The 975,175-nt window shown below is 43.4% G+C and overlaps 1 protein-coding gene and 1 pseudogene across 1 annotated transcript; one reads left to right on the top strand and one right to left on the bottom strand.

Moving 5' to 3' along the window:
- Positions 1–6,755: 6,755 nt before the first annotated feature.
- Positions 6,756–488,624, bottom strand: SLC2A12 (solute carrier family 2 member 12). The gene is made up of 5 exons (XM_078649211.1): positions 488,333–488,624; positions 286,543–287,877; positions 146,177–146,299; positions 47,076–47,208; positions 6,756–16,853 (listed from the first exon to the last, which is right to left on the bottom strand). Exons 1-5 carry the CDS (start codon positions 488,430–488,432, stop codon positions 16,760–16,762), a joined length of 1,785 nt encoding a protein of 594 aa, XP_078505337.1. The 5' UTR covers positions 488,433–488,624; the 3' UTR covers positions 6,756–16,759.
- Positions 413,503–414,650, top strand: LOC144761401 (2',5'-phosphodiesterase 12 pseudogene; annotated as a pseudogene).
- Positions 488,625–975,175: the final 486,551 nt, after the last annotated feature.

The raw sequence follows: 975,175 nt of genomic DNA, 5'->3' as shown, positions 1-975,175 counted from the left end.
ACATTAGGTCCATAGACGGACACAATAACCATGGAGACACCAGACAAAACCACCAGTATAAGAGTATATCGTCCTTCAGCATCCACATGTACCAATCCCTCCCTCCAATCTAATCCCCGTTTAATCAACACAGCCACCCCGCGTGCATAGTTAGAATATACAGAAGAGGAGACATTTCCCCACCAACTATGACAGAGCCTCTGTGAGGGTGTAACATTGAGGTGCGGTAACAAACAGATATCTACATTATGTCTGGATAGGTAAGCATGGACCAGTCTAGATTTTCTTCCGTCATTGAGACCTCGGATGTTTCAGGTAATGCAATTCAGTGTATTAGTAAGGATATGTGTAATGCGTACCTACAGAGGCCATATGTGAGGCGACAACGAAATTTCCTCCAACCATGGACTGCCCAGTCTAGACAACAAATTGCATCCTTACTGGCAATGAACAAGTAAACAAACCCCACTCTCCCCCCACCACCCACTCCAACCTCCCAATCATGTTGTAGAATACCCACCCCAGAGAACGAAAAGAACAAAGGTGTACATATCAAAATAGGGAGTCCTCCCATGGGGGCGCAGTGACACCGACGAACTTCCTTATCCACACAAGGTGGCCGGGAGTACTGTGGACCTTGCCATATGCACATGATCCCAGCATCTCAGTTCAAAAAGGAATAACATATCTAAGAGCACCAAGACCTCTATTTAGCAAACGAAACAACATGTCTCTGGGCCCCAAACCTCAGCTCTACCAAATTAACAAGTTAGAACACATTACGATACCCAAAACAGTCATTGTCACTGAGGTGATCTTCCATGGATTTGTCAGCCCCACGATTATTTTTATTCTTCTTGCCTCCGACATGCTTAGCGAACTTTAACGCGGACTACAAATCAGCAAAGATGTGAGCAGGTCCATCAAATGACACTTTCAGCTTGGCTGGGTACAGCAGGGAGTATGGTATCTGTGCCTGCAAAGGGATATGCAGTGTCCTCAGCGGGCCCACGGTAGGATCAACAGCATGCTTCACAAAGTTTATAGAGGAGTCTCCAGGATTTGTCGCCCCACTGAAAGATTCTGCTTTGTGTTGCGAGGCTTGTCACCTGCGCCTCATCCATCAACGTATTGTGATACTGTTGCTGAAAAAGGTGTATCAGTTGGCGCACCACGGCTTGTCCACACCCCGGGCCTGCCGATCTGTTGTTATAATTTGTGCTTCTAACTGTATAAGTGACTGTCTACGGAGCTTACGTGCGGTTGAACAAAACTAATATCAGTTCCACTCAGTGTGGGTTTCATGGCTTCCCAGAGCGTACATAGACGAGGTCACTGTTTCTTCGTTATGAGAAAAGTATTCTGAAAGTGAGCAATATAGTTTAGTGTGATATGTTGGGTTCTGTAAATTCAATGTCAAGAGCAGCCACCTTAAAGGAGACCGATCTGGAGCTATTAAAAGTTGAATGGAAAAAAGTGAATGGTCCGACAGTCCTTGAGGTAGGATTGCAGCCGTAGGTACCCCATGGACAAACGTGCCCGGGATAAATATGTGATCTAATCTTGAATATGAAGTATGTGTACGGAAGAAGTAAGTATAGCTAGCCCCAGAGGGGTTGTGAACCAGCCAAGTATCCACCCAACCGAGCATGCGTACCAGGGTCTGAAGTTTAGTATGGACGGTCCCCATGGCCGTCCGCCTGCCGCCATCTATCCATGGTTGGGGACATGCCATCATGAAGCATCGCTAATCATTGAGGAACTCACCAGGGCTATAGCTGACTTGCACCTGGGAAGAGCACCCGGTCCATACGGCTTTCCCTGTGATTTCTATAAAGCTTACGAGCCCCACATTGCCTTGAGGCTATACTTGAAGTGGCACATATGGCACTTATGCCCCCAGACTGGCAGCACGCAGAAACTGCCGTGTTTCACTAACCAGGGTGCCGCCAGAACTACATGCTTCCTATCGACCCATTTCTTTGTTGAATATTGAGGCAAAACTCATCGCTAAGATGCTTGCTACCAAGTTGTTGGCGCACCTCCTCGACCTTGTTCACCCGGACCTGGACGGATTTATTCCCTGACGGGCCACAACACATAACATTCGCAGAGCTCATACTGCCATAGCTGCCGTGGTCCGTCTCGGTCGCCCAGCGGCTCTTCTGCTGGCCGACATTGGGCCCGCCTTCGACTCAGTCAGTTGGACATATTTATTTATTCTGTTGAAACATCTTAATTTTGGCCACAAATTTCTATCCTATATTCGTATGCTATATACTGGGTTAACTCCCTCTGTACGCATATCCGGCAGGATATCTGCTCCGTTTCCCATTACTCGAGGTACCGGACAAGGCTGCCCACTGTCTCTGCTCTTGTTTGCCGTAGCCATCGAGCCGCTGGCGGTGTGGGTTTGCATGGACATCCTCTTTAGAGGCTTCAAGTGATCACCAGAGATCTGTGATAGAATCGCACCTTATGCGAATGATGTTCTCTTTTTCCTTTCTGACCCTCGAAGATCGGGCCCCCGCATTTTGCAGATTATGCAAATCTTTGGCGAAATTACGGCATTATACATGAACATTAATAAATCCATACAATGGCCTCTGCGTGGTTCCGAGTCTGATTATAGCTGGGCCTCAGAATTCTACCAGAGCAAGGAAGGTATTAAATACTTGGTGGTCTTTGTGACCGACCGACAAAAAATATCCAAAGCAATAAATATCGACACAGTCCTGGCCAAAGTAAAAAAAGAACTTAAGTCATGGGCGGGCTTACCACAATCTCTGTATGGCTGTTCCGCCACTTTCAAAATGATCTCCCTTCCTCAGCTCCTTTATCAATTGCACAACCACCCCTAACGCGTAGCACGTCTCTGGTTCAGGCAGTTGAACACCATGCTTTATGAGTTTCTCTGGGGTGGAGGTACCATTAGACTGGTGCTTCGTATATGTTTCCTCTCTACCTATTGTGGAGGCATTGCGACGGCTGACATCCAGTCATATTATGCTGCTTACCACCTACAGGTGCTAAATGACTGGTGGTACTACCCCCGAGACGAACCGGCCTATGCCCTATCACTTTACAAATATTTATATAGCTGGGCAAACATTCAGGGCCTTCCTCTGGCCACCAAGGTGGTCCTAGCATTGTGGCGTCAGTCGCTCTGCCGTATCGCCAGGATGAACCATCTTACAGATGCAGCCTGATATGGTGCAATCGCCTTCTTCCCCAGCAGATACAACGATTACAAGGGTTCCAGGGCTGGGACCGAATAGGTATCTCTTCATTGGCCTACTTCCTCCAGGGTCCGACACTCAAATCCTTCTCCGATCTTCAGAAAGTATACTCCATCCCACACTCTCAGTTTTCTAAGTATTGTCATTTCTGTCATGCTATTACTCCTCATCTTAGGGAGATTTCCACCCTCCCTGAATTTAATCCACTAGGGGGAAAGCTCCTTATGAGCGACCTGATTGACCACAAAATTTCTAAAATATATCAAACATTAGTCACTCACGCATGTCAACTTTGGAATCCCTTAGGGAAGCCTGGGAAACAGATCTCGGTCTCTTAGATAATGATGACTGGGGGGAGGCATTAGAATTCCCTTGCGGGGCTGCTATCTCCTTGAGACTACGACTTATACAGCTGAAATACTTACACAGAATTAACTTCACTCGAATGCGACTTCATAGGGCAGGTCTTCTTGCTTCCCCAGAGTGTCTTCGCTGTGGAGCGGAAGAGGCTACTTTTATTCATACAGTATGGTCATGCCCGACCCTAGATAGATTCAGGAAGGGTGTGCAAGGCTGTTTGGCCAAGGTACTGGGATGGGTTATACCAAACACACCACACTTAGCGCTGCTACATATTGCGGAAGCCATAGGGGGCAACAGATATAAACGCCATTTATTGTTTCTCAGTCTGACTATTGCCAAGCGTGACATAGCCCGACTATGGAAGGCACCCACCCCTCCCCCACTGGTAGCTTGGAAGCAAGGATTCGATTTCTACATGGGATTGGAGGAACCAGTCTTTAAGGCTTGTGGATGTCCACAGAAACACATACGTATATGGCAACACTGGGCAGCCTATAGAGGAATTGTTTTGATACAGCCATCATCGCCCACATCTCCAGTGTTGGAGGTTCAGCCCCACAGCTAAAACTTGAATCTATGCATTGTCATATGTCAGAAGTGACTAGACTAGCCAATTTGTTGCTTGAAACATGGTCATGCTTTAGAGATACTACTCTAATGTTTCGCACCGCAGCCATTTTCTTATTATGGTTAATTATGTTTTGTTTCCTATATTGTAGTTTATTTTCTTTTTTACATATATTGTATGATGTGGCTCATGACAGTGAATATTATTTCATGTCATGTCCATTTACATTATTGTTCGAGGTTATCATGTGGACAACAAAAATATCAATAAAGTTTGTTCTTTAAAAAAAAAAGTCCACAGATGTTGCACTGGCAGACCTGAAAGGAGCTACTTCATCATCAATCAATCTTTAGTCAATTAGGGGCTACTTAAGTGGTTGGAACAATAAGTGCTGCAGGTCCACTAGTTTAGAGAGCCCCAAGAGCAACAGAAAAGAAGGGAGAACGCAGGAGGGGAAAAGGCAAAATGCATGGGGAACACCACCTAAGTCTGACAAGTCTAACATAAATCATGGACCTGTGAATACGCATTACCCTTCCCCAAAATCATACAAATACTTTCGAGAAGATTTATCAACAACTTTCACCACCATGCAAAGTGGCTGAAAGTATTGGAAATTCATTTATTTTCAAGCATAACACTTTTTTCTGCTTGTAGGCAGCTGTTAAAGTAATGGTGCTTTTTCCTTTTAATATTTCCCAACTTTTCAAATATTGCAGGTGTGCTGCACCCCTGTACAGCCACATCCAGTGGCAGATTTACTCCTATTTTGCACAATGCAGGAAGACAACTTGCTGCGCTGCATCGAATGGTGAGGGCAGGAATACGCCATATCTACTATGATATGGCACATTCCTGCTCCCCCTCTGTGCTGATTCACTTGTAGCTGCACAGGAACAATACAAGGGTGCCTGCGCCCCAGGCAGGATTATTTTTGTGCAGGAAGGAGTACCTTGTTGCAGAAAAACAATCCTTGGGGCATTTTTCACTATGTGCGCCTCAGAATAGAGCACACATAGAAAGGGAAAAAATGTGGAGACATAAACACATTTATCCTTGTTACACCTCCCCTGTTAAGGCATACCATTTTAAGCATTCCCAGATTCACTAGTGTTAGTATATCTGGGAATGCGCCAAAAACCATGGGTGAATGTGCAGGGAAAACCCACGCTCCACCCATGGAACCCCTTCCCAGGGCTGAGTAAAGCGAGGCGGCGACTTGAGCAGCCCTGCGTTACTCCAGATTTACAATGCCACGCAAGGTGGCTCTGTGTGGCATCGTAAATCTCACTTAATGGCTTGTTTTGCCCTTGCTCTCAAAAGGAGGGAGGTACCCTACTATTGAAGATAGGGACAGGGTAGATACAGTTAACAAGTCTAAGGCGTCCCAAATTACAAACACAGGTGTTAATACGATCTGGGCAAAAACTAATTTAAATCAACTTTATATTGACATTACATGTTCCTAAAAGTGCATCATTTTACCTGATCTTGGTGTATGGCAAACTCACTATGCAGGTTTTAGCTTCTTGACAGACCTTGATAATTTATTTACAGATTGAATAACAGTGGATGATTAGAGAAATCCCCTTTTTAAATCATTGTTTAAATTATTGTGTTTGTTTATTATTGGTTTTCCTATTACATGTCTTAGAAAATATATGAGCATTAACTGTGATATTCTAATAACATGTGAGCACTCTATAGTTGGTACAGAGAAATAAAGTGCTATGTTAATTTTATGGAGGTTGTCGTCAGCAACACATGACTGTATAAATAATATAATTGTTCTCCACTGTCCTGAAGAAGGTGAACATCCTTTGAATCACCGAAACGCAGCGTCAACTTTGTTTTCTTAAGTGTAATCATGAAATGTTTTTATGTAGGAATTGTTTTTAAACTTTGTGAATGTAATAAATTGAAAAAAATCCTTTTTATATATCATATTTTTTGGTTTTTATTATTTAGTGTTTGCTGACGTACAGTTCCTCTTGTGATGTAATGTCAATATAAAGTTGGTTTAAATTAGTTTTAGCCCAGATCGTATTCACACCTGTGTTTGTAATTCGGGACGGCTTAGACTTGTTAATTGCTTTGCCCTTGCACCACCTTGTGTGACGCAAGGGCATTGGAAGCCCTTGATAAATATGGCTCTGAGTGAGTTAAAAGTTAAAAAATCTGTTTAGGCTCAGGATTTTGTACTGGAATAAAATATAAATATATATATGCTAAACATTATACACACATCTTTGTACTATAGCGCAAAGGTATTTGTACGGCATTAGGCAGTTGTTTGTGTGCCAGAACTGGAGAAGAGAGCAGCAGCATCATATCTCAGTAGATATGACTTTATGCTGCTGTCTCCCCCAGTACAATGCAGCGAATGGTTGTTGCGCTGCTTTTATATTTTTATTTAATACATCTGCCTTTATGTGTGAATCTATCACAATTTTGCAGTGACTTGTGTGAACTGTGTGTTCTCTGTAGGGATATACTCTTTATATTCTTTTTACAACACAATAGTGGAATTAGTAACTATTGTATTGCCTTTGCATTTTTCATATACATTAAACCATGGGAGTAAGTCAATGATCAATCACTTATAAATTTATTCACACAATTTCACATAGTAACTCTAGATAGTGCATGAAATCACATAACACTTTTCAGCAGCCCTTTTATTGCACTTTCACTAAAAAGGAGCATCCCTATTTGAATAATGTCCAGTTACACAGTATAGGCGAATATCACTTCAATGTCTTATCTCTTTATGCAGTTTGGTCTTCAACTTCTTCGTTTTTCTGAATGCAACCCCTCGCTCCTGAACAGTGGACGCATTTCGGAATACAGAATTCTTGTCTCCTCACCACAAAATACAAGGAAGTGCAATATTCCACTCACCTGGAAGGTCTAGAAAAAGAATTTACCCAGTGTGTAGTAGCACCCAGGACTCAGACACAATTACAGGCGAGAAAGATACTTAGCCATTACTTTGTACAGCATGATCATCAGAGCACCTCATTGTGAGCTCAATTATAACCTAGCAGGACTAGTCTTGCGAACCGTTTGTAGCGCTCCTGTACATAGTTTTCCCGTAGTCTTCGCGGTCCGGCGTGTAACTTACTTATGGGGACTGTATGGCACAACCTTACAACAAAAAGAGTTTTATGCACACCAGTGCTGAAGTTGTAAAATATTAAGTGCCATGGCCATTTCTCAGAAGACCACTGAAGCCTGCACCACCCATATCCTGCCAATGGCAGTACCAACATGACACCCGAACTGTAACTAGGGTCATTGCTGACAATTAAGTGCCAAGCACCAGAAACCACCGGCACAAATTAAGCACTGATAGACTCTTCACAGCTTAAACTTGATGTATGTGAACAAAAAACTTTCAGTTTAGAGAAAGCTGTAAACATTTTTCCATGCAGGGTGAAACACGTGTTGGTTGAGCACATGCACCGGAAATGCAAACAAAGAATATGCCAAACCAGAATGCTGTACCATGCCCTAAAACCCACAAGTGACTAAATATAAAATAACAGCTGTCTTTATATTTATGGGATAGTTATTCTGTATATATTTTCCTTGCTTTCCAAGACAGTACCAGAAGAATTCAGTAGAATGTCTACATTCTCCAATAGTGCATAGAGATCAGTGCAGAGGAGATTGACCTTTTGAACAAACTGATGAAAGTTGGAGGAATTCCAAAGGTCGGAGGCATATATCACTGAAGAGGGGAAAACCCCAGATGAGATGGTCCGCGTGCCCATTCACTATCCCCTGTTCCTAGGCTAGTATTGGAGGAGGTTCTATTCTGCTCATTGATCATGCTCCTACACACAGTCTGTCCCCATGTCCAGCACTGTCCATGGTTGCCAGTGCTTACAAAAAAAATATTTAATGTTTATTTAAATAATATGCTTAGTTAATAAAAACCATTGCATAGCAATACAATAATATTCATCCTAGAGCAGTCCTAAAAGAATGAAACATTTATAAAAATGCTCTGAAAAATGATTAAAGTAATTTACTAAAATGCTCTGATTAAAATAATTTGGTCACTCTTGACTTGACATTATTATATTTATGAGCATTAGAAAATGGATGCAAATCTTCAGCATTACGGGTCCTAATTTATGGTAAACGGTTTCTTTTCTTCAGGCACATGCTCCCAAAAATTGTACAATGCAGCGCTTGTGACACGTACACAATTTAAAATTATGGAATGCAATTCAATTCCTCCATAGATATTAGGTGGTCCAGTATGGCTTTAATCTGGTTAATAAATTTGACAACGCGGGCAGTGAGCCTCCTATCCGTGCCCTGGAAGCATTTGTTAACTGCCTCTTGACAGCCATGCACCTCACCTGCAGTTCTCTAAATAGTGCCTTTAGCAAAAAGTATCTTTCTGATTCAAAAGATGGACAGGTGCATAGTACATGGGCCAGCGGTCCCTTTAGGAAGGGACAAGACAACAGGAATTATCTTTGCATGTATGCCTCCATTTTTGACATTCGATATCAAAGAAGCCTATTTGAAATCTTAAAAACGTAAACTTAGTTTCTCCCCAGAGGTAGAGACAAATAATGTTGAGGCTTCATCTTGGTATAAGTTATTACTGCATATTGGTTGTGGTCTTTTGATTGTAAATCCTGGGGATCTTCCTTTACCGATAATGTTTTGATTGCCTTTCCCAACAGGGATTTGAAAACTTCATATGATATGTTCTTATACCATGGCTGGCTTATTTGCAGATCTTCTAAAAACGTATGCATGGTAACCTGCCAGGGCGATGAGGGTGATTTGATTAACTCTTTACATAGAAAGTGTCTGAGGCTCCGATCTTCCTCTATCTTTAGTTTAATGAAACTTCAACACAGGGGCCCGCTGCGCCGGGATTTGATCTATCAAAGTATATTGAAGCCTTATCTGGAATTCTATGGTGCAATTTGGGAGTCTAAATATTTGGCAAAAGAGTCTCAACTGCTGCTTTTTCAACAAGCACCCAGATTTATCAGTGAATACTTCAAGGCTGTAGACTACTGAAGATAAGAATTTGCCTTATATGACCTGTAATAGTGGAAATAGCACAGGTCTTTACAGACATTGTACAGAGGCCAGACTTGATTCCTGTGGTCCGTTTTGCAAGGCTTCCTGATGAGCTGATGATGTTCCAGAGGCCTGGAGCGCACAATACTTGGCCATGTCAATCGTATACTCCCCTAGTTACCAGGACCAGGGAAGCTGCATGGATCCTCCTGAAGGTGACAATTTTTCTTTTGCCTGGATTTATTTCTAATCCCTTTAATTTATAGTAAGAAGACAGATTGGTAAGAGAATTGTGGAGCCAAATCACTGAGAAGTCCAGCAATTCTGCATCATCCGCATATTGCAAAATGTGCAATGGTTGTCCATTGTGTCTCGGAGGGCAGGCTTTTAGGGTTTTCAGGGTGGGTTCGACGACTGCAGTAAATATATTGAAAAGAATGGGGGCCAGCACACAGCCTTTATTTATGGGAACTATTTTACATAATGTGCAGTCTCTAGTAAGTTTAACTTAGATCCTTGTGTAGATAAGGTGACGTCCCTACTAAGTTTAACTTGGATCAACTTGTTAGAGCAAAGAGTGATTCATATCTTTGGTGGAAGACACCAGGTGCTCAATTTCTGCCATAGCTTGGCCTTATAGATGCTATTGAATTTTTTTCTATAGTCACTAAAACATGCATTGAGGACTCGTTTATTAGCCAACGATTTGTGAATTAGAAAGGCAAGTGTCATAATTTGTCTAAGGTATCTGCATTTTTACAAAACCCAGTCTGGATCCAGGCCAATATATTCACTTAGTTAACCCAATTTTGTAGATCTTGTAGAATCAGCAAAGCAAAACATTTGGCGTCCAGGTCAAGCAAATATATATTCAGATCATCTCTACTTCCTTTTCACGTTAAAGGAATTCTGCTAGTTAGAATTGCGTCATCAAAAGGCTGCACATTGATTTGCTTTAAAACTTCTGATCCACTTTGAAAATTGCAATGGGAAGACCATTTGGCCCTGGGATCCATTACCTCTCCCTTTGGTACTAGTTCTCCCCATGGAGGATGGGGTGGTTTGAGAGATATTTCATTCTGCCTCTGAATCCGATGTGTTACCCGTTGTCGGCAACGCTTTAAATAAAGCAGGTGCTAGTGGCTGTGTTAGGATGCTTGTAGTTAATACTGCTATGAGAAGGCAGATGATGGTTTTTTTAATTATCTCAGAGGAGCTATAGAGGTTGTCCATGTAGGATTCTGACCATGTGCTTTTCAGTTGATTTTGCTTGAACGGTTGTGTTGCGGTTGTGAAGGAATTCACCCATTTCCAGTATTGGTGACTTTTATCTGAGGTTGAAACCTTTATTGAAAAGATCCCGATGTGATTATTTGCAGCTTGTTTTGCTTCCCAGACTAGCTTTTTGTAGTGTTTCCTCACCTGAGTGAGTTCAGCATTGCATTGATCCGCACTATACCTTGCCTTGGAGATCAATCAGGCCAACTTGCCAATCTTCCGCTTTTCAATGAGTAAGCTGATTGTGTATCAGGACGGCTTACACTCAGTGATGACGGATGTGAGATTATTCTGATTTCATGTTGATGTCCTTATGTCCCTGCAGAGGCCTGCCACTGCTTTATCCCAGGTTGCTGAGCTGCAGAGTTGGTTTTCCGCTGCCATAGTGTTTAAATCATTTCAGCAATCCTCTCCAAAGTGGTTCCTCCACATGGCTAGACGATTCCCAACATTGGCCGTTCAAGTGATTTGAGTTGCTGTGGTGGCAGCCGCTCCATCTCCTATCAGCGTGGCATGACCTTGTAGTCTTTGAACAGGAGCACCAACTTTTGTGGGAAATGATCGCTTTCTGGGCGGAGTTCTATTTGGAACTCTATCAGCTGCTTAAGCAGAGGCACGGACAGAAGCATGTAGTCCAACTCAGCACAACGTTGAGGGGTAATGTATGTGAGTGCTGCCAGTTGATTCACAGTATTCCGGCCATTCAGGGCGCGCAGCCCGTGAGCATTCGGGCTTCAACTAGTTTATTCCCTATTGAATCTCAGTATTGTGGATGAAGCACAGGACAGGGAATATTCCATATTAAATCCATCTGCCTTGTTGATTCTAGAATGTCACAGTAGTTCAAGTTGAACTTGCCTGGTACTAATATTTCTGCCTGTGGGATTTCCCTGATGACATCATAGAGGTGGCTGATTAAATAGTCCACTTTGATTTTGAGAGCTTGTCTGCCTGAATTTAAATAAATATAAAGCAGAATTAAATTCCGCCGGATCTTATTTGGGAATTTAATTGAAGTCCCCAAAATTCATGGTTTGTCTGATCTTATTTGGTCTATTTTACAGTTCATGGAGAGTCAGCAAAAAATTCCTGGTCCTCCTGCTGGTCGACCGTTGACAGCTCTTTATTGAGCTTGAATGGCTCATACCCCAACAATACAATAGGTTAGCTAGCCAATGTTTCTTGCAGGCAGATTAAATAAAACAGTGATAGGTATTGGTTTGCATCCTCTTGAACTTTGATTCGTTCCCAGCCAGCAATATTTCATCATGCAACTAATTTACGGAAAGGGGAGGTTCGTTTAATTAGGGGGGGGGTCTCCTGATTGGCAGCCTTGAATAATTGATGATTAACTATTTTTTAAATATGATTAGGTTGCCCCAGGATTGTCGGAAGCCAGGACCATTCTTGATGCCTTTGATCAACTGATTTTATCACTGTACACTGTTGTCTGCCTCGATGATCCACTTTTACACCAATCTCTTCCTATGCTGGACTATCGTAATTCGTTTGAGGAGTGCCTCTCAAAGTTAAATGAGTGTTTACCATAAGTTCTTGGATTGCTCTCAGACATTGGCATGTGGGGCCTCAGAGAAATTTTTGTATTTCACGAGGATGGGTTTCCACCAAGAAACTATGTAGATGGGGCAATCTGCCATCAGATTTAAAGATTGTGGAATATCTTTTTAATTTGGGAGGTGCAATTTCTATACCCTATTTGGCAAATATTTCTTTATGACTCAGGATGGAGAGAGCTCTTTTCGAGTCTAGTGTTAATTCAATTGTTTCATTCATTCTCCGTCGTTCTTAGGTAGGAAAGCCGTATTTGGACACAGCAGAGAAGCAACATTTAGAAAAAACATAAATATAATCAATCTGCTAGGTAAGCAACAAGAACAGATAGCTACAGAGGTATTCCCATTGTGTTTTGATTCCTTATTCAGTCTTCTGATTGAAAAAGACAATTCCGTGCAGCCAACACGTTTTTCTCCCAGTTATGGGCTTCTTCAGGGCCAAAACATCACATGCTCACCTCCAATATGTGGAGCGAAGTTTATTATACGATTCGTTGTGATTCGCACGTGGCTTTAGTGCACACATTCTCCAAACATATTCCAATGATTGCATTGTATTCTTCCGTTTCCTGATTCAAGGAATAATTTTTCCTTATGCATACCTCCATTTGTATAGAGCTGTGTTCCAAGATTTTGAAAGACGCCACACTTGTGTGAACGAATTTTGGATAGCCGAACAAGGCTCTATACAAATGGATGTATGCCTAAAGAGAAGCAGGTTAAAGACTGAACTGAGTAACAGTTAATGGCCTGAATAGGTTAAGTATTCACCTCGTAATATTAAGAAGGCACCTGTAAAGGGCAGTTGCAGCGAGTGGTGTCAGTAGCTGGTTCCCTAATTCTCTTGAGTTTGTTCTTGATATTGATGTTACATTCTTCAGCCCCGGCTATTCCAATTTCAAATTGTCCCAATCAATGTTGTGGGTAAGAGGCAGAGGAAGGAGAACAGGGAGCAACGGATAGACAGGTCACCGGACCTGTGCAATGCACGCGAGAGGAGTGTCAGATGGTCCACAGAGCAAGCCACACCGAGATCTGGCCTGGCCACTTGTGCGGGGGATAGACTCCCTCTGCGTCTCCCGCCTCTGCTTACAAGACTGTCTGACCCCAGGGAAGAGATGCACATTAAACGAGAGCCTGTATAATTGAATTGTGTTCCCTTCAGTTTAAGAAAATTGATGTCACTCAAAGGGACCTCAACCCCTGAAAATTTTGACACTTCAATATCACTCCCTATTCATGCAGGATTTCTTTTTTTGAAGAACGATGGGAATAGAAGTCAAGGGCGACACTACCGATCGATTTCCGATAGGGAAGGATATGTCGTGGGCCGACACTATTCTCCTTATTTTTGAATGGTGTATACCAATTATAATCTCAAAAACCCTTAGTGGGTTGCAATACACACTTCTCTGCTTTTTTTGGGGGGGAGCTTTATATAGCACAAACTAGACCAGAGATATCAGGTATCAGAGCACTTTACATAGCATCAGTTTCGTTACTCATGGACACCACAATCAGTTTTCTTAGGCAAAGGGAGATAAGTAATTTGCCCACAATCACAGAATGTTGAGCGTCGTGGTTGAGACTTGAATCCGGTTCCCCAGCTTCGACGTCGACCGCTCTATCCGTAAATCTACATCTTCTCCCTTACATCCTGGCTTTGAGGCCTTCTGTAAGATTCGAGGTTCAGTTATTAATTCTGCCAAAATTAAATGTATAGCTTTTAATCAAAATAAGTCTTTTAGGGGCATTGTGAAGCTATATGGTGAGTATCTCGAACAAAATGATGTTTTTAGTTATTTAGGAGTTACTCTGGCCAAAAATCTGCCTTGGAAACCCCAAATTGAAATAATGGTTCACAAACATCACCAACTAGCAGGCGCATTAGTAAAAGAATTCAAAAGCCTATTCACCAAAGCCAATAAGTCCAATTCTTCACATGTATGAAGCTAAAGTAGTGGGTTCAGTTCTCTATGGTTCAGAACTTTGGGGCTATATGAATTTTGCCCTACTTACTTTAGCAGAGAATATGTTTCTGCAAAATTTGACATGTTCACCACAAAGTATCCCTCTTAAACCCCTGCTTTATGACCTAGTCTAAAAATCCCTAGTAGATATGGCAAGACTCCGTCCAATCTAATTTTGGCGTAGAATGTGGTCTACCCCCGAGCTGGTCAAATATCCTAAAGCCCTGACGATTGTTATGGAGGCTGATCTCTCACAGTTACCCTCAAAAGAATAATAAAAGATCAGTATTGGCTCGTAATTATGACAGATGATCTCAGAGCAATTGAGAGTACTATATTGTCGGGAAGTTAAAAAAACATTTTAAATCCACCCCCTCCATGAGCCTTATTGGTACATGATATCCAAGCCATTCGATAGGAGACATTAATTTAAATTTCGATAAGGAACCCTCGCAATAACATCTTTTACATGTAATTGGCCTCCCAAAGCTGATAACAAATGTCCTACTTGCACAGATAACATTTAAACACTTTCTCATGTCTTGTTTGCCTGCTCAGCATATTTGGGCCCACGGAAAAAATGGCTGAAACCTACAAGTAAGAATCTGGGCACCAGAAGCAGTAGTGTTGCATTGAGAATACAGCGCTCAGAACCGTCCTCTCAATAAGCAAGCTCTGTTACCAAGTTTCTGGGCTGGATGTGGATTATAAGATTAAAGTTGAGTTTTTAGCTTTTTAACTAGCTAATTTAACGAAGTTCACAATTTATGGGTTTTAACATGGCTATGATGACAACTACATTTCAGTGTAAATATCATTTGTAAATTGTGCTGATTACAGTTTTATCTATCATGTTTGTTTGACCTTTTATGTTTTTATGTATTTATATTGCTTTTATAACATGTATTGCCGAAATAGAGCTTTCTGAACTGAACTAAGAAGTCAACGAGAGATCTGATGGACACCGAGAAGCCTGCCATTAATGATAATGACTCTGAGCGTGATTGATGCTGGAGACAGTGGCATTAAGGAATTTCGAAAGTGTGATGGCAAGGTAAGACCCTAGCCTGCAGGACATGGACCGTTTGGCACTAGCATGGGAGAACCTTCACCCGTTTGGCAATGGAAATGAACAGTTGCAGTACAAGGAGAGAATGACAGTGGGAACCCTTTTATGGTGGTTGTGGAGGCTGTAAAACCATAGACACTGCAGATCCTAACATTGATGAACACTGTGGCATTTACAGCAATATGGGTCCTAAATGGATGGGTACTTGTGAACCTCACAGAGAATATTTTACCTGTTAGATAGTCCTAATTTGTTAGGTGATAAATAGTGGTCTTTGAGACTCCGGTCTGTCTAATCGACGCTGTCACTGAAAACTGCATCCCTTATAAGCATGTAGCATTCTGGCACTAATTAATGCTGAATTACCTTACACTGCTGAAAACCAATGAACAGTCCTCTGATGAAGGCTATCACTCCAACCCTAGACTCTGAGATCAATGCTTCTGGAGGACCTTGGTGAAACTCTACCATATACTGTCCGAAAAGAACAACTTTGCCACTGGGACATATATTTGAGAGCGCACTTATTGAGACATACTTTATTGAGACTAACTCTAAAATTAATCTTCCATGCTGTTATTACTGTAGTTCTGGAGTGCCCATATACCCACTGGCAGCATTCCCTCGTCATGTGAAAGTATGAACGTGTTCAACGCTTTTGCAACAATGAGAAAGTGACTGTGATGCAGCGGAATGAATCGAAAAGAAAGAAATTTCAAGAAGAAAAATTGAATTAATCCCTATCAAGGACTTAAATTAATGTCCAATTACTTTTTACTACTAAAAAACCAATTCGCAGGAGTAGTCCAAAATGAATATTTTTCCATATATATACTTTTTCTAAGTAGGACAATACAAACAATTATATATATACAAACAACAACAAAAACAATGCATGTATCTGAACAAAAACATCATTCCTTGTTACCCTTATTTTATAATACGGATGCAGGAAAATGATTCCAAACAATGATCAATAATAGCAATCTGCACAATAGCGAAGATAGCCCTAGAAATAGCCAACCTTGTCATGAATGAATTTGAAAAACATTGGATGTATGTCAACACCAACCCTTTTAAGAAATGTATCAGGTATTGGTGTCGTTATATAGATGACATCTTCATGATTTGGGAAGGTGATGATTCCACCTTGACTGCCTTCATTTGGACTACTCCTGAGAATTGTTTTTTTTTGTAGTAAAAAGTAATTGGACAATAATTTAAGTCCTTGAGAGGGATTAATTCAATTTTTTCTCCGGTAGCTACTTTCTTTTGGATTCATTCAGCTGCATCACTGTTACTTTTTCATTGTTTCTTTGTCCAGATGCAGGTGGAGTAATAGGGCATACCCCCTTCATAGCATAGTTTAACACTTTTGCAAGACATTATCTATTTAAAACAAAATACACGGAAATGTCACAAATCATGGCTGTTTTTTTTAACAAATTTGATACCCACACCTCTCGGTTGGCCAGTGTCTTTCAATTGCCATGAATTCTGGCTGTGCAATGGCTCATTTTTAAATAAATTATGAACGGTACGCAAGACTTGTAGATAAACTATGCATAGCTTGTCAACACTGCTGAAAAGTGAAGGGCAAATTCTTTGGCATACAGTTCCAGTTTTCTTTGGACAGTGAAGGATCATTCAGTAGTGCCAACTTGATTATGTATACACTGAACAGGCTCCATTTGAAGTGCAGTTTTCCTTCTTCTTTTCCACCTGTATACGTGGGACCTGAAACAGAGAGAGTTAGTTGTTTTTTTGCAGCGTTTTATATATAGCGCTAACTTTACCCGAATCGGGTATCAGAGCGCTGTACATAGCACCAGTTATGTTACATGAGGACACACATTCATTTTTGTTAGGCATGGGGAGATTAAGTGATTTGCCCAGAATCACAGTATGTTCAGCGTCATTGCCGAGACCCAAACCCAGGTCGCCAGATTTGAGGTCGACCGCCCTAGCCGTTAGGCCAACTCCTTTAGAGAATTTTATGAAGCATAAAATACTATAGCTTGTTGCAAATCTCACATCAATTTAACAAATTACACATATAAACTGTATCATGGGACATCAAGTTTAATGCTAGAAAATGCATAATTGTATATCAATTCTGTTTTTTTATGAAGTCTATTTATTGATGCAATGATACAATAATTTAGGATAGTGTACATGCATTCTTGCATTTCCCTGTTTTATTTTATTATTCCTGCATGTTCTCCAAATGTTGGTTCTGTCCAAGCACCTCTTGAAGTATAAAATAATATACCATATTACAAATCTCATATCGATTTAAAATATTGCGTATATAAATCATATCATGAAACATAAAAACACATCTAAATTATGTACACCAATTCTGTTTTTCTGTGAAGCCCATTAATTATTGTAATTATACAATAATTTAGGTAGTGGATCTGCATTGTTGCATTTGCTTGTTTTATTATTTTTAATTATTTTATTATCCCTGCATATTCTCCTACTTTTAGTTCTTTCCAAGCTGGTTTTTATCTATTATCGCTTTTTTCCTGCCCTTTTACAGAACTGCATTGGATTGTGGAATTCATCATAGCCTTTCATTCTGCACCAACAGACTGTTTACATTAATATTAATAGATTTTTGTTGAAAGAGTTTAGAGTCGACAGTAAGGAGCCATAAAAATTTGGAACTCTGTGAGAGGAGAGCAAGGTATATGTGTTGGCAAACTTTGATCAATATCCTTCCGTGTATAGGACTTTAAGTTTTGCTTTCCTCAGTTTTCACATTATATGAAGACTGTATATCTCTGGGCAGTTTCATAACACTACATAAGCAATAAAAGAATCAAGTTCCTCTTATTGAAAACATAACTTCTTAGATGTGTTTGCTCAGTTATCACTGTAGGTATCTGCATGTGAGCCTAAAAATGAGCGATGGAGTCGTAATAGTAATCAAGCCATGGGGAAGAAGGATGTTGGATCATATTTAAACTAAATCGAGCACTGTACAGGCAGACAGAAAATTGATAAAAGCCCTAGACCCCGGTGGTTGAGTTGGCCTTCTCTACCTGTTTACTAGATGGAATTACTATATCTCATGGCATTGGTTTACAACAGTCTCCCTGTTGTCAGAACACCATGTATACTCTTCAGCAATTGGCTTTATTTTTTTAAATAACTGTTACCAGATGAGTCAGTCCAATTAATTCAATGATAGCAAATCATGACTTTAACTCCCATAACACTGTAGGTCATCAAATGAAATATGAGACCTGGAAAAACAGTTTCATGATGGTATGGTGCAAGGTGCCTAGTCCTAAAGGGCCATATAGCAGCCATCTAAGAAGGTGGATATAGGTATGACCTGGCTGCAGCTGCACAATACCTAGTTGGATTATACTGTACTTCTGATCACATATTCTTCTGAGTACCTTCTGAGTGCTTTTTCACCTGAGCACGCATGTCTGCTTTAATTGTAAAGAGTTTGACGCAACTCAAGGTCTGATGTGGCTTAGACGTAATACTAGGGCGAAAAATGGCTCTATCGCATTATCAGAAGTGAATGAAGAATTCCAAAACGTGTTCAGTGGAAACAATGGTGATACTAGAGGACAGTTTATAGCACACTGAACATCACTACCTGTAGCCCCTGCCCCTCCCCGAAATACTCAAGGTGAGTACTATCTGCATAGGGTATTCCTTCCCTATCATTCAGTCATGATCAACCACATTTAGAACACTGGTGTGTTTTCTAAACTGGTTCTCTGAGGTGCTTATAATTAGGTATGAATATGGGGGGAGATGAGTTAAAAACGGCATTTAGCACCTGTTGGGAACATTTGAATGATCTATTCATGTCATTCAAATGAATAAATGAGTGTATAGTGCTCCAAAATGTAGGTTTTGGCACCTCTTGTGACCTGTTGAAAACCTGCAACATTATTTATCCAGGTGATAATTTCGTTTTTGGGTAAATTTATGGCAGCAACAACTACATCTCACAGAAGTACTTGGTCAGCTACTAAAACATACCCTGCATGGTAAAGTTGAGAAATAGGTGTTCAAAGCACAACAGATTAGCTTGCTAGATGTAATGTAAATGTAATGTAAATTGATACTTGTATAGCGCACTACTCACCCGCAAGGGTCTCAAGGCGCTTGTACGAATACCGCAGTGGAACCCATCCTGGCTTTCCCTGTGAGGTGTCCACTCCTGGGCACCCCCAAGCTGGAGGCCAGGCATCCTTAGCGTTGTGGGGGCCGTTGTGGAGATTAAGCAAGCTATTGCCCAGAGTTGCAGAGTGGGACTCCATGATTGGAATAGGCACGAGGCGAGGCGAGAATTATCAGGTCCTGGTCCATGCTGAAGACATTAGTATTGGTGACACTAATGTGAAAGCCATACGGGAATAGCATCAAGTTACCTCATCCAAAAACTTTCAATCTTTCGTTGAGTTTTTCAAATTTTTAAAGATTATTCTTTGAAGATTTTTCCACAATCATTAATCCCATCATCAGGTTGATGAAAAAGAATACTCAGTTTACATGCGGGCTGAGCAAGAATATGTATTCGCCCACGTAGCACCAACATTTATCATTGCTCCAATGTCACGTAATCCTGACGAGATAGTGTAAAGACTGATGCCTCTTCATTGCAATAAAGGGTGGTGGTATCCGAAAGACGTCCAAAAACTGCGGCCTTGCATCCATCCATTTGCCTATTATTCCAGACCTCACTCGGGCACAGAATGTAATTATACCATTCATGATCGAGAAATCTTGGCCATCAAAGGGGCGTTTGTACACCGGAGGCATTATTTGGAAGTGGTATGCAACAAATTACTACTTGGACTATTGAAGAGCGCTTACAGTTTTCAAAGTCCACACCAGCATGGCAAAGCAGAAAATGTATCTAAACACTCTAAAGTAATCTAACCCATGCTGCCAGGTCCTTTGTCTTGGCTACAAACATGGAAAAATCAAAAACTGAAATATTTCACAGCTTTGGGAAGAACAAACTCAGAATGAATGAGTTTGTATCATTGAATACAAGAACCAGGAAGGTGATCTGCTGTGTGCCAATCAGAATCTGTATTCGCCCAACAGCTCTTAAATTGTGTCATGATATAGTAGTTGCAGTATATCTTTAAAAAAGAAAAGTTAAAAATGTAGTCAGTCTTTATTTTTGGTGGCCTCAGATGTAGCAGTCACTTGAAATATGTGTGCAAGAATGCAGTATTTGTGTTCAAGCCAGGACAGAACAAAAAACTTTCAAGATATTTGCAGTCTCTCTCAACACCTAAATAATAATGGATTCCTACCTCAATAAGTTTTATCATGATGATTAAAATTACTGCTTATCATCGATTGCTTTGCTAAGAAGGGACATTTTGTTCCCTTGAAGAAACTAGCTACGGCTGATGCTTTGGCTTAAGTACTTCTTACGCTGTTATTGGACTACAAGGTCCTCCAAGGTCCTCCGGTAATTATAATAGCAGGCAGGCGAACCCATTTTATAGCCAGGTTTCAGAATGAACTAACAAAACATCTTTGCACGTTGTCCTACAAGTCAATGAGTTGCCATCCCTAAAAGGATAGTCAAATAGTGAGGCTAAGTCAGTTGCTGGCACAGGATCTTCAATATATTTTAATGAAAAATCAGAGCAACTGGCTACAGTTGTTATCAATGGCAGAAGTTTCCTAACAGTTCTGTCCATAGTGTATTGTGTATGTGCTCTTTTATTGTTCCTGTTGACTGTATCTTTTTATGTTACCATCTGTAATCTACAGTTTGACTATCTCATTAGATTCGTTCGGTAAGCTGCTTATCAACATGTAAACACGCAAAGGCTACCTGTGATAAGTCTGCTGGTAATCACCCTTTGGGTACAGCACCGTATTATCCAGGCAATAAAGTTTGTCACACTGCCTCTTTTTATCAGCCACTGGGTCATATCCAAAGTTTCATGGTTCCTTTTCGGAAAGATAGTTTTTCAATTTCAAAGTGGCGTGGTCTTCCATGGTGGGTCTACCTTCCTTAGATTCAAGTAGGGTTCCCATGAATAATAAGTGGGAACTAGCCCTGATTCTTTTAGTGTGGGGAAACACGTCTGTTGTATCCATGCATACATTAATTACCAAGCAGGGAAGCTTTGGAAAGCACTGTAGGGAATTTATAATGCTTAAGTTAGAAATATAGTGAAACGTTCACAATTAGCTTCCAAGTTGGAAGTGCCTCTAGGAGAAGACTCACTTTTTAAACTGATACTTTACTTAGTTGTCTTGATTTTGAAAAACACGTCCCTCCTTCTGTTGCTTCAATAGTAAAACGTTATTTCTTGAAAATGCGCTTTCCATTTTTGCAAGGTCTTGGGTTTCTGTAGTTTTGGTTTTGATTGCAATTTAAACTAACGTTTCTGAAGCTTCAATTGAAAGCATTCTATCTAGCAAATATTGCTACTCCTGTTTTTCCCAGAACAGAGTTCTGAGTGGAAAGTGCTGATACCATTTTTAAGGGAAAAGTGTGGGAATGTTGGGGCGGGGGGGAATTTGGTGGCTCTCCATGTCACATAAGCTGGACTATCTTGGGTGTCTAGTTTTCAGAAACGTCTAACTTTAGTAAGTTTCCTTGGGTGTGGTCAACCATGCCCCAAATACCGCAACTGCCTAAATCCTTAAAATGTGTTAATTGTCATTCTGAACATGTTATGCATTCCATCTATCATCCTTTTGTGTTGTTATAGTCACCCTAAGTGGGAAGGGTAAGCCCAGACATGGGTCCCGTGCTTACTATGCCACTTGATTGAAGCTTCTTGACTGATGAGCGGTTCTAGGATGCTTGTTTTCCAGTCCAGGAAGGACCTAGCTGGCAGTTCAGGCTGGACTGTTCTCATGGGGAGCAGGGTCAAGACAGATTTGCATATGGATGGGTCCAAACTGGGGTGGCATGGTGAGCAAAAAAGTTATGGATTTAACCCAGATCAGTGATGGGGTGAATGTTTGATAATGTTCAGGATTCCATCCAACATCTTTTTGTGCGTGAAAATTTTAGGTCTCCACATTGTGTTTTGTAGCCTTTTGCTTCATGTCTTATAGGCTCAGTCACACAATGAGGTACTGTTTTTATTGTGAGAAGAGTGTGAACTCTGAATGGTAAGAATTACATGGATCCCCACAGATTCCACAACTTTCCCTCACAGAAATGTGAAGATATGTCATTTTAGCCAAGTGCGTGCTCATTCTAGTTAAGGAAACGTCATGGGAGCCATGCAAGTTACACAACCTGGACTCTCCTGAGTGTCTAGTTTTTTAGAACTGGCAAGGTTTAGTAAGGACACTATGCGGGTTCCCTGCTGCATCCTTAGCTTCCCACTGTAAGCACGGGAACTGCTTTTCCTGGCAGACACCCCTTGATTGAGAGGCTGCCCCAGCAGGACACCATTATTCCCAACCATGGGTGAGACAGGACTAATTCCCTGAATTACATACATAAGGTGCTTTCGCAATCACTTTGGGGCATTTGAACATTAGTTTTAATGTTCCTCTCAATTATGCAGGGATCAGCATGTCAGGTTGACAACACATCCTGCAGACATCCCCTGTCTGAGATTCCGCCCATTGTGGCTTTTACCCTACATCAATGGGTAAGTGAAGTCCAGACCTCAGGCCCTTCACTGTTCAATTCCCAATAACTACCTCCTAATGCGCTACCCTTATTACCCCACAGAAAACAGCGCAGCAAGATTAATATCTATGTCCCCGCCGACTACCAGCATTGGGTGTCTAGTAGCCTAATTGCTAGCACTAGACCAACCCACCAACCACCAGTATGTACCATCTTTTGTACACCTTACTTTATGAATAATCTCAGTCCAAATCAGTAGTTTCTTAATCTCCTTAGCTCCCCAGGTTTATTTCTGCCCTGATGAGATCTTGATATCTGATAAAGGGTCGAAACTCCAATAACACCAATAAAGACAGACCTTATTCCTGTGTGAATTAGCAATGGCATTGATCCTTTTTTTTAAATATTTTTTTATTATTTTCTGGCAGAGGTAGTACATACAAGGATAAAACAAAAATGAGGAGACCATCACAATGCTATACGGAGAAAAAGAAGAGAAAAAGAAAAGAAAAGGAGGAAAGCAAAAAAACAGCCATCATACAATTTAAATCCAGTTATCAATTGGTGACCATAATTTACGACCGAAGGTCTTCTTTTTAACACCTTTCAGTTTATACACTGCTTTATCCAATCTATAAACATTTAGCAACTTTCCCAACCATAGCTCGAAAGTTGGTGGTTCTACATCCAACCATCTGGAAGTAATACAGGCTCGATAAATCGACATTCCCACAAACATAACATTTTCTTGATCTGTAGTTAGATTCCGAGGGGGGAAATAAACACCAAAAATAATAATAGTGGGATGGAGCGTGATCCCCACATGTAACAGATTAGTCAAGAACTTTTCAATCTTCGCTATATATGCAGCCAATTTGGAACATTTAAAAAACATATGAATTGAATCTGCAGCTAAGGTACCGCATCGGCTGCAATTAATACCTTTTTGAGCTTTCCATTTTAACAGTTTTGCAGGTGTATAATAGAGATCTAGAGTGGACATAAAATGTTGGCTCTTGAGAGAGCTATTAATTAGTATCTTATTGCTCATCTCAAACACTTTAACCAGATCAATCCCTACAATGCCAAGCTTTCGCTGCCATTTCACGGTATGATGATCAAGATCATTCTGACGCCTATTGTTCATTAATTGGTAAATAATACCAATACACCTTTGTCCGATAACAAGTCATTACCTGTAATTTTTCAAGATATGGTAATCTATCGGTGGCATACGAAACAGATCTATTCACTTGGACAATTATATCAAAATGGGTCCCTTATGTCTTTTTCGAAACTGCAAGAGACATTTGGTTTATCCAGGAACGATTTTTTTAAATACCTACAGATTCGTAGTTTTCTGGAAAAAAAAAATGTCTTATTCACGGATATGATGGAATCTGTTGATATCTTAGAAAGCTCTAGGAAAGCAATGGCATTGATCCTGCTTTGTTTGAAAATATATTCAATGCATTTTGGCTGTCTTTAAAAAAGCAATATCCAATATACATGCATGTTTATTCACATTGTCACTTTTTCTTCTTTGATGGTTTTGGTTCTTAGCACTTGGGGTCCTTAAGCAATACCTTTTCACCACTCAGTTGACTATTTATTGTGTGACTCAGTATCTGGGATTGATGAAATAATAAACTTCGCTTCGACTGAATCAAATCTATTCTAAATATTGGCTGTTTTTTAATTTAGGGTTAAACCGCAACAAAATTCACCTTCTGTAGAAACATTACTAGTTTGTTACTAGATTGAGTCTATACAGGATTTCCTATATTATATTTCTGTCTTACAGAATGAGTTCCATGTGAACACTTGCCCCAAGTTTTGCACTTTTGATACCCATATTCACATGGACATTCTGGTTGTGCTCTTGTTAATTGGAATCTAACCAAGGTTTAGTAAGCTTTCTCTTGGTGGCAGTCCCAAATAACTCAGCTACACATATCTCCAAAAATTGGCCAATTTTCATGGTGAATACTTGATGTCTACATGTTGCATTTTGTGGCTTTTCGTGTTGCAGGTGATACGTCCAGCCACACACGTGGGGTGCCATTTGTATTGACAGAAGTGTGGGAATACAAGATAGTAGAACATTTGCTATCATCAATTGAATTTCTCTCCATTTTTGAATTTTAAGTGTAAGCAAAAAAGAACACATTTTGCAAAATGCCCTCTGAATCATATGATAGGATGGGTAACACCTAATTAGGAGTACCTTTTATAAACTCAGTATCTTTGGCACATTTCAAAGAAGTGTATGCTTTCATTAGTCCCATTTTACATTCATTATATTTTAGTGTATGAACTGGTGCATCGTCGGTACACAATTAAATATCAATATAAACTGTAGTTCAGTTGTTGGTTTTGGGTATCATGTGTTTTTGGACAATCACTAAACACTGTGGGACTTATTTACAAGCCCCATGCGCCATTGGTGCAAAAAATACATATGAAAACTTTAACTCCTATTTCTATATTTTCCTTCTTATTGTTATTATTCTTTTTTATTTCAACAATTAGTTTCTTTGGGAAAACCATGAGTGACCTACACAAATGATCTCTTGCTGGATTTGGAATTTCATCTAAATTTCAGAAAAGTATAGTATAGCTTTGTGGATTCATCATCATCAGTGGGGTTTCCACCTGTTTCCACCACAAGCTACAAGTATGTAGAAACCACAAAAATAGACAAAATGAACAACCACTTAGAATAATACACAAAAAACCTTTGTTTTACAACTCTGCTTGTTCCAGAAAGCTGAGAAGAAGGTGATTTTATCACAGCAATCCTTTTGTTGATCCAATTTTCATAAAAATAGTCACTTTCTTGCATACCACTTTTTCCAAACAAAACACCAGATTAAGGGGTCGATTAGGATCGCGGACGGACTTGAGTCCGTCCGCGACCCCTGAGGAGGAGGGAACGTCCGCATGGGCTGCGGCGTTCCCTCCGATCTGATTAGGATGTGACCGCCAGGGTGGCGGTCACATCCTCTATCTCTAACATTGCGGCGGGTGCAGCTTCAAGCTGCACCCGCCCCAATGTAAAAAATGCATGCACAGCATTTGCGTGCACAAAGCGGCAGGCACCGCGCGGTGCCTGCTGCATTGTGCACGCAAATGCAGGGGGGTACCATAGGTACCCCCCCATGTGCACCCACCACCACCCCTTCACCCAGGGGGCCCGCAACGGGCCCCCGAAGTGAAGGTCCGTATGCTTTTCCATGGCGGCAATGCCGCCGTGGAAAAGCATATTTACACACACATCATGATATGGCGGACGGTGTCTCATAGACACCGCCTGCCATGTTATAGCTTTTCCGCCGCGGTCGGAAGCCGACCGCGGCGGAAAAGCGGCGGACGGAATTCCAGACCCACCAGCCATCCTAATTTGGCGGTGGGTCTTTGGAGTCTCCGCCGCGGTTTTTCCGCATCCTCCAGGCCGGCGGACACTTCCGCCGGCCCGGAGGATGCGGAAAAACCGCCATCCTAATCGGCCCCTTAGTTTTTTTTCTTTGTTCCCACCAGGGTAATCCATTACCCTTTGTATATCTAGACATTTTGTGGGAATTATGTATGATGGCTTAAGTGCCCCAAACATTAAAAAAAGACCTCATTATTGGAAGGGGCGAACCCTCTGAACTAAGGAGTTAAAGAAGCACTGGCCCTGGCTAGGTATCATTCCCATTTAAACATCTTCAGCTTTAGACTGAGGTACAAATACAGAGGTTACAGTATGTCTAATGCATTTAAACATTTAGCAGTCACAGCCAAGAGAGCAGCTAAGCCAAAAGGGGATACCTCATCAGCATAGAACATAATATAATGTGTATTGGTAAAGCACCCTTACACCCCTTATGATATTTGACAACAATATCTCAAAAGATAACAGTAGGGGAGTCAGTTATATCAGTATGTAAAATATATTACGAGCCAAGGAGACAGCGGGAGACTCTCATAAAGTTTTTCAAAAGTGCACATGGCATCATATATTTGGAAAAAAGGTTTAGATGTGGTACAGTTGTAACAGCACTGTAAGCATGAAATGCATAGGCAGCCCAACTTGGACTTGGTGCACAAATGTGCTTGTGACACAAACGTGGCGACGCAAGTGACAAGGTGGGAACTGCGGAACGGCGCGTGGTGACAATGAGTGAATAATATATACAAGTGACTGTGTGGTTCAGAACAGATTGGTTGACAGAGGTTGCGTAAAAATTGATGGGAGCGATTTAGGTAGAACCACACGGAGTTGACGCACCTTCAATTAACCTGTGAGGTCAAAGGCAAGCCCGTCCACACCAGGACGCCGCCAGACGCCAGTCTGTCTCCCTATGGATAGTGCTCTAAACCTTAAACAGCGCCTTACTTACCCTGGACAGGAGATATTAAACATTGGAAAGTGTACAGCCAAGGCTAAAGTGGTAAATAACAGCTATATATGCACTAATCAGTTCCCTTTAAATATGGAGGGTCCACTTGCATGCTTGCACTGTGAGTATGAGACCCTACCAGCTTTCCAGAAGACAGTGTCATTTACCACTCTTGACACTGATAACATCCCTTGGAAAACAAGCTGCCAATGTTTTTTGGCTAATGTACGCTCCTTTCCTAAACAATGCGTTGATATCTGGGATCTTTTTGCCTCCTCCTCCCCGGATGTCGGGTTTGTAACAGAGATCTGGATTAAATCACTCTCTACCCCTGATATTGCAATTGTGGTTCCAGACGGCTACCCCATACTAAAACTGGATAGGCCATTTAAAGTAGGTGGTGGAGTCGCTATCATTTTTAAAGAGCCTATAAAAGCCACTCTTTTGGACAGTCTTAGTACTGATAACATTAAAATCATGGTTTTCAGACTCGACTTTCACTCTCAGTTGAGTTAGAAGGGCGCGCTTGTCTACCGTCCCCCTGGACCTATTTCCAACTCTATTCTACACCTACTAGATATACTGGCACCCCTTGTCATATCATCTGACAAATTTGTTCTTCTGGGTGATTTCAAAGTTGATTGATAACCAGGAGGATCCAGATGCTGGCATTTTCTCCTAGGAAATGTTAGCTTTAAACCTCATGATAAGGAATGATGCCCCTACACATATTGCAGGGCATATTTTAGATCAGGTTTTTTCCAACTCGCCCGATTTAGCTTATATTTCCACAGTTCCGTTGATATGGTCAGACCATTTTGCATCTCTTTTGATCTTTTAAACTCTAGGAAACAGACAGTAAAGACGGCTCCGGCTAATAGGACCTTTAGACACTGGCACAAACTATCTCCTAATAAATTTGGGGAACTGCTCATTAGGAATAAGCCTGAATTTGGGTCTGGCACAGTGGACAGCCATTATGTGTCTTTTCACAAGATGGTGGAAACCACTTTGGATGTACTAATTCCAGAGAAAACATCCAATACGGCTTCAAGCCGAATTCAGACTAAGTGGTATACATCTGATCTTAGGCTGGAGAAGAGTAACTGCAAAAAACTAGAACGTAACTGGCAGCGCACCCATGATTCTGCAAATAAAGACCTATATAAACTGGCACTGACTAAATATTATATAAATATTAAAGCTGCACATAAACAGCACATTACTATGCAATTGGAACAATCGGGCAACTCCCCTAAAATGTTTTTTCAGCTTCTCAACACTTTTGTTAACCCTAAAGTCCTTGACACTGAGGAGATTCCCACCCAACTCCTCTGTGATAAGATTGCAGACCACTTTTATTCAAAAATAGAGGACATATACAATAATATATCTTCATCTGACAATGATAAGTGTGACTCGGGCACGGTCCATACAGGGGACCATTATGGACAGGGAACCTTGAAAGAATTTCCATTGCTGACACCTCAGGATACGGAGCACCTTCTAAAATCTGCAAAATCTGTCTCTTCTACGGATTTAATGCCTGCCAAATTCGCTAAGGGATTAGCCGCGGAATTGGCGGAACCTCTTAGCTCTATTTTTATCATTCTATCAAAGAAGGTAAACTTCCCAAAGCATGGAAGGCTGCTCAAATTATGCCTATCTGAAAAAACACCAAATTACCCTCTGACACTATAACTAACTGTCGCCCGATCTCCTTGCTGCCTTTATATGGCAAAATACTCGAGAAGCATGTTAACATCCATCTTTCTGCCTATCTGGAGGCCAACAACTGCCTGGACTATTCCCAGTCCGGTTTCCGCCCTAGATATAGTACCGAACTTGCTTTGGTTAAAGTGATGGATAATATTCGAGTGCTTGCGGATGCAGGTCACGCAGTAATTCTTGTGCTGCTTGACATGTCCGCGATACAAAAGGGGATGATGGATGGAGCGTTTGAGCAAATCAAACACTCACCCCCAGTCAACTGATCTGGGTTTAATCCATCACCATTCTTTAGCCCACTCAGCCACCCCATTTCAGACATGGCCATATGCAAATCAGTCTGACCCTGTGCCTCATGGGAACAGTCCAGCCCGAACTGCCAAGCCATGTTTTCCATGGACCGGAAACAAGCATCCTGGGACCGGTTTTGGATTCATAATCCTCATCAGCCAGGCTATCTTGAATCCAGTGGCCAAGTGAGCAAGGGACTTACGTCTGAGCATACCCTGCCACACTTCGGGCGAACAAAGCGATACAAAAGGGGATGATGGATGGAGCGCTTGAGCAAATCAAACATTCACCCCCAGTCAACTGATCTGGGTTTAATCCATCACCATTCTTTAGCCCACTCAGCCACCCCATTTCAGACATGGCCATATGCAAATCAGTCTGACCCTGTGCCTCATGGGAACAGTCCAGCCCGAACTGCCAAGCCATGTCTTCCATGGACCGTAAACAAGCATCCTGGGACCGGTTTCGGATTCATAATCCTCATCAGCCAGGCTATCTTGAATCCAGTGGCCAAGTGAGCAAGGGACTCACGTCTGAGCATACCCTGCCACACTTAGGGCGAACAAAGCGATACAAAAGGGGATGATGGACGGAGCGTTTGAGCAAATCAAACACTCACCCCCAGTCAACTGATCTGGGTTTAATCCATCACCATTCTTTAGCCCACTCAGCCACCCCATTTCAGACATGGCCATATGCAAATCAGTCTGACCCTGTGCCTCATGGGAACAGTCCAGCCCGAACTGCCAATCCATGTCTTCCATGGACCGTAAACAAGCATCGTGGGACAGGTTTCGGATTCATAATCCTCATCAGCCAGGCTATCTTGAATCAAGTGGCCAAGTGAGCAAGGGACTCACGTCTGAGCATACCTTGCCACACTTAGGGCGAACAAAGCGATACAAAAGGGGATGATGGACAGAGAGTTTGAGCAAATCAAACACTCACCCCCAGTCAACTGATCTGGGTTTAATCCATCACCATTCTTTAGCCCACTCAGCCACCCCATTTCAGACATGGCCATATGCAAATCAGTCTGACCCTGTGCCTCATGGGAACAGTCTAGCCCGAACTGCCAAGCCATGTCTTCCATGGACCGGAAACAAGCATCCTGGGACCGGTTTCGGATTCATAATCCTCATCAGCCAGGCTATCTTGAATCCAGTGGCCATGTGAGCAAGGGACTCACGTCTGAGCATACCCCGCCACACTTAGGGCGAACAAAGCGATACAAAAGGGGATGATGGACGGAGCGTTTGAGCAAATCAAACACTCACCCCCAGTCAACTGATCTGGGTTTAATCCATCACCATTCTTTAGCCCACTCAGCCACCCCATTTCAGACATGGCCATATGCAAATCAGTCTGACCCTGTGCCTCATGGGAACAGTCCAGCCCGAACTGCCAAGCCATGTCTTCCATGGACCGGAAACAAGCATCCTGGGACCGGTTTCGGATTCATAATCCTCATCAGCCAGGCTATCTTGAATCCAGTGGCCAAGTGAGCAAGGGACTCACGTCTGAGCATACCCTGCCACACTTAGGGCGAACAAAGCGATACAAAAGGGGATGATGGACGGAGCGTTTGAGCAAATCAAACACTAACCCCCAGTCAACTGATCTGGGTTTAATCCATCACCATTCTTTAGCCCACTCAGGCACCCCATTTCAGACATGGCCATATGCAAATCAGTCTGACCCTGTGCCTCATGGGAACAGTCCAGCCCGAACTGCCAAGCCATGTCTTCCATGGACCGTAAACAAGCATCCTGGGACCGGTTTCGGATTCCTAATCCTCATCAGCCAGGCTATCTTGAATCAAGTGGCCAAGTGAGCAAGGGACTCACGTCTGAGCATACCCTGCCACACTTAGGGCGAACAAAGCGATACAAAAGGGGATGATGGACGGAGCGTTTGAGCAAATCAAACACTCACCCTCAGTCAACTGATCTGGGTTTAATCCATCACCATTCTTCAGCCCACTCAGCCACCCCATTTCAGACATGGCCATATGCAAATCAGTCTGACCCTGTGCCTCATGGGAACAGTCCAGCCCGAACTGCCAAGCCATGTCTTCCATGGACCGGAAACAAGCATCCTGGGACCGGTTTCGGATTCATAATCCTCATCAGCCAGGCTATCTTGAATCCAGTGGCCATGTGAGCAAGGGACTCACGTCTGAGCATACCCCGCCACACTTAGGGCGAACAAAGCGATACAAAAGGGGATGATGGACGGAGCGTTTGAGCAAATCAAACACTCACCCCCAGTCAACTGATCTGGGTTTAATCCATCACCATTCTTTAGCCCACTCAGCCACCCCATTTCAGACATGGCCATATGCAAATCAGTCTGACCCTGTGCCTCATGGGAACAGTCCAGCCCGAACTGCCAAGCCATGTCTTCCATGGACCGGAAACAAGCATCCTGGGACCGGTTTCGGATTCATAATCCTCATCAGCCAGGCTATCTTGAATCCAGTGGCCAAGTGAGCAAGGGACTCACGTCTGAGCATACCCTGCCACACTTAGGGCGAACAAAGCGATACAAAAGGGGATGATGGACGGAGCGTTTGAGCAAATCAAACACTAACCCCCAGTCAACTGATCTGGGTTTAATCCATCACCATTCTTTAGCCCACTCAGCCACCCCATTTCAGACATGGCCATATGCAAATCAGTCTGACCCTGTGCCTCATGGGAACAGTCCAGCCCGAACTGCCAAGCCATGTCTTCCATGGACCGGAAACAAGCATCCTGGGACCGGTTTCGGATTCATAATCCTCATCAGCCAGGCTATCTTGAATCCAGTGGCCAAGTGAGCAAGGGACTCACGTCTGAGCATACCTTGCCACACTTAGGGCGAACAAAGCGATACAAAAGGGGATGATGGACAGAGAGTTTGAGCAAATCAAACACTCACCCCCAGTCAACTGATCTGGGTTTAATCCATCACCATTCTTTAGCCCACTCTGCCACCCCATTTCAGACATGGCCATATGCAAATCAGTCTGACCCTGTGCCTCATGGGAACAGTCTAGCCCGAACTGCCAAGCCATGTCTTCCATGGACCGGAAACAAGCATCCTGGGACCGGTTTCGGATTCATAATCCTCATCAGCCAGGCTATCTTGAATCCAGTGGCCAAGTGAGCAAGGGACTCACGTCTGAGCATACCTTGCCACACTTAGGGCGAACAAAGCGATACAAAAGGGGATGATGGACAGAGAGTTTGAGCAAATCAAACACTCACCCCCAGTCAACTGATCTGGGTTTAATCCATCACCATTCTTTAGCCCACTCAGCCACCCCATTTCAGACATGGCCATATGCAAATCAGTCTGACCCTGTGCCTCATGGGAACAGTCTAGCCCGAACTGCCAAGCCATGTCTTCCATGGACCGGAAATAAGCATCCTGGGACCGGTTTCGGATTCATAATCCTCATCAGCCAGGCTATCTTGAATCCAGTGGCCATGTGAGCAAGGGACTCACGTCTGAGCATACCCCGCCACACTTAGGGCGAACAAAGCGATACAAAAGGGGATGATGGACGGAGCGTTTGAGCAAATCAAACACTCACCCCCAGTCAACTGATCTGGGTTTAATCCATCACCATTCTTTAGCCCACTCAGCCACCCCATTTCAGACATGGCCATATGCAAATCAGTCTGACCCTGTGCCTCATGGGAACAGTCCAGCCCGAACTGCCAAGCCATGTCTTCCATGGACCGGAAACAAGCATCCTGGGACCGGTTTCGGATTCATAATCCTCATCAGCCAGGCTATCTTGAATCCAGTGGCCAAGTGAGCAAGGGACTCACGTCTGAGCATACCCTGCCACACTTAGGGCGAACAAAGCGATACAAAAGGGGATGATGGACGGAGCGTTTGAGCAAATCAAACACTAACCCCCAGTCAACTGATCTGGGTTTAATCCATCACCATTCTTTAGCCCACTCAGGCACCCCATTTCAGACATGGCCATATGCAAATCAGTCTGACCCTGTGCCTCATGGGAACAGTCCAGCCCGAACTGCCAAGCCATGTCTTCCATGGACCGGAAACAAGCATCCTGGGACCGGTTTCGGATTCATAATCCTCATCAGCCAGGCTATCTTGAATCCAGTGGCCAAGTGAGCAAGGGACTCACGTCTGAGCATACCTTGCCACACTTAGGGCGAACAAAGCGATACAAAAGGGGATGATGGACAGAGAGTTTGAGCAAATCAAACACTCACCCCCAGTCAACTGATCTGGGTTTAATCCATCACCATTCTTTAGCCCACTCTGCCAACCCATTTCAGACATGGCCATATGCAAATCAGTCTGACCCTGTGCCTCATGGGAACAGTCTAGCCCGAACTGCCAAGCCATGTCTTCCATGGACCGGAAACAAGCATCCTGGGACCGGTTTCGGATTCATAATCCTCATCAGCCAGGCTATCTTGAATCCAGTGGCCAAGTGAGCAAGGGACTCACGTCTGAGCATACCTTGCCACACTTAGGGCGAACAAAGCGATACAAAAGGGGATGATGGACAGAGAGTTTGAGCAAATCAAACACTCACCCCCAGTCAACTGATCTGGGTTTAATCCATCACTATTCTTTAGCCCACTCAGCCACCCCATTTCAGACATGGCCATATGCAAATCAGTCTGACCCTGTGCCTCATGGGAACAGTCCAGCCCGAACTGCCAAGCCATGTCTTCCATGGACCGTAAACAATCATCCTGGGACCGGTTTCGGATTCCTAATCCTCATCAGCCAGGCTATCTTGAATCCAGTGGCCAAGTGAGCAAGGGACTCACGTCTGAGCATACCCTGCCACACTTAGGGCGAACAAAGCGATACAAAAGGGGATGATGGACGGAGCGTTTGAGCAAATCAAACACTCACCCCCAGTCAACTGATCTGGGTTTAATCCATCACCATTCTTTAGCCCACTCAGCCACCCCATTTCAGACATGGCCATATGCAAATCAGTCTGACCCTGTGCCTCATGGGAACAGTCCAGCCCGAACTGCCAAGCCATGTCTTCCATGGACCGTAAACAAGCATCGTGGGACAGGTTTCGGATTCATAATCCTCACCAGCCAGGCTATCTTGAAGCCAGTGGCCAAGTGACTCACGTCTGAGCATACCCTACCACACTTAGGGCGAACAAAGCGATGCAAAAGGGGATGATGGACGGAGCGTTTGAGCAAATCAAACACTCACCCCCAGTCAACTGATCTGGGTTTAATCCATCACCATTCTTTAGCCCACTCAGCCACCCCATTTCAGACATGGCCATATGCAAATCAGTCTGACCCTGTGCCTCATGGGAACAGTCCAGCCCGAACTGCCAAGCCATGTCTTCCATGGACCGGAAACAAGCATCCTGGGACCGGTTTCGGATTCATAATCCTCATCAGCCAGGCTATCTTGAATCCAGTGGCCATGTGAGTAAGGGACTCACGTCTGAGCATACCCCGCCACACTTAGGGCGAACAAAGCGATACAAAAGGGGATGATGGACGGAGCGTTTGAGCAAATCAAACACTCACCCCCAGTCAACTGATCTGGGTTTAATCCATCACCATTCTTTAGCCCACTCAGCCACCCCATTTCAGACATGGCCATATGCAAATCAGTCTGACCCTGTGCCTCATGGGAACAGTCCAGCCCGAACTGCCAAGCCATGTCTTCCATGGACCGGAAACAAGCATCCTGGGACCGGTTTCGGATTCATAATCCTCATCAGCCAGGCTATCTTGAATCCAGTGGCCAAGTGAGCAAGGGACTCACGTCTGAGCATACCCTGCCACACTTAGGGCGAACAAAGCGATACAAAAGGGGATGATGGACGGAGCGTTTGAGCAAATCAAACACTAACCCCCAGTCAACTGATCTGGGTTTAATCCATCACCATTCTTTAGCCCACTCAGCCACCCCATTTCAGACATGGCCATATGCAAATCAGTCTGACCCTGTGCCTCATGGGAACAGTCCAGCCCGAACTGCCAAGCCATGTCTTCCATGGACCGGAAACAAGCATCCTGGGACCGGTTTCGGATTCATAATCCTCATCAGCCAGGCTATCTTGAATCCAGTGGCCAAGTGAGCAAGGGACTCACGTCTGAGCATACCTTGCCACACTTAGGGCGAACAAAGCGATACAAAAGGGGATGATGGACAGAGAGTTTGAGCAAATCAAACACTCACCCCCAGTCAACTGATCTGGGTTTAATCCATCCCCATTCTTTAGCCCACTCTGCCACCCCATTTCAGACATGGCCATATGCAAATCAGTCTGACCCTGTGCCTCATGGGAACAGTCTAGCCCGAACTGCCAAGCCATGTCTTCCATGGACCGGAAACAAGCATCCTGGGACCGGTTTCGGATTCATAATCGTCATCAGCCAGGCTATCTTGAATCCAGTGGCCAAGTGAGCAAGGGACTCACGTCTGAGCATACCCTGCCACACTTAGGGCGAACAAAGCGATACAAAAGGGGATGATGGACGGAGCGTTTGAGCAAATCAAAAACTCACCCCCAGTCAACTGATCTGGGTTTAATCCATCACTATTCTTTAGCCCACTCAGCCACCCCATTTCAGACATGGCCATATGCAAATCAGTCTGACCCTGTGCCTCATGGGAACAGTCCAGCCCGAACTGCCAAGCCATGTCTTCCATGGACCGTAAACAAGCATCCTGGGACCGGTTTCGGATTCATAATCCTCATCAGCCAGGCTATCTTGAATCCAGTGGCCAAGTGAGCAAGGGACTCACGTCTGAGCATACCCTGCCACACTTAGGGCGAACAAAGCGATACAAAAGGGGATGATGGACGGAGCGTTTGAGCAAATCAAACACTCACCCCCAGTCAACTGATCTGGGTTTAATCCATCACCATTCTTTAGCCCACTCAGCCACCCCATTTCAGACATGGCCATATGCAAATCAGTCTGACCCTGTGCATCATGGGAAAAGTCCAGCCCGAACTGCCAAGCCATGTCTTCCATGGACCGGAAACAAGCATCCTGGGACCGGTTTCGGATTCATAATCCTCATCAGCCAGGCTATCTTGAATCCAGTGGCCAAGTGAGCAAGGGACTCACGTCTGAGCATACCCTGCCACACTTAGGGCGAACAAAGCGATACAAAAGCGGATGATGGATGGAGCGTTTGAGCAAATCAAACACTCACCCCCAGTCAACTGATCTGGGTTTAATCCATCACTATTCTTTAGCCCACTCAGCCACCCCATTTCAGACATGGCCATATGCAAATCAGTCTGACCCTGTGCCTCATGGGAACAGTCCAGCCCGAACTGCCAAGCCATGTCTTCCATGGACCGTAAACAAGCATCCTGGGACCGGTTTCGGATTCATAATCCTCATCAGCCAGGCTATCTTGAATCCAGTGGCCAAGTGAGCAAGGGACTCACGTCTGAGCATACCCTGCCACACTTAGGGCGAACAAAGCGATACAAAAGGGGATGATGGCCGGAGCGTTTGAGCAAATCAAACACTCACCCCCAGTCAACTGATCTGGGTTTAATCCATCACCATTCTTTAGCCCACTCAGCCACCCCATTTCAGACATGGCCATATGCAAATCAGTCTGACCCTGTGCATCATGGGAAAAGTCCAGCCCGAACTGCCAAGCCATGTCTTCCATGGACCGGAAACAAGCATCCTGGGACCGGTTTCAGATTCATAATCCTCATCAGCCAGGCTATCTTGAATCCAGTGGCCAAGTGAGCAAGGGACTCACGTCTGAGCATACCCTGCCACACTTAGGGCGAACAAAGCGATACAAAAGCGGATGATGGATGGAGCGTTTGAGCAAATCAAACACTCACCCCCAGTCAACTGATCTGGGTTTAATCCATCACCATTCTTTAGCCCACTCAGCCACCCCATTTCAGACATGGCCATATGCAAATCAGTCTGACCCTGTGCCTCATGGGAACAGTCCAGCCCGAACTGCCAAGCCATGTCTTCCATGGACCGGAAACAAGCATCCTGGGACCTGTTTTGGATTCATAATCCTCATCAGCCAGGCTATCTTGAATCCAGTGGCCAAGTGAGCAAGGGACTCACGTCTGAGCATACCCTGCCACACTTAGGGCGAACAAAGCGATACAAAAGGGGATGATGGACGGAGCGTTTGAGCAAATCAAACACTCACCCCCAGTCAACTGATCTGGGTTTAATCCATCACCATTCTTTAGCCCACTCAGCCACCCCATTTTAGACATGGCCATATGCAAATCAGTCTGGTCCTGTGCCTCATGGGAACAGTCCAGCCCGAACTGCCAAGCCATGTCTTCCATGGACCGGTAACAAGCATCCTGGGACCGGTTTCAGATTCATAATCCTCATCAGCCAGGCTATCTTGAATCCAGTGGCCAAGTGAGCAAGGGACTCACGTCTGAGCATACCCTGCCACACTTAGGGCGAACAAAGCGATACAAAAGGGGATGATGGACGGAGCGTTTGAGCAAATCAAACACTCACCCGCAGTCAACTGATCTGGGTTTAATCCATCACCATTCTTTAACCCACTCAGCCACCCCATTTCAGACATGGCCATATGCAAATCAGTCTGACCCTGTGCCTCATGGGAACAGTCCAGCCCGAACTGCCAAGCCATGTCTTCCATGGACAGGAAACAAGCATCCTGGGACCGGTTTCGGATTCATAATCCTCATCAGCCAGGCTATCTTGAATCCAGTGGCCAAGTGAGCATTCGATACCATCTCTCACCAAATATTGCTGGAAAGATTACGCTTTATAGGTGTCCAGGACACGGCTTTGAACTGGGTACAAGATTTCTTGATAGATAGGACTCAAACAGTGAACCTGGGCCTTTTAAATCTAAGACCAGACAGGTTACGAAGGGGGTCCCTCAGGGCTCCTGTCTTAGCCCGTCCTTATTCAACGTGTATGTCGCCCCTTTAGCCGCTCTCCTTAGGAAAATTGGGTTTTTCCCAATTTCCTATGCGGACGACACGCAATTGATTTTCACATACAATAAAAATACCCTTAACAGCCAGAACACGTTATTGGAAGGCATGAAAACAATCACCTCCTGGATGAAGACCAATTTCCTGCAATTAAACACAGGCAAAACGGAAATCATGCTTTCCAGGGAGGCTGTTACTGGGTGGTCTCCTAGTTGGTGGCCAGAAGAACTGGGTACTGCTCCCACTCCAAAGACAGTTGTTAAAAATCTTGGGGTCTTAATAAATAATGACCTTAATCTAGAAGACCACATAGCAAATACTAAAAAATCTTGCTTTTACGCACTGAGCCTGCTGCGTAAGATCTTTCATTTTCTCCCAATCAGTACTCGCAAAACACTAATCCATGCTCTAGTTCTTAGTCGCTTGGATTATGGTAACGCTTTGCTGATTTTGGCTAGGGACTCTGACTTACAAAGTTTACAGGTAGTAAAATACTGCGGCACGTCTGATGACTAGTGCCCCCTAGGCGTTCCCCATCTCTTCCTTTATTACACAACTTACATTGGCTTCCGATTCGGAAGAGAATTAATTTTAAAGTGTGTTGCCTTGTGTTCAAAGGCCTCAATCAGATGGCCCCTATCTATTTGACGGAAAAACTTATTAAATACACTCCTTTTCGGACACTTCGTTCTGAGGGTAAAGGCCTACTGGTGGTGCCTCAAATTAAACTAGCCAGACTAGGAGGAAAATCTTTTTCATATATAGCCCCCTTGCTATGGAATCAATTACTATACTTAACAAAGAAGGGAGGTAGAGTACAACGTAGGATTCCTACTCCACGGGCACTGATAAATAAACAAGAAGAATCCTACTACCAAAGTGTAAATAAAGGGGGAGAAAGGGGGAACACTCAGTGTTGTGTAAAATACCCCTCACACACCAACAGGCCCCTTGGTGTCATGCTTCATCATCGGGGTCTTCGCACCCCGCTAAGGGGATGCGGCACGCTACGACCTGCGACTACGCGGGAGCGTTGACAAATCAGACTATGTGTGGTGTGTGTTGAGTGTAGGTGAAGGGGAATAGATGTGAGTGGGAGGTGTAGTGAGAAATTAAAAAGTACCTGGCTAGTGGGTAAAATGAAAAAAACTTTATTTCGTACCCCTGGCTGGTGCTGTTAAAAAAGTGCAAAAGAACGAGTTTTTCTTGTCTTAATTAGGGACAAAAAACTCTGGTGTGCGTCGACATGTTTCGGTACTGGTGTACCTTCTTCAGGACGGGGCACAACTCCCAACCCTACTCACGTTTTTCTAAGGAAAATGGGTTTATTTTAATTATTCTAAAAAGTGATTACACTCATTAAAGACGGCTACAATGTGCCTACAGCGGTTCTCTGGATCATGTAATTACATGTCCTGAAAAAAGAAAAAAACCATTAGGTTTGGTTACCATATAGGACTGGCTCAGACAGGTGCAGTCACCTGGAGCCCCAAACAGTTAATTAAACCTGTAAAGTAAAACAGACATACAAACACACAACAACATATAAGACACATTTAGGGTTTTTTACATATTGTCCTTGGACATACTCATGGTCTTTGCTGTCTATTGCCTCATGAGCAAGTCCTGAGCATCAAGGTAGGTAGGTGGATCCACAATCTATAAGGATAGAGAAGTGGATTCAGTGTTGTTGCTTTTACTCACTTTTACACTCCGCCATACACCTAGATAGGCTGGACTTTGTTTGAAAAATACTCACGAAATCCGCCTATATCGGCCTCCTTCTACCACCCTGTGCTGCTCCGCCGTGAGTGAAGTACGGATGAGCTAGGCGGTATTTAAAGGAGGAATGGATGTGTTTCCATTGGTTGATTGGCGGAAATGGCAAGTGACCATGTACGGAGAATACCTGTGTTGCCGCCCCCTCCACGCGTGTGGTCTAGTCACATGTAGCATGTAACCCTCTGTTATTCGTTCATTGCCGGGTTTGGGTATGTCCAAACATGGACTTTCCGCTCGTCAGCCACTCACTGGCTGTTTCTGTGACTCGCGTTGATCGAGAGCCCATGGGATGCAGCTGCCGCGCGTCTGTCTATCGTACGCGCATGCGCACAAACGAATTTTTCGGCGCATTCTGTGAGCATGCGCGAAAGCGATTATCGACAGAGCATGCGCGATGATGTTATGTTATTAGCGCTAGTCACTGAGGATGCTTTGTTTCTAGTTTACCAAAATACATCATCATTCAGGATGCATCTGGTTGTTGAATGGCAGTTAGTTATCTAAACAAAAAGGGGGCATTGGTTTAAGTATGAAATGACCATGTCTTTTTCCGTGCCTACTTTTTTGCAGAGCCTGGGAACCTTTACCAGTGGCCAAAGAGTTAATCATTGGGTCATTAAAAGTACAACCCTATGTACAGGTAATAAGTCGCCACAGAATTGAGTATATCTGAATGACAACTCCCTCCAGACAAATCCCTGAAAATATTCTGCAAAAAAGTAGGCACGGAAAAAGACATGGTCATTTCATACTTAAACCAATGCCCCCTTTTTGTTTAGATAACTAACTGGCATTCAACAACCAGATGCATCCTGAATGATGATGTATTTTGGTAAACTAGAAACAAAGCATCCTCAGTGACTAGCGCTAATAACATAACATCATCGCGCATGCTCTGTCGATAATCGCTTTCGCGCATGCTCACAGAATGCGCCGAAAAATTCGTTTGTGCGCATGCGCGTACGATAGACAGACGCGCGGCAGCTGCATCCCATGGGCTCTCGATCAACGCGAGTCACAGAAACAGCCAGTGAGTGGCTGACGAGCGGAAAGTCCATGTTTGGACATACCCAAACCCGGCAATGAACGAATAACAGAGGGTTATATGCTACATGTGACTAGACCACACGCGTGGAGGGGGCGGCAACACAGGTATTCTCCGTACATGGTCACTTGCCATTTCCGCCAATCAACCAATGGAAACACATCCATTCCTCCTTTAAATACCGCCTAGCTCATCCGTACTTCACTCACGGCGGAGCAGCACAGGGTGGTAGAAGGAGGCCGATATAGGCGGATTTCGTGAGTATTTTTCAAACAAAGTCCAGCCTATCTAGGTGTATGGCGGAGTGTAAAAGTGAGTAAAAGCAACAACACTGAATCCACTTCTCTATCCTTATAGATTGTGGATCCACCTACCTACCTTGATGCTCAGGACTTGCTCATGAGGCAATAGACAGCAAAGACCATGAGTATGTCCAAGGACAATATGTAAAAAACCCTAAATGTGTCTTATATGTTGTTGTGTGTTTGTATGTCTGTTTTACTTTACAGGTTTAATTAACTGTTTGGGGCTCCAGGTGACTGCACCTGTCTGAGCCAGTCCTATATGGTAACCAAACCTAATGGTTTTTTTCTTTTTTCAGGACATGTAATTACATGATCCAGAGAACCGCTGTAGGCACATTGTAGCCGTCTTTAATGAGTGTAATCACTTTTTAGAATAATTAAAATAAACCAATTTTCCTTAGAAAAACGTGAGTAGGGTTGGGAGTTGTGCCCCGTCCTGAAGAAGGTACACCAGTACCGAAACATGTCGACGCACACCAGAGTTTTTTGTCCCTAATTAAGACAAGAAAAACTCGTTCTTTTGCACTTTTTTAACAGCACCAGCCAGGGGTACGAAATAAAGTTTTTTTCATTTTACCCACTAGCCAGGTACTTTTTAATTTCTCACTACACCTCCCACTCACATCTATTCCCCTTCACCTACACTCAACACACACCGCACATAGTCTGATTTGTCAACGCTCCCGCGTAGTCGCAGGTCGTAGCGTGCCGCATCCCCTTAGCGGGGTGCGAAGACCCCGATGATGAAGCATGACACCAAGGGGCCTGTTGGTGTGTGAGGGGTATTTTACACAACACTGAGTGTTCCCCCTTTCTCCCCCTTTATTTACACTTTGGTAGTAGGATTCTTCTTGTTTATTTATGGAATCAATTACCCCATGACCTTCGCCTGAATGACAATTACTTGACATTCAGAAAAAAGCTTAAGACCCATCTCTTCTAATTTCATCTTCCTCCCTATGTTGTACTGCTCTTGTCCTTAGCACGGAGATGCCCCATTTGGGGCGATTAAGGCGCTTTATAAATGCATAAAATAAATACATTAATTAATTAAGTTTCGATCCTAGGAACTCAGGATCATCATCAGGACGGGGGCTGCTGTGGTAGGAAGTGCTGTATGATTGGTATCCCAGGCGCGATGAGGCTGACACTCTTGTGGGCTGTCCGGCGAGGCGTGGGACAATCCAAAGTAGAAGTCAATAATCTCTGGCTGGGGGCCAGTGGAAGGGGAGCTAGGGTGGAACTGCCGGTGACCGGAAACAAATGTGGCAGTCTACTGCTGACACACACGCCACCCCTCTCCGCTTGGATTGACTCCTCTATTCTCCAGCCTTCAGTATCGTATTTTACATACTGATATAACTGACTCCACTACAGTTACCTTTTGAGATATTGTTGTCAATTATCATATATTCACCCAGATCTCAAGAGGTTTATGGGTTATACTCCTGTGGTTTTCCCTCACACCCCTTATGGCATCCTAGCCATAATGTTAGATTTTTATTGGAATAGAAAATGCATTATAAGAATTATGTCTTTATTGTCTGCTTACATCTTTAGTGGTAACAGGAAATCCTCCAATTTCTAGAGGGAACTCTAAACTCGGTTGAATTACCTTCACCATAGTACTTGCAAAGTGGAGGAAATTAGGCTGGTGATTTTCCTTCTAGTGTAGCTTTTCTTCTAGAAAATGGAGGATTTTCGATTACCGCTAAATCAGGCAATCAGTTGGCAACTCTTGAATCCTTAGATCTGTATAATAATAATTGCTCCTCAATTGACTATGCTGGGAAACCTGTCTTTATGGCTGGGTTCAATTTTTTGCCAAAATTGAGAGCGCTTAGAAAAAGATAAATGCTGATTTGAAAAGCTAAATAATAAACTCTATATTTACATATCATGTCTTAATGTAGCATTTGTACCACTGTAAAAATTAAGAGAGGGAAGGAAGAGGGAAATGGAGGTCGTGACTCACCCTCCTCATATACAGCGTTACCATCAATAAAAGGTCAACCTCGAGTCATCTAGGGTGGGCCCACTGGAAATAGGGCTAAGATCTTACTCACTAACTGAGTGGGGACCTATGATGACTATGCGACTACTGGGCACACTACCCTCCGGAGGTCCCTATGGGGCACCAGGCGTCCCCTCAATAAGTGGACCCTCTTATAAGAAAGGGTTTGTCTTGATTCTCAGCACCTATGCAGTAAGCGTTTTCCGAATGATAGCAAGCCTCCCATGGCAAGGCTTTTGCAATAAAAGTCAGTGAATTGTGCGACCGTTGGTTCATCATTTGAACTCGCTCCTCAGGAACTTACATGAATCATACTGGTGAAACCTGACTTTGAACAGTCAAAAAATTCTAGATTGTACATTTGAAAATTCTTTCTACAAACTCTGTGCAGTAACATTAATATTCAGGAGAGGGGCATATGTCTGTAGGTCATGGGGTATGTTTCTCAATAAGCAACCAGTTACATGGAAATATCTGAATGTATCTGATTAAACAAAAATTCGTATATACTAGTGTTATTATATAGAATTGGTTTACCATATTGGTTTATCATATGTATATTAAAACAATACAAAATTCATGTTCAGATAGTTAAACAGTTAATGATTGTCTGACTTTTAAAGTAGCCATATTTTCTTTTACTTTGCCCTTAAGTTATTACCTTGAACATGATATCTTTATTAGGTGCATGGCAAGCGTTAATGGAAGTGTTTTCTGATCAATTTTCAGATATTAATATACTACTTGCTGAACACTTTATTTGCTTATTAATAATAAATATTTCCTTTTAATTAAAGACACCTGCAGAGTGACTCAATATATGCTTGGTGTTTCGTATTTAAATGGCAGAGAGCAGTCTAAACACTATGGCATATTTATTAAAGATTCGTGCAACGCAGCAAGCCTCAAGCTGTGCAATGTGAAAGGGAAAGCGCCAGAATGCACCATATTTAACATCATATATCACATTCCTGTTCTGTCCTTGCACTGGCACACTTGTACCACCTAGTGCCAACATAGGCACGGTTGTATCATGATGTAAGGGTGCATGCATTGTAAGCAGGATTGTTTATGTGCAGGAAATGATACCAAAATGAGCCACACATAGAAAGAGGGTAAGAATAATGAGAAATAAAGTTATTTCTACTTGTTACGCCTCCCCTTTGCAGGCGTAGCATTCGATGCATACCATGAAACTGGTCCCACTATGCTTGTTTCCGGTCCAGGGAGGACTTGGCCTGGAAGTTTGGGCATGGCTGTTCCCATGGGGAGCAGGGTCAAGACTGATTTGCATATTGCTTGGTTCAAACTGGGTTGACATGAAGAGCAAAAAAACAATGGATTAAACCCAGATCTGTGACATGGGGTTGAGTTTTTGAAAGGTTTCGATACTCTGTCCATCATTTTATTATGTGATGTTCCTTTCCCAGGTCTACCACTAATGGTAAATCTGGGAATGGCCCAAAATCCATGGGTGGATGTGTGGGAACACCAACGCGTCACCCATGAAACGCCTCCCTGGGGCAGGGTAACGCAAGGCAGGGATTTACTAGGCCTTGCGTTACTCCAGATTTATCAAGCCATGCAGGGCCACGCAAGGTGACCTTGTGTGGCTAGATAAGCTTTAGTGTTGCATTGCCCTTGTTACCCTGTGCGTGGTGCAAGGGCGAAGCAACACCATGACAAGTATGGGCCTATGCAAACTGAAATCAACTCCAAATCTTGCGTGCCAGAACAGCTACAGGCAACTGTGGCTATCGAGAAAGAAAAATGTGCAGTTGAAGGACTTCCATAAAAACTCTGCACTAAAAACAAATGTGCTCAGAACAAGTGGGAAAACGGAAACTAAATATGCAGATAAGCTTAAAACAAAAGCTTTACCTTTGAATGTAGTGCTACATCAAAGTTATCCAGCCACACTACTAACTATAGAATACTCAGGGGCATATGTACAAGCCCCTATCGCCACGGGAATGACACTTTTTGTGTTAAGCGTTAATCCACTTAACGTGGCTTAACGCTGCCTTGTACATAAGGCATCCTTTCACGCTATGTTTAGCATGAAAGGGGCGTCCAGTGGGTGTTGTGGTGGGGGTTCCACTGCAACACCCATTGTATTTGACGATGCCCCCTATGTACAAGGAGGCAGAGGTAAAATTAAGACCAGGAAAACCCTGGTCTTAAGGTGGTGAAACGAGGATAAATGCATTATTTCTCCTTGTTTTTCCTTTTTCCATGTGTGCTGCCTTGTGCAAGGGTGCCTGTGGGGGCGCTAAGTTGTGAAACTTCGTGCTATCGCAGGGGGAAACACAAGGCTGCACCACATTGTTGTAAATGTGGTGCAGCCTTGCGTTTCCGAAGTGGCGGATCGTGTTGTTGAGCCCAGGAAGCTAACGTTAAGCTCCGCCACTTCATCGTACATATGGCCCTTACTTTCTTGAGGACTTTTCTGTAACTCCCAGAACACAAAAGCATCGCTATTTACAACCCACTTACTAACAGTTGTAAAAAACCTGACATCTTATTGCTAAAAGGTTAATTTCAGAGAAATTTACATTTTCCTCTGAAAGTCGTATAGTAACTGCATCTATATTGTTCACACCGTGTTCGTGTGAATGTTGCCATCTATTGTACATTTCATGTCCAAGAACTTCGACTACGAAAATTCTGCTGAATTCAGACTTCTATACCAACAGCTGCAAAGTTGCCTTAAGTTTAAACCTCACGAACACAACTATGCACGATTACCTTAGATTTAAAGTGGGCAGCACGTTTTATAATACACATTAAATTATTTAGGAAGACGTCAAACTTTTTCCAACATCTTCAGCATGCCGACATTGGGATATAAAGTGCATGTTTTCTGATTTTACAGTAGATAAAGTGTTACATTATTTTTCCCCATGGCAGTTGTATGCCAGTTTCAAAACATGTACCTACTCTTTAGTTTACTGTGGTTTGTTTTTCTCGTTCACGGCTACAGAGAACTAAGGTTGCTTATGTAGAAAATCTGGAGGGCTTATTTACAAGCCTCTGGCTCCGCCGGTGGGTCACTTTTAAAAAAGTGACGTCCCGGCAGCGCCAAGGGCTTGTAAATAAGCCCCCGAAACTTTAAGTACAGATTAGTGCAGCAATAAATCAGTCATCTTTCTTTTTTTAAACTTCATGGGACAAGAGGCCGAGCCTCCCTATAAATATAGTATTCCAACAGAGTGCCATACATAGTCCTTTATGTCTTATTCACAAGGCTTCTAGTTTTGCTGGAAACATCATGTTCTTTTTGTCGCATAAGTTATCTTCAGTGTTGAATATTGTCTTTGTTTGATCATCCCCGTCGTATTGAAAACATCATTTTTGCCTTATGATATCAATACTTTCAGCTTCTTTGAAGTGAATCTCTTCTTTATGGTTTTTAGACCTTTATGCCAGCAGATCTGTGAACTTGCTTTTATAACGAAAACTGAATTTTACGAAACGTTAAGGAACAGTTTGATATAGATCCCCTTCCCTTCATTCCATTCCTGATTTTTGGGTGCATAAACTGGCTCAGGCAATGCTTATTTGTTTTTGCTGAACTGTTCGGCATTGGCAACGCACACTGTTAAAGCAAAAAAGGTTGGCTAATACATTTCAAATGCCAGACCTATTGGCTATGCCAGTGCTTGTTATCTCCGTTGTGCATGCTTGCAAGATATATATTTTAAAAATAGCCATCACACAAGCTTGCCAAGGCCAGCCCTATTGACTTTGGCAATGCTTGTTGATAAATATTCTGAACATCTTAAAAACAAGCAACCCACTTCTTCTTTATATAAGTAAAAGCACTGAAAATATACTTGACACCTACTTTTTTGCCAGCTCTTCAGAAATCTCCTCCAAAGATCGTCCCTTTGTCTCTGGTACAAACAGTATTGTAAATCCAAGTGATGCTAGACTCATAACTGAGTACATGAAAAACATCCATGGGAGGCCAATAAGCTCTAAAATAAAAGAAAAAGAAAAACACATTTTTTAGCTACAATTGTGTAATGTGCAAATGTGTAGTAACCCTCTGAACAATATATATATTCACAGAAAAAAACATAGGTTTTAGGGACGTTATAGTTAGTTGGACATTTCACTCCCTTGTTATAGTTAGTTGAGATAACTATAACTCGCGCCCCCGCAATGCACTGCTGATGACGTCACATATTACATCATTCATGACATGGTCAGTGACATCACTGATGACATCACTGATGACATCATCCAGTGACTATGTGTTTCTATAAAATGTAAATATGTTTTATATATATAAATATATGTCAAGGTGTATTGAAGAAGAATGGGTGTATAAGAGTCAGGATGCATGATTAAGTAGGTGTGTGACTGACTGTATAAATGAGTGATTACTTGTGTCTTACTTAATGCATGTGTGTGTTAGCGACTGATACAGACATTCACACAGTTTAGGTTGTCAGATGGTGTGTGAGCGGTTGCATGGTTTGGTTAGCAGCTAAATGAGGATCTATATGGGCTATTGATTGCTTGTCTGAGTATCTGTATGGGTGCCCGCATGTCTGTGTGGGTGGGTGGGTGGGGGGTGTGACTGACTGAATAAATGTGTGAGTGGATAATTCACTGCGTATATGTGTTCAAGTCTGTATTTGTGAAGGGCTGTATGGCTGGGTGAGTTTGTGTATGGGTGTCTTGGTGAGTGAATGGATGCCTCAGTGGTACATGTGTGAGTAACTGCATATGTGAAAGGCAGTATATGAGAGTGTTGGACTGTATAAATTACTATATGTGAGAGTGAGTGATTGTGAGAGTGCCTCTATGGATCAGTGTGTGCTTGTATTAGTTATTGTATTAGAGTGAAAGTATGTGTTAGTATATGTTCAAATAAGTGAGGTGGTATGTGTATAACTGTACAGGTGAATAAATAAAAGTGTGATTCATTATTTCCATTACTGACTAGGTGTGTGAATAATCTATTAATGCGAGGCGGTGTCTGAGTGTCTGTATAGATATGTGACTGGATATGATAATGCTGTATTGATGGCTGACTGTATGTGAGTGACTGTATGGGTGAATGAATTGATGTGTGTGTAGACCTAGGAATTAGTCAGTGGATATGTACTAACTGGTATTGGTTTGTTCATGGTTTCGAAAAATATAGTCTGTATTTTAGAGTGGGTGTATCAAGTGTTATATTAGGGTCTGATGAGGTGCATCAGATTGTCACGTGGATGATATCATCAGTGATGTCATCAATGATGTCATTTGAAATATCATGAGTGATGTTAACAGTGATGTCACTGACCATGTCATGAATGATGTAATATGTGACATCATTAGCAGTGGGTTGCGGGGGCGAAAACTGCAAATCTCACCACTCTTCCATAGATACCATCCGCCAACAAAATTGCCACCAACGAGAGCCAAAACTAACGCTAATGATATGCAAAGTAGGAGTTCTGTGCAAGAAAAAACATGAAAACACCACTTCCCCATATTTTCAACAACTAGCCAAATCTGCAATGCGGTCCAAAAAACAGACGATAAGCCGACTTACAAGTAACAAATAAACATCAACCTTTAACTGGTATAAGGAGGTCGACTATTTACTGAGTGAATTAGACCCAACTCACAGCCACATCTAAAGACCAACACGTGATAGAGCTACTGATCATGCAGCTCCGACACCCAGCAAGGCCAAAGCACCCAGCGCCACCACCACCAGAACCTCCCCCCCAGACCACCCCCACTACTACCACCGAGGCAGCGCAAAACAGGACATCGGACCTTCCCAAAATACCATGTCCCCTCAGCCGCACAATAGCTGAATGTTGGGAGTTGTGGCAACCAACTATATATGAAGAAGGCAAGTCACCCATCAATAATAATGCACACAATGCCAAGTGTAATGCTGATGTGTTGCACAGACCACACTATGCAAAGCACAAACCTCTTTATGTGGAGATATACTATTGATACTTGTAGTGTTGTTCACAGTGGACGCAACCATGTTACCTCAGGCAGTGGGGAAGATCTTGGTCATGTAGCTGTGTTGTCCCCCCCTGTAAGCGGAAGCAGAGTGGGCTGGTCCAACGTACACCACTCTGGCGTAGTAGTATGAATAAATAGGCCAGGCCCTGGGTGTGGTTCACTTGTGATACAAAAGGGGATGATGGACGGAGCGTTTGAACAAATCAAACACTCACCCCCAGTCAACTGATCTGGGTTTAATCCATCACCATTCTTTAGTTCACTCAGCCACCCCAGTTCAGACATGGCTATATGCAAATCAGTCTGACCCTGTGCCTTATGAGAACAGTCCAGCCCGAACTGCCAAGCCATGTCTTCTCTGGACCGGAGACAAGCATCCTGGGACCGGTTTCGGATTCATAATCCTCATCAGCCAGGCTATCTTGAATCCAGTGGCCAAGTGAACAAGGGACTCACGTCTGAGCATACCCTGCCACACTTAGGGCGAACAAAGCGATACAAAAGGGGATGATGGACGGAGCGTTTGAACAAATCAAACACTCACCCCCAGTCAACTGATCTGGGTTTAATCCATCACCATTCTTTAGTTCACTCAGCCACCCCAGTTCAGACATGGCTATATGCAAATCAGTCTGACCCTGTGCCTTATGAGAACAGTCCAGCCCGAACTGCCAAGCCATGTCTTCTCTGGACCGGAAACAAGCATCCTGGGACCGGTTTCGGATTCATAATCCTCATCAGCCAGACTATCTTGAATCCAGTGGCCAAGTGAACAAGGGACTCACGTCTGAGCATACCCTGCCACACTTAGGGCGAACATCTGCAGACCGGCGGCCCTCACCCTGGCACGTGACTGCCGCCATGACTGCGGGCCTCCTCCACACAGGCCCACTGCGAACCCAGCAGCACAGCACTGCAGACTTATGTCTGTACCGACTACTGCCTTCGATCTACACTGTGGACAGCAGGGTTCACAATTTGAATTCAGCCTTGATTTATTAATTGCACAGAGAATTGTACTCTATGTCCTCGGATTTTGTCAAGAAGTGACAAAAAGCATTCCTCGATGTCAATGCTAACTACTGCCTTCGATCTACACAGCGGACAGCAGGGCTCACAATTCAGATACAGTGGCGATTGCAGATGACGCATTCCAGTTCACAAGACACGTTGCTCCTACTGCGGCCCGCCGGGACTCCGCATCGCAGGATGCACACACGCTGTGTGCTTCAAGTGCTACTAACTCACTGCACCATAAGTTATCTCCACGTGGCCTTATCAAGGCAAGACATTGCTCCCAGTACGGCCCGCCGGGACCACATATCATCGCAGGGTGTGCACACGCCGAGTACTCCAGGTGCCACTAACTGTGCAGCTCAACTCAACGCCACGTGGCTGTGCGACCATCCTGACCGCTGCCTGCGCCCTACACTGGGTTTACACGGTTCACAATTCAAGATTAGAAGCGACGCAAATTGTGTAAGAGACTATAATGGGTTAAGATGACCAAATGCTCCCAATCTGTGCAGCTCAAGTCAACGTCACCTGCCTGTGAGCCTTTGCTAACCGCTACCTCCGGCCTACACTGTGGAAGACCGGCGACACGTGGTGCCAACTAATCCTGTTCAACACAAGCCGATCCCACATGTGTAACTGTGTCCTGAGTCCTGAATGGCAATCACCCCAACTCCGTAAGTCAACCACAGCATCAGACTCCCTTCGATCAGTGAGGCATATTGCCATATGGAAGGCTGGCGACACGTACTGCCACTAACTCTGTTCAACACAAGCCGATCCCACCAGTGTAACTGTGTCCTGAGTCCTTAATCGTACTGACCCCAAGTCCGTGGCAGCGACCAGAGCACCACACTCCCTTCGATCAGTGAGGCATATTTCGATATGCAAGGCTGGCGACACGTAGTCCCACTAACCCTCTTTAACACAAGCCGATCCCACGTGTGTAACTGTGTCCTGAGTTCTGAATGGCAGCGACCCCAACTTCATGGCAGCTACCACAGCACCTCACTCCCTTCGATTAGTGAGGAGTATTTACAGATTGAAGTCTGCCGACAAGTGGTGCCACTGAACCTGCACTATGCAGGCCGGTGGGGCCACCAACGTATGCACATGGCTGTGGGCCCTTCCTCATCGCTACCTCTGTCCTACACTACGGTCAGCAGGCCTCACAATTCATATACAGTCCCGATTCCACATGACGCAGTGCAGTGGGCAAGACACATTGCTCCCAGTGCGACCCGTCCACATCAAGCATCATCACAGGCTCATACAGTCTCAATGCTTCTGGTACCACTAACCCTATTTAACAAAAAACAATCCCACATGTGTAACTGTGTCCTGAGTCCTTAACGGCAGTGACTCCAACTTCGTGGCAGCGACCACAGCACAAGACTCCCTTCAGTCTTATTTGTTGTTCTTTTCTTTAAATAATTTTTTTATATGTAAATCTTTACATGACTAAGATTCTTCTTTCTCCAACCATACAGGGACACTTCTGGGCCCAAGAAGGTTGTTGGGGGTATGTTGGTAATGTGGGAAGAGGGTACGTTACCTGCTAATGAGAGGAGAGGGAGCATCAAAGGGGTGTCACTCACAGAAAGAACTCCGATATGTTTTCACAAATGCCTCGGACAGATGCCAGCGGACTGACTGAATCACAAAATGGTTTTTCAATACTTATGTAGTGTGAGTTATGAACAGTTCGGACCTAGGTTCGCAGAGGGACAGCTGCGGCCCGTCTGCTCGACTCCCAGACGCAGTACTACGAGCCGTCCGCATCATTGTGTCTATCCCTGCCCTGTTCCGTAGCACGCCACGCCACACCTCGCCACTCAGATTACATTCCAACGTTGGCCCCACATAGCTACCTGTCACAGGCCTACTTGCTGTTGGTGTGCAGGTCAGTGGTCTAGTTCTCAACATATCACAGCCACTTCCTGAGGGCAGGTTTGCACACACACCAAACCCATCCGGCACAGGCCATCTGACCATGCAAATATAATAGATCGACAACGTCACATCCTTTATTGGCGGTGCTGACTAGCTGGCGAACGCTCCACCGTTCTCAACCATAAAGAGTCCATGAAAAGTTGAACAGAAGGTTAGTCGCACCCTCAGCTGTATGTCCGTCAGCGGACTACCATCCCCTTGGCGTGGACTTCATATGTATAGGGTTAGTGCCACCCCAAACTCATGTGGCCATCAGGAGCCTACCACCACGTGGCACGAACTTGAGTTCCACAGGCTTAGCGGCACCAAACCCTGAGGTGGTCTCCGCCATTGACGACTCAGTACTTACCGACATGTGTGAGATCTGCTGGGCCGCGGAAAAGCTGAAGTGGTCTCCACCATTCAGGAATCAGCGGCATCTGTATGATCCGCGAAGAAACTGATGTGGTCTCCTCCATTCAGGACTCAGGACTCAGCAACACATCTGAGATCCGTGGAGTATCTGATGTGGTCTCCGCCATTCATGACTCAGGACTCAGCAACACATCGGAGATCGGCGCGGTTTTGACGGGCACATGGAGTTCGCCCACAACTGCACACTCCGCTGGCACCAGGTAATTATTTGCTCATGGATGCGGAGAGGCGACAGTCTCTCTCTCTTTCTTTTTTTTTTATATTTCTTTTTATTGAAAATTAAAAAAGAAAACAGCAAGGTGTCAGATAAATACATCAAGCAGATAGACTGTGCAATGGCGGATCCAGAAAACAAACATCATTTCACTCAAATATAATAAAGAAGGGGTGAGGGGAGGGGAGGAAGAGGACAAAAGGAAGCATTCAGGCACTATATAGCGTGATGGTCAGGGGGAATGTGGGAAATCAGGTATCACTGTCTCAGGTGGTATACATATCTCTCCTCTATAGCGATTCCAGGGGGCCCATATTTTCTGCCACTTCAAAGGGCGACCCCGAGCTACGTACACTGTCTTTTCCCTAAACATACACCAATCCATATCATTCATCCAACAGTCAATAGTAGGAGGCCGTTGGGATCCCCACAGCTGTGCAATATTGCGTTTGGCAATCATCAATCCCAAGGTCACCCACTGAGTTTGGGCTACATTGTGATCGGTGGGCTCCCAAACATTTAAAATACAACGCCTGGCTTCAGGTAAAAGTGCGATCCCCGTCACATCCTGGAGTACCCCATGAACCCTGCGCCAGTAATCCATGATATGATTACATTCCCATAAGATGTGCAGAAAAGTGGCCAGCGGCCACACCCCCGCCTACACAGACCCTCCTCCGAAAAACCCATCTGCACCAAACGAGGGCCCGTGACGTACACTCTGTGCAGTATTTTAAGTTGCACTAATCTAAGGCGAGCTGGTATCGCCACCTCCTTCGGGGAGGAGATTGCTGACTGCCAGTCCTCCTCATCAAGTTCAAGGCCATCATGGGTCCACTGATCCCGCAGCTGGGAGAGAAGGTCCGCTCTATGATTAATCAATTTTTTATACACCAGAGAGATGGTACTATCCGGTATATATCCATCCAGCACACGATCCTCCAGCGGGGCAGATTCAGGTATCTCCGTCCCTTTAGGAAAGACCGAATCAAGTGCATGACGAATCTGAGCATAACGGAAGAACTCCGATCCACCCAGTTTGAACTCGGTCTGCAGGGCCACAAAGGACTTCACCTGTCCCTTCGCCCAGAGGTCCCCCACCTTGGAGATACCTATGAGGTCCCACCTGTCAAATCCCTTCGTATTCCACAGTTTACCAAGCCGATCCAATCCAAACAGCGCAGTAGCCAGGGTCAATCGATCCTTCCATCCCAATGCATCAGTGGCAACCTGCCAAACACGCACAGCCGTATGCGTCGGCCCCGTCAGGGATCCCACTGCCGATTTGGAATAGAGTGCCCTATTGTAGTTACCTCCGGGGAGCAGCCACCTGTCCATAGCGAAACCCGGGTGAGGCCCGGGACAATATGTACCATGGCTGATAGCTCCCAACTGCGATGCCCAATAGTACCGTTTGATATCAGGAAGAGCTATACCCCCGTCGTACCAGGGGAGTGTCAATTTGGCAAGAGCAATTCGGGGCCTACCATCCCACAGCAACTCCCTTTGCAGACCCTCAACCACACGGAAATAGCTACCAGGAACCAAATCCAGAGTATTTTGCAAGGCCTACAGAAAACGAGGAAGGGACATCATCTTAAAGAGGGCCGCACGTCCGAGGAGAGAAAGCGGGAGCTTTGGCCACCCCGCCACATCCCGTCTCAACCGTGCCAAGGGAGGGAGGAGGTTTTTCTCATATCGGATCAAAGGGTCCATTGAAATAAAAATACCAAGATATTTGAACCCCTGTTGTACGATCTGAATAGGACAACCACGCGGCAAAGCCGGCGCATCACCACTGAGTACGTAAAGGGAGGATTTCGCCCCGATGATGATCAAACCAGAATTCTTACCGAAAGAGACCAAAACGTCACACAACACTATCAGGGATTTTCTGGGGGAAGTAAGATACAATAGGATGTTGTCCGCATACAAGGAGATACGATCCTCATGTTCCGGGCACCAATAGATACCTCTCATGGAAGGTTCCCAACGGATCCATGCAGCCAGGGGTTCAAGCGCCAACGCGAACAGGAGGGGAGAAAGAGGACAGCCCTGCCGAGCACCACGCCCTAGAGCGAACGTTTCAGAGGCGCGGCCATTAACCACTACCTGAGCGAGGGGGTCAGCATAAAGAAGTCGTACCCAACTGATAAATTCAGAGCCGAAGCCGAACTTGGCTAAAACTGCCCACAAATACGGCCATTCCACAGTATCAAGCGCCATAGTGGCGTCAAGAGACGCCAAAATGGCCGGTTCCCGCAGCGTCCCTGCCCTAGCAATAACACCATGCAACCGCCGAAGATTCAATGCAGTATTCCGGTGCGGGATAAAACCGGATTGATCCGGATGTACTAAATCACCAATGTCTTTGATTAGTCTATTGGCCAATACCTTAGCCAAAATCTTAGGCTCGGCATTCAACAATGAAATCGGCCGGTATGACGCACATTTGTTCCGAGGCTTTCCCTCCTTGTGTATAACAACTATAGTGGCTAGACGTTGATCGCGGGGGAGAAATCCACTATCGCGGGATTCCTTGAACATATCCCTCAAATACTGGGCAATCCTGTCGGGTCGAAGCTTGTATAACTCAATTGGCAAACCGTTTGAGCCCATTACCTTACCCGAGCGCAAGGAACGCAGAGCCAATGCTATTTCGTCCGCCGTAATCGCCGAATCCATTAAATCTCTATCTTCTTCAGAAAGACTTGGAAGGGTGATATCCCGGAGTAACAAACAAGAGTCTTCCTCTGGCCTATCAGACACAGAGTACACATTGCGGAGATGAGTGGCGAAACACTCCACTACCTCCCGCGGGTCTGTAACCAAGACTCCCTCGTTCGTCTCGATTTCTGGCACCACACGACTTGCTCTATCTTTCCTATCCAGCCAAGCAATCAATTTACCGGCCTTGTCTCCAACATCATATATCTGTCCCTGTTGCTCCCGGCTAAGAGCCTTCGCCGCATCAGACACTAGTGATTTGTATTCAAACTGCTTCAGCTGTAAAACATGCAGTTTTGAGTTGGTCACCTCCTGTTCCAATGCCGATTCCAAATCCAGTATTTCAGTCTCTATCTTCACCACTTCCTCCTCTTTTTGCTTTTTGGCGCCAGAAATCAACGATAGGGCCTGACCCCTCAAGACGGTCTTAAACGCCTCCCACAAGGAAATCGCGGAAGCAACCGAGCCTACATTTTCTAGGAAATAATGATCAAGCGCTTTCACCAGGGCAGTACGAATTTTGGGGCTACGAAGGTACCAAGGGTTAATCGGGGCAACCCGACCCTCGGCGCCCGGGACCAAATCCAATCGGAGCCATAGTGGAGAGTGATCAGAGATCCCCCGAGCCAGATGGCGAGCCTCTACAACGCCGAAAGCCTGCGCAGCCGGCACTAACACATAATCAATCCTAGAGAGACTACCATGGGCTCTAGAGAGAAACGTATATTGCCGCTGAGTAGAATGGAGTAAACGCCAACAATCCACTAGACCCAATACATCAATGAAGTCAGGTAGCCAGCTGTGTGGCCCTTTAAGGTCCCTGGGTGGATATCTATCAAGCCTTCCAGAAACCACTGCGTTAAAGTCCCCACCCAGGATCAAAAGCCCAGCGGGGAGATCAAGTAACACCCGCCCCAATTCAGAGAAAGTAGTCGACTGTAGACCCGGGGGAACATAAATAGGAACTACGGTAAGAGTGCGACCCTCCCACCGCCCAGAAATTGCCACGTAGCGGCCTCTTTCATCAATGACAGTGGAGTCCACTTCAAGCGGAAGAGCAGTCTTAACAAGGATCCCAACTCCACGCGAACCAGAGGAGAACCCGGCATGCGCCATCAGCTGATATCCCAATCTATTCAAAGCGTGACATGTATGCCCGACCAAGTGTGCTTCCTGAAGAAGAACAAGATCGGGTGAATGGCGTTTCAGGAATTGCAATACCACCCCACGTTTAATCTTATCCCCCAACCCATTAACATTCCAGCTAATCAACCTCAATCCCCTACCCCCATCATAAAAGAGAAAGAAGATCCAGCCACGAGCCAAGTCCAATGCCTGAATGAAATCGTTCAACAGTATAGCACCCTGCAAAGACAACAAGCAAAACAACCAAACCCCCCACCCCCGGTCCCCAAACAACCGATTACAAACCCCCCACCCTGCACCCCTGCGCGAGACTAAAAAGCCGCCCCAACTTGCAGTGTGCCTGTCGCCCTCACACCCAACTAAACTACGAAAAGTAAAGTTAAGGAGGAATAAACCCCAAAGATGTCCCCATAACCCCCTAACAAAATAATATTGACAGTAACAGATCAGAAACGGAATCACCACAATGAAAGTTCTCTCATCGACCCCTGTGGAGCCTACTCTGGTTCTTCAAGTCCTCCCTCAGCTCCGCCAGGTCGGCTCTCAGGATTTCCTCGGGGATTCAAAGTGTCCAACCAGTCCGCCACAACTTCAGGCTTATCAAAAAGTACACTCTTTCGTTATGTTCAATTCTCAGTTTGGCAGGAAAGAGCATGGCATATTTCATGTCATATCCCGAAGACGTCGCTTGACCCCCAGAAAACTGAGACGCTGTTTCTGTACCATCTGCGTGAAGTCCGGGTAGAAGCTGATGGAAGAGTTTTCAAACTTGAGAGGACCTCCCGCACGAGAGGCCTGCAGGATAGCATCCCTGTCCCGAAAATTAAAAATCTGTGCTATCAAAGGCCGTGGCGGGGCTCCCACCTTCGGTTGTCCGCCCGGGATCCTATGGGCCCGTTCCACCATGAAAAACTTGCTCAAACCCTTAGGTGCCAAATGGTTGATGATAAGGTCCTTCAGAAAGAGGTCTGTAGCTTGCCCTTCTGCCTTTTCCGGAACCCCAATTATACGAACGTTGTTCCGCCGGGCCCGTCCTTCAAACTCCTCCAGGCGACGAACCACTATGTCATTGGAAGCTCCAAGCTTACGGACTGTGGTTTGCAACTCAACAACGTCATCCGTAAGGCTCGATGTTTTGATATCCAATGATTTAACCTTCTCATTGGTTTTGGTCAGATCCGTCCGGATCAAATTCACTTCGATCGCCACCGTGTCCAATTTATGGGCAAGAATCTCCATCTGCTTCCCAAGGGAAGACTGGATACCATCAACTTTTGAATATTGTGCTAGATTTATCTCAACTTTAGTTGCATTAAAGTGCTGATAATGAAATGCAGAATAGCTGTGCCTGTGCAAAAAGACATGAGGTGCACGTTGAGATTTATTCTAAATACTAAAATCCTGTATTGAATTGCACTGAGGTAGTGCCTGCACTTACAGTGTACACACTAAATCAATGAAGAAATCTCATTGTATTCATATTGATTAGGAATAGTGCGTCAGGTGCTGGATCTTGACGGAATACACTGCCCAGGTCGTATATTGTTCTGCACACAAAAAATGACATCACAACTTTCACAACTGCAATGCCAAATTCATTCTGGCGATAACCCACGTTACCACCAGGAATTTTACACCTTCTTTCTGCTGGTGTTAAGCAGGACGACTACCTGCAGCATGAAAGGAAACACAGCAGAGAGCCACACCAGAACACCCACAGGTGCCATAGAGTCAATGAGCACGATACAGGGATGCCCATGAGGGCCACAAGACTCATCGCAACAACCCCAGGACCACCACCAACCCCCAAACCCGCATCTGAGCAAGTGTGTCCGTGTGGTCATTGTGTTAGCATGATAGGCACGGGCCCTGCAACATCACAGTGTGCTGTCTTCAGCAGACGCTACCATGTCACCTCAGCGTTGGCAGTGACCCTAGACATGTAGCTATGCACGCATCCTCCTGCATGCACAACAGGCGTGTGCTGGTCCGGTGTAGACAGGTCAGTGCAGGGGTATGCCTATCCGGCAAGGGAAACGGGATGTCTCGGACATGTCCGTGTGCAGGAAGTGCGGTAAGTGTATGTCTGTGTTCTGGTGTGGCCTGCCACAAGGGCCGCAGCAGACGATGTTGTAAAGTGGCATACACAACCACCAAACGGCACTCCCATGGTGTAGTTTGAATGCCGCAGGATGTTGCGGAATAGGCATTACAGTGCTGTGCCGTACAAGTGCACGGGATACAACAGTGCACCGTACAAAAGTGTGGGGGCTCGTGGGAGGGAGGAGCAGCTGTTTGGCAACATAACACACAGTGAACCCGCCCATGTGCCACATGCTGGGCATCTCATCCATGATGACCAAGGTCGCAGACATCCCACAATACCCACGACCGGCCTTTGTACACATCCTATATGAATGCAGCGTGGTTTTCACTTCTATGCTCGTTCAGTGGTGTGAAGTTACTGGTTTGTGTGACTTATGCTCCTTGTTGGTGTGTTTCATTTTGGCCATTGTTTGTCTATACTTGTGCTGTACTTCATTGTACATGTGTGCCCCTTGTGCCCATCTCCCCCCGTCCCCCACTCCCTGCTTCTTGCTCTTCCTGGTGCTGTTTCTATAATTGTGTTCCTCCACACATATATACATGTAAATAACAAATTAGAATACTTCCTTGATTCTTTTACGTTTCAAAACTTCTCTCTATTAGTTTCTTTGTAATTTTCCATATAAAGTTTTTTTCATATTCAACGACACATCAAAGTCAGCAGTGCAACGTATTCTATCAACACACTTTCTAGAACATTCTACAACACATGCAGGTTAAAAGTTCAGCAATTTTTTTAAACCTAACAATATTTTTTTGCAACATTTTCTCTAACATTTAACGGCACGTGCAGGTTAAAAGTGTACGATTGTTTTAAGTTCGAACAGTGCCTTCCAAATGCAAGTAGCAGGTGTGGTTGAGTTGAGCAAATTTTATCCTACAATATGTACTCCACATTCAAACTCCTTTTTCTTAACCAATCACAAAGATGCTTTTCCACAAAACGAATGTGCACACTACTTTTAAAAACCAATGCTTTTCATCTCCCAATCAGGTATCGTTTTGTTTGTGAAAAAACCAACTAGTTCCCCATCTTTAAACATATCTCTTATTCTACGAAGGAACTGCATGAGCTACAGACACCTTTCCATACCTTCCAGCCATACCTTCAAAATGCTAGTGTGGATCGTAGGACATAGCTATGTTTTCTGGTGCAAGAGGTATGCAGAACAGAGACTTATTGACTTAGACCTAGGTTCACAAAATGTGGACATTAAATGGTTTGCACAGAGAGGATTGAAGTGGCACCAATTGTTGCCTTTGGTCAAAACCTGTCTGTATCTCCAACACCCTGACCTCATGATTGTGCACTGTGGTGGAAACGACCTAGGCCCACTGACTGGGGTAGGTTTGGAAATGCTTATGAAGGACACCTTTGGACAATTGATGTTACTTTTGCCTCAAACTGTCTTTTTATATTCCAATATATGCCAAAGACAGAAGTGGAAATGTTCAAAACAATTTTGTCCTCAGATTGAAAAATCTAGGAAGAAAGTCAACAAAGCTGTGTCTGCATACCTCAGAGACCACAAAATGGGGTCCATCTACAACAACAACATACGTTTTGATATGGTTGATATCTACAGAAGTGATGGAGTACACTTCACAGATCAGGGAAATCGAGTTTTCCTGAATAACTTGAAGATGTGCATCCACACTTATATGTAGCTCCAACTGATTGAACACAAGGGCTCTTTTTAGAGCCACCCTATAACATATAACTTAGGCCTGCTGTTTTAGGGCCAGGTAACGGCAACTCCCGGACCCTAGCCAAAATGTATTCTCCACACAGCTGTGGCGCAGCGGCCACACCATCTCACTTTGCAGCACAGAGCTCTCGCTTTGATCACCGGCTATACTCACCCATAGGGGTCTGTAGTTTGCGTTTTACAAATACCGTATTGATTTACCTTCGCACTCCCTATACAACACCACCTAAGCACCATATACAAGTTGGACAGGTGTGGTACACAGCCCAGAGCACATGACTTCACAGCATGGCACACACAGTTTAAGCTCACAGTTTCATCCCCGAGTCCAGCAGCAGCTTAATTTAGCAGCATGACACTCCAGGGCAATACCTCACTTAATTTCCGTACCCAGCACGTTCAGACCGGTAGGGGTCATTAGTTCAGCTACTTTACCCTGACTGCGGCAGCAGCTCAGCTTACGCCCCCAGCGCCATCAGACCCATAGGAGAGAGAGAGGGTTGCACTTCACAATACCGAATTGATTTGATACGCACACATTTACATTCACACTCCCTGTATAACACCCCCTAAGCACCATACACAAGTTACAATGTTCAAATCAAAAGTTCATCCAAGTAGGTATAACTACTTGGACAGACGTTGCACAGCGACCAGAGCACATGACTTCACAGCATATGACACACAGTTTGGGCTCACGCTTTTATCCCCGAGTCCAGCAGCAGCTCAGCTTAGCAGCATGAGACTTTAGACAGTACCTCACATATTTTCCGTACCTTATGACTTTCAGACCAGTACGGGTCAGTAGCTCGTCCTAGTAGGTATAAACACATGTTGACACTACTTCCACAGGTGTAGTGGTGCAGCCATGGCACATGACTTCACAGCATAAGACACACAATTTCCGTAGCCCACCACTTTCACACCGGTAGGGGTGAATACTTAGTTTTGCACCCCCTCTATAGCACACCCTAAACACCCCACAGAGGTTACAGTGCTCCTACCCTCCTCCTTCCCACTTTTTTTGCCCTTATTTCCCTTACTCGCTTCAACAGAATCACAAAATGGGGTTCAACACTTCCTAGTTGCAACTGCTCGCAGCCAATCAGCAGCAAGCTTGTGCTCGTAACGCCTCAGCCAATCAAATGGCAGAATCCCCAAATGTTGATATCTGTAACTTTCGGTATTTATCCAAAACTACTGAACAAATTTACACCAAATAAACAAAAGTGTGCTTTCTAGACTAAGACCCTTCTCCCTGCCAAATTTGGGGTAATTCCGTTCACCCGTTCGACCTGTAGCCTTGTCTAAACTTTCGACATTGTACAGGGCTGCCGGTGCCCTGATTACGGACCGCCCTGTAAGACGGCTTCTTTGAGAACCGGAGTTTGTGTGCTCATATATATATATATATTACCTACTGGCGGTCGCCAGTAGGTATATATAGTTAGGATTTTTTCTCTATGGGATTTTTGAAAATTCTATGTCTAATAACTTTGGCGTTTGTGGACGGAATTGGCTGAAATTTTCAGGAAAATGGAACATTTTGTTTCTGAGCAGCCCCTGAAAATTTGGGGGGGGTTCGTCAAGGGGGGGCCGAGAAAAAAGGGGGGTCCCAAAATGTGTTTTTAACATTGAGTTTTCCATAGGGCGGTTGGCCTCACTTTTAGCCCGAACGGCTGAATGGATTTGCACGAAACTTGGCAAAATTGTAGGGACTGGTAGCCCGATGTGCCTTTGCTAGGTCTCAATATATGTGCTCCAGTGGATTTTGAGAAATTAACGTTCAAAAAAAGATATATATCTGTAACAGCGGACCAGGCAGCGCTCCGGTTCGCGGACTTTACGCGTTACGGAGCTTTGTGAAGCAAAGCTGATTGGTTCTCCGGCATCTGTAAACATTCCAAACAGTCCGTAGCGGCCGCCATCTTGTCTCTCGGTAGGATCGAGAGACAAGAGGAGGCCAAAGCGAAGGGGCAAATGACCATAAGGGGGCAAAGTAGATCCTCCCTGACCCTCTAGGTTTGATGTGGAGGTTTTAAAAGGGCCCCGCGGGGCAAAAAAAATAAAAATAATAATAATCGAATGGCTGAATGGATTTGCACGAAACTTGGCAAAATTGTAGGGGCTGGTAGCCCGATGTGCCTTTGCTAGGTCTCAATATATGTGCTCCAGTGGATTTTGAGAAATTAACGTTCAAAAAAAGATATATATCTGTAACAGCGCTCCGCTTCGCGTACTTTTCGCGTAACGGAGCTTTGCGAAGCTGATTGGTTCTCCGGCGTCTGTAAACATTCCAAACAGTCCGTAGCGGCCGCCATCTTGTCTCTCGGTAGGATCGAGAGACAAGAGGAGGCCAAAGCGAAGGGGCAAATGACCATAAGGGGGCATAGTAGATCCTCCCTGACCCCCTAGGTTTGATGTGGAGGTTTTAAAAGGGCCCCGCGGGGCAAAAAAAAAAATAATAATAATAATCGAACGGCTGAATGGATTTGCACGAAACTTGGCAAAATTGTAGGGACTGGTAGCTCGATGTGCCTTTGCTAGGTCTCAATATATGTGCTTCAGTGGATTTTGAGAAATTAACGTTCAAAAAAAGATATATATCTGTAACAGCGCTCCGCTTCGCGGAGATAAAATTATCTCTGTATTACCTAGCTGTTGCTAACACCAGTTAGCGACCGCTAGTAGGAGATAGCGACCATCTTGGGCCCCACTTTGCATGTCAGTGATATTTATCACTAATGACATGCAAAGTGGGCATGCCAAGATGTTAGCGACTTGAAACAGTCGCTAACATCGCTATCTCCTATTACCAACTTTTGGAGATATTCGCGCTAAGCGCGAATATCTCCAAAAGCTACCACCTGCCCTGAGCAGTTCTTAGCCATGTTATCCAATGGGAGGTGGATAACATGGCTAAGAGCATTAGCTCGGTAATGCATGAATATCGCTGAGTTTTCAGCGATATTAATGCATTGCGGTCGTTTTTTATGGCATTTGCGATAAACCTTGATAATAGCAAGGTTTATCTGCGATAATTTCTGACGATGCTTAGCGGTAAAAAATTTGTTGCTAAGCATCGTTAGGGATAAATATCGCTTAACTTTGGTAATATGCCCCAACGTCTGTTAACGTTCGATTCGAAGGAAATCAGGAAGTGTTGAAAAACATTGTCTGCGCCATCTTGCATTTTTTCAAATGCCACACTTTTGTCGTGCACGGCAGTCATTTTAGATGCCTTGACCAGACCCACTCTCTGCACGCTGTCGATCCTTAGCATGGCTCCCCACCCTCGCAAGCATCTCCCCCAGGCACTGGTCACCCCCGCTCTCTGTCTTATGCATGGGTAATAAACCTCCCCCCATCTGCGCTGCTCTTCCCTGAGAATCACACCCTGTGCCCGCCCGACACCTCCCTTTCGCCCTATTCACTACCGCACCCTCTGACACTCCTTTTCCTCTGTGTCCGATTGTCCAGGCCGGTCCTAGGCTATCAGCTAGCCCTGCAGATGTAGTTTATGGCCCCAGCTGTAAAGAATCACCCCTCTTCAAAGGAGTTATAGTAGATCAAGGCCCACACTCGATGAGATCCGTCACAGCACACGCGTTGCTACTATCTGAAAACCATCCTGTATTGTGATTGGGGAGGGGACCGAGCCTGAAGCGGAAGATTCCAGGGATGACTCTTTGTACATCAAAGTTTTTACAATTATGTGTCACATTAAAAATATATAGCACTCCAACAAAGTAGTAAGATTATAAAACTTTAATAACTTATAAATATATACAACAAAACAAAAACAGTAAAAACATATAAACATTTTTAGGGAAAAACAACGAAGTAGCGGTCGGCTGTGCGAATAGTCCCAACGCAGCACAACGTCCAGATTTCTGGACGGCACCCAGGTGATGTTGCCTGGGTGCCGCACTGATTTCGGCATCCGGCGTGGGGCGTCGCGGGGGGTGGGTCATCAGTAGCAAACTGTTGTGTGAATAGTTCCAAGTCAGCAGAACGATGGCACCAAGGTGATGTCCAGTAAGTTGCCGCACTGGTTTTGGTATCCTACAATGCTGCTCCGAATAACGGCGTTGGGCGCCCCGGGGGGGGGGGAGGCGGCGTGAACGGGCCTCTCCAGGTGGAGTCTCGTCTGTTGTAGTGGGGCGCCCCTTTACCGTTTCAGTTGCCATTCCGTCCGCTTTTGGTCCACTGTGTCAAAAGCCGCAATTCAGCTGAGTTGCGCCCACTCTTGCGGTGCAGCGATAGGCGGCTGCCACAGGACTCTCAAAATGGCGGCAGGCTCTTTTCTTTTTGGGCCTGGTCCACTGAAATGGCCCTGGGACACCTTGGAAATTGGACGACTGTCTGCTAGGTCTTGGACCCCATTCTCGAAAGCGTCCCCTCCGCCTTGAGGATTCAACAAAAGTTTTGGGGGCCCCCGACTCCTGCAGGCTTCTGGTGGGGAGCGGCTGCCATGATTGCTCGCGGAATGACCACGGCGGAGCCACGAGATGGTGGTGCTTTCATGCTGACGCCAGCTTCAGTCTGAAACATCCAGAAACAAGGTGGGGCTTTCATCGTTTGGGGAAAAAAAAGTTTTCATCCAATGAAAAGTGTTATTTTTAGGTCATATGATCAAGCCTTCCATCATTAGGAAACCAAAAGTAAAATGAACCAATGAAAAGTTTTATAAACAAGTCACATGACCTGTTATGCGGCATAGGGTATAAAATGCAGAGAAAATACGTTGGCACGTGAGGCGGCGTCAGTAGCGGACCGATGTGCGAATAGGCCGAAGGCAACACAACGCGCCAAGATCCGGATGGCACCGAGGTGGTGTCCAGCAAGTTGCAGCACTGGTGTGGCCATCCTACAATGCTGAAAGTCGACGTGGGGCGCCCCGTTGGCCTGTGAGTTCGCGTCAGTAGCGGACCGATGTGCGAATAGGCCGAAGGCAGCACAACGCGCCAAGATCCGGATGGCACCGAGGTGGTGTCTAGTAAGTTGCCGCACTGGTGTGGCCATCCTACAATGTTGAAAGTCGGCGTGGGGCGCCCCGTTGGCCTGTGAGATGGCGTCAGTAGCGGACCGATGTGCGAATGGGGCCAAAGGCAGCGCAACAATATTTTCGGAATAGAAGACACCACAAGGCGCTGAGATGCCAACATCCGGATGGCACCGAGGTGGTGTCTAGCAAGTTGTGGCACTGGTGTGGCCATCCTACAATGGTAAAAGTCGGCGTGGGGCGCCCTGTTGGCCTGTGAGATGGTGTCAGTAGCAGACCGATGTGCGAATGGGGCCAAAGGCAGCGCAACAATATTTTCTGACTAGAAGACACCACAAGGCGCTGAGATGCCAAGATCCGGATGGCACCGAGGTGATGTCTAGCAAGTTGCTGTACTGGTGTGGCCATCCTACAATGCTGAAACTCGGCGTGGGTCGCCCCATTAGCCTGTGAGATGGCGTCAGTAGCGGACCGATGTGCGAATGGGGCCAAAGGCAGCGCAACAATATTTTCTGAATAGAAGACACCACAAGGCGCTGAGATGCCAAGATCCGGATGGCACCGAGGTGGTGTCTGGTAAGGTGCACTGGTGTGGCCATCCTACAATGCTGAAAGTCGGCGTGGGGCGCCCCGTTGGCCTGTGAGATGGCGGCAGTAGCGGACCGATGTGCGAATGGGGCCAAAGGCAGCGCAACAATATTTTTGGAATAGAAGACACCACAAGGCGCTGAGATTCGGTTAGCACCGAGGTGGTGTCTAGCAAGCTATGCAGCTGAGTTGCGTGCGCACTTGCGGCGAATAGGTCGAAGGCAGCACAACAATGTTTTCTGAATAGAAGACACCACAAGGCGCTGAGATTCGGTTACCACCGAGGTGGTGTCTAGCAAGTTGCTGCACTGGTGTGGCCATCCTACAATACTGCTCCGAATAACGGTGTGGGGTGCCCGAAGGGGGGGGGGAGGCGGCGTGAACGGGCCTTCCTAGGTGGAGGCTCGTCTGCTGTAGTGGGGCGCCCCTTTACCGTTTCAGTTGCCATTCAGCTGAGTTTTGGCCGCTCTTGATGCTACAGCGACAGGCGGCTGCAACAGGACTCTCAAAATGGCGGCCTGTTCTTTGGATTTGGGCCTGGTCCACTAAAATGGCCCTGGGACACCTTAGAACTCGGACCCTCGATTTTTTTTTCCTTTCCTCTACATGCAAAAAAAGGTAAATGCCCGGTACGTTATACGCTTCATCTGCCACGATGTACTCTCCAGAGGAACCGAAAAAAAATATAGTTATGGTAACTATACCATGCATCGTCATATGGAGAGGTGGCACCAATTAATTATAGTGCTGCATAAAAGAGAGATTTGGAGGAGAACCCCCGACCTGCCAGTACATTCATCAAAGAAGTGGCACTGACAGCATCAGAGGCAAGGGAAACGGTCCCAAATATTTAGAAGAACTTTGGAAAGATTAAAATGACATGTTTAGATTGTGGCAAATTAATTTCATGTGGACAGATGAGTGTTACTCTATAAATACAGCATATGAACATCATCATAGTCGATGGTTGGTAGAGACATTTTGACTATATCCTGGACCTGCCCGTCCTCGCCCAAAATGGCGCCGGAATAAATGGGACTCGTAACTCCTTGTTGTGTACTGGTTGCAGAACCTTGAAATCACGAGATACGTATGCAGTTTTGAAGCACATGGCGGGCGGGGACGAGAATTGATTGAGTATTTCGACATCCCTATTGATATTAAGTTCTGATGTGTTATTGATTACTGTACTATTGAAAGTTCGAATTAACGTCACGCATGGTACTTGCCCGCAAATGTATATCTAGATAATTTTATTGTAAGTGGCCCTGTCGTATTTTAATTATAAAATGTACGCCCACCGATTCCGCAACTGTTAGACACCTTAGTTCTTGCAACCTAATGGCCCGCCCGTTACGTTCCTCTACAGTGTAAATGTCTACTCATCATATACGATTACAGTTTGCTCCGTGGCCGGCCCACGTGGTTATAGGCTCGTATTTGTATAATGAAATTTTCACAATAAAGGTTTTTAAAAGAAAACATGGTAGTAGTATATACATTGGTAAAGTTTTTAATAATAGTCACTGTTTTAGAATCATTAAAAGGCAAGTGAAATAAAGCAGACCAATTACATGAAGGGTAAAAGGTATAATACGCAGGAACGCAGTAAAGATAAATGGTCAAGGGCTGTTGTGTTTTCTACTCCTGCAACATAAAGTGATCGATAAGAATCTCATATTCAGGCGTATCGGCGACTAAGACAGCAGGTCGACCCTCTTTTGCTCAACGGCTCCGTCATGGGACGAAGAAACGCCCTTTTTCTCGAAAAAAGAATATATTTTACTTGCAGGACAGTTGTAAATTTTCCGGGAAAGTACATTAGCCTGGAACATTATAACATATATTTAAGAAAAAATAATGTTCGGAAGTAATAAAAAGCGTAATTTTTAGGTCATATGACCAAGCCTTTCATCATTAGAATAAGAAAAGTAAAATGAACCAATGAAAAGTTTTATTAACAAGTCACATGACCTGTTATGCTTACGTTACGCGCTGCGCGTCGCGCCCCGGATGACTTGCGGATGCGCTAACGCGGCGCGTCATATGACGCATTACGCGACAACGCAGGTCCAGAATATAGTCAAAATGTCTCCACCAACCAGCGGTCGGAACACAACCCCTTTCAGCAGGCTAAATAGTTCTGTTAAATGACAACAGAAGCGACAGGCAACAAGAACCATCAGTCAAAGAGGGGAGGGCTAGTTCTTCTCTACCGGGTTACATTGGGGCGCTACCGGAACTGATCGAATTGGTAGTCTACAGTGTTTCTGGATGTTTCAGACTGAAGCTGGCGTTAGCATGAGAGCACCACCATTTCGTAGCTCCGTCGTGGCCATTCCGCGAGCAATCATGGCAGCCGCTCTTTATCGTTATTTTGGGCGGGGTGGGTGGCGGAGCCGAGCTGTATTGCAGTCATCATGGTGTGGAGTTCAGTTCATCTCACTAGTTTCGTATTTGTCATGAGGGGTTGTTCTTAATGTTTCTATTTTAGCGAGGTCAAAAAGAGATCCCATTAGTGGCCTACTGATTTTGCTCGATTCCTTTTGTTTTTTTACACGATTTTTCGTTATCTGCAAAGACTAAACAGAGTATTGCGACTCTGTGTTTGTTTGTAAATAGAGAATGAACCAAAGAGAACCAATTCTAAAACAGTAAATGCTTGGATAACAATCAATCAAATGGAGAGAGAAGCAGGCACGACGTATTACAACGGGGGCAAAGGCCTGCGTTAACTACCTTTCACTATCTGCAAAGAGAGAGTACTCCTAATAGAAATGAGGGGGGGGCAGCATTCAAAGCAGATCAGTGTGCATAAACACGAAAATGTTTTTACTTACCACGTACTTGACATTCGACAGCTTATGATATTTGCTATTAAAAAACCATTGAAATTCACTGAAAAAACCATAGGTTATAGACCATATATAGTTAGGAATTAGCATTTACAAAACCTTGAAAATTCACTGAAAAAACCATAGGTTATAGACCATATATAGTTAGGAATTAGCATTTACAAAACCTTGAAAATTCACTGAAAAAACCATAGGTTATAGACCATATATCGTTAGGAATTAGCATTTAAAAAACCTTATTTTACCCACACAAAACCATTGAAATTCCATATATAGTTAGTTGCACTAACTATATATCGCGCACCCGCAATCCACTGCTGATGATGTCACATATTACATCATTCATGACATGGTCAGTGACATCACTGATGACATCACTGATGACATCTCAAATGACATCACTGATGACATCACTGATGACATCTCATTTGACATCAATGACCACATCACTGATGATATCATTCATGTGACAATACAATGCATCTCCTCACATTTTAATATAACCTCTGTTTCACCCAGTGTTAAATACAGAGTATAATTTTTGAAACCATTGACACACCAATACTAGTTACTACATACGCACTCACTGATTCCTACGTCTACACACACCTTCACTCATTCACCCATACAATCATTCATACATACAATCACTCATCTTTACAACACTATCATATGCACTCATACACCTATACAGACACTCACAGTCTGCCACTCATCCATGGAGTTACTCACACACCTAGTCAGTCCTGTAAAGAATCAATGACACTTCCATTTTCTTGTCTATACAGTTAAACATAGAGCACCTTACATTTTCAAACATATACTAACACATACTTACCTTCTTATACAATCATTGATACAAGTACACATTGATCTGCACAGAGTCATACACCTCCCAGCCAGCCACACACACACTCAGTCTCTCATACAAATACTTGGGCAATCAATCAATAACCCATATAGTTACTCATATAGCTACTGATCAACACATGCAGCAGTTTATAGAACAACAGACATAATGATGCACAAATTAAGACAGTTTAGTCACTAACCCATGCACTCAGTGAGACACATTTAATCACTCAGTCATACAGTCAGTCATGCATCTACTAAATCCTTCGTCCAGACACTTACACATCCACTCATTCTTCAATATGTAAGACATATTTAAACTTTACAGAAACAAAAAATCACTGGATGTTGTTATCAGTTATGTCATCAGTGATGTCATTTGAGATGTCATCAGTGATGTCATCAGTGATGTCATTTGAGATGTCATCAGTGATGTCATCAGTGATGTCACTGACCATGTCATGAATGATGTAATATGGGACATCATCAGCAGTGGATTGCGGGTGCGCGATATATAGTTAGTGCAACTAACTATATATGGAATTTCAATGGTTTTGTGTGGGTAAAATAAGGTTTTTTAAATGCTAATTCCTAACGATATATGGTCTATAACCTATGGTTTTTTCAGTGAATTTTCAAGGTTTTGTAAATGCTAATTCCTAACTATATATGGTCTATAACCTATGGTTTTTTCAGTGAATTTTCAAGGTTTTGTAAATGCTAATTCCTAACTATATATGGTCTATAACCTATGGTTTTTTCAGTGAATATATATATACATACATATATAAGTTTAACTTCCTGTGGCCTGTCTCGAATTGGGAAATACCTGCATTGTTGGGGATATATATATATATATTTATATATATATATATATATTTATATATAAATATCAGCTCCAAAGTTTTCCCCCAAATACGGAAGAAATGGCTGCACTCGCGTGGTCAGTTTGCAAATCCTCAGTTTATTTGCACAAAAACAGGACGCGTTTCGGCATACGTGCCTTTGTCCACTGTGTCCACTGTATATATATATATATATATATATATATAGCTTCCAGTCCCACCTGAACCGCTGAACTCCTAGGACAGGTGCATTGTGTCAGAGGGTGGGTTCTCCCTTAAAAATCACATCTCCATCCGAAGGGATACGTGCACTCACAGGGTTGAACCGATATTTATTAAAAGCAGTCGTCTCAGACATGTTTTGCATGATGCCTTTCTCAATGAGTGAAACTGCTAAAATATGTCACCCGGTGGTTAATTGGCTCATAAGTAGTGTCCACACTTCCCATTGGAGGACTCCCAGCCAATAGGAGGGCTACAGTTCTTATAGCTGTAATTCCGCAGCTGAGTAGTGCATCGTCCCGGCAATTAATTAGTTCGAAAATTGGAATATCTTCCTGGATGAAAGATGGTGTGGGTCCTTGATGGACTAATGCCGGGAAGATAGACACCATGCTGCTCTCGTTTTTAAGTCCCTCCTAGCCCTTCGTTGCGGGCTAGAGTTCTAATACCTCCAGATGGGCCCCTTGCCAGCCGTTGGGTGTAACAGGTAACTTTCTTGTAGGCGTCGGTCTAATGGATCGGCGTCCTCGGGCTTGAATAGCTCGCTCCCTTCATGGTTGGCAAGGCCATCACCTCAGTAGCGGTTCAAGCGGTAATTCAATACAACGCTTCCAGTCCCACCTGAACTGCTGAACTCCTAGGGCGGGTGCATCGTGTCAGAGGGTGGGTTCTCCCTTAAAAATCACAGCTCCATCCAAAAGGATACGTGCACTCACAGGGTTAAACCAATATTTATTAAAAGCAGTCGTCTCAGACATGTTTCAGAGTGATGCCTTTCTCAATGAGTGAAACTGCTAAAATATGTCACCTGGTGGTTAATTAGCTTATAAGTAGTGTCCACACTTCCCATTGGAGGACTCCGAACCAATCGGAGGGCTACAGTTCTTATAGATGTAATTCCACAGCTGCGTAGCGCATCGTCCCGGCAATTAATTAGGTCAAAAATTCGAATATCTTCCTGGATGAAAGATGGTGTGGGTCCTTGATGGACTAATGCCGGGAACATAGACACCACGCTGCTCTCGTTCTTAAGTCTCTCCTAGTCCTTTGTTGCGGGCTAGAGTTCTAATACCACCGTATGGGCCCCTTGCGAGCTGCTGGGTGCAACAGGTAACTTTCTTGCAGGCGTCGGTCTAATGGATCGTTGTCCTCGGGCTTGAATAGTTCTCTCTCTCCTATCATTAGAAAATCTGATCTTGTCTGGGTGCCTAATGTAAGGAACTGTTACAAAACATACAATGTAGACTTGTTTCACATCGGTTTTATGCACACAGGATTATGTTTAATTTCAAGCTTTTTACAAAGGATCAATATCTGTTTTCATTTTACAACAAAACCAGGTATATTTCGTATATGAAAGTTCATTTATAGAAACACAGAAAGTTCTCCAGTCATATTCCTTGGCGTCCCTGAGGAAAGCAGTTAGGATGGACCACACGTCATACGTCTGTCTAGGGTCTCAATGGATTCCGTGTGAGATCACATGCAGGGTGATGATGTCTCATGAGTTTCAGAAATGGCATCTGCACTTCTGGTATGCTCAAATGTGGAGACTGTACTCTCTGTACCAATGGATTCAAGCTAACCTTACTGATGAGTCCCATAGAGGCTAAAACTGGTCTGAAGTTGCTTCTCTTCCCATCTGGATGGGGCTTGCCCTGACAGTATAGGCTAGACCGTTTGCATTGGAGCAAGACCCCATCTGATTTGCATATGGCTGGCCTTTGTCTAGATTGACACAGAGGACAAATAAATTATGGATTAGAATGCATCCAGTAACATTACTCTTGGCTGAGGTTAATTTCAGCAATCCACCCATTACTTTCTTGTTTTCCAATGTGCGATGCCCTAAATGCAATGGGCATATAAAGACAGAGGTCCTCCACTCACAGTGCAATTGGACTCAAGGTAGATCTTATTGATTAGGTCAAAACAGAGCAAAAGTGGATGAGTTGCCTATGTTCTCGTCTGGAGTGAACCTGGATTCGTAGTTTGGGCTGGATGTTTCTTGTAGCGCAGGACCAGAACAGATTTGCAAATGGCTGGCCAATTTCTAGAGTGGCATAGTAAGCAAAAAAGATAGACTGGAATGTGAACTTAAGTAATTAACAGTGGCTAAGATTAATTCACTTTTAGCTCTGGCATAAATACAGCTTTTTCTGTCTTAGCAAATCTCATGTTTTTCTAAAAAATTATAGAAAAAGACATACATATACAGGAGTTGTTAGTTAATCCTCTTTATTTACGGAGGGGCTCATATGCCACTCATAATTTGTGTACCACCAAATCACCCAGTATGGCACAGTGGCCTATGTATGCTAGGTTGTCCTCATAAGTGTTCCATAGAAATCAAGAAACTTATTGAAAGTGGCAATATTGACAGCGTTGCTATATTCATGCTATAGAAAACAAGAGCAAATCATCCGAGTAACAAAAATGTATATGCAGTTTTCCATTTAGAAGCCACACCCAGCAGCTTTGAACAGTAGATTGGAAGCAACAGCAGCTGACTCAAGAGATACATGCAGTAACGACTCGAGGTACTGAGGCTCTGTGAAGACCTCAAACCGATGGATCCGTCTCAAGAGGGACAACTAGTAATGGCTTGTGGCACTGCAGCCCTTTTAAAGATTTCAAGCAGTTCAGTTTGACTCGAGCGGAACACCTAGTAATGACTTTAGATAAGGCAGTTTTGTGAGAAAAATATAACAGTGACATTTTATTAATCTTTTATTGCACACAAGTACATCTAGGACTCACAATTACATAGGACAGGATTCTCAAGGACAATAACAGTCAATCTTACAAATCACATGGCCACTCTTGTATATTCTGCTTTAAAGATATACAATAAACAACTAAACCCAAACATTCCATCCCTCCCACCTAATATTTTTTAATCTAACATCTGCACCCATCTTTTGTGAATTTCAAGAGCTTGTTTAAAAAAAATTCTAGTTCTTAACAGTCCACTATTGGATCACCTCGTTCAACCCTCACATTTATCCCATCGATCAAGCAGAGCTCAAAGTGAATTGAGTGATAACATGTAAGGTTGACCTCATCATGTAAATATTTCTATGTCTACACCAGAGAGCAAACCTCAGATGTCTCCTTAGTCACAGAGTGAACAAGTTCAACGATCACAAGTGTGGTGGACAAGCCGTTAAGGGCAGCCCCTTGGATAGATAGGAGAGTAAGGAACCCCGCACACCAGTTTAAAGTCCACCTTCCTATCAGTGGTGTTAGTATCGAGTTTTTCCATTGGCAGAGGAGTCCATAGACAAGTATGCCAATGCATGATAACTGGGGTGCATGATTTGCGGTAGTGTGTGGCACCGGTGGCCTTTTGCTGACCCCACACAGTTCCACACAAACATTTTATGCGCTCTAGACTGGTATTTCACTGCTGGGCCACATGCCTCCAGCAGGATTACAGGCATCTCAAATGGGATTGGATATCCCAGAAGAACTCTAAGTGTCTTCATTACTTCCTCCCAAAAAGGTTATCTCTACAGACAATCCAATCAAATATGTCTTAAATGTTCTCCAGCTTATATTGTACTACTTTTCCCAGAGAGCTATAGACATTGTTATGGAAATATTTCCATATATCATCCTTTTGCGGTTTAGTTAATTCTGTGTTGGTCAAGCCCTGCAATTTCAGCTTATGTCTATTAAAGCTGTAGGGAGTGGCCTTCAGCAATAAGGTGTATAGGGCCGATATCATGCCCTAAGAGCCTGTTGCTTGGTGTACAAACTTCTCAGAGGTCAGAGGTGATGGTGCAATCTCCTTTTAGCCAGAGTGTGAACGAACCTGGTCTAACACCGGAGTAAACTAGGCGTTGTAGGGATTAGGTTTATGGGCGGGACGGGTATGTAGCAATTTGTTCAGTGTATCCCATATCTTAAGTGTAGAAGCCACTGATGTACTAAGGTAGGCATTGACAGGGTGGTCTTGTTTTGATTTCTAAATAAAAATTCAAAGGGATGGCCCAATACTACTACTTTATCCACATGGTGCCACATCTATTCAGACTCTCTAGCACTCCTCCCAGAGAGGACTCTAAGTTGGGCCGCTTTATAATATAGTTACAGATTTAGTAGAGGTAGACCTCCCTTAATTTGCAGATGTTTATTTCGATATATATATATATATATATATATGAAGCTCCAAACTTCTTTCAGGTAATGAGTACCTGCAAAAGACGACAGCACTCTTTGGGGTGGGTTTCCAATCAGTTTGTTTCGAGAAGAGGAAACCTCGGCACATCAGGGCGCGTTTCGGCACACAGCCTTTGTCAATTGTTCCATAGATATAGTTTTTGTGCATCACTATATATATTTGTGGAAATGTTTATCAAAGTGGAGTAACGGGTCATTGCATGGTATATTTAACCGTATGTAATGACACCTTGCCGCTATTCACACACTTAAAGATGGCGACATCACGTCGAGTACAAACATATAGTCCTCTTTCTATGTTTTTGACCGAATCCACACGTGAGTGAAAATTGTGAATTTAATGATGGCGGCCGCAGCGCCCTTTGTGCCACAATTGACAAAGGCTGTGTGCCGAAACGCGTCCTGATGTGCCGAGGTTTCCTCTTCTCGAAATAAACTGATTGGAAACCCACCCCAAAGAGTGCTGTCGTCTTTTGCAGGTACTCATTACCTGAAAGAAGTTTGGAGCTTCATTTATAGACGGGAACACCCCCCGTTCGACAAGCACCCGCTCGCGTGTGCGGCAGGCTGGTGTTTTGGGAGCTGTGTGTGTATATATATATATATATATATATATATATATATATATATATATATATATATCAAGATGGTTTTCTTAGCTTTTATAAATAATCTTTCTGTAAGAGTAATCAACAAGGACTGGAACAGGTATAGAAATTTAGGTAATACGGGCACAATAATAGCTTTGAGCCGGTCTATCCACAAGATCGTCATTCCCATCCATCTGTTGAGGTCTTCTCTGATGTTAGTATGCAAGGGGGGGTGAGGGAGGATCTGCCCAATATACGTCTTTAGGTTTAGAGGTAATAACGTCCCCAAGCATCTCCTGGAACCTTGTATTGGCCCTCAAAGCTTCCACTTGTATGGGAGGTAGTGTTTAGTTTATTATTACAGATTTTGACACGTTTACATTAAACCCAGATACATTTCCATATTCACAAAGGTGGATCTGCAGGCAGGGAAGTAAAGTCTTTTGGTCTGACAACCTCCGTAGAATATTGTCATCAAACAATATAATTTTATGCACATACTGACCAAACTGTAGGACTATGTTTCTGTTATTGTCCCTAATTCTGAACTCCAAGGGTCCTATAGAAAGGGTGAACAGCAGGGAAAATGGGGCAACCATGACGTGTTCCCCCGATAGAACTAAAGGGATGATACGCCTCCATTTACGGGAATTCAGAAGGTTGAGGCTCGGTAGCAACATGTATATGAGCTATGAAAGCGAAACTGAATCCTGCCCCCTGGATGGTAAGATTCATAAAGTTCCAGTCCACTTGATTGAATACCCTTCCTCCATGCAGCGTCACAAGGACTGCTCGTTTTCCCTTCTTGTGAGCCTTTTCTACCAGGTGGACTACTCAGGGTAAATTTTCATGAGTTTGGCCTAGTTTGCTAAAACTATATTTATCTGGGTAGACAAATGAAGCAAATATATCATCAAATCGAGTGGGCAGAATTTTGGTGTAAATGTTTATGCCTAAATTTCAGAGATCTATTGGGTGATAGGAAGTGCATAATTTTGGATCTTTCCCTTTGTTGTGGATGACGGTGGCCATTGCCTCCCTCATTGTAGGTGTCACTCCTCATCCCTGTGGGAAAATGTTAAACAATTTCATTGTGTGGTATAAGAAGTTGTGAAAATGTTTACAAAAGTGCCAATGAAAGCCATCCGGACCTGAGGTTTTATGTATTTATAAGCACTTGATGGCTACTTTATGTCGTCATCCATTATAGAAGAATCTAAAATAGCTTTTTGGTCATGGTGCATTCATGGAAGGTGAACTCTGTTGAGATATATGCACTGTATTCCTTCTGGAAGTTTCTCTGAAGTGTACAGAGGGATATAGAGATCAGAAAAATGGCATAGGTTTGTCTGGATCTTTAGTAACCATATGTCCAGCCCCCCCTCTATCTCTATGAAATAGCCCCTCTCTTGCCTAGTTCAAAGCTGTTAACTACAAAGGAGCCAATCTACTGCCCCTGAGCATAATGGGAGTTTTTTTTATTGTAAAAGGGAGAGCCCAGATTTGTTTGTATCATGTCTACACAATTGTCTTCTCTAACTGTCATCGCTTGGGTGAACAGATGGGTTTTCCCAATATTGTGTTTTGGCCATCAAGGATTCTTGTTCCAAATGTTCTCTATGTTGGCACCTGAAATTTTTGATGCCCGCCATTAGTATAAAATATTTACCCCATAAGACTGATTTAAATGCATCGCACAAGTTGCGTTGGGAGACCTCCCCATTGTCATTTTGTTTAAAATACTCTTCAATTTACATGGAGAGCTTCCATTTTAAGACGGGGTCTCAGAGTAAAGTAGGGTGAAAGATCCATCTGTTGACTGGCCTCTGTTAATGTCCCCATTGCAGGAGTATTGCGACTAGGGCATGGTCTGGCAAGTGGTTCAAACCAATGTCTGAATGCTTGGTTCTAGGAAATAGAGTATTGTTATCAATAATAAATCTATCCCCGAAGAGGATTAGTGTATGTGGAAAAACAAACAGTCCAGCAAGTCCTTATTCTGTTCCCGCTAAATGCCCTGTATTCCCAACTCCCTCAGAGATTGTTTTAGTTTTTTGGAAAATGCCATTAAGGTAACTGAGGCTGCGCCGGTTTCATCTACATGGGAATCCCAAACTAAATTGAAGTCTCCAGTAAGATAGTATACTTTTCCACAAATTCAGCTATGGTAGCCATTAGAGCAGTGGAAGGGAGGAAGGTATCTTGGCCAACGTTCGAGGAGTACAGTGTTACTACTGATTTTTGTCAACAAGGAATCCCTTAACCAGATGTTCTTGTCCTTTTTGGTATCTATTGGAACAAAGAGGAGTGACCCGCAAAAGAACAAGGCAACTCCATTTTGCTGAGGATTGCAAGGGGAGTAGTAAGCTATTGGTTGGTGCTTGTGTCTTAATTGTGTCTATTAAGATCATTTAAGATGTGTCTCCTGTAGTGCTACTATGTCACGTTCATTGTCCAAGACAAAATTCCAGAATCTAGGTCCCTTATTTGGGGAATTTTAACAGTTGCTGCTAAAAGTAAGGATTTTAGCCATCAGGTTGATAGAGAGTAAGCAAAGCTAAGGGGTGTTTGGGGAGAATTCTCACAATGCAGATTCACGCTCTATAATAAACCCTGGCATGCCAAGGAATATAAGAATTAGGAAAAGCAAGAATATTCAAACGGTAGGATCTGTCATATGTTTGTCTCTTGTCCCTCGAACATTTAAACCAAGTAACAACAACCAGATGAACACAACACAAATCGTACAGGTGCCTGGTGCCTTATTGGAGTCAGCCCTCATTAAAAAATGCAACTGTGCAATACCTGATGTCTTCCTTGAGCACCATTGGAGAATGTCATTGTTCTAGACGTCCCCGCCTGGCCCCAACATGTTCCCATCCCCTCTAACCCTACTTTAAAAAGATACCAATCATATTATTATTATTATTATTATTATTATTAAAAAATACTTATATAGCGCCTAAACTACCCGGAGGCCTCGTAGCGCTTCAAAACCAATAACGCCACAGACAAAAATCTCAGCCGACACTACCAGTTGAATAGATGTGTTTTCAGAAGTCTGCGGAAAGTTGTCAGACTACGGATCTCTCTTACTGACTGGGGAAGTGAATTCCACAATCTGGCTGCTGAATAAGAAAAGGAGCGACCTCCCCATCTTGATTTCCTAATTTTCCTTGTGGTGGCCAGAAAATGGTTACTGGAGCGGAGAGATCTTGATGGTATATAAGGCGACAGCATGGAGTGAAGGATGGCTGGGCCAGATTTCCACATAACCTTATGGGCTATGCACATCGCCTTAAACTTTATCCTGGCGGTCATAGGTAGCCAATACAGCTGACGAAGCGCTGGTCCTGCAGATTGTCTCCTAGGAACCTGCAGGAGTAGTCTTGTTGCACTATTCTGAAACACCTGCAGTTTGTTTATTGTGGTCAGTGGGGCTCCCAGGTACAGGACATTTCCATAGTCCAGTCGAGATAATATCAGGGCCTGGACCATAATTCTGCGGGCCACAAATGGAAGTAGAGGAAGAACTTTGCGTAGCATCCTCAACAACCCATAGCAGGTTGATGATAAAACCGTAGCTTGATGGCCAAAGTTGAGGGTGTCATCTAACCACACGCCCAAACTTTTTATATGTGGCTTTGGCGGTGGCACTGGTCCTAGACATGAGGGCCAGGCGGGGATAGGAAGTGTAGGAGAAGAGTTGCCCACTACCATGATCTCCGTCTTATCTCCGTTAAGGCGGAGATAAGAGTCCTCCATCCACCTGGCCACTGCTTCAAGGCAGGGGGCCAGCATGTTAGACGATCCCTTGTCGTGGCACAGAGATACCACTAACTGGGTATCGTCTGCATAGCTGACGATCTTAATGCCATATGGATGGATGACAGCTGCCAATGGCTGCGTGTACACATTAAAGAGAGTCGGACTTAGAGCCGAGCCCTGTGGTACCCCGCATTCCAACGACAGACTGGAGGAGACCGCATCTCCCTCAAAGACTTGGAAGCGGCGGTTACTGAGGAAGGAGGTAAGCCAATCAAGTGCAGCGCCCGACACCCGGCTACTCTTGAGTCGGTTGATCAAGATGGAATGGTTGACCGTGTCGAACGCCGCACTGAGATCTAAAAGAATGATGGCTGCCCTTCCTCCCTCATCCACCAGCCTCCTTGCCTCTTCAGTTACCAACAACAGCGCGGTCTCTGTTCCATGGTTTGGACGGAAGCTGGTTTGGGTGTCGTCCAATAGTTTGTTGGACTCAGTTAACCAGAATGCTATTTACATGCTTCTCCAACAGCTTACTAAGCCATGGCAAGAGAGAGATTGGGCGGTAGTTCGAAAATGTGGATGGATCTAAGCTATGTTTTTTTATTAATGCTTTAACCATAGCACATTTCCACATGAGAGGAACTGTACATGTGGAAATGGAGAGATTTAAGACCTCTATAATGGTAGCCTGAACAGCCTTGATAACTGCCTTGAGCTGTTGGGGCGGAGCCACATCCAGCGGAGAGCCTGAGGTGACTTTACTGACAATTTTGTCGAGCATCTCTGCGTCCAGAGGATGGAGTTGATCAAGCACTGGTACATGAGCTAGATCTGTGGTGATGTTATCCACGAAGTCAACCTGCTTGGGAGGGAAAGCGGTGTAGATAGCCTCTATTTTCTCTTTAAAGAACACCGCCAATTGATTACAACGTTCAAGAGCCCCTTCTTTTGAGGAAGAAGTTTGTGGAATCATATGGTCTGGAAACATTTCATGTACGGTATTCGAACATACATAGAACATTGTGGCTATGTCTTACTAATGAAGGCGTTCATTTAGTTTTAGTGGATTCGGTTTCTGTCAAATGAACAACAGTAAGCCACAAGTATAAGACATGGTGTCCAAAGAGATTTCCTCCTCTATCTCTTAATGTGCCTAGTCTCAAGCCTCCTAGACAGATCACGGTCCTTCTTTCGGCTGAGGTGTTTTTGGGTACGCTGAGGGAGTGGTGTCCTCCATTCTCTCCATGGTACGGCAGAGGGATTGTTCCTATCTTCAAACCCATGGACAGATGTTGTTTCATCTCTTTCATCCAGATTTGGTCCCAGCATCTGGGCGACTTCTGCAAGATCAGATGCTTGATGGAACTAATTACGGAAAGCAAAAGAGAAGCCAAAGTGGTATAGCCATCAGTATGAAATGTTATCTTCTCGCAGTTTGTCAGTGATGGGGTAGACTTGTCTCCAAATCAGGGTAGCAGTATCAATATCTTGGAAAAGCAAATAGTCAAATTCATGGATGCTTATAATGTCCAGAAGGCGAGTCTCTTTGAGGACTTTGATTTTCTTAGATGGTTGTGTGATTTAGTTAAGGAGTCTCTGGTGTGAAATACTTTTTATACTATTGCTTTTGACTCAAATGGGATACGTACTACAGTTTTCAAAGACTACAGCCTTATTAAAAACTTCAAGTTGTTGCTTCTAGCTCGACCTTGAGGGAGGTCAGCTATGCAAAATGACAGACCGATTGGCTTTGCCAATGCTGGTTTGGTTTTCATTTGTGATGTTCAGTTTAGTTATTACATCTGTGTTACCCCCTTAGCTGGCCTACTGAGGAAATTAGGTTTCATTCCCATCTCACATGCCAATGACACACAACTCATTCTCTCCTTCGATAAAACCGACATCAACATCCAATGCACCTTCTCGGAGGGAATGAAAGGCATCACACTTGGGATGAGAGAAAACGTCCTTCAGCTCAATACTGAAAAATCTGAAATGATGCTGTTCGGAGAAGCAACTGTGGGATGTATGACGGTACGACGCGTACCGTCACAGCGCATGCTTTTACAACGCGTCTTTTCCAACGCAAGTCGTAACCACGACTTGCGTTGGGGGTGTGGATAGTAAATAATATAATTTACTATTCTAACACCAGTCCCCGTGGATACTAGGGAAGGTGTTGGAATAGTAAATTTACTATTCTTTATCCTCTAGCGCCCTCCAGCGCAAGTCGTGGTTACGACTTGCGTTGTAAAGGACACGTTCTAAAAGTACTGCGGGGTAAAATCCGCGTCGAAAAGGATGTTCCCCCAACTGTGAGATGGTTCCCCAGCTGGTGGCCTGCGGAACTAGGATTACCCCCCCCCCAAAAAAAGGTGTGAAAAATGTAGGAGTGAAGCTTGACCAGAAACTTACCTTAGAGGAGCACGTGAACAGCACTGCTGGGGCATGCTAAAACACACTCGGTCTCCTCCGTAGGGTCTTCCCTCTCCTGCCAACATCTACGCTTAAAACCCTAATTCAGGCTCTGATCCTCAGCCGCCTGGACAACTGCAATGCCTTACTGATCTCTGCAAAAGAATCCTCTCTTAATAAACTGCAAGTAGTTCAAAATACAGCGGCTCAACTGGTGACCAATGCCCCTCCCAGAACCGCACCTACTCCGTTACTTCAAAAACTACACTGGTTCCCAGTGAATGAGAGAATAAAATGTAAAGTCTGCTGTATGGTGTACAAAGCCCTAAACAACATGGGATCCAGCTATCTAACTGAAAAGTTGGTCAGATACATACCATCCAGATCCCTGCGGTCAGGTCACCAAGTACTCCTCCATACCCCGCGCTTCAACCTAGCCCACATGGGCGGTAAAGCATTCTTCCACCTTGCCCCGCGATACTGGAACCAACTCCCCATCCAGTTGCGCCAATGTACTAACTTCCTGGCCTTCAGAAAGCTGCTGAAAATGGTACTGTTCTAAATCATCTCCTTCAGTTGGTCACTAGTAGTCACAGAGTGGAGATACCCCGATGGGGGTGATCCGGGTGCTATAGAAATCATATTAAATAAATAAATAAATAAATAAATGGGAGTGAGTGAAAAGATGCGTGCCTTACAGTACTGGGGCATGATTTATGGTGCATTCGCTGGTGCTCTTTAAATCCCAGTTTCATACTGGGGCAGGGAGGGAAATCAAACATCATCTTTGTTAAAAATCATTTGACCTGTGTGGATCCCCAGGGCTCCACTTCCTAACTTTCCTTTCAGCCTCTACTTGGAGCAATCAGCTGAGCTGATCTGCTCTTAAAGCCTCCATTCTGCATTTAGGTCATTAACACTCAGCTCAATTGCTTTCAAACAATGTATTCTGGAGGTGAGGGAATGGACAGACAGTGACTGTCTCTAACTGAAATCCAATGTAACTGTTGATACTCTGAGAGAGTCCTTACCTGTGGTTAGCATTATTTTGTCCATATACCCTAGAAGCTTGCCCTAGTCCTATGGAGTGGTAAGGATCCTTAGCTTTCCGTTTGATTGAAAATTTAGACTAACCATACAAGTCGTATCCACCTACTTGTTTCATCCATGCAGGCTTTGTAAAGGTGTGGCATTCCTCAATAAGGAGAGTAAACAAACTGCAGTTAGGGCCTACCTTCAAGTGGCAAAGCCATATAACACAGGACCTTCTAAGTGTCTGTTATCCCGCTTAGAGGTCATGCATACTAACACTGCTAAGGATTGTGGTCCGGTCACAAATGTTTGGTATATGAAACTGCTGATTTTGAAACCCTATTGGCTGCTCACCCAGGCCCTTTAATATAACTGGGCTCACTTAGAAGTGGGCCACTAACAGGGAATCTGCCAAAATGTATGGGTGCCCCATTCGCACAACTCTTGGTTTCCCCAAACAATTTACACACCTGTGCAAGGGAGCAGTTAATGCTGATATTGGAAGGCCTGCCCAACTTAGGGGAGGAAGGAGAGTCTTTGTAATCTCTTTTTCACTTTATCATCATGGCACTGCAGTTCCAAGCACAAACAAATAAGTAATAGCTGCAATAGGATGCAGGGGAGACAGCAGCCCTTATATTGCTTCACCTAAGTGCCACTTTTGACAGAATATCTCATTCCGTATTGTTGAAAGCCTTGCAGTCCGTAGGTGTTAACGGTTCAGCACTTAGTTGGCTGGGTGACTTTCTGACAGATCGCACGTTCCAAGTCTTTTCTTCCATGACTAGTTCCACAACTCATAAATCACCGTATGGTGTCCCGCAGGGCTCCATCCTTAGCCCTTTGTTGTTCAATATCTATGTCAGGCCTCTGGCCGATATTGCAGAGGAATCTGGGTTGTCTATCTTTACCTTCACCAATGACACCCAGATTATCTGTTCCCTATGTGCGGAACGGGCCTCTAAATCATCTCCTTTTCAGACTGGATTAAGGAATATTGCAGGCTGGATGCAAGCCAACCTGCTAAAACTTAATGGGGAAAAGACTGAAGTGCTAATTCTGGGGAAGAACAAGGATCTCTGGGGTCCTCAACATTGGCCCACTGAAATGGGTCCACTACCCCAGCCCACACATCAGGTCCGCAACCTAGGCTTTATCTATCTATCTATCTATCAATGAAGCAGCAGGTTGTGAAAGTGGCCTCACCATGCTTCACTATCCTTAAATGGCTCAGAAAAATCCTTTGGATGTTGCCCGGTCCCACTCAAAGAACTGTAGTCCAGGCTCTGGTCACCTCGAGGTTGGATTATGGCAACATCCTGTATCTGGGAGTCAACAAGGATGTGCTATGCAAACTGCAAGTGGTGCAGAATGCGGCCGCAAGATTGCTTTGCCAGGTCCCCAAATCATCTTCCATCTCAGGATATCTTCGTGACCTCCACTGCCTCAAGGTGGAGAATCACATTAAATTCAAAGCCCTGAGGTATATGTTTAAGATCAAAACTGGCAAAGCACTACAGTACCTAAATGCCGTAGCTTACCCTGCCCCTCAGGCTAAATTCAAGGGGGCAAATTTATGTTGATAATGCGCCACGTTTGCGTCACGCAACTGCGGCGTAAATGTGGCGCATCCCTATGACCCATTTACAATGTGACGCATCTAGGCAGATGCGTCACGTTGTAAAGCCCTGCGCCACTTGTGGGCGTTCCGGCGCAGGGTGGGCGTTCCGGTCCAGGTGCGCCTCGCAAAAGTGGCTGAGTGAAATCTATAAGATTTCACTCAGTCACTTTCAGGCCAATGCTGCGTCAAAACCCTGTGCCTGCTTGAAGCAGGCGTAGGTCTTGATGCAGCATTGTAAGGATGGGGCACCCCCGAGCCTTGCTGGAGCTGCGTCGCGCTTGCGACGCAACTCCAGCAATGCGCCACCTTTACGGCACAGATGCGTCACGCATCTGTGCCGTTTTTGCCCCATGGTGCGCCGCATTGTAAATGCGGCGCACCATGGGTGGCGGAGCAGCGGCGCAAAATAACTGGCGCTTCCCTGGGGATGCGCCAGTTATCATAAATCTGCCCCATGGTCCCTATGATCAGACTGTCGCGAATGGGAGTCAGTCCTTTTCTTGTCTAGGCCCCTCCTTATGGAATTCCCTTCCGTTGTCACTTCGAATTGAAACAGTTCATGAAAACTTCCGTTTAGGTCTCGCCTAGACGAAAGCAAAAGCGAAGCTTTTGCTGTCTAGGGAGACAACTTATGTCGCCACTTTCCGGGCAATGTAGACAGCAGACTGTGACGAGCTTGTCCTCCTGGAGATTGTAGCTCGTGAGCGCGCACGTCGCGTCGCCGTCCCTGCTATTCCCATGCACAGAAAGGCTCCCGCACGCATGCGCACATACACACACTGCATGCATACACACACACACACACGCACCCCCCCTTTAACAGACACACGCGCAGACAGACACACGCACGCACAGACACACTACAACAGACACACGCGCACACCCCACCCCCACTCACCCCTCCTCCTCCGTAACACACTCACCTGTTCTGGCGGTGCTCGGCGTGCCTCTCGGGCGGCGGTTGCGCTTTGCGGGGCACTCTCACCACATGAGAGCCCCGCCTTCTTCATGCGCCCGGCCGCTCTTCACCCGGTCCCCCATCTCGGGACCGGGACTCGATCAGGAGCCCTCGGGGCTCCTCGGACAGTGGCTTCTCTCTCGTGCCGCGATGGGGGCGGGACTTCCGGTTGGGGCCGCGCTGCGATTGGCCGGCTGCCCAACCGCTTCCGGGTCGTCGCAGGCAGTGCGGCGGCCCGGCGGGAAGCGGGAACTTGTTTAACTGTAGTTGAGAAATATTTTTTTTAACTTATTCTGTTCGTCATATAGAAGATGTACTTTAAGGTCACAGCGGAGTGGGGTAAGGTCGTTTTCTAAGTAACTGCTCTGTGAGGTCCCCGGCAATGCGCTGTGCACTGTGGAGTTCGAGGCACAATGTTAGACAGTGACATCACAAATTATTGTGTATTTGTTAGTTTGACGTCACATTAATGTTGGCATATTAATATCCAGGTTTGCCTTTGGTTGTATGGTGGATGTGTGTGATCAGCACGTTTTGTGAGGGGGCGGTTAGTGCAGGAAACTGTCTGGGTACTGTGCAGTATGATGTTACAGGCTTTGTGTAGTGATGTGCCTTGCACAAGTGTCCCTGGTGCAGTATGATGTTACAGGCTTTGTGTAGTGATGTGCCTTGCACAAGTGTCCCTGGTGCAGTATGATGTTACAGGCTTTGTGTAGTGATGTGCCTAGCACAAGTGTCCCAGGTGCAGTATGTTGTTACAGGTTTTGGGTAGTGATGCGCCTTCCACAGTGTCCCAGGTGCAGTATGATGTATGTTATAGGCTTTGTGTACCTTGTGTTTAATGGGCGTCGCCTGTGAGTTTTAAATACGCCCCCCCACCCCAGCTCCCCCTGTACGGACGCTGCACAAGCGGGCGCTGTGTTAATTTGAGAAATCTGTGGACGCTTCCTCCATTGTTTCTTTTTTAACTTATTTGTGCTCGAAGCATGACTTTGTTTTTTTCTTCAATTTGTTTCTTTCTTTTTGAGCAGTAACAATGGTAGCTGCGTGGGTATGCACAGCTTGCCAAAACTGTTTTTTAGTAACTCAGCAAAGCGCCTATTTTAAATATGTTCCATTCCTTGCACCCTCACCCCACTGCACAGACCTGCGCTTCACGGTTTGGGACGCGGGCGCTGCTCACTAAAGACTCCGTGGAGGCTTCCTCCAAGATGCATTGTTCCCGCCCCCATCCATGCACTTCAAGTATCTTGATTTCTTTTTTTTTTACCAAACGCAGTGTCCGCTCCATAGTGTCTGCCCTTTTTTATATCGGGGCAACCTTTGTTAAACTGTCCCCCTGATCCGCACACACTGCGCTACTTCTCCTCAAGTTGCAATCCATGCTCCTGCAGCGGCCCAAGACCCATCTTAGCCACTTTCAGGATTCAGCCCGGTTAGGTACAAGGGGGGAGGAGGATGAGCAAGCATTCGCGAGCCTCCCCGGGGCACCGGCCAGAACATGGTTAAACTATATACAGACGTGGAAGATTTGTGTAGACATATAAGGTATTTTTTATTAGCTTTAATGATTATTTTTGCTCAAAAATGCCTGGTGATATTGAGCTCATTATTAGTGTGGCGTCCACCACCCTCTCTTATTTTTTCGAATTTGTGGTTCGCGGCACAACTTCATTTCTTACGGCGTGCAGCTTGGAACTTATTTTTGTTCATCATGCAGTTCCTCCGTGATACCCTTGTTAGACTATGACTGCGTATTTGTATGACTCATCCTAATTACTAACACGCATTTGCAATGAAAGGTCTCACATTTACGCAGTTTGAACTATTGGCATTGTAAATAACAGTGCCTTTTATTTATGTGTTGGTTTTTAAAATATAAATAAAAGGCATAGTCATTTACAATGCCAATAGCTTAAACTCTCCCAAATGCGAGACCTATTGCATTGCAAATGCTTGTTCTTTTTCCCTCTTCTTTGTTCCTGTCAGGCGGCGCCGGGAAACTCCAAGTAGCTGTGTGCCTTACACGTTTAAAATTAAATAAACAAATGTATAAAATAATAGCTGCCACTTCTGGGGAGAAAGCACCTGGCACTTCAGGGACCTTCTATTTTTTTTTTCAAAAGTAACCCCCCACCCCCATTTTGGTTGTTTTGTATATGAAAACTTTAAAAATGCTGGCCAGTCCATCATGCTTGCATGAGAAGTAAGTCCAGCCAGCAATAAGCAACACTGATGAATGTTCAACTGCTTTTAAAAGGGAGATCTCTAGATCTGAAGGTGAATCAATGTTAAACCCTACTGTGTATCGTCTATAACCCTAGTTTTGGCAATGCACCTCTCTTCCTGGGTTAGCGACTCTGCCCGGAGATCTCTTCTGTTAGCTAGCCAACTCCCTCAGAAAATTCCCTGCTTTAAAGGGCAATCTCTACTCCAGGACATTTTCGTCTTGCTCATACATTTTGGAAGTTCCTGCCAGCCACGGTTAGGTCTCACAATTTTTTTTAACCTGGTTGTTTACATCCACATCTATATGAGGTCTGGCCTCTTCTGAGAATTGTTTCATCCCCCTAACATCATGAAAATCAAGTGAGTGTACGTACCCTTTATAAATATCCTGATAATGCAACACTGAAATGTATTCAATCTGCTGTTGGCAGGCAAAGAAGGATGGCGACATGGTTGGCATGTGAACGGGCTGCGAATGTAGACTTGGCCTGTTTAATGTTTTTCCCTTGTGCCTAATTTCATTTCATGTCAACTTCTAACTCCCATTTTCAGCATGGTATTGGCAGCTTGCCAGCTACTTTAAAAGTGAAGCCAGGTAACTTACACATAGGGCAGTTGGTACTGTCCCCGACATACATTTACCCTATCCATTTGGGGAGAGGTATGTTTGACGGAGTTAACTGACCCGTCTTAATGCATTGTAAACAATTTCTTTCATTTTTTATGTCTGGAATTATCTGCCCTTTTTTCACCTCCCATTCCAGTATTGTAGTGTTATCACCTTTCTTTTGTGTCCATGCATGGGAATGATTTGCAGTAAGTCAGATACTGAGGGCCAGTTGCATGTGATTATTGATGCGGCCCTGGGAGTGTATTATCTATCTGGAATTAGCTTCACAGGTCTTAAGATCCTCCCTCGTGTTGTTAAAGTTTTATATCTATCTGTATACACATAAATCTCCAATAGTAGTGAGATCCGCTACCAAACAAGGCCATTTGCTATGAGAGTTTGCAATCTCATCTAACCTTAGTAGACACCACAGTCACATTTTTAGGGAAAAGGCTACATTGCTCTTTAATTTTCTTGTGCAATATTGTCAACAACGCCATGTTGAATGTTTCAGCACAGATTTCTTAGCACTTATTTCATTGTTATCCATTCAAGTTTGCTACCTGGTCGAAGCCCAGCCTGTACATTGTCTCTCTCTCTCTCTCTCTGGGTCCATCCTGGCATCTTGATAGCCGATGTCATTGACTTGCCATTTAATCGGCATCATGCATGAATATGTATTAATGCACATGTACAAACGAAGAAGTTACTTACCTTCGGTAACGATGTATCTGGTAGAGACACAGTCTAGCCGAAGATTCATTAACTTAGAATATCTTCAGGCGTCAGACTGGATCCGGAAAACTTTTTCCCCAGCTCCGTCCTGACATCGTCCACGTAAGTGACGTCAATGGAGCCATATGAGACCCCCTCGGTGTGCTGACGCCAGTTTTCTACAGTGAAACTTTTCCGTGCCACAACGCGGAGCCACTACAAAAACTGTGAGAGTATAGGAACAGTGTGCCAAAAACAAAGGTCAAAAACCTGTGAAACAACAATGATAAGAAACCACATGTTGAAAAAGTACTAAACACTTGAAGGGACTGAAGGGAGCAATCAGAGCCCCCGCCCAAGAAAAGCCCCACCAAATCAAAGAGCTGTGTCCCCCCTGGAGATGCCACGGCAGTGGAAATGAATGACATGACAATGAAATGGATGTTCGGAACAACAGGATGGAACTGAATATTAGACAGTCTGTGACCACAGGATGTAACTGAAAAGGACCACAGGGCTGAAACAACATGACTTATGGCAAAAGACCAGAAGTGAACAACCATATAGAAGTGGTACCACACCCCCCACAATGACCTTTGCACTGAGCATAGTCAAATAGAACAACAAGCCAAACAACTGCAGCAGAGACAAGAAGACCCCAAAGAAATGGGGAGAACAGACAAGGGCGGAGAGAGGGTAGGAAAACATGAGAAACTCCACGCCGGAAGAACCCGGTGGAGAAGCATCGAAAAGTACATAATCTAGCCTCCCAAAACTGAGAATGGGTGGAAAGCCAATGTGCCTAAAACAGAATGACACACCCAGCCCCGGAGGTAGGCGAACTAGAGCACCCCGTAGGAAGACCAAGGCCACCTGTAAGGAGGCAAGGTGGTAGAACCCCACCTGGAAAGGTCCTGGCAGAACGGGGAGGATGGGCGGCCGTTAAGGAATCTGCGGCTAGACTGTGTCTCTCCCAGATACATCGTTACCAAAGGTAAGTAACTCGTACATCTGATAGAGACACCTAGCCGCAGATTCCTTAACTTAGAATAGATACCAAAGCTATACTGCATTGGAGGTGGGTCTGCGACCGAACCCCACCAGGTTCCCAAAGGAAGTCGTCCGTCAAGAATATTGACTGAAACAAGGTGGGAGCCGCCATGCCAGCAAGGCTGACACCAGAGCCTTGTCAGCATAGCTGACACCAGACCCGGAATTTCAGGGCAGAGCATGAGCAAGGGAAGCAAGGTACCACAATTCGTCAGAGGATGACATAAGTCCACTGTCAGCCAGACAGGGATGAAATGAAGTCACAGAACCAGAAAGGTCAGTGCACAAGGGCAGAATACCACAGATGTTTTCGAAAAGAGGGAAACTGAGTATAGGACCCTAGGATCCGAAAGAGACAAAGGCCCAGCGAACGGACTTAAACATGATGACAGAGGCAGAACACAATTGGGGCGTCACAACATCAAGTGCCAACAAATACATTACAGGGCAGAGGGCATCATTCCGAGACATACAAAGTACGATCACTAGGAGATACCTAGATGTGAATTACAAGAAAACACGAACACAGGCATTGTGTACTGTGAGAACCCCACCACACAATGCATAGCTCAATGAAGCGTAACAAACAACAGCATGTGCGCGCCGATCGAGAAGACAGCACCGCAGTAGGTAGCCAACCAGGTAACCATACCCCTAAGTTCAATGACCAAGGGCTACCGGCAAGCCCAACACGCCCAAAACTATCTCCCATGAGGGAGAGAGTAAGAGAGAGAGAGAGAAAAGGAGACACAAAGAAACCTGGGACAAACCCCAGGAACCACTGCAGGGAGACCCTACATGCTTGACCCCTTGCGTGCATACATTGTACACAGAAAAACCTGAAAAGTCAGAAAGTGACAACCAAGGGTTAAGTGGAAGAGTACCGTTAGAGAATGGAAAGTCAATCGAAAGGTAGTAACGGTACCGCCGTATGTGAAACGTAACAGGACATACAGTCCAACCACAAAAGAGGGCAGGGGCTGGTTCCCGGCAAGTGGAAGGTAGCACACATTCTTCCCCTTCTGAAAAAGCCTAATATGGATCCAGAGACTCCCGCTAACTATAGGCCCATATCCCTCCTGCCTTTTTTTCCAAAATACTGGAAAAATATGTGCACTCAGTCTCTTTTGCATTTCTTGAGACAAATAACATTTTGCATCAAAGCCAATCTGGGTTTCGCCCTAATTTTAGCACCCAAACAGCACTTTTGGAAATTTCGGAGTCCATTAAGGACGTCTTGGACAAGGGCCGCAAGGCTATGCTGAAATTGTTAGATCTTTCAGCAGCCATTGACACTGTCTCTAACAGCCGACTCCTCAGGAGACTCCAGGAGTTTAAGAGGGGCGATTTTCAAATGGTTTGCCTCTTTATTGTCAGGGTGCCAACAAACTGTCTGGGCTCCCCCTTTTTCTGCCTTAATCCCCCTCTGGAGGTGGGTGTACCTCAGGGCTCGGAGCTTAGCCCAACTTTATTCAATTTGTACATTTCTCCATTGGCTAATCTTGTGGAGTCGCATGGAGTTAAAATAGTGTTGTATACTGACGACACCCAACTCCTTTTTATATGTAACAAGGATTCAGAGTTTAATGGGGAAGCAATTAAGGCCGGCATATCAGCGGTATTCTCCTGGCTCCAGCTCATTGAACTCAAATGTACTTCCGATAAGTCGGAAATCATCTTCTTTGGCTGCCCATCTAACAACTCATGGCAGAGCTGGTGGCCTCAGGATATGCACCCTCCCGCTAACTCGGTATCGTCAGTAAAAAATCTTGGTGTAAAACTAAACAATTCTCTGAGTATGAAGCCACAGGTTCAGACTGTGGCCGGTCAGTTTTTTGGCTTTTTGAAAATGCTCAAACAATTTCTTCCTTTACTTCAGATCCCTTAGAGTAAAATTGTGGTTGAGGCCTTGATTGGTTCTAGGCTGGACTACGTAAACATTCTGTATCTGGGTCTTCCAGAGTATTTGCTTACCCGTCTTCAGGTTGTGCAAAATGCTGCGGCCAGGTCTATTCTTTCTCTTGGCCCCAGGACCCGGATGTCTGTTCATTTGAACTGTATCCACTGACTCCTGCTCTGCAAGTGGATACAGTTTAAGGCCCTTATGCTGGCTTTTAAGGCCTTACATGGTTATGGAGCCCCTTACTTGAGGAAGAGACTTCAATTTTATCATCCACATCGTTCTCTTTGCTCCGCCTCACTGGTGCTAGTCTGTACTCTGGTGGTGAAATACTCCCGAATTGAAGGCCGCTACTTCCAGCTGAGAGTGGCAAAACTATGGAATGATCTGCCGCTTGCTGTGACACTTCTTCAGGATCTGCGTCACTTCAGAAAAGCCCTAAAAACATGGTTGTTTCAGCAACAACGTAGCACTTTGCGCTCTGCACACTTTCCCTTCCTGTCTAGTTCAGTCACACTCACCCAGCGCCGGGACACTTAGTAGAGTAGCTGTGCGCTTTATAAAAACCCTGATAACATAACATAACATAACAGGGCGACCCCAGCCCCCAGATCGGGAAGGAAGACCAAGCCACCGTGATACAAGCGGTAATTCTGACTACCGCACCAAGAAGAAGAAGAAGTCAGTAACACTCAGACATAGAAAGTCTGATAAATTAGTTATATATAGACAGGATGAAGCCAGAGATCATCCGGAGAATCCGTTGAAACTCGCAGCAGAGGCCAGGAGAAGAACCCGACAGGGTGTGCCCAAGCCTTTTGCCAACACCAGGGAGAAGGCCACAGGAAGAGAGCTCAGCCAAGACAATGGCTCAAGGAAAACTACGGGTCACCATGATAGTACATACACACAGTACGGCTCACATGTGGTTCCCACCCAGAACACAGAAAGAACCGACCCGGAGCGGAACCACAGGGATGTGTACCCACGCCTAAGACATTCAAAAGCGCTGAAGGGCAGAAAGAAGGCGAGAAGATGAGTGAAAAGCAAGGCAGGAGGACGAGAAACCCAATGGGGCGAGTCGAATATGGTAGAGCCCCAACAATACACTGGAGCAAACTGCGTCCACAGAGGCATGAGAGTGCAACAAAACAACAGTAGGCAGCAATACAGATGCTCCAGGAGAGGCCACGTCAGTCCGTGGTTCTCAACAGATGATGTATTCCACCACAGAAGGAAGCATGGAACAAAGGGAGATGCCACAGCATAACCCACGGGAAAACATCCCCAGAGGGACAGACAAAAGAAAGCTCCACAGGAGCCTCCAAAACTTCCTGGCAAGGAACAGCAGCTACACAATAACAAACGAATACCCCACATAGGGTACGTCACATGACTATAGAAAACGAAGGACACCTCTTGAGACAATCTCATAGGCAAAAGTCAAAAGGAACCACATAAACAGCTGACCCAGCTGCACCAAAGGAAGGAAAGACCTGGCTTAATAGCCATACGGTCTGTCTGGGAAAAAATCTCTTTAACCCAGAGACGTAAATCAGAATAACAGTGACAACACCATCACACGAAAATACAAATCCACCATAGGGGACTAAAAACCAGGCAGTCATGGAAATCCAGAGAGGAGACGTCGGACCGCTGAGTCGGCATGCTCATCAAACAAAAGGGCCCCCATCAAAGGGCGAATCCCTGAGTCGCTCCCGAACATTCTCAGGGAGACTGCCATCGCTTAGCCACTCATGGCGACGCAGGGCAACTGAGCTGGCCATAACTCAACCCACAGAGTCGGTGGTGTCCACGGGCGACCGGATGGAAAACTGCACTATGTCATGGCCATCCCGAACAAGCTGGAGCAGGTCAGCACAAGGACCCTCCTGTAAAGAGGGAAGGAGCAGTTTGACGGAGTCCCAAAGGGCAGAAGTAACCCGAGCAAACACGCAGGTCATGTTTAGGGACCAAAGGCCAGAGCTGGTGGATGCTAAAACATTGCGGCCACACGACTCCAACCACCTAGACTCCCGAGTGGAGGGAAGCAACGGTGGAAGAGAGGAAGGAAGCACAGCCTGGGCTACCAGTCCTTGAGCCGTAGGATGAAGGGACAAACAGGCAGGGTCATCTGGAGCGGTCCGGTGGTGATGCGCAACAGCACGAATCATGGGGTCACTCGATGAGGGTCTGGCCCAAGTCCCAAGAAGAACATCATACAACGACCTGCCAAAAGGCAACAAAGGCTCCACATCCACCATGCCCTGGTGAAGAAGATCCAACTAAGGATCCGAAGGCAGGGAGACAGAGGGCAGCTACATTTGTAAGAGAAGTGCAGCCCTACTAACTACCCTCGCAAAGTCTATGGTAGCCTCCGTGGCCATCCGAGGACTCGTCCACCAGGCGTCGGACCGGCGTCAACTCGACCTCCACAAGACAGGAGCCTGCGGGGAGGACCGAAGTCGACTTGGAGTCAAACTCCGCGCATCAGCCACATCCAGCGACGAAGCCGGGAGCCCTGCAGGACTGAGGCGAAGACGCGTCAGGAGGGCTAGATGTAGGAGTGGGATGCCCATCTGGGCCGTGTCTCTGCGTCGTAGCGACCCCGAACCGAAGTTATTATGGCAGACCTCTTTCTTTCGTTTTATCAGTGGACCCTAAGAAAGAATGGACCATGGGCAATTGCTCACTGTATCCATACCTTAAAATGTCTTTAAGGCAATCACTGGAGTAGCTCAATGGGATGGGAGGGAGGGGTTAATTTACGTTGGGCCTTCCAGACACTGCAAGCTGTCTGTTTACAAAAGACGTATTGTGGGCTTACCAAGAACGTACAGGGGCTTGCAATCAACCCATTACTTGCTTGCATACCACTGGTTGGCTTTACAGACACTCTTATTTGCTTGCTTTCTATTTGATGGCCTTCCTTGTCCCTGTGGAGCATACTCTCTTTACCATCTCACTAATTGGCTAGCTTGTATCCTTCCACTGATCACTATTAGGGAACTACTTTTGTCTTTTTGTGTAAGCACTCCATGAGTTTTACAGCTCTTTCCTCTTCCCTCCATGATCCGTGTTTCTCTGTCATGTGCTTCTCCTTCTGCCCTTATATCCTTGTTGTCTGTGTGTTAAACTGTTTTAATGCATATGCTGACCTGTAACCCCACTCAAGTCCCCCAGCTCGAAAAAACACATTGACTGGCTTATGTGGAATATCTCTCATGTTTGCTAGTGCAAAACGAGTCCAAACCACCCTTCTGCAGCAAACAATCCAGAGATTACATTCATCTTTCTTTATTGCGATTAAGTGGCAGCACATTTCATTACTCTGCTCATAACCAACTGTATTTAAGTCTGCAACTCCTCTCTGCTTTTCACCACTTTTTAGGGTTGAGCATGCGCTACTGCATGGGTCTCACTTGCAAGACACTACTGTATACAGTCACTGGACTTGGAGCCTGCCCTTGCTTACCATTTGTCTGCTTCTGTGTCACTCCTTTCTGTAGTCATTTTAATTCATCAGTGCAGCTGATACATCTGGTGTGGAGCAGGGACCAAGTACAAATTGATGCAGTTTAATCAGTGCCCGTTGCCTGCTCCAGACACGATTCAGGTACTATTTTTTTCTTTACTTGCTGAAACGTCACTATTGAGGCTTGCTTTTTTCTTTCAGTAGTTGTAACATGTTGCTTGCCCTCCAATCCACCTCGTTTTGCTTTACCATAGATGTTTTACGTTTCATCCCCACGCCCCTCCCTCGTTGCTGCTTTACCTATCCTCTATTAGTTTGCGCTCCTTGTGCTTTTTCTCCCACCTGCAGCAGCAAACAGCAGGATGCTGCCAGGGGTCTAGGCTCATGGCGGCCCTGGCCAGGGAGTGTAGGTAGGGGGCCCCGGAAGAGGGGTCCGGGCGGGGCGGAGCACGGAGGCCAGTGCAGAGAGAGAGGGGGGGGTCACGGTGTTTGGAAGTGGAACAGAGACGGAGGCCGCCAAATCCCTGCCAGGGGCCGCCACGCAAATATGTATCCATCCCCAGAGGATTATTATATTAAGGATATATATTGGCGTGGTGGCCCCTGGGGTTTGGAGGCCCTGTGCAGGTGCACAACTTGCACATGCCTAAGGCCGCCCCTGAAGCTGCTGAGAGGCTAAGAGACAACTGTGTGCTCCTCTTGAGGTTCATAGGGTGCACGATCTCAATTCCGCTGCCCTAGCAGTTTAGCAAGTGCGTCAATCCCTGCACTCTTAGTTACTACATTGCGGCCAACTCTGGAAACGGAATGGTGGCTGCTGTTAGCACTTTTCATACTAATTATGTTTCTGTTGGTGCCACATGCTTAGTCACACAGTAAAATTTTCACCTACTAGGTAGGCACTTCCTACAAGCTTGTGGCTGCTACTTTAAGCTTTGAAAGGGGGCTAGACTTTTCGTTATTCTACCACAGCTCCCTTTTTGCCCACCTTTTTGTGACTGTTTTTATCTGTTTTTGCCTTCTCTCTGCCCATTACCTAAAATGGCCTCCAGGACTCCGACCCTGATTTTTGTACTTCAGGGCCTTATTCAAAATGGCCTCGTCTGAGGTATTCTTATTACTGTTTTATATGCCCATGTCTCTGACTCAGATGGAAATTGGCTGCGTTTGTTACTCAGGAACAATATTAATTCTGTCCCTACTCTAATTTACCTTGTGGATCACATGAACCTTGTTTCCACATGAACCTTGTTTATACTTAAAAGATCCAAAGGGGATACACCTTGGCACCTGATTTATGTACTTCATGGCCTACTCAAAATGGTCATGATAATTGCTATGAAAATGGCATTGATTCTTTAAGCCTTGTTCAACGTCTATTTAACCTGTATTTATTTATTTATTTATAAAGTTTTATATAGCGTAAACTTAATCCGGAAGGATATCAGAGTGCTGTACAAATTAAGGGAATGAGATAACATTAGTACGAGCGTCAAATAGGGAATATACCTAGGCAATGCAAAAATCGTGCACAAGAAAATGACGCCTCTCCTCCTCTACTTACAAGGACCCCCCCTTATTGGACTACTTGCCCCCCCTCTCTCTTATAACGCTACTCTGAACCTATTTATTTCCTTAGCCTCGACTTTTGCTCGCTACAATCATCATGGCCCAACACACTTATCACTCCCTTGGCTTACTAGCTCAAACAGGATTGAACCTTGTAAGATTATCTACCCCCCAACTTATCTAAAAATGCGAAGAAGACCTTCAAACACAATCTTTTCAAGCGTTGGCCTAAAACACTTATTTCGGACAAGTAAGGGTAGTGTAGTGACAGACCTCATATTTTACACTAACAGAAGAGCGCAGTGGAGAAAGTCCCTTACATCTGAATTTCGTTCCAAACAGCTGACCAAAACCCCTCACGGGTTCCTTTTAACCACGCTATCTTCCCTGGCCCTTAAGGCTGAGCTGACAGTCTCATTATACAATAATGGAAACGTCCTTATTCAAGCCACGGACCGGAACCTTAAGTGTTTTGATTACATCTTTTTGAGGATTAAGAACACTCTAACCCAACCACCCTTCATCAGAGCTTTCCCGCTGTGACAGACGCCTCTTCCTTTCCCTATACTATGTTTTTATTAACCACACCCTTATCCCGGACAACCCTACACTGCCTCTCGTAAATCTTGGTTTAGCCATCCTGGATTATGCCCTCCCAGTTGCTCATCCAAGCACGTCCCCTCCTTTGCTGCGCCCTCCTTCTTATCTTGCTTCCCCCTCACCACCCATTGCACACTCATAAAACCAGGTTGGGGGGCACCACTCCAACATTATGAAACAGAATATCCATGGTCCTCTACCCTTAGACTCAGAATCTCCCATTTCTAGGACTATGGATACTCTTGTGTCTCTAGTCCGCCGACCAGTAACCTGCACTCACCCTATCACGCCCTACATGCCACACCTACTGCCCCACCTATATCCATTCTGCCTGCCTTCATTCCCTCCCCTGGGTCCATTTCCAATCTCAAGCATGACTCTATCTCCCCCGGTAACTGTGGTAAGGGTCCTACTCAACCCTCCTTTACCCCTCTCGCTGCTGGGTCAGTCCAAGCATCTCTTGCTGATGCTGCGGATAAGGGCATTAACAGGCCCTGTTGGGAGGATAAGATTGCTGATCTCAAGCAGGATCTCTTGGCTGTTAAAGAGATCATGCAAAGCTTACTACAGTTCTCCCGGAAGATAGAGAAGCTCTGGAGTACTCCCACCGCCCAGAGGAGAGATAATTAGGACACTCAGTATTTGATCTATGCTCCTAACGACCTTTCCTCTATCCACTCCGCTCTTAGGTGGTGCTCTAGGCCTCTACCTAACCATCACTCTAGGCCCCAAAGACTCCTGCCCCAGCTATCGGAGGAGGACATTCTCTCCCTCTTACTCTCTTACACTGATTTGAGGACTGCCTCCTCCTCCTACCCTACCCTCAACATCCCCTCCATCATCTCGGACCCTGACAAGGAACCTAGTCTTAAGCACAGATCGATGATCAAAGAAAATCTACTCCACATAACCACCTCTTATCATGAAGTGATCAGCTCCAACAGGCATGTCAAATCGATGCTACTCAACTGCAGATCAGCTGTGAAACATGCAGCAGATATTTCAGAACTCATCATTGCATAAAACCTGGACATACTGATTCTCACTGAAACTTGGCTCAATGATACCTCCTCCCAAATTATCGACATCTTAATACCCCGGGGCTACGCCATTATCAGAAGCGATCGACCTGTTAAAACTGGGGGGAGGCTTTGCATGCATTAATCGCTCCAACCTCACGGTAAAACAATCTCTATGCTCTGTGTTATCCTCCTGTGAACAACTGGTCACCGAAATCTGGAATAAAGGCAAGAAGGCTTGTGTACTGCACTCCATCTATCATCCGCCAGGAGACAATATAGCCTTCGTAGAGCAAATCATGGAGGTCATTAGCTCGAGCTCAGAACAACTCTGCCACATCTTCTTCGTGAACTTTAACCTTAACTGAAATGATGCAAATGATCTAGAGTCTGACCCTTTAAGTCGTTTCTCTCCGACCGTAACCTCTCACAGCTATGCAACGGCCCTACACACAATAAGGGAGCTACTCTCGAGCTGATAATTGCTAAAGACAATAGCATACAAGTAGGTGACATCTTACTCTGTGACTGGTCAGATCATCATCAAATTCCCTTCATCATCTTGGATAAGGGCCGGGGGAGACAGGGACAATCCTTCAAAGCTAAACAACTGATGCGCAATATGAGAGACCTCAACATCAATACGCTAACCTTAATCACTAAAAAAGAGACAACAACTCCCCCAACATGACCAACCTTGACTATCTCTCCGATCACTACATTAACACGGTTTCTAACATTCTTGATACTATTGCACCAAAGCAACTCAAAAGGATTCCTGTCAAACAATCCAAACCCTGGTTTAATGGTGCCCTAAATGTGAGCGGCGCAACCTTAGACTCTCAGAGAGACTCTGGAGTAACACGCCTTACACCTCTAGTCTCATTCAACTTAGGAAAGTGAGAAGTACTTACAACAAACACATCCGTGTGGCTAAAATAGACCACCTCAGAACACAGCTGGATGGAGCAAAAAATAGACCTAAGAAACTCTTTGAAATCATCAAGAAACAAGCCAACCACTCTTCCAACCCTATCACTTCTCCGGTTTCCTTGCTTCTTAGCGGTGATGATTTCACTGTCCATTTTTCTGAAAAAACAAGGAAAATCAAGTTAGAGCTACGTCCTGGCACTCCAACTCTGAGGCCTCCGAATCCATCCGCCTTTCCAGTTGAGATGGCAGAATCCTAGACAATATCATCGCCCTTAGAATGTTCTCTCAAGAATAATGCCTCTTGGAATTCCTTTCGCCTCCCTGATGTGAAGGAGCTTCTACACATTACGTCCCTTAAACTCTCCAACCATTTTAGTGATCCTTTACTGGCCAAGCGTTTTAAAGAAATTAATTCAGTCATTCTCCCTCTTTGGTCCACGATCATTCATGAATCCCTCTTACAGGGAAAGAAACCTGACTGCCTCAAGGTGGGGCAAGTTACTCCCATCCCTAAGAAACCCAACGTGGACCTTTCCGATCCTAACAACTTCAGACCTATCATCTGCATTATGACACTAGCTAAGCTGCTCGAAAAATGTGTCCACTTGCAGATATGCAAACACATTGAGAAATATCAACTCCTTGACCCCCATCAATCGGGTTTCAGATCAGGCCACGGTACTGAAATGGCACTAACCCACATTGTAGATGAGATCCCTTGACCATAATGTCCCTTGTCTCTGATTCTTCTGGACCTGTCTTCAGTCTTTGATACTGTCAAACATGAGAACCTGATTGATCTTCTTCATCTTAGGATGGGTCTCTCGGGCCCGGTCCTAAATTGGTTCCCCTCTTTCCTGCATAACCATACACAAAGGATCAAAATCAACCAATCCCTTGCTTCCAGTACCCCTGTCACGATAGGAGTGCCTCAAGGATCTGCACTCTCTCTCACTTTATTCAACCTTTTTATGGAACCACTTCATCATTCTGAACCTTGCTAACATTCAGTACCACATGTATGCAGATGACATACAATTGAACCTGAAGATCTTTCAAGAGGACATAAAAACGCTAAACGCTGCACTTGCACAAACCCAACAAGGGTTAGCTCAGAACCATCTGATGTTAAATACTCTCGAAACAGAATTCCTTTTGATTTCCACCCCCAATCACTGGGTTCCTACCCTGGATTGGCTTAAACAACTCACTGCTCTGAACTGCACCCATCATGTCGTAGACTCTGCCAAAGCTCTAGGCATCACCTTGGATAGACACTTAAACATGCAAGTGCACATAAGTGCAGCTAATAGGGGAGCCAACTTTCATCTTAACACCCTTAGGAAAATCAAAAATGTACTTCCCCCTCCAAAGACATCAAGTCGGCGGTTCAATCCTTGGTTATCTCTAGGTTGGAATATGGTCTGGTGACCCTCGCTGGACTTCCCAAAGCTAGCTTGGCCCCACTCCGAGCTACACTGAACGCATCGGCGAGACTCATCACAGGCTCCAGAAAGCTTGAACACATCTCCCCAGACCTTTTGCAACTAAATTGGCTATCTATTGAAGCCAGAATCTACTCTTGAAACCACCAAGATTCAAAAAGAACAAATCTTACAATCCTACTTTCTCTGGTCTGGCTCCAAGAATCTGGAACTCCCTGCCTCCTGATATCAGATCCAATCCTTCCACATTATCTTTCAAGAAACTTGTCAAACTGCTACTCTTAAACAAATTTTAACAGCATCTACTGTCTCTCAATCAATCAATCAATCAGTCACTTGTAGAGCACACTACTTACCCGTGATGGTCTCAAGGCGCTGAGGGGAGGGGGGTGCTGCTACTGCTCGAAGAGCCAGGTCTTGAGGAGTTTTCTGAAGGTGAGCAGGTCTTGGGTCTGTCGCAGGTGGGTAGGGAGGTTCTTCCAGGTCTTGGAGGCGAGGAAGGAGAAAGATCTGCCGCCGGAGGTTGTTCGTTGGATGCGGGGGACGGCTGCGAGGGCGAGGCTGGCGGAGCGGAGCTGGCGGGTGGGGGTGTAGAAGCTGAGTCTGCTGTTCAGGTAGGCTGGTCCAGTGTTGTGGAGTGCTTTCTGTGCGTGGGTGAGGAGCTTGAAGGTGATCCTCTTGTTGACGGGGAGCCAGTGCAGCTGTCTGAGGTGGGGGGTGATGTGGCTGCGATGAGGGATGTTAAGGATCAGTCGGGCTGAGGCGTTTTGGGTAAGCATGGGCGTAAAATCCGCTCCGCTCGCGGATTTTTCGGATTTTCGGCAAATTCGCAATCCGCGAACTCTCGCAAATTTGTCGAAAATCCGTGAATCCGCTCGCGGCGGATTTTTTGCTTGGTTGCGGCGCGCGGCGTGGTGCACGGCGTTCACTTTCCGTCATTTTAGCGTTTGCCGAGTTGTTTTTCTTTGCGAGTGACGCGCCATTTTAGATCTTGCTGCGTGTTCCCGCGGGAGTTTGTCGCCCGCGAATACGTACTCGCGGCTTGCCACCTTGCACAGCACACCTCGCGAGAGTTCGCAATTGCGAACACGTAGTTGCGGCGAAAAGGAACAATCTCGCACTTGCGAAATAGAGATTTTGCAATTTCGCACAAGAAAATCACCAGCAAACAGGATAAACCTTCAGAAAATTATGATTTTTATCAGAATCACTCCTCAGGTTGACATTTGCATGGCCTTTTTTTTTGCAAGGAGTCCATTTTGGGGGGGGGGAGGAAGGAAGTGCCCCACAGTCTCCAACTTCCTGTTCCTGTCCAGCAGGCTCCTCCCAGTGCTTTGTCCATCTCCTGGTCACTTTCATTTGGATCTGGAGCTGGAAGGATTACTTTTTGTGGGTGCTGCTGGATATTTGGATTTGAGGCCTTTTTGACTGTCTTTGGATCACTTTTGGATTAGAAATCAACTTTCACAAGTAAGTTTGTTTGGGGCATTACAGTTGCTGCAAGTACAATTTTTGAACTTTTTCAGAAAATTAAATAAATTATATTGTGGGTAGCCACAGTATCCAGTAGGACCAGGGTTGGTTATGGGTGCATGATACAACTGTTTTGTTGAATTTAAACACCATTGAGGCCATGGATGGGCTGGGATTGTGCAGATTTTATTGTTTTTTGTCGTTTTTTTGGGCCTGCTGGTGTGGCCCTTTGCCCAGGGGTGGTGAGTGAGTGTTGCATGGGCCTAGTCTTTCTGTGGGGTGTCTTCTTGAATTTAAACATAATTGAGGCCATGGATGGGCTGGGATTGTGCTTATTTTATTGTTTTTTGTCGTTTTTGGGGGGCTGCTGGTGTGGCCTTTTGCTTGCCCAGGGGTGGTGGTGGTGCATGGACTGAGTGTGCCTGTGGTGTGGTCTCACTCTCTTTGATGTAAACATCATGGATGGCATTGGATTGTGGTGATTTCTGGCTGTTTTTCTGTTTTTTGTGGGTGTACTACTGTTGATGTGGACTGGCCATGTGGGTGGTGGTGGTGGCCATCTTGAGTGCTGGCTGGTACAGGCAACATGTGCTTGGGGTGTAAGGGGGCCATTTTGAGGAGAGGCAGTGTCTGAGGCCTGCACTTATTTTGCCTACTTTTCATCCCTTATGCCCAGGGGTAGTGAGTGTTGCATGGGCCTAGTGTTTCTGAGGGGTGTCTTCTTGAATTTAAACACCATTGAGGCCATGGATGGGCTGGGATTGTGCAGATTTTATTGTTTTTTGTCGTTTTTTTGGGCCTGCTGGTGTGGCCCTTTGCCCAGGGGTGGTGGTGAGTGAGTGTTGCATGGGCCTAGTCTTTCTGTGGGGTGTCTTCTTGAATTTAAACATAATTGAGGCCATGGATGGGCTGGGATTGTGCTTATTTTATTGTTTTTTGTCGTTTTTGGGGGGCTGCTGGTGTGGCCTTTTGCTTGCCCAGGGGTGGTGGTGGTGCATGGACTGAGTGTGCCTGTGGTGTGGTCTCACTCTCTTTGATGTAAACATCATGGATGGCATTGGATTGTGGTGATTTCTGGCTGTTTTTCTGTTTTTTGGGGGTGTACTACTGTTGATGTGGACTGGCCATGTGGGTGGTGGTGGTGGCCATCTTGAGTGCTGGCTGGTACAGGCAACATGTGCTTGGGGTGTAAGGGGGCCATTTTGAGGAGAGGCAGTGTCTGAGGCCTGCACTTATTTTGCCTACTTTTCATCCCTTATGCCCAGGGGTAGTGAGTGTTGCATGGGCCTAGTGTTTCTGAGGGGTGTCTTCTTGAATGTAAACACCATTGAGGCCATGGATGGGCTGGGATTGTGCAGATTATATTGTTTTTTGTCGTTTTTTTGGGCCTGCTGGTGTGGCCCTTTGCCCAGGGGTGGTGAGTGAGTGTTGCATGGGCCTAGTCTTTCTGTGGGGTGTCTTCTTGAATTTAAACATAATTGAGGCCATGGATGGGCTGGGATTGTGCTTATTTTATTGTTTTTTGTCGTTTTTGGGGGGCTGCTGGTGTGGCCTTTTGCTTGCCCAGGGGTGGTGGTGGTGCATGGACTGAGTGTGCCTGTGGTGTGGTCTCACTCTCTTTGATGTAAACATCATGGATGGCATTGGATTGTGGTGATTTCTGGCTGTTTTTCTGTTTTTTGTGGGTGTACTACTGTTGATGTGGACTGGCCATGTGGGTGGTGGTGGTGGCCATCTTGAGTGCTGGCTGGTACAGGCAACATGTGCTTGGGGTGTAAGGGGGCCATTTTGAGGAGAGGCAGTGTCTGAGGCCTGCACTTATTTTGCCTACTTTTCATCCCTTATGCCCAGGGGTAGTGAGTGTTGCATGGGCCTAGTGTTTCTGAGGGGTGTCTTCTTGAATTTAAACACCATTGAGGCCATGGATGGGCTGGGATTGTGCAGATTTTATTGTTTTTTGTCGTTTTTTTGGGCCTGCTGGTGTGGCCCTTTGCCCAGGGGTGGTGGTGAGTGAGTGTTGCATGGGCCTAGTCTTTCTGTGGGGTGTCTTCTTGAATTTAAACATAATTGAGGCCATGGATGGGCTGGGATTGTGCTTATTTTATTGTTTTTTGTCGTTTTTGGGGGGCTGCTGGTGTGGCCTTTTGCTTGCCCAGGGGTGGTGGTGGTGCATGGACTGAGTGTGCCTGTGGTGTGGTCTCACTCTCTTTGATGTAAACATCATGGATGGCATTGGATTGTGGTGATTTCTGGCTGTTTTTCTGTTTTTTGGGGGTGTACTACTGTTGATGTGGACTGGCCATGTGGGTGGTGGTGGTGGCCATCTTGAGTGCTGGCTGGTACAGGCAACATGTGCTTGGGGTGTAAGGGGGCCATTTTGAGGAGAGGCAGTGTCTGAGGCATGCACTTATTTTGCCTACTTTTCATCCCTTATGCCCAGGGGTAGTGAGTGTTGCATACTTGCATGTCCCTAGTCTTTCTGTGGGGTGTCTTCAATGTAAACATCATGGATGGCATGGGATTGTGCTCATTTTTCTGTGTTTTGTCGATTTTTTGGGGTGTATAACTGAACTGATGTTCCTCTGTCTTCCATTGCTTTTAGGTGCACAAGAAGACTCAATAGAACCACCAGTGCCAGGAAGAAGTCCTGCAGCGGTGTGTGCAGCATAACGTCACGCGACGTCACGTCTGGACACAGAACCCTCTGCAACTCGTGCAACTGCTGCCTGCTGACCTGCTCTGAAGAAGATGGCCCCAAAAAAAGTAACCCGTAGCTCCTCTAGCAAGAAAGGTGCCAGTAAGGAGCAGAAGAAGCAAGTTACCAAGGACACTGGTGTGCCGCCCGCCCCTTTTTTTGGGAGTAAAAAGAAAAGTATGCCTGCAGCAGCTGCAGCGGGATCTGCTGGGGACCAAGCTGGCAGCAGCACCCCCGCTCCATTGGGCTCAGTGCCACCACCACCACCACGCCAACTTAAGTCCAAGCCCTTGAGTGCTGCAGAGGCAGCCAGTATACTTCTTCAATCACCATCGACCAGTGATGTTGGCTCATCGCAAGAAAGCAGCAGCAATGTCCCTCAATCAACACAGGTTGTTGTAGCTCATCTGATGAGTGTTGAACAACCACAGCCGCAACAACAATCACATGTGCAAGTACAAGCCCAAGTACATGTGGAAGGAGAGGCAGCGCAAGGAGATGCGCAAGCAGAGGTGCATGGAGGGTCACAACAAGTGCCCACAATAGTTGTTCCTCCCGAAGTAGGGGCACATCAGGAAATCGACAATCAAGGCGAGGTATCATTTGAGGAAGCCACTCCTCCTGATGATCCTTCATTGTCTTCCACACCCCTAGCAAGGAAGAGATCAAGGGTGGTGTCTACATCCTCTTCAAGCACACCTCCTTCTGATGATACGGATCAAACTTGGGAACAAACAAAGGTAGTTAAGCGTAAAAGGAAGCTCGTCCAAAGTCTCAGAGTTATGGAGTGTGATGAGTCTCAACAAGAAGTGGCGGATACTGCTGCTGATGAAGACTCTGCCAACGACGACCCAGTCATCATAAAGGTCACTGCAGCCCCAGCGGGCATGCAGCAAACAGACATTTTGACCCTAGCCCGAAGAGCTGCTGAGCGTGATGATGATGTTGTCGATGAGGAGGCAGTGGAAACACCACAATCATTGGAGTTAAGTAGTACACCAACTCGTCCCGCTTCCATATTTCTTTCGGGCAAGAAGAGACCTCCGTCAACCTCGACCTTAATTAGTGGCGGTGAAAGTGCAAAACGTACAAAAGTTGGGCAATCCACATCCTCCACTTCATCTGGCATTAGCTTCATGACCACCACCACCAGTATCGCCGCCTCCTCCATGTCCCACAGACACTTCAAGTCCCCAGTTTGGGACTTCTTTACTGTTTGTCCAAAAAATCCAAAGTTTGCCATTTGTACCATTTGTAAGCAAGCAGTTAGTCGTGGTAAGCCAGGTACCAACTATGGTACCGGAGGCCAGAGAGGTCATCTTAGGAGACAGCACACTGTCAAATGGTTTGCGCACCTAGATGCGATCAAGAAAGGCCAAATTCAAGGAAACGTTGATGTTTCATCTGATGATGACGAGCAGGAAGAAGACGTGTCAAACACTTCCCTTACACCCAGTACCCCTGTCAGCAGCACACCCAATGTGAGGCACACTAAGAGTGTTGGAGCGAGTGAGACACCAACGCACAAAAGTTCACCAGCGAGCAAAATTGGGTCAACGAAGTCATTATCAGCCCGTAAATGCTTGGTCCAGGGCAACATTAGAACAATGCTTACTTCAGACGTGCCATATGAACGCAACCACCCACTGACGCGTCTGTATAACACTAAGCTGGCTAAAATGCTAGCTGTGGACCTTCTACCTTTTTCTTTTGTAGAAGCGGTAGGTTTTCTTGAATTAGTGGCAACGCTCTGCCCTAAATGGAAGGTTCCGAGCCGGTTCTATTTTGCCAGAGTTGCGGTTCCAGCACTACATGAAGATGTGCTGCAGGCGATTGGGGCAGCTTTGCAGAAGAGTGCTGTTCACACAATACATCTGACAACAGACATGTGGACCAGTGGCGCAGGCGCTGATTACATGTGCATCACTGGACACTGGGTCTCTTTTTCAGGTGTTTTAGCAAAGCTAAACGCAGGTGTTGACCCGGACAAAGTTTTCAAAGCTGCTCGGAAGCATGCAACACTAGCCATGTTTGGCTTGGAGAAAAGTCACACAGCAGAAAACCTTTTGGAAGAGTTTAACAAAAAGGTCTTGAAAATGCTATCCCCCCTAAAACTCAAGATTGGTTATGTTTCCACGGATAATGGCGCCAATGTAGTTAAGGCCATGCAGAAGGGTGACCATGTTAGAGTGCCGTGTTTGGCGCACTGTATCAACCTGGTAGTTCAAAAATTCTTGAGTGATAAAGACAGTACAGCGTTCGAGGTAATGGCCACCTGCCGCAAAATGTGCAACCATTTCAGCCATTCTTTTAAGGCCCGGAAGCATCTGCGGAGACTACTATTTCAACGTGGAATGCCAGTGAAAGCACTCATCCAGGAGGTGGCAACACGTTGGAACTCAACCTTCTACATGCTTGAGCGTCTGTATGAGCAGTATACGGTACTCGATCACTATTTCTTCACAGAGGGTACATCTCAGAAGGAGGACCTGCGGATGAGTGCGGCGCAATGGGACATAGTTAAAAGCCTGACAGACATGCTTCGTCCTTTTGAGTTCTTCACGCGTGCAGTCAGCCAGGAGGACTGTAATTTGGGAAAAGCTATCCCATTGTTGTGCATGCTGGAGCACCAACTGATGGCGGTGTCTTCTGAGTTTGAAAAAGATGTACAAAAAAAAGACCACTTTATTTTGTCTGAGAAATTATTAGAGCGCCTACGTGGTGATGAACGTCTTCAAAAGATCAAGTCAGATCAGCATTACATTTGTGCTACTATTCTGGATCCACGCTACAAAAAGGCGCTGGCAGGCGAAGCATTCTTTCCTTTTGCTGTTGCAGATGTTCAAAAGTACAAACATTGGTTAGCCTGGTCAGCCAAGAGGTTTGAAAAAGAACGGCAGGTTATTGAAGGAGAAGCCAGTACATCAGCATCAGCATCAGCAGGCCATCCCCAGTCACAAGAATCCACTTCTGCACCTGTGGCTGGGGCACAAGTGACCTCTCAGCCGTTAAAGACACCGGCAACTGGATCATCTGCACCACACACAACAAAAACAGTGGCTGTTGTAGAGGATTGGCTAAGTTTGCTTGGGTATGGTTCTCGAAGAAATGTCACAGCCACAGCAAAAAGTAAGCAAAGTGGAGGAACTTTGAGTCGATGGTGCAGGACTATCTGAATGACTCAACAGTGGTCTTTCTTAATGATGAGCCATTGCAGTATTGGCATGGCAAAAAACAATTGTGGCCACAGCTCTTCAACCTGGCTATAAACTATTTGTCTTGCCCACTCGCAAGTGTGTCTTCTGAACGTGTTTTCAGTGCTGCTGGTGGCATTGTAACTCCCAAACGGAGCCGCCTCTCGCCCAAAAATGTGGAGCGGCTGACAATGATCAAGATGAATCAGCACCTCATACCACCAGATTACAAAGTACGAGAAAGCACGCCGCATGAAGACGAGGAGGACGGCAACGTAGATGAGGGGATTTGTTCTCTGTTCGGTGTCACTGACCTCATCCAGCCTGAATTCGCAGAGTATGATGACGAAATCTTGTTCTTATTCCCTGACACCGAGCCCTGAAAATGAGACAATCAATCAAGAACTTTCTTTTTCGTCCTTATTCACTTTTATTCCTGTGTGCTTTGTGTCTCTCTTTCTTTGTTTTGCACAGTTTATTTAATTCAAACTTTAATCACCTAATCCCAAAAACAAGACCATCATCAGAACTGTCTTCACTTGTTTGCTTATTGATTTGAAGGTGCCGCAGTCTACATTCCTCAGGTTCACAAGTTCTGAAGAACATGCTCCTCTATCCTCCTCCTCCAGACTGCGATTTCCCTCCAAGCAGAGTGCTGGATTACGCCCAATGAAGAAAGACTCAGCACTTGTGGGGGTGTTGTACTTCTTTGCGGGTGAGTTGACGGATTTGGGCCCATTGCTGTGAAGCTCTAATAATGGACAAAAGTGTTTTGGACCAAATATGAGGTGGAAATTTCTTGCCGTTTTTGCTGACTTGCTTGCCTTTGAGGTGCTCTTTGGCGGGGTTCCGGGTGGTTGTGGGTAATTTTTGGTGTCTGTCGAAGCACTGATGCGACATTCTAATCTTGATTGCATTTGCTTTTCAGGAAATCCGTGGTGGAAAACAGGAGTTATGATGATTGATGATGATGACCTAGCTGAACAGCGCCGCATTTGGACCGAAGGCCGAGAGATATTGTAAGTATGAGATTTTGCTTTTTCGCTGTTTGGGGGTGTTGTCGGGTGCTTTTTTGCGGGTGGGTTGGCGGGTCTTGCCTGGGGCATTCCTGGGAAGGTCTAATACCGGATTGAAGTGTTTTGGACAAAATCCATAAGGAACAGCCTTTTTTTTGCTATTTCTTCTGACATCTTGCTCAATGTAGCGTTTTGGGGGGCTTCCTGCTGTTCGTGGGTGGGTTGCAGCCGGGGTCTCTGTCTTGTCGAAGCACTGCTGCGACAGTCTAATCTTGATTGCATTTGCTTTTCAGGAAATCCGTGGTGGAAAACAGGAGTTATGATGATTGATGATGATGATGACCTAGCTGCACAGCGCCGCGTTTCGACCGAAGGCCGAGAGACATTGTAAGTATGAGATTTAGCTTTTTCGCTGTTTGGGGGTGTTGTCGGGTGCTTTTTTGCGGGTGGGTTGGCGGGTCTTGCCTGGGGCATTCCTGGGAAGGTCTAATACCGGATAGAAGTGTTTTGGACAAAATCCATAAGGAACAGCCTTTTTTTTGCTATTTCTTCTGACATCTTGCTCAATGTAGCGTTTTGGGGGGCTTCCTGCTGTTCGTGGGTGGGTTGCGGCCGGGGTCTCTGTCTTGTCGAAGCACTGCTGCGACAGTCTAATCTTGATTGCATTTGCTTTTCAGGAAATCCGTGGTGGAAAACAGGAGTTATGATGATTGATGATGATGATGACCTAGCTGCACAGCGCCGCGTTTCGACCGAAGGCCGAGAGACATTGTAAGTATGAGATTTAGCTTTTTCGCTGTTTGGGGGTGTTGTCGGGTGCTTTTTTGCGGGTGGGTTGGCGGGTCTTGCCTGGGGCATTCCTGGGAAGGTCTAATACCGGCTAGAAGTTTGTTGGACAAAATCCATAAGGAAACACCAGTTTTGTCACGTTTTGTAAGTTAGGGTTCGTTAGGGTTAGCCCTAGCAGCAGGATTGCATGTGTTTGGGGGGGTTCTATTGCAACACCGTTCTGTTGTTGTAGAGCACTGTTGGAGCGATGCTGGCTATGGATACTTTTGCTTGCTTGCAAGTGGTTTGAATACAATCCACGGTCTGTATTTGGGCCTACTGTTACTTTCAAAGTACGTTTTGTAACCATTTTTCTGGTAGGCATCGTTTTTGGAGATATGATTGGGGTTCTTCTACATTTTTGCGACTGGCTTTAGTAAGGGTCTTGGTGGGAGCATTGCTGGGAAGGTCAAATTTTGTTCTAAAACACAGTAGTACACCTACCTTGAGGGGAAAGATCCGCTATAATATTTTGGCCATACTTATTGATCCTTAAAAAGGTGACTCAGACAGAGCACGCAATTTCAAAAATATTGTACTGTCTATTAGGGAAATCAAAGTGTCACTTTTTGAACCACACAGCGTACATACCTTTTCTTTATTTATCAGTGGTATTGTAATAGCACTTCCTGTTTTCCGTTCAATAATTACAGGCCGGGTTTCAGTCAACATCCGCCAGGCAGGCAGTGGACAGGGTGTCTTCTGTCAGTGGTCACCACATTGATGGACGAAGCGTCAGCTGGAATGGAGGAGTGCCGCCAATAAGAGGAATTGTTTGCTGCATGCAACTTACTTACCAAATTCAACAGGACAACTCCAACAACATACGCAATACAGATACAGTATCCATTGTTGTCTTTTATTCTATGAGTGTGACTGCATGTGCTTACCTTTAGTTTGTAACCAAAGATTGTCTGTATCTTCAATTATTGTTTGTCCATGCTCTGCTTTTTTTTTCTTCTCTCAACAAAACCTACCCAAAAAGAAACCCCCATTCCCATCCATTTTACAAACCCTAACCCTCTTCCCCCGGGCTGTGTTGTTTTGCTTGATGTCTGACTAAAATGACATCAATAATTCCACACACTTGCTGGGGAGGATAAGGTCATAGCAACAGGCTGGTGAAGGAATACGAGGATATCTTCTAGACTTACTCAGCTTCAGTACTATATCTTCTAGTAGTAGTAGCCAATGTCAAATAAATTCAACGCAAGTACTAGTTATACTTGCAAGCAAATACTTTACCATTTGTTAGGCTACATTATGGCACTGTTCTAGTGTACTGTCACCTGCTATTTTCTCGATCGTACCGTAACCGTTGTAATGCTACAGTAAGGAGGACAAACAAGGTTTCGTTTTCTTTTTTTCCATAGGCATGCAACTGCCACTGTGTCACACCACTAGTACCACCGCAATGAGGAAATGTCACCCGCCCAGGATTGACAACGTTAATCCCCATTTCACCTGGAGCCAGCCCTGGGCCTAGCCCTAATTTCTAACACAAATTACAGGTAAGATAAGCGTTTGGTGGGAGGTAGTATAATGGAGTATTATTTCGGAGTAGACAAGAGATTGACGGTTGTACTACTAAAGTCCTACGACTGTTCAGGAAAACAAAGTTACTGTTACACCCCCGCCCCCCACCCACCAGACTGAAAAGCAGTAAAAAACAGGTATGGTCAGATAAAGTTTAAAAATATATTTATTTAGCCCTAACAAAATAATCTCCCTCACCCACCCTAACCCCAACGATTGTCTTTGAAACGTCCCAAAACGATCCCAACTCCCAAATCCCACCCCCCAAAAGTCTATAAAAAAAGGGCAAGGGACACTCCACTACTGGAGGGTGCTGGTGCTGGTGCATGATGCGGCATGGGCATCATACTCCTTGCGGAGGGTGGCAAGCTCGGAGCGGAGGCCCTTAACCAAGTTCTTATACCTCAGGACCTCCTGCTCCAGGTTGGACATGCGGACTCGTAGGCGGCGTTGGCGGTCCTTGCAGCTCCTGTGGGGGGCAGCTGGTATTTCGGTTGCTTGGCGGTGGCGGTCGTCTTTCTTAGCCCGGCTCGGTCCCGCTGGCTTAGTCACGGAGGAGGATGCAGTGGTCACAGTCGAGGATGTCGTTGTTGCCCCGCTCGACTGCGTGTCCTCCTCCTCCTCCAGGGCCACCAGCCGCCGATATTCGGCGACAGTGGCCTCCAGCCTCCGTTGCCGGGCCAATCTAGCCTGCTCCCTCCTTGTTGTTGATTTGGAAGGAGCAACTATATGAAGAAAGAAAGACATAGTCTGTAACCAATGCTCCTTATTAATAACACAAAGTGATTGAGCCGAAAGTTGGGTCACAGAGTACAAGTAGCAAATTGAAAGCACAGTACATAACTATTGAGGACAGTATCTATGTAACCTCCCACTTCTGCATCCTTGCTCTAACATTAGTGGTAGTTTAATGAACAAATTCTACGACCACTATGGACTTCCATTACAGTCGACTATGACAGTACACCAGTCTTATTCTTCTTCTTCTCTGTTGTTTAGGGAAATTGGTACGTTATCTTATGCAAGCCGGCAGAATGACATGGACAGCACAGTGAACTTGCACCCGAGAAAAAAAGTTGCACACCATGATGAGTGAGACAGACTTGCGTTACTGTACCGGTCCAGTACATGCAGGTGGTGAAGCTATTACTTTTCTATTACGGGTGGCACTGAGAATACTCTGTTACAAGGGCTACTGCTTAATTAATTTACCTTTCACCCTACAGTGCAAATGAGTACTAGAAAAGGAAAATGAAGAAGCTAACTAATTTGATTATCTATCACTTCACATGGGACGTATTTAATGACAGATGAGATGACTTTAGGTGCTTTGCTTAATATTGAGTGAACAGTGATACACCCACACATGAATGACGTCATACAAGTAAACTAAAGTTATTAAGAGAGGTACGGAGTGTCCACCGTAATAACCAGATATATGCTGTGATTGCAAACGCAATACAAAGTACTGCTACTATTCATGGTAGTATTGGACACATTTACAATTTCTTTTCCTTGCCTTCCCTGCACTGGAACGGACGTGCGGGTGCGGTGGTACATGCTCTTCAAGGTAACACTTACTTCACCTGGCGACCATCTACTCTCTCTAGATACACATGTGCTATCTAAGAGTCAGAGAATACCATGCTCCAGGCATCCATTCAGTCAAAGTATACGCACACATACAGTTTCTGTTTCACCCACCCAGGCTGCTGTCCTTCCACCCATCCTTGCTTCATCATTGACCCAGCCATGCACCATACCATATTCTTTCCTTCCCAGCCCCCTCGGGGGCCAAGCAAACACATATCGTTCTTCTTTGCCAGCCATCATACAAGTTCGCGTACCACTTACTTACACCCTTCTTTCGCTTTTCGTTCATTCCATCCATCACGTTCGTCTAAGAACTTATTGGGATTCTTCTCACCAAAAAGTTCACAGCTAAGTCGGAGTACATTTCGAGGAGGCTACTACCTGGTTGATTTGTAATACACCCGTGCAGAAAGCACACTATGCAGTCTTCAATCTCAATAAGTAAGGAATATATAGCTTACCTGTTTCCGCCACCACCGTTTGATCCCCCACAGGACCGTCCGCCGGCTCTTGCACCGCCTCCTCCCCAGAGGCCTCCGAGTCCTCGCCCAACACAGCCACCTCCGCGCTGGCCCCGTCACCAGATGTTACACCTACAAAGTACATTTAAGAATGTTAGAATACACCACTCACTACTATATAATATTTGGTCTAGGAGAAATGTTAAAAAAACAGAATACAATGTAATAATTTGTGACTGTCTACTCCATAGTAAAAATGTCCCATTTTCCAGGGAAGGCTGTTGTCTTGCTGCACTTTTATGCACAACTGATGAATGCTTGCTTTTGATTTTTAACACGCACCACTTTTTCTCCTAACAGACAGAAGCTTGACTCCTAAGAACACGACCAGGATCAAGTTCAAACAAGGTGAGAGCTCGGCTCGACCACAAGAAATGTGTCCAATTAATCGTCAGCACTAACCACTTTTCCGTTTTCAGTTAAATAGTTTTATGACAAAGTAGATTTTAATAAATGTGTTTACTTTTAATAAAGCTTTTAAACTTAAATAGACTCTGTGGTTTTTGTTCCTCTAGACTAGAGTGGATGAGCTAAAGGTTTTGGAATTTTTGCAAGCATGAGTGCCTCTGACACTTCTTGACTGTGCTGTGACTCCGTACTACTCTCTTGTCCTGCGTACGATAATCTAGAGATCATTGGGGATCTATAATCGGTGACTTCGGGAGCTGAATGACTCTGCCACACTATCTAGTCAGTAAGGAGGCAGTGCATAGAGGTATTGCTGAATATAATGGGAGTCCAATGGAATTGCCAAATGTCCAATCTTAGTTAGCTACACAGACAGACTAATAAGAATAGTCTAGTAATACCACAGGGAGTCATATTCGAGGCAGGATAAGAATTTATATCCAGTCTACAAGAAGATCAAAGACGATTTAGAAAAAATCGAATGAGGAACGCTAGGAAAAAATAGGTACTGTTTATTAAAATGTAAACTTACTGGGGCCAGCAAAGGAGCCCTCGCCTGCCCGATCCTGGCCTGCATCCTCAGCACCCTCCTCCTGTGTCCTCTTGCCCTTGGGGGGAGCTGATGTACAACATGAAAGAAAGAAAAACCAGAAAACATGGATGAGATTTTTCAACCAAATCAAACATTTCAAAAGAACAATAACAAAATATTTTGGAAAAATAGCAAATATCTCATGTGGTATACTACGTTATTCGTATTGCCTGATTTGCGGAACGTTGACTTAGAAAGTTCCTATGTAACTCAATAAACAGACTACTAAAGAGGTTTGCCTAGGCCTGGCACTGCAGGCAGCAGTGCGCAGCACGCGAAGTGACAGACAAAGTCCATCCTGCTTGCAGATCAGTGAATACTCAAACTATCAATCCACCCGCCACCACCGCCACTATTTCTTCTTATAGCCATGTGTCTAAAGGAAGGACTGGACTTCAGTCTGTTGGGGCTGATTTAGAAGTCCCTTGCGGAAGTTGCGGCTCATTTTCCTCCATTGTTGCGTGCCTTTTGTGACGCAGCGGCAGAACAAAAGACTCGCCATGGTGTTGATGCGGCGTATATATTAAAAAAAAACACATATGGGCATATGGGCGATGCATCACGTTGTAAAGCCCTGCGCCATCAGGGGGCGTTCCGGCGCAAGGGAGGGCGTACCTGCGCAGGAACGAATCCTAAAAGTGGCTGAGGGAAATCTACAAGATGTCAATCAGTCACTTTTAGGACAATGATGCATGACTCAAACCCTGCGCGCTTGAAGCCGACGTACGGCTTGATGCAGCATTGGGGAGATAGGGTACCCCAGAGCATTGCTGGAGCTGCGCCATCGTTGGCACGCAACTCCAGCAATGCGCTGCCTTTACGGCACAGATGCGTAAGGCTTCTGTGACGTTTTGGGCCAATGGGTGGTGGTGGCATGGCACACAATTACTGCCGCATCCCTGCTACTTTGCAGGGATGCGCCGGTAATTGAAAATATGACCCTTACTGTCTAGCATTACGCAGTTCTTTTCTTTACACTACACTCATACATAATTTCTCAGGCCAATGAAATGCTTCTGAACACAACATACAAAACAAAGAAGCATAGTAGCAAGCAAGGCTACTGAGAAGGAGAGCAGTGCACCTGAAATGCATAGAAGATTTTGAAATATAATTTACCTCAATGTAATCGGCAGCATTATTGCTCTTGGTAAAGAACAAAGATTTGCAAATAACAGAGCAGGATAAAACAGAGTAGTAAATGTACTACTACTACTACTCACCAAGCCCGGGGACCTCTACGCCGAGCGCGTCCAGCAAGTCCCGCTCCCGGTCCATGACATCGGTCCAGCGGTGGGTGGCCTGGTTATATGTGCGCCGGACCCCAGAGATCTTGTACATGGCCCGGCACACCTTCTCCCACCGCTTGCGACGCTCCCGGATGCCATAGCCAGTCGCGATCTTGCCGCCTCCCAGGATCGTCTTGGGGAGGCGGCGCTGGACGTGGAAGATCAGTGCCGCCACTTCCTCCGTGCTGAAGATCTCCCTCGGGACCACTTGCTCCCCCCTTAAACGCCCGCACGGGAGCCGGGCACAGGGTGCGGGACCCTTCCCCTTCTCAGGGTGCTTCCCGGCTCCCTTTACCATGGTCTGGGCAGAAATAGAGTTAAATGATAAACAAGAAATAGAATAGTGAAGAAGAAAAGAAAAGAGTTTAAAAAAGTAGTTTAAAAGTAACTAAAAGCTGCAGAAAACACAAAAATATAGAGCTAGAAAAATAGAGGGATAGATAATAAGTAAAATTAGATCAAAAAAACTTCAAACAAGCAAAGGATGGCAGAGATTGAGAGAGGATAGAGAAAGCATGCCCAGAACCATAGCAATGAATGAGAAACAAGATGGCCGCGCCCGTTCACGACCGCGTGGGTAAGTTCGCGCGAGATTTTCCTTGCGAGTACGCGCGAAATTGTACTAGCGAGCAGCACACTTTGCGAGATTACACATAGCGGGCGGAAACGGAATTACGTCACGCCAACAAGATGGCCGCGCCCGTGTACGACCGATAGGGTAACTTGGCAAACGTATAGCTAGAAGCGCCTCGCGAACACGCGCAAGATCACGCGAACATACACGTCGCAAAAAAAACAATTTTGTATTCGCACGTATTCGCGGCTTCCGAAATCGATCTCGCACGGATTCGCGCCCCAAAAAACGCGCGAAATTGCAGAAAAAAACGATTTTAGCTAAACTGAAAGCAATGAGCAGGTGCAAAAGTTCAAACTTAACATTAGTAACATTCAAGGTAGTGCTTCCTGATGGGCCCCTCCAGAGTTTGCAACTATTCTATGACCCTGCTATGACCCAAACAGCAGGCTCATAGAATAGCTACAAGTACACCATAAAGGTCCTGTGAAATTTTTTTTTAACTGCAACAAAAAGCAAATTACAGATAAGGAAGGAAGCAGGTGCCAGCCAGACTGGAACTTTCAAAATTACTGACACATTAATGAAACACAAATTAATTGATGGCAGTTGAAGAAGGGCAGGTGTGCTTGCTTTTTTCAACCACCATAATCTACAGTGATAAATAAACCTAATGGGTGGCAGTGAGGATGTACCAGAGGGTGGCATGGGTGTCCCAGAGGGTGGCAGTGGTGAAACAGAGGGTGCTGTGAACCTGTGATGATAAACCAGACGTAGAAACAACATAGTCGCGGCCGTTGCGAGCCGAAAAGTAAGTTCGCAATTGCGAACTTGTCCCAAAATCGGCGCGAACGCGCGCCAACACAAAAAACGGGAAAATCCGCAAATCCGCTAGAGTTCGCGGATCTTCGCGGATTGCGAATCCGTAAATCCGCAATTTCGCGTACGCGAGATCCGCTAGATCCGCCCATGCTTAGTTTTGGGTGCGTTCCAGTGGTTGTAGGTGTTTGACAGGGATTCCTGCGTAGAGTGCGTTGCCGTAGTCCAGCCTGCTGCTGACAAGGGCTTGGGTCACCGTTCTTCTTGTTTCGGTCGGGATACACTTGTAGATCCTGCAGAGCATGCGGAGGGTGTTGTAGCAGGCTTAGGAGATGGCGTTGACCTGCTTTGACATGGAGAGGGAGGAGTCGAGGATGAATCCTAGGTTGCGTGCGTGGTCCGTGGGTGTCGGTGCGATTCCCAGTGTGGTCGGCCACCAGGAGTCATCTCAGGCAGAGGGGGTGGGGCCAAGGATGAGGACCTCTGTCTTGTCCGAGGTCAGTTTCAGGCGGCTGCTCCTCATCCACCCGGCGACGGCCTTCATTCCCTCGTAGAGGTTGGTTTTGGCTGTGTGCGGGTCCTTGGTGAGGGAGAGGATAAGCTGAGTGGTCTTATGCTCTTGTTTGTTAATATTTTGATTCTTATTGTAATACACGAGTGCGCCTTACTGTATGCTGTTTTGTTAAACTGTTTTTGTGCTCTAGGACACCTCAGATACCACCAACTCTTTACTGACTCTGTTTTCCCACTCTGTTCTAACCTCATTTACTGTCCATTTGAGTTTGTTACCCTCATTTTGCCATTACTGTACAGCGCTCTGATACCCGTATGAGTTTTGTTCGCGCTTTATAAAACTTTTCCAATAAATAAATAAGCTTATCCTTTCCTACTGTGCATTTAAAACTGTTGCGAGGCAGAGGTCTTGTTGATCTGCTGAAAGGGCAAATTTTTATAGAAACGGGAGAACGCTTGTTAATAGCAACACTGCAGCTGAGTCACACCTTTGTTGTCGTCAAACCTTGCAGTCGAGTCCCGCGTCGTTGTCGAGCTGCACAGAGATGTCATCAAAGATGTACTGCATCGGTATCATAGGGCACTGTGTCGGTTCCAATCGGTGTAAAGTTGTCACTGTGTCAATTTTTGCAGAAAACCTGCTGCAGAACCTTCTTCCAAGACCCAGGACTAGATTGGCGCCTCTTGGCAGGGTAGGACTCACTGTTGGCAGAGTGGAGCAGCTGAAGAAGAGTTGAAGGAAGTCTTTAATGGCCCTGAGACTTCAAAGCAAACACAAGGAGATGATGGACAGAGCGCTGAAACTTTTCAGACACTCACCTCCTGTCACAGCTCTGGGTTGAATCCATCATCATTCTTTAGCTCACTTCGCCACCTTAGTTCAGATCCAGCTATATGCAAATCGGTCGTGACTCTGTGCCTCATGGGAACATAAAACATAAAAAGACAGATTTATAGGTATGTCATAATCCTTCCTGCCGATTACTAAGTAGGCAATTTATTCGATCCGTTACTGACAAGTCCTTTATGATTATTTTTGCAGTGGCGAGACCATATAATACTTTTCAATTGCCTGGACTCTCGGTATCCCGCCATGTTGAGTCCAAATGTAAGTTATCAATATATAACCAATCTCTATAATCATGTCACATTACGTTAGTAGGGCCAAGTATTTGTTTTACTAGCTGGTCCTCTAATTTATCTTCACAGTAAAAGCGACGTTATCAAACCACATCAGAATTAATACCCCTTGGGTCAAGGCCATCAACGCTTTACTCCTTGTATCTAATGTAAGTGACCAGATGACTTACATGCTGTTTCCTTTGGTCCTGCATTAAGAATGTTATGTCCTTAAACGAGTTTCACTATTCTCATTTTAATCTAGAATTCGTGTAATTGTTTGATACCTTGCCCAGGTGTGGATAACGGCAACTGGTATTTTTACCACCATCACTCTTTATAACCACGTGTCAAAATCTGACGTAAGTTTATCCTTGAAGTACAATAATGTCTGATAAGATTCAATACTGGTTCATCTCTCCTCTAATGTTGATATCGAATATCATTAAGTTAGACCATGACCGTGAGCTTGGTTTTACTTATCCTCATGTCTGAGTCCCAGTTGGGCCCGGATGCCATGGTAACTGTGATTTCATTGATGTTAAATAACACGACACTCAATAGGTCGCATGAATAAACCAGTCTAACCTTCAGTTTTAATTTACAGATTCAAACGCCCCACTACCCCCCTGCACTTGTCCTGATGAAGACCCCGTTATAGGATTTAAAGTAACCTACGGCTAGGGGTCGAAACGTCGACGCCTCTTCTCTCCTTTTTGGACTTCCGGCACATGCCCATGATTATTCCCAACTTTGTATGTAGCCGTGGAATGTTCCTAGATTGACAGTTTTCAAAGGATGCCTTAATTGTCTAGGCTTTATTTGAGTCACTTTGATTTTGATTTTTATGTAAAATTGTAGTCAATTCACCCTCTTCTTGACTGTACTTATTTTCCTATGACTTTACACTGCCCTGAGCACACCCCTTCCCTTCCTTTTCCTACCCGATTGGGGCTTATTATTAAATGTAAATACGATGGTTGTTTCACAAGTAAAATCAGGTATTGTTAAATAAAGGACAATACTTTTCATAAGTAATTTTGATTGAAGTTTTTTTAGTTTAATTTGACTATAAACTTTATCAGTGTGTGTTGTACACAATACTGTCTCCTTGCGGGGACCCCCTTTTTGCTGTATACCACATAGCGCCCAGGTCCCCGCGACTGCATGGGTTCAACCCCCCTTTTTGTAACGTCATGGGAACAGTCCAGCCTGAACTGCCAAGTCAGATCTTCCCGGGACCGGAAACAAGCATCCTGGGACCTGTTTCTGGGTAACACCCTTCTTCAGCCAGGCTAGCTTGAATCCAGTGGCAAAGTGAGCAAGGTACCCACATATGGGCACAACCTGCCAACTTAAGGCAAACAAAGCAAACACAAGAAGATGATGGACAGAGCGCTGAAACTTTTCAGACACTCACCCCCAGTCACAGATCTGGGTTGAATCCTTCATCATTCTTTAGCTCACTTCGCCACCTCAGTTCAGACCCAGCTATATGCAAATCAGTCTTGACCCTGTGCCTCATGGGAACAGTCCAGCCTGAACTGCCAAGTCAGGTCTTCCCTGAACCAGAAACAAGCATCCTGGGACCTGCTTCTGGGTAACACCCTTCTTCAGCCAGGCTAGCTTGAATCCAGTGGCAAAGTGAGCAAGGTACCCACATATGGGCACAACCTGCCAACTTAAGGCGAACAAAGCAAACACAAGAAGATGATGGACAGAGCGCTGAAACTTTTCAGACACTCACCCCCAGTCACAGATCTGGGATGAATCCTTCATCCTTCTTTAGCTCACTTCGCCACCTCAGTTCAGACCCAGCTATATGCAAATCAGTCTTGACCCTGTGCCTCATGGGAACAGTCCAGTCCGACCTGCCAAGCCAGGTCTTCCCTGAAACGGAAACAAGCATCCTGGGACCGGTTTCTGTGTAACACCCTTCTTCAGCCAGGCTAGCTTGAATCCAGTGGCACAGTGAGCAAGGGACCCAGGTATGGGCATACCCTGCCAACTAAGGGCGAACAAAGCAACCACAAAGAGATGATGGACAGAACGCTGAAACTTTTCAGGCACTCACTCCCAGTCACAGATCTGGGCTGAATCCATCATCATTCTTAAGCTCACTTCGCCACCTCAGTTCAGACCCAGCTATATGCAAATCAGTCTTGACCCTGTGCCTCATGGGAACAGTCCAGTCCGAACTGCCAAGCCAGGTCTTTCCTGAACCTGAAACAAGCATCCTGGGAGCGTTTTCCGGGTAAGACCCTTCATCAGCCAGGCTAGCTTGAATCAGTGGCAAAGTGAGCAAGGGATCCACGTTTGAGACTTCAAAACAGGAGGCAAGCAAGCAAGCCCTTGGAGACACCTAAGTTCTTGGAGGATGTAAAGATGCAGGTCAAGTCCTTCTCTTTTCCAAGCAAGAAGCAGGCTAAGACAGCAGAGAAGGTAGCAAAGTGGCAGTTCCTCCTACAGCCCAGCAATCGGCAGGCAGCAGGCCAACACGGCAAAGCAGTTAGCAAAGTGACAGTCCCTTCTGCAGCACAATAGCTCCTTTTCGTGGCAGAATGACCTTAGATCTAGAAGTGCACTGAACTGGTGTGTCAGGGGTCCAGGACTTATGCCCATTTGTGCCTTTGAAGTGGGGGAAACTTCAAAGAGGCCTTTGAAATACACAAGGTTCCTGCTATGGCTACAGACTCACTACAGAGGGGTATGCATCTCTTTGTGTAGGGACGGGCACAGCCCTATTTGGGTGTAAGTATCAGCTCCTCCCTCCCAATCTAGCTCAGGAAGGCCCATCAGCCTGAAGATGGGCCATCAGGATGTGTGTGTCACACCACGCTTCCTTTGTGTCTGACTGTCGAGAGGGAATGCACAAAGCACAGCTGTTACCCACCCCAGACGAGTATTCAGACAGACAGAGGCACAGAATGGTTAAAGTTAAAAAATGGCAACTTTCTAAAAGTGGCATTTTCAGGCTTACAATTTAAAATCCGATTTCACTATAAATTGGGGTTTTAAATTGTGAATCCAGAGACACTAAACTCAAAATTTCCATCTTTTTTCAATTAGTAATAACACTTATAAACTGTAACAAGGTAATCACAATGTTAACCTATAGGGGAGATAGCCCTTCCAGTAGTGAAAAATGAATTCAAGTGTATTTCACTACCTGGACATGTAAAACTTAAAAGAATATGTCCTACTTTTTACATACAGTGCACCCTGCCCTCAGGGCTCTTTAGGGCCTACCTTAGGGGTAACGTACATGTAATAAGCAGGAAGATTTAGGTATGGCAAGTAGAAGAACTTGCCAGGTCGAAATGGCAGTTTAAAACTGCACACACAGGCTCTGCCGTGGGAGGCCTGAGGCATGTTTAAAGGAATACTGAAGTTTGTGGCACAATTAAGGCCAACAAGTAGCATTTCATTTACAGGCCCTGACAACATATAGTACATTCAACGTATAAGTAAATTAAATATGCCAATTGGGGCTAAGCCAATGTTACCAGGGTTAGAGTATATAGCACATGCACTTTAGCACTAGTTAGCAGTGATAAAGTGCTCAGGATCCTAAAGCCAGCAAAACAGGAGGTTAGAAGGCAAAAAGTCAGGGGAAAACACGCCAAGGACGCCAGGTTTAACACAGCGGTTAACAGATGTTCACATCAGTTTACAGGTGTTTCCAGCGGCCATTTGTAATTTATTGATCTAACATCAAGGATGACCATTTTAGAACGGTAAAAGAAAAGTATGACAAAAGGAAAACAAAGTGCAGGTGAGTGCAAATAAAGGAAAGGAGCAGCCCACTATCACTTGCAGCTACCATACCCACACACAAAAATATTAATTAAAATAAATAAATAAAATGTACATCTAAAACAGGAATTGGGATGGAGAGTGGGGTAGGGAAAATGGGCAGAGGTAATAAGAGATAGAGTGGGGAGGCTACAGAAACAAGCAGAGCAGATAGCAAAGAAATACATGGACTCCCACTGGAGTCCCAAATATTAAATAATAATAAAAAGTCTGTTATACTCAACAGTGGAAGGATATAACTAATAAAATCAGAACACTATAAGACTAAAATGCTCCTGGTCCAAAAAAACACAAGAATACGGAGAAAACCACTGAATTACAGGTAGGAGCTGAGACAGACAATAAACCCATCCAATCAGAAGCAAACGGCTGATCAAAAGCCCACTCTAAGAATGTGTATGTATAATGGACATAATAGGTTCTTCCGAAAGACAGCTAAAGCTGTCGGTAGCAGAGACTTGAAAAGGACTGGATGGGCTGCTCATATCTGACAATGGATGACCTGAAACATTTCCCTATGCTCACTATTAGCACATTAATATCTTCACTTTATTGGGTAACACCATGTGCCCTATTGCAAGTCACACTGTGGCCCATATTGAGCATAACCAATGTCCATTAAGTGCACACAGCACTGTTCAGTGAACTGTACACCATCCAGGGCTAAACTCATACATGGTAGCTAGGTTTTTCATGAAACACATCATCTAGATTATATGCCCATTGCTCCCCTATGTTGCAACACTCACTGTTCCCTAAAGCACATAACCCAGTGCACCTGTGAACTGTATCAATCAGAGCGCCCTTGAGGGGAATCACCGGGGCTATGCTGATTGCTGATGGCAATCATTGGTGCTCCCATAATGCATAGAACCCCATCCTTCCCTAGTGTACGTCATCCTGTGTATCCTAATACACATCTACTTGTGTCCATGCTGCGCATCATTATTTATTCCACTTACGCACATCACACTTCGCCTCTTGCTGCACAGGGTTTATGCATTCCTGTAAGTCTGTGCGTACTGATGCCTAAATGTATGGTGGTCAGTATGCATAGCTATAGGTGTATTTGTGGATGTGCATATGTGCATGCTCTGTTTGTGCCCGATTGTGTTCCTGTTACATTTGTGCCTGTGTGTCCACGTACTACACTAAAGGAAACAATACTGGCTTTGATAGTTGGTCTCAGTTTGTCTCCAAACCCTACACTCTATTATGCTCATATGATACAATATTTTGACTATGTTTATAGCAACAGATAGGACGGCTTGGCCTCAAAATAATGACGGTAATATTGCTAGGACACGCTGTAATGATGATGACATATGTTTTGGACTGCAGATTATGAGTTTGAATCCAGTGAGAGTTGCCAGTTTGTGGGGGTGAGGGTGGGGCTGGTAGACTCCTCCACACTTTGGCTCCCACACTCTCTCTAAGTGAAAAAAACAAGATAGAATTGCGCACAGAAGGAATGTGTGGACTTCAGATGACCCAGGCTATACCCTGTGAAGAAACACTGGGGCATATTACCAAGCAATAGCGATAATTATCGCTATTGCTTGGTTAGAGACAAAATTTACCGCTGAGCTGTGGCGATTTTTATCGCAGATAAACCTTGGTATTACCAAGGTTTATCGCAAATGCGATAAAAACGGCCGCAATGCATGAATATCGCTGAAAAGTCAGCGATATTCATGCATTACCGAGCTAATGCTCTTAGCCATGTTATCCACCTCCCATTGGATAACATGGCTAAGAACTTCTCAGGGCAGGTGTTAGCTTTTGGAGATATTCGCTCTTAGCGCGAATATCTCCAAAAGTTGGTAATAGGAGATAGCGATGTTAGCGACTGTTTCCAGTCGCTAACATCTTGGCACGCCCACTTTGCATGTCATTAGTGATAAATATCACTGACATGCAAAGTGGGGCCCAAGATGGTCGCTATCTCCTACTAGCTGTCGCTAACTGGTGTTAGCGACAGCTAGGTAATAGGGAGATAATTTTATCTCCGCTTTCTTGGCTTTTAAAGCCAAAAAAGCAGAGATAAACCCCCTTGATAATATGCCCCCGAATCTATTTGTCTCGATAAGATTGAAAGACCACATGTACAACTATCTCTCATTCTGCTTCATTCCACTCCAGGTCTAAGTGCAACTCCACGATTGCAGGAACATGAGGAGTTTAAACCCCTAATCACTGGGCACAACAGCAGAACACTTCCCACAGAACCAAACTCGCAACCCACACCTTCCCAAACAGACACAACAATCATTGTATGCTCAGGCGAGCTGTCCCATACTCCTCTTCACTCCACTACATGCTTAACTTCAGCAACAGATGACAAGATTAGAGCAGCACTCTGGGCACCAAGCACAGTATAAAAACACCTACCACATAGGTCACGCTACAATCCAACATACCCCAAGCCAAGCACACCCTGGTCCTACAGTTTAGTGTGTTACCCATCTGCTAGCTCGCTTTGTGCCTCATCAGGTGAAAGAAGTGTTACATAAATGCGACTACAAAAAGTGTCTTCAAAAGCACAAAAAGACAAACAGTATTTTTCTATGTCCCTCTTTAAGCACTGTAGAGCCACTGCTAAGCTATGCTTTGCACAATTTAATCGCAAGAATGGTTGGAGTTGCTGTTGCAGGTGTTGCCCTCTGTTTAGGACCTACGTCACAGTCGTGGGACTCAATGTACTGAGCAACAACATTTGTTTAGCTTGTTGTTTTAGAGGGGTGTAGATATTTTTCCATTAGCAATGTGATGTGAACATCTGGAATTCAAAGGCAGACAAACAAAAAACAAACTTTTTTCAAGCTAGAAATTCGTGCAGTACATTTGAAAAAATGTGACTAGTTGGTTGTACAAAACTTAAACCATTTAATGTGCTTTTTTGGGAGTTAACTCTTTCATTCACATTTGGCATAAAAACAAGTTGTGTATCTGGACAAAGTATTGACTAACAACGGAGGACTGAAGGAGCACGTATGTGTCTTTCAAAGACTGGAAAAGAGCTGCATGTGACGCTGCTGCCATACTATCACATGTAAGTAGTTTCCTGTTACTGATGGTACATACTAATAAGTTGAAGATAGTGCTGGAGAGGGATGGGAACAATAAGTCTGTCTTAGTTCTAGGTAGAAGTTGTTCATATGCTGCAATTACCCACCCTAGCAGACAGTAGTGGCAGATACAAATAACAAGTCATGGGGCGGGTGGAGAGGGTGGGGGGGGGTGGCGCGGGGGTGTTTGAAAATAAATAAAAGACTCACTTGATGATGCTGCCGACTGCCTCGCACCTCCGTCCTCCTCTGCTCTCCTGCTCCCAGCAGTCCCTGGGATATATCACAGACTCCCCATTCAATCCAGATGCTGCTCTAATGCTAAAGCTAAAGACACACAATTGATGGTCAGAATGCAGAACAAATCTAAGCCTTCACCCCCAGTCAAGAGATCTGGGTTAAATCCATCATTCTTTTGCTCACCATGCCACCCCAGTTTAGACCTGGCCATATGCAAATCAGTCTTGACCCTGTGCCTCATGGGAACAGTCCAGCCCGAACTGCCAAGCCAGGTCCTCCCTGGACCGGAAACAAGCATCCTAGGACCGGTTTTGGGGTTTCACATCTCTTCAGCCAGGATAGCTTGATTTCAGTGGCACAGTGAGCAGAGGACCCATGTCTGGGCATACCTGGCGCACTTAGGGTGAGTAATCAAAAGACACTATTGATGGGCGGAATGAAGAACAAAACTAACCATTCAGCCCCAGTCAACAGATCTGGGTTAAATCCATCATTCTTTTGCTCACCATGCCACCCCGGTTTAGACCTGGCCATATGCAAATCAGTCTTGACTCTGTGCCTCATGGGAACAGTCCAGCCTGAACTGCCAAGCCAGGTCCCCCCTGGAATGGAAACAAGCATCCTAGGACCGGTTTCGGGGTTTCACCCCACGTGAGCCAGTATAGCTTGATTCCAGTGGCACAGTGAGCCAGGGACCCATGTCTCGGCATACCTGGCGCACTTAGGGTGAGAAAGCAAAAGATACACAATTGATGGACAGAATGAAGAACACATCTAAACATTCAGCCCCAGTCAAGAGATATGGGTTAAATCCATCATTCTTTTGCTCAGCATGCCACCCCAGTTTAGACCTGGCCATATGCAAATCAGTCTTGACCCTGTGCCTCATGGGAACAGTCCAGCCCGAACTGCCAAGCCATGTCCTCCCTAGACCGGAAACATGCATCCTAGGACCGGTTTTGGGCTTTCACCCCTCTTCAGCCAGGATAGCTTGATTCCAGTGGCACAGTGAGCCCAGGACCCATGTCTGGTCATAACTGGCGACACTTAGGGCGAGAAAGCAAAAGACACACAATTGATGGACGGAATGCAGAACAAATCTAAACATTCACACCCAGTCAAAAGATCTGGGTTATATCCATCATTCTTTTGCTCACCATGCCAGCAGTGAGCACATGTGTCCACTCCATTTCTCCAACGTGGTGAATAAAAGGGAGAAAGGGAGTCGACACAGGGCTCTCAGCTAATGAACTTTGCCGTGGGTTGAACTGAATCTTCAGTCTCCACTATCCCGTGAACAATTAAGACTTGGAATTGAATACTTACTCACCGTGCTTCCTATGCGGGAATTGATGCCACTACTTATTGGCACCCTAGAGTGCCACACCACACTATCAAATCCGGTGTCCAGAAATCAAAAATCGGGCTTGTATTATACCCACTACCTTATGAGGGTTGCCCTCATTCTAGTCCCATGTCCTGAGGTTGAAGTTTCCCTCTTGTGCCGTTAAGTCAGATCGAAAAGTCGATGCCATCCCCCACCTAACCTGGACCATTCTGTTCCCAAATACCCCCTTCCAATTCAAGGAGATATATCCCTTTGACTTTTTGAGTATTATGTGAACCGAAGTGTACTTATTTATATTGTTTTTGGCCAAGTTACTAAGACTGTTTATTTGTTATCAGTCCCACGTAGAGTTTTGTAATTAATATGCCCCTTGAATTCCTTCCCCTTTTGAATTTTCCTGCACTATCAAGCACCCTATCTGCACGTTCTCATGGCGCAACCCTTTCTTCTTCTTTCTGACCCTACTAGGTTTCTGAACCTATGTTTTTGAACAAAATAAATATGTATTGCTTTGAAGCAATTGTCTGTTGCACATCATACATTCTCAAATGATGAAGGTTTCATGTAACCATCAGCTGAATATTATAGGCTCAAAATTGTTTAGTGATTAATGTTTAAAAAGTATTTCTCTTTGATTTAGATTTTGGCGATACTGGACCTGCTGTTGCTTTTTCTGCAATCTTTTTGCTCATTGCCTTGGTGGTCTGTCCGCTCGATTTTGATGTTGGCTGGTCACTGGAAGGAAGACCGCCGCAGTAGAGCTGCCTCGGCCAGATTCTTTGTCAAGGGTGTCAGAGGCAGAAGCTGCTGTCGGAGGGAGTCCCAACAAGATTCTCACCATCCAGATTATGATGTGCCTTTCTGTTGAGGTAACTTTGGTAGGGAAACCTCCAAGCTCGAGTTGGCATAATGGAAGAAAAAGGAGGTAAAAACTCACCTTTTTCCGGGGCCCCACCACCAATACTGTCTTGAATGCCATTATCCAGGTTCATCCTGTGCTGCTGTTACTTGACCAAAACACTCAGCCACCCGGTTGTTGCCTAGATCTGAGGTAGGCATTTGTGGTGGGTGTGGGTGTACATTCAATAATGTGTGCATGTTGTAGGTGTGCAATGCTATTTGTAAAAATAAGGGCAGTTCTACATATACATATTGACATTCACAACATTTATGTGTATTGAGAAGATAATAAGTAGTACTTACCTGTCTCCATACCACCATGGCCTCACTCAGTCATAACACCGCCGCCAGGTCACCATCAGTTCAACGCGAACATCTAAATCTGCTCGGCAGAAAACCACTGGCCTGACAGCAACAGAGTACTATTATCCAGCAGACAAAACAGCCACAACAGTGTTCTACGGTCTAATGCTGTAACATTTAAATATGACGGGCAGACTGCCGTCACCTGGACAGAGTACTTGGGCCTGCCGCCGCTGCGGGATGGCAGTAGCACCGACAAGATCTGAATCAGGCACTTAGATTGCTACTTTGACATACCTGGTACTTACAGGGAATGCTATGTAAATATGAATTGGCTTAAATAGTGAAACAAAGCATTTTAATAACGAAGCCAGAACAATTCTAATCTGAGCAACTCAAGGGAAAGTGGTAGACTTTGTAGCGATCAGATTTACTATTCCCACTCTAACATAAGCAAAAGTAGGAAACATGCTGGATTTTGAAAGGGTCAGATTTACTATTCCCACTCCAATATTAGACACAGAAGGCAAAGTGTTAGACATTGGAGGGGTCAGAGGGGTCAGAGTTCCTCTTCTCGCTTCAGCATAAGCAAATGTAGGAAAAGGGTAGAAATTTGGAGGGGTCAGATTCACTATTTACTATTCTGACTCCAATCTCAGTAACAGTAAGGAAAATGTTGGACTTTGGAATGGTTAGATTTATAACTCCAAAATGTTTTAAATGAAAAACACCTAAATATAGGCCAAAAAACGAAACATTTTACAATATCTTTCTTTGATGCTGCTTCCTGTGATATCACTTCCTATGTCACTACCTTGACTATCATTTAGGCCTTTTTGTGCATCCCCCAGATAATGTATTTTTCCACACCCTTGAATTTTGGGATAGAAAACTACATTTCTTTCTCACAAAGCATTATTAAATTGAGTTATAACAGCCCCTTGTGTATTTGGCATTTACAAATGATTAAACACTGCACTATTAAGTATTTGTATAACATAACATTGACAACAAAAATATTGCAATACAGAAATAGAGCAAAAAAATATCAGAATCAAAATATCGCCTTTACATGTTTTATATGTAAACTACAAAAATACAGAACAAAATGTTTTGGAGCAGAATATCATCAGAAAATAGGAACATACATCCATTGTCATATATACAGGACTATATATTTTTTTATATGTACTATTCAGTTTTCAGAAAAATATAAAACAAGGTATTGCAGTGTTGCATTGCATTATTAAGTATTTTCACACTATTAGTGAGGTAGATGTGTGGACAAAAACTTCCCAGGCGAAGGTAGAGAAACAAGAGGAAAATGGAGGAAAAAGACCAATATCAGGCATCCACATACGTTCAGGTGCTACATGTGGAAATAATGTGAATGGCTGAGCTATTTGTGGGTCTTAAGTGGACCCACCAGCAGTTGAGGAAGCAGGAGAATGAGGGTGCGGGAGTGTCATCGGCTCAGTCAACCCATCTCTTGCGTCAGATATCGCAGTGGGGTCTATGACATCACCTTCTGGTGTGGCAGAGTCAGACTCATCTTCCAGGGATGTGTCCTGGCCACCCAACCTACCTAGCATATTACTCCAATACTCAAGGTCTCTCTCTGCGTTATTACCAGTGCAAACTCTCAGGAGCTGGCACTCCTCTGCTGCCACCCATTCCAGGAAATCAGTCTGCCATTAAGACAGTCGTGAGGTCAGGCTTGCCCATTGTTTAGCTACGCGTTGTCGTGTCAGTACTAAACCCAGTTGAGTGAATTTGTACCAATTCTTTTTCCCCTTCTTGGGAAGTGGCAACAGTCCCAACAGGAAATGTCGGGATGTAGGTTCTACTTTCACCTTTGTCACGCTGCACATCTCCTGCAGTACTTCATCCCCAAATGTTTGTAGCTGGTACAGACCCACGCAACGTGTTCAAAATCTGCCAGGACTGTACAATACACAGAGCAACCCACTGTACGTGCATGATAAGCCCTGTGCAGGTGCTGTGGCATCAAATATGCTCTATAGAGGAAGTTAAATTGTACCAGCTTAACTCGGGCATTGCTGGCTACTTCTCGAGCCTGTGCAAGAGCTCTGTTCCATTCCCCATCTGTAAGTGATGTCCCCAATTCTTCGTCCCGGGAGGCACACTTCAGTGTAATATTCATCTGCCTGCCATTTTTTTAGGGCTGCATTTAGCCAAGAGATAATATCTTTGAAGGAGTCTGGATCTAGAATCACCTGTAGAACTTGGGACGGCTCTGGCTCCTCCAGGAATGATGTCCAGATTTCGTGAGTCATGTGTAATATACTTGCATATTGCAAGAACTGTCCCCGATCCACACCATAGTGGGTTTCAACCTCCTTTACCATATAGGAATAGGTCTCCCGCTCTGGTAACCACCCTCCAGCCATTTAGAAACTTTCATGGAGTCTTGAATTTGCGGGAAGGGGTGGAACCAACAAACTGGGAGTAACGTGTCATAGGGCAACCGTTTAAGTACCTTTGTACCAGCTATTTCCCACGGTTGGTCACCTGGGTGACGATAAACGGAGTTACTGCCAGGAGCCTACTACCACACATGAGCAGCTTGGAAAGCTCGGAAACCAGAGAGTAACACCTTCTGTTAATTGGGTACATCGTCACACCATAGTGCAGCATATTGCAATAGGCCCACCAGATAATACAATAGGAAATCTGGGAGTCCAAGTTGCCTCCAGCTAAGATCCAATTTCAGGATCTCCAAGCGGACCCTGCTATTCTTACCAACCCACACCACATAGACCAACAACTTATCCATCTGCAGAAACAGCGTGGATGGCAGAACACAGAACAAATTTCGCATTGCATAAAGGCTGCGGGGTAATACGTCTATTTTGCTTAAAGTCACTCTACCTGTCACCAACAAGGGAAGGGCAATCCAGAATCAAACCAAGGCTGCCAGTCCTTTGATTACTCTGCCCATGTTTGGCTTATAATGTAGGTGGTGGTCATGCATTATCTGCAGACCCAAATAGTGGAAAATCCGAGTCTCCCACGGCAACACCACCTCTGGGAGATTGGATTCGTCCAAGCTGGCCAGGGCTACAAGGGGTTATAACATTGTCTTGTGATGATTAACACACTGCCCCAAAGTCCGCCATCAGTTGCATAAGAAGGGGCACAGAGCACCCCTGATCCCTCGCATAAATTAAGGAATCATCGGCATACATGAGCATGTTTTATCCTGTCTCCCACCCTTATTCCCCAATCTTGCAACTGATCTCTGCGATATGTTGCCAGTGGCTCTATAGCTAGGGTGAACAGGAGCGGTGACAATGGGCAGCCCTGTTGCATTCCTGTCTCGGTTTTAAAGGCATCAGACACTTCAGTAGCCACGCTTACTCGTGCACCAGGCGCTTTATGCAGGAGTTGCACACATGCATGGAACTCTACATTGAATCCCATCCAGCAGGGGACATTCCATAGACATGTCCAGAAAAAGTTGTAAAACACCTTATCTATGTTCAAGGATATCAAAGGAGCTCTCAAGGAATAGATCCGGGGTTCATGCATCATGTGAGAATTGTCTCAAGTTCATATGAGTACCTCTCCCAGGGGTAAAGCCACATTGATCATCCTGAACAAAGTGTGTGACCACCTGACTGAGCCTTAGCACCAGGACTTTAGCAAGCAGATGAATGTCGAGGTTAAGCATAAAGAGCGGCCTGTAAGAGCCTGGGTCAGCAGGCTCCTTGCCTGGGTTGGGAAGCATAATTATAAGATACAGGACTATATTGAATTTAATTTGGATATTAAAGCTTTAACTAATACTCATTAGAAATAAATATAACATTAGAAAAATCATACAAAATAACATTAAAAAATAAAATAAAATAAAAGAAGGGTTAAACATTATTTAAACAATCATAAAAATAACTTCAATCAAAGTATTAATAAGAATAAAAACGAACATATATTAATATATATATATATATATATATATATATATATATATATATATATATATATATATAACAGGAACCGCGCTTTACAGGGAAGCGCTTGCATGTGAGCTCTCTATGGCATCTGGAGAGCGGGGCAGATGTCTATCAGGACGGTATACCAGGATTATGGATTAAAAGCGCATGGACTAACAGCGCACCCACAGAAGTAATACTAACGCGCACTACACATCCCACAAGGCCGCAGTGAGGCCACGCCTAACAGGGGAGGGATGATGATATTTAAGTGTGGCGTTTCAGCGCTTGCATTCATGCTGACAATCACGCCGCTGAGGAAAGGATTCTGCATCCTGAAACACGTCCGGCTGTTATTGGGTGATTTGGCTATCCTGAACAAGACTTTGCTAGCAAGCTGCCATAATGCAAAATAAAGAGCGAAATTTTACTTTCTGTGGACTCCTTCAAAGTGTGGTTCCTGTTTTGTTGGATAATTAACGGCTTGCCCAAGTCGTGAAGGAGACCCGCCGCCGGAGGCAGACCCGCTTCAAAATCACCCTGGTGTTCGAATTTGGGGAGAAAGTACACGGCTGGCGCTTTACAGGGAAGCGCTTGCATGTAAGCTCTCTATGGCATCTGGAGAGCGGGGCAGATGTCTATCAGGACGGTATACCAGGATTATGGATTGAAAGCGCATGGACTGGCAGCGCACCCACAGAGGTAATACTAACGCCCACTACACATCCCACAAGGCCGCAGTGAGGCCACGCCTAACAGGGGAGGGATGATGATATTTAAGTGTGGCGTTTCAGTGCTTGCATTCATGCTGACAATCACGCCGCTGAGGAAAGGATTTTGCATCCTGAAATGCGTCCGGCTGTTATTGGGTGATTTGGCTATCCTGAACAAGACTTTGCTAGCAAGCTGCCATAATGCAACATAAAGAGCGAGATTTTACTTTCTGTGGACTCCTTCAAAGTGTGGTTCCTGTTTTGTTGGATATATATATATGTATATATATATATATGCAAAAAAGAAGCAGAGAACTCTGGGTAGTTCTCAAGTTTAGGTGGAAAGCAGCTCCTGTATAGAGCACTCTCAACCCCATCGACACTCTAGATCTGCTCACCTCAAATGTCTGCTTTTTTATCAAAGGTTTTAAGTATAGGATTAGCACAGTGCCATCCACGCCGAGATAGAAAAGTACAAAGTCTTTTGCCATTTGGCAAAAGACTTTGTACTTTTCTATCTCGACTTGTACCAATTGTACCAATATTTACAATTAAAATATTTCGCCTTACTGCCCTAAAAAATTAATATTGACAAACAATAAAATGAATAAAAACAATAAAAAATTATACATTATTATTTCATTAAAAAATGTAAATAATCTATTATAAAATACCTTTACTAAGAATATAATGAACAAAAACAAAATTAATTACAAATCAACAAATAATACCAATGAATAAAATAACAATGTATCAATTAACTGACATAGTTTATCAATAAGATGAATAAATTGCACATAGGGTAAATACCGGTACCACAGTGCTCAGTAAATAACGTGTTAAATAACACTGATTATGAGTTTTTACCGAATTGTTATTTAGCACATGAAGGAAATACTGAATGTGTTATTTAGCGCATATGCTAAACACCTCACCTGATGTACAGCACAAACACAAAACATCAGGAAATTGCCATTTTTAGGCATTTGAAGTCATGGTGGGTGGTAATTAACCCCTAGAGAACACAAACAACCAATCAATCAATCAAATTTAGCTTGATTCGAGGTTCACTCATAAAAGCATAGAAATTCCATTATGTTTCAGTAATTTACAATCGATAAAAAAAATTAATTAAAATTTAATTTACAAGCAGGTAATTTAAAAACACAGTATAATTGCTTTGTAAAAATTACATATAAAATGCTGATACTCATTTAATACATTGTCTAACCAAATCAGTGATCCTTTGTGACAAAGACAGAATCAGTGATCTAAAAGCTTCTGCCTAACCATCCATGCCCATCCTAAATATTTAGCAGTAGCTATTGATATAGGCAGTAAAGTGCTAGTGCGTCTGATTCTTAAGGCTTCAGTGCTACTAGTAGTACCTAAGGACTTACACAGTGGAGTTAACCAGATACGTCTTAGTATTACATAGGCTGAGCAAGCAAATGAAAAATGGCCAATTGTTTACTTATGTACTCCACATGGACAGTTACTAGTAGACAGATTACCCCACCTACCAGTCAAAGATCTAAGGGGTAGGGCACCTGCTCTAAGTTGGAAGAGGAGCTTCCTATCCCCTGGTATGGTAATAGTATCCCAATAAAGCTCTAAGCTGGGGTTAGGGTTTGCTTCTAAAAAACCTCCAGCCATAGTCGAGGTGCTGGTACCGCTCCAATTACGGTAGGCCACCTTCTCCCAATAAATATCCTTTAAGGCTTTTTTTGATGGGAATAGTGCTGTCTCCGGATATTCCCACAGCATTTGCATACCTAGACCAACCAGCGTTTCCCTGAGTTCATTCAACCAGCTAACTTTGTGAAAAACATCAGACTTGATAATGTCTAGGAATCCTACCGCATAATGTGAAAGATCTGGAGTAGTCCAGAGCCTACGCCAATGTAAAATTGGTCGAAGCCTAGCTGAATCTACAATAGCCTTCCTGCCAAGATCGTACTTAAGTGGCAGCAAGGGGGTACTTGCGGGAAGACCAGTAATAGATCGGAAAAACTTGTTTTCCGAAATTAACAGTGGCTTCAATTTCTCAAAACCCCACAGCTCAGCGCCATAAAGCGCTGAGCTGAGAACCTTAGCCTCATAGACCTGAAGTGCTGACTTTATTGGCTTACTTAAAGATTTTCTATGTTCTATACTAAGGGCTCCTGCAGTTTGCCTATGCCTTAGTACCGCAGTGTCTATGTGTTGGGCCCATCTAAGGTCCTTTGCCACATGAATCCCTAGATACGCAAAGGCGTTAAACACCTCTAGTGGGCGACCATTCATGGTAAGTTTATTTTTAAAACTACGATGAGGATTAAAAACCATGAGCTTGGTTTTGGCCACATTAACTTCCAAGCCATGGTCCCCACAGAATTTTTCAAAAATGGATAGGGCATGCTGCAGGCAACTCAGGGTCTCAGATAAAATCAGAGTATCATCTGCAAACATTAAAATAGGTGTCTTGATGCCAGCCAAGGAGGGAGCATCCGTATTTGCAGATAGCATGCGAACAACAACACCATTAATCTACAGCGTAAAAAGCGTGGGAGCCATCGAGCACCCTTGGCGGACACCACGCTGCACTGGGAAGTCTGAGGTAACCATTCCCTGCCCACCCCACTGTATCTTAGCAAAGTTTGCTTCATGCAGCCTCATCAGTAATGTTAGCAGTTCTACGGGTAGGCCCAGGTTCTTCAAAACTAGCCACAACTGAGACCTAGGAACTAGGTCAAAGGCAGCACGCAAATCGACAAATGCCGCGTACAAGCTGCCTTTGCCCAGTAACACAGTCTTCCATTGCAGTAGAGTGAAGCGAAAGACCTGATCCACCGTGCTGGTAAACTTTCGAAACCCCGCCTGGAAGGGCGACAGAGCACTATTCTCCTCGGCCCAATCAAGTATCCTGTTAACAACCATCCTCCCAACCACCTTTTGGATAGTATCGATGAGGCTTATGGGCCTGTAATTTCCAGGCTGTGATTTGTCGCCTTTCTTAAATACAGGGATTATCACAGCGCCCTGCCATGATACCGGGACAGGAGCACCCTGCGCCACTGCATTAGGGAGGAGAACAATATACTTGCCCCAGCGTTCTTTGTCATGAAGAAAAACGTCCGCCGGTACCCCATCTAAACCCGGTGCTCTACCACTAGCCACTGTACTAAGAGCCATTGTAACTTCATTAATGTTAAAAAGATTTCCCTTATAAAAGACTGGCCTAAAGCCATCCATCATGTTATCGAGCTGATTTTGGGCGTACTGAGGTTTGAAATAATTCACCCAGTCCTCCTGTGATACATTATTTTTTGGAGGGTCAGATACACCCTCCCTACCCCACTTGACGATATTCCAAAATTGCCTGGAATCTTTTCTATCACTGGCTTCCTTTAGATCTTGCCAATAGAGCTCGTCCCACAGTTTCTTGGCTTTTATTATACTCCTCCTATACTCCTTTCTGGCGATACGAATGGTCTCCATATGCCTCCCCTTGATAGCAGTGCCTAGGGCAAATCTAGCATTCCTACATTCAATATTGTACCACTTAGACGGCTTGGGGGTTGCACCAGTATTCCTCTTGCCCGGTTTTAAAAAGTGATCCCTAATACTCGAAAAGAGGCAGTGATGGATTTTAGTTACTTCATCCAAACCTACATCAGATATATTCATTTGCTCAATGGCCAGTGTGGCTTTATCGGCACAAACAACCAGACCAACACTCCAAATGGCCTTAGGACCCAAAAGTACACCTGTAGCTCCTTCATGTGTGTGAGTGTGCAGACATTAATTTTGTGTTGACAAAGTAATTTTAAACAAGACAAACACAATCCAATGCCATCCTCTGATATCACTCAGTCATCACAAATAGAAACCTGCCAAACGTTTCCATCATAGACCTAGACAGGTAAAAAAGGCACAAGTTTAGGGATCCTGCGCAGGAGGTCCTGGCTAAACAAACAAGCATTGGAAATGCAATAGGTCTCGGATTTATTTGAGTTAGAGCTAATGGAATTGTAAATGGCAATGTCTTTTAGCCATGTGTTATGGAGTGTATGCATGCGGTGTGTAGTGGAATTATGTGGGTTGGATTGGAATTGTAGCAATGGTACGCTTTAGATGAATATGTTTAAAAGTAAAGTGCACCATACTGCGATTGCTACAATAGTTAATTGTGGATGCGTTAACAATTGATGTGTGCACTGATGGCTGGTGGTGTGTGTGCCTGTAGAAATTGTGCACTGATGGCTGGTGGTGTGTGTGCCTGGTGGAAGCGTGCAATGCCGGCTGGAGGTGTGTGTGCCTGGTGGAAGCGTGCACTGACGGCTGGTGCTGTGTGTGCCTGTTGAAAGCGTGCACAGACGGCTGGTGGTGTGTGTGGCTGGTGAAAGTGTGCACTGACGTCTGATGGTGTGTGTGCCTGGTGAAAGTGTGCACTGATGGCTGGTGGTGTGTGTGTGTTTGGTGAAAGTTTGCACTGACGTCTGGTGGTGTGTGCCTGGTGGAAGCGTGCACTGATGGCTGGTGGTGTGTGTGCCCGGTGAAAGTGTGCACTGACGGCTGGTGGTGTTTGTGCCCGGTGAAAGCGTGCACTGATGACTTATGGTGTCTGGTGAAAGTGTGCACTGATGGTCTGGTTGTGTGTGTGTGTGGTTGTGTGTGTGGTTGCGTGTGTGGTAGTGAGTGTGTGGTGGTGAGTGGTGGTGAGTGTGTGTGGTGTTGTGTGTGTGGTGTTGTGTGTGTGTGTGTGTGTGGTGTTGTGTGTGTGTGGTGTGTGTGTTTGGTGTTGTGTGCGTGGTGGTGTGTGGTGTGTGTGTGGTGTGTGTGTGTGGTGTTATGTGTGTGGTGTTATGTGTGTGATGTTATGTGTGTGGTGTTATGTGTGTGGTGTTATGTGTGTGTGTGTGTGGTGGACTTAGTTTGAGTTTTCGTACCCCGCACACTCACACACTGCCCCTACACACTCACACACTGCTCACCCTACACACTCACACAATGTTCACCCTGCACACTCACACACTGCTCACCCTACACACTCACACAATGCTCACCATACACACTCACACACTGCTCACCCTGCACACTTACACAATGTTCACCCTGCACACTCACACAATGTTCACCCTGCACACTCACACAATGTTAACCCTGCATGCTTACACACTGGTCACCCTGCATGCTCACACACTGGTCACCCTGCACACTCACACACTGCTCACCCTGCAGACTCACACACTGCTCACCCTACACGCTCACACAATGTTCACCCTACACGCTCACACAATGTTCACCCTACACGCTCACACAATGTTCACCCTGCACGCTCACACACTGCTCACCCTGCACACTCACACACTGTTAACCCTGCATACTCAAACACTGTTAACCCGGCATACTCACACACTGGTCACCATGCATGCTCACACACTGCTCACCCTGCACACTCACACACTGCTCACCCTGCACACTCACACACTGCTCACCCTACACACTCACACACTGCTCACCCTACACTCACACACTGCTCACCCTACATACTCACACACTGCTCTCCCTACACACTTTCACACTTTCACACTGCTCACCCTGCACACTCACACACTGCTCACCCTGCACACCCACACACACTGCTCACCCTGCACACCCACACACTGCTCACCCTGCACACTTACACACTGTTAGCCCTGCACACTCACACACTGCTCGCCCTACACGCTCACACACTGCTCACCCTACACACTCACACAATGTTCACCCTGCACGCTCACACACTGCTCACCCTGCACTCACACACTGCTCACCCTGCACACTCACACACTGCTCACCCTGCACACTTACACACTGCTAGCCCTGGACACCCACACACTGCTCACCCTGCACACTTACACATTGCTAGCCCTGCACACTCACACACTGCTCACCCTACACACTCACACACTGCTAACCCTACACACTCACACACTGCTCACCCTACACGCTCACACAATGTTCACCATGCACGCTCACACACTGCTCACCCTGCACACTCACACAATGTTCACCCTGCACGCTCACACACTGTTAACCCTGCATACTCACACACTGGTCACCTTGCACGTCACACACTGCTCACCCTGCACACTCACACTCTGCTCACCCTGCACACTCACACACTGCTCACCCTGCACACGTACACACTGCTAGCCCTGCACACTCACACACTGCTCACCCTACACACTCACACACTGCTAACTCTACACACTCACACACTGCTCACCCTACACGCTCACACACTGCTCACCCTGCACACTCACACACTGCTTACCCTACACACTCACACACTGCTCACCCTACACACTCACACACTGCTCACCCTACACACTCACACACTGCTCACCCTACACCCTACACACTCTCACACTGCTCACCCTACACACTCACACACTGCTCACCCTACAGTCACACACTGCTCACCCTACACACTCACACACTGCTCACCCTACACTCACACACTGCTCACCCTACACACTCACACACTGCTCACCCTACACACTCTCACACTGCTCACCCTGCACACTCACACACTGCTCATCCTACACACACACACACGTCTTCGGCCAGCCTGGGTGGGAGGAGAGGCTCCTCGCAGACGTAGCACTCTGATCCCAGCTCAGAAGGTGACTCGGCCCCGCAGCACTTTCGCTTTCAGAGTCTGAGCCCGGCTGAGTCCAGAGCAGGGGGTGGGGTGGAAGCAAGTGGTGCTGCTGGGGCTTGTTTCTAGAAAAAGTCAAGTTTGCGTCTAGCTTCAGAAAGGAGGTGCCCTGAGGAACGACAGACGTCGGTGGCTGGAAGGAGGAATGGACAGAGGGATAGGGAGTGAAACCAGAAGACAACAGCTAAACAGAATGAGGTCAACCAAGGGAAGAGTGAAGGGGGGGAGTTATGAAAAGAGAGTGGGACAGTACTGAATGCCGCTGGGAGGGCCAAAAGAATAAAAGCTGCTGTTCTCTCAAAGTCATTACACATCTAATCTGACCCAGAACTGCACCAAGTGCAACACCCGCTGTGGGGATTTTTATAACAGAAAAGTCACCCGCTGCTTGAACGAGGGAGGCAGCCACTTGACACCATGTGCTTCATGTCGAACTCTGAGTCATGGTTTTCGAACTGGAGCCTCGGTACTAGGCAGGCTTCAACAAAATTAACAGTATAAAATAGCAAGGATTCTGTCGCTGATGAAGGTCAGCAGTGACGGAATGATTTGAGGAGAAACGAAAGGAAAAATACAGAAGCATGAGGCAGTGAACAGCTATCCACCCTTTGTTTCTGGTGAATATTGGTAAAGGAAGAAAGACTACATGTGCAAGCCCCTAAGTGAATGCTTGCACTAGCGCTGGCCTCCACAATAGTGCGGAGTAGATCCGATACCGAAGATTACCAGCACAGCCAGATGTGCAGGTACTGACGGCAGCGCAGCCCAGCAGAGCGACGCAGGTACTGAGAGCAGCTCAGCAGAGCGGCGCAGGTACTGACGGCAGAGTGCTAGGAACAAGTGCTAGGCGAGGGCGGTTTGGGCGCCAATTAGAGATGATGGAGGTGGATGCGGGGCACTGCCTATTAGCGGGTGGTCCGGGCTCCGGGGGAGTCAGGTGCGAAAATGGTCCAGGATGTGCAGGATGGTGGACGCAGCCTCCCCCTCCCCTGCTATATGGGGTTGGGCCAGGCCGAGGATACATGGAGCACTTGGGAGGTAGTGCCGTGTGGGAGTGTATGGCGCTGGGGGGGATCGGGCCAGATGCGGGTGTCGCACAGGGCGGGCATCGCGCGGAGGCAGGAGCCCGTCTGCGGGATTCTCTCGTGGCTTAGAGTGCTGCACTGGTAAGGCGGGGTGCGTGCCCACCCACCCCCTCACCCTCGGTAGATGTGTGGGTCTAGCCCAGGTTACTCCTGCGCAAGTTGTTTGGGCAACAGTGCTTAACGACTTGACTAAGGCAGCAAAGGGTTGAAGTACAAAGTGGAGGGGGGCGGGATCATACGGGAGTCTATTTGTGATCGTTGGTACAGGGAGGGCTGAGGCGCCCCTGGGGAAAGTGAAAGACTGGAAGCCAGGGGGATAGGGGGCGGTGCAGGGTCACTGTGAGCGTGGGGGGGGGGGAGATTAAGGTGCATTGGTGGTGGTCTAGGCTGGTATGGCAGGGCAACGAATGCTGAGTGATGGTTTGGGCACTAGGGATAGCAGAGGGAGGGTGATGGCATTGGGGGGGGGTTGGAATTAATTGTGACAGAGGACTTGTACACAGTAAAGGACGAGGCAGTGTCCTACGGGACAGTGGCGGCGGCGCGTCAGAATGGGGCAGGGTTGCCATGGTGCTCAGGCAACGCTAGTAGCAGCCGAGGGGTTGAGGCCGAGCAGGAAGAAGTTAGGTGCAAAGTCGGGGTTTATTTTATTTATGCGTTTTTATATAGCGCAGACTTTACTCAAAGGCGTCAGAGCGCTTTGCGGCAGGAGCGGTAATGATTCATGAGGAGAGAGTTAGAGGTGAACAGGTTACAAGAGCAGGCGTTTAAGTTGCGTGGGGCGGAGGTGGCGGTTGTGGGCGGGCGGAATACATGAGGTAGCAAACGGTGCAATACAGGAGGAAAAAGTGACGTGTGCAGGTTACAAGAGAAAACAAAGTACAATTAGAGGTACAATACTGCAATATATGGTAGACATTGAAGCACAAGAACAAACGTTACGTAGGCAATGGGAGGAGCGATCGGGAAAGGGTGGCGGGATGCAAATTGTTGGGAGCTCCAGCTCAGCAGAGCGGCGCAGGTACTGACGGCAGGAAAAAGCCCGCGAGTGGTGCGCGCGCGCCACTGCGAGCTTATGTTTTGAATTATCGCGGCTGTCAAGCCGCGATAATTCAAAACATATGGCCTCTGGTGCGCGTAACAGACACCAATAGGCCAGGCTACGCGACCGTCTATGGCCTATTGCGTGTTCTGTTTAAAAACAGCACGCACGCAAAGGCCAATGGAAATGGGCCTTGGAAATCCACACGCACGAGCTATGTGGAACTTCAAGGTCCATTTTCAAATCGCCCGGAATAGGACTCTCGCTGCGCGACACTGCATGCGCAGTGTACGCAGAGCCTGAGCCCTAAAAAGGCATGTTGATGGAGAAAATGTCCAAAACCAATACTGAATCAATGTATCCAAATGATGCTGAGAGCACTAAAAACACTTTCTAAACCTTGCAATTCTAGAATCAATAGATCCACATGATGCTGAGAGCACTAAAAACACTTTCTAAACGTTGGAATTCTAGGTACTTACGCAAGCGGCCTAGCACAAACTAAAGACTGGCAACTGGTGATAGTTCTACAACTCAGCTCTACCTCAAGCTGTGGGAAGAACCAGTTATGACCATCATCAACATGTCTGAAGTGAAAGACATGTAAGAAGGTCTTGAGGTCAGAGAAATCCACATTAATAGTCATGAGAGGTATAATAGAAGTACATGTGGTTGTTAAGAAGTTAACTTGGCTGATAATTATCATCATTGTGAAAAGTGCCCAACATATTTTGTTACACATATTCACATTGATCCATGCATACATCATAGGGGCTAACAACTCTCTAATGGTACTGCTGGCATACAAAGAGATTGGACTATAACAGTCATAATACACTGTAATCTTGATGACAACTGTAGATTTGTCTGACCAGTATCTTAAGGGTGATGTGTTACCACAATATAACTAATGTTGTTTTTTGTCAGCTTCATAACATTTTGCTTTTGTACCATTTGACCCAGTTCAGTATACACAGATACGCATCACGCAACATTTGCACATAAATAGTGTGCTTCATTTTTAGGTGTCAGCGTTCTTGTACCTGTGTCCCTGAGGTCACCACATGTACATGAGTGCATCCAATTCAACCTTGGATGTCAGGAAATTCTGCTGCAGCATAGATGTTTCCTTTGCTGGCATTAACTAAGTGCAAGTCATAGTAGTGAGCTGTGTAAGCTGCTCACTCGCTCTCTGCATAGCATCCATCACTTAGCAGACTATTTTGCTAAAGGGTGACTGAGAAAAATGCCACGCACCAATCCTACTGTCTGCTGTGTGGCGCCCATTACAAAGAATGCTAGTGCTTCTTCCATTTTCAGGATGGCCTGTGGATCTCAAACTAACTTGGTTATGGGATCCAGATTTGCTTGATCAATTCAGCTCTTATCCAGTGTTTCTGCACCATTTGAGGTCATTGATTGGTGGCCAGGTTTCCATGCTCATTCTGCATGGTTTGTTGTAGTAGAACAAGGATCTGGGATAGCATCATACAGTGACCTAACAGTGCTGCAACCATTTCAGTGGAATGTAGAATGGAACTGTGAGCTGCTGCAATCAACCTGTGAGAGCCTCACCTGTCCCTGGCTGTTAATGTAGATATGGCCCTGTGTGCAGGTGTCTGTGATATTTTATTATTTTCAGCTCAAACAGTGCAGGTACTGTGTTTTTTTTTTGCATCATTGTGCCAGTCTTTTAATGTTTCTATTGTTTAACAACTTTTCTTTAATTTTTTACACTTTCACAAGTTTTTGCCACCTGCTTTTGACTGAAGGTATTTTATGATAGTATGTTCCACTGGTTTTTAATGACCTCTTGTACTTGCAATTGGGTGTCATTTTACCACAAGCCTATATTTTCACATTTGGTAAAAAGTGCATGCATTAAATAGTGCATGTGAACAACAGACAAGTGCTAAATAACACACAATTTTTTTAACTTACTAGCTTACCCGTCGCGCGTTGCTGTAATCTCAGAAGAAAGGAATGTTGCTGCTGCTCAGAAAGATAAGTATCTCTCCGACATCCTTGTTATTGATTTATTCTGCTTTGCTTATCTGATACTTGTATATATGTAAATAGGATGTTATTTAGTATTAAGAGTTTCCTATGTTTCTGGGATTGGCCTATATCTTCTGAATACCTCAGAATGGCCTTTTGAGGTGAAATTTTACCTTTTTTCTCTGGTTTGTGTACGCTTTCTAATAATACATGTGTCTCGCACTCGATATTGGCCCCTGTGTCTTTCACCCTAGACTACTTCCCCTCCAGTTCTACTTCGAACCGGATTAGGCCTCATCGCATTTGGTATACTTTTGAACGCGAGCGCAAGAGCACAGCGCTTACACGCTCATACCTTGCGCCCCCATCACGACTCGGGTTCATTCCCGATACCGCACCGTCTCGTCAACACTACGTCTTGGCACAACGAAGACTGATTCGACATGTTTGGGCAGCTTCTCCGGCCCCCTCAACGCGCGTAGCTTCGCTCGAGGAGGGCCGGGTTACTTTAGAGGAATTCACCTTCGGAGCAATTCTCGATAGTCGTTCGTTTGAGAAGAACGGGCTTGATCAGTTTGTATTCGAACAGCTTCTAATCTTGCTTCGATATTTAAAAAAATGTTATGCCAGAAACCTTTGTGGGAGTTTACTCAACAACTTCCCAAAGTTTCATGGCGATCGAATGAATGGTGTAGCAATGCATAAAGGACAAACAGACAGACAGACAGACATTCGTTTTTATATATATATATATAGATGATCAGATAATTTGTTAAAGTAATGCACAATTTACCCCAGCAAGCAATAATTATCACTGAGCCTAGGTCATAATCAGGGCCTTTGTAGTACATAAGGGATTGATGAACTGACAGGAAAATGTGCACTATCTACAACTAAATATGAGGGATTTAGGGAGGAATGAGGCAGGTTTAGGTAGGGGTAAGGAATTGTTTGGTTTAGGGAGGGGCATGCTAATGCAAACACATCACCCCTTTGTATGTATTCCTTGTTGTGACCCTCATACACAGACTTTTGATACAATGCATTTCAATGGGGAGGATGACCCCAAGTCCTGGTATGACTTTCTCATGTTGTGCTCATTCAATCAAGGGTATCAGGGTTCCCCTTGGCCAATCCCCACTTTCCTCTGGGGGTCAAGGGGTGCTTAGCCTGCCCACTTATGCTTTTTTAATGCATTTTCAGGATGCAGGGACCTTATTCCATAGCAGTGGTGACTGGTGGAATTTAAAAGTGGTAGGGCGTAAAATCAGTCAATGAATTGTAGCTCAAGCACGCCCAATATTCATGGGTAGATGCTTCGCGGGGTTCTCCCCCATGAAAAGTATTGAAAATTGGAGTCGTTTGGTGCAATTTCAGCATAGTTTCTGTAATAAATGGACAACAAATAGAGGGCCTGATTCATAAAGGGCCTCCACACTCATAGGGGAGGCCAACAGTTGTGGGGTTGTACCCGCACTCGGGCAGAATCTCTGCAATGAGAATTCTCACTGCTGAGATTCAGCTCGAATGTGGAGACTCCACCCACGACTGTGGGGCCTCTGCCACGAGTGAGGAGGCCCATTGAAAAAGCCGTGTTAGATGGATTTCTTTAAGTTTTGAGCAGATTCGTTAAACAACACCAACCAGTATTGCTGTTTGGAATTGAGGATTGTTCCACAATACCCCAGCTGAGTGACATTATTTTTCTGTTAAGAAGCAGAATGGTTTTTGTAAAATATAGATATATATATCAGCAAATTAGATTTCAGCCTGTTTCGGACAGTAATTATACTCCACAAAATGCTATTAATGCAAACAGTTGCTCTCAATCATACACCACTAAAATCACCCAGCAAGCACCACTGCTTACCTGTCAGTGTCAAGAAGGTTAAGGAGATGAGGAGATTCATACCCCAGTTCATGACTGAAGTCAAAGCAAAGGCTCTTCCTTTGATTCCCACTGGGAAGATTTCACTCAGTACCAGCCACGCCACTGAAATGGAAGACACTGGCGTTAAAAATGTCCAAATACACTAACGGACGATTAAAACATGAGACAATGAATGAATAGAGCAGAAAAAAAAGAAAAATCGGTTCCGGAAATCTGGACATTTTTTAATTTACTTATCATATATTTGATTGTGCAAAATTGTATGTATTTCAACACGTATAAAAAGCTGATAGAGTACTTTTGTTCGTACATCTTTAGTCAAATGAAATGCTCTCCTGCCATCAATGTACCTCTTGCAATTACATAAAACGGGATAACTTTTCCTTGCTTTATTAGGCTTTATTCTGTTCTTCAAGCTATATGAGAAAGGAAAATCTTTATTTGTTTTATTCAATTTTTTCAGTCTTGTATATGTTTCTAAGTATGGTCAAAATCATTGCTAATTATGGAACTTTGCCATTAAATTCAAACTTATTTTTCTGATTTAGTTTTTCCAAATCTTACATCTGCCGTACATCTCTAAAGCCCCATACCTATGTACTGATGTAGGAAAGCCAATCTGCTTTCCTTGTGAATGGGGGACAATCTCCACAGTTGTCAAGTTTCACGCCATTATATGTTTAGTGGGTTTATACAGAAGTTTGTTTACAACCACCAATTCTACAACTTCCGTATGAAGCATATCCGGCAATCCTTGATAGTTATCTATTATTGATGAAAAATTGCATACAGGAGCGAGCATTCCTGAATAATGGACTGAAAATATGAATTTAAACAATGTTTCCAGCCTTATGCCAGAAGAGAGGGTAAAAGTGGGTAAAGGTAGCCAGTGTTTGAACTAAGTCCATGTGTATATCCAGCATATCGAGTTATCAATTTAATGCTGTTGAAGTAGACTCCAGGGCACTGCATGTTGCTTCTGTAGTATAATTTAAATAACTGAACTTCTGCACATCTCCCAATGAATCTGCTGAACCTAATGATTCACTACTTGAAGGCTGTTTTATCTGGATTCCACTCCCACGAGAACTGATGCACGTGTGACTAAATATCTGAGTTTGCTATGTAGGGCCGCCGTCTAAACCAGAATTATCTAATTCATATTGATATGCTCCTGGGCTTGTTGTACCGTTCCTTTTGGGAGAGTATTTAATTTTCTTCGAATATGTTATGTTGGTTGAAGCATGACTCATTCTTTCTTCAATGCTATGAAAATCTGGAACGGCAGATGACTCCTTTTGAGCATGAATATGTGGCTCTACCAAATATGAGTTCTCATCTGACATTCCATATCATGCCGCAAGCGAAGTGTGTCGCACTTATACCTATGCTCAACTAAAGGAAATGGTAATGATAATTTTACACTCAATAGATAAAATGGATGCATATACTGATGATAAAACTCCACTGTTAGCAGTGCTTGTTGCCTGACTCCACAGTAGCGGCTGCTACATGGGAGTAGTGGTGAGGCAGGCAGGGGACGAGGGTGTTAAAAAAACACAAAAGGGTGAAAAAAAAGAAAGAAAAAAACACCTTCCCGGTGGATGGCTCACCTGCATCCTCTTCGTCCACGTTCAGAACACGACAAACGTAGGAACAGGAAGCACTCAGGCTCCCTCCCCTAAGCCAATCACAACGCTGCAATGCAGCATTGTGACTGGTCTGAGCGCCGTGGTTCGGTGCTCAGATGGGGAATGGGAGGCTGGGCATGTTCGTAACTGAGCTGTGTAACAGCCTGGTGGGGAATATGCAAAGTGCGCATGGCTATTTGGCTGGAGCAAAACGGCCAGCCAAATAGTCATGCTCCTCACATCTCCCCCTGCTCTGCGGCTGGAACCGCCCCGCCGTACCTTTAAAGCGCACGATAATAGTGAAAAATAAAATGATAGTATTGTTATTATCATTTTATTTTTCTTGTAGGGCAACGCTCTTCCACCTTAGCAGAGGAGCCGCCACTGTGAATCAAATCATCGTTCCCTATCAGGAAATTAGGAGGAGCCCAGGTTTAAGGTCCATGCCACATGTAAAAAATGACATGCTAACAGGGCTTATGTATTAAGCCAACCAAAAGTTGAGAATACTGAATGCTCTGCCTTGTTAATATTGATAGAATCAATGCTAATGTTTATAATAATTCATTTGCACATAAGAAGAAAATCGCATCACTATTATTAAATTAGGCCATCATGAAGTCTCCATCAACCCTGACTCAGAAATACGTGGTCAGGCAAGCTCTGTGACCTAGGCCTGACGATACTGATTGACAGATCACAGGTGGGGTGGCACATAGCCAGAAGACATTCGCTTGAACATGAAACTCAGGTCAATCCCCCAGATAAGCGCAGCAACACCACAAAGGTACAGGGAGATTGGCCGCAATAAGGCACTCATGGCCAGAGGGGTGCGTGCATTGCCAAAACACCCAAAAGCCAGATGCCACATGAAGTTAGGAACACACAGCCAATCAGGACATGTGAGCATGGTCCCCTCATGCCGTCTTTCTGAACATGCTACCCACTGGCCCCCAATGTGTCCACGCAAAGTTGAGGCCCACCTGTATTTATCAGGGGTCTTATTTATGATACCACAGACAATACCCGCATTCTTTTCTCAAAAAAGGATCGACAGAAGGACTTTATGATGCCCAAAGAAATGTATAAAACCCTGTTCAGATTGAGTATGATTGACAATATGCAGAGTCATCGGGTCTGAATGACAAAGGTGAACTTACACTTTTGTAAATGTTTATGATTGTTGGTATTCACAAAAGGATTTACAAATAATACCTTTACAAGTGTGGAGTCTATGCACATAAAAAAATAGTGTTGTCCTATCTTTTTATGTGAAGAGACTCAGCACTCGTAAAGATGCTACTAGTAAATCCATTTGTGAATACCAAACAATTGTAATATGATTGTATGAATGTTATGTTGGAGAATCATGTTTTACCAAAAATTTGTTTGAAAAGGATTTATCAGTAAAATTACTTTCTGAGGGCCAGATGTACTAACATTAGGAACACCAATTTTCCTAAATGTGAATATTTCCAAATCACAATTAGGAAATCGGTATTTCTAAAGTATGAACCTTTTTATTTAAAAATACTGATTACTAGTAGGTTGCAAATTGACATACCTTATAAATATTAATGAGGTAGGTCCCAATTTGCGACCCATTAGGAATCCCAGCCATCACTGGGATGGTCCAGCAGACCAGCATGTCAGTGATTGCTTTTAAATAAAGCGTTGTTTTTTCCTTTGAAATGCGGCCCATTTTCCTTAAAGGAAAAAGGGATGCATTTCAAAAACAGAAAATGAAACGTTCATGTTTAATTTTTTAAGAGCAGGCTGTGGTCTGTTGGACGACTGCCTGCTCTTAAAAAATATTATTTTTCACATTTTCAAAGGGGAAGGGGTCCCATCAGGACCGTTCCCATTTGTGAACTGGTTGCCAACAACTTGGAATTGGTGGTAAAGTATTATTGTTTTGGGAATGTAATTGGGTCGCAAAACAGTAACACATACCATTCCAATTCGTATTTGGCAGGGACGCCCTAAACCTGCCCCTTCCAAATACAGAATCGGTATGCATTCGCAATCCCCAAATAGCGATTCAGTTACATGTTACTGAATTGCAATCTGGGATTAATGCAATGGAATGAGATTTGTAAAGCGCACTAAACCCAAAGGTGTCAAAGCGCTAGTGCATGTAAGGAAACAACTGAGGGAGACCAAGGCAATACACTCACGGGAAAGAAAAGAACCAGGTTTTAAGTTGATTGTGGAAAATCCATAAAGCCTCCAGGGCAGCAATATGTACAGGTAAAGTAATACATAATTTATCCACCGAAAAGAAGCGGCCACTCTACCTGCCTTTGCGAATCAGGGGACACTCATCTTCCTGAGAGAGGAAAATCTGAGCCGTCTTTTATGGTTATACAACTCACTGGAAAACTATGCTGAAATGTGCAGGCCCCTGATGGTAAGGAGCCAGATGGCCAATGCAAAGAGCTTTATATATCACCCGCCTTCTAACTGGCAGTCAGTGAAGGGACAAGGTGGGCAGCCGCATTCTGAATGGCCCGAAGTCTGTGCAGTGAGAACTTGTGGATGGTCTGATATAAAGCATTGCAATAGTCGAAGCATGATATTAAAGTGGCGATTACCACTGCCACTTGAAGTTCAGGAGGAATAAGAGAAAGGATTTTCTTCAAGGTTCTAATGATAAAGAAGCAGGAGCTGGCAGTCTTACTGAACTGAGAGTCAAAAGTAAAAGGTTATCAAAAATAAACTCTATCAATAGGGAGCTACAGAGGGAACAAAAAAGAACAGGTCGCCCTCCTCTCAATTTATATTAAATACACACAAGATAAATGAAAAAATTCCACGTCCACATTTATGAATTTAAGAGCCTGAGGTGACAGGTCTTGTGTGTATTTAATATAAAAAATAAATCCCAGGTTTCTGGCAGATTCAACCTGAGACGGTAAAGGACCACATGTCTCTGGCCACCAAAGGTCGGACCACAACAAATGCTGCGCCTCGAAAACCAGAATCTCTATTTTTTCAGCATTTAATTTTAAACAGTTGTCCTTCATCCAGATACCGATGCCATTCATACACTGTTTAAACTTATCTGCTACCAGAGGGAGATTGTCCGATGTGGAAAGTTGTCCACATAGGACAACACTTGGAAACCAAACGAGTTCACCAACTCAGCGAGTGGGGAGACATACAAATTAAAAAGAGTGGGGCTGAGGGAGGACCTCTTTAGAACTCCACAAGAGAGCTTGAAAGCTTCTGCTCTAGAATCTCCACAACTGACTGTTTGGACACCATCCGTCAGGAAGTAATAGGGGAGTTCCAGAGCCTTGGCTCTCACCACTATCTGATGGAGTCTATGGACCAGATGGGAGGGTGATAAAGTGGCTTATGTCACTGACACGTCCATCATTACAAAGATAACGGCGCCCTTCCCCTTGTCTACCTGGCAGCGAATGGAATCTGCAGCAGGAACCAGCGCCGACTCTGGGATGTGTCCACTTCTGGACCAGTTCTCCGAAGGATCTAAGAGGTAATTAACTTGACCAACTCATGGGTAATATACGTTTCTAGCATTTTAGCCGGTGTGGGCAGTAGTGAATTGGGGAGAAAGTGTTTGAGGTCCTCTGGTTCTCCAATTGATTTCGTTTGAAGAGGAAAGACTACAGCTTCCTTCAAAAGTCAGGAATAACCTCCAGTTGTTAATATCTGGTTGAAGACTGACCAAAAAAGTCTCAATCTGATGCGGAGCAAGTTGGGAAATTTTGGGGGGACAAGGATCATCAGGGGAAACAGATTTCATATTCATGAGGTAGTTTTTAACTTGCAAGGAGGTGATAGGGGTAAAAGCCGACAAAACGGCAGGGAAATTCAAATCAGCAGTCAGGAAAGTCAAAAGAGAGGGCAGACTTATCTTCATTAATGTTGAACTCTGGATACATCTTATCTTCAAATCAGACAGCATCTTTGTTGCAAAAGCTTTGTGAGTTCTCCATAGGCAGTTGAACAGGAGGAGTAGAGAGCTCCTTTACCACTTTAAAGAGCTCATTAGGTGAGTTACTTCATGATCTAATTTTATTCACATAAAAGGAAGATATGGCAACACCGATGGCATGTTTGTAAATAAGCAAAAACCCTTTGTGCTTTTCTTTATCTTCTGGGATAAAAATGGACTTCCATTTATGTTCTAGCCTCCAACACTGCTGTCTAAGGTCTTTCATTCCAACTGAGAACCAGGAAGCAGACGCTTTGGTTCTGATACAGACCTTAGCTTTCACTGGAGCAACCTGATCTATCGCAACCTTCACCTAATCTACAAATGCTTCTGTGGCCTGTCCCTCTGAATAGTTATTCCCAACTAAAGACCTTTTAAACTCAGAATCCATCTCATAAGAAGAAATGTTGCTCCAATTTCTGTAAGTTACTAACTTAAGCTGCGCCTATTCCACCCTTGCCTGCATTACAAGTCTGCTGGTCACCATCTGGTGATTGGCCCAAGTTAACAGAAGAATATCCCCAACCACCAGGTCCAGATGGTTAGTAAAAATACCATCCAGTGTGTGGCCAGTATTATGAGTGGGGGATTTAACCACCTGGTTGAAGCCAACATTTAATTTAAAGAAAAGGAACCGAGAGCTTTTGAGAAGGTCCAGCACACATGCTCCCTTATTCAATGGTTTAAACACAAAGGTGTGTAGTTCTTCGGAAATGGTAAAGAATCACATTGTCTATCAGGTCAATGGAGTATGCTCCAATAGGAGTAAATGCCCTCACACACCCCAAGAGGTGTCATGCTTCATTATCTGGGCATGCTCCTCGTCGGGCCGGTTCTGCAATGCCAGACAGGCACCCACTAGGGGGCTCTTTTCCGGAGGTCTCTTAATTATGCTGTTTCATGAGTGCGGGTATGTGGGGAGTGAGTTTAAGGTCCATGCCACATGTAAAAAATGACATGCTAACAGGGCTTATGTATTAAGCCAACCAAAAGTTGAGAATACTGAATGCTCTGCCTTGTTAATATTGATAGAATCAATGCTAATGTTTATAATAATTCATTCGCACATAAGAAGAAAATCGCATCACTATTATTAAATTAGGCCATCATGAAGTCTCCATCAACCCTGACTCAGAAATACGGGGTCAGGCAAGCTCTGTGACCTAGGCCTGACGATACTGATTGACAGATCACAGGTGGGGTGGCACATAGCCAGAAGACATTCGCTTGAACATGAAACTCAGGTCAATCCCCCAGATAAGCGCAGCAACACCACAAAGGTACAGGGAGATTGGCCGCAATAAGGCACTCATGGCCAGAGGGGTGCGTGCATTGCCAAAACACCCAAAAGCCAGATGCCACATGAAGTTAGGAACACACAGCCAATCAGGACATGTGAGCATGGTCCCCTCATGCCGTCTTTCTGAACATGCTACCCACTGGCCCCCAATGTGTCCACGCAAAGTTGAGGCCCACCTGCATTTATCAGGGGTCTTATTTATGATACCACAGACAATACCCGCATTCTTTTCTCAAAAAAGGATCGACAGAAGGACTTTATGATGCCCAAAGAAATGTATAAAACCCTGTTCAGATTGAGTATGATTGACAATATGCAGAGTCATCGGGTCTGAATGACAAAGGTGAACTTACACTTTTGTAAATGTTTATGATTGTTGGTATTCACAAAAGGATTTACAAATAATACCTTTACAAGTGTGGAGTCTATGCACATAAAAAAATAGTGTTGTCCTATCTTTTTATGTGAAGAGACTCAGCACTCGTAAAGATGCTACTAGTAAATCCATTTGTGAATACCAAACAATTGTAATATGATTGTATGAATGTTATGTTGGAGAATCATGTTTTACCAAAAATTAGTTTGAAAAGGATTTATCAGTAAAATTACTTTCTGAGGGCCAGATGTACTAACATTAGGAACACCAATTTTCCTAAATGTGAATATTTCCAAATCACAATTAGGAAATCGGTATTCCTAAAGTATGAACCTTTTTATTTCAAAATACTGATTACTAGTAGGTTGCAAATTGACATACCTTATAAATATTAATGAGGTAGGTCCCAATTTGCGACCCATTAGGAATCCCAGCCATCACTGGGATGGTCCAGCAGACCAGCATGTCAGTGATTGCTTTTAAATAAAGCTTTGTTTTTTCCTTTGAAATGCGGCCCATTTTCCTTAAAGGAAAAAGGGATGCATTTCAAAAACAGAAAATGAAACGTTCATGTTTAATTTTTTAAGAGCAGGCTGTGGTCTGTTGGACGACTGCCTGCTCTTAAAAAATATAATTTTTCACATTTTCAAAGGCGAAGGGGTCCCATCAGGACCGTTCCCATTTGTGAACTGGTTGCCAACAACTTGGAATTGGTGGTAAAGTATTATTGTTTTGGGAATGTAATTGGGTCGCAAAACAGTAACACATACCATCCCAACCACCAGGTCCATATGGTTAGTAAAAATACCATCCAGTGTGTGGCCAGTATTATGAGTGGGGGATTTAACCACCTGGTTGAAGCCAAAATTTAATTTAAAGAAAAGGAACCGAGAGCTTTTGAGAAGGTCCAGCACACATGCTCCCTTATTCAATGGTTTAAACACAAAGGTGTGTAGTTCTTCGGAAATGGTAAAGAATCACATTGTCTATCAGGTCAATGGAGTATGCTCCAATAGGAGTAAATGCCCTCACACACCCCAAGAGGTGTCATGCTTCATTATCTGGGCATGCTCCTCGTCGGGCCGGTTCTGCAATGCCAGACAGGCACCCACTAGGGGGCTCTTTTCCGGAGGTCTCTTAATTATGCTGTTTCATGAGTGCGGGTATGTGGGGAGTGAAGAGTAGTGTGGTAAGAGGAGTGATTAAAATAGGTTCCGTGATACCAGGTTTAAGTAAACTTTACGAGTGAGGCTCACTAACCTAATTAAAACCAGTGTTGCTCGTGGGGGATGGCCTCATAATCACTTTGTCACTGTATTGATAGAGAATTAGTCAAAGCCAGTGTCAGCAAAAGGCTTCTTGCACATTGGTCTAACTACATGTGTGTTCCCACAAAATTGCTCCCTTGAACCATACCATGGGGCATGCAATAAGTTGATATGCATATTAAGCAACGAATTGTAATACTCGTTGTTGTTCTACTTTTTTACCAGAAATTAATTATAACTTGTATGTGGTCTTTGTTTTGTCTGTCCCCCCTTTTTTATTGTTTATCTTACAGGTCACTTTGATAAACAAGGTAGAATCTTACTTTGTTACACATGGTACTTGAACTACCTGCACATATAAAGAATCAGTGACATAGTAGTGTAGGTTACTCCTCCCTGGTCCTGATTAATTGCCAATAGACCCCCTTTGGGTTAGAGTAGGCAAGAAACATGTTGACCTCACATTTTAGACACCAATCACAACTGCTCTTTAGGACCATTGTATCCCACACGAGCAATACTGGTTTTAATTAGGTTAGTGAGCCTCACTAGTAAAGTTTACTTAAACCTAGTATATACTGAACCAATTGTAATCACCCCTCTTCACTCCTCACACACCGGCACTCATCAAACTGCATAATTAAAAGACCTCCAGCAAAGAACCCCCTCGTGGGTGCCTTCGGGATTTGCAGCACCAGCCCGACAAAGAGCATGCCCAGATGATGAAGCATGACACCTCTTGGTGTGTGTGAGGGCATTTGCTCCTATTGGAGCAAACTCCATTGGCCTCAGAGGCTATAAGCACCTTTACCTTTTTCAAGGAACTGCACATCCTTGTGTTTAAACCATTGAAGACAACATTTGTCATAAGTTTAGTAAAGCTCAGTGCTGGAAACATAGCGTCTTCCTGACATAAGCGATATTGGAAACAAGGGCGGTTCCTCAGTACAGATGTTAGAGCCAATCTGAAATCTTACATTGGGTGAGAAGCTATCTTGCCCTGGCAGAGAAAGGAGGCACAGCTATGATCTCTGCATTATATTTGACTCCACCCGATTTCCCACGTTGTCACAGTCTGGGGTGGGTGAGTTAGTTGATCTTGCTGTAGTTTGTAACAAAGTGAGAAAAGGTGAAGTCAGAGAAGGAGTGTCAAGCCCAACACTTCACATGATCCTTTGAACTCCTGGAGAAAAGCAGATGTTTTTGAGCCAGCCTGTATCCATGTTTGTCAGCTTTTCTCCTCTGCAGCTCTGGCCTTTTTATTGTTGGTTCTGGGCCTTATTGGGCGTGAAGAACCAGATAATTCTCAGCTCTCCCTATACTCGGTTCACATAGTGTTAGGAGATTTGATGTCGAGGGCCACATTCCGTTTCAGCCACGTACAGATACCTGTGCCAGAGGCTGATACAGAGCCGCAGGACTGGGGCCATTTTGAAGCCACCAAGCTGACAATTAAAATCAACAGGTGGACTGAAGCCACCAGATAGAGGCCATTATTTACTTTATTAGTTTTGCACTGGTACCCATGCAATGCTAAACGAACAAAGGTTAGCATCAATTTACTACCCATTTTAAATAAATTATAATATTGTATCACACAAGCGTCCAAGTAAACTTTATTAAATGAGGGCCATATTGTATGTATGGATGTGCATGTCTGTGTGTGTGTCTGTCTGTGTGTGAATGTGTGCACCTGTGTGTGTGTGAGCAAGAGAGTGAGCATGTTCTTTTAAATCTGTTTACATATGGCTCCATGAGCACATTCTTGGGACTGGCAGCTTATTGTTCACTGGTATGTTGAGATCAAGGCATACTTTGACATTTGGCCAAATCTGGAATAACAGCGCATTTTCCTTTACATAGAGGGTATTTCTTACAACATTCTAGCTGTGGCCGGCATAATACTGGCACAACTTTGCCATAAGCGGGACATTCCTGGGGACTTTCTGGCCATCCGTAGCATATTAGTGGCACATTCTTGGCATATGGTGGGCATTCCTGATGACATCCTAGCTAACCATTCTAGCAAACTCTGGCACGTTAGTGCACATCCTTGACATATAATGGGTATTCTTGTTGGCATTCTGCCCGTCCCTGGCATGATGGTCTCCCATCCATGACAAACTGGGGGCACTCTTGGCAATATTCTAGCTATCTCTGGTATAGGAGTGACCCATCCGTGATATGATGTGGCCATTCTTGACTGCATCTTAGCTATCCCTGGCATAAGAAAGGTTCACCATAGGTATAGTCTACCTGAATAAATGCTTAGAACTGCTTGTGGGAAGGCTACTTACACAATTTTAGTGCTTAAGGTATTTTGCCAATAAAAAGCTAATCCCCTTGAGACACATCTCCTTACATTGAGGATCAGCACATTCAGAGACAAACTGTGATGTGGCAATACCAGCAGAATGTCTGATGTGTAGGGACAATATTTGCAGGAATTCGTACTAGGGATAGAAACAATCCCATCTAACTTTGTGACGTCACCAGCTGGTTGGCTGTCTAGCATGATGGGAATTATGCCAATCATGACACAGTGGTGAGCTCAGTCCAGGGGTATGGATTGAAATTTTGACTCGCAAAGGGCTTGTGCAGTGTCTTTTCTCATCTATGGATGTACACTGTACACATAACGACCTTCCCTGGACCGGAAACAAGCTTCCTAGGACCAGTTTCTGGCATTTCAGCCGTCTTCAGCCAGGCTTGCTTGAATCTAGTGGCAAAGTGAGCAAGGGACTAACGTCTGAGCATACCCTGCCAACTGAGTGGGCTAAAGAACGGTGATGGATTAAATCCAGATCTGTTGACTGGGTGTGAGTGTTTGATTGGTTCAGATGCTCTGTCCATCACCACCCCCTTTAGTACCGCTTTGTTCGCCATAAGTTGGCAGGGTATGCTCAGACGTGAGTCCCTTGCTCACTTTGCCACTAGATTCAAGCAAGCCTGGCTGAAGACGGCTGAAATGCCAGAAATCGGTCCTAGGAAGCTTGTTTCCGGTCCAGGGAAGGCATGGCTTGGCAGTTCGGGCTGGACTGTTCCCATGAGGCACCGGGTCAGACTGATTTGCATATGGCCATGTCTGAACTGGGGTGGCAGAGTGGGCTAAAGAACGGTGATGGATTAAACCCAGATCTGTTGACTGGGTGTGAGTGTTTGATTCGTCCAGATGCTCCGTCCATCACCACCCCTTTTGTACTGCCAAATCAAACAGAGCAGTGGTGTGCGTGGTGTCCTAAAAAAATGTTGGGAGTGAGGGATCGGTATAATATTAAAAAGATATAAAGATTTAGGTAGCGCCACCATTTTTAATAATGCAATACGATCGGCGAGTGAGAGTGGAAGGTGAACCCATCTGTCAATTTGCTTCTCCAACAATGTGACAGCAGTGCCATAGTTTTCCCGAAGGACTCTATCGGGATCTCAATGAACCCAGATCCCCAAATATTTGACTGAGTCCATTGACCACTCAAGAGAAAATTCGAGGTCATGTGGGCGGGTGAATACGGTTAGAGGTAGTATCACCGATTTAGACCAATTTATATGTAGCCCGGAAAACCTGGCAAACCGGATGTACTCCCGTAACACAGATGCTAAATGAATATGAGGCTCACGGATAAAAAGCAACATGTCATCCGCATACAGGGAAATGATGAGTGGACGGTGATGCATAGTAAGAGTCGCGGGTCTTTGACATTGCCTGACGAGGCAGGTCAACGGTTCCAGTGTTAAGGCAAACAGGAGGGGCGATAGGGGACACCCCTGCCTGGTGCCTCTGGTAATAATAAGGGGATCTGAAGTGTGCCCCCCAGTCAAACCCGCGCTGTGGTGTGTGCATATAAAAGACGCAGCCAGTTGACAAACAAGGGGGAAATCCCATCCGTTGGAGTATAAAAACCAGATAGCCCCATTCAATAGAGTCAAATGCTTTGGCAGTGTTAAGCATGACAGCTGCTGCTGGAAAATCAGGAGAGAGAGTGTGGAAAAGAGCAAATAACGTGCAGAGGTTGTGGGATGTGGAGCGTGTAGGGATGAATCCAGAGTGATCTGGTAACACCAGATTTTTCATGAGCGGTTGAAGGCGGGTAGTTATTATCTTTGCTAACATTTTTACATCTGTGTTAATGAGCAACAAAGGGCGGTATGAATCACAATGGTCGGGTGATTTGTCTTTTTTATAGAGGGTGATGATGAGTGCCTCATGAAGGGAAGGGGGGAGTATACTGGAGTCGTATGCCTCTGCATACATTTCTATCAGGAAAGGATTGAGCTCTTCAGCGTACGCCTTATAAAATTCAGGCGGAAATCCATCCGGGCCGGGTGCTTTCTTATTAGGGAGAGTGGCTAGTGCCATGCAAATATCTTCAACTGTTATAGGTTGACTGAGATACTCTCTTTGTCCTTCCGACAACCAAGCAAGTGCCACCTGTGACAAATAGTTATCTAGTTCCTCATCAGTTGTATCACACTGCCATGTGTTTAGTTTTGCGAATGTTTGTCTAAACTACTCTAGTATGTCGGTGTCGCTGAAGTAGTTATGCCCAGCTTCATCCGTAATCTTAGTAATAACATTGTGATGCATGCGCTGTTTAATTTTTATGGCCAAATTGTGCCCAGATCTTCCACCCTCTCCATACGAGCAAGCTACCGCGCGCTTCGATATATATTGCATCTCTTCATCTGCTAGTTTAGTGTGTTCGAGTATAGTTTCTTTGAGTGACCCTAAAATTGCATCGCATAGTGTACGCTCGTAGTCACGCTCAAGGTTGGACAGAACGTATTCCACCTTAGATATCTGGCCCCTTAAATCCTGCAAAATGCCAGCTGTTGTGCGGATACAGGCACCCCGAATAGTGGCTTTAAACCCCTCCCACAATACCCCGGTGCTATCGACAGACCCCCTTATTCTGAGTAAAGTATTGGGCAGTAGCTTCACAAATAGTTTCTAGATAAAGGGGGTCCAGCAGTGCCTCCAGACGGAGACGCCACGTGAAAGCCCGGGGAACCTGCTGGGTGATAGCGATAGTGAGTCGAACAGGACAGTGATCTGACAGGTGTACGTAGCAAATGCTCCACCCCCACCACCCAGCCCGCCATTTTTTCGCCCACCAACCAGTAATCAAGACGAGACCAACTGCCATATGCTCTAGAAATGTGCGTGCCCTCAAGCCTGTCTATATGTCTGTGTCGCCAGATGTCGAGCAATCAAAATTCCGCCATCCCACTGCAGACCACCAGGGACTCACCAGGGGAGTGCCCCTCTCTACCACTAAATTTATCCTTATTGGGTTCAAGGTGAATGTTGAGGTCGCCTCCCCAGTGGATCACGGCATCTGGCCAATTACGCAGGACTGTGACAAGGCTCTCAAAGAAATCAGGGTCATCTATGTTGGGAACATACAAATTGACAATGGTAATGAGTTTGCCTTCCAACGTCCCGTGTACCATGGCGTATTGACCTGCAGAGTCGACATGAGTAAGATGTGCTGTAAAAGGAAGGTCTTTCTTTACTAATATTAGGACTCTCCGGCTATAGGAGGAATAGGAGTAGGACAGGCAGTAACCAGCCCAACGAGCCCCAACCAACGCGTCTGTGTGTTTTGTCAGATGTGTTTCCTGCAGGAGAGCGATATTGATTTTGTGAGGATCTAAATGAGCTATTACTTGACGAATTTTCTTGGGCGTGTTAAGCCCACATATGTTCCAATTGCGGCAAGAAACTATCAGAGCATTACTGTGCATACCCAGAGCAATGTATATAGGAGAAGGAAACTACCCGCATCGAAGATGTGAACCAAAACATATTGACAATATCCAGCCGATAGCAAATAAATGTAGCCACAGGAACAAACCCCAGAGCAATACACACTCCCCATCTCCCCCCCCACCCACTTTAGCAACCCCAACACGCCAAAGCCATCCCGAACACCCAGAAACAAATCCCAGTATAGCACCAGGGAAACAACCATTTGTGGGAAACACCCATATAGGGGGACGCCAGAGCACTAACTCCCTCTCTGTAAAATTAGAAGGTGGCCGTACTATTGTGCAGTACCCATCCCTAGCCCCGCAATCTCAGACAAGTTGGCAACACAAGCAGGAAATCCTCCCACTAATAAGCAGAAAATACAATGTATAAAATCGTGAAGCCAAACAGTCAAGAAACCATTAGATAATGATAGTGCTCAAGCCCCGACCCAGGCGCCCTCGCAACCCAGGCAGTTCCAATATTGAGTCAACCTGGTCCACTTGATGATGCATCAAGGTCAGAAGTCTCGTCGTCTTCCACATGCCTGGGGCAGCGGTTCCGGCGGGAGACAGATTTGGCAAAGTCCAGTGCTGCTTTTGGGCACGTGAAAAATGTGTGCTTCCCATTATCTTCCAAACGCAACCTCGCTGGATACAACATGGCATATGGTATGTGAGCGGCCATTATCAACTTCATGGCAGGACTGATATTCCTTTCTAGCCTCTTGCACCGTCATTGTGAAGTCTGGGAAAAAAGCAAGCGTATTCCCTTCATGCACAATGGTACCTTGTATCCTCGCCAGACGGAGCACCGTATCCCGGTCTCTATAGTTTAAAAGGCGAACAATTATGGGGCGAGGTGGGGCCCCTGGAGAAGGACGGGCAGCCAGCGAACAATGTGCCCGTTCCACAATGAGAACCTGGGATAGCTGCTCCGCTCCAAAGAGGTGATGCAGGAGTTTCTCCACGAAGGTCTAAAGGCAGCCTGTGTTTGTAGATTCTGAAAGTCCCGTAATGCATACATTATTGCGCCTCGACCTAGCTTCTAAATCTTCATTTCCACAGAGGCCGCCTTGTTCGTGACTTGTTACAGCCTTCCTCGGTATCTGAAATGTGTGTCCCCCCCACCCCCAACCACTGGGCATGCTTGTCTAGTTTAGACGACACGTGATCCATTCGGAGGTTGAAGTGATCGATTTTTCCATCAATGGATTGCAAACTGGCCTGTACAGCAAGAAGAGTTTTGTTAATATTTGTAAGATGATCATTAGGTGGATCAGTCTCGGAGTCCGATGCTGCGTGTTGCGTGGTTCTGCCAGTTTTTCGGGTTTCAAATGTGAGGCGCGGTTGGCCACGTTCACTTTTCCCCATGGTTGGAACACAGACCAGGGTGATCACGCAGACAGGGGTGACAACACCACACTGGTCACTTGGGGGCACAAGCTCCAAAAGGAAAAGCAATCCACCCCTCAACTATGGGAGGCGTGTCTGCGAAGTTGGCCACATCCACTACAGCCAAGCCAAACCGGAGAGGGGATGCAAGCTGGGCACAGCTTGTAGTGGCAGCAACACAGCGAATGAGTAGGCCTCAGCAAGGGAGACAACACCAGCATCTCAGTGGGTCCAAGTGATGCAGTCCGACGTTGGATAGTGAAGTGATGAATGGAGTGCCAGTTCGCAGAGGGCCAAGTCAGCTTGTCACTATTGAGATTCTCCTCTAGTCTGGCAGAGTAGTTCGAAGTAGAATAGCAGGCCCACGCTGTATAGCAGGTCTGCAACAAGGATGAGCACTGTGGGGAGCACAGGGGGCAATGAGTGCAGGCTAGCAGCTGTGTTGGCCCCCCGCCCCACAGTGAGGCACGAGCAGTGATAGATGTCCCACCGCCTCCAGATGCAGGGTGCAAGAATAATGTCAGCCAGAATTCAGCAGGAGGGCAGGGGGGGACTCGTTGATGGCAAGATCTGTGGCCCAGGAATGTGGATCCCAGCATCGCCCAGGTCCGCCGGGCGCCGCACCGCAAACAGGCCTCCGCTCTCATGGTGAGGAGACCCGATGCCCCAGGGGCCCAGTCAGCAGACGGTCGATCGGAGAGTGGCAGACACGGAGGCATTCAGGAGCAGAGCTCGCCCACCAGCAACTGAGGGTAAGGCTCGCACCGGCCCGTCTGCAATGCCAGAGGACACCGCAAGGCTCTCTGCCCGAGCCCGGGGCCCACAGACGGAGTCCCTGAGCCAGCCCGGCTCCCTCAGTCACCCCACTGAGTGAACGGAGAACCGCCACCAGCCCCAAGGCCTCACCGCACTGCCCGCAAAAACGCCCAGACCCGAGGAGCCAGGCATACCCCCCCCAGCACTCACAGCCCGCTACAGAACCCAGCCGCAGCCTACCTTAGACGCCGGAGTCAAGCACGTCCCAAGCCGCCACGCTGCCAGGAGTGGCCCGGAGTCTCACATCGCAGGATCGTCGCTGCAGCGAGTTCAGGTCTTTGGTGCCCAATCTGATCAGTTGTGATTTGATCGCCACCTCCCTAGGGAACATTAGGGCTGCCTCCCAGTCCACGTTTTCCAGCATGCCAAGGTTACCATCCTAGGTCGACCGCAGCTTGCCCAGTCTGTCTGGAGCGTTATTATTCAGGGTTTATATGTTAATGAGATGGCATTTTTGGAGCAGTCTCCCCTCGAACGGTGCATTTTCTGGCAGGTGCGAATCGTCCCTTTTGTCGGCCAGCCAAGCGTGTCTAAGCTGTGCATACTTCAGGAACTAAGATGGGTGTAACGAGTACCCAGCCTTGAGAGCTTCAAAGCTTTTCATTGTTGCCTTACAAAGGATGGCCCCTAACTGGGAGATACCTATAGCATCCCAACTTCAGAATCCCCTCAATTTATGCAGTTCCTTAAGCCAGGTAAAATGCCACAAGGGTGTCTCTTCGGACGACTTATAGTCCCACCCAATTTCTTTCGTAGGCCTCCCCCAGGAGTCGACTGAGACCTGAGTGGCCGGGAGGAGCTTCCCCCTGCCTCTGCCCCATATAGATAGTGCAAGAATGTGCGGCTACTCAAAGTTGCCCTTTCTAATCTGTACATAGGGTGTGTCCCTGGTGTATGTATCCATTCATTGATTGGGGTTAGGTGTTCCGCCCAGTAATAGGATTTCCCCATTGTTGCGCTGTAGAGTATGAAGCGCAATCCCGAGCTGTTTCCCCAACCATAGAAAGGAATGTATTTCTGTCGCTAGTTCCCGGAAGAGTGCTTGTGGTAGGGGAAAAATGTGTTCTGTAGGGTGTATAAAAATTGGGGCAGCGTGATCATCTTAAACATGGACGCTATGCCCAGTATTGTGAGGGGGAGAAGTTTCCATCTGTGTACATACTCCTTAAAGTTCTTGAGTATTCGTTTGATGTTTCTCTGATAGCAGAGGTTTTGGATTCCCAGATAGGTAAATCCGGTGTCTGCAATCTGGAGATCCCCAGGGAGAGTGGGCCATGTATGCATCGTGCCTGGGCTGTAGATCATGGATTTATGCCAGTTGATCGTGTATCCCGAGTGTTGTCCATAATGATCTATAGTGTGGAAAAAGTTGGGTATCGTTGTGTCTGGGTGTGTCTGGGTGTGTAATATATAGAAGTATGTCATCTGCATACAGGGAGAACTTCTCAGCCATATCGTCTTCTGGGGTGTTGGCACACCAGGCAGGCTAAACTCTCTCTTGTGAGGGAAAATAGTAGTGTGAGAGCGGGCAGCCCTGTCTCGTACCACGTCATATGGGAGCATTTTCAGATGTTTTCCCATTTACTATGGCCCAGGGGTCTGTGTACATTAATCTCACTCAATTCCTGAAATTAGGAGCGAGGCCAAATTTAATAAGGGTGTCCTCTAGAAAGGGCCAATGGACTGCATCAAACGCTTTTTCTGTGTCCAAGGATAGCAGCAGATGCGGAGTTTCACGCCCCTTAACCTCCATCATCCAATTGGGCGTCCTTCGCAAGTACAGCAGGTCACTCGGCCAGGTAAGAAGCCTGACTGATCCTGGTGTACCAGGGTCGGGATTACTTGGTGCAGCTGGTGTCCAAAAAAGTTGACAGAATCTTTACCTCCTTATTAAGCAAGGATATCGGGTGGTAGGAATCGCATTTATCCTTAGGTTTCCCTGGTTTATGGATAGGTATAATCGTAGCCATTCGGAAGTCTAACAGAAGGACCCCATCTTCAGCTGCTTCTTTAAAAAGAGTTCAAGGTGTGGGCTGAGAAGGTCTATGCATTTTTCGTAGAGTTCTGCTGGTATACCGTTTGGGCCTGGTGTCCTCCCGGGCGTAATTGGACTATAGATGCTATGATTTCTTCAATTGTGATTTCCGAGTCAAGCCCCTTTCTCTCCGTGTCGTTCAGTTCTGGGGTATCTACTTCCTGTAAATAGGTCATTATGTCTCAGTGGGTCCGTAGGTGGCAGGCCTTATAGAAGTCCGCATAGTAAAACGCGAAACAATGCAGGATCTGCTAGTCCCTGTCTTGTGGTACTCCCCGTGGGTCCACCAGACAGTCTACCCATAGGGCCTATATTTCCTTGCGGCTAAGCCACGCCATGAGCTTTTCGGATTTATCACCCACATTGTAGAGTTTGTGCAGGGTCGCTTGGGCCTGCGCTTTAGCCCCCGGGGTTGCTAAATCTTTATATTGATGTTGGGTGTCGTTCAATTGCCTTGAAAACTGGGGATCTGGGCGCACCATATTTCGGTTTTCAAGGGTTAAAATCTGGGCTTCTCGGTGTCAGCTCCTCTCTGTCTTTTTCCCTCTCCCATGCTATGCGATTCTGGGCACTATAGCGTAGTACAGTCTTGTAGGCCTCCCATATTACAACCCCGGATTGCACTGACCCTGCATTTTCTGCAAAGAAAACAGTAGTGTCAGCTCTGATGCCTTTCAGTATAGAGTCATTGTGGAGGTCCTACGGATTTAATCAGCACCATATGTCTGTCACCTTTCTGTACGTACAGTGGAACTGACTGCAATCTTGAAACATTTTTTGCCAATTGTTAGACCGGCATTGTTTGGCGTGCTTCCCCTGTCTATTTGCTTTCTGACCTCCCAGTTTTGACTCTGTTTTTGTTGTTTTAATGTCTCTGCGCACTTTCTCACTGATGTTCAGTGTTAAAAGTGCAAGACCTCCTATTGTAAATTGTATCATGGATTGGTGTTTCCATGATTGGCATATTTGGTTTACTGGTAACTCCCTAGTAAAGTGCACTGAGAGTGCCAGGGCTTGTAGATCAAATGCTGCAAGTGGGCCTACAAAAGGGGGTGGTGATGGACGGAGCAGCTGAACCAATCAAACACTCACACACAGTCAACAGATCTGGGTTTAATCCATCACAGCAAGTGGGCCTACAACACTAGTGTTGCCACCCACACAAGCAGCCCTGTAAAGGGTTCTCAGACCTGCCACTGCAGTGTATGTGCTCAGTTTGCAACTGCCATGTCGACTTGGAAAGTGTACCCACTTGCCAGGCCCTAACCTTCCCTTTTTTACATGTAAGGCATCTCTAAGGTAGGCCCAAGGTACCCCTGTGGGCAGGGTGCAGTGTATGTGAAAGGTAGTACATGTACTTGTGTGTGTGACATGTCCTGATAGTGAAATACAGTGTATTTAGTTTTTTACTATTGAAAGGCTATCTGTCCCATAGGATAGAATAAGAGTTTACTTATAACATCTTATAGGCATAACTTCCCAATCGGACAAGATTGGAAAATGGAGTTTAGTATGTGTGGATTCAGGATGTAAAAATGCATCATTGAGTGAAGATAATTTTTATGTTCTGTGTTTGAAAATACCACTTTTAGAAAGTAGGTATTTTCTTACTTAGCCATCCTGTGTGCCTCTACTGGGTTTGTGGATTGACTGTCTGGCTTTGGAGTGACAGGGGCTGGGGATATGCATTCTCTACAGATAGACACTGGTGGGGTTGAGGTGTGTCCTGCCTTTCCTGGATGAGTCAGGGCTGGGTTGAATAGACCTCGGCTGCATTTAGAGTAGTGGGAGGAGATTTCCTTGCACCTGAATGGGCCTGGTCTACTTTAGACAATGCTCCCATATCCTACTGGGAAGCTGGGGGAGACCAAACTGGTTTGGACTAGGTACAGACACTCTCTGCCTAAGAGAACAAAGAGAAACAGAGTATAAACATTGGGGCCCAAACCCCAGAATAATAGAACTCGCTGGAATCAAGGAAACCTGCCACGAAGAAGAGCTGTAAGAGCTACCCGGAGGAGTACTGCCCCTTTGCTGTGTTGTTGCTTTGATGGGTTGGCCTGCAGTTGCTGCTTCTGCCTCGAGCAGTGAAAGGACTGGAATGAACTTTCTTTACTTGGGTTGAGTATCTCCAAGGGCTTGAAGTAGAACTTGCCTCCTGTTCTGAAGTCTCAGGGACCACAAAGATTTCACTGACCTCTGGTAACCACTTCTAGAACTGTGCTTTCAGTTGCTACAGAGGGGGAAAACAACTGACTCCGTCGCTGGCTCCGTGTTCTGAAGGCAATGCCGCATATCGCACTGCAACCCTGGTCTCACCGATGACCGCCGTCGCCACCGAGCCACTGCTTGCACCATGACCTGTTGTCACCGCACTCCACACCACCTCGCTTCACTTCACCACCCTGGTCTCACCAACGCTGTTGCTGCCTGCTGACTTCGACACCTCTGACCGCATTGGGCTGTGGGCACCGCTCGTAAGTCTCACAACACACCGCCTTGTCCCAGTCCGCAGTCTGGGCCGACCGATGCCAGCTCCTACCAACCATCTCTGCTGCTTGCACTGTGAACTATCACCACTGCAACGAGCACCACCCCACTCCACATCGCAGCTCTGGTCTCACCAACGCTGCTGGATGGCCGTCACCAAGCCACTGCCATCACCGCGCCTTGAGGGCACTGCACACCGCACCGCTTCACTTCACATCGCAACGGTTACCATGATTGACTCATCCCAAAGTAATCAGCAGCATCAAAAAGGTACTGTTTACGAGTCTACTAACACCTCAACTAACGCGGTCAGACTGAACTGTTGGATGCTGTTGTTTTCAGTATCATGGTTGCACGGAGCTACTGACTTCAAGTAACTGCATATTTAACGTTATTCTTGCAAAGTGCACAATTTTAAGTACTGTATATTGGATTTTTATCGTTTTGGTCTTGATTTGAATAAATAAAGGATTGGATATTTTTCCAAACTGGTGTGGTGTCCTTTTGTTGTGTTTTCACTGTATTACAGTTGGTTATGTGCAAATGCTTTACACACTGCCTCTGTGACAATCCTGACTACTCATGCCAAGCTACCAAGGGGATGAGCAGGGGTTATTTCTATTGTGTAGCCCCCTTATCCTGACTAGAAGGAAGGATCCCTATTTGGACAAAGGTGCAAACCACTGCCAACTAGAGACCCCCATTTCTAACACCAATCTTTTGGCAAATTGTGTTAATAATCTCCTGTTTAGCTCTGATGGTTTGGAATCTTTGTGGGAGGGGCAGACCCCAACCACCTTGAGAAGGTTAGGTTTGAGCCGGCTCTGGAACACCACAAAATAATATTTAAGTATTTATATGTTAAACCTTAAGAATATTGTGCAATGTTGCCAGTATTTCTGTAAAATAGATGATTTGGTCATTTCTTTACAAATATTTTTGAAATGACTACCTCCACTAATGCATCAACCTCTTTCCATCACATAAAAGCAGTTCAGTTTGCTTACCCCTTGTCAGTTAGCCAGAGCAGGACAATATCTGAGGGGGTGTGGGGAAGGGGGAGGGCAGGAAGGAGGATGTTGTGGTGGTGGGGCTACTGCTCCGACTGAATGTGTATGGACCGGTTTCCATGCACCCAGGATTTCTGGGTATGTGAAGGCCAGTGTATCAAGAAGAAAAAGTACACAGTTCCCCTAGATAAAAACCTAATTAGACAGTTAAAAACGCGAGTGAGTGAAGGCACACAGAAGGGGGATCCTCCTTTTCGGAACTAGAGACCTCACACACCCAGCAAGCTAGGTGTCATGCTTCATCATATGGGCTCGCCCCTCGTCGGGTCGGCGGTGCAATACATATACCAAAACCCCAAAAGCTCTGCTTCACACCCTCTCCCAGTGCACCAGCGTGGCACGCCAGGCTCCCTGCTTAAGCTCTGACTCTGCCCGCCCATGTAGACCCTCCCAACTCCCTGCCTCATGAGCCACCATGACGCCCAGTTTTGATATACCAGATACTTAGAGCAGGTGGTAAATCGGAGTTAAAAAGTTTCCTAATTGGGGATAATCTGTGGTAGAGGGCCATGTTCTGGGAACTAAAACTGGAGTGTGGGATAATTCTGACCCTGGTAGCTCCCCATAAACTGTAGATAAATCATAAAGAGGCCTTCACCGCTGACCAGCCGCAACTAATGTTAACTCTACATAGGCTTTCTGTTGGCATCGAAAAAAAGAGTTGACTCACTGCCCATTCTGTGGGCTGCCTTTTATTTAAGGCACGTGACTTACAGACAATGGCCAACTAACAGCAATGGAAAAAATGCAAGCTGGCCATTCTTTGGCTTGACTTGCGTAGTGGGAGGCAATCTAATTTAAACTGGTAAGGACTTATAATGAGGTCCCCCAACAAAACACACAAAGTTCTCTTTATTAGAGCTGTCAACAGCTAAACAATAAATATATCTGCCAACTTCCTTGCAGAATTTGTTTTGATCCTATAGTGTTCTTATTTGCTTGTGCCAATTAGTTTTTGTATTTTGATATCTGTAATCACTGTTGCCTTGGCAGTTCATCTATTGCTTAACCTCTGATTTGTTATGCTCAGAGGAACATAATAAAATATCCAGCAACAAAGTATGTTTTCTAACACAGTGAACTGTTATCAGGCAATAAAGGTTAAACAACACTGTAGGACAAATCTATTAACAAAGCACTAATCTGCCCCTTTCAATTTGCTGAAACGATTAACCTTTACTCTCTAATTCAGGAGGCCTTTTCAGAAGTACTGCCCGCTGTGAACCTGACCAGCTGATTTCTATGCCTGAATTTGTCAGAAAATACAGAGACGGAGCGAAGTGGCATAACCAAAGAATATTTTGTGTAAAAAGTTGATGCAGGGGGGCGTGGCTAGCAGCCAGCATGGCGACTGCTTAGTTTGAGAGCTCCTGAAGGCACTGTGGCCTAATCATTTATCCGGCACTCTCATCCGAGACACCACCCGCCCGAAGCGGCGGCAATCGAGTCCGGGGACGGGGCGGCTGCACCAGGAGTAATTTTGGATGCCGCCGAGGTCCGGATCCCGCCGAGCCAAGCACTGACGCGTGAGGGCCTGTTGCTGATAGGGGTGCACCGGCCTCGCGTGCCCCTTGAGCCCCGGCGGAAGTGAGCCCAGGCTGGCCTGCGGTGCGCGACCTTGTCCGGAGCCCAGCTGAAAACTCGCACTCGGCGGAGTCCGGTCACCGGAGCAGCGGAGGTGCCCCCGGACCAGCGGCGAACTACTGTGAACGCCGGTGTCGGCGTGGGACAGCGACGGAGACGGGAGAAGCGCGGGGGCGAGGACGAGACGGAGCGGCCTGTGAGACGGTGAGGACCCCCCCCCCCCTCCGGCCACATCCTACAAGACTCTCGTCTGCGAGATCCGACGGGGGAGCCTCGCCTGTTCTGACCCCCCCCCCCCCCAGAAGTGCGTGAGCAGTGAGCCGGCAGCAAGAAAGACTGGTGCCCCCGGGGGACAGCACACAACACCATTGTACCGCGGGTGACCGCGGAGAGTACCATTGGCACCCGACTGACCGGGCGGGCTGGAGGCGGTGCTGGCGATCCTGACCTGCTGCAAATACCACGACCACACAGTGAGGGGCACCCTGCTGAGGCCCCAGCCTCCTATCTGGCCACGACACCGGGGTCTCACGCTAAGGGGGCTGAATGCATCTGATGTGCTGCTCCGTCTGGCTACATGCAGCCTGAACCCTGGCCGCGAATACCTCCGTGCCTCCCTCCTGTCTGCGGCATATCCTCTGCCTGCCAGCGACGCAATTCTTTACCCACCGGACTTCCTGGACTGGGCTAACAGGGCTGCTGCAGCCGTTTCGGTGACCTTCTAGGCGGCTGCAACACTAGGACGCACTGGGGCTAGCCGGTGGTATCCTGCACTAGAGTCGGTGTGCCTGCGCTGGGGGGGTGTAGAAGGACTCCGACCCAGCTAAAATATATTGTTGAACTTCACCACTGCCTGCAATCCCCTGGCGTACGTACTGAGTGGAGGAGCAATAGCCTTCAACGATCCGCGACGACCCGGAGGGGGGACCCGTTCTCCACGAGTATCAACAGCATGGCGGGCAAAGGCACCAGGAGCGGATCTACCCAGGTCAGGCTGGAAAAATTTGCCTACAACCAACACGGACAGTCACAGCACAATGGACGCAACTCCACGGGTGCCACCCCGGCGGCGGAAGGGTCCGCAAAAATAACGTTGGAGGACATCATGAACACCCTTACGGAAGTCAAGTCGACTGTGGGCTCAATTTCCTCTGAAGTCACGCTCCTGCGTGCGGACTTTCACAAAATGGCTGAAAGAGTGTCCCAAGTGGAGGTAGTCACGAAATCATTGATAGAAGACACGTCCGAACTACAGATTGCCATGGAACGCATGGATAAAGTCACCAAACTCCTGCAAGACAAGTTGGACGACCAAGAAGGGCGTTCACGACGGAACAACGTGCGTATCCTTGGTCTTCCGGAGTCGGAAGGGAAAGGGGCCATGGACCTCTACGTCGAGGACCTCATCAAGAACGAATTGAAACCCAAAGGACTATCCCATTTCTTTTCGGTGGAGAGGGCACACAGGGTTCCGGGCGGGCCCCCTAAACAGGGAGCGGCGCCGAGGCCTGTACTGGCGAGACTCTTCAATTTTAGAGACAGGGATGCAATCCTGCAGGCGGCAAGGGTCTCCCCACCTGTCAAGATTCAAAATGCGACCTTATCCTTCTTCCCGGACTACACGGCAGAGGTGGCCAGACGCCGCAAATCATTCATGGAGGTAAAGAGGGCACTGCGAGAAAGGGAATTGCCGTACTCCATGCTGTTTCCCGCCAAGCTACGGGTGGTGGCTGATGGAAAAACATGGTTCTTCGATAAACCTGAGACTGCTCACGACTGGCTGGAGGGCTGGCGACAGGTGGGTCAACGTCATCGTCCACGCAAAGATCGGACTAATCACCGCAGCAACTCGCCATTGGACGGCCATTCTGACCCTCCGCCTCGCCGCGAAGACACGGCGGCAACGGAGTCCGACTCGACACAAGATCCGCTAACCCAGGGCGACCAACACTGATCTGAAAATTGATGGTCAATGAGATGGCCTGGGGATGCCGCGCCGGGCCTTGGACTTGATGCCGCTGAGTAGGGTGGGCACACTTAGTGCCTGAAGGGGCCTCACCAACCCCACGAGCAAGTAAGATAGTTGGGGAAGGACTAAAGCACTCTGCGACGTTGGGGAGACGGGCGGGTTTCAGTCCGTGGAGCAGGGGAGCAGGGAGGGGGGATGGGGTTCAAGTTGTATTGTTTGTGTTTTTGGTTCAGGTCATCACTCACTTCACACGTCCTACAGCCACCCTAGATCGTGGCGTACTCCTCGTCCTCATCGCGACAGTCACTGACACGTTGCTACTGACGATCTCACAACGGTCTCATGGCTAACCCACTTCAAACTCAACCCGCTGGGAATGCCACAGTAACGGTGGGGGTGCCCCCTCTGCGCATGCTAACTTGGAATGTCAGGGGATTGGGGGACAAAATAAAGAGGGGCCTGGTACTGCAGGCTATCAAACGACAGAGCCCAGATGTGGTTCTGCTTCAAGAAACACACCTTACGGGAACGACTTGCAAAGCGCTTGATCGGCGCGGATATAAGATGGCGACACATGCAGGTTTCACTTCGGGTTCCAGGGGGACGGGGATACTGCTGAAGAAGTCATCACCCTTTATACTCACAAAACATGTAGCAGACGACCAGGGACGCTTCGCGGCGATACATGGCCAGTGGGAGGGTAGACCGCTTAATGTGGTTTCGGTGTACATCCCCCCGGCACTACACTCCGTGACATTACCTGCACTGGGGAAATTCCTGCTGGACCTCCCTGAGGGTGACACATTCATTGGGGGGGACCTGAATGCCATCGTAAACTCAGCGTTAGACGCCTTTCCCACTAGGACCCGCTCGAGAGGACCTGCTCCCCTTCCTGAATTTTTAGAGGCATTAGGCATTGTGGATGTATGGCGACATTTACACCCCGCAGCGACCCAATACACCTTCTACTCCGCAGTCCACAATAGCCTCTCTCGCATTGACTACTTTCTGTTCCTGGGGGAGGGTCTGGGCACAGTGGACACGATCGACATTCTACCCAGGGGCATATCTGACCACTCACCAATCGTTCTCACCCTTACTACTAGAGAACGGAAATGCGCCAGGATCTACCCCATTTACCCGAATTATCTAAAGGTCCCTAACATAAGACGGAAATTGAAACTGGCGACGGCACACTACTTTGCGGAGAACAGTGGGTCAGTGACCTCCCCATCGACCCTATGGGAAGCCTACAAGACCGTCCTGAGAGGGGCTGCGATAGCAGCCATTACGGGACACAAGCGTGATTCCCAGAAGGAACTCACGGAGCTCGAATTGGCACTCCACGATGCCAACTCGGCGCACATGGCAGACCCTTCCCCGGCCACAACACACGCTTTACAGTTGCGACAGCAGCAGTATCAAACACACCTTAGAACGACTGAGAAGGGTTACATTGCAAACACTAAACATAGAGTTTATGACGTTGGCGACAAGGCGGGGAAAATGCTGGCGTGGCTGGATAGGAGGGAGGGAGGCGCGAGAGGGATTCAGAGGCTCGTTAACAGCGACGGCCAAGTAATCACACACCCAGAAGACATAGTGCACGCTTTAGCACGTCATTTTCACACCATATATACACCTGATCGGGACATCACTGCACAAATGGCGGCGGTGTCGCTGGCAGACATTGTTCTCCCCGGCATACCACCGGAGGCTGCACGAGACTTAGAGGCAGATCCTTCGGAGGAGGAAATCCAGTTAGCGATTCATTCACTACAATCAGGCAAGGCACTGGGACCTAATGGGCTTCCGGTGGAATGGTACAAGTCGATGGCCTCAGAACTTAGTGGTCCCTTACTGGATATGTATCTGGACAGTAGGGAACGGGCTGAACTGCCGCTAGACCAACGCACGGCCACAATCGTAGCCATACCTAAACCGGGTAAACCCCCAGACGACTGTACCTCATATCGCCCAATATCATTATTGAATACGGAAGCCAAGGTACTGGCTAAACTTCTGGCCAACCGCCTGATGCCAGACCTGAGTACCCTGATCCACCCCGACCAATCAGGCTTCATGCCCCACAGGAGCACGGCACTGAACCTTAGGAGAGTACATGGGGTGCTGGCACGGTCACACCTACTCACTGAGAAGGCGGTGATCCTTTCCCTCGATGCCAGAATGGCTTTTGACCTAGTAGAGTGGGAATACCTCTTCGAGGTGCTCACGCGTATGGGCTTTGGGTCGAAATATATAGCCTGGATACGGCTACTTTATACTAAACCAGTGGCACAGGTGGTGTCTAATGGCCACATCTCGCCGGCGTTCCCGTTGGGCAGGGGTACCAGACAGGGGTGCCCCCTGTCACCCCTGCTCTTCGCACTGGTACTCGAGCCCTTAGCAATTCTGATTAGAAACACGCCCTTAATTAGAGGCATTCAGTGGCAGGAGGGATGGGAAGACAAGGTCTCCCTCTATGCCGACGATATGCTCATTTACATGGTAGACCCTGATAACGGCATCCCAGCTCTGCTGGACATTTGTGACATGCATGGGAAGACGTCGGGCTATACCCTGAACTGGTCTAAATCGATGATCTACACGTTGAGGGGTCCGGCACCGAACCTGCCGAATACTTGCCCTCTGGCGGCGCCGGTGACCTCATTCAAGTACCTGGGCATTATCATTGTACAATCTGAGACAGATTTCTTCACTAGCAACCTGAGACCACCTCTGGACCGCCTACGCGCTGACATTAAGCACTGGGCGACCTTGCCCCTCACCCTCCTGGGGCGCGCAGCCTTATTTAAGATGATGGCACTCCCCAGATTTCTTTACATCTTGGAAAACACCCCGCATCTTGTCCCTCCACGTTACTTCAAACAGATTGCGGCATTGGTCTCCAATCTTCTTTGGAGCAATGGTGTAGCGCGAATAGCCTACGACAAATTGGTAAAAAGTTGGTATGAGGGGGGGATCGCACTTCCCAACGTCCAAATATACTACTGGGCAGCTCAGCTTAAAATAATTAACCAATGGGTCCACGCACCGAGAAACGACCCTGCGTACAGGGCCGATTGGGCACAATTAGGGACGGACTCCATGCTATCGGTGCTGTATAATAAACCACAGCTTAAACATCTACACGGCCCGACACGACACACAGCGGCCCTTTGGCACATGGCGCAGGCACGGCTGGGCTGGACGGGGAAAATTACCAAGATGACGCCACTGTGGGACACGAAATCACTGGGAAACCTTAGAACGTGCAAGGGGTTCGCACAATGGGACCTGATAGGTATCTCCACGGTGGGGGACCTCTGGGACAATGACACAGTGCTCCCATTCCCACAACTGCAACAACAGTATGACCTCAGGCCCACTGAGACATTTCGCTATGTCCAAATTAGACATGCACTGCTCCAAGCGATCCCGCAGGGCACTGATCTGCCGGACTCCTCGCCACTTGAGGACAGGCTGCTAACGGACTACATGCAACAGAGCGCCACGTCCCTCACCTACAAAAAACTAATAAACAACTTACAGGACCCCACGACAAAACTTAAGGAACGATGGGAGGGGGAGATAGGGATGATGGATGAAACGGAATGGAATGAGGCCTTGGCTTCTCCAAGAGAAGTAGGCATTTCGGCCAAATTTAGATTAGTACAACTGAAAATTTTACATCGCATCTACTACACCAGGACTCTACTCCACAAAATACACAGAGCACCCACTCCCTTTTGCTTGAGAGGTTGCGGGGAAGAAGGGACACTATTTCACACACTCTGGGACTGCCCCAAAATTCAAGGGTACTGGACACGGATAATGCGCACCGTATCCCAGACACTTAAGGTCTCCACTCTGCCAGACCCGCGTAAATGCCTTTTAAACATATGGGACCCCAATGACCTGAACAGATATGGTATCATCTGGGCCACACTTGCTATGACAGTGGCGAAACGTGATATAGCACAGAAATGGGGAGCTCCAGACGTGCCCACTGCCGACAGATGGGCTGAGCACATGGACATCCTGATGGTCACGGAAAGAACTGTGTATGTCCTTCGAGCTGCACCCCGCAAATGGAACAAGGTGTGGACAGGATGGAATGTTTACAGGGGGGAAATCTGTGAACCCTTACCGGAGGGGGATGACCTAGACTCCGAGGAAGAGGAGGAGTGACGGTTGAGGCTATAGGGTTCTGATTCTCTGTGCTAATTGTGGCGATGTGTTGGGATGACTGCACCGAGCTAAGACAATGGGGCGGTGAGGCCTGTTAGGAGGAGGAGACGTGTGCAACATCAATAAAAGTGAAGACATTGAATTGGGGTGTGGGGGGGGGAATGTTTCTTGAAAGTTATAAGACAGTTTCACGGGTTGGGCATCGTGGCACGATTACTTAGCATGTTAAGCAATACTGGTAACATGTGTCTGATGAATAGAAATACGTATGCAAGGTTTAGACAGACAGAATGTGATTATGATATAACAGGTATGCCACCACAAATGATGCCGGTTTGGTATTGTATAAACGTAATTTTGCAGATTATCTGTATTGATATCACTGACTACGATGCCTTTATATTAATAAAAGAATTTAAAAAAAAAAAAAAAAAAAAAAAAAAGTTGATGCAAGCGCAGTGTAAAATGACTTTGAGATTAATTACCATGTCAGGCAGACGCAAGTCGCAGATAAGCGTCCGACCGAACTCCAGTCGGCAGTCCAGACCGCCTAATCACGAAGCGACTGCACATGTTGCGGTTGCATATTCACATTTCTGAATGGGAGCAAGTGCTACGGCTCTAGACCGGCCATTGCACATGCTCCTATAGGGAAATGGGAGGTTGTGGTCATCCCTGCACCGCTTAGCAGGCACCTCAAGGTGCCTACCGCACAGTGCAGGGATCAACAGGGGGGTACCATAGGTGCCCCCTCTCGGCCACCAACAGTAGGCCGATGCTTGAAGGGAGCCCTGCTAGGGGCCTCGAAATAAACTTTCCGACAGGCTTTCCATATTAAAAATGGAGTGCAGAAACTCCACACTTGTAACTTTATGAGTCCTAAGTCCCTTTGTGAATCGGGCCCAAAATGTGAAATTGCCTTAAAATTACGTGTTTATGTGCCTTGCTCCTGGATGCCTGTTTAGGTACTGAAATTTTTACCAGAGGGTGTACCATAAGTACAAATCTCACACACATTAATACAGCGTTGTCGCACCTGGCCCTTTCTGCAGGGTGAGCCCAAACATTTTTCCTTCACCTTTCCTGTTTTGCTCAATTTGTTTTTTTTTGCTCAATTTGGTTTTTTTTGCTTTTAGGACTCTGTGCACTTTACCACAGCCAGCCAGTTCTGAAGAGCTTGTGATCCCTCCTCTAAACATGGTGAAAATGGTTTACATCTAATTGATATATTAAATTTACTTGTAAGTAAAGTGGTATACCTTATGCCCAGGGTTGGTAAATTAAACACTATTGTTGGGCCTACAGCACTTATTGTACAACCTACTTAAGTAGCCCTATAAATCCTGTCTCAGGACTGCCATCGCAGCCTGTGTGTGCAGTTTTGAACTGCCATCTCGAGTTTGCAAATTAAACCATTTGCCAGGCCTAACCCTTCCTGTTTAATACATAGAAGTTACTCCTAGTGTAAGTCCTAAACAGCCCATAGTGCAGGGTACATTGTATTGAAAAAATTGGATATGTATTTTTAAGTTTATATGTCTGGATAGTGAAAAACTCTCAAATTTGTTGCTCACTATTGCAAGGCCTACCTCTCCCCTTTGGTAACATTGGGTTACTGTATTACATTTAATACGTGATAAAGTTTTGTTTGGAAGCAGGTAGGGGTCTCGTGTTTGGTATCTGAGGAATTATAATTTTAAACTCTTTTTAATGGTAAAGTCTCATTTCAACACACAGTTCAAAAAATGGCACCTTTAGTAAGTTAGCATTTTCTTTTCTTAACCATTTGGTGCCTGCAGCCTGTATCCTGGGTCACATGACTCGGTGTAGTTGGCACTCCCGGACCCCCAGACAGCAACACAATAGAGGATCTGGGTGTTGGCAGGATGGGCCATCCTGACTTAATGAGAGTGGCAGAGTGGTCACCTGTCACACTTGCACTTCAAAGACTCTGCCTCAGCCCACACACAACTTCAAACCAGCCTATTTTGCCCGCAGACTAGGACCAGAGCAGGGATGAATGAAATTCCAGACACTTCTGTGGGGGAAAACTCCAGAAGCTGCTCCTATTTCAAAGGGGGCATCAGGTAAGTGATACTCTTAATACAATTACACTTTTCGAGATACTGCGTGTAGTGGTTTTGTAGAAGCATACAAATTACTTTGCAGTCGGGAAAATTTGTTGTAAATTCTTTAGAATACTTGTAATTATTTTAGGTTACTTTCTAGTAACTTTGTTGTTACTTTTCTGGGTGAAACAAACTAATAACACAGTTTAAGCATTACAGTACATCAGTAAGCAGGTTAATTATTTTGAAGATACTTAGTTACTTTTGTTGCAGTACAAGACAGGCCTAACACTTAGAACATTTTTCAGAGAAAAACCCACCATACAATCCTATGGAGAAAACGAAGTGCTGCGTTTGCAGGTAAGTAAGTGGTTTTGTAGTTCAGTCTCGGGCTGGTAGCACTTACACTGGGCAGGAGTTAGGTAGGTAAGGAGAGTGCACCCTCAGACGCACAGGGGCGGCTGGGTGCAGTGGTCAAAGGAGAGACTGGGATTGATGCAATGCTATGGAGACAAGAGGCACTCAGAAGAGCACCGGTCGAAGGTAGGTACCTGAGGTTTCTCGGTCATGGCCCAGGGATCAAACATAAGCACAAGGGGGGCGACAAGTGGGCACCAGCAGCGCACCTCCAGCGGCACATGGGTGGCAGGGTGCAAAGTAGGTGTCGGGCTCCCAATGAAAAACAATGGAGGACGTTGGTCGGGAAGAAATGCTGCAGGCTTGGACTACGACTCTGGACAAAGGAGACCACTGGCTGGACAGGCAAGTTGGATAGCTGGGGGACACCTGGGCAGCATCAGCTGGGCTCCCCAAAGTCAGGGGCAGAGGATGCAGGGGTACCTTTTGGTGTTGGGTTTCCTTAGCTGGGTTCGGTTGTGGTCACCCTTCGAACAGAGGCTACAGGCGTCAAGGAGGGGTCTTAGAAAGGTCAGCCACAAGGTGCAGATGATGTCAGGATCACCGGGGAGCCGTCTCAGGGTAAGTGGTTTGCTTCAACTCGGGCCGCGGGTGTCGGGTGCAGAGTGGTGCAGTGTCACAGATCCCCCTGGATCTGGAGACTGTTGATGGTTTCTTTGCTGGTGAAATCCGGTGTCCACCGGAGACTAAAGTCTCTGTCAAAGACAGTACAGTTACTCTGGGGTTCTTGAGGTTGCTGGCTGCGGGCCACGCCAATTTCGGGACGCAGGGTCACTGGAGAAGGAAACAGGCCATTAGGGCTAGGGCCAAAGCAATCGTCACCTTCTTGTCCACCGCTGCACGGCTCTTCGCAGGGGTGTGGAATTTTTTGAAATATGTACTTGTCCATGGGACAAGTAGCTTCATAAATCTACATGTCCTGTAACAAAATCCACTTGTCCCTTTGGTGCCATGTAGTGCGCCGTCAAATAATGGCTGCAATCTCTTTATAGAAGACCTCTGATAATAGCCTCTCTGGTTATGTCAGGCTATTACTATATAAGGATTTGAATATTGGAGTTTTTCACCAGCTCTTCTCTAATCTTTTCCCATACTGAGAAAGGTCGGCAATTTACCCCTGACAATGGCAGAAGTAAAGTTTCTTCCATGGCTGGGAAAAATGTTGTTGGAGAAAAAGTGAACTTGTAAACCGTCAACAGATTTCCGCTGGGGCATATTCATATTTGCTCATGCTAAGATGCAATTCACAAATATTTTCTAGGACTACAGTTTCCTGGCCTACTTAAGGAAATTCATGTGAATTCATGAAAAACGTAAATCTGCATTAATACAAAGATACATCAGGGGTGCACTTTTGTGACTTTAAACATTTGAGCCCCTAATTAAATCTGAGTTAACCAAGACCTTGTGTTTTTATTAAAATGCTATCTCTTCCTATCTGTGAGCTGGCTTCATTGTGTGTCACAGCATTCTGCTCTTTTACAAAGTAGTTTTGTTCAGTGCCAGGAATTTCTATGGCAATATGGCCTTTATGAGACCAAATACTAGCAGTCTAGTAAGAACGCGCTGGCATACAGCACCACGCCTCCCTGATAATCCCAAGGTAGAGAAACGAGCATAGTGTAGGCCAAGTGAGTAACCAGAAAATTAAAATACCCACCAAGTTGATCCAAAGTTCTTATGACACCAAGCAAGCGAAAAAAGTGATTGGAATCCTCGCCAGAATAGCTTTCTTGTCTCTTCCATCTAAGCATCTATCCATTCATCCTTTCACCCACTGATATCTAGCATTTCACCTTTACATTGGCACCCATTCATTCTTTTATCCATTAGCCTTTCACCAATCTGTTCGTCCGTCAGTCCATCCGCTCATCCATTTCCAAACCTACCCATCCATCTCCAAACCTATCCATTTCAACCCTCCATCCATCCTTTTGCTCATCCATACACCCTCCCTTTCACTCATCTATCCACCCTTCCTTTCACTCATCCTTCCACCCACCCTTCGACCCATCCATCAATCCATCCTTCCACTCATCCATCCATTTATCCTTTACACTCATCCATCCTTTCGCTCTATAATCCTTACACCCTGTAACCCATCCACCATCCCGGTCACTCATCCATCCATCCATCTAGCCAGCTACACTTTCACTCACTCATCCTTTCACCCACACATCCATTCATCCTTTCACATTAATTACGAATCTTTGTCTGCCGAGCTGCAGACAGAAGAGGCCTATCAAGAGCTCCACCTGTACTGTAGCTGCTAAAGTGGAGCGTTCACGAAGCCCCTGTTCAAACCTATCCTGCCATCTCCAAACCTATCGATCTAACGGATCCATCCCGCCTTCCTTTCACTCATCCATCCTTTTGCTCATCCATCCACTCCACACATCCTCCTCTTCACTCCTATTCATCCATCCTTTCACTCATCCATCCATCCACCCACCCATCCATCCTCCTTTTCACTCATCTATCCACCTACCCTTTCACTTCCTCCATTTATGCTTTCGCTCGTCCATCCACCCTTTCACCCGTCCATCTTCCATTTCGCTCATATATCCATCCACCCTTTCACTAATCCCGCCATCCACCTTTACACTCAACTGTCCACCCATCCATCCATAAACCCTTCCACCCAGCCACCCACCCATCCACCCATCCATCCATCCCGCCCACTCAGCCATCTATCCCCACCCACTCAGCCATCTATTCATCTACTCTCTAATCCATTAATCCACCCTTTCAATAAGCCGTCCATCCTTTCACTCATCAATCCACTTTCAACCTATCCATCCACTCACCCATCCCTTCATTCACCCATCCCATCATTCACCCTTGCACTTATCCTACCATTCTTTCAAACATCCATACTTACACCCATCCACTCATTCATCCATGTATCTAACCTTTCACTCCACTCATTCATCCATCTATCCATCCAGCCTTTCACTCATTCATCCATGCATCTATCCATTTACCCTTTCACTCATTAATGTATGCATCTATCATCCACTCTTGCACGCATTCATCCATGCATCTATACATCCACCCTTTCACTTATTCATACATGCATCTATCCATCCACTCTTTCATCCCTGCACCTATCCATCCACCCTTTCACTCATTCATTCATTTATGCATCTAAACATCCACCTTTTCACTCCACTAATTCATCCAACTATCAATCCAGCCTTTCACTTATTCAACCATGCATCTATCCATTCACCCTTTCACTCATTAATTTGTGCATCTATCATCCACTCTTGCACGTATTCATCCATGCATTTATATATCCACCCGTTCACTTATTCATACATGCATCTATCCATTCACCCTTTCACTCATTGATGTATGCATCTATCATCCACTCTTGCATGTATTCATCCATGCATCTGTACATCCACCCTTTCACTTATTCATACATGCATCTATCCATCCACCCTTTCACTATTCATCCATGCATCTATTCATCCACCCATTCACTCACTCTCCCACCCACCCTTTCAAGTCCATTATGGGCCTTTGTCTGCAGACTGAAGAGGCCCATCAAAAACTCTACAGCTGCTGTAGTTGCTACAGCGGTGTGTTCACAATGCCCCTGTTGCAGGCACAAAGTGAGATGAGAGGCCTAGTGCAAGGACAGAATTGGGGGTGGCCTTAGGCCTGCATGAAAGCCCATGGGGAAACTAATGAGCTTTAATGTAAACCCTCAATGAAGTAAGATATGAGAGGCCAAGGGGAGCGGGTCAGGGATGTCAGAGAGTGCAGGAGGGTGGAGTGGTGGGGTTAGCAGGTTCAGGCACTGGGTGTAACATAAAGTGTACAGGAAACGCAAAGTGGCAAGGAAGGGGTGCATGAGAAGGGAAATCAAAACGAGTTGAAGATGAGCAGGGATATTGGAGCCCTATGAGGCCCAGGAGTGGAGCAGAGAATACAAGGTAGGGGTCATACAGTTCAAGTCAGAGCAAGGGGCCAAGAGGCACAAAAAGCAGCCTCTTACATGCCATTGCTGCGAGTGTACTGGAGCTGCAGAAGCTTGATGTGTCTCTCATGCTTGAAGAAAATAAAAGGACCAGGGGAGGGCCTGGCAGCCACACGAGCTTATCGAGTTGGCTCCAACTTTGAGCTCTGCTTTATCATTTTGTTGTTCTGCTCTGGGGAAATTAAAGTGCAGGCCCCAGCTTTTGCATTGACCCTTTCACTGCCAATAAACTGCTCAGAGCAATTTATTTACTGGCTGTGACCTACAGGGTTGAACAGCTGTATATTGTAGTACTATAAAACTGTCTACTTGTCCTTTGGACAAAATGCAAATTAAAACCTCTTGCCCTTTTAAGAAATCTAGATGTCTCGGGCGTCGGGAGATAGGAATTCCCCACCCCTGCCTTCGGTCCTCGTTCTTAGTCCACTGAATCAGAAGAGGTAAGATTTAGGGGTGCTCCCTAAATACTAGATTTAGGGGCGTTACAGGGATGCGCAGGTTGGAACCATTAGGGTTGTCTACACCTCCAAGTATGTCACCCTCCAGAAGAGGGGGGGATAAGGCCTCGTCCTGATTGGGGGAGTCCCCTCATCTTCAAGATGGAGGGGACTGAGATTTGTGCTTCACTTCGCCTCCCCCATCTGAGGGGTGGGGTTGGCAAAGGTGGGCACACCTCCCTTCCTGGCTCGGTTTTCCCACCGATACTCCAGCACAAAGTGGTGGTCAGAACCGGTGGGGACCAGTTGCTGACAGCAGCAAAAGGCTGGGGGTAGCTAACAAAGGCGGAAGGTGTTTGACACTTCCCCTTTGTGGACCCTGTCAATCCTGGGGGAAGTGGAATTACACCTCTGCCGAGGATGGGCTTTGTTTCAGGACCCAGGGAGCAGAGGCTCTCTACCCAGGGGTCCAGAAACCTGTCCGGTGATGGTAGATGGCTGGTAGCCAGTCAGGAACCACACCACAGCTGGTCGATTCTCAGGGGTCATCTCTAACATTTTACTTTACATCCCACACTGGCATCAGTGTGGGTTTAATGTGCTGAGGAGTTTGGAACCAAACCTCCCAATTTTCAGTGAAGCCATTCTTTGGCTGTGGAGTTAGTAATGACACCCTCCCAGCCTCTATACTCAAAATGGCTTCACTGCACTTACAATATCTGTTAATGGAACACTGTGGGAGCATAGTACTCATGCAGCTATGCCCTCACTGGTGGTATGGTGCACCCTGCCTTTAGGTCTGTAGGGCCTGCTAGAGGGGTGCCTTACCCATGCCACAGGAAGTGTTGGGAGGTACAGCACCAAGGGATGGGTGTCATGTTGACTCTTCAGTTTAGTCTGTACCAGAACATGCAGCCTGCCGTGGCAGTGTGTGGGTGTGCAGGTGAGGAGTCTCTGGGGGTGGCAAATACGTGCTGCAGCCCTCAGAGGCCTTCTCTGGTCACAAAGCCCTTGGTACCAGAGGTACCTTTTACAAGGGACTTACAGGTGGCCCAGAGGTGTGCCAATTGTGAAGACAAAGGTACAGTTTTGGGAAAGAACGCAGACTCTGGGAAAGGATTGGCACGGACCCAGGGTACACTCAGTCAAGTTGGCATCAGGTATTTGGCAAAACATTAGGGGGTAACCATGAAAAAAGAGAGGCACTTTCCTACATATAACATCTCTGTAACCTATGGTTTCTTCAGCGAATTGAGACATGGCTATGAAAACTGTTGCCATCGTGACCAGCCCACATATGTGCTCACAGGCGGGGCTATTCATCATAATTTTACAAAAGCACATCAGTTGTTAAAATAAACATAAACCTGTTCCTCTAAAAGCAATATGATAGGACCACAAACTACTAGAAACCTGATGCAAGATTAAAAAGCCATGAAAATGTAATGAAACAGTAAATAAAATGATATGATAATGCGGAATTAGGGTTACTTTCCAAGTAGGACACACTTGAGTTCTTTGCCAAACTATGCAATATTTCTCTACATCAGCACCTAATGACTTTTGATACGATTGACCATTAAATCCTGTGTGTTTGAATAGGTAGGGAGGCTCTGTGTTCCTTCGCTAACACTCACGCTTGATTATTTCTAGTGGGTGGGTCTGAGTGCAAGCGTGTCCTATTCATCGTTTAGGGTACTCAACAAATGCCTCTTTGGCTCCTTTACTTTCAACCTGAAAATGGAAAGCAAGGGAACTCAAGTGGTAATACACCTTTCTGAAATCAAGGGGTTGGATGGTCGACATTCAAGTCGAAATTTCAGTTTCTTTCCACCTTCCATTACAAGTTCCCTTTGATCTTTGGTTACATGAAGTGTCTATATGTGTGTCTCTCACTTGCATCGCACACTCATGTTCGAAAATTAGACGTCTGCTAATTTTCATTTTCGGTTCGATTTAGCCATTCTTTGAGAAAGTAGTCCTTCCTTTTAATTCTGTTCTATAACTCAAGCTTAAGTCATCTTTATGTTCTGGCTTGACAGCGCAGCTGTTGCCAGAAAACTATGTAAGGAACACTTGCCGATGAGCTTTGGGTTCATCCCCATGTTGGGAGCAATCAGTGCACGTTTTGATTGGGCAGAAGTTGAGTGCTTCTACAAAAAAGTGCTTCCTCTCCACCAGCTGTAATTGCTTTCTTTATTTATCCAGCTGGCTGAGTATGAAGTTTCAAGAACACATGCATGCGTTGTAATGCTGTAAGTGCCTTAATTAACTAGATAGTGTATGGTGTATGGCTTTCTCTGGCAGTAGCACAGATGAGAGGAGGGCAGTCATTAAACTACATCGATTTCGAGGTCTTACAGTGCATATGTCACTTGACCTTTTAACCCACACCAATATTATCCTGCATTTCTCTTCTTTCACACAAATACCTATGCTATTTTCTTGCACTTCTTCACATTACCATACATAATTACTTCAAAGCCAGATGTATTGGCATAGCCAATGCTTGTTTAGATTCATTTTGGGGAAATTCAGTCATGCCGGTGCCGTCCAAATCCACTCTTGCTCCCCAGGTGGAAGTGCTTGATTTAGTTACTAGAAAGGCCACTGTTTTACTACACTTCACCTGCTTTGCCCTTGGTTTGAAAGAACAGCACTGGCCGCCCTGACTCCTCAAATTGCATAATCTCAGTAGCTTTATCAGCATGCAATTGTCTTTCCTCTTCCCTGAGGAAAGTAGTTTGGTTTTACACTTTAAGGAAATCCCAAAAGTTTTGGCCTTAAATAACACCCTTTGGATTTGGCTCTGTTTTATTGTATTCCTGTATTTCCCCCATTATTTTAATTTCCAAGTGTTGTTTTGTAACCTCTTTATGTGCATATCAATGTGTTTTCGGTGTTTTGGTGTAATTTTCAATGTTTTTCTCTTTTAAAAGTGCAGTGATACATTTTTCATGCTTGTTTCCACACTATAATAATGTAAATAAACACATCAAATATCGATTATCCCATAATAAACAGCACACTTTATGCACTGAGATCTGTATCACTGCTAAACACTTTCTCAAATGTTTTTAGACATGGATCTCCAGTAAACTGAGGGACATGTTGTTCATATGGAAAATGTAAAGTGAGACTAACCTATGACGCTCACAACCCTGTTTTGAATAGTACAGCATGTTCCTTCCTCTGGAAGAGTTTGTTATTTTCATCTGGTGTACAGAGGAACATACCATGATTAGTCTCCAGGCCTGCATTTATAAGGCAACCCCACTGAAAGCCAGAACCCAGCCCTGTATTAAACTATTTCTGACAAACACCCTTGTGTATTCAGGGTGATTTAACGATATATATGTTCCCATCAGGTGTTGCTCCTGAATATCAAGTCCAGGATATTGTGGGACACTAATATCGTGTACAAAGTATCAAGGGACACACTATCAAAAGTGAAGTATGTATAGTTTTTCAATACCTAAATTCATGAATGTATATATTGAATGAATATATATATATATACATATATATATATATATATATATATATATATATATATATTACCTACTGGCGGTCGCCAGTAGGTATATATAGTTAGGATTTTTTCCCTATGGGATTTTTGAAAATTCTATGTCTAATAACTTTGGCGTTTGTGGACGGAATTGGCTGAAATTTTCAGGAAAATGGCACATTTTGTTTCTGAGCAGCCCCTGAAAATTGGGGGGGGTTTCGTCCAGGGGGGGTCGAGAAAAAAGGGGGGTCCCAAAACATGTTTTTAACATTGAGTTTTCCATAGGGCGGTTGGCCTCACTTTTAGCCCGAACGGCTGAATGGATTTGCACGAAACTTGGCAAAATTGTAGGGACTGGTAGCCCGATGTGCCTTTTGTAGGTCTCAATATATGTGCTCCAGTGGATTTTGAGAAATTAACGTTTAAAAAAAGATATATATCTGTAACAGCGGACCGGGCAGCGCCCCGGTTCGCGGACCTTACGCGTACCGGAACTTCGCGTAGCGAAGCTGATTGGCTCTCCGGTGTCTGTCAACATTCTAAACAGTCCGGAGCGGCCGCCATCTTGTCTCTCGGTAGGATTGAGAGACAAGAGGAGGCCAAAACAAAGGGGGAAATAACCATAAGGGGGCATAGTAGATCCTCCCTGACCCCCTAGGTTTAATGTGGAGGTTTTAAAAGGGCCCCGCGGGGCAAAAAAAAAATAATTTTTTTTTTGTTTTTTTTGCGTGGGTAGCGCCCGGTCCGCGAACCGGGAAGCGTTCTGGGCAGCGTACTGCAATGAAAAATGAATGATAGACTTTTTCAAATACTGTATGTTAATTGATTGTTGGTTTTGTTGATTATTTTTTAATTTTTTTATTTTTTAAGCAATTATTTATTATTGTGATTGTGTTTCAAAATTTAATAACATTTCTAACATTTCACTGTCTGAAATGTCGTCATTTTCATTGAACATAGCTTGTAATCTATGAGGGTGTAAAATGTCCTCATTTTGAAGGAGGTCATCCACTGCTTGCACACATTGCAGTAGTTCTTGGTCCCAAGTTTCATCCATAAATTCTATATAATTTGGATCAATTAATTCTTGGCTGCTCTCTTGCAGGACAATTTGAAATGAAACTTTCTGTTCGCCTTCCATGTTGCCTGAAATTTGGATAAAAAAAATATATATTAGTAGAGATAGGGCACTGTTGGGATTAATTTTAGATAGGCATTTTTTATCAGTGAATTTATCTTTGGGCAGTGTATAGTATCAGAGTGGAAGTAGGAATATAAAAAAGTGTATGTGATTTAACGTAAGTAAATTCATAATTATAAAAGAGAAGCCTAACTCCATCCATAACTATAACAGAGAAGTCTATCTAAATCTATAACTACTACAGAGGGATAGTATATAACTATCAGAAAAAGTTTACCATATTAACTGATAGTGCACAATATAGTTCAGTTTTTAAAATAACAACTTACCTTTAGAAAGAAGTTGAAGTGATTAGTGAAAATCCAATTGAAATGTACACCAGGAAGTAGTAGTCAAAATGGCTGTGTTTCATTCTCTTCTTTTATATATATTCAGGTACATAACCAATCAAATGTCAGGTAAAAAAAGTAGAAAATGAAAGTAACATTTTAATTGGTTGTCAATTCCAACACTTCAGATGTGTTTTGAGAAGTAATTTACCTCAGGGTATTAAGAGAGGTCTACAGGCTAAATGGCTAAATGGAATTCCAATCAAATTTGTGAAAATGGTAGGGATTGGTATGTAGTATGAGCTAATCTATATTTGGTGAAATTGTCTCCAGTGGTTTTTCTGTAAACTACTTTCCCACCTTTTTTGATGGTGCGCTTCCCGGGGAGCGACCCGGTACGCGAACTGTTGAGCGCCCCGGTTCGCGAACCTTAAGCGTTACGGGAGTCCACCATTTTGTGTTTCGGTCGAATTAAGATACAAAATGGAGGGCAAATAATGTTCAGAATGGGTAGAAGGGGGCACGGTAGACTTATCTTGACCCCCTAGGTTTTGTGAGGGTGGCTGAGGAGGCTTATATGTGCGGAAAAAAACATTTTTTTTAAAAATTTCGCGAGGTTAGCTCCCGGTTCGCGTACCGGGTAGCGCCCCGGGGAGCGTACTTTGTTGAAAATTAGTGAAAAAAGTTAGAGTAAAATAATAATTGTGAGTGATCAGATGTAGGGTAGCTCTGAGAAGAGCTTTTGGGTTTATGGTACATTTAGGTACTTATAAGTAGGTACCAATGCACAGTCTTAAATTCAGAATGAAAACTCTGTTGCCCTCATCTGAGAAGTGAACTCCATCTCCTCTGTAGATATCTTGCATGTAGTAACGCAAGTTATTGTTGTACAGGGAGCCCATTCCATGGTCTCTCATGTAAGCTGAAACAGATTTGTTTACATGCTTCCTCGACTTCTCAATTTGTGGACAAAATTGGTTTGACCACCTCCATTTCTGTCTTTGGCATATATTTGAATATACCAAGGCAGTCTGAGGAAAAAGTGCCATCAATTGCTCAAAGGTGTCCTTTAAAAGCATTTCCAGACCTACCCCAGTCAAAGTGCCCAAATCATTACCTCCACAGTGCACAAATTAACAGGTCAGGTTTGGGCAAATGCATAAAGGTTTTCACCAATGGTATCAATTGGTGACATTTTAATCCTCTGTGGCCAAACCACTTAATTTCCACATCTTGTAAATTGAGGTTAGGTAATTTTCTGTTCTCAGCATACCTGTGAGCCCAGTGGATATAACTATGTCCAACAATCCAGACAGAAAACATGGTGAGAGAAGGTTCTGCTGCAGTCAGATGAAGTGTGGCAATGAAATGGCAGTTGAAAAAATGAGAGTTTAAAATGAAAAAAACTGTGGAGTTTCTGTGTTAATGAAGCAGTAACAGTGATTGGTGGATTTTGATTGCTGAAAACAGAAAGTTAGGGTGCATGGATGAGTTCTTTGAAAGATGTATTTTGAATGGTCAATAAATAATCATTAAATGAAAGATTGCAGTGGATACGCAGGTGCACTGAGAGTTCAGAGTTCAATTGCAACATTGTTGTGTGAACTTGCAAACACCAGAGGTCTTGCAAGAGGTGGTTGCTAGGCAGAAAAGGCATGAAATGGCAGAGGGGGGAAGGGTTTTCATTTGAAAAAAAGTGAGGGAAGAGTTTTGATTGGGTGACATGAGAGATATGTGTGAAGAATTACAGCATTTCTGTGCTTTTGATAGCTGCAGACTCTGGAGTGCATACCTTTTGCTCTGCTGAAGACAAATTGGTGTGTTTCTGAGACTGTTTTCAAACTCAAAGTATTTGCTAAGGTGAGAAAATATTTCTTTAATTTAGATAGAGAATAGTGTGCTTTAAGGAGAAAATTATGAAGAAAGTTGTGTTTTTCAAATGTTGCTTTGTCTCAAGTGTTTTACAAATAGATTTTGTTTCTTTGAGAAAATGTAATTGGAGAAAATGTGAAGTATTAGTACTGACAGGGTGTTTTTCTGCATAGGAGCTGTGGAGTCTTTTCAAATTATGACTTGAGAATCGTTTTTGAGGAAAATGAATGGTTATAATATCTCTGACAAGGACATAATGGTGTATGCTTCTTTATAATGCAATTGAATGTCTCTGATGTTATTTTTCCCATTTTAATGTAAGACCTTTCTCTGTGGCGCAAATTGCTTGTAAATATGCTCCCACCTGTGCATGGTAAATTTAGATTTTGAATGTTTGTGTTACATAGCCATGTTAAAAGTGATACAAACATGCTGCAAAGGCAATCAAAAAACGCTTTTATGTGTCTTAAGGACATTTTAAGTAATTTTCCCATGTGCAGTGTTTTGAAATTATGATTTGAAAATCGTTTTTGGGGAAAAGGAATTGTTTTTAAATCTATGACAAGGACATAATGGTGTATGCTTTTTTATAAGGCAATTGACTGTCTCTGATGTTATTTTTCCCATTTTAATGTAAGACCTTTCTCTGTGGCGCAAATTGCTTGTAAATATGCTCCCACCTGTGCATGGCAAATTTAGATTTTGAATGTTTGTGTTAAATAGCCATGTTAAAAGTGACCCAACCATGCTGGAAAGGCAATCAAAAAACACTTTCATGTGTCTTAAGGACATTTTAAGTCATTTCCTCATGTGCAGTGTTTTCAAATTATGATTTGAAAATCGTTTTTGGGGAAAAGGAATGGTTTGTAAATTTATGACAAGGATATAATGGTGTATGCTTCTTTATAAGGCATTTCTGTGTCTCTGATGTCATTTTTCCCATATTATATTAAAAGACCTTTCTCCGTGGGGCACATTCATTGTAAATATGGTCACACTTGTGCATGTTAATTTTGGTTTTTACTGTTTGAGTTACATAACCATGTTAAAAGTGACCCAAAAAAATTGCAAAGGCTTTCAAAAAACACTTTCATGTGTCTTAAGGACATTTTAAGTAATTTCCCTGTGGGCAGTGTTTTCAAATTATGAATTGAAAATCGTTTTTGAGGTAATGGAATGTTGTTAAAATTTATGTGCGCCATATGCCCCCAAATTTCTTTTTCAGGGGTGCAGCAGGGTGTTCTTGAGACACCCCTGCACCTTTGGAAAAATTCCTAATTTGCGATGAGCTAATTGCTAATCGCAAATTGCACCTTCATTCATATGGGCATCCTGGCCCATGGAAATGAATGGGTAATTTGCAATTAGCAATTTGCTCATCGCAAATTTGGAATGGTAAAGAATCGCTATTTATTCCTTAAAATTTGCTATTTTGGAAATGCAAAATAGTTATATGATACATATGCCGGTTGATGTCTAACAAGATAAGAAGCTTAGGGATACATTTATGATGACTGGCGCAATGAAGTGGACATTACTTACTTCATTGGTAGAGCTTTACATGTATTATGTCCTCTGTATTCTTCATCAAGCGTAACTTTAATCTGCAATCCTGAGTAGGCCTCACCTTAAACAAACCTCTGGATAGGCCACACCTTATCGTCATCATGAATTAATCATTTAAAATGCTAGGGACAGATTTATGATAGGTGTATGCCTCTTTTGCGCCACTTACAAAACACTGTCCACGGGGAAATGACTTAAAATGTGCTTAAGACACATGAATGTGTTTTTTTAAAGCGTTTGCAATTTTTTGGGGTCACTTTTAACATGGCTATGTGACTCAAACAGTCAAAATCTAAATTCACCATGCACAGGTGGGAGCATATTTACAAGGAATGTGCTCCATGGGGAAAGGTCTTATAATGTAATATGGGAAAAATGACATCAGAGACAGTGAAATGCCTTATAGAGAAGCATACACCATTATGTCCTTGTCATAAATTTGCAAACCATTCCTTTTCCCCAAAAACGATTTTCAAATCATAATTTGAAAACACTGCACATGTGGAAATGACTTAAAATGTCCTTAATTCAAAATTTGCTATTCCTTATTTTGCGATTGCACTGAAGGATTTGCAAATTTTGCGATTTCTTAAATGCAATGTATCAAACAAAAAATATGTAAAAAATGACATTAAGGATTTGGAAACTACCACCAACTTCTAGTTTGTGGTAATTTGCGAATTCTTTTCAAAAAGCATTTTTTTCCAAAAAACAAAAGGTGCCATATGACGCCAATACATGTCCTTAGGGCATGTATGTGCGCCATATGCCCCCAAATTTCTTTTTCAGGGGTGCAGCAGGGTGTTCTTGAGATACCCCTGCACCCTTGAAAAAATTCCTAATTTGCGATGAGCTAATTGCTAATCGCAAATTGCACCTTCATTCCTATGAGCCTCCTAGCCCATGGAAATGAATGGGTAATTTGCAATTAGCAATTTGCTCATTGCAAATTAGGAATGGTAAAGAATTGCTATTTATTCCTTAAAATTCGCTATTTAGGAAATGCAAAATAGTTTGATGGTACATATGGCGGTTCATCTGTAACAAGATAAGAAGGTTAGGGATACATTTATGATGACTGGCGCAATGAAGTGGACATTACTTACTTCATTGGTAGGCCTTTACATGTATTATCTCCTCTGTATTCTTTATCAAGCGTAAATTTAATCTGCAATCCTGAGTAGGCCTCACCATAAACAAACCTCTGGATAGGCCACACCTTATCGTCATCCTGGATTAATCATTTAAAATGGTAGAGACAGATTTATGATAGGTGTATGTCTCTTTTGCGCCACTGTGTGTCACTTTTATGATGCAGTGGCGGTGCAAAAGATTTGCTATGAGGCGAGAAAATTACAAATTGATGCATTTAGGCAGATGTGTCATGGTGTAAAAAAAACGTGCCACATGAAACCGATGCAGCAGTGATGCAAAAGATGCCCCATGTTGCAAGACAGGCCTCACTTGGGGTCATATGTATCAAGCTAATTACCATTCGCAAAGATCAAAATTCTGCAAATTTCAGCCTTTGCGAATGCTAATTAGACAAATGGTATGTATCAAACAAGTTTGATGCAAAATAAGGAATAGCAAAATTTGCTAATCCTTATTTTGCGATTGCACTGAAGGATTTGCAAATTTTGCGATTCCTTAAATGCAATGTATCAAACTAAAAATATGCAAAAAAATGACATTAAGGATTTGGAAACTACCACCAACTTCTAGTTGGTGGTAATTTGCGAATTCTTTTCAAAAAGCATTTTTTTAAAAAAAACAAAAGGTGCCACATGACGCCAATACATGCCCTTAGGGCATGTATGTGCGCCATATGCCCCCAAATTTCTTTTTCAGGGGTGCAGCAGGGTGTTCTTGAGACACCCATGCACCCTTGGAAAAATTCCTAATTTGCGATGAGCTAATTGCTAATCGCAAATTGCACCTTCATTCCTATGAGCCTCCTAGCCCATGGAAATGAATGGGTAATTTGCAATTAGCAATTTGCTCATTGCAAATTAGGAATGGTAAAGAATTGCTATTTATTCCTTAAAATTCGCTATTTAGGAAATGCAAAATAGTTTGATGGTACATATGGCGGTTCATCTGTAACAAGATAAGAAGCTTAGGGATAGATTTATGATGACTGGCGCATCACCAGGGATGTGCCAGTCATCCTGCGCCGCTGTTCCGCCACCCATGGTGTGCTGCATTTACAATGCGGCGCAGCATGGGGCAAAAATGGCACAGATGCGTGACGTATCTGTGCTGTAAAGGTGGCGCATTGCTGGAGTTGTATCGCAAGTGCGATGCAGCTCAAGCAAGGCTCAGGGGTGCCCCATCTCCACAATGTTGCGTCAAGACCTATGCCTGCTTAAAGCAGGCGCAGGGTTTTGACGCAGCTTTCTCCTATCTGATTGTAAATACGGCACACCATGGGTGGCAGAGCAGCGGTGCACGTTAACTGGTGCATGCCTGGGGATGTGCCATTTAACATAAATCTGCCCCTTTACATTTAAGTATGTGCAGGGGACACAGAGTTGGTGAGGCTTATCCAAGGTTAAGAAGAGATGAGTCCTGTTCACTGAAAAATTAGACATAGGCTTCACCTGCTCAGCATCGCTGGACATGGCTAAATAATAGCTGCAAAATGTTACTCTTGTTAAACAATTTTACTATTATAATCTCTGAGATTTGTCTCTTACTCTGCAACATCTCATTGTTGTTATCTTTCTTTAAAGATAAAGACAACATCAACATGAGCGACAATCTGCAATCAGTTGATTTTGACCTCATCATTGAACTTGTAATTGAAACATCAGTGGATGTTGATCCCTTGGATGATTTAAATCCTGAGGATGAAGAAGAGCGTGATGAGGATGCAGATTTGTCCGAATTATATGACATAGGGTGGGAAGCTGACCTGCTTGAGCCTATGGAACTATAAACATTTATTTTTAAAATTTATAATAAATAAAAAGTAAAAGTGTAAACCGTTTAATTTAAAAATAAAGACACCTTCAAAAAAAGGTTATGTGTAGTGTCTTCAATAAAATATTAAAATATGCTCATAAAATTAGATCAGATTCACATATAAAATAGCACAGGTAACATGAATATAAATTCCATTTCTTTTCTGCTATTTCTGTATTGTAAATTTGCCAAGGACTAAAAAATCTTCTATTTAAAATGTCAAGTAGTGTGTTAAGTTTTTGATCACTGTTATTGATTTACTGTTTGGAAATAGTGGTTAATAACATTTTTTAATATATTTTACCACAGATTCAACTGCAGATCATTTCAACATTTCACCATGCCAACGAAAGAAAGAGAGAGAAAGGCTGCAAAACGTCAAAGACAGCAGGCCAATCAAAAGAAGCAGCAGTCCTCTAACAAAAAGATTTGTCAAGTCACGAAGAAAGCACCGGGTAAGAGTACAAAAACATTCATAAGAAATATGTGTAGTAAAAAAAATATTACTACAGAAAATGTTTCAGTCCATAAAAAGAGAAGCAATTCAAATGGAAAGGAAAGGCCAATCAAAAATGTTACTGCTAGAGCAAGAGATAACTCTGTGCATGATAGTAGAAGGAAACAACAGTTTAGGGACATTCGTAAACGAATGTTCCGCAACAGGATAATTGGCAATTTGTTAAAAAATATTAAGAAAGGTCAACAGAAAGTGGTTTTTTATAAGAGAAAAAAAAAAGTTGAGAAAGTTATTGATCAGGCATTTGAAATTAAACGTAAGTTATTTATTTTGATAATCAATAGAATTAGGAAGCTAAACAAGGCAATATATGATTTCAAAAGAAATAATAGATGGAAGAGAATAGTTAATCGTAGTAATTTTTGTGAAGTTTTTTCTGGAGAATGGATGCATAGTTCAAGCTCTGAGGCATTTTTTAATGAGGAGAGTTATTTCCAGGATAATGATTTGGTGCATGCAGTTGACACCAGTGGTCGTGCTTATGAAGTGAAAGATGGTTGTCCAGTTGAAAAAGAAAAACTTGTGACAACAGAGGCAGAAGAGGTGTTAGGTAATGAGGTTTTAGGAAGACGTGCTAAGGGTCCTGTGTACACCTGGAAGTGTAGTAGTATTTGTAGTGTGCGACAGGATTCCATCAATTTGCTTTGTGATTTTGTACGGTCATTTAATAAGAAAAGTTTGAAGCAGAAAATAAGGTTGTTGCAAGAATTAGATCCTTGCAGAGTGAGAGAAGTGACAGGTTTGCATGGTCATTCACTGGCTTGTCTTTCCAGGAGAGTATGCCAGAGTGTTTTTCATCATTTCAGGATGCTAGCAGTGCATCATAATAAAGTGAGGAAATTAGTTAGAATGTTGTATTATGCTAAGAGTCCAGCAATTATGCTTAAACAATTATGCGCTGCTCTTTTGCATGGTTCTGAAATAGATGTGAAGAATATATGTGAAGAAATTGAGTTTTGTTACTTTGGAAGTAAAGAGGAGAATGTTGAAATTGACCAAGAAGAAGCGGGTAATGTGGAAGATAGTGTACAGGTTTCCAGTACAGATAATTTCCAGAGGGAAATTGCGACGTTTCAGGTCAAATCAAGTGAGAGGCCAAATTTCACTTGTGTGTGTTGTCGACGCAATTATTATAAGAATCAGACTAAGTTAGTGGATTTATATGCAAAAAGTGAAAGGGAAAATAATAGTGAATGGAAGGATTTCACAACATACTTGATGGTAGAAAATTGTTTTGATTTGGGATTGGATCAACGTGTGTGTACTTATTGTTGTAACAAATTAAATCAAAACCAGATGCCTGCTAGAGCAGTTCATAATAATCTGGAATTGGTTGAGATTCCTTCTGAATTGAAGGATTTAAATACATATGAATCTATTTTGATTCAAAGTATCCATCCCTTTCAGGCTATTGTAAGAATGGAGCCAAAGACAGGGAAATTGCCTCCATCAGATTTACAGAGAGGATTAAAGGGAAGAGTTGTTTATTTGCCTCTAGATTTGAAGAAAAACATTAACACAATTGGAGTAGAAAAAGTGGAAGAGGAACCTCTGGTTATCTTAGTTAATGGGGTTCCGACAAAGAATAAGAAAATATGGCAAGATTTAGTAGATGTTAGGAAAGTTAAAAAGGCAACATTGTATTTGAAAAAATAATAATAAATACTATAAGAATGTATATGTTGCAGAAGAGGAAGTAAGTGAGGAAGAGGATAGCGATTTGTGTGCTGGTCAAATTGAGAAAGTAGAACCCTCTACTAGTGAAGAAATATATGAACATTATAGTGTTCATCCTTTGCATTCCAAGGAAGTCATGGGGAATGCTATTGAGTTGTTTCAAATGAAACAAGCCAAAGGGAGTCCCATTAGTGTTTGGGAGGAAAGTTTGGAAGCTCGGTGTTTCCCACAGCTTTTTCCAACAGGTCAGGGAGGAAGATATGATGAGCGACCTCATCAAATTCCTGCTTCTGAATACCGGACTTTGCGATTGTATGCAGGAGATGCTAGGTTTCGACAATGCATTCCCTATTTGTTTCATCTCCTGTTTGAAAGCGATCTGTCTGGACTGTCATATGCAGTGAACCACATCTTGAAAAGTGGTATACACATGCAAAACATCTCGGCAAGTGACTTTATGGATAAAGTCAATGTCCAAGACAGTATTTTGGATTCACCTGATTAATCTCATGGCGTGTCAGCGTGGTACTAATGAGTACTGGTACCGTCGTCATGGTGATTTAAAATGTATGCTGAGGAACTTAGGTACTCCCACATGGTTCCTCACTCTGAGCTGTGCTGAGTATGGCTTGGAAGACTTACTTGAATTTCTACGAGAGGCAAATGCTAACGTAGATAACATCGAATTCAAGACACCCGGAGAACTGTGCTCTTTGGATCCAGTCAATGTATGTAGGTACTTCAATCATAGATTTGAAGCTATGATGTCTTTCATCATGAATAAGAAGAATCCACCTCTTGGAGAGGTGTTGGATTTCTTCTGGAGAAAGGAGTACCAAGCAAGAGGTGCTCCTCATATACATATGTTGCTGTGGATCAAGGATGCACCTAAATTTGGAACGGATCCAGAAGACTCAGTGATGAGTTTCATCCAACAGTATTCTACGTGTGCTGTTCCAAACGCAAAGGAGAAGAAAAGCCTAAGAGAAAAAGTTCTGCGTTTCCAAAGCCATCGATGTGGAAAGTACTGCCGTCGTAAATTCCGAAACAAGGACAAGTTCTACACCAAATGTCGTTTCGGCTTTCCACGACCGGTTATTTCTAAAGGAAGAGTAAACAGTTTGATGTCTTCGCTGCGACATAATGTGATGAAGAAATCACCTAAAAACACATACAATTTGAAGAGGAACGAAGAGTCCAAGTACATCAACGACTACAACCCGGTGATTTTGTCCATGTGGAATGCTAACATGGATATACAGTTTGTGGCTGATAACTGTATGGCTGTGGCTCGGTATGTGACATCTTACATCACCAAAAAGAGAAGACAGAATTGAAGGATATGTGGGAGGACATTTCCCATGAAAAGAGCCTCAGCAAGAAGTTGTACAGTTTCAGTCTGAAGATGTTGTCGCATCGAGAAATTGGAGCTGTCTTCAGCAAGTCTCTATGCCAAGTCCAGGAGTATCGTTTGGGCGAGTCTTGGTCTTGCTGCAACGCGTAATCGAGTTCTAAAACCTGTGCGGGAAATTGAGTATTTGGCGGAAAAGGAGCCAAACAGTACCGACATTTTGAAGACCAACATGTTGGATACATATTATCCAAATAGAAGCAGTCACCTCGACAATGTTTGTCTGTATGAGGTTCTTCAAAATTACATATTCAAGAGGAACATCAAAGAAGATACTGAGAAAGGAGTGTATGCTGTAATAGGAAGTGAGGGATGTCTGGTCAAGCAAAGAAAATGCCACTTGGTAAACCATCGAAAATTGAGTGGCGAATCTCCTGAAAAAAAGGAGTTTTTCTATTTAGCACTTTTGCAACTTTTCAAGCCTTGCCGTGCAGAAGAGGAACTGCTTGGAGATTTCCTCTGTTACGAAGACTCTTTCAATGCTGCCAAGGAGACCATAGAATGTCCTGCTTTTCCCAAATATGTAGAAATGTTGAATGCGGAAATTGAGCAGGAAGCAACGATTGCAGCCGAGATTGCCAGAGACAGTTCTCAGGACAGTCAGAGTTCTGCTTCATTGAGTCAGGATCCACTAGGAGGACCTGTTATCGAAAATGAAGCTGCCACTGCTATGAATGAAGTGGAAAGAGCCATGGCACATGCTCAGGAGGATGCGGTTAACTTAGAAGAGTTGGAAAGACAACTCAACGTTGAGCAGAGGAAAATATATGACGAAGTTACCATGCAAATTGATCATGGATTAAGTCATGACAAGAAAGAGTGCTCATGTACGTCGTTGAAGCCTGTCCGACTGTACGTGAGTGGAGAAGCGGGAACTGGAAAAAGTTTCCTCATTAAAGCAATTTCATGCTATTTGCAGGAAAGGACAGAGTCATCGCTGTCTTGTGTTGTCACCGCTCCAACTGGACTGGCAGCACATAACATTAAAGGGATTACTTTACATCGTTTACTGATGCTGCCAGTGGAGCATGACAACAAATTACAATATCACAAGCTATCTGGAGATGCTTGTTTTGAAGTTTCAAGAATCTTGAGGAAAATGAAACTTCTTATCATTGACGAAGTAAGCATGGTTTCCAATGTCATGCTTGCCTTTGTGCATTTGAGAATGCAAGAAGTTCTCAAAACAGAGTATGATGTGTTATTTGGTGGCAAACACATCATTGTTTTCGGAGATCTTTTGCAGCTGACACCAGTGAAAGGGCAACCTGTGTTCAAAATTCTCACGCATGAAGATACCAGGAAGTGCCTAGGCAGCATTGGCAACGTCAATATATGGTTAAACTTCAATTATGCTGAACTGCATGAAAATATGCGTCAGGCGAAGGATGAAGTTTACAAGACTATTCTACAAGATGTTAGAATTGGAAAAGTGACCGAGAATGGGAAAGAAGCTTTACATGCACGATTACTGTCAAATTTATATCCAGAACAAGATGTTGTGCCTGAGAATATTTTTCAGAAAATTACTGATAAGAAATCTGGAATATGTTTGATGCCAACTCTTGCAGAATGTGCCAAATTCAACAACAAAATGTTGCATTTAGAAAAGCAAGAGATTGTGAAACTGGAAGCTATTGACAGAGTAGAGCATATGGGATCAACAATTATTTTGTCTGAGAATCTGAAAACAAAATTGGATTCATTAGAGAAGAGTATATCTAAAACTGCAGGTTTTGAAAAGACTCTGAATGTGTGCTTGAACTGCCGTATAATTTTAAGAAGGAATTTACATGTTGAAAGAGGTCTGGTAAATGGATCAATGGGTAATGTTGTTGATTTTGTAAAATACAGAAATAGAGATGGAATTGAATTTTTTAAAATTAAATTTGATGGCATTGAGGAAGTACAGCTAATTGGTCGTTGCTCTGCTAGATTTTTGCTTGTAAAAGACTTATATGTTCGCCGTAAGCAGTTTCCTGTTTGCTTGGCATATGCGGTGACAATCCATAAATCGCAAGGTTTAAGTGTAGACTGTGCATTGGTGAATATTGGCAGTTCTGTGTTCAAGGAGGGTATGGCATATGTGGCATTGTCACGAGTTAGAACTTTATCGGGATTGTACTTGATTGAGTGTGATGTCACAAACATTTGTGCGGATCTAGATTGTGTTAAGGAATACAATAGGTTAAGAAGAGAGTATGCGCCACATTTGCCTCAGTATCCTTTGTTTGAGAAACGTGTGGTAGGCCGGAAACGAAGAAATGTGACCAATACTGGGGAGGTTGTAGCAAAAAGACGAAAAGTCGATGAACCTGAAATTACAAGCAGAAACAAAAAGGATTCTGTTGAAGATGTTGTTGGTTTTCAATTTGAAAACAGTTCTGGTGTCAACTGCTATGCTAATGTAGTGGTTAATGTTTTGTTTTCTCTAGAAAATGTAAAAGAAGAGATTGTGGTCAATTCTGATCAAAGATTTTGCAGTTTGTTAAATTCTGTGTTAGAGAAATGTAGCACTGATAGAACAAACATAGAAAGTGTGTCTGAAATTCGAAATCTGTTAGACAGATGTTCAGGCCAAACACAATTCTCTCAAAATATTCAGCAAGATTGTCAGGAGTTTTTAATGTATATGCTTGATGTATTGCATGCTGAAGGTGTAGATGTAGATCAGCTGTTTGGGCTTTCTTATCAATGGCAGCATGACTGCGAGAACTGTATGGTATCAAGTACTACTAGTGTAGACTCAGAAAGATTTATATATTTAACTTTGCCAGACAGTAAATCAGTCTCCTTTAATAAGCTAGTAAAAACAGCTGATCACAACATGGAGTGTAGCCAATGTAAATCTGAAATGATGTCCACATTATTTATACGAACATATGGCCAGTATGTCATTTTAATGTTCCAACGATGTAGGCCTGATGGAACAAAATTGACAACTTTAATTAAAAATTTTGTAGCTTCGCAGTTGTCAATATCAGGAAGGACTTTTGTAACTGCAGCAATTATATATCATGACGGCCCTTCAATAACATCAGGACATTGCACAGCTTATTTAAAGTCTAGAAATGGCTGGTCATTCTGCAATGATTCTGTTTTAATTTTCAAAAAAAAATTGCCGTATGACCTTAAAAACTCTTACCTGGTGTTTTTAAAACCAAAATTTTAGGGAAATAATCTCGGGATGTGCTCTGTGGAATTTCAAGAAGTTCTAATGGCTCCTACACAATTTGGCCTTGAGGATAAGTGTAGTTCAGAGACATAACTTCTAACCATAAGACTGGACGTCATGGAGAAATAAGTGCACTTTGAATGAGTTCAGAAAAACTATTTCTTTTTATAAGCTAATTGAAGCAGCCAATCAAAACGTAGAGGGAATGTAAGTCTGCAATGCTGTCTACTGTTTTACATTGCTTTGTGATTAAAAGTGATGTAGAGAATTAAATAATTGTAGTACTCATAGAGGTAGTGTAAGTCTGCTTCATAGTAAGCAGTATCAGTGTCATAGGAAATGTAGAACATGACTGAGCAAGAAGGGGAAGATATTACTATTCCAGGATTGTGAAAATGATCTTCAACATTTTAATTCTGAAAGTTGCAGAAATGCCAAATGACGGGATTGGCTTACAAGAAATCCAAGAGTTATAAATGGCTCTGACAAGATTTGGCCTTGTGGAAACTTGTGGTAGAGAGCAAGAAGTCATTTATTGCATGTAACATGTTTTTAAAAACGATGGAGATTTTCTTTCAGAAAGTGGCGCGCTGAAAGTAATAACAGCACAACAGAGTATAAGCTGTTCATAGGACATCCTTTGACGTCATGGAAAGTAAGTTAACTTTAAGGAGTTCTGAATTCTGATTTGTTATGTTGTATGGGTTTTTTAAACACAATCATTTTGATTGTGTTTTTTTTTCCCCGCTGTTATATGATGAATACCTTCAAGTCACTGTTTTTAGTGAATTTTGATACATTCTGAGAACAGCAAAAATAAACCATTTAACATGTATAATTAATTCTGTACTGTTTGCATTTATGATGTATATGTAGAACTGTGTAGGAGGCATGGAGAAGGTGAGGCTTCTGTAAGTGTCAAAGTTGTTGCATGCAGTGCTGCACTTCTGCATATTCTTTCATATGCTGGACTACATCTGCACAATGAGATACCTAAGCAAAGGAAACACAAGTGATGTGATTGTGAAATGAGTAAAATAAATTGCACGTATTTCATTTACATCACCTGTGTTTCCTATCATTACGAATCACATTGTGCAGATCAAGTTTAGGTCTGTCCAGGGAAACATAGGAGGTTTGGACTTTGTTCAAGAGTGCAGTGGACATGACTCACTTCATTGGTAGACCTTCACATGTATTATGTCCTCTGTTCTCTTCAACAACTCGAAATTTCATTTGGAACCCTGAGTAGGCCTCACCTCAAACAAACCTCTGGATAGGACACATCTTATTGGCATCCTGAAACAAACATTTAAAATGTTAGTGTCTTGCGACACTTTTGTGAGACAACAGCAGTGCAAAAGATGCACCATGTTTTAAGATAGGCCTCACTTCATCTGCATCAAGATAATGTTAGTTTAAAATGTATATCTTTAGGACTGTGTAGGGGGCCTGGAGAAGCAGAAGCTCTTGTCAGTGTCAAAGTTGTTGAAAAACTGTTTGTCCTTCAATCTTTTCCCTTGTCTTTTGTAATTTTTAAATACATGTTTTAATATTTTTCAAATGTTTGTTCTCTCTTTCACATATTGAAAGTATAAAAACAAAAAGTGAGTAATTTAACGACAATTATAAGGTAAATTTTTTGTATTCTTTTCGTTACATTTCTATCACATTCACCTACTATTAGTTCCACAGCTTCATTTCTTTAACCCTCAGTTTCCTGCCTTTGCTACTTTCCTCATTCCTTTCTCTATTACCTACTTACTCAACTCCTTCCACTCTTTTTCTCAGTCCCTCTCTTCTCATAGTTCCTCACTCTTGTTCACTCACTCCGTCTCTATTACTCTTAGTGTCTTTGACTGATCACTCTATCACTACTTGTTCATAATGCTTTCTCTGTGTAGTTGAAAAACACTAAGGGGCATATTATGAACACAGCCAATAAAAAAAAGCGGCTTTGGTGACATATTTCTGCCGATAAAAGCTGCAAAACTTTTATTGCCTATGTTGATGATATGGCTCTATGTTACTTACATTTCTTTGCTGTTTCAATTAATCTTTTTCTGTTATTTTTTGTTTTCTGTTTTCTATTTTTTTCTCTCTGTTATTCCTCATGTTTTAATCTTATTTTGAACATTCACTCACATTCTCCAAGAAACTCTTCTTTGTTAATGTTATACTCTCTTTTTTTTTCTTTCACTTCGTTATCTATTTTGTTTTTCACAATTATACCCTCTTCCGTGTTTTCTTCGGTAAATAGATCTATTAAACAGTATCTCTTCTTTACTCCCTATAGCTGTCTTTCTTTTAACATCACTGTCTGTTTACTTTCCTTATACTTACTCTTTTTTTTTTATTTTAATTTTTTGGTTAGCTCCCGGTCCGCGTACCGGGAAGCTAACCGGGAAGCGAACCAAAAGAAATAGAGCTTGCCAGAGTGCTAAACATTCTAGCAATTTTTTTTGAAAGGGAAGGTAGTTCTGAAAAGAACTTTTTTTTTAATATTTTTGTTGTTTTATATATATTTTTTTTTTTTGAACATTTTTTGTTTTTTTTGTATTTTTTGAACGATTTTATATATTTTTTGGTTTTTTTGGGGGGGGGAACAACAAAAAACAGGCATTGAAAAGGGCTCAACAGGAGCAAAAAAAAAATTACTGGGGGCGGTTAGGGCAATTATGATGTTCATAAGCCAGGTTGATAGCATTTATACTCATATTGCCACATGCTATCAACGCACCACAGTGCATACAAGTGTGTTTCATGTGGCCAAAATGTTCTTGTATGTTTGGCACAGTTTCCCGTGCCTCTGCTGGTGTCAATGAAATTGTTGATCTTGATCTGGCCACAGGAGTTGATGTTGGATTTTCCTGCAAATCCCGTATTTCCGCCCGGCTGTAATTGAGTGGATGCTTCCTGGTCATATGCCTATGCATAGTATAGTTCCCATAACTATATTTCTTATCCGTCCCTCTGGATAATTTTTCTTTGCAGATGAGGCAGGTGACATACCTCGCATTCACTTTTTTTTGGCCAGGAGGGATTGAATAAAACTGCCAGATGAAACTGGCTTTCTTATGGGAAACCCGGGGCACCTCTTCCAAGAACTGTGGTTCTTCTCCTTCCTCTTCCTCCATTTCTTCCTCTTCCTCTTCTGTGTTGGTCATGACCTGGGGAGGTGGTCCTCTCTTCCCATGAGGAGGTGGAGGTGGTGGTGGGGGTGCACCAGCTGAAGCAACTACTGAAGCCATTTGTGAAGTAGTAATAAAGGTCTTCCTCTCACAATGATGAAAGTCAGAGTGAGGAAAGAAGGAGGGGTTTTCATCATTTGGGAAAAACAATAGTTCTCAACCAATGAAAAGTGTTATTTTTAGGTCACCTGACCTAGCCTTACATCATTATGAAACCAAAAGTGAAATGAACCAATGAAAAGTTTTATTAACAAGTCACATGACCTCTCACGCTCATGTTACGCGCTGCGGAACGCGCCCCGGTTAGCTTCCGGGTCGCTGCGCTTCGCGCCTCGGTCCGCGCCCCGGGGCACTTCCGGGTGCGCTAACACGGTACGTCACAAGACGCATTACGCGGCAACGCGATACGTCGCGCTTTCGCGACGCGTCGCGGATCGCTTCCGGGGAGCTTCGTTTCGCGCCTCGGTCCGCGCCCCGGAGCACTTCCGGGTGCGCTAACGCGGTACGTCATAAGACGCATTACGCGGCAACGCGATACCGTCACGATGTTGATTTCTTACCGGTTCGCGGACCGGGTCGCGGCATCAATTTGAGCTAACGGAAAGCTTTCCGGTTCGCGGACCGGGAGCGAAACAAAAAAAATATTTAAAAAAAATTATTAATAAACATATAAAATATATTTTTGGATTTAAAGAAGAATACATTTTACAGCTATAGATATTAGCTTTTAAAAAAACAATGAAATTCACTGAAAAAACCATAGGTTATAGACCATATATAGTTAGGAATTAGCATTTACAAAACCTTGAAAATTCACTGAAAAAACCATAGGTTATACACCATATATAGTTAGGAATTAGCATTTAAAAAACCTTATTTTACTCACACAAAACCAATGAAATTCCATATATAGTTAGTTGTACTAACTATATATCGCGCACCCGCAATCCACTGCTGATCATGTCACATATTACATCATTCATGACATGGTCAGTGACATCACTGATGACATCACTGATGACATCTCAAATGACATCACTGATGACATCACTGATGACATCTCAAATGACATCACTGATGACATCACTGATGACATCTCATTTGACATTACTGATCACATCACTGATGACATCATTCATGTGATAATACGATGAACCTCTTCAGACTCTAATATAACCTTAGATACACTCAGTGTAAACAGACACTCACAGACTGTCACTCATCCATGGAGTTACTTACACACCTAGTCAGTCATGCAAAGAATCAATCACACCTCCATTTTCACAACTATACAGTTATACACACCTTACTTATTCAAACATATACTAAAACATATTTACTCACTTATACAATCCTGGATACAAGTTCACAATGATCCATACAGCCACTCACACATTCACTGGCTCTTATGCACAGTTATTTATATATGTCAATTCTCACATGTACTGTATTTTACATATGTACTTACTTTGACATGTAGCACTGAGATATCTATTCACTCACCAATACAGTCATGCACACAGTCAACCGCCCATACAGCTGTTTCCACATGCACTTTTGAACCCATACATCTATGCACAGAGTCATACACCTCCCAGCCACCCACACACACACTCAGTCTCCCATACAAATGCTTGGGCAACCAATCAATAACCCATATAGTTACTCATATAGCTACTGATCAACACATGCAGCAGTTTACAGAAGAACAGACATAATGATGCACAAATTAAGACAGTTTAGTCACTAACCCATGCACTCAGTGAGACACATTTAATCACTCACTCATACATTCAGTCATGCACCTACTAAATCCTTCATCCAGACACTTCTACATCCACTCATTCTTCAATATGTAAGACATATTTTAACTTTACAGAAAAATACAGTCACTGGATGTTGTCATCAGTGATGTCATCAGTGATGTCATTTGAGATGTCATCAGTGATGTCATCAGTGATGTCATTTGAGATGTCATCAGTGATGTCATCAGTGATGTCACTGACCATGTCATGAATGATGTAATATGTGACATGATCAGCAGTGGATTGCGGGTGCGCGATATATAGTTAGTACAACTAACTATATATGGAATTTCATTGGTTTTGTGTGAGTAAAATAAGGTTTTTTAAATGCTAATTCCTAACTATATATGGTGTATAACCTATGGTTTTTTCAGTGAATTTTCAAGGTTTTGTAAATGCTAATTCCTAACTATATATGGTGTATAACCTATGGTTTTTTCAGTGAATTTTCAAGGTTTTGTAAATGCTAATTCCTAACTATATATGGTCTATAACCTATGGTTTTTTCAGTGAATATATATATATATATACATATATATATACACACACATACATCTCCAAGCAGTATTCTCCCAACAGTCTCTAGCACTCCAGCCGGTAATGCCTCCGAGAAAAGGGAAACGGACCCCAGCTTTCGTGGTTCAGCAGGTCTTGATTTATTTTAGCCTTCATCAGACGCGTTTCGGATAGCTGAGTATCCTTGGTCACACACACACATATATATATATATATATATATATATATATATATATATATATATATATATATATATATATATATATATATATATATAGTCACTGAAAAAAACAAAGGTTACAGAGGCATTACAGTTGGAGTCAGATTTCACTTGCACCAAACCGGAGGCCTAATTCCCACGAGGTGCGGGGGGATTAATACATCACTAACTATTACTTACAGTCCGCAAAGCACTGCTTATGACTTCACATCACTCATGACATGGTCATTGACATCACTGATGACATCGTCAAGTGAGTGTAAGTGTTTTTCAGAGTTTTATGGGTGCTCCAGCCAGCCCTGAATAATTCAGAGGCTGGTTGCTGGGGATGGCATCAGTTCCCTTTCTGTGCCTGTATTGGAAAACATGCCTAGGTGATGGGGATCCTGCCACTGCAGTGTAACATCCTGCCAAACCTATAGCAGGGAGCTCACGTGCAGCCAATTGAAGGGATCCCGTAGCGCCATGGCAACAATGGCACGTGAGGGCATGGCATGCTGCTGGTTTTTCTGGGGGGCTTCCCTTCGAATCATTTCACTCAGCAGCCGCGGCAACTCTCAGTCATTGCACACCCCTGGCAGGTACGCACTCTCCTGCCTGCGAGGTGAAGGGTCCTGTCGAATGCTGCCACAACAGAGGATTGCATTCCCTTCCCCTACTGATTCACAACTCTTTCTGATCCTGTTCACCGGCAGTCATAAACGCACTCTAGGGCATATTATCAAGCAGGGCGTTAAAAATTATCGCCGTTTTAGCGGCAGAAGACTGCCGCTAAAGCGGCGATAATGGGCTTGATAATACGGTCTTGTGAATTCCAATAGAAACCCATGTTCTGGTTTGAACATGGGCTTCTATTGGAATTCTCCAGGGCATATTATCAAGCCCATTATCGTCCCTTTAGCTGCAGTTTTCTTTATAATGAAACACTGCAGGTAGGGGCCATTACAGAACCTGCAGCCTTGGTTAAAAGCACTGTTTCTGCCTTGTTGTCCTGCCAAGGAACACAAGCGTATGTCTTCACACTTGACTAACAAGACATGTCATGTGGTGGTCAGATGAATATTGTGTAGGCCCAGGATGAAATACGAGTTAAGCTTGCATAGTTTCATGTTATTCCAGTAATACTGTATTACACTTGTTACATGAAATTACGCTATTATGCCACATCAAGTAATTACACACCGTCGCAGCAAAAAAATAGCACAAGTGCATGGGAACAACACTGCTGTAAAGGGGACGGCTGCAGTTTGTGGGGCTTGTGGTGTTGGTGCTTTTTTAGCATGACTACATCCTCGTGTCTATTGTGTCTAAAATGGATGCGATTCATGCTGAAACCTAAGGGCTTCCTCTTTATGGGTATCCATATGATCTTGTATCACTACTTTCAAGACGTCGCAGGCCGGTTTCTTCCACTGACATTTACAATCTAAAAAGCGGTCAAGAAGGCCCTTTAGTGCAATGCAATCGGTCGCGCGTTTGTGAGAGTTTAAGCTAATAGTATTGTAAATGACAATGCCTTTTATTTATGTTTTAAAATCCAAAACATGAATAAAAGGCATTGTCATTTACAATGCCAACAGCTCAAACTCGTGTGAATGTGAGACCTATTGCATAGCAAATGCTTGTTAGGATAGCTATCAAATGCTCTGGAATTCCAAATTACAATATTAGCCTTACGCTTCATTGCAATCTCTTTAGTATCGGACATTCATCAGTCAAACTTCTGCCACCAACGCAAAGTACTTCCCAGTAAACTTCAAACTCGCACACTGTCTGATTTCAGTTGGCCAGCCTGCCTGCCACATCAGTCATTGCTTGTGACGTGCAAGAATTCTCCATCAACTGCCACTCACCACCAAGCAGACAATCAATTTGCTGTATCATCCACCAACTCTGCAAATGACTCTCCTTGTTGGGGATCCAACTCTACAGATTCTACCCTCACGTTTTTCCCTTGTCTTGTAGGGGCATATTATCAAGGAACGGTGTTAAAATTATCGCCGCTTTAGAGGCGATAATGGGCTTGATAATATGAAGAAGAGAATTCCAATAGAAGCCCATGTTAAAACCAGAACATGGGCTTCTATTGGAATTCTCAAGGGCATATTTTCACGCCCATTATCGCCGCTTTAGCGGCAGTTTCCTGCTGCTAAAGCGGCGATAATTTGACCGCCATTCCTTGATAATATGCCCCTTAGTTCCTTGTGTCTGATGCGCAGGGGAACGAAGTTCGAGTCAGTCCCAGGTGACCTTTGCAGCCTTGACAGCTGGATCCAATCAAGAACGTCCCGTGTGCGCCCAGCAGAGTACCGTTTTGGACGTCCCGTCACCGTGCCACCCTGGCACTTTTTTCATGACCCTGCCATAGTCCCTTCACAACAGCACTCACCTCTAAAATTTCATCTTATGGAGCACTTAGTTGTAGGCCTGCCAACTCACACGGTGCCATTGCGTGTCACACAATATCGGCTCAGGTCACACGGAGAGGACCCGATATCAAACGGTGGCAGGAAAAACGTGCTGGAAACCACTGCAAAGAGTGGATTTCCATCTTAATTTTTGTTTTTAGAAGCTTTTAAAAGCTGACGTCCACCTACATTATCTGTGTGAAAACACCCCAGGACATTAACACCATCCTCAGCATGCTTGTTTTAGGAGGAGGGAGTTTGGGGGGGAGGGAACAGAAGTGCTTCCTAGATAAGGTTCAAAGGTTCAAAATAAGCTTTATTCGATATTTAAACAAATATCATATAAGCATACCTTAATATACATAGTTAAAAAAATGCATTTATATAACAAATGATCAAGTATATTTCAATTAAAAATTTCATACAAAGATTCAGAGAAAGTTAAAAAGTGTACATTAAAAAACAGATAAAAAACAAATAGGAGTAATCACTATCTCCAATTTCAATCTAAAGTTTTCCTAAATTTTATCACTAATTTTAAGTACTGTTCCATTATGGTTGTCACCTCCTTATCTTCAAGTTCCTGTAGACGCTCGAAAGCAGTTTTACATGTCCTGATATTCCATCTCTTTAGTAAGGGTAATAATAGGGCTTTTCTCAAAATCCGGTAAAACTTACAGAAGAGGATGGTGTGAACATTTGATTGTTGTGAGATAGTGTCACAGGGACAGAGAGAGGTGATCCGTGACCAGTCATTGCATTTTGGGAATGTTACGTATCGATAAAAAGAGCCCATTCTAAATCTGGTGAGTAACATCCTTGAGTAGCACGAAAAATCTGATGATAGATATGGTTGGAGCCCCTTGTGAGGTGTCACCCTTTGAAATGCCAGGATGGTGTCAGAAAGTTTTTGTTTGTTCCATCTGACTGTTTCCAAATGGGCCATTAAATTCTTTCTCAGGTGTTTTCGCGAGATATTTTCTAGTGACGAGGGATCTATGTACCATTCTTGGTGCCCAATCTCAAAAAAGAAATTTCTCACATAATTCAGCCAGTTAGATTGATTGAAATGTTTAGCCCCTTCCAAGTTAAGAATGTCTTGTAGCACCTCTCTATTAAAAGCAGTCTCAGGGGTAGTCCAAATTTTATGCCAGAGAAGGAGGGGTTCAGTTTTTATGGTATCTGTTATGTACGGGAGATCCAGTTCGATGTGCATTTTATATACAGAGGTTGCCTTTGAGGCGGCGAGAAGATACCTTAAAAATTGGTTTTCCAGAGTTTGTATCTGTGAAATATTTTTGTCTACACCCCAGAGGCCAGCCCCGTAGATAGCGGTAGATGCACATTTAGCTTTATATATAGTTAGTAGTTGTTTAACCGGTCTACCCCCTATCTTTCCTGCAAAATCCCGGAGACCTCCAATCGCTCTCCCAAAAGCAAGTTTCCTCTTCTCTATTGCCGCTTTCCAGGATAACTTTCTGTGTAGACAGATTCCCAAATATGTAAAGGCCTCCACTGTCTCCAGTCTTTGGTCCTCAATAAAGATGGGGCATGGGATTTTTTTTGATCTTTTATTACATAGCATGGTGTACGATTTTGCTATGTTCACTTTGAGGCCCCTGTCATTCATGAAAGTCGTGAAAGCTGATACTGCCTTTTGTAGGCCCATTCTGGTCTGGGATAGAATCGCAGCGTCATCTGCATAAAGCAGGATTGGGATCGGTTGACCTCCTATTTTAGGGAAGTCGCACTCGATGGTTTTCAGATGCTCGCTGATCGCGTTTATATAAAGGGAGGAAAGCAGGGGGGCCAGAATGCACCCCTGTCTAACCCCTCTATAGATGTTAAATCGTGGCGAGCACTCTCCCCTCAGACCGTATCTCACTCTGGCTCCTGCTTCACGGTACAAGGCCCTAATGAAAAGAAGGATTGACGGATCCATCCCGAAATGGTTTAAGATGTCCCATAATTGGTCATGCTGGACACAGTCGAATGCTGAAGTGAGATCTATGTATGTTATATAGAGACTGTGCCTTTTGGTGTCGATGTATTTTGACTGGATTAGATGTAAGTTGAGGACCTGTTCAATTGTACCTCTGCCAGACCGGAAACCATATTGTAATTTCGAGAGTATATCTTTCTCCTCTATCCAGGTGGTTAATCTTTTCAGGATTATGCGTCCAACAATTTTCATTAAGGTGTCGAGGAGGGATATAGGCCTGTAGCACGATGGCAAGTGCCTGTCTCCTTTTTTGAAAATTGGTATTACTATAGCCTCTCCCCAAGTTGGCAGGAGCTTTGTGATGTTTATAGAGTTAAGGACAGAGGTCAGTAAGGGAGCCCAAAATTCCATCTCTGCCTTATACACATCTGCAGGGATTGCATCCGGTCCAGGGGCCTTCCCAGGCGGGCTTTCTTTGATGGCTGATTCCACCTCCTCAAGTGAAAAGAGGATTTGGCATGGGCTATCCCGGGTTGAGTTTATGGTTAATGAATCCGGGTTGAGGTTTTTTAAACATACAGGTTTGGTGTAAAGCTTCTGGAAATGCGCCGCCCACATCTCTCCATTTATTGCCATGTCCAAGTTCCTCTCGGGCATTTTTACCCATGGCAAGGGGGAATTGATAAGTCTCCAAAAAGCTGACATGTCGGCCAACTGCGATGTTTCCACCAATTTCTGCCATGCTTCCTGTTTTAGTTCCTTTTTTCTCTGTTTTATGGCTAGACGATATTGATTTCTAGCCTGACGTATTTCTAATTGAGGTTTGGGTAGGACACGCAGCAAGTTCTTTAGGGAATTCAGTGCCTTCGTACATTTTGAATCGAACCACCCATTTTGAGCAATGATACCAGTTTTGTACTGTCTTGTCATGAGTTCTTTCAAGGTTCCCTGAATTTTAATGAAAGCATTACAGATATCATCGGGGTTGTCCTTATTAGAAAGGCAGATATAAATCTCCTCCCTCCTTTTGTTGACTAAGTTCTTGAGGAGGTTTTTTGGGTTGATTTTATCCCATTTGACACAATATCCGTTTTTGGCTCCCAACATAATTGGTTGTTCGTAGGTATCTTTATGTGAGTTCCGGCTCTGCGGTGGTCCCGGTAGGTCTATAGTCATGGACAGAGGATAGTGGTCACTGTGTGGATGGTCGAGTGTGTCCCAATCTCGTATTAACAATGCATGTGCTTTTGAAAATAGTAAAAAGTCTATGATGGTGTTCCTGCCTCTGCCATGAAAGGTTGGTTTGGGGGGGCATGGGGTCTGTAGAAGCTCATTTGCCAAATGTAGGTTAAAAGAGGTAACAAAGGTGTTAAAAAGGTCACCTGACTTTGTATGCATAAAATGGCTGACAGTGGAAAAACCAGGGTCTGAGGCATATGTATCATAAATGTCACAACCATCTCTTACTGTGTTTAAACAGATATGGCAGTTTAAATCGCCCGCAAGAAGAATTGCACACTCTCCGCCCGAGGTTTCTTTAATCGTGAGCAGGGCTTGATGTAAATTATCCATGGCTTTCTCCAATTGGTCTACAGGGAGGTTATTGTAAAAATTGATAATTAGCAATGACAATGACGGGGCGATATCCAATGCAATTATCTGGAAGGAATCTTTCAAAAGTGTTTTCCTGATCCTCTGACCGACTGATATACTAATATAGGTACATAGACCCCCCTTGTGTCTGCCCTGTTTAGTCACGGCAGCCGGTGAATGGAATGTCTGAAAGCCTTGAAGGTGAATAGGTGAGATCGCCCAAGTTTCCTGGAAACACAGGATGGAATACTGATTTACCACCTTTATCCAATCCGGTAAAATAGTTTTAGATGAAAGTCCTGCTAGATTCCACGAGAGGAACTGTAAATTGCCAGTTTCTTTCTTGTCTGCCTTATTGTTGGAGTATGACTTGGCATATGTACTAATGGGAAGACAACTTAGACTTTTTTCTTTGCCCCTGTCAATAGTTTGGACTCTATTATTTGCCCCATTAAGTGGGGAGTTTTTATTTGGGCCCTTTTCAGGATTAACCTGCGTATGATTGAGGTAAACGGTGATACTCTCAGATCTCCCACTGCTGTCATTTACTTGCTTCTCTTGAGTGAGTCATTCTACGTCCTCCATACCGCAGAGTGGCTCGAAAAAGTTATAACAGGGTAAGTTCCAGTTTGAGTGGAAGAAAGAGAAGGGTTTGACATGGCCCTGTGGGTAAAACTGTGAAGTCGGCAGTAAAAAGGGATCGTTTGAGGGGAAAGCTATCTGATCTCTTACTCCCTGGGTGAAGTGATTTTTTCCATACTGCGCAAATGAATGTTTAGGAAAGTGAAATTTGTGTGGCTTAGAAGACATTAACTCTTCGGGGTAAAAGTAGGCTAAAGGTTTTGGCAGAATTGGTCCCCTGTGGAGGCCCGAGAACCAGTCTGTAATATGTGAAATAACCCTCGGATCTTTAAAAGTAACAATAACTACATCCCCTTCTATGTCTTTAGGGCGAATACCAACCCAGTCGGTTCTTCTCACCATTATTATGTCACCATTTATATGAGGGGGTAGAGGCCTATTTTCCCTGAGCCAGAAAATCACCTTGTTTTTTAAACTGTGATGATTTTCGTATCCTCCTGAACTTGATAATGGTGCGACCCCCGTTAGTATAATAACGTTTTGTGATGCAGTCGGGGGTAGGTCGGCATATCTTTTACCTAGCCGTTTATCATGTAGCGCTGCAGGGTAGATTTTTCCCCGGGTAGGAGGGGCATTACCCATTTTCGCCGAAGCAATGAGAGAGTTAATTTGTGTCGAATTTGCCTGCGTGTTAGGAGGCGCTTTTGGAGGGGGAGCTGGTTTTTGAGTAATTAGTGGCTTCTTTGTAGAGACTGACGGTTGGGTTTTATTCTGATTTGATTCCGGGGTTTGCTTCATAGAAATCTGGTCTTTGATCGAATTATCACAACTAGTTTCCCCCCCCCAATTTTCGTAGTAGTAGGATTTATTGTGATGGTTGTAGTTTTTGCTTCCTGTTCAGATTTATCACCCGATTTTGACATAGAGTCAGGCTTTACTACTTGGGTTTGGGTCAAGGTCTCGGAGAGAGTGTGGAGTTCAGTAGCTATTCTTTTCACTCTCTCGAGTATTGGTGTTAATAATGCCTTCACAAGATGTTCCATGGCATCCACAAAATCTTTAATTGTGGGCGGGACACAGGAAGTTAATATTTCCCGTGGAGGTTTTGGTATTCCCTCTACAATTTGTAGCAGTTCTTTAGTGAGTATGTCCTTAGCCGAGGTTTGAGTTTTAGGGGTATTTTTTGTTGGTAGTTTTTTTCGCCGTTTTTTGGGTGGGGATCGAATAACAACCTGGTTCTTTTTGGGTTTCTTTTTCATTAGAGACGCTTTATCTGACTTTACTACCACTGGGGAAGGGTGGAACATGGAAATCTTTTGTGTGGCCTGGGAGGAAGGGATTTCTATTATATCAGGCCCAACAAACTCTGCAGTCTTTGGCAGGTTTGGAGTGACCAAGTCTATGAGGTCGGCGGATGCCGTGGTTGTAAAATTAACAATTTTTAAAGGGGATGGGAGCAAAGATCCATTATTTGGCGGGAAGTAGGATTGAAAAACTGAGGGCACATTATCAGTATTCATTAAATCCTCTACCGTGGTTTTTAAGGTGGAATTAAGTGGGCTGGGCTCAGGAGTAGGTGAGGGCACAGGTATAAGAACGTTATTTTTAAGTTGCTCTATTGATTGTCTCCTAGCAATGCGCCTCTCTGCCAAGGTCAGGTCTCTATAAATATCGCCATTAACTTTGGTGAAAAATTTGTCCAGGGGGCCGAAAATTAAGCTCCCTTCACCCATAGGTTGAGCTTCGCATCCAGCTTTCGCCATAGTTGTGTATCTTTTGGGCAAGGACGCAGAATATAGGGGGTGGCCCAGCCCGGCCTGTTCAGGCCTTGGAGGGCCGTAGAGGGCCCGCCCTTTGCCCGGGCTTGGCCCCGGGCGTCCCGCTCGCGTCCCGCGACGCTGAGGGCTTCGTGCTTTATGCTGCCCCTCCCGGCGCGTATGACGCGTCGGGGAACGCGCCGCCGCTGAGCCTGTCGGGATTTGGAGTCCCGAGGCGGCGGCGCGGCTGGTGGCGGTGCTTGGCGTCCTTCCCTCTTGTGAAACTGGCGCGGTGTCCACTCAAGGACTCAGGGTCACTCCGGTTACTACGCTCCTTGTGCAGATAGAGGGCTCCCTAGATAATTCTAGGGTCAAGGCCCCACCGCCTCCAAGGCCACACTGCCTCTTCACACTGTGAACTGTTCCTAAGGTTGCCAGGTCTGTTGTTGCCATGCTCTCCCCATGTTAAATATTCTGGGAACACTACACCAGAAGAAATCCCATTAAAAGTAGCCTCTGAAAGCTTGTACCCATATCGGTGTAAGCGTCACTGGCCTGTTTCTTTTCAGTACAGTACCAGCTCCTTCTGCCTTCACACCCCACACCCCACTCTCCTCTCAGTTTCATTATCCATGCTTCTTCAATCATGTGTGGCACCGCCATCGTTCAGTCTCCATCCTGCTGATTATGCCAACGCTCTCCCGTATTCATGTTCTCTTTCTCTACCTTTCTATAACGTGATTAGTCTCATTCCTCGTCTGCTCTTCGCTCTTACATATTCTTTCTCTGTTTCAAAAACATTTGCCGCCCTTCTCTTCCTCCTCATTACTTACCAATTAATTTAATTCTCGTAATTGATATTTCCATCTTTCTTTCATCCCTCACTACATACTTTTGACACCTGCTCTACTTCTTCCTATGCTTCTTTTCTTCCCTTTTGCTCCCTTCTCTCATCCCTCCTGTTGTTTCTACTCATCCTCTCTTCTTCATCCCTTCTCTTCTGCCAGTGGCTTCATGCTGTGGTTCCTCCTCTGCCTGGCTCCCACTTCCTACCAGTCACAAGCCTCTCCGTGGCATTGGTTACCAGATAAATTGGCGGCCAAAGCAAGAGATGAGGGCAGTGACCAATAGACTGGCATAGTCACCTAAAGCCCCAGACCATGCGCTTCTGCATAAGTGTCAGAGACTATTAGGTGGCAACTTGACATCACTGACATGCCCTTTATTCATAGCCATCGAGTAACCCTCATTTAGGATCTTTTTATTAAGGTTTATGGGGGGCTAAATGTGCAACTAGCATGACCACTGCATTTTATTGCAAAGTCTAAGCTGAACAAGCATTTAGGTACCAAGGCTCTCACAACTTTGACGGATTAAGAGTTATTGCCACCATTGTACCAGGACTTAATACAAAACATCTAAGGACCCAAACCAAGATATGTGTGGTGCAGCAGCACACACATTACACTATGCACAAGATTCCGGTGCCATTTCCTACACAAGCTAACCATATGCAAATGAGCCTTACCCATGAGAACTTGCAGATGGCTAGTTCCCTTCTACAACGGCACCGATTGGCTGAAAACAATACAACAGAACTAGCAGAGTAGGAGACAGCCGTCCAATGAATTCAAATATGTCCATCCTTCCCTGTTTGGTGTCTGTGACTTATCATAATATTGCTAGGTATTTCCACAGGTGGGTACTAACAGAACTCAAGTTGCACCCAAGTATCAAGACTGTATGAGATTGAAGCAGGCCTGGGAAGCCTAATGTTTTGGTTTATTCAAGCATGATCTAGAAGATCAGACCGCTCCTTTAGGGAATAGATTTGTGGCTCATTTGCATATCGTTGTTTCTCTTCTGTAGTATACAGATAGATGAATTACCAGTGGTTAAATTCCATGAAACACTTTTTGTTGTATTAGTTTGTTTTGTAGCACGCTAGGCGAACAGAGCAAGAGCTAAGATCCTGACAGGGTCTAGGAACTTATGAGCAATGCGGTGATGTCTTAGGTAGTTCTGGTTAACCATTATAAAATGCACCGACGGCTGCTGCCTTATTTGTTAAGAGATCAATTCCTAGATGTATTATGTCCTGGAATATTTTAAGGAGCTCTACCTTTCGTAAGGCAGTGGATGGCATCACGTGCTCTGTGGCAGAAAACAATTAGTTTCACTACTTTATATGTGCTTATTTTACTATTTTTGTTGCGTATATCACTAATACCAACCTTAACATTTCTCATTTCATTGAAAAAGATTAAATATGAGAGAGGGTCGTTTTCAGGATTCGAATAAGTGTATTAATGTAAAGCTGCAGACATAAAAATAGTTTTAGCACAAAAACTAAGGGGCATATTACCAAGCAATAGCGATAATTATCGCTATTGCTTGGTTAGAGACAAAAATTTACCGCTGAGCTGCGGCGATTTTTATCGCAGATAAACCTTGGTATTACCAAGGTTTATCGCAAATGCGATAAAAAACTACCGCAATGCATGAATATCGCTGAAAAGTCATCGATATTCATGCATTACCGAGCTAATGCTCTTAGCCATGTTATCCACCTCCCATTGGATAACATGGCTAAGAACTGTTCAGGGCAGGTGTTAGCTTTTGGAGATATTTGCGCTTAGCGCAAATATCTCCAAAAGTTGGTAATAGGAGATAGCGATGTTAGCGACTGAACATCTTGGCACGCCCACTTTGCATGTCATTAGTGATAAATATCACTGACATGCAAAGTGGGGCCCAAGATGGTCGCTATCTCCTACTAGCTGTCGCTAACTGGTGTTAGCGACAGCTAGGTAATAGGGAGATAATTTTATCTCCGCTTTCTTGGCTTTTAAAGCCAAAAAAGCGGAGATAAACCCCCTTGATAATATGCCCCTAAATCCTGGGAAAATGTTTATAGGCAGAAATCTTTTCGAGACCGAGGTTTTGGCATTCCGTGGAATCTATGGGTTAATTTACTATTCTAACTATAGTTCTAGCATATCTGGGGGGTTGAAATTGGATTAAGCGGAGAAGAAACGGCCTGTGTATAAGAAAATAAACAGTATCGGAGTGACGCCTGAATACGTGGAGGTCAGGTACGCTGAGTGGATGGTGTAAATCTATGTATTCTGAGGGTGTTTCTTTACGAGAACTGTCGGTAACGGGTTTGGTTAGGTGTAAGAAGTTTAATGATCCCTGTTTGTGTGTGGGGTAAGCAGAGTGGGTTGTGTGTGGGTTTGTCGGATGTATATGAATGAGTTATAAGTAATCACGAGTACAGGAAGAATAGGCAATGAAACAGGATGTGTGGTGTTGTGGATATTGCAACTCGGTAATAATGGTGCTAGAGGCATTTTAGCAGTGCAACATTTCTTCGTCAATCTGCATGCTTAATATACCTCCCCTTTCAAAAGAAACCGTTGGAAAGTTGGCCGTTGCCTACATTTTGCATTCCAAACTTCGTTTTTGTATGCGTGTTTGTAATGGCCCGTGGGGAGCTGAGTTCCACAAAAGAGCCTCGTGTTCTCTTTCCAGAGAACCACACACAATAAAAATACATTAAGAAGGAGTAGTTTCTGTCCTGTAACTCCAGTTCTGTAGTAGGGGTATCTCTGTTATAGTCATAATCTAGTGAATAGTCCCGCCCATGTGCGTGGACCCCGGAGCAATCAAAAATAATCTCTTACAGTGTCAAAAAATGCAGAAAATGCATAGACACTTAAGAGAGAATTTAAAGACAGATAATGCAGCCAAAAGGCTACACTGTCCAGTACTTCAACTAGAAATTTCCACCATAAAATCCACAAAACAGCAAAGCCTGTACAGATTTCCCTTGCTTAACAGCAAAATCCCTCAGGAATGATAGAGAGAAGAACCTGGACAGACAAGCCCCATAGGCTGCCATTATGTGGCTTAATTAGGATACTGTGCCTTTAAGAGAACCTTCCAGAACCTTCTCTCAGTATCCCAGAATGCATAGCAGGTCCAACTTAGCCTCAGTTCTTTTCGAGGGCGTAGGAAACGCCAGACCTGTAGCATTATGATCATGAACAACACTCCACCGGGGAGGCGGGAGGGCGCTTATGACTATAACAGAGATACCCCTACTACAGAACTGGAGTTACAGGACAGAAACTACTCCTTCTGTAGTAGGGGATCTCTGTGTATAGTCATAATCTAGTGAATAGAATGGCAAGCCCATCCCCACACCAAGCGGCGGTGGAGAATAAAATAACGCCACTACTGTGCGAACAGATTCCGCAGCGAAGCCTGCCCAACCTGAGCGTCTGCCCTGGCATCAGTGTCCAGGCAGTAATGCTTAGCAAAGGTATGGACCGACTTCCAAGTGGCCGCCTTGCAGATCTCTGCAATGGGAACATTACGGAGCATAGCTGTCGTAGCAGCTTTGCCCCTGGTGGAATGAGCCTTAGGCTTACCTCCTAAGGTCTTATTAGCTTTGTAGTAACACAACTGTATGCAGGACACAATCCACCTCGAGATGGACTGTTTAGAGGTAGCAAGACCTGTCCTGACTGAGCCATAATTGACGAACAATTGGCCTGACCTACGAATATCTTTAGTCTTATCAAGATAAAACTTCAGCACCCTCCGCACATCCAGGGAATGTAAAGACCTTTCCGCCGGAGATGAAGGATTCTGAAAGAACGTAGGCAAAGTGATAGTCTGATTGATATGAAAATCAGAAACAACCTTGGGAAGAAACTTAGGGTGAGTACGCATAACAACTTTAGCATTATGAAATACAGTATAAGGTTCTTGGCAACACAATGCCTGAATCTCACTCACCCTGCGGGCCGATGTAATGGCCACGAGGAACGCCGCCTTCCAGGACAGGTGCTGCAACGAAGCCTTATGAATGGGTTCAAAAGGCTCCTTCATCAATCTGGACAGCACCACATTCAAGTCCCATGAAGGCGAAGGAAGCCTGACAGGAGGGAACACTTTCTTCAAGCCTTCCAAAAAATCTTTGATCACAGGGATCTGGAAAAAGGAAGTCTGTGAAGGGCCTTTCCTGTAGGCAGTCAAAGCAGCCAGATGAACCTTAATGGAATGGACATTAAGGCCCGACTGCGCCAGATGAAGCAGATATGGAAGGATGACATCTTCCTTGCATGACGTAGGGTCATAGTTCTTAGACTTGCACCAGATGCAAAACCTCTTCCACTTGTAAGCATAGGAAGTCCTAGTGGAAGGTCGCTTAGCCTCCTTCAGTATGCCCATACAATCCTCTGGGAGATTCAGATGGCCATATTGCACTATTTCAGGAGCCATGCCGCCAAACTCAAAGACGAGAGGTTGGGGTGCACCATCCGCCCCCCGAACTTCGTGAGAAGGTCCGGCCTGCACGGCAGCTTCATGTGAGGAAGGAGAGATCGGTGAAGCAGGTCCGTGAACCACCACTGTCTGGGCCATTCCGGGGCAATCAGAATCATTCTCGCCCTGGATTGAGACAGCTTGATGAGAACCGCCGGAATCAGGGGAATTGGTGGAAAAGCGTACAGAAAGCTGTTCGACCAGTTGATCCATAACGCGTTCCCCAGCGTCCCTGGCTGGTAGTACCTGGAGGCGAAGCCTCGGCATTTGCTGTTTTCGGCGGTGGCAAACAGATCTACGTCTGGAGTTCCCCACCTTGCGAAGACTTCTCCTAGTACTTCGTCGTTTATGACCCATTCGTGGTTTTCCTGCACGATTCTGCTCAGCTCGTCTGCCTGAACATTCTGCACACCTGGCAGATGGGTGGCCGTTATCGACAGTCCTCGAGCCAGAAGCCAGTGCCAGATCGCCTGCGCCTCCTGCGACAGAGTGCGCGATCTCGAGCCCCCCTGCTTGTTGAGGTAATACATCGTAGTCGTGTTGTCCGTCTGAACAAGCAGAGAGTTGGTCTGAAAGGACGGATGAAAGGCCTTCAGTGCCAAGTGAACAGCTCTCAGTTCCAGGAAATTGATGTGGTACGTGGACTCCGTCGGGGACCACGTCCCTTGAATTTGCAGATCTCCGGAATGCGCCCCCCAACCTAGGAGAGACGCATCCGTCACGATGGTCTGTGTGGGAATGTCCTTGTGGAAGGGAACGCCTCTGAGGAGATTCTCCTTCGAGCACCACCACTTCAGAGACTGAAGAGCATGTAGAGACAGTCGTATCCTGTCGTCCCAAGAACCTCTCCTCTGGTCCCACTGATCCTCCAAGCACTCCTGCAGAGGACGCATCTGTAGCCGTGCGTGAGGAGTGAGAAAAATGCAAGAGGCCATCGATCCCAGTAGAGAAGACACGGTCCTCACCGTCGTAGACGGAGTTTTCATGAGAGCCTGAGCCTTCCGAACGAGTGATAAACGTCGCTCTTCCGAAGGAGACACGCTTGCTGACAGCGTATTGATGGAGGCCCCCAAGTACTGGATGCACTGCACCGGAATCGGGACCGACTTGGACATGTTGATGTGCAACCCCAGCCTGTTCAAGAGAACGCACGTCTTCTGGAAGTGTGCTCGAGCTTCCGAGAAGGAGGAGGCCTTGATCAACCAATCGTCCAGGTACGGGTAGACAAACACCTTGTTCTTCCTCAGGTGTGCCGCTACCACTGCCATACATTTTGAGAATGTCCTGGGTGCAGACTTCAGTCCGAAGGGTAGCACCGTGTACTGATAGTGATTGGTGCCGACTTGAAAGCGCAGAAATTTTCTGTGTTTGCATGCAATGGGCACGTGGAAGTATGCGTCCTGTAGATCTATGGCACACATCCAGTCTCCCCGTTGCAGCTGAGGGTAGATCTGATGCAACGACAGCATGCGAAACTTTTCTCTGCGAATCCACTTGTTTGCCTGCCGCAAATCCAGAATGGGCCTGAACTCGTTTTTGTCCTTCTTGCGGACAAGAAAGAACCGAGAGTACAGACCTCTTCCTCTTTGAGACAGAGGTACGTCTTCGATCGCCCTTTTCCTTAGCAGAACGTCCGCCTCCGTCTGAAGCTCGCGCAGTTGATACTGCGAGCTGACGGGAGGAATCGATGGAGGAGGGCTGGTGAAACGTAGACTGTATCCATTGCAAACAATATTCAGCACCCACTTGTCCTGAGTAATTTTTCTCCACTCTGCCAGAAAAAATTGAACGCTTCCCCCCACCGGAGCGGGTAACGGACGAGGGGGAAGTAACAGCTCAGGGACGGGACCCGGCCGGGCCCTTGGTCGCGGTAGAGGACTGTTGACGACCTCTACCACCCTGTCGCTTCTGGAAGGGCTGCCTGTACTGCTGCTGCTGCTGCCGCTGTTGATGTTGACCAGCAGACTGCCCCCTTCCACGACCCTGCGCCCCAAACCGACGCTGGTACTGTCGGAAGGGTTTCTTTTCCTTGGGCTTTTCCAGGCCCACTGCCGTCAGGGTCTCCGCTTCGGCCTTCATCCTGGCCATCTCATCATCCGCGTGCTTCCCGAAGAGGGTATCTCCGGAAAACGGGAGATTCGCCACGCGTTGCTGTGCCTCCGGTTTCAACGATGTCAACCTGAGCCAAGCATGGCGTCTCTGGTGAATCCCGTGGCAATATCCGTGCGCGGACAGCAACGATATGTCTGCTGCAGCGCCGATGGCCTGATTAGAGACCAACATCCCCTCCTTGACGATCTCCACAAAGTCCTCCTTGCGGTCTCGAGGGACGAGGTCTGCGAACTGCTCCATCGAGTCCCAAAGGGACCGGTCGTAACGTCCCAGCAAAGCCGAGTCACTGGCTGCCTTCATGGACGAGGCGGATGTCCCACACGCCTTGCGACCAGCAGAATCGATCCACCGGCTCTCCTTGTCCGGAGGCACCGTGGACGCAGGGGAGGTGGAATGAAGCTTCCGAGCAGCAGTCACGATGACTGAATCCGGTACCGGGTCTTTCCTCAAGAAGGCTGGGTCTGAGTCCGGAGCCCTGTACTTTTTCAGTATCCTGGAAGGGACAGATCTCACCGTCGCCGGCGTCAGGAATAGCTGTTCGGCGGGCTCAAGGAGCCCCGGCACCAGAGGTAACAGGGGGCGAGACAAGTGCCTCTTGTGTAAAGTCTCAAAGATTACCGAGGTAGAAGCCGTAGGCGCTTCAACCTCAATGCCCAACTTCGCCGCACCACGCAGGAGAACCTCCTGAAATGTGCTAATATCGTCTATCGGAGACACCCTAGTCTCCGGCGAATCGGACAGCGTGGGCGAGTAGGAACGGGTCCCAGAAGGAGAACGTGACCTGGACCGACGTCTCTTGTGATGATGCCTGGACCGTGATGAAGATCCGCGGCCACTCCTCGATCTGTCCCGTCTCCCCGAGCGAGACCTCGACCTCTTGGGCCTCGGACGCTCCTTCGGCCTCCCAGGGTCAGGAGCTCCAGGCTTCTTAGGAGTCTTCTTCGGAGGCGTCGGGAACTTAGGCATCGACACCTCCCTCGGTGGGATCGGGGGTGGAGGGGCAACCGGACGCGGGTCCCGCGGAGCCGGCTTCGGAGGCGGGGTAGGGGCCTTCGGAGGAGGACCCTTCGGCACAGCAGGCCGCGGAGGAGGCGTAGACGGCTTCCTCGGAGTATCCACCCCGGAATGCGCCGGTCCCGGCGAGCCATCACCTCTAACAGAGAGTGGGGAGCCCCCCACAGTCCTGGGCCTGTCCTTAGGACCTACAGACGCTGAAGACCGGTGTCCAGACGACGACCGATGTCCCCTCGACGTCGAACGGTCCTTCGGCGTCGACCGAATCACACTCCTCGACGTCGAACCGTGTCTTCGTCTCGACGTCGACCCCGACCAGATCGACGAGCCACGAAACCTCGACGACGGGCGATGGTGCCTCGACGGCGACCTCGACCTCTTCGCCGGTCCCGACGTCGACTTCCTGGATCGCTTCGACGGCGACCCTTTGGATCTCCTCGACGTCGACCTCTCCGACCTTCTCGACGTCGATCTTCTCGACCGTCTCGACGTCGGCCTTTTGGAATGCTTCGACGTCGACCTCTTCGGCGCCGGAGATGCCTTTTGTCTCGACGGCGACCTCGACGACGAGGATCCCCTCGACGACGATGTCCTCGACGGCGAACGGCGGTGTCGCCTCGACGGCGAGCGCCGACGCCGGGCCCTCCGATGTCGATCACTCGACGCCGACAGCGACGACGAGGATATCGACACCGGCTTCGACGGCGGCCGGAACACGTTCCTCGACGTCGACGGGCGACGTTTTCTCGACCCAGAGCCCTGGGGAGACCTGGAACTGGCCGTTGACCGTCCCCTCGACGTCGTGGTCAGCGCAACTGACCCAGACGGAGACCTTGGGCGCGGGCTGGTCTTCCTGCCCCTGGGGAGCCCCCCAGAGGCCTCAGCATGGGTAGAAGGAGCCCCTCCTGACCCACCTCGTGCCTTCAGCTTCCTCTCCTCAAGCCCCTGAAGCCTGATCTTCTTCCTCTCCTTCAGGGTCCTTCCAGAGAAGCTTCCGCAGATCCTACACTCCTCAGGGATGTGGGAAGAGGGAAGGCAGAGAATACAGACCTCATGGGAGTCTGTCTTGGCCTTCTTTCTTGAGCACTCAGGGCACTTGTCGAATAATGCAGGCATTATTGGACAAAAAAGAGTGCAGAAACACAGAAAGAAAGTCACCAGAGTACTTTAAAAGTACCAAAAATCGAAATCAGTGTAAAACACCAACAAAAACCCTTGAAAGGGAGAGCTCAATGCTCCAGGGTCCTGCTTGCAGGAGCCGGAAAAAAGAACTGAGGCTAAGTTGGACCTGCTATGCATTCTGGGATACTGAGAGAAGGTTCTGGAAGGTTCTCTTAAAGGCACAGTATCCTAATTAAGCCACATAATGGCAGCCTATGGGGCTTGTCTGTCCAGGTTCTTCTCTCTATCATTCCTGAGGGATTTTGCTGTTAAGCAAGGGAAATCTGTACAGGCTTTGCTGTTTTGTGGATTTTATGGTGGAAATTTCTAGTTGAAGTACTGGACAGTGTAGCCTTTTGGCTGCATTATCTGTCTTTAAATTCTCTCTTAAGTGTCTATGCATTTTCTGCATTTTTTGACACTGTAAGAGATTATTTTTGATTGCTCCGGGGTCCACGCACATGGGCGGGACTATTCACTAGATTATGACTATACACAGAGATCCCCTACTACAGAATGTGATCTATAAAACCAAGTCATTGAAAATTGATGAGCCAAACTCAAGGAAATGGTCTGACTGTCCCCTTCAAAGCCGACACTCTTTAAAGATCAGTTCTTGTAAACAGTTCAACACTTTCTTTTAATATGAACAATAAAAAAATTAGAGAAAACATTATAACAATCAGGACTGATTATAATAGTTGGATTGTTGTTTAAAAACTGCACCCCTCAATCTCGATCCCCTTCTGCTGTTGGTTCCTCTCTCTCACTGTCACAGATCTAAATGTTGTACATTGAGTATAGAATGTTCTTATGCCTCTTTTGGGTACTAAACACTGTGCGACCATTAAATAACATGTATGTCCAGATACTTATAGAAGGCTTTGAGCAATGCAGATTTGAACACTAAGGGATATGTAGAGTGATGTAAAGAAGGCTTACATGAATCTCAGCACTGGTAAGACCCTCATTAGGTTTCGCCTTCAGACCATGGCGTAGCGCGGAGAGTGCCACAGGGGCGGATGCCCCATGCGCAAAATTCTTAAGGGCATTTTTAGGGGTATAACATTTTAATAGGGATGAAAAATTTTAAAGGAAACGTGGAAGGATACTTGCCTTGCCCCGGGCGCTGGCAAACCATGTTACGCTGCTGCTTGCGGACAGCGCATACCTGTTGCTGCTAGACAGGGTAAGAGTCGGGGGTACACGCGGGTGGACGGTGGCCTCCCACTTTTTTCGCCCTGCCAAGAAGTTGGGCCCCACTGAAAAAGATGCTGAATTCGTCCCGGAGTAATTTCCAAACAGGGGGACACTTTCAGCAGTGCCTGCACGTTGTTATCTGCTTGTGCTCTACAACAACTTGCAGGTGGGGACGGGATGGGGCTCCCATTTCCGACTCCTGCTGGGCTCATAACAAAGGCTGGATCTGAGGGGTCATCAGGCCTCCTTTTGTTCCATTATCCTGGCTGGCAGCAGTCAGGAGCCTCACACCTAGAAGCAAATGCAGCAGAGGGGAAACAAAGGCTCAGATCTTGTTAGCACTTCACACATACTTAAGAGAGGCAACTTTTCACTTTGTTCAGGCTCTGTTTAGGAGCTATGCATGCACTATAAGAAGATCAGATGTGTTGATCGTTCCCGGTATTTGCACAAAATAAATAGCATTTATATAGCGCTTACTACCCCTGAGGAGGCGTTGAAATAACTGAAACATCACCATTTTTTCTTTGAAAGCACTATGGCTAGAGGAAGCTTTACGCTGTCAAAAGGCAGCATTGTTTTATGCGTAGCGTACAAAATTGTGAATCTTCTGCCTAAATCAGGAGGGTTTGTAAGTATACTCGAAATGTGCTCAAATGTACTCATGATACACCTGCTAAACATATATGTGAGGGCTTAAGATCTGATGTCACTTCTTGTGATGTCACTTCCTGTGATGCCACGCGCTGTAATGTCACGCGCCTCACGCACCGCGAAGTCACACGCCGTGATGTCGCTTGATGTCACTTCCATATTGATTAACTAGGTTAGTCCCCCCAACTCTTTTTTTAGGACTGCTGCTAGACGTATGGCTTGCAATGAGGGGCTTGCAGCCCTTCCTTTGTTTACCTCTCATTGCACTGACCGTGGCATAAAGCTTTGTTTCTAAGTTTACTTTAAACCATGCTTCACAGTCACATTGCTGTGCAATAGGGCTCAAAGACATTGACAAAGCCAATAGCTTTTGCATAGGTGAGACCAGGCGAGTAACGCCCATTGGGCTCAAAGGGCTTCAGCACCCCCTCCGCCCGGGTGAGACAGCTTCCCGGGCACACACAGATAGTTTTTGAGTTTATCGCAGCTGCACACGAGTATTTCACAGGTCTTTAAAAGACCATTTACTTGTTAGCAAGGCTTTGTTGTGAGGCTGTGTTGTTTTTTTCACCCCTTCGTCTCCACTCTGCCTATTGCTGACAAAATTACCCCCCCAAATCTTTAGGAGCACCCCCAAAATGTGGCTCTAGTTGCGCCTCTGGGTGAGACCAATTGCCTTTGCCAGGGCTTATATTTTTTTAATCCACCATGCCATCTCGTGCTGGGCTAAGCCGCATGCTAATCAACCTTGGTTCGGCTCCAACAGGAACAATAGGAAAACATGGAGGTCTTGTTTGTTGTTTCTAGTACAGCCACTCGTGCCCACATTTACTGTTTTCTGAAGTAATGCTGATGCAGAAAGTATGGCAACTAATGACGATTGCTTTTTATAAGCAAGTACGGGTAAAGCCAGGAGGTCTGGGCTATTTTAAGCGAATGTGTTATTTATATGGATTCCTATGGTTGTGTTCTGTGGTGTTGGTAATTAATGTATGTCTTTATGTGTGTGTCTTTGGTGTGTATAGGAATAGTTGACTGTGGTATGCTTACTCCATAAACACCATTGACTAATAGCAGCGATCTATGTATAACTGCTCTGTGGGGGCAACACTCTATTTATTCTTCTAAAGACAACATTGCCGTTTGAAGCACTTTGTTCTGTGTACCTTCTGGGAGATGAGGTTTAAAATGAAAAAGTAATTTTCGCGCTTTCAACTGAACAACAGTATCCGCCCTTAAGATCCTGAGCACATCTTTTAAAGGAAGCCAATGCGGTAAAATGTTATGCTTGAAAAAACGCAGCTGTATGTCTTCACATGGATTATTTTGTTTTAGGGCTAGCCTGTATGATCTCTTCAGCACTACCTGAAGCAGATGGTTTATAGTGAGAGAAACATCCTTTAGGAGCAGACAAAACCAGAAATCAATAAAAAAAAAACAACACACGGTAAGACAGCAGCAAAAACTCAGTGCAATGCCCTTAGTGCTACAGGTATTCTAAGAAGTGGGCCCCCTAATCACTTTGCCAGTGCAACCAAGTTGCACGCAGACGGAGAGCCCTAAATAGAGTAAAACTGGTCTTGGCCTGCCTGCGTTCAGGTTCAGGAAGGACCTGTCATGGCAGTCTGGCCAGCCAGTTCGGGCTGAACTGTTCCTATTGGAGCAGAATCAAGGCTGATGTCCATATGTCTGGGTCTAATCTGAGGCAGTATTGTGGGCAAAACAAACGATGGACTGGGATGCGGCCTTGAGTGAATACCAGAACTGAGATGAACCCCTTCCCCGCGAGTTTGTCATGGTGCGGGGATTCAATTAGGGGGCGTAACCCCTTGCGTGCTCAGGACGGCCCCCGGCCGTCCTACGTCACGCTGGGCGTGCAAGCAGGACGGCCGAGGGCCGTCCGAACTCCGTCCACTAATTAATTATCCAGCACAGGCACGGAATTTGCGCCGCCCTGGGGAATCAGCAGCGTTAGGACGGCCCCGGCCGTCCTGCGCACACGCCCAGCGTGACGTAGGATGGCCGGGGGCCGTCCTGAGAACGCAAGGGGTTAATTCAAGTATTCCACCCATCACTTTTTTGTTTACTTCAGGGCAGCGCCCTAAAGTGTGACGGGTATTGCCGGCCTATAGCCCTGTGCTCATTTTGCCACTGGAACTAAGCTATGCCTGTCTGATGAGCCCTAATAAGGACAATCTCAAGGGTGAAACTGTTCTTGGGTTGCTTGTGTTCTGGTTCAACAAGGACCTGGCCTGCCAGTTGGAGCTGGGCAGTTCCCGTTGGAGTAGGCTCAATGCTGATTTGCACTTGACTGGATCCAAGCTGAGGTGGCATTGTGCACAAAATAACAAAGCATTGGGGTTCAGCTAACAAGTAATTACCAGAGGCTGAGATTAATTCAAGAATTCCATTCATCACTTTTTTGTATACTTCAGTATGACACCTTCGGTGGGATGGGTATGCCCAGACGTGGATCCCAGGTACACTGTGCCACTGGAATCAAACTATACCTGACTGATGTGCACTAATGAGGGCAAAACTCGTCTTGGGTTACTTCTGTTCCGGGGTAGGAAGGGTCAGGCCTGGCAGTTTTGGCTGGACTGTTTCCATTGGAGCATTGTCAAGAGACTGATTTGCATATGGCTGGTTCTAAACTGAGATGGCATACATTTCCATGGCACGGCTCGTGCATGCCAATTATGGATTTTAAAATAGACTTTTCTGTGAGTAAGGCTCTTTTAAATATCTCTTGGGTGTCCCTGAGTGGGACTAGGTGGTGTATTACACACCGGTATGTATTTGGATCTGCTTGAAGAACTGGAGAGGTCTCTTCTGTAGTCAGTTCCCCCTGAAGAGGCATTATTCTCTCACAAGTAGTCTGCATGGGTACAGGGAAGGAAGCTTGAGTGTCTCAAGATATCCGCTTGCACTTCCTTTAAAACCAAACTAAATCAACCACAGAGCCATATGTTCAAGATAAAAAATATGTAACTTTGGTTTCATAGCAACAGCAATGTAATTTGGCTTATTTTGTTTTAGAAAGAGGTCTATGCACTTCCATACGTGTTTTTGTGTTTACATCCGGTCCAACTGCAGTGCAGGGCCTCGATGGAAAATGCATTGCGTATCTTGGTGGTCTGTTCTTTGCTCCAACACCAGTAGTGTAGCAGGGGTGGCATGGGCCCCGGTACAAGTAAACAAATTGCCACTCGGCCTGCTAGTGGTGTAGTAAAATACATAATTGTCCGGATTCAGTAGGCCCCACAGAGCTCTGGGAGCTGGTGCTACTGCACCTGCTGCACCAATGGTAGCGATGCCCCTGTACCAACTCACCTGTCTGTACAGTGTGTCTATGCACAAAGCACACAGCATTGCTATAAGCAGGGCTTTAAGTAGGGAAAAAAAACCTGGGGTGCTCTAAAGGGGCGTGGCAAACCTCTTAAAGGGGTGTGGCCTGTCCAATTAGGAGCGTGGTCTAAATCATGGCTAAAACACATTGCCAAATCCAATAGCTCTAGCATAGGCAGGAGCTATTGGCTTTGCATGTGTTTTGGACTATGCTCGTGTGTACAGTGAGCTTGTATGCTTATTTTGGACTCCTTCTTGGAAGATATCGTAACAATCTGGGAGTTCAGCCAAATGGCACATGTTCCTGTATGCCTGGAAATTATTATATGTGTTCGCCAGGCGTCCCTCTCTGCTCTCATCAACGTGAACGTTTGAATTAGTAACCAGGTGTACTGCTGATAGGCAGGTTTGTCAAACGAACTTCGCAAGTGTAGTATAAGTGAGCGGCCCATGGATTTCTTCCAAATATTTGGGGAATGTGATAGTATCGGCAATGTTTTGTTAATGTGTTGTCCCACTTCCAGAATACCTGCACATTCTACAATCCTGAGACTTTGGCGGCTGAACAGTGCCATTAGTTCACACGTGTGTAAGTGGACTTGTGAAGCGCAGACCTAGTTACAGAGCAGAGGAGTGCTGTTCATGGGCAGGGCCCTGGGAGTGAGCTCCTTCACAATGAACGTGGGCACTGGGTGTTAGTGGGCTGAATGCTAAAGTGCACTAGTGAGAAGTGGGTAAAATGAGCATGCGCACATCAATGAGCATGCTCTCACTGCAGTCCACAAAAAAATGGACTGCCTGTGCCGATAGGGACCGTTTGGAGGCCGCCTTTTAAAAACTGCCAGTGTTCGGGGCGTGGCTTGGACGGCAATGAGGACGGTCGCCTGAGTCCGTAAGCTCCGTGTCCCTGAGGCCAACTACGGCGATAACAACCAGCCAAACCGACCCGATCCCGCATCAGAAGCAAGAATCATGCGTGGGAAGATCTAAGCTACAAGAGGAGCCGCACAACGAGAGGAACTAGAAGCGCACTCACAAAGTTTTGCTGAACTTCGCGCACCTTGGCGGCAGTAGCGAGTTGGAGACAAGATGGCGCCCGACGGGAGGTAAGAAGACCCTAACCGCCGGAGCCCACAACCTGAGAGAGCCCGGCAAAAGGCGGTGAGGAAAAGCAGACAAAACTCAAGACCACCCCCCTCACCAAGAAAGCGCTCACTAGGCACAGTCTCACATGCACGCCCCGCAGTGGGGGATACACTAAAAAAGCGCGAGCAGCAGAGTAGAGCAGCCGAGAAGGGCGGAGGAGCACAAAGGAGGGGGAGACACAGCAAACACCCGCCCGATGAAGAAGCGAGCGTAAAGGGGGGGCCAGAAAGTGCGAATACCGACCGCCGCCGGTAGAGGCAACGAAAGCTAAACCAACCGGAAGGGCAAGGGCGCCGCCATTACCGGAAGCCACGGAACGGAAAGAAAGAGCAGGAAGCGGAAACGATCAGACCAAACCCAGAAAGGAAAGCGCACCCGATAAAGTGCAACAGCGATTAAGGAGAGCAAAGAGCGACAGAGCAACAAACAACAAGGGAGGTGTGGCGAGAACCGTGCAGCGGCAGCCGGGGGTCAAACGGCATGATCACCCACCCAGCTAGCAGTGCCAATGCCAGGGAGCTCGAGCCATAACCGCCCATAGCCAGCGGAGGAGACCGCACAGCGAAAAGGAAAATCCGAGGCCGCGATCTGCTTGCAGGAAACGAGCAGCGCAATCTACTTGCAGGAAACAAGCAGCCAGGCCTGGCTGCGAACGAGACGAAGCAAGCGCTGGCATGGGCAAAAGCCAAGACGAGGACCAGACACATCAGAGAGCCGAGCAGGTATAGAACAAACTTAAGCGCTCCGGCCTCAAAGACGCTGACATCCACGCAGAAGGAAGGGCGACTGGGTAGTGTCCAAACAAGACGAGGCATTAACAAAATGGCAAACAACGAAGGCAAGCCAGCCACAGACTCAAAAAAAACAAGGAAGGACATCACAGAGTCGCCAATAAAGCCAAGAAACGAGACAGTCACCTTAGAGACCATCCTCAGGAAAATAAATGAGGGCAACGCAGTAGCAAAAGAAACGAAAAGCAAGATAGACAATATGCAGCTGGAACTGGCAGCAATAAGAGCTGATCTGCACAGCACCAACATCCGAATTGAAGCCACAGAGGGGCGAAAAAGTAACGTGGAAGACGCAACGGAGCAGAATACCAAAGCAATATCAGAGTACCAAAAAGCCACTAAAGCCATACAAAGGCAACTTGCGGAACAGGACGACCGGTCCAGAAGAGGAAACATAAGGATTTTAGGCGTACCAGAAGGAACAGAGGACAAGGCGGCCTCCTGCGCGGCCATGCTTGAAGATATGATCCCAAAGCTCACAGGCCTTACATTTGACAGGCAGTTTGAAGTGCAAAAAGCATATCGAGTGCCGGCAGGGAAGCCAACGACAGGGAAAGGTCCCAGACCAATAATCTGCAACCCGTTGAGAGCATGCCACACTAAGGCAATCTTCGCCTTCGCCAGGAAGAATCAGAACCTCACATGGGCAAGCAGCAAGATTGTGCTGACACAGGACTACTCCAGAACAACGGTGGAAACAAGGAAGGGCTTTTTAGCCCTAAGAGACACGCTGCGAAAAAGAAACATCAGCTTCAGTTTTGCCGGGCCAGCACGCTTTAAGGTCACTGATAAATGGAAAACAATGGTGTTCGAGGACCCTGAAGCTCTGAGACGATATATACAAGGACCGCCCATGGAGGAGATGGAAACAAAAAGCCCCGGGGCGGCCAAAAGAAGCGCATCACCGGACATTGCTGAAACATCGGAATGAGAGTACAAGCACAGTCATAGGGAAAACACTACCTCAAGGAAACCTACCTCAACCTACCTCAACCTAACACCACGAATCTTGACGAAAGAGAGATCCCGGCAGCTACACAAAACGGACACACAAGACACATCCTACCTCTCTGTCGACCTGGATCACAAAGGGAAAAGAGACAGAGAACGCAACAGCCAGGTTGTTTTTGACTCAACCCATGAACACTACCTCAGGGACTATGCGGAGCAAAGGAACTTTGTCGTCGCACACCCACTCAGCAAGTAAGGGGGGAGGGGGTAAGGGGGGAGGGGGGCACAGGGGAGGGAGGAGGACGCGGGGAGCACATACATGGGGTACCTCTATTTCTTTTCTTCTATCTCTCTATCTTTCACTCTTCCACACCTTTTCCTAGGAGCTGTCAGCGCAGGAAAAAGTACAGCCAATCACATGTAAGCGAAGAACGTGGGGTAGGCAAGCACAGTGAGGCACAGAGAATGAGGCCAGACAGACCGCCAGATGCACAACACTGCAAATGACACACTACAACCAAACCAACCTCGCAACGGATATCAAGATAGTTTCCCTGAATGTTAAAGGTCTTAATAGCCCGGTGAAGAGAAGGAAAGTCCAAGAATACCTGAGGAAGCTTAAAAGCGACATTTATGTACTACAAGAAACGAGGCTAGAAGCTGAAGACATAGGGCGCCTCAAGGCTAGCTGGATAGGCGAAGTAATGGGATCACCAGCACAGCACAAAAAGAACGGGGTGGTAACACTAACCAGCAAGAAATCCAAGCTAACACTGGGGAATATGCAGGCAGACATTGAGGGTAGAGTGCTAGTGACCAGACTAAAGAGAGGCGAAGAAGCAATTCATGTGGCCAACATCTACGGCCCTAACACTGACGACAGGTCCTTCTGGGACAAGGTAGGAGCACAACTACACACATTACCACTAGGCGAGCTTCTAGTAGTTGCGGGAGACATGAACCAGGTCCTGGACCCAGCCATTGATAGACACCCGCACAGACCTAGCCAAATATCACAAAAGGGCAATATCCTGAAGAACCTGTGCTCCAAACTTAATCTTAAAGACCCGTGGCGACTCCAAAACCCGGACGCCAGAGAATACACATTTTACTCAAACCCACACAACTCCTACAGCAGAATAGACCACATCCTTATATCAGACACACACACCCACCTCATAGACCACACTGAGATTGGGCCACGGAGCATTTCAGACCACTCACACATCAGCCTAACCCTATCAGGGAAACATAATGAGAAGCCAACTCGTAGATGGGGTTTCGACGATAACCTGCTTACCAACACGACAGCGAAGGCAGAGATTGAGACGGCAATAAGAGAATACCTGGCAATTAATGACACCCCGAGACAGACAGGAACTCGCTCTGGGACGCCCTAAAAGCCACTATCAGGGGGACAATACTTGCCATCAAGGGTAGGCTGAATAGAGAAAGAAACAAAAAGATTGCAGAACTAGAAAAAGAAATCAAAAACTTAGAGACAGGACACATAGCAAACTTAGAGGACAGGAACACCCTCACTACCCTAACTAAACGAAAATATGAACTGAACAAAATCCTGAGTGAAAGGGCGGGAACTTGGATAAACAAGTACAAAGCCATCAACCTGTGTACCGCAAACAAAGCAGGGAAAAATCTAGCATCCTACCTTAAGGGGAAACAGAAACAACACTCGATAGAGGCCATCAAAGACAGGAATAATAAATCCCAGACCGCAAACAAAGAGATACTTGAGGTCTTCAAAGACTTCTATGAACAACTCTATACTAGGGACGCCACCTTACGAGAGCATGGAGGCAAGGAACTCCTAGGACGCATATCCACACCAACACTAACAGACAAAGAGCGGGACATGCTGGATCTAAACATCACAGAGGACGAGATAGGGAGAGCCACAGCCAGTCTCAAAGATAACAAGGCACTGGGACCAGATGGTTTCACGGCCGGTTTCTACAAACAGTACCTCCACATACTCAAGCCCACAATGACGGAAGTCTTCACGAACTGCGTCCAGAATGGACGGATGACACCGTCAATGGCGGAAGCCAACATAATAGTAATCCCAAAAGATGGCAAAGACACACACCAGGCAAAAAAGTACAAACCAATCTCACTTATAAACGTAGATTGTAAAATCTATGCCAAAGTCCTCGCATCCCGGCTCAACGCACACCTACCCAAGCTCATACACTGCTCACAAGTAGGCTATCTTAAAAACTGCATGCCCCACGACAACACAAGGCTGCTCTGCCCCATAATAAACCACTCCTCCAAGAGCAGCAATGCAGCTGTGATGATAGCTTTAGATGCAGAGAAGGCTTTCGACAGAGTGTCCTGGCCATTCCTGGACCAGTGCATGCAGAAATTCGGGCTCGGTCCCAACTACAGGAAGATGGTTTTAGCCCTTTACAACGATCCCAAAGCACGAGTGGTAGTCAATGGGGGGTCATCAGACCTACTCCACCTTGAGCGTGGGACCCGGCAGGGGTGCCAGCTCTCCCCAGCCCTGTTCCTTCTAGCGATAGAACCACTACTAAACATGATTAGAACCAACACAGACATAACGGGGATACCGGTGGAGGGGGAAACTTTCAAACTAGCGGCCTATGCGGATGACGTCCTAATAGTCACCGAAAACCCAGAGAAATCAATCAAGGCCCTAATGGAAACAATAGAACAATACGCCGAGGTCTCGGGTTACAAATTGAACAGGGACAAATCAGAGTGCAAACCCTTAAACGTCCACACCACTAAGACAGTACTAGGCTCATCTGGCCTGACATGGCAAAAGAAACCAATCAAATACCTGGGCCTCCTTTTTGAGAGGGACCTTAGATCCACACTAGAACAGAACGAACAAGCCATACTACGCAAAATAAAGGAAAGAGTAGAGGGATGGTCTCCCAAATTCACCACGTGGTGGGGGAGAGTGGAGGCGATCAAAATGATGCTCACGCCAATGGTGAATTACATGCTTAACATGCTGCCACTGGTAAACACAGAAGACTTCCACAAAAAATTAGATAAAATGCTTAACACCTTTCTGTGGAGAGGGAAGAAGCCTAGAATCAGCCTACAGAAACTTAGACTCACGAAGGACCTAGGAGGTCTAAACATAACAAACTTCAAAACATTCCAAAAAGCATGCATAGCAAGACAGGGACTGTATTGGCTCACACCTAAGCAAGACTACACCCCGGCCTGGCTCACACTAGAAAGAGGACTACTGAACCCCGTCGCCCTGCTTACTGCCACCCGACACCCAGCAATCAAAAACAACCCCATCCTAAGGAACACCAAGACAGCACTCTTAAGTGTAGATAAGCTACTGGGGACCAGCATAAAGAGAACACGGTTCGAGTCCATATGGCACAACTCCAGAATAAAATACAGGGACAAGACCTTGGACATGCACTCATGGTACAAGCACGGCATTTCCACGGCAAGCCATCTACAAAAGCAGGGCGCAGACATTACTTTCGACACACTCAAAGAAGAACACAAACTAGACAGCATAGAACTGTACAACTTCCTGAAGATCAAGGTAGCAATAAGGAAAGCTGACCTGAGCGGACTAACACCATCAATCCTGCAATACGCCACCAACCTTAATAAACTAGGGCACCAAGTAGCGCACCTCTACAAAGCCCTGTGCCCCAAATCCACCAAACTCAACAACAAAGTCATGACCTTTTGGGGAACACTAGGGGGTAGGGTGCTAAGCGAGGAGGAGAAGGCTGCTCTATGGAGATCCACATCAAGGAAAAAGGTTACGGCGACCTTAAACCAGACCAAATTCTGGCTGATTCACAAGGCATACTGGACCCCCGCCCGCCTAGCCTCCGTGGGAATCCGAGACAGTGATTCCTGCTGGAACTGCAACAAACAAAGGGGGGATCTCGCACACCTGCTCTTTCACTGCACCAAGGTTAGGAGGTTCTGGAACATAATTGAAACACTGATAAACGACATCACAGGGGCCGCCATACAATTGGATTTCTACAACCTAGCGCTGGGGTTCACGTCTCCTTCAATCCTTCAATCACAACCAAAGAAGACAGAGACCTCATTGACTTGCTGATGACAGCAGCGGTCAAAACGGTTCTGAACAATTGGAAGGACACAGGGAAAGCCACGTCTAGAACATGGCTCAACTGGGTCACATTCCTGAGAGGGGCGGACACCATAAGAGCGAAACACTCACCCAAGACACACAGACAGTCAAACATGTGGGAGTCCCTAGACAACTACATATCCTCGCACAAACCCCCGTAAGCAACACAGCCAGGTACTCAACCAGACAGGAGCCAACAGTATCCAGCCCACTTGACAATGCAAACCCCAAAAAAGCCTGCGCTGCTCCTCCTCTCTCTCTCTTTCCTATCCACGGTCGGGGCGGGGGACCAAGAATGACAATCGATGCAAGACAAGGGGACGGAGGACCCAAACGACAAAGTCGAGCTCAAACGACTGGCGGTTGGACTAACGCCAATAAGACTGGAAAGCTGAAAGTGAAGCAGATCCCCCCCCCCCCCGGGCGTTTCTTTTTTTCTCCTTTCTTTCCCCCCTCTTTTTCTCTTCTTCCTCCCATGTATACGTTATGCTCCATGTAAATATTTCCTTTTTTTACAATAAAAAATTACGGAAAAAAAAAAAACCTGCCAGTGTTCAGCACCGGCGGGATCCGGCCCACTTAAAGCCCTAGTTATAAGAGACCGTGATGGAGGAAGGAGTCCCTCAGATTGTCAGGCCTGCAGATGAATCAAGGAGCCTGGGATCAGGCAGCCTGCCAATCAGTATGCTATATCCAATCAGGGAGGTTGGAGGATGCCGTCATAAACCTCCAGATTGGCGGCGTCAGCCACATCACAAATGAACAGTGTCCTGACAGTTATAACCTCTCCTTCATCATGGGCAGCTTATGCAGGAAGCACCAATGCAGCAGTTTCTCAGATAAATGCTCGCTGACATTTTATACATGCCGTGTTTCTCGAACAAATGCAGGGGCGGAGCTGAAGAAGCACAGAATGCGCATGTAAAGGGTTAATGAGGAAGTGGGGGGACCGTGACCACAATGTATTAATCTAACCAGTGATAGGTGACACTTGGCAGAGCTGTATTTATTTCATTGGTTTAGTTGACACAAAAAAATTGTTTGCCTCGACATCGGTAAGGTTTTGATGCATGTCTCAATAACAGCAAACTTGCGGAGAGCAGCACATCCTAAAGGAGAATCGCCTAGGCATTATTTGTTCACAAAAGAGAATTGTACCTGTACCACTTTGTCAAAAGCTGAGCAGTGCAGCGAAATGTGGACCATCAAAAATGTAGTTCTATGCTCTCATGATATGACAGATGGGAAAAAACAACACCAATGAAGATTTAAAAATAATTTTGAATTATAGGTCATTAGTGAAGAGTCTGGAACATTGTGATTTTTGGTATTTAGTAGGGTACAGTGTCCAGTGGATCCCCAAAAGTAGGCAGTGGTAAAAGTAGAAAACACCTTACTCTCTATTTGTGGAAGTGTGGGCGAGCAGTAAGGCTTTATCAGAGGGTAGTGCTAAGCATTCATTGTACACACTCAGGCAAGAAATTATGTCACACACTAAAAGACTAAACTCAGACCAATTAGTTTGTATAAAAATATTTTTTTATTGTATTTTATTACTAGAACCAAATCATAGGTAGAATCGTACTCTCAAATAACAGGTATCCCAAATATGCATGCAACATTTTCTTGGCTTTTGTTACAGATTTAAAAACTTTAGCAATAAACAGTTGAAATTATTTGACAGTTACTTTTCTTACTCAGCGAGGTATCTCTATATCCCACGCTGGTACATTTCCTAAGAGGAGGGAAGGAAAATGTATGCCTTTTGTAATACAATTTCGGTTTTGCAGGGTTACTTACGAGCCACTCTTCGTCCTGAAAGAACCAGATAATGGGGTTACGGTCCGTGAGTAGCACTCGGTCAGATGGACACTCGGCTTGCACTGCCAGCTGCACAGGGGCAGCTGGGTGCAGAGTGTAGGGACCGCATGTTAGCCAACGGGCTAAGCAAGGTCGTAGGTTTGGGGACTGTGGACGTGCAGGCCACCCGGTTGAGGGGACAAAAAGCTCCTGGTGTTGAGGTTAGCACTGAAGGGCCCAACGGCCAACACAAGTTCTACACCGCCAGTGGCAAAGAAGCGGCTGGGTGTAGGATGCGGTCATTGGGATTCCCAGGGATTCTCAGTGGAGACCTTCGGTCTTGGACCAAGCAGCAGATTCGGTTGGGGATTCCTGGAAGGCGGTCAGCGACCGGGTCGGCAAATAGGGTCTTTGGGAATGTCAACCTTGTGACCGTACTTGCTTGCAGACGCAGTCAGTTGGATGCTCGCAGTTGTGCTCTTTGGACCGCTTCGGTCGGAGAGACGGTCGGGGTATCGCCTTCGGTCACGGTTGGAGGGGACCTCCCAGATAATGGCTGCAGGCCACAGGATCAGGTTAGAAGCTTGTGTGGGTTCAGGGGTCCCCATAACCCAGGCTATGATCGCCGGGGGACCCTCCTTAGGGAGTTGGGCCACTCGGCTTCGGGCTCGAGGTGTCAGGTGTAGAGTGGTGGGGGACTCACGGAGTCCAAGACGGTTGGTCTTTTTTTAAGTCCGATGCTCACGATAGACAAAGTCTTTTTGGATGGCAAAGGCCGGGCAGATCCTCTGGGTTCTTGAGGGCTGCTGGCTGCAGGACACACAGAGGTTTAGGTGGAGAGGCCCGGAATGGGGAAAGGCCAGTAGGGCTGGGGCCAAGTCATCTTTTTCTTCTCCAACACAGTTCTTCAGTCCTACTTCTTCTTGTTTTTTCTTATCGACTCTGGTCTGAGAAGGCAAGGTTCAGGGACCAATGGGTCCCTTCCTTGGGGTGGGTACCCCCCTATTATGCCACCGTCCAGTTGGAGGGGTGGCATGGGCCTCACTCTGGTTTGCTGGGTCCCTCCATCTTCAAGATGGCAGGGACTGAGAGTTGTGCATCACCTCGGCTCCCCCACCTGAGGTGTGGGGTTGGCAAAGGTGGTCACACCTCTACTCCCAACTTGCATTCCCTGCCGATTCTCCCACCCAAAGTGGGGGTCAGAACCGGCCGGGGCCAGTTGCTGAGAGCAGCAAATGGTTGGTAGCTCACAAAGGCCTTTAAAGCTTCCTCTTTGTGGACCGAGCCCATCCTGGGGGGGAGGCTTAGCACCTCGTCTCAAGCTGTGCTTTGTTTTAGGACCCCGAGAGTGGCAGGCTCTTGACCCAGGTGTCCAGAAACATGTCTGGTGGTTGCAGCTGGCGAGCAGCCACTAAGCCAGGACACTAGTGTTAGCTTGTTTTTCAGGGGGCACCTCTAAGATGCCTTCTGAGTGCATTTTTCCATTAAATCCCACAATGACATCAGGGTGGGTTTAATGTGCTGAGAAGTTTGATACCAAACATCCAAGTTTTTAGTAAAGCCATTATGGTGCTGTGGAGTTTGTAATGACAAACTCTGATACCATATACTCTTTATGGCATTACTGCACTTACAATTTCTAAGATTTGACTTAGACACTGTAGGGGTACCGGGCTCATGCACCCTTTACCCTTACCACTGGCATAGTGCACTCAGCTAGAGGGGTGACTTACCTATGCCAAGGCAATGGATTGTAGGCATGGTACACATGGATGTGTGCCATGTCGACTCTTCACTTTGTTCTGCACCAAAACACGCAGCCTGCAATGTCAGTGTGTTTGTGTTAAGGCACAGGGCCTCTAAGGGTGGCACAGTAAGTGCTGCAGCCCTTAGAGGCCTTCCCTTGTCACAGTGCCATGGTGCCTATGGTACACTTTACAAGGGACTTACCTGTGGCCAGATACTTGCCAATTGGGTTTTGCAACAGTACAGTTTAGGGAAAGAACATAGGCCATGGGTACCTGGTTGGCAGAAACCCAGGGCACACTCAGTCAGAATAGATCAACATTAGGCAAAAAGTGGGGGCATCCATGCAAAAAGGGGCACTTTCCTACATGGTAGCACATCCCTGCCAGTGTATGGGAGTGGCAGATGAAAGACAGCCTGCTGTTAATAAGGGCAATGCCGAATTCTTTTCAGTTTTTTCACAGGTCAGTCACCCTGCATGTGTAGTGTACAAGATCGGACAGGCTTATAGGGCAATCAGGCAGTGCCCAATGACTTTTCTGACAGGTTAGTGTGTGTCGGTCGGTTTTTAGCAGTTTGTGGACCTGTTTCTACTGTTAATTTCTTTGATAATACTACATGCATTGACTGCATTAAGCACAAATGCATGCAGTGTCCCCTACCTTGCAGAATACTCACTGTGTGTGTCTTTACATGTTCAAAACTAGTCTGATTTGCAAATGTGGGCCACTTTTTATTATCTATCAGGTTTGCTAATGTGGGCCACTTGTATTTAGGTGCCTAGTCCATTTTTTTTGTCCTAGTTCGACCCTGGTGGTGTAGTACTTATTCTCACCACTTGCCTTCATACAATAGCCACCGGTTAGCAGTGGTAGTAACTTGTGAGGACTCCTTGCCCTCTCTGCTGGCACTTTCTGATGAGGCAGCGGACCTAATGGGGCTAAATGCAATCAATGAAAATTCCTGACACTGTGAACACGGAACGGCTGCTACTGTGGGCTTATCCAAATAGTGAGTGACGTTTTCAACAAAGCTATGCCTGAACTGGGCTGACCCAATGTCCCACTCTACGTATCTGTTGATAGTTGTAGTGTCTTGCGATTATGAGCACTAGTACCCTTGCAGTACGCGGTGGATTCTAAACAGGAATTTCATAATCTGCTGGGTCCTGTTTAGGTATGAATTATTGTGTCTAGTGTATGGTTGTATGTTGAACAATAAAGACGTATTGCAGAGCTCTGTGTGAGGCATATTTCATTTGTTTGCTCCTGGGCTGAGGAAGACACTGCATCTGGTGACAAGTAGTGGAAAAGTGCCCTGAAGAATGAAGACTGCTCTCCCTGAGAGATTTCAAAGGTACAGCAAACTGCTTGTGCGTGCCACATACGCCCCAATTCAATGCAAAGCAACCTGCAGTTAGAGTATATGGAGTCGAATCTCTACTCCAGCCCACATACAGCTGTCAAAGAATTTGGAGGCCCTGTAGAGCAGCACATTCAAAAAGCCCACCAGCACTCACTGGTAAGGCTAAAAACAGAGATACTGCAATGTGCCATAACACAGAGCCATCATCCATAGAAAGCAAAAACTAAAGGCAGGCACAAAAGCAGAAATGTATTTACCGGCACAAGCAATTATAGCGCCACACAACCTCAAAGTCGGGCGAAACGGCCAGGCCCAAACAACAGTTTTGTGTGGAGAGGTGCCAGTCCTGCTGTGCACAAAGAACGCTGTCCGAACAGCACCTGCCCTAAATGGCAGCGGAAGGAAGCGTAAAGTACGATGCAGATACATTTCTGAAGACATCACCTCAGTTTAACACTGCAAAGAAATCGAATATCGGCACTAGATGGGCTGCATGGATCAAAACTGTCAATGACTTCATAGACGCGCTAGAAAAAAAAGACAATTAGAAAATCATTAATTATCTAAAAAACCTTGCCAGTGATGGAGGGAAAGAAGTGCTAAAGAAAGTCTCACAAACGGGTGCAATGTCGTACCAAAAGACAAAAGAAGCTTTGAAAACCAAGTTCAATCCAATGTCGAATGTCAATTATGAAAGGTACATCTTCAAACAAGCATGACAAAAAACTGGTGAAACGATGGATGAGTTTGCTGAGAAAATTGACGCACTTATCAAACATTTTAAGTTCTTTGATTTCAATGATAAAGAAGCCAAGTACCTTGGAGTCATCGATGGTTGTCTCTCAGAATCATTCAGAAAACGCATGCTGAGAGAGACACTAACGCCCTCTAAAAGAAACCGCTGCATAAGCATCTATGCGTCAGTTTCCTTACGCCTGTGCCAAATATTCCTTACGACACCATGGGTGTACTGTATTTACAACACAGGGCTTCATGGCGCAAGGATTAATAGATTTGTCAGAAATTCTGACACAGTCTTTTGCCCAAAAAGATACACATTGCTGGAGTTAGTCGTAAAACAGATGACACTCCATCAATGCGTCAGAACACATAGACAGATCCCATTGTAAAAACCCTGTGTCATTCCTTATGCCTGATCTGAGCAGGCATAAGGATTTTGACGCAGTCAAGTCGTAGAGTGATGCAGGGGAATGTTTTAAATGTCACTGTGCCAATTCTACGTGCCTTTTTTTGCGTGGGAACGCCTACCCTGCATACATTATACCTGGCTCAGGTAAAATGTAATGCAGGGCGTTACAAACTGACGCATTAAACACAACGAGTCAGTTTGTAGATATGGCACAGTGTGGGGTACTGATTGCACCGCCACTGAATAAACAAAAAGTGAGGCCGCGGCGGTGCAAGTGGCTTGTAAATAAGGCCCTCAGTTTACAAAAAAAATAATGGCTGGAAGGGCTGAAGAATAAGCAGATCAACAAGCTCCTGATACGGAAGCAGGAACAACGAGAAATATATCAGTACTGATCATGAAGAGTAAGCATAAACACAGAACAGATGCGTACAAGTCGACGTCTCCAGAGAAAGAAAAGTTATGCTTTCAATGTGGGTTTTCATTTCCCCATGAAGGTAAATGTCCAGACATTTAAGGGCTGTGGATATAGAAAACCACTTTGTAACAGACTGGAAAACAAAAGAGAAACCAAATGCGTCCCATCAAGAAGAGAAAATGGATGCCAGAAGGTTCCAGAAGCATTCTCCCCACACCCAGTTATGACAAATAGAAACAAAACAAAGTCAATTATCAAATCCATCATACAAAGGTTGTTCAACATCACTATACAGCGCCTGGGTGTGCATTGATGATATCCACCAAAGAACGACGAGCACATATAGGATTGGCTACTTGCAAAACAGATCAAAAGTCAGATGAGAAACACCAAACAGAGCGAAAAGTTTCATTTGGACACTGTCCTAAAATGTCATCAAAAAGGTGAGTGCTGCCCATAACCTTCATTATAAACAGTGGTGCATTAATTAATATCATGCCAGTAGAGAAATTTACCAGCTTATCTCCTGTGCCACACCTTACCCCATTGAAAACAAATGTATACATGTGAGCTGTGCCTAAACCTTTACAGATTAAAGGGTAATTTACAGCAACCATGAGACATAAAACAACGTCGGTGCAAGCGCTGATTCACGTTCTTCAGGGAACTTCATTGAGTGCCTGCCGACTTAGCTTTGACACTGCTGCTGATGTGGTACTGATCTCTCTCAACTAAAAATATCCGTGCTCAATCTGAAATTGTGAGTCGTTTCTATTTGTTTCATGGCCTAGGAAGGCTCAAAACAATGAATGTGCAACTTCATATTAATGAGGATGTTCGCCCTGTTACCCAACGGCCCTGGAGATCACTTTCCACTTACAAGAACCTGTAGAAAAAGAACTAGAAACATCGCTGAAACATGACATTATTGAAAGCTCCACAAGTCCTATGCCGTGGGTTGTGCCCATATCTGTTGTGCCATAAACAGGACAGGGGAGGTGCAGTGCTCATTTGCATTGACATGGCCCTTACCCCATTGAAAACATGCGTCAGGCCAACAAAACAATCGAGAGAGAAAGGCAACCTAATCCCCACATCGTGGACATGATCATGAATAGAGCCAAAGTCTTCTCCCATCTTGAGCTGAACAAAGGATACCATCCGTTTGAGCTGAAAGAGAAATGTAGGTACTTTTCCGGCTGATGTTGGTTTGTTAAGAAACAAAAGATTGAGGTTTGGAGTATCTTCGGCTGCGGAGATATTTCAGGATGTCCCTACCTGTCACACATGTTTTCAATTATAGTGATGACATACTGTTGTTTGGGACAACACAAAATGAGCTTGACAAGGTCCTTACACAAGGGTGCCAATTACTTGCTGATGTAGGTCACACTTCGAATGTGTAAGAGTGTGAATTTCACAAAACCAAACTCAAATTCTTTGGGCACATATTCTCTGATGGGGGAATGACTCCCAATCCAGACAAAGTGCAAGCATGTCTGCTTGTCCCCCACAAATGTAACCATGCTGCAATCCTTCTTAGGCCTGGCTAGTTGTTACTCAAGATATATTCACGATGTTACTAAAGTGAGTGTTCTGTTGAGAGACTCAACACAGCAAAATGTCTCATTCCAGTGGTGTCCTGAATACGACTAAAGTTTTGAAGATATAAACAATGATTGAAAATGCAACCAAAATGGCATACCCATGTTACATACTGAGATCACAGTAAATGCGAGCCCGGTGGGGTTGGGGGCAATACTTGTTCAACACAATGGCCATCCGAATGCCCAGGGACACATTGTACCATAGGCCAGTAGAAGCCTGTCTGAAACAGAGCATGCCTACTCTCAGCCAAAGGAGAGTCTGGCTGTAGTGTGGGCTCCTATCATCACAGACCACCAGGCATTGCTCGTCATCTTTGGAAACCCCAAAGCTAAGATGCTCCCTCATATCGAGAGGAGGGGGTTGCGACTGTAAGAGTATGACTATATGATTTTAATTCAGCCAGGAAAGATCAAAACTCTGTTGACTACTTTTCCGTCCATCATCCCCTTTTGTATCGCTACTTTTCACAAGTGCCATTACATTGCCACAGGTCATCGTCAAAGGCGGCTGAAAAGTATCTCACCTTCATTGTAAGATCCAGCACGTCAAAAGCTCTATTTATTTAACAAATTATTGCTGCCCCGAAAGCAAATAAAAACATGCCCATCCTCAAAGACATCTTTATAACGCAATCCTGAAAGAAAGGTGTTCAACCCTTTGCTGATGATGTTGAATTTCAAAAATTCAAAAATATTCAAGATGAGCTATCCATAACTCGAGAAAATATCATACTGAGAGGCACAAGAATTGTAATACCTGAGCGTCTGAACCAGCAAATCATTAAACTGACCCATGAAGGATATCATAGCATTGTAGCTACCAAAAGAACCCTAGGAGACCAAGTGTGGTTTCCGCCCCTAGAATAACGAGCTGAGAAAGAAGAGAAAGCATGCCACCTTTGTCATTTTTTACCCCACAAGGTGACGCAGCATCCATTGACAATGTTTGGTCTTCCTGCGCATTCCTGAGGGAGAGTTGCAGTTGATTTCTTTGCGCCTCTAGGAAATCAACATCATCTCATTGTAGTCACTGATTAATAATTGTGTTTTCCTTTGGAGAAAAACGTAATTTATTTTTAAAAATCTTTTTATTGCTTTTTTCGAACATAAGTATAGTATCCAAACACTGGTCTTCAAACTGAGCAATTGTCATATATTTGATCAGGCATACAATCAGAACAGCACTAGACCCCTCATTTGCTATAAGAGTAGTCTGTCTTAACCACAAATTTAGTTTGGTAGGTGGTTAATCTAAATCGTGGACGCCTGCTTTAGTGATACACTCTGCATCTCATATCTTGCATTGCAACAACATTTCCCTGATATGAAATTCTGGATGCATGTCAGTGGTCATGTAGCATTGGTGTGTGTGCTGTTGATCTCCCTTTCGTCTCTGCAGTTGATGTCTAGGCGGTTTGGGCTATGGGAGCCAGTGTTCCCCCTATGTGGACTGTCAATCTGGGAGCATCCTCAAATAGGACATGAGGGGGTCCCAGATGTCTGCAGGGCATGAGGAGATGTGTAGTAGCTCTGCATATGTTGTGAGCTGATCTTTACAGTATATAAGATGATTTAGCCACTCTTTAAACTTGGGTGCCCCACCTCTGCCACACCTGCAGGCTACCCTGTGCTTCCCCTGGAGCAGTCCCAGTGATAGGAATTTTCTGTGCATGCTTGGCAGCTCCTCAGTGTATCCTAAAAGTGTTACAATCGGGGAAAGAGGGACAGTGGTGCCCACCATTTTGGAGAGGGAGGCAGTCACTTCAGACCAGTATGTGTAGATAGAAGCATATTGTCACGCAAGGTTCAAAAAGCCCGCTCTCTCCTGCCCATATCTGTCGCATCTATTGTTTGATCTCAGCTGATATCTATGCAGCCTTTCCGGTGTGGGGGAAACCCGGAGTATGAACTTGAAGTATATGATGCCTAGCTGGCTACTGGCTCCTATCCTTCCCGTTTCCTGACAAGAAAATATCCACTGCTTATCAGTGAGTGGAGTGCTAAGCTCCTGGTCCCATCCCCCCTTGAATTGCCTCCCATAGCAGGGGGTTCTCCTTGAGCAGCATGGTATAGTCTAGACACAGCGTGTGCTGGTGTTGTCGCTTGCACCAAGGTATGCAAAGTATCTAATATGGAGGACTACCGTGAGAATTCGGGGATGTCAGCCTTAACCTCTTGCTTAAGTCTAATATATATAAAGGTTTCCTATGGTGTAGCACCTTCACTTTGGAGTAAGGTATCTTGATTCTTGAAAGAACCTTCATAATATAGGTCTCCCCAGCTATTAATTCCATTCTTTCTGAGTATGTTTCGGCAGAGCTTTTCATGCGTTATTGGGAGTAGATGGTGGTGTTGTATGGGTATTGATGGCGAATATAGAACAGGATTATACATTTTCTTGGCAAGTTTGGGTCATGCGATATTAGTGCAGGCAACTGTAGGGTAGGTATATCCCTCCTCTGGGACTTGGGCTCCAAGACAAGATGTGGTAGGGATTGGGCCTTATACCCCTGCTCCATAGCTAGGTGAGACATAAACGGTGAGGGTCAGAACCAATAGTGCGCATAGTGGGCCTGCACGCATAGGAAATATAGTTCCATGTCTGGGACTTCAAAGCCTCCGTGTGAGAAGGGCTGGGCAAGTGTATTCCAGCTCACTATCGGGTTGCTTGCCCCCCCATGCTAGCCAGACTAATTGGGTTTCAAGTGTACGGAAAAAATGGCGTCCAGGGTGGTATGGAATGTTGAGAAAGAGATAAAGTAGTTTAGGTAGTATTACCATTTTGGCTAAAGCTAGCCATCCAGCCAGTGACAGAGGCATTGAGATCAGTCCAGTAATTGAGTCGGTGAGGGACGTCATGGTAGTGCCATAGTTTGCTCACAGCGTTTCTTCTCTGTCTCTGGAGACTACCATTCCCAGGTATTTTATCTCTGAGTCACACAAGACAATGGGTAATCTAGCGTGAATTGGGATGTATGAGGGGTAAGGGGGAACAGCTGGGATTTTTCCCAATTAATATTTATGCCAGATATCTCTTCGAACCGAATGAACTCTCTGAGTACAGGATTTAAGCTAGTGTGGGGGTTGCGGATATAAAGGGTGATATAATCGGTATATAGTGACACTAGTATGTGCCTGGATGGATAACGTAGAGCGCAGTCCCTGTGATGTTGTCTAAGTTTGGACGCCAATGGCTTGATAGCCAGAGCGAACAATAGGGGCGATAGGGGCACCCTTGTCTGGAACAAATGTGATCAGAAATGTTTTGGAATGTTTGCCGTTAACCTGAACCGTGGCCAGCAGCTGACTATAAAGCAACGCGATTCAAGCCAAGAAAAGTGGAGGGAATCCCATTCTCCTTAATACCAAGACCATATAGTCACACTCCAACGAGTCAAAGGCTTTGGTTGAATCTAAAAAAATGCAGCCACCGCCATCTCAGGGTAAGTCTTCCAGCAGAGCAAAGAGAGCATGCAGGATATGTGAGGTGGCTCTTCCAGGTATAAAGCCTGCTTGGTCTGTTAATATTTTCACGTCGCAATTAATTAGAGAAAGTGGCCTATAGGTGCCACAGGTGGCAGGGTCTTGCCCCGGTTTAAGCAGCGTTATGATCGTGGCCTCATGCATTGTTAATGGAAGTATCCCGAACTGTTTTGCCTCCACTTACACTTTCTCTAGGACAGGGACTAATGTATCAGCATAACATTTGTAGAAGTCAGACGGTAGCCCATCATGCCCCGGGGTGCGACCACTTCGCAGTTGAATTATGGCCACTCGAATCTTGTCCTCCTGAATCTCAGCCGCCAGAAATTCCCTATGTGTATCCCTAAGCCAGCCTAGGGTGATGTCGTTGAAGTATAGTGGGATGTCGTCAGAGTGCTTGTTATGTGTAGAGCATGGGGTGGAGTAATACTTCAAGAACATAAGACGAATACCTTCCGTGTCTGTATGTAGGCTGCCCTCCACGTCGTGATGCCAAAAATGTAGTTAGAAAATTTAGGGGTGAGTGTGGCATCAGCTAGGTTCCATTCCAGGTCGTCGCACTCCCTAAACGCTCTGGCTCGGTGGTGTCGGGATCAATATAGCAGCACTGAACAATGTGCACTGCTACAGACTGATATTCCATTACCAGCTTCTTCCCCATCTGGGTTTTCAGCATTTTGAGTGTCTACTAATTTGATAGCTTCGTCAAGTTTCTGAAGTGATTCTCTAATGTCACAGAGGATGCCCCCTCATGTGCAATGCATATGCCACATATGGTAACTTTAAATGCTTCACAGACACACAACAACGTTCAGACAGTCTCTAGGTTCCTGGGGAAGAAGTTGTTGCGTTTCTTATCTTATAGCCTCACGGAAACTGTCATCCAGAAGGGCAGTGGGCTGGAGGCACCATAGCCTGAGTGGGGAGTTCCGACCCAGGGGGCACAGCCGTAGCAACACAGGGGAGTGGTCCGAGTATGTGCACGCAAGATGCATTGCTCCGGCTAACATTTCGATAACAATCAAAAATCAATGCGGGACCAGCTGGAATGTGCCGAAGAGTGGCAAATGCCTTCTTAATGTGTAGGGTGTAGGGTGTAGAGTTCCCCATGCATCAAATAGCTGTTGTTCAGTCATAATGTCTGTCAAGTGCTTTCCCGCCTTGGTGGGATGGCCAGGGGAGCTGTGGGACCGATCTATGCTTGGGTTCAGGCACACATTAAAACACCCACCCCAAATTACATGAGTGGACCCTATGTACATCACTAGTCCCCAGAGTTTTTCGGAGAATGGGGGGTCATCTGAGTTGAGGCCATAACAATTTACTAAGGAGACCGAGTGAGTAGCTATATGCCCCCACATAATACAGTAGCGACCTTCTGGGTCTCGGAGGGAACCAGCCGGCCGTAGCGAACAGTGGGTCTAATTAGAATGGCAACCCCCTCGTGTAGGTAGAGTATGATGCAAAACATCTGTGGGCAGCCCATTTCCCTGCAAACAGGTGTGAGGTTCTGGGATCCAGATGAGCTTCTTGCCGCATGGCTATGTGGACATTGTGTCGTTCTAGATAGCCCAGTGTGTGTCTGCATTTACCGGAATCTCGCAGGCCATGCAAATTCCATGTCAACAGGTTGTATGTTTGTCTTACCACGTCATGTGCGGTGTCCATGTAGTATGCTGTTCAGGAGTGATGATGAGTTGTATGCATCTGTCTAAGGGAATAGTGACCATAAGAAACGCATGTGCACGTTCTTGTATGCTTGTAAGGCATGGTGCAATTGATACTACATTAAAGAACTAAGAACGCCCCTCCCACCCACACCTACGGCCCAGTCCTGCACGTGAATTGCTACCACCCAATGTCTCCAAAGCAAACAATAATAAGAGGAAAAAAAGACAATGGTTTGGGAAATATATAGATCATAATGGTATGGCTGTAATGATAGAAAAGTGAAGGAAAGATTAGGGTAGATGGAAAGAAAGGACAATACACATGAGAGGGACAGATCTGGAAAGAAGAGAGACATATAGGGTGACAGAGTTTGCAGATGTTAAAAAGAAGAGGAGACAGAAGGAAGATAAGAGAGAGGGGATATAAAATTTCCAGGGAATTCCCGCCGGGGATATTTCCCAGAGAACCCAGTGTAGCCCTCTGTAGTGTAGTTCCTATATTCCCAATAGGCTCTGCGCATTGGAGTAATATATCCTATAGATGTGACGTAGGATTTATGTCTACTAGGTCGTTATCGAATATATTAGACTTAATTGTGAGTGCCAGCTAGCTCAGAGATCACTAGAAACTTTCTAGAATAAACAAGAAGGGATTAGTTTCTGACAACCGCATAAACATGACAACTTTGTTTCCCCAAGATAAAACTGGTCTTCAGAGTCAAGGAAACAATAGATAGATATTTTACTCAGTCATTCGTGCATGCTTCGTTTCATCAGAGGTGCAGAGAAATAGATAGACTGGCGTTTTCAATAAAAGAGTATTTATTGAACAGTCGTCTTTCTCATGCAGAAGAAATGAACTGCTACAATCGTAATACTGGTTGCAAAGTATAATGCGTACAGTAAGGAGAGTATTATGAAATAATACTGTAAAAGCATTGTATGGTTCCTAGACCATGAATAAATACATACATAAATAACAAAGGCTAAAAAGTACTCAACTGGTGCTTCTAAAATACGCCTACCCCAATGTACCCAACCTTCTAGTATGAGGGAAGACGTAAGAGAGGTGTAGCATAAATGTAGTATTCTTTGCAAAGAATCTATCCAAGATCTAGGGTCTAATCAGCTCCGTACCTTGGTTTTGGAATGAAGGAGGTCAGTCTCTGGACTCGATTTCCCAACAACCCACAAGGGTAGCTTGGAAACACTGGAGCTGGATTTCTCAGCAAGAGTAAACACAAAGTCTCTCTCAGTGCGTCTCCTGGAGGGTCGGATTCCTTCGGCACTTGCTGTAGCAGGATGCGTCGGGCAAGTAGAAGGTCGAACTGCTCCAAACCACCTTGAGGGTGCCGAGAGTGACGTAAAGGTGGACATAATAACGGATCACTGACATAATATCGAGGGACATAATATCGACTATCAAAAATATCGGCGACAAAATATCGACAGACAGAATATCGACTTTGTATCTACAAACAGGTAAGTACAAAAATATCGAGTAAAAAATATTGTTTACAAAAATATAGTTTATAAAAATATCGACTTTATTAAAAACAATGTTAAATTAAATTAATATTAAAAATTAATTACTAAAATATACTTACAAATACTTAAATTACCTTATAATATTTAAATAATTAATGAAAGTGAAAACAATTTTTTTTTACAATCATATTTGTTAAAACATATATATAGTAACATAATATAATTAAATAATATCCAATATTATTACCGTAGGATAGCGGAAGTGTAAAAATTACTATTCCCACTCCAAAGAGTGCAACAGTAGGGAAAGCGTTGGATAGCGTAGGGGTAAAAATTACTATTCCCACTCCAGTGGGTGCAACAGTAGGGAAAGCGTTGGATAGCGTAGGGGTAAAAATTACTATTCCAACTCCAAAGAGTGCAACAGTAGGGAAAGCGTTGGATAGCGTAGGGGTTAAAATTCCTACTCCCACTCCAAAGAGTGCAACAGTAGGGAAATCGTTGGATAGCGTAGAGGTAAAAATTACTATTCCCGCTCCAAAGAGTGCAACAGTAGAGAAAAGGTTGGATAGCGTAGGGGTAAAAATTACTATTCCCACTCCAGTGAGTGCAACAGTAGGGAAAGTGTTGGATAGCGTAGGGGTAAAAATTACTATTCCCACCCCAGTGGGTGCAACAGTAGGGAAAGCGTTGGATAGCGTAGGGGTAAAAATTACTATTCCCACTCCAAAGAGTGCAACAGTAGGGAAAGCGTTGGATAGCGTAGAGGTACAAATTACTATTCCCACTCCAAAGAGTGCAACAGTAGGGAAAACATTGGATAGCGTAGGGGTAAAAATTACTGTTCCCACTCCAGTGAGTGCAACAGTAGGGAAAGCGTTGGATAGCGTAGGGGTAAAAATTACTATTCACACTCCAGTGGGTGCAACAGTAGGGAAAGCGTTGGATAGCGTAGGGGTAAAAATTACTATTCCCACTCCAAAGAGTGCAACAGTAGGGAAAACGTTGGATAGCGTAGAGGTAAAAATTACTATTCCCACTCCAGTGGGTGCAACAGTAGGGAAAGCGTTGGATAGCGTAGGGGTTAAAATTACTATTCCCTCTCCAGTGAGTGCAACAGTAGGGAAAGCGTTGGATAGCGTAAAGGTAAAAATTACTATTCCCACTCCAAAGAGTGCAACAGTAGGGAAAACGTTGGATAGCGTAGGGGTAAAAATTACTATTCCCACTCCAAAGAGTGCAACAGTAGGGAAAACGTTGGATAGTGTAGGGGTAAAAATTACTATTCCCACTCCAGTGGGTGCAACAATAGGGAAAGCGTGGGATAGCGTAGGGGTAAACATTACTATTCCCACTCCAAAGAGTGCAACAGTAGGGAAAGCGTTGGATAGCGTAGAGGTAAAAATTACTATTCCCACTCCAGAGAGTGCAACAGTAGGGAAAGTAAATACTTCTTATATTATGTAAAAAATAAAAAATTTATATCTATCAAAAAGTCATTACCAATTTAATATAATATAATAATTTTACAATTACAAATTACAATTAATTGTTACTATTAGTTACCTATTCAAATTAATTACAAATTAACAATTAATAATTAAAAATTAATTAACAATTAATTCAAATTAAATACAATTAAATAACTCGAATTATTTACTTAATTATGAATAAATTACTTCCCACCCTATTCCCCTATAAACTCACAACCCGCTACAGAAAATAAATTAGTAAAATTAACATAATTAGCAATTAATCAATTAAATAAAATGAATTGGCAATTAAAATTTAATCAATTACCAAATATACATTAATTAACAATTAATTGAAAATGAATAACAATATATAAATTTACATATTGAATTAATTATAATTAAATTACTTCCCACCCTATTCCCCTATAAACCCACAACCCGCTACCGAATTAAATAACGCAACAATTAAAAAAACAAAATTCATTAATTAAAATTAATTATAACATAAATACACACTTTTCACACATATAATAACATAACAAACTCTTTAAAAAATTCGATATTATTAAAAATTCGATAATTTTAATAACCTATATTATATACTTCGATATTTTAACTTTCTATATTTTTAACATTCGATATTACATTACTTACCTTCAAAACGATATTTTTGATGTCTATATTCCGTCCATTCGATATTTTGTCCAGCCTATATTTTGGACTCGATATTATGTCCATTCGATATTTTGTAGTCGATATTATGTCTGTTTACCCATAATAACATCATCAAAGAGTCTCAGTTCTTTGAAAACTCCATGAGTTCTTGGACAAGTCAGTATTCAAGCAAGGGGAAGTCCCTAGCTGCTGAAGCCGAATTTTCCAAGAAATCGTTGTGGATTTTCGGAACTAGTGGAAGTTGCCCTGCCGTATTTGGACTGCATGAGCTATGTCTAAATATGGTTATGATTTCTATGCCTATATAAGGATATGGTGATTTATACCTATATAAAGGCATGAATCGGGAAAATTACACTAGGGTCTTAAAATGCTATACAACACCTCTTGGTGTACGAGGGTGCCCGGGGATCAGCGAAAGGATGGTACCGGCAGAACTAGCCACATTGCTCGGAAATTGAAGTGGAAAATAGTGGAAGAGAGAAGGATCATTCGTGTGGTTTAGATTGGACACTGCTGTCTCTCCCTGTGATCTCTGTGAAACAGCCGGTGTCCAAAGGAGAAGGCTCTGCAGTAGTCTCAGCAGTGGTCCTTTGTAATCAGTCATTCTTCAAGAGTGAGGAGCTCGATCTGGGCCAGCGATCACGTTCCTCCGGATGGGGGAAGCAGCAGGACAGTTTCTAAAGGAATTCTTAGGCCTGCTGAGGGGTAACGAAGAAGTGCTGCTTTTCCTGGTGGGTGACCCAGAGCATTCCTGGCTAAAGCATCGCATAGGGATGTTAGTTAGCTGCAGCTTTTGTTTTGCAGGGGCAAATTTCTTTCAGGCTTCTTGGATCGCTAAAGTGAAATCCGGGAAGATCAAAATAGAGCTCCCTTTATTGGTTCAGATCTCGTTTTTTTCCTGCTAGGTGAAGAATACCTGTTGCGGCACATTCTGAAGCAGTGTGGTGTCAGATGTGAGTCATGGCACATCTCTTCTCAGTGCCCAGCTCCAAGCTGCCTCACACTGCTCGCTTCTGGAGGGGCTCGCGATCACTGCCAGGCAGACTCGCAGGATTTTCTCCTCAAATAATCCATGTGTGGCAGCTGTGAGTTGTGCAGTCCTGCAAGTAATGCACGCTCTTCTTTCCTGCCAGGGGGGTCTTCGACGTCTTTGAGGCTTATGGGGACCGTACATCACCAAGCGGCAAACGGCGGGCGCCCTGTCCGTCTCGCCCCTCAGTCCCGCAGCAGGTCTCTGATTGTACACTTTGTGCGCCCCTTCCCCGCACAGCCAGAGGATGGAGGCCACTCACCATCAGTGTAATGTCGGGCAGGAGGCACATGCGGCGATGTCTCCGGGGCTATCAGCCGCCACCACGGCTCTCAGCGCTCCATTCGTGAGCCGCCTGTCTTCACTTCATGCAGGCGCGCTGCGGTCCAGGCCCTTTGGGGTGTTGAATCACGGTAGTGCAAGCCGAGTCTTGACTCAGCGGCAGCTCCCCTACAACTGCACAGGAGGTCTTCGATCTGCTGTTCAGTAAGGTGAGCCGCATTAGTGCAGGGGCTCAGTATGGGCTCGGCAGCAGTTCCCCACCGCCCCTCAAAAGCAGTGGTCCCATTCTTCACTATCGGTGTCAAATGCAGGCATCTGCCATCTTGTCCACTGGCAGTTCAGCACTGTTCTTATGCTGCCAGCTGTGGTATCAGACCGTTTCAGGTTATGTCGAGGCTGTAGTCTACTTCTTCCTGGTGGTTTGCAGCAGCTAAAGCCAGTCTCATTACAGGATTGTGTCGGATTTAGTCCCCTGGGCAGCAGAAGCCTCACAGAGGTACAGCCATCTCGCCTGCTGGCTCTCTGTCACCCCCCTTTGGTGGAAGACTTGCCATCGACAACTCATGAGAAGGTAATTAAGCGGCTTGATAACATCAATTTGGGGCATCCCTCTATACTCAAATCTGGCCGTGGCCCACATTTCAATAGCAAAGAATTCAAGGTGTTTCTTGTTCGATTCAAGGTTAAGCATCAAAAGAGTACACTTCTCTGGCCCCAAGCCAATGGTGTTGTTGAACGATTCATGCGCACCCTCAATTCCGCGAGCATCGATAGAGGGAATCAATCTCAACCAAGCCATGTGTCAAGGCCATTGTGCCTATTGATCAACTCCTCACTTAACAACAAGTGAGTGTCCTGCCACTTTGCTATTTGGGAGAGCCATCAGAACCAAATTACCACCCAGACGCTTCTCGAAAGTGTAGATAAAAAACCTGTGCTGATCAGCGCCAATGCACCCAGGAAACAGTCTTCTGAAAAGGGGACTGGGTGCTGGTCAAACAGAAAAAAAAGCAAAAAACTGACACTTCATTTGATGTCGACCCTTTGAGGGTTGTAACATGTAAAGGTCACATGGTGACAGTGAATCACCCCTGAAAGTCCATCACACAAGACTCGTCACACTTTAAACACCTACCTCGATGTTCACCAGCTCGTGATATCACAAGTGAGGTGACCCCTCTTACCTGTCCAACTCAAACATCTGAACCGATGCCTGTGGTGCCTGATCAAGGTGCCCCTCAATTACCTCATACCACCTGATGTGGCCGACCAGTGCGAGCACCTCGACAACTCATTGAGGAACGATGATGCTAATGCTGTCTGTAATTTTTAATTAGTAAAGGGGGAGTTGTAGTGTCTGAGATTATGAGCCCTAGGACTCTTGTGGTTCTAGGAAGACTCTAAACAGGAATTAGGTAATCTGCTGGGAGATGTTAAGGTTTGGTTATAAAAGTTATGACGCAATGCGTGCAGTGTGTGGTTGTCTGTTGAAGAATAAAGACGTATATATTGTAGAGACCCTTGTGCGTCGTCCTTCATTTGCATGCTCCGGGATGCTGCAGTAGTGACAAAATTCCATTGGCATTACTGGGAGGCTGAGGACCCTAGAGAAAATATTTGTTTTCAGAATTCTTTTAAAATGTCACAAAATAAGACATTGTTTGCAGTCTCCCTGGCACTGAAGTATCCCCTTGACTGAGTCACTTATGTGTGGTCACACCACGCATCTTTAGGGAGAGGACCCCTTTGTATGCAGTTAGATCCCAACTGAGATCCCATCTTATCCGCAGGAAAGACACCAAGCGTCGATGTGTCACCATAGGACAGTCCTCTAATATTCATCCAAAACTGCTTCCATACTTATATGTTGTCTGAGCAAATACGAGGCATTCAGCCACAAACAAGCACTTCACCAGACTCCATACATAAATAAATAAATATTGATGAGTAATGAGCATATGGTGGGGTTAAAACTTTCAGCTTACTTCCTCCAGAAAGCTTCTAGAATGCTTTAATTTTTTTATGGGTTTGTGATACCGGCGTACAAAAAATACTGATGCTTTTTTCTTTGACATGTCAGCCTTGTGAGGCTCATATCAACAAAACACAACAAAGCTATGAATGTGCAACATATGCAAACACTAAGGAGTCTATAACTGAGAGGAAGACCTTCTTCAGCATTACCTATGGGCCAGGCAACACAGGAAAAATGCATGCTATCAGAATTTTTATGAGATTACCAAAAGTTTTTCGTCAACCATTCTCATGCAGGAGCAAAAAACAAGACATATATGTGATGCGGAAACCACGTGGTTTCGCAATCTGGATACCCCAAGAAATCTATTGGTGGGTGACCACACAGATTACATACATTTTCAGTTTTTTTCCCACAATTTCCCCAAAATTGTTTTTTATATAGCCTCCTCATTCAGCAGCTGGCCCCTGCAAAAGTCACCCCACATATTTGTCCCTTGTGTGACTAGCAGCCATACAAAGGTCTACATAGTCGTTGTATCTCCGCATGATGGCAGGCAATGCTCTCGCTGCCCCCAAACATACTCCTGGGCACCATAAAGGCTCCCAGGCTCCCTTTGTGGAGTCCAAAACTGTTAACAAAAGGAATTAAAGCAACCCATACATTTTAGAGGCTTCAAATCCCAAGAAATCTATTGATGAGTTTGGGATGTACTGCAAAAAAAATGTCTGGAGGTAAGTATGTTTTTATGTAATTCCCATAAACATGACTTTTGCATCGGCCTTCTCCATTCAGAGAAATGAGAGCTGGACTGGGAGTGGAGGAGGGAGGAAATACTTCTTCTAGGACTTAAGAATGTAGGTCTGATGGCATGTAAACATTCATATAGGGAATTCTGTCTAATTGTCGAAACCCAATTGTGTAGACACACCGTGTAGACCCCAGCGAGGTCTAGACCAAGGTGTATTGTCCAGACCAAGCATTAACGTCAGGCCTTAAATGGATCCAGTTGATAGGCTCTGGGGCCTGGACTATAGACTGTACTGTACCTCCTTCAGAGCCTGCAACAGGAGGAGTGGAATAATGATGGTAGTCGGAGCCTGAGGCAGTGCAACACTTTGGGGAAATTGTAAAGCTCAGAGAAATTAAACTAAAAACTGAGATGGAAACCACACCTTGGGTGCGTTTTCCAGTGGCTTGAGCAGTGCAGGATAATGAACAAGGCTGGACAGGCTTTTTTGTTGCATGAGGCATTTCCTAGGTGGGCTGGAGATCTTAGAGGCTGGTTTTTAGGGCAGGTGGCTGATCCTGGTACCACTGACACTTTACCCAGCTTCCTGAGGTTAACGGCATCAGGCACGGTGAGGCTTAAAGAGAGAGGGGGAAAGAAAGGGATGAAGGGAGAAGGTAGAGAGAAAGCGATCAGAGAGAAAGAGTCGCAAAGGAAGGAAAGGATGGATTGATGGACAATAGATTGCATGAGGAGATGCAGGGAGTGGGACTAGTTTGATCCTTTTTTGCCAGGGCTGCTTTGGTTCCGCAGGCCGGCCTGACAATTAACTTGGGCTGGAGTGCAGCAAGAATAAACTTTGAGGGTCAGTTGTACTAAGGGGTGGTTCCGAAGAACGTGTAAGGGAATAAATCTCAAGAAGAGGAAAGGTGTCATATCTTTTTACGACAAACTATTGTCTGGTAAATACCTCCTTTGTTACTTTGTTCAATTATGAACTTGGTATCTGTTATTGGTGTCTGGTGCATATTTCTCGGAGTGTGAGCCGGAAAGAAGTACAGCAGCTGCTAGAATTCCACCTCTTTGATATGAGTAGGCTGACCATGATTCACGTCTGGTGTGGAGACATGAAACAAATGGACTGAGTAGAGCCATACAACATAAAATATTGGTTTTTATTTAAAATAATGCTTACTGTAAGAGTTTGGGAAAAGAGTGGGCAACAAACAGCATATACTCTGTTTGAAATGGAGAAGTAACTTTTAGATAACTCATGATTAGTTGTATTTAAGCATCAGATGTGTTAAATACCTCAACCTTAAGGGGAAAAGCATACAATATCTACTGTATCACTCAGATTTTGGTGCATTGAACACAATAATCCGCAAGTTATATCCCAGAAACACAGGTGCTATATATTTCACTTGAGGTATTGTTATCTATCAGCTGCAATAAATAGCACATATATTTGTAATCAGGGCATATATTTTCATTATGCCTCCGTTCCTTTAATTAGAAGATTAAATCTTATTGGAAAATTTTATTGGGTCAATTGCATATATTGTCTTTTCTGATGATTCACCACATTAAGGTTTAAAAAAAAATGTTTAAAAAAGTTTTATATAGTGCAAACTAGACCGGAGGATATCAGGTATCAGAGCACTTTACATGAGCACCAGTTTCGTTACAGATGAACACATTGATTTTTGTTAGACATGGGGAGATTAAGTGATTTGTCCAGAATCACAGGATGCTGAGCGTCGTTGCCAAGACTTGAATCAGGTTCCCCAGCTTCGAGGTCCACCGCTATAGCCATAAAGCTACATCCTCTCCCCTCAGGTTCATCATCTGTTATGGACTTTATGTCTGTTTTGTATATATTTCATTTTGTTGAACTCTGTATTTTATTTCTGTTTTAAAGAACCTACCATATTTAGTTTGTCATTAAACTCAATAAAACATTGGGACATAAGAATCTATGTAGCTTTGCAGCATTAACTTTCACTAAAGGCACAGTTCAATGATGTCTCCAATTCTTCTATTTATAACTCTACCAATGGGTGTAATCTTGGGCAAAAAGAATTGAGAGATTGAAAAGCGTAAATATTTGAAAACCCAAATCCAGTTTAATGGGGAGAATACGGTACTGATTCAGCAGAGGAGTAATTCGCCTTCTTGTTAGTTCTTTTAAAGTGGGCAAAAAACTGAAATTTAGGTAACAATTGAGGCACCTTTATATCCCATCACAATGTACCTAAATTGCAGTTCAATGTCCTAAGTTGCAGTTCTCCGGGTCATATCTATATTTATGAGATTCAAGCAGGCATTCCTTCATGAAATTTAAATAAAAGGAACGCAACACTGGGCAAAAATATGACCATGATAACTTTATGGTCAAACTCTATACTACTGATGCTTATCATTTCGTGGTTTCACTTAATTTCCTAGTGGAAATAAGATCTTTTTAGAATGTGAGCATAGCCAGTGGTTGTGTTTGATCAGAATAGTGAAGAAAAAGTAATGTGTGACAGAAATATTGTTGCAGAAATATTGAGGACAAAAGCAATGTAAAAGTAAGTTTCCATGGGTAAGCAACATTTTACAATACTTAACTCCACATACATGTACCTCGGCAATACATATCTTCAAGGTACTAGACGTGGAGCTATGAATGGTAAATCTGAACTCACCCATTTGCACTAACGTTCTCGATACTTTGGCCCTCAATGTTTTTGCAATAATATTTTTGAAAGACAATATTTTTCTCCTTGATATTCTGCCATACAAACCAGTAGTCGGAATTCTTTTTTTTAATTCTTTTATTGATGACTAAGGATATTTCTGTAACATAACAGTACATTAGCAATACAGAAGTGGAATTTCATTAATCTATAGACATAGTTAGAACAATCTGAATTATTACATTAAAGTTTCCCTTTACTTATGGAATGTAAAGCCCTCAGCTCCTCGCTATGGAAAGGGTGTCAAGCCCAGGCAGTGTACATATGTCTCCCCTAAATTAATTTCATTTACCCCACATCTGCACCAACTTCTTCGGGCAGCCTCAACTATCATAGCCTGTTTTCTCTGAAACTATGCACCAGTTCATTTCCTCCATCCATGCACGGAGTGTTGGCATGTCAGGGGCACCCCATGAATTTGCTATGTTTCGTTTTGCTATTGTCATTCCCAGTGTAGCCCAGAATTTTTCTTTACTAATCAAATCTATTGCCCCTCATATGTTGAGGAGGCACTGTTTAGGCTCTGGCTCCAATCCCCATACAGCCTATAGCGGATCCCCAATATTTCTTTATGTACATGCAGTCCCAAATTTCGTGGTAAAATGTACCTTCCTGCCCACAGTGCCTTCTGCAAGTAGATAAGATAATGTTTATCTTTGCTTCATTAATTAAAATCTTTGCAAATACATAACAATAAATATTCCCATTGTACACAAATTATTACATCTAAAAACAGCATTAAAAAGATCCTCAATAAAATATACCCAGTTTGTGAATTGGCTATTTTACAAGACAATACTCATAATTTTTTGTATTTCAGGTAGTGCTGATCTGACAATAACTACCATTAATTTCCAAGCCGCATGATACTGCTTACCCAAGTCCAATGTTCAAATTAGAGGCTTGATAATTTAAATGTAAGTGCAGCTAAAGTAAGATATTAAGTTAGTTTTTCATATGAGAAGCATTTTCTTAACCTTTGGGCAATAAGTAAAAACACTGGTACAACTATGAAGTATTATTATTCATTTTTCATTTTTTGGGATAACAACAGGTTTTTAAGTCTCTTGGTTACCATCTCAAAGAATTTTGTTAGCCGACAGTTAAGCTGGACGTCAAGAGGTTTGAAGCAAAGCTTTACAGCCTGCCTACAGGAGCGGATGCCGTAATACCTGAAGAAGGGACATAACAAGGTGCATCTTATATCCTTTAAGTTGGGACAGTTACAAATTACATGAACAATGTCCTCCTTCCTGATTCCTCAGAAACGACAAGTCAGAGTACCTCCTTTCCTTTCCCATGGTGGGAGATGGGGTTTAATCGCAATTACCCCCAAACGCAGCTTTAGGAAGTTTTTCTTCGTTCTTATTTTTGACTCCTGCACTCAAGTAAGCTTGGGGTTTGTGCTTATCGTAGTCACTGAGCACTATCCAGCCGTGTGCCTTTTTAGTAATAATTGTTTTTGTGGAAAAATGTACCCATATATGGGTATAGGAGATAAAGAATACTTTCTTTTACCATAAGAAGAAGTGCAGGCTGAGAACTGTAGAGAAGCAATCTACATATCGGTTCTACCACCTGCATTTAAATATTGATGGCTTTCAAGGCTATCTAACATTAGTCACAAGACCATCACATCGCTTTGTTTTAACAAGGATGAGACTTGGCCTTGCTCACCATTTAGTAGCATTCCCCATAATGAAACAGCGATCAGCATCCCCGTGCCCCTGTGACAGGCACAGTAAACAGAGCACCTTTCACTTTTTACTTTTATGTGACTTGTACTTTAATTTTAGAATTGCCTACTTAAAACCACTGTTTAAGTAGTATTGTATATGTGCCGGCATCCCTCTTCCCTCCCGCTTCCATGTCTCCCCAGGTATGAGTTTGGTCCTTTATAGACCTTCCCTGATGGGTCTTTTTCTTTTTTTCTCTCTATTCCTTTCTGGTGCCTCTCTTCCTCCTTCTCTTTTCCTTTTCTCTCTCTTCTCTTTCTTTCTCTTTCTCTTCTTGGATCTTTCACTTTTCTCCTTTTTCCCTTCTTCCTTCTCTTCACGAATTTCTTGTTGGGGTTCTCCTTTTGTGTTGTCTGTAATACGACGTTGGTGGTCTTCTGTTGTTGTTGGTTTCTCCTTTCTGTTATCTATGTATTATGATTTATCTTTTCTGGTAGGAGTATGCCGGGCTTGAATGTGTTGTCCATTAATGTTAGAGGATTGAATCATCCGGTGAAAAGATCAAAAATTCTGGACTACTGTAAATCTTTATCTTCAGATTTGATACTTTTACAAGACACAAAAGTCTCCTCCAAGGAGGCCTTGTTTTTGAAGAAAGATTGGGTTCTTGACGTTGTTTGTTCGGAGGCCTTGGGCAAAAAGAATGGGGTGATAACGTTAATTTCTAAGAATTCTGGTCTATCTGTGATCTCTACTGAACATGATTCGGAGGGCAGGTGGTTATTATCCAAGTTCTCTGATGGTACGGATGATCTTTATGTTATGAATATCTATGCTCCAAACATTGATGACCCCTCATTTTGGCGAACAATTACTAAAACATTAGCTGACACACCGCATAAAGGTAATCTAATCGTGGGTGGGGATTTTAATTTACCAATGGATCCCTTGCTAGATAGAAGTTCTGCGTTTTGCTTCCGTCCTCCTAAAGCTCATAAGCAGATGACAAATATGTGTTCCTTTACTCATCTTCAAGATATTTGGCGTCTTCATAATCCTACGGGTAGTGACTTTTCCTTTTTTTTCCTCTCCCCATTCTAGTTTCTCTCGTATTGACTAACTTTTGGTTCATTCGTCTCTTGTGCAGTCTTCCTCTTCCCCGTACATTCATCCTATTCTTGTCTCTGATCATGTGGCTGTTTCCTTTACACTTTTGTCCTTTGCTCCTAAATCACGTCCTCGCTCTTGGAAATTAAATACTGAACTTTTGCATGATGACTCTCAAATTTTGGCCATTTCCAAAGAAATTGATACATTTTTCGCTGATAATGAAGGCTCCGTTTCTTCTCCAATAGTCTTGTGGGATGCTTTTAAATGCACTCCTCGCGGTCACATTATAAAGCGTATGGCGAACAGAAATGCTGCCCTCAAAAAGGAACTTGCTGATTTAGCGGATGAAATCAAAAAGCAAGAATCTCTCCATTGCAATTCTAAGGACACCAAATGTTTACAGTCCATTAAGAATTTAAAATATTCCTATAACACTGTTGCTACCAAGAGAGCTCATATAGGTGTACAGGCTCAGAAATCTAAACGGCAACTTTTAAAAAACCAAGCAGGTAAAATTCTGGCGGCTACGTTGAGGTTTCAGAATTCTATTTTTCAATCCTCTCAGATTTCCTCTATTAATGATAGCTCGGGTATCAAAAAATTTCAAACCAGAGATTCTTGATGTATTCCGAGATTTTTATAGTAAGCTCTATACTCCCACTAATCAGGCATCTTTTTCCCAATGTCAAGAATTTTTGAAGACGATTCCTATTCAATCTGTGTCTATGGAGGATAGTAGCAAATTGGGTGGCTCGATTACTTCTGAGGAAATTATTGCTGCAATCAAAGCTACGCGGTCTGGGAAAGCTCCCGGTCCTGATGGTTTCCCCATTTTGTTTTATAAGACCTTTCTTCCTTCTGTTGTTCCTCGTCTTAAGTCAGTTTTTGATGCCTTTATTCAAGGGGGGTCTGTTTCGGGTTCGGCAGCTGACGCCACTATTGTGGTGATTCCAAAAGAGGGTAAGGATCATTCCGACCCCAAGAATATTCGTCCTATTTCCCTTCTTAATATGGAGGCTAAGATTTTTGCCAAGATTCTGGCCAGGCGCTTGGAGTCTTATATTCCTAAACTGGTCCACCCTTCTCAGACGGGGCTTGTCAAGGGTAGACTTGCCAGGGACAACATTCGTACTTTTTGCCATATTCTGAGTTCAGCTAAACGTTCTAATCTTCCGGCTGCAGCTTTGGCCCTTGACGCCGAAAAGGCCTTTGACAAGGTTTCTTGGCCTTTTTTACGTGCTGTTCTATGTGCGCATAACCTTGGGGACTCTTTTGTTCACATGGTTATGTCCCTCTATGCTCAACCTAGAGCCAACATTACAGTTAATGGGGTTACGTCGTCTTTTTTTAACCTTTGCCAAGGCACCAGACAAGGCTGTCCTTTATCCCCGCTTTTGTTCTTATTATCTCTCGACCCGCTCCTCAGATTGATTGATCTCCACCCAGACATTAAAGGTTTTAATTTCGGCTCCCATTGTATGAAGACAGCTGCCTATGCAGAAGATGTTCTTATTTTTTCTGATGACATAGGATTGGCCATTCCCACCATTACCGCCACCATCTCTCTTTTTTCTAAAGTTTCGGGCTATACCCTTAATAGAGACAAAACTGAGATGTTTCCCTTAAATGCTTATTGTTTCCCAACACACATGGGTTCTTCAGGTTTTAAGTGGCAATCTAAACAGCTTACATATTTAGGGATCTGGTTTTGTGGTACCCTTTATGATACTCTAGCGTATAATGAAGCCCAGACTATAACCAAAGTGCGTCGTCTTTTAGACACCTGGTCTCCGAAACATATTTCATGGTGGGGTCGTCTCCAAACTTTGAAAATGATGATAAAACCTATTATTAATTTTGTATCAGCTATGCTCCCGGTGAAATTATCCTCTTCTTTTTTTTCATGAGATGGATGTCATTACCTCTAAATTTCTCTGGAATGACAAGAGAGCTAGAATTGTTTATACATTTCTGTGAAAGCCTTATGATATGGGGGGGTTGTAATTTCCCTGATTGGGTGAAATACCAAGTTGCTTTTTTAGCCTCTCAAGGAGCTCTTTGGTTTTCTTTGGCTCCTGATCATATGCCCTCCTGGATATAATTTGAACAAAAGCTTTCTGCTCCTTTGCCACCTTCTTCGTTTTTAACCACTTCAACTTTATATATTCCGTTTTCTCGTTCGATCATTTTAGATACCATCGCGGCAGTCCGGTTGGTCGACAAGAGAGTTGCTACTCCTCTTCACAAATCACGATGGTCCTCAATTTGGCGTAATTCTAAGATTAAAATTGTTATTGATCACAAGTTGATGTCTTATTGGGCTACTAAAGGGATTTCGCTTGTGCGTCATCTTTATGATTCAAATAATGATCCGTTACCCTTCTCCTCCTTAGCTCAACAATTTTCTCTCACTAACTTAGACTTCTACACATTTCTAAAAATTAAAGTTGCTCTTGCTAAACTACGATTGGTTCCGAATTCTCCTACCGTTACCTTATTTCAATTGTGAATTAGAACTGGTCATGTAGCTTCTAAAATCTATACATTTTTATCTTCCAATACTTCTGTCCAGCATACTGTTACCCAACACAAATGGTTGCGCCATTTTGCTGCTGTTCTTACAGAACATATTTCACCAGATTCCTGGCAGTTAATTGGGAAGATGTCTCTGCGTAACAAAATTGCCCCTTCTTTAATGCAGTCTAAGTTCTTTTCTATCAATCTCCTTCATTGGACTCCAGTTCGATTGTATTCCCTGTCTCTAAAGGAGGATGACCTATGCTGGAGTTGTGGCTTATCGGCTAGTACTTTTCCACATATGTTTTTCTGCAATCCTTTTGGGATTTGATACATAAGCATCTTATGTTAATATTTGATGTTCAATTCCAGCTTTCCTTTCCCATGATTATACTGGGTCCATTGGCCTCTCCAATCCCGTTGCCTTTAGATTCCTTAGAATTGCAACTCAAGGATCTTCTATTAACTGTTGCTGTTAAAGTGATTCTTATGGAATGGAAGTCTTTTTCCTTTGTCTCATACCATACCTGGTGGGGCATGGGTTTCCTTTTTGAGAAGTGCACATACTTCGGTTGATGAGGCCCATCTCTCTCCTTCGTTCTCTAGTAGTGTTTGGAGAGCTTTAGATGCTTATATGGATTTAGCATCGAAAAGTCCGAATGATCAATATCCCTTGGAGTTACCTGATTAAGGGGCTCATTAGGATGGCGGACGGACTTGCGTCCGTCCGCCACCCTAGAGGAGGAGGGACCGTCCGCAGGGGCCCGGCGGTCCCTCCAGTGCAATTAGGATGTGACCGCCAGGGTGGCGGTCACATCCTCTATCTTTAACATTGCGGCGGGTGCAGCTTCAAGCTGCACCCACCGCAATGTTAAAAATGCATGCACTGCATTTGCGTGCACACAGCGGCAGGCACCGTGCGGTGCCTGCTGCTTTGTTCACGCAAATGCAGGGGGGTACCATAGGTACCCCCCATGTGCACCCCCCACCCCCCTTCACCCAGGGGCCCCGCAACGGGCCCCCGAAGTGAAGGTCCGTATGCTTTTCCACGGCGGAAAAGCCGCCGCGGAAAAGCATACATTTTACACCATCCTAATATGGCTGGCGGTGTCTGATAGACACCGCCAGCCATGTTAGAGCTTTTCCGCCGCGGTTGTAAGCCAACCGCGGCGGAAAAGCGGCGGACTGAAACCAGGACCCACCAGCCATCCTAATGTGGCGGTGGGTCTCTGGTGGGTCCGCAGAGGATTTTCCACATCCGCCGGGCCGGCGGTGGCTTCCACCGGCCCGGAGGATGCGGAAAATCCTCCATCCTAATGAGCCCCTAAGTGCGTCTTGTGTGTTTGTTTGTGGAGCCCTACAGGAGTTCGTTTCTTTATCCTTTCTTCCCTTTCTCTTCTTTCCCCGCTTTCTTCCTCTTTTCCTTTATCTTCTCTTTCTCCTTTTCTCCTTTCTCTTGTTATTTCTCCTCTAGTTATTGCATAGTGATACTGTCGATGCTTTTAATTATTCCAGTCACTAATTCTTTGTATTCTACAATACTTATATGCAACTTATCCAATGAATTATTTGTAACTTAGCCTCCATTGTTATATTATTCTTTATTGATACACATCACTTGTATCACTTTTTATTATGTTTTACTATTTATTTACTGCCTCAAATTCTAATAAAAAATTTTGAACAAAAAAAAAAAAACACTGTTTAAGAAATATAACGTCAAAACCATCAATGCTGCTATGAGTTTATTGTTTACATTAAGAGAGACCGAGATTTGTTTTTATGCTTCAACATACATTTTAGGATCAATTAGTGCCAGAAAAAGTATGATGTTTTAATGTTATTATGTACTGTGACTGAACTTTTGCTGCTTTTAAAATAATTATATTTTAGTATCTGTGTATGTACATTTGCTTTTATGGTTGATATTCTTTAACCGAATGAAGCTTATTGATTTGACTTGACTTGCATTATGCCGGTCGCGTAACATCCCGATCTTTCATCTATTTATATTTATTAATTTTCATGCATTTGCAATTTATTGAATTCTATGACGAAAATTATGTATTGCATAAAATGTTAATTTAATCTTGTATATTATGTTGAATACAGATTAGGATGTCTTTCATGTCTACTGTGACGCATGGTGTATTTTAACGTGGCTCTGAGCGCTGACCTTTGAACTTGACGAAGGCTGGCAGGCTAAAACGCATTGTTCTTTTCTTGCACATTAAATCCTCCCTTGTATGATACTGGTGTGCCGCCCTCTTTTCGCATTGAAAGGATTGCTTGTCTCTATTGTGGTCTTTTGCCACCACGGCAGTCCCCGGCAGTCACAGACAGGCGTACGGTGTTGGGCAAAGCCTTTTGGATTCACTCATATATTTATATATATAAATATATAATAAAATAGGTAAAAATAAAGGGCACCTTTAAAAAAATATATTTTACATTAATTTACATGACATATATAGTGCATAATATATACTTATTTGAAAAAATGAAAACAAATGCTAATAATTGAAAAAATTTCAAAACATAAAATATATGTAATACAAATGCAATAACAAAATAGAAAAAAATGTTTTATGAATATACTTGTTAAATTAAAATTACATTTTAAAACAGATTATTACAACTCATAATACTCAAAAACACTTTCTTATAAATAAAAACTTTAAATTGCAATAAAATATACTGTCAAATAAAATCACAATAAACAGATTATAAAACAAAAATAGCAAAATAATACAAATTAAAAGAAAACCACAATTCAAATGCACTAATCCAGAATAAAAATAGATTCATGTTCAACAAAAGGGAAATAATAATTTATATTCAAAGTATGAAACATATAGAATTTGAAGTAAATACCAGACAATTCAATCCTAATAAAATATAAATTATACACAAAACATAAATAGAACACAATTAACATTCCTACCACAACCAAAACATGTCTCAAAAAATTAAACTTGGAGGAATAAAATTAACCACGGACTTTGGAAGGGTGAGATTTACTATCCCCACTTCAGCTTAAGCAATAGGAGGGAAAGTGTAGGACTTTGTTGGTGTAAGATTTACTATCCCCATTCCAACCTAATGAACAGTGGAAACAGGGCCTATTCTAGATTGGTTCTCTTCTTTATTAACTATTTGGACTCCGGTGTTGTCCCTACTACCTTTTCGTTCTATTGGGCACCTCAAGACTCAGCGCTCTCCCACTTCTAGTGTTCATTATGAGTCCAGTCTTTGATGCATGCTTTTGGTTTTAAAACCTCACGTATTTCGAGAACACCAAGCTTTTGTTGAAATAGGAATCAACATGCCTCTAACACTGTGAGCAAGCTAGGTAACTGCCTCTGTCAGATCCAAAGCTGGATGCCAGATAGCTTTCTAAGTAGAATGTTGGCAAAGCACAGGTCCTGGTTACTGGCAACAATATCTCCCACTGATAAACCAGGTGTTTTAGCAAGACCTTTGCCAAATCCATTCATAAAGCAATTCATCTAGGGCTCTTATTTTACCATGAGCCATGTTTGGAAGCCTATGTGCCTAAGGTCTGTTCAGTGGTGTTTCTGTACCTCAAACTTCATCAGAAGATTCTTTCTTTCTTGCCCAATGATATTTATGCAACAGTGGTGGGTGCTTATGTCCACTCATCACAGGGCTACTACATTATTCTGTAACTAGGAGTCCTTTTAGATATAGTGGCAAAGTTGCAGAGGCAGCAGCACCTGGCCTTTATACCAGTATGACAAGTGCAGCAAGGCTTTTATCTGTGTTTATTATGATACATAAAAAACAGACCTAGTTGTATATTAACATGATTGTTGCCACATGTGGTTAATAACTCCCCTGGGGATAGTGGTGTTTACCAATTGTGGTAAATACTCCATTCTATTCTGAAAAATTCATAATGAGGGCCACAGTCACTGTCACAGTTTTGGGCTGAAACGTGTCTTAAATTGTTGAAGAATGGGAGTGATGAAGCAGATATTTCTATGATACCAAATACATTTGTTTCCAGGCCTATAGTCTTCTTTGAACTACTAAAGGATTGACACCAGCAGGAATTCACAAAATGGTCGCACGTTCCATTTTGTGTGTCAGTAAGCTGCAACGTGCAAAGCAACGCAAGGCTTACCGAGAACAAGCATGCTAGCTTCCAGCTAGCTATTGCAAAACCTCACATTTCAGTAATAATGTCGACATGACCTGGCCGGTCACGTCCGTGCCAAATCCACGTATACCAGAGGCACAGATTTCACCTTTATGGAAAAACCCGAATGTGCCCTTGTAGATGGCACGTGGGCAGCAGCGCCAGGTTATAGACATATTTCGAGCCTTAAAAGGGTATCACGCCACAATTGCCCTTCATTGATTGGTCCCGCAGGACATAGTCTGATCTAGGTTACGTATGCTATGATGCCCATCCTGTAGGGCTTGTACCTATAAAATGTCTCTGCACTGTCATGCCAATTGGGCACTCAGTAAGCTTTGCTGAGGCCTCCGTGTGCATGTATATTTTGCATTCTGGTTGGGTTCCCGATAAATCTTGCAAAACTTGTGTGCTGAGAGAGAATTGTTTATTTCAGTGTTGTCATTTATCCTTTATTTTTCAGTACGCTTCAACAGGAGCACATTTGCTTTACCACCATTTTTGTATATTAACGCCTTGGTGCTCATGACGAGCTCAGCTCGTCGTGAGGTATACCTCTAGGGTGCTCACCCATTTCTATTATGGCCCAGCACAGGTGAGGAATGACAATATCAGCCAAGGTGTTAACATGCACCCACCTCTATTTCTGTAATCAGCAGTGGTGAAAAGTCGCAATACATCTGATGGGGTTCCAAAAGGGAATTAGATGAGGTCAGTCTCCCTATGCTGGCGAGATGCCACAAGAGCCAATGGAACAACATTTCAACCCAGACTGCTCTTGTTCCCCTCCTCAGAAGGAGCTCTGGCTATCTATATGTTTCAGGGGCAGTGCTCCTGTGCATGCAAAGAAAAATGCGTTTTGCTACCCTCCTTATCAAAGGGTGTAAGATTATACCCATTAATTATGTTGGAAAGAGTCGGATTCCTCAGTGGCCTGTTCAGACATAGTATAGGGAAGCCATAAGGCCCTCTATGAATGATGAATCGCTACCAGCCATGCTCTCTCAAGTGCTTAAGATGGCGTCATATTTTCAGTTTGCGCAGCACCTGGAGCTCCCAAGATATACCAACATCTGCAGGTGTGGGCACACATTGGTGAGCAAATAGTTGAGGGAGTGCTGCTATACCGTCTTGGAGAGGGTCCTTCCTAACTGGAGCATCCGCTGCCAGGTGAGGAACCCAGACTGGGATCATGTGGTGTGTTCAAATGAGGCGAAGGCCAGGCCTGAGGTTGCAGGGCCTGATGTGCACTATGAGACTTCTCCTGCCTCCCTGGCACTTGAGGGGCTCGGCAGCCCCTACACATAGCAGAGTAATGGGGAGAGAGCCACACTCCAATACAAGATGAGAAGACTCTGATGGGCAGGGTGACTCAAGAAGACCCGAACTTGGCAGAGCTGGAGCCACAAACCTCGTAAACCCACCAAAAGGTGCAAGACTTCATGGAGTGGGCAGAGCAGAAGAAGAGAAAAGCAGAGACAGCTGCAGCAGTTTTTGGATTGTGGACCTCAGAGCTCTAACATAGTTGACTATTTGGAGTCCTGGATCCTAAGATTAATCGCACCACAAAAACTGCTGCCTTTCTGCAACGTAGAGAGAGCTAATTTGTTTCCAACTCACTGCCGGGCCATATGGTCCCCATCTACGCCCATAGTGGCTAAATTGTTGCATTTCAAAGACATGGAGACGATATTGCAGGCAGTTAGAAAGCAGTCGCATTTCACAGCCGATACTCTGAAAGTGTTAATGTTTCGGGGCTGCACCTTAGCAGTGCAACATCACAGATCTTCGTTCATCAGGTTGAAATATTCCCTGCTCTTCCCTGCCAAATTGAAAACAGTGAAAGGTCAAAGAAGCTCCTTCTTCACTGGCCCTGAAGTGGCATGGGACTGGGCTAACGACTGGCACCTCCACGAGCTAGGAGCACTAGTAGGGAAAATGCGGTCAGAAGGAATTGAACTAGAAGCCAAATATTCAGCAGTCCCAAATCACAACCCCAACTATGAAACAGGTAGAAGAGAACAAACAGAATGCATTTCTGTGCTGGGAGCGGTCACTTTCTGCGGTCAGGCTCATGAGTCAATGTCACAGTTACTGAGCTGCAACAGTGATGAAGAACTTGAAATGTCAACTGTACTAAGTACTGGCACCAAGCCGCTGCCCAAGGTGACACCACAATCAGTTGATGACGTTGGCTAAATAACACAGATAAACTGTGCCTATATACCATCAGTCTCTCTGGCTGTGTGCGTGCAAAGGCTCAAACTCATGAGCATTAGAACTGGGTTAGAATTTACCATATGTGTGGAACATTGTCAATGAAAGGTGGGTATGGATAGCCCCCATGAACGGCTGTGGGCGAGCACATACGACACTGAGCTTAGACTTTGTTCACAGCAAGAAGAATCCACAAACCATGCATTTTCTTAACACTGTCAATCCCTATTAGTAATTTAGAGCCAATGGGAATCTATTGGAGGGCCCTGAATGACAGACATCCACATAGCACCCTCCTTATCGTATAACATGTAGCTTTTCTATCTATTCAGGTAGGATTTATTTATTTATTTATTTTAAAGGTTTTATATAGCGCTGGCTACACCCAAGGGTATCAGAGCGCTTCACATCAACATTGAACATAAGAGGAAGAAAATAACAATGAACAGTATATGAAGCAAATTACATCAGACATCACACGAAAATAAAGGCATAAATAGAATAACATAATGAGCATTGTGCATGTATCGTAATAGAGAGCAGATTGTTATGATCAGTGTGCCATTGTATAAGTAAGCTATACAATGTAGTAGGGAGGGCATGGTAGGCAGACTCCTGTGGGGGCGACGGTATGATGAGGGGGGACCTAGGATCTAATTACCCCAAGAATATAGTGAGGAGGTGAATTTTAAGGTCTCTTTTGAAGCTGTCATAGGAAGGGTTCATCGGAGGTCTTTGGGGAGGCCGTTCCAGATGGTTGGGGCCTTGCCAGAGAAGGAGCGGGATTTAGATGCGCTTTTTTTGAGAAGAGGTGGAATGAGAAGAAGGGTGTTAGTGCTTCTTAGTGATCTGGCACCACCAGCTTTTTTGAGTTTCGTTGAGAGGCATGTTGGAGTGTCCTGATAGAGGGCTTTGTGTGTGATACATGCAATTTTGTAAGAAGATCTGCCTTCGATGGGGAGCCATTTGAGGGTCTTTAGGGTAGGGGAGATGTGGTCAAAACGTTTACTGTTAGTTGTTAATCTAGCTGCGAGGTTGAGGACGGATTTGATGGGGGTTAAGTGGATTTTGGGAGTACTGGAGAGAAGGGCATTCCCATAATCAATTTTGGATAGGACCAGCGATTGGATACTTAGTTTGAAGTCATTGGCGGGGATAAAAGGTTTGATTTTTTTGAGGTGGCGGAGAGTGAAGAGTGCACTTTTAGCTGAGTTATTTACATGGGAGTTGAGTGTGAGTTTATTAGAGATGGTGATACAGAGCGATTTGACAGAATCGGCGAGGGAGATAGGGCAGTTTAGGGCGTTAAGGTCCACGATCCATGTTTGGATGGAGAGAGGGTTGTTTTTGGGAGATAAGAGGATGATCTCGGTTTTGTTAGGGTTGAGGTTAGGATGGTTGTTAAGGAACCAGGTTTGGATTTTGGTTAGTGTAGAGTTAAGGTGAAGGATATCGGCATGTGATTTCATTTTATAGGACGGTTGGGTGTCATTAGCGTAAAGGTGGTAGTTCATTTTTGCTTGTTTAAGTATAAGGGTGAGGGGTTTCATAAAGAGGTTGAAGAGGGCAGGGGAGAGGATGGATCCTTGAGGGACACCTAGGGAGACAGGAGTAGGTTTAGAGAGGCTGTTTTGAATTTTAATTTGTTGTGTTCTGTGTTGAAAGTAGGATGTGAACAAGGTAAGGACAGTGCCATTAATGCCGAAGCGATCTTTGAGTGTATTGAGTAAGGTAGGGTGGTAGACTTTGTGGAATGCAGTAGTAAGGTCAAGGAGGATAAATTGGGGAGGCAATCAGGAGGGATGAGCGATGGAGGGGAGGAGTGGAGGAATCCGAGGTGAGTTCGTAGGGAGAGGAGGATAGGGGGAAATCCGGGGGAGTTGAGGGGTGGGTGGGGGTTGAGGATGGAGGAAAGCGCTGTCAATTTTGGTGATTTTTTCACTGAAAAAGTTGGTGATTTCTTCACATTTGTTAATGGAGGCCACCGGGTTAGGCAGTGCAGGTGAGGTTTGATTTCTAATAATGTTGAACAGTTCCCTAGGTCTGTTTTTGGCGCAGGAGAGTTGAAGACGAAAGAAAGAGGCTTTCTCGGAAAAGATGTGCTTTTTGTAGGACGAGATGAGGAAGAGTGCTGTCTCCAAGTTCTTTCAGCCAGTCTCAGAGAGTGCCTTTCTTTAGTAAGGTCAAGGGTGAACCATTGTTTAGAGGGGACATTTCTTTGCGTTTTCGTTTTTAGGGGGGGTGATAGTTTTATTAAAGTGCTCGGTGAGTTCCTTTGCGTTGGAGGAAGGGGCGGTGCGACCAAGATGGGATTGGAGTTCATGTTCTAACACTCCAGGGGGGATTTGCCTAAGATTTCTAGACACAATGTTTTGTTTGGGGCGGGTGGCGCTGGGGGGGGAGATAGTAAACAGGATAAGATGATGGTCAGACCAATCAATGGGAATGATGTTGGATAAGGATGTTAGATCAGGTTTGGAGATGATGGTTTCTAGAGTAGCTTCTTTAGCGTGGGTGGGGGCATTGCAAATCTGCTTGATGTCACTAATCTCTAGAAGGTTATTGTGAAGGTTGGTTGTAGGGTTATTAGGTTAATTCCAGTGGAGGTTAAGATCTCCAAGGAAGATATCATTGGAGTTGGAACGAAGTAGCGAAGTGGTGATAGTTCTTCTGCAAATGAGAGGTGTTCGCCAGGAGGGTGGTATATGTTATGGAGTCGTATCGGGGTCGGCTCCCAAGTATTCAAAGGTTGAGTAGTCAGGGTTGTTGATTTGGGCGAGTTGCAGTTCTTCTTTGAAAATAATTGCTAGGCCTCCCCCTATTTTTCAGGTCTGTCTTTTCTGAGAATAGAATAGCCGGGGGGGTGGAGGGGGTAAGAAGGTCAAGGATGGGTGAAGAGTGGTCTTTGAGCCAAGTTTCAGAAAGGAAGGCAATGTCCGCATCCTCATTGAGGATGGTTTAGGAGATTTCAGTCGCATGACGCAGGATGGAATTAAAAGCCCAGTCCAGGGTTGGTGTTCAGAGCTGAAGAGGAAGGGGAACTGTAAGATGGAACACACACACACCATCTGCTCCTGCACGGAGCTGTGTCAAGAAAGGAGACAGCTGCAAAAAATTCCCCTCAATCAAAGAGGGATCAGGACAAGGAGACAAGCTGTCCTGGCATGTTTTGAGCCCTCATCACCACAACTGAACACTAGGCTAGTTAAATTTCTCGAAGCAGCCTGCTCAAAAATGCCAAACTGATCGTTACTTTGCAATCCCTTATGGGGGATATTTCCCTAAGTGACCGGAACTTTTTAAAGCGGACTGCTTCTTTCAACAGGCAGTAAAGACAAAATTTAGCCGGGACATTAAAACTGTAATGACACAGAAACGGCTGGTTGCAGCTCACGTTGCGTCGTTCATGAGGGAGCACGCATTTTTTAAAATAAGGAACAATTTTAACAGGGTTCTATACTTGTATGTATTGCAATGGTTTTAAGTAACTATGCAAATAAAGTTTTACTTACTTAAGGTAAGGTTAAGGTAAGATGGATGACGCAAGCTCCTGGTGAGACACAGTAAAGACACAACTGAGTGGAGATTGCAATCATAGCTATTTAGGGCACATTGCCCTAGTGCCGAAAACATACTTGACTGAGCCAGAGGTGTAGAAACTACAATGCAAGTGGAAAGGTCAGTTATTTCATACATCATACTCTATGTAAGCCACAAGGGTATTGATCAGGTTCCCTTCAAAGTGGCAAACCAACACAGAAACCCAGAGCAACATACATTGCAAGTATGCATATTATTCCTCAATTCATGACCTGAACACTCGCACAGATAATTCTTTTTTGCCACCACACAACTGTGAGGCTAAATCTACAGAGTATTTCGCATGAACACTATCTGATCACAATGCCCTAATGACAGCACTGTAATGTGGAATGAAACTCAAGCTAATTGGCATCTGCAGCAATTGCAACTAAAACATGTGGTATATAGGAGCACAGTAACAGATGAAATAGGCCATTTATTCAGGATCATTGAGGGCTCCACTGGAGGTGCCTTGACTGAATGGGAAGCTTTCAAGGTTTACATCTGGGTAATTAGTACTAAAAACACAGTAGGGTGAAGTCAACTCTACAGAACCAACTGAGCAGGGCTGAGTTGGCACTACATCAGTTGGAGGATGAAGCCATTGACTACAAACACAATCAACAAGAACTGATGCACAAGAGACACGCATATAAGGAGCTACGCAATAGATTAGGATTGCACAACTACAAAGAGTTCATTACCCAAAGACACCAGGAAGGGGATAACGCAGGCTGATTGCTTTCCAGGCTAGCCCAATCTGATGCACCACAACACCCATCAGAGCAATGAGGCACAGGGATGTCCATTTGCTGATGCAAATATAGAAATAAATGAGGAAAATGGCAAACTGTTATAGGCAAATAAATACCTGACAGTCTGAAGTGTGACATGCCACTCAAGAGCCCTGCATACATGCAACCACATTTAGAGACTAACAGCACAATATGCAACAGAATTGGATACCCTGCTCATGTTAGGAAAATAAGTAGACTTCAACATATACAGATATCAAAATGATGTATTGGTAGACAATTTTAGTAAAGCACTAGCTTCTGCTAAGGTACAGTGAGTTTTTGTATGAGATTCCCCCTGACAGTGATGGACAGAGTGGCAAATTGTGCTCCTGCCACGAAAACTAGATCTCTTTGCTAACAAGCCAATAGTGTTGTTTAGGACCTTTTACTATGATTTGAACTGGAACGTTGTTGAATTGATATGAAGCTTAGTCAGGAACAGGGTTGCCTTGGAGAAGCTCTACCTGCCCATCGTCGATGGGGGCCGTGGATGCCTGATTTTGAGTCCTATTTGGCAGTTCAACTCCAGGGGGCAGCAGCTTGATTGAATCAGTTGACTGCCCTAGAACTCACTCATATTTAGACAGAACTAGGAGTTACCCAGGTAGTGGAATATCCATACAGACAGCACTCATGCATTCCACGCTTTTAAATGTAGCCAATAACAGTGGGCACCAGTATAGTCAGAAAACAGGTTGATAATAGGTATACTCCCAGGTGTTGTCTGTTGGTGCACCCACAGACTGAATCCAAGAAGGCAGGCATTTAACTGGTGGGCTTGATGTAAATCTGGAGTTATCAAAGTGTGCCAGTGTCATTTCGGGACCCTAGTTGCATTTATTGAACTCAGGGAGCAGTCTGGGATTCCTGTCACCGCCCTGCATTAGGTGAAGGAACATTGAGTGAAGAATCCAACACAGATTGAGTACTCTTATTAATTCTGACACAGGGTGAGTGCTTTCATGCAGTATCAGCACTTTATTTTGCAGTTAGGGACGAATAGAGTGGGATTGGTGGTGGTGAGAGTACAGTAGGAACACAACCTTGGCACAGAACACAGGGACAGGAAATGTCTAGAGGCACTACAGCACACATCAAAGTCTCAAGGAATGTGAGATTTATTATACTTCAGTTCAACTCTGTGCATGTACATACCTGACCCCAGCATAGTTAAAGAGCATATGCAACCAAATATAAAATGTGTCAGATCCAAAGAGGCTGACACCTCGTGTTACCACATGACAGGGTACTGCCTGGTGCTAGATACATAGGACCTGATTTACAAACCCATTGTGCTGCCGGTGTGTCACTTTTTTAGACAACTGGTGGCGCAATGTGCCTGCCCATATTTACAAGGCCACGTGAAGTCAGCCTGCGCGACTTTTCATGGCCTTGTACATATGGACCCCTTTCATGAATTCCATGGGTGCAGCCGTGGGTGTTCCCACGCAACATCCATGGAACCTGACACATTCCCAGATTAACAAAGTGGCGTAAACCTGGAAATATGTCAGAATTCTACACCTCCCCAGGGGAGGCACAGGAGTGACCCAACGAGGAGAAATATTTGTATTTCTTCTCATCTTTTGCTCTGTCTGTTGCATTCTGAAGTACACATAGAAGGAGCACCGTCTGGTGCGTACATCAGTATTCGAAAGATTATGAGGGGGGAACATCGTTTACGACGCGGTTTTTACACCGCAGTGCCTTTACCCAGCAGCTATTACAACGCAAGTCGTTACTACGACTTGCACTGGATGGCGCTGTGGGATAAGGAATCTTGCAATTTTATATTCCAACACCTTCCCTACTGTTACGGGGACTGGTGTTGGAATATAAAATTATAAGATTCCTAAATCCACGTCCTCCAACGCAAGTCGTTGTAACGACTTGCGTTGTAAGACTTGCGTGGTAAAGGCATGCGTTGTTACAACATGCGTTGTAACAACGTACATCCATTATGAGGGCCCTGGGGGGGGGGGGCGATATTTAAAACAATTTTATGCCAGAAACATTTGCGGGAGTGTACTCAACAACTTCCCAAAGTTTCCTGGCGATCAGATGAATGGTGTTTTAATTCTATTTATTTATTCGAGTGCCTGTGGATACACGATTTTTTGTTTTTCCCTCTTGTGCGTACATCAGTATTCGAAAGATTATGAGGGGCCTGGGGGCCAATATTTAAAAAATCTTTTTGGCAGAAACCTTCGCGGGAGTGTACTCAACAACTTCCCAAAGTTTCATGGCGATCGGATGAATGATGTTTCAATTCTGTTTATTTATTGGAGTGCTAGTGGATACACAATTTGTTGTTTTTCCGTCTGGTGCGTACATCAGTATTCGAAAGATTATGAGGGCCCTGGGGGTCCGATATTTAAAAAAAAAAATATGCCAGAAACCTTCGCGGGAGTGTACTCAACAACTTCCCAAAGTTTCATGGCAATCGGATGAATGGTGTAGTAATGCATATGCCAGAAACCTTCGCGGGAGTGTCGTCAACAACTTCCCAAAGTTTCATGGCGATTGGATGAATGGTGTAGTAATGCATATGCCAGAAACCTTTGCGGGAGTGTACTCAACAACTTCCCAAAGTTTCATGGCGATCGGATGAAAGGTGTAGTAATGCATAAAGGACAAACAGACAGACATACATTCGTTTTTTTATATATATAGATAAGACCCATACTGGGTTTCAGTTATCGACCAGATTAACAGATGGGCACAGAAAATTATCTTGCATAACTTTTATACATGCCTGTTCCTGTTGGGATTTATGTTCTGACCAAACGCAGACAATTCAAATTGTAAATTTGTTGATCTGGCCCTTTTCTGTTGGCGGAAAGGGCAATATCATGTAACTCACAATTCCCACAGCCTCTAGACATAGCAGCATGGAAAGCTGAATTACACAAATGGAATGAGGTGGATTGTACTACTGAATATCTGCTCTGCAGATAATTGTGGTACAAGAATATTGAGGTCATAATATTGAGGGACAAATATTGAAAGGTAAGTATTAATAGGGAAGTATAGGTTTACTATTCCTAACTACACATCTACTTATTTTGAAGCTACATGTACAATATAGATACATATACATGGAATTGGGCATGGAAAATTCAGACTAGGATGTTTAAGTAGAGCCCATTGCAGTAGTCCAGTCTGGATTAGATAATGGACGAGACAACTGTTTGTAAGCTGTCTTCTGGCAGGAAAGGTTTGACCTTTTTTTAGCAGTTTAAGAGAATGAAAGGTGGCCGAGGTGGTCGTGTTTATCTGGTCCTCAAAGTTCAGTCTGTCTTCCACCATAATGCCTAGATTTTTTGCCTTCTTCGTGGGTTTGGGGAGGATACCCAGATCTTTTGGCCACCAGTCCGGGGTCCAGAAATTAGCCTTGTTTCCAAACATGAGGACCTCGGTTTTGCCTGAGTTAAATTTTAGGCAATTTTGTGACATCAACAATTTGACTGCTCCCATACAGTCATGGAATTTCTTGCCGATGCCTCCTTCATGTCCTGGTAGTAGTGACACTACAATTTGTGTGTAGTCTGCATATGACATAAGGCTAAAGCCATATGATCTGATCAAGGGGGCCAGGGGTGCCAGATACACATTAAAAAGGGTCGGGCTACGGGACGTTCCCTGTGGAACTCCACATGGTAGCTAAAAAGGGTTAGAGTCGAATTTCCCTAAGGACACTGTTTGTTTCCTGTCCATTAGAAATGCTTTTACCACCCTGCATGCCTTTTCTTTGACTCCAATCTCAGACAGATGGTCCATCAGAAGATCATGATGGACCGTGTCGAAGGCCGCGGACAAGTCCAGCATAATGATGGCCGCATCACCTCTTTGGTCCAGGGCTTTCCTGATTTCTGCTGTTGACTTTATCAAGTAGGTCTCCGTACTGTGCCCTAATCTAAAGCCATACTCTCAACTGAGTGTTTATTTCTTTTTCCACCACTTTTGCTGGTAATGGGAGGCGGGAGATGGGCCTATAGTTGTCCAAATTATTTTTTTTCAAAAGTGGGAGTATAGAGGCCCTCTTCCAAAATCTAGGGAATTCACCTGATTCAAACATGGCATTAAATACTGATGTCAGTGTGGTGGCAATTGGTTCCAGGGATAATTTGGCCACTGTCACTGGACAGGGGTCATAGGGAGATCCAGACTTAACAGAGCCCAGTAACATCTATGTGTCATTGATATAGAGTGGGGCGAATTTCTCAAGTGCAGGACATACTCCTAAGACTTGCTTAGAACCCATCATCCTATTTTCTGTAGATCCCTGCGGGAGTTGGTTAAAGGCTAAAAATATAACTTCTACCTTTTTTTGGAAGAACTTAGCAAATTCCTCATTCATTTCTTGACTTGACTCGACCCTAGGTGGACTTGGGGACACTAGCCTAGATACGGTTTTACTAAGTACTTTGGAGGAATTTTTTGCTATGTTAATTTGGTTTATTAAGAAGAGCTTTTTTGCGTTGAACACAGCTTGTTTATAAGCGATGAGACTTTGTTTATAGACTTCTTTCTCAGCTATAGTGTATTTCTTACGCCAATTGAGTTCTGGCCATTTACAAGTTAGTGTCTGACTTTTGAGCTCTTCTGAGTACCATGGAGAGTTTGGTGTAGCTCCTTTGTGGTGTAGGAGTTTATCCGGGGCTAGTTTTTTTGCAGGCTTCGTCAACCCATTGTGTGTAGGATCTGGCAGCGTCTTCCACAGTTGTTGGCTGTGGCCGCAGGGTGGTATTAAGCAGCTCTTGTCATTTGGATCCCACCACTTTGTTCCAGGCCCTTGTTTTAATCTGATTTGTACCGCCCCCTAGTTTATGGTGGTGGACTGGGGTGGTTAATTCATATAATGGTCCTACATGGTCAGTCCAGACCAATAGTATTGTTCCTGTATGGGTTAAATGTGGATGATTGGAGAAGACCCAATCCAGCGTGTCTCCTGCCTTGTGGGTAGGCTTGTTTACCAATTGGATCAGGTCAACGCTGCTCATCAGATCTAGGAGCGCTTTGGTATCTGGATCCATGGGGGCTTCCAAATGGAAGTTAAAATCTCCAGGAATGGTGAATGAGTTGGAATAGAGCCATTCTTCAAGTAGGGTCCCAAGCGTAGCTAAAAAGGATGCTCTGGATCCTGGCGGTCTATACATTAAAATACCCTTAAAGGAGTGATGGGGCGATATCCCAACGTTAAATGAAAGCTCTTCACAGGCCGTGCTATTAGTAGTTTGAAACTATTTTTAGAGTGTTATGATAGAATATTGCGAGCACCCCTCCTTACCCCGTTAGTCTATTTAAGGTGTAATACAAGAAACCAGGTGGAGTGGCCGTCACTAGGTCTGGCCCTGAGGCCTCATCCATCCATGTACCCGTGATAAATGGCAGAATTACATCTTGCTCCACCAGGAGTCTAGTGCACTCGAAGCTATGCTTCACTAAGGATCTGCCATTCACCAGTAGACATTCTATCCCACCGTCCTTGGGTTTTGTGTTTCCAATCCCAGCGGAGATCTCACTAGGTCTGCTGGGTTTCATTCTCTGATAGAGGATCCTAGGGAGTGATCTGTGGCAGTGTGGACATGTGTCTATTGTGGAGGAGTCTTTAGGTTGCATATAGATAGTCTTACATTTTGGTCAGTCTCTACCCACATTCAGATTCAACATGTTGACCTATGGAGTATCTTATAGCTGGTCCACGTTCCTGCAAAAAACGGGCAGCATGGCTGGCGCTGAGCAGGGTCGATGCGGGGACGGGCACAGACGGGCTTGCATTAGGTGCACATTCGGCGCGAAAGCGGTGTGTCCGCCACGCATCCACGTCAGCGCGCACATTTGTAGTGTGTCAGGTGCAAAGACTAGCCTTCTGACCTGTCAATGGTGGTCCGGCAGTGCCTTGCGGGAACCGCTTGCTCCAAAGGATGTGCCCCGCCGTCCCAGGGCGTGCATCAAACTCTGTGCAGCAAGAAGTTACCAAAATTGAAAAGCTGGTGAGTCCGATTCAAATGCAGAAGTAATGAATGTATTAAAAGTCTATCCGGCGGAGGGCCGTTAGAGTGGGTAGCAGCACATTTTTAAAACAAAATCAAAAACGATATTGAATAACACATAGGTTACTTATAGATTCCTTACTGCTCCACCCATCCTCCCCGCTCTGTTAACTGACTTCTAGGGACAGGGACTCCCTTGCAGGTCCCTAGTTGTAGCGCACCAGTGGTCATTGTTGTGCATGGCTTTGCACTTCTGGCATGGAAACTTGTGTCAGAACTGACATCAGCGCGCAGGGGCGGGGTCTAAGTAGGCACCACAACGTCATCCCAGTGACCACGATGCTGACAACGGACACGGTAATCCATTAAAGAAATGGGGTAACCCAAAGCGGTACTGGACCTGGGTAACGTATTAATATAAAAAGACAATGGTCCGAGACCTATTATTTTAAACGTGGAAAAATCACAATTAAATGAATCAGAAGGCGTATGTTATTTTAACCGCCCGGATCAATTGATGAAGAGAGATAGAGAATAGGCAACAGCAACAAACTCAAAAATGTATGCACAATACTTTAATCTATTGTCTCTGGCTGGTGTTTCTTGTGAATTGCTTGGAATATTATTTCTTAAATCTGTGTGATTCTTTTCCGTTCACTCTATCACGCTCACTTGCTTTTGACACCCCTTTTGTGTTCTACTGCACGCTCTGAATACGGGACAATGCATAAAAAAGTAAAAAAGTATTTAACATTGTGAATTCTGCTTTGACAATAGATTGAAATATTGCAATTTGTGTTTTTTGACAATAGATTAAAGTATTGTGCATACATTTTTGAGTTTGTTGCTGTTGCCTATTCTCTATCTCTCTTCATCAATTGATCCGGGCGGTTAAAATAACATACGCCTTCTGATTCATTTAATTGTGATTTTTCCACGTTTAAAATAATAGGTCTCGGACCATTGTCTTTTTATATTAATTTATTGACAACGGACACGGAGTCAACCAACACCATCTACCGATGCGCAGGGGAACTGCTAAGAAAAAATTCCTCGGATCCAGTCTGACGCCTGGGGATAATTCTAAGGTAGGGAATATATAAATAACCTATGTCTCTTACAGATACATCGTTACCAAAGGTAAATAACTTGTTGTTTTCAAGGGCAGGTGGGAAGTTAGCTATTCAGGAAGATGTCCACCTCTACAAGGCTGACCACACCTCTAGGGACTGGCAGCTGAGGTGCACGACCAAGGACGGTTTTGGTCATCTTGAATTTAGGATAGAAATCGGGTTCTGACTAGTTTTAGTGCCATACACCCACATGATGGGGTTGATTATCCACAGGACTAGATGCTAATTGGCCACTAGTCCTCATTCCCCCTAAATCCATGATTTAAGGGGCACCCCAAACACCAGAACCTTTGATTCGATGTGATATGAAGAAGAGACACATGCCCACAACAAGGTAGGACTTCACAAAGATAGCTCTACACCTGTGGCAGCCTCCCTGCACATGCTGGATTGTGACTCTATCAAGACAAGAGACTAGTTCGACAAGGAAGGCAAACCCCTCTGGAAACACCAGACTTCACAAGAACTCCCTGGAGCTAGAGGAACTAGTCCCCTGCAGTCGTCAGGCACAAACCGACTTTGAAGCCTTGCACCAGAGCTGCCTGGTGTGGCAGCTCAAAGTCCCTGTGCAGGTGGTTTCTGGGAACTGTAGCCCAAACCCTCAGCAAGGCTAAGACTTCTAAACCGTTCCCGAAGCCCTCTGGATTAATATTACCTCAACTGGAGTGCTTGCAGATGCCAAGGCTTGTTGGTGGTTAGTCCTACTACTACCTGCTTTCTTCGATGCTTCAAGAGAAGAAATTCATCTGCTCGAAAGGCCTACTCCTGTGGCTCCACCATAAGATATTGCATTTGTTTGCCCTTTCTTGGCATGCCTGCCAGCACCTCGGGTCATGGATCTGGTTCAGCACCAATGGATAGCCAAGAGCACCTCTGCACCAGGTCCCCCGAGCCAGGTAGATCACATCTGCCTGGAGACTCCTGGTCCGGAACCAGCTCCTTTATTTGCTTCCAAAGGGTTTTGCTCAACTAACCCTGCAAGTGCCTTTTTGCTAAGTTAACCATTTCAACACCGCGAGTCAGATTGACAGATCCATTTGACAGCTGAAAGTGCACCTCTGCACCTTGAGCCAGGTAAAATCCTGCTAGCTTAGGGACCTTAACTCTAAGTGGGTTCGGTTGAACTCACCCTCTAAAGTATCGATTGCATATATGTGTTTTTTACAATTAACCAAAATGCTAATGTTTTTTCACGTTGCAAAGTATTGATTTATTTATTTATTGAAAATAGATAACTCCAGTTATATGTATGTAGTGATTTTGTTTTGGTGTCTAAAAATATATAAAAATCAGAGCTAGTTTTATAAATTGGTGTCTGATTTCTTTTGAGTCGTGTCAATTGCTTAACCTCCATGTTGGTGATGTGAAATTCTTAACACATGTTCCTCTAAGTAGTCTATCTGCTCTTTGCTACTCTACCAGGACTGACAGAAGGTGTACTGAGAGAGTACTCGGAGTCCATGTTTGCATATTGTGCTAGTATTACATAGTAAGGCACCCCAGACATACCACATAATACTTTCACCTTGCAACAATGCATCACCAGGCATGTGCACATTTGGATTAGAATACCACTGCAGCATTTTTAAAGTGTACTGTTCCAAGGTGAGAAACCCTCATTTTGGATTAGTAGATTATTTTTTTTTAAAGCAGAAAGTCTGCTGAAGTACATAAAAAAAATAATAGACAAAAAAGCTGAGTGTGACAGGCAGGGATGAGAGATGCAATGGATAACCTTAAGGGGAGCAACACAGAGTATAGTAGGCAGGGATTAGAAGGGAAAGCAGCACACTGAGAAGTCAGCAAGAAAACAAAAACAACTCCCGGATTTGAAGCTGTGGAAGGATTCATGTCATCAATAAACAAGGATGCCAATAAAGAAGCCATACTCCAGGGAAGGGGCACACACAAGAAGAGGAAGAAACAGCCATTGAATGAAGAGAAAACACATCCAATTGGCAAGATCAACCAATGGTAAGCAATGGGCTTAACCACAGCCCAGCATACTCTAAGTATTAGTATATTGTATAATAAATCTTAGACGACAGACAACTAAAAGATGTCATAAAGTGAGACCAAAATCAAACTCTGCTCTCCTTTGAAAAGAGGATTTGTGGCTGCAAACACTGTAGAGGCTATGTCCTACTATGATACTTTGTAAACTAATACCCCTTCTTGCTCTCAATTCAGTGGAGCAGAATGAAGCAGACGTGTAAACTACACAGCAAAGTCACAAGTATTCTGCACACTGTAGGTAGTAATTTCTCATCAATTACCATTAGGTCTTAAAATTCTAGGGGTTGCAAAAGTGTCTAAGTCAAGGCTAAGTAGACAACTAACTCCTTAGATTTCTGAAAATGACAGAAGTGAACATATGTTTCATATGCAGTGACATCACAGCTGTGCTCAACGGATTTCAGTTTCCACTTCTGTCACCTAGAAATATATAGGAGAGTCTTCATGTGAATACAGTTTGGGCCTGCTGCTACTTTTTTGTTTAACAGGGCATTTTTCAGTTGTCAGTATACTGTAATCGAGAAAAACGTTTTAAACATTTTTAGGAGAAAAGTGTAGTTGATATGAAAGCTAACATATCATTTAATCAACAGATAAATTATAGCAATTTACCATGAAATATACACAAATTACAATTTCTTTTTCTTCTTTGGTGTGCATGTCCAGGTTTCCACTTAAGTCAAATAATCGACTGTTAATACTTTATAATAACAAGAAAAGAAATACTTACTAGGTCCAAGGCTGATGGAGAAGGCAGCTACAAACACAAGAAGGCTGGAGAGACAAAGCCATTTCAGAATAGATCTCTTGCTGCTTGTCTCATCTGGTGCAAAACGTTCAGTCTTGCTAAATTCAGAGAACCAGTTCTGGGGTGCAGTTGTCAAATTCCATTGATTTTGATTTGAAATCAATGGGTCTCTCAGTGTAGCTAAAGATGACCCAGAAAATTCCTGTTTGAGAGTCATGTTAATAGCAGCTACATCTCCTGGGCCAGGAAAATGTTCAATTTCCAAAGACTGATTAAGATCGGTATAGTTTTTACAAATCTCACCAATATTTACTTCTATGTTAAGGCTCACCAAGCTCAACGTGGCCAAAGATACTGCCATGATAGCCGACCCAATGCACAGAAAGGTCCTGCTTCCAACTTTGTCCACAAGAAGTGTTGCTGGCACTGTACTCACAACTTTAACAATTCCAACTCCAGTGGAAGCCAGGCTGGCTGCTTCATTGCTCTGAAAACCAACCGATTTCAAGACAGTTGAGGCATAAAATAAGATATTTGGTTGTCCTGTAATTTGCACAAAAAATACTAATGTGAGGCCTATTAACATTCTAGACCTCATGTTGTCGTTGGAGCGAAATAAGTCAAAAAATGTGTATTGGTGTTCAGCTTTTATGGAAGATTTAATAGAAGTGAGCTCCTCAGAAGTATTCGAGGTTGCCCGCAGTTTCTTGAGGACTTTGCTGGCATCTTCGTCATGGCCTTTCCTGATCAGAAATCTAGGGCTTGGGGGAAGGAAATACACAGCAAGAGCTTGTACCGCTGCCACTGGGATTATTAAACCAAACATGTACTGCCACCCATGGGAAATAGTTGAAAAAATGTAGTTCGAAACATAGGCAAGAAGAACCCCCACCACAATCATTAATTCGTTCAATGATACCAAAAGACCTCTATTTTGCTGCGGGGCAATTTCAGCTAGATAAACGCATGTCGCAATTGAAGAAAGTGATATAGAGACTCCTATGACAATCCGTCCTACTATGAGAACTCCATAAGAAGCAATACTTATCAAGAACAGATTTGCCAACACAAGCAAACATGCAGTCATTATGATGGTAATTCTCCTTCCGTAGTGATCTATTAGGAATCCTCCAGTAGATGATGCTAGGAGTGCACCAATCAGTAGAGAACTCACCACAAGTTCTTGCTCCTGGCAAGTAAGTGTTAATAAAGCATGGAGCTGGAGTAATGCTCCAGAGATGATCCCTAGTTCATATCCTGCTAGAAGTCCACTTAAGGCTGCAACCACAGATGAAAGAACTATAAACCGCCCACAACCTGTGGTAAGAGAAAACACAGATTTTGAGTACATGTGCTTTATAAGCATTGTTTGATTTTCAAGTAAAACAGTGAGTGTATACCATGCTGCAAAGTAACACACTATCTTAGCAATTAAAGAAGAACCATCAAACTGCAACGTTAAGCAATTTTTATATGAAAGGTAGAAGGAAGTTATCTCCATAAGTGAAGAAAACAAGATAAGTCATAAAAATAGGACTTACATGTTTCAACAATCGATCCATGTTAACATCATATTCGATGGTGCAGCGGATAACTTAGGGCCCGATTCACGAGACAACATACTAACTTTACGACTTTCAGTCTTCACAAAAGGTATTTAGGAGTAGTAAAGTTAGGATTCCTAACTTTACTACTCTTAAACTGAGACAAAATCCTAACTTTACAACTTTCGGTATTCACAAAGGGCATTGAAGAGTAGTAAAGTTAGGAATCTTGGGCCCGATTCACAGAACTAACTTAAGACAAAATTCTAAACTTACTACTTTTAGTATTCACAGAAGGCATTTAGTAGGATTTTGTCTTAAGTCTGACTTAAGTCTGTCTTAAGTCTGTCCTAAGTTTGTCTTAAGTTTGCCTTAAGACTGTCTTAAGACGGTCTTGAGTCTGTCTTAAGTCTGTCTTAAAGTCTGTCTTAAGTCAAACTTGAGACAAAATCCTAACTTTACTACTACTAAATGCCTTCTGTGAATACCAAAAGTAGTAGGACAGATTAAGACAGACTTATGACAGACTTAAGACAGACTTTAGACAAACTTAAGACAGACTTAAGACCGACTTATGACAAACTTAAGACAAACTTAGGACAGACTTAAGACAGACGTAAGACAAAATCCTAACTATACTACTACTAAATGCCTTCTGTGAATACCAAAAGTAGTAGGACAGATTAAGACAGACTTAAGACAGACTTAAGACAGACTTAAGACAGACTTTAGACAAACTTAAGACAGACTTAAGACAGACTTATGACAAACTTAGGATAGACTTAAGACAGACTTAAGACAAAATCCTAACTATGCTACTACTAAATGCCTTCTGTGAATACCAAAAGTAGTAAGTTTAGGATTTTGTCTTAAGTTAGTTCTGTGAACCGGGCCCCTTAACTTTACTACTCCTATTCACAAAGGGCATTTAAGAGTGGTAAAGTTAGGAATCCTAACTTTAATACTCCTAAATGCTTTTTGTGAATACCGAAAGTCATAAAGTTAGGATTTTGTCTCAGATTACTTTTGTGAATCGGGCCCACTCAGTTCTACAATGTAGACAATATTATTAGTTATAGACACAGTCTATAGATAAAACAAATTTAGTGATCAAAGGCTCAGAGATGGCAAACATATCTATACCCAATTGTAATGTTGCTAATTGGATCAAGGTGGTCTATCATCTGATTTTGGAGCAACTTGCAATAACAAACTATCCGATTTTGAGACAGTCAGTTAGTGCTCCAACATGTTTCAACTTCTGCCGCCGCCCATTTCTGTAGGTCAGATATCCCAGGAGCAACAGTGCACATTTGTGGGTATTGCCAACTCATCGCTAACAGAGGAATTACTTTGAGGTGCACTTCTACCTGTCAGTCAGGCACATTCATTGATAGATCATTTATTTCTACAAAACGTCAATCAGTGGACTTGACCACAATATAACACTTATTATGAGTGGCCACTTAATTCAAATTGGATCAGCAGAAGCAGTTACCAGCCCCATCACCATTATGAAATCTACAGAAACACAGACTTTCACACAGAGAATTTAGCAGCTAAAAATAGCCGAAATCTCCAGGTGAGAGTCCGGCCCAAAATGAGGGATTACTGGGGAAATTGGACCTGAAATTACCCATTTCCCAAGATAATTCCTCTTTTCTTGGTGGAGCCTCAGGGTCCAACTCATAATGGTCCAGATCGTCCCCACCCCTGGGAGTACAGGTACCCCCTCAAACTCCAGGGGAACGGAAACTCCACCCTATTTATTGACCCATTCATAATGAGAACCTATAAATAAGAACGTCAATTGAGCAGCCCTGTATATGGGACTAGAGTTTGGGGGGCAATATCATTAAGTTGATCGTCAATCAGTCTTCATTTTGCTTAATTACTGCAGTGTTGACATAACATTTCTAAGCATGCTAATACACTATCTACTCTTATTATGATAAAGAATATGTAGATCTAAGTTATACCTTGTTGGATCTCTTGGCACTTGTCTGCTGCTTTAAAATGTGGGATACATTTTGGCACGTTGGCCAGTGGGCAAGCGAAACGGGAGAATCAATGTTTAAACAGCAAGGTCGTTTTTAGAATTAGAAATGTTCCTCCACCTTTCTTCATTGTGGAGTTGTGCGTTTGGTTAAACCAAGGCACAGACTCAAAATGGATTACAAACATACCAAACTTTCTTGAAAGGGAAACTAGTCACAAGACGCTAGTTATATTACTGAAGTTACATGTCAGTATAACTAAATTTTGTAGCAATGAATTGCAGTTGGATGTGGAACTAGGTACAGTGGATAATTTAAGTAGCAGACATAGACATCTAAGGCAACAGGGTGTCAAATGGACACGTATTTCAGTGGCCCAAGGTGGACATTATTGCAGTAGTTAGGACCTTGGGTATTAACTATTGAGGCATTGGGGGAAACAAGAAGAATTGTAAGATTCTTTTAATTCATTTTATATGGAAACAAATTAGAAAATTAGTAATACCCCGAAACCGGTCCCCTGATGCTCGTTTCTGGTCCACGGAGGACCCAGCTTGATAGTTTGGGTTGGACTGTTCCCAAGAGAAAGAGGATCAAGACTGATTTGCATATGGCTGGATCCAAACTTGTGTGGCGTAGTGAGCAAAAGAACTATGGTTTGAATCCATATCTCTTTCATTCTTGACTGGGGGTGAATGTTTGATTCATTCAGCATTCTGTCCATCATTTATTGCTGCTGCACTTTTGACTCTAAGTGGAATGAGTGTGCCCAGGCATGGGTCCCTTCCTCGCTGTGCCACGGGTTTCAAGCTAGCCTGGCTGATGAGGGTTAATACCCTGAAACTGGTCCAATGATGCTTGTTTCCATTCCAGGAAGGACCTGGCTTGGCAGTTCGGGCTGGACTGTTCCCATGAAGAGCAGTCTAGACCGACTGATTTGCCTATGGCTGGGTCCATACTGGGGTGGTGTAGTGAGCAAAAGAATGATGGATTTAACCCAGATCTCTTGAATGGTGATTAATGTTTGATTCATTCAGCATTCCATCCATTATTTGTTGCTGATGTTCTTTTCGCCCCCAAGTGGGATGGGTATGTCCAGACGTCGGTCCCTTTGCCCGCTATGCCACTGGATTCAAGATAGACTGGCTGATGAGGGGTAATACCCCGAAACCAGCCCCAGGATGCTTGTTTCCCATCCAAGGAGGACCCAGCTTGGCAGTTTGGGCTGGACTGTTCCCGTGAGGAGCTAGGCCAGACTGATTCGTATATGGTTGGTTCCAAACTGGGCTAGTGTAGTGAGCAAAAGAACAATGTATTTTACCCAGATATCTTGACTGGAGGTTAATGTTTGATTCATTTAGCATTCTGATTATCGTTTGTTGCTGGTGCACTTGTCACACAATGAATAACATATTTGACAAATAAAGACCTGAGGTGATTTCGATTAAACTGAGCTTAAGAAGACACTGTGCATTTGCACAGGGATCACCTCCAGCCACTGGCCACAACGCGGGGTTGTACACAAGCCACATACCCAAGGAACAGTCCTGGTTATGGGCCACTAAGGGACCCATCAACAGTTGGAAATCCAAGGCAGCGTGAGATGGTGTAGCCAGGCAGACATCCAGGGCCCATTGAAAGGGGCACTGGGTGCAATGGGACACAGGTTGCACACAGGTGAAGTAAGCATAGCAGAAGGTTAGACAAAATTCGGCAGCAAGAGAGTCTAAGGGCACCAGTCCAAAAAGTTGTAGCATTCACTCAGAGTACACCTGCAGCTATGCCTGTCTGGGCAGGCCAACAGATGCAGAGCCATTGCGGAATAAAAGGAAAAGCATGATAATGCCACAAATCAAGACGAGCATCAGCGGGAACCCACCACATACACTGGAAAAAATAGAATGCATAAAAGCTGGGATTAGCCCAAAAATAATTTGAAAATAAGTCACAAGGCTGGAGCCCAAAAACTTACAAAAGTGTGCCAGACATGTGGTATCAGACCCATTAAATAGTTGATGTATCAATTCCCTGAAATGTAGTGGGAGATTTGTGTTTAACAATTACTGTATTTCACTTGATGTTCTCGCCACCTGCAAATCGAAGATCTCTTGTCCTGAAGTGAGAGTCACTTCTTGTTGAAACAATTAAACTTTGAGTCTCCTCAGCTTCTTGAAATCTGTTTTCAGAGTTGGGATGGAAGGCCGCAACAAAATATCAATCAAAAACAGGGGGAGAAGGAGGATTGGGCTAGGTTCACCTGCCGTCTCTCTATAATTCGAAGGAGGGATTACTGTACATAAAAAAATAATTTAGATATTCAGAGGCGACTTAGTTTTTGCAGTAAGACAAGACGAGACACAAAAATACAAACAACATGGTGGACCATTTCCAAATTAAACGAGACACGCGCAAGTCTTTTAAAGCATGAGGACATGACTCGGCTGTTTTGAAAGACTATTTCTACTTGTACTGCTAAGATGAGGTCCACCCTGGGAATGAGTAGGCCATATTGATGAAGGGTTGCTGAGCACAGTAAGACGTTTTCTCCCTACAGGAAATCGAGAAACTCTTTTTCCCGTATTCTCACCTCATTTCTTACCAATTTTTAGGATCGTGCAAGGGATGCTTAAAAGAGAGAAATGGTTTGAAACAAAATCCCTATAATTGCACTTCTTTGTGTATTCTTCTTATTACAATATAGCATTCTACAGGCCCCTCCACCCAGACAGACCATGAGGCGCAATTTGGCCATAAAATAAGTACGTTGCAAAAAGAAATTGTTATTATGTTTCATGTTGTGTGCGTTCTGTTTTGTCCATGATCACAAGTGTTTTTACCATATTTTTTAACCTTGCTTTCTCACAATAGTGATGTCAAGTGTTGTATATTAATACACACAGGATCTAAGCACTAATTACTGTTACTTTCAAGGGCACTTACACCATTTTATAAAGTACCTTCATTTATGCGCAGCGGAATGCCACAGCCTGCCCACAGGAGTGGTGGGCAGGCAGTATATATATTAACTTGCATTTTGCTTTTTCTTCTCCATGACAGATACTATGTGTTCAGAATCAACCGTATGTATTTTTTCAAAATGCTCACACAATAGGTGTGCATTCATTATCTTTATTTTCACTTAACTATAGGTCCTGCACGGAGTGGTACACAAGGGGCTGGTCCCTTTGTTGTCCTGAAGAAGAGGTTTAGGATACCTCGAAACATGTTGACACAATACTAGGGATTGTTATTTTTCCCTTTTATTAACCCCTTTTTATCCTTGCCAACTGGGAGCAGGAATAAAACTTTGGCTCACTAGTTAGGTACATTTTTAAATATTACTTACACCACTCCCCCTACACTGCACTACACAATCCTCACAAATAGGTGCTACTATGTAATTCCCAAGTCGCAGCACGCCCCAAGCAGTAGATGCTTGAGATGGCCCCAATGATGAAGCATGTCACCTAGGAGCAACCCTGGGTGAGTGAGGGGACTCAAGAAAAGAAATATTTATTTTAGGCTATCAGAGGTTGGTTTCCACCCAATTGGCGAACCACCCGTATGTCCTTGGCTAGGTTCTTTGATCCGTCATCCACGGATCCCTTTTGCTACACACACAACAAACTATCTACACCCACATGTGAAGGGGAAAACAGAACGTTGTTGCAACAAGTAACTAACTGGGAAACAGACAACACATACAGGATTCCCGCCTGCAGACCACAACAGTCCAGCTTATTAAGGACATGTAACTGCCATTCGAAAGCAAAGTGAGAGTGGGGATAATTGCAGGAACAGGATTTCCTTTCATATAACAAGCCAAATTGGGGGCAGAATATTTCAGGCGCTGTGAATTGTTGCTTGTTGACACTCCAAGTATTGGTAATTGAATGCTATGATGTGCCACCAATATTCACTAGTCAATGCCACTATACACTAGTGATCCACAAATCCACAGACTACACACTTAATCACGTAATCAAACACACACACACTAGCACTCACAAAAGTGTCTATTCTTGCCAGAGCACATGCAACATTATTCCCTACCCTCACTTGTCACATATAAAGCTCATGACCCAGTCCCATCACTTGTGCACGAGACAGGGGGCAGGGCCATACAGAATTAAAAAAACACAGTGTGAAGATCTACCATTCTCTGCCTTGCAGGCATCAGAGCCAAAAGGGAGCTGTGCTGACAACTGGGCCTGCATGGAGATGGAAGAAAGAACAGCAGAGACAGGTATCAGGTGAGTGAAAGTCGTTATCTCTCCAGGAACTCAAAATGGTTGGGGACTCAAGAAAAGGCCTTGCCAATGTGTAGAGTGTAACGACAGTCATCTCAGGCAAATCTTTCAGTGCCCTTTTCCTAACTGATCTATACATCAAAGCCAATAGTATAATGCATCCTCCATATACACCTGTGCAATGTGCATGCAAACCAGTAACATTGGCAACAAATTAAACACAGTTTATGCCATCAGCTTATTTACTGACAGTAAGCGGCCGTAACAAAAATCAGTTGGGCATCTTCTCCCATGGTACATTATGTTAACAGCTACTACCAGACACATATTAAAATGGGGCTTCCCAATATGAATTTATTGGGCCATGATACAACAAGGATGCAGCAACAATTGACTAGGGGCAATACCCTCATTGGCTCGGACGCATTTTTATTCAGTGTAACATGCCCAGACACTGCCATCATTTGCCATTACAGACACATTTGCACCAGCATAGCCGTAAAAGCTAAGATTATAGTATGAACATGCTCAGGTACTGCTTTTGTATACAAAGATTCAGCAATCATACGTCAGACACAGTTTCACAAGACAGAATATAGTCTCATATGACTATGTGGCTCAGCATTATATATATAGTACCTTTGCCATTAAATACTTATTTAATTAGGGATTTGATTCCATATTGCATGATGATTTTGAGCTAAGAGTGTGATAGAAGAAGATCAAGCAGGTATGAGTAGCAAAGAGGACTACGTATTGTGGGTACCATGTTGACACAAGTGCCAATTATCAGTGCCATGACACCATTTTATGTATCAACGTGCTCTGTAAGTCACTTTTACATTACTTCAGTATCACTGTCATGAAATGCTGAGATGATGTCGCAATCATGATTAAATCGAGGTGGGGCTCTCTCTGCAGGGTAAGTAGTCAAGAAATCCAAGAAGATTATTACTGATTTTAAGCCCAGTGCAGAATCATATGCTATTGAAGTAGCTCTACTGTTGAGGTTCCTCTGAGAGTTCTCCTGTCATGTCAACAATTATGTATAGAACGATGCATGTGCATCTAGTAAGTAATCTCATAGTATCAGTACAGTCTAAACATGACTATAACTTATTAGGGTAGTATGATCTAACTGGCAAGTACAGCTCCACATGTTCACTTACATATGCAGAACTTCCAGTTGATATGGCATGGTTTGGGAAAAGAGTTTCAATCCCTTGTGCTTCCACGGTGTTCCACATTAAGCAACTAAATTATATAGTTGGTCAGTTCTATCACCAGAAAAATATTGTGATGTTAAGATTATTGTGGGGAATAATATTTAAGTTAAGAATACCATTTTATTTATTTTGTAGAAAATATTGTAATTTCAAATGTCATTAATATAGTTGTATTTAATATGAATTATTCTGTTTTTGTTAACCTTCATTTTTATACTTTTTAAATTTGTTATTTTCATGGTATATAGTTGTTTAATGTATATTTATTTCGGAAGGCAATTGGGGTTCAAGGGGTGTAGGGTGGAAAGTGTACTACACATTATTTCATTTGAAATTGTGCTTTAATTGTTATTTAGTTCGTTCATTATGTAAATTAAAGCAGTAACTGTTTAGTAACTAACCTTGAAATTTTTAGATTATGTCATTAATTGTACCAAATCTTATATTTGTTTTATTATTACATTTTGTTGGAGGGTTAATGTGTTTGTAGTGAAGTGTTTTAACTGTATATGTTTCATAGTTTGTTATTTTTTTAAAATTATTCAATAGGTAACTAATGATGTTACTGAGTTTCGGGGTTCAATATATAAGGTCCATATTTTTAGTTATTATTTAATTACAATAACTATAATATATTATATTTTAAAATAAAACAAAATAGTTTTCTCTACTTCTTTTTTAAATGTATATTTGTTTGGACAACATTTTTTAAAACTGTAATAGGTGGATTCATTTATAATTTTATTTAATTAATTTACAATTGTTTTTTAATTATTTTACATACTTATGTTGATTATTTCGTTTGGTTAAGATATTTTACAGATATTTTAATGCTTTTAATAGTTCATTTTTTATGTTTTATCAATTTTTAATGTTTATTTAATCACTGTAACACAACATTTTGGTGTTTTTTTTAAACATTGTTCTTTTGATATTTATTTTAATTGGTTGCATTTAATGTTGTAGGTAGAATAGTAAATGAGACCTTTCCAAAGTTTAAAATGTCCTCTAATGCACCTTAGATTGGAGTAGGAATAGTAAATGTGAACCTCCTAAAGTTCAACACTTTCCCTTTTGTGGCTTAGGTTTGAGTTTGGATATATAATCTGATTGTTTCAGAGTCTAACACTTTGCAAAATGTAACTTATGTTGAAGTGGAATTTGCAAGTATGATCTCTCCAGAGTCTACAACTTACCCTACTGTAAGTCATGGTGGTGCTAGAATAGTTACTTATCCCGTCAGAATAAAAATGTGTCCAAATTTTACTATGTTTAAAGGGAGTGAGGGAGTGGGGGGTTGTAAATCTGACCTCTCTAGTGTCCTACACTTTTCTAAATTTTGCTAAGGTTGGAGTATGAATAGTAAATAAATATGACCCCTCCAGAGCCTAACACCTTCCCCAGTGAAGCTTAGGTTTGAGGGTGAATATTAAACCCCTCCTAAGTCCAACACTCACCTAATTGTTGCATAGGTTGGAGGGAGATTAGTAAATCTGACCCCTCCAGTATCCAACATGCAACCCAATTTAGCTTAGGCTGAAGTGGGAATAGTAAGTGCAACTGTTATCCCAATTTTTGCTAAGGTTGGATTGAGAATATTAAATCTGGCCCCTTTCAGAATCCAACACTTTCCCCAATATACCTGGAGTGGGAATCACAATCTGACCCCTCCAGATTTCAAGACTTTCTCTACTATTGCTAAGTTGGAGTGGGAATAGTAAATGGGACCTCATAGAATTTCAGCAATGTAGCCTACGGTGTTGTTGGAATCAAAATATTTCTGGAATTTCCTGAATCCAACTTTTATTACAATGGTGCTAGGATTGGACTGCAAATAGTACATCTGACCCCTTAAGAGACGTACACTTCCTTCTGCTTTTCTAAGGTTGAAGTGGAATTAGTAAATCTTACTCCTCCAGAGTACAGCACTTTTCCCACTGCAGCTTAGGTTGTAGTGTGATTAGTAAATTAAATCCTTACTTAGTCCAACACTTTCTCAAAGGTTGCTAAGGTTGTAGTGGAAATAGTTAATCTGACCTCTCTAGCGTTTAACACTTTTCTAAATGTAGCATCCCCTTTTTTGTTTTATACAAACACTTTGAACTCCCTCTAACGATTGTCTTGATGTCCCCATGATAAGTAATACTTCTAAAACAGCTCTTTTATATGTCAATGATGCAGTATTGATGACCGGCATACCAAGGGCCTTGCGTTCTCTTGTTAATACTGTTACACAGTTTATGGCTGCCCTCAACTTAGTGTTACAGCAAACAAATGATAGACGGAATGCTGACAATGCAAACATTCTCCCCCAGTCAAAAGATCTGGGTTAAATCCATTGCTCTTTTGCCCACTGCGCCGTCCCGGTTTGGACCCAGCCATATGCAAATCAGTCTTGATCCTGTGCCTCATGGGAACAGTCCAGACCGTACTGCCAGGCCAGGTCCTCTGTGGACCAGAAACAAGCATTCTGGGACCAGTTTCAGGGTATGTCACCCTTCTTCAGCCAGGCTAGCTTGAATCCAGTGGCTCAGTGAGCAAGGGACCCACATCTGGGCATACCCATCCCACCTAGGGCAAAAAGTGTTACAGCAAACAAATGATGGATGGAATGCTGACAATGCAAACATTCTCCCTCAGTCAAAAGATCAGGGTTAAATCCATTGTTCTTTTGCCCACTGTGCCACCCCAGTTTGGACCCAGCCATATACAAATCAGTCTTGAACCTGTGCCTCATGGGAACAGTCTGCATTCCGTCTATCATTTGTTTGCTGTAACACTTTTCGGCCTCAACTTAGTAGCAAATTCGACTAAATAAAATAAAGGATTTTGGCCCTAAACTACATGAGCATGTTCACACTAGCTATTGATAATAATAGATTAGATCTGGTCAGTAGTTTTTCCTGTTTAGTTTTTGTTATTTATCTGGAAACTGGTCTACTAATATTATAAACTGCAGTTGTAGCTCAGCCAATCTGTGGGTGCACTTTTTAACCGCCCTAGATATGTATAGGGGAAATTGATTTTACCATTCCTTGAAATGTATGAGTCAATACTTCCATACAGCTCTATATGATGGTGAGTTGTGGGGCCATGCTAATTATTCTGACCTACAGGTAGACCAGAATCCTTTTTACATACTCCTTCTCTCTGTACCTCCCTCCACTACTCATTTTATGACACAAGGAAGTGGGGCTCCCATACAGAGTAGATTTTGTGAAAATTGGGGTCCAATTTCCCTAAGGCTATCAATTTGGCTTAACTATAAAGCACCTTTGAAACTTGCTATTATCAGAGATTGCCTCTCATGTGATAATGGGCACACAATCCTGTGGCTTGCCCATGTTCAACATAGTCTCATATGGTTAGGGAAGTCTTGCATTTTTGACACCTTGCCCACTGTTTATTCAGAGGATAAAAAGCTAGCTAAAAGTGTTTTTTTTTGGAAAGACAGTGTCTCTTGATGGAAAATAAAGAGTTTGGCAAGACTATTGTTGAATTGTGTGCACCACTACAAAGTGTTGGTATAGAGCCACATTTGTCTGTTGTACACGGTCAATGGGAAAGGAAGCCCATTATTTCAACTTAGAGCGGGTGTTAGACGGTATCATTGGTGTGAGTCTCCCTTCCTTTTTTTTTACTGATTGCCTCCTCTGCTTTTGATATGTTTTGCTGGTTATATGCTTTGGGCACTGAGCCACTGCTATTCAGTGCCACAGTGCAAGTGCTCCCTATGTTAAATTGATGTATTTATTAGTGACTCCATGATTGGGTTATTTTATTTACCTGTCAGACCCTAGTACAGTGCACCATGTTTGCCCAGGGCTCTTAAATCAAATGCTGCCGGTGGGCTTGCAGCACAGGTTGTGCCACCCAAAGAAGCAGCTTGTAAAGTGTGTTCCAGGCCTGCCATTGCAGGGCCTGTGTGCAGTCTAGTACTGCTATGTCGACTTGGTAAGTGCACCTACTTGCCAGTCCCTAAACCTTCCCTTATCTTCATATCAGACACCCCTGTGGTAGGCCCACGGGCAGAGTGCATTGTAAGGATAAGGTAGGACATGCCCTGGTGTGTGTGACATGTCCTAATAGTGAATTACAGCCATTTTCTTTTTTCACTATTGCAAGGCTACCTGTTCCCCATAGGCCAGAATGGGCAGTTTGATTATTACATCTTATAATCCTGACTGACTCAGGGAACATGGTAGAAATTCGAGTTTAGAATGCCTGAACTCAGAATGATAAAATACATATTTAGTGAAGTTGGTTTTAGCGTTCTGTGTTTGAAAATACCACTTTTAGAAAGTAGGTATTTTCTTGCCTAACTATCCAAGCCTGCCTCTTCTAGGTTGTGTATTCTTTGTCTGGAGTTTGAGTGCCAGGGGCTGGTGGATTCCAAGAGACAGGGTGAGTCAGCACAGTGCGGAATAAAGAGATCTGCATCTAGATGGGTGGGAGGAGTTGCACTTGGGACCTGAATAGGGCTGTGCCTTTCCTCGACAATGCTGGCTCCACCTCCTGTGGTGTGTCTGATGTCCATGGCCTACACTGTGAAAGGAAAGAAGGAGTCTTGTCACCAAAGTAATCCAGGACTGACCAGAACTGGGTTGGACTAGGCAGAGGCCTCTCTGCCTTCAGAGAACAAAGAGACTTTAAGTATAAATATGGGGACCCAGACCCCAAGACTTTAGATCACATCTGGGATCAAGACAAACCTTCTGCCAAGGAGAAGAACCAAGGAAGCTGCAGAAGTTTGGACTTCCCCTCTACCAGTGTGCTGTTTGCTGGGTTGGCCTACAGTGGTCTCTTCATTGCCAAGGAAAGGAAAAGGAACTTTTAAAGAACTTTCATTATCTTGCAGAATATTACTCCAAGTGCTTGATTTGAGCTTTCCTATGGACCGAAGTCTCAGGTATACCAGACTTCACCCCCTTCTGTTTGCCTGCATCTGGAACAGACTGTTCTAGTGCTACAGAGGGAATCTGCAACACCGACGCCGGTAAGCGACGCCGTAATCTGCAACAAAGTTGTGAGCGCTGTTCCGACTTGCAACATAGACCCGACGCCGACCACCATGCCACATCGACGCCAGCGACGACTTCGTAAAACTGCCATAGCCGTGAGTACTGCTCCGACTTGCGACTGCGACTGCCTGCTGCTGTGCCGCATCAACTCCGAAGCTGACATCATCACAGAGCCGATCGTCGACGTAGGTAGTCAAGAATCCATTGACATCGTGACATCGTACGGAGCTGTGGTTTCGGAGCCATTGTGACGTCACCTCCTCTCCGGTCAGGAACCGACACCCCCCCTGCCTGTGCAAGCAGCCCGGTCCCGACGCCTCATCTCCCCCGAAGAAAGGAACCGACGCCCCAACGTGCCAACGACACCGCATCTCCCCGACGCTGTTAGCTGTCTTTGTTTTCGCTTTTACAAGGTACTGTTCTTTGTGGGTCTGTTTTGACTCCAGGCCCGACTCCGCGCACCTCATGGTCGGCACCGTACTTTGGGATTTCTTTGACCTTGACGTTGTGTTAACTCCAGTTGGGGTTATTTGTTGCTAAAGACTAATTTTAAGTGAATAACCTATTTTTGAACTATTTCTACCATCTTGAAGAATTCTTAGTGAGTACAGTATTGTGGATTTTTGTTGTTTATGGTCTTGTGATAAGTCTATATAAAGAATACTTATTTTTATAAAACCTGTGTTGTGTCCATCTGTAGTGTTTTCACTGTATTACTGTGTACATTCACAAATGCTTAACACACTGCCTCTGAGATAAGCCTGTCTGCTCGTGCCAAGCTACCAAGGGGGGTGAGCAGGGGTTATCCAGTAGTGTAATCCCCTTTCCCTGACTTAGAAGCAAGGGTCCTTATTTGGTCAAAGGTGTACACCATTGTCAACTAGAGACCCCCAGTTCTAACAGCGGGGATTAAGCGGGCATTAAGCAGTCACTGGCTTTGTTTTCTACTAGGGCAATACAAGCAATCCAACACCCCTAGGGAAATTTAACACTGGCTATCAACTAACCAACTCAATCAAGACAAAACAGAATTACTCCTCATCTCCAACAAAGACTAAAACCCTCAAATCGTAGAGTGGCTAAAAGCAATAGATTCCCTCAACTGTAATCTCACTCTGGTTAAATCAGTAAAATCTCTAGGAATCACCCTAGACCCGAAACTGAACATAAACAATCACTTTAACATCCCTGCGAAGAGTACCTTCTTCAATCTGAAGCTCCTCAACAAAATCAAGCCCTTCATCCCGCCCAAAGACCTCAAACAAGCCACCCAATCACTGGTGCTATCCAGACTCGACTACGGTAACGCATCCTCACCGGTACATCTTGATCCCACCTAGCCCCTCTCAAAACAACTCTCAATGCAGCTGCCAGAATGGTCACCGGAGTTAAGAAATATGACCACCTTTCACCCGCACTCGGACAACTAAAATGGCTTCTAGTCGAAATGAGGGCCAGCTTTTGGACTACCTGCCTCACACACTAAGCCTTGTACACAGGGAAACCAAAATACCTGGCTTCCAAACTCAAGAAAGCCGTCCAGACAAGAAACCTCAGGAGCTCCAACACCATGCTACTCATCCCCATGAAAACACGCAAACAAAAAACTGCCGAACGATCTTTTGCGGGAAACGCACCAAAAATCTGGAACTTCATCCCAGCCGATATCAGGACTATCACTTCCTTTATAACATTCAAAAGACTCCTAAAAGTCCTCTACCTCAACTGTGCCTTCCCGAACCATGAGCCACCGCCGAAATGCACAAACTTGCACTCCACGGCCCCTGGATAATGCTCCACTGCTACCTACCTCTTCCTACAATCTGCAGCCACTCGATAATGCTCCACCTCTACCTACCTCCTCAGGCACCTTAAAGCCCCTTGACAATGCACAACCTCATCTTACCTCTTCCATCTTCCCCGATCCCCAGGTCAATGTGCGTTCATCGAGGCTATCTCAGGACTTCCTCACCTCAATGACGTGCAGCTCACTGGGCTCTCTGAACATTTATGTGGAACTATTATGTGATTACAGCTAATTTCTGTTGTAAAGCGCTCCGATACCGTCGGGTCTGGCAGCGCTATGGAAAACTTCTAAATAAATCCACTTTGTGTATTTGTCCATGTGATAGTACCAGTCCCTATTGCATTGTATCTTATTTTCTAAATTTTATACAATTTTGACTAAACAATCTTTAATCCTATTTTTAATAACAACAAATGTAATAAGGGCAAAGTAGCTCTTCGTTTTTTGCAGTTATTAAGTGATAAGGGGAGAATCCTTAATTAAATCAGCAGTTTATTATCAGAAATCAATGCTTTTATAATTGTGTTATTTATATCTCATGTATATATATGCTTCTTATGTAATAATGTGGAATGTTGGTTTGTATTTCATATGTTTTTATGTAGGCCTTTGACTGTCTAATAAAGTTGATACAGTGAAATTATTTTTTACAAAAACAGTTTTAAAAATGTACTGTTTAGTATTTTAATATATACCTTTCGACATTTTATTTTCCATACTTACATTGTTTGTTGCTTTTCTACTGGTGTTCTCCTTTTGTCAATTTTCTGGCTTTTTCTATACTTCTTAGGGTTTGGTATTCATGTTTTCAGTATTTTTATCTGTATTGTGGATTTATTCTGTAAACATGTAATTAGTTAAGATATTTATACATTTACATTATTTTAAATCATGTTTCAAAATAATCATTTTTTTAATTATTTGTATTTACTTACTAATTTGGCAACTGAAATGCTTTCCTCCCTTCCTTTGGTAAAGCACATCCTGGTTACCTTTCTTTCTGACAGAGTAATGGTCTTCGGGTGTGGTGGCTTCAAGTGCAGCAAGTGGTTCCTTTTGCTGTTCTCTAGTTATACACTTTTTTAATTAGGCCTCTGTTTCTCTTTACCAACTAGTTTTCTTTTAACTTTGATTGGCTTTAGGACTGGTTAGGAGTTGTGTTTTTAGTTTTGATCATATTTGGACGATGCGTGTTATTTCTTTTATGTATGTTTAATTATGTATTTTACATACAATGTATGTAATGCTATTGTTGAATAATATATATTAACAATAATATGTTAATGTTCGATATCTTCGGAATTGATATTTATTTATGTTGCATTTCAATTTTTTTATTGTCTATTTGTATGCAATTCGAATAAATCTAGATTGTTTAGCAAGAGTATTTCTTTGTGGAAATCCATCCTTATGCTTGTCTGAATACCTATGATATACTGTGACCTCTCCTTGTATTACAAGAAAGGTCTGTGTAAGAAGTAGACTATTCGACTCCAGGGATCCCCCCCTTGACTAACTCATTTCAATTGTTGCATTATTTTGATATTTTTATTTTCCATATTTTTGTGATCAATATTTGTTTTACTATATTTTTGGGCGATATTTTTTTTATCAATATTTGTGTATTTTTCAGTGAGTTTTAGAAAGGCAATGTCAGTGTTTTCAATGCTTTTGTAACAATATTTTTGCATCACAATATTTTTGTGAACCATATTAAGTCATCCAATCACTTCCAAAGGCTCCTCAGAAGCAATGGAGGGGCATGGCAAAGGGCAAGGGTTGGGAATGTCCTCCTTGCAATCCCAGAATCAAACAGGCTGCAAGCACGATAACAGGGATAGCAAGTGGGTGCCTTATGGTCACAACAGCAATCTGTTCGAGCTCTATACGACGTCCAATTACAACTAAGCTTAATTCTTTTTATGAATGGCTTGTATCTCAAAACCGAGGCTAAAGCACATGCAATATGCACAGTACACTAGAAGAACACTACCTATCGTTTTTCTTTTCAAGAAAAATGACAGAATGGCAAGTTCAAGTGGTTTTAAACTGCCATTGCCATGCATTATTCACATGGCATTGTGATGGTTGAGATTTGAACGCTCACAAATGTGAGAAAGACAGTGCGGACTGGCAGTGCACAGCGCCATGGGGCAATAAGGCTAGCACCCACCCAAAGAAACATAAAAAGTCCGATTACGAGTGACCCTCAGTTTGATGCACAGATTCTGTTGGCAGAATGACTGATTTTGGCTGTTTTCTCTGCAGTGCAACAACACTGGAACAGTAAATAACCATGTGCAATGGATTACTGGGTTCAAATTGGCATGTTTATCCCCATTTCTGGGGACATTTCTGCTTTTATTTACCCTATGCACTGGGCATGTGTGTAGTATTCCATGCTAAGAGAACAATTCCCTATTAGAATTGTTATTGTACATTCCTATCCCCACATTCTATGTATGACCTATCATTCTAACCTGACTGGTGTTACACTGAAGGTGGTTGTCTAAGCTGTCTCCTGAATAAACTTCTCTACTCATCTCATGGACTATCTAGAGTGATTTACTACATAAATCTGGCGACGTTTGGGATTTAAGAACCAAAGAAGAAAATCCAGAGAAAAGAAAAACCTCAAGTTTTCTACTTCAAAGAAGTTTCAGAAAAATGACAGCGTTCACCTTTACAGCACAAATCCAACCAGGTACTATTTATTTTCCACGTTTAATGTGTATGTAGATCGCACCAGCGGCTGTTTAAAACAAAGTGCCCTGATTGCACCAGCGGGAGTTTGGTTTTACAAATCTTCGTTTTTTTTTTTAAACAGAACTCCCTTTAAGGATAACCATATCTTATTGACTATTTAAAAACGAATACTGCTCATATATTACATTCCGCTCTTCGTTGGACAATTTTCCCGTGTTGTGCTGTTGAGCTAGCGCAGTGCGTTATTTAAAACTTGAAAACTACCCAACGCGCGCAGTGTCAATTACTCCATACCGGCATTATTTAAAAAGGAAACCGTGTACTCACCGAACGCAGCGCGCTACTTCCCGCTTCCCCAACAACAATCTACAACGAAGAAGCACAACACCTAACACAACGTCACCACGCATCACGTCCCTACGTATGCGTCTCGGCGGCCATCTTTGTTGATACAATTCCTTCGTTACCATAGTAACTAGGTCACGATCGTATTTTGTCCACTTCAAGTTATTTTGAATGTTATTCCTTACTATTTCAACAACAAAGAACTCCGCTTTCAGGAATATCCCCAATTTTACACATATCTAACATTTACAAAAAGAAGAAGAAGAAAACAGACATTGTGAGACTGGACTGTGAGATATTCATAATTACTCGCTTCACTACAGACAACGGTAACTACTTTAAATATTCCTGATTTATAATGTCTAACACCATTAGTTCACCTGCACATTTCTTACCAACTGCTGGAGATCCAAAGATAGAATGGGATCTTTGGTACCCCACATTTTTAGCTTATGTGGATGTCGTTGAAGAGGATGGCTGCTCTCCAAAAAGGAAGTTAGCTTTATTAAAAAACTGTCTAGGCGGTGCAGGACTCAAGGAGCTAAAAAGCTTACCTCCCATTGAAAATGATGGTTCAGGTGATGTAAATGTTTTTGATATAGTTATAAAACAACTGAGCACTAGATTTGGAAAGAAAATCAACGTAGTAATGGAAAGATTTAAATTTTATTCCAGAATACAAAAAGACGATGAATCCATAGAAAACTCCGTAGCTGCTTTACGTACTTTAGCTAGCTCCTGTGCTTTCGAAACTATACATTTTGATCAAGTTCTGCAAGATCAAATTATGATGCGCACTAAAAGCAAAAAGATTCAAGAGCGCCTCTGGATGGGTACTGATTCTTCCCTCAATGCTGTACTAAACATCGCCAAAGGTATAGAACAATCCGAACTGTTTGTAAATGAAATTAGGAACCAAGACACAAAAAATAAAGTAGCTATCCCTGAAGTCTCTTTAGTAAAAAGTTTTAACAATTTTAAGAAAACTTCTACCCCTTTTAAAAAAGAATTTCCTGGAAGAGAAAATAGATTTCCTATTAAAAAGACTCAAATTATCTGTTATAGATGTGGCGCAAACGACCACGTAGGCAACTACAGAGGATGCCCTGCGTGGAACAAAATCTGCATCAAGTGCAAAAAATCTGGCCACTTTAGTAAAATGTGCAGGTCTCCTCAGAATGTCAACTTTTTATCCTATGAAGAATATGAAGATATTGAACAACTTTCCGAAATCAACACCTTATTATGTGTGGGCGATTCAAAAAGTGAAGGATTTCCCTCTGATATCATTACTATAAATGGTAAGGAGATTCCTATGTTAATAGATTCTTGTGCTTGGTATACACTAATTAGTAAAAATGTTTTTGATCGCCATTGGCACTCTACTAAATTAATACCATCTGATGTACATCCTGGTGGGTACACAGGTAAAAAGATTGATATTGAAGGCTATATGTGGGCAGACATAAAATTTAAAGACAGAACCATTAAAGGGAAAGTTTATGTTTCTTCTAAGGGAGCGTCACTACTATGTTGGCCTCATCAACATGATCTTGGTATCAAACTTGATCCAAACGCTTCACCCCCTGTCTATGTCGTCCCTCCTGAAAACGATTTCATAATACAAATGAAGTTAAGATTCTCATCCATTTTCTCTGACAATTTGGGTACTTTCACAAATTTCAAGCACCGCATCATCCTCAAAGACTCTGCTATTCCTATCCGGCACAGAGGGAGAAATGTTCCATTGGCCTACCGCGAAAAATTGAAGAAAATTTTAACAGATCTAGTCGACAAGAAAATCATAGAACCAGTAGAATCATCCCCATGGGTTTCGCCAGTAGTTTTATCCCTCAAAGGTAATGGCGAACTCCGTCTATGTGTTGACCTTCGGAGTTTAAACAAGGAAATTTGGATCGATAGACATCCCTTACCCCATATCCATGAACTAATTTCCACTTTATCGGGAGCCTCTGTATTCTCTACTCTCGATCTAACTAGTGCATACCATCAAGTGTTACTTCATGAAGAGTCAAAATTTTTAACAACATTTATCACACCGGAAGGCATGTTCCAGTATTGCCGAATGCCTTTCGGCTTAGCCAGTGCTGCTTCAGTATTCCAAAGACTAATGAAAACTGTTTTGGAAGGTTGCTCAGGAGCCATCGCCTTCCAAGACGATATTCTCATTTATGGGAAAGATCACGAAGAACATGATGCCAATCTTGAAAAAGTACTAAAATGTGTTCAAGAAAAAGGTTTAACCCTGAAGCTATCGAAATGCAAATTTAGGCAAAATAAAGTTGAATACCTTGGCCATGAAATATCAGCAGATGGCATCAAGCCTAAGTTCAATCACATACAGAGTATTTTAAAAGCACCCGCACCTCAGAACAAAGAACAACTAGTGTCATTCCTAGGATTAACTGAATTTTATAGCAAATTCGTTCAAGGATATGCTTCTAAAATACATCCTTTAAGATCCCTGTTAAAGAAAGATGCAAAGTTCACTTGGTGCAATGAACAACAACTTTCCTTTGATTCAATGAAGCAAGAAATAGCAAATGCTCCTTTCCTTAAACCGTTCAATCTGGGTAAAGAATGCATAGTATGCGTGGATGCGAGCAATGTGGGGTTGGGTGCCGTCTTAATTCAGAATGACAAAGGTGATGAATGTGTTGTCTCATATGCATCAAGAACACTGCGTGGGGCTGAATTCAACTATTCTACAATAGAAAAAGAGCTTTTAGCATGTACTTGGGCTTGTGAGCATTTTAGACAGTTCATTTGGGGAACCAGGTTCCGTCTGAGAACCGACCATAAACCTCTAATAAACATGTTAGCAGCTGGAGGTGGTAGAACTTTAACTGCACGTTTAGCCCGCCTAGCAGCGAAATTACAAGAGTTCCAGTGTGTGGTAGAATACATCCCTGGTCGTTTAAATGTACATGCCGACTGTATGTCCAGGTTACCATTGATTAATTCAATTTTTCTAGGACAAAGTGATGATGACATAGTATTTAATATTGATGACGTCAATGAATGTAGTTCTTCCAACTCATCTGATAGCATATCTGAGACTGTATGGAGAGAAGCAATGACTAAAGACACATGCTTGTCAGGAATAGGGGATTACTTACAACATGGCTGGCCCCAAGAGAGATATCTTTCTGGTGATATTCTCTCGTATTTTAAAATTAAAGACGAACTTATGTTTGACCAAGGTTTCGTAATCAGAGGCGACAAAATCATTCCCCCTTCTTCTTTGAGAGAAAGAATTGTTTCTATGGCGCATGATGGCCATATGGGAATGTCTAGCACTAAAAGACGCATTCGTGAGTATTACTGGTGGCCTGGGATTGATAGAATGGTAGATAAATGGGTAAGTTCCTGTTCCCCTTGCGCCAAGAGTGACAAGTCTGTCAAGCCCCTGTCCACGAATATTTCCCCTATTGAATTTGTAACCTATCCTTGGAAAAAACTTGGAATAGACATTATTGGGCCCCTTTCTTTGACTCCGAAAAAGGAGGTATTTGCTTTAGTCCTGATCGACTATTTTTCTAAGTGGCCTGAACTTAAGATAGTAGATAAAGTTTGCTCCACACAGGTTATTCAGTTTCTGGATGAAATCTTTTGTAAGGAAGGAATACCGGCTGAGATTGTATCTGACAATGGCCCACAATTTATCAGTGGAGAGTTCAAATCTTTTCTTGATAGATGTGGAATTGTGCATAAAAGAGTATCCAACTATAACCCTCAGGCCAATGGTCAAACAGAACGCTTCAATAGGGTTATCAAGGAGTCCATTCAACTAGCCATCAAGAGTGACCTTGATTGGAAGAAATCATTACGTGCTACACTTTTGTCCTACCGAACTTCCCCCCATTCAGTCACAGGTCTATCTCCCTTTGAAATGCTTAGAGGTAGGAAACCTGGTTCCAAGCTCCTTCCTTGGTGGTTGAAAACCAAACTCCCGATTGAATCTTCCTTTAATTGTGAGGAGGTCAAAGATAGAGTATTAAAGTACCAAGAAAAAATGAAAAACACATTTTTGTCCTTAAATAACCAGAGTAGCAAAATCAAGGTTGGTGACTTTGTACGAGTCAAGTTTGGAAAGTCTGTTGGAAATAAATGGAACAAATGGTCGAATCCTTGTAAAGTAATTGAAATTTTTTCTAAAGCTGTTCGAGTTGAAGGAGGCAAGATATGGAATTTCAGGAGAGTGTCTCTATGCAAGAATCTAGGTCAAGCAGATATTGTTCCATCTACATCCAAAACCCCTCCACTCAAATTATCTGAGAATCCTGTTGTAAACGATAGTACCTCTTATGCAGCCATGGTTGATACCTTTTTGCAAGAGACCCCATTAACCTTTGTTCCTACTCCTGAAATAAATCCTCCTTCTCATTCTTCCCCAGTAGTGAATGAAAATGATATTAATAATTCCAAAGTTATAGAAAATTTTCCTATTTCACAAAGTTTTACTCCTCAACAAAATGTAGATCCTCATCCAATGCAAAGGAAAAGTTCTCGTTCCAAACAAATTCCTATAAAATTACATGATTACTTATGCTGAAAATTTTCTTTCTCTCTATTCTTATCTGGTTTCTATGTTTTTTTTTTATTAATTTTTTTGTTTTTAAGGGGGAAGGTGTGTAGTATTCCATGCTAAGAGAACAATTCCCTATTAGAATTGTTATTGTACATTCCTATCCCCACATTCTATGTATGACCTATCATTCTAACCTGACTGGTGTTACACTGAAGGTGGTTGTCTAAGCTGTCTCCTGAATAAACTTCTCTACTCATCTCATGGACTATCTAGAGTGATTTACTACAATGTGGTAACTGAGTCGGACTAGCTTATAAGGCAATCAGACAGTGTGCGATGGGCTGGGCTGAAAAGTCAGTGGAGGCCGCCACAAAGGGTGGTGAGGCGGGTGAAGGGAATGCGGGAAGACAAACGCGGGGGATGGGGCATTAGTAATAATATATATATATTTATAAACGGACCCGAAGCCTCTGGCTGTCTCCCACGTCGTGCCCGCCTCCTGTCCTCTTGCTGGTCCCAGCAGCCACTGAGACTGATTCCTATCCAATCACCATGCTGCAGAGCCTGAGCGGGCTGGAAAGATGCTCCGCTCAGACCAGGGAATCTGTGGGGTTTCTGTTCAATGCAGCCAGGCTGGAGAAACCTAAGTGCGCATGTATGTTTTGGCTTGCCTGAGACAGCTGGCCAAACACATATGCGCACTTAGGGAGTGCACATAACACTCCTCTTCCCATGCCTCTGCCCTGCCCCTCCCTACAGCGCTGGCTCAGAGCCGGCAAATGAAGATAAAAAACGATGCTAGAACATTGTTTTATTTTTTATTTGTTGGCTCCGAGCCAGGCAGTGGGGTGACGCTCCTCCACCATTGCAGAGGAGACGCTGCTGTGAAAAGCCAATGTATGCGGGCTTTTGTTGGCTGTTTGTGGGCCTAGTTTATGGTCTGCTGGACCAGTTCTTGTTGTTGATTTCTCTCATATTAAAACAAACAATGCCTGCAGCAAGTTTAAATCCATGCAGTCTTCCATACCTATCAAAACTTATACAGCGTGTCTTCACATGTTCAAAACTGCCCCAATTACGAAATATATGCCACTTTTTAGGTATGTAATTCATTAAGGGTGCCACTTTTACTTTGGTGCTCAGGCCTACTTTTCTATTCCAGTCTGAGCCTGGTAGTAAATGGAAGCAGGAAACATGCAAGTTGCAGGGTGGAGGTGGACAGGGAGAAGGTGTCATGGAGCATGCAAATCTGTGGGCTACGGTGTGCACAGCACACTCTCCCATCCGGTATGATGTGGTCAGGACCGGACTGGGAACCCAAAACAGCCCTGGGAATTTTGTCCGACTGGCCCTCACCACTGGATCGGGGCAGTTGTGTGGTGTTGGGGGGCAAATGTGAATCACTGCTGCTTAACTAAACTGGCCCCCAGCACTGTTGGTTTTGTTACTTGGATCCAATATGGCCCCCAGTAACAAAACTGGCCCGCCACCCTACCAGCCTCCCGGGCAAAGGCCAGATGCCTGCTACTGCCAGTTCGGCTCTGATGTGGTGAGAAGGGAACAGGGCTGCTCTTTATGACATTACCTCTCTGCAAAATCAGGCTCCATGCTCTCACACTTGATAGTTCCAGGTGCAGGAACACCGGGCACTAGAGATAAAGCATCAGCGGATGCCACAGCACCCTACCTCTTCAGGTCCTAAGAGCAAGGGACGTAAACAGCAAGTCAACATATTGGCCATTTCACTAGCATCAAAGCCAAAATGTAGAGAAGTATTATCTCTTTTCAAGTACATTTGAAAGAAACAAAAATCCATGGTGGTAACTTGGTATGCATAAACAAAAGTGCACGTAATTCATTTTGAAACAAGACACCGTTACCGTGATAATGTTCAATGGCGTGTTAGTAACTGAGTCTTGGCAAGCGTATGTCCTGATGTATCTGCCTAACAAATGAGGTCAGAAAAACAAGCTGAACTTCTGCAAAGAGGTAAACTTAGCAACAGAGCATTTACCTTTTCCAAGGTTACAGTTCAACACAATGTTAGTGTTTATTCGTGAGCACTGATTGGAAGACTCTGTATTCTAATGCATTGTTATCTCAGAGAAGGAGAAGGGAGGGAGATGTAGTAGTGCATGAGGCAGCACAGAACCAATATTGTCAGAGGTAAGGCAGGGAGTAGGAGCCAACGGGAAGAAAGAACAAACACCAGGGATGAGAAGCCCAGACCTGCTCTTGAGTCGAGCCTGCTGCCCATTGGTGCATCTGTAAGGTGTCTTATCTTAGCCAGGCAATCAGCTTGTAACCATCCCATACTCAGCCTACAGGACGTCATACAGCCTTAAAGCTCGCTGCTGAGGGCTATACCAGTTGTTAAAGGCCCTGAACCCCAGTTAACCGCTATAAGAAGCGAGAGGGCCTTTACCAACTGGTATAGCTCGAGGCAGAAGGGCTATAAGGCTATTAAAACATTACACTCACTAAGGGTAGAATGTTCTAAATTAAAAAGGGAAAAACGTGAAGACAATCATTGGAATACTGGAGCTCTGGGAGTATACTAGCCATTATAACCCTGAACTACTTCACTGTCTTCAACGGAGCTGTCAATATTCCTAAGTTCTAACATAGCCTTAGAGTCCATCGTAGCGGACTCTACCGGCCATAGCTTTAAAGGCTATTAGAACATTCCGCCCCTAGAGGGCAGAATGTTCTAATTTGTAAAACAAAGGCCTCACGGAGCAAGAGGGGGTTGAAATCCCCTCCGGATCCACGAGGACTTTGTTAACAGCTGTTGCAGGGAACAAACATTGGGATGTTGATTGTCCTAGCTCCTACCTGCATTAGTAGCCCAGAGCACTCCATTATCTGCAATGGAGTACTCAACATTTTAATGTTCTAACATAGAATAAACACTTTGCTCTAGAAAAATGTTAAGTTAGAGCAATTTTCTAGAAAGACAATGTCCCTGATTACGAGTGCACCAGTCAATTCCGACCTGTGAGTAAAACCCTGTTTATGCATGGGTTGGAATTACGAGTTTGGCTGTATTTAACGCATCCGATAATTATCCGATGTGTTAAATACCTCAGTTTTTCGTTAATTTCAGCAAGTTAAAACTGCCAAAATTTAACAGGGGAAACTGTATGCATTTACCGTACCATGTGGATTTTGATTGCTTTAAAACACCAATAGCTGCATATTATTCTCCACGAAGTTTTATCAGATGTTATTTATGTTAATCCGTGGTGTCAATATTTATCATGTGTGATAAATAACACTCAAACTCGTAATCAGGGTCTATGGCTTTAGGTTGCGAACCAAAATAACTGAGATCTTGCATTTGCTCATGTTAAGATTGTGCCAATCAGTATGGGGAAGACACTATTTCATTAATGACATTTTAATCCTTAGTTTCACAAAATAGTCTGAAGAATTTTATTGAGTTTCATATTGGCCATATTGGTACAGAGAATGCCATACCAATTAGGAATTTAGATGGTATGACAAAATTTCTCAATTCGGGTCCCATTCAAGGTATCTTTGCGCAAGTAGTGGTAAATGCTACACTTTGCAATACATAAGGCCTCATCACAAGTATATAGCATTTAAAAGCACTGCGAAAGGGATTCTGCAGGGATCTTAAATAATGAAGTTGTTAGTCTATTTGTAGAATCTCTTTAAAGCTAATTTTGGCAGTAATATTCCTCACATATGATTGCATTTTTAGCATGATTTATGGCAGGATTGGATATCACTTGTAAACCTTACTGAAACATGTGGTATATGGAATACTTTAAAACACAATATTAACATTAAGAGTGATAACCAGTGATTTTTAAAGCATGTTGACCCATGATGTAAGTATGAACGGTATTAACTGTCAGAGGAAACTCCCAGCTTCAAAGAAAGTCATTTTGCCTTGTCTGCTGAGGAAAGAATCTAGGTGGATGAATATCCCCGGAGAGAAGATCTAACTCTCATCAAGCAAGACCTATTGGCAAGGCTAGCGCTTCATTGAGACCTTGGATATCCAAGGGATGTTGTCTTGTGCGTTCTTTCTTAAAGGTATGGCAATGTCATTTAAATCTGGGAAATTGTTGGCAGCTTGTTAGGGCATTTTTTCATGTTAACTTGCACGTGTCTGCGGAATAAAATATATTATGGCTGCGTTCATCATATATTTCAGTGAGAAAATGTCAGGGTACATAGATATATATATATATGTTTAAATTTTTTAAGTCAAATAAGACATGTGTTATATGTTATGAGCAAGATTAAATTTTGTTCCATAGGGTAGCCAATAGAGATAAACACATGTGGGAGATTACAGAAAACCTAGATTACAAATTGTAGGAGGGGCGGTCATTTAAACCCAAGTCACAAAGTGCTATCCTGTTAGGGAGGACATGGTCTGTCCTGCACTCGCACCAAGGTGGACTCCCAATCATTTTTAGGTTGAGCCTAGCGTTGCAGAGCATGTGCTGCTCGCTTTGCGAGACTTGCAGTATTCCGTATGGCAAGGAAGCTCTGTGGAAGCTCCGCCCACTCTCTGCCCATCTTTTTTCATTGGCTCTTGTCTTAAATGCTGCCTTCCGATTGGTTTGAGGCTTGTTAGTCCCTCCTCATGACCACCATGTCGTCATTTGTATCCTTCCATGGCTTCTGGCCCCTTTACCTCGGATGTCTGAAGCTACATCGCAAAACGTTTACATCGCATACCTCAACATCGCCGTCTTTACATCGCATGCACATTCACAGCGCAACCTTTCACGACGCAAACCATTACTTAGCTTCCACATTGAAATGCATGCAAAAGACATTTACAACGCACACAAACACCCTGCATGCTTTAACATCGCGATTGTTTACCCGAAATAACCCCCAAACTAATACACTACCCTACATAACACACACCTCACAACACTATCATACAGTACAAAACAATACACTTCCCTAAACCCTAAGCCCTAACTCCTAAATCCTTAATTACTAACCTACACTACGACCCCCTGACCAGACCCTAAAACAGTAACCTACACTTCCCTAAACACTAAGCCCTAAACCTTAATACTCTACCCTACAGTAAGATCCCCTGACGCTACCCTAAAGCCTAAACCCTAAAGCCTATCACACTGCCCTACACTACGACCACCAGACACTGCCCTAAACATTACACTCTAAGCACAATCCCCAGACACTGCCCTAAACTCTAAACACTACACTCTAAGCAAAATCCCCAGACACTGCTCTAAACCCTAAACACTACAGTCTAAGCACAATCCCCCTTACCTCTCTCTCCTCCAGTCGTCCCGGTGGTCCTCCGCCTCTTTCTCAGTGCTTGTCCATGCAGCCCGCCTCACGCCCATTACACCACATGCGATTTAAAACGGTAAGCGTTATAAATGCGCATGCGATGTAATGGTACGCAGCAAATTGGTCCGCGTCATAACATGGCTTGCATTGTAAAGCTTGCCACGTAAACGCATGCGACGTAATGCATGTGTTGTTCTGGACGTTCCCCCTTTACCTCCAACACTATTTTCTTCCCATGCCTTCCCCCTCTCCCTCCCGCAGTCTGTGACTTCTCACAAACAAAGTGAACTTTAATAACAACATGACTTGGGAATTGCGCAAGTTCACCAATTGCAACACCACAGGGGTGGTTTACATGATCACCAGTACATGCAACCTACATTATGTGGGCATGACTACTTGGAAGGTCAATACCAGAATAGTAGAACACTGTAGCAACATCAGGTGCCAAAGGGCCACCACAAAAATGACATCGCATTTCATTGAGAAGCAACATACCCCCAATGATCTAATGTGGGTAGTGTTAGAGCACATCAGACACCCTGACAACCTCGAACACAGATTACTAGAAAAAGAACAATGCTGAGTTTTCAAATTCTGCACGGACACTAGGGGTCTGAATGATAACATCCTGTGGGGCCAGTTCATCAGATAGCCACACGACCCGGCAATACTACCCAGCCATAGTTATTATCACGCAAGAGACAGTTTTCTGCTCCATTTTCTGTACCTATAGATGAAGGTCATCACACCACGCCTACATATGCCTTAAGTTTTCTCTGCAAACCTTATATATGAAAATCCCTAACGGAGCATGATGGGAATTTTTCCCGCTGCCCACTGTATGTAGAGCCTTTTTCGCACACACTACAAAGTAGACTTTCAGAGGAATTCTCTTAATCACTCGCCGAAATCGTCAATTCCTTCGTTTCACAGACTTTTTAAAAACTAAATACCAAAATCATACTCTATTTCACCTGTTAATAAATGTTACCAGGTGACTGTTAAATTGAACTATTTTATAGTCTCTGCCAACCTCCGAGGCATACTCTTAACATGGCCCGGGAACATGGCCAAATCCTGCCGGTCATCTTGTAAAGCATATGGTCTAGTCATTTCTGCAATGACTAGGCGGATCCGGAAGTATTTAGGAAGCACCCCTGTTTTTACACTCAATAGCTAGGAGCAGGAATAAAGTATTAGCCCACTAGTTAGGTATTTTTAACCCATTTTCTTTCCCGATCGACATCACTGCACTACACATTTTTCCCAAAAAGTGCTCCTACATAATTTTGCAACTTGAAGCATACCTCAATCCGCAGCGGATTGAGAGGACCCCTATGATGAAGCATGACACCAAGGGGAAACCCTGGTGGGTCAGGGAACTCTAGAAAGAATGTTTTCTTTCTGGATAGGATGTTTTTCTACTTCATAATAGTGGAAGCCCCGTTTTTCTCCCATGGATAGGTACTTTATTCCGCTATCCCGGTTTCTTCACAGGAAGTAGTCAGTGCACTCACAACTCGTGTTAGCAAAGAAGAGAATGTCTTGGTGTAAGTTTACATAAAAAATAATCCTCTTGCGCTACTGCTGTACTCTGTTCCAAGGTCATTTGTTTTTCTCTTCTGCACTTGAACTAAAAATAATTGTAAATGCATAAGCATTCTCTAGCCCTATTCAGTCTTCTTCAGCAACTGCCATTATGACGTCCGGAATCCTTCAATCTTTATGACAATCAGATACACTTCTTAGCTTCTTTGCTTATTTGTCTGAAACCTGCCTTTCTGTACATCACAGGGTACAGACAATTTCAGACGTAAACTGTGTATAACCACACTAATAAGCTGTAGGCTTCACCTGGTGCACCTCCCTTGATCTAGGCAGATATTTGCTTTTAATTATGTTACCAAGTGGACTATAGAGGATTAGCAGTTTTTTGTATCTCTACTAATACTGTTCGAGTCTTGACACTTATTTCCTCTGAATAACATTTTACATTTTTTAAGAAATGTAACTTTCTGTTTTTTTATGTCTTGCCTAGGCAGCGCTTGCGCTGCCTCGAGACATGCTAGATTCAGATTAAGGGCACGAAGCCCTGCCCGCCCACTTTCCACCCATCTTTTTAATTGGCTCCTGTCTCTGTCCTTTGTACATGGTGGCGTTTCATTGGTCAGTAAGCTTAGTAGTCCCTCCTTAGTCCCACCTTTTCTCTGCTTGTACCCTCCCATAAGGACACCCCCTGTTACATGTGTTGTTGCTCTGTAGGTTTTAATTCCAGGCTCCTAGCGCTATTTTCTTAAATAGCTTTGTCCTGCCTGCAGCACGCTCTCCCTTAATGCTTATGTTTTAATTTATCCAGAGCTGCAAGCATAATTGCGGCACGCTTTTATTTTCTTATTTGCTGGCCGAACATGACCGCATGTCTTTCTTTTTTTTTTAAACTTGGCGACACCTGCTGTTTAGCTTTGAACATCTCAAGCTAAAGCGCGGGTGCCAAGATTGCTTTAAAAGTAAACGATTTGTTAAGAAATTTAGCTAGCTGTTTTTTTTACGTCTCACCTAGGCAGTGCTTGCACTGCCTCGAGACATGCAAGATTCAGGATAAGGGTGTGAAGCCCTGCCCCGCCCATTTTCAACCAAGCTTTTTAATTGGCTCCTGTCCCTGTCCTTTTTAAATGGTGGCTTTTCATTGGTCAATAGGCTAAGTAGTCTCTCCTTAGTACCTCCGTTTCTCTTCTTGTACTCTCCCATAAGGACACCCCCTGTTACATGTGTTGTTACAGCCTCCGAGCGCTTTTTTGTTAAATAGCTTTGTCCTGTCTACAGCACACTCTCCCTTAATGCTTATGTTTTAATTTACTCAGAGCGGCTGCTTTTATTTTCTTACTTGCTGGCTGAACACGACCGCATTACTTTCTTTTTTGTATAATAATTTTTTTTTAAAACATGGCTTCACCTGCATTTTAGCTTTGAACATCTTAAGCTAAAGCGCTGGTGCCACGATTGCTTTAAAAGTAAACAAATAGAAAAAAAATGCGGCACCTGCGCATTAGCTTAAGATGTTCGAAGCTAAAGCGCAGGTGCCGCCATAGTACCAAAAGTAAATAAATAGGAGAAAAAAAACTTTTGGCCGCCACTTTTTTCTATTCATTTACTTTTGTTATAATTGCGGCACCTGCGCTTTAGCTTTCAACATCTCAAGGTAAAGCGTGGGTGCCGCGATTGCTTCAAAATTAATGACATAGAATATTTTCTTCTTCTATTTGTTTACTTTTTAAGCTATTGTGGCACCCGCGCTGTAGCTTAAGATGTTGAAAGCAAAGGGGCGGGTGCCAAAAAGGTTTAAGCTATTGGCATTGTAATGACAATGCCTTTTATTTAGGTGTTTCCAAAACCTGCAAGTGTTGCTTACGCACTGCTTGGAGGTTTTGTAAACACATAAATAAGAGGCATTATCATTTACAATGCCAATAGCCTAAAACTCTTGCAAATGCGGGACCTATTGCATTGCAAATGCTTGTTAAAGATGCTCATACTATGGCCAAACAAACAACCCTCCAAAGTGAGTGTTGGAGTCTGAGAAACAAGAAAAAACAGGTTCATGGAAAACAGGCAGTTTTTTGATGCGCATGATGGTCATCATTGTCAATTAGTCCAGTTTCCACTTTCCAAACGGTAAATGAGGACCTAGGGCCAGATGTAGGTAAATCATATTTACCGACTCTTAAATACCGAATTTTACCGATTCGGTATTTAAGAGTCGATAAATATGAAGGGGGGAGATGTAGGTATTTCCAGATGTGGAAATACCGAATCGTTAAGATTCGGTATTTACCGAATCTGTAAATACCGAATCGGTTTTTCCTATTGATTCCTATGGGCTGTGAAGCCCATAGGAATCAATGGGCAATACCGATTCTGTAATTACAGAATCGGTAAATACCGATTTTAGCAAGGGTGCAGGGGGTGTCACTTTGACACCCTCTGGCACCCCAAAAATAGGCATGTGCGCCATGTGGCACACAGACATGCCCTAAGGGCATGTCTGTCTGTCACATGGCTAGGTGTGCATGCACACATGTGCATGCACACCTGAATTCGGTATTTTAACACCCAATTGGATTGGGTGTTACAATACCGAATGTGTAGGGCCTTTGGGACTCAGAAGAGTCCCACCTACATCTGAGTTTTACCGAATCGGTAAAAATACCGATTCAGTATTTTACAGAATCGGTAAATTTACAGATTCTGTAAAATTGTGCCCCTACATGCCAATTCGTAAATACCGGTCGGTAACGGCCGAAATCGGCCGTTACCGACCGGTATTTTGGCTCCTACATCTGGCCCCAGGTGACTTGATCTGGCATATCAGGACTACCAAAATCTATGCGTTGGTCAAAATGAAATGTTCATATATGAATACGGTTATGAAATTTTTAGATTCTGGGTTGCTCATAACTGTAGAATAAATGAGTGAAACTACAGGGGTCATGCAGAAGACTGCTAAGGTTGCTTTAGCAGCTATGTTGATTTCAAGTTTCAAGGTCATTTATATTATGGTGGATCCAGCTAACCTGGCAGGCACATTATACTTAAGAGGCTAACATCCCATTAGTCGGAATAAAAGGTGCATGATACCACATAATTTATGGGCAATAATGCAAAAATATTAGACTCGAGCCTTTCCGAGTCACTGCCACTCTTAAATCTACATTAGCATGGTTCTGCTGCAAAAGGCATGCTCACTTAAGGAGAGAAAAGAGGGAGAAAGGCCGACACTTTGGTCCAGAGCCACATCCAGGTTGACAGCAAAGTGGTACATGGATTTAATTGTTTTAAGGACAGTTCAGGGATTTAGCAATGCACCACTTCTTAACAAGCAACACAGTTTCTGGTGTTCCGAGCATAAACTTTAGCCTGCGACAGATTACAGCATCATATTAAAAATAATGGAATTAAATTAAATACTTTTTACAAGCCACCATTGTACATAATTTCATCATGCTTTGGGTCACCCAGCTAAGGTAATTTGCATGTTGTATATTAAGTAACACATCGAAAGCTTGACCAAAGAGAAAAAAGGATGAAATTTGCAGGTTTGCAATTTAGGTAAAATGTTAATTATGTAGATGTGCTGTTAAATGACTTGAGTTAGTATACGAACTACTTCAAATCACATGTATCCTCAGATGTTAGCGGGACTTCTAGAGCAGTGGCCTTTAAATTTTGAAATGCTGACCCACCCTGAAAAAAATATATATGACTCAGGGACCTCCTGAATTCAACATAAGTGGGGATTACATTTTGGGGATTCCAGCTGATGTATAGGGCGAGGAAGCTGCACCTATTCTCCCTGCAAGTAAATGTAAATGTAAATGTAGGTATACTTGTAAAGCGCACTGCCACCCCATCTCGGGGCATCCTGGCGCTGTATACCGTTGTGGAACCCTTCCTGGCTTTCCCTGCGAGATGCTCCCTACTGGACACCCCCAAGGTGAAGCCAGACATCCCAGCGCTATTGGGGCCATTGTGAAGATTAAGTAAGCTATTGCCCAGAGTTGCAGAGTGGGACCCATGATTAGAGTAGGCACCGAGGCGAGAATTATCGAGTCCGCGGACATTGAGCCCAAGACCCTGCCACGTCGGGAATTGAACCCTGGTCCGGGGCCAGACCTCTGCATCAGGGTCTGCCGCTCTAACCATTGGGCCACACAAGTCCCTACACTGCTCTATTCGGTTGCATTGGTCACCATTTAGATCAGTCCACAGACGTTTTTACAAATCAACTGCAACTGCTTACTAAAAGAAGTTCAGAGTAAGAATAATCCACACAATGACACTGATAAGTTTTTCACTATTACAATGTGGTTCATGATTGCTTGGGTATGTTTTCACAGGCAAATGTGTTCATTGTTTTTTCCACTCTCTCAGTTCATGCTGTCTGCAATGGACCATGGGTCAGATACAGAGATCGGTTCATCCCCGTGAAGAGTTTTACCTTCTCTGAGTCCAAGTCCAAGCGAGGAACTGGAGTAGAGCTTCAAGTTGGCGATCTACACAAGTAGATTGTTGTCAGCATGAGAAGCAAGTAAGGCATCCCAGACCGTCGATGTGTGGGGTTAAGAGTTGGTAGTCGCTGGGGATTCGCATCGGTGGTCACCACAGTCAGTCATGGGGCGCTAAGAGGGGTCCATTCGCGGTCAAGAAGAGCCCCTAAACCTTTGGATCTTCATATGGAACTGAAGGCTTTCAGTTTTGGGGCAGGAGGAGTACTCTCTGATTACAGCTAATGTACCAGGACCGGAAGGGGCACCTCTTGGGGATCTGGACTCCTTCCAGCAGAGGCCAGCAGCAGAGCTCAGGAAGATTCAGTTGGTGCTGGTCTGCTGGTCAGTTACAGGAAAAGTTTTTAGAGGTTTGTTGGGTCCCAGCTAACTGACCCTTGAAGTCACTTCTGGGGAGCCTGGGCTCAAGCGAAACAGATCCAGTCTAATTTTTAAGACAGTTTAGACAGTAGGGCAGTCCTTCTTCTGAATTTTCCACAGATCAAGGTGCCACATTATACACGGTGCCTGCCTTTGTCCGGGAGAAATCCTTGGCCTACTCCAAAACTGGTTCTGGCAAGTACTTCACCATCCCCTGGGTTTGGCTAAAACATGTCTTGGGTGACAAAGGCAAGGACACGCCTGGTGTCAGATTCTTTTGTGTGCCACAGGCAATGTGCTTTGAAGTGTAATCAGCAAAAGAAACAATCGCAAAAGAAACAATTGATGGACGGAATGCTGGACAATGCAAACATTTACCCCCGGTCACAAGGATCTGGGTTTAATCCATCATTCTTTTGTTCACCACACCACCCCAGTTTGGACCCAGCCATATGCAAATCAGTCTTGACCCTGTTACTTGTGGGAACAATCCAGCCCGAACTCCAAAGCCAGGTCGTCCCTGGACCGGAAACAAGCATCCTGGGACCGGTTTCAGGGCATCACCCTTCATCATCCAGGCTAGCTTGAATCCAGTGGTGTAGTGAGCACGGGACCCACGTCTGGGCATACCCTTCCCACTTAGGGTGAAGTGTAGCAGGGCACAATCCCTCGTCAGCCATCTTGTCACGAAGACCCACTTCCCTGCACCCAGGCCTCATTTGTCCCCATGTCTGGAAGAAATACAAAACACACCACAGGAGATCTATTCACAGTCATATGACCCTTGACACTGGCAGAAAGGCAACAGTTACTACTAGTAGTGACCTAATGACTGTATTTGATGTTCCGCGCACTTGGTGGAGACTCCACAATCAGGCCAGAGGTCTCCTTATCGTAAAGCATAAGGAAAAATGAGAATGCTTATTAAAATATAAAAACATTCGAAAAAGTATTCATTTTAATTGAATATATTTATTTTAAATGTAGAACAATATAAGCATGTTTCAGGCTACATATGTTATTTTCACATTAAAAAATGTAATTATTTAGACTCTAGTTTCTAAAAAAACAATTCTTTTTATCATTTTAATTTTTTTTTTAAATCCCAACAAAAGTAAAAAAAAAATTTTTATTCTGTATTATAATTATACTGATCTGGGCCAACATCTCATTGGATTGCACAATTCAACAGATTGACTGTGAATGTCCTGTCCTTCTAAAGGTGACCCTAAAAGATAACAAGAGTGGGAGGACATTAGAGATCTTTAACAACTATGTGCGTGGTACAAGAGGTGGCGCGCAATCTCCCATAATTGCGTGCCTGGAAGCTGAACTCTCCCGCTGCCCTTCCGATTCATACATCTTGGTAGCGGGAGACTTCAATTGCACATTTGAACCCCTTGCCGTAGATGACATGTTAGGCCTAGACGAGGACGATGCAAAGCAGGGAGTTCCTCCGCTGAATTTACCCCCTGTAAAAAAGTGGACCCAATAAGTGGTCCAGCTGAATTCCCTATGCCTAGAATATGGGCTAAGGGCAACCAACGGGAGGTCACAGTCCGACCTGATAGGAGCGCACACATTTAACAGGGTGGGCCACTCCTTCAGGATTGATTATATCTTGCTAGACTGCAAGTTCTGGAGCCACTTAATAGATATGGTGGTACTGCCAACCACTGATAGCGACCACAATCCGCTATGCCTTTCGCTTAAACCACCGTGGCCTCCGAAGCTTGGAAATTCAAACAAAATAGATTTAATGCAGACAAGGGAACTAATTCCCTCGAACTCTGGTAGGCACCTCAAATGGAATAAAGTCGCCTTTGATGAGTCAAAACTATCGGGCATTAGAGCCACCTTGACAGGGGCCCTAACTGGGTTGCAAAATATTACTACCGATGCAGACGCCATACAGAACATACCCCTAATATATGAGAACACCATCAAAACTTTGGGTACCTTTTTCTACACAAATAGCAGGAGACATAATTTGCGTAGTAACTCCATTGATACATGGTATACGGCATTCTGCAGGCATAAACAATCTGCACTTATAACGGCTGTCAAAAGCAAGTCTCCTTCTGGGATTTCGACAGCAAGAAGGGAGTGTAAGGTGGCAGTCCTTAAAGCAAAAAAAGACTGGGAGGAGCAGCGTTGGCAGGTCCTATCAGCTGCTAGCGTGGGGAAGGATGCCAACCTCTTCTGGGATCTCCTCAGGAAAAAAACGCGCCCTGTTAGCGAGCTTATTACTAACAACATTTCAAGGAAAACTTGGTATGACCACTTCGAGAGCCTATACGGCGTTGATGGGGAAGTTACTCTAGATGGCCCACCAATTGACCCTTGGGCTGCTTCCGGGGACTATACTAGATACCCTTTCACAGAATTGGAGGTAGAAACCGCCATTCGGCGAATAGTCCCGGCAAAAGCAGCAGGACCTGACGGCCTGCAAGGGGACCTCCTTCGAGCAGATCCTGTCAATTGGGCAACATTTTTATCATCTCTAATTAATGCCATTGACAGTGGCTGCCCGATTCCGGATTCCTGGAAGGGGGCTGAAGTAGTAGCGATTTTTAAAAAGGGGGCCAGGGACAATCCTGCAAACTACCGCCCAATAAGCTTGATAGATTCGATCCAAAAGGTGGTAGGGCGAGTCTTGTTGGAGAGAATCCTTGCATGGGCGGTTTGAGAACGAAGTCCTTTCGGATTTCCAGGCTGGATTCAGGGCAGGCATGGGGACAATTGAGCAGGCGTTCAGGCTAGTCCTCCTGCACTGGAAGGTTGTCAGAATAGGCAAAGGCAGTCTTTACCTCGCTTTTATTGACCTAAAGACTGCCTTTGACCTGGTCCCACGTGAGCGCCTGTGGCAGGTCTTGGCAGAACAGGGGGTTCCTAGGCACATCTTGAACATACTGATTCGCCTTCACGAGGGCAATTATGCCCAAGTGAGATGGGGGTTACAAGGAGAAAAAACAGCTTGGATACCGGTGAACAGGGGAGTCCGTCAGGGATGCGTGCTAGCTCCCACCCTATTCTCTTTGTATGTGAATGGGGTGGTCGAATATTTACAGCAAATACCATCTGATGCCCCATCCCTGGCGGGCGAAAAAATTCCAACACTCCTGCTCGCCGATGACACCCTCCTCATCTCAAAAAACCCGAATGGCCTGCAGACCCTTTTGGACAGTTTCCAACGGTTTTGTACTAGCAGAGGGCTGTCCATTAACACCCTGAAGACTGTTCCTTACACTCAATCCATCTAGAACCTTCAGAAACCCTCTGTTGCTAAACTCTGTCCAACTAGAAAGGGTCACCACCTTCGACTATCTGGGTATCCGTATCTCCGATTCTATGAATTGGTCACCACACACACAGAAAATGCTTCTGTCACATAAAAGGGTGGAGGGGTCAATATTAAAAGAGCATCGCTCTTCCACGAACAGACCAATTGCCCCGCCCTCTCAATCTATAAGGCTAAGGCAGTAAGTTCGGCCCTTTAAGGTGCGGAACTGTGGGGCTTTTCTAATATAGACCACATTGTAAAATCGGAGAATAAATTCTTAAAAGACCTAATGATGCTCACTCAGAGGACACCCACCAAGCCCCTTTTATATGATTTAGACTGTCATTCGCTCAGGGACATAGCAAAACTTCGCCCACTCTTGCTATGGGTATGCCTGTGGCAGACCCCAGAGCTATTGAAATACGCAGCAGGGCTGAGGGAGATAATGGATATGGACGGGTGGCACAAGGTCCATTGGCTCAAAAACGTAAATAAAACTTCTGCATGATTTGGACCTTGAAGAAGAGTGGCAAAATAGAACTGCCCCGCCCAAAGCAGAAGTCAAGAGGCTCTCCTGGCAGTGGGTTGCTAAAAACGATCTCCTCAACCCAAGAATGGGCAGGCTCACAGAAGAGTTCATGCAGCATAAGCTGCTTATCCGCTATGAGCCCAATCTAGATTTTATACATAAACCACACGATAGAGCCCTCTACTTTGAGTTCAGGACAGGCACACTTCTTACGAGAGAGATGACTGCTCAATGGAAGCCTCCCCATCAAACCCCAACTCTTTGTTGTCCAAGCTGCGAGGCTCCCACTGAGTCAATTGCACACTTTATGTTTGTCTGTCCAGCATACAAAGTGCCAGGGGTGTTGTTGAAACCAATATGCAAGGAGATGAGCACTGGCAGCTATCGAGTTGCACTGCGTATCCTAAAATCCGACACTCTGGATCTCTACGCTTGTGAATTAGCTAAATATCTTAAATGGGCATGGAGCATCAGAGCACAAAAAATGAAGGCTAACTCCTTAAGCACGAAATCTGAGAATAGACTTAGTCTCCAAAAATGCCCCTTTTCCTTGTACCACTACGCAGTTGCAGAGACAACTTTTATAACTATTTATCGCTTATTGTTTTTTGAAATGGTTAATTTTAAAGTTCTCATTGTATATTTTGTTTTTAAAATGTGTGCATTACGGTCTATTCTGTATACTTTTTATATTGGATTGTACAGCTTTTAAGATATTTATTTATCGAAATAAAGCTTTATGAACTGAACTGAACTAATAATTATTATATGTGGTATACAGAATTATTTAAAGGTAATTCAATTATTTTTAATAAAAATATCACATTAGATTAATTTCAATAGTCATTAAAATATTTTCAAATGAAATACATGTTTTAATGATAGACCATTATTTACATTACATTCATTTTATTTATATGTTAAATAGTTTTAATCATTTAATTTAACATTAGCTCCTACTGGGTTGTATTTAAGTCTGCTATTCCATTAATTTGTATTGGAGGCTGGTGCAGTGCTAATGGTTGGCCACGTGTGGGACTGGATTTAGTCCAGCTCTGAGTTGGAAAATATTTACTATTCTTTGGACCTTTCTTTGGCTACTGTAACTATAGTAGGGGAGTTTGTGAATAGCAATAGGTTTACTCTTTAGTGGATGTGTGTATGTACCTCCCAGAAGTCCTCCGGGGCACACCCTAAACTTCTCATTACTCCTCCCTTAATGCCTGTCCATTAATCATAAAAATGTCCCTTTTTCCAGCCATCTCCTCTGTTTCTACCACATTTACTATAAAATGTATACTAAAATATGAAAGAGATTTTAGCAGTAGGATGGAGATGGAGATCTCTACTCATGAAAGACAGGGGCATAGACCTATAACAATCCATTAAATCCGGATCCTCACTTGATCCACTTCCCCTGGCTAAACTGTGCACTCTGAGCCCTCACCTCTTGTCTTTTTTGTTGAACTACTGAGCTACCTATATGAGGGACTCCTACCCCAAAGCCTGGAAGCATGCCATGGTGCTCCCCTTGTTAAAAGAAAACAAAACTACCTGGACCCATCCAACTGGTGTAACTTTAGGCCTATCTCCCTGCTACCCATCCTCTCCAAGATATTGGAGAAACATGTCAATATCCAACTTACCTCTTTTGTAGAAGGCCAGAATGCCCTTCACCCCTCCCAGTCGGGATTCAGAGCTGAGGATAGCACCAAATCAGCCTTACTGTGAGTTACAGAACACCTCCGCAAAAAGCTACGAAATATGTAAAAGGTTAGGAGTGATGGCCCTTAAGGCACATGCATCAGGTGTAAAACCCCAGACCTTTGGAATTATACACATGGACATGGGTGGCACTGCTGCACTGATATTACTGGACCTCAGCAAGGCTTTTGGCACTGTATCTCACGCCATTCTTGTCAAAAGTATGACTCAATTTAGCCTCCAGGGGCCTGCGCTGGTCTGGCTATCGTCTTTCTTGGTAGACTGCACGTTTCAGGTCTTTTCAACAAATGTAGTGTTTAGCATGCATTTGCTTACTTGTGGAGTCCCGCAGGGATCCGCCCTCAGCTCTATATTTTTCAATAGTTAGGTCCGCCCTCTGGTGGACCTAGTGGAAAGATGTGCCTTACTCTATTCTCATATGCTGACATCACTAAGATTATTTTCTCTTTATCATCCTAGCGAGATTCCATCCCAGAAGATCTTAATTCCGGCCTCAGCCTTGTCACCACTCTCTAAAATTGAATAGTGACAAGACCGAGGTTATGGTATTAGGCAAGAATCAACTTTGGTGACCTCAGCACTGGACTGTCTTGCTGGGGGCTGTTCCCATATCTACCAACAAGGTGTAGAACCTGTGGTTTTGGCTGGACTCCACACTGTCTATGAAGCCCAAGGCAGCTAAGGTAGCCTTTGCCATCATGAAATGACTTAAGATGATCCTTTGGATACTCCCCTTCCCTGCTCAAAGAACTGTCATACAAGCCATGATTCTGTCCAGGTTAGATTACGGTAACATATCTAGGAGCAGACAAGACTGTGATCAGGCACCTTCAGGTGGTCCAGACCTTTGCCACCAGGCTCCTGTTTCTTCTCCTAACCTTCTGCGTGTGGTCTCCTTCATGATCTCCACTGGCTTAATGTGGAAAGGCATTTACCTTTAAGGTACTTTGCTATGTGCATAAAATCTACTTGTGCTCTGACCCCTATATTCGCAAAACCTAGCCTTTCCCTACTACCACCCTAGCAACCAATCTTTCTTCACTGTTCCTAGAGTTAGGCGCACCCTGATGGGCAGCCACAGGGGCCAAAACTGTAGTTTGCTCTTCGTGTCCCTGAGATGCTGCACTTGTCTACTCACCTTTCGCAAGGAGTTGAAACCTGGTTATTCTGAACCTCCTTTCTAAGCTGTCTAACCTGTCATCCATGTGCTGGGAAACCCAATCGCTAGCTACGCACCATACAATAATTCAATATTAATAATAAAAATAGCTTTTTGAGGTTAAACCATATAGAATGATAGACCCGCGGGTCTTCAAACTAGCTCTTTTAAAGTAGATTGTATCACTGATGCTACAGTGGGGCACCATTGCCTAACCCCATGGTGGAAACTCCGGAAACATGTGTCCCTGCACCCATGGTTCCCTAACGAGCACCTTCCTTAGTCGGGATAAGAATGCAGCAAAGCAATAAAACCTCTAACCTGATAACGAGAGCCCCCCCTTCTCACGTGGTAATTGAAGTAATTGTATGTTAGCTCAATGCCTCCTGTAGCTCCAATGAATTTCTACCAGGATGCTCCAATTTTGAAAAATAAAGATTTTAGGAAGACAGAGAGGTATACATCTGAACAGGTAAAGATATTCAGGCAAAACAATCATTTTGATCAATTTACATCCCCTGATTATTCCAAGATGAAGCCCTTTCCACTTGTAAACATTTTCCATCCTCGTGAACAACTGGCCATAATGACAACTGAACCCTCAGTATGTTGTAGAGCCTACCCAATATCAGCCTCTTCCCGGGCAGCAATATTTGACAAGACCTGAGTCCTATCAGTGTTTAATTTGTATCCTGAGACGGAGCCAAGTTGACTAGCAGTTGCATCAATGGCAGTCAGGGCGGCGGTTGGAGTAGATGTCAAGATGGCCACGTCATCCGTGTAGTCTAAAACCTTGATCTCTAACTGATGGCTTTGCAATGGATAGAGATCCTTGGCCATTCTCAAAACCTGGACGTACAGCTCGATATATATTGTGAATACCTGGGGTGAAAGAGGATACCCCTGGTGAGTTTCCCTGGTGATACTTATAGGATCAGAGAGAATACGTGCGCAGAGAACCTTAGATTTTAACTCTCTTTATAACTGTTTGACCTAATTAGTAAACCAAGAACCAAAGCAAGCTGCCTCCAAGATTGCCCACTGGAAAGGCCAGGAAAACTGGTCAAATGCTTTTTCAGCATCGACCATTATTCTTACGACTGGGTTCCCATCCCTGACCCAGCTTCTATAGCATAGACGGCCATGTTCACATCGGCTGTGGTGTCTCTACCTGGTATAAACCAGAGTTGATTCTCACCAACCATATTCAACAATCACAGAAATAAGTCTGTTAGCAAGGATCCAATTATATATTTTGGAATATGCGTTAAACAATGATATCGCCCGATTTGACCCGCAATGCCTGGGGTCTGTCCCTTACTTGGGAAAGATAGCTATATTATAGTTTCTGACCAAGTTTGGGGGTCCGGCCCTAAAAGCTCAAAGGAATTGAAGAGACCGCAAAGAAGGGGCTCAAGGTGTTCTGTGAAGGTCGCATAAAACTCCAAAGGTATCTGATCTGGGCCAGACGTTTTACCTCTAGCTAACTGTCTTACCGCATTCTCTACTTCCAAAAGGGGAATTGGGCTCCTGAGAATAGAGCACTGTAACTCTGTCAACACTCGATTATAATGCTTATGTATAAATTGGCTGGTGAATTCCTTTGAAGGTATCTTGTCCTCCTGGTAAAGCTTTTGATAGTAACTATGGAATTCTTCACAGATAAGCACCTAATCAGTGACATGCTCCCTAAGTCTGGATAGTTTTCGTACTCAGTATATCCTTAACTTGATACAAAAGTATAAGCTCCATTTCTTCACTATTTCCACAGGTATTTATTTGTTTTGCTTGAATCTTCTTAATCAGCCTATCCCAGAGCCTCTCCTTCAGTGTGGCCTGGGCAGTTGTATGTTGATCCAATACAGACATGAAGGTAGCTAGTCAAGTGCAGAACATGCTAGATAACCTTTCATTGTACTGAGAGAGGACCTTATGCAGACCTCTACTTAAACAGCTCCTTCTTTGGTAAATGGAATACTTCAGCATATACCCTCTAATGCAGACCTTGAGGGCTTCCCATACCACTGAAAGAGAAGCACAGTCGACATTGACCTGCATTTATCCCTTTAGTTCTTTATTCATGTATGTAACATACCCCTCTTCAGATAACAGCCACCTATCGAACATCCACTGACGAGACCTGCTATGCTGAAGAAGTTGAGCCACTGGAAGAAATAACGATAAAGAGATACGATCAGAGATTGCTCTTGGATTTAACTGAACACTAAGAGAGAATAATAATGAGTGACTGACTAAAAACATTTTGATGAGTGAAAGGGACTTGTTAGGGGTAGTATAAAAGGTATAGACAGGTTCTTTAGGGCAACTATGTCGCCATGCATCCACAAGTGCGTAGGAAACCATTAGCTGTCCTACCTCAGATTTTGTTTCATTTTAGGTGCTCACCTCAGCCCCCCAAAATGTGTAGAGTAAAAGTCAGGAAAAAGAGTAACATTAAACTATCCACATAAATCACTGGCTTACAACAGAGATGCATCTCCAATGGCAGCCGGTGAGAAACCACAGGATCGTACTCATTAGGGCCAAATAAAATGCATATCGTAAGGCTCAGCTTCCCTGGATAATGGTCGTTGTAGGAAAGTAAGATTTGCTTTCATGGTTACCCCCACTTTTTGCTGGTGTTATTCTGTTTTTCTGACTAGTCTGACTGGGATCCTGCTAATCAGGACCCCAGTCACTGTGCTTCCTCCCTAAATTTGCCTATGGTAAGTACTTTGGTACCTCCCCAATTGGCTACTTGTGTATCCTTCTAAGTCCCTAGTATATGGTACTAAGGTACCCAGGGCACGGGTCCACCAGGGGTCTTCCTTGGGCTGCAGCATGTATTATGCCACCCATTAGAGACCACTCAAACTGTGCCTACAGGCCTGCCATTACAGACTGTGTAAGCTGGTGCTAGCACCACTCACAACAGATATAAGTTTCCTTATATCTGAGGTCACTGCACTTAAGACCTATGTCACCCCTAAGGCAGACCTTTCTATCCATAAGGCAGGGTGCTATGTTATAAGTGTGAGGGTGCCCAGCATGAGCAGGACACCCCCTACAAACCCCGGAGTCGATTCTCCAGGCTTTGTAAGTGCGGTCAGCCATTTAATACATATAATTGACATCAAGTAAATTATGAGATGTCTAACTATATATTGCCTGCACCAAAACCAGTCATGTTTGGTATCAAACATGCTGGAATCCTACCCCACACCGATTCCAGTGTTGTCCTAGGGAGCTCCCCCTGTATTCCTGGTACCAGCCTTTCAGGGTCTAAGAGCAAGCTAGTGCTGCTGCCAACCACAGGCACGATTCTGCACTCCTGCTATTGAGCTGAGCTTGAGCAGAGGAAGGTAGAACAATAGATTTCCTGTCACAGGAAAGTGTAACCTCCTCTGAGACAAGACGTAATGCATTGGGCTGGGCTGGGGGTGCTTGCCAGCGCCACCAGACTGCTTTGAAGGGCACATTTGGTGCCCTCCTTGCATACTCCAGTTGTAACCAGTTCAGAGAGCTGTTGGCTCCTTCTCTGGCGCGAAACTGGACAAAGGACATGGGAGTATCCTCCCCTCTGTCCAGCCAGTCCTCTGGGAGGGATCCCTGAATCGTTCCAACCCTTTCCCTAGGGTACTTACGGGTTTAGCTGTGGGTGGCTCTTCAGATTCGTCTTGGGACGAGATTCAGATCTGAAACCACTTCCACTTCAACAGCCTGGACCTTGGACTTTGTTGGACTTCGACTGGAACCAAACCTGCATCAAGGAAGACTTCTGCAGCTCTTGGTCTCATTCTCCTGCCAGTCTTCTGCGTCATCTGTCGCTGTGCTTCATCCAGGTTCTTCTCTAGGCCTGTGGGCATCAAAGACACCCGAAGTAATCTCCCATGAAGTGGAGGAGTCACTCCCCTTCATCTGTAGGCACCACAATGAAGTTGACCGGGCTGCTGCTCCTGCGATCTCCTGGACTATGAAATGCTCAGCAACACAGGTCATTGTTCTGCAACTGCCTTGAGGCCTGCACTGTCTTCTGAGCACATTTGAGGCAAATATCCCTCTTCGTAACTGCTGGAACAGAACCCCTGAGCGACTTGCCATTGCCAAGGCTTGTTCACTCTGCCCTCCAGAGAACATTGGGCTACAAGAAGCTCCAGCCTCCAGTATCTCTTTCTACCAAGATCTTCGTTCTCACTACATCCTCTGCACCGTGGGCCTGCATTCATGGTGAGCTGCTCGAGGTCCTCTTGCAACTCCTGTGCCTTCGGCCTGTGGGTCCTCTTGAGGGTCTTCTTTGGCTTCAGTGGGCTCTCCTGCTTGCTCTGACTCTGCTACACTTGGTGAGTCCCTTGTTGGTCCAGACACTGCACCTTTTTTGTTTATCACGTCTGTTGCTGCCAAGGCTTGTTGGTGCTCCAGCCGGACACTGACCGTCTGGTTCTCAACTTCCGACGTGGGAGAGCTCATGAAACGGCTCCTGGTCTTCTACAGCGTCACATGGTCCACACAGCTTCAGTGACAAGGTCACCATCAACTCTCCTGCGTCTTCCGTCAACGGTGGTCATTGGTCTTGCTTGCCTCCTGGTCACTCCAGAGTGGTGTAGACTATGTCTTCTCTGCTTGCAAGTATTTCTCTTCAAGAATCAATCCTCGGATTTCACTGAGCTCTTAACCTAATTCGCCAGTGACATTTTCACTGAAGTCCTCCATTCTGGTCTACGGCGCTTTCCAACGTCACTTCGCACCTATGTACCTGGCTTCCCAAGTGCAGGTATCCTGGTTCCTGGGGTATCCCCGGGTGGGGTGACTCTTCCATGGGGTTTCTTCAGGGTCCACTGGAAAGAGTCACTCATCAAAACTGCAACTGCGACTTCCCCACTGACTTGCATGGTGTACACTGCTGTGCTTCCACTCTACACACAGCCTCCGTGGGGTTTCTGGGTACGTACCTCGGGTGGTTCCTTGGGTACCCAGCTCTTCTGAGTCTCCTAGGCCAAGTCTCGACTTTGGTGGCAGTTTGCATTCCACTTCTTTAGTATATGATTTGGTCTCACCCTGGAGACGACCGTGTATTTGTGCTTACTTACCTGCTTCCTTTTGAAATATTGTGTTTATTATGTTCATATCCCCAGGTAGGAGATATACTAATGTGTTGGTGAGTGTGCATAATAAATATAACTATTTTTATAGCTACACTCTGTGGCTATTTTTCGTTTAACCTACACAAATACTGGGGTCCTTAAATCCGCCCATTGACGCTCATCCCACCCTTACCTCCTATTGCTCTCCTCCCTGTCTCTCATCTTCCTTCTCCCGATAACTACTCCCTCCAGTCCTCCCATAGGACCGGCCCCGTTCCACCAGATATGATTCAATACTCAACCCCCTCCTCAGCCTACCACCATGCACTTACCCTTCCTCCCTATTCTCCATGCTTTACCTCCCATGCTAGGCTAATCTCTAAGGACTAGCAGGCAACCCTTTTCAACTCATGTAATATGACGATGTGAATCTAGAGCTGTTTTGACCTTCTTGTTGGGTTTTGAATTCTACCTCATTGTTATCCTGTTACATTCAATTAATGCTTTCTATATATAGCTGTATGATGTTGCCTTAAATATCCCCCTCCCTTTCCTTCCCCCATTCCCATACCCTACTCCCTCCTTTGCTTTTGTATAGATGGTGCAATATTTCATAGGCTTTCTACCATTTGTATTGGTTTCTGAATACTACCTCATTGTTATTTTTGCCATATTGCAACGAATACTCTTGTGAAGCGCTCTGATACCCCCGGGTCCAGCTAGCACTATATAAAACATGTTAAATAAATAAATAAACAAATAAATAAAGCTACTTAGCACTCCTGAACTAAGCCTGAAGGCTGCCCTCTAGAGCTAATACTTAGTGAGCTTTCTGTGCTTGTCTAAGGCAATACAAATCACCATTAGGTTTGCCTGGATTAGTGCAAGGTGCTTCACTTAAATGAGTGTGCTCCATATACTAAGCCAGCCTCCTATATTAGTGTGCAGCGGTTGGGATTTAAGCCTGCACTGTTTTACCAGCTAATCTAGGTGTGGATTACATGAAGAACTATAATTACCATTAGGCACAAAACAAAATACTTTTTTAAACAAGTAAGTTCCCTCTAGATAAAGTGGTCTGAAGTTCCAGGAACTGAGGACGCTGTGTATCGCTATAAAGTTAAAGACAGGTAGTAACCCCAACACTTAGCAACTCTTAGAGTTGCTTATGCTAGATGACCTCCAGAATTCTGATAGGTTAGAAGGGCAGGACAAAGTGAGTGAGTATAATCCTGAAGATCGGTCAGGAGGGGTTGCCCCTAGTGATCTTAATTCTGACCATGACCAGGAAGAGTCTGATGACTACACCTTGGTAAACTGTGACCCCCCAGGTGTTAGTACAGAGGGTGTCTCAAGAGGTAGGTCCACCTTTGTTCCTCCTGGGAGGGTACAGAGAATGCAGGGGAGGTCTAGGTCCTCCTCTTTCAATTCTAATGCTTCTGTTAATTCCATAAAGACCTCCATCTCTAGCAAGAGGGAGGACTCTTCAGAGAGGAAATACCACCTGGTTAAACTTGGGAGAGTTAGACTCAAGCTCAAGCAGGAACAGTTGGCATTTGAAAAAGAGACCCTAGTCTAGAGGGCTAGGATGGATTTGGGACTAGAGTCCCGTGGTGGCAGCATTAGTGTACCTAGAGTCAGGGAAACATCCTTTCAGACTAAGAACCTGAGCAGGATAGTCCCTCCTTTCCAGGAGTGGGATGATATCCCTAGATGGATCACTGCTTTGGAGAGGGCATGTAAAGTTCAGAAGGTCCTTCAAGGGTAGTGGGCAGCTATCCCATGACTCTCCTTTGATAACAAAGTTAGAGATAAGCTCCTCACTGTTAGAGCAGAGGATGCTGATAATTACTAGGGGCCAGATGTAGGTCGCCAAATACCGGTGGGTAACGTCCGAATTCGTCCGTTACCGACCGGTATTTGGTGATTGAGATGTATGGGCATCATTTTACAGATTCGGTAAATTTACCGAATCGTTAAATTTACAGAATCTGTAAAATACCGAATCGGTATTTTTACCGATTCGGTAACTTCCAGATGTAGGTGGGACTCTTCTGTGTCCCAAAGGCCTTTCAGATTCGGTATTTTACCACCCAATCCAATTGGGTGGTAAAATACCGAATCCAGGTGTGCATGCACATGTGTGCATGCACACCTAAGCCATGTGACAGACAGACATGCCCTTATGGCATGTCTGTGTGCCACATGGCACACATGCCTGTATTTGGGGTGCTAGAGGGGGTCAAAGTGACACCCCCTGCACCCTTGCTAAAATCGGTATTTACCGACTCTGTAAATACCGATTCGGTAATGCCCATTGATTCCTATGGGCTTCAATGCCCATAGGAATCAATGGGCATTACCGAATCGGTATTTACAGACTCGGTAAATACCGAATCTTAACGATTCGGTATTTACCGAGTCTGTATTACCTACATCCCCCCCCCCGCCCCCCTCTATTTTACCACTTCTTAAATAAGTGGTAAAATAGAATTACCTACATCTGGCCCCAAGTCCTTAAGAGGGCCCTCGTCGGTGGGTTTGGCTTATCTACTGAACAGTACAGAGTTATGTTTAGGGACACACAGAAGGCACACACTCAAGACTGGGTTAATGTCATAGACAATGCTATTAAGGTCTAGGAAGGCTGGCTTCATGGAAGCAACGTACATGACTATGAGGGATTGTACAATTTGTTGATGAGGGAGCACATCCTTAATAATTTTCAGAATCAACAACAGCACCAGTAACAGGTGGACTCTGATCTAACCGCTCCTCATGAATTGGGAAAGAAGGCAGACAGATGAGTCTGTACCACAGTTAAGCAGAAAGTAATGGTGGTGGAGGTGACCAGAAGAAGCAATATTCTTCTAAGGCCCAAGGAAAGGGTGAGGAGAAGGAAGCAATAGGATGTCATTCTGGAGCTGGTGTTGTGAACCTGAAGTGGTGGCTGGGGTGATGCCCAGCCGGTGACCAGTCAGGTAGGTCCTGTGAGACTTGAACCCAAGGACCTGGAGCATGGGGATGATCCCCTAGCTCGTGGCAAGAGGTGGACTTCTGCAAGATAGTATCACCCTGAACACAGGTGTTGCCCATCTTAAGTGAAGGGACCCTGTGTTTCTCAAAGGGGTGGTGCAGGCCTAGCCGGGATCTTTAGGGTCCCGCGCTGAGTGTGGTAGTACTACCCTGAAAGCAGGTGGGGCCTATCTTAAGTGAAGGGACCCTGCTGTTCAGAAGGGGTGGTGCAGGCCATCCAGCGATCATGTGGGTCCCTGGACGGTCTCCCAAGGTGCTGCCAGGAGAGAGGGGAGAGCCATGAGAGGTGGGCCTGGGTGTTGCTAACTCGAACCTACAGGCTCTCTAAGGGTTCTCCAGGAGGAGAGCGTGGCTCTCAGAGGGAAGGGTGCATAGGCAATTTTCTCACAGCAGAGTACAAGTAAGGGGTCTAGGTTCCCGGTGTAGTTTCCGTGTGGAGCTACTGACGGGGGAATGAGCTGTAGGATGTCTGACGAGGCACCCTCAGTGTTCCCCCATGGCACTGCCAGTGTGGTAGTGAGGCCGGTCTGAGGTACTATCAGGGAGCCAGGCCAGTGGACAAAGGGTGCTTTTCTGTGAGGGGAAAGCACAAGTGGCTGTGCTTTCTTTAAGGAAGCCAGTCATCTTAAAAGGGTGGTGGAAGCTGAATGACCCCGGCGGCAGGCTGAGTGTGATGGTCCAGAGAGGTTGCATCATTGGGGTGCAAGGACCAAACGGAGAGAGGGTACTGGTTGGAACAAACTCCGGAAGGGAGACCAGCTATTGACTCCGGTGATGGGATGTAGACCTATCCCAGAAGACCACATCAGTGCTGAGTTACTGTACCCTTGTCCAGAGAAGTGGTAGGCATAGTGTTGCATGCCCAAGGGCAAAGGTGTGCCTAGTTAGGCTAAGTCCATGTAGACCTTGAGTGACCTAGACGTAACCTAGAGCCCAGAGGATTCTTAGGGTAGTCTAGGATCCCGGTCATGGGTGGAGATTTCATGGATGGGTGGACTAGATGGTCTAAGCGAATAACTGGTGAGTAAGGGCGGTCTGGTCTGAACCCCTTATAACTAGTTATCGCTGACTACGGGAAGAATACCCATGCAGAGTGGCTATTTCTTCCCTGTAGGAATCAGTTGGGTGCTGCGTGTGTTAGAAGGTGGTTCTGACACTCTGGGCCGCCCAGATTTTTTGCTTTCTGAGCACCTAGTTGTTGAGCTTTTACTGTGGGAGAGCCTCATAAATTGGGACTCACCCCCAGTGAACTCATGATGAAAGAGACTGCATGTGGATTTTACTGGTGTCTCCCTAGCTTGACTAAGCCGCTGCGCAGCAGATGGAGTAAGGAGCACCGGGCTGGTTAAATGCAGACACATGTGTACATGCATGTGCACACATGTGTGGGCTATGCAGGGGAGATTCCTGGCATGCACAGCCCAGGCACAGACACAAAGAGAATGGTGTGGCAGGTCTTATGTAGAATTGGGTGGTGACATGGAATAGGCTTTTTACACTGGGAAGAAACATGCCAGGGAAAGTCAGTGTGTTTTACTGGTTTCACTTCCTTATTCTCCTACGGGGATGGGGAGCCCATGTGCTAGTTTCACTCTTCTAAGGCCTACCAGTTCCAGACATGCACTAAAGTCCACTGTAACTGGTGGTGTGAGAAGAAGTATTCTGCAGAGTCCAAAGTCATATTTGTACTGCTTTTGGGTCATCCAGAAATGATATCTTTTTCTGAGTCAGCCATAACTAGGGCCTGGCTGGGGGCTGATCCCAGCAGGCTGGTTTAATCACCTTCCTTCCAAGAGCAAAGGCCTCCTCTCCAAAGAGAAGATAGGTGGAGCTACAGGCTCATCCATCAGCAGCTGTCACTGGGTGCCAGGAACCAGCCTGCACAAGGGAGAAGGCAGCGCGGGGAAAGGGCTTTCAGAGACCATGGGACATGAGACCCCTGGACGACGTCATCTTGAACCAACCCAGAGGCCTGGGCAGGAAGGAGGGAGCAGGGGCAGTGAAGTGATGTGTCGCTGGTTGATAGAACAAACAAAGACTTACTGCCAGCCCACTCCCAACCTTAAAAAATTGTTTGCACAGGTAGAAAAGCTCTCTCTGGGGTGTGGTCAGCTGAGGAAGATTGGTGCTGAAGCCTGGCGCAATGGGCAGTTGGAAGGAGGAACCCCCTGACTGTCCCAGGATCCTGAACAGCACCAGGAAAAGAGATGAGGACCTGTGCGCAGTAGCAGGGGCCTCTGCGCAGGGAGAAGAGTGGCCCAGGAGGCGAGTCAGGCGAAAGGTTGGTGCAGGGAGCCAGTGAAGACAGTTCCCTGCTGAATGCACCCTGCTTGAGACCAGGAGGGCAACGGCAAGTGCTCCCAGTGGCTGGGGAAGGCCACCAGAAGCAAGAGGAGATGAAAATGGCGCAAATCCGCAGCCTGGGGGCTGAGATGTGCCCCCCAGAAGGTAGGCGACCTTTGACCTCCAAGATGACCAACGACTAAGTGCTTGGGGCTCCGCCACCGGTCCCAGATGGGCCCCAGGGTTGATCAGGTCCGAGGGGCTGCCCCCAACAGAAGTCACGGCGGGGAGCGCCGTTGCCCTCACCGTGAAGAGGGTGAAAAGGGGGCCTGGGATCCCAACTCCGGTCCCTGCTGCAGGCGGGGGTGTGCCGTCGTGCCCCCGTGAAGATGGAAGTTGGGGAGCACCGTAGCGCTCCCCGTGAAGAGTTGCCCCTGCGGGGTGCCAGGAGTCTATCCTGGCTCACCTAAGATCAAGTCTGAATGAGGATGCCTGGGGGAGTGCCCCGCACTCCCCCGAGGTCTGGACGGACCCGCTGGAAGCTCTGTGTCTGCCGGGGGTGGGCTCCCCGGGCTGCCCTCCAACGTGATGGCATGCGGGGGTTCTGGGTGGGACTGGGACCCCGAGAGGACACTGCGGGGAGCCTGGGTGGGACCGGGCTCCCGAGGAAGAGCGAGAGAGGTGAAAGGGGCCTGGGTGGGACCGGGCCCCCGAAAATGCGCAGATCGGCTGGGGGTGGGCTCCCAGAGCCATAAGACTCACCTGGGGGTCAGGGTGGGACCAAACCCTACAACGGCAGGCAGACGGGGCTGGAGGCCCACATTGCGGCTCTCCCCAGAGCAGCGGGGGCCGATGCTCTAATATGCCGGAGCGCCCATAATGCCTTGCAGGCATGGACCGGCCTGCAAGGAAAAGTCAGCGTTTTCTTTACTTGTGGTAGCCCCAAGAGAACAGGGTCACCAGCACATGTGTACACAGGTGCAGGGGGAGCTGCAGGAGCCAGGCAGTCTCCCCAGCACGAAAATGGAAGTCCCCCCTTAGTCTCATGGGGACTTGAGAAGAATAACCCCTCAAGGGCTCAGCCAGCATTTAAACACCTCCTGGGCTGAACTTGATTCTACAGCTGGAGGTGTATTGAGAAGTGCACCAAGGGATGAAGAGCTTAGTTGGGGAGGTCTGGAGAAGGGCATCCCCTAGAGGGGAAGAGGTGTAATTGCACTCGTAGTGCATTTACTAATGTTATTTCTTTCAGGGACGGAAGGTCACATGTCTAATGTGAAATACCTGTGTAAGGTGATGTCATAAGCAAAGTGTGGTGATGTTGCCAGCCATTCCTGTTAGAGTGTCTGGCTGTATAAGCTTAATTCTGTGATGCCTTTAAGGGCTGTAATTGCAACGCATTCTATTATCCAACAAATGTGATGAGTACTGTCATTCTAAAGTGATGCTTCAACATGTGTTTTTGCTGCTGCGCTTAGGTGAAGAACCCAGACTGTTAGCCCTTAAGACGTAGAGGTGTATACTTCATGGTCAGTAGGACATGCTTGGTCAGGGTTGTGTGTCACCGGGGCAGGTGAATCTATTTTAAATGCTTGTTGAGGTAACGGGGTGGGTCGCCGCTGGGATGATGCCAGTGTGCAGGGCCCTCGCTCCAGGTTAGGTTCAACTAATGCATTTGGGGGCAAGATGATGTGCATACATGGGAGTGATGGCACTAGACCACACCCCCCGTATGCAAAAAAACATGCGATGAGGCCAACCGCGATACTAAAAGTTGCGAAAACTAGCCACAGGCCTGCAAATCCCATGCGTCTGGCATGACAATGCACCATAAAAACCAGAGAAAAAATACACCAGAAACAAGCCAAAGCACGTAGCAACATGGTTGCACCCTGAACCAGCGCAGAGGCCAACTCGAACTCCACAACCCCCAGAGACTACCAGCAAGGAACAACAGGGTCGGGGAAGGCCATGGAGAAGAGGGAGAGAAAGACGGGGTGCAGACCGCAGGAAAACAAGACCAGCGTCACGGAGGTGACAGAACACTACCAGCAACAGGTCCACTAGCAGAGCACCTGGATTGCAGTCGAAGTGCCAAGGAGGCTAAGCCAGGAGGCCAATAGGCGCAGGCATGACGTGACTACCTAAACCAGGCACAAACATGCTGCCAACAGGAAGGCAGCAACGTTTGCAGGAGGTGGCAGTCCAGCGCCACTGGAGGAAACCCAGGCCACAGTCATCAGTTTGGAGACCGTGCAAGGAGTAGGGAGTACGGACACAGCTCGAGAGGACCTGACACAACCTCAACAGGGAGTGCAACGAACAGGGACTGAGGTGACGGGGGAGATGGGCACAATGGCATACATGCACAACGAGGTGTAGCACACTGCACACCCACAATCACCCAGGATCATGTCCCAGATCACTGCAGAACAAAGGACACAACTGGCTCCGCACATGCACAGAAGCATGCCTACTACATCTGACAGAGCCGGAAACTGTGAAATGGAAATGCACGCCTATGACCTCACATCCATCATGTAGTCCAAATGTACACTGTCCCGCAGAAGAATCCAGCACCCCCAAACAGTCACAATGTACATTGCCATACAGTCTGCATACAAACCAGCACAATGCGCCAACATACATGTCAACACAAAGTCAACATGCACCTCCCCTTCACATCGCAGAGGGGCACACAACACCTTGAGCAGAGCACAGAATACAACACATCAGTGATGCCAAGGAGGACCACCACACCGTCGTCACCGACGCCCTACGACAGCCCATGGATATCTCATGCAACCCCAGACCAGGACCCGGCCAGCCAAGCTACTCAGGGGGAACACCGAGCCTGCAACAGACCACACAGTAGGAAGCACCCGCAAGCACAGCTGGCTCACGACACTTCACCCATCCACACAAGACACCCAAATGCCATGCACACCAAAATGAGGTGGCCCAACAGGTGTGGGTGGGGGCCGAGCCCATGGAATGCGAACCAGGACACATAGTAGGTGTCTATCACCCTTCAGGGCCCACCCACCCCCACTAAGGAGACCCAGACTGCCATAGCGACACTTGCAGATGCACATTCACAGTACGAAATCATGCCCAGGGGCGCTCAAATAGCAGTCAGAATCCCATGTTGGCTATGCGTATGATGACCCTGGCCACTCCCCTTACGAATTGAGTGGGTGACGACAAAGCTACATGTCCAAGCTCCAAACCCACTGCCTGTGGTGACATGTCTGCATCCGATGTACACAGCACAATGTAATGTCGTAGGGCCCAGGACCCTCATGCATACAACAAGACCACAGGGACACACGCAGATATCACATTGAACTGGCTACGGGCACATGCGCCTGGCCCTTTTATTGGCAGGGCCACATGTACAGTGACGCCTGTGCTGGATGTGTGTGGGGTGAGTGTAAGCCATTCCGCACAAAAGGTCTTGTGCTTGCAAACACTTGAACATTGGACTCCAGTACAACGGAAACAGAAAACACATGAATAACAGCGTCAACTGCTGAGCAACATGGACTGAGCCGGAGAAATTCCAGAGGACAGCCGACATGCAAACAGAAGTGTCCATGAGTTGCAGTGCACTGGAGTTGGGACACTAGAGATGAGCGCGCTCATGTGAAGAAAAAGTCTCGGATTGTGTCCCTTCGATATGTTCCTGAGGCAGATGCAGTGGAGTGTGTTAGACCTGCATCATCTTCCCCATCAAAGTCTCAGGGCCCCCACACAGTTTGAGGTGACATAGCTGCGCAACCGCTCCACAGCTCAAAACACAATCAGCAACGGGCAATGGCCTGCGGTGCACTGAGACACTGGCCCCTCGAGTGCCGAGCAATGTATCAGGCCAATGATATCATCCACGACAGGCCTGAGCCACTCCGTAAGTCTGTCAGGACCACTGTTTCAACTCTGGCAGATGGCGGTTGGAGGTGGTCCTTGTGGTGGTGGTGTGTGCCTCCTGCGGTGATGCAACGCCTGGGCCGGTCTGGACTCGCTTTGGTGTGTGAGCCCTGGTGGGACGCATTTGGGCCCGGAGGCTACGTACAGCTGAAGGCCACAGAGAAATGGCGTTGATGACCCCAAGGCCTACACTTCAGGGCCTACCAATGTCTCCGGAGAAGGGGTCCTGGACCTGACCAGCACAGAGATAGTGGCCCCAGATGCACTGCAGCCAGGACAGGCACCCAGCCACGGGACGGTGACTTGCGATGCAGTCAGATGGGCCATCCGACCTGAGCTGGTCACCATCAATGTCGGAGGTGTATGTTGCGGAGGGTTGTGGGATGCCCTCCAGGCCATAACGCCAAAAGGTTTGATTTTATCCAGAAGCAGCAAATGGAGGAGTGGAATGCGACAGCCTCGTTGCCACCACATATTCGGTATCAGCTACATGAGGATGAAAACTGCCCTCTAGTCCATAGACTCAGTCGCCACCAATGTTCGACCAGAGAGTGTCCATGAATGTGGGGGGACAGACTTAGTGGCACCGGGGCTGAGAGGGGATGCAGTCTACGATGATGCCGGTACACTGATATGAACTCCGGCATTGCTAAATCATGACTCTGTGACCTACTGGACCACAGTGTAGGCCGGAGGCAGCGGTCAGCAATGGCCCACAGCCACGTGTCGGCTCGCGATGCACAGCGCTAGTGACACCAGGGCAGTTGTTGGTAGTGTACAAACACCTCCGTTATGATGATCCTTTTCTCTCCGCCAAGATGCAAGGCATCATCCTCTTACGCCTCTCCTTGCGTGCAATGATATGTAATCTGCCTTTGCATACTCGATGTTCCGTTCCAAATCTGTGACCTACTCGAATGTAGACTAGGCCAAGAGCAGTGTAAGCCGGAGGCAGCGATCAACACGGGCCATTCACCGAGTGTCGCTGGCATAGGTTGGTGGCCCCACCGGCCTGCGTAGTTCAGGTTCAGTGGCACCAAGTGTTCAGTCACCTGCGTGACTGTGACCCGGCTTTCGTCCAGACTGAGCTGCATCTGTGCGACCACTAGTGTGGACTCTGCCATTCAGGATTCGCGACTAGGTGCTGGATGTGAGACCTACTGGTCGGCAGAGTAGTCCTTGTCCCTCATATACGTGTCGCCGGCTGGCGTTGAACAGGGTTTGTGACAGCATATGTCACCGGTTGGCATAGAACAGGGTTTGTGGCAGCACATGTCGCAGGCTGGCGTTGAACTGGGTTTGTGGCAGCACATGACGCCGGCTGGTGTTGAACAAGGTTTATGGCAGTACATGTCACCAGCTGGCATTGAACAGGGTTTGTGGGAGCACATGATGCCGGCTGGGGTTGAACAGGGTTAGTGGCACCACGTGGCCTAAGATGCCCATATGGAACTATGCCTCACTTATCCGGGGGGGTCTGGTGCAGTGGCCGCCGGCCCAGATTTGGGGTTACTGCCATTCAGGAGCCAGGACACTGTTTCAGATATGGGACCTACTATGCCACAGAGGACGCCGGTAGAATATGTAAATGAGGAAGGAGTAATGTGGGCCAGCGTCGGGGGGACAGCGATGGTCTGGGAGGCTGGCAGGGATCACGGGCCTCTGGCTTGGAGCTTACACAGGCATGTGGTGGGCCCTCTTTGACAGACGCTGGTGTCGGCTGCTGATCAGTGTGGCCTGGCTGCGCAGGGTCGGGCCTGACGGGTTTGTGGTCCTGCGGGTCGGGGTATGGCAGGTGCACAGGATCGCAGGCAACTCCGCTAAGGAGGATGGCATCTGCCTCATGGTGGGGTGGGGGGCGCCGCCCTGGCAGAGACGTTGGGCTTTCCAGAAGAGGACCATGCCCAGGGCTACATGCTTTTTATTCACACCCCTACACTGGCTTGGCGTACGCTGTGCCATCCCACTCTGCTCACGCTTACGGGGGCGTAACAGGCAACGTTTCCACGAGGACCCCCACTGGCTGGGGTGAAATGGTTGCGTCCTCTGTCCACTACAGTCCATACACCAGATGTGTATGTCGCCGTGGATATGGGTGTGTTCTGCATACTACAGTCTGTCCAGCACATCGCCACCACTCTTGGCATTGTGTACTTTCCCAATCATGGTTCTACTGCATCCTTCACACATGCCTGGTTGCCACGTCTCCCCACATTTGGCTATTGTGTGGCCGAGGTGCCATACCGTTGATTGGTCATCTTCACGGCTTGCCCGGGTTACCATTGTGAGTTGTTCTATCGTGTCTGGTGGGTGGCCATGTTGTTGTGCACGTTGGTTGTGATTTTGTGATGTGTGCAATGCCAGAGTTGTGGATTGCATGGTTGTGGAGTTGAGGTGAGTGGGGTGTTAATTTGGCACTTGCCAAGGGGCTGTGCATTTCCCTTGGTGCCATCCTGGGAAAGCTGGTTGGTGATGGATTGTCGGAGGGTGAAGGGATCATGCACACAGGCTGTGCATTTGGAGGCGACATTGGTGACGGTCCCATGGTGTTCTGATGTTGCCTGCACATTGATGTGTGATGTGTGCTTCCTGTTGCGCTGATTGTGTGTTGTGTCACGAGGGGGCACAGGTGGGACATGTGTGCAGTGGATTTCCCCCAACACATGTGTGCATCAGCTATGGCGTATGGTCTCCAGTGGTTCCTGAGCATGGTGTTGGACGTATGGGAACTGGGGTGCCATGGTGATGGTGATGTCCAGGACAGGTGTGGGGGACTTGGATGTGGCTGGCTGTGAGACTCCGCCGACTCTGGCAGGTGTTGGTAGGGATGTGCCAGGGACCAACAGGTACAGCACAGCCAGCAGCTTGGTGTGGGGGTGGTATGTTGATTGTCCGCAGTGTTGGTGCCGTAGGCCTGTTAGGCAATGATGGCCAGGATGCGAAGGATGGTTGTCCCTTTCAGCCTGTAGAGGACAGTGACATTGTCAGATGTCGGACCTGTGAGGCTGGTGTGTTTCCTGGGGGGGGGGCGCTGTCTTTGTCTGCGCTGCCTCTGTGGTGGTCCGAGTGGTCCCGGGGGGGTGTTGCGGCCCTCTCGGGTGTCCGGCCTGCATGATGTGCGGCTCCATGGCATCTGTTACCCTTCCGATGACGCCCTGGGCTGGGCTCCCTTTTGTGGCGCAGGCTGCCGTCATGACTTCACACCAGGTCAGAGCAGGTGTTAATTTCCTGCTGCTAACATGCCTCGTCGCGTGTTTTGTGTTCTTATCGCTGATCTGGCTGGTCGTTGTGAATGATGAGGTGTGGTGTTGTTGCGGCTTTTTGCACGGGAACGCCTACTCTGCATCTCATTAGCGATAGTTGCAGTGGTCCTCTGTGGTGATGTTTTTTGTGGCTGCCATCGTGGGTAAACTGGTGCCGTGGGCTGTTAGCAACAGCTTGTGAATGGCGCAGTAAATTTATCATGACTTTGCCTGCAATAAAGTGCCGTTAATTCTGCAATGGCTCCTTGTGAATATGCTCCTCAGTCTTGTGTGCAGTTTGCAACTTGGTGCTGATAAAAATATTTATTATTGCTCTAGGGGTCTCTGATTATTCAACAGCTTTTTTACTTAGAGACCAAGACCGGTTTTGGAGTAAAATGTAATCAGCGATGCGCTTTAGCTTCTGTCCATTACACTTTTACTCTTAAACGGCATATTGCCCTCTAACCTCAACTACTTTGAATAGTGGCTAACAGTAAAATAACTTGCTTTTGCAAATGATGTTTTTTGCCATTTTACAGCAATTGCATTAAAAGGAGTTACTCTTACCTAATTGAGTTTTTACCAATTTATTGAGCTCAAAATATGAAAAGTTCATCACATCAGCTTAGATGCAAACTTTAGAACTCAATGGGGCCCAATTCACAGAACTAATCTGAGACAAAATCCTAAACTTACTACTTTTGGTGTTCACAGAAGGCACTTACTACTTTTGGTATTCACAGAATGCACTTACTAGTTTTGGTTACACTTACTACTTTTGGTATTCACAGAAGGCATTTAGTAGTAGTAAAGTTAGGAGCCCTAACTTTACGACTACTAAATGCCTTCTGTGAATACCAAAAGTAGTAAGTTTAAACAAAAGTAGTAAGTTTAACCAATGGTAGTAAGTTTAACCAAAAGTAGTAAGTGCATTCTGTGAATACTAAAAGTAGTAAGTTTAGGATTTTGTCTCAGATTAGTCTGTGAATCGGGCTCATTGTCACTCAGATATTAAGTGCAAGCTGTTACTTTACTGATTTATCAAAGTAGTTAAAAACATGGCCACAAGAGTGCCAGTAGCTCAAAAACAAAGTAAAAAACTCTAAGTAACCGAAAGAGTATAAAGGGCACTACAAAGAATGAGATGGAAACATATAAGCACACGGAGGACAGGCAAAGCCAGTTTGGGAAATTGGGTTAGTGGCTGAGGGGACTGGACACTACACACAGGAAACAACTACAACCCTTGTCAGGGTGAACCGTAAATTACTAAATTAACCTGTGCTTCAGCTTTTGGGAGCTTGGTACAAAAGCAGTCAGGCTTAATTTAGGCGCAAATTGTAAAGTATTTATGCAGCACACAAACAGCAACACAGTGAACACCGAACACAAGAAAAATCTCAAGCCAATTAAAAAAATAGAGTACATTTTAAATGATACCAGAACAAAAAAACTCCAAACAGTATAACCGGAAATAAGCTATTTCAAATTTTTACGTAAACATGGTGGCCTCCGCTCACGGTTATCTGGTCGTGCTAGACGTGGGAAAGTCGCAAGTTCAGGTCGACAGCATTGTGAGAGGATGTAGCCTTACGACTAGAGCGGTTGACCTCGAAGCTGGGGAACCGGGTTCAAGTCTCGTCAACGACGCTCAACATCCTGTGATTCTGGGCAAATCACTTAATCTCCCCATGCCTAACAAAAAAATGAATGTGTCCTCAAGTAACGAAGCTGGTGCTCTTGTAAAGCGCTCTGATACCCGTTGTCTCAGGTCTAGTTCGCGTTATATAAAACAATAAAAATTAAAAAAAACTGCCTCCGGGTACTGGGACCAGATTATTCCCTCAGAAAAAGTGACCTTCTCAAAATCAGGCGCTAAGAGTTCCTTTTTTGATAGAGCAGACCGGATGGTGTGGACTGTCATCAGTGTGGTGCAAAGAGCCAGTCGAGCATCGTGGACGGTTGTTGCTGGAACCTCAGTCATCAAGGTCTGTCGTTGCTGTAATGCGAAGCACAGATCTTGCAATGACAATAGTTGCTGGCAGCTGCTGTGGGATGAAGGGTTGGGTTCAGTGGAGATTCGATTTGGCGGTCCTCATGTGGGGGCAAAGTCTTGACGCAACAGCCCAGATCACAGTTGCAACAGGCCCAAAACATCTGAGTTTCATCCTTCTTCACAGGTGGAGCTCCACTTATGCTAGCCTAGTATCCAGGACATGGGAAGGCACCACCGAAAATCACGTAAGCAGAGGCAAGCTCTGCTATGCCAGGTCCAGCTGTAGGTTCAGTGCAGAAGGTCAGCTACTGAAAAAAGTAATGGGGCGACCCGGTGTCCCTCAGAACCTGGGTGTACGTAATAATTAAAACAATTGGTTCTGTCAGGGTATTTTTCAATTGCTTAGAATACAATAGTAGCAATGGCTTACTTGTAACACATATCAATGATTTGAGAACAAATGAAGAAACAGCATAGCACACACCAAAGTTAGTATTCAATAATATATTCAGAAATAGGTATCATGGCTGTCACAATTTCCAAATTCAATTGCAAAAGGGAATAAGTGACTTTGTTGAAAACGTGACATATGGTGATTGGTGACGTTGACAGTGCACTATATACAAGATAAATAAATGTGCATTCAGGAGAGGGGAGAATAATTTCAGTATGTCCTTATGATTTTAGTACATATGCTACAGGATCCATTAGTAAGTTAAACTGTGATCATGAGCGTTGCGCAGACATATGTGGTGCGTCAGCGTTTCGACCCCGGTTGGTAGCGCAAAAGTAAGGTGCGTCAGGGTGGGTCTTCCTCAGGACAGGAGCAGAGCAAAGCAGCTACCAGATGGACGCGCTTTTTTTCCTGATCACGTAAATCACTTGACTGGATATTTACCAAGACTCCAACCGATGGGTGGAAGTCGTTAAAAGAATATTATTAAGGCTCCAACAGGCTGGTGGAGTTCCGGGAGGCTATACAATTCATCTCCCCTTGGAATAGAACTTACTGAGACTTGCAGACACAATTAAGGATCTGCATTTTGGCTGCCTACAAGCCCCTCCTGTCCTGAGGAAGGCCCACCCTGACGCACCTTACTTACTTTTGAAGTCACTTATTCCCTATTGCAATTGAATTTGTATATTGCGACAGCCATGAAGATTTGATACCTATTTCTGAATATATTATAGAATAGTAACTTTGGTGTGTGTTCGGCTGTTTTTTCTTCGTTTTTCTCAAATCATTGGTATGTGTTAGCCATTGCTACTATTGTATTCTAAGCAATTGAAAAATACCCCGACAGAACCAATTCTTTTATTTAATACAGAAGGTCAGCTAAGCAGTTGCAGAGAGGCCTCTGGAGTTTGTTGTGTCTCTCTAGCCCAGACAGGAGTTCAGCCAACTGACCCTTGATGTCACTCAGGTTAGCGTGGGATTTAGGGAGCCGGTCCAGTCTTCTTTCTCAGAGAGTAGTGCAGGGCAGACCTCCGGGGATCAAGGCAGTTCTCAAACAAGATTGTACATTCAAATGGACTGATAAAAAAGATCAAAAGAAAGTGGGAGTTAGGGAACTATCAATGGTGGATACCCAGCGGCGATTCCTCCTCTAGGGCGGAGGAGCGTCGCTCTGCCTGCTGTGAGTGCAGCAGTAAACTAACAAATACATTATTAAAAATGGTTTCACTCACTGTCATTACCATTTCTAGATGTGCTTGCTACCGGAAAGTGTGAGGGGTGGCCAGGGTGAATCTTCTAACCTGAATTTTGAACTTATTCTTTGGGTGCAAGATTTTGAGAGCATAAGGCATGCCCAGGTATCTGTAACCGAATGCCAACAAACATGGGAATCTTTAGGGTTTGATATGATAGCCTTTACTCTCACGTATCTAGAGTTTACGCCCTCGCACCATGAGATAGTGAAAAAAACGATTTCGGGGGCTTTGCAAATCCCCCTGCCAGGCCAAAAGAATGCAGTGAAAGGTCTGTGGCTCTCGGGATGTGTGTATGGCCAGCAGAGCTCTTTAATCTTCAGTAAGTTTGTCTTTGTTTTTTTCAGAAGAAAACATCATGCCAATTTAAAAGTTTAACCAGTAGTCTGAGCATGTAGCCAGCCATCCTCTGAAGTACGTGCCAACTACATCGCGCTCATCCAGCCAGCCACTGAAGTTAGTACCAACCTCAACACACTCATTCTGCACGTCACAGTACTACATACACAACTTTAAAACAACTAGGTTGCCACTGTCACTGATTATGAACGCTCAGAAGAGATTAGTTTGTGTCATTCCTAAGATCCTAAGAAAACAGCAAATTGCGGACTATAAGAAGAATTCGATGTAGTTCAGCTGAGCTGGGGCCAGAAGGCCATTTTATATCTCAAAGCAGTCAGCCAGAGTTTGTTTTGCTGCTGTACGCACAGAGGCAGGGGCATTTTCCATTTTGTGGTGAAGGTCGACCAGGCGTCTATGATAAAGCCGGTCCATGCTGTTGCATTTTGTTTGCTGTTCTTTCAATAGCGTGTGCAACCCAAGAGCACCAGAAAGCTTTCACAGAAAACTGGCCTAGTACCAATTTCCTGTTTTGGGGAGAATAACACGATGAGTCCAGGCCACGATTGGAAACTTGTTCCCCATGTGCCAGAGTCGGCAGATCTAGACTATAGCTCACAAACCTTCCCTTCTTCTGGCATTAGGGTTCACTAGGGTACGAATCCTTGCTTCTCATACGTCAAGCACACATAGGGCACTGAAACTTCAGAACCACTGTACATTCCCTCAGGATATTGGTCATCTAGTTTCAAATGCACAGCTTCCCTCCTGTTATCCTCCCACATTCCTATTCACTCCAATGCTCCCGTAGCCTCTCAGATACTAATCACTTCCCATCTCTCCTTAACTCACTTCTGTGCTGCAAAAAAATATATTTACTCCATTCACCCCCAAATTAAAAAAAGGAAGAGGCTCAAAAAGGGAATGTAGGCAGGATGGATGAGAGACGAGGAGCAGAGTCAGTGGCAGATTGAGATAGAAAATGGGCACAGAACCCAAAATTAAAGTTGCCCCATTAGCGAATCAGATAGCTAAAAATGTAGCCCACATTTGCAAGCTTTATCAGTTTTCAACTTGTACAGACACACTGTTCAGGTGTTATTCAAAGTTTGGGAGACTGCATGACAACATTAATGGTATTATCAGGGATGTGAACAGTAAAAACTGTCCAACAAGAGCATATAACAGACTCAAAAACCGCCAAAAAGCCCTGTACGCTGGCCCTCGTGGCACTGCCAAATTGCACAATAGGCCAGGCTGACCTGGTCCTCTATGGTCTGCCTATTAACTACCAGCCCATATGCAATATTTTTATCAAGTGTACCCCCTCCCAAAAGTCCTAGGATAAATATGATTGCAAAGCTTTTCTTGAGTTACTTTACAGAACACAGTCTGTATTTTGAAGATGCCAAGGGGATTAAGACATGTAATGTCTATCCGAAAAGACACCATATGAAATACTGCTAAAATAGCTTGGGTGGTTAATGCATTTGCTAGAGATCACCATGTAATCTCTGGTCACAGATTTAAATCATCCAAAATACATTGGAACTTTAACATGAGCCTTTTATGTACCCAACTTGTCACAGGCTCATATTATATGTAAGGTCGGCTTGCGGATTAAATGCACTTCTTACAGAGATCACTGTGTATCGCGTAGCTTAAAGTTTTAATATTGGTAGAATAGTTTACTGGGTTATACGCTCACTGTAAAAAGCTGTGTGTAAAATTCAAAGGATAAATTTGAATCCTTGCAGGTATGACCTTATTCTTTATTCTTCTAAGGTAAATTAAATGGGTGTCTCAGAGAAGATAATAATAAATATGCAGACTGGTTTAACTTCTGTATCGGAGTTCCTTATCAACGCACCAATCATCTTAGTGAGGCTTTAATGTTTATTGTTGTAAATGTTATAATATTTAGTTTCTGAATATCAACAAGTGGCACATCTAATAACATTGTTGCCCAAGTATAGAGAAAAAATACACAGTAGTGTAGTGACTGAAAAAATTGGCTCAGTGAGCCGATGGATGGACGTCAGGTAGAACGTTTCAACGATTATAAAGTCATAGCTGTCCTGGTGTGTTTCTGTACTACTTACAGTTACATGGGCTTTGTATTCTGCCTTACGATAGGAACATGGACGCTCTCGGAATAGAGAGGTGTTTTTATTAAAAGTAGTATCAGCCTGTGTCACTTGTTACAGGTACACATTATTTTGTGTCCTAATGATGTCCTAACTACATTTGCAACATTTTCCCACTCTTTTATGAATGGTGTTTTCCTGGGGGAGAACCACCCCCCAAACCCTCCTTATGAAATATAGGGCGGCTCGCTAAGCTCGCTTGCCACAGGGAAATCATTACAAACTTTTACGCTTCACCACTTTCAAATGTCACCAGTCGCCACTGTTGATATGTGTAGGACTACACGGTCTACACTAAACTCTAGAAGCCCTGCGAGTCGCATAAAACTGGAAATGTATATAGAGTCAAACAAATGGTAAAACAGCAGTTGGTTTCAGGGCCCAATTAGTGTGGTATTGTTGTCCTCAATTAGTGTGGTATTGTGATTGAACTGAAGAAAGAAATTAAGCAGTACCAAGCTGCGAAAAGGTCCCCAAAAAGTATTATTATAAAAGTAATGTTGTTGATGTGTTGCTAAGGGGAATGTGGCCTCCCACTCTTTGAAGTGTGTCAAAAGGTGAAACCCTCCCAAAAGTCCTAATGGTTGAGGAGAGGCATTCATCTTTCCAGACTGAATTCTCACACTTTATAAACATTCTAAAATACATACACAGGGGGGGCGTGGCTTGATGGCCGGCTAGGTGCTGGGCTCCGCCGCGCCGTTCTACCTCTAAGTCGCTTTCCCGATGTGAAGGGGGCCGTTTCTCCACCTCTTTGCTGAATTCCTACATCGGAACTCGAGGAGAACAAACGGAGGGGCTTTGCGGCTTTCCGGGTGCCGTTTTTCATCTCCTTCTGCGACGTGACGGTCGCTCCTCACGGAACCGCCATCTTTGCCGCCTCTCAGAATACCGGACCTCTGCCTCCACAACCCGCCAGAACACCTTCTTTTAACATGTGTTCTCCGGCGTCAACGGACATGGGGGTGAGCAATTGGAGTATTTTATAACCTGACCTATGCCCTTATTGCGCTGTCTACCCTGGGGAATGACTGCTTAGATTCTGCGCCATGGCGTTGCCTATGTGAGACCCGCCTTTTTCAGACGCTCCGTCCTTTCATCGCTGCAGTTCTTTTTTCCTCAATTGTGCGTCTTCCTACCCACTGAGGGTGCACCAGTGTTAATGGTGTTGGTTTTCTGTTGAACTGCCTGACTATATTATTCCGCCTCAGCTGCTTCAAGGTTTGCTTTCCCCAACTGTCATTTTGGGAGCTCCATCGCGTCAACGCCGATAGCGTATATGCCATTCACTTCACTGGCGCTTTCAGGCGCTTTCTACTGCAACTCGCAAGTGCTCCCTAAGGGGAATCATTTTTACCGTCTCCACTTCATGCTAAGCTGCGACATGTCCTGAGGACAATGTTCCTTGACTATCCCTGCGTTATTGCTTACTCTGTCATGCGCATGTTCTTTTCTCTGAAGGATTCATGCTTTTTGTGCGATACTTTCTTGGATTTTGTAATTGAGCTTTGACCTAGATTGTCTACAATTACAGCTGGCCAGGCACTCTACCTGTTTCTATGCAGTATCTCATCCTATGTTTCTTTCATTTGGTAACAGTTCCCACACCAAATGGAGGTACCCGCACCTTGGATGCTGTTATAGTATACTGAACGTTATCTTCAATTGACTGGATGTATGCTCACCCACTTGAGGTTCTGTGTGACTCACTCTGGATGAACATTTCCATGATTTCGTTGTATCAGCGCCTTTGTTTTTGAAATTCAGGTGGATTAACGTCCCTACTGTTCACTATACGAAGTTTCTATATACGTTCCTTTGCCAGGTGTGTTTCCTCTTGACTCACTCTCATCTATGGTACGGTTGCGCAAACCCAAGTTCGTGTTTAATCCCTCTGAGAGGATTCCTGTGAGTTCTTCCAACTTGAGTGCCTCCTCACAATCTGTCAAAATGTCGACTTCTGCCACTCAACGCTCTTCTTCAGGCAATCCACCGTCAACTAAGCCTTCACCCCCCACATCGTCAATCAAAAGGCTGAAGCAGAATTCTCCTACACCTGACTCTTCTCCTTCACCTTCTATGGACTTGATTTTGGAAGAGATCCGTGCGCTGCGTCCATTCATTGAGGATACCAGCAGGGATATGCAACTTTTGAAGGACAAATGGGAAGTAATGGACACTCGACTTTCATCAATTGAACATCAACTTCCTGAGGTCCACTCTAACACGCAACGTATTGATTTTCTGGAGAAGACTGTCCTCTGTTTGCAGCGACACACAGAGGATTTGGAAAATCGTAATAGGAGGAACAACCTACGCCTTTATGGTTTGCCGGAAACTCTTGAGGGGGATGATCCAGTCACCTTCTTTACCTCCTTCCTTCCGAAGTTATTGGACATGCCACCGTCCACATCCATCAGCATTCAAAGAGCTCACAGGCTTGGAGCACACTCATCCACCTCTACTAAGCCTCGTGGTGTTATCATTCTATTTTTGAAATTTACTGATCTATTATCCATCCTCTCTGCTGCTAGAGCCAAGAGACAATTAGCCTGGCAAGGTCAACGTATCTACATATCTCAAGACGTTTCTAATGCCACTGCATCCAGACGCAAGGAATTCCTGGCTCTTCGACCATCTCTACGTTCTCTAGGGGCCCGTTATGGCTTGTTCCATCCATGTACCTTCAGAGTCACCCATCAGAATAAGTCTTGGTCTTTCCAAGAACATGGCGAACTCCGTAATTTCCTTCTTTTGCATAACAACGATGGAATGGAATCCTCACCTTCTACTAGTGGCTGATTGATTATCTTATACTCCTTATGTATTTGATGTTATTTACTGTTGTTCTGTTCTTTCACTTCATTGACCAGTTTTTTCAATTGACCTCCATTATATTGGATTCCTGCTTGACTTAGGTCTTTCTCATATTGCTTAGAATATATGTACTATGTTCCTGATCTCATTGTTCTTCTCTCTCCTTTCCCATACAGATGTGTCTCAATTTCCCCTTCACTGTGTATTATTATCCTTTGTGTCCCTGTGAGGTTTCGGCGCGGCTGCGTTCCTGGTCCTAGTTTCCCCATCTTGTTCCGCATCACCGCTTCCCCACCTCCCTTTGTGTACCCTTCCCTTCAGGTATGTCTCCTACAGTCATCCGTATGGATTTGTACTGTCTTCTATGCATTCTCTCTTTTCTTTCCTTTCTACCTTTCACACTGCATATTCCTTTTTCTCCACTATTTCCCCTTCCTCTTTTCCTATTCCTTTTCCTTTCTCCCCCCTTTCTCCTATTTTTCCTTATTCTTTCTTCTACTATTCTGCTGGTTACCGTAATTTTATTATGCTATTGCTTGTTTTATTTCTTGTACAGTATGTTCTTGCACCTTTCAGTTTTGAACAGTTTATTATGTTGTGACTTTCAAAGTTATTTCATGGAATGTGAAAGGATTTAACCATCCTATTAAACGGCAGAAAGTACTTTCCCACCTCTCCTCTTACAATCCCGATATTGTTCTCATTCAAGAAACCCATCTTTCAGATGTTGAATCCTTGAAACTTAAAATATTGTGGGTTGGCAATGTTTTGTTTTCTCCAGCTTCCCATAAGAAGAATGGTGTTGCTATTTTAATTCACAAACGTCACAAATGTAAAGTACTTCTCGAAGAAAAAGATGATGAGGGGCGTTGGATTCTTGTTAAGCTGCTTATTAATAATATCCCACTTACTTTGTTCAATGTTTATGGTCCTACAGGTTTTGATTCCTCTTTTTGGCCCGTAATTACTGCAAAATGTATTCAACATAAAGATGATTCCTTCCTTTTGGGCGGGGATTGTAATCAAATCGTTGACCCCTTTTTAGACCGCAAATCCTCTGTACGATTCACCCCCCACAAACCCCATAAACAGTTTCTCGATACTATCACACAGGTTCACCTTGTAGATTCATGGAGGCTCACACACTCAGACACTATAGATTTTTCTTTTTTCTCCCCACCACATGCCTCTTTTTCCCGTTTAGATTATATTTTTCTTTCTTCTTCCTTATCTCAAAATCTTATATCCTCGTCTATTGAACCTATTGTCATTTCTGATCATTCCCCTATCATCACTGATTTTGATCTTTCTCCTCCAACTCCTAAATCTTCTCGTTGGCGTTTTAACTCTTCCCTACTTACAGATCCTCTTTTCTCCTCCTCTTTTCGCTCTTTCACGTCTGAATTCTTCCAGCTTAACTCTACTCCTGATATCTCTCCCCATGTTCTTTGGGACTCTTTCAAAGCCACAGCCCGCGGATTTATTATTGATTTTGTTTCCAAAGTTTCTCCAAAAGCGCAAAGTTACTCTTGCACATATCAAATCGCTTGAACACCAATTTTATACCTCCTCTCCAACTCAAATACCTTCTGAACTTCTTCAAGCTAAAATTGCATTTAACAAACTTACTACTGATTCGGCCTCCTCCTTTCTCCTCCGAGGTAGTGCACGGTATTACGGGGGGCGCAACAAATCGGGCAAATTGCTTGCTAATTATCTGAAATCACGTAAAGAACGAACTCTCATAGACTCCATCTATTCCCCTTCCAACGTCCTCTTGCACACTGATAAAGACATTTTACAACAGTTCCAGTCTTTTTATGAATCTTTATATTCTCCTGAGAATCCCCCTACCCCAGATCTCCTACAATCCTATTTTGAAGGTTTGCCTACACCAGATGCTTCTACACTTAATTTCTCAGACCTTGAGGCGGTTTTTACCCTCTCTGAATTATCCACAGCGCTCTCTTCTCTAACCAAGGGCAAGACCCCGGGGCCTGATGGCTTTCCCGTTGAATTTTACTTACACTTCTCTGATCTCCTCTTACCTAAACTTCTCTTTCTTTTTCAATCTTTTTGCACCGCAGGTTTGGCTCAAGGCTCCTTTCAGGATGCTACCATATGCCGCATCCCTAAAGAAGGCCGGGACCCAAAATACTGCAAGAATTATCGCCCAATATCCCTAGTCAATGTGGACTATAAAATCTATGCAAAACTATTAGCCCTTCGTCTTGATCTTTTTATGCCTCATCTTATTGGGAAGGAACAATGTGGTTTTGTTAAGGGCCGCCTCACCTCAGACAACTCCAGACTCCTCCTTAATGTTCTCAACAAGGCTTCCTCTCTCTCTATCCCCCTTGCGGCTATCTCGGTTGATGCCGAAAAAGCTTTCGATCGAGTTGATTGGTCTTTTCTGATGGCTTCACTGAAATGGCATGGCTTTGGTCCGAAATTTATCTCCTACGTTTCCTTGATATATTCTATGCCCAAAGCGTCGGTCCTTGTTAATGGTCAACTTACCGCCCCCTTTATCCTTCAACGTGGTGTACGTCAGGGCTGTCCTCTTTCCCCTCTTCTTTTTATTTTAGCTCTTGAACCCTTCATTTCTTCTATTCGTAACAACCCTTCCATTTCTGGTTTCCCATATGGTGAGCATCAACTTAAATTATCGGCTTATGCGGATGACATCCTTTTATTCATTTCAGATCCACAGACTTCTGTCCCAGCCTTAATGCATGAATTTGACAGATTTTCCCAGGCTTCAGGATATAAAATTAACTCGGATAAGACGGAGATTCTTCCTATAACTAAATTTTGTCTTCCACATTTCTTTACTTCCACCGGTTTTGCCTGGAACAGTACGAAAATAAAATATCTTGGCGTCCTCTTCTCTAATTCTATCCTCTCTTCTATCCGACTTAACATGACTGCAGTCATTTCTAGAATTGATTCGCTTCTCTCTTCCTGGAATCCTTTATACCTTTCCTGGTGGGGTCGTCTTGACTCGATTAAAATGATGATTGCTCCGATTTTGATCTATTTACTCTCCATGCTCCCTGTACATATTCCAGCCCTCTACTTCCGTCGCATTGACTCTCTTTTATCCAAATTCCTTTGGAAACAGAAGAAAGCTCGTATATCTCTCTCGGCTCTTCGTAAACCTAAATCAAATGGGGGGATTAATTTCCCAAACTTCCGTCTTTATCATAAGTCCTTCTCTCTTCGCCAAGCCTCACGTTGGTTATCGCAAGACGTGACCCCTTTTGCCCCTTTATGGTTATCGGTTGAACGTGATTTACTCCTTCCTTATTCTTTTCAGGATGCACTTCGCTTTACTACCAAGGCTCCTTATCTAAACCCTCCATTATTCAAACATACCTCCTCTCTTTTGCGACCCTTACTGTCCACAGCCTCTCTCTCCCGTGAATCCTTTTTAACGTCACCCATTTGGTATAACTCATCCATTCTCATACGGAACAGACCTATTGCCTGGACGTCGTGGAGATCAAGAGGTATTATATGGGTTCATCATCTTTTTGACGGTTCGTCTCCTCGTTCCTTCCCCCAATTTCAGGCCCAGTTTCATTGTCCTGCATCGTTTGCAAAGAAATATTGCATTCTCATGGACATCGTTCTTGAGCGATACTATTCTTTATCCTCAGATGAACTATCCACCTCCCTTTCCTCCGTCCTCACCATTCTCTCTACTATTCCTAAGGCTTTCTCTTATTTATCGATACTTCTCTGCTCCTGACCCTGATCGTCCCAAGTCCAAGTTGGAACTCTCTTGGGAAAAGGACATAAACTGCTTGTGGCCGACCTCTCTTTGGAACAAACTTTGGGCAAAATCCTTGAAGACCTCTCGCACTGCATCTCTCACTCAATCCTTATTCTTCTTCTATCACAGACTCTATCTCTCTCCTCTTTCTCTTTCTCGTTTCCTTTCTTCTTTTACAACCAACTGTTGGACCTGTGCTGCTCCCAATGCTGATCTCTATCATCTTTTCTTTCTCTGTCCTTCTGTCCGTCGCTTTTGGTTTCAAGTGTGGTCCCGCATCTCTCAAATCTTTCATCTTTCTATTTCCTTTTCTACCTCTTTGGTTTTTCTAGGTAGCCTTTCAGAAGCTTTAGACCTCCCCCCACATTCATGTGGTCTTTTTGACCTTTTTCTAGCACTTGCACTCCAACATATCGCCTCCAATTGGAAATCCTTGAACAACCTCTCCATAACCTCCTGGTGGAATTTACTATGTCATTCTCATAGATTGGATGTTGCCTTTGCATCCTCCTGCAAACCCCCTCGAAATGTTGAACTCTACTGGTTACCTCTCACCTTATTTTTAGATCATTCTGCCAAAAAGACTTATACTTCATTGACCCCTGACAATTTTAAACCCCCTTGAACGTTTGTACTTCTGCTTGTAAGTTTATGCTTCAGTTTTCACTATAGAAGTTTCTTTTTTCCTTTGTTTATTCATATCTTAATAATGTTTTTAACCCGTGCATTTACTGTTCTATTTGCCATCACCTAATTTGCTTCTCTTATATTGTAACCTTCACTGTATTATTCATTGTTCCTTTTTACCCTTCCCTCCCCTCCTTTCCCTCCCTTAAAAACTCTTAAAATGCTTTGTTCCCTCTTTGTGACATCAGCTGACTTAATTTTATTCGCCTATGTTTCCCTTTCTCATTTTATTCTGCTGTTGTCACCTTATTGTATTGCTAATTATTTATCTCAATAAAGCTTTCAAACATAAAAAATAAAATACATACACAATAAACTCTATGTAGCAACTTTATAATTTGTACCTTATCTGTCAATCGAACTATTTTAATTCAGTAACAGTGTTTCTCCACTTTGTAAAAGGGTACTGATAATTGGAGTGCTTATGCCACAAGATATAGGTAGACTGGTCCAAACAAGACATTTAGCAGTAACTGCGGAATTTATCCACAATCAAGGGCCCGTAGATGAGGTGCAGTTGGGCTACTAATTTTAATAATATATTGACCACTTTTTAAAATGAGGATCTATGAGGCTGTGGATTTATTTAAATTCCTTTGATATATTTTATAATCAATTACATATTGTGCAGCTCATTATTTGTAAAGGCTTAATATCGGTTGCATTTCGAGATTTTAGTCGTTTTATCACAGATGTATGCCTTTCTTTTAAGAAATTTAAACATTTTCCTGTTATTTCTATTTTTTTATTTTTTTTTAATAAAGTTATGAGGAACATACATACATCAGCTTTGGGGAACAGAATAAATGGCGAGACCGGGCACAAGAATAAAACAATAATAAAGCATAATACATTCTACAGGTAGCAGTCAAAATGGTCATTAGCAAAATAAAAAATGCATTATCAGGTGAAGAGGGGAGCAGCATGGAGATAAACAGAGTTTAAAGATTAATCTAGAGTGTCCAGGCCAGCGAGTGCATCCACCAACCACAGCTGATTTGGATCCCAAATACTCCTCAGCCTTCACCTTCGCGGTGCATTCTCTAATAAAATCATTTCCAACATGGTGATATTCAAAAATTCCCATCACCAGTTCCAAGGCTCAGGGAATTTACTGAAGAGCCAAAAGCGTGCCAGCACAAGTCTGGCCAGAGAGGTTGCAAAACAAATATAAACATGTTAAATAAGGAGGTGTAGCCGGAGAGTGGCCCGGGATAATCAGTTTCAGATCCGTCATACCCGGTGATTTGAGATGCTATACACTTTACCAAAAACAAAGTCCCAATCTAAGCGCAGGCAAGAACAGGTGGAAAAGATATGAACCACGTTAGGGTCCCCGAGAGTCCAAAGGAAACAACAATCATCCGCCCGAAGCTTCATAACTACGAGGCAGTGTGGAGTATAATAAAAGTCATTGATTAATTTAAAATGATGCACCTTGGCACTCAACAAGTTTGGAGCTGACTGCGCTAGAATATTACTGCGCCTCAGATCGCCTAACATTGCTGCTGTATTGAGAAGACAGCTCCATCTGTTACTCTATCCTGAAATGGATCCTCTGGGGTGCTGATTGATTAGCTTTTTTACCAGGCCAAGTTTCTCTTTGCTGGAGCCTTCGGTACCAGTTCTAGTAAAGAATTAGTGGAGAACCAGATCTAACCTTCATTGAGGCTAAACATGAAGCGCCAGGGTTGGAGATACCTGTAGAAACAAGTGCGGGGAAGAGAATACTGCTGCTGCAAATTCTCGAAGGAGAGAAGCACTTTGCACTAAAACTGTTGACCCAGGGTGAAGAGTTTTGTCCTCTCCCAGTTCTCATGATAAATTTCATGCACACAGGAGGGTAAGTTGGGATTATGTCCCAGATAGGTTAGTTGATTAATCGCAGTAAGATAGGAAAATATTCACTTTAGGGAACTCCAAAACAGGTGAAAGACTGTTACGGTCTTAAACCTAGTCCATTTAAAATACATTGTATCGTTGATTCCTACACCTGGAATGGTTGGTTCATCCAATCGCAAGAAGTCGGAGAACATTGGCCCTTGTAACCATGTCCCCCGACCCAGAACCAAGCAGAGCCAGGAAAACAATGAGGCAAAATAATAAAACTGCAAAACCAGAAGCAAGACCCCGCCGCCCTCCTCGGGTTGTTGAAGAAGCTGAATATTGCACCGAGGTTTCCTATAGTACCAGATAAACCTCTGCCATAAAGCCTCGATCCTGCTAAAGAAGAGTTCCCAGAAGGAAAATTGGAATACAATGAAACCCATAAAGGAACCTTGGCATGATAATCATTTTGATGAGATTACAGCATCCAATCAAACTAGATGGAGATGGTTCAATTTAGGCAAAGTATTAGCTGAGTGCTGCTAAAGTTTCCCATATTATTCTCAACGATGTTGACCATGATTAGTAACAATGTATTCCAAAGTAGACAACCGTCTGTACCCATCTTTTGTCATGACCCGAGGGAGTAACATCAGACAAGACCTGCATTTTGGCTGTGTTATGGTTATATTCAAAGGCTTTCCTGAATGTTTGAGCAACTGCCACCACTGCCTCTAAACCTCTAATCGGAGTAAGGGTGAAAACAGCCAGATTGTCTGCATACGCCAGAACGTTAAACTTATGCCAATGAATCCACAGCGGCTGAGTCGTCTCTGACAATCTCCGGTTTGGGATGAAGGGCTCTATATATAATGAAAAAAGCGGTGGGGGAAAGAGGGCAACCCTGCCTTGTGCCTTGTGAGATGGTAATAGGATCTGAGAGGGCACCAGCGCAGCGTATCCATCCTGACAGCCTGATATAACAAAGTACAATTCTAGAAATAAATCCAGAGCCTAGCCCCGTGGTTTCCAAGACCCCCCACAGGAAGGGCCAGGAGACTCGGTCAAAGGCCTTCTAGGCATCAAGAAGGATCATGCACACTGGTCCCCTACTAGAGGAGGCCCTCTCCATGGCCATGATTGCCATATTAACGTGAGATGATGTGTCACGTTCAGGTATGAAGCCATGCTGGTTTGGATTGACCAGACCCGAGATAACTTCAACCAGCCGGTTGGCAAGAATTTGTGTGTAAATTTTCAAATATGCATTGATTAGAAGGCTGGGGTGGTATGACCCACAGGATCTTTCCCTTTAAAAACAAATAAAAAATAGCACTGTTAGTTTCTCCCCAAGACACAGCCAAGTTTTTCAAATGAGTTAAATAGATTCCTAAGGGACCGAGCTAAGATATGCAAAAAGGTGATGTAAAATTCCAGCAGAATCTGAACTGGACTGAAGGCCTTACCTTTAGCCTGCAAACCAAAAGCAATTTCTACGTCAGAAAGCTTTATTGGTCCTTTGAGCCTTGATCTTTCATTCTGGCTAAATTTATGTTGGAGATACCGCCCAGTAAATTGAAGAGTTTCATCGTGGATGAAGAAATCGTCTCTGTAGAGAGCTTGATAAAGCTGTCTAAAAAACACATCTCTAATAGCAGTTGGATCAACCACCAGCTCACCATTTTCTCCCCATATCTGATGAACAGTGTTAGTGCTGGAACCATCCTTTATTCTAAAAGAAAGGATTCCCCCATATCTTGACTATTTTCAAAGCTGTTCGGCTGTCTAGCACGATCATTTTTTACTGCACTATCCCAGATTTGCTTCTTGAGGGATGCCTACAGAGTGAGGAGAGCCTCCGATTGGGCCCATTCCTAGCTGGAATGCTAATTCCTAGATTGGACCCTTAAAGTGCCAAGAGTTTGTCTGTCTTTCATCTGTGCCGCCATAGCTACCTTTCATTGTCGAGCCACAATCCGAAGCGTTTGTCCACGGCATGAGGCCTTACATGCGTCCCAGACAACTGAGGGTGATGCTGAACTAACATTAAACTCTAGGAACTCTCATATGTGAGAGTTCATAGCGCTGGCATAGCCGATGTCTAATAGGAGTTAAAGCTTGACAGCCCACCCCCAGGGACCTGATGCCTGGATAGGCCCAGTAGATTGGCTAAACAGAGATAGAGAATTATGGTTGGATATGACCCTTCGATTAAGAGACATTGTACAAGATGAAACCAGCGTATAACTAATTAGAAACATATCTAGCAGTGACAGGGATTCATGAGGAGCCTAATAAAACGTGAAGCCTGGATCCATATGTTGTTTAAAGCGTCAACCAACACGTATGAGGAGATAAGCTGATGTACAGCCACCCAGCCCCCTGGGTCTGTTTTTGCCCCCAAACGCCCAGCTGGAAAGAACAATGTCAGGTGCCAAAATCTGAGATGAGGAATCCCTATGAGGGCATAGCATCACATTAAAATCAGCACAAACAATAAAGGGCGTCGTCCAAAGAGGGAACTCAGTCAGCAAAAAAATCAAAGATCCTCGAATTGTCCGTATTGGGACCATAGACAACACAGATGGTGTAGCAAGAGTTTCTGGAAAGTCGCTAGGAGCCACCAACCGCCCTGTATCCACTCTCTGGTGTTGCACACCCCATTTACCATCCCAAGCCAGTAATGAAATCCCCCTCTGTGCAGAGGTAAAACATGAGGGGGACAACACTCTATTGCTCAGATCCTTTAACAAGGAATATTTATCTGTTCTTTTAAGATAATTTTCCAATAAAAGGGAAGTTCAGCTTCTCGTTGCAGTCTTAAGGCCTCCAAGAAAAAACAGAAAGAACATATTGTGAATACAAACCATGTAAAAGAGGGAGAAAGAAAAGGTGTACAAATTTGCCATCAATCCATTCGCTGACAGAGATGTTAACAGCAACTCAACCGAATTGCAGGTTAGGAAGAATATGTCAAGATCAGTTGACAATGAGATTTCTCGGTTGCTGCACACAGAATCCCTCCTTGAATTATCGGTATTGTAAGCAAGCACACAAACTAGGATTTCTGATTCCCAGAGGATTGTGCCCTTCCGCTCGACAGAGTATTAGCTACTGAATGCTATATCAAGGAATGGTGCTAGATCCATTGAAATGAAGATACTTAAGATGGCCTAACACTCAAAGGTATAGCACCTATTATTTGTTTTCAGGAAACACTGTGTAGGCAATGGACACATATTGGGTGTATAGAATTTCAAAATCTAATTTAGGTATAAAATCAGTGCAAAATAGAGAGAAGATTGTTTGTGCCAATTTTCGGACCACACTGCTTAGCAGTGGATTGCTAATTGGGCATACTAGGGAAAAACGTTGTGCTCCTTGCTACCAGAAGAACTCTGTCAAAACCCAAACCAAAATAAAAAATGTTTAGCTGGTTCTAATATGAAGAGCAATACAGTGACAATGTAGGTAAACAGAGAAAATAGATTGCTTATTTATTTTTTAAGCATATTTAAATGTAAACAAACCATATAAACTTTCATTATTAAAATAATTTTGAAGTTCATATGCAAGCATACTGACTTTTTAGATTTATGAACAATACAGAAAAATTATTTTTGCTTAAGCTCTTGAAGTCATGAAGACACGGGGGAACATTATGAAGGCTTTGCACTAGTGCAAAGTCACAAAAAGTGATGCAAACTGCTGCACAAAGATTTACTTTCCAGCGCAAGACACTGTAAATAGCATTCCTATGCTACCACCTCTGGTTTTTGATGCAAATTCCTATCTACAAACAACTGTAGGACTCCTTGAGGCAGGGGTGCAGTAGGAGAAAATATTTTTTTCCTAATCTTTCAAACGTTGCATATTTACTGAACTAATACAGCATACAATCAAAGTGGAAAAAGTGTTAAAGTATGTCTGAGCATACACTTCAAGTAAATAGCCTACTCTAAACATCACTTACACAAACCTTTGCACTATGGTGCAAAGGTGTGTGTGTGTTTGAAGGTCGGCTATTATTTTGCTAGTGGTCGGGGAAAAGGCAGTAGCAGCATTTCTTAGTATATGTGGCACTGTCCTCTCTCATTTTCCGAAAATGCAACAGCTTAGATTGACACGCTTCGTTGCATGAAAAAAAAAATTCGCTCCAGGGATTCAAATGTTTACGACAGAAGGCTTCCAACCCAAAAACGCTGAGCATGATGTGATTCACTGTTTTTATTGTTTTTTCACGTGGAGGTATTTCCTACTATTCTTCGCTATTCATAGCCATGACCCCTTGACTTCTATATATGGAAAGTAATATTTGCCAACTTCTAATTTTTATGCAATCCAAGCTTATGGAGATCGTGCATTCTGAACGAATGTGCGTGGTCTATTAGTGAACAGTATGATGCATATGCTGCTTTCAACATCAGTTTTGTGAGATTTGACTGCATAAGAAACAATCATCCTTTCATATTCAAGAACTGTTTCAATTATTACCAGAACAAGGTGTACTGGAATCTTCTGGCTTTTGTTTATAGAATTTTTAGCTTCCACCTTAAGTCCTTCAAAAGAGTTTCTTTGTTTAGGCTATCAATCTGGGCTATATCAGGGCTTCCATTTTATTATCTTTAATATAAAGTTTGGAATCAAACGTATGGGTTGTACATCACTGTCATGGGATGTATGACGTTACGACGCATACTTTTACAACGCCTACCTTTACATCGCAAGTTTTACAATGCATACCATTACAACGCATACTGCTTTTGGGCGCTGGATAGTGAATAGTTTAATTTACTATTCCAACTCCAGTCCCCGTGGATAGTAGGGAAGGTGTTGGATAGTACATTAAACCTATTCCCTATCCTAGAGCGCCCCCCAGCGCAATGCGTTGTAATGGTTTGCGTTGTAAAAGTTGCGTCGTAAAGGCACTGCGTGGTAAAAGTTGCGTTGTAAAGGATGTTTACCCTACCAGGGTGGCTTTTGCTGCATAGCCAATGGTGTCATGGTAAACTGGAAAATAACCAAATTCGTCAGGCAATGTAATTTGCCCTTGTTTTTTTTTTTTATTTGATTCAGCACAGACGCCTGAATATACCTTTTACAATAACAAGCATTGGCAAAGTTAACACTTCAGTCATACACATAGAAAACCTTTGTGTTGGAGCATACACATCAAGCAGCCATGCTAACACCACAAGAACAGCACATGCATTCAATTGTAATTATTTATATTTTGTGGTGTGAAATTTAGGAATAAGGAACCTGAAGTAAATTAAATAATATGTAACAGTTGATCCCTCAAATACATCTGTAGTGCTTGGCCAGCTTGACAAAAAAAACAGTGGCAAAATCAAAATGTCTGACTTTAATGTGCTAGCGCATGCAAATACCTAAAGGTGCAAATGTGTGTATTATCATTATAAAAGCAAACACAATGGCTGTTGGATCTGGACTTCTTTGCGTGGTCATACCCAATGTTTTGCCTTCATCCCTCCTGTTTTCTAAATGTTGTTTCTTAGGGCCTGATGTAGGTAAATTTGTTTTACCGACTCTAGAATACCGAATTTTACCGATTCGGCATTCTAGATTCGGTAAATCAGATGTAGGAAAAATTCTGTAATTTTTACCGAATCTGTATGATTCGGTAATTACCGAATGGGTATTTACCGATTCGGCAATTGCCATTGATTTCTATGGGCCTTGAGGCCCGTAGGAATCAATGTCAATTACCGAATCGGTAAGGGGGACAGGGTGTCACTGTGACACCCTGTTGCACCCCTGATTCTGGCACCCCCTAGGGCATGTATGTGTGCCACATGGCATAGGTGTACATGCACAGATGTGCATGTACACAAGAATTCGTTATTTACTATGACATAGTATGTCATGGTAAATAACGAATTCTTAAGGGCCGGTGGCACTGTTTTCAGTGCCACCTACATCACATATTTGCGATTCGGTAAATTTACCGATTCGGTAATTTACAGAATCGGTAAATTTACCAAATCTGTAAATATACCGAATCGGTAAATTTAAGGCCCCCTACATCTGTAACTCCAAATACCGGTCGGTAACGGCCGAAATCGGGCGTTACCGACCGGTATTTGGCCTCCTACATCTGGCCCTAAATGTTGTTTTTGTTGGCTTAGGATTCTGTGCTCTTTGCACAGCTAACCAGTGCTGAAGTGCCTCTCCCTAAAACATTGCTTGATTGACACATTTGTCCCTAGTATATTGTACTGCCTGTGCCCAGGACCAGTAAATGAAATGCTACTAGTGGACCTTCAGCACTCATTGTGCCACCCACTTAAGTAGCACTTTAAAATATGTCCCAGGTAGTGCAGTTCTAAAACTGCCATTTTGACTTGCCAAAAATAACTTTTGCGAGACCCAAAACTTCACATTTAATATATATAAGAACCCAAAGGGTAGGCCCTAAAAGTACATAGGGCAATATGCACTGTATTTAAACAGTAGGACATGAGTTTTACATGTAGTGGTTGTGAAATTCTCCTCAATTTGTTTTTCACTATTACACAGCCTATATCTCCAGTTGGATAACTTTGGGTTACTTTATTGCATTTATTAAGTGCTAACATTTGATTTGAAAAAGGCAGAGATTGGGGTGTGAGTAAACTCTGCTCTGACAGCAAAGTTCGCAGAGTTTTGCCTAATCTGCACAGTGCCTGTATCACAGAGTTCCAGAAGCATTTGGTGAAGTTTTTCTCATGCGTGGCTCACCAACATTAAGTGAGAAAATTGAGCACATGGACGAGTCCCGGTATGATTTTTCAATGGGGGACAGTCGCAACAGCTCACTATAGCTTGTGTTGAGAAAGTTGCAGTTGCAATGAGAAAGCTGATGCACACTTAGAAAAAGCTGCAGCTCAAGTAGAAAATCTACTCGAGCGGCAGAAAGAAGTAGCACCTTCTGGCATGCCACATGGTGCCGTCTGCGCTGATTTTACAGTGCAGTACAAGGTCCCAGCACTAAACATCAGTGCGTGCAGCATGACGTACCGTAATATCACCGCCCGTGGAACCCTGGAATCGTGCAGAGTTTTTAGGTAACTCCATGGGAATTCCACAAAGTGAAACTATATGAGTTCTGCCCACCCCTAATAGCATGTTTGGACTCAATAACTTATCATTGAAAACCCTCTTTAGTTGTAAACTGGTATTTAATGTCACAATTCTAAAAATGCAACCCATTTCCGACTCGCAAAATAGGGTTCGCGAGTCGCTATTAGGAAGGGACATGCCAAGAGCGTCCCTTCCTAATAGCTAGTCACAGGTGGATCTACAATTGTTTGCGACCGGAATGCAGTCGCAAAACAATCACAGTTTACCACCTACTTCAAGCAGGTGATAAGCCAGGGGACCCCTTTATGAATGGCAGCAAAAACTTTTTTTAAGAGCAGGCAGTGTGTCCGTGGGATCACTGCCTAGCCTTAAAAAATGAAACAGAAACATTTTGCCCTTTAAGGAAAACAGGCTGCATTTCCCCCCAAAATTTGCTTTATTAAATAACAAACATATACATGGTGGTATTCTGTCCCCAGCAGCCTACATTCCCTGTGTTATTGCCCATTCCCAATGAGTCACAAATTGCGACCTGCCTCATGAATATTGATGAGGTAGGTCCTTGCGACCTATTTGGTAATCACAAACAGTGTTACATACACTGTAGTACATCACAGTTTGCGATTTCCTAATAGCGATTACCAATAATTCGCTATTGGGAAAGCACAAACCTGCAATTTCATACAGCTGGTCCTAGGTGTTGGCAGGATGGGCAATCCTGCCAAGATGGTTTGGGCGGAGCTGTTCCCTGCTCCACTTACATTCCAAAGGGCATGCCTCCAGCACTCACAAAGGAACCTGACAATAGTGTTTTGTTATCCTAGTCTACGTGGAGCCTTGGCAGTGGAATGCAAGAACTTTCCTTAACCAAATAACTCAGAAAAATGTATTAAATAGGGCTACATTTTGACTTTTTCTGAAAGTTTTAGTTTTAGTCTTAGTAAATGTGCCCAGTTTTCCTTATTTGAAACATAAGCCATTGTTTTATACCTTTAGTCATAAGTCTCTCTTTGGGTTTCTTTGGCACTTAATTCAATTTGAGGTCTTTTATGTGGACTTAAATACATTAAAAGGTGCATATTTTGCTTAGCTATTAAAAATGTCAATGGATCTTTCATGGAAACTGCAACAGGGAAGAATACACATATTTTAAATACATTTTACAGAAAGATATTTCAAGCATATTCCATTAACAAGGGATTGTGTGTTAATAATGTGGCTAATATGTGCATTGCAAAACATGTTCCTTTAGCAATGTAATGTTAGTTTTAACCGAGATCAAACTAACATGAACTTAACTGGTAACAAACTAAAATGAACCTAACTGGTAACAAATGCATTATTCTTATTCTTATTTACTTTAGGAAAAGATGCGTTTACTTTGGGAAAAGATACATCAATGGAAATGTCCATCGGGCCTATTAAAGCCAATAATTCAAGTCCATGAAGGCTCCTGGACAAGGGTGGTATGAGGGGCAATGGAGCTCCAGCTAGAAAAATAGCACCCCCACAGACTTAAACCGGGGTATATCCTCCCTCCCTAATTCCCGGGGATGCTAATGTAGGATTAAAGCAGGTTCAATCTTTTCCACCAAATAAAGGGTCAGATTTACAAGAAACGAATGCAGCGCGGTGCCACAAGTCATTTTGATGCGCCGCGCTGTGTTAGTTTCCAAGCACAGTGGTACAACATATTTACAACAATATGTCGCTTCTCTGTGCTTCCCCTTGCACTGGGGCACAAACTGCCGCCATGCGCCGGTGCAGACACCCTTGCACCATAGTGCAAGGATGCCTGCGTCATGGGGAGATTGTTTTTGTGCAGGAAGGGGCACCTTCCAGCAAGGGCCGGACTGGCTACCAGGCATTTTGGTGTGCTGCCGAGCTGGGGGCTGATTTTGTTGATGGGGCCCTGCGTGTGCTGAAAAAACATTCATTTTGCTTTGCTTATTTCGAAGCACACGCAGGTCCCCATCAACGAAATCAGCCCACACCGCAGTGAAATTAGCCTCCAGCTCGGCAGCACACCAAAACGCCCGGTAGCCAGTCCAGCCCTGCTTTCTGTACAAAAACAATCAATTGAGGTGATTTCCTCTTCCAATGCGTGCTGTATTCTAAGAGAGTGCACGCATTAAAAGAGGAAAAAAACAGAGAGATATGAAAACATTTCTCCTCGTTGCACCTCGCTACGCCACCACTAGGGTGGTGTAGCATTCTAACGCATTTCCAGATTTACGATTGTTCGTAAATCTGGAAATGCATCAGTGGATAGGGATGTTGCCTGGGAACACCCACAGCAAAACCAGTGTCACACCCCTAATGTTGCATGAAAAGGGGCGATATTTACAAGCACTGGTAAAGCCATGAAGGGTGGCTTTGCCTGTGCTTGTAAATATCACGCAACGTGACGCACCGGCGGCGCAAGGGGCTTGTAAATCTGCCCCTTAAGATCTTATGCCAGTTCAGTATGTTTTATGCCAATTATACTGTTCGATCTTTTACGGGCTGGCCTTCAGAGGCATCTGGATGTCTTCCCTGAATATTGTTAGAGCAGTGATCTGAAAGTAAATACAGCTAAAATAAATGTTATAGTATTTTCAAAAGGAATGGTGCAGTCCACTAGATTCAAGTGGTGTTCACTTGGAGGTGGTTAAAGAATACAGATATTCAGGCCTTCTTTTCATATGAAACCTAAATTTTAATCCCAATTTCCAGGCAGATTCATGAACGAAAAATCAGCTCGCAAAGGGCCAGATTCTCAGAATCTGACCCTCTGCGAGCGCAATTTTTGCATTTGGGATTCATCATCCCAAATGCAAAAATCGCTACTTGCGAAATCGCATATTTGCGAGGAATTGCATTTAAGGAATCTCTATTTGAGATTCCTTAAATGCAATTCATTAACCAATTTTAAATTGCGAATTCGCAATTTTTGGCCGCTATTTACCACGAAGTCTGACTTTGTGGTACATAGCGAAAAAATAGAAAAAAGCACTTTAGTGCATTTTTCTCAGTTGCATGTTACACACACACATGTCCTTTGGACATGTGTGTGCGCAACACCTGTGCAAATTTGCATTTCAGGGGTGCTACAGGGTGCCCTTTGGACACCCCTGGCACCCTTGAAATCGCATCCTTATTTGCGAGTAGCAAATTGCTAATCGCAAATAAGGAATAACTCCCCATTCATTCCTATGGGCCTGTCCCATAGGAATGAATGGGGAGTTATTCCTTATTTGCGATTAGCAATTTGCTAATCGCAAATAAGGATGATGTAGGAATCGCATTATTTTGTGCCATTCCTACATGAATCCCGTTTTGCAAGTCCTTAATAGCGATTCCTTAATAATCACTATTAAGGACTCGCAAAACGGGACTATGATGAATCTAGCTGAACGTTCTTCAGAAAGTGCGTTCCAAGGCTATTGCAGGTGCTCACATAGGTTGGATCTTGCTTAGTGCCATAAGTCAGTTGCAGTCCTAAGAGAAGCTTACAATGCAAAAATTGTAAATTTATGATTGTACGTATGTGAGGCCATGCAAGCAAAGTATATCATGCGATTGCAGATTATCAAAGCTATTATCTGGAAAAGATGGCTGGGCTTGCCGAGAGGATCTGTGAACAGAGCCCTGAGATTAGAGCAGGGCTTCACTAACATATTATTAAAATACAAACAGCGGATCCTTAATTATTGGGCTTGTCTCTTAAAGTCGAAGGAGTGTTGCTTCAGGCAAATACAATCTTACCTGCAGGAAAAGTATGTAGGCCAACGGGTTGTTAATCTTTAAGATATCGAGTCCTCTTTGGATATTTCAGTAAGGAACGAATTTCAAAGTATGTCTAAAGTACAGCAGAAACAAATAATAAAACATCGGATAAAACAGTGCTTGAGGAAGGGCAATATAGATGAAGTGTGTAATAGAGATAATCTGCATCATTTAATGGAGTCAAACTGTGGTGGGTATACCCAGCCATATCTGCAAGACATGAAAAGTGCCTATAACAGGAAGTGGGCCCTGAAGGTCAGGATGGGGCAGGTCCTGTCCCTTAGAAAGTAGAAGTCGGTCAGACAGACTGGGGCGGTCAGTGGTATTTGTCCCTTCTGTCAAAATGTGGCATTTTCCTTTCTGCATATAACTGTATTTTACTTTAATAAAACTAGAAGAAGTCTGCTGCTCCATTTTTTGAATTTTACAGGGTTGACGCATTTGTGATTTTGGGCATGGCTTAGAAGCCCTGGTGGTCCGACCGACCACCCAGTTTAGATGCTGGCTGGCAATGGAAGAGAAGACACCTGCACTCCCACCGACTCTGCCAGGACATTGCTCCTCACCCCTATGGCGGGATGGGCTGCAGCAGGCAGCGGTGGGCGGCAGCAGGACTCCAGCTAGGATGCCCGTCCTCCAGATTTGGATGAGGGATATTTCAAAGGGAATTCTGGCGGGAATCCCTCCTACTTAGAGCTGGCCAAATAGGACAAAAAAGGGGTGAAAACTTAACCTTTTTTGGGGGATACAGCCTACAAGTTTGTCCTCTACTCATTTGCTGATGCCCCCCGTACCTGCAGTACCTTGACCGTGACGGACCAGCACCCTGTTTTGACAGACCCGAAGGTAGGTGGTTGTGGTGTGTGTAGGTTGGTAGGGTGCGTTGCAGAATGTTCAAATTATGTTCACTATACATAACCTACATACACATATGTGTATATACACAACATATATATGTGTTTTACACAAATAAAATGTTACCTGTCTCCCCACCACCACGGTCACCCCCTGTCAGTACTCCACTGACAGAACACTGCCAGCCCAACAGGAACATCCAAATCTGCTCGGCAGGACCCCGTTGTCGAGATTGCAACAACGGGCGGTTCGCTAGTACAGAAGACCGCTTCCAAAGAAGTCTTCTGGGTATCGTGTAGCTATCTAAATACGGCGAGCAGATGACCATCAGCTTGGCATGATACCCAGTCCCGCCTTGGCAGCAGGTCGGCAGTCGGACCACCAAGAACTAAATCAGGTACTTATTGTCAGTAATTTTAAAGTGCACTAATATAACACTGTGCTATGCCATTAGGGAATTTTGTATCTGAGTTTGCTGAATGGCTAGCAGAATTGAGTAACCCATAGCATTAGATTTATTTTGATAGAATGTTGAGGTTTGGCCTACCCCTCTATGTATCTGTGTACTGTGGTCTCTGTTAAACTGATTTTAATTGACTAGGGTTTTAGCTAGAAGCTTTATTTCCCACCCGTATTCATATCTTTATCAACAACAATGGTATACATATAACAGTTGTCTGTTCAATATGCAGGATGTCCAGCAGGTTCCCAGGACATGTATCAATGATGGCCTTGGACGAGTTTCAAGAACGACATCATGGCTTCTGGCTTGGCATCACTGCACCTGCGTGAGGAGTCATATGTAGTATGCACTTTAGCATCGCTCAGAGGCCCAAATACGAACTAGTAGAGAGGTCAAAATAAAACATATTAATAAAAATTCACTGTATACCACCTATCTCTACTCTAATCCCATTTACTTATAAAGGCTCTCAAAAATCCAATTAGCGTCATTTTACTCAATTTTTTTTAATTCATTTTGGGGACTTTTATATTGGTGCATTATGACTTTATTACTGATTTAGTATTGTATTCATTCTTTAAACATTCACTCTATTTTGAGCCTCTCTGCCCCTACTATAACTACCAGTGTGTTGAGCTCAGGTTTACTTAGGGATGGTTCACCCTGACAAGGACCGTGACTGCTACTTGAGATGAGTACTTACCCCCCTCACCAATAACCCAGTTTTTTTACGAGTCTCCGCATTGCTCAAGAAGTCTACAGCTGACTCCTCTTCTGCCTCAAAATCTCACTCTGTCACTCAACTCCCATTCTTCTAAAACAAAAACATGAACATCTCGCTCTTACTCAACACTTTGACATGGATTTTATGCCTTGAAATGGGTGCTAAGCTGCTAAGGGGGGTGGATATATCCCATATTTTAATTTATTTTACTCTGCGCAGGTGAAAATCAACTCATACTCTCCCCTCTCAGTCAAGACCTCAACACAATAAATACGTTCACTGCCTGCATCGCCGAAGGACCTAACTGGATGAAAGCCTAGTGCTTCAAGCTCAACAGTGCCAAGACAGAAGTAGAGACCTTTGGCAAGAAAACCTTTGCACAGGGCTTCGACTGGTGACCAGCCAAACCTGGATCATACCCTGACCCACGCCAGGAACATCAGAATAATAATTGACAGCAAACTGGATAAGCCCACACAAGTCAACACCATCACTGCATGCTGCTTCCACACCCCTGAAGATGTTGAGGAAGATCTTTACATGGTTCCCAAGCAACACTGGAGAAACGCTCATGCCCTAGTCACCAGCAAGGTGTACTTTGGTAACACTCTCTATTCCGGAATCACCATGCAACACAACTCTGGCCCCACCTACCTGAACAGTCACATCTCCTTCCACCAACCACCTAAACCACTCTGCTCCACAGCACTCCTACTTACACACAGTACCAGATCAGGAGGAGAGGAATCATTTTCCTTCGCTCTAAAGTGTGGAACGAACTCCCTTCACATCAAGTTCTCCTACTCTCCTTCAATGCTGCAAGGAGCTGAAGAACTGGCTTTTCAATTACCAACCTACCATAGGCAGGGCTAGACACATACACCTGCTTAGCGTCAGGATACCCCCACGGGTGATAGCATGCTTTACAAATACGCATAATATTAAGTAACTTTGTATTTTATTTAAACTAAAGGGTCTTAGTTGCTTTGTCATTTGTTGAATAGAGCTTATAATGTGCAGCAGTCTGCCATTTGCATGAACATCTGTGCACTTCATTTAAATAGAAGAATTTTAGAAAGGATTTTTCTTCTAGCATTAAGTAAGGAGCTAAATCTAAGGTTGATGGGGCTAGCCACATCCTCTAGCTTTTGGATAGGAAAAATGAAACTATCTATTTAAGACCAAGTGATGGAGCAAGGACTCGTATAAAAGAGACTTGCTCGGATGGAATCCTCTCATATAACGTGTAACACTGTATTAATAACGTATTGTGTAAACTAACATGCACTACACTACATAATGTAGAAAAGATGAAGCTTGCCTACGTGTTTTACTAACAAGTAACCCTAGTGAAACCTTAAAATGGCTGCTAACACGGGAAACTGTACTGCGCCTGCTTCAAGTGCATCTACGCAGAAATGACGTCCTTACTCTTGGAGGGGAAATTCTGCATCTGCGCAAATGCATCCAAAATGACCACTTGAAAGCTCATATGCTAAGCATCTGCTTTGCTGAAATTAAACCAAGCTATTTACTAATTGCTAATGTGAGGCAACAGGTGAATCCAGCCAGTAGCCACTGATCAGTTGAGTGGCTCCCGGAAAAGACCTCTTGCAGCTTGTTGTGTCTCTGTGGCCTTAACAGGAGGTCAGCCTTAAGAGAGTGGTAGTCCACTTCTTTGTCCTGGGTACAAGAGGGAGAGAAGCTCCAGCCTTTTAAGCTCTTCTTATGTCTCAGCCTGTAGAATGAGTCCTTTTCTTATCTTCAAAGGTCCAGGAGTGTTTTGAAGTGGGTATCTGAAGAAGCCACATTTATGCCTGGTATGAGCTAGTGGGTGGGAATGACCCCTGGGGAAACCCTACCAGTGGGATAATGTTTCCAGGGCTAACCTTACCAGCATTGGGAATTTGCAGGATGACTGAAGTCTTCAGCCATGCTACACTTGGACTCTGAAGGGTGAGTGTGTATGTGGGGGGGGGGTATTCTATGGTAATCTTGGTGTCCGCCCACATTTAACACTAAAATCCAGTTTTAGCCAGCCTTCATAACCCCAACAAACTCAAAGACAGACGTCTGGTAGAACAAAGCTGCGCTTTCAGCAACCAGACATTGGAAACATACAAATAGTTTTGCTATTCTGCTCCCCTCCTTTGAAGTACGCCCCACATGTTATAGCGGTGAACAATCAAAATATCAAATTTTAAATATTGATATGGCAAATTATCGAGTTTAATTATCTAGTGGACATAATATCGACTTTCAAAAATATAGTGGTGCAGAATATCGAAATGAAGGTAAGAAATATTGTTTGTCATAATATCGAAGTTAGCAATTTCAACAGTTATAATATAGTTGTTAAAAATATCTTCTTTTTTTAGTGTTTTAAGTGTTAGCATATGTGTTAAAAGTATGTATTATTTTGGTAATGTGTGTTTGAATTTTTTCAAAGTAATGAATTTTATGTTAATACATTTTTGTGTAATTTAATTCCGTAGCGGGTTGTGGGTTTATTGGGGAATAGGGTGGGAAGTAATTGAATTATAATATATTTTTTAAGAATTATTTAGAATTAATTGAATATATGTTAATTACTTTTTGCGTAATTTAATGCTGTAGCGGTTTGTGGGTTTATAGGGGAATAGGGTGGCAAGTAACTTAATTGTGATTGATGAATTAATTAATTTATTAATTAATAATTTAGTATTTATTAAGCTATATTGTTAATTAAGTTAATTAATTTATTATTAATTGCGTATAAATTGATTCGTAACAATTAATAATTAATTGGTAATTATGTTAATTGTGTTATTTTTTATTATTATTAATTAGTAATTATTTAGATATTAATTATTATTAATTAATTGTTAAATGTGTTAATTGTGAACTTTTTTTTAGGAGTGGGTGAGGGTTGATAGGGGAGTAGGGTAGGGAGTAATTTAGTTTTAATGTAATTTATATTTTTTATATTATATTCATTAAAAGTTATTTTATTGTGTTACTTGTGTGAATTAATTTAGCGTTGATGGTTATTCATTTTATTGTTAATTGTTTTCAGGTGATGAATTAATTGTTAATTAATTATGTTTATTTATTTATATTTTACAGTATTGTAGGTGACGTTTATAGGGGGAAATTGTGGACGGTAAATAAATTTTGAAAAAAATGACATGTTAATTATATTGCAGGAGTGGGTATACTAAATTATTCCCCTACGCTATGCAACATATTTAGTATTGTTATATTTAATGTAGTGTAAAATATACTTTTCAAAAAAATATATATTAATTTTAATGTTTTAAGCTTATTATATTTACGTTTTTTTATATTATTATAGAATTATTTATATATGTAATTGTATTTTAAATTTTAAATTATGTTTTTTACATGTTATAATGAAAAATATGAATTATCTTCCAGTATTATTAAGTTAATGTATATAATACAAAATAAAAATGTATGTTTTTTTAACATTACATTTAATATTTATTCATTTTAATGTTTCTTTATTATTTTTAAGTATGTTTTACTTAATTATATGTATTATTTAATTAATTTTATATTACTTTTAAGACATTTAAAAAGTCGATATTTTACCAAACTATATTATTGAAAACGATATTTAGGATTCTATATTTTTGTACTTACCTGTTTGTAGAGAGGAATTCGATAATCTGTCACTTTATATTTTCTCATCGATATTCTGGCAGCTCGATATTCTGCTCCTCGGTATTATGTCAGTGATCTGTTATAGTAGACTATCAAACAGGGCTTGGCACTTCAGCAGAATCTGACACTGTGATGTCAACAAGAGGCCTAGTGGGATGGAGACCGGTCTAGCTGGTTGACAAATGAAAGCTGCAGGCCTTGGCGTTTGTACATCTGATACTGACAGGGTAGGCTTCTTTGAAGTTAATCAAGTTCTTGGGCACAACCCATAGGTCATCCTTTCAAGACCACAACAATGCCTCCCCACATCCAAAGTCTTTTGCCCTGTTCCAAAAACAAGTTCATATTTCATTTAAGCCTTTTTAAATGTTAGTTATTGGTGGGCAGAAGTAGGAGAAGAAAATGCAGATTTAGGGGTCTATTTGAATGGCAGTCGGATCGCCTCCGCTGGGCTGGCGGTAGCCACCGCCGGCCTGGCTGGGGTAATCTGCCCGCTATCCACGCCTGAATGACCCTCCGCCATATTAGGATGGCTGGGGGGTCCGTGGTGGACGGGAAGACCGTCCGCCGCCTTTCCGCCCATCAACGAGTCGAAAAGGGGATTAATATGGTGGCGGTGTCTGCAAGACACTGCTATCCATATTAACATCCATCCATATTAACAAGCCGTATAATTGCATCCCAATGCCTTCATGAAATAGCCAACTATGCTACAGTGAAAATAGCTTTTAGGGCTTTTTCAGTGTAAGGACTTTTAATATTTAACTCTTAGAATTCCTATTTTTAGAAAAACAATTATCCTGCCCTATAGGTAATTAGGCTTACATAGGGGCATCTTATTAATAATCAAGGAAGGTTTAGGTCTGTCAAAAATGGGTTCTGACAGTTTGAATTTAAAGTTTAAAACTGTATAGCTAGGCTACTGGTGAAAGCTTGCAGTAATGTTCACATTGTAACTGTAGTGGAAGGCCCAATGGGTTCTACAATCCACTTGCAACATTTAACTTACGGGTCATTTGTACACCTTGTTACCATATACTAGGAACTTATAAGTGAGTTAAATATGCCAATCCGGAGTATGCCCATTTTACCAAGTTGAAGGAGAAACATAAGCACTTTACCAATGGTTAGCATAAGAATATGTTGATATTTGTTCAGCAAGAGTAACTATATATTACTTTTGATGTCCAATGCTTTTAAGCTGTACCAATATGGAAAATCTACATATATTTACTTTTTTTCTCTGAAGTAAACCTAAAGCAAGATACATAATATTGAATTTTGTTTATAAGGTATTAAGAACAATACAAATTATAAATAATGACATAAATACTTGTTACCACCACAAAGCCCATGCATCCTTTTTCTGAAATATTGAGGCCTTTGTTCTAGGAAGAACCATGAGATCTTCATCTAAGAACGTTTTAACAGGTTCTGGTCTCAAATGCTTCCTGAGACCAGATGTAAGATATGATGCATGGGGCCCCCTCATTAAAGAAACCTTCTACTCCTCAGTCTTCAATGGAAAAAAACACCTACAATTGAAGGGACACTTGAAAACCACATTGTTTAACAATAAGTCGTCGTCCATATGGCCTGCTCCCATGTCAAGAAGCTCCTTAATCAACTATGGAAAGAGGGAGAACATGGCGGCCAGATAGAGAGACTGGTCGGGAGTGCCGATCCTAAGCGGCGTGCTACAACCGACTGAAACGGGTGAAAAGATGCAGCAAGCGGCAAGCAAGGCAGATTAGATACACACGCCTAGCCGGGAAAAAATTTAATATGTGCGCGGGTGCGGGTGTGAAAAAGCTCCGACGCTAGCGAGGCTGAGGCACTGTGGGGCGAGTCCTCTGCGAGAGAGAAGGAGGAGATACGGCCGGCGGGTCGAGAGAGGCTCACGGTAGGCGGCGGCGGCAGTCTATGGAGGACGCGGAAGAGGTTAACACAAGCTGCACCGCGCTAGTGGCGGTGGAAGCAGCTGAGGAGGACGCCGAGAAAGGAGCAGCAGACCTGACGGGGCTACCCTCACTGAAGGGTTTTGAGCGCTGGAGCAGCGCGGCGCTAGAGCGAGGTAGAGGTAGGCGGGCGGCTGCAAGGCTCCAGTTCTCTGCTGGAGGGGCTGTGGGGAGAGGGACTGCACAGGAGGGAAGTAGAGCGCAATTAAGTGCAAAAATACCAAAAATACCACAGAACTCAGTGGGGGGATCAAAAACGTACAGGGTGCTAGACACACGGCCAAAGGAGAAAAAAAAGAGTCCGCAGAAATCTAGTTCAGGTTACGCTTTGAGGAGCACAGGGAAGCCTATAACGGGAGGCCTGACTCCTCCCAATATACAACAGAAGACCCCCTTTAATCCGAGTTTAAAAAGTAAAATAAAATCGCAAACAGGTAGGTCAGGAGCTTTTGGTAAAAAATCTTTAATTCACCCATCATTAAACTCCTACTTTAAACCTGTCCCTAAGATATTAGTTCTTGCAAAAGGTAGTAAGCAAGGAGAGTCAATAACTGTGGACTGGTCAGATCACTTGAGCCCAAACCGTTACAAAATTTTGGAAGTGGAGGAGGCTGCGGTCGCAGAAACAGGAGAGATGGAATCCGAAGCTGATAGTCAGTTAGGAACTCTAACAGAAGGGGCTCCAGCGGACAGCCCGATAGAACTAGGAGATAATAAAAGAAGAGTCAATCAGAATGGGGGAGAGGTTGACGGGGGTGAAGAGGAGGGGGCAGCCGCAGGTGATGGGGAGCTACACTCAGATAGTATGGTTATTGCCCTTTTGAGAAAATTAGACCTAGATGTACATCGGGGGTTTGAGGAATCTAAGAGTAAGCAAGATGGTATTAGGGAGGCAGTGGGTGTACTGGAGGCTAAGTTTGATGAGTTAAATACACGGACAGGAAAACTGGAACAAGAGGTCAAGGAGATGCAGGAGGCAGTGGAAGATAACTGTAAAGAGCTCGAGGAGATTAAAAGCAGAGAAAGAGTATACGAAGAGCGGTTAGAGAGGTTGGAAAATATGCAGCGAAGAAATAACCTGAAGGTTTTGAAGCTACCAGAAGGAAAAGAGGGGGAGGATTTAAAGGGTTTTGTAGTTCATTTATTAAAATCGGAGCTGCAGTTGGAGGAGTCTGAAGAGGAGATTGCTGCTGACATACAGAGGATCCATCGTGATCCCTTCAGACTGAAGCCAAACCGCTCTAAGCCTAGAAGGGTGTTGATTAACTTTCTAACGTACAGTCTAAAAGAAAAGATTCTTGCTATGGCATTGAAAAAGGGCTCGCTTATGGTAGGAGAAGTAAAGATTGAGATTAGATCTGACCTATCGGTAGTCACGGCAAATAGGCAGTGGGAGCTGGGGAAGCGAATTGAACCCCTAAGGAAATTGGGGGCGACTGTGCAGTTAAAATTCCCTGCTTTTTTAAAAGTAATGTGGAACAACAAAATGTATTCATTTAGATTTGTAGAAGATGTAGATAACTTTCTGGAGTACTGCCAAGGTGGGGGGGTATAGTTAACTGGTGTAGTTCGGGCTTATGGCTTGTGTAGCTTGTAAATGTGTAATTAGAATAGAATAACAAAAGAAAAAAAAAAAAAAAAAAAAAAAAAAAAAAAAAGGTTTTTGCATAGAAGCAAGGGTAGCACGTCTGCTGGTGACCGGCACTTAAAGGGCCTAGGTTTGGGCCTTAGAAAGCTGGAAGGGTTTTCCCAGGGAGGGGGGGGGAATGGAGAGCGGGGAGTTGGTTAGGGCTTAGAGTTGGGGGGGGAAGGATAGGAAGAAGGGGGGGAGAAAAACATAAATGTTCTCAGATGCCAAGGACCACCCTGAGGGTAAGGATTTGGAGATTAGTTTACGATGGTGGAGGGTAAAAGTGCGAGGGTAAAAACACAAATAGTGAGATGGGTGTCATGGAATGTAAATGGTTTAAGGGTTAAAGCAAGAAGAGACAGGATCTTGAAGTACTTAAGGGACACTCCAGCTAATATAATGATCCTTCAAGAGACTCATTTAACTGGGGAGGAGTGTAAACAATTTTTGGGTCGACTGCGGTGGATAAGGCACTTTTTCAGCTCACCACAAACTAGGGTAACTAAAGGAATACTAGTGATAATTAGATATGGGCTGGATTGTCAGGTAATGAACAGCATAGCTGACGAGAAAGGGCGATGGCTGATAGTGACTTTAAAGATACTGGGTTCTTTATACAATATTATTGGTTACTACGGCCCTAATCAAGACGATGTTTCATCGCTGCTAGAACTTACACATGAGATGTCTGGGCTTTCAGGATATATAGTTTTTGCTGGAGATTTTAACACTGTATTGGATGCTAAGCTTGATAGATCCGTTAACAGCAGAGCCCAGGGAAATTGTAAAATGGCGGCTAGTGTTAAAAACATAATAGAACAATTTGGGCTATGTGATATTTGGAGGAGGCGGGCCGGGTCCGGGCTTGGATATACATATTACAACAAAAAATATAACCATAGATCCAGAATAGACTTTTTCCTGTTAGATGCAAGATTAATTGACTATGTGAAGGAGGTGTTACATATAGGGGTTCATTTGTCTGATCATTCAGCGGTTTCCTTAGAACTGGAAAATGTGTCCTGTGTTGTGGATTCAGTCTGGAGGCTGGACCGTACAGTTTTGTATGATCAGGAAGCAATGCAGTCCCTTCAACAGGAGCTCGAGGTATTTATAGAGCATAACACAGGATCAGCCAAATTAGATATTGTTTGGGAGACAACTAAGGCCTTCCTTCGAGGCAGGTTGGGAGCTCTGGGGGCTAAGAGAAGGAGGGCATACCACCAGGAAATAAGGACTCTGGAACAGAACATCCGAAAAAATGAAATTAGGATTATAAATTCAGGGGGCGCTCCTGTGGGGGAGATCCTTCAAGAGTTGGAAGGGTTAAAGGAACAGTTGACTGATGTAATCAATAAAAGGGTGAAAGAAAGATGGGAGGCTGCTAAGCTGGATCATTTTGAATACGGGGAAAACGCAGGCAAACTTCTAGCTTGGAAGGTTAGGAAGGATCTGGTTAAAAATATGATAAAAGAGGTTAAGGTGGGTGCAGAAGGAAAAGTAGCCTCAAACACTAATGAGATTGTGGAAGCATTTCATAACTATTTTTCAGAAGTATATAGTGAGGAGCTACAACCAGACAAGCAGGAGATCAATAAGTGGGTTAAAATTCTAAAATCTGCTACAGAAGAACACCGAAAGATTTTGAATAGAGAGATCAGGAAAGAAGAAATAGAGGAAGGGATTAGGAAGGCAAAAAAAGGCAAAGCACCTGGTCCCGATGGCCTCCCTGTAGAGGTATACAAGACTCTGATGCAAGGACTGGCACCATTATTAACAAAGGTGTTAAATGAGGTGTTCTCTGGAAATTTGAAGATTCCGGCATCATGGGATCAGGCAAATATAATCATTATACCCAAACCTGGTAAATCTCCTACAAATATGGATTCATATAGACCCATTTCACTCTTGAATAGTGATTACAAAATGTTCACCAAGATCTTGGCAGATAGGCTGGGTAAAGTGATCCCGTACTTTATTCATGATGATCAAAAGGGATTTGTCAAAGGTAGACACTTAAATGAATTAACATTTTCCCTGATAGGTAGTATAGATGTTGCGGTTGAGCAGGGGCTTCCCCTGGCGGTGGTGGCCTTGGATGCTGCCAAGGCTTTCGACCGTGTAAATTGGGAGTTTTTGAAAATTTTACTTGAACATCTTCAGTTAGGGAAAAATTTTCTTCAAGCGATATCACAACTATATCATACGCCGTGTTCTAGGGTCTTGGTTAATGGAACACTCACAAAATCTATTAGAATTGCGCGAGGAACCAGGCAGGGATGCCCCCTGTCCCCACTCTTGTTCGATCTTTATATTGAACCATTGGCCTGCAAAATAAGAGAGTCAGAGAATATTCCTGCTTTCAAGTTCCAAGGGTGGTCAAAGAAGATAGGGTTATATGCGGATGACATCGTAGTTTTAACATCGAATCTGACAAAATCACTGGGGGAAATTGAAAACCTTACAGAAAAGTTTGGAGATGTCTCAGGATATCGATTAAATTCGGACAAGACTGAAATTATGGCTTGGAACATGGCAATAGACCCTTGGATCGCAAAAAAGCAGATGAGATATTTGGGGGTACAAATTACTCAGGATATAAAACAGCTAACAGTAGTAAATCTGGCCAAAACAAGGAAGGACATTACAGCACTATTGAGAAACTGGAGCTCAATATCACTGTCTATGATTGGTCGGGTTAATTTGGTTAAAATGATGGTGCTTCCGAAGTTGACTTTTTTATTTGATTCTGTTCCCCTTATGTTTGAAAAAGAAGGTCTGGCAAAGCTACAGAGCGAAATTGGTTCATTTATTTGGGGCTCCAAGGGGTCAAGGCTATCTTGGAAAAAAATTCGAAGAAGATATGCTAAGGGAGGTTTAGCAGCCCCAGACTTTCAATTTTATTCTTGGGCTTTTTTGCTCAAGAACTGTAGAATGCTTTTTGGAACTCCCAATGACTCATCAATAGGGGAGCTTTTTGCGGCCATGCTGAAAGTAGAAAATTGCTACAAACGTGGCTTTCTATATGGATTTGCAGATCCAAAATACTTCAAAAAAGTCAGACTGAAGGTATTAAGAGACCTAGCCACGGCATGGTATCGTATTAGGCGCGTGACAAAAATCCCATATTTTAGCATGGCTGCACCAATTTGGGAGGGCCCGGGGGCCCCAAGTTGGACGAAAGATGCTTTAGCAAGGGCGTTAAAATTAGAAGGCCCACAGGTCTGGGGGGAGCTGCTTTGTGAAGGTGCCTTGATACCATGGGCAGTTTGTGAGCAACTCTGGGGTCGCAATTTTGCAAAATTTAAATATCTGCAGATACAAAGCTGGGTAATAGGTAAGGGAAAGTTAATGGGACGACACAATGAGTTTGAAGAAAAGCTGGTCTCAATCATTCGGATGAAGAAAGAAGTGGCAACGTGGTATTGGGAAATAGTTGAAATGGAGGACGGTCCCTTTTTACTTCCAGAGTTCCTGTGGGGAGAGTGCTTGCCGAGGATCGCAACAGAAGAACAATGGCAAGTAGATATGTTGATTCTATATAAAGTGGTGAAACCTGCAAATTTAAGGAGGAATCACTTGTTCACTCTCCACAGGGCATACTGGACCCCAAAGAGACTTGCGAAATTCAAAGATGGGGGCATGGTGCTATGTCCAAAGTGTAAAAGCCCAAATGAAGATGACATTCACATGTTCGTGACATGCTCAGAGATTCAAGAGTTTTGGGCAGCCGTAAGTGAAGTGCTCTCAAAAATATTGGAGCTAGAAATTACGGTAAGCCCTGAACAGATCATCTCGGGTAGATTGGATATACAAGGTAAGGGCCTTGATGATAATACGAAGCTGTTTTTCTATGCTATCTTGATTGCTCGAAGAGAAATATGTAAACTTTGGATTGCGTCTGAACCCCCGACAGTATTAATGTGGACTAGGGCCATGAGAGCAATAGCTAAGCTGGATATGGCTGGGCAAAACAATAGGAAGCACCAATTTTGGAACTTATTTTTAAATCACTACGGGTGAGGGAATTGGGAGTTATAGTTGCTGATTTCAAAGATGGGAGAGAATAACGTTCGATGATTAAGTCACTTCGGATGCTCTTGGAGGTTTAATGAAACCTATATGCTTCCCTGCAACAGATTCGGCCGTGACACTCCATTTTTATCAAACTTCGTTCAAGTTTGTAAGTCTGTAGCATAAGCAGTAGGAATCAACCTCTCACAGTTGAGCTTGAATACCACCAATGGGCGCTATAAGATACGAAGAGGTGGGAAGTGGCGTATGAGGACAAAAGAAAAAAAAAAAAAAAAAAAAAAAAAAAAAGAAGCTCCTTAATCCTTAGTCACTCTTTTAAAAAGTATGGCGTAAATTGAGGTTTTCTAATACCTTGTTGGTGGATTTCTGACTTTTTAGTATTTCCCCAAAAATTCACCCACAGAAATCTGCGCAAGTCGAAGATTTTCACAAATACTTGGGTATCCAATGCTTACTCGTTTAGACTTCCTGCAATGCAATGCAAACAATCTATTTGCGTAACCCTAATATGGATAATTATTTCTGGAATGTTCGTTTTAATCTTATGAACATTGATTGGGAGTGTATATCTTTTAGGTGCTAGTTTTTATCTTATATTTAAAAAAGTCATAACTCCAGTTCTACTGATTTTTCTTGTGTTATGTTTTCACTTTATTACTGTTTTTGTGCTACGTAAATACTTTCCCATTGTCTCTAACTTAAGCCTAACTGCTTTTGTACCAAGCAACCACAGAGTTAATCAAAGGTTAATTTAGTGACTTTTGTGGTTCATCCTGACAGGGATTGAAACTGTTTCTCACACTCAAACTGTGACTGTAATAAACCAACTGAAGGAAGGATGGAAACAAATCATATAGGATGTCTGTCATCTCTTGGCCCAGGAACCCACTCATGAATAAAGACCCAGGGCCTCATTTACGGGGAATTAGCGTAGGGCAGCGCCACAACACTTCTTGCTGCGCTGCCATACGCCAATGTGAAAGGGCAAGAATGTACCAAATGTTTGAAAAACTGCATTCCTGTCCTTTTCCCCCACTCTGGTGCGGAATTTGCTGCCTAGCACCAACGGAGCCATACGTGCCCCATGATGCAAGAGTGCCTCCATGTCAAGCAGGATTGTTTTTTTGCAGTAAGGGGCACCTTCCTGCAGAAAACAATCCCGAGCAGCGTTTTCCTCAATGTGTGCTGAAGAATGCAGCACACATGGAAAGGGGAAAACATAAGGAGAAATAAAAATATTTCTCCTTGTTACGCTTGATCTGAATGAAAAGAAAAAAAATGAAAAGAGCATTTATAAAGCGCGATAGCTACCCTCGGGCGTCCTAGCCCTGCGGACAACACGCCTAAGTACACAACAATTCAGGCTACTCTGGTTTGTTAAAAAGCAGGGCTGTTAGAAGTTTACGGAATGTAAGTAATTTGGGTTCTGATCTGAGTTGGATGTGGAGGGAATTCCAGAGTCTAGCGGAGCTGAGAGAGAACGAGCACCTGGGGAGGTGTATTGTTGGCGCTGCTCCAGTTTTTACATGATTAAGTAAATCTGCGATGTTGCCACAAAATATATGTGTTTTGCTTGGGAAAGCCCACAGCAATGCCCAAAGAACACCTTCATGGCATAGGTTAAGGCAAGGCAGTGACTTCTGCTGCTTTGTCTTACTCCATATCTATGAGGCCATGAAAACCCATGCAAAGTGGCTTCGCATCGCCTCATAGATGTGATTGAGAAGCTTGCACCGCTGGAGAATCAAAAGTGACACTGACAGTGCAAGCCTCTCATAAATAAGCCCCCCCCCCCCCCCCCAGTTTTCTGTTTTTAGCGATTTCTATTGGCTGAAAACATCTATATTCATGCAAATATGTATTTATAAACCTGAAAAAAATGGAAAACTGGTTTTTCAATTGGATTTCCACAAGGTAATTAAGCCTTCCTTCGGCCGTACAGATTGACAAAACGTAGTGTGGCGCTGCCGTGTTTTCAACCCACAACCCAGTTACCTCTCAGCCCTGACTAAGAATTACTCTTCTTCCCCTCAACTGCAATCCTGCTCCATTTTGTTTTCACTGTAAAGCTATTTGTTAACCCCCAAAATTTATTCTTCTGGAATATGCCTGTTTGTGTTCAATGATAGGATTAAGAACCTGATGTACAAAAACTAGATTTTGTCATTCATAAAATGCATTAACTGGCTAATCACAAAATGTGAATCGCAAAATGTGAAATTTGGTATTAGTTGAAAATAGTGACAGTTGCACTGGAAGGCACTGCCAATATCATCAACTCCAGGAAGCTCAGCTGCAGAGCACAGAGAGGAGTTTGTTGACAACAAAGGAGGATATTAGACCACCATATTTAGCCATATAAGGAGGTTGGGAGAAAAAGACAGTGCAAGTTTAATAAGCAGAATTTGCAATTCTTGAAAAGGATTGTTTGGGCAAGCCTGACAATCCTTTTGATGAAGGCCCCCACAATGTTCCAGAGGCTATACAAAAATAAATTGCAGCAGGATACATCAGACAATGAATGGTGTTCAGTGGCCTACTTGCCTGCAAATTAAATTATTTATGGGTAGTATGAACTGCGTTCAAATGTATGTCTTTACAACAGATACAATTACCATGCATGCCTTTTCCACTCACCCTTTACCATGCATATTCCTTTACCATGCGTTCCCTTACCATGCATGCCGTTACGATGCATACTAAGTATAAGTAAAGTAAGAATAACTCAATTTTTAAACCCACTATGTTTTAATCTACTCCTATCCTCCCTTTACCATTACCTACCACTAAACTCTAAAATTGGACTTACCTCCCTTTATCTCTGCCCACCCCTAAGTCCCAAAAACACCCTTACATCCGTCTACTACTGTTCACCCCTAAATCCAAAATGTACCCTTACCTCCCTTCATCACAGCCCACCCCTAAACCCTAAAAGTACCCTTACCAGTGACGGTTGGCATTGTACACAGGTAGCAGGGCGGTGAAGAGCGTGGGTGCATGGGGGGGGGGGGCAGGACGAGGGGGGATATGGTGCGTATGGTAAAAAGAGAAAAAACACTTACCGCGCCGCGCCGGGGTCCAATATCTCTGCTCCTGCTCTCCTTGTCGGACTGAGTCACAGAAAGCACAGCTAGGCTCACCTGACCAATTACAACGCTGCAATGCAGCGTTGTGAATGGTTTTGAGCGTCCTGGTTCGATGCTCAACCAGTGAATGGGGGCTTGGGCATGTTCTCCGCGCAGGCTGTAATGCAGCCTGCATGGAGAACGGGCAAAGTGTGCATGACTGGTTTGGGCGGTCTGAGAGGGCCGACCAAATAGTCATTACGCACTTAGGAGTGGGCAAACTATCTCCCCATCCCTGCTCAGAGAGCAGAGCAGCCCTGCCCACCCGCCTGCAATAGAAACATAAAATGATAATAACTCAAAGTTATTATCATTTTGTGTCCTTTACTTTGCAGGGCACTTCTTAAAAGCAGTGGGGCCATGTTCCTCCACCATAGTGGAGGAACTGCCCCAGACCCTTACCCCCCTTTAGCAATTCAGACCACTAAGCCCTAAAATTACCCCTAACATTCTTTACCACTACCCACCAGTAAACCTTAAAACTACCCTAACCTTCCTTTACCACTAGCCACCCATAAACCCTAAAATTCTCCATACCTCCATATACTACTAACCGCACCTAACGCCTTTTCTTTTTTTTTAAATAACATAATCATTATGTTATTTAAAAACAAAATTCGAACTGCATGGTAAAGGTTCAAATACCCACCTGCTTGGTACTTACCTGTGTGTTAAATGCTGCATTGTAAAGGTATTGCTTGGTAAATACTCTTTGTAAAGGCGGTTTCCCCCCTGTGTTCCCATGCCAAGGAAAAGCTTGCTAGCAGGAAGCAGAAAGCGGCAACAACGGCTAAAGGACCTACATTGTACCACCAGCCACTGCCATGGAAAACATTATTTCAGGAGCTTATACCATTGATAAATCTGTATCCGAAATTCCAAATAAAGTCTTTATTTTTTGTTTTAAGCAAATGCTCACTTATTAGAAACAGCACTGGTCTCAAACACTACTGTATTTGTGTATTACAGTTAAATAGGAACTCCTCAACTATTTATAAAGTCTACCCCATTTCAGTATTTTTCAGAAATACCACAATAATTGAAGTGACCTATCTTGGATTTGCCAGAAATCAAATTCAATACATTATGGGTAATGTAGTCCCCTGTGACACATCCACTAACAGTTAAAGTCCAATGGTGATTTCCCCCTAAGTGACTTTATTGGATACACGTCCTTTGATTTAATTTGGTGAGGTGCCATGGATCCATCAACTTTTGCCTGCTCTGCTTCCCTTTGGAGCCATGTAATGTGTGAGAAAACGTTTGGGAACGGAAGTTTCGAGAACACCGGAATGAAAGGGACTGAAAGAAAACAGGTGTGAGTAGCTGATGTAGATTACAGCCACTCAAGATAATGGTTTTGACAAATGTTCCTGCATGTTTGCTGTGGTAATTGAACTGAGACTATGTTCAACACTTCGCTGAAGTCACTTTCAACCACAAAGAATATTTGCACTTGCAGCCGATTATATCTATATGCGTGCACGCCTGTAGACGCCCTCTCCATCGGTTGCAATCTCTCAATGTACATAGAACTAATCGTGTTCTTATAGAACTGAACCTTGGAGGCTTTGAAGAGGGCAGTGCCACCATACTTTACATTCTTTAAAAGGTGGGGCGAGAAAGGGAGAATGATAAAAACAGGGGTGTGAAAGAAAGAGGGAAATGGGAAAAGAGATAGACTAACTGTATTACGTCCTAATAATGTAAATGATTAATATGATTTAATTGAATGCTACTAATCTACGCTGCTATTTTTTCACATTAAGGTCAATATTAGATGTGTGTGACCAGCGAAAATATCGGAAATCCACCCAAGTGAAAGAGGCCCATTCTATTTTAATTAAAGATAGCACCAGGTGGTAGGTTCCATGTGGTTGGTTTGGCAACAAATAATAGATTGTTGACTTGTGGATGCAATTTATTGTCATGTTGGATGGGCGGCTGGCTAATGCAGCGCTTGATAGAGGCACAGAACGAGGAGCGCCCAAAAACATATTTACACTTACAGCGTCTTTCCCCTGCCCCTCGTTCAAAGGTGAGGGTAGGCCCTTGTCAGGGGGTAAAGAGAGATGACCTGCGCTGTGGGGAAAAAGAAAGAATGGAGCCATCCCAAAGGCCGGTCAGGGAGTTCTCTCCCACAGGCCCGGAGTTGTGGGCAGGGCCTCCCAGCTTTCATCTGTTCAAAGGACTCTTTGATTCCAGCCCTTGATGAGAGATATTGCCAGTGAGTGGAACACAGCCACTCGATGCCAAAAAGACGAGCGTTTTGGGTACTGCTACTTTTACTAGACGGCGCGCCTACTCTCAGGTGCACACTAGTATATGGTACACGTGCCTGCCTGATTGGCACTAACAAAGTAATCTCCTGCCAGGCATCATTCTTCACCAGACTTCGGGCCCAGAGTTATTATGGACATACAAGGGGGGTTGTCGTGTTTTTAATATCTGTCTGAAAATGTGCAAATAAATATTTATTGTGATATTTGATTCACACAGCAACCACAATGTGATGCAATGCATTAACTTTCTTGAAATGTAAATACAAGCGTTCTGGGGTTCATGGCCTCCAGGGAGCCAGGGAAGACCATTATAATAATTCCGTTCATCTCTTACTCTGGCAGCTTATTCTCATTCCACTCTGTTCTCACCTGCAAACCCCTACCTGTCAGAGTCCCCCCACTCTTTAATTTTACACCATTTCCCTTGTGGACATTTTTTCATCCTTTAGTTTCTCTATCTGATTCATGTCTTCAACTTTGGTTCTTTCAAGAGCCTCCTCCAAGCAAAGATTTCTGTTTGTTCCACTACCATTGAACAATGGATGACTCTCCACGTTTTAATTCCTTATCATGGAAATCATCAAATTCAGTGCTCAGCACCACGTGGTACCCTCCCTCACCACTTCCTTCAGTCAAATTGATACATTTACCCTCTCCTACAGGCATTCAGCTTAGCTCAAGCATGAGGCTGAGGTTAACATTAACATCACCAATGCAGCCACTGGGGTTCAGCAGCTAAATATCAGAAGAATCCCTCAGCAAAACAGCATGCCGGGGAACTAAATACCTGATCAATATGATGTCATTACAATCCGGCCTTTTTGAATAGTTTACAGAGCAGAACCTTCAGTATCAGTTCTACGCCTTCGAAAAAATTCTTACATTTGCAAAACGAACACAAAACATACTCCTATCATTCCTGCAGCATCAAACAGTTGTGCAGGCACAGTATTAGCTATTCACCCCGGACAGCATTCTCTGATCTCACTCAGCTAGTCCATGCCTCACTAACCAGACCCATACCCATGTGTGCCCTATCCTGGTACAGATCCTTCTAGCTGCTTGTTTCTTGGACCTCTCACACCAACTCAGAGATACACCATTCCCTTTAGAATTTGAAGTGGGTACTCAAAACCCACCTCCCTGGATTTTAAACACCAATCACTGAACAATTAAAACCTTCTTTTCTTCAGAGCCAGGAACTTCTCCTCATCGGCTGGAGCAAAAAACTCCACCCTACTGCATGCATGGTTCTTAACTGCAAATACATACATAAAGTTATGTGATAAACACATCTTATGTACTGTTTCTGCGTCTCATTAACATACCAGAATATCACAACCAATATATTATCGGACAGCACTATTATGTCATTTTTGATAGAAAAAATATTGTGCAAATGGGACAGTATTTTTGTAAATGATATTTACTATACAAAATTTGTCAGATGATATTTTTGCTAATCGTTTATCACATGGAACGCTAGATCTCAGTGCCTAGTCTACCATATATAAGCAACTTCGTTTTATGTGAGTGACCAGCTCAGTTGCAAACGTTATTGTGTACCGTCATCAGATACAACAAGCATATGCAATGCAGTGGGTTTCGCATTTAGGACAGTTTGAGCTATTGGCATTGTAAATGACAATGCCTTTTATTTATGTGTTGTATTTCAAACACATAAACAAAATGCAATGCCATTTACAATGCAAAAAGCCTAAACTCTGGCAAATGTGAGACCTTTTGCATTAAAAATGCGTTTGTGCTATAATATTATTTTTTTAAAGCAGTAGGGGGGAGTGTGTCCTGCCTGCAGCAGCAGGCAGGAAAAAGCTATTTGAGAAAATAGTGCTCATAGGCTGTAATTAAAGCCTACAGCGTACCAACACAAGTAACGGGGGTGTCGCCATGGGACATTTCGAAATGAGACAAGGCAGTACTAAGGAGGGACTACTAAGACTATTGACCAATGAATAGCCACAGTTTACAGTGGACAATGACACAAGTCAATGAAAAATATGGGCAGAGAGTGGGAGGAGCTTCAACTCCCCACCTGAATACAGCATGCCTCGGCCCTGCGCAGGCGCGACCTAAAAAGGGATAAAAAGTAAAGAAAAAAATGCCCAATAATGTGCATTTTGTTAAATCGTATAGAGTATGATAAACTACAGTGTGTATTTACTTTTAAGATAAGGGATGGTATCTCAAAAAGTCCTCTTACTTTGGTACGCACTTGCAACAGGAGACCTGCTATACATCAATTCAGCTGACTTCTGACATAGATGTTGACATTTTGGCTTCAGTCCAAATATTTTAGGACCGTGCTTAAATAATGTGTTACTCACAGCACAGTTACAACTGATATTTTCATGCCACAAGACAAACAGACGTTCCTTGTTTTTAGCATATTTTAGTAACACTAATATATTTTTTAACTGGATAGATGGAAGCCACTTGCTCTGTGGGCACTGCTGTCTCTCTCCACTTTACTACAATGGCTTTAGTTTAGTATGGTTTGTCTGAGGTAGCCCTAGACATGGAAGCCATGAATTGACAATGTAATCTCATTTACCATACAGTGGAGCTCTCAAGTTGCAACACATTGGGAACAAGAATGTCAAGTAAAAACCATGTCAACATGAGCTAACCATGTCCCTTATGGAGCTTGAGGGTTCCAAAATATGATCCTGTCCTGATACATATGCTACTGTCGCTCAATGCAACCAATGCCGATTAACAGGCACTCAACCTGCTGCGCTGCATTGCGTTGCATCAAAGAATGATTAAAAAACAGTGATATAGCTTAGATCTGCTCCCCCAGGGCGTTCTGTCAAGGATAGGTTTTGTATTGGAGGTGGACCCTTCCAGTACATAACACAAGCTATAATATTGTCCCACTTTGCATATGTTCTATACCACGCAGAACACATACAAAGTAGGAAAAATGTGAAGGCTTTTCAAATCTTGCTCCACTGTTATACCTGTCTCAAGGAGGGCCATCTTTTTTTTAACACACTTTATTGAGCCTTCAGTCAGAATACAATACACCATTTCAAATATCATTGGCATTTTAATTTTTGTTGGTCACTATCCCTGCTCCTTAATAAAGTTTACGAACTTCAAATCATTGTATCCAGCATTACATATCATGAAATATATATTTTGAATGAAAGAAACATATGGATTTGTCCACAATATTAACGCAAATTAACTTTCTGGTTTGTAGCGCGCTTGCGCAGGCCCAACAGGCACTCTAATATATTATCTGTTATTGTGAGATTTGTGATTTCTCTGAGCATATTCCGGATCTGACCCCAGTAGTCCCTGAGGTGCGGGCATGCCCATAACATGTGCACAAAGCTAGCCTCCTCTGACTTGCATCTCGGGCAGCAGTTCTGGGCCTCTGGGAACATGCACTGTATCTTCTTCGGGGTTAAGTAAGATCTGTGGAGAACCATAGTTTGTATGAACTTAAGTTTGGCATTTCGGGAGACTCTCTTGGGATGTTCTAGAATATTTTCCCAGGCCGTGTTTGCAATCGGCACACCCACAGTTTTTTGCGCATTTTGCACAAAGGCTCGTGAGGTCTGTGGAAGCCTGTGCTCGGGTGCCTGTATATAGCCACTTAACTAGGTGGCCACCCCTCCCCATGTGATAGAGTAGCTGTACCAAGTCATGTTGCTGGGGTTCGCTGCGCTGAGGTGCCCATGTCACCCTTATATAATACACTATCATTGTGTGTAGTAAGTAAAGCCTATTAGGAGCTCCAGTGTACCTTACGAACGTGGCATGGTCCAGAAGGACACCATCCCCAAAGAAGGATTCCACCTCTGCTACTCCCGCATTTATCCAATCCTGCAACCCAGTCATTGTAAGCTTACAACCCATAGCTGGGAGCCCCAATAGTCGAATATAGGACGCGTAGGGGGTTGTGGCTGAGGTGTACTGTAGGGCCTTTTTTCAACACTGTATTGCCATTCTTAACAATGGGGGTCCGTCCAAGGGTATTATCATTTTCAGGAGTAACATGTTATGTAGAGTACCTCGCTCTAGATTGCGTGTGCTATAACCTATTTCTTGTAGGTTTCTGCCTGCCGTCCAATAAGACAGCCACTGTAGTTGGGAGACATAGTAATATGCCCAGAAATCAGGGACACCCAACCCTTCCTTGATCGATGCCAATTGCAATTTCTTGAGGCGTACTCTATGTCTGCCCCCGCCCCAAATAAGATCTAATAGTAATGTGTCCAGGATGGGAAATGTGGACGGCGTTACCAGCAGGGGCAAATTAACAAAGAAATACAACAGGCGGGGAAGCATCACCATCTTGGAGATGGCTATTCTTCCCATCACTGACAGCGGCAAGGACGTCCAGAAGGAAATGCTGGAGTGTAGCGAAGCAATGGCCTTCATGAGGTTGCCCTCCAGTTGGTCCAGTTGAGTCCTGTAGACATGTATACCAAGGTATTTAAATGTATCCACCGCTACAGGGATCTGACAGGTGCCGAATTGGATCCTATCTGGGCGTAATCCCTCTTGGCAATAGAAAGCATGTGGCTTCCCTGCATTTATCGCCAATCCTGATATGGCCTCTAAGGCGGAAAATACATCGGGGAGTGGGCTTGCCTCACCCTCCCAGTCTCGCAGATATATGAGGATGTCGTCTGCATATATTGAAATAAGGTGTGCGGTGTCCTGTACGGGTATCCCAAAAGCATCAGATGATCTTCCCAAAGCTATAGCCAGTGGCTCTAGCGCAAGAACAAACAGGAGGGGGGAGCGCGCACACCCTTGTCTGGTACCTCTATGTATAGTGTATTCTGGGGAGATATATCCTCCTGTACGCGCCCTCGCAGTGGGTTCAACATAGAGCAGGCGTACCCATTGCAGAAAGTCCAGGGGGAGGCCAAAGCGCAACAGGGCAGCAAACATGTAGTCCCATGCTAAAGAGTCAAATGCCTGACGTAAATCCAATGCTTAACATCCCGCCCTAATATATTCTATGGAAGTGGCCTTCATTACATAGTGAAGTCTCCTAGTGTTGAGTGAAGTGCTACGTGCAAGGAGAAACCCCCACTGGTCTCAGTGTATGATATTGGGGAGGACAGGTACCAGACGATTGGCAAGGGCCTTACTGAGGATTTTATATTTGGTGGCCAGTAAAGACAGCGGCCTGTAGTTGGACAATTCAGTGCTGCCCCCTGGCTTGGGGAGTGATACCACCAGAGCATGCATCGTGGATTGCGGTAATTTACCGGTTTCCCAGGCCGTCTTGTACAATTCCTCTAATTTTGGTACTAAGACACCTGAATATGTCGCGTAATATTCAACCGGTCGGCTGTCTTGGCCCGAGGTTTTATTATGGTTAAGACTTTTAATTGCAGTTCTTATTTCGTGTTGGGTGATAGGTCCCACGAGATCGTTACGTGTGGCCTCAGGCATCGTAGGGAATTGTAAGTCATTTAAAAAAGTATCTATCAGGCCATCATCTGCGTGCGCTGGTGCCGCTTATAAAGCGCTAAGATAGGTGCAGAATGCGTTGTTAATCTCTATTTGAGAATGCATCTGACCCTTTAGTGGTGAGCGTATTCTAGTGACCAATGGCGTTTCCGGGTTATCCCTCATTAACCAAGCTTGCAGTGTTCCTGATTTGTCAGCGTCTGTGTCTTTCAGTTGTGTGTATGCTCTATAGTCCATTAGCCCAATAGATTCCTGGGTTTCTGCGTGTCAAATATGAGCCTCTTGAAGTGCTGCCCTTTTGCTAACGTCAGGCTGGTTCTAGCTCTGCCATCAGCGCCGCCGTATCCATAAGTCGTTAATGAGCTTCTTGTCATGCCCCTACAATAGCACCTATTGCTGAGCCAATTGCTCATTCCGAAAAATCACTCCTAATTATGGAGTGTCTTGGCACTTTAAAGTTAGGCGCTATCTGCACCATGGGTCTCAGGAGGGGGGTTGGAGTGTCCCTGGCACTCGCAGCCCGCTTATACACCTCGTAGTTCCTCAACCGGACCCCGACGTGTATAAGCGGGCTGCGAGTGCTGAGGGCGATGTGCCAGGGACACTCCAACCCCCCTCCTGAGACCCATGGTGCAGATAGCGCCTAACTTTAAAGTGCCAAGACACTCCATAATTAGGAGTGATTTTTCGGAATGAGCAATTGCTCTTCCTATTTTTATGCACTTTAACACTTTTTTCTTTTTCACTTTCACGTCCCCAGGTTAGGGTGGACGATTAGAGAGTCCATACCGCCGGGGTTTAACATTGTCCTGATGAATGCCTAGGTAAATTGAAACCTACACTAAGGCTGAAACATGTTGACTAAGTTATTTCTGAATTAAACCATCCATTACCTTGGCTTTATAATTCAGTCACATAGAACTCTTTTTACTGTGTGTTAGGGATCATTAATAAAAATTTTTGTAGATACCCTTTAGACACTTTTATAGTTTAATTTAACCCTCCAACACACCCATCACACAATACCTGCTCCGCAGTCTCCTGGCGTCGTAGCACACCGAAGAGGCATTAGGTCTCTTCGGTGGGGCCCGATGATGAAGCATGACACCGACCAGGTTGGTGTGTGAGGGCTTTCTTTTCAAACCCAAATAGGGTGTGAACTTCTCGAGTCTTTGAGGCTCCATTTAAGTGGCTTATAAGAGACATTAACCTCTCTTCCTTTGTTTATTGTTATATCACTGGGGATTAAGAGAGTGTTCCTGTAATTCCCTACCTCTCCCATTGTTTTTTGTGGAATACTATCAGCGCCTTTCTCCTAATGAGGTATGCATGCACCCTATGGCGCTTGTGTACAGCCCCTAGCCCACGTACATTCCATGTCAGTAGGTTGTATGAGCTTAAGGAGGCTTGATTTACGAGACATGGAGTTGCTACGTGGGTTGGCCTCCGTGTGGCACGGGGACCATGAATGCATACAGACCAGGAATTCCCTTTCCCTTGTGAACTAAACATATACGGGGCAGCCAGTGAACGATGCTGAGCCAAACCAATTACTAAAACATATTGGAACCAAAAAACGGTGCATGCGCAATGAGGGGGGCACGTGCCGCCAGCCATGCTATTTCTTGTGCGGGTGCAGAGCTCCCGTGGCTCTACTGGGCCGGGGGTTGTTTCTTTTCTCATAATATACTTATCTGAGCACTGTATTAGAAGGGCCTACGCATGTGAGACCTGGGGGGTGATCTACTCTAATATCCTAATCTTGAATGCCCGGCACTTCAAACAGCCTTTATAGGGTCTTACTAAATTTGATTATTGACTTATGTACAATTGGGAGAAAAGACATAGTAGTGAGGATCACATTATATGCATTACATATATATTATGTACACAGTCAAACCATCGCAAGAGTAAAAGGATACTGTCCAGCCGGTTATATCATGTCTGTGGCTCAAGCATCTAATTCCCTATGATCTCAGTGTGCAAAGTTCTCATTTCGGTTCGTCAATTGTCAAGTAGGCCATCCCCAGTCTGGGACATCGCCGAGGGAAAGAGAGTGATGCTATGTTCTGCGTCTGATTGTATGGTGCTGCCCTCCGAGTCCGACGTGATCTTTGTATTGTCCTCATGAAAGGATCCTGCGACTGCTAATGCCTCCGCCCTGTCCGCCATCTTCTGAGCCGGAGTCGGACCGCGGTTTGTAGAGTTCTTCTGTGCTCCTCCCCGGACTCGTGGTATCTGTTGTTGCGTTTGTAGAGGACTATGCCTTACTGAACCGGATGATCTCTCTTGACTGTGTTCAAGGTCCATTACCTCCAGCCATTCTTCCACATCATTGGGGATGTCAAAGAAATACGATTTCCTGTTGTGCATAACTTTGAGCCTGGCGGGAAATAATAGGGCATATTTAGGTTGGGCTGCCCGTAGTTTTTTCTTCACTGCTTGAAAGGATGTGCGCTGTCGCTGTACCATGATAGTGTAGTCCGGGTACAGGGATATTCGCTGATTCTCAAATTGGATGTTCACCTCTTCCCTCGCTTTTTGTAGCAGCATGTCTCTGTCCCGTGGTGGTGCACCCACCCTTTCGTGCGCCCGTTGGAATCCGATGTGCCCTCTCCACCCAAAAATATGGAGACATGCCCTAGGAGCAACATGCTCTCAGAACCATGCTTCCATAAAGTCCACCAGTTTTGTACCTTCACTTCGTTCCGGCAGCCCAATAACTCAGACGTTATTGTGCCGATTACGACCTTCTGCGTCTTCAATCCTGTCTTGAAAGCCAGAAACCTGGTTCTGCAGGTGTTTTATTTGCGTGGCGTGTTCCGTAAGTTGGGGTTCAATGCTTGTCAATGCCTTCTCGTGGTCGCACACTGTGACGGTGAGCTTCCCATGGTCCGCTCTCAGGAGGGTAAGGCCGGTCGTTCCATTATCTTCTTAGGGTCTTGGATTTCCTTCAATATTAAGTCTAGTTTTTCTGAGTGGGATTCAGCCGATCCATTGGTTGAATTGCCCGGCAACAGGTCCCTAGCGTTAGAATCAGGGGGCCCCCCGCTGCCAGGTCAGTGTCCAGAGTTTAGCCCTTAAGCCTGCCCATCTCGCACCCCAATCAATCACAAGCTTGGACTGACTGTGGAGCCACCGGTAGGGTACAGGGTCCTCTCTTGTTGAGGTCCGAGCTCAAGGTTCCCTCCTCACAATATGCAGATATCTAAAAAAATCTCTAGGTCTGTTGACGCTGTCGTCCACCTTCACCGCTCACCGACAGCACTCCAGTCCCCCAGCAATATAGAAAGTCCAATCACCTGGTAGATCGCCTCAAGTCCCGCCATGCGCCTAATTGTCACAATTGTCAGCACCCCCGTGTCTTCCAATCATGTCATGTCCAGTTTCGCCACCATTCAGCCAAGTACCGTGGGCTTCTCCATGTGTCTCTGAATGGGTGGGGGAGGGGGGCCTTTTGCGCCCAGCCGGGCGTCACTGCAGAGGAGGCACCCTCATAGTGTGCTCTCAGTCCAGGGCAGCCTCTGCATTCATTGCCCCCGTCGCAGAGCCCCGCAGTAAATCAGACAGCAGCCACAGGGGAAGAAAAGGGGGAGGGGGTCCGAGGCACCGCGCTGGCACCGCGCTGGCAGCTCTCACCGTCTGATGATGGTGCTGTGTCGTGCGCCCCGCACCGACCTTCCAGCGAGCCTCGTTTCCTGCTCCTGCCCCTCCGCCGTACTTCGCCAGTCCGGAACGGACGTCCACCGTTATTCCGGCCTACGGGATGTAATTAGTCTGAAACAGCATGGGCCGCCGCACAGCACATCACTCTCTCTGGGCTCCTCACATAGGCCGCACACCCCGCGTCTGTGGCTCAGCTCCTTCGGCCATCCTTCCGTAGCCACTTTCTCTCAATCCAGGCTGGATTCTCCTGCCAGACAGCAATGTTCAGATGACGGGACGGGACCCTCCAGGTAATTTCTATGTGCTGTGACACAGTGTTTTGTCAGGATTTATCCCCCCAGGGTCTGGAGCCTCAACACGTCGCATCCGCCATCTGAGGTGACTGGCCACGTCCCACCCTCAAGGAGGGCCATCTTAACAGCATCATAGGCCCTGGGGCAAAGCAGTGCACTGGACCCTGCCTAGCAACCACTCACATGAATGAAAATGTTTATCAGCAAATTTGTGTTAAATTCTGGTCTGCATGGGGCTCCTATGCTCGTGGGACCCCAGGGCAGCTGCCCACCATACCCATGCTTAAAAACAGCACTGGTCTCAAGTAAGTGTAATCCTTTGGCACAAGTCCCAGTTTACAGATGTTTGTAAATAAAGATTTGCATCAAAACCCATGGGAGGTTGCATGGGAACAGCCATGTACCACCCATGCTATGTTACTTGATATAACATATTGCAAAGAAGTGCATAGCTCTATTTGCATTACTTTAAGCAACTATCCAAACATAGATCATGATTTCCACTGAAAATTAAATCCCACCACAACATGTGATGGGTAGGCGTCACTTCTGTGATGCAAACACATCACAAAGTGTTTATGAACCCTGGCACAAATTTGTATTTGAAATATATCATTCCCAAGGAATGCTTCATACATGTTTTCCAGAGGATGTTCGTGAACCATATTAGCAGACTGGATATTAAAAAAAAGGCATACTAAATTGGGACTCTCTACATCATGTCAGTATATAACGCAGTGTCTACAACACCCACAAAGCCCACCTCCCCCATCTTCCAAAAACCCGATGTGTTGTATCGAGCTGACATTTTCACTTTTGCAGATAGCAGTGGTTATTAATCGCTCTAGAAAATGAGAATTGAGTGGGACAACTAGGCAGAGATTACGTTAGTCAATCATTTAAGCCAAGGTCCACTTTATTTGCCATAAGATAATTTATCAGTTTCAAGTAGCCTATTTACTTTCTCTTTTTTATTTTCTTGAAAAGAAAGGGCAAAAGGAATATAAATACATTCATGATCTAGTAGATCCCACACTAAGGGATTCATGACGATGGCGTTCTAACGAGCGTCCAACCTCCACTGCCTCGGGAGGTGTCCGATCGACTATATGTCAGAGTTTCCACCTGCCAGATTACACTGTAATCTGGCAGGTGGAAACTCTGACATATAGTTGCTGTACAGGCAGTCAGAAAACTGCTCTTTTCCATTGTGGCTTGTGCTGTGGCCATAGAAAAGAACTGCAGCTGCTGCAGTAGAAAAGGGCAGTTCTCAAACATCCATGCATCTGTGTGCCTGGCAAACAGGTTTATGCATGAATGGGGGGCACCACATTTGCCCCCCTCTTCCCATAGCGCACGTCCACAAGGGCCCTGCTAGGGGCCCTTAAAGTCCCATTCAATCTGGATTTACATGGCGGTCCGACCGCTATGTAAAAGCAGGGGAAAAGGGACACTGAAATCCCTATAGTGGTTCCTCCGCAGGCACCGGCCCAATTGTAGGGATAATGCTCTGACCGATGCTCTGATGGGCTCTTTGAGCCTGTCAGAGGCTTCCGTCAGTCCCTCTGCCTGTTATGCTCCGACCGACCACATCATTATGCAGCGGTCAGACCGCAGCCTCAGATGTTGGACGGCGATACACCCAACATCATAATCTGGCCCAAAATATTTAAAGAACAAATGCAGGTATTTAACAACTCTATCACCATTATTGTTATCATCAGAGCTCACACAAAACATTTTAATTAATTTAGCTGAATATGACCAGCATTATTACACAACAAACTAGCTAGTTCTGGTGGATTCAGATCAACAAGAAGCTAATCTTGCCTTATAATCAAGACACAATAGGCCTGATTCGCAAACTGTATTTTGTGGTTTGTAAAGTTATGCATAGTAGTTCTACAGTAGTACTATTTACTTAATAAAAATGCAATTCACAAACCTCAGAGTGTAAATCTCCACCTCCACATCTCCTATCTTTTCTATGGGGAGATCCTAATACATCTGAGTTTACTACTTAGGAGTGAATGTGGGAGGGACAGAGGGGAGTTACTGGGAAAAGGAACATACGTACCTCTAAGTGGGAAGGATTCAGGTAAGAGTAAGAAGTGGTTTTGAGAGCATTACGGGGGTTTAAGGAAGGACATGCATCCACTCACAAAAAAAATAAGCCCATTGCTATTCACAAATTGCTCTTCTAAAGTTACAATAGACAAAAAGTACTCAAAACATTAGTAAATGTACTCCTCCTCAGAGCTGGACTATGTGAAGCACCACACATGGCCAACCACTGGTACACCAACACCATCCCATAGAAAATAATTAAGGGAGAGACTTAAAATAAAGCCACATAGGAAATAATTTTCAATTAAATTACATTATTTAAACAAGTGAAAAATATAAATAAAAATAAATGTTATAAGTTATCTGAAAATATAACATTTATCTTGTTTATTATTTTATTTATCTTCTTCCATGCGTCGGACGGCCCCCGGACGTCTGACATCACGGCGGGCGTGTGTGGAGGACAGACGGGGGCCATCCGAACCGCACATACATGGATTTCCTCTGCACAGTGAGGGAATTCCGGGCGCAACGAAGCAGTTAAAAATATTTTATTAATTGTTTTGAATTTTGCACCAGTTCTGGGCACCACGATGGGCACCTGCTTCGCCCCCAGCTACGCAAATTTAATTGTGGGCAGGTGGCCTGGTTGGCTGCTAACGACTATTGGATGTGCAGCATTGTTAGCTGGCATAGATACATAGACAGCTTATTCTTAATATGGATAGGGTCTCAGAAGTTAGCTACGGAGTACATTGTGGTGCATAATGAAAACAGTAACTTAAAATTCACAGGGGAAATTAGCACCATATCGGTGAATCTTCTAGACCTTCGAGTCTTTATATCCAAAGGCAAGCTATGTACTGTTTTGTACAGGAAACGACAGCAAGGAATCCCCTGCTACATGCAACTAGCAGCCATCCGAATACTCTCATCAAAAATATGCCTTTTGGCGAACTTAAACGCATTAAACGAAATAGCACCAGAGACTGTGATTTCCTTATTGCAGCCAAAGAGTGTATTGCCAGATATACAGTAGAAGGATACGGACAGTCAGTGCTTAACAGAGCTTTGAGACAGGTACAAGAAATATCAAGGAAAGAGCTGTTGAAAGACCAAATGAATACTACAGAGGAGAAAGGTAAGTTTAGGTTTATACCAACTTCTCTAAGGACGCCAAATAATTGCTAAGTATCCTACAAAAAAAGTGGAGCACTCTGAAAACAGATTCGGTCATTGGACCGGATAACCCCTCTACTCCTTTAATTACCTTTAGAAAATCAAGGTCATTGAGGAATCAGATAGTGAAAAGTCATTGCACTAAGGATGGAAGGAGATCAACCTTGAAGGAATTGTATGTTTTTTTCCTTGCGGGAAATGCATGGCCTGTGCCAACAGCTCGAAACCCCTATCTTACACTATCCCATGGCTGAAAAAACCGAAGCCAATACTGAAATTTATGAATTTCAACACGCCATTTATGGTTAACTGCTTAACATGTCCATGCCGGTTGAAGTATTTTGGTAGTACTAACTGCCTCACAAAAACACGCATCCTGGAGAACTTAAGGGCCATAGCAAGTAAAGATGTATTGTACCCAGTGACGAGGCACTTTGAATCTATGCACAACAGTAATAGAGATCTCTGAGGTTATTTTTGTTTAGATCATGTGCCCATCGATGTGAGGGGGGAGACAGGGTAATGAAACTTAGGAGGCTAGAATTGAGATATATTATAGATCTACAAAAAAAGGCCCCACACGGTATGAATAGTGGGGAGGAACTATCGGTACATCTATAATTACAGACAAGACAGTGTCACATGACTACTGTATGTGTTCTAAGATTGATGAAAATGTAACCATCATTAAGACTGGAACTAATTTCTGATTTCCATATTAGTGGAAGGAAATCGTTTACATGCATGGATTAGCTTGATGTGAATTTTTTTCGCCCTCCCTCCCCCTTTTTTTGTAGCAGGCTGGGAAGCCATGTTGGGCCGGACTTTTGTGGTTGTAGGATCTTGACTATACAGTTGAATATGTATGTGCCCATACAGGACTAGATATCGCATTTTGCACATTTTGAATCACATTGTTTATATTGTGCATATTGCTTATTTCACTAGCGAAATATAAGTGATGCGATTTGGTTACTAAACCCATGCAGCGCAATATTATGCTTCAAAGTAGAATCCTCATAAACTTGGGAATTACATGTATGCAGCCCATATAAGGCAAGATATTGTATTTTGCGATTTAATGTCGAGCATACAATTTACTACACTGGTGAGACATAATCCATGCAATTTTTTTTTATTTTTTTTTTGCAGAGTTTTATATAGCGCGAACTAGACCCGAACCGAATCAGGTATCAGAGCGCTTTACATATTTTCCAGTTACGTTACATGAGGACACACTTTCATTTTAGGCACGGGGAGATAAAGTGATTTGCCCAGAATCACAGGAGGTTTTAGCGTCGTTACCGAGACTCGAACCCAGATTCCGAGGTCGAGCGCCCTAGCCGTTAAAACTTCTTAAAAGTATGCCGCAGTCTATCTCCAGTGAAAGAAAAGACTCCCAAAGCACTCAAGGAAGCAAAGGGCGCCAAGAAACCCAAGGGGGTTAGGCCAGGCAACAACACCAATGAGATACATAGAGATAGTATTAGCAAAACAGCAAATAAGGAAGGCACAGAACAAGTGGACTCCAAGCCCACCACGATAGAAAACGTAAGCAGTGCCAGTCCTACATAGGGCTGTTGAGCCCACTTATTGACCACCAAGGATCCCATCAACAGACCGTTCAGGCTGTAGTCCATAGTGTCCCAGGATTAAACTGGGAGTCCACATCCAAACAATGGACATGCCAGGCTCAATCAAACCAATTGACACCAGCAACATCAGCAAAAACAAATCGCTCTGCAGTGCCTTAAAGAGTAGAGCCCCGAGGACAACCTGGTGCACTGGCAGGACAGCATCGATAGCTCCTGCACATTACTAAACTCACCGGCAGACCCTCAACCCCTTGACCAGTTTGGGGGTCAAGTAGTCTATGGGCAAGAACAATTCCCCGCCAATTTAAAACCACCAATTAACTAAATCCAAATTGCACATCAGTTGGAGCAGGGACTATCTCAGCAAAAGAAAAACAGGCTAGTGCCCTACCACTCGCACAAGGCTAAAGAATTCAACCCAGGCAGCCACTTAGAAGCACAAAACTTATCTGCGCAACCAAGAAACACCAAGGAACAAGGGGGACAATATTCAGCGGAACAAGAAGGCCCACCAACAGGACCATTTTGGAATCAGCTACTAGGCATTTTGAAAACTATCGGATCAGCTATCACTTATCATGCCGACAAGCTGGACACTCAAGTTGAGCTATTAAATGCCTTAGCATTATACGTTCAGGGGACAGAACAAAAATTGCACGTCCTAAACACCATGATAATAAAGTTACAACATGCCCAGGACATCGCATACCATACGTGCCATTGTTACCAAATAATCGATAAGCTCACAACTGTTCCAACTATAATGTCAAAGAAACACAAATAAATTCCATAACATCCATGGAAAGAGACCTCATAGAAGCAGACAGAGACAGTGGGGACACCTCCAGTATTAACATCAAACGATCACAAGAGGAAATTAATTCTCAAGAAGGAGAATGCAGAATTCTACGTGACGCAGAGAAAGGGTTCGAACAACTAGATGAACAGCTACATTTAGAAGGTTCATCACCAACTCCTAATCAAAGTAATTCACCACAGGAAGTTGTAGAAAGCAAGGAACAATTAAGCTTGAAAACACCCCTCACAAAGCGGGAACGGAAACGCCTGAGGAAAGCAAGGAAAAGTAAATTAAATAGTCATTCCACAATCATCATTGACATCTACCCAAAAAAGCCAAGATAAAGGTGATTAAAGCAATAGCGGTGCAGTCAGCATGCCGGATCATAACAACCCGGCAATAAAAGAGGCTGCAGCCTCAAGAAACCACGATGCGCAAAAAAAGGAAAATTTGTCAATAAGTAAAATAGATGACATATTCAAACCCCAGGTTAAGAAGGTACATAATAAAGCAAAAAGTAAAGAAATCGTAAAAACAAATTCAAACCTAATCTCACAGGAACTAAAGATAAAGACAAGTGAAATCTGCATGCAGGACGTAGCACTTAGTGGGAAAGGAGCTATACAGACGCAAATTTTCAATAACGAAATTAAAACGAACCTACAGCCCCAGAGGGTTAGAGAGCCCATTGAAAGAATACAACATGATCATGTCAAACATACCCATCACGTCGAAATACATAACCAAGGCTCAACAGAAGCATCAAAAGGGACCCCGATCGACCACATAAAAACACAATTGCTCACTGCTCAAGGCCAGATAGAATCGGTCCCACATTATAAATCAAGGGGAGCCCATGATATATTGAATCAAAGTGCAATAATACGGTTCTCTTTCAGGGCAGAGTGCCCCTGGAGGCCTTTAAGGCAAAGTGTTCAGATTCTTTGAGGCCTTAAAGGCGAGGTGCAAGTCTGATTTTCTGTACAGGGATGTTATTTCTTTACGCAGCCTACATAGGCTAATTGCCTTTTATTACAGTTTCTTTGGTGAAAATAAAAGTTTTTTTCTGTCTGTGGAATGCATTTTAGGCTCCTGCTTTTTTCTTGCATTTTTTCTATGGGTTATTTTCATTCTGCAGAAAATATGTAATTATGGCTTTATTAGCCTATAGGTTATGGTTGGGCTGCATATTATTAGTGTATACATGTATGTGTATAATTTGTTTAGTACTATGTACTCTTATTATATATTTACACATATATATGTATTTAGTTATGTGTTCCGGGTTCCAGCTCATGGGCGGAGATTATTCAGTGCTTATGACTTTAATGAGTATACCCCTGGAAGAGAACTAGGATTACAGGAAAGTAACTAATCCTTACTCAAATCCCTTCCTGCCCTGAGACATATCACATCCAGGGACCTGTAAATAATTGAATTTAAACCTAACCCAAACCAAATAGGGCCTGAAATAACAACAGACACTTGGATAAATTCCTCTGTCATTGCACAGATCTTGAGGCACAAAGAAGTATTTGCATCATTGGGTATAGAATAAAAAAAGGTGGAACCTTCTCGTTATCCGAGCCCCCTACAACACCCCTACTGCACAGAGGGCGTATTAAAAGGAGCGAAAGGCCCTGAGAACCCGGACCAAACGAAGTACGAAGCTCAATCAATAAGACAAATCATGATTACAATCTCACACCCAGAAACAGCTAACAAATAGGATAATCAGTACTGGAGACCCCTAAATACACAACAAGGAGCAGCATGAATAAAAACAAAAACCAAGATAGATAGCAGGTCTGTAAAATTTGCTCCTGAAACGTGAACGGCTTATCCTCTAAAATAGAGGAAATCGACTTTGCTGACTTCGTTCTACAGTACGACATACTGCTGTTCCAAGAAACATGGCCGATAACACTCACCCCAATTGTAGGTTACAAAGAACATCATATCCCAGCTAAAAAAGAGTCCACACACTGAAGAGCCAAAGGCGGCCTATCAATCTATATCTCAACAGATCTTTTATGGGAAGAAGAAAACATAGACTTAGACTCCTGCTGGATGCAACGTATTAAACTCAGTTTCCATCACTTGCACCTTGCTAATCCTGAACATCAACATGCACCCTGCTATAAGGATAAGGGGAGAGATATCCAACAATTGGTAGCCGCCATCAAAACCCTAAATCTAATCTACCCACATGCCAATACAATACAGTCCGGGGTTTTCAATATAAACCTGATGCAAGCCCAAGAAAAAATACCTACCTACTCACATAAAGGTCAGGAACGACAACACAACTAGACGTGACACTTCAGGCAAGAAACTACACTACTGCACTACTGGATAATCAATTATTGTATACTTTGAATGGTCGAGGTCCAGAAGACAGCCCGGCAGCTTTTACAAGAGTGATAGCAAGATCAGGAGCAGCCATCAACTTCACTCTAGCAGATCCGGATCTATTTCCCTTCATTACGAATTTCAAATAATAGAAAGAGTAGATAGCGACCACTATCCTCAATCTTTTATATTAAGAAACATTGGCGAAAAGTCCCGACCAACCAGCGCCCTTACACAACTCGCCCAACTGTACAATTCAAACCGATTAACATGGAACAACAACACCGTAGATGCAATTATGGAGTTCTGTTCGACTCTATTGGCCTCTACCGATGCGAAACCATTAGGGATAGAGGCCTGGGAGTCCCTTGTCAACAGCCTGACGAGAAAGTTCTCAAACAGTTCTAAAAACAAAAAATCCGCCAGGATTAGTGGGTCAGTATGGTATACTCACGCCCTAAGGATAAAAAAAGACAACTAAATAAAGCTCTGAGACCAATGCAAACTCAGGGCCAACAACCCTCTCGCCAGGCCCTGACCATAATCAAACAAATGAAAAGCGACCTAAATAAGGAGATTCGTGCAGCAAAACGCACATACAATGAGCAATTTTGGATGAAAATGCTTCATGTCAGCCGCCAACAAAATTCAAAAGAGTTTTGGGCTCAAATCAATGTCCTATCAAACGGAAAAAATCGGCATTACAATTCTGACATAACTGAGCACGCATGGAGAGTTCACATAGAAGCTACATTTAACACCCACAAAGTCCCCGGGGCTCCCGCCCACAACGACACACTGAAGGAGAGACGGTCTAGCACCATTATCCCTAGGGACACCCTAACTAAAGAACATTGGACTGCTGATACACCGATACAACCTTCCAGGCCCCAAATTTCATGACCTGCAAATCGAATCCGAAAGATCACAGCAACCTCCAAGTCAAACAACCTGAAGACGAATACCAGCGAGGTCCATTGGAACACCAGGGTCAGATCAGTCAATCCCTGATCTACAGATCACACAAAAACCAGTACTGAACGCAATAAAAAAACAGAGGTCTGACTGGGGGCCGGACCAAACTGCTTGCCCAACGCCCAATGGCTTTCAGTGTAAGCATCAAATCCATGCAGGATGATATACAGGTTTTAATGTTCTTAATACTTTGAATAAACATCTTAGTAAATCGACACTGCCTGTACAAAGCAATAATTGTAGTAGCTATTTAAATATGATTTTTATAACAGTTTTTCTTTAATGTGATTCTGTTACAATTAATCTAAATGGTATGTTCCGTCCACCCCTATTCTCCCTGTCCCCCTTGGAACCTTCTTCTCTGAAGCTCATGATAGAATGTTCATACTAATGCCAGTGAGGAGAGTGGATAGCCATTAAACAGCAGTATTCTTGGAACTTCCTGTGTCCTGTGTTATTTCAAGAATTCTAACACTGGCGACAAGGATGGGATGTGGAACACACAGCTAGGTGTGTGAGAGAAATGAAGCCGGATGGTGAAACAGTGGCTGTCATTGGTAATCAAGATGACAGTTATGAGGTGTATAAGATGAGGGCTAGAGAAAATGTCAACAATAGAGTAGATTATAAAGAGAAAGGTCCTAAGTGTTACCGTTGTGGTAGCAACAATCATTTTGCCACTTATTTCCAATGTCCTGCCAAGTATGTCACATGTTAAAAATGCAATAGAAGGGGACATTTTGCCAGAGTGTGTCGTGATGGGGAGTTGCATGTCAGAGAAAATGATAAGAATACAGAGAGGGCCACCAGTAGAGAGGTAAAATGCATTGAACAAAGAGTAGAAAAATTTACCTTGCAGGTGAAAGATGTCAATGGCACTGTTAACTCTATTTATCCTAAATGTGATGTTCTAATTAATAATGATTTGGTTGAGATGTTTGCTGATTCATGTTCACCATTCACTCTAATAAATAAAGAAGATTATACGTCCACTGGCAAGAATAAGATTAGTGACCTTGAGTCTCCTGATATTTCTCCATCAGGATATAACAAGGGTAATATTCCCCTTTTGGGCATGAAGGAGGTTCTGATTCAATTCAAAGATAGGAAAACTTATGGTACTGTATATGTTGTGATGTCTGGTTCTAACCTTTTAGGATGGGTCCATCAGAAAGAATTAGGAATAATACTAGATCCCAATAGTGCAGAACAAGTGTTACTCACAGAGAAGTTCCCAGGAGCAGAGAAAATTTATGATGAGTTTAAACAATTGTTTAAAGAGGAGCTGGGTTGTCTACACAATTTCCAGCACAAGATTAAATTAAAACAAAATGCCAAACCTGTAGTACATGGTCTACGTACAGTGCCTTACAAATTGAGAGAACCTCTGAAGAATGAGTTGCAAAAGTTATGTGAGATGAATATAATTCAACCCATAGACTGTTCAGAATGGGTGGCTCCTATTGTTTTGGCAGCCAAATCCAATGGTGAGGGTATCCGTCTCTGTGTGGACCTGCGCAGTTTAAATGATTGTATTTGGGTTGAGAGATATCCCTTGCCAGTGATTAATGAAATGTTGAGAAAAAACAAGGAGTTCGTGTGGAATGAAGAACAAGAGGAAATCGCCAATGCTTTGAAAGAAGATTTGATCAAATCTCCAGCTCTTGGAACCTTTGACGCTACCAAGAAAACTATCCTTACCACTGATGCATCAAACTATGGACTAGGTGCTACTCTTGTTCAGAAAAACGGAAATGAGGAAAAAATTATTGCCTATGCTTCCAGAAGTCTTTCCCAGCCAGAAAAGAATTATTCTGTGATTGAACGAGAAGCTTTGGCGTGCTTCTGGGCAGTCAGACATTTTAAGTTTTTTCTATGGGGTCTAAGATTCACCATACGTACAGATCACAAGCCCCTCACATATATTTTTGCTGTGAAGGGATTGGAGAACTGCACCCCACGCATCAGCAGGTGGATACTGGGACTAGAACATTTCAATTTCAATATTGAACATGTACCGGGCAAAGAAAATATTATTGCAGATTTTTTATCCAGGTCACCTCTTCCTGAAGATGTCGCTGAAGAAATGTTGGATAGTCCTATAATGATGATGGATTTTCCTTCTATCACAGAATTGGAGTGGGAAGATGGAATGAAAAATGACAATGAGCTCCGTATCTTGAAAGAGAGGATCAAAAATGGATGGCCAAGCAAGAAGAAGGAAGTGGAAGCGGAAATGGAAGATTTTGGGGAAGTCAGAGATGAACTTAGTGTTATTGGGAAGAAAATTTATCGGAATAATAGAGTGTTACCTCCCAAAGAACTAAGGAAAAGAGTTATTGAGTTGGCACATGAAGGCCACCCTGGACGCAGTGCCACTAAAGCTAGAGTGAGAACAAATTTCTGGTTTCCTAGAATGGATGCCATGGTGGAAGAAGTCGTAAAAGAATGTGGAGCGTGTGGTAAAAGCGATAAGTCTAAAGTGTTATGTAAATCTCCTTTGTCTCCAGTAAGTGTTCCAACTAAGCCATGGAGCAAGTTAGCAATGGACATTATTGGACCGTTGCAAAATCAAGTTCCGCAGAGGAAATTCATGTTAGTCTTGATCGATTATACCTCACACTGGATCAAACAAAAGTTTGTACATAGCATTACTACCAAGACAGTGATCCAATTTTTGAAAGAAGTGTTCAGTGAGGAGGGTGTTCCTTCCACACTAATAACTGACAATGGGGTACAATTTACCTCTGAGGAGATGCTAAGTTTTTTGACTTTGTTAGGTATAAAACATGAGACCACTGCTCTCTATTGTCCAAAAGCAAATGGAATGGTGGAGAGAGCTAATAGAGTAATTAAAGAAAATATTCAACTAGCTACTGTAAATGGTTTTGATGTTGAAAACTCCTTGAGAGAATGTTTGTGGGCCTATCATACTTCTCCCAACAGGATAACAGGAGTTTCCCCCTTTGTGTCTCTACGCGGGAGGGAGCCTAGTACTAAGTTAAATCCCTGTTGGTTAAAAGGTGGAGAAGCTAAGGAAGTTGATTGGGAGGAAGCTGGAGAGAAAGTAAAGCAACATCAATCCAAGTACAAACAATGGTATGATCAGAAACATGGAGTAAAATGCACAAAATGGGAGGTGGGTGACATGGCACAAGCCAGAAGAAGTGTCAAGTCAGCAACTGCTTCTAGCAAATTTTACCCTACTTGTAAAATAGCAAAAGTGTTGAAAAATGTAGTACAGTTTGAAAATGGGCAATGGTGGAGTTATGACAACATTGTAAAAGTACAGTCTTAAATTCTGTTTCTTTAATTTTGTGTTACCTGCCTTTTGCTCAGACTTTTAACCTGTCAAATTCTTTGCAATGTTTATTATAGGAAGGGAGATGTGTTACAATTAATCTAAATGGTATGTTCCGTCCACCCCTATTCTCCCTGTCCCCCTTGGAACCTTCTTCCCTGAAGCTCATGATAGAATGTTCATACTAATGCCAGTGAGGAGAGTGGATAGCCATTAAACAGCAGTATTCTTGGAACTTCCTGTGTCCTGTGTTATTTCAAGAATTCTAACAGATTCTTTTTAGGTCGAAGCCTGCGTTGCAGCGCATGCGCTGCTGCAGGCAAAGAGATTTTGTGAGCAGGGGATTTCAGTATGGCGTGAAGCCACGCCCCTTTTTTCCATTGGCAGGCCTCTCGAAACGGAGGCCTGCCATTGGAAAAAGCTCCTGTTTAGCAGATTTGTCTGCTCTGGATACCGCCTCTCGAGGACTCCATGACCTGCCTTACGGTAGCACGACAATATTTTTAGAAATAGTGCCTTGGCAACCATGAGGCAGGTCAGGGAGTCCTGGAGGGGCGGGATTCAGTATCCTGTTCCCGCCCCTTTTTTTATTTTGTGTGCGTGCGCTTTTCGTCATTGTTGCCTCGTTCTCCTTGCTGGAAGGAGGCATTGCAGTGGATGGACCCTCCTTGTTCTTTTGTGCTGTTCGTGACACGCTTGTTTCTGTGTCTATGCCGGTGTAAACTGCGATTCCCAGAAGCCGGTAATGAATGGCTCTCCTGCCTTGTCCCATTAGCTAGAATCCTCATCGCCCTTGTGTACCGGGCGCCGGGTTGATGCTGAGGCTCGCAGTCTGTAAGCTACTGCGGTGTGTCCCGGGTTACCCGCTCTGGCCCTACGCCTGCTCCAGCACCTGTAGCCCACCTCGCGGGATGGAGAAGGCTGTGGTGCGCTGTGTGCCTTCAGAGCCCAAGCTGACCCTCTCCTTTACTCTTGACGTCAGTCAGAAGCACATGCAACGGGACCAGACGGAGCCTCTGGGCCGGGCCCTGGCCCGCATCGCAACCAACGCCGTGAAGGCGGCCCTGAGCAGCAAGGCCAAGAAAAGCAAGCGCGGCAGGAAGGCCTCCCCGTCCGCCTCCCCTGCAGAGCCGTCCGTGCGCCTCTACTACAAGGAGCAGCAGCTGCCCGACGAGCTGCTCAACGCCGAGGCCTGGCGGGACGGCACTGTCCTGCACGAGGGGGAGGCCTGCTATACGGTGGAGCGCAACCCGCCCTCCTTCCGCCAGGCTCAGCTTCCCCACCACATCATGGCCGGCTTCCCCATCTGCCCCGCTCTGCACATCGAGTTCGGGCAACTGGAGGCCTCGCTCTTCCGCTGGTTCAAGGAGGCGCCCGAGGAGACGGAAGGCTGGCCCCCGTGGGCAGCCAGCGGGTCTACACACCGACCAACGCGGACATCGGGCTGCGGGTGAAGCTGCACTGCACTCAGGGCAGCGTGGACCCGCCACGGTATGGCGCCGCCTGGGAGGTGGAGGCCAGCTGCACGGTGGAGGCCGGGCCCAGGGTGTGCGCCTTTTAACAGCGGCACCTGTACACGCAGCGGGTGAGCGCCGAGCCGCTCCTCCGCACAGTCTCCTACAACATCTTGGCGGACACGTACACGCAGACCGAGCACTCCCGGTTCGTGCTCTACCCCTACTGTGCGCCCTACGCCCTGGACATGGACTACAGACAGACCCTGCTACGCAAGGAGCTCAGTGGCTACAAAGCAGACCTGCTCTTCCTGCAGGAGGTGGACTGCCCTGTTTTCACGGACAGTCTCTTCGGCTTGCAGGGCCTCTTCAAGCTGAAGGAGAAGCAGCGCGAGGGCCTCGCCACCTTCTACCAGCCGGACAAGCTCACCCTGCTCAGCAAGCATGACATCTGCCTCAGCGAGGCTTTGCTGGCGGAGCCCATGCACGCCGAGCTGCTAGAGAAGCTGTAGGACTACGGGGCGGCCAAGGGGCAGCTGCTGCAAAAGGCCACTGCCTTACAGGTGAGCGAGGGGGTGGGCCTACTGTTGCATCTCTGGGGCTAATCTGCACAGGTCTGCTGTGACCCAACCATACTTGTGTTTCAACTGAATTTGTATACTACCCTTGACGAGGCGTTGGGCGTCTTATTGGTACCAATTATGCCACGGGCAGCCGGCCTTGGCATTATACGTTGTTGTTTGGAGGTGTTGTCTAGTGACCGATGTGAATAATTGGAGTTTACACCTTCAATGCTAAGGCAATTCCCGCTGAGTGCTGGACTTTTTGAAATCCCATTGTTCATGACAAGGTCAGCTCGTCATAAGCACAGCTCCAGTGTACTGCATGACGAGCTGACCTTGTCATTAGCATGGAAGTGGTTAAGGACTTGTTCTCATCCCTGCGCCACTTGCCTTCCGGCATAATCACAAGTGTTCATATGCCTGTGATCCTGGTTGTGAAACTGGGCAAACAGCATCAGTTCGTGTGCCTTTGGGCATGTGACATAATTATGAAACTTGTTGCTGCCTCCCTTTTGTGATGAACAGTCGTTTGCCTCTCCCCATCCCATGTCAATCCACACACCCATCCCAAGTTTTTTCTGCTTATAAACCAAGGGTGTGCAATATAAATACCAACATGTTTGGCAGTCCCAAATAACATAAGCAACTGATGCAAATAACCAATGCATGGGAGTCAGTGGACAGCAACCAGTAACCATGGAACAGGAGTGTGACGGGTCAAACTGTTGTGTTGAAATGCCTCAATTACTAACCGCTAAATGCAGGGGTTTAAGTGGGCCTGGTCCTGCCGGTGCTCATCACCGGCAGTTCTAAAAAACAGGTGCTGAGACGGGTCCCTATCGGCCGCTCCATATTTGCCCTCACCGTCAGGGTGAAAACCAATCTTAACCCTGCAGCAGTACCATCCTTCACTGCCTTTAATGTAACTGGAATAAACACCCAGTGCATATTTAACTCGCTTTCCCAAAAGTCCTGTGTAACAAATGTCATGAGTCCATTTGTTGCTGCTGTGAGTTTGATTGCCACCCCTATCAGCGTTCCTTATCCCTTTCCCATCCTTGCACCTAAGAAACATGGGGATTTCTAGCAGATGACGCTCTAGCTGATATTCAGCACCTGACTAGATATGGCTTCTGTTTGTTATAGGCCATCAGTAAACTGTATTAAGAATGATGAAAGATTACTCTGTGCGATAAAAAGCCCTTCTCTGTCACCTAGTGTCAACGCAATCTAGTCACCTCGCAAACTTGCATTCAAGTGAAGCAAGCATTTGCAGTGCAATAGGTCTCGCCTTAACGCGACTTTGAGCGATTGTCATTGTAAATGACAAAGCCTTTTATGTTTAGGTTTTCAAAACACAAATAAAAAGCATTGTCATTTGCAATGATAATAGCTTAAAGTCTCACAAATGCGAGACCTATTGCATTGCAAATGCTTGTTTAGTCAAGGTATAATGGCCCATACAGGGCATAATACTATTCTTACCCTTGTCCATGTTGCTTGTACGTTGACATACAATTTGTCGAAATGTAACATGTTTCACATAATGTAATTCTAGAAATAACAAGATGGCGGGGAGGTTTAATCAAACATGTAAACCATGCCATTGTTGATGTCTAGTAAAACACCTACAGTTACAACGTTTCCGGCTTGCCTGATGACACTGAGGGAGGCGACAGCCAAAACACGTTTGTTTGCACATCTTTCATTAAAACGAATGAATTCATCCCGGTGAATGCCGATTCCTGTTTTGGGATGAACAACGGAGCTGTGATTTAGATCCCGAATTTAAAATTAAATAAATAGGACTTGAAATCCCAGCTTGGTAAGAAAGAAAGCTGAATTGATGTCTATTCAGCCAGGGAATGGGAATATTTGAGAGCTTTGTGTCTGAGAGCTTTCAGGTTTACTAGGCCCATGCATGAGAGGGGCAACGCAGTCCAGGTTTTGAGCTACTCACACACAGGCCTGGGAGACTTGAGAGATCCATATTATATTACAGTGTCATGGATGAGGTTAGCTGAGGTGCAAAAGGACAACAGATGGGGCGCAGCCAATGACCAAAACCAGTGGCATCTACGCTAACCTATAGGGTCACCACACAAGTAATTTAGGGGCTCCATGGTAGGCACCAGGTACAGTAGCCAGTCTGCAAAATTATAGCAATCAACCGAGCAGTGTGTAGGGCCCAGGAATATCCACTCATTTTATCTTAAGCACAACAAGACACTGAAGTATACAAACTGAAGCATTCCATTCATCACTTTGTTATATACTTTGGCAAATACACTGCATGCCTATAGCAGTTTCAGTCTTAGATGTGTTGTGCTGTTTGAGCTCCCAGTATTTTAACCTCAACACATTTTTTCCAGTCAGCACTGATAACCTAAGATAAGGAAGAGATATTGCGGTGTGAGAAGGTTATTTGTCAAGGTTATTCAATACTGCTGTGAAAGTCACTGGGACTCATGGTGCAATTTGTGTACAATCTTATCTGTGTTACACAAGCCTGCAGTGCAGTGTTGTTCTCTGGGCACTGGTTAGAGTTGCAGTCTACCTAATCAGTGACTCAAACATAGTGACTGTAAGTAAAGCAAGAGACCTATCAACCTGTTACCATGACAGCCTTTGTGCACATCTGCCCTTGCACAGGAGCAGAGGTACATTCAAACAATAGAAAAGTAGCTGTACCGGGGGTGGATTTAACAAGAATGTGAATATGTAAAACAGAACAGGTGGAACAAGTAGGGGAAGGGAAGTTAGACCTGACAAGTGTTTCAGTGAAGTGGGTAGGCTAACGGTTTTGGCAGTGGCATGGGGGAAAGAGGGGAAGAGGGGACTCCTCATGGAGTGGAAGCAAGTATTTATATTTAGAAACGGGGCAGGGTTATGGATTTGCAATGATAGGAATGAAGCATTAGAATGGGAGACTACAGCACAAGAGAAGGGGTGGTTACTGTTGCCACATTCCTACCATTGCAAATCCATCACCCATCCTCTCTATACCATGACCCTGCCTGTTTCTGAAAATGCTGATAGTTTCAGTGTTTTCGGTGGGTTTCCAGAATTTGTAACCTCACTATCTAATGCTCCTATCTATCAATGTCAGCGCGTTCTTTGATCTGGAGTGTATCTCACTGTCCCAATGTATGGTCCCATGTTCGAGTAAAATTGTCTCTCTGTCCCAAATAGGTTTTATTTCCAGAACTGTTATCAGAATATTCAATAATAGTCTGAGTATGTTATTGGGTTGAGTTTCAACATTTCTCTATACCTGTATGGGAGCCTCCAGTCACAGTATGCACCTCTTGTTGCTCCCACGTCAGAGTCTCTTCAGTCCTGATACAAGTAAACCAAGGAATACATTTCAGACCAGAAACTTGTAGAAGTCGTCTGTTTGTTCTCTGTGCCAGTGTTAGTGTGTTGCCCTTCTCTCTGTCATGAACTGTTTAACACAAACAAACTGTCTTCCTGTCCTAGCATACCCATCTGCCCCATTGTCATTGTTTTCTCTTTTGCCATTGACTTGGTGCTAACACCAGCCTTCCACTGATGACGATGCTTGCATTCAGTAGTTCCTTGAATGCAAGCAACGTCAGCAGAGTCATCCAATCAGAATCAACATGCCCCTGGGTGAGGCATACACAAGAATATGGAGGTAAGCCATCAAATGAAAAGGATTTGGAAAGTGTGGTGGGGATGGTCACTAAAAGAGTGACATTTAATATTGCTACTCCAAATGAAACCAGTTTGGGGAAAGTGTTGGACACTAAAGGGGTGACATTTACTATACCAACTCCAATTTATACCAAATTAGGAAGGCGTTAGACACTAAAGGGGTTACATTTAGTATTACCACTCCAATTTAAAACAATTTGGAGAAAGTTTTGGACAGTAAAGGAGTAACATTTACTATTCCAACTCCAATATATACCAATTTAGGGCAGGTGTTGGACACTAAAAGGGTGACAATTTACTATTCACAATACAATTTATACCAATTTCAGGAAGATGCTGGGCACAGAAGGGGCGACATTTACTATTCCCACTCCAATCTATACTGATTTAGAGAAGGTGCTGGACACTAACGGTGTGACGCTTCTGATTCCAACTCCAATCTATGCAAGGTGCTACAAACTCATATAGTAACGTAAACAATAATGACTCCATACTCACACCAATGAGGATATATAAAATAATAATTAATATATTGCTTACATTATTTCCTACTATACCTACACTTCAACCATAAAATGAGAAATACAACCAAAATCCAAAATTAACAAAGAAAATAGAAAATAGACCAATTAAAAAAATATATTACATTTTAATATATATTTTGAAACTTTTTTTGAATTTATAGATTTCGATTTGTAATAACATTTTAAAAAATGCAATGGAATTATATATTTTATTTATTATAAATTATTATTTTATAAATTGCTATTCTAACAAAATACATTTATAAGGTTTGCAGTATTAATTTACATTACATTAAGATATTTAGGGGCCAATTACGATGTGGTTTAGAAGGCTTCGATTTCCGAAGCACATTGTAATGGGCCGCGATGATTCCTTTCCGACTGCCTTTTTAGGTTTCGACCTGGCGAGGGGCACGCAGTGCCACTCCCAGATCGAAAACTATTGTCTCTAGTAGGGATGTAGGCACCGCCTCTGCCTCTCATTGGCTAGCTCCATAAATGGAGGCTAGCCATTGGAAGACATCTGCGTCAATCACTTTCTCCCCGTGAAAACGCGATTCGGGGGCGTTTCCGTGTCTTTTTTTAAGTCACGCCCTCTCCTCTTCCCATTGGCTGGAATTTTACCTTCCAGCCAATGGGAAGGGGAGAGCACGCCCCCGAATCCCTACAGGACGCTGTGCTTTCTGAGCAGCGTCTACCGAGGCTTTTAGGTAAGCCTCTGCCCCCCTTTTGTGCCGTTGTTTCTTGTTAATGCTTGTTTTCCAAGCGAGAGACATCGATGCAAAGGCAACTTAATTATTACAAATCAATTAAAAGGTGGGGATGGAGGAGGAGAGAGGCGGATGGCGCCGATATAAGGCCGCGTCCCGGGCGTTTCCAGCCCGTCCCTTCCCCGACCTGCCTTCACCCGCCCTGGCTGCCGTCCTCCACTCGTCCCCCGCGGCCTCCAGCGCCCTTCCTGAGCGCCTGCTCCGTCTCTCGTCGACTCAGGATGAAATGCGTGACCGCTCCGAAGCGGCCGCACCCTCTTGGGATCCGACATCAGGACATCGGACTGCGGGGAAGTTGCGACTTTCGAACAACTTACGTTTGCGGACTTTTGGCTTTTTTCTTCTTTTTTACTGTGGATTTATTCAAGGGTCATTTGCGTTTTTTTACAGGAAAAATGTGGAATGTGTGTTTTTGTGCTGAGGATTGAAATTCTGCGAAAATGATTAATTGCGCCGTTAGTGAGAGGGAAGCCGGGCCCGGCCTTCTAGTCGCCTCGCCGTCTTTCACTCATCCACTTATTTTATTTCCCTGCTTCCGCCCTCCCTTCCTCCCCAAACTCCACTAACGCGCCTTCCTTCTGTGCGCACTCCTCTCTTCTTCCCTCGCTCCCCCTATTTCTCCCGCCGTTCCTAATTTCTATCTTATCTCTCTTCCTTCCCTCCGCCTTCCTTGATTTTTCTTCTTTCCCCCTCTCGCGTCAACCTTTCCTCCACCCTTTCATCCGTTCTCATTGAGTCCCTTGCCCCATGCCCTTCTTCCTCATACCCCCACCCTTTCCTTCTTTTTTTATTTCCCATTTTCCATTCCTCCTTCCTCCCACCTTTCCTATCCGCCACATTCGCTCCTTTTTGCTTTATTTATTCTTTTCACTGTTCAACCCTTCTCCTGTTTGTTCGCACCCCCCTGCACTTTCGTTTTCCTCTTCTTTTCCAAGCCACCCTTTAACACCCCTACTAGTTGTTGATTGCCCTCTGTTTCCTCTTGCTTTTCATTCTTTCCTTTCAGATTCCTTCTGCCCCGTGCCCTCCGTCCTGCCCCCTCGTCCATTCTAATCTCTTTTACTGCCCGCTCCCTCTTCCTTCCGCCGCTTGCTCACACAGTTTCCCCTTTTCGGCGACTCACCCTTTATTTCTTCCTTTTCACCCCCCACCCTCCTCAGTATTCCCAGCCGTCGCATACTTCATTTCCTTAGGGTTCCATTCTTGGCTGATGTCCCCCCTCCCATCCAGTGTCCCCCTTTTCACCAAGCGCTGCCCTCCACCTGCCTTCTCTGCTCCTCCCACTTGTGCCCCCCATGCACCGTGGGTCCCACCTTCTTTCCCTGCCTTTAGTCAACACTGAAACACGTCCCTCATAAGACATACATTTAAACCGACACTGTTTTATTAATACCGTACATCTCAGCTTGCCAGGGACATGACGCGTTTTATTAATTCATCCACAGTACAATGCGGAAAGTAAATGTCTGATTTTCAAAATAATTTATATCTGCGCACTTTGGACGCGTCAATATGAATTACAAAGCAACACAATATTTTGAACAGAGACGTGGGGGTTGTGGGCTGGAGATAGAACAGGACATTTTCTTGTTATGAATACATTTCAACAGAGGGCTAAAGAAGTGTCAATCACGGGTCCTAATGTCACCAACGCTACCCCAGCACTACTGGCCTTTACGAGTTGCTGGCTTGGAATATAATCATCAGATATTACATTTGTAGGTAGTTTTTCAAACTGTATACGTCTACGGTAGCTCGGCATCTGGGGTAACAGCGTCACAAAGGGAGTAAAGTGCGGTTTCTGGCGTTCACTCAAGAAGGAAACAAAAATCATGTGCATCTATCTTAGTAATATACATAGCTGCAGAGCTCCGTGAGCGACTGGTTGAGGCCAGAAATGTTGCAATGTTTACGGTGCTCAGAGCGTGCCCAGTCACCATGGCACTGGCCGCCGCGGCTCCTGGGTGTCCTGATATAGAAGGCTGCAGGAAGTTTACTTTTCCAACATCAGACTGCAGCGCTGGGTCCTGACAGTAGTTCACACGCAGGTTTGGTGCCCACAGCGCCAAGAAATAACTCCCATCATTGTCGTCCGGGGCACGATTGGTGTTTACACCGAGCCTGCACTTCAGGCCGGCAGCCGTATTTGAAGTTTTTTGTTGTGTCCCTTGGGAATTCGCCCGAGATGCTTCTATGGTGTCCCTTCTCTGGTGAAATCTTACCCTCAGAGATGTCTTAAGTATTCCACTCTAGTGAAACCCTACTTAGAGTATTGTGTCTCCTTTAAGTGAGGGATCATCTGCAGTATTGTGTCACTTCGTAATCAGATGCTGCCTCTTGGTTTACCTGTAAGTTCACTGTAGTTACACCCGTTTTACAGTTGTGACTCATAAGAGCTGGACTCTGCTGTCGAGGGACACCCTAAGTGCACCCTCCATGCAAGAGCGACTACTCTTCGTTCTACCCTGGCAGCATAATCCATGGGCAGGTAACAGGCCTTTTTTTAACTGTATACACACAGGCTACTGCAAAGAATACGCAACCACAGGTATCTCCGGATCCTTTGCCTTCATGACTTCTCGGATAGTCACAGAGAGCTTCAGAGCATGTGTGGGGTGGGAGACGGGGGTGGATGGACAGGTTTCACATGAGCCTGGATGGACGAATGGTGAAGCCCATTGGATGTCGAAGATGGTCGTTGGTTTGTATCTTTCATCAGTGTGAAGCCTTCACATGCACTTTTATCCCTATGAAAGATTATCTCTGTAGGTGGGGGAGGTATCCAGCTAGGCTTGTTTGAGGTGGCCACAGCTTCATTGTCAATGTAAGGTCCCTTTTCTTCCAATGCCGTCGCTAGAAGTGATATGTTTCCCCAGTAGCGGCCGGTGGTGGGAGTGCTGCGGGGCGGGGGAAAAGCAGGGTGGGGGGTAGTAAACTATGGCATACGGCTGAACAGAGGGCACCACAGCACTCCCAACACGAGCCACTACTGACGTTATCTGCTTTCCATCTGCAACAACGTGCAGTTGGGACTGGGCTTTCTTATTTTAGATTCCTGCTGGGCACATAACAAATGAACAAATGAAATAATAATTTCTGGTGCTCTTCTCCTCCTCTCTGGTGCTCTCCCCCTCCCCTCTGGCGCTCTTCTCCTCCTCTCTGGCGCTCTTCTCCTCCTCTCTGGCGCTCTTCTCCTCCTCTCTGGCGCTCTTCTCCTCCTCTCTGGTGCTCTTCTCCTCCTCTCTGGTGCTCTCCCCCTCCCCTCTGGCGCTCTTCTCCTCCCCTCTGGCGCTCTTCTCCTCCTCTCTGGCGCTCTTCTCCTCCCCTCTGGCGCTCTTCTCCTCCTCTCTGGTGCTCTTCTCCTCCTCTCTGATGCTCTTCTCCTCCTGTCTGGCGCTCTTCTCCTCCCCTCTGGCTATCTCCTCCTCCCCTCTGGCGCTCTTCTCCTCCTCTCTGGCGCTCTTCTCCTCCTCTCTGGCGCTCTTCTCCTCCCCTATGGTGCTCTCCCCCTCCCCTCTGGTGCTCTTCTCCTCCCCTCTGGCGCTCTTCTCCTCCTCTCTGGCGCTCTTCTCCTCCTCTCTGGCGCTCTTCTCCTCCTCTCTGGCGCTCTTCTCCTCCCCTATGGTGCTCTCCCCCTCCCCTCTGGTGCTCTTCTCCTCCTCTCTGGTGCTCTTCTCCTCCTCTCTGGTGCTCTCCCCCTCCCCTCTGGCGCTCTTCTCCTCCTCTCTGGCGCTCTTCTCCTCCTCTCTGGCGCTCTTCTCCTCCTCTCTGGTGCTCTTCTCCTCCTCTCTGGCGCTCTTCTCCTCCTCTCTGGTGCTCTCCCCCTCCCCTCTGGCGCTCTTCTCCTCCTCTCTGGCGCTCTTCTCCTCCTCTCTGGCGCTCTTCTCCTCCTCTCTGGTGCTCTTCTCCTCCTCTCTGGTGCTCTCCCCCTCCCCTCTGGCGCTGTTCTCCTCCTCTCTGGTGCTCTTCTCCTCCTCTCTGGCGCTCTTCTCCTCCTCTCTGGTGCTCTTCTCCTCCTCTCTGGTGCTCTCCCCCTCCCCTCTGGCGCTCTTCTCCTCCCCTCTGGCGCTCTTCTCCTCCTCTCTGGCGCTCTTCTCCTCCTCTCTGGCGCTCTTCTCCTCCTCTCTGGTGCTCTTCTCCTCCCCTATGGTGCTCTCCCCCTCCCCTCTGGTGCTCTCCTCCTCCCCTCTGGCGCTCTCCTCCTCCCCTCTGGCGCTCTTCTCCTCCTCTCTGGCGCTCTTCTCCTCCTCTCTGGCGCTCTTCTCCTCCTCTCTGGTGCTCTTCTCCTCCTCTCTGGTGCTCTTCTCCTCCTCTCTGGCGCTCTTCTCCTCCTCTCTGGTGCTCTCCCCCTCCCCTCTGGCGCTCTTCTCCTCCCCTCTGGCGCTCTTCTCCTCCCCTCTGGCGCTCTTCTCCTCCTCTCTGGCGCTCTTCTCCTCCTCTCTGGCGCTCTTCTCCTCCTCTCTGGCGCTCTTCTCCTCCTCTCTGGCGCTCTTCTCCTCCTCTCTGGCGCTCTTCTCCTCCTCTCTGGCGCTCTTCTCCTCCTCTCTGGCGCTCTTCTCCTCCTCTCTGGTGCTCTTCTCCTCCTCTCTGGTGCTCTTCTCCTCCTCTCCGGTGCTCTTCTCCTCCTCTCCGGTGCTCTTCTCCTCCTCTCCTGGGTAAGTCTCAGGGGAATCCAGTGCCAACCACTTACTATCTTCTCTTGTACCATCAGTGCCACCTCAGCACTGATATGGTAGTGCCAGGGAAGAGATTCTGTTTGTGTTTTTTGTTACTTCACATTCTTTACGTTTGGTCCAGGATGTCAGTGAGTGATCAGCACACATCTCTTGTTACTTTGGTACCCAGCCCCTCCCGCCTCATGCAACATCAAAACCCAAATCCGGATTCCTATTAGTGAGTCACTGCATGTTCCTTACTTGCTTTATATTTCGATATCAATGTAGTCTCATTGCTTGCTTTGTCTTTTTATTGTCCATTCCCTACAGTTGTTTTATGTGATGTCATCGCCCACTCATGACGGTTGTGATGTGATGTCATTGCCCACTGACTCCTTGATTTATGCGCCATTATTGCCCGATTCCTAATTGTTTTATGCGGCATCATTGCCAGTTCCACACGTACTTGCATGTTATCATTGCCCACCCTACCACACGTTTAATTTGATGTTATTGCCCCCTCGCTGCTTGTTTATATTTTATTATTTCCGACCCCTAATTGTTGTATACACTACCATTGCCTACTCCTCGTCTTTGTTTTATGAGCTGTCGGGCCCTTGGCCCAAATATAGATTGTCATTGAAAACAATGGGGTAGACCCAATAAGTCAAAGGACCTGGGTAGTAGTATATATAAAACAAGCATTTACAATGCAACGGTTTCGCCTTTGGAAAAGTTTGAGCTATTGGCATTGTAAATGACAACATTTGTATTTATGTGTTGGTTTTGAAAACAGATAAATAAATGGCATTGTCATTTACATTGCAAATAGCTTTAACGTTTCCAAAGGCGAAACCGTTGCATTGTAAATGCTTGTTTGATGGAGGTGGTGGGAAAGGAATCGGACCGGTCATTTAGGCTGGCTTCCAACAGGGTTGGAGAGCCCGTCCGGGAGTCGGAATGCAGCAAGTAATCTCAAGGGCAGGCCTTTACGCCCTTGAGATTACGATGACGGTTTTCAACATGGTTTCCATACCGGTCTGTCAGAGATGGAAACCATGTCAGAGAGCATCTTTGGGGGCCCCAGCAGGACCCCCTTGGGTGCAAGGCCTCTGGTTAGAGGCATTAGTGCACCTTGTGGCAGGCACCTTGAGTGCCTGCCTTGGGGTGAACTATGGAAGCATGCATCACGGCCGGTTTACGGCTGGAATGCCTGCTCCCATAGTAAAATGTAGGAATGCAAGGGAACAGTGTTCGTTCACATCCTATAAGGCGGCCGGGACCGCCTACCGGGTGCTGTCAGTCACATAACCGATGCGGTGTTCGACATCATAATGAGGGCCTAAATATTAATTCACTTTAAAATATACACTTTTAAAAAATCTCCCTAACCATATCCCCTAAAACACAATATCTTGCTGCTAAAAAAATATATAAATCCATCTATACTACTATAATAAAGGAAGAACTTTCAGCCTTTGAGGCGGGTAAACTCGGGAGCCACAGCGCCAATCCACACACCCGATACACCGTTGGAATCGTCAGGGTGTGTAGATGGTTATAGGCTATATAAAGAAATAAAAAAACGTTATTTAAAAAATTTACAGTAAAGAAAAAAGTAGTCCCTTTCGAAGTAGCGCGGCCGCGACGTGCGTGCTCACGTCAGGAGCGCGGGGAGGAGCGGCATCCAGGAGCGCGACGAGGAGCGGCGGACTTGGCGCGGGGGAGGCGCGGTGACGTGAGGAGCAGCGGACAGGCCAGCGGCGGTGCGAGCAGCGGACACAGCGGACAGGCCAGCGGCGGTGCGAGCAGGGGACAGGCGTGAGGAGCGGCGGCTCAGGTAAGGGGACCCATGTCGGGGCAGGCAGGGGTCAGGTCAGGAGGGGGTCGGGGCAGGCGGGGGACGGGCCGGGTGGGGGCCTGGGCTGCTGCACAACGTCGGGGCGGGCGGGGGTCGGGGAAGCCTGTTGCACCCAGACAAGGTCGGGACGGGCTGCTAGTTATCTTTATAAATGAATACAACTAAAAATACAAATACAAATAATATCAATAGACAATTGAATAAAGCACTACAATAAAATACATCCAAAATAACACTTAAAAAACGATAATACACAAAGCAGTATTTTCTAAATCAACAAAATAACACTTAAAATGATATTAGTACCTCTGATATTCCTGTTAAATATATCTTTGACATCCTAATGTTCTCAACACATTTTTCTAATAATAATATTTGTATTCAATATTTTGTCCAAACACCATCCAGAAGTGGAACAGCCACTCATAAGGACTTAGGAATTTCCACCGTGAAAGTTTCGGCAGACTAAAGGCCAGCATAAAGATAGATGGCTGGAGTGGGGGGTCCAAGTAAACAATCATCTTAAAATAAGTCCATGAGGACCTAACAGGGTGGATGATCTTCTTGGAATCAAGCAGCTCCTGAACATGACCTGGGAAGAGGAAAACAACATAGATTTGGTGCACACCAGTAACTGAGAGAATACAGAACCTAAGAAAAACTATGGCCATTGATGCAAACAGCAGGAGAAGACAGTACAGACAAATGTCTTTAAACCACTGTGCTAAAAACCAATAGGTAGCAAAGGTGAAATGCTTCACGTATCACCACACTGGAATAATAAGCAGTTGAAATAATAGAATAGAAATGCTAGAAAATTCAACAATACAATATCACATTAGAGTACTGAGAACAAAGGAAAGGGTGGAGGGTCAGAACACTATCCTGCATAACAAAGTGGATTATAGCAGAATTGAAAATAAAGAAAATGCAGTTTATATTGTTAGGTGCCACAGAATAAATCAAATACAGATTTGAAAATTGGGCTGTTGAATTGGAGCAACTTTAATCTAATATAATTGTTGCCAAGAAGAAAAAGTCCCATGCTTTAGGAATCACTGTGTATTTTGGTGGTGCAGTAAAACTACATTCATTCATGAAAGAAAACAGTGGGATGATAAATTAGATGAGATCCTCGTCAATGTCAAAAGTTAGTGTGAGGACAGAGGGACGAGGGACTGTGGAGTGGGTACAGAAAGTTTAATCTTGTTTTCACCTACGAAATAACTACTCCAATTTGCATATTGTTTTAAAATGTATGTTAGATCTTGTAGGACTATATTGTTGTTCTAGTAATAAAGAAAACTCTAAGGGTGCACTTAGATACAATCACATTGTATAGATCTCAATCCAAAGAGTTTGAGTTTTCCTCTGTAAAAATGCTGTTGTGACATACATTCTGTGAGACTGTAAACAGTGTTGCCTCATGTCATTTATATTGTACTAAGGTCATAACATGAAATCAGATCTCTGCTCTATAGTATTAAGCGATTGAGTGTCCGTTTTTCAGTACACTAGCTTCTGAGCCACAGGTTTATGCCATGTCTGTCAAAATAAACATCATAAAGTAATCATGTAATCGTAACAAGAGTACTAATAAGCTTATATTCATATATTTATTATTAACGTGCAAAGGTCAAACTATTTGATATTTCCATTACATGGGCTGGCTAAAGTGAGAAAAGACAGTGTCAATCACTACAGAGACAAACAACTCTGTAGATACTACAGTCCTGTCCAATGTGAATCAGTTTAAAATATTTTACCGCACAGATTTAACCCCCTGTGCCTTAGTTGTGGTGAAATTCATTTGGTTGTAGCTACTGCATATGAAAATAAGCTAGACATAAACCATACAGGCAGATGCACAGAAGGCAAGATGTTATTTATTGCCAATGTTGAGAAAGGCGAGGGGCATTTAAAATCTGATTTTCTATTTGTTATGGGGTGAGACTGACCTTTTTTCTCTCTCACACACATGATTTGATAACTTTCTATGTGTGATATTCCTACTTTAGGTATTTTTGGCAGTGGTGTCTTTCTGGTCATCAATACTGGTTTTCACCAGGATAGAGCAAAAGACAAATTGAAGGAGGTAATCTTATCACTATCATTTTACAACATTTTGCTTGTGAAACAGTATTTAATTGTAAATGGAAATCCTTTCAATCAAACACTATCACACCTATATGTTTCCATTTTCATAATGAGTGGTAAAAAAGGGTTGGATTTTAGATTGATAAGGTTGTTGAATACATTTTATTTTGGGAAAATACATTGACCCTTCAAATTTTTCATTATTTACACGATTTCAAAAAGGAGATCTAAATTAAAGATTAAAGTAAAGGCAGTGTAATACAAACCCATGAATGGAAAATCAACTGGGTGACTAGAAATACTTGGAAATATAGGCGTGGTGAGATAAACAACTTTAAAGATACAGTGTTATTGACTTGTATATTGCCCTTACTACTGATAATCTGACCATGATGAATTTCGTTCTTCTTTGACATGCCAGGGGGGTCACTTAACCTGTGAGGACTACAACGAAAGGGGCCAGAATCTTACCGGTGGTGCTCAGGAAGTGTCCAGGAGGCCGTGAGGGCAACGGCCGAGCTTCCAGCTTGTCTCCCAGCCACAACAGCCAGCGACTACATCTCCCGTCTGCCCCGGGGACCAGCGGCGCACCTGTGACATTCACGCCGCGCCCGGAGGCGCTTGAAGAGCGCGGAGCGCCGAGCGTGCACTGGGGGTTACTTAACCTGTGAGGACTACAACGAAAGGGGCCAGAATCTTACCGGTGGTGCTCAGGAAGCGTCCAGGAGGCCGTGAGGGCAACGGCCGAGCTTCCAGCTTGTGTCCGAGCCGCAACAGCCAACGACTACATCTCCCGGCTGCCCCGGGGACCAGCGGCGCACCTGTGACGTTCACTCTGCGCCCGGAGGCGCTTGAAGAGCGCGGAACGCCTCCCGCCCCGCGGGACGCGCGCGGGCAGGCGCCGGGCTAAGCCCGGGCAAAGGGCAGGCCGTTTGTGGCCGTCTGGGACCGTTCGGGGCTGGACTGGGCTAGTCCCCTAACACCTGAGCTTAAATTTCTTTTGGACCCTGCAGCGGTGAGTGGCGTACTTTACTTTTGGTACCTTTTTGAAATCAGGTGGGTTATGACATTATGGGCAAACGCAGCGCCACCACCCCAGCGTGCAAAATTACATCCATAGACACTATGCTGGAACAGGCAATGAACTTGGTCAGCAGAGAGATTGAGCTAACTGAGAGAAGACTGTCCCTGGGCCCCTTAAAACCTCTAAGTACAGATCATACTGATACTATAGATATAAGTGAGGCACAGGCAGCGAGACACAGAGCGATTGAACATTCGCCACAAACCTTCACTGGAGAGAATATGCTGGCCATGGATGGCCATGGCTCTATAGGAATAACTGCTGATCTTGAAACTGGATATAGCCCAATTGAATCTTTGATCATAGCCAATCCGGACTGATCCCCTAACCCAGAAGTATGTGGGACTAGAAAGAAGAGGAAGGTGTTGAAACCAGCCTGCCCCAAACCCGAACGGAGACAGCCCCCACGTTCGAACTCACAACGTACAACATTAAACACGTGGATTAGGGGTGCTACGATCCCTGCAGACCCAATTCCCAGTAGCGATCCAATTGACTTAGTTGATGTGGACACCCAAAGTAATTCCACCCAGGTGAAGTTTACGCAAACTGCTTTTTATAACTTCACATTTGGGGACACTGCTATAGACATCATTGTTGACACATTGTATGATCGTGTTAAAGGGCTTGTGGATAAAAGTTTTTATAAGTTATGGAAGCGACTAGATCGCCTTGAATCCCTAACTACCAAGGCCACACCACCTTGTAGGGAATACAATGAGGCAAATTGACAGGCCAGCACCATGGAAAATCCCCCTCATAATGTGCAACTGGTACGACAAGCGCCCCAAACTGTAAAGTCGTTGCCTGTTTCCCTTGATTCTAATAAAACAATGCGACCCGGTATCACCCAAAATGCAAACCCTGATGATGCACAAGGTGGTCCGACAGTTAGCACGAGTACCGCTGACATTGGCATCAGGGGGCACGTTGAATCAAATAAGGATGTTTTAAATTTACCTCCTGTCCTTGCAGGGGTACCCCCACTAGAGAAAAGTAAACCAGAGTCCTGGGAACAACTGCGGAATAAATGTGTAGACTGGATGGCTAAACATAAAGGGTACAGGAGGTCTGATATGCATGAAATTTTAATGGTACGTAGGGTGAGTTGGGTGGGATCTGCGGTGAAAACCATTAGGGGTGACTGCATTGTTATTAATTTTTCCCGGCTTAGGACTGTTGGATCTATTCTAGCAGTTAAAGAGACCAACAGCCTTTTTTCAACAAACATCTGTGCTTTACCCCTAGGTTTCTTTTATAAACCACCACCCACACAGTGCCCACTTTTCAGCCCTTCCTATCAGTGGGTAAACAGATTTTCGGCTATCTCTGATTTAGATACCCTTGATTGACCCCCATCTAAAATTTACTCTACTGGATTGGTCCATACGGTAGCTGAGGAGATTCCTATCAACAGCCCCGGGGTGAAACAGACCCAACTAATTGATTGTTCTGACTCAACATTGAAGGTGCTGAGTTGGAATGTGGCAGGCCTGGCATCAAAATTAAACATAGAAGATTGGGCAAATATGATAACGATTTTTAACGTTGAATTTTATTTGTAATGATGATGGACTATGTACGTAATTATGTGTATGTTTGTACTTTTATGGATAATGCATATCCGAATAAGGATTAATGAACTGAGCCAGGTACATTTGGCTTTATATATCTTGAGATTTCTAGGCACACTTGCAGGTGTAAATCCTATATGAAATTGTGAATGGGTCAAAGGCAAATTTCTGAAAAAAATATTCACGTTTCTTCTGGATGATTAAACAAAATTGAGGGAGGAAAAAATTATGCCACATAAACATGTTAGCAGAAGATGTGATATAAAAAGAAACATTCCAATTTCCTGTGAATAATGATGGTACAAAAGGGGGTGGCGATGGACGGAGCATCTGAACCAATCAAACACTCACACCCAGTCAAGAGATCTGGGTTTAATCCATCACCGTTCTTTAGCCCACTCTGCCACCCCAGTTCAGACACGGCCATATGCAAATCAGTCTGACCCTGTGCCTCATGGGAACAGTCCAGTCCTGCCTTCCCTGGACCGGAAACAAGCTTCCGAGGACCGGTTTCTTGCATTTCAGCCATCTTCAGCCCGGCTTGCTAGAATCCAGTGGCAAAGTGAGCAAGGGACTCACGTCTGGCATACCCTGCCAGCTTATGGCTAACTTTGCCACTGGATTCAAGCAAGCCGGGCTGAAGACGGCTGAAATGCCAGAAACCGGTCCTCGGAAGCTTGTTTCCGGTCCAGGGAAGGCATGATTTGCATATGGCCATGTCTGAACTGGGGTGGCAGAGTGGGCTAAAGAACGGTGATGGATTAAACCCAGATCCGTTGACTGGGTGTGAGTGTTTGATTGGTTCAGATGCTCCGACCATCACCACCCCCTTTTGTACCACTTTGTTAGCCATAATTTGGCAGTGTATGCTCAGACGTGAGTCCCTTGCTCACTTTGCCACTGGATTCAAGCAAGCCGGACTGAAGACGGCTGAAATGCCAGAAACCGGTCCTCGGAAGCTTGTTTCCGGTCCAGGGAAGGCATGGCTGGGCAGTTCGGGCTGGACTTATGGAAATCGGGTGAGGTCATACCACTCTCCCACTTGCAGCAAGAATATGAAATGGCCGATTCCAAACAGTTTCGGTATCTCCAGATCAGGCATGCTTTGCTCGCAGCTATCCCAAGATAAACTGCCACTGGATTCAAGCAAGCCGGGCTGAAGACGGCTGAAATGCCAGAAACCGGTCCTCGGAAGCTTGTTTCCGGTCCAGGGAAGGCATGATTTGCATATGGCCATGTCTGAACTGGGGTGGCAGAGTGGGCTAAAGAACGGTGATGGATTAAACCCAGATCTGTTGACTGGGTGTGAGTGTTTGATTGGTTCAGATGCTCAGACCATCACCACCCCCTTTTGTACCACTTTGTTAGCCATAAGTTGGCAGGGTATGCTCAGACGTCAGTCCCTTGCTCACTTTGCCACTGGATTCAAGCAAGCCGGACTGAAGACGGCTGAAATGCCAGAAACCGGTCCTCGGAAGCTTGTTTCCGGTCCAGCGAAGGCATGGCTGGGCAGTTCGGGCTGGACTGTTCCCATGAGGCACAGGGTCAGACTGATTTGCATATGGCCATGTCTGAACTGGGGTGGCAGAGTGGGCTAAAGAACGGTGATGGATTAAACCCAGATCTGTTGACTGGGTGTGAGTGTTTGATTGGTTCAGATGCTCCGACCATCACCACCCCCTTTTGTACCACTTTGTTAGCCATAAGTTGGCAGGGTATGCTCAGACGTGAGTCCTTTGCTCACTTTGCCACTGGATTCAAGCAAGCCGGGCTGAAGACGGCTGAAATGCCAGAAAACGGTTCTCAGAAGCTTGTTTCCGGTCCAGGGAAGGCATGGCTGGGCAGTTCGGGCTGGACTGTTCCCATGAGGCACAGGGTCTGACTGATTTGCATATGGCCATGTCTGAACTGGGGTGGCAGAGTTGGCTAAAGAATGGTGATGGATTAAACCCAGATCCGTTGACTGGGTGTGAGTGTTTGATTGGTTCAGATGCTCCGACCATCACCACCCCCTTCTGTACCACTTTGTTAGCCATAATTTGGCAGTGTATGCTCAGACGTGAGTCCCTTGCTCACTTTGCCACTGGATTCAAGCAAGCCAGACTGAAGACGGCTGAAATGCCAGAAACCGGTCCTCGGAAGCTTGTTTCCGGTCCAGGGAAGGCATGGCTGGGCAGTTCGGGCTGGACTGTTCCCATGAGGCACAGGGTCAGACTGATTTGCATATGGCCATGTCTGATCTGGGGTGGCAGAGTGGGCTAAAGAACGGTGATGAATTAAACCCAGATCCTTTGACTGGGTGTGAGTGTTTGATTGGTTCAGATGCTCCGACCATCACCACCCCCTTTTGTACCACTTTGTTAGCCATAAGTTGGCAGGGTATGCTCTGTCGTGAGTCCCTTGCTCACTTTGCCACTGGATTCAAGCAAGCCGGGCTGAAGACAGCTGAATTGCCAGAAACCGGTCCTCGGAAGCTTGTGTCTGGTCCAGGGAAGGCATGGCTGGGCAGTTCGGGCTAGACTGTTCCCATGACGCACAGGGTCAGACTGATTTGCATAAGGCCATGTCTGAACTGGGGTGGCAGAGTGGGCTAAAGAACGGTGATGGATTAAACCCAGATCTGTTGACTGGGTGTGAGTGTTTGATTTGTTCAGATGCTCCGACCATCACCACCCCCTTTTGTACCACTGTGAATAATGATGGGCAAATTAACAATATCAGAATACACTCCATTTGAATGATAAATAACTTAAACTAATATATGGGTTTTGTATTTATAGAAGAATCATATTGCAAGGGAATTAAGAATGATGAGAAATTGGGTATATGGGTGTCCAAAGACCTGTCTCGATTCTATGAGACAAACCTCCGACCTTTCACACACCTTAAATCGGATGTCCAGCACTGGAAATCGCTCCCTCTAACGCTCCTGGGGCGTGCAGCACTATTTAAGATGATGTCACTTTCCTTACTCTTATATGCACTACAAAATACACCAAAGCCGGTTGCAGTGTTTTATTTCAAGGAAATAGAGTCTTTGGTGCTGGAATTGCTATGGGAGGGGAACCCCCCCCCCGCATTACCACGCAGAAACTCACGTTGTGGTTGTTCGACGGCGGAATTGGACTTCCAGATATGAAACAATATTACTGGGCTTCACAGCTCGTTGCCATCAACAAATGCCGGTACAGGCACCACCATGACCCGGCCTTCTGGATAGACCGTTGGCTCCTCCCAGGTGGCGGCTTTGAGGGGGCAGTGTATAGTACATCTCCGACATCTGGCCTGTCCAGACCTACTAAACATGCCGTGCACGTGTGGAAAGACGCTACCAGGAGTTTGGGTTGGGAGGGTAAACTTACTAGAGCTACATCGCTCTGGCACTGTGACCGGTTGGGTCGATTATCGCAGTCCCAGGGATTCGACAAATGGGATACCATCGGTATCTCCAGAATTGGGGACTTATGGAAATCGGGTGAGGTCATACCACTCTCCCACTTGCAGCAAGAATATGAAATGGCCGATTCCAAACAGTTTCGGTAATTCCAGATCAGGCATGCTTTGCTCGCAGCTATCCCAAGATAAACTGACCCCTCTCCCCCCCCCCCCCCCCCCCCCCGAGTCCTCTCCTCTGGAGGACAGGATTTTGGATGGCGATTTGCAGGAAAAGGCTATATCCCTTATATACAGAAAACTCATTAACAACTAGCCGGATCCCCGACTCCACCTCAGATGTAAGTGGGACCATGATGGGGCTGGGCTGGATGACGAGGAATGGCGGGATGCAGTGGCGTCTCCGTGGAGGTCGCCATCTCTTCTAGGTTTCGATTGGTCTAACTCAAAATCCTTCCCAGAACATACTTGTCTGGACCCTCTCTAGTCCATATATGCTTAAGACGCTAATTGTTTCCGGCACTGTGGGCAAGAGGGCACCTTCATACACACACTGTGGGAATGTGTAACAATACAGAAATATTGGGGGAGGGTGGTACGTATGATGGATGAGGCGTTGGGACAGCAGATACCATGTAACATAAAACTGATTTTGCGGACCTCAGTGCTAAAGAGAGACTTTGGGTGGCTCTGGGTTTCACGGTGGCCAAGCATAATATTGCACGCCTTTGGAGGGCCCCGAACCCACCCACAATTGGCGACTGGGCCAAAGACATGGACTAGTGTATGGTGTCGGAGATGCCTATCTATGTCTCCAGGGGGTGCCCGTCCGATGAAATGGTCACAAATGTGGGGGTCATGGAACACTTTTCGGGGGGGATGTATGTGAACCACCTGGGAGCGGGGAGGAAAGTGCTGCTGTATTGGTATAATTTGTGGTTTTTGACGATATTTGTGATGTACTGTGCCATGAGATTTGCTGCTGTATCAATGTGCCTCACAGACCTTTTGATCATTGTGGTGCTTCGATTGTTTACATTCCTTTTTCAATAAAAAGAATTATAAAAAACAAAATGATGAGAAATATTGTGATTAATGATTTAAAGAGTTTTCTTGGTTATTATGAAGTTGCCACACATTAAGATGTAAAGCATGAACTGTAAGAACTTGTTTCAAATCTAGATCTAGATATTGGTGGGACTGATCCTGCCATCCCTTTTTTAGCGGTCTCCCCAACCCTCTGCCTGCACAATCTAGATGTTGTCTGGACATTGGAGTGAAGACAGTTGCAGTCTGGCCGACTTCGCCAGGTTCTGTCTCCGACCTTGATGGCATCAGAGGCTGAAGTGGCTGTTGGAGGGAGTCCCACCGCGATTCCTGCCATCCACATTACGAAGTGCCTTTCTATTGAGGCAACTGTGGTGGGGAAACCTCCAGGCTCAGATTGGTGGAAACAAAGAAAACAAGTAGAAATGTCACCTTCTTTCTGTGTCCCACCACTGACTCCATATTCAACTCCATTGTCCTGGCCCTTGCTGAGGTGCTTCTATTTGACCATGATGCTCAGCCACCCCGTTGTCAGATTCTAAGGTAGGCTTTTGAGGAGGGTGTGCACGTACAGTCAAAAGTATGTGTATGCTGTTGGTGTGCAATGTTATACGTAAAAACAATGGCCAGTACACATTACCCACATGTATATATTGACATATAAATCAATCAAAAAAGGAGGGGGACTAGAAGCGAGATGAAGGTCCAGAACTCATGCTTCTATGAAAGCAACATATGAATACAAAGGGGGGGTATCTGTTTCTATAAGAAGAAATAATGTCTAATGAAAGTGAGAGTGGAGATGTAGCAGTTAAGGAGAGGGTCTTCCTAAATCTAAAATCGAGCCTTCACTCTCCCTGATGGGTGTCATGTTAAATCATTGGGCTTCATAGATGACATCCTTATCCTCTGCCACAGTGACACCTGCCACGGTCTCTGTGCTATGATTAATACTTTTATTCCTTACCTGAGATTTACCAGCACGATATCTGGTCAAGCAATGCCCTTCCTGGACTTGTTAATCTCTCGTGCTGAAGGAAGATTATCATTGTCCAACTTAAAAAAAAACACTGATCGCAATTGCATCCTACTATATGGTAGCCATCACCCAAACGCACTCCCAGACAATCTCCCCTTTGGTCAATTTCTAAGCCTACAGCGGAACTGTGATATCCTCGCAGAATTTGACAAACAAGCAAAACAACTCAACACTAACCTGGTCGCATGAGACTACCCTTCGAGGACAGTCCCCTAAGCACAAAAAAGAGCCAGGAACAACCATTGGGAGACTCTACTACATACACAGGATAAGTCCCCAGAAGACTTTTTCACCTGTGACCACCTTCACACCTAGCTCAAATAGGATACAGAATTCCATCAAGAAAAACTGGGCAATTTTGAGAACCAGATTCTTTGGACATTCCTTGTCCTAGGTTTGCCTATAGAAGGACACAGAACGTCAGAGACCTACTGGTCCATACAAGACCTCAGCATCTTCCAGGAGTCCACAACGCACCTTGTGGAATGTACTACCAGCCATGGGCCGTTACCATGTGGAAACTGTGCTGCTTGTTTGTTTACCACAGTCTCCAAGGAAATCCATCTGGATGAATCGTTCATTTGGACCCCAAAAGGGCATAAATACTGCAATAAAAAGAATGGCATATATTTGATTACCTACCCTATACTACGTGAAAATGACAAAAAGACCTGTCAAAACCAGAATTATGGAACACCGGACAATGTATGCTGTAAACGCAGCACAACAAGGTTGTTAACACATTTTCTTCTGGCCAACCACACACTAGAGGATGTCAGATGGACTGCCCTGGAAGCTAATAAACATTGGAACCAACAGTCCCTATTCAACAAGGAACAACGGTGGGGTTTCTATCTGAAGACACTCCTAACGGGATTGAATAATGACATTCTGTGGCACGAAATTGACAGGTGATCATATTATGGTACTCCAAATTATTTGAAATGCCAGCATATTGCACCCATTATGTATGGGTATTTCACATGGCAATATAACCTAGAAACTTTAGTACCAACCTATGGCATGAACAGCAAGTTAGTACCCATGCCTATGTTATGTACCATGCCCACCCATGACTAGAAATGATAGTCCAACATAAGACAAGCATGCCCACCCCCCAGGCATATCACGAGCTACTGACATAGTAGTTGCAAACCTTCAATACATCGCTTCTATATAACATCCAGAATCTCAATTGATGTGTCAGTATGAGGTTAACACTATAACTTAACCCCATACCCCTGGACCAACATAATCCTTCACAATGGGAAGGAACAATTGGTTTCTTTCTCATACATATCAGATAAGTCCCAAAAGAATTCTCTTTATTCAATATCTGCCACATTTTACGTCCTTTCAGTGTGTCACCTCAATCAGTCACAACGGATAGGCACACGTCTATCTACAGGGCCACTCTATGGTGATACTGGCCGTCTGTCATCTACAGCATCAGTATACATGCGTTTCCCCAGGGGAACAAACGACTCATCCAAGATGACCCTCATAATCTGTGATCACATGACACCTCTCTATCGGTAAGTGATCAGATAATTTTGACATCCCTAACTAGGTTTGTCACTCAACAGTCACCACGCCATAACAATCATCACCTTGTGATTATTTTTATATATTATTTTTACTTGTCAAAGAATGACAGCCAGTAGAGCACGCCATTAATTTTCACTAGCCCAACATGACCACTGCATTAACATCAGCAGTCACCTCACCCGCAAGATGACCGGGTAATGATGAAACCAATTAGCGGAACCATGAAGGGGACTCACATTCATAAACAGCTTCAACTCACTGTACCAACCACCTCTGGACGGACAGCGAGGGGTAGGTCTGGAACTCAAACTCTGCGTCTGGTCATGTAAGTACCATTCAGATGTCTTTAGCGCAATGGCCTTACGTCTCGCAGATATTTGAAACGTCACTCTGTCATGACTGTGCTCAATCCCCCATTATCTCACCGCAATTGGTATGCGGTCCTTTGTCTCGATCCAGTGGGTTTGAGATGGCACAACAATAGGGTAAGCCACATCTCTTTACCACCGCTGGGGACAATGCATGTTCGGTTTTTGGGCTACCACAATAATGAAATAATTACATGTTGTCCTGTCACCTCAATATGTGTCAGTGCACCCTGACTGAACTAACAGTTCCACATTAAGATATTTATTTATCTCCGGTGTCTAATCTCAAATACATCATTAGGGACCACAACAATGCTGTCATTTACCTATGATGTTGCAATTTTTTGGGTTTTTATTTTATGACAGATTCACCACGGAGTAACTATTGTGCTCCCAATACATTATGGATACACTAATAGTGATTGCTAAAAAAAAAAAAAAACTCTTCACGATTCTGTGTGTAGTTTGGATTTCATTTACTCATTTAGGCACCAAATTACCAGGTACAGTTTACCAATGAATGTCCCTTGAGATATACATGAAATAATTCTTCAAGGATTCTTTCCTTCTTGAATCAATACACACAAGCCTGCTCTTGAGCAGGGTAGAAGTCACAATAATTTATTTTTTTGTGCTGAATAAACCAATAGGCGTGAAACATGTCGACCTTTAAAGTACACCTCACGTGTGGAAACTGTCAAGGTCCATTCCGCACCAGTGACAGGTCTTTCACATTACAGTGTTTAACATTGCCAAGAAGGTCATAGATTAAAACCTTGTTTTGGCACTGCTTTGGTACATTTAATAACAGTTCTCACCAAGTACTCTTTACCCTAGATTCACAGACCCCAACTCACCCAGACGGATTAAAGATAAGATCACCGCCAAAGAGCCCTCTAGCGGGGCCCGTGGGGCATTGCAGCGCCAGCCCCACGAGGAGACAAAGGACAATGATGAAGCATAGCATCCATCAGGGTGTATGAGGGCTCAATTTTCGGTTTAAAAAACACTCCCCTTAACTGCTATCTCCACTTACCCCTTCGTAGACATTATTTCTTCTTATAGGAACAGATAGCCCCCCCTTTGACTACACATTGACATATACACAACGTATGTGTACTAAGATATAAATAAGTAGTACTTATCTGTCTCCATCCCACCATAGCCCCACTTTCTCAGGACTCCGCTGCCAGGACACCACCAGTACAAACGGGAACATCTAAATCAGCTTGGCGCAATCCCGCCAGCCTGACTGTGACGGAGTTCTGCTAGCCAGAAGAGATGTCCGTTGCCACAGCGGTCTCCTGTCAATTTCCGTAACATCTAAATAAGGCGAGTGGGCCGCCATCAACTCGACGGTGTACTTGGGAATGCCACAACAGTGGGACAGCGGTAAGACAGACAAGATCTATTCAGGCGCCAAGTCATTACTAATTTAGAGTATGAGGTTCCATCCTACCATTTCTAAACTGATAAACTAATCATCATCTGGTTAACCTGTGTTGATATGGGCTCCTTTTGTACAGTGCTAAACCAGCGTCCCTTTACCAGAGTATACTAGGAACCAGCAAGATACCATGCATAGTGGAAAGCACACAGTGATTCTATACTGAGATGCAGCCAGATATGCAAGAATGGGGTATCTAGGGAGCTTATCCTACACATCACCTGCAACTGGTTTTGGGTCTGTGTCATGAATTTGTAATTCAATAAAATTTGCATTTTCCTTTTAAAGCTCCCCGTCTCATAACTCGAGTTGCTCAAGCCATCACCTGTGATAGTGTAGTATCTGGTTGTGAGGAAAACCCTGCAGTATTAGGACTGTATATAATACATTGAAAAATAAACAAAGGCAACAGTGTTCAGCAACATTGCACACGCAAGAATTCATATATTTGATGCTGGGTGTTTAACTATGCCAGGTCATGTCATTTCAATGACCCAAATTACCCAAAGCAAAATTCCTAATTTGGAGGAAGCACTCCCAAAATAACTGTTATTCAATAAAAGGTTCTCTGTAGTATTTATTTTTCTGGGTACTGCAATTTCGGGGTGGAAGAATTAAGACATAGGGGCCCATTAGGATGGCGGGCAGATTGCCCCCGCCAGGCTGGCGGTAGCCACCGCCGGCCTGGCAGGGACAATCCGCCCGCCATCCTCTCCCAAATGGTCCCCCATCATATTAGTATGGCGGGGGGGACCGCGGCGGACGGAAAGACCGTCCGACGCTTTACCGCCCCGGTTGCCTTGCGGCCGGGGCGGAAAAGGATTAATATGGTGGCGGTGTCTAATAGACACCGCTAGCCATATTATGATGGGCCCAATCTGATGCCTTTTCAGGCCCCCAGAGTGAAGGAGGGGTGGGGGTGCACACGGGGGGTGCCTGTGGTACCCCCCAGCATTTGCATACATGAAGCAGCAGGCACCGCGCAGTGCCTGCCGCTTCGTATATGCAAATGCATGCATACATTTTTAACATTGTGGCGGGCGGTGCAGTGAGCACCGCCCGCCACAATGTTAAAAATGAGGGATGCCACCGCCACTGTGGCGGGCGCATCTTAATGCAAACATCGGGACCCCCGCCCGCCTTAAGGCGGGCGGTCCCTTTTACCGATGGGATGGCGGGTGGACAAAGTCCGCCCGTCATCCTAATGGGGACCTAAGTATTTTCTGCTTCTGAAAAATACAATATTTTTTATTGAAGATGAACATCATCAAAATCGGTGTCCACACAGCTACCCTGGGACAACAATTTTAATGAGGAGTGACTATGAGTAGCCAGGATCCATTTGATGATACTACCAAAGCTGTATCCCAATGCTGAGAGAGGATTCAGTCTAAAATAGTACAGATAAACGTAAGAATTATAAAGGCGAGTGAATGAGCCCAGAGAGTAAGGGAATATGTGCCTGAACCAGAGTTTGATAAAGAAAAACTAGAAGAGTTGCATATATCATGCATTAGGTACATCACTTTTATAGTAAATGTGGCTTTTTGATATTGGATCGCACTTGAGTAAAGAGACTCTCTGACCCGCCTACGCGGATATTAAACATAAGTTATAATGAATGCAGAGTTAATCATGACTTCCTCGTTTGTGATCAGCATGACTGCTAGGAATACAGTTTCATTGAGTTCCAAGGTTCAACACATGCAATAAGAAGAATACTCTCACTTGCTGTTAAATATCCAACAAGGTAGTGCACAGGACAGTACATAACAAATTCTGAGTTTACATGATTAATTTCACCATTCCACAAGATAATTGTGAGGTGACCAGAAAATTATCATAATACATTTCTCAAAGTAATCCTTTAATCTCCTAGTAAGTTAACCATATGGTTAAATTAGTCACTACTAGCATTAATCTACTTGTGAGGCAACCAGAAAGGTTCAGTAAAGGGCTGTTACATGTTATCTTTTAACCTCCTACAGAGGTAAATCAATGAGCTTCATTGAATGTGTTTATGATGGTCCTTTATCAAACCTATGCAATGCCTTTAGTGAGGCCATTTACTGCTTGTACTTCAACGGAGCACAAAGGAAATCCCTTTATGGGTTTAGCAGAGAGAATCTGCATAAAATAGTGCAAAGAACCTTAAGGCGGAATCTGTGAGTAAGGAAAGTAAGTGGTATGCATCATTCCTGAAGCCTCACTGAGGAAAGGGGCATAGAGTCAAATGTCAAAACATTATCTTCATATGAACTGCACAAAATAGTTCTCATTTTAGAGAAGGTGTGTTTTCACCCTGTATTCCACTACAAGCTCCCGAGGAGTGAGTGTATCGACAGAGCAGAGGGATGTGTAAATGATGCCCAGATGATCCTAAAGAAAATCTTACATTTGTTGATATGTGAGCGATGCTATTCTAGTGTAAAACCGCAAGAACTACAGAGTTCTGTATGTAGTTTGAGATTATGCAAAAACACTATAGGCAATAGGCACAATAGGCACCGACCACCTGTTTGAGGAACTATGGACCATATGCATGAACACATTTTCCTATAGACACAGAATGGGAAAAACCTTTTGATGCATCTGGCCCTATGTTTTGTACAGTGCACAGTCTAAATATCGAGTTTTAAAAATCGACCTACAAAAATATTGAGTTGGAAATATCGAAGGTACAGAATATCGAGGTCAAGTCGCTGGACAGAATATCGACCCTAAGGTATATCGATTTTTTTTATATCCATGTAAGTAATATCGAAGTTACTAATATCGATATTTGTATTATTGTTATGCATTTTATTATGTATGTGTAATATTTTTTTTGTTAAGTATTTTACTTGTTTTAAATTATATGTGTATTATTTTTATATATTAATAATGTTATTTTTAAGTACATTTTCTGTTTTAGTACTGGAGGCAGTTGTGGGTTTATAGGGGAATAGGGTGGGAAGTAATTTAAATATACTAAATTAATTATTCATTTTTAGGAATTATTAAATTCATTTTAATTTTAATTAATTTTTGTGTTTATTTCTGTAGCGGGTTGTGGGTTTATAGGGGAATTGGGTGGGAACTAATTTAATTGTAATTAATTAATGATTTATTTTTATTTATTGGTATGAATAATTATTTTATTTTAATTAATTATGAATTGGCAATTATTATTTTAATTGATAATTAATTGTTTTAATTGGTAATTCATGTTTTTATTTGACAAATATTTTTTTATTTGGTAATTAATTTTTTAATTGGTAATTAATTTTCTTAATTGCCAATTCATATTTTTATTTGGTAATTAATTTTTATTAATTGGAAATTATTTTTTATTAATTGGCAATCAATGTTTCATAAAAAGTATTATTTGGTATGAAAAATGATTGTATTGTTTAATATTTTTAATTGTGAATTAATTTTAAATAATTAATATTTTTGTAATGAAAAATATTTTAGTGTTCAATATTTATTATTTGGTGACTAATATTTATTAATTAATATGTATTGGTATTTATTGTTAATTTATTGTTAATTAATTATTTAATTGTAATTATGTTTTTAATAATTATTAATGGGTATTTGTAAATGATGTAGAGTTATTTAAAAATTAAATTATTTAGTATTTTACATATAAAAAATATTTATAAGTATGTTATATTTAAAATCTACGCTATCCAACGTTTTCCCTACTGCTTCACTCTCTGGAGTTGGAATAGTAATTTTTACCCCTACGCTATCCAACACTATCCCTACTGTTGCCCCCTCTGGAGTTGGAATAGTCATTTTACCCCTTCGCTAGCCAACGCTTTCCCTACTGTTGCACCCTCTGGAGTTGGAATAGTAATTTTTACCCTTACGGTATACAATGCTTTCCCTACTGTTGCACACTCTGGAGTTGTGATAGTAATTTTTACCCCTACGCTATCCAACGCTTTCCCTACTGTAGCACCCTCTGGAGTTGGAATAGTAATTTCTACCCCTACGCTATCCAATGCTTTCCCTACTTTTTTCCTCTCCGGCGTTTGAATAGTAATTTTTACCCCTACGCTATCCAACGCTTTCCCTACTGTTGCCCCCTCTGGAGTTGGAATAGTAATTTGTATCTCTACGCTATCCAGCGCTTTCCCTACTATTGCACCCTCTGGAGTTGGAATAGTAATTTTTACCCCTACGCTATCCAACGCTTTCTCTACTGTAGCACCCTCTGGAGTTGGAATAGTCATTTTTACCCCTATGCTATCCAACGCTTCCCCTACTGTTGCACCCTCTGGAGTTGGAATAGTACTTTTTACCTCTACGCTATCCAACGCTTTCCCTACTATTGCACCCTCTGTAGTTGGAATAGTAATTTTTACCCCTACGCTATCCAACGCTTTCCCTACTGTTGCTTTTTCTGAAGTTGGAATAGTAATTTTAAGTGTTACGCTATCCAATGTTATCATAACTGAGGTTTTTTTGGACTTTGAATAGCAGTTTTATTTATTTCGCTTTTTAATATTTTTATTATTATTTTTTATAATGTAGTATATTATTATTTTTAAAAATATTAAAAGTATATTTAATTTTTTTAATCTATTAAATATAATTATTTACTTTTTATTTATGTTATTGTTTCATGTGTGTAGATGTTTTTGTAATTTATACTACTTTTTAATAATGTATAAGTTAATAAAATAATTATTAAAACGTATTATTAAGTATGTATATATTATATTTTTTATGTATATGTTTAATTAATGTTATTTTATTGTATATAAATTATATATTAAGGTTAAACATTATTAAATATGTTTAACTATGTTTATTTGGTTTATAAGCATTATTTACTTTATTTTACACTTTTTTTAATCAGTTGATAATGCAATATAAACAGTAATTGGAAAAAGTAATAAAGATATTGACCCATGACAGAAAATATACTGTGGTATAAAACAAAAGGGGAAAAAGGAAATTAGTTTTAAAAAGACATTAACAGTGATAAAATATAAACGATGTAAACGAGGAAACTCCGCCCAACATCGTCTCGGTCATGGGACCAACCGACACTCGGTCGGCAGTCCCGAACGACTAATTAGGATGCGACCGAACACTGTTCAGTCGCATTCCTATACTTTACAAAGGGAGCATGTATTACGGCCGTAAACCGGCTGGCATGCATCCTCCCATTGTACAATAGGAGGTGCAGTTCATCCCTGCACCCCGTGGCAGGCACCTAACGGGGCCTGCCATGGGGTGCAGGGATCAACCAGGGGGCACCATATGTACTCCCTGGGCCTCCAACCAGATGCCTTGCACCAAAGTGGGCCCTGCTGGGGGTCCGTAAAGTCGAGTTCCAATAGCCTATCTGTGTCAGAAAGGCTGGAACGGAAAGGCTGCTGAAACCCGACATCCTAATCCCACGGGCAGAAAGAGCCGCCCATGGGATTACTGGCCGCATTCCGACTGGCAGATGAGCTCTCAGAATCTGTCGGAAGCCACCAGTCAGAATGACCATTTGGAGTCCTTTCCGACTACCTCCATCGTAATGAGTCGTCAGAAAGGAATACGACTGAAATTTTACGATGCGTTCGGAGAGGCTCTGACCGACATCGGAGCCTTTTCCGACCGCATCGTAATTGACCCCTGGTGTCCAACCCAGCCTCTACTCCAAGATGTGAAGAGAATGGGTTGGTTATTGTGAAAATAGATAAGGAATTTTATTTCGAGACTGGAGGCTCAAATTATACTTTATTTTCAAGCTTTCCCATAAAAAAACACACAACATTATGGAGAACAATATGGGATCAATAATAAAACAAACTGAAATTCCCATAAAGCTCAGCAGAAAGATTACATTATCACTACATAGAGTTCCAACAGGAGTTCATATAATGAAGGGGCAATGGCAGCCCTTCCTCTTTATGCTCCTCCCTACGGCCAGTTGAGTACATAATATTTTTCTCTTTAATATTTCAAATGTTTATTACATTATTTAGATTGTATAGGCTTGTTTTCCTTGAATATACAGACAGTTTCCTTTTGACCAAGGTGGGATTGCTTCTCTCACAGTCACAGGATTACATTACTCCTCTTCAGCCCATGTAAGCTTTTTCCGTGAGGCAATGTTGTTCTATTCAGGGCAACCCTCACTTCACTGGGGCTGGCACTCTTCATTGCACTTCAGCAAAATGTTCTCATGCTCTCTCTCTTTCTCAGAAAAATAATCAAGCTGTCAAGAAGATTTATTTCCTTATGTAAGGCAAGTAACATTCTGGAAAAAAATTGTTTTATTTATTGCTCCAGTGTTCCAGTTAATCAGACGATTTTCTCACTGGTTCAGTAAAACACAATTGGGCTTTCCACGCTTGACTGAAAGCTACTGAATTTAATTATATTTTTGTTTCACTTTGGTCTCACTACAGGAACAGGGAAATCTTCTCATGAACTTTTTTTCAATTGATGACTGTTTTCTTGATTAGTAAAGGAAAGCACCTTTAATCCGACATACTTGAGGTACTTCAGGTTGATTTTAGTAGACATCTTTGTTTTTGACAAGAAAACAAACAATTTAGAAAATGATTCCGACACTGAAATGCAAGCCTCTGAGGACGTTTCAAAGGAAACCTGTAAAGCTTAATTTACAGATCAAAAGGCAGTAAAGACTTCCATAGTTAAAAATGTAGTAAAAAATGTAAGGGCAAATGTATGATCCCAGACATTTTCTGCTGGTAGCAGCAGAGTATCGCCAACTAGGCCCATCCCAGTGGATGATGATGATGATTCATATGTGGCAACTTTACAACAAAGCCTCTGCAAATGATTGCAAAATTAAACTTATCAATCCTGCATCGGGAGCAGCAAATTATGCATTAGGAACAAATGAGCGAAGAACACAAGCTTCTCAAGACACAGGTTTTCAACCTGATAATAGACCCTTTAATTGTGAGGTAGACAGACACTTTAGGAAGAGGAAACACACTAGAATTTCTAATGATACATCTAATAATTAATCAGATTCATATATCAATCCTCAAGACAAGCATTCAGTGGTTTAGAGCTGTACTTATAAAGCCCAAAGAAACCCTAAATTATATCATCATCCAAATTTTCTTTGGTTAAGCTGAATACACATGATTCCTCTGATATTCTTGATAATGCACGAGATCCTTTATTTGACCCCAAATATAATTCCATTCAAAGGGTATCTAATATTCCACATTACCTCATGTGAGCACTTGTATTAATACTCACATTAGAACACCTTCGGACAAATCAATTAGGAACAACTCAGGACTGAATGACTTAGGCCATTGATTTTAGACAAGGTCCTTGTAACTTCAATTCACCAAAAATCATTGGCTTTCCTTTTTGAATATGGGAAAAGGGTATTCCTAGAGAGTGGGCCTCTTGTCAGGACAAACTACTTGATTACATGGGCCCTATTGCCAAAATATTTGATTTAGCCGATAACACCTTTGCAACCATGGATAAGGCACAACTTTCACTCTGAAAAGTGTTTGGGCAAAAGATTGTTGGAAGGACCAGCAGAAGAGGAGGATGTTATTTCGGTTACTTCTATCACGACTCAAGTACCTGATTCTTCCCTTCAAGAGGAAAGTACAAATTTGTCACTAGATTCTCCTTCTACCCACAAAGGAAGCTACAGAAATGCCAATCAATTCTCTTTCTACCCCTTAAAAAAAGGAGGGGTTTCAGAAATAAAGTTCAAAGCGGTCAAGCAAGATCTGCCTCTAATGATGGGAAGTGTAAAAAAAATCCTCTTTTATTAGCAGATCTCAAAGTTCCTTTTCTAGAAAACTAGTCACAATTCTTCTCAGACCCTTTGGTACTCTAGACAATTTTAGGCTAGCAAGTAGAATTGTCCACACAGTTCAGATTTTCTAACCAAGGTCTTTATATCTGTCTCAAACAGATGAAAATCTAGTCCAACAGGAAGTTCAAGAGCTTCTTCAAAATAGGGCAATAGAAATAACTTCCTTCTATCCACATGGATATATAAGCATCATTTTTCAGGTAAACAAGAAAAGCAGGGAACTCTGTCAACTAGTCGGCCTTCATTAGTTCAACACCTTTCTCCTCTATCGACAGTTCAAAATGGGAAACATACAAAGTCTCAAAGATTGAATACAAACAGGAAATTGGTTAGCACGTCTGGATTTAACAGATGTGTACCTCTCAATTCCACATTTCTCACCAAAAGTATCCTCAATTCAACGAGAGAAACATCACTTATCAATTCACTGCTTTACCTTTCTGTCTTTCTTAATTGACCTGTTGCATAGACCTGTAATGGCTTACTTAAGATCTCAGGGTATCAGAACATTAATAAATCTGGGCAACATTTTCATAATGTCTTAAGATAAAAGTTCAGCTTAGCTATTCATTATATCAAAACTACTGCCTTTCTGTTGGAAAACTTGGGCCTTGTCATAAACAAAGAAAAATCAATTCTAGAACTGTTTCAAACAATAGAACTTTTAGGTTTTACCAGTAAACACAATGTCCTGTGCACTTCATTTACCAGACTCAAAAGCAAATATTATAAGGAAAACCTAGCTCATTTTCTTACCCTGTTACACATTTGTCTACATCATACAGCAAGGATTGCAGGTCTATTGATCTTTTCAATTCAAATGGACTTTCCAGGTCCCCTTCATCGCTGTGTTTTCCAGATATTCTCAAGATTTCATACCTAAGGAAACGTTTCAGTTATGAATATTTCAAACCTTAAGATTCCCAAGTAAAGGAACAAGTTATTTAGTGGTTGGATCATCTCAAAGCCTGAAATAGAAGTACTATCCTCAATTTCGACCGAGATCTACTGTTAGAAACAGACTCCAGCATGTCAGGTTGGGGGGTTTGGTGAAGAGATTCAGAGGTGTATCAACTGGATATGAACGTTTAGCGAAGGAATCTCATCTACACATCAATTGTTTATAACTGCTGGTAGGCTCCATTGAAATACAGATTTTTACAAAAACACATTGTAAAAATTGAATCTCTCCTCCATGAAGCATAAAGTAGAATAAGGAGTCCAAGAAGTTGTAAGTTTGATATCTCAAGTGAGTTCTTTAATGAGAGCACCCCAAAGAGAAACAGCTCCATCAGAAACCAACAGAAATCTGACTCCAAACAAAAGCGATGCATAGAACTATGAAAAATAAGAATTCTATGCGTCATGCCAGAGACATGGAACAGATAGACTAAACAAGCATTTTCCCCTTAAACAAAAAAACAAACGAAACAAAAAGAAAAATAAACCAATATGATACAAAAATGATCTTTTGTTAAACTTCACACTTTTATATTTGAAACTTTACCATTGTCCAATCCTACACCATTAAGAAAAAGTTTCATAACTTTGAAAGGACCCATGAATTTGGAATCACTTTTAGACCACACAGGTTTCTTGGTCAACACTTGATCCCCTACAAACACATTCAACAGCTTGACACCTTTGCCAACATCATAACACACTTTACGCTTTTCAATACAAGATGTCTCTCTGTTATTGCCACCACTCATGGAAGCCCACGACACAACTACATCTTTGCCCCATTTGGACTAACCAGGAGACAATAAAGTGTTAGCCTTCCGCCCTCTGAACATATCAAAAGGCACTTCACCAGTGGTGGAATGTGGAGACAATCTATGAGTTTGCAAAAAAACTCTCCTTTCAGTTTATTTCCGCATTCATTTCCAACTGTATGCATTCCCTGATGCTTCTGTTGAATTTTTCTACTGTACTATTCCCTTCTGGATGATAGAGCGAACGCAGTTTGTGCTTAATTCCAGTTCCACTCAAAAACGTTTCCATCTCAGCAGACACGTACTGTGGCCCATTGTCCGATAGGACACAATTTGGAAACCCTTCACGACTGAACACATCAGACATACATTTTATTATACTTCCAGACTCAATGCTGCTAACAATACCAATCTCAGCCAATCTGGAAAATTGATCAATCAAAACTGACAAATATTTGGAAACTCCCTTCATGTGCAAAGGTTCAACAATGCCAATAGCAACCATCTCCCAAGATTTGGATGGTAAATCCCTTTTGCACATGGGAGGACTCCTAATTTTGCTCACTTTATCCTGAAACGACAATCACAATACTACCTGATCTTCCTTTCAATCATAAGATCCATTCCAGGCCATCACTAATTTAGACAAATCCTCCACTTAGTTTAACTAATCCCTTGATACCCTTCATATCCCAGATCTAAAATCCTTTCTCTCAATGCCTCAGGAATAACAAGTCTCAAAGCCCTCAAGACCACTCCTTCATCACATGATAACTCATCTTTGACCCTCTAAAAACTCACCATACTATTGTCGCTCTTCTTCTCATCTTTCCAACCCTCACATATCGCTATCTTTTTAACGCTGAAGAATCAAATCCGCACCAACAATATCTAACTACTCCACTTGAATCACGCATCCCTCAGTAATATTGCACAATTGGACTTTATCCACCTCCTCATCACTCTCGTTGTCCACACAAGAACTGATGTTAGATAAACAGTCTGCAATCTTATTCTGGGGTCCAGGAACATAGGAGACTTCATAATTACAACCTTGAAGACCAACAATCCATTTTCAAATTCTAATTTAAATCATGTCCAAACCTTTTTGGGGAAAAAACTTCAACTAAAGGCTTGTGATCAGTGTATAGAGCTAATTTTCTTTACCTCAAATGAATTTCTTAAACTTCTTGATGGACCAAAAAACACTTAAACCCTCCCTTTCAATAGTCGAATACCTTTCTTCAGCAGCACGCGATGACCTAGAAATATAAGCAATCGGCCTAAACTGACCAACACTCTCATCCTCTTGCATTAAAACCGCACCAAGACCCTTCATGCTAGCATCAGTCATAAAGACAAAAAAAACGAAAGATCAAAACTTTTGAGTCCTTCCCCTTTAGATAATTCTTCTTTTATATAATCAAATTCCAATTGACAATCTGCATTCCACTCAAATTGAAGATCTTTCTTAAGCAATTTCCTGATGATTAACGTCTTGGAAGCTAAATTGGATAAACATTTTGCGTGAAATTCCACCATTCCTAAAAAGGAAAGCACATCTTCCCTCTTCTCAGGATTTCCTAATTTCTGTAAATTCTCCACTAAATTCACCTTGGGGTATAGTACTTTGTCATTGACCCTATGACCCAAATATTCAATCTCAGTTTTCTTAAAAGCACATTTATGAAGTTTCAATGTGAGACACTCTCACTCACCACACTCAAGACATCTCTCACCCTACTGTCATGCACTTCCTTCATGTCTTCAAAGATGAGAATGCCATCCTGAAAGCACTTGACCCCAATCATTGCACCAAACAACTTATACATGATTAATGCAACATCAGAAACCAACCCAAAGGGCATCAGTGCAAAACAATAAGTTCCAAATGGTATAACAAATGTGGTGAAGTCTTTTGAATCCAGATGAAGTCTTATCTGATGGTATGCTGCAGCCTAGTCCAAAGTAGTGAACATTTTCGCCCCTTGTAATAACAATGCCATCTCTGTTATATTGGGAAGGTGAAAATGATCACTGACAACACACCTGTTGAGAGCTCTCAAGTCCACACACAAACAAATCGCACCAGAATGTTTGTGTGCGACAACAATCGGAGAAACCCATTCCGAGCTCTCAACAGGTTCAATCACACCATCCTCACATAATCTCATAATTTCAGATTCCACAGCCTCTCTCATTCCAACAGGAACAGGACGCACTTTGGTAACTACAGGACTTGCATTAGATTTTAGCTTAATCTGGTGGACATAACCTTTAAGACAACCCATTTTTTTCACTAAAATCTTCAGAAAATGAAGCCTTGAACCTCAAAACTGCATCAGTTTCAGACACATCATCCTCCTGCACTGTCAATTCTTGAACCCTATCTAACCTTAAACTTCGGACAAAGTCATCTTTGAGCAGCACAGGAGAAGATGAGCTGGGATCAAGAATGATGCTCATATCTTTTAGATGTGGCCAACTCAGCACACTCCTGCTCTTCACAGCAACATACACTTTTCCTTTAATTAAATTGGACTTGAACCTGATCTCTGACTCAAAATACCCTCTTAAGTGAATGGTCTGACCACCATACACTCCGGGAACAACATCAGGTTCTTTAAGAACAAAATCATTAGCAAACTTATTGTCAAATTCATCATTAGAAATTAGTGTAAGCCATGCTCCAGAGTCTATCAAACATTCAACATCTATGTTCTCAAACCCTATCCAATCTTTGGGATGTTTCGTAGGCACATTAGCAGTGAACACAGACAAAATACCATCCTCAATGCAATTCACAGAATTATGATCATTTGGCTTACTAGAACAACACCACTTGGCAAAATGCCCCTTTTTCCACAATTTTTGCAAACAACATTCCAGGCAGGACACTTTTTGAAAGAGGCAAAATGCCCAACATTTCCACACCTATAACACACCCCAGTGCTTGCTGTAAACCGTTGTATAGGTACAACGTTGTTACTATTGTCTTTCTCTTTGAGATTTCCTTCTTTCATATCAACTTTACAAATAGTTTTTTTACTTTGATTAAGTTCATCAAGCCCAAGTGTGTTCAACACCTTTGGCAATGGTGATAACTTAATGAAGAGGAGGATCATCTTTACTCCACAATTCTTGTCTAATTTTATCACTGCTACACCTTAACATAAATTGATCACAAATTCTCTCCTCTAGTGTAGCAGCGAAAGTGCAAGTGGATGTCAACTTCCTAAGACTAGTAACATACTCTTCGACACTTTCGTTATCCTTTTGATCTCTCATACCAAAGTGATAGCATTATAATATTGTACTAACCGTAGGAAGATAATGTAGATCAAGTTTTTTTACACATATCTCAAATTAATTGAGGTCCAATTCATCTGTATTACATAAATCAGGAAGAGACTCAACCACTTCTTGTCCCTCAGTACCTAAACAATGCATTAAAAGTGATGCTTTTCTTTCATTTGACAATGATGAGCCACAAACTCTACAGTAATGTAGAAAGTTTTGTTTTCCATTTAGTCCAATTAATGGGAGGATCACCTGGATGTAAGAGAAAAACGGTGGAGGATTGATATTTTGCATTGTTAAAACTGTTAGCACAAATAAGTAACAATGAGCTGGAGAGAAGGAACAATATAGTGATCCGTAAACTTATATAGAAAGAGAAAAAATTAATAATTAACAACAAATAGTACTTATGTGACAAAGGTGATACATTTCTTAAAGTGTTTCTCGAGAATGTTTTCTTTTGATGCATGCCAGTCGCTGTGGTGAACTAGACTTGACACGCAGTGACCAAACAGGCAAGAAGCGTGTGTGTCGCTGTGAATAAAGAAATCTTTATTGAAAATGGACTTTACTGAAAATGAACAAACTGAGCAGACCACGAACGTCAATCCCCGCGGTGAACTGGACTCAACACGCAGTGAACAATCAGGCAAGAAGCGTGCCTGTCGCTGTGTAGAAAACACAGCTACTGTGGAGATATACACGTCGTGTGTGGTGCTACCCACGTCATTGCAACATTTCCAAACGCAGAGACTTGTTTTGTTGGACGGTGGCCCATGTGTGACAAGTGGAATCAGCGTCAACACGTGTTGATGCATCATGCAAAGATGAGAGATTCTGTTGCGAGCTTGTGATCCGCCGCGGGACAGGTTGCAAGGATACTGTAAACCAGTAAGTTTTTCGAATGACAACAAAAATTACAATTTGTGGCAAAGATCGATGTGGGAATAATAAAAATTCCCTCCAATTGTATGATGGGAAAATTAATATCGCAACCTGTAAAAATTCCCTCCAATTGTTTGATGAGAAAATTAATGTTGTCTCCAGTAGACACTTAGAAGTAAAGAGACACACTCAAACACCGCAAGTTGATGTAGACTGTCTTACAAATATAGAAAGAAACAATAAACATGCCCCGTAAATTGTATATGAATAGAAAGTACCTGATAGGGCAGTTACTGTATTTAACAATAGTGTTGATAGTCGTACTTGCACATCCAGTGGCAGATGGGGTGCTCTCAAAGCCGCTCGTCACCTATGTAAAAATTGAATATCTCCTCCATGAAGCACAAAGTTGAATAAGGAGTCCACGAAGTTGTAAGTTTGATATCTCAAGTGAGCACCCCAAAGAGAAGCAGCTCGTTCAGAAACCAACGGAACTCTGACTCCAAATAAAAGCAAAGCATAGAACCATGACAAAAAAGAATTCTATGCGTCATGCCAGAGACATGGAACAGATAGACTAAACAAGCATTGATAACAACAAAGATAATACCACACATGTTGGTTGCTCTGTAATTGACTTCAAAGCCGGCCAATACATAAACCATATAGGGGGCTCTCGGTCAAAGATACTTGCTTCTCTAGCCAAACAGTTTTGGGAATACTGTCTAGCTCGTGATGTTTCCATTACATTGGAACTACTTCCAGGGCATCTCAATGAATTAGCAGACGGGAAGTCATAATAATTAAAAGATTACAGCAGCTGACAACTAAGCGTGCCTTTGTCTAAATAAATACAGCAAGTTGGAGGGTTTTTGTTCTATACATTTTTTGCTTCCAGATTAATCAACCCAATTTCTTAGTTCTTCAGGTGAAAACTAGCTCTGTTGGCAGTATCAACGTATCCATGTCTCCAGCACTGGAATGCAGGACTTCATTACACTTTCCATCTATTTTTCATGATTCCTAGGTGCCTGCCAAAGTCAGGAAAGAACTGATCACAACTATTCTAATGACTCACTTTTTGGATGTCACAATTCTGCTGCCCGGACATCTCCAACTGTCAGCGGATTTTCCACAGCTACTACCAGATGTACATCAGTTACTATTGAACCACATGAACCAACCTCACATTCTGGTTTTATTAGGCCATCTGCAACGCATGGTTTGGTAAATTCGCAACATAACAACATTGCAGAGGGACTTTTAGAGAAGTCTGTCAGACTGATCAAGAAAGCCTGTGCAACCTACACTTCCTCAGTATACAAATCATTATGGTCTGTATGGATTAGCTGGAGTTTGGAACCAAGCACCAATCCCTTTTCTTCAGATGGTTCCTCTATATTAAATGTATTTGCTTCTTTATTTTCATTGGGTAAGTCATATAGGGCCATATGCAGGTAATTTTTGTTTTGCGATTCTCAAATTGCGATTTTTAGGGAATCACAATTAGAGAATCGCAAAATGAAATGTAGGTAGGATTTGCACTTTTTTTGCAAATCCCAATTATTCCTTATTTGCGAATCGCAAATTGAGATTCGCAAATAAGGAATACCTTCTCATTCATTCCTATGGGCTAGAAGGCCCATAGGAATGAATGGGAAGACATTCTCAATTTGCGATTCTCAATTAGAGAATCGCAAATTGAGAATGCAATTTCAGAGTTGCAAGGGTGTCAATAGGAAACACTGTTGCACCCCTGAAATTAACATGTGTGCACATGTGGCCCACATACATGCCCTAAGGGCATGTATGTGACCCACATGGCACTTTGAAAAATGTCAAAAAGTGAATTTTTCAAAGAAATCGCAATTTACCACCAACCTGAAGTTGGTGGTATTTTGCAAGTCCTTAAGCCACAATTCGCACAACTTGTGTGCTTCCTACATTGCATTTAAGGAATTGCAATTTGCAATTCCTTAAATGCAATCGCAAAATAAGGAATTGCAAATTTTGCGATTCCTTATTTTGCGTATGGCTTTTTGCGTGCTACATAGCATTTGCGATCGCAATTGGGCTACCTACATATGGCCCATAGAATAGTAAATACTCACAGGTCAGCTATCTCTTTGAATCAGATATATCAGTGGAAATCTTATTGGATAATATCCTATAATCTGCAGATTACTTTGTGGAAAAAGGATGGGTATTCCTCCAACTTCTATATAATCACCCCCCCATTCCCCCAGAATTGTAATTCAAATATATGTTAATTAGCTTGAAAATGAAATATTTGAACAGAAATGTCTCTCAGAAATTTTTTAAATGTTGTGTTTACAAATTTTTATTTCAAAATGTGTTTATTGAAATTTTCTCAGAGAGTGCAACAAAAGCATTACATATGCAACATTAGTCTTAAATACATTCCGCCCGATATACAGTTCGCTCATGAAGATTACAGCTCTTCCACAAGGTCCATGGAGAATTAGCTTTGATATATAACACAGCATCATCATAATATATTGCTTTCATGCACATGTTTCTGAATTACAATCTACCCTCACAAGAGAGTAACATGGAAAGGAAACTTAATTATACCTAAAACTAATAAGGAAACAAACATAACTGTGAATATATAGTGTAAATTGAAAAAAAAGTGAGCACGAGGAGTGGGTTATAGAGGGCCTCCACTCAGGTGCTCAACGCACTATTCAGAGATCCCGTCAATGTGGAGTCATTAGATAAGGAACAAATGGAGGGCCTTGAGACTTGGGTTGGAAGCCATTAAAGGAAGCCCCTCCGATAAGTAGCTGACCAGCGGAGACCAAATGTAATCAAAACCTTTCCTATTGTCTTCAATTATATCTGTCATGCACTGCCAAGCCAAAGCCCTCCACAGTCTCGCATGCCATTGGGTTAAGAATTGGGCCTCTTGTTTTTTCCAACCCGCGGCAACTGCCATTTTGCCCCAAACAAAGCAGCATTTCTGATTTGTCACCCTGTGTCTGTCGCTTCAAATTTGGATCTCGGACCCCCAACAGAACTTGTTCCATGAAGCTGGGAATAGGATAGCCTGAGATAAGCTTGATTTGGGACAAAATGTCCTTCCAGAAAGGTTTAATGGCGGGACAATCCCACCATGTATGTCTGAAATCGCCTATCATCCCATCCTAAACCCCCTCCAGCACCTATCCGATGAATTAGGAAAAATTGTGTAAAGTTTCTGAGGGTACAAGTACCAATCGTACATGATTTTATAGTGTGCTTCCCTGAGATACATTCAGCTGTTGAATTTCACTATGTCCCTACCTAAATGTTCCCAATGCTTATCCTCCAAAGGGGTATCTGCGAGAGCGTCCCAAAAGCGTTTGAAACGCGGCGTCGATCTGGGACTCATCAATTGTATGAGAGCATACAGATAGGAGATACATCCCTTGGAAGAGGATCCACACTGAGCAAACTTCGCGATAGGGAGCAACTCCCTGGTGGCAGCCAGCCGCACCAAGGGCTGCTGCACCCATTGTTTCAGCTGCAAGTATTGATATTCGTCTTTGGCAGTCAGTGTGAATTGTTTCTTGCATTCCTGAAATGTGAGGAGTTCTCCTCTGTCAAACAAGTGAGAGGTCATGGGTCAACCGTCCTCCCTCCAGACCTCGAAGGGACCTTCTTGTAGGGCGGGGGTAATACAGCCTTAAAATGTATAGGCGTGAGAGGGGAGGGAAAGGTTGTAAGGTAAAGTCTGTTAGTGAGGATATCCCAAACCTTAAGTGTGGGGGACTAAGGCATGCTTATGTAGGCACTGAGTGATCTGTCTTGCTTGGGTTTCCATAGAAGATCCCAGATGGTGCACCCTGTTATCTGTCTGTCTATATGAAGCCAATGCTTCTATGAAGCCCGCAGCCACCATTCTGTAAGTACCCACATTTGCGCCGCTCGATAATAGGACTGAAAGTCCGGTAATGCTAGGCCACCCTCTTTGGGCGGTCTAATTAGTTAATTATAGGGGAGTCGTGCCGTTTTCCCCTGCCAAGTAAATTTGGTCAGCATATGCCGCAGCTCCCTAAATAAACCTCCCTCCACTGGAATAGGTAATCCTTTAAAAAAGATAAAGTAAGTGAGGGAGAACATTCATCTTAATTGCATTAATCCTGCCCAACCAGGTGATGTAAGCCACACTCCATTTACCCAAATCAGTCTTTAGTTATCGCAGAAGGGGGGGAAGTTGGCTTTATACAGATCCCATACTCGAGGGGTAAGCTTAACACCTAATTAAGTTATCTCCATAATAGTGCAGCGAAAAGGTGATACCTCTTCAACCCTTCGCCAATCGTCTTTTGGTATAGTTAAATTCAGTAAGAAGGATTTGGTCAGGTTGATCTTGAATCCCGCCACCCGTTCAAACGACTCAAGCTCTGCATGGATGGCCAGGAGAGGGACAATAGGGTCTAATACTGGGAGAAGCACGTCAACGCCGAATAGCGATATCTTATGGTCGTCTGTGCCAAAACGAATTCCTTGGATCTCTGGGTTTCCTTTGATCCTGTGGGCCAGGAGTTCTATGCTCAAGGCAAAAAAGAGGGGGAATAAGGGGAAGCCCTGTCTCATCCCTCGAGCCATGCAAAAGGGGGAAGAAGCAACTTCATTAACAAGGACCCGAGAGCTGGGAGAGTGATAGTTAGCGCAAATCATCCCTATAAAGGTTTTGTTGAAGCCAAATCGCTGGAGCACTTGAAATAAAAAACTCCATTCCAAGCGATCAAAAGCTTTCTCCGCGTCTAGCGAGAGAAGCCCTGTTGGGATGTTTTTCTTGCGAGCCTTTTCAATGATATGGATGATACGCCGCAAGTTGTCAAGGGTTTGTTGCCCCTTAATAAATACAGACTGATCCGGATCTATGACACCAAGGAAAATTGATTTGAGATGAGTGGCCAGGATTTTAGAGTAAATTTTTGCATCTAGATTTAGAAGAGCTATCGGACGGTAAGAGGGGCAAGCTGAGGGATCCTTACCAGGTTCAGGAAGCACTGCCACAATTGCTTCAACCATGGAAGGTGTGACCTGTTGCGTGGAAGCGATGATATTAAATAGTATAGTTGAGAAGGGAACGAGCTCTGGCGCAAAATTGCGAAAGAAGTTGGCTGAGAAGCCATCCGGCCCTGGAGCTTTCTGGAGTTTAAGCGGGTCGATGGCCTTCTGTACTTCTTCAGCGATTATTTGTTTCGCCAACTCTTCATTGGAGCTAGCCCCGACCTGAGGGAGGTCCAGGGGGTCCAAATACCTTGATGGGTCATGCGTCCCAGGAAGCTCTGAAGTGTAAAGAGTCCTATAGAAATTCTCAAAGGCCCTTGCCTTCCCCTCCTCTGACCTGTGAGAAACTCCCTTCTCATCAACTATTAGTTTGATATACTCTCTTTCCTGCTTAGCCCGTAGTTGGTGCACCAACAAGGATCCCACTTTATTCCCGCCCTCATAACCCCTGGATTGTAATCGTAAGGTGGTTTTCTCTGCACTGTTGGAGTAGATAGCCTGTAGTTTCCCCTTTAGCGCCGTGACTTTCCGTAGTGCCGGACCCGAGGGGATGGCATTATGGGCCCATTCTGCAGCTGTTAATTCTCATTCTAATTGAAGGCGATCCTCACGTTGTTGAGAACGTAAAGTAGTGGTCAGTTTGTTGCACTTGCTTCGGACTACTGCCTTAAGGACGACCCAGGTAGTTGCATGGGAAGCAGCCTCAGTGCCATTCAGCTCGAGAAATTCTCTAATGGTCTTTCTTAGGTCGTCACGGAGAGTTCTATCCATGCATATGAAATTGGGGAAATACCATCGAGCATGTTTTGGGCTTGGGTTTCGCCAAGTGAGCGTCATCTCTAGGGGGTCGTGGTCCAATAGGCAAATTGGGGGAAACTGAGTTTGCAGTACAGATGGAAGCTAGTATTGGCTCATAAAAATGTGATAGATACGGGAATACGTTCTGTGGGAATGAGAAAAGAACAAATAATCTTGCATCGTGGGATTAGCATCCCCCCAAACATCTACCAACCCCATGATCTGAAGCTGTGACACGGCGCCTTTCCAAACGCCCCTCCTGGTGCCCTGTATAAGTGTGTTGTGTCCATATCCAGATCCCAGACTAGATTGAAGTCCCCCAAGAGTAATATGTCCCCCTGAGCAAAGTTCTCCAGAGTCATAAGGAAGGAGAGAATGAAATCCTATTGGCCTGTGTTAGGAGCATAAAGAACTGCAAATGTGCATTGGCGGCCTCAAAGCTCCCCTTAACCATAAGGAACCTTCCGCTTTGCCTGTTTTAGTGTCCTGAACTTGAAAGGGGATCCCTGAGTGAAACAACAATGCCACCTCGTTTTGTATTGAGGAGTGTGAAGATCGAAATATGAGGGGATAAGCTTTATGGCATAGCCGGTGCTTGTCAGACTTTTTGAGGTGCGTCTACTGCAGAGCTTCTATTTGGACATTGTGATCAAGCATGCACTTCCAGAAGCGCTGGCGCTTGTTAGGGGAATTCAGTCCCTGAGCGTTTCAAGTAACTGATCTAACTGCCATATGCACCTAGAAGGGAATGACGCCCTTTTGGCAAGGGGCTCCTCTTAGAAATCCCTTTTATTCCCCCCCCTCCCCATCCATAAACAAGAGAAAGAAAGGCACCATGACATCTAACTAAAAAACCCGAACAAATACTTAAAATGAGTGTGCAGAATCCCCCTCCTAGAGGGGAATCCCAGTATCAGAATACACTCGGGGAACATTACCATTTCCATTCCTCCAGCCCTTATCATGGCAAAGATCAAGCCATACGCTGCTTAAAAGCTTTTTCCCCCAACTGAATAACAATGAACACTGGAATTTAGGACCTTGCAGTGCATGAACTTATCGAAATGCCCCAGATGTAACTCAAACGTTTAGTAATGTGCAAGTCCTCGGCCACCATCACCCTCCACGCTGAACCCCCTTACCACAGTACGGATAATACTGTCCCCCTGACCTGTCACCGCAGATACAATGTTCTCGCATGATGCCCATGCCAAGCGTTGGGATTAAAGCATCAAGTAGCGCCTGAGCCCCATCCAGGTATGGAAGATGCAAGCCCTTTGTCCCTTCCAACTCTCCAAATCTTCGGCATGATGCTCCCTGGGGTGGGTAGGCGGGGACAGGGGGCATAGCCCCATCAGATTTGCAGTGAATTCAGTCAGAGGGACTTCCGGGCAGCTGCACTTCCAGTGGTACGAAGTGAAGGGCCCCTTCTGGTCCCCCGATCAAAGGCCTCAGACTGGTGATTTTGTGTTTCTCCTGCCCATTATATGCCATTGTCCTCCATTGCGTTGATCCGGTTGACCCCTCCCGTCCGGATCCGAAGAGGTTGTGGCGTGTTCCAAACCTAGCAAATCTGCCACCTCCGATAGTTCCACACAGTGGTGCTGCTTGGTATGCCATTGGAAAGCGATCCCAAAGGGGTATGTCCATCGGTACCTGACTTTCTTCTCACGCAGATGTTCGGTGATTGGGCGGAACTGTTGGCGTCTCAGGAGAGTGGCTTGAGCTACATCTTGATAGAGTGTGCACTTGGCATTCTGGAAGGTGAGCGTGTCGGTAGCCCTTGCTCTCTGCAGGACCATTTCTTTGATCTTGAATGAGCTGAACTATAGAACATATCTTGGGCGTCGATTCTCCCCCAGCAGGCGCGGACTAACTCTGTGCACTCTCTCCAACCGGACTTCAGTGCCGTCTTCCCCTAAGGCTGAGGAGAAGAGGCCTAACATGAATGCTTCCAGATCCGGGCCTTCACAGTCCTCCTCCAGGCCTCGGACTCTTATACTGTCGTGGCGAGAGCGGTTTTTCAAATTTTCGCACTTGCGCAACAAATCACGTAGTTGGCCACGCAATGCAGCGGTTCCTTCTTCCAGGGACTTAATCTTGTCGGTCACCTCCTGTTGCTTCGCTTCAAGGTCGAGGGTACGTGTACCCGCTGATTCGACATCTGCTTGAACAGCTACCAGTTTCTCTCGTACCTCAGCGCAGAACGTTTTGAAGGAAGCCTCCATATGTGATTTGATGTCCGCTCTTAGCTCTGTTCTCAGCTCCTGAAGGGAAGACATAAGGTTGTCTCGGGTCAGCGCCATGTTTGCCGGTCGTGTCTTCATCTCTTCTTCTGTCGCCCCTGTTTCGGCCAATGGGAAGTAATTGGAGACCTTGTTATTGGGGGTCTTTTTGGGTGGCATAGGGGGACCCTCCGCTCGATCAGCGCTCGGCCGCCCCTTTAGTTGCGTGGAACCAGTGCGCTGCTGTTATCCGCGAGTAGAGACCCCTTCGCTCACTCTACCACTCCTGGGCCCACACTCCTCCTCACCTCCAGGTGCCTGACCAAATGTATACCTTATTTGATTAAAAAAAGATATAATCATAAAAGTGGAGTACATACAAACATATACATAAATAAACAGTTAAAATAACTCAAATATGATGAAGTAATATATCAATATTAAAACTAAAATCTTGCTTTGTTACAAATTAGTTTCTTTAAAAAGCATTGGGAGGCCCTTCCGATTTCTAAGTGAAATTACAATATGCATGGCGAAGAAAAATTGTGAAGGCTATGTTTAAAACTGTGTTTTCTGGAGACAGAGCTGCAATAATTGCCTGTCTACAGGTCCGGATTCCCAGCCTATTTCACTCAGTTTTCAGCTTACGTCTGCGCTGTGGCAGTAGAGCCGGGCAGAGACATACTACATGCTCCAGGGTTTCATCCGTCTTACCACACCCTCTGCACAATAGATCCTCTGTCATTCGGCGCCAGGAAGGAAAATTCTTTAAAAGTTGCCAGTCACCCAACCTGAGAGCCATAAAGCTAAGTTTTAAGTGCAGGGAGTAGGTGCAAGACAAATAGGAAGGAGGGGAGGCTGACCCATAAGAATTTATTATTGCCCATGCGTGTCTGCGTTTAGAAAAGAGAGCTTTATCAGTGATTTGGGACCTCATTTGTATGCGTTTCCTGATGCTAATTTTAAAAACTGCCTTACTGGGGTTAAGATCCCATAATTCACCTGCAGACAGTTGCTGGACACAGTCCTTAAAAAAATGGGCGTAGGAGCCGCCTAGGTTTTTCTGAGAGATGTCTAGCCAAAGTAGTGACTCCAAGGACCCTGGGTCTGCCTGCCTGAGTTCGTGGCACAGATTCAAATAAGTGCCAGTGTTTTAAATGTTGTAATTTAATAAACCCGTTCTAATCTAATCTGAGCGGCAGAAGCAGCTTTAGGCAAGTGAAGAGCTTTTTTGTAAATTTTAGTCACATGTTGGGTTAAGTTGGCGTTTAATTTTCCCCTAAAAATTTCTATGCCATACGACAGGGTAGGCCCGATTTTTGCTCTCATGACTTCCAACAGAGGTGATAAACTCGGGCCAGACAGTTTTTTTGAGAGCTTACGAAGATTCATGGCTTTTATTGATATTTCGCTGCGTTGTTTGGCGAAGGTACCCATAGTATCAAAATTGACCCCTATATATTTATATGTTTTTCCTATTGTAAGACACGTGTTATTACATAGCCATTCGCCACCATGGTTGCGTTTCCTGCCGAAGGTAACCACTTGGGTTTTCTTTAGGTTAACCTCTATATTATTCAAGGAGGTATAGCTGTGTAGTTTATTTAGTAGCCTTTGCAGCCCTACCCGGGTGAGACTAAAAAGGACCAAATCGTCAGCATATAGAAGATTGCTTATTAGCTCACCACCCACCTTGGGAGGATGGCTGTTTATTTCTTCTAGGGTGGCTGGTAAATCTGCTATAAACAGGTTAAAAAGTAGTGGGGCCAGCACACATCCCTGTTTGACACCTCTCATTGTCATGATTTTCCGAGAGAGATGTGTGCCAGTCCCCAACTTTACTTTTATCCATGTGCTGGTATGCAGTTGAATAATCGCCTCCAGAAGTTTAGCTGGGATCCCCCATTTTTTTAGCTTGAACCAAAAAGCAGCCCTGGGGACCCGATCAAAGGCAGCTTTGAAATCTACAAAGCAGCAGAAAACAGACCTTGATGTAATAAGTGCATTATCAACAATTATAGACAGTGCCAACAGATTAGTCGTGGTGCCAGAGTCAGCAGTAAAGTCAGTTTGATTCCTTGGGATCAAGTTATTCTGCTATACCCAGGTTCTCAATTTCCTCCAATAGAACACTTGCATAATACTTTGCCTCAATGTCTAAAAGGGCGATTAGTCTGTAATTGGTTGGGGACGCATGAGATCCTAACTTATAAATCGGATGAATTATTGCGCCACGCCAAGAGTCTGGAATGGTTGAGCTTCTTAGTGCAAAATTGAAAAGAGTAGTTAAATATCCTGACCAAAGGTTGATATTTGTTTTGAACAAAATCTGTGGTAAACCGTTTGGACCAGGCACTCCATCAGATCTTGCTTTTGGTGCCTGACCAGACAAGTCTGTCTCGGGGGCCCCACCGGGTGTCGAGCGAGGGGCAGCAGACTCAGCCACATGCTCAAATAGTGCCGTCTGGTATCTTCTTCGGCGCTCACTCTTGGCCTCCCCAGTGGTGCCAGTTCCCTTCGGTGAGGCGCCTCGTGGTAGCTGTAGATTGGTAGGGGATGCCTCCATGGCAGCCATGTTAGGGTCAGGCAACGCTCACCGGTGCTTAAACGTGGGAACCCCTCCACTGCCTCCCGCCTCACCACAGCGATTTGCCCGGCTATGTCCGATCCAGGGGGGGAGGAAGATGCTCAGCTCCTCCAGAATCACCGTCAGGTCTCTTTCACAAGTATTGGAGAGCGTGGCTTACATAGAGAGACCCACGGTAAATTCCAATCCTGTTCGAGAATGCAGTAGGGGCGCTTCACTCTGATGCGGGGATGCCACTAGGATCAAGGCCTAGATCTCCAGTGTAATGCAGACCCGACGCATCAACAGACCGCCATTTTGAGTGGCGCAGCGTCTGGAATGGATCAGTCCTGTGACGTCCCCTCGTCACCTCTCCGGCAGCGGCAGGGGAGCCGATTCGGCGAGGCGAGCTCCCCTGCGATTAATCTCGCCAAAGACCCCGGGGCAAATCCACGGAAAGGGGACGCGAGGACTCAGCACCTCTGCGCCCATGAAGTTGGTGCCCGGGTGTCCGCCATTTTCTCTCCTGTGATGCCGCGTCACTCTCCTCTCCCCGGAGCCTGTCTGTTCTCCCACTGGGGCTTCGTGCGTGGCGGAATAGCTCCCTGTCGTCAGCTCTACCTCGACATCGTTGGGCTGGGCTTTTTTAGCCGGTAAGACGCCTTATTTCTTAAGTTTCAGCAGGGCCTGGGAAGGAGCCGATTACATTCAGTTCCTATTGGCCATGTTACGCCCCACGTTTACAAACTTTTAAGAGCATTTTAGATATTAAATCTTTGGATTTAAATGGTATAGACCTTTTGAAGTATTTTTCTTTATTTTCAGAAGGACAGAAACTTTGCTGCCATCTGTAGAATATCTATCTTTTTCGCTTCAGCCAGAACTTTGTTATATGATTTTTAAATGAATATGAAAATCGAAAGCTGCTCTTTAATCATCTCCTTCTCAGTTATTAATTTCTCTCATGAAACCTCATTCTTCTGTTTCATCAGCAGCCCTTGCAAGATGGGTAAAAGAGATAATTTCTAATGCCATATTAGACATTTCCCTTTTTGGAGCGGACTTGGAGGAAACTCTGAAAGCGGCTTTTGTCTTTTAAAAATTATTCATCACAAATCAATTTAACATGCCTCTTTTAATGTGATTAACTCAATTTGGGCCAGCATAACGTGGGCCTCCATTCTTTTTTTTAATGAATATTTTATTTTTATTTTTGAAGAATAAAACAAGCTTTAAACAATGTATGAATACATAATGCACGATTGATGACAAATCACAGTGACATAAATAGCAGTTTTACAAAGTGTCTGTCTCAGTTGAGTCCACAGAGGGGTCCGATCCACCAGAGCTTATAAAAATAAAGGGTCATGGTTACATTGTTCATAAGCACAAATAATAGAGACCAAAGTTACATCTTTCAAGGCTTTGTTCCCACTGTTCCAGACTGCACTCCCCCTGTCTCCGCCTCCCCCACCACTTCCAGGCCATAGTACTTGATCCATGGTGCCCATATCTTCCGGAATTTCCGAGGAAAGCCCCTGGCCTTGTATGTCACCTGTTCCGCCACCATATACAAATCAAGACATGCCCTCTACTCTTTCAATGTTGGTACTTGAGGAGCCCCTCACTATTTCGCTATATCCAATTTTGCCACCAGTAGCCCCAAATTGGCTAGTACAAGCTCATGTCATGGGATATCCACATCAGTCGGAATTCCCAAAAGGAGAAACCTTGGTTCCAAGTCTATTTGAACTTCTAGTACAGCAATTAGTTCTCTCACAATCTTATTCCAATAAACCTGAATCTCAGTGCGCTCCCAAAGGGTCTGAATGAATGTGCCACATTCTGTACGACATCTGAGACAATTTGGGCTTTTAACTCTCCCTATTGTATGTAATTTTGTTCTCGGATAAGACGCAGCCGTAATTTGATTGCCACTTCGCGTGGGTGCATAAGAGCGGCCTCCCAATCTATGTCCTCCATTACACCAGTGGTCCTTTCCCAGTGCGCCCGGAGTGGACCCAGTTTGTTGAGTAGCGTTTTATAGGTGGACAAAATGGCTTTAGCAAGGATCTCCTCCTGGAGGAGTCGGCTTTCTAGTGGGGCATATTCCGGTAGCGCCACTTTGTTCAAACCCTCAGCTGCCCATGCATGTTTCAAACGGTGATATGTGAATGCCTGTGTGTCGTGGAGCTGGTATCTAGCTTGAAGTATACTAAATGGGGCCAACACACCGCGATCCAGGACATCTCCTAATTTAGAAATGCCAATTAAGTCCCATTGCCTAAAACCTCTCCGTTTCCCTATCTCAAGTAGCTGTGTCCCCTCCCACAAAGGAGTCTCACTGGTATATTTGTGGTCCCACCCCATCTGCCTCTCACCACCTTTCCACACCTCAAGCGTCCTCTGGGTTGCCTGGAGCAATCAACACATCACTTACCTCCATAAATATAGTGAAGATACGTATGCTTTCTAAATTGTAACCTTTCCAATCTATACGCCGGGTGATCACCTCACGCATGAATCCATTCATTGATAGCAATTAGGTGGGAGGCTATATAATATGCCCTTAATATCTGGAAGGGCCAAACCTCCGTTATATGGATTTCTCTGTAAAGTTTGGAGTGGAATACATGGATGAGCCCCATCCCATATGAGTAAACGCAGTTCATTATCAATATCTTTGAACATTGCGTCCGGAATCTTAGTGAAGGTGTTCTGCAACACATAGAGCAATTGAGGGAGAGTAACCATTTTGTACATGGCAGCTCTTCCCATTAGGGTTAGGAAGAGTTTCCTCCATCTCTCAACATCCTCCTGAAAATGAAGGAATACCCGCTTATTATTACAAGCTAGGCTAGTGGCCACTTCTATAGTAATGTATAAAGGCCGAGATAGGTAAAACGGAAAACAACATTTACAACACAACCATTACATCGCACTACATTCACAATGCAGTCGTTACATCACAACCTCCTTTACAACGCATGTCACTACAACGCATCCATTACATGTCACTACAACGCATGACACTACATCGCATGTCACTACAACGCAGGCATTACATCGCATGTCATTACAACGCATACCATTACAACGCATAGTACCCCTACACTATCCAACACTTACCCTGCTGTTACACCCCCTGGAGTTAGAATAGTAATTTTTACCCCTACACTATCCAACACTTACCCTACTGTTACACCCCCTGGAGTTAGAATAGTAATTTTTACCCCACTATCCAAGACTTACCCTACTGTTGCACCCCTGGAGCTAGAATAGTAATTTTTACCCCTACACTATCCAACACTTACCTTAAATGCAATGTAATGGTATGGGTTGTAATGGTATGCGTTGTGAAGGTATAATGCGATGTAATGGAATACGTTGTAAGTGTAGTTTTAAAAAAATCATTGTACTGGTATGCAATGTAAATGTATGCATTGTAAAGGATGTTGCGATGTAAAAACTGCGTTGTAAAGGCATGCATTGTACGTTGTAACGTCATACATTCAGGTAAAACCCTCTGTTGACAACTAGGGTATCTCTGGGGCTGTACCATTCCCCCCACTGGGTATAAAGTATATTTGGTCCAGTTAATTTTATATCCCGCATGACGCCCATAGTCAGACCCCCCAGGATATAGCAGCATGGATTAGCAAATTTAGCGGCACAAATATGGAAATTTAGCGGCACAAATATGGAAATTTAGCGGCATTTTTGCTGCACTTTATTTTACTCATAATCATTCATTCTCAGCCTTAAATCAATGGAAACTGTTTTAGCAGCGTAGTCCGCTTTGAAATAGGCAACCTGGGATATGGAACAGAGGAAGCAGCCCACAGGTGAAGGCTGTTATCCCTTGGAAATGCAATCCTCCATTTGCTTTAGTATAGGTTCTGAGACGCCCAACAAAGATGGCCTGGTAGCATCCCATAGGAAATGGCATTCCAGAAGCTACCTTAGTGAAATTAAATATTTGCCTAAGATCACACAATGTGCCATGTTACAGCCAGCTCGGAAAGCCAAGGTCAGGCAGCCCAGGCCAAGGTATTTCGAATGTAAGCGGCTGGACAACTTCTGAAGGTCCCCCAACCAGGGCCGTTCTGGGAACGCAAACTAGTCCTGGCAATTATGTCTGATTGGCCGGGGGGGGGTGAAGAATGGCTTGGATGTTTGGCCTGGCTTTCTAAGAGGTTCTTTGTACTGTAGTTGGATGATGAAGTAGTTCCTCCTACAGCTGGAACACTCTTTGGAGTAGCTGTTGCGCTTTATAAATAGCTGATTGATTGATTGATTGATTGATTGATTAACTAATTGAATGCCATGGATGTTGACTTAACATGCTCTGTTATCCGTCTGGTGCAACTACAGCTGTGCCCAAAAATGCAGGAATGAAAACAATGCTTCCCTTGGATCATAAATTCAGTATGCTACTCTGATAAATTCAATCATCCATAGAATTTTGGAAAATCAATAAAAGTACAGAGTTTATCACAAATAGTGTAAAACAGCAGTCAGCTAAGCATGAACAGTTATATTTATTAGTTGCATCTCAACACAATAAACACAGCGAAATGTGCTTGATCCACAGAGCCATTTGTGCCTATTGATATATACATGAAAGGAAATGTGCTATTGTACAAAGGCACTGCCTTTTGACAGTTCACAGTTGAACCCACTATACAACTCTGATTTGCACAAGGGCAAAACGGATTTCACAAAACATTCACAGGATTGTTTCTGGTAATCTGCACCTAGCACAGTTTTCTAGTCATATCCTAGCAACATATTGTGCGAATTCCAAAAACCTGTAAACATCCATGCAAACGTCAGAAGCAACTACAAACATCCACAGACACTTTTATCTGTGAACAGGGTCCTGAATTTCAAGAAAATCTAAATCACTGACAATTATAAATGGCCACTTGGTGACACAATGTGTATGCTCTTGCATGAAGGACAATTAGTAACACAAAAGAAATGTGGTGGAAACTGTTTCATAGTCATTTCTCAAGGGTTCAGTCCTGCAAAGCTCCTTCTTTGCAAGGTCCAAACTTTCAATTATTGAGTGACGTTTCTGCTGCCTGGACAACAGAAGCATACTGAACCACGCGATCCTTGACCCCATTCACTTGCCTCAGGATGAATTAATTTGTTTGCGTCTAAATGGCCTGGACAGCCAGGTATTCACAAAATTCAACTCAAGGTGGGAATTAATTTTGGCCTTTTCCATGTAGTGTAATGGCAATGCTTGCAATTGTATTATAAACTATGAGGACACTGATGAGATGATTGGCACCAACCTCCTACCCCCAAAAAAACGTCAGGCTGCTCAAAATATTGTAGATGCCACAGCTTGCATAATCAAGTAACCATAGAAAGTACTTGCACACTCCAAGCAAAAATCTGCTTCATTCTCTTTCAGTCTACCTGCTCTCTTATAACAAGTCCACTAAAAAAGGTTGATGTAAGCTATGTTTTGCTCTTAGTACCACACTTCTTGAAACTGCAGCAGAAAACTGTAGTGCAACCACAATATACACTTTCAATAGATACTTCACTGTAGCTATGACTCCTTGTATAGATCAATATATTCTGGCCTGTACTAGGTAACTGATATTCTCACACGCTCCCAGATTGATTTGGTCTGAAATCCCGCATGAAGGCTTGCAGCTGTTCTCTGAGAAGAGAGAGAAATCAGCTATGGACCTCTCTTCACAAGAGATGGGACTGTGCTTGCCAGAAGACGACATTATTTGAACAAGCCCAAAAAGAAGAGAGCACCCTAGTGTAGAAGGCCACAGTGTATTGAGTGCGTGCCTAGGAGACAAGCTCCCAGCAGCCACCATGAAGAACAAAAATCCATATAATCTCGGGTGACGTGCTACAATATCATGCATCTTCAGTGCAACTAAATACCCAAACTAACCTTAACCTGTACCGTTGGGGAGCTGGATAACTATTTCCCAGTACCATTCTGTAACTATTTAAATTAATGATAAAGTTTAACTCTACCGTGACACTGTTGGTATCTGCACTGCAGGAACATTTTGACCGTAACCAGTATATTAAGAAGAGATAAAGGCAGCGAAAGAGTAGGTAACCTAGGGGATGCTTACTCACAACTATATCAGCCCCAAGGAAAAGAAGAATAAAACACAACAACCAGTTTCACTGGATTCCAACCGGTTGTTGGTTTCCATTGACATGTGACCTGAACAGCATACTGTTAAACCTTTTAATACATTTAAAAGAGCTTGGCCCTGTGCAGAAAAAATTATCAACTTAAAACATTGTCCAGTAAATAGTAAGTGTAGATTCTGAAGTTAGAAACAGTGTTACTAAAGGAGCTGGAATTGAATTGTTGCGAAACTTATAAAGATAAAGACACATTTCCCTATATTGAAAAATGTATTTAAGAAATTAAAGAAGCAAAAAAGTTCTAACTACTAAATTCGCTGTATTGGACATTGCAGCAACATCAACTTCTGAAATCGTTTTTAAAAAGTGCTGATTTTGCCGGCACTTTTGTAAAAATCGAAGCATTTTTACAAAAGTGCCGATTTCGCGGGCACTTTTGTAAAAATCGGGGCATTTTTACAAAAGTGCCGATTTCACAGACCGCGAAATCCTGGAGGGTCTGCATAGTCCTCAATGTTCCTGTAGGATTCGGGGAAGTGTCTCCGTGGGGTTTGTCACGTATAGCAGAATATCGTCTGCATATAAGGATATGCATTCTTCATCTAACAGCTGAGAGTCATCCACAAAACCACCCAGCCCTGGGAGGTCTCCAACCACACAGGCCAAGGGTTCCAGAATAAGAGCAAACAATAAAGGGGAAAGGGGACAACCCTGTCTAGTCCCCCCTTGGATCGTCCAGGTCTTGGAGAGAATTCCATTGACCCTAACCTTCGCCTCAGGTCTTTTGTAAAGTAACTCTACCCATGCTCTAAACTCCGGCCCAAATCCAAATTTCTCCATAACATGCCTCATGAAGGGCCAATGCACAGTGTTGAATGATTTTTCAGCATCTAGCGAGAGGAGCAAATTAACCGCTTCCCTATCGTGAACAACACCCATCCAATTGGCCACCCTTCGTAAGTTAGAACACGTGGCCTGTTTCTGCATTAAGCCAGAATTGTCTCCGTGGATCAGGGAGGTGATAACAGTTACAAGACGTGTCGCAAGAACAGTAGCCAGAATTTTACTTTCAATATTTAATAAAGAGATGGGGCGATATGACCCACAATCATCCAGGGCTTTCCCTACTTTTGGAATCACCACCACCGTTGCCATTCTAAGGTCTGCCGGAAGTATTCCCTCACTTTTGGCTGCCACAAACATCTTAAGCAAATACGAAGCCAGTATAGCACTGTATGTTTTAAAGAATTCCCCTGGGTGGCCATTAGTGCCTGGGGTTTTCTCCGCTTTTAGTTTACCAATAGCCTCCGTTACTTCCGTCAGAGTGAGATCGTCCTCCAACCTATCTCTCTCATCTTGGGTGAGGCAGGGGAGTTCAACCCGGCTAGGTACTGGGTTATTTGCGTCTCACTCGTCTGTGTCTGATGTGCGTAAAGTGCTGAGTAATATCGGGCAAAAGCCTCCCACTATATCCTGTGATGTGGTGTAAGTCCGGCCCTGTTCCGTAATGGATGTAACCTACCGCGACTCTTGTTCCTTCTTGTCCAACCATGCCAACAATTTACCTGTTCGATCCCCTGTCTCATATAACCTATGCTGTACTGCAAGTTGGTGTGCCCGTATCTCTTCAGTGACCAGTGCCTGATATTCCAGTTTAGTAACTGCAATTTGACGTAGAGTATGTGTATTGGATTTCAAGATCCACTAATCTACGTTCCAACTCCAAAATCTCCTGAAGATCTAGCATCTTTTTAAGGGCAATGATGTTTTGGGTTCTGTCGCGTATCACTGTCTTAAAGGCCTCCCAGAGGATTTCAGGTGATTGCATGGAGCCATCATTTTCTTTAAAACAGAGCTCGGTATCTACCTTAAGTTCTTTGGACACCGAATCATCTTTCAGTGCCCAGGCCCAGGCATTCAGGCATTCAGTCTCCACGTTGTGCCAGAACCTTTCTGTCTCTCCCGCACCCGTAAGTGGTAAATGGTCCGAAATACCTCTAGCCAAGTATTCCAATTTCTCCACCTGGTCGACCTCCCGAGCTGGGGCAAAGAGATAATCCAACCTTGAAAACACCCTGTGGGCCCCAGAAAAGTATGAGTATGTACGTGTAGATGGGTGAAGGTGCCTCCAGAGATCGGTGAGGCCTAGGCTATCCTGAAACCTCACCAATGCAGTCGCTTCATGCTGTCCTAGTCTCATCACCGTACGATCCAAGGAGGGATCAATCACATCATTGAAGTCACCCCCAATAATATGTGTAGTGGGGCCAGATTGTAAAAGAAGGTCTGTCAATTTATCTAGCGTACGCTGCTGAAGGCGTGGGGGCACATAAATACTACATATAAACCAGGTGAGGGTAGTGTTCTGCCCCCTACCTAAGAAGGAGCAGTGTAGACCCATCAATTGTGTTGCCTGTAGCAATATAATATCTGGTTTAAGCCTTTTAAGATAGCTAGAGACTAGGCCTTTTTTGATTTCGTTCCCTAGCCCATTTACGTTCCACGTCATCAATGTGTAGCCGCCCATAGCCATTGCAAAGGTTAGGCTAAAATTCTCTGTATCCCCCCACAACCCCATCCATCATATAGACAGTACTATTGTGCCTCAGTGTCAGTATTCGTGCATATTGGCTGAACAAAAATCATCCAAACAAAAGTACCCCCCTGCACTCAAGAAACAAAAAACAGAACATTGAATCATATACATTGTATCCCCATCCCACGCTCTGCAGGCACCCCCACCACCCCCAATTTCGTCAAAGTGACAACACTGGTGTAGGTAAACCACTCAGAGGTTTTTAGCCCACCCCCTTCCCTCACTCACTTAACTCCAAATAAAAATAACAACCCACTGTATACTTCCCTCTCTCGTGACAAAGGTTCCGAATATCTATCAAATCACAGGAATAATACAGTGTCTCTAAGAGGGCGTCTGGCCCCAAGTCATCATTCCTTCTCGCTGTTGCTTAAAGGCTGCTGAAGCAGAGATTTCTCGTCCGGAGGAGTCAAGCCCGAAGCCTCCAAAATTTTGAATTTGCTCCAGAAGCGGCTGTGCACCATCCACCACCATGGACTCCGGCATCACCGACTGATCAAAATCTACATTACTACTCGATCTCTGTGAGGTTTACAACATACATTCCAGTGCCGTATCATTGTCGGAGTCCGATATGGTAGTTTTCTCGTCTCTGAGCCTCCGAGATCTCGCCAGTGTAGCTTTGATGCAGGCCCGATGTCTGGGCACTCGTCTCCGTCGCTTTTCCTTAGGTTGTTCCCAGCTGGCACCTGGCAACCGATCAGCAGGCAGTGAAGCAGCGGAAGGCGACCCATGCCACAAGTGAGGCTGTTCCAGGACCAAGCCTCCTCTGGGGTCTGGAAGAAATGTGTGGTGTTCTGAGAAATAACTTTAAGTTTGGCAGGAAACAGCAGCATGTACTGGATCCCAAGAGCACGCAGTTTCACAGAATCAAAGGTGCTTTGCTGTTTTTGAACAACTCGAGAATATCAGGGAACACCATCACTTTTGAGTTCTCATATTCAAGGTCTCTGTCCTGAAAATTCAAGTATCGAGCACTCAGCGGGCGAGGGGGAGTCCCCAACGGCGGTCGGACCCCAGGCATCCTGTGTGCTCTTTCTATAACAAAACATGATGAAAATTGTGTCTCTGGAAGGACATCCTTGCGAAAGTTCAATAGAAACTGTCCCGCATCAGAGCGCTCCGCATTCTCTGGAAAGCCTATAAAATGCAGATTATTCAGTCGGACTCTGTTTTTGGCATCATCAACTATCCAGGCCACATCCTTCACCTTTGCCATTAGTCCAGCTACTTCTTTACTTGTGGTCCGCGAGGTGTCCTCAAGCTTCGAGACACGCTGTTCAACCTCCGTCACCCTTTCAGAGACTTTACGCAGGTCCTGGCTCAAAAAGGAGACCTCTGTCTGCACCTCCGACTACTTGCCTTTCAGGCTTTCTCGTGAGGCATAGATTGCCTGTAGTATCTCATCTGTGCCCGGTTGAGAGGGTACACCTCCCTCCTCCCCTGTAGGTGCCAATAGGACCTTCGCAAATCGATCCACAAATCGATCCAGTTTCCCTTGTGTAGTAGGTGTGGGCTCCTTATCCTTTGCCACCTTGGCTGAGCTAGTGACAGACCGCTGCCGCTGTGTATCTCACGTGAATTAGGCACCCACCACTGCCCCGGGGGGGATAAGTCCAACACCGTTTTCCTCGCACACCCACCAAGCTTGCCACATCACGAACAGTGCTCCAGGCAGATCATAGGGAAACTCCAAAGGGGCACCCTGCACCCCCACCAGTCCGGCGGCAAACAAACTGTCCACCACTCTGTTCTCCGATGACGTTTCTGCAAAGTGTAGGCTAGCGGGCTGATAGCGCCCCCTTAAATCAGGATGGAGGCATAACTGTATGTCACTTGCTTGGGCAGACTGTGACGCCAAACCACATCTGCTCTGTTCCCTTCGTAATGCGTGGCGTCTGAGCAGCAGCAACCAGAGCATCCCCGGAAACTACGCCGCCACTCGACAGGCCCACTTGCAAATCGCACCCCTGATCCAGGAATATTCAGCCTTTATCATAGTCCACTAGGGGGAGGTCCAGGTGTACACAGCATAGGGCATCCCTTCCGTTTACAGCACTACAAGGAGTCAAACTCAAGTGATTATTCACACCGGTCACTGGCATCCCTTTCATTCATCATTCATCTCTTCATTGCAGCTGAAGATGCAGGGAGCTGAGCATCTACAATGATAACATCGCCACGCCAGCAGAAGGAATCCATAGTGTAACGACCGCACTCCAGCGAAGGAGCAGAACAATATGCGATGACCGGCATGCCATTTTGGGGTGAATCAAAAGACACGAGTATCTAGGCATCTCACCCAACAGGGGCCCTCTTCTCATCGCCTAGCACTCACAAGGTCCTTACTGCAGCTGCCAGATGTAAGCTTTACCACTGCAGCAGATAGGCAGGGCAGCGTCCAGTAACAGTCTTCCCGACCATTGCCGGGGCAGTGCGTGTCTCAGAAATGTAGCCCTGCACCATCGCACAGCACCATAGGGAAACAGGAGGCACAGAAAGTTATTAGTCTCCCTTTGCAGGCTTCCTCACTGTAGGCGGCCCCCGCAGGTCTGCACAGCGGCCGCAAACCTCAACCAGCCAATGGCGGGGGGAGCCTCCAATATCCTCAGGAACCACGTGGGCCTCCATTCTTGACATACAATGTGTCATTTCCAAGTGTTAATGATGGAATGTCCTAATTTTCATTAATTAAATTTTATCATTTCATTTTATCAAAGACAAAGAGGTGATATTATGCTCTCTTTTTGTCAGAGAATACCAGTGTCCTTATTGCAGCCACCAAATCCCCATACTAGATTCCGTTAGCTCTTCTTGAAATGCTACCACTTAATTTTAAGCTTTAAATTTCAAGTTGCTACATACCGACATAGCATTTGAAAAAGTCAAGCTTAGCCTCTTAAAGTACATATACTTCAACATTCTACTTATTTATTTCTCTGAACAGTCGTGGATCCCCTGAGTAGGTGACGAGGACCAATGGTTGAGAACCACTGCTTTGTGCCTCATCCAAAACCTAAAAAGAAAGCATAAAGAATTTTTTATGCAATATTCTCCTCACTTATCGGAAAATTCTAATTGTAGAAACTTAAATTGGTCCAGTAAAAAGATACAAACACAAATCTCCTTTTCTGTACAAAGCTAGCCATCCCATCAATAACAATGATCTGGGCTAGTTGAAAGTTCAGAGACTCCAATAATGTGTAGTAGTGAGAAATTACCTTAAACGTCTGTAATAACGGAAACATAATGACTCAGAAAAGCCATTTAATGCTTCAGTATTTTGGCCAGAACCTCATCAAGCTAAAAGTTATTGTACTTGACAGGTCTTGTCCTGTGATTCGAACTTTCCCTCAAAGTGCCTGTTGCAGTGATTCCTTCCACAATTACTTCACTTTACCCCACTTCTCCCAATTTCACACCTCTGCTCATCAAGTTGCCCCAAATGCTTCTATTGGCTGTTTATTACCAACCTCACCTCTCAGATAGAATCATGTGTACTACCCAGAATCTCGTACTGCCTATCCCCATAATCACACTCAGTGCTAGATGAATCAAACACACACATATTATTTGAACTATATATACACCTAACCTCATTCACATCATGCTCCCCCAGTCTTGAGCTCGCTCAAATCTCCACCTACAAAAAAATGTTCCATCTGCCAAGTTTCATTCAGCGGGCAAGACTACGAATGGAGCTGGGTCTACAAAGACAATCTCTTTACTGCGAGGCCGACAATCTGAAATATTTTATAAGGACTCTAAAAGCAGGTGATAACACTCTTAAATTCAGCTAAAAGGCATCCTGTCCAGTCCTGGCAATCCCTGGAACACCCAGATTGAAAAGGCCATAAGAGTGTTAGAGATTGACAAGTCATCTCTCCTTTCAGTCACCATTCCATACTCGGCCTGGAAAAGCACCATCAACAAACAAGTCAAACTTTTCTCTCAGTCTATGGATCTGCAGGCTGTAAAGTCATCAACCATTCTGCTCCCTTTGAACTTGTCCTATCTTCCTGGGATCCCACAAGCATATTTCCGAGAAAATTTAAGCGCAGTGGCTCGGAAGAATATAATGTTTATGCGACTTCTAGGCCTGCACTCGATGGCCTTCAACAAATGGGCTCCAACGAGCGAGGGGGGCCTGTAGGCTGTGCAAATACCACTCTGAATCATGGCTGCATCTCCTGTGCTGCTGCCCGGCACTAGTAGCCCCCAGAAGGTCCCTCCTGAAACCCTTGTTCTTAAAATGGGGTGCTAGGACGTGCTTTGAGGCCTCGACCTTGTGCTTTACATCTACTGACATCCAAGTGCTCGCAAGGTGCGGTAAATTTGTGAGACTTTTGGACAATCTTCTATTACCTCCCTTGGCCGCCATGCCTTCCCCCCCTCCCCCTCAAAGACTCATTACAGACTTTTTCCATCCTTTGGCCCAGTACCCTTTGTTTTAATTATTTTTTATCAGGCTAAGCAGGCTAAGCACAGCAAAACGTCCATACAGGCAACTATAATGCTGTTCTTTCAATGAGCATACCGGTCTTTAAGCCTGGAAAATTGTTTTTAGCCCTGTTTTTATATGATAAATGTGCTAAAAGCTAAACTTTATAACTGAGCTAAAGTAGATTTTGTATAGCAATGGTTTTAAGTAACTGTGCTAAATTAATAAACTTGATACTAGTCATTCACATCACACTAACTACCACAAACCCTCAAACTACAGAACGCACATTTCAACTCATGCTCATTAACACTCACGTTGCAGTACTTCATGAACTACACATCCTAGACCTCATTATCGATCACAAGTTTGATAAGCGTTCATCTCTGAAACAAGGTTCACCTACCCATCCTCACACATCCTAGATGTCCTTCTTTCCACAGGCTACAGTATGCATTATGTGGGCCATGCACAAAAGGGAGGAGGCCTCAATGTCGTCCATAAGTCCTCCTGGTACTACAACATAGGTAAGCAAGTAACACTCAACTCCATGGAGCAACTGATACCCCATTTTTCCTTCTGTACCTCAGACTGTCACCATCCATCTCATCTACAATCCTCTTGGGCAGAACAAGTACTTAATTGATGAATTCACAGATCTCCATCTGACATTCTAACACTTCTCTCTTGGGTGACTCCAACCATCCAGACAACACAAACTCAAAAAAACAGGAGACACTCTCCTTAACCTCATCGTCACACTCAGTGTGGTACAGCATGTAACACAATGAAAACACTCCAAAAGCCACATCCAGAACTTTGACCTTGTTTTCTTAACATCACATACAATCCAAACCACCAATACCCCTGGACTGGACCGATCACTTTGCCAACCCAATCTCTCTTCTCAGTTTCCTATCAACAAACCAAGGTCAGCTTCAAACAGAAGACCAACTGTTCAGATCCTTCTAAGACATCTGCATAGAGAACTTGAGGCCTGATATAGAAATCGATTTAACAGTCACAAACTTCAAATTCGAGCAACTGCAACTGCAAAATGCATTTTTGTAAATGTACAAAACTGAAATAGACATTCAGTAACACGTTACCAAATTGCAATTTTGTTTCAGGCTAAATACAGAATCAATATTTGTAAGGTGCATGTAAAGGGCGTCCCTTCTAAATACCGATTCTTTAACTTACGTATTAATGTTTGACCATCACATTCAAATTGGTGGTAACCATTTGCAAACCTAACGAGTCCCCAAGGCACCCCTCCCTATTTGTCAATGTAGGCAAAAACATTTTAAGAGCAGGCAGAGGTCCATGGTACCACTACTGTTAACCCTGGCATCCTTAGCATTGTTTCCCCAGTCTTTTTTGTTTCTGCCTCATGTATTTTCGACTGTATGCTGGACTTCGTTTTTGCTGATGTTTGACCTTTCAGCACTTTGCCACTGCTGGTCAGTGCTAAAGTGCAAGGGCTCTCTGTGTAAAATATGACTGGTTATCCAAGATTGCCATATTTGTAAGTCCATAGTAAAGTGCACTGTGTGTTCCCAGAGACTGTAAATAAAATGCTGATAGTGGGCCTGCAGCACTGATTGTGCTACCTGCATGAGTAGCCCTGCAAACGTTTCTCAGGCCTGCCACTGCGGTATTTTCAAGTGCAGTTTTAAAATGCCATGTTGACCGGGCAAGTGCACCCACTTGCCAGGCTCAAACATTCCCTTTTAATACATTTAAGGCACGCCTAAGGCAGGCCCAAGTAGTAACCCAACTTCCAATACAGTAAACTATCCCAAACTCACAGCACCCTGGAGTCTTCAATGAGATTCACCGGCAATGTCCTACACTGATTTGCCTCCTACCATTCCAAACACGACCAAGTTGTTTACATGGCCATCTCAGGATATCAAAAAATCCCTATGATCTGCAGAGTGCCCCCGGTTCAATACTGTCCCTGTCATCTTCAACTTTTACATGGAGCCGCTTAGTGCTCTAATCACAGATAACATTTACACAAACAAAGTAACTCCTCGACTCCTACTCCTTAGCAAATGTGAAGAATTCCATTGCTGTGAGTAAATAAAGCACTTCACGACCTATCACTTTCACGGTCATTGTGCACTTTTCATTAAATACAGCGGATCATGATAATCAAATTTTTTTGCATCTATTTCATTACATTCATTTTTGATGAGTCATGAAAAGTTAAAAGTTTAAAATGTGTTCACCATATTTACATAAAACAAGAGATTGAAATAGTGTCCGTCTCCTTTGGGAATATTCACAGTGAGTGTAGTGATAGAACATATATTAAGACTAAATAAATGCAGTAATATACCAATATCTAACAACTTTTTTTTAATATATTCCATTTTGCAAATACAGTATCTGAACCAGCCCAATAGTTTTTGAGACAAGTGGGAATAATGTCATTCACATTAGGTAAGCCCATTAAGGAGTTATTACAGATTCAACAAATCCAGCACACCAGCCTTGTCGGAAGGATATCCACCAAGAGGCGAGGGATCGAATGATGTCAACTCATGAAGGTCAAGAAAAATGTACCTTTGGGAGGTCGTTTGGAATGGAACATCATACAGAGGTTAATGATCTAGGAATAGAACGCCCACACAGTATCTTTTATATTTTTGAAGTTTGACTGACTACAACCACAAAACAATTCTGGTCCTGTGTTGCCTCTTCAAGAGGTTTGATTGTCTTAAAAAATGGTTAGAAGTGCCATCTCTTACAAAAAATATTTCCTTGCACTCCTCCTGCCCCCTTTCGGCTCACTTGCAGGGTCAATGCTAACTAACTGACAGAACAGCTATCAACATCTGCACACAGAACTGCTCGCCCAGGCAGATATACTAATTTATTCCCATGGCAGCTGAGGTGTGTGGCACAATGGGCTAAATAGTCATTACGGGCAAGCGAGGCAGTAGATGCTTTCTTCTATTTACTCTGACTGAATGTGCCAAGCACACAAAAGGGGCATTAGACAAACTGCCATCAAAAGATGTATGTGATTTGCACCACAACCTTGATATCAATACAGAATATGCTATAGTGAAATACCCGTCTATTGAACTGGTGAGCTGAGAAATGTCAGGCAGCAATGCAACCAGTTTTCGGGACTTATAGGGCCTGTGGCATTTCTGACCGTGGGTTGCCTAGCGTGCCACAGTGTGTCCTCATCAGCTTTAGACACTGCCACCACAGCTGCCAGAGTGCACCGGGAGTACCTACAGGCTGCCTAGTGATCCATTAAGTTGACTCACCCCGCAACTAGTGTACAATAGCTATTCCGCACATCACACATCCAACACACTTTCCGTATGCCATAATCAGCTTCTAAAAAGTACCTTCCACCCAACAACATTTATCACACACCACCTTTCAAAATCTACTCATAATTTGCCTTGCTCAAACAGAACACGGTAGACAAATTCACTGACACCGTTACACAGATTCCCTACACCCCCCAAATCGCCTCCGCATTCAACCCTGCTTTTTACAATTTAATTTTGGGGGACAGTTTTATATAGCACCAACATCACCTGAAGATACAGGTGCACTTTATATTACCACCAGTTACTTTATACAAGCACAGAAGTAACAAATCATCTACACATTTAAACCAGCTTTTCCCAATTGTATTTCAGAGTCAGATTTGTATAGCGCCAGCATCACCCAAAGGTACAGGGCTGCTTTATATGACCAACAAGTCACAACACTTTTACTGAGATTCTTTAGGCTATATTGTACAACTGCTCACCAACTTAAAGCTTACCAAAAAATGTATACATTATTAATCACAAAGGCGAAACCTAATGCATTTACCAATGCTTGTTGATTTTAGTGCCCATTTTCAGTTTTAATTTCAGGTCAAGAATGGAGGCACATACTATGTTGACTTTCGTGCCTTTTAATTCAATTACAAGTAGCTTTTTTTATAACAGTAATCCAAGAAAAACTGATAACAATATAGAAGAAACAATACTCTGCAAATTAGGTGCTGGACTACCAACTGTTAAAACAAAAGTGTCTCATTATCCCCCTAAATACATAGTCCTTGGGTCATCCTGCAGTTAGTTAAGTTAACTGTGTTAACTAGGTTTATTCATTACTTACAATGTTCAGGTAGATTTATTAGTTTACACTGTTTTGTTTTCATTATATTCCATGCCAAGTTTATTGATTATTTGTTTCAGTTTGTCACGTGCACTGTTAATCAAGATTTATTATTTGGTGTTTATGTTTTTCCTTCTGATTTATTATGTGGGGTTTGTGTTTTTCCTTCTCAGTGGTTTCTCCTTGTGCTAATATATTATATGACCATTTGGGCCCCTCTGTACGCTTGGTAATAATAGCCTGAGGCAGGTACTGGGATGTGTGGCATGCCGCTAAGCCTTTTGAATATCTCTGGACTGGTTCATTTAGGTGACTACTCACCTGAGTCATGTGTGTCTTCTGTCACAAACTACAGGTTTCCTCTGAGATCACTGGTGAGTGTGCTGAGGCTCCATGACAATTCAAAATTTTTCAATTCTGTTTATTTTCCTTTGCCTTCAGCCTCACGGCCCACCTCCCTTTTTTGGGAAAACAAGCCCTTTCATCTGGTAGAGGTTTAAAACTCCTTCAATTCCCTTAAGTGTGGTTTTATTAAGATCCATGACAATGTTTGTGAAAACGAAAAAAATCCTTACTGGCTCATTAATAAACAAATAATAAGATTTCTTTACAAAAAATTGCCACACCTCAGAGGATGATATTGAAGCGTGTGAGGAGGTTTTCAAGGATATTTCAAAGCAAAAATCAAACTCCTCTGTAAAATCAGTTGTGAATGTTTCCATGGAAGAAACTGTTCGCTGAACTGTTAAAAGTGAGAAAAAGGATTTTTGGCAAAGACCCAGCTAGCTGGTGGCAGCAAGTACAATCCTCCGACTTCAGCCAATAAGATTCTGGATTTTTCTGTAATCAATTTTTCTGTAAAACCACTTAAAAATATGGTCAAAAACCTTTTTCCTATAACAAAATGGGGTCTTTGATTTTTAGCGGGGTCTTCAGTCAGTATGCTTTGACTACTGTGGCAGTGGACCACCTCTAGACCTTATTTTGGTGAGGAGTTTTATATAGCACGAACTCTACCCAAATGTATCAGAGCGTTTAACATGAGCACCAGTCGCATTACAGATTGACACTATCATTTTATTAGGCACAGGGAGATTAAGGGCCATATGTATCATAGTTCCGTTTTGCGAATTCCAAATAGCGATTTTTAAGGAATCGCTATTTAGAATTCGCAAAGCGGTATGTATGTACAAAATCGCTTTTTTATAGCGATTCCTTACCATTTCTAATTTGCGATTAGCAAATTGCTAATCGCAAATTACCCATTAATTTCTATGGGCCAGGAGGCCCATAGGAATGAAGGGGCAATTTGCGATTAGCAAATTGCTAATCGCAAATTAGGAATTTTTTCAAGGGTGCAGGGGTGTCTCAAGAACACCCTGCTGCACCCCTGAAAATAACATTTGGGGGCATATGGCGCACATACATGCCCTAAGGGCATGTATGAGCGTCATATGGCACCTTTGTTTTTTTTTAAAAAAGCTTTTTTAAAATAATTCACAACTTACCACCAACTAGAACTTGGTGATAATTTGCGAATCCTTATAGGCATTTTTGGAATATTTTTTCTTTGATACATTGCATTTAAGGAATCGCAAAATTTGCGATTCCTTAAGTGAAATCGCAAAATAAGGAATAGCAAATTTTGCGATTCCTTATTTTGCATCAAACATGTTACATACATACCATTTTGCTAATTAGCATTCGCAAAGGCCGAAATTCGCAGAATTTCGGCCTTTGCGAATGCTAATTAGCTTGATACATATGGCCCTTTGTGATTTGTCAAGAATCCCAGGATGTTGAGCATCTCTGCCGAGATCCAAGCCAGGTTCCCCAGCTTCGAGGTAAACTGCTCAAGCCGTTAGACGACATCCTCTCTTTGATAGTGGTAAAAAAGCAATGCTAAAAAAACAAACTGTAACTGAAAATGTCACATCTGATGAGGATTCTAATGACCCTATTTATTCCCCTGACACAGATTCAGATAATCTAGACTGATCAGCAGTTAATTGGTTTTAGTCCACTCAAAAGTAAACATGTCACAATTCTTGGAGGAAAAAAAGAGGATAACTCACATCATGAGATTTATGTCCCAATAAGGGAACCTTTGTTCAATTTTTTTCATCCTCTTTCATCATATTGGACAACTATTCACAATGTGCAGGATTATGGGGCAGATGTATCAAGCATTGTTGCATTCGCAAATGGGCAGATTCTGCTCATTTGCGAATGCAAAAATTGCTTTTCCGATGCAGCAAACCTAATTTTGCGATTCCGAATCGCAAAATGGGTTTGCGATTCGGTATTAAGAAAGGGTGTGTTTAGGGCGTCCATTCCTAATACCGAATCACATCAGTATATATGAATGTTTTGTGACCACATTTGCGGTCGCAAATCATTCTCATTTTACCACCTACTTTAAGTAGGTGGTAACCCATTCGCAAATGGGAAGGGGTCCCCAAGGGACCCCTTCCCCTTTGTGAATGTTTGTAAAACCATTTTTAAGAGCAGGCAGTGGTCCCACGGACCACGACCTGCTCTTTAAAAATGAAAAGAAATCTTTTTATTTTACGGAAAACAGGCTGCTTTACAAAAACAAAAGATTGCTTTATTTAAAAGCAATCACGGACATGGTGGTCTGCTGATATCAGCAAGCCTCCATCCCCGTGATTTTTGCCATTCCTAGGGGGTCGCAAATTGCGACCTACCTCATTAATATTCATGAGGTAGGTCATTTGCGATAGAAGACACAGAGTCATTATATCCAGCTGCTGCCACTCTGATGAATGGCACACCAAACCTGCAGCAGAACAAATAACATTCAACACATTACAGACACAGTTTGTCAACATCTTTACCCAGCATAACACACTGCAAATTTGAACTACGTACCCTCATGCAAGCAACACTTCACACTGCAGTGCGCCACACCTGGCATACACAAGAAAACACTAAAGTCTTCATTAAGGTGCCCACACCCCCTTCATCATCATGACAAAAATACACCACACTCATTCATTTCAGTTTCTAGAAGGCACTGCAAAGTGCTATGGAGTCACCTCTTGGGGGCAGATTTATGAAGGCCTTGCGCTGCCGGTGCGTCATTTTTAACATGGGAAAAAGTGACGCACCGGCGGCGCAAGGCCTTCATAAATCTGCCCCTTGGGGTTTAGTGGCATATCAGTGCGGATTTAGCAGGAGGAGAGGAGCTAGTGTGTGGAGTCTACGCATTCATGACAATGTTCTCTAGGGTGGTACTGACATTTGAAAGGGTAAAAAGCCTTAAACCCTAACTAAGAAGTGGGCTTGTAATTGGTGCGATATTTGCTGCAGATGAACAAGCCTGCCTCCACCTTATCGAAATTTATTGGTGTAATAAATTTCACTCAATTGAAAGTTTTTACATGATACTGGGTCATAGCATGTGAATTTTGGCATATTCACCGGTGTATTCACAAAAGCTATTTCTTTCCCTGATAAATATCAGCAAGTTATGTCCAGACCAAATGTATCCAGGACATGGGATTTTTATTGCAAAACTAGAAATTCAGATATGCAGTACCAGGACGTTACCACACATTTTATATTTTAAAGACCAACTTGTGAAGCGCGCCTTAGTCAAAAAGCAATCACTTGAAAGTCTATGATGCCCAGTGAGTAACGCTAGGCTTAGACTGCTCTTAGTGCAAGTCCAGTAAAATTAATGGAGTCCAAAAGCATATGATTCAAGATACTGATTTGTGAGTGAAACTGAGTCCGACACAAGACAGACCGAGTGAAATACCAGAAAAATACTCACCTGCATCAATGACATACCAAATCTTTCCAACTTCTCACTTGTGCATTCCTGAAACCCTTGATCTGATTTGTGAATTGGGATAAAATACAAAATCCAGAGTGGCCCAGAGCTCTGAACCATTACACAATTGGAACAGCTATACAAATACCAATATCTTAAACCAAGACGAGCAGACGGGGCATGGCTTGTAGTTGTGAAGTTTTCTAAACGGGATAGATGGAAGGGCGAAGACGAGGTTAGTGGTAGCATGAAAAAGCTGCAAAAACCCTGGAATAGCATAGTGAGTTTCAATATTATAATTAACTAGCACCAAAATCTTGTAATTGCTCGGCTATTACCAGTATACTGCTTATCATTGCCATCACCTCAAGGGGTCACCTATATGTCCATTGGTCGAACTGGGTTTAAAAATGTGCAACTTGAACTCTGCCGGAGTGAGCAAGGGGTCAACGTATTGAAAAATGCCCTCCGTGATTCAATAGACATGGGGGCATTATGATATAACTTTTGTAACCTGTCCGCACCAGCAGACCATGTCGACCCTACAGCTGCATGCCTTAGGTTCTCTGAATATAGAAAGCATTATGTTAGAGATCACATTTTAGCCCAATCCTGGGCCCTTGATTTGCTTTACTTGCTACAAAACATTCAGAGCTTGATTTAGAGTTGGGTGGCAATAATAACGGAAAATCTTCCTATTTCTAAAAGAAATGGTGAGGCTTAGAGAACATTCACCTGCTGAATTTCTGCACCTTTCTATCCCTATTATGAAATTTCACCAGCGAATCCTTCGCCGGATTTAGCATTTCCTCCAGAAATTGTTGAATTTTCCATCACGGAGCCTAAAAATCTAGGGATTAGGACTTTCTCAACAGATATTAGAACATTGGAATGTTGGGTGCTCCATTGAAAACAATGGAGTACTCCGGGCTTATAATGGCTGGTATAAGCCTGGAGCTAACATTCCAATGTTTCTTTGTTCACAGCTCTGGCTGTGAACAAAGGCTTCAGGGAGCCTGAGGGGATTTCAATCCCCTCACGCTCCCATAAGGCTTTGTTCTTTATTGTTAGAACATTCTGCCCTCTAGTGGCAGACTGTTCTAATAACCTTATAGCCCTTCGTAGCTGAGCTATACCGGCTATTAAAGTCCCTCTCCCTTGTTAAAGGCCCTCGCCTTCGGCTTGGGGCCTTTAACGCCGGAGATGGCCTTTAATAGCCGGTAAAGCCCTCTACGGCGGACTATAAGGCTATAATATATATCTTCCATTTTAACATTCATGTTTCAGGGCCATAGAAAAGGATCTGCAGTTGTCTTGTACAAGAACGTATGTCTTGCGTTAACTTGGCAAAAAGTATGAAAAATGACTTTGTTACCTCTTAGGTATTTTCAATGGAATATATGTACATAGATTTAACTGTTTCTGTGTTTCCAATATTAGTATATTACCACCCATACCTAATATCTTGTTCTTTTATGTTTTAATCTTGACGTGCCAACAACTCTATTGGCATATTTTAGAGAAAGGTGCCTTTTAGAAGACAACCCTCACTTTTGATTTCCAAACCCTGACCCTAAAAGCAGCCCACACTGGTAGAACACTCAAGCAATACTTTCTATAAATGTTACAAAAATGTTGTTGTTTTTAGTAATTTATAATGTGTATAGCTTATAGTTTCAGAGATGGTGGGCACTCAGCAATGTCCTTGGGAGCTTAGATGTATGTATTCTGAATTAAGTCTGGAAAGAAAAAGTAACAAAGGTGTAAGATTTCTATACTTATTCTCCTGCCTCCCAATCTATCTCAATTTGCACTTCTTTTCACACTAATAAGTATGTATGATAAGCATAAAAAAAGAAGCAAAATCTATTCTTTCCTGTACAGTTGGGCAAACAGTACATATAGTAATTCCACATGGATCCAGGCAAAATGTATCTATAGTAATAGCCTTTCATGTATTCATGAATCTAGGCACAATTTCCTTATAGCAATGGCCATGACGGATTCATGGATCCAGGCACAATTCACATATAGTAATATCCGTTCGGAGATTGATAGTCCAGGATCCTGCCCCTGATGCTGGACGACAAGGCCCTCCACTCTTTCATAGATTAAGTGCCACACTTTCAAAGCATAAACACACTTTTCAGTCTTGAGAATGAGGATGGTGATGACTTCTAGGCTAATTTCATCTGCTGTTGCGGATGTCAAAAGACGGCAGCCCTTTTAGTCTTTGCTGGTGTATTCCGAGGGCTTGAAGTGCTGCACCTTTGTGCTTTGGATGCTTATGGAAAGAATGAAAGAAATTCGAAATAAAGGATAAAGAAACACTTTTAATGGAAAGTTAATGAACGCCATTTTGGCAAATGACCGGAGTTGAAATTTGCCTCACTAAAGTAGAATCAAACTAGCATTCCCATGGGCATCTTATGCACTAAACAGAACTTTTGAGGATAACCTCCAAGAAGGGGTTTCACCTCAGAAACAATTACCAGTCTATAGATATTCAAATTTTAGAGGGGGACGCTTAGTTTTAAATCCTGTGATAGATATCAATCAAAAGCTCTAAAATCACAACAAAAGACCTTGCTCGCTACACCCAGATAAAACAATTCAATTTACTAGCAACTTATGGTCAACTTTGCTTTTCCACTAATAATCAGCTTAAAATAGAAGTCCATAAATTGGAATAGAGAAGACATTAATTAATTCAGTTAGAATAAATATAATCCTTCCATCCGATTGGCAACACAAATACATCGATTTTTCTAATTTGTATATTTTCATTTCTTTGACGGAGCCAACACAAGTGAGAAATGGAAGTTTCTTGCCCGCAGGAAACAACGTTGATTTGTTTGCTTTACAGCGTGGCGCCTGGCTGCAGAATTCGCCAGAGAGCAAGCAGCATATTGTTACCAATTTAAATCAAGTTGCCAAGAATCAAGTCCTCTGGGTGCCCCAGGCAGCACTGCATAGCGTCCAGCAAACATAACAAAGGACGCAATTAAGAAAACAATAATAATAGCTCAGTTACACATTTTTAAAAACAGTGCTATATTGGCTGGGGCCTACAGCGACAATGTAGAAAAAGCCACCCATGGGATACCCTAATGGTATGAATCATGAACATGTACATACACGGCGTGGTAATAATACTTCCAAAATAGCAGGTATCATGTGTCGCCATACCTGTATGCTTTGGAAGCGGATTCAAGCTATTATCATTCCCAGCTTCCCACAGGTGCTGTCCCTGCGGGTTTATGTCAACACTACTTTGCCCAGACGCCATTGTCTTATGAAGGAGGTACACTCCCCCCTCTGGTCCCAGGCTGGGGTGCTGCTGGAACTGGCCTCAGAGTACAGTTAGTTCTCCGTTGCGCAGCGCCCCTCTGCGGCTCATGGTTCCACCTGCCTTTGTCTGGCCGACGCTTCTGGGCGCTAAGCGCAGAGCTCAAGTCGAGAGCCAACGGGCTGTGTGAACAACTTTCTTTCCCTTTTCGAAAGACTTTGCCCTTCGCTGGTGACACAGCCTGATCTATTCTTAGCGGCCTATCAGAGCTGAGTGGGCGGGACCTCCAGTAGGCTGTTTTATTTTGTCTAGAGAACACAAATTGTATAAGGCGCTGGGCATTTACATTCCGAGCGGATTTAAACCGAGAGCTAGAATTGCTGAGCACCTTTTCAGAAAGGAAAAAAAGCCTCGATGGGATTTAAAATTCACATAACGTTAACAAAATGGAAGGGCGGCATGTTATTAGGTTTTTAAGCTCTTTTTAAAGGAGCCCTTTCATAATGTACAAGGCGAATCTGAGGCAGAATTGTTTTTCTAAACATTTCTGACATTCATTGGCAATGCACCAATGACCTGCCTGGGCAGCTGCATCAACATTTTAAAACTTTCTGTTTTTTGCACTGGAAAGTTGTCCTTAAAGTAGAATAAATAGAGGTTTGTGCTACTTTCTGTCAAGAGAGCGTCCCATGGGTTGTACTTGAGTGTTCCAATGCTACCTCCCACGTTTTTTGACGCAAAGCCAGGGTGCCCAACATAGTCAGCCCTGGCGTTGCGTCAAGAAATAATACCTCTTTGAGGCAGGCATTAAGTAGGAAAAATGTATTCATGTCTTAATACAATTCACTAATTGAATGTGTGCAACATTATACCTCACCTATCCGATGTGTACAATTTAAATAAAATGTCAAAGCTTTGGATTTCGTACTGAAACAATACCTTTGCAATACAAAACCTATACTAGATCTAACAGTTGGCGCACCAGCTGGTGCCCGTTCCGTAGCCTCACCCCTGCGCTCACGCCGGCAGGCGTGAGGGCGTCCAGATAATAAAGAAGTGGTACAAAAGGGGGTGGTGATGGACGGAGCATCTGAACCAATCAAACACTCACACCCAGTCAAAAGATCTGGGTTTAATCCATCACCGTTCTTTAGCCCACTCTGCCACCCCAGTTCAGACATGGCTATATGCAAATCAGTCTGACCCTGGGCTGAAGACGGCTGGAATGCCAGAAACCGGTCCTCGGAAGCTTGTTTCCGGTCCAGGGAAGGCATGGCTTGGCAGTTCGGGCTGCACTGTTCCCATGAGGCACAGGGTCAGACTGATTTGCATATAGCCATGTCTGAACTGGGGTGGCAGAGTGGGCTAAACAACGGTGATGGATCAAACCCAGATTTTTTGACTGGGTGTGAGTGTTTGATTGGTTCAGATGCTCGGTCCATCACCACCCCCTTTTGTACAGATAATAAAGAAGGCGGCGCTGCAGCGGCAGTCCGCGTACTACCACACAAGCAAGTCGGCGTATTATTTCATCGCTGCGCGCACCTAAGCAATTAGTGGGACACACAGCGGGAAGGCAGACCCCACCCCGGAACACTGGCGACGAGGGCGGAAAGCTCAGGTGTGCTTTTGGTCCACAAAGCACGAAAAAGGAGTGTAGCTGGCAGCACCTGTGCTGCTGAAACCACAAGGCCAGCACCTGCTCTGCTGAAACCACGAGGCCCTTCCAGACCTCTGCAGGCTCATTACACATGCCCTACCTGGCGTGGCCCCAACCCTGTGGTAGCAGTTTCCTGGCGGCAGAGGCAATATCCCTAACTGCCCCCTGCCCCATTCGCCCAGTGGGCCGCTGGTGCCACGTGCGAGAGAAGGGTGGAGCACACAAAACCCACAAGGAGTGCCACAGAGAAACCCTGGGACCATTCCCCAGCCTGAGTGAGTACCCCACGTTTACCCGCAAGCAGGCCTGCACGGCGCTAAGCGCAGTTGCGCCAACTCCCGTGCCCGAGGACCGCCCGCCAGCAGCAAGCCTTCTCGCTAGGCCGCCAACCTGTGCCCACGCCACGCAAGATGGAGGATCAGGACAATGGCGCCCAAGCCCCGGTGCCGGCAGTACCGTATCACCCTCCCTCTGGCATCCTGCCTCCTTTCCGTGAGTCTGCGGACCCTTCAACGGCCGCGCCACGATGGCAGACATGGCTTGGCCGCCTAGAGAACTAGTTCATCGCTATGCGGGAAAAGGATGGAGCAGTGAAATGCTCACTTCTACTCCACTATGCAGGAGAAGAGATCTACCTTCTGTTCAAGCATTTACCAGACACAGGCCCACCGACGATTATGCCGCGGCGGTCACGGCCCTGAACACCCATTTTGATCCCCAAATGAACCCTGACTTTGAGCACTTTAAACTAAGACAAGCAAAGCAAAGGGAAGGCGAGTCTGTTGACGCTTTTCACGCACGGCTAAGGGAGCTAGCCGCAATGCACCTCATGGGCGACGGTGCCGCGGAAGAAATCAGAGCCCAGCTGATCCTTGGGATACGCAGCAAGACCGTACGTGGCCTCATATTAAGGCAGCCAAACATACTAATGAATGACAACCTGGTGCTAGCCCGTTCCCATGACCTGTCGGCGGCGCGTGCAGAAGAGATGGACGTAGCTTTGATGAGAGGACCAGAAAAGAGCATCAAGGAAAAGACGGAAAAGGTGGGCGCAGTTAGGACAAAAGACAGGACCCACAGGCCGCGAGATCGTCAGCCATAGACCCCAAAGAACCCCTGCGAATACTGTGGGTATGAAGAACACCGCTCACAGTTGTGCCCGGCACAAGGGAAGACATGCACCAACTGCGGCATCGCAAATCATTTTGCATCAGTGTGCAGGAGAAAGATGCAGCGTAAAGAAGGGAACAGGCCTAAACCAGTGAGACGGATGGTCCGCCAGCTGTCGCAGGTCTCGCTATTTTCGTTGTGCGGGCAGGCTGGTGGCGGTGACCAGCATTCGGGGATTTATCGGCGGCGTGATTATAATGGAGCAGCGTGATCCTGCACCGGAGCTGCGTGGTTCCAGGCGGCTTCCTGGGGACAAATCACTGCCCTGCCCATGGATCCAAAACGTGGATGGCACCTGGGAAGCTCCGCTGCGTAGGCGGCATGATCTCTGGTGTATGGCTGCATCGGAACGGACTGGAGGACATCGAATTGGGTGTGAGTATCCACGCTCCTGCCTCGGGATATAAAAGTGCTGATTGGCTCATTTGGTTAAAGTCTAACGTTAGTAGCGCCAAGGTCGCCGGTTTAATCTCCCTATCATCTTGTTAGAGGGTTAAAGCACGTTCTTTGCTGTGTGGATTACTCGGGTTGGGCATAGAAGGAATGGTTTTACGGCCAGAGCTCCCGTCTTTGAAGCTGGAGAGCCAGGTTCGAACCTCAGCATCGGTTCATCAACTGTGATTCTGGGAAAACACAATCTCCCCGTGCTTACCAAAAATTATCAGGGCTCTGTTCGATCAAAGGGTAGGGTTGCATGTTTGAAAGTTGTCCTCCACACTAGAACCCACCGGCTATCAGGAGCCTTCCGCCTTCACCCTTTCCTCTCCCAGATGCGTCACATTGATCGAACTAAAACAAAGGACTGGGGTGCAGCACAGATTATTAGCTGAAATTATTTCAATCATTCCAGCCATTAAGTTTTGTTTCCCAAGCGACTCCCTTAGTGTGATTGATATGATATATTTACAGCCTGGCTGGTTAGCTCAGGTGGTTAGAGTGTGTTGCTGATAATGCTAAGGTCACGGGTTCGATCTACGGGCATTCCCTATTAAAATGGCGTTTGACCCATGTATTTATAATGAGTCACGACGGATTGAGGATGATGGCACAGAGCTTCTCACAGCAGGGCTGTTATCTGTGTGGCGGTACTTTTTAGGTTTCGCTGGAGGGCGGAGCTCTTAGCTCCGCCTCCAGAGAAATCTCTTGATTTCAGTAAGGACTCTGGAATACGCCCCCCTGTCCCATTGGCTAGCTCCATAAATGGAGGCTAGCCATTGGAACAGAGATCTGTCCGTCAAGGCAGGACCAGATTCGGGGGCGTTCCTGAGAATTTTTCCCTCTCCACCCTTTTCGCATCGTCATTGGGCGGTGGGCGGAGTTTCGTTTTTTTTTTTCTTCTGGGTTTGTTGTTGTCACTCCATGCCGACCACGGCCGCCGGAAGAAGTCCAGGTGAGTGCCCGTTCCTTGCCCCCCCTCCCGCTTTCCATGTACCGTCCCCCCCCCACCCCCCACCCCCCCCTTCCCTCTCGCTGTTCGTGGGCCCGCAAGTTCATTCATTCCCATGTTTTCACATGCAGATGAGTCATTTCCTGTGTTCCCAGCTGCCCTCCGTCCGCCTGCTGATTCTGCTCTCCTCTGCCTGAGCTGTGGCACTCCGGTGACGGGCGCGGGGCGGGTTCATTCCTGCGCAGAGGAGCCTCCTGCTGGAGGGCGGCTGTCGGGATAGTTTCGGGAACAGCCAGCCGCCTCCCATTTCCCAAGTCCGAGCCCCGCCCGCACCGACGAGCCCGAAAGACAAAGCGGCGCACGGGATCGGCAAGGCACGGGCGCTGTGGCCGTGTGACCCATCGCCAGGTAGGTCGACGCCGCAGCTTGGGTGGGCGTCTGTGGGGGCGGCGGATGTCCTTTGCCGGGCGGGGTCGCCCCTCTCCTCTGAAGCCGAGCCGCGTTGCATCCACCCGGACATCTGTGGCCGGGCGGCTCCGCTTCCGCCGCCGTTGTTTACTTCCAGTTGGCTCCGGAGTCCCGTCCCAGGCTCGGAGTCGGGGTCCCGGGTCAGCAGCTTCACTTTGGGTTAGAGATGTCACAACTGTGGTTAAAGATGTCACTGGAGATGTCGTGACGAGAGATGCCATTAATAATGATTAGTGCACAGATGCCGCTGATAGCGATGACAGATGTCACTTATCACCTTTACAGGAGTCCCTGACAGGGTTTAGAGACGCTGCTCTGGCAGTGTAGGGGAATCCGGCCCTGGCAGAGCTGGGGTTCGGGCTCCGCCCCTTTCTCAGCCTCAACCCAGGCTGCATTTAGGAGAACCCCCCCATGGGCACATTTCCTGTGGACGTTTATCACGATGCCTCTGCTATGCCTGCTTGTGGCGGGCCTCCATTAATAAGCATTACCACGTCACTTTACCTCGTATGCTGATCTGAGGTTCTCAATGAATATTGCATAGATGACATTTTGCTATAATGTTGGCATGCATTTGCGCCCGCGCTGCATAGGATGAACCTTGCTAAGAGCTTAGATCATGACGAAAGATGCGTTGTCTGGTGTCTAAGCAGCTGAACTTTGAACCCGAACGCGTGTTGTAATCCTGGTGTCGGCGCTTGACATACAAACCGTGTAATCTAGGCAAACTACTGAAACTCCCTGCTTGATATATTTAATTTAATAGATGTAAAATGAATATGTAAAAAAATGTTGTTGGCAGTACTGCGCCCATTACGTATTCAATTCTCTCACGGCACAATTTCGAGGTGCGTCCTACAATAATATGTAGGCTCTAACATTTTTGCTAACTGAAATGAATAATGGAGTGGAATGAGGAACTGCTTTGTTTTTATAGCGCTCTATGCCAAATGTAGGCACTGGTGACAGTGGTGAGAGTTTAGGATGCTGCGGATTTTGTTGGGTGCTTAGTTCTGCCTTGGGACGTCCGCAACATTTCACCCTTCCTCACTTCAGTGGCGTAGCAAGGACAGGTGGTACCCGGTGCGGAAAATTTCTTGTCAGCTCCGGCTTGACAAAATTGCAAACATATGTGTTTAAAACACATATTTTTGTCACCCCCCCCCCCTCATTGTTGACACCTGGGACGACCAGCACCCACCGCAACCCCCTTCCTACGCCACTGCCTCACTTCCTGCCAAATGCATCAAACTTTGGTACAGGTGGTGAGATGGCAAACATGATTTCCTAAAACAAGCATTGACATAGCTAGTAGGTCTGGCCTAATCGAGCTCTATTGGCTTTGTTTTGTCACTGGTTTTTCAGCCATTTTGCAGCTGTGCAACATGGCTGCAAGGAAACAAAATATAATCACTAGGACTCAGTCAACGCTGGCTTTGTCATAAATCTTTTATTTTTCAGCTATGCTGCACAATGACTGTGCTGATGTGCAACAAGAATACAAAAAACTTTGATAAAGACCAATAGCTCTTTCATATGCAAGAGTTATTTGTATTTGTCAATGCTTTTTTGTGTGGTGGGGTTATAGGGGGCAATCAGCAACGCGGCAAGGTGTTGCAGTGCTATTAAAAAAAATAGTAAAGTTTTAAAAACAAAAAAAGCACTATGATGTGGCCAGGCTGGCGCGTCATGCTGCTTTTCTCTAACTTTATTTTGTTTTATTAATGCTGCGGCAGACTGCCGTGTTGTTACTTGCCTGTTACCACCATGTTCTGTGTTGTTTGCTCTTTCCGTCACACCACAAAGAAAAACATTGAGAAAGCCAAATAGTTCTCACATATGCGACAGATATTTCGCTTTATCAGTGTTTTTAGCCATGTTGCACAGCAGCGTGGACGCTGTGCAACAAGGTTGCAAGTAAAGACAATCATTTGCAATGCAATAGGTCTCACATTTACGTGAGTTTAAGCTATTGGCATTGTAAATGGCAATGCCTTTTATTTATGTTTTAAAAACAAAAATCAAAGGCATTGTTATTTGCAATGTCAAAAACTCAAACTCACATAAATGCGAAACCTACTGCATTGCAAATGTTTGTTCTTACATGATCATGCTGATGTTGGGTAATAACATGGCGTTTGACCCTTCCGCTGTAGTAATAAACGGGAGAATGTTTACACTAGTTTGCAATCCATTAAACCCTCAAATTAAAGTTGATGTAGCTCAGTTTCGTATTGCATTAAAAGGGGCGACCATAACAGGGCGCGAAATTTTTCAGAGGAGAGAATTTATGCCACCATGGCCTGCGTGGCGTTTGTTCTTGTGCCTGAGTGTTTAGCACATTTTGCAGTATTATACGTCAGAGTGTACTTTGTTTTTCTCTTGTGGTCTGCACGCCGGTCACTTTTCCGCCTGTGCACTTTTGGCTACCTATGTATTTTGTTTGCTCGCATTTGTCGCTTTTACCTCACGTAACTTAACGTCTGCTTTTGTAATCTGTTCTCGTGTAATGTTCTCATCAAGTATCAATTTTGTTCCTATCGTGAAGCGCTCTGAAGCCTTCGGGTAAAATCCGCGCTATATGTAAAGGCATAAAGAAATAAAGAAATACACTGCGATTCCACGCGCAATGCGGCCCAGGTTAGGATCGCATTAGGGTAGACAGCTGGCTGAAAAACAGATAATTAAGATGGAGCCTACATGGGAACAAGAAATTCCTGCCAGTATTCATGAATGGGCAGACAGGTCAGGGGAGATGGTTATCACCATCCCACTAACAATAGATATTGGGTACTATTGGACGCACAAAAAATACACAAACGGATCGTCTTTGATTCTTTATTGGTGCAAGTACATATTTCTTTTCTAAGAAATTTCGGGTTAAGAATGAGATAACAGACAACCTGCGTGCATCAGCAGTGTCTTATGCCATCGGCCCACAGTTTTTAACATAAGCGCAAGGCAGTGGAACGGCGCGTCCCTCCTAAGGAAGGTGGTTTTTAAGAATAGCTCTATTCTTTGGAGGGCATTATCGGGAGGGTAATGTCGTAAAACCTGCTGCAACGCCCAGTGTTTCTTCTGGGAATGTTCTCCACATAGCTTGGGCTGGTGTTTTCATCGAATTGCATTAGCAGAGCTCTCATGGTTTTTGAACGACAAATTAATATGCAACAGTGTGCAGTTTCTAACAGTGTAGCTGATATGTTGAGAGGAAAAGCGTAAAAACAGTTCCCTTGTACCGTGAAAGGTTGTGGCCCTCTGTGCATCAAAAATCTTACATTGCATTTTCCATGTAGATACACAATGTGCATTTGCGTGAACGTTAAGGCGTCACTGTTACCGTGTGTTACCACGTAGGTGGCAACAGGTGTTTTATTACCGTGTAAGGGTTAACACTTAGGTGTTAATAAGTATTTCTGCGGTGACTGTTAACCCAGGGGGTGCAGTGATGTTACCACATGGCCGTTAGTGGGTATTACCAGATAGGTGTACCGTATGGGTGCTACCCCTTAGCATGACCATATCGCATGATACGCAGGAGTAAGTCGGGAGATCACTTAATATCCCTGTGGGTGTTTCAGTCGAGAACAACCCTAATGCAAAGCATTGTTAACGGCTGCAAATATCCCCATCCTTCACCAGTCTATAAAAAGTGTCCTCAGGTAATGCGATTGGGATATGCTCATGTAATGCGATGGGGTTATGCTAGGTGCTCTCAACATCATGCCGCTCTCGAGGTCTCTACAAATCTGATGTCGAATGTCCCTCATGTAATGCAAATGATGCGCTGCTAGGCACTGTTAGTGGGAAGTTTGATTGTAATGTTCCTCATGTAATGCAACTGATACTATACTATGTGTAGAGCTCTCAAAGTCTCTCTAACAATCAGATTTCAATGTTCTTCATGTAGTGGAACTGATGCTACGCTAGGCGCTCTTAATTGGGTTCGGCTTGGTAAAACTGGGACGCACTGACCAGGGAACATTAACCTTACTAGTGGTATTGTAAAGGGTAACGCCGTGGTGTCTGTCTTGGCACATGACTGTTTTGTGTAGGTTAAAGTGATATCTTGGCTCTATTTGGTCATTTTGAAGGGTATTGTGTAAGCAAGTGAGCCATAGGTCTTGATGCAAGCAATAAGAACGGGCCTCACTTACCCATAGTTAGTAGTGACTCGATTAGGCGTGCTGTGCGTCTTTCATAACGTTGGGGCTGGCGCCACTGCACTTGACGCACTATGGATAACTACATCATTGTGCATGACAGATCAGCCATATTTTAGTAGCATTTCTAACTTTCAACAGCCGTCCTGATGCACTTTACACGTATGGTCTAGGTAATGTGTCAGAAAATGGCACTGTGAAAACATTATATATTTGGGTGTTTCAGTCAAGAACAGCCCTAATGCAAAGCATTGTTAACAGCTGCAAATATCCTCATCCTTCGCCAGTCTATAGTCTTATGAATGAGAAAATGAAAAGAGAACCACAACAGGTGTATAACAAATATACATGTGTGTTCTAAACACACCCCTCTAGTCCCTGTATGAGGCTAGAGGCAGAAAATTCCAGTCAGTAAACCTATTTAACACACAAGTAAATTAGCACAATATACGTTGAGCCCTGGGGGCGTACCAAACCATATAGCAAGAAAGTGGTATAAGAACCACGACTGGCATACAGACAAGGCCTAGAGCCTGTGGAACTGCTGGGGCCACCAGGAATCACCCAAGGTAGTGACACATGGGGACCCACGCGAAAGAAAAGCTTTTATCTCACAAGTTAATCTAATTTTAGAACTATTATCAATGTGTGGTATATAAATAAATAATACCGGATCTAGGTTTTACTGGACATAGCAATAACAGATAGCTCAATAAATAAGAGTCAAGATTCGAGGTAGTAGGAGTTTGCAGGTTTAATACAGCATAAAGGACAGGAACAGGACAACCTGCACAGGAATAGGATGACAGGGCCCTGCAGGGGGGACAGGGAATGAGCGCGCTAACATTTAATAACAGTACACAAGTATATATATTAAAACAGTTGCATTGCAATACATATGATAGGCGGAGCAGTGGGTGTGGTCAATAGCAGTCGCGAAAGATAAGGGTGAAAGTAGGTGTAACAGGAGGCGTGTACATAGACATGTGATGTAAACGTAACAGAATATGTCATAAATGGGGCGGAAACATGGAGGGGGCTACCTAAGGAGCCGGGACCTCTAACCTAATGGTGCGCGCAAACTGACAATGACGTGTTACTAGGAGAAGCTGGGGGCTATGAACTCTGTGCTAGGAGCAGAGACTGAAGTCTGGAGAGTCAGGGCGACATGTACCTAAACCCTATCTAGTATCTAATGTTTAGAGGACATGTTGATATAAACTAAGAGTCAGGAGGGGAGAGGCTAACAGACTCTAAGACTGGAGCATGCATTATTCTACATGTAGTGCGTGATGAAGTATATTAAATGACCATTAAATGCAGTATTTCTCTTACATGGAGACGTAAAGGCTAGACAATGACGGAAACTATTGATACGATTCAGTAGCTTAGGAATGCAGAGAAGGAGGGCTGGACTGATAACTAGAATCATAACATACTCTTGGCAGACTCGTAGGCAGAGCCAGGCCGAGCCGGGCACTGTGAGGCAGGAAGTAAGTGAAGGGTCGAGGATACAGGTGGGGGCTGTATCGCTCCTCAGCGAGGGTTCAGGAGACAGGAGCTGAATCTGGTGTCCGGGCCCTTTTGAGGCCTAGAAACGGGGACTTTACAATGAAATAACGTGCACACTGGGAAACGTGGCAACGTAACTTTACATAGGCCTAATACTCGTAGCTTTCACGAGAACTGGAAACTGGCATACTAGAGATGGACACAACTGTAATTGCGTCTTTAATCAAATGTGGGGATACATATGCATATTAATCATGCACACATATCATAAGATGGGGGACACGTAGGGACACAGAACATGGCAAAATTTACTTTTCCACATTCCCTCCTTGTCACTACGTTTCCATCAGGAAACATCAATATTCATGATACCATCTATCATTTCATACAGTATCATTTGCTCGTCTCGAATTTTCTTGGAACTGGATTTAGAACGGGACTTAGGACTAGGAATACAAGAGGTAGCACAAATGCCGCAAATCGCAGGGCCACATTGTATACAGAGGCAGCAACTGAATATGATCGCTACTGCAATACCCAGAAATGACAATACTTTCCATCCCCAGGCGGAAATTATATTCCAGAACCAACCGGACCATGTCCAGATGCCTGGATCTTGGTGTAACATATGGGCAATATTATGGAGTCTGGTAATAGCTGAATAAACAGACGGCGCGTTATTTGGAATGAAAATGCAGCAACTAGATCCGATGACTCTACAGGCCCCGCCCCTATCGGCCAGTATGACGTCAAGGACGAGACGATTCTGGAGCACGACAATTCTCATAAAGGATTGCTCTTCGGTTAAGTTACTTAGAGCAGAAGTAGTCTCAATCACTACTGCTTCGAGGGTTCTCGTTAATCTACGTATCAGTTTACTATTTACAACAGTGCCTAAGTAGGGGAAGACACCTTTATTGATATCTATGTATTGTTCTAGAGCAGTTTCAGTATAATCGACAATCGGGAGATTTCTCTTGTGTCTAGTATGTACTAGGTGGGAATTCCTATGGTAGTCAGGTGGGGCTAGAAAAACTGGTGGCAGTAGGAAGGCAATGTAACAGGTTCCCTCCCAATCGAGTGGCAGACGAACATATGCGGTCTGACCACAAACAAAATAAGAATGACGTGAAGCTTTGAAAATAGATTTCCTACTGTCACTATACTTGACAATAGTAGTACAATCACTATGTCCTACATGTACGGAACCATTATTTCGGACACATAATTCACCTTTAACTGGTAATACTGATATAGTAGGTAGGTCTGGAGTAGTATCAGACTGAACATTCAGGACCATGAAATTCGAAGAATAATTACCTAAATTATAAACTTCATTTTCTAGATCTAACCCTGTTCTGTGGGGAAGACCTTGCTTGTCTGGAAAACATGTACTGTTAAGAAAAGACATATCTGTTGAGGATGACGTTAACGTGGACCATGCTCCACACGAACCATTATGTGAAAATGGATAAGGAAAGAGTGGCAGAACTCCCTTCGGTGTCTGGAAAGGGGGGAGTCGACCACACACCCAACAATTAGTGGCATTGCTGGTCTGGTGTGAATAATGTAACATGCGGATAAAAGAATTATTTTGCATAGCGAGACGATAAGAGAGTTCATGAGGAGGCAGATCACTAAACATGTGCTCTACTGTAGCATTAGCAGACTTATTTACATGAGAAACTGGAAAATACAAATAAAATGCATAACATGTGCAGGTAATCATAAGGCTGAAAAACAATATGAAACTTAGAAAAGCGATACATCGGATTGAGTTTTGACTAACTCTCTCACTATGGGGGTCTATTTTATACATGTCAGAAACCGGTCTAACCGTTTCACCTAGGGGAGGACTTAGACAATCAAACTGGCTGACTTATTTTACTAGACCTTAATTTGAGCTTATACTCCTGTTGCGGAGTTTTCTCTAACAGGGAGGGTTCAATATCATTGTCTTTTGCGGGACAGTCCTTAAGAATAGTACTTTGACAGTCTTTAAGATCCTCGGAAATGTTCTTTGAAACAGGCTTTAGTCCCAAAAATCTTTTCACATGTGACAGGTGGACCCAGCCCTTCCTGCCTTCCAGCTTGACGGCAGTACGGGTGGCCAGGAGGACCTGTCGGGGTTCCTTCCAGCGAGGCTCCAGCGGACTTGAACGATCAAAGTTCCGGACAAGAACCATGCATCCGGGAACGATTTCATGCGGTGCCACCTCGGTATTGTCTGGAAATGCGGCAGCGACCTGTGAACGACAAGAGTTGAGGGCAGACATCAAGGAAGCTAGGTAATCTGTCAGCGTATTACTTGAAACATCGGTAATACTTCGAGGTCTAGGTGTACCCCACATGTTAGGGGGGCGGCCGAATACGACCTCATACGGGGAAAGACCTGATCTGGAATGTGCGACCATGCGCATATAAAATAAAGCGACTGGCAGAGCTACTATCCAGTCTACACCTTTCTCTTTACATACTTTGGCGATGCGGATTTTCAGGGTCTGATTATGTCTCTCTACTAGACCGGCTGCTTCAGGATGGCGTACACAATGGAACTTCCACTGGTACCCTAACAAAAGGGAAACATGTTTCATCAACTCAGATGAGAATGGCTGGCCGTTATCAGAATATACGACTCTAGGGAGTCCATAACGGGGGAAGAATTCACGAACCAACTGCTTGGCAGTGGTCGCGGCTGTGTAATCTGGGACCGGATATGCTTCTGTCCACCTGGACAAAGCGCATACAACTACAAGGACATACTTGAAACCTCGACATCGCTCCATCTGAATATAATCCATCTGGAGGACTTCAAAAGGGTGGTCAGGGGGCTGGAATCCACCTTGTTCCACCGGGACACTTTTACCTGGATTAAACTGACAACATATCATACAGGTACGGACTTTCTGTTTGGCTGCAGCTCGTAAATGCTTGTTGAACCAAATGTTCTGGATACTGTCTAACATAGCTTTTTCTCCTAAATGTGCTGGACTATGTGCGGTATTGATAATGACTTGAACCATAGAGTCGGGGAGAAACCATGTGGCTTTACCCTTCGTTACCCATCCCTGATCTGTCTGGACCCCTCCTTGTTCGGACCATTTCTTGATTTCATCGGGAGTAGCATGTAACTGGATATCTATGACATCTTGAGTAGGGTCCTTAACTGTCATACATGTAGTCTGATCTGGAGTATGTGTCTGTGTCGGATTAACTGGAATGTCTGGAGTCTGTGCTGTAAGCTTGGCTGTGCGATCTGCTAGATCATTACCTTGAGAAATAATGTCAGTAACTTTCGTATGTGCTTTGCACTTCATGATAGCAATAGATGTCGGTAAATGTATGGCATCTAACAGAGCCTGAATAAGGAGACCATGCTGCATCTTGGTTCCATGAGAAGTCATGAAACCTCTCTCCTGCCAGAGCACTCCAAAGTCGTGTACGACTCCAAATGCGTAACGTGAATCTGTGTAAACATTAACTTTCAGGTTCTTAGCGTGTATGCAGGCTTGAGTCAGAGCAATTAGCTCTGCTGCTTGAGCAGACAGGGTGTCAATACGGTGTGTTTCTATAACTTCAGTGTCAGTAGTCACTGCATACGCGGCTACTAGTTCTCCTGTACTTGTTCTCATACATGAACCATCCACATAAAGTGTCAGGTCGGGATCTGGTAATGGAATATCTGTCAGATCTTGTCTTGGCTTAGTCATAATGTTAACTACTTCCACACAGTCGTGTGTGGCAGGATTTGAATTAACTGATGGTAACAGTGTAGCAGGATTTAGAACGTTGCAGCGTCTAATTTCTATGTGTGGCTGGAACAGTGTCAATTCATAACCTGTTAAACGTGCAATTGTCAAGTGCTGAGTCTGTGTTCGGTTTAAAAGAACTTCCACGGAGTGTGGAACTTGTACTGTCAAGGAATGTCCTAATACTATGGAATCACTTTGTCTGATAGCTAGTGCTGTGGCTGCAACTGACTTGAGGCACGCAGGCAGAGCCTGGGCTACAGGATCTAGTGTGCTCGAAAAATAAGCACATGGCTTGTACTGTCCTGCTTGATCTTGTGTGAGAACAGATAATGCTGTACCTTCGCGTTCTGTGACAAAAAGTGTAAAAGGCTTACTGTAGTTCGGTGTAGCTAGAACAGGAGCTTGGCATAAAGCTTTCTTTAACTCATTGAAACTAAGTGTATGTTCAGATGTCCAAGTGAGGACAGTCGATACGGCTGCCTCCTGTGTCGTTAACTGTATCAGTGGCTTAGCTAGAAATGCATACTGAGGAATCCATTGTCTGCAATAAGAAGTAAGGCCGATAAAAGCACGTACCTCCTTCTGTGTCTTGGGCTGAGGAAGACTCGCTATTAACTGGATACGGTCGGGTGTCAACTGCCTACCCCTCTTGGACAGTAAGTGGCCTAAATAGATCACTTGCTGGACACAGAATTGAAGCTTCGACCTTGTGCCCCATCTCGGCGAGAAAATACAAGACTGTAAGTGATGCTCGCTCGCAAGCACGTTCAGAACGGGCTGTGATTAGTAGATCATCGACATACTGGAGCAGGGCAGTGTCAGTTGGCATGTGAATGTTGTCTAGTTGTCTCTTAAGTGCTTGACTATAAATACTAGGACTTTCTGTGAAACCTTGAGGAGCTCGTGTGAACATATAGCTCCTTCCATTTAAACAAAATCCGAAAAGAAACTGGCTGTCTGGATGAATGGGGACACTAAAAAACGCGTTCTTGAGGTCTATGACTGTAAAAAATGAGGCTTCGGAATCAATGGCTGTCAATAGGGAAGAGATATCTGGGACAACTGGGTACTGGGGAATAATACATTTATTAAGTTCTCGAAGATCAATCACTAATCGATATACTGGGGGTGCATTTGGATCAGTACGTTTCATGACTGGAATGATCGGAGAATTACATACATTGGAGTCAGTTTCTACAACTACTCCTTGAGCCATGAGCTCGTCAATGATTTTGGATAAGGCTGCTACAGCCTCAGGTGGCAATCTGTACTGTCTGATTCGCGGTAACACTACACCTGGTTTGAGAGTCACAGGATGGGGTGTGATTTGCATATAACCAACATCAGTTGGACCTTGCGCCCATAGATGTTGCGGGACATTAGACAATCTCGGATCAAAATCTCGTAACACATAGTGACCCTTGAAGTCACGTAGGAACAAGCGTATTCCCTCGGGGGAACAGCAAATAACTGCACCTAATTCTTTCAGTGTTTTAATACCTAACAAATTTTCTGGACATGACTTCGTAAGTAACAGATCAGTAGTGCGGGACAATGGACCTACTTCTAGAGTGACTGGCTTAGATATCTCGTTTACAATAGGCTTTCCTGAAAATCCAAGGGAAACATTTCTAGAGCCTGAGAGCGGAGCCCCTGGAACTTCGGCGTGGCTGATGGTGGTCCTACTTGCCCCTGTATCAATCAGAAACTTTCTGTCTTTCCCTAATACTTGACTGTGAACATAGGGACCCTCTTGATCTACAGGTATCTCGATGAGAGGCAAGCCTACCTCCCTCTCTAGGCTGTTTCATGAATATGGCTGATACTCTGGATACTCGGACTGTGCATACTGGTACATCTGCTGTGTAACATGCTGTGTTGCAGCGATAGGCTGCGGTGCTGGAACTGTCTGTTGTGCATTCTGTGGCTGAGAAGTCTGTGAAACTTGTTCTTGTCTAGGCGGACGTGGTCTTTCTTTAGTCTTACCAGTAGCTGTGTTGTGATTCAGAACTGCACACTCGTTTATATAATGACCTGGCTGTTTACAATAATTGCAGGTCCCTTTAACGGGAACTGCAGGATGACTTGCTTGATTCGGACCCCTCTTCTGACTGTCTTGAGGAACAGATTGTGCAACTAGTACTTTCATTTTCGTGTCTTTCATACGTTTTCTTTCATGATCTTGCTCTTCTCTGATTCTATTCTGGTGATACTGAAGCATCTGTAACATCTGGGACGGAGTACTAGCTTGCCAGGTGCTTTCGACTTTCAAAACTCGATTCTTTACTTGGGGACTTGAATTCTCGACTAATTTAGTAACAAAAAGATGAGGGTATGACTCGCTACTCGTCTTGAGGCCACTGTTTATAATAAAACATTTTTCAAATCTAGAATAAAAATCACTAGTGTCTTCGTCTTGTTTCTGTTTACAGGCTGAGATTGCATCCCAGTCTTCCTTTTTAGTGGCTAATAATCTAGGCAAAACTTGTATTAAAAGTTCTGGTAATTCTTTACATTTCTCTCCTAGACCGGTACCTGGTACTCGTATCTTATCTTCAGCTTCTAGAACTGCCCAATCGATCTTTTTCTCTCCCACCTCCCAATCTTTTTCCTTGAGTTTCTCGTATACCCCTGCGGGCAACAGGACCTTTAACATTTTAATTATATCTGGATACGTGTATTCTCCCATACGGAGCATGTCTTTTAATTCTCGGTGGAACCCTGCTGGATCTTTGTCGTGACAAGGAATTAATTTCTTCATCTCTAAGAGTTCCATCTTTGTAATCGGGGTGTAAACAAACACTCGTTGCATTTCACCATCTGTTGTCCTAACTGGGTGTACTTCTCGTAACGGATTCTGTCTGTCTATGTAAAAGGGCTTACTTTCTGGGGGTGAGACATGAACAAAATGCGGGTTCAAAAACGTTCTATATTTGTGGCGCTGTTCTAGAATGACACTAATTAAATCGGTACCTAGACCTTCCCATCTATACTGGAGTAACTCGTTCAGGACATCGTGTAACGGACCTGGATCAGAGTGTTGACCCTCATACAGAGTAATGAGGTGCTGGATCATATACATACCCACCAGTCGTTGCTCGGCTGGGGGCAATTTCAGAAACATTTGTGCCACTATTTCGTCTGGGAAAGTGGTAGAATCAGTAATCCATCGGACTGCTGATCGGACTAGTTCTTGTTCATGCATAGTACTTAACTCACTATAACCGATTCGTGATTTCAGAATGTGATCGGTAGCTTGAAATACTTGTTCTAGAGAACCTTGTTCTGGTTCTGGATGAGGAACAGTTTTCTTGTAGTCTAGACGTGAATGTCGGTCTGAAAATCTAGTTCTACCTACATACGCTATTCTAGTGGGATTCTCATCGTCTACCTCTTCGGTAGAGTCATTTTCTTTCTCGCTTACTTGTGCTGCTTTACGTTGCTCGTGTAACTTTAGTATTTCTTTACGGATTTTCTTGTACATACTCTCTATACTACTGATAGTCTTGTGCTTACCCTCGGCTATATTATCACTCCACCTTGTCAGGATTCTCATTTCGGCCGGATCTTTAGTCGGGTAGTCTTGTTCTCTTATTAGACAATTAATCAGAAACTTTAATATCATGAGCTGGATCTCAGCTTTCCTTTGAGACATGGCTTCGCCGATACTTTCTGGATCATTCCCTGTACGGATGAAACGATATATTCTGTCTAGATCTCCTTTCATGTCAGGTAGGGTGTCTAAATACCCGGTCACCCGTCTTACACGGATGGAATATATTACTGTACTATCATCACCTGCGACTGGATCATAGCGGCATTCAGTGAGAGCTCGTCGGATATCTGCAACGGACTTATATTTGGGCGTACGTTGTAACGCACATTCATGTAACTCGGCCAACGTTCTACGTTGGTGTGGTGGCGGGGTACCTGGAGGACCTCCTCCTGCGGCCCCTAAACTGGAATCGTCGACTGACACTCTTCGTGCTGGCAGAGTGGGAAATTGTAATGCAGGCTGGACCGGGGGTACCGTAACAGGTACTCCGGTGACTGGAGGAGCAGGATTTACATTATTTACAGGAGCTGGCGGAACAGGATTTGCATATTCTGGGACTGTGTCGTCCAAATAGGACGAGATGAAAATATCAGCTGCGGTCGGTTTGTGACGTAGCTTAGTCGGAACTAATGGTGGCGGAAAATTACTGGATGCCTCCGGGGTTGCTTTTGGCAAGCCCTCGGCAAGAAGAGGGTACATACCCTTAATAAGGGCATGCCTCTGTCTGTCTGACTGTTCGGTTTTAACTCGTTCACCTATCTCGATTAATTCCCTTTCTTGGGCTCGTTCTAAAGATTCTCTACTTAATTCTGACTTTCTGATTTCTTTTTCGGTTCTCTTATGAGATTCTTTGCGCCATAACTCGATGGCATCTTTCTGTGACTGTCTGGCTTTCTTTTTCCATAATGCTTCTTCTACTCGCATGATGCACTCGGCATCCCATGTGCCTGATACAGGCCATCTATACTTTTCTTCTAACTGTTTGGTGTACTCTACCCATAAATCTAGATATAATATGGCACTTATGCCATGCTTCTGATACATAAAATGACCTGGACTGTCCCTAGGCGGGACAGGAACTGCTGCTTCTAACAGACCTTTTCTGGTTTTTAACTGACGTAGTTTAGAAAATAAGGGCATGACTGAACTGTAACCTAGACACAATACGCAATTACAATACACAATGAACACGATAAATACTCCACATTCATACCACGACATTAAAATACATGAAAGAACATTTAAAATAACAGTTCGAACAGAATACTACCTGGAATACTGGAAACAGAATACATGAATTTTCTCGAGAAACAGAACTGACTAGAACAGAAACTAGATGCACTGCTGAAACAGTACGAAACTCACCGGTCTCATAAAGAGACACGTTAGGACCCGCATCCACCAAAGTGGACACTTCGTTTTGGGTCTGTGTACCACCAACCCACGGACCAGAGTCAATTTAGATTGACCCTGTCTAGATACTACCCCAGCAATGGTACTCACCGGGCAGCAAGAACGGAAGGCCTCGGACTGGACTGGACTGCTTCGACACCGGACGGACGAACTTCGGACTTCTGTTACGGGTGGGCCTCCGGATACCTCGGACCTTGGACTCTCGGCTTGGGCTCTGGTCGGGACTCGCCGCGTTCCTCCACCGCCTCGTCTGGATGCTGGACCGCCACCTCCGTCTCCTCCGTGGGCCTGAGGGATACTTGAAGCAGAAATATCTGCCGGTGCGCAGAAGAGTTCCGTCACGGCTGCAGAGGGTCAGGGGGCCGGCGTGGCTTCACCGGCGCGTGGGGAAAGGGCAAGTCCCTGTTCGGGCGCCATTATGTGGTATATAAATAAATAATACCGGATCTAGGTTTTACTGGACATAGCAATAACAGATAGCTCAATAAATAAGAGTCAAGATTCGAGGTAGTAGGAGTTTGCAGGTTTAATACAGCATAAAGGACAGGAACAGGACAACCTGCACAGGAATAGGATGACAGGGCCCTGCAGGGGGGACAGGGAATGAGCGCGCTAACATTTAATAACAGTACACAAGTATATATATTAAAACAGTTGCATTGCAATACATATGATAGGCGGAGCAGTGGGTGTGGTCAATAGCAGTCGCGAAAGATAAGGGTGAAAGTAGGTGTAACAGGAGGCGTGTACATAGACATGTGATGTAAACGTAACAGAATATGTCATAAATGGGGCGGAAACATGGAGGGGGCTACCTAAGGAGCCGGGACCTCTAACCTAATGGTGCGCGCAAACTGACAATGACGTGTTACTAGGAGAAGCTGGGGGCTATGAACTCTGTGCTAGGAGCAGAGACTGAAGTCTGGAGAGTCAGGGCGACATGTACCTAAACCCTATCTAGTATCTAATGTTTAGAGGACATGTTGATATAAACTAAGAGTCAGGAGGGGAGAGGCTAACAGACTCTAAGACTGGAGCATACATTATTCTACATGTAGTGCGTGATGAAGTATATTAAATGACCATTAAATGCAGTATTTCTCTTACATGGAGACGTAAAGGCTAGACAATGACGGAAACTATTGATACGATTCAGTAGCTTAGGAATGCAGAGAAGGAGGGCTGGACTGATAACTAGAATCATAACATACTCTTGGCAGACTCGTAGGCAGAGCCAGGCCGAGCCGGGCACTGTGAGGCAGGAAGTAAGTGAAGGGTCGAGGATACAGGTGGGGGCTGTATCGCTCCTCAGCGAGGGTTCAGGAGACAGGAGCTGAATCTGGTGTCCGGGCCCTTTTGAGGCCTAGAAATGGGGACTTTACAATGAAATAACGTGCACACTGGGAAACGTGGCAACGTAACTTTACATAGGCCTAATACTCGTAGCTTTCACGAGAACTGGAAACTGGCATACTAGAGATGGACACAACTGTAATTGCGTCTTTAATCAAATGTGGGGATACATATGCATATTAATCATGCACACATATCATAAGATGGGGGACACGTAGGGACACAGAACATGGCAAAATTTACTTTTCCACAAATGGCATCAACCGAACTGATAGTTACAACAAGCGTGGGAACTTCTCCACGCTAATGACCTCTTTCTTGGGGTGCTGATATTACGACACACCCTGGCCCCTGTTGTCATACCTTCAAAGTTGTCCCGGTGCCCAGTTGCGGCACCACATAGGCAGTGGTTTGGACGGTGTTTAAAGCCCTATGCTCCATGTGCGGGTAGTGTGCTTTGGTATTGACAGTAAGTAACCATAGAGGGGCGATGGCACTCACCGTGGCCTGCAGGCTTATTCTTAGGCAAGGTTATACTAAGAGGCACCCCACGGTAGCATTGAGTTGAATGAGCTACATGTCACAAACTGATGCTATGCCGACCACTCGCTGCGTCGAGTTATGAGGGAAATGCATCTGGGGGTTAATCTCAGCTGAGGCGTAGCACATGAGGAGGATGATTGCAGACACAGGTGGGGCAGCTTTCGTTAGGAAGCCAGAAACCTTTTACCTAGCCATACATCACATTCCACGGCATTTCACTGTGTATTGTCCTGAAGTAATCATGATGGGTTATGGTATTCACTGTGGATTACAGGTTTAGGTTTTCATGAAGGTCATACTACCAGACACCCTTATGGTAGCCCTAATGTAAATGTTCCGCAGGTGGCACAAGGGGGATGCTATGCACACTGGCGGTTGCAGGTTGGATGGGAAGGCATCCGGGGGCAGACCTTGGCCAAGGTTTAGCGTGTGACAACAACATAATACGTGCCTGTGGACTGTATCTTTCGTCCGGAGGCCAGAAGCACTAATCGTCTGTGTTTGTTTTCATTTTATATCTGACCGGACCCATGGTTGATACCTGGGAAGGGCACCACTGCAGGAGATGGATGGACAAGAGGATCGTTACACCTGGATCGGGAGTGTCAAAGAAAAGCATCAAGTGTGATGAGCGGCCATTTCAACGGTGAAAGCGGTGCCGGCGGGTAAAAGTGCTACCCATGTACCATAATTGTAGTATATGATGGTCACTCATTTGGGTTGCCAGGGGCAAGGCAATGCATGTCAGGTGTATGCCGTCGCAGTTTGACCGGGAACACAAATTACGGAGGGAGCGCTTGGGCTCACAGGCTCCTTTTTTCATAAATAACTGCGTGGGGTTAGGAGGCTCCATGATAGGGAGGTAGGCTGGCGCAGGGCTTAGCCTAATAGTGACAGTGTTGCACCAACAGCAATTAGCATGGATATGGGTAGTGTAAAGTCCGACGTACCGTGAGGCGGATACCCGGACCAGGTGGCGGTACCGTGAAGGGGTGTTAAGTGCCTATGAGTAGGCCAGCCCCAGCGTTAGACCCTGCAACGGAACAGAATACTGAGGTAGGTTGGGTGTACACGTCTAGGGCCAGGATACCCCCGGTCACAGCAATTACAGGGACCCCAAGGTGGTCTGTCCAGAGTGGGGAAGGGGAGGTACTCGAAGGCACACCCACCACACTCAGTCATTTTCTGACATGCGGGTAGCAACGATTAGGTTTAATTGGGCAAGTGGGCCCTGGTGGAAGGGATAATCACAGTAGCAAGCAGGTTAGCAAGTATAAAACCCAGACTGCACCATAGGGGGGCTCAGTTGTTTCCTAGGCTGCAGAAAAGGGAGGGGGGCCCCCTTAGCGTGCTGAATCACTCGGTAAAGAATCATAAAGAGGATCAACACTTGGATGGAGCAAGTATTGCAAACGCCTCAATTGCAGTATATCCCACAGGGGTGCATCTGAGAGGGACAATTTAGATTAGCAGTCGGCTGTCAAAAAGGGTTGGCAATTGTTGGAAGGGTTGTCTCTACTTGCAGGTTAGGGGTCCATTTGACAGAGCAGGGAATGCCCTATGGATAGGGAACAAACTAGCAGGAGTAGAGGGTTTTGATTAGGAAGATATGACCTTTCAGTGTAGGCGGTTGTGGGGGGCCAGATAGTCGGTAAACTATGCTGGTCTGTGGCGGTAAGGTCATAATCGGTGAGCAGCAATTTAAGGTCCTTAGGGGGGGCGGTCCCATTCACGAAAGGGGCCGCCCAGGGGGAGGGGCCACTGGTCTCTCCCAGAACTTCAGGGGCAGGATATCCATCGCTTAGAAGGGTGCGGGGAGGGGAGTCCGCGCTCTCCTCAGGCTGGTAGCCACCCCTCACATACACTATGACGTCATCAAGGTGCGCGAGTGTAAGGGCCCTCCTGTTATGGTTAAATGGAGTTCAGGGAGCGCACGCGGGTAAACGGGCCCTGGTTGCGCATGCGCATCTCGGACGTGAGAGCGTAGCTGGTAAAAGGATCTGACACCGGTTAGCGACCTTGCCGTAGGACCAGAAATTATTATAAGGCAAATTTAATATCAGGATGTTAGATTCGGTTAGGAACCACGCTGTATTAGATACTTGTTAAGGTTAGCCCATCATATCATGTCAAAATGGATGTAAATCTAATGTTCTGAAGTTTGCATTTAATAATTATGTAAATGTTGATTTTATTAAAATTTTCATTTTGTTTCATATTTTAATAAATACGGCCGGGGGGTCTCGGGCTCGAGACCCCCTGCCTTCCAAAGAATTCTTTTGTTGGCTGTTAAAGTTGTAACTGTAGTCTGCATGGTAAGGCGGGGGGTGGCCGGCAGTCACAGACCATGAGAAAAGGGGGGCCAATCGGCCCCCACGCACACATGGCTGGGCCCGGCCCCCCCCTTTGGCCGATCCTGGTTGGTTTTGCGCGTCCCGCCCTTGCCCCGGAAGCAGTTTTGCGCTTCCGGGTCAAGGGGGCGGGACCGCGGCTTAGGGGGGGTTAAGAGCCTGGGGAGCGCGGGAAGCAGCCTCTTTGTGCCCGCGCTTCCCAGGCTCGCTCCTCGCCCCGCCGTGCAGGCCTTTAAATTTTCCCCACCCTCCATCCCCTGGTAGCAGAATTCTGGTAAGGACACTGTTAGGTACACAGTGTAATGCTAGGCAATATCGTAGGACTAATGTTTTCCTCCTTAGGCCTTTTTTCCACGTTACAGGCAAAGTTAATATGTATATGTTTTCTGTGTGTGTCTTACTGTTGCATTAACTACTTTTCCTTAGGCCTTTTTTCCCTCTTAATTTAGTAATGTCGTATTTATTATGTGGGTCTGGCGGTAAGGTCATAATCGGTGAGCAGCAATTTAAGGTCCCCCCTGCCTTCCAAAGAATTCTGTTGTTGGCTGTTAAAGGTGTAACTGTAGTCTGCATGTTAAGGCGGGGGGTGGCCGGCAGTCACAGACCATGTTGCTGAGCACCGTTTCAGAAAGGAAAAAAAGCCTCGATGGGATTTAAAATTCACATAACATTAAGAAAATGGAAGGGCGGCATGTTATTAGGTTTTTAAGCTCTTTTTAAACGAGCCCTTTCATAATGTACAAGGCGAATCTAAGGCAGAATTGTTTTTCTAAACATTTCTGACATTCATTGGCAATGCACCAATGACCTGCCTGGGCAGCTGCATCAACATTTTAAAACATTCTGTTTTTTGCACTGGAAAGTTGTCCTTAAAGTAGAATAAATAGAGGTTTGTGCTACTTTCTGTCAAGAGAGGGTCCCATGGGTTGTACTTGAGTGTTCCAACGCTACCTCCCACGTTTTTTGACGCAACGCCAGGGTGCCCAACATAGTCAGCCCTGGCGTTGCGTCAAAAAATAATACCTCTTTGAGGCAGGCATTAAGTAGGAAAAATGTATTCATGTCTTAATACAATTCACTAATTGAATGTGTGCAACATTATACCGCACCTATCCAATGTGTACAATTTAAATAAAATGTCAAAGCTTTGGATTTCGTACTGAAACAATACCTTTGCAATACAGAACCTATACTAGATCTAACAGTTGGCGCACCAGCTGGTGCCCGTTCCGTAGCCTCACCCCTGCGCTCACGCCGGCAGGCGTGAGAGCGTCCAGATAATAAAGAAGGCGGCGCTGCAGCGGCAGTCGGCATACTACCACACAAGCAAGTCGGCGTATTATTTCATCGCTGAGCGCACCTAAGCAATTAGTGGGACACACAGCGGGAAGGCAGACCCCACCCCGGAACACTGGCGACAAGGGCGGAAAGCTCAGGTGTGCTTTTGGTCCACAAAGCACGAAAAAGGAGTGTAGCTGGTAGCACCTGTGCTGCTGAAACCACAAGGCCAGCACCTGCTCTACTGAAACCACGAGGCCCTTCCAGACCTCTGCAGGCTCATTACACATGCCCTACCTGGCGTGGCCCCAACCCTGTGGTAGCAGTTTCCTGGCGGCAAAGGCAATATCCCTAACTGCCCCCTGCCGCATTCGCCCAGTGGGCCGCTGGTGCCATGTACGAGAGAAGGGTGGAGCACACAAATTCCACAAGGAGTGCCACAGAGATACCCTGGGACCATTCCCCAGCCTAAGTGAGTACCCCACGTTTACCTGCAAGCAGGCCTGCACGGCGCTAAGCGCAGTTGCGCCAACTCCCATGCCCGAGGACCGCCCGCCAGCAGCAAGCCTTCTCGCTAGGCCGCCAACCTGTGCCCACGCCACGCAAGATGGAGGATCAGGACAATGGCGCCCAAGCCCCGGTGCCGGCAGTACCGTATCACCCTCCCTCTGGCATCCTGCCTCCTTTCCGTGAGTCTGCGGACCCTTCAACGGCCGCGCCACGATGGCAGACATGGCTTGGCCGCCTAGAGAACTAGTTCATCGCTATGCGGGAAAAGGATGGAGCAGTGAAATGCTCACTTCTACTCCACCATGCAGGACAAGAGATCTACCTTCTGTTCAAGCATTTACCAGACACAGGCCCCCCGACGATTATGCCGTGGCGGTCACGGCCCTGAACACCCATTTTGATCCCCAAATGAACCCTGACTTTGAGCACTTTAAACTAAGACAAGCAAAGCAAAGGGAAGGCGAGTCTGTTGACGCTTTTCACGCACGGCTAAGGGAGCTAGCCGCAATGCACCTCATGGGCGACGGTGCCGCGGAAGAAATCAGAGCCCAGCTGATCCTTGGGATACGCAGCAAGACCGTACGTGGCCTCATATTAAGGCAGCCAAACATACTAATGAATGACAACCTGGTGCTAGCCCGTTCCCATGACCTGTCGGCGGCGCGTGCAGAAGAGATGGACGTAGCTCTGATGAGAGGACCAGAAAAGAGCATCAAGGTAAAGACGGAAAAGGTGGGCGCAGTTAGGAAAAAAGACAGGACCCACAGGCCGCAAGATCGTCAGCCATAGACCCCAAAGAACCCCTGCGAATACTGTGGGTATGAAGAACACCGCTCACAGTTGTGCCCGGCACAAGGGAAGACATGCACCAACTGCGGCATCGCAAATCATTTTGCATCAGTGTGCAGGAGAAAGATGCAGCGTAAAGAAGGGAACAGGCCTAAACCAGTGAGACGGATGGTCCGCCAGCTGTCGCAGGTCTTGCTGACATCTCAATCAGGGAGCAAGAAAAGAGAACAGACAGCCTACCAAAAGGATGCGTCTACGTCAGATGGCGAAGGAGAAACATATGTAGTCTCGTTCACCAAGCCCTTAAGAGCAGGAGGCGACCCCAACCTCGCTGCACGGTCCAGGTCGCTGGGTCCGATGTCAATGCGGTGATTGATACTGGTGCATCAGTAACTGTGATGGGGATCCAGCAGTACAACAAGCTAAGGCCCAAACCGGAACTCAGACCGTCAAAGGCCAAGATATTTGCCTTCGGCAGCGACACACCGCTACCACTCAACGGCAAGATGACCGTGCCAGTACAGTCAGGAAGTGTCAAAATCACCATCGATATCCACGTGATAAAGGTGGACAAGCTACTCAGCAGCCCCACAGCGGAAGATCTGGGACTAATAATGTTCGCCAGCAAGGTGCAGATGGACCAGACGTCAGAACTGCTGAGCCAGTTCAAGGACTTATTCAAAGGGCTAGCAAAATAAAGAGAGCCCCAATAAAGCTACATATCGACACCACTGTCCCACCGACAGCCCTAAGACACAGGAGGATCCCATTTCACCTCCGACCGCTGGTAGAAGAGGAACTAAAAAAATTTGAAGACCTGGGAGTTATTGAGAAATTATCAGGGCCCACACCATGGGGGTCACCTATTGTAATAGCAGAGAAGCCCCGTCAACCAGGAAAGATCAGGCTTTGCATAGATATGCGCCTCCCAAAAAAGGCCATTTGGCGCGAGCGCCTCATAACACCGACAGTGGATGACATTGTGGCTGATCTAAATGGCTCCAGGTGGTTCTCGAAACTAGATTTGAACGCTGGATATCACCAACTGACACTTACCAAAGACAGCCGGTACATAACCACATTCAGTACCCACCTAGGCCTCCGGAGGTATAAAAGACTGAACTTCGGCATATCATCTGCCAGGGAGATCTTCCAAAATGCCGTAAAAGAAATCCAAGTCAGGCTCCCTGGTGTCTTAAACGTGAGTGACGACATCCTCATTCACTTGAAGACGGTTGAAGAGCACTACCAACATGTGAGAGCGACGCTGAAGTGACTGTCAGAACACGGGGTCACTCTACACAAGGAGAAGTGTCTGCTGTTCCAACAGACAATTGAGTTCTTCGGATACACGTTCACGCAAGAAGGCATACAAGTCGACCCACGGAAATCTCAAGCTATCTAAACCGCAGCCGCACCACTCACAGACGCTGAGGACCGTAGCTTCTTGGGAATGGCCATATACTGTGGCCGTTTCATCCCCGACCTAGCCACCCTTGCAGAACCTCTCTGAAGCCTCACCCAAGCTGACGCCATGTGGAGATGGGGTCCAGCTGAAGAGACAGCATTCCAAGCAGTCAAAAAAGCGCTCCTTGACCACACCAAGCTGGTGTATTTTGACACTGCAAAGAGAACTGAGATACTCTTAGACGCCAGTCCCATGGGCCTAGGAGCTGTCCTCACACAGGAGCCAGAACCGGGGAGATGGGCTGTCCTAGCCTATGCCAGCAAAGCGCTCATGCCAACAGAGAAACGATACTCGCAGATCGAAAGGGAAGCCCTGGCAATCCGATGGGGCTGAAGACACTTTCACCTATACATCTGCGGACAAACATTCACCGTCGTCACAGACCACCAGCCCCTACTACCGATTTTCAAAGGATCGGCACCCCACACTCCACCACGCATTGAGCGGTCGGCCATGGGGCTCCAACACTATGACATGGATGTGATCTACCGGCCTTGCGCCAAGAACCCAGCAGACTTCCTATCAAGGCACCCGGACATGACCAAGGAGGAGAGGGAAGAGCAAAATGGTGATAACACAGAAGCACACCTGGACATGCTAGCAGCTCTGACGTGCCCCAGAGAGCTGACGATTGAAGATATTACCACCGCGGCCAAAGAAGACCCTGTGATAGTCAAAGTCCAAGATACTATCCAATGAGGGCTGTGGTGACAGTTCCTTCAAAGCGGTACAAAAGGAGGTGTTGATGGACGGAGCATCTGAGCCAATCAAACACTCACACCCAGTCAACTGATCTGGGTTTAAACCATCACCGTTCTTTAGCCCACTCTGCCACCCCAGTTCAGACATGGCCATATGCAAATCAGTCTGACCCTGTGCCTCATGGGAACACTGGGGTGGCAGAGTGGGCTAAAGAACGGTGATGGATTAAACCCAGATCTTTTGACTGGGTGTGAGTGTTTGATTGATTCAGATGCTCCATCCATCACAGCCCCCTTTTGTACCTCTTTGCTCGCCATAAGTTGGCAGGTTATGCTCAGACATGAGTCCTTGCTCACTTTGCCACTGGATTCATGCAAGCCTGGCTGAAGACGGCTGAAATGCCAGAAACCAGTCCTAGGAAGCTTGTTTCCGGTCCAGGGAAGGCATGGCTTGGCAGTTCGGGCTCAACTGTTCCCATGAGGCACAGAGTCAGACTGATTTGCATATGGCCATGTCTGAACTGGGGTGGCAGAGTGGGCTAAAGAACGGTGATGGATTAAACCCAGATCTTTTGACTGGGTGTGAATTTTTGATTGGTTCAGATGCTCCGTCCATCACCACCCCCTTTTGTACCGCTTTGTTCGCCATAAGTTGGCAGGGTATGCTCAAACGTGAGTCCCTTGCTCACTTTGCCACTGGATTCAAGCAAGCCTGGCTGGAGATGGCTGAAATGCCAGAAACCGGTCTTAGGAAGCTTGTTTCCGGTACAGGGAAGGCATGGCTTGGCAGTTCGGGCTGGACTGTTCCCATGAGGCACAGGGTCAGACTGATTTGCATATGGCCATGTCTGAACTGGGGTGGAAGAGTGGGCCAAAGAACGGTGATGGATTAAAGCCAGATCTTTTGACTGGGTGTGAGTGTTTGATTGGTTCAGATGCTCCGTCCATCACCACCCCCTTTTGTACCGCTTTGTTTGCCATAAGTTGGCAGGGTATGCTCAGACGTGAGTCCCTTGCACACTTTGCCACTGGATTCAAGCATGCCTGGCTGAAGGCAGCTGAAATGCCAGAAACCGGTCCTAGGAAGCTTGTATCTGGTCCAGGGAAGGCATGGCTTGGCAGTTCGGGCTGGACTGTTCCCATGAGGCACAGGGTCAGACTGATTTGCATATGGCCATGTCTGAACTGGGGTGGCAGAGTGGGCTAAAGAACGGTGATGGATTAAACCCAGATCTTTTGACTGGGTGTGAGTGTTTGATTGGTTCAGATGCTCCGTCCATCACCACCCCCTTTTGTACCGATAGTATCTTCAGTCAGCAAATATGTGGTCAAGCCCAGAAAAGGAAAGTCTGGTGCACTTGTGGCAGGTAAGAAACAAGCTGAACCTCACCCAAGGTGGACTTCTCCTGAGAGGGACCCGCATCATCATCCCAGTGTCCCTGCAACTGCGGGCAACACAACTGGCCCACGGAAGACACCAGGGAAAGGAAAAGATGAAAGCCTGTACGAGAGAGAAGGTCTGGAGATGGATACCCAGATAGAGGAACTAGTCCGCAAGTGCCCTTCATGTCAAATCACAAGCGACCCGAGAGACCAGCGCTTGTCCACATTGAAGAACATGGTCAGAGCCCCTGGGAGAAAGTGAGTGTGGACTTCGGGAGTGTTCCTGATGGGCGAGTCACTTTGGCCCTCATTGACAATTACTCCAAATACCCGATAGTAGAAGTTGTAACCTCATCAGCGTTCCTGCATGTCGGTCCAGCTCTGGAGAAAATATTTGGAATGTTCGGCTGTCTGAAAGAACTCCGCAGCAACAACGGACCCCCATTCCAAGGACACGAATTTCGTGAATTCATGTGCCACCATGGCATCCAGCACATGCGCATCACCCCCCAATGGCCCCAAGCCAATGGGGAGATTGAACGTTTCATGCAAACGATAAACAAGTCCGTTCGCATCGCCGTGGCTGAACAGAATGACCGGGAACAAGAACTCCAGAAGTTCCTATGAGAATATCGGAGCACGCCACACTGTTCAACACGCCAAGCCCAATGGGCGCTCATGATCTCCGGCACCCACCGGATGGTATCCCCGTTGCCCACGGCTGTTCCCCCTCTCCATTTGACGAGGAAGGGGCACTCAGAAGAAGAGAGAACTGTAATAACCAGGCCAGTCGGACCCGAAAAGCAGCAGTCGGACCCGAAAAGCAGCAGTCTGCCCGCTCCAGCCAGGAGATACATTTATCCTAAAAGACAGAAGACCAGGAAGCAAATTCTGTACTCGATACGAACAAGGACACTGGACAGTAATCGGCAGGCAAGAAACAATAGTGACCATCGAGAAAACTGGAGAAAAGGTGACCCACAACATATACTGGTTCAAACAGTTAGACCAACCTGTCTACCTCCCCACCATCGAGAACCACACTGAGGAGACTGAAGATCCTCAAAGCGAGCCCCCGAGGGCTGATGATCGACAATCCGAAGAACTCCCTGCGCCGGAGAGTCCAGGAGTCACAGAGACCAACCTAGACCTGGTCCCCACCCCTGGTACCCCGGTCCACACACCCCCAATCAGCAGAGGGGCTACCAGGTATGCACTGAGAGCAAATCCACCGCAAAGCACCCACCTGAGAGACTTTGCCTGCCAAGTAAGTGAACAATGAACATTTTCATATTCCTGTCAAGGACTGAGTTGAGATGGGATGTAACAGTTGGCGCACCAGCTTTTCCCCGCTGGTGCGCATTCTGTAGCCCTGCCCATGCACTCACACCGGCTGGCGTTAGCGTGTCTAGATAATAAAGAAAGCAGAGCTGCAGCGTCAGTCCACGTACTACCAAACACGCGAGTCGGCGTATTATTTCAACGCTGCGCGCACCTTAGCAATTAGCGCAACACACAGCGGGAGGGCAGACCCCCCCTGGAACACTAGACATCCCGTTCACACCTTTGCTCTATAGTCCAGTGGTGTAAAATTAACCGTCCGCAGACCCCGGGGTAATTTTACTGCAATGGAGAGGGCTGGACATTTTCTACCAAGTGGACTGCTTGACTTTTTGCTAGACTGGGGGCTCCTGGACGTTTTGCAATAATGGACAGTGCTGGACATTTTACCTAACTGAGACTATTGAGCATTTCACAGGATGGAGGCAGTTTGTCATTTTGCTAGAATGGAGGCTGCTGGAGATTTTGCTTGAATGGAGATGCCCATTTTTTTGGGAAGGAGAAAGTAGCGGCCGGCAAGACTTGCAGGTCGCGGGGAGGGGCTGGGGAAGGGCGCGAGGATGGAGGGTTTTGTGCAATGTAATGTAAAGCCTTAGGCGTGCCCAACAGAGCAGTGGGCATATGTTGAGAATATCTCTAAAAGGCCGCCTGCCCATGTCATACATTAGGGGTGTAGTGGGTGTCCCACCTGGGAGCATCACCAAATCCCTCAAAAACCTGTGCTCTGATCTACTGATATTGTCTACATTGTCAAACTCCATAGCTCGGCTCCATATAGAGCTGAGCTGACTGTCTCAGCATCATAAACTATGAGGGCGTTCGTGGTTCATAAGCATTTTGGTTAGATGGGGCCTCTAAAGCATTTTATCTGAGAGCCGTATGCCAAGATACTCAAATGTACAGACTCTCTCCAAGGGGGTACCATTCAATGTGAGGTTGTTCCTAAAAGATTTGTGCAGGTTGAATACCATAAGCTTTTTCTTACAGGTGTTCATGACTAAACCACGGGAGTCAAAAAATGATTGATATCTATTCATGAATTTCTGTAGCCCAACTGGGGTCTTCAACACCAACAAGGTGTTGTCAGCAAATTGGAACAGCTGCACTTTATCGCCCGCCAGGATTGGGGCATTAGCAGGATCTTCCTGAAGGAAACTTACCACCCCATTCACATATAGAGAGAACAGGGTGGCGGCCATGACGTGACCCTGCCGGATTCCCATGCAAACAGGGATCTGCTCTATCAGCTGACCTGGGGTCCCCCATCTCATCTGAGCAAAGTTTCCCTCATGAAGACGGATCAATAGATTGAGGATTAAGGGGGGAATGCCCATGTCTTTGAGGGTCTGCCAGAGCCAGGTCCTAGGTATCAGGTCAAAGGCAGTACTGTACTTTTCATTTGAAGGGAGACGGCTGGACATTTTTGTAGAATGGAAACAAAGCGACATTTTGCTGGGATGTTTTAGAACTTCTGAGATATGAAAATAAGCTTAAATAAGTGCTATGCATGAATAAACTTCCACAAATTATTTCTAGTTTATTTAACTTATTAGGCACACTCGGGTCAATACACCAACTGCATTTTGTAGTACATGAAGTTGAACTAGAGTAGCACAACTCACAAATTACAAACTGCTATTCATAAAATTTTGAGCAAAGACCTCACTCGCTCCTATCTTTTCTGTTGTCAGGTCTCCACCAAAATGAAGGAGATCTCCATACTTGTGAGCAAATGTTTTATCAGTAAGCCTGAGAGGGACATGGAGGAGTGGCCGGATAATAGGGAATACTTACTACAAAGTGGGTGGGATGTAGGGAAAAGTATGGAGGGGTTTAGGAAGCAACACTCTAATACAAGAACCCACCCACAAAAGAGTAAGCACATTGCTATTCACAAGCTACACTCCAAACGTTACTAAAATCCTAAATGTGCCAAAACAATAGTTTATGTACACTCCTGGCTACTCTTAGAGTAAGGGAAGCACCACTCCTCGGTACTGCAGCACACTCTCTTAGAAAATAATAGAGATAGAGACTTTAAATAATGCCACATAGCGAACAAGGTTAAATAGATGAAATTATTTTGAATAAGGAAAAAAATTATATATATATGCTCTGCTGTTACTTCCTTGCCAGTAATCAAGGGCGGACCACGCCCGAAAGGCGTTTGGCTGATATTTGTGTGCACTTGCCTACCGTGCAAATCCTTGAAATAAAATGGACTGTGGCTTCATCTTTGGAGGCAACTCGTTGGTATGATGTATAGCGGCAGGCTCAGCCGCGATGAAGCCCCACTGCGTAATTGTCAGGACCTCCCTGCAGTGTATCAAGAGGCACGAGAGGGACAGCATGCCCATTTCAAGGATGGCGTAATGGTGTGCAAGCTGGGCTGCAGTGCACATACCCACTGGGGTAAGATAAACATTTTGGGGATTGACGGCGCCCATTCATGGTTTTACTAAGAGCAGACTGCAAGAACCATAATTCCATTGAGCACACGCCCACATGGGCGGGATATTTAACTGTGCCTACGGTCTGCTCTGCTGTTACTTCCTTGCCAGTGATCAAGGGCGGTCCACGCCCGAAACGCGTTTGACTGATATTTGTGTGCACTTGCCTACCGTGCAAATCCTTGAAATAAAATGGACTTTACATGCTGGGATGTGGCTTCATCTTTGGAGGCAACTCGTTGGTATGATGTATAGCGGCAGGCTCAGCCGCGATGAAGCCCCACTGCGTAATTGTCAGGACCTCCGTGCAGTGTATCAAGAGGCACGAGAGGGACAGCATGCCCATTTCAATGATGGTGTAATGGTGTGCAAGCTGGGCTGCAGTGCACATACCCACTGGGGTAAAATAAACATTTTGGGGATTGACGGCGCCCATTCATGGTTTTACTAAGAGCAGACTGCAAGAACCATAATTCCATTGAGCACACGCCCACATGGGCGGGATATTTAACTGTGTCTACGGTTTGCTCTGCTGTTACTTCCTTGCCAGTGATCAAGGGCGCTCCACGCCCGAAACGCGTTTGGCTGATATTTGTGTGCACTTGCCTACCGTGCAAATCCTTGAAATAAAATGGACTTTACATGCTGGGATGTGGCTTCATCTTTGGAGGCAACTCGTTGGTATGATATATATATATATATATATATATATATATATATATATATATATATATATATATACATACATATATATATATATTCACTGAAAAAACCAAAGGTTTCATACCAGTTATAGTTAGGTGGAAATTTTACTCGCATAAAACCATTGAAATTCCCACGTTATAGTTAGTTGGACTCACTATAACTTGCGCGTGCAATGCACTGCTGATGACGTCACATATTACATCACTCATGACATGGTCAGTGACATCACTCATGACATCACTCATGACATCTCAAATGACATCACTGATGATATCATCCAGTGAATGTGTATCTTTCTGAAAAATAAATATTTTTTATATATGTATATCTAAAGGTTGATGGAAGAATAAATGGGTAAATAAATGTCTAAATGGATGTTTTTTTGTGTAAAATTGATTGGCTAACTGACTTATTAAATGTATCTTAGTGAATACATATATTAGCGAGTAATGTTTAAATATTTAAATATCTGTATCTGTGTCCCTCTTTGTGTATAAGTGGCTGCATGGGTTGGTGAGTAGCTACATGAGTGTGTATATGGGTTATTAGTTGGGACATTCTGTCATTGGGCTATAGTTGGGCTACATTTTGTCTCTGGTGGCCATCTTCGGGCTACATTGGGCTACATTGGGCTACATTTGGGCTCTAACATATATATAGCCCAATGTAGCCCAATATATATTTTTTCAAAGTTAATTTTTGTAAAAACCACTGGAGCACATATCTTGAGACATAGCAAAGGCACATCGGGGTACCAGTCCCTACAATTTTGCCAAGTTTGGTAGAAAACCATTCAGCCGTTCGGGCTGAAAGTGAGTCCAACCGCCCTATGGAAATTAACATGGGGAAAACACGTTTTGGGACCCCCTTTTTATCTCGGCCCCCGCTTGGCGAATCCCCCCCCCAAACTTTCAGGGAAGGAGCGGAGCGCCGCGAGGCAAAGTTAAGGAAAAATTCAGGAAGATTCCTCAACCGGCGCCAAAGTTATTCCCAATAGAATGTTGCGATTTCCCTATGGAAAACAATCCTAACTATATATACCTACTGTCTATCGCCAGTAGGTAATATATATATATATATAACCTGCTTCCCATCCACCTCCATTAGCTGGACACAGAAAACGGCACACCAGGAAAATCCAGCACAAAACCTTTATTGTGCACTTAAGGAACAAGGACGACGCGTTTCGGCGTTTGCCTTTATCAAGTTACCACCATTTTGGATTGTAACATTTTTAAGTCCTTCTTCAACAATCAACATGGAAGAAATACTATGGTTATTTTATGCATCTAAACAGTACAATTCATATTTTCAATTTTTAAACTATACAATGCGAACGAGGGGTTGTGAAAGAAGTGGAGTAAAGGAACGGGGGTGAAAGAGAGTGAGAGAACATTATATGTGATTAAAAAGAGCTGAAAGAGGGTGGAAAAAGGAAAGTGAGTGTGAAACAATACAAACTATAGAATAACTTGTACAACATGTTACATAGTTTATTTATGCTGTTCTCAGAATATATTGAATTTCACTTAAAACAGTGAGTTCAAAGTACTCATCATATGACAGCGGGAAAAAAACCACAATCTAAAAGATTGTGTTTTAAAAAAACCCTTATACACTTAAAAATCACAAATGTACACTAATCTTTCATTCACTTACTTTTCCTTTAGGCCAAAGAGTATATCATAAAGGTCCTTTTCGTTGGAAAGTACTCTGCTGTTAACTAAAAAATCCATTTCATCGACTTTCTAGAAGAAAAGCTCCAAGAACATCTGAAATATTTTCATTATTTTCATATTCTCCTTTTTTTCAGTCATAACTCTTTGCTCATTCCTTCACTTTTCCTTAAGGCCAAATAGTGTCAGATGTATGAGTATATTTTCAAATTACTTAAAAGAAACTCTGAAATTACTGTTTTCCCGACATTCTGAAAGAAAGGCTCATACAACATTTTCACAGTATTTAAATAATCATAATTCTATCTCTGACTCACTCATGTTCCTCATTTTGTATGATACTGATATCACTTACAATGAGATCCACTTACAGTACCTGGACAAAATAAAGGTAACAGGTAGTAGGGCGCACTGCTAATGATTTGGCTCTGTTAGGTTTACAAATCACTCTAATTGCTACTAGGCAGAATAGGAAGGTTACCTAACTCCCTAACTAATCCCCTGATTCCAGGTAATTAAAATGATTCAAAGTTCCTGCCGAGCAAAAAATTTTATAAATTGTTTACACTTTCATACACCAAAGTCTCAAAGTTCATATATTGTCCAAAATTAATAACACCAGTGAGCCAAAGCGACTGGCTCCGGACATGCCCGAAAGGCTTCTATCACTGTGGTAATTGCAGCTCATGCAGATGGGCAATGAGGAAAGTACAAACATTTGAATACAATAATACTGGGACATTTCGTATTGAATCTTTTATCAACTGTGAAACATCGTATGTTATTTATGTTATTGTTTGCCTATGTGGTAAAATATACGTAGGCAGCACAGTGAGGAAACTTAAAGACCGTATGATAGAACACTATCGAGCACTTAAGAATGGTGACACAAGGTATCCAATTTCCTCACATCTGATACAAAATGGTAACGACTCTGTAAGGCACAAATTCTTATACCATGGTATTGAACAAGTGACATTAGATAGACGGGGTGGAAACAGGCTACTTAATCTAAGACGTAGAGAGGCAAGATGGATTATGGTCCTTAGAGCAGTTGAAGATGGACTTAATATTGATTCTGAGCTTCAATATTACTTGGGTGATCATTAAGAAAATGATCAAAAGTATCAGCGAACAGAAACTATTTCTTTAAGTTTTGAATTTGTTATATACCATCTGTACTTAGTATATTATGGAATTCGTTGAGATGTGATGATTCTTCTGTTATTGCCATGAAACCCCCTCTGTTGTTGTGATCAGTATCTTATTACAATTAGAAAATGTAATGGAATGATATGGGGTGCCATCAACTCTGACACTGGCGGTCGCCTCCACCCAAACTTTATACTACTTATAATCTCTTATTCTGTATAATCTATAGAGATAAGTCATTGAATATTATGGATAGACCTACCACTCCAATATGGCGGAACAAGATTAGGCACTTCGTTAGTAGGTTCTGGCTATCGAGGCTGTTTTGATAGTGTAAAACTTAACAGCCGCAATGATATTATGCTATTTTCGAAACGGATAATATAATTTCCGTTACACAAGGTTTAAACGCTAATTTAGCGAGTCTGGTAACTCCCTCGTAATAATACATGAAATTAAAATAAATTAGTCAGCGATATTGACAATTTACTCTTATTGCAGATAATATATGAAACTTCATAAATAAATAAACTAGTGTATTGAAAGAATAAATAAAAAACTGCGATTAGAACTGCCTTTACAATGGTCTCTATTGCGGTGCATCAAACCGCGGTACTACTTACACAAGATGGCTGCTCCAAACAGCAACACGCGGTATCGACTGGATTTTCAATTACTTATTTAAGATGGCGCTTGAGATAGACGCCGGTAATACAGAACACGGGAAGATGTAGGAGAAGATATACACTGTTACAAGGTGAGTGCAACTGCCTCTATAAAGTTTCTATAAATTGTGAAACTTTAAATAAAATGCTGAATATAGATCTAAAGATCGGTCTTAAAATATTTTCTATAGATTTTGACATACAAATAAGAGGCAAAACGCTGATAAAAGAGATACGCGAGTCATACACGGGAGGATGTAGAAAAGAGATATATTCTCAAATAAGGTGAGCACTATTGCATTAATAGTTTTTACACCGTTAACTATAACGTAGAATATAGTTATATGGCTCGACTTTTCAACTTATTCCTTTATAGACTGAGACTAAGAAATTGTGATATCGCGTTTATAAGAGATATACGTGAACTACAGATACACGATAGACAAGACTTAGCGGTTTGATCGGTAAGCAATACTTTACGATATGATTACTATTATTACTCATTACACAAAGGACATAGACGTATAGTCACGTCCGTTTATTTTTACAGAACCTGCAGAAGAAACGCAAAAAATAAAATTTTAAAAGAAACCTGAAGGATTTCTTTACTGAATTGACATTGTGAATAATAGAAAGGTAATATAACACCACTTGTACCTATATTACAAGAAAGTGATTATTTTAGAGAATAAGTTAAATGACTCAGAGTTGACTCGTTAACATGTATACCTAGCGGGAAGCTGCTCATGTTTATGCTTTATATAATTAAGTTCCACGAGTAGAATATATATTACAGCTATTAGCTATACCTACCAGTTGAAGTTTAAATGGCGGCGATTGTTAGGACGGAGCGGAGGGTTTCCTCATACCACTCCAGAGATTTCAACCGTTGAGAAAACACTTTCCCCAATTTTATTTTCAGATTGTTAATAATGGGAGAAAACATTTATAGGTCCTTTGTTGAAGGCGATAGACCCGAATGTTTTTGTTGTGTACTGTTACTTGACACCGGGAATCACAATTAATTTATTTTCAGGCACGAATGCATTGGGAACTATGTGCTTTTATCTTCACTTAGGAGGTGCTAGATTAAGTAACATTAATACTCTCCTATATAATATTAGGTGCATGTAGTTATAAAAAAGTTTATATTTTGCTTTTTGGCTTGCAGCCCTGATGAAGTTGTTTTTACAACGAAACACGTGTTGATATACGTGAACTACAGATACACGATAGACAAGACTTAGCGGTTTGATCGAACCTGCAGAAGAAACGCAAAAAATAAAATTTTAAAAGAAACCTGAAGGATTTCTTTACTGAATTGACATTGTGAATAATAGAAAGCCCTGATGAAGTTGTTTTTACAACGAAACACGTGTTGGCTGACCTGTTCACAAGACTGATCTGACTACAAAGAATATTGTGAATTTGATGACAGAATATTTGAATCGTGTGAAGTTGAGTTGAAAATAAACACGGATCGAATTATACCAGGATTCTGGTGTCTAACTGGTTAATGGACAATATATGAACTTTGAGACTTTGGTGTATGAAAGTGTAAACAATTTATAAAATTTTTTGCTCGGCAGGAACTTTGAATCACTTACAGTACCTATATGACAACTCAATTTTTTATATTATCTCGATCACTTTTACTCAGAATATAATTTTAAACAGTAAACTAACTTTTATTAACTGCTCCCGTCTTCATAGGCCAATTACCTTTACTTAAATGTTGGTTCTAAAAACACTAGGTAAGAATTTTTTAAGTCAAAAGCCAAACGTTGTTTGAAAGTCAAATGAGCATCATTACAGTAAGTCCAACCTTTTCGACATTTTAAATAAATTGTATAATGCCCTGATGTTGTTGAAGGACCGTCATGATAAATAATAGCTACAGTTGCAAAAGTTCTTCCTGAAATTGATAACTGAGAAGCCACAACATTTTTAATAAAAGTTGTCAATTTAGTTCCATCAGGTCTACATCGTTGGAACATTAAAATGACATACTGACCATAATTTTGTATAAATAATGTGGACAGCATTGCAAACTTACATTGGAAACATATCATATGGTGATCAGCTGCTTTAACTAGATTATTAAAAGACACTGATTTGCAGTCTGGTAAAGTCAAATATATAAATCTTTCAGTGTCTATTCTAGTACTACTTGATAAACTACAGTTGTCGCAGTCATGCTGCCATTGATAAGAAAGGTTAAAAAGATGTTTTATATCTACTCCTTCATCTTCCAATACATCAAACATATACATTAAAAATTCCTGACAATCCTGCTGAATATTCTGTGAAAATTGATTTTGACCAGAACATATGTCTAAAAGATTTCGAATTTCTGAAACACTTTCTATTTTTGCTCTATCACTGTTACATTTCTCAAACACAGAATTCAATAAACAGAAGAATGTTTGATCTCGATTTTCAACAATCTGTTCTTGTAGATTTTGAAGAAAAAAAACAACATTAACCACTACATTAGCATAGCAGTTGACACCAGAACTGTTTTCAAATTGAAATCCAACAACATCTTCAACAGAATCCTTTTTCTTTCTGCTTACAATTACAGTTTCATCTACTTTTTGTCTTTTTGCTAGTACCTCACTGCAATTATTCTCATTTCTTCTTTTTTGGCCTACCACACGTTTTTCAAACAGAGGATATTGAGGCAAATGTGGAGCATACTCTCTTCTTAACCTATTGTATTCTTTAACACAATCTAGATCTGCACAAATCTTTGTCTCATCACACTCAACCAAGTACAATCCTGATAAAGTTCTGACTCGTGATAATGCCACATATGCCATACCTTCTTTAAACACAGAAGTTCCAATGTTCACCAGAGCATTATCTACACTTAAACCTTGAGATTTATGAATTGTCACCGCATATGCCAGACAAATAGGAAACTGTTTTCGGCGAACATATAAGTCTTTCACAAGCAAAAATCTAGCTGAACAACGACAAATTTGTTGTATTTCGTCAATGCCATCAAATTTAATTTTTAAAATTTCAATTCCATCTCTATTTCTGTAATTCACAAAATCAACAACATGACCCATTGCTCCATTTACCAGACCTCTTTCAACATTTAAATTCCTTCTCAAAATGATACGACAATTTAAACACACATTCAGAGTCTTTTCAAAACCAGCAGTTTTAGATATACTCTTCTCTAATGAATCCAATTTTGATTTCAAATTTTCAGACAAAATAATTGTTGGTCCCATACGCTCTATTTTATCTGTAGCTTCCAGTTTCACAATTTCTTCATTTTCTAACTTTAACATTTTGTTGTTGAAGATGGAACATTCTTTCACAGTTGGCATCAAACATATCCCAGATTTGTTCTCAGTAATTTTCTTAAAAATAATCTCTGGAAGAATATTTTCATCTGGATACAAGTTTGAAATTAATCGTGCATGTAAAGCTTCCTTCCCATGCTCACTTAGTTTTCCGATTCTTACATCTTGTAGAATATTTTTATAATCTTCATCCTTTGCCTGTCGCATATTTTGAAGCAGTTCTGCATATTTGAAGTTTAACCATATATTAACATTTCCAATGCTTCCTAGGCACTTCCTGGTATCTTCATGCGTGAGCATTTTAAACACAGGTTGTCCTTTCACTGGAGTCAACTGCAGTAGATCTCCAAAAACAATAATGTGTTTTCCTCCGAATAAGACATCATATTCTGTTCTAAGAATTTCTTGCATTCTCAAATGCACAAAAGCAAGCATTAGATTTGAGACCATGCTTACTTCATCAATGATAAGAAGTTTCATTTTCTTCAGGATTCTCGAAACTTCAGAACAAGCATCTCCAGATAGCTTATGGTATTGCAATTTATTATCATGCTCAACTGGTAGCATCAGTAAACGATGTAAAGTAATCCCTTTAATGTCATGTGCTGCCAGCCCAGTTGGAGCGGTAACAACACAAGACAGCGGTGATTCAGTCCTTTTCTGCAGATAAGTTGCAATTGCTTTAATCAGAAAACTTTTTCCAGTTCCCGCTTTTCCACTCACATACAGTTGGACAGGCTTAAATGATGTACATGAGCACTCTTTCTTCTCATGACTGAATCCATGTTCAACCTGTTCTGTGACTTCGTCATATATCTGTTTCTGCTCAAGGTTTAATTGTTTCACCAAATCTTCTAAGTTAATTACATCCTCTTGAGCTTGCTCCATAGCTCTTTCCACCTCATCCATGGCAGTGGCAGCTTCATTTTGGATAATTGGTCCTCCTAGTGGATTCTGACTCAATGAAGCAGAACTCTGACTGTCTTGAGAACTGTCTCTCGCAATCTCTGCAGCAATTGTTGCTTCTTGCTCTATTTCTTCGTTCAACATTTGCAGATAATTTGGAAAAACAGGACTTTCTATGGTATCCTTTGTTGCATTAAAAGAGTCTTCGTAACAGAGAAAATCTCCAAGTAGTTCCTCTTCTGTACGCTATGGTTTAAAGAGTTGCAAAAGAGCCAAATAGTAAAATTCTCTTTTGTGTGGATTTTCGCAACTCAATTTTCGATGATTAATCAAATGACCTTTTCTCTGTTTCACTAGACATCCTTCACATCCAATGACAGCATATATTCCATTATTGATATCTTCTCTGATGTTCCTCTTATAAATATATCTTTGCAGAACTTCATAGAGACAAGCGTTCTCAAGATAAGGACTTCTATTTGGATAGTATGTATCCAACATGTTTGTCTTCAAAATATCTGTACTTTCTGGTTCTTTCTCCGCCAAATACTCTATTTCTTGTACAGATTTCAAAACTCGGTTTCGTGTTGCAGCAAGACCTAGACTCACCCAAATGATGGTTCTAGATTTGGCATATAGACTTGCTGATGACAATCGATCAGAACATTCACATGCTCCAATTTCTCGATGTGACAACATCTTTAGACTGTAACTGTATAATTTCTTGCTTAGACTCTTTTCATGTGAAATGCCCTCCCACATTTCCTTCAGTTCTGTCTTTTCTTTTTTTGTGATGTAAGACGTCACATATTGAGCCACAGCAATAGAGTTGTCAGCAACAAATTGAATATCCATGTTAGCATTCCACATGGACAAAATCACTGGGTTGTAGTCGTTGATGTACTTGGACTCTTCGTTTCTTTTTAAATTGTATGTATTTTTGGGTGATTTCCTCGTCACAGTATGTCACAGAGAAGACATCAAATTATTTACTCTTCCTTTAGAAATCACTGCTCGTGGAAAACCAAAACGACATTTTGTGTAGAACTTGTCCTTGTTTCTGAATTTTCAACGACAGTACTTTCCACAACGATGGGATTGAAAGCGTAAAACTTGTTGCCTTAAACTGTTTTCTTCAGTAGTTTTTGGAACAGCACATGTTGAATACTCTTCAATGAAGCTCATCACTGTCTCATCCGAATCTGTTCCAAATTTGGGTGCATCTTTAATCCACAACAACATATGTATGTGAGGAGCACCTCTCGCTTGGTACTCCTTTCTCCAAAAGAAATCCAAAACCTCTCCAAGGGGAGGATTTTTTTTGTTGGTAATGAAAGACATCATAGCTTCAAATCTATGATTAAAATATCTGCATACATTCACTGGATCCAAAGAACACAGTTCTCCAGGTGTTTTGAATTCTATATTTTGTATATTTGCATTTGCCTCGCGTATAATTTTTTTTTTTTTTCTTTTTTTTTTTAAAAACCTTTATTTGAGTAAGCAAAAAAGTACAAGGATGGGCCTACAACCACACGGGCCGGCCGCTAAAGAGGAGTAGACACATACAATATACGCCCGCAGAGGTAAGAGTCAATCAACAACGCAATACTCATCACTATTTACAGGACAAAAACAGATTTTATTTATATGAAAGAACAAACACACACAAAAAAGGCGAAAGTGTAATACTGAAAGTCAGCTCAATGGACGTAAGGGAGGGGACAGCAGCAGAAGTACAGTAGCAAAACTCTAAGCACTAAGGAGCTCGGGGGGGGGGGGGAGGGACACAAAAATCAGTACAAAAAGGGGGGGGGGGGAGGGCCGGAGACACCAGCACAACCCCTATATGAAAGGTTCCTAGAACGCTCGCCTAAGGAGTTAGGGCAAGCTCGATAGTGCCCACAAGGGGAGGAGTACAAATGTCGCCACGGTAGTCGTTCCATTGACCCCACACCTTCACCCATGCCCCGGGTCTGCCCCTGGCCACATAGACAGTTTTCTCACGGAACATGGACCAATCCATGTTATCCTCCCATTTCGAGAGGTCAGGGGGCCTGGAGGCCCCCCAGAGTTGTGCAATATCTCGCTTCGCAACCATATAGCCCAGGGTGGCCCATCTAGTCTGTGCCACCGAGTAGTCCGTGGGCTCCCAAACATTCAAAAGGCATCGACGAGGTTCCGGACGCAAGGACACCCCTGTCACCACAGCCATCACTTCAAGCACGGCCGCCCAATAAGCAGCCACCATCGGGCACTCCCAAAGAATATGCAGGAAAGTAGCACGCAAACCACACCCACGCTTACACAATCCATCGGAGGAAAAGCCCATCACCACCAGTCGCGGTCCCGTCACGTACACCCGATGAAGGATCTTCAATTGGACCAGACGGAGACGAGCCGGAATAGCCACCTCCTTCGGGGAGGAGAGGGCTGATTGCCAATCTTCATCATCAAGTTCTAACCCATCTCCCATCCACGATTCCCGAAGTCGGGCCAATAAGTCAGTCCGATTGTTAATCAACTTTTTATAGATCAGGGAGATAGTGCTATCAGGAAGATGTTCATCAAGGATACGGTCCTCAAGGGGGGAAGAGTCAGGCGGAACCTCACCAGGAGCAAATACCGAAGCCAGGGCGTGCCTGAGCTGTAAATAACGAAAGAATTCCCGACCACTCAGGCCATAGTCAGCCTGGAGGGCCTGAAACGAACGCACAGAACCCTTAGAGTACACATCCCCCACCTTAGAAATCCCAATCATGTCCCAACGGTCGAAACCCTTGGAAGACCAAAGACCGCCCAGACGTTCCGAAGCATAAAGCGGCGTCGCCAACGTCAGGCGATCCTCCCAGCCCAAGCTCACATTCGCGGCACGCCACACCGTCAAAGCAGTCAATGTAGGTCCCACAAGATGGCGCCCAGCGGAGCGAGAATAAAGCACCCTGTTAAAGTCACCTCCCGGAAGCTGAAGTTTATCCATTTCAAACGCCGGATTACGACCTGGCGAAAACATAGCGTGATTGATAGCGGACAGATGGGAAGCCCAGTAATATCGCTTAATGTCGGGGAGCGCCATGCCCCCATCATACCACGGGATGGAAAGTTTCGCGAGAGCAATGCGCGGACGCCCATCCCAAATAAGCTGCCTCTGAAGGCTCTCAATCTCCCGAAAATAGGACTTAGGGATAGGATCATAATAATTCTGGAGAGCATAGAGAAACCGCGGCAATGACATCATCTTAAACAGGGCCGCCCGACCCAGGGGAGAGAGGGGAAGTTTGCGCCAACGGGCAACGTCCAAACGTAGCCTAAGCAACGGGGGAAGGAGATTACGATCAAAACGAAGGGACGAGTCCAAGGTAACAAAAAACCCCAAGTATTTGAAGCCATCCCTGGCCACCTGAAGAGGAAGTCTGCTCGGCAACGGAGGCAAGACACCAGATAAAACATACACACAGGATTTAGACCAATTGATGACGAGGCCTGAGTTAGCGCCAAAGGACACAAGAACGTCAAATAAAACAGTCAAAGACTTGCGAGGGGAAGTAAGGTACAAAAGGATGTCGTCCGCATAAAGCGAGACGCGGTCTTCGAAGTCCGGGGCCCAGCGAATCCCTTTAAGGGACGGTTCCCACCGGAGCCAGGCCGCCAATGGTTCAAGAGCGAGCGCAAACAACAGCGGGGACAGGGGGCAACCCTGACGGGTACCCCTGCCCAAGGTGAAGGGAGCCGACACTCTACCGTTTACCACAACTTGTGCCAGAGGTTCCGCGTACAACAACTGAATCCAGCTAATAAACTCGCACCCGAAACCGAATTTCTCAAGAGTCGCCCATAGATAGGGCCACTCCACAGTATCAAAGGCCATAGAGGCATCCAGGGACGCCAAAATGGCCGGTTCAGTCAGAAGCCCCGCCCTCGCCAGCACACCGTGAAGGCGCCGCAAATTCAAAGCAGTGTTGCGATGCGGGATAAAACCAGACTGATCCGGATGGACCAAATCCCCGAGAACCGAAAGGAGACGGGTCGCCAAAAGTTTAGCCAAAACCTTAGGTTCAACATTTAACAGGGATATGGGTCTATATGAGGAACAGAGGTCACGTGGTTTACCACCTTTAGGGATAACGACGATTGTCGCCAGACGCTGATCATAGGGAAGGATGTTCCGCTCACGAGATTCTAGAAACATGGCGCGAAGATACGGCGCCATCTTATCGGGCGTAACTTGTACAACTCAATAGGCAACCCGTTCGGGCCCAACGCTTTGCCCGAACGGAGCGAACGGATAGCAGTCGCTATCTCATCATTCGTAAAAGGGGAGTCCAAAGCAATACGGTCCAGGTCGGTGACACAGGGCAAAGTGATATCGCGCAAGAGGGAGCGGGAGTCAGCCACATCCCTAACAGACACGGGAGCATATACAACTCGGAAATATTCCGCAAAACGATCAACAATGGCAGTCGGGTCAATCACATTCTCACCACTCGCAGACTGAATCACAGGCACCACACGATTAACTCTTTCTTTCTTGTCCAACCACGCTAGGAGTTTACCCGCCTTATCACCCACATCGTACAATCTGCCTCGTTGCTCACGAAACATCACCTTTGCAGCGTCAGTGACCAGGGATTTATATGCAAACTGTTTTAGACCCAGGGCATGGAGTTTCTCAGGCGTGACACCAGATTCCAACTCGTCCTCCAAAGCAGAGATCTCCCCCTCAAGGTCCACCACCTCCCTCCTCCCGGCCTTCTTGGCTTCAACAACCAAGGAAAGGGCCTGTCCACGAATCACAGTTTTAAAGGCTTCCCACAGGGACACAGCCGAAGGGACCGACCCCTCGTTTTCCAGGAAATATGCATCCATGGACTTGAGCAAGAGGGTACGAGTCTCAGGGGAGGAAAGATACCATGGGTTAATTGGAGCCACTCTGCCCGCCGCCTCTACCCCAACCTCGAAACGAAGCCAGAGCGGCGAGTGGTCAGAAATACCCCTTGGCAAATGCAAAATCTCACGAACCGCCGACGACTGGGCCGCGGGCATCAGGAAATAATCCAGCCGAGACAGACTGCCATGTGCCCCAGAATGGAAAGTGTATTGGAGCTGAGTGGGATGCAAGAGTCGCCAGCAGTCCACAAGGCCAAAGGTATCTAGAAACCCACCCAACCACTGCTGAGCCTGCGGAGTATCCCTAGGGGGATGGCGATCGTGAAGGCCGGAAAGCACCGAATTAAAATCACCGGCCAGGAAGAGAGTACTATCAGGGAGATCTAACAAAACACGGCCCAAATCAGTGAAAGTAGAAGTCTGTAAACCCGGGGGAACATAAACATTAAAGAGAGATAGGGTGCGGCCCTCATATCTACCCACCAAGACAGTATATCTCCCACGGTCATCTTGAATCACCTCGTCAATTGCCAGGGGGAGGGAGGAACGAACAAGGATACCCACACCCCTAGATCCGGAGGTAAACCCCGAGTGCGCCACAAGGCGGTAGCCCCATCTATTCATTGCATTACAAACATTACCAATCAAATGGGTTTCCTGCATGAAAACAATGTCCGGCGACAAACGCCGTATACAATTCAAGACCACACTGCGCTTAATACGATCTCCCAGGCCATTAACGTTCCAGGAAACAAATTTCAACCCTCTACCCCCCATCCCATCCACCCGAGCCAAGACCCCTCATCCATGAGCAAGACATCAGAAACAGCAGCAGACACAGGAGCAAGTCGCCTTGAAAACAACACACAAAAAAGAAAGAACTTCCCAGCCCCCCTCCCCCAAACTGAAAGGAAACACCCCCCACCCTGCACCCCTGCAAAAAGCTAAAGAGCCACCCCAACCTGCAGTGTGCCTGTCGCCTCATAACCCCTAGTCTACACAAAGACCCCGGAGGAGGAAAGGTCTCCGTTCCACCCGCCCCCGACAAACATCAAGAACGAAAATTAACAAAAGAAAGAGAAAATAATCAAATTGCAGAGGAACGCCGGGCAACAATCCCGAAAAAGTATTCAAAATAAAACATGTTAGCCAAACAGTCAGATCTCCACACCACCTTCGGCACCCCCAGGGTGAGCGGCTGATTCAGTCTCAGGAGTACGGTCAGGCAAGGAGTCCAGCCAGTCATTAACAGCATCTGGGCGATCAAAGAAAAGGGTACGCTCATTGTACTCGATCCGAAGTCTGGTGGGATAGAGCATAGCATAGCGTAAGCCCCGATCCCGAAGACGTTTCTTGGCCCCACGAAACTCCATCCGTTGTCTCTGAACTTGTTGGGAAAAGTCCGGGTAAAAGTTTACTGTAGCATTCTCAAAGGCCACCGGGCCCTTCACCCGCGAGGCCTGCAGGATAGCGTCCCGGTCTCTATAATGAAAAAGCTTCGCTACAATGGGTCTCGGCGGGGCTCCCGGCCGAACTTTGCCCCCTGGAACACGATGTGCGCGTTCCACCGTGAAGAACTTCGTAAGGCCGGAAGGGGCAAGATGGTTCAAGACCAGATCCTCAACCAGGAGATCCACTGAGTGGGGTTCAGGGTTCTCCGGTACACCAACCAGGCGAACATTGCAGCGACGTGCCCTATTTTCAAAATCCTCCAGGCGTCGGGTCATGAAGTCGTTCACCCGACGGAGATTGCCGACTTCTGTCTGGAGCTCCGAGACGTCCTTCGTGAGGCTGGACGATTTAATGTCCAATGATTGCACCCTCTCATTCGTCTTGCCGAGATCAGCACGAATCAGATTAACCTCAATAGCCACGGTGTCAAGTTTATGAGCCAAGGCCTCGTACTGTAGGCCGGTGGATTCCCTCACGCCCGAGATGGCGCCCATGATGTCTTGTAGGGAGGGCTCCGCCGACTCTTCCAAAACTCGTTCGGACGCTGTACTAGAACCAGGCAGGGCAGCTCCGGGGGACCCCTTAGAATGAGTATAGCGATCCATGACATTGGATTGAACCGGAGCTCCGCGCAGAGGTGCTTTCGTCTTGCGCGTCTCTCTGTCCCCTCTGCCCGCCATTTTGAAGATGCGTCACAGGACAAGCCACCAGGGTCGACGGGCCCGATTCCCAAAGTACAGGATCTAAAGTACACAAAAATGAGGGGCACAACTCGGGTAGAGGTCGCCAAGCCAGCAAATAGTCCGCAGGAAAACCCAACAGCCGATCTGCCTCCAGGTCTCAGCTGCAACTCGATAGTCACACCCGTGGCCCAAGTCAGAACAGAATCGAAACTGAAACTTAGGAAGGGGGACCCACAAGGCCAGATCTCCTGCCGTTGTTGTTCAATTCCAGGACGGCTACAGAACCGCACCCCGTCCCGGGGGCACCTCAAGGGCGGAGACGAAAAGTTCAGACCACCATATCTCAGGAATGCGGGATCCAAATCAATTTCTGAAAGGTGCCAGGCTGGTCAGCCAAACGTCCTCCACAAGGATCCTTGCAAGAAATCAGGATTCAGTCAGGATAAAATGCCGGGAGCGGCGAGGGTCCGGAGAGCGCTGTGCTCAAGCGGCCATCTCGGATGCCCGCCAAGCTCCTCCTCGCCTCGCGTATAAATTGAAGTAAGTCGTCCCATGCATACTCGGCACAGCTAAGAGTGAGGAACCATGTAGGAGTTCCTAAGTTTCTTAGCATACATTTCAATTCCCCATGACGACGGTACCAATACTCGTTTGTACCACGCTGACATGCCATGAGATTGATTAGATGAGATTCCAAAATATTATCTTGCAGATTAACTTTCTCCATAAAGTCCCTCGCCGAAACATTTTGTAGATGTGCTCCACTTTTCAGTATAATATTTACTGCATAAGAAAGCCCAGACAAGTCACTTTCATACAGTAGATGAAACAAATATGGGATGCATTGACGAAACCTTGGATCTTCAGCATATAATCTTAAAGTCTGGTATTTAGATGCTGGAATTTGAAGTGGTCGATCGTCATATCGTCCACCTCGACCTGTTGGAAATAGCTGTGGAAAACAACGAGCTTCCAAACTTTCTTCCCATACACTAATGGGACTTCCTTTTGCTGATTTCATTTGAAACAAGTCAATTGCATTCCCCATTACTTCTTTGGAATGCAAAGGATGAACAGTATAATGTTCATATATTTCTTCACTTGTACACACATCAACTTTTTCAATTTGGCCAGCTGAACAATCACTGTCTTCATCTGCAGCTGTTTCCTCTGCTCCAACACATACATGTTTGTAGTACTCATTGTTATTGACCAAATACAACGTTGCCTTTTTGACTTTCCTAACATCCACTAAATCTTGCCAGATTTTCTTACTCTTTGTCGGAACCCCATTAACTAGAATAACCAGAGGTTCCTCTTCCACTTTCTCTACACCAATTGTATCAGTATTTTTCTTGAAATCTAGAGGCAAATAAACAACTCTTCCCTTTAATCCTCTCTGTAAATCTGAAGGAGGCAATTTCCCTATCTTAGGCTCCATGCGAACAATTGCCTGAAAAGGATGGACACATTGAATCAAAATAGACTCATATGTATTTAAATCCATCAATTCAGGAGGAATGTCTACCAACTCCAGATTATTATGAACAGCTGTAGCAGGCATTCTGTTTTGATTTAATTTATCATAACAATATTTACAAATACGCTGATCAGAACTCAAATCAAAAGAATTCTCCACCCACAAATAAGTTGCAAAATCCTTCCACTCATAATTATTTATCTTTTCACTTTTTACGTATAAATCAACTAATCTAGTTTGATGCTTATAATAAGTTTGTCGACAACACACACAAGTACAATTCGGCCTTTCACTTGATTTCACCTTAAACCTGATAATTTCCTGGTCAAACTTTTCTGTACTTGAAATTTGTACATTGTCTTCCACATTACCTTGAATTTCTGTGTCAATTTCTACACTGTCCTCTTTTTCACCAAAATAACAAATCTCAATTTCTTCACAAATCTTCTTCACATCTAATTCAGTTCCATGCAAAAGAGCACTGTTTAATTGTTTAAGCTTAAGTGCTGGACTTTTTGCATAATACAACCTTCTCACTAATTTCCTCATTTTGTTATGATGCACTGCTAACATCCTAAAATGATGAAAAACACTCTGACAGACTTTTCTAGAAAGACAAGCCAGTGAATGCCCTTGCAAACCTGTGTTTTCTCTCACTCTGCAAGGATCTAAGTCTTGCAACATCTTCATTTTCTGTTTTAGAGTTTTCTTACTATATGTACGTAAGAAATTATAAAACAAATCGATTGATTCCTGTCGCACACTACAAATACTACTACACTTCCAAGTGTACACTGGACCCTTAGTACGTCTCCCTAAAACTTCATCAGTTTACACCTCTTCTGGTTCTCTAGGCACAAGTTTCTCTTTTTCAATCGGACAACCGTCTTTCACCTCATATGCTCCACCACTGGTATCAACTGCATGCACTAAATCATTCTCCTGAAAGTAACTCTCCTCATTAAAAAATGGCTCACAACTTGAACTGTGCATCCATTCTCCAGAAAAAACTTTACAAAAATGAGTCCGATTAATTACTCTTTTCCATTTACTGTTTGATTTGAAAACATCAATTGTCTTGTTAAGTGTCCTAATTCTATTGATTATTAAAATAAATAATTTTTTCTTAACTTCAAAAGCCTGATCAACAATCTTCTCTACACTTTTCTTTTTCTTATAAAAAGCAGATCTCTGTTTACCCTTTTTAATATTTTTTAACAAATTTAAAACCACCCTATTGCGAAACATTCGTTTACGAATGTTCCTAAATTGATTTTGCCTTCTATTCCTATACATATTATTGTCTCCTGCTGCAGTAGTAACATTTTTTGGGAATCTCTCCTTCCTCTTCAAATTTGCTCTCTCCTTCTCTTTTTTTACATTCTGTCCAACATGTTTTTTTGATCTACATATGTTCCGTAAGAAAGACTTAGTTGTCTTACCAGGAGCTTTTTTCCTGTTTTTTGAAGTATTTGTTGTAGGAGACTGCTTTAATTCCGTTGCTGTTTTTGATTTTTTCCACTTAGCATCTTTTCGTCTCCTTTGCCTTGAGGGCATATTTCCTTACTATTGAAATCTTGATTTTAATCTGTGGAAAACAAAAAAAAATCATTATAGACCACTATTACCAAACAACAAAACAATGACAATAAGCAAACAATATAAACACTATAATACTTATACATATGACCTTATCTCTGTTTTTTAAATATAATTCTAAAAAAATATTTCGGGCACATGAATTGCATTTACATTATTGACAAGGATTAGATAGTATCTGCATGATTAAAAAAATATATTTGCACATTTCACAATCATATCACCTGTGTTTCCTCAAATTAGTAAGCATATTGTACACATGAGGTAAGGACTGCCCTCGGGAGCATAGGTGGTGAGGCCGGTGTCTAAGAGTGCACTGGACTGCACTTCCTGAAGCCTATCCCCCACTGCACTCTTAGACACAGCCCTCACCTCCTTTCAACCCCTGGACAGACCTCTCTTCCACTACACTCTTCAACACAGGCATCACCTCCTATGCACCCCTGGACAATCCTCACCTCATCTGCAACCCTGAATAGACCTCAACTCATCTGCACCATTAGACAGGCCTCAGTTCATCTACACCCCTGGACACGCCTCATCTCATCTGCACCCTGTTACCATCAATTATACTCAATGTATTGAGGCCTGTCCAAGGGGCACAGATTAGACAATGCTTGTCTAAGGGTCAGAGGAGGTAAGTCCTCTCAATTGCACTCATGGACACGGGCCTCAACTCCTTTGCGCCCCTGGACATGCCTCACCTCATCTGCACAATCCACTTCCTAATTTGAGGAAACACAGGTAACATACATTTCCTCTCTCTTGCAAACATTCCTACCAAGCATTACCAAAGAAATGACACAAACCAACAGCAAAGAAGCTCAGTCTGCTTCCCAATCTGAGGTAACACAGGTGACATGATTGTGAAAGGTTCAAATATTTTTATGTAATCATGCACACACTATTTATTCCTTCTCAAAAATGTAAAAGCCATTGATTTGCCCCAAAATCGGTTTTTGAATAGCATTTTAGAAACAGAGCGCAGGTCCTATGTACAAGCATTCCATTTCAGTACTGAAAACTCACTATTTTACAAAATACATTTCCTCTCTCTTGCAAACAATCCTACCAAGCTTTACCAAAAAAATGACACAAACCAACAGCAAACAAGCTCAGTCTGCTTCCTAATCTGAGGTAACACAGCTGACCTGATTGTGAAAGGTTCAAATATTTTTATGTAATCATGCACACACTATTTATTCCTTCTCAAAAATGTAAAAGCCATTAATTTGCCCCAAACTTGTTTTTTGAATAACATTTTAGAAACAGAGCGCAGGTCCTATGTACAAGCATTCCATTTCAGTACTGAAAACTCACTATTTTACAAAATACATTTCCTCTCTCTTGCAAACATTCCTACCAAGCTTTACCAAAAAAATGAAACAAACCAACAGCAAACACGCTCAGTCTGCTTCCTAATCTGAGATAACACAGGTGACATGATTGTGAAAGGTTCAAATATTTTTATGTAATCATGCACACACTATTTATTCCTTCTCAAAAATGTAAAAGCCATTGATTTGCCCCAAAATCGTTTTTTGAATAACATTTTAGAAACAGAGCGCAGGTCCTATGTACAAGCATTCCATTTCAGTACTGAAAACTCCCTATTTTACAAAATACATTTCCTCTCTCTTGCAAACATTCCTACCAAGCTTTACCACAAAAATGACACAAACCAACAGCAAAGAAGCTCAGTCTGCTTCCTAATCTGAGATAACACAGGTGACATGATTGTGAAAGGTTCAAATATTTTTATGTAATCATGCACACACTATTTATTCCTTCTCAAAAATGTAAAAGCCATAGATTTGTCCCAAAATCGTTTTTTGAATAACATTTTAGAAACAGGACGCAGGTCCTATGTACAAGCATTCCATTTCAGTACTGAAAACTCACTATTTTACAAAATACATTTCCTCTCTCTTGCAAACATTCCTACCAAGCATTACCAAAAAAATGACACAAACCAACAGCAAAGAAGCTCAGTCTGCTTCCTAATCTGAGGTAACACAGGTGACATGATTGTGAAAGGTTCAAATATTTTTATGTAATCATGCACACACTATTTATTCCTTCTCAAAAATGTTAAAGCCATTCATTTGCCCCAAAATCGTTTTTTAAATAACATTTTAGAAACAGAGCACAGGTCCTATGTACAAACATTCAATTTCACTACTGAAACCCATTGATTTTCCTCAAAATCGTTTTTGTAATAACATTTTAGAAACAGAGCGCAGGTCCTATGTACAACCATTCAACTTCACTACTGAAACCTCACTATTTCACAAAATAAAAATCCTCTATCTTGCAAATGTAGATACCAAGCATTATCAAAAAGCATGAAACAAACCAACAGCAAAGAAGCTCAGAGCCTCATTTATGAGGCCCTGCGTCAGTTTTGCGCTGGTGAAGCGTCACTTTTTGTGACGCATCGGCGGCATAAAACATGTGCCTTGTTGCGCCATATTTAAAAAATGACGCATCTAGGTAGATGCGTCACTTTTTAAACCCCTGCGCCACATTATACCTGCATCAGATATAATGTATGCAGAGGGGGCGTTCCCCCGTAAAAAACCTCGTAATAGTGACGCAGTGAAATCTATGAGATTTCACTGCGTCAATTTTAGGACGCTGTTACGTCAAAATCTTGCGCCTGCCTCACAGCAGGCGTAAGACTGACGCAAGCCCTTTCACATGGGGCTTTCCCCATTTGAAAGGACACATTGCTGGAGTTGCATCACTTTTGTGACACACTCCAGCAATGCGTCACTTTTGCGCTTACAGATACGTCAGAAATACTGACTTATCTGTAACTCCTTGCGACATAATGCGTCATACATTAAATATGACGCATCATTGGTGTCGCAAGGAGTGCGCAGTGAAAACTGACACATCGCTGTTTTCATAAATAAGGCCCTCAGTGTGCTTCCTAATCTGAGGTAACACAGGTGACATGATTGTGAAAGGTTCAAATATTTTTATGTAATCATGCACACACTATTTATTCCTTCTCAAAAATGTAAAAGCCATTGATTTGCCTAAAATCGTTTTTTGAATAACATTTTAGAAACAGAGCGCAGGTCCTATGTACAAGCATTCCATTTCAGTACTGAAAACTCACTATTTTACAAAATACATTTCCTCTCTATTGCAAACATTCCTACCAAGCATTACCAAATAAATGACACAAACCAACAGCAAAGAAGCTCAGTCTGCTTCCTAATCTGAGGTAACACAGGTGACATGATTGTGAAAGGTTCAAATATTTTTATGTAATCATGCACACACTATTTATTCCTTCTCAAAAATGTAAAAGCCATTGATTTGCCCCAAAATCGTTTTTTGAATAACATTTTAGAAACAGAGCGCAGGTCCTATGTAAAAGCATTCCATTTCAGTTCTGAAAACTCACTATTTTACAAAATACATTTCCTCTCTATTGCAAACATTCCTACCAAGCTTTACCAAAAAAATTACACAAACCACCAGCAAAGAACCTCAGTCTGCTTCCTAATCTCAGGTAACACAGGTGACATGATTGTGAAAGGTTAAAATATTTTTATGTAATCATGCACACACTATTTATACCTTCTCAAAAATGTAAAGGCCATTGATTTGCCCCAAAATCGTTTTTTGAATAACATTTTAGAAACAGAGCACAGGTCATATGTACAAGCATTCAATTTCAGTACTGAAAACACACTATTTTACAAAATACATTTCCTCTCTCTTGCAAACATTCCTACCAAGCATTACCAAAAAAATGACACAAACCAACAGCAAAGAAGCTCAGTCTGCTTCCTAATCTGAGGTAACATAGGTGACATGATTGTGAAAGGTTCAAATATTTTTATGTAATCATACACACACTATTTATTCCTTCTCAAAAATGTAAAAGCCATTGATTTGCCCCAAAATCGTTTTTTGAATAACATTTTAGAAACAGAGCGCAGGTCCTATGTACAAGCATTCCATTTCAGTACTAAAACCTCACTATTTCACAAAATACAAATCCTCTATCTTGCAAATATTGATACCATGCATTTTCAAAAAGCATCACACAAACCAACAGCAAAGAAGCTCAATGTGCTTCCTAATCTGAACTCTCTATCTATATTGAATGAATCATAACTCACCTTTACAAATGCTTTGGGAGATTGAGAACAGAGTCAGATACACACACCAATATTTCTTTAGCAGAGCAAAAGGTATGTACTCCAGGCACTGCAACCATGAATGGCACAGAAAACCTCTAATTCTACACACATATCCCTCATGTTAACCAATTAAAACTCTTCCCTCTCTATTTTCAAATCAACACCCTTCCCCCCTCAAACGTTTCTACCTGTTACCATAGCAACTCCCTCCTGACTGAGCTCTCAGGGTTAAAAGTTTATTCTACAATGTTGCAAATGAACTCAGCAAGGATGTTTGACCTCTCAATACACCAGCTTATCAGGTGCAATCTTACTTTTAATGACTTTTTCTTAACTATTCAAATGACTTCTTTCACAGAACAGAACCATGCACCCTAACTTTCAGTTTTCAACTATCTGAATCCACCAATCATTGCTTGTGATTCAAGAGCACTGAAACTCCACATTTGTTTTGTTGCAAACTCCTACTGTTCCAACTGCCATTTCATTCATACACTTCATCTGACTGCACCAGAACCTCCTCTCACCATGTACTCTGTCTGGATTATTGGACATAGCTACATTCACTGGGCTCAAAGGTATGCAGCTATCAGAAATTTTCACAACCTTGATTTACCAAATGTGCACATAAAATGGATTGGCCAAAAAGGATTGAGATGTCATCAATTGATACCATTGGTGAAAACCTTTTACCATCTGCCACACCCTGACCTCATAATTTTGCACTGTGGTGGAAATGACCTAGGCACTTTGACTGGGGTAGGTCTGGAGATGGTTTTAAAGGACACCTTTGGGCAATTGATGACACTTTTTCCACAAACTGCCTTGGTATATTCCAATATATGCCAAAGACAGAAATGGAAGTGGTCCAACCAATTTTGTCCACAATTTGAGAAAGCACGGAAACATGTGAATAAATCTGTTTCTGCTTGCATGAGAGACTATGGAATGGGTTCAATATACAACAATAACTTGCGTTACAACATGCAAGATATCTACAGAGGAGATGGCGTGCACTTCTCAGATGAGGGGAATAGAATATTCCTCCTGAATTTAAGACTGTGCATTGGAACCTACTTGTAGGTACCTAAATCAGCCACAGAACCCAAAAGCTCTCTTCAAGGCTACCCTACATCTGATCACTCAAAATGATTATTTTACTCTAACATTTTTCACTAATTTTCACCAAAGTACGCTCCCCGGTCCGCGTACCGGGCGCTTACCCCGCGAAAAAAAAAAAATTTGTTTTTTTTGGCCTATATGGGCCTCCTAAGCCCCCCTCAGAAAACCTAGGGGGTCAGGGGGTGTCTACCGTGCCCCTTTTTACCCATTCCCAACGTTGTTTGTCCTCCATCTTGTGTCTCAAATCTACCGAAACACAAGATGGAGGACTCCCGTTGCCCTTACCGGTACGCGTACCGGGGCGTGCACCGGTGAGCGCTCCTAAAAAAATGTAAAAGTTAATTTACATAAAAACCACTGGAGAGACTTTCACCAAATATAGAATAGGCCCTACTACATACCAGTCCCTACCATTTTCCCAAATTTGGTGGAATTCCATTGAGCCATTTGAGCTGTAGCCCTGTCTAAATATCCTGAGGTAAATTACATGACAAAACACATATGAAGTGTTAGGATTTACAACCAATTAAAATGTTACTTTCATTTTCTACTTTTTTTTCCTGACATTTGATTGGTTATGTACATGAATATAAATGAAAAATGAGAGGGAAACACGGCCATTTTGACTACCTACCTGAGGTACATCTTGAAAACAAATTCTCCATTTATCTTCATCACCTTTTAATAAGGTAAGTTGTTAATTTGTAAGGGGCACTTTAAGTTAATTTGTAAAAACGTTTTCTCATAGTTATTTACTGTCCCTCTGTTACAGTTATAGATTGAGATAGGCTTCTCTGTTATAGTTATGGATTGAGTTAGGCTTCTCTGTTATAATTATGAAATTACTTAGGCTTCTTCACATACACTTTTTTGATATTTCTACTTCCTGCCTGATACCATACACTGCCCAAAGATAACTTCACTGTTAAAAACTCAGAAGTACCTGTCTAGACTTAAACCCAGCACTGCCCTAACTCTACTGATATATTTATTTTTAATGCAATTTACAGCAAGAATATGGAAGGAGAAGCAAATATTTCTTTCGAAATAGTTCTTCCAAACAATCCTGAGGAAGACTTTGACTTTATGGATCAGTCTCTAGACGAAGAGTTAGTTAATTGTGTGGAAGAAATGGAATCATGGACTGAAAATGAGGACATTCCTGACGATATAATGTTGGAAGTGTTATTAAATTTTGAAAAATCACAGCAATAAATTATTATTTAATAATTAAAAATTGTTCCAGACATTATTCTTTTTTATATGTAATTTATGAAATAGTACCAAAATGAATATAATATAATGTGAGACTTATAGTATACTGTGCAACTTTTTTATGTTACATAGTAATTTTGCTCATAGTTACTTCCTTTCTCCCACTATATTATCTCCAATGTGTATTTGACATCTCTTTTTCATCTCCTGACTCCATGTTGTTTCTACTTTCCTGACAAAATATGGTATGGATTCCATATACCACAATAACTTCTGTAACAACATGCAAATTATCTACAGAGGAGACAATCTACATTGAATTTAAAACTCTGCATTGGTACCTACATGCTGGTACGTATATCACCCACACAACACAATAACTCTATGCAGGGCTACCCTACCTCTAAGCACTTTAAATTATTATTCTACTGTTTCACTGGGTTTGCCTCTTGGTACGCTCCCCGGTGCGCGTACCGGACGCTCCCCCCGCGAAAAAAAAAAAAATAATAATAATTTTTGTCACGCGGGACCCTTTTATGGCCCCCACATCAAACCTAGGGTGTCAGGTGGGGTCTACCCTGCCCCCTTTTGGCATTTCCCCCTTTGTTTTTGCCACCTCTTATGTCTCGATCCTACCGAGACACAAGATGGCGGCCGCTCCGGACTGTTTGGAATGTTTACAGACACCCGAGAGCCAATTAGCTTTCCGCGCGCGAACTCGCGTTACGCGCCGGGTGCGCTCCCCGGTGCGCGTACTGGGGCGCGCTTATAGATATATATATTTTTTTGAACCTAAATTATTCAAAATCCTCTGGAGCGCATATCTTGAGACATAGCAAAGGCACATCGGGCTACCAGTCCCTACAATTTTGCCAAGTTTGGTGAAAATCCATTCAGCCGTTCGAGCTAAAAGTGAGTCCAACCGCCCTATGGAAATTAACATGCGGAAAACATGTTTTGGGACCCCCCTTTTATCTCGGCCCCCGCTTGACGAATCCCCCCCAAACTTTCAAGAAAAGAGCGGAGCGCAGCGAGGCAAATTTGAGGAAAATTACAGGCAGATCCCTCAATCTGCACCAAAGTTATTCCCAATAGAATGTTGCGGATTTCCTATGGAAAACAATCCTAACTCTAACTACCTACTGGCGACCGCCAGTAGGTAATATATATATATATATATATATATATATATATATATATATTTATTTATTTATTTAAGGTTTTGTAGAGCGCGTAGTAACCCGTAAGCATCCCAGCGCTAAGATCGGGCACAGAGGAGGATAGTGAGGGAGGGGATCAGGGGAAGAGGTGGGTTTTCAGAGATTTTCTGAACCGAAGGTAGTCTGGTTCCATCCTAAGTTTGAGGGGGAGGGCATTCCACAGGCGCGCCGCGTTCACTGCGAAACGCCGCCCGCCAGTACGTGCCCTCTTCACTCTGACAGTAGTTATGAGGTGTTTATGGTCAGATCTTGCGGCTTTGTATGGCCTGATGAATTTTTTGAGGATGGGGGGACCTTTGTCCTGCAGGAGCTTATGGGACAGGCATAGAGCCTTGAATTCGACTCGCTGTCTCACTGGGAGCCAGTGGAGATGCTTCAGAGCTGGTCTGGCCGAGGATCTGGCCGGAGTGTTGGTAAGGATCCGTGCAGCAGCGTTCTGGATCCTTTGCAATTTATTGAAGGTGGCTTCGGGGGCCCCCAGATATATAGCATTGCTATAGTCCAGCCTTGAGAGGATGAGGCCATGGATGAGCAATTTCTGGGAGGCGGGAGGGAGCAGGGGCAAGATTTTCCTGATGGATTTAAGTAATCCGAAGCAAAGCCCAGTGGTTTTCTTAGCCTGGGTCCTGAAGGACAGATCTTTTTCTAACCTGATACCCAGGCTTTTGATCTCAGCTTTGGGGATGAGAGGTTCACCCAGACAGGGGGGCCAGATGTTGGGGGGAAGGGAGGTGACCTTTTGGCCGAGGATTAAGATGTCTGTTTTTGATCCGTTGAGTTTTAGTGACGAACGATTCATCCATCCCTGGTTTTCTGAAAGACAGCTGAAAAGGTTAGATGGTTCCTGGTTGGGATGAGACAGAGACACCACTAATTGCGTGTCATCCGCGTAGTTGATGATTTTGACTCCGAACGGGGTAACCACCTCCTCCAGTGTGGACATGTAGACATTAAACAATGTCGAGCTAAGCGACGAGGCCTGGGGCACTCCACACTGGAGGGGGGTTGCGGGGGAGCGGGAGTCGTTCTCCCAAACCTGGAAAGAGCGGTGGTCCAGAAATGATGCGAACCGTGCCAGGGCAGTACCCTCTACTCCGATGTTTTTAAGTTTAATATATATATTACCTACTGGCGGTTGCCAGTGGGTAGTTATAGTTAGGACCTATTTTCGAGAGGAAATCCGCAGAATTCTATTTGGAATAATTTTTGCGCTGAATGATGAATCTCCGCAAAATTTTCCAAACTAATGGCCAGCTCCGTTCCGCTCCTTCCCTGAAAGTTTCGGGGTGATTCGTGAAGCAGGGGCTGAGAAAATAGGGGGTACCAAATCATGTTTTTCCAATGCAATTTCCTTTAGGACCTTTAGCCACAGCTACAGCCCGAACTGCTGAACGGAATTACGCCAAATTTGGCAGAGATGTAGTCCTCAGTTCAGACTAGTGCCTTTTGCTTAAATGGTGTCAATCTGGTCAGTAGTTCCTGAGAAAATTACAGTTAAAAGCATATATATATCTATGGGCGTGGTGGATCCGTGGACTATGAGCGCACCGTGAGTGTATCATAAGCTTACCCTTCCGCTCACACGCTGAATGGTGATCGGCTGTCAAGTGGTTGTCAACATTCGAAACTAGGAACTGTTGGCAGCCATTTTGTGCCTTGGTAGAAGCAAGAGTGAAGAAGTCAGTGGAACAAGTGTGCAAAACGTAGAAAGAGGGCAGGATAGAAATACTTTGACCCTCTTGAAGTGCATAGGGGGTCCCAGAAGGACCCCCAGGGCCCACTAATTTTTTTTTGCTGAAAGCACAGCAAGAGGCGTAGTGTGCGCGGACTCTGCGGTAAAAAAATACATAAATAAAATGGAGCTCTTTTCATAATTAGCCCCTGGAGGGCTAAAAAAAATGGTTGGGGGGCTCCAAGGTCCACTCCCCGGGGCTTTATGTATTGTGGGAGGGCCGGCTTCTGCATTGTCCCGGGGTGCCCATCCCACCCTCCAATAGCAAGGAAATCTGTTCTCTCTTTCAAAATCTTAAACCAGATTGCTTTTCCACATGGGGAGCTGCATGTTAAAATTCCCTCATGGTCTCACCGGCTCCGCGTGTCCTTCAGGAGCCGGCATTGCTTTTCTACATGGGGAGATGCTAACATCCATGTGGAAAAGCAATCTAGTTTGGATTTTGAAAGAGAGAGTAAGATTTCCCTGCTCTCTCTGTCATAATCCAAACCAACTTTGCTGTGGGAGGGCGAGAGTGGCGAGACTCCCGCCCTCTCATAGGAAACAGCAGTGTCACGGGGGTAGGCACCATTTATTTTATAGCCCTGGGGGTTAGCTCTCACTCTTGCATGGCAAATAGCAATGTTGAAAAAATCTTCTGGTAAGATAACAAGGGATTTTGAAGTCCATTTTTGCCATTTTTGTTGTAGTTTGCTGCCGTTAAAGCGACGACAATTGTAACGCCGTGTTTGTAAATATGCCTCTAAGTTTTGTAATGTCGACAATCCTGTCTCCCATTTAAATAGGCACAAAGTATTTATTGAAGTGCATTGTGAATCGTGAAGCAACACTGTCTAATTGTGATCGATAAAGAATTGAAAGAGTTGTGTACTTCTTTTGCTTGTAATGTGCATTGGTGCAGATTTACAAGTTCATTGCGTTACTGTTGCATCATTTTTAAGATGGGAAAAGTGACGCGAAAGTGGCTCAAAGGGCTTGTAAATCTGCTACACAGTGTTCTGTCTTACTTTGCTTTCCTTTCGGTCATGTTGAGGATCCTGGGTAAATATAACGGTTTCTGTACAGCCACTACCTTTCAACCCTACCCCCAAACTGCTTACGGCCTGTTACCATAGTAACACTTCATGAAACACTTAAGTGAGCACAGAGGTTAGAAGTTCACCACACTATGGGGCCGTTTAGGATGGTGGATGGATTGCCTCCGCCATCCCCATAGAAAAGACCCCCCGCCACATTAGGATGGCTGGGGGGTCCGCGGCGGACGGAAAGGCATATGGTCTTTGCTTTGGGGGCCCGTTGTGGGCCCCCAGGGTGAAGGGGGGGTGGTATAGGTACCCCCTGCGTTTCACAGTACAACATGGCAGGCATTGTGCGGTGCCTGTCATGTTGTGCTGTGAAACGCACAACATGCATTTTTGACATTGTGGCGGCCGGTGCTTTCAGCACCATCCGCTGCAATGTTAAAAATGCGGGAAGCACCCGCCACTGTGGCGGGTGCATCCTAATTGGGGGCACGGTTCCTCCGCCCTTGTGGCGGACGGTCCCTGCCCCAGACAGGATGGCGGACGGACTTTGTCCATCCGCCATCCTAATCGACCCCTATGTTGCTAATCGAAACAGTTACTGTGCTGAAGTTTTAAAAGTTTTCCATAGGAACCGTTAGTCGTAAAGAAGTCAGTGGAAAATATAATAAAAATAATAGCGGGGGTTCGCTGGGGTCCCCACAGTCCCGGGGCTTCACTCATGTTGGAAGAGGGGTGCAGTAGGCTGTGTAAATTATATCGGGAAAACAACAATGAGGCTTATTGCGGCTTTTCTTTAATATAATGTGGAATAATGTTTATTTATTAGGCAGTGTTTACTTTTGTTACGGATAGAGTCACTTTGTTACAGGAAATGTATTAATAGGTAGGACGGCGTGTTCTGTATGTGTGCATGGAACAAATTTAACGTTTAATTGGCTAAGGTGTTCCAACAACAAGCTTAATGTTTATTGGGTGCGAACTATTGAAAGTAGAAGTGTTTTCTGCAATTCACTTCTGCTCCGGAGAGTAGCAAGGACATCTAATTGGCTAACTGGGGCTCAGTACTGATTTTGTACATTAATGAATTGTTGATTTTTAACCTTGTATGTAATTCTATTTGCCTTTTATGATTTTTTAAATCGAATAAAGTGTATTTTGACTGACTGACTGACTGACATCTAATTGGCTTACATGTTGTAAGGAGGACTTTCCTGAGATTTATGTTGGTTAGTTGCAAACTATTGAAAGTAGAAGTGTTGCCAGCCATTCACTTCTGCTCTGTGGAGTAGGAGGGACATCTGATTTGCCGACGTGTTCCAAGGAGGACTTTCCCAAGCTTAATGTTGATTGGCTGTAAACTGTTGCATGTAGAAGTGTTGTCAGCGATTCCTTCCCTCTTCGCAGAGTATTAGGGACATTTCAGTGGGTAACGTGTTCCAAGCGGAACCTTATGAAGCTTAATGTTCATTGGCTATGAAGCATTAAAAGTAGAAGTTCTGGCAGTCATTCCTTCCTCCTCTGTGGAACAACATGGACATTTTATTGGCTAAAGTGTTTCGAGCACACGTTTGCTCCTTATTGGGTCGGAACGGTTCACTGTGGTCAGTGATTTTGGGACGCACTTCCAAAGGAGTATGGGAAAAGAAAGAAGTAGAGGAGAGGTTAGGAACACTACTAACTCTGTACAGTGGTCACAAGGTGGTGGACAGGGATTATGAAGGTAAAAATTGCTTTTTTATGTTTGAAGGGCCATTTATGTAATTGCAGTGTGGTGTACAAATCACGGCAGAAAAATGACAGTGTCTTGCGGTGTTTTTTTTAATCAAGTTTGTGGGTGGGATACTTCCCAGAGGATGTATGACGTTACAACGCATACTTTTACCACGCCTACCATTACCACGCATTTTTTACAACGCAGGATCCATTACAACGCATACCATTACAACGCATGTATTTACAACGCAGGTACCTTTACAACGCATACCATTACAACGTAAGTATTGGTAAGTATATAATATTTTTTTAAATGTAATTTAATTAAAATTAATATAATGTAATTTAATTTAATTAATTTATTTTAATTTAATTTAATTTAATTAATGTAATTTAATTTAATTTAATCAATTTAATTTAATGTAATTTAAATTTAATTATATTTACTTTTTACCCTGTACCCCTTTACCCAAAAACCCAAAACTGACCCTGAACCCTAAAAATACCCCTTTACCCAAAAACCCAAAACTGACCCTAAACCCTAAAAATACCCCTTTACCCAAAAACCCAAAACTGACCCTGAACCCTAAAAATACCCCTTTACCCAAAAACCCCAAACTGACCCTAAACCCTAAAAATACCCCTTTACCCAAAAACCCAAAACTGACCCTGAACCCTAAAAATACCCCTGTACCCCAAAAACCCAAAACTAACCCTGAACCCTAAAAATACCCCTTTACCCAAAAACTGAAAACTGACCCTGAACCCTAAAAATACCCCTTTACCCAAAAACTGAAAACTGACCCTGAACCCTAAAAATACCCCTTTACCCAAAAACTGAAAACTGACCCTGAACCCTAAAAATACCCATTTACCCAAAAACTGAAAACTGACCCTGAACCCTAAAAATACCCTTTTACCCAAAAACTGAAAACTGACCCTGAACCCTAAAAATACCCCTTTACCCAAAAACTGAAAACTGACCCTGAACCCTAAAAATACCCCTTTACCCAAAAACTGAAAACTGACCCTGAACCCTAAAAATACCCCTTTACCCAAAAACTGAAAACTGACCCTGAACCCTAAAAATACCCCTTTACCCAAAAACTGAAAACTGACCCTAAACCCTAAAAATACCCCTTTACCCAAAAACTGAAAACTGACCCTGAACCCTAAAAATACCTCTTTACCCAAAAACCCAAACTTATAATATTTTTAATAAAATGATATACTTACCAATACTTACGTTGTAATGGTATGCGTTGTAAAGGTACCTGCGTTGTAAATACATGCGTTGTAATGGTATGCGTTGTAATGGATCCTGCGTTGTAAAAAATGCGTGGTAATGGTAGGTCGTTGTAAAAGTTGCGTTGTAAAGGTTGTATACCCTTCCCAGAGCACTATTTACTTATAATGTGGTGCTTACTTTTCTGATGCGGAGGTGTGGTTGCGCAGCAAAAATTTCAGTCTAGGTTTGAAACAGTTTTTATTCAGCAAATACAAATAAACTTTATAACAGAAACTGACGCTGTATATTTGAAAGGGGTGACAATTAAAAATGCAATTTCATAAAATTTCAGTTAAGGGTGGCCATACCCTTCTTTTTTCTGCTATAGTTTGTAAATGTTTTGCCCGATATTATTGATAATGTAAGAGGGCATCAGTTACGTTTAGATGAAGTAGAATAGAAGTGCTACAACAAACACTCCCGCAATACATTATCTGAGGTCAGGAGAACATGTAAAAAACAGTTAAATACAAGTGACTTCATATTACATAGAAATCTATGCATTATTATTTTTCAAATTTGTATTCTGTAGAATTCAGGAACGTTCTGTCGTAGTGCTTAGAAGTTGCACACTGTTCCACTAACAAATGACATACTCACTTAAGAATATATAGGATAATACTATTATAATATACAGAACTGGTCCTATATATTAGGGAGAAGGTGAATAGGAACCGCAAATAAGAAGAATAGAAATTAGAAAATAAAATTCAGAAATGTAGGGTTTATCAAATATTTAAAGTAACAAAGTATGCATGAAAGCTATATTTTTTATTCTGCAATTTCGTAAAATATGCTCCCTGAAAAAAATATCTGATCAAGTACGTTCTAATGTTTCATAAGCTGTATTATAGATGGCACCGAAAAATCTCCTATTCCTCTTCTGTAACAATAGGACAATCTATTAAAATATAACGATTGATACCATTGTTACAGTAAAAAGAGAAGGAAAGTAAAGTTATCTATTTAACTGAACATCTATAACTAAATACTTTCGAGCTGTAATTATTTTCGGAGCTTTTTTTCTCCGGGAGGTCAAAAAGTTTGATCTTTGTGACGACGGGTCATAAACTCCTCTGAGATCATGACTGTGAAAATTATAATATATATATTCACAGTATATGATCAAAAGGGGGGAACAGACTAAAAACCAGAAGCTGGTGACGTTGCTTATATATCTTTACTCTTTGTGACGACGGGTTGTGAACTCCACTGAGATCGGCATAACAGTTAATATTATAATATACATATTAACAGTATATGATCCCTAGGGGAAAATACACTAACAAGTGGAAGGTGGTGGCGTTGATTGTGAACGTGTAGGGTTTGCGCCGACAGGTCACCAACACCTCTGAAGCGAAGTACAGTGTCAATATTATAATATAGAAAGTCACAATATATAAGCTGAAAGAAGCCAGAAAAGGAGCAATGTTTGTTGTAATCTATCTGTTTCTGAAAACAAGATGCTGACGTTACAGAGAAAAAGGGAAAAACATGCAATAACATTTTTTTCTAGCTATAAATGTTTAAATATTGACAAATAGCTACAAATTATAACTATTTACTATGCCATATTGAAACAACTTACAAATCCGGACTATGTTTGTTGACGCAAAACAAGAATCCGATGCTAGAAAAGGGAACCTGCATCACAGATTGGCGGCGCATAAATAACTCGCGAAAACGAAACTAATCGCACAATAGGCGTGGTTTATATAGTTTTTGGTTGTTTAGTAGTGTATGGAAGAAAGATTCGGCTCTGCCTATGTATTTGTCACGTTTTACAGTTTACACGTGCTCACGATTTAGCTGTTTTACTTGTGCAGGTGTTGGGAAAAGTTACAAACTGTTAAGCTGTAAAGGTTTTGATTTCCATAGTAACACGTATAAGGTCCTTATTATCTACATATGTTGGAGAGTTTAAAAAGTGATACCTGGTAAACTGTGTATTTTGCATTCTCATGATTAAAAACATCTAAGTAGAAGATATAAAAAAATATTGTTTACAATAGAAGAAACAAAAAAGTATTCATATTTGTTATCTCTATGCTTTTTAATTAACAAAAATGCCAGCATTTGTAAAGCGTAAAGCTACCCCCGGAAAGGTGTGCCGGCGCTTGGGACGTTGGGAAGATTAAGCAAGGTGTTACCTACAGTGAGATAGTGGTCGGCTACGATGCTGATGGGCTTTGGAATCGAACTGTGAACGCTGTTCTTGAAAGTCAGGTATTATAGGTGCTGCGTCATACTTTTACCACACTTATATGTTAATTACTGCTAATTAAGTTGAAAATATTCTTAAATTATAATTAGGGCTCCTTGACTTATGTTTTTACAGATTTTTACTTATAAATACAAACAGAAAAGTATTTATTTTCCTCTCTATTTATTTTAAAGTGTGGATAAATACGGAAATTGGGTTATTTTTTGAGCATTTGCAAATGCTGTCAATGATGAGTAGTAGGCCAATAGGTCTGTCGTTCTAAAAGTAAAAGGGTAAAAACAATTAAAAAAAATTAGTAAAGAGCCTTAAAGAGCAATATATATCCTCATATAAGAAAACTTGCACATTTTAATATGAAGGTTGTGTATAGTTTATCATCTAAGAGTGTTTACATGAGTGAAATCGGTCAGTCTTTCAGCCACAAGTGCATATTTATCAGTAAAATAAATGTGGAAAAATACTAATTTCAGATTCATTTTTTTACAAAACCCAAAATATATATGGGTAAATACACATACAATTATTTAAAAAAAATATGGATAAATACAGATGGAAATGTCCAAAATATAAATACCATAAAACCAGGAGGTATAATTATAAGTTATAAATCACTACTGTTAAGTTTGTTTTTACTATAAAAAGTATACACGTGTTTTTACATTTTACTTAACAAACACTACAAGTCATAGGGATATTGTAGTTAGAAATTAGCATTTAAAAAACCTTTGAAATTCAATGAAAAAAACCATAGGTTTCAGGTAAGTTATAGCTAGGAATTATCATTTAAAAAACCTTAGAAATTCACTGAAAAAACCATAGGTTTCAGGCAGGTTATAGTTAGCAATTATCATTAAAAAAAACTTGGAAATTCACTGAAAAAAAACATAGGTTTCAGGGGTGTTATAGTTAGCTGGACATTTCACTCGTACAAAACCATTGAAATTCCTACTTTATAGTTAGTTGTACTAACTGTAACTCGCGTGCCCGTAATCCACTGCTGATGATGTCACATATTACATCATTCATGACATGGTCAGTGATATCACTGATGAGATCACTCATGACATCTCAAATGACATCACTGATGACATCATCCAGTGAATGTGGTTTGGTTCGTTATGAATGGAAATACACCACATTGGGCAGAAAACTAGATATTGGCTCAGAAAGAGTGCTTTTTAGGGTGCACCTTCACAGCACTTGCGCTGTGCTTGTGAAACCTATTGTATTCAATGTATCTTGAAAGGGACTTATATCCTGCCTTCATTTCAGAATGGTCTGTGTGCTTGACACTTTTCCTTTCCTCCGTTTCTCTTGGTTGTAGCAGGTTCTCCCTTCTGTATTTCTCTTACCAGTTTCCATGGCCAAATTACTCATTCCCATCTGCTTTGGTGTGTGGAACTTGTTTTCTTTTGGTTAAGACTGCACAGCATTTCTGTTTACATTTGGTTATCTTTCCCTTGCTTCATGCATTTAGAGCATGCTTGTCTTGTTTGTCTCGTCCTGTCTGTATTCATTTTTAGAATCTGGAAATGAGGGTCCGCTGCACTCCTAGGTGATTGAAAGCACAATAACAGTCAGATTCGATTTCTCATCCTAGAGGTAGTCAACAAACCAGAGGGCATTGATCCCAAAAAATTGTTACTACAACGGGAACTACATTGGATTTTCAAACTAGGGACCACCCAGCCAAAAGGACTCAATGAACGGCTGGAATTTAGCAGCTTTCTGTAATTGTACTTTTATCTGAATATTGGCGCCCTTCCTTTTGACTGTATATATCGATTCTTTGACTTATTTATATGTAACTTTCTTTTACCTATACATATTGCACTGTTATTATGTATCACATTGCACGTCTTGCACACTGCTTCTTTGATTTTACACTGTTAGGGGTTTCCCCCACATCCACTTTCTTCGCCCTTGATCATTTTCCCTCCATTCCTCTTTTCTTGTTAACAGTGTCACAGTTCCTCGCTGTGCCATTCTTGGTCAGCGAGTTGGTCTCTCTTGTTTTTTTTGTCCTTCTTTCCCTTCGCATATTCTCATCCCACTGGTTTGCCTATATTTGGCTGTTTGGGGTAATTCGTGATTGGGCCCCTTCAACTTTTTGTCCACATAAGGTATCAACATTAAATTAGCGTCCTTTTGTTTTGAATTACTGAGGATTCTAAAGTTACCCAGAGTTTGTGGATTCCCCTAGAGGTGACCAAAAAATTGCCAAAAAACTCCTACATTGTATTTTGGGGGGGGGGGGGGGGGGGGTGGTCTGAAGCAGAGGGCTTGCAGTGCTAGAATCACCATCTTCCCAGCTTTGAGAAACAGGCATACTTTTGTCAGAAAACTAAGCTTTTCTACACAGGTTTGGAATATGACTGGGACATAGCCTATTTTTCCAGTTTTTTGTGCTTTCAACCTCCTTCCAGTTAGTGGTGGAAATGATTGTGAAACTAAAAATGACCCACAGAAAGCTATACATTTCTGAAAAGTAGACAAAATTCTGAGTTTAGAAAGAGATGATTTGTGTAGATCCGTCTAAGCTTTCCTATAGAAAGTAACAGTTGGAAAAATAAATATTGAAATTGAGTTGAAACAATCAGCCATTTGCGCATGCATTTTCACCTGTAACTTCTTAGGCGTATGGCATATTTTTAAAATCAATATACAGTTATGTCTGCTGGACCCTTCTGGTTGCAGAAATATATAGTACTTGTAGAGCCAATAACTGAGCTGGCCCTTGCAATCATTTTTCATTGTGTCCCGGGTAAACACACTAGTATGTGAAGTAGAGGGCATTTTATAAAATGACTTCTTTTTTACACACTGTCTCACATTTGGAAGGCAGAAATGAATAGAGAGTCAACTTTCAATAACACTTGGTCTACTATTCTGTGTTGCCCTAAGTCTTCTCATAAAAATAGTACCTCACTTGTATGGGTAGGCCTAGTGCCTGTGACAGGAAACAAGCAAAAAAGTAATGTGGACACATCAAATATTCCCAGTGAAAACTGACACTTTTTTGCAATGTGCCTAGCTGTGGATTTCTACTCGAGCTCAGTCGGCACATAGGGAAATCTAGCAAACCTGTACATTTTTGAAAGCTAAAAACCCTGGGGAATACAGGATGGCTCTCACCAGGTCTGGGACCAAGAATCCTTTGCTAACCTAAAACTTTGCAAAAAATAAACATATTTTTCTCACATTTCTGTGATAAAAAGTTTAACCCTGGGAGGAGTATGCGATGTGGTGCTCCTCGTGATCAAGCTGCTCACTAGCAACAGGTAATCCTATACTATATACTCACCTAGGCCCATATACACTCTCACAATAGCCTCGCAATGACCGTTGGAGTCATAGTTTATGAGTTCCAACCTTTACAAGATTAGTCATCTCTTATTCTTCACTAATCTTTCACTGATCAAAAAGTTCTTTCCTCTGGTCAATAGATCATTAGTTGAACTAGTTGATGGTGAAATGACATAGAATACTCTCTTTACATGTATGAAATGACTACTAACTCGGGCAATATTTTAAGTCTTTATCTAAATTAATATCATGTGAACCACTTACAAAGTACAGAACAGCCCCGTCTCTCATAGTAAGGAAGATTCAATTAATCAATCATCAAACACATACTTTTGTACCTTGCATTGACTTATGCTCAGAAAGGAGAGGATAGAGAGAAAAGAACTTCAGCACATACACAGAAGTAATACTTAACAAGAATGGTGTGAAAACCAACCCCCTAGCCAAGGAACTGGGAAGGGTCCCCCGGGAAAGATCAGGCAACAATGGCTTCAGGACAGGAATCAGGACAGGATAGATGGCCACTCTACCACTGACACTTGCGTAGCACCCCTCTCTGACACTCTCTTCCTCCTTGAGAATCTACCGCAATCTTCTTCTATGTAAATTAATTTAAGATAAATGGTTCTGCGTTCGATTCTTCATCAGTTTCTCTTGTCACTCCGACAGCATCCCTAGCTCTGCAGCATTCAGCAATTCTCCATCTAACAAACTAACCAAGAACTACCTCAATTATACTCTTCGATATTCATGTGCCACCATTAATGTCTCAGTACCACAAAAATACAAATTCTGATTGGACAGGCAAGGGGAGGTGATCATCACACCATGCTTATTTTCAATTTCGTCTTTCAGCTCATTGTTTAAAAATACCACCCCTTAATTTGTATTCATAAATCTTTATTCCCACCCGTATTCACATCTTAATAGACACAAAAGTATAATTTTTATGGGTTCCCTTTCGTTTCAGAGGATTTCGGTGCTAGGTCCCAGGGTATGTATCTTTTTCGTCCTTGGACTGTGTTCTGAGCAAGTCTCTTTTCTACGAGTCCTTGCTCCATCAATCCCCTCTCTGATTGGCATTTTTGAGCCATCACAAAATCACCTATCCCTAATCAGATGCCAACTTTAGCATATTTCATCTTCTTTCCCTTTTTCGCTCTTGTTCTCATCTTTGTTTTTCAAGTCTTTCATTTTCTCATATAATTATCCCTTCATTTCTTCTAACTGTATTACTTCATATTTTCTTTTTCATCCCTTTCCATTTACTTAATATCATCTTCTCAATTTATTTGTGCAACACTTGTACCATATTATTCTTTTTTAAAACTAGTATTGTTATCCCAACTAACGGAAGAACTACTCTACCTAGGAAACTTTTCCCTAAATTAGTAAACCAAGTCCATATTGAATAAATACTCCTTGTTAGTCTTTCCTATACATTGTGAACCTCCAGTGGTGTATATTCTTCTTGCATTTTCGTAATATTCTTTATATATCCTTTAATTTATGTGCTTTTATCTGGAATGTAAGTGCAACAATGTTACACTTTCACATTTTGCAGACTCTGCCAATAGTATATCAAGCGCAAGTCAATTTTGCAAAACCATAGATCTAATTGCAACCATTTCTGTGTTAATCATCAAGAAACCTCCAGCAGTATCAGTCGAAAGACAATCAACTACTGTTGACATTTGACAGATTCTATGTGAATTTAAAATGACTCCCACTGAAGGTATTAATGCACTAAATATATATCACCTATTAGTGTCTGTGTCATTCTTTTTGACCGTTATCATAAGATAAGAAACTGCTATTGTTTAAAATAGCCATACTAATATCACTAATAAAATGCTACATATGCAAGCCCTACAGCATTTCTTTCTACAACTTCGTTTTGGTCTTTCTGCAACCCTGTTTTTAGCCATTTTAGTCTCAGAAGATTTCTCTTCTTTTTTTACTTTACTTTACTTTACAATTGTGCAAAATCATAGATCTAATTGCAACCATTTCTGTATTAATCATCAAGAAACCTCCAACAGTATCAGTCGAAAGACGATCAACTACTGTTGACAATTGACAGATTCTATGTGAATTTAAAACGACTCCCAATGAAGGTATTAATGCACTAAATATATCACCTATTATCTCTGAAAAACTAGCTCTCTTTTTCTTGTTAGTTCATTAGTGTTTTCATTGCTTCCAGTGATTCTGTTTATATTATATATCTTTGGAAATACTGTTCCGAAATAGCAACTCCCGTACCACCTTGCAGGCAGCTTATAATAAGCCTTATTCCCACACACATAGCAAACTCTAGGAAATACTGGATCAGTTCCCCCTTTTAGTCCCCAACCTGCCAGAATTAGGAAGTTATGTTCACATTCACTGGAACCAATAAATATGTTATTATAGTCTGTCTTTAATCTATGGAGGCATGTTTTACCTGTCCCCACAAAGTCTAGGGACATCGTAGCATGTGCTTTGCCAGCTGTATAAATTCCCTCTTTCTCAGCCCATGGTAGAATATAGGGTTTCTGTTCAGTGGCTTTTCTTTGGAAATCCTATCTCCTCTCTTCAACTAAATTCAAAAACACTTTCTCTTCTTCAAGTATTGAGCATGTTAGGTTATTCCTATGTGCCTTTACTATATCTAATTACTTCATTGTTAAGAACAATTCACCCATGAACTGTGCGTCTAGACTACTAATCACAGAATTCATATTCTTTCGTATAGAAATTTCTGTAAATACTACATCTATATTTGAATAATAATATTGAAGTTTTCCTGTTCTATAAAATAAACTTGACAGTATACTACATGAAATACCTACCATATGTTAAAGGTAAATGATGGTAAGTGACTCCTTCTGCTACTGAAGCTGGTAATTTCATACAAATATAACAATCACTAATCTCCATTGTGTCTACAGACTGAAACAACAACTTTGTGAATACATTTAAGGATGTGTCATTATCTGTTACTGTATGATGTAAATCTATCTCATCTGTTGCTTCTAATTCTACACAATCTCCTTTCTGCTTAGCTATCTTTTCATTAGTGTCTGTGTCATTCTTTTTGTCCGTTATCATAAGATAAGGAACTGCTATTATAAATACTACATATGCAAGCCCTACAGCATTTCTTTCTACAACTTTGTTTTGGTCTTTCTGCAACCCTGTTTTCAACCATTTTAGTCTAAGAAGAATGCTCTTCTTTTTTTACTTTACTTTATGAATTGTCGTTCTCTTTATTACTTCAAGGAGGTCTCACGTCTCCTTCGTCAATCTGTTCTGCATCTACTTCTTCCTCATTCCCTTCATTCAAATCTAGATACTTAAATTCTTCAAGAATCACGTAGCTCCATTCAGAGCCCTTGAACTTATTGTTCAAGTCTTTCAGTCTTGGACTTCTTTGAAAGTTTTTCGTAATTGACTGTTCAGACTGAGTTTGACTTGTAACCTCATTCACTTGTTCTGGGCCTTCAATTGCTTTTCTTAACCCCTTCGCTGTGGCGGCAATTCCTTCACAGCGCTAGGGGGATGAGGTGGCCGCGCAGCGCTCCCATGCTCGTGACGGAACCGCTTCGTCACGAGCCTCGGGTGCGCTGTGCTCATGACGGAGCGGTTCCATCAATGCTCAATGGAATGTCCAGCGCAGGCGCGGAATCCACACCGCGCAGGCGCTCCGAGCGGGCCGTGACGGAACCCCTCCGTCATCAGCACAGCGCGTCCGTCATGGGAGGGGTTAAATGATATTGTAACCTTTTGACTCCACTTGGCCAATTATCACCCTTTCTGACTCTTTTAACTTGCACTGCACTTTCACCTTCTTTGTCTTTGTCAAGAGCTCTTTTATTTTCTTTATGTTGTGGCACAACTTGATTTACTCTTCTTCAGAGTCCCTCTCTATCTGTCCTTGTTTAGGTCTTGTTTTTGTGGCTTCTTCTGCCTGAATTTGTTCTTCTTCCTCTAACTGTTCCTGCTCGGTTATTCTTTCAGACTGTTCTTCTCCTACACAAACTTGTTCTTCTTCTTCTAACTGTTCTGTTCAGGTCTTACTATAATTGGTTCTTCTGCCGCCTAAACGTGTTCTTCTATACCTGTCTGTCCCGCTCAGGTCTTTCGGTTGGTTTCCGTACCTGAGTATGTTTTTCTATCCCTATCTGGTCTTGCTCAGGGTTCCTGAGCATGTTCTTCTATACCTATCTGGTCAATCTAATTTCCTGCTCCTCTAATCTTGTTCTACTCCTTGTTTTGATAACCACCTCAGGTGTGTCAACCACTGGTATCCAGTCCTCCTGACTTGTGCTCAGTTGTTCTCTATCAGTCTCTTCAGAATATGTTGCTCTAGATTCTTCGACTGCACAACCTTCAACAGACTCAACTGTTTGGGTCAGTTGAGCTCTCTCTTCATCAGGGGCTGGTACCCTCTTTGTGTGGCTTGCATAAATCCAATTTGGCAAACCTGCACACTTCACTGGTGTTGTAGTGACCAATATGACCTGCCGTGGTTCATCCCACCTGGGTGCTGAGCACAACTCTGTGGTGTGCTTCTTTACTACCACCCAATCTCCAGGATTCAAATCATGCCTGGTAACTGTGTCTTCTCCAACCTGGTGAGAGACAGATCGCACTAGGTCAGCCAATCCTTGGGCCTGATTCACAGAACTAATTTAAGATACAACATCCTAAACTTACTACCATTTTGGTATTCACGGAAGGCACTTAGGGCCAAATGTAGGAGCCGAAATACCGAACGGTAACAGCCGATTTCGTCCGTTGCCGACCGGTATTTGGGTTTTGTAATGTAGGGGGCTAGAAAATTACAGAATCGGTATATTTACCGAATCGGTAAATTTACCGATTCGGTAAAATACCGAATCAGTAAATTTACCGATTCTGTAATTCAATATGTAGGTGGCACACTTTACAGTGCCACAGGCCCTTAGAAATTCGTTATTTACCACCCAAAACTATTGGGTGGTAAATTACGAATTTCTGTGTACATGCACATCTGTGCATGTACACCTGTGCCATGTGGCACACATACATGCCCTAAGGGCATGTAAGTGTGTCACATGGCACACAAGCCAGAAACAGGGGTGCAACAGGGTGTCAAAGTGACACCCTGTCCCCCTTGGAAATTCGGTATTTTTACCGATTCGGTAATTACCGAATCTGTATTTGCTATTGATTCCTATGGGCTTCAAGGCCCATAGGAATCAATGGCAAATACTGATTCGGTAATTACCGAATCGGTAATTACCGAATCTTACCGATTCGGTATTTTTACCGATTAGCAAATACCGAATCGGTAAAATTCGGTATTTACCATTCGGTAATTTGCTATTACCTACATCTAGCCCTTACTCATTTTGATATTCACAGAAGGCACTTTCTCATTTTGGTATTCACAGAAGTTAGGACTCCTAATGTTAGGACTCCTTAATGCTTTCTGTGAATACCGAAAGTCTTAAAGTTAGAATTTTTCGCAGTTTAGGAGTGGTAAAGTTAGGAGTCCTAACTTTACTACTCCTGAATTGAGAAAAATCCTAACTTTAAGACTTTCGGTATTCACAGAAGGCATTTAGGAGTCCTAAAGTTAGGACTCCTAACTTCTGTGAATATCGAAATGGGTAAGTGCCTTCTGTGAATACCAAAATGAGTAAGTGCCTTCTGTGAATACCAAAATGGTAGTAAGTTTACGATTTCATCTTAAGTTAGTTCTGTTAATCAGACCAATATGCAATAGTCCAATACCAGATCATCAGTTATATTCAGTAATTTATGAGCTGGTACAAATGCTTGTCTCATTGCTCTTCCCATGAGAATCTCATGGGAACTCAGTCCTGTGCTTCTGTCAGGAATACTTCTAAGGCCCATTAGTATAAGAGGCAATGCGTCTGGCCAACTCAGTGATGTGGATGCAGACACCTTTGCCAGTTTTGACTTGATTGTGCCATTTAATTGCTCCACCACCCCAGAAGCCTCTGGGCGGTATGCTCAGTGCTGTTTCTGTTCAATTTTAAATGCTTCACAGAGTAATGGAATTATTTCATTATTAAAATTAGGCCCTCTATCTTATTCCAAAGTTACTGGAAAACCAAAACGCGAATGAATTCCCTCAACAATAATTTGGCTACTGTTATACTGTCATTTCTCCTAGTGTAGTAGGCCTCCACCCATTGTGAAAACAAACACACTATTACAAGGATGTACTTCATTCCCCTGCATGGTGGTAACGCTATACAATCTAGCTGTAATCTTATGAAGGGTCCTTCTGCTTTTCCAATTTTTCCCCAACTGACCACTGTCTTCCTGCCAGGATGTATTTGTTGACAGATTAAACATATCTGGCAAAGCCTTTCTGCGACAACCCTAAACCTTGGATTATACCAATCTTGTCTAAATAGTCGGATCATAGCGTCCCTGCCTACATGAGTGTCTCCATGGTACATTCTTGCCATTTGTGAGAGCAAACAATATGGCATGACTGGTCTGCCATCAGGGTACACCCACACATTATCTTCTGCCCTCCTTTCACAACCTGATTTTATCCAATTTTCCTTTTCACTCACTTCCACCTCATCCTGCAACTCTCACCTCATCTCATCTTTTCGAAGGCCGAGAATAGAATAAGTTGGCGGCTGATTCCACTTGTTTAAATTTTCTTGTTTATTGACATACTGTTTTTTGCACAGTACTCAGCAACCTGGTCAGTGTATCGATTACCAGCTGTCACATAGTAATTTCCTGACTGGCAAGCAGCACACTTGACCACTGGTATTTCTTTTGCAATTGTATTGCTTCCAATAGTTCTTTCACAAATTTCCCATTTCTTATAGGGGATCTTGAAGAAGTCATAAATCCCCTCTGCATTCAAAGCTGGCCAAAGTCGTGCACAAACCCAGTAACCATATTAGCTGTCATCAAACATCATTAACAACTGGGACAATACACCACGATGCTGTTACATCGCGGTCGTTACAACGACCACGATGTTACCACGATATGCCATTACAACGCAAGTCTTTACATCGACTTGCGCTAGATGGCGTTCTAACATTAAACATAGTGTAGTTTACTATCTCAAAACCTTCCCTACTGATAAGTGGACTGGGGTTGAAATTGTAAATTACACTTTTCTAATGTTAGCACGCCACCTAGCGCATGTCGATGTAAAGACTTGCGTTGTAAAGGTATAGCGTGGTAACATGCAGTCGTTGTAATAACTGCGATGTAACAGCACGCGTTGTAATGGCACGCGTTGTAACATCATACAACCGTCAGTAAATATGGTCACTTTCGAATTCTTCCCAATTTTGCATGCTTTTATTAAAGCTATCAATTCGGCTACTTGTGCAGACTTGACTCCCGGTAAATAGGATGCAACAATAATTCCAGATAATTTACAAACAGCATAAGATGCACTTAATCCTCCACGCTCAAGTCTTAGGCAAGAACCATCAACAAATAGTTCATGGTCTTGCTCTTTCAGAGGTTCTTCCTGTATGTCGGGGCGGGGTTTAGTACACATCTCAGTTACGTCCTACAATCATGATCTATTTCATCTTTCACTTCTTCACATTGTGAATCTGGAAATAGTGCAGCAGGCTTTACCATAGAACACCTATTCACAGTCACATTCTCTGCTCCCAGAATTATTCTTTTGTACTTAGTCATCTAACTAGGGGTAAGATGCTACGTTCGAGTTCTTGTTAGCAGTATCTCAACTGAATGGGGAACATAGACCTTTACTGGATGTCCTATAACGATTGACTCACTTTGTTCTATGCTCATACAGTTAGCAGCTACTGCCTTTAAGCAGCCAGGTAATGCTGAAGACACAGGATCCAAAGTAGCAGAAAAATATGCTACTGGATGTCGGCTTAATCCATGTCTCTGGGTTAAGACTGAAAGTGCACAACCCTCTCTCTCACAACAGAACAGTGCAAATTCTTTCGTACAGTCGGGCATTCCTAAAGCTGGGGCCTCACATAAACAATTTCGTGATTTTACAAATGCTTCCACACATTCATCATCCCAAACTATTGAATCCTTTTCTCACTTTCGTGTCATCCAAATCAATGGTTTCGCTAATAAGAAAAAACCTACAATCCACTGTCTACAGTATCACTCTACTTCAAGAAACATTCTGATCTCTCTTTGTGTTTGCGGTAACTGCATTTGCTTGATTATTTTACTTCTCTCAGTGGTCACTTTCCCCACTCCCCTTTCTATTTGGTGACCCAAATATTTAACTCTTGTTCGGCAAAATTGCAATTTTGCTGGGGATACTTTGTGTCCTCCATGAGCCAAATGATTTAGTAGTGCAATAGAGTCAGTAACACAGTCTTCTCTGGATTTCGATGCCACAAGTAAGTCATCAATATACTGTACAGCGACTGGATTTCGGGGCATAACTAACTTCTCTAGGCACTTCTTCAAAATCTGATTAAAAATTGAAGGGCTTTCTGTATAACCTTCAGGAACTCGATTCCAATGCCAAAATACAATCTTCAACTTTAAAAGAAAAAATATACTGACTGTTAGGGTGTAAAGGATTTGAGAAAAAGGCTTGGCACACATCAATTACAGTAAACCATCCAGCATTCCAGGGTATCTGATACAGAATCACTGCTGGATTTGGTACTACAGGACAACAAGGCACTACAATGTTGTTAATCTTTCTCAAATCCTGTACTATCTGGTACTTTTCGCTAGACTTCTTAAGACCTTTTGTAGGTGAATTACAAGGACTGCTCGTTATTTCTTTTAAGATGCCTTGTTTAATCATTCGGTCAATCTCGGAAGCTACTCCTGCTTTGACTTCGGGACTCATTTTATAATGTCGGGTATTGGGGTAAACTACACCTACTTTTACAGTCACTTTCACTGGGTCTACATTTGCCATTAGTCCTATCTCTTTCGCAGTGAAATCCCATACTTCTAGATTCACAATTGTTTTCAGCTCTTCTGTTAAGTCATCTTTTGTCATTAATTAATACATTTCATCTATCTCAGTGCCCTGTTTTGCAAGCATTATCTTGTATACAATATCCTCATAAGAGGTTTGGAAAGCAACACCATCCGGTGTGCAATAAATTGTGCAATTCATTTTGCACAATAGGTCTCTTCCTGCTAAATTCACTGGACTGGATTCGCAGACTACAAATCTGTGCATGTCTTTAAAATATCCGATGTGCACCTCCATATGTTCTGTAATTGGGGTTCTAATCTGCTGATTCGAGAACGGGTAGCCCCAGTATCCAATAGAAAAGTGATATCATTGCCTTCCACCTTCCGAACAATAAATGTACCTGACTGATCTACCGGCAAGGATGCGCCAAGTACGCACACTTCTTCCTGTCCCCTCAGCAACCGCCATTGCTTATTCTCAGTTTCATAGTTATTTTGCAAAAAGTATTGTGAAATCATAGAATTTTTCTTACCACTTCCTTGTAATCCGGTGTCCGCACTGTACTTTGGGTTGTAAACAAAATCTGGCATAGGGGCAGGTGGCACCTGATACTGCTGATTAACTACCTGCTGTGGCTGATTCATAAGCACCTCATTCTGCGTCTGTGGATTTAAATTTTGGCTTGGGCCATTATTATTCTGAATATTCTTAAACTCATTTTTCCAATGTCCCAGCTTTCCGCACCCATGACATGGAAACTTTTTCTTTGCATCCTCTCTACTCATTCGCACTCTTGATTTACCACTATTCACCACCTGATCACTCTGACTCTGTTCTTTCATCTGACCATCTGTTTGACTATTTAATTTAATTTAAGTTTCTGTTGTTCTGTCAATTTCACTTGTGCCCACATCATTTTTTCTTTTGACTTTTTATGCCTTCCCTCAATATTGTAATGGGTTTTCCCTACCAACACAACATGTGTTGTTGAATCATCTGGCTAATTTCTGGCTTTAAACCGTACACAAACCAATACACAAAATGACCCATATCTTTATCATCAATGTTCTCAAAACCACTATACTGTTTGAACACTTGCAACAATCGTTCGTAATATGCATGAACAGATTAATTTGTCTCTTGGGTTGTTCTATCTATCTTTACCCAATCTGTTTCTTTAGGAGGAATTTTCCCTTTCAAGAAAGTAATTACTTGGTGATGTTTCTTCATTACATCATCTGAGGGTGCTCCTGTTTTTGAGTCTCTTGGATACGCATCACTAGGCCAATCAACTGTGATCTTACATTCTGTCCATAAATCAGCAGGTAGTACTATGTCAAATAGACCATCTAGGTCTTTCAACAAAATCTTCGAAACTTTCACAAACCTCTCAACCTGTTTATATCATTCCACTGGCTTTTCTCTCAATTTTGGGAAATCATTGTAAATGACATATTATCCTGTCTGCTCCACAGGACATGAACATAACCACCACCAGATACTTCTCTCATGGGACACGATCTTTCTACTTTCCCTGACTCTTTCAACATATATGCTGTAGACGCTTCCTTTGCCTGTGCTTCCTCCTTTTTCTTTGTCCACCTCATTCTCCACTTGTCAATGTCTCCCCATTTTTGTAAAATATTCAGCAACTCCTTTACTTGGAACTTCTTTCCAGACACATTCATATTTTATAAATCTTTATCAGTAAAATCCACTCGATATGGCTTCTGTAATACTTTTGATCTCCCTATGTCTATTCCCATCTCAGAAGCAAGTTCTGTCAATTTCTCATGAAACAATTTTGCATTTCTTATTATACTCCTGCATATAAACAACAGTTCTTCTTCACTGTAGGTGTTTAATCTATATATTCCCACATTTACAGCTATCAACTCTTCCAATTCCACTTTCAGTTTGTAAGTATCTAATATTTTAGGGGGTGAACTCTGTTTTTCTATTCCTTGTGCCCATCTCTCCAGGTCTTCTGGAGTTCCCGCTGTTGCACTTCTGGCTCCAGAGGATGTCACTGATCTTCCTTCTTTTGAACTACTAGGTGCAACTCTTTTTGGGGTTTCACATACTGAGTCTCTTATCGGTAGATCCATTAATGAAATTACCGAATCACACTCACTGGCTTGGTCATCAGTTATTATAATTTCATTTCTAGAATTATTCAAAGGAGTTGTTACAGCTTGTGGTTTTGGACAATTTACCTTATCTCCATACAATGGAACAAGGGGACCTATAGTTATAGGTATTGTCAATGCTTCAGGAATTATATGCATATGGCTTATTTTCTGTATTAATTCTTCTCTAGTTTTATCCAATGCTTATTTTTCTTTATCATAAAGTACCCTATCGACTATTTGTTCATGTAAACTCTGTGGAATCAAAAGTGTTCCCAAGTACTGGTGCACTTGGGGTAATTCTATTTGGTCCTTCTTGATATGATGGAGGGTTTTTAGTTAAAATATCCTCTAGTAACTCATCTTCTGATTCACCATTTCCTGTTGTATTTAGGTGTTTCAATTTTTCCTTACACTTACTCCCTGATTGTTCGTCAGCCACTAATACTGGGTATACACCTTCTGATACCATTGCTCTTCTCCATTATTTCATCTAATCTTCATGTGATCCATTCATTTATCTTGGATAAAATCCTGTCATTCTCCCTGTTCTGCACTTCTCTCTCTCATATGACTCAGTCTCCCATTCTTCTAATGCCTCATACTGAGTTAATCTAGGTCTTGGTTCCAACTCATTCATTCTCATCCTCAAATTCTGGAAAATTCTTCCATTAAAGGTACCATGCTCTGGGAAAGCTAAAACACCATCGTCTTTCGTGTATTCCATCCAATTCTCCATCCATACACAAGTATGATAACATTTCTCCATCATCATGAATGAAGCAGGCGTTTTAGGTGGCAGAATAGGAATTCCCTCTCTTGTCAAAACAGGCTTATTTTTCTTAAAGAAATTCCTAATTTTCTTTATAAATGACATTTTTCTCTTTTCTCCATACATACTGGACACTCGATACATAAAACAATAATCTGCAAAACCTTGCGGTTTTCTGTCAGGGCGACTTATATAAAAAAGCAAATGGGACTCACGCATACAGAATTTCCAACAACCAATCCAAAAGCAGCTTTCACTTAAGTATCCAATCAGATTTCAGGTCATGCTCGTGGTCTGACCAATGCTAGCGCAGCCTTTTTGATATTGTCGGCTCTGATCCTTGCTAATGGCCCCTCCTTTACAAATCCGCATCAGTCACACGCCCGCTGTTTCAACCTATCCTAGCGCGGCAAGTGGGTAACCTGTGTTTTTGGTCCCGAGCACAGCAGCGATGTAGGGAAACATACCAAACCCAGACATTTCTGAAAACTAGCCACTCAGAGGAGTCAATGGTGGTGTTGCTTGCATGGAATCCTCAACATTTTCATATCAGAATACCCTGTAACCTCAAATTCAGCTAAAAAAACATGTTTTCGTCACATTTTTGTGTGGAAAAGTTGTGGGATCACTGGACTAGTACGAAGTTCCTACCACTAAGCATTTCCCCACGTCTCCTGATACAAATTCTACCTCACTTCTGTGGGTGGGCCAAGTGGCCACGACAGGGAAGGGCCCAAAAGGTATTGTGAAGGCATCGAAATTATCAATCACAAAACAACCTGGTTTTGTTTGGGGGTCACCTACGTTTTTGGACCCTGGCCATCAAGGGAAATCTACCAAACCCAGACACTTCCAAAAACGGGTGCATAAACGGGCACTTTATTCAATTGATTTGCGCCGCATCGCAGGAGGTGCGAGCTTACCGGGGCACATTGAGGACTTCTGCGTCCAGCAGACACCAGGCCACGCCAGAGGAGATGCACCAGCCCCTCCCCCAGCCACTATATAGCGCCTCGCGGCACCCGCTGGGCAGGCGCCGCATCACAGGAGGTGCGAGTTTCCAGGGGCGCATTGAGGACTTCTGCTTTCGGCAGATACTGGGCCACGCCAGAGGAGACGCACCGGCCCCTCCCCCAGCCTCTACATAGTGCGCGTGGCACCCACTGCGCGAAACGCGCGCGGGCGCGTGCCGGGCGAAGCCCGGTCTAAGGGCGGGCCCGTTTGAGCCTGTATGAGTACGGAAGAGGACGGGCCTGGCCCGACCTCTAACCTGTTACATCAGAAAAGGTTAGTTCATACTTTCTGCTTTGTTAATCAAAGGCATCAGCCCAGCTTTTGTCTCTAAAAACTAGCTTTTGTCTTAATAAACTTTGCTAGCATATCACTGTGGCAGTGAAATCCCCATGATGGCCCTTGCCGGTGGAAAGGGGAAGCACCCTCCTATGAGCGGCTCTGTCGCCGGCACCCTAGACCAGTTTATAATAAGGGCAACTTCTATATTGGCCCATGAGATTGCAATGACTGAGCGGAGACTATCTTTGGAGTCAGTACAGCCCAAACGTTCATCCCTGGGAGGGCTGATGCATGCAAGGTCCCCACAGAGGTTCTTGGATGGGACTTTTGAAATTCCAGCACTGGGGGAGCCATTGATCAGCCTCTGCACGCTACATCAACTATAGCCGATATCACTCCCACACAGGGATCCCCAGCTAACCCTAAACCTGTGGCCCCAGCACAATCAGTCTCTGTTGGTATCCCACTGCAACGTGCATCAACAAAGTCGATATGTAGCACCAAACCCCAAGCTACGGCCCATGTGCCTGAATCTGCCACAAAGAGAAAATGGGGCGGGGGTCCCCAGAGGAAGAAAAATGCGAAAACACACAAACCTAACCCGACTGGCGTTTCTCAGACCCCCACATTGTCGGGCTCTCCTGAAAGGAGGTCATTCTCCACATCCTTGGGCTCAACTTTGATTGATTTGGTCGGGGCCTTACCTTTGCAAGCTGATGAGGCTTTCTGGAACAAGCTGGGCCTGTTACTCACCTCCTCATTGACCTCCATCATTGAGAGATTATCGCATATTGAGGACAAATTGCTGCACCTTGACTCACTTCTTTTACTAAATCATCCCAATGGGGATAAACCTCTAGGCTCCCATCGGGGGCCACCAGATTCTTCGGAGAGTACCTGTTTTAATCCACGGAGCACCATACAGCAGCCATGTGTGCCACCCAGTTTGCCATCTATCCCTGTCATTGGGACTGCTGCGGGTGGTTCAACCTCGAACACTGGCATTACGCAAATTAGGGAGGCCCCATTGAATAAGCCTCTGTGTCCAGGGCCTCAACTTCGGGGGGGAGATAATGTACCTAATCCCTCGCCTAATGTCAAAGGCTATGATGACCGACCGTCCCACTTTACTCCCTGTGTTGCGACCCCTCGCTTACCATGTATTGACTTACCCCCTGCCTCGACCCCGTATGTGGTTGTTTTGGTAAAAGTTCCTGTGTTGGAACAGGGTGCCGTGGAGTCATATACCACGCTAAAGAATAAGTGCACCCACTGGTTAAACACGAACAAACCACTACCACCACAGGTGCACAGCAACATTTTATTTGCCCAAAGAGTTAGCTGGGTGGGTCAAGGTAGGAAATGTTATGAGGGAGACTGCATTGTGATTAATTTTAGAGACAGGAGAGTGGTTGACTATATAGGCAACTGGAACACGGGGAGGGGGTCACTGGGATTGAGTCACGTCCCCTTACATTTTTTTATCCTCACCAACAATCCCACCCTCGACCACAGAGGAGAGCAAGACCATGGGAAAGATGGGACACTTCTGCTCAGGTGGCTAGTGTAAATTCTTGGAACCACACTTTTAATAGTTTCCCGAAGTCGCGCATAAGTCAAGCCCGTCTGCGCCCGTCCGCGGCCGAGCGGGGCCAGGGGCACGTCACTATGCCAAAATTTTGTCCTATTCGTCTAAGGACCTCATCGCCCTTCAAGGCCCCTGGCCTCTTCCGGATTCCGTTCACAGACTCGTCTCTGCACTAGGCCTTGCCCCTACCCTCCCCACACCTCCGCTCCCCCCACTACGCACCCCCCCGTCACCCTGCCCCCCCCTCGCCGATCCCTGTCCCACGACCCCAGCATTGTCTATTATCCTACTCAATACCAGGTCAGCGGTCAAGCACCAACACGAGTTGTACGTCCTACTCGACTCTGAGAAACCGGACTTACTGCTCCTGACCGAGACCTGGTATTGCGACTCCTCCCTCCCCGCCCTCCTGGCTACCCTTCCGCCTTCCTATGTGGCCCTGCGTGCCGATCGTCCGGCGGGCAGGGCTGGCGGTGGGGTCGCCTTAATCGCCAGGGCAGACCTGCATTTTCTATCACTTCCTTTTCCCCCTATGCTCCCTGCTGACTTTTTAGTAGTCCGCTCCCTTCTATCCTCCCCTCCCATCACTTGCCTTCTTGTGTACCGCCCTCCTCAGCCCTCTCCCTCATTTTTACCTGCTTTTCAAGACCTATTGGCCAATCTGCTAGTTAATTATGCCTCGGTTCTGGTGCTGGGGGATTTCAATTACTGGCCCTCAGACCCACACGAGTGCCCGGCCTCAAAAGAATTTACAGAATCCCTATTATCTTTCAACTTTATGTCACATATAACTGTCCCCACTCACTCTCACGGGCACACACTCGACCAGGTCTGGTCCCTCAACCTTCCATTGGCCTCGGTGGCTGTCTCTCCATGCCCCTGGTCCGACCATGCCCTCATCTCCTTCTCCATCCTCCACAACCCTATTTCCAAAACCCCGCGTGCCAAAAACACCTGGGCGCGGAACTGGAACAGACTGGATCTCCCCTCCTTGACCTCCCTGTTCCGCAATTCCATTCCCCCCTCCTCTGGCCTATCATCTGCCTCTCAAGCCAAGGCCATTAACACCTGGCTGGCTGGAGGTTGCGACTCAGTGGCTCCCCTACGTCGCATTTCCATCCGCCGACTCAAGGACTCTAATAGATGGTTTAACGACCACCTAAAAGAACTCAAACTGAGCGCCCGACGGGCGGAGAGGCAGTGGAGGAAAGATTATAGTCTCTCATCTAAAACCCACTTCCTGGCATCACTGGCTAAATACAAATCAGCAATTCTGGCTGCAAAAACCGACTATTTTTCCACGAAAATAACGTCTGCTGACAACAAACCCAGGGTAATCTTCGGCATTGTGAATGACCTGGCATTCTCTGACCGAACTTCGACCCAAATCCCCCCCTCCCAGCTCCTCTGTGATCAACTCAATCACTACTTCTCGGATAAAATCACAACCATCAAGGCCAATATTCCATTACCCTCGTCTGCTTTTGTTGATCCCCTCCCCCCCACTGTTCAAAACTCCCTCACCCTCATCCCTCCCCTCACTCAGGAATCCTTTCTGGCAATACTCCCCAAAGTGAAGTCAGGGTCTCCAGCGGACGTCTGCCCCGCGCGCATCTTACAGCAAATCTATTCCAGCTGCCCTGACCCCCCTATCGCCTTCCTTAACAGCTCCCTGGCTCAGGGTGTTGTGACCCCTGCACTAAAGGCCGCCACCATAGTGCCTCTGTTGAAGAAACCAGGCGCGGACCCTTCCATCTTGGCTAACTTTCGCCCCATCTCCCTGCTGCCCTTCTTGGGCAAGGTGATGGAACGCCATGTCACCGCAGTTCTGAGCGCTCACATCGAGGCGAATGGGGGGCTGGCCTCTCGCCAGGCAGGATTCCGCCCCAGGCATTCGACCGAATCGGTCGTAGTTTCAGTCCTAGACAACCTCAGAAAGGGTATGGATGACAACAACCGCCAGGCACTGGTCCTCCTTGATCTTTCCGCCGCCTTTGACACGGTGGACCACACCATCTTACTTGCCCGTGTCAAGGCGGCCGGCATCGGGGGATCAGCTCTGGTCTGGCTCTCCTCCTTTCTGAGGGACCGCACTCAGGCGGTCCGACTGGGCGATTTCACCTCCACCCCCCTCCCTGTCACTTGCGGTGTTCCCCAGGGCTCCTCCCTCTCTCCTTTACTCTTTAATCTCTATATCTTTCCTCTTATCTTTGCACTCCAGCAGCTGGAGGTCACTGTTTACAACTACGCGGATGACCTCCAGCTCATCTTTGATCTGTCCCCCTCTCCTCTTTCGGTCTCTAATTTCCAGTCAACTATGACATTTATCAGGGACTGGATGAACCACAACCATCTTAAACTGAACCCCGACAAGACCGAGCTGGTTCTCACTGGTGGTTCATCCAGCCCCTGGAACTCTCTTTTCTGGCCCCCCTCTCTTGGCCCGGCACCATCCCCCTCCACCACGGTCAAAACACTGGGTGTCAAAATGAACAATCAGCTCACTCTTCATTCACAAGTCGGTTCCGTGGTCTCCTCCTGTTTCCTCACTCTCCGAACTATCCGCTCTGTCTCCCGCTTCTTCTCTCCCCAGGCACTTAAGATCATCATAGCCGCCTTGGTAATCCCACGATTGGACTACGCCAACGCCCTCTATCATGGCATTCCAGCATACAGCCTGCGTAGACTCCAAACCATCCAGAACCAGGCGGCCAGGCTGATATACGGCCTTCCACGCTATCACCACTCCACTCCCCTTCTAAAAGAGCTTCACTGGCTCCCCGTGAAACAACGCTCCCTTTTTAAGATCGGATGCATGGTTTTTCAGGCCCGCCAGGGCACTGCCCCCGATTTCATCGCTTCACTAATTAAACCCTATGTCCCCGCTAGAAATCTTCGGTCTTCCTCCAAGTTCCTTCTCCAGATCCCCCGCTTCTCACGTAAAAAGTGGGGCGGTTCTAACTTCTCAACCCTGGCCCCTACTTTTTGGAACTCACTCCCAGACAATCTCCGTTCTGCAACTCAGTATCTCTCCTTCCGTAGAGACCTGAAAACTTTCCTTTTCAGCCAGGCTTTCCCCGCCTAATACTTATTCCACCTTTCCATGGTCTTTCCCCCTCAGTTCTGAACCTCCAGCGCCAAGAAACCGCAAGGTGTATGCCGCGCTCTACAAGTGTTTTAAATTAGAAATTAGAATCAGCCCCTCTCCCCCTAAGCAATAGTTTCAGTGTTTTGGAGCAGCTGGATTCACTGACCCCTGGATATAACCTCGGTGTGAGGTCCCATCCCCCAGGACCTTGGTTCGGTCATGAGGGTCCCCACCCCTGTGATGGTATAGTGGCCTCCCACAAGGAGGAGGGGCGTGGGGAAACCCCCAGGATGGTCACCCGAGATGTACAGATCGCTAGCACTCTCACGCCAGGCTGGGAGGGGGCCAGAACCCTCATTATCACTCAAGGATCTTTTGCCGGTCTTCAACAGGCCAATGATTTGCACAGCCTACAGGGTGGTGAACTCTGCGATCAGCAATTGACGATGTCTGTTTCCGCCCAAGTCATAATGAATTTTGTAGGGAATGTAATCTGTAACTCTATTGGTAATGAGGAACTCTCTGGTGTGGGCGAGGCAGTGAATTCATCCGGGGTCTTTGACTTAGGTTCCCCTAGTGCAGCTACGCAGAGACACAAGATAGCAGAGCACCAGGGTTTAAATATGTTGTTCTGGAATGTGGCTGGCCTAATAGCTAAGATGAACCAACCAGACTGGGGTGAATTCATCGATACCCAGGAAATTTGTCTATTCCAGAAGACGTGGTCCTTGAACCCCACACACAGAGTAGGGTGTGCAACCTTTTCTAAACCAGCCATACAGGGGCCTAGGGGAAGACCCTCGGGAGGTCTGTGGTTATGGGTCACTACCCATCTTGAATGTGAAGTAAAGCTGATTGAATACCACTCTCCGGACATCTTGTGTATTACGGTCTCCCCTAAAAATTCCTCGAAGTTCATCAATGTTTACTCTCGTCCTGTTAGGCATGGACAGACCTAACAGACGCTAGATTCTTTGACGGCCTTTCTTACTACGTTGCCCAAGCAATTTTCCCTTATTATTGGGGGTGATTTCAATTGCCATTTTTAACCTTTAATTGGCTTACCCCACCCCATCACGAGTGAAGAGGACTCATCCCGGGGAATCCCAACTTGTAACCACTACCCAATCAAGGCTTGGACTCCCTTAGTTCTGCAGATGACTACTCTCACTCTTAACCATTCTTTAAGGGCTTGTAATGGTCGCTTGCCAGGCAACAACCCTGGCAAGTTCACATTCGGGATGATGGGTCAGACTTTAACTATAGATTACGCCCTGGTAAATGTGGACTTTTAGCATAGGATCTTAGATTTTCAGGTGACCTCTCGCACAGAAAGTGACCATAATCCCCTGATTATATCTTTGGACTGGCCCAAATTTGAATCAATCCATACTGACAATAGTTTACCCCCCGGATTTGCTATTAACAGACAAGGTTATAAGGATTCGATGGGCCACTTTCACACAAGCCCCAGAGGCAATGGCATCCCTGTATGAATCAATTATTCCCTTCTTAGAAAGGGCATGCCTTATTTCTGAAAGCGTTAATGCCAGTGCACATCTAGAGGAGTTGGGGAATAATCACTTGGATTTGATAGGCAACCTGGCAGCGTTCTTTTTTAATAAATCAACCCCAAAAAGGAAATAAGTTAGATGCAATAACCCTGGTACAATAGGGCATGCAAAGACGCTAAAAACTCCCTCTTGGCAAACCTTCGTGAGGGGTGCAATACGAGCATCAAGGCAGCAAGGCTACATTTTAAAAATACTATTTTAGTTGCAAAACGAGATTGGGAAATTGATAGGTGGCAGGCAATAAAGATTGCATTATTCGATAAAGACCCAAGAGGTTTCTGGAACCTGGTGAAAACAGGTAATTCAGAGTGTAGGTCTGCCATCGAACCGAACCTCGGGGAAGAGGTCTGGGGTTCCCATTGTACACTTTTATATTCGAAGAATCAATCGGAAGATTCTGAGATGGGCTCCTTAGTCAAAGATCTAACGGAGGTTAACCCAGATGATATACCACCTCGCACGCTGGTGTAGGTAACAGCAGCTTTGACCAATGTTCTGCCGAACAAAGCCCCAGGCTTGGTCCGTGTCCCAGGAGACTTGTTTAGATCTGAACCGACTATCTGGACCCCGTACCTGCAGTCTCTCTTTGACGCAGTCTTGTGTGGTATGACTCACCCCCCAACTTGGGCGGGGGCAGAGATCATCCCTAGATTCAAAAAGGGGTCTCCCCTGGAACCGGGTAACTATAGGCCTATTAGCCTTACAGATGTAACCCAAAAGATCTTTGCCCGTGTTCTACTGGGAAGACTCCAGACCTGGATGGATGACCACAACATCCTAACTCCGCTACAGACAGGTTTTAGGACCAAAATTTCAACTACCGATCAGCTGTTTAGACTTCAGCTGATCTTTTGGAAAACCAATATATTGGAAGGTGGCTCCCTCTACCTTACGTTCGTGGACCTCAAATCCGCGTTCGATATGGTAGATAGAACCCAGTTATGGACCCTATTGCTTGTGATGGGAGTACCAACCTACCTCTGCCTACAGCTTAAACGACTCCGCGACGGCACCTCTGCCAGGGTACGATTTGGAAAAGGTGGTAAACTCACAGCGCCTATTCCCGGTTGAGAAGGGGGTGAGACAAGGCTGTGTACTTGCACCTACACTTTTCTCCCTCTTTCTCAACGGTTTAATCGAGGATTTGCTAGATGTAAGGGACATACACTCCCCAAAAGTCGGCAATCGCAAAATCCCTGCGCTTATGTTTGCGGATGACATGCTGCTCCTCTCTAAAACACCTATGGGGATGCAGCGTGTCCTCACAGCATTTAGCTTGTTTTGGAAGAAAAGAAATCTGGAGGTTAATATTAAAAAAAACTAAATATATGGTCTTCCACGCTGACTCTACCTATTGTCCGCACCCCAACTTGGACTCTAAGCCCTTAGAGAGGGTTCCGGTCTTTGATTACCTGGGGCTTACCATAAATGACAAAATGGAATGGGGGCCGCAGATTACCAAGGTAAATATAAAACTTACACAAGCCAGTGGGGGGGATCCTAAAAACCCACAGAAGCTGCGCTGTAAAATTGATTGGCCCTCCGGTAGAAATATATACGGTCCAAGCAAGGGGGGCCACTATGTACGGAGCGGAACTCTGGGGTCACTGCCTTAGTAAATCTTTGACAGTGACGGAAAACAACTTTCTAAGGCAGCTTTTGGGTCTCCCCAAAGTACCCCACTAATCTCATTAAGTCTTGATTTGGGTGTTATCCCTATAGCTGATCTGATTGCACTCTGCCCACTCCAGTACTGGCGATGGCTCTGGAGCACGCCAGAACTGGAAAACTTTAAAGAGGAGTTAAAATCAGTCATGTTAATTAGGGGGGCAGGGAAGATCCCGTGGCTGATTTTCATCCAGGATTCGCTTCGTGAAATCGGGAAAAATGATTTATGGACGGAACCTGAACAGGCCTGTTTAACCACTTCTAAACAATCCCTAACTCTGGCTTGGACCTGATATTGAATGGTGCGCCTAATCCAGTCTATAGACTCCTCGTGCTTAATCTTTAGATTTCTGGATGTTAAGCAGTGCTACAGCTTGGAGCCCGTCCTTGACATTATTCAACCCCTAGCAGCTAAGAAACTATTCCTTCAATTCGGGAGGCGCTAGGGGGCGCGCAGCGGAATGGCTGGGTGAGACCGCAGCTCCGCCGGGCGACCGACAACATACTGGTCTGTGATCGCCCCAGAGCCCACAACGCAGTTATCTAATGGCCACCACGGGTGTCTTAAACTGCCAGGATCATTATGGACTGAAGTCAGAGATCTGCAGCTCACTATTTCCGGACTAATTTTATGAAAATACGGCGACGGGGTTCCGTGGCGGCTAAAATGGCGGCCGCGACGTCCCACATAGCGATACAGCAAACGGCAACACAGTGAGTACGGTGCCCACCTGTCACCGTCAGCACGGAGTTAATGTATGGCACCGCATATGCACTGAACAAACGGCGCTTGTAAATGGACGTTAGTTGTGCCCGTATGGGGTGTTTTTACTAAAGTGCTCGGCGACTGGGTCTATTTTGATGCCAGTGATCGGCAGAATGGCGCGTGGGGTTGGCGCTGACCGCGGCTCGTTCGGACCTCGAGGTGAGGCGGCAGTGCACCACGCCAGACAATGCCCGGTCGCCTTTTGAACTGAGGAAGCATGTGTACAGCGCATTGCGGGCTGTGCATACAACGTTCGGCGCAGTACAAAGCACGCAGCAAAGGGCGCGAAAGGCTTCAGTGGTATCCCCGGATCCGACCATGCACAAATCGAATCTGGGTTCTCCCCGTTGCTGTGACTATCGCCACAAAGGATCCTGCTGAGTTACGGTGCGGGGATTGAGCTGCCCGTGGCGTTGGTACCACTCTACAAAGGGGATTACTATGTACAGGACCTTCGAGACCAAACACTAATTACAGCTTTTGCTCTGCTGCAGTCACGGCTATTGGCCCACAGCCGAATAATTCACGCAGCACAGTCCCACAACACATGGGTGGTTGAACTGAATGCAATAGATCCAAATCGCGGCCCACGTGCCCATATCACGGTCCACAACAGTGGCCAAGACGGCGACGTCTACCAGAAAGACCAGGTCCACGCCTCAAGCCGCAACATCGACAACACCTCCGCCAGTGACAATGGTGAGACCTGACGGACAACAGCAGAAGATATCATTTGAGGCTAAAAAAACACCCAAGAGTACGGAAACAATGTCTGGAAGCGGTGCAGCGGTTGATTCACCTCCCAACAACAACATGGAGAAAATACTACTGTCTATCCAGTCTAACCTACAGGATATTAACGGCAAATTGGACAATTTGACGTGTAGGATGGGTGGCATGGCGGCCAAGCTGGAGAAACACGGGGAGAGGTTGGAGACGGCAGAGACACGAATCTCAGCAGTTGAAGATGGATCGCACGCCACTACCACCAAATGCACCACACATAGAACGTGTGCTGGAAGTGATAAAAGCGAAGGAGGAGGAATTGGAAGCGCGCTCTAGACGCAACAATGTGCGCATAACGGGCCTTCCGGAGACAACGAACACGGGGCGCATGGAGCAACACATAGAGAAATTGTGCAAAGACATTTTTGGTAATGACGCGCTGTCGCAGTTATTCATAGTGGAGAGAGTGCACAGGTCCCTTGCACCCCGTCCGCCGCCTGGAGCTGTGCCACGTCCCATTGTGGCAAGAGTTCTGAATTATCGGGAAAGAGACACTATTCTGAGGCTCGCACGAGAGAAAGGAACCATCACACATCAGGGCAATACCCTGGAATTCTAACCGGACCACACGTTGCTGTTCAAAAAGCGAGGTGGGAATTTACATCGGTAAAATACAAACTTCGAGACCTTCACGTTAACTATTCTATGCTGTACCCTGCCAGATTGAGGGTGATGTGGGAAGGCAAGGCTGTGATTCTGGCAACCCCCAAAGCTGCACATGAGTTCGTGAAAAAAATAACGAAACAGAATAGGCACAGCGTGCAAGACGGCCAGCAACTTGAATCTGACTGAATGCATCTGCGACGCGGTGTACACCATACATGGATGTTTGTTCAGATTTGACGCCCCAGTGGTGGCCCTCCGCACACGGGTTGTGTGTTGTGCTGCAGTCAGGGGATTACCACCTTTCATTAGTTTCCATTGTCCTAGTGTCAAGGAGTGCACTGATGGCTCGTAATTACGAGTTGCCTCACTAGTTGTCACACTTCGGCACACCAAGGTCCATGGCAGTAAAGTACGTATCCTGAATCAGAGTCTCAACAGGGGCCTCGGCGAAGGTAAGCCACTGCATGCAATATAGAAGTACTGCGACTGCTTCAGGCTTGCCGTAGGTGGGGCCTTATGTCATTGTGAGGTGCACACGACATTCGAAGTGCTAACGTTAAGCGTTTGAGATTTATGTCAGCTGCATTAAGTTGATTGTTACTATTCATTTACACTGTTGGCACAGACACAAAGCTGCTCTCGACAATCACGGCCCTCACGGAACTAAGGTTTTCCAGTAAGGGTCTAACTCGGACCCTTGTTGACTTACGTTCTGATACACTCTATTGGACGATGTTGGATATAACTCTACATCACATAGCAAGTCGCTGTAACACCACTCAGGAAGTAATACCCAATGCTAAGTACATGACTGCTTTGCTTTTCTGGTTAAAAAGACTCTAATGTCCTCAAACGTTGAGGGCTGTTAATATATCAATGGAGGCAATGTTGATGTGTCCTATTGGGGTACTGTCTTTGCACTGATCGGCGGCTCAGGGTCCTGACACTCAATAATGTGGTTGTTAAATTGCATGACTGACATTGGAGTTGGTGGAGGAAGGAGGGATAGGGGTTTTGTTACTGTTCAGAGATCAAATCTTCTAGAGTATGTCATTTCGATATATGTTGTGCGGCAGATAGTCGCCTGGACACTTGTGAATTTAAGCATTGACACACGCACCACACCTATGCATGAACATACTATGTCACAAGTTTGGATACCCCTACCTTGCCGATGACACAGAGAGCCAATGACACACGAAGTAATCACATTAATCTCCTCACATGGAATGTCAGGGGTCTCGCACAACCCAAGAAAATTAGACAAGTATTCGCCTACCTAAACAGGTGTAACATAGATATCGCTTTATTACAGGAGACGCACATCGCACCTAACACACATCAATCCATAGGCAAACGTTGGGCTGAATCGGTATACACTGCTACATATTCCTCTTACTCTAGAGGGGTGATGACGTTGATACGTAAGGGCGTGAATTTCACAACACAATATGTGTCACCCAAGACCCAAATGGTAGATATGTTATTATAACGGGTACTGTGCGTGGGCAGAGACTGACAATACTTAATGTTTATGGTCCGAATGTTGATGCACCGGAATTCTTTCAGGAATTGTGGGGACACCTACAGCAGGTAACAGATACACACATCATATGTGGAGGAGACTGGAATGTGGCATTAGCTGACGATATTGATCGTTCCTCACAATCCACCGAACCACACAGACAGGCTAGAGCTAAACTCCTTCACATGCTGAAGGATTTTTCACTAACGGACCTATGGAGACACAAACACCCCGACTCACCAGGTGCAACACATATATCTGCTATTCACAACAGCTGGTCATGCTTGGACTACTGGCTAGGCACAGACAACATCGCATTATGGACAAGGGACTTGCAGGTCCTCCCTAGAACACTATCAGACCATAACCCCATATTGTGCAAACTCACTATACCTGATTACACGCCACCCCCATTTCAATAGTGGTTCAATTCACGTGCCCTAACTGATATAGTTTACGCTGACACCATCAACACAGCGATCAAAGAATACTTTCAGATAAATGAGCCAGTTGTGGAGGACCCGTGTCTCCTGTGGGAAGCCTTCAAGGCAACGATACGTGGTGTATGTATGAGCACTACAGTGGGCATACTTCGTTCTATACGGCAACAAATACACAATTGTGAAATACGCATGAGAGAAATGGAGAGGGCCTTCGAGGTCACACGCGACATTACGTTGTTGGGAGAGCTGAGACAGGTACACACGGAGCATCAAACTCTGGTTGATGACGAGATAAAATACTTAGACAAGAAACACTCAGCTAGGGCTTACGGAGAGGACGGTCGGCCGGGCAGAGTGCTAGCAGTAAAAATATGCGAAGGCAGAGGCCACACAGCCATCCTACGCATTAAATCGGAGGATGGGACGCTAGAGACACAAGCCACTGACATTCTGAACTGTTTTGTCGACAATTACGGGGCACTATACAGATCACAACCAATTGCATCAACGGATGAAATTGGCAACTATTTGAGAGATGTTGCAATAGCCTGGCTATCGGATAAACAGAGGGAATATTTAGCTGCACCCATAACGGTGGAGGAGGTCACGGAGGTGATCAAATCATTGCCGAATGGGAAAGCACTAGGACCAGATGGGTACACAAATGAATTTTATAAACAATTCATTGATATATTGGCCCCTCACATGGTGGCACTGTACGGAGCTGCATTTGATCAGTCAGAGCTACCTCCAACACTAAGGGAAGCAGTAATAAATACCCTGTTGAAGCCCTCAAAAGATCCGGACCTTTGCGACTCCTACAGACCGCTGTCGCTGATCAATGTAGATTCCAAGATACTTGCAAAAATTCTAGCGACGCGGCTCACACCGCTGATGACAAATCTGGTACTACCTGACCAGGCAGGTGTTATTCCAACAAGATTCACGTCCCATAACACCAGGACACTTTTTGCCTTGTCTCATTATCTTCAGCCCAATACAAAGGCTATAGCGGTGATGTTAGATGCCGCCAAGGCATTCGATTCGATCGAATGGAGCTAATTGATCGCTATTTTACACCGCATGGGATTCCCCAAAAGATTTGTCCAATGGGTATCTAGGCAGGGATGTCCATTATCCCCCCTCCTATTCGCCCTAGCCCTTGAACCTTTGGCCTGCTTGATCCGCCAGAATTACAAGTCCTCCGCCCTGCAATTCTCTTCCAGACCACTACATATATCTCTGTACGCAGACGATATGCTGCTCTACGTGCGTGACCCCGCTGTGCATTTGAATCGGCTGCTGAGGGAATATATCAAATTTGTGGTCACTCAGGTCTGGCCATAAACTGGTCCAAATCCTACATTATCCCGCTGACCGATACAAGTCCCCCCTGGACACTGAGTATCCATTAGAGTGGCAAACTGATCCGATACGATATTTAGAGGTGCTGTATCACACAGACCCAGATGTAGTTATCCGATTGAATTATGGGTCCACCATTTCTAAATTGGAGGACAAAGTTAAACGCTGGATTCAGCTGCCGTTATCCTTTGCGGATCGCATCGCGATTGTGAAAATTAACATGCTACCTAAACTCCTATACCTTTTTTAATAACATCCCAATCAGCCCCCCGGGTGAAGTATTCCGCCGCATAAAATCACTCGTACTACAACTCATATGGGCGGGCAAACAAGCTCGCATAGACCTACAAACGTTGACACTCCCATGTGCCAGGGGAGGACTAGGGGTACCGGATTTTAAATTATACTATTAATGCACACAGACCCAGTATGCTGCCTACTGGTTTCAGGAAGTACCATACCTCACTCATACAGCGATTGAAGAAGGGGACGCGACACCCATCCCACTGTCAGCTATTCTATCACACAAGAGGCAACCCCTACACGCGCAGGACATTAACACAATAGACACCACAGTAAGGGCATGGCGAGCGCTTGGACAACTAGCGCATAAGACCCCCCTATACGCACCGGACATGCCTTTGCATAATCATCAGGCTTTATCAGTCACGTGCGAGAAAGTGGGAATAGCATTGTTACAACAGAAGGGCATGGAACATATGGGAGATCTGTTTAGAGATGGCAAATTTTTAGATCAGGCAGACCTGACATACATTAAAAACAAATCACAAATGTTCAGTTTCACGCACTACAGACTGAAACGTGCCATGATGGAACTATATCCCACTTTCCCGACGAGCCAGAAAGTCTTAACGCACTACAGTTGATAATTACCACTCAAGATCTATCGCACCTAGTGTCAAGACTGTACACCACAGCGCAGGCAGAAATACCCCACACTACTGAGAGGGCCAAATCCAGATGGGACTCGGTACTAGTGGATCCGCTAACGGAACGGGAATGGCAACAGACTTGCGCATTAACACAAATTCTCACTCCTAATGGCAACCTTAAAATCATACATTACAAATCCCTCCATCAAGTTTACTACACACCTGCACGAATGCGTAAATACGGCATGCAGGATGAAGACAGGTGTAAACGTTGCGGCATAGAAGGAGCCGACTTTGCACATTTAGCCTGGTCTTGTTTCAGAGTTCATGAAATCTGGGTCGATGTAACTGCAACACTATCTGCTATGGTTGGGGTTGAGGTAGGCTGCACTATCCGTATATGCCTGTTGGGCATTGTACCACAACTCAAATCTACTAAACAAAAGTTCTGTGCGGTGTCACTATTTCTTGCCAAGAGACAAATATCACAAAGCTGGCACAGTACCAAGGTACCAACTGTGGCCAGGTGGCTTCAGGAAATGTCCAGCTGTAGGGAGGAAGAACTACCGATGAGATCTAGACCAAAAGACTTTTGGGGATACCTTACGGAATATATGCGCAACTTAGAAGTAGCTACAAAAGAATGAGTAAAGAGTGGTGTTTTAAATTTATTAAGGTGTGTATCACTGGGATTGAGTGCCGGCGGATGTTGTGTACACACACATATTAAGACGCATTCAGTACTCACGAAATTGACTGCTAGTAAGTGATGGTCTCGTTCACCGAATTATGAGTTGTTATTTTATGATGTTTATTTTTTTATTTTTTTTATTGTACTTCAACCAAAAATGGAAAAACAAGACCTAATTTATATGAATAACGCCGCCGGACCTTGTGTTGTCGGCTACAGGGCTGTGTACAATCACTCCTATACTGCATTTATTTAACTCAACGCAGCCGGCCCCCGGGTTGTAGGCTCCTGGTTGTGTAATCCTCTTTTGTTACAATCAAGGTCTTACAAAAAAAAAAGAACTATTCCTTCAATTCAGGCACGGGACGCTTCCGCTCTATGTCTTTACAAACAGGTGGGCGGAGAAAAAAAAAGTTGCTATGTCCCAGATGCAAAACTGTAGAAGAACCGAGATCCATGTGATCTTTTTTTGCTCGGCATATAAGATGGCCTGGGCTAAATGGATCCTCCAACTTTGTAGGAACCTGGGCATCAGAAGTCACAATGTGGCTTATAGTATATTCAAATACGACACCTGCCAAGTTTTTGTTGTTGCTATCGCCAAGTTCCTATTTGCAATGTGGTGTAAACGTAGGCGTCATGTGCTAGGCTGAATGGAGAACTTTGACGCCCATTATCCGCGACATGATCATTTATTCGGACTCACATTGCCTGTCGCACCCCTTGATCCTTTCTAGATTTTTTGGTGCTATGTATTTTTTATTTTTTTTATATGCTATTATGAATCTGACAATTAAATTGCTGCTAATGATTCCCGAAAGCGTAATACCAATGCATCAACACAGGCTCTATGCTCTATTTTTGCCCGGGTGTTTGTTCTTGCTCCAATGTTTTGGAGTGGGGATAGTACTTGTCAACTGTAATTTTAATATTCCCTAGTGTTTTTAGTTCTGTTCTTTTAATTTCTCAAACTTTGTAATTTCTTAACTGCTATTCTTATGATGAAGTTGTTGTAATAATATTATATTGTATCTTGTACTTTTATGGCTGTAATATGCCGAAATAAAGTGGTACTGACTGACTGACTGACTGAAAACTAGATACCCGTGGGTGTCCAGGAAGGTGTGACTTGCGTGGATCCCCCAACATTTTCGTACGCAGAATCCCCAGCAAACCTCAAAGGGGGGTGGTGGCAGAAACAGCTAAAATGTGCGCCTAAACTAAAGGGGAGCGACCCTTGACTATCGGGCCGCGCCCTAACATGCCCAACATTATATCCATGGTGCCTAGTGGGCTTTCTTCCCCCATCCGGGGTGGGGGCACAATGGGTGAAATAACCACCATCTGCCGCCCGAGGGGATAAAAAGACTGTGCTCATTTGTTTGGGGGGGGGGGGAGGTTAAGGCATCAGTCTAATCATTCTGGGAAGCCCACATCTCTACACAGAGTAAAAATAGTCCCTGATGTCTACTGGTCTTTTGGCCATATCAGAGGCTGTTGCCCATTTCTGCTCCCGGGGACAGAAAAACTGTGCCCATTTTTTTAAAGGGTAGTGGTGGGGATAGGCATGCCTCTTCAGGGCAGCCCCTACCCGTGTACAAAGAAAAAATACCCAGATTAGCGAAAATATACTTCAAGAAGCGGTATACAAAGCAACTTGTTGATTGCATGCCTAAGATATAAACATTACATTTACGCACAACCTCATAATAGGATGGATATGATTTTTGATTGCAAGTCTCCACTGGAATCACGTGATAGTGTAACGCATACCGGGTCTCTATAAAGACAGGAATTGTACCTGTGGAGCTACGATATCACGTGACTTGGTTGGGCTACACGCAGCCCGTCAAACGATGAGATCCATGCACCCTGGTCACATGCACAAACAGCGTTTCAGGTGATGTGCAGGCCGACCTAGGAACATACCTCAGTTACAATTGGGTCACATGATATGGCACCAGGTGATCCTTAGCACCAATGCCGGACAATTGAAGAGCCAGGAAGTAAACACTCCATCTTAACATGCAGGGAGACACCATACAGGGGCCTAGGGGAAGACCCTCGGGAGGTCTGTGTATATGGGTCGCTACCCATCTTGAATGTGAAGTAAAGCTGATTGAATACCACTCTCCGGACATCTTGTGTATTATGGTCTCCCCTAAAAATTCCTCGAAGTTCATCAATGTTTACTCTCGTCCTGTTAGGCATGGACAGACCTAACAGACGCTAGATTCTTTGACGGCCTTTCTTACTACGTTGCCCGAGCAATTTTCCCTTATTATTGGGGGTGATTTCAATTGCCATTTTTAACCTTTAATTGGCTTACCCCACCCCATCACGAGTGAAGAGGACTCATCCCGGGGAATCCCAACTTGTAACCACTACCCAATCAAGGCTTGGACTCCCTTAGTTCTGCAGATGACTACTCTCCCTCTTAACCATTCTTTAAGGGCTTGTAATGGTCGCTTGCCAGGCGACAACCCTGGCAAGTTCACATTCGGGATGATGGGTCAGACTTTAACTATAGATAACGCCCTGGTAAATGTGGACTTTTAGCATAGGATCTTAGATTTTCAGGTGACCTCTCGCACAGAAAGTGACCATAATCCCCTGATTATATCTTTGGACTGGCCCAAATTTGAATCAATCCATACTGACAATAGTTTACCCCCCGGATTTGCTATTAACAGACAAGGTTATAAGGATTCGATGGGCCACTTTCACACAAGCCCCAGAGGCAATGGCATCCCTGTATGAATCAATTATTCCCTTCTTAGAAAGGGCATGCCTTATTTCTGAAAGCGTTAATGCCAGTGCACATCTAGAGGAGTTGGGGAATAATCACTTGGATTTGATAGGCAACCTGGCAGCGTTCTTTTTTAATAAATCAACCCCAAAAAGGAAATAAGTTAGATGCAATAACCCTGGTACAATAGGGCATGCAAAGACGCTAAAAACTCCCTCTTGGCAAACCTTCGTGAGGGGTGCAATACTATAGATTACGCCCTGGTAAATGTGGACTTTTAGCATAGGATCTTAGATTTTCAGGTGACCTCTCGCACAGAAAGTGACCATAATCCCCTGATTATATCTTTGGACTGGCCCAAATTTGAATCAATCCATATGGACAATAGTTTACCCCCCGGATTTGCTATTAACAGACAAGGTTATAAGGATTCGATGGGCCACTTTCACACAAGCCCCAGAGGCAATGGCATCCCTGTATGAATCAATTATTCCCTTCTTAGAAAGGGCATGCCTTATTTCTGAAAGCTTTAATGCCAGTGCACATCTAGAGGAGTTGGGGAATAATCACTTGGATTTGATAGGCAACCTGGCAGGGTTCTTTTTTAATAAATCAACCCCCAAAAGGAAATAAGTTAGGTGCAATAACCCTGGTACAATAGGGCATGCAAAGACGCTAAAAACTCCCTCTTGGCAAACCTTCGTGAGGGGTGCAATACGAGCATCAAGGCAGCAAGGCTACATTTTAAAAATACTATTTTAGTTGCAAAACGAGATTGGGAAATTGATAGGTGGCAGGCAATAAAGATTGCATTATTCGATAAAGACCCAAGAGGTTTCTGGAACCTGGTGAAAACAGGTAATTCAGAGTGTAGGTCTGCCATCGAACCGAACCTCGGGGAAGAGGCCTGGGGTTCCCATTGTACACTTTTATATTCCAAGAATCGATCGGAAGATTCTGAGACGGGCTCCCTAGTCAAAGATCTAACGGAGGTTAACCCAGATGATATACCACCTCGCACGCTGGTGTAGGTAACAGCAGCTTTGACCAATGTTCTGCCGAACAAAGCCCCAGGCTTGGACCGTGTCCCAGGAGACTTGTTTAGATCTGAACCGACCATCTGGACCCCGTACCTGCAGTCTCTCTTTGACGCAGTGTTGTGTGGTATGACTCACCCCCCAATTTGGGCGGGGGCAGAGATCATCCCTAGATTCAAAAAGGGGTCTCCCCTGGAACCGGGTAACTATAGGCCTATTAGCCTTACAGACGTAACCCAAAAGATCTTTGCCCGTGTTCTACTGGGAAGACTCCAGACCTGGATGGATGACTACAACATCCTAACTCCGCTACAGACAGGTTTTAGGACCAAAATTTCAACTACCGATCAGCTGTTTAGACTTCAGCTGATCTTTTAGAAAACCAATATATTGGAAGGTGGCTCCCTCTACCTTACGTTCGTGGACCTCAAATCCGCGTTCGATATGGTAGATAGAACCCAGTTTTGGACCCTATTGCTTGTGATGGGAGTACCAACCTACCTCTGCCTACAGCTTAAACGACTCCGCGACGGCACCTCTGCCAGGGTACGATTTGGAAAAGGTGGTAAACTCACAGCGCCTTTTCCCGGTTGAGAAGGGGGTCAGACAAGGCTGTGTACTTGCACCTACACTTTTCTCCTTCTTTCTCAACGGTTTAATTGAGGATTTGCTAGATGTAAGGGACATACACTCCCCAAAAGTCGCCAATCGCAAAATCCCTGCGCTTATGTTTGCGGATGACATGCTGCTCCTCTCTAAAACACCTATGGGGATGCAGCGTGTCCTCACAGCCTGTAGCTTGTTTTGGAAGAAAAGAAATCTGGAGGTTAATATAAAAAAAACTAAATATATGGTCTTCCACGCTGACTCTACCAATTGTCCGCACCCCAACTTGGACTCTAAGCCCTTAGAGAGGGTTCCGGTCTTTGATTACCTGGGGCTTACCATAAATGACAAAATGGAATGGGGGCCACAGATTACCAAGGTAAATATAAAACTTACACAAGCCAGTGGGGGATCCTAAAAGTCCACAGAAGCTGCGCTTTAAAATTGATTGGCCCTCCGGTAGAAATATATACGGTCCAAGCAAGGGGGGCCACTATGTACGGAGCGGAACTCTGGGGTCACTGCCTTAGTAAATCTTTGACAGTGACGGAAAACAACTTTCTAAGGCAGTTTTTGGGTCTCCCCAAAGTACCCCACTAATCTCATTAAGTCTTGATTTGGGTGTTATCCCTATAGCTGATCTGATTGCACTCTGCCCACTCCAGTACTGGCGATTGCTCTGGAGCACGCCAGAACTGGAAAACTTTAAAGAGGAGTTAAAATCAGTCATGTTAATTAGGGGGGCAGGGAAGATCCCTTGGCTGATTTTCATCCGGGATTCGCTTCGTGAAATCGGGAAAAATGATTTATGGACGGATCCTGAACAGGCCTGTTTAACCACTTCTAAACAATCCCTAACTCTGGCTTGGACCTGATATAGAATGGTGCGCCTAATCCAGTCTATAGACTCCTCGTGCTTAATCTTTAGATTTCTGGATGTTAAGCAGTGCTACAGCTTGGAGCCCGTCCTTGACATTATTCAACCCCTAGCAGCTAAGAAACTATTCCTTCAATTCGGGAGGCGCTAGGGGGCGCGCAGCGGAATGGCTGGGTGAGACCGCAGCTCCGCCGGGCGACCGACAACATACTGGTCTGTGATTGCCCCAGAGCCCACAACGCCGTTATCTAATGGCCACCACGGGTGTCTTAAACTGCCAGGATCATTATGGACTGAAGTCAGAGATCTGCAGCTCACTATTTCCGGATGAATTTTATGAAAATACGGCGACGGGGTTCCGTGGCGGCTAAAATGGCGGCCGCGACGTCCCACATAGCGATACAGCAAACGGCAACACAGTGAGTACGGCGCCCACCTGTCACCGTCAGCATGGAGTTAATGTATGGCACCGCATATGCACTGAACAAATGGCGCTTGTAAATGGACGTTAGTTGTGCCCGTATGGGGTGTTTTTACTAAAGTGCTCGGCGACTGGGTCTATTTTGATGCAAGATGGCGGCGCCCAGTGATCGGCAGAATGGCGCGTGGGGTTGGCGCTGACCGCGGCTCGTTTGGACCTCGAGGTGAGGCGGCAGTGCACCACGCCAGACAATGCCCGGTCGCCTTTTGAACTGAGGAAGCATGTGTACAGCGCATTGCGGGCTGTGCATACAACGTTCGGCGCAGTACAAAGCACGCAGCAAAGGGCGCGAAAGGCTTCAGTGGTATCCCCGGATCCGACCATGCACAAATCGAATCTGGGTTCTCCCCGTTGCTGTGACTATCGCCACAAAGGATCCTGCTGAGTTACGGTGCGGGGATTGAGCTGCCCGTGGCGTTGGTACCACTCTACAAAGGGGATTACTGTATACAGGGCCTTCGAGACCAAACACTAATTACAGCTTTTGCTCTACTGCAGTCACGGCTATTGGCCCACAGCCGAATAATTCACGCAGCATAGTCCCACAACACATGGGTGGTTGAACTGAATGCAATAGATCCAAATCGCGGCCCACGTGCCCATATCACGGTCCACAACAGTGGCCAAGACGGCGACGTCTACCAGAAAGACCAGGTCCACGCCTCAAGCCGCAACATCGACGACACCTCCGCCAGTGACAATGGTGAGACCTGACGGACAACAGCAGAAGATATCATTTGAGGCTAAAAAAACACCCAAGAGTACGGAAACAATGTCTGAAAGCGGTGCAGCGGTTGATTCACCTCCCAACAACAACATGGAGAAAATACTACTGTCTATCCAGTCTAACCTACAGGATATTAACGGCAAATTGGACAATTTGACGTGTAGGATGGGTGGCATGGCGGCCAAGCTGGAGAAACACGGGGAGAGGTTGGAGACGGCAGAGACACGAATCTCAGCAGTTGAAGATGGATCGCACGCCACTACCACCAAATGCACCGACATGGAACGTGTGCTGGAAGTGATAAAAGCGAAGGAGGAGGAATTGGAAGCGCGCTCTAGACGCAACAATGTGCGCATAACGGGCCTTCCGGAGACAACGAACATGGGGCGCATGGAGCAACACATAGAGAAATTGTGCAAAACATTTTTGGTAATGACGCGCTGTCGCAGTTATTCATACTGGAGAGAGCGCACAGGTCCCTTGCACCCCGTCCGCCGCCTGGAGCTGCGCCACGTCCCATTGTGGCAAGAGTTCTGAATTATCGGGACAGAGACACTATTCTAAGGCTCGCACGAGAGAAAGGAACCATCACACATCAGGGCAATACCCTGGAATTCTACCCGGACCACACGTTGCTGTTCAAAAAGCGAGGTGGGAATTTACATCGGTAAAATCCAAACTTCGAGACCTTCACGTTAACTATTCTATGCTGTACCCTGCCAGATTGAGGGTGATGTGGGAAGGCAAGGCTGTGATTCTGGCAACCCCCATAGCTGCACATGAGTTAGTGAAAAAAATAACGAAACAGAACAGGCACAGCGCGCAAGACGGCCAGCAACTTGAATCTGACTGAATGCATCTGCGACGGGGTGTACACCATACATGGATGTTTGATCAGATGTGACGCCCCAGTGGTGGCCCTCCGCACACGGGTTGTGTGTTGTGCTGCAGTCAGGGGATTACAACCTTTCATTAGTTTCTATTGTCCTAGTGTCAAGGAGTGCACTGATGGCTCGTAATTACGAGTTGCCTCACTAGTTGTCACACTTCTGCACACCAAGTTCTATGGCAGTAAAGTACGTATCCTGAATCAGAGTCTCAACAGGGGCCTCGGCGAAGGTAAGCCACCGCATGCAATATAGAAGTACTGCGACTGCTTCAGGCTTGCCGTAGGTGGGGCCTTATGTCATTGTGAGGTGCACACGACATTCGAAGTGCTAACGTTAAGCGTTTGAGATTTATGTCAGCTGCATTAAGTTGATTGTTACTATTCATTTACACTGCTGGCACAGACACAAAGCTGCTCTCGACAATCGCGGCCCTCACGGAATTAAGGTTTTCCAGTAAGGGTCTAACTCGGGCCCTTGTTGACTTACGTTCTGATACACTCTATTGGACGATGTTGGATATAACTCTACATCACATAGCAAGTCGCTGTAACACCACTCAGGAAGTAATACCCAACGCTAAGTACATGACTGCTTTGCTTTTCTGGTTAAAAAGACTCTAATGTCCTCAAACGTTGAGGGTTGTTAATATATCAATGGAGGCAATGTTGATGTGTCCTATTGGGGTACTGTCTTTGCACTGATCGGCGGCTCAGGGTCCTGACACTCAATAATGTGGTTGTTAAATTGCATGACTGACATTGGAGTTGGTGGAGGAAGGAGGGATAGGGTTTTGTTACTGTTCAGAGATCAAATCTTCTAGAGTATGTAATTTCGATATATGTTGTGCGGCAGATAGTCGCCTGGACACTTGTGAATGTAAGCATTGACACACGCACCACACCTATGCATGAACATACTATGTCACAAGTTTGGATACCCCTACCTTGCCGATGACACAGAGAGCCAATGACACACGAAGTAATCACATTAATCTCCTCACATGGAATGTCAGGGGTCTCGCACAACCCAAGAAAATTAGACAAGTATTCGCCTACCTAAACAGGTGTAACATAGATATCGCTTTATTACAGGAGACGCACATCGCACCTAACACACATCAATCCATAGGCAAACGTTGGGCTGAATCGGTATACACTGCTACATATTCCTCTTACTCTAGAGGGGTGATGACGTTGATACGTAAGGGCGTGAATTTCACAACACAACATGTGTCACCCAATACCCAAATGGTAGATATGTTATTATAACGGGTACTGTGCGTGGGCAGAGACTGACAATACTTAATGTTTATGGTCCGAATGTTGATGCACCGGAATTCTTTCAGGAATTGTGGGGACACCTACAGCAGGTAACAGATACACACATCATATGTGGAGGAGACTGGAATGTGGCATTAGCTGACGATATTGATCGTTCCTCACAATCCACCGAACCTCACAGACAGGCTAGAGCTAAACTCCTTCACATGCTGAAGGATTTTTCACTAACGGACCTATGGAGACACAAACACCCCGACTCACCAGGTGCAACACATATATCTGCTATTCACAACAGCTGGTCATGCTTGGACTACTGGCTAGGCACAGACAACATCGCATTATGGACAAGGGACTTGCAGGTCCTCCCTGGAACACTATCAGACCATAACCCCATATTGTGCAAACTCACTATACCTGATTACACGCCACCCCCGTTCCAATGGTGGTTCAATTCACGTGCCCTAACTGATATAGTTTACGCTGACACCATCAACACAGCGATCAAAGAATACTTTCAGATAAGTGAGCCAGTTGTGGAGGACCCGTGTCTTCTGTGGGAAGCCTTCAAGGCAACGATACGTGGTGTATGTATGAGCACTACAGTGGGCATACTTCGTTCTATACGGCAACAAATACACAATTGTGAAATACGCATGAGAGAAATGGAGAGGGCCTTCGAGGTCACACGCGACATTACGTTGTTGGGAGAGCTGAGACAGGTACACACGGAGCATCAAACTCTGGTTGATGACGAGATAAAATACTTAGACAAGAAACACTCAGCTAGGGCTTACGGAGAGGACGGTCGGCCGGGCAGAGTGCTAGCAGCAAAAATATGCGAAGGCAGAGGCCACACAGCCATCCTACACATTAAATCGGAGGATGGGACGCTGGAGACACAAGCCACTGACATTCTGAACTGCTTTGTCGACAATTACGGGGCACTATACAGATCACAACCAATTGCATCAACGGATGAAATTGGCAACTATTTGAGAGATGTTGCAATAGCCTGGCTATCGGATAATCAGAGGGAATATTTAGCTGCACCCATAACGGTGGAGGAGGTCACGGAGGTGATCAAATCATTGCCGAATGGGAAAGCACCAGAACCAGATGGGTACACAAATGAATTTTATAAACAATTCATTGATATATTGGCCCCTCACATAGTGGCACTGTACGGAGCTGCATTTGATCAGTCAGAGCTACCTCCAACACTAAGGGAAGCAGTAATAATTACACTGTTGAAGCCCTCAAAAGATCCGGACCTTTGCGACTCCTACAGACCGCTGTCGCTGATCAATGTAGATTCCAAGATACTTGCAAAAATTCTAGCGACGCGGCTCACACCGCTGATGACAAATCTGGTACTACCTGACCAGGCGGGTTTTATTCCAACAAGATTCACGTCCCATAACACCAGGACACTTTTTGCCTTGTCTCATTATCTTCAGCCCAATACAAAGGCTATAGCGGTGATGTTAGATGCCGCCAAGGCATTCGATTCGATCGAATGGAGCTAATTGATCGCTATTTTACACCGCATGGGATTCCCCAAAAGATTTGTCCAATGGGTATCTAGGCAGGGATGTCCATTATCCCCCCTCCTATTCGCCCTAGCCCTTGAACCTTTGGCCTGCTTGATCCGCCAGAATTACAAGTCCTCCGCCCTGCAATTCTCTTCCAGACCACTACATATAACTCTGTACGCAGACGATATGCTGCTCTACGTGCGTGACCCCGCTGTGCATTTGAATCGGTTGCTGGGGGAATATATCAAATTTGTGGTCACTCAGGTCTGGCCATAAACTGGTCCAAATCCTACATTATCCCTCTGACCGATACAAGTCCCCCCTGGACACTGAGTATCCATTAGAGTGGCAAACTGATCCGATGCGATATTTAGAGGTGCTGTATCACAGAGACCCAGAGGTAGTTATCCGATTGAATTATGGGTCCACCATTTCTAAATTGGAGGACAAAGTTAAACGCTGGATTCAGCTGCCGTTATCCTTTGCGGATCGCATCGCGATTGTGAAAATTAACATGCTACCTAAACTCCTATACCTTTTTAATAACATCCCAATCACCCCCCCCGGGTGAAGTATTCCGCCGCATAAAATCACTCGTACTACAACTCATATGGGCGGGCAAACAAGCTGGCATAGACCTACAAACGTTGACACTCCCATGTGCCAGGGGAGGACTAGGTGTACCGGATTTTAAATTATACTATTAATGCGCACAGACCCAGTATGCTGCCTACTGGTTTCAGGAAGTACCATACCTCACTCATACAGCGATTGAAGAAGGGGACGCGACACCCATCCCACTGTCAGCTATTCTATCACACAAGAGGCAACCCCTACACGCGCAGGACATTAACACAATAGACACCACAGTAAGGGCATGGCGAGCGCTTGGACAACTAGCGCATAAGACCCCCCTATACGCACCGGACATGCCTTTGCATAATCATCAGGCTTTATCAGTCACGTGCGAGAAAAAGGGAATGGCATTGTTACAACAGATGGGCATGGAACATATGGGAGATCTGTTTAGAGATGGCAAATTTTTAGATCAGGCAGACCTGACATACATTAAAAACAAATCACAAATGTTCAGTTTCACGCACTACAGACTGAAACGTGCCATGATGGAACTATATCCCACTTTCCCGACGAGCCAGAAAGTCTTAACGCACTACAGTTGATAATTACCACTCAAGATCTATCGCACCTAGTGTCAAGACTGTACACCACAGCGCAGGCAGAAATACCCCACACTACTGAGAGGGCCAAATCCAGATGGGACTCGGTACTAGTGGATCCGCTAACGGAACGGGAATGGCAACAGACTTGCGCATTAACACAAATTCTCACTCCTAATGGCAACCTTAAAATCATACATTACAAATTCCTCCATCAAGCTTACTACACACCTGCACGAATGCGTAAATACGGCATGCAGGATGAAGACAGGTGTAAACGTTGCGGCATAGAAGGAGCCGACTTTGCACATTTAGCCTGGTCTTGTTTCAGAGTTCATGAATACTGGGTCCATGTAACTGCAACACTATCTGCTATGGTTGGGGTTGAGGTAGGCTGCACGATCCGTATATGCCTGTTGGGCATTGTACCACAACTCAAATCTACTAAACAAAAGTACTGTGCGGTGTCACTATTTCTTGCCAAGAGACAAATATCACAAAGCTGGCACAGTACCAAGGTACCAACTGTGGCCAGGTGGCTTCAGGATATGTCCAGCTGTAGGGATTTCCTCCTGACATACGAGGAAGAACTACCGATGAGATCTAGAGCAAAAGACTTTTGGGGATACCTTACGGAATATATGCGCAACTTAGAAGTAGCTACAAATGAATGAGTTAAGAGTGGTGTTTTAAATTTATTAAGGTGTGTATCACTGGGATTGAGTGCCGGCGGATGTTGTGTACACACACATATTAAGACGCATTCAGTACTCACAAAATTGACTGCTAGTAAGTGATGGTCTCGTTCACCGAATTATGAGTTGTTATTTTATGATGTTTATTTTTTTATTTTTTTTATTGTACTTCAACCAAAAATTGAAAAACAAGACCTAATTTATATGAATAATGCCGCCGGACCTTGTGTTGTCGGCTACAGGGCTGTGTACAATCACTCCTATGCTGCATTTATTTAACTCAACGCAGCCAGCCCCCGGATTGTAGGCTCCTGGCTGTGTAATCCTCTTTTGTTACAATCAAGGTCTTACAAAAAAAAAAAACTATTCCTTCAATTCAGGCACGGGACGCTTCCGCTCTATGTCTTTACGAACAGGTGGGCGGAGAAAAAAAAAGTTGCTATGTCCCAGATGCAAAACTGTAGAAGAACCGAGATCCATGTGATCTTTTTTTGCTCGGCATATAAGATGGCCTGGGATAAATGGATCCTCCAACTTTGTAGGAACCTGGGCATCAGAAGTCACAATGTGGCTTATAGTATATTCAAATACGACACCTGCCAAGTTTTTGTTGTTGCTATCGCCAAGTTCCTATTTGCAATGTGGTGTAAACGTAGGCGTCATGTGCTAGGCTGAATGGAGAACTTTGACGCCCATTATCCGCGACATGATCATTTATTCGGACTCACATTGCCTGTCGCACCCCTTGATCCTTTCTAGATTTTTTGGTGCTATGTATTTTTTATTTTTTTTATATGCTATTATGAATCTGACAATTAAATTGCTGCTAATGATTCCCGAAAGCGTAATACCAATGCATCAACACAGGCTCTATGCTCTATTTTTGCCCGGGTGTTTGTTCTTGCTCCAATGTTTTGGAGTGGGGATAGTACTTGTCAACTGTAATTTTAATATTCCCTAGTGTTTTTAATTCTGTTCTTTTAATTTCTCAAACTTTGTAATTTCTTAACTGCTATTCTTATGATGAAGTTGTTGTAATAATATTATATTGTATCTTGTACTTTTATGGCTGTAATATGCCGAAATAAAGTGGTACTGACTGACTGACTGACTGAAAACTAGATACCCGTGGGTGTCCAGGAAGGTGTGACTTGCGTGGATCCCCCAACATTTTCGTACGCAGAATCCCCAGCAAACCTCAAAGGGGGGTGGTGGTGGCAGAAACAGCTAAAATGTGCGCCTAAACCAAAGGGGAGCGACATGCCCAACATTATATCCATGGTGCCTAGTGGGCTTTCTTCCCCCATCCGGGGTGGGGGCACTATGGGTGAAATAACCACCATCTGCCGCCCGAGGGGATAAAAAGACTGTGCTCATTTTTTTTTGGGGGGGGGGGAGGTTAAGGCATCAGTCTAATCATTCTGGGAAGCCCACATCTCTACACAGAGTAAAAATAGTCCCTGATGTCTACTGGTCTTTTGGCCATATCAGAGGCTGTTGCCCATTTCTGCTCCCGGGGACAGAAAAACTGTGCACATTTTTTTAAAGGGTAGTGGTGGGGATAGGCATGCCTCTTCAGGGCAGCCCCTACCCGTGTACAAAGAAAAAATACCCAGATTAGCGAAAATATACTTCAAGAAGCGGTAAACAAAGCAACTTGTTGATTGTATGCCTAAGATATAAACATTACATTTACGCACAACCTCATAATAGGATGGATATGATTTTTGATTGCAAGTCTCCACTGGTATCACGTGATAGTGTAACGCATACCGGGTCTCTATAAAGACAGGAATTGTACCTGTGGATCTCCGATATCACGTGACTTGGTTGGGCTACACGGAGCCCGTCAAACGATGAGATCCATGCACCCTGGTCACATGCACAAACAGCGTTTCAGGTGATGTGCAGGCCGACCTAGGAACATACCTCAGTTACAATTGGGTCACATGATATGGCACCACGTGATCCTTAGCACCAATGCCGGACAATTGAAGAGCCAGGAAGTAAACACTCCATCTTAACATGCAGGGAGACAGGGACACTGCTCGAGTGCTGAGCGGACCCTTACCCTTGAGGAAATAAGATAATCGTGTTCTTACCTAATTCTTAAATCAAGTGGAAGCACCAAATCGTGAGTAAAGAACCAAATAACAAGGTTCTAAAGGTTGATGTGTCCATTTTTTCTGATGTGTGACCTATGAGGTCGGTAAACTGACGTAGACATGTAGGTAACCTTGATTAGCCACTTGTTGTTGACTGGTGTATTACACCTTTGTCTGTCCACTGTTTGTTTGTTTGTCGTGTGTAACTGACACTATGGTTTGTCACTAGTTAACACATGGAAATTAGTTAGAAACATTACTCACTTAAGAAGGGGTGCATATTAAGATATGAGTACCCCAATATTTAAATATTGGGAGGCAAACTCTTCAGGCACTCACCGCTGTAGTGTCGGGGACACAGGGGTAAGGAGCACCTATGCCACGTAGTGGGGCCTTACTATACTGTGAAATGATTACACGGACACTCACTGCTGGTTAGGGCCAAAGACCCCGAGCGGTCTTCCGGCCGTTTATTTATACCCAGGGGCTACCCCGCCCCTGAGGTGCATGCGTGCGTGTATGCGTACGTGAACGGGCCGGGTGGCTCCATTACTACATCCCTCCAAACTCACGGATCAACAGTCCCGGTCATGGGAGTCGCTTAGGCGAATCCATTCTCCACGCATAGTCTCTCAGTCTCTGGCTAGGAGTTGGATTTGGCCTGAGATGATATCTTTGGCTTCGACGACTCTCCATCTCCTCGTCTTCCTCGTGTCGTTCAGGGGGGTTTCGGACTTCATTCGGGATGTTCTCAGGACTGGTGGTCTTTTCCGGTTCAGGTCTCGGCGGGGTTGTTTCTTCTTCTTCTCGCGAGCTTGTCGATGACTCGTTGTCAACTTGTCCATGATCCTCATCCTCAGCTCCATCGGATGTTGAGCTGGTATTTCCAGGCCCTCGAGAGACGCGCTTGAACCACGACACGTTCCGTGTCACAGCTCTCGTGCCTCTGGTCGCGATACTATGGTGCCTTGGACATTTACGATCTCCCACACTACAGGTTCAAAGTCAGGGTCATACTTTGAATTCTGATGTCTGTTTTTGAGGACTACTTTGTCACCGACCACCAGGGATCTGGTCTGGGCTCTCCGGGCCCGACTGGCCTTATCATTTGTGCGTCTTCGTCGATCTTGGGTGGCACTTTGGTTCATTTCCGGTGGGCACCACGAGGGTGCGGCTGGCACACAGTCTCTGGGCACTTTCTTGAACAGCAAATGCGCCGGGGCGCAAAGCGTGGTTGAATGTAGCGTTTGCCGGTACGCACTTAAGAACTGAGACAGACATTCTTCTACATCTTCTCTTTTCTCTACCCCAATCTGAAGTGTGCGGTTCAGAGTTCGCATAAACCTCTCGACTTCCCCATTTGCCTGGGGCCACTGTGGAGTGATTTTCCTGTGATGGATGCCTCTTGCTGCAAGATAGGCCTGAAAGTCTGTTCCTTGGAAGGGCGGGCCGTGGAGGGCACCACCTCCACGATAGGGAATCGTGAGTAGGAGTCAATCAGCACAAGGGTATGTCGTCCATCTGGGAAAGACCCAAAGTCCACGCTGACCTTTGACCACGGCTCGCAACACGGATCCTCGGTTATCACTGGGTGGGGGCCGGGTCCTGGCCTGTGATGGTGCACGAGTGGCAGTTGCTTACATCTTCTTCCACCGCAGCGTCCATGCCGGGGAACCACACTTTGCTGCACAGTCGTGCTTTCGTTTTCGACACACCTTGGTGACCCTGATGAGCCAGGCGCACGACCTCGTTCTGTAACTTGGCGGGAATTACAATCGCCGTTCCCCGAAGAACTATTCCATGGGGCCCGACACTGAGCTCGCTCTGGGCTCTCCACAACTGTTGTCTTGACTGCTGTTCTGCGGCTGTGAGGGCACTGACTCCGTCCAGAAAGTATTTCCAGTTCCGCTTCGTTAAGGTGACCGTCACCTTGTTGAGGCACTCGTCCTCCTCGGTGGCTTTCCCGATGACTTCCAGCATGAGGGCAGTTGGGCAAGCCTCTTGTGACACCATCCTTACAAATTCTTCAAACTTCTCCGTGTCTGCCGACCCCTGATCTGTGGCGGTGGTCCCAGGGTGTTGTGACAGAAAGTCAGCGGGGTTGTCTGCTCCAGGACGGTATATGACTTCAAAGCGGTAGGTCTGGAGTTGGATGGCCCACCTCTCAATCCGGGGAGGGGCCAGCCTGGCCGTTCCTGCAAATAAGGGCACCAGGGGCTTGTGGTCCGACACGACCTTGAACTCATGGCCGTACAGGTAGAGGTGAAAGTGTTGGCATGCCCACTTAATGGCCAGTGCCTCCCATTCAATCTGGACTTACCTCATTTCGGTTGCCGTCAACGCCCTACTTGCATACGCCGTCGGCACCCACTCGTGCGCTTCCGTCTCCTGCATGAGGACGGCCCGAGACCAACGGGGCTCACATCAACGACCACTTCCGTGCGCCGATGGGGTCTGAAATAGGCCATGACTTTGTCATCTATCAGTGCATTCTTGATTGCCGTGAAAGCCTTGTCTTCTCTGGCAGACCATGCCCATGGTTTGCCTGTCTTAGTTAGGACACGTAGCGGCTCCGAGAGGGATGCTAGGCCGGGGATGAAGCGGCCACAATAAGTGGCCATCCCTAGGAAGCTTCTGACTTCAGTGGCTGATGTAGGCTTGGGTGCCGCGCGGATGGCTTCGGCTTTCTTCGGATCCACTTGAAGCCCTTCCCTGGAGAATATGTATCCAAAAAATTCCACGGATTCCTTATAGAAGGAGCACTTGCCCCGATGTAAGGTGAGGCTGTGATCAGCCAGGCGTTGTAAGGTGGCCCGGAGGTGTGTATGGTGCTCTTCTAGGGTCTTTGAGAAAACGAGTATGTCGTCACTTAGATTTATGACTCCGGACAGTCCTGAGAGTGTCTCTCTAATGGCGTTTTGAAACACTTCGGCGGCCGACGACAGGCCAAAGCTCAAACGCTTGTATCTCCGAAGTCCAACATGGGTGGAGAAGGTAGTTATGTTGCGGCTGTCCGGGTGTAGCTGGAGCTGGTGGTACCCAGCGTTAAGGTCCAATTTCGAGAACCACCGGGCACCGTTGAGGTCAGCTATGATGTCGTCCATCGTGGGCGTCAGGTGTCTCTCCCTTTTCACTGCCTTGTTGGGTAGGCGCATATCTACGCACAGGCGTATAGCGCCCGGCTGTTTTGGTTTTTGGGGCTATCACCAGGGGCGATACCCATGGTGTCGGCCTGATACCTTCTTTATGACGCCCAATTCTTCTTGCTTTTGCAGTTTTTCTTCCACCTGCGGCCGCAGGTGAAACGGTACCCTTCTGTGTCTTAGGGCTGTCGGTCTGATGGTGGGGTCCACGTGGAGCTTGAATGTCTTCCCTTTTAGGCAGCCGAGTCCTCGAAACAGAGTTGGGAAGTCTCTCAGCATTGCGTCCGCGTGTAACTCATGCACTTGCTGTGCAAAGAACACCAGTTGAAGATCTTCAGCCGTGTGGCAGCTGAGGAGCGTGCCACGTCGTCCACCTGTTACGTGGAACCTCGTCTTAACCTCTTGGTCAATACAGGCGGCTACTACTTCAATCACTCCACGCAGTGGAAGTGAGTCATCACTGTCATAGGTATAGATTTTGGCTTTTGACGGAGATAATGGTGGGCGTGGAGACAATTGTTCATATTGAGTACTATCCATTATATTTACCGACACCCCTGTGTCGATGAGCGCTTGTACAGGTGAACCAGCTATGGATATTTTGCACATTGGGGGTGGCCTTCTTCTCGAACCCTCTCTCCCTACGAAGGAGACGAAGAAAACATCATCGTCATCATCTTCGAGGCGAAACGTCGATCTAGATGCGTTGCTGCATGGTTCTGGGTCCTCCAGAGATAGCTGTCGCACGGCCTGTGCGGGACCCTTCCCACTCGATCCAGGGCGGCGGCTGCCGCTGCTGCAGCACATCTTTGCGAAGTGGTTCATTTTTCCGCAATTTGAGCAAACTTTGCCTCTCGCAAAGCACTTTTCCCCTGCGGGGTGATCCATGCCACAGTTTCCGCAAGAGTTGCGTGGCGTCGTTTGGATGTTCCCCTTTTGAGGTTGCGGCCGCCGCCGAATCGCATCCACGTGCTCCTCCTTGATAGGTGGGACTTTCGCCGCCACTCCAGGTCAGTCGAGGGCCTCCTGCATCTCGCCGGCCCTGGCGTTGGAGAGCTCATGCGATCTTGCAAGAACAAGGATTTCATCCAGGGAGATCCGCGGTTGCCTGAGAATAAGGCGTCTGAGTTGCACCGACCTGCAACCCTGGATGAGCTGCGCGCGTATCTCTTGACGCTGGTCTGGAGGTTCGCAAGCCAAAGCCAGCTTCCGCAGCCTTGCGTAGAAGGTGTCAATGGATTCTGTTTCGCCTTGCCGTGCTTGGCGCAATTTGAACCATTCGTAGTCAGGGTTCACCCTGGGGTCGAAATACTGATTCAATGCTCTGACAGCGGCGTCGTAGTCATGGTCCCCGCCCCTGTCCGGCAATGTCTCGAAGAGCTCGTAAAGTTCATCTCCACCGTAGCACATTAGCAACGAGCGCTTTACTCTGCCATCGGTCTCTCTAATCTGACGAAGTAGTGATCCAGCCTCCCTATCCACAGGCGCCATCTTGCTGCGGCCGTGAATGGATCCGAGAGTTCGCTGAATGGGGGAAAGGGCGCTGCTAGACCGTGTCCGGGAGGAGCCGGCGCAGCGACCGCCGCAGGGCCCGCAGCATTCACAGCAGCTTGAGGCGGCACCGCGGCAGGAGGTCCAGTTGGCGGTGGTGCTTGATGTTGCGCTGGAGCCGCAGCCGCGGCTCCGTTGTTCGCGGGCTGCAAACTCATGGCGAGTAGTATGCGGGCACGTGGTCGCGGCCTGCCACGTGAGACTGTGCCTCGCTATGAGGTAGGTGGGTGGAGCCTCTCCCCGTGTCTCTGTGTGCTGATCTGTAGGTCGAGGCGCAGCGATGCAATGGTCCTTTGTGCGAAGAACCCGGAGTTCCACCCCCAAAGCGCTGTGCACATGAATGGCGCGGCGGGAAGTGCACAGAGACACACCCTTTCACCCACGGGGCCTCCCTGGCGCAGACACACTCGGCGTGGTGCCACCTGCTCTCCTGGTGAGGCCTAGTGGACCGGGGCCTTTGGTGTGGTTCAGGGCACGCAGAACAGGAGTTGGGCGTGAGGGCCGATCTCCCCCCCCGATTAATAGCCGCCGTCCGCTCAATGCGTGAGCAAGCGCAGGGACTGGTGAACTCGTTTGATGTGCACGTGCGCGAGCCGGATCTTTCAGCGCTTCAAGCGCTCCCAGGGCACGAAGGCCGATATCATCCCCCCGATGCGCTTCCCAGTCAGCAGGGGCGCACGCCTGCGCAGGTAGCGTGCACACGCCGCTCAGGGGTGCTGCTGCGGGGCGGACTGGAGACGGGGCTGCGGGCAGTGCAAAGGGCCGCAGACCTCGTATGGGCAGAGGCGCGGGCTCACCTGTTGTGCCACGGCCTGGCACAGGGCAGATGGTGTGTACCGGAACAGGTGCATGTGACGGCACCGCGCCGAGGGCTCAAGCGCGACAGACGCGAGCCCTCCAGCCGGGAGCCAATTTGCAGGGCACCGCTGCGTGGCGAGGCGTGGGGTGAGACCCGCCTCGTCGCCAGTGTAGTGTCGGGGACACAGGGGTAAGGAGCACCTATGCCATGTAGTGGGGGCCTTACTATACTGTGAAATGATTACACGGACACTCACTGCAGGTTAGGGCCAAAGACCCCGAGCGGTCTTCCAGCCGTTTATTTATACCCAGGGGCTACCCCGCCCCTGAGGTGCATGCGTGCGTGTATGCGTACGTGAACGGGCCGGGTGGCTCCGTTACTACAACCCCCAGTCACAGATCTGGGTTGAACCCATCATCGTTCTTTAGCTCACTTCGCCACCTCAGTTCAGACCCAGCTTTATGCAAATCAGTCTTGACCCCGTGCCACATGGGAACAGTCCGGCCCGAACTGCCAAGCCAGGTCTTCCCTGAGTCAGAAACAAGCATCCTGGGAGCGGTTTTGGGGTAACACCCCTCATCTCTGATCTCAGTACTGGGGTGAATATTTGACATTGCTCGACATTCTGTCCATCAATTGTTCTTTTTGCATTTGTCAGCCTGAGTGGGACGGGTATGCCCAGGCTTGTATCCTGTGCTCTCCATGCCACTGGAGTCAAGCTAGCCTGGCCGATGAGGGGTGAAACCTCAAAACTGGTCCTAGGATGCTTGTTTTCAGTCTAGGGAGGACCTGGCCCGCCTGTTTGGGGTGGACTGCTCCCATAGGGAGCAAGGTCAAGACTGATTTGCATATGGCTGGGTCTAAACTGGAATGGCATGGGGAGCAAAAAAACAATGGGCTTCATTTTTGAGGCCTTGCGTCAGTTTTGCGTAAAACATGCCTCCTGTTGCGCACTATTTACAAAGTGACGCATCTAAGCAGATGCGTCACTTTGTAAACCCCTGCGCTACATTATACCTGCGTCAGGTATAATGTATGCAGAGGGGGCGTTCCCCCGCAAAAAGCCTCGTAATAGTGACGCAGTGAAATCTATGAGATTTCACTGCATCACTTTTAGGACGCTGTTGCGTCAAAATCTTGCGCCTGCCTCACAGCAGGCGTAAGACTGACGCAAGCCCTTTCACATGGGGCTTTCCCCATGTGAAGGGAAGTATTGCTGGAGTTGCGTCACTTTTGTGACACATTCGAGCAATGCGTGACTTTTGCGCTTACAGATACGTCAGAAATACTGACGTATCTGTAACTCCTTGCGCCATGATGCGTCATACTGTAAATATGACGCATCATTGGTCTCGCAAGGAGGGCGCAGTGAAAAGTGACGCATCGCTGTTTTCACACAGCGATGCGTCACTTTTCATAAATGAGGCCCAATGGATTTAGGCCCATAACCACGTACTGGGGTGAATGTTTGACATTGTTCAACATTCTGTCCATCAATTGTTCTTTTTGCATAATATCTTTGTTTCAGCACGAATTTCTAGTGTGCTTGTAAGCTGAATGCTTTATTTGTTATCAGGCGTCATTTTGGAAATATTCTTAAGTCTGCATTTGAAGTGTGCTTAAAAGCTGTACACTTATTTTGTATTCTTCTGCGCAGTTTATATTCTTTTGCATCCTTCAGTGAAGATCGCAGAGAGTAAAGTAGTCTCTGGACCTATTTGCTTGCCTATCGGCAAGTTTGTTTGCAGTGCAAACTCCAGAGCTCTGCTCTGCTATCAACACCAGCATTCTTAGTGGAATAAGAGATAGAGTGGGTGACTTTGAAGTTGTGGAACTGGGTTCGAGTCTCAGTGTCAGCTCAACATTCTGCGATTATGGGAAAATCACTTGTGTGGTGGGTGAGTTTTTTTTGCTTGTTGCATACATGGTTTTGTCAATGTTTTTAAGACATGTTTCATAGCAGCGCTCGCTGCTGTGCAACATAGCTTAAACTTTAAAAAAAAAGCGATATGATATGGTCAAGGCTGGCCACATCAAAGCGCTTCTAAAAAAAACTTTAAACCATGCTGATTAGCAGCTTGCGCTGCTGTCTATGAAAGCATTGACAAAACCAGCAGATTCCGTAGATGCAAAACCTATTGGCTTTGCCAATGCATGGTGTAATTTGGTGTAAATCAGATAAATTGTTTTAGAGTTATTAAAGTAAAAAGATTTATGTTTACCTAGAGATATGGATTTGCCGTGGATCCTTTGTGGATCCATGCGCCAACAGCAACATCTTGATTGCCTGGCCGCAACCTGACAGAAAATTTGCGGCTGCCATTTTATTCATCGGGACACAGTTCCGGTGTGGGGGAATCAAATGTAAAAGTGATGGAAATGGTCAAGGCAGAGGTCCCCTAACCTCATAGGACTGATGGAGGGGTCTATTCGGGGCAAGAATTTGTCCAAATATGCTTTTTTTCTGCATATGAGGATCTGTGGATACACACAGATCCGCCTGGATCCTTGTGGATTCAGTCAGATTCGGGTGGATTTGCGGAACAAGACACCAATTATAAAAAATATATACACACCCAGTCACATAGTCACATACCCATACACCTACTCACACACTCACTCACATACCCACTTACTTATCCACACACTCACTAACTTACAAACCCATATAGCCATTCACATATCCACTCACAGACCCACAAAACCATTCCTACACCTATTCACAGATCCGCACAGCCACTCACACACCCACTCACAGACCCACAAGACCATCCACATACCCATTTACAGACCCACAGAGCCACTCACACACCCACTCACAGAGCCACTCACACACCCACTTATACACCCACACAACCACTCACACACTCACTCACACACCCATACAGTCACTCGCACACCCACAAAACCACTGATACATCCACACAGCCACTCCCAAACCCACTTACACACACACAAACACACACAGCCACTCACACACTTACTCACACAGTCATATAGCCACTCACATACCTATACACTCACTGACATAGCCGTTCACATACCCACACAAGGCAGTCTTACACTTATAGAAATTGCAACAGCATACGTTTGTATTGAATATGTTGCTGTTTTAGTATTGAATGTGTGCAATATCAGAGGATGTGTAATAGATCCGTGGATCCATAAAATTAATTATAAAAAATACTTTTTGGGGCATTGCATTCTAGAAAGACTACACCAGTTACCTTACCATAATTTTTTACATTTTTAGTTTTTAAATATATAATAAGAATGAATATGTGAATAAAATGTAATTATCAACCTGTATATTAGTAAATTGAACTTTTGGATCAACATTTTGTACAATTTATAATTTTAAAAAACTATGAAATTGATTTAAAAAGGTCACAGTGGCATTACAGTTAGGAAATAGCATTAAAAACATAGAAAAACACTTTAAAAAACAAGGTTACAGGGACGTTATAGTTAGGAAACAGAAATAAAATACCTTAGACTATCACTGAAAAAAAACAAAGTTTACAGTGACATTATAGTTGGGTTCAGATTTTACACATACAAAACCATAGTACTTCAGCATTTTTAGTTATAGTTATCGCAAGTAATTATAAATCATGCCCTAAGGTAACTTTGAATTGTGCCCTCACCAAGCTGTGCTAATTAGCCCACATATTGCATCACTCATGAGATCTTCAATGAGATCATTGATAATATCACTGCAACATTTGATGTGAAATTATTGACGAATAAACTGTGTATGGCGAAGGAGCGAGTTATAGCTACCGTAGGGCATGACTAATAAAAGTACCATGTAACTACAACATTTTTCACACTATTTGTGCTTTTTAATCAATTGTTGGCAGATAATCATGTGATAAAACTACAGATAGTCTACAATAATTCCATGAAGATAGAATAAACTATGAATGTAACATAAATGTATTCATTAAATATGCAACACATATTCCCCCAAAACTAAAGGAAAGAAATATTATGACACAAAATCCTTGTACTTATTGGGAACACATTTTATTCCTGTTCATGTTCTTTATACGGGAAGCCACTGACTCCCACAAACTCACTTGCTTCCTTGAGCCAAAATAATGCTATCCAGATCTCTCTCTGCTGTAACTCTTACTACAGCTGATAAAGGCTTATCAGTGTTTGGAAAAAAACATTTCTTCATCTTCCATATCTTCCTCAGATTTACCAAACATCTCTCCTTTAAACTTTTGCACATGTCTGACATTCCATACCTTGCTATCTTGAGTGACCACACTTTTAGAATTCACTTTTACCACTTTTAATGGTTTGCCACATTTAGACATACTTTTCGCTACAATTACCGGCTTGCAAATTCTCACCCAATCATCCACCTGGAAACTCGGTTTCTTAACCATCCACTGTGCATCATTCCACTCTTTCAACTTACTTTGCTTTCCTGCACTTTTCTGATGACTTGATCTACCTCCTCACCAACCATTCTCTTTTCCCATTCCCTACTGAACCACCATGGAGGCAAGTTCATTACAGGATCTCTTCCCTTGAGCAGTTTAAAAGAACTGCCCTCAGTGAAAGAGTGGGGTGTCGCATGATGTGTTCACAACTTTTCCCTCAAACTATTCTTCCACTCTCAACCATACTTACACACTTCATCCACCCAATCTTTCAAAACCTGATTAAATCTCTCTACTTGTCCAGTTCCTTGTTGCTAGTAAAAAGCTGTGGTTATATGTTGCATCCAGCAGTGTTTAAGAAAATCTTCCATCACTTTAGATAGGAGTTGAGCACCACTAAGAAGCCTTCTCTAGCAAAGAAGTCCTTGAAGAACTACATCACCATCCTGGTTGTAATGTGTGAGACAAACTTAACCTCTGGCCACTTTAATGATAATCTACAAGTACCAAGATAAACTGGGCTTCTTTTGGTAAAGTAGAACGGACCTGAAATATCCATGGATACTTCCTGCCACAGAAACTTCAGCCACCCCACATGTCTTAAAGGTGCTACAACAACCCTAATTTCTCTTCACACATTCCTCGCATACCCTGATCACGTTGCCCACCATCCTATCTAAACCTGGCCACTAAAACCTGGCCCTACCGAATCTCTTCATGGAAGACATACCAGATGTTGCCTATGAGGTAGCCGAAGAATCACATCCTGCATTTTTACTTGGGGGATGCACTTACCATCCTTAACACGCATTCGACCATCCAGCTCCAATTCATTTGACACTCCAAAAAGGCAATATCTCTGGAGACAACTTATCTTTCCTTGGCCACCCTTCCAAGACATATCCCTTAGCGTCCTGCCAAACTCATCCGTAGATCCAGAATCCACCCATTCCTCTTCATCAATTCCATCAAATTCCTTTTTCACGACATCCTTAATAGTGACAATTATGACTAGTTCTTCCTTCACACACCTCTCTTTTTGAAACTGCACGGCAATATAGATAGTCAATCAGCCGTAAAACCTTTCTTCATTGGGCATGTGTTCAACTTTGAAACTGTACTCTTGCAATCTAGATGTAGGCTTCATAATATGAGCAGTGGCATTGCAGCCACCTCCAGGTGTCAGGAAATGTACCAGATGTTTGTGATCTGTCCTTAAAAGGACATGACTGCCCCACACATAGTTGCAGAAATTATGAATTGCCCAAATGCACCCCAGCAGCTCCTTCTTAATTACTCCATATCTTCTTTCGGTGTCACTCAGGGTCCTTGAAGCAAATTCCATATACCACCCTTCTTTTCCACATATATGGAATAACACATGACCCAAACCATGCATGCTAGCAAAGACTGTAAATATGCATTTCTCACCCATACAAAAAGGTTTTAACGTAGGTGCGTCAAGAATATAATTTTTTACTTGCAGAAATGCTTGTTGCTGTTAATGAGAGCAACTTAACACAGCATCTTTCCTTGTTAGAGCTCGCAAAGCTCCATCTTTGTTGCAAAGTCCTTAAGAAATTTAATATAATATCCAGATATGCCAGCGACCAATAGTAACTTTTCCTTGGTATCTGGTGCTGCTGCCCTCACAATGTCATATACTAAGGATTTTTTAGGCACCACTCCCTGGGCAGACAATGTGTGTCCTAAAAACTCCACTGACCTCTGGAACAACTTACATTTAGTTTTCTTTAAGGTCAACTCAAAATTTTCGAATTTTGTACACACTTTAGACCCACACCATCTCTAAAGGTTTTCAGAAAACTTCTTAAAACCTGGCTTTTCAACAGTTAACTGTTTTTTTTCCCTTTTCTTTTTTTCTTCTTTACTCTGCTCAGCTATCAGCGCCAAGACACCTTCAGGTATATGCTCGCTTTATAAAACCTGTTAACATAGCATAACACTTGTGCAAGATGACCCACATGTTCTCTTGAAAGCATTTTACAAATGGATTCATATCCCTAAAAATGTGGTACATTTCTCTTTGGAAACCTGTTGCCACTGAGGCCAGTCCAAACGGCCTTTCCTTGAACTGATACAGCCCCTGCAGCGTAAGGAATGCAAATATATCTTTGGAGTCTTCAGTTAATTCTACCTGATGTTATGCCAATCTTAACTCAAGCATGGAAAGTACAGCAGCACCCTCCAACATACTCGTCACTTAATTTATGTTGGACAGGGGATGACAATCAACAATGATATTACTGTTCACTAATATCAAATTAACACAAAGCCTCAAGGGTTGATCCCCCTTTCGTGTCAAGACTATAGGTGATACCCACGCTGAGGACTTGATTTCCTCAATAATTCACTTTCAATTCTTGCCTAGCAGTAATGGGAACATTCCTTAACTTCTGTCTGACAGATCTTTCTTCATTCTGATCCTATGTGATTACCCTTCCAGCTTACCCAATTTATCAATGAATACTTTGGGAAACTGAAGAGCAATCTTATTCTTGTCACGCATGTCAGCCACCACCAGTACTGGCTCTTTGTCCTTAGAATTGAAAACAATCCCCAGCTTCCACTTATCTCTTCATCCAAGTACATTTACTCCTTTTTTGGCAATATACTGCTTGACAAGAGCTTGTCTACCTTTGAATTTTAAATTGACTGATGCATACCCCACGATGTCAATGGTAGACCATAAAGCTCTTGGCAATGATAGCTGGAGCCTTAAGATTATGTCTGTTCAAAACCCCTGAAAACTTTTAAATTAATTATTTATTAGTGATGATCTTTCAAGGAGACCCCCAAATCTGCCATAAGTTCCAGGTTGATATTTGAAATCTTAACCACAGATTTGGGTGGTTCCTTGAACACCTGTTTCACCTCATTAGGACTGACATTCTTAATGGATAGCACCACACCATTACTATACCCTTCCAAACTTGCATACACACACTTTGTATTATCTTTGACACATGATAATTTGCCCTTTACCCTGTTGAGACATATTGCTCCTCTTGACATCCCTACACACACAGGCAAAAAGCCCCACCCTGCCACACTTTCTGCAATCCTTCTCAATAGCAGGGCATTGGACAAAAGAAGCAACATGGCTGGTGCTACCACACCTGTTACGTGCTTTCATTTTTGAACTCTTTTTAGAGTAGGGGCGTGCAGTGTTCACACTGTACACCCCAACTTCAGTATTATTAACTGTACAAACATCCTCATTATTTAAAGCATTTTTGTTCATCAATGAAGTCATCCATTTGTTAGATTGTTTAAGTGCTTTTGCTGTGGTAATCATGTCCTTTAACTTGTATATTTTTAATTTTCACATGTACAATGATCTGATCTCTGATAATCTGTCATAGTCCTGAAATTCCATGTCATTAAAAGTGCCCTCAAAGCTGTGAGAAAAACTGTGACCTAGTATAAAATGTATAACTGTTCAGAGCAATGCTGGTATTAGGTTTACATCTCAATTCCATTCTTAGCAAAGCTTTTTTGTATACATCAATGTCCCCTTGATCTTCAGCTTGTGGTAAGGTTCTAAAAACCCCTTGTCCTTCTGACCGCAAACAATGTAGTAAAATACTATTTTCCCTTTCTGCACCCATACATTGCCCACCGATAGCACTCATGTAATGAATGAATCCTTCTTTCCATCTCACCCATGGCATTATTGGTTCACTCTTGTTTGGTAAAAACTTCGCTGTAGGGTCAAATTGCAGGTTGCACTATGTTAATAAAGCCAATAAGAAATACAAAAATATAATCTCACAGAACTCAGACACTGAAACACCCACTGACAGTCCCTGACAGTCCCACTCACAGTCTCATGCACTCACTGAGAGAGCCACTCAGACAGTTACACACCCACTCACACACCCACTCAGACACTGATGCACCCACTCACAGACACACTGAAAGACTAATGCACCCACTTACAGACCCACTTAGAAACTCACACAGCTACTCACAGAGGCGTTGCCACATGCACAGAGTCAAACACAGAGTCACGAATCCTGAATGTGCTATTGTGCTTTGATTGTGTACTTCTGCTTTGTGAATCCGCAATGGATTCACGACTCCCCCCCAATATGTAAGAATGGATTTTCATTAAAAAATTGCTAGTATTTGCGAAAAGGGTGACTCTTAGAAGAGCCTTTGTGTTTATTGTGTGCAGATGATTACACGTAAAGCAGGATTCAGTCTTTCAAGTTGTTAAGGAATATCCGTCACTTCTATATATATGGACATTCGCGCCACGCAAGACCATTGGCTCTTTCGGAAAAAATAAAAACCTGGCTATTCGCATCCATCTAGCACGAGCTTCTCCAGCTCAACTACCTATTCTGCTCACTCCTCTGGTTGCGAGCGCTGGGACGCCCTGTTGCTGGGGCAGCCATGCACTATACAAACACACCTAACATAACATAACAACATAACATGTCGAAGCGTAAATTGTTGTTGTAGCCCATGTTGTGGTCTCCTTAGAATGCAGAAACAGTTTTATTAACATGTTTCATGGCTTTGTCTATCTATGGACAGAATTCATTTTGTCACTTCCATTTCTGTCTTAGGCAAATATCAGAGTATACCAAAGCAGTGTGAGGGAAAAGTTTCATTATTTCACCAAAGGCATCCTTCGTTAGAAGGTCTGGATGTTGGTAATCTACAGTGCTTTCAACCAACAGAAGCAATTGATGACACTTTAACCCTCTCTGGCCAATACAAGTAAAGTCCACATTAGGCAAGCCCAAGTCCCTGTCAATGTTACTCTTTCTGGTACACTCTCTGGCCCAAAGACATAGTATGACCCACAGTCCACACCCTAACAATAGTGAAGGCAAGGAGCAGTGGCACACAGGAGAAGGCTGGAAATGAATGAGATTATTTTCAAAATGAAAGGCAGTTAAAATGGAAGACCGCACCTGGTTTAAATTAAGGACATATTTGATTGGATGGTGTGAATATGTTGAAGCTAAAAATAGATAGTGCTTTACAAGAAAGTAGATCTGTGATTGGCTCTGGATAAATTAAAAAGAAGTTATGCTATTTTGGATGTGCTAACATTTTCAAAAAGGCTTCTGTACAAGCTAAAGTACAAGATGAAGTTAGTATGCTGCTGACAGAAAGTGCTGTGAACTTTTGACCTACCGGGGCAGTAGAGTGTTCCAAAGGAGGTTGCCATGGCAGCTGAGCTAAAACAGTGTGGGGGAAGGATTCTGAATACACTGTACTTTCAAACTTCAAAGGAGAGTTGTTTGCACATAGTACATATTCTTAAATACAAATGTCCTAAATTACTACTATCGCAAATTGTTGAATGTAGATGAACAATGATAGCAGTATAATGGTAAATGCATCACCGACTCTCATACAGATTCAGGACTCTGTTACAAAGTTACACGGGGCCGCACTGAGCGTTACGACGGAGTTGCGAATCTGCCCATAGATATTACCAGATTGGCCTTCTTTTTAGGACTAAGAAAGGGTCAAAACAAGTAACTATTTAGAAGTGGAGTAACAAAAACTAAAAATGAAAGGAACATTATGATTTGCTGAATACATCAGTATCAATGTAAAAAGTGTGGGAAAGCTTGCTGTTGCTGTTACTTTTTTACTGAGAGTGGTACTTATCATTTTGTCTGCTAAGAAATTTCAAGTAAAAGTGCATTGTAAATTGTAAAACAACACATCAATTTGATAGGTATGTTAATAATGGCAAACATTGATTTAATATATATTATAATATGCCGTAATTGGACTTTAAAAAATTCCGGGAGGAATTGAACAATTTAAAAACGGAACTGGAACAATATAATAATCAGAATACTATTAAAGAATGGCATTCTAAAATGTCTCCTAGATTAAAAAGATACAAGGATGAAATCAAATTTAAAAAAGCAATAAAACTTCCAACCTGACAAGCGTAATTACATGGAAGGAAGAATACTGACTTTTAGGAAGTATAATGCATTCTTTAAGGAAACAAGTTACTCAAAGGAAACAAGATATCATTTAACCGCTTTGATTTCAGAAATATGTATAGATAATGAGGACCTGACAGAACAAGCACGGAGATCTGAAATGTCGGGTTTCCACAATGAATACCAACTACTTTGACAGGCAGATCAACCACTGTTGAGAGGAAAAAGGAAGGGAGAAGAAAAAGGTGCAGGCAGAAGTGCGAGATTAGAAGAGGAGGGGTGCGAGACAACGTGGACCGGATGGACAACACATCAGAGCAACTAGAAGAACTAGCCCCCCAGACTAAGGGGTCCATTAGGATGTCGGGCGGTGGCACCACCGCGGCGATGGCGGGGCGGAAAAACTGCTTTTTCCGCCCGCGAGCAGCGGAACTCACGTCCGCCACATTAGGATAGGTAAACACAGGTCATTTCCCGTCCGCCGCCGAGCGCCGCGCTCCGCCATCAAGGTGCGCCCGCCACCGCGGCGGCTGTAGCCAATCGAGACGCTCCGCCGCGGCCGATGACGTCCGCCCCGCTCGACAAATTAGGATGGCCCAAACAAGCAGACGCACGGCAGCGGAGACACCGCACAGCTGAAGCAGGCGGAAAGTCGACAGCGGAGCACGAACGCCGAGACCCGACATGAACCCCATGGACCCAGCCCTCCACATGCATCCGGTCATGTACCTGCTGCAACACTATCGGCAGATGGGCCGCCGCGGACGCCGTCGCAGGTACGCCACTACACATATGCACCACACATCTCACATGGCGACACAGTGCCCAAACAAAACACTGGCATCCTGCTGGGGGGCACAACACATTCACATGGGCACCCACACATCACCCACCTCACAACAAGGCACCCCACGGCATCCGGAACACACAACGTCCGCCAACCTGCAGCAACGTCACGGTCACGGACACGTCACCGCCGCGGTCAACACATGCGCACTATGCAGAAGGCAGGGCAACACCAAGGCATGGCCAGGTCCCAAACATCACAGTGACACACCACCCCGACCAACACTGCACCCCACCCGAGCTAGTCACAGGCCAGGTGCCTATCCCGTGCAACCCCATGCACACCAACAAGCACTGTAACAACAAGCACAATACACACACACTGCGACACACAACCAGGGACACAGGCACTGCAGGATTGGCTGACAACGAACACACAACACCAGTGCACTCCCCACAGCCCACACAATTGCATACAATCATCCACACAGGGCAAGACAAAACAAACAACAGGCATACAACTCCTGGCTGACACATGTGTGTCTCACACCATACAGGGGCACACATACATACACTACAAACTAACACCCTTCACACTGCAAACCTCTGCCACACCCAACACCACACATGCCATGTAAGCCATGCCACCAGGACCAAGGGCCAACACAAGACGACCATACACATACACGCCTGGGCACACAGAAAGGAAAACACACACACCTCATCACATCATAGACATCGACTAAACCACAGCACAGCTGCACACCCTGTGCTGCCAGTGTCCCCCAAGGTGACCTGTGAACAGTGTATGCAGCAATAGCAATTCACCAACACGAAAACTGCATGGCCTGTAAAATAGGCATCACACAGTACAACATCAGCAGGGCCAGAATGGACTGAAGACCCTGTCCCCCCTGTCTAATAATCATATGGCCACATAGAGCCTTGCAATGGTGATTTAGAAAATAGAGCATGGTGCTCAGTCAAGCATATGTAAACAAGAAAAGTACATTAATCAGTAAGGAGACAGAGAAAACACACCATAAGTAACTGTATTTATTCACATATTGCACAGATGTAGCTACACAACATTAGTAGACACCAGCAAGTCACAAAATCATGTACAAATGGCACAGACTATGCACTGGTCAAACACAATCGGGAAGTGCAGAGTCCTTGGCAGAGCAGGGCAGAGTACATCAGAGCAACAGGCCCAGAGTCCTTGGCAGAGCAGGGCAGAGTACATCAGAGCAACAGGCCCAGAGTCCTTGGCAGGGCAGGGCAGAGTACATCAGAGCAACATGCCCAGAGTCCTTGGCAGGGCAGGGCAGAGTACATCAGAGCAACAGGCCCAGAGTCCTTGGCAGAGCAGGGCAGAGTACATCAGAGCAACAGGCCCAGAGTCCTTGGCAGGGCAGAGTACATCAGAGCAACAGGCCCAGAGTCCTTGGCAGGGCAGGGCAGAGTACATCAGAGCAACAGGCCCAGAGTCCTTGGCAGAGCAGGGCAGAGTACATCAGAGCAACAGGCCCAGAGTCCTTGGCAGAGCAGAGTACATCAGAGCAACAGGCCCAGAGTCCTTGGCAGAGCAGAGTACATCAGAGCAACAGGCCCAGAGTCCTTGGCAGGGCAGGGCAGAGTACATCAGAGCAACAGGCCCAGAGTCCTTGGCAGAGCAGGGCAGAGTACATCAGAGCAACAGGCCCAGAGTCCTTGGCAGGGCAGAGTACATCAGAGCAACAGGCCCAGAGTCCTTGGCAGGGCAGGGCAGAGTACATCAGAGCAACAGGGCCAGAGTCCTTGGCAGGGCAGAGTACATCAGAGCAACAGGCCCAGAGTCCTTGGCAGGGCAGAGTACATCAGAGCAACAGGCCCAGAGTCCTTGGCAGGGCAGAGTACATCAGAGCAACAGGCCCAGAGTCCTTGGCAGGGCAGAGTACATCAGAGCAACAGGCCCAGAGTCCTTGGCAGGGCAGGGCAGAGTACATCAGAGCAACAGGCCCAGAGTCCTTGGCAGAGCAGAGTACATCAGAGCAACAGGCCCAGAGTCCTTGGCAGGGCAGAGTACATCAGAGCAACAGGCCCAGAGTCCTTGGCAGGGCAGAGTACATCAGAGCAACAGGCCCAGAGTCCTTGGCAGGGCAGAGTACATCAGAGCAACAGGCCCAGAGTCCTTGGCAGGGCAGAGTACATCAGAGCAACAGGCCCAGAGTCCTTGGCAGGGCAGGGCAGAGTACATCAGAGCAACAGGCCCAGAGTCCTTGGCAGAGCAGAGTACATCAGAGCAACAGGCCCAGAGTCCTTGGCAGAGCAGAGTACATCAGAGCAACAGGCCCAGAGTCCTTGGCAGGGCAGAGTAAATCAGAGCAACAGGCCCAGAGTCCTTGGCAGAGCAAGGGCAGAGTACATCAGAGCAACAGGCCCAGAGTCCTTGGCAGAGCAGGGCAGAGTACATCAGAGCAACAGGCCCAGAGTCCTTGGCAGAGCAGGGCAGAGTACATCAGAGCAACAGGCCCAGAGTCCTTGGCAGAGCAGGGCCGAGTACATCAGAGCAACAGGCCCAGAGTCCTTGGCAGGGCAGGGCAGAGTACATCAGAGCAACAGGCCCAGAGTCCTTGGCAGAGCAGAGTACATCAGAGCAACAGGCCCAGAGTCCTTGGCAGGGCAGGGCAGAGTACATCAGAGCAACAGGCCCAGAGTCCTTGGCAGGGCACAGTACATCAGAGCAACAGGCCCAGAGTCCTTGGCAGGGCAGGGCAGAGTACATCAGAGCAACAGGCCCAGAGTCCTTGGCAGAGCAGAGTACATCAGAGCAACAGGCCCAGAGTCCTTGGCAGGGCAGGGCAGAGTACATCAGAGCAACAGGCCCAGAGTCCTTGGCAGAGCAGGGCAGAGTACATCAGAGCAACAGGCCCAGAGTCCTTGGCAGGGCAAAGTACATCAGAGCAACAGGCCCAGAGTCCTTGGCAGGGCAGGGCAGAGTACATCAGAGCAACAGGCCCAGAGTCCTTGGCAGAGCAGAGTACATCAGAGCAACAGGCCCAGAGTCCTTGGCAGGGCAGGGCAGAGTACATCAGAGCAACAGGCCCAGAGTCCTTGGCAGAGCAGAGTACATCAGAGCAACAGGCCCAGAGTCCTTGGCAGGGCAGGGCAGAGTACATCAGAGCAACAGGCCCAGAGTCCTTGGCAGAGCAGGGCAGAGTACATCAGAGCAACAGGCCCAGAGTCCTTGGCAGGGCAGAGTACATCAGAGCAACAGGCCCAGAGTCCTTGGCAGGGCAGAGTACATCAGAGCAACAGGCCCAGAGTCCTTGGCAGAGCAGAGTACATCAGAGCAACAGGCCCAGAGTCCTTGGCAGGGCAGGGCAGAGTACATCAGAGCAACAGGCCCAGAGTCCTTGGCAGAGCAGAGTACATCAGAGCAACAGGCCCAGAGTCCTTGGCAGGGCAGAGTACATCAGAGCAACAGGCCCAGAGTCCTTGGCAGGGCAGGGCAGAGTACATCAGAGCAACAGGCCCAGAGTCCTTGGCAGAGCAGGGCAGAGTACATCAGAGCAACAGGCCCAGAGTCCTTGGCAGGGCAGAGTACATCAGAGCAACAGGCCCAGAGTCCTTGGCAGGGCAGGGCAGAGTACATCAGAGCAACAGGCCCAGAGTCCTTGGCAGAGCAGAGTACATCAGAGCAACAGGCCCAGAGTCCTTGGCAGGGCAGGGCAGAGTACATCAGAGCAACAGGCCCAGAGTCCTTGGCAGGGCAGAGTACATCAGAGCAACAGGCCCAGAGTCCTTGGCAGGGCAGGGCAGAGTACATCAGAGCAACAGGCCCAGAGTCCTTGGCAGAGCAGAGTACATCAGAGCAACAGGCCCAGAGTCCTTGGCAGGGCAGAGTACATCAGAGCAACAGGCCCAGAGTCCTTGGCAGGGCAGAGTACATCAGAGCAACAGGCCCAGAGTCCAGGGCAGGGCAGAGTACATCAGAGCAACAGGCCCATGAACACACCCAGATCGCTAACAATGGTCTAGAGTAGCACACCTCTGTGTGGCACAGGCGTCTGAGGGTGTTGACAACTCACTCCTGGCTGTCATGTGGAGTGGGACGTGGCTGTGTGTCAGGGACTGCAGGTCCACTTGACTGGTGTGACAGAGGGACATGTGATGTGGCAATAACAGAGGGCCTGCAAGGTGGAGGGCTGTGCGGACCAGGTGGCACCGTGGCACGTGGAGGTGGAGTCATGCACACCCTTGACACAGTGTGGGTGGGAGAGGTTGGAGGGGTGCCCTTCCACTTCTTCGGAATATGAATTTGCTTCCCTGTCATGGGGTTGATGGGAAGTGGCGTTGACACCACCGGCACACCCCCCAACTGTCCCACATCAGGGGCAGACACTGGCACTCCCTCTGGAGAAGTGCTTGATCCTGCAGTACGCTTGGGCTGGCTACGCCTCCGGACCACCTTACCCTCTCTGGAAGGTGTACCCCCCACAGTGACCACCTTCCCACTTACCCCAGGGGTGGTGTCTACAGTGCCCTCCTGTCCCTTCTTGCCAGGGATGGCCACAACACTGCCCTCCTCTACCTGAGTCACTGGCCTGGACACAACACTGCCCTCCTTTGCCACAATGACTGGGCTGCTCACAACAGGGGTCTCCTCTGCCACAATGACTGGGCTGGTCACAACAGGCCTTCCCTCCACCTGCCTCGATGTACTTTGTACTGGGGTTGATGTGGTAGGTGGTTGTGTCCCTGTGCTCTCCCCAGGTGTAGCCAAGACATCCCACACATCCTCTGTGGGCATAGGTGAGTAAATTTCTGGTGATGCCTCTGCAGCATGTGAGCCTGGTGTCTGACACAATGCTCTTCTGGTCTTGCTCTTCTGTGACTTCACCTTGTCTGTGCATATTGGGGGGCCCTGCTCTTCTTTGGTGATGGAGTCTGTGGACGGGATTGTTTGCTTTGGGTCTGACCTGTGCTCCTAGTGTTGTATTGTTTAGTTGATGTATGTCCCAAGTGCTCACTGTCATCTGATGTGGCCACGGACTGGGTGGACGTCACAGGCACCTGAGCTGCAAAGGGGGCATGTGCCTGTTGGAGGGCTGACGTCACTGTACCTGACAATGACAGGAGTGTACGATGTAGGCCACCCACGTCAGAGTGTATGCCCTCCATGAATGCCAGAACCTGTCCTAATTTGTTATCGTGTGCACTGAAGGCATTGAGCAGGGCGGTCTGGCCCACGCAAAGTTGCCGCAGGAGATCTACGCACTCTGCACTGAGGGCAGCAGGGGGGACAGGTGCAGGTGCAGCGGTGCCATGTGTGAATGTCACACGTCCCCTCTTAGTGACACGGATACGGGCAGCCCCAGAGGAAGTGGATGGGAGGGTGGGCAGTGGCCGCTGGTAGTCTGATGCAGCAGCAGACTCCCCATCTCCTGTGGGTGCTAACAGGGACGCATCCCCCCTGCCCTCAGATGAAGTGGTACTCTGTGTCTCAGCCACAGATTCCTCATGCATACTCCTGTCACCCTCAGTAGCGCTGGTGTGGTCAGTGTCACTTGGTTCCGTCTCACTTTGCTCTGCTGCCGCTGTCGTGCTGGTCTCGCCACCACTTTCAGGATCATGTTCCGCCGTGGTGTCTTGTGAATCTGCATTAGTGACAGAAACATGGTTGTCTAAGTGTCATTGTCTGGTCACACGATATCAGATCAATGCAGCACATGAGAGGCCTAGAGCTACATGGTAACCACCACACCCTCCAATCACTGTGCAGCTACACACCATATAGACCACAACAGTGCCTGTCATGCGGACAAACAGGCAGGAGTGGACCAATGTCGATGACACACAGCACTACACCCTGCCCATGGATGGTGTTCCCCCAGCCTACATTGACCTGCCCCATGGACATGATGTAGCCACAACAAACATCACCACTTACAGACCAAAAGGGATCCAGAGGTGAATACACACACCTGTATTGTCTACACATGCCATATTGTCAAATAGGCCATTACAATCACCATGTGCCAATCTGGGTTCACATTGTCGTCAGATGTGTGGGCCACTACCATGAAGGTGCATGCAAAGTAGACAGACATGGTGTCACACTCATTAAGTGGACACAGCTGTACGGCAGAATAGGGACTACACCCACCATCACTAAGAAGAGTGACCATGTGGACAACAAAATATCTGTCAAGGACAGAAACCTGCAGGCAGGAGCTGCACAGTAAGGCCATGGTGAGCCAATGCCTCATACAGACACACATCACAGTTGCCACTCACATCACATATCACAGCATGGCAGCACACGCACATCACATGTGTCACCGCTGCCACAGGCACTCTACACATGCATCCACTCCCAGACAAACTCTCCCTCCCCGGATACTCACCATCTCTGTCTTGCTGCTGAAGCCCCTTCAGACGTGCATCCAGGTCTGGATAGGTCACTGCCAGTATGCGTCCCATCAGCGGAGTCATGGTGCGCCATGCCACACGCCCTGTGCGTGGTACCATCCCCAAGGTCATCTCTGCCACTTGCTTAGCCAGCCGGCTGATGTCGTCCCACCTCTTGTGACAGTGTGTGTGTCGTCTGTTTGATACCCCCAGGGCTCGCACCTTTGTTGCTATGGCCCTCCAGACAGCCTTACGTTGGTGTACCTTGAGCTGCAGGAATGAGAGTAAAGAAGGCCAAATGAACATTTACACAATGTCATATGTCAGCATCTATCAGTACAGCAGCCAGACACTGAATCGGGACTCACAGTGACCTCCCTCCCTCCAGAACTGGGGGTACCCTCACAAGGCCACTCTGCATGGCATAAACATTAGTGAATGCCTGCACACATTGAGGTTCGTAGTCTCCATGATAATCACACTAAAGAATGATGCTTCAACACAAATGCATCGACAGCACTGTGTAATTCAGAAATAGTACAGGGCATTGATGGGGCATATCCACTAATCAGTTTGAAGCAACTGTAGCATGTAAGTTGGCTGATGGACAACGTTTGGCTGTGCAGCCACTGAACCTACTCTGTGAGGCACACTGAATATGACAACAGGGGCACCCTGAAATTACATCACAAGCGGACACTGTCCAGGCAGCTACAAGGCAAACAACCGTAGGTTATGCCTGCCCGAAAAAATAGCAAATCCCACTCACACATACAAGTATAGGCCTAGGACAGAGTCACAATGCAAAACACACACTCCCACCACCTGGAAACATCTTGTCTGTCAGTGTTTGTCTGCACCCCACATCAAAAAGCACATACTGCAGCTAATGAATACACGTCTGACACCACCCTGCCCTACTGCTCCCTTCATGTTGACTTACCACGACATTGGGGCCACCAAACAGGCGTGGGTACTGTGCCAGCACCTCGTTCACAAGGACATCCAGCTCCTCACTCGTGAATGGACTGGCACGGATCTTATCTGTTCTTGACATCCCTGTGGATATGGCAGACCTGTGGCGGAAGTGAGTTGTGAGGTGTCCCAGGCAGCAGGCTCTGTGAGCAGCAGGAGAGGGTCCCAGGCAGCAGCAGGAGAGGGTCCCAGGCAGCAGGCTCTTCAGGCAGGAGAGGGTCCCAGGCAGCAGCAGGAGAGGGTCCCAGGCAGCAGCAGGAGAGGGTCCCAGGCAGCAGCAGGAGAGGGTCCCAGGCAGCAGGCTCTTCAGGCAGCAGCAGGAGAGGGTCCAAGGCAGCAGGCTCTGTGAGCAGTGGGAATGTGTGGCTCACTCCCACAGATTTATAGCCCCCTGGGGTAGTTAGGAAGCTAATAAGCTGCTACAATTGGTTGTCTGGGTCTGCCTTATTCAAAAGCATCCAATGACCGGCTCCGCGGCGGCGGAGCACAGCTTCCGCTATTTTCAAATATGCATCATGCCACAGCGACCACCCATGCCATTGGCTGTATGCAATGCGCCATGGCGGTGACGCACCGCGGGTGTCCGGGGTGCGCAACCGCGATGGTGCATCATTCAAAAGCATCCAATGACCGGCTCCGTGGCGGCGCAGCACAGCTTCCGTTATTTTCAAATATGCATCATGCCAACGCGACCACCCATGCCGTTGACTCTACCAATCTAATTTAAGCTTTGAAATGCCCGTGTGGAAACTGTACATAGGGAAAACGGAGAGAAAAATCAAGACACGTTTGAACGAACATAAGTCAAACATACGATTGAAAAATGAGAAATCCAATATTGCATCTCATTTCTTTGAATCTCGCCATACCATCGCCCAACTACAATTCATAGTCCTTGAGATCGTGACCAAGAGAGAAGGAACTGACAACAACAAAGCACTTCTCAAAAGAGAATTGGAATGGATGTTTCGTCTACAGACGCAGAAACCTTTTGGTTTGAACGACCGAACTGAATATAGTTGTTATCTTTAAATCTAGTTAAAACCTGACATTGTCTCTTTGTTCTACTAACATTCATGTATATTCATGTTTTATTTTTTTCATGTTTTATTTTTCCAAGCCGATCTTTTCTTGAACCTACTTTTTTACTTTCCTTATTCGCCACTACAATATGGCCGCCACCGATCTCCTAACATCGCCCCTTAATCACCTTTAGTCCGTTTTCCATTACGGTGGCAGAGTACCTTCATTACACGGTTTACCGCGCTGCGTCCAAACACCAGACCTGAGACCGAGCACTAACGCGTAGCGTTACTATGGAATAGAAGTAAGTCACCCCTGGGACACGAGCCCTTTCACCTCGCTTTTACTCACGTTCCGTTTAATGTAAGCGCACTTTCCTGTTGCCCCACTTATACAGCCAAGAGCACATTTCTTTCACCGTCCCCGCATCCCGCGTATTAGAAGCACTACTTGATCGGCACTTAAATTCACTATATGCATAGTATTTGGTTACATTGTTTATTTACTTTGCAACTCGATATCCACATTCTCATTACCCCCAGACTTCTTTCTAGCACTCCTTGAAAAAGGGCTCCGCCCGAAATGCATAGGAGTCATCTATGTTGTCTATTCCTCATGGAAAATCACACAGAATCAGCTCTAAATTGATATGAAATGAATATCGACTAAAACGTTTGGGATTTATCTTCTTGAAATAAAGATACCCAGAACTTGATGATTAACTGTTTGAATCACTTTGTTGAACCAGGAGTGCCTCACTTGGGGATGTATCTGCATAGTCTTATGCATACACGACCATAGCTGACGCAACCACCCATGCCATTGGCTGTATGCAATGCGCCATGGCGGTGATGCACCGCGGGTGCCCGGCGGTAGGTACCGCGACTCATGCGGCGGAGCATAGCCACCGGCATGTACACAAGTCCATGTGCCAATGGCTACCTTGGCTGGGTAGATGGTGGTGCTGGGGTCACAACGCCGGGGACCGGCGGTAGGTACCGCGACTCATGCGGCGGAGCATAGCCACCGGCATGTACACAAGTCCATGTGCCAATGGCTACCTTGGCTGGGTAGATGGTGGTGCTGGGGTCACAACGCCGGGGACCGGCGGTAGGTACCGCGACTCATGCGGCGGAGCATAGCCACCGGCATGTACACAAGTCCATGTGCCAATGGCTACCTTGGCTGGGTAGATGGTGGTGCTGGGGTCACAACGCCGGGGACCGGCGGTAGGTACCGCGACTCATGCGGCGGAGCATAGCCACCGGCATGTACACAAGTCCATGTGCCAATGGCTACCTTGGCTGGGTAGATGGTGGTGCTGGGGTCGCAACACCGGGGACCGGCGGTAGGTACCGCGACTCATGCGGCGGAGCATAGCCACCGGCATGTACACAAGTCCATGTGCCAATGGCTACCTTGGCTGGGTAGATGGTGGTGCTGGGGTCACAACGCCGGGGACCGGCGGTAGGTTCTGGCATTTTCATACACATTGCTGTGTATGTCAATCCTGGACAATGTATAAGTACCCTGCAGCTACATGGTGTAGGGCACATCATTGTACACACGATGCCACACAGCCATTGCATCCACAGGAGGACGCACGTTCAGTGTGAGCCACTTTAGCATGTGTTTGTGCCATTTTAGTAAGGGTTTTGATGTGTGATGATGATTGACAGACGTCAGGTGCTCTACATAGATGTCGTGAGGTTTAATGTGTTGTTGGTCAGTGCAGACCTTGACCGGGCTGGTGGCACTGCATTGTATCGTACCTGACTTGTGGATTCACAACTGATCATGCACACAACCAGAAGTGTCCCTGCTACTGTGATCATTGTGTCAATGAATGGTTGCAGAATGTACATGATGCATTGAGGTGTGGCAGGTACGGCAGATGGGTATGACAGACATGTTAAGTCACATTACATTTGTGGCTCTAGTAGCTCCATGTCTGCGCATGTCAAAAGTTCTATCATTATATCCACTTTCACATTACCCGATGTGTTACTGTCACTTGGGTATTGTGACTGGAGAGGCCTGCCCTCTGTGTGTAGCTATTGGCCAGCCATGTAACCTGATGTGCCATACATCTCTCTGGCCCTTGTTGTTTTCCCATTACATCATTGATGCTTTGTGCTATGGCCATCTCATGATGCTTGTCATTGACCTATTCTTTATAATCCTAAACTAGGAGGAGGCCAAATCTCCTACGTCAGTTGATTGTGCTTGAGGACATGGAGAATGAGGCAATCATCAGGAAATTCAGGCTGGACAGACCAACATTGAAGATCGTGTGTGATCTATTGGAGCCCCACCTGCAGCCTCGCCGTCACTATCCTACGGCATTCACACCAACCTACAAGGTTATGGCAGCACTACACTTCTTTGCAACTGGTTCCTTCCAAGAGACCGTGGCTAACGCTGGGGGGATGTCGCAGCCCATGTTCAGCATGGTGCTGAGGGATGTACTTGAGGCCATGATGATATATCGCAATCGCTACATACATTTCCCCAGGGGCCGTGAATTGGCTGCCGTTAAGGGGGACTTCTATCCACTTGGGCGCATCCCACATGTAGTCGGTGCCATAGATTGCACCCATGTGGCTCTGGTGGCACCGCAGGCGACGGAGCACATTTATCGGAACCACAAACACTACCACTCCATGAATGTGCAGGTGGTGTGCCTTGTGGACATGACAATATCACATGTGTGTGCAAAGTATCCCGGTTCGGCCCATGACTCTTTCATTATGAGGAACAGCATGGTGCCACGGATGATGGAGAATCTGCATCCCGAACGTGCCTGGATTGTGGGTGAGTTACACTACTGCATTCACGTGCTATGTGTCACTGGCTTTACTGTGGCCGTACAACATTGCTATGGGTGTTTTTCATTCACAGGGGACTCTGCATATCCCAGTAGGCCATGGCTGTTGAGCCCACTCCGGAATCCCCAGACACCAGCAGACATCCGCTACAATGAGGCCCATGGCAGGACACGACGGGTAATTGAACGGACTTTTGGCCTGCTGAAGGCAAGGTTCCGGTGCCTTGACAGGACTGGAGGCGCACTCGCATACTCGCCTGGGAAGGTGTGCAAGATCGTTGTGGCATGCTGTATGCTACACAACCTGGCCATCCACAAGGGGGTCCCCCTGCTCCTGGACGATGGTGAGGAACCAAGGCCACAACCTGCTCAGGGACCTGAATCCAGTGATGAGGACAGTGGAGAGGAGGAAGGAGTTGACCTACGCCAGCAGCTAATACAACGCTACTTCACTTGAAGGTGTGTGACAAGTTACAACGTCTACATAGTCTAGTGTGGTAGCTTTTGTTGTGAATGGATATGCGCAGATGTTCCCAATAGCCACATGTTCTGTCACCTATGTATGGTATTGTTGTAATGGACGTTACGTACGGAGATGATTTCTGGACCGTATTTGTGCATATCAGCTAGACAATGTGTAGTGTACCTGTGATAAATTGGATATTTGTGGAGCAGTGATCTGTGTGTGTTGGCATGATGAGACCAGTGACTGTAGTTCTGTTGTGTCTCCCTAGGTGCTCCAGAGTGTTCCTGCCCTGCATACTGTACATCATGTTTACACATCATGGACATTATCATCAATGTAAATACTGCACTAAAGAATTCAATACACCAAATCTGGAGTGTCAGGTATTTTATTTACGGGGTGGACGTGTGAATTGTGCGGGAATATTTACAGGAAGGTGGTGAATGAGCAGTGAGTTGACAGTCATGGTCGCAGAGATGCAAGAGTAGACACCACATGGATGTGGTGACCCAGTCCAACAGACAGGTGCCATTGCCAAGGCATGTGGGGAAAGACAGTCCAAACAGTGAATGCAGTTGGGGAGAGGGTTGTCTTCACGGCTGGCTCCGTGACTGGCGTGTGGCAGGTGCTTTGCTTCCAGAGACTCCCAGGCTCTTCTTCGGACGCCCCTTAGATCTTTTTGGCGGTGGGGGGCCTGCTGAATGGCCAGCGGCGTCAGAGGACTCGCCCCTCTCTGTTGGCGCAGGGGAGGATGGTGGACTGTCACCCTGCTGCACAACAGAAGGGGACGGCGGTGATGGTTGGGACACAGGCCTGTCCCTCTGCAACGCCACTTGCTGGCCCATGAGGTCCACCATCTGTCCCAGCCGGTTATCGATGGACCTCATCAGCAGGATGAGCTCCCTTAGTAGTTCATCCGACCGGCCACTTTGTCCCTGGACCTCTTGGTAGGCATCCACAACTCTGGTGAAGTGGTCCAGGGATGGTGTCCACTCCTCCCGAGGTCTGGTGTTGACCCTGGCCCTCCCGCCTGCTCTGCTGCCACGTACCTCTTCCCTCGCCACTGGTGCACCATGCACTGGCTCCCTGCCCTCCACAGTTGTTGGTGTGGGCTGGTCATCCCTAGGGACAGGGAGGGTGCTGCAGGTGGTACTGGTGGTAGTGGTGGTGTTGGTGGCAGTGGCTGTGGTGGTGGTTGCGGTGGAGGCAGAGGCAGTGACAGCAGGGGTCTGCTTCGTTGTTGTTGCAGCAGAGGTGGTGGTGGGGAGGATGGGGGCCTGGGACCTCTGGCTCTGTGGAACACCAGATCGGCCGGCCTGGAGCTCATCATCCAAACTGTCCTGGGAGTCTGCATCTGTGAGTCCATGTGCCGGAGGTGGAGACTAGCTCTGCTGGTCGTTGGTGTTGTCCCCAGCAGTGAGTTCTTCATCACCTGTGGAGTATATGGGGAGTGGTCAGTGTTTGTGTCATCTGCGTATCATCAGCTGTCTGTACACTAGTGCAATTTGCTGTCATCAGTTGTACAAATCATGGCAACACCGTGTTACATTACATAGTGCAGAGTTACATCATGGAGTCATAAAGGTTGATTGTCTATGCATTGCGTACAATAGTTATTTGATTTCTACACACGCACTTCATGAAGATATATGGTAGTTACATACCTGTAAGGTGAGTGTGCAGGGTGCAATGGCTGACACTTGCTCCTGGCTGGGGGAGGCCTCCATGCTGCTGGGCTGTGGGACAGGGGGGCATGCTGGGAGTAGTGAGACAGGCCTCCCTCCCTCCCTCACACCCACAAACAGCCCCCAAGTGAAGATGGCTACCTACCTGTAAGTTTGTTTGTTAAACAGTGCAATGGCTGACACTTGCTCCTGGCTGGGGGAGGCCTCCATGCTGCTGGGCTGTGGGACAGGGGGGCATGCTGGGAGTAGTGAGACAGGCCTCCCTCCCTCCCTCCCTCACACCCACAAACAGCCCCCAAGTGAAGATGGCTACCTACCTGTAAGTTTGTTTGTTAAACAGTACAATGGCTGACACTTGCTCCTGGCTGGGGGAGGCCTCCATGCTGCTGGGCTGTGGGACAGGGGGGCATGCTGGGAGTAGTGAGACAGGCCTCCCTCCCTCACACCCACAAACAGCCCCCAAGTGAAGATGGCTACCTACCTGTAAGTTTGTTTGTTAAACAGTGCAATGGCTGACACTTGCTCCTGGCTGGGGGAGGCCTCCATGCTGCTGGGCTGTGGGACAGGGGGCATGCTGGGAGTAGTGAGACAGGCCTCCCTCCCTCCCTCACACCCACAAACAGCCCCCAAGTGAAGATGGCTACCTACCTGTAAGTTTGTTTGTTAAACAGTGCAATGGCAGACACTTGCTCCTGGCTGGGGGAGGCCTCCATGCTGCTGGGCTGTGGGACAGGGGGGCATGCTGGGAGTAGTGAGACAGGCCTCCCTCCCTCCCTCACACCCACAAACAGCCCCCAAGTGAAGATGGCTACCTACCTGTAAGTTTGTTTGTTAAACAGTGCAATGGCTGACACTTGCTCCTGGCTGGGGGAGGCCTCCATGCTGCTGGGCTGTGGGACAGGGGGGCATGCTGGGAGTAGTGAGACAGGCCTCCCTCCCTCCCTCACACCCACAAACAGCCCCCAAGTGAAGATGGCTACCTACCTGTAAGTTTGTTTGTTAAACAGTGCAATGGCTGACACTTGCTCCTGGCTGGGGGAGGCCTCCATGCTGCTGGGCTGTGGGACAGGGGGGCATGCTGGGAGTAGTGAGACAGGCCTCCCTCCCTCCCTCACACCCACAAACAGCCCCCAAGTGAAGATGGCTACCTACCTGTAAGTTTGTTTGTTAAACAGTGCAATGGCTGACACTTGCTCCTGGCTGGGGGAGGCCTCCATGCTGCTGGGCTGTGGGACAGGGGGGCATGTTGTACTGACAATCCGGCCCCATACAGGCCTCCTCAGCAGAATGGCTGGCTACATGTTGGTTAGGGATGGACAGTGTATTGGTGGTTGGGTATTGCAAGGAGGTAAATCGCAATGTGGTGTTACACATTTGTCGGTACTTACCAGCCTCCGCTCCCCCGGCTACTCCTGTGAAACTCTCAGGTAGCAGGATAGCAAGCACCTTCTCCTCCCATGGTGTGAATGTCTTCGGTGGGATGGGAGGGCCACTGCCAGTCGCGTTTGCCAGCGTCCAGTTCTTGCTCCTCCTCTCCTTGACAACCCTCTTGAGATCATGCCACTGCTTCATGATCTCCTTCTTGGATCTTGGGGTGGCCCCAACTGCATTCACCCTTTGGACTATCCTTTCCCACATTTGTGTCCTGGTGGCTAATGGTGTCTGTTGGACTAGGTTACCAAATAGTTGTGGTTCTACTCTCACAATCTCGTTGACCATGACTGTCAACTCACTCTCTGTGAATTTTGGCATTTTTTGTGATGTCATGGTGTGGGGGGGTTGAGGTGTTTGTGGGTGCAGGGGTGTGTGGGTGCAGGGGTGTGGTGATGAGGTGTGTTTTTGTGTGATGGTGGTGTTGATGGTGGTGGTGGTGGGTGGGTGTGGTGTGCGATTTTGCCTCTCCTCTCAGATGTGGTGTGTGGCCTTCTGTTCAGGAAAGATGCAAAGGATTGTGGTGAGTGGAGGGGGTGGCTTTGTACTCAGCTGTGTGGGTGTGTCCAATTGGATTGTGGTTGTCAGGTGTGTAGTGGGTGTGGTTATGTTGTTTTGTATATTTGTTTGACATTTCAGTATCTGTGTGTGTGTGTTGTATCTATTGGGGGCAGGGATACTTTGTTTATGCAGTATTTGGCATCACTGCGGTGCTTTGACATCGACCGCCATGTATTTCATGTTCGTCCGCTGCGGTGAGTTTGCTGGTGCTTGGCCGCCATTTCTCCCATGCAATCCTGCCTTCGACCGCGGCGGTCGGTGCCTGCGGTTCCGCCTGCGACACCCTCGGGGATATCGTAATTTCCCGTGCGGTGTCTCCGCTGTCCCTGTGGCCGGTGTTGTATTTTCCGCTGCTTTTCCGACCGCCGCGGTCGGAGTTTTGTCATCACCGCACACGCCGGGCGGTTTCATTTTCACCGCTACAGCCGCGGTCGGTCTGTACTGGCGGTCGATCCTAATTTGTCTGCCGGTTGAACCGCCTCCATGGCGGGCGGTTGTTTTCCGCCTCCATGGCGGGCGGGGTGGTTTTCCGCCCGCTATCCTAATGGGGCCCTTACTGTTCTAAACCTTTTTCAGTGTGACCTCACTACTGAAGAGACTTCCTTACTTGAATTAGGACTGTCATTTTGCCCCAACTCAGGGTTTAATTATGTGTTGACCGTATTGATTTGTACTTGTTTATTCGAAAATTGAAATTGATTAAGGTGCATAAGTTGGCAAAAAATCAATCAAATTCACAGCAGATAAATGTACCACAATGTGATTTGCAGATTAGGCAAGTAGAAGGACTCATGGCCTTAGAATTATTACACGGAGAAAGCGAAGGGGCTGAGGCAACTGTGGAACTAGATGGGCATCCTTGAGATTAACCGGTAGACACCAAGCGGCAGTAGTTTCAAAACAAAATCTAAATTAATTCCAACATTGCTGCATTATAATTCGGATTTCTTCCATCAGATCACGATCAGGGAGCTGATCAAGATTAAAAGATCAATGGCAAATTTCTGATAATTTACCCGAACCCCAAAGGGATGCCCTCTTCTTTTTAAAAAATGACAAATGTTTAGTAATAAAGCCCTAGGATAAAGGAGGGAATGTAGTGGTTTTTGATGTCAATACGCATGAATTGGAAGTTATGAGACAACTATTGCAGGATTACTGCTATGAGGCTATACCAGTCGAAACATACAAGGATTCAATTTAGAAATATGCTGAATAACTAATGGACTGGCAGGATGGGGGATCTTAGATTTTGATGATTATAACATTTTGAAATCAGAGCACCTCAAAGAACCATCTTTTTATGTACTGCCAAAAGTATATAAGAATAGCAGTAATTCTCCGTGGAGGCCAATAGTCTCCTTGAATGATAGTTTCATGGAAAATACAGCTATTTACATAGATTCTTTCTTATTTGCATATGCTGCTGATCTGAGCTCCTGTTGCAGAGATAGTGGAGACTTTCTAGCTACGATCTTTGAAGTTGATGGTCTGACTCATATCTAATGATGACATTAGATGTGTTGCCATTATATACATGTATAGATCATAATTTTGGGACTAGGGCCTGTGAGTATTATCTGAGAGGGAGATCAGCTACATTCATAGAACATAATAAGATATTAATGACTATGATTACGGTTTTTCCCCAAGAAAATATCTTTGTATTTCACAGAGAGAAGGTTGGTACTGCAATGGGCACCTGCTTCGCCCCCAGCGTAGCGACTTTCGGCATGGGCTGGTGGAAGGAGCAGGTGGGCTGGGGCAAAGACAACCAGGGTTTTTAACCTCCTTTTTGAGTTTGTCACCCTACATCGATGGTTTGTTTATTTTGTGGAGTGGCCCAGAAGAAATGGCACATGAATATATCAATAAGTTGAATGACAATTTGTTTAACTTAAAATTCATTGCCAGCACAAATTCGCAAACAAGTGCTTTCTTAGATGTGCAACTACAAGTGCAAGGAGGGAAAATACAGTCCACTGTATTCCGCAAACCCACAGCTGGAAACTATCCCGTATATGGAAATCATAAGATTAAAAAGAACATGCAGTGATCAAGAAGAATTTGAAAATCAGACCACACAGATGGATAGAAGATTCAGAGAGAGGGGCTATATGTCTAAAACTTTGAATATGGCCAGTAGGACAGCACAATCCTGGACCAGAATCCAACTGCTCCACCTATTGTGGAGAATAAGAAAGAAGGGGAGAGTATTAGATTTCTAACCAGCTAAAACCCTTCCTCATATAGAGTAAGAAATGCAATGGGTAGACATAGGGCAATATTAAAGAACGATGTGGTGATTGGCACTGAATTGACAGCCAATCCAGTAACTATTTAGAGAAAGGGGAATTTTTGAGGGATGAACTGACACATAGCTACCATACGACGATTCCAGAAAAAGATACATGGTTGAGCCAACTGAAGGGGTTTCACAAGTGTAATCACTGTAAGGCTTGTAAATTACCCTGAACACTATGGAATACAACACTGCTAGTGGTTTTAAAGGGAGAATGGCTTTTTTAATTGTGGGTTGGATCATTGTGTACATGCTTCGATGTATCCGTGCTTGCTTATGTATGTAGGCAGTACAATTTTCATACGTGCATTTTAGAACGCCAAAGGGCAATTAAGATTCCTTACAATGGATCGAATTGCAGCTACCTTGAGAAGGGGAGATCGTGTAACAGTTAAGACGCTTGGAGTCAAGGCATATCTCGGACTTACAAAAGACGACCTGACACGATTAAATACGGATGAAGAGATGGAGGTATATGTAGGGTATCTGGGCAGGATTTTGCCATAAGAGATTGTTTACTTTGTGGAAATATTGTAGGTTGAAGCACAGAGAGAAAAGCAGTGCTTAAAGAGGAGTGGAGGAAGTGGTGTGGTCTACTTTGTGCTAAATGAAAGAATAGTAAAAACTCATGATTTTTTTCTACTGTTTATGCATATGAAACAGAAGGATTTTATATTTTTATAAGGAAATTATATTTTATCTATATTCGATAATTAATTTTTATATTATGAAAAGTTCCTGAAGATTTGAAAAATAGAGGATATGATATGGGCATTGGCCCGGTATTGAAATGTTGAGTACTGTTGATACAGAGGTGTGATGAGATAAAATGTAATGCTGCCCTTGCCATGCCAAAATGAGTCTTGATCTCGAAATATATGTATTGAACTGAGTGATCAATGATTTGAATCATAATTAAGGCTATTTGATATTACCAATATAAGACGAATTTAATGGTATTATATTGACAAGTTATTGGATCGTATATTTAACAAATTATAGGTAGATTTCATTGAATATGCTTTTATTACATTTACATTTATTGGCATTGTCCTTGTTTTTACTGTATTTGTGATAATTGTTTTTTAGTATGCTGTAAGCTAATTCTTGAATTAGGTATTTTATTGTGAGAAGTTTGGGATCCCGAAGTGGGGAAATTATGAGCACAATTGTATTTATTCCATGTTCATGAACTGGTTGTTATTTGTATTGTTAGGTGATAGGGCTCACTCACTTTGAGAAAGGCTTTTTACAAGCTGAAATGCGTCAGTTGTTAAAAACTGGCTGCAAGAACTGAAATAAAGGAATAAATGCACATGCACAGAGTGCCTGCTTTTTCTCGGCTTGACAACACAAGTTTGAATCTATCTATCTATGTGTGTATATATATATATATTCACTGAAAAAAACATAGGTTTCACACCAGTTATAGTTAGCTGAACATTTTACTCATACAAAACCATTGAAATTCCCACGTTATAGTTAGTTGGACTCACTATAACTCGCGCACCCGCAATCCACTGCTGATGATGTCACATATTACATCATTCATGACATGATCAGTGACATCACTGATGACATCACTGATGACATCTCAAATGACATCACTGATGACATCACTGATGACATCTCAAATGACATCACTGATGACATCATCCAGTGACTGTGTGTTTTTGTGAAGTTTAAATATGTTTTACATATTGAAGAATGAGTGTATGTATGAATGACTGGATGAAGGATTTAGTAGGTGCGTGACTGACTATATGAGTGAGTGATTAAATGTGTCTTACTGAATGCATTGGTTAGTGACTAAACTGTCTGAATGTGTGCATCAGTATGTCTGTTGTTGTGTAAGCCGCTGCATGTGTTGATCAGTAGCTTTATGAGTGGCTATATGAGTTATTGATTGGTTGCCTAAGTATTTGTATGTGAGGCTGCGTGTGTGTGTGGGTGGCTAGGAGGTGTGTGACTCTGTGCATACATGTGTGAGCAGTTGATTGACTTGGTGTATGGGTTCAAGATTGCAAGTGAAAACAACTGTATGGGCGGTTGACTGTTTGCATGGGTGTGTGGGTGAGTGAATGGATATCTCAGTGCTACATGTGCAAGTAAGTACATATGTGAAATACAGTGCATGTGAGAGTTGGCATATATAAATGACTATACATGAGAGCCTGTGATTGCATAAGTGACTGTATCTATCAATGTGTACTTGTATCAGTGATTATAAAAGAGAGTAAGTATGTGTTAGTCTATTTTTGAATAAGTAAGTTTTTGTGTGTATAACTGTATAGATGAGAAAATGTGAGTGTGATTGATTCTTTGCATGACTGACTAGGTGTGTGAGTAACTCCATGGATGAATGGCAGTGTGTGAGTGTCTGTATAGGTGTATGTGTGCATATGATAGTGTTGTATTGATGAGTTTCTGTATGTATGAGGGATTGTATGTGTGAATGAGTGAATGTGTGTCTAGACCTAGGAATCAGTGAGTGCGTATGTAGTCACTGGTATTGCTGTGTCAATGGTTTCAGCAATGGTAGTTTGTATTTAATATTGGGTGTATCAAAGGTTAGATTAGAGTGTGAGGAGGTGCATTGTATTATCACATGGATGATGTCATCAGTGATGTCATTTGAGATGTCATCAGTGATGTCATCAGTGATGTCATTTGAGATGTCATCAGTGATGTCATCAGTGATGTCATTTGAGATGTCATCAGTGATGTACAGTCAGTGATGTCATTGACCATGTCATGAATGATGTTTCAGTTTCAGTTTCATAAACTTTTATTCGATTGCCACATATTATTGCAACCATAAAAAGTACAAATAAAAACATTAAAATTATGCATTGTTAAAAAGACGTTTTTAGGAGCAAATCTATCGTATTCTAAACAAAAGTGTAAAAAATAAAAATGAGAATTTACTCACAATTACGTCGATATTTGATACAGGCTTTTAAAAAATTTGCTACATATTTCGCTGTGAAACTGGAGTTCAGACATTGCAAAGATAGGTATGCTGATCGACAGGTTCTTAGGCCTATTAATCTTAACAGAGGCAAGATCCAAACCTTCCTGGGAAAAGAATTAAATTTACAGAAAAAAAGAATGTGTATAGTTGATTGGGAAGAAACATTGTCACAGGGACAGGGAATGATGATGGGGGACCAGTTTTGTACATTTGGAAAGGTTACGAAAAAAGAATTGAAATGAAACCTTGTTAGAAGATACTTTTCAAAATTGTTCAAAAGGAAGGTCAGATATGGTTCGATGCCCACATGGGTCTGCACAGCGATGATTTGAGAGTTTGTGGGTTTTACCAGTTCCACCGAGCATCGAAGGTCTCTTAAATGCGACAGACATAGTTTTTTAAGTTCTTTCCTCGATATGTCGGTCATGCTCGGGGGGTCGTTGAAAAAGTTAGTACGGACCATGTCCCGGCTGAAGTTCCTTATGTATACTAGCTAGGGTATATTTTCCCAATTGTCAAGAGCTATACAGTCCAAGATTAAGGAGCGTGTTAAATGGCACTCCTCGTTGTTCCATATACGGTGCCACAATAGCATGGGTTGGCATCGAATGGTGTCCGTGATATAATCCATGCCTAGTTCAGCTAGCGAGGCATAGGTTGGGGCACTGCGTGGTAGGGCCAATAAGTATTTAGCAAAGTCGTTCTCGATCATTTGGAGTGGACTTATCGGTCCGTAGCCCCAGACCCCTGCGCCATACGTTGTCACACTGTGACACTTAGCGTAATATATGGTAAGTAGTTCCGGGGGAGCCGGTTTCCCCAGTTTCCTTGAAAAGGATGTTAAGGCTGCAGTGGCTCTTAAAAAGAGCAGTTTTTTACTTGCCACTGCCTGTCGCCAACTCAAGGAATCATCCACCAGGATGCCCAAATAGGGATAGACGCGAGTTCTTTCAAGCTTGATCTTGTCAACAAAAATGGGTTTAGGTCTTTTTATTTTAGGGCCAAGGTGCATTACGAATGTCTTTTTTATATTAACCTTAAGGCCGAGAGAGTCCATATAGGAGCAGTACTTGTTGAGTTGTACTTGAAGTTGGGTCAACGTCCTGGCGAAGATGACGGAGTCATCCGCATATAACAATGTTGGTATGGGGCGGTGTTTAATTTGCGGAAGGTCCTGTCTCCCTTCTAGCATGGCTGCTTCAAGTCCATTGGTGTACAAGTTGAACAGGAAGGGAGCCAGTACACAGCCCTGTCTTACTCCTTTTGTTATTTGAAAGGCGGAGGTGAGTTCTCCACTGATCCCGTACCTTACTCTTGCCTGTGGCGTCTCAATAAAGTTTGCGCAAGAATGCTAAAAGAGCAGGATCAACGCCCATTTCCCCGAGCAAAGACCAGAGTTTCGCATGCTGTACACAGTCGAACGCTGCACTGAGGTCGACGTATACGAGAAATAGGTGACCCTTTTTTGCGTTCACCTATTTCCCGATCAGGAGGGCGAGGTTCAAGGCCTGTTCTACGGTCCCAAGACCCGCCTGGAACCCGTATTGAAGGTCGGTAAAGATGGAATTTGTTGCTGCCCACTCCTGGAGACGTTCCAACAGCAAGCGTCCCGCTACCTTACCCAGGGAGTCCAGGAGGGAAATGGGTCTGTAGCAAACCGGATCATTCCGGTCGCCCTTTTTAAAAATAGGCAGAAGGATGGATGAGGACCAAGAGTCAATAAGGCCCGAAGTTGTTACCGCAGTCAGAACCTGGGAAAGAAGTGGGGACCAGAGCTCGATGTTATGTGTGAAGATATCCACCGGCACCCCATCTGGGCCGGGGGCCTTACCTGGTTTTGACATTTTTAGGGCCCTAACCACCTCCCCGTGCTCAAAACGGATATTTAATGGGAAAATATTTGGGGCCGCTGCTGAAACAGTGGTAGGGCTTCCCTCTGTCAGATTTATTTGGGGACCACCAAAGATTCTCGAAAAATGGGCGACCCATTCTTCTGCAGTTACTGCGACGTCGAGATGTTGAGATGACGACGGGTTTGACAAGAAGGGGGATTTTACAACTCGCCAAAAGTGTCCACTATCCCTAGATCGACAGCTGTCATGAAGTTGTAACCATAAATTTGCTTTAATGTCTTTAGTTCGTTTTAATCTTTCGGCCTTTTAAAGTTTTCTTAATTCTGCTATCACCTGGGGGTTTCTCGGGGTAGTCTGTAGAGCTGCCTTGAGATTAGAAAGTGCTTTCCGGCACCCAGGGTTGAACCAGCCCTCGGCCGATGGTTTTCATGCAATGGAGCGAGTTAATTCCTCTTTTATGATTCCTAAAATCCTGTCAAAGCTGGCCAGGATTGTTTGGGGCGATGAGCAGGGATCTAGACAGTTGTTGACAGAAAGGATGGCTTTTTTGAGGACTTTCTCTGTTACAACGTCAGGATCTATTTTTGCCCATTTCACTGAAAACCCATTCAGTTTGTCCATTTTTAACGACTCTTGTGTTAGCAGGCTTCTGGCATTTAAGTGTAGTGATACAGATTTTAATTGAATTAAGATTCTGTTAGGGAAATGGTCACTACAACTGTCTGACCCTGTGGAAAATGTTGTCAATTGGCCCCTTAGGTTCTGAGAGCAGAGGATAAAATCGATTGTGCTTGACAAACCCCTACCATGAAATGTTGGGGAGAAGTCGACTTGTGGGTGGACTAACTGATTTGCATAGTCCAACTCTAGCGTAAAGAGGCTCTCGTTCATGGAATTTCCGTTAGAACTATGTGCAAAATGGGCCAGAGGACAGTCAGTCTCATCGGACAGTACGCAGATCCCATTTCTATGATTAGAGCATAGGGGGATGTTAAAATCGCCTCCCCAGATGATGTAAGCAGGGAGAGACGATGGCTTATTCAGCTGTGACCTTAAAAAGATGGTGACTTCATTTATTGTCTGCACACACTCGGAAGGTAAGAGATTGTTATATAGGTTTACCAGGAGGTAGGTGCATCTATTTTCAACATGGATACTTAGGATTTGATAGCAAACCTCTTCTTTTAAGCTGGTAATTTTTGTAAGGGGGAGAGTGTTTGTTACGTAGACTACTAGACCACCCTTAGGTCTTCCGAAAAAAACCCTGTGTTGCTGGTATAAAGAAGGTTTTATAACCCGCCAAATGGACGGGGACAGTTAGCCAAGTCTCCTGGAGACATAGGATGTGGTTCTCGTTAATCATATCCGCCCACGATTGCAAATTGATCTTGGAACGTAGACCAGCAATGTTCCAAAATAGGACGGATAGAATCGTCACGTTAGATGGAAGGGAGGCACATGTTTGGCTGTGTGGAGTAGCTATGGTTGCGTTATTGGTCATAGTTGTTAGAGGGGGGCTAATCTGAATCTCGGTTGGGGAGGGAGGTTTAGATCCCTCAATCACTGGAGACATTTGGCCGAGGAAAGATTCAGAATCGTCCCCGACGTGTCCTGTGAGGACACAGAGAAGTGGAGAGGATAAGGAGGGATGGCCACGGGTAGGTGGCGATGGTGACAGGTTGGTATTTGACAATAAAATCACTGAAACTCTCTTTGGAGTTGGTGGAGAGCTGAATGTCCTCTGGAGCTGGTTATTGCAGTGTGAAGTGGCTGACGGTCAATCAACCGTTTCTAGACAGTCGTATCTATTTCTATTTGGAAATCCTTGCCATCCCACCTAAGGGGCCTGTTTACTACTGGGATGCCAAGGTCGGGGTTGCCAGTCTCTGCTGCTATTTCTCTCAGTAAACCAAGGAGCCTTGTAATCCCAAGGCCTCTCTAATGAATACTCCCAATTTGGAGCCATTGAGTATTGGTTGCTATATTTCGGAGGGTAAAAAAAGGAAAGATGATAAGCATCAATCCCCCCACTCTTAGCTAGAGCTGGCCATGAGCAGATATGGTCGACAGTGGCCGAATCTTCACAGTTAACTACAATACAATCTCCCTGTATACTTTTGGGTTCAGTGCCTATCCACGATACTCTACGCACAGTAGAGATTCTACTAGTATGTGCGGATTGAGTTGGCCTATGGATGTTGAGCCATTGTAGAACTTTATTTTGAAGGGACCAGGATGGTTCCTTTGTACTTTCCGGAAGCTCCGGGACCCCCGTAAGAATGACGGTAAAGGGGGATGCTTCACGTGGAAGATGGATCGGGCGCCTAGACTTAATCCCCCTTTTCCCGTCACCTGGTGCATTTAACGTGGGGTACCGGGGTATTAAGGGTGGGATTGGTCTCTGGGTTAGTGGCTGAACAAGACCCTTGTCAGGAGTAGGCTGGGTTGGAAGAGATTGCAGGGGGGCTAACTGGGTGGAAATAATACTCGAGGTCTTATCTACGGTCCCACTACCTGGAGTTGGGGGAACCGGGGTGAGTGGCTTCTTGACGTTTAGTTGAATAGTTTGAGGTATTGTCGTCTTTAGAGGTTTGGGCTCACTGTTTTTTTGGCCGCCTTTAGTGCTAGAACTTGTGGGAGTCCCCTTACTGTCCCCTATATTCTTATTCAATTGACCCACACTATGGTGGCAAGGCGGTTTTTGGGTCAGTTTTGCGAGTTGTTTTTCAATAGCCATTATACTACGTTCTAGGGGTTGAAGATGGTGCTTTATGATTTCCCTGAAACCTGCCAAAAGCTGGGTATTTGTACTGCATAGGCTGCAGGGCTCCCCCGCGTTTGCTGTGGTTGGAATAATTAAATTTACAGGCGGATCTGTAAGGTTGATAGATTGTAGGGCTATTTGGGGGTCAGATCTTTCTTTGGTAATGGTGACAGCTTTCGAATTTCTGGAATCTTTTTTCTTATCTTTTTTCTTATCTTTTTTCTTATCTTTTTTCTGCTTGGGGACCGCTCCCTCCTTCACCCCCATATGCTGAGAACATGCGTCTGGGTCTTGAGACTGTAATAACTGAAGGTCTGGTGTATTTTCTAGATTACCTAAGGAGTCTAAGTCTAGTGATAGATTCGAGACAGAAAGATCACTAGATTTCAGAATTGAATGAATTTCTACTAGAACATTTGTTTGTGATTGCGATGATTGAATTAGTACTGGTATGTCTAGGGGAGATTTGGGCGGGGATCGGGCCAAGGCTAAGGGGCCCAATGGCGACCTTCTGGCTGTTGCGAGGTCTTGTGACACCCTTCGCTCTAGAAGGGATATACTTTGATTGATGACTTCGTTAGTTCTCGTAATGAAATGGTCAATAGGGCCGGTGGGCAGAGCGTTAGTCATGGCCGTCTTGCTTCTAGTCTCCCTGGTCATGATGATTAGACCTGGGACTCTACTTGATAGGTTACGTTTAATCTAGTGACTGTAACGAGTAGTGACTAAACAGGAATACCTGGATCGTTAGGTCGAGTAAAGCCTTGTATAAGAACCACGGGAAATGGCCCAGCCCAGCCTGGAACAGTCTAGAACGGGCTAAAACGGGCCCGCCCTTTGCCCGGGCTTCGCCCGGCGTCCCGCGAGACGGGGCTGATGGTGATTTTAAGCGCCTCCTGGCGCTCCCCAGTGACGCGGTTCGCCGCAAGGGCCTCTGGACATTGAAGTCCGCCCCTCACCGGTCTCCGCTCAGCGGCCCCTGCTCAGGATGTTAAAGAGCAGCCGGGCAGCGGGAGACGGGCGGGCAGGTCCGCGCTGGGTCAGGTGATGAGAGGGGGCTTGGTTGCACAGCGTGCAGAAGTTCACGGGCGGCAGCAAACATAGTGACAAAGGCGTAGGAGGTTCCCACCCCTCAATGGGGCTGATGGTGATTTTAAGCACCTCCTGGCACTCCCCAGTGACGCGGTTCGCCGCAAGGGCCTCTGGACATTGAAGTCCGCTCCTCACCAGTCTCCGCTCGGTGGCCCCTGCTCAGGATGTTAAAGAGCAGCCGGGCAGCGGGAGACGGGCGGGCGGGTCCACGCTGGCTCAGGTGATGAGAGGGGGCTTGGTTGCACAGCGTGCAGAAGTTCACGGGCGGCAGCAAACACAGTGACAAAGGCGTAGGAGGTTCCCACCCCTCAATGGGGCTGATGGTGATTTTAGGCACCTCCTGGCGCTCCCCAGTGACGCGGTTCGCAGTAAGGGCCTCTGGACATTGAAGTCCGCCCCTCACCGGTCTTCGCTCGGCGGCCCCTGCTCAGGATGTTAAAGAGCAGCCGGGCAGCGGGAGACGGGCGGGCGGGTCCGCGCTGGCTCAGGTGATGAGATGGGGCTTGGTTGCACAGCGTGCAGAAGTTCACTGGGCGGCAGCAAACACAGTGACAAAGGCGTAGGAGGTTCCCACCCCTCATTGGGGCTGATGGTGATTTTAAGCGCCTCCTGGCGCTCCCCAGTGACGCGGTTCGCAGTAAGGGCCTCTGGACATTGAAGTCCGCCCCTCACCGGTCTCCGCTCGGCGGCCCCTGCTCAGGATGTTAAAGAGCAGCCGGGCAGCGGGAGATGGGCGGGCGGGTCCCCGCTGGCTCAGGTGATGAGAGGGGGCTTGGTTGCACAGCGTGCAGAAGTTCACGGGCGGCAGCAAACACAGTGACAAAGGCGTAGGAGGTTGTAATATGTGACATCATCAGCAGTGGATTGCGGGCGCGCGAGTTATAGTGAGTCCAACTAACTATAAATGGTTTTGTATGAGTAAAATGTTCAGCTAACTATAACTGGTATGAAACCTATGTTTTTTCAGTGAATTTCAAAGGTTTTTTAAATGCTAATTCCTAACTATAACGTTTGTGAAACCTATGTTTTTTTAGTGAATTTCAAAGGTTTTTTAAAAACTAATTCCTAACTATAATGTTTGTGAAACCTATGGTTTTTTGAGTGAATTTTATAGTTTTTTTTAAAAGCTAATTCCTTTGTATATTGACTTTGTAACCCACTATTTTTTTTATTAGCTGTTTTTTATAACTATTAATTATATTTTTTGAAAAAAAAAATTATTTGTTCAATGTATATATATTTTTTTTACATTTTTTCCTGGTGCGCTCAGGTTGCGCGCACCGGTAAGCTCTCCCGAGAGCGCACCGAGAGCGCTATTTCTGCGTTCGTAAACAAAAAAATATGCATGAAAAGTAAATATTAATGGAAGACATTTAGTACCATACTTATAAAAGCAGTATTTTTGATTTACGAAATGAAAATGATCTTGCATTTCCGTAAAGCTATCAAAACGTCACTCAGGCGTGCCGCGTAAGCGCCCCTGGAAGCGCCTACTTTTGCGCCGCGTGAGCGCCCCGGGAAGCGCTCCGGTGCGCGTAGCGTAAGCGCGTCAAGTCATGTGACCTTAAAATAACTCTTTTCATTGGTTGCTAACAGTTTTTTTTACAAAGAATTAAATCCCCACCCATTTCCTTCATATGGAAGTTTTTTTCTATTCCAAATGGCCAGAAAAAAGTAAATGCTCCAAAGGTGGAGTGCAGGATTTGTCACACTGTCCTGTCACGGGGTGACCCCACAAAGAAATATTCATTTGGAAACTCGACGATTATTCGCCCCCAGAACTTTGCCCGGGAGAGTGTCAGGGCTCTGGCACGAGAGGCTCCCAGTGATGGGGCCTCTACTTCAACCGGAGGACAAACTGCATCAGGGAGGGAGCAATCACAAGAGCAGATTCCTAACATTCAGCCTGCTTTTAATAAAGGCGTTATTAAATGCAGATATTGCGATAAGTTACTTACCCCGCGAATTTTTAAAAAAAATATATATATATTTTTGCCTGTCAGGGTCCTTCTAGGCCCCCTCAGAAAACCTAGGGGGTTAGAGGGTGTCTATTCTGCCCCTTTTTAATTATTTCTCCATTTATTTTTCACCTCTTGTGTCTCTGTTCGTCAGAGTCACAAGATGGCGGACTATGCAGACCATTTAGAATGTTTACAGACACCCAAGAGCCAATTAGCTTTTGAAATTTACAACCAATTAAAATGTTTCTTTGGTTTTGAATTTGTGTGTGATGAAGTTTTATTGGTTTTCTACTAATGAAATGGTTCTCTAACGAGAGGGACACACAGCCATTTTGTGATAGTACTCTTTGAGGTACATTTGTGAGGAATATTTGGTGTTCTATTTCTGGTGTGAAATTTACACAGTATTATCTCTTTTACTCCTTTCTAAAAGGTGAGTTGTTAATTTGTAAGGGGAATTTAATACTTGATAAAGCTAGTTTAATATTATCTATTACTAAAAACGATAAATTAAAGTGATTTTTCCCCCTGCTATTTACAGCAAGAAATTTGAAAAGAATATGAATCTCAATGAGGACACCGTTAATATTAATTTTGAAATTTCTGCAACCTTTGTTGAGGAGAGTTTGATTGAGTTCTCAAATGATCCTATTCATAACACTATCCATGTAGAAGACCTTCTTTTGAGAGAAGATGGAATGGAGGATTTTAATGATGAGACTTTGGATGCTGAATTAATGGAATGTTTGGACTATGTTGAGTTCCAAGAGTCATTTATGAAGAGTTCTGATGAGGAGATTCCTGATCAATTAATGCTAGAAGTACTTCTAAATTATGAAAATTCTGAAGAATAAATTTATATTTATAAATTATAAATTGTTTGAGACATTTTTCTGTTATTGTACTTAAAATTTATGATATAGTAGTGAAATTATTGTGGTATAAAGTGAGACTTATAGCATAGAGTGCAACATTTCTGTATTACATAGTAAGTGTACTCAAGTTACTTCCCTTCTCCCACTATATTTTCTCCAATGTGCATTTCACATCTCTTTTTCATCTCATGCCTTCTTTCTCTCACTATTTCTCTCTAATGTACACTATCGCCACCATTTTTTGTATTTTCAGAAGACAGTGAATTGTAATACTCCAAACGTGGAGTTCAATATGTGACATACTATATTTTGCAGAAAAGACCCCAGAATGAAGTACAATTTTGGTAATCAAACTATGAATTGGCCCGTGCAGAGAAGGCACGCCCAGAACTATGCCTGGAAGAGTGTCAGGGCTCTGGCACGAGAGGCTCCAAGAAATAGTGCCTCTACTTCAACCAGAGGAATAACTGCATCGGTCAGGGGGCGACCAGAGCAGCTGATCCCAAATATTCAGCCTGTTTTTAATGAGGCCTCCATCAAATGCAAAAATTGTGATGCCGTACTTTGTTACGGGGAACAAAGTATTATGATCATTGTTTGAGCATTAGAGAACCACCGCTGCCATCCCCAGTCCTAATTTTAGTGAGAGAGGAAAGGAAAATGAGTGAGGGAGCAAAAAAAGGGACGCGAGGGGAAGGGAAGTGAAGTAGGGGGATTGAAAGAAGCTGAGTGTGTAAGTATAACTAAGTTATAGGGAGTGAGCTTGACAGAAGAGGAGGGAGAGACTAAAGAGACGGAGAGAATGAGACTAACAGAGAGAGAAGGAGGTAAGGGGGAGTATAGAGAGAGGAAGGAGAGTAAAGGAGAAGGTCTGAAAGAAGATGAGTGTGAGAGTATGGCTCAGTAATAGGGAGTGAGCATGATAGAAGAGGAGTGAGAGACTAAGAGTACGGAGAGAATGGGGGTAACACAGAGGGAGTGAGAAAAGGGGAGTGAGTAAGTTAGAGGACAGAGGGCTTGACAGAAGCAGTTACTGATCTGCAGAAAGAGGAGTAAGGGAAGGAAAAAGAGTGAAGGAGTGAAGGATGGGAAAAGAGAGGAAGGAAAGTAAAGTAGAAGGTCTGCAAGAAGGTGAGTGTAGGAGTATGGACGAGTTATAGGGAGTGAGTGTGATAGAAAAGGAGTGAGAGACTAAGAGGACAGAGAGAATGAGGCTAACAGAGAGAGTATGAAGGAAGGGGAGTGTACAAATAAGATTACAGAATAAGTAAGAGAAGGAGTTAATACAGCGGAATAAGAAAGTAAGTGAAGAGAAAAGAGTGAAGGAGCAAAAGAAGGAAAGAGAGAGGAAGCAAAGTAAAAGAGAAGGTCTGACAGAAGGTGAGTGTGGGAGTATAGCTGAGTTATAGGCAGTGAGCGTGACAGAAGAAAAGTGAGAGACTAAGGGGATGGAGAGAATTAGGCTAACAGAAAGACATTAAGGGAAGGGGAGCGTAGAACTAAGAAGACAGACAAAGAAAAAGAAGTAGTAATTTAAGTGGAGTCAGGAGAATAAAATAAGGGAAATATATAAAACAATGAAGTAAAACAAGAGAAAGGAAATAAAATAAAAGAGAAGGCCTGTTTTTCCCTATGGTGCGCTTCAGTACCTCATTTATGAGGACATGTGTCACTTTTACGCCGCCGGTGCGTCACTTTTTGTGACGCACCAGTGGTGTAAAAATTGCACCTTGTTGAGTCATATTTACAAAGTAATGCATTTAGGTCGATGTGTCACTTTGTAAACCCTTGCGCCACATTATACCTGCACCAGGTATAATATATGCAAAGGGGGCGTATTGACACAAAGATGGGTCGTACAAGTGACGCAGTAACATCTAAGAGATTTCACTGCGTCACTTTCAGGACTCCGTTGTGTTAAAATCATGCACCTGCCTCACAGCAGGCCTAAGACTGACGCAGGCCCTTTCACATGGGGCTGGCCCCATGTGAAAAGATGCATTTCTTGAAATTGTTTTTTTTACTATAATTTTTACACTGTTTTTCTCTGTGTTGCGCTTCAGGGCCTCATTTATGAGGTCATGTGTCACTTTTACACTGCCGGTGCGTCACTTTTTGTGACGCACCAGTGGTGTAAAAATTGTACCTTGTTGAGTCATATTTACAAAGTGACACATCTAGGTAGATACTTCACTTTGTAAACCCCTGCGCCACATTATACCTGCGTCAGATGTAATGTATGCAAAGGGGGCGTATTGACGCAAGGAAAAGTCGTAGAAGTAACACAGTGAAATCTATAAGATTTCACTGCGTCACTTTTAGGACGCTGTTGTGTCAAAATCTTGCATCTGCCTCACAGCAGGCGTAAGACTGATGCAGGTACTTTCACATGGGACTTGCCCCATGTGAAAGGATGCATTGCTGGATATTATTTGAGGGTAATAGAAAAAGACTGAGAAAAGTGGAGTGAATAAATTAGAAGACAGAGGATTTGAGAAAAGGAGTTATTGAAGTGGAGTAAGAAGAGTAAGAGAAAGGAAAAGAATGAAAGAGCAAAGGATGGGAAGAGAGAGGAAGGTAAGTAAAAGAGAAGGTATCAAAAAAGGTGAGTGTGTGACTATAACTAAGTTATAGGGAGTGATCTCGACAGAAGACGAGTGAGAGACTAAAGAGACGAGAGAATGAGGCTAACAGAGACAGAATGAGGTAAGGGGAGTGTAGAAGTAAGAGGACAGAGGGAGTAAGAGAAGGAATTAGTGAAGTGGAGTAAGGACAGTAAAGGAAGGGGAAAAAATAAAACAAAGAAGTAAGAGAAGACAGAGGAAAGAAAGTAAAAGAGTACACCTGAAAGAAGGTGAGAGTAAGAAAAGAGTTGAAAAAAGAGAGTAAATGTGGGGATTTAGAATAAGTGAGGCAAGCGCTATAAGAAAACAGAGGTGTGGGAATATCAAAGAAGAGTAGTGAGGTTATGGAAAATAGTATAGAGAAAATAAATATTCTACATCAAACTTACCTTATAAGTAATATAAACTTAGTTTGATATTTTCATTTAAATGTATATCTGTGAAAGACAAAACAAAATAAGTTACAATATTTATAATATATATTTTACAATACAAGAGACAAAGTAGGAGATTAACAAGGGTAAGTGAGGGTGAGTGAAGGGCATGGAGGTTGATGAAAAAGGAAAAATAAAGAGAGAATAAAAGCAAGTGAGCTTGAGACAAATGAAGTGAAGGAGTGAGAATATACAGCTAGTAAAGGAAAGAGTGACACAAAGGAACTGAGTAAGAGAGCAAAGCAAGGTAAGGAAGGGAGTGTGGGTCATTTTTAGGGAGTAAGCATGACGGAAGAGGAGTGATAGATTGAGAGGATCCAGAGACTGAAGCTAAGAGACAGGCTGTGAGGGAAAGGGAGTGAGGATGTGAGAGGATATAGGAAGTGAGAAAAGAAGTGAGTGAAGTGTAATAAGGTCAATGAGAGAATGAGCATTATTGAGGGAATAAAGAAAAGAAACAAAGGGAAGGGGAGTGAAGTAGAGTGACTGACAGCTGGAAATTGGTGGATGGGAGAGAGGTAATGAGCCTTGAAGGAGTGGTTAATGAGAATAAGTGTGGAAAATGGAATAAGGGAAGGGAGGTGAGGGAGAGTCAAAAAAGGCCAGTGAGGGTGAGTTAAGAGAAGTGATAGAGGGTGGAAATAGGTAAGTGAGCATAAGAGAATGGGATAATAATATATATTTAATAATACAAATACAAAATAATTTCAACAACATGTTAAATGGTTTATTTTTGCTGTTCTCAGAATATATTGAATTTCACTTAAAAAAGTGACTTCAAAAGTACTCATCATATAACAGCGGACAAAAAAAACACAATCAAAATGATTGTGTTTAAAAAACCCAATAAATAATTACTTAAATAATGTAATTTTTTAAAAAACCATATCTAAACTCACTTTTGATCCATCCACTTTTCTACGTGGCCAAATAGTATATGGAAAGTCCTTTTTTATGGAAATTAGTCCACTGTTTTCGTAATGTCTCATTTACCCGACTTTCTGAAAGAAAAGCTCCAACATCTTTCACGTTATGAAACAAGAGTTTTACTTCCATCTCTAGCTTACATTTAATAAATAATTCCTATAATATTCACAGCACACTTTATATAATAAACATATACTATCTCTATGAGAACTACATGTTTTTTATTACCTTCATCACTCTCATTCAGAAAGTAATTTTGAAGAGCAAACTATGTTATATTAACTGCTGCAATCTTCATAGGCCAATTACCTTCCCTAAAATTTCGGTTGTAAGAACACCAGGTAAGAATTTAGTAAGTCAGAAGGCAAACGTTGTTTGAAAGTCAATTGAGTATCATTACAGAGCTGCCAACCTTTTTGACATTTTAAATAAGCTGTGTAATGTCCTGATATTGTTGAAGGACCATCATGGTAAATAATTGCTGCAGTTGTAAAGGTTCTTCCTTAAATTGATAATTGAGAAGCCACAACATTTTTAATTAATGTTGTCAATTTAGTCCCATCAGGTCTACATCGTTGGAACATTAAAATAACATACTGTCCATATCTTATTAAAAATAAAGTTGATAGCATTTCAGATTTACATTGACTACAGACCATGTTTTGATTTGCTGCTCTAACTAGATTATTAAAAGACACTGATTTGCAGTCTGGTAAAGTCAAATATATAAATCTTTCAGTGTCTACTGTAGTACTACTTGAAAAGGAGCAATTGTCACAGTCATGTTGCCATTTATAAGAAAGGCCAAAAAGATTTTCTACATCTACTCCTTCATCTTGTAAAACAACAAGCATATACATTAGAAATTCCTGACAATCTTGCTGAATATTCTTTGAAAATTGATTTAGACCAGAACATATGTCTAAAACCTTTCGAATTTCAGAAACACTTTGTATTTTTGTTCTATCACTGCTACATTTCCCAAACACAGAATTTAATAAACAACAAAGTGTTTGATCTCGATTTTCAGCAATCTGTTCTTTTACAGTTTGGAGAAAGAAAACAACATTAACCACTACATTAGCATAGCAGTTGACACCAGAACTATTTTCAAACTGAAATCCAACAACATCGTTAACTGAATCCATTTCCTTTCTGCTTACAATTACTGGTTCATCTACTTTTTTTCATTTTGCTACAACTTCACTACAATTTTTCTCATTTCTTCTTTTTTGGCCTACCACACGCTTTTCAAACAGAGGATATTGAGGTAAATTTGGAGCATACTCTCTTCTTAACCTGTTATATTCTTTTACACAATTTAGATCTGCATTAATCTTTGTCTCATCAAAATCAATCAAGTACAATCCAGATAAAGTTCTCACTTGAGATAAAGCAACATATGCCATGCCCTCCTTGAACACAGAATTTCCAATATTCACCAAAGCAGTATCAACACTTAAACCTTGAGATTTAAGAATAGTTACTGCATATGCTAAAGAAACAGGAAACTGTTTTCTGCGGACATATAACTCTTTCAATAGCAAAAAGCGAGCAGAACAACAATTGATTTGTTGTACTTCTTCAATATCATCAAATTTAATTTTTATAATTTCAATTCCATTTCTATTTCGATAATTCACAAAATCCACAACATGACCCATTTCTCCATTTACTAAACCTCTTTCCACATGTAAATTAGGTCGTCAAATTATACGACAATTTAAAGATGCATACAGAGTCTTTTCCATACCAGCAGTTTTGGATATTGGCTTCTCTAAAGAATCAAATTTTGTTTTCAACTTTTCTGACAAAATAATAGTGGATCCTTCATGTTCTATTTTATCAATAGCTTCCAGTTTCACAATCTCTTGATTTTCCAACTTTAACATTTTGGTGTTGAAGATTGAACATTCTTGCAGAGTTGGCTTCAAGCATATGACAGTTTTGTTTTCAGGAATTTTCTTACAAATATTCTCTGGGAGAATATTTTCCTTTGGAAACAAATTTGAAATTAATCGTGCATGTAAAGCTTCTTTGCCATGCTCAGTTAGTTTTCCAATTCTTACATCTTGTATAATATTTTTATAATCTTCATCCTTTGCCTGTCGCATATTTTGAAGCAGTTCTGCATATTTGAAATTTAGCCATATGTTAACATTTCCAATGCTTCCTAAGCACTTCCTGGTATCTTCATGCGTAAGCATTTTAAACACTGGCTGTCCTTTCACTGGAGTTAGTTGCAGTAAATCTCCAAAAACAATGATGTGTTTGCCTCCAAATAGCACATCATAGTCTGTTTTAAGAGTTTCTTGCATTCTTCAATGCACAAAAGCAAGCATGACATTCATCAATGCTAAGAAGTTTCATTTTCTTTAGTACTCTTGAAACTTCACTACAAGCTTCTCCAGATAGCTTGTGGTATTGTAATTTGTTATCTTGCTCCACTGGCAGCATCAATAAGCGGTGTAAAGTAATTCCTTTAATGTTGTGTGCTGCCAACCCAGTTGGAGCAGTAACAACACAAGAGAGCGATGATTCCGTTGTTTTCTGCAAATATGTTGCAATCACTTTAATCAGGAAACTTTTCCCAGTTCCTGCTTCTCCACTGACATATAGTCGGATAGGCACAAATGATGTAGATGAGCACTCTTTTTTCTCATGTGATAAACCATGCTCAATTTGTTGTGTGACTTGGTCATATATTTGTCTCTGCTCAACGTTTAGTTCTTTTTCCAAATCTTCTAAATCAACTCCATCCTCCTGAGCTTGTTCCATGGCTCTTTCAACTTCATCCATGGCAGTGGCAGCTTCATTTTGTATAATTGGTCCTCCTAGTGGATCCTGACTCAATGAAGCAGAACTCTGACTGTCTTGAGAACTGTCTCTAGCAATCTCTGCTGCAATTGTAGCTTCTCGCTGTATTTCCTCGTTCAACATTTGCAGATAACTTGAAAAAACAGGACATTCTATGGTATCTTTGGTTGCATTGAACGAATCTTCATAAGTAAGAAAATCTCTAAGTAGTTCCTCTTCACTACGCCAAGGTTTAAAGAGTTGTAAAAGTGCTAAGTAATAAAATTCTCTTTTGTCTGGAGAATCACAACTCAATTTTCGATGATTTATCAAATGGCCTTTTCTTTGTTTTACTAAACAGCCTTCACATCCAATTACAGCATATACACCTTTATTGATGTCTTCTGTGACGTTCCTTTTAAAAGTGTAGGTTTGCAGAACTTCATAGAGACAAGCGTTCTCAAGGTGAGTACTTCTATTTGGATAGTATGTATCCAACATGTTTGTCTTCAAAATATCTGTACTGTCTGGTTCTTTCTCCGCCAAATACTCAATTTCTTGTACAGGTTTTAAAACTCGGTTTCATGTTGCAGCAAGACCTAGACTCACCCAAATAATGGTTCTAGATTTGGCATATAGCCTTGCTGATGACAACCGATCAGAACATTCATACGCTCCAATTTCTCGATGCGACAACATCTTTAGACTGTAAATGTATAATTTCTTGCTTAGACTCTTTTCATGTGAAATTTCTTCCCACATTTCCTTCAGTTCTGTCTTTTCTGATTCTGTGATGCAAGACGTCACATATCAAGCCACAGCAATAGAGTTGTCAGCCACATATTGAATATCCATGTTAGCATTCCACATGGATAAAATGACTGGGTTGTAGTCATTTATGAATTTGGATTCCTCATTTCTTCTTAGGTTGTATGTATTTTTGGGTGATTTTCTTGTCACAGTATGTCGCAGAGAAGACATAAAATTGTTGACTCTTCCTTTCGATGTTACTGGACGTGGAAATGCAAAACGACATTTCGTGTAGAACTTGTCTTTGGATTTGTATTTTCAACGACAGTATATCCCACAACGATGGGTTTGAAAGCGTAAAACTTGCTGTCTTAAATTGTTTTCGTCTGTACTTTTCGGAACAGCACATGTAGAATACTGCTCAATGAAACTCATCACTTTCTCATCTGAATCTGTTCCAAATTTAGGTGCATCTTTAATCCATAGCAGCATATGTATATGAGGAGCACCTCTTGTTTGATACTCCTTTCTCCAAAAGAAATCCAACACCTCTCCAAGCGGAGGATTTGTTTTGTTTGTAATAAAATACATCATAGCTTCAAACCTATGATTGAAGTACCTGCATACATTAACTGGATCCAAAGAGCACAGTTCTCCAGGTGTCTTGAATTCAATATTTTCAATGTTTTTATTTGCCTCTCGTAGAAATTCAAGTAAGCCTTCCCAAGCATACTCAGCACAGCTAAGAGTGAGGAACCATGTAGGAGATCCTAAGTTTCTTAGCATACATTTCAATTCCCCATGACGACGGTACCAATACTCGTTAGTACCATGCTGACATGTCATGAGATTAATTAGCTGAGATTCCAAAACACTGTCTTGCAGTTTCACTTTATCAATAAAATCCCTTGCCGAAACATTTTGTAGATGTGCTCCACTTTTCAGTATATGGTTTACTGCATAGGAAAGTCCAGACAAGTCACTCTCAAACAGTAGATGGAACAAATATGGAATGCATTGACGAAACCTTGGATCTTCTGCATATAATCTTGAAGTCCGGTATTCAGATGCAGGAATTTGAACAAGTTGGTCGTCATATCGTCCACCTTCACCTGTTGGAAATAACAGTGGAAAACAACGAGCTTCTAAACTTTCTTCCCATACACTAATGGGACTTCCTTCGGCTTTTTTCATCTGAAACAAGTCAATAGCATTCCCCATTACTTCTTTGGAATGCAATGGATGAACACTATAATGTTTGTAAATTTCTTCACTTCTAAAGACATCAACTTTTTCTATTTGTCCAGCAGAGACATCAGTGTCGTCTTGTACAGTTGTTTCCTCATCTCCCACATACACATTTTTATAGTACTGATTATTTTTTACCAGATACAACATTGCCTTCTTGACTTTCCTAACATCCACTAATTCTTGCCAGATTTTCTTACTTTTTGTCGGAACACCATTAACTAGAATAACCAGAGGTTCCTCTTCTACTTTTTCAACACCAATGGTATCAATATTTTTCTTAAAATCTAGAGGCAAATAAACAACTCTTCCCTTTAATCCTCTCTGTAAATCTGAAGGAGGCAATTTCCCTGTCTTAGGCTCCATGCGAATAATAGCCTGAAAAGGATGCACACATTAAATCAGAATAGACTCATAGGTATTTAAATCCATAAATTCAGAAGGAATGTCTACCAACTCCAGATTATTATGAACAGCTCTAGCAGGCATTTTATTTTCATTTAATTTATTATAGCAATATGTACAAATACGTTGATCAGAGCCCAAATCAAAACAATTTTCAACCAACAAATAAGTTGCAAAATCCTTCCACTCATTATTATTTATCTTTTCGCTTTTTACATATAAATCAACTAATCTAGTCTGATGCTTATAATGAGTCCGTCGACAACAAACACAAGAAAAATTAGGCCTTTCACTTGAATTGACTTTAAACTTTACAATTTCATTTTCAAATTTTTCTGTACTTAAAATCTCTACATTCTCTTCTACATTACCTTCCATTACTGTATCAATTTCTGCACTAACCTCTTTTTCACCAAAGTAACAAAACTCAATTTCATCACAAATGTTTTTGACATCTAATTCAGTTCCATGCAAGAGAGCACTGTTTAACTGTTTTAGTTTAAGTGCTGGATTTTTTGCATAGTACAACCGTCTCACTAATTTCCTCACTTTATTATGATGCACTGCTAACATCCTAAAATGGTGACATACTTTTCTTGAAAGACAAGCCAGTGAATGCCCTTGCAAACCTGTTTTTTCTCTCACTCTACAAGGATCTAACTCTTCTAAAATTTTTATTTTTTGTTTCACAGTTTTCTTAGTATATGTCCGTAAGAAAGTGCGAAACAAATCTATTGATTCCTGTCGGACACTACAAATACTACTACAATTCCATGTATACACTGGAGCATTAGGACATCTCCCTAAAACTTCATCATCTAACACCTCTTCTGTATTTCTAGGCACCATCTCTTCTTTTTCAACCGGACAACCGTCCTTCACCTCATATGCTCGACCACTGGTGTCAACTGCATGCACCAAATCATTATCCTGAAAGTAACTTTCTTCATTAAAAAATGGCTCAGAACTTGAACTATGCTTCCATTCTCCAGAAAAAACATCACAAAAATTAGTTTGATTAATTACTCTCCTCCACTTACATTTTGATTTAAACACATTGATTATCGTATCAAGTGTACGAATTCTATTCATTACTAAACAAAACAATTTATTTTTCACGTTAAATGCTTCATCCACGATCCTAACTATGGTTTTTTTCTTGTAAAAAGCTGTCTTTTTTTTATACCTTTTTATATTTTTTAATAAATTGGATAAAATCCTGTTGTAAAACATTCGTCTGAAAATTGTTTGCTTCTTCTATTGCTTTTCAAAATATTGTCTCCTTGTACACGTCTAACAATTGTAGAAGGACATCCTGTCTTTTTCGAAATTACACGTGTTTCATTCTTCTTATTTAAAAAACTTTATTTTACTTCACATTTCAATAACTTCCTGAGAAAATTTGTACTTTGCTTACCAGGAGCATTTTTCTTTTTCTCTGAAGATTTTATTTTGGTTGGTTCTTGATTTTCTTTTTCCTTAGACCTTAATATTCTCTTATAATTTTTTGCTCTCCTTGTTTTAGAAGGCATCTTTCTCTTTGTTTGCATAGATGATTATAATCTGTGGAAAACAAAAAATAACATATTATAGACCACTACAAACATATTACATAGCAATTACAATTAATAAACAATATAAACACTAGTATACAACAAAAGGCTCATTTACATTATATGTGCTTTGCTTTGTGTCAAAAACGATTTACTAATTAATATTATATCTTGTTTATATATTGGTGGTCTGTTTTTGGCCTGTAGATACAGAGAAATAATTAGTGCAGAGACACACATAGTGCTTGCACAGACAGAGATGGTAGATTACATGTAATATCGTGCACATGTGCCTCAGATCACACCAAATCTATTGAATTTTCAATGCTTGTTTACCTTGCTTCCATCAAGAAAGCAGTCAGATGCGTCACACATTTGCCATAAATTTAGAATGTTAGCACTCTAGTTGCTCATTATTTCGAGCTTCACTCACAGTGTAATCTTAGACAGATTAATTGTTTTTTAGATATAATGGACCATGTTTGTCACTGCCAACAGTATGTGTGACACGGAGGGCGAGATCTATTGCATTTTCAATGCTTGTTTACTTTGATTCCATCAAGAAAGCATTCAGATGTGTCACACATTTGCCATAAATTCTGAATGTTTGACATTAATGCTGGTCCAGAGATAGTGTAAAGGTTTCATTGGCATATTTACAAACCGCTTGCACAATGTTAGATATAATTTACTAATTAATGTTATATCTTCTTAATATATAGGTGGCCTGTTTTTGACCTGTAGATACAGAGAAATAATTTGTGCAGAGACACACATACTGCTTCCACAGACAGAGATGGTAGATTACATGTAATATCATGGACATGTGCCTAAAATTTTGAATGTTTGACATTAATGCTGGTCCAGAAATAGTGTAGTTTCATTTGCATACTTACAAACCGCTTCCACGATGTTAAATATAATTTACTAATTAATGTCATGTCTTTTTTATAGATAGGTTGTCTGTTTTTCGCCTGAAAATCATTTAAAATAATATCAGCAGAAACATATATACTGCTTGCAGACAAAGAGATGGTAGATTACATGTAATATGGTGCACATGTATCACACCAAATCTATTGTATTTTCAATGCTTGTTTACTTTAGTTCCATCAAGAAGGCATTCAGATGTGTCACACATTTGCCATATATTCTGAATGATAGCACTCTAGGTGCTCATTATATCAAGCTTCACTCACAGTGTGATTTTAGACAGATTAATAGGATTTTAGTTATAATGTACCATGTCTAACCCTGCCGACAGTATATGTGACTCTGTCTAACATCACAATAATGGGTGAATCAAGCTTCAGTCACAGTGTGATCTTAGGAACAGAATCAGAATGTTAGATATAATGTACCATGTCTGTCTCTGACAACAGTGTGTGTGACTCTGCTTAAGATCACAGTGATGGGTGAATCAAGCTTCAGTCACAGTGTGATCTTAGGAACATGATCAGAATATTAGATATAATGTACCGTGTCTGTCTCTGCAATAAGTATGTGTGTCTCTGCTCATATTATTTCACTGTCTCTACTGTCCAAAAACAGGCCACCTATATATATGCAACACATAACATTAATTGCTCATTACATATAACATCCTGCTCACGTGCCTAAAATACCACTATGACTGAAGCTTCATTCACCCATCAGTGTGATGTTAGGCAGATGACCAGAATGTCACATGTAATATACCATGTCTTTGAAAAACATGTACTTCCATATTTTTTAAGACATCAAGTAAGCATATTATTCAGCCAGATCCATTTCAAATGAAGCTTGACTCAACATTTCAACTTAAACACATAAGCAGCATATTACATGTAATTTACCATCTCTGCCTCTGCAAGCAGTATATGTGTCTCTGCTCATAATATTTGACTGTCTCTACTGGCCAAAAACAGGCCACCTATATATAGGCATATATATATATATACCAGACTTTTTACCAGAAAACATTTTCCATACTAAATCGTTTTTAACACAGAGCACAACCCATTTAAATGACCACTACAAAGCAAAGCAGAAATCTAACTCATTAACAAAATTAATTTCCATTGTATACATCATGCAAAATCACAATATGCTTCTTAAAAACTCAATATAAATATTTATAAGGTAGACTCTCACAATTGAAAAAACAAGGAAGGAGCGTAATAATCACATGTATGCACAACCAAATAAAAGCAACAACAAATCACAATAAATCATATTCCATAGAGACGTCTTCTCAGTATTTTCAGTGATTTCTTTAATTCTTTTCGACAGATTTTCATTATTCACAATGTACTTTTCGACAGCCGACGCGTTTCGTCCCAAAGTGGGACATCCTCAGGGCTGTGAGAAAACATATACAAAAATATGATCAAAAATAAAATCTTGATATAACTAAAAAAACAAACATACAAATGTCAATTATGCTCTGGCTAAACAGACAAATAGCCCTTGTCATTTGTAGCTAACGCAACGTGTCCTCATCTTATTCCTATCTCCATTTGAAATACAAAGAAACAAAAGAACATACATTGATTCTGATCCTTTACTTATAACTCTTTCATAAACAGACTGATAAGATTAAGCAAGCTCTACATTGTCATGTCGCTCACCTTTTACAAATTCTAGTGTTCACAAAATATTCCGTTGGTTCGGTTTTCAGAAGGCGACCCAAAATCTGTAGTCATATATAATCTATGGATATGTCAAACTGGGAGAAAAAACATCTCTATTACTTCGACAACCCCATTAGAAAAAAAAAAAAAGTATTTCTATAAAATGCGGCCTGTATAAACTTAATTCACGGTGAGGCAGAATGAAAATGTATGATCAAACCCCCATTGAATTTAACCACTGTATCGGGGAATTATAACAGATTGTGTTACTTTCTCCACATCTAATCTGCACTCTAGTCAAACCTTTTCTAAGAATCACGGAGCAAGTGTGCTGATAATTTAATTGCACTAAATATACATTAAAACCTACGATATAACCCACAATTATCCTGTTTAAGCTTACTTAATAGCATGTATTCCTCATAGATCGTTCTTTCCCGAAATTACAAGTTGAGTACCCGTGCTCGTCAATGTCGTGTAGTATGAAATTCTGAAAATCCAAAGGAACATTAGGTAGAAAAAATCCTGCCTCCCAATTTGCAAAAAAGAAAGGTGGTTGGGTGGAAACGTGTAAAGAAAGTATAGGGGGACCCCTTAGGAACAAATTGGGACCAGGGGAAATGACAGAGAAAAGTGTTGCAATGTCCCTACGTTAGAGAATAATCAAAAGGTGGGGTACCTGCTACGTAGGCCACCCACTAAGCAAATTCCTTTACTGGACACAACCACTAGAGTTCAGTTATAAATGGGTAAGTTCTCATAACACCAGACTTTTGTTTCAGTCATGGACATGGACATATTAGCATATCACTGTATAAGGCATTTCATGTGACAAGAAGCACTCTAAATCAAAAATTGGTATGTATAAAATAGACATAAGTTTATTACACATTTATCTTGAATTTTTTTAAAAAGCAGATATATTGTACACAACAAATACAACAAATACATAAAAATATACACAAAAAATTGTTAAAAATGTTCAAAGGAACACAGGTCGACGCGGCGTTTCGGTTTAAAAAACCTTCATCAGGACAGTTTCTAAAAAGAAACACAATATTACTACAATATTATAACAAGTGTACATCAATAGAAAACAATAAAGCAGCTGTCACGTAATCAATCACATTATTTCATTTCAGCGATTTGTCCTGGTGTCCTCTCATGAACAGTTACGAGAGATGTCAACTTGCGAAACGTTATCGAGAACAGTCATTTTTTATGCTAATGGTTGTGCCATTGAATTTGCTTAAGGAGTATAACACAAAATGTGGTGATATTACTGGGAGTCTCCAGAATAAGAGATCTATTTCAATTATTACTGGGCGGGTATGTCAATAAACCGGCCACTCGTATGAAGATGTCTTACCTTCAGATTTTGTGACTGAATTCACAATTTGTTCAGTAACCAGCTTTTGTGATGACAAAGCCTAGATGTGTCCTGGTTTGGGTCCACATATGAAGATAGTAACGTCCCATATATTCGGGATAGGATAAAAACGTTTCGCTATGGGGGTACAGATAAAGACCAGAGATGAATTAAGTATCCACTATTATTTATACACAAAAGGTAAATAAAGAATCAATGGGTGACATAAATACCTCAATTGTGAGTATTGATTACTTATCGCTGTATCGGAGGGGCCACCAGAGGATTCGTACACTATTACATCTGTATACACTGCAATTTAGGAGAAACAAGGTCTTTTACTATTTTTAATCGAAGATTTCCCCTCTTTTTGCAGCTATTTAGTGGATACTTAGTCTGTCACCTGTTGGGAATATAACTTACCGATAGCAATTCTTGCGTAATCGCTACAGCCGTTTAATACATGTGCTTCATGGGCTGTTTTTATACTGCTCGCGATATCAATTCCATCTGTAAATTAATAAATTTTTTTAAAAAAAATTTTAAGCTTGTTGCCATCTGTTTTGCAAAAATAGTGTTATTAGCTGCCTATTCTATTTTTATTCTTCCCTTTACACAGCCAGCGGTTATCACAGTGGGATATTAATGTAATTGGAAGCGGGCGCTCAAGATTGCCCTCCATACTTTAGGTTTATGCCAGCATCATCGGGGTTTTAAATTACCCAGTGTGGCTTTCATGGCTGTTTAACCACCCCCTGTTTAAAAATTTCCACATTATTCTATACGTGGGGCTTGTTACATTATCACAAGTATTTTACTAGTCGGTACAAAACCCGTATGGTAGTGGGACTGGAGCACGGTGTTATGCCAGCACCGCATTGCTAGTGTAATCGTAACCACATCGCTCTTGCAGTACTGTGCCATCCAGTATGCTTTACAACTGACACGGAGCGCGTGCTACAGGGACTTGATCTAACCGTTAAAAATGCATTGATTTACTGCTGGCGCGGTAACTATCTAAGTGTAATGGCATCATTTTAAGCACCTAGCTGTTCAACCCTTCAGTGTTACTTACCTGCATAAATAGAGCTGGCCTCCCTGCACCTCCGTCTACAGCGTTCTGGATTCTGATGATCCCAGTAGGAAACGCTGGCCTTATGTTAGTTAGTCTTTAAATAGCAACCAGTCTGCTATTGGTAGATACACAGGGCTGTGTGAGTGGCTGCAAACTGGTCACGTGATCGCGATCTACTTATTTTTTTGAGAAGAAAAACTTTAATGTTCGCATTCAGTCTCAACTAAATCTTTACAAAATCTTTTCAGTTTATAAAGGCGACAGTTTACAGTCTACTTTGTAAGAGTAATTTTCCCATAATGCACATTTGGGATAAACGTTTTATTGTATACCTGCTTTGGGACTTAAAATAGGTTATACTTAGGTTAGCGTCCATGCATAGTTGTATTCGATATGTTAGTCACTGATAATATTTAAGCCCTCGGTTTCTATGCATTACATTACTTGAATGTTAGAGTTGTAGGGCAACTATCGCTGCAATTGTATGTACGTATACATGTGTAGCTTTGGCTAGCGAGACTAACCTCTGCTGGTTCACAGCCTTTCCAGAAATATTATTGACAGGAGAGCATTCTATATAAAATCACAACTACTAATAAGGAGTGTTTTCATCTAAGTTGACTATCTTCCTGCACTAGACCTCTTATTTTGTTTAATTAGTTAATAACACGCTCCCAGTCTTCACGGCTATTAAGTCCTGACCTAACGCTATTGAACCTCGACATGTAGTACTGCTCACGTTTTTTCCTTTTCTGATTTATGTCACCTCCTCTATGGCTGGTAGTCACAGATTCCAGGCAGCACCATCTGAAGTCATTGATATTGTGACCCGAGGTATGCCAATGGTCAGTAAGGGGTGCCCCTTTCTTGTTATTCCTGATGGCTGATTTGTGCTCATTCATTCGGATGCGTACTTCCCGTGACGTTTCACCGATATAGATTAGGTCGCATGGGCACCTAATCATATAGACAATATTTTTTGAACGGCAGTTCATGAAACTTTTAATCTCTACAGAGTTGTTCTTAATTTTGATTATGTTGCCCTTAATTATATCCTTACAGTTTGTACAACCCGAACACGCAAAAGTGCCTGTTGGTAGTGGTGCTTTATTTATGCTCGGTTGGGTACAGATGTTATTGTCTCTATAGGTGTGAACTATGCTGTTCCTAATCGTGCAATTTCTGCGGTACGAGAACATCGGTTTTGGATAGTTCTTTTGCTGTCTATCAGTGATAAGATGCCAGTTTCTATTAATGATGTTTTTTAACTGGTTGCTGGCAGGGTTGAAGTTTGTGACGAAAACCAGCTGTTGGGGACCTTTATTGGAGTTTTGTTTGCCACTCAAGAGACTTTCTCGATTATAATATTTGGCTCTTTTATATGCATGTCTTATCATGCGGCGCGGGTATCCTCTATCAATAAATTTCTGTTGAAGAAGACTTGCATGTTTGTCAAAGTCTTTGATGGTAGTGCAGTTGCGTTTTAATCTAAGAAACTGACCGAAAGGGATATTATTGATTTGACTTGGGGGGTGGTTACTTTTAAAATGAAGCATTGTGTTTTTGTCCGTAGGCTTGGAAAACAATTCTACATTGATGCGTCCATCTACATGTTTTATTATTAAGTCCAAAAATTCACACTGTTGGTTACTTACGTGGGAGGTAAACTTCAAGTTGGCATCTCCTAGATTGAGCCAGCTAATGAATTCTTGCAACATCTCTGGTGTCCCGGTCCATATAAAAAAGACATCATCGATGTAGCGGGACCACTCAGAGATGTTTTCAGTAAAGGGAGCAAGGTCGTTATAGATGTGTTGATCCTCGAACCTGGACACGTAGAGACATGCCAGGCTCGGCGCATTTATAACTGAACTCTAGTGGTTGGGTGGAAACACCATTACTTTCCACTCCAGCTTACAAGTTTTCCTTGAGGACACCCATCTCACTGTCTCACCTTTTTAATCTTCCAGAGAAACCTTCATCTGTTCGCTAAACCATTTATCATAATCCAGAATTCCAACTTTTGAATTGTTGAAGAAATTATCTGAACAAGAAGAGAGATGAAAAGTCAATGAACGTCCCTCTATCTAGTCTAAGTGTTAAACGTTCGATCGTAACCCGTAGTACTCGGCTCATTCATCAAACTCTCACCTATAAATCATTCCGTAGCCGCCTTCTCAAACCTCCTTTCGTCAGCCTGGATCCGTTGACAATGATAGTAAAGGAGTGCCGCGCTTAAATAGTCTAGAAAACCCGCTAAACAAACCTAATTAATGGGTAAATTGCATGCCGATAACCCTCACCTGTGTAGATACTAGGTGCTTCCACCTAGGTCCGCTCATTTCATGTTCCATGTATTGGTTTAAGAAGGACTACGTCACAAATAGTAATGTGTGTATGCCTATCTCATTGGTTATTCGTTCAAAAACAATCTGAGCCCGTGCCGGGTGTTGGCACTGAAAAAAGTACTGTCCTACATACCTGAATATCCAAGCATTGTTATAGTGTATAACCACATCAAATTGCCTAATCTGACATATAACTATTATATATATTACTATTATAATAATCCAAATAGGACAAGTAGCATCCAAGCGCCGGTTACACAAAAGTAGAATCCCTTCGTGTTACTCCTCAAACTGATCCCACATTTGAGGATAGCCAAAATACAGCCATTCCATTGGTTAGTTGAGCCACCTATCATCAGGCTGCTCACTCGTCACTCTATCTATCTTATTTCTGTTTATCTATGTGTCCAGTGATAATGTCAAAAAACGTATCACCCGTGCCACTCTGTATTAGCTTGTATAAATGCAAATAGAACCGGCCGCGAGTCCGTATTATCTCCCTGAGACACCGTTCCTCTCAAGACAGTCTGATTGCCCATAGGAGGGTGACCTGAATACTCTAATTCTATTGGTCAATGAACTACCAATCATATGAATGCTACCTCGTAGTTGCATATCCCGTGTCCAATCGTATAATTTCCAGCGAACATGTCAACACCATGTCCACATCCATCAAAATGTATTGTTACTAATTCGAAAATAGAATTATAACCATAAATATCCACAGGTCGGCATTCGAATAACAACCTACTGTCAGTAAAATAATATACCCATTATCCGGCAAGTCTATCATTCCTCCTTCCGTACACAAACGAAAATTCCTATTTGATGAGTATGTTTATAAATAAAGTCCTTATGCTTATTCAGAATATATATTATATGCACAATACTGTAATTCCAAATCCTTGTCCTATCCTCGTGATCTATGACCTCCATTAAGCACTGCACCCTGTTGAAATGCAATCCATATATGAAACAGTCTCTTTCATCACACGAGAGGTGTTCCACTGGTGCTACTATAAAAAATGATGTAATTCCGAATCACTATTAAGCCCCTCTTTCACAGCTCTGCACTTACTGATCCATCTAGCTTTAATCTGACTGATTATTTGTTCCCAGTCCCCCCCCTTATGCTTTGGGATACCATCTGAATTCCTAGGAACCTGAACCCTTTTTGATATTTGTGTTCAGATTCCATATGTACAAAGAGAGGAGATTTAAGATCTCTGTTTAGTACAGACCGCCTGTGTTCCTGCATTCTAATTTTCAATTGTCTTTTGGTGCTGCCAATGTATATTTTGGAACATTCACAAAAAATAACATATATAACACCTGTACTGTTACAATTGATAAAATCCTTGATTTGAAATTGATTATTGTTCCTATATGCAAAGGTATTGGTTTTGTTCATTCCAAATTCACAAACATTGCAAGATCCACAGACATAAAAGCCCTTGGGTTGGGGAGGAAACCAGCTTCTAATGCTGGGGACCTCAGTTGGGATATAATTCCTGGATATCTGGCCCCTGATGGTCTGACTTCTTCTATAAGTGACCCTCGGTCTGTCACCTATCATTCCCATCAATCCTGGGACTCCTGTCAATAAACTCCAGTTTTTGCTGAGAGCTTTTCTAATCAGATCTGCTTTGGAACTATATGTCGTTATAAAAGATATTTTCCTATCATGTTCATTACACTTGTTTTTCTTAGTTAATGTCGACTCTCTATTGATCCCAGCTATTCTCTTTCTTGCTTTCATAAGCAGTTTATTGCTGATAGGTGACAGACCGAGGGTCACTTATAGAAGAAGTCAGACCATCAGGGACCAGATATCCAGGAATTATATCCCAACTGAGGTCCCCAGCATTAGAAGCTGGTTTCCTCCCCAACCCAAGGGCTTTTATGTCTGTGGATCTTGCAATGTTTGTGAATTTGGAATGAACAAAACCAAGACCTTTGTATATAGGAACAATAATCAATTTCAAATCAAGGATTTTATCAATTGTAACAGTACAGGTGTTATATATGTTATTTTTTGTGAATGTTCCAAAATATACATTGGCAGCACCAAAAGACAATTGAAAATTAGAATGCAGGAACACAGGCGGTCTGTACTAAACAGAGATCTTAAATCTCCTCTCTTTGTACATATGGAATCTGAACACAAATATCAAAAAGGGTTCAGGTTCCTAGGAACTCAGAAGGTGTCCCAAAACATAAGGGGGGGGACTGGGAACAAAAAATCAGACAGATTGAAGCTAGATGGATCAGTAAGTGCAGAGCTGTGAAAGAGGGGCTTAATAGTGATTCGGAATTACATCATTTTTTATAGTAGCCCCAGTGGAACACCTCTCGTGTGATGAAAGAGACTGTTTCATATATGTATTGCATTTCAACAGGGTGCAGTGCTTAATGGAGGTCATAGATCACGAGGATAGGACAAGGATTTGGAATTACAGTATTGTGCATATAATATATATTCTGAATAAGCATAAGGACTTTATTTATAAACATAACCATCGGATAGGAATTTTCGTTTGTGTACAGAAGGAGGAATGATAGACTTGCCGGATAATGGGTATAATATTTTACTGACAGTAGGTTGTTATTCGAATGCCGACCTGTGGATATTTATGGTTATAATTCTATTTTTGAATTAGTAACAATACATTTTGATGGATGTGGACATGATGTTGACATGTTCGCTGGAAATTATACGATTGGACACGGGATATGCAACTACGAGGTAGCATTCATATGATTGGTAGTTCATTGACGAATAAAATTAGAGTATTCAGGTCACCCTCCTATGGGCGATCAGACTGTCTTGAGAGGAACGGTGTCTCAGGGAGATAATACGGACTCGCGGCCGGTTCTATTTGCATTTATACAAGCTAATACAGAGTGGCACGGGTGATAAGTTTTTTGACATTATCACTGGACACATAGATAAACAGAAATAAGATAGATAGAGTGACGAGTGAGCAGCCTGATGATAGGTGGCTCAACTAACCAATGGAAGGGCTGAATTTTGGCTATCCTCCAATGGGGGATCAGTTTGAGGAGTAACACGAAGGGATTCTACTTTTGTGTAACCGGCGCTTGGATGCTACTTGTCCTATTTGGATTATTATAATGGTAATATATATAATAGTTATATGTCAGATTAGGCAATTTGCTGTGGTTATACACTATAACAACGCTTGGATATTCAGGTATGTAGGACAGTACTTTTTTCAGTATCGACACCCGGCACGGGCTCAGATTGTTTTCGAACGAATTACCAATGAGAGAGGCATACACACATTACTATTTGTGACGTAGTCCTTCTTAAACCAATACATGGAACATGAAATGAGCGGACCTAGGTGGAAGCACCTAGTATCTACACAGGTGACGGTTATCGGCATGCAATTTACCCATTCATTTGGTTTGTTTAGCGGGTTTTCTAGACTATTAAAGCGCGGCACTCCTTTACTATCATTGTCAACGGATCCAGGCTGACGAAAGGAGGTTCGAGAAGGCGGCTACGGAATGATTTATAGGTGAGAGTTTGATGAATGGGCCGAGTACTAGGGGTTACGATTGAACGTTTAACACTTAGAGTAGATAGAGGGACGTTCATTGACTTTCCATCTCTCTTCTTGTTCAGATAATTTCTTCAACAATTCAAAAGTTGTAATTCTGGATTATGATAAATGGTTTAGCGAACAGATGAAGGTTTCTCTGGAAGATTAAAAAGGTGAGACAGTGAGATGGGTGTCCTCAAGGAAAACTTGTAAGCTGGAGTGGAAAGTAATGGTGTTTCCACCCAACCACCTTTCTTTTTTGCAAATTGGGAGGCAGGATGGTTTCTACCTAATGTTCCTTTGGATTTTCAGAATTTCATACTACACGACATTGACGAGCACGGGTACTCAACTTGTAATTTCGGGAAAGAACGATCTATGAGGAATACATGCTATTAAGTAAGCTGGAACAGGATAATTGTGGGTTATATCGTAGGGTTTAATGTATATTTAGTGCAATTAAATTATCAGCACACTTGCTCCGTGATTCTTAGAAAAGGTTTGACTAGAGTGCAGATTAGATGTGGAGAAAGTAACACAATCTGTTATAATTCCCCAAAACAGTGGTTAAATTCAATGGGGGTTTGATCATACATTTTCATTCTGCCTCACCGTGAATTAAGTTTATACAGGCCGCATTTTATAGAAATACTTTTTTTTTTTTCTAATGGGGTTGTCGAAGTAATAGAGATGTTTTTTCTCCCAGTTTGACATATCCATAGATTATATAAGACTACAGATTTTGGGTCGCCTTCTGAAAACCGAACCAACGGAATATTTTGTGAACAGTTACACAATATACTGTGGTACACTAGAATTTGTAAAAGGTGAGCGACATGACCATGTAGAGCTTGATTAATCTTATCAGTCTGTTTATGAAAGAGTTATAAGTAAAGGTTCAGAATCAATGTATGTTCTTTTGTTTCTTTGTATTTCAAATGGAGATAGGAATAAGATGAGATCACGTTGCGTTAGCTACAAATGACAAGGGATATTTGTCTGTTTAGCCAGAGCATAATTGACATTTGTATGTTTGTTTTTTTACTTATATCAAGATTTTATTTTTGATCATATTTTTGTATATGTTTTCTCACAGCCCTGAGGACGTCCCACTTTGGGACGAAACGCGTCGGCTGTTGAAAAGTACATTGTGAATAATGAAAATCTGTCAAAAAGAATTAAAGAAATCACTGAAAATACTGAGAAGACGTCTCTATGGAATATGATTTATTGTGATTTGTTGTTGCTTATATTTGGTTGTGCATACATGTGATTATTACGCTCCTTCCTTGTTTTTTCGATTTGACTGGGTTGTGTGAGGTTGGCGGTAGCTCTTAAGGGGGTTGAGTGTTTCTATCAGACACTAGATTTGCAAAATTGCCCTGTAGAGTGACCGATTCAAACCCTATATCGCCCAATTTGCTTTTTTACTTAGACTCTCACAATGTTAACATCTCTCACAGCATTGGTGGGGAGTTGCATAAACACACAACAAGGTCAAAGATTGCGCACGCATATTGTAAATACGTTTCTTTTTTTGTATATTCTATCTCAATTTATGCCATTTAAAAAAATAATTTCCAGCAATGCATCCTTTCACATGGGGCAAGCTCTATGTGAAAGGGCCTGCGTCAGTCTTACACCTGCTGTGAGGCAGGTGCAAAATTTTAACACAACAGCGTCCTAAAAGTGACGCAGTGAAATCTCATAGATTTCACTGCGTCATTTGTACAACCCTTCTTTGCGTCAATACGCCCCCTTTGCATACATTACACCTGACGCACGTATAATGTGGCACAGGGCTTTACAAAGTGACGCATCTACCTAGATGCGTCACTTTGTTAATATAACTCAACAAGGTGCAATTTTTACACCACTGCTGTGTCACAAAAAGTGACGCAGCAGTGGCGTAAAAGTGACGCATGTCATCATAAATGAGGCCCTCAAGCGCACCACAGGGAAAAACAGTGTAAAAAATTGTAGTAAAAAAATAATTTACAGCAATGCATCCTTTCACATGGGGCAATCCCATGACCTTACCTTATGTAATGTGAGAGATGTTAACATTGTGAGAGTCTACCTTATAAACACACAGCTATGTCAAAGATTGTGCACACAGCTTCTAAATATAGACCCAGACAAGAATATGAAATGCCATGAGAGATCTTATCACTGTGAGAGTCTACCTTATAAACACACACCTATGTCAAAGATTGCTTTGTCTGCCTGCATATTTACAAGCTGCGTGCACAATCTTTGACATAGCTGTGTGTTTATGCATCTCCCCACCATTTCATATGGTTTTCTATCTGCTATTCCTATCCCTCTCCAGACATTCACTCCTTCTACCCATGTTACAGGTTGCACAATGTGCTTCAATAAAATGACCATATTTACAACTCCAATGAAACCATTACACAATTTCTAAACCTGCAGTGAATCCAAGCATAAAAAACAATTTATAAAGAAGTCTACCTTATAAACACACAACTATGTCAAAGATTGCGAACGCAGCTTGTATATATGTCTCTCTTTTTTTGTATATTCTATCTCAATTTATGCCATTAAAAAAAATTATTTCCAAAAATGCATCCTTTCACATGGGGCAAGCCCTAAGTGAAAGGGCCTGCGTCAGTCTTACACCTGCTGTGAGGCAGGTGCAAATTTTTGACACAACAGCATCCTAAAAGTGACGCAGTGAAATCTCATAGATTTCACTGCGTCATTTGTACAACCCTTCTTTGCGTCAATACGCCCCCTTTGCATACATTACACCTGAAGCACATATAATGTGGCACAGGGCTTTACAAAGTGACGCATCTACCTAGATGCGTCACTTTGTAAATATAACTCAACAAGATGCAATTTTTACACCACTGCTGTATCACAAAAAGTGACGCACCGGCAGCGTAAAAGTGACATATGGCCTCATAAATGAGGCCCTCAAGCGCACCACAGGGAAAAACAGTCTAAAAAATTGTAGTTAAAAAATAATTTCCAGCAATGCATCCTTTCACATGGGGAAATCCCATGACCTTACCTTATGTAATATGAGAGATGTTAACATTGTGAGAGTCTACCTTATAAACACACAGCTATGTCAAAGATTGTGCACACAGCTTGTAAATATACACCCAGATAAGAATATGAAATGCCGTGAGAGATCTTATCACTGGGAGAGTCTACCTTATAAACACACAGCTATGTCAAAGATTGCTTTGTCTGCCTGCATATTTACAAGCTGCATGCACAATCTTTGACATAGCTGTGTGTTTATGCATCTCCACACCATTTTATATGGTTTTCTCTCTGCCATTCCTATCCCTCTCCAGACATTCACTCCTTCTACCCATGTTACAGGTTGCACAATGTGCTTAAAAAAATGAGCATATTTACAACTCCAATGAAACCATTACACAATTTCTAAACCAGCATTGAATCCAAGCATTAAAAACAATTTATAAAGAAGTCTACCTTATAAACACACAACTATGTCAAAGATTGCGCACACAGCTTGTAAATATGTCTCTCTTTTTTTGTATATTCTATCTCAATTTATGCCATTTAAAAAAATAATTTCCAAAAATGCATCCTTTCACATGGGGCAAGCCCTAAGTGAAAGGGCCTGCGTCAGTCTTACACCTGCTGTGAGGCAGGTGCAAAATTTTGACACAACAGCGTCCTAAAAGTGACGCAGTGAAATCTCATAGATTTCACTGCGTCATTTGTACAACCCTTCTTTGCGTCAATACGCCCCCTTTGCATACATTACACCTGACGCACGTATAATGTGGCACAGGGCTTTACAAAGTGACGCATCTACCTAGATGCGTCACTTTGTAAATATAACTCAACAAGGTGCAATTTTTACACCACTGCTGTGTCACAAAAAGTGACGCACTGGCGGCATAAAAGTGACGCATGGCCTCATAAATGAGGCCCTCAAGCGCACCACAGGGAAAAACAGTGTAAAAAATTGTAGAAAAAAAATAATTTTCAGCAATGCTTCCTTTCACATGGGGCAATCCCATGACCTTACCTTATGTAATGTGAGAGATGTTAACATTGTGAGAGTCTACCTTATAAACACACAGCTATGTCAAAGATTGTGCACACAGCTTGTAAATATACACCCAGACAAGAATATGAAATGCCGTGAGAGATCTTATCACTGGGAGAGTCTACCTTATAAACACACAGCTATGTCAAAGATTGCTTTGTCTGCCTGCATATTTACAAGCTGCATGCACAATCTTTGACATAGCTGTGTGTTTATGCATCTCCACACCATTTTATATGGTTTTCTCTCTGCCATTCCTATCCCTCTCCAGACATTCACTCCTTCTACCCATGTTACAGGTTGCACAATGTGCTTAAAAAAATGAGCATATTTACAACTCCAATGAAACCATTACACAATTTCTAAACCAGCATTGAATCCAAGCATTAAAAACAATTTATAAAGAAGTCTACCTTATAAACACACAACTATGTCAAAGATTGCGCACACAGCTTGTAAATATGTCTCTCTTTTTTTGTATATTCTATCTCAATTTATGCCATTTAAAAAAATAATTTCCAAAAATGCATCCTTTCACATGGGGCAAGCCCTAAGTGAAAGGGCCTGCGTCAGTCTTACACCTGCTGTGAGGCAGGTGCAAAATTTTGACACAACAGCGTCCTAAAAGTGACGCAGTGAAATCTCATAGATTTCACTGCGTCATTTGTACAACCCTTCTTTGCGTCAATACGCCCCCTTTGCATACATTACACCTGACGCACGTATAATGTGGCACAGGGCTTTACAAAGTGACACATCTACCTAGATGCGTCACTTTGTAAATATAACTCAACAAGGTGCAATTTTTACACCACTGCTGTGTCACAAAAAGTGACGCACTGGCGGCATAAAAGTGACGCATGGCCTCATAAATGAGGCCCTCAAGCGCACCACAGGGAAAAACAGTGTAAAAAATTGTAGAAAAAAAATAATTTCCAGCAATGCTTCCTTTCACATGGGGCAATCCCATGACCTTACCTTATGTAATGTGAGAGATGTTAACATTGTGAGAGTCTACCTTATAAACACACAGCTATGTCAAAGATTGTGCACACAGCTTGTAAATATACACCCAGACAAGAATATGAAATGCCGTGAGAGATCTTATCACTGTGAGAGTCTACCTTATAAACACACACCTATCCAGACATTCACTCCTTCTACCCATGTTACAGGTTGCACAATGTGCTTAAAAAAATGAGCATATTTACAACTCCAATGAAACCATTACACAATTTCTAAACCAGCATTGAATCCAAGCATTAAAAACAATTTATAAAGAAGTCTACCTTATAAACACACAACTATGTCAAAGATTGCGCACACAGCTTGTAAATATGTCTCTCTTTTTTTGTATATTCTATCTCAATTTATGCCATTTAAAAAAATAATTTCCAGCAATGCATCCTTTCACATGGGGCAAGCTCTATGTGAAAGGGCCTGCGTCAGTCTTACACCTGCTGTGAGGCAGGTGCAAAATTTTAACACAACAGCGTCCTAAAAGTGACGCAGTGAAATCTCATAGATTTCACTGCGTCATTTGTACAACCCTTCTTTGCGTCAATACGCCCCCTTTGCATACATTACACCTGACGCACGTATAATGTGGCACAGGGCTTTACAAAGTGACGCATCTACCTAGATGCGTCACTTTGTTAATATAACTCAACAAGGTGCAATTTTTACACCACTGCTGTGTCACAAAAAGTGAAGCAGCAGTGGCGTAAAAGTGACGCATGTCATCATAAATGAGGCCCTCAAGCGCACCACAGGGAAAAACAGTGTAAAAAATTGTAGTAAAAAAATAATTTACAGCAATGCATCCTTTCACATGGGGCAATCCCATGACCTTACCTTATGTAATGTGAGAGATGTTAACATTGTGAGAGTCTACCTTATAAACACACAGCTATGTCAAAGATTGTGCACACAGCTTCTAAATATAGACCCAGACAAGAATATGAAATGCCATGAGAGATCTTATCACTGTGAGAGTCTACCTTATAAACACACACCTATTTCAAACATCTCTTTGTCTGCCTGCATATTTACAAGCTGCGTGCACAATCTTTGACATAGCTGTGTGTTTATGCATCTCCCCACCATTTCATATGGTTTTCTATCTGCTATTCCTATCCCTCTCCAGACATTCACTCCTTCCACCCATGCTACAGGTTGCACAATGTGCTTAAAAAAATGAGCATATTTACAACTCCAATGAAACCATCACACAATTTCTAAACCAGCATTGAATCCAAGCATAAAAAACTATTTATAAAGAAGACTACCGTATAAACACACAGCTAACATTTTGGAAAATAGTAAAAATATAATTCCTTAATTCACAGAGACACACACTATGATACTTGTAAAAAATCTTTAAACTCTCTATCTTTTTTAAAAGAATCATTACTCACCTTTAAAAATGGTTTGGAAGGTGTCAAACAGTGTCAGTCACAGTCAACAGATATTCTTAAGCAGAATCTCTGAACAATGCTTCCTTCACTGGGAGCCTTTCAATAATGGCACAGATTCTTTCTGATTTCAGAGCCATATTCTTGCACATAGCCAATAAAAAATATTCCCCCACAAATTCAAAACCAAACTACACATTTTAATTGGTGAAGATTTCAAGACTTTGAAACTCACATAACATTCACCCATCCCCCCAGTGCTCATTCACCAAGTAACCATGGTAACTCCCTCTAAAAACCAGCACGGAGTTCACAAGTTCATTTTACTATGTTGCAAAAAAATCCATCAAGCCTGCTTGACCTCTCAATCTACTAGCTAATCAAATGCAATGTTTCTTTAAATTACTTTTTCTCAACCATTCAAATGACTTCTTACAAAAAAAAAGCATGCAGCCTAATTTTCTGTGGAGATTTTTAGAAAGCTCCAATCATTTCTACTCATTCATTTGCACTCATTCTCAAACACTTTTTTTCATAATCAAACTGCCATTTCATTTCCACAACTCATCTGACTAGAAGCACACCTACCTTCACACACCTACCAAAAGTCTGGTTTGTGGGGCATAGCTATGTCCACTGGGCTAAAAAATACGCAACTAACAGATGTATTTACAATCTTGATTTACCAAATGTGGACATTGTATGGATTGGACAAAGAGGATTGAGAAGTCACCAATTGATACCATTGGTAAAATCCTTTATGCATTTACCACACCCTGACCTTATAATTGTGCACTGTGGTGGAAATGACTTAGGCACTTTGACTGGGGTAGGTCTGGAAATGCTTTTAAAGGACATCTTTGGGCAATTGATGTCACTTTTTCCAAAAACTGCCTTGGTATTTTCTAATATATGCCACATGCAAAAATGGAACTGGTCTAACCAATTTTGTCCACTGATTGAAAAAGCAAGGAAACATGTAAATAAATCTGTTTCTGCTTACCTTAGAGACTATGTCATGGCTTCCATTTACCACAACAACTTGCGTTACAACATGCAAGACATCTATAGGAGAGATGGTGTGCAGTTTACAGATGAGGGGAATAGAGTTTTCCTCTTGAATATAAGACTCTGCATTGGTACCTACTTGTAGGTACAAAAAACACCCAATGAACACAACAGCTCTTTTCAGAGCTAACTTACCACTAAACACTCGACATTATTTTTTTACTCTATTTTTTTACACTGTTTTTCCACGTGGTGCGCTCAGGGTGCGTGTACCGGAGAGCGTACCCGGGAACGCACCCAGCGCTTACTCCGCGAAAATTTTAAAAAAACAAAAACTTTTTTTGCCCTTCAGGGCCCTTCTAGGCCTCCCTCAAAAAAACTAGGGGGTCAGGGGGTGTCTACTCTGCCCCCTTTTTATTATATCCCCCTTTCTTTTTTCACCTCTTGTGTCTCGATTCTACCGAGACACAAGATGGCGGACTCTCCGGACTGTTTAGAATGTTGACAGTCACCCGACAGCCAATCAGCTTTCCACTCGCGCACACCCATAGCACGCCGGGTGCGCTCCCCGGTACGCGTACCGGAGAGCGGACGGAGCGCGCCTATAGATATATATGTGTTTTTGAAGTTAATTTTCAAAAAAAACACTGGAGCAATTTTCAGCAAACATAGCAAAGGCACATCTGCGTACCAGTCCCTACAATTTTGCCAAGTTTGGCGTAATTCCGTTCAGCGGTTCGGGCTGTAGACTTGTCAGACCGTCCTATGGAAATTAACATGGGAAAAAAACATTTTGGGACCCCCCTTTTTTCTCAGCCCCCACTTCACAAATCCTCCCGAAACTTTCAGAGAAGGAGCGCAGCGGAGCTGGTCAAAATTTTTGAAAATTTCACACAAATTCCTCAACCGGCGCCAGAGTTATTCCCAATAGAATGTTGCGGATTTCCTATGGTAGACAATCCTAACTATAACTACCTACTGGCGACCGCCAGTAGGTAATATATATATATATATATATATATATATATATATATATATATTCACTGAAAAAACCATAGGTTATAGACCATATATAGTTAGGAATTAGCATTTACAAAACCTTGAAAATTCACTGAAAAAACCATAGGTTATAGACCATATATAGTTAGGAATTAGCATTTAAAAAACCTTATTTTACTCACACAAAACCATTGAAATTCCATATATAGTTAGTTGCACTAACTATATATTGCGCACCCGCAATCCACTGCTGATCATGTCACATATTACATCATTCATGACATGGTCAGTGACATCACTGATGACATCACTGATGACATCTCAAATGACATCACTGATGACATCACTGATGACAACATCCAGTGACTATGTTTCTGTAAAGTTAAAATATGTCTTACATATTGAAGAATGAGTGGATGTATAAGTGTCTGGACGAAGGATTTAGTAGGTGCATGACTGAATGTATGAGTGAGTGATTAAATGTGTCTCACTGAGTGCATGGGTTAGTGACTAAACTGTCTTAATTTGTGCATCATTATGTCTGTTGTTCTGTAAACTGCTGCATGTGTTGATCAGTAGCTATATGAGTAACTATATGGGTTATTGATTGATTGCCCAAGTATTTGCATGGGAGACTGAGTGTGTGTGTGGCTGGATGGGAGGTGTGTGACTCTGTACAGATCAATGTGTACTTGTATCAATGATTGTATAAGAGAGTAAGTATGTGTTAGTATATGGTTGAAAACGTAAGGTGCTCTATGTTTAACTGTATAGAGTAGAAAATGGAAGTGTGATTGATTCTTTACAGGACTGACTAGGTGTGTGAGTAACTCCATGGATGAGTGGCAGAGTGTGAGTGTCTGTATAGGTGTATGAGTGCATATGATTGTGTTGTAAACATGAGTGATTGTATGTATGAATGATTGTATGGGTGAATGAGTGAATGTGTGTGTAGACGTAGGAATCAGTGAGTACGTATGTAGTAACTAGTATTGGTGTGTCAATGGTTTCAAAAATTATACTCTGTTTTTAACACTGGGTGAAACAGAGGTTATATTAAAATGTGAAGAGATGCATTGTATTGTCACATGAATAATATCATCAGTGATGTGGTCATTGATGTCAAATGAGATGTCATCAGTGATGTCATCAGTGATGTCATTTGAGATGTCATCAGTGATGTCATCAGTGATGTCACTGACCATGTCATGAATGATGTAATATGTGACATGATCAGCAGTGGATTGCGGGTGCGCAATATATAGTTAGTGCAACTAACTATATATGGAATTTCAATGGTTTTGTGTGAGTAAAATAAGGTTTTTTAAATGCTAATTCCTAACTATATATGGTCTATAACCTATGGTTTTTTCAGTGAATTTTCAAGGTTTTGTAAATGCTAATTCCTAACTATATATGGTCTATAACCTATGGTTTTTTCAGTGAATTTCAATGGTTTTTTAATAGCAAATATCATAAGCTGTCGAATGTCAAGTACGTGGTAAGTGAAAACATTTTCGTGTTTATGCACACTGATCTGCTTTGAATGGTGCCCCCCCCCCTCATTTCTATTAGGAGTACTCTCTCTTTGCAGATAGTGAAAGGTAGTTAACGCAGGCCTTTGCCCCCGTTGTAATCCGTCGTGTCTGCTTCTCTCTCCATTTGATTGATTGTTATCCAAGTATTTACTGTTTTAGAATTAGTTCTCTTTGGTTCATTCTCTATTTACAAACAAACACAGAGTCGCAATACTCTGTTTAGTCTTTGCAGATAACGAAAAATCGTGTAAAAAAAAGAAAAGGAATCGAGCAAAATCAGTAGGCCACTAATGGGATCTCTTTTTGACCTCGCTAAAATAGAAACATTAGGAACAACCCCTCATGACAAATACAAAACTAGTGAGATGAACTGAACTCCACACAATGATGGCTGCAAAACAGCTCGGCTCCGCCACCCACCCCGCCCAAAATAACGATAAAGAGCGGCTGCCATGATTGGTTGCGGAATGGCCACGACGGAGCTACGAAATGATGCTGCTCTCATGCTAACCCCAGCTTCAGTCTGAAACATCCAGAAACACTGTAGACTACCAATTCGATCAGTTCCGGTAGCGCCCCAATGTAACCCGGTAGAGAAGAACTAGCCCTCCCCTCTTTGACTGATGGTTCTTGTTGCCTGTCCCTTCTGTTGTCATTTAACAGAACTATTTAGCCTGCTGAAAGGGGTTGTGTTCCGACCGCTGGTTGGTGGAGACATTTTGACTATATTCTGGACCTGCGTTGTCGCGTAATGCGTCATATGACGCGCCGCGTTAGCGCATCCGGAAGTCATCCGGTGCGCGCAGCGCGTAACGTAAGCATAACAAGTCATGTGACTTGTTAATAAAACTTTTCATTGGTTCATTTTACTTTTCTTATTGTAATGATGAAAGGCTTGGTCATATGACCTAAAAATTACGCTTTTCATTACTTCCGAACATTATTTTTTCTTAAATATATGTTATAATGTTCCAGACTAATGTACTTTCCCGGAAATTTTACAACTGTCCTGCAAGTAAAATATATTCTTTTTTCGAGAAAAAGAGCGTTTCTTCGTCCCATGATGGAGCCGTTGAGCAAAAGAGGGTCGACCTGCTGTCTTAGTCGCCGATACGCCTGAATATGAGATTCTTATCGATCACTTTATGTTGCAGGAATAGAAAACACAACAGCCCTTGACCATTTATCTTTACTGCGTTCCTTCGTATTATACCTTTTACCCTTCATGTAATTGGTCTGCTTTATTTCACTTGCCTTTTAATTATTCTAAAACAGTGACTATTATTACAAACTTTACCAATGTATATACTACTACCATGTTTTCTTTTAAAAACCTTTATTGTGAAAATTTCATTATACAAATACGAGCCTATAACCACGTGGGCCGGCCACGGAGCAAACTGTAATCGTATGTGATGAGTAGACATTTACACTGTAGAGGAACGTAACGGGCGGGCCATTAGGTTGCAAGAACTAAGGTGTCTAACAGTTACGGAATCGGTGGACGTACATTTTATAATTAAAATACGACAGGGCCAGTTACAATAAAATTATCTAGATATACATTTGCGGGCAAGTACCATGGGTGACGTTAATTCGAACTTTCAACAGTACAGTAATCAATAACACATCAGAACTTAATATCAATAGGGATGTCGAAATATTCAATCAATTCTCGTCCCCGCCCGCCATGTGCTTCAAAACTGCATACGTATCTCGTGATTTCAAGGTTCTGCAACCAGTACACAACAAGGAGTTACGAGTCCCATTTATTCCGGCGCCATTTTGGGCGAGGACGGGCAGGTCCAGGATATAGTCAAAATGTCTCTACCAACCATCGACTATGATGATGTTCATATGCTGTATTTATTAGAGTAACACTCATCTGTCCACATGAAATTAATTTGCCACAATCTAAACATGTCATTTTAATCTTTCCAAAGTTCTTCTAAAAATTTGGGACCGTTTCCCTTGCCTCTGAAGCTCTCAGTGCCACTTCTTTGATGAATGTACTAGCAGGTCAGGGGTTCTCCTCCAAATCTCTCTTTTATGCAGCACTATAATTAATTGGTGCCACCTCTCCATATGACGATGCATGGTATAGTTACCACAACTATATTTTTTTTCGGTTCCTCTGGAGAGTTCATCGTGGCAGATGAAGCGTGTAACGTACCGGGCATTTACCTTTTTTTGCATGTACAGGAAAGGAAAAAAAAATAGAGCGTCCGAGTTCTAAGGTGTCCCAGGGCCATTTTAGTGGACCAGGCCCAAATCCAAAGAACAGGCCGCCATTTTGAGAGTCCTGTTGCAGCCGCCTGTCGCTGTAGCATCAAGAGCAGCCGAAACTCAGCTGAATGGCAACTGAAACGGTAAAGGGGCGCCCCACTACAGCAGACGAGCCAGGCCCAAATCCAAAGAACAGCTATCTCACAGGCTAATGGGGCGACCCACGCCGAGTTTCAGCATTGTACGATGACCACACAAGTACAGCAACTTGCTAGACATCACCTCGGTGCCATCCGGATCTCGGCGCCCCACTGCAGATGAAGTGCCTCTCAACTATGAAACCACCACGGTGACATCCGGATCTTGGCGCGTTGTGCTGCCTTCGGCCTATTCGCACATCGGTCCGCTACTGACGCCATCTCACAGGCTAATGGGGCGACCCACGCCGAGTTTCAGCATTGTAGGATGACCACACCAGTACAGCAACTTGCTAGACATCACCTCGGTGCCATCCGGATCTCGGCGCCCCACTGCAGATGAAGTGCCTCTCAACTATGAAACCACCACGGTGACATCCGGATCTTGGCGCGTTGTGCTGCCTTCGGCCTATTCGCACATCGGTCCGCTACTGACGCCATCTCACAGGCTAATGGGGCGACCCACGCCGAGTTTCAGCATTGTAGGATGACCACACCAGTACAGCAACTTGCTAGACATCACCTCGGTGCCATCCGGATCTCGGCGCCCCACTGCAGATGAAGTGCCTCTCAACTATGAAACCACCACGGTGACATCCGGATCTTGGCGCGTTGTACTGCCTTCGGCCTATTCGCACATCGGTCCGCTACTGACGCCATCTCACAGGCTAATGGGGTGACCCACGCCGAGTTTCAGCATTGTAGGATGACCACACCAACTTGCTAGACATCACCTCAGTGCCATCCGAATCTTGGCATCTCAACGCCTAGTGGTATCTTCCATACAAAAAATATTGTTACGCTGCCTTTGGCCCCATTCGCACATCAGTCCGCAACTTAGACATCACCTCGGTGCCATCCGGATCTTGGCATCTCAGCGCCTTGTGGTGTCAGTCAGAAAATATTGTTGTGCTGCCTTCGGCCTATTCGCACATCGGTCCGCTACTGACGCCATCTCACAGGCCAACGGGGCGCCCCACGCCGACTTTCAGCATTGTAGGATGGCCACACCAGTGCGGCAACTTGCTACACACCACCTCGGTGCCATCCGGATCTTGGCATCTCAGCGCCTTGTGGTCTCTTCTACACCGGAAATATAGTAGAAAATATTGTTGCGCTGCCTTTGGCCCCATTCACACATCAGTCCGCTACTGACACCATCTCACAGGCCAACGGGGCGCCCCACGCCGGCTTTCAACATTGTAGGATGGCCACAGAAGTGCGACAACTTACTAGACACCACCTCGGTGCCATCCGGATCTTGGCGCGTTGTGCTGCCTTCGGCCTATTCGCACATCGGTCCGCTACTGACGCAAACTCACAGGCCAACGGGGCGCCCCACGCCGACTTTCAGCATTGTAGGATGGCCACACCAGTGCGGCAACTTGCTACACACCACCTCGGTGCCATCCGGATCTTGGAATCTCAGCGCCTAGTGGTGTCTTCTATTCCGAAAATATTGTTGCGCTGCCTTCGGCCCCATTCACACATCGGTCCGCTACTGACGCCATCTCACAGTCCAACGGGGCGCCCCACGCCGACTTTCAGCATTGTAGGATGGCCACACCAGTGCGGCAACTTACTAGACACCACCTCGGTGCCATCCGGATCTTGGCGCGTTGTGCTGCCTTCGGCCTATTCGCACATCGGTCCGCTACTGACGCAAACTCACAGGCCAACGGGGCGCCCCACGCCGACTTTCAGCATTGTTGGATGGCCACACCAGTGCGGCAACTTACTAGACACCACCTCGGTGCCATCCGGATCTTGGCGCGTTGTGCTGCCTTCGGCCTATTCGCACATCGGTCCGCTACTGACGCAAACTCACAGGCCAACGGGGCGCCCCACGCCGACTTTCAGCATTGTAGGATGGCCACACCAGTGCTGCAACTTGCTGGAAACCACCTCGGTGCCATCCGGATCTTGGCGCGTTGTGTTGCCTTCGGCCTATTCGCACATCGGTCCGCTACTGACGCCGCCTCACGTGCCAACGTATTTTCTCCGCATTTTACACCCTATGCCGCATAACAGGTCATGTGACTTGTTTATAAAACTTTTCATTGGTTCATTTTACTTTTGGTTTCCTAATGATGGAAGGCTTGATCATGTGACCTAAAAACAACACTTTTCATTGGATGAAAACTGTTTTTTTTTTCCCAAACGATGAAAGCCCCACCTTGTTTCTGGATGTTTCAGACTGAAGCTGGCGTCAGCATGAGAGCACCACCATCTCGTAGCTCAGTCGTGGTCATTCCGCGAGCAATCATGGCAGCCGCTCCCCACCAGAAGCCTGCAGGAGTCGGAGCCCCCAAAACTTTTGATGAATTCTCAAGGCGGAGGGGACGCTTTCGAGAATGGGGTCCAAGACCTAGCAGACAAGCGTCCGATTTCCAAGGTGTCCCAGGGCCATTTCAGTGGACCAGGCCCAAAAAGGAAACAGCCTGCCGCCATTTTGAGAGTCCTGTGACAGCCGCCTATCGCTGCACCGCAAGAGTGGGCGCAACTCAGCTGAATGGCGGATTTTGACACAGTGGACCAAAAGCGGACGGAATGGCAACTGAAACGGTAAAGGGGCGCCCCACTACAACAGACGAGACTCCACCTGGAGAGGCCCGTTCACGCCGCCTCCCCCGGGGCTCTCCACGCCGTTATTCGGAGCAGCATTGTAGGATACCAAAACCAGTGCGGCAACTTACTGGACATCACCTTGGTGCCATCGTTCTGCTGCCTTGGAACTATTCGCACAACAGTTTGCTACTGATGACCCACCCCCCGCGACGCCCCACGCCGTTATTTGCTGGGTGGCAACTTACTAGACATCACTTTTGTGTCATCTAGATTTCGGCGCGTTCTGCTGCCTTGGAACTATTCGCACAACAGTTTGCTACTGATCACCCACCCCCCGCGACGCCCCACGCCGGAAATCTGGACGTTGTGCTGCGTTGGGACTATTCGCACAGCCGACCGCTACTTCGTTGTTTTTCTCTAAAAATGTTTATATGTTATTACTATTTTTGTTTTCTTGTATATATTTATAAATTATTAAAGTTTTATAATCTTACTACTTTGTCGGAGTGCTATATATTTTTAATGTGACACATAATTGTAAAAACTTTGATGTACAAAGAGTCATCCCTGGAATCTTCCGCTTCACGCTCGGTCCCCTCCCCAATCACAATACAGGATGGTTTTCAGATAATAGCAACGCTTCTGCTGTGACGGATCTCATCGAGTGTGGGCCTTGATCTACTATAACTCCTTTGAAGACGGGTGATTCTTTACAGCTGTGGCTATAAACTACATCTGCAGGGCTAGCTGATAGCCTAGGACCGGCCTGGACAATCGGACACAGAGGAAAAGGAGTGTCAGAGGGTGCGGTAGTGAATAGGGCGAAAGGGAGGTGTCGGGCGGGCACAGGGTGTGATTCTCAGGGAAGAACAGCGCAGATGGGGGGAGGTTTATTACCCATGCATAAAACAGAGAGCGGGGGTGACCACTGCCTGGGGGAGATGCTTGCGAGGGTGGGGAGCCATGCTAAGGATCGACAGCGTGCACAGAGTGGATCTGGTCAAGGCATCTAAAATGGCTGCCGTGCACGACAAAAGTGTGGCATTTGAAAAAAGACAAGATGGCGCACACAATGTTTTTCAACAATTCCTGATTTCCTTCGAATCGAACGTTAACAGACGTTGGGGCATATTACCAAAGTTAAGCGATATTTATCCCTAACGATGCATTGCAAAGATTTTTTTACCGTCAGAAATTATCGCAGATAAACCTTGCTATTATCAAGGTTTATCGCAAATACGATAAAAAACGAGCGCAATGCATTAATATCGCTGAAAACTCCGCGATATTCATGCATTACCGAGCTAATGCTCTTAGCCATGTTATCCACCTCCCATTGGATAACATGGCTAAGAACTGCTCAGGGCAGCTGTTACTTTTTGGAGATATTCGCGCTTATCTCGAATATTTCCAAAAGTTGATAATAGGAGATAGCGATGTTAGCGACTGTTTCCAGTCGCTAACATCTTGGCATGCCCACTTTGCATGTCATTAGTGATAAATATCACTCACATGCAAAGTGGGGCCCAAGATGGTCGCTATCTCCTACTAGCCGTCGCTAACTGGTGCTAGCAACAGCTACGTAATACAGATATAATTTTATCTCCGCGAAGCGGAGCGCTGTTACAGATATATATCTTGTTTTTGAACGTTAATTTCTCAAAATGCACTGAAGCACATATATTGAGACCTAGCAAAGGCACATCGGGCTACCAGTCCCTAATATTTTACCAAGTTTCGTGCAAATCCATTCAGCCGTTCGATTATTATTATTATTTATTTTTTTTGCCCCGCGGGGCCCTTTTAAAACCTCCACATCAAACCTAGGGGATCAGCGAGGATCTACTATGCCCCCTTATGGTCATTTGCCCCTTCGCTTTGGCCTCCTCTTGTCTCTCGATCCTACCGAGAGACAAGATGGCGGCCGCTACGGACTGTTTGGAATGTTTACAGACACCGGAGAGCCAATCAGCTTCGCTTCGCAAAGCTCCGTAACGCGAAAAGTACGCGAAGCGGTCCGCTGTTACAGATATATATCTTTTTTTGAACGTTAATTTCTCAAAATCCACTGAAGCACATATATTGAGACCTAGCAAAGGCACATCGGGCTACCAGTCCCTACAATTTTGCCAAGTTTCGTGCAAATCCATTCAGCCGTAAGATTATTATTATATTTTTTTTTTTTTGCCCCGCGGGGCCCTTTTAAAACCTCCACATCAAACCTAGGGGATCAGCGAGGATCTACTATGCCCCCTTATGGTCATTTGCCCCTTCGCTTTGGCCTCCTCTTGTCTCTCGATTCTACCGAGAGACAAGATGGCGGCCGCTACGGACTGTTTGGAATGTTTACAGACACCGGAGAGCCAATCAGCTTCGCTTCGCAAAGCTCCGTAACGCGAAAAGTACGCGAAGCGGTCCGCTGTTACAGATATATATCTTTTTTTGAACGTTAATTTCTCAAAATCCACTGAAGCACATATATTGAGACCTAGCAAAGGCACATCGGGCTACCAGTCCCTACAATTTTGCCAAGTTTCGTGCAAATCCATTCAGCCGTAAGATTATTATTATATTTTTTTTTTTTTGCCCCGCGGGGCCCTTTTAAAACCTCCACATCAAACCTAGGGGGTCAGCGAGGATCTACTATTCCCCCTTATGGTCATTTGCCCCTTCGCTTTGGCCTCCTCTTGTCTCTCGATCCTACCGAGAGACAAGATGGCGGCCACTACGGACTGTTTGCGGCCACTACGGACTGTTTGGAATGTTGACAGACGCCGGAGAACCAATCAGCTTCGCTTCACAAAGCTCCGTTGCGCGAAAAGTACGCGTCCTAGGCCGCTGCCCGGTCCGCGCTTACAGATATATATCTTTTTTTAAACGTTAATTTCTCAAAATCCACTGGAGCACATATATTGAGACCTACAAAAGGCACATCGGGCTACCAGTCCCTACAATTTTGCCAAGTTTCGTGCAAATCCATTCAGCCGTTCGGGCTAAAAGTGAGGCCAACCGCCCTATGGAAATTAACATGGGAAAAACGCGTTTTGGGACCCCCCTTTTTTCTCGGCCCCCCCTTGACGAACCCCCCCCAAATTTTAAAAGGCTGCTCAGAAACAAAATGTGCCATTTTCCTGAAAATTTCAGCCAATTCCGTCCACAAACGGCAAAGTTATTAGACATAGAATTTTCAAAAATCCCATAGAGAAAAAATCCTAACTATATATACCTACTGGCGACCGCCAGTAGGTAATATATATATATATATATATATATATATATATATATATATATATATATATATATATATATATATATCCAACAAAGAGTTGTCCCTGTGAGGTTGACCTCATGGAAACATTAGCCTCAGTAAATGATGCAACAGTTTGTTGTTTCTCCTCTTTATTGCTTCAAAAGGCTCGACGCGTTTCAGGATTGCTCCTTTGGTCACGAGCCACACAGCAACTTACAGCAAACACAGCTCGGTGAAAAAATACTTGCATCAATTAAAGGTCCAACCCATAATGGGCGTAGATTCCTGCCCCATGGGCTTCTGGTATTTGCAGTCTATCATCGAGTTGTATGCCAAATTAATGTGCATTATTCCCAAGTGGGCACAAGCGGAGTTCCAAACACTGTCTTTTAAAACACACCATTCCGTGCAGTTTCCATTCCTGTGGCCCAGTGCCAGATTCCCCCAGCTCTGCAGGTCCGCTCCAGGCGGCGGGTCAAACTTCGCGGCGTAGGCTAGCCGCTCATATTCAACAAAGAGCTGCCCCTGTGAGGTTGACCTCATGGAAACGTTCGCCTCAGTAAATGATGCAGCAGTTTGTTGTTTCTCCTCTTTATTTCATCAAAAGGCTCGACGCGTTTCAGGATAACTATAACGATTGTGAAACCTATGTTTTTTTTTGTGAATTTCAAAGGGTTTTTAAATGCTAATTCCTAACTATAACGATTGTGAAACCTATGGTTTTTTCAGTGAATTTCATAGTTTTTTTAAAAGCTAATTCCTTTTATATCGACTTTGTGACCTACGATTTTTTTTATTTTTTTATCAGCTGTTTTTTTATAACTATTATTTATAGTATATTTTTTTAATCATTTTTTCCTGGTGCGCTCAGGGTGCGCGCACCGGTAAGCTTACCCGTATCATTTTGTCTTGGAGCGCTCAGGGTGCGCGCACCGGTAAGCTCTCCCGAGAGCGCAGCGAGAGCGCTAATTCTGCGTTCGTAAAAAAAATATGTATGAAAACTAAATAATAATGCAAGACATTCAGTACCATACTTATAAAAGAAGTATTTTTGATTTTCTGAATGAAAATGATTTTGCATTTCCGTAAACCTACTAAAACGTCACTCAGGCGCGCCACGTAAGCACCCCCGGAAGCGCCTACATTCGCGCCGCGTAAGCGCCCCCGGAAGCGCTCTGGTGCGCGCAGCGTAAGCGTGTCAAGTCATGTGACCTTAAAATAACACTTTTCATTGGTTGCTAACAGTTTTTTTTACAAAGAATGAAATCCCCACCCATTTCCTTCACTTCTTCTTTCACTTTTGTGACTGCAAGACCTGTCTTTTTCCTGCTTAATCTTTTTTGGATTATCATGGCTGCTAGACCCACCAGTAGCAGTGAGGACTCAGATGGGTTCATAGAGGAAGAGGCTCCTCAGCCCAGGGTAAAAGAACACTTCATATGGAAGTTTTTTTCCATTCCAGATGATAAAAAAAAAAAGTAAATGCTCCAAAGGTGGAGTGCCGAATTTGTCACACTGTCCTGTCACGGGGTGACCCTACCAGAAAATATTAATTTGGAAATTCGACCATGATTCGGCACGTCCAGAGGAGGCACCCTCAGAATTATGCCCGGGAGAGTGTCAGGGCTCTGGCACGAGAGGCTCCAGGGGATGGTGCTTCTACTTCAACTGGAGGAGCAACTGCATCGGTGAGGGGTCGACCAGAACAGCTGATCCCAAATATTCAGCCTGTTTTTAATGAGGCCACAATCAAATGCAAACATTGTGATGCACTTCTTTGTTACGGGGAACAAAGTATTATGATTATTGTTCGAGCAATAGAGAACCACCGCTGCCGTCCCCAGCCCTAATTTTGATTATTTTTTTTGCTCCTGTTGAGCAGTTTCCCATTCCCTGTTTTTGTTTTTGTTGAGAAAAAAACGAAAAAAGAAGAAAAAAAGTTATTTTTAAAACTACCTCCGATTCTCAAAAAAGAGCTGTATTCTTAAAAAAATGAAAAAGAGTAACTGAAGTGGAGTGCAGTGAGAGAGGAGAGGAAAATGAGTGAGAAAGCAAAGAAAGGGACGAGAGGGGAAGGGAAGTGAAGTAGGGGGACTGAAAGAAGGTGAGTGTGGGGAAGGAGAGAGAGGAGAAGGAGAGTGAACATGGGGAATGAGGATAAGTAAAGAAAATGTAGTAAAGGAACGGGGGTGTGGAAGGGTAAGAAAAGAGCAGTGATGTTTAGGAAAGAGTGGAGATACAGACTGGATAAAGGCAAGTGAGTGTGAGACAAGGTGAGTAAGGGAGTGAAGAGACAGAGAAAGTGAAAGAAAAAGTGAGAGTAGAAGACTGAGGGCCTCATTTATGAGGCCATGCGTCACTTTTATGCCGCCGGTGCGTCACTTTTTGTGACGCACCAGTGGTGTAAAAAATGCACCTTGTTGAGTCATATTTACAAAGTGACGCATCTAGGTAGATGCGTCACTTTGTAAACCCCTGCGCCACATTATACCTGCGCCAGGTATAATGTATGCAAAGGGGGCGTATTGACGCAAGGAAGGGTCGTAGAAGTGACGCAGTGAAATCTATGAGATTTCACTGCGTCACTTTTAGGACACCGTTGCATCAAAATCTTGCACCTGCCTCACAGCAGGCGTAAGACTGAAGCAGGCCTTTTCACATGGGGCTTGCCCCATGTGGTTGCGTCACTTTTGTGACACACTCCAGCAATGCGTCACTTTTGCGCTTACAGATACGTCAGAAATACTGACGTATCTGTAACTCCTTGCGACAAGATGCGTCATACATTAAATATGACGCATCAGGAATGTCGCAAGGAGAGCGCACTGAGAAGTGAAGCATCGCTGCTTTCACGCAGCGATGCGTCATTTCTCATAAATGAGGCCCTGAGTGAGGGAGGAAAGAAACATAAGTGAGGGAGTGTGGCTGTGTTATAGGGAGTGAGCGTGATAGAAGAGGAGTGACAGACTAAGGGGTCAGAGAGAATGAGGCTAACAGAGAGAGAAAGAGGGAAGGGGAGTGTAGAACTAAGAGGACAGAGGGAGTAAGAGAAGGAGTTAGTGAAGTGGAGTAAGGAGAGTAAGGGAAGAGAAAAGAGTGAAGGAGCAAAAGAAGGAAAGAGACAGGAAGGAAAGTAAAGGTTAAGGTCTGAAAGAAGGTGAGTGTGGGAGTATGGTTGAATTATAGGGAGTGAGCGTGACAGAAGAGGAGTGAGAGACTAAAAGGACGGAGACAATGAGGCTAACAGAGAGAGAATGAGGGAAGGGGAGTGTAGAAGTAAGAGGACAGACGGAGTAAGATAAGGAATGAGGGAAGTGGAGTAAGGAGAGTAAGGAAGGGAAACAGTGAAGGTGTAAAGAAAGAGAAGTGAGAGGAAGGAAAGTGAAGGAGAAGGTCTGAAAGAAGGTTAGTGTGGGAGTATGGCTCAGTTATAGGGAGTGAGCGTGATAGAAAAGTAGTCAGAGACTAAGAGGACGGAGAGAATGTGGGTAACAGAGAGAGAGTGAGAAAAGGGGAGTGAGTAAGTTAGAGGACAGAGGGATTGAGAGAAGGAGTTACTGAAGTGGAGTAAGGGGAGTAAGAGAAGGGAAAAGAGTGAAGGAGCAAAGGATGGGAAGAGAGAGGAAGGGAAGTAAAGGAGAAGGTTTCAAAGAAGGTGAGTGTGGGAGTATGGCTGAGTTATAGGGAGTGAGCGTGACAGAAGAGGAGTGAGAGACTAAAGGGACGGAGAGAATGAGGCTAACAGAGAGAGAATGAGGTAAGGGGAGTATAGAAGTAAGAGGACAGACAGAGTAAGAGAAGGAGTAGTCAGAGACTAAGAGGACGGAGAGAATGTGGGTAACAGAGAGAGAGTGAGAAAAGGGGAGTGAGTAAGTTAGAGGACAGAGGGATTGAGAGAAGGAATTACTGAAGTGGAGTAAGGGGAGTAAGGGAAGGGAAAACAGTGAAGGAGTGAAGGAAGGGAAGAGAGAGGAAAGAAAGTAAAGGAGAAGGTCTGAAAGAAGGTGAGTGTGGGAGTATGGCTCAGTTATAGGGGGTGAGCGTGATAGAAGAGGAGTGAGAGACTAAGAGGACAGAGAGAATGTGGGTAACAGAGAGAGAGAGTGAGAAAAGGGGAGTGAGTAAGTTAGAGGACAGAGGAATTGAGAGAAGGAGTTACTGAAATGGAGTAAGGGGAGTAAGGGAAGGGAAAAGAGTGAAGGAGCGAAGGATGGGAAGACAGAGGAAGGAAAGTAAAGGAAAAGGTCTGAAAGAAGGTGAGTGTAGGAGTATGGCTGAGTTATAGGGAGTGAGCGTGATAGGAAAGGAGTGAGAGACTAAGGGGACGGAGAGAAGGAGGCTAACAGAGAGAGAATGAGGGAAGGGGAGTGTAGAAGTAAGAGGACAGAAGGAGTAAGAGAAGGAGTTAATGAAGTGGAGTAAGAAACTGCACATTTTAATTGGTTGTACTTTTGAACACTTTGAAAGTCGCATAACATTCACCCATCCCCCCAGTACTCATTCCCCTGTTACCATGGTAACTCCCTCCTCACCCAGCACACAGTTCAGAAGTTCATCATACTATGTTGCAAAAAAAAAAGCAGCAAGGGTGTTTGACCACTCAATGTACCAGCTAATCATGTGCAATGTTTCTTGAAATGACTTTTCCTCAACCTTTGAAATGACTTATTTAAAAAAACAAAAGCATGCACCCTAGTTTTCAGTGGAGAATGTTAAGAAAGCACCAATCATTTTTTGTTTTTCAAGTGCACTGAATCTCAACCACTTTTTTACATAACTCCTACTTTCAAACTGCCATTTCATTTCCACAACTCATCTGAATACAAGCACATCTACCTTCAAGATGCCAAAACTCTGGTTTGTGGGTCATAGCTTTGTCCACTGGAGTCAAACATACACAGCTAACAGAGGTATTTACAACCTTGATTAACCAAATGTGGACATTGTATGGATTGGACAGAGAGGATTGAGAAGTCACCAATTGATACCATTGGTAAAATCCTTTATGCATCTACCACACCCTGACCTCATAATTGTGCACTGTGGTTGCAATGACCTGGGCACTTTGACTGGGGTAGGTCTGGAAATGCTTTTAAAGGACATCTTTGGGCAATTGATGTGACTTTTTCCAAAAACTGCCTTGGTATTTTCTAATATATGCCAAAGGCAAAAATCGCACTGGTCCAACCAATTTTGCCCACAGATTGAGAAAGCAAGGAAACATGTGAATAAATATGTTTCTGCTTTTCTCAGAGACTATGGTATGGGTTCCATTTACCACAACAACTTGTGTTACAACATGCAAGACATCTATAGGAGAGATGGTGTGGATTTTACAGATGAGGGGAATAGAGTTTTCCTCTTGAATATAAGACTCTGCATTGGTACCTACTTGTAGGTACAAAAAACACCCACATAACACAACAGCTCTTTTCAGAGCTACCCTACCTCTAAGCACTCGAAAAAAAAATTTACTATCATTTTTTACACTGTTTTTCCCTGTGGTGCGCTCAGGGTGCGTGTACCAGAGAGCGCACCTGGGAGCGCACCCAGCGCTTACCCCGCGTAAATTAAAAAAACTAAAAGTTTTATTGCCCTTCAGGGTCCTTCTAGGCCCCCCTTAGAAAACCATAAGGGGTCAGGATGTGTCTACTCTGCCCCCTTTTAATTATATCCCCCTTTCTTTTTCACCTCTTGTGTCTCGATTCTACCGAGACAGAAGATGGCGGACTCTCCAGACTGTTTAGAATGTTGACAGACACCCAACAGCCAATCAGCTTTCCGCTCGCGCACTCCCGTAGCGCGCCGGGTGCGCTCCCCAGTACGCGCACCTGTGAGCGCTCGGAGCGCGCCTATAGATATATATGTGTTTTTGAAGTTAATTTAAAAAAAAAACACTGGAGCAATTTTCACCAAATATAGTAAAGGCACATCTGCGTACCAGTCCCTACAATTTTGCCAAGTTTCGCGTAATTCCGTTCAGCGGTTTGGGCTGTAGACTTGTCAGACCGTCCTATGGAAATGAACATGGGAAAACACGTTTTGGGACCCCCTTTTTTCTCAGCCCCCACACCATGAATCTCCCCGAAACTTCCAGGGAAGGAGCGGAGCGGAGCTGGCCAAGATTTTGGAAAATTACACACAAATTCCTCAACCGGTGCCAGAGTTATTCCCAATAGAATGTTGCGGATTTCCCATGGTAGCCAATCCTAACTATAACTACCTACTGGCGACCGCCAGTAGGTAATATATTTATTTATTTATTTATTTATTTGCAGAGTTTTATATAGCGTGAACTAGAACCGAACCGAATCAGTTATCAGAGCGCCTTACATAGCACCAGTTAAGTTACATGAGGACACACTTTCATTTTTTTTTTTTTTTAGGCACGGGGAGATTAAGTGATTTGCCCAGAATAACAGGGGGTTTTTGGCGTCGTTACCGAGACTCGAACCCAGATCCACAGGTCCGAGGTCGAGCGCCTTAGCCATTAGACCAACCCCTCTCCCCTATATATATATACATGTATATATATATATATATGTGTGTCTATACATATATATATCCAGACAGTTAGGGTCCCTCCGAGACCATTCCTCCCATAGTCAGGTGGCGTACAGTTTCCGGCGAACCCAAAAGCCGTTTAGTATTGCAAAATTTCCAAAGTTGCTCAATCCAGCAAATACGCACTCGGAGACAAAGATCTGAAGAAAAAAGTATTTATTCCCAAATTACGCTACACGTTTCAACACAATCCTGTGTCTTGCTCACACGAAATGCTTCGATGTTCCCAGCATGTTTAAAAAGACAACAACAACATAGACAAGGGCATGTTTGTGTATAAAGGTCACATGATCTCCTATGTGATCGTATCCGCCATTTCTAAGTGGTGTAAACCTCATAGACTCACATCTTACACCACTTCATATACTTATACATTATTAAGAAGACAATTAGTTCTTCCATCTCCTATATCGTATATATATGTGCCATATAAATCAATCAATGTACCACTAATGTCAACCCAACTTTCGGCTCGCATAATTAGGTCATTTCTTAATTCTTTTTACTTATTAGCAGCCTGGAAACCGTTTTCTTAGATGTCCTTAGTATATGGCACATAAAACCCTTTTCCCTCCGGTATAGTACCTTGATACAGAGTTACCCGGGAGTTTATGTATAATAAGTCCATTAATCTCCTGCACGGGAATGTCCGCCATTTCTAAGTGGTGTAACCATCATTCATTTGCATATTATATCGCCACAAAGTTGTGCATTATTGAAATATTTTTACAGATGTTTATCTCCTTGCCAACTCTAGGAAATTCTAGTATTAAGGTACTAAACCGAACGAAATGAGTTATGCTAGAAATTCAAGGATATCATAGTACTTTAACAATAACCTGTATCTTTCTATGATGGAATGTCGTTTCAATAATGCACAACTTGGTGGCGATATAATATGCAAATGAATGATGGTTACACCACTTAGAAATGGCGAAGACAGCACGCCGAAACGCGTCTGTGTGAGCCCTTTCCGCGAAAATAAAAACTAGCGTGATTGGCATAACTCCCTCTCGAGTGCTGTTTGTCTTCTTCATTATCTGAGGAGGAGTTGGAGCGTTATATATATATATATATATATATCGAAACAATCCTGGCTGCTGTCAGCGCGGGTTGAAACAGGCGCAGACCTCTTCTCCTTTTTTAGTGAATTCAAGCTTTTTAATAAAGCGCCATACAGTCTAAAGTATAACGATGCCTATGGTCTAGTTCTCAAAATCTTTTTCTGAAAGAGCAATGTAAATTATCTCCTTCTAAATGCCATTAATCATTTCAAAGAAACTGAATTATGCCTCATTTATGTACCCCCATACCCAATTCCAACTCAAAACACCAATTTCTAACTTATGCTTTATGTTTGCGTTTGATTAGAAAAGTTAGAAAAATTATGTACCACAACGACTTAATAATTTACCCAACGATGTTTAGGTACAATCACAAAATAAACATCTATATACACACATTATTTCTATACAAATATATATATACACATATATTTTTTATCTCTTTCAAAACATGTTAGCCCACCAAATTTTTGAAAATAAAGGATGCTATAAACATGTACAACTAAGCATTCCTAAGCAATAAGATCTAACCAGAAATCAACAAAAGAGCAGACCAAGTCTATATTCTTTCGACCTATCTTCTTATTATACTCTTTTAAATATGTATTTTCACAACGTAAACTATTTTTAACACTGGTGTCTTTTCATGGGTGTCGACGCGTTTCAGCCCATTCACTACGGGCCTCATCAGGACAAGGGCTAATAATGATCCATCTAAAAAAGTTTTTTAAAAAATTGTGTATAACTACATACCTTCAGAATTGAGAACAGGTTCAGAGAAAGGGATATGTACATATTTACATATTTTACATATTCACATTTTATATATATGTTTTCCTTCCAAGTGGTCAGACGCTGCCCCAAAGTCAAATAAAGCCATTCATGCATGACACCCTGTTGTGTAAAAGACGATTACCAAAAAAACCGTGCCTATTCATAAATATTTTCTGTCTAACAAATTACCACTATAAGCTCTATCCCGAGAGGTGATAAAGAATAAAGAATAAAGATAGGTGACAACTAGAGATCTTCCACCTCCATGTCTATATCTCCGTTACTACTATAATGAGAATAACTAAAATAACTAAATGCCATAAAAACGAGAGGGACTCTATTACCGTAATGGGTGAGCTCCAATCAACATGAAGACAACACACTGCGAAGTTCTTTACAAAGTGCACTATTCCAACACTGTAAAATAAGGACAATGAAATAAATCTCATGAATATGGCGTTCTAAATGGGACCCAATTAGAGGTACATCCGGTCCTACATTATTAATGCTTACCAAGAAAAACAGGGGTAGGGGGCTTCTATATTCCAAACAATATGTCCTGTCCAATTCTCCTCTACCGATGTAATTCAGGCCGCTCCCTATGTTGCAAATATAAAAACATACATCAGTACTCCTGTTTACATCTGACCACCTTATCCGGTAGACATATGATCTAGTCGTAGGGGTAGGAATTCTTACCTAGTCAATGGGGACCCAACTCCAACTGAATACGTGGGGGCACTCAATTCCTTTTTCTTATTTTCCACAGGTTTCTGAATAATAAAGAAATACCATAAAGCACTATGTCCCAGGTCACTAATTAACATACTATAACTGCAATCCGTCTAACTAATGATCCACCGAGTGGTGCTTACTTAGGTAATCGGTCGCCGCTCGTTCGTCCTGGTGTTAGTTCGACATCATCTTAATCCACCACCATGGTCGATCTATGGCATACAAATGCCGGTCACGTGACGTGGAAGTTAAATCCCACTGCCCTGGACATGGAAGACAGACTGCTCCTAAGGGAATATAGGGTTACACGAACTGATACTACGGACCTGCGTCTCCCGGTCTCTTTCCCTAGTAGTACCGCGTGTATCTGAATAATGGCGAACTGCATTCAGACATCAAAATAAATACATGCCACAGCGCGTTAATCCCTAAACTTACCAAAGTAAAAAAATAAAAGTAAAAAAGTGAAAATAGAAATAGAAAAGCCTTCACCAGCTTAAGCAGGGTCTGCCACTCCTCACATTAAAAATCAATTTGTTCAAACTCCTTTGAACGTAGTGAGTAATATCACATAATATTCAATGTCAGTGTTACAGAAGATTAAATACAGCAACAAAACAGAATACTGCCAATTAACAGGGAATTCTATATCAATGTCAAAATTTCATCTCTGTTATACATCCTATTCACAGAATATTCTATATCAGTGCCCAAATTTCATCTCTGTCATTTAAACCATAGGTTGCTGTCTTATATTTTTCAACTAGTCTGGCCTCTAGCCTATCTAATTTTGATTCTATTTCTTCTGGTTTACCTTTACTCAACACACAAAGGACTGTCCAAGTAATGTCATTCTCCGTATGTTGGTAAGTTTAAAAATGTTTTAATAAAGCGCCATCACACCATCAGTCGTGTCAGCAGTGGTGATTTTATTGTCAGCAATCACAGAGCGAGTGCTCTCCTCGACGCGTTTCGCTCCGCAGGCGGAGCTTGGTCACATGGTATATGTATATATATATATATATTCACTGAAAAAACCATAGGTTATAGACCATATATAGTTAGGAATTAGCATTTACAAAACCTTATTTTACTCACACAAAACCATTGAAATTCCATATATAGTTAGTTGCACTAACTATATATCGCGCACCCGCAATCCACTGCTGATGATGTCACATATTACATCATTCATGACATGGTCAGTGACATCACTGATGACATCACTGATGACATCTCAAATGACATCACTGATGACATCACTGATGACATCTCAAATGACATCACTGATGACATCACTGATGACATCTCAAATGACATCACTGATGACATCACTGATGACATCTCAAATGACATCACTGATGACATCACTGATGACATCATCCAGTGACTGTGTGTTTCTGTAAAGTTTAAATATGTTTTACATATTGAAGAATGAGTAGATGTAGAAGTGTCTGGATGAAGGATTTAGTAGGTGCGTGACTGACTGTATGAGTGAGTGATTAAATGTGTCTCACTGAGTGCATGGGTTAGTGACTAAACTGTCTTAATTTGTGCATCATTCTGTCTGTTGTTCTGTAAACTGCTGCATGTGTTGATCAGTAGCTATATGAGTAACTATATGGGTTATTGATTGATTGTCCAAGTATTTGTATGGGAGACTGAGTGTGTGTGTGGCTGGCTGGGAGATGTGTGACTCTGTGCAGATCAATGTGTTCTTGTATCAATGATTGTATAAGAGAGTAAGTATGTGTTAGTATATGTTTGAAAATGTAAGGTACTCTATGTTTAACTGTATAGATTAGAAAATGGAAGTGTAATTGATTCTTTACAGGACTGACTAGGTGTGTGAGTAACTCCATGGATGAGTGGCAGAGTGTGAGTGTCTGTATAGGTGTATGAGTGCATATGATAGTGTTGTAAAGATGAGTGATTGTATGTATGAATGATTGTATGGGTGAATGAGTGAATGTGTGTGTAGACATAAGAATCAGTGAGGGCGTATGTAGTAACTAGTATTGGTGTGTCAATGGTTTAAAACATTATATTCTGTATTTAACACTGGGTGTAACAGAGGTTATATTAAAGTGTGAGGAGATGCATTGTATTGTCACATGAATGATATCATCAGTGATGTGACCATTGATGTCAAATGAGATGTCATCAGTGATGTCATTTGAGATGTCATCAGTGATGTCATCAGTGATGTCATTTGAGATGTTATCAGTGATGTCATTTGAGATGTCATCAGTGATGTCATCAGTGATGTCATTTGAGATGTCATCAGTGATGTCATTTGAGATGTCATCAGTGATGTCATCAGTGATGTCACTGACCATGTCATGAATGATGTAATATGTGACATCATCAGCAGTGGATTGCGGGTGCGCGATATATAGTTAGTGCAACTAACTATATATGGAATTTCAATGGTTTTTTGTGAGTAAAATAAGGTTTTGTAAATGCTAATTCCTAACTATATATGGTCTATAACCTATGGTTTTTTCAGTGAATTTTCAAGGTTTTGTAAATGCTAATTCCTAACTATATATGGTCTATAACCTATGGTTTTTTCAGTGAATTTCATTGGTTTTTTAAAAGCTAATATCTGTAGCTGTAAAATGTATTCTTCTTTAAATCCAAAAATATATTTTATATGTTTATTAACAATTTTTTTTTTTTATATTTTTTTTTCTTCGCTCCCGCTTCGCGAATCGGGAAGCTTCCCGTTAGCTCACCTTGATGGCGCGAAATAGTCCGCGAACCGGTAAACGTTCCTTTAGCGCAACTGCCGCATTAGAAAACAACATCGTGACGCGTCGCGTCCGCATGACGTTTCGCGCTGTCGCGTGATACGTCATATGACGTGCTACGTTAGCGTACCCGGAAGCGAACTGGTACGCGAAGCGAGGCGCGAAGCGCAGGTTCCCGGAAGCAAACCGGGAGGCGGCGCAAAGCGCGTAACGTAAACACAGCAGGTCATGTGACTTGGTAATAACACTTTTCATTGGTTCATTTCACTTTTGGTTTCCTAATGATGTAAGACTAGGTCATGTAATCTAAAATTAACACTTTTCATTGGTTGAGAACTATTGTTTTTCCCAAATGATGAAAACCCCTCCTTCTTTCCTCACTCTGACTTTCATCTTTGTGAGAGAAAGACCCTTTGTTACCAGTGAGCAATGGCTTCTTTAGTAGCTTCAGCTGGTGCTTCCCCACCACCTCCACCACATCCAAGGAAGAGAGGACCACCTGCTGAAGTTATAATTCAGCAAGAAGAGGAAGAAGAGGAAGAGGAGGAAGAGCAGGAAGAGAGGCAGTTTTTGCCTGAGGAGCCCAGGAGGTTTCACCTGAAAGAAAATTTTATTTGGCAATTTTTTTAATTTCCCAAAGGCCAGAAAAAAGTAAATGCAAGATACGTAACTTGCCTTATATGTCAAGATAGACTGTCCAGAGGGACCGAGAAGAAATACAGTTACGGAAACTACACAATGCATCGCCATATGACTAGGTGGCATCCTAACAACTACAGTGCTGCACAGTTACGTAACGAACTAGATAATCCCCCTATTATGGCCAGAAGATCTGTTGTACCGGAAGTGACGGGACCAAAGGGCAGGGAGATGGTGCCAAATATACAAATGAGATTCGGGGAAGTAAAACAAGTCTGCGTACTTTGCAATGGATTCATTTGCTACAGAGAAAGTAGCATCACTCTGATCAACAGAGCTATTGACAATCATGCTCATGTTTGTCCGAAACGCCCCAAACAATAAATTCTTTTTTTTTGTTGCTCCTGTTGAGTCCTTTACAATGAATCGTTTTCGTTTCCCCCCCCAAAAAACCCCAAAAAATATATAAAACCGTTCAGAAAAATTCAAAAAAAGTTAAAAAAAATTCAGAAAAATAATAAAAAAAATATAAAACAACAAAAACAATAAAAAAAAAGTTCTTTTCAGAACTACCTCCCCGTTATAAAAAAATTGGTAGAATATTTGGAACTCTGCCAACCTCTATTTCTCTCGGTTCGCTTCCCAGTTCGCTCGCCGGTACGCGAACCGGGAGCGAACCAAAAATTTTTTTTTTTAAAAAAGAACAGTAAGTATAAGGGAAGGAAACAGACAGTTATGTTAAAAGAAAGACAGCTATAGGGAAGTAAACTAGAGATACTGTTACCCGAAATCCACTGCTGATGATGTCACATATTACATCATTCATGACATGGTCAGTGACATCATCAGCAGAGGATTGCGGGTAACAGTATCCCTAGTTTACTCCCTATAGCTGTCTTTCTTTTAACATAACTGTCTGTTTCCTTCCCTTATACTTACTGTTCTTTTTTTAAAAAAATGTTAGATCAGTCAGAAACAGTGAAAGTAATAGAGACAGAGTGAGTGACCAAGAGTGAAGAAGTATGAGAAGAGAGGGACTAAGAAAAATAGTGAAGGAGTAGAGTAATTAAGTAATAGAGAAAGGAATGAGGGAAGTAGCAAAGGCAGGAAAGTGATGCTTAAAGAAATGAAGCAGTGGAACTAATAGAAGTTAAATGTGATAGAAATATAACGAAAAGAGTACAAAACATTTACCTTATAATTGTCGTTAAGTTAGTCATTTGTTCTTTTTATACTTTCAATCTGTGAAAGAGAGAACAAACATTTGAAAAATATTAAAACATGTTTTAAAAAAATTAGAAAAGACAAGGGAAAAGATTGAAGGACAAATAGTTTTCCAAGAACTTTGAAACTTACAGAAGCCTCTGCTTCTCCATGCCCCTACACAGTCCTAAAAATATACATTTTAAACTAACAGTATCTTGATGCAGATGAAGTGAGTCCTATCTTGCAACATTGTGCATCTTTTGCATGACTGCTGCATCGGTTTCATGTGGCATTGTTTTTTTACAGCATGACACATCTGCCTAGATGCATCATTTTATAATTTTGTCGCCTCATAGCAAATCTTTTCAACCGCGACTGCGTCACAAAAGTGACGCACAGTGGCGCAAAAGAGGCATACACCTATCATAAATCTGTCCCTAACATGTTAAATAATTGATTCAGGATGACAATAAGGTGTGGCCTATCCAGAGGTTTGTTTAAGGTGAGGCCTACTCAGGGTTGCAGATCAAATTTACACTTGTTGAAGAATACAGAGGAGATAATACATGTGAAGGCCTACTAATGAAGTAAGTCATGTCCACTTCACTCTTGAACAAAGGCCAGACCTCTTCTGTGTCTGTGGACAGACCTAAACTTCATCTGCACAATGTCATTCGTAAACTTAGGAAACACAGGTGATGTAATTGAAAAATGTGGAGTTTATTTTCCTCATTTCACAATCACATCACCTGTGTTGCCTTTGCTTAGGTATCTCATAGTGCAGATGGAGTCTAGCATATCAAACAGTACACAGAAGTTGAGCAGTGTATACAACAATTTTGACACTTAGAAAAGCTTCAGCTTCTGCATGTCCCCTACACAGTGCTAATTATATACATTTCAAAGTGATGGTATCTTGCTGGAGATGAACTGAAACCTATCTTGCAACATGGTGCATCTTTTACACAAAAGTGACCCACAGCGGAGCAAATGAGACGCACGGTCATCATAAATCTGACCCTAACATTTTAAATCATTGTTTCAAGATGCCGATAAGGTGTAACCTATTCACAGATTTGTTTCAGGTAAGTCCTACTCAAAGTTGCAGATGAAATTTAGGTTTGCTGAAGAATACAGAGAAGAAAATACATGTGCAGGCCTACCAACCAAGTGTGTCATGTCCACTGCACTCTTGAACAAATGTCAGACCTCCTCTATCTCCAGGAACAGGCCTAAACCTCATCTACACAATGTGATGTGTAATGTTAGGAAACACAGTTAATATAATTGAAAAACGTGCACTTTTTTGCTCATTCCACAATCATATCACCTGTGTTTCCTTTGCTTAGGTATCTCATTGTGGAAATGTAGTCTATCATATGAAAGACTACGTAGAATATGAGCACTGTATGCAACAACTTTGACACTTACAGAAGCCTCACCTTCTCCATGCCTCCTACACAGTTCTACATGTACATCATAAATGCAAACAGAACAGAATTAATTATACATGTTAAATGGTTTATTTTTGCTGTTCTCAGAATGTATCAAATTTCACTAAAAACAGTGACTTGAAGGTATTCATCATATAACAGCGGGGAAAAAAAAACACAATCAAAATGATTGTGTTTAAAAAACCCATACAACATAACAAATCAGAATTCAGAACTCCTTAAAGTTAACTTACTTTCCATGACGGCGAAGGATGTCCTATGAACAGCTTACACTCTGTTGTGCTGTTATTACTTTCAACCCGCCACTTTCTGAAAGAAAACCTCCATCGTTTTCAAAAACATGTTACATACAATAAATGACTTCTCGCTCTCTACCACACGTTTCCACAAGGCCAAATCGTGTCAGAGCCATTTATAACTCTTGGAATTCTTGTAAGCCAATCCCGTCATGTTGTATTTCCGCAACTTTCAGAATTAAAATGTTGAAGATCATTTTCACAATCCTGGATTACTAATATCTTACCTTTCTTGCTCACTCATGTTCTACATTTCCTATGATACTGCTTACTATGAAGCAGACTTACACTATCTCTATGACTACTACAATTATTAAATTCTCTACATCACTTTTAATCACAAAGCAATATAAAACAGTAGACAGCATTGCAGACTTACATTCCCTCTACTCCATGTTTTGATTGGCTGCTTGAATTTGCTTATAAAAAGAAACAGTTTTTCTGAATTCATTCAAAGTGCAGTTATTTCAACATGACGTCCAGTGTTATGGTAAGAAGTTATGTCTCTGTACTACACTTATCCTCAAGGCCAAATCGTGTAGGAGCCATTAGAACTTCTTGAAATTCCTCAGAGCACATCCCGAGATTCTTTCCCTAAAATTTTGGTTTTAAAAACACCAGGTAAGAGTTTTTAAGGTCATACGGCAAATTTTTTTTGAAAATTAAAACAGAATCATTGCAGAATGACCAGCCGTTTCTAGACTTTAAATAAGCTGTGTAATGTCCTGATGTTATTGAAGGACCGTCATGATATATAATTGCTGCAGTTACAAAAGTCCTTCCTGATATTGACAACTGTGAAGCCACAACATTTTTAATTAAAGTTGTCAATTTTGTTCCATCAGGCCTACATCGTTGGAACATTAAAATAACATGCTGGCCATATGTTCGTATAAATAATGTGGACATCATTTCAGATTTACATTGGCTACACTCCATGTTGTGATCAGCTGCTTTTACTAGTTTATTAAAAGAGACTGATTTACTGTCTGGCAAAGTTAAATATATAAATCTTTCTGAGTCTACACTAGTACTACTTGATACACTACAGTTCTCGCAGTCATGCTGCCATTGATAAGAAAGCCCAAACAGGTGATCTACATCTACACCTTCAGCATGCAATACATCAAGTATATACATTAAAAACTCCTGACAATCTTGCTGAATATTTTGAGAGAATTGTGTTTGGCCTGAACATCTGTCTAACAGATTTCGAATTTCAGACACACTTTCTATTTTTGTTCTATCTGTGCTACATTTCTCTAACACAGAATTTAACAAACTGCAAAATCTTTGATCAGAATTGACCACAATCTCTTCTTTTACATTTTCTAGAGAAAACAAAACATTAACCACTACATTAGCATAGCAGTTGACACCAGAACTGTTTTCAAATTGAAAACCAACAACATCTTCAACAGAATCCTTTTTGTTTCTGCTTATAATTTCAGGTTCATCGACTTTTCGTCTTTTTGCTGCAACCTCCCTAGTATTTGTCACATTTCTTCGTTTCCGGCCTACCACACGTTTCTCAAACAAAGGATATTGAGGCAAATGTGGCGCATACTCTCTTCTCAACCTATTGTATTCCTTAACACAATCTAGATCTGCACAAATGTTTGTGACATCACACTCAATCAAGTACAATCCCGATAAAGTTCTAACTCGTGACAATGCCACATATGCCATACCCTCCTTGAACACAGAACTGCCAATATTCACCAATGCACTGTCTACACTTAAACCTTGCGATTTATGGATTGTCACCGCATATGCCAAGCAAACAGGAAACTGCTTACGGCGAACATATAAGTCTTTTACAAGCAAAAATCTAGCAGAGCAACGACCAATTACCTGTACTTCCTCAATGCCATCAAATTTAATTTTTAAAAATTCAATTCCATCTCTATTTCTGTATTTCACAAAATCAACAACATTACCCATTGATCCATTTACCAGACCTCTTTCAACATGTAAATTCCTTCTTAAAATTATACGGCAGTTCAAGCACACATTCAGAGTCTTTTCAAAACCTGCAGTTTTAGATATAGTCTTCTCTAATGAATCCAATTTTGATTTCAAATTCTCAGACAAAATAATTGTTGATCCCATATGCTCTACTCTGTCAATAGCTTCTAGTTTCACAATCTCCTGCTTTTCCAAATGCAACATTTTGTTGTTGAATTTGGCACATTCTGCAAGAGTTGGCATCAAACATATTCCAGATTTCTTCTCAGTAATTTTCTGAAAAATATTCCCAGGCACAACATCTTGTTCTGGATATAAATTTGACAGTAATCGTGCATGTAAAGCTTCTTTCCCATGCTCGGTCACTTTTCCAATTCTAACATCTTGTAGAATACTCTTGTAAACTTCATCCTTAGCCTGACGCATATTTTCATGCAGTTCAGCATAATTGAAGTTTAACCATATATTGACGTTGCCAATGCTCCCTAGGCACTTCCTGGTATCTTCATGCGTGAGTATTTTGAACACAGGTTGCCCTTTCACTGGTGTCAGCTGCAGAAGATCTCCGAAAACAATGATGTGTTTGCCACCAAATAACACATCATACTCTGTTTTGAGAACTTCTTGCATTCTCAAATGCACAAACGCAAGCATGACATTGGAAACCATGCTTACTTCGTCAATGATAAGAAGTTTCATTTCCCTCAAGATTCTTGAAACTTCAAAACAAGCATCTCCAGATAGCTTGTGATATTGTAATTTGTTGTCATGCTCCACTGGCAGCATCAGTAAACGATGTAAAGTAATCCCTTTAATGTTATGTGCTGCCAGTCCAGTTGGAGCGGTGACAACACAAGACAGCGATGACTCTGTCCTTTCCTGCAAATAGCATGAAATTGCTTTAATAAGGAAACTTTTTCCAGTTCCCGCTTCTCCACTCACGTACAGTCGGACAGGCTTCAATGACGTACATGAACACTCTTTCTTGTCATGACTTAATCCATGATCAATTTGCATGGTAACTTCGTCATATATTTTCCTCTGCTCAACGTTGAGTTGTCTTTCCAACTCTTCTAAGTTAACCGCATCCTCCTGAGCATGTGCCATGGCTCTTTCCACTTCATTCATAGCAGTGACAGCTTCATTTTCGATAACAGGTCCTCCTAGTGGATCCTGACTCAATGAAGCAGAACTCTGACTGTCCTGAGAACTGTCTCTGGCAATCTCGGCTGCAATCGTTGCTTCCTGCTCAATTTCCGCATTCAACATTTCTACATATTTGGGAAAAGCAGGACATTCTATGGTCTCCTTGGCAGCATTGAAAGAGTCTTCGTAACAGAGGAAATCTCCAAGCAGTTCCTCTTCTGCACGCCAAGGCTTGAAAAGTTGTAAAAGTGCTAAATAGAAAAACTCCTTTTTTTCAGGAGATTCGCCACTCAATTTTTGATGGTTTACCAAGTGGCATTTTCTTTGCTTGACCAGACATCCCTCACTTCCTATTACAGCATACACTCCTTTCTTAGTATCTTCTTTGATGTTCCTCTTGAATATGTAATTTTGAAGAACCTCATACAGACAAACATTGTCGAGGTGTTTGCTTCGATTTGGATAATATGTATCCAACATGTTGGTCTTCAAAATGTCGGTACTGTTTGGCTCCTTTTCCGCCAAATACTCAATTTCCCGCACAGGTTTCAGAACTCGATTACGCGTTGCAGCAAGACCAAGACTCGCCCAAACGATACTCCTGGACTTGGCATAGAGACTTGCTGAAGACAACCGGTCAGAGCATTCGTAAGCTCCGATTTCTCGATGCGACAACATCTTCAGACTGAAACTGTACAACTTCTTGCTGAGGCTCTTTTCATGGGAAATGTCCGCCCACATATCCTTCAATTCTGTCTTCTCTTTTTTGGTGATGTAAGATGTCACATACCGAGCCACAGCCATACAGTTATCAGCCACAAACTGTATATCCATGTTAGCATTCCACATGGACAAAATCACCGGGTTGTAGTCGTTGATGTACTTGGACTCTTCGTTACTCTTCAAATTGTATGTGTTTTTAGGTGATTTCTTCATCACATTATGTCGCAGCGAAGACATCAAACTGTTTACTCTTCCTTTAGAAATCACCGGTCGTGGAAAGCCGAAACGACATTTGGTGTAGAACTTGTCCTTGTTTCGGAATTTACGACGACAGTACTTTCCACATCGATGGCTTTGGAAACGTAGAACTTTTTCTCTTAGGCTTTTCTTCTCCTTTGCGTTTGGAACAGCACACGTAGAATACTGTTGTATGAAACTCATCACTGAGTCTTCTGGATCCGTTCCAAATTTAGGTGCATCCTTGATCCACAGCAGCATATGTATATGAGGAGCACCTCTTGCTTGGTACTCCTTTCTCCAGAAGAAATCCAACACCTCTCCAAGAGGTGGATTCTTCTTATTCATGATGAAAGACATCATAGCTTCAAATCTATGATTGAAGTACCTGCATACATTGACTGGATCCAAAGAGCACAGTTCTCCGGGTGTCTTGAATTCGATGTTTTCGATGTTTGCATTTGCCTCTCGTAGAAATTCAAGTAAGTCTTCCCAGCCATACTCGGCACAGCTCAGAGTGAGGAACCATGTGGGAGTTCCTAAGTTCCTCAGCATACATTTTAAATCACCATGACGACGGTACCAGTACTCATTAGTACCACGCTGACACGCCATGAGATTAATCAGGTGAGAATCCAAAATACTGTCTTGGACATTGACTTTATCCATAAAGTCACTTGCCGAGATGTTTTGCATGTGTATACCACTTTTCAAGATGTGGTTCACTGCATATGACAGTCCAGACAGATCGCTTTCAAACAGGAGATGAAACAAACAGGGAATGCATTGTCGAAACCTAGCCTCTCCTGCATACAATCGCAAAGTCCGGTATTCAGAAGCAGGAATTTGATGAGGTCGCTCATCATATCTTCCTCCCTGACCTGTTGGAAAAAGCTGTGGGAAACACCGAGCTTCCAAACTTTCCTCCCAAACACTAATGGGACTCCCTTTGGCTTGTTTCATTTGAAACAACTCAATAGCATTCCCCATGACTTCCTTGGAATGCAAAGGATGAACACTATAATGTTCATATATTTCTTCACTAGTACAGGGTTCTACTTTCTCAATTTGACCAGCACACAAATCGCTATCCTCTTCCTCACTTACTTCCTCTTCTGCAACATATACATTTTTATAGTATTTAATATTTTTTTTCAAATACAATGTTGCCTTTTTGACTTTCCTAACATCCACTAAATCTTGCCATATTTTCTTATTCTTTGTCGGAACCCCATTAACTAAGATAACCAGAGGTTCCTCTTCCACTTTTTCTACTCCAATTGTGTTAATGTTTTTCTTCAAATCTAGAGGCAAATAAACAACTCTTCCCTTTAATCCTCTCTGTAAATCTGATGGAGGCAATTTCCCTGTCTTTGGCTCCATTCTTACAATAGCCTGAAAGGGATGGATACTTTGAATCAAAATAGATTCATAAGTATTTAAATCCTTCAATTCAGAAGGAATCTCAACCAATTCCAGATTATTATGAACTGCTCTAGCAGGCATCTGGTTTTGATTGAATTTGTTACAACAATAAGTACACACACGTTGATCCAATCCCAAATCAAAACAATTTTCTACCATCAAGTATGTTGTGAAATCCTGCCATTCACTATTATTTTCCCTTTCACTTTTTGCATATAAATCCACTAACTTAGTCTGATTCTTATAATAAGTGCGTCGACAACACACACAAGTGAAATTTGGCCTCTCACTTGATTTCACCTCAAACGTCGCAATTTCCCTCTGGAAATTATCTGTACTGGAAACCTGTACACTATCTTCCACATTACTCTCTTCTTCTTGGTCAATTTCAACATTCTCCTCTTTACTTCCAAAGTAACAAAACTCAATTTCTTCACATATATTCTTCACATCTATTTCAGAACCATGCAAAAGAGCAGCGCATAATTGTTTAAGCATAATTGCTGGACTCTTAGCATAATACAACATTCTAACTAATTTCCTCACTTTATTATGATGCACTGCTAGCATCCTGAAATGATGAAAAACACTCTGGCATACTCTCCTGGAAAGACAAGCCAGTGAATGACCATGCAAACCTATCACTTCTCTCACTCTGCAAGGATCTAATTCTTGCAACAACTTCATTTTCTGCTTCAAACTTTTCTTATTAAATGACCGTATAAAATCACAAAGCAAATTGATGGAATCCTGTCGTACACTGCAAATACTACTATACTTCCAGGTGTACACAGGACCCTTAGGACGTCTTCCTAAAACCTCATTACCTAACACCTCTTCTATCTCTGTTGTCACAAGTTTTTCTTTTTCAACTGGACAACCATCTTTCACTTCATAAGCTCGACCACTGGTGTCAACTGCATGCACCAAATCATTATCCTGGAAATAACTCTCCTCATTAAAAAATGCCTCAGAGCTTGAACTATGCATCCATTCTCCAGAAAAAACTTCACAAAAATTACTACGATTAACTATTCTCTTCCATCTACTATTTCTTTTGAAATCATAAATTGCCTTGTTTAGCTTCCTAATTCTATTGATTATCAAAATAAATAACTTACGTTTAATTTCAAATGCCTGATCAATAACTTTCTCAACTATTTTTTTTCTCTTATAAAAAACCACTTTCTGTTGACCTTTCTTAATATTTTTTAACAAATTGCCAATTATCCTGTTGCGGAACATTCGTTTACGAATGTCCCTAAACTGTTGTTTCCTTCTACTATCATGCACAGAGTTATCTCTTGCTCTAGCAGTAACATTTTTCATTGGCCTTTCCTTTCCGTTTGAATTGCTTCTCCTTTTCTGGACTGAAACATTTTCTGTAGTAATATTTTTTTTACTACAGATATTTCTTATGAATGTTTTTGTACTCTTACCCGGTGCTTTCTTGGTGACTTGACAAATATTTTTGTTAGAGGACTGCTGCTTTTTTTCATTGACCTGCTGTCTTTGACGTTTTGCAGCCTTTCTCAGTCTTTCTTTGGTTGGCATGCTGAAATCTTGAAATGATCTGCAGTTGAATCTGTGGTAAAATATAATAAAAAATGTTATTAACCACTATTACCCAACAGTAAATCAATAACAGTCATCAAAAACTTAACACACTACTTAACATTTTTACATAGAAGATTTTTTAGTGCTTGGCAAATTTAGAATACAGAAATAGCAGAAAAGAAATGGAATTTATATTCATTTTACCTGTGCTGTTTTATATGTGAATCTGATCTAATTTTATGAGCATATTTTAATATTTTATTGAAGACACTACACATAACCTGTTTTTGAAGGTGTCTTTATTTTTAAATTAAACGGTTTACATTTTTACTTTTTATTTATTATAAATTTTTTAAATAAATGTTTATAGTTCCATAGGCTCAAGCACGTCAGCTTCCCATCCTATGTCATACAATTCTGACAAATCTGCATCCTCATCACGTTCTTCTTCATCCTCAGGATTTAAATCATCCAAGGGATCAACATCCACTGATGTTTCAATTACGAGTTCAATGATGAGGTCGAAATCAACTGATTGCTGATTGTCGCTCATGTTGATGTTGTCTTTATCTTTAAAGAAAGATAACAACAATGAGATGTTCCAGAGTAAGAGACTAATCTCAGAGATTATAATAGTAAAATTGTTTAACAAGAGTAACATTTTGCAGCTATTATTTAGCCATGTCCAGCGATGCTGAGGAGGTGAAGCCTATGTCAAATTTTTCAGTGAACAGGACTCATCTCTTCTTAACCTTGGATAAGCCTCACCGACTCTGTGTCCCCTGCACATACTTAAATGTAAAGGGGCAGATTGATGTTAACTAGCACATCCCCAGGGATGCACCAGTTAACGTGCACCGCTGCTCTGCCACCCATGGTGTGCCGCATTTACAATCAGATAGGACAAAGTTGCGTCAAAACCCTGCGCCTGCTTGAAGCAGGCATAGGTCTTGACGCAGGTAGGCTGAAAGCTAAAGCAACAACTAAGTGTCGTGTGCAGAAGTTGCAAAAAAGGAAAAATGGCGTTTAAACCGGTAATGAGCCCATGCAAATTTAACACGGTGTAAAGATATCCAGGATCTACATCAGTTTGGGGTTCACAAACCTGGCAGGTACAAGGCACTGAGGCTTTGCACCGTGCATGTCTCATCCCGAATCATATGTTGTTTCTGAATGAAACAATTTCCCAGACCACATGCTTTGGATTGGCTACTTCTAAAAAATTAAACACCCCTACTATCCCGGAGTTAGAGGAATATGATGGTTGGAGTAATTTTACTCGGTTGTCCATTAGTGATTTACAGGCCCTACTCCGTAATTCTTCCTTTAACATTTCCAGTATAAATCCAAAAGGTTGGCTGCTTTGGCAACGTAGTTCAGATTCTTGCCAGAATCGATTTTTGGGTTTAACAGAAGGTTTTAAAAATGTTAGATCTGATCCCCGGTTTGACTTGGTCCACACTGTCACGACTTACTCTGTAGGAAAATTGTGTCAGAATTGGCTGAAGCATTCAACTTTACTTGCAGTTAAAAGTCACCTTTCTAAACTGAATGCAGACGTGGATTTGAATGATTTCATTAAAGGCCCGGCTAGTGGCAGGTCGAAAAGGTGGATATATGCAGCTTACAATGAAATTTGGAAACTGACTCAGATTGAGGCTGCTACACGCCTTAGGGCTATTGATCAAGCGAATCTTGAAAAAGTGCTTGCAGTTGTTGACAATAGTATTAGCGTTCTTTCATCTAGAATTTACACACTAGATGACATTGTGTCGTCAGTTGTCGATATTGTGCATGATGAAGTGTCAGTGTTATACCATGGTCAGAATCAATTAAGATCAATCATGCAATTTGCTTGGACCCTTCAAACTCTGAAAAATGGTAAAGTTCCCTGGGGATACATGAACGTTTCTTCTTTATTTGCCCCATTCAATTTGACTGACAAACAACGCTTGCTGTCAATGCGTGATGCTTCCTTTTCTATGTTACATATTGAAAGGTTAGAATCTTTGCCTTTTTCCGTGGCAGAGGCCACTGCTGCAACGTGGCTTATCCACGGTTTAATAACGCTGCCTTTTGCTTTATATAAGTTTTCAAATTGTATGAAATATGTACCAATAGGTCGTTATGAACCTTTAGGTAGTGGTTTTCTTTATGAGGTCTGGTCGCTTCCATACACATACAGATGTTTCAAAGATGATCAAGAAGTTTATCTGAATGGAGAGGAATGCACTGAGACGCCAGATCATTCACTAATGTGTAGGCACATACAGTTACACGGTTCATGCAACAAAGACCGACCAAATATGGCTTGCGTGTTGCAAGGCACACCAGTTCCTGCTATCATCCCCACGTTCAAGTTGTTGGAAAATGGTAGTTATTTGATGCTCAATAATGAAGATTGTTGTGGGTTAATTAGAAGTATTCCTTTTATCGTAACAGTAAGTGAACGGGTTATTTGCTGCAGAAATGTTCTATTTCCTCCCACACATGAACATAGGGAGTTTTCAATCTGGCCACAAATACCAACCTTGGGAGCAGATTTCAACGGCATGGCAAGAATAAGGGCTCTTTTGTCTCAGAGAGAGGTGGCCTTGAGTTCGGCCAGTGAAACTTTTGTGCTTCACATAGCGAACACCCGTACAGAGGTGCAAGCCCTTTTAAATACTGATTCGCCTTTGCATTTCAGCGACATGGTTCGGACTATCTTTAACGCGTCATCCACAAAGGGCCTGGCGCATTTTTTTAAAGTTGTTAGCAGTGGTCTCGTGACTTCATTTGAGAAAATCTTTGGAGTCATCCCTGCTTTCTTTCATTCTATTTTTTCCACTTTGTTTCGTGGATTCCCAGTTTTACTTGCATTAGCAGCGGGCGCTCTTGTGGTTTTTTACATTTTTAAATATGGATGTCCTTCCTGTGCAAGGTCCCGTCCTGCAGCTGCTGACGCTGTTCCGCAATCGCATGCTTGAATATTATGGCACAATGCCGTTGGCGATATTAAGCACGGCATATGGATTATCTTTTCGATTCTCCTACTTCACCTGTGTCCAGCCTGTATTTCACTGCCTGACCTGTGATTTCGATTGGGCCATTGATTTGTGTCTCTGCGGACCGGTTTCTCCTGACGTCGACTTTAATCAGCTGATGAGTCCTATCATTACTCACGAGTTGGTTTGTCCTGGCGAAAGGATTATGGCTGTGGCATTGATGCATGGACTAATTGGTCCCTGGAATTTACTGGCGGCAGCACAGTCTTTCTTGGAACAGAGCTTTCTTGAAAACCCACCGAGCTGTCCTCTGATGGTGATAGAGGATCCGGTGCTGGGAGAGCACGTATGTTCTTTTCCGCTTTTAAGTTGGATGGCTGAACTGTTTTCGGATGAAGACGGTGACTTCCTATTGGAGGCTGTTGCAGCTTATTTTGCATACACAGTTATGTCATAGACCTTTTTCATGTTTGACATGCTGAGTACTAGCATTTCATTGACAATTCATTGACTTATTTGTCAAGTTTTTATTATTTAGCTTGCCTATTGGCTTAAGCCTCGATAAAGTAGTTGGCTGTTTTATTTTTTTTTAGCATTACATTTTGCTAGTTTTTAATGTTTTACCTTGCGGACCGTGCACATATAAAGTTGCAATCTGCTCTCATGAGATGGCACTTCTATTATCTTATTCAGTTCGTTTCCGGATCATGGGGGGGTGTCATGTAGATCCTGGATATCTTTACACCGTGTTAAGTTAGCATGGGCTCATTACCGGTTTAAACGACATTTTTCCTTTTTTGCAAGTTCTGCACACGACACTTAGTTGTTGCTTTAGCTTTCAACCTAGTAGTTCATCGTGGTTTACATGAGAATAATATGTTATTGCTCTACTATCTGCTTTGCTTGTTAAACTATGTCTGTACAGGGAGTGCTGAAGTTTCAAGAACAACACGATACAGAATTGTTATGAGGTCTGATCTCCACGACTTCATACTCATAACATAAGTGCAGCTTCTGCCAATTCTGGGCATGAGGCGGTTTTTATATTGCTTTGCCGAACACACATACACAACACTTGATGCGGTTCACATGAAGAGAGAGCTGGTGTATGCTGATGTGATTCCTTCAAATCTAGGACACTAAGGTATGGGCCCGCCCTAAAGCAACCCAAAGAGACCTTCTTAGCAAATAATATAATATGTGTATTAGGGAGGGTGAGATATAAGTGTTGCTAACTCTTATTCATTTACAGCATGTTAACATGCTGTCACCATTCGCTTTTTATGTACTAGTAACTATGCTGGTAATTTTGCTACTGATAATATGTGTACTTGTATTATCTAAGATACTACGCCTGAGAAGACGGCATTAGTAAATAAACATTTCAAATGCACATGTGTTCTTCTTAACTCCATGTTCTGGTTTGTAATGAATATATAACGACCGAGTGTTCATGAGTTCCACGTATCCTGAGGTACTGTAAGTTCATGTTCTGGATTGTCTAACCATTGGGAGTTTGTTATATCCAATGTGACACTGTAGCTAGCTTGGTAAGGGTTTTTTGGGTACTAAGGTGAGTTTTGGGGCACCCTAATTCGCCGAGGTTCCAATCCTCTGTGCACAGTTCTGTGTGAGAACAGAAACCCTGCGACAGGGGCACCCCTGAGCCTTGCTGGAGCTTCATCACACTTGCGATACAACTCCAGCAATGCGCCACCTTTACGGCACAGATGCGTCATGCATCTGTGCTGTTTTTGCCCCATGGTGCGCCGCATTGTAAATGCAGCACACCATGGGTGGCGGAACAGCGGCGCAGGATGACTGGCACATCCCTGGTGATGCGCCAGTCATCATAAATCTTTCCCTAAGCTTCTTATCTTGTTAGAGATGAACCGCCATATGTATCATCAAAGTTTTTTGCATTTCCTAAATAGCGAACTTTAAGGAATAAATAGCGATTCTTTACCATTCCTAATTTGCAATGAGCAAATTGCTAATTGCAAATTACCCATTCATTTCCATGGAGCAGGAGGCCCATAGGAATGAAGGTGCAATTTGCGATTAGCAATTAGCTCATCGCAAATTAGGTATTTTTCCGAGGGTGCAGGGGTGTCTCAAGAACACCCTGCTGCACCCCTGAAAAACAAATTTGGGGGCATATGGCGCACATACATTTTAAAAACATTCCTTTACCTCAAAAACGATTTTCAACTCATAATTTGAAAACACTGCCCACGGGGAAATGACTTAAAATGTCCTCAAGACACATGAAAGTGTTTTTTTAAAGCCTTTGCAACTTTTTTGGGTCACTTTTAACATGGCTATGTAACTCAAACAGTCAAAATCTAAATTTACCATGCACAGGTGGGAGCATATTTACAAGGAATTTGCTCCACGGGGAAAGGTCTTTTAACCACATCGATGCTATGCATTTTCCCGCTGTGTGCTGGAAGCAACAAAAACACATGTTACATGACGAGCTGGGCTCGTCATGAGCGTAGCAGGAGGCTACCTCATGACGAGCCCAGCTCGTCATGAGTGTGGAAGGGGTTAATTAAATATTGGAAAAATAACATCAGAGACACTGAAATGCCTTATAAAGAAGCATACACCATTATGTTATTGTCATAAATTTTAAAAGCATTCCTTTTCCCCAAAAACGATTTTCAAGTCATAATTTAAAAACACTCCACATGGGGAAATGACTTAAGATATCCTTAAGACACATGAAAGCGTTTTTTGATTGCCTTTGCAGCATGTTTGGGTCACTTTTAACATGGCTATGTAACGCAAACATTCAAAATCTAAATTTGCCATGCACAGGTGAGAGCATATTTACAAGCAATTTGCTCCACAGGGAAAGGTCTTACATTAAAATGGGAAAAATAACATCAGAGACACTCAATTGCCTTATAAAGAAGCATACACCATTATGTCCTTGTCATAAATATTAAAACCATTCCTTTTCCTCAAAAACGATTTACAAGTCATAATTTGAAAACACTCCACAGCTCCTATGCACATAAAAACCCTGTCAGTACTAATACTTCACATTTTCTCCAATTACAATTTCTCAAAGAAACAAAATCTATTTGTAAAACACTTGAGACAAAGCAACATTTGAAAAACACAACTTTCTTCATAATTTTCTCCTTAAAGCACACTATTCTCTATCTAAATTAAAGAAATCTTTTCTCACCTTAGCAAATACTTTGAGTTTCAAAACAGTCTCAGAAACACACCAATTTGTCTTCAGCAGAGTAAAAGGTATGCACTCCAGAGTCTGCAGCTATCAAAAGCACAGAAATGCTGTAATTCTTCACACATATCTCTCATGTCACCCAATCAAAACTCTTCCCTCACTTTTTTTCAAATCAAAACCCTTCCCCCCTCTGCCCTCTCTGCTTTTTTTGCATAGCAACCACCTCTTGGAAGACCTCTGGTGTTTGCAAGTTCACACAACAATGTTGCAATTGAACTCTGAACTCTCAGTGCACCTGCATATCCAGTGCATTCTTTCATTTAATGATTTTTTCTTGACCACTCAAAATACATCTTTCAAAGAACTCATCCATGCACCCTAACTTTCTGTTTTCAGCAATCAAAATCCACCAATCACTCTTACTGCTTCATTACCACAGAAACTCCACAGTTTTTTTCATTTTAAACTCTTATTTTTTCAACTGCCATTCCATTGCCACACTTCATCTGACTGCAGCAGAACCTTCTCTCACCATGTTTTCTGTCTGGATTGTTGGACATAGTTACATCTACTGGGCTCAGAGGTATGCTTATAACAGAAATTTACCTAACCTCAATTTACAAGATGTGGAAATTAAGTGGTTTGGCCACAGAGGATTAAAATGTCACCAATTGATACCATTGGTGAAAACCTTTATGCATTTGCCAAAACCTGACCTGTTAATTGTGCACTGTGGAGGTAATGACTTGGGCACTTTGACTGGGGTAGGTCTGGAAATGCTTTTAAAGGACACCTTTGAGCAATTAATGGCACTTTTTCCTCAGACTGCCTTGGTATATTCAAATATATGCCAAAGACAGAAATGGAGGTGGTCGAACCAATTTTGTCCACAAATTGAGAAGTCGAGGAAGCATGTAAACAAATCTGTTTCAGCTTACATGAGAGACCATGGAATGGGCTCCTTGTACAACAATAACTTGCGTTACTACATGCAAGATATCTACAGAGGAGATGGAGTTCACTTCTCAGATGAGGGCAACAGAATTTTCATTCTGAATTTAAGACTGTGCATTGGTACCTAAATGTACCATAAACCCAAAATCTCTTCTCAGAGCTACCCTACATCTGATCACTCACAATTATTATTTTACTCTAACTTTTTTCACTAATTTTCAACAAAGTACACTCCCCAGAACGCTTCCCGGTTCGCGAACCGGACGCTCCCCACGCAAAAAAACTAAAAAGAAATGTTTTTTTTTTTGCCCTGCGGGGCCCTTTTAAAGCCTCCACATCAAACCTAGGGGGTCAGGGAGGATCTACTATGCCCCCTTATGGTCATTTGCCCCTTCGCATTGGCCTCCTCTTGTCTCTCGATCCTACCGAGAGACAAGATGGCGGCCGCTACGGACTGTTTGGAATGTTTACAGACGCCTGAGAACCAATCAGCTTCGCTTCACAAAGCTCCGTAACGCGAAAAGTACGCGAAGCGGAGCGCTGCCCGGTCCGCTGTCACAGATATATATCTTTTTTTGAACGTTAATTTTTCAAAATCCACTGGAGCACATATATTGAGACATAGCAAAGGCACATCGGGCTACCAGTACCTACAATTTTGCCAAGTTTCGTGCAAATCCATTCAGCCGTTCGATTATTATTATTTTATTTTTTTTGCCCCGCGGGGCCCTTTTAAAACCTCCACATCAAACCTAGGGGGTCAGGGAGGATCTACTATGCCCCCTTATGGTCATTTGCCCCTTCGCTTTGGCCTCCTCTTGTCTCTCGATCCTACCGAGAGACAAGATGGCGGCCGCTACGGACTGTTTGGAATGTTTACAGACGCCGGAGAACCAATCAGCTTCGCTTCACAAAGCTCCGTAACGCGAAAAGTACGCGAACTGGAGCGCTGCCCGGTCCGCTGTTACAGATATATATCTTTTTTTGAACGTTAATTTCTCAAAATCCACTGGAGCACATATATTGAGACCCAGCAAAGGCACATCGGGCTACCAGTCCCTACAATTTTGCCAAGTTTCGTGCAAATCCATTCAGCCGTTCGGGCTAAAAGTGAGGCCAACCGCCCTATGGAAAACTCAATGTTAAAAACACATTTTGGGACCCCCCTTTTTTCTCGGCCCCCCCTTGACGAACTCCCCCCAAATTTTCAGGGGCTGCTCAGAAACAAAATGTTCCATTGTCCTGAAAATTTCAGCCAATTCCGTCCACAAACGCCAAAGTTATTAGACATAGAATTTTCAAACATCCCATAGAGAAAAAATCCTAACTATATATACCTACTGGCGACCGCCAGTAGGTAATATATATATATCAAAACAAAACCCTTTCAGGCATAGAGTGACCAATAATTTTGTCAAAAAAGAAGGAGAGAACTCTGGGTAGTTCTCAAGTTTAGGTGGAAAGCAGCCCCTGTTAGAGCACTCTCAACACCAGCGACACTCTAGATCTGCTCACCTCAAATGTCTATTTTTCTCTCAAAGTTTTTAAGCATAGGATTAGCACAGTGCTATCCACGCCGAGATAGAAAATGACAAAGTCTTTTGCAATTTATACAGCAAAGTCTTTAAGCATAGGACTAGTACAGTGCTGTCCTTGCCGACCTGTAAAATTACAAAATCCATTTATCACTCCAGGCACAATATTACAGCTTTGAATTAGTGAAATACCAACTCAAGCCAACCTGAAATGAGTAAAAGCAATCCCTGACACAGTGTTTCACTCTAATTAGAGCTCTTCAGAGAGGTATAGCTTTGTCCAGACACAAGGGAGCACCCAGTATTAAGTCAAAACAAAACCCTTTCAGGCAGAGAGTGACGCATAAATTATGCAAAAAAGAAGGAGAGAACTCTGGGTAGTTCTCAAGTTTTAGTGGAAAGCAGCCCCTGTTAGAGCACTCTCAACACCAGCGACACTTTAGATCTGCTCACCTCAAATGTCTGTTTTTCTATCAAAGTTTTTAAGCATAGGATTAGCACAGTGCTATCCACCCCGAGATAGAAAATGACAAAGTCTTTTGCAATTTATACAGCAAAGTCTTTAAGCATAGGACTAGTACAGTGCTGTCCTTGCCGAGCTGTAAAATTACAAAAGCCATTTATCACTCCAGGCACAATATTACAGTTTTGAATTAGTGAAATACCAACTCAAGCCAACCTGAAATGAGTAAAAGCAACCCCTGACACAGTGTTTCGCTCTAATTAGAGCTCTTCAGAGAGGTATAGCTTTGTCCAGACACAAGGGAGCACCCAGTATTAAGTCAAAACAAAACCCTTTCAGGCATAGAGTGACGCATATATATATATCCGAACAACTCCTGCCACTTCCGAATCCCGCCGACGGCGGTACGACGAAAAAGGAGGCACAGACCCCGCAGTTTTAAGGCAAAGATCTTTTTATTTTAGACCCAACACAACGCGTTTCAAGCCCTAAAGCCCTTGTTCACGTGCAATATGTGTATAGGCCATCATACTTTTTAAAGTTAAAAGTAGACACACCCCTTGACAAACATCACAGGTCACATGATCATGTGTATAGAAAACAGACTATATACAGACTATATACAAAGTGCTTATTTTTATCTTGATAAAGCATATAAGCATACTTACATATTTCATTATATGTTACATTCATTTGAGCACATAAATATATTATAAATATAAATATATATATGTGCAAAAACGCTATTTTTAATTGTTTAACATAATATGATATTTGGATAAATCCAACATATGCCTATTTTGTATAGTCATTTGTATTAACGTCTAACTGGATAAATCTAAACAAATGTCATGTGTTAAACTCTGTGCAAAATAGTTTTTTTTGTGATTTTTCTTGTAGTGCAAAAATGAGTGCATACTGTGCAAAAAGTGCAAATACAAAGTGCTTAAGTAGGCGACATATAACTATATACAATTCCAGATCTGATCAAGTAATTCATAAATGCAAAAAATATATATTTACATCACAAAGATTTCTATATCAGTAAAATGCCAACAAGGGACAGAATACCTTTAAAAAGACATATAAAACGTATATAAACTTGCATTAAAAAGAAGCTAGATCCACTAAAACCAGATCCAGAGGGAAAGAAAAAAGAAAAGAAAATTCAAAATGTATTAGGATTGATTCATTTTTACATCAGAGCTTAATCATACAAGCCAGAGATATTTACAACTGCTATTTACATTCTCCTATCTATAGGAAGTTATGTATATCATCCGTTGTATTTAAACCGTTAGGCCATTTGCAATCAAACTCTAAGATATATTTTGTTTCTAACTGCCTTAAATGTCATTCTCTGTTGCCGTCTCTTCTAGACTTTGCAACAGCATCGATTACATAATAAGACAGCAATTGATGTCATTGGCATGAGTTCGCTTAAAATGTCGAGCCACTGGGTATGCCGGGTCACTGTGGAGATTGGCTCTTATATGCTGCAATATACTGACGAGCCCCTGTAGCTTTGTACTACCAATGTAGTTAAGCCCACAGGTGCACGTCAAGACATATACAGCATATTTGGTTTTGCAGTTGTATGAACCCTGGATGAAAAATGGAGTTACAGAAAACGGGGTAGAATATTGAGACATGTTGCAAGCAAATGTACACGCCCTGCATGATGTACATTTCTTGAACCCTTTAATAGGTTGTAACCAAGAGGTGACCTTCCTTATTTCTGGCGATATATATATCAAGAAGAATTGCTCAATTGTTCTGAGTGACCCTGTTATAGGGATTAAGCTACCCAAAAGACCAGCGATTACCTTCAGAAACGCAACCTCTATGAGTGACATTCTAGTTAGTAGCAGCCACGAGACCAAAACAAAATTAAATTGGCTGACACAAAGGAAAGGTTTTATTAAATGTACCTCATGCCGTGCATGCAGATTTGGTATAAAGAAAACGTTCTATACCATACCATTTAGAGATCCGCCTATCAACATTCAAAAACTCTTAACTTGTAAAACTGACCATGCGATATATGTGTTGGAGTGCTCTTGTGGACTATAATATGTAGGCAGTACACAACTACAGAATCAATAGAGGGTTCTCCAACACATTGAAGCTAGTACCAACTCTGATCCATCGTACCTAGTGGTGCGACATTTCAGAGAAGGACATGAGAACAAGTTAGACCATTTCAAATATTAGGTACTAGATTCAGTTTTACCCTCAAGACGTGGTGGTAATCAGGAGGCAGCGCTAAGGAAACTAGAAACACAATACATTCTAGAGCTTGACACCAAAAGCCCACATGGGCTGAATGCCAGTGAGGATTTCTATACGTGTCTATAACATCACTAAGACATTATAAGAAGACAGTAACATACTTATTCCTCACCCAAATTATCCCAAAACAGAAAGTATAACATCAACATGTCCATATATATGAATGTTTGTATATATACACACACAAACACTGCTTCTCTTTAGATTTACATTTTTATTATAATTGTATTTCTTACAAGTGAGGTGGCACACAGTGAGTTTTTTTTAAGAAGCAAGCACTTTATATCACACCACATATTTGAAACATCAGCAACAAAGGCCCACTCAGGCGATATTAGGACATCATAGCTATGAGCAAAGAGATTGCATAATAGCTAGATCATGGCTGGTTGCAAATATGTTAAGGGTAAAATAAAAGGCTGCACACACACATAGTCAGGACAAAGAAGAGGGGTCAAATAACAAGTGAGTGTCACAGAATGTGCCCAATGCCCATTAATTAAATTTCCAATGTTCTAAATGTTTTAAACCAGTTATCTATTTATGTATTTATACTTATGTATATATAAAACAGTGAGTACATATTCAAAAGTCAAATTGACTTATCATGGAATTTTTATTTGCTGAGGCCACGTGAAGTTTGAACGTGAGTCTGTTTTCATGATTTATTATGCACTTGTCACTTTAAATACTAGCACTACAACGTAGCCGCGTCATGTGATCAAGGCCTGCAAAGGCCGGAACGCGTCATGGCAGAGCATTGAGCAAATAAACACATATGCACCAGCAAAAGTGGAGTTACTGTTCTTTCCACCAAATCAAAGGGAAAGCCAGAGAACAAGGGATTTTATATATATCGCCGAATACACACCGGATTCAGAAGCGCCCATGGTCTGAGTGATAGCAAGCCATCTTCGGATGATGTGAAACAAGCCAGACTGGGTGACCGCCAGCAGAAAATAACAAATTGATGTTTGGAGATGACGCGGAACACAGTGAGCACACCCAACCGATCGCCGGCGGGTAGAGGTGAGTGAGTGCTTTTGTGCGGAACGTGATAGATGCAAAACGTTTGAACTGTCATTTTGATTACAAAAAGCTGGTTATTTACGCAAACAGTTGGGATCGAGCTCTAAGAATGTACAATATCTGTGCTTTAATTAAAACAAAAGGATATATGAACAAGTGAGCAAATCTTTCAGATCCACACTAAGCAGATGGGTTGTTCCCCTCAATATATTTATCAAATACCAAATCAATGATCTAAGGCACTATAGGAGGAGACAAAATGGATAAAAGGGAAGCTAAAGGAACCGAGGAAATAGATTCCCTATTTGATCAAGAAGTGGATAAGCAAAAACAATCAAGTGATAATGATGAAGCAAAGCTTCGCATATTTTGCGGCTTGCCGAAGTCAAGAACCTCGTTTATGTGTAATAAGGTAACAAAACCTATGTTTTACTAACGTTTATTTTTGTTTAGGCAAAGTTTGCGAAGCTTGCCTACGTGTATTTCTAATACATTTAACCCGTGTACTTTAAAATGGCCGCCGCTTGTATTTTAGTTACTGCGCATGCGTCAGTCACACTCACGTGTCCTGACGCATCTGCAGAAGTGGAGGGAAATTTATGCGCATGCGTAATCCATAGCTGTGCCCATCATGTGGTACTGCTCGTGCCACTGCTCTTGTGTCTGTATCAATGTAGCTAACATTTAAACTGCATAAGTATATTTTATAATGATAAGTAGAAAGTACAAACCCTGTGATGTGTTTTCATGCTGACATTATTATGTATTAATTTGTTTTCGCTTACTTTTCATGTACCGCGGGGAATGGGGGTCTGAGTGAAAGGAGAGCCATATTGGAGGTCCCTTCTGCGCCTGCGCAACTTCGGCAGCACAGTAGACCTTGACTGATGGAACATAGCCAGTTGGCAGCGATGGGCGAGATGCTCCTGAGAAAGTCACCTCTGCCCTGCGAGAACAGCGAATGTGGCTCCTTATATGTTACAATGTAATATTGTATTGCTGCTTGCCGTGTAGCTTCTCATGGGAACCCCAATCTTACTAGGCGGTGCCCAAACATGCAAATACAGGCTTGAAATGTTGAATTGTGATTGGTGTGTTACCCAAATCCTACCTTAGGACCAATCGAAATTGAGGGATTCTGACACTTTGCAACATTGGGGGGTGGTACACTGTCCCCAAACTGTATATCTACCCTGGGTTCACCTAGGGAACCGTCCGACTTGTCTGGTTTAGCTGACCTGTCACTGACCCATCGTACTCAATAGGTGACTGAAGATACAGAGCGCTGCGGAGCACTCTGTCCGAATTTGACCATAGACTAAGGTTCTACTGAACCTTAAAGTGCTGGTGAAGCACTTTGCTGGGAGTTCGCTGACCCAATCGGGGTCTTGATCGATAACTGCAGAGCGGGTGGAGCGCAGGCGTTGCTTCCGAACTGTGGGTTCCGGTCCTGTCCTGAGCGGTCCTGTCCTGAGGGTTTGCTGTCCTGTCCTGAGGTCCTGTCCTGATTCCTAATCCGAGGGTATCCTGTCCTATCCGGGGTGTCCATTCTGCACCTGCTGTCCTTTGAGGGGTATCCTTCCTTGAGGGTTTCCTGTCCTTAACTGACCCGTGGCCAGGGTTTGGTTTCCACACCTTTCTAGGTAAATATTGCTCTGAACCTCTTAAATCTTGCACCTTCTGAATTTCTAACTTTTGCTTCAATAAAGTTTACCATTGCATATGTTATTTTTCCATGTCTTTACGCAACTATTGAAAGTCATTTGCATTTTTCCATAAGTTTGTTCCTATGTCTTCTCACTTGTTAGAAATTATATTTTGCATTGCAGTTTGTCATTTTCTGATATGGTCTAGAACCTCATTGCCTAGATTGTTTAAAGGCCCGTTCACCTTAAGTGAAGCGTGTTACTCTTTATAGGCCCTCCTGTAGTTACACCTACATAGTCCGCCCATGCTTAAATATTATTGAATAGCATAGTATCTTCTCGTTACATTTTATATCAGTATTTCAATGATTACTCTGTCGTTATTTCTTTACAGTTACATCATTTACGTTATCTTGGTTATTGATTGCCTTATATTGATGTACCTTATGAATGAAGCAAATGAACTTTAGATAAACATTTTAAAACTTCCCGTTGTCCGTGGTCATTTCAACAGTATTTTGAATGTTATTGGTTGGGTTTGTATTTTGCTGCCTTTCCTTTTACAGCTAGCTCCCTGATTCATTGTGGTCATTAGGTACCCGCATCGGTGGATGGTAAGTCGGGTGCACTGAGAAATAATAGTAGGGAACTCACTCACAAATTGGTAGAGCTCGTGAAGTCACCTGATCGATGTATATGGTGATTTGAAAGTATATGGGCCCTGAAGCCGGAAACGGCGAAAACTATTGGTCGGGTGGCCTCGCGCGCTCTATCAGTTTTACTGGTAGCCAGAGGATGGTTAGGGACTAGTTGAGAGTAAGGCAGGGATTAGTTGGACTAGTTGAGTCGGAAGCTGCTAGTATATTGATGCTGCTAGAAGAGCGGCTGTTCTAAGAGACCTGATCATTCTCTTGTGAATACGCTGTTTTGGAATTCATGAATTGCTGTATTGTTATTATTCTTGTTCTTATATTGTTATATGTATTAATCCATGCATTTGTTAACCGTTTAGTTCTGTGTTGTCCGAACTCCCCGGGGAATTGAAAGGGCAAGTGGTGAATAGAATCCATTGTCCTGAGGTCACAGGCTCGAGGAAAGTTAGGTGCAGGTTTAGATAACCGGGAAGCACTAACTAGGGTTTTCTGAATACATGTGTGAATAAATGTCAGTAACGGGGTTCATTGGCAAAATTCCCATAGTGGCGTAACCTAATAAGGGTCACATCGGAAGAGTAGCAGGTTCCTCGGAGCTAGCGTGAAAGCAGAGGGGTCCGCTAGGAAACCTTAAACTCGGAATATATCCCGGAAAGAAGTGGATGAGTTTAGGGGAATAACAGGTTCACCGATGCTAGAGTGAAGGGTAGGCGGAAGAGATCTACCCGCAGCGAGTGAAAAGTAAATGGAAGTAGTTTACTTGCAGTAAAATAATTCTTTCTCTGTCTAGACACTTGAGCACTGTGGCGAATGTGTATTTGTTGTAAAATAACCAAGCACTGAGCACTTTAAAAGAAAGAAAGTTTCCATTACCTTGTGAAGGGAGGGAGTCAGTCGCGAAGCGCCTCTGACGTCACTCTGTGCCGCGCTGGGATTGGTAGAAGCAGCGGGCGGGTTAGCGGAGCTGAGATTGTAAAGGAGGGGTGAGCGCCAGAGCGTGGGAACTGTCTCACGAAGGGGCCGCGCACCCATTGACGGAGATTATTCAGAGTCGCGCACCCATTGGTCGCACGGATTTCTGAAGCGCGTTCTGATTGGAGGTAGTTTGTAAACAAAGTTTAGCGTAGAAGTCGTATGTGGCACTCGCAGACTACAGGAACTCGACCTGATCCAAGGCACCTAGGGTTTGAAAGGGATCAGTGGAAGACTAATAGATACGATATTATGTACGGAACCAAGAGAAAAATGTCCCTTGTAAGTAAGGTGAAAAATTATTTTAAAACGGACAAACCGATTAAATCTAGAGAAGGTGTTCTTGTCCCACCACCAAATACTCCTGCCTCATTCATGATGTTTGACCGAGGGTACAATACCTGTGTGTGGTTGGAGAATTGGGTGAAGTACACAAAAGATGACGGAGTATTGGCTTTTCCGTTAGATGGTACTTTTAATGGTAGGATCTTATTTAATTTAAGAACTCGGATGAATGAACTGCATCCCAGACCGAGACTAACGCAGTATGAGGCATTAGAGGAATGGGAGATTGAGGCTTTTGAAAGAGAAAGACCCCGAATGGACAAGGGTTTGACCAAGTGGTACCCCAGGCTGAAACAGGAGTCCAGGGATAAAAGGATGAAACAGTGGAGGCAGAGCATGATTGTTGAGGGTCTGTTTCCCATGATGCCGGCATGTCATAACCCTGCAGCGGGTGAGAAAAGTACCGAAAAGTGTAAGAATTGGGGGGCCCCTGGGGAGTCAGATGATGAATTGATAGATGACATCTGTACCAGAAGTCCGCCACCTTATAACGAGGGAACCCGATCTTCCAGTGTAGGAGATGCTCCCCGACGCCACTTCCTCAAGGAAGAAGACAGATCCCTAGGACTGGGAGGGGGTGGTTAAGTATTGCCCTATTTTGAGAAACCCGAACCGGCGGAAACAAGGGATATATATCCCAAAGTGCCCGCAAGCCAGGAAGAAAAATATTCACGTACGAAAGTTTTCTTTCCCAGACCCTTGTATGAAAACGAAGAGAAACCATCGAATTCAGGACTGCCTTTTGTTCAACCTCCATATGAGGAAGAGCGCAGGTCCTTTAACACCGGAACATTGTTCCCAAAACCAAATTATGGTGGGGGACCAAGTGAAACGCATCCTACTGCCCCGAGTTTTACTCCTCCATTGACCCCACAGATATTACATGACACGACTTTAAGAAGGATACTAGTGGAAAAGGAGCAAGAGGTCCTAGCTAGACAAAGGACAGAAATAATTCAGAAAATCTCCCAGTTAAATACCAGTCCTGAGGCATTGACTATTCCAGTAACTATTGGACCAGTGGTCCCGTTATACGGAAATGGTCAGGGAAATCCAATTACTCCAGTTATGACCCCAGTCATGGCACCCCCGAGACAGGAACCGATAATCATAGATGATCAGTCCAGTGAGTGCGAGTCTGAAGTTGCGTTCTTGGACTTGCCAAACAAACCGACCGGAAAGGGAATGCAGCAGAGGCATAACCCTTTTAATGCGAAAGAAATTAAATTAGAGTCAGCAACAGGCACTAGGAATGTCTCTCTGGTAACTCCGGATGAAATTGAGAGTTGGAGTCGTGAATTAGAGAAACAGACTCCGCAAACGAAACCTTTAGACCTCTACAAGCTGAGGGTAGAAATAGAAGAATTAATGGCAGGAAATGTGGGGTTGGATCGATTGAATACCTACTCTGAAGAAGAATTGTCGTTTATATGTAAAAGCTTTACAAGGAACACCAGAGTGCTCCACGAAAAACTGACCGAAACCGCAGCTAGTATGGGGGTAGATATCTCGAAATCCAAGCCCTTACAGAAACCGTACAGAGCAGACTTCTCAGACAAAGATATAGAGCACCTGAATGTGGCGGGAAAAAAGTTGCAGATTAAAGAATTATTGGGGGTACTGCAGAAATGGGGAGATGTGGAAAGATGGAGAAGCAGGTGGGCGAAAAAGAGGGAAGAGGCTCGCTCCCGACAAGTGACTCCTGAATTTGCTTTAAGGGAGGTAGAGAAACCTGAGCAGTTATGCCCCATGCGCGAAGTACCTGGAGGGAAATATGTGCATGTCCCCTGGTCTAGACAGGATATTGTGTCCTTTACGAACGATTTTCCAAAATTACGAGAGAAACCAGTAGACTGGTACAGGCAGGTGGAAAGGTTCGTGAAGGTACAGAAATGTCTGTGGAAAGACCTGGATGGGTTTTTCGACATTGTGGTTCCGGTAGATTTATGGACCCAGTGTAAAATAGCCATAGACTGGCCTACTGAAGAGTACCCAAGAAATAAGGAAACAGGGGAGCCATCAAAGGATGTCATGCGAAAATATGAGCAGGTAATTCAGCATTTGAAAGAAAAGGTGCCCGCAAAAGAAACTGATTGGACAAAAATAGATAGAACAACACAGGAAAGGGACGAGACAGTGCACTCCTTCTATGAGAGGTTATTGCAGGTATTTAAAACATACAGTGGTATTGATAACATCGATTTGAAGGACATGACGCACTTTATTTACAGGTTTGTAAATGGTTTAAGACCTGAAATTTGTCAGTGGATAAAAGATAATAAAATCTGTTGGCATACAAAGAAAATGGATGAGGTCCTGCGGTACGCTAAGTACTGCGAGGACGAGATGGCAGAAAAGAAAAAGGCCCTTAAGGAAAAAGTGATGTGGGCTCAAGTAAAGCTCGCAGAACAGCAGGAAAAACAATTGAGTAACATGGTTAAAAATGCTGAGAACAAAAGTCCTGGGGGTGGAGGAAAGCCCCGGCCCAAATTTAGCAGGGAAGAGGCTATGAAGAAATTTCCCTGCCATCAGTGCGGCGAAATTGGACACTGGCGAAACGAGTGTCCCCAATTGACAGATGATAACCCCAAAACACCTGATTTAACTCCACAGACGCAGAAAGAAAGACCAAGAAAGACTCAACCCCAGGTAAAAACAGTTCAGGTGCCTCGAGCACCCAAGCAGGTATACAGGGGAAAACAGGGAGAGGGTGAGGAGATAGAAGTTTGGGAAAGCGGTGAGAACAGGAATACAGCAACTTCGCAGTATCTGCTAAATGATACCTTCCTTTGTAATGATCAGTACTGACGGGGCCTGAGAGGGGAGGACGAGGAGTGCGTACTTGGCGCTTCCTTGCCGGTAGACCAGTCTGGACCATACATTGAAGGAAAGGTTGACGGAAATGATGTCACCTTTCTGTTGGACACTGGCGCTACCCGTTCTACTGTAAGAACAGTGGACGTTCCAAACCTACCCCTCTCGGGAGAAAATATCCAAGTAGTGGGTGTATCTAATCAATTGATTAGTACTCCTGTTACCGAACCAATGGAGATTTCAATTGGAAATTTTAAACAAATGCATAGGTTTGTCGTCTGTGACACCAGTCCAGTGAATCTACTGGGTCGTGATTTGCTGTGCAAAATGAACTGTACCATCTTTTGCACACCAAAAGGTGTTGAAATTCAGACCCCAGATGAAGATGGCATTTATAAACTATTGTTACTTAGACCTGACTCAGAAATTAAAAGATTGACCCTGCAGGACTTGCCCCAAGAACTCCAGGAAGCAGTAAAGCCAGAGGTGTGGGATTTCACTGGAAAAGATGTGGGACTAATGAAAGATGTGGACCCCATACAGATAGCCATCAAGGACAATGCAGTATATCCTAACACTAAGCCCTACCGAATGAATGCTGGAGTGAAAGCAGGTGTCACTCTGGAAATTCAAAAATTATTAGAAGGAAACATCATACAGGAAGTAATGAGCAGCCCATGCAACTCACCGATTATGGGCATCAAGAAGCCTAGTGGCAAGTATAGGGTAGTGCAAGACCTGAGAAAGGTAAACAAAATTGTAGTTCCTTGTTGCCCTATTGTCTCGAACCCCGCAGTGATATTGTACCAGATTCCTTGGGATGCTGAGTGGTTCACTGTGATTGATTTGTGTCATGCATTCTTTTCGATACCCCTGCACCCCGACAGCAAATTTCTTTTCTCGTTTGCCTTCGAAGGTCACGTGTATTGCTGGAACCGGGTCCCTCAGGGGAATACAGAGAGCCCTTCTATCTTTAATCAGATCCTGAAAAAATGTCTAGAGACTTTGATCTTACCTGGGAACTCTGTCTTAGTGCAGTACATAGACGACCTTCTACTGGCGTCTAAAAGTCATAGGGACTGTGTAGTTGACACCATTGCCCTCCTAAATCATCTGTGTGAGAAAGGGCATAAAGTGGCCCCTGACAAACTACAGTTCTGTGCAAAATCAGTGAAATATCTAGGACACCAGATAGAAAAGGGTGTCAGAAAAGTCACATCAGAAAGAGTGAGAATAATTCAAAAGATGCAGTTGCCCCGTACTCAAAAAGACGTCAGAATGTTCCTGGGTGTACTAGGATACTGCAGGCAGTGGATTCTGGGATTTGCAGTCTTAGCCAGGCCTTTGATAAAAATGACCACGAGAGGAATGCCAGACATTGTAGAATGGGACGATGAAAGCCTAATGGCTTTCACAAGACTATAAAACTGTCTGTGTACAGCCCCTGCGCTGGGAATGCCAGATTATTCCAAAGAGTTTGCCCTATTCTGTGACACTCGCGATAATTGCGCATTGTCAGTCCTGACTCAAGAACATGGCACGACCAGAAGGCCTGTGGCCTATTTCTCTGCCACCTTGGACCCAGTAGCTGCTGGGTTACCAGGCTGTCTGAAAGCAGTAGCTGCTACCTGTGCAAGTTTGGAACAGAGTGAGTCCATAGTCATGGGACATCCTGTGACTGTGTATGTTTCACATGGAGTGGTAATTCTATTGACCAGAACTAAAACGCAGTATCTCACCCCTAGTCGGCTGACTAAATACGAGAGGATTCTTGTGGGTGCAGCAAATGTAAGCATTGTTAGGTGCGGTATTCTGAACCCTGCCACTTTACTCCCCGACTCCCTGGAAATGGAAGGTGGGGATGATGATGAACATGATTGCATTGATCTGACAGAGTTCAGCACCAAACCACGCCCAGACATAAAAGAAACGCCATTGCCTGAGCATGATAAAGAGCTGTTTGTAGATGGTTCCTGTCTAAGACATGAACTAGGAGGCCTGAGTGCTGCTTATGCAGTAGTCTCTTTAACAAAAATTGAAGAAGCAGGTTACCTATATAACATCAAGTCTGCACAAGTAGCCGAATTGATTGCTATGATAAAAGCTTGCAAAATTGGGAAGAACCTACGCATAACAGTGTATACTGACAGTCAGTACTGTTATGGAGTTGTGCATGACTTTGGCCAATTGTGGCTACAGAGGGAATTCCTGACTTCCTCAGGTACTCCCATTCGGAATGCAAAAGTTGTTCATGACCTTTTAGAGGTCATCCAGTTACCCAAGGAACTGGCAGTGGTAAAATGCGGTGCTCATAAGAAGAGCATGGACAAAGTATCACTGGGAAACGATTATGCTGATCGAGTGGCCCAATGGTGCGCCAGAGATCACTATATCGTTAATCCTAAACGAGGGGGAATCGGAGCCAGCTGCCAACTTCAAGTGTTTGAGGAAGTGCCTACTTGGGATGAAGTGAGAGAGTGGCAGGAGTCGGCTCCTTGGCAAGAAAGAGAGAAATGGAAGGAGGATGGGTGTAGACCGAGACGTGTGGATGGTGTAATTTTGGGCCCAACTGGTATGCCTGTGTTACCCCGACACTTGCTTGGCACAATGGCAAGATTAATACACGAAGGATCACACATTGGTAGGGATGCCATGATTCTGGTATTTCAACAGACTTGGTACAGTAAGAAGTTCAGGAAAGTAGCAGAGTCCCTCTGCCAGAGGTGCCTGTCATGTCAACAGATGAACCCAGGCAAGAGGACAATGGTTGAACTGAGCAAAATTGGGAGATCAGGGGGTCCCTTTGTAAAGATACAGATTGATTTCATCACCATGCCCCGTTGTGAAGGGAAACGATATGTCCTTGTCATTGTTTGCGTATTTTCAAAATGGGTAGAAGCTTACCCTACTCCCCAAAGTGACGCACTGACCGTAGCGAAGTGTTTACTAAAAGAACTGATACCTAGATTCGGGGTGCCATTCATTATTGAATCAGATAAGGGTGGACATTTTCAGAATGAAATACTGGCTGAACTCTGTAAGGCCTTTGGAATAAGGCAGAAACTTCACTGTGCATATCATCCAGAGGCTTCTGGAATAGTGGAACAAGTAAATGGAACTATCAAAAACAGACTAGCAAAGCTGACTGATGCAACTGGCATGACCTGGGTGAAGGCCCTGCCCCTGGTCCTGATGGGACTGAGAAGTGTTCCTGACCGCAAGACAGGCCTAAGTCCCCATGAAATCATTATGGGAAGAGTGATGAGACAAGCATGGGTGCCAGGAAGCAAACTGTTGAGTATTACTGATGATTTGGTGCTTGAATACTGCAGAAGATTGGGTGACCAAGTGCGTTCTATCTCTCGCCAGATTGGAGACGACGGCATCCTCAATCCAACGACTCCTCTCCACAGCTTGGTTCCAGGAGACTGGGTCAAAATAAAGAAGCACACTCGATCAAGCTGTCTGGCACCAAGGTGGGGAAAGAAACGCCAAGTAATCCTGGTAACAACCACTGCAGTGAAGGTCGCAGGTATTCCCCAGTGGATCCACGCTGGCCACACCCAGAAGGTATTACCAGACAAAGAACTTGAAGAAGAAGGGCATCCAGCAGAGGACTCTGCAGGAGCCAGACCAGAAGCAGCTGACAACGAACAGCCCAGCACCAGTCAGGCTGCAGGAACAGCAGACGTTGGCCCAGGAGTAGTTGACTACGAACTGCCGAGAATCCAGCCTGCTGAAGAGGTCCAGGAAGCTGAGCCAGGAGTAGCTGATGACGAGCTGCCAAGCATATGGCCAGAAGAATGGATACCGATGATTGATCTGACCGAAGATCCCATCAGAACAAGAGAGCGACTTTGTGAAGGTAGGGAGTGGACTAGTCAGGAAAAGCAAGGCACAGGCGAAGAACCTCAGCCGCTTGAGATTCACATCAAAACTGAGGAAGGAGAAGGTCAGACAGGGACAGAACAGGTGTTCGATACACCACCGCTAACACCTGATGTGGATAAGGGACAGCTTAGAAATAGAGTGATAGTTCGAGCAGAAGAAAATCAAGAGATCGAAGTGCTTGAACAGGATCAGATAGGGTTAGAAGAACGGGTTCAGGAAACAGAAACAGAAACAGAAACAGAGACAATCGAAAGCCAAAAACAAAATATTCCTGAACAGGGCCAGATTAGTAACCAGGAAGAAGAATTTGATGCTAGCCCTGGAACTAGCGAGATAAGAGAAGAAGAAGAAGAAAGTGAAGCAGAATTGCCACAAGCTAAAGAGAATAAGAGGATAAGAGAAGAAAGCAAAGTCCAAGTACCAACTAAGAGATTAAAGAAAAGAAACAACCTTGAGCCTAGGTTCGTAAAGAGACTAAGGCTAAGGATAAAGACGGTGGAAGAAAAACGTGCAGAAGCAAGGAGAAGTGCGCGGATAGCAGAGCAAGAAGAAAACTCTTCCAAAAGAAGGAGTGAACGAATAAAAAGACAAAACAAGAAGTATAAGTCTCCTGAATGGACACTCGTTTTGGAAGAACTTGAAGACCTTGATATAGCTGACGTAAGCGACGGAGAGCCCGTCCCTGAGTACTCTGCTGAAGAAGAAGACGAACCACCGTGAATTTGCACAAAGTAAGCTAGCTGTGTAAAGACACAAAGAGGGGTCGAGAAACTTCTTCTGAGCCGAAATGTCTGATTCAACTGTGAATGGTAGACCTAGTTGCAGTCGTTGCAAAACGTGCTGCAAGGTGTGTATATGTAGTATAGTAGTACTGATAGTAATTTGGATAGGACTAACAATCTTTATACCCTTCACTGTAAGTAAAGATACTAACATTGTCCCTACTGAAATTGTAAATACAGACAGTGAGGAGTTGACAACACAGAGTGTAGCAAGACATGAGAGAGCACTGAGACAAACAAAACGAGACTTAGAAGCATCAGATGAGGGAGGACTACATTATCATGGAATTAAGAACAGGACACACTTAAATGTTTTTGCAAACTTGTTAATACACTATGTAGAGACTATGGAAATTGAAGATTGCTATGTCTGCATGAAGCTACCTACTTCTGTGGCTGAAGGCGTGACATACCATCACTTGCCATTGACATATGGAATCTCCTGTAGCATTTTTGCTAGTTTATTTTACAAAAGAGGACCGTTACAGTACTATTACTCTAATAATGACGTAATCTTTTCTGAACTTCCTATACGTGGGAACTTGAATCCTGTACATACCAAAAGCGACACCATAAGATATATGGGAGACTACTTCTTGACTATAGGTAACATTGACATAGCTGATGCACACAGAGATAACTTGACTTGTTCTTTGCGTGAACAGGAAAAGATGTTCCTGAACATGGCAGAGAAAAGAAGAATTAAAATACAAAAGAAGGCTAATGACGAAAGTCAGAAAAAGCCAAAGTGGGCAGAGAACATGGAAGGCACCTCAAATGGTGGGGCGGGACCTGCTCTGTTGCTGGATTTTGAAAAGAAAGGCAAGCTATGTCTTCACCGCGAGAAGACTAGCTATTATAATAATGTTTTCATTGGTTCCAGTGAATGCGAACATAATTACAAGGTAATTGGAGGTTGGGGTTTCAAAAATGGGTCAGAGCCTGTGTTTCCTGGAATTTATTATATTTGTGGGGACAAGGCTTATTTCAAATTGCCGGATCACTGGTATGGAAGCTGCTATTTTGGCATTGTCTTCCCGAAAATATACCATGTGAATGGGAAAGCTGGAAGCAATGAAGATACTAATGGCTTAGTGCGTAGTAAAAGAGAAAGTATAGGTGAAATTATGGGTAGTATTTTCAGTGCACTGATACCTGGAGTGGGAGTGGTTCTGAACACTCACAGAATTTGCAAATTGTCTACTATAGTGGATGTGCTGTCTACTGAAACAGCTCATGGATTTCTGCTGGTCAATACCGAAATGGTTGCGATCAGATCAATGGTTTTGCAGAATCGACTTGCTCTTGACACCTTATTAGCGAAAGAGGGCGGAGTCTGCCGGATGTTGAAGGCGCAACATTGTTGCACTTATATTCCGGATAAAAGTGTACAGATCAAAAGATATGTGAAAAACATTACTAATTTGACAAAGGAACTCAAACCACTCGAGGTTGATAGTGCCTGGAAGAGACTGGTAGATGGCCTCTCCAATGTAGGTCATTGGCTTGCTAGCGTAGGTAAAAGCTTATTGTTCAAGATACTGATGCCAATTGGTATTATAGGTCTTATTATATTTCTCATTTTTATCTGTTGTAAATGCCGTAAGCGCACCAAGAAGCACGAGGTAAATGCAAGAGGGTTGAAACGGAGTGTGGATGAGATTGAATTGGAGGAAGTGAATGATCAGATATACAAAAAGGTGAAGACTTCTCACCCTACTAGAACTGAGAGAGAAAAGTTAGAACGATTGCTGGAAGAGATAGAGCTATATAAAGTGTGAAAGAAAGTTGGCATCTGGTTCCATTTTTTGTGATGATAGTAAATATCATCAAAGAGGGGATTGATGAAGCAAAGCTTCGCATATTTTGCGGCTTGCCGAAGTCAAGAACCTCGTTTATGTGTAATAAGGTAACAAAACGTATGTTTTACTAACGTTTATTTTTGTTTAGGCAAAGTTTGCGAAGCTTGCCTACGTGTATTTCTAATACATTTAACCCGTGTACTTTAAAATGGCCGCCGCTTGTATTTTAGTTACTGCGCATGCGTCAGTCACACTCACGTGTCCTGACGCGTCTGCAGAAGTGGAGGGAAATGTATGCGCATGCGTAATCCATAGCTGTGCCCATCATGTGGTACTGCTCGTGCCACTGCTCTTGTGTCTGTATCAATGTAGCTAACATTTAAACTGCATAAGTATATTTTATAATGATAAGTAGAAAGTACAAACCCTGTGATGTGTTTTCATGCTGACATTATTATGTATTAATTTGTTTTCGCTTACTTTTCATGTACCGCGGGGAATGGGGGTCTGAGTGAAAGGAGAGCCATATTGGAGGTCCTTCTGCGCCTGCGCAACTTCGGCAGCACAGTAGACCTTGACTGATGGAACATAGCCAGTTGGCAGCGATGGGCGAGATGCTCCTGAGAAAGTCACCTCTGCCCTGCGAGAACAGCGAATGTGGCTCCTTATATGTTACAATGTAATATTGTATTGCTGCTTGCCGTGTAGCTTCTCATGGGAACCCCAATCTTACTAGGCGGTGCCCAAACATGCAAATACAGGCTTGAAATGTTGAATTGTGATTGGTGTGTTACCCAAATCCTACCTTAGGACCAATCGAAATTGAGGGATTCTGACACTTTGCAACATTGGGGGGTGGTACACTGTCCCCAAACTGTATATCTACCCTGGGTTCACCTAGGGAACCGTCCGACTTGTCTGGTTTAGCTGACCTGTCACTGACCCATCGTACTCAATAGGTGACTGAAGATACAGAGCGCTGCGGAGCACTCTGTCCGAATTTGACCATAGACTAAGGTTCTACTGAACCTTAAAGTGCTGGTGAAGCACTTTGCTGGGAGTTCGCTGACCCAATCGGGGTCTTGATCGATAACTGCAGAGCGGGTGGAGCGCAGGCGTTGCTTCCGAACTGTGGGTTCCGGTCCTGTCCTGAGCGGTCCTGTCCTGAGGGTTTGCTGTCCTGTCCTGAGGTCCTGTCCTGATTCCTAATCCGAGGGTATCCTGTCCTATCCGGGGTGTCCATTCTGCACCTGCTGTCCTTTGAGGGGTATCCTTCCTTGAGGGTTTCCTGTCCTTAACTGACCCGTGGCCAGGGTTTGGTTTCCACACCTTTCTAGGTAAATATTGCTCTGAACCTCTTAAATCTTGCACCTTCTGAATTTCTAACTTTTGCTTCAATAAAGTTTACCATTGCATATGTTATTTTTCCATGTCTTTACGCAACTATTGAAAGTCATTTGCATTTTTCCATAAGTTTGTTCCTATGTCTTCTCACTTGTTAGAAATTATATTTTGCATTGCAGTTTGTCATTTTCTGATATGGTCTAGAACCTCATTGCCTAGATTGTTTAAAGGCCCGTTCACCTTAAGTGAAGCGTGTTACTCTTTATAGGCCCTCCTGTAGTTACACCTACATAGTCCGCCCATGCTTAAATATTATTGAATAGCATAGTATCTTCTCGTTACATTTTATATCAGTATTTCAATGATTACTCTGTCGTTATTTCTTTACAGTTACATCATTTACGTTATCTTGGTTATTGATTGCCTTATATTGATGTACCTTATGAATGAAGCAAATGAACTTTAGATAAACATTTTAAAACTTCCCGTTGTCCGTGGTCATTTCAACAGTATTTTGAATGTTATTGGTTGGGTTTGTATTTTGCTGCCTTTCCTTTTACAGCTAGCTCCCTGATTCATTGTGGTCATTAGGTACCCGCATCGGTGGATGGTAAGTCGGGTGCACTGAGAAATAATAGTAGGGAACTCACTCACAAATTGGTAGAGCTCGTGAAGTCACCTGATCGATGTATATGGTGATTTGAAAGTATATGGGCCCTGAAGCCGGAAACGGCGAAAACTATTGGTCGGGTGGCCTCGCGCGCTCTATCAATAAAAATATTCCATCTACAAAATCGGACCTAGGGAGCAAACTTAAAAACTGGGAAAAGTTTAGTAAAAAAGAAATAAACAAGTGGTGGGAACTGACAACACTAAGGAAATACTTAGAAGTACAGAGAGTTCCGAAAGGACTCAGAATTTCATTAATGCCAAGCCAACAAGACTCAACAAATGAACTTCCACAGGAGTGGGGCGAATTCGTATTGAATTCATCACTTGGTTTAATAAAAGTTCTGGTGAAACATATAGAACTGGCATTAGAAAAAATCAAACAGGAGCTGCAGGAATTGGAAAAAGAATTGTCAGCCGCCGATATGAATCCAGAAATGAAAAAATTAAAGGAGGATCTGTGGAAAAGCATTAGGAAACAGTAAAATTACGAAAACAAACAAAGTTTCAAAGGGACAAGGATGATTATGCACAGGGTCGCATATTCACTTATGCCAAGAAATTTGACATGTTCACACAATACGGAGCAACAGCGGGAGACGCCCAAAGCTCAGGCAGTGCCATGTCATTGACATCAACGTAAGCCAGTGAGGGTGAAAAGGAAAGAAGTCTCGATCAAGGAACCCGGAATTTTTTAGGGGACATGCGGCTCGTCCTACTGCAACGACAGTGGGAGCACAGCCGCAATCAACATTACATTCCAAAAGGAAGAGGAAGGGGTTGAGGCCGCAAATGGGAACCAATGGTAACAACCAAAAAACAACCAGGAGGGGACAAAGGAGGAAGTGATTCGGAAGAAAGAACTGGACCAAAAACAAGGAGCATGAGGCAAACATTTGCCAAGTAATGAGGTCCTTACAAGAGGAAAACACAATGGAGGACAGCAACATACATTATCAGTGGTCAACCTATCCAAACATAAGATAACGGAAAGTGAAACCACATTACTTAAACGTGGCATAAATGTCTGTCCCAAACAACCAATGAATATGGCTCAAATGCGGATTGATATATACAAATATATAAGAAAAATTAAGTTGGCTAAAATCTTCCAGGAATATAAAGATATGGAAAACTATGTAAAAATGAAGAAAAAGAAGAGTGAAGTTGAAGCTCAGACCAAACTTTAACAACTGGCTATATGAATGCTTTCCTTACACTGGTGAATCTAGACATCCCAAGTGAATAGGAAGAAATAAGTGAACAAGCTGCTTGTCCCCAAAAAGGAGCGGGTCTAAGTGGAAAGAAATCAACATCCCGCTTTTATCCTCAACTCCCACAAGGGAATAAAATAGACATATTTCAAGAGGCCCTAATTCAAGATCTTTACAGAATCAATAAAAATAAATATTCTGATAATCTTTCAAAAGAAGAAAGGTCGGCCCTAAAAAATCTAACAGAGGACAAAAACATAACTGTAAAAATGGCGGACAAAGGCGGTAATATCGTCATTCTCAACAAATCAGACTATGAAATGGAGGCACATTCACAACTTAAAAATCGTGAATATTATCGTAGGTTGGATAAGAACCCTACCCAACTATATAAAGAACAGCTGGACAGGAAAAAATCCTGGATTGGCTTTCGCAGAACCTGATTGATGAAGATGAGAAAAGATTTCTAATGACGTACCATCTGCCACGATCTATTTCTTGCCCAAACTACATAAAAACCCACTGAAACCACCAGGGCGACCCATTGTGTCAGCTAAAGGGTCACTCTTGGAACCTATGGCAAGTTACATCGATTTCTTTCTCATGCCATTTGTGATGAATCTCGACTCATACTTGAAATGCACCACCGATCTCCTGAGTCATCTCCAAGAATTAACGTGGCAATCAACATACATGCTAATAACCATGGATGTAATATCCTTATATACTAACATTGAAATATTAAATTGGCTTATTGGTGTGTAGCGTTTTCTTGAGAGAAAGGAACATCCAATATGCTCAGCATAATCAGATGCTCACTGATGTGATCAAAATATGCCTGACACAGGATGTGTTCCTTTTTGGTAATGAAATCTACCAACAAACAAAGGGGTGTGTGATGGGATTTTCCTTCAGCCTAGCATACGTATGTCTTGTAATGGGGTGGTGGGAGCAACAAGTAGCATGGCACCCCAACAATGACAAGTATGTGAATAAGATCACCAAATGGGTGCGCTTTATTGACGACCTTCTGATTGTATGGGATGGCACAGCTGCAGAGTTTCAAGAATACTTTGCAATTTTGAATTCAACAGAAGCCAAGATTAAATTCACGTATGATATCAGCAACGAACGTGTGACATTCCTTGATACAGAAATCTATATATGTAATAATGAAGTCCAAACCACCCTGCATCGAAAAGTGACATCTACGAATGCGACACTCCAGCAAACCAGTTTTCACAAATCAACAGTCATTGAAAATATCCCATATGGCGAATTCTTGAGAATTCGCAGGATATGCTCAGAGGAAACTGAGTGGCAAGATAACAGCAAAAAAACGGCAACACGATTTAAACAAAGAGGCTACAAAGATCACAGCATCAAAAGAGGATGGATGAAAGCCAATCAGAAATCAAGACCAGATATCCTCAAAGCAAAAGTGAAACCACAATTAAGTGATCAAGGAACAACTGAACCCGTGAGATTAATAATGGATTATTGTTGCGAAACTAAAGAAATCAATCAGATTTTGTACAAAAACTGGAAACTGTTACAAATGGATCCAACAATTGGGAAATTAATGGGAAACCATCCCAATATAACCTACCGTAGAGCACCAAATGTGAGGGACAAATTGGTCCACAGTCACCATCAAATTGCCAACAAATCCATAGGAACTCAATGGCTACACGCAAAGGGGTTCAGAAAATGTGCCAACTGTAAAGTATGCCAGATTGCCAAGAACATCAAGCAAGTGGAATTACCCCCCCCAAAAAATGTGGCAAATCAGAGAGTTGATCACTTGTAAGAGCCAATTTGTGGTTTATATGATTGAATGTCCGTGCTCGCTTAAATATATAGGGAGCACGATTTGTGAACTCAAGAAGAGGATCTTAGAGCACGTGCGTGCGACAGTCAACAGGGATCACAGTAATGCAGTCGCAAAGCATATGGAGATGGACCATGGAGGTGACTGGAAATTGTTATCATTCTGGGCTCTTCAAACGGTTCCGCGTAGTGAGAGAGGGTGGAACCGTGAACCGGGGAACCGTGAAAAGAAACTGAGACAGAGGGAGCCCAGACAAGTTCTAAATTTCAGAACTTTGACTCCTTTTGGTCTTAATCAAAGTGAAGAATTATATGTACACTTATGATTGTAACTTATGTCAAACTTGGATTATGAATAGGAGGGGGAAACACACATAAACCATAAATATAAAATAATGATAAAGTGGCACAATATCGACCATATCGGCAACAAAGATAGATTAGTGTAAATTAAAACATCATCAGAACAATGAAAAATGGGAGTCTAAGAGAATTTAAAATCACAGGTGGAATTAAACATCAAACAGCTTAGCCCACCAGAGGGCAAAACTCCACAACTAGGACAAAAACAGCTAACAGATTGTATATCAACTATGGAGTTTAGTGATACAACGAGGGACTTACCCAATGTTTAGCTGTTTAATTATTACAACAAACAGTGCACACTGCCCCTAAAACTGCCTGACTGACGATATAATTAACAAATATTAAGATCTAAAACTGCCTTCACCAAACATAACATAGAAGTTAATGGCAAAGTGCTCCTGAGCTCCGCATCTACTCTGGGAGACAGAAAACATTCTAATAAATCGAACCGATATTTGCCACTAGTTTACCATAACAAAACACAATGGATATAAAGGGTGGATTGGGAACATCCACAAACATTAAAAACTAAAAAGATCCCCCAAATAGAATTTACGCTACACGAGATTAACTACATTTCCCAAAATGAATCATAAGGGGAATCACAAGCCTTAGTAATCACATGATGTAACAAGCACTGTTTTTATTGGCTAATTCGAATGCAACCATGTAACCGTGATCAAGCTATCTGGTTTAGCGAAACGCGTCGGTTGTCTTCGTATACCTATCTGTCAAATGAATTAAAATTTGAAGACTGGGGAATTCAAACTACCCGTGAGTGCGTTTTCATTGTTTCTCCAACCGGGGATTCTTTTGGGAAATATATATATATATATATATATATTCACTGAAAAAACCATAGGTTATAGACCATATATAGTTAGGAATTAGCATTTAAAAAACCTTATTTTACTCACACAAAACCATTGAAATTCCATATATAGTTAGTTGCACTAACTATATATTGCGCACCCGCAATCCACTGCTGATGATGTCACATATTACATCATTCATGACATGGTCAGTGACATCACTGATGACATCACTGATGACATCTCAAATGACATCACTGATGACATCACTGATGACAACATCCAGTGACTATGTTTCTGTAAAGTTAAAATATGTCTTACATATTGAAGAATGAGTGGATGTATAAGTGTCTGGACGAAGGATTTAGTAGGTGCATGACTGAATGTATGAGTGAGTGATTAAATGTGTCTCACTGAGTGCATGGGTTAGTGACTAAACTGTCTTAATTTGTGCATCATTATGTCTGTTGTTCTGTAAACTGCTGCATGTGTTGATCAGTAGCTATATGAGTAACTATATGGGTTATTGATTGATTGCCCAAGTATTTGCATGGGAGACTGAGTGTGTGTGTGGCTGGATGGGAGGTGTGTGACTCTGTACAGATCAATGTGTACTTGTATCAATGATTGTATAAGAGAGTAAGTATGTGTTAGTATATGGTTGAAAACGTAAGGTGCTCTATGTTTAACTGTATAGAGTAGAAAATGGAAGTGTGATTGATTCTTTACAGGACTGACTAGGTGTGTGAGTAACTCCATGGATGAGTGGCAGAGTGTGAGTGTCTGTATAGGTGTATGAGTGCATATGATTGTGTTGTAAACATGAGTGATTGTATGTATGAATGATTGTATGGGTGAATGAGTGAATGTGTGTGTAGACGTAGGAATCAGTGAGTACGTATGTAGTAACTAGTATTGGTGTGTCAATGGTTTCAAAAATTATACTCTGTTTTTAACACTGGGTGAAACAGAGGTTATATTAAAATGTGAGGAGATGCATTGTATTGTCACATGAATGATATCATCAGTGATGTGATCATTGATGTCAAGTGAGATGTCATCAGTGATGTCATTTGAGATGTCATCAGTGATGTCATCAGTGATGTCACTGACCATGTCATGAATGATGTAATATGTGACATCATCAGCAGTGGATTGCGGGTGCGCAATATATAGTTAGTGCAACTAACTATATATGGAATTTCAATGGTTTTGTGTGAGTAAAATAAGGTTTTTTAAATGCTAATTCCTAACTATATATGGTCTATAACCTATGGTTTTTTCAGTGAATTTTCAAGGTTTTGTAAATGCTAATTCCTAACTATATATGGTCTATAACCTATGGTTTTTTCAGTGAATTTCAATGGTTTTTTAATAGCAAATATCATAAGCTGTCGAATGTCAAGTACGTGGTAAGATTTTTTTTTTTCGTGTTTATGCACACTGATCTGCTTTGATTGCTGCCCCCCACCCCTCATTTCTATTAGGAGTACTCTCTCTTTGCAGATAGTGAAGGGTAGTTAACGCAGCCCTTTCCCCCTTTGTAATCCGTCGTGCCTGCTTCTCTCTCCATTTGATTGATTGTTCTCTTTGGTTCATTCTCTATTTACAAACAAGCACAGAGTCGCAATACTCTGTTTAGTCTTTGCAGATAGCGAAAAATCGTGTAAAAAAACAAAAGGAATCGAGCAAAATCAGTAGGCCACTAATGGGATCTCTTTTGACCTCGCTAAAATAGAAACATTAGGAACAACCTGTTGAAAATAGCAATGCGTATGTATATAAGCGGCGTTCATTTGTGTTCACAGTACCCCTTGTTGATTGTTTCAATCGAGCATTGAATTGTTCGAAGTTAATTCTCTTAACGATCTTCTCTACCTGCAAACGAGGAAGAATAGGAATATTCTATCTCCCTTTGCAGATAGTGAAGGGTAGGTAACGCAAGCCTTTAACACGTCGTACCTATTTCATTCCTCATTGATTGATTGATTGTCCGAACATTGACTGTTTGGGAATTAGTTCTTTTTGGAGGTATTCCCTGTTTGCAAATAAACGTAGGAAAATCTTTGCAAGTAGTGAAAGGGTACGTAATGCGGACCGTTCTCCCCCGTTGTAATCTGTCATGCCTATCTACTCCCCACTGATTGATGCACCTTTTTCACCCGGACCATTTACTAGAGATACGTCATCTGGCCCGACCAGAGAGCACCCCTAGTGAAAAGGACATATGCAATAATAACGAAGTGATCACTGTATCCTGTTAACAGAAACTTTACCATGAAACAACCTGGAAAGAAAAAAATAGGAAAACGAAAATCAGTAGGCCACTGATGAACATGAACTTTTATTAAACAACGAACAAAGAAACGATAACATAACGTAATGATAAAACCTATTAATGTCCTAGAAACAAGAAAACGTTAAAATATGCCAGTGGTGAGAGACCAGAAAAACAGTAAGAGAAACCAAATCACCCCTCGCTGTCCCACCGCCTGCCACGCCAAAAAAATCGATAGACTAGGGAAAATGCAAGTCAGTAGAACATCCACCCCCACTCTGGAAACTTCCAAGGTGGGGCAGGGTTCCGGCTACGCCCAGCCGGGAGCAGCCCATATAAGGCAGGTCCTGCTGCCACGCCTCGGCCAGGAGATCCTAACGTAGGGTGTAGCCGGAGGAGAGGCCGAGACCAGCGGGACCCGGCCAGGGGATTGCCTTTACAACGCTGAACAGTTGCAGGGGGGGGGAATGTCTCCTCGACCCTCCCCTCTCTCTCCCAGTCCGGCCGCGGTGGCCCTTGAGAGTTGCAGGTAGTCCCGCCACATGCTCTTCCGGTCCGACCACCAACGGTCGGGGGGCCGAGGCCGACGGGATCCGGCTGCAGCCGATAAACCAAGAAACCCGTTCATGGGGCCAGAGCCAGGGGCGTCCGGCCGACATCCACCGGAAGCCCGGCCCGAAGACGGACGGGACACTTCTTTCTTTTATAATGGCTGCGACAACACTGGAGGGGGATGTCTTGCACATGCCTCCGACCCCCCCCTCGTCCTCATCGCCTGGTCCGGCCATAACAAATCTCAAGCGAGACGCCGTGGGGTGCACTGGGAGGGAGAGACGGTGCGAACAGGCCTCTCCCGCCTCCCCAGGTGGAGGCTTCCCAGCTGCACCCTCAGCGCTCCAGGCGGTGGCATCCTAACTACAGTGCTGCACAGTTTCGGAACGACCTAGATAACGGTTCTTCCACTGTGGCCATGCTGCAACGTCTCGCCCGGCAGGGTGGAGCCCGTCCGCTCATGTGACCCCGCGATCGCCGGTAGCTGCCGAACTCTCAAAATGGCGGTCGACCTGGCAAGAGCGGGCCCAACATAAAGAAATGGCCCGGTCACTGGTTGACTCCACCACCGTAGTCCTCCACGACCTTGAAGATTCTAGAGGAGCCGCGGGAGTCTCCGACCCCCGATGGGGAATGACTGCCATGATCGCCCGTGGAGTGACGAAACTGTATCCGCGGGACGTCGGCGCTCCCATGCTGGCGCCAGCCTCACTTTGAATTACTACAATCCTGCAGACCTTACTTCCGGTGAAAGCACAGTGTGACCCGGTAGGAAAAATTATTGCACCCCCTCCCCTTTTTGACTGATAGTTCAAACCACCGATCCTTTCCTTTGCCCTTTTAACGGAACTTTGGACTGCCTCCCCCTCTTTTACATTTTCTAGAGAAAACAAAACATTAACCACTACATTAGCATAGCAGTTGACACCAGAACTGTTTTCAAATTGAAAACCAACAACATCTTCAACAGAATCCTTTTTGTTTCTGCTGTGACCCTGCTACAGCACAGGCATTGTCCCCAGCAGTAATTCTGCAATGCCGGTAAGAATAGCTGTGGTGCCTACTGGACTCACTCACCCCCGCGGCGCCCCACGCCGTTTTTTGCTGGGCGGCAACTTACTAGACATCACTTTCGTGCCATCTAGATTTCAGCGCGTTCTGCTGCCTTGGAACTATTCGCACAACAGACCGCTACTGACAAGAATATTTCATTATTGGTGCTGTCAATTTCAATAAATCTATTGGATAATTAAAAAGAAATTGCCACGGTCTCTTCGTTGTTTAAATGTTTTTACTGTTTTTGTTTTGTTGTATATATTTATATGTTATTAAAGTTTTATATTCCTACTACTTTGTTGGAGTGCTATATATTTTTAATGTGACACATAATTGTAAAAACTTTGATGTACAAAGAGTCATTCCTGGAATCTTCCGCTTCAGGCTCGGTCCCCTCCCCAATCACAATACAGGATGGTTTTCAGATAGTAGGAACGCGTGTGCTGTGACGGATCACATCGGGTGTGGGCCTTGATCTACTATAACTCCTTTGAAGAGGGGTGATTCTTTACAGCTGGGGCCATAAACTACATCTGCAGGGCTAGCTGATAGCCTAGGACCGGCCTGGACATTCGGACACAGAGGAAGAGGAGTGTCAGAGGGTGCGGTAGTGAATAGGGCGAAAGGGAGGTGTCGGGCGGGCACAGAGTGTGATTCTCAGGGAAGAGCAGCGCAGATGGGGGAAGGTTTATTGCCCATGCATAAGACAGAGAGCGGTGGTGACCAGTGCCTGGGGGAGATGCTTACGAGGGTGAGGAGCCATGCTACGAATCGACAGCGTGCAGAGAGTGGGTCTGGTCAAGACATCTAAAATGGCTGCCGTGCACGACAAAAGTGTGGCATTTCAAAAAAGGCAAGATGGCGCAGACAATGTTTTTCAACACTTCCTCATTTCCTTCGAATCGAACGTTAACAGACGTTGGGGCATATTACCAAAGTTAAGCGATATTTATCGCTAACGATGCTTACCAACCAATTTTTTACCACTAAGCATCGTCAGAAATTATCGAAGATAAACCTTACTATTATCAAGGTTTATCGCAAATGCGATAATAAACGGCCGCAATGCATGAATATCGCTAAAAACTCAGCGATATTCATGCATTACCGAGCTAATACTCTTAGCCATGTTATCCACCTCCCATTGGATAACATGGCTAAGAACTGCTCAGGGCAGGTGTTACTTTTTGGAGATATTCGCGCTTACCGCGAATATCTCCAAAAGTTGGTAATAGGAGATAGATATCTTGCATGTTGTAATGCAAGTTATTGTGGTATATGGAACTCATACCATAATCTCTCAGGAAAGCAGAAACTGATCCTTTTGGGACCGCCTAAAAAGGCCTAGGGGGTGAGGAGTACTCTACTTTGCCCCCTTTTCACGTTCCAAACTATTTTATTTTACTCTCTTCTGTAATTACACAAAATACCAGCGATAAGATGCATCGGAGACACACAGTGAGAGAAAGGAGGCCGGAGATGAAGAAGACATGTCAAATACACATTGGAGATAATATAGTGGCAGAAGGGAAGTAAATATGAGTAAACTTACCATGTAACATAAAAATGTTGCACTCTATACTATAAGTCTCATTTTATACTACAATCACTTCGCTACAACCTCATAAATTAAAAATAAAAATGAATAATGTCTCAAACAATTTTTGATTTCTAAATATAAATTTATTCTTCAGAATTTTCTAAATTTGAAACAACTAGTAACATGTCCTCATCAGTAATTTCCTCTTCAATCATCTCATCTGGAATCTCCTCATTAAAAGTCTGCAATGATGATTCTTGTAACTCTATGGTCTCCAAACACTCGATAAATTCGCCATCAAGAGATTGATCAAAAAAATCATTCAAGTCATCTCCTCCTTCTGACAATATTTCATTATTGGTGCTGTCCATTTCAATCAATGTAGTGGAATCATTCAAGTCATCTCCTCGTGACAATATTTCATTATTGGTGCTCTCAATTTCAATCAATGTAGTGGAATCATTCAAGTCATCTCCTCCTTGTGACAATATTTCATTATTGGTGCTGTCCATTTCAATCAATCTAATGGAATCATACAAGCCATCTCCTCCTTGTGACAATATTTCATTATTGGTGCTCTCAATTTCAATCAATGTAGTGGAATCATTCAAGTCATCTCCTTGTGACAATATTTCATTCTTGGTGCTGTCCATTTCAATCAATCTAATGGAATCATACAAGTCATGTCCTCCTTGTGACAATATTTCATTATTGGTGCTCTCAATTTCAATCAATGTAGTGGACAATTCAAAAGAAATTGCCACGGTCTCTTCATTGTGAGCCATTTTATTTTGAAATTGCTTGCTGTAAATTGCAGAAAAAAATAATCACTTTCATTTATCGTCTTTAGTAATACATAATATAAAACTAACTTTATCAAGTATTTAGTATAACAGAAGGACTGCAAATAAATAACAGAAAACATTTTTCAAATTATCTTCAAGTGTACAACATAGTTCCCCATACAAATTAACAACTCACCTTTTTAAAAGTAGCAGAAGTGTTAGTACTGTGTAAATCAAACACCAGAAATTCACCACCAAAAATTCCTCACAAATGTACCTCAGACAGTAGTATCACAAAATGGCTGTGGTTTCCTCTCATTTGACATATATACATAACCAATTAACTTTCATCACACACAAATACAAAACCAAAGTAACATTTTAATTGGTTCTAAATTTCAACACTTTCAAATGTGTTTTCCCCATGCAATTTTCCATAGGACATTTACATACGTCTACAGCCTGAATGGCTGAACGGAATTTACACCAAACTTGGCAAAATGGTACATCAAACCTAAGAGGTCAGGAAGGATCTACTATGCCCCCTTATGGTCATTTCCCCCTTCGCTTTGGCCTCCTCTTGTCTCTCAATCCTACCGAGGGACAAGATGGCGGCCGCTACGGACTGTTTGGAATGTTGACAGACGCCGGAGAACCAATCAGCTTCGCAAAGCTCCGTAACGCGAAAAGTACGCGAAGCGGAGCGCTGTTACAGATATATATCTTTTTTTCAACGTTAATTTCTCAAAATCCACTGGAGCACATATATTGAGACCTAGCAAAGGCACATCGGGCTACCAGTCCCTAATATTTTGCCAAGTTTCGTGCAAATCCATTCAGCCGTTCGATTATTATTATTTTGGTTTTTTTTTGCCCCGCGGGGCCCTTTTAAAACCTCCACATCAAACCTAGGGGGTCAGCGAGGATCTACTATGCCCCCTTATAGTTATTTCCCCCTTTGTTTTGACCTCCTCTTGTCTCTCGATCCTACCGAGAGACAAGATGGCGGCCGCTACGGACTGTTTGGAATGTTGACAGACGCCGGAGAACCAATCAGCTTCGCTTCACAAAGCTCCGTTGCGCGAAAAGTCCGCGAACCAGAGCGCTAACCGGTCCGCTGTTACAGATATATATCTTTTTTTAAACGTTAATTTCTCAAAATCCACTGGAGCACATATATTGAGACCTACAAAAGGCACATCGGGCTACCAGTCCCTACAATTTTGCCAAGTTTCGTGCAAATCCATTCAGCCGTTCGGGCTAAAAGTGAGGCCAACCGCCCTATGGAAAACTCAATGTTAAAAACACGTTTTGGGACCCCCCTTTTTTCTCGGCCCCCACTGGACGAACCCCCCCCAAATTTTCAAGGGCTGCTCAGAAACAAAATGTGCCATTTTCCTGAAAATTTCAGCCGATTCCGTCCACAAACGCCAAAGTTATTAGACATAGAATTTTCAAAAAATCCTAACTATATATACCTACTGGCGACCGCCAGTAGGTAATATATATATATATATATATATATATATATATATATATATATATATATATATATTAGGATCGATTTCCGTAGGAAAATCGCAACATTCTATTTGGAATAACTTTGGCGCCGGTTGAGGAATCAGCCTGAATTTCTCAGCAACTTTGCCTCGCGGCGCTCCGCTCCTTCCCTGAAAGTTTGGGGGGGATTCGTCAAGCGGGGGCCGAGATAAAAGGGGGGTCCCAAAACGTGTTTTCCCCTATGTTAATTTCCATAGGGCGGTCTGTCGCACTTTTAGCTCGAACGGCTGAATGGATTTTCACCAAACTTGGCAAAATTGTAGGGACTGGTAGCCCGATGTGCCTTTGCTATGTCTCAAGATATGTGCTCCAGAGGATTTAGAGTAATTTAGGTTAAAAAAAATGTATATATCTGTAAGCGCGCCCCGGTGCGCGTACCGGGGAGCGCTCCGGGCGCGCTACGCGACCTGCGCACGGGAAGCTGATTGGCTCTCGGGTGTCTGTAAACATTCGAAACAGTCCGCAGCGGCCGCCATCTTGTGTCTCGGTAGGATCGAGACACAAGAGGTGGTAAAAACAAAAGGAAAATGACCAAAAGGGGGCAGGCTAGACCCCCCCTGACCCCCTAGGTTTGATGTGGGGGCCATAAAAGGGTTCCTTGGGTAAAAAAAAAAAATAATAAATTTGCGGGGGGAGTGCCCGGTACGTGCACCGGGGAGCGTACCGGGGAGCGTACTTTGGTGAAAAATAGTGAAAATAATAGTGTAAAATAATCATTTTGAGTGATTACAGGTAGGGTAGCTCTGAAAAGAGCTTTTGGGTTGTGTGGCTGTTTTAGGTACCTACAAGTACGTCCCACATACACCCACACGCACACAACCCTACACCCCCACAGTCACACACTCCCCACACCCACCTTACACACGCACACCTCCACCCACACCGACACCTTATACATCCACACCCACAACCACACATCCCACACACCCAGACACACACACACACCACACCCCCCCAACACACACACACGCACAAACAGATACCTCACAGACACACCTCACACATCCCACACACCTCCCCCCCACACACACACGCACACCTCACAGACACATCCACACATCCCACACATACACACACATCCTATACACATACTCCCCACACCCACACACACCCCAAACACACCTCACACACCCACACTTCCACCTACACCGAAACACCCCACACACCCACACACACACTTTACACACCCACATCCCCACCCACACCCACATACCCCACACAGATATACACCTCATCCCCCCCAGACACACACACACACACACACATACACACCTCACAGACACACCGCGCACATCCCCCACACACACCTCCCCCACCCCCACACATGGGGAAAACTCAGTGAAACACTAAAATAATAATTTAAAGTGCTTAGAGGTAGGGTATCTCTGAATAGAGTTGTTGTGTTGTGTGGGTGATTTAAGTACCAACATGTAGGTACCAATGCAGAGTCTTAAATTCAATGTACACCGTTTACTCTGTAGATAATTTGCATGTTGTTATAGAAGTTATTGTGGTATATGGAATGCATACCATAGTCTGTCAGGAAAACATAAAGAACATGGAGGCAGGAGATGAAAAAGAGATGTCAAATAAACTTTGGAGATAATATAGTGGGAGAAAGGAAGTATCTATGAGCAAAATTACTATGTAAAACAAAAAAGTTGCACAGTATACTATTAGTCTCACATTATATTATATTCATTTTGGTACTATTTCATTGATTACATATAAAAAAGAATAATGTCTGGAACAATTTTTAATTATTAAATATAAATTTATTGCTGTGATTTTTCAAAATTTAATAAGACTTCCAACATTATGTCGTCGGGAATGTCCTCATTTGGATTACATGATTCCATTTCTTCCACATATTTCAGAAACTCTTCATCAAGAGACTGATCCAAAAAATCTGAATCGTTATTCTCTTCCTCTGGGTTGTCCTGAAGATCAAGTTCGAATGAAATATTACATTTAATTTGATCTCCTTCCATTATGTTGCTGTAAATTGCATAAAAAACAAATATATCAGTAGAGATAGGGCACTGTTGGGTTTAAGTTCAGACAGGTAGTTTTGATTTTTTAACAGTGAAGTTATCTTTGGGAAGTGTATGGTATCAGGCTGGAAGTAGAAATATAAAAAAGTGTATGTGATGAAACCTAAGTAAATTCATAATTATACAAGACAAGCCTAAATCCATCCATAACTATAACAGAGAAGTCTATCTAAATCTATAACTATTACAGAGGGATAGTATATAACTATCAGAAAAAGTTTTCCATATTAACTTAAAGTGCACAATATACTTCAGTTTTCAAAAGAACAACTTACCTTTAAAAAGAAGTTGAAGTTATTAGTGAAAATACTTTTGAAATGTATACCAGGAAGTAGTAGTCAAAATGGCTGTGTTTCCCTCTCTTTCTTTATATATATTCAGGTACATAACCAATCAAATGTCAGGTAAAAAAAGTAGAAAATGAAAGTAACATTTTAATTGGTTGTCAATTCTAACACTTCAGATGTGTTTTTGTGAAGTAATTTACCTCAGGGTATTTAGAGAGGTCTACAGGCTAAATGGCTCAATGGAATTCCATCGAATTTGGGAAAATGGTAGGGATTGGTATGTAGTATGAGCTATTCTATATTTGGTGAAAGTGTCTCCAGTGGTTTTTATGTAAATTAACTTTTAACATTTTTGGGAGCGCTTCCCGGTGCGCGCCCCGGTACGCGTACCGGCAGCACTACGGGAGTCCTCCATTTTGTGTTTCGGTAGATTTGAGACAGAAAATGGAGGACAAACAACGTTGGGAATGGGTATAAGGGGGCATCGTAGGCACTCCTTGACCCTCTAGGTTTTCTGAGGGGGTCTTAGGAGGCCGAAATAGGCAAACAAGAAAAAAAAAGTTTTTATTTTTCGCAGGGGGAGCGCCCGGTACGCGCACCGGGAAGCGTACCGGGGAGCGTACTATAGTGAAAAATAGTGAAAAAAGTTAGAAAAAGATAATCATTTGGAGTGATCAGAGATAGGGTAGCCCTGAAAAGGGCTTTTGGGTTCTGAGGCTGATTTAGATACCTACAAGTAGGTACCAATGCACAGTCTTAAATTCAGGAGGAATATTCTGAGAAGTGCACACCATCTTCTCTGTAAATATCTTGCATGTTGTAACGCAAGTTGTTGTTGTATATTGAACCCATTCCATAGTCTCTCATGTAAGCAGAAACAGATTTATTCACATGTTTCCGTGCTTTTTCAAATTGTGGACAAAATTGGTTGGACCACTTCCATTTCTGTCTTTAGCATATATTGGAATATACCAAGGCAGTTTGTGGAAAAAGTGCCATCAATTGATCAAAGGTGTCCTTTAAAAGCGTTTCCAGACCTACACCAGTCAAAGTGCTCAAGTCATTTCCTCCACAGTGCACAATTAACAGGTCAGGGTGTGGCAAATGCAAAAAGGTTTTCACCAATGGAATCAATTGGTGACATTTTAATCCTCTCTGGCCAATCCATTTGATGTTCACGTTTGATAAATCAAGGTTGTGAAAATTTCTAGTACTAGCATACCTTTGAGCCCAGTGGATATAGCTATGTCCAATAATCCAGACAGAATACACGGTGAGAGGAGATTCTGATGCAGTCAGATGAAGTGTGGAAAAGAAATGGCAGTTGGAACAATAGGAGGTTGCAAAAAAAAAACCTGTGGAGTTTCAGTGCTCTTGAATCACAAGCAATGATTGGTAGAATGAGATAGGTCAAAACTGAAAGTTAGGGTGCATGGTTGTGTTCTGTGTAAGAAGTAATTTGAATGGTTAAAAAAAGTCATTTAAAGAAACATGGCACCAGATAAGCTGGTGTATTTGCAGGTCAAACATCCTTGCAGAGGTGATTTGCAACATTGTAGAATACACTTTTAACCCTGGCAGCTCAGTGAGGAGGGAGTTGCTATGGTAACAGGTAGAAAGGGCTGAGGGGGGGAAGGGTGTTGGTTTGAAAATATAGAGGGAAGAGTTTTGATTGGTTACCATGAGCAATATGTGTGTAGAATTAGAGGTTTTCTGTGCCTTTATGGTTTGCAGTGCCTGGAGAACATACCTTTTGCTCTGCTAAAGAAATATTGGTGTGTGTATCTGACACTGTTCTGAATCTCCTAAAGCATTTGTAAAGGTGAGTTATGATTCATTTAATATACATAGAGACTTGTAAACTCTATGGAGAAGACTTGGAAGCAAATTGTGATTTTTTAATGTTGCTTTGTGTCATGCTTTTTGATAATGCTTGGTAAAAAGTTTTTACTGCATAGAGGAATTGTATTTTGTAAAGTTGTGAAGTTTTAGTAGTGATATGGAATGCTTTTATTTGGGACCTGTGCTGTGTTTTTTAAATGTGAAGTCAAAAACGATTTTGTGAAAAATGAATGGATTTTACATTTTTTTAAAGGAATAAAGAATGTGTGCATGTTTAAAGAAATATATTTGACTCTTTACAATGATGTTACCTGTGTTAACTCAGTGTAGGAAGCATATTGAGTTTGTTTGCATAGAGGAATTGTATTTTGTAAAATTGTGAAGCTTCGTGTGAAAGCGTTAATTGTATTTTGTAAAATTGTGAAGTTTTAGTCGTGACATGGAATGCTTCTACATAGGACCTGTGCTGTGTTTTGCACCTGTCTCACAACAGGAATAAGACTGAGGCAAACGCTTTCACATGGAGCTTCACAATTTTACAAAATACAATTACTCTATGCAAAAAAACTCAATGTGCTTCCTACACTGAGTTAAAACACAGGAAACATAATTGTAAAGAGTCAAATTGACACCTGTGTCTAAGAATGCAGCAGAGATAGGCTTCATGAAGCCTAGTCCACTGCACTCTTAGACACAAGCCTCACCACCTACGCTCCCCAGGAAAGGCCAAACAAGTACCTTTTTGCCCAATATTTAAAAATTGACGCATGTATGCGTCATTTTTTAAACCTTTGCGCCACATTATACTCAAAAATGTAAAAACAATTTATTTTCCCCAAAATCGTTTTTGACATCACATTTAGGAAACACAGCACAGATCATATTTACAATCATCTGCCTCACAGCAGGGATAAGACTGAGGCAAAATCTTGCACCTGCCTCACAACAGGAATAAGACTGAGGCAAACGCTTTCACATGGAGCTTCACTATTTTACAAAATACAATTCCTCTATGCAAACAAACTCAATATGCTTCCTACACTGATTTACAACACAGCTAACATCATTGTAAAGAGTCAAATTGACACCTGTGTCTAAGAATGCAGACAGGGATATGCTTCAGGAAGCCTAGTCCACTGCACTCTTAGACACAAGCCTCACCACCTATGCTCCCCAGGAAAACCCAAACAAGTACCTTTTTGCCACATATTTAAAAATTGACGCATGTAGGTAGATGCGTCACTTTTTAAACCTCTGCGCCACATTATACTAAAAAATGTAAAAAACATTTATTTTCCCTAAATTTGTTTTTGATATCACATTTAGGAAACACAGCACAGATCCTATTTACAATCATCTGCCTCACAGCAGGGATAAGACTGAGGCAAAATCTTGCACCTGCCTCACAACAGGAATAAGACTGAGGCAAACGCTTTCTAATGGAGCTTCACAATTTTACAAAATACAATTCCTCTATGCAAACAAACTCAATATGCTTCCTACACTGATTTAAAACACAGGTAACATCATAGTAAAGAGTCAAATTGACACCTGTCTCTAAGAATGCAGACAGGGATATGCTTCAGGAAGCCTAGTCCACTGCACTCTTAGACACAAGCTTCACCACCTACGCTCCCCAGGAAAACCCAAACAAGTACCTTTTTGCTCCATATTTAAAAATTGATGCATGTAGGTAGATGCGTCACTTTTTAAACCTCTGCGCCACATTATAATCAAAAATGTAAAAACCATTCATTTTCTCCAAAATCGTTTTTGACATCACATTTAGGAAACACAGCACAGATCCTATTTACAATCATCTGCCTCACAGCAGGGATAAGACTGAGGCAAAATCTTGCACCTGCCTCACAACAGGAATAAGACTGAGGCAAACGCTTTCTCATGGAGCTTCACAATTTTATAAAATACAATTCTATATAACTATATAACTCAATACTTTCTCGGGAAGCATAGGTGGTGAAGCCTGTGTATAAGAGTGCAGTGGACTTAGACATAGGTCTGATCTTCTTTGTACTTGTGGACAGAGCTGTCTTCCACTATACTCTTCAATACAGGCCTCACCTTTTGTGCACCCCTGGAGAATCCTCACCTGATCTGTAACCCTGTATAGATCATTTGCTTTTTGTCATTGCTTTGTTGTTTGGTAATAGTGGTCTATAATGTGCTACTTTTTTCTTTAACACAGATTGAAATCGTTATTGGAAGAGTAAGCAAAGATGCCCACAAAGGAAAGGACAAAGAAACAACGTAACCGGGAAAAATCAAAAACAGCAACGGAATTACAGCATTCTTCCACAACAAATACTTCAAAAAACAGGAACAAAGCTCCTGGTAAGACAACTAAGTCTTTTTTACGTAACATATGTACATCCCAAAAAAATGATGGACACCATGTAGAAAAAGAAAATGAGAGAGTAAAATTGAAAAGGAAGGAGAGAACTTCAAAGAATCCTAAATCTGGTGCAGGAGAGAATAATATGTATAGGAATAGAAGGCAGAATCAGTTTAGAGACATTCGTAGACGAATGTTTCGCAATAGAGTGGTTTTAAATTTGTTAAAAAACATTAGGAAAGGTAAACAGAGAGCTGCTTTTTATAAGAAAAAGAAAAGTGTAGAGAAGATTGTTGATCAGGCTTTTGAAGTTAAGAAAACATTATTTATTTTAATAATCAATAGAATTAGGACACTTAACAAGACAATTGATGTTTTCAAATCAAACAGTAGATGGAAAAGAGTAAATAATCGGACTAATTTTTGTAAAGTTTTTTCTGGAGAATGGATGCACAGTTCAAGTTGTGAGCCATTTTTTAATGAGGAGAGTTACTTCCAGGAGAATGATTTAGTGTATGCAGTTGACACCAGTGGTCGAGCGTATGAAGTGAAAGACGGTTGTCCGATTGAAAAAGAGAAACTTGTGCCTAGAGAACCAGAAGAGGTGTTATCTGATGGAGTTTTAGGGAGACGTACTAAGGGTCCAGTGTACACTTGGAAGTGTAGTAGTATTTGTAGTGTGCAACAGGAATCAATTGATTTGTTTTGTAATTTCTTACGTACATATAGTAAAAAAAGTATAAAGCAGAAAGAGAAGTTGTTGCAAGACTTAGATCCTTGCAGAGTGAGAAGAATCACAGGTTTGCAAGGCCATTCACTGGTTTGTCTTTCTAGAAAAGTCTGTCAGAGTGTTTTTCATCATTTTAGGATGTTAGCAGTGCATCATACCAAAATGAGGAAATTAGTGAGAATGTTGTATTATGCAAAAAGTCCAGCACTTAAGCTTAAACAATTAAACAGTGCTCTTTTGCATGGAACAGAATTAGATGTGAAGAAGATTTGTGAAGAAATTGAGATTTGTTATTTTCGTGAAAAAGAGGACAGTGTAGAAATTGAGACAGCAATTCAAGGTAATGTGGAAGACAATGTACAGATTTCAAATACAGAAAAGTTTGAGAAGGAAATTACCAGTTTTAAGGTGAAATCAAGTGAAAGGCCGAATTTTACTTGCGTGTGTTGTCGACGGAATCATTATAAGATTCAGACTAGGTTAGTTGATTTATATGCAAAAAGTGAAAAGATGGATAATTATGAGTGGAAAGATTTAGCAACTTATTTGTGGGTGGAGAATTGTTTTGATTTGAGTTCTGATCAGCGTATTTGTAAATATTGTTATGATAAATTAAATCAAAACAGAATGCCTGCTAGAGCTGTACATAATAATCTGGAGTTGGTAGACATTCCCCGTGAATTGATGGATTTAAATACATATGAGTCTATTTTGATTCAATGTGTCCATCCTTTTCAGGCAATTGTTCGCATGGAGCCTAAGATAGGGAAATTGCCTCCAACAGATTTGCAGAGAGTATTAAAGGGAAGAGTTGTTTATTTGCCCCTAGATTTAAAAAAAATATTGATACAATTGGTATAGAAAAAGTAGAAGAGGAACCTTTAGTTATTCTAGTTAATGGGGTTCCAACAAAGAGTAAAAAAATCTGGCAAGATTTAGTGGATGTTAGGAAAGTCAAAAAGGCAACGTTGTATTTAGTCAAAAAAAATGAGTACTACAAAGATGTATGTGTTGCAGCAGAGGAAAAATCTGCAGATGAAGACAGTGATTGTTCAGGCGGCCAAATTGAAAAAGTTGATGTGTCTAGAAGTGAAGAGATATATGAACATTATACTGTTCATCCTTTGCATTCCAAGGAAGTAATGGGGAATGCAATTGAATTGTTTCAAATGAAAGCAGCAAAAGGAAGTCCCATTAGTGTATGGGAAAAAAGTTTGGAAGCTCGTTGTTTTCCACAGCTATTTCCAACAGGTCGAGGTGGACGATATGACGATCGACCACTTCAAATTCCAGCATCTGAATATCGAACTGTAAGATTATATGCTGAAGATCCAAGATTTCGTCAATGCATTCCCTATTTGTTTAATCTGCTGTATGAAAGTGACTTGTCTGCTCTTTCCTATGCAGTAAATCATATACTGAAAAGTGGAGCACATCTGCAAAATGTTTCGGCGAGGGACTTTATGGAGAAAGTGAATCTGCAAGATAATATTTTGGAATCTCATCTAATCAATCTCATGGCATGTCAGCGTGGTACAAATGAGTATTGGTACCGTCGTCATGGGGAATTGAAATGTATGCTAAGAAACTTAGGAACTCCTACATGGTTCCTCACTCTTAGTTGTGCCGAGTATGCATGGGACGACTTACTTCAATTTCTACGAGAGGCAAATGCAAATATACAAAATATAGAATTCAAAACACCTGGAGAACTGTGTTCTTTGGATCCAGTGAATGTATGCAGATATTTCAATCATAGATTTGAAGCTTTGATGTCTTTTATTACCAACAAAAAAAATCCTCCCCTTGGAGAGGTTTTGGATTTCTGTTGGAGAAAGGAGTATCAAGCGAGAGGTGCTCCTCACATACATATGTTGTTATGGATTAAAGATGCACCCAAATTTGGAACAGATTCGGATGAGACAGTGATGAGTTTCATTGAAGAGTATTCAACATGTGCTGTTCCGAAAACTACGGAAGAAAACAGTTTAAGGCAACAAGTTTTACGCTTTCAATCCCATCGTTGTGGAAAGTACTGTCGTCGAAAATTCAGAAACAAGGACAATTCTACACAAAATGTCGTTTCGGCTTTCCACGACCAGTGATTTCTAAAGGAAGAGTAAATAATTTGATGTCTTCTCTGCGACATACTGTGACGAGGAAATCACCAAAAAATACATACAATTTAAAAAGAGACGAAGAGTCCAAGTACATCAACGACTACAACCCAGTGATTTTGTCCATGTGGAATGCTAACATGGATATTCAATTCGATGCTGACAACTCTATTGCTGTGGCTCGATATGTGACGTCTTACATCACAAAAAAAGAAAAGACAGAACTAAAGGAAATGTGGGAGGACATTTCACATGAAAAGAGTCTAAGCAAGAAATTATACAGTTACAGTCTGAAGATGTGTCGCATCGAGAAATTGGAGCTTATGAATGTTCTGATCGATTGTCATCAGCAAGTCTCTATACCAAATCTAGAACCATCATTTGGGTGAGTCTAGGTCTTGCTGCAACACGAAATCGAGTTTTGAAATCTGTACAAGAGATAGAGTATTTGGCGGAGAAAGAACCAGAAAGTACAGATAGTTTGAAGACAAACATGTTGGATACATACTATCCAAATAGAAGTCATCACTTTGAGAACGCTTGTCTCTATGAAGTTCTGCAAAGATATATTTATAAGAGGAACATCAGAGAAGATATCAATAATGGAATATATGGAGTCATTGGATATGAAGGATGTATAGTGAAACAGAAAAAAGGTCATTTGATTAATCATCGCAAATTGGGTTGTGATAATCCAGATAAAAGAGAATTTTATTATTTGGCTCTTTTGCAACTGTTTAAACCATGGCGTGAAGAAGAGGAACTTCTTGGAGATTTTCTCTGTTATGAAGACTCCTTTAATGCAACGAAGGATACCATAGAATGTCCTGTTTATCCAAATTATCTGCAAATGTTGAATGAAGAAATAGAGCAAGAAGCCACAATTGCTGCAGAGATTGCGAGTGACAGTTCTCAAGGCAGTCAGAGTTCTGCTTCATTGAGTCAGGATCCACTAGGAGGACCAATTATCCAAAATGAAGCTGCTACTGCCATGGATGAGGTGGAAAGAGCTATGGAACAAGCTCAAGATGATGAAGTTAACTTAGAAGATTTGGTGAAACAACTAAACCTTGAGCAGAAACAGATATATGACGAAGTCACAGAACAGATTGAACATGGATTCAGTCATGAGAAAAAAGAGTGCTCATGTACATCATTTAAGCCTGTCCAACTGTACGTGAGTGGAGAAGCGGGAACTGGAAAAAGTTTTCTGATTAAAGCAATTGCAACTTATCTGCAGAAAAGGACTGAATCACCGCTGTCTTGTGTTGTTACCGCTCCAACTGGGCTGGCAGCACATAACATTAAAGGGATTACTTTACATCGTTTACTGATGCTGCCAGTGGAGCATGATAACGAATTGGAGTATCACAAGCTATCTGGAGATGCGTGTTCCGAAGTTTCGAGAGTCGTGAAGAAAATGAAACTTCTTATCATTGATGAAGTAAGCATGGTGTCAAATATAATGCTTGCTTTTGTGCATTTGAGAATGCAAGAAATTCTTAGAACAGACTATGATGTCTTATTTGGAGGAAAACATATTATTGTTTTTGGAGATCTTCTGCAGTTGACTCCAGTGAAAGGACAACCTGTGTTCAAAATACTCACTCATGAAGATACCAGGAAGTGCTTAGGGAGCATTGGAAACGTTAATATATGGTTAAACTTTAAATATGCAGAACTACTTCAAAATATGCGGCAGGCAAAGGATGAAGATTATAAAAATATTCTACAAGATGTAAGGATCGGAAAAGTAAGTCAGCAAGGGAAAGAAGCTTTACATGCACGATTAATTTCAAATTTGTACCCAAATTAAAACATTCTTCCAGAGAACATTTTTAAGAAAATTAACGAGAAGAAATCTGGCATATGTTTGTTGCCAACTCTGAAAGAATGTTCCATGTTCAACAACAAAATGTTACAGTTAGAAAATGAAGAGATAGTGAAACTGGAAGCTATTGATAAAATAGAGCATATGGGAGCAACAATTATTTTGTCTGAAAATTTGAAATCAAAATTGGATTCATTAGAGAAGACTATATCTAAAACTGCTGGTTTTGAAAAGACTCTGAATGTGTGTTTGAATTGTCATGTCATTTTAAGAAGGAATTTAAATGTTGAAAGAGGTCTGGTAAATGGAGCAATGGGTTATGTTGTTGGTTTTGTGAATTACAAAAATAGAGATGGAATTGAAATTTTAAAAATTAAATTTGATGACATTGATGAAATAGAACAAATTTGTCGTTGTTCAGCTAGATTTTTGCTCGTGAAAGACTTATATGTTCGCCGAAAACAGTTTCCTATTTGTTTGGCATATGCGGTGACAATTCATAAGTCTCAAGGTTTAAGTGTAGATAGCGCTTTGGTGAACATTGGAAGTTCTGTGTTTAAAGAGGGTATGGCATATGTGGCATTATCACGAGTCAGAACTTTATCAGGATTGTACTTGATTGAGTGTGATGAAACAAAGATTTGTGCAGATCTAGATTGTGTAAAAGAATACAATAGGTTAAGAAGAGAGTATGCTCCACATTTGCCTCAATATCCTCTGATTGAAAAACGTGTGGTAGGCCGAAAAAGAAGAAATGAGAGTAATTGCAGTGAGGTATCAGCAAAAAGGCATAAAGTAGATAAAAGTGTAATTGTAAAGAGAAACAAAAAGGATTTTGTTGAAGATGTTGTTGGATTTCAGTTTGAAAACAGTTCTGGTGTCAACTGCTATGCTAATGTAGTAGTTAATGTTGTTTTTTTCTTCAAAATTTACAAAGACAGATTGTTGAAAATCGGGAACAAACATTGTGCTGTTTATTGAATTCTGTGTTAGACAAATGTAGTAGTGATAGAGCAAAAATAGAAAGTGTTTCAGAAATTAGAAATCTTCTAGATATATGTTCAGGTCAAAATCAATTTTCACAGAATATTCAGCAGGATTGTCAGGAATTTTTAATATATATGTTTGATGTATTACAAGATGAAGGAGTAGATATAAAAAATCTATTTGGCCTTTCTTATCAATGGCAACATGACTGTGATAACTGTGCTTCATCAAGTACTACTAGAATAGACTCTGAAAGATTTATATATTTAACTTTACCAGACTGCAAATCAGTGTCTTTCAATAATCTAGTTAAAGCAGCGGATCACAATATGGTGTGTACCCAATGTAAGTCTGCAATGCTGTCCACATTATTTCTACAAAATTATGGTCACTATGTTATTTTAATGTTCCAACGATGTAGACCTGAAGGAACTAAATTGACAACTTCTATTAAAAATTTCGTGGCTTCTCAGTTATCGATATCAGGAAGAACCTTTGCAACTGTAGCTATTATTTTTCATGACGGTCCTTCTACAACATCAGGGCATTACACATGCTATTTAAAAACTTCTAAAGGTTGGACCCAATGTAACGACACTCATTTGACTTTCAAACAACGTTTGCCTTTTGGCTTTATAAATTCATACCTAGTGTTTTTACAGCCAAACTTTAGGTAAAGGTAATTGGCCTATGAAGACGGGAGGAGTACTCATATATACTCATACATCTGACACTATTTGGCCAAATGGAAAGGTGCAAGAATGAGTAAAGAGTCATGACTGAAAAAAAGGAGTATATTAAAATTTTGAAAATATTTCAGATGTTCTTGGAGCTTTTCTTGTAGAAAGTCGATGAAATGGATTTCTAAGTGAACAGCAAAATACTATGCAACGAGAAAAGGACCTCCATGATATACTATTTGGCCTCAAGGAAAAGTAAGTCAATCAAAGATTAGCGTACATTTGTCATTTGTCAGTATATAAGTTTTTTTTTAAAACACAATCTTTTAGATTGTGTTTTTTTTCCCGCTGTCATATGATGAGTAATTTGAACTCACTGCTTTAAGTGAAATTCAATATATTCTGAGAACAGCAAAAATAAACTATGTAACATGTTGTAGAAGTTATTCTATACTTTGGATTGTGTAAATTAAATTGTATTCCCATTCTCTGACATCCACTCTCCCTCGCTTATCTTTGTTTGCTCCTTACTTTTGACCTCTTCTCTCTATTTTTCGTTCACTACTTCTCTGTGCTCAGTGCCTCACTCTACTTGTGTTATTTTCACTTGTGTTTATCTACCTTCTATCACTTCTTTTACAACAACTTCACTGCTCCTCTCTCATCGTTCTTCATCCCATTTCTTTTACTCTGGTTCCGTTACTATCCATCATTTCCTTTCTTTCAATGTCCTTCTCTTTACTTTCATCACCAAATTATTTTCTCTCAGTACCACTGTTTTAGTCGTCTTCTCTCTTTCCTTTTTTTTGCTCACTTGCTTTTTTTCTTTTCTCACTCATTGTGCTCCACCTCACTCAGTTTTTCTCTTAGTGTGTCTACCTTACAACTTCCTCAGTCCATTTCCTTCAATTGTTGTATATTATTCTGTCTCCCTTCATCCTTTCACTCTATGACTGTTCTTCACTTACTCTCAGTTATCTTCTATTCCTCATTCTTCTAAATGCATCCTTAATTAGACTGTTTTCTGTCTCAGTCATTATCTTTTTACTTACTTCTGTTTCCTGATTTAGTTTTGCTAACTCACATTGTTTTAGTATCTTTCTTACCTTCAGTTCATTTCTCTGTTCTTCTCTCTTTTTTTGTCAGTGAAACTATATGCCTTACTCTTTGTAATTTGCTCTCTTTCTATTTCTTTTTCTCTCTTTTTGTCCTTCTACTTTAGTTTATTTCGCTTTCTGTGTCCTTCACTCTAACTTTATTTCTAAATAGAGTGTTATTATTTTTTACCTCTTCATTTGTATCTTTTAATTTAAAATACATATTTTACTAATTATAACTTATTTTTTCTTCTCTCTTTCACAGATACCAACTGTAATAAAAAAAATTAAAGTTACATTTATTATATGGTAAGTATGACTAAAAAAATGTACTTTGTTATCACCCTTTGCTTTAAGGTCACTAACATTTTCTCAATCTACCTCACTCCTGTGTTTTTACTCTGCTTCTCTCACTTATTCTTATTCTCCATGTTTACTCCCCTTTCTTTATTTACCCTCTCATATTGAACTTCTTTTGATCCCTATTCTTTACTTCACTTACCCTCTGTTCCCTTCCTTTGCTTCTTCACACATTCTCTTTTTCTTAATTATTTACCTTACTCCTACACATATACCTCATTCCCCTCCCAACACATACACACACCTGTAACATACACCCCACACACACACCACACACACACCTCATACACACAAAAAAAATCTCCCACACACTCCCCAAAAACACACACACATTCCATACACACACATACATCGAACACATATACACCCCACACTCATACACTTCTCACACATATTTCACAAACCCTCACCTCTACCCACACCAAAACACTCCACACACCCACAGACACATCTTACACACCTACACTCCGAACTACACCCACTGACTCCCTGTAAGTCACACACACTGCATTACTTATCTGTTTTTGCTGTTTTACTCAAGCCCATTCAGGTACTGTTTCCTTTACTCTCTATGTCCTCTCTCTTTGTCACTCTCCATGTGTTATTCTAATTCAATTTTTCTCCCTCTTTCACCCGTCTTTACTTATACTATGGGTAGCGCACCGGGGAGCGTAACAAGGGGAAAACCAAGAGAAACAGTAACATAATATTTTAGAGTGCTTTGAGGTAGGGTAGCTGTTGTGTTGTGTGGGTGATTTACTTACTGCACTCCTTCCACTCCTTTTCTCAGTCCCTCTGTTCTTACAGTTCCTCACTCCCGTTCACTCAGTCCATCTCTCTTTCTGTAATTGTCTCTGTCTCTTCACTTCTTCACTACTTCTTCATTATGCTTTCTCCCTGAAGTTCAAGCACACCACGTTATTTATATTTCTTTGCTGCTTCAATTATTCCCTTTCTGTTACTTCTTCTTTTCTTTCAGTTTTTTCTCTCTGTCAATCCACATGTTTTAACTTTAGTCGATTTTATCCATCTTATTTCATCCCTCTTAAGTTATGCACACTACTTTTTTCTCTCTCTCCCTCACCTGTGTTATTTAAATCTGGTTCCGCTATTACCTTTTATTTGTACATCATTTTTTCTCTTTCCTTTTACTCTTTACAGCCACTCACATTCTTCATGTGCCTCTGCTTTAGTATTCTTCTTCTCTCTTTCTTTGTTTCACAGCCTTATATTTTTTTCATTTTCTCTCTTACACTTTCTTATATCTTTTACACTGTTTTACTATGTATTACACAGTACCTCTGTGTTGCTCCCTCTTGCTGTCTGTCTCTTAACATTACTCTCTCTTTCTCTTTCTCTTATGCTCTCCTTCTCTTGTTTTTTTTTTCTTTCATTTTTTTATTGCGCTAACGGGGCGCTCGCCGGTGCGCGCACCGGGAAGCGCACCCATGAGAAAAATAAAGTCAAGAGTGCTAAAAATTTTAGTAATTTTTTTAAAATGGGAGGTAGTTCTGAAAAGAACTTTTTTTAATGTTTTTGTTGTTTTATATATATATATTTTTTTCTGAACATTTTTTATTTTATTTTTTGAACAATTTTATATTTTTTTTGTTTTTTTGGGGGGGAACAACGAAAAACAGGCATTAGAAAGGGCTCAACAGGAGCAAAAAAAAAATTTTTACTTCTTGGGGTGTTTTGAGCACTTGCGGTTTTCAAATGCTCTATTAATTAAAATGATACTCATATTCCCATAAGAAATTAGTTCACCACAATAAATGCACACTAGCTTCATGTGCACAAAATTCTTTTGAATACTTGGGATCGTCTCCCTCGCCTCTGGTCCCGATAGAGTTTCCTGTGACGATATACTGGCCACAGGAGTTGGTGGGTTATCCTGGAGGTGACGCAGCTCAGCAACGCTATAATTGATTGGATGCCACCTCTGCATGTGGCGGTGCATAGTATAGTTTCCAAAACTATATTTTTTGTTTGTACCTCTAGACAAAACATCTTTGCAAATGAGGCATTTCACGTACCGGGCATTGACCTTTTTTTGGTCTCGAGGGTAAGAAAAAAATTGCCATATAAAATGGTCTATGTGGTGGGATTTCCGGGGCTCTTCACGCAAGAACTGCCTCGGCTCTACGTCCTCTTCCTCTTCTTCTTCCTCTTCCTCTGGGTTTGGAAGGAACTGTGCAGGTGGTCCTTCCTTCTTAGGTGGTTGTGGTGGTGGTGGGGGTCCACCAGCTGCAGCTACTACAGATGCCATGACTGAACAAGCAGAAACAGGTCTTCCTCTCACAAAGATGAAAGTCAGAGTGAGGAAAAAAGGAGGGGTTTTCATCATTTGGAAAAAAAAATTGTTCTAAACCAATGAAAAGTGTTATTTACAGGTCACATGACCTGTCACGCTTACGTTACGCGTCCCGGTCCGCGCCCGGAGCGCTTCCGGGGTGCTGCGCTTCGCGCCTCGTTCGCGCTCTGGAGCACTTCCGAGTGCGCTAACGTGGCGCGTCATAAGACGCATTACGCGGCAACACGATACGTCGCGCTTACGCGACGCGTCACGATGTTGTTCTCGAACGCGGCAGTTGTGCAAACGGAACGTTTCCCGGTGCGCGGATCGGGTCGCGGCATCAAATTGAGCTAACGGGAAGCTACCCGGTGCGCGGACCGGTAGCGAAACTAAAAAAAAATAAAAAAATTATATACATTAAAAAATTATATTAAAAACATATAAAATATATTTTTCCTTTTAAAGAAGAATACATTTAACAGCTTTTAATATTTGCTATTAAAAAAACCATTGAAATTCACTGAAAAAATCATAGGTTATAGACCATATTAAGGGGCCGATTATGATGGCGGACGGACCTGAGTCCGTCCGCCACCATAGAGTAGGGGGGAACGTCCGCATGGGCAGCGGCGTTCCCCCCGTGAAGATTAGGATGTGACCGCCAGGGTGGCGGTCACATCCTCTATCCTTAACATTGTGGCGGGTGCAGCTTCAAGCTGCACCCGACGCAATGTAAAAAATGCATACTTTGCTTTTGTATGCAGGAAGCGGCAGGCACCGCGCGGTGCCTGCCGATCTCTGCATACAAATGCAGGGGGGTACCATAGGCCCCCCCCCAAGTGCACCCCCCACCCCCCCTTCACCTAGGGGGCCAGCAAATGGCCCCCGCAGTGAAGTTCCACATGCTTTTTCACGGCGGAAAATCCGCCGCGGAAAAGCATCTTTTCAAGCATTTCCTAATATGGTGGACGGTGTCTGAGAGACACCTCCACCATATTAGAGCTTTTCCGCCGCGGTTGTAAGCCAACCACGGCGGAATAGCTGCGGACAGAAAACAGGACCCACCAGCCATCCTAATGTGGCGGTGGGTCTCTGGTGGGTTCGCTGCGGTTTTTCCGCATCCTCTGGGCCGGCGGTGGCTTCCGCATCCTCTGGGCCGGCGGTGGCTTCCGCCGGCCCGGAGGATGCGGAAAAACGGCAATACTAATAGGCCCCATAGTTAGGACTTAGCATTTACAAAACCTTGAAAATTCACTGAAAAAACCATAGGTTATAGACCATATATAGTTAGGAATTAGCATTTATAAAACCTTATTTTACTCACACAAAACCATTGAAATTCGCATATATAGTTAGTTGCACTAACTATATATTTCGCGCACCCGCAATCCACTGCTGATGACGTCACATATTACATCATTCATGACATGGTCAGTGACATCACTGATGACATCACTGATGACATCTCAAATGACATCACTGATGACATCACTGATGTCATCATCCAGTGTCTGTGTGTTTCTGTAAAGTTTAAATATGTTTTACATATTGAAGAATGAGTGGATGTATAAGTGTCTGGATGAAGGATTTAGTAGGTGCGTGACTGACTGTATGAGTGAGTGATTAAATGTGTCTCACTGAGTGCATGGGTTAGTGACTAAACTGTCTTAATTTGTGCATCATTATGTCTGTTGTTCTGTAAACTGCTGCATGTGTTGATCAGTAGCTATATGAGTAACTATATGGGTTATTGATTGGTTGCCCAAGTATTTGTATGGGAGACTGAGTGTGTGTGTGGGTGGTTGGGAGGTGTATGACTCTGTGCATAGATGTGTGAGCAGTTGATTCACTATATGTATGGGTTCAAAAGTGCATGTGGAAACAGCTGTATGGGCGGTTGACTGTGTGCATGAGTGTATTGGTGAGTGAATGGATATCTCAGTGCTACATGTCAAAGTAAGAACATATGTAAAACACAGTATGTGTGAGAGTTGACATATATAAATAACTGTGCATAAGAGCCAGTGAATGTGTGAGTGGCTGTATGGATCATTCTGAAATTGTATCAGGGATTGTATAAGAGAGTAAATATGTGTTAGTATCTGTTTGAATAAGTAAGGTGTGTATAACTGTATAGTTGAAGAAATGGAGGTGTGATTGATTCTTTGCATGACTGACTAGGTGTGTGAGTAACTCCATGGATGAGTGACAGTCTGTGAGTGTCTGTTTACACTGAGTGTATATAAGGTTATATTAGAGTCTGAAGAAGTTCATCGTATTATCACATGAATGATGTCATCAGTGATGTGATCAGTCATATCAAATGAGATGTCATCAGTGATGTCATCAGTGATGTCACTGACCATGTCATGAATGATGTAATATGTGATGTCATCAGCAGTGGATTGCGGGTGCGCGAAATATATAGTTAGTGCAACCAACTATATATGCGAATTTCAATGGTTTTGTGTGAGTAAAATAAGGTTTTATAAATGCTAATTCCTAACTATATATGGTCTATAACCTATGTTTTTTTCAGTGAATTTTCAGGGTTTTGTGCGCACCCGCTACACTTCTCCAATTATATAACTCGCCCGTCGATGGGAGGCTCCAGTGAGACTTCTCGGAAGTGTAGTACGGAAAGCACACCACTTGTGGAGTCCATACAGGACTTGATTGTGTGCTTCCCGGACCACACTTCCCAGAATGCACAGTCTCATTTGAGCCTCCCATCGGTGGGTGTGTTACATATAAAATGGAGAAGTGGGTCGGCGGTTGTGCACACCGCTTCCGTTAAAGCCCCTGAAGAGAAGCATATGGAGCTTCGAAACGCGTCGGGCAGATCCCGTATGGAGTGGTGTCTACGAGTGGATCCCCGTCCTCACCTATACATAAACCAAGCTGCTGTTAGTGTGCTACTCAAAGATGGACACCTTTGAGCTTTGATTTATACGCGGCCGTCCAGCCGCGGAGTATGCACCACCCCGGTACCCTGGGGGTCATGAAAGTGAAGCAGCAGTCGTACTTGGAATCGAGGACGGGCCCACTTGTGGAGTCCATACAGGACTTGATTGTGTGCTTCCCGGACCACACTTCCCAGAATGCACAGTCTCATTTGAGCCTCCCATCGGTGGGTGAGTTACATATAAAATGGAGAAGTGGGTCGGCGGTTGTGCACACCGCTTCCGTTAAAGCCCCTGAAGAGAAGCATATGGAGCTTCGAAACGCGTCGGGCAGATCCCGTATGGAGTGGTGTCTACGAGTGGATCCCCGTCCTCACCTATACATAAACCAAGCTGCTGTTAGCGTGCTACTCAAAGATGGACACCTTTGAGCTTTGATATATATATATATATATATATATATATATATATACATATATATACACACTGGAAACAACATAGGTTTCAGCGACGTTATAGTTAGTTGGACATTTCACTCGTACAAAGCCATAGAAATCCGGCCCCTCAATGCACTGCTGATGACATCATATATTACATCATTCATGACATGGTCAGTGACATCACTGATGAAATCACTAATGCCATCTCAAATGACATCACGGATGACATCATCCAGTGACTGTGTGTTTCTGTAAAGTTTAAATAAGTTTTATATATATGCCAAGGTGTATTGAAGAATGAATGGGTGTATAAGTGTCTGGATGGAGGATTTAGTATGTGCATGAATGACTGTATAAATGAGTGAATAAAGGTGACTTACTAAATGCATGGGTTAGTGACTACACTGTGTGAATGTCTGTAACAGTCTGTGTGTTGTTGTGTAAGCTGTTGCATGGGTTGGTCAGTAGCTAGATGAGTGTCTATATGGGTTATTGATTGGTTCCCTGGGTATTTGTATGGGAAACTGAATGTGTGGGTGGGCGGGTGGGAGGTGTGCGACTCTGTGCATAGATGTGTGACTGGTTGATTCACTGGGTGTATGGGTTCAAGAGTGCATGTGGAAACAGCTGCATGGGGTGTGAATGTGTGTGTATGGGTGTGTTGGTGAGTGAATGGATGTCTCAGTAACACATATCCAAATAACTACATATGTAAAAGGCAGTGTATGTGAGATTTGGAGTACAGAAATGTCTATACGTGGGAGTCAGTGATTGTGAGAGTGGCTGCATGGATAAGTGTGTACTTGTATCAGTGATTGTATAAGAGAGTAAGTATGCATTAGTATCTGTATGAATAAGTGAGGTATTGTGTGTATAACTGTACAGGCGAGTAATGGGAGTGTGATTGATTCTTTTCATGACTGCCTAGGTGTGTTAGTGGTGGTGTATGAGTGTCTGTATAGGTGTATGAGTGCATATGATAGTGTTGTATTGATGAGTGACTGCATGTATGAGTGAATGAGTAGATGTGTGTGTAGACCTATGAAACAGTGAGTGCGTATGTAGTAACTGTTATTGGTGTGTCAATGGTTTCGAAAATGGTAGTCTGCATTTCACAGTGGGTGTATCAAAGGTTATATTAGAGTGTGAGGAGGTCCATCAGATTTTCACGTGGATGATGTCATCAGTGATGTCATTTGATTTGTCGTCAGTGATGTCATCAGTGATGTCACTGACCTTGTCATGAACAATGTAATATGTGACGTCATCAACCTCGCATTGCGGGGGTGCGAGTTATAGTTAGCTGAGCTAACTATAACAGCTGAATTTCTATGGTTATGTACGAGTGAGATGTCCAACTAACTATAATGTCCCTGTGTTTTTTTCGGTGAATTTCTAAGGTTTTTTAAATGCTAATTTCTAACTATAACGTGCCTGAAACCTATGGTTTTTTCAGTGAATTTCAAAGGTTTTTTAAATGCTAATTTCTATTTATAACGTCCCTGACACCTATGTTTATTCAGTGAATTTCAATGGTTTTTCAAATGCTAATTTCTGACTATAACATACCAGTTGTGTTTCCAGAGTGGTGGAGAAAGGTGAGCGTGGCCTCCGAAACACCTCTTAGCAATCCCACTGTGTGAGATTTACTGGAGGTAACAGGAGGAGTAGTTAGCTCCCAACATCAACCTTTGGGGCCAACTACCCCTTTTATTACCACCAGTAAGTCCCACACAGCAGGATTGCTAACTTCTTATATCAGGCCCACCCCCTCCCTGCACCACCTTGCAAACTCGCTCCCTAGCACTTTAAAAGTTGGGGCATTAAGTCCCCTTGAATCCTGACGGTTCCTGGGGGCCAACTAGCCCACCAGGTACCTCCTGTAAGTGCCGCAGAGCTGCTTTGCAGAGAGGTGGTCCGAGGCAATGCCCCATTTTACACCTCAAGCAATGCAGCTTAGTGGCACTTACTGGAGGTACCTGGTGGGCTAGTTGTCCCCCAGGTACCCTCAGGATTCAAGGGGATCTAATCCCCCAACTTAAAACACGCCATGAGGCAAGTTTGCACACTTGCCACACCAGGCCCATACACTCCCTGCACCACTGTGCAAACGCGGCCCCTGGCGCGTTTTAGGTTGGGGGATTAATTCACCTTGAATTCTGAGGATCCCTGGGGGCCAACTAGCCCACCAGGTACCTCCAGTAAGAGCCACTGAGCTGCTTTGCAGAGAGGTGGTCCGAGGCAATGCCGCTTTTTACACCTCTCTGCAACGCAGCTCAGTGGCACTTACTCGAGGTACCTGGTGGGCTAGTTGGCCCCCAGGGACCCTCAGGATTGAAGGGGACTTAATCCCCCAACTTACAACACGCCATGGGGCATGTTTGCACACTTGTTACATCAGTCCCACACCCTCCCTGCACCACTGTGCAAACGCGGCCCCTGGCGCATTTTAAGTTGGTGGATTTAAGCTGTTTTCTTGTGGCTGCCAACAATTCCTGGTTTGGAGTGTTGGCAGCCAATCACAGTGAAGTTCATGCTCGGAAGGGTTCACGAACCCACCGCTGCCCTAGATATTGAAACTTTTTCTTTGTCAAATTTCTCAGGAACTACTGAACAGATTTACACCGTTTAACAAAAAGGACTCTTACTGAACCACCAACCTTTTTGCCAAATTTGGTGTAAGTCCGTGCAGCAGTTCGGGCTGTACCTTTGTCTAAAGTTTCCTATGGAAAATAACATCGGGAAAACGTGTTTTGGAAACACCTTTTTCCTTGGCCCTCGCTTGACCAATCACCCAGAACCTTTCAAGACAGGAGCTGACCAGAGCGCCTCACTAGTTTTGAAAATTTCGCAAAGATTCGTCCAAAGTCATTGGGAAAACACAAAACGCTTTTCCTGTGGAAACTAGGTCCTAACTATAATATATATATATATATATATATATTACCTACTGGCGGTCGCCAGTAGGTATATATAGTTAGGATTTTTTCTCTATGGGATTTTTGAAAATTCTATGTCAAATAACTTTGGCGTTTGTGGACGGAATTGGCTGAAATTTTCAGGAAAATGGCACATTTTGTTTCTGAGCAGCCCCTGAAAATTGGGGGGGGTTCGTCCAGGGGGGGTCGAGAAAAAAGGGGGGTCCCAAAACGTGTTTTTAACATTGAGTTTTCCATAGGGCGGTTGGCCTCACTTTTAGCCCGAACGGCTGAATGGATTTGCACGAAACTTGGCAAAATTGTAGGGACTGGTAGCCCGATGTGCCTTTTGTAGGTCTCAATATATGTGCTATAGTGGATTTTGAGAAATTAACGTTTAAAAAAAGATATATATCTGTAACAGCGGACCGGGCAGCGCTCCAGTACGCGTACTTTTCGCGCAACGGAGCTTTGTGAAGCGAAGCTGATTGGTTCTCCGGCGTCTGTTAACATTCCAAACAGTCCGTAGCGGCCGCCATCTTGTCTCTCGGTAGGATCGAGAGACAAGAGGAGGCCAAAGCGAAGGGGCAAATGACCATAAGGGGGCATAGTAGATCCTCGCTGACCCCCTAGGTTTGATGTGGAGGTTTTAAAAGGGCCCCGCGGGGCAAAAAAAAATAATAATAATAATAATCGAACGGCTGAATGGATTTGCACGAAACTTGGTAAAATATTAGGGACTGGTAGCCCGATGTGCCTTTGCTAGGTCTCAATATATGTGCTCCAGTGGATTTTGAGAAATTAACGTTCAAAAAAAGATATATATCTGTAACAGCGCTCCGCTTCGCGTAACGGAGGTTTGCGAAGCTGATTGGTCATTCTGTCACTGGGCTATAGTTGGGCTACATCTGGCTGATATTTGGGCTACATTTGTTTTTTTTGTCTCTGGCGGCCATCTTTGGGCTACATTGGGCTACATTGGGCTTCATTGGGCTTCATTGGGCTACATTGGGCTACATTTGGGCTCCAACATATATATAGGCCAATGTAGCCCAATATATATTTTTCAAAGTTAATTTTCGTAAAAACCACTGGAGCATATATCTTGAGACATAGCAAAGGCACATCGGGCTACCAGTCCCTACAATTTTGCCAAGTTTCGTGGAAATCCATTCAGCCGTTCAAGCTAAAAGTGAGTCCAACCGCCCTATGGAAATGAAGGAAATGAATGGGTAATTTGTAATTAGCAAATAGCTCATCGCAAACTAGGAATGGTAAAGAATCGCAATTTATTCCTTAAAGTTCGCTATTTAGGAAATGCAAAAAACTTTGATGATACATATGGCGGTTCATCTCTAACAAGATAAGAAGCATAGGGATAGATTTATGATGACTGGCGCATCACCAGGGATGTGTTAGTCATTCTGTGCCGCTGTTCCGTCACCTATGGTGTGCTGCATTTACAATGCGGCGCATCATGGGGCAAAAACAGCACAGATGCGTGATGTATCTGTGCCGTAAAGGTGGCGCATTGCTGGAGTTGTATCGCAAGTGTGATGAAGCTCCAGCAAGGGTCGGGGGTGCCCCTGTCGCAGGGTTTCTGTTCTCACACAGAACTGTGGACAGAGGATTGGAACCTCGGCGAATTAGGGTGCCCCAAAACTTACCTTAGTAATCAAAAACCCCTTAGCAAGCTAGGTACAGTGTCACATTGGATATAACAAACTCTCAATGTTTAGACAATCCAGAATATGAACTTATAGTACCTCAGGATACGTGGAACTCATGAACAGTCGGTCGTTATATATTTCTTAGAAACCAGAACATGGAGTTAAGAAGAACACATGTGTATTTGAAATGTTTATTTACTAATGCCGTCTTCTCAGGCGTAGTATCTTAGATAATACAAGTACACATATTATCAGTAGCAAAATTACCAGCATAGTTACTAGTACATAAAAAGCGAATGGTGGCAGTATGTTAACATGCTGTAAATGAATAAGAGTTAGCAACACTTATAAGCAGCCACGGGCCGTGGAGGGAGTTACGGTGGGGCAGGGAGGCGGGGAGGGGGAGGGGCAGGGTGGAGAGGGCTCCACCCTGCCCCTCCCCCTCCCCGCCTCCCTGCCCCACCGTAACTCCCTCCACGGCCCGCGGCTGCTTATATCTCACCCTCCCTAATACACATATTATATTATTTGCTAAGAAGGTCTGTTTGTGTTGGTTTAGGGCGTGCCCATACTTTAGTGTCTTAGATTTGAAGGAATCACATCAGCATACACCAGCTCTCTCTTCATGTGAACCACATCAACTGTTGTGTATGTGTGTTCGGCAAAGCAATATAAAACCCGCCTCATGCCCAGAATTGGCAGAAGCTGCACTTATGTTATGAGTATGAAGTCGTGGAGATCAGACCTCATAACAATTCTGTATCGTGTTGTTCTTGAAACTTCAGCACTCGCTGTACAGATATAGTTTAACAAGCAAAGCAGATAGTAGAGCAATAACATATTATTCTCATGTAAACCACAATGAACTACTAGGTTGAAAGCTAAAGCAACAACTAAGTGTCGTGTGCAGAAGTTGCAAAAAAGGAAAAATGGCGTTTAAACCGGTAATGAGCCCATGCTAACTTAACACGGTGTAAAGATATCCAGGACCTAGATGACACCTCCCCATGATCCGGAAACGAACTGAATAAGATAATAGAAGTGCCATCTCATGAGAGCAGATTGCAACTTTATATGTGGACGGTCCGCAAGGTAAAACATTAAAAACTAGGAAAATTTAATGCTAAAGAAAAATAAAACAGCCAAGTACTTTATCGAGTCTTAAGCCAATAGGCAAGCTAAATAATAAAAACTTGACAAATAAGTCAATGAATTGTCAATGAAATGCTAGTACTCAGCATATCAAACATGAAAAAGGTCTATGACATAACTGTGTATGCAAAATAAGCTGCAACAGCCTCCAATAGGAAGTCACCGTCTTCATCCGAAAAGAGTTCAGCCATCCAATTTAAAAGCGGAAAAGAACATACGTGCTCTCCCAGCACCGGATCCTCTATCACCATCAGAGGACAGCTCGGTGGGTTTTCAAGAAAGCTCTGTTCCAAGAAAGACTGTGTTGCCGCCAGTAAATTCCAGGGACTAATTAGTCCATGCATCAATGCCACAGCCATAATCCTTTCGCCAGGACAAACCAACTCGTGAGTAATGATAGGAGTCATCAGCTGATTAAAGTCGACGTCAGGAGAAACCGGTCCGCAGAGACACAAATCAATGGCCCAATCGAAATCACAGGTCAGGCAATGAAATACAGGCTGGACACAGGTGAAGTAGGGGAATCGAAAAGATAATCCATATGCCGTGCTTAATATCGCCAACGGCATTGTGCCATAATATTCTAGCATGCGATTGCGGAACAGTGTCAGCAGCTGCAGGGCGGGAGCTTGCACAGGAGGGACATCCATATTTAAAAATGTAAAAAAGCACAAGAGCGTCCGCTGGTAATGCAAGTAAAAATGGGAATCCACGAAGCACAGTGGAAAAAAATGGAATGAAAGAAAGCAGGGATGACTCCAAAGATTTTCTCAAATGAAGTCACGAGACCACTGGTAACAACTTTAAAAAAGTGCGCCAGGCCCTTTGTGGAGGACGCGTTAAAGATAGTCCGAACCATCTTGCTGAAATGGAAAGGCAAATCTGTATTTAAAAGGGTCTGCACCTCTGTACGGGTGTTCGCTATGAGAAGCACGAAAGTTTCACGGGCCGAACTCAAGGCCACCTCTCTCTGAGACAAAAGAGCTCTTATTCTTGCCATGCCGTTGAAATCTGCTCCCAAGGTTGGTATTTGTGGCCAGATTGAAAACTCCCTATGTTCATGTGTGGGAGGAAATAGAACATTTCTGCAGCAAATAACCCAGAACAATCTTCATTATTGAGCATCAAATAACTACCATTTTCCAACAACTTGAACGTGGGGATGATAGCAGGAACTGGCGTGCCTTGCAACACGCAAGCAATATTTGGTCGGTGTTTGTTGCATGAACCGTGTAACTGTATGTGCCTATACATTAGTGAATGATCTGGCGTCTCAGTGCATTCCTCTCCATTCAGATAAACTTCTTGATCATCTTTGAAACATCTGTATGTGTATGGAAGCGACCAGACCTCATGAAGAAAAGCACTACCTAAAGGTTCATAACGACCTATTGGTATATATTTCATACAATTTGAAAACTTATATAAAGCAAAAGGCAGCGTTATTAAACCGTGGATAAGGCACGTTGCCAAAAAACCCGCAATCCTCTGCTGATGATGTCACTGAGCATGTCATGAATGATGTAATATGTGACATCATCAGCAGTGGATTACGGGTAATAGTATCTCTAGTTTACTCCCCTATAGCTGTCTTTCTTTTAACATAAGTGTCTGTTTCCTTCCCTTATACTTACTGTTCTTTTTTTTTAAAAAAAATTTTTGGTTCACTTCCGGTTCGCGTACCGGCGAGCGAACTGGGAAGCGAACTACGAGAAATAGAGGTTGGCACAGTTCCAAATATTGTACCAATTTTTTAATAACGGGGAGGTAGTTCTGAAAAGAACTTTTTTTTTTGTTTTTGTTGTTTTATATTTTTTTTATTATTTTTCTGAACATTTTTTTACTTTTTTTGAATTTTTCTGAATAGTTTTATATTTTTTGGGGTTTTTCTTGCAGGGGGCAATGAAAACGATTCATTGTAAAGGGCTCAACAGGAGCAACAAAACAAAAAAAAAGTATTTATTATTTGGGGCGTTTCGTTCAAACTTGCATATGATAGTCAATAGCTCTGTTGATCAGAGTGATGCTTCTTTCTCCGTAGCAAATGAATCCATTGCAATGTACGCAGACGTGTTTTACTTCATGAAATCTCGTTTGAATATTTGGCACCATATCCCTGCCCTCTGGTCCCGTTACTTCCGGTACAACAGATCTTCTGGCCATAATAGGGAGATTATCTAGGTCGTTACGAAACTGTGCAGCACTGTAGTTGTTAGGATGCCACCTAGTCATATGGCGATGCATTGTGTAGTTTCCGAAACTGTATTTTTTGTCGGTCCCTCTGGACAGTCTATCTTGACATATAAGGCAAGTTACGTATCTTGCATTTACTTTTTTCTGACCTTTGGGAATTTTAAAAAATTGCCAAATGAAGTTTTCTTTCTGGTGAGACGTCCTGGGCTCCTCAGGCAAAAAGTGCCTCTCTTCGTGCTCGTCGTCCTGTTCCTCTTCTTCCTCTTCTTGCTGAATTATAACTTGAGCAGGTGGTCCACTCTTCCTTGGATGTGGTGGAGGTGGTGGGGAAGCACCAGCTGAAGCTACTAAAGAAGCCATTGCTCACCGGTAACAAAGGGTCTTTCTCTCACAATGATGAAAGTCAGAGTGAGGAAAGAAGGAGGGATTTTCATCATTTGGGAAAAACAATAGTTCTCAACCAATGAAAAGTGTTCATTTTGGATTATATGACCTAGTCTTACATCATTAGGAAACCAAAAGTGAAATGAACCAATGAAAAGTGTTATTACCAAGTCACATGACCTGCTGTGTTTACGTTAAGCGCTTTGCAGGGCCTCCCGGTTTGCTTCCAGAAACCTGTGCTTTGCGACTCGGTAAGCGTACCAGTTCGCTAACGTAGCACGTCATATGACGTATCACGCGACAACGCGAAACGTCATGCGGACGGGAGGCGTCACGATGTTGTTTTCTAACGCGGCAGTTGCGGTAAAGAAACGTTTACCGGCTCGCGGTCTATTTCGCGGCATCAAGGTCAGCTAACGGGAAGCTTCCCGATTCGCGAAGCGGGAACGAAGAAAAAAAAATATTTAAAAAAAAAATTATTAATAAACATATAAAATATATTTTTGGATTTAAAGAAGAATACATTTTACAGCTACAAATATTAGCTGTTAAAAAACCAATGAAATTCACTGAAAAAACCATAGGTTATAGACCATATACAGTTAGGAATTAGCATTTACAAAACCTTGAAAATTCACTGAAAAAACCATAGGTTATAGACCATATATAGTTAGGAATTAGCATTTAGAAAACCTTATTTTACTCACACAAAACCATTGAAATTCCATATATAGTTAGTTGCACTAACTATATATCGCGCACCCGCAATCCACTGCTGATGATGTCACATATTACATCATTCATGACATGGTCAGTGACATCACTGATGACATCACTGATGACATCTCAAATGACATCACTGATGACATCACTGATGACATCTCAAATGACATCACTGATGACATCATGACACACCAATACCAGTTACTACATACGCACTCACTGATTCCTACGTCTACACACACATTCACTCATTCACCCATACTATCACTCATACATACAGTCACTCATTATTACAACACTATCATATGCACTCATACACCTATGCAGACAGTCACACACTGCCACTCATCCATGGAGTTACTCACACACCAAGTCAGTCCTGTAAAGAATCAATCACACTTCCATTTCTTCATCTATACAGTTAAACACAGAACACCATACTTCAGTGACATCACTGATGACATCACTAATGACATCTGAAATGACATCACTGATGACATCTCAAATGACATCACTGATGACATCATGACACACCAATACCAGTTACTACATACGCACTCACTGATTCGTACGTCTACACACACATTCACTCATTCACCCATACAATTACTCATACATACAGTCAGTTATTATTAGAACACTATCATATGCACTCATACACCTAGTCAGTCCTGTGAAGAATCAATCACACTTCGATTTCCTCATCTATAGTTAAACACAGAACACCATACTTTTCACACATATACTAACACATACTTACTCTCTTATACAATCACTGATACAAGTACACATTGATATGCACAGCGTCACACACCTCCCAGCCAGCCACACACACACTCAGTCTTCCATCCATCCAGTCATTCTTCAATATGTAAAACGTATTTAAACTTTACAAAAACACACAGACACTAGATGATGTCATCAGTGATGTCATCAGTGATGTCACTGACCATGTCATGAATGATGTAATATGTGACATCATCAGCAGTGGATTGCGGGTGCGCGATATATAGTTAGTGCAACTAACTATATATGGAATTTCAATGGTTTTGTGTGAGTAAAATAAGGTTTTCTAAATGCTAATTCCTAACTATATATGGTCTATAACCTATGGTTTTTTCAGTGAATTTTCAAGGTTTTGTAAATGCTAATTCCTAACTATATATGGTCTATAACCTATGGTTTTTTCAGTGAATATATATATATATATATATATATATATATATATATATATTCCAAAAAACTATGCATCAAAAAGCTGCACTCCGCTTGGACCCTTCCGCAGCAACAGTGGTCTGTGCCGGGCAGCGAGCCCATCAATTCATTCAAACATTCTGAAGTCCACACGATCCATGGACAGTATGAGGCACAAACTCAAATAGTGTGTTAAAGAATATTTAATCAGCCAAGATAGCAGAAAAACATAGACACACTCGACGCGTTTCGGGGCTCCTCCCCCTTGGTCACGAGTAGTAAACAGAGTAATAGGATGGTAGTACATATACTCAAGGTCACGTGGTCTGGGTGAAATAAACATAAACAAAATACTACGCGCTTATAGTCAGCGCTGTGAGGCAAAATTATAAAAGTGCTTTTTAAATAACTTGTATTCAGGGTCTGATATAAAACGCAAAATTATAACTGATATTGACCCTATGTAATATTGAGACGATTGCAAAACCAAATTATAATTGCTTTGACATTCTTAGTCTAAGGATTAAACATCAATTGCCCGAGTGGGCTTTCCATATTCACGTATACTCTAGATTGGCTCCTATACTATAGGCAATCACAGGCAATCTGAAGGATGGTATTCCGCCCCTGTGGGCAACGAAAAATAATATGGAAAAACAAAATATGTCCAAAAAATGTCAAGAGAAAATGCCCATGTGGGCAAAGAATCATTACTGCATGATGAATTCTCAGTTCCAATGCCGTTTCTTTGTTACTTTCTTAAAGGGTCGATAATATCGTTCAATACAGTTTTACACAACCAAACCCTGAAAAAAGAAATAAAAGGTGATCAGTGAAAATGAAAAAAGGGACCAGTGATTCAAATAATTAAAACTAGTAAAATTCTAACGTGAATCCTACATAACCTGTATACAGGACATAGAAGTTAAAAACAATCAAGGGCGTGAAATCTTTAAGTACACAACATGTTTACATATTAAATCCCAATTGGATTTCCTACTGGACACAACTACAGAATGCTCAATGAAACCAGAATTTTAAATTAAATCAACCCAAGTGTACTTCCATCTCTTCATCACAATTATGGCCATTAGGAACCAGTGTTTTATATTGAATAATCATGCGTGATTCCAGTCTCCTTAATTTCTGTACACGATTTCCCCCTCTCTCATCAAATTTGACTGTACACAATACACAGTAACTCAATAGATTTGCATTTTGATTGTGATGAGTGAGAAAGTGGCGCGCTATCGGATAAGATTTATCCATGTTGGTAATGGCACGCATGTGCTCTAGCACTCTCAATTTTACAGGTTTAATCGTGCTCCCTATGTAGGTCTTTTTACAGGGACAGAATAAGGCATAGACTGCATGGTCACTGGTACATGAAGTGTGTTCCTGGATAATCAGAATCTTGGATGTTGATGACAGTCGTACTTTTTTCACATTCCGACTGTTCTTGCAAGCCTTGCAATTTCTGCAGGTGAAAAAGCCTTTCACTCCGGTGGTTATGGTTTTCTTGGGAATCACTGCCGTGCACAGTTGGTCCTTTAAGGACCTCACTTTTCTAAAAGAGATTTGCGGGAATTCATTAACAAATTTGGCCACGTCTGAGTCGTTTAATAGCACTGGCCAAAATTTATTGAGACTCTTCCTAAGTGTACCTGCTTGGCTACTATAAGTAGTTATGAACCGTGTATTGTTCTCTTCTTTGTCTACAGGTTCACTAGGTTTCGGTTGTAAAAGTGATTCTCTAGAACGTTTCTTTACGGCCTTTTGTGCATCTGTAATGGCTTTGGTGGAATATCCACGTTCAGAGAACCTTTTTGCCATGTTTTGTTGTTCAACCAAAAAAGCTTCTTCTGTGCTGCAATTGCGTCTGGCTCTTAACAGTTCCTCCACGGGATACTCCTAATTAATGAATTCGGGTGACAGCTTCGTGCATGGAGTATGCTGTTTCCGGCTGTCTGTTTTCTAAAAAGAACTGTTTCTAGTTTACCCTTCTCAACTCTCACATTCAAATCTAGGAACTCCAAGCTCTCTTTGGACCAATTACTGGTGAATTTGAGGTTGAAAGTATTTTGGTTAAGATCCTGCACAAAAGTATTGGCCTCATTTTGGGTCCCCCTCCACACAATCAGTACATCATCTATGTACCGCAGCCACTTAATAACGTGGCTACGGTACATAGGCGATCTACATGCTACACTCTCCTCCCAGTACCCCATATGGAGACCCGCAAAGCTGGGAGCAAAGCAAGTCCCCATAGAGGTCCCGAGGGTCTGTCTAAAGATTTTGTTATCAAACAAAAAATAATTTTGCTTGAGACATAGTTCCATCATGGTAATAAGCATTCTGGTGTGGTGAAGATAAGAGACAGATCTCGTAGAAAGAAAATGCATGCAAGCATCAAGTCCCAATTGGTGAGGAATAGAAGTATATAAACTAGTCACATCTAATGAAAGAAGTGAAAATTCCTCTTCCTATACCACTGTTTTGATTTTGTTCAGGAAGTCTCCTGAATCTCTGACATAGGATGGCAACTGTTGAACAAGGGGCTGCAAAAAATAATCAACATATTGGGAGGTACATTCAAAACAACTACCATTGGAAGAAACAATAGGTCTGCCTGGGGGATGTGATATACTTTTGTGAACCTTGGGGAGGAGATATAGTGCTGGTAACTTAGGAGATTTACACAATAAAAATCTATATTCCTCCTCTTCAAGTAGCCCTTTGGTTTTCCATTCTAACAATTGTATTTCAAATTGTCTGATCGAATTTTCGTATTCCATACGATTGCTTCTGCAGTAGTTACTAGTGTCTGATAATTGTCTTAGTCCTTCCAATATGTAATTCTCCCTTGACTGAACCACTATGTTACCACCCTTGTCACTAGTTTTAATCACAATGGTGTGGTCTTTACGCAGATTGTCAATCAGTTTGCTTTGCTCTTTGGAAATGTTACTCCATTTCTGATGATATTTCTTAGTTTTAATTTTGTTAAGTTCATTTACCATGCATTTTTCAAACACTTCAATTGTCTCATTGTGAATTTGCGGAAGGAAGATAGATTTGGGTTTAAAATTGCTCCCAGAGCTCATTGTCAGTGATGTATCAGCATCAACCAGGTCCTGATAGGGGTCATGGCTTTCCTCCCATTCTCCATTCAGAACTTTCAGGGAATGTGCTAGATTTACCTCAGAGATACTTGCATGGTATGGTGCATCTCTAGTCACAACATTGCCCGACCCTGCTTTGGTTGCAAACCACTTTTTTATTTTTTATTTTCTGGTAAAGAAAAATAAGTCAATTTTGCTTTGCGTATAGTTAAAATTCATAGATGGACAAAATGTTAAACCCAAAGATAGTAACTCTACCTCAGTGTTGGTCAAGATGCGTTCTGACAAATTAATTACTGTTTTCCTCTCCATTATTTCAGCTTCATTTGGCCCCTTGTACGTTTTCCCACTGGGCTTGCAGGGTTTCCTCCTGCAGATGTGTTTTTGTTTTTTCCTCCTCTGTTGCCTTTTCCTCGCCCTCGATATCCCTGTTGATTGTCTTGCATCAACATCGAGAACTCCATTAAAACGTTGGTTTTTACTCCCGTGAAATTGCTCACAGTCGAGATGTCACTACCACTTGTTAATGACTGTAAGCCATCTTCAGATACATTTGATGTACTTGCCAGTTCTTCCGTTGGATTGTTGGGATTAGATTGCGACTGCATTGCTGCTCTCAGCTTGTCATACTTTTTGGCAAATGTGAGTAATTGCCCACGTTGATAATCCACTAGATCCCTTTGGAATTTGCTCTGTTTCCTATTTCTGATATCTATTTCAATTTTATCCAGATTAGCTTCTATTTTGTCCATTTCTATTTTAAATTCGTTTTCAGTGCATATATCTCTGAGTTCTTTTGTTAAAGCTTCGATTTCTCCTTTTAATCTTTCAGTGTCTTTAGTGGCAAATTCAATTAACATGCGTAACATGTTCAACGAACATTCGTGGTTATTTGCTGCCCAACGTGTGACCAATTCGGGGTCCGGGTTTTGGAAGGTTGGGGTGACAAAGATACGTAACCCACGAGGAACTCTGGACACATCTACGTACTTTTGCAAGGTGGTGGCCTCCCACCACTTATTTTGTTCTAGCTTCAGAGCCCTCCATAGCTTGTCCCATAGGATCCTTTTTGGGGATTTCGCAGTATTAACATTCGAAATGTTGGCCGTGTTTACTACTGTTCCGCAGTCCTGGAACATATCACTGGCTGCTTTCGCCCATTTCTCTCTCCTTTCGGCTGCCATCTAAAACGGCTGATCCGGCACTTCCAATTACGTGCCATGTATACACGCGGCGCATAGAATGCATGTAATCTGCATAAAATGCGCCTAAACCTGTTTACGGATTTACAGTTTGTATAAGCGAGGAAAAATAGATGCTTATAAGCAGCGCTTACCTAAACACCTCGATCTTCGGTGCCGGACTTTGCCGCTTGTAGCATAAGAATCCTCTGTGATTGTAAAATCCGTGGGTAGGGTCCTTAAATGTCAATTCCAAAAAACTATGCAGCAAAAAGCTGCACTCCGCTGGGACCCTTCCGCAGCAACAGTGGTCATCTATTTTTCCTCGCTTATACAAACTGTAAATCCGTAAACAGGTTTAGGCGCATTTTATGCAGATTACATGCATTCTATGCGCCGCGTGTATACATGGCACGTAATTGGAAGTGCCGGATCAGCCGTTTTAGATGGCAGCCGAAAGGAGAGAGAAATGGGCGAAAGCAGCCAGTGATATGTTCCAGGACTGCGGGACAGTAGTAAACACGGCCAACATTTCGAATGTTAATACTGCGAAATCCCCAAAAAGGATCCTATGGGACAAGCTATGGAGGGCTCTGAAGCTAGAACAAAATAAGTGGTGGGAGGCCACCACCTTGCAAAAGTACGTAGATGTGTCCAGAGTTCCTCGTGGGTTACGTATCTTTGTCACCCCAACCTTCCAAAACCCGGACTCCGAATTGGTCACACGTTGGGCAGCAAATAACCAGGAATGTTCGTTGAACATGTTACGCATGTTAATTGAATTTGCCACTAAAGACACTGAAAGATTAAAAGGAGAAATCGAAGCTTTAACAAAAGAACTCAGAGATATATGCACTGAAAACAAATTTAAAATAGAAATGGACAAAATAGAAGCTAATCTGGATAAAATTGAAATAGATATCAGAAATAGGAAACAGAGCAAATTCCAAAGGGATCTAGTGGATTATCAACGTGGGCAATTACTCACATTTGCCAAAAAGTATGACAAGCTGAGAGCAGCAATGCAGTCGCAATCTAATCCCAACAATCCAACGGAAGAACTGGCAAGTACATCAAATGTATCTGAAGATGGCTTACAGTCATTAACAAGTGGTAGTGACATCTCGACTGTGAGCAATTTCACGGGAGTAAAAACCAAAGTTTTAATGGAGTTCTCGATGTTGATGCAAGACAATCAACAGGGATATCGAGGGCGAGGAAAAGGCAACAGAGGAGGAAAAAACAAAAACACATCTGCAGGAGGAAACCCTGCAAGCCCAGTGGGAAAACGTACAAGGGGCCAAATGAAGCTGAAATAATGGAGAGGAAAACAGTAATTAATTTGTCAGAACGCATCTTGACCAACACTGAGGTAGAGTTACTATCTTTGGGTTTAACATTTTGTCCATCTATGAATTTTAACTATACGCAAAGCAAAATTGACTTATTTTTCTTTACCAGAAAATTAAAAATAAAAAAGTGGTTTGCAACCAAAGCAGGGTCGGGCAATGTTGTGACTAGAGATGCACCATACCATGCAAGTATCTCTGAGGTAAATCTAGCACATTCCCTGAAAGTTCTGAATGGAGAATGGGAGGAAAGCCATGACCCCTATCAGGACCTGGTTGATGCTGATATATCACTGACAATGAGCTCTGGGAGCAATTTAAAACCCAAATCTATCTTCCTTCCGCAAATTCACAATGAGACAATTGAAGTGTTTGAAAAATGCATGGTAAATGAACTTAACAAAATTAAAACTAAGAAATATCATCAGAAATGGAGTAACATTTCCAAAGAGCAAAGCAAACTGATTGACAATCTGCGTAAAGACCACACCATTGTGATTAAAACTAGTGACAAGGGTGGTAACATAGTGGTTCAGTCAAGGGAGAATTACATATTGGAAGGACTAAGACAATTATCAGACACTAGTAACTACTGCAGAAGCAATCGTATGGAATACGAAAATTCGATCAGACAATTTGAAATACAATTGTTAGAATGGAAAACCAAAGGGCTACTTGAAGAGGAGGAATATAGATTTTTATTGTGTAAATCTCCTAAGTTACCAGCACTATATCTCCTCCCCAAGGTTCACAAAAGTATATCACATCCCCCAGGCAGACCTATTGTTTCTTCCAATGGTAGTTGTTTTGAATGTACCTCCCAATATGTTGATTATTTTTTGCAGCCCCTTGTTCAACAGTTGCCATCCTATGTCAGAGATTCAGGAGACTTCCTGAACAAAATCAAAACAGTGGTATAGGAAGAGGAATTTTCACTTCTTTCATTAGATGTGACTAGTTTATATACTTCTATTCCTCACCAATTGGGACTTGATGCTTGCATGCATTTTCTTTCTACGAGATCTGTCTCTTATCTTCACCACACCAGAATGCTTATTACCATGATGGAACTATGTCTCAAGCAAAATTATTTTTTGTTTGATAACAAAATCTTTAGACAGACCCTCGGGACCTCTATGGGGACTTGCTTTGCTCCCAGCTTTGCGGGTCTCCATATGGGGTACTGGGAGGAGAGTGTAGCATGTAGATCGCCTATGTACCGTAGCCACGTTATTAAGTGGCTGCGGTACATAGATGATGTACTGATTGTGTGGAGGGGGACCCAAAATGAGGCCAATACTTTTGTGCAGGAACTTAACCAAAATACTTTCAACCTCAAATTCACCAGTAATTGGTCCAAAGAGAGCTTGGAGTTCCTAGATTTGAATGTGAGAGTTGAGAAGGGTAAACTAGAAACAGTTCTTTTTAGAAAACAGACAGCCGGAAACAGCATACTCCATGCACGAAGCTGTCACCCGAATTCATTAATTAGGAGTATCCCAGTGGGGGAACTGTTAAGAGCCAGACGCAATTGCAGCACAGAAGAAGCTTTTTGGGTTGAACAACAAAACATGGCAAAAAGGTTCTCTGAACGTGGATATTCCTCCAAAGCCATTACAGATGCACAAAAGGCCGTAAAGAAACGTTCTAGAGAATCACTTTTACAACCGAAACCTAGTGAACCTGTAGACAAAGAAGAGAACAATACACGGTTCATAACTACTTATAGTAGCCAAGCAGGTACACTTAGGAAGAGTCTCAATAAATTTTGGCCAGTGCTATTAAACGACTCAGACGTGGCCAAATTTGTTAATGAATTCCCGCAAATCTCTTTTAGAAAAGTGAGGTCCTTAAAGGACCAACTGTGCACGGCAGTGATTCCCAAGAAAACCATAACCACCGGAGTGAAAGGCTTTTTCACCTGCAGAAATTGCAAGGCTTGCAAGAACAGTCGGAATGTGAAAAAAGTACGACTGTCATCAACATCCAAGATTCTGATTATCCAGGAACACACTTCATGTACCAGTGACCATGCAGTCTATGCCTTATTCTGTCCCTGTAAAAAGACCTACATAGGGAGCACGATTAAACCTGTAAAATTGAGAGTGCTAGAGCATATGCGTGCCATTACCAACATGGATAAATCTTATCCGATAGCGCGCCACTTTCTCACTCATCACAATCAAAATGCAAATCTATTGAGTTACTGTGTATTGTGTACAGTCAAATTTGATGAGAGAGGGGGAAATCGTGTACAGAAATTAAGGAGACTGGAATCACGCATGATTATTCAATATAAAACACTGGTTCCTAATGGCCATAATTGTGATGAAGAGATGGAAGTACACTTGGGTTGATTTAATTTAAAATTCTGGTTTCATTGAGCATTCTGTAGTTGTGTCCAGTAGGAAATCCAATTGGGATTTAATATGTAAACATGTTGTGTACTTAAAGATTTCACGCCCTTGATTGTTTTTAACTTCTATGTCCTGTATACAGGTTATGTAGGATTCACGTTAGAATTTTACTAGTTTTAATTATTTGAATCACTGGTCCCTTTTTTCATTTTCACTGATCACCTTTTATTTCTTTTTTCAGGGTTTGGTTGTGTAAAACTGTATTGAACGATATTATCGACCCTTTAAGAAAGTAACAAAGAAACGGCATTGGAACTGAGAATTCATCATGCAGTAATGATTCTTTGCCCACATGGGCATTTTCTCTTGACATTTTTTGGACATATTTTGTTTTTCCATATTATTTTTCGTTGCCCACAGGGGCGGAATACCATCCTTTAGATTGCCTGTGATTGCCTATAGTATAGGAGCCAATCTAGAGTATACGTGAATATGGAAAGCCCACTCGGGCAATTGATGTTTAATCCTTAGACTAAGAATGTCAAAGCAATTATAATTTGGTTTTGCAATCGTCTCAATATTACATAGGGTCAATATCAGTTATAATTTTGCGTTTTATATCAGACCCTGAATACAAGTTATTTAAAAAGCACTTTTATAATTTTGCCTCACAGCGCTGACTATAAGCGCGTAGTATTTTGTTTATGTTTATTTCACCCAGACCACGTGACCTTGAGTATATGTACTACCATCCTATTACTCTGTTTACTACTCGTGACCAAGGGGGAGGAGCCCCGAAACGCGTCGAGTGTGTCTATGTTTTTCTGCTATCTTGGCTGATTAAATATTCTTTAACACGCTATTTGAGTTTGTGCCTCATACTGTCCATGGATCGTGTGGACTTCAGTATGTTTGAATGAATATATATATATATATACATATATATATATATATATATATAGATATATATATATATATATATATATTCACTGAAAAAACCATAGGTTAGAGACCATATATAGTTAGCTGGACATTTTATTGACATAAAACCAATGAAATTCCATATATAGTTAGTTGCACTAACTATATATCGCGCACCCGCAATCCACTGCTGATGATGTCACATATTACATCATTCATGACATGGTCAGTGACATCACTGATGACATCACTGATGACATCTCAAATGACATCACTGATGACATCGCTGATGACATCTCAATTGACATCACTGATATGATATCATTCATGTGATAATACGATGCACGTCCTCACACTCTAATATTACCTTTGATACACCCAGTGTTAAACACAGACAACCATTCTTGAAGTCATTGACACACCAATACCAGTTACTACATATGCACACACTGATTCCTAGGTCTAGACACACATCCACTCATTTACCCATAGAATTACTCATACATATAGTCACTCATCAATACAACACTATCATCTGCACTCAAACACCTATACAGACACTCACATTCTGCCACTCATCCATTGAGTTACTCACACATCTAGTCAGTCATGCAAAGATTCAATCACACTTCCATTTCCTCAACTATACAGTTATACACAAAACACCTTACTTATTAAAACATATACTAACATATACTTACTTTGGTATACAATTCTAAACAGTCCGTAGCGGCCGCCATCTTGTCTCTCGGTAGGATCGAGAGACAAGAGGAGGCCAAAGCGAAGGGGCAAATGACCATAAGGGGGCATAGTAGATCCTCGCTGACCCCCTAGGTTTGATGTGGAGGCTTTAAAAGGGCCCCGCGGGACAAAAAAAATCAACAAAAAAAAATGGTTTTTTATCGTGGGGTGCGCCCGGTACGCGTAACGGAAAGCGGACTGGGGAGTGTTCTACAAGGAAACAAGAATGATTGACTTTTAACTTATTGTATGTTTATAGACTTTTTTTTTTTTTTTTTGCTGAGTGACGTCTCGGCCTATCTCCACGGGATGCAGTCCCTACCATCTCGGCGTTTAAGCCCAGGGGGACCGGTAGTGTGGGAGAGATAACGTCTGTTAACGTTCGATTCGAAGGAAATCAGGAAGTGTTGATAAACATTGTCTGCGCCATCTTGCCTTTTTTCAAATGCCACACTTTTGTCGTGCACGGCAGCCATTTTAGATGCCTTGACCAGACCCACTCTCTGCACGCTGTCGATCCTTAGCATGGCTCCCCACCCTCGCAAGCATCTCCCCCAGGCACTGGTCACCCCCGCTCTCTGTCTTATGCATGGGCAATAAACCTCCCCCCATCTGCACTGCTCTTCCTTGAGAATCACACCCTGTGCCCGCCCGACACCTCCCTTTCGCCCTATTCACTACCGCACCCTCTGACACTCCTCTTCCTCTGTGTCCGATTGTCCAGGCCGGTCCCAGGCTATCACCTAGCCATTAAGCATGGGCGTAAAATCCGCTCCGATCGTGGATTTTTCGGATTTTCGGCAAATTCGCAATCCGCGAACTCTCGCGAATTTGTCGAAAATCCGTGAATCCGCTCGCGGCAGATTTTTTGCTTGGTTGCGGCGCGCGGCGTGGTGCACGGCATTCACTTTCCGTCATTAAGCGTTTGCCGAGTTGTTTTTCTCGATCATATTTTGCGAGTGCCGCGCCATTTTGGATCTTGCTGCGTGATCCCGCGGGCGTTTGGCGCCCGCGAATACGTAATCGCGGCTTGCCACCTTGCACAGCACACCTCGCGAGAGTTCGCAATTGCGAACACGTAGTTGCGGCGGAAAGGAACAATCTCGCACTCGCGAAATAGAGATTTTGCAATTCTGCACAAGAAAATCACCAGCAAACAGGATAAACCTTCAGAAAATTATGATTTTTATCAGAATCACTCCTCAGGTTGACATTTGCATGGCCTTTTTTTTTGCAAGGAGTCCATTTTTGGGGGGGGGGGAAGGAAGTGCCCCACAGTCTCCAACTTCCTGTTCATGTCCAGCAGGCTCCTCCCAGTGCTTTGTCCATCTCCTGGTCACTTTCATTTGGATCTGGAGCTGGAAGGATTACTTTTTGTGGGTGCTGCTGGATATTTGGATTTGAGGCCTTTTTGACTGTCTTTGGATCACTTTTGGATTAGAAATCAACTTTCACAAGTAAGTTTGTTTGGGGCATTACAGTTGCTGCAACTACAATTTTGGAACTTTTTCAGAACATTAAATAAATTATATTGTGGGTAGCCACAGTATCCAGTAGGACCAGGGTTGGTTATGGGTGCATGATACAACAGTTTTGTTGAATTTAAACACCATTGAGGCCATGGATGGGCTGGGATTGTGCTAATTTTTTGTCGTTTTTTTGGGCCTGCTGGTGGGGCCCTTTGCCCAGGGGTGGTGAGTGTTGCATGGGCCTAGTCTTTCTGTGGGGTGTCTTCTTGAATTTAAACATCATTGAGGCCATGGATGGGCTGGGATTGTGCGTATTTTATTGTTTTTTGTCGTTTTTTTGGGGCTGCTGGTGTGGCCTTTTGCCCAGGGGTGGTGGTGCATGGACTGAGTGTGCCTGTGGTGTGGTCTCACTCTCTTTAATGTAAACATCATGGATGGCATTGGATTGTGGTGATTTCTGGCTGGTTTTCTGTTTTTTGGGGGTGTACTGTTGATGTGGACTGGCCATGTGGGTGGTGGTGGTGGCCATCTTGAGTGCTGGCTGGTACAGGCAACATGTGCTTGGGGTGTAAGGGGCCATTTTGAAGAGAGGCAGTGTCTGAGGCCTGCACTTATTTTGCCTACTTTTCATCCATTATGCCCAGGGGTAGTGAGTGTTGCATGGGCCTAGTCTTTCTGTGGGGTGTCCTCTTGAATTTAAACACCATTGAGGCCATGGATGGGCTGGGATTGTGCTGTTTTTTGTTGTTTTTGTCGTTTTTTTGGGGCTGCTGGTGTGGCCTTTTGCCCAGGGGTAGTGGTGCATGGACTGAGTGTGCCTGTAGTGTGGTCTCACTCTCTTTAATGTAAACATCCTGGATGGCATTGGATTGTGGTGATTTTTGGCTGTTTTTCTGTTTTTTTGGGGTGTACTGTTGATGTGGACTGGCTTGGGGTGTAAGGGGCCATTTTGAAGAGAGGCAGTGTCTGAGGCCTGCACTTATTTTGCCTACTTTTCATCCATTATGCCCAGGGGTAGTGAGTGTTGCATGAGCCTAGTCTTTCTGTGGGGTGTCTTCTTGAATTTAAACACCATTGAGGCCATGGATGGGCTGGGATTGTGCTGTTTTTGTGTTTTTTGTCGTGTTTTTTGGGGCTGCTGGTGTGGCCTTTTGCCAAGGGGTAGTGGTGCATGGACTGAGTGTGCCTGTAGTGTGGTCTCACTCTCTTTAATGTAAACATCCTGGATGGCATTGCTTTGTGGTGATTTTTGGCTGTTTTTCTGTTTTTTTGGGGTGTACTGTTGATGTGGACTGGCCATGTGGGTGGTGGTGGTGGCCATCTTGAGTGCTGGCTGGTACAGGCAACATGTGCTTGGGGTGCAAGGGGCCATTTTGAAGAGAGGCAGTGTCTGAGGCCTGCACTTATTTTGCCTACCTTTCATCCATTATGCCCAGGGGTAGTGAGTGTTGCATGGGCCTAGTGTTTTTGAGGGGTGTCTTCTTGAATTTCAACACCATTGAGGCCATGGATGGGCTGGGATTGTGCTGATTTTATTGTTTTTTGTCGTTTTTTTGGGGCTGCTGGTGGGGCCCTTTGCCCAGGGGTGGTGAGTGTTGCATGGGCCTAGTCTTTCTGTGGGGTGTCCTCTTGAATTTAAACACCATTGAGGCCATGGATGGGCTGGGATTGTGCTGTTTTTTGTTGTTTTTGTCGTTTTTTTGGGGCTGCTGGTGTGGCCTTTTGCCCAGGGGTAGTGGTGCATGGACTGAGTGTGCCTGTAGTGTGGTCTCACTCTCTTTAATGTAAACATCCTGGATGGCATTGGATTGTGGTGATTTTTGGCTGTTTTTCTGTTTTTTTGGGGTGTACTGTTGATGTGGACTGGCTTGGGGTGTAAGGGGCCATTTTGAAGAGAGGCAGTGTCTGAGGCCTGCACTTATTTTGCCTACTTTTCATCCATTATGCCCAGGGGTAGTGAGTGTTGCATACTTGCATGGCCCTAGTCTTTCTGTGGGGTGTCTTCAATGTAAACATAATGGATGGCATGGGATTGTGCTGATTTTTCTGTGTTTTGTCGATTTTTTGGGGTGTATAACTGAACTGATGTTCCTCTGTCTTCCATTGCTTTTAGGTGCACAAGACTCAAGAGAACCACCAGTGCCAGGAAGAAGTCCTGCAGCGGTGTGTGTGTGCAGCATAACGTCTCGCGACGTCACGTCTGGACACAGACAACTCTGCAACTCGTGCAACTGCTGCCTGCTGTTCTGACCTGCTCTGAAGAAGATGGCCCCAAAAAAAGTTACCCGTAGCTCCTCTAGCAAGAAAGGTGCCAGTAAGGAGCAGAAGAAGCAAGTTACCAAGGAGACTGGTGTGCCGCCCGCCCCTTTTTTTGGGAGTAAAAAAAAAAGTATGCCTGCAGCAGCAGCGGGATCTGCTGGGGACCAAGCTGGCAGCAGCACCCCCGCTCCATTGGGCTCAGTGCCACCACCACCACCACGCCAACTTAAGTCCAAGCCCTTGAGTGCTGCAGAGGCAGCCAGTATAGTTGTTCAATCACCATCGACCAGTGATGTTGGCTCATCGCAAGAAAGCAGCAGCAATGTCCCTCAATCAACACAGGTTGTTGTAGCTCATCTGACGAGTGTTGAACAACCACAGCCGCAACAACAATCACATGTGCAAGTACAAGCCCAAATACATGTGGAAGGAGAGGCAGAGCAAGGAGATGCGCAAGCAGAGGTGCATGGAGGGTCACAAGTGCCCACAATAGTTGTTCCTCCCGAAGTAGGGGCACATCAGGAAATCAACAATCAAGGCGAGGTATCATTTGAGGAAGACACTCCTCCTGATGATCATTCATTGTCTTCCACACCCCTAGCAAGGAAGAGATCAAGGGTGGTGTCTACATCTTCTTCAAGAACACCTCCTTCTGATGATACGGATCAAAATTGGGAACCAGCACCACTGCCTGAGAGTGAGGCACACCATGATCTGACAAAGGTAGTTAAGCGTAAAAGGAAGCTCGTCCAAAGTCTCAGAGTTATGGAGTGTGATGATGAGGCTCAACAAGAAGTGGCGGATACTTCTGCTGATGAAGACTCTGACAACAACGACCCAGTCATCATAAAGGTCACTGCAGCTCCAGCGGGCATGCAGCAAACAGACATTTTGACCCTAGCCCGAAAAGCTGCTGAGCGTGATGATGATGATGTTGTCGACGAGGAGGCAGTGGAAACACCACCACAATCATTGGAGTTAAGTAGTACACCAACTCGTACCGCTTCCATATTTCTTTCTGGCAAGAAGGGACCTCCATCCACCTCGACCTTAATTAGTGGCGGTGAAAGTGCACAACGTACAAAAGTTGGGCAATCCAGATCCTCCACTTCATCTGGCATTAGCATCATGACCACCACCACCAGTATCGCCGCCTCCTCCAGGCCCCACAGACACTTCAAGTCCCCAGTTTGGGACTTCTTTACTGTTTGCCAAAAAAGTCCAAAGTTTGCCATTTGTACCCTTTGTAAGCTTGCAGTTAGTCGTGGTAAGTCAGGTACCAACTATGGTACCGGAGGCGAGAGAGGTCATCTTGAGAGAAAGCACACTGTCAAATGGTTTGCGCACCTAGATGCGATCAAGGAAGCCCGAATTGGAAGTCAAGAAAACGTTGATGTTGCATCTGATGATGACGAGGAGGAAGAAGACGTGTCAAACACTTCCCTTACACCCAGTACCCCTGTCAGCAGCACACCCAATGTGAGGCACACTAAGAGTGTTGGAGCGAGTGAGACACCAACGCGCAAAAGTTCACCAGCGAGCAAAATTGGGTCAACGAAGTCATTATCATCCCGTAAATGCTTGGTCCAGGGCAACATTAGAACCATGTTTTCTTCAGACGTGCCATATGAACGCAACCACCCACTGACGCGTCTGTATAACACTAAGCTGGCTAAAATGCTAGCTGTGGACCTTCTCCCTTTTTCTTTTGTAGAAGCGGTAGGTTTTCTAGAATTAGTGGCAACGCTCTGCCCTAAATGGAAGGTTCCTAGCCGGTTCTATTTTGCCAGAGTTGCGGTTCCAGCACTACATGAAGATGTGCTGGAGGCGATTGGGGCAGCTTTGCAGAAGAGTGCTGTTCACACAATACATCTGACAACAGACATGTGGACCAGTGGCGCAGGCGCTGATTACATGTGCATCACTGCACACTGGGTCTCTTTTTCAGGTGTTAAAGCAAAGCTAAACTCAGGTGTTGACCCGGACCAAGTTTTTAAAGCTGCTCGGAAACATGCAACACTAGCCATGTTTGGCTTGGAGAAAAGTCACACATCCCAAAACATTTTGGACGAGTTTAACAAAAAGGTCTTGAAAATGCTATCCCCCAAAAAACGCCAGATTGGTTATGTTTCCACGGATAATGGCGCCAATGTAGTTAAGGCCATGTCGCTGGGTGGCTATTTCAGAGTGCCGTGTTTGGCGCACTGTATCAACCTGGTAGTTAAAAAATTCTTGAGTGATAGAGACAGTGCAGCGTTCGCGGTAATGGCCACCTGCCGCAAAATGTGCAACCATTTCAGCCATTCTTTTAAGGCCCGGAAGCATCTGAGGAGGCTGCTACTTCAAAGTCGAATACCAGTGAAAGCACTCATCCAGGAGGTGGCAACACGTTGGAACTCAACCTTCTACATGCTTGAGCGTCTGTATGAGCAGTATACGGTACTCGATCACTATTTCTTAACAGAGGGTACATCTCAGAAGGAGGACCTGTGGATGGGTGCGGCGCAATGGGACATAGTTAAAAGCCTGACAGACATGCTTCGTCCTTTTGAGTTCTTCACGCGTGCAGTCAGCCAGGAGGACTGTAATTTGGGAAAAGCTATCCCATTGTTGTGCATGCTGGAGCACCAACTGATGGCGGTGTCTTCTGAGTTTGAAAAAGATGTAAAAAAAAAAAGACCCTTTTATTTTGTCTGAGAAATTATTAGAGCGCCTACGTGGTGATGAACGTCTTCAAAAGATCAAGTCAGAACAGCATTACATTTGTGCTACTATTCTGGATCCACGCTACAAAAAGGCGCTGGCAGGCGAAGCATTCTTTCCTTTTGCTGATGAAGATGTTCAAAAGTACAAACATTGGCTAGCCTGGTCAGCCAAGAGGTTTGAAAAAGAACGGCAGGTTATTGAAGGAGAAGGCAGTACATCAGCATCAGCATCAGCAGGCCATCCCCAGTCACAAGAATCCACTTCTGCACCTGTGGCTGGGGCACAAGTGACCTCTCAGCCGTTAAAGACACCGGCAACTGGATCATCTGCACCACACACAACAGTAACAGTGGCTGCTGTGGAGGATTGGCTAAGTTTGCTTGGGTATGGTTCTCGAAAAAATGTCACAGGCACAGCAAAAAGTAAGCAAAGTGGAGGAACCGTTGATGACCTTGAGTCGATGGTGCAGGACTATCTGAATGACTCAACAGAGGTCTTTCTTAATGATGAGCCATTGCAGTATTGGCATGGCAAAAAACAATTGTGGCCACAGCTCTCCAACCTGGCTATAAACTATTTGTCTTGCCCACTCGCAAGTGTGTCTTCTGAACGTGTTTTCAGTGCTGCTGGTGGCATTGTAACTCCCAAATGGAGCCGCCTCTCGCCCAAAAATGTTGAGCGGCTGACAATGATCAAGATGAATCAGCACCTCATACCACCAGATTACAAAGTACGAGAAAGCACGCCGCATGAAGACGAGGAGGATGGCAACGTAGATGAGGGGATTTGTTCTCTGTTCGGTGGCACTGACCTCATCCTGCCTGAATTCGCAGAGTATGATGACGAAATCTTCTTCTTATTCCCTGACACCGAGCCCTGAAAATGAGACAATGAATCAATAACTTTCTTTTTCGTCCTTATTCACTTTTATTCCTGTGTGTCTGTCTTTCTTTGTTTTGCACAGTTAATTTAATTCAAACTTTAATCACCTAATCCCAAAAACAAGACCATCAGCAGAACTGTCTTCACTTGTTTGCTTATTGATTTGAAGGTGCCGCAGTCTACATTCCTCAGGTTCACAAGTTCTGAAGAACATGCTCCTCTATCCTCCTCCTCCAGACTGCGATTTCCCTCAAAGCAGAGTGCTGGATTACGCCCAATGAAGAAAGACTCAGCACTTGTGGGGGTGTTCTACTTCTTTGCAGGTGAGTTGACGGCTTTGGGCCCATTGCTGTGAAGCTCTAATAATGGATAAAAGTGTTTTGGACCAAATATGAGGTGGAAATTTCTTTCCGTTTTTGCTGACTTGCTTGCCTTTGAGGTGCTCTTTGGCGGGGTTCCGGGTGTTTGTGGGTGAGTTTTGGGGTCTGGGAGCACTGCTGCGACAGTCTAATCTTGATTGCATTTGCTTTTCAGGAAATCCGTGGTGGAAAACAGGAGTTATGATGATGACCTAGCTGCACAGCGCGTTTGGACCGAAGGCCGAGAGATATTGTAAGTATGAGATTTAGCTTTTTCGCTGTTTGGGGGTGTTGTCGTGTGCTTTTTTGCGGGTGGGTTGGCGGGTCTTGGCTGGGGCATTCCTGGGAAGGTCTAATACTGGATAGAAGTGTTTTGGACAAAATCCTTAAGGAAAAGCCTTTTTTTTGCTATTTCTTCTGACATCTTGCTCAATGTAGCGTTTTGGGGGGCTGCTGTTCGTGGGTGGGTTGCGGGGTCTCTGTCGAAGCACTGCTGCGACAGTCTAATCTTGATTGCATTTGCTTTTCAGGAAATCCGTGGTGGAAAACAGGAGTTATGATGATGACCTAGCTGCACAGCGCGTTTGGACCGAAGGCCGAGAGATATTGTAAGTATGAGATTTAGCTTTTTTGCTGTTTGGGGGTGTTGTCGCGTGCTTTTTTGCGGGTGGGTTGGCGGGTCTTCGGGCATTCCTGGGAAGGTCTAATACCGGATAGAAGTGTTTTGGACAAAATCCATAAGGAAAAACCTTTTGGCACTTTTTGTAAGTTAGGGTTCGTTAGGGTTAGCCCTAGCAGCAGGATTGCATGTGTTTCGGGGTGTTCTATTGCAACGCAGTTCTGGGGTTTTAGAGCACTCTTGGAGCGATGCTGGCTATGGATACTTTTGCTTGCTTGCAAGTGGTTTGAATACAATCCACGGTCGGTAAGGGTGTATTTGGGCCTACTGTTACTTTCAAAGTACGTTTTGTCACCATTTTTCTGCTAGGCATCGTTTTTGGAGATCTGATTGGGGGTCTTCTACATTTTTGCGACTGGCTTTAGTAAGGGTCTTGGTGGGAGCATTGCTGGGAAGGTCAAATTTTGTTCTAAAACACAGTTTACAGTACACCTACCTTGAGGGGAAAGATCCGCTATAATATTTTGGCCATACTTATTTATCCTTAAAAAGGTGACTCAGACAGAGCACGCAATTTCAAAAATATTGTACTGTCTATTAGGGAAATCAAAGTGTGACTTTTTGCACCACACAGCGTACATACCTTATATGTATTTATCAGTGGTATTGTAATAGCACTTCCTGTTTTCCGTTCAATAATTACAGGCCGGGTTTCAGTCAACATCCGCCAGGCAGGCAGTGGACAGGGTGTCTTCTGTCAGTGGTCACCAACATTGATGGACGAAGCGTCAGCTGGAATGGAGGAGTGCCCCTAATAAGAGGAATTGTTTGCTGCATGCAACTTACTTACCAAATTCAACAGGACAACTCCAACAACATACAGAATACAGATACAGTATCCATTGTTTTCTTCTATGAGTGTGACTGCATGTGCTTAGCTTTAGTTTGTACCCAAAGATTTCTTTATCTTCACTTATTGTTTGTCCAGGCTGTGCATTTTTTTTCTTCTCTCAACAAAACCTACCCAAAAAGAAACCCCCATTCCCATCCATTTTCCAAACCCTAACCCTCTTCCCCCGGGCTGTGTTGTTTTGCTTGATGTCTGACTAAAATGACATCAATAATTCCACACACTTGCTGGGGAGGATAAGGTCATAGCAACAGGCTGGTGAAGGAATACGAGGATATCTTCTAGACTTACTCAGCTTCAGTACTATTTCTTCTAGTAGTAGGAGCCAATGTCAAATAAATTCAACGCAAGTACTAGTTATTCTTGCAAGCAAATACTTTACCATTTGTTAGGCTACATTATGGCACTGTTCTAGTGTACTGTCACCTGCTATATTCTCGATCGTACCGTAACCGTTGTAATGCTACAGTAAGGACAAACCAGGAAACGTTTTCTTTTTTTCCATAGGCATGCAACTGCCACTGTGTCACACCACTAGTACCACCGCAATGAGGAAATTTCACCCGCCCAGGATTGCCAACGTTAATCCCCATTTCACGTGGAGCCAGCCCTGGGCCTAGCCCTAATTTCTAACACAAATTACAGGTAAGATAAGCGTTTGGTGGGAGGTAGTATAATGGAGTATTAGGACTAGACGAGAGATTGACGGTAGTACTACTAAAGTCCTACGACTGTTCAGGAAAACAAACTTACTGTTACACCCCGTCCCCCACCCACCAGACTGAAAAGCAGTAAAAAACAGGTATGGTCAGATAAAGTTTAAAAATGTATATTTATGTAGCCCTAACAAAATAATCTCCCTCAAGACCCTCCCTAACCCCAACGATTGTCTTTGAAAAGTCCCAAAAAGAACCCAACTCCCAAATCCCACCCCCCAAAAGTCTCTAAAAAAAGGGCAAGGGACACTCCACTACTGGAGGGTGCTGGTGCATTTTGCGGCATGGGCATCATACTCCTTGCGGAGGGTGGCAAGCTCGAAGCGGAGGCCCTCCACCAAGTTCTTATACTTATGGACCTCCTGCTCCAGGTAGGACATTCGGACTCCTAGGCGGCGTTGGCGTGCCTTGCAGCTCCTGTGGGGGGCAGCTGGTCTTTCTGCTGCTTGGCGGTGGCGGTTGGCTTTGTTAGCCCGGCTCCGTACCGCTGGAGCACTGCGCATGCTGGCGGCCCGTGGGGTCACGGAGGAGGATGCAGCTGTCCCAGTCGAGGATGTTGTGGTTGCACCGGTCGACTGCGTGTCCTCCTCCTCCTCCAGGGCCACCAGCCGCCGATATTCGGCGACAGTGGCATCCAGCCTCCGTTGCCGGGCCATTCGAGCCTGCTCCCTCCGTGATGTCGATTTGGAAGGAGCAACTATATGAAGAAAGAAAGACATAGTCTGTAACCAATGCTCCTTAGCATTAATAACACAAAGTGATTGAGCCGAAAGTTGGGTCACAGTACAAGTAGCAAATTGAAAGCACAGTACATAACTATTGAGGACAGTATCTATGTAACCTCCCACTTCTGCATCCTTGCTCTAACATTAGTGGTAGTTTAATGAACAAATTCTACGACCACTATGGACTTCCATTACAGTCGACTATGACAGTACACCAGTCTTATTCTTCTTCTTCTCTCTTGTTTAGGAAAATTGGTACGTTATCTTATGCAAGCCGGCAGAATGGCAGCACAGTGAACTTGCACCCGAGAAAAACAGTTGCACACCATGATGAGTGAGACAGACTGGCGTTACTGTACCGGTCCAGTACATGCAGGTGGTGAAGCTATTTCTTTTCTATTACGGGTGGCACTGAGAATACTCTGTTACAAGGGCTACTGCTTAATTAATTTACCTTTGACCCTACAGTGCAAATGAGTACTAGAAAAGGAAAATGAAGAAGCTAAATAATTTGATTATCTATCACTTCACATGGGACGTATTTGATGACATATGGGATGACTTTAGGTGCTTTGCTTAATATTGAGTGGACAGTGATACACCCACACATGAATGACGTACTACAACTAAACTAAAGTTATTAAGAGAGGTACGGAGTGTCCACCGTAATAACCGGATATATGCTGTGCTTGCAGTTGCAATACAAAGTACTGCTACTATTCATGGTAGTATTGGACACATTTACAATTTCTTTTCCTTGCCTTCCCTACACTGGAACGGACGTGCGGGTGCGGTGGTTCATGCTCTTCAAGGTAAAACTTAGTTCATCCAGCGACAGTCTACTCTCTCTAGATACACATGTGCTATCTAAGAGTCAGAGAATACCATGCTCCAGGCATCCATTCATTCAAAGTATACGCACACATACAGTTTCTGTTTCACCCACCCAGGCTGCTGTCCTTCCACCCATCCTTGCTTCATCATTGACCCAGCCATGCACCATACCATATTCTTTCCTTCCCAGCCACCTCGGGGGCCAAGCAAACACATATCGTTCTTCTTTGCCAGCCATCATAAAATTTTGCGTCCCACTTACTTACACCCTTCTTTCGCTTTTCGTTCATCCCATCCATCACGTTCATCTAAGATCTTATTGGGATTCTTCTCACCAAAAACTTCACAGCTAAGTCGGAGTACATTTCGAGGAGGCTACTACCTGGTTGATTTGTAATACACCCGTGCAGAAAGCACACTATGCAGTCTTCAATCTCAATAAGTAAGGAATATATAGCTTACCTGTTCCCGCCACCACCGTGCGAACCCCCACAGGACCGTCCGCCGGCTCTTGCACCGCATCCTCCCCAGAGTCCTCCGAGTCCTCGCCCAACACCGCCACCTCCGCGCTGGCCCCGCCACCAGATGTTCCACCTACAAAGTACATTTGAGAATGTTAGAATACACCACTCACTACTATATAATATTTGGTCTAGGAGTAATAAAGAAATGTTAAAAAAACAGAATACAATGTAATAATTTGTGACTGTCTACTCTAAAGTAAAAATGTCCCTTTTTCCAGGGAAGGCTGTTGTCTTGCTGCACTTTTATGCACAACTGATGAATGCTTGCTTTTTATTTTTAACACGCACCACTTTTTCTCCTAACAGACAGAAGCTTGACTTCTAAGAACACGACCAGGATCAAGTTCAAACCAGGTGAGAGCTCGGCTCGACCACAAGAAATGTGTCCAATTAATCGTCAGCACTAAGTACTTTTCCGTTTTCAGTTAAATAGTTTTATGACAAAGTTAATTTTAATAAATGTGTTTACTTTTAATAAAGCTTTTAAACTTAAATAGACTCTGTGGTTTTTGGTCCTCCAGACTAGAGTGGATGAGCTAAAGGTTTTGGAATTTTTGCAAGCATGAGTGCCTCTGACACTTCTTGACTGTGACTCCGTACTCTTGTCCTGCGTAGGATAATCTAAAGATCATTGGGGATCAATCATCTGTGACTTCGGGAGCTAAATGACTCTGCCACACTATCTAGTCAGTAAGGAGACAGTGCATAGAGCTATTGCTGAATAGAATGGGAGTCCAATGGAATTGCCAAATGTCCAATCTTAGTTAGCTACACAGACAGACTAATAAGAATAATGTGGTAATACCACAGGGAGTCATATTCGAGGCAGGATAAGAATTTATATCCAGTCTACAAGAAGATCAAAGACGATTTAGAAAAAATCGAATGAGGAACGCTAGGAAAAAATAGGTACTCTTTATTAAAATTTAAACTTACTGGGGCCAGCAAAGGAGCCCTCGCCTGCCCGATCCTGGCCTGCATCCTCCTGAACAGCACCCTCCTCCTCCTCCTCCTGTGTCCGACTCCTCTTGCCCTTGGGGGGAGCTGATGTACAACATGAAAGAAAGAAAGACCAGAAAACATGGATGAGATTTGTCAACCAAATCAAACATTTCAAAAGAACAATAACAAAATATTTTGGAGAAATAGCAAATAGATAGACAACTATTCCACGGGATCTATCTCATGTGGTATACTACGTTATTCGTATTGCCTGATTTGCGGACCGTTGACTTAGAAAGTTCCTATGTAACTCAATAAACAGACTACTAAAGAGGTTTGCCTAGGCCTGGCAGGCAGCAGTCCGCAGCACGCGAAGTGACAGACAAAGTCCATCCTGCTTGCAGATCAGTGAATACTCAAACTATAAATCCACCGACCACCACCACTATTTCTTCTTATAGCCATGTGTCTAAAGGAAGGACTGGACTTCAGTCTGTTGGGGCTGATTTAGAAGTCCCTTGCGGCTCATTTTCCTCCATTGTTACGTGACTTTTGTGACGCAGCGGCAGAACAAAAGACTCGCCATGGTGTTGGTGCGGCGTATATATTAAAAAAAAACACATATGGGCGATGCATCACGTTGTAAAGCCCTGCGCCATCAGGGGGCGTTCCGGCGCAAGGGAGGGCGTACCTGCGCAGGAACGAATCCTAAAAGTGGCTGAGGGAAATCTACAAGATGTCAATCAGTCGCTTTTAGGACAATGATGCATGACTCAAACCCTGCGCGCTTGAAGCCGACGTACGGCTTGATGCAGCATTGGGGAGATAGGGTACCCCAGAGCATTGCTGGAGCTGCGCCATCGTTGGCACGCAACTCCAGCAATGCGCCCGCCTTTACGGCACAGATGCGTAAGGCTTCTGTGACGTTTTGGGCCAATGGGTGGTGGTGGCATGGCACACAATTACTGCCGCATCCCTGCTACTTTGCAGGGATGCGCCGGTAATTGAAAATATGACCCTTAGTGTCTAGCATTACGCAGTTCTTATCTTTACACTACACTCATACATAATTTCTCAGGCCAATGAAATGAACACAAAATACAAAACAAATAAGCATAGTAGCAAGCAAGGCTACTGAGAAGGAGAGCAGTGCACCTGAAATGCATAGAAGATTTTGAAATATTTACCTACAATGTAATCGGCAGCATTATTGCTCTTGGTAAAGAACAAAGATTTGCAAATAACAGAGCCGGATAAAACAGAGTAGTGATGAATAGCTACTACTACTCACCAAGCCCGGGGACCTCTACGCCGAGCGCGTCCAGCAAGTCCCGTTCCCGGTCCATGACATCTGTCCAGCGGTGGGTGGCCTGGTTATATGTGCGCCGGACCCCAGAGAGCTTAAACATGGCCCGGCACACCTTCTCCCACCGCTTCCGGCGCTCCCGGATGCCATAGCCGGTTGCGATCTTGCCGCCTCCCAGGATCGTCTTGGGGAGGCGGCGCTGGACGTGGAAGATGAGTGCGGCCACCTCCTCCGCGCTAAAGATCTCCCGTGGCACCACTTGCTCCCCCCTCAAACGCCCGCACGGGAGCCGGGCACGGGATGCGGGACCCTTCCCCTTCTCAGGGTGCTTCCCGGCTCCCTTTACCATGGTCTGGGCAGAAATAAAGTTAAATGATAAAGAAGAAATAGAATAGTGAAGAAGAAAAGAAAAGAGTTTAAAAAAGTAGTTTAAAAGTAACTAAAAGCAGCAGAAAACACAAAAATATAGAGCTAGAAAAATAGAGGGATAGATAATAAGTAAAATAGATCAAATAAACTTCAAACAAGCAAAGGATGGCAGAGATTCAGAGAGGATACAGAAAGCATGCCCAGAACCATAGCAATGAATGAGAAACAAGATGGCCGCGCCCGTTCACGACCGCGTGGGTAAGTTCGCGCGAGATTTTCCCCGCGAGCACGCGCGAAATTGTACTAGTGAGCAGCACAGTTTGCGAGATTACACATAGCGGCCGGAAACGGAATTACGTCACGCAAACAAGATGGCCGCGCCTGTGTACGACCGCTAGGGTAACTTGGCAAACGTATAGCTACAAGCGCCTCGCGAACACGCACAAAATCACGCGAACATACACGTCGCAAAAAAAAAAATTCGTGTATTCGCAAGCATTCGTGGCTTCCGAAATCGATCTCGCACGGATTCGCGCCCCAAAAAATGCGCGAAATTGCAGAAAAAACGATTTTTGCTAAACTGAAAGCAATGAGCAGGTGCAAAAGTTCAAACTTAACTTTAGTAACATTCACTCTAGTGCTTCCTGAGGGGCCCCTCCAGAGTTTGCAACTATTCTATGACCCTGCTATGACCCAAACAGCAGGCTCATAGAATAGCTACAAGTAGACCATAAAGGTCCTGTGAAAAAAAATTGCACTGCAACAGAAAGCAAATTACAGATAAGGAAGGAAGCAGGTGCCAGCCAGACTGAAACTTTCAAAATAACTGACACATTAATCAACCCCAAATTAATTCATGGCAGTTGAAGTAGGGGAGGTGTGCTTGCTTTTTTCAACCCCCATAAACTACAGTGATAAACAAAACTAATGGGTGGCAGTGAGGATGTACCAGAGGGTGGCATGGGTGTCCCAGAGGGTGGCAGTGGTGAAACAGAGGGTGCTGTGAACCTGTGATGATAAACCAGACGTAGAAACAACATAGTCGCGGCCGTTGCGAGCCGAAAAGTAAGTTCGCAATTGCGAAATTGTCCCAAAATCCGCGCGAACGCTCGGCAACACAAAAAACGGGAAAATCCGCAAATCCGCGAGAGTTCGCAGATTGTCGCGGATTGCGAATCCGTTAATCCGCAAATTTGCGTACGCGAGATCCGCTAGATCCGCCCATGCTTACTAGCCATGCAGATGTAGTTTATGGCCCCAGCTGTAAAGAATCACCCCTCTTCAAAGGAGTTACAGTAGATCAAGGCCCCCACCCGATGAGATCCGTCACACCACACGCGTTCCTACTATCTGAAAACCATCCTGTATTGTGATTGGGGAGGGGACCGAGCCTGAAGCGGAAGGTTCCAGGGATGCCTCTTTGTACATCAAAGTTTTTACAATTATGTGTCACATTAAAAATATATAGCACTCCAACAAAGTAGTAGGATTATAAAACTTTAATAACTTATAAATATATACAACGCAACAAAAACAGTAAATACATTTAAACATTTTTTTTTAAAAAGAAGCAACAATGGTCAGTAGCTGTGTTTTGTGCGAATAGTCCCAAGGCAGCACAACGTGCTGAGTTCTGGACGGCACCCAGGTGATGTTACCTGGGTGCTGCACTGGTTTTTGGTATCCTCCGAAAAACGGCGTGGGGCGTCCCGGGGGGTGCAGGGGGAGGCCTCGTCAGTAGCGGTCTGTTGTGCGAATAGTCCCAAGGCAGCAGAACGCGCTGAGATGTGGATGGCACCCAGGTGATGTCCAGTAAGTTGCCGCACTGGTTTTGGTATCCTACAATGCTGCTCCGAATAACGGCGTGGGGCGCCCCGGGGGGGGGGGGTGAGGCGGCTTGAACGGGCCTCCCCAGGCGGAGGCTCGTCTGCTGTAGTGGGGCGCCCCTTTACCGTTTCAGTTGCCATTCCGTGGGGCGTCCCGGGGGGTGCGGGGGGAGGCCTCGTCAGTAGCGGTCTGTTGTGCGAATAGTCCCAAGGCAGCAGAACGCGCTGAGATGTGGATGGTGTGGTAAATAAATAAATTACCGGTACTATTTTTCTATGCATTAAATGAAAAGGATAGCTCAATAAATGAGAGGCAGAGTCCGTGGTATCTGAGTCATACGGGCTTTAATTAAATGGCTCGAGCCAATGGACATCGTGTTCCATCACCTACTAAGGTTCAGGAAGGGACATTCAACATTTCATTAACATCATACAATATATATAGTAGAACTGTACAGTTGCATTGAATACAGTAGGCGTAACAAGTGAAAAGAGAAAGATAAGAACATATGGGCGTGAAAGAAGGCGTGCACAGGGCGTGCACGGAGGTGTGTGATGCAGACGTCACAGAAGTGTCATAGGTGGGTGGACACATGGAGGGGGTTTCATGGGCAGCTGGAACCTTTAACCTACTGGTGCGCGCAAAACGAGTCATGACGTGTAACTGGGGAGGGCTGGGGAGCGCTGACTTCTAGCACTAGTAGAGGAGACTGAAGTCTGGGATGTCAGAACGACCTGTACCTATAGCGTATCTGATATCTAGTGTTTGGAGAACATGTTCCTTGATTCTAAAAGTCATCAGAGCAAAGGCTGCTTGTCACTAAAGGCTAGTGTATGCGTATATTCCTTTATGTATTGCGTGAGCTATGGATCTTCTATGGATACCAATTCAGTAAATCACTTGCATGGAGACAGAAAGACTGGACCGTAGACGGATATGTTTATCCTGTTCGTTAGCTAGGAATGTGAAGCCGGGGAGCTGAACAGATAACTGTAGGCATAACATATTCTTGGCAGGCAGGCCAGGCCGAGCCGGGCACCGCGTTGCTGGGCAGGAAGTAAGGGAAGGGTCAAGGATGAGGGCGGGGCTGCATCTCTCGGAACGGTTCAGGAGGCCTGAGGCCTGAATCTGGTGTCCGGACCCTGTGGGGCCTTAGAAACGGGTGCATCTCGATGATTTAACGTGCACCATGTAAAGACGTTGGCAACATAGGCCTAGAAGCCTAATTCACATTGCTTTCACGGAGGACTGGATAACTAACATACTAACGTTGGACGCAACTGCAAAGGCGTCTTTATTTTCGGTCATGGAAGGAAAATGCATAGAAATCATGCACATATACCACATGATGGGGAACACGTAGGGACACATAGCAGGGCAAAATTCAATTTTCCTCATTCCCTCCTTGTTCCCTACGTTCCCTTCAGGAAACATCAATATTCATGAGACCATCTATCTGTACATACAGCATCATTTGCTCGTCTTTTTTCATTTGGGAATGGGATCGTGGACGTGGAATACAGGTTGTAGCGCACAAGCCGCAAATCGCTGGGCCACATTGTAAACAGAGACAACAACTGAATATGATCATTACTATTACTCCCAAGAATGACAGTACTCTCCATCCCCATGCAGATATTACACTCCAGAGCCAGCCGGACCAAGTCCAGGTGCCTGGATTCTGGTGTAGCTGATGAGCTATTTTATGAAGTCTTGTTATTGCTGAATACACAGACGGTGCGTTATTAGGAATGAAAACGCAACAACTAGATCCGATGACTCTACAAGCTCCGCCCCTATCGGCCAGGATGACGTCAAGGACAAGGCGGTTCTGAAGAACAACAAATCTCATAGCAGACTGCTCTTCTGTTAAGTTACCTAGGGCGGAAGTAGTCTCATTCACTACTGCTTCAAGGGTTCTGGTTAACCTGCGTATTAATTTACTATTCTGGACAGGACCTATGAAGAAAAAGAAACCTTTATTGAAATCCGTATACTGTTCCAATGCTGTTTCAGTCTGATCGACAATTGGGGACTCAATCTCCCTTCTATGTCTGACGTGTACTAGATGGGTATTTCGGTGATAATCGGATGGGGCTAGGAAAACTGGTGACAGTAGGAATGCAATGTAACATGTTCCATCCCAATCTAGGGGCAAACGTACATAAGCGGTCTGACCACATATAAAATAGGAATGACGTGAAGCTTTGAAAGTAGACTTCCCACTGTCACTGTACTCGACCACAGTAGTACAATCACTGTGTCCTAGGTGTACTGAACCATTCTTTCTAACACATAATTCACCTTTCACTGGTAGAACTGTTATAGAAGGCAAGTCTGAATTAGTCTTGGACTGAACATTCAAAACCATGAGGTTAGAGGAAAAATTACCTAGATCATATACTTCATTTTCTAGATCTATCCCTGTCCTATGGGAAAGACCGTCCTTGTCAGGGAAACAGGTTTTATTCATAACTGTATTCAGAAGGGAAACAGTGGACTTGTCGTCTAAAGATGACGTCAATGTAAACCATGCTCCACACGAACCATTGTGTGAAAACGGATAGGGAAAGAGTGGCAGAACTCCCTTCACTGTCTGGTAAGGGGGAAGTCGGCCACATACCCAGCAATTAGTGGCATTGCTGGTCTGATGCGAATAGTGTAACATACGAATAAAAGTATTGTTGCGCATTGCAAGTCGATAGGATAACTCGTGAGGGGGTAGTTCACTAAATGTGTGCTCTACAGTATCATTAGAGGAAAGGTGTAAATGTGAAACGAGAGGAGGAAAAAATACATGTAATATACAACTTATACATGTGATCGTAAGACTCAGAATAAACATAAACAATAATGTAACGATGCATCTGCTTCGGAGATTTTTACAATATTTCATTTTCTTGAAGTTTCGTCTATCTCTCTCACTATGTGGGTCTATCTCATACATGTCAGAAAACCTGTCTAACCGCTTCACCCGAGGGGGACTTAAACAATTAAACGCTGTCTGACTTACTAGACCTCAATTTGATTTTATACTCCTGCTGCGGAGTTTTCTCTAACAGGGGAAGTTTAGAGTCAGTATCGGGGCAGTCCTTGAAAAAAGTCTTTGGACACGGTCCATGGAAACGCATGATATGACTGGAATGGAGCCAGCCTTTTCTTCCTTCTAGTTTTACGGCGGTCCTTGTGGTCATCAGAACAAGTTTTGGCTCCTTCCAGCGGGGCTCCAGAGGGCTTGAGCGATCAAAATTTCTAACCAGAACTAGATCTCCGGGAACGACCTCCTGCGGTTTCACCTGGGTGTTGTCCGGGAAGGCAGCCGCGACCTGTGAACGACAAGAGAGTAGTGCAGACATCAAGGAAGCTAGGTAATCTGTCAGCATGTTACTGTCAACATCGGTGATTTTACGAGGCATAGGTGTACCCCACATGTTTGGGGGACGACCAAAAACTACTTCATAGGTTGATAAACCAGATCTGGAGTGAGCGACCATACGCATATAGAAGAGGGCAACCGGCAGGGCTACCATCCAATCTACACCCTTTTCTGCACAGACCTTCGCTAATCGTATTTTCAGAGTTTGATTGTGTCGCTCGACGAGACCAGCTGCCTCGGGGTGTCGTACGCAGTGGAATTTCCACTGGTACCCTAACAGAAGTGATACCTGTTTCATGAGTTCGGACGAGAATGGCTGTCCATTATCTGAATACACGACCCGGGGCAAACCATATCGAGGGAAAAACTCACGAACCAGCTGCTTGGCAGTGGTCACGGCAGTATAATCTGGGACTGGATATGCTTCTGTCCATCTGGATAGAGCGCATACAACTACGAGGACATACTTGAATCCTCGACATCGATCCATCTGGATATAATCCATCTGGAGGACTTCAAAAGGATGGTCAGGAGGATGAAATCCACCTTGTTCCACGGGAACACCTTTTCCTGGATTGAACTGACAACAGATCATGCAGGTACGCACTTTCTGCTTCGCTGCTGCTCGTAAATGCTTGTTAAACCAGAGGTTCTGGATGCTGTCTAACATGGCTTTTTCTCCTAAGTGTGCTGGACTATGTGCGGTATTAATAATGACTTGAACCATAGAGTCGGGGAGAAACCATGTGGCTTTTCCCTTCGTTAACCATCCCTGATCTGTCTGGACCCCTCCTTGTTCAGTCCATTTCTTGATTTCGTCTATAGTGGCATGTGTCTGTATGTCTAGTACATCTTGTGTGGGATCCTTGACTGTCATGCAAGTCGTCAGGACTGAAACGTCTGTCTCTGTCGTGTCAGCTGGAATGTCTGGAGTCTGAGCTGTAAGCTTGGCTGTTCGATCTGCCAGGTCGTTACCCTGGGAAATGGTGTCAGTGACTCTCGTATGTGCTTTGAACTTCATAATGGCTATAGCTGTAGGTAAATGTATTGCTTCTAACAGAGCTTGAATGAGGGGGCCATGCTGAATCTTGGCTCCATGAGAGGTCATAAAACCTCTTTCTTGCCAGAGGACTCCAAAGTCGTGGACGACTCCGAATGCATAACGTGAATCTGTATATATGTTTACTTTCAGGTTCTTGGCTCGTATGCAGGCTTGGGTCAGAGCGATGAGCTCTGCTGCTTGAGCAGACAGGGTGTCAATACGTTGTGTTTCTATAACTTCAGTTTCAGTAGTCACTGCATATGCTGCCACTAACTCTCCTGTACTTGTTCTCATACATGAACCATCCACATAAAGTGTCAGGTCTGGGTCAGGTAATGCAATGTCCGTCAAGTCTTGTCTTGGCTTCGTCATGGTGTTAATAACTTCCACACAGTCATGTGTTGTAGGATTTGAGGTAATCGAGGGTAACAGTGTAGCAGGGTTTAATATGTTGCAGCGTCTGATCTCTATGTGTGGCTGAAACAGTGTCAGTTCATATCCTGTCAATCGTGCAATTGTCAAGTGCTGAGTCTGTGTTCTGTTTAAAAGAACTTCCACGGAGTGTGGAACCTGTACTGTCAGGGGGTGTCCTAACACTAAGGAATCACTTTGTCTGATAGCTAAAGCTGTGGCTGCAACTGATTTGAGGCACGCAGGCAAAGCCTGGGCTACTGGATCCAATGTGCTAGAAAAATAAGCACAAGGCTTGTGTTGTCCTACTTGATCTTGTGTGAGAACAGATAATGCTGTACCATCGCGTTCAGTGACAAAAAGTGTAAAAGGTTTTCTGTAGCATGGTGTCGCTAAAACAGGTGCTTGACATAAAGCTTTCTTTAATTCGTTGAAAACAAGTGTATGTTCCTGGGTCCAAGGGAGGACAGTCGATGTCGCTGCCTCCTGTGTTGTCAACTGTATCAGTGGCTTGGCTAGATATGCGTACTGAGGGATTCATTGTCTGCAGTAAGAGGTGAGGCCGATAAAAGCTCGTACCTCCTTCTGTGTCTTGGGCTGTGGAAGATGTGCAATTAACTGGATACGGTCAGGTGTCAGCTGTCTACCCCTCTTGGACAGCAAGTGACCAAGGTACACCACTTGCTGGACACAGAATTGTAGTTTCGAAGGGGACACCTTGTGTCCCATTTCTGCCAGAAAATACAAGACTGTCAGTGACGCACGTTCGCAGTCACGTTCTGTACGGGCTGTAATTAATAGGTCATCAACGTACTGGAGCAGGGCAGTGTCAGTTGGCATGTGAATACTATCTAGTTGACGTTTCAGTGTTTGACTGTAAATACTAGGACTTTCTGTGAAACCTTGAGGTGCACGTGTAAATTTATAACTTCGTCCATTTAAACAGAATCCGAAAAGGAACTGGCTGTCCGGATGGATGGGGACACTAAAGAAGGCGTTCTTGAGATCGATAACAGTAAAGAACGTAGCTTCGGAATCAATGGCAGTCAATAGGGAAGAGATATCTGGAACCACTGGGTACTGGGGTATGATACATTTATTAAGTTCTCGAAGGTCAATCACTAGTCGATAGACTGGAGGTGCATTTGGGTCAGTACGTTTAAGGATCGGAATGATAGGAGAATTACATACATTGGAGTCAGTTTCTACAACCACTCCTTGAGCAATGAGCTCGTCAATGATTTTTGATAAGGCTGCTACAGCCTCAGGTGGTAACTTGTATTGTCGGATTCGGGGTAGTACAACTCCTTGTTTCAGAGTGACACGGTATGGTGTAATGTGCATACAACCTACATCAGTAGGACCTTGCGCCCATAAATGCTGTGGTACATTCAATAATCTTGGATCAAAATCTCTTAACACATAATGTCCTTTAAAATCACGTAAAAACAATCTCACTCCTTCCGGAGAACAACAAATCACTGCTCCTAGTTCTTTCAATGTTTTAATACGAAGTAAGTTTTCTGGACATGATTTCGTAAGTAACAAGTCTGTAGTTCGGGACAATGGACCAACTTCTAGGGAAACTGGTTTCGATATTTCATTAACAATAGGCTTTCCTGAAAATCCCAGGGAAACATTTCTTGAGCCTGAGAGAGGGGCCCCTGGAACCTCGTCATGACTGATAGTAGTCCTACTTGCCCCTGTATCAATCAGAAATTTTCTGTCTTTCCCTAATACCTGGCTGTGTACATAGGGACCCTCTTGATCTACAGGAACCTCAATAAGAGGCAAGCCAACCTCTCTCTCTAGGCTGTTTCATGAATACTGCTGATATTCTGGATAATCTGACTGCGCGTACTGGTACATCTGCTGTGTAACGTGTTGTGTGGCAGCTATAGGCTGCGGTACTGTTAGTGTCTGTTGGGCATTCTGCGGTGTTTGCGTATTTTGTGGAATATGTTCCTGCATAGGAGGACGCGGTCTTTCTTTCGTCTTACCAGTAGCTATGTTGTGTTTCAGAACGGCACATTCGTTTATATAGTGACCTGGCTGTTTACAATAATTGCATATCCCTTTAACGGGAGCCGCAAAATGACTAGTCTGAGTCGTACCCCTCTTCTGACTATCCACCGGAACAGACTGTGCAACTAGTACTTTCATTTTCGTGTCTTTCATACGTCTCCTTTCGTGTTCTTGCTCTTCTCTGATTCGGTTCTGGTGGTACTATAACATCTGTAACATTTGGGACGGGGTATTAGCTTGCCAGGTACTCTCAACTTTCAGTACTCGATTTTTAACTTGTGGTAAAGAATACTCTACTAATTTGGTAACAAAAAGATGTGGATACGACTCACTACTTGTTTTCAAGCCGCTATTAATAATGAAACATTTCTCAAATCTGGAATAAAAATCACTAGTGTCCTCGTCTTGTTTCTGTTTACAGGCTGAGATGGCATCCCAGTCTTCCTTTTTCGTGGCTAGTAATCTTGGCAAAACTTGTATTAACAACTCGGGCAATGCTTTGGCTTTTTCCCCGAGACCAGTACCAGGAACTCGTGTTTTATCTTCGTCTTCTAATTCTGCCCAGTCAATCTTTTTCTCTCCCACCTCCCATTCTTTTTCTTTAAGTTTTTCATATATGCCCGCAGGCAACAGGACCTTTAACATTTTAATGATATCGGGATACGTGTATTCTCCCATGCGGAGCATGTCTTTTAATTCACGGTGGAACCCTGCTGGATCTTTATCGTGACAGGGCACTAACTTTTTCATTTCCAGTAATTCTATTTTCGTTAAAGGGGTGTAAACAAATACTCGTTCGAGCGCACCTCCCGTTCCCTCAACAGGATGGACTTCTCGCAAGGGATTCTGTCTGTCTATGTAAAATGTCTTCCTTACTGGAACAGGAACGAAATGTGGAGTCAGGAACGTTCTGTATTTGTGGCGTTGTTCTAAAATGACATTAATCAAATCGGTACCTAGGCCTCTCCATCTGTTTAGGAGTAACTCGTCCAATACATTATATAGGGGACCTGGGTCAGAATGCTGACTTTCGTACAGTGTAATGAGGTGTTGGATCATGTACATACCCACCAGTCGCTGTTCGTCTGGGGAAAGTTTCAGAAACGTTTGGGCCACTACTTCGTCTGAAAATGTGTTAGAATTACTAGTCCATTGAACTGCTGATCGGGCTAGTTCCTGTTCATGCATGGTACTAAGCTCACTGTAACCTATTCGTTGTTTCAAAACTCTATCGGTAGCTTGGAATAAATGCTCAAGAGAACACTGTTCTGGTACGGGAGGAAGAAAAGTTCTCTTGCATTCTAGGCGTGTGTGTCTGTCAGAAGGTCTCATCCTACCTACGTACGCTATTCTGTCTGGGTTCTCTGTGTCTACATCTTCGTCTGAAGTGTCATTCTCTTTCTCGGTTTCTCTCGTTGCTTTCTCCCTTTCGTGTATGCCTAGGATTGGTATACACCTGTTACAACGCATTTTTTACTCCGCACTACCATTACAACGCGACTTTTACTCCGTATACCATTACAACGCATTGCGCTGGGGGGCGCTGTAGGATAGGGAATAAGTTTAATTTTCTATCCAACACCTTCCCTAGTGTCCACGGGGACTGGTGTTGGAATAGAAAATTATACTTACCACTATCCAGCGCCCCAAGGCGCTATGCGTTGTAACGGTATGCGGAGTAAAAGTCGCGTTGTAATGGTATGCGGAGTAATAGTATGCGTTATAACGTCATACATCCCTAGGATTTCCTTACGAATCTTTCTATACATGGATTCTATACAACCTTGTTTACTGTGTTTTCCGTCTGCTATGTTGTCACTCCATTTTATCAGGACTTTCATCTTGTCTTTGTTTTTACCAGGATGGTCTTGTTCTCTTATTAAACAATTTATCAAAAACTGCAAGATCATATTTTGAGTCTCGACTTTCCTGTGTGCCATAGCCTCGTGAATACTTTCTGGTCTTTCCCCTGTTCTGATAAAATGATATATTCTGTCTAAATGTTCCCTCATTTCCGGTAAGATAGTCAAATAGCTTGCAACTCGTCGTAGACGTATGGAATATAATATCATCTGATCTTCGCCTGGCACTGGGTCATATCTACAATCCGTAAGGTATTGTTTGAGGGCTGCGTATGTAGCTACTTTTGGCGTGCGCTGTAATGCTGCGTCTCTCAGCGTCATCCGTTTTACTTGAGGCGGGGTGATAGGGATACCTCCCCCTGCTCCTCCTGAACTAGAATCGGCAACTAATACTGGATGTGCCGTTGCTGGTAATGTGACTGGTAAAGTAGGCAAGCGTAATGTGGGTTGGTCCTGGGTTACTGGCGGATTAAAAGGATTTCCGGGACCAGTGTCTGGAGGAACCGTAATTGCGTTAATAACAGGGTTGTGAGGTTGAGCAGGCGAAGGAGGATTCGGATTTGTATATTCTGGGACAGTGTTGTCTAAATAGGAAGAAAGGAAAATTTCAGCTGCGGTCGGTTTATGACGTAGCTTAGTCGGGACCAATGGTGGCGGTAAATTACAGGGTGCTTCCAGGATCGCCTTAGGCAGGCCCTCGGCGAGAACGGGATACATGCCTTTAATAAGGGCATTTCTTTGTCTGTCTAACTGTTCTGCTCTAACTCGTTCACCTTCTTCTAGTAGTTCCCTTTCTTGGGCTTTTTCTGATGATTCCCTACTTAGTTCTGCTTTCCTGAATTCTTTTTCTGTTCTTTTATGCGATTCTTTACGCCACAATTCTATGGCATCTTTCTGGGATTGTCGGGCTTTCTTTTTCCATAATGCTTCCTCTACTCTCATGATGCACTCAGCATCCCAGGTTCCTGAAACAGGCCATCTATATTTCTCTTCCAGATGTTTGGTATAGTCTACCCATAAGTCTAAGTATAGTATGGCATCTAAGCCATGTTTATGATACATGAAATGTCCAGGACTGTCCCTAGGTGGGACAGGAACTGATTCTTCGAATATCCCTTTTCTGGTTCCTATCTGACGTAACTTTGAAAACAGAGGCATATTTGAACGTACTTGAACTTGAGCACAATGAACACAGTAAACACAGTAATGAAATAGCAAACAAATCATTCATACCACGACATCAAAAACACATTAAAAACATTTCGAACAGATACTACCTAGTACATTGAAAACATAATACTGGAAATCTCGAGAGACTATACTAGAAAACAGAATTACTGGATGCACTGCTAAAACAGTACAGAACATACCGGTCTCATAAAGAGACACGTCATACCGTACCCACCTAGGTGAACACGTCGGACCGGATCTGTGTACCCAGACCCGTCTGGACCGGGCACAAATTAATGAACCCGTCTAGATGCGTTCCCAGCAATGGTACTCACCGGGAAGCAATACTGAAGGCCTCGGACTGGACTGGACTGGACTGCTACGACGTCTGGTTACTGCTACGCACTACGCATGCGCTTCGGGCTTCGGAAACAGGTGGGCCTCCGGATACCTCGGACCTTGCTCTCTCAGCTTGGGCTCTGGTCGGGACTCTCCGCCTTCCTCACCGCCTCGTCTGGATGCTGGACCGCAGTCTCCGTCTCCTCCGTGGGCCTGAGGGAGTTTAGCAGGAAAACCTGCAGGTGCACAGTAGGGGTCCGTCACGGCTGTAGAAGGGGTCAGGGGGCCTGCGTTACATCGCCGGCGCGTGGGGAAGGGGCTCGTTCCTGTTCGGGCGCCATTATGTGGTAAATAAATAAATTACCGGTACTATTTTTCTATGCATTAAATGAAAAGGATAGCTCAATAAATGAGAGGCAGAGTCCGTGGTATCTGAGTCATACGGGCTTTAATTAAATGGCTCGAGCCAATGGACATCGTGTTCCATCACCTACTAAGGTTCAGGAAGGGACATTCAACATTTCATTAACATCATACAATATATATAGTAGAACTGTACAGTTGCATTGAATACAGTAGGCGTAACAAGTGAAAAGAGAAAGATAAGAACATATGGGCGTGAAAGAAGGCGGGCAGAGGGCGCGCACGGAGGTGTGTGATGTAGACGTCACAGAAGTGTCATAGGTGGGTGGACACATGGAGGGGGTTTCATGGGCAGCTGGAACCTTTAACCTACTGGTGCGCGCAAAACGAGTCATGACGTGTAACTGGGGAGGGCTGGGGAGCGCTGACTTCTAGCACTAGTAGAGGAGACTGAAGTCTGGGATGTCAGAACGACCTGTACCTATAGCGTATCTGATATCTAGTGTTTGGAGAACATGTTGCTTGATTCTAAAAGTCATCAGAGCAAAGGCTGCTTGTCACTAAAGGCTAGTGTATGCGTATATTCCTTTATGTATTGCGTGAGCTATGGATCTTCTATGGATACTAATTCAGTAAATCACTTGCATGGAGACAGAAAGACTGGACCGTAGACGGATATGTTTATCCTGTTCGTTAGCTAGGAATGTGAAGCCGGGGAGCTGAACAGATAACTGTAGGCATAACATATTCTTGGCAGGCAGGCCAGGCCGAGCCGGGCACCGCGTTGCTGGGCAGGAAGTAAGGGAAGGGTCAAGGATGCGGGCGGGGCTGCATCTCTTGGAACGGTTCAGGAGGCCTGAGGCCTGAATCTGGTGTCCGGACCCTGTGGGGCCTTAGAAACGGGTGCATCTCGATGATTTAACGTGCACCATGTAAAGACGTTGGCAACATAGGCCTAGAAGCCTAATTCACGTTGCTTTCACGGAGGACTGGATAACTAACATACTAACGTTGGACGCAACTGCAAAGGCGTCTTTATTTTCGGTCATGGAAGGAAAATGCATAGAAATCATGCACATATACCACATGATGGGGAACACGTAGGGACACATAGCAGGGCAAAATTCAATTTTCCTCAATGGCACCCAGGTGATGTCCATTAAGTTGCCGCACTGGTTTTGGTATCCTACAATGCTGCTCCAAATAACGGCGTGGGGCGCCCCGGGGGGGGGGGTGAGGCGGCGTGAACGGGCCTCCCCAGGTTGAGGCTCGTCTGCTGTAGTGGGGCGCCCCTTTACCGTTTCAGTTGCCATTCCACCCGCTTTTGGTACACTGTGCCAAAATCCGCCATTCAGCTGAGTTGCGCCCACTCTTGCGGTGCAGCGATAGGCGGCTGCCACAGGACTCTCAAAATGGCGGCAGGCTCTTTCCTTTTTGGGCCTGGTCCACTGAAATGGCCCTGGGACACTTTGGAACTCGGACGCTTGTCTACTAGGTCTTGGACCCCATTCTCGAAAGCGTCCCCTCAGCCTTGAAGATTCTACAAAAGTCATGGGGGCCACCGACTGCTGCAGGCTTCCGGTGGGGAGCGGCTGCCATGATTGCTCGCGGAATGACCACGACGGAGCCACGAGATGGTGGTGCTTTCATGCTGACGCCAGCTTCAGTCTGAAACATCCAGAAACAAGGTGGGGCTTTCATCGTTTGGGAATTTTTTTTTTTTAATCCAATGAAAAGTGTATTTTTAGGTCATATGATCAAGCCTTCCATCATTAGGAAACCAAAAGTAAAATGAACCAATGAAAAGTTTTATAAACAAGTCACATGACCTGTTATGCGGCATAGGGCTATAAAAAGCGTAGAAAATCAGTTGGCACGTGAGGCGGCGTCAGTAGCGGACCGATGTGCGAATAGGCCGAAGGCAGCACAACGCGCCAAGATCCGGATGGCACCGAGGTGGTGTCCAGCAAGTTGCCGCACTGGTGTGGCCATCCTACAATGCTGCGCCGAAAGTCGGCGTGGGGCGCCCCGTTGGCCTGTGAGTTCGCGTCAGTCAGTGGGGGCTGTTTGAGGATCTGACTGCATTGGAAAGCAATGTGATGCTGTGCGTCGCCCCCAAGATGAGGCGGCGTCAGTAGCGGACCGATGTGCGAATAGGCCGAAGGCAGCACAACGCGCCAAGATCCGGATGGCACCGAGGTGGTGTCCAGCAAGTTGCCGCACTGGTGTGGCCATCCTACAATGCTGCGCCGAAAGTCGGCGTGGGGCGCCCCGTTGGCCTGTGAGGTGGCGTCAGTAGCGAACCGATGTGTGAATAGGCCGGAACCAGCACAAGGCGCCAAGATCCGGATGGCACCGAGGTGGAGTCATAGTTGAGAGTTCTGAGAAGCGGGGGGAAGGCGGCGCAAACGAGTCTCTCCCTCCATGTGGAGGCACTTCATCTGCAGTGGGGCGCCGAGATCAGGATGGCACCGAGGTGGTGTCTAGCAAGTTGCCGCACTGGTGTGTGTTGAAAAGATGAAAGATCCTCAGCAAGTCTATGTTACTTCAATGGAGCGCCGTCTAGCTGAGTTTAGCCCGCTCTTGCTGCTACAGCGACAGGCGGCTGCAACAGGACTCTCAAAATGGCGGCCTGTTCTTTGGATTTGGGCCTGGTCCACTAAAATTGCCCTGGGACACCTTAGAACTCGGACGCTCGAATTTTTTTTCCTTTCCTCTACATGCAAAAAAGGTAAATGCCCGGTACGTTACCTGCCTCATCTGCCACGATGTACTCTCCAGAGGAACCGAAAAAAAATATAGTTATGGTATTTGTGGCAAATAAATTTCATGTGGACAGATGAGTGTTACTCTAATAAATACAGCATATGAACATCATCATAGTCGATGGTTGGTGGAGACATTTTGACTATATCCTGGACCTGCCCGTCCTCGCCCAAAATGGCGCCGGAATAAATGGGACTCGTAACTCCTTGTTGTGTACTGGTTCCACAACCTTGATATCACGAGATACGTATGCAGTTTTGAAGCACATGGCGGGCGGGGACGAGAATTGATTGAATATTTCGACATCCCTATTGATATTAAGTTCTGATGTGTTATTAATTACTGTACTATTGAAAGTTCGAATTAACGTCACCCATGGTACTTGCCCGCAAATGTATATCTAGATAATTTTATTGTAACTGGCCCTGTCGTTTTTTAATTATAAAATGTACGTCCACCGATTCCGCAACTGTTAGACACCTTAGTTCTTGCAACCTAATGGCCCGCCCGTTACGTTCCTCTACAGTGTAAATGTCTCCTCATCATATACGATTACAGTTTGCTCCATGGCCGGCCCACGTGGTTATAGGCCCGTATTTGTATACTGACATTTTCACAATAAAGGTTTTTAAAAGAAAACATGGTAGTAGTATTTACATTGGTAAAGTTTTTAATAATAGTCACTGTTTTCGAATCAGTAAAAGGCAAGTGAAATAAAGCAGTCCAATTACATGAAGGGTAAAAGGTATAATACGCAGGTAAGCAGTAAAGATAAATGGTCAAGGGCTGTTGTGTTTTCTACTCCTGCAACATAAAGTGATCGATAAGAATCTGATATTCAGGCGTATCGGCGACTAAGACAGCAGGCCGAGCCTCTTTTGCTCAACGGCTCCGTCATGGGACGAAGAAACGCCCTTTTTCTCGAAAAAGGAATATATTTTACTTGCAGGACAGTTGTAAATTTTCCGGGAAAGTACATTAGCCTGGAACATTATAACATATATGTTTAAGAAAATATAATGTTCGAAAGTAATAAAAAGTGTAATTTTTAGGTCATATGACCAAGCCTTTCATCATTAGAATAAGAAAAGTAAAATGAACCAATTAAAAGTTTTATTAACAAGTCACATGACCTGTTATGCTTACGTTACGCGCTGCGCGCCGCGCCCCGGATCGCTTCCGGGAAGCTGCGCTTCGCGCATCGGAGCACTTCCGGATGCGCTAACGCGGCGCGTCATATGACGCATTACGCGACAACGCAGGTCCAGAATATAGTCAAAATGTCTCCACCAACCAGCGGTCGGAACACAACCCCTTTCAGCAGGCTAAATAGTTCTGTTAAATGACAACAGAAGGGACAGGCAACAAGAACCATCAGTCAAAGAGGGGAGGGCAAGTTCTTCTCTACGGGTCACGTTGGGGCGCTACCGGAACTGATCGAATTGGTAGTCTACAGTGTTTCTGGATGTTTCAGACTGAAGCTGGCGTCAGCATGAGAGCACCACCATCTCGTAGCTCCGTCGTGGCCATTCCACGAGCAATCATGGCAGCCGCTCCCCACCAGAAGCCTGCGGGAGTCGGGGGCCCCCAAGACTTTTGTAGAATCTTCAAGGCTGAGGGGACGCTTTCGAGAATGGAGCCCAAGCCCTAGCAGACAAGCGTCCGAGTTCCAAGGTGTCGCAGGGCCATTTTAGTGGACCACGCCCAAATCTGAAGAGCCGGCCGCCATTTTGAGAGTCCTGTGGCAGCCGCCTATCGCTGCACCGCAAGAGCGGGAGCAACTCAACTACATGGTGAGCGAAAAGCTGTAGTCGCAAGAGCGGGCGGTAAACAGCTGAATAGCGGAAGAGGCACAGTGTAGCAAAAGCGGGCGGAATGGCAACTGAAACGGTAAAGGGGCGCCCCACTACAGCGTGTCTTCAGGTCAAACGGATTGTGGGACAAGGTCCAGAATGGAAGAGTCACCAAAAGGCAAAAAGTTCCGCTTAACCCCGGGAGCCGGCCACCTATGTCGGGGGCGATCTCAGGCCACACCAGGGCAACACGACTTGGGGAGGGGGCCGGAGCAAAGCGCCCCCTCCGAGTCCGCGCCATCACACCGTCCCTCGGGGGCCTCCGTCAAGCGTTTCAGGGAGGCACCGCATCACATTGTTTTCAAATGCAGTCACGTCCTCAAACAGCCCCCACTTACATTGAGAATAGTGAAGCTGTAGCAGGTGCAAATAAGCTTCAGACAGTCTAACAAGCACTCCTCAAAACTTTGAACTATCAGAGTGCATGAGTTTCATGCTCGATCGATTGAGCTAGCCGGATCGGGCAACAAAAAGTATAAAATAGTTATGTAAATAGTTATTTAATAAAATGTTTTACCCTGTTACTTTGCTGGTGTGTTGTATATATTTGTAATATTTGCATAGAGTTTATCGTTATTTTGGGCGGGGTGGGTGGCGGAGCCAAGCTGTCTTGCAGCCATCATGGTGTGGAGTTCAGTTCATCTCACTAGTTTCGTATTTCTCATGAGGGGTTGTTCCTAATGTTTCTATTTTAGCGTGGTCAAATAGAGATCCCATTAGTGGCCTACTGATTTTGCTCGATCCCTTTTGTTTTTTTACACGATTTTTCACTATCTGCAAAGACTAAACAGAGTATTGCGACTCTGTGCTTGTTTGTAAATAGAGAATGAACCAAAGAGAACCAATTCTAAAACAGTAAATGCTTGGATAACAATCAATCAAATGGAGAGAGAAGCAGGCACGACGGATTACAACGGGGGCAAAGGCCTGCGTTAACTACCCTTCACTATCTACAAAGAGAGAAAATGTTTTTACTTACCACGTACTTGACATTCGACAGCTTATGATATTTGCTATTAAAAACCATTGAAATTCACTGAAAAAACCATAGGTTAGAGACCATATATAGTTAGGAATTAGCATTTAAAAAACCTTGAAAATTCACTGAAAAAACCATAGGTTATAGACCATATATAGTTAGGAATTAGCATTTAAAAAACCTTATTTTACTTACACAAAACCATTGAAATTCCATATATAGTTAGTTGCACTAACTATATATCGCGCACCCGCAATCCACTGCTGATGATGTCACATATTACATCATTCATGACATGGTCAGTGACATCACTGATGACATCACTGATGACATCTCAAATGACATCACTGATGACATCTCATTTGACATCATTCTTGTGCTAATACGATAAACCTCTTCAGACTCTAATATAACCTTAGATACACTCAGTGTATACAGACACTCACACACTGTCACTCATCCATGGAGTTACTCACACACCTAGTCAGTCATGCAAAGAAACAATCTCACCTCCATTTCCTCAACTATACAGTTATACACACCTTACTTATTCAAACATATACTAACACATATTTACTCTCTTATACAATCCCTGATACAAGTTCACAATGATCCATACAGCCACTCACACATTCAGTGGCTCTCATGCACAGTTGTTTATATATGCCAACTCTCACATGTACTGTGTTTTACATATGTACTTACTATGACATGTAGCATTGAGATATCCATTCACTCATCAATACACTCATGCACACAGTCAACCGCCCATGTAGCTTTTTCCACATGCACTCTTGAACTCATACACCTAGTGAATTAACTGCTCACACATCTATGCACAGAGTCACACACCTCCCAGCCACCCCCACACAAACTCAATCTCCCATACAAATACTTGGGCAACCAATCAATAACACATATAGCCTCTCGTATAGCTAATGATCAACACATGCAGCAGTTTACATCACAACAGACATACTGATGCACACATTCAGACAGTTTAGTCACTAACCCATGCATTTAGTATGACACATTTATTCACTCACTCATACAGTCAGTCACGCACCTACTAAATCCTTCATCCAGTCACTTATACATCCACTCATTCTTCAATATATCAAACATATTTAAACTTTACAGAAACACACAGTCACTGGATGATGTCATCAGTGATGTCATCAGTGATGTCATTTGAGATGTCATCAGTGATGTCATCAGTGATGTCACTGACCATGTCATGAATGATGTAATATGTGACATCATCAGCAGTGGATTGCGGGTGCGCGACATATAGTTAGTGCAACTAACTATATATGGAATTTCAATGGTTTTGTGTAAGTAAAATAAGGTTTTTTAAATGCTAATTCCTAACTATATATGGTCTATAACCTATGGTTTTTTCAGTGAATTTTCAAGGTTTTTTAAATGCTAATTCCTAACTATATATGGTCTCTAACCTATGGTTTTTTCAGTGAATATATATATATATTTACTGAAAAAAACATAGGTTAGAGACCATATATAGTTAGCTGGACATTTTATTGACATAAAACCAATGAAATTCCATATATAGTTAGTTGCACTAACTATATATCGCGCACCCGCAATCCACTGCTGATGATGTCACATATTACATCATTCATGACATGGTCAGTGACATCACTGATGACATCGCTGATGACATCTCAAATGACATCACTGATGACATCTCAAATGACATCACTGATGACATCATCGAGTGTCTGTGTGTTTTTGTAAAGTTTAAATATGTTTTACATATTGAAGAATGAGTGGATGTATGGAAGACTGAGTGTGTGTGTGGCTGGCTGGGAGGTGTGTGACTGTGCATATCAATGTGTACTTGTATCAGTGATTGTATAAGAGAGTAAGTATGTGTTAGTATATGTGTGAAAAAGTATGGTGTTCTGTGTTTAACTGTATAGATGAGGAAATCGAAGTGTGATTGATTCTTCACAGGACTAACTAGGTGTATGAGTGCATATGATAGTGTTGTAATAATGAGTGACTGTATGTATGATTGATTGTATGGGTGAATGAGTGAATGTGTGTGTAGACGTAGGAATCAGTGAGTGCGTATGTAGTAACTGGTATTGGTGTGTCATGATGTCATCAGTGATGTCATTTGAGATGTCGTCAGTGATGTCATTTGAGATGTCATCAGTGATGTCATCAGTGATTTCACTGAAGTATGGTGTTCTGTGTTTAACTGTATAGATGAGGAAATGGAAGTGTGATTGATTCTTTACAGGACTGACTAGGTGTGTGAGTAACTCCATGGATGAGTGGCAGTGTGTGAGTGTCTGCATAGGTGTATGAGTGCATATGATAGTGTTGTAATAATGAGTGACTGTATGTATGAGTGATTGTATGGGTGAATGAGTGAATGTGTGTGTAGACGTAGGAATCAGTGAGTGCGTATGTAGTAACTGGTATTGGTGTGTCATGATGTCATCAGTGATGTCATTTGAGATGTCATCAGTGATGTCATCAGTGATGTCATTTGAGATGTCATCAGTGATGTCACTGACCATGTCATGAATGATGTAATATGTGACATCATCAGCAGCGGATTGCGGGTGCGCGATATATAGTTAGTGCAACTAACTATATATGGAATTTCATTGGTTTTATGTCAATAAAATGTCCAGCTAACTATATATGGTCTCTAACCTATGGTTTTTTCAGTGAATTTTCAAGGTTTTGTAAATGCAAATTCCTAACTATATATGGTCTATAACCTATGGTTTTTTCAGTGAATTTCATTGGTTTTTTAAAAGCTAATATCTATAGCTGTAAAATATATTCTTTATTACGTGACGTATCACGTAGCCACGTGAGACGCCTCTTGACGCGTCGCATAACCTTGACGTATCGGCTCTGCAGCGCAAACACAACTTGTAACGTAAGCGTGCCGGAGCACGCTTACAGATATATATATATTTTTTTTAACCTTAATTAGACAGAATTCACACGTGCACATATCTTGAGGCCTTGCAAAGGCACATCAAACAAACAGTCCCTACAATTTTGCCAAGTTTGCTGGAAATCTATTCCCTTCATTTTTTTTTTTACTGTTTCTCTTGGTTTTCCCCTTGTTACGCTTATCGGGACGCTACCCGGTACGCGAACCGGACGCTCCAAAAACACAAGATGGCGGACTCCCGTTACGCTGCCGGTTAGCTGCCCGGTTCGTGTACCGGGAAGCGCCTCTACCGCGAAAAATCGCGGGGGACTTTAATATCCCCCTCATCAATCCTAGGGGGTCAGGAGGGGTTTACCATGCCCCCTTTCCTTCATTTCCCCCTTCTTTTTTCACCATATCTTGTCTCTCGAACCTACCGAGAGACAAGATGGCGGCCGCTCCGGACTGTTTAGAATGTTGACAGACACCGGAGAGCCAATCAGCTTCGCTTCGCGAAGTTCCGTTACGCGTCAGGTACGCGAACCGGGGCGCTAACCGGAGCGCTGTCACAGATATATATATTTTTTTAAACGTTAATTTCTCAAAATCCACTGGAGCACATATATTGAGACATAGCAAAGGCACGTCGGGCAAACCATATCTACAATTTTGCCAAGTTTCATGTAAATCTATTCAGCCGTTCGAGCTAAAAGTGAGTCCAACCGCCCTATGGAAAAATGAATGTGAAAAACGTGTTTTGGGACCCCCCTTTTTTCTCGCCCCCCCCTTGACGAAACCCCGCCAGGGGCTGCTCAGAAACAAAATGTGCCATTTTCCTGAAAATTTCAGCCAATTCCGTCCACAAACGCCAAAGTTATTAGACATAGATTTTTCAGAAATCCCATAGAGAAAAAATCCTAACTATATATACCCACTGGCTATCGCCAGTAGGTAATATACATATATAAACATATATAATCTGCATATTACCTACTGGCGGTCGCCAGTAGGTATATATAGTTAGGATTTCTTCTCTATGGGATTTTTGAAAATTCTATGTCTAATAACTTTGGCGTTTGTGGACGGAATTGGCTGAAATTTTCAGGAAAATGGCACATTTTGTTTCTGAGCAGCCCTTGAAAATTTGGGGGGGTTCGTCAAGGGGGGGCCGAGAAAAAAGGGGGGTCCCAAAACGTGTTTTTAACATTGAGTTTTCCATAGGGTGGTTGGCCTCACTTTTAGCCCGAACGGCTGAATGGATTTGCACGAAACTTGGCAAAATTGTAGGGACTGGTAGCCCGATGTGCCTTTGCTAGGTCTCAATATATGTGCTCCAGTGGATTTTGAGAAATTAACGTTCAAAAAAAGATATATATCTGTAACAGCGGACCGGGCAGCGCTCCGGTTCGCGGACTTTTCGCGGTACGGAGCTTTGTGAAGCGAAGCTGATTGGTTCTCCGGCGTCTGTGAACATTCCAAACAGTCCGTAGCGGCCGCCATCTTGACTCTCGGTAGGATCGAGAGACAAGAGGAGGCCAAAGCGAAGGGGCAAATGACCATAAGGGGGCATAGTAGATCCTCGCTGACCCCCTAGGTTTGATGTGGAGGTTTTAAAAGGGCCCCGCGGGGCAAAAAAAAAAAATAATAATAATAATCGAACGGCTGAATGGATTTGCACGAAACTTGGTAAAATATTAGGGACTGGTAGCCCGATGTGCCTTTGCTAGGTCTCAATATATGTGCTCCAGTGGATTTTGAGAAATTAACGTTCAAAAAAAGATATATATCTGTAACAGCGCTCCGCTTCGCGTAACGGAGGTTTGCGAAGCTGATTGGTTCTCCGGCGTCTGTAAACATTGCAAACAGTCCGTAGCGGCCGCCATCTTGTCTCTCGGTAGGATCGAGAGACAAGAGGAGGCCAAAGCGAAGGGGAAAATGACCATAAGGGGGCATAGTAGATCCTCCTTGACCTCTTAGGTTTGATGTGGAGGTTTTAAAAGGGCCCCGCGGGGCAAAATAAAAAATAATAATAATAATCGAACGGCTGAATGGATTTGCACGAAACTTGGCAAAATTGTAGGGACTGGTAGCTCGATGTGCCTTTGCTAGGTCTCAATATATGTGCTTCAGTGGATTTTGAGAAATTAACGTTCAAAAACAAGATATATATCTGTAACAGCGCTCCGCTTCGCGGAGATAAAATTATATCTGTATTACCTAGCTGTTGCTAACACCAGTTAGCGACGGCTAGTAGGAGATAGCGACCATCTTGGGCCCCACTTTGCATGTGAGTGATATTTATCACTAATGACATGCAAAGTGGGCATGCCAAGATGTTAGCGACTGGAAACAGTCGCTAACATCGCTATCTCCTATTATCAACTTTTGGAAATATTTGCGATAAGCGCGAATATCTCCAAAAGCTAGCACCTGCCCTGAGCAGTTCTTAGCCATGTTATCCAATGGGAGGTGGATAACATGGCTAAGAGCATTAGCTTGGTAATGCATGAATATCGCTGAGTTTTCAGCGATATTAATGCATTGCGGTCGTTTTTTATCGTATTTGCGATAAACCTTGATAATAGCAAGGTTTATCTGCGATAATTTCTGACGATGCTTAGCTGTAAAAAAATCGTTGCTAAGCATCGTTAGGGATAAATATCGCTTAACTTTGGTAATATGCCCCAACGTCTGTTAACGTTCGATTCGAAGGAAATCAGGAAGTGTTGAAAAACATTGTCTGCACCAACTTGCCTTTTTTCAAATGCCACACTTTTGTCGTGCACGGCAGTCATTTTAGATGCCTTGACCAGACCCACTCTGTGCACGCTGTCGATCCTTAGCATGGCTCCCCACCCTCGCAAGCATCTCCCCCAGGCAGTGGTCACCCCCGCTCTCTGTCTTATGCATGGGTAATAAACCACCCCCCATCTGCGCTGCTCTTCCCTGAGAATCACACCCTGTGCCCGCCCGACACCTCCCTTTCGCCCTATTCACTACCGCACCCTCTGACACTCCTTTTCCTCTGTGTCCGATTGTCCAGGCCGGTCCTAGGGTATCAGCTAGCCCTGCAGATGTAGTTTATGGCCCCAGCTGTAAAGAATCACCCCTCTTCAAAGGAGTTATAGTAGATCAAGGCCCACACTCGATGAGATCCGTCACAGCAGACGCGTTCCTATTATCTGAAAACCATCCTGTATTGTGATTGGGGAGGGGACCGAGCCTGAAGCGGAAGATTCCAGGGATGACTCTTTGTACATCAAAGTTTTTACAATTATGTGTCACATTAAAAATATATAGCACTCCAACAAAGTAGTAAGATTATAAAACTTTAATAACTTATAAATATATACAAGAAAACAAAAACAGTAATAACATATAAACATTTTTAGGGAAAAACAACAAAGTAGCGGTCGGCTGTGCGAATAGTCCCAACGCAGCACAACGTCCAGATTTCTGGCGTGGGGCGTCGCGGGGGGTGGGTCATCAGTAGCAAACTGTTGTGCGAATAGTTCCAAGGCAGCAGAACGATGGCACCAAGGTGATGTCCAGTAAGTTGCCGCACTGGTTTTGGTATCCTACAATGCTGCTCCGAATAACGGCGTGGGGCGCCCCGGTGGAGGCGGCGTGAACGGGCCTCTCCAGGTGGAGTCTCATCTGTTGTAGTGGGGGGCCCCTTTACTGTTTCAGTTGCCATTCCGTCCGCTTTTGGTCCACTGTGTCAAAAGCCGCAATTCAGCTGAGTTGCGCCCACTCTTGCGGTGCAGCGATAGGCGGCTGTCACAGGACTCTCAAAATGGCGGCAGGCTGTTTCCTTTTTGGGCCTGGTCCACTGAAATGGCCCTGGGACACCTTGGAAATCGGACGCTTGTCTGCTAGGTCTTGGACCCCATTCTCGAAAGCGTCCCCTCCGCCTTGAGGATTCATCAAAAGTTTTGGGGGCCCCCGACTCCTGTAGGCTTCTGGTGGGGAGCGGCTGCCATGATTGCTCGCGGAATGACCACGACGGAGCTACGAGATGGTGGTGCTCTCATGCTGACGCCAGCTTCAGTCTGAAACATCCAGAAACAAGGTGGGGCTTTCATCGTTTGGGAAAAAAAAAAATTTTTCATTCAATGAAAAGTGTTGTTTTTAGGTCATATGATCAAGCCTTCCATCATTAGGAAACCAAAAGTAAAATGAACCAATGAAAAGTTTTATAAACAAGTCACATGACCTGTTATGCGGCATAGGGTATAAAATGCGGAGAAAATACGTTGGCACGTGAGGCGGCGTCAGTAGCGGACCGATTTGCGAATAGGCCGAAGGCAACACAACGCGCCAAGATCCGGATGGCACCGAGGTGGTGTCCAGCAAGTTGCAGCACTGGTGTGGCCATCCTACAATGCTGAAAGTCGGCGTGGGGCGCCCCGTTGGCCTGTGAGTTTGCGTCAGTAGCGGACCGATGTGCGAATAGGCCGAAGGCAGCACAACGCGCCAAGATCCGGATGTCACCGTGGTGGTTTCATAGTTGAGAGGCACTTCATCTGCAGTGGGGCGCCGAGATCCGGATGGCACCGAGGTGATGTCTAGCAAGTTGCTGTACTGATGTGGTCATCCTACAATGCTGAAACTCGGCGTGGGGCGCCCCATTAGCCTGTGAGATGGCGTCAGTAGCGGACCGATGTGCGAATAGGCCGAAGGCAGCACAACGCGCCAAGATCCGGATGGCACCGAGGTGGTGTCTAGTAAGGTGCACTGGTGTGGCCATCCTACAATGTTGAAAGTCGGCGTGGGGCGCCCCGTTGGCCTGTGAGATGGCGTCAGTAGCGGACGGATGTGCGAATGGGGCCAAAGGCAGCGCAACAATGTTTTCTGAATAAAAGACACCACAAGGCGCTGAGATGCCAAGATCCGGATGGCACCGAGGTGGTGTCTAGCAAGTTGTGGCACTGGTGTGGCCATCCTACAATGGTAAAAGTCGGCATGGGGCGCCCTGTTGGCCTGTGAGATGGTGTCAGTAGCGGACCGATGTGCGAATGGGGCCAAAGGCAGCGAAACAATATTTTCCGAATAGAAGACACCACTAGGCGTTGAGATGCCAAAATCCGGATTGCACCGAGGTGGTGTCTAGCAAGTTGCTGTACTGGTGTGGTCATCCTACAATGCTGAAACTCGGCGTGGGGCGCCCCATTAGCCTGTGAGATGGCGTCAGTAGCGGACCGATGTGCGAATGGGGCCAAAGGCAGCGCAACAATATTTTCTGAAGAGAAGACACCAAAAGGCGCTGAGATTCGGTTACCACCGAGGTGATGTCTAGCAAGTTGCCGCACTGGTGTGGCCATCCTACAATACTGCTCCGAATAACGGCGTGGGGTGCCCGAAGGGGGGGGGGGGAGGCGGCGTGAACGGGCCTTCCTAGGTGGAGGCTCGTCTGCTGTAGTGGGGCGCCCCTTTACCGTTTCAGTTGCCATTCAGCTGAGTTTCGGCTGCTCTTGATGCTACAGCGACAGGCGGCTGCAACAGGACTCTCAAAATGGCGGCCTGTTCTTTGGATTTGGGCCTGCTCCACTAAAATGGCCCTGGGACACCTTAGAACTCGGACGCTCGATTTTTTTTTCCTTTCCTGTACATGCAAAAAAAGGTAAATGCCCGGTACGTTACACGCTTCATCTGCCACGATGAACTCTCCAGAGGAACCGAAAAAAAATATAGTTATGGTAACTATACCATGCATCGTCATATGGAGAGGTGGCATCAATTAATTATAGTGCTGCATAAAAGAGAGATTTGGAGGAGAACCCCTGACCTGCTAGTACATTCATCAAAGAAGTGGCACTGACAGCATCAGAGGCAAGGGAAACGGTCCCAAATATTTAGAAGAACTTTGGAAAGATTAAAATGACATGTTTAGATTGTGGCAAATTAATTTCATGTGGACAGATGAGTGTTACTCTAATAAATACAGCATATGAACATCATCATAGTCGATGGTTGGTAGAGACATTTTGACTATATCCTGGACCTGCCCGTCCTCGCCCAAAATGGCGCCGGAATAAATGGGACTCGTAACTCCTTGTTGTGTACTGGTTGCAGAACCTTGAAATCACGAGATACGTATGCAGTTTTGAAGCACATGGCGGGCGGGGACGAGAATTGATTGAATATTTCGACATCCCTATTGATATTAAGTTCTGATGTGTTATTGATTACTGTACTATTGAAAGTTCGAATTAACGTCACCCATGGTACTTGCCCGCAAATGTATATCTAGATAATTTTATTGTAACTGGCCCTGTCGTATTTTAATTATAAAATGTACGTCCACCGATTCCGTAACTGTTAGACACCTTAGTTCTTGCAACCTAATGGCCCGCCCGTTACGTTCCTCTACAGTGTAAATGTCTACTCATCATATACGATTACAGTTTGCTCCGTGGCCGGCCCACGTGGTTATAGGCTCGTATTTGTATAATGAAATCTTCACAATAAAGGTTTTTAAAAGAAAACATGGTAGTAGTATATACATTGGTAAAGTTTTTAATAATAGTCACTGTTTTAGAATCATTAAAAGGCAAGTGAAATAAAGCAGACCAATTACATGAAGGGTAAAAGGTATAATACGAAGGAACGCAGTAAAGATAAATGGTCAAGGGCTGTTGTGTTTTCTATTCCTGCAACATAAAGTGATCGATAAGAATCTCATATTCAGGCGTATCGGCGACTAAGACAGCAGGTCGACCCTCTTTTGCTCAACGGCTCCGTCATGGGACAAAGAAACGCTCTTTTTCTCGAAAAAAGAATATATTTTACTTGCAGGACAGTTGTAAATTTTCCGGGAAAGTACATTAGCCTGGAACATTATAACATATATTTAAGAAAAAATAATGTTCGGAAGTAATAAAAAGCGTAATTTTTAGGTCATATGACCAAGCCTTTCATCATTAGAATAAGAAAAGTAAAATGAACCAATGAAAAGTTTTATTAACAAGTCACATGACTTGTTATGCTTACGTTACGCGCTGCACGCCCCGGATGACTTCCGGATGCGCTAACGCGGCGCGTCATATGACGCATTACGCAGGTCCAGAATATAGTCAAAATGTCTCCACCAACCAGCGGTCGGAACACAACCCCTTTCAGCAGGCTAAATAGTTCTGTTAAATGACAACAGAAGGGACAGGCAACAAGAACCATTAGTCAAAGAGGGGAGGGCTAGTTCTTCTCTACCGGGTTACATTGGGGCGCTACCGGAACTGATCGAATTGGTAGTCTACAGTGTTTCTGGATGTTTCAGACTGAAGCTGGGGTTAGCATGAGAGCAGCACCATTTCGTAGCTCCGTCGTGGCCATTCCGCAACCAATCATGGCAGCCGCTCTTTATCGTTATTTTGGGCGGGGTGGGTGGCGGAGCCGAGCTGTTTTGCAGCCATCAGTGTGTGGAGTTCAGTTCATTTCACTAGTTTTGTATTTGTCATGAGGGGTTGTTCCTAATGTTTCTATTTTAGCGAGGTCAAAAAGAGATCCCATTAGTGGCCTACTGATTTTTCTCGATTCCTTTTCTTTTTTTTTTACACGATTTTTCGTGATCTGCAAAGACTAAACAGAGTATTGCGACTCTGTGTTTGTTTGTAAATAGAGAATGAACCAAAGAGAACCAATTCTAAAACAGTAAATACTTGGATAACAATCAATCAAATGGAGAGAGAAGCAGGCACGATGTATTACAACGGGGGCAAAGGCCTGCGTTAACTACCCTTCACTATGTGCAAAGAGAGAGTACTCCTAATAGAAATTAGGGGGGGGGGCACCATTCAATGCAGATCAGTGTGCATAAACACGAAAATGTTTTCACTTACCACGTACTTGACATTCGACAGCTTATGATATTTGCTATTAAAAAACCATTGAAATTCACTGAAAAAACCATAGGTTATAGACCATATATAGTTAGGAATTAGCATTTACAAAACCTTGAAAATTCACTGAAAAAACCATAGGTTATAGACCATATATAGTTAGGAATTAGCATTTAAAAAACCTTATTTTACTCACACAAAACCATTGAAATTCCATATATAGTTAGTTGCACTAACTATATATCGCGCACCCGCAATCCACTGCTGATGATGTCACATATTACATCATTCATGACATGGTCAGTGACATCACTGATGACATCACTGATGACATCTCAAATGACATCACTGATGACATCACTGATGACATCTCATTTGACATCAATGACCACATCACTGATGATATCATTCATGTGACAATACAATGCATCTCCTCACATTTTAATATAACCTCTGTTTCACCCAGTGTTAAATACAGAGTATAATATTTGAAACCATTGACACACCAATACTAGTTACTACATACGTACTCACTGATTCCTACGTCTACACACACATTCACTCATTCACCCATACAATCATTCATACATACAATCACTCATCTTTACAACACTATCATATGCACTCATACACCTATACAGACACTCACACTCTGCCACTCATCCATGGAAGTACTCACACACCTAGTCAGTCCTGTAAAGAATCAATCACACTTCCATTTTCTTGTCTATACAGTTAAACATAGAGCACCTTACATTTTCAAACATATACTAACACATACTTACTTTCTTATACAATCATTGATACAAGTACACATTGATCTGCACAGAGTCACACACCTCCCAGCCAGCCACACACACACTCAGTCTCCCATACAAATACTTGGACAATCAATCAATAACCCATATAGTTAATCATATAGCTACTGATCAACACATGCAGCAGTTTACAGAACAACAGACATAATGATGCACAAATTAAGACAGTTTAGTCACTAACCCATGCACTCAGTGAGACACATTTAATCACTCACTCATACATTCAGTCATGCACCTACTAAATCCTTCGTCCAGACAGTTATACATCTACTCATTCTTCAATATATCAAACATATTTAAACTTTACAGAAACACACAGTCACTGGATGATGTCATCAGTGATGTCATCAGTGATGTCATTTGAAATGTCATCAGTGATGTCATCAGTGATGTCACTGACCATGTCATGAATGATGTAATATGTGACATCATCAGCAGTGGATTGCGGGTGCGCGATATATAGTTAGTGCAACTAACTATATATGGAATTTCAATGGTTTTGTGTAAGTAAAATAAGGTTTTTTAAATGCTAATTCCTAACTATATATGGTCTATAACCTATGGTTTTTTCAGTGAATTTTCAAGGTTTTTTAAATGCTAATTCCTAACTATATATGGTCTCTAACCTATGGTTTTTTCAGTGAATATATATATATATATTCACTGAAAAAACCATAGGTTAGAGACCATATATAGTTAGCTGGACATTTTATTGACATAAAACCAATGAAATTCCATATATAGTTAGTTGCACTAACTATATATCGCGCACCCGCAATCCACTGCTGATGATGTCACATATTACATCATTCATGACATGGTCAGTGACATCACTGATGACATCTCAAATGACATCACTGATGACATCACTGATGACATCTCAAATGACATCACTGATGACATCATCTAGTGTCTGTGTGTTTTTGTAAAGTTTAAATATGTTTTACATATTGAAGAATGAGTGGATGTATGGAAGACTGAGTGTGTGTGTGGCTGGCTGGGAGGTGTGTGACTGTGCATATCAATGTGTACTTGTATCAGTGATTGTATAAGAGAGTAAGTATGTGTTAGTATATGTGTGAAAAAGTATGGTGTTCTGTGTTTAACTGTATAGATGAGGAAATCGAAGTGTGATTGATTCTTCACAGGACTGACTAGGTGTATGAGTGCATATGATAGTGTTGTAATAATGAGTGACTGTATGTATGAGTGATTGTATGGGTGAATGAGTGAATGTGTGTGTAGACGTAGGAATCAGTGAGTGCGTATGTAGTAACTGGTATTGGTGTGTCATGATGTCATCAGTGATGTCATTTGAGATGTCGTCAGTGATGTCATTTGAGATGTCATCAGTGATGTCATCAGTGATGTCACTGAAGTATGGTGTTCTGTGTTTAACTGTATAGATGAGGAAATGGAAGTGTGATTGATTCTTTACAGGACTGACTAGGTGTGTGAGTAACTCCATGGATGAGTGGCAGTGTGTGAGTGTCTGCATAGGTGTATGAGTGCATATGATAGTGTTGTAATAATGAGTGACTGTATGTATGAGTGATTGTATGGGTGAATGAGTGAATGTGTGTGTAGACGTAGGAATCAGTGAGTGCGTATGTAGTAACTGGTATTGGTGTGTCATGATGTCATCAGTGATGTCATTTGAGATGTCATCAGTGATGTCATCAGTGATGTCATTTGAGATGTCATCAGTGATGTCACTGACCATGTCATGAATGATGTAATATGTGACATCATCAGCAGTGGATTGCGGGTGCGCGATATATAGTTAGTGCAACTAACTATATATGGAATTTCATTGGTTTTATGTCAATAAAATGTCCAGCTAACTATATATGGTCTCTAACCTATGGTTTTTTCAGTGAATTTTCAAGGTTTTGTAAATGCAAATTCCTAACTATATATGGTCTATAACCTATGGTTTTTTCAGTGAATTTCATTGGTTTTTTAAAAGCTAATATCTATAGCTGTAAAATATATTCTTTATTACGTGACGTATCACGTAGCCACGTGAGACGCCTCATGACGCGTCGCATAACCGTGACGTATCGGCTCTGCAGCGCAAACAAAACCCGTAACGTAAGCGTGCCGGAGCACGCTTACAGATATATATATTTTTTTAACCTTAATTAGACAAAATTCACACGTGCACATATCTTGAGTCCTTGCAAAGGCACATCAAACAAACAGTCCCTACAATTTTGCCAAGTTTGCTGGAAATCTATTCCCTTCATTTTTTTTTTACTGTTTCTCTTGGTTTTCCCCTTGTTACGCTTACCGGGACGCTACCCGGTACGCGAACCGGACGCTCCAAAAACACAAGATGGCGGACTCCCGTTACGCTGCCGGTTAGCTGCCCGGTTCGTGTACCGGGAAGCGCCTCTACCGCGAAAAATCGCGGGGGACTTTAATATCCCCCTCATCAATCCTAGGGGGTCAGGAGGGGTTTACCATGCCCCCTTTCCTTCATTTCCCCCTTCTTTTTTCACCACATCTTGTCTCTCGAACCTACCGAGAGACAAGATGGCGTCCGCTCCGGACTGTTTACAATGTTGACAGCTATGCTGCCAGTTAGCTGCCCGGTTAGCTGCCCGGTGAGCTGCCCAGTTCGCGTACCGGGACGCGCCTCTACGGCGTAAAATCGCAAAAAAAAAATTATTTTTTATTTTTTGCCCCGCGGGGCACTTTAATATCCCCCTCATCAATCCTAGGGGGTCAGGAGGGGTCTACCTTGCCCCCTTTCCTTCATTTCCCCCTTCGTTTTTCACCACATCTTGTCTCTCGATCCTACCGAGAGACAAGATGGCGGCCGCTCCGGACTGTTTAGAATGTTGACAGACACCGGAGAGCCAATCAGCTTCGCTTCGCGAAGTTTCGTTACGCGTCAGGTACGCGAACCGGGGCGCTAACCGGAGCGCTGTCACAGATATATATATTTTTTTAAACGTTAATTTCTCAAAATCCACTGGAGCACATATATTGAGACATAGCAAAGGCACGTCGGGCAAACCATATCTACAATTTTGCCAAGTTTCATGTAAATCTATTCAGCCGTTCGAGCTAAAAGTGAGTCCAACCGCCCTATGGAAAAATGAATGTGAAAAACGTGTTTTGGGACCCCCCTTTTTTCTCGGCCCCCCCTTGACGAAACCCCGCCAGGGGCTGCTCAGAAACAAAATGTGCCATTTTCCTGAAAATTTCAGCCAATTCCGTCCACAAACGCCAAAGTTATTAGACATAGAATTTTCTGAAATCCCATAGAGAAAAAATCCTAACTATATATACCCACTGGCTATCGCCAGTAGGTAATATACATATATAAACATATATAATCTGCATATCTATATAAATATAAATGCATGCATACATATACATATATGCATACATATGCATGTTATTTACATGAAAGTTTTAAAAACACTAATAAAAGCAAAGCTAAAAAGCCACCTCATTACAAACAGAATGGCTTTAACTTAAACGAGGGCGAGATCTATTGCATTTTCAATGCTTGTTTACTTTGGTTCTATCAAGAAGGCATTCAGATGTGTCACACATTTGCCATAAATTCTGAATGTTAGCACTCTAGTTGCTCATTAGATCACTGTAGTAAAGCTAGTGCTTACCAGGGAAGTCTGCTGCTAATCATGGTTTGCAGCCATTTCCCGCATTTTTTATCCCGCAGACTTTCAGTCCGCATACCATTATCCCGCAAGGTCATTGACCTCGCATACCATTATCCCGCATTTTTTCAAAACGCATGTGCATTTATCGCGCATGCCTTTACAAAGAATTACGTTTTAAAGGCATGTATGGTAAATGCATTTGCGTTGTGAAAACCACGATGACGAGAGAGGTAAGTGGGTTTGTGTTAATTTTTTCGTGGGTTAGTGATTGTGTAGTGTAGTGTTGTGTAGTCTAGTGTTGTGTTAGTGTAGTGTAGAGTTGTGGTGGTTGTTTAGTGTAGGGTCATGCTGGGGGTAGTGTTTTAGGGTTTAGGGTTGTGTTGTAGTGTTTGCGTAGTGTAGGGTCATGCTGGGGCTAGTGTTTTAGGGTTTAGGGTAGTGTTGTAGTGTTTGCGTAGTGTAGGGTCATGCTGGGGGTAGTGTTTTAGGGTGTAGGGTAGTGTTGTAGTGTTTGCGTAGTGTAGGGTCATGCTGGGGGTAGTGTTTTAGGGTTTTGGGTAGTGTTGTAGTGTTTGCGTAGTGTAGGGTCATGCTGGGGGTAGTGTTTTAGGGTTTAGGGTAGTGTTGTAGTGTTTGCGTAGTGTAGGGTCATGCTGGGGGGTAGTGTTTTAGGGTTTAGGGTAGTGTTGTAGTGTTTGCGTAGTGTGGGGTCATGCTGGGTGTAGTGTTTTAGGGTTTAGGGTAGTGTTGTAGTGTTTGCGTAGTGTGGGGTCATGCTGGGGTAGTGTTTTAGGGTTTAGGGTAGTGTTGTAGTGTTTGCGTAGTGTGGGGTCATGCTGGGGTGTAGTGTTTTAGGGTTTAGGGTAGTGTTGTAGTGTTTGCGTAGTGTAGGGTCATGCTGGGGGTAGTGTTTTAGGGTGTAGGGTAGTGTTGTAGTGTTTGCGTAGTGTAGGGTCATGCTGGGGGTAGTGTTTTAGGGTTTAGGGTAGTGTTGTAGTGTTTGCGTAGTGTAGGGTCATGCTGGGGGTTGTGTTTTAGGGTAGTGTTGTAGTGTTTGCGTAGTGTAGGGTCATGCTGGGGGTAGTGTTTTAGGGTTTAGGGTAGTGTTGTAGTGTTTGCGTAGTGTAGGGTCATGCTGGGGGTAGTGTTTTAGGGTTTAGGGTAGTGTTGTAGTGTTTGCGTAGTGTAGGGTCATGCTGGGGTGTAGTGTTTTAGGGTTTTGGGTAGTGTTGTAGTGTTTGCGTAGTGTAGGGTCATGCTGGGGGTTGTGTTTTAGGGTTTAGGGTAGTGTTGTAGTGTTTGCGTAGTGTAGGGTCATGCTGGGGGTAGTGTTTTAGGGTTTAGGGTAGTGTTGTAGTGTTTGCGTAGTGTAGGGTCATGCTGGGGTGTAGTGTTTTAGGGTTTTGGGTAGTGTTGTAGTGTTTGCGTAGTGTAGGGTCATGCTGGGGGTAGTGTTTTAGGGTTTAGGGTAGTGTTGTAATGTTTGCGTAGTGTAGGGTCATGCTGGGGGTAGTGTTTTAGGGTTTAGGGTAGTGTTGTAGTGTTTGCGTAGTGTAGGGTCATGCTGGGGTGTAGTGTTTTAGGGTTTTGGGTAGTGTTGTAGTGTTTGCGTAGTGTAGGGTCATGCTGGGGGTAGTGTTTTAGGGTTTAGGGTAGTGTTGTAGTGTTTGCATAGTGTAGGGTCATGCTGGGGGTAGTGTTTTAGGGTTTAGGGTAGTGTTGTAGTGTTTGTGTAGTGTAGGGTCATGCTGGGGGTAGTGTTTTAGGGTTTAGGGTAGTGTTGTAGTGTTTGCATAGTGTAGGGTCATGCTGGGGTGTAGTGTTTTAGGGTTTTGCGTAGTGTTGTAGTGTTTGCGTAGTGTAGGGTCATGCTGGGGGTAGTGTTTTAGGGTTTAGGGTAGTGTTGTAGTGTTTGCGTAGTGTAGGGTCATGCTGGGGTGTAGTGTTTTAGGGTTTAGGGTTGTGTTGTAGTGTTTGTGTAGTGTAGGGTAATGCTGGGGGTAGTGTTTTAGGGTTTAGGGTAGTGTTGTAGTGTTTGTGTAGTGTAGGGTCATGCTGGGGGTAGTGTTTTAGGGTTTAGGGTTGTGTTGTAGTGTTTGTGTAGTGTAGGGTCATGCTGGGGGTAGTGTTTTAGGGTTTAGGGTAGTGTTGTAGTGTTTGCGTAGTGTAGGGTCATGCTGGGGTGTAGTGTTTTAGGGTTTTGGGTAGTGTTGTAGTGTTTGCGTAGTGTAGGGTCATGCTGGGGGTAGTGTTTTAGGGTTTAGGGTAGTGTTGTAGTGTTTGTGTAGTGTAGGGTCATGCTGGGGGTAGTGTTTTAGGGTTTAGGGTAGTGTTGTACTGTTTGTGTAGTGTAGGGTCATGCTGGGGGTAGTGTTTTAGGGTTTAGGGTAGTTTAGTTGTTTAGTGTATGCTAAAGGCATATTCGTTCTAAAAGTTTTCGTTATTTTAATTTGCGGCCTAATAGTACATGCAGGATTTTTTTTGCGGACTGATGGTATGCGGGATTTCGTCATATATTCGCTAATCATACTTTCTATGGCAAAATGAACCCCCTCATTTTGTTCCTTTTTAAATTAAATGTTTTAAGAGTTACCACTTTATTCCAATCAAGATGGCTTCAGGTGTGCCATACCTTTGTAATAAGTAGGACTGTTAGCACTCTAGTTGTTCTTTAGAACACTCTGGGACATTCTGTCATTGGGCTATAGTTGGGCTACATCTGGCTGATATTTGGGCTACATTTGTTTTTTTTGTCTCTGGTGGCCATCTTTGGGCTACATTGGGCTACATTGGGCTACATTGGGCTACATTTGGGCTCCAACATATATATAGCCCAATGTAGCCCAATATATATTTTTCAAAGTTAATTTTCGTAAAAACCACTGGAGCCTATATCTTGAGACATAGCAAAGGCACATCGGGCTACCAGTCCCTACAATTTTGCCAAGTTTGGTGTAAATCCATTCAGCCGTTCGGGCTAAAAGTGAGTCCAACCGCCCTATGTAAAATTGCATAGGAAAAACACGTTTTGGGACCCCCCTTTTTTCTCGGCCCCCCCTTGACGAAACCCCCCCAAATTTTCAGGGGCTGCTCAGAAACAAAATGTTCCATTTTCCTGAAAATTTCAGCCAATTCTGTCCTCAAACGCCAAAGTTATTCGACATAGAATTTTCAAAAATCCCATAGGAAAAAAATCCTAACTATATATACCTACTGGCTATCGCCAGTAGGTAATATATGTATATAGTTAGCTGGACATTTTATTGACATAAAACCAATGAAATTCCATATATAGTTAGTTGCACTAACTATATATCGCGCACCCGCAATCCACTGCTGATGATGTCACATATTACATCATTCATGACATGGTCAGTGACATCACTGATGACATCACTGATGACATCTCAAATGACATCACTGATGACATCACTGATGACATCTCAATTGACATCACTGATCACAACACTGATGATATCATTCATGTGATAATACGATGCACGTCCTCACACTCTAATATTACCTTTGATACACCCAGTGTTAAACACAGACAACCATTCTTGAAGTCATTGACACACCAATACCAGTTACTACATATGCACACACTGATTCCTAGGTCTAGACACACATCCACTCATTTACCCATAGAATTACTCATACATATAGTCACTCATCAATACAACACTATCATCTGCACTCAAACACCTATACAGACACTCACATTCTGCCACTCATCCATTGAGTTACTCACACATCTAATCAGTCATGCTAAGATTCAATCACACTTCCATTTCCTCAACTATACAGTCATACACAAAACACCTTACTTATTAAAACATATACTAACATATACTTACTTTGGTATACAATTACTGATACAAGTACACAATGATCCATACAGCCACTCGCACAATTAGTGGCTCTTATGTATAGTCATTTATATATGCCAGCTACCTACACACACACTCTGTCTCCCATACAAATACTCGGGCAACCAATCAATAACACATATAGCCTGTCGTATAGCTACTGATCAACACATGCAGTAGCTTAAACACCAGACATACTGTTGCCCACATTCAGACAGTTTAGTCACTAACCCATGCATTCAGTAAGACACATTTAATCACTCAATCATACAGTCAGTCACGCACCTACTGAATCTTTCATCCAGACACTTATATATCCTCTCATTCTTCAATATGTAAAACATATTTAAACTTTACAGAAACACACAGTCACTGGATGATGTCATCAGTGATGTCATCAGTGATGTCATTTGAGATGTCATCAGTGATGTCATCAGTGATGTCACTGACCATGTCATGAATGATGTAATATGTGACATCATCAGCAGTGGATTGCAGGTGCGCGATATATAGTTAGTGCAACTAACTATATATGGAATTTCATTGGTTTTATGTCAATAAAATGTCCAGCTAACTATATATGGTCTCTAACCTATGGTTTTTTCAGTGAATTTTCAAGGTTTTGTAAATGCTAATTCCTAACTATATATGGTCTATAACCTATGGTTTTTTCAGTGAATTTCAATGGTTTTTTAATAGCAAATATCAAAACCTTTCAAATGTATTCTTCTTTAAATCGAAAAATATATTTTATATGTTTTTAATACATTTTTTTAATGTATTTTTTTTTAAATTATTTTTTTTGTTTCGCTCCCGGTACGCAAACCGGTGAGCTTCCCGTTAGCTCAATTTGGTGCCCCGACTCGGTCCGCGAACCGGTAAACGTTCCGTTTGCGCAACTACATCGTGACGCGTCGCGTAAACGCAACGTATCGCGTTGTAGCGTAATGCGTCATATGATGCGCCGCGTTAGCTCCCCGAAGCGCTCCGGTCCGCGAAGCGAGGCGCGAAGCGCAGCTTCCCGGAAGCGATCCGGGGCGCGGCGCGGAGCGCGTAACATAAGCATAACAGGTCATGTGACTTGTTAATAACACTTTTCATTGGTTCATTTCACTTTTGGTTTCCTAATGTTGTTAGGCTAGGTCATGTGACCTAAAAATAACACTTTTCATTGGTTCATTTAACTTTTGGTTTCCTAATGTTGTTAGGCTAGGTCATGTGACCTAAAAATAACACTTTTCATTGGTTTAGAACTATTTTTTTCCCAAATGATGAAAACCCCTCCTTGTTTTTACCTCATTCTTACTTTCTACTTCCAGAGAGCAAGACCTATTTTTGACAATGGCTTCTGTAATAGCTGCAGCTGGTGCTTCTCAGCAACCACCACCACCACCACCACCACCAAAAGGACCACCTCCAACACTGGACTTTGGTAGAGAGGAAGATAATGAGGATGAAGAGGAGGAGGAGGAGGAAGAGCAAGTAAGGCAGTTCCTGCCAGAAACACCAAGGCAGAGCCATATTAAAGAGCACTACATATGGCAATTTTTTTTAATTCCACCTGGACAAAAGAAGGTCAATGCACCCCATGTGTCTTGTTTGATATGTAAAAATATACTTTCTCGTGGCAACCCCAACAAGAAATACAGCTTTGGGAATCCTACAATGATTCGCCACATGGAGCGATGGCATCCTAATAATCTTTCCCAAGCACAAGTAAGGGATCTTGCTGCCAACCCCCCAAATGTCATCCCCAGCACCTCCAGTGGACAAAGCTCATTCGCCGGACCAGAAGGCCGAGAAATAATCCACAATATTCAAGCTCCTTTTGAACACTTCAAAATAGTTTGTATATATTGTGGAGGAACTATTTGTTATGGAGAGAAGAGTATTACTTTGATTAACCGAGCTAGAGAAAATCATAAATGCAACAAGATGAGAAAACAATGAATCCTTTTTATTTTTTTTGGCTCCTGTTGAGACATGTTCAAACCCTGCTTTTTTGTTATTTCCCCTAAAAAAAACACAAAAAAACCACAAAATAGTTTTCAATAATCAAAAAAAATCAAAAAATTGTTCAGAAAATTAATAAAAAAATAAAAAAAATAAAAAGAATAAAAAAACAGTTCTTTTCAGAACTACCTTCCATTTATAACAAAATTGCTAACATTTTTATACCCTGTCTTTCTTTTTTCCTCATAGTACGCTCCTCGGACCGCTTCCCGGTGCGCGTACCAGGCGCTCCCCACGCAAAAAAAAATAATTTTTTGTTATTTTGTTTTGCCCCGCGGGGCCCTTTTAAAGCCTCCACATCAAACCTAGGGGGTCAGGGAGGATCTACTATGCCCCCTTATGGTCATTTCCCCCTTTGTTTTGGCCTCCTCTTGTCTCTCGATCCTACCGAGAGACAAGATGGCGGCCGCTCCGGACTGTTTAGAATGTTGACAGACACCGGAGACCCAATCAGCTTCGCTTCGCGAAATTCCGTTACGCGTCAGGTACGCGAACCGGGGCGCTGCCCGGAGCGCGCTTACAGATATATATATTTTTTTGAACGTTAATTTCTCAAAATACACAGGAACACATATATTGAGACCTAGCAAAGGCACATCGGGCTACCAGTCCCTACAATTTTGCCAAGTTCAATGTCATCCCCAGCACCTCCAGTGGACAAAGCTCATTCGCCGGACCAGAAGGCCGAGAAATAATCCACAATATTCAAGCTCCTTTTGAACACTTCAAAATAGTTTGTATATATTGTGGAGGAACTATTTGTTATGGAGAGAAGAGTATTACTTTGATTAACCGAGCTGGAGAAAATCATAAATGCAACAAGATGAGAAAACAATGAATCCTTTTTATTTTTTTTTGCTCCTGTTGAGACATGTTCAAACCCTGCTTTTTTGTTATTTCCCCTAAAAAAAAACAAAAAAAACACAAAATAGTTTTCAAAAATCAAAAAAATCAAAAAATTGTTCAGAAAATTAATTAAAAAAAGAAAAAGAATAAAAAAACTGTTCTTTTCAGAACTACCTTCCATTTATAACAAAACTGCAAAAATGTTTATACCCTGTCTTTCTTTTTTCCTCATAGTACGCTCCTCGGACCGCTTCCCGGAGCGCGTACCGGGCGCTCCCCACGCAAAAAAAAAGAATTTTTTAAAATTTTGTTTTGCCCCGCGGGGCCCTTTTAAAGCCTCCACATCAAACCTAGGGGGTCAGGGAGGATCTAGTGCCCCCTTATGGTCATTTCCCCCTTTGTTTTGGCCTCCTCTTGTCTCTCGATCCTACCGAGAGACAAGATGGCGGCCGCTCCGGACTGTTTAGAATGTTGACAGACACCGGAGACCCAATCAGCTTCGCTTCGTGAAGTTCCGTTACGCGTCAGGTACGCGAACCAGGGCGCGCTTACAGATATATATATTTTTTTGAACGTTAATTTCTCAAAATCCACTGGAACACATATATTGAGACCTAGCAAAGGCACATTGGGCTACCAGTCCCTACAATTTTGCCAAGTTTCATGCAAATCCATTCAGCCGTTCGGGCTAAAAGTGAGGCCAACCGCCCTATGGAAATTAACATGGGAAAAACGCGTTTTGGGACCCCCCTTTTTTCTCGGCCCCCCCTTGACGAAACCCCCCCAAATTTTCAGGGACTGCTCAGCCAATTCCGTCCACAAACGCCAAAGTTATTAGACATAGAATTTTCAAAAATCCCATAGAGAAAAAATCCTAACTATATATACCTACTGGCGACCGCCAGTAGGTAATATATACATCACGGAGGACCTCTATACTTGCTTGCCCTGAATCTCATACTATTCATGTCTCCTCTACATGGCAGTCATGCGCGAGATGAACCCGGCTGGGAGAGTCTTGTGCAGGCACCATGAATTGGCTGCGACAAAATAGATTTTCCTAAACATGATCGACTTTAGCTGCTGCTTTCTGATGAGCCACTAACAATGATTATAAGAATCCACTATGCACTTGTTAACATTGTTTAGTTTATCTTTTTGGTTTTGGTAATCACTATATTTTTTCTTTAGTAGCATGCACTATGTTCATATTGCTTTTTTAAATAATCTACAAGTAGTAGAACTACGATCAGAACATGAAGGTTGAATCTGACTTTGAAATATAGCACTAGATTAATAATCAATATGAGTTGAAAAGGCATAACGACAGTAGGTTTTGACAAAGTCTGACTACAGAATATGGGGGTTAGAGTTCCATTAGTAATATTGGTCCTTAGGAAGAGAACAATTAGCGTATTTTGCACATATTTATTGTAGATAGGTTATTGACATTCGCTTCATTTTGCACATTTCATGATATTTGCACATGTTATTAGAATAGTCAATAATGTATATATATAATGAACTATGCACTTGCACTTTATTTCTTGTATTCTTCCTATTACCCTCATATTTACAATCATAAGCAGACTTGTCATCTCTATGTATTTTACAGTGATTATTGTTGCCATTAAGGATTCGCTCATATGAATATGTGCACATATATCTATGACGTTGGTATCTACTTAAAGTATTTGACTGTTATGTAATGTATTTTATAAAAGTTAAATGCTACCATTTAGTAGCTGGAAGTATATCTTCAATGTCTATGCTAAGAATATTCACAGGTGATACTCATTATTTATCGTCACTAGCACTTTAAAAGGGCTGTCCCACTATCAAAACGTTGTCATGTGAACAAGGCTCCGTTGAGCCGAAACGTCTTTGACAGTACCTCTGCAATAAAAGGAAAAGCAGGAGCCCATTTGGTCCGTGTCCGAGTTTCTTTTGTTGGCTGGCGAGAGTCGTTGCAGCGCAATTTGAAAGCGGCATTTCTGATATATATATATATATATATATATTCACTGAAAAAAACATTGGTTTCACACCAGGTATAGTTAGCTGGATATTTTACTCATACAAAACCATTGAAATTCCCCAGTTATAGTTAGTTGTACTCATTATAACTCGCGCGCCCGCAATCCACTGCTGATGATGTCACATATTACCTCATTCATGACATGGTCAGTGACATCACTGATGACATCACTGATGACATCTCAAATGACATCACTGATGACATCACTGATGACATCATCCAGTGAATGTGGTTTGCTTTGATATTTAAATATGTATTATAAATACACTACTTTGCATTGAAGAATGAGTGTATATAATAATATAAATGTGTGGATGGTGGAATTAGTAACAATATCATTGATTGTTTCCTTGACTAACTATAACTGGTGTGAAACCTATGGTTTTTTCAGTGAATTTCAAAGGTTTTTTAAATGCTAATTCCTAACTATAACGAGTGTGAAACCTATGGGGCCTTATTTACGAGCCCCTTGCGCCATCAGAACGTCACTTTTTGTGACGTTCTGGCGGCGCAGAAGACTGAGTGATATTTATCAGGCAGGACTAAACCACTTTTTGTGGCGTAATCCTGCCTGATAAATATCAGTCCCTTTAACGCAGTGTCCTGTGTTAAAGGGGCATGCAATGGGTGTTGCTGGGGGCGTTCCCAGCAGCATCTATGGACTTGAGTAATTTATAGCATCCTCAAAGTCAGTCTTTCAAAAATTCCAAAGTATAGGACATGATAATCCAAATCCAAATGTTTCTCAAGAAAAGTCATAAACCATGTCCGTGGGTCATATCTGCCCAAACGCCGATATTCAGAACGATTGAAAATGACTTTTCTTGAGAAACATTTGGATTTGGATTATCATGTTCTATACTTTGGAAATTTTGAAAGACTTACTTTGAGGACGCTATAAATTACTCAGGTCTGCCCGAATTGTGTGGGTAAAATTGATACCTAGTCACTTTGAATAGGAATGTACTTACGACTCATCTAACATTTGGAAGAAATATCTAGCTATATGACAACAGGATCCCGACATAACTTGAAGGAAATAAGAACGCTCTGAAGAAGTTCTGTTGTACTGAACGAAACGCGTCGGCTGGCTGTGGTACATAAACTTAAGGAAAATAAAAGCATTTGAATATACACCAAGATTCAGCGCTTCAATAAGGACTCTAAGTGAAATGATTTGATTGGACTTGTTGTGCAAGTGGTGCTGTGCCAAACTTTGGAATATTCTCCACTACTCTCTACTACTCACTCTCTACTACTCCATTACTCTCTAATACACACTCTACTCCTCATTCTCTACTACTCTACTACTCTCTCTCTACTACTCACTCCCTACTACTCACTATCTACTACTCTCTACTACTCACTCTTTACTACTCTCTACTACTCACTCTCTACTACTCTCTCTCTACTACTCACTCTTTACTACTCACTCTCTACTACTCTCTACTACTCACTCTCTACTACTCACTCTCTACTACTCTCTACTACTCACTCTCTACTACTCTCTCTCTACTCACTCTCTACTACTCACTCTACTACTCACTCTACCACTCACTCTCTACTACTCACTATCTACACTCTCTACTACTCACTCTCTACTACTCTGTCTCTACTACTTACTCTACTTCTCACTCTCTACTACTCTCTACTATTCTCGCTCTCTGCTACTCACTCTCTACTACTCACTCTCTACTACTCTCTACTACTCACTCTCTACTACTCACTCTCTACTACTCTCTACTACTCACTCTACAACTCTCTTCTACTCACTCTCAACTGCTCTCTACTACTCACTCTACTACTTACTCTCTACTACTCACTCTCTACTACTCACTCTCTACTACTCTCTACTCCTCACTCTACTATTCACTCTACTACTCTCTACTACTCACTCTCTGCTACTCTCTACTGCTCTCTACTGCTCTCTACTACTCACGCTCTACTCTCTATTACTCACTCTCTACTCTCTACCTCTCTACCTCTCTCTACGTCTCTCTCCACTAGTCTCTACCTCTACCTCTCTACCTCTACATCTCTACCTCTACACCTCTACCTCTCTACCTCTCTCTACACGTACACATATACACATATATATATATGCATATATATGCATATGCATTTATATCTATGTATGTGTATATATACTTGAGGATGAAGGATCACAAGAAAACAACAGCCATACATATATAAACATATATAATCTGCATATCTATATAAATACAAATATAAACGCATGCATACATATACATATATGCATACATATGCATGTTATTTACATGAAAGTTTGAAAAACACTAATAAAAGCAAAGCTAAAAAGCCACCTCATTACAAACAGAATGGCTTTACCTTAAACGAGGACGAGATCTATTGCATTTTCAGTGCTTGATACTTTGGTTCCATCAAGAAGGCATTCACATGTGTCACACATTTGCCATAAATTCTGAATGTTTAAGCCTCTAGTTGCTCATTAGATCACTGTAGTAAAGCTACTGCTCACCAGGGAAGTCTGCTGCTGGTATTCAAAGTGCATGTTTCAGTTTGCATGTCAGAATTTTTTTAATGAAATAGAAGAGGATTTGAGAAGTGAAAATGTGCCCTAATTTTTCTTTCTGAAGCACTAATCATACTTTCTATGGCAAAATGAACCCTCTCATTTTGTTCCTTTTTAAAATAAATGTTTTCAGACTTACCACTTCATTCCAATCAAGATGGCTTCTGGTGTGCCATATTTTTGTCAAAAGTAAGACTGTTAGCGCTCTAGTTGTTCTTTAGAACACTCTGGGACATTCTGTCAATGGGCTACACTTGGGCTACATCTGGGTGATATTTGGGCTACATTTGGGCTCTTTTGTCTCTGGTGGCCAGAATTGTTTAATGAAATAGAAGAGGATTTGAGAAGTCACTCAAAATGTGCCCTATTTTTTCTTTCTGCAGCACTAATCAAAATATACCCCCTCATTTTGTTCCTTTTTAAATTAAATGTTTTAAGAGTTACCACTTTATTCCAATCAAGATGGCTTCAGGTGTGCCATACCTTTGTAATAAGTAGGACTGTTAGCGCTCTAGTTGTTCTTTAGAACACTCTGGGAAGCTGCAGTAGAACACAAAGGAATCAACTGACAGTCTCTGTCCTTGTTGGATGTACATGTTTTACTGAGATGGTCAGACTTCATTCTCACATGACTGAGAAAGATAATGTGAATTTACAGAAAATATGCTTTAAGTTTCGCTTATAGATCCCCTTCCAAACCACTGTGGGAAAAGCATGAGATAATAGTTTTCTTTCAAACATGATTCATGATATCCCAGCAGAAGGCTTTTTCATATGGTAAAATCACCTTAGAACACACCACAATTCCTAAAATGAGTATGGTACCATCAACAAATTATTTACAATGTAACTAAAGTCCTAACACCTTCTATTAACTGCAATGCTTTTCAATGAGGTGCTATCATGTATATTGGTCCCAAGATGGCTGCCAACACTTCTTGGATGAAGTGCTGACAGCCAATCAGATCTCATGATGAGATGTCTGGTTAGGCTCCGCCCAAATATATATATTTCTTTTTCCATTATTATTTAAAAAAACTACTGAATGGATTTACATCATTTAACAAAAAAAGGCTCTTTCTGAACCAAGGGCTACCTTTTTGTCAAATTTGGAGTAATTCCGTTCAGCAGTTCGGGCTGTAGCAGGTCTAAAGTTTCCTATGGAAAATTGCATGGAGGAAACACGTTTTCGGCCCCCTCTTGCTGAATCACCCCGAAACTTTAAAGATAGGAGCAGACCGAAGCGGTCCATACGTTTTAAAAATTTCGCGAAGATTTGTCAATCAGCACCAAAGTTATTGGCAATGGAATGTTGCGATTTTCCTATGGTAACTAGGTCCTAACTATAACTACCTACTGGCAACCGTCAGTAGGTTATATATATATATGAATATATAGAAATATATATATATATATATATATATATATATTCACTGAAAAAACCATAGGTTATAGACCATATATAGTTAGAAATTAGCATTTAAAAAACCTTATTTTACTCACACACAAACCATTGAAATTCCATATATAGTTAGTTGCACTAACTATATATCGCGCACCCGCAATCCACTGCTGATCATGTCACATATTACATCATTCATGACATGGTCAGTGACATCACTGATGACATCACTGATGACATCTCAAATGACATCACTGATGAGATCACTGATGACATCTCATTTGACATCAATGACCACATCACTGATGATATCATTCATGTGACAATACAATGCATCTCCTCACATTTTAATATAACCTCTGTTTCACCCAGTGTTAAATACAGAGTATAATTTTTGAAACCATTGACACACCAATACTAGTTACTACATACGTACTCACTGATTCCTACGTCTACACACACATTCACTCATTCACTCATTCACCCATACAATCATTCATACATACAATCACTCATCTTTACAACACTATCATATGCACTCATACACCTATACAGACACTCACACTCTGCCACTCATCCATGGAGTTACTCACACACCTAGTCAGTCCTGTAAAGAATCAATCACACTTCCATTTTCTTGTCTATACAGTTAAACATAGAGCACCTTACATTTTCAAACATATACTAACACATACTTACTTTCTTATACAATCATTGATACAAGTACACATTGATCTGCACAGAGTCACACACCTCCCAGCCAGCCACACACACACTCAGTCTCCCATACAAATACTTAGACAATCAATCAATAACCCATATAGTTAATCATATAGCTACTGATCAACACATGCAGCAGTTTACAGAACAACAGACATAATGATGCACAAATTAAGACAGTTTAGTCACTAACCCATGCACTCAGTGAGACACATTTAATCACTCACTCATACATTCAGTCATGCACCTACTAAATCTTTCGTCCAGACACTTATACATCTACTCATTCTTCAATATGTAAAACATATTTAAACTTTACAGAAACACACAGTCACTGGATGATGTCATCAGTGATCTCATCAGTGATGTCATTTGAGATGTCATCAGTGATGTCATCAGTGATGTCACTGACCATGTCATGAATGATGTAATATGTGACATGATCAGCAGTGGATTGCGGGTGCGCGATATATAGTTAGTGCAACTAACTATATATGGAATTTCAATGGTTTTGTGTGAGTAAAATAAGGTTTTTTAAATGCTAATTTCTAACTATATATGGTCTATAACCTATGGTTTTTTCAGTGAATATATATATATATATTCACTGAAAAAACCATAGGTTATAGACCATATATAGTTAGGAATTAGCATTTAAAAAACCTTATTTTACTCACACAAAACCATTGAAATTCCATATATAGTTAGTTGCACTAACTATATATCGCGCACCCGTAATCCACTGCTGATGATGTCACATATTACATCATTCATGACATGGTCAGTGACATCACTGATGACATCACTGATGACAACATCCAGTGATTATGTGTTTCTGTAAAGTTTAAATATGTTTTACATAATGAAGAATGAGTGGATGTATAAGTGTCTCAATGAAGGTTTTAGTAGGTGCGTGATTGACTGTATGAGTGAGTGATTAAATGCGTCTTACTAAATGCACGGGTTAGTGACTAAACTGTCTGAAAGTGTGCATCAGCATGTCTGTTGTTGTGCAAGCTGCTGCATGTGTTGATCAGTAGCTATATAAGTAGCTATATGGGTTATTGATTGGTTGCACAAGTATTTGTATGGGAGACTGAGTGTGTGTATGACTGGCTGGGAGGTGTGTGACTCTGTGCAGATCAATGTGTACTTGTATCAGTGATTCTATAAGAGAGTAAGTATGTGTTAGTATATGTTTTAAAATGTAAGGTACTCTATGTTTAACTGTGTAGATTAGAAAATGGAACTGTGATTGATTCTTTACAGGACTGACTAGGTGTGTGAGTAACTCCATGGATGAGTGGCAGAGTGTGAGTGTCTGTATAGGTGTATGAGTGCATATGATAGTGTTGTAAAGATGAGTGATTGTATGTATGAATGATTGTATGGGTGAATGAGTGAATGTGTGTGTAGACGTAGGAATCAGTGAGTGGGTATGTAGTAACTAGTATTGGTGTGTCAATGGTTTCAAAAATTATACTCTGTATTTAACACTGGGTGTAACAGAGGTTATATTAAAGTGTGAGGAGATGCATTGTATTGTCACATTAATGATATCATCATTGATGTGACCATTGATGTCAAATGAGATATCATCAGTGATGTCATTTGAGATGTCATCAGTGATGTCATCAGTGATGTCACTGACCATGTCATGAATGATGTAATATGTGACATCATCAGCAGTGGATTACGGGTGCGCGATATATAGTTAGTGCAACTAACTATATATGGAATTTCAATGGTTTTGTGTGAGTAAAATAAGGTTTTTTAAATGCTAATTCCTAACTATATATGGTCTATAACCTATGGTTTTTTCAGTGAATTTTCAAGGTTTTGTAAATGCTAATTCCTAACTATATATGGTCTATAACCTATGGTTTTTTCTGTGAATTTCATTGGTTTTTTAACAGCTAATATCTGTAGCTGTAAAATGTATTCTTCTTTAAATCCAAAAATATATTTTATATGTTTATGAATAATTTTTTTTTAAAAATATTTTTTTTTCTTCGTTCCCGCTTCGCGAATCGGGAAGCTTCCCGTTAGCTGACCTTGATGCCGCGAAATAGACCGCGAGCCGGTAAACGTTTCTTTACCGCAACTGCCGCGTTAGAAAACAACATCGTGACGCCTCCCGTCCGCATGACGTTTCGCGTTGTCGCGTGATACGTCATATGACGTGCTACGTTAGCGAACTCGTACGCTTACCGAGTCGCAAAGCACAGGTTTCTGGAAGCAAACCGGGAGGCCCTGCAAAGCGCGTAACGTAAACACAGCAGGTCATGTGACTTGGTAATAACACTTTTCATTGGTTCATTTCACTTTCGGTTTCCTAATGATGTAAGACTAGGTCATATGATCTAAAATGAACACTTTTCATTGGTTGAGAACTATTTTTTTTCCCAAATGGTGAAAATCCCTCCTTCTTTCCTCACTCTGACTTTCATCATTGTGAGAGAAAGACCCTTTGTTACCAGTGAGCAATGGCTTCTTTACTAGCTTCAGCTGGTGCTTCCCCACCACCTCCACCACATCCAAGGAAGAGTGGACCACCTGCTAAAGTTATAATTCAGCAAGAAGAGGAAGAAGAGGAACAGGACGACCTAGATAATCTCCCTATTATGGCCAGAAGATCTGTTGTACCGGAAGTAACGGGACCAGAGGGCAGGGAGATGGTGCCAAATATACAAACGAGATTTCGTGAAGTAAAACAAGTCTGCGTACATTGCAGTGGAATCATTTGCTACGCAGAAAGTAGCATCACTCTGATCAACAGAGCTATTAACAATCATGCTCATGTTTGTCCGAAACTCCCCAAACAATAAATTCTTTTTTTTGTTTTCTTCCTCCTGTTGAGCCCTTTACAATGAATCGTTTTCGTTGCCCCCTCCGAAAAAAAAACAAAAAAAATATAAAACTGTTCAGAAAAATTCAAAAAAAGTAAAAAAATGTTCAGAAAAATAATAAAAAAAATATAAAACAACAAAAACAATTTAAAAAAAAGTTCTTTTCAGAACTACCTCCCCGTTATAAAAAAATTGGTACAATATTTGCAACTGTGCCAACCTCTATTTCTCTTAGTTCGCTTCCCAGTTCGCTCCCCGGTACGCGAACCGGAAGCGAACCAAAAATTTTTTTTTATAAAAAAGAACAGTAAGTATAAGGGAAGGAAACAGACAGTTATGTTAAAAGAAAGACAGCTATAGGGGAGTAAACTAGAGATACTATTACCCGTAATCCACTGCTGATGATGTCACATATTACATCATTCATGACATGCTCAGTGACATCATCAGCAGAGGATTGCGGGTAACAGTATCCCTAGTTTATTCCCTATAGCTGTGTTTCTTTTAACATAACTGTCTGTTTCCTTCCCTTATACTTACTGTTCTTTTAAAAAAATTTTTTTTAGATCTGTCAGAAACAGTGAAAGTAATGAAATATAAAAGACTACGTAGAATATGAGCACTGTATGCAACAACTTTGACACTGACAGAAGCCTCACCTTCTCCATGCCTCCTACACAGTTCTACATGTACATCATAAATGCAAACAGAACAGAATTAATTATACATGTTAAATGGTTTATTTTTGCTGTTCTCAGAATGTATCAAATTTCACTAAAACAGTGACTTGAAGGTATTCATCATATAACAGCGGGGAAAAAAAAACACAATCAAAATGATTGTGTTTAAAAAACCCATACATTACAAATCAGAATTCAGAACTCCTTAAAGTTAACTTACTTTCCATGACTGCCAAGGATGTCCTATGAACAGCTTACACTCTGTTGTGCTGTTATTACTTTCAACCCGCCACTTTCTGAAAGAAAACCTCCATCGTTTTCAAAAACATGTTACATACAATAAATGACTTCTCGCTCTCTACCACACGATTCCACAAGGCCAAATCGTGTCAGAGCCATGTATAACTCTTGGATTTCTTGTAAGCCAATCCCGTCTTTTCGCATTTCCGCAACTTTCAGAATTAAAATGTTGAAGATCATTTACACAATCCTGGACTAGTAATATCTTCCCCTTCTTGCTCAATCATGTTCTACATTTCCTATCACACTGATACTGCTTACTATGAAGCAGACTTACACTACCTTTATGACTAGTACAATTATTTAATTCTCTACATCACTTTTAATCACAAAGCAATGTAAAACAGTAGACAGCATTGCAGACTTACATTCCCTCTACTCCATGTTTTGATTCGCTGCTTCAATTAGCTTATAAAAAGAAATAGTTTTTCTGAACTCATTCACAGTGCACGTATTTCTCAATAACGTCCAGTGTTATGGTAAAAAGTTATGTCTCTGTACTACACTTATCCTCAAGGCCAAATAGTGTAGGAGCCATGAGAACTTCTTGAAATTCCTCAGAGCACATCCCGAGATTCTTTCCCTAAAATTTTGGTTTTAAAAACACCAGGTAAGAGTTTTTAAGGTCATATGGCAATTTTTTTTTGAAAATTAAAACAGAATCATTGCAGAATGACCAGCCATTTCTACACTTTAAATAAGCTGTATAATGTCCTGATGTTATTGAAGGACCATCATGATATATAATTGCTACAGTTACAAAAGTCCTTCCTGATATTGACAACTGTGAAGCCACAACATTTTTAATTAAAGTTGTCAATTTTGTTCCATCAGGCCTACATCGTTGGAACATTAAAATGACATACTGGCCATATGTTCGTATAAATAAAGTGGACATCATTTCAGATTTACATTGGCTACACTCCATGTTGTGATCAGCGGCTTTTACTAGCTTATTAAAAGAGACTGATTTACTGTCTGGCAAAGTTAAATATATAAATCTTTCTGAGTCTACACTAGTAGTAGCTGATACCCTACAGTTCTCGCAGTCATGCTGCCATTGATAAGAAAGCCCAAACAGGTGATCTACATCTACACCTTCATCATGCAATACATCAAGCATATACATTAAAAACTCCTGACAATCTTGCTGACTATTTTGAGAGAATTGTGTTTGGCCTGAACATCTGTCTAACAGATTTCGAATTTCAGACACACTTTCTATGTTTGTTCTATCAGTGCTACATTTCTCTAACACAGAATTTAACAAACTGCAAAATCTTTGATCCGAATTGACCACAATCTGTTCTTTTAAAGTTTCTAGAGAAAAGACAACATTAACCACTACATTAGCATAGCAGTTGACACCAGAACTGTTTTCAAATTGAAAACCAACAACATCTTCAACAGAATCCTTTTTGTTTCTGCTTATAATTTCAGGTTCATCAACTTTTCGTCTTTTTGCTACAACCTCCCCAGTATTGGTCACATTTCTTCGTTTCCGGCCTACCACACGTTTCTCAAACAAAGGATACTGAGGCAAATGTGGCGCATACTCTCTTCTCAACCTATTGTATTCCTTAACACAATCTAGATCCGCACAAATGTTTGTGACATCACACTCAATCAAGTACAATCCCGATAAAGTCCTAACTCGTGACAATGCCACATATGCCATACCCTCCTTGAACACAGAACTGCCAATATTCACCAATGCACAGTCTACACTTAAACCTTGCGATTTATGGATTGTCACCGCATATGCCAAGCAAACAGGAAACTGCTTACGACGAACATATAAGTCTTTTACAAGCAAAAATCTAGCAGAACAACGAGAAATTAGCTGTACTTCCTCAATGCCATCAAATTTAATTTTTAAAAATTCAATTCCATCTCTATTTCTGTATTTCACAAAATCAACAACATTACCCATTGATCCATTTACCAGACCTCTTTCAACATGTAAATTCCTTCTTAAAATTATACGGCAGTTCAAGCACACATTCAGAGTCTTTTCAAAACCCGCAGTTTTAGATATACTCTTCTCTAATGAATCCAATTTTGTTTTCAGATTCTCAGACAAAATAATTGTTGATCCCATATGCTCTACTCTGTCAATAGCTTCCAATTTCACAATCTCTTGCTTTTCTAAATGCAACATTTTGTTGTTGAATTTGGCACATTCTGCAAGAGTTGGCATCAAACATATTCCAGATTTTTTCTCAGTAACTTTCTGAAAAATATTCTCAGGCACAACATCTTCGTCTGGATATAAATTTGTCAGTAATCGTGCATGTAAAGCTTCTTTCCCATGCTCGGTCACTTTTCCAATTCGAACATCTTGTAGAATAGTCTTGTAAACTTCATCCTTTGCCTGACGCATATTTTCATGCAGTTCAGCATAATTGAAGTTTAACCATATATTGACGTTGCCAATACTCCCTAAGCACTTCCTGGTATCTTCATGCGTGAGCATTTTGAACACAGGTTGCCCTTTCACTGGTGTCAGCTGCAGAAGATCTCCAAAAACAATGATGTGTTTGCCACCAAATAACACATCATACTCTGTTTTGAGAACTTCTTGCATTCTCAAATGCACAAAGGCAAGCATAACATTGGAAACCATGCTTACTTCGTCAATGATAAGAAGTTTCATTTTCCTCAAGACTCTTGAAACTTCAAAACAAGCATCTCCAGATAGCTTGTGATATTCTAATTTGTTGTCATGCTCCACTGGCAGCATCAGTAAACGATGTAAAGTAATCCCTTTAATGTTATGTGCTGCCAGTCCAGTTGGAGCGGTGACAACACAAGACAGCGATGACTCTGTCCTTTCCTGCAAATAACATGAAATTGCTTTAATAAGGAAACTTTTTCCAGTTCCCGCTTCTCCACTCACGTACAGTCGGACAGGCTTCAACGACGTACATGAGCACTCTTTCTTATCATGACTTAATCCATGATCAATTTGCATGGTAAGTTCGTCATATATTTTCCTCTGCTCAACGTTGAGTTGTCTTTCCAACTCTTCTAAGTTAACCGCTTCCTCCTGAGCATGTGCCATGGCTCTTTCCACTTCATTCATAGCAGTGGCAGCTTCATTTTCGATAAGAGGTCCTCCTAGTGGATCCTGACTCAATGAAGCAGAACTCTGACTGTCCTGAGAACTGTCTCTGGCAATCTCGGCTGCAATCGTTGCTTCCTGCTCAATTTCCACATTCAACATTTCTACATATTTGGGAAAAGCAGGACATTCTATGGTCTCCTTGGCAGCATTGAAAGAGTCTTCGTAACAGAGGAAATCTCCAAGCAGTTCCTCTTCTGCACGCCAAGGCTTAAAAAGTTGCAAAAGTGCTAAATAGAAAAACTCCTTTTTTTCACGAGATTCGCCACTCAATTTTCGATGGTTTATCAAGTGGCATTTTCTTTGCTTGACCAGACATCCCTCACTTCCTATTACAGCATACACTCCTTTCTCAGTATCTTCTTTGATGTTCCTCTTGAATATGTAATTTTGCAGAACCTCATACAGACAAACATTCTCGAGGTGACTGCTTCGATTTGGATAATATGTATCCAACATGTTGCTCTTCAAAATGTCGGTACTGTTTGGCTCCTTTTCCGCCAAATACTCAATTTCCCGCACAGGTTTCAGAACTCGATTACGCGTTGCAGCAAGACCAACACTCGCCCAAACGATACTCCTGGACTTGGCATAGAGACTTGCTGAAGACAACCGGTCAGAACATTCGTAAGCTCCGATTTCTCGATGCGACAACATCTTCAGACTGAAACTGTACAACTTCTTGCTGAGGCTCTTTTCATGGGAAATGTCCTCCCACATATCCTTCAATTCTGTCTTCTCTTTTTTGGTGATGTAAGATGTCACATACCTAGCCACAGCCATACAGTTATCAGCCACAAACTGTATATCCATGTTAGCATTCCACATGGACAAAATCACCGGGTTGTAGTCGTTGATGTACTTAGACTCTTCGTTCCTCTTCAAATTGTATGTGTTTTTAGGTGATTTCTTCATCACATTATGTCGCAGCGAAGACATCAAACTGTTCACTCTTCCTTTAGAAATCACCGATCGTGGAAAGCCGAAACGACATTTGGTGTAGAACTTGTCTTTGTTCCGGAATTTACGACGACAGTACTTTCCACATCGATGGCTTTGGAAACGTAGAACTTTTTCTCTTAGGCTTTTTTTCTCCTTTGCGTTTGGAACAGCACACGTAGAATACTGTTCTATGAAACTCATCACTGAGTCGTCTGCATCCGTTTCAAATTTAGGTGCATCCTTGATCCACAGCAACATATGTATATGAGGAGCACCTCTTGCTTGGTACTCCTTCCTCCAGAAGAAATCCAACACCTCTCCAAGAGGTGGATTCTTCTTATTCATGATGAAAGACATCATACCTTCAAATCTATGATTGAAGTACCTACATACATTGACTGGATCCAAAGAGCACAGTTCTCCGGGTGTCTTGAATTCGATGTTTTCTACGTTAGCATTTGCCTCTCGTAGAAATTCAAGTAAGTCTTCCCAGCCATACTCAGCACAGCTCAAAGTGAGGAACCATGTGGGAGTTCCTAAGTTCCTCAGCATACATTTTAAATCACCATGACGACGGTACCAGTACTCATTAGTACCACGCTGACACGCCATGAGATTAATCAGGTGAGAATCCAAAATACTGTCTTGGACATTGACTTTATCCATAAAGTCACTTGCCGAGATGTTTTGCATGTGTATACCACTTTTCAAGATGTGGTTCACTGCATATGACAGTCCAGACAGATCGCTTTCAAACAGGAGATGAAACAAATAAGGAATGCATTGTCGAAACCTAGGATCTCCTGCATACAATCGCAAAGTCCGGTATTCAGAAGCAGGAATTTGATGAGGTCGCTCATCATATCTTCCTCCCTGACCTGTTGGAAAAAGCTGTGGGAAACACCGAGCTTCCAAACTTTCCTCCCAAACACTAATGGGACTCCCTTTCGCTTGTTTCATTTGAAACAACTCAATAACATTCCCCATGACTTCCTTGGAATGCAAAGGATGAACACTATAATGTTCATATATTTCTTCACTAGTACAGGGTTCTACTTTCTCAATTTGACCAGCACACAAATCGCTATCCTCTTCCTCACTTACTTCCTCTTCTGCAACATATACATTTTTATAGTATTTATTATATTTTTTCAAATACAATGTTGCCCTTTTGACTTTCCTAACATCTACTAAATCTTGCCATATTTTCTTATTCTTTGTCGGAACCCCATTAACTAAGATAACCAGAGGTTCCTCTTCCACTTTTTCTACTCCAATTGTGTTAATGTTTTTCTTCAAATCTAGAGGCAAATAAACAACTCTTCCCTTTAATCCTCTCTGTAAATCTGATGGAGGCAATTTCCCTGTCTTTGGCTCCATTCTTACAATAGCCTGAAAGGGATGGATACTTTGAATCAAAATAGATTCATAAGTATTTAAATCCTTCAATTCAGAAGGAATTTCAACCAATTCCAGATTATTATGAACTGCTCTAGCAGGCATCTGGTTTTGATTTAATTTGTTACAACAATAAGTACACACACGTTGATCCAATCCCAAATCAAAACAATTTTCTACCATCAAGTATGTTGCAAAATCCTTCCATTCACTATTATTTTCCCTTTCACTTTTTCCATATAAATCCACTAACTTAGTCTGATTCTTATAATAAGTGCGTCGACAACACACACAAGTGAAATTTGGCCTCTCACTTGATTTCACCTCAAACGTCGCAATTTCCCTCTGGAAATTATCTGTACTGGAAACCTGTACACTATCTTCCACATTACTCTCTTCTTCTTGGTCAATTTCAACATTCTCCTCTTTACTTCCAAAGTAACAAAACTCAATTTCTTCACATATATTCTTCACATCTATTTCAGAACCATGCAAAAGAGCAGCGCATAATTGTTTTAGCATAATTGCTGGACTCTTAGCATAATACAACATTCTAACTAATTTCCTCACTTTATTATGATGCACTGCTAGCATCCTGAAATGATGAAAAACACTCTGGCATACTCTCCTGGAAAGACAAGCCAGTGAATGACCATGCAAACCTATCACTTCTCTCACTCTGCAAGGATCTAATTCTTGCAACAACTTCATTTTCTGCTTCAAACTTTTCTTACTAAATGACCGTATAAAATCACAAAGCAAATTGATGGAATCCTGTCGTACACTGCAAATACTACTACACTTCCAGGTGTACACAGGACCCTTAGGACGTCTCCCTAAAACCTCATTACCTAACACCTCTTCTATCTCTGTTCTCACAAGTTTTTCTTTTTCAACTGGACAACCATCTTTCACTTCATAAGCTCGACCACTGGTGTCAACTGCATGCACCAAATCATTATCCTGGAAATAACTCTCCTCATTAAAAAATGCCTCAGAGCTTGAACTATGCATCCATTCTCCAGAAAAAACTTCACAAAAATTACTACGATTAACTATTCTCTTCCATCTACTATTTCTTTTGAAATCATAAATTACCTTGTTTAGCTTCCTAATTCTATTGATTGTCAAAATAAATAACTTACGTTTAAATTCAAATGCCTGATCAATAACTTTCTCAACTATTTTTTTTCTCTTATAAAAAACCACTTTCTGCTGACCGTTCTTAATATTTTTTAACAAATTCCCAATTATCCTGTTGCGGAACATTCGTTTACGAATATCCCTAAACTGTTGTTTCCTTCTACTTTCATGCATAGAGTTATCTCTTACTCTAGCAGTAACATTTCTCATTGGCCTTTCCTTACCATTTGAATTCGGTCTCCTTTTCTGGAGTGAAACATTTTCTGTAGTAATATTTTTTTTACTACACATATTTCTTATGACTGTTTTTCGACTCTTACCCGGTGCTTTCTTGGTGACTTGACAAATCTTTTTGTTAGAGGACTGCTGCAATATTCCATGCTCCTGCTGTCTTTGACGTTTTCCAGCCTTTCTTACTCTTTCTTTGCTAGGCATCCTAAAATCTTGAAATAATGTGCAGTTGAATCTGTGGTAAAATATAATAAAAAATGTTATTAACCACTATTACCCAACAGTAAATTAATAACAGTCATCAAAAACTTAACACACTACTTAAGTATATAATATACTGAAGCCTATCTCCAATTTTTCACTGAACAGGACTCATCTCTTCTTAACCTTGGATAAACCTCACCTACTCTGTGTCCCCTGCACATAATTAAATGTAAAGGGACAGATTTATATTAACTAGCACATCCCCAGGGATGCACCAGTTAACGTGCACCGCTGCTCTGCCACCCACGGTGTGCCGCATTTACAATCAGATAGGACAAAGCTACATCAAAACCCTGCGCCTGCTTGAAGCAGGCATAGATCTTGACGCAGGTAGGCTGAAAGCTAAAGCAACAACTAAGTGTCGTGTGCAGAAGTTACAAAAAAGGAAAAATGGCGTTTAAACCAGTAATGAGACCATGCTAACGTAATACAGAGTAAAAATATCCAGGATCTACATCAGTTTGGGGTTCACGAACCTGGCAGGTACAAGGCACTGAGGCTTTCCACCGTGCATGTCTCATCCCAAAACATATGTTGTTTGTGAATGAAACAATTTCCCAGACCAAATGCTTTGGATTGGCTACTTCTAAAAAATTAAACACCCCTACTATCCCGGAGTTAGAGGAATACGATGGTTGGAGTAATTTTACTCGTTGTCTATTAAAGATTTACAGGCCCTACTCCGTAATTCTTCCTTTAACATTTCCAGTATAAATCCAAAAGGTTGACTGCTTTGGCAACGTGCCTTATCCACGGTTTAATAACGCTGCCTTTTGCTTTATATAAGTTTTCAAATTGTATGAAATATATACCAATAGGTCGTTATTAACCTTTAGGTAGTGGTTTTCTTCATCAAGTCTGGTCGCTTCCATACACATACAGATTTTCAAAGATGATCAAGAACTTTATCTGAATGGAGAGGAATGCACTGAGACGCCAGATCATTCACTAATGTGTAGGCACAGACAGTTACACGGTTCATGCAACAAACACCGACCAAATATGGCTTGCGTGTTGCAAGGCACGCCAGTTCCTGCTATCATCCCCACGTTCAAGTTCTTGGAAAATGGTAGTTATTTGATGCTCAATAATGAAGATTGTTCTGGGTTAATTAAAAGTATTCATTTTATCGTAACAGTAAATGAACGGGTTATTTGCTGCAGAAATGTTCTATTTCCTCCCACACATGAACATAGGGAGTTTTCAATCTGGCCACAAATACCAACCTTGGGAGCACATTTCAACAGCATGGCAAGAATAAGAGCTCTTTTGTCTCAGAGAGAGGTGGCCTTGAGTTCGGCCCGTGAAACTTTCGTGCTTCACATAGCGAACACCCGTACAGAGGTGCAGACCCTTTTAAATACAGATTCGACTTTGCATTTCAGCAAGATTACCCATTCATTTCCATGCAGCAGGAGGCCCATAGGAATGAAGGTGCAATTTGCGATTAGCAATTACCTCATCGCAAATTACGAATTTTTCCGACGGTGCAAGGGTATCTCAAGAACACCCTGCTGCACCCCTGAAAAAAAAATTTGGGGTCATATGGCGCACATAAATTTTGAAAACATTCCTTTACCTCAAAAACGATTTTCAACTCATAATTTGAAAACACTGCACATGGGGAAATGACTTAAAATGTCCTTAAGACACATAAAAGCATTTTTTGATTGCCTTTGCAGCATGTTTCAGTCACCTTTAACATGCCTATGTAACGGAAACATTCAAAATCTAAATTTGCCATGCACAGGTGGGAGCATATTTACAAGCAATTTGCTCCACAGACAAACTTCTTACATTGAAATGGGAAAGACTCTCAATTACCTTATAAAGAAGCAGACACCATTATATCCTTCTCATCAATATTAAAACCATTGCTTTTTCTCAAAAACGATTTACAAGTCATAATTTGAAAACACTCCACAGCTCCTATGCACATAAAAGCCCTGTCAGTACTAATACTTCACATTTTCTCCAATTACAATTTCTCAAACAAACAAAATCTATTTGTGAAACACTTGAGACAAAGCAACATTTCAAAAACACAACTTTCTTCATAATTTTCTCCTTAAAGCACACTATTTTCTATCTAAATTAAAGAAATTTTTTCTCACCTTAGCAAGTACTTTCAGTTTCAAAACAGTCTCAGAAACACACCAATTTGTCTTCAGCAGAGCAAAAGGTATGCACTCCAGAGTCTGCAGCTATCAAAAGCACAGAAATGCTGTAATTCCTCACACAGATCTCTCATGTCACCCAATCAAAACTCTTCCCTCACTTTTTTTCAAAGCAAAACCCTTCCCCCCTCTGCCCCCTCTCTGCTTTTTCTGCATAGCAACCACCTCTTGCAAGACCTCTCACACAACAATGTTGCAATTGAACTCTGAACTCTCAGTGCACCTGCATATCCAAAGCATTCTTTCATTTAATGATTTTTTCTTCGCCACTCAAAATACATCTTTCAACGAACTCATCCATGCACACTAACTTTCTGTTTTCAGCAATCAAAATCCACCAATCACTCTTACTGCTTCATTAACACAGAAACTCCTCAGTTTTTTTCATTTTACACTCTCATTTTTTCAACTGCCATTTCATTGCCACACTTCATCTGACTGCAGGAGAACCTTCTCTCGCCATGTTTTCTGTCTGGATTGTTGGACATAGCTACATCTATTGGGCTCAAAGGTACGCTGAAAACAGGAATTTACCTAACCTCAATTTACAAGATGTGGAAATTAAGTGGTTTGGCCACAGAGGATTAAAATGTCACCAATTGATACCATTGGTGAAAACCTTTATGCATTTGCCAAAACCTGACCTGTTAATTGTGCACTGTGGAGGTAATGATTTGGGCACTTTGACTGGGGTAGGTCTGGAAATGCTTTTAAAGGACACCTTTGAGCAATTGATGGCACTTTTTCCTCAGACTGCCTTGGTATATTCAAATATATGCCAAAGACAGAAATGGAGGTGGTCGAACCAATTTTGTCCACAAATTGAGAAATCGAGGAAGCATGTAAACAAATCTGTTTCAGCTTACATGAGAGACCATGGAATGGGCTCCCTGTACAACAATAACTTGCGTTACTACATGCAAGATATCTACAGAGGAGATGGAGTTCACTTCTCAGATGAGGGCAACAGAGTTTTCACTCTGAATTTAAGAATGTGCATTGGTACCTACTTATAAGTACCTAAATGTACCATAAACCCAAAAGCTCTTCTCAGAGCTACCCTACATCTGATCACTCACAATTATTATTGTACTCTAACTTTTTTCACTAATTTTCAAGAAAGTACGCTCCCCAGAACGCTTCCCGGTTCGCGAACCGAGCGCACTCCACGCAAAAAAACTAAAAAAACTGTATATATTTTTTTGCCCTGCGAGAACCTTTCAAAGCCTCCACATCAAACCTAGGGGGTCAGGGACGATCTACTATGCCCCCTTATGGTCATTTGCCCCTTCGCTTTGGCCTCCTCTTGTCTCTCGATCCTACCGAGAGACAAGATGGCGGCCGCTACGGACTGTTTGGAATGTTTACAGACGCCGAAAAACCAATCAGCTTCGCAAACCTCCGTAACGCGAAAAGTACGCGAAGCGGAGCGCTGTTACAGATATATATCTTTTTTTGAACGTTAATTTCTCAAAATCCACTGGAGCACATATATTGAGACCTAGCAAAGGCACATCGGGCTACCAGTCCCTACAATTTTGCCAAGTTTCGTGCAAATCCATTCAGCCGTTCGATTATTATTATTATTTTTTTTTTTGCCCCGCGGGGCCCTTTTAAAACCTCCACATCAAACCTAGGGGGTCAGCGAGGATCTACTATTCCCCCTTATGGTCATTTGCCCCTTCGCTTTCGCCTCCTCTTGTCTCTCGATCCTACCGAGAGACAAGATGGCGGCCGCTACGGACTGTTTGGAATGTTGACAGACGCCGGAGAACCAATCAGCTTCGCTTCACAAAGCTCCGTTGCGCGAAAAGTCCGCGAACCAGACCGCTGCCTGGTCCGCGCTTACAGATATATATCTTTTTTTAAACGTTAATTTCTCAAAATCCACTGGAGCACATATATTGAGACCTACAAAAGGCACATCGGGCTACCAGTCCCTACAATTTTGCCAAGTTGCGTGCAAATCCATTCAGCCGTTCGGGCTAAAAGTGAGGCCAACCGCCCTATGGAAATTAACATGGGAAAAACACGTTTTGGGACCCCCCTTTTTTCTCGGCCCCCCCTTGACGAACCCCCCCCAAATTTTCAAAGGCTGCTCAGAAACAAAATGTGCCATTTTCCTGAAAATTTCAGCCAATTCCGTCCACAAACGGCAAAGTTATTAGACATAGAATTTTCAAAAAACCCATAGAGAAAAAATCCTAACTATATATACCTACTGGCGACCGCCAGTAGGTAATATATATATATATATATATATATCCTGTACACCGTTTGTCTCCAAACTCGCGCGTTCGTGCAACACAGCAAGCAGACTCCGGACACGGACCTCGAGGTGTATAAAAAGGTTTTATTTAGCAGAAAGAGTCACCATATATATATATTACCTACTGGCGGTCGCCAGTAGGTATATATAGTTAGGATTTTTTCTCTATGGGATTTTTGAAAATTCTATGTCTAATAACTTTGGAGTTTGTGGACGGAATTGGCTGAAATTTTCAGGAAAATGGCACATTTTGTTTCTGAGCAGCCCTTGAAAATTTGGGGGGGGTTCGTCAAGGGGGGGCCGAGAAAAAAGGGGGGTCCCAAAACGTGTTTTTAACATTGAGTTTTCCATAGGGCGGTTGGCCTCACTTTTAGCCCGAACGGCTGAATGGATTTGCACGAAACTTGGCAAAATTGTAGGGACTGGTAGCCCGATGTGCCTTTTGTAGGTCTCAATATATGTGCTACAGTGGATTTTGAGAAAATAACGTTTAAAAAAGATATATATCTGTAACAGCAGACCGGGCAGCGCTCCAGGACGCGTACTTTTCGCGCAACGGAGCTTTGTGAAGCGAAGCTGATTGGTTCTCCGGCGTCTGTCAACATTCCAAACAGTCCGTAGCGGCCGCCATCTTGTCTCTCGGTAGGATCGAGAGACAAGAGGAGGCCAAAGCGAAGGGGCAAATGACCATAAGGGGGAATAGTAGATCCTCGCTGACCCCCTAGGTTTGATGTGGAGGTTTTAAAAGGGCCCCGCGGGGCAAAAAAAATAAAAAATAATAATAATCGAACGGCTGAATGGATTTTCACGAAACTTGGTAAAATATTAGGACTGGTAGCCCGATGTGCCTTTGCTAGGTCTCAATATATGTGCTCTAGTGGATTTTGAGAAATTAACGTTCAAAAAAAGATATATATCTGTAACAGCGCTCCGCTTCGCGTAACGGAGGTTTGCGAAGCTGATTGGTCATTCTGTCACTGGGCTATAGTTGGGCTACATCTGGCTGATATTTGGGCTACATTTGTTTTTTTTGTCTCTGGCGGCCATCTTTGGGCTACATTGGGCTACATTTGGCTTCATTGGGCTTCATTGGGCTACATTGGGCTACATTTGGGCTCCAACATATATATAGGCCAATGTAGCCCAATATATATTTTTCAAAGTTAATTTTCGTAAAAACCACTGGAGCATATATCTTGAGACATAGCAAAGGCACATCGGGCTACCAGTCCCTACAATTTTGCCAAGTTTCGTGGAAATCCATTCAGCCGTTCGAGCTAAAAGTGAGTCCAACCGCCCTATGGAAATGAAGGAAATGAATGGGTAATTTGTAATTAGCAAATAGCTAATCGCAAACTAGGAATGGTAAAGAATCGCTATTTATTCCTTAAAGTTCGCTATTTAGGAAATGCAAAAAACTTTGATGATACATATGGCGGTTCATCTCGAACAAGATAAGAAGCATAGGGATAGATTTATGATGACTGGCGCATCACCAGGGATGTGTTAGTCATTCTGTGCCGCTGTTCCGTCACCTATGGTGTGCTGCATTTACAATGCGGCGCATCATGGGGCAAAAACAGCACAGATGCATGATGTAACTGTGCCGTAAAGGTGGCGCATTGCTGGAGTTGTATCGCAAGTGTGATGAAGCTCCAGGAAGGGTCGGGGGTGCCCCTGTTGCAGGGTTTCTGTTCTCACACAGAATTGTGGACAGAGGATTGGAACCTCGGCGAATTAGGGTGCCCCAAAACTCACCTTAGTACTCAAAAACCCCTTAGCAAGCTAGGTACAGTGTCACATTGGATATAACAAACTCTCAATGTTTAGACAATCCAGAATATGAACTTATAGTACCTCAGGATACGTGGAACTCATGAACAGTCGGTCGTTATATATTTCTTAGAAACCAGAACATGGAGTTAAGAAGAACACATGTGTATTTGAAATGTTTATTTACTAATGCCGTCTTCTCAGGCGTAGTATCTTAGATAATACAAGTACACATATTATCAGTAGCAAAATTACCAGCATAGTTACTAGTACATAAAAAGCGAATGGTGACAGTATGTTAACATGCTGTAAATGAATAAGAGTTATCAACACTTATAAGCAGCCACGGGCCGTGGAGGGAGTTACGGTGGGGCAGGGAGGCGGGGAGGGGCAGGGTGGAGAGGGCTCCACCCTGCCCCTCCCCCTCCCCGCCTCCCTGCCCCATCGTAACTCCCTCCACGGCCCGCGGCTGCTTATATCTCACCCTCCCTAATACACATATTATATTATTTGCTAAGAAGGTCTCTTTGTGTTGGTTTAGGGCGTGCCCATACTTTAGTGTCTTAGATTTGAAGGAATCAAATCAGCATACACCAGCTCTCTCTTCATGTGAACCGCATCAAGTGTTGTGTATGTGTGTTCGGCAAAGCAATATAAAACCCGCCTCATGCCCAGAATTGGCAGAAGCTGCACTTATGTTATGAGTATGAAGTCGTGGAGATCAGACCTCATAACAATTCTGTATCGTGTTGTTCTTGAAACTTCAGCACTCGCTGTACAGATATAGTTTAACAAGTAAAGCAGATAGTAGAGCAATAACATATTATTCTCATGTAAATCACGATGAACTATTAGGTTGAAAGCTAAAGCAACAACTAAGTGTCGTGTGCAGAAGTTGCAAAAAAGGAAAAATGGCGTTTAAACCGGTAATGAGCCCATGCTAACTTAACACGGTGTAAAGATATCCAGGACCTAGATGACACCTCCCCATGATCCGGAAACGAACTGAATAAGATAATAGAAGTGCCATCTCATGAGAGCAGATTGCAACTTTATATGTGGACGGTCCGCAAGGTAAAATATTAAAAACTAGGAAAATTTAATGCTAAAGAAAAATAAAACAGCCAAGTACTTTATCGAGTCTTAAGCCAATAGGCAAGCTAAATAATAAAAACTTGACAAATAAGTCAATGAATTGTCAATGAAATGCTAGTACTCAGCATATCAAAAATGAAAAAGGTCTATGACATAACTGTGTATGCAAAATAAGCTGCAACAGCCTCCAATAGGAAGTCACCGTCTTCATCCGAAAAGAGTTCAGCCATCCAATTTAAAAGCGGAAAAGAACATACGTGCTCTCCCAGCACCGGATCCTCTATCACCATCAGAGGACAGCTCGGTGGGTTTTCAAGAAAGCTCTGTTCCAAGAAAGACTGTGTTGCCGCCAGTAAATTCCAGGGACCAATTAGTCCATGCATCAATGCCACAGCCATAATCCTTTCGCCAGGACAAACCAACTCGTGAGTAATGATAGGAGTCATCAGCTGATTAAAGTCGACGTCAGGAGAAACCGGTCCGCAGAGACACAAATCAATGGCCCAATCGAAATCACAGGTCAGGCAGTGAAATACAGGCTGGACACAGGTGAAGTAGGAGAATCGAAAAGATAATCCATATGCCGTGCTTAATATCGCCAACGGCATTGTGCCATAATATTCTAGCATGCGATTGCGGAACAGTGTCAGCAGCTGCAGGGCGGGAGGTTGCATAGGAGGGACATCCATATTTAAAAATGTAAAAAAGCACAAGAGCGTCCGCTGGTAATGCAAGTAAAAATGGCAATCCACGAAGCAGAGTGGAAAAAATAGAATGAAAGAAAGCAGGGATGACTCCAAAGATTTTCTCAAATGAAGTCACGAGACCACTGGTAACAACTTTAAAAAAGTGCGCCAGGGCCGTTGTGGAGGATGCGTTAAAGATAGTCCGAACCATCTTGCTGAAATGGAAAGGCAAATCTGAATTGAAAAGGGTCTGCACCCCTGTACGGGTGTTCGCTATGTGAAGCACGAAAGTTTCACGGGCCGAACTCAAGGCCACCTCTCTCTGAGACAAAAGAGCTCTTATTCTTGCCATGCCGTTGAAATCTGCTCCCAAGGTTGGTATTTGTGGCGAGATTGAAAACTCCCTATGTTCATGTGTGGGAGGAAATAGAACATTTCTGCAGCAAATAACCCGTTCACTTACTGTTACGATAAAAGGAATACTTTTAATTAACCCAGAACAATCTTCATTATTGAGCATCAAATAACTACCATTTTCCAACAACTTGAATGTGGGGATGATAGCAGGAACTGGCGTGCCTTGCAACACGCAAGCCATATTTGGTCGGTGTTTGTTGCATGAACCGTGTAACTGTATGTGCCTACACATTAGTGAATGATCTGGCGTCTCAGTGCATTCCTCTCCATTCAGCTAAACTTCTTGATCATCTTTGAAACATCTGTATGTGTATGGAAGCGACCAGACCTCATGAAGAAAAGCACTACCTAAAGGTTCATAACGACCTATTGGTATATATTTCATACAATTTGAAAACTTATATAAAGCAAAAGGCAGCGTTATTAAACCGTGGATAAGGCACGTTGCCAAAAAACCCGCAATCCTCTGCTGATGATGTCACTGAGCATGTCATGAATGATGTAATATGTGACATCATCAGCAGTGGATTACGGGTAATAGTATCTCTAGTTTACTCCCCTATAGCTGTCTTTCTTTTAACATAAGTGTCTGTTTCCTTCCCTTATACTTACTGTTTTTGGTTCGCTTCCGGTTCGCGTACCGGCGAGCGAACTGGGAAGCGAACTAAGAGAAATAGAGGTTGGCACAGTTCCAAATATTGTGCCAATTTTTTAATAACGGGGAGGTAGTTCTGAAAAGAACTTTTTTTTAATTGTTTTTGTTGTTTTATATTTTTTTTATTATTTTTCGGAACATTTTTTTACTTTTTTTGAATTTTTCTGAACAGTTTTATATTTTTTGGGGTTTTTCTTGGAGGGGGCAATGAAAACGATTCATTGTAAAGGGCTCAACAGGAGCAACAAAACAAAAAAAAAGTATTTATTATTTTGGGCGTTTCGTACAAACTTGCATATGATATTCAATAGCTCTGTTGATCAGAGTGATGCTTCTTTCTCCGTAGCAAATGAATCCATCGCAATATACGCAGATGTGTTTTACTTCACCAAATCTCATTTGTATATTTGGCACCATCTCCCTGCCCTCTGGTCCCGTTACTTCCGGTACAACAGATCTTCTGGCCATAATAGGGAGATTATCTAGGTCATTCCGAAACTGTGCAGCACTGTAGTTGTTAGGATGCCACCTAGTCATATGGCGATGCATTGTGTAGTTTCCGAAACTGTATTTTTTCTCGGTTCCTCTGGACAGTCTATCTTGACATATAAGGCAAGTTACGTATCTTGCATTTACTTTTTTCTGACCTTTGGGAATTTAAAAAAATTGCCAAATGAAGTTTTCTTTCCGGTGAGACGTCCTGGGCTCCTCAGGCAAAAACTGCCTCTCTTCGTGCTCGTCGTTCTGTTCCTCTTCTTCCTCTTCTTGTTGAATTATAACTTGAGCAGGTGGTCCACTCTTCCTTGGATGTGGTGGAGGTGGTGGGGAAGCACCAGCTGAAGCTACTAAAGAAGCCATTGCTCAGTGATCACAAAGGGTCTTTCTCTCACAATGATGAAAGTCAGAGTGAGGAAAGAAGGAGGGATTTTCATCATTTGGGAAAAACAAGAGTTCTCAACCAATGAAAAGTGTTCATTTTAGATTATATGACCTAGTCTTACATCATTAGGAAACCAAAAGTGAAATGAACCAATGAAAAGTGTTATTACCAAGTCACATGACCTGCTGTGTTTACGTTAAGCGCTTTGCAGGGCCTCCCGGTTTGCTTCCAGAAACCTGCGCTTTGCGACTCGCTTCGCGTACCAGTTCGCTAACGTAGCACGTCATATGACGTATCACGCGACAACGTGAAACGTCATGCGGACGGGAGGCGTCACGATGTTGTTTTCTAACGCGGCAGTTGCGGTAAAGAAACGTTTACCGGCTCGCGGTCTATTTCGCGGCATCAAGGTCAGCTAACGGGAAGCTTCCCGATTCGCGAAGCGGGAACGAAGAAAAAAAAACATTTAAAAAAAAAATTATTCATAAACATATAAAATATATTTTTGGATTTAAAGAAGAATACATTTTACAGCTACAGATATTAGCTGTTAAAAAACCAATGAAATTCACTGAAAAAACCATAGGTTATAGACCATATATAGTTAGGAATTAGCATTTACAAAACCTTGAAAATTCACTGAAAAAACCATAGGTTATAGACCATATATAGTTAGGAATTAGCATTTACAAAACCTTATTTTACTCACACAAAACCATTGAAATTCCATATATAGTTAGTTGCACTAACTATATATCGCGCACCCGCAATCCACTGCTGATGATGTCACATATTACATCATTCATGACATGGTCAGTGACATCACTGATGACATCACTGATGACATCTCAGATGACATCACTGATGACATCACTGATGACATCTGATTTGACATCAATGACCACATCACTGATGATATCATTCATGTGACAATACAATGCATCTCCTCACATTTTAATATAACCTCTGTTTCACCCAGTGTTAAATACAGAGTATAATTTTTGAAACCATTGACACACCAATACTAGTTACTACATACGCACTCACTGATTGCTATGTCTACACACACATTCACTCATTCACCCATACAATCATTCATACATACAATCACTCATCTTTACAAAGCTATCATATGCACTCATACACCTATACAGACACTCACAGTCTGCCACTCATCCATGGAGTTACTCACACACGTAGTCAGTCCTGTTAAAGAATCAATGACACTTCCATTTTCTTGTCTATACAGTTAAACATAGAGCACCTTACATTTTCAAACATATACTAACACATACTTACCTTCTTATAGAATCATTGATACAAGTACACATTGATCTGCACAGAGTCACACACCTCCCAGCCAGCCAGCCACACACACACTCAGTCTCCCATACAAATACTTGGACAATCAATCAGTAACCAATATAGTTAATCATATAGCTACTGATCAACACATGCAGCAGTTTACAGAACAACAGACATAATGATGCACAAATTAAGACAGTTTAGTCACTAACCCATGCACTCAGTGAGACACATTTAATCACTCACTCATACATTCAGTCATGCACCTACTAAATCCTTTGTCCAGACACTTATACTTCCACTCATTCTTCAATATGTAAGACACATTTTAACTTTACAGAAACACACAGTCACTGGATGATGTCATCAGTGATGTCATCAGTGATGTCATTTGAGATGTCATCAGTGATGTCATCAGTGATGTCATTTGAGATGTTATCAGTGATGTCATTTGAGATGTCGTCAGTGATGTCATCAGTGATGTCATTTGAGATGTCATCAGTGATGTCATCAGTGATGTCACTGACCATGTCATGAATGATGTAATATGTGACATCATCAGCAGTGGATTGCGGGTGCGCGATATATAGTTAGTGCAACTAACTATATATGGAATTTCAATGGTTTTGTGTGAGTAAAATAAGGTTTTGTAAATGCTAATTCCTAACTATATATGGTCTATAACCTATGGTTTTTTCAGTGAATATATATATATATATATATATATATATATTACCTACTGGCGGTCGCCAGTAGGTATATATAGTTAGGATTTTTTCTCTATGGGTTTTTTGAAAAATCTATGTCTAATAACTTTGGCGTTTGTGGACAGAATTGGCTGAAATTTTCAGGAAAGTGGCACATTTTGTTTCTGAGCAGCCCTTGAAAATTTGGGGGGGGTTCGTCAAGGGGGGGCTGAGAAAAAAGGGGGGTCCCAAAACGTGTTTTTAACATTGAGTTTCCCATAGGGCGGTTGGCCTCACTTTTAGCCCGAACGGCTGAATGGATTTGCACGAAACTTGGCAAAATTGTAGGGACTGGTAGCCCGATGTGCCTTTTGTAGGTCTCAATATATGTGCTACAGTGGATTTTGAGAAATTAACGTTTAAAAAAAGATATATATCTGTAACAGCGGACCGGGCAGCGCTCCAGGACGCGTACTTTTCGCGCAACGGAGCTTTGTGAAGCGAAGCTGATTGGTTCTCCGGCGTCTGTCAACATTCCAAACAGTCCGTAGCGGCCGCCATCTTGTCTCTCGGTAGGATCGAGAGACAAGAGGAGGCCAAAGCGAAGGGGCAAATGACCATAAGGGGGAATAGTAGATCCTCGCTGACCCCCTACGTTTGATGTGGAGGTTTTAAAAGGGCCCCGCGGGGCAAAAAAACCCCAAAATAATAATAATCGAACGGCTGAATGGATTTGCACGAAACTTGGCAAAATATTAGGGACTGGTAGCCCGATGTGCCTTTGCTAGGTCTCAATATATGTGCTCCAGTGGATTTTGAGAAATTAACGTTAAAAAAAAGATATATATCTGTAACAGCGCTCCGCTTCGCGTACTTTTCGCGTTACAGAGCTTTGCGAAGCTGATTGGTTCTCCGGCGTCTGTCAACATTCCAAACAGTCCGTAGCGGCCGCCATCTTGTCTCTCGGTAGGATTGAGAGACAAGAGGAGGCCAAAGCGAAGGGGGAAATGACCATAAGGGGGCATAGTAGATCCTTCCTGACCTCTTAGGTTTGATGTACCATTTTGCCAAGTTTGGTGTAATTCCGTTCAGCCATTCAGTCTGTAGACGTATGTAAATGTCCTATGGAAAATTGCATGGGGAAAACACATTTGAAAGTGTTGAAATTTAGAACCAATTAAAATGTTACTTTGGTTTTGTATTTGTGTGTGATGAAAGTTAATTGGTTATGTATATATGTCAAATGAGAGGAAACCACAGCCATTTTGTGATACTACTGTCTGAGGTACATTTGTGAGGAATTTTTGGTGGTGAATTTCTGGTGTTTGATTTACACAGTACTAACACTTCTGCTACTTTTAAAAAGGTGAGTTGTTAATTTGTAAGGGGAACTATGTTGTACACTTGAAGATAATTTGAAAAATGTTTTCTGTTATTTATTTGCAGTCCTTCTGTTATACTAAATACTTGATAAAGTTAGTTTTATATTATGTATTACTAAAAACGATAAATGAAAGTGATTATTTTTTTCTGCAATTTACAGCAAGCAATTTCAAAATAAAATGGCTCACAATGAAGAGACCGTGGCAATTTCTTTTGAATTGTCCACTACATTGATTGAAATTGAGAGCACCAATAATGAAATATTGTCACAAGGAGGACATGACTTGTATGATTCCATTAGATTGATTGAAATGGACAGCACCAAGAATGAAATATTGTCACAAGGAGATGACTTGAATGATTCCACTACATTGATTGAAATTGAGAGCACCAATAATGAAATATTGTCACAAGGAGGAGATGACTTGTATGATTCCATTAGATTGATTGAAATGGACAGCACCAATAATGAAATATTGTCACAAGGAGGAGATGACTTGAATGATTCCACTACATTGATTGAAATTGAGAGCACCAATAATGAAATATTGTCACGAGGAGATCACTTGAATGATTCCACTACATTGATTGAAATTGACAGCACCAATAATGAAATATTGTCACAAGGAGGAGATGACTTGAATGATTTTTTTGATCAATCTCTTGATGGCGAATTTATCGAGTGTTTGGAGACCATAGAGTTACAAGAATCATCATTGGAGACTTTTAATGAGGACATTGCTGATGAGGACATGTTACTAGTTCTTTCAAATTTAGAAAATTCTGAAGAATAAATTTATATTTAGAAATCAAAAATTGTTTGAGACATTATTCATTTTTATTTTTAATTTATGAGGTTGTAGCGAAGTGATTGTAGTATAAAATGAGACTTATAGTATAGAGTGCAACATTTTTATGTTACATGGTAAGTTTACTCATATTTACTTCCCTTCTGCCACTATATTATCTCCAATGTGTATTTGACATCTCTTCTTCATCTCCGGCCTCCTTTCTCTCACTGTGTGTCTCCGATGCATCTTATCGCTGCTATTTTGTGTAATTACAGAAGAGAGTAAAATAAAATAGTTCGGAACGTGAAAAGGGGGCAAAGTAGAGTACTCCTCACCCCCTAGGCCTTTTTAGGCGGTCCCAAAAGGATCAGTTTCTGCTTTCCTGAGAGATTATGGTATGAGTTCCATATACCACAATAACTTGCATTACAACATGCAAGATATCTATCTCCTATTACCAACTTTTGGAGATATTCGCGCTAAGCGCGAATATCTCCAAAAAGTAACACCTGCCCTGAGCAGTTCTTAGCCATGTTATCCAATGGGAGGTGGATAACATGGCTAAGAGCATTAGCTCGGTAATGCATGAATATCGCTGAGTTTTTAGCGATATTCATGCATTGCGGCCCTTTATTATCGCATTTGCGATAAACCTTGATAATAGCAAGGTTTATCTTCGATAATTTCTGACGATGCTTAGTGGTAAAAAATTGGTTGGTAAGCATCGTTAGCGATAAATATCGCTTAACTTTGGTAATATGCCCCAACGTCTGTTAACGTTCGATTCGAAGGAAATGAGGAAGTGTTGAAAAACATTGTCTGCGCCATCTTGCCTTTTTTGAAATGCCACACTTTTGTCGTGCACGGCAGCCATTTTAGATGTCTTGACCAGACCCACTCTCTGCACGCTGTCGATTCGTAGCATGGCTCCTCACCCACGGAAGCATCTTCCCTAGGCACTGGTCACCACCGCTCTCTGTCTTATGCATGGGCAATAAACCGCCCCCCATCTGCGCTGCTCTTCCCTGAGAATCACACTCTGTGCCCGCCCGACACCTCCCTTTCGCCCTATTCACTACCGCACCCTCTGACACTCCTCTTTCTCTGTGTCCGATTGTCCAGGCTATCAGCTAGCCCTGCAGATGTAGTTTATGGCCCCAGCTGTAAAGAATCAACCCTCTTCAAAGGAGTTATAGTAGATCAAGGCCCACACCCGATGAGATCCGTCACACCACACGTGTTCCTACTATCTGAAAACCATCCTGTATTGTGATTGGGGAGGGGACCGAGCCTGAAGCGGAAGATTCCAGGAATGACTCTTTGTACATCAAAGTTTTTACAATTATGTGTCACATTAAAAATATATAGCACTCCAACAAAGTAGTAGGAATATAAAACTTTAATAACATATAAATATATACAAGAAAACAAAAACAGTAAAAACATTTAAACAACGAAGAGACCGTGGCAATTTCTTTTGAATTATCCAATAGATTTATTGAAATTGACAGCACCAATAATGAAATATTCTTGTCAGTAGCGGTCTGTTGTGCGAATAGTTCCAAGGCAGCAGAACGCGCTGAAATCTAGATGGCACGAAAGTGATGTCTAGTAAGTTGCCGCCCAGCAAAAAACGGCGTGGGGCGCCGCGGGGGTGAGTGAGTCCAGTAGGCACCACAGCTATTCTTACCGGCATTGCAGAATTACTGCTGGGGACAATGCCTGTGCTGTAGCAGGGTCACAGCAGAAACAAAAAGGATTCTGTTGAAGATGTTGTTGGTTTTCAATTTGAAAACAGTTCTGGTGTCAACTGCTATGCTAATGTAGTGGTTAATGTTTTGTTTTCTCTAGAAAATGTAAAAGAGGGGGAGGCAGTCCAAAGTTCCGTTAAAAGGGCAAAGGAAAGGATCGGTGGTTTGAACTATCAGTCAAAAAGGGGAGGGGGTGCAATAATTTTTCCTACCGGGTCACACTGTGCTTTCACCGGAAGTGAGGTCTGCAGGATTCTAGTAATTCAAAGTGAGGCTGGCGCCAGCATGGGAGCGCCGACGTCCCGCGGATACAGTTTCGTCACTCCACGGGCGATCATGGCAGTCATTCCCCATCGGGGGTCGGAGACTCCCGCGGCTCCTCTAGAATCTTCAAGGTCGTGGAGGACTACGGTGGTGGAGTCAACCAGTGACCGGGCCATTTCTTTATGCTGGGCCCGCTCTTGCCAGGTCGACCGCCATTTTGAGAGTTCGGCAGCTACCGGCGATCGCGGGGTCACATGAGCGGACGGGCTCCACCCTGCCGGGCGAGACGTTGCAGCATGGCCACAGTGGAAGAACCCTTTTCCGGGCGCCTGGAGCGCTGAGGGTGCAGCTGGGAAGCCTCCACCTGGGGAGGCGGGAGAGGCCTGTTCGCACCGTCTCTCCCTCCCAGTGCACCCCACGGCGTCTCGCTTGAGATTTGTTATGGCCGGACCAGGCAATGAGGACGAGGGGGGGGGGGGGTCGGAGGCATGTGCAAGACATCCCCCCCCAGTGTTGTCGCAGCCATTATAAAAGAAAGAAGTGTCCCGTCCGTCTTCGGGCCGGGCTTCCGGTGGATGTCGGCCGGACGCCCCTGGCTCTGGCCCCATGAACGGGTTTCTTGGTTTATCGGCTGCAGCCGGATCCCGTCGGCCTCGGCCCCCGACCGTTGGTGGTCGGACCGGAAGAGCATGTGGCGGGACTACCTGCAACTCTCAAGGGCCACCGCGGCCGGACTGGGAGAGAGAGGGGAGGGTCGAGGAGACATTCCCCCCCCCCTGCAACTGTTCAGCGTTGTAAAGGCAATCCCCTGGCCGGGTCCCGCTGGCCTCGGCCTCTCCTCCGGCTACACCCTACGTTAGGATCTCCTGGCCGAGGCGTGGCAGCAGGACCTGCCTTATATGGGCTGCTCCCGGCTGGGCGTAGCCGGAACCCTGCCCCACCTTGGAAGTTTCCAGAGTGGGGGTGGATGTTCTACTGACTTGCATTTTCCCTAGTCTATCGATTTTTTGGGCGTGGCAGGCGGTGGGACAGCGAGGGGTGATTTGGTTTCTCTTACTGTTTTTCTGGTCTCTCCCCACTGGCATATTTTAACGTTTTCTTGTTTCTAGGACATTAATAGGTTTTATCATTACGTTATGTTATCGTTTCTTTGTTCGTTGTTTAATAAAAGTTCATGTTCATCAGTGGCCTACTGATTTTCGTTTTCCTATTTTTTTCTTTCCAGGTTGTTTCATGGTAAAGTTTCTGTTAACAGGATACAGTGATCACTTCGTTATTATTGCATATGTCCTTTTCACTAGGGGTGCTCTCTGGTCGGGCCAGATGACGTATCTCTAGTAAATGGTCTGGGTGAAAAAGGTGCATCAATCAGTGGGGAGTAGATAGGCATGACAGATTACAACGGGGGAGAAAGGTCCGCATTACGTACCCTTTCACTACTTGCAAAGATTTTCCTACGTTTATTTGCAAACAGGGAATACCTCCAAAAAGAACTAATTCCCAAACAGTCAATGTTCGGACAATCAATCAATCAATGAGGAATGAAATAGGTACGACGTGTTAAAGGCTTGCGTTACCTACCCTTCACTATCTGCAAAGGGAGAGAGAATATTCCTATTCTTCCTCGTTTGCAGGTAGAGAAGATCCTTAAGAGAATTAACTTCGAACAATTCAATGCTCGATTGAAACAATCAACAAGGGGTACTGTGAACACAAATGAACGCCGCTTATATACATACGCATTGCTATTTTCAACAGGTTGTTCCTAATGTTTCTATTTTAGCGAGGTCAAAAAGAGATCCCATTAGTGGCCTACTGATTTTGCTCGATTCCTTTTGTTTTTTTACACGATTTTTCGCTATCTGCAAAGACTAAACAGAGTATTGCGACTCTGTGCTTGTTTGTAAATAGAGAATGAACCAAAGAGAACAATCAATCAAATGGAGAGAGAAGCAGGCACGACGGATTACAAAGGGGGCAAAGGGCTGCGTTAACTACCCTTCACTATCTGCAAAGAGAGAGTACTCCTAATAGAAATGAGGGGTGGGGGGCAGCATTCAAAGCAGATCAGTGTGCATAAACACGAAAATGTTTTTACTTACCACGTACTTGACATTCGACAGCTTATGATATTTGCTATTAAAAAACCATTGAAATTCACTGAAAAAACCATAGGTTATAGACCATATATAGTTAGGAATTAGCATTTACAAAACCTTGAAAATTCACTGAAAAAACCATAGGTTATACACCATATATAGTTAGGAATTAGCATTTAAAAAACCTTATTTTACTCACACAAAACCATTGAAATTCCATATATAGTTAGTTGCACTAACTATATATCGCGCACCCGCAATCCACTGCTGATCATGTCACATATTACATCATTCATGACATGGTCAGTGACATCACTGATGACATCACTGATGACATCTCAAATGACATCACTGATGAGATCACTGATGACATCATCCAGTGACTGTGTGTTTCTGTAAAGTTTAAATATGTTTTACATATTGAAGAATGAGTAGATGTATAAGTGTCTGGACGAAGGATTTAGTAGGTGCATGACTGAATGTATGAGTGAGTGATTAAATGTGTCTCACTGAGTGCATGGGTTAGTGACTAAACTGTCTTAATTTGTGCATCATTATGTCTGTTGTTCTGTAAACTGCTGCATGTGTTGATCAGTAGCTATATGATTAACTATATGGGTTATTGATTGATTGTCCAAGTATTTGTATAGGAGACTGAGTGTGTGTGTGGCTGGCTGGGAGGTGTGTGACTCTGTGCAGATCAATGTGTACTTGTATCAATGATTGTATAAGAAAGTAAGTATGTGTTAGTATATGTTTGAAAATGTAAGGTGCTCTATGTTTAACTGTATAGACAAGAAAATGGAAGTGTGATTGATTCTTTATAGGACTGACTAGGTGTGTGAGTAACTCCATGGATGAGTGGCAGAGTGTAAGTGTCTGTATAGGTGTATGAGTGCATATGATAGTGTTGTAAAGATGAGTGATTGTATGTATGAATGATTGTATGGGTGAATGAGTGAATGTGTGTGTAGACGTAGGAATCAGTGAGTACGTATGTAGTAACTAGTATTGGTGTGTCAATGGTTTCAAAAATTATACTCTGTATTTAACACTGGGTGAAACAGAGGTTATATTAAAACGTGAGGAGATGCATTGTATTGTCACATGAATGATATCATCAGTGATGTGGTCATTGATGTCAAATGAGATGTCATCAGTGATCTCATCAGTGATGTCATTTGAGATGTCATCAGTGATGTCATCAGTGATGTCACTGACCATGTCATGAATGATGTAATATGTGACATGATCAGCAGTGGATTGCGGGTGCGCGATATATAGTTAGTGCAACTAACTATATATGGAATTTCAATGGTTTTGTGTGAGTAAAATAAGGTTTTTTAAATGCTAATTCCTAACTATATATGGTGTATAACCTATGGTTTTTTCAGTGAATTTTCAAGGTTTTGTAAATGCTAATTCCTAACTATATATGGTCTATAACCTATGGTTTTTTCAGTGAATATATATATATATATATATATATTCACTGAAAAAACCATAGGTTATAGACCATATATAGTTAGGAATTAGCATTTAAAAAACCTTATTTTACTCACACAAAACCATTGAAATTCCATATATAGTTAGTTGCACTAACTATATATCGCGCACCCGCAATCCACTGCTGATGATGTCACATATTACATCATTCATGACATGGTCAGTGACATCACTGATGACATCACTGATGACATCTCAAATGGCATCACGGATGACATCATCCAGTGACTGTGTGTTTCTGTAAAGTTTAAATATGTTTTACATATTGAAGAATGAGTAGATGTATAACTGTCTGGACGAAGGATTTAGTAGGTGCATGACTGAATGTATGAGTGAGTGATTAAATGTGTCTCACTGAGTGCATGGGTTAGTGACTAAACTGTCTTAATTTGTGCATCATTATGTCTGTTGTTCTGTAAACTGCTGCATGTGTTGATCAGTAGCTATATGATTAACTATATGGGTTATTGATTGATTGTCCAAGTATTTGTATGGGAGACTGAGTGTGTGTGTGGCTGGCTGGGAGGTGTGTGACTCTGTGCAGATCAATGTGTACTTGTATCAATGATTGTATAAGAAAGTAAGTATGTGTTAGTATATGTTTGAAAATGTAAGGTGCTCTATGTTTAACTGTATAGACAAGAAAATGGAAGTGTGATTGATTCTTTACAGGACTGACTAGGTGTGTGAGTAACTCCATGGATGAGTGACAGAGTGTGAGTGTCTGTATAGGTGTATGAGTGCATATGATAGTGTTGTAAAGATGAGTGATTGTATGTATGAATGATTGTATGGGTGAATGAGTGAATGTGTGTGTAGACGTAGGAATCAGTGAGTACGTATGTAGTAACTAGTATTGGTGTGTCAATGGTTTCAAAAATTATACTCTGTATTTAACACTGGGTGAAACAGAGGTTATATTAAAATGTGAGGAGATGCATTGTATTGTCACATGAATGATATCATCAGTGATGTGGTCATTGATGTCAAATGAGATGTCATCAGTGATGTCATCAGTGATGTCATTTGAGATGTCATCAGTGATGTCATCAGTGATGTCACTGACCATGTCATGAATGATGTAATATGTGACATCATCAGCAGTGGATTGCGGGTGCGCGATATATAGTTAGTGCAACTAACTATATATGGAATTTCAACGGTTTTGTGTGAGTAAAATAAGGTTTTTTAAATGCTAATTCCTAACTATATATGGTCTATAACCTATGGTTTTTTCAGTGAATTTTCAAGGTTTTGTAAATGCTAATTCCTAACTATATATGGTCTATAACCTATGGTTTTTTCAGTGAATTTCAATGGTTTTTTAATAGCAAATATCATAAGCTGTCGAATGTCAAGTACGTGGTAAGTGAAAACATTTTCGTGTTTATGCACACTGATCTGCTTTGAATGGTGCCCCCCCATCATTTCTATTAGGAGTACTCTCTCTTTGCACATAGTGAAGGGTAGTTAACGCAGGCCTTTGCCCCCGTTGTAATACGTCGTGCCTGCTTCTCTCTCCATTTGATTGATTGTTATCCAAGTATTTACTGTTTTAGAATTGGTTCTCTTTGGTTCATTCTCTATTTACAAACAAACACAGAGTCGCAATACTCTGTTTAGTCTTTGCAGATAACGAAAAATCGTGTAAAAAAAAAAGAAAAGGAATCGAGCAAAATCAGTAGGCCACTAATGGGATCTCTTTTTGACCTCGCTAAAATAGAAACATTAGGAACAACCCCTCATGACAAATACAAAACTAGTGAAATGAACTGAACTCCACACAATGATGGCTGCAAAACAGCTCGGCTCCGCCACCCATCCCGCCCAAAATAACGATAAAGAGCGGCTGCCATGATTGGTTGCGGAATGGCCACGACGGAGCTACGAAATGGTGCTGCTCTCATGCTAACCCCAGCTTCAGTCTGAAACATCCAGAAACACTGTAGACTACCAATTCGATCATGACCACCATTCCGGTAGCGCCCCAATGTAACCCGGTAGAGAAGAACTAGCCCTCCCCTCTTTGACTAATGGTTCTTGTTGCCTGTCCCTTCTGTTGTCATTTAACAGAACTATTTAGCCTGCTGAAAGGGGTTGTGTTCCGACCGCTGGTTGGTGGAGACATTTTGACTATATTCTGGACCTGCGTTGTCGCGTAATGCGTCATATGACGCGCCGCGTTAGCCCATCCGGAAGTCATCCGGGGCGCGCAGCGCGTAACGTAAGCATAACAAGTCATGTGACTTGTTAATAAAACTTTTCATTGGTTCATTTTACTTTTCTTATTCTAATGATGAAAGGCTTGGTCATATGACCTAAAAATTACGCTTTTTATTACTTCCGAACATTATTTTTTCTTAAATATATGTTATAATGTTCCAGGCTAATGTACTTTCCCGGAAAATTTACAACTGTCCTGCAAGTAAAATATATTCTTTTTTCGAGAAAAAGAGCGTTTCTTCGTCCCATGACGGAGCCGTTGAGCAAAAGAGGGTTGACCTGCTGTCTTAGTCGCCGATACGCCTGAATATGAGATTCTTATCGATCACTTTATGTTGCAGGAATAGAAAACACAACAGCCCTTGACCATTTATCTTTACTGCGTTCCTTCGTATTATACCTTTTACCCTTCATGTAATTGGTCTGCTTTATTTCACTTGCCTTTTAATGATTCTAAAACAGTGACTATTATTAAAAACTTTACCAATGTATATACTACTACCATGTTTTCTTTTAAAAACCTTTATTGTGAAAATTTCATTATACAAATACGAGCCTATAACCACGTGGGCCGGCCACGGAGCAAACTGTAATCGTATATGATGAGTAGACATTTACACTGTAGAGGAACGTAACGGGCGGGCCATTAGGTTGCAAGAACTAAGGTGTCTAACAGTTACGGAATCGGTGGACGTACATTTTATAATTAAAATACGACAGGGCCAGTTACAATAAAATTATCTAGATATACATTTGCGGGCAAGTACCATGGGTGACGTTAATTCGAACTTTCAATAGTACAGTAATCAATAACACATCAGAACTTAATATCAATAGGGATGTCGAAATATTCAATCAATTCTCGTCCCCGCCCGCCATGTGCTTCAAAACTGCATACGTATCTCGTGATTTCAAGGTTCTGCAACCAGTACACAACAAGGAGTTACGAGTCCCATTTATTCCGGCGCCATTTTGGGCGAGGACGGGCAGGTCCAGGATATAGTCAAAATGTCTCTACCAACCATCGACTATGATGATGTTCATATGCTGTATTTATTAGAGTAACACTCATCTGTCCACATGAAATTAATTTGCCACAATCTAAACATGTCATTTTAATCTTTCCAAAGTTCTTCTAAATATTTGGGACCGTTTCCCTTGCCTCTGATGCTGTCAGTGCCACTTCTTTGATGAATGTACTAGCAGGTCAGGGGTTCTCCTCCAAATCTCTCTTTTATGCAGCACTATAATTAATTGGTGCCACCTCTCCATATGACGATGCATGGTATAGTTACCATAACTATATTTTTTTTCGGTTCCTCTGGAGAGTTCATCGTGGCAGATGAAGCGTGTAACGTACCGGGCATTTACCTTTTTTTGCATGTACAGGAAAGGAAAAAAAAAACGAGCGTCCGAGTTCTAAGGTGTCCCAGGGCCATTTTAGTGGACCAGGCCCAAATCCAAAGAACAGGCCGCCATTTTGAGAGTCCTGTTGCAGCCGCCTGTCGCTGTAGCATCAAGAGCAGCCGAAACTCAGCTGAATGGCAACTGAAACGGTAAAGGGGCGCCCCACTACAGCAGACGAGCCTCCACCTAGGAAGGCCCGTTCACGCCGCCCCCCCCCCCCTTCGGGCACCCCACGCCGTTATTCGGAGCAGTATTGTCGGATGGCCACACCAGTGCAGCAACTTGCTAGACATCACCTCGGTGGTAACCGAATCTCAGCGCCTTTTGGTGTCTTCTCTTCAGAAAATATTGTTGCGCTGCCTTTGGCCCCATTCGCACATCGGTCCGCTACTGATGCCATCTCACAGGCTAATGGGGCGCCCCACGCCGAGTTTCAGCATTGTAGGATGACCACACCAGTACAGCAACTTGCTAGACACCACCTCGGTGCCATCCAGATTTTGGCATCTCAACGCCTAGTGGTGTCTTCTATTCGGAAAATATTGTTGCGCTGCCTTTGGCCCCATTCGCACATCGGTCCGCTACTGACACCATCTCACAGGCCAACAGGGCGCCCCACGCCGACTTTTACCATTGTAGGATGGCCACACCAGTGCCACAACTTGCTAGACACCACCCCGGTGCCATCCGGATCTTGGCATCTCAGCGCCTTGTGGTGTCTTTTATTCAGAAAACATTGTTGCGCTGCCTTTGGCCCCATTCGCACATCGGTCCGCTACTGACGCCATCTCACAGGCCAACGGGGCGCCCCACGCCGACTTTCAACATTGTAGGATGGCCACACCAGTGCACCTTACTAGACACCACCTCGGTGCCATCCGGATCTTGGCGCGTTGTGCTGCCTTCGGCCTATTCGCACATCGGTCCGCTACTGACGCCATCTCACAGGCTAATGGGGCACCCCACGCCGAGTTTCAGCATTGTAGGATGACCACACCAGTACAGCAACTTGCTAGACATCACCTCGGTGCCATCCGGATCTCGGCGCCCCACTGCAGATGAAGTGCCTCTCAACTATGAAACCCACACGGTGACATCCGGATCTTGGCGCGTTGTGCTGCCTTCGGCCTATTCGCACATCGGTCCGCTACTGACGCCATCTCACAGGCTAATGGGGCGCCCCACGCCGAGTTTCAGCATTGTAGGATGACCACACCAGTACAGCAACTTGCTAGACATCACCTCGGTGCCATCCGGATCTTGGCGCCCCACTGCAGATGAAGTGCCTCTCAACTATGAAACCACCACGGTGACATCCGGATCTTGGCGCCTTGTGCTGGTTCCGGCCTATTCACACATCGGTCCGCTACTGACGCCATCTCACAGGCTAATGGGGCGCCCCACGCCGAGTTTCAGCATTGTAGGATGACCACACCAGTACAGCAACTTGCTAGACATCACCTCGGTGCCATCCGGATCTTGGCATCTCAACGCCTAGTGGTATCTTCCATACAGAAAATATTGTTGCGCTGCCTTTGGCCCCATTCGCACATCGGTCCGCAACTGACACCATCTCACAGGCCAACAGGGCGCCCCACGCCGACTTTTACCATTGTAGGATGGCCACACCAGTACAGCAACTTGCTAGACATCACCTCGGTGCCATCCGGATCTTGGCATCTCAGCGCCTTGTGGTGTCAGTCAGAAAATATTGTTGCGCTGCCTTTGGCCCCATTCGCACATCAGTCCGCTACTGACGCCATCTCACAGGCCAACGGGGCGCCCCACGCCGACTTTCAACATTGTAGGATGGCCACACCAGTGCGGCAACTTACTAGACACCACCTCGGTGCCATCCGGATCTTGGCGCGTTGTGCTGCCTTCGGCCTATTCGCACATCGGTCCGCTACTGACGCAAACTCACAGGCCAACGGGGCGCCCCACGCCGACTTTCAGCATTGTAGGATGGCCACACCAGTGCTGCAACTTGCTGGACACCACCTCGGTGCCATCCGGATCTTGGCGCGTTGTGTTGCCTTCGGCCTATTCGCACATCGGTCCGCTACTGACGCCGCCTCACATGCCAACGTATTTTCTCCGCATTTTATACCCTATGCCGCATAACAGGTCATGTGACTTGTTTATAAAACTTTTCATTGGTTCATTTTACTTTTGGTTTCCTAATGATGGAAGGCTTGATCATATGACCTAAAAACAACACTTTTCATTGGATGAAAACTTTTTTTTTTTCCCAAACGATGAAAGCCCCACCTTGTTTCTGGATGTTTCAGACTGAAGCTGGCGTCAGCATGAGAGCACCACCATCTCGTAGCTCCGTCGTGGTCATTCCGCGAGCAATCATGGCAGCCGCTCCCCACCAGAAGCCTACAGGAGTCGGGGGCCCCCAAAACTTTTGATGAATCCTCAAGGCGGAGGGGACGCTTTCGAGAATGGGGTCCAAGACCTAGCAGACAAGCGTCCGATTTCCAAGGTGTCCCAGGGCCATTTCAGTGGACCAGGCCCAAAAAGGAAACAGCCTGCCGCCATTTTGAGAGTCCTGTGACAGCCGCCTATCGCTGCACCGCAAGAGTGGGCGCAACTCAGCTGAATTGCGGCTTTTGACACAGTGGACCAAAAACGGACGGAATGGCAACTGAAACGGTAAAGGGGCGCCCCACTACAACAGATGAGACTCCACCTGGAGAGGCCCGTTCACGCCGCCTCCCCCGGGGCGCCCCACGCCGTTATTCGGAGCAGCATTGTAGGATACCAAAACCAGTGCGGCAACTTACTGGACATCACCTTGGTGCCATCGTTCTGCTGCCTTGGAACTATTCGCACAACAGTTTGCTACTGATGACCCACCCCCCGCGACGCCCCACGTTGTGCTGCGTTGGGACTATTCGCACAGCCGACCGCTACTTCGTTGTTTTTCCCTAAAAATGTTTTTATGTTATTACTGTTTTTGTTTTCTTGTATATATTTATAAGTTATTAAAGTTTTATAATCTTACTACTTTGTCGGAGTGCTATATATTTTTAATGTGACACATAATTGTAAAAACTTTGATGTACAAAGAGTCATCCCTGGAATCTTCCGCTTCAGGCTCGGTCCCCTCCCCAATCACAATACAGGATGGTTTTCAGATAATAGGAACGCGTCTGCTGTGACGGATCTCATCGAGTGTGGGCCTTGATCTACTATAACTCCTTTGAAGAGGGGTGATTCTTTACAGCTGGGGCCATAAACTACATCTGCAGGGCTAGCTGATACCCTAGGACCGGCCTGGACAATCGGACACAGAGGAAAAGGAGTGTCAGAGGGTGCGGTAGTGAATAGGGCGAAAGGGAGGTGTCGGGCGGGCACAGAGTGTGATTCTCAGGGAAGAGCAGTGCAGATGGGGGGAGATTTATTACCCATGCATAAGACAGAGAGCGGGGATGACCACTGCCTGGGGGAGATGCTTGCGAGGGTGGGGAGCCATGCTAAGGATCGACAGCATGCACAGAGTGGGTCTGGTCAAGGCATCTAAAATGACTGCCGTGCACGACAAAAGTGTGGCATTTGAAAAAAGACAAGATGGCGCAGACAATGTTTTTCAACACTTCCTGATTTCCTTCGAATCGAACGTTAACAGACGTTGGGGCATATTACCAAAGTTAAGCGATATTTATCCCTAACGATGCTTAGCAGCGATTTTTTTACTGCTAAGCATCGTCAGAAATTATCGCAGATAAACCTTGCTATTATCAAGGTTTATCGCAAATACGATAAAAAACGACCGCAATGCATTAATATCGCTGAAAACTCAGCGATATTCATGCATTACCGAGCTAATGCTCTTAGCCATGTTATCCACCTCCCATTGGATAACATGGCTAAGAACTGCTCAGGGCAGGTGCTAGCTTTTGGAGATATTCGCGCTTATCGCGAATATTTCCAAAAGTTGATAATAGGAGATAGCGATGTTAGCGACTGTTTCCAGTCGCTAACATCTTGGCATGCCCACTTTGCATGTCATTAGTGATAAATATCACTCACATGCAAAGTGGGGCCCAAGATGGTCGCTATCTCCTACTAGCCGTCGCTAACTGGTGTTAGCAACAGCTAGGTAATACAGATATAATTTTATCTCCGCGGAGCGCTGTTACAGATATATTTCTTGTTTTTGAACGTTAATTTCTCAAAATCCACTGAAGCACATATATTGAGACCTAGCAAAGGCACATTGAGCTACCAGTCCCTACAATTTTGCCAAGTTTCGTGCAAATCCATTCAGCCGTTCGATTATTATTATTATTATTTTTTTTGCCCCGCGGGGCCCTTTTAAAACCTCCACATCAAACCTAAGAGGTCAAGGAGGATCTACTATGCCCCCTTATGGTCATTTGCCCCTTCGCTTTGGCCTCCTCTTGTCTCTCGATCCTACCGAGAGACAAGATGGTGGCCGCTACGGACTGTTTGCAATGTTTACAGACGCCGGAGAACCAATCAGCTTCGCGAACCTCCGTTACGCGAAGCGGAGCGCTGTTACAGATATATATCTTTTTTTGAACGTTAATTTCTCAAAATCCACTGGAGCACATATATTGAGACCTAGCAAAGGCACATCGGGCTACCAGTCCCTAATATTTTACCAAGTTTCGTGCAAATCCATTCAGCCGTTCGATTATTATTATTATTTTTTTTTTTTGCCCCGCGGGGCCCTTTTAAAACCTCCACATCAAACCTAGGGGGTCAGCGAGGATCTACTATGCCCCCTTATGGTCATTTGCCCCTTCGCTTTGGCCTCCTCTTGTCTCTTGATCCTACCGAGAGACAAGATGGTGGCCGCTACGGACTGTTTGGAATGTTCACAGACGCCGGAGAACCAATCAGCTTTGCTTCACAAAGCTCCGTACCGCGAAAAGTCCGCGAACCGGAGCGCTGCCCGGTCCGCTGTTACAGATACATATCTTTTTTTGAACGTTAATTTCTCAAAATCCACTGGAGCACATATATTGAGACCTAGCAAAGGCACATCGGGCTACCAGTCCCTACAATTTTGCCAAGTTTCGTGCAAATCCATTCAGCCGTTCGGGCTAAAAGTGAGGCCAACCGCCCTATGGAAAACTCAATGTTAAAAACACGTTTTGGGACCCCCCTTTTTTCTCGGCCCCCCCTTGACGAACCCCCCTCAAATTTTCAAGGGCTGCTCAGAAACAAAATGTGCCATTTTCCTGAAAATTTCAGCCAATTCCGTCCACAAACGCCAAAGTTATTAGACATAGAATTTTCAAAAATCCCATAGAGAAAAAATCCTAACTATATATACCTACTGGCGACCGCCAGTAGGTAATATATATATATATATATATATATATATATACATATACATACATATACATATATACATATATGTGTATATGTATAACCTACTGCCAGTTGCCAATAAGTAGTTAAAGTTAAGACCATGTTTCAATAGAAAAGGCATTTTTTGACTAGCCTATATCTTTGATGTCATTTGATGAATCTGCACGAAAATGTACAAAAAAACTGTCATAGTGATTCTTGTTGTGCATAAAAAGTTTTGGGTGATCCGTCAAGCGGGTGCAGAGAAAAAGGGGGGGTATATAAATAGGATATCTCATGTTAATTCCCACATGATCTTTGAACACAACGACAGTCTGAACTGCTGGACGGAATTACAAATTTGGCAGGAAGGTAGATTCTGTTTTTGCTGATCACGCTTTCAGTTATTTGGTGTAAATACGTTCAGTAGTTGCTGAGAAACTTAAGGGAAAGCAAATAAGGATATCTGAGCAGAGCCTACACACAGATCCCGTGGTAAGATTTGATGTGCTGTCAGCACTTCAACCAGAAAGTGCTGGCAGCCATCTTGGGTTCAATATCCATGCTAGCACCTCAATGAAATGATTTCTAGTGAATTGCAGATTTTGAGGGTCACAAAAAGGGGAAATCAATTGTTGATGGTACAAAACTAATTGTCGGAATTGTAGTGTCCTCTAAGGTGATTTTGCCCTGTGGAAAAGCCTTCTGCTAAGAGTACATCAATCATGTTTGAGAGAAAACAGTTTTCTCATGGTTTTCTAATAGAGGTTTTAGAAAGTGCTCCATAAGCTAAAATGAGAGCATATGTTTTGTAAATGTACACTCTGTTTCCCAGCCATATGAGAATGAAGTCTGATATTCTCAATAAAACATGTACTTCCAAACGGCGCAGCCTGTCAGTTGAATCCTGTGTGTTTTACTGCAGCCTCCCAGAGTGTTCTAAAGAACTAATAGTAACAGTCTTACTTATGACAAAAGTATGGCACGACTGAATCCATCTTAATTGATTCAAACTGGTAACATCTAAAACATTTAATTTAGAGAGAAACACAATGAGTGTTTTAATTGTGTACTAGAAAGTATAGTTAGTGCATTAGAAAGAAAAATTAGGAAATTATTTAAGTGAGGTCTCAAATATCTTCCTGTTGAACATCAACAGGAACAGCCTGCCTGTTGATTTCCTTGTGTTCTGCTGCAGCCTCAGAGAGTGTCTAAAGATCAACTAGAACACTAACAGTCTTACTTATGACAGAAGTATGGCACACCTAAAGCCATCTTGATTAAATCAAACCGTTAAAACTTGAAATATTTAATTTTGGAAAGGAACAAAATGAAGAGGTTTCATTTTGTCATAGAAATTATTAGTGCTGTAGAAAGAAACATTAGGATATGTTTTAAGTGAGTTTTCAAATATCTTCCTCTTTTCTTTCATTAAATCATTCTGACACGTAGACTGAAACTTGCACTTTCAACACCAGTAGCAGACTGCCAGTTAACTCCCTGGTGATCAGCAGTTTACTGCAGTGTTCTGATGGGCAACTAGAGTGCTAACATTCTGAATTTATGCCAAAAGAGTGGCACATCTGTCCACCATCTTGATGTAAAAGAAGTGGAAAACTGAAAGCATTTTCTACTGAAGATGCTGCAGCATATGAGAAAATTAGGGAGCTTCATAACAAATAAGTCTCCCAAAATGGCCACCAGAGAGATAGGAGCCCAAATATAGCACAAACATTACCCAAATGCAGCCCAAGCATAGCCCAATGTCAGAAGTGTGCAAAACACCCACACATATTGTTTTTTTATAAAAGTGCATGAAAGGGTAAACATACTAACTATTCAGGAATGGAGTGACAAAAAAATTCTTCAAAACTGTTGGGGGCATTGTTGATTCCTGTGCTGGGCCCTTACTGAAGACACTGGTCGTCCTCCCTGCCCTTCTGTCCTCCCGCCGCCGCATTCCAATCACACGCGGCCGCCGAGAGGAGGACTACCTGTCCCTACCTCCCAAGCGGCGGAGACCGCCCACGCCATTACCGCGCCCCGGAGGCGCTTTAAATTGCGCTCGCAGCCGGTGGAGCGGGTGTTTCTGCTGGACCCTTACTGAAGACGCTGGTGTCCTTCCTGCCCTTCTGTCCTCCCGCTGCCGCATTCCAATCACACGCGGTCGCCGAGAGGACGACTACCTGTCCCAGGCTCCCAAGCGGCGGAGACCGCCCACGCCATTACCGCGCCCGTAGGCGCTTTAAATCTCGCTCGAACCCCGCGTCGCGGGAACGCATGCGGGACGCGCCGGGAGAAGCCCGGGACAAGGTCGGGCCCGTCTGTGGCCGTCAGGGGCCAAAAGAGGCCGGGCTGGGCCCCCCTCTTACATCTGCGGTTGAACAGTACCAGAGACATCTATAAGTGAGGTGCGAGACATTACTGATCTGGTCATTTATCTTGATTGTTGGCTTTTATTCTGTCCGGGAACTGTTTAACCTTACTAAGGATTATTAGATTATTATGGCTAAATCCAACCTTAGATTGTGCTCTGGGGCCGGGGGGGTGGGGACTTTGGATGCATTCCTTAAACGGGTAGAATCTGTTGTGGCTAAGGAAATCGAACTTGTAGAAAGGAGATTTTCCCTGGATCCATCTTCCCAAGCCGTTCTCCCGATACCAACTATAGAGACGTCTGTTAGCACCATCGCTCTTCCCGATCCAATGGGTCCATTTCAGGTTCCGAATGGGTGTGTTTTAGATGTTAGTTTATCAATCTCCTCTGGCTCTTCCCCTGTACCAAGTTTACCTCCTTCACCCCCAGTTACACGCACTAGGCAGCTATGGGCTACGACGGCTAATAGTAGTAAAGCTCTATCGGGGAAAAGGAAGGCTAGTAACGCCCCTAAAGGTAGCCGGCAGCAAGCAAAACAGCCTAGGAATATAAATTCCGCATCTGGGTTGGGTAGACAGGAAGCAATTGCCACTAACCAGGTTACTGTGGGCAGGGTTCAAGGAGGAAATGAACATAATGAGCAAGATTTAGTAAACATATGGGGGTACGATGTCTGAGTTTTTGAGGCTTATGGATGAACGGTTGAGGGCACTTATATCTCCAGTGATGGATAAACTTGAGCAAATAGATGGTAGACTTAATGTTATTGAAAGATACATTTCACAACAGAAAGTTACAACGCCCGGGACTAATTTACCCGTAGTTCATTCTTTAAGTACACTCACAACTACAGTTACTGATTTGGTGGACTCTATGATGACCCCAGTACCCCAAGATGCGGCACCTACTATTCTACCTACAGCCAGTGGGGAGACTAAGTCCTCTTGCACAGGCCCCTGTAAGGGAGTCTTTCTTGCTGCATCTCCCTCCGGAGGCTTGCCCGTATTCTATAATCTTGGCAAATGTCCCGAACATTAAGGATGATAGAGAGGAACACTGGACTACACTAAAAAATAAAGCCCTCCACTTCTTAACTAACAAAACAGTGCTAGGTGAACACCTGTTTAATAACTTTAAAATGGTGAGAAGGGTACCATGGGTGGGCAAGACTAAGAAGATCATGCAGGGTGGCTGTATTGTTGTGAGCTTCGGCTGTCCAGAACTGGTTGACAATATTCTGAGGCAGGCAGGATCAGCTAGGATTCACCATGACTATGTTAAAGTACTCCCATTGTTTTTTTTTATCCACCATATAACACTGGAGCTAATAGAAAGAGAGAGCACTGCACCCAGATGGTTCCCTCTATTAGTTCTGTTGCATCGAGCAACAGCTACAAGGCTTTAAGTTCACTGGATGCTTAATGACTGACTCTGTGGCGGGAGATCTTTGGACCAGGAAATGGCCAGTCCTGTCGATGATCACAGTGTGTTCGCCCTCTGATCTTGGGTCACAGGGTTCTATTTTTTCCGCAGTGATAGACAGCATTGCATCCATTGGCCCTGGAGATACGAATACCCCCCCCAGAGAAGTAGGCCCATTGGGAGCTAGAGTATACGGGGACCCTGTGGTAGGAGGTTCCCCTGAACTCACTAAGAGAGCCCATGACCATACCCTAACGTCACTGGTTTCATGGAATGTGGCAGGCTTCAAGAGTAAGGCATCATCTACAGAATGGCTGACATTTCTTGATGGAAGGGATTCAGTGCTCCTCCAGGAAACCTGGTTGAATGTTCCGGAGTATAGACCTGGATTCCTTAGTTTTAGTGTTCTTGCAATCCCAAGCCATCATGGAAGATCAAAAGGGGGACTTTTAACGTGGGTCAGACAAGACAGTAGATTTAATGTGACCCAATTAGACTCCAAAAGTAATGAAATATTGTTAATTCAAATTTGTTGCCCTGATTGCAGTGATCTCTTTGTTTTTAATGTTTACTCAAGGGGAATGCAGGGTGGGAAGGCGTCCAAAACTGTTGAAGAACTAGAAACCCTCCTTGAGCTTTATTCCATGAATGGTAATACTATAGTTGCGGGAGATTTTAATTGCTGTTTCGAACCGCTGGATAGCAATGATGTGGACCTCACCTCCGAAGAAGATAGTATATGGAACATCCCTCAGTTGACACTTCCCCCAATCAAAAAATGGACAGAGGCTGCTCTACAGCTTAAGGTCCTGTGTCTTGGACTAGGGCGGAGAGCAATAAATGGTAGATCAGCTCCTGACAAATACGGGGCTTTTACCTTTAACAATGGTCTACGTAAGAGCCGCATTGATTATATACTCACCAATAAAGAAAATTGGTCCAATCTAAAGGACATGGTGGTATTAGAAAGGGCTGAAAGCGATCATGATCCCCTCTGCCTTACATTTATTTTAGGGAAACCCGTAAGGGAGGAAACTCCTCCTGATAGGGTTGACATTGTCCTAACAAACGATGCCAGGCGCATTAGATGGGCGAACTGTTCAACGAGTGAGGCCAAGTTAACAGCAATGAGGGAACTGACTGTCCAGGCGACAAATGATCTCCAAAAATGTATAAATCAGGAGGGGGTTGTGGCAGATCTATATCCGATCCACACAATTTTTTTTAACAAGCTTAGGGCTTTTTTTTATAAAAAAAACGCCCTTTAAGTCTAATAGGCCTGTCAAGAAGGAAGATCAGTGGTATGGGAAGTCGTGCAGGACCGCGTACAAAGCTCTGGCTGTGGCAATAAAAACTAAAGATAGAGCTAGAGTTAAAAGTGTGTGTGCACTTTATAAAAAAGCACAATATGATGCCAAACGTGCTTGGAATGAGGAGTATTGGAGGGAGCTGTATTCCGCAAGTAGGGAACGCTCAATGTGTACCTTTTGGGATCAAGTGGGGTAGGGGGATTCAGAGGGGCGAACCAATTAACTATGTTTTGCTTGATCTCTGGGTCTCCCATTATGCCGCTCAGTTTGCATCTCAAGAAATGACCACGGATGAAACTGAGGGTCCTGTGTTTTCTAACTTGGGCATAGTTCCCTTACACTTCGAGAGAATAGAGGTGAGAAAGGTACTGAATTCCATCCCTAAGGGCAGAGCACCTGGTCTGGACACTAGTCCAGCTGACCTTTTTATGCACGATAAAGAGCTCTGGGACCCATATATCCAAAACCTAGCAAATGGTATCGCCAATGGCTCGCCCATACCACTTACCTGGAAAGGTGCGGTGATCATACCAATCCACAAAAAGGGGGAATGCTCTGATCCAGGTAATTACAGGCCTATTAGCTTGTTAGATTGTATTCAGAAGGTTGTTGCAAGGCTTGTTCTGCAGAGAATCCTAGCTTGGATTGAGGAGGAAGAAGTGCTGTCACCTCTCCAGGCAGGATTCCGCAGTCACACAAGTACTATAGATCAAGTTTTTAGATTCCTTTTAATTTACTGGCGGGTGGTAGTCCTTGGGGGGGTATGCTATTTGCTGCGTTCGTCGACCTCAAATCGGCGTTTTACCGGGTGCCTCGAGAAAAAATGTGGGCAGTTTTTGCAGACTAGGGCATGCTATCTAGCATCTTGTCCTTTCTTAGGAAATTACATGAGGACAGCTTTGCTCAAATCAGATGGAACCAACAGGGTAATGTCACAGATAAATTTCCTATAGAGAGGGGAGTACGTCAAGGGTGCGTACTAGCCCCAACCCTTTTTTCCCTATACATCAACAGGGTGATCAGCTACTTTATGCACCGAGCGACCGATGCTCCAAAGTTGGATGGTAAGCTGATCCCCCTGCTGATGTTTGCAGATGACACTCTTTTAATTTCCAAAACGCAGCAGGGCCTTCAACGAGCCATCAATGTGTTTGAGGTCTTCTGCAAGGATCACAGACTTGTAGTAAACATTAGCAAGATCAAGTTTATGGTACTTCACAAGTCCAAACATGTTAGAGGCAATGTGGCATTGAATGAGGTCAGACTAGAACAGACTCAGGTTTTTTCGTACCTGGGCATTACCCTTGCATCCAAATTAGTTTGGAAACCACACGTAACACAGTTGGTTACTAAGCATGCTCAGCTGACAGGGGATCTAATTAAGGAATTATTCCTTTCCCACACAAGTCCAATAACGCCCGCATTGAAAATTTATGACACTAAAATAGCCACAGCAGTTTTATATGGGGTGGAATTTTAGGGATTCAGCAATTTAGCTCATTTGACTAGGTCCCAAAACAAGTTCCTACGTGGGGTCACGGGCCTTCCAGTATCGACCCTGCTGATTCCCCACTTCTATGATTTAGGCATCCAGCGCCTGGAGGATAAGGCCCACTACAGACCAGTGGCGTACTGGAGGAGATTGTGGGTTACCCAAAACTCTCCCAGTACGCAAGGCCTTCCTAGATGTTAGAAATACCGATAAGGCTCACAAAATTCAATGGCTGTGCGAGGTAAAGTTTATGTATTCTGCCATTGGCTTGGCTAGCTTATGGGAGGACCCTACAGCAAATATCTTCCCTCCCAGGAAAACTTTAAGAGATCTTTATTGAAGCCTGGTCTCATTGAAGAGATTCGGTTCTACCATTGGTCCGTCATTGACGGCGGATTTTTTAGAACTTAAACACTCACCTGCGCATGAGGGTTACTGGGACTACATTACTGTCCCGGAGGCTAGAAAGAGATACCACCAATTTAGGGTGGGAACCTTACCAACAAATTCCTTCGCTTCTAAATGGAGAGAAGGACTTGTTCCCACCTGTCCTTTCTGCCCCACTCAAAAGGAGACCACTAGGCACATTTTATTCATTTGCCCTGAGTATAAAGTTCCTAGGCGGATATGGTTGAAACCTATCTGCCTACAGCTTAGTCTCCAAACTGGCTGTGAGGTACTAAGAATTCTTAAAACTGATACTACCCAGTCTGTGTTTATCGCAGTGGCTAAGTTTTTACATTGGACATGGAGAATCCGTTTAACCAAAACATGTCCAAGATGATTATTTTTGCCTCCCTCTGTATATATATTCTATCTGTAGTTCTTTTTTAAAATAAAAATGTTCTTAACTTTAGTCTAATGTGTATAATGGAAGCTTGAATGTATAATACCTTATACTCAATTGAACTTAAATTATATTTTTAACTTGTGGGACGGATAGTTGTTTTGTTACAAAGCCCTGGGATGTTTTTACCTATATTGGAGTTTGCAATTAATGATTATATATCCTTGAATATATTGATCTTATTTTTAACTTGCTGAAATTTTGTATTATTATTGTTGTCTTTCATGATTCATCATCGAAATAAAGACTTTTTGATTGATTGATTGACAAAAAAAATTAAAGATATGTTTTTATTTGCTGCCTTCCACACTATCAGAGACTGCAACATTGAAAATGCTGCCATTATGGTTGCTTTGTGTGAGAGTGGTGTGCCTTTCTTATGCTTAGTTTCTACATTTCCTGATAGTATTGTATCTGTCTGATAAGACCAAAAAATAATATTGATCAATGAACTCAATTTTCAGGTATGTGAATTACATTTAATTTGGAGAAACAATTGATTGGAAAGGTATATGTCTATGTGAGGATGTTATGATAGAGTATCACATATTTTTGAGAAAATATCAGAACTAAATGAGGTAATGTATGAGCGGTTTTGTGAGTGATTTTGTAAGTTTAAAAATAGGTGAGTAAGACGCTTTATGACTGTATGAGAATGAGACAGCTTGTCTGATTTGCAGACTTGGTGTGTAAGAAATTGGTTTGAAATCTGTTGTTTTGAATTAGTATGTTGTACATTTGCTGGTTACTACATAGTGTCATTGGTAGTAAGAAAACTGTAGATTAAGAGTTTAGCATTTAATTAGCAAGGCATTAGAAGATGTGGAAATATTTGATGTGCTGTTCTTAATCTGTTTTTTTTTATTCTATGTGTTGTAGTTCTGTTACCCTGTTTTGTCAGGGAGCTACAGAAACACATACATGTAGTCACTTACCCAGAAACTACTTGACATACAGCAGATTTAAACATAGTTATTGTCACATCAATATTGCTCTCTTTTCCGTAACACAGGCACTGAGGTGTCTATTTATAGTCACTTACATAGATACTTAGAAAATCATAGAGATACTAAAATAGACAGTCACATACCAGCACATTTACTGAAACGCCTCATGGTGCTGCCACAGGTGTACTCCTACAGTTTCTCAGATATATAAGTACTGACACAACCTTCTCATTTATGTAGAGAAATACTCTTTCAAACATGCTTGGCAGTACAGGTCCTGTGTGTGCACTTGACTTGAAGCTTGAGTTACCATGTTATGAGTAGAAAAGTGGGTACTATAAACAGAGTTTACTATATAGACGAATTTACTCTGTACTACACTGTTTGCAGACAGTGAAACTCTCGTGAGAAATAAACCAAAGAGTATTAAAAAGTATCTACTAAGAACAGTGGACACTCTAGTCAACATTTGTCAAAAAAATCACAATTCACTTATCTAATCAAGGTCTGAAGGTGCTAAAGATTATACTACCTGCAGCCTTCATATTGTTGTGAAAACTTTACAGATAGCCTATTTTCTGAAGTAAAATAAGCATATTTACATAGATTAGTACCTGGTGCACCTGCCACATTCTTCTATGTTACGTAGAAATTGTCATGCTAAGACAATTCTCTCTAATACCGCAAGGCTTCTTACAATACTTACTATCTACTATGAAGAATCTTTGCCCTGTTGGAAGCTTTTTCTACAGAACAAAAAAACTTGAATGGAATATACTGTCATTTGTCATACTGTCATTTGTTACTCTTCCTTTTTTTTATTTTTTTTTAAATATTTTTATTGACAAGCAGGGCAAGATGATCAACAAATACATTTTAAACAAAACATATGAGTTGTTACTCTTCCATACAAAGATTTATAATGTTCATTACCTCTTCATACCTATGATCCATTAGCAGTATATACCTTTTTTAAACACTTACAACCATTAACTGGACACCAACACTATACAATTAAGTAGAAGTAGATAAGTAATATGGAAGTTACCCACAACTATGGAAACTATAAAACAAACTAGCACACTTACTGAATGATGTCATCAGTAATGTAATCAATTATGTCAATTGAGATGTCACCAGTGATGCCAATTGAGATATCATCAGTGAAGTCATAGATGATGTCATAGAACATGTCATGAGTGATGCATTATGGGTCGTAAGCAGTGAATGGCGGGGGAGCAAATTATAGCTTGCTCTGCTAAATATAACTGATGGATTTGTACTTTTTAGCTCAAGATGTAAAAAAATGTAAACACAAAAGATCTTTCCATCACACTTAACTATATTAACTAACTAAACTTTAGTTTTATATATATATGTTAAAAAATTAAATCATAAAACTGAACGTGCCCAGAAAAAATACAATGAATAGCATGTGCAATATCAACATTTGGTCAATATTTGGTCAAGAAGTTACAGAGTCAAAATCATCTTGTTATATGTAACTCAGATAAAAATGGTAATAATATTCCTATGACCATTATGCGTTTATTTGACAGAGGCGTTAAGCATGTAAACAATGGTGACTGTTATGTGAGAAGCAGCTTAGTTATAGTGATGGAGCAAGGTTCACCACACGACGGGCCTTATTTATGAGGACGTGCATCACTTTTACGCTGCCGGTGCGTCACTTTTTGTGACGCACCGGCAAAAATTAATTTATTTTCGTGTCCTTCTTTGACTTTATTATTAGCTCGTATTACTGCATCAAGCTGCCACTGCCTCGTGCACCGGAGGATACTGCATCAAGCTGCCACTGAATCCCGCACCGCGGGACATTGCACCAGACGCAAGGGGGACTACCAGGCCTAGGGGGCCTCACAGCAGGAGCCGCACTGCACTTGCCTCACGTGCATGCCAGCCAGAGCTAAAAAGACGCCACTGCCTCCTGCACCGCGAGATACTGCATCAAGCCGCCACTGTCTCCCGCACCGCAGGATACTGCATGAAGTCGCCACTGCCTCCCGCACCGCGGACATTACACCTGACACAAGGGGGACTACCAGGCCCAGGGGGCCTCGCGGCAGGAGCTGCACCGCTCTTGCCTCACCTGCGCGCCAGCCGGCGGTAAAAAGCCGCCAATGCCTCCAGCACCGCGGGACGCGCCCGGGCCAAGCCCGGGCCAAGGGCGGGCATGTCTGCGCCTGTCAGTGGCCGGCAACGGCAGGGCAGGGCCAGGTCTCTTTGGTTTTGGTTCTTTGGGTGCCCATACTGTCTCGCCCTCTGGAATACAACGGGACACCAGGACACCAAGATCCTCATCTGTGACTCTGCAGCGTTTAAGTATGCTTTTATCAGGTTTTTAGTAAGCCTTTTGGGATGGAGGATAGTTTGAAATCAGGGGACGGGAAGATGGCCACTCCAAAAATCCTCGCAAACTTGACACTTGACAGTTTTTTTCTTCGGGCTGCTAAAGCCATAGACAAAGAAATACAGGTTATGGAGCGTCGCCTGTTGGTGGGAGGGGGGCTGGCTAGTATTACTATTGATCCAGTGACTGTGGCTGGAGCTCAAGTGAGTGACATTGAATGTAATAATTCTCCTGTGTTAAGAACCCCAGACACTGTATATATCACCCACAAACCCTGTTCAACATCACCAGTTCCACATCACCAGTTCCCTCAGTGTGAGAAGTAGCTGCTAAAAGGAAAAAAAAGGTTAAACAGCCAGACCCTATTCGCTTGGCACGGACTAGATCTAACAAAAAGGCCCAGGTAATAACCACAGAAGTTACTACTGCTGTATCAGGAAGTCAATCCCCCACCACAGGCACAACCGGCCCACACTTAACTGTAAATCAAGATCGTGTTGTATTCCCCACTGAGATTGGTGTGCCTCTAACTGCCCATTTAGAAGAAATTATAGCCAATAACTTTCTTCAGATACTCACTAGACTTGAGAAATTGGAGTTAACAGTGGCGCTACTATGCAATCTAGTTTCGGACAATCCCTTGGCGGCAGGGGCCGTAATGAAAGAGAGGGGTGGTGACACATGCGAGGGGGTAGATGGAGGTAGGGACCCCCAGGGGGGCCTGAATACAGGGTCCTCGGCACCGGGTGCCGTTCAATCTACTCGTGCAGTAGGCAAAGGACAACAAGTAGTGCTCGCAGTGCCACTAGAGCAGAACTACAGAAACAAGCAGGGCCCACGCATATAAATCACATAAATTATGCAGTGAATCTAAGCCTGCCTTCTGGATCTACAAGGCAAGAACATCACAAGTAACCTCTGGGGGGGGGGGGGGTCGGTAGTTTACAACACCACAACATCCGGTAAAACACACTCAAACTTGTGGCCCAAAATTAATTTACTTAGACAAGATGATAGTATGACATTGCACCTTCCACCGGAGTGTTGCCCTTATGTGGCAATTCTCACCAATGTTCCCCCGCTGCAAGATGGTCAAAAGGAATCACACACTGAGCTGAAAAACAAAGTCTGCTATTGGCTAACACAGAATACAAATTTTTCAAACACCCACTATCAGGATATTCTGTTCTTAAGGCGGGTAGGCTGGGTTGGTCCATTGGCAAAGTCTCTTGATGGAGACTGTATTGTTATAAACTGCAGATCCACATCTATGGCAGCACATCTGGTTGGTAGGGGGATACAATCAACAAGCCAGAAGCCGGGCCTGGGAATTAAAATGTTACCTCTTGGGCGCTTTTACTGACACCTTGATCACAGAGGAGTGGGTATCCTAGCTAGCAGGCCCACCACACAGATGACTGCCACATATAGGGAGCCCCCCTTCTGGAACTTAGCAATAGATATCAAGCATTGTCTTATCTAAACTCCCAAGATTGACCACCAGTAGCATTTACATCACCAATAATTTCTCAGGAGCCACATGCTACGCGGTCAGAGGCAACCGCAGACAATTTTAGAAATAATGCTGCTCCACCAGGGGACCCAATCAGAAAGAATAGACATCATCAACAACAAACTGATCCCATCAACAAATTAACAGGGTTCAAGCACAGGCACTCTCGTTTAATCCCCAAGATATGAAAATCCTATCATGGAATGTGGCAGGTATAAAAACAAAGTTAATTGATCCTGACTGATGCAATCTAGTAGATGACTTCCATATATGCCTACTGCAGGAGACCTGGTCTGTAGTGCAAATGCACAGGGTGGGGTTTACCACATATAGTATCCAAGCTAAGCAGTCAACAGTTGGTCGCCCTGCTGGCGGCCTTATGATATGGGTAAAAAACACAGCAGCATGTAAAATTAAGATGTTAAGCAATTATTCAGATGAAATACTTGGGATTGAACTGTGCTCGCTGAACGGTTATTTAATATATACAACCGTTTCAGTAGTGCCCATAAGCTTTCCGGGACTATAACTACACTCACTAATTATCTCAACACCCTCAAGGGGAAACACCAAGTGATAGTTACAGGTGAGTTTAATACAACATACAAACCTGTTGACTATATGCAGGACTTACTAGCAGATGGAGATGAAGCTAGAGGGATCGCTAAGCTCCAGATATCACCAGTCAAGAAGCGTACTAGGGTTGGAGAACAGATTCTCTCATTTACTATTGGCTATGGGGTACGTGCCTGCAACGGCAGGACACGCTCTGACAAAGAAGCACGTCACACCTTTTAGAGGGGTGACAGAAAAAGTAAAATCGATTATAGCATTATTGATCTCCAACTATGGGCAAATGTCAATGATATGGTCATTCTAAACCCGGAAGACAGTGACCATAATGCTTTGGCACTTACACTGTCTGGCTTATCATTACTACAAGGCCAGCCACAGTACAAGAGCACCCCAGTTATTACTAGTAATATTGACAAAAGGGTCAAATGGCCAATGATACTCGTGGATCAAACCGCTCTGCCAAAAATATACTCAGAAGTAGAGCAGGTCTTTTCTAATTTGAGTAACGGTGACAATCGTAAAGATGACATTCTGGCCATATTCCTACAACTAAATGCCACACTTAGACCTTTCTTTTATTGAGAGATAGTAAGACCCAATCAGCTCGCAGAACCGCTCCATGGTTCAACGAGGCTTGCAAAACAGCAAGGGATGATCTTTTCGCAGCAGTGAAGTCAAGACTTCATTTAGACATTAGTGATTGTAGGAAGCTCTATAATATTGCTCAAAACAAGGCCAAAAGAGACTGGGAATCAGAAAATTGGAGAACGCTTGTGGAGGCATCAAGACAAAAGAGTAGCCAATTGTTCTGGCATCTTTTGTCAAAGGGGTCACCTGGATTAGAAGCAGCAAACGATTTCCACATACAGGCCTATGTGTGGTAAGAGTACTTTGAACACTTATATGCAGGACAGGGTGAAACCTCTGATCTGGGTCAACAACATAGATCGTTAAACCCGTCATCAATGGAGGAGACTGCTATTACTCTAAAGGAAACGATAACAGCAATAAGGTCACTACAACAAGGGAAAGCCCCGGGTTTGGACAAGCTTCCGGGATACTTGTATAGGGCTGAGCCGGTAATATGAGGACCTCTACTACAAGTGGTTTTCAATATCATTTTGAGTGGAGGAGAGATACCGGCATCCTGGAGAGGCGCCAAAATCATCCCCATTTACAAAAAAGGGGAAAAATATTCTCCTAAACACTATAGGCCGATCAGCCTTATTGATGTCTCCCAAAAGCTTTTCTGTAAAATCGTCCTGAATAGGATCCAAATTTGGTTCAAAAGAGAACTACAACATGAGTTAATTGAAAGCACAGGTGCACCATAAAGTAAACAGGTTTATCAATAAGAATTATTACAAATGTGAATGTCCAGAAAGTCCGTTTTGTTTAGATGATTTATTTTTCAATAAAGTGAGAATAGGACAGCCGACGCGTTTCGTCCCTGCCGGGACTTCTTCAGGGCAAGAGATAAGTCAATGTCCAGGATAAAGTATGAAAACCAGTTGGGTTGCCGACAGCTCTGTCAATCTCTATTATCAATAACAATGGTGGTTATCCACGTGAGTATTCATGAAGCAAATCAGTCACTAAAACTCATGTGTACGTGGAGTCTTGGCAAAGATGCTATGGATACGCTATCCACATTACTCAGAGGAAATGGTTATATATCCAATTGTCTCTTCAGAATGAATATATGGTGCACCAACAATACGATGTGCACTGAATCTATGGGTGGCTACAAATCCCTTACAGCCGATATTCTGATATCAAAAGCAAATGTTCGTGATTCTTCCTCCTTGGTTCTAAGAGAGCACTATCGGCGTTTAACAAAGGGAAGATTAGGCATCCAAATATCTCATTGGATAAATATGTGGAGCACCAACAAAACGTTGTGCTTAAAATCTAAAAAATGGGCAAGAGCCCCTTGCAATAGATGTTCTGACTTCAAGCGAAAATATTCATGATTCTTCCTCATTAATTCTTGAAACAAATGAGAAAAAGCGGAAGATAACCGCCCACACGAACCGTCCCCTCAGTATGGATAACGCCTGATGATCGTCCATCAGGCGTTATCCATACTGAGGGGACGGTTCGTGTGGGCGGTTATCTTCCGCTTTTTCTCATTTGTTTCAAGAATTAATGAGGAAGAATCATGAATATTTTCGCTTGAAGTCAGAACATCTATTGCAAGGGGCTCTTGCCCATTTTTTAGATTTTAAGCACAACGTTTTGTTGGTGCTCCACATATTTATCCAATGAGATATTTGGATGCCTAATCTTCCCTTTGTTAAACGCCGATAGTGCTCTCTTAGAACCAAGGAGGAAGAATCACGAACATTTGCTTTTGATATCAGAATATCGGCTGTAAGGGATTTGTAGCCACCCATAGATTCAGTGCACATCGTATTGTTGGTGCACCATATATTCATTCTGAAGAGACAATTGGATATATAACCATTTCCTCTGAGTAATGTGGATAGCGTATCCATAGCATCTTTGCCAAGACTCCACGTACACATGAGTTTTAGTGACTGATTTGCTTCATGAATACTCACGTGGATAACCACCATTGTTATTGATAATAGAGATTGACAGAGCTGTCGGCAACCCAACTGGTTTTCATACTTTATCCTGGACATTGACTTATCTCTTGCCCTGAAGAAGTCCCGGCAGGGACGAAACGCGTCGGCTGTCCTATTCTCACTTTATTGAAAAATAAATCATCTAAACAAAACGGACTTTCTGGACATTCACATTTGTAATAATTCTTATTGATAAACCTGTTTACTTTATGGTGCACCTGTGCTTTCAATTAACTCATGTTGTAGTTCTCTTTTGAACTGACATTGTGTTGGCGGGTGTCGTTTCGGTGTGCACATGATCCCCACCCAAGGGTTGAGATAAGGGGAATTTTCTCACATAAGTGGCAAAAAAATATTTTGTATCAGGTGCATTAGTGTCAAGGTTCCGCCAGCTATCATGCTATAGAAGGATCCAAATTTGGATTGAGGATAATAATGTCCTGTCAGATCGACAGGCAGGCTTTAGGGCATCCACCAGCACAATCGATCAAGTCTTCAGTTTTCTTATGCTCATATGGAAGGAAGTGACTGAGGGCAGAGGTCATCCGTACGTTGTGTTCGCGGATTTAAAAACAGCTTTCGATTCGATCGATATCACCCAATTGTGGTCCACTCTGAAAGACATTGGCCTCCCACCAGACCTGCTTAACATTCTGATCCGAATACCTTTGCAAAGGTTAGGTGGCACCTGGATGGAAATCTCTCCAAGGATATAAGGATAAATAAAGGTGTTCATCACGGCTGCGTTCTGGCCCCAACATTGTTCACTCTTTTTATTAATGGGTTGATAGGGGAGCTGTTCAATTGTGGTGGTGATCCCCCAAAATTAGCAGGCAGTGTATTGCCCTGTCTGCTTTTTGCGGATGACACCCTACAGCATATGAACATCATCAATGTTCAAAACGTCCCCGAAACTAAATTTTCTTTTTTTTTGGTTGCTCCTGTTGAGCCCTTTGTACTGAATCATTTTTGTTCCCCCCCCCCTCCAAAAAAACAAAAAAAAAATATAAAACAACAAAAAATAAAAAATAAAGTTCTTTTCAGAACTACCTTCCCTTTATGAAAAATTGCTAGCATGTTTAGCACTCTGGCAACCTCTATTTCTTTTGGTTCGCTTCCCCGTTCGCTCCCCGGTACGCGAACTGGGAGCGAACCCAAAAAATAAAAAAAAATAAAAATAAAAAAAAGAAGAGTAAGTATAAGGGAAGTAAACAGAGAGTAATGTTAAAAGAAAGACAGCTATAGGGAGTAAACCAGAGATACTGTTTAATAGATTTATTTACCGAAGAAAAGATGGAAGAGGGTATGAGTAGAAGAATAACAAAGAAGAGTTTCTTAGAGAATATGAGTGAATGTTCAAAATAAGATTAAAATATGTGGAATAACAGAGAGAAAAAACAGAAAGCAGAAAAGAAGAAGTAACAGAAAAAGAATAATTGAAACAGCAAAGAAATGTAAATAACATAGGGCCATATTATCAACATAGGCAATAAAAGTTTTGCAGCTTTTATTGGCAGAAATGTGTCGCTAAAGCCGCTTTTGCGGCAGAAAACTGCCGCTAAAACCACTTTTGCAGCAGTTTTCTGCCGATAAAAACAGCAATAATTTTATTGGCTGTGTTCATAATATGCCCCTTAGTGTGCTTCAACTACACAGAAAAAGCATAATGAACAAGTAGTGAAAGAGTGATCAGTCAAAGACACTAAGAGTAATAGAGATGGAGTGAGTGAACAAGAGTGAGGAACTATGAGAAGAGAGGGACTGAGAAAAGGAGTGGAAGGAGTAGAGTAAGTAGGTACTAGAGAAAGGAATGAGGGAAGTAGCAAAGGCAGGAAACTGAGGGTTAAAGAAATGAAGCTGTGGAACTAATAGTAGGTGAATGTGATAGAAATGTAACGAAAAGAGTGCAAAACATTTACCTTATAATTGTCGTTAAGTTAGTCACTTGTTATTTTTATACTTTCAATCTGTGAAAGAGAGAACAAACATTTGAAAAATATTAAAACATGTTTTTAAAAATTAGAAAAGACAAGGGAAAAGATTGAAGGACAAACAGTTTTTCAACAACTTTGACACTTACAGAAGCCTCTGCTTCTCCATGCCCCTACACAGTCCTAAAAATATACATTTTAAACTAACAGTATCTTGATGCAGATGAAGTGAGGCCTATCTTGCAACATGGTGCATCTTTTGCATCACTGCTGCATCGGTTTCATGTGGCACAGGTTTTTTACAGCTTGATATATCTGCCTAGATGCATCAAGTTGTAAATATGTCGCCACATAGCAAATCTTTTGCACCGCCACTGCGTCACAAAAGTGACGCACAGCGGCGCAAAAGAGGCACACACCTATCATAAATCTGTCCCTAACATTTTAAATGATTAATTCAGGATGACGATAAGGTGTGGCCTCTCCAGAGGTTTGTTTAAGGTGAGGCCTACTCAGGGTTGCAGATCAAATTTACGCTTGTTGAAGAATACAAAGGAGATAATACATGTGAAAGCCTACCAATGAAGTAAGTCATGTCCACTTCACTCTTGAACAAAGGCCAGACCTCTTCTGTGTCCGTGGACAGACCTAAACTTCATCTGCACAATGTCATTCGTAAACTTAGGAAACACAGGTGATGTAATTGAAAAACGTGCAATTTCTTTTGCTCATTTCACAATCACATCACTTGTGTTTCCTTTGCTTAGGTATCTCATTGTGCAGATGTAGTCCAGCATATGAAACAGTACCCAGAAGTGCAGCACTGCATGCAACAACTTTGACACTTACAAAAGCTTCAGCTTCTGCATGCCCCCTACACAGTGCTAATTATATACATTTTAAACTGATGGTATCTTGCTGGAGATGAACTGAAACCTATCTTGCAACATGGTGCATCTTTTACACAAAAGTGACCCACAGCGGAGCAAAAGAGGCGCACGGCCATCATAAATCTGACCCTAACATTTTAAATGATTGTTTTAAGATGCCGATAAGGTGTAACCTATCCACAGATTTGTTTCAGGTAAGTCCTACTCAGGGTTGCAGATGAAATTTAGGTTTCTTGAAGAATACAGAGGAGATAATACAAGTGCAGGCCTACCAACGAAGTGAGTCATGTCCACTGCACTCTTGAACAAATGTCAGACCTCCTCTGTCTCCAGGAACAGGCCTAAACCTCATCTACACAATGTGATGTGTAATGTTAGGAAACACAGGTAATATAATTGAAAAACGTGCAATTTTTTTTGCTCATTCCACAATCATATCACCTGTGTTTCCTTTGCTTAGGTATCTCATTGTGGAAATGTAGTCTATCATATGAAAGACTACGTAGAATGTGAGCACTATATGCAACAAGTTTGACACTTACAGAAGCCTCACCTTCTCCATGCCTCCTACACAGTTCTACATGTACATCATAAATACAAACAGTACAGAATTAATTATACATGTTAAATGGTTTATTTTTGCTGTTCTCAGAATGTATCAAATTTCACTAAAAACAGTGACTTGAAGGTATTCATCATATAACAGCGGGGGAAAAAAAACACAATCAAAATGATTGTGTTTAAAAAACCCATACAACATAACAAATCAGAATTCAGAACTCCTCAAAAGTAACTTACTTTCCATGACGTCGAAGGATGTCCTATGAACAGCTTACACTCTGTTGTGCTGTTATTACTTTCAGCCCGCCACTTTCTGAAAGAAAACCTCCATCGTTTTGAAAAATATGTTACATACAATAAATGACTTCTCGCTCTCTACCACACGTTTCCACAAGGCCAAATCGTGTAAGAGCCATTTATAACTCTTGGAATTCTTGTAAGCCAATCCCGTCATTTAGTATTTCCGCAACTTTCAGAATTAAAATGTTGAAGATCATTTTCACAATCCTGGACTAGTAATCTCTTACCCTTCTTGCTCACTCATGTTCTACATTTCCTATGACACTGATACTGCTTACTATGAAGCAGACGTACACTACCTCTATGACTACTACAATTATTTAATTCTCTACATCACTTTTAATCACAAAGCAATATAAAACAGTAGACAGCATTGCAGACTTACATTCCCTCTACTCCATGTTTTGATTGGCTGCTTCAATTAGCTTATAAAAAGAAACAGTTTTTCTGAACTCATTCAAAGTGCAGTTATTTTTCCATGACGTCAATTGTTATGGTAAGAAGTTATGTCTCTGTACTACACTTATCCTCAAGGCCAAATCGTGTAGGAGCCATTAGAACCTCTTGAAATTCCTCAGAGCACATCCCGAGATTCTTTCCCTAAAATTTTGGTTTTAAAAACACCAGGTAAGAATTTTTAAGGTCATACGGCAATTTTTTTTTGAAAATTAAAACAGAATCGTTGCAGAATGACCAGCCATTTCTAGACTTTAAATAAGCTGTGTAATGTCCTGATGTTATTGAAGGACCGTCATGATATATAATTGCTGCAGTTACAAAAGTCCTTCCTGATATTGACAACTGTGAAGCCACAAAATTTTTAATTAAAGTTGTCAATTTTGTTCCATCAGGCCTACATCGTTGGAACATTAAAATGACATACTGGCCATATGTATGTATAAATAATGTTGACATCATTTCAGATTTACATTGGCTACACTCCATGTTGTGATCAGCTGCTTTTACTAGCTTATTAAAGGACACTGATTTACTGTCTGGCAAAGTTAAATATATAAATCTTTCTGAGTCTACACTAGTAGTACTTGATACCCTACAGTTCTCGCAGTCATGCTGCCATTGATAAGAAAGCCCAAACAGGTGATCTACATCTACACCTTCAGCATGCAATACATCAAGCATATACATTAAAAACTCCTGACAATCTTGCTGAATATTTTGAGAGAATTGTGTTTGGCCTGAACATCTGTCTAACAGATTTCGAATTTCAGACACACTTTCTATTTTTGTTCTATCAGTGCTACATTTCTCTAACACAGAATTTAACAAACTGCAAAATCTTTGATCAGAATTGACCACAATCTCTTCTTTTACATTTTCTAGAGAAAAGACAACATTAACCACTACATTAGCATAGCAGTTGACACCAGAACTGTTTTCAAATTGAAAACCAACAACATCTTCAACAGAATCCTTTTTGTTTCTGCTTATAATTTCAGGTTCATCGACTTTTCGTCTTTTTGCTACAACCTCCCTAGTATTGGTCACATTTCTTCGTTTCCGGCCTACCACACGTTTCTCAAACAAAGGATATTGAGGCAAATGTGGCGCATACTCTCTTCTCAACCTATTGTATTCCTTAACACAATCTAGATCCGCACAAATGTTTGTGACATCACACTCAATCAAGTACAATCCCGATAAAGTTCTAACTCTTGACAATGCCACATATGCCATACCCTCCTTGAACACAGAACTGCCAATATTCACCAATGCACTGTCTACACTTGAACCTTGCGATTTATGGATTGTCACCGCATATGCCAAGCAAACAGGAAACTGCTTACGGCGAACATATAAGTCTTTTACAAGCAAAAATCTAGCAGAACAACGACCAATTAGCTGTACTTCCTCAATGCCATCAAATTTAATTTTTAAAAATTCAATTCCATCTCTATTTCTGTATTTCACAAAATCAACAACATTACCCATTGATCCATTTACCAGACCTCTTTCAACATGTAAATTCCTTCTTAAAATTATACGGCAGTTTAAGCACACATTCAGAGTCTTTTCAAAACCTGCAGTTTTAGATATAGTCTTCTCTAATGAATCCAATTTTGATTTCAAATTCTCAGACAAAATAATTGTTGATCCCATATGCTCTACTCTGTCAATAGCTTCCAGTTTCACAATCTCTTGCTTTTCTAAATGCAACATTTTGTTGTTGAAGATGGCACATTCTGCAAGAGTTGGCATCAAACATATTCCAGATTTCTTCTCAGTAATTTTCTGAAATATATTCTCAGGCACAACATCTTGTTCTGGATATAAATTTGACAGTAATCGTGCATGTAAAGCTTCTTTCCCATGCTCGGTCACTTTTCCAATTCTAACATCTTGTAGAATATTCTTGTAAACTTCATCCTTCGCCTGACGCATATTTTCATGCAGTTCAGCATAATTGAAGTTTAACCATATATTGACGTTGCCAATGCTCCCTAGACACTTCCTGGTATCTTCATGCGTGAGCATTTTGAACACAGGTTGTCCTTTCACTGGTGTCAGCTGCAGAAGATCTCCGAAAACAATGATGTGTTTGCCACCAAATAACACATCATAGTCATGTCATTGTAGGCCTGCCTTCTTAAGATTATATTGTAGGCCTGCCTTCTTAAGATTATTAAAACTCGAAGACGAGCATGTGATTTTTGCGGTATCTTGTTTTTTAAGATCTGTCATGTTGTTGCGGAAAACCATGCGGTAAAACATTTTTTGCCTGGGCCCCTCCATGCTCATTGTGTTGGACAGTACAAATTGCACTTTAAATTGTATCGCTCTTGAAAGAATTTTTTAATGATTTGATTATTACATTTGTTGTTTTTAACTGTTAACGCATACGTAAACATTTATTAATTGTGATTATATTCTGATGTATGTGTTGTGCTTTTATGATTTTTTATGAAAATCGAATAAAGCTTCTTATTCATAGTCTGTTTTGAGAACTTCTTGCATTCTCAAATGCACAAAGGCAAGCATGACATTGGAAACCATGCTTACTTCGTCAATGATAAGAAGTTTCATTTTCCTCAAGACTCTTGAAACTTCACAACAAGCATCTCCAGATAGCTTGTGATATTGTAATTTGTTGTCATGCTCCACTGGCAGCATCAGTAAACGATGTAAAGTAATCCCTTTAATGTTATGTGCTGCCAGCCCAGTTGGAGCGGTAACAACACAAGACAGCGGTGATTCAGTCCTTTTCTGCAGATAAGATGCAATTGCTTTAATCAGAAAACTTTTTCCAGTTCCCGCTTCTCCACTCACGTACAGTCGGACAGGCTTCAACGACGTACATGAGCACTCTTTCTTCTCATGACTTAATCCATGATCAATTTGCATGGTAACTTCGTCATATATTTTCCTCTGCTCAACGTTGAGTTGTCTTTCCAAGTCTTCTAAGTTAACCGCATCCTCCTGAGCATGTGCCATGGCTCTTTCCACTTCATTCATGGCAGTGGCAGCTTCATTTTCGATAACAGGTCCTCCTAGTGGATCCTGACTCAATGAAACAGAACTCTGACTGTCCTGAGAACTGTCTCTGGCAATCTCGGCTGCAATCGTTGCTTCTTGCTCGATTTCCGCATTCAACATTTCTACATATTTGGGAAAAGCAGGACATTCTATGGTCTCCTTGGCGGCAGTGAAAGAGTCTTCGTAACAGAGGAAATCTCCAAGCAGTTCCTCTTCTGCACGCCAAGGCTTGAAAAGTTGCAAAAGTGCTAAATAGAAAAACTCATTTTTTTCAGGAGATTCGCCACTCAATTTTCGATGATTTACCAAGTGGCATTTTCTTTGCTTGACCAGACATCCCTCACTTCCAATTACAGCATACACTCCTTTCTCAGTATCTTCTTTGATGTTCCTCTTGAATATGTAATTTTGTAGAACCTCATACAGACAAACATTCTCGAGGTGACTGCTTCGATTTGGATAATATGTATCCAACATGTTGGTCTTCAAAATGTCGGTACTGTTTGGCTCCTTTTCCGCCAAATACTCAATTTCCCGCACAGGTTTCAGAACTCGATTACGCGTTGCAGCAAGACCAAGACTCGCCCAAACGATACTCCTAGATTTGGCATAGAGACTTGCTGAAGACAACCGGTCAGAACATTCGTAAGCTCTGATTTCTCGATGCAACAACATCTTCAGACTGAAACTGTACAACTTCTTACTGAGGCTCTTTTCATGGGAAATGTCCTCCCACATATCCTTCAATTCTGTCTTTTCTTTTTTGGTGATGTAAGATGTCACATACCGAGCCACAGCCATACAGTTATCAGCCACAAACTGTATATCCATGTTAGCATTCCACATGGACAAAATCACCGGGTTGTAGTCGTTGATGTACTTGGAATCTTCGTTCCTCTTCAAATTGTATGTGTATTTAGGTGATTTCTTCATCACATTATGTCGCAGCGAAGACATCAAACTGTTTACTCTTCCTTTAGAAATCACCGGTCGTGGAAAGCTGAAACGACATTTGGTGTAGAACTTGTCCTTGTTTCGGAATTTACGACGACAGTACTTGCCACAACGATGGCTTTGGAAACGTAGAACTTTTTCTCTTAGGCTTTTCTTCTCCTTTGCGTTTGGAACAGCACACGTAGAATACTGTTGTATGAAACTCATCACTGAGTCTTCTGGATCCGTTCCAAATTTAGGTGCATCCTTGATCCACAGCAGCATATGTATATGAGGAGCACCTCTTGCTTGGTACTCCTTTCTCCAGAAGAAATCCAACACCTCTCCAAGAGGTGGATTCTTCTTATTCATGATGAAAGACATCATAGCTTCAAATCTATGATTGAAGTACCTGCCTACATTGACTGGATCCAAAGAGCACAGTTCTCCGGGTGTCTTGAATTCGATGTTTTCAATGTTTCCATTTGCCTCTCGTAGAAATTCAAGTAAGTCTTCCCAGCCATACTCGGCACAGCTCAGAGTGAGGAACCATGTGGGAGTTCCTAAGTTCTTCAGCATACATTTTAAATCACCATGACGACGGTACCAGTACTCATTAGTACCACGCTGACACGCCATGAGATTAATCAGGTGAGAATCCAAAATACTGTCTTGGACATTGACTTTATCCATAAAGTCACTTGCCGAGATGTTTTGCATGTGTATACCACTTTTCAAGATGTGGTTCACTGCATATGACAGTCCAGACAGATCGCTTTCAAACAGTAGATGAAACAAATAGGGAATACATTGTCGAAACCTAGCATCTCCTGCATACAATCGCAAAGTCCGGTATTCAGAAGCAGGAATTTGATGAGGTCGCTCATCATATCTTCCTCCCTGACCTGTTGGAAAAAGCTGTGGGAAACACCGATCTTCCAAACTTTCCTCCCAAACACTAATGGGACTCCCTTTGGCTTGTTTCATTTGAAACAACTCAATAGCATTCCCCATGACTTCATTGGAATGCAAAGGATGAACACTATAATGTTCATATATTTCTTCACTAGTAGAGGGTTCTACTTTCTCAATTTGACCAGCACACAAATCGCTATCCTCTTCCTCACTTACTTCCTCTTCTGCAACATATACATTCTGATAGTACTTATTATTTTTTTTCAAATACAATGTTGCCTTTTTGACTTTCCTAACATCCACTAAATCTTGCCATATTTTCTTATTCTTTGTCGGAACCCCATTAACTAAGATAACCAGAGGTTCCTCTTCCACTTTTTCTACTCCAATTGTGTTAATGTTTTTCTTCAAATCTAGAGGCAAATAAACAACTCTTCCCTTTAATCCTCTCTGTAAATCTGATGGAGGCAATTTCCCTGTCTTTGGCTCCATTCTTACAATAGCCTGAAAGGGATGAATACTTTGAATCAAAATAGATTCATAAGTATTTAAATCCGTCAATTCAGAAGGAATCTCAACCAATTCCAGATTATTATGAACTGCTCTAGCAGGCATCTGGTTTTGATTTAATTTGCTACAACAATAAGTACACACACGTTGATCCGATCCCAAATCAAAACAATTTTCTACCATCAAGTATGTTGTGAAATCCTTCCATTCACTATTATTTTCCCTTTCACTTTTTGCATATAAATCCACTAACTTAGTCTGATTCTTATAATAAGTGCGTCGACAACACACACAAGTGAAATTAGGCCTCTCACTTGATTTCACCTGAAACGTCGCAATTTCCCTCTGAAAATTATCTGTACTGGAAGCCTGTACACTATCTTCCACATTACCCTCTTCTTCTTGGTCAATTTCAACATTCTCCTCTTTACTTCCAAAGTAACAAAACTCAATTTCTGCACAAATATTCTTCACATCTACTTCTGAACCATGCAAAAGAGCAGCACATAATTGTTTAAGCATAATTGCTGGACTCTTAGCATAATACAACATTCTAACTAATTTCCTCACTTTATTATGATGCACTGCTAGCATCCTGAAATGATGAAAAACACTCTGGCATACTCTCCTGGAAAGACAAGCCAGTGAATGACCATGCAAACCTGTCACTTCTCTCACTCTGCAAGGATCTAATTCTTGCAACAACTTCATTTTCTGCTTCAAACTTTTCTTATTAAATGTCCGTACAAAATCACAAAGCAAATTGATGGAATCCTGTCGCACACTGCAAATACTACTACACTTCCAGGTGTACACAGGACCCTTAGGACGTCTTCCTAAAACCTCATTACCTAACACCTCTTCTGTCTCTGTTGTCACAAGTTTTTCTTTTTCAACTGGACAACCATCTTTCACTTCATAAGCTCGACCACTGGTGTCAACTGCATGCACCAAATCATTATCCTGGAAATAACTCTCCTCATTAAAAAATGCCTCACAACTTGAACTATGCATCCATTCTCCGGAAAAAACGTCACAAAAATTACTACGATTAACTATTCTCTTCCATCTACTATTTCTTTTGAAATCATAAATTGCCTTGTTTAGCTTCCTAATTCTATTGATTATCAAAATAAATAACTTACGTTTAATTTCAAATGCCTGATCAATAACTTTCTCAACTTTTTTTTTTCTCTTATAAAAAACCACTTTCTGTTGACCTTTCTTAATATTTTTTAACAAATTGCCAATTATCCTGTTGCGGAACATTCGTTTACGAATGTCCCTAAACTGTTGTTTCCTTCTACTATCATGCACAGAGTTATCTCTTGCTCTAGCAGTAACATTTTTCATTGGCCTTTCCTTTCCGTTTAAATTGCTTCTCTTTTTCTGGACTGAAACATTTTCTGTAGTAATACTTTTTTTACTACAAATATTACTTATGAATGATTTCGTGGTCTTACCCGGTGCTTTCTTGGTGACTTGACAACTTTTTTTTGTAGAGGACTGCACCTGCTGTCTTTGACGTTTTGCAGCCTTTCTAAATCTATCCTTGGTTGGCATGCTGAAATCTTGAAATGATCTGCAGTTGAATCTGTGGTAAAATATAATAAAAAATGTTATTAACCACTATTACCAAACAGTAAATCAATAACAGTCATCAAAAACTTAACACACTACTTGACATTTTTACATAGAATATTTTTTAGTGCTTGGCAAATTTAGAATACAGAAATAGCAGAAAAGAAATGGAATTCATATTCATTTTACCTGTGCTCTTTTATATGTGAATCTGATCTAATTTTATGAGCATATTTTAATATTTTATTGAAGACACTACACATAACCTGTTTTTGAAGGTGTCACGTCATAAGCGCGACATGTCTACTGCAATGCACATGAGGAACCCTCACATTGCATGGTGCATCACTTCTTATGCCTGTTTCAAACAGGCATAAGGATTTGATTCAGCAATGCTATAAAGCTGACTCAGTGAAATCTTCTAAATTTCACTGTGTTAGTTTTACAGGGCTTTCTTGCAAATTAATGCATACCTTGCAACAAAACACCTATATGAAAACTGACGCAGGTTTCATGTGGCACAGGACTTTACAGCATGACACATCTGCCTAGATGCATCAATTTTTAAATATGTCGCCACATAGCAAATCTTTTGCACCACCGCTGCGTCACAAAAGTGACGCACAGCAGCGCAAAAGAGGCACACGGCTATCATAAATCTGTCCCTAACATGTTAAATGATTGATTCAGGATGACGATAAGGTGTGGCCTATCCAGAGGTTTGTTTAAGGTGAGGCCTACTCAGGGTTGCAGATCAAATTTACGCTTGTTGAAGAATACAGAGGAGATAATACATGTGAAGGCCTACTAATGAAGTAAGTCATGTCCACTTCACTCTTGAACAAAGGCCAGACCTCTTTTGTGTCCGTGGACAGACCTTAACTTCATCTGCTCAATGTCATTCGTAAACTTAAGAAACACAGGTGATGTAATTGAAAAATGTGGAGTTTCTTTTCCTCATTTTACAATTACATCACCTGTGTTTCCTTTGCTTAGGTACCTCATAGTGCAGATGGAGTCTAGCATATCAAAGAGTACACAGAAGTTGAGCAGTGTATACAACAATTTTCACATTTACAGAAGACTCATCTTCTTATCTTGTTGGAGATGAAGTGAGGCCTGTCTTGCAACATGGTGCATCTTTTGCATCACTGCTGCATCGGTTTCATGTGGCACAGGTTTTTTACAGCATGACACATCTGCCTAGATGCATCAATTTGTAATTTTGTCGCCACATAGCAAATCTTTTGCACCGCCACTGCGTCACAAAAGTGACGCACAGTGGCGCAAAAGAGGCATACACCTATCATAAATCTGTCCCTAGCATTTTAAATGATTAATTCAGGATGACGATAAGGTGTAGCCTATCCAGAGGTTTGTTTAAGGTGCATGAAGCTCTAGCAGTACATATCCAGAAATGTAATTGATTTCAAAAAACGTTTTTAAACACAACATATAAATCAATTGTATACCTACATTCATGGGGAAATGACTTAAAATGAAATTAAAATCGTTTGTGAGGAAAAGGAATGCTTTTAAAATTTATGACAAGGAAATAATGGTGTCTGCTTCTTCATTTCATTTCTCTTCAGCATTTTGGGTCACTTTTAACATGGCTATGTAACTCAAAGAATCAAAATCTAAATTTGCCAAGCACAGGTGGGAGCATATTTACAAGGAATTTGCACCACGGGGAAAGGTCTTAAATTAAAATGGGAAAAATACCATCAGAGACACTCAAATGCCTTATAAAGAAGCAGACACCATTATTTCCTTGTCATAAATTTTAAAAGCATTCCTTTTCCTCAAAAACGATTTTCAAGTCATAATTTGAAAACACTGCACATGGGGAAATGACTTAAAATGTCCTTAAGACACATGAAAGCGTTTTTTGATTGCCTTTGCAGCATTTTTGGGTCACTTTTAACATGGCTATGTAACTCAAAGAATCAAAATCTAAATTTGCCAAGCACAGGTGGGAGCATATTTACAAGGAATTTGCACCACGGGGAAATGTCTTAAATTTAAATGGGAAAAATAACATCAGAGACACTCAAATGCCTTATAAAGAAGCAGACACCATTATTTCCTTGTCATAAATTTTAAAAGCATTCCTTTTCCTCAAAAACGATTTTCAAGTCATAATTTGAAAACACTGCACATGGGGAAATGACTTAAAATGTCCTTAAGACACATGAAAGCGTTTTTTGATTGCCTTTGCAGCATTTTTGGGTCAATTTTAACATGGCTATGTAACTCAAAGAATCAAAATCTAAATTTGCCAAGCACAGGTGGGAGCATATTTCCAAGGAACTTGCCCCACGGAGAAAGGTCTTAAATTAAAATGGGAAAAATAACATCAGAGACACTCAAATGCCTTATAAAGAAGCAGACACCATTATTTCCTTGTCATAAATTTTAAAAGCATTCCTTTTCCTCAAAAAGGATTTTCAAGTCATAATTTGAAAACACTGCACAGCTCCTATGCACAAAACACCCTGTCAGTACTAATACTTCACATTTTCTCCAATTACAATTTCTCAAAGAAACAAAATCTATTTGTAAAACACTTGAGACAAAGCAACATTTTAAAAACACAACTTTCTTCATAATTTTCTCCTTAAAGCACACTATTCTCTATCTAAATTAAATAAATCTTTTCTCACCTTAGCAAATACTTTATGAGTTTCAAAACAGTCTCAGAAATACACCAATTTGTCTTCAGCAGAACAAAGGGTATGCACTCCAGAGGCTGCAGCTATAGAAAGCACAGAAATGCTGTAATTCATCACACATATCTCTCATGTCACCCAATCAAAACTCTTCCCTCACTTTTTTCAAATCAAAACCCTACCCCCCTCTGCCCTCTCTGCCTTTTTTGCATAGCAACCACCTCCTTGAAGGCCTCTGGTGTTTGCAAGTTCACACAACAATGTTTCAATTGAACTCTGAACTCTCAGTGCACCTGCATATCCAGTGCAATCTTTCATTTAATGATTTTTTATTGACCATTCAAAATACATCTTTCAAAGAACTCATCCATGCACCCTAACTTTCTGTTTTCAGCAATCAAAATCCACCAATCACTGTTACTGCTTCATTAACACAGAAACTCCACAGTTTTTTTCATTTTAAACTCTTTTTTTTCAACTGCCATTTCATTACCACACTTCATCTGACTGCAGCAGAACCTTCTCTCACCATGTTTTCTGTCTGGATTGTTGGACATAGTTACATCTATTGGGCTCAGAGGTATGCTGAGAACAGAAATTTACCTAACCTCAATTTACAAGATGTGGAAATTAAGTGGTTTGGCCACAGAGGATTAAAATGTCACCAATTGATACCATTGGTGAAAACCTTTATGCATTTGCCTAAACCTGACCTGTTAATTTTGCACTGTGGAGGTAATGACTTGGGCACTTTGACTGGTGTAGGTCTGGAAATGCTTTTAAAGGACACCTTTGAGCAATTGATGGCACTTTTTCCTCAAACTGCCTTGGTATATTCAAATATATGCCAAAGACAGAAATGGAGGTGGTCGAACCAATTTTGTCCACAAATTGAGAAGTCGAGGAAGCATGTAAACAAATCTGTTTCAGCTTACATGAGAGACCATGGAATGGGCTCTGTGTACAACAATAACTTGCGTTACTACATGCAAGATATCTACAGAGGAGATGGAGTTCACTTCTCAGATGAGGGCAACAGAATTTTCATTTTGAATTTAAGACTGTGCATTGGTACCTACTTATAAGTACCTAAATGTACCATAAACCCAAAAGCTCTTCTCAGAGCTACCCTACATCTGATCACTCACAATGATTATTTTACTCTAACTTTTTTCACTAATTTTCAACAAAGTACGCTCCCCGGGGCGCTACCCGGTACGCGAACCGGAAGCTAACCGCGCAAATTTTTTTTAAATTTTTTTTTTTTTTCGCACATATGCAGACATGCCAACCCTCCCGATTCAAGCGTGAGACTACCGATTTCAAGGCTAGTCTCCCGCCTCCCGATTCCTGAAAGCAAAACCCGATTCCTCGGGGTTTCAGCTGACAATGCTTGGTATTGTGTAAAGTGCCAATTCTTCCAGCAATAGTCAGAGTGGCCATGCAGGGGCTCTAGAAGGGGTGAAAAACAAAACAAAGCGTCATTAACAAGGGATTGGGAATGGTCTTTAAAGACCTGTGAAGTATTGGGGTGGGGGCTGTGTCTGTGCACAGGAAGCTGGTTTAGCCCGGGCTGTCACACAGGGGTGTAGGGCGGGGGGAGCATGCACTGCCAGCAACCTGCCAGGCCGGTGCACAACACTTGCATCACCCTCTCTCTGTCTGCCATTGCGCTCCATGCTTCTGAACGGTATGAAAAAAACGTGCATTTGTATTTCAAATGTCAAATCCTGCAGCAGCACACTTCCAAAGTCCACACATGACAGTAACCCGATTCAAGGCCCCATTCTCCCGATTTTTTTTTTTTTTTTAAATCTCCCTCTTTGCTCTTCTGAAATGTTGGCATGTTTGCATATGGGCCTCCTCAGCCATCCTCAGAAAACCTAGGGGGTCAAAATACGTCTACCGTGTCCCCTTCTACCCATTCTGAACATTATTTGCCCTCCATCTTGTATCTTAATTCGACCGAAACACAAAATGGTGGACTCCCGTAACGCTTCAGGTTCGCGTACCGGGGCGCTCGCCAGTTTGTGTACCGGGTCGCTCCCTGGGAAGCGCACCATCAAAAAAGGTGGGAAAGTAATTTACAGAAAAGCGACTGGAGACACTTTCACCAAATATAGATTAGCTCATACTACATACCAATCCCTACCATTTTCACAAATTTGATTGAAATTCCATTTAGCCATTTAGCCTGTAGACCTCTCTAAATACCGTGAGGTAAATTACTTCACAAAACACATTTGAAGTGTTGGAATTGACAACCAATGAAAATGTTACTTTCATTTTCTACTTTTTTTACCTGACATTTCATTGGTTATATACCTGAATATATATAAAGGAAGAGAATGAAACACAGCCATTTTGACTACTACTTCCTGGTGTACATTTCAATAGGATTTTCACTAATCACTTCAACTTCTTTGTAAAGGTAAGTTGTTATTTTAAAAACCGAAGTATATTGTGCACTATAAGTTAATATGGTAAACTTTTTCTGATAGTTATATACTATCCCTCTGTAGTAGTTATAGATTTAGATAGACTTCTCTGTTATAGTTATGGATGGAGTTAGGTTTCTCTTGTATAATTATGAATTTACTTACGTTAAATCACATACACTTTTTTATATTCCTACTTCCACTCTGATACTATACACTGCCCAAAGATAAATTCACTGATAAAAACTGCCTATCTAAAATTAATCCCAACAGTGCCCTATCTGTACTAATATATATTTTTTATCCAAATTTCAGGCAAAATGGAAGGCGAACAGAAAGTTTCATTTCAAATTGTCCTGCAAGACTGCAACCAAGAAATAATTGATCCAAATTATATAGAATTTATGGATGAAACTTGGGACCAAGAACTACTGCAATGTGTGCAAGCAGTAGATGTCCTCCTTGAAAATGAGGACATTTTACACACTCAAACATTACAAGCTATGTTCAATGAAAATAACGAAATTTCAGACAATGAAATGTTACACATTTTATTACATTTTGAAACACAATCACAATAATAAATAATTGCTTAAAAAATAAAGTACGCTCCCCAGACCGCTTCCCGATTCGCGAACCGGGCGCTACCCACGCAAAAAAAACAAAAAAATATTTTATTTTTTTTGCCCCGTGGGGCCCTTTTAAAGCCTCCACATCAAACCTAGGGGGTCAGGGAGGATCTACTATGCCTCCTTATGGTCATTTCCCCCTTTGTTTTGGCCTCCTCTTGTCTCTCGATCCTACCGAGAGACAAGATGGCGGCCGCTACGGACTGTTTGGAATGTTTACAGATGCCGGAGAACCAATCAGCTTCGCTTCGCAAAGCTCGGTAACGCGAAAAGTACACGAAACGGAGCGCTACCCGGGACGCTGTCACAGATATATATCTTTTTTTGAACGTTAATTTCTCAAAATCCACTGCAGCACATATATTGAGACCCAGCAAAGGCACATCGGGCTACCGGTCCCTACAATTTTGCCAAGTTTCGTGCAAATCCATTCAGCCGTTCGGGCTAAAAGTGAGGCCAACCGCCTTATGGAAATTAACATGGGAAAAACGCGTTTTGGGACCCTCCTTTTTTCTCGGCCCCCCCTTGACGAACCCCCCCCAAATTTTCAGGGGCTGCTCAGAAACAAAATGTTCCATTTTCCTGAAATTTTCAGCCAATTCCGTCCACAAACGCCAAAGGTATTAGACATAGAATTTTCAAAAATCCCATAGAGAAAAAATCCTAACTATATATACCTACTGGCGACCGCCAGTAGGTAATATATATATATATATATATATATATATATATATATATATATATATATATATATATATATATATATATTCACTGAAAAACCATAGGTTTCACACCAGTTATAGTTAGGAATTAGCATTTAAAAAACCTATTAAATTCACGGAAAAATCCATAGGTTTCACACCAGTTATAGTTAGGTGGAAATTTTACTCGCATAAAACCATTGAAATTCCCACGTTATAGTTAGTTGGACTCACTATAACTTGCGCGTGCAATGCACTGCTGATGACGTCACATATTACATCACTCATGACATGGTCAGTGACATCACTCATGACATCACTGATGACATCTCAAATGACATCACTGATGACATCATCCAGTGAATGTGTATCTTTCTGAAAAATAAATATTTTTATATATGTACATCTAAAGGTTGATGCAAGAATAAATGGGTAAATAAATGTCTAAATGTCTAAATGGATATTTTTTTGTGTAAAATTGATTGGTTAACTGACTTATTAAATGTATCTTAGTGAATACATATATTAGCGAGTAATGTTTAAATATTTAAATATCTGTATCTGTGTCTCACTTTGTGTATAAGTGGTTGCCTGGTTTGGTGAGTAGCTACATGAATGTGTATATGGGTTATTAGTTATTTTTTTGAGTATCAGTATCAGTGTCTGTATGGTTCGGTGGGGGATATTACTTACTATTACTTAGAGCACAGATGCATGAATGAGTGACTCACTATTTGTATGTATTTTGAAGACAGCATGTGTGCAAGACTGCATGGGTGGATGATTGTGTGTATGGGTGGGTTAGTGAGTATGTGTTTTTATAATTGTTTGTTTAAGAGAGTAAATATGTTTCCGTTTCTGTAGAAGTATGTGTAGTGGTGTGTATATAGCAGTATAATCAAGTAAATGTTTTTTTGATAGTTTATTTGCATGTGTGAATTTGTGTGTGAGTAACTATATGGATGAGTATTAGTGTGTAACAGGATGTTTAGGTGTATGAGTACATATGATGAGTAAGTACATGCATGAGTGACTATATAGAACTGTTGGTGAATGAGTGGATGTGTATGTAGATGTTGGAATTACCTAATAAGTTGTTGTAATTGGTATTGGTTTCTCCTTTTTTAAGAAAATGTTAGTTTCTATTTTTGAATGTGTGTGTCAAAGGTTATTTTATGGTGATAGGAGGTCTGCCACTTTGTCACAAGGATGTTGTCATCAGTGATGTCATTTGAGATGTCATCAGTGATGTCATCAGTGATGTCACTGACCATGTCATGAGTGATGTAATATGTGACGTCATCAGCAGTGCATTGCACGCGCAAATTATAGTGAGTCCAACTAACTATAACGAGGGAATTTCAATGGTTTTATGCGAGTAAAATTTCCACCTAACTATAACTGGTGTGAAACCTATGGTTTTTTCAGTGAATATATATATATATATATATATACATATATATATATATAGATATATTTTTTTTTCGGACGCCACCCGAGCACCGGCTTCTGACTCGGTGAGTGATGCGGTAATTGAAGGTCAGCCTCTGTCCCATACGGTACCGACAAGTATCACAAACCCCGTAGCTGCACCCTAAGTAGGAATTTAAAAATTACGTGCCTGAACAAACAAACAGACATGTCAAACGCCCAGGGTATTATCGGAGAAAGAGAATCAGCAGCAGATGTAATGTTTAAATCCGCGAAAGATAGACCTTTAAGAACTGCAAACGTAACAGCACTGCCCACAGCAAGCAGCAACTTGAATATACTGTTTCAGAAATTAGAAAAACTACAAGAAAGTTAGGTGAGGAAATGGTGGGAGGCCACCTCCCTTCAACGCTATGCAGACTATAAGAGAATTCCAAGAGGTCTACGAATTTTTACCGTACCTTCCTACGAGAACCCTGATCCTGCCCTACTGAGAGCTTGGGCGGAGTACACAGCGGAGTCAGCGATGGGAATGGTACGCATGTTGATTAAATACACGTGGAGTGATAGAGACAAATGCATAAAGGAAATCACGGACCTGGAGGAGCTGATCTCCAAAGAAAAAGAAACAAAATCCATTGTAGAATTGAGAGACGCCCTGACCAAAAGATTGATAGAATATGAATTGGGAATCAGGAAGCGCAAACAAACCAAATTCCAACGGGATGAGCAGGATTATTTGACAGGCAGAGTCTTAACCTTCGCAAGAAAATTCGACGCCACAAGGAAACGCCTTGCTCAAGGCATTCCGGCCACCACAAATATAGAAACATCGGAATCAGAGGTGGAAGGGTCAGATGGAGAACAACCGACAACCTCTGTAGTAAAAGAGAAAACTAATGAGACACCTTTTTCGACGAGTATCAAATCATCAAGGAAACTCGCCAAAAGCCACAACAGCGCAATCATCCCCCCCTCCAAAACGTAAGAGGAAAACCAGGAGGGGCAAGAGGAGGAGTACAATCCAGCACATCACCGAGGGTGACACAAAGTGTGTCGAAGCGCAAGAAATGGTGAACCATTATGGAGGATAAGGACATCATCAACCTTTCGAAGAGGACATTAACAGATGATGAAATCAGTGTCCTAAAGAAAGGTTTAAGTTTTTGTCCGTCTAGTGAATTTGATATAGTCAGTACAAGAATTGACTTATTTAAGTATATCAGAAAAGTCAAGTTCCAAAAGATTTTTTTCACACATCCTAATAAAACGGAAGGTAGAGTTAACACAGTAAACGTGGAGTCAAATGTTGTGACCACGGAGGAGGAGCCTCTAGCCTTAACGATAGATACCCTTGCTCCAACACAACAAAGCTTGGAAAGCAATGAACTAAGTCAATGGAATGAGAGTATCAGCATCACACAAGTTTGAGACCCTAGCAATTTGAAAAACAAATCAAAAAAATTACCTAACGCCCCACATGATGCCATAGACGTTTTTAATGAAGCAGTCCTGCTGGATCTGGAAAAACTGGCTAAGAACAAAATGGATATGCGACTTTCAAATATATCCCGGAAGGAATGGGAGGCAATTAAATCTCTTAAAAATGATAAAAATATCAAAATTAAACCTTCCGATAAAGGAGGTAACATTGAGATCTTCACGAACGATAATTACGAACAGTAAGCACTAAGACAATTAAAGGATGTGGAGTGCTATAACACTATAAAGAGAACTGAATATGTCAAAAGCACAGTGGTTTACCAACTGATGTTAGAACAGTGGAAGAACGATGGCATGCTCAGTATGGATGAATTCCTCATTCTTCAGTGTGAAGAACCATTGCTACCTACCTTTTACCATCTGCCAAAAGTCCACGAAAATGCCAAGAGACCACCAGGGCGACCGATTGTGTCATCTATCGGGAGTCTATTGAAAATATATCACGCTTCATAGACTCATATCTGGCACCAATCGTGAAGGAATTACCCTCGTATGGGAGAGATACGCAGGACTTCCTAAGATTGATGGATGGCATGTTGTGGGAACCTAATTTGCTTCTCATCACTCTAGACATGGTTAATTTATACACTTGCATAGCCCATGAACATGGACTAGCGGCAACGAAGTGGTTCCTGGACAGAAAACCTGAAAAGTATCATGAGCATAATCTTATGTTACTAAACATGATGAAATTCTGCCTGTACAATACTATCTTTCTTTTTGCAGGCCAACTGTATAAGCAGACAAGGGGGACTTCCATGGGCTCGTGCTTCTCCCCCAGCTACGCAAACTTGTTTGTGGGCTGGTGGGAGAGGCACGAGGCATGGGGTGAGGCCCACGATCACTAGACAGATAACATACTGCTGTGGACTAGGTATATAGATGACCTCTTTGTTGTTTGGCGCGGCGATCGTGCCTCGGCCGAGGATTACATCGCCGCACTAAACAACAATGACTGGAATCTTCGGTTCACTAGCACCATAAGTGTTACAAACGTTTGCTACCTAGACTTGGAGGTTTTCATAGAAAATGAAAGCATACAGACAAGACTATATAGAAAACCGACAGCGGGTAACGCTATAATACACTCGTCCAGTCATCACCCGCGAAGCCTAATACCAAATGTTCCCTATGGCAAACTCCTACGCCTGAAGGGTAACTGCTCGGCGGAAGGGGATTTCCAACTCGTTAAATCAGAAGCTCAGTTAAGATTTTAAAGTAGGGGGTATTCTAGCAAGTCATTAGCAGATCACCTAGTCCGCAGCCACTTCTCTCCCAGAACACAGCCAGCGAAAATGTCTAAAGCGACAGGATTTTTTCCATGCCTTAGGTGTAAGGCGTGTAAAAACAGTAAAAAAGTTGCCAGCTATCCAGGGCGAACTAATGAGGGCAAACCCAATAGAGAGATTGAAAAACTCCTCAATTGCAACTCGGAGTTCACGATTTACTGTCTAGTCTGTCCCTGCAAAAAAAGATATATAGAGAGTACGATCAACCCCACAAAACTACGTATTCTAGAGCATTTGCGTGCCATTACCAAAAATGATAAATCATACCCGGTGGCACACCACTTTGCTGAATTACATCAAAGCAATAGAGCTCTCTTGAGCTTTTACTGCATAGATCAGATTGCACGCTCAGAACGTGGAGGGGACAGGACTAAGGCACTCCGAGTGCTTGAATCGAAATACATTATAGACCTCAAAACGAAGGCCCCATGGGGACTTAATAACGATGAGGAAATGTGGGTACACCTCTAACTCATGCATGGGATCATGCAAAAGAATTCCTGGTATTAGCTTATATAAGGGACGGCAAAGGTGAACTTATCTGTGATAAAAATGTGCGATTCGACTGTCATGTTTTCGTATTTGATTACCAATAACTGCCCAGGGCTATACAAAGTAATAAAGTAAGGGATACTTAATTAACACAAGCACGGGAAAATGCTATTACAAGCTGAATAAAAGGAGACTTGCTGTTATTTAGAACTATGTTAAATATTCCCTTGCAATGTCCGGAGCACGTATGCACTTTATGAATTAGTTATAGACACATGTTTTTAAATGAGGACTTAGCACTTTATTACATTCCAAGATAACCCTGGGAAATGTATAAGTTCATATGCATTTAAAGATGTCTTCCGCGTTCACAGAAGTTACATTGTATACCATCTTCTATGTTGTTGAAATTGTGGGTTAAAATGGTGATCTGGTGTGTACACTAATCGACGCTGACGAAGCTGCAAAGCGAAATGCGTCTGTCGGGGGTGAGGGGTTTGTGAAATAAACATCTGAAAGCGGATACCTGTGTGCTTGCCATTTGTTAACTCAACCGAGTTAGAAGTGTGTGGAATATATATATATATATATATATATATATATATATATATATATATTACCTACTGGCGGTCGCCAGTAGGTATATATAGTTAGGATTTTTTCTCTATGGGATTTTTGAAAATTCTATGTGTAATAACTTTGGCGTTTGTGGACGGAATTGGCTGAAATTTTCAGGAAAATGGCACATTTTGTTTCTGAGCAGCCCTTGAAAATTTGGGGGGGGTTCGTCAAGGGGGGGCAGAGAAAAAAGGGGGGTCCCAAAACGTGTTTTTAACATTGAGTTTTCCATAGGGCAGTTGGCCTCACTTTTAGCCCGAACGGCTGAATGGATTTGCACGAAACTTGGCAAAATTGTAGGGACTGGTAGCCCGATGTGCCTTTTGTAGGTCTCAATATATGTGCTCCAGTGGATTTTGAGAAATTAACGTTTAAAAAAAGATATATATCTGTAACAGCGGACCTGGCAGCGTCCCAGGACGCGTACTTTTCGCGCAACGGAGCTTTGTGAAGCGAAGCTGATTGGTTCTCCGGCGTCTGTCAACATTCCAAAAAGTCCGTAGCGGCCGCCATCTTGTCTCTCGGTAGGATCGAGAGACAAGAGGAGGTCAAAACAAAGGGGGAAATAACTATAAGGGGGCATAGTAGATCCTCGCTGACCCCCTAGGTTTGATGTGGAGGTTTTAAAAGGGCCCCGCGGGGCAAAAAAAAAAAATAATAATAATAATCGAACGGCTGAATGGATTTGCACGAAACTTGGCAAAATATTAGGGACTGGTAGCCCGATGTGCCTTTGCTAGGTCTCAATATATGTGCTCCAGTGGATTTTGAGAAATTAACGTTCAAAAAAAGATATATATCTGTAACAGCGCTCCGCTTCGCGTAACGGAGGTTTGCGAAGCTGATTGGTCATTCTGTCACTGGGCTATAGTTGGGCTACATCTGGCTGATATTTGGGCTACATTTGTTTTTTTTGTCTCTGGCGGCCATCTTTGGGCTACATTGGGCTACATTGGGCTTCATTGGGCTACATTGGGCTACATTTGGGCTCCAACATATATATAGGCCAATGTAGCCCAATATATATTTTTCAAAGTTAATTTTCGTAAAAACCACTGGAGCATGTATCTTGAGACATAGCAAAGGCACATCGGGCTACCAGTCCCTACAATTTTGCCAAGTTTCGTGGAAATCCATTCAGCCGTTCGAGCTAAAAGTGAGTCCAACCGCCCTATGGAAATGAAGGAAATGAATGGCTAATTTGTAATTAGCAAATAGCTAATCGCAAACTAGGAATGGTAAAGAATCGCTATTTATTCCTTAAAGTTCGCTATTTAGGAAATGCAAAAAACTTTGATGATACATATGGCGGTTCATCTCTAACAAGATAAGAAGCATAGGGATACATTTATGATGACTGGCGCATCACCAGGGATGTGTTAGTCATTCTGTGCCGCTGTTCCGTCACCTATGGTGTGCTGCATTTACAATGCGGCGCATCATGGGGCAAAAACAGCACAGATGCGTGATGTATCTGTGCCGTAAAGGTGGCGCATTGCTGGAGTTGTATCGCAAGTGTGATGAAGCTCCAGCAAGGGTCGGGGGTGCCCCTGTCGCAGGGTTTCTGTTCTCACACAGAACTGTGGACAGAGGATTGGAACCTCGGCGAATTAGGGTGTCCCAAAACTCACGTTAGTAATCAAAAACTCCTTAGCAAGCTAGGTACAGTGTCACATTGGATATAACAAACTCTCAATGTTTAGACAATCCAGAATATGAACTTATAGTACCTCAGGATACGTGGAACTCATGAACAGTCGGTCGTTATATATTTCTTAGAAACCAGAACATGGAGTTAAGAAGAACACATGTGTATTTGAAATGTTTATTTACTAATGCCGTCTTCTCAGGCGTAGTATCTTAGATAATACAAGTACACATATTATCAGTAGCAAAATTACCAGCATAGTTACTAGTACATAAAAAGCGAATGGTGATAGTATGTTAACATGCTGTAAATGAATAAGAGTTAGCAACACTTATAAGCAGCCGCGGGCCGTGGAGGGAGTTACGGTGAGGCAGGGAGGCGGGGAGGGGGAGAAGCAGGGTGGAGAATACAAGTACACATATTATCAGTAGCAAAATTACCAGCATAGTTACTAGTACATAAAAAGCGAATGGTGACAGTATGTTAACATGCTGTAAATGAATAAGAGTTAGCAACACTTATAAGCAGCCGCGGGCCGTGGAGGGAGTTACGGTGGGGCAGGGAGGCGGGGAGGGGGAGGGGCAAGGTAGAGAGGGCTCCACCCTGCTTCTCCCCCTCCCCGCCTCCCTGCCTCACCGTAACTCCCTCCACGGCCCGCGGCTGCTTATATCTCACCCTCCCTAATACACATATTATATTATTTGCTAAGAAGGTCTCTTTGTGTTGGTTTAGGGCGTGCCCATACTTTAGTGTCTTAGATTTGAAGGAATCACATCAGCATACACCAGCTCTCTCTTCATGTGAACCGCATCAACTGTTGTGTATGTGTGTTCGGCAAAGCAATATAAAACCCGCCTCATGCCCAGAATTGGCAGAAGTTGCACTTATGTTATGAGTATGAAGTCGTGGAGATCAGACCTCATAACAATTCTGTATCGTGTTGTTCTTGAAACTTTAGCACTCGCTGTACAGATATAGTTTAACAAGCAAAGCAGATAGTAGAGCAATAACATATTATTCTCATGTAAACCACGATGAACTACTAGGTGGAAAGCTAAAGCAACAACTAAGTGTCGTGTGCAGAAGTTGCAAAAAAGGAAAAATGGCGTTTAAACCGGTAATGAGCCCATGCTAACTTAACACGGTGTAAAGATATCCAGGACCTAGATGACACCTCCCCATGATCCGGAAACGAACTGAATAAGATAATAGAAGTGCCATCTCATGAGAGCAGATTGCAAGTTTATATGTGGACGGTCCGCAAGGTAAAGCATTAAAAACTAGGAAAATGTAATGCTAAAGAAAAATAAAACAGCCAAGTACTTTATCGAGTCTTAAGCCAATAGGCAAGGTAAATAATAAAAACTTGACAAATAAGTCAATGAATTGTCAATGAAATGCTAGTACTCAGCATATCAAACATGAAAAAGGTCTATGACATAACTGTGTATGCAAAATAAGCTGCAACAGCCTCCAATAGGAAGTCACCGTCTTCATCCGAAAACAGTTCAGCCATCCAATTTAAAAGCGGAAAAGAACATACGTGCTCTCCCAGCACCGGATCCTCTATCACCATCAGAGGACAGCTCGGTGGGTTTTCAAGAAAGCTCTGTTCCAAGAAAGACTGTGCTGCCGCCAGTAAATTCCAGGGACCAAGTAGTCCATGCATCAATGCCACAGCCATAATCCTTTCGCCAGGACAAACCAACTCGTGAGTAATGATAGGAGTCATCAGCTGATTAAAGTCGACGTCAGGAGAAACCGGTCCGCAGAGACACAAATCAATGGCCCAATCGAAATCACAGGTCAGGCAGTGAAATACAGGCTGGACACAGGTGAAGTAGGAGAATCGAAAAGATAATCCATATGCCGTGCTTAATATCGCCAACGGCATTGTGCCATAATATTCTAGCATGCGATTGCGGAACAGTGTCAGCAGCTGCAGGGTGGGAGGTTGCATAGGAGGGACATCCATATTTAAAAATGTAAAAAAGCACAAGAGCGTCCGCTGGTAATGCAAGTAAAAATGCCAATCCACGAACCAGAGTGGAGAAAATAGAATGAAAGGAAGCAGGGATGACTCCAAAGATTTTCTCAAATGAAGTCACGAGACCACTGGTAACAACTTTAAAAAAGTGCGCCAGGGCCTTTGTGGAGGATGCGTTAAAGATAGTCGGAACCATCTTGCTGAAATTGAAAGGCAAATCTGAATTGAAAAGGGTCTGCACCTCTGTACGGGTGTTCGCTATGTGAAGCACGAAAGTTTCACGGGCCGAACTCAAGGCCACCTCTCTCTGAGACAAAAGAGCTCTTATTCTTGCCATGCCGTTGAAATCTGTCCCAAGGTTGGTATTTGTGGCCAGATTGAAAACTCCCTATGTTCATGTGTGGGAGGAAATAGAACATTTCTGCAGCAAATAACCCGTTCACTTACTGTTACGATAAAAGGAATACTTTTAATTAACTCAGAACAATCTTCATTATTGAGCATCAAATAACTACCATTTTCCAACAACTTGAACGTGGGGATGATAGCAGGAACTGGCGTGCCTTGCAACACGCAAGCCATATTTGGTCGGTGTTTGTTGCATGAACCGTGTAACTGTATGTGCCTACACATTAGTGAATTATCTGGCGTCTCAGTGCATTCCTCTCCATTCAGATAAACTTCTTGATCATCTTTGAAACATCTGTATGTGTATGGAAGCGACCAGACCTCATGAAGAAAAGCACTACCTAAAGGTTCATAACGACCTATTGGTATATATTTCATACAATTTGAAAACTTATATAAAGCAAAAGGCAGCGTTATTAAACCGTGGATAAGGCACGTTGCCAAAAAACCCGCAATCCTCTGCTGATGATGTCACTGAGCATGTCATGAATGATGTAATATGTGACATCATCAGCAGTGGATTACGGGTAATAGTATCTCTAGTTTACTCCCCTATAGCTGTCTTTCTTTTAACATAAGTGTCTGTTTCCTTCCCTTATACTTACTGTTTTTGGTTCGCTTCCGGTTCGCGTACCGGCGAGTGAACTGGGAAGCGAACTAAGAGAAATAGAGGTTGGCACAGTTCCAAATATTGTACCAATTTTTTAATAACGGGGAGGTAGTTCTGAAAAGAACTTTTTTTTTTATTGTTTTTGTTGTTTTATATTTTTTTTATTATTTTTCGGAATTTTTTTTTACTTTTTTTGAATTTTTCTGAACAGTTTTATAATTTTTGGGGTTTTTCTTGGAGGGGGCAATGAAAACGATTCATTGTAAAGGGCTCAACAGGAGCAACAAAACAAAAAAAGAAGTATTTATTATTTTGGGCGTTTCGTACAAACTTGCATATGATAGTCAATAGCTCTGTTGATCAGAGTGATGCTTCTTTCTCCGTAGGAAATGAATCCATCGCAAAATACGCAGATGTGTTTTACTTCACCAAATTTCATTTGTATATTTGGCACCATCTCCCTGCCCTCTGGTCCCGTTACTTCCGGTACAACAGATCTTCTGGCCATAATAGGGAGATTATCTAGGTCGTTCCGAAACTGTGCAGCACTGTAGTTGTTAGGATGCCACCTAGTCATATGGCGATGCATTGTGTAGTTTCCGAAACTGTATTTTTTCTCGGTTCCTCTGGACAGTCTATCTTGACATATAAGGCAAGTTACGTATCTTGCATTTACTTTTTTCTGACCTTTGGGAATTTAAAAAAATTGCCAAATGAAGTTTTCTTTCCGGTGAGACGTCCTGGGCTGCTCAGGCAAAAACTGCCTCTCTTCGTGCTCGTCGTCCTGTTCCTCTTCTTCCTCTTCTTGTTGAATTATAACTTGAGCAGGTGGTCCACTCTTCCTTGGATGTGGTGGAGGTGGTGGGGAAGCACCAGCTGAAGCTACTAAAGAAGCCATTGCTCAGTGATCACAAAGGGTCTTTCTCTCACAATGATGAAAGTCAGAGTGAGGAAAGAAGGAGGGATTTTCATCATTTGGGAAAAACAAGAGTTCTCAACCAATCAAAAGTGTTCATTTTAGATTATATGACCTAGTCTTACATCATTAGGAAACCAAAAGTGAAATGAACCAATGAAAAGTGTTATTACCAAGTCACATGACTTGCTGTGTTTACGTTAAGCGCTTTGCAGGGCCTCCCGGTTTGCTTCCAGAAACCTGCGCTTTGCGACTCGCTTCGCGTACCAGTTCGCTAACGTAGCACGTCATATGACGTATCACGCGACAACGTGAAACGTCATGCGGACGGGAGGCGTCACGATGTTGTTTTCTAACGCGGCACTTGCGGTAAAGAAACGTTTACCGGCTCGCGGTCTATTTCGCGGCATCAAGGTCAGCTAACGGGAAGCTTCCCGATTCGCGAAGCGGGAACGAAGAAAAAAAAATATTTAAAAAAAAAATTATTCATAAACATATAAAATATATTTTTGGATTTAAAGAAGAATACATTTTACAGCTACAGATATTAGCTGTTAAAAAACCAATGAAATTCACAGAAAAAACCATAGGTTATAGACCATATATAGTTAGGAATTAGCATTTACAAAACCTTGAAAATTCACTGAAAAAACCATAGGTTATAGACCATATATAGTTAGGAATTAGCATTTAGAAAACCTTATTTTACTCACACAAAACCATTGAAATTCCATATATAGTTAGTTGCACTAACTATATATCGCGCACCCGCAATCCACTGCTGATGATGTCACATATTACATCATTCATGACATGGTCAGTGACATCACTGATGACATCACTGATGACATCTCAAATGACATCACTGATGACATCATCTAGTGTCTGTGTGTTTTTGTAAAGTTTAAATACGTTTTACATATTGAAGAATGAGTGGATGTATGGAAGACTGAGTGTGTGTGTGGCTGGCTGGGAGGTGTGTGACTCTGTGCATATCAATGTGTACTTGTATCAGTGATTGTATAAGAGAGTAAGTATGTGTTAGTATATGTGTGAAAAGTATGGTGTTCTGTGTTTAACTATAGATGAGGAAATCGAAGTGTGATTGATTCTTCACAGGACTGACTAGGTGTATGAGTGCATATGATAGTGTTCTAATAATAACTGACTGTATGTATGAGTAATTGTATGGGTGAATGAGTGAATGTGTGTGTAGACGTACGAATCAGTGAGTGCGTATGTAGTAACTGGTATTGGTGTGTCATGATGTCATCAGTGATGTCATTTGAGATGTCATCAGTGATGTCATTTCAGATGTCATTAGTGATGTCATCAGTGATGTCACTGAAGTATGGTGTTCTGTGTTTAACTGTATAGATGAAGAAATGGAAGTGTGATTGATTCTTTACAGGACTGACTTGGTGTGTGAGTAACTCCATGGATGAGTGGCAGTGTGTGACTGTCTGCATAGGTGTATGAGTGCATATGATAGTGTTGTAATAATGAGTGACTGTATGTATGAGTGATTGTATGGGTGAATGAGTGAATGTGTGTGTAGACGTAGGAATCAGTGAGTGCGTATGTAGTAACTGGTATTGGTGTGTCATGATGTCATCAGTGATGTCATTTGAGATGTCATCAGTGATGTCATCAGTGATGTCATTTGAGATGTCATCAGTGATGTCATCAGTGATGTCACTGACCATGTCATGAATGATGTAATATGTGACATCATCAGCAGTGGATTGCGGGTGCGCGATATATAGTTAGTGCAACTAACTATATATGGAATTTCAATGGTTTTGTGTGAGTAAAATAAGGTTTTCTAAATGCTAATTCCTAACTATATATGGTCTATAACCTATGGTTTTTTCAGTGAATTTTCAAGGTTTTGTAAATGCTAATTCCTAACTATATATGGTCTATAACCTATGGTTTTTTCTGTGAATATATATATATATATATATATATATATATATATATATTCACTGAAAAAACCATAGGTTTCAGGAGTTATATAGTTAGGAATTAGTTTTTAAAAAACCTTTGAAATTCACTCAAAAAACTATAAGTTTTAGTGGTGTTATAGTTAGCTGGACATTTTACTCATACAAAACCAATGAAATTGCTCCTATATAGTTAGTTGTACTAACTATATTTCGCGCACCCGCAATCCACTGCTGATGATGTCACATATTAGATCATTCATGACATGGTCAGTGACATCACTGATGACATCTCAAATGACATCACTATATAAGGCCTGAAACCTATGGTTTTTTCAGTGAATTTCAAAGGTTTTTTAAATGCTAATTCCTAACTATATAAGGCCTGAAACCTATGGTTTTTTCAGTGAATTTCAAAGGTTTTTTAAATGCTGATTCCTAACTATATAAGGTCTGAAACCTATGGTTTTTTCAGTGTTTTTAAAAAAAAAAATTGATTGGTTAACTGGCTTATTAATTAATTACATATATTAGTGAGTAATGTTTAAATATTTAAATATATGCATGAATGATGTAATATGTGACGTCATCAGCAGTGCATTGCAGACGTGCAAGTTATAGTGAGTCCAACTAACTATAACGTGGGAATTTCAATGGTTTTATGCGAGTAAAATTTCCAGCTAACTATAACTGGTGTGAAACCTATGGTTTTTTCAGTGAATTTCAAAGGTTTTTTAAATGCTAATTCCTAACTATAACTGGTGTGTAACCTATAGTTTTTTCAGTGAATATATATATATATATAAAATTTCTATGGCAAAATGAAACCCCTCATTTTGTTTCTTTTCAAATTAAATGTATTAAGTGTTACCGCTTTATTCCAATCAAGATGACTTCAGGTGTGCATACTTTTGTCATAAGTAAGACTGTTAGCGCTCTAGTTGTTCTTTAGAATAAAGAGCATAATCAAAATGATGTAGAAGATGGAATAGACTGTCTTCACTTGCTAAAGAACTATTGTCCAATGAGAACTAAGCCCCCGTAAGCCCCGGGGACTACCACCGGGGACAGACACTTTATAAAACTGTGTCTGGGGGGCTTGAGCCCCTCCACACTGCCCCAGGGACCACCACCTCCCCGGGGCACTAATTATGTTACTGCAGGGGTTAGTTGTGGCCCCCCAGGCCTGGGGACCTCTACCTCCCCGGGGCTATGTTTATATTGGGAGGCGGACCCCGCTGCCCTCCTCCAGGAGCCCTTCATGCTCCTGGTGACCACCACCACCCAGCTCCAGCAATGCCCTGGGGTGCCCACCACCGGGACATTGCAGTTTGCTATGACAGGGCGGGAGCGCGGCTGCCGTCCTGTCATTGCAAACACTGCTTTGCTTCATGGAAGCGAGAGTCGGAAACCTGCTCTCGCCTCCACGAGGCAAAGAAGAATTTCTTTTGAACAAGGCGAGCTGCATGTCAGCAGCTTCCTTTGTCCAAAAGCAATGCCGGCTCCCTCAGGAGGCAGGGAGCGGGCTGGGACTGCGGGGGCTATGGAGCTCCCATGCGGTCTCCAACAAAGAGGCCAGGTCCCGGGTGATGGGATCTCTGAGGTCAAAAGAGGCCAAGGGAAGGGAGGCCATGCAGCCCCCCGTATGAATAAACAAAAAAATACATGATGCCTGCCCCCGCTTGGCCCCCTTCCTGTTTTTTTCATATTTTTTTTAAATGGGTAAGGCCCTGGGGGATGGGGTCCACCGGGCCCACAAAATTTCAAGAGAAGTGGGGCCACACAGCCCCCCTTCTAAGAATAATTTTAAAAAGCATAAGCTGTCATCTCGCAGGATGCCCCGCCCCTCCCTGCTCCGCTGTGCAAAAGTGCCTCCTGGCGTGTTTTGGATTGGGGAATTAAGTCCCCTTGAATCTTAAAGGTCCTTAGAGGCCAACTAGTCCACTAGGTTCCTCCAGTAAACCCCACACAGTGGGGTTGCTGAGAGGTGGTCCAAGGCCACACCCCTTTTTACACCACTCTGAAAACGTGCCTTTTGGCGCATTGCTGGTGGGGTGATAAGGTCCTCTTCTGTCCTGAGGACCTCAGGACTAAAGTGGACTTCATCCCCCAAGCAGCAGTGTGCCAGGAGGTGCGTTAGCAGAGTGGTATAAAAAGGGGGCATGGCCTCATACCAGTGTCAGCAATCCAGTTATATGGGGCTTACTGGAGGTACTTGGTGGGCTAGTTGGCCCCAAGGAACCCTCAGGATTCAAGGGGACTTTATCCCCCAGCCAAGAACGTGCCAGGAGATGCGTTTGCAGAGTGGCTGAGAAAGGAGGTGTGACCTGTGTCCACCTGTCAGCAGTCCCACTATCTGGGGCATACTGGAGGTATTTAGTAGGCTAGTTGGCACCTAAGTCCCCCAGCAGTGAAGGGGACTTTAATCCCCTTCCAAGAGCATGTGGCCTGCTTTGAGAACTTAGCAATCTTGTGGTGTGGTACTTACTGGAGGTAATAGGAGGGGTAGTTGGACCCCAAGGTTGAACTTGGGGGCCAACTACCCCTTCTGTTACCACCTCCAGTAAGTCCCACACAGCGGGATTGCTAAGAGGTCTTTGGAGGCCATGCTCACCTTTCTCTACCACTCTACAAACAAACCTCCTGGCACAGTCCTGATTGGGGGATGAAATCCACTTTACTCCTGAGGGATGTTGGTGGCTAAGTAGCCCTCCTGGTACCTCCTGTACGTCCTAAGCACTGAATTTCTGAGCACTGGTCAGAGGCTCAGGCCCCTTTCTGCACCACTCTGCAAACACCACTATTAGCCATAGATTTCAGGGACATTATAGCTAGCAATTAGCATTTAAAAAACCTAAGAATTTCAGTGAAAAAAACAATAGGTTACAGGGAGGTCATAGTTAGAAATTAGTATTTAAAAAACCTTGGAAGTTCACTGAAAAAACCATAGGTTTCAGGGAAGTTATAGTTAGAAATAAGCATTTAAAAAACCTTGGAAATTCACTGAAAAAACAATTTTCAGGGAAGTTATAGTTAGTTGGACACTTCACTCGTACAAAACCAGAGAAATTCAACCGTTATAGTTAGTTGAGCTAACTATAACTCACGCCTCTGCAATGCCCTGCTCATGACATCACATATTACATCACACATGACATGGTCAGTGACGTCACTGATGACATCACTAATGACATCTCAAATGACTTAACTGATGCAGTGATTTGTCAAGCAGAGGCCTGAAAAAAAGGGGGGGGCCCCAAAACACATTTTCCTATGTTATTTTCCATAGGGATTTTGAAACAGGCTACAGCCTGAACTGCTGAACGGAATTACACCAAATTATCAAAAAGGTACCTCTTGGTTGGTTTTGTAAATGGTGTAAATCCGTTCAGTAGTTTCTGAGAAATTTCCAAAATAAATATGTATATATCTGAGCACCGAGGAGGATTGCGAACCCTCCCGAGCACGAGATTAATTTTGATTGGCTGTCAACACTCCAAACCAGGAAGTATTGGCAGCCATCTTGTGACTCAGTACCAAGTCAGAAGAAGAAAGGAACAAAAGGAGAAAAATCTAGAAAAGTGGCCAGGGTAGAAACACCCTGAACCCCTAGGCCTGGTCAAGCGCTTCCCACAGGGTCCCCATGGCCCCAAAAAAGTTTTGGGCGCATGAATTTCACTGAGAAAATAAAAAAAAACAAGTGCAGGTTTCCATGCTTTGTTTTAATAAGCCCCTGGGTGGGCCAGGTCCAGGGGGCAAAGTGATATATATATATATATATATATAGGGGAATGCTACCCCCCCTGCCCTGGGGACTGCCACCCCCTCTGGCTTTTGATAAAACGCCACCTCCCCGGGGCATCTGTGATTATGTGTGGGGTGCTTCAGGAGCCCCCCAAGCCTCTCTGGGGCTTAAATTTAAATTATATAGTGTGGGGGGCTCTTGACCCTCCCCCGCAGCCCTGGGACCACCACCTGCCCAGGGCATTCAGTTAATAAATGTGGGAGGCATCACCAGGGCATTGAATATGTAAATACAGGGTTCCGTAGCGTACCCCCGGGGACCACCACCTCCCCGGGGCTATGCATACATTGGGAGGGGGGCCGTGAAGCTAAGCAAATTGCTTTTGGACAAGGGGAGCGGCATGTTAGCAGCTCCCCTTGTCCAAAAGCAATGTGGGCCCCAACATAAGGTCAAGCCCCGGGGGTCGGGTCCCCGGGGCCAGAAGTGTCCAAGGGAAACAAAGTCACATGGCCCCCCTCCCGTACTTGTTAATTATAATTTTTTTTTAAAGAGGCAATGCCCTGGAAAATGGGGTCCCCGGGGCTCCTATTGGCCTCAGGAGGGAGGTCATGCGGCCCGACTTCAATAGTAAAAAGAAAAACAAATACTGGCCAGCACCCAGAGGATGGGGTCCCAGGGGTCAATACTGGCCCAGGGAAGGGGGGGGCACGTGGCCCCGTCCCCTAATTTGACAAAATAACAAATAAAAACAGAGGTAATGCCCCGGGGCATGGGGTCCCAGGGCGAATACCGAATAATGGAAGTGGGGCGTTTTGTTTTTTTCTCTATTTTGGAATCGCGACCCCAAAACAGCTCTCAGCGCGGCCCCCCATGTAACGCCACATTGGATTCGTGAATCCACTTCAAATAAATAAGTTAGTATTATATAGATTTAGAAGGTAGTGTTGTATTTGTGAAGTTGTTTTAAAGAGGTAGTGTAATTAAAGTTAATGATAGGATTAACATTGATAGAGTTAGTAAAAATATATAAAATTAAAAATTAATAGTTAAACCTGAAAAGTGTATTGTGTTGCAGTTCATTGAATTAATTCTTTTATTTTGTGGATTCACGAAGTGTTCGCAAATCCCAAAAATATTAAAAAAGAGTATGTATGTTAAAAAAAAAAGATTTACTGTTGGGTTATAGGGTGGCTCTAAAAGAAGCCCTTGTTTTCATTATGACTTTGTTGGTGCTACATGTAAGTGCAGATGCACAGCTTTAGGTTGTTGAGAAAGACTATTTCCTTGATTTGTGAAGTGTACTCCATCACTTGTGTAGATGTCATCCATATCAAAACGTAGATTGTTGTTAAGATGAAATAATGTAATAAGCATGATGATATGAACTAATGTTTACAGTCGGTTTTATTGCACTCATCCATTTTTTCAAACTCTACCCTAAACTCATCGATACAGTTAGGCAGTATTCCCACACTCCAGCCATCACCCATGCACTATCTATGCACTTCACGAATCACCTAGGTTGTACCCATACAGTTATATTATCACCTGCACACCACCTATGCACTCCTCCAATCACCCAGGCACTATCTGTACACTCATGCAATCAGCTACACATTACCTGTACACTGTTCCGATCACCCAGATAGTACCTATACACTTCTCCAACCCACTAAACATTGTCCCTGCACTCATGCAATCACCCAGACACTACCCTTGCACTCTGTCAATCATCTAGGTAGTATCTATAAAATGCTCTATTCATTCAGGCAGTACACATGCACTTATAAAATCACCCAGGCATTATTTATGCAGTCGTCCGATCACCTAGCCAGAACCCTTCAAGGTATAAAATCACTCAGGGACTACGTATGCACTCCTGCAATCACCCAGGCACCTCCACTACACTCATGCACTCAGGGAATTACTGAGGCATTAACTATGCATTCCTCTAATCCTGCAGACATTAGCTCTGCATTTATGCAATCACTTACGCTTTAGCCATGCACTCATCTAATTATCTACCCATTACCCCTGCACTCATGCAATCACTTAGGCATTATCTATGTATACCCCCAATGACCTAGACATTACCACTGCACTCATGTAATCACCTAGGTATTAGCCATGCAGTCCTTCAATCACTCAGGCAGTACCCAGGCACTTATAAAATCATCCCGGCACTACCTATGCACTCATGCAATCACACAGGCACTACTGTTGCACTCCTCGATGCACCTAGGCATTACCCATGCACTCATTCAATCACCCAGTCACTAATCTTGCACTTGTCCAATCACCCAGGCACTACCCCTGTACTCATACAATTACTCAGGCAATACCCATGCACTTATAAAATAATCCAGGCACTACCTCGGCACTCATGCAATCAGCTTGACATTACCCTTACACTCATGCAATTGCCCAGGCATTACATATTGTTAATCCTCTAATCCCCGAGACATTACCCCACAACTAATGGAATCACCAAAGCATTAGCTATGCACTGCTCCAAACACCCAGGCAGTACCTTTGCACCTTCCAATCACCCAGGGACTACTTATGCACTCCTGCAATCACCCAGGAATTACCCTCCACGCATGCAATCACTTAGGCATTACCATGCAGTCCTCCAATGACACAGACATTACCCCTGCACTCATGCAATCACCTTGGCACTACCTATGCACTCCTCCAATCACACAGGCACTGCTCATTCACTCATCTTTGCAGTCTGGCTCTACCCATGCACTGATCCAATCACTCAGGCAATATCCATGTAGTCTGCAAATCACTTATACACTACTATTGCACTCATCCATTCCCTCAACCATTAGCCATGCACTCATCCATGCACTCAGGCACTACCCATACAGTCCTTCATTCACACTGGCAGTATCCATATACTCAGGTTCTACCCATGCACTCATTTAATCACTCAGACACTACTGTTGCACTCCTCTAATCACCCAGGCATTACCATTGCACGCATCCATTCCCTTAGGCACTCTTCTATGCACTTAGACTCTACCTATGGCCTCATTTAATCAATGTAATCACTCAGATAGTACTCTCGAATGCACCCATGCACTCAGGCACTACCCGTGCACTCCTTCAATCACCCAGGTACTACCCATGCACTCATCCATGCGCCCAGGCCCAACCTGTGCATTGCTTCATGTACTCAGGCACTACGCATGTACTGCTCCAATCGCACAGACACTACCCATGCACTCAGGCTCTACCCATGCACTCATGCAATCACTCAGGCACTACTGCTGCACTCATCCATTCCCTCAAACACTCCCCGTGCACTTATCCATGCACTCGGCCACTACCCATGCAATACTCCAATCCCCTAAACACTACCCGTGCACTTTAGCTCTACTCATGCACTCATCCAATCACTCAGATACTATTATTGCACTCATTAATTCCTTCAAACACTACCCATGCACACAGCCATGCGCTCAGGCACTACACATGCACTGCTCCATTCACCCTGGCACTACCCATGCACTCATCCATGCACTCAGACATTACTATTGCACTCATCCATTCCCTCAAACACTACCCATGCACTCCTCCATACACTCAGGCACTACCCATGCACTCCTCCATTCACCCTGGTACTACCCATGCACTCATCCTTGAACTTAAACTCTACCCATGCACTCATCCAATCACTCAGACACTACTATTGCACTCATCCATTCCCTCAAACACTACCCATGTACTTATCCATGCATGCAGGCACTACCGATATACTCTTTCAATCAACCAGGCACTACCCCTTCTCTCCTGCAATAAGTCAGGAACTACCCATGCACTCATGCAATCATGCAAACACTTCTGCTGCACTCATCCATTCCCACAGACACTATCCATGCACTCATCCAATGACTCAGACAATACTGCTGCACTCATTCATTTACTCAGACAGTACTTATTCACTAATACAATGACTCAGACATTACCCCTGCAGTCATTCATAGAACACATACACATGTGTCTATTTTTAACCAAGTAGGTGGTTCTAAAAAGAACAATTTTTTCTTCTTTTTTATTTTTAAATTTTTTTGTGTCAAAAGATTGAAAAAAACAAAGAAATTAACAAAAAAAATTCAAAAGATTTTGCAACTAGAAAGTCATTGCAAAAACAAAACAAAAAATTAACAATGATGATTCTTTGCAGCAACAACAACAGCTGCAACAGATTGCTCGCCTGCACAAAGAAGTTTCTTGCACTTCATGCAGTGCTGTTCCAGTCCTGCAAACTCTGGAACAATTAGTGTAGTTTGTGTGGATGCAGTGACTCCCACAGAAGGACTATGTCCTGCAACCTCATCATCTTGTTGTGACTCTTGCATTGAGCGCCAATGTTGTTCTCGCGCAAGAAGGTTTGGGCGCATGATCTGAGGTGTTTCGTCATAGATGAAGTCCCGCAAGAATACTTTTTTCTGATCCACGAGATAAAACTTTCTCACACACAGTGCAGGTGACTGCACACATTCACCCTCTTCTCTCCTGCTGTTATAGAGAAGAAAGCTCACACAATACTCTCTTTCTTAGTCTTAATAGGTTCTTCCAGCACCTCTTCATCAGCTTCTTAACCAATGAAATACTTTCTTTTGAAGTCACATGGGATTCGTACAACCCGCGAGCAACAAGCGCGCACCCGACGCAATTCCCGAAAAATATATTTAACAATAATACATCTTAATTCCAGTTAGAAATGTACGATATTTACAATTATGTTAAATAATCTCTTGGTATAATATACATATTAAATATATATATATATATTTATGTATGTATGTATGTAGACACACTTTTAGAGCGCGGCTGTCACCCAAAGGGCATCCTGGCGCTTTGACCGAAACAATGACCTACAGATGACTAGCGCTACACTGCTCTTGGGAAGAGGTGACTTTTAAGCTCCTTTTTAAAAGACAAGAGGTCCTGTTTGCACCTTAGGGACAACGGTAAGGAATTCCATAGTTTGGCGGCCGCAAAGCTAAAAGAGCGGCCGCCCATCCTCAGCCTCTTTATCCTGGGAATTGTCACCAGGAACGCCGAAGAAGATCTCAAAGGCCTGGCGGTGGAATACCAGGAAAACATATCCTGCAGCCTCACTGGCCCCAACCCATGCAGGGCTCTAAAAACCAGACAGGAGGATTTATAGCAAATCCGTTCTTGAACAGGGAGCCAATGAAGGTCGGAAAGCGCAAGGGAGGAAGAGGCAGACCGTGGTCGTGAGAGGGCCAGCTTGGCTGCCATGTTCTGCACCCGTTGCAGCTTCGAGACCAGGGTCTTGGGGGCCCCCAGAAGCAGTGCGTTACAGTAGTCTAGTCTACTGAGGATGATACTACGCACTGCTTCCGTCCTAACCACCGAGGGAAATAGCGGGAGAATTTTCCGTAAAATGCGTAGGAAAAACATGCAAGTCGCCGTGGTTTTATTGGCATAGGCGTCAAGCTGAAGGCTAGGCCCAAACAGGACGCCTAAGTTACGGCAGAGTCTGCCGCCACTACCGAGCCTAGAATAGTAGAAGGCCAGAACCCATCCGGTAGAGGACGGGGCAGTCGGTCCAATGAACAGTGGAGAACTTCGGTCTTCGCTCCATTAAATTGGAGTGAGTTCTGCCGCAGCCAGTCCGCCGTAGCAGTTATGCAGCGATGAAAGGATTCCATAGAAACCCCTTCCCTGCCCTCAAAAGAAAAAATAAGTTGGGTGTCATCGGCATAATTGATAACAGAAATGCCAAATGACTTAATCAAACTTATAAGAGGGCGAAGATATAAATTAAAGAGAATTGGGCTGATGGCAGAGCCCTGCGGCACACCCTGATTTACATCTTTTATGGCTGAACGAAACGGCGGAAGGGCCACAGATTGCTGCCTGTTATGGAGGTATGAGGCCAGCCAGTCCAATGCCAGGCCGGTCACCCCGGATTCCCGGAGCCTGCCCAGTAACACCGCATGGTCAACCGTATCGAACGCGGCCGACATGTCGAGCAGCACCAAAAATGCTGCTCTTCCCATGTCGACACGCGATCGCAGGTCGTCCAAAACGGCCACCAAGGCAGACTCCGTACCGTGGGCCGGCCTGAATCCAAACTGGGCCACGTCCAGAAGATTGTTGGTTTCAAGAAAGCTGGACAGGACCCTAGTAACCAATTTCTCTAAGATTTTTATCGAGAAAGGTAAGAGTGAAATAGGCCTGTAATTAGCCGGACATAGCGGATCCAAGGTGGCCTTCTTGAGCAGAGGAGTGACCACTGCTAATTTCCAGCCATCGGGGACCGTGGCCGTGTCAAGGGACTGACAGCAGATGGAGTGGAGCGGTGGAAAAAGCTCCCCTTGAAACAACTTCCAGAACTTGTGTGGCAATGGGTCAAGAGGGGAGCCAGATGAAACGCTGTTAGCCAGTATACAGAAGTCCTCCAAGGAGGGAGTAGGAAAGCAGGTCAGCCGGGGCTGTACTGTCTCCTCCTCAAAGGCCTCCTGAACCACTGTACTAACTGGTTCCACAGGGCCAAGGGCGGGGGGACTGGTCAGATTAGAGGCTGAGAGGCCATCCAGGATAGTCTTTATTTTATCCTCAAACGCCAAGGCTAAGGAGTCACGTAGCTCCTGGGATGCCGGGATAGTAGATGAGGCACTTGCGGGACTAGAAAGATTCTTAACTAATTTAAATAGGGTTTGAGACTTATTACCTGCTGCAGCCAAGGTGTCTTCCAGGAATTTATCTTTGGCCACCCTGATCTGTGCTTTATAGTCCTGAAGGGATTTTTTATGTAGCAGTTTATCTGCTTCCAAATAGTGCCTTCGCCAGACCCGCTCTGCCTGTTTACAGCGAAGACGTTGTTGGAACAGGTCACTGGAAAACCAGGGGTTGGCTTTTAACGGGTTGTCTTTCACCCTACGCAGTGGAATCATCTTGTCAAGTGACTCAAGGATATGCTGGCAAAGGGTGGAATAGCTTTCCTCCACATTCTGACCTAAGGAGAAAACCCCAGGCAGAAGTGTGGGTAGGTTAGAGCTCTTCAGCAGCCGAGACCATTGCCTACTGAACTTAGGCGCGCCTGGGACGCTATTATTCAGCGAACCGGCTGGCAGCAAGATTGAAAAGTGGATCAGTGCATGGTCTGTCCAGCATTGAGCCGCTACCTCCTTAATCGAGACTAGCGACTCAGTCGCAAAGATCATGTCCAGAGTATGACCCTGTGCATGAGTAGGAGCAGATACAAGCTTCATAAGATGAAGATTGCTACACCCTTGACAAAGTTCCCGGTATGCAGGTTCCTGAGCACCCCCGGGCCATAGATTAAAATCGCCCAAGATTAAGAGCCTAGCATGGGAGTTAGACAAGTCGTAAATCAAATCAATCAGCTCTTGGAGAGATGAAGTTACACTGGCAGGAGGACGATAACAAAGTAACCCCGCAGCCAGTGTTCCACTCTGATCCTTCAGAGAGAAACCCATGAGCTCAAAGCCCAGGACCAGTTTAACTTCAAGACATGAGAGCATGAGTGAGCCCAACCGAGCTCCACACTACTCTCCGCTCTAGTCCAGGTTTCAGTCAGAAACAAAATATCCAGCTGTAGTGACTCAATGAGAAGAGCCGTCTCTGCATGATGTTTGCAGAGCGATCGGACATTGACTAACCCGCAGTTTACATTCACGAGAGGGGCCGACTGACACACTGGTACTTTACCCATACTAGGGTTTTGATTTACCAGACAGAGTTCTTCCCTGGAATAGACCAGACGAGATAAAGCAGCGTGTCCGGCGCTAAGCGCTACTTTTAAAACGTAAACATTTGCGGTGGATTTACGCACCTGGCGCAACCCCGGAAATATGTACATGACGTTGCGAGGGGCAGAGAACCACGCACCCTTCACATACCCAACGTGCATCATACACGACATAACCTATATGGCGGCAAAAGTCTTGGATTCGCGCACCCACCGTGACTGGTACACGATAGGTACGTGAATCATATTTTAGATCTGGGAAAACATCACAATATTTTTTATAAAAGTTAAAAAAAATTAGAAAAAGCATTTTTGGGAAATTACAATTAAAAATATTTGAAATTCACTGAAAAAAACATAGGTTTCAGGGATGTTATAGTTAGAAATTAGCATTTAAAATAGCTTTGAAATTCACAGGTTATAGTTAGTTGGACATTTTACTCGTACAAAACGAGAGAAATGTGGCCGTTATAGTTAGTTGAGTTAACTATAACTCGCGCCCCCGCAATGCACTGCTGATGACATCCCATATTACATCACTCATGACATAGTCAATGACATCACTGATGACATCACTGATATAATCTGATGCACCTCCTCACACCCTAATATAACCATTGATACACCCACTCTATTTTACATACTGCCATTCTCAAGACCATAGACGCACCAACACCAGTAACTACATTCTTAGATCTATGACATCACTGATGACATCACTGATATAATCTGATGCACCTCCTCACACCCTAAAATAACCATTGATACACCCACTCTATTTTACATACTGCCATTCTCAAGACCATAGACGCACCAACACCAGTAACTACATTCTTAGATCTATACAAACATCCACTCACTCACCCATAGTCACTCATACATGCATTCACTCATCAATACAGCCACTATCATATGCACTCATACACCTATACAGACAGTCGCACATCACCACTCACCTAGAGAGTTTCAATTGCAGCTACTCACCTATACAATTATACACATACCACCTCACTTATTATACAGCTACTAACATATACTTATTCTCATATACAATAACTGACACAAGCACACAGTCATCCATACAGCCACTCTCACAATCACTCACTGTCACATATAGTCATTTATATAGTCCAACACTCACATATACTGTCTTTCACATATGTAGTTACTCACACATGTACCACTGAGACATCTATTCACTCACCATCACACCCATACACACACTCTCCCTCCCATACATCCTTCAGAGATGTACTCTTGAACCCATACACCCAGTGAATCACTCACTCACACATCTATGCAAAGTCACACACCCCCCAACCTCCCACACAGACACTCAGGCAGACATACAGATACTCAGGCAACCATTCAATAACCCATTTGGCCAACTCATGCATCCGCTTACAGACCAACTGACAAACTGATACAGACATGCACACAGTTTAGTCACTAACCCATGCATTGAGTAGGACACATTTAACGTTCATTTATACAGTCATTCACACACCTACTAAATCATCCATTCACTCATACATCCACTCATTCTTCAATACACCTTGTCCTATATATCTTAAGTGATGAAAATGAAGACGTACCCAATCTGACAGCAAACTTAACACCGGAGACTAATTTTTTAGAAGAAGTTCATCAACTCAGGAGAGGGAATCGAGATACAGAAATACGAAATTGCAATACTACAGCAAAAAAAACAGGAGAGGGAGGAGAGGAGGTAGGAGATCCAGAATCAAGGATAAAGAGGAGCCTGAGATCATGGAAACCGCAGCCGTGAGTGGTGAAACTCATGTGAGTGATATTGAGATTATCAATCTGTCAGAATTTGATCTATCTGAAGATATGGTCACATTACTTAAATAGGGTTTAGGTTTTTGCCCAGCTACAAGACAAGACTGGTACATGACTAAAATAGATCTCTTTAAATTCACAAGGAGACTTAAACTAAAAAAAATGGTTCCAATATACCCGAAAGAAAGAAACAAACAGTCAGTGAACTAAAAAGTAATTTGACTATTCAGGAACTTAAAGATACCCAATTAATATTGTCACTTACAGAAAGAGAAGATGATCCTATAACGTTATCTAAACTTATAGAAGACTTAGAAGTAGAACGTTTCCAATCTGTAGGGAGCGGCCTTAAGTTGAAATCAAAATGGACACCACAACTAACTCCGGGCAACACCATAGATGTTTTCTTTAAGGCAGTTAATACTGAAATAGATAAAGAAATAGATAAAAGGCAGAGTAAACAACTTAACATTAGAGAAGATAATTTATCTTTAAAAGAAAGGTCAGCCTTGAAGGAACTTATGAATAATAGAACTATAACAATCCGGAGAGCTGATAAGGGTGGAAATTTAGTAATACAGAACACTATTGATTACAACAATGAGGTACAATCCCAACTAGACAATAATCTATACTATGAGAAACTATCATCTAACCCGATGAAAGATCTTACGGATGAGATTAATAAGAAAATCAGGGAGTGGTATGATCAAACACTCCTAGATCATGAGGAGTACTTGTACTTGCAGGTGACCCATCCAAAGGCACCATGCTTGTACACTTTACCAAAAATTCATAAGAGTCATGACAAACCACCCCAAAGACCGATCATATCGGGAATTGGTGGTCCGACAGAACACTTGTCACACTACATAGATACTTTTTTGAGAGACTTTGTCTATAATCTACCATCATTTATAGAGGACACAAAACATGTATTGAATTTGCTAAATGATTTTACGTGGGAAGAAGGAATGATACTAGCAACATTAGATGTTGTATCATTATACTCTAATATAGACCACCAACTTGGCATCGAAGCACTTGACTACTTTCTAAGTCGTAGATCAGCTGAACTTTATGACCATACACAGATGATCTTACAAATGAAAGAATTGGTTTTGAAAAACAACATATTTTTGTTCAATGGCCAATGGTACAGACAACGACTTGGGACAGCGATGGGATCCAGATTCGCCCCGTCTTTTGCGAACCTCTTTATGGGGTGGTTTGAGGCAGGGCGAATCTGGGGTCCGGAGAACAAAGAATGGATACAATACATACAATACTGGGGTCGTTTTATAGATGACTGCCTTTTAATCTGGACAGGAACTGTAGAACAACTTAAAGGTTTCTTTGACTTCTTGAATGACAATACTCTCAAACTTAAGTTTACAACACAATATGACTTCAAGAGCATCACATTTCTCGATATAGAATTGTCTGCTGAGGATGATAAACTCATAAGCAGGATGTTTAGAAAACCAACCAGTTGCAACGCAACATTACACGCTAGGAGTTGCCACCCTAACAGCCAAATTAACGCCATACCGCAAGGGAAAAATGGTTAGAGCACGAAGAAATTGTTCTCGAGACAGTGACTTTGCTCATAGTGTTGAAGATATGTCACAAAGATTTAAGAATCGTGGATATGGAGAAAAAGTAATAAAATCTGCCATGAATAGAGTCAATAAAATAAAACACAGTGCAACTTTGATAGAGAAATTAAAGAATGTAAAAGAAGAGAAAATTAGAATGATAACTAATTACAGCATTGAGAGTACTAAACTCTTTTCTATTATGAGAAAACACTGGCATCTGTTGAGATTAGACCAAGATCTGCAACCTTATCTAACTGACAATCCTAGTATTACATTTAAGAAAGGACTAACCCTAGCCAATATGCTGAGCTCCAGCTACCCTAGAAAATCAGTAACTGCAGATTGGTAGAGGGTTCCACAAATGTGGGAGATGTAATACCTGTAAGTGGGCAAAAAAGAAAGTAGTTACTTTTACCTACAACGATACAGGAGATTACAATATAAAAATGTTCATCAACTGTGATACCACCTATGTGGTATATGTTATTGTCTGCACATGTGGTAAAATCTACAGAGGAAGTACAATAAGGAGACTAAGAGATAGAATAGCGGAACATTTTAGAGCACTAAAACAAGGAGATACACGCTATCCAATAGCTTCCCATATGGTTCAGAATCATGAAGATAGTGAGCATCATATTTTCAGCTATCATGGTATAGACCACAATAAATCTGATCCCAGAGGAGGTAATAGATTACTGACACTTAGAAGAAGAGAAGTAATGTGGCTGATTAAGTTGAAAGCAGTGGAAAAGGGACCTAATATAGACCATGAATATGAATTCTATTTGGGTCAGGACTAGCTCTTTACAATATGTGGTTAAGGATACCAAGTTATAAATGTTACTGAATATATCTTCTGAGATAGATGTAATTTGATGTATGGAATATAAGATAAATGCTTCTATAAAATGTCAATGAATATATCTAGAAAATGATGTTTCTTGATAAACTAAGTATTAAATGAGTGAATTTGAATATGTAATTATGGATTGTATACGTATTTAATATTTTAAAATATGTAGGACAACTGATGATGGAAATGTATATTAGGCAAAATGAATGCTTTGAATTTATACTGCAGCCTACTCTCATTTTCAACCTGAGAATGTTTGCTCTTTTGCTACATAATTAGTAGAAACAGAAGATGGGGTCTATGTTGAGCGTAATACACCTCATATAAAATTTCGTAATAAACTTCCAAAGTCCGAAAGAAGATTAGACTTTGAATTTACGCAACGTTACTTTTCATTACGATCTCTTAATTGAATAGTTATTAATCAATGATGGTGACCGTTCTATCTCCCTTAACTTTTGAACTATACACAATATAGTAACCCGATCCAAGATGGCGACCACTTTTTTCTTTTTTTCTTTTTTCTTTTTTGCAATCCGACACTACGATTTAAAACTTTGTAAAGTTTACCTTTTAACTGGTGTAATTACGAAGGAGAAAAGAGAATAGACAAACGTACGATATATCATTTAACTTAGACAATTTAATTCTATCAATACTACGGACTCTAAACTTATGAGAGATTAAAAGAGATAACATGAGTATAATACCGATATTACAGACAATATTCGTTATCAGAACACAATGATAACTATGCAGATATTATTGAACAATAATCGGTAGATCTGTAGATATTCCCTATCAATGTGACATTACTTAACCAAAATGGCGCTTATATAAATTCTAGTATAAATAGGAGCACTAAGATGGCACCGATGTAGAACGCTACGGACGTTTACATGTATTCGAGACCTCAGGTGAGCTAAAACGTAGGTCGCGTTACTATTTACATTTTACTTGAGAGTAGAGATAATTAACAATTTATAAATACATTTGCATTGTAGGTGACGTACTCGTACACCTAATGGGGTATAACGCTGGAATTTAGACGAGTAAAAATACATGGTGAATCTACGAATTGCACATGGAGAACTAATTATGATGAAATAACGACGATAAATTTGGGAGAGAAGGAATTGTGTATATATAAGGTGAGGATATATTCGGCACTATAAAATCATAAGACGTAAAAATTAACAGACAGAATTAGACACTGATAGACAATGTACTTTTGTCTTTAATTTAGAAACTTCTGTATTATCAGGAACTCTAAATACGTTAATACTCAGATGGTGTCACGTCTGACGGGTAAGCCCTACTTTAAATATACTCGAGATATCAATATAGACAATGAATTTAGAATCAACTTTTAGACCTAAACGCAATTATATGGGTATATTACAGCTTGATTAGGCCTCATCTTGATAAGAATTTATTTTACAAAACTTGCTTTAAGATTGAATTACTGAGAAGATGATTTAGCATTGTAGTAAGTGGTATATATAGACAATTATAACCATGAAGTGTTTCAAATGTGAATTCAGTCTTTGCCCTTTAAATGAATGAGATTGGTATAGATCAACTATGTATAGTTTTAATTTGTTATAATGTGTATACTCTGAAGAGATAGTATTAATATCTAGATGTGGGATTCTCCCATTCTGAATATGTATATCTTTATCATTTTTGGGTTGCAGCCCTAAAGAAGTCAAGGTCGACAGTGACCAGACGAAACACGTGTTGGCTGCGTCAGAATAAATTGGATTACTAAAAAAGAATAACATTTTTCAATGAAGAAAATAAATTGAAAAACAAAACGAATTTGATGACTGTTGTTTATGAGTGCTCGGTATTAATTTGTATTGTCCTATATATATATAAAACATATTTAAACTTTACAGAAGCACATAGTCACTGGGTGATGTTATCAGCGATGTCATGAGTGAAGTCACTGACCATGTCATGAGTGATGTAATACTTGATGTCATCAGCAGGGCATTGCGGGGCACGAGTTATAGTTAGCTTAACTAACTATATCAGCAAAATCCCTCTGGTTTTGTACAAGTGAAATGTCCAACTAACTATAACGTTACATTTTTTCAGTGACTATATATATATACATATACAATGCACATATATATATATATATATATATATATATATATATATATATATATATTCACTGGAAAAACCATAGGTTTCACACCAGTTATAGTTAGGTGGAAATCTTACTCGCATAAAACCATTGAAATTCCCATGTTATAGTTAGTTGGACTCACTATAACTTGCGCGTGCAATGCACTGCTGATGACGCCACATATTACATCACTCATGACATGGTCAGTGACATCACTCATGACATCACTGATGACATCTCAAATGACATCACTGATGACAACATCCTTGTGACAAAGTGGCAGACCTCCTATCAGCATAAAATAACCTTTGACACACACATTCAAAAATAGAAACTAACATTTTCTTAAAAAAGGAGAAACCAATACCAATTACAACAACTTATTAGGTAATTCCAACATCTACATACACATCCACTCATTCACCAACAGTTCTATATAGTCACTCATGCATGTACTTACTCATCATATGTACTCATACACCTATACATCCTGTTACACACTAATACTCATCCATATAGTTACTCACACACAAATTCACACATGCAAATAAACTATCAAAAAAACATTTACTTGATTATACTGCTATATACACACCACTACACATACTTCTACAGAAACGGAAACATATTTACTCTCTTAAACAATCAATTATAAAAACACATACTCACTAACTCACCCATACACACAATAATCCACCCATACAGTCTTGCACACATGCTGTCTTCAAAATACATACAAATAGTGAGTCACTCATTCATGCATCTGTGCTCTAAGTAATATCCCCCACCGAACCATACAGACACTGATACTGATACTCAAAAAAACAACTAATAACCCATATACACACTCATGTAGCTACTCACCAACCCATGCAGCCACTTATACACAAAGTGAGACACAGATACAGATATTTAAATATTTAAACATTACTCGCTAATATATGTATTCACTAAGATACATTTAATAAGTCAGTTAACCAATCAATTTTACACAAAAAAAAATCCATTTAGACATTTATTTACCCATTTATTCTTCCATCAACCTTTAGATATACATATATAAAAAATATTTATTTTTCAGAAAGATACACATTCACTGGATGATGTCATCAGTGATGTCATTTGAGATGTCATCAGTGATGTCATGAGTGATGTGACTGACCATGTCATGAGTGATGTAATATGTGACGTCATCAGCAGTGCATTGCGCGCGCAAGTTATAGTGAGTCCAACTAACTATAACGTGGGAATTTCAATGGTCTTTATGCGAGTAAAATTTCCACCTAACTATAACTGGTGTGAAACCTCTGGTTTTTTCAGTGAATTTAATAGGTTTTTTAAATGCTAATTCCTAACTATAACTGGTGTGAAACCTATGGTTTTTTCAGTGAATATATATATAAGTGGCCAGTAGGTAATATATATATATATATATATTACCTACTGGCGGTCGCCAGTAGGTATATATAGTTAGGATTTTTTCTCTATGGGTTTTTTGAAAATTCTATGTCTAATAACTTTGGCGTTTGTGGACGGAATCGGCTGAAATTTTCAGGAAAATGGCACATTTTGTTTCTGAGCAGCCCTTGAAAATTTGGGGGGGGTTCGTCCAGTGGGGGCCGAGAAAAAAGGGGGGTCCCAAAACGTGTTTTTAACATTGAGTTTTCCATAGGGCGGTTGGCCTCACTTTTAGCCCGAACGGCTGAATGGATTTGCACGAAACTTGGCAAAATTGTAGGGACTGGTAGCCCGATGTGCCTTTTGTAGGTCTCAATATATGTGCTCCAGTGGATTTTGAGAAATTAACGTTTAAAAAAAGATATATATCTGTAACAGCGGACCGGTTAGCGCTCTGGTTCGCGGACTTTTCGCGCAACGGAGCTTTGTGAAGCGAAGCTGATTGGTTCTCCGGCGTCTGTCAACATTCCAAACAGTCCGTAGCGGCCGCCATCTTGTCTCTCGGTAGGATCGAGAGACAAGAGGAAGTCAAAACAAAGGGGGAAATAACTATAAGGGGGCATAGTAGATCCTCGCTGACCCTCTAGGTTTGATGTGGAGGTTTTAAAAGGGCCCCGCGGGGCAAAAAAAAAAAAAATAATAATAATCGAACGGCTGAATGGATTTGCACGAAACTTGGCAAAATATTAGGGACTGGTAGCCCGATGTGCCTTTGCTAGGTCTCAATATATGTGCTCCAGTGGATTTTGAGAAATTAACGTTGAAAAAAAGATATATATCTGTAACAGCGCTCCGCTTCGCGTACTTTTCGCGTTACGGAGCTTTGCGAAGCTGATTGGTTCTCCGGCGTCTGTCAACATTCCAAACAGTCCGTAGCGGCCGCCATCTTGTCCCTCGGTAGGATTGAGAGACAAGAGGAGGCCAAAGCGAAGGGGGAAATGACCATAAGGGGGCATAGTAGATCCTTCCTGACCTCTTAGGTTTGATGTACCATTTTGCCAAGTTTGGTGTAATTCCGTTCAGCCATTCAGGCTGTAGACGTATGTAAATGTCCTATGGAAAATTGCATGGGGAAAACACATTTGAAAGTGTTGAAATTTAGAACCAATTAAAATATTACTTTGGTTTTGTATTTGTGTGTGATGAAAGTTAATTGGTTATGTATATATCTCAAATGAGAGGAAACCACAGCCATTTTGTGATACTACTGTCTGAGGTACATTTGTGAGGAATTTTTGGTGGTGAATTTCTGGTGTTTGATTTACACAGTACTAACACTTCTGCTACTTTTAAAAAGGTGAGTTGTTAATTTGTAAGGGGAACTATGTTGTACACTTGAAGATAATTTGAAAAATGTTTTCTGTTATTTATTTGCAGTCCTTCTGTTATACTAAATACTTGATGAAGTTAGTTTTATATTATGTATTACTAAAAACGATAAATGAAAGTGATTATTTTTTTCTGCAATTTACAGCAAGCAATTTCAAAATAAAATGGCTCACAATGAAGAGACCGTGGCAATTTCTTTTGAATTGTCCACTACATTGATTGAAATTGAGAGCACCAATAATGAAATATTGTCACAAGGAGGACATGACTTGTATGATTCCATTAGATTGATTGAAATGGACAGCACCAAGAATGAAATATTGTCACAAGGAGATGACTTGAATGATTCCACTACATTGATTGAAATTGAGAGCACCAATAATGAAATATTGTCACAAGGAGGAGATGGCTTGTATGATTCCATTAGATTGATTGAAATGGACAGCACCAATAATGAAATATTGTCACAAGGAGGAGATGACTTGAATGATTCCACTACATTGATTGAAATTGAGAGCACCAATAATGAAATATTGTCACGAGGAGATGACTTGAATGATTCCACTACATTGATTGAAATGGACAGCACCAATAATGAAATATTGTCAGAAGGAGGAGATGACTTGAATGATTTTTTTGATCAATCTCTTGATGGCGAATTTATCGAGTGTTTGGAGACCATAGAGTTACAAGAATCATCATTGCAGACTTTTAATGAGGAGATTCCAGATGAGATGATTGAAGAGGAAATTACTGATGAGGACATGTTACTAGTTGTTTCAAATTTAGAAAATTCTGAAGAATAAATTTATATTTAGAAATCAAAAATTGTTTGAGACATTATTTATTTTTATTTTTAATTTATGAGGTTGTAGCGAAGTGATTGTAGTATAAAATGAGACTTATAGTATAGAGTGCAACATTTTTATGTTACATGGTAAGTTTACTCATATTTACTTCCCTTCTGCCACTATATTATCTCCAATGTGTATTTGACATCTCTTCTTCATCTCCGGCCTCCTTTCTCTCACTGTGTGTCTCCGATGCATCTTATCGCTGCTATTTTGTGTAATTACAGAAGAGAGTAAAATAAAATAGTTCGGAACGTGAAAAGGGGGCAAAGTAGAGTACTCCTCACCCCCTAGGCCTTTTTAGGCGGTCCCAAAAGGATCAGTTTCTGCTTTCCTGAGAGATTATGGTATGAGTTCCATATACCACAATAACTTGCATTACAACATGCAAGATATCTATCTCCTATTACCAACGTTTGGAGATATTCGCGCTAAGCGCGAATATCTCCAAAAAGTAACACCTGCCCTGAGCAGTTCTTAGCCATGTTATCCAATGGGAGGTGGATAACATGGCTAAGAGTATTAGCTCGGTAATGCATGAATATCGCTGAGTTTTTAGCGATATTCATGCATTGCGGCCGTTTATTATCGCATTTGCGATAAACCTTGATAATAGTAAGGTTTATCTTCGATAATTTCTGACGATGCTTAGTGGTAAAAAATTGGTTGGTAAGCATCGTTAGCGATAAATATCGCTTAACTTTGGTAATATGCCCCAACGTCTGTTAACGTTCGATTCGAAGGAAATGAGGAAGTGTTGAAAAACATTGTCTGCGCCATCTTGCCTTTTTTGAAATGCCACACTTTTGTCGTGCACGGCAGCCATTTTAGATGTCTTGACCAGACCCACTCTCTGCACGCTGTCGATTCGTAGCATGGCTCCTCACCCTCGTAAGCATCTCCCCCAGGCACTGGTCACCACCGCTCTCTGTCTTATGCATGGGCAATAAACCTTCCCCCATCTGCGCTGCTCTTCCCTGAGAATCACACTCTGTGCCCGCCCGACACCTCCCTTTCGCCCTATTCACTACCGCACCCTCTGACACTCCTCTTCCTCTGTGTCCGAATGTCCAGGCCGGTCCTAGGCTATCAGCTAGCCCTGCAGATGTAGTTTATGGCCCCAGCTGTAAAGAATCACCCCTCTTCAAAGGAGTTATAGTAGATCAAGGCCCACACCCGATGTGATCCGTCACAGCACACGCGTTCCTACTATCTGAAAACCATCCTGTATTGTGATTGGGGAGGGGACCGAGCCTGAAGCGGAAGATTCCAGGAATGACTCTTTGTACATCAAAGTTTTTACAATTATGTGTCACATTAAAAATATATAGCACTCCAACAAAGTAGTAGGAATATAAAACTTTAATAACATATAAATATATACAACAAAACAAAAACAGTAAAAACATTTAAACAACGAAGAGACCGTGGCAATTTCTTTTTAATTATCCAATAGATTTATTGAAATTGACAGCACCAATAATGAAATATTCTTGTCAGTAGCGGTCTGTTGTGCGAATAGTTCCAAGGCAGCAGAACGCGCTGAAATCTAGATGGCACGAAAGTGATGTCTAGTAAGTTGCCGCCCAGCAAAAAACGGCGTGGGGCGCCGCGGGGGTGAGTGAGTCCAGTAGGCACCACAGCTATTCTTACCGGCATTGCAGAATTACTGCTGGGGACAATGCCTGTGCTGTAGCAGGGTCACAGCAGAAACAAAAAGGATTCTGTTGAAGATGTTGTTGGTTTCAATTTGAAAACAGTTCTGGTGTCAACTGCTATGCTAATGTAGTGGTTAATGTTTTGTTTTCTCTAGAAAATGTAAAAGAGGGGGAGGCAGTCCAAAGTTCCGTTAAAAGGGCAAAGGAAAGGATCGGTGGTTTGAACTATCAGTCAAAAAGGGGAGGGGGTGCAATAATTTTTCCTACCGGGTCACACTGTGCTTTCACCGGAAGTGAGGTCTGCAGGATTGTAGTAATTCAAAGTGAGGCTGGCGCCAGCATGGGAGCGCCGACGTCCCGCGGATACAGTTTCGTCACTCCACGGGCGATCATGGCAGTCATTCCCCATCGGGGGTCGGAGACTCCCGCGGCTCCTCTAGAATCTTCAAGGTCGTGGAGGACTACGGTGGTGGAGTCAACCAGTGACCGGGCCATTTCTTTATGTTGGGCCCGCTCTTGCCAGGTCGACAGCCATTTTGAGAGTTCGGCAGCTACCGGCGATCGCGGGGTCACATGAGCGGACGGGCTCCACCCTGCCGGGCGAGACGTTGCAGCATGGCCACAGTGGAAGAACCGTTATCTAGGTCGTTCCGAAACTGTGCAGCACTGTAGTTGTTAGGATGCCACCGCCTGGAGCGCTGAGGGTGCAGCTGGGAAGCCTCCACCTGGGGAGGCGGGAGAGGCCTGTTCGCACCGTCTCTCCCTCCCAGTGCACCCCACGGCGTCTCGCTTGAGATTTGTTATGGCCGGACCAGGCGATGAGGACGAGGGGGGGGTCGGAGGCATGTGCAAGACATCCCCCTCCAGTGTTGTCGCAGCCATTATAAAAGAAAGAAGTGTCCCGTCCGTCTTCGGGCCGGGCTTCCGGTGGATGTCGGCCGGACGCCCCTGGCTCTGGCCCCATGAACGGGTTTCTTGGTTTATCGGCTGCAGCCGGATCCCGTCGGCCTCGGCCCCCCGACCGTTGGTGGTCGGACCGGAAGAGCATGTGGCGGGACTACCTGCAACTCTCAAGGGCCACCGCGGCCGGACTGGGAGAGAGAGGGGAGGGTCGAGGAGACATTCCCCCCCCCTGCAACTGTTCAGCGTTGTAAAGGCAATCCCCTGGCCGGGTCCCGCTGGTCTCGGCCTCTCCTCCGGCTACACCCTACGTTAGGATCTCCTGGCCGAGGCGTGGCAGCAGGACCTGCCTTATATGGGCTGCTCCCGGCTGGGCGTAGCCGGAACCCTGCCCCACCTTGGAAGTTTCCAGAGTGGGGGTGGATGTTCTACTGACTTGCATTTTCCCTAGTCTATCGATTTTTTTGGCGTGGCAGGCGGTGGGACAGCGAGGGGTGATTTGGTTTCTCTTACTGTTTTTCTGGTCTCTCACCACTGGCATATTTTAACGTTTTCTTGTTTCTAGGACATTAATAGGTTTTATCATTACGTTATGTTATCGTTTCTTTGTTCGTTGTTTAATAAAAGTTCATGTTCATCAGTGGCCTACTGATTTTCGTTTTCCTATTTTTTTCTTTCCAGGTTGTTTCATGGTAAAGTTTCTGTTAACAGGATACAGTGATCACTTCGTTATTATTGCATATGTCCTTTTCACTAGGGGTGCTCTCTGGTCGGGCCAGATGACGTATCTCTAGTAAATGGTCCGGGTGAAAAAGGTGCATCAATCAGTGGGGAGTAGATAGGCATGACAGATTACAACGGGGGAGAACGGTCCGCATTACGTACCCTTTCACTACTTGCAAAGATTTTCCTACGTTTATTTGCAAACAGGGAATACCTCCAAAAAGAACTAATTCCCAAACAGTCAATGTTCGGACAATCAATCAATCAATGAGGAATGAAATAGGTACGACGTGTTAAAGGCTTGCGTTACCTACCCTTCACTATCTGCAAAGGGAGATAGAATATTCCTATTCTTCCTCGTTTGCAGGTAGAGAAGATCGTTGAGAGAATTAACTTCGAACAATTCAATGCTCGATTGAAACAATCAACAAGGGGTACTGTGAACACAAATGAACGCCGCTTATATACATACGCATTGCTATTTTCAACAGGTTGTTCCTAATGTTTCTATTTTAGCGAGGTCAAAAGAGATCCCATTAGTGGCCTACTGATTTTGCTCGATTCCTTTTGTTTTTTTACACGATTTTTCGCTATCTGCAAAGACTAAACAGAGTATTGCGACTCTGTGCTTGTTTGTAAATAGAGAATGAACCAAAGAGAACAATCAATCAAATGGAGAGAGAAGCAGGCACGACGGATTACAAAGGGGGAAAGGGCTGCGTTAACTACCCTTCACTATCTGCAAAGAGAGAGTACTCCTAATAGAAATGAGGGGTGGGGGGCAGCAATCAAAGCAGATCAGTGTGCATAAACACGAAAAAAAAAATTCTTACCACGTACTTGACATTCGACAGCTTATGATATTTGCTATTAAAAAACCATTGAAATTCACTGAAAAAACCATAGGTTATAGACCATATATAGTTAGGAATTAGCATTTACAAAACCTTGAAAATTCACTGAAAAAACCATAGGTTATAGACCATATATAGTTAGGAATTAGCATTTAAAAAACCTTATTTTACTCACACAAAACCATTGAAATTCCATATATAGTTAGTTGCACTAACTATATATTGCGCACCCGCAATCCACTGCTGATGATGTCACATATTACATCATTCATGACATGGTCAGTGACATCACTGATGACATCACTGATGACATCTCAAATGACATCACTGATGACATCTCATTTGACATCAATGACCACATCACTGATGATATCATTCATAGTGGAATGGTGTGGCTCACCGGTTAGAGGCGGCAGACCCGGAAGCAGAGGACGGCCCGGGACCAGGGTTCAATTCCCGACGCGGCAGGGTCGTGGACCAGGGTCAGTGGACTCGATAATTCTCGCTTCGGTGCCTACTCTAACCAGGGATCACACTCGGCAACTCTGGGCATTAGCTTGCCTCATTTCCACAACGGCCCCCCACATACGCCGGGGATGCCTGGTTTCACCTTGGAGATACCCAGTAGGGACCATCTCACAGGGAAAGCCAGGACGGGTTCCCCAGCGGTCTACAGCGCGGAGATACCCCATGTGGGGTGATTCATGCGCTTTACAAGACATCATTACATTACATTACATTACATGTGACAATACAATGCATCTCCTCACATTTTAATATAACCTCTGTTTCACCCAGTGTTAAAAACAGAGTATAATTTTTGAAACCATTGACACACCAATACTAGTTACTACATACGTACTCACTGATTCCTACGTCTACACACACATTCACTCATTCACCCATACAATCATTCATACATACAATCACTCATGTTTACAACACAATCATATGCACTCATACACCTATACAGACACTCACACTCTGCCACTCATCCATGGAGTTACTCACACACCTAGTCAGTCCTGTAAAGAATCAATCACACTTCCATTTTCTACTCTATACAGTTAAACATAGAGCACCTTACGTTTTCAACCATATACTAACACATACTTACTCTCTTATACAATCATTGATACAAGTACACATTGATCTGTACAGAGTCACACACCTCCCATCCAGCCACACACACACTCAGTCTCCCATGCAAATACTTGGGCAATCAATCAATAACCCATATAGTTACTCATATAGCTACTGATCAACACATGCAGCAGTTTACAGAACAACAGACATAATGATGCACAAATTAAGACAGTTTATTCACTAACCCATGCACTCAGTGAGACACATTTAATCACTCACTCATACATTCAGTCATGCACCTACTAAATCCTTCGTCCAGACACTTATACATCCACTCATTCTTCAATATGTAAGACATATTTTAACTTTACAGAAACATAGTCACTGGATGTTGTCATCAGTGATGTCACTGACCATGTCATGAATGATGTAATATGTGACATCATCAGCAGTGGATTGCGGGTGCGCAATATATAGTTAGTGCAACTAACTATATATGGAATTTCAATGGTTTTGTGTGAGTAAAATAAGGTTTTTTAAATGCTAATTCCTAACTATATATGGTCTATAACCTATGGTTTTTTCAGTGAATTTTCAAGGTTTTGTAAATGCTAATTCCTAACTATATATGGTCTATAACCTATGGTTTTTTCAGTGAATATATATATATATATATATATATATATATATATATATATATATATACATATATATATATAAATTACCTACTGGCAGTCGCCAATAGGTAGTTATAGTTAGGATTGTTTTCCATAGGGAAATCACAACATTCTATTGGGAATAACTTTGGCGTTGAGGAATCTGCCTGAAATTGTCCTCAACTTTGCCTCGCGGCGCTCCGGTCCTTCCCTGAAAGTTTGGAGGGGATCCGTCAAGCGGGGGCTGAGATAAAAGGGGGGTCCCAAAACGTGTTTTCCCCATGTTAATTTCCATAGGGCGGTCGGACTCACTTTTAGCTCGAACGGCTGAATGGATTTTCACCAAACTTGGCAAAATTGTAGGGACTGGTAGCCCGATGTGCCTTTGCTATGTCTCAAGACATGTGCTCCAGAGGATTTTGAGTAATTTAGGTTCAAAAAAATATATATATCTATAGCCGCGACCCGGTACGCGCACCGGGGAGCGCTCCGGGCGCGCCACGCGACTTGCGCACGGAAAGCTGATTGGCTCTCGGGTGTCTGTAAACATTCCAAACAGTCCGGAGCGGCCGCCATCTTGTGTCTCGGTAGGATCGAGACACAAGAGGTGGCAAAAACAAAGGGCGAAATAACCAAAAGTGGGCAGGGTAGACCCCTCTGACCCCCTAGGTTTGATGTAGGGGCCATAAAAGGGTCCTGCGGGTGAATTTTTTTTCGATTTTCGCGGGGGGAGCGCCCGGTACGCGCACCGGGGAGCGTACCAGGGAGCATACTTTGGGGAAAAATAGTGAAAAAAATTAGTGTAAAATAATCATTTTGAGTGATCAGACGGAAGTCCTCATACTTGGACCATCACCCTCCGCCTGGGATGATTCCTGGTGGCCCCCAGCCCTGGGCCCCGCCCCCAAGCCGACAGACCACGCACGCAACCTGGGCTTCATCCTGGACTCCTCCCTCTCGATGACCAGACAAGTCAACGCCGTCTCCTCTTCTTGCTTTCTCACCCTCCGAATGCTCCGCAAGATCTTCCGATGGATCCCAATCGAAACCAGGAAGACGGTCACCCAGGCCCTCGTAACCAGCCGGCTGGACTACGGAAACACCCTCTACGCCGGAACCACAGCCAAGTTACAGAAAAGACTACAACGCATCCAGAACGCCTCAGCCCGACTCATCCTGGACATCCCTCGACGCAGCCACATCTCCAGCCACCCGAGGAACCTGCACTGGCTCCCGGTCAACAAGAGGATCACCTTCAGGCTCCTCACCCATTACACAAGTCTCTCCACAACCTAGGACCCAAGTACCTCAACGACCGCCTGACCTTCAACACGCCCACCTCAACGACCGCCTGACCTTCCACACGCCCACCCGCCAGCTATGGTCCGTCAGCCTCGCCCTCGCCGCCGTACCACGCATCCAAAGAGCCACCGCCGGAGGCAGATCCTTCTCTTACCTGGCGGCCAAGACATGGAACTCCCTCCCTATCCACCTTCGGCTGACCCAGGACCACCTCGCCTTCAGGAGACAACTCAAGACCTGGCTGTTCGAGCAGTAGCGGTCCCCTTCCCCCAAGCGCCTTGAGACCCTCCCGGGTGAGTAGCGCGCTATACCAGTGTTTGATTGATTGAATAATCCAGACAGAGTACATGGTGAGAGGAGGTTCTGGTGCAGTCAGATGAAGTGTAGGAATGAAATGGCAGTTGGAACAGTAGGAGTATGCAAAAAAAACTGTGGAGTTTCAGTGCTCTTGAATCACAAGCAATGATTGGTGGATTCAGATAGTTGAAAACTGGAAGTTAGGGTGCATGGTTCTGTTCTGTGAAAGAAGCAATTTGAATGGTTAAGAAAAAGTCATTTAAAGAAAGATTGCAGCGGATAAGCTGGTGTATTGAGAGGTCAAACATCCTTGCTTAGTTCATTTGCAACATTGTAGAATAAACTTTTAACCCTGAGAGCTCAGTGAGGAGGGAGTTGCTATGGTAACAGGTAGAAAGGGCTGAGGGGGGGAAGGGTGTTGGTTTGAAAATAGAGAGGGAAGAGTTTTGATTGGTTACCATGTGCAATATGTGTGTAGAATTAGAGGTTCTCTGTGCCATTCATGGTTGCTGTGCCTGGAGTACATACCTTTTGCTCTGCTAAAGAAATATTGGTGTGTGTGTGTCTGACACTGTTCTCAATCTCCTAAAGCATTTGTAAAGGTGAGTAATGATTCATTTAATATACATAGAGACTTGTATACTCTATGGAGAAGATTTGGAAGCAAATTGTGGTGTTTTTAATGTTGCTTTGTGTCATGCTTTTTGATAATGCTTGGTAAAAAGTTTTTACTGCATAGAGGAATTGTATTTTGTAAACTTGTGCAGTTTCAGTAGTGACATGGAATTCTTGTACATAGGACCTGTGCTGTGTTTCTTAAATGTGATGTGAAAAACGATTTTGGGGAAAATGAATGGCTTTTACATTTTTGAGAAGGAATAAAGAGTGTCTGCATGCTTAAAGAAATACATTTGCCCCTTTCACAATGATGTTACGTGTGTTAACTCAGTGTAGGAAGCACATTGAGTTTCTTTGCATAGAGGAATTGTATTTTGTAAAATTGTGAAGTTTCAGTAGTGACATGGAATGCTTGTACATAGGACCTGTGCTGTGTTTCTTAAATGTGATGTGAAAAACGATTTTGGGGAAAATGAATGGCTTTTACATTTTTGAGAAGGAATAAAGAGTGTCTGCATGCTTAAAGAAATACATTTGCCCCTTTCACAATGATGTCACCTGTGTTACCTCAGATTAGGAAGTAGATTGTGCAGATGAGGTGAGGCATGTCCAGAGGTACAGAGGAGGTGAGGCCTTTGTTCAAGACTGTAGTGGGTGAGAGGGCTTTCCTGGGGAGCATAGGTGGTGAGGCTTGTGTCTAAGAGTGCAGTGGACAAGGTTTCATGAAGCCTATCCCCGACTGCACTCTTAGACACAGGCGTCAATTTGACTCTTTACAATGATGTTACCTGTGTTAACTCAGTGTAGGAAGCACATTGAGTTTGTTTGCATAGAGGAATTGTATTTTGTAAAATATTGAGGTTTCAGTAATGACATGGAATGCTTGTACATAGGACCTGTGCTGTGTTTCTTAAATGTGAAGTCAAAAACGATTTTGGGGAAAATGAATGGCTTTTACATTTTTGAGATGGAATAAATAGTGTTTGTATGGTGAAAGAAATAAATTTGACCTTTTCAGAATGATGTTACCTGTGTTAACTCAGTGTAGAAAGCACATTGAGTTTCGTTGCATAGAGGAAATGTATTTTGTAAAATTGTGAAGTTTTAGTAGTGACATGGAATGCTTGTACATAGGTGCTGTGCTGTGTTTCTTAAATGTGATGTCAAAAACGATTTTGGGGAAAATGAATGACTTTTAGATTTTTGAGAAGGAATAAATAGTGTCTGCATGATTAAATAAATATATTTCAACCTTTCACAATAATGTCACCTGTGTTACCTCAGATTAGGAAGTAGATTGTGCAGTTGGGGTGAGGCATGTCCAGAGGGACGGAGGAGGTGAGGTCTGTGTTCAAGACTGTAGTGGGAGAGAGGCCTTTCCTGGGGAGTATAGGTGGTGAGGCCTGTGTGTAAGAGTGCAGTGGACAAGACTTCATGAAGCCTATACCCTACTGCACTCTTAGACACAGGTCTCATCTTCTTTGTACCTGTGGACAGAGCTCTTTTCCACTACACTCTTCAATACAGGCCTCACCTCTTCTGCACCCCTGGAGAATCCTCACCAGATCTGTAACCCTGAATAGACCGTTTGCTTTTTGTCATTGCTTTGTTGTTTGGTAATAGTGGTCTATAATGTGCTATTTTTTTCTTTAACACAGATTGAAATCAAGATTTCAAGAGTAAGGAAACATGCCCTCAAGGCAAAGGAGAAGAAAACATGATAACCGCAAAAAAACAAAAACAGCAACGGAATTACAGCACTCTTCCACAACAAATACTTCAAAAAACAGGAACAAAACTCCTGGTAAGACAACTAAGTCTTTCTTACGGAACATATGTAGATCAAAAAAAAATGTTGGACAGCATGTAGAAAAAGAGAATGAGAGAGTAAATTTGAAAAGGAAGGAGAGACCCTCAAAAAATCTTACAACTGGAGCAGGAGAGAATAATATGTATAGGAATAGAAGGCAGAATCAGTTTAGAGACATTCGTAAACGAATGTTTCGCAATAGGGTGGTTTTAAATATGTTAAAAAACATTAGGAAAGGTAAACAGAGAGCTGCTTTTTATAAGAAAAAGAAAAGTGTAGAGAAGATTGTTGATCAGGCTTTTGAAGTTAAGAAAAGATTATTTATTTTAATAATCAATAGAATTAGGACACTTAACAAGACAATTGATGTTTTCAAATCAAACAGTAGATGGAAAAGAGTAATTAATCGGACTCATTTTTGTAAAGTTTTTTCAGGAGAATGGATGCACAGTTCAAGTTGTGAGCCATTTTTTAATGAGGAGAGTTACTTCCAGGAGAATGATTTAGTGCATGCAGTTGACACCAGTGGTCGAGCATATGAGGTGAAAGACGGTTGTCCGATTGAAAGAGAAACTTGTGCCTAGAGAACCAGAAGAGGTGTTAACTGGTGAAGTTTTAGGGAGACGTACTAAGGGTCCAGTGTACACTTGGAAGTGTAGTAGTATTTGTAGTGTGCGACAGGAATCAATTGATTTGTTTTGTAATTTCTTACGTACATATAGTAAGAAAAGTCTAAAGCAGAAAATGAAGTTGTTGCAAAACTTAGATCCTTGCAGAGTGAGAGAAAACACAGGTTTGCAAGGGCATTCATTGGCTTGTCTTTCTAGAAAAGTCTGTCAGAGTGTTTTTCATCATTTTAGGATGTTAGCAGTGCATCATACCAAAATGAGGAAATTAGTGAGAATGTTGTATTATGCTAAAAGTCCAGCACTTAAGCTTAAACAATTAAACAGTGCTCTTTTGCATGGAACTGAATTAGATGTGAAGAAGATTTGTGAAGAAATTGAGATTTGTTATTTTGGTGAAAAAGAGGACAGTGTAGAAATTGAGACAGAAATTCAAGGTAATGAGGAAGACAATGTACAGATTTCAAGTACAGAAAAGTTTGACCAGGAAATTACCAGGTTTAAGGTGAAATCAAGTGAAAGGCCGAATTTTACTTGTGTGTGTTGTCGACGAACTCATTATAAGCATCAAACTAGATTAGTTAATTTATACGTAAAAAGTGAAAAGATAAATAATTATGAGTGGAAGGATTTTGCAACTTATTTGTGGGTGGAGAATTGTTTTGATTTGAGTTCTGATCAGCGTATTTGTAAATATTGTTATGATAAATTAAATCAAAACAGAATGCCTGCTAGAGCTGTTCATAATAATCTGGAGTTGGTAGACATTCCTCCTGAATTGATGGATTTAAATACATATGAGTCTATTTTGATTCAATGTGTCCATCCTTTTCAGGCTATTGTTCGCATGGAGCCTAAGATAGGGAAATTGCCTCCTTCAGATTTACAGAGAGGATTAAAGGGCAGAGTTGTTTATTTGCCTCTAGATTTCAAGAAAAATATTGATACCATTGGTGTAGAGAAAGTGGAAGAGGAACCTCTGGTTATTCTAGTTAATGGGGTTCTGACAAAGAGTAAGAAAATCTGGCAAGATTTAGTGGATGTTAAGAAAGTCAAAAAGGCAACGTTGTATTTGGTCAAAAACAATGAGTACTACAAACATGTATGTGTTGAAGCAGAGGAAAAAGCTGCAGATGAAGACAGTGATTGTTCAGCTGGCCAAACTGAAAAAGTTGATGTGTCTAGAAGTGAAGAAATATATGAACATTATACTGTTCATCCTTTGCATTCCAAAGTAGTGATGGGGAATGCAATTGACTTGTTTCAAATGAAAGCAGCAAAAGGAAGCCCCATTAGTGTATGGGAAGAAAGTTTGGAAGCTCGTTGTTTTCCACATTTATTTCCAACAGGTTGAGGTGGACGATATGACGATCGACCGCTTCAAATTCCTGCATCTGAATATCGAACTGTAAGATTATATGCTGAAGATCCAAGGTTTCGTCAATGCATTCCTTATTTGTTTCATCTACTGTATGAAAGTGACTTGTCTGGGCTTTCTTATGCAGTAAACCATATACTGAAAAGTGGAGCACATCTGCAAAATGTTTCGGTGAGGGACTTTATGGAGAAAGTGAATCTGCAAGATAATATTTTGGAATCTCATTTAATCAATCTCATGGCATGTCAGCATGGTACAAACGAGTATTGGTACCGTTGTCATGGGGAATTGAAATGTATGCTAAGAAACTTAGGAACTCCAACATGGTTCCTCACTCTTAGCTGTGCCGAGTAACCATGGGACGACTTACTTCTATTTCTACGAGAGGCAAATGCAAATATACAAAATATAGAATTCAAAACACCTGGAGAACTGTGTTCTTTGGATCCAGTGAATGTATGCAGATATTTTAATCATAGATTTGAAGCTATGATGTCTTTCATTACCAACAAAAAAAATCCTCTCCTTGGAGAGGTTTTGGATTTCTTTTGGAGAAAGGAGTATCAAGCGAGAGGTGCTCCTCATATACATATGTTGTTGTGGATTAAAGATGCACCCAAATTTGGAACAGATTCGGATGAGACAGTGATGAGCTTCATTGAAGAGTATTCAACATGTGCTGTTCCGAAAACCCCCGAACAAAACAGTTTAAGGCAACAAGTTTTACGCTTTCAATCCCATCGTTGTGGAGAGTACTGTCGTCAAAAATTCAGAAACAAGGACAAGTTCTACACAAAATGTCGTTTCGGCTTTCCACGACCAGTGATTTCTAAAGGAAGAGTCAATAATTTGATGTCTTCTCTACGACATACTGTGACGAGGAAATCACCAAAAAATACATACAATTTAAAAAGAAACGAAGAGTCCAAGTACATCAACGACTACAACCCAGTGATTTTGTCCATGTGGAACGCTAACATGGATATTCAATTCGTTGCTGACAACTCTATTGCTGTGGCTCGATATGTGACGTCTTACATCACAAAAAAAGAAAAGACAGAACTGAAGTAAATGTGGGAGGACATTTCACATGAAAAGAGTCTAAGCAAGAAATTATACAGTTACAGTCTGAAGATGTTGTCGCATCGAGAAATTGGAGCATATGAATGTTCTGATTGATTGTCATCAGCAAGTCTCTATGCCAAATCTAGAACCATCATTTGGATAAGTCTAGGTCTTGCTGCAACACAAAACCAAGTTTTGAAATCTGTACAAGAGATAGAGTATTTGGCGGAGAAAGAACCAGAAAGTACAGATATTTTGAAGACAAACATGTTGGATACATACTATCCAAATAGAAGTCCTCACCTTGAGAACGATTGTCTCTATGAAGTTCTTCTAAGCTATATTTATAAGAGGAACATCAGAGAAGATATCAATAATGGAATATATGCTGTCATTGGATGTGAAGGATGTCTAGTGAAATAGAGAAAAGGTCATTTGATTAATCATCGAAAATTGAGTTGTGAAAATTCAGACAAAAGAGAATTTTACTATTTGGCTCTTTTGCAACTCTTTAAACCATGGCGTACAGAAGAGGAACTACTTGGAGATTTTCTCTGTTATGAAGACTCTTTTAATGCAACGAAGGATACCATAGAATGTCCTGTTTTTCCAAATTATCTGCAAATGTTGAATGAAGAAATAGAGCAAGAAGCAACAATTGCTGCAGAGATTGTGAGAGGCAGTTCTCAAGACAGTCAGAGTTCTGCTTCATTGAGTCAGGATCCACTAGGAGGACCAATTATCCAAAATGAAGCTGCCACTGCCATGGATGAGGGGGAAAGAGCTATGGAGCAAGCTCAAGAGGATGTTATTAATTTAGAAGATTTGGTGAAACAATTAAACCTTGAGCAGAAACATATATATGACGAAGTCACAGAACAGGTTGAACATGGATTGAGTCATGAGAAAAAAGAGTGCTCATGTACATCATTTAAGCCTGTCCGACTGTACGTGAGTGGAGAAGCGGGAACTGGAAAAAGTTTTCTGATTAAAGCAATTGAAACTTATCTGCAGAAAAGGACAGAATCACCGCTGTCTTGTGTTGTTACCGCTCCAACTGGGCTGGCAGCACATAATATTAAAGGGATTACTTTACATCGTTTACTGATGCTGCCAGTGGAGCATCATAACAAATTGCAATACCACAAGCTATCTGGAGATGCGTGTTCTGAAGTTTCCAGAGTCCTGAAGAAAATGAAACTTCTTATCATTGATGAAGTAAGCATGGTCTCAAATCTAATGCTTGCTTTTGTGCATTTGAGAATGCAAGAAATTCTTAGAACAGACTATGATGTCTTATTTGGAGGAAAACACATTATTGTTTTTGGAGATCTACTGCAGTTGACTCCAGTGAAAGGTCAAACAGTGTTTAAAATAGTCATGCATGAAGATACCAGGAAGTGCCTAGGAAGCATTGGAAACGTTAATATATGGTTACATTTCAAATATGCAGAACTACTCCAAAATATGCGGCAGGCAAAGGATGAAGATTATAAAAATATTCTACAAGATGTAAGAATTGGAAAAATAAGTCAGCATGGGAAAGAAGCTTTACATGGCTGATTAATTTCAAAATTGTACCCAAATGAAAACATTCTTCCAGAGAATATTTTTAAGAAAATTAACGAGAAGAAATCTGGCATATGTTTGATACCACTCTGAAAGAATGTTCCATGTTCAACAACAAAATGTTAAAGTTAGAAAATGAAGAGATAGTGAAACTGGAAGCTATAGATAAAATAGAGCATATGGGAGCAACAATTATTTTGTCAAAAAATTTGAAATCAAAATTGGATTCATTAGAGAAGACTATATCTAAAACTGCTGGTTTTGAAAAGACTCTGAATGTGTGTTTAAATTGTCGTATCATTTTGAGAAGGAATTTAAATGTTGAAAGAGGTCTGGTAAATGGAGCAATGGGTCATGTTGTTGGTTTTGTGAATTACAAAAATAGAGATGGAATTGAAATTTTAAAAATTAAATTTGATGGCATTGACGAAATAGAACACATTTGTCGATGTTCAGCTAGATTTTTGCTTGTGAAAGACTTATATGTTCGTCCAAAACAGTTTCCTGTTTGTTTGGCATATGCAGTGTCAATTCATAAATCTCAAGGTTTAAGTGTAGATAGTGCTTTGGTGAACATTGGAAGTTCTGTGTTTAAAGAGGTTATGGCATATGTGGCATTATCACGAGTCAGAACTGTATCAGGATTGTACTTGATTGAGTGTGATGAAACAAAGATTTGTGCTGATCTAGATTGTGTTAAAGAATACAATAGGTTAAGAAGAGAGTATGCTCCACATTTGCCTCAATATCCTCTGTTTGAAAAACGTGTGGTAGGCCGAAAAAGAAGAAATGAGAATAATTGCAGTGAGGTACTAGCAAAAAGACAAAAAGTAGATGAAACTGTAATTGTAAGCAGAAAGAAAAAGGATTCTGTTGAAGATGTTGTTGGATTTCAGTTTGAAAACAGTTCTGGTGTCAACTGCTATGCTAATGTAGTAGTTAATGTTGTTTTTTTTCTTCAAAATTTACAAGAACAGATTGTTGAAAATCGGGATCAAACATTCTGCTGTTTATTGAATTCTGTGTTTGAGAAATGTAGCAGTGATAGAGCAAAAATAGAAAGTGTTTCAGAAATTAGAAATCTTCTAGACATATGTTCTGGTCAAAATCAATTTTCACAGATAATTCAGCGGGATTGTCAGGAATTTTTAATGTATATGTTTGATGTATTGGAAGATGAAGGAGTAGATATAAAAAATCTTTTTAACCTTTCTTATCAATGGCAGCATGACTGTGATAACTGTACTTTATCAAGTAGTACTAGAATAGACACTGAAAAATATATATATTTGAGTTTACCAGACTGCAAATCAGTGCCTTTTAATAATCTCGTTAAAGCAGCTGATCACAATATGGTGTGTACCCAATGTAAGTCTGCAATGCTGTCCACATTATTTCTACGAAGTTATGGTCACTATGTCATTTTAATGTTCCAACGATGTAGACCTGATGGAACGAAACTGACAACTTCTATTAAAAATGTTGTGGCTATTCAATTATCAATTTCAGGAAGAACGTTTGCAACTGTAGCTATTATTTATCATGACGGTCCTTCAACAACATCAGGGCATTACAAATGCTATTTAAAAAGCTGCAAAGGTTGGACCCTTTGTAATGACACTCATTTGACTTTAAAACAACGTTTGCCTTTGACTTAAAAAATTCATATCTAGTGTTTTTACAACCAAAAATTAAGTAAAGGTAATTGGCCTATGAAGACGGGAGCAGTTAATAAAGGTTAGTTTGCTGTTTAAAATTATATTTTGAGTAAAAGTGATCAAGATAATATAGAAAATTGAGTTGTCATATAGGTACTGTAAGTGGATCTCATAGTAAGTGATATCAGTATTATAGGAAATGATGAACATGACTGAGTCAGAGATAGAATTACGAAAATTTAAATATTGTGAAAATGTTGTTTGAGTCTTTCTTTCAGAACGTCGGAAAAACGGTAATTTTAGAGTTTGTTTTAAGTAATTTGAAAATATACTGATACATCTGACACTATTTGGCCTTAAGGAATGGTGAAGGAATGAGTAAAGAGTCATGACTGAAAAAAGGAGTATTTGAAAATAATGAAAATATTTCAGATGTTCTTGGAGCTTTTCTTCTAGAAAGTTGATTAAATGGATTTTTTAGTGAACAGCAGAGTACTTTCCAACGAGAAAAGGACCTTCATGATATACTATTTGGCCTAAAGGAAAAGTAAGTGAATCAAAGATTAGTGTACATTTGTCATTTGTCAGTATCTAAGGTTTTTTTAAAAACACAATCTTTTAGATTGTGTTTTTTTTTCCCGCTGTCATATGATGAGTAATTTGAACTCACTGTTTTAAGTGAAATTCAATATATTCTGACAACAGCAAAAATAAACTATGTAACATGTTGTACAAGTTATTCTATACTTTGGATTGTGTAAATTAAATTGTATTCCCATTGTCTGACACTCACTTTCCTTTTTCTATCCTCTTTCATCTCTTTTTACTCACTTATAATGTCTTTCTCTCACTTTTTGTAACCCCTTTTCCTTTACTCCACTTCTTTCACAACCCCTCATTCTCATTTCAACTGTCTGCATCCCCTCTCTCCCTTGCATAACTTTTCAGCTTTCAGTCTCTCTACTTTACTTCCCTTTTCCGTATTTTCCTCCTTTGCTCTTTTAGTAATTCCTCTTTACTCACTCAGCAGTATTGTCGCACTCTATCACTATAAATCACCCACTCTCCTTTGCTTATCTTTGTTTGCTCTTTTCTTTTGACCTCTTCTCTCTATTTTTCGTTCACTACCTCTATGTCCCCAGTTCATCACTCTCCTTGTGTTATGTTCACTTGTGTTTATCTACCTTCTATCATTTCTTTTATAAAAACTTCACTGCTCCTCTTTCATCGTTCTTCATCCCATTTCTTTTAGTCTGGTTCCATTACTATCCCTCATTTCCTTTCTTTTAATGTCCTTCTCTTTACTTTCATCACCAAATTGTTTTCTCTCAGTACCACTGTTTTAGTCGTCTTCTCCTCTGTTTCCTTTTTTTGCTCCCTTACTCATTTCCTTTGCTTACTCATTGTACTCCACTTCACTCAGTTTTTCCCTTAGTGTGTCTGTCTACTAACATCCTCACTCCATTTCCCACAATCATTGTATATTATCCTCTCTCCCTTCATCCCTTCACTCTATGACTGTTCTTCACTTACTCTCAGTTATCTTCTATTCCTCATTCTTCTAAATGCATCCTTAATTAGACTCTTTTCCGTCTCTGTCATTATCTTTT

Source organism: Lissotriton helveticus, chromosome 6, assembly GCF_964261635.1.
Source record: "Lissotriton helveticus chromosome 6, aLisHel1.1, whole genome shotgun sequence".
NCBI classification, from domain to species: Eukaryota; Metazoa; Chordata; class Amphibia; order Caudata; family Salamandridae; genus Lissotriton; species Lissotriton helveticus.
The sequence above is the reverse complement of the archived record's forward strand: the minus strand, read 5'-3'. Positions and strand labels throughout refer to the sequence as shown.

Coding starts and splice junctions, on each gene's coding strand:
- SLC2A12 (XM_078649211.1), bottom strand. CDS start 488,432: ATGGCGTCTGGGCAAAGTAGTGTTGACATAAACCCGCAGGGACAGCAC. Junction 287,878..488,332: donor TCCGCTTCCAAAGCATACAG/GTATGGCGACAC, acceptor CTCTTACCACAG/GTTGTGGGCGGTTTATAGTT. Junction 47,209..146,176: donor AACCTTCTTGACACTGACAG/GTAAGCAGTGGT, acceptor CTTTTATTTTAG/AGCTTATTGGCCTCCCATGG.